At 46.7% G+C, this 1,153,433-nt stretch overlaps 1 protein-coding gene across 2 annotated transcripts; it reads right to left on the bottom strand.

Annotated features, from left to right (window-relative positions):
• Window positions 1-206,680: 206,680 nt before the first annotated feature.
• On the bottom strand, window positions 206,681-1,134,029 carry CFAP74 (cilia and flagella associated protein 74). 2 transcript variants are annotated; one of them, XM_085609345.1, is made up of 40 exons: window positions 1,133,952-1,134,029; window positions 1,118,895-1,119,017; window positions 1,088,491-1,088,574; window positions 1,075,077-1,075,203; window positions 1,046,763-1,046,894; window positions 1,017,493-1,017,591; window positions 959,284-959,388; window positions 937,470-937,643; window positions 931,670-931,780; window positions 906,785-906,887; window positions 904,067-904,224; window positions 874,553-874,769; window positions 871,628-871,798; window positions 829,232-829,405; window positions 827,696-827,814; window positions 827,182-827,248; window positions 766,862-766,951; window positions 758,740-758,916; window positions 757,668-757,827; window positions 732,777-732,856; window positions 718,225-718,347; window positions 694,086-694,207; window positions 667,321-667,449; window positions 609,923-610,010; window positions 598,985-599,158; window positions 598,153-598,286; window positions 577,435-577,711; window positions 500,995-501,129; window positions 477,134-477,276; window positions 474,625-474,762; window positions 472,879-472,988; window positions 470,440-470,495; window positions 456,275-456,394; window positions 419,074-419,229; window positions 356,816-356,945; window positions 343,343-343,497; window positions 272,152-272,272; window positions 271,732-271,859; window positions 258,618-258,752; window positions 206,681-207,308 (listed from the first exon to the last, which is right to left on the bottom strand). In XM_085609345.1, the coding sequence occupies exons 2-40, from the start codon at window positions 1,118,995-1,118,997 to the stop codon at window positions 207,210-207,212; spliced, it is 5,124 nt and encodes a 1,707-aa protein (XP_085465471.1). In that variant the 5' UTR covers window positions 1,118,998-1,119,017; window positions 1,133,952-1,134,029; the 3' UTR covers window positions 206,681-207,209. The 2 variants fall into 2 exon arrangements, with proteins under 2 accessions (XP_085465471.1, XP_085465473.1); XM_085609347.1 differs by having other exon boundaries at window positions 1,088,539-1,088,574.
• Window positions 1,134,030-1,153,433: the final 19,404 nt, after the last annotated feature.

Raw genomic sequence — 1,153,433 nt, 5'->3', positions numbered from 1 at the left:
CGACGCACCACTTTCAAAAGTATGATGGACCTGCAAAGTGAACACTCACGTTTGAATGGGCGCAGCAGTTGAACAAATCAGGCATGCGGAGTCCTTTCCTGGAGCCCACTGGAGAGCTGAACATTGTTGTCCCAAAGTATGTGTAACAGACAGACCCACCGAAGGGTATGAATTGGGCTGAATTAACTACAATCCCCAGCGTGCAACATCTTTGACAATTTTGGCACACCGGAAGCCATTTAACTAAATAAAAGCACGCAGAAGGATGTGGAAAGCTGTAATTGATTGCCTGCTAACACGGCCTCTGAAGAGAAGCACAAACGCTTCGAAACGCGTAAGGCCAGGGATGAGATACGGGGAAGGGAAGCCACATGTCTTTCTGAATTAGAGGTTTGCAACCTACCTGTTGTGGAGTGCGGTCCCGACTCTGGGGAAACTATGGGAAACATATATATATATATATATATATATATATATATATATATATATATATATATATATATATATATATATATATATCCACATCTCAAGGTTTCCCATTTAGGAGAGCCACAAACAGGTAGGTATTCATCCGTTTATTTTAACAAAAGTTGCAGCGCAGTAGATGGGAAAACACCAACAGTTCAAAAGCCTGACGCGTTTCATGCGTTCTCGCATTTCTTCAGAGGCTTGGATTCAGAACAGCGCATGTTTGCAAAAGGCACCACTTGATTTAAAGTCTCACCACCTGCCCCAGTGGGCGTTGGCTCTCCCAGAGCCTGCTGGTCTACGTAGTGCCTAAGTGTTACTTCAGTGAGCTGCTTTACATGCGGTGCACAATGTCGAACATAAAAAACCCCAGTGGGTCTGGAAGGAATTCCTCACATTACCAGGCTGCAAATTCCTCTTTTGTAAAAACGACCTCTCTGCCCTTCGCGCTGCGTGCCGGTTGACACCAGCTGGTCCACTTTTCCGTGGCAGGGCTCCCCCACGACCGGGGTCAGCCGTTTACAAATCCACATCTCAAGGTTTCCCATTTAGGTGAGCCACAAACAGGTAGGTATTCATCCGTTTATTTTAACAAAAGTTGCAGCGCAGTAGATGGGAAAACACCAACAGTTCAAAAGCCTGACGCGTTTCATGCGTTCTCGCATTTCTTCAGAGGCTTGGATTCAGAACAGCGCATGTTTGCAAAAGGCACCACTTGATTTAAAGTCTCTGGGGAAACTATGGGAAACATATATATATATACCAACACAAGCAGGAAAATGTGGTTTCCGAACATTGTACAACGTCCTGCATCCTGTGCAACCACTTTGGCAGAAGTTTTTTCCCCCGTGCATTACCTACCTGGAAGAACTACAATGCATTCTGGGTCGTGCAGTCCACAAGAGATCCGAGGACTGTAAACAGGTGAGCAGTTACACGTGGGGGCGGAGCACACTTCAACAAATCACAGGACAGCATGTTTTGGAAGCCTCCTGAATCCTTGGGCGCTGAAGAAGGCAGACAGATGCCGAAATGCATTCGCCACGAACTTGCAAATAAAGGCTTCTTCGAATTTCCCCTGTGTGGCCTCTGCTCTTTTGTTGTGAAGGAGTTTACTGGATTCAAATTGCACGTCAGCCAGAGACGTGATACAGAGAGTCCCGCTCCACAAGTGGCCCAGACCTCACTGGCTTTGCTTTGGCACCTCTTGGTTTTCCGAGGAATCGGATGGTCTGGAACCCGCCTCGACGCTTGGGAAGAGAAAAAGTGCGGTTGTGAGGTATTCTACCTCATGTTGTGCGGCTTGCATTGCTAGTCAGTCCCCGCTCAATGGACTCCTGAAAATTGAGGCTGTAGCGATTGGGGACTCGAGGAGGCGCTCTATTTGCATACCAACACAAGCAGGAAAATGTGGTTTCCGAACATTGTACAACGTCCTGCATCCTGTGCAACCACTTTGGCAGAAGTTTTTTCCCCCGTGCATTACCTACCTGGAAGAACTACAATGCATTCTGGGTCGTGCAGTCCACAAGAGATCCGAGGACTGTAAACAGGTGAGCAGTTACACGTGGGGGCGGAGCACACTTCAACAAATCACAGGACAGCATGTTTTGGAAGCCTCCTGAATCCTTGGGCGCTGAAGAAGGCAGACAGATGCCGAAATGCATTCGCCACGAACTTGCAAATAAAGGCTTCTTCGAATTTCCCCTGTGTGGCCTCTGCTCTTTTGTTGTGAAGGAGTTTACTGGATTCAAATTGCACGTCAGCCAGAGACGTGATACAGAGAGTCCCGCTCCACAAGTGGCCCAGACCTCACTGGCTTTGCCTTGGCACCTCTTGGTTTTCCGAGGAATCGGATGGTCTGGAACCCGCCTCGACGCTTGGGAAGAGAAAAAGTGCGGTTGTGAGGTATTCTACCTCATGTTGGGCGGCTTGCATTGCTAGTCAGTCCCCGCTCAATGGACTCCTGAAAATTGAGGCTGTAGCGATTGGGGACTCGAGGAGGCGCTCTATTTGCATACCAACACAAGCAGGAAAATGTGGTTTCCGAACATTGTACAACGTCCTGCATCCTGTGCAACCACTTTGGCAGAAGTTTTTTCCCCCGTGCATTACCTACCTGGAAGAACTACAATGCATTCTGGGTCGTGCAGTCCACAAGAGATCCGAGGACTGTAAACAGGTGAGCAGTTACACGTGGGGGCGGAGCACACTTCAACAAATCACAGGACAGCATGTTTTGGAAGCCTCCTGAATCCTTGGGCGCTGAAGAAGGCAGACAGATGCCGAAATGCATTCGCCACGAACTTGCAAATAAAGGCTTCTTCGAATTTCCCCTGTGTGGCCTCTGCTCTTTTGTTGTGAAGGAGTTTACTGGATTCAAATTGCACGTCAGCCAGAGACGTGATACAGAGAGTCCCGCTCCACAAGTGGCCCAGACCTCACTGGCTTTGCTTTGGCACCTCTTGGTTTTCCGAGGAATCGGATGGTCTGGAACCCGCCTCGACGCTTGGGAAGAGAAAAAGTGCGGTTGTGAGGTATTCTACCTCATGTTGGGCGGCTTGCATTGCTAGTCAGTCCCCGCTCAATGGACTCCTGAAAATTGAGGCTGTAGCGATTGGGGACTCGAGGAGGCGCTCTATTTGCATACCAACACAAGCAGGAAAATGTGGTTTCCGAACATTGTACAACGTCCTGCATCCTGTGCAACCACTTTGGCAGAAGTTTTTTCCCCCGTGCATTACCTACCTGGAAGAACTACAATGCATTCTGGGTCGTGCAGTCCACAAGAGATCCGAGGACTGTAAACAGGTGAGCAGTTACACGTGGGGGCGGAGCACACTTCAACAAATCACAGGACAGCATGTTTTGGAAGCCTCCTGAATCCTTGGGCGCTGAAGAAGGCAGACAGATGCCGAAATGCATTCGCCACGAACTTGCAAATAAAGGCTTCTTCGAATTTCCCCTGTGTGGCCTCTGCTCTTTTGTTGTGAAGGAGTTTACTGGAGATATATATATATATATATATATGTAGGCTCACAGGTTACCCTCCAGGTTCAGGGAGCACTCTAGAAGCGACAATGCCATGTAGACTCAGCAGTCCTGAGGTTGCAGCCTTGACGCGTTTCGCTTTCTTGCTTTCTCAAAAGGCCGTTCTCTTCTTAACCCGGCTGAGCGCGTCCCATTCAAGTATGAAGATGCAGCCTGCTGATAGGCTGGAGGTTCCCACAGGATTGTGGTACTTGTAGTGAGTCGCTGTTGTATCCTAGATGGATGCCAGGTACGGAAGATCCCTAATGCCTGCCCATGATGGACCCACAGGGCTGGGGAGTCAATGTTTCGGCGTCGGTTCTCCCAAATGAGTCGGGCGATTTCCCGGCTCGTTGGCCCGCTCAGAATCCGGCGGTGGTGCTTCCCCCGCGGCAGGGCATGCCGCGTCAAAATGTAGGCTCACAGGTTACCCTCCAGGTTCAGGGAGCACTCTAGAAGCGACAATGCCATGTAGACTCAGCAGTCCTGAGGTTGCAGCCTTGACGCGTTTCGCTTTCTTGCTTTCTCAAAAGGCCGTTCTCTTCTTAACCCGGCTGAGCGCGTCCCATTAAAGTATGAAGATGCAGCCTGCTGATAGGCTGGAGGTTCCCACAGAATTGTGGTACTTGTAGTGAGTCGCTGTTGTATCCTAGATGGATGCCAGGTACGGAAGATCCCTAATGCCTGCCCATGATGGACCCACAGGGCTGGGGAGTCAATGTTTCGGCGTCGGTTCTCCCAAATAAGTCGGGCGATTTCCCGGCTCGTTGGCCCGCTCAGAATCCGGCGGTGGTGCTTCCCCCGCGGCAGGGCATGCCGCGTCAAAATGTAGGCTCACAGGTTACCCTCCAGGTTCAGGGAGCACTCTAGAAGCGACAATGCCATGTAGACTCAGCAGTCCTGAGGTTGCAGCCTTGACGCGTTTCGCTTTCTTGCTTTCTCAAAAGGCCGTTCTCTTCTTAACCCGGCTGAGCGCGTCCCATTCAAGTATGAAGATGCAGCCTGCTGATAGGCTGGAGGTTCCCACAGAATTGTGGTACTTGTAGTGAGTCGCTGTTGTATCCTAGATGGATGCCAGGTACGGAAGATCCCTAATGCCTGCCCATGATGGACCCACAGGGCTGGGGAGTCAATGTTTCGGCGTCGGTTCTCCCAAATGAGTCGGGCGATTTCCCGGCTCGTTGGCCCGCTCAGAATCCGGCGGTGGTGCTTCCCCCGCGGCAGGGCATGCCGCGTCAAAATGTAGGCTCACAGGTTACCCTCCAGGTTCAGGGAGCACTCTAGAAGCGACAATGCCATGTAGACTCAGCAGTCCTGAGGTTGCAGCCTTGACGCGTTTCGCTTTCTTGCTTTCTCAAAAGGCCGTTCTCTTCTTAACCCGGCTGAGCGCGTCCCATTCAAGTATGAAGATGCAGCCTGCTGATAGGCTGGAGGTTCCCACAGAATTGTGGTACTTGTAGTGAGTCGCTGTTGTATCCTAGATGGATGCCAGGTACGGAAGATCCCTAATGCCTGCCCATGATGGACCCACAGGGCTGGGGAGTCAATGTTTCGGCGTCGGTTCTCCCAAATGAGTCGGGCGATTTCCCGGCTCGTTGGCCCGCTCAGAATCCGGCGGTGGTGCTTCCCCCGCGGCAGGGCATGCCGCGTCAAAATGTAGGCTCACAGGTTACCCTCCAGGTTCAGGGAGCACTCTAGAAGCGACAATGCCATGTAGACTCAGCAGTCCTGAGGTTGCAGCCTTGACGCGTTTCGCTTTCTTGCTTTCTCAAAAGGCCGTTCTCTTCTTAACCCGGCTGAGCGCGTCCCATTCAAGTATGAAGATGCAGCCTGCTGATAGGCTGGAGGTTCCCACAGAATTGTGGTACTTGTAGTGAGTCGCTGTTGTATCCTAGATGGATGCCAGGTACGGAAGATCCCTAATGCCTGCCCATGATGGACCCACAGGGCTGGGGAGTCAATGTTTCGGCGTCGGTATATATATATATACAAATTCACTGAAAAAACCATAGGTTTCACACACGTTATAGTTAGGAATTAGCATTTAAAAAACCTTGCAAATTCACTGAAAAAACCATAGGTTTCACACATGTTATAGTTAGCTGGACATTTTACTGATAAAAAACCAATGAAATTCCCCCGTTATAGTTACTGTAGGCAACTATAACTCACGCGACCGTAATCCTCTGCTGATGCTAATACTGTATTTAGACACTTATTTGCCCATGTCTTCTTCCATTAAATTTTAGCTATACATATATTACAAATATTTTTTTTTCATAAAGACACATATGTCATCAGCACTGTGCGCACATGGAGGACATATGATGAGCATCGTTGTGACAGGTAAAATATATGTTTTGTTTAGCTCTAATAAGCCATGCACAAAGGGTGCCCTTCGGGCACCTTTTGCACACGGGGTGGGGAGAAAGTGGATATTTTTTTTTTTTAATTATTATTTCTTACCGTACGCGTACGGTAAGAGTAATCGGCGAAATTTTCGAAAAAATTAAAATTGCCTTTTTTCACTTGGGGGATCGTTGGGGACTCCCTCGACATGGCTAGGTGCTTGGGAGCTGTGTAAACAGCCCCTTTACATGTTTTTGCACTTGGTTTTTCAACCCCCTGTCAGAGTGCGAGAGAGAAAATGGCGGCTGCCGCTTCCTGGTTTCGACCGATTCGAATGTTTACTAAGATCTAAGGGCCAATCAGAATCGCGCTCGCGCACGCCACCGTACGCGTACGGTAAGCGCACCGTAAGCGCACCGTACGCTGGCTCAGATATATATATTGATTTAAAGGCTATTTTCTCAGAATCTACTGAACAGATTTACACCAAACCTACAAAAGGCACTTCCTTGACCTGAGGACTACCTCTCTGCCAAATTTCAAGTAATTCTGTTCAGCCGTTCGGGCTGTAGCTGTGTCTAAAGGTCCTATGGAAAAATGCATGGGAAACACGCGTTTTGGGACCCCCCTTTTATCTCAGCCCCCGCTTGACGAATCCCCCCGAGACTTTCAGGGTAGGAGCGGAGCGTAGCGCCCCACCTATTTTGAAAAATTCGCGAGGATTCGTCAACCGGCGCCAAAGTTATTCAAAATAGAATGTTGCGGATTTCCTATGGAAACGTGGTCCTAACTATAACTACCTACTGGCGACCGCCAGTAGGTAATATACATATATATATATATTCAAACCACCTCCAATTTCACTACAGAAATCAGACTCCGACACTTGGGTGAGCTTCACCATCCAGCTTTAGTTTATTTTCTTAGCTTGACGCGTTTCGGCACACTTGCCTTTTTCACACTGGGAAGTCGATAAAAAAACACCACTTTTAAACACACAATGAAGGTCACATGATTATTTGTCAAATAGATATAGTGAACAGACTACGTAAATGAAACATCATCATTACCATTGGTCAGACCGACTCGTTAGTCCATTAGTTAAAATCACTAATAGGTTCACATATATAATATTTCAAAATTCCATATTGCATATGTTAAAACTCTATACATGATGTAAGACATGATTCATTGGGAACAATTATTCTTGATTTGACATGGCTAAATTAACACTATGTCACCTGAAATATAATTCCCACAAATAATTGCTGTTTCCTGATAGACTCTCGGGATAACAAACACTTTAAAATATCAATCGCGATATACTATGAATCATCTTATCAATTAATCATGGTGTCGGTCACACTGTCCATTTGCAAAGAAATATCGGGCAAGTGCCCAAATATTAAGTCAAATCCAGTCCGTGATTCTGTTAATAAATAAAAACAGATTTCAATTCAGTGCGAGTCATTATTATATATATATAATATATATATAATAAACAAAGTTGCCTAGGTGAGGAGCCACACACAGGAAGCGCTGTTGGTTCCCAGCACTCAGGATCCGCCATCCGGCGTCAGGGCTCCTCGCGGCCGAGCCAGCCGCTGTATACAAAAAAACAAAGTTGCCCAGGTGAGGAGCCACACACGTCAGGAATCACACTTCTTCGTAGGCAGCAGTGTCAGCAGCATGCAACACGCATTCCTAAAGCCATACGAGTTTTGGGCTGTAAGGCGCTCTTGTTCACTGGCATGAAGAGGCAGGAAACAGGTAAAGAAGAACACAGATTTATTTAAATAGACGGAGTCTAAAGGCATGCTGGTCATGGTAGTCCAATAATCTGCCTGTGACTCACCAAGTTCTCTTGCCAAGTGGCCCCTGTCCTGCCACTCAATATGATAAAAATCCCTGTAGGGGAAATAGCTATGTGCGCACGGCTGCTGTACTCTGCCAAATGCCTCTACGAGCAAGGCTCCATCAGACCAGGAAGCGCTGGTTGTTCCCAGCACTCAGGTGTTAACCACCTTAAACAATTCTTTGGGGGAGTTATCTGCCCATTGTTGAGTACCCTGAAAAGTAGAGCGTAAGTCTCCCACGGTCACAGCACCGATATCTAGCAGTGACCGGGGAGACTTACGCTCTAATTATCATGGTACTCAACAATGGGCATGATGATGCCCTGACGAAAAACGATTACAATTTTTGCTTTTGAAGACTGCAATTGTCTATACTACTTTTCAAGCCCTGACGAAGTTTCCATGGTTGGGAACGAAACGCGTTGGCTGAGCTGTTTTGTTGTAACAAGGAATTGTTTTTGAAGAAAGAATATGAATGAAGGTCTTTGAAAAAAATTAAGATTGCCTTGACTTCATCACCTGACGCAACTCCTATTGCTTTATGTCATTGACTTTATGCCATGGTCTGGACATTTTCCTGATGCAGGGTGAAACACACAGGGTGGGACTTAAAATCTCAAAACGAAGTAAGACATGATGATACCATGTAAGATCAACAGCTGGAAGTACTTTTGTCAATAAGGGGTTTGCTAAATAAGATCCAGGGTGTGGCCAGCTAAATGAGTAGGTCCTTTAACGAGTTTTACCATATTAAAACCTTCCCGATTGTGTCAATCTGTTGTTCATGTCATTTAGAAGGAGATTAAAATCACCCAGTACCATAACATTAGCATGTAGTGGATACAATTTGCCTAGTGTTTCAGAAAGAGTTTGTAAAGAAGGAGCTGATCCAGCAGCGGGAGAGTAAATAAGTGCACCAGAGACAGAAAAGGTGGCGGATAGGGTAATTATAAACAACATGCCCTCCATTATATCTTTGTTGTTCAGCTTAGAGATAGAGTATGGGGTTGATGCACAATGTATCATTGCAATCCGAACACCAATTTTATTCTTACAATCAAGATGTTTGATGGAGAAATCTTGAGGGATGGCTAGGGCTATATCAGGAGCTGAACTGTCCTTAAACCACACACTTATTAATGTATATGTGTATTTACCCACAGGTTGACGGACGGAGACTGTGAGGGGCTTATTTATGAGGCCCTTGCGCCAGTTTTGCGCCGCTGTTGCGTCACTTTTAGTGACTTAGCGGTGGCGCAAATAATGCGCCATATTGCGCCATATTTATGAAGTGACGCATCTAGGCAGATGCGTCACTTCGTAAGCCCCTGCGCTACATTATACCTGCGTCAGGTATAATGTATGCAGGGTGGGCGTTCCTCCTCAAGAAAGGGCCGTGGGAGTGGCGCAGCGAAATCTATGAGATTTCACTGCGCCACTTCTAGGACGCCAATGCATCACAACCTTACGCCTGCCTCATGGCAGGCGTAAGGGTAACTCAGGCCCTTTCACATGGGGCTTGACCCATGTGAAAGGAACATTGCTGGAGTTGCGCCGGGCTTCCGACACAACTCCAGCAATGCGCCACTTTTTGTGCTGACAGATACGTCAGTTATACTGACGTATCTGTCCTTCCTTGCCACATGATGCCTCATATTGTAAATATGACGCATCATTGGTGTCGCAAAGGAGGACGCACTGAGAAGTGGCGCATCGCTGCTTTCACGCAGCGATGCGCCACTTCTCGTAAATGAGACCCTGACTGTCTACAGGGGATACATGGCTAAAAAGTGTGAACACTTCCCAGGAGCTGTGTTGCCGGTATGAATTCTGATAGCAACCACCTGGTAAATATATTACCACTACTGAACTGCGTGTGTTAACGTCTAGGCAATGTTGCGGTTAACGTTTTAGGATGTTTTCATTGGTTGGCACCATCTTTCTTTCTTTTATCGTTTGTCAATCACCCTAGGCTAAGCTTGAAGTACCAGTGAGGTGAAGACTGGTCCCCGAGCCCTGATGAAAATGTTGCAAGGTGTTGACAATGAAACATGTTGGCCTTTCCTAATTGAAATGGTCTAAAACATACAGTTCTTTTTAACCTGAGTGTGCTCATGGCATCCAATAAAGTATGTACAATTGCAAGTGAGTCACAACTCATTTTAGCTTGGAGAAGCAAGTTTCGCTCTTTTTTCACTACGGGGTCCAGTGGGCATAGAATGACACAAGCATTCTATGTGCATTCTTTCACATATCATTTCGGTCTTTTTATTTTTCTTCACCTCTCGAGCATTTTTTTTACACTAATTTCCTTTCTTCACGGTCATGAAAGTCACCAATGATGAAAACATGAGCAAACTGGTGAGTATCAACCAACAGCTCCCTCGGTGATGCTTACGTGAGGTACTTTCTGACCTTAAACACATATTTTCTTCTTGATTACTTTAACAAGAGGATTTGCATTGTGGTAGATTGACAAACAGTGATATTTGCACACCCGGATCCGGATGTGATTGGCATTCTTTAGAAGCCAGCATCTGAGCAGAGATATTATTTCACTGCCCTGGGATCCTTGAATATGGTTGGTGTTCAAGTACAATCAGGTCTTCTATACATTGTAACTTATTTACCAACCCCTTGCACCACAGGTACATCACTTTTAATATGGAAAAATGTGACGTACAGGTGGCGCAAGGGGCTTGTAAATAAGCCCCCATATCTCTTGGTGAAAATTTCCCTGGACTATAGATTAGCATAGTTTGGCAGCAGAATACTGGAGTCCCTGAACTCTGAGGAAACATTACCAAACCGTACATTTATATATTTTGCAAACTGTGAATAATTGATTGAAAATCAATAGACGTCTTCAGCCGTGATTTGTCTTGAAGACTGTTCAGGAATAGTAATTTTAGGAACGGTTAAAAAGGTGACTCTACCCTTTAGCACCCCTAACGCTAGAGCATATATGTGGTAAAGGTCAAACTATATATGTATGTGTTCCCCTGTATCTCCTTCCTGTTAATACGTAGCATGAATAGGTTTTCACTGGGAACAGTGGTTGCCTATATGTGCTGAATGCAGGCCTGGTGGCAATTTTTAAATAAATCAAGCAAAATTAGTGGGTTGTGACTCTTGTCTTTTAGTGTAGAAGCACTGCCCCCTGAGGGATAGTTCTGGTGTCTAGAGTCTGACCTCTGGGTAGACTGAGAGATAGCTTGACTATGTGAATGCTGTACATATAGTTTATGTGTAACCTGAAGCACACCCCTGCTGCCTAAAGCAAGGACCTTTACAATGGGGTTCTCACAGTTCAAACAGATGTAGAATTTGCTGGAAAACCTATTTATGGAGAGGCAGTACAGAGGAAGAACATCCCTTTCCTTGTATAAGTATTACATCATTGTGCTGTGTATTTTCAAACTAGTGTAGTTTAGTAAGAAGATACTTGTGAATACAAACTCTGCTGTTAAACTAAACCATGGCTTGTCAAATGCAACATACCTCTGAGCATAATAGGTTTCCAATACAAACATATACAGCACAAGGAAAATACACTTCTTTGGGCATATGGGTGGCAATTACGATCCGTTAAAAAAATGGCCCGTCCGACTCGTATCCGGTCTTTTTACCGTACGAATCGTACAAGTGCCGTACAAACTGCCAATTACGATTCGCATGGGAAAAAGACCATACGAATCGCATTGGGAATAACTCCCCAGACGTCCTCGGGTCGGAAAACGTGTCCGACACGTCCCCGGACGATTTACCGTACAAATGTGAAAAGTGAAGTCCGACCGCGGAATCACGATCCATCCCGTGCGTTTCGTATGGAAAAAACACCGTCCGCACCGAACTCCCATAGCAACCATGCCGACATGTGCCCGCATACGCGCCCAACACCCCCCCAGCCCCCGTACGTTCGAGTCGTACCCCCACCCGTGTATGTACACCCGTGTACGTGTCGAACCCCCGTGTATGTACACCCGTGTACGTTCGAGTCGTACCCCCACCCTTGTATGTACACCCGTGTACGTGTCGAACCCCCTGTGTATGTACACCCGTGTACGTTCGAGTCGTACCCCCACCCGTGTATGTACACCCGTGTACGTGTCAAACCCCCCGTGTATGTACACCCGTGTATGTGTTGAAACCCCCGTGTATGTACACCCGTGTACATTCGAGTCGTACCACACCCGTGTACGTTCGAGTCATACCCCCACCCGTGTATGTACACCCGTGTACGTGTGGTACCCCCACCCGTGTATGTACACCCGTGTACGTGTCATACCCCCACCCGTGTATGTACACCCGTGTACGTGTCATACCCCCACCCGTGTATGTACATCCGTGTACGTGTCGAACCCCCCCGTGTATGTACACCCGTGTACGTTCGAGTCGTACCACATCCGTGTACGTTCGAGTCGTACCCCCACCCGTGTATGTACACCCGTGTTCGTGTCGTACCCCCACCCGTGTATGTACACCCGTGTACGTGTCGTACCCCCACCCGTGTATGTACATCCGTGTACGTGTCGAACCCCCCCGTGTATGTACACCTGTGTACGTTCGAGTCGTACCCCCTGTACACCTGTGTACGTGTCGTACCCCCACCCGTGTATGGACACTCGTGTACGTGTCGAACCCCCCCGTGTATGTACACCCGTGTACGTTCGAGTCGTACCCCCACCCGTGTATGTACACCCGTGTACGTGTCGTACCCCCGTGTATGTACACCCGTGTACGTTCGAGTCGTACCCCCACCCGTGTATGTACACCCATGTACGTGTCGTACCCCCGTGTATGTACACCCGTGTACGTTCGAGTCGTACCACACCCGTGTACGTTCGAGTCGTACCCCCACCCGTGTATGTACACCCGTGTACGTTCGAGTCGTACCACACCCGTGTACGTTCGAGTCGTACCCCCACCCGTGTATGTACACCCGTGTACGTTCGAGTCGTACCCCCACCCGTGTATGTACACCCGTGTACGTTCGAGTCGTACCCCCACCCGTGTACGTGTCGTACCCCCCGTGTATGTACAAACCGTACCCTCACCCACGGACGTATGGAGCGTACCCCAGGCCCCAACACCAGCACCTTCACACAACATCGCGCATGTATGAGTCGTACCAAGCCAGACACAAGGACAGCACTGTACAACAAAATGCCCGAAGTACACACCGTACACACATTAAAAACGCACGTACACAACCAGGACAAAGCAAAACAACACAAGAATACACCATTCGAATGGCACAAAGCCACTAAACATGTCCAACAAGCTCAAAAACAACACAATCACTGACCTGCAACTGCCAAATTCCAAAACAGAGGCCCAAAACACAACCACTCCTTATAACACACCCACCCAAAGTTCAAACACAGCCACACCCACCAATGGACCAATAAAAAGGGACCACACACACAAACCATGAGCCTTTGCAACAGACTCACTGCTGCCAGACCCCACAGACAACCTACAGCACCATACTAGAAGCTTTACCACACCTTACACTTGCACACCTTCACACACACACCTTCACAAACCCCCCCACACCACATTCACACACACACCTGCACAACCACACCCACACACCCACAACCATCCACACCCCCCCCATCCACACCCACACCCCTCACCATGCCCACTAACAAGAATCCAAAGTTCACTAGCTGAGAGTTGGAGGTCCTTGTCGATGAAATCCTCAGAGTTGAGCCACACCTCTTTGGAACATTGGTCAGACAGACCAGCATTTCAGAAAAAACATCCATGTGGCAGACCATCGTCGATGCTGTGAATGCTGTTGCGGACACCAGAAGGACCAGGCATGAATGCCAAGCCAGGTGGTATGATCTGCGGAGGAGGGTCCGAGCCAAAATGACGGACGAACACAACCAGGCCAACGTCACTGGAGGAGGGCCGCCCCGCAGACGCGTAGAATACCATCCCTGGGAGGAGAGGGTGATGGCCATACTGCCGGTGGTGGCAGTCGACGGATTAGAAGGACTCCGAGACCCGGGTGAGTACACAAACAACTCACCTAACATGGGGGGAACGTCATCCACAACCAAACTCACAAACAGGCACGCAACCACCCCAAGCTATCGCATGACTCAACCACACTCCATGAACACGCACATGCCACTGGCGCCACCATGCCCCATGCACCCAGCTGGACAATGTCAAGTCACAGGCCACTGAAAACACCAACACATGACACGGTAAGCCAGATGGCGGGAGTGTGGGCCCAAAAAATCACATAGTGCAAATCAGAAGCAGACAACAATGCCCTCTGCCCATATGTCCTAGGTCACAGCCAGACAAACTGTGTGTCCCCACACAGGAAAGACTCGCCAGCAAATGGCGGACGCCTTGCATCAACACATGGGGGTGACGGCACGTTCTTGCACATGACAGCAGCTAATGAACAGCCAACACTGTGAAAGAGTGGCAGCACACACCACCACAGCAGCAGTGCAGACACACACACTACACCCAATGGGTGCCTGGAGATCAGAAACAAACTCACATCAACAATCCAAGGGCCATTCAAAGATCTGCTAACAGTCTGTGGCCAGGAAGCTGGGCTGAGGTGACAGAGGGTGACACACAGAGGGAGGGAGAGGGGGACAGAGAGGGAGGGAGACAGAGGTGGACAAGGGAGACAGACAGAGGGAGGGAGGAGGGTGACAGAGGGAGGGAGAAAGGGAGACAGAGGGAGACGGACAGAGGGAGGAGGCTGACAGAGGGAGGGAGAAAGGGAGACAGAGGGAGACGGACAGAGGGAGGAGGTTGACAGAGGGAGGGAGAAAGGGAGACAGAGGGAGACGGACAGAGGGAGGAGGTTGACAGAGGGAGGGAGAAAGGGAGACAGAGGGAGACGGACAGAGAGAGGAGGCTGACACACGGAGGGAGGGAGAGGGGTACATAGAGGGAGGGAGACAGAGGGAGACGGACAGAGGGAGGAGGCTGACACACAGAGGGAGGGAGAGGGGGACAGAGAGGGAGGGAGACACAGGGAGACGGACAGAGGGAGGAGGCCGACACACAGAGGGAGGGAGAGGGGGACAGAGAGGGAGCGAGAAAGGGACACACAGGGAGAGCAAATCAGCCTTGTGGGGTGTGGGAATGTCTGCTAATCAGCAGGTAGACTGCGTGCATGTAGACAAGGGTGGCCAGTGCCAGAACCCCCCCTCTTCTCCATGGCAAAACACAGGGCCATGTCACAACCTGTGCACGAGCACAATGACAGCTACCTGCATTATCCAAGTGTGTGGAACCACTCCATGTGCCCACGTACAGTGCAACAAGGAAGGCGCCAATGCATGGCTCGCCACACCTGCCCACTCCACTGCTGACTGCAGTCACAATTGACGCAGCAAGTAACACTGTGCCACACATAGGTAAAGTCGCAAAAGCTGTGGCCAAGGGACCTACCCATGTACAAGTGCACTGTGAGTGGAATGCAAGACATATCCAAATTCCCAGAGGAAATGTGCCAACTTAGAAACCAATGACACATGGATGTTGCATGGAACAAAATTAACATTGTCTCTCTCACACACAGGTCAACGTCATGGATCACCCCCCAACACTGGGGGGGAAGACTCACAGGACCCGGCTCGGCGGGATGAGGGAGCCACCGCCAGCGACGACTCTCACCACTCTGTGGACGAACCCGACCCCGACCAACCTGGCCCCTCTGGTGTCCAACGACCTGCAGCACCTGCGTCAGGTACAACTGGGCCAACCACCACCCCCACTCCTGCCACATCCCAGGAGACACCCAGGATCCCTGCCCCAACACCACAATGCAGCCAGGCTGGCCAGGAGGGACACGGTGTCCCGGGCACCCAGGAGGAGGCAGGCGGCAACGCAAATGCCACCCCTCAGGGGTCCCGGAGACCCGATGTGCCCACAACGGCAGGCCAGGTGCAAGTGGGCAGGGGTGGTGGGAGTGGAGGACGGCGGAGGCGCGAGCCTGACCAGTTGGCTGGGGAACCGGTATATTCCCATGTCCGAAACATCCTGGACACATACCGGCAGGACACCACGGGCATGGCCCAGGTTGTGTCCATCCTCGAGGGGATCAAGACCCAGCAGGCCCAGCAACATGCGGAGCAACATGCCTGTCTACTGCAACACCAACGGAGGATGGAGGACAGACAGGCTGAGCTTGTGACGGTGTTCACGGGAATTCACAGTACACTCCGTCGGATGGCCGACAACATGGGCAACCCTCCCTGTGCCAGCAGGCGTAGAACATCACCACCCACAGGGAGGGATGAGGAGGAGGAGGAGACATCCGACGGAGCATCCCAAACATCGTCACGGCCTGCTTCTGAGGGTCCCCGCAGGAGGGCGGTTCGTCCACGGAAAAGACCGTGAGGGTCGGCGCAACAGCACCATCTCCCAGGACACCTGGCCTGGCACCTGGCCCACTGGAGCAACAGCAGCACAGCAGCAAAAGACATTCTCTGCCATATGGACTTGCTGGTCACTGTCTGACCAATGTTGACAAAGACTGTGGCATGGACTCTGAGGATTCACAATGGCAAGGACACCAACTCCCCAAGTGAACTTTGGATTCCACACACCCGGAAAGCCCCTCATGTCAAACCCCCCCCCCCTACCCCAACCAAAATAAAAAGTCACGCCATAAAGAGAAGATGCCTACTGAGTGCATTATTACCTTACATGTGTCTTGTAAAGTCTAACCATGCCTGAGTTCTCATTTGACTTCAACCATCCACACCCTGGGGCCTGAGTCTGGCACAGGACACACATGGGTCACATAGTATTAGGCAAGACAGACAAGGAGCACCATACACATCCGTGATGGGCCCAACCAGCTGAGGGGGTGGCCGCACAACCGTGCCGACAGACATATTGAGTACAGCGACAGCCATGCGCAGAGGTCAGGGATCATGTGGAGTGTCCTGGGGGGCACCCAGGTATGTGTGGACAGGTGGCAGAACCATGTCCTGCAAGCTTGAGTCAGGTGGATGCAGAGAATGGTGGCCTGGCCAACGTTGGATGCATGGGGATGGCACATGTCACAATACCCACACAGTCATTGACTACATGCACAATACACAGTCTAATCCCACACAAACAGCTTGCATCTTGCTACTCGACACATAGACACATAGTCACTATCACGGAAAACCATGCCAGACATGCCGGATGCACCGTGCCAACACACCAGCACACATGAAGGGGTCATGTGGAGTAACATGTGGGTCCAACACTGGAACCCCCCTTCTGCAGCACAAATGCGTGATAGCCATGGAACTGGCACACAAGTGTCGGCTAACAGCTAAACACCCCCTGCTGCTCACGGAGAGACTGCCATACACCATTGATCCGCTGATGTGGAAGTCCCACAGCATGTCAAGCTAAGGCAAACCGTATGTGTCCGAGGGCAGTGTAACACACATTGATGCCATCATCACATTCCACAATCCCATCACTGATGACTGTTAACAAGTCTGAATCAACAAAGGAAGGGGGGGCCAAAAGGGCTTTTGGGGAGGTCCAGCTAAGTGTGCCCAAAGATACGAAATGAAAATGACAAAGCTGTTCCTAGGTGTGGCGCACCATGTGAAAGGAGACTGTTCTGGATATTTTGGAGCCCTCACACAGCCATCAGGATATTGTGAAACACATACCCTTTAGGATGTAATGTAACATCATCGGGCTGCTCCTACGTCGAGTCGGCTGGTGCAATACCCGACGGGCTCTTGTTTGGAGAGCTCTTTTGTGGAGATCTTTTATATCCAAAGTAGCCGATAGTTCAAATGGAATAGTGGGGCTCTGTGAGAATGTAGATGAATGTTAAAAATAGGAGAGGAAGTACTATCTCAAAAAGTTTATTATGATGTCTCCTCGCCTAATTAAAAATATGAGGTAAAAGTGTTGGTGACTCAGACCTATGTTCTGGATTGTCTACACTGCCTCGTCATGGTCAACATGTTTCTCACTATAGCTGAGATGTGCTCAAGTGATTCGTCAGGACCTAAAAATTCTATCTACAAATATATATCAAATGAATTGTTTGATAAATAATAAGCATTCATATGTACAGCTGGTATTGTTACCTGCGGCTCGGTCTACCCTATATACTCCATAGGATAAACCACTGCAGTCCCTGGTAGGCTGCGCAAGGAGTTCCTTGCGTTTGACACGCCGAGTCCGTGTCGCCCGTCGACCTACCCCGCAAGGGGTGCGGGGTAGGTCAACGGGCGACAAGGAGACTTCCAAACTTGTCCGTGCGTGTACGGCCCGTCTCACTATGGGTGTTCTCGCGTATGCGTACTCATGGTGGTACGGGCCGCACACACGCCTGTACGCTCATTATCACTATGAGTACGCATACGCGAGAACACCCATAGTGAGACGGGCCGTACACGCGTGTGTACGCTCCGTACCACCATGAGTACGCATACGCGAGAACACCCATAGTGAGACGGAGCGTACACACGCCTGTACGGGCCGTTGCTATGCATTTGGGGTGCCCTAGGGCCCCGGAACGCACCGTACCTGTGTGTGAAGCTCAAAATTACATAGGGGACACATGAGGGACAAGTATAAAGGCCTACATGCATGCTGGTTGTCATGGAGACCAAGTTTGAATTTTGAATTTTTTCAGGAAGGTGCACAGCAGCAGTCAGTTGGAATGAATCTACTTTGTTGCAATGTGGTTCTGGAGTTGACATCATGAAAAAAACACATTAAGAACCCACTGACTGCTAGGTTTGAAGGGATTGGAGGAAACATAGGATGCAAATGTGAGTGCCCAATCGCTCTGTACTCCTGTGCATGAAATAGGCCAGCAAGGCAGATATAAGGCAGCCAGGTCCCATGAGGCAGCACTTGCCTGCACATCTCTGTATTCCACGACCCAGCTGCTGCTACTGATTCCCTGGAACCATGTCAAGGGCTGTGGAGAGGTCACAGCCATTCACCCTGGAGGAGAACCTGGCTTTGCTGGATGTGATCCTCCCACAGTACCCCCTGCTGTATGGCCGACCAGGGTATCAGGTGAGTGCAGAGTCTACTAGCACAGACTGTGTCCCTTTTTTTTGACTGTGACTTCTGCCATTGTGTCCAGGTGTAACACACATGCTATGTACTGTAGGGGGGGTCCCAGGGGGGGGAATGCCTGATGTCTCCCAGCAGTGCCCAGAGACAGGAGGGGTGTGTGCAGAGTCCTCCCAGCAGTGCCCAGAGACAGGAGGGGTGGGTGCAGAGTCCTCCCAGCAGTGCCCAGAGACAGGAGGGGTGGGTGCCTAACACTCCCAGCAGTGCCCAGAGACAGGAGGGGTGGGTGCAGAGTCCTCCCAGCAGTGCCCAGACATGAGAGGGGTGTGTGCAGTGTCCTCCCAGCAGTGCTCAGAGACAGGAGGGGTGGGTGACTAACACTCCCAGCAGTGCCCAGAGACAGGAGGGGTGTGTGCAGAGTCCTCCCAGCAGTGCCCAGAGACAGGAGGGGTGTGTGCAGAGTCCTCCCAGCAGTGCCCGGACATGAGAGGGGTGGGTGCAGAGTCCTCCCAGCAGTGCCCAGACATGAGAGGGGTGTGTGCAGAGTCCTCCCAGCAGTGCCCAGAGACAGGAGGGGTGTGTGCAGAGTCCTCCCAGCAGTGCCCGGACACGAGAGGGGTGGGTGCAGAGTCCTCCCAGCAGTGCCCAGACATGAGAGGGGTGTGTGCAGAGTCCTCCCAGCAGTGCCCAGAGACAGGAGGTGTGGGTGACTAACACTCCCAGCAGTGCCCAGAGACAGGAGGGGTGTGTGCAGAGTCCTCCCAGCAGTGCCCAGAGACAGGAGGGGTGTGTGCAGAGTCCTCCCAGCAGTGCCCGGACATGAGAGGGGTGGGTGCAGAGTCCTCCCAGCAGTGCCCAGACATGAGAGGGGTGTGTGCAGAGTCCTCCCAGCAGTGCCCAGAGACAGGAGGGGTGGGTGCAGAGTCCTCCCAGCAGTGCCCAGAGACCGGAGGGGTGGGTGCCTAACACTCACAGCTGTGCCCAGAGACAGGAGGGGTGGGTGCAGAGTCCTCCCAGCAGTGCCCAGAGACAGGAGGGGTGGGTGCAGAGTCCTCCCAGCAGTGTCCAGAGACAGGAGGGGTGTGTGCAGAGTCCTTCCAGCAGTGTCCAGAGACAGGAGGGGTGGGTGCAGAGTCCTCCCAGCAGTGCCCAGACGCAGGAGGGGTGGGTGTGATGCACAGTGTGAGCCTTGATCATTGATTGTGTCTTTGCCCTCATTCCACCTGTGTACTTTCACTGGCACGTACTGCTTTTGCCCTTCCCCAGAGGAGAATGTCCCTATGGCAAAGGTGCAATGCGTTGGCTGCATGACATGCCTTGTTGTAACCAGCTAATTTCTTCTCATATCTGTCTCTGTGACATGTTGCAGGTGTATTGATGTAGTGTCACTTGTTCATCCTCACAGGTAGGCGCCTCTGCCAAGGAGCAGATATGGCTGACCGCCGTCAGCGCCGTGAGGAGTGCGGATTGTCGGAAGCGGCGCCTGTCCCAGGTGAGGAAACGCTGGCAGGATATCCGGTGCTGGACGCGGAGGATCGCACGGGTCCTGCTGGGGGACTCACCTGAGAGCCATAAGAACCGCGGGCACCGCCGTCTCTCCCACATCCACAAGCGTGTGCTGGCGGTGGTATTTCCAGACTTGGACAGGCGCTTACAGGAGATGCAGCAGCAGGAAGGGGGTAGGTACATGTGTGTTTGTTGTGTTTCACCAGCATTTGTAAGTGCACCGTTCCATGGATACACAGCCAGGGTTTAATGGTGCTGTGCAGATCCTGTTACCCACAGTATTGCAGTGCTCTCCTGCCTCCCTTCCCCTCCTTGCAATGTGTTCCCTGGTCTGTGTGTAGTCACTCCGTCACAAGGTTATGTAGCCTGGCACCTTCTCCACGTGTACAATGCCTGCAGCATCATGTGTGGGGGTGGTGTGTAACAGGTTTTGGGACCTTGCCTGTGCCCTGTCCAGTTCTGAACTTGTGGGTTCCATGTCAGTTGGCACTAATGCTGAGTCCAGACATGGGAGTTAGTCTCTCAAGTGTGAGGCCTTACAGCACGCATGTCCTATGTGGTGGTCTGTGACATGATGTGCATGAGTGTGCGGCACGCATAGTGCAGGGATGGTAGCGTGTGTTGCAGTCATTCCCATTCAGGAGCATGGAGTTGTGTGGCCACTACTGTCCCCAGGGGCATATTTTCCTAGGTATCATGTGTGTAATCCGAAAATGTGGACACTCTCAGTGTCTACAGCATAGGTTGTGCTCTGTGCCATTGTCCCCTGGCCCAATGGATATTGACGTGAAATGTAGTACAAGTGTCCACTGTACAGCCTGACCTGATTTTCCTTGTTCAAACTCACGGTGGCCATTGCCTGTGTGTCTTGTTACAATCATCTGATGATGCCCATTTGTACATGATTATTTGGACAGGCGCACCTTGGGTATTTTGTGTGCATTATTGAATTTTTGCATCCCATGTGTATTTCACCCAGACTAAGAGATATAAGTGCTTCCTGTGTCTCCAAAGAATTGTCTCATGTAGGGAGTGGTTGGTGCGGGCATGGCCTACATGTCAAAACCTGAAATCTCCTTGCTAGGACTGGCCTGTGTGTGATGTTTATCTGGACATACACTCAAGGTGCAGTGAGCCAGTCAGGGTGGGCATGTTTTCAGTATTACCTATGCTGCATGTGCCTCTAGTTCCTGGCTATGGTCCCTGCTCATCCCTATTTCCTGCCACGCTGTGTGGTGCAGATGCAGTGCTGGATTGTCCCCAGGGCCTTGCTCCTCAGTCAAAATTCCATTTCATCTCATTTGCTATTGTGTCATGCTCTCCATAGTTTTTCAGTGGCATGGTGGGTCACACAACTGTGTCTTGCATGCCCTACATATGTACCTTGTGTTGTAGATGTAACTCTTCATTTGTTTCAGGCTATGCACTGTAACCTATGTAGAATGGACTCATGTGACATATGTATAGAGGTGTATGATTAATTGCTGTCTCTTCACCCTGCCCACAGCATCGTCGGGGGACACGGAGGGAGACATGGGCACAGACGGAGCAGAGGGACCGAGCACCAGTGCCAGCGGTGACTTTGTGGCTGGCACATCGAGTGGGACTGAGGCGGAGGAGAGTGAAGCCGGGGACCTGTCGACTGGCACAACAGAGTATGAAGCTGACGGGTCCGAGGATGATCTCTCCGAGTGGGCGGAGGCTGCACCACCATCTGACAGTGGCACAACATCTCGCCCCGCCCCCTCCATTGCCATCAGCCACCTCCCACTTGCTCGTGTCCCTTCCCAGCGTGCCCAGTCACCGCATGTCTCCTTCCTGCCAGGCACCGCACCCCCTGCCCCTGTCTCCACTGCTGCCGCCAATGCCGAGTCTGTGGACATCCAGCGGCAGTTGCATATTGGTCAGGCTGCGATCCTTAATGTCCTCCATGGAGGCATACTTGGAGGGCATTCACTCATCGCAGGCTGACCAACGCAGCTTGCTGAGGTCGATAGACTCGACACTGACTGCAGCAGCGGGTCTCCTGCAGCGCTTCATCCAACCCCCTACCCCTGCCCCATCCACACTTCCCACTCCCATGCCTGTCCCACGTACACCCAGACGTCAGCATGCACACACCACGACGGACACAGGCACCACACCAGCAGGGAAGGTCACCTGCACACCTCCTGGCACGCACACACAGGGTGAAGTAGGCACACCCACTGGGTCGGGGGGCAAACGTAAGACACGCAGCCAGAGTGGGAGTCTGCATTCCACCAAATCCACTCCCTCCAAATCCCCTCCCCTCAGCTCTCCTGGCCACATATCACACAAAGACTCCTTCATGGCCGCTCTGTCCCTGAGCCCCACAGTGACACCACCCCGCAAGCGGTCAAGGGAGTCCCCGGTCAGGGTGGTTGAGTCCCCCCTCCTGTCTACACCCTCCCCCAGTGGCACTGCGACCAATCCCTCTGACCCCCCCCCCCTCCTTGGGGCCTGTGGTTCCTTCGGGTGCAGGGGATTCCCTGGAGGACCTTGCTAAGGTGTGCAGCGAGATCCTGGCCTCCACCTATGGCCCTGCCCCACCCCCTGTGGTGGAGTCCTCCATCCCTGCACCCACGACACCTACCCTTCGCCCTCATGTCCCTGCGGTGTCTGGTCCTTTCCCCCCACATGATGCCCTCACCCCTGTTGAAGACGACGGTATGTAACTGTGCAGGCAAGCTAGGGGACACGCATCCCACTGTGTCCCCCATCCAGCTGTGACTTCTGGACTGCCCTATGGGCTTTGTAAATATTGAACTACCTACAAACAAGATTTTTTGGATCATGCTGAATAAAGCAATTTTTTTTTCCCTTGGAACACTACTGCTTTTCTGGTATTGCTGTTGGTGGGGCTGCTACATGGTTGTGGGTGGTGTTCATGTGTTGGGTGTGTGGGAAATGTAGTAGTGTGCTGGTCATAGGGGGGACCCTGGGATCTGTGTGCCATCACACGGTGTTAGCTAGGTTTCTCTGTTCATGTAAGCAGTTGCTGCATGGTGAAATTGTCCCAAGGTGTATTCCTTCCTCTGTGTACCCTGACATCTTCCCTGCAGGGTGTTCCCAAAATGTAGCGCTGAGCTGTGTGTACATTAGCTGGGTGTGTGACGGACTCCTTCAACTTTGCACATGCATGCTGAGCGATGTCTCCACCTGCAACATTCGTGGCATCCTTGGTAGTCATTGTACTTGTGTATGTGGACTATTGACATGACTTCATGTGGACATGTTTTCTTTTCGGCCCTATGCATGCGTATACTCCCAGCCTCGCACACATGTGGTACATGTACTGCAGGGTCTTTGTGCACCTGAGTGACATTTGTGGGCATGGTATCTGTGGCTACTCCACCCTTTGCGTTCCATGGGCACTGCTGGAAGTGTTAGGCACCCACCCCTCCTGTGTCTGGGCACTGCTGGGAGGACTCTGCACACACCCCTCTCATGTCTGGGCACTGCTGGGAGGACTCTGCACCAACCCCTCTCATGTCCGGGCACTGCTGGGAGGACTCTGCACCCACCCCTCCTGTCTCTGGGCACTGCTGGGAGTGTTAGGCACCCACCCCTCCTGTCTCTGGGCACTGCTGGGAGGACTCTGCACACACCCCTCCTGTGTCTGGGCACTGCTGGGAGGACTCTGCACCCACCCCTCTCATGTCCGGGCACTGCTGGGAGGACTCTGCACCCACCCCTCCTGTCTCTGGGCACTGCTGGGAGTGTTCGGCACCCACCCCTCCTGTCTCTGGGCACTGCTGGGAGGACTCTGCACACACCCCTCCTGTGTCTGGGCACTGCTGGGAGGACTCTGCACCCACCCCTCCTGTCTCTGGGCACTGCTGGGAGGACTCTGCACCCACCCCTCCTGTTTCTGGGCACTGCTGGGAGGACTCTGCACCCACCCCTCCTGTCTCTGGGCACTGCTGAGAGTGTGAGGCACCCACCCCTCCTGTCTCTGGGCACTGCTGGGAGGACTCTGCACCCACCCCTCCTGTCTCTGGGCACTGCTGTGAGTGTTAGGCACCCACCCCTCCTGTCTCTGGGCACTGCTGGGAGGACTCTGCACACACCCCTCTCATGTCTGGGCACTGCTGGGAGAACTCTGCACCCACCCCTCTCATGTCCGGGCACTGCTGGGAGGACTCTGCACCCACCCCTCCAGTCTCTGGGCACTGCTGGGAGTGTTAGGCACCCACCCCTCCTGTCTCTGGGCACTGGTGTGAGTGTTAGACACCCACCCCTCCTATGTCTGGGCACTGCTGGGAGGACTCTGCACACACCCCTCTCATGTCTGGACACTGCTGGGAGGACTCTGCAGACACCCCTCCTGTCTCTGGGCACTGCTGCGAGGACTCTGCACACACCCCTCCTATTTCACAATATGTACGCTTAGAACATACACGGGTGTGGGTACGCTCCATGCATATGCGGGTGGGGGTACGTGTCGTACTTACACTGTTGGCATGGGGGTACGCTCCATGCATACGCGGGTGAGGGTAGGGCTCATACTTACACTGTTGGGGGGGTACGCTCCATACGTACGTGGGTGGGGGTACGTGTCGTACTTACACTGTTGGCATGGGGGTACGCTCCATGCATACGCAGGTGAGGGTAGGGCTCGTACTTACACTGTTGGGGGGGTACGCTCCATACGTACGCGGGTGGGGGTACGTGTCGTACTTACACTGTTGGGGTGGGGGGTACGCTCCATGCATACGCGGGTGAGGGTACGGCTCGTACTTACACTGTTGCGGTTGGGGGTATGCTCCATGCATACGGGGGTGAAGGTACGGTCCGTACATATGCGTCCCCACGCTATGTGATGCTTGTGCGGGCCGTACCCTTTGCCACGTGGGTACAGCCGTCCCGCCATTGTTGGGATGTCGTAGGTGTGGGCGTGGTACGACTCGTACCCACGCTCTTAAGGCGTGGGTACGGGACGTACCTGTAGGGTTGTGTTGCCGGTTCGCGTCGTCAAGGACTTCCGTTGTGGCGGTCGCTGGCTTAGCTGGACACGCCCCCACCCCCTCATAGTGACCAGGGCCTGAGGGTCAGGTATGTCCAGGGCATGTGTGCTGTGTGACTTTGGTGGGGGTTTTGTGGCCTGCCCTGGTCCTGCAACCCCCACCCCCCCTTTCACCCCTCCCTTTGTTGTTCTGACCTTCTGCGGCGTCTGCGTCCGAACCTGTAGAGGAGGTCGACTGCTATGAGGGCCGGGATGACACGTAGGTTCATGTCCATGTCTGTCCGTCGCGTACAGGTACTCCTTGTTCGCGTCGTCCTGTCTGTCCGTCGCGTACAGGTACTCCTTGTTCGCGTCCTCCTGATTTCCCGGCAGTTTTTGGCAGCCGGAAAATATTCACCGTGCGGGATGACGTCGGTGCGAATCGTAATTCCTGGTTCGTGAATGGCAGGCTGCGTGCGTCCCGACGTCACGTCGGCGCTTTCCCGGATCACATTTGTAAGTTTATTTTCGTTGGTCGGGGTTTTGTGCGATTCGTGCGGAAATGGTATTTCCGTGCGAATCGTACTTCCGTGTTTGTATATTTTTACGACCGGGTACGCGTCGGACGGAGAATATGCTCCGTCCGACGGTTCGTACCCGGTTTTTACAGGATCGTGATCGGCACCAAAGTGTTCCAATGTTTCAATAAAAAGTGTGCGCATCAAACATTTTATTTATAATTTGTATAGGCACATAGTAACCACTATTATAGAGAATGTGGTAATTCTCCCAGAAGGCGTTAGGGAGAACTTAGCAACATTTTATGCATTTTATGAGACACATTGCCAATGCAAGATTTAACACTGATAGTTTTAGTGGTTTTGACACTGTGGGGGATATTCACAATAAAGTGTAGGAAGATGGTTTGGTAGCATGGTGTGATCCTAAAATTGGTAACACCGCGCTCCAATTTTTTTTTAATGCAGGGATGCGTCGTATTCACAAACATACGGCACACCCCTGCATTTCCCCTAACGCTCCGCGGAACCATGCCTACAGCATCGGTGCTCCTTACCTCTCTCAACGACTGATAGCAGCTGAGGTGAAGACAAAGTCCGCTTGGACTTCTTCTTCTTATGCCTCTTCCCCGAGTGTCCCGAGGACCTTGTATGGGAGGAAGAGGGATTAGGGCTCCGTGAGCGGTCCAGCGACCTCATCTCCTTCGATCGGGACAGTGACCTCCTCGGAGTCTCGTTTGACGGTGTCGACTGCTAGGCAGCGAGTAACTTCATCACCCGCTCCCTCAAGGTCTTCGGAGCAATCACCCGACAGTCCGAACACGAGTTCGTGGTCGCCCTCGAGACACCACAGATATACGCGGTGGGTATCGGTAACCGACATCATGCGGGAACAAGTACCGCACTGCTTAAAACCTGTCTTCCTTGAAGAAACCCTCACACATTTCAACAAAAGTCGAGAATAAGCCTGCTAAAAAGCGGCAGAGGCGTAGCTCTTCCCGGCTCGGCGCTTAACTAGCACGGAAAGAAAAGAACTGACGTCCGCGTGCCTGGGTGGCGCCTATGTAGGCACCCGAATATCATAACCGACGCTAACGATGCCGGCGATGTCATGTGGAGCCAAATGGAGCCACCCAACGCCGTGCGCAAGGGGTATTGCTCAGCAAAAGTGTCCTGGATCCAGCCTGACACGTGGGAAATTCAAAGGTAAGGAATCTGCAGCTAAGCGCCAGTGCAGGCATCCTTGCACCATTTTTCAAGGGTGCCTGAGCTACAGGGGCAATTGTTTATGTGCAGAAAGGAACACATTTCTGCATACAAACAATCTTTAAAGGTGATTTGCTGTTTCTATGTGTGCTGCAGAATGTAGCACACATAGAAAGGGCAAAATATGAGGAGAAATTAATAATTTTTCCTTGTATCGCTAGTCTAAGACCAGGTATTCCCTGGTCTTAGTTTTTGGCACTGCTCCATCCTTGTAAATATGGAGCAGCATCAAAAAGCAATGGGTGTTGCGCTGGAATGCCCACTGCAACACTCGTTGCATGCCCCGTTCACGCTAAGTTACATGCAAAAAGGAACCTTACGTAAAAGGTGGCATTAAGCCACGTAAAGTGCCTTAACTCTGCTTTTTAAATAAGGAGAAGGGGATATCGCCACCAGAACATCACTAAAAGTGAAGTTCTGGTGGTGATATTCCTTGTAAATATGCCCATGTGTGTGCTGTGAGTCTTATAAGAGAATTGAAAACTGTCTGTTGTAAGGAATGTTATAACAAAACACTATTTCTGTTTCTTTTGGAGTGAGTGGCGTCCTCACCGGAGAAACACCAGCTCTTCGGGTTTGGTGGCTGCCTGCATGGATGTAACTCAGTTATGCATTCCACTAGAGTACTGCTCAATAAAGGGTGCTAACAGTGACTATGTTACTTTTAAGATAGCACAGATTAATGGCAGACCAATTAACAAGTTGTAATATTGACAAATGAGTCGTATTCAGTCTATCGCAGGATGGTTGAAAGATTAGGAATCAAACCTGTCAGGTGCCAGCCACACACCCCAACCCGGTGTGTTAACCCACTAAGATTCGTTTTTGTGACCTGTGCATAAGTGCAGCCTCTGACATGCATATGTTGCAATGAGCACAATGTAAACATACCTTCGGTTAACAATTGGGCAGGAGCGTCTTTCTGGACATGCAATTATACATACTTAATGAGTGTGTTAACCTGCCACAGTAAGAATAGTCCAGGAATTGGTAAATAGGGCCATCATTTTGAATTAATATTGGTGTATTGTGCTTTGTACTGAAACCCCTCCCCTCCTTTAAAGTTCTCTGTCAGTAGCCAATAAACATTGTCAAATTCACAAAAACTTGATCGTGCTAAAAGAACTTGGTGGTCCAATATGTTAAAAATGCACAGTTTGTCATCTAGTTTTTGTATGGGCTTTGGGGATAACTCCACCCCAAAAATGTTTGAAGTATTAGCTTCATCTCCATTGCTTGGTGTGTCAGCCCCCCGCCCCCCAAATTTCCAGTCAAATTACACCCCTATACAGCTTTTTCAATGGAAGCATCCCTTTTTTATCCACAATTCCAAGACCCAACTCGGTTGTCCAAATGAAAGAGAATGGACAGGGAACTTTAAGTTCCCTGATTACACGCTAACCTCACCTGTTGACTTATAGCTGCCACTCTGGGACCGAGTGAGTGACTGCAGCACTGTTTCCCAGGATCCTCCCTTAAGAGGAGTGCACTACTTTGTGGAGGCATACTGAAGACGCTGCACAGGGTCAGCTTTTGGCATGGGCGAGGTGGACCTAGGTCGAGGCCTTTTATTATTTTTCAACACGCTTCATGCACCGTTGTTAACACCCCGTCAGCTCCCCTTCCTCTCCCATCTTCCTTACACCCCGTGCCAATTCATATCAACAACCCTCCCCTCCACAACAAACATCTCAGCCTCAGCGTGATGGAACTAAGCCGTGGGTGATTCGGGTGAACTGGGGTAGGTGCAGCGGTGTAGCTTCAAAGAAAGTGTTTTCGTTTTTACCCCCTCCCCCCATAAAATTAATGTATTATTTAATGATTGATTTCTGGAGCTTTCCGTCAGGTATGATAAAGTGTCTGTCAGATTTCACCTGGGATTTTTAAGTACTCACTCAAACAAAAACACACATACACTCTTGTCTCTGTTTTGAAGGTCTTAAAACATGGTTGTTTTTAAGCAAAACTGCTTTAAGTATCTCTCACAATCTGCACTCATTTCCCTTTCCACTGGCCCCTAAGCCCCCCTCATAGGCTCAGGGTTTTAACTGGGATAAAAAAAGTGGGGTGTGTCTAAATGAGGCATGGCCATTGAGGCGTGAACCAGGAGTCCTCAACAAGTGATGTGGTCTATGTAATTAAGGACGTGGCTTTTCAAGTGAATCTAGAATCCTGTGGCTCACAAATTCTAAAAGTGAGCATGCTGCCTGAGATGTCCGAAGGTCCAAGGACACCAGGGCGCAGTCCAGAAACTGAACACACTAAGATATGGCTGAAAAAACACAGGGCCAGGGTTCAGAGGGGGAGAGTGCCTTGTCCCATTTGAGAACAATTCAGATTCACATTTCACTCTTTTCTCTGGGGCTTAGCCACAGTCCTCCTGCAGAATGTGACAGGAGAAACCACCAAAACAGAAAAAGTACATAACTTTTCAGTATCGTATCAATCAGACCCATTGTCAGAAGGTTAGCCAGTGTGTCAAGGGCGCGAGTGCAAGGAAGGAAACAGGCCCCCTGGCTGCGGTTAGAATGATAAAATACAACAATAATAATGGTTTAGTGGGTTCATCAGGCCCCTGGACCCTGGTGCCACTGCACCTGCCGCATCAATGGAAGTTACACCCCTGCCCTGTGTGGTTGGTCTGACAGAGTTCTTTCTATTAAAAATACATTGCCCTTTCCAACACAATGTAGAGCCAAAAACACAGGCACAGGAACACCTGCCTCTTGCACCTGCAACATGAAAAAATGAGATGGACTACAACCAGCCTCCATGGCTCACCATTAACTATTGCAGTGTGCACAGAAAACTATGGGGCATATTCTCAAGGATCTATCGCCAAGTTATCGGCACTTTATCGCATCCAAAGTCGCGATAAATGTATCGCCCCATTCGCAAGCTGGTGCTAACAGCCCATATCACCAGTTTACCTGCGATAGCAGTTGCAAAAAACATCGCCATAGATGACGCCGGCAACTAACGTTAATGAGATGCAAAGTAGGCGTTCCCATGCAAAAAGACGCGACAACACCACTCCGCAACATTCTCAACAGCCAGCCAGATCGGCTATGAGAAGACACTTGGTGTAAAGTCGGACGACAACCGGCACCAGAAAAGGGAGCACAGCCCAGAGGCACACATGAAGAACAACAGATGCCCTGGAGCAACTGAACATGCAGCTTGGACACCCAAGAGGGCCACATCACCCACCGCCACCACCCCCAGGACCGCCCCCCCCCCCCGGATGCCCCCCACCCCGGATCCCCCCCGGACCACCACAGAGGCAGCGCAGAACAAGACAGCGCACCTACAGGAATCGCACCAGTCTCACAGACCCAACACCAGAGAATGTCAGTGCCCACTATAGGCTCAAAAGGACAACCATCCTACGCAACCTGACCATCATTGCTCACAGGCTGACGGTAGCAACACAGCGGACAACCAACAGCCCACCTCAGACAAGGCTGCTGACTGTGCTGCACCTGTTGGCCTCTGGTACCTCCCAACCAACAACCGCCAGAGTCGGAGTAGTCCCACAGCCAGCCCTATCCAAGTTCATCACACCTGTCCTGGATGCCATCAACAGCGTGGTACCCCAGTACCTAGACGTCCCACACAATGCTCAGGAACAGCTGGAGACAAAGCAAGGCCTACACGCCATAGCTGGATTCACGCACGTGTAGGGGGCAATCCTACTTGTGCCCCCTGCCGACACTTTACACAATAACCTCAACAGAAAGCACACGCATTCCATCAATGCACAGGCAAGAGTGGGCCACCGGGGACTCTTCTCCAATGTAGTCGCCAACAACCTAGGCAGTGCGCCTGATTCCTTCATCTTCCGACAGTCCATCATCAACCTGCGCTTCCAGGATGGCACCTACGGAAATGCTTTGCTCGTTGGTGAGTACCAACTGAACACACCACACCCCCCAACACCACAATCATGCAACTCGCAACTCTGGCAATGCACACATCACAGACTCACATACAACATGCCAAACAACATGCCCACCCACCAGACACAACAGCACAACTTACTGTGGCAACCTGGGCTAGCCATGTACATGAGCCATCAACGGCATGGCACCTCAGTCACATACTAGCGGAATGTGTGGAGAGTTGGGAACCAGGCATGTACAAAGGAGGCAAGTGACCCATGAATGAGAATGTACACAATGCCAAGTGTGGCGTGGATGTGCTGGACAGACTGCAGTGTGCAGACCACAGACATATCCATGTCTACATGCACTGCTGGAGTGTAGTGGACAGTGGACGCAACCATGTCACCCCAGCCAGTGGGGAAGATCGCAGAAATGTAGATTGTGATGTCCCCCCCGAAAGCGTGTGCGGATTGGGCTGGCCCGGCGTACGCCAGGCCAGCGTAGGGGTGTGAATAAAAAGCATGTAGCTCTGGGCGTGGTTCTCTTCCGGAATGCCCAATGTGTCTGCCAGGGCGGCGCCTCCCACCCTGCCACGAGGCCGACGCCGTCGCCGTGAGCGGTGTTGCCTGCGATCCTGTGCGCCTGCTGCACCCCGGGCCGCTGGTCCCCGAACCCGTCTTGCCCGCCCCTGTGCACCCAGGCCTCACTGCTCACCTGCTGACACCGGCGTGTGTCAAAGTGGGCCCACCACGTGCCGGCGAAAACTCCAAGCCTGAGGCCCGCGACCTTGGCAGCCTCCTCAGACCATCACGGCCTCCGCAACACAGGCCCACTGTACTGCTTTCTCGTTGATGTACTCTACCGCTGCGTCCGGCCAAAACTACGGTCAAGTAGGTCACACATTTGGAACAGAGTCTTGATTATACAATGTTCGAATGCACATATCAATGCAGAATTCAAATCACTATACTCCCTTCGATGTGGTGACAACAAGTCTGTGCATGTCATGCCAACCACACGTGTCTGTGGGCCCTTTCTGATTACGTCTTCGGCCTACACTGCGGTCCAGCAGGCCTCACACCAATCCAATTCAGTCCGTACCAGGCAGGACACGGTATTCGTCGCTGGCTAAACACCCGCTCAGCTCTGGTGCCTCTACACCCGTCAACCACAAGTCATCCCCACATGCCATTTCAACATTGTGTATCAGAGTTCCAGGAGGAGTTGCTGAACAGCAGTTGGCCCGTGCTGACCGCTGCCTCCGGTCTCAACTGTGGTCCACCAGGGCTCGCACATTAAATCGAGTTCTGACCGGCCTGGACGTCGCATCACTGCAGGAGGCACACGCCACCACCGCCAGAACCACCTCCAAATGCCAACTGCCAGAGTCGAAACAGCTGTACTGGCAGACTAACGGAGTTGCTCACACCTGTCATGGATGCCATCATCTGCCTGATACCCTGCTCAGCACTCCAGGTGCCACTAACTCAGTGCACCACAACTCACGCGGCAATGTCACCTCAGGCAGTGTGAGAGACCTGGGACGATGATGAGGAAGATGATGCAGGTGTAACACACCCAACTGCAGTTGCATCAAGAATATCCCGAAGGGACACAATCCTAGACATTTTCTTCACATGAGCACGCTCACCTCTAGTGCTCCAACCTTAGTGCACTGCAACTCACGGACACTTCTGCTTGCATATTGGGTGACCTCTGTACTTGCTCCGGTTACCATCATCATGCTCCGCAGTTGTCTCTGTAATGCTGGTGTGTTCTTTTTCCGTTTTAATTGTGTTCACTGTTCAAGTTGTTCCCAGCACCAACCACTCTGTGCGGGCTCGCTTACACTCACCCCACACACATCCAGCACAGGCATCACTGTACATGTGACCCTGCCAATAAAGGGGCCGGGCGCATGTGCTCGTAGCCAGTTCCACGAACTATCTGCGTGTGTCCGTGTGGTCATAATGTATGCATGAGGGCCCCAGGCCCTACAACAGTACATTGTGCTGTGTACAGCGGACGCAACCATGTCACCGCTGGCAGCGGGTAAGACCTTGGACATGTAGCTTTGTCGTCACCCACTCAATATGTAAGAGGAGTGGACTGGGCTGTCGTACGGAGGTCCAGGGTGGGTGTGTGAATGATAATTCCAGGGTTCTGGGCGTGGTTCGTTACAGGAAATGTGCAGATGCATGTGTCCTCGTCGTGGTGTGGGTCTCCTTTGTGGGGTGTAGGTGGTCCCTGATGAGACTTGAACACCCACATATGTGATCTAGTTCGGCTTCCATGAGCTTTGACCCCACCCGCACCTGTTCAGCCACCTCTTTTTGGCATTCTAACACCTGGCATTGGAATGCGATGTGTGCCTTGGTGAAGTGTTGGGAGCCAGCTGTGGTGGCGGGTGCTTCCTGCTGTGTGGTCTGTGCAGGGGCTGGGGTCTCCTCTATGTAGCTTGGCTGCCCTGCTCCTGGGGGTAAGTTGCCTAAGATGTCCATGAGCTGTTGTAGGGCGTCGGTGTCGAAGGTGTGGTGGTCCTCTCCAGCATCACTGATGAGTTGTCTGGTCTGGTCTGCTGGAGGTGTTGTTTGTCCTTCTGCAATGTGAAGGGGAGATGTATGTTGACATTGTGTTGACATGTATGTTGGCACATTGTTCTAGTTTACATGCAGACTGTATGACAATGTACATTGTGACTGTTTGGGAGGTGCTGAATATTTGATGCGGGACTGTGGACATTTGGACTACATGACGGATGTGAGGTTGTACATATACATTTCCATCTCACACTTTCCTGCTATGTTAAATGTGATTGGTCTGTTTCTGCGCATGAGCAGACCCAGTTGTGTCCTCTGTTCTGCAGTGTCGGTGTTGCTCTTTGTACCACATTGTTGTTGGATGTGCTGTTATTGCTATGTGTGTGTGCTGCAGTGTGCCACGGGGATCAGGGACATGATCCTGGGTCATTGTGCGTGTGCAGTGTGCTACACATCATTGGGCATGTTTCCCATTGTGCCCCTCTCCCCCCCGTCACCCCAGTCCCTGGTCATTACTCACCCTGTTGATGTTGTGTCAGGTCCTATCGAGCTGTGTCCGTACTCCCAACTCCTTGCACTGTCTCCAAACTGATGACTGTGGCCTCCGTTTCCTCCAGCTCCTCCTGTGGCGCAGGACTACCACAGCCGTTGCTGCCTTCCTGTTGGCACCGGGTTTGTGCTTGGTTTGGCTTTTCACATCATGCCAGCGCCTCTTGTCCTCCTCCATAGACCTCCTCGACACTCCGACTGCATTCACGTTTGTCATATTTACGTTCAGTGGATGGTAGTGTTCTGTCACCTCCGTGACGCTGATCTGATTTTCCTGTGGACTGCACCCCGTCTGCCTCGTCCTCTTCTCCTTGGCCTTCCCTGACCGCGAGGTTCATTGCTGGTGGTCTGTGAGGCTTGTGGGCTTTGCGTTGGCCTCTGCACTCCGTCTGGATGCATCCATGGTGCTACGCAGTTTCTTTTTTTCTCCCTTTTTTTTGTTGCTTTTATAGTGCATTTTTCCGCATGACGCGTGGGAATTGCAGGCCTGTTGCTGGTTTTCGCTGATTTCTGTATCGCGATTGGCCACATTACAATGTTTTTTGCGTTCGTGTATCGCATTTTTGCGGCGTCACGTTGACTTTATCGCGGACATTTGATGCGTTATCGTGAGCCTATTGCATTGTACCACCGACTTGAGAATACCACGTTAACACAGCATTATTTTCCCGCGATACACTGCGATTTGAAGAGTTGCGTTAAGCTACTTTTGCGGTAGTTATCACACGTTCTTGAGAATATGACCCTATATGTGCTCTCAAAATGGTGCAAATACAGCAGCAAAAAAAGACGGAGTCCTCCGGTTCTGTATGCATTGCAAAGACCCTTGAGATGAGCCCCTTAGGAGAGCGCAGTCCTGAGTGAAGATGATCCTTACCTTCAGCAAGAACAGAAGAGAAAGCATCTTGGGCCTTCTCCCTCCTGTTGGTAATTCTCTTCGGTGCAGGCCCGCGAAGTGCAACAGGGAGCCATATAACTGCCTGCCAGTCGCTCAGGAAATGTTTCTCTATTTGCTCCATCTGCTGCGTTATGCGTTTAGAACACTGGCTAAATGATGGGGCTAAATATAGAGTCCGAAAGGGACCCGTTTCAGTTGCCCTTTTTAATAACTGCCGGTGCTCAGACCTGGCTCACTTAAAGCCCTGCCTACGCTGCTTTTCATATAATAATTTACATGATATGCCAGCGTGACGTTCGGAAAATATGAAGCTTTCCCACTGAAAAATACTGGCCGTTAAGGTCCGGACACAATACTTAAACAGAACTTTATATAAAATAGCCTGTATTAATTTTGGACATTGTCTTTGTTCTTTGTTCACCCTAATTAACATCCAGGGATATTGAGGCAGCTTTGGAATGCATTTAAAAATGTTTGTCTTATATTTTCTATTTAAAGTATGTACTGATAAGCGTAAAATTTGATGATCTTTAAATGCGTTTCCACATTTTTGTTCTGGTCACCCAGATTGTCGTGTCTGCGTCTGCGTCTGCCTTGGACCCCGCGGAACACACCAGAACACCAGTAGGGATCGTCGTCTACTTTATTTGCATTCCTTGTCACGTGCTTGCATGCACGTCCTGGTTCTTCCGTTGTGTCCTCGATAATGGTGGTGGAAGTGGTGTCCGGTGGCTGGCCCCTACCTTCACCCTTGTGCAGGGTCCTAGGGGCTGATTCACAGAACTAACTGAGACAAAATCCTAAACTTACTACTTTTGGTTTTCACAGAAGGCATTTAGTAGTAGTAAAGCTAGGATTTTGTCTTAAGTCTGTCCTAAGTCTGTCCTAAGTTTGTCCTAAGTCTGTCCTAAGTTTGTCTTAAGTTTGTCTTAAGTCTGTCTTAAGTCTGTCTTAAGTCTGCTTTAAGTCTGTCTTAAATCAAGCTTAAAACAAAATCCTAACTATACCACTACTAAATGCCTTCTGTAAATACCAAAAGTAGTAGTTTTAGGATTTTTATCTCAGATTAGTTCTGTGAATCGGCCCTCTAGTACCCTCTGCATCTCAGTCCGACATATCCCCCTTTTGTGGAAATGAAAAGAAAGAAAGGAGAGAGAAAGAGAAAGAAAGAAAGAAAGAAAGAAAGAAAGAAAGAAAGAAAGAAAGAAAGAAAGAAAGAAAGAAAGAAAGAAAGAAAGAAAAAAAACAAAGGTAGGACACGGGACAGAAGAAAACACTGTCATCATCGTTCTGCTATACTCTCATCGTCCTTGTTTGCTTTGCTGCTTGTGGCGGTTGCTTGCTGCCCCCATCGCTATAGGTCCTCAATAAAGGGCATATCAGCAACAACCGGTGATAATTATCGCTCAGCGCTCTTAGCGTGAGGATAATTATCGCCGGGTAACGTGGACTTTTATCGCTGAGATAGCGTGCTATTAGCAACGCTTATCTCCTCAGCGATAAGAATCCTCACGCTAACTGCCTAACGTGAGATTATCGCTAGAAACCCAGCGATAATCTCACGTAGTGTGGCGTTAGCTTGCTGATAGGGACTCACAAACTTAGCCATGATATCCACCTTCCATAGGATATCATGGCTAAGTCAGTCCTGAAGCAGGAGTAAGGAAAGTAGCGATAACAGGGGTTATCGCTACTTTTCCTGACGCTATGCTTCATAGCGTGGGGCTTGATGATAGGAGAAATGTCGCTTAGCGACATTTCTCCTGTCATGTTAGTTCAGGAACGCCCACTTTGCATCTCATTAGAGATGCAAAGCTGGGCGTTAGGAATCCCCACGCTAAAGCAAGGTTTCACGCGTTAGCGTGGCCTTGCTAATTAGGCGATAAAATTATCGCCGCTTTTCGGCCGAAAACGGCCGCAAAAGCGGCGATAATTTTTTATCGCCAGCTTGTAAATATGCCCCTAAGTCTCTTGGCTTTCTGCTCACTCTCTTTGGGCAAGAAGTTTCGGTTCCCTCTTTTGGTATCTCTTCAATCTGGTCTCGTCTCTCACTGCTGTGTGGTATCCCTTCTATGCCATCCACAGCTTCCTCTTTGACGGATGTTGCACTGCTCGTAGGCACTGCATCTCCGTTTTTCTCATCTGATGTCTTGAGTCATTTGAAGTGTGAGCTGTTTCTGTTAATCCAGTAGGGGCCTACTGCAGCCGTTATCGTGGGCCCATTGACGTTTATTATTGTTAGTGGTTCACTTGAGAAGGGGCTTTCCGGCTTCCTTGCTTGCCGTTGACGCACCAGCACTACATCTCCTTGCTTCAGCTTAGATAGTGTCATGTCGCCGTGCGTCTGCATACCGTTTCATTTTCCCTTTTGCCTCTAGATTTCAGTCGCAAAAAGAACTATTGATGGACAGAATGCAGAACAATGTCATAAATTCACCCCAGTACAGAGATCTGGGCCTAAATCCATCGTTTTTTTGCTCACCATGCCATTCCAGTTTGGACCCAGCCATATGCAAATCTTCACTTCACTTTGATAGCTTTATTTCGGTCAATGACCATAAAAGCACAGATAAAATATATACATATACATAAAATACATAAATAATTCAATATTTTAGATAAAAAGTTATTAAACAACAGTTATCAAAGTAGCAGCAATGAACAATTAAATTCCATTTGTATTAAAAGTAAATAGTTGATTAGATTATCGAGGCAGACCTTCTTCTCCACATACCATATAAAAAATGTGAAACAGAGAACACAATTGGGGGGGAAGTGTCATAGCGTAAAATCCTGCAGGCTTGTGCACAATGCTTTATTCCCAAATTTCTGCACAATGGCACAAGCCAGGCTCTGGGTATTTCATTATAAGCGGTGCAGAAAAATAAAACATGGGCAAGGTCTTCTTTGTTTTTTTTACAGACAGGGCAGACCCCCGCATCTCTTCCCGTCCACTTGCAAGTCAATTCCCCAATCGGGAGGCAACCATACCTTAATTGGATATATAATTTCTTTGCGCTGGGCGGCTGGATCAAATCTAGGAACTCCTCCCTGCTAGGGGTCAGTTTTACTTGCAGGAATTCCGTAGTCAGCCTACCCATAGATGACAGGCGGTATAGTTGGTCCAGATTGTGCTGTCTAACTAGAGCTAGCAACTCCGTTCTTTTTACCGCCATACAGCCTTCCTCTGGAGTCTCCCATAATTGAGGAAGACCAATCTGGTATAATGTGGCCTTTATATGGGATAGCCAAGGTATGTTTCTACTCTTCAGCTGATCCCAAATTGCTATAAACTCAGCTCTGTAATCTCCGAGCTCTGGTGCTGTCCACAACCTTCTCCAGTACAGGAGGGGTCTGCTCGCCAGGAGTTCAGAGATAGGCTCTAGATCTAGATCTAGCCTCAGGGGTATCAGCGGGGTGCTCTGGGGTAGCCCTAACAAATTTCTAATAAATGTATGTTCGACCTTAGACAGGGCCAATACACGGGTATAGCCCCCGAGTTCTGCACCGTACATTGCAGCAGGTCTAGCTTGGGCTTTATATATTTCAAGACCAGGGGAGACTGGCTTAAATAGCGTGTTCCTTTGAAATTTATTTATGCCCCCCGCTATCTGCGTGAGCCTCAGGGCAGATTTGACCACCTGTGGGCCCCAGCCAAAATCTTCAGTCAGGGTAACACCCAGGTAGACAAAGGTACCAACCCTTTCTAGTGGGATGCCATTTAGGACTGGGCAGGGGCGAGTGCGCTTCGGGGGGCCAAAGATCATGAACTTTGTCTTTTCTAGATTGATCTCCAGCCCCCGCGAAGCGCAAAATATTACAAAGCCATCCAATACCCTCTGGATGCCTGTAGAGGTTCGAGACAACAGTAGAGTGTCGTCTGCGAACATTAATGCAGGCACCCGTCCAGATGCCAACCGAGGAACATCGCTATTCTTAACCTTATCTAACTCACCCACCAGACCATTAATGTAGAGGCTAAAGAGAGTGGGGGCCAGGGCGCAGCCCTAGCGTACTCCTCTGGTAACTGGAAAACGTTCTGAAAGCTCTCCATTTTTCCCACAGCGTACCTGGGCAAAGTTATCTTTGTGGAAATGCTTCAGAACATCTAGTAGGTAAGGCGGGAGGTTTAGATCCTCCAGGACCTTCCATAGACTTTCTCTGGGCACGAGGTCAAAAGCAGCCCGTAAGTCTACGAAGACCAGGTAGAGGCTACCCCCTCCCAAAATTACGGTCTTCCAAAACAGGACCTGTAATCTAAAGAGCTGGTCCAAGGTCGAGATCCCTGCTCTAAACCCTGCCTGATAGGTACTTAATATCTTGTTCTCCTCTGTCCACCCGAGTATTCTATCTAGTATGATCCGGCCCATAAGTTTCTGTGTAGTATCCAAGAGACTTATAGGCCTATAATTCGAGGGAACTAAAGGGCAACCTTTTTTATAAATAGGAACAATTTCAGCCCCTGCCCAGGTATCTGGTAAATTAGCTCCTGCCAAAACTGCATTAAATAATACAACTAGATAAGGTCCCCAGATTTTAGGTTGTGAACGAAAGAGATCACCTGGCATTTTATCAAGCCCTGGGGCTTTATTAGAGGGCTGCCTGGCAATAGCGGATTCTACTTCCTTGATTGAGATATCCTCAATGCTTTCAGAAGTCATCCGCTTCCTAATTCTTAGGTGGTCAGAGTGGTTTCCACGATCTGACAGCTCCTGTGGACAATGCTCGTGTGTAGGATCTAAATCCGATAAAACACAGAGTTGGTCATTTGATTGCATTATCATAGCCCTATTCTGTGGCTCCAAGGTGATCGAGGGGGAAGAATACAATGTGGCAAAGTGCGTTTCCCATACTGAGGGAGCAATATTAGGCAGAAAAGATTCCCCGCTGCCTCCTACAGAAGAATTTACTAGCTCCCAAAAGAGTTTAGCGTCCTTTGTCACCAAGGCATCCCTCAGCGCTTCCCACCTCTCTTCTTCCCATTCCAACCTACTCCTAGACAGTTCCTTCTTATACGCTTGTCTAGCATCTCGTATGTTGGGTTTATTTTTTGATTTGATTGCTGCGAGAAGGTTCTTTTTTTGTTCCCTACACCTAGTGTTAAACCAAGGGAAAGCTTTGGGCACATACTTCTTTGCTCGAGCTATCGGGTAGAAAACATCCCCCAATTCCATCACTAACTGTTTGTGTGTTTCCACTGCCTGCATAGGCCCTATTTCGGCAGCCATCCGGGTTATCAAAGGTATCGCAGTTTGATAAATTTTCGCGAGTTGTAAAGGTGACGTTGCCAGCCGAGGCCATTTCACCCTTCTGCGATTGTTAGATAATACAAGGGGAGGAATTGCCACATTTAATGAAGTGTCAGGGTTTTTTAGCCCGAAGGCCCCTGGCTTCAAAGTTAAAATCAGGGCGTTGTGATCACTATCCTGCCTTTTTTCAACCTTGAAGCTCTTTAACTTACTCCAGTTTTTAGCTTCTATCATTATATAGTCGATGATGGAGACCCTATCAGTCCGGTTAAACGTTCCTATTGCTGGGCGGTCAGAGTCCATTCTCCCATTACACGCCCGCAGAGACGTTGTAATGCAAATCAGTTTTGACCCTGTGCCCAATGGGAACAGTCCAGCCGGAACTGCTAGGCCAGGTCCTCCCTGGACTGAAAACAAGCATCCTAGGACCGGTTTCAGGGTTTCACCCCTCTTCAGCCAGGATAGCTTGATTCCAGTGGCATGGAGAGCACGGGACTCACGTCTGAGCATACCCGTCCCACTCGGGGTGACAAATGCAAAAAGAACTATTGATGGACAGAATGCAGAACAATGTCATACATTCACCCCAGTACAGAGATCTGGGCCTAAATCCATCGTTTTTTTGCTCACCATGCCATTCCAGTTTGGGCCCAGCCATATGCAAATCAGTCTTGACCCTGTGCCCAATGGGAACAGTCCAGCCCGAACTGCTAGGCCAGGTCCTCCCTGGACTGAAAACAAGCATCCTAGTTCCGGTTTCGGGGTTTCACCCCTCTTCAGCCAGGATAGCTTGATTCCAGTGGCATGGAGAGCACGGGACTCACGTCTGAGCATTCCCCTTCCAATTCGGGGTGACAAATGCAAAAAGAACTATTGATGGACAGAATGCAGAACAATGTCATACATTCACCCCAGTACAGAGATCTGGGCCTAAATCCATCGTTTTTTTGCTCACCATGCCATTCCAGTTTGGACCCAGCCATATGCAAATCAGTCTTGACCCTGTGCCCAATGGGAACAGTCCAGCCCAAACTACTAGGCCAGGTCCTCCCTGGACTGAAAACAAGCATCCTAGGACCGGTTTCAGGGTTTCACCCCTCTTCAGCCAGGATAGCTTGATTCCAGTGGCATGGAGAGCACGGGACTCACGTCTGAGCATACCCGTCCCACTCGGGGTGACAAATGCAAAAAGAACTATTGATGGACAGAATGCAGAACAATGTCATACATTCACCCCAGTACAGAGATCTGGGCCTAAATCCATCGTTTTTTTGCTCACCATGCCATTCCAGTTTGGGCCCAGCCATATGCAAATCAGTCTTGACCCTGTGCCCAATGGGAACAGTCCAGCCCGAACTGCTAGGCCAGGTTCTCCCTGGACTGAAAACAAGCATCCTAGTTCCTGTTTCGGGGTTTCACCCCTCTTCAGCCAGGATAGCTTGATTCCAGTGGCATGGAGAGCACGGGACTCACGTCTGAGCATTCCCCTTCCAACTCGGGGTGACAAATGCAAAAAGAACTATTGATGGACAGAATGCAGAACAATGTCATACATTCACCCCAGTACAGAGATCTGGGCCTAAATCCATCGTTTTTTTGCTCACCATGCCATTCCAGTTTGGACCCAGCCATATGCAAATCAGTCTTGACCCTGTGCCCAATGGGAACACTCCAGCCCGAACTACTAGGCCAGGTCCTCCCTGGACTGAAAACAAGCATCCTAGGACCGGTTTCAGGGTTTCACCCCTCTTCAGCCAGGATAGCTTGATTCCAGTGGCATGGAGAGCACAGGACTCACGTCTGAGCATACCCGTCCCACTCAGGGTGACAAATGCAAAAAGAACTATTGATGGACAGAATGCAGAACAATGTCATACATTCACCCCAGTACAGAGATCTGGGCCTAAATCCATCGTTTTTTTGCTCACCATGCCATTCCAGTTTGGACCCAGCCATATGCAAATCAGTCATGACCCTGTTCCCAATGGGAACAGTCCAGCCCGAACTGCTAGGCCAGGTCCTCCCTGGACTGAAAACAAGCATCCTAGGACCGGTTTCGGGCTTTCACCCCTCTTCAGCCAGGATAGCTTGATTCCAGTGGCACAGAGAGCACGGGACTCACGTCTGAGCATACCCGTCCCACTCGGGGTGACAAATGCAAAAAGAACTATTGATGGACAGAATGCAGAACAATGTCATACATTCACCCCAGTACAGAGATCTGGGCCTAAATCCATTGTTTTTTTGCCGTTATCATAGGCCCCTTGACGTTTATTATTGTTAGTGGTTCACTTGAGAAGGGCTTTCCGACTTCCTTGCTTGCCGCTGACGCACCAGCACTACATCTCCTTGCTTCAGCTTAGATAGTGTCATGTCGCCGTGCGTCTGCATACCGTTTCATTTTCCCCTTTGCCTCTAGATTTCAGTCAGAGGTGCTGCTGTGTTTAGGTGGCGCTTTTGCCTCCAGCTGGGGCAATCTCCTCCTGCCTGTTCTTCCCAACACCATTTCTGCTGGGCATCGTTCCATGGAACGGTGTAGGGGGTTTCGGTAGTCTCGCAATATTTGGCACAGTGCTTGCCCACTGAGATCTGTGCCAGTTTGGCACGTTGGACAGACTTCTTGATGTTTCCCATGAATCTTTCCACCATGCTGTTTGTTCAGTGGCGGCCGGCATGGCTTGCAGGTGGCAGGGTGGACAGGGGGGGTCCAGGGCGGGTGCAGGGGGGCAGCGGGGGTTGCGGGGGTAGTGGGGGGTGGTAGCGGGGGAGGGTCACAGGGGGGACGCGGGAATATAAACAAAAAATAACCTTACCTTGCCGCCGGATCCTGCACCTCTGCTCCTGCTCTCCTCGAGGGACAGGAAGCACAGCAGCCCCCACTGACCAATCACAACACTACAATGCAGCGTTGTGATTGGGAAGCACCCAGGCTCCCCTGACCAATCACCACACTGCAATGTAGCATTGTGATTGGTTTTGAGCATGCATGGAGAACGGGGAAAGTGCACATGACTGGTTTGGGCAGCCCGACCAAACAGTCATTGCACACTTAGGAGTGCACAAACCACTCCTCCCTTGCCTTGCTCCGAGAGCAGAATCCCACCCACCCGCCAGCCCGCAAAGCAGCAGGAAGCATAAAATGATAATAATGCAAAGTTTTTATCATTTTATGTTTCTACTATGTACGCACTGCTTAAAAGCAGTGGGGGATGCTCCTCTGCCATAGCGGAGGAGCCACTACTGCGTTTGCTTATGGCCACAGAGGTGTTATTTTCCTGTGATGTATGCCCAGGTATGGCATGAGTCTGCAAAACTCTTCTCCCGAGAATGGTGGCACATTGTCTGTCTTCATCATTTGTGGGGATTTCCATGCTGCAAATATGTCATAGAATATCAGCAAAGCCTTTGTGGCTGATGCTGATGACCCTTGTTATACAATGGGGAACATGGAGTATTTATCAATTACTACTAGGAAGAAGTTACCAGTTTCCAGTGGCCCATAGACATTAGATGCCAAATTGTCCACACCTTCCTGGGGAGGTCGGACATGTGTAGTTGTTCAGGCTTTGCTGGCCTTCCTGTTATTTGGCATAATTGACAGTTCATTATTGTGTCTTCCACCAGGTGATTCAGATCTGGAAACCATACTTTTTCCCTTAGCATGTTTTTCTTTGCCACTAGCCCCTGTGAGACTTATGAGCTAGATTCACTGTCTCCCGCCATAGCGTTTTTGGTATTATTATCCTTGTTCCTCGAAGTAGAACCCCACATTCTGTTTCTGACAGCTCCTCTTGTATGTGTTGAACGCTAGCATTTCCTCCCTTCTTACTCATTTGCCCATTGGGCTGCTGTTGTTTAGATGTCTCCACCTTTGTTGTTGTTTTGACTGTTGTCTCTTGCTCCAGTTCCTCAATTGTTATTGGAGCAGGGGTGTTTTGTCGTAACACAAAGTTTAGGTACTCCTATGTCATGGATGTGATCTCTGGTGCACGTGGTAGGGGATGACGTGACATGTAGTCAGCGGGGGTTCCTGGTTTATGCGCTATCTTAAAATCATAGTCCATGAGGCGTATCTCCCACCTTTCAATGCGTGGCGTAATTTGTGCGTTGGGGTTTCCGTATATTGTTACTAGTGCCTGGTGGTCAGTCACTATGGTGAATGGTTTCCCATATAAGAACATGTGATAGTAGTCACACGCTCATACTACTGCTAACCTTTCCTTCTCTGGTTGCGAGTATGCCCTTTCTATGTCTGATAGGCTCTTGCTTGAATATGCGACAATTTGCCTGGGCGAATCTTTTCCTGGCATGTGTTGCGCAAGAATGGCTCCTAGCCCCACCGGGCTGGCGTCAACAGTGAGCTCGGTGCATAGCGAAGTAGAAATTGCTGGCCCTGCTTTGTTAGTTCCCAAAGTGGGGTGCTCACTGTGGCAAAGTCCTTAATGTATTGAGTGCAGTAACTCCCCAGCCCAAGGAATGACCTCACTTCTATTATGTCTGCTGTAGGTCTTGCTTTTTGTAGTTTTTCCACTTTCCTAGGATCTGGCCTCATTCATTGTTTTGAAAATGGGTCCAAAGAACACTAGTTGTCCCTTCCCCTACTCACATTTGTCCTCGTTCAGGGTCAGGCCGGCTTGTTCCAGCTGGCTGCAGACGTCTGATAGGGCCTTGTCGTGCTCCTCATCTGAGTGTCCAAGTACCAGGATATCATCGCTGTAATTTAGGCTGTTCTTTAAGGGCTGTAACACCTGTCTCATTGTCTATGGAATTATTTTCGCTGCAGGTGATAGTACAAAGCTGAGTCGCTTGTAGTAAAAAAGACACATGTGAGTGGCGAATGTTGTGATGTATCGTGATTGTGGATTCATCTCCAGTTGATGGTACCCTTTGCATACGTCTAGCTTTGAGAATCTACATGTTCCAGTGAGACAGCTGATCATGTCATTTAAGTGAGGGCCTGGGTATCTTTCCCTCTCAATTGCCATGTTTGGGATTCACATGTCGACCAGATGCAACTTTTTATGGGTTATTTTTAGGTACTGCTACTATTGGAGATACCCATGGAGTTGGTCCATCTGCCGGCTCTATGATGTCTTGCACCAGTAGGCTCTTTTATCTTATCTTCCACTTGTGGTTGCAGGTGCACGGGCACTATTATGTGATGCTGAGCCACTGGCTTGACTGCTTCGTTGATGTGCAGTGTTATTTGTGCGTCTTTCAGTTTCCCTAGTCCTTGTAGTATTGCTGGGTGTTCTCTCAGAATGTTGTGTCGTTCTGATATGTGGTATGTCATGGCTAGAAGACCCATCACCTGCACAGTGATGTTGCTTAGGAGACATTGTGCTGGGATGTCTCCGCGTAGGACATACACTTTTTCTTTTATTACCTTTCTTTGTATGTTAGTGTCTCTATGAACTTCTCCATGCTCACCACCAGTTTCCTTGAGACCCATGTGTAGACATCAACAGTGGACAGTGATAGTGGCAGCTTCTGTCTCATCTTTTCATATTCTGACATGCACATGATTTTGTACGTGGCACCACTGTGTAGTACGAAGCTTGTGCTGTGGTTGTCTAACTCAATGTTCACTGTCGCTGTTTTCTTTATCTGTTTGTTCATTAGTTGGATGTGCTTGGGCGTGCGACCCTGTGTTGGTACGTCTGGCATCAGATACAGTCATTCTGTGGCCTCGCGTGCATTTGCTCCATTTGAATCAGCTGATGAACTGAGGTTTTGTGTGTTCATGTGCCCTACGTATCTGCTTGTCATTGTTCCTTGTTTTGCTGGTCTCCCTCGCTCCGTTTTGACTTGCCCGCTCATGCAGGCACTCGCAAAGTGATTTTCCCTGTTGCATTTTTGGAACTTGTGACCTATGGCAGGGCAGGCACCAACATGTAGGAATTTGAAGTCCACAACAATAGCATGTTCTGTCTTGTTTCTGCTTCCGGGGCGGCGGTGTTTTGTCATGTCTTCTAGCATTCCCAGCCATGCGATTAGCTTGTTCCACCGTCCGCACTCTCCCATTTTCCATTTGTCTGGCATGTGCTTTTACTCTGGCTTCTGCACAGGACAGTGTCAGTATTTTCTGCAGTGTGTAAGGTTCTTTTAGTATTCGGGTGCTAAAGTCGACTAACTGATAGCCTTCAATGATGTGCAGTCGTATTGCTTGCTCATTGTCAAATGTATTACATTTGCAGTACGCAGCCAGTTTGCGCAGTCTGGTCATGAAGTCCTCAAGGGACTCCCATGCCAGTTGGCATGTTGTGTTGACTGTGTATCTCTCGAAGTCTACGTTTCTCTGAGGGTCAAATTTGTCAGTGAGACACTTTATCAGGCCTTTATATGTTGATATTTGTTCTGGAGTGAATGTTACCAGCAGGTCTTTAACCTCATTGCCCACGAAGTTTAAAAACAGGTCTATATTTTATTGGCCTGTGTTGTCTTTGCATGTGGCATGCAAGTAGCATTCAAATTGTCTAATCCATCTCTCCCAGCCAATGCCTTTCGCCTGAGAGTCCGAAAAGCTAAAAGGTAGTGGTCTGCGAAAGATTGCATTTGCGGTGGTGCTTTCATTTCCTTCTTCCGTCATGGTGGTGGTTGCACAGGTCTGCTTCTCTTTATTATGCTTGCCATTATTTATTTGTTCAATTTCCTTTTTATTTTTGTGCTTTGCAGTTTATTGCATGACTTCAAAATGGCCGTTGGGGTCTTCGTTGGTGCCTATTGGCTCCTCTGCTTGACTTCAAGATGGCCACCAAGGTCTCGCAAGAGCAAAATTCACTGTTTCCTGTATTTCCTGACTTCAAGATTGCCGCCGGAGCTTCTACCCTTGCTGTTGGCTGGTGTGCCTGACTTCAAGATGGCTGCCAAGTTCTTGCGAAATTTTAGCTTCAAATCTTCGCGGGAGCTTTCTCTTTACTGGGCGGGCAGGCTGCGGAAACAGTAGTGTGCACCGCTTGTTGGCGGGCAGTCGTGTGGGGGGTTTCTTACCGCCTTCTTCATGTGGTTCGACAGGGGTGGGCTCCCCATGCCGTATCCTTTTTCTTACTTTTTTTTTTCTGGCCGGCGGACCAGGGTGGGCTCCTGGCTCATTTTCTTTCTACAGTCACAGGGGACACGGGCACACGTGCCTGGGGGCAATTCTTGATTTTGATCCCACCTTCGTGTCACCAGATGTCATGTCTTGCATCTGCCCCAAGGAACACACCAGGACACAGGAAGGGACTGTCGTCTACTTTATTTGCAGTCGTTGTTGCGTGCTCGCAGCCACACCCTGGTTCTTTCTTATCTCCCCAATACTGCCCCGTCTCCCTACCCTGATCAGAAGGGGTTTATGGTGGCTGGCCCCTCCATTCACCCTTGTGCCGGGTCTTAGTGCCCTCTGCATCTTGGTTCGACACAGATTATGACGTGTCTGTTGGTAAACTTTGGTAAGGTACACAATCTTGATGTAATGTCGACTGTGGAGGCAGATTAGACAGGGTTCAAAAAAGTGCTTGTGGTTGATGAGGGGTAGGAAAGTGGGCCCTCTCCTGGAAGAGCCCCTCCACCAACAGAGGCCTTGTTTTGTCAATGACTGTTGTACCTTGCATCGAAAGATGTTTTGCTAAGATCTCCTGGAAGAGGAGAGAAAAGGGTGTATTCAGTGCTTAATTTATAAAAAAACATTCAAGTCAGGGACCTTGTCAGGAGGACACTACAGCTTGTACCGTCCATTGCCCCTGCCAGCACTACCAATGACAGACCCAACATAAGAACTAACCATCACACTCTTAAAAGTGTGACAATTAATTCTATTCCAGGCCCCCACAGCTATAAGAATGGCTCTGGTGGCAGGTATTATTCAATTTCAATGTACATTTGATGAATAATAAACTGATCAACTCAAAACCGGGAGAAGGTGTGGCTTAACGGCTAGGGTGGCTGACTTTGAAGCTGGGGAACCAGGTTCAAGTCTGGCGAGACCTGTGATTCTGGGCAAATCCTGGTGCCCCAAAAAATGAATGTGTCCATCTGTAATGCAACTGGTGCTCATGTAAAGTGATACCTCCAGGTCAAGTTCATGCTATATAAAAGTGCAACAACAACAGAAAAAAATCAGAGTACAGCGCCACCATGTGGCAGGCTGTCATAATTGCTGGTGCTCGTGCAGAGCACCAGAAACCTCAGCTCAAATTAAGCACTGCATTTACTGAAGATAGTGAGGCTAGTTCTACACTGAATACAGCTGTAGGCATGGAGTGAGCTGAATATAAGATAAATCAAGGAAAGTTTTGTGTAGGCTTGGGTAAAATTTAAATTATACCGTGTAATGCACGTAATTTCAGGTATTTCCTATACACTTCTTTCATGAAATTCCTAAAATTACACCATTACAGCACTTTGCATAAATACACTGTAAGTAAATATAATTAAAGGGCTCAAGTGCGGAAACAATGAGAAAGGCCAGATCCCAAGCAGCTGTTGTTCACTGCAACGTTTGGCACCAGTTTTTTAGTGCAAACTGCATCATAGTATCGAAATGGATGCACAAAGTATTTTGTGCTAAAATTTCATGCCGAATGTCGGTTTTTATTTTACATAATTGTGTGTAATTGTGCCAAAAATTCACAGAAATATCAAATTCGAATTACGCAAATTTCACACCCTCCTAACTTTATGTTGATACATGGAGGTTATTTTCATCTATTCAGACGCACTAAAAGGGCATAACTTACACCTAATGGAAACCCCTTAACAAGTATTTTAAGTTTATTTCCCCAAGACAATAATTACACCTGCCTACTCACAACATCTAATAGAGCTACATAACTTTCGCTATTGGCCTGATTTTGATGTCGGGCAGAAAGCCATCCGACAGCTGGTCAGAGGCTTTCCGCCCGACATCGACGGTTTTCCCCCAACCGCTATATTACAATTACCGCGGTCGGAGGGAAGCCTGTAGGGGGATCCTGCCTGGCTTCCGACGGTGCCCCCCTAAACTTTCTTGCCCCGTGAGACAGGCACCGCATGGTGCCTGCCACACAGTGCAGGGATGTTTACAATGGTTAATCCAAAGGGAGGGAAGTGGGGGGCAATTTATTTACTCAGGTCCAGCATACATGCCCGTTAATATATCTCTACAATGATGGTATGCAGTTCCTAATGTCTAAAGCAGGTAGTTGTGTGTGATCAGGGGCTCCACGTGGTGGTGTAGAGCGAGAAGTCAGGAGGAGAGTCTCCTCCTTTCGGAAAAAGACCTTCACACACCTAGCCAGCTAGGTGTCTTGCTTCATCATCGGGTCTGCTCCTTATCTGGTCGGCGCTGCAATACCCGATTGGCACAAGAGATGGTGCCTTCTTGGCGGAGATCTTTATTCCTTATGCCGTAGGGTGCAGTGCGTGTGAGGGCCCTAGAACAGTGTAGGTGATAATGGTGTGTAAGTATGTGTAATTTAAAATAGTAAATGGTGGTCCACTCAAAACAATTTTAATAAAGTGTGGCCATCACCCTAATTAAAACTAGAAAGAAAAACGAGTATCTTCACTCTAAGGTTGTGGGGTTATACGCTTATGACATAGGTCAACATGTTTCTTGCCCTTTTATCAAGTAGATGGCAATTCTTCAGGACCAAACTAGGATCTACCTACACTTTTTGGTGGTGGTCAGCAACTACGCGAAGTGAGGTAATGACCACCCTTACAGCACCCTAAAAAGTGGTACCTGTAGATCAACTAACAACCCAATTTGGGTCAAAGATGCACGGCATCAGTACCGGCTGGTGTAGACACTAAGGTGTAGTGCCGGTTCCATGGGAAGCGGGTCGGCGGATGGCCTACCCCTCACTCATCCGGTCCGGAAGGTAGGGGTAGGCAAGAAAGGGAGTTGTGCTCCATGTCATTTATAGCATCCAATATGAGATTTTAATCAAGCAGCAATGGAAGAGCCAGGCTTCTCACCGTTGGCCTGTGTCAGATAGAGGGAGAACATTGTGGTAGAAGACACGACACTTGCAGCTCCCCAGTGTAAGAAGGCAACACATCTTGTCAGAAGGAGATGGAGCGCTGTTCTCAGCTCTGCTTCATACAATTTCAGATGAGATTTGTTTAGAAACCCTTTGATCACCATGGGCACAAACTAAAGCCCTCCACTTTATCAAAACATCAAGACACAAGATCAGCCTGTAGGTTAAACATGTAGGTTATGTGCGTGCCCTCTCAAGTGAGCGGCTCTTATACAAATGGTGAGCCTTGCTCTAAATTGCAATGTTCATACTATGTTAAGACATATCATGTCTCAGCCCTGTGTGGTCTATAGGCCACTTTCAGCAGACAGAGGCTAATCAATATGAAAATCCAGAGGTTTCTCACAGCAGGCTGGCAGTAAGGCTTAGGTTGACTTTGTCAGATCTGGCAAAAAAAACACGTCACTTACCCTGCCCAAGCCCTCCTGGCCTTTTAGAGACACCAATCTAACATTAACTAAGTTACCTACTGGAAAGTCACCAGTATGATGGGAACACAAAATACGAGTGCCAATAACATGGCATGCCTCCAAATTCTGACATATGCCAATATTCTCCATCAAACATCCATCAACATAAGAAAATTGCCATTAGGATCTGCTAACATTTTCTCCATCCCACCCTAGGGTGCGAGAAAGTCGTCCGTCATAACTCAATATAATTGCATTTACTCATGATGCCTAACCTATAATAACCTTAAAACAGTATGGTGCTCATTATGAGTGGTGTGTTATAACCCTTTTAATTTCCCTCCCTTAGAATTACTGTTACCAGAGAGAGGGAAAAGGGACTAAATCCAGGGATGGAGAAATAATGCAAGATTCTGGAGGACAGTGTGAGGGAATTGTCCATGCTATTTCTGCATGTTTTCCTAGTGGTTTAGGCTGACATGAAATATCCGTGTGAAACACCACAGTTTATAATTACAATCAGAGTAACTCCTGTTATTGGACCAACAGTCTTAAAAAGTGACAGTGGGAAGGAGGAGATGGGTGTATAGCCAAACAGAGCATGGCGACGTTCAATTAATATTAAAATGAATCAGAATGTAATGTCCACATGGTAGTTTCTCACATCACTAGGATTCCCTATAAGAGCATTTTGGGAGCATAGTCTCTAAGCATATATTCATTTATTTCATTTGCAATTTGTGAGAGTGGCAATTCAGATCATTGTCATTTCTCCAATTTCAAAAAAACAATAAATAGTGAAGTGAAAGCAGTGAAATGAAAATGTAGGAGATTGGGGCCTCATTTACAAGAAAGTAACGCAGCACGGTGCTGCAAGCCATTCGGCTGTGCAGTGCTGCGTTACTTTTAAAGCACAGGGATGCGTCATATTTACAACAATATGACGTATCCCTGAGCTGTCACCTGCGCTGGCGCACTATTAGCTGCCATGTGCCAACGCAGGAAGCCTTGCAGCATGGTGGAAGGGTGCCTACGTTGTGGGGAGGATTGTTTTTGTGCAAGAAGGGACACCTTCCTGCCCAAAAAGAATCACGAGAGATGTTTTTCTCTTTTTATGCATGCTGCAGAATGCAGCACACATAGAAAGAGGAAATAAACGGGGAAAAATAAAAGTATTTCTCCTTGTAGCACCTCCTTACGCCTCCCCTGGGAGGCTTAGATTCTGATGCATTCCCAGGCTTACGAAACATTGTACATCTGAGAATGCAGCAGAATCCATGGGTGTGGCGTGCGAACACCCACAGCAGCACCCATAACACGCCCCTTTCACACAAAGCGCTGCGTGAAAAGGGGCCATATTTAGAAGGCCACAAAGAGCCATACCGGGTGGCTTTACGTGCCTTGTAAATATGGGGCACCACACTGTGCCGCCAGTGTGTTAAAAAAAGTGGCGAAGGGGCTTGTAAATATGCCCCTTAGTATTTCTGTGTAATCCCTGTTCCCCACACTCACAGGTCTAGTCCTTCTCTCTCCTCTGCAAGAAGGAGAAGCTTGGGAGCACAAGACCAATCGAAAAAAGTATTCCTCTTTAAATTGACCCTTTGACTCGACAATAACAGGCTTGTCAGCAGTATTTGATGACCTCACTTCAGCCTGTAACTAGAAGGAAAGGACAGGTGTCTGCTTGTTAGTTACATGGACCTCAGACTTGGGCTCTGGTGGAGCTACAGCAGTCAGTGCCCAGCTTAAATTCCATTAGTGCAGTGGACAAATGCACTACTCATGAGAATCGTGGCTTCTGTGAGGGAAATTCCTTCCCTGTATGGGTTGGGCACATGCAGTGTTAGCCACCTGCCAGTGCCAAGTTGCCAGTTCCCCATGATCGTATTACATGACCTTGAAGTGCATGTATACAAAATATGTTAACAGGCTGAGAATCAGTGAGGCAGAGCACCAGCATCCTGAAGTGCAAGCAGCCACTGGCTACAATCTTGGTCTGTTGCTGTTCTCCTCTCTCTCTCTCTCTCTCTCTCTCTCTCTCTCTCTCTCTCACTCACTCACTCTCTGGCTCTCTCTCTCTCTCTCTCTCTCTCTCCCTCTATTCATCAAGGTGTGCAGACCTCATGGCCCAAAACTAATTTCTTAGCCTAGCCATCTAAGTCACCCTCTTCTCTTCCATACTTTAGAGTTAAATCCTACATTTTTTATTTTCATCCTGATCGATACCATAGGTATCACCCTATTGTTGTGGAAAGATGAGTATTGTGTTCAATTCCCTGTTTCTATTCACATATTCTTACCACCGTCAAGGTTGACTAGTCCTCCATTTTAGGTTTGCCTTTAAAACAAGGCCCAGGAGAAATTTTTGATAGGCCGGCATAATCTTGCAAAATTTCCCACATTTTGCATTAGACTTCTTACATGAAACTCTTGCCATTTCGCCATTATGCCCCAGTGTGTAAATTCCTGTCTGTTTGGGTAAAAATCCTATTGCAGGATTTTGGAAACAACATGAACAAACAAAATGTCAATGGCTGTTTTTCCTGGAACTTATGTTTTTTAACAGGTTTTTTTTTTTTTAGCGCAAAATGAATCCTGGAATAATGACCAGCCCCTCTCAACACAGGAAGACTGCCTACCCATGAGTTTGAGCTTTGATGGTGGCACTCCTGCCCATGGAACACCCAAGGAGCTTACAAACTCCAGCTTTAAGATGCAAAAACACATTAGCGTGGGACAAAGCTTCCTTCTTTATCTCCGTGGGGGCTGCTTCTAATTGTAAAAGTGAGCCGTTCTTCATCATCAATGAGTAGGAATTCGCAGAAGTGCCAATTTTTACAAAATCAACCATTGCAATTGTCCTGTGACAACATCGCTTGAATTCAGACAGAAAAAATTCACCAAAATCTAGGATTCATGTTTATTTCACAGGAACTTCTCCTAGCTCAGTGCAAACCACCACAGCATCTCCCATTGCCAAGGTGCCTGGTCAGCTCTCTTTTTAAATTTGATAATCCCTTCGCCATTTCTATTTGTAGAGGTTTGTTCCCACTGTCATTAATTCCATCAAAAATACTCATGTCACTTCCAGCCATGGCCAAACTAGCTACAAACACATGTCCCACTGGCTGTGCCACCATTTGGAATTCAATCGCTTCTGGACGCACTTCAGGCTGACTTCAGGACTGCTAATGGGAAGTAGTTGGAATTGGGTGCGGCCCTGGATGGTCTGCTCTTGATCTTAGACTCTGGTGTTGCAACGATTCCAGTTCTTTGCACCTACTCCCTGCTTTTTGATATTGTCAACCAATTCATCCTCACCGAGATGCAAGCTGTGATAGGTATCTCAGGAGCCTCTTTCAACTGGATTAGCTTTGCCCTGAGTGATCGGTCACAGGTTTCACCTCAAACCCATTATAGGTCTTGATGCTTTCCCATTCTCATGCTCGTCCATGTGTATCCCCATCTGCTAACAAACCTTATCTGATTGGACGGTTCCAGATTATTTTAAAATGCAAGAAATCTGCAAATCATTATCCAGCTTGATCAAAATGTGAGCCATACTTTTCTCAGTCTTTCAGGATGTCTGTCTGCCTTCCAGTCAGGGATGGATCGCGCTGAACTCTGACAAGACCAAGATTTTGTCTGTGACAAATGAGAAGGTAAGGTTGATAGACACTGATGGCTTTGGCCATCGTCACTCAGTTTTCCTCCTACCTAATCAAATTTTAATTAAACCAAAGTAATTTGCATATTTTCGTATCATGCGAAATTCCTCAAATAACCTCATTACGCCACTTTGCGTAGTTACACACCTTTCGAGGTAAGAATGTAGTCAATAAAGTCAAGGTTGTTCCTCCATTCCAGTTTTGAACTATACACTGTGGTAATGTTGAAGTTGGCATAGCAATGAGTTCTGTCTTGGAATAATCTAAAAAACTGTACCTAGGTAATATCTATAAACTGAAGGCTAAATGTGCTACAAAAGATGGCAGCAACCTCAACATGCAGGGAGTTTTCTCTCTGCACCTCGGAACCAATGGTGATGTTTCCAGGCCAGTTACACCACACTTCGCACAGTAAACCCCGCAGAAAAACATCTGCATCAGAACGCGTCCTGATACTCTGACGGTTGCAGCTGTAGGAAGGTGGATATCTGACTATGCTTACCCCCAACTTTTTGCCTAGTGTCTAGCTGGTTTTTCGACTTAGTTGGCCTGAGATCCTGCCATTCAGGGTCTCAGGCTGTCTGCTCTCTCTTTAAAATGGACTCCATGTACCCTAGGTACATTCCCAATTGGTAAGGATCACCTTATTGGACCCTGTACAGTGTACCCTAGGTACCCAGGGCATAGGTGTACCCTAGGCCTCCCAGGGGCTGCAGCATGTGTTATGCCACCCCTGGTCTGGCCTTCCAATCAGACACAACTGGCTGACCACTCAGCTGGGGCAAGGTTGTGTAATCACCCCTTGCTTAGATATAGTATACCTATATCTACCCTTAAAATAGACACATGTGTACCTATCAGCCACTCCTATGGCAGGCCTTAACAATCCTGGAGGCAGAATGCTTGGTAACATGTAAGATGGTGCTCTAGCATGAGCTGAGCCTGTCTGCAGCTTTCGGAACCATGTCCTTATAGCTGTTCTATGATATAGCCTACCATATACTCTTAAAGTGCCTTATAATCTTAAACGGTTATGGTAACTATGGTTTGGCTTTATCAAAACATGTCGTGTAAGGTGTCTAACACTTTGGAATAATACCCCCATACCATTTCTGGTGATGAGGATATTATTCCCCCCTCCTAGAGGGAGAGACATGTTAAAATCCTACTTTGCTGTGTAACTCTAACCCAAGCCTCAGCATCACAAAATGGATGCTGCTGCCACAGACACTGACCTCCTGCTGCTGGGAGTGATCCCGGCAAGGGAGGCTTGGACAATAGGTTTCCTGCTTGGGGAGGTGCTAGCACCTCCCCAGACAGACTTTAGTGTATTGGGGCAGGGAGGGCTGAAAGGAATGAGACATGCCTGGGGCACACAAGGTGTCCCATGCATAGTCCAGTTCAAACCGGTGCTGGGGCACTCCAGCCCCAGTCCTGGCGCGAAACTGGACAAAGGGAAGGGGGTGTAACCACCCCCCTCCCAGGTCCCACCCATAAGGCGTGACCTAGCAGGTAACCCAGCCCCCCAGATTAGTATAAGAGTGGTAGCTGGGCCCCAGGAGATTAGATTATCCTGAACCTGCAACTTGAACAGAAACTCTGGACCTCCGACATTCGACGAAAGAAGAAGACTGAAGAATCTCCCTTGTGGCCAAGGAGTGGCTACCCTGTGCAAACAGGCACCATCAAGAGACTACCCTTTGCTTTGCTAAAGTTCTACGAGGGACCGACTGCAGAGCCCGACCAGAGCCTTGACTTCCAGATTTCTCCGACCCTGATCCACATCCACAGCCGTGCTGAGATCCGTGGAGGCGACGAGAGACGTGGGACCGGCTACCTGGGAAAAGTGGCTAGTATCTTCAAGCGCAGCTTCTGAGGCACCCTCGAAGTTGTGCACCGGGGATTGAGAAGCCCCAACCCCAAGCACCATCTGCACCGAAGACCAGCCCCCCCACACTCCACGAGTCCTGTGTGGGGCCCTTCTGCATTTTCCTGCTTGCCGCGTCTGTCCGGTTGCTTGCCCGCTGGCTAGTGTCCTTTGAGACGATGCACCCTGCAATCTTCAGCTCTGGTTTGGCTCCTCCAGACTGGCTCCCGCTCCTTTGAAAAAGAGAAGCACCCCAGACCTTCCTGGTCTGCACCAGAAGCAAGTCCTCCTTTCTTCGTGGGTTCCACTTGCCAAGGCTTGGTGAGTCCTAGTCCAACTTCGACGCCGCCGACAGCAAGAGCCTTTGTGGGACAGCTCGCCTCCTGGTCCTGGTCGTCCTCGACGTTCCCTGGTCCTCGTGGCTGCAGCGACAAGCTTCACCTTCACCTGCAATCTTCACGACATCGCCTGGTTCCTTCCTGGTTCCACGTGGTCACTGGCTAGTGACCTTGACTCTGTCCCCTCTGCTTGCAGGTATCCTTTCTTCCTGATCCCAGCCTTGGGATCCACCGGACACTCTTCACTGACTGCCTGTCAGCATCTTTCTTCAGGCATCCATAGGAGTCGACGACGAAACCCGACGCAACTTCACACCTATGCACCCGCAGCCTGTGGGCTAGGTAACTTGGGTACTCCGGTGCTCATCAGGGTAGTGACTATCGTAGTGTCTAGTTTTCCAGTCTCGACTTCCTAGCTACTCCGGAAGTGTCCTAAATCTATTTAATTCAAAACTGTACTATTTCTATGGATTATACGCATTACGCGTGAGTGTTTCCACTCTGCACCTGAATCCCGTGGGCCTCCCACTTCCTAACCTTTGGTAGTATAGTGTAGCCGCAGCGATTCCCTAGGCCTAGGCCTATCCTATTTCCGTGACAGTGGTCCTTATACCACTTACTTAGTATATGGTTTGCGTGGCCCCTAGGGCCTAACTGTATTACTTACCTGTGTGACTTAATGTATGCTTAAATAAGACTGTGTTGTACTTACCTCTAATCTCATAAAGAGTGCTGAGGGTTGTCTAGAATAAGTACACTTTATTTTGATATATATATCTGTTGTGGTGTCCTTTCATTTGGTATTCAAGGGATTATATATGGTATCACAGCTGGCTTCACATGCCATTCAGAGTTTAGCCTAAGACTGCTCTTGTCCATGCTACCACTAGGATAGCTGGTCTATAAGGTTGACTTTACAACCAATCACCATAAGGGTTGTTTGGACTGATATAAGGTGCACACTAGAACTAGTGACATCATACATCAGGCCAACTTCTCACATTGGTGAGCAGCGGTTGGGATCTGAGCTTGCTGTTGTAATACCATTGTAATCTTGAGATACTAAATTGAAAGATCACACAGATATTGTCTAGGTACATATAACATAGATTATAATACTTAAGTCCTACTGGACTTAGTGGTTGTAGGTAGAAGGGAGTAACACACCCTGACTACAACTACTAGAGAGGTTTAGTAGATACAACTAGTGTAGGTAGGTGCACACACCACACCCTCACTAGAATCATGTCCCTGAATGGAGATCACCCTGATGCTCCCTCAGGAGAGGAGAATCCTAGACAGGTTCCCTCTAGATATGATGCATTCACTTTCCAGGAGATGAGACAACTGTGTACCTCCAGGAGATTAAAACAGGGTTCCAACCCTACCCTTAGACAGCTAGTGGAGCTTCTGGAGGCCTATGATGCTGAAAGAGCTTCCAAGTATGGTGCCATAGCTGTAGATAAGGGTCTACCCACCACAGAGGAGTCAGATGGGGCTTCAGATGAAGATGGAGACAGCCAGGGCCAAGTAGGAAGACTTAGCCAGGCTAACCTAAGCTTACATGGGAGTTTGCATGGGGTCCCCCCATACAGACCCCCAAGTGGGCTTAACCAGAGAAGCAGGAGGGACAGATCCCCTTCAAGGGAATCCATCCACTCCCATGCCTCTAGCATCTCTAATGCTTCCTCTCACAGGGGAATGACTTCCCCTGAGAGAAAGGAGCATGAAGCCAGAATGAGGGAAGCTAATCTGAGGATTCAGAGGGAAGAACTTGCCCTTGCCAAGGAGAAGCTTGCTCTGGCTAGAGAGCAAAAATTGTGTGGGTCAGAACCCACTGGTGGCGGCAACATTCCTAGAGATAGGGATAGGTCTTATGACCATAGAAACCTAAGCAAGATAGTCCCCCCCATATCAGAATGGGGATGACATCCACAAGTGGATGACTGCTTTGGAGAGGGCCTGCAAAGTACAGCAGGTACCCCAGAGTCACTGGGCAGCTATCTTGTGGCTCTCCTTTTCTGACAAAGGTAGAGACAAGCTCCTCACAGTCAGTGATGAGGATGCTAACAATTACAAAGTCCTGAAGAGTGCTCTGATAGATGGGTTTGGCTTAACCACTGAGCAATATAGGTTGTTGTTCAGAGACACCCAGAAGACACAGACACAGGACTGGTCTGATTTTGTGGATTGTGCCACTAAGGCTTTGGAAGGTTGGTTAACTGGCAGCAAGGTGCAGGACTATACAGGATTGTACAACTTGATTATGAGGGAGCAGATCCTTAGTAATTGTCAGAACCAGCTTCTCCATCAACACCTGGTAGACTCAGATTTGACCTCTCCCCAAGAATTGGGAAAGAGGGCAGATAAATGGGTCAGGACCAGGATTAGGCCTAAAAATCAGGGTGGTGACCAAAAGAAAGATACCACCAAGCCTCAAGAGAATGGTGGGGATAAAGCAAAAGAGAAATCTTCCTCAGGGCCCCAAAACTCCACACAGGGTGGTGGGTCCCAAGCTCCCTCCTCTACCACAGTCAAAAAGCCTTACTGCCATGAGTGTACAGCAGTTGCCCAAAGGCTAAAAACAAAACTGTCCCTCCAACTACTCCTGTCACACCACCTATTACTGTCAGCCGTAATCCCCCAGGTGGTGGGAGTGCCCCCAAAAATTTGGTTGGGTTTTCTTGGGGAACACAGGGGGACTCTGGCTTAGCCAATTCCCCTACAGCAGCTACTCTTGTCTGTGATGGTGGCATGGGGTTTGCCAACTTCACTGCCTGTCCCAACACTTTGGGTAGGTACAGACAGGAGCCCTAAATCAATGGTAGAAAAGCTGAGGCCTACAGAGACACTGGAGCTAGCATCACTATGGTGGCCCATAGGCTAGTTCCCTCTGAGCAGCTTTTGCCTGGTTTCTCATACCAGGTAACTAACATTGATGGCAAACAGAACAGTCATCCCATGGCAGAGGTATGTCTCAGCTGGGGAGGTGTCACTGGCCCTAAAAGGGTGGCAGTGGCTCCAACCTTGCCTGTGGACTGCTTACTGGGGAATGACTTAGAACTCTCAGCTTGGGCTGGAGTTGAACAAGACACCCATTCTAAAATGGTAGGCCTTTCACAAAAGGGTAGTGGGGATGTGCCAGCCACAACCCCTGTCCAAGTAGATTTCCTCCCTGAAAAGGTTGGAAGGGCAGTGGTAGCCACAACCCAGGCAAAGACAGACTTCCCTGTAGAGATTGGCAGAGCTGTGACAGTCACAGCTCAAACCCAAACTGAGTGCCTCCCTGAAAAGGTTGGCAAGGCTGTAATGCTCTCAGCCCATACTCAGACTGACATAGGTGTAGTGAAGCCTGAAACTATGGATCACTCCACACAAACAGAGAGTAGTGGGGAGGAAGAAAAGTCTCCCTCTCCCCAGACATTAGGAGAAGGTCAGCCTCCTCAGGGATCTGACCTCACCCCTTGTGAAGGAACTGCCCCAGAGGTAGCCAGGCCTGGCCTGGCAGAGCCTCTGATGTCAGTGGCCCCTTCCAAGGTGGGACCCAGTCTGGTGCAGGTAGCCTGCCTCTCTCTACCCTGCCTCAGTCAGCCCAGGGCTGCAGAGGTCAGGGAGGTGAAGTACTGGGTATTTTAAGCCCAGCGGTGCAGGGGAACACACCCTATGACTTCGGGGTTCTTCCTGTTTCAGACCTACAGAAACACAGAGTCTTCTGGGTGAAGTCAAAGATCAGTTTATTGGCTGCAGACCAATTATAGGCGTCCTAGAAGTACAACAGCGTGTATGTTCTCAGGAGACTGCTGAAAATCACAGAAACGAGCTTCTCCTTAAATACAGAATTTCCTGCCTCAGGCATACATTCCTAGGTTTTATGACATGGTCATATAACGTATACATTACAAACGAAAAAGCAGAGTCATGATGACCATCCCACATTCCAGTTAAGCCAGCCCGCAATTATTTACACAGTAAAGCTCAGATCCCACATTAGATATCGATAGGCCCCAATAAACATGAGCATCTCCTGTTTTGGGAAACAAGCCATAAAGCAGGAACAGTCAGATGTGAAAGAGATTAGCTGGAGGCTCATGTAGGATGAAAGGACTTTATGGTGTGTCAAGCCCTGATGCTAATCACAGGTGGCCAGAGGACGGGGAACTCGTGAGACCAGTTTGACCCGGGGCAGCGGAGCCAAGCTGCCAGGGTCACAGAAAAGTCAAAGAAAGGCACATGTGCTCTAAAAGGCCCGTATTCGCTCCATGCTATATAGCCTATGTGAGGGCAACCATAAGATGGCCACCGATACAAAATGGAACCCACGTAGTCAATGTATGATAACGTATACACAGTGCATTCATAGCTAAAACGTTACAGAAAAGCACTTGTACGTACCGCATTAACCATTCGCGGTTCACTATTACCGGGATTGACAGGGGTAGGGCTCTGCCTCCTACGCGGTCCCAAATTCTAAAGTACGACAGACCCTCCTTTTGCCCTTACATAGGCAATAACTATACTCATTTCAATCCGAGTCTAGGTCAATATTCACGAAGTCATGGAGATGTTGCTGTAGCATCATCCTATTACTTAGCTCGTCCCTCGATACAGGTTTCCTTACACATAATGTAGCACAGAGGCCACATATCGCAGGAGCACACTGTATGCACAGACAGAACAGGAAAAGGATGGCTAAGATCATTCCAATGACCATCAGAACTTTCCAACCCCAGGCAGATATCAGTTCCCAGAACCACCCCACCAGTGACCAATCTCCTTTATCCACGTGTATGGACTCAGATATTTTATGCAGTTTGGAGATGGCTTGATAAACTGTTGGAGCGTTGTCTGGTATGAAAATGCAACAACTGGATTGGATAACCTTACATACCCCACCACGATCTGCAAGTATGACGTCTAGAACCATGCGGTTCTGCAAAGTCATGAGGCGATCCGCTTGGAGCTCAGCTGTCAAATTACCAAGGGCACCAGCCGTAACATTAACACTGGATTCAACCACACGAGTCAGCTGTCTCAGGTTCCTACTATTGACCATAGGTCCCCAAAACGGCAGGAAACCCAAAAAGAAATCTCCCGCTTCCTGACCGGCAGTATCCTCCTTACTAATCACGCCTCTCACAACTCTGGTCTTGTGATAGTCGGAGGCGGCAGTAAATGTTGGCGGTAGCAGATTTGCAATATAACATGTGCCCGAGAAGTCAGGGGGCAACCATGTATATGCTCGGTCATTGCAGATAAAATATGTACCCTTGGCAGCCAAAAACGCAGGGGAAAACTGTGACGGAAAAGTGTACGTTTCAGTACAGTCACTTCTTCCCAGTTGAGCTCTAGGATTCTGACCATTACCTTGCAAACAAAACCGACCTATGTGGGGTACGACCCAGATTGGGGATGAGATTTTCCGCTGTCTTTCACCCAGACTAATACTATACCCCGTCGCGTTCCACCCTACATAAGCTCTCAACTCTTCTTTGGGAATGGATGAGTATGCGTCGATATCTCTACTCATATCGGCAACTCCTTTCATTAAAGCCTTATTATTGGTGCTAGGTCTGATGGAACGCGGTTGTCGCGGGGAGCACGCTTCTAGTGCATAAAGAAACATGGTCTGGAATGCCCATGATGATCCATTGTAACTATACGGCAGCACCAGATAGGGAATACCCTTATTAATGGTATGTGGCATTAAACCACACACCCAACAATTGGTCGTATTCATGACTAGTTGGTGCTGGTGCAGGAGCTGAATAAACGAGTTGTTTACAAATTCGGACCGTCTGGCTTGTTCATGTTCAGGTAGAGGGTAGAAAGAGTGTGAGGAGATAGTAGGAGGAGGTATAGGCTGTACAGTGGGTACAATGGGCTCTCGAGAGTAGAAGAATACAAATCCTACAGTAAACACTATCATACTACATAATACAAACAGGCATAAAAACACAAAACGTTTGCTTTTCATTATTTTACACATTCTCGCTTTAAAGTTCATTTCCTCAGTGAGTCTCTCCATCTTAAAAAACTCCATCCTCTAATCGTGCCGCTCGCGGCGGGTGAGTTTCTTCTGCTAAGGAGTACGACTGTCAGTCCAGGGAACGCCCTAGACCAACCAGAACCGTCGACCTAACGTCTTCGGCCTGTACCCCAAAGTCTTGGCACCGCGACCCTGCGGCTGAACCCGGATGGTGGTTCGAAAAACAAAAATCAAGAAAGTCCTTCAGATGGGAGAACTCTGGTTATCAAAAAATGGAAAGGTAAAAGGAAAAGAATATTTATTTGTCCATAGGCCTTGGCCTTAGATCGTAACGAGAACGGCCAGGTACTGTTTGATCTTGGAACAAAAGTTCAGGCTCTGTAGTGTCCAATCGAATTGACGGTGGCACAGCTTCTTGCAAAATATCGTCACTTTCCTGCGCTGAAGTGGTGCCTTTTATGCGTGCATCACTGAACGGCACAAAACGAGGTACAGTGTCTGTTTCAGAGTCCGCGATACCCTCCTGGACCCACTGGTCATACGGCAGAGGCAAAGGGATCCTCTTGATGTGGGCACCGTGGATCCAGTTTTTCTTCCCCTTCACTCGAACAGCTGATCTTGTAGCCAGTAGTACGAGGTGAGGGCCGATCCAGCGGGGCTCATCGTTGGTTTTCCGCTGAAAGTTTTTCACAAGGATCTACGTGCCTGGTTCGATAGGGTGTCCAGGAGCTTCAGAAGCCGGGGGGAGAGTATCATGCACCTGTTGGTGTAAAACACGCAGTTTAGCTGTCAATTCGTGTAAGTAATCAAACAGTACCGGATGCTCGATTTCACTGAATTTCATCGGTCTTGGCACACCCCATACATTGGCCGGGCGGCCAAAAACGACCTCGTAGGGACTAAGTCCCACTCGGGAGTGTACGGTCATTCTGGTGGACAGGAGTGCTAGAGACAGAGCGTCAGGCCATTTAAGACCTGAGCTCGCTTGGATTTTGGCCAGTTTGAGTTTTAGAGCGCCGTTGTAGCGCTCTACTAATCCAGCTGATTGGGGGTGATTTGCGGCGTGAAACTTCTGCCTTATACCTAGTCCCTCACACACATTCTTCATCACTTGACCCACAAACTCACTCCCATTATCACTCCACACCATTCTTGGCATTCCAAACCTAGGGAAAAATTCCTTCACAAGGGCTTTGGCTGTGGACAGAGCAGTGTTATCTTTTAAAGGATAGGCCTCTATCCATTTTGAGAAAGCGCAAACAACCACTAATACGTATTTCAGGTTGTTGCATCTTTCCATGTGGATAAAATCCAACTGTAAAACTTCAAATGGATATGATGGAGGCGCAAAATGACCAACTGGAGTTGGGGTTCCCCTACCAGGGTTGTACTTCAAGCATACCATACAATTCTTGACCACATTCTCTGCACACTTAGGGATTCCAGCATTCTGCCATACTGGAGCCAACAACTTACAGATTCCTTTCGTACTGATGTGTGCCATTCCATGTGCCATAGTAACCACTGGAAGCACATATGCATCAGGTAACAACCATCGCCTATGTTCTGACAAATCAATCCAACAACCATTCTCATCCAACTTACCCATACTTTCTCTCCACTTGCTCAACTCTTTCTCTGTGGCTTCAGCTTGAAGGGACTTTACACTTTCTATTGTGTTTTTACACATTCCAACATCACCAACCCATCTGGCAGGGCCTGCAACATACATTCGAGTCTTCACATCTTTTGCTGTTTCTTTCGCAACTTCATCAGCAAACGCATTACCACGACCAACATCATCAGTGATTTTCTTGTGCGCACTGCATTTCATAATCGCAACTTGTAACGGTAGGGTCAGCGACTCAAGGAGATCATTCACCAGCTTGCCATTCTGAATCTTAGCTCCATGCGAAGTCAGGAACCCACGTTCCTTCCACAATCGCCCAAAACTATGAGCCACGCCAAAGGCGTACTGGCTATCAGTGTATATGTTCACTCTCATTCTTTCAGACAACACGCATGCTCTCGTAAGGGCAATCAATTCTGCTGCTTGAGCCGAATTTTGTGGCACACGCGCAGTTTCCACAATCGTATGCAAAGTCGTGATAGCATATGCAGCAGTCGTATCACCATTCGGAAGCTTGAAACACGAACCATCCACCCATAAAGTACCATCACACTCAGTCAGGGGAGTATCTTTGAGATCTACTCTCCCTTTCGTCTCTTCTTCTGTTCTGAACAGACAATCATGTTGCTCAATCTCATCTAGGTCTGCTGGAATTGGTAATAGTGTAGCTGGATTCAACGTGTTGCATCTCTTTATGTGTATATGGTTTGCTAACAGTGTCAGCTCATAACCAGATAATCGTGCACTAGGTAAGTGTTGTGTCTTTTTTTTTTTTTTTTTTTTGAAACCGTTTATTGCAGTTTGTAAAAGTTACAGGTATGGGCCTACAACCACCCGGCCGGCCGCTAGAATGACAAAAGCATATTGCATAGATACAGTAAAAGTCTCTCGGCAGTGCAGAGCAGTGAAACAGGAGTAATCAATGGTTCAGGCCACACAGCTCCAAGCCCACAGTACGGTTCCCTTTTCTTGAAACAAAACAACACCAAAAAACCACACCCGCAAGGCAACCCGCGATCCAAAGTGACAGCACGTGCTCCATAAGTGGGGGATCCAAACCAGCAACAGAACTCTGAGGAGGGGAATGGGAGTAGATCAGGGACTGGGGGACCGCGCGCCCGCGGCCGAGGGAGGGGGGCCGTCTAGGGAGACGGAGCAGGCGAGGCAGCCGGTAGCAGTGGTGGCTCACAAATACCCCCGCGGTAGGCGTTCCAGGGGCCCCAGAGTTTCACCCACGCCCCAGGCTTACCCCTCGCCACATACACCACCTTTTCACGAAACATACACCAATCCATATGCTCTTTCCAGGCCGACACCGCAGGGGGCCTCTGGGATCCCCACAATTGAGCAATGTCACGCTTGGCTATCATGTATCCCAGAGTCACCCACCGCGTCTGCGGGACCGAATAGTCATTCGGTTCCCATACATTCAGCAAGCATCTCCTCGCTTCAGGCAGCAGCGCGACACGCGTAACCACACGCAGGACCTCATGCACACCACGCCAGAATCGCTCCACCTTCGGGCACTCCCACAGTATATGCATGAAAGTCGCCAACGCACCACAGCCACGCTTACACATTCCGTCACCAGCAAAACCCATACGCAGAAGCCTTGGCCCCGTCACGTAAACCCGGTGAAGGATCTTGAGCTGGACGAAACGAAGGCGAGCCGGGATGGCCACCTCTTTCGGAGAGGCCACCGCAGAAATCCAATCCTCGTCGTCCAGCTCCAGCCCGTCGGCAACCCAAGCCTCGCGGAGACTAGTCAGCAGGCACGATCTATCGTTGATCAGTTTTTTGTATATGAGGGAGATCGTGCTGTCCGGGACATGGCCATCCAGCACTCTGTCCTCCAGGGGGGAAGACTCCGGAATGGATGCGACATCCGGGAAGACGGAGCCCAGCGCATGGCGGACTTGTAGGTACCGAAAGTACTCACTGCCCTGCAGCTGAAACTCCGCCTGCAGCGTCTCAAAAGTTTTGAATCCCCCCCTCGTCCAGAGATCTCCCACCGTGCTGATTCCGATCGTGTCCCACTTCTCGAAGCCCTTCGACGTCCACAGGGAGCCCAACCTCTCAGACGCATACAGCGGTGACGCCCGGGTCAAACGGTCCTTCCACCCCATAGCTGCATTAGCCGCGTGCCAGACACGCACCATGACACGCGTCGGTCCCGTCAAACGGGAGTCGGGCGCGCCAGCGTAGAGCGCTCGATTGTAATCGCCACCGGGCAGGAGCATCTTATCCATCTCAAATGCCGGGTTTAAGGCGGGCCCGTAAAGGCCATGATTAATTGCAGCTAGTTGGGAGGCCCAGTAATACCGTTTAATGTCCGGGAGGGCGACCCCCCCATCGTACCACGGGAGCGTCAATTTAGCCAGAGCAATGCGCGGCCTCCCGTCCCAGAACAGGCGCCGCTGGAGGCCCTCCACCTCACCTAAATAGCGTGCCGGGACCAAGTCCATAGTATTCTGGAGGGCGTAGAGGAAGCGCGGCAGGGACATCATTTTAAACAAGGCCGCTCGGCCGAGCGGCGAGAGCGGCAGACGCCGCCAGCGCACCACGTCCTCCTTCAAGCGCTGGAGGGGGGGTAGCAAATTCCGCTCATAGCGGGCCTCCGGGTCAAGAGTGATATAGATACCCAGGTACCGAAAACCTTGGGAGGCAATCTGGATCGGACAGTCCCGTGGTAGGACCGGAGCCTCCCCGGAAAGCACATAGACACAGGATTTCGCCCAGTTGATGACCAGGCCTGAGTTGCGACCGAATGAGCGCAAAACATCAACCAGGACGATCAGTGATTTACGCGGGGAGGCGAGATACAAAAGGATATCGTCAGCATAGAGGGACACACGGTCCTCATGCTCGGGGGTCCAGCGGAGACCACGGATAGAAGGGTGCCACCGCAGCCACTCCGCCAGGGGCTCCAGGGCCAGGGCAAACAGGAGAGGCGATAGGGGGCAACCCTGTCGCGTACCTCGCCCCAGCGCGAATGGGGCCGAGACTCGCCCATTCACTACCACCTGCGCCAATGGGCCCGAATATAGCAATTTGACCCAGCTAATGAAACCCGGGCCAAACCCGAATTTCGCCAGCATCGCCCAGATGTATGGCCATTCAAGCGTATCAAACGCCATGGTGGCGTCCAAGGACGCCAAGATGGCCGGCTCCCGCACAAATGGGACACGCGCGAGCACCCCGTGTAAGCGCCGCAGATTGAGCGCCGTGTTGCGGTGCGGTATAAAGCCAGATTGGTCTTGGTGGACCAAATCGCCCACCACGCCAACCAACCGGTTGGCCAACACCTTGGCGAGGATTTTGGGCTTCGCGTTCAAGAGCGAAATCGGCCTATAGGATGTGACCCGTTCACGGGGCTTCCCCTCCTTGTGGATCACCACAATTGTGGCCAGACGCTGGTCCGGCGGGAGGGAACCCTGCGAGTGGGCCGCCAGGAACATCGCGCGCAGGTGGGGCGCCAACACATCCGGGCGTAGCTTGTATAGCTCGATGGGGATACCATTGGGGCCCATGGCCTTGCCGGATGCAACCGAGCGAATAGCCAAGGCAATTTCGTCCGAGGTGGGAGGGGCGTCCAGCGAATCCCTGTCCTCCACCGTAAGGGAGGGCAGTGCGATGTCCCGAAGCAGGACATGGGAATCTTCCTCCGAGCAGGGGAAACCGGGGAGTAGACTTCGCGGAAATAATCCGCGAAGCAGGAGACAATGGCTTCCGGCTCCGTGACACACGCACCATCAACACTCTCAATCAAAGGCACCACGCGGCTCGCTCTCTCCCTCTTATCCAACCACGCAATCAATTTGCCAGCCTTATCACCCACATCATACAATCGCCCCTGCTGCTCTCTACTGAGGCCCCTGGCCGCCTCCGTGACGAGGGCCCGATAGGCCGCCTGCTTTAGGTGTAGAACATGCAACTTGGCGTCTGTTACCCCGCTCCCCAGGTCACCCTCCAGTTCTGCAATCTCGGCCTCTACCCGGGTCACCTCCTCCCGCTCGCGCCGCCGGGCATGGGAGATAAAGGAGAGGGCCTCCCCTCTAAGGACTACCTTGAAAGCCTCCCACAGGGAGATGGCCGAAGAGACCGACCCCACATTCTCGTCGAAATATCGCTGTAAGGATTTGATAAAATCGGCACGAATGGTGGGGTCGCGCAAATACCATGCATTGATTGGGGCCACCCTGCCATCCCCCCTCGGGAAGACATCGAAATGCAACAACAATGGGGAGTGGTCTGAGATACCCCGCGCCAGATGGCGCACCTCCCCCACCCTCCCTGCATGGGCCGCCGGGACAAGGAGGTAATCAAGCCGCGAAAGGCTACCATGGGCACCCGAGTGGAAGGTGTACTGTCGCAATGCGGGATGCTTTAATCGCCAGCAATCCACCAGGCCCAGCGTGTCCAGAAGGCCGGGCAGCCACGCCTGTGCCCGGGGGAGGTCCCTAGGGGGATGGCGATCCATAGACCCAGAGGCTACCGCATTAAAGTCCCCTCCAACCACCAGCAGGCCACTCGGAAGGTCCAGAAGGAGGCGCCCCAGGTCCGCGAATGTGGTGGCTTGTAACCCAGGCGGGACGTACACTGATATAAAGATAAACACTCTACCCTCCATTCTTCCCACCAGAACCGTGTAGCGTCCCCTCTCATCATGGCGCACCTCATCAATCTCCAACGGGAGCGAGTTCTTGATCATAATACCCACCCCCCGCGAGCCCGAAGTGAAGCCGGAATGGGCCGCCAAACGATATCCCCGCCGATTCATTGCATGAAAGGAGTTACCTATAAGGTGCGTCTCCTGCAGGAAGACAACATCTGGTGAAATACGTTTTAAGTACTGCAGGACCACACCACGCTTAATCCTATCCCCCAGGCCGTTAACATTCCATGACAACACAGTCAAATCCCTACCCCCCATCATACGTCGAAACAATCGGTCGTCCCCCATCGAGCATCCTAAAAACAACAACATAGTAGCGGGTTTGCCCTGCGGTGCTAACAAACAACACACCCCCCCCACCCCCCGGTCCCAACAGAACTCCCCCCTCCCTGCACCCCTGCATGAGCCCAGACAGCCCCCCCAAAGTGCAGTGTGCCTGTCGCCCCATAGCTAAATACTAACTAGTCCCCCAGAGGAGGAGGGAAGCCCCCAACAGACCCCGCACGACCTCCATAGGAGGGGAACATACGCAATCAATAAATGGTGAAGGAACAACGTCCAGAGCAAGGCCTATTCATTCACCCCTCAATTTTGATCCGGCGGGCCCTCCTCGCCAGCCGCGCCCCCCCCGCCCCCCCGGCCCCGATCTCCAGGCAGAGTGTCCAGCCAGTCCCCAGCCGCCTCGGGCCGGTCGAAGAAGTGCGTGCGACCATCCACCTCTACCCTCAGCTTAGCTGGAAAGAGCATTGAGTACTTGAGGTTCAGGTCCCTTAGGCGACGTTTAACACCAAGAAAGCTCTGTCGCTGCTTCTGGACCGCCGGAGTAAAGTCTGGGTAGAAATGTATCTCCATGTTGTCAAGCTTGACCGGTCCCTGTTGTCTGGAGGTCTGGAGGATAGCATCTCTGTCCCGAAAATTAAAAATCCGGGCAATGAGAGGCCGCGGCGGGGCACCAGTCTTAGGTCTGCCCCCGGGGACCCGGTGAGCACGCTCCACCGCAAAAAGCTTACTCAGCCCCCGGGGCTGGAGATGGGACAGGATCAACTCTTCCACGAAAAGATCCGCCGCCTCCGCCTCTCGTCCCTCCGGCACCCCCACAATACGGACATTATTCCTCCGGGCCCGACCCTCGGAGTCCTCCAGTCGCCGGTCCATCAGGGCGCTCGCCTGGCCAAGCCGGCGCACCTCCTTCTGGAGGGCCACCACGTCTGTCGTGAGGCTCGTTGTGGTGTGGGCCAGGGAGTCGACTCGGTCGTTTGTTTTGGACAAGTCTGCCCTCACAAGGCTCACATCCACCAGGACCGAGTCTATTTTTTGCGCTAAGGTGTCGAAACGCTGGTCCACCGAGGCCTTCATCTCTGCGATGGCGCCCATGACGTCCCGGAGGGTCAGATCCACCGGATGAGCAGATGCCTCCGTCGGGCCCACCGGGGATGCACGCGATGTCTCCGGAGAACCCTTCTGGAGCGTGTAGCGGTCCATACTGTTAGCCTGGTGCGCCGTGCCACGGCGGGTCGTCTTCACCTTCGCCCGGTCGCCATCTTGTTTGGTGGACATGCTGGCTCTTCCACCGTCGTGCCAAGCTCCCCAAACGGGCCGCTATACCAAGTCACGGGTGCCAGGGGGGGGGCGGGGGCGACCACCGAACCGCGGGTCAACCCACCGCCGGCGGGTCAGCCGGGCTCCTGGACAAGGCCACACCACCGCACCCCGCTCCGCAGCCCGACCCCGCTTGAGAGCTAGGAGGGCGCAAAAGCGAAAGTGAAAGTGCGGGGTACGCGAGTCGCCCAGCCCCGCTCGCCGCTGTTATTCACTTTGTCCCCGGATCGCCCCACTACTCCAATCCGGGGGGCCGGCGAGGAGAAGGCCGCAACCTTCGATCGATGCTCCCACCGGCGTTCGGGGTCCGATTCGAGCCCAAAAAACGGGTGGCGCCTCAGCTCCGGTTCCCCAACACAGTCCCCTCAACAAGGACAGGATATCGCCAGGATTAATTCAGGAGGTCGCGGAGGTCCTCGGGAGCCTCGCACCTACGCGGCCATCTTGGTTGCGCGCTAGGCTCCTCCCCAAGTGTTGTGTCTTAGTCCTGTTTAACAATGTGTCCACAGCATGTGGAACCATAACGATCAATGTGTTATCCATCACTAGGCCAGCAGACTGTCGAATACACATAGCTGCAGCGGCAGTGGCTCTCAGACAACTTGGCAATGCCCTCGCTACCGGGTCCAAGGTTGACGAAAAGTATGCGCATGGACGCGGTCTGTCGCCAAAAGGCTGTGTTAACACTGATAATGCGCAACCATCTTTCACATGAACATACAATGTAAAAGGCTTGCTGTAGTCAGGGGTACCCAACACAGGAGCTGAACACAATGCATTACGCAATTCCCAAAAACTTTTCTGACACTCTTCAGACCATGGAATAGGATTCGGTGTGTCTTTGCATGTTAATGCTAACAAAGGTTTTGCCAACAAAGAAAAATTAGGGATCCAATGCCTACAGTATGAAGCAATGCCCAAGAAAGCATGCACTTCTCTCTGTGTTCTTGGCACACTCAACTGTGCAATGGCTTGAATTCTTTCTGGGGTCAGTTTCCTTCCCTCCTTCGATAAGAGATGACCTAAGTAGGTCACCTCTTGTCGACAATATTGCAGCTTTGAGAGAGACACTTTGTGATGGGAGGCAGACAAATGACGCAACAATGACAATGTAGCGTTTTAGCAAATCTTTTCAGTATCCGCGGCGATCAGTAAATCGTCGACGTACTGAATGAGGATAGCGCCACTGGGTAAAACCAGTGCATCAAGCTGCGCTTTTAAAGCCTGGCTGTATATGGATGGACTTTCACAGTAGCCCTGGGGAGCGCGTTTAAAGCGGAAGCTGCGACCTCCTAAACTGAAGCCAAAACTGTCTCTGGTCTCCTCTGCAATTGGGATGCTAAAGAAAGCATTCTTCAGATCGATCACCGAGAACCATGCAGCCGAGGCTGGAATCATGGTTAACAAGGCAGTTATATCAGGGACAACTGGAAACTGTGGTACAACAATCTTATTAACCTCTCTAAGATCAATCACAAATCTGTAAACAGGTGGCTGTGAAGGGTCCGTTCGTTTTAAGACAGGTAAAACAGGACTATTGCAAACGTTGCCTCTTGTCTCTTCAATTACACCCTTTTTAATCAAATCACTAACAATTTCTAACAACGCTTTCTGACCTTCATTGGAGATCTTGTACTGGGGAATACGTGGCAATCTGACATTGGCTTTTAAAGTGACCACATATGGCGGTATTTCCAAAAGACCCACATCATTGGGACCAGTAGCCCAGAGGGCATCCGGAAGGGGTGACAATTCAGGTGGCATTGCGTTTTTAGACAAATACATTGGAGAAATCACTTTCTTACCTAATGTAAGTTGTACTCCTGAGGGAGAACAATATAGCGTTGCATGCAATCTTTTTAGCAAATCTAATCCTAGCAGATTTTCACCACAACCTGTCGTTAGAATGAGGGGTGCTTTTAGCTCACAAGGTCCAACAGAAAGTGACATAGGACTAGAAATCGGGTTCCTAACTGGGGCGCCAGAAAAACCTACTGAAACATTCATTTCGCTAGACAAAGGCGCGCCAGGGAGTTTTGAATGCATGATTGAACTCTTTGCAGCACCAGTATCCAGCAGAAAGGGCTCCGTTACATTTGCTGTAGTTACTTTAACATAAGGTCCACTCTGATCCACTGGCACTGAAACAACTCCCTCTCTCTGTCTACGGCGGTCCTAGTAATCACCATCTTCTACATTGTCGTCTTCCGCATAATAATCATTATTGTAGTACTGAGCTGTATTGCCAGTCGCATTGGCTTGCTGATCAAAGCTATTTATGGTATTTTGAGGCGGAAGAGGACGCGCGTTCTGGGGAAAATTTCCATGCCCTCTGCCTCTAGGAGCTTGCTGACCACCTCTACCTCTTGCGCCATACGCATTACTGTTACGCTGCATCAATTTAGGGCAACTATATTTAAAATGACCTTCCTCTTTGCAATATGAACATTGGTTGGGACCTACAGGGATTCGTGGTTGATAATACCCATTCATTTGCTGACTATTCTGAAACTGTTGGGCCTGCTGATAGATACCATGTGTTTGCCTATAGTTACTCTGTCCTCCACGTGGTGGATAAGCCTGTTGCAAGAGGACCTTTGTCTTTAGTTCTTTCGTTTTCTCATCTGTTCTGTCCTTCTCATCTTTGTCTCTATTCTCATAATACTGTGCAGTAGCCAGTATTTGCGCTGAAGAGGAAACAGCCCAAGAACTTTCTGAGTCTTTTAATTTCCTACACAACTCGGGAAGTAGATTCTGCACAAATTTATCAACAAATAAGCGTTGGCCACCTTCAGTGCTCATGTCTTGACCACTGTGGTCGATAAACGTTTCTTCAAACCTGGTGAAGAAATCAGACACTGTCTCATCTTTCTTCTGCTTGCATGCGGATAGTTTATACCAATTTACGCGCATCGCAGGCATTATAGTTTTCATGTAGGTAATAATTCTACCAGGGAGCGCTGCTATGAGGGGCTCAGGTTTTGCACCACCAACTTGTCTAGCGTCTGCAGCAACGATATTAGCCCATGTGTCACCCAATTCTGCAGCGTGATCTACATTACGAATGGATCCCCATAAAGGCTGTGGAACCACATTCCCAAACAGCATATCTATGTCAGCCAAATTCATTACACATGATTCTGCAGTTTGTGACAACTCCTTATAATATCCTGCAGGGTTTTTACGGGGATCAGGTAATGTCTGTTTAAGTGCTAACACCTCAGATCGCTTCCATGGGACATGTACCCAAACACGTTGAAAATGTGCTGGAGCAGCAACAATACCTCGAGCGGCATCAGCCGCAACAGCTTCCTTCCATACCGGAGGGACTTCTCTCATGGGGTATTGTCGCGCTTTTCCCTTTCTCCCCACAGGGAAATCTGGTTCAAACAACGACTGTTGACAATCATCATTCCTCAAGGCTAATAAGATCGCAACTTCTCTATTGACCTCAGGGCCCACAATCATACCTTTTTCAAAATCAAATCTCACTCGGCACAATTCCTGTGGGTTTGGGTTTGCACCATTATCCTCCAATTCCTCACAGAGGAATTCACACATTTTATCAAAGACATACCTCTGTTTTGGGGCATCCCATTGGTGAAAAACGTTAACAACTGATTCCACATCATAGAGTGAAGGGAAACCAATCCACCTACGCGCCAGATGATCTAACACCTCTTTCTCATCGGGACCAGGCAGCTGACTGCGCAATTGCTTACGCTGTAAACCAGGAGTCGCACTAGATGACCCAAAGAGAGGCGACATTAAACTAGTAACTACATAAGCTAGTCGTTGTCGTGCTGAAGGAGAAGTTGAGGCGAAAACAGGGGGATAGACAGAGGGAAGAAAAACAGGTTCAGATACAGGTACCGGGGTAGTGCAAGAAGGAGCACCAGAGGAAACCGCTGGTGTGCTAGGCGAAGTCGCAGGAAGCGCGGGGGTAACAGGTAGCAAAACCGGCGGCCCTTGAGAGGGCTGCACTGCAGAGATAGGAGCCAGCTGAGGAGGAGCTGGCGGCTGCGGGAAGACTTGCGGCATATTTACTGGAGGTTGCGCATTTACAAGCTGCGGTGGTGCGGTGGCATTTTGCGCATACGGGGGTGGCGAACTTAGCAAATGGGACATAAGGGAATCTTTCTCTTTTGTCTCATCTTGCACTAGGGGTGACAAAACAGGGTAACATTTATCAATCCCTAGTTTGCGCTGTCTGTGCAATTGCTCATTCCTCTGCTCTTCCTCATTATCTTTAAATTGTACAGCTGCTTGCATCACTGACATACCTCTCTCTCTCTTATCTCTTTTCGCTAGTTTAATTTCCTTCTGTTTGGCTTCCTTTCGCCATGGGCGGAAAGAATCAAACATCGCCGGCCGGGCTTTCTTTTTAAACAATTTTACTTCCAAATTATATAAGATATCTGTATCAAAACTACCATTCTGGGGCCATTTTAAAACACCGTCCTTTCTGGTGTATCGGATCCATACTTCATTATATACAATGGGGCCCACACCATGTTTTACGTAAAGCTCATAAGTTGGAGTTCCAATTGGAGGAACCGGACATGAATCCTCTAACCGGAAATCCCTTCTACAACTCAAACAAAACCAATTACCAAATACACTAGCACCAGGCATCTTCGCTCACTAGTCTAGTTTCAAACGTCAAAGGATTATCGAATACGATAGCCTCGTCAATACACGAGTCCTCTGGCTTTGGGACTTGCAAGCACCAAATCAAAATGATCCCGAAGGATACCAAATTCAAACTGGGAGACGCTCCACTTATACTTAACTGAATATTGATGATCGATGGCGTCACCAGAAGACTCTCTCGATTGTTTCGCTCTACGAAAATCGTCAAGGGTCCAAAACAGGGCGATTAATCAGGGCAGCAGTCCTTCGTAGCTGTCGGGACGCGGAGAACCTCGCAGAAAAGACTTTCGGACCACGTCGACATGCAGGGGTCGATGAAGTGGCGGCCTTCCTCCAGAATTTCCACACGAAGCTCCTCACGAACCTCTGGCTTGGACTGGTACCGCTGAAATCGCGCCGAGTTGGGCGCCAACTGAAGTACTGGGTATTTTAAGCCGAGCGGTGCAGGGGAACACACCCTATGACTTCGGGGTTCTTCCTGTTTCAGACCTACAGAAACACAGAGTCTTCTGGGTGAAGTCAAAGATCAGTTTATTGGCTGCAGACCAATTACAGGCGTCCTAGTAGTACAACAGCGTGTATGTTCTCAGGAGACTGCTGAAAATCACAGAAACGAGCTTCTCCTTAAATACAGAATTTCCTGCCTCAGGCATACATTCCTAGGTTTTATGGCATGGTCATATAACGTATACATTACAAACGAAAAAGCAGAGTCATGATGACCATCCCACATTCCAGTTAAGCCAGCCCGCAATTATTTACACAGTAAAGCTCAGATCCCACATTAGATATCGATAGGCCCCAATAAACATGAGCATCTCCTGTTTTGGGAAACAAGCCATAAAGCAGGAACAGTCAGATGTGAAAGAGATTAGCTGGAGGCTCGTGTAGGATGAAAGGACTTTATGGTGTGTCAAGCCCTGATGCTAATCACAGGTGGCCAGAGGACGGGGAACTCGTGAGACCAGTTTGACCCGGGGCAGCGGAGCCAAGCTGCCCAGGTCACAGAAAAGTCAAAGAAAGGCACATGTGCTCTAAAAGGCCCGTATTCGCTCCATGCTATATAGCCTATGTGAGGGCAACCATAAGATGGCCACCGATACAAAATGGAACCCACGTAGTCAATGTATAATAACGTATACACAGTGCATTCATAGCTAAAACGTTACAGAAAAGCACTTGTACGTACCGCATTAACCATTCGCGGTTCACTATTACCGGGATTGACAGGGGTAGGGCTCTGCCTCCTACGCGGTCCCAAATTCTAAAGTACGACAGAGGCCAGTGGACCCTAAGAGGGCCCCTGTCCACAAGAACCCCCCATCAAAAGAATGAGGATTGCCTGGCTAGTAAGCCAGGTGATGGGTAAAAACATTCCTGAGGGATCCCCTTTACAGGTAGTTAGGGACCTCCCCCAGAGGGATTCTGTTGGGCACAGGCAAACATGGGACCTTAGGGCCCCAAACCTGACCTGTTCCTCCAGTAAGCCCACAAAAGGGACCCAGCCTCCAGCTTTAGGTAGCCAGAGGCTGACCCTGAGAGCACAGTGCAACTCAGTGAAAGAAAGAAAGGCATCCATGGTGGAGGATGATTGGAGGAAGCTGAGGCCTCACTTTGAGGACACTCACTTCAGTACTCCATCTCAACACCAGCCTTTTACTTTGCAAAGACACACCAAAGGCAGAGATTCCCTATGGTGGAGACCCTATGATACCTTTAGGATGAGGGATTGCTTGGTGGACCATGAGACAGGGGGTAACCATGCCAGTGCTGGTTCTTCCTTATATGGCCACTTAGGCAATATAGGCTTACCTGGTCAAGGACAGCCTTATCTCCCTTCGTTTGGGGGGGGGGGGGTTGTGTAGGAAGGTGGCTATCTGACTATGGTTACCCCCAACTTTTTGCCTAGTGTCTAGCTGGTTTTTCGACTTAGTTGGCCTGAGATCCTGTCATTCAGGGTCTCAGGCTGTCTGCTCTCTCTTTAAAATGGACTCCATGTACCCTAGGTACATTCCCAATTGGTAAGGATCACCTTATTGGACCCTGTACAGTGTACCCTAGGTACCCAGGGCATAGGTGTACCCTAGGCCTCCCAGGGGCTGCAGCATGTATTATGCCACCCCTGGTCTGGCCTTCCAATCAGACACAACTGGCTGATCACTCAGCTGGGGCAAGGTCGTGTAATCACCCCTTGCTTAGATATAGTATACCTATATCTACCCTTAAAATAGACACATGTGTACCTATCAGCCACTCCTATGGCAGGCCTTAACAATCCTGGAGGCAGAGTGCTTGGTAACATGTGAGATGGTGCTCTAGCATGAGCTGAGCCTGTCTGCAGCTTTCGGAACCATGTCTTTATAGCTGTTCTATGATATAGCCTACCATATACTCTTAAAGTGCCTTATAATCTTAAACGGTTATGGTAACTATGGTTTGGCTTTATCAAAACATGTCGTGTAAGGTGTCTAACACTTTGGAATAATACCCCCATACCATTTCTGGTGATGAGGATATTATTCCCCCCTTCTAGAGGGAGAGACATGTTAAAATCCTACTTTGCTGTGTAACTCTAACCCAAGCCTCAGCATCACAAAATGGATGCTGCTGCCACAGACACGAGTCTGACCTCCTGCTGCTGGGAGTGATCCCGGCAAGGGAGGCTTGGACAATAGGTTTCCTGCTTGGGGAGACAGACTTTAGTGTATTGGGGCAGGGAGGGCTGAAAGGAATGAGACATGCCTGGGGCACACAAGGTGTCCCATGCATAGTCCAGTTCAAACCGGTGCTGGGGCACTCCAGCCCCAGTCCTGGCGCGAAACTGGACAAAGGGAAGGGGGTGTAACCACCCCCCTCCCAGGTCCCACCCATAAGGCGTGACCTAGCAGGTAACCCAGCCCCCCAGATTAGTATAAGAGTGGTAGCTGGGCCCCAGGAGATTAGATTATCCTGAACCTGCAACTTGAACAGAAACTCTGGACCTCCGACATTCGACGAAAGAAGAAGACTGAAGAATCTCCCTTGTGGCCAAGGAGTGGCTACCCTGTGCAAACAGGCACCATCAAGAGACTACCCTTTGCTTTGCTAAAGTTCTACGAGGGACCGACTGCAGAGCCCGACCAGAGCCTTGACTTCCAGACTTCTCCGACCCTGATCCACATCCACAGCCGTGCTGAGATCCGTGGAGGCGACGAGAGACGTGGGACCGGCTGCCTGGGAAAAGTGGCTAGTATCTTCAAGCGCAGCTTCTGAGGCACCCTCGAAGTTGTGCACCGGGGATTGAGAAGCCCCAACCCCAAGCACCATCTGCACCGAAGACCAGCCACACTCCACGAGTCCTGCGTGGGGCCCTTCTGCATTTTCCTGCTTGCCGCGTCTGTCCGGTTGCTTGCCCGCTGGCTAGTGGCCTTTGAGACGACGCACCCTGCAATCTTCAGCGCTGGTTTGGCTCCTCCAGACTGGCTCCCGCTCCTTTGAAAAAGAGAAGCACCCCAGACCTTCCTGGTCTGCACCAGAAGCAAGTCCTCCGTTCTTCGTGGGTTCCACTTGCCAAGGCTTGGTGAGTCCTAGTCCAACTTCGACGCCGCCGACAGCAAGAGCCTTTGTGGGACAGCTCGCCTCCTGGTCCTGGTCGTCCTCGACATTCCCTGGTCCTCGTGGCTGCAGCGACAAGCTTCACCTTCACCTGCAATCTTCACGACATCGCCTGGTTCCTTCCTGGTTCCACGTGGTCACTGGCTAGTGACCTTGACTCTGTCCCCTCTGCTTGCAGGTATCCTTTCTTCCTGATCCCAGCCTTGGGATCCACCGGACACTCTTCACTGACTGCCTGTCAGCATCTTTCTTCAGGCATCCATAGGAGTCGAGGTCGAAACCCGACGCAACTTCACACCTATGCACCCGCAGCCTGTGGGCTAGGTAACTTGGGTACTCCGGTGCTGATCAGGGTAGTGACTATCCTAGTGTCTAGTTTTCCAGTCTCGACTTCCTAGCTACTCCGGAAGTGTCCTAAATCTATTTAATTCAAAACTGTACTATTAGTGTCTAGTTTTCCAGTCTCGACTTCCTAGCTACTCCGGAAGTGTCCTAAATCTAGTTAATTCAAAACTGTACTATTTCTATCGATTATACGCATTACGTGTGAGTGTTTCCACTCTGCACCTGAATCCCGTGGGCCTCCCACTTCCTAACCTTTGGTAGTATAGTGTAGCCCCAGCGATTCCCTAGGCCTAGGCCTATCCTATTTCCGTGACAGTGGTCCTTATACCACTTACTTAGTATATGGTTTGCGTGGCCCCGAGGGCCTAACTGTATTACTTACCTGTGTGACTTAATGTATGCTTAAATAAGACTGTGTTGTACTTACCTCTAATCTCATAAAGAGTGCTGAGGGTTGTCTAGAATAAATACACTTTATTTTGATATATATATCTGTTGTGGTGTCCTTTCATTTGGTATTCAAGGGATTATATATGGTATCACAGCTGGCTTCACATGCCATTCAGAGTTTAGCCTAAGACTGCTCTTGTCCATGCTACCACTAGGATAGCTGGTCTATAAGGTTGACTTTACAACCAATCACCATAAGGGTTGTTTGGACTGATATAAGGTGCACACTAGAACTAGTGACATCATACATCAGGCCAACATCTCACAGCAGCCACCAATGATTGTGTGCTGTTGCCCTAAATGCTTGCTCTAGCAAACTATAAATGAACTGCCCAGTCTTCCCCCTAGTAGACAGACTTAATATGCATCTGCTTATCTCTTACAAACATATCCCTAATAACCCTTTTTTTTTATAGATGCATTTATTTAAGCGTTGGTGAGGGGTATATAAAGTCAGCCTCTAAATTCCAATTTTGTAAATAAAAATAACAATAATTATTACAATAAATATAAACTCAACTGATTTTCAATGTGCACTGATGTAGAGCACTTAGGGCCAGATGTACGACCCGCCAATTAGCGAGTCGCAAATTGTGTCGCATTTGTAACTCGCAATTTGCGACTCGCTAATTGGGATGCACAACAGTGTCTGAGACACTGTTTACGATTCCCAATGGGGTCGCAAATTGCATACCTGAGGCATATTAATAAGATTGTCGCAATTTGCGAACCCATTGGGAATGGCTGGCACTCCCAGGGATGGTGGCATGCTGGGGTCAGCAGACCTCCTTAAATGGAAAACGGGATACATTTAAAAAATAAAAATGAAACTTTTCAGTTTAATTTTTTTAGGCAGGCAGTGGTCCCTGGGACCACTGCCTGCCCTTAAAAAATATTTGCGCATCCATTCACAAATGGGAAGGGGTCCACTGGAGACTGCTTCCCGTTTGCCAGTGCTTTACCACCCCAAGTGTTTTGCAACTGCAATTGCGGTCGCAAAACATTCTTACATAGTTTTCTTTTATCTCTTTATTGATCAGCTTGCAACAGGATGATACAGAGCCCAGAGGCCAGGGCCAAGTAAGTCAGATGGAACAAATAGGCAATACAAGCAATTTAAACTCATAACAATACCCAATGAAAACAAACCCACCTCTATCCCCGCCCCAGAACTCGACACTGAGAGAGTTATACATGAACCTAATGTCTCAAACAATCTAAATACATAACAATCCTCAAAGTCGGCCCCAGTCCCACCTCCTTAAACAACCAGTGCATCCTTACAACTGTTTACTGCAAATCAGGGTTTCCAAGCAGGTACCCAGTGAGTGGAGCCCAGAAGTCCTTGGGCCGCGAGGCCTCGAGTAACTCCTCCCCATTAGCCCCCAATTGTTCCCTGCAGTACAGCAGGTCACGTACCCATTTTTAGGTCTCGCCTGAGGCAGCGCATGCGCTGCACTGGCAAGACTTTTAGTAATTGGGGCTTCAAAAAGCTCACCACACGCTTTTGCTTGTGGCCTAGAGCTTGCGGTTACGCACGCGGTTACGAGCGCAGCCACCATTTGGCTTTCCTCGTCATGGCTCATTAAGCGCATTGCTTGGGGGAATCCCGCACGATCACTATCACTTTCACTTAAATGCGCCTCTCTCCTCGCCCACTCACTCGTGTGTTTTCAGTAGCAGTTGCAGCGTTTTTTCTTTCCCCTTCCACCTACAACTCAGATTGGGTACTCGATAGAGTAGAAGGCAAGAAGCATCTGCTTGCGCAGCTTTTGCATCCCTACTTCTGCCGGTACTGCGGACAGCTTCACTCCCTGGAGTGCGTTTCTCACTCGTGTGTTTTCAGTCCCAGTTGCAGTGTTTTTTCTTTCCCCTTCCACCTACAACTCAGATTGGGTACTCGATAGAGTAGAAGGCAAGAAGCATCTGCTTGCGCCGCTTTTGCAGCCCTACTTCTGCCGGTACTGCGGACAGCTTCACTCCCTGGAGTGCGTTTCTCATGAGGTCACTGCCCTGTCCCTGGTGTACATTGTTAAACCAGAGGCTTATGTAACCTTGTTTGATAAATTCTTTTTAAATATAATGGGGAAAAAAACAACGCTGACATACTGGCATGAACGTCAAGCAGATATTAATTTACAGAGTACCCCCTTCGATGCCCCTTTAAGAAAAAACACAGATTTTTCACAATCGCTAACTTTAATGGCAGCACCATCATTCTGGAAGTTGTTGCAGCACCGTTGACTGCGGCTGACCCTATGCGTTATCTTGGTGTCTGTGGCACTGACACTCTGTGATATTCGTATAACAGTGTATGATCTTGGATGAACACGGCACCTCACCCCAGCCAAGCACAGCGCTCAGAGAACATGCAGGGTCTCCTCCAGCAAGCCCCCACAAGACTCTAATTTTACTCAGTGGTGTAGCAGATACTATCTGAGGCTCTGCCACCGTGTGTGATCCTGGTGTCTGTGAATCTGCCTGTCTAATCTCTAACAGTGTGCTCTGTCACTGTGTGATCTTGGTGTTTGTTGCTGTCTGTTCGTGGTATCTATGTGCGTTATACCGTGCCTGATCTTGAGGTCTGTGCAGCTGACGTTATGATCCTATCCTGTTGACAGTGTCTGTGATCTTGGTATCTGTACGTGATCTTCGTCTAGCAGTGGGTGATCTTGGCGTTTGCGACCCTCACTTTGAGTGTCCCTGTGTTTTCTATGTAGCTGATGCTATGTGTGATATTCGTCAGTTTTGCTCTAACACTGTGTGATCTTGGTGTTTGCACCTCTGTTTCTTGGAATCTACAGCTTACAGTATTCATCAGTGAAGCTGACACAGCGTGTGACCTTAGTGTATGTGCAGCTAACACACTACATTTGATCTTGGTCTTGCAGTGTGTGATCTTGAGTGTCTGTGACTCCCACTGAATATACTCACTTCTATTCAGCTGCCACTCTGTCTGATCTTGGGCTGAGATCTGCGTCTGGCTGTGTGTGATCTTGGTGTCTGTGACTCCCGTTTTAATACTCATTTCTATGCAACTGACACTCAGTGTGATCTTGGGCTGAGATGTGCATCTAGCAGCCTGTGATCCTGGATGTAGCCAACATCTCTCCCAGCCTGGTGCTGCGGCGCTATTACAGCACATAGATCTGACCTGCTTGCGATACCTCGGCGCTGCAACAGGACACAGATCTCACCTGCTTGCGGTATCCTGGCGCTATGACCGCACACAGATCTGACCTGCTTGCAGTACAGCGGTGCTATGACATCACACAGATCTGAACTGCTTGCGGTACCTCGGCGCTATGACAGAACACAGATCTGACCTACTTGCGGTACCGCAGCGCTATGACAGGACACACATCTGACCTGCTTGCGGTACGCATAGGCCAATAGGCCTTTGGAACCTTATAAGTGTTTAGTCATTCAACAGTTGATGTTGTTGCACCAAGGATATTGTGCTGCATAACCAAATACTTATAAGGTCCCAAAAGCGAGACCTATTTGCAATGCAACAGCTCGCTTTGCAAACAGAAGAGAGACAGCCACCAGTCTACGATTGCCCAGTTTAAGGCGCTTGACCCAACCCAGTAGGCTGAAATCGGCCGCACATATCACATTCTCCAGCACCACATCTGTGAGCACTTTTGTGACTTGAATCCAGAATGCATGTATACCAGCGCAGCTCCATGCAAGATGCCTAAAATCCGCATCATCCTGTCCACACCTCATGCAGCGAGCACTCTCCCACAGACCAAATGTACGCAGCTGAAAAGGCGTGTAATATAACTGGTGTAAGTATTTGAAGTGTATAATGCGTAGACTGCAGTTCGCCGTTAGGCGACCTGTCAGCGTGCAACAACATTTCCAAACATCCAATGTTAAATAGTTTTCTAGTGCTGCGTGCCATTTGTTGTAGGAGGGATTGTCAATAATGTCCCATTCCCTCAGAGAGGCAATATAGAGTTTAGTTATTAGGCCCTTACGTGCTTCGCCTACCAGCACCCTGCCTACCAGTACCGCCTGCAGCGCCTGCAGCGTTCTCAGCTCCACTGGATAATCAGGATAAATAGCTTGGACTGCCTGCCTCACGCGAACACACGTGAACCCAAGCATCATATTGTGCTCCCGCCCTACCTGTATCTCTGAAAATGGCCGGAACTGGCCATGCTTCTTGAGGCCACCCAGGTGTGTAATCCCCGCAGTTCTCAGTGCATTCACTGCGGCCTGCTCTTGTGTGGCGGAGATATGCGGATGAGCCGCAAGCGGCAGCGTTAGAGCAGAGAGGTAGTCTAATTGCGCCCTTTTTGCTAGATCTTTCCAAGCACACGCAGTGCATTAAACAGGGTTGATTTCGGTCCGCACCTCACCACTTCTGGCCGAAAGGGCAGCCGCCACCAGCAGCACAGGGCGACCCAAATCTACCTCAACGGCGACATGCGGCTGGAACCACTGTGGGAAAAACCAATAGTGCGTATACTGCGCCTGAGCGCACAAGAAGTAGGGGCTTCGAAGCCACCGCGCTCAAATGGTTGCACCAGCACTTCCCAGCTGCATCTAGGCTTTTTACCACCCCAGATAAAAGACAACAGGGCCAATTGAAGCGTATTGAACAGTGCGATATTCAGGCAAATCGGGATGTTGACAAACAAATAAAGAAGTTTTCGCAGAACCAACATTTTAAGGACTGCTATTCGAAACGCTAGGGAAAGTGGTAATTTAGCCCATCACGCATCCTGGTCGGTAATCTCAGTGGTAACATGGCCATAATTCATAGAAATCACCACATCGGGATCTCTATGTAACCATATACTTAAATACCGTACCGGGTCAGTGGACCACGTCAGAGGGAAGTCCAACTCCACCTCAAGAGTACCAACCGTCAGCGGGAACACTGTCAATATTCACCAGCGCCAGGAAACCTGCAAGGTGTCAGCCGCGCTTTATAAATGTTTAAAATAAATAAATAAATAATAATAATAATAATAATATTGAACAGTTGCTACCTAGACCTGAATATCTTTCAAACTTGACATATTTGGGGAGTACTTCCTGCAAAAATGTGGCTGGCTCACGAACATACAGCAGCATATCATCAGCGTACAGCGAAACCACTAGCGGCCGCTGACGAAAACGCAATGTTACTGGCGCATGTCGCTGGTGCAACTTACACGCCAAAGGCTTCTAATGCCAGCACAAAATGTATTGGCGACAGAGGGCAACCCTGCCGCGTACCTCTATTTATCGGAAACGCTTCAGACACCCAGTCATTCACTGGTATCCATGCCACCGACGCATCATATAGGAGGCGGATCCATTTGAGAATGAAGGGTGGCCGGCCCATGCGCAGCAGCACAGTGAACATATACTCCCACTGTAGAGAACCGAATGCCTTTGCGGCGTCAAGTAGCACCACTACCGCTTGAAAATCTGCCTCAAAATAGTGCCGAGTGGAAAAGACAGTGCGCAAGTTGTGTGTAGCAGACATGGTGGGCACAAATCTCGACTGATCCGGTAGTACCAGATTGGAAACTAGGGGCTGGAGTCTGCTGGCTATCATTTTTGTCAGAATTTTGGCGTCAATATTAATAATGGAAAGTGAGCTTTGTCCGGTTACAAGAGCAGAAGAATAAGTGCCTCTCTGAGTGTGGGAGGGAGCGTTCCGGTGTCATACGCCTCCGCAAATACATCCAATAATCTAGGGGCCAGTTCGTCTGCGTAGGCCTTGTAGAACTCGCTCGGGAGTCCATCAATGTCTGCTGCCTTACATGTTGGGAGAGACATGATAGCAAGTTTGACATGGTCGACACAGAAAGGCTGCGTGAGATAGTCACACTGGTCAATGGACAGCCACCCCAGCGCAATATCATCCAGATAGGAGTTGAGGTCATCTGTCGGCACCCTACTAATCTCTGGCCTATTGAGGTTCGCAACACCCTCTTTATCGAGCATTTCAGTGATACATTCCTGACTCTGGGGCGCTGCCTGCTTCTGCGCGAGGGAACACTGTCCCCACAATAACGTGCCTTGCTTCGACAGGATCTATGTGTCAACTCTAGATCTACAGTTTCATTGTGCTCCGAAACCAGATCACGAATTGCCGCCAGCTTTTCTGGAGCAGGATTCCGCTCATAGATGCGCTCCAAGGTGGCTATGTCTGCAGCGAGCTTACTAATTCTGCGGCATAAGTCTTTCAAGACCCCAGCTTGCGCCCCAATGCACACGCCCCATATCGTGACCTTAAATGCCTCCCACAGGACTCCCGCACTATCCACCATGCCAGTATTTTTCTTAAAGAAGTTTTGAATCGCCTCGCCAACCGTGCATATAAAAGTCGCTGAAGCTTGTTGCAGTCGCCACGCAAATGGGGGCTTCTCACACTCAGGGGCGCGCAAATCAAGCAGTACTGGGAAGTGATCAGATAGCGTCTTAGCCAAATGGCTGACATCGACCACCCAGGTGCAGGCAACCTCAGAAAGAAGCCAGTAGTCCAAGCGGGACCACGTACCATGAACAGTGGATACAAAGGTACTTTCACGTGCCAAATGGTGGCGCATCCGCCAGATGTGATAGAGATTCCCAGCCTCCAAGAGCCCTAATATTGAGTCCATCGCATGTCTATGTCTCGCTACTCCCTTGCCCACTCTGTCTACTGTTATATCGAGGCAGGTATTAAAGTCACCCCCATATGATTTTTAGCAGGAGGAAACCTAGAAACACGAAGCCACACATTTGCAAAGAAAGAATGGTCATCCACATTCAGACCATACACATTAACCAGCAGTACTCCCACCCCGCCAAGCTTACTATGTACAAGGGCCACTCTGCCTTGGTCATCCGTCTCAGAACTGAGGACAGTAAAGGGAACCCCCTTCTTAACAAGAATTAGCACCCCATGAGAGTAGGAGGTGTAGGAGGCAGCAATTTTAACCAAGCCCGCCGCGTGCCAACATTTTGCTCAGATATGTTCGTAAGATGCGTCTCTTGCAAAAAGGCTACCTGAACATCCAACCTGTCCAGATAGGCCAGAACAGAACAGATTTTCTTGGGACTATTTAAGCTACGTATGTTCCATGTAACAAGCTTTAGGTTACCACCTGTACCTTGCAGCCAACAGTGTATACATAACAGTGTGATGTTCGATTACAATAGTGCGTTTCCAGGGTTCAGTGTCAGTGCAATAACAAAGTGCCATCCCATCACCCCCCATTTACCCCCTGACCCCCCACCCACTTTACCTAACCCAACTTGCCAAAGCCATCCCTTCCCTGAGAAAACAGACCCGAACATAAAAAACAAACAGCTTGTAACTTGTGGGGATCTCCCATGAGGGGAAAATCAGAGAGCTACTAGCCTCCTACAGTGCAGGAGGTGGATGATCAGGTCTAATTCCTGTGCTAGGACACAAGAAACATTTGGAAGAACACAGTGCATCGATGCCGTCTATCATGAAGCAATTCACCCTGCTAAACAGGTATGTAGCCTCAACACTGAGCCATACTACTTGACCCCACCATGAGCAGACATATGAACAGTAAAAAAAGGTCTCCACTGGAAGGTCCACCGTCCCCCCTCAGCTGCTATTTAAAGAGGCATAGGACCATGATATGTGAGCTCAAGACATGCCCCATATGTGAAATAGCAGAGAAAAATACAGTTTGTCACCACACAGTCAGTTTACTGCTCTTCCTCGTCGAGCTCAGCTGGAGTCTCAGGTCGCCATCTCTTCAGATTTTTCACGTGCTCCATTGTCGCCTTAGGGGTGGTGGAGATTTTAAAGTCTCACTCTTGGCCAACCCATAAGTGAGCAAGATACAACATGGCGTAGGGGATACCTTCGGATTGCAAACATTTTTTCACGGTTCCAAACACCCGACGGGCCGCTTGGACTGCGACAGTAAAGTCTGGGAAGAAGGACAACGAACTCCCCTGGTGGTTGATGGCACCCTTTTCCCTGGCCAGTCTCAAAATGGTATTGAGGTCCCTATAATTTAATAGCCGAGCAATTATAGGGCGAGGTGGAGCGCCTGGTACCGGTCTCCGCACCAAAAATGTCTTTGATCAGAGTCTTGATAAAGGTCTCCATCCTGCCGGTATTTGTGGACTCCGGCAGGCCCGTAATTCTAATATTGTTACGGTGAGAGCGGGCCTCCAAGTCCTCGTTTTTTGCTTGTATTAACGCCAGGACCTTCTCCATGTTGTGGGCCTTACCAGCGACATCACTGAGACCATCCTCCGTAGTGGAAACCCTTTGCTTGATCTCCCCCATCCTCACATTCTGCTTCTCCAATTGCGCAGACATATGGTCTAGCCTGTGTTTGATAGCTCATATATTCCCCTCTATAGCTTGTAGGCTTTTCTGCATAGCCACCAACATAGTTTCTAATGTGGAGGGGCCGTACCCTTGGCCTTCTGCCTCCGAATCAGAGGCCGCTTTTTGCTGCGCCTTGTAGGACTTTCATGCCTCGAACGTGAGGCGAGGCTGGGTTTTGTCCGGTTTCCCCATAGAGGATAGTTGTTGAGAGTAGTGAGAAGCAGCAGGCCGTGCAGCAGAGCCAAACTGGGTAGGAGCGCACACTGCACATCCACTGACAAACAGGCTGAAGAACAGGATATCAGCGTTCCAATGGAGCCTACTGTGTCTATTCCTTAGTCACCGCAATGATAAAGGGACTCCACATGTGCACGCTGAGGCGAATGAGTTCCACTCCAGGGGATCGCGAAAAATAACACTGCGCTGGCCGGCAAAATACCACCTGTCCGTCAGGCACATAAGACCAGGGTCTAAAGACCAGGAGAGCCCACAACGTCAGAAGCACAAACAACACAAGCCGGTGTTCTTCACCATGCATCTACACAAGCAGGAGACACTGCTGCGCCAAATCTAGCCGCTAAAGGATGGCCGCTGCACCAGGCCTGACACCCAGGACCTTCCTCAAAGCCCCGTGAACACCCATCCAGAAGCGCAGGGTGAAAGCGGTCATATTGGGGAACCGAGCAGGCAGATCATTCCAAGGCCACACTCAGCAGGGTGTGTATAATATAGCTCGCAGCATCTTCAAGCGGGCCGCATGCACACCTCCCGGCTGGGCGCGTGCGTATATCCAAGGCCGGCCAGCTCCAGCACTTCACGCGCCGCTCATGCAGGCCACAGCTTCGCAGGCCGCGGCCCAGCACCGGACCGCACCCCACTCACCGCAACTTGCTGCAGGCACCTCGATCTCCCACAGCGCCTCAATCTCCAGCGGCGATGATCAAAAAACACTCGCTGGGCCCAGGCGACACCGCCAGTCTCCGCACTCCACTCCAGCACTGTCAGCGGCTCCGTAGGGGCACCAGGTAGGGCAATCTTTCGTTGCGCAGGTCTCGGCTCAGCAACCAGGAGTGCTGGTTTCCCCCTGCACTTGTCTCAAGGCTCACCGGCCCACGCGCCTTCTCAGTGGAGGACGGAGGCGGTTGCCATTTTGCCTCCATCCCAGCTGGAGTTCCCTCAGTTGGAACCGCTAGCTGTGATGTACCTCTGCAATCCGCAATGCCCCCGTGCAATTGGGGGCGTATCATCATGTAGAGCGATCCTTTTTTCAAAGTGGATGTGGATATTTGAGGCGGATTCTGGGCGAATAACAGATCAGCCGGGCAGAGCTACATTAAGATGCAGCCATCTTGCCTGGCGCCCTCTAGCGCCCCATCCATTCTTACATAGCTTAAGGAGTCGCTATTAGGAAGGGACGCCCTGGTACACCCCTTCCTAATAGCGAGTCGCCAATCCTATTAAGAGTAGCAAATTGATTTGCGACTCGCAAAATAGGATTAGTACATACGCCACAGGTGTTTTGCGGGTGCAAACGGTTCTAAAACCCATTTGAACACGCAAAAAACCTGTCTACATCTGGTCCTTTGCTCCTGCATAGTTAAGTGTTTTGTCTGCTAAACTTGTCACTGAAACTCCTGATCATGCCCCTTGGAAGTGAGTGGCTGAGATGAAGTACTTCTACAGACTAGGTGGTGACTGCCAACGTATGGGTATGCCATGCAATCCCTTCACCATTTCTTGCAGGGAGGGTGAAGCTGTTGCCTCATTTTTAGGTCTGGTTTGCTAAAGACATCTTGAAGACATTCAGAAAGTTGACTGAGCAATATATTCCGCCCGTTTCTTACCATTGGCCTTGTGGTTTCTAACTCATATTTTCTAGCTTTCTATTTGCTGGCTTTATTTGCTTTATCAGCTCGAGTTCGTCCCTCCAGTTGCAGAAAGCTTGTTTACTGTATTCTTCCACAAAGTTGCTTTCTGCAAACAGGCCTTAAAATCTTGTTCTTTTCTTATAACATTTGCTGTGCATTCAAAGACAGAGATCAAATGTCAGGCTGTGTCTTCCAGGGAGATTGGTTTTATTTTTCTTTCTCTGACTTTAAAGTGGGAGGATTTATGTGACAATCATGCTGTCTAGTGGGGGTCTGCTTGAGAAATGCTGTACAGGTGTTATTTTGTTCCAGCACACAAGAACATTTAAATGTCTGTAAATGAACTGTGCTGATGATCAAATCAATACATTGGGTGATGACATTTCCACACATCATCGTTTGCGCGCTGTTTACTTTTATGAGTAAAACTGTGAGTGCAAATGTAATAGTAATTTCAATTGAAACTGTGTTGCCTGTAATGGCAGTACACTACAAAACCATGCATACTCCATATTACCCTTCTCCACTCTGCACCACTCCACACTGCGTTACTGCACTCTACTCTGCACTACTCCACTCTATTCCTCTCTACTATACACCACTGCACTCTACTCTTTGCCAATACACTCTATCCCACACTACTCTACTATGCACCACTGCACTCTTTGGCACTGCACTCTGCACCACTTCCCGCCTCTCTACTCTATGCCACCGAACTCGGCAACACTGCACTCTATGCCACTGCATTCTATGCCAATGCACTGTACACCACTTTACTCAAAACAAATGCACTCTACGCCAATCTACTATGAAACAAATCACTGTACGGCACTATGCTCTATGACACTGCACTCTACACCACTCTATTCTGGTCTGCCTCACTGCACTCTATGCCTCTCTAGTCTATTGTGCACCACTGTACTCTGTGCCACTGCTCTCTATGCCACTCTACTCTATGCCACTGCACTGTACGCCACTCTGCCCTGTGCCACTGCACTCTGGCCCAATGCACTTCATACCACTCTAACATACACCACTGCACTCTCCGACAGTATACTCTGCAACACTGCATTCTCTGCCACTCTACTTTATGCCACTGTCAGCCACTGAACTCTATGCCACTGCGTTCTACTTCAATCCACACTAAGCCAATCTAATCTGCTCCATACCAGTTCACTCAACACCACTTCATTCAACTTTGAAACAATCTACTCTGTCACTGCAACCTACGCCACTCTATTGCACTCTGCGCCACTCCACACTATGCCACTCCACTCCACACCACGCCACTCTACACTACATCATTGCGCTGTATGCCACTTTACTCTGCAGCACTGTATGCCAATGCACTCTACGCCACTGTACTCTACGCCACTGTACCCTACCACACTCTACTCTGCAGCACTATACACTCCGCTACTATATTCTATGCCACTGCACTCTACGTCACTCTATTCTAGTCTGCGTCACTGCACTGTATGCCACTCTATTCTATTCTGCACCACTGTACTCAATGCCACTGCTCTCTACGCCACTCTACTCTGTGCCACTGGACTCTATGCCACTCTGCTTTGTGCGACTGCACTCTGGCCCAATTCACTCCACGCCACTCTACTATACATCACTGCACTCTCAAACAGTATACTCTGCAACACTGCAGTCTCTGTCACTCTACTTTATGCCACTGGACTATATGCCACTGCACTCTATGCCACCCACTCTGTCACTCTAATCTACTCCATACCACTTCACTCTACACCACTTCAATCAACTTTAAAACAATCTACTCTGTCACTGCAGCCTATGCCACTCTATTGCACTCTGCACCACTGCACTCCATGCCACTGCACTCTGTGCCACTGCACTCTACTCAAATTTACTCAAAACCAATACACTCTACATCGTTGCACTCTATGCCAATCTACCGTGCACCACTGCACTGTACCGCACTCTACGCCAATCTACTCTACATCATTGCACTCTATGCCACTTTACTCTGCAACACTCTATGCCACCGCACTCTACACCAATGTACTCTACACCACTGTACTCTGCACCACTGCACTCTACCACACTCTAATCTGCAGCACTACTGTCTGTGCTACTGACTGTCACTCTACTCTGTGCAACTCTACTCTGCGCTTCTTTACTCTTTGCCACTGCACTCTACTCAGCACCACTCTACGCCACTCTTCTGCACTCTACACCAATGCTCTTACGCCACTCTAACCTAATGTACTCTGACACTACCCTCTACGCCACTTCACTCAATGCATCTCTACTCTTATGCCAGTGCACTCTATCCCACTCTACTATGCACCACTGCACTCTACACCACTCGACTCCACCCTGCAACACTGCACTGCACTTTACACCAATCCACTCTATGCCATTACATTATAGCACTACACTACCCTGCACCACTCCACTCTACTCTGTAACAATCTACTCTATGCCACTGCTCTTTACGCCACAGCGCGACACCACTCTATGCCACTGCAATCAATGCTACATTACTCTACTCAGTGCCACTCTACTCTACGTTACTGAGCTCTTCGCCACTACTCTATACCATTGCATTCTGCCCTGCTCCACTTCACTTCACTTTTCTTCAAAACAGTATATTATATGCCACTGTAATCTATGCCACTGCACTCTATACCAAATACGCTCTACACCCCTTTACTCAAAACTAATGCACTCCATGCCAATCTACTCTGCACCACTGCACTTTACACCACTATACTCTACAACATTCTACTCTGTGCCGCTGCACTCTACGCCACTGCATGCTATGTCACTCTACACCATTGAGCTCTACGCCACTGCACTCTACGCCTCTCTATTCTGCTCTGCATCACTGTACTCTTCGTCACTGCTTTCTGCACCACTCTACTCTGAATCACTCTGTGCCACTGCACTCTACAACACTCTACTCTGCATGAGTGCACTCGACACCACCTACAACACTCTACTCTGCATGAGTGCACTCGACACCACTGCACTCTGCACTCTACTGCACTATATGCCACTGAACTTTATGCCACTCTACTGCACTCTTTGCCACTGCACCTCTTTTCTATATCCCAGTGTACTCTACGCCACTATACTCTGCATCACTCCACTCTTGTGCTACTGCTTTCATCCCTGCACCAATCTATGCCACTTCAGTCTGTCACTCAACTCTGCAACACTGCTCTCTCTGCCACTGAACTCTATGCCACTATATTCTGCATCGCTCTACTTTACGCCACTGTACTATATGCCAATCCACTCTAATTTACTCTGCACCACTGCACTCTACAATTCTCTACTCTATACCACTGGACTCTACACCATTTCAGTCTACTCTGAAACATTGTACTCTATGCCACTGCAGTCCACACCACTCTATTCCACTCTGTGCCAATCCACACTATGCCACTCCACACTAAGTCACTCAATTTTATGATGCCCAGCCTATGCCACTGCACTGTACACCAAGGCTCTCTACATCATTTTACTCAAAATCAATACAATCTACATTACTGCACTCTATATAAATCTACTCTGCATAAACTGCACTGTACACCACTATGCTCTATTCTACGACACTGCACTCTACACCCCTCTACACCATTGCACTTTCACTTTACACTGCACCACTCTACATCACTGCACTCTACACCAATGCACTCTGCCACTCTACTGTGCAGCACTGAACTCTATGCCACTCTACTCTGCGCCACTTTACTCTATGCCACTGCACTCTAATCTGCACCACTCTACGCCAATGCACTCCATGCCACTCTAATCTGCTGTGCATCACTGCACTCTATGACACTGCACTCTACACCATTCCAGTTAAGGCCACTCCACTTTCCACTAGTCCACACCGCTACACTCTGCAACACTAAACTCTATGTTGCTACTCTATACCACTCCACCTTGCACCACTCCACTCTATACCACTTCACTCTACTCTGAAACAATCTACTCTACGCCACTACACTGTATGCCAGTGCACTCTATACCACTCTAGTCCACTCTGTGCCACACCACTCTACGCTACTGCAATCAATGCTTACCACTCTACTCTACACCACTGTTCTCTATGCCACACTCTACTCTATTCTGAAGCAATATACTCTGCACCACTGCATCTATGCCACCACACCTGCCACTCCACTCCACTCTATGCCACTGCAGTCTATGCTATATCACTGTACTCTAAACCACTGCACTCTATGCCAAATGCACACTACACCACTTTACTCAAAACCAATGCATTCCTGGCCACTGCACTCTATGCCAATCTACTCTGCACCACTGTACTTTACGCCACTTCACTCTAGGCCACTGTACTCCACTCCACTCTACTTCACACTGCACCACTCCACTCTGCAACACAGCACTCTAGTCCAATGTACTCTATGCCACTACTCCATGCCACTACACTCTACCCGTCACCCTCCACTCTACCCTGTTCCACTCTGAGCAACTGCACCCTACGCCACACTACACCACTCTGCGCCACTCCAATCAATGCTGCACCACTCTATTCTACGCCACTGCACTCTACTCCACTACTCTACACCACTGCCCTAGTGTGATTGTGTGACCATGTGCTCCCTCCTCGGGCCAAGACCCATCGATGGCAGAAGCAAAACGAGTCTCCTCTCGGTTGTTCTATGAGAATTTCCGGGGTGCTGTGAATAGTGTGTGGGGTATGTGTTATTGAGTGTTTGGTCTGAATGGATGAAGGGTAGGGATTTGTGGTTTTGTTTTAATTCTTCTGTCTAGAAACTGACAAAATTGTTTCTACAGAACATTACACTTTCAATGTACCTTGGACATATAAGAAGCTATCATGCTAGACGTATGTAGCAAGCTGTATGTTTAATATATTGCTATGAATTTTGTATGAATATCTAATAATCAATTAAGTAAAACGTATTTTTCCGAAATAATAGGAGTTAGTCGTGATTACTGATTACCTCATTGCAATGAATCAGCTAAAATACATATTGATGTTTAACCCCCGTTCCCGAGCCGTTAAAGTATTGTTTGAGAGTAAGTACCCTTCACTGAACGGTTCTGGCCTAGTGTGTAACCGCAGCGCAGTCTCCCAGCCTCATCCTGTTGAGGTGGGCGCGAGCCTCTGGCTGCACCGGAAGGGTGAGTGACTGGCGGCTGCAATATCTCCCATCCTTCCCCGGCTTCAGTGGAAGCTCTCTCTCTCTCTCTCTCTCTCTCTCTCTCTCTCTCTCTCTCGCTCTCGCTCTCGCTCTCGTGAATGTGCGTGCAGCTGTACACCGGCGGCCTGGGCGTGACCCGTGGATTCCTTTTCATTTGACCTCAGGCCTTTTTCCACTCATACCAGCAAGATGACAGGCCTCCATGGGCCCGCTGGCGGTAGAGGAAGAGAGCCCGACACCCACTCCGAAGAGAGCGTCGGCGGGGAGCTCATACATCAGGAGACAACGCTTGTCCGACTTGATTTTTTACTCGCCTTTAATTGTTCACAGGTTAACATTTTCCATCCTCTTGACAGAACGTGTAATTATCAGTATATCGTCTGACTATTGTGGGAGCACAATGGGTTGTTTGCTGCCGGGCAATGCACGCTCGGTTTGTTTGCCTTCATTAGATTCGCTAGGGCTGTTAATGGCATTAATTATTACAGTGAGTGATCTCAAATCGGTTGCGTCAGATGGGAGCAACTCACCCAGACTCCCTCTTGTCTTAGTGTGCTGGTGATTGTGGAATGCTAAACAAAACAAGCATTTACAATGCAATAGGTCTCGCAATGACATTATTTTGAGCTATTGACATTGTAAATGACTTTGGGGCATATCAGCAACGAGGCGATATAAAATTATCACCGCTTTTGCGTCCGTTTTCGGGCGAAAAGCGGCGATAATTTTATCGCCTAATTAGCAAGGTCACGCTAGCGCGTGAAACCTTGCATTAGCGCCCGGATTCTTAACACCCAGCTTTGCATCTCTAATGAGATGCAAAGTGGGCGTTCCTGACCTGACATGACTGGAGAAATGTCGCTTATCATCAAGCCCCACGCTATGAAGAATAGAGGCAAGAAAAGTAGCTTTTCCTTACGCCTGCTTCAGGACTGACTTAGCCATGAGATCCTATGGAAGGTGGATATCATGGCTAAGTATGTGAGGCCCTATCATCAAGCTAACGCCAAAATTCGTGAGATTATCGCTGGGTTTCCAGCGATAATCTCACGTTTTGCATTTAGCGCTAGAATTTTTATCGCTTTTGAGATAAGCGTTGCTAATAGCACGCTATCTCAGCGATAAAAATCCACGTTAGCTGGCGATAATTATCGCTGGTTGTTGCTGATATGCCCCATTGTTTTTTGGTTTTGTTTCTCTTTTGTAAAACATAAATAAAATGCATTGTGATTTAAAATGGCAATAGCTAAAATGTTTGTAAATGCGAAACCTATTGCATTACATTTACACTAGTCTGGAGAGAAGGATCATACAAGGGGTGGAAGAGAAGGGATACTCCGAAGGGGACATGATCCTGGCAGTGTCTGCCATGATCACCACAGCGGTCACCATTGTGCTGTTTTTACTGCAACTCATACTGGTCAGGTCGTGGAAGTAAGAGGAGTTTTGCCCCCCTTATCATTTCTCAAAGGAACCCTTCAATTGGGTCATCTTAATGCACAGATCGTGTGGTTATGCATCCTGGACTCGTGCAGCCCCAGAAGCACCCTGAATCTTGACCCTCCCCAACCTGGGTACCACCCAAGCTAGCACCCCCCCCACCACCACACACACCTTCCTACAGCCAGAGCGCCGCCACTTCCCAGGCATATTCTCCCTGGACAGCCTTACAGAAACATGCATCTACGGCCAGCCAGCCCCCACCCCCTCAACACCCCGAGCACGTACCCTTCCTACTAGCTTATTTATTTACGCAGTTTTGTATAGTGCCGACATTACCCGAAGGTCTCACAGCGCTTACAACATTAGCAGCGCCTTACAGACGAATATCAAGTTACACCAGCACTATAGGCGACCCAACCCCACCATGCCCACCACACGAGACATGATTCCAGCAGGATGCATTTATTTACTACATCTCTCGACTGAAGCCCAAGTCATAACCTTGCAGCTTGGCATCTAAATGTTTACAGCAAGGTGTGTCTACAACAGTTGCTTGTTAACCATTCATGGATGCCAATGTTAACTGCCAGGGCCAGACTAGCCGTAGCTGGCACCGGGCATTATCCCGGTGGGCCGGAGGGATGGGGGGCTGGTTTTGTCACTGGGGGCCGATTATGCAGCAGTGCTGCAATTTCAGCACCCAGTAACAAAGCGAGAGTGGTGCTTCTTGCTAGCCCCCACCCCCTGCTCCCAAGGCCGGACGAGCAGCAATCTGCCAGGGCTGGTTGCTGTTTCCAGTCCGGCCCTGTTAACTGCTGTCCTACGTTTTGTCACCTGCAGACCGCCCCCTGTGCGAACTGTGCTTGCATTCAAATGCAAAAACTAAAATCCGCATCACTGAAACAAACCACTGCCAGGGATTGGAGTGTATCAACTTTTCGGCAGGAGACAGCGCTTGCATCCGAATTAAAAGCAACTTTCAGAACAGCCGGTTTCATGCGGACTTCCAGTGGGCTCTGATTTCAGCAACCCTCGGGCCGGACGAGTCCACTGTGCACCACCGTTATTGGAAGAAAAGAGGCAAGACGTACAGACACGGAGGCGGCAGCGCACCTTGTCACAAGGAGCCGGTGTAGAGATAGTAATGATCTCTTACCCTTGGTGTGCAGGGACAGTAACATCAGCAGGGACACATGGAGCTGCCAGCTGGGCTCCTCCAGCCAGCCCATCGTGTCGGTGGCATGGTGCAGCGCTGCTCGCATCCCCCGGGCACGCCTGCTGCTGCTCCCGGCTCCTTTGCTCTCACTTCATGAGGCGGCGACGGCGGTGCCTCGAGATGCCTGAGAGGAGAATGCAAAGCATATGGCTGTTACTGCGGGGCTCTGCCAGCCGGGGAAGGGGACCCTGCCGGCGCACCTCGTGGGGAGGAGCACCGCTTAGCTCCCGGGCTGGCTCGCCTCTGGAGGCAGAGCGCGGCTTTGTAAACACTTGGAAGCATTTACCCTCGCGCCGGCTCTTTAACCCCTTCCTAACTGCAAGCGGCGCAAGCACAGGCTGGGCAAGGGCACTAGGCTCGTTTTACACACAAATGCTATGTCCAGTTGTAGCCCACGTCAAGGGCGCACGGACTTAAAATATATTATCGAAACTCAGTGCGACTATGGAAACAAATAACACATTGTATAGTATTCTCTGCCATTTATGATGGAAACCTAAGTGCAGGCCCTAGTTCCACTTCACAAGTAATACGTGCTACATACAGCACAAGGTGCACTCCACTACTACAACAACAAGTTTTAAGCGACGCTCACCACTTCCCGGCTCTCCGCATGCCATCAGTCCTATGCTTGCAGCACCTTGGTTTCAGAAGCAGCGGCTCAGATAAAGGCGTCAAAGTAAAAAAAAGCTGTCGGAAACATGATCCGGCAGTACACGCCTCATAAAGATAAGAAATTGCTTCACGACAGCCGTGAAGCAGACGACCCAGTCCGGATGGGCCATCCAAAAGGGAGAAAGGACAGTGACCAAAAAGCATCCTTTTCGATGGGAAGCCAGCGTTTAGCATAAACGTTGATGCGACCCAATAAAGATGATGGGCGGGGCTTCAAGTCCCCTTCTAAAATTTCCTCTCTCACAAGATGTCTCGCCGAGCGAGCAGCTCATGCGTGCTGCAACGCTAGGGGAGACCTAAACACGTATTAGAATGCAGAGGAGAAAACAGATTTGTTATAACAACATGTACCTCACACATGATCTGTCGTCTTCATCAGAGCTTTATAGCAGCACCATTGCTGCTCAACAGGTGCCTTGAAGCGCTCAGCTCCCCGGATGGGAGTATTCACCCATTAGTACGCAGACCGTATGCAATTATAAGTAAAACATTGTCCTTTCAAGACATCCTTACCCTTTTCTCCAACACTGGAGTTCAGACAGCTTCTCTAAAGACTTAATTTATCCTCATCACCCTCAAACCGAAAAATACATTTGATTCATTGCTTCTTGGTGAACTCAAAGTGGAAAGATTATGTTTTAATTACATTTACAGTAAAATAACTTGATGCCACATTTCCTCTCACCCCTCACATCAATTAGATTGACCGCCACATTTTCATCTTCACTAGCTAAAGAAATCAAACAATTTCTCCATTGAAAAAAAACAGCCCGCATATTAGTCTTTTCTTGTTTGAACTTTGGCAGCGCCATTCCAATGGTTGGCTCCCAATCAGCGGTGGCTCCTCCTCAATGGCGGAGGAGCATTGCCCCAGTACCTGGCTCAGGGCCAGAAAATGAAAAATAAAATGGTGTTTTAGCATTGTTTCATTTTTCATTTCTGGCACTGAGCCAGCTTGTGCAAGTAGGGGCGGGCAAGGCAGGATGAGTGCTGTGTGCACTCCCTAACTGTGCATGTGTTTGGCCGGCCATCTCGATCTTAGGTTTCTCCAGTCTAGCTGCATTGAACAGCCAGGCTGGAGAAACCCCACAGACTCCCTGGCCGGAGCAGAGCGTCTTTTCAGCCTGCTTAAGCCAATCCCTGTGCTGCTCTCATAGCATGAGAGCAGCACGGGGATTGGATGGGAGTCTGTCCCAGAGGCAGCTGGGACCAGGAAGAGGACTGGAGGCGTGACGCGACATGGGAGGTGTCCGGCTGCTTCAGGTACGTTTTTTTTTTATATATATATTATTGTTAACACCCCCGCTGTGTGCTCCCCCTTCTGCAGTCCCTCCACCCGCCCCACACCTTTTGTTTGTGGCTCCCACTACTGCTCTCAGTCCTCCCATGGCCCATTCCACACCTAGACTAATTTCTTTCATGAGAAAAGTTGTTGATGGCATTTCCCTTATGCTGAAAGGTTGTCATAGGTATCGAGTTTGACATCTTCTGCTTCACATATTAAGCTTTCCATTTAAGCAAACAAACATATCTTGTTAACGTGCTTACCATCTCAAGTGAATGAGGATTCAAGAGAAAGAACTAACTGGAAACACAAAGAGATGCAAAATCCACCAAGTGATAAAGATTAAGTTACTTAGCTTCGGCAATGCGCTTTCTAGTGGATATTCTATATAACCACAAATTGTTCCCCTTATAAATCTCCACTGGACCCAGACTGTATCCCAAAACTCTTGCAATAACTTCTCTGCGCTGACAAGTGACACCATCAGCCACTGTCACTGAACAGCCCACTCATGGATATCACAACATGGAGCTACAAAACAAATGTAACCCTTGAATGCTGATGCCAGTTCAATCATTAGACCCATTCCTCACCCAAGAACGCAGAGCGTAGCTGACAACTGAATTTTACTGGCAGTGTGCAGAAGCTTGCTTAAAATGTTTATTCCTGATAGTCCACTCCACAGAACGTGGTGGAGTGCAGTCAGTGAAGACGCTGCAGTTAGATAGATTATCCACCAGAAAGAGCATTACCAAAAGCTAATAACTAATTTTTCAGATGAATACTTCTAATCACAGATTCCTTATCTTGTGAGTCAATATCAAAGCAATGGCCCTCCAAGAAGGTGGGTCTGAGAAGTGGACACCTGCAAAACTCAGCAGGCAAAATGGCCCTCCCTAGGGACTTGAGAATTGATGTACTAATGACTGGTGAAAGTATGGACAGATACCCAATTGGCTGCTGGGGGATGTCAAAAAACAGAACACTTCTAGCCAGGGCAGTGGTAGGAACCTTTGCTCTGGTTGAACAGGCCCTAAGGAATTCAGAAGTGTCAGTTTTACACTTGCATTCTTAGTTTAATGCACAGAGCAATCCCTTGGGATAAGGTCCTTTTCTGAACCACATTTCCCTTCTTTGTACCTGTGAACCCAAAAGACAGCTGATCATCTGTGCTGTGGTCCTGAGTTCTATCAATGTAGAAATTAAAGGTTCGACATGGTCCCATCCAGGGTAAACTTTCCTCCTCTTTAGATGAATGTAGCAGAGAAAAGATTGCAGAGAGCACTATGGACTGCTCCATTGAGAAAGGTGACACCAATTTTGTTAGAAAGAATGCATAAGTCCTAGGTACGGGTTAATAAAAATTGGCAGTATTTGACAGCAGAACTGACAAGGCCTGAAGCTCACAGACATAACGCATAGGAGTGATTGCAATAATAAACACAGTTTTCAAGGTCTAGAGCCTCAGAATACAACTATGAAGGAGCTCAAAAGGAGTACACATTAGAAAGGTTAAGAAGAATCTAAGATCCCACTGTGGCATAACAAAGGGGTTTGGGGGAAACACTTGAGAAAGCACTTTTAAGAAATGCATAACAGTGGTTGTGTTGAATAATACAAGCTGATCAGGCAAACGAAGAAAGGCCAAAATGGCCAACAAACAACCCGTAACTGTATCCACAGCAAAGCCTTTCAGGACAAGAAATAAATGAAAGAACGACATAAGATAGTTTCATCTGGAAGGTTTTGACTAGTTCTGCACACCAGCTGACAAATTTAGGAGGAGGAATAGCCATCGTCCACAAGAACTCCCTCCGCATGACCACCCACTCGGACGATACCACCATGGCAATCATGGAACGTCTCCACTTACAGGTCCAGACCACCCCGAACACCACCCCGCGCGCAACCCTCGTCTACAGACCACAGGGCCCCTGCCTGCCCTTCACCGACACCATAATCGATTTTATCACACCCCAGGCTCTTGCATCCACCGATTACATCCTTCTAGGTGACCTCAACTTCCGCCTGTACAAACCCAACGACCAGAACACTGCATCCCTCCTGGAGAACTTTGACAACATCGGACTCAAGCAGCTAGTCACCTCTCCGACTCATGCAGCAGGACACACGCTGGACCTCGTCTTCCCAGCCAGCAAAAACATCATCTACAGCCACACCTCTGAACTTCTCTGGATCGACTACCACTGTGTTAATTTCACCTTCACCAAATCCACGTACACTACTGCACCCAACGCCATCCCAGTAGCAACTGGAACAAGGTCTCTGAAGAACATCTCACCGCCTCCCTCAGCACTATCAAACCACCGCCAACCTCCATATACGCCAATAACTCAGCACGCAACCGCCACCGATGGATCTCCAACTGCTCCGACGCGCTGGCACACTTCAAAATGGAACGGGCAAGCTACATTCTAAGGACACCAGCTGGTTCACTCCTGCCCTCCACGAGTCCAGAGTCACCTGTAGACAGCTTGAGAAGAGATGGAGGAACAACAAAACCCTAGAAACCCTGGCAGCCTTCAAAGCCTCGATAACCAAGCACCCCACCCTCCTCAAAACCCTTAAGAAAACAGGCCCTTTAAATCAGAATCAATTGCCAACACACACAACAGCAAAGAGCTCTTCGCCATTGTTAAGGAATTTGCCAAACCCCACATCAAGGCCACAGAAACCCCACCTTCTCAAGACCTCTGCAACAAACTTGGCACCTATTTACAGATCTACGACAGCTTCGACCCTAAAGACCCGCCCACTATGCCAGCCACCACCACACAAGACGACGCCATCCCTCAACAGATCCTGCTCAACTGGACCCCGCTCACTACAGACGACACCCTCAAGACCATCAACAGCATTCACTCTGGTGCCCCCTCAGACCCCTGCCCGAACTGCATCTTCCACAGAGCCACCATCACCATCGGCCCCGAATTGTTCCGCACCATCAACTGCTCCATCGAGACGCCACCTTCCCAGATGACTGTAAACATGCCGAGATCAACCCCCTGCTAAAGAAAACGTCCGCCGACCCGACAGATCTCAAGAACTTCAGACCCATCTGCCTGCTCCCCTTCCAAGCCAAGGTAATTGAGAAGGCCATCAACTCCCAACTCTTTGAGTTCATCGAAGCCAACCACATCCTGGACTCCTCTCAATCCAGCTTCTGAAGCAACTATAGCATTGAGACCACCCCCCCTCATCAACACTGACGACATACGATCCTTCCCTGACCAGGAAGAAACAGCAGCCCTCATCCTCCTGGACCTCTCGGACGCCTTCGACACCGGCTCTCACCACACCCTAATCACCAGACTTCATGATCAGCGACAAAGCCCTGGACGGGATACACTACTTCCTCACCGGTAGAACACAGCAAGTCAGACTTCCTCCGTTCCTCCCGAAACCCTCAGAGATCAGCTGCGGAGTGCCCCAGGGCTCCTCCCTGAGCCCCACGTTCTTCAACATCTACATGGCCCTGCTCACAGCCATCATCTGGAGCCAAGGACTCAACATCGTTTCCTACACCGATGACACCCAGCTGATCCTCTCCCTCACCAGTGAGCCCACCATCTCCAGAGACAACTTTCACAATAGGATGAAGGCCGTCGCCACCTGGATGAGAGACAGCTGCCTCAAGTTCAACTCGGACAAGACCGAAGTCCTCATCCTGAAGCTCTACACCTCCGCTTGGGAAGACTCCTGGTGGCCCGCCGAGCTAGGAACCCCACCACACCCACGGACCATGCACAAAACCTCAGCATCATACTGGACTCATCTCTTACCATGAACCAACAGATCAATGTGTCTTCTCATCATGTTTCCACATTCTTCGCCTTCTTCGGAAGACCTTCAGATGGACCCACACTGAGGCCAGGAAGATGGTCACTCACGCACTCATCAGCAGCAGACTCGACTGTGGCAACGCACTCTATGCTGGCGTCACTCTGAAACTCCTTAGTAAACTTCAGAACGTGCAGAACACCGCAGCCAGCCTCATTATCCCCCGCCGCAGCCACATCTCCGAACACCTACGGGAACTCCACTGGCTCCGAGTGAACAAAAGAATCACCTTCAAGCTCCTCACACAACCTACAAAGCCCTCCACGACACCGGACCAGCATACCTGAACCACCACTTCACATTCCACGTACACACCTGACACTTCCGTTCCGCCAACTGGCCCTCGCCACTGTGCCTCGGATCAGCAAGACCAGAACTGGAGGAAGATCCTTCTCCTACCTCGCCGCAAAAACTTGGAACACCATGCCTCTTCACCTCAGGTTATCCCAGTTGCTGACTCAATTCAGGAAGGATCTCAAGACCTGGATCTTCGAATGAACCTCAACACTCAGTCGGACCTACAACCCCCCTCCCCCCATGCCTTGAGACCCTCACGGAGGAGTAGCAGCGCTTAACAAGTATTCATTGATTGATTGATTGATTGACAGATTTAGCCCAAAGACCTTAAAAGACATACTTAGTGGAGGGGCTGCGACCAGACAGAATGACATTCTTCTCTTCCAGCATAACGTTGAAACCTCTCAGCTGGTCCTGCTCAGAGGCTTAGCTTAGTCAGTAAGATTCAGGGGTGTGAATCTCAACTTTCCCAGCTAAAAAAGCAGTGGGCTGCAAGGTGGAGGGGTGAGATGACCAAGGTCCAGGATGGACTGTTTCCATGAGGAAATGAGAAGAAAGAAAAAAACTGTCACAGACATAGTCGACCTGACTCAGGGCCCACAGATCAAGCTACCAAAGCAAGAATGCATTTGAGGGTGTCACACCCCAAACAGCCAACTGAAGCTACGACCCTGCCCAACCAACCCGGGCCTGGTCGTTCTCCCTAGGAACTCATGACTACAATCACATGCAATACACCGGCCTGGAATCCTTGCCATTGAATCACTCATTTTAAATGTATTTTCACAATACTCATTCTTCTTTATATCTGCTGCAAGAAGCCTTGATGGTAGAGTTGGTAAATCGGTGCTGTAGGATAGTAGGATCTGCTTCTTATAGTTACCCCCACTTTTTGCTGATGTTTCACTGTTTTTCGACTTTAGTCTGGCCGGGGCCCTGCTAACAGGACCCCAGCCTAGCTGCTTCCTCTCTAAATTGATTACCAGTACTTTAGGTACACTCCAGATTGTATTCTGGGGTATCCTTATAAGTCCCTAGTAAATGGTATACTATGTACCCAGGGCATAGGTACCCCAGAAGCCTACCAGGGGCTGAAGCATGTATAATGCCACCCCTGGGAAGCCATTCACAATGACACCACAGGCCTGCTACAGCAGCCTGGGTAAGGTGGTGAATGCACCCCTTACTGAGATATAGGTTCACTATATATCTCCATATCACTGCACATATAAACTTATCAGTCACCCCTATGGCAGGCCTTATCAATACTGAAGACAGGGTGCTGGGTTTTATGTGAGAGGGTGCCCATGCATGAGCAGAACCCCTCTGCAGCCTTCGGAACCTATATTCCAGGGTTGTTTGTGATGCAGCCAAACCATATACTCTTAAGTGCATTATAACTAAATGGTAAATGCTAACTTTGGGATGACTGCACGGAAATATGTTGTGTTTGGTGTCAAACACCTTGGAATCATATCTCCACACCAGTAACTGGTGTGGGAGTATGATCCCATCCTTCTAGAGGGAGAGACATGACAGCACCGGTGTACCTGGTACCAGCTAACAGAGCCCTGGCATCACAAAATGGATGCTGCCAGCCACAGACACGAGTCTGCCCTCCTGCTGCTGGATGAAACTCTGTCAGGGGAGGCCTGGACAATAGGTTTCCTGTCACAGGGAGGTGTCACCACCTCCCAGACAGGCTTTAGTGTACTGGAGCTGGGTGGGTGCACTCCAAGAGTGCTTTGAAGTTCAGCACTGGGGGCACATTTGGTGTCCGTGTGCATAGTCCAGCTCAAACCGGTTTCAGGGGCTACCAGTCCTGCTCTGGCGCCAAACTGGACAAAGGAAATGGGTGTAGCCACCCCCCTTTCCTGACCCTCCCATAGGTGGGTCCCTAAAGTATGTCCAACCTCTTCCTTGGGTATAAAGAAGGAACCCCTGACTACAGGACTTTAGATTACACCTGGACAAAACTCTGATACTGAATCCTGGAACTGCTACGATCTACATTGAACTAGATGACTGAAGAATCTCCCTTGGATTAAAGGAGTTACTCACCTGCAAGGCAGGCACCAAAGACGCATCGGACCGGGTTTCATCTCCGAAGCTCCCGCCGGACTCCGAAGAATTGTGCAACACAGGAGGTGGGTTTCCGTGGTCTTAGAGGTCTATCAATGCCCACAGCAAGTATGAGGCCTGTATCCCTCGTGGCGACCGTGCAACCCAAACCCTTGGACACCGCGGCACTTTGCAGAAGCATCAGCTTTACGACTCCTGCAGCTGAGCTTTGGGTTACTTGTAGCCCTGACCCGAGCAGCGTTTGCACCGAAGATTGCCCGCCTACACATGTTACGTGAGCTGGCCCTTTGTGTTTTCTCTCGAGGTCCCTTCGCGATCCCTAGTCAGTCAACTGGTGGGTCCCTGTGAAGGCAACTTTACTTCCAATTGGGCTTCCCTAGTTGCTCCAGACGTGCCCTGACTCTCCATCGCTTGGGGAGTCCCCATGACCTTGCTGGTCTGCTCCGAAGCATCTTTTCTCTTCCTGCGTGGGTTGCTGTTGCCAAGGCCTGTTGGGTCTAATCCGGGCACCCTCGCCGCAGCACTCGACATCCTTTGTGAGACAGCTCGAATCCAGCTCCTGGTCATCATCGACGCCTCCTGGTCCTCGTGGCTGCGGAGTCAAGCTTCACCTCTTCGCACCTGAATCACCCAACATCGATGGGCATTCGTCTATCGTACCCCTGGTCACTGGCAAGTGACTCAGACTCTGTCCCCTCTGCTTTCAGGTTCTTCTGATCTTCGATGCAGGCTTGGATCACACCGGACACTTTCCTTCTTCCCAGCAGCAGCACTTTGCAGCAGATCGCCAATGAAATCAACGACGATTCCCGACACCATTTGAGACCTATGCACCAGGCTTCCCAGGGTGAGATAAGTCGAGTACTATGGTGCTCCCGTGGGTGCTGGCCCTAGAACCCCCTAAGTCTAAAGGGGTTTGCTCAAAGTCGTCTCCTAAGTGTCCTTAACTTCTAAAATTCCAACCGTGACTTTCCCATAGATTATTACAGGGCTTGTGCCTGTGTTCTCACACTGCAGGTGTCCCCCGTGGTTCTCCTGTGTCACTACCTTGGGTGGTTCCTTGGGGTCCCAGGGATTCTACGTGCTCTAGGCACTGTGTCTAGTCAAGTCGTGGTTCTTATACCACTTTCTTAATATATGGTTTGGTCCTCCCCTAGGGCCCATTGTATATTGTGCTATTCACTGTCGTTTTAGAACTGTATTATTGTGTATCTTGGACTCTAATCTCATAAAGAGATTAGTAGTGAGTGTTTAGAAATAAATACATATATTTTATATATACATTGTGTGGTTCTCCTTTCATTTAGTAATTCAAGAGGTTATAATCTGGGAAACCAAGCTGCTTTACACTCCTTCAAGACTTAGCCTGAAGGCTGCTCTCCATAGCTACCACTAGGATAGCTTTCAATAAAGGTTGTCTTTAAACCTATCATCAATAAGGGTTGGTTGGACTGGTGCAAGGTGCCAAATATAACTAGTGGACAGCATATGCCAGTCCAACTTCTCACAGGTGCATGTAGGCATGGCCCATTGTTTCTGTTCCTCAACTTTTACAAATCATTTTATCAAGTGACTGATGATCCCCTGTCCTAAGCCAGAGTCGCAAGTTGAGAAGGAAGTACAGATTATAGAGCGATCAGAGCCAAAGCTGAGCCATTGGTCTTGCTTGGCTCTAAAAGGCCATGCACAAGCCGAGCCATGAAAACGTTTGGCATATATATTGTGCATAAAATATGGTAAATCTCTTCAAAATTCCCCAAAAAGGTATTTCTTTAACATGAGGAAGTATTTCACCTTAGTACATTAGATTAAATTACTACATAGACGGACATTTATTAAAAGTGTTTTGGAAACATTCTTGGCTCAGCCTCCAATGATAATGCTATTAGTGAACTCAGAAGCAATGTTAACCCTAAACGTGACCTAGATTCTTATTATCGATTGAGCAAAACAATAGTCTATCAAATCGAATATAATAGGTGCTTGTACAGAGCACATTCTGAACTCAAGTATTTAAAAGTGTGCTCATATCATAAAGAAAAAAGGAGGTTCTGTGAAATAAAATATGTGCCTATGATCACATAATGAGAGCAAGCAGGGAAGGTGTTATTGTATTGAGATTATATGGTTTCACATTTTAAAACTCAACCACGAGATGGGTATGTCTGTCTCTCTTTCTCTCAAAGGTCACGTTTTTCTTTCATTCTTGACCCACAACGAGAAAAACCACCACAGAGATAGCGGGGGAAACAGCCATCACATCAAATGCGTTACTATGCATGCGATTACAACGTGGTCGTTACAACGACCGCGTTGTTACATCACAGTACCATTACAACACAAGTCGTTACAACGACTTGCTCTAGGGGGCGCTCTAAAATAAGGAATAGTGTAAATTGCTATTCCAACACCTTCCCTAATGTTGCACACACTGGAGTTGGAATAGTACATTATACTATTCCTAAGTCCAGCGTGCCCCCTGAAGCAAGTGGTTGTAACGACTTGCGTTGTAATGGTACAGCGATGCAACAACACGGCCGTTGTAACGAGCGCGTTGTAATCGCATGCGTCGTAAACACATGTGATGTAACCAGCTAAATTCAATAGCAGACCTGACTCAGGGACCCCAGACCCCTCTGCAGAGTCAAGAATGCTTTCATTTGGTTGTGTCACACCCCAACCCCCTTACCCTTGAAACTACGGCCCTTGTCCTCCTCAACCTGTATGCATGAAGGTGTAGACTGTGGCGGTTGAGGTGTAACACTCTGCCCTGTTGTTGGTACAGCAGATCTTCCCAAAGAGGCTAGGGTGTGTCTTTCAAGGAGAAGTCCCAGACACAGGTTGCTGAAGTATTCACTTCTACTCTGCCTCATCCAAGGCATGACTGTGCTGCTCAAGATCATCAGCTGCTGGTCGAAGAGAGATTGAGATGCTATCAACAAATGGATATCGTATGTAACATATCAGTGGCCGACAGCAACAGTATTCAACAAGGGTATTGGATAGTGTATCAGAATACCCCTGGTGATTATTTTTGAGTGACGCTTCTTCCAAGGAATTCACAAGAAAGCCAGGCCCTGTTGGAAGGAATCTTGAAAATGCTGGATAAGAGAGAAATTGCCCCGGTCCTCCATCACAGAGGGGGTAAAGAGTTTACTCATTCCATTTCCTTGTGCAAATGGCATGAGACGAATATAGGCCTGTCCTGGATTTGAAAGATGTCAATAAACACATCCCTCATATAAGGTTCAAAATTATGTATTTACAACAGAGATTTTCTTATGTGTTTGGACCTTTTAGATGCACATTTACAAGTATATGGTCGATAAAAATCACAGAATTAATTCATGTTTTTTCTATCCAGAACATACACTTTCAATTTTGAGTACTGCCCTTTGGACTATCAACATCGCCATTGTGTTCAGCATAGTGTTAGCTCTGTTGTTAGGTGTAATCGATGCAAGGGGGATGCAAGTCTTCCGTTGTTTGGACAACAGGCAGATTTCTTCTTTTTTTCACTTATGGCCAGTCAGCATGTGGAAACTCTCTGCGATCTGTTGGAGCAACTCAGATTCTTGCTGAATCCGAAGAAATCCAAACTGATACCTACACGAGATCTCCAGTTCATAATCACCCGCCTAAAGATGGACGTGGGGGAGGTGTGGCTTCTGGAGTTGAGGAATTACAAGTTACTTGCTTGTATGTCCTCTTTCCTGCCATAGCCGGCTACAACAGTGTCAACTGCAAAATCAAAAAGGTGATGGATGGACTGCCTGAATAAAATCTTCATCACAGGCAATCGCTCAGCACAAAATTAATTCAAATATTCCATCCATCACTTTTTTGTATACTTTAGTGTGTCGCCCAATGTGAGATGAGTATACCCAGATGTGGATCCTGTGCACATGGTGTCACTTGAACCAAGCTATGCTTGGCTGATGAGTCCTAACTAGGGCAAACGGGTCCTAGGTTGCTTGTGTTCCGGTTCAGAGAGGACCTAGCCTGGCAGTTCGGGCTGGACTGTTTTCACTGGAGCAGGGTAAAGGATGATTTGCATATTGCTGGGTCCAAACTGAGGTGGCATGGTGTGCAAAAAAACAATGGACTGGGATGCAACCCCAAGTAATTACCAGTGGCTGGGTTTAATTCAAGCATTCACTCCATCATTTGTTTGTATACTATAGTGGCTCCTACAGTGTAGCTCTGGTTATGGGTACAGGGACCTAAGTTCTCAACTGTGATTGTTGTACCCTGGGCCAGGTTACATCTTTATCCTTTAATCAGTCACCTATTAAAGTTGTGGATTCTGGAGTCACAGGATTATGGGCAAGTGAAACAAGTGTCCTCAGAAGTGATGCAGTCCCTTGCGTGGAGATTGGCCCAGTAGAATGTATATAGAGGGCTGTCTCCTAAATCTCCACCACTGCAGATAGTACCAACAGGCACAAGTGGAGTTGGCTGGGTGATGACCCTGGGAGATGGTCTAGGGATCAGAGAAGCAGGTCCTCAAATTGAAAAGAACTGAAGGAGGTCCACAAAGCCTTAGAACAAGAGGCTCCCACTATCAGGAATCAGAATGTTCAATCAGGCCCAACAACAAGGTGGCCATAGCCAATATAAATCCTCAAGTGAGATGACAAGTGGTAAACTTTGGATTACAAGCTCAGGAGATAAGATTGTGGGTAGAGAGCAATATTCTCTTGCTTTCCTCAGTGTATCTTCTGTGGAGGGACAATGGGCCTGCAGAGAATTTAACCAAGGTTTTTCCCTCCTCAGGCACGGTGGCACTGTCTCAAGCAATGATTTAACAGGTAGTACAGATATTTGGGGAACTGGAGATAGATGTCTTTGCATCTAGGGAGAAATGCATCACTACCTGGTTTTGTTCCAGAACCTTTTATCCAAAGGCTTAGATTGTGAATGCACTGTCCTTCCAATGACCAAAAGTACTGATGTGTGCATTTCCCCCATCCCTTTCATCCTTAGGTGTCTCAAGAACATTCAAGAGGACCAAGCAGAGATGATCCCTGAGGTTCCAGCATGGCAGCCCCATTCCTGGTTTCTGCTGCTTCTCCAGCTGGCAGTGAGGGTGTCAGGGGCTAGTCTTTTTATCAATGATTTGATGTTCTTCTTGGCTCAAAGAAATTGCCTCTTATCTCAAGAGCCAGTGCTATACGCCAGAATGTCACTGGAAGTCCAGCAATGCTCTCAAAAATAATCCAGCAAGAAGAAAAAACTGGAGACCAGAAAAAAACATCTTGCTAGCCACGCAAATGTTCAGGAGACGGACAAAACATGGAGTTCACAGAGTTTTATGAGCAGGCAACGATTCAGGAATTGCAACACAACTAGACTTACAAATGAGTCCCTTTATATAGTGATAAATAGGATGTGACATAACTCCAAAAAAGTGTCAGCCATCTAGGATTGGGAAGGTACGTAGATATCTAATATTAAAAAGAAATGATGACAGAGGTAAGAATGATAATTCATCATTCTTGTACTCTTCCTAAATTAAACTAAAAAGAAAGAGAAAACAAGAAGTAAATGCTGCATTCAAATAAAATTATTGAGAACGCAATACATGTGGATTCCAATATGGCAGTCACCAAGGATGCCGTCATGTCCTCACTACTTTGGGGAAACATTCTCGGCCACCATGGGGACCCATGCGTGGCAAGGAAAACGGAGACAACTGGCATGGCAACCCTGCATGCAGCGTGCAGGTAAGGATGAAATCCTTACATTCTGCCTCGTCTTAAGAGTTCCTGGTTTGCAAGCATTTTTAGAATTAAATTGTCTAACCAAACAGGGGACATGAAACTGGTCTGCCGTTTCCCAATATCAGTCACATGGATTATACCCCCCCTTAAATCAATAAAATATTACAATTTCCCTCTAAAATATCGAGTCACATATCTCTTGGACATCGTACTCAGTTTGTCCATCAATGAATATAGAACCTGGTCTAAGGACTGCCCTTTACGAAGGTGATAGGGTTTTAGATGTGAAACATGGAAGGAAGTTTGAACTCTCCAATGAGGAGGAAGTTTGAGATGAACTGTTACGGGGTTTATAATCTTCGAAATTTGAAAAGGCCCACAATATTCAGAAGAAAAGTTAGACCAACAGAGTGATCGGGGTAAATTAAGAGAGGGCAGACAAACTCTGTCACCAACCTTATAGGAAGGTGCAGAATGTCTGTGTGAATTAGCTTGAACCCTCCGTCTAGATTGTTTAATAGATTTTTTCTGGACTTCCTTTATCCTTTCTAATCACTCTTTAACTGCAGGCAAGAGAAATTTAGGGGCATATTATCAAAACAGGTGATAAAATTATCGCCGCTTTAGCGGCAGTTTTCTGCCGCTAAAACGGCGATAATGGGCTTGTTAATATGCTCTATGGAGTTCCAATTGAAGCCCATGTTAGATGTGAAGGACATCTAAACTGAGCTTCAATTGGAATTCCATAGAGCATATTATCAAGCCCATTATCGCCGTTTTCGCGGCAGAAAACTGCCGCTAAAGCGGCGATAATTTTATCGCCTGTCTTGATAATATGCCCCTTAGTTTCTTAGGTACCTGGAAAAGTGTGAGGATAAAACCCAGTTAGGGTGAAAAAGGAGTAAACAGTGGAAGTGTGGGTGGAATTATGAGAAGCAAACTCTGCTGCAAGTATGAGAAATTTCCAGTTGATTTGAGCGGCCATGACATCACATCTTAGAAATTCTTCAAGAGTTTTATTCACTCTCTCAGTTTGGCCATTAGATTGAGGATGAATTTCAGAGGTTACTGGCATTTTGGAAACCTAATTTTGAGCACAGGTACTTCCAGAATCTAGACGCATATTGAGGGCCACAATGAGACATATTTTTTAGGGGCAAACCATGGACAAGGAATATGTCTGAAAAAAATACTTCAGTCATTTCTGAAGCAGAAGAACACAGAAATTAGCCATTTTAGAGAAAGTATCTACAGTGACCATGATTGTGGTACAGTTCCGGAGGTAATTTCACAATAACATCAGTGGAAGTAATCTTCCAGGGTCTGGAAGGAATCTCAAGGGTTAGAAGTAATCCAGCTTTTCTTTGTGTTTCAGTTTTACTTCAGGCACAGATTTCACAGGATTTAATTAATTTTATGACATCTTCATGAAGGGAAGGCCACCAAAACTTCTTTCTGATGAGATGTTCAGTAAACCATTGACCTCTGTGCCCAGAAATCAATGTTTTAGGCTAGAGGTGTCAGATCTTCCCTTGTAATTGTCATGTTGGGAAAAAGTCTTTTTTAAACCAAATTAGGGAATTTGTATACAGCGGCGGCTCCTTCGCGAAGGCGGAGGAGTGTTGCCCCACTGTATTTTGAGCAGTGGATAAAGGAAAAATAAAATGATAATAACACTATGTTATTATCATTTTACATTTCTGGTTTACGGAGCGGGGTGGGGCTTGACTGTGTCACAGCCAGAAAGAGGAGGAGTGGTGGGCACTTAAGTGCATATGACTGTTTTGCCGGCCGTTTTAGTCCGGCCAAACAGTCAAGCGCACTTTGCATGTTCCCCACCAGGCTGTAATACACAGCCTGATGGGGAGCATGCACAGGCTCTCACTACCTGTCTGAGTGCCAAACAAAGGTGCTCAGACCAATCACAAAGCTGCTTGCAGCATTGTGATTAGCTGGGGGAGCCCGATTGTGCTTCCTGCTTCAAGCAGGAACAGAAGAGGATGAGGCGAGGCGGCGGTCCGGGAGCAAGGTAAGTCATATTTCAAATTTATTTTTCTATCCCCGGCTCCCACCCTACTTGTACTACTCAGTGGCAGCCGCCACTGTGTGTAAACTTTAGTTGAGAATATTTTCTTTTTAGTTTGAGCAGATTGATTATTTTGGATTTTTGACGGACTGAGCCAAATAAAGTAGTAGAGATAGAGGAGATCAAGGCCTGTGGAATTATGATCTTCTATACGGCTTTAGACATTTGGATTCACGATAACATCTAGAGAAAGAGACTGCAACTACATTTTTGGATCCAGTCACTTCTCAATCTCCAAGCATGAAGGTGGAGACTGTGAAGGCCCGAGTGCAGAACCTGGTTCCACAGCAGATCCGCCTGAATGGGCATCATAATTGAAAGACATATATATTGTGTTCGCTGCCCAGCACTTAGAGAGCTTTTTAAATTGCTGCTTTTAATACTTTAATGTACTATGTTGAAATTGGAAACTGTGTTTTAAAATTCTGTAACTCGCCATGATTAGAGCTACAAACCTCGCTGTAGCTTCTTAGTGACACTCCCCCAGGGTAGCCCATTAGAACAGGTGTGGGGTGGAGCTGACGCCAACACCGGATATTTATGCCAGCAAGATCGCGGGAGCGCTCATATAGATTGTGTTCGCTGGCCAGCACGTAGAGAGCTTTTTAAATTGCTGCTTTTAATACTTTAATGTGCTGTGTTGAAATTGGAAACTGTGTGTTTTAAAATTCTGTAACTCGCAATGATTAGCACTACAAGCCTCACTGTAGCTTCTTAGTGACACTCCCCCAGGGTAGCCAATTAGAATGGATGAGGGGTGGAGCTGACGCCAACACCGGATATTTATGCCGGCAAGATCGAGGGAGCACAGCGAACGCGCGCAGTGGGTGCGCTGGTGGCGTGCCGAAGGCAAGCCCGTCTGCGCCGGTCCGCGCACGATCCGTGCACAGCACCAGCCATACTGCCCGTGACACCAGGGAACTCCATTATTCAAGCCGGGCATTGCGGGAGATAGGTGAGAACGTTGGTGCCGTGGAAGGCCTGCCTATAGTTGAGAATTCGGCCAGCCCGAAGTCCGACTTCATTAGGAAGGAGGCTCTGGTCTGCAGATTACTCAATGTTTGATCTCTCCCTAAACATGTTACAGAGATCCAATTACTCACTGAAGCGCATCACCTTGACATGCTACTCATGACTGAGACCTGGACTTTTCCTGACTCCGCTCTTGAACCAGGACTGGCGTGTCCCCTAGGCTATAAGATCTTTCACAAGCCCAGAGCCACAGGTAGAGGTGGTGGGGTTGGTTTTATGTCTGAAGAAGGCTGGGATTTCGTCCCTATGGACATCGACGCAGCAGAGGGATTTGAGCTCCTGGGGTTCTCTTTAAAAGATCCCAGAGGGCACCTACTGGATGGCATAGTGTGCTATAGACCCCCTGTCAATCTGTCTCAATTACAGGTGCTGAAAGATGTTTTTAACAATATGGCTGTCACTCACTCAAGACTGCTTATTGCAGGGAACTTCAACCTCTGGCAAAATGGGACCTTAGATACAGGATACCATACCCTTCTTCAATCTTGTGAAAGTCTAGGCCTATTTCAGGGAGTAACTAGACCTACACACATAGGGGGACATATGCTCAACCTAGTTTTTATTGAGGAAAGTTTTATTGACCGTATGGAGATTATTCCTGCAGACTGGACTGACCACCATTTGGTCAAATTTCTGCCGGCCATTCCTAGCCGAGGAGCCACCGCTCTGAGGGATGTTAGGAACTTCCTGGGTAGGGTCTGGAAGAGGATATTTGAAAAGGCGACACTGTCACCAACGTTCTCTATCAAAGGGGATTTTGATGTACGTAGGTCAGTGGAGGAGAAATATACAGACCTCCGTATTCATATTACTGCATCTGTTAATCAAAGTGCCCCTCTGAAAAGCTGATAGATAAATAGAGGCAGACCCTACGCTAGGTGGTTTAATGAAAAACTTAAAGACTTGAAATCAAAATGTAAACAGGCAGAAAGAAAATGGAGAAAGCACTATGCAGACAAGGACAAGCTTGCCAGGAAAGTGGCTATATCTCTCTACAAAAGAGAAATTTCTGCTGCTAAACAGGAACATTTCGCAGAGATCATTCTGAACTCGTTGAATAAGTCCAAATGCATCTTTAAATTAATTGAGGACTTCACTAATCCTCAGTGTTCACAAAACGAGATTCAGCCTACTTAAGATCCCTGCGATAGTTTAGCAACCTTTTTTGACAAAAAAATCAGTACTATCATCACTGGGCTTAAAAACAACACCTCCGGGGGGGTAGAAGGCTTGATTCATAGAGTAGCAACTTCAATTGATAGTGCAGGAGGGGTGCCCTATGTTGGTATACAGACTGGTGAAGGGACTGGTAAACTGAGTCTCCTGGACCATCTTGAGCCACTTTCGGAGGTGGAATTTAGCAGGCTCGCCCTGGGCGTCTCCTCGGGTTCCCCACTGGACCCCCTTCCACACAAAATTTGGAAGGAATTTGCCTCAGAACCTTTTCCAGGCTCCAACAGATTTGTAATCAATCACTTTCCAGTGGAGTGGTACCATCTGGCTGGAAACAGGCAGTAGTTTCGCCACTCTTGAATAAGGCCACTCTTGACCCAAACTGCCCGGGTAACTACCAGCCCATCTCTCTCCTCCCCTATCCAGTAAAAATTCTCAAACGTCTGGTTAGCAAATCTCTGTCAGCATTTTTAGAACGCACTAGCTGCCTGGCAGATGTACAATTTGGTTTCCGTCCAGAACACGGAACTGAGTCGGCCTTGGGGAACGTGATGGACGATCTGCGTCAGTTGACAGACAGGGGACAATCAGCAATACTTATTTTGCTTGACCTGTCTGCCGCTTTCGACACGGTCAACCACAATATTCTGCTAACCTGTCTAGAGGAAGTGGGAGTATTGGGCACTGCCCTGGATTGGTTCCGATCCTATCTATCTGGCAGGTGTCAGGCAGTGGCTCTCCCACCGTTCCAGTCAGCCTTCACAAACATCTGTCATGGGGTTCCACAAGGATCTGCCATCAGCCCAATTTTATTCAACATCTATCTGAGCCCATTGATTAATACCATTCGGGCCCATAATGTGAAATTGGTAAACTATGCTGATGACACCCAGATCATTTTATCTCTTGATGGAACCCAACCTAATGCCCTGGAGGATTTTCATGTGTGCATGCATGACACTGCGCAGTGGCTACGAAATAACTCTTTACAATTTAATTCGGATAAGACCGAAATTCTACACTGCGCAGTTGGGAAGGTTCCTCTGCCTCTTCCTTACAACTTTTGGCCTCTTGGCACATCTAGTCCCTTGGCGCCGTCTAAGACGGTGCAAAACTTGGGAGTCATGTTCAATGCCAACTTGTCATTGGAGACGCAAGTGAATAAGACGGTGGGGTGCTGTTTCGGCCTTCTGAGAGCTTTAAGAAAGATCCTTCAATTGCTTCCAATCTCAGCCAGAGCCTTGATTGTTCAAGGCATTATCTTAAGCAAACTTGACTATTGTAACGCCTTACTGTTGTAGTCCCCCAAATATCTGATCCAGAGACTGCAACGTGTTCAGAACACAGCAGCGAAACTAGCCCTCTCCAGACCATGAGAATTTCTGCCTCAATGTGCCTAGCCGAGCTACACTGGCCCCCTGTGCAGTAAAGAATACATTTTAAATCCCTTTGCATTGGGTTTAGGGCGCTGCATGGACTCGGTCCTAAGCCACTACAGAAGAAACTGGTTTGGTACACTCCTACCCGGAGCCTCCGTTCCTCTTCCGCCTGTCTGGCAAAGGTACCCAGGTTCTACAGGGCCAGACTGGGAGTAAGATCTTTTAGTTTTGCTGCTGTGAAACTCTGGAATGAACTTCCACTCGAAATCAGACAATGTAGTACCTTGTCCCTGTTCAGGAAAAGGATCAAAACGTGGCTGTTCCCCAGAAACTGATTCTATCGTCTTTGAGTAATGTTCATCTTAGGCTCTATCTTTCTCACTCCTTGCTGGTCTGTGTTCACGTATCTTTAGCTCCAGAGTACCCGTAGGGTGTTTGTCGCCTCTATAAATGTTATATACAATACAATACAATACGATGCTCAAGCCGAGAAGTTCTGAATACCATATTCTTCGTGCCGAATCCATAGTCACTAGGAAGACTTGGGCCTGGTCTGTCCTGATCTTTTTGAGAACTTGGAGCACGAGTATTATAGGAGAAAATGTATAAAGGAGATCTGAGTTTCACTTGAGGGGGAATGCATCTCTCTGTGAGAGATGCCTTGGAAACTCCAACTCGCAAAAGTGATGACATTGTGTGTTCCCAGTGGCGCGAAGAGATCAAGCCAAGGTTCTCCCCATTCGGGGATGAGATATTGTGCCACCACTGAATGTAATTGGCACTCATGATCCACTAAGCGTCGACACCTGAGTTCTTTCACCCAGGCATTCCAAGAGTCTGTCAGGTCATTCACTAAGAAGAAGATCCCTTGGTGGTCCAACCTCTGTCTGCCTCCTGGCACAGAGACTGTGACCCCACCCGCCCTATTTGTTGCACTACCACATGACGGCGGTGTTGCCTGTGAGCACCTGAACCACTTTCCCTTGATAGAAGGAAGACCGGCTTTCAATGCCACTGCAGATCTTGTGCAATCTCATCTGGCTGAAGAGGGGTGAAATCCCGAAACCGGTCCTAGGATGCTTGGTTCCAGTCCAGGGAGGACCTGGCTTGGCAGTTCGGGCTGGACTGTTCCCATGAGGCACAGGGTCAAGACTGATTTGCATATGGCTGGGTTCAAACTGGAATGGCATGGTGAGCAAAAAAAGATGGATTTAGACCCAGATCTCTGTACTGGGGTGAATATATGACATTGTTCTGCATTCTGTCCATCAACTGTTGTTTTTGCATTTGTCACCCCGAGTGGGACGGGTATGCTCAGACGTGAGTCCCGTGCTCTCCATGCCACTGGAACCAAGCTATCCTGGCTGAAGAGGGGTGAAACCCCGAAACCGGTCCTAGGATGCTTGATTCCAGTCCAGAGAGGACCTGGCTTGGCAGTTCGGGCTGGACTGTTCCCATGAGCCACAGGGTCAAGACTGATTTGAATATGGCTGGGTTCTAACTGGAATAGCATTGTGAGCAAAAAAACGATGGATTTAGGCCCAGATCTCTGTACTGGGGTGAATGTATGACATTGTTCTGCATTCTGTCCATCAACTGTTGTTTTTGCAATCTCATCTGAAACCTGAACATGGTCGAAGAGGTCCCCTTGATTGTGGGCCCACTGAGACTTCAGATCCCACTGCAAAGCCTGCATATGCCACCTGGTGTGCTCAACCAGCAAGATTCAGGAGGCCATCAGTCCCAGCAGCCTCAGCGTTCACCTCACTGAAATCTAGGATCGAGGTTCAAAGATCCAGCTCAAAGCCTAGGCATGAAAATGAACCATGTCCAGGATGGCTCTGATGAAGGAGAGCATCTGAGAGGGAGTCATGTGTGACTTCGGCATGTTGACAGTGAACCTCAAATATGACAGGCTTGCCGTAGTCAGGAGGAGGGGACGACTGCCTAAGGCGAGCCTGTCTTCAACAGTAAGTTGTCGAGGTAGGGGAAGACTGGTACCCCTGAGTGTTGAAGGTATGCTGTCACCACCACCATCACTTTTGTGAACACCGAGGGACACTGGTGAGACCAAAGGAGAGCACAGCAAACTGGAAATGCTTTTGTCCCACCACAAACCACAGGTAGCACAAATGGGCCAGCAGGACAGGTATATGGAAATAGGCATCCTGCAGGGCTAACACCACCATCTAGTCTCCAGCTTGGAGGGCAGACAAGACCTAGGCCATGGTGAGCATTTTTTATTTCTTCTTCTGGAGGAAGGCGTTAAGTCTACAGCAAGTCTAAATTAGGACAAAGGCCTCCGTCCTTCTTGGGCACCGTAAAGTAGTGGGAATAACAACCATGTCCTAATTCTGGTACTGGCATCCTCCAAACAGCTCTTTTGGCCAAAAGGCCTTGCACTTTCTGCCACAAAATGGAGAAATGGTCCTCCTTCGGTCACTGCTGGGACTGTGGAAGTGCGGCAGAGGAGAGGAAGGGTAAAGCCTATCCCCTGTGAACAATTTGCAGAACCCACATGTTTGATTTTATGGCTTGCCAACCTGAGAAGAATCTTTGGATCCTGCCCCCCCACCCACCACCAGGTGGCTGTGCTCTCCTAAGGGTGCCCTAAAGGGGTTTGGTAGGGGCCCAGGCAGGGCAGTAGACTGGGTGGCCTGTTGACCTTGGCCTTAGGGACGGTGTGCACCACTGCCTCAACCCTGAAATTGCTGGGTTTTTTGCTGAGGCTGGACAGTCTGGAGGTATGGGACATCTCTACCAAATTCGTAAAAGGAGCGGTAGATGTCGTGTGGTTGTCAAGACCGGCAGATAAGCCCAGAGAGTGTATAGTAATTCTGTTCTTCTTAAATTGCTCTAAAGTGCAATCAGGCTTTTCCACAAACAGACAAGTCCAATCGAAGGGCATGTCCATTAGGGAGGAGTGGACAGCGTCTGAGAACGCAGTTGATCACAGTCTCGCATGGCAGGGAATGGTGACACAGGTGCCAATGGCTTGACTGAGGTAATCAGTGGTGTCCAAGCCACAACAAACTATGAACTTGTGACATCTCATTTGTCTTGGATGGCCTGGGCAAGGACAGGTCATAGAGCTTCAGGGACACCAGTGAGAACTTTAGCCACAGAGTCCCAAAGGGCGTAGGATAGTGACTCAGGAGGCAGCATGCGTATACTGAATGGAGAGTCAGATGGTGGAAGAAAACCTTGCTTCACAAATGTTTCCACCTATTAGGAATCCCTATCGGGGGAAGTAGTTGGAAAAGTGTTGGGGTTATATCTGCTTGTGGATGCCTGCCCCGCTAAACTTTCAGGAGAATGGTGCTGAGAGAGGAACACAGGGTTAATTGGAGCAGGGCGAACACGTCTCGCTATTTTTCTGTTGACTGAGGTGGCAGTGCAAGGTTTTGCCCAAACCCCCAACAATGTATCCATTAATACCTCATTAAAAGGTAAAAGAGTCTCAGAGGATATCTTGTCCTGGATGGAGGACTTACATCCCTACATTAGTCTTAACCCCCCAGGTGGGGAGCTGGAGGTCAAGGACTTTGCTGCCCTGTTTTTGCTCTTGTGGCGGTAGTAGATCAAGTGGGGGGAAGCTGTGCTCTAATTGCTGTTGTGCATAGCTTCGGTTGAGGTTGGACCAGCGCAAACTTGGAGAGTACAATGAATATCTCCGCACCCTGCATCAATAGATTTCTCACTGGCATCAAAGTTTCAAGGACCAGTGTGGACCGTGGCACCAGACACAGGGTCAGAATCTGAGTCGGAGGTGTTGTGACAGGCCTCTCGGCTCCTTGGGGCCCAAAGCCATGCCAGATGAAGTACACAAGGTTCTAAAGAGCTGGAGCATGGCCACCGGAAACTCTTTAGTCTGTTGTTGTTGTGGAGTGACAGACAGCCCCAGAAATTCAGTTGAACTGAAACCAGTTGCAGGATTGGCTCCGAACTCAGGGTACTCCGGGATTAGGATCTAAATCTATGGCAACGCCCCCAAATGCAATTGTGCTTCTTCTTTGACTTACCCAAGGATTTAGATTTCGACGTAGACTGTCATCTGGAATAATCCTGGAGCAGGACCTGGACAAGACCTTCAAATTGGCACCGCGACTTAGACTAGTCTCAATGTGGAATCTTCTTGTGCTTGGCGATGTAAAGCTTCGCCTTGTGGTCCCGAATAGCCTTTGAGTTCATTGGTGCGCAGTCACTGCAGGCCTTAGAGTTGTGACTCAACCCTATGCACACCTGATGAGGATCTGTCACAGACATTTGTTTGCGAAAAGTCCTTATAGGGCCTAAAAGCTGTCATTTTTGGGGGTGACATCCCTTGCACACTGAAAAACTTTGACAAAAAATACTGAGGTTAGTGTCTCAGAGAGCTCCTAACCCACGTCTGGAGGTGTGGGAAAAACGGGACTGACATCAGCGCATGGGAGTGGCGCCTAAATAGGCTCCACACATCATTTCCTGAGCAGGACAGCATAACTGCAAAGCCACACGGGGCCACCTACTGACGCGCAAAGGTACAGCCGAAAAGTTTCTGCCGTCTTCAAAAAGTGAGCAATCTGCAACTGGAAGTCTCTATCAGAAATTCCATTATTTGAAAAAGAGTTGATGACTTGGGTATCAGCACAACCTATAAGGACTGGGACAATGAAGACGGACGAGGAGGTAATGAACCAGTTTCTTATTGCTAATCTTCTTTACTCCGACTCCTGGTCTTTCTTGTCAGAGTCCAGGTTTGCCATCCCTCCATTGCCCTTTGTGAGTTTGGCTATAAAGGGGGACAGACAGCTCGGGAATTAAGGAAGTGGGGAAGAAGGTTTTCACATTTGTGTCTTTGGGGAAGTGACACAGAGTAGAAGTCATCTTTAATTAGCCCGGTGAATGTTTCTTTTGGCAGGGAGCAGATGCTCAACCTGTAAAAACGATGACAAGGAAGATCAGGATTCAGAGTAGTGAAGATTTATGGCTGACCATTCCATCTCTTCTCCATCTTTCATACAATAGAGTGAGAGCCTTGCGGCTTTGTGCTATCCATATATGACAATCACATCCACAGCAAGTAACAATCCATAAGAACGTATGCAGCAAAATCTCTCAGCAATCAATCTTGATGCCCTTCAGACCACTGGTCAACTACAAATATATTCCCACAATTTGACATTAACACAACTCTAACTATAAGAACACACATCACAAAAATATCACAAACCATTCGACACCAACTCATCATGCTGCACAAAGTGACAGTCTAAGAAGCAGACTTCAAAACAATCATCCAGGCCACAGAACTAGGTCATACTAGCTGATGAAATGCCCTTCTCGCTGGAACCTCACAATCACATCAGACTCACTGGCAAGAACCCTTCGAATGACTGCTGGACTGATCATAAGTTCTGGGAAGTTTGACAGAATTTCACTCACCACAAAAGAACTACACTGGCAACCTCTACCAATCTGCTTCACCTTAACAGTGGCCTGCATCACTTCCAATATATTTTATTCAAGCATTCCATTAAATCTGACAAGCAAGGGGGCGTGGCTTGGATGCCGCGCAAGATGGCTGACTAGGTACGGAGCTCCGCCGCATCGATCACCTCACGGCGTATTTTTCCCGATGTAAACGGGACCGCTATTGAGCACCGTCGCCGGATTTGGCTGGCGGAACATTTACGGAATCAGCGGAGCAGCTCTTCACCGCTGGTGGAGCCGTTTTCGCCCTTCTCCGCGATGAATTCCCTGCCCCTCACGGAGCCGCCATTTTGAAGCTCTTCCGAACATCGGAGCCTCTGCTGACAGGAGCTGTCATTACACGATGTGTCACTGGACACCAATGAACTTTCAGACACCGACTTCATTTCAGGGGTGAGATTTATATATATTGCGCAAGACGCCTTTGCTGCATTTTTTCTCTCCTCCTCCACATTAGAGGAAACGTCCAAACACGCAGTTTTTACGACGCTTCACCCCTGACAACTGGATGTTTCCCGCCCTAACATGCTCACTGCTCTGAAATACTTTTTAGCCTAAATTTCTTCCTCATGACGCTATGGCATCAATGTTCTCTGAGACTTTCTGCCCGTTTCTCCTGCGCCTCAGCTACTTCAGGATGCTCCTTCCTGTGCTTCCTTTTTAGTCATCCTCCCCTTTTTGTACTCGTTATTTAGCACAATCTAATTCCCTGTCGCCTTTTCCACTGAGTTACGTCTTGGTGCTTCACCCTCTCTTTGGAGATATTTATGGAACATTTCACATGCACCTTTAGTCGCCTCACAGGGAATTGAGACTATATTGTCGCACGTTCATTTCCTTCTATGGTCAACTTACGCAAACCTAAATTTGTCTTCACACCATCGGGGAGTACTTCAGGAGCATCTTCATCTGATACAAATAGAGCCACTGCATCTGCGAAAATGACGACCCCAAAATCAGCATTGGCTCATACTAACACCAGTAAGTCCTCCCCACCCGCTCCGGCGGGCAAGCGCCTCAAGCAAAATTCTCCTACCCCAGAAGACAATCCTTCACATTCTTCTACTGACCAAATTCTAGAGGAATTGCGTGCGCTGCGCCCATTTACTGAAAAAACGAGTTCAGATATGCAGCTTTTAAAGGATAAATGGGAAAATATGGATGCCCGTCTTTCTACTGTTGAACAGCACCTTCCTGAAGTTCAGTCCAACACACAACGTATAGACTCTTTAGAAAAAACGGTCCTCTCACTCCAAAAGCATACAGAGGATTTGGAAAATCGAAATAGGAGGAATAACCTCCGTATTTACAATCTGCCGGAAAATCTTGAGGGAGATAATCCAGTAACTTTCTTCACCACTTTCTTGCCGAAACTTCTGGACCTACCACCTTCCACCTCCATTAGTATACAAAGAGCCCATAGACTAGGTGCCAGAACGGGCTCCTCTTCAAAACCTCGTGGAGTCATCATTTTATTTCTGAAATACACAGATCTTTTATTGATTCTCTCAGCTGCGAGGAGTAAAAAACAAGTGTCTTGGCAAGGTCAACGAGTATATCTATCTCAGGATGTCTCTAACGTCACTGCCTCCAGACGTAAAGAATTTCTGGCTATGCGTCCCTCTCTGCGCGCCTTAGGAGCAAGATATGGCTTGTTTCATCCTTGTACTCTCAGAGTCACCTATCGAGAAAAGACTTGGTCATTTCAGGAACCTGGAGAATTAAGGAACTTTCTTCTTCTACACCGTGAAGAAGGGATGGACGCCTCCTCTTCTGCTTCGACCAGTGGCTGAATTGGATTTTTATCGTTTAACTTGTTTGTCTTCCTAATGGCTTGTCTTTGACTTCATGTATTCTCCTTACTTCCCATCTCAGTTTTTACACTCTCTTTTTGTATCTCTTCTCTCCTTTATCTGTTTCTGGCATCTCCTATATATCCTTATATTTCCTTTTTCTACTTTCTGGACTTCTGTTTTTACGTCTACATGTTATTTAGGTTAACATTTTTCCCTTTTTTCCTCCCCAGACGGATATGTATCGGATACTCCTCTCAACACCTTGTCCCATTCCATGTTCCTTTGTGCGGTCTCGATGTGGTTTTCCTCCTGATCCTGGTCCGTACGTCTTGTAAAGCATCACCACCTCCCCACCTTCCCTATGTGTATTTTTTCTCTTTCAGGTATGTTTAATACAGTCATCCTTCTGGATTTGTACTGTCTTCTATGCATTCTCTCTTTTCTTCCTTCTTCCTTCCCCACTGATCTCCCTTCCCTTCTCCCATCCCTCTCCTCCTCCCTTTTCCTTTTTCTTCTTCCTTTTCTACCTGTTCTTCCTTCTTTCTTCTTGAAGAGTTTTATGGTTAATACTTCTATACAGTTTGAATTATTATTGCTTGTACAGTATGCTTTTGCAATTCTTGATTTAGATCAATTTAGTAAGCTTTCACCTTCAAAGTTGTTTCATGGAATGTGAAAGGATTTAATCACCCTATCAAAAGGCAAAGAGTACTCTCCCACCTTTCCTCTTACAATCCAGATATCGCCCTTATCCAAGAAACTCACCTATCTGACATCGAATCTTTAAAGCTAAAGCGACTATGGGTTGGAACTGTTTTATTTTCACCTGCTTCTCAGAAAAAGAATGGAGTAGCCATTTTGATTCATAAGCGACTCCAGTGTAAAGTAGTTCTAGAAGAAAAGGATGACGAGGGACGCTGGGTCTTAGCTAAACTACTAATTAACAATATCCCACTTACGATATTCAATGTTTACGGTCCCACATGTTTTGACTCCTCTTTCTGGCCTTCCATTACAGCAAAATGTATTCAGCATAAAGATGATGCCTTTCTATTGGGTGGAGATTGTAACCAGATCATTGACCCATTTTTAGACCGAAGATCCTCTGTTCGTTTTTCCTCTCATAAACCACATAAACAATTCCTTGACACTATTACCCAAACTCACCTTGTAGACTCATGGAGGCTCACTCACCCAGACGTTATGGATTTCTCCTTCTTCTCTCCTCCTCATGCTTCCTTCTCCCGCTTGGATTATATCTTTCTCTCTTCATCTCTTTCTCAACATCTTATTTCTTCTTCTATTGAACCAATTGTTATCTCTGACCATGCTCCTATTATTACTGTTTTTGACCTTCTTCCTCCTACTCCTAAATCTTCTCGCTGGCGCTTCAATCCTTCTCTTCTTACTGATCCTCTTTTTTCCTCCTCTTTTCGTGCCTTTGCCTCTGAATTTTTTCATCTTAACTCTACGCCTGATACCCCACCTCATATTCTTTGGGATTCCTTCAAGGCCACAGCCCGAGGTTTTATTATTGATTTTGTCTCTAAAAAAAAGAAAAAATTCCTTCAAAAACGTAAAGTCACCCTTGCACATATTAAATCTCTGGAACATCAATTCTATACTTCCTCCGATAAGATTATGTCTCCTGAATTGTTTAAGGCTAAGATTGCCTTTAACAAACTTACCACAGACTCTGCCTCCTCTTTTCTTCTCCGGAGCAGCGCGCGATTTTATGGAGGTCGAAATAAATCAGGTAAACTGTTAGCCAACTATTTAAAATCTCGTAAAGAACGTACTAATATTGATTCTATTTATTCCCCATCTAATGTACTTCTTCATACCAATGCGGAAATTTTGGAACAATTCCACTCTTTTTATGAAACTTTATATACTCCGGAAAACCCTCCCACCCCAGAGCTTATTCAATCCTACTTTGACAACATACCTCAACCAGATACTTCCCACCTTAATATTTCGGCCGTTGATTCTGACCTTACGATTTCGGAACTGTCCTCTGCCCTATCCTCCCTCACTAAGGGGAAAACCCCAGGACCTGACGGCTTCCCAGTTGAATTTTACCTACATTTCTCAGACCTTCTTTTACCCCAACTTCTATCTCTATTTCAGTCTTTTTGTTCTACTGGATCAGCCCAAGGCTCTTTTCAGGACGCTACCATATGCCTTATCCCTAAAGATGGTAGAGACCCTAAGTTCTGTAAAAATTATCGACCTATATCTCTAGTTAATGTTGACTATAAAATTTTTGCGAAATTATTAGCTCTTCGCCTTGACCCGCTCCTGCCACATCTTATAGGGAAAGAACAATGCGGCTTTGTTAAGGGCCGCTTGACCTCGGATAATTCTAGACTCTTCCTTAATGTCTTAAGTAAAGCCCCTTCACTATCGATTCCCCTTGCAGCCATTTCAGTAGATGCTGAGAAAGCCTTTGACCGAGTCGACTGGTCTTTTCTTCTGGCCTCCTTAAAATGGCACGGCTTTAACCCCAAATTCATATCTTATATTTCTTTGATATATTCTATGCCCAAAGCATCTGTTCTCGTTAATGGTCAACTCACTTCCCCATTCACACTCCAACGTGGTGTCCGTCAGGGCTGTCCCTTATCACCCCTTTTATTTATTTTAGCGCTTGAACCTTTCCTTACCTCCATACGCAATAATCCATCCATCTCTGGCTTCCCGTACGGTAAACGTCATCTTAAACTGTCTGCATATGCTGACGATATTCTCTTATTTATTTCTGATCCGCCTACCTCAGTCCCCGCATTACTAGACGAATTTCAGAAATTCTCCTTGGTCTCCGGTTACAAAATAAACTCGGACAAAACAGAGATTCTTCCTTTAACCAAACTTTGTCTCCCCCACTTTTTCACGGCTACTGGCTTTGCTTGGAATTCTACAAAAATTAAATATCTCGGTGTTCTTTTTTCTAGCTCTATATCCTCCTCCATTCAACTCAACATGAATGCAGTCATATCTAGGATAGACTCATTACTCACCTCTTGGAATCCACTATTTCTTTCCTGGTGGGGCCGTCTTGACTCCATCAGAATGATGATTGCCCCTATTTTGATTTACTTATTATCCATGCTCCCACTTCGTATTCCAAACTCCTATTTCCGTCGCATTGATTCTGCGTTGTCCAAATTTCTTTGGAAGCAGAAAAAAGCCCGCATATCGCTTTTCAACTTACGTAAATCTAAACTCAATGGTGGTACCAACTTTCCAGACTTTCGCCTCTATCATAAGTCCTTTTCCCTTCGACAGGCTTCCCGCTGGTTATCTCAGGTACCCTCCCCTTTTTCTCCCCTCTGGCTTTCTGTTGAACAGGAACTACTGCTTCCGTACTCTTTCCAAGAAGTAATTCGTTTTACTTCTAAAGCCCCATGCCTTAATCCCCTTTTATTCAAGCATACTTCTTCTCTTCTGCGCCCTTTAGTTTCACCTTCCTCAGTAACGCAGGAATCCTTCCTACTATTGCCTATATGGTACAACCCACTTCTATTAATTAACAACCGACCTATTGCATGGCTTTCATGGAGAGCGAAAGGTATCATTTGGATACGTCATCTTTTTGATGGGTCATCCCCTTGCTCATTTCCTGCATTTCGGTCTCAATTCCATTTCCCTCCTTCTTTTGCAAAGAAATTCCCTATCCTTATGGAAACCATTCTAGATCGTTATTACTCTCTCCCCTCTGAAGATCTACCTACCTCATCTTCCTCTCTACTCACTGTCCTTTCTACAACTCCTAAAGCTTCCGTCATTTACCGGTACTTTTCAGCCCCCAATCCAGATCGTCTCAAATCAAAATTAGAATTGTCTTGGGAGTCAGACTTACATTCTTCATGGCCCACTTCTCTCTGGGACAAAATATGGGCTCGATCCTTGAAGATTTCCCGTACTGCCTCTCTCACTCAATCCCTATTTTTCTTTTACCACAGACTATACCTTTCTCCTCTTTCTATCTCTCGCTTTCAACCTGATGCTGTATCTAATTGTTGGACCTGTAATGCCCCTTCTGCGGATCTTTTCCACCTCTTCTTCTTCTGTCCTTCAACTCGTATTTTCTGGTCTCAGCTATTCTCTCGCCTTTCTCGCATTTTCAACCTCTCTATTCAATTTTCTCCTTCTTTAGTATTTCTTGGTAGCCTTTCAGAGGATTTAGACCTCCCCTCACATTCTCGCGGTCTTTTTGACCTTATGTTGGCTCTGGCATTACAGCATATTGTCTCTAATTGGAAATCTCTGAACAAATTGTCTCTCAATTGTTGGTGGAATCTTGTATGTCACTCACACAGACTTGATGTTGCCTTTGCTTCCTCCTGTAAACCCTCCCGAAATGTTGAATTTTACTGGCTACCTCTTACTCTACACCTTGACCAATCCGCCAAAAAGAGTTACTCTCCACTATCTTCGGATAATTTCAAGCCCCCCTGAACACATGTACTCTTCCCTGCAGTTTTTCATGATATTTTTCAGTCTCAATATTGTAATTATTTAGCTTTGTATTGACCTTCTCCATACTTCTGTTTCATTCATGCAATTACTCATATGATGGTTTTTTTACTGTACTTACTGATTGCCATTTACTGTATTTCCTATTATTGCTTATCCATCTTCTACGATAAATACCATGTTTTTGTTTTCTTCTCTCCTCCCTTCCCCCCCTCCTCCCTCCCCATAACTTAAAAATGCTTTATTTATTTTTTTGCTGTGATATTGGCTGCTTCTATTTTCTTTGTCCCATTTTATACCTTTTTTCTCATATTTGCTGATATCACCTTACTGTAATACTTATTTTTCTTTAATAAAGCTTTCAAACATAAAAAAAAAAATCTGACAAGCAAACTCAAGATCTCTGGTCGGCTACACAACATTCACAGGAACAACCTGATCAGGCTTGAGACAAGAAATGCACATCCAGGTCTGAAAAGCTCCTTCACTTCAAAAGGGAAATGACTACCCTCCTCCCAATTAAACACTCATCCATATATAACACTCCTGATACTAGGAATTCCCCTTACCCTGCTTGCATCCCTTCCCTCTTGCCCACCCTCTGTACTCTCTGTTCTCACCTTCTACATCTCTCTATTGGTTTATAGCTAGGTTTCTGGTACATAAATCCTAATACATATATAGAAAAGGTAGCTTTTCTAGATATCTACCCACCTGCCTATTCAAGAAGCCTGTACCCAGTTTAATTAACTACTTGAAATGCATTCTGTCAATTTAGATTGACAGCCTTACTTTTTTGTGCTCGCACCTCAATCCCATTGGGCATCATGAAGATTCTGGTGGCACGTACTCCTTTCACAGCTTTATTTAGATGACTCAACGTTCTAAAAACAACTTGCATGCCTTATGAAATCTCAGTGCTTACATAAAATGTAATTACATAGAATTTTATGCTCTTTAGAAGATTGAATATCCATAACTCTGCATATAAAATACAAGGAACATAAATGTTTCTAAGATAAAGTTCCAATTTGATTCGGAGCTGACTAACTATTGAGTAAGTTTACTATTTCTCTGTATGACGTCAGCTCTGTACCTGCCAACTGACTCCATATCGTAAGGTTCACCTTTAGCTGGTCCTGGCTCCATAGCCAAGGAACTCTGAAGCCTGGGACTGACTTGTAGATGAGCCTATCTCATGACGAACTAAGGGATACACACTTCTTGACCCGTCTCAGTCTACTAACCACTAGCACCTGGAATTTCATTACAAGACCGGAGACTAGCATTATGCATATTTCTTTTAATGCAGTCCCAAGCAGCTGCGTACATCATAAAGCAAAAAGGTTTCAGAATAGAATATTAAGAGCAAATAAAAGGCATGAGCCCATAACAATCTGCCTCTTTTAAATGCGGCTCCAAGCAGATAAGTTCATTATATTTTTACTATGTTCACTGCCTTTTTATTAATGTCTAAACTTTTACTCTTGATTTCCTAATTATGCCTTAACTTATTTATGCCTTACTCTTCCTAACTCCCTTGGGGCCTTCACCCCCCCTTCCCACCCTCCTTGCCTAGCCCGGTCAACCCGATCTCCAATTTACGGAAATTGGCCCCTGACCTCCCTTCCTATGCCCACTCCTTTCTTCAATTGAACTCGGCTTGATTTTTGCCTCACGATTGATTTTTAGCTCAAGCTTGATTTTGCCTTGATCGCTTGATTTTCGCCTCACGCTTACGCTCTCGCACGTTTAAAACGCTGGCAGGCCCTAAATCCGGGCTCTCACCTCACGCGTCTCCGCCATCCGACCCCCCTTTTCTTTCCTAACTTCACCACAAAGTTAGCCGTCCCCCTTCAATGTCTCCGTATTTTCGGAGAGTGCCTTTTTGAGGAGGGAACCTTGGCGGCGTGCTCGTAGCGTCGCTGCGTTGCTAAGGTACCTTCCTCATTTCTCGCCAATGCTGAGCTCGTTCCCTAGCAACGGGCTCAAGCTGATCGGGCGCTCGCGCACACCGACAGTTGCTCGGCCCCCCGATCAGCTGATACTGTACTGGACACCCATCCCTGGCTGCAATCCACCCTTATTCATTATTTAAGCGCTTTTTAGTGCTTTAATTCTTGTTTCCCATAGCTTTACCTTGTGGCTCTCTTCCACCCACTTTCCCCAGTTTGGTGCAATTTATTTTCTCTCCCTTTTTGTGACTATTAATATATATATAAAAAAAGAAGGGGCGCTACTTATCCTATCCTGTTAATTCGAAAAACATTTTTAAAAAAAGGGGGAGATAAACCTATTATTTTTTACTATTTGACATCTATACTATGTCTGATATAGACTCAGATGAGGCTAGCGCCCTCATCCCTAGTATGGATAACAAAGCATTCAAAAGCCATGATGAAATGAGATCTTGTATGTTGGAAACACTATCTAAAGTCATGGCATCTAAGAGATCACTCCCCACCAAGGAGGATGATATTATCGAGAACCAACATACCCTACCTACTGAAGATCTCATCAAAATAAGGGGAAAAAGACTTAAAAAGATTAAGAATATTGATCGTTCAACCCCTAAGAGCACTATGGGAGGTCCCAGCACCCCTTATTTTTATGGGAGGTCACCGCACCTCAAATACATCGGGTGTCCTTGGTGACACAACTCATAATGGTGTCCTCAGCGGCACAAAATATCTAGGTGTCCCTAGCGGCACAAAATATCGAAGTGCTCAACTTAACCCCTTCGCTGCTACGGACATTCCGCTGCAGCGCTGGGGGGGACAGGGGGGCAGCGCGGTGGGCCTGTGCTCATGACGGAGCCGCTCCGTCATGAGCCACGGTTGAGCTGTGCTCATGACGGAACGGTTCCGTCATGACTCCGCCCATTTGCGTTGTCCCCCCGCACAGGCGGGGAAACAGCGCCGCGTAGGCGGAGCGGCCGCCAACGGTCGTGTCATGACGGAACCGTTCCGTCATGAGCACACGGCAACCGTGGCTCATGACGGAACGGTTCCGTCATGAGCGGGAAAGGGGTTAATGATCTCCACTTGGGAGACGATGAATTTCGAGACGATGAAGCCTCTGATCTTCCTGACGAATATGTCTTGGATTTAGATGAAGATGACCAGGAGCTTTATTCTCAACCTTTTGAGGACGATCTCCCTTCCTCGTCAAAAGACAATATTGTAGACCCCTTAGGCGAAGAAATGTATTCTCCCCTTAATATAAAAGATCCTAGAAGCTCAGAATGGTTTCTCCAAGAACACGTGGGCAAATTCATTAAGAAATGGCTAAGGAACCCTTTGGAGATAGATACTTGCAATTTACTAAGAGATGAATGCTCCAGGCCTTCTATAGAGGACAACGCTTGCCAGACCCCAAATCGTGACCCCAAACTAATCAAATATCTTTTTAAGCTTGGGGGGGATCCGAGAAAAGGGATGGAGAGATCCCTTAAAGGTTGTCAAGATCGGGTCCTTGATATCGTGGGTCCTCTGGCCAGGATCATCGATACAGCTGAAGAGAGCCACATCAACGGCACGCCCCTGGACACTGAAGTAATTAGAGGTTTGAGCCAGAGAGCCTTAATTTTACTGGGCAACGCCAATGCCAGCCTCAACTCCGAGAGGAGAAGGGTGGTTCTCACCAAAATCAGTCCTAAATTGAGTGATCTGGCTGACAAGGAGTCCTCCCTCAACCCTAAGGGTTTACTTTTTGGGGAAGACCTGATTCAGACTCTAGGTAAATACGTGTCTACCTTTACAGCCTTAGGCAAAGCCCATCAAAATATGAAGAGAGTTTTTAACACCACTAACCTTTTTGGCAGGGCTGGAAGAAGGGGCCTATCTTCCAGCCGCTTCAACCGCAGGCCCTACCCTAGATCTAGAGGATAAGGCAGAAGGGGTTACCAACCCTCAAATACCCGTCAAAGAAGAAGAGGTTTTCGCTTCAGAAGCTTCAGATCACGAGGAGCCTCCAGCGACAACAACCCTCAAAGTGAGTACTACAACTCTTTTCCCTTCCCCTTCTTTTTCCACAAAGGTGGGAGGCAGACTCAAATTCTTCTATTAGCATTGGAAATGAATTACTCAAAACCCATGGGTTCTGAATACGGTGAAAGGGTTTATGATAGACTTTATAGAAATTCCTACTCAAACTTCTTTCCCCAGAGATATCCCTCTCAATCTAGATCAGGAAAAAATAATAGAGGAGGAGATATCCTCCATGCTTCAGAAAGGTGCAATTATAGAAGTCCCTCTGGAGATAAGGTTTATAAGTACACTCTAACTCGTCGAGAAAAAGGACAAGGGTTGGAGACCCGTTCTAAACTTAAGGGAACTCAACAAATATCTTGTTTACAGGCACTTCAAGATGGAGGGCATCCATCTTCTGAGAGACTTATTATTAGAAGGAGACTGGCTAGTCAAACTGGACCTAAAAGATGCTTACTTTACCATCCCTATGGCCAAGGCTCATCAACCTTTCCTTCAATTTATGTGGAAAAACCATCTCTTCCAATTCCAAGCACTCCCTTTCGGCCTCTCCTCAGCCCCATGGTGTTTCACCTAAGTCATGAGAACAATCGCCTCTTCCTTAAGAGAAAAGGGTATTCATCTAATCATATACCTAGACGACATCCTCATTTTGTCCCAGGACCATTCTCAAATCATTCAAGACCTGAAGACCGTAATAGATCTTTTAGAAAGCCTGGGGTTCATCATAAACAAAGAGAAGTCAATATTATCTCCCTCAAGAACCCTGGAATTCTTGGGTTTCACCGTAGATACCACGAAATGCCTTCTTCTACTCCCATCAAAGAAAATATCCAAAATCAGGAAAGAGATAAGACAAGTTCTGAAACAACAGAATTTATCCTTGAGGGAACTAGCCAGGCTACTGAGTCTCCTTTATTCCTCTATCCAAGCTATCTGTCCGGTCCCCTAAATGATCGAGCTCTTCAAAGGATAAAAGCGACGGCTCTAAAATCGGGCCTCTGGTACGGGGATCGCATTTCCCTGGACCAGGAAGCAAGATTAGAACTGACCTGGTGGCTAGAGAACTTGGATGCTTGGGATGGCAAAGCAATTTTTGGTTCAGCACCAGAGTTTGTCTTAGAATCCGATGCGAGCCTTCATGGCTGGGGAGCCTGTCTCCTAGATCAGAACACAGGCGGTGTTTGGTCTCAAGAAGAATCTTCCCACCATATAAACTACCTAGAACTGACTGCCGGTCTGTATGTGCTAATGAGTTTCAGACATTCTCTTCAGGGCAGATCAGTCATTCTAAAGATGGACAATATGACCGTGGTTGCCTATATAAATCATCTGGGAGCTACCAAATCCGCAGACCTCTCGAATTTAGCCAAGAAACTTTGGATGTTCTGCCTGGAACACAAGATCTTCCTAAGGGCCGAATATCTCCCAGGAAAAAAAAAAACATTTGTGCGGATTGGAACTTGAGGTTCCTTTTAGACAGCGATTGGAAGCTTAACATCTCTGTTTTCAATTCGCTCAGCAAAATATGGGGTCCTCTGGAAATAGATTTCTTTACAAGCAGATTGACATTCCAACTGGAGAATTATTACAGCTGGATGCCCGACCCGGGTGCTCTAGCAGTGAACGCCTTTCTTCAGTGCTGGAAGGGGACCGAGGCGTGCGCCTTTTCCCCTTTTGCCATGATCCAGAGAGTCCTCCAGAAGGTGAGACATCAACGTTGTTCCTAGTCACTCCCTTCTGGCCATCCCAGGCTTGGTTTCCCACTACCCTGGAGCTGGCTTACGACCTTCCCTTCCTAATTCTGTCTCTGGTAGATCTTCTTACAGAGGTAGACGGATGAATTCACCCCCTAGTTCTAACAGGGAATTTGAACCTTCTTGCCTGGAGAGTGTCAGGAGATCCAATGATCTCTCAGGACTTTCGTCAACAGCTGCAACTCTCCTTGGACAGTCTTGGGCCCCTGGTACACACTACCGGTACAACAACATATGGAAATTGTGGTTACGTTGGTGCTTGGAAAGGAACCTGGATTTCGTGGAAGCACCTATCGTTGACATAGTTTACTTCCTTGTGGAACAATTCGAAAGGGGTCTTAGCTATAGATCTATCAATTGTTATAGGTCGGCTATTTCCGCAGGACATGCTCTTGTCAATGGTAAAACGGTAGGTAAAAATGCCATTATTTGTACAGTCCTCAAAAGTATTAGACTCAGGAGACCTCCTAAACCTAGATATCAATCTCTCTGGGATATTAAGTTAATTCTTGATCTTTTCTCTAGCTGGCCTGATAATATTCATTTGGATAGAAAAAATCCTTCTATTAGGCTTGCTACACTTTTATGCTTAGTATCTTGTGTGGTAGACTGTATGAAAGAGTACGACTGCAGAATGAATGCTCTTCGTCCTTTAGGTGTGAATCAGTTACTTATCTCCTTCGTTAAACCTCACAAAGCTATTACTTCTGCTTCTATTGCTAGATGAAAATCATTATGAATTTAGCAGGTATTGATTTAAAGATGTTCAAAGCTCATTTGATCAGAGGTGCTGTGGCCAGTAAATCCTTCTGGTCCGGTGGTAAGTTGGATGATATTCTTAAAGCTGCTTATTGGTCTAATTGGTCTAATGCTAGGACTTTCGCACAGCAATTACTCATATGTCCGATGTAGTCTTACAAAGCTACCAACATGCATAATGCTAGCCTTTGGTCTTGTAATGAAATTGCGATTCTCCTATTACCATGACTAGAGAATCTGGATTTCATTAAAGACACGGAGGCTAACATTATCCCCCCCTCCCTTTCCCTTGGATTTGTTAGAGTTTACAGTTTATTTATTCTTATTACTGTTGTACTTATTACTATTGTATCCCTGGTGTAATTGAAGCTATTTATCGATAAATGTTTTTATTATACCTTTGTTTAATTACATCGTTTACCTCCTTATTTTAGCGTTTTTTACTCTAGAGTTACTCGTATCTTTCTCTTTTTTTTTTTTAGATAATCTCTCATAACTTCAGGATTTTGACCTTCGGGTCATTCATCGTTCTCCCTTTCCTTCGTTTGGTGATGGTTAAAGAAATTGTTTGGACTTAAAGTTTTTCGGGACTTATCCTGTTCTACACCGCATTTAAAGAGGCAGATTGTTACGGGCTCATGCCTTTTATTTGCTCTTAATGTTCTATTCTGGAACCTTTTTGCCTTATGATGTATGCGGCTGCTTGGGACTGCATTAAAAGAAATATGCATAATGTTAGCCTTCATGTCTTTAATGAAATCCAGATTCTCTAGTCATGGTAATAGGAGAATCGCAATTGTCAGCCATCTCTGACGAACTAAGGGAGACACACTTCTTGACCCGTCTCAGTCTACTAACCAGTAGCACCTGGAATTGTCAGCCATCTCTCTTTTTTTGGTTCTTACGTGAGCAGCCTTAGGGAGGTGTGGTAGTCACATACTGGATTGAATAGGATAACAATTTGTTAAACTTTTGCGGGCATAGATTGTGCTCTAACAAGTTAGGATGATAATGTGGGAGATGGGGGCGATAACTATGGTAATTTGCATGGACACAAGGTCGATTTCCACGGACCAGCAGAGAGAGAGGGGAGAGGACATGATAGAAGTGCTAACTATGTGTGCAGGTCAGCTTCACGAGGAGTGGTGGGCTGTCTCGTCCTACTGTCCACCACATGGCAGCGCAGCAGTGGTGCAAGTAGGCAGGCAGCATAGAGTGCTTGGAGAAAAGTTGCAGGTGGGCCAGGGAGACCATGAGGTACAGTTAGGAAGGTACTTTGTGGGGCTTGTAGGCTTGGGTGCTGCTGAATACTTGGTAAGGGTGACACAGGTCTACGCAACACTGTGACAAACAAACACACACTGTGGACAGTATTTGGAAAGGAAAAATGTATTTTATTTTACCTGCAAGACAATGTTCAGCTCTACAAGGGCACAGGCACTAATGCTCTCCTCCTGCTCCCAATAACTGCACTCTCAAAACCACCTCAGGATAACACATTTCTGCCTGACCAAGCAATGTGCGAAAAACTTGCCTCCTTTTTTCAGGAAAAGGTTCAGCTAAACTACAAAGATTTTATAAATTCGCACCCGGACCTAGAGAAGCATGGGCAATCACTGATAAATAGAACTACGAGTCATCCTGGTCTAAGGAAATTTCCATCAATAACGAGAGTAGAAACTCGTAGACTGATTACCCTAACTAAATCTGGTTCCCCTAAAGACCCCTGCCCCCCTTCAATCCTGCACCTCGCTGCTGATGTAATTGCAGGTGAACTAGCACCTGCAATCAATCAAGTACTGGAATCCGGTAGCTACCCTTCAAGCTGGAAGATAGCTAGGATTAGACCACTGCTAAAGAAACTCACATTGGATCCCCACGTACCGAAGAATTACCGCCCTATTGCTGCACTACCTATTGCAGCCAAAATTCTGGAGAGAGCGGTTAACAGATCTTTGATGGACTATTTAGACTCTCATAATCTGTTGGACTCTACTCAGCATGGCTTTCAGGCACAACATTCAACTGAGTCAGCACTGCTTATGGCAGCAGAGGAGATTCGCAGCATAGTTGATAAGGGGGGCAGGGCGATCCTTGTTCTGTTAGATCTGTCGGCTGCCTTCGACACCGTTAACCATACGGTGTTGATACAAAGGCTACAGGAGATTGGCATTGAGGGTTCAGCGCTGTCCCTTCTCTCTTCTTTCTTCGAAGGAAGGGAGCAAAGCCTATACTGGGATGCCCTACAGTCTGACAGCTTTCATCTTCCATGTGGGGTTCCGCAGGGCTCAGCGTTGTCACCTACGCTGTTTAATATCTATGTGACTCCTCTGGCCAGACTCATCAGGAAGCATGGCTTTGCCTTAGTCTCATATGCGGACGATTCCCAGCTCATAATTTCCACTGTTAAGCAATCTAACGACACGGCTCTTAAATTTCACAGCTGCCTGTCAGAAATTATGACCTGGATGCATGAGAGCTTCTTGAAGATTAACACTGAAAAGACAGTGATCATCGAGTTTGGCCAGGGGAATCCCCTGTGGAACAACTCCTGGTGGCCTTCGAGGGCCGGTGAGTGTCCCTGTCCTGTGCCCAAGGTGAGAAACCTGGGCGTGCTGTTTGACTGTCAGTTAAACTTCTCAGCCCATGTCAACAGCCTTGTATCATCCTGCCTTTTTCTAATAAGGACCTTGCGCAAGATATTTCCCTTTATCATGCCAGAGTTGCGCAAGACCGTCGTGGTGGCGCTTGTGTTATCCAAGTTGGATTACTGTAACGCCTTACTGTTAGGGATAAACAAGGCGCAGCTAAAAAGGTTGCAGGCTCTGCAAAATGCCGCAGCAAGATTACTTCTGGACATTCTCAGAGATCAATAGGTCTCTGCGGGAATTAAAACCCTACATTGGCTCCCCGTCCAACAACGGATAGATTTTAAGGCCATATGCTTGGTCCATAAGGCTGTTTTTGGAGGTGGAGCCAAGGATATCCAGAAAATATTGATCCCTTACACTCCTATCCGTGTGCTAAGATCCAGCACTCGGAGCCTCATCTAGATCAGCAGGATTAGGAAAGCTAGATGGGGAAGCAGAGCCTTTTCAGTCCGTGCTGCTGGACTTTGGAACAGGCTTCCTTGCTCGCTAAAATTAGTAGATAACCATCAACACTTCAGGAAAGATTTAAAAACTTGGCTTTTCCAGGAAGATCATATTTGAAGACTGTGTTCCCACTCTGTACTTACCAGCGCCAAGACGCTTCAGCATTCGAGCACTATATAAGAACTATATCGTATCCTATCCGATCCTATCCTATCCTCCCCGCATAAATATATCTTCCAAACCAGATAAAACCCAGCAAACTGCTCAACACACAATCATATGAGCAACAGTTTTGAGTATTATGAGGTCACACTCACCAGTCTCTCTGGCTACAAGAGTCTGGGTAGCTGGTCTCATAATTCTGCAACCCATGTCCTTGGATGCAGATGGTCGGGGTACTCTCGGAGCTCAGGAGATGTTCCACAGTCAGAGGAATGGCCTGGGACATGGGATTACAATGTAAGTTAAAAGATGTTCTGGAGATTCCGAACCCTCCCATGCTTATGTCTTCTTTGTTAAACTCCTATCTGAGTCAAACAGGTCCTGAAACAGGTGCAGACTGGCATCCACCTTGAGCTTCTTGAATTATGACGTTTTAAGGGTTTGGTCTTCTTGGACATCATTACTAGTATCCTCTTTTGCCTCCTAGACCATTATGAAGGTGTAGTTGGACAGAAATTCAGAATGTTCATCCTCCTTGAATGTTCGTGATAAACATTCTGCTTTCTTCTTGAAAGCTTGATGCCTTGGCACCTTTCACCAGCTCAACTTTGTATTCTTCTTCTGAGGGACTTCTATATGCTCAGAGTTCAAGATTAGCCAAGCTGACGAAGGGTAAAGGGGGCATGGATCTATCCACAGGGCATCTAATAAGTGCCATCAAAAGGGTGATCTTTTTCAGCCAAAGGATGTGGATTATACCTCCGTTGGGACTCAGCAGAGTGCCGGGTTGAGGGCATGCTCTTGCTCGGTTATTATCCTGATCACTTCCTTACCGCTGTGCATGATCGTCGTGAATCAACTACTGGTTTGTTGTCATTGTGGAGTGGTTATGTGGCATTGAAAACAGAGCGGTTTGCACTAAAACTAGAAAACAAGTTTATCTGTTTTGTTTTCCTTTGGGATTCTGATGGTTTTGAAATCAGCTCTATGTCATGTATACAACTTAAAAGATTTTATGGCCAGCTGTTTGACATCCGCACAAAGGGTGTACGCAGCTACAATGACCATGACCTGATATCATTGGGGGTACTGCAGAAGTTGTGACTCATCATTTTTGAATGGCCTGTGCTCAGACCCTCTGAACTTGCAGTATGGATGTTAGCCTCTTGGCTTACCCACATGAGGCAGCCGGCCACCTCTTGCCCCACTTGATGATATATACCGGAAATCTACACAAACACCCAAAGGTAGGGCATGTTGACAAAGAGGCTCTTCCATTTTCCATGAGAGTGTGCATGGATCAGTGCTGACAAGAACTCACTTTCAGTTATGGTTTTTACCATAACCTCGAGCATGAAGGCCTGTGGGATAACCACCTCCACAATGGCTGGCAGCAGACGCCCCATGCAATATGCTTTTTCTTTCACCAAGAGGGATTATAAGTGGCAGATGCTTTCAGTGATAATATAAAGGATTGTTTGTCCAAGATTGGTACCTCCTACATTGAAAAAATAAATTTGAAGCTGGGGATCCATTTTCCGAAGCGCAGAGAAAGTTGTGATTCAGGCACCTCTAACAGCAGTATAGTGGTTTCTGATCAGCGGGTACAGTGAATGGGTGCCCATGTTCGTATAAGAGTAGGCTGCAACAGGTCCAGAGTAAAATTACTATCTGGAAATAGCCATGGTCTGTGGGCATCAAAGGTTCCACACAGCCTGAAGCAGCGCCGCACCCAATCGACAGGGACTGTCATACACTGCCAGTTTATTCTTCTAGGGCTTGAAGTAGGCCATTATGGTCTTAGCTAGGAGGGCATCTATGGTGTCTTGGAAGTCCTGCTTGTCAGTCACTCCAGTAACATTTGCAGCTGTGATACTTCACTCAGCGGATCTGCTTGTAAGGCCATAATGGGTACGAGATGTTCTCTATGTGGAGCCAACAATAGAAATTGTAGGGATCCAACAAATCTAGGTACAAGGTCTTTTTTGACTTATTGCACCTTCTCGGTATCAGCCTACACCATAATTGCAGACAACATACAAAGAATTCTGATATTTGTTTCGGAAATTCACACTTGAACTTGTGTTCATTTTCTTGTAGATGCAGATGGGTGATACAGGATCAAGCATGGAGTTCACTTTCTGTACCTAAACATATCAATATGTCTTTATGGACATCAAGTATTTTTGGATGGTTAATTTAGGTGTCACTATGGCCTTCTGCAATACTTTGATGCAGAGGGCATGCCAAAGGCCCACAGCGTGAAAGATCAGATTACTGTATTGACAGTGGTTATATACCACCATTTGTCGTAATGTCAGAGCTGGTAGCAGTTTATGTTCATTTACAGCTTGGAGAACCAGCTTGTGGCATTCAAGTTTACATCTATTCGATAAATAGTAGTAGTTGTAATCCATGGCTAATTGCTTTATTTGGTTATTTGGTATGTCCACAGATATGCAAGCTGAGCAAACTGTTTGGACGTCTTGGTGTTGACTTTCGGGGGACTCAGGTAATTCTTTTTTACTTATTCAAAAACCCCTCAGGTCTTCCAGTTTCTAAAGTTCGTTCTCGATCTGCTTTCCAACATGAACAACAAGTGTGTGTCGAGGACCCAGAGGTTTTATGGAAGGGTGAGTATGTAATTTTAGTTTCTAATTCATTAAGCTGCCCAAGCGGCCCTTCTTTTAGAACAGTGGCTGCGAGTGCTCAATAGCATAACAGCTAATGTTGAGCACAAACGGTATCAGCTGTGGTTCTTCAGGTGTGGCAGCTCAGAAGATCATCTTCCTCTGTTTAACTCACCTCTATTTCTACTGTACTTCTCTGCCTCAACCCTTTTTCCTACCAACCTCTTCCTCTTTCTATCGCTCTGTAACTTTCTTTTGGGCTGTCTCACCTTTCTCTCTTTAACTCATGTTTCTGCTTACGTCACCTAACTCACCACCTCATTTGTATCTAACTCCTGTCTCCCTCTTCTTTACCTCTCTTGCTCTATCGTTCTATTTATCTCTGTCTTTTTGCTCTGCTCCCATACCCCAAAATCAAAGGTCACTGTCAAGCCAGAGATGCCTACACAGAGAGACAAAAGGTGAATAAAGACGGGGAGTTGATTTAGGTTCAACCATATTATATTTCACTCACTGGAATTGGAAAAACTCTTGGAGAAGTACATTGATTTACACTTCTGCAGCCAGAATTCCAGTTGTGAAATGGGATTTAGTTGTGATAACAAATAGCTTCCAATTAAAGCTACAATTTCAAGTGATATGTACACGTCTTATTTTAATATCATTATTACTCCAGTATTACCTCCCCAAAAACTATATCCAAATGTATAAAGAAATGGGCTTATCAATGCATGTTGAGTTTTCTTTTGGCACTGATGGCTGGGAGACGGGGGGCAGTGTACGCTATCAGCTGCTTTGGCTGCCCCTCTTTATGAAAGCGTCACTTACAATGCAATACTATTTGGTATTCCATATTGTTTGGCATTATGAATTAGCTGAAAACGGGTATTACATTCAAAGTTGCTACGAATAGGGATACCTAAAATATGTCTCTCCGGTGGCCCATAAATCTGTAAGGTAGCACTGTCTGGTATTAGTAAGGAATAGGATACTGCATGTTTGGTCGGGTTAGAGGGGTCACTAGTCATTGTACTTTGTTTAATGAGAATACATCTAAAAATGACCAGGACCAAAGCTGGCTTTCTCCAGATATCTGCAGGTACACAAAGGCCCCTGTAAGTAGAAGAAAGGCCATATGCAGAATAGACAATGGAAGACTTAGTTGAGAACAACTCATTCAGTACACTTTTTTGGGCTGGATCTAAACCACTTGCGTTCTCTAAAACCCTCGATTGTTTCAGTCTCAACATTACTAAGTTCTGTAAAACTTTATGTTGTTAGAATAACGCGTGCTCTTTTTTGGTACCTAATTTTCAAATACTCTTTCACCTTAGGTTCAATTCAGCATCTTTTTGACACTGTAATAGCTAATGAAGGACTCTTAGGGCCACTTAAGGACCCGATGGCCAAAATACAAAGCCAAAAAGAAAATCTTATGGTCATCGTCTCTTTGTGCACACTGGGAGATCTTTTAGAATAAGAGCCTTATTTAGAGGAAAGAAGTAGCAGAACACCACTGAAAGCTTTCAATCAACCTCTCCTTTCCCTGACCTCATTTACAGTGCCAGGGAGGTGTGGTCTCCATGATGGAGCTGGTGGCAGCTCTCTAGAAGAAATGAAAGCAAACCCTGAAACGAAGGGGACCAGGGTCTCAGAAGACAGGTACGAAGAAAGATTCTCTTAGGTTATATATTCTCTACTATTGTGAGTCAAAATGCGTTCTGTGCACATGTACACAAACGAAAATATGAAACATATTTATATGATTTTTACAGCATTATTACATTAAAACATGTATACACACATTAATATTCATAAATCCAAAGATTTCACCGTAATATGCACGATTACATATAAAAAATCAACATTACAACTTGAAGGATTCTCGTACTACCCATTATTCGCGCTGGGCGTTTTGATGACTCATGTCAGATTTCTACCTTGCTTTTGATGCGTCATGATGCAGTTGTTACCTTCCCTTGTAGTTTGGGAGGTGCAAGAACAACATAAAACAGTCACAATACTTGTGAAATATCATTGCTTACGTAATAAAGTATTGCCTAGTAGTCTGCGCTCTTACGTGCACCGAACAACCATGACGGTGCATAACAAGTACGAAGAACATAAATGTTTTCAAAGTAAGCCTCCATCCTGATTGGGTGCTGACTGGTGAGCAACTTTACTCTTGCTGTATTACCCTTGTGACTGTTCTTTGCTCTTTCACCTACAGAACGGTCCCAGATTACAACCCTGTACAAGTCGCAGAACTACCCCACGCTGTACCCAAACACGATCATAATGCAAACATTGAGGGCGTGGAACGGGATGGGTCATTCCCCTCATCTCAGCAATAAAACTAAAGTTCTTACTGATCAAGGACTAGTGCGCAGGTGGTTTATGTGATGGTTTACAGATATGGTGTTCCATAAAGCTACTTTACTGTGTTTAACCTGGCATCATTGTCCACACGCCTACATGAGAACCCCTGCAATAAAAGGAAAACCTTAATGTTCAAACAAGAATTGTAAATATTGAAGCCAGCAGCGAGACGGCTTGGAGAGAGAATTTTGTGGATCCTGATGTTACACCTGTTATGGCTTTTCACAAGTGATCTGTCCTTTTCCTTGGCAATGGTATCTAGGTAAGAGAATAGCTAGAGGACCTTGAGAATGCATCCTAACTTTAATGAACTTCTACTATATATCCTTTAGCTCTTGGGTTTCTGTAGTTGTAAATCTTATCACATCTGCTAAAAGACAATGAAATAAAGAGACTGACCGAGAAGAATCTAGATGAAGCGGGACTTAGAGAGTCAGAAAGAGAGGAGGGGAGGAGAGACAGCACTTAGATGGTTCAGAGTTGGCTGAAGTAAAATAAGATGTTGAAAACTGAGGTCTTGATTGCTAAGGAAAGAAACATAGATGTTTTCGTGAACAGTCGGCCGCAATCTACCCCTTTGATCATCTGCTGTGAAGCAATTTCAGTGCCAGACACAAGCAGCTTTATTAAAGTGTTGAACTGCATTTTAAATTTGTGCCTAGTGTTATAGCTAAGGTGATCATGGAGTCCAATTACAATGGAAAATCTGAAAGCCGCACCAATTTCCCTAAGATTATACCTAGAATTGCTGTTTCTGTGCCTATGCCATTCTCTCAACACTTTTGACCCACCATATTAACATAACACAACATGAATGCAAAACTTCACTTGAGTTAGTACAGAAGGTGGCAACCAGAAAAATTCGGATTGTAGGCAACTCCACACAACACCTTTTGATTGTGGTCTGCAGTGAAACGTTTGATGTAACAGATAGTTATTCACTGACTTCTCTAGGTCATGTGCCTCTGCCAGGAGGTCCCGTTCAGAGACCGTAAGGGGTTACAAGACCTGCTCAACTAATGGTTATCCCATTCTTGAAGAGGCAGCTGAGGGTTCTCAGAGACACCCCATAATAGTTGGAACATGGGTGGCAAACTGCATACTTGTGCCACCTTCAACCTTGAAATTAAAAATAAAAACATGACACAGTAAGGGAACACATATTTAATTTCATGGCAATCTGGCTGAACCCAGAGTTCATGACTCGAACAGTACGATGTATTTATATTACAAACCCACATGTTTATTTTTGGGGACATTTATCAAAAGCAAGTCCCTCAATCCCTTCAGATGATATATTCCAAATCCACTAAACTCACTCTGCATCCTGTTAAATAGAGCATGTGGACTCTGCCACTACAGCAATATCTGTAGAGGTCAGGGGTGCAAAGATTCTCACGAGCTAGTCAGTTTAAATCAATATTAAAATACTCCAGCAGATGAGGCTCCATGGAGAGTGACTGGCAAGGAGGTGCAAAATGAAAGAGACCCACATTTAATTTTGCTCCTTTGTTCTATACTGAAAGATATGGGTTACTGGATGCTGATTGAATTCTCAAATGTGCCAAGTAAGAGAAAAGATAAAATAAAAGTCCACAAACATTAAGAAGACACTTTAAAAGCATGTTTTCCTGAGAGGTCTATGTCACTTGGAAACAATATTGTTTTTCCACAGACGATTGTCTTGCCACCCCAATAATTGTCAGAACTTATTTAGAGGGATGACGGTGCTCGTAGGTTAGACTCAAAACTTCAGGCAACTCGGGTTCAGGGATTAAGTTGAGATGCGATGCAACTGAGCCTTTTCCTGAAATACAAAGTCTTCCATGGGGAGACAGCCAATGGAAACCCTTCAGCGGCTTAATTAATTCCTAGATCTAGGCCTGTTTTGACAAATGGAGTGTGATCAGCATATATTCTCCGTTTACAATACTTGTAGTACTTGAGAAGCATTCTGCGAAGTAGAGAAGCAAGAGTTCATCCAGGAATTCTCCAACTCTCAGTGTGGTGAAGCAGGTGTCTCCTAAAGAGATCCAGCTCTTCTCCACCCAGGAATTCTCCACCTCTCAGTGTAGCAAAGAAGGTGTCTCCTAAAGAGATCCAGCTCTTCTCCACCCAGGAATTCGCCACCTTTCAGTGTAGCGAAGCAGGTGTCTCCTGATGAGATCTAGATCTTCTCCACCCACGATGTGAATTTGTGACATTGGGCCATATGTACGAAATTTCCATTTTGCATTTCCTAAATAGTGAATCCAAAGAAATTGCTATTTAGGAAATTCAAAATGGAATTTCCAAAAATAGAGATTTCCTAATATCGGTTCCTACAGAGTAGGAATCACTATTTAGGAAATGCTAAACTCTTCGTACCTATGAGCCTAAAGTATCATAGGTAGGAAGTGTTTTGCATTTCCAAATTTGCCATTTCCTAATAGGAAATCGCAATTTAGGAAATGCAAATTACTAAATGCAAAACCAAGGCTGCCTATGTGCTTAAGGCCCTCATTGATGCACCCCCAAAAAAAGTGGTGCACATGTAAAGCGCAAAAATGCCCTACGGGCATGTGCGCACTATATGGCACTTTCAAAAAATGCATTTTGGGTGCCTTTTTTTAATTTGCACATGGTTACCATCAACTTGGAGTCGATGCTAATAGTATTTTCTGAATGAGCATTTAGGACATGCTTCGTACATGTCCTTAGGAAATTGCAAATAGGAAATCCCTATTTGCGATTTCCTATTTAGGGAATCACAAAATTAGATTTCTACTGGCAATTCCCTATCTGCCTTTGTACACATAGAAAGGCAATTTAGCATTTCTTAACAGACCGAAATTGCAATTTGGTCAGTTAAAGAAATGCTAAATGCTTTTGTGCATATGGGCCGTAGTACCTTAAGGCCCTTTTGGGATTCAACCTACGAATTATTTCCTTATCCTTGGATCAACTCTCCAGTGCTGCCTTGTGGGGCATACACAACTCAAAACAGAACTCCATGAACCCCGAATGTGGAGATATACAGGTCTAGACGGTGATGTTTGGTGTTCTAACATTAGTTCTTTCTTTGTTTTCTGTGCCCCATCAAGACGTGTACAGGAACCGAGAGAAAGAGCTTTTACAATAACAAACACATGCATACCTTGGAATCTAATTAACCTTGATGCTAACTCTTTCGGAGAAGAGAAGGGTGGTGAAGAGGATGTAGTATCTGCCAGAAATATTGATTTTCAAGTTAAGCAACTTATTCATCTGATGGGCTCTACTTCCCCCAGATTCCTTATCTTATGAAGCAACAGCTTCAGGAGGTGGGATTGAGTAGTGCTGATTAACCAAGGAAGTTATACAATACAGTTGTGGCAGATTAACCATCACTGTATGTTTGAGCTGTGGGACAGTAATGTTTGCAAAGAAATGCAAAGAAAACCAACTGGGCACCGCGCAAATATCAGCCACCGGAGCAACACTGATCAAAGCAGTGCAAGGTGCCATGGCCCTCAGTGAGTATGCACGAATGCCAGCCGGAGAATCTTTCTTAGTTAAGGCGTAGCACATCTCTATGCACAGAGTAACCCAATGTCAAATCGTACATTTAGTCACTGCCTTGTGTTTGCATGATTATGCAAAGATCTAAGCATCCACATTGTCTTATGTGCGATTGATCTAGTAGGATGCCCCATATCAAGGGTCCACTCTATGTAATCTCTCGTCTTCTTTGGTGGTGTGAGTAGAAACAAGATTGGAAGAGTGATCGACATGACCTTTTGCAAAAAGAAAAGGCATCAGTAAGGCACCAGCTGGTCTGGATAGAGAACAGTGAAAGGTGGAAGGACTGAAAACGCTTGTTATTTGCCAAACCTCTGGCTGAAGTTATTGCTACCAAGAATAGTTAACAGCATCACTAAACAAACTAAGCAATGATGCATTGGTTTCAGTAGTGAAGCCATAAGGAAGGTTAACAGGAAATTAAAATCCAACTGTGGAGCAATAAAAGGCGTGGGAGGAAATAAGTACAACAAACCTTTTAGAAAATGTCCCATTAGGGGCAACTGAACAAAATTACCTGGGAGACACTTAATGGTAAACAAGGCAGTCTGATATTGCTACACAATGACTGTTAAGCCCTTCTAGATGAGAGAAAGTGTAAAGTGCAGAATGTCAGAGAGGCGAGATTGGAAGTGGTTCAGCCACTCAGTCTTGCACCAGTTAACAAATCTTAACCAGAAGCTCCTGTACACTAATGTTATAGTATGTTTTCATGCAGCAAGAGAACATCTGCCACTTTTGGTGGTAAACAGAATGTCTCTAGTTTACATCATGTAATCTCCACGCATGCAGAGTGAGCATCAAAGGACTAGACAATCCTGATGTCAAAGCAGGCCCACCCTGTGAAGAAGAGGCAACCGAATGCTGAGTTCCAAGAGTTTGACATATCAAGCCTTCCTCACCCAAGCTGGGGTGATCAGGATCAATTGAGCTCTGTCCTTTGTCACCTTCTGCACAACCTGTGAAAGAAGTGGATTAGGGGGGAATGTGTTGAACACACCCAATGACAGTTGAACTATATGCCCCAGGAAACCATTTGTTGGTGGGCGGGGGGGGGGGGGGGGGGTATAGTGCACAACACTGATGCACTTCTTGGTTAGAGCCGTGGTGAAGAGCTCCAAGAAAGGACACCCCAATCTAGAGAAGGGCTTCACCGTAACAATGGGATGAAGTTCCCACTCAGGGGCAACTCTGTGCATCTGACCTCACATTGAGGGAGCCAGAAAGGTGTGCAGCCACTGGGAATGCACCCTACTGCAGCGCCCATAGCCAAAGGAGCAAGGCCTCTCAATACAGGGTCCAGAACCCCTCATCGCCCTGTCTTTATGTAATGGATGGTGGTTGCCTTGTCTGAGAAGACTGGAATGGCGCTCCCTGAGATGGAAGGGAGAAATGCCTTTGGAGTAAAGTAAACTGCTAGCACTCCCAGCACACAGGTTTGCAGGTGTTGCTCTGAAGTGGACCAAAGGGCTTGTATCTTCTTACCTAGATGACCGCCCCGCCCCACTGAAGTGGCAGAAGGCCAACTGTGAGTTTGAAGAGGCACATTCATCCCAAGGAGGTCTCGGAGATCAGGGTTCAAAATCTGTACCCATGATGAGAGGCTTCCCTGATGGTGGGACCATGGCTGTTGCAATTATCGCAGACATACTCTCATAGAGGATGAGGAGAGGATGTTGCCTAATGGCTAGAGTGGTCGACCTCAAAGCTGGGGAACTGGGTTCTAGTATCGGCAGGGGCGCTCAACATCCTGTGTATCTGGGCAAATCACTTAATCTCCCCGTGCCTAACAAAAATGAATGTGTCCGTGTGTAATGCCACTGGTGCTCATGTAAAGCGCTCTGATACCCTTGGGTCGAATTTGTGCTATATAAAACTAAAAAAAAAACCTCCTCTAGCATATGGCATCAACAGGATGCATATGACCATCAGTTCCAGTAGGTGAAGGACTTGCAGAAACCAAACCAGAGTCTGACTCAGAACACCAGAATCATATCCCAATTGTCTGCAATTCTATGTGGAAAAGATAAAGCCTCCATGCAGGTTGTGTACAGTTCACCACCTTCGAAGATCAGTCTCTATGTGAGGTCAAGGTGGAACATTTGGGTATCGATGGAAAAGCCCAGATAGTCCCATGGGGTCATGGTGCACTAAAGATGATCTGTTACTAATGCAGGGGGACCCTGCCTTTACCAGCCAGTCATCTAGTTATGAAAACAAATGGCCCCCTTATTGACTGAGTAAACCTGTCACTCTGAGCAACACATTGGAGGCACTCGTGGTGCGGTTGTCAGAACAAATGGCAGCACCACAGATTGGCAGTGTTAAGACTCCACAGTGAACTGCACCCAACTTATGTGGGCGGGAAGGATCAGCAGAAAGAAATAGGCATTCAGGAGATCCAGGAACTCCAACCAATCCCCAACATTCAGGGTCAGTAGAACCTGACTCAAGGGTGGGCATTCTTGACATGTCCTGTTGAATGTAGCGATTTAAGAGCCATAGATCCATGATGGGTCTGAAACCTCCATTCTTCTTGGGGACCACGAAATAAAGGGAGTAAAATCATGTGCCCCTCTCTCCCCAGGCCACCACTTCTATGGTCCTTTTATTCAAAAGGGAAAGAATCTCCTCCTCCAAACTCGAGATGTGTGCTGGGAAGCATTTCCTGATATAACGTGGGCAGTTGTGCGGGGAGGACAAGAAAGGTAGAGTACCACTTCGAATAAGCTGAAGCTCCTGGTGATTCATTGTGATCATCTCTTAGTTGGTGGAAAAGTGGGAGACCCTCCTCCCTATATGAAACTGGTGAGCCAGGAGTAGTCTAAGAGGTTGTCAGGCACAATATGCAGCAGAATGCAGGGAAACTAAAGCTGTGCAGTTGGTGGTGCTGGTATCCCTAGGTCCACACTTTCCACAAAAGGAACGACACAGCCATTGAAAAATCTGGACAGGCTGTAATAGTTGCTGCTGTCATGTGGATTGTTCCCTGGAAGAGTCTCAAAAGTGATGATACTGTTGGTGGCACTGTTCCACTTACAGGCTCAGTAAGGTTGCCATAGTGCAACTTTTCTCTAAAGCATTTCAAGAAGAAGTCTTCCTTTGTCCACGAAGAGTTGTCCACCACCAAACAGCATATCAATTTATGGCTCATAAACATTTCCCAGAAAGAATGTGGAAACCATCCACGTGCATAACCGCTGTAGCCATAGATTATGCCATCATGTCTGTGGAACAGAGGTTGCACTTCAAGATTTGTTGGAGGTATCCAGGCCATCACTGAAATGGTCACAGAAAGTCATTACACGCATTTAGAAAGACTGACTACAGCCATCTTGGCGAATTCCTTCAAGACGTGGATGAACTGGCCCAAAAGACCTGTGGGGTTATAAGGGCGGTCCATCATAATCGTGGCCCCCTGAGTTACACATTGGAGGCATTCAAGGCAATGGGCTGGCTGTCCCTCGAATAATGGTAGCCACTGGGTGACATATTCTGAACATGCTAGGTGACATACTGGCTGTTCCTTGCATAATGGTGGCCCCTGAGCAATATTGCTTACCTGGACCTTGATAAGTATGACTACCATTGCAGGCAAGCAGGTTTCGTGCCTTGAGGTTTGCATGAAATAGCACATTTCCTTTGTGAGATAATTAATTCAACATTATTGCGAGAGGCAAAGGTGGGATACAACTTAGATTATCAAGGTACTTACCTTCGGTAACGCTTTTTCTGGTGGATACAGTATCTGCCTGTGAATTCCTCACCTTTTGAATATCCCCTGCGCCAGTGTTGGCTTGGGAACTACTTTCTAAACGGAAAACTTGGAGATCTATTAAAAAGAAGAAAGAAAAAAGAAAGAAACCAAAGATTGATTTATTGTGTTTCATGTGTGATCGAATTCGCAAACTTTAAACTGAAATTTTACATGTGCCTGGGTACATACGTGATGATTCTTTGTTGATTTTGCCACAATAACTTAGGGAGGCAGGTGGTTCTCTCTAACCCTTGAGCACCCTCACTAATATAATCTCTTTTGAATACCTGGTGGAATTACCTATAGGCGCCTTTCACCTATTACCCATACCACCGTATCTAGTGAAATCACCATCTCCAGCGACTCCACTTTGAGCAGCCAGTCGTCCAGATAGGGGAAAACTGGAATCCCCGACCTCTTGAGATGAGCTGCCACCACTGCCATCACCTTTGTGAAGACTTGAGGTGCAGTAGTAAGACCAAACGGGAGGACCGCATCATGAATTTGTCCTGTATGAGGTAAAAATTCAAGACCCTAAGGTCCAGGATCAGACGTAACCTGACATCCTTTTTGGGAATCAGAAAATACCGGGAGTACTATCCCTGACTCCTTTCCTGCTCCGGGACTAATTCGATCGCACCTTTTTGCAATAAGGCAAGGACCTCCTACTGGAGAAGAAGTAAATATTCTTCCGAACAGAATCCTTTTTTTTTTCTTTTTAAATTTGTTTATTAAGAGCTTGCAATTACAATATACATGCTCCATCCGGGAGCCTCAGTATCCAGAAAGCATATATCAACACAAGCAATTTTCCAAGGCAACGAGAGACAGCAATGATACAAGAGGAAACTGAACAGGAGCTCCAAGAGCTAACAACTCGCCCCACCCAGCTCCTCTCTCCCCCCCCGGCACTTACAAGGAAGTGGCGTTGTGTAAACGAAGAATTGTGAGTAATGAAATATATACATTCGTCAACATCAATAACAAAAAAGAGTCACGTTTAATAGTCTCCAAGGTGGTATACCCCTATATAGAAAAATAAAGTGAAGAATCACAGGTCAGGGTGACTCAATAGGTACATTGTCAGTGGGGCCCAAAAGTCTTTAGGCCGGGATGACTCAGGTAAGTCTTCCGCGTAAGTCTCCAATTGTTCCCTGCAGTAGTTCAGGTCCCGGCTCCACTTGCGCACTGTAGGGAGCGTCTTGGTGCCCCAGCACTGCGCCACTGCTCGTTTGGCCATTAGTGTCGCTACTTCAACCAGCCGCCGGTCGCCCGGTTTTAAGGATTTCACCTCACCCAGCAGACACACCTCCGGTACACACCACACACGCTCAAGCACCACATCTGTCAGCACACTCACAACTTTGGTCCAAAAGGCAACAACCCCTGCACACTGCCAAGCGAGGTGTAGGAAATCGGCATCCACTTGTCCACACCGCACACAACAAGCTGTATCACGCAATCCAAATTTCCATAGTTGCACTGGAGTATAGTACAGTTGGTGTAAAAATGTTAAATGAATAATGCGCAAATTGCAGTTGGCAGTAAGGCGTCCAGTTAGCTTACAGCAAAACTGCCAGTGGGCTAGCGGTATGGAATAACCCAACGCAGCGTTCCACTAAAGATAAGAGGGGTGCTCCCCCGGCTCCTTATCGCGCTGTGATGCAGCATACAATTTAGTAATCAAACCCTTGCGCTCCTCGCCAGCTAGCACCGCCTGCAGTGCCCGCAGAGGTTGTGGTTCAGCAGGGTAATCAGGATAGATCGCTCTGACCGCTTATCGCACCCTCACACATGTAAAGTTCAACATCAAACCCTGAGTCCGACCAGCTCGCACATCGGACAATGAACGGAAGTGCCCCTGTTTATACAGATCTCCCAGTTTAAGCACGCCGGCAGACCTCAGTGTGTGCAAGGCCAAGCTTTCCTGTGCCGCCGAGATGCCCGGATGAGCTACAAGAGGTAACTGTGGGGCATAGAGGTAGGTTAGCTGTGTCCTCTTTGCGACAGCTTGCCAGGCCCAGGCTGTATATAGTACTGGATTAATCTCCGCCCTAGGCCCTCCACCGCCACCCATAAGCGTTGCCGCAACAAGTGGCAAGGGGAGGATAGCATCTGCTTCTATCGCTGTGTGCGGCAGGAACTTTTGGGGAAAGAACCAGTAATGCGCAAAATGCGCCTGAGCGCATAAATAGTAGAGTCGCATATCCGGGGCTTCGAAGTCACCACATTCGAACGGTTGTACAAGTGTATCCCAGCTACAACGAGGCTTCTTACCCCCCCAGGCGAACGATAACAAAGCCGACTGCAGCGCCTTAAAAACAGAGATATTGGGGGCGTGGCTTGGGCAAGATGGCCGATCGGACCTAATCCGAGTCGGCTTCCGCACCACCCTGGGCTTACCCCGGCTGCAGCGCTGTTCCTGGGCCCCTGGGCAGGCTGGACGCCTACTAAGTGCCATGGCAAGCTGATGGGCTCTCGTGGAGGTGGGCGAGACACGCTTGGTGGCTGAATGAAACGCCCGAAGTTCACGACTGCGGCGGCGCCTGAGACACGCAAGATGGCGGTTCCCGGGGACGGATCCGCGCTCCGCGCCAGACGAGGATGACGGTTCGGCGAAGCCTGGCCGGAGGCGAGCACCGTTGACTCCCCCTGGGTGCTTCCGTGGCGGTCCTGGCCCGGAAGGGTGGGACGCGGACCAGTTGCCGACCCGCTGGAGATTCCCCTGAGGCTGCAGGCTGTGAGGCGGCCGGGACCCGCGACCCGACGGCCCCGGATGTGGAGGCCGCGTTGAGGAGTGACCGGAGCACGAACAGAGGCTGCACGGTGCCACGCGGAGGTGAGAGCTGACGGATGAGTCCCACTGGAGCTAATGAGCCTGGAGAGACCGAGAGGTGGAGCTGCCGGTGAGCCGCTGTGCGAGTCCCTGCGAGGCGGGCCCATGGGCGAAGCGATCCTGGGGCACTGGTGGGTGCGACGTCCCCTCGTGGACACGCCGAGGGACATCAGCTACGCGCCCCCCACGGGGGGGGCTGGTGAGGGACTTCGGTAGAGGTCGCGCAGGTGCCGGCCGGGGGTGACGGAGGAGGTCCGGCCAGTAGTGGGAGCAGAGGTCGAGCCCTACATGTGTGCAGCCTGGTGAGTCTTCGGGGATCAAGCGGCGGCTTCGGCGTGGGGGGCCTAGAGCAGCTGATGCGCGACACCGGAGTGGTCTGAGAACCTGGGTGCTGCCGGAGATCCGGCGGCGGCCTTCCCGCGTACGGGGGCGACTCCCTGCTGGCCTCTGCGCCCACCGAAGCTGTTCAGTGCGGCATCGCGTGATCGCGGCGCGCCCGCAGAGAGGCCCCTGCTCTCACTGGTCGCACGCTGAGCCGATCGGGGGCGGCCATATGCCTTCTAAGAAGGGTCCAGCAAAACGCACCGCCTCAGTGACTGCCTTCTTCAGCCCAACAGATAGGGGGACGTCTGGGGCTCCAGCCGACCCATCGGGGGCGATGGCGTTAACCAAGGAGGACCTCCTGGCCTCGCTGCGGGACTTCAAAACTGAGCTGCGGGAGGAGATAGGCCGGGATGTCCAACGCTCAATTGACCAGTTGCGCTCGGACTTGCGTGACCAGCTGTCCGGCCTCAGGCAAGATGTCGACGCGGTGGGCACGCGGGTGGTGGAGCTGGAGGCGCAGCATCAGGACTTGGACAGCAGGTCCGCAGACCCCTCGCGACAGATTCAGGCCCTCCAGGATCAACTGACACAGACGCAGCTCAAGGCGGAGGACCTGGAAAACCGCGCTCGACGCGATAACATCCGCGTGCGCCACTTGGAGGAGTGGGCAGAGGGCCCTGACCTAGAAGCATTCTTGGAGGGCCTTTTCGCGAGGTGGTGAAGCCACAAACCCTCAAAATCAAGCTCGACCGGGCACATAGGGTGGGCTCCCTGGCGCCAGGGGACAGACGGCGGCCGAGAGACATACTGGCTAAATTTCACTCCTACAAAATCAAGGAGGCTGTCCTGGCGGCGGCCAGGGTGTCTTCGGAGGTATCGTTCCAGGGCTTTACGTGTGCGCTGTTTCAAGATCTGTCCCCGGCGACGCTGGCGAGGCGCCAATCCTTTCGGCCACTGACGACTAAGTTAAGAGTGGAGCGCATTAGATACCGATGGACCTTCCCCTTTGGCCTATCATTTGAATACCAAAATAAGCAACGGACTGTTGTGGACCTGGCGGCCGGCAGGGCCATATTGGGACTTTCCCCCTCGGGAGACGAGCAGTGGGAGGGGGGGCCTCGGCGGCTGGCGGATCCGGGGCGAAGGCCGAGGAGTGGGCCACGGTGGGTCGCACTCCTCCCAGATAAATCCACGGGAGAAACCATCCGGAGATCGCTTTGGCCACAGAAGGGGGCCCTGTGTACTTGCTGCAGACCCGCAGGGCCCCGCTTGGACGCTGCCCCACCGGGGCTTGCCGCCAGTACAGGAGAAGGGGTCGCGTTGGGCAGTGGATTACAGGATCCGGCATGTCTGGGACTTGGGTTCAACAGTTGAAGATGTTTTTTCATCTATCTTGTTCGCATTGAGATTTATGTAGCCGGGCAAGGGGTGGGCGGGTTGTCATGGCCCTCCGAGTCCTCTGCACTTGGATGTTGTGTGAGCTTGGGGTCTTTTGGTTATTTCTTTTTCTTCTTTTCATTTCTTTTCTCTATCTTTCTCTTTTCTTGACACGGAGAGCGGGGGGATCTTCCAGAGGGGTGGGGGGGGACGGAGGGGTGGGGGGGCAGACTTTGAGCCTTGCTAATGCTGGTAGCCTACATCCAAACCCACTATGGCTTTATCCATAGGCTCATGGAACGTGCAAGGGCTTAATTCCCCCCAGAAGCGGCAGAGGGTGCTGAAATATATATTGGATCGCCACCTGGACATAGTTGCACTCCAAGAAACACATATACGTAAGGGGGAAGAACACAGGTTGTGACATAGGTCATACCCACTCACATACAGTTCCTCAGCTGTCACCAAGCATAGGGGGGTAGTGTTGATGTTTCATAGCGGGGTAAAGTTTCAACCCTTAGAGGTGTGCTCGGATAAGATGGGGAGATGGGTGATGGTGAAAGGGGTTCTAAGGGGTCAGACATGCACTTTTATTTCGATCTGCGCGCCTAACACCGGTCAGGTGGGGTTCCTGTCCACCTTTTGCGCGAAATTGGAACGGTTTGCGGAAGGCTCGGTCGTCTTGATGGGGGACTTTAATCTGGTATGGCAGACGGATCTGGATAGTTCTCATTTGCAGAGGGCGGATTCGGGTTCCTTTTCCCCGGCTTCCAAGCAACGCTTATCGGATCTGGGCCTTTGCGATGCATGGCGCACACTTCATCCTTCCACGAAGGATTACACCCATTTTTCACATGTCCATCAGTCTTATTCCCGTCTAGATTATATTTTTATTAATCGATTTTTGTCGGGGTCCTTACGAGATGCACAGATTCTTCCCCTCTCCGTTTCTGACCATAGTCTAGTCATGATCACGCTCCATTGGGCTGGCCCAAGGGACCACCAGCGCAAGTGGTACTTCCCCGCCTCCCTCACTAGGGACATAGTACTGCGCACATCTCTGCGTGAGGCTATAGACGAATACTTTGCCCTCAATAGCGCGGAGGAGACCTCAGAGCTGATACGGTGGGACGCCTTTAAGGCGGTGCTTAGGGGCAAGTGCATCGCACTTAACTCCGCGCTCAACCGGCAGAGAGCAGCGGAACGAGAACGACTGGAGGAGGAGCTGGTAGCGGCAGAGCAGGCCCATAAGGCCAAGCCCTCTCGCATCACTTTACGGCCCCTTACGGCATTGCGGGGCAAATTGAAGTCTATATATGCCAACAGGGCCGAGCTTACCCTCTTGCGCCTACGCCACACCTCCTACAGTCAAGGGAATAAGATTGGGAGACACCTAGCCCGACAGCTCTGAGTTAAAAGGGACAAGGAATATATTGAGGGGATTCGAGACACTGCGGATGTGGTCACTCACTCCGATGAGGGGAAGGTGGAATGTTTCTGATTCTCTCGAGGCCCCAGTGCAGGAAGACTATCTGCAGGGGTTATCGCTCCCCCAGGTCGCCGCCTCTACCAACGCGGACTTCTGCGCCCCCATCTCATTGGAAGAGGTTACCAAAGCCATTATGGCGCTTAAACTCAATAAGGCATCCGGGCCCGATGGCCTCACGGCCCTATTCTACCGCACTTTCGCACCAGACCTGGCTCCACGCTTGCAGTCTCTTTTTAACGCCGTCATCGCTCAAGGGGTGGTTTCCCCGTCCATGGCGGAGGCGGTCATCACGGTCCTCCCAAAACCGAGGAAACGCAAGGATCAATGTTCCTCTTACCGCCCAATCGCGTTGTTAAACTTGGACGCTAAATTGTACTCCTCTATCCTGGCCGCCAGGCTCAATCCTCTTATGGCAGCGCTGATACACCCTGACCAATCGGGGTTTATTCCGGGGAGGCAAACGCATGACAACACAAGATGTATTGTACATCTCATAGAAAAAGCCTCTAGAAGACGCTTGCCGGCCCTCCTGGTCGGTCTGGATGCCGAAAAGGCGTTCGACCGGGTGGACTGGGGTTTCCTCTTCTCCACAATGCGACGGATGGGCTTCGCGGATGCCTTTATCGCAATGATTCAGGCCAACTATCGGATTCCCACGTCACGTGTTCAAGTCAATGGGACCTGTTCGGCTCCGTTTACCCTTTCTAGGGGCATGAGACAGGGTTGCCCTCTATCCCCCCTGTTATTTGCCCTGAGCATTGAGCCCCTGGCGATGGCCATTCGGCACAACCCACAGATAACGGGTATTCCGTTTGCGGGAGAGGACCACAAGATATCCCTGTTCGCTGACGACGTTCTCCTCTCCCTCACTCACCCTTCCACGTCGCTCCGGACTCTACATGCAGAGTTACGGCGCTTTGAACAGGTGGCGGGGTTCAAGATCAACCTGGACAAGTCGTACATCCTCAATCTTACGATACCCGGGGAGGAGCTCCCGCGCCTCCAACGGAGCACGACTTTCCGATGGGCGACTACATCGCTCCAAAATCTGGGAGTCCGGCTTACTCCGTCCGTGGAAGATCTGTGTAAGGCTAACTTCCCCCCCCTTCTTGCGCAAATTAAGGTGGACTTAGCACGCTGGAAGCCGTTGTTCATATCCTGGCTGGGGCGTATTCACTCGCTTAAAATGACAGTATTGCCGAAACTGCTCCACTTATTTCAAGCCCTTCCCATTAACGTCCCCCTCTCCTTTTTCTCGACTATGCTCTCCCTCTGTTCCCGTTATATCTGGCAGGGGGGAAGAGCCCGCCTGTCGTATTCCATGTTGCGGAAGCCTCGCTCTGCGGGCGGGGCGGGCCTCCCCGACTTCCACCTCTACTATAAGGCGGCGCAACTGCGCGTGTTGATTGAATGGTCGAAAAGAGAGTCGGATAAACACTGGTTACATATGGACAGGTCGGTGGCGGGACGGACTATTTGGGACTTAGCGTGGCGCACGAAACGAGATAGGCCGGATAACGCGTACATTAGTACGCCCACCAGAACAACACTGCGGGTCTGGGACTCCCTGTCCCCGGATGACCGGTGGACCACTTTCCCTTCCCCTCACACCCCCATCCATGGGCAGGCGGCCTTCCCGCCCGCGTTCAATAGAGGGCCATTCGCAGCTTGGGAGGAGGGGGGCTGTTTAATGATCGGACATCTATTTAGAGGTTCTAGGTTGATGACGTTCTCAGAATGTAGGAAAGACTTTAGCCTCCTGCAAACTGAACACTATAGATTTCTCCAATTACGGCACTGGCTTCAATCATCGGAGATTCAGGCGGCGATCCACAGGCCCCAGACTCCGTTTGAAAAATTCATTCGCACTACCACCACCATGAAGGGGGCAATTTCCTTTCTATATGGCCACCTTCTGGCCACTGTGTTTTCACCATCCCCGCGATTTAAGGCTAAATGGGAAGAGGTGGTGCTTAGACCGATTGAGGAGCGGGAGTGGGAGGCCCTATGGTCCGACATCTCAAAACACAACCACTCGATAGAATTACGAGAAGCTCACATGAAAGTAATGGTGGATTGGTACTTATACCCAGCTAAACTGCGGCGTATTTTTCCGGGCACCTCTGACCGCTGCTGGAGGGACTGTGGGATGCTGGGGGACTTTCAGCAAATCTGGTGGACCTGTCCTACGATCCGCCCTTTCTGGGAGGAGATTCTGGCGCAAATTAAATCTATGCTGGGCTATCCGATCCCCACATCCATGGAGACGGCACTGCTGGGCCTTCGGGATCCCTCCCTGCGCTACCAAACCAGAGCAGATAAGGCCATAATGTGGCTTTGCTTGGGGGCGGCGAAGGTGGCTATCGCCGCTAACTGGAAGAAACAGGCGGCACCTACAGCCTCGATGTGGCATGCCCGCCTTTGGAGACTCCTAAGTTTAGAAAGAATGGCGGACATCTTCAGGGAGGACTATGCCACATTCGAGCTCAAGTGGGGCCCGCTGGTGACTTTCCTCTCTCAGGGTTTACCGGCGGCCGTTTGCCCGCCCCAGGTCAGGGGATTGCGGCTGTTTCAGCTGTAGTCGACTGAGGCGGCCATGGGTGGACTCTCCTGATAATCTATTTCGCAATTGCGGGGTCCCCTGGATGAGACTTTGCCCTGTCTCCACTTTGGATGGGCCTCTCTCCGGCCCTAGGCTTCTGAGCTCCCTCCTTGAGTCCCTCCTCTCTCTCTCTCTCTCTTGCTTTTCCTTCTCTCTCCTTTTCTCTTTTTCTCTCTCATGATTTATGGGGTTTGTGGGGTGGGGAGGGAGGGATTTTGGGGAGTTGGGGTGTCTATAAAACGAATTTGCAGTTCCATGGCACAGAGACGGCGGGTTGTTTGGATTTCACCTTTCTGCATAACCGACCGGCGCCGGACTATTAGATTCCGGTTGAAGCCCACTGGAGTCCTCCAGGGCGTAGTTTCAGGGCTTGCTTCCCCTCCTTTTTTCGCTCTACTATACCCCTCCATTAGCATATGTTGCTACTGGGGAAGTTTGCCTCTTCTGTGTATGGCCTAGGGTCGGTACTCTTTTCTTTTCTAGATCCTCGCTTGCTGGTCTACTCAGTTGTAATGCAATTGTCATGGTATGTCCCGATTGTCATTCTCTTTGATGCTAATAAAAACAATTTTGACAAAAAAAAAACAGAGATATTCAGATGAATAGGAATATTTACGAAGAGATATAGCAACTTGGGTAGAATAGTCATCTTCGTCACTGCAATACGATCTGCGAGCGATAGGGGCAGCCGGGTCCAGCGCTCAGCTTTATCTATAAGTTGTGAGATGGTGCGGCCATACTTCATGGAAATAACCATCGCAGGGTCCCTGTGTAACCAGACACCCAGGTATTTCACCGGGTTCCGTGTCCAGGCCAGCGGGAAATCCAGCTCAAATTCGCTAGTGCCTGTCGTCAGGGGAAAAAACGTAGATTTGGCCCAATTAATCCCCAGCCCTGAGAATCCCTCAAATCTGACGTATTCACGGAGTAACTCATGTAAGTAGGTGGCGGGTTCACAGACATAGAGCAGCATATCGTCCACATATAGTGAGACAATAAGCGGGCGCTGCCGAAATCGCAAAGCGGCCAATACATGGAGCTGACGCAATTTGCACGCAAGAGGCGCCAGAGCTAATGCAAAAAGCATTGGTGATAGAGGGCAGCCCTGCCTGGTGCCTCTACGAATAGGGAAGGTAGTGGACACCCACCTATTGACAAGAACCCTGGCCACTGGCTCTGTATAAAGAACTCTGATCCATTGAAGAAAAAAAGGAGGGAAGCCCATTCTAGTAAGGACTGTAAACATATAATGCCATTGAAGGGAGTCAAAAGCCTTCGCAGTGTCGAGCAACACAGCTACAGCCTGAAAATCAAAGTCGATGTAATGCAGGGTGGCAAACAGCGTGTGTAGGTTGTGTGTGGTGGAACGAGCAGGAACAAAACCTGACTGGTCCGGAAGCACCAGTAGTGGAACCAGCGGCTGTATCCGGAGGGCAATCATTTTAGCTAATATCTTGGCGTCGATAATCAAGAGGGGTCTGTATGAGTCACAGCGATTGGGTGACTTATCAGGTTTCAAGAGCATAACTAAGAGAGCTTCCCTAAGAGAGTGTGGGAGACGACCAGTATCGTATGCTTCTGCGTAGACCGCCAGCAGTCTAGGGGCCAGAACGTCAGCAAAGAGCTTGTAAAACTCACTGGGGAGCCCATCAAGACCCGCAGCTTTGCATGTAGGAAGAGACATAATGGCGAGTTTCACGTCCTCCACATCGAAGGGCTGCGTAATATATTCCCTATGACTGGGGGACAGCCATCCCAGAGCAACGTCGTCAAGATAAGAATGCAAGTCATCTTGCCGTAACTCAGTTTTGTTGTCATAAAGACCGGCATAGAAGTTAAGTATAGTCTCGCTGATATCTGCAGCAGCTGCAGTTGTGTACTGCGCCTCCCCTGTCTCACTAAGTATTTCAGTGATGTGCTCCTGGCTACGCGCTGCAGTCAACTTCTGAGTGAGTGAGCGGCTAGGCCTGCGCCCCTCGCCGTAGTATCGGGCTTTGCTGCGCCTGGACCTATGGATTAACTCCTGATCGACCTTATCGTTGTGTTCAGTGACCAGCTCCCGAATCGCAGACAGTGGCGCAGGGGAAGGGTCCGCATCGTAGGCACGTTCTAAAGTGGAAATTTCATCAGCAAGTTTTTGAATCCTACGCCTTAAATCCCTCAGGACGCCTGCCTGCACACCCATGCAAACTCCCATAATAGTTACTTTAAAAGCCTCCCAGAGAACACCATCGCTTTCTACGGAGCCCTCATTTTCACTGAAAAAATTATGAATGGCTTCCCCAATCATATGTTTGAAGACCGAGTCAGTTAAGGAAGACAGCTGCAGCTGCCAAGTGAACGGAGGCCTTTCGCATGCAGGAACCCGCAACTCTAGGAGTACTAGGAGTACAGGAGAGTGGTCCGAAAGGGTCAAGGCCATGTGACGCACTTCAGTCGTCCAAGTACATACAGCTTCAGTAGTCAAACAAAAATCCAATCAAGACCAGGTCCCATGCACAGAAGAGGTGAACGTGCTCTCAGTCGTTACACATCGCTCAAACATCCCGCATCCATCAATCCCAATAGCATCTCGGAAGCCAGCTTAGGCCTTGACACCTCACTTAGCTTACGGAAAGAGAAACATCCAGACAAACGTTAAAGTCATCGCCCCATATAATCTCTACCTCGGGAAAACTCGTAATGCGGCGCCACACATCGGAGAAAAAGGCCGGATCATCCACGTTCGGACCGTACACATTCACCAACAACACCCTGGTTCCACTGAACAGCCCATGCACCAAGACGAGCCGGCCAGAGTCATCAGTTTCAGTGCGAATAACTGAGAATGGAACCCCACGCTTAACCAAGATCATCGCCCCACGTGCATAGCTGGAAAAGGAGGAGGCCACATGCACCCCTGCCCAACGACCCCCTACATTCTTTTCGGACATTGTCGTAAGATGTGTTTCCTGCAAGTAGGCGATCTGCACGTCCATCCTGTCAAGATAAGCAAAGACAGAGCGAATCTTTTTGGGGGTATTCAAACCTCGTACATTCCAAGTTAGGAACCGTACTTTACCACTCATGGGGACCTGCACCAAGAGAGAATCCTAACAATTGGTTATAAAGAAGACATATATTCAAACATACAAATGAAACAGAGCTATATCACACCCATAGAGTGCATGTGCCAAAAAAAATACCAAACCCTCCACCCTCGACCCCCCTCCCACTTCAGCGTCCCCAACTCGCCAAAGCCATCCCAACCCTCTGTCACCCATCCCCAACTAAAAACATGGAGAGAGCAAAGCAGAAATGGGGTTCATCCATTGGGGGGGCGTCAGAGAACTACTAGCCTCCTAACAAGTAGGAGGTGGCTGAGCAAAACAACAATTGTGCCTGATCCAGGATCATATCCAACAGTTTGTAGGCAAAAAAGGCAAGTATGCATAAAAAAATCAAGGAACTTCCACCTGCAATAGAGGAGGTCATACATTGCATAGAAAGTACAACACTTCCACGGAGGTATAAAGAGGGCTGCCCAATCAGGCATGTGACATGGCAAAGAACAAAGAACTGCACCAATTGTATTACTGGTCCTCAGTCTCAGATAGCATGTGAGATTCGCAACGCCTTCTCTTTAAGTGTTTTGCATGTTCCAGTGCTGCCTTGGAATTGGTGAAGATCTTGTAGTCCCCATCCGGACCTATTTTCAAGCGGGCGGGATAGAGCATGGCGTAGGGGACTCCTTCAGATTGTAGAAACTTTTTAACAGCCCCAAACTCCCTCCGCGCTGCCTGTACAGTAACAGTAAAGTCTGAGAAAAAAGAGTGTGTGTTTCCTTGGTGTTTAAATTGTTCCCTTATCTCTGGCCATACGCAAGATAGTGTCACGGTCCCTATAATTGAGTACTCGTGCAATGACAGGGTGTAGTGGGGTGCCCGGGACAGGTCGAGCTGCAAGGGAGCGATGGACCCGCTCAATTAGAAGCATGGCGGAAAGTTGTACAGTGCCAAAGATGTCCGTAATCAAATTTTCAACAAAGGTCTCCATTTTACCTACATTCGTGGACTCTGGCAGCCCCGTAATACGAATGTTGTTCTGTCTGGAACGAGCCTCCATTCTTGGCCTGAATAAGAGCAAGAACCTTTTCCATTTTTAGGGTTTTCCCCGCAACGTCGCTTAATCCATCCTCTGTGGCGGACACTCTCTGCTCGACTTCCCCCATACGAGCGTTTTGTTTTTCGAGCTGGGACGACGTGATCAAGACGTTGGTTCACGGCCGCCATTGTACCCTCTATGGATTGGAGGTTACGCTGCATGGCGATAAGTGTGGTTTCTATGGTAGAAGGTCCACCGTCCTGGGCATCAGCCTCAGAGTCAGAGGCTGCCTTCTGTGAAGACTTGAAGGACTTACGCGCCTCAAACGTGAGGCGGGGTTGGGATTTGTCAGTCCGACCCATAGTGACTACAAGAGGAATCAGTCTGACGAGAAAAAGAGGGAGGCGAGGGCCCCCGAGCTAAAAACCCTCAGGCCGAAAAGCAGTAGTGCGATGTGATGAGCTGCAGGCTGTTCCGTCAGGCAATTGTGAACCCACCATCCCCCACCGCAGGGGAGGACCGGAAGGTGAACGCAATCCGCGCAGAGAAGACACAGCATGGGCCGGAACACGTTACAAAGGCAGCACCAGGGCCCCACATCTCCTACCAGCAGAGAGCTCAGTGCACTAATGTAAGCAACACCACAAGGGAATCCACAGGTACATGTGGCCAGCTAGGCCTTGCAGGATAGGGCATAAGGGAAGGAGCGCAGAGCAAGAAGCAGGGGCCCAAGTCACTAGAAAGAGGCAGTCTGGGAGGCCGCATAGGAGCCCCAAACAGAGCAGCAGGCAACACGCAATGTACACAGAGCAACACCGCCAGCAGTGGAGGGACGCACACTTGCACCCCGTTGAGAGCCTCCGCAGCAGGGGAAAGCAGATAGGTTGCAGCAGTGTGAGTCTGCAGGCTCAAGCTGTATCACAGGCCACAGGTGGTCCGGTCCAGGCAGCAGGTAGGGGTTAATTAAGCAGAACACCCCCAGGGCAACAGTCAGCACGACCCCGGCAGAGGCCCGCGGGCCAACAGCAGCAAGCAGCTAGACCCAGCGATGCCGCCACGGCCACCCGCGCACCCCAGCACCTGGCAGCAGCGCTCAAGCCGTGGACCGCACCAGGCCCCACCCGCCTCCACAAGCACAGGCCAAACGCAGGTCGTGCCCCACTCACCGCCGCCAGCACCAGGGCACAGGAGCCTTCCTCCGCCGCCGTCCGCTCAGGAGGGTCCTGTCATCTGGGGCCCACACGTCACCATACGTTGTTGGAGCTCCCAGCCACACGGGGCCCAGGGCAGCGTCACCAGGGCCGGCAAACACTGGGGAGCCGCAGTCCACGCCTTCAAAGTCGCTGGCACCAAATGTGCAAATTCCTGAAAGGGAAGGGCGTACCCATTCTCTACAAGATTCAAAACCCAAAGGTCCAAAGTGACCGATTTCTAATCCTGTAGAAAGTGGGACAGCCAACACCCCACAGGCCCCGCATGCTACAGGATGGGGGATCTAGGGCTGCTTTCCTGCGTTACCAGGGGGATTATGGGAGGTAGAGGAGGAGGAGAATTGATGGGTTGACCCTCGTGGGCGACCCCTGTTTTTCCCTCTGTAATTTTTGTAAAGAGGGTTTTGTTGCTGTTGTTGCTGAGGCTGTCGCAGACTACGAAAGGAAGACCTTCCAAATCCTTGGTACTTTCTATAACCAAACCCTCTTGACTGAGTTTGCAAACCTAAGGACTTTGCCGTGGCCTTACTGTCTTTGAATCTCTGAAGCGCAGAATCAGCCTTCTCTCCGAACAGTTTTGATCCATCAAACGGAAGGTCAAGGCGGGTAGCCTGCACATCTGGAGAAAACCCAGAGGATCTGAGCCAAACCTGTCTCCTGGTAACAATGGAGGAGCTCATAACCCTGGCCACCAAATTAGTTGTGTCAAGACCAGACTGTATAACCTGACGAGCTGCAGCCTGTGCATCCGTAAGAACCTCCATAAAATTACCATGTTCCTCGTCAGGCAGCTTGGGTGCTAATTGTTTAGCAGAATCCATCAGGGTGTGTATATATCTCCCCAGCAAACAGGTAGCATTGGTTGACTTTAACGCCATGCTAGAAGAACAAAAGACTTTCTTGGCTGATTGCTCCAATGTTTTAGAATTCCTGATTGCAGGAGCTTGAGGAAATGCGCCTGTAGAATGTTTAGAACAGGACGACTGTACCACTAAGCTTTCAGGGGACGGATGAGTTGAAAGGAAGGCAGGGTCTCCTGGAGCAGACCTGTATCTCCTTGCCACCGACCTCAAAACAGCAGGAGCAGATAGAGGTTTACGTCACACTTCAAGGATAGGCTTAACCCCTTTGATGCTCATGACGGAGCGGTTCCATCATGAGCATCGGTTGGGCTGTGCTTATGACGGAACCGCTCCGTCATGAGCACAGCCCTTGGGGGAAGCGCTGGCGCTCCCCCCCGGGGCATCGATCTGCCACAGAGGGGGATGGCAGCGGAAGAGTTTCCGCTGCCACCCCCGAGCCCCACCCCCCACGCTTCCCCATGACGTCAGCGCGCACAGCGTGCGCCAACGTCATCAGGAAGCGTTGGACGCGCTGGAATTCATTTCTTTCCAGCGCGTCCAGCGAAGGAGGTAGGTGTGTTGCCTCCGGTGGGGGGAGGGGGACATTTTTGGATGCCTTGAGGCATCGGGGGAGAGGAAAGAGTATTTCCTCTCCCCTGATGTCTCAATGCTGGGCATTCCTGCTTCATGATCGCACACAGCGTCGCGATCGTGGAGCAGGAATGCCCCACTAGACACCAAGGATTTTTTTTGTGCGCAAAAGAAGCGACCCCTTGGGCAAGGGTCGCTTCCTGGGGGACCAATTTACAATTCAGACTTTTCTGCCCCACATGGGGGCAGATCGGGCTTTTTTTTTGCAGTTTCTTGTCCTGTGGGGGGCAGAAAAGCCCACTAGACCCAGGGATGTATTAGTGCTTTGAATGGGAAGCGACCCCTTGGGCAAGGGTCGCTTCCTGGGGGGCCAAATGGAAATTAAGACTTTTCTGCCCCCCATGGGGGCAGATCGGGCTTTTGTTTAGCCGTTTCTGGTCCTGGGGGGGGGGGGGGGGGGGGGGGCAGAAAAGCCCACTAGACCCAGGGATTTATTTGTGCTTCGAATGGGAAGCAACCCCTTGGGCAAGGGTCGCTTCCCGGGGGGACAGTAATATTTTAGTGATACTCTGCCTTCCCTGGGGGGCAGAAACCCGCACTAGACACCAGGGAAAATGTTAAAAATATGATGGAAGTGACCCCTTGGGCAAGGGTCACTTCCGGGGGCCATTTTTTTTAAAATTGGGAATTCTGCCCTCCCCCGGGGGCAGATCGGCCCCTTTTTTGCCCTTTCTGCCCCCAGGGGAGGCAGAAACCCCCACTAGACACCAGGGAACATTTGAAAAATATGATGGAAGTGACCCCTAGGGCAAGGGTCACTTCCGGGGGCCATTTGTTTTTGTATTGGGAATTCTGCCCCCCACCGGGGGCAGATCGGCCCCTTTTTTGCCCTTTCTGCCCCCAGGGGAGGCAGAGACCCCCACTAGACACCAGGGAATTAGTTTAAATAAAAATGGAAGTGACCCCTTGGGCAAGGGTAGCTCCCAGGGGGCAATTTTTTTATATAATATGTATTCGAACCCCCCCCCCCCCCCCCCCCCCCCCCCCCCCCCCGGGACAGATAGGCCTGTTTTTTTTTTCCTGCTGTTTCTGCCCCACCTGGCACACAACCCGATTGACCATTTGAGTAGTAACATAGCATGTTATAATGTTTATTGTTATATTTTTTTGTGAATTGCAATTGTAATGTTTTTTTTTACTTTTTTGTTCTAGGTGAAGGCTTTTGCTCTTTCCAGTTTGCGGTTTCGTTACTGGTGGTTCTGCTGTTTGTGTAGTTTGGTAAGAGACTTTTTTTTGTACAATGTAAATGAGTTTGATTTCTCTGCATGAATTGTTTTTTGCAAATGGTGTAATAATAGCAGTATGTTTGGTTTTTGAGTGTCAAAAACTGTTTGCATTTGTGCTCGATGTGTATTTTGTTGTCTTGTGAGTAATTTGCTTTTTCTTCTTCTTTCTAGTTGGATATCGTTGGTTTTTGCTGTGTCACTGCAGAGTAGGTTCTGGTGAGTGTAGCTGTCTCTTGTAAGTGAATTCTATAGTTTTTGAGGACATTGATCTTTGTGATAAAGGTACACATTTCTTTACTTACTTGGTTTGCACATTGTTGTTGACTTGTTTGTGCAGTCTTCTATCTTAGTAAGTATAATGGCTAGCCGCAGGATTACTGCTCAGCAGGTTGTTGGTTTGCTTTTTGAGTCTTCCTCTGACCATGGTTCAGAGACTGACTCTGCATCTGAGGCAGAGGAGGCAGGGGACGATTCTGGCAGTGAGTTTTCTCTCCATATGGAGTCATCGGATGATGAAGATACTCTTAGTGCGGATGAAGTGCCTGTGTTAGAGGAGGAGACTGATGTGCCGATAGTGCGGCAAGAGGCATCTGGGCTGCAGCCTGGGGCTGCAAGGCTTCCCGTTGGTGTAGTGCGGCAAGAGGCTTCTGGGCTGCAAGGCTTCCCGTTGGTGTAGTGCGGCAAGAGGCATCTGGGCTGCAGGCTGGGGCTGCAAGGCTTCCCTTTGAAAGTGATGACCTCTGGGTTGCCCCTGGCATGGTGCAGCCGGCATTGCCAGACTTTACAGGTGTTCCAGGGTGTAGAGTGAATACTGAAAACTTTTTGCCGATACATTTTTTTCAGTTGTTTATGGACGATGTGTTTTTGGCAGAGATTGTTGAGCAGACTAATTTGTATGCCGAACAGTTTTTGAGGGACAACAGTGCCAGTCTTAAGCCACACTCTAGAGCTACCCGGTGGACTCCCACAAATCTTGAATAGATGAAGAAGTTCTTGGGTTTAACTTTTTTGATGGGTGTAGGAGAGTAGGGTCTGCAATCCTATGGTCACCCCAAATTTTTGCTTTTTGCTTCACTGGTTTTTGACATATTGAGGCTGTGGGCCTGCCAATCAGACCCCCAGCCTGCTGTTCTCTCTACTAAATTAAAACTATGCACCCTAGGTGCATAACCATTTGGAAGTGGATCACCCTGTCAGCCCCTGTACCAGTGTACACTAGGTACCCAGGGCATTGGTGTACCCAAGGCCTGCCAAGGGCTGCAGCATGTATTATGCCACCCCAGGCTTGGCCTAACAATTTGACACAACTGGCTGATCACTCAGCTGGGGTAAGTTGGTGTAATCACCTCTTACTTAGGTGTAGTATACCTATACCTAACCTTAAATGGGACACCTGGTAACCTATAAGTCACTCCTATGGCAGGCCTTAACAATCCTGAAGGCAGAGTGCTTGGTTCCATGTGAGATGGTGCTCTGGCATGAGCTGAGCCTGTCTGCAGTGGTCGGAACAGCTTCCTTCTACTGTTTCCAGATATCGTCATACCATATACTCTTAAGTGCATTATGAACCTCGCGGTTAAATGCTATCTTTGGTTTGGCTTTATCAAAACATGTCGAGTAAGGTGTCATACGAATTGGAATACTAACCCCTCGCCAATTCTGGCGACGGGGTTAGCATTCCACCCTTCTAGAGGGACACGACATGTACAGTACCTGAAACCCGGGTAAAATCAGACATAGCCTCAGCTCCACAAAATGGATGCTGCCACCACAGACACAAGTCTGCCCTCCTGCTGCTGGGAGTCCTTCCAGCTTGGGAGGTGTGGACAAAGGGTTTCCTGCCAGGGGAGGTGCGTGCACCACCCCAGACAGGATTTTGTGTATTGGTCAGGTAGGGCTTGAAAGAAACCAGACATGCCTGTGGCTCACAAGGAGCCTCGGTGCATATGCCAGTTCAAACCGGTCCTGGGGCACACCAGTCCCGGGCCTGGGGCGAGCTGGACAAAGGATTGGGGGTGTAACCACCCCCCTTCCTGGTCCCACCCATAGGGAGGGACCTAGCAGGTAGTCCGGCCCCTAGAATCCGAATAAAGGTAGGAGCTGTGTCCTAAGACTTCAGACATCCTGGAATCAACTTAAAACTAAGAAGAAGACGGGAACTTCGACGCTCTGTTGCACAGAGGACTGAAGCCAATCTCCCCTGTGGTCAGGGAGTGACCACCTTGCTAACGCAAGCACCATCCAGCGAATCAACGTCTGCTTTGCCGCCGCCTCCCGCCGGAGCCCGAGCCCAGAGACTGACAAGACCTGGACCTCCAGACCTCTCACCGCCCGATCCACAGTCCCTGCAAAGAGGAGACCCGTGGAGGCACCGAGACACGTGGAGCCAGCCATCTTGAAACGACTACGACAAGCTGACCAGTGCAACAACCGAGGCTCCCTCCAAGTTGTGCTTTGGGTCCTGAGAAGCCCAACCCTCGAGCAGCTTCTGCACCAAAGGTGAGCCCTCCAGCATCTCCACGATCTGCGTGGGGCCCTTCTGCATTTTGCCACTCGACGCGCCTAACCGGTTGCTGGCCCGCTGGCTAGTGGCCAACTTGGCGACGAAATCTACGACAAACACCGCTGGTCTGGTTGCTCCAGACTGGCCCTTGCTCCCCTCCAAAGGAGCAGTTCCTCTGACCTTGCTGGTCAGAACCATCAGCTTATCTCCTTGCCTACAACAATTGCTTTTGCCAAGGCTTGTTTGCTTCGATCAAGTCGCCGACACCGCCGACAGCGAGAGCCTGCGTGGGACAGCTCGTGACTCGACTCCTGGACGTCGTCGACCTTCAGGGACCACGTGGCTGCAGAGTCAAGCTACACCTTCCTTCCTGTTTGCACCCGACATCGCCTGGTACCCACCTGGTGCCACGCTGGTCACTGGCTAGTGACTGTGAACACTGTCCCCTCTGCTTTCAGGTCTTCAACATCTCCGATCCACTCTGGGATCAACTGCATCTCTTCCCGACCGACCGCCTGCAGCACTTTTGTCTACAGGCCCCACGGAACAGATAGAAGAAACCCGACGCACTTCGAGGCCTATGCACCCGCTTCCTGTGGGTGAGGTAAAGCTGGCACACCTGTGCCCAAGTGTAGTATTACATCTCTAGTGCCTGTGTTCCAAATCTTAAGTTCCTAGGTCATCCGGAAGATTCCTTTTGCAGTAACTTTGTACTTTTTACGCACCCATTGAAACCTATGGGAGCACGCGTGTGACTATTTGCTCTGCACACGCCACCCGTGGACCTCCTGGTCACTAACTGACGTTAGCTCCTTGTAGGCCCAGCGATTCTAGAGGCCCTAGGCCTTTTCCCTTTTCTGTTCGTGGTTCTTATACCACTATTTTAGTATATGGTTCGAGTGGCCACCAGGGCCTATCCATATAAAGTGCAACTTCTGTGTATTCTGTGATAATCTTGTTTGACGATTTGTGCTCCTGTGCTCATAAAGAGACTAGGGGTTACTTTGAGAAATAAATACATATATATTTTGAATATATATCTGTGTGGTGTCCTTTCATTGGTATAAAAGGGGGTTACTATTGGTAAAACAGCTTGCTTAACACGCATCACGAGTTTAGCCTCAAAGACTGCTTAGCCTACGCTACCACTAGGGCAGCTAGTCCAAAAAGGTTGACTTACAACCACACCATAAGGGTTGCTTGGCATGGTACAAGGTGGTCACTAGAACTAGTGAACAGCATATACCAGGCCAACTTCTCACATTGGTGAGCAGCGGTTGGATTTGAGCTTGCTGTGTTTTACCATTGTAATCTCTTGGTTACCAATTGAAAGATCACATAGGTACCTGTAGGTACATATAAAACAAGATTAGATATACTTAAGTTCTACTGAACTTAGTTGTTGTAGAGCAAAGGGAGTAGCACACCCTGACTACAACTACTAGATAGGTTTAGTAGGTAAACCCAAGTGTAGGTAGATTGCAACACATCCACCCACACTTAAGAGCAATGGCTGGGGCAGAGGGGTCCACTGTACCCATCTCTGTTGAGAGTGACCCCCCGAGGGCACCATCCATCTATGCTACCCTTAATCAAAATGAGCTCAGGCAGCTGGCAACTCTTAGAGGCCTTAAACAGCCCAAGAACCCTACCTCTGCTTTGCTCAGAGAGCTCTTGCAAGAAGATGAAAATCAAAAAGAGCTCAGGAAAGCTTCCCAGTTAGCCCCCTTAGGGACAGGAACAGGAGGCCCCCCTTCTGAAGATGCCACTGAGGTACCCCTTCCCAATAGTCACCCCTTAGATGGGATGCCTACCACAGAGGATGAGAGTGAGAAGGATACTGACAGTAGTGAGGATGAAGGGAGAACTAGCCCAGTGCCAAGTGTTATACTTGGCCCAGCTAAACTAAGGCTATTGGGGACTGACAGTGGGTTCACCCCACTGGATCTCCCCAGTGGACTTAACACAGGGCTTGGAAGGCAAAGGAATCGCTCAGGTGACTCCAATGCTTCCCATGGCTCTAGAGGCTCTCAAGGTCACTCCAGGAGAAGGATGACCACCCCTCAGAGGAGGGAACATGAGGCCAAGATGCAAGAAGCTCAGCTGAGGATCAGGAAGCAGGAGCTAGAAGTAGCCCTGATGGAAGAGAAACTTAGCAAGGCTAGACAGCATAAAGAGAGTGGGTCTATACCCACTGGTGGCAGCATTGTCCCTAAGGACAAAGATAGGGTTTTCGATAATAGAAACCTGTCTAAGGTTGTGCCCCCCTACAAAAGTGGGGATGACATCCACAAGTGGATAACTGCTCTTGAGAGAGCCTGCAAAGTACAGCAGGTTCCTGAAGACCAGTGGGCAGCAATCCTCTGGCTCTCCTTTGAGGGAAGAGGCAGAGACAGACTCCTCACTGTTAGAGAAGAGGATGTCAGAAACTACAGAGTCCTGAAGAGTGTTCTAGTTGATGGGTTAGGCTTAACCACTGAGCAGTACAGGTTAATGTTCAGAGACACCCAAAAGACACAGACTCAGGACTGGTCTGAATACATTGAATGTGCCACTAAGGCTTTGGAGGGTTGGTTGCTGGGAAGTAAGGTATCTGATTTTACAGGATTGTATAATTTGATGATGAGAGAACAGATTTTAAATAACTGTCAAAACCAGCAACTGCATCAACACTTGGTTGACTCTGATCTGACCTCTCCCCAAGAATTGGGAAAGAAGGCAGACAAATGGGTCAGAACCAGGGTTAAGCAAAAGAACCAGAACCAGGGCCAAGGGGGTGATCAGAAGAAAACAGACCAAAAGGGTGGAGAGCAGAAATCTAAAGACCAGAAGTCTTCAACAGGGCCCCAAACTACTGCTAAGGAGGGTGGGTCCCAACAACAGACCAAAAAGAAGAAAGAAGGTCAAAAGAAACCCTGGTGCAATCATTGTAAAAATACAACTCACTGGACTAGTGATTGCAAAAAGGGTGGAGCCCCCAACACTGTTGCCCCTAAGGCACCTGCTCCCAGTACTACTGTTAGCAGTGTTGGTCCCCAGACAAAGGGTGTAGTGGGAATCACTATGGGAACTGAAGGAGATTCTGACTTAGACAGAACCCTGACACAGGCAGTCTTGATCTGTGATGGGGACATTGATTTGTCCCTGACTGTGAGCCCCAGTAACCTGGGCAAGTACAGACAGACTCCTTTAATTAATGACAAAGTGGCTCAAGCCTACAGGGACACATGTGCCAGTGTCACTATGGTGACACCAGGCTTTGTGGACCCTGGACAGTACATACCAGGTGAGAACTACCTGGTGACCAATGCCAGCAATGCCACTACTTCACATAGTGTGGCAGTTGTTAACTTCTCATGGGGAGGGGTAACTGGCCTCAAAAGGGTTGTGGTTAGTGCAGACCTCCCAGTAGAATGTTTGTTGGGCAATGACCTAGAGAGTTCTCTATGGTCAGAAGTGGAGTACAGGACTCATGCAGAGATGTTAGGTATATCATCACATGTCCTTGCTGTGACCAGGTCACAGGCCAAAAAGTGCCTCACTGAACCACAGGTCTTGGATCCTGGAACAATGGACCAAGCACCTACCAAGAAGAAGAACAGGAGGGTCAAGGCTGTGCCTTCCCCCCTGCCTCAGAGTGATGATCAGCCTTCCCAGGAAACTGATCTAGAGGACCCTGAAGGAACTGTCCCTGAAGAGCTTGAACCTGACCAGGTTGAGTTTCTGGGGACAGGGGGACCTTCAAGGGCTGACTTGAGGCAGGCTCAGTTATCCTGTCCCTCTCTTGAACCCCTCAGACAGCTGGCTGCTGCTGAGGCTGCTGGGAATGCTCAAGGTACCCATAAAGTGTATTGGGATGAAGGGCTCCTTTATTCAGAGGCTAGAGACCCCAAGCCTGGTGCAACCAGGAGGTTGGTTATACCTCTGCAATTTAGGGGCTTCCTTCTTACCTTGGCCCATGATATTCCTTTAGCAGGACACCTAGGCCAGAACAAGACCTGGGACAGACTTGTCCCTCACTTTCACTGGCCTCATATGAATGAAGATACAAAGGAGTTTTGTCGCTCCTGTGTTACCTGCCAAGCCAGTGGCAAATCAGGTGGCACAACAAAGGCCCCCCTGATACCACTACCTGTGGTGGGGGTTCCCTTTGAAAGAGTGGGAATAGACATAGTGGGTCCCATGGATCCTCCCACTGCATCTGGGCACAGATTTATACTGGTGGTAGTGGATCATGCCACCAGGTATCCAGAGGCAATTCCCCTTAGGACCACTACAGCACCTGTTGTGGCCAGGGCCCTGCTGGGAGTATTCTCCAGAGTGGGGTTTCCTAAGGAGGTAGTATCTGACAGAGGTACCAACTTTATGTCAGGATACTTAACAGCTATGTGGAAGGAATGTGGTGTCAACTACAAGTTCACCACCCCTTATCACCCACAATGCAATGGGCTTGTTGAGAGATTCAACAAGACCCTAAAGGGTATGATCAAAGGATTACCTGAAAAGCTCAGGCGAAGATGGGACATCCTTCTACCCTGCCTTCTGTTTGCTTACAGAGAGGTCCCACAAAAAGGAGTTGGCTACAGCCCCTTTGAATTGTTGTTTGGGCACCCTGTGAGAGGCCCACTGTGTTTGGTGAAGGAAGGCTGGGAGTTACCTCTCAAAAAGCCTAAGCTAGACATAGTGGACTATGTACTTGGTCTCCGCTCCAGGATGGCTGAGTATATGGAGAAGGCATCCAAAAACCTTGAGGCAAGCCAGGCCTTACAGAAAGCTTGGCATGACCAAAAGGCTGTCTTGGTTGAGTTTCAGCCAGGACAGAAGGTATGGGTGTTGGAGCCAGTGGCCCCAGCAGCACTCCAAGACAAATGGTCTGGACCCCATACAATCCTGGAAAAGAAGGGAGAGGTCACCTACTTGGTCGACCTAGGAACTCCCAGGAGTCCCCACAGGGTACTCCATGTTAACAGGCTTAAAGCATATGTTGACAGGGCAGACATGGGCTTGCTCATGGCTACAGATGAGGGACAGGAGGAAGAGAGTGACCCTCTCCCAGACCTGTTGTCTCAGAACCCTGAAGATGGCTCAGTTGAAGGAGTGACCCTTGGAGGCAACCTCACTGCCCATCAGCAGACTGAATGTAGACAGGTTCTACAATCATTTTCACATATGTTTTCCTTGATACCTAGTCAAACTGACTGGTGTACCCATGTGGTGGACACTGGTGACAGTCTGCCTGTAAAGAACAAACTTTACAGACAACCTGACCACGTCAGGGACTGTATAAAGGCTGAGGTACATAAAATGCTGGAATTAGGTGTCATTGAACCCTCAGAGAGCCCCTGGGCTAGCCCAGTGGTTCTGGTCCCCAAACCTCACACCAAAGATGGCAAGAGAGAGATGAGGTTCTGTGTGGATTACAGAGGACTCAATGCTGTCACCAGGACAGATGCACACCCTATTCCAAGGGCAGATGAGCTCATAGACAAACTAGCTTCTGCAAAGTTTTTGAGCACATTTGACTTAACAGCTGGCTATTGGCAAATCAGATTAGCTGAGGAGTCTAAGGCCAAAACAGCATTCTCAACCCCAGGTGGGCACTACCAGTTTGTGGTGATGCCCTTTGGTCTGAAGAATGCACCTGCCACCTTCCAAAGGCTGGTGAACCAAGTCCTTACTGGGTTGGATGACTTTTGCGCAGCATATCTTGATGACATTGCTGTCTTTAGCTCCACCTGGGAGGATCACCTGATCCACCTGAAGAAGGCTCTTGAGGCTCTGCAAAGGGCAGGCCTCACTATCAAGGCTACTAAGTGCCAGATAGGGCAGAGTAAGGTTGTATATTTGGGCCACCTTGTAGGTGGAGGCCAAGTTCAACCACTGGAGAGTAAGATACAATCCATCAAGGACTGGTCCCCTCCAACCACCCAGACTCAAGTTCGAGCTTTCTTGGGCTTGACTGGGTACTACAGGAAGTTTGTTAAGAACTATGGGTCCATTGTGACTCCTCTTAATGATCTGACATCCAAGAAGATGCCCAAAAAGGTTCAGTGGACAGTAAGCTGTCAAAAGGCATTTGATGACCTGAAGGAGGCCATGTGCTCTGCACCTATCCTGAAAAGTCCTGACTACTCCAAAGAGTTTATTGTCCAAACAGATGCTTCTGAGTTGGGTGTGGGAGCTGTGCTGTCACAACTTAATGTAGATGGTCAAGACCAACCCATTGCTTTTATTAGCAGAAGGTTGACCCCCAGAGAGAAGAATTGGTCAGCTATTGAGAGGGAGGCCTTTGCTGTGGTGTGGGCCCTGAAGAAGCTGAGGCCATACTTGTTTGGCACTCACTTCAAGATTCAGACCGACCATAAGCCCCTCTTGTGGCTAAATCAGATGAAGGGTGAAAACCCCAAACTGCTTAGGTGGTCCATTTCCCTACAGGGGATGGACTTTACAGTGGAGCACCGGCCAGGTACTGACCATGGGAATGCAGATGGTCTCTCCAGGTACTTCCACTTAGGACATGAAGACGAGACTGGTCAAGGCTAGTTTAATGTCCCAGCGTTTGGGGGGGGGGTTGTGTAGGAGAGTAGGGTCTGCTATCCTATGGTCACCCCAAATTTTTGCTTTTTGCTTCACTGGTTTTTGACATATTGAGGCTGTGGGCCTGCCAATCAGACCCCCAGCCTGCTGTTCTCTCTACTAAATTAAAACTATGCACCCTAGGTGCATAACCATTTGGAAGTGGATCACCCTGTCAGCCCCTGTACCAGTGTACACTAGGTACCCAGGGCATTGGTGTACCCAAGGCCTGCCAAGGGCTGCAGCATGTATTATGCCACCCCAGGCTTGGCCTAACAATTTGACACAACTGGCTGATCACTCAGCTGGGGTAAGTTGGTGTAATCACCTCTTACTTAGGTGTAGTATACCTATACCTAACCTTAAATGGGACACCTGGTAACCTATAAGTCACTCCTATGGCAGGCCTTAACAATCCTGAAGGCAGAGTGCTTGGTTCCATGTGAGATGGTGCTCTGGCATGAGCTGAGCCTGTCTGCAGTGGTCGGAACAGCTTCCTTCTACTGTTTCCAGATATCGTCATACCATATACTCTTAAGTGCATTATGAACCTCGCGGTTAAATGCTATCTTTGGTTTGGCTTTATCAAAACATGTCGAGTAAGGTGTCATACGAATTGGAATACTAACCCCTCGCCAATTCTGGCGACGGGGTTAGCATTCCACCCTTCTAGAGGGACACGACATGTACAGTACCTGAAACCCGGGTAAAATCAGACATAGCCTCAGCTCCACAAAATGGATGCTGCCACCACAGACACAAGTCTGCCCTCCTGCTGCTGGGAGTCCTTCCAGCTTGGGAGGTGTGGACAAAGGGTTTCCTGCCAGGGGAGGTGCGTGCACCACCCCAGACAGGATTTTGTGTATTGGTCAGGTAGGGCTTGAAAGAAACCAGACATGCCTGTGGCTCACAAGGAGCCTCGGTGCATATGCCAGTTCAAACCGGTCCTGGGGCACACCAGTCCCGGGCCTGGGGCGAGCTGGACAAAGGATTGGGGGTGTAACCACCCCCCTTCCTGGTCCCACCCATAGGGAGGGACCTAGCAGGTAGTCCGGCCCCTAGAATCCGAATAAAGGTAGGAGCTGTGTCCTAAGACTTCAGACATCCTGGAATCAACTTAAAACTAAGAAGAAGACGGGAACTTCGACGCTCTGTTGCACAGAGGACTGAAGCCAATCTCCCCTGTGGTCAGGGAGTGACCACCTTGCTAACGCAAGCACCATCCAGCGAATCAACGTCTGCTTTGCCGCCGCCTCCCGCCGGAGCCCGAGCCCAGAGACTGACAAGACCTGGACCTCCAGACCTCTCACCGCCCGATCCACAGTCCCTGCAAAGAGGAGACCCGTGGAGGCACCGAGACACGTGGAGCCAGCCATCTTGAAACGACTACGACAAGCTGACCAGTGCAACAACCGAGGCTCCCTCCAAGTTGTGCTTTGGGTCCTGAGAAGCCCAACCCTCGAGCAGCTTCTGCACCAAAGGTGAGCCCTCCAGCATCTCCACGATCTGCGTGGGGCCCTTCTGCATTTTGCCACTCGACGCGCCTAACCGGTTGCTGGCCCGCTGGCTAGTGGCCAACTTGGCGACGAAATCTACGACAAACACCGCTGGTCTGGTTGCTCCAGACTGGCCCTTGCTCCCCTCCAAAGGAGCAGTTCCTCTGACCTTGCTGGTCAGAACCATCAGCTTATCTCCTTGCCTACAACAATTGCTTTTGCCAAGGCTTGTTTGCTTCGATCAAGTCGCCGACACCGCCGACAGCGAGAGCCTGCGTGGGACAGCTCGTGACTCGACTCCTGGACGTCGTCGGCCTTCAGGGACCACGTGGCTGCAGAGTCAAGCTACACCTTCCTTCCTGTTTGCACCCGACATCGCCTGGTACCCACCTGGTGCCACGCTGGTCACTGGCTAGTGACTGTGAACACTGTCCCCTCTGCTTTCAGGTCTTCAACATCTCCGATCCACTCTGGGATCAACTGCATCTCTTCCCGACCGACCGCCTGCAGCACTTTTGTCTACAGGCCCCACGGAACAGATAGAAGAAACCCGACGCACTTCGAGGCCTATGCACCCGCTTCCTGTGGGTGAGGTAAAGCTGGCACACCTGTGCCCAAGTGTAGTATTACATCTCTAGTGCCTGTGTTCCAAATCTTAAGTTCCTAGGTCATCCGGAAGATTCCTTTTGCAGTAACTTTGTACTTTTTACGCACCCATTGAAACCTATGGGAGCACGCGTGTGACTATTTGCTCTGCACACGCCACCCGTGGACCTCCTGGTCACTAACTGACGTTAGCTCCTTGTAGGCCCAGCGATTCTAGAGGCCCTAGGCCTTTTCCCTTTTCTGTTCGTGGTTCTTATACCACTATTTTAGTATATGGTTCGAGTGGCCACCAGGGCCTATCCATATAAAGTGCAACTTCTGTGTATTCTGTGATAATCTTGTTTGACGATTTGTGCTCCTGTGCTCATAAAGAGACTAGGGGTTACTTTGAGAAATAAATACATATATATTTTGAATATATATCTGTGTGGTGTCCTTTCATTGGTATAAAAGGGGGTTACTATTGGTAAAACAGCTTGCTTAACACGCATCACGAGTTTAGCCTCAAAGACTGCTTAGCCTACGCTACCACTAGGGCAGCTAGTCCAAAAAGGTTGACTTACAACCACACCATAAGGGTTGCTTGGCATGGTACAAGGTGGTCACTAGAACTAGTGAACAGCATATACCAGGCCAACTTCTCACAATGGGCTTGCTAAGGAAGCCATCAATGTCTTCATATTGGTCTACTAGTCCCTTGATGGCAACTGCTATTTTTCCGGCAGTCATGAGTCGTGACAGGTATTTGCTTCTGCTTCGGATGATGCATTTTGTTGATAATCGTTTAGCGTTGCCACGAGATCACCCTGAGTGTGACCGTCTTTTTAAGATTAGTCCTGTCCTTGATCACTTTGTTGATCAATTTTCTGAGATCTATGCTCCTGGGAAAGAAATTACAGTGGATGAGTCTTTGGTGTTGTTCAAGGGCCGCTTGGTTTTTAGGCAATACATTCCTAGTAAGAGGGCACGCTATGGAATTAAGCTTTATATGCTGTGTGACAGTAGGACTGGATATGTCTCTAATTTCAGGGTGTACACCGGTAGGGAATCCAGGATTAACTCCCCTGGTTGTCCGTCCACTTTTGGAGTGACTGAGAAAATTGTTTGGGAACTTGGTAGAGGTTTTTTTAACAAAGGCCACCATTTATATGTAGATAACTTCTACACTGGTGTGCGGTTGTTCAGGGAATTGGCCAAAGTGGACACTGTTGCTTGTGGCACAATCCGCTCTAACCGTAAAGGTTTCCCAAAATAACTTGTTTGTCGAAAGCTTGTGTGGGGACAGTGCAGTGCGTTGCAAGGAGCTTCTTGCTGTGAAGTTTTCAGACAGGAGAGATATCTACATGCTGACTACCATCCATGATGAAAGCACTGCACCTGTGACTGTTTGGGGTCAGGTCGCTGAAGCTCGCAAACCTGTGTGCATTTTAGACTATAATAGGCACATGTGTGGTGTTGACAGAGTAGATCAGAGGTTGGAACCTTACGCTCCTCTTCGTAAGGCTTACATTTGGTACAAGAAGTTGGCTATCCATCTTTTCCACTTGGCAACCTTTAATGCTTTTGTTGTGTTCTAGGATTCTTGCCCTGAGTCAAAGATGACTTTTGCTAAGTTTCAGGAGTCTGTAATAGGCAGCCTTGTTGTAGTCGAACAGGCAAGTTTTCCTAGAGTTGGAGTGGTGGAGGATGTTGCTAGATTGAGAGATCGCCACTTTCCTGATCACATTCCTCCCACACCCTCAAAAGATTTTCCCAGTAGGAGATGTAGAGTCTGATGGCGAAGAGGTACGCGGAAGGAGATTCGTATGTACTGCCCCGACTGTCCTTCTAAACCTGGGCTGTGTGTCCCTGCTTGTTTTAGAGCGTACCACACGCAAAATAATTTTTGGGAGCATTCATGAGTGGTAAAGTGAACTGCCTGGTCTGTATTCTTTGGAAATTTTGATTCTGTTTCAAGGTTGGCGTTAATGCAATGTATTTAGTTTCTGATTTTGTGTTTGTAGATTTGTATCTATTTGCGATTTGTTTGTATTTTTATTTTTGTCTAAAAAAAATCCTAAATGTGATGGCGGTGTGTGTAGGCTGGCGCTTGGCCGTTGGTGTGTGTGGACTGGCACTTGGTTGGCAGTGTGCGTGGAATGGTGCTTAGCTGGCAGTGTGCTTGGACTGGTACTTGGCTGGCGGTGTGCGTGGACTGGCGGTGTGCGTGGACTGGCGCTTGGCGGGTGGTGTCCGTGGACTGGAGCTTGGATGGCGGTGTGCGTGGATTGGCGATTGGCTGCCGGTGTGCCTGGACTGGCGATCGGCTGGCGGTGTGCCTGGACTGGCGCTTGGCTAGCGGTGTGCGTGGGCTGGTGTTTGGCTAGCGGTGTGCGTGGACTGGCGCTCGGCTAGTGGTGTGCGTGGACTGGCGCTCGGCTGGCTGTGTGTGAGTAGTGACTTGCTGCTGGTCACTACACACACTGCTAGCTGAGTGCCACTCCACGCAATCCATCAGCTTGTGTAGTTGCTGTGTCTGGAATGTGGGCGTGTGAAAGTGATGGGCCCTTGAATGGCACTGTGTGCTGGTGTGAGTTTTGTTATGTGATGGGCCCGCGGCTGGCGGTGTGAATGGTTTTGTATGTCTCACACGTATGAAAGGTGTATGAATGGCCTGTAAAGAGGTTGGTGCCTTGTCGTGGCTTTACAGCTCACGAGCTGTGAGTCAATGGTTCAGTTTCTGGCCCTTTCAATTATTAACAGTGCATTTCATTTTTGTGAAATCACTTGCTAATACAATTGTATATACTGAACCATCACTCACCCTCGTGCCAAATCCAACCAGTATGTGTGTGTGCTTGAGGATTAGATGGCTGTGCAGTAATATTTGTCTTTCGGAAGCAGGGTGTACCTTGTCCCTTTTTGTGAATTTTGTAATGTGCTGTTTTTGTGCCTGGTGGTGCGAATGGTCTTGTGTGTATCACGTATGAAAGGTGTGTGAATGGCCTGTAAAGTGGTTGGTGCCTTGACGTGGCTTTACAGCTCACGAGCTGCGAGTCATTGGTTTGGTTTTTTGTGCATTTAATTATTGACAGTGCATTTCATTTTTGTGAAATCTCTTGTTAATAAAATTTTATACACTGAACCATGACTCGCCCTCGTGCCAAATCCAACCAGTATGTGTGTGTGTTTGAGGAATAGATGGTTTTGCAGGAATCTTTGTCTTTAGTTTCTCTGCCAAGGTGTACTTTCCATGTAAGAATAACCCACCAACTGTAGATATTGTCGTAAACCCATGGGAGTTCATGGTGATGTCTCTCTTGTGAATTCAAAAAGTTACTTTATCCCCAATGTCCTGCAAACCTCAAAATGTCTGGTCACATTTTCATTGCAATATTGTTCCAAAATTCTCACGCTGTACAAACAAACAATTAATTATGTCTAAACAATCTGGTTTTGCAAGGGGTGTCACCTGGGTTTTTGGCCCGGTTCTCAGCGGCCACCTTGGGAAACCTACCAAATCCATACATTTCTGAAAACTAGACATCCGTTGGCTTCCAGGGAGGTATGGCTTGAGCAGATCCCCCAACGTTTCCTTACCCAGAAACCCCTGCAAACCTCAATTTTAGCTGAAAAAATTACTTTTTTCACACATTTTGGTGTGGGAAAGTTGTGGCATCACCGGGTTCACACAAATTTACCACCACCCAGCGTTCCCCCAGGTCTCCCGGTAAAAATGGTGCCTCACTTGTGTGGGAGGCCCAAGTACCCGCGACAGGCAAGGGCCCAAAACGTAGTGAGGTGACATCAAAATGGCCTATCGCAAAACCACCTCGTTTTGCAAGGGGGGTCACTTGAGTTTTTGGCCCGGTGCTCTGCAGCCATCTAGGGAAACCTACCAAACGTATACATTTCTGAAAACTAGACACCCGGCGGCTTCCAGGGAGGTATGGCTTGCGTGGATCCCCCAACGTTTCCTTACCCAGAATCCCCTGCAAACCTCAATTTTAACTGAAAAAATCACTTTTTTCACGCATTTTGGTGTGGGAAAGTTGTGGCATCACCGGGCTCACACAAATTTACCACCACCCAGCATTCCCCCAGGTCTCCCGGTAAAAATGGTGCCTCACTTGTGTGGGAGGCCCAAGTACCCGCGACAGGCAAGGGCCCCAAATTGTTTTTGATAGGCAATGTTGATTTCGCCTTACAACGTTTTGAGCCCTTGCCTGCCGCGGGTACTTGGGTCTCCCACACAAGTGAGGCACCATTTTTACCGGGAGACCTGGGGGAACGTTGGGTGGTGGTAAATTTGTGTGAGCCCGGTGATGCCACAACTTTCCCACACCAAAATGCGTGAAAAAAGTGATTTTTTCAGTTAAAATTGAGGTTTGCAGGGGATTCTGGGTAAGGAAACGTTGGGGGATCCACGCAAGCCATACCTCCCTGGAAGCCGCCGGGTGTCTAGTTTTCAGAAATGTATGGATTTGGTAGGTTTCCCTAAATGGCCGCCGAGCACAGGGCCAAAAACCCAAGTGACCCCCTTGCAAAACCAGGTGGTTTTGCAATAGGCCATTTTGATGTCGCCTCACTACGTTTTGGGCCATTGCCTGCCGCGGGTACTTGGGCCTCCCACACAAGTGAGGCACCATTTGTATCGGGAGACCTGGGGGAACGCTGGGTGGTGGTAAATTTGTGTGAGCCCGTTGATGCCACAACTTTCCCACACCAAAATGTGTGAAAAAAGTGATTTTTTTTCAGCTAAAATTGAGGTTTGCAGGGGATTCTGGGTAAGGAAACGTTGGGGGATCCACGCAAGCCATACCTCCCTGGAATCCGCAGGGTGTCTAGTTTTCAGAAATGTATGGATTTGGTAGGTTTCCCTAGATGGCCGCCGAGCACCGGGCCAAAAACCCAAGTGACCCCCTTGCAAAACCAGGTGGTTTTGCAATAGGCCATTTTGATGTCGCCTCACTACGTTTTGGGCCCTTGCCTGCCGTGGGTACTTGGGCCTCCCACACAAGTGAGGCACCATTTGTATCGGGAGACCTGGGGGAACGCTGGGTGGTGGTAAATTTGTGTGAGCCCGTTGATGCCACAACTTTCCCACACCAAAATGTGTAAAAAAAGTGATTTTTTTCAGCTAAAATTGAGGTTTGCAGGGGATTCTGGGTAAGGAAACGTTGGGGGATCCACGCAAGCCATACCTCCCTGGAAGCTGCCGGGTGTCTAGCTTTCAGAAATGTATGGATTTGGTAGGTTTCCCTAGATGGCCGCCGAGCACCGGGCCAAAAACCCAAGTGACCCCCCTTGCAAAACAAGGTGGTTTTGCGATAGGTCATTTTGATGTCGCCTCACTACGTTTTGGGCCCTTGCCTGTCGCGGGTACTTGGGCCTCCCACACAAGTGAGGCACCATTTTTACCGGGAGACCTGGGGGAACGCTTGGTGGTGGTAAATTTGTGTGAGCCCGGTGATGCCACATCTTTCCCACACCAAAATGTGTGAAAAAAGTGATTTTTTCAGCTAAAATTGAGGTTTGCAGGGGATTCTGGGTAAGGAAACGTTGGGGAATCCACGCAAGCCATACCTCCCTGGAAGCCCCCGGGTGTCTAGTTTTCAGAAATGTATGGGTTTGGTAGGTTTCCCTATGTGCCGGCAGAACTAGGGTTCAACAACTACAGCTAGGCACTTTGCAAAAGAAAGGTCATTTTTCAGTGCAAAATTAAGGTGTGACCACGTTGCGTTTTGCGCCGTTTCCTGTCGCGGGCACTAGGCCGACCCGCACAAGTGAGGTACCATTTTTCTAGTAGGACTTTGGGGAACACGGGGTGGGTGGAAATTTGTGGATCCACGCAGATTCCAGAACTTTCCATCATAGAAATGTGGGAAAAATGCGCTTTTTTTTGACAATTTTTTAGGTTTGCAAGGGATTCTGGGTAACAGACCCTGGTGGGAGGCAGTCAAGTCACCCCATCCTGGATTCCCCTGGATGTCTAGTTTTCAAAAATATATAGGTTTACTAGGTTTCCCTAGGTGCCGGCAGAACTAGGGTTCAAAAACTACAGCTAGTCACTTTGCCAAAAAAGGGTCATTTTTCACTGCAAAATTGAGGTGTGACCACGTTGCGTTTTGCGCCGTTTCCTGTCACGGGCACTAGGCCGACCCGCACAAGTGAGGTACCATTTTTCTCGTAGGACTTTGGGGAACGCGGGGAGGGTGGAAATTTGTGGATCCACGCAGATTCCAGAACTTTCCATCATAGAAATGTGGGGGAAATGTGTTTTTTTGACAATTTTTTAGGTTTGCAAGGGATTCTGGGTTACAGAACCTGGTGGGAGGCAGTCAAGTCACCCCATCCTGGATTCCCCTGGGTGTCTAGTTTTCAAACATATATAGGTTTGCTAGGTTTCCCTAGGTGCCGGCAGAGCTAGGGTTCAAAAACTACAGCTAGTCACTTTGCCAAAAAAAGGGTCATTTTTCACTGCAAAATTGAGGTGTGACCACGTTGCGTTTTGCGCCGTTTCCTGTCGCGGGCACTAGGCCGACCCGCACAAGTGAGGTAACATTTTTCTCGTAGGACTTTGGGGAACGCGGGGTGGGTGGAAATTTGTGGATCCACGCAGATTCCAGATCTTTTCATCACAGAAATGTGGGGAAATTTATTTTTTTTGTCAATTATTTAGGTTTGCAAGGGATTCTGGGTAACAGACCCTGGTGGGAGGCACTCAAGTCACCCCATCCTGGATTCCCCTGGGTGTCTAGTTTTCAGAAATATATAGGTTTGCTAGGTTTCCCTAGGTGCCGGCAAAGCTAGGGTTAAAAAACTACAGCTAGTCACTTTGCCAAAAAAGGGTCATTTTTCACTGCAAAAATGAAGTGTGACCACGTTGCGTTTTGCCCCTGTTTCCTTTCGCGGGCACTGGGTCGACCCGCACAAGTGAGGTACCATTTTTCTCGTAGGACTTTGGGGAACGCGGGGTCTGTGGAAATTTGTGGATCCACGCAGATTCCAGAACTTTCCATCACAGAAATGTGGGGAAAATGTGTTTTTTTGTCAATGTTTTAGGTTTGCAAGGGATTCTGGGTAACAGAACCTGGTGGGAGGCAGTCAAGTCACACCATCCTGGATTCCCCTGGGTGTCTAGTTTTCAAAAATATATAGGTTTACTTGGTTTCCCTAGGTGCCGGCAGAACTAGGGTTCAAAAACTACAGCTAATCATTTTGCCAAAAAAGGGTCATTTTTCACTGCAAAATTGAGGTGTGACCACGTTGCGTTTTGCGCCGTTTCCTGTCACGGGCACTAGGCCGACCCGCACAAGTGAGGTACCATTTTTCTCGTAGGAGTTTGGGGAACACGGGGAGGGTGGAAATTTGTGGATCCACGCAGATTCCAGAACTTTCCATCATAGAAATGTGGGGAAAATGTGTTTTTTTGTACAATTTTTTAGGTTTGCAAGGGATTCTGGGTTACAGAACCTGGTGGGAGGCAGTCAAGTCACCCCATCCTGGATTCCCCTGGGTGTCTAGTTTTCAAAAATATATAGGTTTGCTAGGTTTCCCTAGGTGCCGGCAGAGCTAGGGTTAAAAAACTACAGCTAGTCACTTTGCCAAAAAAAGGGTCATTTTTCACTGCAAAATTGAGGTGTGACCACGTTGCGTTTTGCGCCATTTCCTGTCGCGGGCACTAGGCCGACCCGCACAAGTGAGGTAACATTTTTCTCGTAGGACTTTGGGGAACGGGGGTGAGTGGAAATTTGAGGATCCACGCAGATTCCAGAACTTTTCATCACAGAAATGTGGGGAAAATGTGGTTTTTTTTGTCAATTTTTTAGGTTTGCAAGGGATTTTGGGTAACAGACCCTGGTGGGAGGCACTCAAGTCACCCCATCCTGGATTCCCCTGGGTGTCTAGTTTTCAGAAATATATAGGTTTGATAGGTTTCCCTAGGTGCCGGCAGAGCTAGGGTTCAAAAACTACAGCTAGTCACTTTGCCAAAAAAGGGTCATTTTTCACTGCAAAATTGAGGTGTGACCACGTTGTGTTTTGCGCCGTTTCCTGTCACGGGCACTAGGCCGACCCGCACAAGTGAGGTACCATTTTTCTCGTAGGACTTTGGGGAACGCGGGGAGGGTGGAAATTTGTGGATCCACGCAGATTCCAGAACTTTCCATCATAGAAATGTGGGGGAAATGTGTTTTTTTGACAATTTTTTAGGTTTGCAAGGGATTCTGGGTAACAGAACCTGGTGGGAGGCAGTCAAGTCACCCCATCCAGGATTCCCCTGGGTGTCTAGTTTTCAAACACATATAGGTTTGCTAAGTTTCCCTAGGTGCCGGCAGAGCTAGGGTTCAAAAACTACAGCTAGTCACTTTGCCAAAAAAAGGGTCATTTTTCACTGCAAAACTGAGGTGTGACCACGTTGCGTTTTGCGCCATTTCCTGTCGCGGGCACTAGGCCGACCCGCACAAGTGACGTAACATTTTTCTCGTAGGACTTTGGGGAACGGGGGTGGGTGGAAATTTGAGGATCCACGCAGATTCCAGAACTTTTCATCACAGAAATGTGGGGAAAATGTGTTTTTTTTTGTCAATTTTTTAGGTTCGCAAGGGATTCTGGGTAACAGAACCTGGTGGGAGGCACTCAAGTCACCCCATCCTGGATTCCCCTGGGTGTCTAGTTTTCAGAAATATATAGGTTTGATAGGTTTCCCTAGGTGCCGGCAGAGCTAGGGTTCAAAAACTACAGCTAGTCACTTTGCCAAAAAATGGTCATTTTTCACTGCAAAAATGAAGTGTGACCACGTTGCGTTTTGCCCTTGTTTCCTTTCGCGGGCACTGGGCCGACCCGCACAAGTGAGGTACCATTTTTCTTGTAGGACTTTGGGGAACGCGGGGTCGGTGGAAATTTGTGGATCTACGCAGATTCCAGAAATTTCCATCACAGAAATGTGGGGAAAATGTGTTTTTTTTGTCAATGTTTTAGGTTCGCAAGGGATTCTGGGTAACAGAACCTGGTGGGAGGCAGTCAAGTCACCCCATCCTGGATTCCCCTGGGTGTCTAGTTTTCAAAAATATATAGGTTTACTAGGTTTCCCTAGGTGCCGGCAGAACTAGGGTTCAAAAACTACAGCTAGTCACTTTGCCAAAAAAGGGTCATTTTTCACTGCAAAATTGAGGTGTGACCACGTTGCGTTTTGCGCCGTTTCCTGTCACGGGCACTAGGCCGACCCGCACAAGTGAGGTACCATTTTTCTCGTAGGACTTTGGGGAACGCGGGGAGGGTGGAAATTTGTGGATCCACGCAGATTCCAGAACTTTCCATCATAGAAATGTGGGGGAAATGTGTTTTTTTGACAATTTTTTAGGTTTGCAAGGGATTCTGGGTAACAGAACCTGGTGAGAGGCAGTCAAGTCACCCCATCCTGGATTCCCCTGGGTGTCTAGTTTTCAAACATATATAGGTTTGCTAAGTTTCCCTAGGTGCCGGCAGAGCTAGGGTTCAAAAACTACAGCTAGTCACTTTGCCAAAAAAAGGGTCATTTTTCACTGCAAAACTGAGGTGTGACCACGTTGCGTTTTGCGCCGTTTCCTGTCGCGGGCACTAGGCCGACCCGCACAAGTGAGGTAATATTTTTCTCGTAGGACTTTGGGGAACGCGGGGTGGGTGGAAATTTGTGGATCCACGCAGATTCCAGATCTTTTCATCACAGAAATGTGGGGAAAATGTTTTTTTTTTGTCAATTTTTTAGGTTTGCAAGGGATTCTGGGTAACAGACCCTGGTGGGAGGCACTCAAGTCACCCCATCCTGGATTCCTCTAGGTTTGCTAGGTTTCTCTAGGTGCCGGCAGAGCTAGGGTTCAAAAACTACAGCTAGTCACTTTGCCAAAAAAGGGTCATTTTTCACTGCAAAAATGAGGTGTGACTACGTTGCGTTTTGCGCCGTTTCCTTTCGCGGGCACTGGGCCGACCCCAACAAGTGAGGTAACATTTTTCTCGTAGGACTTTGGGGAACACGGGGTGGGTGGAAATTTGTGGATCCACGCAGATTCCAGAACTTTCCATCACAGAAATGTGGGGAAAATGTGTTTTTTTTGTCAATTTTTAAGGTTTGCAAGGGATTCTGGGTAACAGACCCTGGTGGGAGGCACTCAAGTCACCCCATCCTGGATTCCCCTGGGTGTCTAGTTTTCAAAAATATATAGGTTTGCTAGGATTCCCTAGGTGCCGGCAGAGCTAGGGTTCAAAAACTACAGCTAGTCACTTTGCCAAAAAATGGTCATTTTTCACTGCAAAAATGAAGTGTGACCACGTTGCGTTTTGCCCCTGTTTCCTTTCGCGGGCACTGGGCCGACCCGCACAAGTGAGGTACCTTTTTCTCGTAGGACTTTGGGGAACGCGGGGTCGGTGGAAATTTGTGGATCCACGCAGATTCCAGAACTTTCCATCACAGAAATGTGGGGAAAATGTGTTTTTTTTGTCAATGTTTTAGGTTCGCAAGGGATTCTGGGTAACAGAACCTGGTGGGAGGCAGTCAAGTCACCCCATCCTGGATTCCCCGGGTGTCTAGTTTTCAAAAATATATAGGTTTGCTAGGTTTCCCTAGGTGCCGGCAGAGCTAGGGTTCAAAAACTACAGCTAGTCACTTTGCCCAAAAAAGGGTCATTTTTCACTGCAAAATTGAGGTGTGACCACGTTGCGTTTTGCGCCGTTTCCTGTCACGGGCACTAGACCGACCCGCACAAGTGAGGTAAACTTTTTCTCGTAGGACTTTGGGGAATGCGGGGTGGGTGGAAATTTGTGGATCCACGCATATTCCAGAACTTTTCATCACAGAAATGTGGGGAAAATGTGTTTTTTTTGTCAATGTTTTAGGTTCGCAAGGGATTCTGGGTAACAGAACCTGGTGGGAGGCAGTCAAGTCACCCCATCCTGGATTCCCCTGGGTGTCTAGTTTTCAAAAATATATAGTTTTGCTAGGTTTCCCTAGGTGCCGGCAGAGCTAGGGTTAAAAAACTACAGCTAGTCACTTTGCCCAAAAAAGGGTCATTTTTCACTACAAAATTGAGGTGTGACCACGTTGCGTTTTGCGCCGTTTCCTGTCGCGGGCACTAGACCGACCCGCACAAGTGAGGTAAAATTTTTCTCGTAGGATTTTGGGGAATGCGGGGTGGGTGGAAATTTGTGGATCCACGCAGATTCCAGAACTTTTCATCACAGAAATGTGGGGAAAATGTGTTTTTTTTGTCAATTTTTTAGGTTTGCAAGGGATTCTGGGTAACAGACCCTGGTGGGAGGCACTCAAGTCACCCCATCCTGGATTCCCCTGGGTGTCTAGTCTTTAGAAATATATAGGTTTGCTAGGTTTCCCTAGGTGCCGGCAGAGCTAGGGTTCAAAAACTACAGCTAGTCACTTTGCCAAAAAAGGGTCATTTTTCACTGCAAAAATGAGGTGTGACCACGTTGCGTTTTGCGCCGTTTCCTTTCGCGGGCACTGGGCCGACCCCAACAAGTGAGGTAACATTTTTCTCGTAGGACTTTGGGGAACACGGGGTGGGTGGAAATTTGTGGATCCACGCAGATTCCAGAACTTTCCATCACAGAAATGTGGGGAAAATGTGTTTTTTTGTCAATTTTTTAGGTTTGCAAGGGATTCTGGGTAACAGAACCTGGTGGGAGGCAGTCAAGTCACCCCATCCAGGATTCCCCTGGGTGTCTAGTTTTCAAACATATATAGGTTTGCTAAGTTTCCCTAGGTGCCGGCAGAGCTAGGGTTCAAAAACTACAGCTAGTCACTTTGCCAAAAAAAGGGTCATTTTTCACTGCAAAACTGAGGTGTGACCACGTTGCGTTTTGCGCCGTTTCCTGTCGCGGGCACTAGGCCGACCCGCACAAGTGAGGTAATATTTTTCTCGTAGGACTTTGGGGAACGCGGGGTGGGTGGAAATTTGTGGATCCACGCAGATTCCAGATCTTTTCATCACAGAAATGTGGGGAAAATGTTTTTTTTTTGTCAATTTTTTAGGTTTGCAAGGGATTCTGGGTAACAGACCCTGGTGGGAGGCACTCAAGTCACCCCATCCTGGATTCCCCTGGGTGTCTAGTTTTCAAAAATATATAGGTTTGCTAGGATTCCCTAGGTGCCGGCAGAGCTAGGGTTCAAAAACTACAGCTAGTCACTTTGCCAAAAAATGGTCATTTTTCACTGCAAAAATGAAGTGTGACCACGTTGCGTTTTGCCCCTGTTTCCTTTCGCGGGCACTGGGCCGACCCGCACAAGTGAGGTACCTTTTTCTCGTAGGACTTTGGGGAACGCGGGGTCGGTGGAAATTTGTGGATCCACGCAGATTCCAGAACTTTCCATCACAGAAATGTGGGGAAAATGTGTTTTTTTTGTCAATGTTTTAGGTTCGCAAGGGATTCTGGGTAACAGAACCTGGTGGGAGGCAGTCAAGTCACCCCATCCTGGATTCCCCGGGTGTCTAGTTTTCAAAAATATATAGGTTTGCTAGGTTTCCCTAGGTGCCGGCAGAGCTAGGGTTCAAAAACTACAGCTAGTCACTTTGCCCAAAAAAGGGTCATTTTTCACTGCAAAATTGAGGTGTGACCACGTTGCGTTTTGCGCCGTTTCCTGTCACGGGCACTAGACCGACCCGCACAAGTGAGGTAAAATTTTTCTCGTAGGACTTTGGGGAATGCGGGGTGGGTGGAAATTTGTGGATCCACGCATATTCCAGAACTTTTCATCACAGAAATGTGGGGAAAATGTGTTTTTTTTGTCAATTTTTTAGGTTTGCAAGGGATTCTGGGTAACAGACCCTGGTGGGAGGCACTCAAGTCACCCCATCCTGGATTCCCCTGGGTGTCTAGTCTTCAGAAATATATAGGTTTGCTAGGTTTCCCTAGGTGCCGGCAGAGCTAGGGTTCAAAAACTACAGCTAGTCACTTTGCCAAAAAAGGGTCATTTTTCACTGCAAAAATGAGGTGTGACCACGTTGCGTTTTGCGCCGTTTCCTTTCGCGGGCACTGGGCCGACCCCAACAAGTGAGGTAACATTTTTCTCGTAGGACTTTGGGGAACACGGGGTGGGTGGAAATTTGTGGATCCACGCAGATTCCAGAACTTTCCATCACAGAAATGTGGGGAAAATGTGTTTTTTTGTCAATTTTTTAGGTTTGCAAGGGATTCTGGGTAACAGACCCTGGTGGAAGGCACTCAAGTCACCCCATCCTGGATTCCCCTGGGTGTCTAGTTTTCAAAAATATATAGGTTTGCTAGGATTCCCTAGGTGCCGGCAGAGCTAGGGTTCAAAAACTACAGCTAGGCACTTTGCCAAAAAAGGGTCATTTTTCACTGCAAAATTGAGGAGTGACCACGTTGCGTTTTGCGCCGTTTCCTTTCGCGGACACTAGGCCGACCAGCACAAGTGAGGTACCATTTTTCTCGTAGGACATTTGGGAATGCGGGGTGGGTGGAAATTTGTGGATCCACGCAGATTCCAGAACTTTCCATCACAGAAATGTGGGGAAATTGTGTTTTTTTTTACAATTGTTTACGTTTGCAAGGGATTCTGGGTAACAGACCCTGGTGGGAGGCACTCAAGTCAACCCATCCTAGATTCCCCTTGGTGTCTAGTTTTCAAAAATATATAGGTTTGCTAGGTTTCCCTAGGTGCCGGCAGAGCTAGGGTTCAAAAACTACAGCTAGGCACTTTGCAAAAAAAGGGTCATTGTTCACTGCAAAATTGAAGTGTGACCACGTTGCGTTTTGCGCCGTTTCCTGTCGCGGGCACTAGGCTAACCCGCACAAGTGAGGTAATATTTTTCTCTTAGGACTTTGGGGAATGCGGGGTGGGTGGAAATTTGTGGATCCACGCAGATTCCAGAACTTTCCACCACAGAAATGTGGGGAAAATGTGTTTTTTTTGTCCATTTTTTAGGTTTGCAAGGGATTCTGGGTAACAGATCATGGTGGGAGGCAGTCAAGTCACCCCATCCTGGATTCCCCTGGCTGTATAGTTTTCAAAAATATATAGGTTTGCTAGGTTTCTCTAGGTGCCGGCAGAGCTAGGGTTCAAAAACTACAGCTAGTCACTTTGCCAAAAAAGGGTCATTTTTCACTGCAAAAATGAGGTGTGACCACGTTGCGTTTTGCGCCGTTTCCTTTCGCGGGCACTGGGCCGACCCCAACAAGTGAGGTAACATTTTTCTCGTAGGACTTTGGGGAACACGGGGTGGGTGGAAATTTGTGGATCCACGCTGATTCCAGAACTTTCCATCACAGAAATGTGGGGAAAATGTGTTTTTCTGTCAATTTTTTAGGTTTGCAAGGGATTCTGGGTAACAGACCCTGGTGGGAGGCACTCAAGTCACCCCATCCTGGATTCCCCTGGGTGTCTAGTTTTCAAAAATATATAGGTTTGCTAGGATTCCCTAGGTGCCGGCAGAGCTAGGGTTCAAAAACTACAGCTAGGCACTTTGCCAAAAAAGGGTCATTTTTCACTGCAAAATTGAGGAGTGACCACGTTGCGTTTTGCGCCGTTTCCTTTCGCGGACACTAGGCCGACCAGCACAAGTGAGGTACCATTTTTCTCGTAGGACTTTTGGGAATGCGGGGTGGGTGGAAATTTGTGGATCCACGCAGATTCCAGAACTTTCCATCACAGAAATGTGGGGAAATTGTGTTTTTTTTGACAATTGTTTACGTTTGCAAGGGATTCTGGGTAACAGACCCTGGTGGGAGGCACTCAAGTCAACCCATCCTAGATTCCCCTTGGTGTCTAGTTTTCAAAAATATATAGGTTTGCTAGGTTTCCCTAGGTGCCGGCAGAGCTAGGGTTCAAAAACTACAGCTAGGCACTTTGCCAAAAAAGGGTCATTTTTCACTGCGAAATTGAGGTGTGACCACATTGCATTTTGTGCCATTTCATGTCGCGGGCAGTAGGCCAACCTGCACAAGTGAGGTACCATGTTTCTCGTAAGACTTTGGGGAACACGGGGTGGGTGGAAATTTATGGATCCACGCAGATTCCAGAACTTTCCACCACAGAAATGTGGGGAAAATGTGTTTTTTTTGTCAATTGTTTAGGTTTGCAAGGGATTTTGGGTAACAGACCCTGGTGGGAGGCACTCAAGTCACCCCATCCTGGATTCCCCTGGGTGTCTAGTTTTCAGAAATATATAGGTTTGCTAGGTTTCCCTAGGTGCCGGCAGAGCTAGGGTTCAAAAACTGCAGCTAGTCACTTTGCCAAAAAATGGTCATTTTTCACTGCAAAAATTAAGTGTGACCACGTTGCGTTTTGCCCCTGTTTCCTTTCGCGGGCACAGGGCCGACCCGCACAAGTGAGGTACCATTTTTCTCGTAGGACGTTGGGGAACGCGGGGTTGGTGGAAATTTGTGGATCCACGCAGATTCCAGAACTTTCCATCACAGAAATGTGGGGAAAATGTGTTTTTTTTGTCAATGTTTTAGGTTCGCAAGGGATTCTGGGTAACAGAACCTGGTGGGAGGCAGTCAAGTCACCCCATCCTGGATTCCCCTGGGTGTCTAGTTTTCAAAAATATATAGTTTTGCTAGGTTTCCCTAGGTGCCGGCAGAGCTAGGGTTCAAAAACTACAGCTAGTCACTTTGCCCAAAAAAGGGTCATTTTTCACTACAAAATTGAGGTGTGACCACGTTGTGTTTTGCGCCGTTTCCTGTCGCGGGCACTAGACCGACCCGCACAAGTGAGGTAACATTTTTCTCGTAGGATTTTGGGGAATGCGGGGTGGGTGGAAATTTGTGGATCCACGCAGATTCCAGAACTTTTCATCACAGAAATGTGGGGAAAATGTGTTTTTTTTGTCAATTTTTTAGGTTTGCAAGGGATTCTGGGTAACAGACCCTGGTGGGAGGCACTCAAGTCACCCCATCCTGGATTCCCCTGGGTGTCTAGTCTTCAGAAATATATAGGTTTGCTAGGTTTCCCTAGGTGCCGGCAGAGCTAGGGTTCAAAAACTACAGCTAGTCACTTTGCCAAAAAAGGGTCATTTTTCACTGCAAAAATGAAGTGTGACCACGTTGCGTTTTGCCCCTGTTTCCTTTCGCGGGCACTGGGCCGACCCGCACAAGTGAGGTACCATTTTTCTCGTAGGACTTTGGTCAACGCGGGGTGGGTGGAAATTTGTGGATCCACGCTGATTCCAGAACTTTCCATCACAGAAATGTGGGGAAAATGTGTTTTTTTTGTCAATGTTTTAGGTTTGCAAGGGATTCTGGGTAACAGACCCTGGTGGGAGGCACTCAAGTCACCCCATCCTGGATTCCCCTGGGTGTCTAGTTTTCAAAAATATATAGGTTTGCTAGGTTTCTCTAGGTGCCGGCAGAGCTAGGGTTCAAAAACTACAGCTAGTCACTTTGCCAAAAAAGGGTCATTTTTCACTGCAAAAATGAGGTGTGACCACGTTGCGTTTTGCGCCGTTTCCTTTCGCGGGCACTGGGCCGACCCGAACAAGTGAGGTAACATTTTTCTCGTAGGACTTTGGGGAACGCGGGGTGGGTGGAAATTTGTGGATCCACGCAGATTCCAGAACTTTCCATCACAGAAATGTGGGGAAATTGTGTTGTTTTTGACAATTGTTTACGTTTGCAAGGGATTCTGGGTAACAGACCCTGGTGGGAGGCACTCAAGTCAACCCATCCTAGATTCCCCTTGGTGTCTAGTTTTCAAAAATATATAGGTGTGCTAGGTTTCCCTAGGTGCCGGCAGAGCTAGGGTTCAAAAACTCCAGTTAGTCACTTTGCCAAAAAAGGCGAATTTTTCACTGCAAAATTGAGGTGTGACCACGTTGCGTTTTGCGCCGTTTCCTGTCGCGGGCACTAGGCTAACCCGCACAAGTGAGGTAATATTTTTCTCTTAGGACTTTGGGGAATGCGGGGTGGGTGGAAATTTGTGGATCCACGCAGATTCCAGAACTTTCCACCACAGAAATGTGGGGAAAATGTGTTTTTTTTGTCCATTTTTTAGGTTTGCAAGGGATTCTGGGTAACAGATCATGGTGGGAGGCAGTCAAGTCACCCCATCCTGGATTCCCCTGGCTGTATAGTTTTCAAAAATATATAGGTTTGCTAGGTTTCTCTAGGTGCCGGCAGAGCTAGGGTTCAAAAACTACAGCTGGTCACTTTGCCAAAAAAGGGTCATTTTTCACTGCAAAAATGAGGTGTGACCACGTTGCGTTTTGCGCCGTTTCCTTTCGCGGGCACTGGGCCGACCCCAACAAGTGAGGTAACATTTTTCTCGTAGGACTTTGGGGAACACGGGGTGGGTGGAAATTTGTGGATCCACGCAGATTCCAGAACTTTCCATCACAGAAATGTGGGGAAAATGTGTTTTTCTGTCAATATTTTAGGTTTGCAAGGGATTCTGGGTAACAGACCTTGGTGGGAGGCACTCAAGTCACCCCATCCTGGATTCCCCTGGGTGTCTAGTTTTCAAAAATATATAGGTTTGCTAGGATTCCCTAGGTGCCGGCAGAGCTAGGGTTCAAAAACTACAGCTAGGCACTTTGCCAAAAAAGGGTCATTTTTCACTGCAAAATTGAGGAGTGACCACGTTGCGTTTTGCGCCGTTTCCTTTCGCGGACACTAGGCCGACCAGCACAAGTGAGGTACCATTTTTCTCGTAGGACTTTTGGGAATGCGGGGTGGGTGGAAATTTGTGGATCCACGCAGATTCCAGAACTTTCCATCACAGAAATGTGGGGAAATTGTGTTTTTTTTTACAATTGTTTACGTTTGCAAGGGATTCTGGGTAACAGACCCTGGTGGGAGGCACTCAAGTCAACCCATCCTAGATTCCCCTTGGTGTCTAGTTTTCAAAAATATATAGGTTTGCTAGGTTTCCCTAGGTGCCGGCAGAGCTAGGGTTCAAAAACTACAGCTAGGCACTTTGCCAAAAAAGGGTCATTTTTCACTGCGAAATTGAGGTGTGACCACATTGCATTTTGTGCCATTTCATGTCGCGGGCAGTAGGCCAACCTGCACAAGTGAGGTACCATGTTTCTCGTAAGACTTCGGGGAACACGGGGTGGGTGGAAATTTATGGATCCACGCAGATTCCAGAACTTTCCACCACAGAAATGTGGGGAAAATGTGTTTTTTTTGTCAATTGTTTAGGTTTGCAAGGGATTTTGGGTAACAGACCCTGGTGGGAGGCACTCAAGTCACCCCATCCTGGATTCCCCTGGGTGTCTAGTTTTCAGAAATATATAGGTTTGCTAGGTTTCCCTAGGTGCCGGCAGAGCTAGGGTTCAAAAACTGCAGCTAGTCACTTTGCCAAAAAATGGTCATTTTTCACTGCAAAAATTAAGTGTGACCACGTTGCGTTTTGCCCCTGTTTCCTTTCGCGGGCACAGGGCCGACCCGCACAAGTGAGGTACCATTTTTCTCGTAGGACGTTGGGGAACGCGGGGTTGGTGGAAATTTGTGGATCCACGCAGATTCCAGAACTTTCCATCACAGAAATGTGGGGAAAATGTGTTTTTTTTGTCAATGTTTTAGGTTCGCAAGGGATTCTGGGTAACAGAACCTGGTGGGAGGCAGTCAAGTCACCCCATCCTGGATTCCCCTGGGTGTCTAGTTTTCAAAAATATATAGTTTTGCTAGGTTTCCCTAGGTGCCGGCAGAGCTAGGGTTAAAAAACTACAGCTAGTCACTTTGCCCAAAAAAGGGTCATTTTTCACTACAAAATTGAGGTGTGACCACGTTGCGTTTTGCGCCGTTTCCTGTCGCGGGCACTAGACCGACCCGCACAAGTGAGGTAAAATGTTTCTCGTAGGATTTTGGGGAATGCAGGGTGGGTGGAAATTTGTGGATCCACGCAGATTCCAGAACTTTTCATCACAGAAATGTGGGGAAAATGTGTTTTTTTTTGTCAATTTTTTAGGTTTGCAAGGGATTCTGGGTAACAGACCCTGGTGGGAGGCCCTCAAGTCACCCCATCCTGGATTCCCCTGGGTGTCTAGTCTTCAGAAATATATAGGTTTGCTAGGTTTCCCTAGGTGCCGGCAGAGCTAGGGTTCAAAAACTACAGCTAGTCACTTTGCCAAAAAAGGGTCATTTTTCACTGCAAAAATGAAGTGTGACCACGTTGCGTTTTGCCCCTGTTTCCTTTCGCGGGCACTGGGCCGACCCGCACAAGTGAGGTACCATTTTTCTCGTAGGACTTTGGTCAACGCGGGGTGGGTGGAAATTTGTGGATCCACGCTGATTCCAGAACTTTCCATCACAGAAATGTGGGGAAAATGTGTTTTTTTTGTCAATGTTTTAGGTTTGCAAGGGATTCTGGGTAACAGACCCTGGTGGGAGGCACTCAAGTCACCCCATCCTGGATTCCCCTGGGTGTCTAGTTTTCAAAAATATATAGGTTTGCTAGGTTTCTCTAGGTGCCGGCAGAGCTAGGGTTCAAAAACTACAGCTAGTCACTTTGCCAAAAAAGGGTCATTTTTCACTGCAAAAATGAGGTGTGACCACGTTGCGTTTTGCGCCGTTTCCTTTCGCGGGCACTGGGCCGACCCGAACAAGTGAGGTAACATTTTTCTCGTAGGACTTTGGGGAACGCGGGGTGGGTGGAAATTTGTGGATCCACGCAGATTCCAGAACTTTCCATCACAGAAATGTGGGGAAAATGTGTTTTTTTGTCAATTTTTTAGGTTTGCAAGGGATTCTGGGTAACAGACCCTGGTGGGAGGCACTCAAGTCACCCCATCCTGGATTCCCCTGGGTGTCTAGTTTTCAAAGATATATAGGTTTGCTAGGATTCCCTAGGTGCCGGCAGAGCTAGGGTTCAAAAACTACAGCTAGGCACTTTGCCAAAAAAGGGGAATTTTTCACTGCAAAATTGAGGTGTGACCACGTTGCGTTTTGCGCCGTTTCCTGTCGCGGGCACTAGGCCGAACTGCATAAGTGAGGAACCATTTTTCTCGTAGGACTTTGGGGAACACGGGGTGGGTGGGAATTTGTGGATCCACGCAGATTCCAGAACTTTCCATCACAGAAATGTGGAAAAAATGTGTTTTTTTGGACAATTTTTTACATTTGCAAGGTTTCCTGGGTAACAGACCCTGGTGGGAGGCACTCAAGTCACCCCATCCTGGATTCCCCTGGGTGTCTAGTTTTCAAAAATATATAGGTTTGCTAGGTTTCCCTAGGTGCCGGCAGAGCTAGGGTTCAAAAACTACAGCTAGGCACTTTGCAAAAAAAGGGTCATTTTTCACTGCAAAATTGAAGTGTGACCACGTTGCGTTTTGCGCCGTTTCCTGTCGCGGGCACTAGGCTAACCCGCACAAGTGAGGTACCATTTTTCTCTTAGGACTTTGGGGAATGCGGGGTGGGTGGAAATTTGTGGATCCACGCAGATTCCAGAACTTTCCACCACAGAAATGTGGGGAAAATGTGTTTTTTTTGTCCATTTTTTAGGTTTGCAAGGGATTCTGGGTAACAGATCATGGTGGGAGGCAGTCAAGTCACCCCATCCTGGATTCCCCTGGGTGTATAGTTTTCAAAAATGTATAGGTTTGCTAGGTTTCACTAGGTGCCGGCAGAGCTAGGGTTCAAAAACTACAGCTAGGCACTTTGCCAAAAAAGGGTCATTTTTCACTGCGAAATTGAGGTGTGACCACATTGCATTTTGTGCCATTTCATGTCGCGGGCAGTAGGCCAACCTGCACAAGTGAGGTACCATGTTTCTCGTAAGACTTTGGGGAACACGGGGTGGGTGGAAATTTATGGATCCACGCAGATTCCAGAACTTTCCACCACAGAAATGTGGGGAAAATGTGTTTTTTTTGTCAATTGTTTAGGTTTGCAAGGGATTCTGGGTAACAGATCATGGTGGGAGGCAGTCAAGTCACCCCATCCTGGATTCCCCTGGGTGTATAGTTTTCAAAAATGTATAGGTTTGCTAGGTTTCACAAGGTGCCGGCAGAGCTAGGGTTCAAAAACTACAGCTAGGCACTTTGCCAAAAAAGGGTCATTTTTCACTGCGAAATTGAGGTGTGACCACATTGCATTTTGTGCCATTTCATGTCGCGGGCAGTAGGCCAACCTGCACAAGTGAGGTACCATGTTTCTCGTAAGACTTTGGGGAACACGGGGTGGGTGGAAATTTATGGATCCACGCAGATTCCAGAACTTTCCACCACAGAAATGTGGGGAAAATGTGTTTTTTTGTCCATTTTTTAGGTTTGCAAGGGATTCTGGGTAACAGATCATGGTGGGAGGCAGTCAAGTCACCCCATCCTGGATTCCCCTGGGTGTATAGTTTTCAAAAATGTATAGGTTTGCTAGGTTTCACAAGGTGCCGGCAGAGCTAGGGTTCAAAAACTACAGCTAGGCACTTTGCCAAAAAAGGGTCATTTTTCACTGCGAAATTGAGGTGTGACCACATTGCATTTTGTGCCATTTCATGTCGCGGGCAGTAGGCCAACCTGCACAAGTGAGGTACCATGTTTCTCGTAAGACTTTGGGGAACACGGGGTGGGTGGAAATTTATGGATCCACGCAGATTCCAGAACTTTCCACCACAGAAATGTGGGGAAAATGTGTTTTTTTTGTCAATTGTTTAGGTTTGCAAGGGATTCTGGGTAACAGATCATGGTGGGAGGCAGTCAAGTCACCCCATCCTGGATTCCCCTGGGTGTCTAGTTTTCAAAAATGTATAGGTTTGCTAGGCTTCCCTAGGTGCCGGCAGAGCTAGGGTTCAAAAACTACAGCTGGACTCTTCGCAAAAAATTTGTAAATTTTCATTGTGAAAATGTGGTGTGTTCACGTTAGGTTTTGAGCCACTTCCTGTCGTGGGCACTATGCCTACCCACACAAGTGAGGTACCATTTTTATCAGGAGACTTAGGGTAGTTCAGATTTGTAAAGCAACTGTTATTACCCATTGATTTTTGATGCATTTCTCCCTTCCAAATGAAAGACATTGTATAAAAAAAAGTCATTTTGAAAAATGACCAATAATTCTCATGCTAGTATGAGTATTCCCAATTTCTAAAATGTGCAAATATGCACTGTTTCTAAACTCTGTAATTTGTTCCCATTTCAGAAATACATAGGTGTCTTTCATACCGATTTTTCCATGTATACATTTTCCCACAATAATTGCTATATACCCGGAACATAATAAAAAACCATTACAAAATGCTGCTCAGTTTTTTACTCTGGGTTCGTTGGGCTCTTGGTGAACCTACAAGTCCTATATATCCCCACAACCAGGAAGGTCCAGCGGATGTAACGGTACATTGCTTTCAAAGAGATGTCATAATTAGAAGAAGTTACAGGTGAAAACGTTGACACAAAAGGCTGCTTTTTTCAACTAATTTTAAATTATTCCTATATTTAACTGGTAGTTTTTATAAAGAAACCTTGATGGATCTACACAAATGACCCCTTGCTGAATTCAGAATTTTGCCTACTTTTCAAAAATGTATAGCTTTCCAGGATCCATTATTGCTTTTGTACCCATTTCTACCATTAACTGGAAGGAGGTTGAAAGCACAAAAAATAGCAAAAATAGGGTATGTCCCAGAAAAATGCCAAAACTATGTAAAAAATGTTGGTTTTCTGACAAAATTCTGTCATTCCCTAAAAGCTGGAGAAATGGTGATTTCAGCCCTCAAACCCTTTTTTGATACCATTTGCAGAGAAAAACCCAGACGCTTTCATTTGCAGCCCGTTTTTCCCATTTTTCACAAAAAAACTAACTTTTGCTGTATTTTGACTAATTTCTGGGAACCCTCTAGGAGAATCCACATTCCTTGGGTACCTTTAGAATCCCCATGATGTTGGAAGAAAAGGACGCAAATTTGGCGTGGATACCTATTGTGGTCAAAACGTTACAGGGGCCTAAGCGCGCACTACCCCAAATCGCCCAAAAAAGTCTTAGCACAGGAGGGGAAAAGGCCTAGCAGCGAAGGGGTTAAAGCCTCATTAAACGACAACAGCGGCTCCATTATAGAAGATGGAGAATGTAAAACCTCTGTGAGTGAATTTGGTTTATACTCCGCTGTAGGCAATTGCAAGTCCAAAAGCTCCGCAGCCTTTTTAATGACTGTATGATAGGGAGCCAATCCTTGAGATGGTGAGGCTCTTGAAGAAGAATGCTCCCACTCCGGGGAGGTGTCCAGGCCACTAGCCTCTTGAAGGCCCTCGAAATAGTCAACATACTCCTCGATTTCACCTTCTTCAACCTCCTCTCTTAGAAGCTGTTCTTCCTCCAACAGTCTCTGTGCTTCTCTTCTCGAACGCAACATTGGTTGCGGCATCGGCGGTGCCACACGCGGCGCCGATAGCTCCAGAGCCGGCGTGGATGGTGGGTCCGATACAGGAATCGGCGCCGTACAAAGTTGAGAGGAAGGGCCACCAGATGGCGCCGGGGACTGAGTATTCGGCGTCGAAAACCTCGGGCCGGAAACTGCCAAGACGGCGCCATCGGCATAAAAGGCACAAAGGGGGCCTGTGCATATTGTTGAGGCACGCCCAAATTGAAGGCAAGCGGACCCACGGGACCCGAAGGTGCTCTGGAGGGGAAGGCCGCCTTGGCAAACACGTCATACATAGCATTTAAAAAATGCTTGGGATCTGACCCCGGTCCGGGAAATAGAGGATACGGAGCCAAGTCAGGATCCACACGAGGTACATCCGGTGCCGGAACAGCCGGATTCACAGGTGGAGCCACAGGCACAGTCCAATACACAGGAGAAGGTTCGTTCTGAGCCGGTAAGCCTCCCGAAGCCAGAGAGCCCCTCGGCGTTGGTGACCGCGCCGGGGTATCTTTAGGTGAAGGAGAATGTACCAGAGTCGCTGGAGGAGATGGCGATGGAGACACAAAGCCCTTTTGTCGATGTCGAGGTGCCGGAGAAGGTGACCTCGAAGCCTTTCCCTTCGACGAACGACGCCAAGAGCTTTGCCTCCTCCTCTTTTTATGCTTCCTCAACTTCGAAGCATGCGAGGTCGAAGATTTCGACTTCGATTTGGACCTTTTCCGACCCCTCTTCTCCTTCCTTGCTTTTGCCATGAAGAGCTTGGCCTCACGCTCTTTCAAGGCCTTTGAGTTCATCATGCGACAGCATGAACAGCCCTCCACGTCGTGGTCCGATGACAAACACCACAAACAGTCCTCATGGGGGTTAGTGATGGACATATGACCCCCGCACTCTCTACAGGGCTTGAATCCCGACTTACTCAATGTCGCCATTGGAGAGCTACAGTTAAACCTGAAGAAATTACAAAGTAACTCAAAAACAGTATGGAGAGTCCCAGAAAACCGTTATGCGTTGACGGCGTGGAAAAAAGGGAACTGATGTCATCACGTCGACGAGGCTCTCTTATGGCTCCAGTGACGTCAACTACCTTCTGCTAAAGCAGAATGGAAGAGAATGCACAATGGACTTGGAAGATCCAAGGCAGACACACAGCATTCCTTGGCAACTCATTCTTTGGAAATTTAAAGGAAGCATACATTTTTGCATTTTCTGTTCTCCCTGGTGATAAACATGTTGATGTTCACTGTGCCCCATAAAGAGAACTGGTCCAAAACTTTCAGCATCAGTTTGCATTCATGACTGGTGGTTAAAAGCCTGCTGAGAAAATAAAGCTGTGAGCGTATTATTCTTTTCTTCCAGATGAGATGTTGATGAACCAATTCCTCTACATATAGCCCAGTTTCATAGCTCTGTTGCTTCTCTGCTTGGCTGGTTTGATTCGAGTCAGCCTGGCATGTTCACACTGAATACTGCAATGGTGTGTTGGTGGAGACTTTAACCTGAGTGCCCCTGAAATGAAGAAAGAAAATTCCCATTGATAACCTGATCACCTTCAATGTCTAGACATTGATATGGTCTGTTGATTCTCGGGAATCCCAAAGACCACTGACTTCCAAGTCTTTTGGATGCACATGAGACACATTCATGATAATCATTAGGTAATGCCAAGGAAGCTTGAAAGGATAATGCATACTGAAAGGAAACACTCACAAATGAAACCTCATCACTGAAAAAGCTAGAGATGAACAATATAAACAATATCATTTAACTGACTAAAATACTGGTTCCGTCTAAGGCACCAGGGAAACAGAGTCATCTTGAGGCATGATGAGCAGCCATAAAGAAGCAGAACGCCATGATCCCCCAAAGATGTAGAACTGCCCTTGCTGTAGGGAGAGTTGAAACAGTGAATTTCAAAGACGTGTTGATATATATAACAATCTCTCCTGCGATGTGAATGCACAAAATGGAAGGCTTTCCAGGACGACTTCAACGCTCTGCAGCAACAAAGGTGCGGATGAAGTTCTTAGAAAGTAATTGTCTAAGTAGGGATATATGAAGTAACCTTGACAGTGACATTGAGGTACCACGACTGCCATCATCCTTGTGAACACTCCAGGATGTAGAGTTAACTCGCAAAGCAAGTTCATAAATTAATATTGCTAGCCTCCTGCTATAAACCTCTGGTTCTGCAGGTCCTGAACATATATACAGGTATGTGTGCTAGAGAGCGGCTGAAATCATCAAGTCCAACTCTTGTAGAGCTTGCATCTTAAATTTCTCCTTCTTGAGATATTTAACAGCCCGATATCTAAAGTTAGGCATGACGCCCCACGCCTCTTTAGAAATAGAAATTACCTAGAGTAACATGATTTCCCAGTTTCTGATGAGGGAACTAGTTTAATTGATCATTTTGCTAGTAGAGCTGCCATTCATGTCATCAATATGTCTGTGTGAATAGAAAAGAGAGTGTGGGGGTGACAAGACAACGCTTCTTTTGGAAGGGCAGAGAGTAGCCATTTCTCAGGATCTGGATAACCTGCTGTCCATAGATAGTTTTCTCATTTCTGAAGGAAACCCAAACCTATTCTCTGACTGGATACTTGTGTACTGGTAAGTCTAAGGACTTAGAAAAGCTTGGTATTGTTGGGGCAGAAGAAGAAGAGGAAGACAACATTGCCCTGCTTGGTTTAAACTTTCCTAGAGACATGTCTGCCTTTTTGCCGAAAGGCGCTGCCTGTCAAAGGGACCAGCCAACAATTTTGCCTGGTCATCTCTCGAAAATCCTGTTGGTGTAATCTATGAGTGAGCAGCATTTCACAACACTAGAAACAGTGATCTAGCTCCCATGTCCACGGTGTCTAAGAAAGTTAGCATGGGCGGCTTAGATAATGCCATGAGATGTGGCAGTAACTCCTGGAAGGATTGTTTGATTCAATGTTGCAAAGTGGCTATTTCCCATAAAGCATGGGTGCACTCTGCAAAGAGACAAGTTTTCTTCAGATGCTTTTACAGCAAGGCTATCTGGAGCAAAGATCTTTAAACCATACATTCAACAGGTGAGATGCTGTTGTGCATTCGAGTATTACTTTTTGCTGGAGTATGTCTGAACAACTAGGTACTAATGAGTTGGATGGGGTGAAAGGAAGACATGGTCAGACCAAGCAACTATATATTTCTGTGAAGCTGACGTCACCACTGTAGGCATATCAGTTTTCCCAACCTGCTTTGGCATACTGCAATAAAGCATCACTCAAAGGGAGAACCATTTTTCTGGTTGGGTCATTTACATTTGAGGGACTTCTGACTACTAGAAATAGGACTAAGGGTCCATTTAGCCTTCAGCGTGCAATTTCAGCTTAACCCTGGAGATTGACCACCCACCAATTTAGAGTAAACCTCTGCATTTGAGGTTCAATTCTGAGGAAAATGATTCTGCAAATACAATAAAGAGCTATCTCTTTTCCCTGACTGCTCAATAGCACCAGGTGTCACCCTTTCAATCTCCTGAGCAATCTCGGCCCATGCTCCTTTCCTGAGCAAAAGCTTCACACCAGCAAGCCACATTTTCACTTTCTCCAGGTCTTGCAATAGCATATGACCCCTTCCACAAGCTTCTAGCCTTCCGAGTGCAGACCTACTTCTCTAGGAACATACAGCTTCATGGCAGGGTCGCAACTCCATGCTTACTGGAGGTATGATGCCAATGGTGAACAAGAGACTACAGCATGGGTCACTAAGGTCCTTGCTTGTGTTTCAAGATTTCAGTGGCAATTCCCTCCAGTACCCATTGCTACACCCAGACGAAGCAAAGAACCAATGGAAAGAAATGTCAAAATCTTGTTCAGTTTAGGAGAAACAGCTATGCTGCAGATCTGCCATCCACTATGGAGCCAGAGACAGGTGGCTCCATCTAGACACTTGGTTTGGTCAGCGCACAGATGGGTCAGACCAGAGATTTACTGTTCAAGCTGATCATTCACTGGCTCTCAAATCCCAGGTAAGTTTGCATCCTTATCAGAGATATTCCCAGGGATCCAAACAGATAGCATCATAGTGAATAATAGAATGCATGAAATCTGAGTTTTGAGTTTCATCCAAAGATCTGCAACCTGGTAGAGGACTCTGAAACAATAACTACAGATATTTTTGGGCTCGTCTATAGATTTCTAGGTACATCAGACATTACATCATAATTTATTATCCAGGTTTACACTCTGGAGCTGGTAGAATGTACTTCTCTGATGTATGTCGTCAATTTACTGTATATTCCTCCATGCATGGCAAGGAAAAAGTAAATTTCTCGCTTTTAGATTAACAAGGATGTTAATCTGTAATATTGTACATGGAATAAAGGGCGTTATGGCCAGACAAGGCTTTTATTTTCTCAAGGTGTGAATTGTATATTTTTAAACTAACACAATACACTCATAGAGCCAATTGGGGTGGGCACCGTCCCCATGCAGCCCTGCATTTTATATAAATATATGCAAATAAAATCGTATAAATAGAGGGATGAATCGCTTTCTGATACATTTCTAAATTATGAGATGTGTATTGGGGCCCCTCTGTTCCATTCCCCCAAGAGCCCCCTACCCGGACACCACCCTCCAGCAGAAAGCAGATTATAAACATTAGCATTTATCAGATGAGGATCAGGTCAGGTCATAAACACAATAAGCAATTCTTATATTTTTATTAAACTAATGAATGATTGCTGGTCACGGCACTGGAGACAATGCAAACTATTTGGCTTAATTAGAGACAAAGAAATGGATACGACTAACCCAGGTAACAACCACATTCCAAGAAGTTTAGGAGCATTTTATGTTGCCAATTTTGCAGTTCTATTGGTGCACGTTCAACACAGCACAAATTGCTTCACAGTACAGAGTATCTCAGCCGAGATGATAGGGGTTATAATGATGCTTTAGCAGAAGTGAAGGGAATTCCAGAGAACAGCAGGAATACAATATGCAACTGTCTTTACGGGATGGGACGAACTTTACCAATTGTTGTTTCTTATTTCATGAATTCTCCAGCAGCTCGTGTTCTCAAAGCGCTTTAATGCCTATGGGCATGTAGGGAGGGGTATGTACATTTTATATTAATGCAATCTAAAATCAAACACATTCAACCTTCTCCTTTTTATTCTGAATGCAGAAAAATACCATATTAAAGGATTGTGTTTCATATTTTTCATTGATGTTACCACAAACATAGTTTTTTTTTACTAGTGGTGTTAGCGCTATGTTTTTATTTACAAAAACTGTGCAAGAAACGTTGTGTTGGCTGGCTCCCCGGCCCAGCTGTGCACAGTCACATCGCTTCCAGGGTCTTCACGTGGACACCACCAGCGCCGTGATAAGGATGCGGTACTTCTCGGTGATGTCGCCTTTCAAGGTCAGCTCGGCGGTGACCGTCAGAGGGGGATTCGGCTGAAAGAGAAAAACATGTTGATGTAAGCACCCAGGGGGCGGCGTGACTGCGGTATCTGCGGGCAGAGTGTGGAGGACGTCAAACGGCCATGAAATGGGCTGAACTGTAATGATGCTGCATTTGCGATCAAGGCGCTATAATACCAATCGTTAGTGCCACGATAGCTAACAGTTCACAGGATCACAAAGGTCACGCGTTCTCTAAAGGCACCGCGAGGTGCTTTGCAAGACTTAAAAATAACGAATAATTTAAATAACAATATAATTTCACGTAAATGCACTCTGCGACCCTAACGGCTCGAGGGGATGCTGCCCCAGCCAACTGCGAGTGGTCCGGTATTGCCGAAATACCAGCAGGTATCGTGTGCTTCTTCAAGTCCCGGTACCCCCCCCCCCCCACACACACACTCTCTCACCCCCCCGTGGGCCCGCTGACACTGTTCAGCTGCTCAGAGCAGGCTGAGAACCCTAGGCCCAGAATCCACATGCAGTGAAGGACCCGGTCTGGGGCGCCCTCCTCGTGATGCCTGGCTCCGGGGGTGGTAAAAGAGACAGAATGCTTCATTCCGGCCCTATTGTACCCCCCCCCCCCCCCCCGAAATCCGAGGCCCTAAATGTTTAGGTGTTAGCTAGCACTCGTGACAGTTATCGGCTGGGTGGTAATGGCATTACACCTAAAGCTATAACTAGGCCGCCAACGGTAGCCAACACAGAAATTTGATGGACGATGCTTTATAAATGCATTAACATTGGGCACAGCGAGAAACCTGTCATTTCACAAACACCTACATTATTTTTCTGAATACGTTTCAATCCAGGGATCTTAAGCCTAGTATTCCCATCTACATACAATGATGGTTTTATTGGCAAAGGGGACATTTCATGTTAGGTTGGGCTGAATTCCTGGTCCCTCCTTGACCGGCATAGTCTCCAATAATTAGAAGTGGTGTAGTGAGAAATGGACATGATCTCCATAGAAATGGAAATATTTTCCTACTTGGGCCTCGATTACAAGTTTGGGTGGCGCAGGGGTAGTTGGCATTCCCAGGTGGGATACAGCTGGGCCTGATAATAACTGGCCTTGAGTTACGCACAAAGGTGATAGGGTGCGGGAACACCGTGCCGGATTTTACAGGCTACTAAATATGGCCAGTAAATCGCATGAGGTTCGGGCTCCAAGCACTGCACAGTCCCTGTCTGACCCACTACTATGGCACAGGGCAGCGCAGAATTCTCTATCCCTTGCCAGTCCACAGCTTCTCCTGCCCCCTGATGCCCTACTCTTTTGTTGCACATGCAGGTGGTAAATGGGGTCGTTAATTCACAAGGAAACTGAAATACAATGTACAATTGTATCCAGAAAAATGAGTCCGTGTTGGGATAGGAATGTCCCCTGCATGGTGAATGGGTGCGCACTCCTACACTGAGTGCCCAACTACGAGTGAACATGGCATCTGACGGACAAGTTACGTACCTTCGGTAATGCTCTATCTGGCAGATACTCTGTCTTACTCTAGATTCCTCACCTTTTGAATATACCAAGGTGTCAAACTGGATTTGGAATTTTTTACCAGTACCCCTGCAAACTGGTAGGTGGTGTTGTAGGGCTATGCGCTGACATTGTTCCACTTTCTGGAAGTGATGTGAGGAGTCGCATATAAGCCTCACCAATGCTTACTGACACCAGTTGCTTTCTAGACCATCTGCTCTCAGATGCAGAGCCAAACAAAAGATTTGTGTGAACCAGTGTGCAGATCTCTAGAATTTGGGACCTTTGAAGTTGGAACAGGGTGCAGTTCACAGAACGGATACGATGGAAGAGTCGGTGAGGAACCTGTGTTTATATAGAGAATCTACCAAGAAAGAGCATTACAAAAGGTAAGTATCTTGTTCTTCTGATAGATTTTTTTAACCACAGATTCCTCACCTTTTGAATAGATGCCAAAGCACTACCTCCCAGGTGGTGGCTCTGTGGACTGACTCAAGGGGGGCAAAGACCCTTCTCGTCAGACCCAGCTGTCCAGACAGTAGTGCTTTATTAATGTGTGGAGCAATGCCCACGTAGCAGCCTGGCAAATATTCAGAACAGGCATGCTAACACAGTGGTAGCAGCCTGGGCACTAGTATAATGAACCTACAAACCTCATGGGGGCTGTTTCTTGGCCAATACATAGCAGATTTTAATGCAGAGGTCCTCGCTGTTCCATGGCTTCACTTAACTCCTGTATTTGCAGAGGCATTGCAGGTGGACCCAGAAATTTGGGCTGGCTCAGAACAAAGGACGGAATGGGCTCTGAAGGGGATCGGCTTTTGGAATGAGACCAGGAGTCACGTTGATGCCTTTGAGCCTTCCCTGAAGTGAGAGGCAGGAAGGGTCCTAGTCTCAATTGGGCTTTTTATGTTTCTTACTCATATTAGCCAAAGACTTAAAATGTGATAAAAGCTGGACCTGGTCCACGACCTTCCGTCCGACCTTGGCCAGTCACATGGGCTTGGCGATGTAGTTTGGCTTGGCATTTCTGATTGGCCTAGGCGGTTCATCAAGGTGTAGTCACTGCAGGCTTGGAGTCGTGTTAACTTCTGACTCCAGATACCAAAGACAAACCTGAGGGCGCTGTGTCAGACATTTGATTGCAACAGGGCTTAAACTTTGTAGTTTTAGGGGGTGACTAGGAGATAACACCAAGAGTTTAACAGTGCCTTTCCCAATGTCCCATTCTTTAGAAACGCTCAAAGAAAAAAATGAAGACATCATGTTATTTTCAGTTGAAAAGGGATCGACCTGTACTCAAAGGAGGTGGATTACTTCTTGACATAGGCTTCAAACGTGTGCGTCAAATTCAGCAATCAACTAAATGTATCCACTCCTACCTGGTCCTCCCCAGCCAAATCTGTGTGTGTGTGTCAACTTTCTTCTCTGTATCACCCAAACCAAAGCACCATTGCTTCTGCACAATCTCACTGATCTCACACTCCTGTACTTTTTTAGTGCAGAAGCGTTTAGTGCATTTGAACAAACACATTCCTGAACACCTGGGGGTCTATTAGGATGGCGGACTTTAGTCCGCCCGCCACCCTAGCGGTGCTGGGACCGGCCGCCAGTGGTGCAGCGGTTCCGCACTGGCAATTAGGATGCCACCGCCACGGTGGCATCCCCCATCCACAACATTGTGGCAGGCGGTGCTCTCAGCACCGCCCGCCACAATGCTGTGGATGCACCTTGTGCATTGGCATGCACAAGGTGACAGGCACCGCGCGGTGTCTGCCACTGTCCACGCCAATGTAGGGGGGTACCATAGGTACCCCCCATGTGTACCCCCCACCCCCCAACACTCCGGGGGCCCGCAACTGCCCCCCACATGCAGAATCCGCATGCCAGAAAGGCACATCTCCGCTTGCATTTTAATATGCATGGCACACCATATTGAGCCCCTTTTCCACTCGTCGACGAGCGGAAAACCGGCGGACGGTCTTTACATCCGCCGGGGTCCCCCCCGCCATCATAATATGGTGGGGGGAAAATGATGGGCGGGCGGATCTCCCGCTATTCTAATAGACCCCCAAGTGATTTAACTGGATCTATTATTTATTTACTGATGACAAACTGTTCAATGCCAGAAACTGTGTACTATCCTGGTTGAATTGCATTTTCGAAATTCAAAACCTTCATAAAGAACCTGCTTTAACTACTCTGAGCCTCATTTAGGATTTCGAAGAGTGGCAGGAACACCATAAACTGGTGGTCCCCCCACTCCAACAAACCCACGATTCCCCCACTCTATTTTCAGTTGGGGGAAGTGCTGGATTTCTATTGTCAAAGCCTCTGTTGGCTCCACAGTCTGTAACTCCTGACCCTGCAGTCCATAAACCAGGGCACGACTGGGTCACAGAGACAGCTGTCACGACCCACTGGTGGTTGGACTAGAGTGAATCACTGACAAAATAGTAAGTACAACAATATCGAGGTACAAAAATATCGTGACAAAAATATCAAAGACAAGAATATCGACATCCTATCTACATCATGGTAAGTACAAAAATATCGAGAGAAAAATATTGATGACAAAAATTTGGTTGTAAAAAATATCGTTTTTTAAAAATGTTAAAACAATAATGCTAAATAAAGTAAATAATACATATAATTAAAAGAAACAGTTAAAAATATTTAAAAATGTTTAAAAATAATAACTAATACATTTAGGGGCCGATTCGGATCTCGCTTGGAAGGGCACCAAACGCGATCCGGCCGAAAAAAGAATGAGCCGTACGCGTGTTTTCCGCCCGACTTGTACAGCTGTACGAGCGAGGAAGTACGATGTAAACAACGTGAAATTCACCGACAGAGTCGTTTCCGGGTCCAAACCGCTGCGTACGTCTCGTCCGTAAGTAAACCGTGTCGTGCAATGGATGTGATTTACGACCGAGTCAGTACGATGCACGCGTCGGACAGCCGGTGCGAGCCGAAGTTTCCGGCTCGCAAAACGTCCAAGAAGTTGCCTTTGGGGGTCCGCGTCGGACCCCCTGTCACCCGCAGCCTTACAACTTGGCCACAGGGGGAGACCCAAGGGTCTCCCCAACACAGGCATGTACCCCCCAGTGCACCCACACGTCCCCCCAACACATTGGGGGCCCGCAATACGCCCCCATAACATGTTTCCGCCACCCTTTCCATGGCGGTTCCACCGCAGCAGAAAGGCTGGCTATCGCCGGCATCATAATCATGCCGGTGGTGCTTGACCCTGATCCGCCACAATTGTAGCGGTCTAGCTCTGCCTGCCAGGCACACGGGTGGACTGCGACCGGCGGATATGTTGCGGGCAGAAAATCACACCGCTGCGGTCACGACCGCGATGCTAATCGGACCGGCGTTTTTCTGGGTTTCGATCACGGGCGGATGGCCGCCGCCGGTCCGGCGGTTCCCACCGCCGGACCAGTGGCACCCATCTGCCTGCCATCCTAATAGACCCCTTAGTATCCAGAGAAAACAAACCCATGCTTTAAGAGTTTGCCTTCTCTAAACAAAAAGTTTGCAGAGTGGATGATTTATACATGGTGTCTGCTTGGTAAACTTCACATCCGTAAAGGAAGCAATGGTGGCTCCCTTTACAAGTGAGATAGTCGCGCAGGAAGGGGATGCGGGGGGAGGGAGGGGTCGTGTGGGGAGGAGGGGGGTTCATAATTAAAAAAAAAAAATTTAAACCAACCTTTCCACCTGGTCCCTTGTCTTCACTGCTCCTGCTTTCCTGCTCTCCTGCCTCCGACAGGAACAGGAAGCAGGCAGCCAGGCTCCCTCCCCTAAGCCAATCACAACGCTTCAAGCAGTGTTGTGATTGGTCTGGAGCGCCCAAGAGGGCCGACCAAACAGTCTTTGCGCACTCAGGAGTGGGCAACCCACTCCTCCCCTGCTCGGAGTGCAGAGCAGCCCCGCCCAGCCACACGCCCGCAAAGCAAACATAAAATGGTAATAATTAAAAGTTATTACCATTTTATGTTTAGGCTTCTCGCACTGAGAGAAAGCAGTGGGGGCGACGCTCCTCTGCCATGGCGTTGGAGCTGCCCCTGTGTCAACGATTGCTTCATATGCATCAACATGGCAGGTATTTAAAGGCATCAAACTGGGACACATAAGACAGCACTGATAACATTGAGACACCACAGCTGATGCCAAGTTGACTATATCTCCGACAGATCCTGAGGCTGCTATGGGAGGGCCTTGATGGGTAGAGAGAGGGTGTCCACTTTCCATTCTTTTTTATCACAGAATATGTTTGTAAGGATGATCTGGTTTCCCTCCTAAATCGAGAATTTTTTATTTTATCTTTGGATACCTATGTAGCAGACTGATTCATATGGGTTTCCCAGTTCTTCAAGTCTAAGGAATTAGACCGTTCTTCCCCAGAGGAGACCCTCGCCCTCTTGGGAGAAAAGTTATGTCTTGGTGCAAGCCAAGTGAATACCTTGTGCTTACCGGAGACCTCTGGTTTCAAGAGCAGATTGTGACAGGTGTCAGTACATAGGGCCCCATTAGTATGGCGGGCGGACTTTGTACACCCGCCATACCCTCGGGAAACGGGACCGCCCGCTGAGCGGGCGGCGGTCCCGCACTCCCGATTAGCATGCGCCCGCCACACTGGCGGGCGCATGGCGCATCTGCAACATTGCGGCGGGCAGAACAGAGAGCACTGCCCGCCGCAATGTCACAAAGGCAGCCTGCGCTTTTCAATGCGCAAAGTGACAGGCACTGCGCGGTGCCTGCCACGTTGTACATTGAAATGCAGGGGGGTACCATAGGTACCCCTCATGTGCACCCCCCCACCCCCCAGAATCCCTGGGGGTCCGCTACGGGCCCCCAATGTCAAACACCGCCTGCCTTTCCTTGGCCTGCATAGTAATATGGATGGCTGTGTCTACCAGACACCGCCACCATATAAACTGCTTTTCCGCCCGGTAGGCAATCGGACGGATTGCCTACCGGCGGAAAACCGGCAGACGGTCTGCCCATCTGCCGGGGTCCCCCCCGCCATGGTAATGTGGAGGGGGGGAAATTTGCAGCGGGCGGATGTTTTTAGCGGGCGGATCGCCACCGCCATACGGGTGGTGGCGATCCACTCGCTATACTAATGACCCCCTTAGTTTGTAAAAACATAAGTGCCAGGACCCCACTGCAACTTGCACTACCCATTGCCCCTGCCAGTGATTCCAATGACAGTATCAACACAATTACAAAGCATCACACAAGTGTGACAATCCAGATTATTTTACGCCCCCAAAGCTATGTGATTGGCTTGGGCGGCAGGAATTTGACATTTGTAATGTATATTGAATTAATATACAACAGTTATAGTGCTTATTTGTAAATTAGACAGACATCGCCACCATGTGGCAGACTGTCCTAAGCGACAGTGATGACAATTAAGTGCCGGTGCCGAGCACAGGAAACCACTGGCTCAAATTATGCACTGAGAGGTGTCCAATTCCTGTATTGTATTGTATTGTAATTGCATTTATATAGCGCTTACCACCCCTGAGGAGGCATCGAAGGCCTTCTGTGAGAAGACAAACCCCAAATATCACATGCAGTGATCTTGAGAGTAGTTTTCAGGCATGACCAATACACCTCCTATAATGTTTAATTCCTACAGTCCTTTTACAAAATGTGAAGAGAAAACAAGCACAATAAAATCACCAAATTGAAATGACTCATGTCACACCTGAAGTGCGAGCATTCTTAAATTCTAGAATCAAGAGGAATGAGGTGCTAGTGGACAATCCGTTCAGAGGCTGCGATTTTCAGGTTATACGGAATATGGGGCCAGATGTATCAACATTACATTTTGCGAGTCTATAATAGCAAATTTTACCAATTTGCTATTATAGACTAGCAAAATGCAATGCATGTAGGAATTTGCTAATATTTTGCGATTCCTACACATTCCTTATTTGCGACTCGCAAATTGCGAGTCGCAAATAAGGAATGGCTTCCCATTCATTTCTACGGGCCAAGAGGCCCATAGGAAAGAATGGGAATTGTGCGCGCAATTTGCGAGCACCCAATAGGTACTCGCAAATTGCAAACGCAATTTCAAGGGTTCCTATAGGACACCCTGTTGCACCCCTGAAATGTGCATGTGTGCACATGTGGCGCACATTCATGCCCTAAGGCCATATATGTGTGCCACATGGCACTTTGAAAAATGCTAAAAAGTGCATTTTTTAAGGTAATTGAAAATTACCACCAACTTGAAGTTGGTGGTAATTTGTGATTCCTTACAGCAATTTCACAGTTTGCGATGACTACTAGAATAGCATTTAGGGAATAGCAAGTTGCGATTCTCTAAATGCTTGCGCAAAATAGGGAATCTTTTGCGTGTAGGGTTTTTCTTTCCTACATTGCACACAGCTAAATTACGATCGCAAAAACAGAAATTCTACGAATTTCAGCGTTTGCGATCACAATTTAGCTTGATACATCTGGCCATAGTGCGGTTTTTACCACACCCTGTAATTACCATTACCCCTGGGTGAGGTATTTACCTGGAGTGGTAAATGTGTTCTATTCCCAACTTTCAACTCGAAAATGAGGCATAGCATGTAGAACGGAATTTAGCGACCAGGTTATAATCAGGGCCTCAGCTTAAGTAACTGCATGACTGCTCCTTTTATTTTTTTCGTTCACATAAAAAAAATAATGAAGAAAAACTGATCCCGTCTGAAAAAATGGAAGTGCTTGTGGTTCTCTCCCATACTTGAGTATCACTTATACATAAATAAACTAGCTGTAAGGTTAGAAGTCTGAAACGGGCACTGCAAATGTTTGGGAATATCCAGAAAGATACGACTTTATGGACATTCTATTCGCAATAGCACGTCAAATGGAACTCCCATGGTAACAACACTTTCCCTCCAAGAAACGAGACTTGCAATTGTGGAGAATTCTGCGGATCATGATTTCAGAGATCAGTAGCTGTCTCTTCTGGATACAGACATGACTGACTGCCACAGGTCATTCGGTACAAGTGCCAGAGTCCCAAAGATGTTTCTGTAAGTGTGACCCTCTCAGGAAATTCCGGAGAAAGCCACAAATAAATCTGAAATGAGACACACCTGCTTTCGAAAAACAGCAGCCCCCTAAAAGACACTACCCTTTTAATTCCAACTGAACTGTCCTCCGTATGGCTTGAAGACAGCTTCGGCTGTCCTGCCTCTGCTGCTTTTTCTGTTTTAACTCCTTTCAGCTCCTGTAACTTTGCTAAAACATCTGCCACTTAGTGAAACATTGATGCTGGACTGAGCAGGCCTGATTTACTTTATTCAAGAAATATTGCATCCATGTTGGGGGCATTAGGGCGTTCAGCAGGCGTGAGAGCCTCAGTGAGCAGTCATTTGTTGTATGTAATATCCGGCAAAGCTAAACATGAATGAATGCATTAACCTTTTTATCAGAGAAAAGGTGGAGTCACTACAAAAGGATGTTGTCATTGTGGGGCAAGTGCCGTATTGTGGGGCAAGTGCGGTAAGATCTCACGCGATAAAACAGCAATGTCATTCAACTGATACATCTGACACTGTGCAATATGCACCAAAAGGGGCGTACAAAGAATGCAAAACTGATTTACGGACATTGCAATGCCAGTGACATCGTTGTTCCAATCAACAGGAGCCACGGTTCCCTCATCGCTGCAGAAGACAAACAGCCCTTAATCCCAAGTGTGAGGAAATCATACATTTGTAAGCAGAACACCTCTATCCACACCACCTTCAATGCTGTACGGGGCACCAGCCGCAGCCCGTCTTGGGAGTTCCGTGGGGCGGTAAGGCGGGGCGGGGGAGGGGCAGGGTGGGGGGTTCTAAAAACCGGAATGTGGATAATTGCAGGTAAGTAAACAATTAAATAAACAATTAATAAACAATTAATAAACAAAACGAATTTCGTAGCGTGCTCTGCATCGCAAAATGCGATGCAGCGTGCGCTACGAAATTCGTTTTATTTATTTAATTGTTTACTTACCTGCAATTATCCATATTCCGGTTTTTAGAAACCCCCACCCTGCCCCTCCCCCGCCCCGCCTTACCGCCCCACGGAACTCCCTCCACGGGCCGCGGCTGCGGGACACCATCGAGCCTATGAACTCAACTGTGCGAAAACCATACATTCGTAACGAAAACCCCTTCAAGCAACCTCATTGCTGGACAGGTCACCACCAAGCTTGCGACCCAAAGTATGAGTAAATCATACATACGTCAGCAGAACACCTCTATCCAGGCCACCTTCCTTGATGCACAGGATGCCACTGAGCCTATGACCCCCAATGGTGAGTAAATCATACATTTGTAAGCACAACACCTCTATCCAAGCTGCCTCCTCACTGCATGGGACGCCACAGAGCCTGTGACTCTAAGTATGAGTAAAGAACAAGATACTTACCTTCAGTAACGCCTTATCTGGTAGAGCCATGATCTAGCTGCAGATTCCTTACCTTTGAATTTCCCAGGCATCAGACTGAATCCGGAATATTTTCTTCAAGCAATACCCCTGATCACTGGGAGGTGGTGTCAGTTGGCTATGTGTGGCTTCGTTGTCTGTGCCGGAAGTGCTGTCCGCGTCTCGTTTATGGGCACCACCTCAGCACGCTGACGTAAGTTACTTTTCACGACTTTCTAGGCCAGAAGCGCAGGGATGAAGTGTACTGACACTTTTGTGCTTGAAAAGTAGGGCCCTGAAAGGGATCAGCCCTGACCCTAGAAACCTGTCCTTAGTGCGGGGAGGATGGGTGGGTCGGTAAGGAATCTGCAGCTAGATCATGTTTCTTCCAGATAAGGCATTACTGAAGGTAAATAACATGCTCAACTGATAGACATCTAGCCGAAGATTCCTTACCTTTGAATAGATACCCAAGCAATAATATCCCTGGAGGAGGGACTGGGTAAGTACAGTCTAGAAAATCCTGCAGTACTGAACAGTCGATATGGCTGTCCCTGCGGACTTGACTGTCTAGGCAGTAATGTTTGGTAAACGTGTGCTGGGATGCCCATTATTAGGTCTCGCACCTAGCGATGCAGTGCGCAGCACTGCTCGCGCAGCACGAGTCCTTTTGTAGAGGGTTCCAAAACGGAACCTGGAATCGCGTGCGATTCCTTTTGGGCCATGCTATTGGCTTTTGCGTGAGTCATTGAATGAAAGACTGCACGCAATTGGCCAAAGGCGGGCGCATAGCTCCGCCCACAGCCTATTGGTGTCTGTTACGAGCACCGGTCGTCATGTGGTTTCAATTATCGTGCCCAGACACGGGCACGATAATTGAAAGCACATGTCTGCAGTGGCGCGCACGCGCGCACCTCTCGTTTTGAAAAGTACGCTACACTGCTCGTTTTTATTGGCAAAACACCATTGCTGGCAATAACAAACCAGATGCTTGTTACTGGTTTAATGATGAGGTAACTAACACACACATTCTGTATAAAACAAGGAATACCTGACCTCTTTTCCTGGAAGACTTTATTTCATACTTCATTACAGGTAGGCACTCGTGCGACCTGACATCGACGGGAGACGCAGGGCCCCGCATGCTGCATGCAAGTTATTTTTTTGCAGGCCATGCAAAACGCCTGCCAGGCCTCGCCTGGGGGCGGAGGATCCACAGCCAGGAACCTGGCGCTTCTCCATTTTCTAAATGAGGCCATTGTACCGGTTCTGCCCCTCCCTGAATAAACACCTTTGTGAGGCACTGGTAGCCTGTGCCCGGCGTCCACCAGGCCGTGGGGCACTAATAGCAGAGCCCAGGGTTTGGATCCAGAGGGCCACACTGGGCAGACCAAAGAGGTACCTTGCCTCAAAAAAGAAGCAGCATTTGCACCCAGGCGGATCTGCATTAGCAGCGCCCAAAGGCCCTACTGCTGGTATATAAGCACTCTAGAAATGTTTAAACTAGCAATGCGTTTCGGCTATCGGGGATCCTCTGGACAGCACACAATCTCTGTCACAATGAAACGCTGCATCTATTCTCTCAAAGTGATGCCCGTGTGGTCCATGTCAAAGAGATGGGTAGCTAATCTGTTGCACAGCAATGAGAATATGGTCGGGTACAATAATTAGTATTTTCTGTTTACAGAACACGTTATTAGGGCTGCTCGTTCTGTATGTGATGTAACATCGTGTTTTATTGAGTGAACATTTCATGGTGACTTTAGGGACATGTGAAACTGGTCACTGTGAATGTTTTATGTCCAGTCAGGGGAACATTTCAGGATGGCTAATATTGGAATTTCATGACCTATGCGAGGGCATTTCTAACAACCATTTTGGTTGCAATTCATGACTCTTCTCTTATTTTCTGAAAACAGTGCTGAAGGGTTGGAGTTTTTTCCTTGTAAATATAGATGGGGGGAGGAATTCCCATGAAATATAGTGATTTTATTATATCTCAATGATGTTAATGACAGAGATGGTGGCAACGTTGATGATGATTTAGAGGTTATGCAGCACTGGATTGCGAAACCTTCCTACTGGTATAACCAGCGGTCTGAGACAGATATGCTGAAAAATACACCTTTTAAGGCCGTCTTCTAAAAAATAAAAACGGCGAAGACCTTGCACATCTCTTAACAAAAGTTTCTGTGATATGCCAAGATATTGCTAATGTATTGGCTCAACTGCTTTAAAAGGCTTTCCACTTGTTCCTAAATTACTGTCTGTGCTACTTCATTTTGAAGTAGCATGCAAATTCCTATTCGAGTGAATTAGCAGAATCCTATTTCTGAGAACCCAAACAATTGAAAACCCATTTACTAGACGCTAAGCTAGTAGTAATACACTTTGTTTGAAAATAATATAAACAATTTGTCAAGGTTGCCGGTCTGACATTGGCGTGCTGTGCAGTGGATACATTTTTGTAAAAAATTAAATTGGAATCATAGGCAATAAGAATAACAATTTGTGGCCACCATAACCTGGCTGCTGTATGCTTGCATTAAAAATAAAAATTCAAATACATTCATTTTACATATTACTATTGTTGTTTTTTAGGTCGAGCCTGGGCAGTGCATGCGCTGCTCTACGAGGCATGCTGTTTTAGGTAGGAACTTGAAGCCCTGCCCACTATCTGCCCACATTTTTCATTGGCTTGTGTCATCGCCCATTGTACACTGTGGCTGTTCATTGGTCAAAAGGCTTGGTAGTCCCTCCTTAATACCGCCTTGCTCATTTTGTAACCTCCCATGGCGACACCCCCTGATAGGTGTGTTGTTGCTCGGTAGGCTTTAATTACAGCCTCCGAGCACTATTTTTTCAAACACGCTCTCTCCTACTGCGTTTTAAAAATGTTATAGCACTCATTTGCAATGCAATAGGTCTCGCTGTTGCAAGAGTTTAAGCTATTGGCATTGCAAATGTCAATAGCTTAAACGTCAATGCCTTTTATTTTTCTGCCTTGCAAATGTCCACGACTGGGACCCAATGTGCTAATGCTGTGGAAGCAGCCTTAGCTCCGGTGGAATGAGCCACCTTCAGGAGTCTGGTTCATATGCAGAGCGCAACAAATCTTGATGCAGAGGATTACCCATCACAACATGGTCCTCTTCTGCACCGCCTGACCCTTCTTCGCTCCAACGTACCCCACGAAGAGTTGGTCATCCACCCGGAACTTGTTTGTGTGGTCAAGGTAGAACGCCATTGCTCTTTTTGGGTTCAAATGGTGGAGTTGCTTCTTTTATTTAGAGGGATGCAGAAAAGCGTGGAAAGTGGGCAAGCTGTCAGATTGTCCCACATGGAAAGGTCTAACCACTTTAGGAAGGAAAGAGGCCCAAGTGCAAAGCACCAACTTGTCAGGATATATTGTCAAGCAGGGAGGGTTGGATGATAAAGCCTGCAGCTCACTCACCCTTCTGGCAGAGGTAATTGCCACTAAAAAGGCTGTTTCGATGGTGAGCAGCTGAAGGGGACAATTATACAAGGGCTCGAAAGGAGCACTCATGAGGAAAGTGAGAATCAAATTAAGGTCCCATTGAGGCATAATGAAAGGGGCAGGTGGAAACATATGTAAAAGGCTTTTCAGGAATCTATGTACATTGGGTGATTTAAATAAGGAGGGTTGGTCTGGCAGGAAGGCAGACAAAGCAGAAACATTCCCTTTCAAGGTGCCCAGAGAAGAGCCCTGCTAGGCAAGGGTCAAAATAAAAAGCAACATATCAGAAAGGGAAACAGACAGAGGGTTAATAGACTTTGATGTACAATATGATACAAATGTGTTCCACCGGCAGCTGTATACTGTCCGGGTCGAGGGCCGCCTGGCTGCCAAGATAACACTACAGACTTTAGGAGGAAGGTCGAAAGCTGTCAACTATCACCACTCAATCTTCACGTAAGAAGGCGTAAAGTTGACAGGTTCGGGCAGATGACCCTCCGCTGCTGTTGCGACAGAAGATCCTCTCGAAAGGGCAGCCCGATCGGAGGATCGAAGCTCATTTGCAGAAGCTCGGGATACCAGACTCTCTGTGCCTAGTACAGAGCCACAAGGATGACTTGTGCCCAGAAGTTCCTGACCTTTTGGAAAACTCTAGGCAAGAATGGCATGGGCAGAAGGGTGTACAGGAGGCCTGAGCTTCACTTGAGATGAAAAGCGTTTCAGAGCAAGAGCTGTCTTGGAAACTCCAGCGCCCAAAACTGCAGACCTTGCACGTTGTATGGAACCCACCTCTCTATATTGTGCATCACAATGGGATACACTGTGCAGGGAAGTCGGAGAGACCCTTATTGGTTTACAGAGCCAAAAGTAGATAATACTATTTTGTGGTAGCCTGGGCAAGTAGTTAAGCTTATCAGAGGATAGTGCTAAGTATCTGTTGTACTCACAGAGGCAATAAATGGAACTCACACTCAAAAATGAAGTTGAGACTGATTGAGAGAAAAATAGCAAGTCTTAATATATATTTTGAACCAAGAACTTCAGTTACAGGTAACAATGTAATACATTTCAGCAATAAGCAAGGTAAGTACAAGCAATAAACAGTTGTGCACAATTACGCATAATGTTATCCTATGGAGAAAAACATAGAATACAATGAATCACAGTGCATTAGGACTTAGGGGCTCACTTTCTAGGATTTGAATGTTAGGGATTATAAATCGCCTTCTAGAATTCAAATGTTAGGAAGCCAGGGTCCAAAGTTCTACCAGCAGTTTCTTGGGAACGTCCCGGATTCGGCCGGGAGCAGGGTGCTGGGAGAGTAAGTAGCTGGCTCACTACGAAGAAGGAGGGCCAGCTGAAAACAGGCTGCACAGGGGGACTTGTAGGCATGTCTGAGGGCACTCAAAAGACTATATAGGTTCTAAGCACCTGAGGACCATGGGAGCACAAAGATTTTGGAGACTACCTGGCCGGTGGAGCTGTGTGCAGAGCAAACAGGTGATCTAAGCACTGGTGCGCAAAGTGCACCTCGCAGTCAAGGGCAAACACCTCAGAGGGGCTGGTGCAGTATGGCTGGGCCACTCAGCGAGTGGGTCTCAGGGCTGCAGTTCCAGTGCCTGCAATGCACAGGAGTAGCTCCTTTACTCCAAGGGAGTTCTTAGGCAATTTGGCTTAGTGCTGGAGGGCCGCTGGGGTTTGTAGAGGTCTCTCAGCTGGCAGGATGAGACAGTGTTCCGCGATTGTCGAGTGTTTGGGCAGCAGACAAGGTTTCGTGCCAAAATCGAGTCCAGGTTCTCTGTTCTCGGGGTCAGCCGCTCTTCTTTGTCCTTGGTCTTCTTGTGTCAGTTGAATCTGAAATTCAAGGCTCAGGGGTGCCACCTAAATATTACATTTAGGGGCGTTAAATGGAATACCAGGTAGTAACCAATGGGAGGCCTTCCATTTAGGGTGACTACATTCTCTAAATGCTCACCCTACGTGAGGGGTTGGCATGACCCTGCAGGTTATTTTCTCCATCTCCAAGATAGTGGAAAGTGAGCTGGGGGTCCACATCGCCTGCAACGCCTTAGGGGTGGGACAGGTTGACTGGTGACCCTTCTTCTCTTCTAATTTTCCTGCCTGTTTTCCTGCCGAAAGAGGGATCAGAATAAGGGGGTTGCCATCTGCTGCTAGCAGGAGAGGCATGGGTCAGAGTTCAAAGGCGCAATCGCCTTTGAAGCTTTACACCTTGGAGCTTTTCCTGCCTGAAGCACCTCCACCCAGGGCAGGCTTTGTTTCTAGCCCCTGGGAGCGAAGGCTCTCACCCCATGGGTCCAGAAACACGTCTAGTAGTGTCAGGCTGGTGGAAACCAGTCAGGAACACACTAGTAGTCTGTAGGTTTCAGGGGACCCTTCAAAAGGGTCCTCTGGGTGCATTTATTAATAAATCTGACATTAGAATAAGTGCAAGTTTAAGATGAGATGTTTGGTACCAAACATCCCATAATACTGTGAAGCCATCATTGAGCTGGGGAACTGGTAATGACGAGTGTCCAGCCCATGTACTCTTTATGGCTTCCCTGTTCACTTACAATATCCAAGAATTGACATGGATATTGCAGGGGCATATCTGCTCATACAGTTATGTCCTCTGAAGAGATATATTGCACTCTGCCTTAGGGTTAAGGCCTGTTAGAGGGGTGTCTTACATATAATCCGTGCAGTGTTTGTGGCCATGGCAAACAGGGATGTCTGGCACGTTGACTTTTCGGTTTTGTCTATACCAAAGCATGCAGTCTGCAATGGCAGCATGCGTGGACTAGGTGAGGGGACCCTAGGGTGGCACAATTTTTGCTGCTACCCTAGGGTCCGTCTTCAGTGCCAATGCCCTAGGAACCAGGGGTACCATTTACTAGGAACTTATAAGGGGTACTGAAGTGGTGCCAATTGAGAAACAAAAGATACAGTTTAGGAAGAAGCTCTGTCACAGGTGACCTAGTTGGCAGGTACCCTGTGCACTTCCAGTTGAAATCACATCCTTTTGCAGGCAAAAGGCGGGGGCTAAACATCTTCAAAAGAGGCACTTTCCTACCTGACCCACCCCAAAAGTAAAAGGATGAAACGAACCTCCCCCTAGAGAGTCTTCATCGTCTAAGTGGAAGAACCTGGAAAGGCTATCTGCATTGGCATGGGCAGTTCCAAGTCTATGTTTCACTTCAAAGTCCATTCCCCTTAGGGATATGGACCACCTTAGCAGTTTGGGATTTTTGCCTTTCATTTGCATTAACCATCAGCTTCTTCAAGGACCAAACCACAGCAAAGGCTTTTCTCTCAATGGCACTCCAATGCTGTTCCCTAGAGGAGAAGCCTGCTACTGATGAAAGCCATTGGCTGGTTGTGACCTTGGTCATTTATTTGGGTTAGGATCGCTCCTATCCCAGGTTCAGAGGCATCAGTCTGCACAATTAATTGCTTGGCATAATCTGGAGCTTTCAGAACAGGTGCAGAGCACATTGCTTCTTTCAGAGAGTCAAAAGCATTTTGACAGCTCACTATCCAGTTCACCTTTTTGGGCATTCGTTTGGAGGTCAGTTATGTGAGAGGTGTCATTATGGTGCCATAAAACCTCCTACAGTACCCAGTCAAGCCAAGGAAGGTCCTGACTTGAATCTGGGTTGTTGGCGCAACCCAGTCCAGAATGGTCTGGATCATGGGCTGTATGGGTTGAACTTGGCCTCCACCAACAAGCTGGCCCAAGTATACAACCTTCCCCTACCCTATCTGGCACTTGCTTGCCTTGATAGTGAGGCTGCATTTCTCAAAAACTCCAGTACTTTTTCATGGTGGATCAGATGATCCAGCCAGGTGGAGCTAAAGACAGCAATATCATGCAGATATCCTTCACTAAAGGATTCCAATCCAGCAAGGACTTTATTCACCAATCTTTGAAAAGTGGCAGGTACATTTTTCAAACCAAAGAGCATCACAGTGAACTGATAATGCTCATCTGGGGTTGAAAATGCAGATCTTTTGTTTGCCCCTGGAGTCAGGCCTATCAGCCATTACCCTGATGTGAGATCAAAAGTACTCTGATACTTGGCTGCTCCCAACCTGTCACTTACTTCATTTGCCCATAGGATTTGGGTGGGCATTGGTTTTGGTCACGGCATTTAGGCACCTATAGTCCTCACAGAACACCATCTCTTTTTTACCACCCTGGGTATGAGGCTTGGGGACTAAAACAACCGAGCTGGCCCAAGAACTATCAGATGGCTCTACGACTCCCTATTCCAGCATCTTGCTTCTTCAGCTTTGATGCTCTCTTTCACATGACCAGACTGCCTGTATATTTTATTCTTGACAGGTAGGTTTTCACAAGTGTCCACATCATGGATACACCATCTATCCTGACCAGGTGTCCAAGAGAAGAGCACAGGAAATCAATTTAAGACTTGCCTGCAATCAGTCTGCTGGTGGTGTCTGACATAACCACTCCTTCCACTGAACCATTTTTGGATTGCTGGACAGGAGGTCAGGGAGAGGTTCACTCTCTGCTTCCTGATTCTCATCTGTATCCATCAGCATGGTCACCTATACCCTGTAATGGTAGAGTGTAAGGTTATTTACATGGATGACCCTCCTGGGGTTCCTGCAAGAGCCAAGGTCCACCAGATAGGATAACCTCCCCTTTTCTTTCTAGGATAGGGTAGGGTCCAAACCATTTATCTTGGAAAGCCCTAGAAGGCACTGTCTTACAAACCAACACCTTCTTCCCTGGTTGGAACTCAACCATCGCAGTCTTTTGGTCATACCATTGCTTCTGGAGCACCTGGCAGGCCTCAACTTTTTTATATGTCATCCTGGAGCGACAGCCAAACATGCCGTCCACTATATCTTGTTTAGACAGGATGACCAAACAAAAGTTCAAATGGAACACACACTTAAGAATGAAGTCAAGATCGATTTAAAGAAAAATAGCAAGCCTTTTTATATATATTTTAAACTAATAACTTGAGTTACAGGAAAGCATGTGATACAGTTCAGCAATAAGCAATGTAAATACAAGCAATATACAGTTGTGTGCAATTAAGCAGAATGTTATCCTATGGAGAAAAACATAGAAAGCAATAAATCACAGTGCAGTAGGACTAAGGGATTCCTCTACTAGAATTCAAATGTTTGGGAGCCAGGTTCCAAAGTTGTACCAGCAGTTTCTCAGAAGCGTCCAGGATTCGGCAGGGTGCTGGGAGAGTAAGTAGCTGATGCACTACGAAGAAGGGAGGCCACCTAAAAATATGCAGCACAGGGGGACTTGTAGGCAAGTTCGAGGGCACTTGAAAGAGTGTAGAGGTCGCAAGTGCCTGGGGACGACGGGAGCACAAAGATTTAGGAGAATCCCTTGCCGGTGGGGCTGGGTGTAGAGTAAAAAGGTCATCCAAACTCTGGTGCACAAAATGCACCTTGCGGTCAGGGGCAAACACCTCAGAGGAGCTGGTGCAAGATGGCTGGGCCACTCAGCGAGTGGGTCTCAGGGCTGTGGACATCCCTCACCAGTTGCTTGGTCCTCAGGCAGTTGGAGTCTAACTTGGACTCTTGTAGTTGGTCATGGGTTGTAGGCTGTTCCGGTACCCTGATGTTGGTGCTGCTCGACTCCAAAGATCCTGGTGCCTCCAAACCTGATGAGGAGGCAGAGTTGATCCTTCAGAGCTGCTGTACCTTCTCTTGGGCAGTTGTGGTGTCGGTAGGGCCAGGTAGCTGCAAGGCGAAAGTTCGCACTCCCCGGTTTCGGTGCCTACGATGCAGGTGGGGTAGCTCCTGTACTCCAAGAGAGTTTTTGGGCAATTTGGCAAAGTGCTGGAGGGCAATTCTGTAAGGTTTATTATACACAACACTAGGAACTACTTTGCATTCTCACCTACCCAAAGATATCAAATACACACAAGAAATATTCCCAAAACAGGTAAATAGCATAGGAAAACACATGATCCCCTATGGGGGGTGTAGGTGAAACCATATACTAAAAACATGGGTGTGAGATGAGTACCCAAACGAGGCTGATACCCAAGGATGCAGAAGCCCAGGGGAAGCACAGAACCATCAAAGGTAGGTAGCTAGGGACCCTTAGGTACCGGGTGCACAGTGGTTACACAGGGTCAAATGTCCATAGCATGCAGGAGAGCCAGTAGGAATTGATGGCGAACCCAAGAGGACCCTCTGGCAGCAGGCACAGGAGGCCTCAGCAGCACACAGAAGATGGACAAAAACATCGCAGAAGATGCAGGGAGGATGACACTCTTGGAGCTGTGCAATGCTTGAGGATGAGGCTTCTTGGAGGTCAAAGATCTTCAATCAGGAGAGTCAACAAGCCTTTGTAATGGCAAACAGACGCTGTGCACCGGGATGTGGTTTAGGTCAGCTGGAGAGGGATTACAGTCTCACAAGTTGCAGGGAAGACTGGCCAGGCCTCTGGGGAGCCAACAGACCACTACCTGTGTTGCAAAGCCAGGAGGTGTCCATGGGACAGCAGGATCAGTAAACCAGTTGTCATCGTTGAGGTGCATGCGGATGCAGTGAAGTGACTCCTTCACTCCAAGGGAGATTCCTTCTTGCTTGGATGCATTCTGAGCCCTTGATGACTCAGAGGAAGCACGGCCATGGAGTTGCAGAAACTTGGAGGAGCACGGAGACAAAGTTGCAGCAGGAGTCTTCCCACCAAGGACCTGGTTCAATCCAGCAGCAGAGTTCCAGTGTTTAACAGCAGAAGAGTCTTTAGATGATCTTCAGAAGACAGACAATCAGATCTTGAAGATGGAGTCCGGAAGAATCTAATGGCCCACCCTCAGGGTGGCCTTAAAGTTACCTTAAAAGGGGAAAGGACGTCTTCTGCGGTGACTCACATATTGGGGGCGGGGGGTCAGGGACACTATTCTGCTGGTCTAACCAGTCAGAGGCTCCCAGGGGCCAAGATTCAAAATGGCAGAATCAAGTGGCCACCTGGAGGAGCTCCCAGCACCTCCCTAAGGAGGAGATGGACAGGGGAGTGGACACTCCCGTCCTTTGTCTGGTTTCGCACTAGAGCTGGAGCCAACAGCTCCTGGACTGGGGCAAACTGGTTTATGCAAGGAGGGCACCAAGTGTGCCTTGCAATACAGTCTGGTGGCGCTCGGAAACACCCCCACCCTACCTAATTCTAAAGGTGAGGTAGTCACAACTCTTCTTTGCAGGAAATCCTTTGTTCAGCTTCCTGCCCGAGTTTAGCTCACCAGCAGGGGGCAGAACAGTGTTTGGGGTAGGCAGCAGTACGAGCTTGCAGGCAGACCCTGTGAGGCTACCCAGGTAGGTATTGAGGGGTCCTCTAAGGTGCCCAGTACATGGCTTCATGCAACTAGCACTGGAATGGGTGTGGTTGCATGAGTTCAACATGGTTGACACCAAACATGACCAGGTTAGGAGTAGCCACTATGTGGTTGTACATTTCGACTTCCCAGTGTCCACTACTAACCTTAAAATGGCTTCCCGGCACTCAAAAATCCCAGAGAATGGAGTCTGGGGTCTGTAGGGGTACCCCTACTCATGCAGGGGACCCTCACACTTAGAACCTTGCACCCTGCCCTTGGACTCAACGGCATACCTTAGGGCTGACTTATACTTTTAAAGTGCAGTGACCAGGATATAAGGAAAACATTTTATTTAAAGTGAAAGGTGCATGCACCATTTCACGCAGACTGCGATAGTAGCTCTGCAGACACAGTTTACATGGGCTCCCAGGGGTGGCATAATACATGCTGCAGCCCATGGGAAACCCCTGGTGTTCCAATGCCCTGGGTACCTTAGTACCATATACGAGGGACTTGCAGGGGTACACCAGTAGGCCAATTGTGGGGTGTACAAAGTATTTAGCAGCAAATTTAGAGGAGCGAGCACTACCCCTGGGGTCCTGGTTAGCAGGATCCCAATGAACTACAGTTAAAACACACTGACACTAGGAAAAAAGTGGGGGTATCTATGCCAGAAAGATCCTACTTTCCTACAGAGGTCATGGAGGATCCTGCCACCAACTGGGTGCCCATGACCTAAAAGGATAAGATTAGGAAGGTTTGGAGGCTGCAGCAACCTGGGGGTGGTGGCTGGGCCAGACAGCTGGCTACCTGACCAACGAGGCCGGTAGGAACCACGCCCTTGTCCACGCAGAGGCAGGGAAAATTGCACAGATCAGTGGCTGGGATAAGGTTGGTGCGGTTGAAAGCCCCTTCTGTGGCCACAAAAGGAGTAAATGAGTGCCTGGGGACATGGGGCAGCCAAGATGCCCAAGGACTTGGCACCAGCACCGAGTCTGCCTTGTCTCCGAAGAGATGGGTGCCATCAAAGGGCATGTGCATGAGAGAAGCCTGGACATCCCCTGAAAAGACAGATGTTCGCAGCCAGGCATGGCTTCTGAGGGCCACCGTCGACGGACGTCTCTCCCGTCTGTAACTGCTTTAGAGAGAACGGCCGGGTCCTCTTCCGGGACCTATGGCAGCACTTGTGCAACTGTTCCCCACAGCATCTGGAAATAACGGCCCAATAAGCATATGGTGTTCACTGACCTTAATGCAAGGCTGGCAGAAGAAAACATTTTCATCCCCAAGCTGTCCAGCCTCTTGGATTCCCTGACTGGGGGAGCGGCAGGGAATGGGCCACGGGAGGTAGAGGCTTGGAACACCAAACTCTCCGGGTTAGGGTATTGGGTGAAGAAATTTTGGTACCCTGGGGTGAGTCGGTGGCGGTGGGTAATCGTCCTATTCACAAGAGCCCCTATGCTGGGTTTGGAACAGGCTCCCAGAAGGACGCCGGTGAGGGCTTCGCTGAACGGGAGTTGGGGTTCAGAGGAGGAGACTCCCAGTTGCAACAACTCCATCAAGATTGTAGTCTTGATTGCCACCAAGGGCAACTAAGTCAATACTGTTATTATAATGGGTTCAATGACTCCTCCCATTCCTCCCCTAAGGATGCAGGGGTTCTGTCAGCACCGGAATTGATGTCGGTTGATGCTGCTTCGGCTCCGAGTTGTCAGGGATGAGAATGGGGCTGGCGCTGCCGGTGGGTGCCGCCGGAAGCATCGGCATCGGGGAAGGTCGTAATGACACGATGGCACCAGTCTGGATCCATGATGGGGTCCATGGAGGCCCATCGGAGCCGGGGCTAGAGCAGGTGGTGCTGAACCAGATGCAGCCCCCCTCCGACCCAGAAGAGCCAGAAGGCGTGGCGGAGGAGCCGGGCTGCTAAAAAATGGGACGCATGGCTGCATAGAACTCTTTGATTTGAGCACCGGTCACGGCAGGAAAACCTGGGAGGTGCGGAGTCGGCCCAACCACAGGTTCTGAAGAACCAGGCCTCGAACACCGATGTTCCTCTGTTGCATCGGCACGCTTTGACTTCTTGTGTTTTTTGTGTCTTTTACCTGAGTGCCCCAATGATAAGTATTGGGACAAAGAGGACTTCGGACTTCTGGAACAGTCCTGAGATCTTCCTCTCAAGTGGGACTGTGACTTCCACAGAGTCGTGTGCCAGGGCCGCTAGCAGCTTCAGGAACCACCCCTCAATGCGCTCGGCGCTGTGGTCCAGCATTTGGAGCATGACTTAGGAGTCGTGGTCGTGTTCCAAGCACCACAAACACAAGGGTACACGTCCATCACTGACATGGCGCGGAGACAGGTGCCACAAAATTTAAAACCTTTCTTCCTTGATTAAAAAAAGACCAAGAAAACAGCGCATAAATCCTGTCAAATACTGAAGAGGGGTAGCTCTTCTCTCGGATCAGCGCTGACTGATGTGGAAAGAAAATAACTGACGTGGCTCCTTTATAAGTGAAGCGGACGTCGTTTTCAATGCGGACGCTGCCAATGCCACCATGCGGAGCCGACTGAAGCCACCTACTGGCACGTAGGGGTACTGCTCGTGAAAAATCTTCCGGATCGATTCTGACGGATCCAGTCTGATACCTAGGTAAATTCAAGGAAGCTCGGCTAGATGTCTCTTTCACACACACACAACCCATACATACATACAAGGGGTTTTGGTCAGTTCTCTTCATGCACTGTTCTGTTCCAGTGTTATTTGCATTTTGCGTCTGCTCACCACAGCATGCGGTGATCACCGCACTTCGTTCACTGCTATATATTCCACTATGATTGATTGCATTTTGCATCTCACCTCTGCACAGGCACCAGAAATGGAGTGCACTTTAGTGCCTCAGCTGGTGTGCCGAGCTGCTGGGCCACTCCTTTAGTTTTTTACTTTTTATGTTTCCCAATTGTTAGCATATTGCACAGATTGACAAAGAAAGCATTGTACATATGCCAAAGCCAGAGCTTTTGACTTTGCCAAGGCTAATTTTAATTTAGTACAGGTATCTGGATTATTTGTTGGCATTTTTATTTTTTAACTGCACTATATATAAATACTCTTTAAAATTTCGGAATTAGACTGATATTGGTTTTCTGGGCCACGCACCCACTTATAGACACAGGACTTCTGTATAAAAATTTTGCGTATAGTAAAAGGGAAAGTCTCTTCTGCACAGATGAAAACAAAAAGAGGACTCCAGTGTTTCCTGCTTCCAGCAGTTAATCTTACACTCATCTGAAAAAACACATAAGACAAAACCCCTCTGTCCAGCACAGAGCTACCTTTTTGTTTTGAGGTCAACTGGCATCCTTTCTGGCTCCTGACAGTTTCTTAGCATTTGCCTCTGCACCTATCAACTGCTCCTCCAACTTACCACAACAAAAAGTCAATATAGTTCTGAGATATCCAACAGATAACATATTTGATGTATTATTTTACACCAAAGAGATCACCCATCATTCAACAGTGATGCTCCTGCTTCGAAGACTTCATAATCATCATCACTGTACGATAAAAAACCTGGTAACCAGTAAAAATATACCGTACTTAAATCAAAGTATATCATGACAAAATCATGGCGGGTGTACACTTCAGTTTCCAAATAAATTGTCAATACCTTCAGGAAAATTGTCATTTTCTTTACATATTAAATATGAGGCGGTGGTGCTGAAATAGGCACAAATGGCATTTACATTCAAATAAGCATTAATTACTTTTATGAAACAGGGGTAAAGAGCACTCACTCATTACTACCCACTTCCCTAATACCAGGACTTAGCTGATAATAACCATGTAGGCAAATCAGGAAAAATGGGTTGAGTGGTAGCAGACGGGCGACAACAACCTTTATATCAGTTATTCCACATTACTTGCCACATTCTGTCAATATGTAACAAAAACAATGCTCACCCAGGAAAAGAGGGCAGGGTAGGAATACCTTGACCCCCTAGCATTGGTGCTGGGGTCCCACAGGGAACCCACCAGGGCAAAAAAGCTTTTGTTTTTGCCACAAAATCGTGAATATTCGCTGCAATGTTTTTTTTTTTTTTAAACAAGTTCAGTCTCCCGCTTGTCTTTACTTAAACCCCGAGGGCTTACTATCAAATAGGGAGGAGGGCGCACACAGCCCTTCTCCTGTGTCTCTTTCGAGCCCCGGGGACCACCACCTCCTCAGAGTTTCACTAATATACCGTAGGGGGGCCGGGTGACCTCCCTCCTGTGGCTTGTTGAGGGATTAAGTCCCCTTGGATGCTGAGGGTCCTTGAGGGCCAAACACCCCTCCTGTTACCACCAGTAAGTACTACACAGTGGGACTGCTGAGAGCTCGTTGGAGGCCCGACTCCCTTTGTCCACTGCTCTGAAAACGTGCCTCTTGTCGCACTACTCATTGGAGGATGAAGTCCCCTTGGATGCTGAGGGTCCTTGAGGGCCAAGATCCCCTCCTGTTACCACTGGTAAGTTCAACACAGCGGGATTGCTGAGAGCTTGTTGGAGGCACAAACCCCTTTGTCCACCACTCTGCAAACCCGCATCTTGGCGCACTACTTGTTGGGGATGAAGTCCCCTTGGATGCAGAGGGTCCTAAGGGGCTAAAAAACCCTTCTGTTACCACCAGTAAGTCCAACATAGCGGGATTTCTGAGTGCCCTTTGGAGGCCCGCCCCCTTTCTCAACCACTCTGCAAACGCACCTCCTGATACGCCACTCATTGGTGGATGAAGTCCCCCTGGGATGCTGAGTGTCGATCGGGCCAAGAGCCCCTCCTGTTACCATCAGTAATTCCCACACAGCAGGATTGATGAGAGCTCATCGGAGGCCCTGTCCCCTTTCTCCACCCACTGTAGAGACTCATACAGCCACTCACACATACACTCACACACCCATAGTCACTCAAAAACCCACTCCCACACACACACAGCCACTCACACACCCACTCAGAAATCCATACACCCACTCGCAATCCCACTCACACCCACACACCTACTCACACACTAACATGACCACTCAGACACCTAGTCACAGACCCATACAGCCACTCACACACCCCCTCATCGACCTATACAGTCACTCCCACACCCACTCTGACAGGTTACAGTTAGGAAATAATATTTTGAAAAACCTTTGACATTCACTGAAAGAACCAAAGGTTACAGGGACGTTATAGTTAGTAAACAGAATTTAAAAAACCTTCAAAATTCACTGAAAAAAACAAAGGTTACAGGAACGTTATAGTTAGAAAATAGAATTTAAAAAAAATTAGAACTTCACAAAAAAAAAACCATAGGTTACAGGGACATTATAGTTAGGCTCACATTTCACTCGTACAAAACCACAGAAATTTAGCAGTTATAGTTATCTGAGCTAACTATAACTTACGCCTCCGCAATGCACTGCTTATGACCTCACATATTACATTGCGCATGACATGTCCAGTGACATCACTGATTACAACTCAAATGACATCACTGATATACAGGAGCTGCTCTCCACCTATACTAGGGAACTACCTAGAGTTCTCTGCTTCGTTTTTTGCATAATTTATGTGGCACTCTGTGCCTGAAAGGATATATATATATATATATATATATATATATATATATATATAGAGATATATATAGATATATATATATATACACACACACACACACATATATGTATACACACACACACATATATGTATATATATAGATATATACACACAAACAGCTCAAAAGGATTACTACAGAGACAGCACTCCCATGGTATGGCAAATTTTTATGAAAATCAAAAATGATAGCATGTAGACAGACAAACGTCTACGCGTTTTGGCTCAACTAGCCTTGTCAACGATGTTTAGTAGTCCAAACAGCAGACATTTTATGTTAGACATCAGACATAGAAAACAGCTTTCTCACAATGGCCACAACTGTGTAACGGTATCGGCCAAAGTATGTGTGTGTGTGTGTGTGTGTGTGTTTGTGTGTGTGTGTGTATATATATATATATATATATATATTCACTTAAAAAACCATAGGTTTCACACATGTTATAGTTAGCTGGACATTTCACTCGTAAAAAACCAATGAAATTCCCCCGTTATAGTTAGTGCAGGCAACTATAACTCACGCGACCGCAATCCTCTGCTGATGACGTAAGATATTACATCACTGTATTTAGACACTTATTTACCCATGTCTTCTTCCATTAATCTTTAGCTATACATATATTACAAATATTTATTTTTCATAAAGACACATATGTCATCAGTGATGTAATATCTGACGTCATCAGCAGAGGATTGCGGTCGCGTGAGTTATAGTTGCCTGCACTAACTATAACGGGGGAATTTCATTGGTTTTTTACAAGTGAAATGTCCAGCTAACTATAACATGTGTGAAACCTATGGTTTTTAAGTGAATTTGCAAGGTTTTTTAAATGCTAATTCGTAACTATAACGTGTGTGAAACCTATGGTTTTTTCAGTGAATTTGTACGGTTTGTTAAATGCTAAGTTATGTGTTTATTTATTTATTTATTTTTCAGGTTTTTCACCGTGCGCGCACCATGCGCGCACGGTGCGCTTCGCGCACCGAGCACCCACGGTTCGCCGCGTGCACGAAGTGCGCGCACCTCGCGGGGGTCCTTCTGTGACCCCCCTGACCAAGGCTAGGGGTCAGGAACTGTCCACTCTGCCCCCTTTTCACGTTATCCACCTTTTTTTTTCACCGCCTCAGACTGCGAGAGACAAAATGGCGGCCGACACTTCCTGGTTTCGGCCGATTCGAATGTTTACCGACATCTAACAACCAATCAGAATTGCGCTCGCGCACGGCAGGGTGTATAGATATTGATATGCTTTTAAATGCTATTTTCTCAGGAAATACTGAACAGATTTACACCAGACCTGCAAAAGGCACTTCCTTGACCTTATGGCTACCTCTCTGCCAAATTTCACGTAATTCTGTTCAGCCGTTCGGGCTGTAGCTGCGACTAAAGGTCCTATGGAAAAATGCATGGGGGAAACGCGTTTTGGGACCCCCCCTTTTTCTCGGCCCCCGCTTGACGAATCACCCCGAGACTTTCAGGGTAGGAGCTGAACGGAGCGCCCCATTAGTTTTGAAAATTTCACGAGGATTCGTCAACCGGCGCCAAAGTTATTCAAAATAGAATTTTGAGATTTCCTATGGAAACTAGGTTGTAACTACAACTATCTACTGGCGACTGCCAGTAGATAATATACATATATATATCTATATATATATATCTATATCTATATCTCTCTCTCTCTCTCTCTCTATATATATATATATATATATATATATATATATATATATATATATATATATATATATCAAACACCATCTTTTGCCCTGCATAGAGACGCCACACAAATGCAAAGTTCACCTTCTTTATTTTGTAGGCAGCAGGCAAGGCTCAGTCAAACAGTCTAGCGAATGCCATACGCGTTTCGTGCTCCATGCACTTGTTCACTGGCAAAGATTAAAAGTCCCAACAGCTGAGTGGACTGATATACTGTAGGCCCCGCCCAGATGGGACTTCCTTCAATTTTGCATGATGGGACCTGTAGTCCTACTTAAGCCATGGTGGGCGCAGAGGGAATTTCAATCATCAAAATGTAAGTTCCAAATGGATGCTCAGACGGAAAAACAGCTCCATTGCTTGCTGATATGCAACTCCCACAAAAGTCACTTTTTGCATTTCCAAGGAGCGCCCGTACATTCCAAGCTGGATCTGCGGTGGGGCATCTCTGCGCCGCTTTACAAATCAAACACCATCTTTTGCCCTGCATAGAGACGCCACACAAATGCGCAGGGTTTCGGCGAGGACAGCGGAGCGGGGGTCTCTCTTGGGTACGTGGAAGCAGACTCTTTCGTTGAGGTATTGAGGTCCGGTGTTGTAGAGGGTTTTGTAGGCGTGAGTGAGTAGTTTAAAGGTTACTCTCTTCTAGATGGTCTGAAGTTTGTCTAGCAGGGATTTCTTGATTCCGGCGTAGAGTGCGTTTCCGTAGTCCACTCTGTTTGTTATGAGTGCGCGGATGATGGTCTTTCTGGGTTCGGGGGGGTATACAATTGAAGGTCTTGCGAAGGATGCGCAGGGTGTTGAAGTACATGGAGGAGACGGTGTTGATTTGTCAGGTCATGATGAGGGAGGAGTTGAGTATGATGCCAAGGTTCTGGGCGTGGCCCGTGGGAGTGGGGGGTTGCCGAGGGCAGTGGGCCACCAGGTGTTGTCCCATGCTGAGGGGGTGGGTCCGAGGTCTTGGACTTCTGTCTTCTCCATGTTGAGTTTCAGACAGCTGCTGCTCATCCAGGATGCGATGTCTTTCATTCATTCCTGGAAGTTAAGTCTGGAGGTGTGGGGATCCTTCGTGAGGGAGAGGATGAGCTGGGTGTTGTCGGCGTAGGATACTATGCCGAGTCCATGCTGTCTGCCGATGGTGGCGAGTGGGGCCATGTAGATGTTAAAGAGCATGGGGCTGAGCGACAATCCTTGGAGTACTCTGCAGCTGATCTCTTGGGTTTGGAGAGGAAAGGTGGGAGTCTGATTCCTTGGGTTCGGCCGGTGAGGAAAGAGCTGATCCAGTCGAGGGCGGTTCCCTGTATGCTGGCGTTGTGGAGTCTAGCGAAGAGACTGCGGTGGGAGACGGCATCGAAGGCTGCAGAGAGGTCTAGTAGGATGAGGGCCGCGGTGTGGCCCTGGTCGATGAGAGTGCGGATGTCGTCTGTTGTGGCGAGGAGGGCGGTGCTGTGTTTGCAGCGGAATCCGGATTGGGAAAGGTCGAGGATGGAGTTGTCTTCGATGGAGTTTGCTGACTGTTGACGATCTTCTCGGTGACTTTAGCCGTGAAGGGAAGGACAGAGATGGGTCTGTAGTTTTTTAGGTCCATCGGGTCTGCAGAGGGCTTCTTGAGGAGGGGCTTGACTTCTGTGCATTTTCAGTCGTCGGGGAATGTGCCGGATTCGAAGCTGGCATTGATGGCGTGTCGTTGCTTGGGTGCTATGGTGGCAGTGGCTCTGTGGAAGATGTGCGGTGGGCAAAGGTCCGTTGGGGGCTCCTGAGTGGATGCTCTTCATGATCATGGCAGTGTCTTCGGTGGTGATTGGGGTCTAGGCGGAGATGGTAGGCTGGTTGGCGCTGCTGGAGGTAGGTGTGGTTTCGGTGTCTGGTGTCTGTTCATTAAAGTTGTCGTAGAGGGGCTTTATTTTGGGATGAGACTAGGCGCCTAGTTTGTTGCAGAGGTCCTGGGAGGGTGTGATGTCCGAGGTTTCACTGGGGGGTTTCGTGAATTCCTGGATGATTCTGAAGAGTTCCTTTGAGTTGCTTGGGTTGACGAGGATTTTGTTCTGGATGAAAGTCCTTTTGGTGGATCTGATGCATTGATGGTATTTGGTCATGGCGTTCTTGTAGGTGTTCTAGTCTTCCAAGGTTTTGCTGTTTCTCCAATATTTCTTGAGACGTCTGCAGGTGTGTCTGGATTCTCGGAAGTCAGTGGTGAACCAGGTGGCTTTCATGGGGCACTGTCTTCTCGGAGTTGCGGAGGGGTGATCCAACTGTGTAGTTCGTTGGCTGCAGAGTTGACATTGATTGTGATGGGATGGGGATCGTGGTTGAGGGTGGAGTTGAGGTGCTCCTTCGTGATCTTGTTCCAGTTCCTTCGTGGAGGGCATGGTGTAGGTTTGTGAGCGGTGGCTTTATTGAAGGAGAAGTGTACGCAGTGGTGGTCCATCCAGGGTGGTTGCCTAGTGTGGCTGAAGTAGACGCTTCCTCCTGTGAAGAGGAGGTGAAGGGTGTGTCCTGCTTTGTGGGTAGGGGTGGTTGTCCAGGAGGGCGATGGAGTTGGGGTCACTGAAATGTCGAGGTAGAAGTTGAGGTCTCCAAGCCATATGTAGTCCATGGAGGCGATGGCATGGGGGGCGATGAGGCCGGTGATGGTTGTGGTGAACGTGGTTGGTGGTCCTGGAGCCCTGTAGGCGAGGGTGTCGGGTAGGGTCGTTCTGGGGCTGCTCTGGATCTGGAAATTGAGGTGTTCCATGGGGGACGGGGAGTCGTTCGTGCTGGAGGTGGTGAGAAAGAGGGAATTCTTTTGTGCGATGGCAAGTCCTCCTCCTGGGTGGTTGGGGCGGTCCTTCCTCTGAATCTTGTATCCGTTGGGGATGGCGGTCACGATGTCGGGGGCAGAGGTGGAGCTGGTCCAGGTTTCTGTGAAGAAGGTGACATCTGGCTAGAGGGTATCGAGGAGATCCCAGTTCGCTACTGTGTGTATGTGCAGGAAGCGTGCGTTGAGGAGGGTGCACCTCAGGGGTTTGGGTGCGATGGCGTCTGGCGGGAGGGTGGTGGCCGTGGGGTGCGGAGATTGGTGAAGGTTTGTTGGGAGGAGAACTGGCTGTGGGCAGTGTTCCGCATAGACAACTAGCAGTTGTTGTTCCTTCTGGGGTTGAGTGCGTGGAGGGCAGCTGAGTCATAGCGGTGAGTGGTCAGAGAACCAGGGTCCCTGGCGCTAGTCACAGTCGGGTCGCGGACGGGCACAGACAGGCTTGCCTTTGACGCGGCCGTGCAGCGGCCGCCATTAAATAGGGGACAGGGGAGGGAAACGCAGCTGGGAGGCGGGAACCAGAAAGGGGGGGCACGGGGGTAGCAGCAGCTGGAAAAACGGCACAACGGTCAAGGCTTCATTAATGGGTAGCAAATGTTCTGAGGTTTGCGAGGTGGAATGTTAAACCTCAATCAAAATTTTAGCCTTCAATTCTGTAGTCAGGAGTAGTAAGCCCAACATTTTTGCTGCCTTGCACACCATTTAATGATATGAAGTCACTACTGGAGGTGTAAGACCTACAGGGGACAGAGTTTTTGGTCTAAGGATGTATCAAGACTGCTCGCTTCCTTCAAGCCCTCAAAGTCCGAATCCATTTGAAGCTGGTCACCTTCATCTCCAGAATCTCCCTGGGAGTCACCTTCTCCAAAGAAGAAACATTCTTCTTCGAGCAATCTCTGCGCCTCTATCCGGGATAATGAAGCACTGGCTCTGAAGGTTGAGGCACCAGTGGTTCTATGGATGAAAGGAGGGGCACCGGTGATGTTGACAGTAGCGGTGGTGGAGAAGGCTGTGGCGCTGGTGGTGTTGTCCGCGGCGCCAGTGGCGTCGGTTGTTGCACCAGTGAAAATCCTTTGAGGATGATGGCAGAAGCAGTTGAGGAGCTGTCATTTGCTGTGCCAGAGTTGTGGGCACAGGAGTCGGCCAGTGAACTGGGCCAGCAGCATAAATAGCAAGAAGGGTGCTTGCTGGTATGGCACCGGAATGCATCCAAAATAGTAGGTCAGGGGACTCATAGGGCCTGTAGGCCAACCAAATGGTATCATGGCTTTATTGAATATGCTTAACATGGAGATCAGAAATTGACTTGGATCCTTACCCGGTGGTGTTAGAAAGAGAGGATACAAATTATTATTCTGGGGTCGAGGAAACACTGCCACCGGAAGTATTAGAACGAATGGAGTCACATGCAGAGGTGAAGTCCAGGTACTGGAGCAGTCGGTGCCTAAGATGCTGGTCGAGGTGGAGTCGTTGGAGTCGACTTTGGGGTGACCTCTTCCTGATCTTCATCCAACTGTGGTGGAGGGTTCACTGACATCAGTGACTTTTCTTCTGATGAATGATGATGGGATTCATGCTAGCGCTGCTTCTTATGTTTTTTTAAAAGAAGACTTGGAGGAGTGAGTAGATGGCGATCTAGGGGGTATTTTCGCCAACCTCTTTTTTCATCCAGCGCTTGTGCCATGCACATTTTGGCTCCTCTTTCCTTGAAAGCCTTGAATTTCATCTCATGGCAGTGTTAACAGGTCCTAATGCCAGGGTCATCTGACCTCAGAGCAAAGCAGAGTAACACTGCTTTGCTATCTACGCGTTGAACCGTCACGCGTTGTGGGAATCTCCGATAATCCTGATCACAGCCTCATTAGGTCTACACTGAGATGCTACTGGAGCGCATCCCTGCACGCCACACCGTGATTCAGAGTTCCCTACATAACTATCAGACCACTACCTTTGTAGTGGGCCACCCACTACCCTTTAAGGCTGAATAATCCCTTGATTGCTGGCCCTCCTTCCCCCACCCAAAATTGTGTACCCGGCTGGCTCCCGTTGTGAGTATCCTTTTCTTTCATTCTCCCCGTGTGGCACATAATCATCATGCGGCTGCGCATTCGAACCACCAGATGTCCCTACATCCCTAGGTCCTGATGAGACCCCACAACAAGTAGTGGGTCGAAACGTCATCAACACAAAGAGAAAGCGAACCATTACCCAGCGCATATCATCGTATATAGCTGCTGTTCACACTGTATATATTTGATAATGGTCGACTTGTATGGAATTTTGGAAACCTTGGAAAAACACACTACTGTCTTAGGTTCCTGTTTTCACTTGGAACACAACGCACAAATGTTTTTCAATTCTTTTATTCATTGTATATCCCTTCCCCTTGTTTGAAACATAAAATTACAACTGTGATATACTGAATCATTGGTGTATGTGGTTTCTTACCCCTCTGACCTTAGTCAAGCCCTTCACATTGCGATTTTTCATATTATTATCAATATAGATTGTATTATTCCACAGGAACCACTATTTTCTTTTATAATTACTTACCTTGGTTCCTTAGTGAATAAGGTTCTCCTGTTCTGTCTCTCAATGGTCAGGTCCCAGGCACCAAACACAGATTTTCAGAGCATTGATGATAGACATCTGACCGTCACAATCTTGACATGGTTTGAAATCTGACTTCCTCAGCGGCAACATGACGCAAGAAAATTGCATCAAAAACGATTTTACTTGAAAAAAACCTTGGAAATTGAGAGATCTGATCGCAAGAGGTGAAGAGTTCCAGAACATGTCAAAGGCATGGAAAAAAGGGAACTGACATGATTACGCAAACGTGGATGCTTTATGGTTCCAGTGACATCTCCCGCTTGGGAGAACTATCGAAAAGTTTCCGGTCCAAGCTGGCGCATGGAGATATTTAAAAGGTGACAAATCTGCATGTAGAAACATATTCATCAGAAAGGATCTTTCTGCTGAATAAGGAAGTAACACTTGGTTGAAGGCACTTTGGACAGAAGCAGACTGTCTTTCTGCTTTAGAATTTCAGAGTGCTCCTAAGAAGGTCCCACTGGTATGGAAGTAGCCTCTGAATTTTCTGTGTTGGAGGGAAAATTGTTTAGCTGGTATCAAAAGCTTCAGAGACACACTGTGACACAAAACGAATATCCTTAAATTGTCCCGGAGCAGAACAAGCCTTTCTCCCAAGAGCACACCAGGATTTGTTTTGGTGTATACTGTAACCAAATATTTTGTATTCTAGTGCTATCAGCTCTGCTGATCCAGTCTGTAGGGGCCAAGCCAGCCACGAGCACATACTTAGCTGAATCCTGACTATCATGTATCGTCTAGGCTATAGAGCCCCTGATGTCCTCCAGGATACTGGCAAGATGTCACTGGCCATATCCCACAATGCATGGGTGCATTGGGTCAAGAGACATTGGGTCAAGAGACAAACTAGAATGATCTAGGGATTAGACTAGCCAAAGAAAACATTCTCTTTATGAAAGCATCAAATATTTTTGATTCCCTATCTGGATGATTGGTCGAGAAGGAATATGGATTAACCTCGCTTGCTGAAGTTTGAACAGTCGGGCTCTCCGGTGTAGGATTCTTGGACAGGCAATATGGATGACCAGAAGCTAGTCTATGTCACCTCCTTAGAGGCTAAGAGGCAACCCACTGAAGGCCTGCAACCCCACCCCATCAGGGCCAATACTACTGCAGCACCATTGGCATGAGGGGAACCTGTGCTAGACAACAGCTAGACTGCAACATAGGTATCCGTTCACAAAACACTAATGCCAGGTTTAGCAGGAAGGTCACTTTGCCCACTTGGTTCTGCAGGTCTTTTTAGTCTGAGTCCACTACCCAAACCCTCCACCTTCAGGAGTACTTGCAATGGTGTCTAATCGAAAGGTGGAGAATCAGCGGCATGAAGTATCCATCAGAAGAAGAACGATTTAGCGTTACTGAGGAAAGATCAAGCGTGGACCATGATGCCGGAATAGAAGCCAGTATTGGAGTCAGTACAGGCCTGGTAGCAGGTCCCGAGGGAGCAGATGGCATCAAGTGTAGACCCGCTTGCAGAAGTCAGACGGTAGACCCTTGCAGGCCTGTGGGGCTAGATGGCGTGGTTCACTGACACATCGATGTAATAAAAATCGATGTAAAAAATATCTTGGAAAAAATATAGACTAAAATAAATTGATGTAAAAAATATAAACGTATAAAATATCGAATTTTATATAAAAGAAATATATTATATAATAAATATAGTAAATATAAAATGTAACAACAATAAAAAATTCATATACATTTTAATAAAATATAACAAATAAACTTCATAAAAAAGAAAAACACACAAACATAATTATTTATGCATATATATTTAATTTAAAACACTTAATAAACTATTATTTTTAATTTATGTTAAAACTTTAAAATTAAATAAAAACATATATATATCAATGATTTAACATATTACAAAACAAAAATCTATACTAAATTAAAACATTAAACATTAAACTAATAAAAAATATTTAAACTTACAGGGGTAAAAATAACTATTCCCACTCCAGTGAGTGCAACAGTAGGGAAAGTGCTGGATAGAGGAGGAGTAAAAATAACTATTTCCACTACAGTGAGTGCAACAGTAGGGAAAGTGTTGGATAGCGGAGGGGTAAAAATTACTATTCCCACTCCAATGAGTGCAACAGTAGGGAAAGTGTTGGACAGCGGAGAGGCAAAAAGTACTATTCCCACTCCAACAGTGAAAAAACAATATATTTAAAATTATAAAAATAAATAAATAATATTTGCAAAAATGAAAAAATATATACTAAATATATAAAAAGAAAAGATATTACAATATTAATTACATATAATAAATACCTACAACTATTATATAAAATTGAGTACTAAATTAAAAATATATATATTTTAGACTAGAAAATATTTATAAACAAAAACATTAATGAATACATAAATGTATTTATTTTATTTCCTACCCTATAACACCACACCAATAACAATACACTTCAACATTTTACATTAAATTTACTTCCATAATTAACATAATTAATAATCAATTACAAAAACTAATAACAATTAATTAACTACACACACTTTAACACTATAATGTCCACAACACACACCTAAATTAAATTATAAAATAATAAAACACAATTAAAACTTATTTTAAATTTAAAAACTTTTACTATTAACAACTAATTATAAAGTAATGAAAATGCATTTAATACCCACCCTTTACCCCTTTCAAAGTAAAAACAAACAATTACCCAAAATAAATAGCAAATATTTAACATTAACAGCTACATATTAATTAAACACAAATTACTTCCCATCCATTACCCCTATAAACACCACAACACACACCTAAAATTAATTACACAATTGCCATAATAATTTTTTTATTAATTTAATTAATACCAATTAACAAATAATTATTAATAAAAAATAAATAAACTATATAACACCCTTTACCCCTATAAACCCCAAAACACACACCTAAAATGAATTACACAATTACCATAATTAATTACCAATTATTTAATTATAATGAATTAACAACCAACTATTATTATACACTCCACTCCAAATCAGGGTACAACTGCAGGGAAAGCAAGGAACTGATGTCAGAGCACAGGGGTGGTGCTTAAATATGGCTCCACTCTGTCACTTTCAGAGTGGTACAGAGTAAACATAAAGAAGAATCACGTCACCTGCTAATGTGCGGGGGCCCTCCTACGAAATTCTGATCCATTCAGGCGCCTCAGGATAATATAATCAGCGGTTTGATGTTTTCATCAGAATGGATCCTTAGGGCCCGTGGGCGTGACATAGGGAACTGGAAGGGTGCCAAAGATCCACAACATAGCCTTCTTGAAGCCCTCAATTTGTTGCAGTGTCGCTGATGGGCCCGGGAATTAGGGGTGGATTGGGATAAATTGTGGAACTGGATCTGTGGACGGAGACCAAGACAGGCAGTGAGAGTCACCTTGAAGTGCATGCGACTTCTCTTGAGGAGAGCAGCTGGAGGAGGGGAAGTTGCGCCTTATATTCTTGTGTTTTGTTCTTCACTTTGGATGTATAGAGAATCTCTCTAGAGAACAGACTCAGAAGCGGGAAGGTGTCCACATCCTCAAATGGGACTGACCCTTATGTGCCTTCTGGCAGAGTTTGGCGATGTAGAGATTGCTTTCACAGTCTCAGCCCACCTTGGGATTCACCTTGATGTAGCCACCACAAGACCTGGAGTTGTGCGATGAACACAGGCACCAGAGACATGCCTGGTGGGTGTCACCCACAGACATCTGTTTAGGACAGTCCCTGCAGGTGTTAGATCCTGGTGTCTTTTGGAGGGGGGAGTGGGGGTGTTTATAATCCCTTGCACACAGTAGACAGAAAAATATCCCGAATGACAGAAAAATTGAGGGAGTGTGCTCCAGAATAGCTATCAAAGGCGCAGAAAGAAAGAAACTGACATGATGGCGCAATTGTGATGATTATGTGTGGCAGTGACATTACTTCTAGGGCAAATTGAATCGACGTAGAGCCACCTGATGCCACCTACCGGCATGCAACGGAATGCTCAAAAGATTCTCTGGCTCCAGTCTGGTGCCTGGAGGTATTCATAAGATGATGCATCTACAATCAGAAGCATCCATCAGAAGCTATATTTTCAGAATAAACACTGACTGTGAAATAGTTCAATTCATACTAATTGTATGTACCATGACCTTTTGTCGACATACAGAAAAAATCATGGATCTATCCCTCCAAAAGTTACACTGGATATTCCATTATTACAAAGTTGGATGAGCCATGGTAGGCTTAGGTTAAAGATGAGGCTCCTGCTCAACTCTAAAGCCCAAATGAAGCAAAAGCCAAAGACAAGCAAGTGGGCTGCCCAAAAGAGAGCGCTGTTAACACTAAAACAGCAGGAATAAAATATGAAATACTTAGACAGAACTTACAGTTGTAAACAAGAAAGTGAAAACATGCCTACCAGATTTGGGTGCCGATTCCGATCCGTTAAAAATATTCCCCGTACGAATCGTATCCGGATTTTTGTACGTACGAATCGTACAAGTTCCGTACAAACTGGCGAGTACGATTCGTATGTTAAAAAATCCATCCGAATCGCATTGGGAAAATTCCCCGACACGTCCTTGGGTCGGAAAAAGTGTCCGACACGTCCCCGGACAGTTTTACGTACGAATCGGTAAACTGAAGTCAGAGCGCGCAAGTACGATCCGTCCCGTCCGTCCGAATGCACAACCGTATGGAAAAAACACCGTACGGAGCGAACTCCCATAGCAACCATGGAGACGTCCAAACATGTGCCCGCATACGCGCCGAACACCCCCCCAGCCCACCCCCTAAGAACGCGCCGTACCCCCCCCCATGTACGCGCCGTACCCCCACCCCATCCCCGTAGGCACGGAGCATACCCCCACCCCGTAGGTACGGAGCGTACCCCCACCCCTGTATGTACGGTGCGGACCCCCAGCGCATAGCGCTGGGGGTCCGCACCATACCTACGGGGAGTTTGGGTACGCTCCGTACCTACGGGGTGGGGGTACGCACCGTCCATAGGGAGGGTGGGGGTACGCACCGTCCATAGGGGGGGTGTGGGTACGCACCGTCCATAGGGGGGGTGGGGGTACGCACCGTCCATACGGGGGTGGGGGTACGCACCGTCCATACGGGGGTGGGGGTACACACCGTACCCCCAGCACCCCCTATGTACGCGCCGTACCCCCAACCCCCCCCGTATGTACGCGCCGTACCCTCGGTTCCCGTATGTACGGCATGTACCCCCAGGCCCCTACACCCTGCCCGTGCCTGTATGCACCCTACCCCAGGCCCCTACACCAGCACCCTCACCCAGCATTGCGCATGTACGAGTCGTACCAAGCCATAGCAAATGTGAGCACTGTACAACAACATGGCCGATGTACGCACCTTACAGACGCGAAAAACACACATAATGAATCAGGACACTGCAAAACAACACAAGGGGAGTCAATTCGAATCGCACAACATCACAAAACACGTCCAACAAGCCCAAATACATCCAATACATTGACCTGCAACAGCCAAACAGGTAAACAGAGGCCCAAAACACAACCACTCCTTATAACACACCCACCCAAAGTTCAAACACAGCCACACCCACAAATGGACCAATAAAAAGGGCCCACACACACAAACCATGAGCCTTAGCAACAGACTCACTGCTGCCAGACCCCACAGACAACCCACAGCACCATACTTGAACCGTGACTACACCTTACACTTGCACACCTTCACACACACACCTTCACAACCACACAAACACACCCACAACCATCCACAACCACACCCCACACCATGCCCACAGACAAGAATCCAAAGTTCACAACAGCAGAGCTGGAGATCCTTGTCAACGAAATCATCAGAGTCGAGCCACAGCTCTTTGGAACATTGGTCAGACAGACCAGCGTAGCAGCAAAATCAGCCATGTGGCAGAGGATCGTCGAGAGGGTGAATGCTGTTGCGCCCATCAGAAGGACCAGGCATGAATGCCAAGCCAGGTGGTACGATCTGCGGAGGACGGTCCGCCGCAAAATAACTGACGAATATAACCAGGGGAACATCACTGGAGGTGGTTCGCCCCGCAGACCAGTACACTACCATCCCTGGGAGGAGAAGGTGATGCGCACGCTGCCGCCGGTGGGAGTACACGGAGTAGAAGGAGTCGCCGAGCCTGGTGAGTACACAAACAACTCACCTCACATGGGGAAAACCGCATCAACAACCCAACTCCCAATAATGCACGCAACTACCCCAAAGCCATCACCGGACACAACCACACTCCAAAAACACGCACATGCCACTAGCGGCTCCATGCCCCATGCACCAAGCAAGGCCATGCCAAGTCACAGGCCACACAAAACACCAACACAAGACAGGATGTCCGTGATGCCGGGAGGGTGGGCCTCCAAAAAAACATTGTGCAACTCAGAAGCAGACACCAATGCCCTCAGCCCATATGGCGTAGGGCAGAGCTATACAAACAGTGTGTCCCGACAGTGTACTGTGTCGACTGCAAATGGTGGCCGCGTCGCAGGATGACATGGGTATGAAGGCCCAATTTGCACATAACAGCAGCTAATGAAGAGGCATCACTGTGAAATAGTGTCAGCACACACCGCCGCAGCAGCGCAGACTCAGAGACACTCTGCCCAATGGGGGCCGGGAGATTCTAAACAAAGCCACATGAACAAGCCAATGGCCTTTGAAAGACCTGCAAAGTGTGTGTGCCCAGGAAGCTGGGCTGAGGTGACAGAGGGTGACAGACAGACGGAGGGAGAGGGAGAGAGAGGGAGGGAGACAGAGGGAGACAGAGGGCGACAGAGGGCGACAGAGGGAGGAGGGTGACAGAGGGAGGGAGAGAGGGAGACAGAGGGAGACAAAATCACCCTTGGGTGGTGTGGGCATGTCCGCTCGTCAGCAGGTGGACTGTGAGCATGTTGACAAGGTCTGGCAGTGCGTGAAACACCCCTTTTACGTTTGGAAATCACTGGGCCATGTGTCAAACTGTGCACGTGTAGATCCTTGCTGCAGGCACAAACCTAACCTTACACCCAGTATACCCACTCACTGTGTTTGTTAGAACCCAGTCACAAATGCATAAGTTACCTACCTGCATTCTCCAATAGATATGAAAAAGCACCATTTGGCCACGTACAGTGCAACACGTAAGCTGGTTCTGCATCGCTCGCTACGCACGCTCGCTACACTGCTCACTGCGTTAAAAAATGATGCAACAACAAAGAGTGTGTCACACATAGGAAAAGTGTTGAAAGCTGTGGCCAAGGGACATACCCATGCACCATGCACAATGCACAGGGACTTGCCAAGTACAGACAAGGTAGATGACACTTGAACCTGCTGTAGACAGCACAAGGCAATCCTGTGACCACTGTACACACAAACACCAACTCCACATGCCACCTACCTACTACAGGAACTCACATTCACTGTCATGCCAGCATGCACCATGAGGGGATAGACACATCACCTGGTAGACCCAATGACAAATCACACCACACCCAACAGCATGCCCGGTCACACCCCCCCCCCCCTTACACGAGCACACCCCCCCGGGGCAGCCAACGCAAATTGGCACTCCCACAATGGATATGTGACACAACAAGACCAATCCATAGCCAAATAAGCATCCCAACACTCATTAGACAGGCCAAATAACCAGGAGTACATATCAATCTGTCCCCCGCAACATACCCATCCACAAGTGCACTGTGAGAGGAATGCTAGACATATTCAACTACCCAGAGGAACTGTGCCAACTTGAATATGTATGAAACATGGATATCGCATGAAACACCATTAACATTGTCTCAATCTCACACACAGGGCAACGTCGTCGATCTCCCCCCAACACGGGGGGAAGAGTCACAGGACCAGGCTCGGCGTGACGATGATCCCACCGGCACCGACGACTCTCACCACTCCGTGGATGACCCCGACCAACCTGGCCCCTCTGGTGCCCAAGCACCTGCAGCACCTGCAGCACCTGCGTCAGGTACAACTGTGCCAACCACCACCCCCACTCCTGCCACATCCCAGGATACACACAGGAGCCCTGCTCGCACACAACAACGCAGTCAGTCTGACCAGGAGGGACAAGGTACTCCGGGCACCCAGGAGGAGGCAGGCGACCCCGCAAATGCCATCCCTCAGGGGTCCCGGAGACCCGATGTGCCCACAACGGCAGGCCAGGCTCAAGTGGGCAGGGGTGGTGGGAATGGAGGACGGCGGAGGCGCGAACCTGACCAGACAGCTGAGGAACCCGTTATGTCACACGTCAGCAACATCCTGGACACATACCGGCGTGACACCAGGGGCATCAGCCAGGTAGTGGAGACCCTCAATGAGATTAAGAACCTGCAGGTCGAGCAATATGCCAGTCAACAGCAACACCAAGGACGGATGGAGGCAAGACTGGCTGAGCTCGTGGCGGTGCAAACAGACATGAGCCGTTCACTCCGTCGGATTGCCGAAAACATGGGCAACCCTCCCTGTGCCACCAGGCGAAGATCACCACCAGCCACAGGGAGGGATCAGGAGGAGGAGGATTCGTCTGACGGAGCATCACAGACATCGTCACGGCCTGCTTCTGAGGGTCCCCGGAGGAAGGTGGGTCGTCCACGCAAAAGACCGTGAGAGTCAGCGGACCATCACCATCTCCCAGGTCACCTGGCCTGGCACCTGGCCCTCTGGCGCAACAGCAGCACCTCATCCAATGACATTCTCTGCCACATGGACTTGCTGGTCATTGTCTGACCAATGTTGACAAAGACTGTGGCATGAACTCTGATGACTTCCAATGGCAAGGATCCCAACTCCCCCTGTGAACTTTGGATTACAGACACCCGGCGAGCACCTCTTTACATCCCCCCAAACACGTACCCCACCACTAATAAAAATCATAAAAATCACGAGATGATGCCGTCATTTTGCATTATTCCATAACATGTGTGTGTTGGAAAGTCAAACCATGCCTGAGTTTTGAAGTAACTCCAACCATGCATATCCTGGGGTCTGAGTCTGGCACAGGACACACATGGGTCACAATGTATCATCCAATACAGACATGGAGCACCATACTCACCCGTGATGGGCCCAACCAGATGAGGGGGTGCCTGCACAACTGTGCGGACAGACCTATTTCGAAGAGCAAGAGTCATGCGCAGAGGTCAGGGATCATGTGGAGTGTCCTGGGGTGGGAGTCCCAGGTATGTGTAGCCAGGTGGGAGAACTATGTCCTGCATGCTGGAGTCAGGTGGATGTGGAGAATGGTGTCCAGGCCAAGGTTGGATGCATGGAGATGGCACAATGGGGTCTTGGATGACAGTGCCACAAGGTTGTGTTGGGGTCGTGGTCGTGGGCTGCATCCTAAGTGTGGGTGTGGATTGTGAAGGTCATCCTGCAGCTTGGACGGTGATGTGGCTGGGTCGCCGGATGTTGAAGCAGAGCTGTGCAGATGCACCCTGGATGTGGACAAGTATCATGGGAGTTGTAACGTACTTCTCTGTAGAGTGCAGGGTAGGATTAGACACGGATGTTGTAGTTGACCTGGGGGATGGTCTGTCTTGCCTTGAGGTGGATCGAACTCAAGGCACACGCGTGTACGGACCGGATCCCTATGGCGTACGCGTACGGCAACACTACCATAGTGATACGGGCCGTACACACGCGTGTACAGAGCGTATCACAATGGCGTACGCCTACGGCAACACTACCATAGTGATACGGGCCACACACACGCATGTACGGCCCGTATCACCATTGGCGTACGGCTACGGCAACACTACCATAGTGATACGGACCCTACACACGCGTGTACGAACCGTATCACAATGGCGTACGCCTACGGCAACACTACCATAGTGATACGGACCCTACACACGCGTGTACGGCCCGTATCCCTATGGTGTACGCCTACGGCAACACTACCATAGTGATACGGACCCTACACATGCGTGTACAGAGCGTATCACAATGGCGTACGCCTACGGCAACACTACCATAGTGATACGGGCCACACACACGCGTGTACGGCCCGTATCACCATTGGCGTACGGCTACGGCAACACTACCATAGTGATACGGACCCTACACACGCGTGTACGGACCGTATCACAATGGCGTACGCCTACGGCAACACTACCATAGTGATACGGACCCTACACACGCGTGTACGGACCGTATCCCTATGTCGTACGCCTAGGGCAACACTACCATAGCGATACGGACCCTACACACCCGTGTACGGACCGCATCACTGGAGTAGGGGTGCCCTAGGGGCGTGGAACGCACCGTACCTGTGTGTGTATAGTGAAATTACATAGGGGACACATGAGGGACAAGTATAAGGGCCTAAATGCATGCTGGTTGTCATGGAGACCGAGTTTCCAGTTCAAATTATTCATCAGGTGGCCAGCAAAAATCGGTTGGAGACAATATACAATGTTGCCAAGTGGTTGTTGACTTGACATCATGCTCAATTTTTGAATCATGCAAAGGCCCTCACTGGGGAAGGTTTAAAGGGATTGGAGGAAACGTGCGATGCAAATGAGACTGACCAATCACTCTGTACTCCTGTAAATGAAACAGGCCAGCAAGGCCAATATAAGGCAGCCAGGTCCCATGAGAGAGCATTTGCCTGCACAACCTTTCATTCCACACCACTGCTGCTGCTTGTGATTCCTCTGGCACCATGTCCAAGTCTGTGGAGAGGGCCCTGGAGGAGAATGTGGCATTGCTGGATGTCATCCTCCCACAGTACCCCAGCCTGTATGGGAGACCAGGGGAGCAGGTGAGTGCTGACTCCACTAGCTTAGACTGTGGCCCTTTATTGTGACTGTCACTTCTGGCATTGTGTCCAGGTGTGACAGACATGCAATGTTCTTTAGAGTGGGTCCCGGGGGGGGGGGGGGGGGGGGTGGCTCATGTCTCCATGCAGAGCATGCTGTAGTGCATGTCTGCACTCCTCACTTGCATAGTGCTTACTGTGACAATCACTGCATGGTGCATGCCACATTCAGCCTGGCTAATCCTCTTGGGAATGTTGTTTCTACAGTCCTGATGTGATTCTGTGTTCCCCCCAGTGTGACAGGTGACTGTACCCACAGATGTGTGTGAATTGAGTGTACCTGTGGTGAGAGTCCAAATGATGTGTTCGTCCCCTGGACATTGGTGTGTGTGTAAGTCCCCTGTCATGTGGGTGAGTGTCTATGTGGAGTGTTGCAGCCCAGATGCATGAGGGATGCATATACCCTACCCATCTGATGTGAGCAGGGAGCAGTGCTGTGTGTCTGACGTGCTGGGCTAGCCCAACACCTGTGACACCCCCCAGTCAAGTGGCACATGTGCAGAGTGAGGTTTGTACCCGCAGTTGCCAATGGCAGGTGATTGTCCTGTGCCTGTGTGTGTCTGTGTACTCTGCTGAGGTTGCGTCAGTGGCCTGGGGCATGTGAGTGCTTTGAGGTGCTGCACATAAACCGGGTGTAGCTTGTGATGCACAGTGTGAGCCAGGATCATTGATTGTGTGGCACCCCTCATTCCACCTGTGTACCTTCAATGCCACGTAGTGCATTTGGCCTTCCCCAGAGGATAATGTTCCTATGACAAAGGTGCAATGAGTTGGCTGCATACTATGCCCTGTTCACACCAGCCAAATTGTTCAAATGTGTGTCTCTGTGACATGTAACAGGTGTATTGATGTTGTCTCACTTTGTCATCCTCACAGGTAGGCGCCTATGCCAAGGGGGAGATCTGGAAGGAGGCCGTCAGGGCCGTGAGGTCGGTGGAGGGACGAAAGCGGCGCCTGGCCCAGGTGAGGAAACGCTGGCAGGATATCCGGTGCTGGACCAGGAGGATCGCCCGGGTCCTGCTGGGGGACTCACCAGAAGGTCATAAGAACCGTGGGCGCCGCCGCCTCACCCACTTAATGAAGTGTGTCCTGGCGGTGGCCTTCCCAGAGATGGATAGGCGCTTACGGGAGAAGCAGCAGCAGGAAGGGGGTAGGTACATGTGTGTTTGTTGTGTGTCACCAGTTTTTGGAAGTGCCCAGTCGCATGGATACACTGCCAGGGTTTATATGTGCAGTGCATATCCTGTTCCCGCAAGTCAACCCGTGCTGTTCTTCCTCCCTTCCCCTCCTTGACATGTGTACCCTGGTCTGTGTGTAGTCACTCTTGCACAAGGTTATCTAGGCTGCCAGTTAATCCAAGTGCCCAATGCTTGCAGCATCATGTGTGGGGGTGGTGTGTGACATGTGTTGGGACCTTGCCTGTGCCCTGGCCAGTTCAGTCATTGTGGGGTCCATGTTAGTTGCCACTGATGCTGAGTCCCGACATAGGAGTGTGTCTTACAAGTGTACTGCCTTACAGCATGCATGACCAATGTTGTGCCCTCAGATATGATGTGCATGAGTGGGAGATGTGCATAGTGCAGGGACAGTCGCTTCTGTTGCTGTCATATCCATACAGGACCATGGAGGAGTGTGGCCACTACAGTCCCCTGGGGCACCTTTTCCTAGGTATCATGTGTGTCATCCAACAATGTGGACATTCTCTGTGTCTTCAGCATAGGTTGGGCTCTGTGGCATTGTACCCTGGCCTCATTTGTATTTACGTAAAGTGTGCTACATCTGTCCACTGTACAGGGTGACCCAATTTGGCTTGTGCATACTCACAGTGGCCAGTGCCTGTGTGTCTTGGTTCAACTATCTGATGATGGTTGTTTGTCAATTATATGTGTGGACAGGCTCACGAGGGGTACTTTGTGTGCACTCAGGATTTATTGAAGGGCATGTTTGTAATCCCCGAGTAGGAGGTGTAAGTACTTCCTCTGTCTCAATCACATTGTCTCAGGCAGGGGGGGGTTTGTGCGGGAAAGGCCTACATGTCCAAACCTTATGTCTCCTTGCCAGGTCTGGCCTGTGTGTGATGATTGTCTGAACATACACTCAACATGCAGTGACCCAGTCATGTTGGCCATGGTTTAATGTATTTGCTAAGCAGCATGTGCCAAAAGTTAGGAGACATGGTTCCTGCTCATCGCTTTTTTGGCAACGGTGTGTGGTCCAGATGCTGTGCTCGACTGTCCCCAGAGACTGGCTCCTCTGTCGAATTTGATATCAAGTTATTTGCTGTTGTGTCATGCTCTCAATTGTTTCCCAGGTGCATGGTGGGTCAACCAACTGTGTGGTGCAGGGCCTACATATGTGCGTAGTATTGTAGATGTTACTCATGTTGTTTTTCATGCTATGCACTGTGACCTATGTAGTTTTAAATCATGTGTCATATGTATACAGGTGTCTGATTTCTCCTGTCTCTTCACCTTGCCCACAGCATCGTCGGGGGAAACCGAGGGAGACACTGGCACGGACCTTGAGGACGTATCCAGCACCGGTGCCACCAGTGCTGGTGAGTCTGGCGCAGCGAGTGGCACGGAGGCCGAGGGGAGTGAGGCGGAGGACCTGTCCAGTCCCACCACCGACTATGACGCTGACAGGTCCGAGGCTGAGCTCCCAGAGGGGGCGGAGGCTGCTCCCAGAGCTGAAAGCAGCACTCCATCTGTCGCCGCCCCCTCCATTCCCATCAACCGCCTCCCACCTGCTCGGGTCCCTTCCCACCGTGCTAGGCACCAACAGGTCTCCTTCGTGCCAGGCACCGCACCCCCTGCCCCTGTCTCCCCTGCTGCCGTCAATGCGGAGTCTGTAGACATTCTGCGGCAGTTGCAGGTTGGTCAGACATCGCAGCTTAATGTCCTCCATGGCCACACCAGACTGCTGACACAGATAGTGTCGTACATGGAGGGCATGTCAGCAGCGATGTCTGACCAACGGAGGTTGCTGAGGTCCATAGACTCGTCACTGACTGCAGCAGTGGGTCTCCTGCAGCGCTCCGTCCCCCCCTACCCCTGCACCATCCACACTGCCCACTCCCATGCCTGTCCCAAGCACACCCAGATGTCCCCATGCACGTACCCCACCAGACACAGGCAGCACACCACCAGGGAAGGGCAAGCGCACAACTCCTGTCACACACACACAGGGGGAAGTAGGCACACCCACTGGGCCGGGGGGCAAACGGCAGACACGCAGCCACAGTGGGAGTCCGCAGTCCTCACGACCACTTCCTCCAAAACCACTCCCCTTAGCTCTCCTGCCCAACAGTCGGACAAAGAGTCATTCACTGCCAGTGTGTCCCTCAGCCCCAGTGTGACACCACCCCGCAAGCGGTGGAGGTAGTACCCGGCCAGGGTAGTTGAGTCCCCCCCCCGTCCACACTCTCCCCCAGTAGCGCTGCAACCCATCCCTCCGACCCCCCCCCCCCTCCTTGGGGCCTGTGGTTCCTTCGGGTGCAGGGGAGACGCTGGGAGAGCTTGCGACCGTGTGCAGCGCCATCCTAACCACCGCCTTTGTCGCTGCCCCACCCCCTGTGGTGGAGTCGTCCGTCCCTGCACCCACAACACCTACCCTTGCCCCTCCTGTCCCTGCGGTGCCTGGTCCTTCCCCCCCACATGATGCCCCCCTTCTGTGGATGATATGGAACAGTGAACTGTGCAGGCAAGCTAGGGGATACGCGTCCCAAAGTGTCCCCCACCAGGACTTCGCACATGGCCTGGCCTATGGGCCCTGTATATAGTGGACATTTATTTTGCAATAATGTTTTATGCTGAATAAAGCATTTTATTTTCCATTTGCATACTAAGGCTTTTCTGGTCTTGCTGTTGGTGGTGCTGCTCCATGATTTGGGGTGGTGATAATGTGTTAGGTGTCTGGGAAATGTTGTAGTGTGCTGCTCATGGGGTGGACCCTGTTTTCTGCGTGCCATCACAAGGTCTCTGCAAATAATCTTTGGTCATGTAAGCTCTTACTGTATGGTGACATTGTCCCAAGGTGTGTTCCTTCCTCTGTGGACCCTGACATCTTCCCTGCAGGGTGTTTCCCAATTGTTGTGCTGAGCTGTGTCTACATTTCCTGGGTGTGTGACGGATCCCCAACTTTGGCCATGCATGCTCAGCAATGTCTCCACCTGCATCATTTGTGGCATCCTTGGTGGTCACTTTACTTGTGTATGGAGTATATTGACCTGACTTCATGTGGACATGTTCCCTTTTCCGCACTATGCATTTGTGTACTCCCAGCCTCGCACACATGTGTTACGTGTTGTGCAGGGTATTTGGTCATCTGTGGGTACTCCACCCTTTTCCTTCCATGAGAGGCAACAACTTGTTGGCTGCCCCAGCACCTGTACATTCCTATCAGTCCTGGAATGTGCGTGACAGTGTGTGTTTCCTTTGGGTCTCTTAGTTTAGTAGGGTGGCACATGAATATACAGTCTTGTTGCATGCTCTCAGTGTGTGTATTGTGCTGCCAGGGGTGGGTATGCATGTGTCATTTGTCATCACACCCACATGTGGTGTGTCATGCAGTGGGGGATGGACATCCACCCTCATTGGAGTAGGACACTGCTGACAGTGATGTGTTGGCATGCCACTCTCAATATAGTCGCACTTTGTGTATGCCTTCATGCACCCATGGAGTTTTGCTAATTGTGGGATGGTGTACACACCACCATGTCTCTGTCCACTGCTGGGAGGACTCTGCACCCACCCCTCCTATGTCTGGGCACTGCTGGGAGTGTTAGGCACCCACCCCTACTATGTCTGGGCACTGCTGGGAGGACTCTGCACCCACACCTCCTATGTCTGGGCACTGCTGGGAGGGATAGGCACCCACCCCTCCTATGTCTGGGCACTGCTGGGAGGACTCTGCACCCACCCTTCCTATGTCTGGGCACTGCTGGGATTGTTAGGCACCCACCCCTCCTATGTCTGGGCACTGCTGGGAGTGTTAGGCACCCACCCCTCCTATGTCTGGGCACTGCTGGGAGGACTCTGCACCCACCCCTCCTATGTCTGGGCACTGCTGGGAGTGATAGACACCCACCCCTCCTATGTCTGGGCCCTGCTGGGGGTCCTCGGCACCCACCCCTCATATGTCTGGGCACTGCTGGGAGTGATAGGCACCCACCCCTCCTATGTCTGGGCACTGCTGGGAGGACTCTGCACCCACCCCTCCTATGTCTGGGCACTGCTGGGAGTGTTAGGCACCCACCCCTCCTATGTATGGGCACTGCTGGGAGTGATAGGCACCCACCCCTCCTATGTCTGGGCACTGCTGGGAGTGTTAGGCACCCACCCCTCCTATGTCTGGGCACTGCTGGGGCTGATGGCCACACACCCCTATGTGTCTGTCCATTGGCGTGGTACGACCCGTACCCACGTCCTAAGGCCTGGGTATGGGCCGTACCCCTACGGCACCCCAACAATGGGGGTAAGGCCCGTACCCACGTCCCAAAGGCATTGGTACGGTACGTACCCCTACGGCACCCCAACAATGGGGGTACGGCCCGTACCCACGTCCCAAAGGCATGGGTACGGGCCGTACCGCCATTGTTGGGGTGACGTAGGTGTATGCGTGGTACGACCCGTACACACGTCCTATAGGCATGGGTACGGGCCGTATCCGCCAATTGTTGGGGTGACGTAGGGGTAGGCGTGGTACGACTCGTACCCATGTCCTATAGGCATGGGTACGGGCCGTACCCACATTGTTGGGGTGCCGTAGGGGTACGGCCCGTACCCATGCCTTTGGGACGTGGGTACGAGTCGTACCCCCATTGTTGGGGTGCCGTAGGGGTACGTACCGTAACAATGCCTTTGGGACGTGGGTACGGGTCGTACCGCCATTGTTGTGGTGCCGTTGGGGTAGGCGTGGTACGACCCGTACCCACATCATAATGGCATGGGTACGGTACGTACCCCTACGCCACCACAACAATGGGGGTACGGCCCGTACCCACATCCCAAAGGCGGCCCGTACCCACGTCCCAAAGGCCTGGGTATGGGCCGTAACGCCATTGTAGGGATGACGTAGAGGTGGGCGTGGTACGACCCGTACCCACGCTCTTAAGGCGTGGGTACGGTGCGTACCACAATTGTTGTGTTGACGGTTCGCGTCCATGTCCACTTCCGTTGTGGCGGACGCAGGCCTTGGTGGACACGCCCCCACCCCCGAAGTGACCGGGCCCTGGGGGTCAGGTATGTACAGGGCATGTATGATTTTGAACTTGGGTGGGGGTTATGTTTCCTGCCCCTGCCCCCCCCCCCCTTGCCCCTGGGTGTTGTTCTGACCTTCTGCGGCGTCTGCGTCGGTTCCTGTACACCAGGTTGACTGCTATGAAGGCCGGGATGACACGTAGGTTGGGGTCCATGGCTGTCCGTCGCGTACAGGTGCTCCTTCTGCGCGTCGTCCTGATTTCCCGGCAGTTTTCGGCTGCCGTAAAATATTGTCCGTGCGGAGTGACGCGGGCACGAATCGTACTTGCTGGTTCGTGAAACGCTGCCTGACTCCGTCCGGACGTCACGTCCGCGGTGTCCCAGATCAGAATTGTGGGTATTTTTTTGTCAGTCGGTGGTTTTTACGAATCGTACGGAAATGGTGTTTCCGTGCGAATCGTACTTGCATGTTTGTATGGTGTTTTTCCAGGGTACGAGTTAGACGGAGAAAACGCTCCATCCGACGGTTCGTACCCGGGTTTTAATGGATCGGAATCGACACCTTGATGTTCCTTTCAATGGCTGGGTTCGAACACTGGCTCTCTGGACCAAGCCAGATCAATGACATGGCTCTGTTACCCCAATAAACATGGTGGCAGCTTATACACATTTTCTCAATTGTTACAGCTGCTCCTTACCCCCTGGAAATGCGTTTGAAAAGGATTGAAACCAAGGACTTCCTAAGTTCCAAGCAAACACTTTTGAAAGCAGTAACTTACGTCATGTCCAGAAGGCGGTGACCAGGACAGGCTGATGGCTTTTCTCTGTCCGGCTTCAACAGAGCCTTTCACGGGGTCAATGGTAAACCCTTTAAGTTCCAAGGCTGGCACTCCTTCCCAGGAAAACTCTACTCCCTGTAAACAAAATAGAAAAAAATATATTCTTTGGCAAGGATTCTAACCTATATCATACCCTTCAACCCACATTCATTTGGATGGTGCCACAATCCCTGAATCATAATCAACCTCAAAACACGTGAAATGTTTTCCCTGGCCTTAAAACTTGTCTCACCCATCAAATCTTTTTCAGAATTACCCTACAAAACCACCCAATCTCACTCTCATTGGAGTCTCTAAAGAGTGAGAAAGCTCCTTCCTGAATGTGCCTGGGTATGGCTTTTTTTCCAAGTACACCCTAAAGGGAGTTATGGGAGTTAGCAGGCCCTTCAGACTTATGAGTTGTGGTGTCTCACACAGATATTTTGACCAATAAAAACCATTGAAATCGCTGTGTGAAATTGCAAGGGGAATGGCGTTGAAAACACTGATTATTGGATTTATTCCCAAAAATATTGCAACTCCTGTTATTTCTCGACCCTCTTTCAGTAAAGATAATTCTGGGGCCATGAAATATAGAGTTTTATTCCATCCCATTCATGAGGGCCCAAGTCGTTCTATGAGCTGAACACACTGCTGCATGCTTTTAGAAAGGCCTAAAGTTAGTTACATGTCAAGAAGCTAAAGGTGGCAAAATAACAGGAATTGATATAGATACATTTTCTAATAAATGTTTAACACATTTACACTTTTCACACTTTCCATCACTATCATTGTCATCAGAGGCAGCACTAGAGAACCTGCCAGGACCTGGTGCCATCAGTGAATCCTGCAGTCAAAAGGCGCATCCAGGTCAAGGTTTTTTTTCCAAATCCATTTTTTAAAGTTTGGTACTCCAACCACCTGGATAGACAATATGGAGGACCACCCCGACTGTCATCAAAAAAAGTGACACTGCATTAGAAGGTCGGTTGTGCAGTATAGTTTTATCGTCCGTGATGGCTAAATAGCAAAGTGGGGTAATGCTCCAGTTGCAGAAATCTCTGTACACCATAAGATCAGATGTTCAGATTGAGTCGGAAACATCTCATCATTCCACCCTTTAGATGTATCTTGTGTTGAGACAGGAACGGTCTCTGCATTCCATATGGACATGTATCCTTGTGCTGACTGACTCAAGTGCAAATGACATGCATTTCAATGTGCACTGAGGAAAGTGTCCAGTGCCCTGGAGTGGCGCACCAATCTTCCACTTTTCTATTACACTGTCCATGTCTTGGGCTGTTTAAATAAAGTGGTGGTGGCACTGTACCGACTTGTAAGTATTAATAATCCTGGGCAGACTGTTTTTAGGTCTTAAAAACCAGCAATGCTGGAGAACTGTGGTAACAGTAAAGTAACTTTTCTTCTCCAACACTGGATCTTTCATAGATACATATTTGCCCACCCTCTTCCCCATTCATGAGGCTACTAAGAACCACATGATACAACCTAAGATATTCTGACAGTTTTTGCCTCTGAGGAGGGTTGGAACTTTGGGCCCCTCCACCTGGTTGGCTGGACTTCGAATCATATAATGAGGTGGGTGGGCTATTTGGACTACATGACTATTTCCAATGTGTGTTACTATTGTGAAATACTGCTCTATTAACATTGAATACAGATGCTTCCCAGCCTGGTGTTGGGAAATTCACATTCTTGAATTAACATTACATAAGCAGTAAATTATATTAGCCATACTGTATAGGAGGAGAATAGGCTTACCTTAATGTAATAGGTAGCACCTTCTGTTCTACTGTTGTTTCAGCTTTTGACTGGACATCTACACAGTAATGCTGGGTATTGGTATGGGTCGTGTACAAGGTTGCCTCTTTGCAAATGTCAAGTAATAGCACTCCAGCGAACAATGCAGTTGTGGCAGCCATGCGTCTCGTAGAATGGGCTCTGCTCTATGTATGAGAGTGCACCCACCTTTGGTGAGGCAGAATGAGATACATGCACTGATCCAGCAAGCTATGCCTTCCTTCGATAAAAGGCATGCTTTTTTAGAGCTTCCATACAACACAAATAGTTGATCAGTCTTGCAAACATGCTTTGTCGTAGCAGAACTGAAATGTAAACAATGTTTAAACTCCAAAGAGTGAAAAGACTCACTTGAAGCCATATGTGGTTGTGGAAAAAAGTTGGTAAATTAATCTTTTCAAAGGAATGATGATGGTACCTTGGTATGAACTTAGTATTCGTTGACATTCATCTTGTTCTTGTCAAATTTTCGACAGCATTGCTTTTCAGAAAAATCTTGTATTTTGTGCATGTTTCTTGTCGATGTTATCGCAAATAAGAAAGCTGTATTGCATGCCATCTATGTAGATGCCTTGTGTATAGCCTCAAAAGGTTCCCTGATAAGTGCTTCAAGTATTGTACGGAGCCCCCACACTGGCATCGGTAGAGGTGGTAGTTGTGAAAAAGACCTCTCATTAGTTCCTTAATAACTAAGAACAAAGATGGTGTGGTGAACGTTCTGAGGTATGTGGATATATAGAGAGAAGATGCAGCCTAATCGAAGACTATCTCAAGCTAGGCTTTGCCGATGAAGGAGGTAGGGTAGTATCTCAAAAGTGAATGCATCGAACTGTCAATTTTGACATGCAAAATTAAAAACGTTTCCATTTTAAAGAGCAGGTTTTCACAGTGGATGTTTCTATAGCCACCAGTAGAATCTTTTTACAGTCTGGTGGAATGTTTAGGAAACCGAACTCTAGGGCCGCGACAGCCAGGCAGTGAGGTGAAGAGAGGCTGTGTTCTGATGTAACACCTGACCTTGATTCTGGATGAGAAGTTACAGGTCCAAATTTAATTGAATTGGTGTTTCTATTGATATATCCCATAGCTCTGTATATCAAAACACTGGGAGGATTAGTAACAGCAAAGATTTTTTTTTTTACTTCCACAGAACACTTGGCACTAGAAGTATCCTGGGGGAAGAAGAACAAGTTACTTACCTTCGGTAACGCATTATCTGGTAGAAGCTATCTAGCTGCAGATTCCTTACCTTTGAATTTCCCAGGCATCAGGCTGGATACGGAATCTTTTGCTGAGTAAAACCACTTGCGCATGGCGTCGGGTGGCTCAATTCGGGTCCGTGTGACGTCTTCGGTAGCGTCGGTTATGACATCGCAGTGCCTATATAGGCGCCACCTGGGCGCACGGACGTCAGAACTTTTCGTACTTTCCACACCAGAAGCGCAAAGCCACGAAGTAACTGACGTAGTCGTGTGCAAAACTAGGGCCCTGAAAAGGGGAACAACCCTAGCCCCTACAATATAACTCAGCAAAGCGGGGAGGCATGGGTGGGGCTGTAAGGAATCTGTTGCTAGATAGTCTCTACCAGATAATGCTTCACCGAAGGTAAGTAACTTGTTCATCTGATAAGAGACTTCTAGCTGCAGACTCCTTACCTTTGAATCAGATACCCGCGCTATTCCATCCCGGCGGTGGGTTGCAGACTCACATCCTAGACTAAGTCTTGCAGCACTGAATGGGCAAAATGTCCATCCCTGCGCACTTGACCATCAAGGCAGTAATGTTTTGCGAACGCGTGCAAAGAGGCCCACGTTGCTGCTTGACAGATGTCTTGGACTGGGACACCCAGAGCCAAAGCCGGAGTCGCAGCCTTTCCCCTGGTGGAATGGGCCCTTAATCCCTCAGGGGGCTGCTTCTTCGTCAAGGCATAACAGATTTTGATGCAGAGTATGACTCAGCAAGAGATGGTCTTTTTCTGCACTGCCCTTCCCTTCTTTGCTCCCACATAACCCGCAAAGAGTTGGTCATCCACCTGGAAGTCTTTTGTGTGATCAAGGTAGAACGATAACGCTCTTTTTGAGTCCAGGAAACATTGGAGATGCTCCTCCACCTTAGAGGGCAATGGGGAGCAAAGAAGGTGGGTAACATGATGAACTGACCCAGATGGAAAGGGGTTATAACCTTTGGCAAAAAAGATGCCCAGGTTCGAGGCATCACCTTGTCCAGAAAGGACATAAAATAAGGCGGTGAGCTGGATAATGCCTGCAACCCACTCATCCTACGGGACAATGTAATTGCCACTAAGAAGGCTGTTTTGATGGGCAACAGCTCAACAGCCGGAGGGGACAATTGTGCACAGGCTCAAAAGGAGCACACATCAGGTAGGCGAGGACCAAATTTAGGTCCCACTGCTGTATAATAAAGAGTGCCGGTGGAAATAAGTGAGCCAGCTCCTTTAGAAGTCTATTTACAATAGGATACTTGAAGTGAAAGGGTTGGTCTGGCAGCCGCAAAAAAGCTGACAGAGCAGAAAGGTAACCCTTTAGAGTTCCCAAGGCATAGCCCTGCTGCCTGGGCAAGGGTTAGAATAAATAAAAGGATATTAAAAAGAAGAGAAGAAAGAGGGTCAATGGACGTTTCTGTACGGTATACTACAAATTTCTGCCAACAACAGATGTATATCGTCTTAGTGGAGGGCTGTCTGGCCGGCAGAATAACGTTACAGACTTTGGGAGGAAGGTCAAAAGTTATCAACTGTCACCGCTCAATCTCCACGCATGGAGGCACACAGTTGACAGATTTGGGTAAAGAACCCTCCCCTGCTGCTGCGACAGCGACCGGCTGTGGAGAGGTACTACTATACATGTACTCCCAGCCTGTTAAAATAGACTGCAACCACCAACACCACCTTTGTGAACACATGGGTGAGGTAACACTGAATGGTAGGATGGTGAATTGATAATGCTCAACCATTACTGTAAACTGGAAGTAACACCAGTGCCACTGTGGGTTCAGTACATAAAAGTACATGTCCTGTGAGTCCAAGTATACCATCTAATTTCCGGGCTTCAAGGCTGACCGAACCTGGGCCAATGGCATCATTTTGAGCCTGTCATTCCTCAGGAAAATATTTAGCAGCCGGAGGTCCAAGATAGGGCTCACATCCCTGTTCTTGGGAACCAGGAAGTAACAGGATAAACAGCTGTGCCCATCTCTATTACCAACACATTCACACCCTTGGTGAGAAAAGACAACATCTCAGCGCAAATGGAGGAATTGGCAGGGGAGTGAATTAGAGAGGAGGAGCATAACCAACTTGAAAGACCCACTGTCCGATGCAAGATGGATGAATTAACCTAACTCTGCTCCCTACCAGCCCCAAGTGACTGGTCGAGGGAGAAACTAATGCAGCTCTTGGTTCCTCAAATGGGCTAAGCGGGCTGCTGAGTTGGCTTTGAGGGCTGCCTCTGTCATTAGGGTTAGGGTCTGGAAGAGCACCCGAATTTACTGTAATGGTGGGGATAATGTCAAGCTGTGGGAAAGTAGCCACAGTCAAATTTCTCTCTGAAGTACTCGAGCAAGGAATCTTCTTTTTCCCCGGAGGGTCGATTTATCAGAGATCTTTTGTTTAGGCAGCCGTCAGATGAGTGTGGATGTAAGAACGGAGGGTCCTATGTGAGTAGTATGTGGGTGCGTGAAAGATAAAACTGAATAAGGGATACCGAAAGTAAGTAACATTTATAGGTTCCCTTGTCAGATTAAATGACCCTGAAGGTCGTGAGTTACTGAAAAGGGCGTAAGGTGCCTTCGTAACTAAAGGTTAACATTTTTTGCGCATGATCGGTCAGAAAGATCCATGGCGCTTCATCAGGACCACTTCCCATGAGTAAAAAAGTGAAAGGAAGTGGTGGGTTCAAGAACCCTATTGAGTCAGGGCGGGCCACACCTGTGTGTAACTACAAGGTGGCTCAAACTAAATAGCCTTGCCGCTCCTGTCGCAACCTAGTTGCAGGTAGAGGGTTGCTCCATAGGCTAGCACGTGTGGAAACCCGCACCGTAACAGGAGTTTTCTGCTGGGTGCACTGTCTCTCAGCTCCTACCCTTCAGCATGCCTGCCTACACGGGGAAACATATGCTGGAAGCCTGTAAGGAACCTAGCCACAACAGGTGACTTAAGATAACCTATAACTGTGCCCAGAGCAGAGTCCTGCTGGGCCAAAGACAATGCAAAGAAGAGAACCTTGAATAAAGGCGCAGAAATTTGGTTAACGTTATGGGAAGCACACCATGACACAAACTCATCCCAATGGCTGATGCATAGGGACTTGGTGGAGGGACTCCGGCTGCCAGAATAACATTACAGACTGTGGAGGAAGGTCGAAAGTTGACAACTGTCACCGCTCAATCTTCACGCATGGAGGCGGAGAGTGCTTAGTTTCGGGTGAAGGCAGTGGCAGGTGGCATCTACGGGGGCGGAGGGGGCAGGGGCGCGTGCCAAAATAATATAAAAAAACACTTACCTGAAGACGAACACAACGCTCTCCGCTCCAGGCCTCTTCTTACAGGAACTGGATACTGCAACTCCCTCCACCAATCCTGGCGTTGTACGCATGCAGTGTGGGAGCAGTGTCCTGATTGGAGAAAGCGGCCTCACTCGGCACTTCACAGCGCACCGGAGGCCTGCACTTGCTCTAAACCAGCTGTCTTAAGACAGCTGGGTTAGAAATGTTTAAAGTGCGCATGCGTGGCTGGAAGTCGCAAGCCGACCAGCCAAAAAGACATGCACATTTTAAACAGCCCACCCGCCTCCCTGTTGTTGTCAGTCAGCAACAGCCTGCCGCTGTCTTGACCTCTGTTCGGGACAGAGGATGAAAAATAGAATGGTCACAAATTACCATAATATTTTTAATCACTGGGGTTTGGGGGGATTTTAAGTGGGGCGATGCTCTGTCGCTACAACGGAGTAGACGCCCCCGGGAGCAGGAACCACCCCTTGCGCTGCAACAGAAGATTCTTCCAAAGAGGCAACCTGACTGGAGGGCTGATGGTCATGCTCAAGAGCTCAGGATACCATACTCTCCGTGCCCAATACAGAGCCACAAGCATTACTTGGGCCCGGTCGTTCCTGATCTTCTTGTGAACTCTGGGCAGGAGTGGTATTGCCTTGGAAACTCCAGTACGCAAAAGTGCTGACTGTAGGAAAGGGCCCTTTTTGACAGGGTCACCCCCACTTTCTGCCTGGTATTGGATGTGATTTTGACTGGAAGTGCACTGAGTTCCAGATAACCAGGCCTCCTTCCCAAAACTGTTTACCCCAATTGGCAATACCTTTAGAACCCTTTGTAAGTCCCTAGTAAATGGTACTCCTAGTACCTACAGCCTGCGGTACTAAAGAGGGTCCCCAAGGAATTGTGCCACTCTAAGAGATCCCTCACCAAGCTCATGCAAACTGCGACTGCAGGCTGTGTGTCTTGGTGCAGACAAAAGTGAAAACATGACATGGCACACAGCCTGTGTGCCCTGCCTGCCGACACTGCGTGCAGTATAAATAAGTCACCTCTACAGCAGGCTGTACCGCCCTAATGCAACATACTACATGTACCACTATACTACATGTGAGGGCATAATTGCATTAGCAGATATGCCAACGTACTGGCCAGTTCCATTACTGCCAGGACAAGTGATCAGGGCAGCCATTCTAAAAGCATGTGCTGGACACTGGTGAAAACGAGTTCCCAGCTACATGATGGCTTCACTGAAAATAGGGATGTTTGGTAAGTAAAACACAGTACTGCATATTGGAAAATGTGCTTACAGGGACCTGTGGTACAGTCACATTCAAGAACTTGGAGTATTGCATTGAAGCTGGAATGCTCATGGTTAGAAGAACAAGTTACTTACCTTCGGTAACGCTTTTTCTGGTGGATACAGTATCTGCCTGTGGATTCCTCACCTTATGAATATCCCCTGCGCCAGCATTCCATGGAAATTTTTCCAAGCTCTCCGCGCCGACGAGGTCGTCTCAGCATCATGGCTCCGCACGTGGCTCCGCATGACGTCACCGGAGCCATAAGAAGACCACGTCGGCGTGATGACGTCAGTTCCACCCATTGTTTCCGTGCCACCGAGGCACAACGGGCGGACCGACCATAGAGACAATGCATACATAGTACACAGTATTCACCCAAATACACACAGTGTAAAGAGAAAAAGGAAAGCAAACATTTCCTATAAGCTCACATTTCAAATAAGTCAACCATGGACAAATAGAGATAATAAAATCTTGAGTACACAAAAACAACAAATAATCAATACCTCATCTTTCAAGGTTTAAAAGGGTGGACAATGGGGAGGTCGGTGGGTCAGTGAGGAATCCACAGGCAGATACTGTATCCACCAGAAAAAGCGTTACCGAAGGTAAGTAACTTGTTCTTCTGATGGATACATCTGCCTGTGGCTTCCTCACCTTATGACTAGAATCCCACAGCAGTCCCACTCCCGGAGGAGGGTGTCCACCCTTCTATACCAAAAAAGTCCTGTAAAACAGAGCGCGCAAAATGGCCGTCCCTCCTCACCTCGGAATCCAAGCAATAATGCTTTGCGAAAGTGTGGAGGGAGGCCCAAGTTGCGGCTTTACAGATGTCCAATACAGGAACACCCCTGGACAAGGTAGAAGTAGACAACTTAGCCCTGGTGGAATGAGCTCTAATGCCTACAGGAGGCTCCTTACTGGCCAGGGAGTAGCAAATCTTGATGCACAAGATGATCCACCTGGATAAAGTGCGCTTGTGCACTGCCTTGCCCTTCATACGACCAGCATATCCAACAAAAAGCTGATCATCTTGCCGGAAGTCTTTTGTTCTATCCAAATAGAAGTTAATCGCCCTCTTTGGATCCAAACGATGAAGTCTCTCCTCCTCCTTGGAAGAGTGAGGGGGAGGATAGAAAGTAGGGAGGGTAATCGACTGTCCTAGATGGAAGGGAGTTACCACCTTAGGCAGAAAAATAAGCCCTGGTCCTGAGTACCATCCTTTCAGCATGTATGGTCAGAAAAGGAGGTTTTGAACTCAAAACCTGGAGCTCACTCACCCTCCTAGCCGAAGTGATAGCCACTAGAAAGACCGTTTTAAATGTCTCAATGGACAACTATCCATAGGTCCAAACGTAGAACCCATTAAAAAAGTCAACACCAGATTTAAATCCCACTGGGGCATAATAAAAGGAGTGGGCGTAAACATGTTAGTAAGCCCATTAATGAACCTTAAGACTATTGGAGACTTAAAAAGAGAGGGCTGGTCGGGCAAACAAAGAAATGCTGACAAAGCCAACAAATATCCTTTAACAGTGGCTACAGCACAACCCTGCTGAGCCAAATGAAGTGAAAAACAAAGAACATCAGAAAGATGCGTTTTCAGAGGATCAATAGATTTCTCTCCACACCATCTAACAAATTTCGACCACCTGTAGGAGTAGACAGATTTGGTGGAGTGTCGCCTGGCCGATAAAATAACATCCACCACATCAGGCGGGAGAGAAAAAGAATTCAGGTTGCCCCGTTCAATCTCCAGGCATGAAGGTGCAGGCTCTGGAGGTGGGGTGTAGAACCTGCCCCTCCATCTGAGAGAGGAGGTCTGCCCTGAGAGGGAGACGGAGCGGAGGGTGCGACGAGAGGTGAAGAAGGTCCGTGTACCACAGCCTTCTTGGCCAGTCCAGGGCGATCAATATAACTTGGGCCCAGTCTTGGCGAATCTTCCTCAGAACCCGAGGAATCAAGGGTATGGGAGGAAACGCGTAAAGGAGTTGTGAGCTCCAATTCAACTGAAACGCGTCCCCCAACGCTCCCTGCGTCGGAAACTGGAGACTGCAGAATGACGGGCAGTGCGCGTTCTAGAGAGTGGCATACAGGTCCACCCGAGGAGTCCCCCACGTCCAGAAGATGTGTCGAACCACCTCTGGATGAAGCCTCCACTCGTGGTCGGCGGAGAACTGCCGACTGAGACTGCCCACACGCACGTTCAACACCCCGGCCAGATGATTTGCCATCAAGCAAATCCGATGGTCCTGAGCCCAGGACCAGAGCCGCAACGCCTCTCTGCAGAGATGGTACGACCCTACTCCACCCTGCTTGTTGACATACCACATCACTGCAGTGTTGTCCGTCAGGACTTGAACCGACTGACCGCGAATGGAAGGGAGAAAGGTCTTGAGCACCAAACGTATAGCCCGCAATTCCAGAAGATTGATATGAGACAATCTTTCTTCAGGAGACCAAGGACCTTTGATCTCCAGATCCACCAGATAAGCACCCCACCCTAGGGTAGAGGCATCCGTTATCACTGCGGTCACAGATGGAGGAAGATTAAAGGGCTTTCCTTGAGTCAGATTGCCCTCCACGCTCCACTAAGACAGATCCGCTGCAGCTTCTCTGGAGATCCTGACTGACTCCCTGAGATCTCCGTTGTGTTTATACCACTGCCTGCGGAGGCACCACTGGAGTGCCCTCCTGTACCAGCGTGCATGGTTGACCAACAGAATGCAGGAAGCGAATAGACCTAGCAGGCGAAGGACCTTCAGAACTGGAACAACCGCTCCATTGAAAAACAAGGGAATAATTTCCTGAATGTCGAGAATCCTTTGCGGAGGAGGGAATGCTCGACACACAGTGGTATCCAATACTGTCCCTATGAACAGGTTGTGCTGAGAAGGCACCAGGTGAGACTTGGGTACATTTATCGAAAAACCCAATTTGTACAACAGCTGAGTTGTAACTTGCAGATGATGAAGCACCATCTCTGGCGATCACGCCTTCAGAAGCCAGTGATCCAGGTAGGGGAAAACAGGAATCCCCGATCTCCTGAGATGGGCAGCCACCACTGCCATCACCTTGGTGAAGACTCGAGGTGCAGTAGTAAGACCAAACGGAAGGACCGCAAACTGTTAGTGTTACGACCCAACCGTAAAACTGAGATACTTCCTGTGTGACTTCAGGATTGGGATATGGAAATACGCATCCTGCAAAACGATGGACACCATCCAGTCCTCCTGTTGCAGTGCCTGAAGAACCTGCGCTAGGGTCAGCATCTTTAATCTCTCCTGCTTGAGAAACAGATTCAAGATTCTGAGGTCCAGGTTAGGGCGTAACCTGCCATCCTTCTTGGGGATCAGGAAATACCGGGAGTAGCACCCCTGACCACTTTCCTGCTCCGGAACCACCTCTATCGCACCCTTTTGTAACAGAGTAAGAACCTCCTTCTGAAGGAGAAGCAAATGGTCCTCCGTGCAAAACCCCTGGCAAGGAGGGTAAGGAGGAGGGAATTCCCTGAAGGAAAGGGCGTACCCATTTTCTACAAATTCTAAAACCCCATGGTCTGAAGTGATTAACTTCCAATCCTGTAGAAAATGGGTAAGCCGACCTCCCACAGGACCCACATGATCCAGGATGGCGGATCTAGGGCTGCTTTCCTGCATTACCAGGAGGGGCTGGGGAGGTAGAGGAGGAAGAGGGATGACGTCCGGCTCCACGAAGGCGACCTGTGCCTTTACCCCTGTAGCTCTTATACAAGGGGTTCTGCTGCTGTTGCTGCTGCTGAGTCTGTCTGGACCCACGAAAGGAAGATCTCCCAAAGCCACGGTACCTTTTATATCCGTAGCCTCTTGAATGAGTCTGCAGACCTAATGACCCCGCCGTTGCCTTACTGTCCTTAAATCTCTGCAGGGCAGAGTCCGCCTTTTCACCAAAAACCTTGGAACCATCAAATGGTGATGACTGCTTCGAGCAAGAAGCCTGCACCACTAGACTTTCAGGAGAGGGGTGGGAGGAAAGAAAAACCGGATCTCCAGGAGCAGGCCTATACCTTTTTGAGACTGTCCTCGAAACTGCAGGAGCTGAAAGAGGATTGCGCCACACCTCTAGTATTGGCTCAGTCAGAGCATCATTAAATGGTAAAAGCGGATCAACAACCTAAGATGGAGAGTGAAGAACTTCAGTGAGAAGATTAGGTTTATACTCAGCTACAGGAAGCTGTAAGTCCAAAGGTTCCGCAACCTTCCTAATAACCGTATGGTATGAAGCAACATCCTTAGAGGGGGAAGCCTCTTGAGAGACAAAGTCCCATTCAGGGGAGGTGTCAAGGCCACTTGCCTCACACAAGTCCTCAAAAACATCCTCTGAATCATACACCCATAAAAAAACGTTAGTGTCGACAGCGCGGAAAAAAGGGAACTGACGTCATCACGCCGACATGGTCTTCTTATGGCTCCGGTGACGTCATGCGGAGCCGCGTGCGGAGCCATGACGCTGAGACGACCTCGTCGGCGCGGAGAGCTTGGAAAAATGTCCGTGGAATGCTGGCGCAGGGGATATTCATAAGGTGAGGAATCCACAGGCAGATGTATCCATCAGAAACTGGCTGTTAGAGACAGTTCTTTTGCTTATGCAGACATCCTTCCCTATTCTCTGTTCCTTATCTTAAATATATATAAAATCTCAATTAAATTGACTTACCTTGTAAGTGGTAACTTCTGCAGGAACATCAAATTAACACAATCTGAAGAGACTCAATGGGTTGAAGGGTGAGGAATAGGGGTTAAAGAGTGAGGAACAGACAAGATGAGCAGTACATGGGTAGAGGGAAATATCCGATAGCTATAGAAAATCAAATCTATGAGAGGTGGGTCTGCTACAGTAGAGTGTTTGTCTAAGGGGAAATTGTTCTTTATCAGTCAGAATCATGCAGGGGGCATGTGGAGGAGGGAGAGAGCAGTCCAGTGTATCTTCAAGTCAGTTGTCGTGTGAATGAGAAGGCCGTAAGCCTTTTTCTAAATGAGAGAATGTTCAGTGTCATTCTTAACTAGCTTTGCCAGAGAGTTCCAGATAGTAGATGTATATAGGGATCACACATATAGGCGTGATAGTTCAGTGATTACAATTTCAATGGCGATTCCCTGAAGGAGAACAAGTATTACGGTTTCATAACTCAAAAACACTGATTTTATAGACGCTGAATAGGTAAGATGATGAGGTGGCAGTATTCAAACCTATATATTGCAGGTCTCAACGATGCCTATTCTCACTGCTTTAACCCCATGAGCTATTTTACTAGCTGCTCATTGTCCTAGAAACCAATAGGCAATGCAATTTCAGATCACACTCCATATAAGGACAATAGGACAAATTACATGCACCCTAAATCCCAGGGTAACATTTGCATCTGTTAAATAAGTGCCTACAATGCTTAGCATCTACTTCCATCACCTTCTTTCCGCTCTGTTGTGTTGTCCTTATACAGCCGATGTGCAGTTCCCTCACTGCTGTTCTGCGCTCTGTTTCTGTCTGGATGCAATGTAGGCTTAATACTACAGGGTGCACTGTCAATTCAGGTTCTAAATAGGAAGAAGGCTACAGCATTAATTTAATCATGGTGAAAACATTTTAGTACTGTTTCTAAAAGGCATACTCTTGCCATGTTCTACATTGGACAAAAGGGGCTGAATGCCAAGAGCACCTTGATCATCTCACATGAATGCAACATGTAAATCGCTCATTTATTTTCTTTTAAATGCACACTTTAAAGTAGCCTGTTACTGTGATATGTTCTCCGCAATGGAACTCTGAATCAAACAGGAGTAAGACCCTGATGCTAATACTACTCCATACAGAATAGATGGTAGGTACCTCCTTCATTGGTAGGTAAGATAGCGAGGGACTCCACTGACACGTCAATGGGATCTCCTCCCTCCAGGAACATGATGTGATTTCTGGCAGCACCTTTCAGACGGATTATGTGGACTACTTCCTACAAACAAAAGGGAAACATTGGTGAGTGGTGTGGCCAACTCACCTCTAGTGATTGCCTCATTAAAATGAATCATAGTTTATTTTCCCTGTAATGTATCATCTCTTTTTATGTCATGGAATTGACAGTCACCAGCTAACTTCCACTGTACTGTCATCATCATATATTTCACAGTGAAGCAAATCCCCACCAATGTGGCATAAGTACTCCTTACAAAATGTGACTCATACAACAATAATAATGTATACCTCAAAAATGTCTCCACAAATGGAAAAAAATACAGTCAACATGTCCTGTACAGCAGCACTGGAACAATACAAAAATTGGTAGACTCCTAACATCACTTGGGAATAATATCCACATGTCCAGTTTTTTCATTAGCATGCCTGTTATCTCGGTGTATGATGTAAGACTACAGGTTTCAAGAAATAACTTCTGAGAAGCCAATGGTGTAGATCCTTCTCATGCATCTGGTATACTAATCTAGTCTACAAATTATCTGGTACTATCCATGCAATAGTTTAAAGAACCCTCATCAGTTAATTGGACAAATAGGTTTTTCTAGATACATAAAATTCAACATTCCAAAGATCCCACATAGCCATGTGGTTTTATGCATATCTACGTATGCCTAATGCAGATTCAACACCACCATTTGCAATCTAAAAAGTACTATTTTTTGCCTATCATCTGGTTCAATGTGAATGATTAAATAGTGTTGTGTTTTCATAACTTGAAACAGTTACTGATTTCTGTTCAGGGAACTCTCTTTAGACAATATTAGTAAATCAGCAGAGATAGACCATGATTGCACAGTTCCAGGAAGTCATTTTTTTTGCATTGCGATTACAATTGAAAAGGAGGGCTTCACAGGATCCAATCTGCCCACGTCAGCCCCAAATCGATTTCAGGAAACGTTCAGCTAAAGTTATGTTCGGCCACTTTTTTCCTCATTTGGGAGAGTATGCATACATCTCTTGCATTAGGTCAAACTAGCATCAAATATAAGAGTCAGGCTCAACCCAAACCTGGATTTCAAAGCCAGTTCCAGATTGATAGTTTAAAGGAGATTGAGTGCTTGATGTCTAGTGAGCGAGTCCGTAAAATATATTTAATCTCTTCTTGAATCAGATTCACAGGAAATGTCTTTTATTGGTTCCCCTCATACCTATCCAATCAGTTTTTCATAAGGGCACCTCCAGTTCCCTCGAGTTCCATCTTCAACCTTTACCAGCAATCTCTTTTGGCTCTACTCACTGATGACCACATCTAAATGTATAAGTGTGCCAACAACATGTAATTATGTTTGAATGTTCCCTTTGCCCCAGTGCCACAAATACTGCTTGCACCTTCTCAAGACCTGGATGTTCAGCACCAATGTGAAACTTAATCCCACTAAACCAGAATTCTTGCTATTTCCTCAGAAAACAACTTGTCCAAACCTGGCTCAATGGCATGAACGTGTATGGGTTGTAACCAGTTGAACTTTCAACCAATGTTAAGTGACAAAAATTCACCTTGAACACCAATTTCACTGTCATGTAATACATTACCCACAAAACGGAGATGGCCTGGTACAGCTCTCTCTACTGAAGAATTTGATAGCTAGATAAAGCAATGCTAACAACAAGAAGTTACAGGTAAGTACGTGTTTTCTTCACCAGCATTGGATCTTTCGTAGCTTCTCATGCATGAATCTGAATAGCAATTAGTGTGACAAAGAAGTCATTGAAATTGCGTAAGGTGGTATAAAATAGCAAACCTTGTCCCATACAAAAAGATAGCGAGGAACTGCTTGTTCCACTGCTATATCTCTGTCCTCTATGGAGCCAAGCAGTAGTATTGTGTAAAGGTGTGACAATTTCTGCAATTGGCTGCATGGCACATATCTATCAGACACTCCTGTATAGAGCACTGATAAAGTCACCATACTACTTGTATAATGTGCAGTAACTATCCCTGAAAGTGGTTGCCATACTTCTGTGTGGCAGTAGGTGGTTACCACTGCTACCCATCTAGAAGTTTCTTGTTCGCTAGCAGATAGCCTTTGGGTAGATTTGAGAATGCAACCAGTAAACGATCCAATTTTCTGAAGTCTTTCATCTTGCCCAGATACAACTTAAGGCACCTTCGGTAATATTGTCTCTTGAATGTCAGCTAACTACCTGCAACTGAACTCTGGTAAGATGGAGAGTCTGCTTTTTAGAAAAGCTCACTCTTTTTGGTTAAATGATTTGTGGCCCATGGAACTGGGACCGGCTACAATTCCAAAAAATTAAGTCAAAAACCTTGGCATCCTAATCAATGAAACTTGTCCATGAAAGAACATGTGAACTCAATCTCTGGATCATGCTTTGGCTTGATGCATATACTTAGGAAATCCTTCCAATGGCTACCTTTGCAGACCACGAAATCACTCACCCAGACACTCCTTATGAGTTGCCTGGATTATGGAAATACCCTAAAGGTTGCAGTGAATGAGGGCCTTTTTACCAAGCTTCAGATTATACAGAGTACAGCTGCGTGCTTGGTCTGTCTGAACCTATGATAAGAGCCTTACATTGGCTTCCCATAAGAGAAAATACCCTCTTTCTATGTCCGGTCCATAAGTCTTTACATGGAGGTTTCCCATGCTACCTGCAAAACAAGCTGCAGCCCTACATCGCAACCCGCAATCTTAGGTCTAAAGAGCAACTGCTACTATGTCCCTGGAGCATTCGTACGCCAGGTATGGGGGCCGTTCTTTTCTTTTCTGGCCCCCCAACATTGGAATCAGTTACCACTACACTTAAGCTCCTGCTCTGACCTAGTCTCATCTAAAAAATCTTTCAAAAAATAGTTTTTTACATCTTTAAATTCTGCTAATTTTAACTTCTGACATGTGTGGATGCTCTAGTCCCGAGAGACCCCCTGCGCTCAATACATTTAAATAACATAACATACCATAACATGTTTGAAGGGTTCTGGTAGAATGTCTTTAGCACAAGCACCTCATTGAGACAGAAACCAGTCTGGACTTTGGGTATAAAACCAAGGTTAGTAATTCATAAAGTAGCATAGTTCTTTATTGGGAGCATTTTTTAAAAACAGAAAATGAATAAGGCATATGCACAATGACATCCTGCATTCTGTATTCTGGCAGCCTTAGTAAGAGCACCTTGACTTGAGATTATTTTCTCAGATGACCAGCCAGTGCAGTGACATTTGGTAGTCTTTCATGAGAAGGATATGCCCTTGCTTCCTTAGTGTCTATTGGAAATCTCAGAAGGTGATGGCTGCCGCATGATTTGTCTTTGACCTGCAGCTGTCCTTGTTTGTTGAATAACTGAATGCAAAATAAATATCTGATTTCTATGTGCACTGTAGAGAAGGATCTTTGGCCAACCAGTCATTGAGGTATGGGTACAATTGATGACCTAAATATTGGTCCATCATTATTTTGCACACCATGCCACCTCAGTTTGGACCAGCTATATACAAATTAGTCTTGATCCTGCTCCAATGGGAACAGTCCAGCCTGAACTGCCAAGTCAGGTGATGCCCTGTAACTGGTCCTAGGATGCTTGTTTCCGGTCCAGGGAGGAGCTGGCCTGGCAGTTTGGGCTGGAGTGTTCCCAGGGGGAGCAGGGTCATGATAGAGTTGCATATGGCTGGGTCCAAACTGTAATAGTGTGGTGAGCAAAAATCAAAGGATTCAGGCCTAGATCTGTGACTGCGGTGAGTGTTTGACATTGCACAGCATTCCATCCATCAAGTGCTCTTTTTTGCACTAAGGGCCTCATTACCATGGCGGTCAGCTAGGTGTCCGACCTCCATCGTATTGGGCAGGTGTCCGACTGACTACATGTCGGTGGTTACACCCGCCCAATTACAATGTGCCATACAAGCAGTTGGAAAACTGCCTTTTAGGTCTCGCCTGGCTTTGCAGCATGCATGCGCTGCTTCACTCTGCGAGGGCTTCTTGAAATCAATACAGTTTCAGAAGCTTACAGAAGCCCTGACCATCTTTTTCATACACTCCCGTCATCCTCTATGCTAAACGCTGGCTCACGATTGAAAAGGAGGCTGCTTAGTCCCTTTTGGTTACCACCCTGTCCACTTTTGTCCCCGCCCACCAAGACTGGATCTTTTACTCCGAGGCTGGACACAGTGTCTTCTAATTACTCAGTGAGCACTTTCTGTTTTCATTCCCAGAATGGCGTGATGTGGCGACAGCTTTATAGGTCTTGCTGAGTACCGCGCTTGTTTATTTAATTACGATTTGCTGCGTGATTTGCTTTCACTATGCTTGTTCTGCCTGCCGTGGCTTGTTTATTTAATTATTTAGCTGCGCGATTTGCTTTCACCGCGCTTGTTCAGCCTGCCGTGTAGGCCTGTTCTTGCACTGCGCTTGTTCTGCCTGTCGTGTCGGCTTGTTCTTTTGATGTCTGCGTGGCCCCTGTATCACCGAACACACATTTACGCAGACCTGTGCGCCGTCATCAATCCTCACCAAAGCGTCCTTCTAAGCTGCCAGGCGCAACTCGAGCCCAGCGCCCCTTCACCAATTAATCAGACCCACTTGCTTACATTTGAACCGAGGTGTCGGTGCCGCAATTACATTGCCTGTTTATTGAAGTGCTGTGCCTGGGTGTTTAAACGGCAAGGCTGATCTGGTGCTATTTGTCACTTGTACGGCGTCAGTCTGTGTGTTTTATAGCCATAAGCTTTATATGTATGTGCCCAGCTGGGCGGCAAACTCGGGCACTGCCATGGCAACATGGCGTGGGCTATTCCTAGGCACCTCCGACCCAGCTCCGGCAGAGGGGAGGGCGGCCCTTCCAGGCCGCAGAGCAGATTGTCTGGGATGTGTTGAATCCTCTCGGGCAGAGGGTGTCTGTCTACTGTGTGTGTGCGGTGTGTTTGCTGTGTGGGTGGGGGGTGTCTGCTGTGTGTGTGCTATGTGTTTGTCAGTCTACATTGTGTGAACAGTGCACTCTTTCAGTGTTGGGGGACCGGTGAGACGGACCCCTACCCTTCGCTCCACTGAATTTACTTATAGCCGTGCTTAAAGTCCTGTGAGTGAATGCCTTCAGGGCCACCGCTGCCCCGTCTGTTCTTGGTGTATCCTGGCCAGATGGGACTGTGCTTTCCTTCTGGAGAACGCTTCCTCCCCGTGGATTGATGGGCCAGCACTGCCGAGGAAAGCCTGGGCTTATTCAAATAAACGGTATGGTATGACATTTTTGTCATGCTTTCTGGCCCCCTCACCCGCTTCACAGCCAACTATAAACTTCCACTACTGAAGTCCACGTGTCTGCTGACTATCCTACCTCGCAACATGTTCTTGCGATCTAAAAAGTGTACTTTTGTTACATTGCTTATTATTCTGTAGTGCTAAATTCGGTCAGGATGGTAATCCATGCTTGATGCTAAATTTCAAAAGTCTCTAAATAAACACATTCATGTTCCCTCCTGTGTCCGCCCTGAAACCCAAACCTGTCCGGGGCTTCCCTTTACTAGTGCTGCGCTATATTTTAAGCCAACATTAATCCTTTTTTTAATGTTAACATTTAAATTGTTGAAAGGTGTATTTTATAATTGTTTATTATATGTATTTACATGGGGACATAAAGACTACCTTCACAGTAGTGGCTCTGGAAAACAGCAAAAATGAAACAAACCTGTGTCTAAATATATTTGTGATGACAGTGAAAACCTCAAGGGAGGGTCTGAACTGGAGAGAGCATCTCAGCTGCCCTGGGGAAGTGTGTATGAGGACAGATGCCTTTGCTTCCAGCCATGCACTGAGCTCCCTTTGTTTTGGCTATAAAGGGGGCTGTTACTACCGATCCCCCCTCTGCCCTCCCTAATCCTATGTTACTTCCTCATGCCCACTTTAGGACTTAAGGATGAGGGAGAGCCATGCATCCGAACCCACTCTGCAATGTTGTTGTTTTTTTATTTAAATCATGTATGTACGTGTTTTAAGGCCAGAACCCTGCAAGGTCAGGGCCGAGGCAGGAACTGAGACACCAACCCAGGGGGATACATGGGATCCAGGGCCCCTTTCAACTTCCATTTCTCATCGCTGTTTTTGTTTGTTTCGTTTTCATTATTATTGTTCTTTAATCCCACGTTAGCACAATTCAGCTTCCTGCTTAAAAATATTGCTTGGGAGATGAGCATGTGTGAGGCGCACATGGTTAACGTTTCTGCCTCCGCACAATCAAGAAGCATTTAAAGTGAGCCACAGCAGAACGGAGACTTGCTCGTCTCATAATGTTACCTTGTGCCCGGGGCCACACGGCTGCAAGATCCTACATAACCACTTGTGCATATAGCACCATATATGGGGGTCCATTACGATGTCCGCCCGTCACCGTAACAGTAAACAAGACCGACCACCAGAGGTGCGGCATTCCCGCTGTGCCCATTAGGATGCGACCGCCACCCTGGCGGTCGCATCCCACATATTTAACATTGTGGCGGGCGGTGCTTTGTGCAGCACCCGCCACAGTATCAAATATACATGTTGTGCATTGGTATGCACAGCGGTGCCTGTCACCCCCCACCCCCCAACGCCACGGGGGCCTGCAACGATCCCCCAAAGCCAAGGACCGCATGCCTTTCCAAGGCAAAAATCCGGAAACATAATAATATGGCGGGCGGTGACTGCTAGGCACCACCACCATATTATGGCCCAGAACCACACGGCAGGCAATCGTAAGGACTGCCTGCCTGCCTGCGGAAAAGCGGCGGACGGTCTTTCCGTCTGTCGCTGTGCCCCCGCCTTTGTAATAGGGTGGGGGGTAAATGGCGTGCGGGCGGGGAAAGATGTTGGGCGGATAGCCACCGTCGGTCGCTATCAAACAAAGCAAACAACATGAGACTGCATTTACAATAATGTCAGGGGCAAGCCTTGCTGGGAGGTGTAGCTGAGTGCTCCCATCCCTGTTTAAAAGCACTCCTGTGAGTCATTGAGCAGACGAGCTCGTGGAAAAAGCACCCGCGTGCCAGTGAGAGGTACATTACCTGATGTGATGTTTGGCAGCCTACTCAGCAAACCCCAAATTTGAAGCCTGTAATCTCTACTGATGAAGGTTAAAGACCCAAAAACAAGTGTCTAGAGATCAGCACCATCTGCGCCAACTCTGGCGAAACACTCGTAAATATTCTAGCAAAGCAAACAACATGAGACTGCATTTACCATAATGCCAGGGGCGAACCTTGCTGGGAGGTGTAGCGGTGTGCTCCCACCCCTGTTCCTGTTTAAAAGCACTCCCATGAGTCATTGAGCTGACGAGCTCGTGGAAGAAGCACCCGCGAGCCAGTGAGAAGTACCTGACCTGATGTGATATTTGGCAGCATACTCAGAAAACCCCAAATTTGAAGCCTGTAATCTCTACTGATGACGGTTAAAGAACCAGAAACACAGGTCTAGAGATCAGCACCATCTGCGCCAACTCTGGCGAAACACTCGTAAATATTCTAGCAAAACAAACATGAGACTGCATTTACCATAATGCCAGGGGCGAACCTTGCTGGGAGGTGTAGCGGTGTGCTCCCACCCCTGTTTCTGTTTAAAATCACTCCTGTGAGTGATTGAGCTGATGAGCTCATGGAAGAAGCACCCGCGCGCCAGTGAGAGGTACACGACCTGATGTGATGTTTGGCAGCTTACTCAGCAAACTACAAATTTGAAGCCTGTAATCTCTACTGATGACGGTTAAAGAACCAGAAACACGTGTCTAGAGAGCAGCACCATCTGCGGAAACAACATGAGACTGCATTTACCATAATGCCAGGGGTGAACCTTGCTGGGCGGTGTAGCGGTGTGCTCCCACCCCTGTTCTTGTAGGTTTTACATGTCTGGGTAGTGAAAAACTCTTAAATTCCCTTTTCACTATTACCTCTCTCTTAGGATAACATTGGGTTACATTATTACTTTAATAAGTGATTGGGAAAAGGTAGGGAAGTCATGTTTGGTGCCTGGGAAATTGTAATTTAAGCCCTCTTTAATGGTAAAATCTGGTTTTAAGTTGCAGTTCTGAAACTGCCACTTTTAGATAGTAAAATAAGCAAAGAGAACCCCTCACACCATAGATACATCCATTATTCTGAGTAGGCTACGTAATATTTTTGCACCTCTCTATTCCAACATCTATTGGGGATATTTACTATCTTTTGTTTGTATGGAAAGCCTCTCAATATTGTACCACTCTTTCTTGCATTCAAAACCACATTGGATGTGTACGTTGAAACATACAAATGAAACAAAAAAACTTTACATTCTGGACCACAAGCAAGACCTTGTCTCAAATAAATGACAAAAAATTAAAGACTTTAATTCTCAAATAAATGACAATTACTAAATATTTACAGGTTATTCAACAGCGAGAACATAAATAGGTGTCCAACATATATACATAAACTTATTTATGTTGTTGTTTGTGTTGAGTAACTTGTACATTTTTAGTAACTGTCATTTATTTGAGAATCAAAGTCTAATATTTATGTGTATGTAAAGTATTGTCCTATACTCCTGAATCAATCTAATGTTTGGGGACAGAATAGTCCAAAGAGAACAAAGTCTCTTGGTCGGTCGTCGGATTCGTGGTTGCCGGGATGATGTTGAAGTGCCTACTTAGACGCTACCCCTGCATGCTGACCTCAATTTTGACACGACTTTCCACGCCAGAAGCGCAGAGCCATGAAAGACACTGAGCACTGGTGCGCCACATTAGGGCCCTATAAGGGTGTCCCTAACTCTAGAAGTCAGTTCACAGAGCAGGGAGGATGAGTGGGGCGGTAAGGAATCTATAACTGATACATGTCTCTTACAGATACATCGTTACCGAAGGTAAGTAACTTGTTCATATGATAAAGGCTATAAGTTGTAGATTCCTTACCTTAGAATAAATACCCCAGCAATACTATCCCCGGAGGAGGGTCTGCGAACAAAGTTCACACCAGAAAATCCTGGAGGACAGAACAGGCAAAGTAGCAGTCCCTCTGGAGATGACTATCCAGGCAGTAATGTCTGGTGAACGTGTGCATAGAAGCCCACGTGGCTGCCTGGTAGATATCGATGAGTGGAACTCCCCGCGACAAAGCAGTGGTTGCTGCCGTAGCTCTAGTGGAATGAGTGTGCAGCCCCACTGGAGGTTCCTTTTTAGCCTAGGTGTAACAAATCTTGATACAAAGGATTACCCATCGAGAGATAGTATGCTTTTGCACAGCCCGACCTTTTTTGACAAACACATAGCCTACAAAGAGTTGATCGTCCACCGGAACTCCTTTGCGTGGTCAAGGTAGAAAGACAATAAACATTTGGGTCCAGACGGTGAAGTCTCTCCTCCTCCTTGGAAGGGGCGGAGGCAGGAAAAAGGTGGGCAGAGTAATAGTCTGCCTGATGTGAAAGGGAGTGACGACTTAAGGCAGGAGAAAGGATCTCATTCGAAGCACCACTTTGTCCAGATACACTGAAAAGAAAGGAGGCTTAGAAGAAAGAGCCTGAAGCTCACTCACTCTGCGAGTAGAGGTGATGGTAACAAGAAAGGCAGTCATACAATAGGGGACTTGAACAAAGAGAGCAGATCTGGCAGCTGAAGAAAGGCAGAAATGGCTGCCAGGTAGCCTTTCAGAGTGCCCAGAGCAGAGCCCTGCTGGGCCAAAGAAAGAAGGAACAAAAGAACCTCAGATAGAGGGGCATAAAGGGGATCCACAGCCTGTGCTGTGCACCATGCCACAAACTTATTCCATTGACAGGCGTATAACCTCTTAATGGATGGTGCTGGCTGCCAAGATGATATTACAGACTTCAGGAGGAAGGTCAAAAGCTGTCAACTGTCGCTGCTCAATCTCCACGCAAGGAGGTGGAGGCTGGACAGGTTTGGGTGGAGGTCCGTCCCTTGCTGCTGCAACAGAAGATCCTACCGAAGGAGCAGTCTGATCGGAGGATCGATGGCCATGCTCAGGAGCTCAGGTTACCAGACTCTTTATACCCAGTCCGGTTCCACAAGAATGACTTGGGCCTGGTCGTGCTTGATTTTCTTCAGCACTTGGGGCAGAAGTGGTACAGGCGGGAAGGCGCACAGGAGACCGCAGCTCCACCAATGATGAAAAGCGCCGCCGAGCAAGTGCTGCTTTGGAAACTACAACTCGCAGAACTGCTGACATTGCATGTTCTCTTCGGTGGTGAACAGATCTAACCAATGCTCTCCCCACTGCTGAAAGAGACCTTGCACCACCTCTGAGTAAAGACGACATTCGTGATCCACCAGGCACCTGCGGCTGAGTTTGTCTGCTCTGGTGTTCAGAGAACATGCCAGGTGTTGAACCACCAGGGTAATGCCCTGATGTTCTAGCCATGTCCAAAGGCAAAAAACCTCTTGACAAAGAGTCCACGACCTCACCCGCCTTTGTTGCAGTACCACATGGCAGTGGTGTTGTCCGTGAACGCCTGCACTGCCTTCCCCTTGAGGGAGGGAAGGAATACCTTCCGTGCCAAGCGAATCGCCCGGAACTCCAACAGCTTGAAAGGGAGACCCGGCTCTGCCAGAGACCAGACTCCTTTGATCTCCGCCTCTCCCAGGTGGGCGCCCCATCCCAGAAGTGACACATCAGTCACCACCGTGAAGTCTGGTTGGGGAAGGGAAAGGGATGTACCTCTGACCCAATCCTGGTGTGTTGACCACCTCTGCAGTTGCTGTGCAGTCCACTCCGAGATCCGGACGTAGTCAGAAAGATTCCCCTGATTCTGCTCCTACTAGAACTTCAGGTCCCAATGCAGAGCCCACATATGCCATCTGGCTTGATCTATCAGCAGGATGCAGGAGGCCATGAGACTCAGCGGCCTCAGGGTAATTCTCATCGAAATCCGGGATAGAGGCTGAAACATTGGTATCATAGCCCGAATATCCCGGACTCGCTGCTTGGGAGGATAGGCCTGAAACTGTCTAGAACAGATCCGATGAAAGGCAGCGACTGAGAGGGAGTCAGGTGTGACTTCGGCACGTTGATAGTGAACCCCAGCGAATACAGGAGGTCCGCAGTAGTCTGGAGGTGGGAGATGACCGCCTGGGGCGAGCCTGCCTTCTACAGCCAGTCGTCGAGATAGGGAAAGACTGGAACCCCTGATCTGCACAGATAAGCTGCGACCACCGCCATCACTTTCGTGAACACCCGAGGGGCACTGGTAAGGCCGAAGGGGAGCATGGTGAACTGAAAATTATTGTGGTCTACCGTGAACCATAAATAACACCAGTCTCCGGGGTCGAGGGCAGACAGGACCTGAGCCAAGGTTAGCATTTTGAACTTCTCCTTCCGGAGGAAGCGGTTGAGGGCCCTGAGATCTAAGATAGGACACAGGCCTTTGTCCTTCTTGGGCACCAGAAAGTAGCGGGAATAGCAACCACAACCTACTTCTGGCGCAGGTTTATTTTAAATGTTTCATATAGCGCTAGCTAGACCAAGAGGTATCAGAGCGCTTTACAGAATCAAGAGCAAGGCAATAATCATTGGATCAAGGTTACATACAATTAAAATAAAGGGCTAGTGAAGTCTACAGAGGAGCACACAATAATATATACAAAGAAACACTTGTAGGAACATGAAGGGTGGATTTACTGAAAAGAGGTCCAAAACAATTAACAATTTAGGGACCATAAAGCACTGGCTAGGCTGGATACTGCTGTACAGATTCAAGAGCAAGGTAATAATTATAGGTTAAAGATTAAATAAAATATAAGATTGGGGAAGTAAAAGTCTACAGAGGAGCAGGTACCCTCTAGATAGCTCCCTTGGCCAAGAGAGCTGAGACTTCCTGGCGGAGAAGTGTCAAATGATCCTCCGACATACGATCGAGAGACGGTGGCATGAAGAGAGGGGTAGTCTCGAAGGGGAGGTAGTAGCCCTTTCAGACTATCTGCAAAACCCACCTGTCTGACGTGATGGATTGCCAGTGGGAGAGGTGATGGCAAATTCTTCCACCCACTGGCCACTGATGGCCCTGAAAGGACAGACAAGGAGGGTTTGGAGGCTGCTGCGGGGGGGAAAGGGTAGCCTGGCCCGCCCGCTGGTTCCCAGACCGGCATTGCTGGGTCCCACGTCCGCGGCCATGCAGAAGCTGGGCAACTTGCGTGGGCCAGTGGCTGTACTGGGTCGGACGTGGTGGGGTGTCTCTTCTGTAGCCACAAAAGGGACGAACGGCAGACTGTGGGGGACGGGAGGATACAGCGAGGCCTACGGACCTGGCCTGAGAATCCTTAAAACGCTTGAGCACGAGTCCGCCTTGTCACCAAAAAGGTGACGGCCATCGAAGGGCATGTCCAGCAAGGTTGCTTGAACATCCCCCGAAAAACCAGACGTCCTCAACCAGGCGTAGCGCCGAAGGGCTACCGACGTTGCAATCGTTCTGCCCAGAGAGTCGGCGGTATCTAGTCTACAGCGAATCGTCAATCTGGCTGCATCTCTCCCATCCGCCAATGCCTGGGAGAGAATGGCGGGCCTCCTCTGGGCACTGAGGCAGCACCAGCGCAACCGTATCCCAGACTGTATGGGTATAGCGGCCCAAGAGGCATTCGGTATTCTCAGACCGCAGCGCCATGCTGAAGGAAGAGAACATACGCTTCCCAAGATGATCCAGCTTCTTGGATTCCCTATCCGCGGGTGCAGAAGGGAATGTGCCCTTGGAAGAAGAGGCTTGGGCCACCAAGCTCTCATGGGAACAGTGTTGGGAGAGGAAAATGGGATCGTCCGAAGCCGGAAGGTGGCGGCATGCAATCATCTGCTCCACTGTGTTGGGCTTGGACCAAGTGCCCAGAAGGACGTCCGTGAGCACTTCATTGAAGGGCAAGAGTGGTTCAGAGGAAGTTGGCGCTGGTTGGAGCACCTCTGTCAGGAGGTTAGTCCTGACTGCTACCGTAGGGAGCCCCAGGCCCAAAGTCTCAACTGCCCTATGCAACACCACTGCATAGGACGCTCCCTCCTCCGGGGAAACAACTTTACAACACAGTCATTTCATCGCACTACCTTTACAACGCAGTCATTATAATGCAACATCCTTTACATCGCATGCCATTACATCCCATGTCACTACAACGCATTTCATTACAACGCATGTCACTACAACGCATGCCATTACAATGAAATATAAGGTAAGTAATGGGGAATAATAATTTTTACCCCTCCCCTATCCAACACTTACCCTACTGGTGCACTCACTGGAGTGGGAATAATAATTTTTACCCCTACACTATCCAGCACCTTCCCTACTGTTGCACTCAGTGGAGTGGGAATAGTAACTTTTACCCCTACACTATACAACACTTACCCTACTGTTGCAGTCACTGGAGTGGGAATAGTAATTTTTACCCCTACACTATCCAACACTTACCCTACTGTTGCCCTAAAAGTAATATGCATTGCAATTGTGTGCGCTGTAATGGTATGCGCTGTAATGGTATGCATTGTAAATGTAGTTTCAAAAAATGCTTTGTGATGGCATGAGATGTAAAATCATGCGCTGTAATGGATGTTGCGATGTAAAAACTGTGTTGTAAAGGCATTCGTTGTATCGTCATACATTCCTCCTCCGTAGCCACGGTAGAGTGAGAAAGAAAACCAGTCCGACTCTTACAGCAGGTCTGTTAAAGGGTCCAGCGACCCCTCCCAGTCCTTATCACCACCCCCAGGGCGATAGGGAACACCTGGGAAAAACAAGATCACAAAACTACCCTCCGGCGTCGGATTCTACATCGGCTGACATCGATCCGGCTCCGGGTCCATCTCGGGGATGCGGATGGGGACGGTGTCGGCAGCAGCACGGCCGGTGCTGGGGGCTTCAGGCGCCGGGGAAGGTTGAGTAAGGTCTACCTGTGTCGATCTGGATCTAGGTCTGGATCGATGGGGACCCTGCGGCGCGGGGCCGGAGCCGCCTGCATCGAAGGTCCATGGGCCTTAACCGGCTCTGTGGGGCCCGAAGGCACGCCAGCGGAGTTGGGCTGCCCAAAGATGGAATGGAGGGCTTTGTAAAATGCATGAAGCTGGGCAGGGGACGCCCCGACTCCCAGAAACGGGATGAGGCAAGTAGTCGTCCCTGAATCAGGCACCAGAGACGGAGCCTTAGAGCGACGACGCTTTGGTTCCCGTGTCGCGTCAGCCGACAGGTGGGTAGAAGCCGAGGAGTGATAGTGCTTCTCCGTCTTCTTCTTGTGCTTCGACTTACCCGAGTAGTGCAAAGATTTGGACGAGGTGTGATGGCTCCGCGACCGGTCTCGAGACCTTCCCCTTAAGCGAGACCGTGAGAGATGCAGAGCCAACTGCCGGGACTCCAAAATCTTTTGGGACCGCTCCCACAAAGACTTTGGATTCATGGCCCGACAGTCGGAGCACGACTTCGGGTCGTGGTCGTACTTCAGGCACCAGAAACACACAAGGTGCGGATCTGTCACAGACATCAGTTTGTGACAAGATTCACAAGGCTTGAATCCGGTTCGACGATGGGACATCCCTCGTGCACCAGGAGTCGAGGACTCGAAAAAATGACGTCAACAAAAGTTAAAAAAAAGTTTAGCCCAAAAATGACTAAGGGGCAAGCTCTAACCGGATCTGCGCAAGGCTGGCGCAGAAAAAGAAAGAACTTATGTTAGTGCGCAGGGGTGGCGTCTAAGTAGGCACCATGACGCCATCCAGGCGACAACGACGGCGACAACGGACGCGGGGTCGACCGACGCCACCTACCACAGCGCAGGGTTATTGCTGAAGAAAAATTCTCCGGATACAGTCTGACTCCTGAGAATCTATAACTACTAGTCTCTTTCAGATACAAGCATCCTGGGACTGGTTTCAGGGCATCACCCCTCATCAGCCAAACTAGCTTGAATCCGGTGACACAGCGGGCCAAACTGCTGGGATTTTGTCACGGTCCAGCGTGACCAGATACCCTCAGTTGGCGCTTTGCACCTATTGCGGTACTTTTATGTAAATCTTTGAAAGTGGATATTTCCTGTTCAACTAATTGGATTTTATTCATTTTCATCTCGAATAATTTACTGAAATAAATTCTATTTTTCTAAATTGGTGTGGGATTTTTCCTGTCTTGTGTTTTTACTTTATTACTGTTTCTGTGTGCTGCATAAGTACATTACACATCGCCTCTAAGTTAAGCTCGACTGCTTATGTACTAAGCTACCACAGGATTAAGCACAGGTTAATTTGGTGACTTTTTGTACACCACCCTGACAGGGATTATGGCTGTTGCTTGAGTAAGGTTTCACCTCACTCAACCAATAGTCACATTTTCACAGTAACTTGTTCTTCTGATAGAGACTTCTAGCCGCAGATTCCTCGCCTTTTGAATAGATACTAAAGCAGTACCTACAAGTAGGGCTGTGGATAGACTCAAACCACATAGACCTGCAGGACCGAGTGGACAAAGTGCCCTTCTCGGCAGACTTGGCTACCCAGACAATAGTGCTTAGTGAACATATAGAGGGACGCCTATGTGGCCACCTGGCATGTGTCTAGAACCCGGACGCCGAATGGTGACACAGTGGCAGCAGGTTTGGCCCTGGTGGAATGGACATGCAACAGATTTTGAAGCAGAGCACAATACATCGTGAGATGGTGCACTTCTCCACACAGTCTTGCCTATTTTTGCTAAGGGGACCCCCACAAAGACCTGATCATCAACCCAGTGGTCTTTAGTGCAATCGATGTAGAAGCTGAGCACCGTCTTAGGATGCAAGTGATGGAGCCTCTCCTACTCCTTAGAAGGGTGAGGCGGAGCATATAGCGCAAGCAGAGTGATAGATTGGTGGAACGGCATCACAACTTTTGGGAGAAAAGGGTCCCTAGTATGAAGAACCAGCTTGTCGGGGAAAAAGGATGAACACACAAGGCCTGAAGATCACTCACACACTGTGCCAAAGTGATGGCAACTAGGAATACAGTTTTGATGGTGAGAAGCCGTAAAGGACAACTGTGGAGCGACTAGAATAGAGTACACATCAGATATGTAAGAACAAGATTGAGGTTCCATTGGTTCATCACAAATGGAGATGGGGTAAGCAGATGTCAGTCCTTTCGAAAACCGCATCACAAATGGCAAATTTAATAAAGGAATGCTGATCTGGCAATTGTAAAAAGGCAGAGAGAGACACCCACGAAACTCCAATGTACTGAAGTGCTGACATTGCACGTTCTTCGCGGTGGCAAATCGATCAAAGCAAGGTTCTTACGCCACCTCCGGATGTAACAGCCACTCATGATCCGCTAGGCACTGAAGGTTGAGTTAATACACCCTGGAGTTCAGTGAGCCAGCCAGGTGGTTCTACACCAAGAAGACACCTTGGTGGCCCATCCATTTCCAGAGGTGCAAGGCCCCCAGTCACAGAGTCCTTGACCCCATCCTGTCCTGGTTATTGCAGTACCACAGAACGGTGATGTTGTCCATGAGCACATGTACCAGACTACCATTGATGGATGGCAGGAAGGCTTTCAGCCAAATGAATGGACCTCAACTCCAGAACCTTGAAATGGATCCAGGACTCCACCAGAGGCCACAAGTCTCTCATCTCCAACTCTTCCAGATAGCCGCCCCAACCCAGAAGCGATGCATTGGTACCAGTCAGTTCTGGTGGGGAAGGGAGAGGGGTCTGGCGTAGACCAAATCGCAGTACAGTAGCCATAACATCTTTTGCAGTCTCCTCTGAGATAAATATGTGGTCAGAGAGGTCCCCTTGATGTTTGGCCCACAGGGACAACAGCTCCCAATCCAGAGTCTGCATACGGCACCAGGCATGCTCGACCAGCAGGATTCAGGAGGCCATCAATCCCAGCAGCCTCAGAGTCGACATCACTGAAATCCAAGACCGAGGCAGACAGGTCGGAATCATAGACTGAATGCCCTGCACCCTCTTTCCTGGGGGAAAGGCATGAAATTGAACCGTGTCCAGAATTGCTCCAATGAAAGGGAGTGTCTGGAAGGATTCAGGGGTGACATCAGCACATTGATAGTGAATACCACAGATGATAGAAGGTTTGCATTAATCTGGAGGTAGAATGACTGTCTGGGGTGAGCCCGCCTTCAACAACTGGTCATCGAGGTAGGGGAGAACTGGCGCCCCTGACCTCCGAAGGTGCGCTGCTGCCACCACATTCGCGAACACCTGAGGGGTACTGGAGAGACCAAAGGGGAGCACAGCAACCTGAATATGTTCCTTTTCCACCACAAAAAGTAGGTAGCACCGATGAGCCAGCAGGAAGGAAATATGTAAATTTGCATCCTGGAGATCCAACGCCACCATCCAGCCTCCAGGGTAAAGAGCAGACAAGGCATGGACCAGGGTGAGCCTTTTGAACTTATCCTTAGAGAGGAAGAATTTAGAAGGGAGCAGATCCAGAATGGGGCGAACATCTCTGTCCTTCTTGGCACCAGAATGTAGCAGGAATAATAGCCATGCCCTACTTCACACATCAGCACCATATTGATAGCCCCTATGGCCAAACAGGCCTACACTTCCTGCCGCGAAATGCAGAGATGGTCCTCCGTCAGTCTACAGGTAGACGGTGGAAGGTATGGCAGGGACGAAAGAAAGGGTAAAGTATAGCTTTTGCGAACAATTTAGAGAGCCCACCTGTTCAATGTGGCCGCTTGCCAGCCCCGATATATTTTGTGAATTCTGCCTCCCACCGGTTGGCTTTTGCTCTCTAAAGGTACACTAAAGGGGCTTTGTAGGTGGGACAGGGGGCTTTGGGGGTGGTGGACTGGGGTGGGATGCTGACCTTGGGGGCGGTGGGCACCATGACATCTCCTGCAAAACTACTGGGTTCCTGTTGGGGTGGGACAGCATGCCTCTGCCATTAAAGGAACATTTGAAGTGTGGCTTGCGAGGTAGGGTGGAAAGGCCCAGAAAATCGTTCAAGGGCAGAGTCAGCCATGTTCCTGAACAAGCGAGTCCCATCGAACGGAAAGTCTATTAGGGAGGACAGGATGTCGTTGGAGAACTCAGTGGATCGTAGCCACACATGGCGGTGCATGGCGACATTGGACCTGGGTCCCGCCCACCAGAGTCGGTGGTGTCCAAGCCACGATGAATTGTGAACATCACAACCATCTTGGATGGCTTTTGAGAGAAGAGGGCGAAGGTCTTCCGAAATAGCAGGGAAGATCTGTACCACCGAGTCTCAGAGGGCGAAAGCATAACGGGCAAGTAAACAGGAAGCTTTGATGGACCGTCAAGCCAAACCAGTGGAGGAGAACAAGCATTTTCCAAAAGTCTCCACTCTCTTAGATTCTCTGTCAGGAGGCGTGTTAGGGAAATCGTTAGGGTTGGTTTGGTTAGTGGGAGCATGCACCACAAAAATTGTTGGAGAGGAGTGCTGAGAGAGAAAGTTTGGGCTGCCTGGGGCAGGGTGGTGGCGCCTGGCAAACTGCTGGATAACTGGAAGGCCAATATATATTTTAGCTCAGACTTCAAGAATGGTATCCATCAGGGCCTCATTGAATGGGAGAAGCTCTGAAGCAGTCTGGCCAAGCTGCAGGACATTAATTTTGACCTCCAGAGTGAGCAGTTGAAAGTCCAGGGCTTAGGCCTCCCTACCCAATACCATGGGGTAGGGAGCAGATTCATTAGCATACCTACTGTCATCGGCAGAGGGCTAAGCGAACTCATCACCCTGATCAGTATCGTTGCAGAAGTCTGTGTCAAAAAGAGAATGTACGGAGGGTTGCATGCCTGGGGGTAAGGCAAGAGTAGAACCTACTGTCAGATTCAGATGAGGTGTTGGTCCAATTCAGACCAGCATCGAGTCTGCATGCGAATGGACAATTGGAGCCACCTCTTCGAGCAGCAAAGACAGCATCAGTCTCGACGTCCCCGTACCTGGACTGGGAAAGAGTGCAAGGACGGCGTCTTTACTGGAGCTGAGAGCAGAATCTGCACAGAGGGTCCAGCTTTCACTGAGAGCTAACCCATTGGAGATAACCCAGGAGGTAGGCTTCTTGGCTGAGTGGGGCCTGAAGTTGTGCCAGAGGCAGTGGGTACAGAACCATAGAGCCAGCGCAAGACTGAGGGAAATTTTTCGATTTGGAGCAGTGTGGCTGAAAGCCCCAGAAACTCGGCTTGTGCCTGAAACAACTGCAGAGCCGGCTCCAAAGTCAACCGACTTTGAAAGCAGGAATGTTGGTGCCACACTTGAGATTTGTCAGGGAAGTGTGCAAAGTAGCAGTACTCAACTTCAACTTCTTATGTTTCTTATGCTTACCTGGGCATTTGAAGCACAACTAAGAGTGACCTCGAGAGCGTCTTTGTAGACACCTGGAGCGAAACACAGAATGAGCTTTCAACTAGGAGTGGTCCCACAGCTGTGTCTTATTGTGCTTGGCAATGTAAATTTCTGCCTCACACTCCTTGAGGGCAGTTGGGTTTATCGATGCTCAGTCCCCGTAGTCTTGTATTTGTGGTCAGACCCCTGATACCACAGGCAGACCTGGTGGAGATCTATCACAGACATCTGTTTTCAACAGTTCTTACAGGGGTATAAGCCTGTAGTCTTCGGGGGTGACATCCCTTGCACACTGTAGAAAAATTGGAAAATAGCTGACAAAAAAGCAGTCTTTGAGACAAGAGAAGCCCTGGATCGAACTCTATAGGTGCGAAAAGAAAGGAACTGATGTTAGCGTGCAAAAGTGGTGCCTACATAATTTCTGGACTGGAACGGCATCAGTGCAGATGCGCATGGTACCACTTTCCAGCACGCTGAGGTGCTATGAAAAAAAATTCAGAGCCAGTCTCACACCTGGGGAATATTCAAAAGGTGAGAAATCTGCCGCTAGAAGTCTCTGTTAGAAAAGGCTGAAGTGAAGTTATAGTTAGGTGAAAATGTCAGTTAGAATGTAATGTTTCAAACTACAAAAAACACTGAAATTCATCAGTTATAGTTATCTGAATTAACTACAACTTGCGCCCTTGCAATGCAATGCTTATGACCTCACATATTAAATCATTCATGACATGTTCTATGACATCATTGAAAACAACAATGTGACATATGAAATTACATCATTGATAACAATGCTGTGCATGGCGGGGGCGCGAGCTACAGTTACTTCAAATTAACTATAGCTGGTGAATTTCATTGGTTTTTAGAGTTCAAAACATTGCATTTTAAGGACTAATCCTTCTTTTGTTCAAAAGGTGTTTTAGGATTTTCCCTTAAATCCGTCAATCTCGTTAAAAGTACTTTAAAAAATCCTTGCTCTCCAGAGGAATATGCTTTTTAGGTCGAGGACTATCCGGTCTGCCGAAGGCAGAACCGGAAGTCGGAGATTTAATGTTTCTGAGAGTGGCTCCTTAGCCCGCCTCTCTTTATGCCTCTCCTCCATTGGCTGGCTTCCTAAACGGAGGCCAGCCATTGGAGGAGAGAGCCGTCCGTCCAAATAGGCTCCGTCTTTTCCAGATTCGGGGGCGTGTTCCTTGCTGTTCTTTCTACTTTCTAGCCACGCCCTTTCTCAGGCGTGTTTTTCTCTCCTCCAGCCAATGGCAAGAGGAGAGAAAAAGAAACACGCCCCCGAATCTGAAAACGCCACTGCGTTTCTCCGAGGCATTTCTGCTTCGCCTCGGAGAAAGCGTTACAACAAACAAATGATGGACGGAATGCTGACAATGCAGACATTCTCCCCCAGTCAAGAGATCTGGGTTAAATCCATCGTTCTTTTGCCCACTACGCCACCCCAGTTCAGACATGGCCATATGCAAATCAGTCTTGACCCTGTGCCTCATGGGAACAGTCCAGCCCGAACTGCCAAGCCATGTCTTCCCTGGACCGGAATCAAGCATCCTAGGACCGGTTTCTGGCTATCAGCCGTCATCAGCCAGGATAGCTTGACTCCAGTGGCGTAGTGAGCACGGGTCCCACGTCTGGGAATACCCATCCCACTTAGGGCAAAAAGCGTTACAACAAACAAATGATGGACGGAATGCTGACAATGCAGACATTCTCCCCCAGTCAAGAGATCTGGGTTAAATCCATCGTTCTTTTGCCCACTACGCCACCCCAGTTCAGACATGGCCATATGCAAATCAGTCTTGACCCTGTGCCTCATGGGAACAGTCCAGCCCGAACTGCCAAGCCATGTCTTCCCTGGACCGGAATCAAGCATCCTAGGACCGGTTTCTGGCTATCAGCCGTCATCAGCCAGGATAGCTTGACTCCAGTGGCGTAGTGAGCACGGGTCCCACGTCTGGGAATACCCATCCCACTTAGGGCAAAAAGCGTTACAACAAACAAATGATGGACGGAATGCTGACAATGCAGACATTCTCCCCCAGTCAAGAGATCTGGGTTAAATCCATCGTTCTTTTGCCCACTACGCCACCCCAGTTCAGACATGGCCATATGCAAATCAGTCTTGACCCTGTGCCTCATGGGAACAGTCCAGCCCGAACTGCCAAGCCATGTCTTCCCTGGACCGGAATCAAGCATCCTAGGACCGGTTTCTGGCTATCAGCCGTCATCAGCCAGGATAGCTTGACTCCAGTGGCGTAGTGAGCACGGGTCCCACGTCTGGGAATACCCATCCCACTTAGGGCAAAAAGCGTTACAACAAACCACCCCCTTTTGTACCGCTTTGTTCGCCATAAGTTGGCAGGGTATGCTCAGACGTGAGTCCCTTGCTCACTTTGCCACTGGATTCAAGCAAGCCTGGCTGAAGACGGCTGAAATGCCAGAAACCGGTCCTAGGAAGCTTGTTTCCGGTCCAGGGAAGGCATGGCTTGGCAGTTCGGGCTGGACTGTTCCCACGAGGCACAGGGTCAGACTGATTTGCATATGGCCATGTCTGAACTGGGGTGGCAGAGTGGGCTAAAGAACGGTGATGGATCAAACCCAGATCTGTTGACTGGGTGTGAGTATTTGATTGGTTCTGATGCTCTGTCCATCACCACCCCCTTTTGTACCGCTTTGTTCGCCATAAGTTGGCAGGGTATGCTCAGACGTGAGTCCCTTGCTCACTTTGCCACTGGATTCAAGCAAGCCTGGCTGAAGACGGCTGAAATGCCAGAAACCGGTCCTAGGAAGCTTGTTTCCGGTCCAGGGAAGGCATGGCTTGGCAGTTCGGGCTGGACTGTTCCCACGAGGCACAGGGTCAGACTGATTTGCATATGGCCATGTCTGAACTGGGGTGGCAGAGTGGGCTAAAGAACGGTGATGGATCAAACCCAGATCTGTTGACTGGGTGTGAGTATTTGATTGGTTCTGATGCTCTGTCCATCACCACCCCCTTTTGTACCGCTTCGCCTCGGAGAAAGGCAGTGGTGTGCTTGTCCTCTCCCCCTCGGTTTGAAGGTGCTAGTGAAGCCGTGCGGTGTTGTCAGGCAAGGAGCTTGTCACTCCTACGAGAATGTTTTCGAAGTGCTCTCAAACGTATGGCGTCTGGTCGGAAGTGCATCACGTCATGATGATTTCCATTGAACTTTGCCCTTCCTCCTCTTTGCTTCTCTCGGCTTATGCAGCCAGACTCTCTCTGCAAGGAAGGTGTGCGCAGTGTTTAACTAACTTTGAATCAATATTGTGGTTCATTTGGAGCAGTGAGAGGAGGCGGCGAGGGAAGGGATTCGCCTTCTCCCGGACCGGCGCACCCTGCGGTCTCCACCCACGTGCCGGGCTCTGGACCAGGGACCCTTTCATACGATAACCCGACGACCCCCACATCAGCTACCCCCTCACTGTGTGAGCGGGGCGGCGTTGGGTCTATGGGTGCATTTCTCTCCTTCTGCATCTAAATGTTTCTCTGTGTGTGCCTACATGAGGATCTTTGTGCTTTTCTCTTTCTGTACCTGATTATTGTGAGCGTGTGCGTTTGTTTTCGTGTGACTTCGTTTCTCTCTCTCTGAATGTGTTTGTATGACTGCGTGCATTGTTCTCTCTCTGAGTCTGAATGTTTGCGTGTTTGTTCGTTTACATGCGTGCCTGCGTTTTTCTCTCTCTATCTGAATGTTTGTTAGTTTACGTGTGAATGTGTTTGTTTTTCTCTCTCTCTGTTTCAATGTTTGTTAGTTTGCACATGTGACAGTGTGCCTTCCCCTCCCTCTGTATTTTAATGTTTCTGTGTGTGTCTGTTTACATGTGTATTTCTCCCGCTCGGTATCTGAATGTTTCTTTGTGTATTCAAGTTTGTATGTCTGTCTATGTGTGTCTTACTGAAACCCTGTAGGTAAACAACATTAACAGTAGGCGCCAGTACAGCGCGCGCGCACAGGTTCACTTGAACGCGCGAAGCGCCAAAAGATCCGATACTGATTTCTGATGCCACACAAGGCTCTGGGAGGGAGGGAGGGAAGGGGGTGGGAGGGGCTTATTTACAAGCCCTTTCCGACGCCGGGGCGTCACTTTTTCGAGATGTTTTAATCCGTTTTCGCCGCAAAATTAATGAAATGTGGAAAATCTGAATACATACAAACGGGAATGTAAAACTAATTTTAAATGTCATTCTTTCTTTATCCGAGGTAGATGAGGCGAGCGGGGTTACACAGAGGAGCAGTGATATGAGAAACAGGCCCGGTGGACAGAATGACGGGCCTCATGGCGCATCTTGCAGGGGTCACAACTCATCCAGCTCAATGCATTGTGGGACTTGTTGTCCTATCGGGAGTACTGGCCAGTAACACCTGGCAATAGGCCTCTCAAAATAATTCTATGACCTGCAGTCCTCCACTTACGCTCTGAGGCTGAACGTGTAGTTCCCAGGGCACAAGTATCAAGGGCCGGTTTTGCTGGACTTACAGCCACTCAAAATATCTGTATTTTCCGAAGTTCTTCCTTCAATTTCACTCCCTGCACCAGGACATGGCGCACTCAATCGTACAACCCGTTAGCCCCGAGGCCGTTGAGTGCCCGCTTCCTCGCAGGGAGGGATGCCTGCACACACGGTCACAGGCAGGTACCTCTGCCCGCCCAGCGCCTTTTCCTCATTTCAACAGCTTCGAGCACCAGGTATGGGGCAGGAGGTGATATGTTTTCTAAAACCGGCTCCCACACTTGACTATACCGTGTGATCGTGAGCGATTAGTAGGGGGGAATGTGGGAGGCCTCGTCGATGCTGTTGGGATTAGAGAGACCCGTATGACAGGCTCGACGCCAGCATACAGCTGTAGCGAAGTCATGGCTACCGGAGGCTGTCACTGTTTGATCTTAGGCAGAGCACTTTGTACCACCAAGATCAGGTAGCCGGTTGACTCAGGGTTCCACTGTTTAGCCCCAAGGGCACACGTCTCAATCCTAGTGGGGACACGCAGACGTTTATCCCCAGGAGGTCACTAAAATGAGTAAAAATAAACATCTGTTATTTGGTGCCCAGATGTCCAGAGATGGCCACGCTTTCATGTAGCTACGCACTCAGGTCCCGATATATAACATTGAATAAAGCTTCAGAGACAAGTTTATGTGTGTACTCTGATCATACATTACGTCATTCCATGGATTACGACACCGCTGCTCGAGAGGCCCTGCCCGCTGTTGCTTAGTAACGAGTGAGCATGGCAGGCGATAGCAGAGGTGCACACGCCGTACTCATGGACAGCGCGTGGCCCCTCTGCAATAGACTGAAGGGAGAGGAGGGTACGCAAATGCAGTCATGTTTATTTTCGTGGGTTTCAGTGTTTTGCCAGGCGAAGAGGTGGTGTTAATTTAAGCTCGTAGCCCAACAGGTAAACACCGTTCGTGCTTAAAGGTGGCAACTTGCGAGATAATAAGTAGGTTACTTTTCGCGCATGCGGCTATTAATTTTTTATTTAACTAATTATATGGTTGTTAAAACTGCGTAATCTTTTTTTCCCGCTTGTTAACCCAAGAACCTACTCTTTAGCCAAATTCCGGAAACGGACCATTCGATGTGCATTAATGCATGTACAGCGCAGTGAGGCTGGGATCCTGTCAGATATCTTCCGAATATTTTGTAGTACCAGAAAACTTGTGACGAAGAGCTATGAGTGAGATGTAAAATTTAACCCATTATTATAAACCATCACACGTGCAGGAATATTGCCTCTCTAGTTATAGTTACATGCATAGAGCATTTAAAAAGTTTTTTTTTATTTCCTAATAACTTTGACCACTGTTGGCAAATTTTAACCAGACTTTTCACAAAAATGTATCTGACTGAATGATTTTTTATGTCTTCTCTTTCTTTCCTTTTGTTCCCCCCCACACACCTTCCTTCCCTTTTAACTATCTCCCGCCCTCCCTTTCTTGCATTTCATCCCCTGGCTGCCGTCCCTTTCTTACCTTGAATGATTTTTTATGCCTTCTCTTTCTTTCCTTTTGTTCCCCCCCACACACCTTCCTTCCCTTTTAACTATCTCCCGCCCTCCCTTTCTTGCATTTCATCCCCTGGCTGCCGTCCCTTTCTTACCGTTTATCCCTTGACCGCCCCCCCTTCCTTCCCTAATTGAGTGTACCCAGGCCTACCAGCCTTTTATGGATAGCAATACATATTTTATTGAAGTGTGTGTATTTTTGGTCCAAATGCGGTCGCTTTCACTTTCGCGTGCTGTGCTTGTTTACATTTATGTTGCTTTGCTCCCACCCCCACCCACTGTCTGTGTTCACAAAGCTCCCACCCCCCTCCCGTTGGATGGAAGCTGCAGGCTAGTTGGGGGCTAAATGAGTGATTGGTGCACACGCGGGGGCAGGGGATCGTCTGCCGAGCTTGGAGCAGAAAGACTGAGGCATTTGTAAAAGGCATTTCAATGTGATACATGTGCTTCGGTAAGGTAGATGGTTTAAGAGTGTGGTTATGGCGTCGGGGGTGGGGCGAGTTGCACTCGAGTTCATTAAAGTATATTATATTGGAATCGATGAGCCACACACTCTCTATCTCACTACCTCACTCTTTCTATCTCACTAACTCACTTTCACTCTCTCTTTCACTACCTCTCTCTCTATCTCACTACATCACAACATCACTCTATGCTTATATATCCCTACCTCACAACATCCCTCTATCTCACTACCTCACTCTTTCACTACCTCACTCTCTCTATCTCACTACCTCACTCTCTATCTACCTCACTCTCTATCTCACTACCTCACTCTCTATCTACCTCACTCTCTCTCACTACCTCACTCTCTATTTCAATACCTCACTCTCTCTCTCTCTCTCTATCTCACTACCTCACTCTCTCTCTACTAATGCAATAGGTATCACATATGCAACAAAAAAGCTAATGCCAATAGAAATGACAATGCCATTTATTTAGGGATACAAAAATTATAAAAAAATAATGAGCAATACCAATAGCTCTACCTATAATATTGCCGAGACCATTGCATTGTAAATGCTTGTTATGATTTCCTTGGATATCTGCAGAGTTTTAAAATTCTATCCATAAAAAACTGAAGCTCTATGGAAAACTTTTCAAACTTTTTTAAACCATGGCTCTTTATGAGCAAATTTTTCAACCTTGAAACAGTCAATATTGAGATAGGTCTTTTATTGCATCTGTCTATGTTACCAGCTGGGCAACAGAGTCTTTCCAGGAAAACTAAAAACTCAATCGACTAGTGGAAAGGCAGAAGCTGAAGCTTGGCTGAGGATGTCTCTTTTTCAACTTAGACGTAGACACCAAGCACTATTGATAAGACACCAATAACTAGAGCAGAAATAGGGGTTAGTCAGGCTGCACATAAAAACGTTTTTTGCTTGTTTACCAATTGATTAGATCTTTATTGATCTAGTAGTTTAGTATTTCATGTATTGAAGATGCTAAGATGAGGATTGAGCTTGCTATTCTATTCAATTCTAAGGTTTATGACTATCAACGAAGATGCTCATATATATATTACTCAATCCTAGTTCTGCACAATAGGTATCTTCATTGAAGTTAAAATTAACCCTCCTCATCTAGAATAAGAATAACTGTGAACAATTATTTTGCTAAAGATAAATATTACTAGGAGTTCTGTGAAAAGAACTGTTGGTTTACCGCAACTTCCAATACAAGGCATGATGGAACAGTGAATGTTGCTGGATTCTTAAAGGGACAGTATCGTCATTCCTAAGGTCTACTGATCTGCGGCCTATTTTAGTGCATTTCTGCATATTTCCAGCTATGTTAGTTCAGCAAGTAGAGGTTTTGCTGCCGACAAGTTTTCCATCCTTTTTTAGGATTGTTAGCTTAATGTATAGAAGATAGCACATAAAAGGAGTTGAAAAACATTTGGAGTCTGTTAAACTGGCCTACTGCTAAGCTGCAGTGATCTCTATTAATGAATGATAGCGGTTATATAGCAGAAGTGTTCCAAGAGCCTGTGTGGGGTGGAACCAATTCGTATGTTTATAACTTCAACGAAGATCCTCTGATGCAGAATTTACATCCTTGTAGGATGCAGAACTTACATACTTTGGTTTGTGATCTGAATGAATTCAGTAGATGCATATCTGGTGTAGGTCATTAAAAAAGACTAATCTTGTCACATGAGTCACATACCTTGAAGAGGCTTCTCCTAGAAGATTTTCCATATCAGAAATTATTTCAGGCCCTAATCCTGAGGAAGGCATGGATAACCACAACAAACAAAACCTAATCTCAAGGTTTTTCAAAGTTAAGATTAGATGTATCTGTCTAAAGAGAAAGCAAATCACTGGAAATAATTCTCCACATGATTGTAGACAGTAGGAATCGAAGGTGAGATGGCCTCAGGGGGAGTGAGGCTCAGTGTACTGTCATATCATTGACTGATGTTCAATTTTTTTCCAGTTAACGTTAGTGTACTATGAAAGTGCCCCTGTCTGAGGCTTTTCAGGCATGCCGTGCTTTGTGCTGCTATTGCAAAGTTAATTTAGGAGTCCTACCTTGAAGTGAAATAAACCAATGCTGGAAAACCATTCCTCCAGAAAGCGACTTCAGAACTGAATGAACAAGTTACTTACCTTCTGTAACGCATTAACTGGTAAAGACTCTATCTAGCTGCAGATTCCTTACCTTTGAATTTCCCAGGCATCAGGCTGGATCCGGAAACTTTTGCTCGAGCAATACCCCTTGGGGGCGCCGCCGGGTGGCTCCATTCAGCTCTGCATAACGTTCGTTAGCGTCGGTTAAGATGCCGCGGTCACCTAAATAGGCTCCACCCAGGCACACGGACGTCAGTACTTTTGATGTTTTCCACGGCATAAGTGCAGTGCCACGATGTAACTGACAAAAACATGAGCAAAACTAGTGCCCTGAAGAGTACCCCTAGCCCATACAAGATCAGTCCGCAAAGCGGGGAGGCTTGGGTGGGACCATAAGGAATATGCAGCTAGATAGAGTCTCTACCAGATAATGCGTTATCGAAGGTAAGTAACTTGTTCATCTGATAGAGACTTCTAGCTGCAGATTTCTTACCTTTGAATTAGATACCCAAGCCATACTCTCCAGGCGATGGGTTGCAGACCAATTCCTCATACTAGGAAGTTCTGCAGGACTGAACGGGCAAAATGTCCGTCCCTGTGGACCTGACTGTCCAAGCAGTAGTGCTTGTAAAACGTGTGCAGAGATGCCCATGTTGTTGACTGACAGATGTCCAGGACTGGGACACCCCAAGCCAAGGCCATAGTCGAACCCTTTCCCCTGGTCGAATGGACCCTTAATCCCTCAGGGGGCTGCTTCTTAGCCAGGGCATAGCATATCTTAATGCAGAGAATGACCCATCGAGAAATGGTCCTTTTCTGCACTGCCCGCTCCTTCTTCCAGCATGATCCCAAGCTAAGGCCATAGTCGCAGCCTTTCCCCTGGTGGAATGGGCCCTTAATCCCTCAGGGGGCTGCTTCTTAGCCAGGGCATAGCAAATCTTAATTCAGAGAATGACCCATCAAGAAATGGTCCTTTTCTGCACTGCCTGCTCCTTCTTCCAGCGTGATAGACTGACCCAGATGGAATGAGATCACCACCTTCGGCAAGAATGAAGCACAAGTGCAAAGCACCACTTTATCTGGAAAGGACATCATGTAGGGAGGCGTAAATGTAAATGTAAATGTCAAGGTACTTATAGAGCGCACTGTCACCAGACGGCCACCTTGCGGTGTCGCCTTTGCGGTTTCCTGGCGCTGATACTCATACCGCTGTGGAACCCCTCCTGGCTTTCCCTGTGAAGTGTCCACTCCTGGGCACCCCCAGGGTGAAGCCAGGCATCCTTAGCGCTGTTGGGGCCGGTGTGGAGGCTAAGCAAGCTATTGCCCAGAGTTGCAGCGTGGGGCCCATGATTAGAATAGGCACCGAGGCGAGAATAGACAGGTCCGAGGAAATTGAGCCCGAGCCCCGCCGAGGCGGGAATCGAACCCTGGTCCCTGGCCAGAACTCTGCTTCAGGGTCTGCCACTCTAACCATTGAGCCACACTCCTCCGCGTACAAGACCTATTTACAATTGGAGACCTAAAGAAAGAGGGTTGGTCTGGCAGCCGCAAAAAAGTGGATATAGCAGAAAAATAACCCTTGGGAGTACCCAACACAGAGCCCTGCTGGGCAAGGGTAAGAATAAAAAGAAGAACAGTAAAAAGAGAAGCAGAAAGAGGGTCAATAGACCTTTCGGTATGGTTTCATACAAATTTCTGCCAACGGTAGGTGTAGTGGTGGGCCGCCTGGCCACCAAAATAACATTGCATACTTCAGGAGGCAGGTCAAATGCCATCAACTGTTGCCGCTCAATCTTCACGCATGAAGGCGAAGAGTTGACAAGTTCGGGTGGAGGATCCTCCCCTGCTGCAACAGAAGATCCTCCCGAAGGGGCAGCCTGATCGGAGGATCGAGGATTATTATCAGAAGTTCTGGATGCCAGACTCTCCTTGCCCAGTCCGGAGCCACAAGAATGTCATTCCTGATCTTCTTCAGAACCCTGGGCAGGAGTGGTATGGGTGGAAAGGCGTGCAGCAGCCCACAGCTCCACTCACAAAGAAAGGGGTCACCAAGCGTCAGCGGCCTTGGAAACTCCAGCGCGCAGTATTGCTGACACTGTGCATTTTCTTCAGAGGCAAACAGATCTAATCAAAGTTCTCCCCACTGCTGAAAGAGACCTTGCCCCACCTCTGACTGGAGATGCCATTCATGATCCGCTAGGCATTGACGGCTGAGTTTGTCTGCCCTGGCGTTCAGAGAAACTGCCAGGTGTTTAACCACCAGGGTTATGCCCTGCTGTTCCAGCCATGTCCAGAGACGCAGGGCCTCTCGACAAAGGGTCCACAACCCCACCTCGCCCTGCTTGTTGCAGTAGAAACATGGGGGTGGTGTTTTCTGTGAACACCTGTACTAACTTTCCCTTCCCAGAGGGAAGAAATGTCTTCAATGCCAACCGAATCGCTTGAAGCTCCAACAAATTTATGTGGAGCCCTGACTCTGCTGGGGACCAGTGTCCCCTGGTCTCCACCTCTCCCAGATTGCTGCCCCATCACGGAAGTGACGCATCTGTCACAACTGTGAGATCTGGTTAGGGAAGGGAGAGGGGTCTGGCGTTGACCCAATCGTGGTTCGTAAACCTCCACTACACATCTCTTGCAGTTCCTTCTGAGATCTGGACCACGTTGGTGAAATTTACCCAATGCTGTGCCCACTGGAACTTCAGGTTCTACTGTAGAGCCCGCATATGCCACCTGGCATGCTTTACCAACAGGATGCTGGAGGCCATGAGGTCCAACAACCTCAGAATCAGTCTCACCGAAAGCCAGCATAGAGGCTGAAACATCGGAATCATAACCTGAATATCCTGGACTCGCTGCTCGGGAGGATAGGTCCGAAACTGCACTGTGTCCAGAACAGCCCCGGTGAAAGGGACCATCTGAGAAGGAGTCAGGTGTGACTTCGGCACATTTATAGAGAACTCCAATGCAGGAGGTTCGCCATAGTCTGAAGATGGGAGCCGACAGCTTTAGGCGAGGATGCCTTCAACAGCCAGTCGTTGAGGTAGGGGAAGACTGATACCCCTAACCTGCACAGATGAGCTGAGACCTCCGCCATCACCTTGGTGAACACTCAAGGGGCGCTGGTCCAGCCGAAGGGGAGCATGGTAAACTGAAACTGCTGGTGGCCTACCTTGAAACACAGGTAAGGTCAGTGGCACGGCCGGATGGGGATATGAAAATATGCATCCTCCAGGTCCTACACTACGATCCAGTCTTCTTGGTCTAGGGCAGACAAGACCTGAGCTAAAGTAAGCATCTTGAACTTCTCCTTCCTGAGGAAGAGATAGACGTTCCGAAGATCTAAAATGAGCAGCAACCCTTTGTTCTTTTTCGGAATCAGGAAGTAGCGGGAATAACAGCCACTGCTTACTCCTGAATCTGGGACCCTCTCTATAACTCTCTTGGCTAGGAGAGCTGTAACTTCCTCTTGAAGAAATTTTAAATGATCCTCCGACAGTCGTTCTCGACTTGGCAGAATGGGAGGAGGAAAAGAAAGGAAAGGCAGAGAATAGCCATCCTGAATAATCCACAAGACCCACTTGTCAGATGTTATGGACCTCCAGTGGGGGAGATGATGATGGATTCTCCGGCCAACTGGAGTGGCGTGGTCTTGCAGAGTCAGAGAGTGCTTGGAGCCTGTGGCTGCGGAGGACAGTGTGGCCGATAACCTCTGGCTTCCATACCTTGGTCGGAATGAACTGCGTCCACATCCTCGCACAACTTGGGAAGCATGCGCAGGACGGTGGCTAGGATACGGCTGGCATGGCTGGAAATCCCTTCTGTTGCCACGAAAGGGGCAAAAGCTAGACTGGCCACGAGGTGTAGAAGAGGGGCCCAAGGATCTGGCCGTAGCTCGAGTCCTTGAACCTCACTATGGCCGAGTCTGCCTTTTTCCCAGAAAGACAGGATCCATCAAACAGCATGTCCATCAAGTTTGCCTGAACATCACCGGGGAAGCCAGTTGTCCTTAGCCAGGCATAGCATCACAAGGTCAATGTCGGCGAAATCGCTCTGCCAAGAGAATCAGTTGTGTCAAAGCCACACCTTATGGTGAATTTTGCTGCATCTCTCCCTCCCTTAACCGCCTGGGAGAACACAGCCCGGGCCTCCTCCGGGACTTGGGGCAGCACTTACACAACCATCTCCCAAAGGGAAAGGGAGAAACAGCCCAACAAAGCATGCAGTATTCACTGACCACAATGCCAGGCTGGAGGAAGAAAACATCTTCTTCCCAAGTGATTCCAGCTTCTTGGATTCCCTATCCGGAGGGGCAGAAGGGAATGTTCCCTGGGAGGTAGATGCCTGCACCATCAAGCTTTCAGGTGTGGGGTGTTGGCTGAGGAACTTTGGGTCGCCCGGAGCCGGGCAATGGTGGCATTCAAATGTCCTATTCACGGGAGCCCCTGTGCTAGGCTTGGTCCACGTGCCTAGAAGGAAATCAGTAAGTGCTTCACTGAAGGGCAAAAGGGGTTCAGATGTGGAAGCCCCAGGCTACAGCACTTCGGTCAGGAGATTAATCCTGACCTGCACAGAAGGCAACTCTACTCCGAGGATCTAGGCTGCCGTGTTTAACCACCATGGCATAGTATGCCCCCTCCTTTGTAGCCACAGTTGGTGGAGAGAGCATGCTAGTATCTAGGGATGTGTCCAGTCCACTGGTCTCCCCAAGTCCCCCATACCAGTCCATCTGCTCTGCACAATCATACTGGTGTTCTGAAGGGTTCATCGACCCCTCTCAATCCTCTCCTGAGCCCAAAACATAATAAAAATGTTCAGGCGACAACATAGAACTAAGTCTGGGCGAAGCACTACGCTACGCTCGCGTAGTTTGCGAAGTTCGCGCTACTTCGCACTATGCGAACTGCACGTAGCACAGTGCGAACACGCGTAGCGTAGTGTTGCGTAGTGCTGCGGTCATTTTTTGCTTGCTCGCGGTCCTCAACGTCAAGTTGGCTACCGCGAGCAAGCAAAATGACATCCCGGCGAGGCTTTTTCCTTGTTCGCGATCAGCAACATCAAGTTGGCGATCGCGAGCATGGAAAATAAACCTCCCGGCGAGATTCCCAACGCGAGGAGGTCAGGTTTCTCATTGCGAGGGGTCGCGTATGCTCGCGACCGCTCGCGATGAGAAACTACCAGTTCGCACTGTGCAAGATGCCATTTTCAATGATTGCACAGTGCCGGTTGCTTGTCCGCACTGTGCAATCATTGAAAACAACATCTTGCACAGTGCGAACATGTTACTACGCAGTTCGCGAAGTGCTACGCGTAGCTCGCGTAGTGCGAACTTCACTTTGCGTAGCTACGCGAAGTGCTACTTCGCGAACTACGCCCACCCCTACCCCTGGGTTCAATCAGCGTCGGAATCGGCATTGAGTGTTGCCGTTCCGGCTCTGTGTTGTCGGGGATGAGGATGGGGCTGGCACTGCCAGTGGGCGCCAGCAGCACCGGCTTCGGGTCTGACACTGGGGAAGGTTGCAATGACACGACCGATATCATTCAGATCTGGGATCGGATTCCTGAGGCACCACCGGCACCATGGCTGGAGCAAATGGTGTTGAATCCGATGGGGCCCCTTCCGAATTCACGGGGCCCGAACACTCACCAGAGGGGTCGGGCCACTCAAAAAAAGCAGCACATGGCCTCATAACACCCTTTAATTTGAGCGGGGGTTGCTCCGGCTCCCGGAAAGGCACCAACTCTGTAGTTCCATGCCTAGAGCGTCCATACCTCATTCGTTGACGGACAACAGTCGAGCTGAAGATGACCTTGAGTGGGACAAAGAGGACTTGGGGCTCCGAGAGCAGTCCCGCGACCTCCTCTTCTTTGATCGGGACCGGGTCTTCCTCGATGACATCCTTGCACATGATGGCAAACAATTTTATCAAAGTCGGCAAAAAGTAAAAAAAAGCCTGTCAAAAAATGGCAAAGGGGTAGCGCTGCCCAGATTGGCATTTAACTGGCACAGACAGAAAAGAACGGACGTCTGCGCGCCTGGGTGGCACCTATATAGGTGACCGCACCATCATTACCAACGCTAATGATGCCAATATCATGCGGAGCCGAATGTTTCCTGTATGTTACATTTTCAAAGAAAGAAATGTTTTGTAAGTAATTTCTTTATAGCATACTTTAAAAAGAAATAAATATTTTTTTTAAATATTCATATCATAGAATTCCTTCAGTATCCTTTTTTTACTGGACAACATTATATTGCTTGGGCGTAATGACTGTGACCCCCCAAATACAAGTTCTTTCACCGATGATTGTTAGGATGGAGCTCAAGTGGTATATCTGACCCCCACCAATGTATGAACTTTTCCCAATGTTTGTTAGATTTGAGTTATAACAACCAAAAATGCCCCGCACCCCAAATTCTCTGCACTCTCCCCACAGTTTGTTAAATTCAAATTAGAATCTAAATCAGACCCCTCCATAATGTATTTACATTTCTGAATATTTTTCTGACTGGATTTATGTATTTTACCCAACGTATGTTTGATTGGACTTAGAATAGTAAATCTGTAGCCCTTTCCCTAATGTTTGTGCTTATAGTATTGTACTTCAACAGTTTCTTACTTTTTATGTCTTTGTATAGGAGTTTGGGTACCATTTTTATTCCTTTCAATAATCTTAAGAAATATTTTAAGTGTATTTAATCAAAAAAGTTTTTTTTATTTTGTATGTATTTTAGACTTTGACAAATATTACTTTTAGTAACTTATTTGTTAATGGCTTAATAATTACATTGTTTTTCTAATTTTTAGAGGATTAATAACAATTTTGCATGTTTATATTTGTGCTTTATCATCTAACACATTAATATTATATTTTTGCTTTATTATATATACATATATACATATATAAAAAAATGTCGTTTTATTCATAATTTTAATTTAGTGAAATGTATTTATATATATTTTAACCTCTTTAGTGCCCATGACGAGCTGGTCTCGTCATGGGCCGCGGTTGCGCTGTGCCCATGACGAGACCAGCTCGTCATAAACCCCGCCCGCTAATGAAACGCCCGGCACAGGGCGGGGAAAGGGGCGGGCACTCAAGGGGTTAAGCACAAAATGTCATGTGCAACTGTGTGAATTTAAGTTTTTTGAAAGTTAAATTTTGTATATTTTTTTATAAGTGTACTACTTGTTTTAAACAGTTAATTTCGCTTTTTATACTTACAATAATGTTAAATACATTTAAAAAAAATTCTTATTAATACAATGGCAACATTTTGGTCAATAGTATTTTTGTACTTTACATTACAAACATGTAAAGATGGTATTTTGGTCATCGATATTTTTTCCAATATATGTTTGTATCGCAATGTTTTTGAGGTTGATATTCTGTCATACAACATGACACTATCCGCAAAGAAATGCCTATAATTGACCTAAACCTATAATAATTTCATGTTTCAAAGAGAGCAACAACTCTAGGACTGACTCATAACTTGTATTGCAAAATTGCGGGCATGGCACAGGCTAGCGACAATGTGTGTGATCGACAAAATATATTCCCCACATGTGCCTCCGACCAGGAACCCTCAGTATGAGACCATGTTTGAACCATTGTCCCCTAAACAAATGGTGGGAAAGGTAATCTGTTTAATGGGAGACCATTATAAGAACAATACTCACACAGCCAGTTTACACCGAGTGTAAGGGGGAGAGCTATCCCCTGGATGTGTTTATAAGCCACTGCCTAGAAGAGACAGCTAGACAGCTATTCCCAGAATACCCACTGGAGCCCCGGAGTTGGAGTTTGCTATCCATAGAGGCAGCAGAACTTCACTCAGGAATGGATCATGCTAATGTACAATGCTGTAATGGCGGACCTGCTGTCCATCTATGCTAGGGTGAGGTCACACTGGGCCCAAGATTTAGCATCTGACATAACTGAGGAGCAATGGTCATATTGTTCCATGCAACCAAAGAAGTATCCATGAATGGGAGGCACAGTACAAGTTTTTACACAGGCTATACTATACGCAAGTATCGCACAGTTCACCGGGAGTGGGGATGGCCAGTGCTTAAGGTGCAAGGCCCTGGATGCAGATTTTCTGCATCTGGCATGGGAATTCCCCCCCGATCAGGGATTATTCGAATCAGGTGTTTGGAACACTAAATGGAATGACGGGTCTGTTACAGGCTGCGGACCCATTGGTGGCGCTGCTGTCTGTGCTATGGTAACAGGCATTTGCAATGCAAATAGGTCTCGCATTTGTGAGTTAGAGCTATTGACGTTGTAAATCGCAATGTTTTTTACCTACACGTTTTATTTTTGGAGTGAATGTATGTAGTGTGCAAAATCACTTGGAAAGTTCCTGCACTTCGTAATAAATATAGTGTAAAAGACACAAAGTGCGGATTGTGTCAACAATTGCTTGGCACGTACCTCATGGGTGAAGTGTTGCCACACATGCACACCGTGGTGCTTTACAAATGCAAAACTCATTAATAAAAGTAGTGCTTACAGACTAACCAACGCGATCGGGACATGGGACCAAATTCCGGTTTCTCTTTCATTTTCTAGACTATTTGACTCACTCTTCTGCGTCTTGGTTATCCCCCAAACACTGGGAGGCAATGAAGTTTACCAAGGGGGCGGGGTGCAAGGGGGCTTCGGGGGTACATGAAAATGTATTAATTGCTTAGTTGTCAAAGGTCGCTCGGTGCTATTAGTTAAAAGTGTGCAGATTTCATTAAGATATTAAGAGTACTTTACTCGCATCTAGAGAAAATCGACATTAACTAAACAAAATGCCAGAATGCGTGTCAGTTTTCACAGTGTTTTAGACAGTAGTGGTTGCTTAGTTTCATTGCGTTAATTTTTGTATTTATTCTTTTACACAGCATCCAAAGTAGGTTACCTAACCCCAAAGCCCCGAGTTGTTAAATGACCCATAGAAGGGAGTGTTTTACAGTTGAGCAAATGTTTCCAAATGTAATTTTGGTGGTGCCATGGAATGATCAGCCAATGAGGTACTCAATGAGCAGGTATTTAACTACACGTTCAAAACGTACAATATTGTGGCTGTTGTTTGTTTGTACACAACCACCTCTCTGAATGTGTTTATTAACACAGAGCTCCATCTATCAAACAGTGCTCACAAAGGGGCGACTAAAGCACAGAACAAAATGTATTAATTTATCCTGTATGTGAAGGCACCCGGAAGGCTTAGGTGCCCGCCCGGAGAGGCTAGGAATCCCAGCGCTTCTCCAGACTCTGCCCTGCTCCTCTGCACCAGCAGGGCACAGCTCAGAATCTGCCGCCTCTTCTAAGAATAGGTGAGGGGGATAAGGTTGGGGCATGCAGGAGTTGCCGGCAGATTTCCAGGTTATTGGAAGTGATGATACTGACGTGTGGCAATGGAGACTGACTTTGTCTGTTTGTCTGCACCAGTCTAATTCTCTACCATCTACCGGGCTCACTGTCATGCATCCATTCATCTCTCTTTGTTAGAGGTGCGTGAGCCAATATTAATTAGCAGGTAGAGCCAGCCGGAGATGAGCCAAGCGTATACGAGCCAGTAGGCAAGCCGTGGAAATGATCGGCATGTTAATCATACAGTAAACATGATGCAAATGTGCGATAATGTCTCTACGGAATTTTAAAAAAGTGCATTTCTTTAGCGCGTCACCTCAGTACACAAGATTATAGCACTGAATTGAGAGGAAGTTATTAAAAGTGCTCGTTTTAAGCTTGAGTTAAAACACTGCCACTCCTCCCACCTGACAACAATGCCATTTGTGAACGAGGCATCAGTTGCCATGCATACCCCAAATGTTGTCTAGAGTCTTATTATATTTAGAGTAACATTTAAATCTAGTTCATTAAACACGAGAGGTTTTTGTACAGCACGCATCTTGAACTCTCATATTTAAAGCTGGCAATAATAAAGCTGAAAACGGAAGTGCCGGCAGGCAAGACAATACGAACGGGAGTGGGGGGGGCGGGGGAGGGTGAGAAGTCACAGACTGAGGAAGGGGGCGGTGGGGTGGGGAGACAGGGAAGAAAATAGTGTTAGGAGTAAAGGGGCCAACAGCCGTGGAAGGATACAAATGATGAATGAGGAGGGACTAACAAGCCTCAAAGCAATTGGAAGGCAGCATTTAAGACAAAAGCCAATGGGCAGAGAGTGGGCGGAGCTTCCACGAAGCTTCCACACTACAGTATATACTGCATGCCTCGCAAAGTGATGGCAGTGCATTTGCACTGCAACTCTAGGCGAGACCTAAAAGAAAATAGTGTTAGGAGTAAAGGGGCCAAAAGCCATGGAAGGATACAAATGATGAATGAGGAGGGACTAACAACCCTCAAACCAATCGGAAGGCAGCATTTAAGACAAAAGCAAATGGGCAGAGAGTGGGCGGAGCTTCCACGAGGCTTCCACACTACAGTATATACTGCATGCCTCGCAAAGCAATGGCAGCGCATTCGCGCTGCAACGCTAGGAGAGACCTAAAAAGGTCCCCAAGAATGTGCAAACATTTGTGGGGTTGGGGCTCTTGATGGGCAGATGAAGAGTAGCCTTGCACTGGAGTAGAGGGAGGTAGGATGCCCATGACGACATATTGGACCACAGACATGGTCACATATCGCTCACATGCTAAAACCTATGACAAATTACTCTCTTAGACATCTTTCCTGGAAGACATATAGGGGCCCCTGAGCTAGTTCACACTTGGCTTAGGCTATGGCTAGTCCGGATGGGTATACATCAAGCATTAGTGACCTGGTGGTATAGTCACAACGACCACATACCATACAGGGTGTGACGCATACCTAGGATATTAACTCTGTGGTTGTGTGATGACAAGTTCAAGTGCATATATGTGTCTATGTCTGTGTCTATGTCTGTCTGATTACGATATGGCACCAACGTTTCCCGACTACGACATATTGAACATTTCTGCACTTTTGACGTTGTATAACAGCTATGTGATAAATACAGATACAAAAATAAGACATACAAATTTGCGAAGGTTGGCAGTGACCCTAGTACAATGTCTTCTGATAAATGTTCGAATATCTGCACGAATGAAGCGGGTTGCCTCAGCCCTGGAAGATATGGCCAGATCTGTTTCAGCTAAACATCCACCGTATTCAGCTGCTTCACTACCAGGCCAGCCCTGCTTTGTGGTGAGAGAGAATGAACTACTCCCAGCCTTGTACATAGTAGAATGTGAAAACAGACTGCACTAATATAGTTCGCAAAACACAGACTCAAAAGCTCTTCAACCAGCACCTGTCAAGCACTTGCCAAAAAATGTCCTACGCCTGGAGTAGGACTAAATATGTGGAAAGCGAGTTTGTTTGATTCTTAGAAATAAATACAATACAGATCAGAATTCTTGCATGGAGATATTTATCTGAGGTTGAAATGTGTGCAGTTCATATTTTGTAGTAGTGTTTGGCGTCCACGTTTTCACATGAAAAGCACACGAGCTCTCCTGATCCGGAGCCGAGGCTCTAGGTTGTTGCTGGCCATGGCACCCTGCCCTCTGTAGACAGAGACTCGCATGCCGTTCAGTACCGACGAGCCAGCACCTTTCAGGGACGATGAACTCAGAAGCACATTGTGCTCATTCCAGGAGGATTGTATATTATATGAGAAGACGAGGCAAAGCCACTTTTGTAACCATTATTTTGCAGACAGACCTAAGAGCACACTCACAACTTGTGTTTTCCATGACACCTGCATATTTCCCCTCAGCACACGTAACTCTGGAGACCATGCCAAGGGTTAATAAAATGATTGTTTCTTTTTACAGCTCTTGATCTTGCTTTTCAAAGCGGTGTATTTGAACCACATGGGTCCCTGTCATGGAGAAGAAAGAAGGCTCGTAAAAATAAACAAGCATATGCAATGCAATAGGTCTCGCATTTACGCGAGTTTGAGCTATTAACATTGCAAATAACAATGCCTTTTGTTTTTGTTTTTAAAACATAAATAAAAGCCAGTGTCATTTACAATGTCAGTAGCTTAAACTTGTGTAATTGCGAGACCTATTGCATCGCAAATGCTTGTGTTCTACATGATATGAATTAAAAGAAACAAGAAACAACTCTGCTGCTAACTTTATGATATTTACTCCTCAAATCTACTTATGTTCATGTGACCTCTTTAGTAAATACTAATGCATGTGTGCCCGGGATATGAATGTACACTAGTGAGAGCACCCCAGCCCCTGGAACCTCCTCTCGTGGATACCAGTGAGAGCAGACTCCACCTCCGGGACACTGGTGGTAGCAGCCTCCACTCAGGACACCGGTGAGCCCCCTGCACACTAGTACCAAAAGCCTCCACGCGGAACAGACACCAGTGGGAGAAGCCTTCAGCTGCATAGCCGACGGAGAGTGTTTGAGACAGTTGACACCCGTGAACAGCGGGCGCCCCTCCCTCCACGGTGCACGAGTTGGCGAGCATGTCCGTGCCTGACCCGGGGTAGAGCGTCAGCACGCAGCCCCCACCCTCAAGGGCAGTGCGCACGTTCTTAATTTGGAGCGGTGCCTGCAGGTGGGGCTCACCAGCACCTGTTTCTCACTCATCAGACTGTGACCCCGAGAATGGGAGCAAAACACTAAAGGGAGAAAGACAAGAAGCAGTGACAAAGACAACAGGGACACAAAATAGCCTGAACGAGAGCGATTGACTGGCAGTGGATTAAAGAGGGAGTGGGTGAAATTAAGACCACGCAGCCTTTGTATTCAGGCAGCACTTGCTGCTGACTTCCAAAACTGGGGCCCGGCACATATTCTTTTACAAATTAAGCACTGCACGGGTCCTAAACCGAACGGCGAGGCGTCACCCAAAAGCAGCTGTTTATGCGGCGAATATGTGAAGGGCTCTCTCCACCCGCCTCTCGATGGGAGCCGCCAGTACCTCAAGGGGTCAACGCTCTGATGTCAGAGGGTGCGGGTGTCACGTCCTCTACCCAAGCCCTTTGCCTCTCCGTTTACTGCACATGGGGGCTCTGAGTGAGCACCCATTTATACGTCATCATATTGGGGGATCTATTTTTGGCTGCCTTCTCGAGCGCAAGGAGTTAGAAAGCTAAACCACAACATGCACATTAAACAGCTGCTTCGTGGCGCTTTGCCATGCCAAGCAAAATACTCCTCCTTGGTGCAGCGGGTTATATGATAACGCCTAGTGTGTTATTAACCGCGTTTGAAGCGTTTCAGATGTTCAGCCAACGACATAAAACGTGAATTATGTAGAATTGTGAAATTATAGTCGTGCAGGTGATCCGGGGTTAGAAATCGGTCGTGTTCAGAAAGGGGCGCTGCAGCCCGGTCGCTGAGGTGGCGCATCTGTGGGTCTACACGGGTTTCAGCCCCTGCGGTGTGGCGCCAGGGTTTAAATAAATGGATTATTTGGAACCAGGGAAAGTTAAACATGCCGCTTACAATTCCAGCAGGTATAACGATTGTTTACAGAAACTCGACTGAAATGTCATTTTTTTGTAATTTTATTTTTTACAAACGTTAAAATTGGATGTTTGCCATGTATCCAAGCACTCCGGGTTTAGAAGGCAAGTGAAGTGAGTCACAGGCTTGTCCAGGATCAGACGGCTGGTTATGTGGAAACCCGGCTTAGCCCGCTGGTTTCACGAATACAACCGTTTAAAGCATAGACTGGATTTAGAGCCGAAACATGGCATTTGGGTGAACATTTGCAAAAGACATGGAATACGTCTAACAGTATTAAACAGACACTGGGGGTGTTGTGCGTATATTTTAAAATCACCAATCACAAAAATAAACACAAAGGTACATCGCGAGTGGTGTGCAAGAGCGCGCGCGCACGCTTGTGTGAGGGAGCAGGCCATCTGTTTTGCATTATGGCGCACGAGTCTGGGCACGATAATGCAAAACAGATTTCGGCCGTGCGGGTAACAGACATCAATAGGCCGTGGGCGGGGCAAATGCGGGACATGCGCCCGCATTTGCCCAATTACGTGCTGTCTTTGTTAGAGAGACGCACGCAACGCCCAATAGCCTGCAACGATAACAAAACCACACACGAGCGTGTGATCAGCTTTCTGAATCCCTACAAGAAGTCTCTTGCTGCGTGAGCAGTGCTACGCACTGCAACACTAGGCGCAAGGCCTAAAAAATGCTAGCCCTCAACGCAGTTTATTTCAGCATATGTTGATGTTTAATGATGTCCTGGAGACTCATGCGGATCTTTACATGGAAGAATCTGGGTCAATAAACCTAGTGACCAACACTCGCTTAGGGAAAATGACTTTCTGATGTGACCAGTAACTTTCTTTGGGGTATTTTTTCAACTCATTCTTTTTTAAGTTTTCTTCAAAATTCCTGACAAATATTTTGGAGAGATAAGAAGAAAAGGGTTGAATGCGTCAATACTGAATTGTATGCTTGCTCATTGTTGCAGCAGGAGAGGAATTTAAGTATAATTCACGCGAAAAAATTTAACGGTGATAATTTCAACTAGTGGCAATATAAAACTAATCACCGTCAATTCATTTGGGACTTTTTATTTGCTGCAAATGCATGGCTCCATCCTATGACTACATTGTCTGACTGAACTAAGCCACACATTTCAAAGTCGTGCAGCTGCTCTTATCTTCATGTCCCATTAAAGCGTTTTATTATATGGAACCTTTCAAACCTACAGGGAATGCACAAACAGGGCAAGAAAAAATAGGCAAGCTATTAAAATAATTATTATTACTAGTATTTTCACACTGACCTGTATGAAAACTACCACTGTCACGTATGTTTTCATATCACCCTGTATCCACAGCACAAGGTCACTGAAAGACAGGTTAACTGTACTTTAGAGGCAATCTGTAAACATCCATGACAATGGTGGTTTACATACAGGGCCAACTGGGTGCAATCACAGACCCCGCATATTGATATATTTTATTCATTTTCCCCTAGAAGGTTCTGTGAAATATATGGCTTTATAAGTAATATAGATTGAGAGTTGTGTTGTAAATCTCACAATTCTTTTACATTTTTCACCCCACCTGCCAAAACAACGATATTGATGGTTGGGTTTGCTTGCTACCTGGGTAATGTAGGAAATGTAGGTCTGTTTAGAACAGGGGTCTCCAACCTGTTCTATAATGAGAGCTACTTCTTATCAGTGAAAATATTAGTGAGCTACTGACAAATGTAATCATTGTTGCATTAGCGACCACATCAGACACGACCAAAATAGTGACCACTCAGATGTATGTCACAATATTGAATTACAAAATAACATCAGCCAAAATTTCAAATCCAGAATACTGATTACATTATATCAAGGAGGTTCTTATACACAGGCAAGTAGAGATGTACTATTGTTAGCTCCATTTCTACATTCCTTGAAGAGATGTATAATATATAGATGTAGATATTACTCTAAGATAAATATATGTGGAGTTAAGAATGTAAATATAGCTATACTGACCAGATATACCTACCCTCATGATGTAGTGGTTATCAATATTCTGGATGCAATATTTTGACAGCATATTTTTTTTTAAATAAACAATTTTATTGATTTTCCAGTTGCATACAGCACAATAGAATAAATAAAAACATGCAATCGTACCTTCGCCGTGTGCACCCTTTCATGCCACCCTGCATGTATTGAATTATTGATAGTCTTGTGAGAGATGTAAGTGTCTAGCACAGGGTTCTCCAATGTCAGTCCTGGAGGGCCGGACCTATGCCAGATTATTAAGATAACTACATTTATTTAAATGTGGATATGCTAAAAATATGGCATGGATCCAGCCCTCCACGACTGACTTTGGAGAACCCTGGTCTAGCGCATAGTAGTCAGTTTATTTGCCCCACATCTAGGAGCGCTTTAAAATTCAATATTGTGATAAAACACTGACTACTCCAATGCATATGTCAGAGATATCTACAGCAATGTTTGAAAAATTGATGAATATAAAAGGTGATAAAAGCCACAGCAACAAGAGACCACTGGCACAAAGGAAATACTAACAGCTATAAGTCTCCCAAACATATTATAGATTGTCATTAAAATAGCAGATTTAAAAATGTTTTGAATTCTCAGTCATTTTATTTTCAAACATGAGTATATCCCTTTCTCAAAATATAAATTATTTTCCATCAAATATGCCCTCTTCATTTAGGCTAAAAGCATTTTTGGGAAAAGAACATCTAAACGTTTTCACGCATGACTAATAAAGTGGGTTTTGCAAAGTGACAAATATTCATGTGACTTTGCAAAATTGAGAGTGGAGGCAGGTCGCCATGCTGCAAATCTTGCAGGCTGTCACAGTATGTGTTTGTGTGTACACGTTTGGACCTGCCATTGGCTAGGTTAGCTGTCGCTATAACAATCCGGGCATGTCTATTCAATGTTACTAGACTCCTCTGATTTACATGCTGAGCTGGATTGCACTTCTGGGAGCTACTTCCAGGGTACTGGCGAGCTACCAGTAGCTCCCGAGCTACCTGTTGGAGATCCCTGGTTTAGAATTTCCTGTGAAATATATGGCTTTATTAGCAATCTATATGTAGAGTTGTGTTGTAAATTTCACTATTTTCTAACATTTTCTGCTTCACCTCCCAAAACAATCATATTGACAGTTTTGTTTGTTTGCTACCTTAGCAATGCGGGAAATTTAGGTGCGTTTTTTGGTCCACTTAGTGCAACTGGTTGAGCACACCGCATGACACTGATTGTCAAATGAAAACTCAGGACTAGTCACAAAGTTTGCTGTACTTGAAGCACTACACATTATTGTGACTACACAGTATTGCGACTACACAGTATTGTAATCTAACAGATACTCCGTCCAAAGAGCCAAGGATTAGATGGGCAAGGATACTGAAATGTTTCATCATACAAACGTGATTTCTCTAAATAGATGGCTCAAAGGCACAGACACCCCACTCCTTTCTCCACCTCAAATGTGAGTTCCACTGAAGAGTACCTGACAAAAAGGCCCCATTGCCAATAATGCATTCATCCACACATTCACATCCATCTATTATTGCATCCTGTTATCCTTTCATTCATCCATGCCAATGTAATGCAAGACTGGACTTGATTGCTATCTTTGACTCTATGCGTGTGTGTATGGGGAAGCAATGCAGCCACCACTCATTCCTGGGTAGATTGCATTTCCTCCTGCCTATCTCCGGTTGACAGTGGCCGAACTGTGGCTTCATCACAGTTATGTGACCTAGACTGTAAACCCAGGAGGATGCGCCACACCCTCAGACATTTCAGTGCACCCACGAGCACAAGCCGTCCACCAGAAGCCATTCCAGCCACTGTGAAACCATGATGTTATTGGAGGATCCGAGGTCACTTTATCTTAGTCATGAGACATCAACAAAAGACACTGTAGTGTCAACAGAGTCCACTTCAGCAAGGTTTCCCCTGATCATCAGGGAACTCCGTTCTGCTCAGTCCTCCGATGACCCACATCTGGCCTTTTGCGTCTATGCCTCACTGCAAAGAGGCAGTCATCTGATTACCACTGAATGATCCAATGTCACATGATCGGTGTCACAGGACCTCCACCATGGCCCTTTTTAGCAGCCGGTATTCAAAGTGAAGGATAACTCTATCCTGAGCCAAGGATTGGGGGGCATGAGACTCTCCTGTTTCGCCATATTTGGGTCTTGGAGGGACCCTGATCCCAGAGCCTTCCGCAAGTTCTGAAAATATTCGAAAAATGAATTCTGTTAGCAAAGACCCCTTGTACGTAGCCTGTAAATCCATTGTGATGCCCACTCCATCATTCTTGCTACAGCAGCCCTGTCTACACCTGAAGCTTTGTTCCACAGACCATGACCATTCTGGGCAGTGCTGCCTCTACTTTTGTGCACCACATCTGCATTAGCTTATCCACTGCAAAAGGACACATTGTGCTCCTCAGTAGTAGGCTGTACTTTACATATAATGCCTCTTCCTCTGAACATCCTGTATCACTAAAGTGACTATTCAACTGATGCTCTTGCCCTCCAACAGCCCGGTACAATTGAACACCTGACTGTGTACATTACAAGACATATGCACAAACCTGGGTCACCTGTACACCTGTTTTGTCCATTGCACCTGAGTAACCAGCTCTGTTGCCCTGTATATCCTTTGCATCTGAGCAATAGCTACACCTGCAGAGTCTTATGCTAGCATGGTCATTGAGCTAAATGATCTTGCAACATCCTGCCTGTCTGGTCTCTTCACCACTTAATTTTCATACACCAAGTAAACCAATCCTACGTGGCCACCCGTGCACAAGTATACAGCCCCTTGCTGAATTAACCCAAATATGAACCGCATGGCACAAAATATTTTATTCCAACTCTAAATATGCCAATTAAATTTTCAAAATTCTAAACTGTTGCCTTACAAACCAACCACCTTACAGCTGGATGCTACAGTTATCCTCTTGTCAACAAATGGATAACCAATCTCCTCTGTACGGGCCCAAACCTAGGCCTATGGCTTGAGGTGTTCCTTGTCGCCACCACTCATCTCTGTTTATCAGGTACGGCAGGGATCAGGCCATCAGCTAGAATATTATCAAACACACAAGTCAACCTATGTTCACCACAAACGTATACCACATTGAACATGTGGAGAAGTGTGGCTCAATGGTTAGAGCGGCAGACCCTGATGCAGAGGTCTGGCCCGGACCAGGGTTCAATTCCCGCCTCGGCAGGTCTTGGGCTCAATTTCCCCGGTCCCGATAATTCTCACCTCAGTGCCTATTCTAATCATGGGTCACACTCTGCAACTCTGGGCAATAGCTTGCTTAATCTCCACAACGGCCCCAACAGCGCTTGGATGCCTGGCTTCACCTTGGGGGTGCCCAGGAATGGGCACTTCACAGGGAAAGGCCAGGAAGGGTTCCACAGCGGTATGTGCACAGCACCTGAGAGACCCTTTCGGGGGTGTGCGGAGCGCTATATAAATGCACTACATTTACATTACAACATGATCCAAGGAAACCTTCAGAGCCTGATGTGATAGGACTGATGATTTTACCACATTATGCTATAAAACAGGCACACGTGAGATGTACAACATAGGGGTTATCTAAGAAGAAGGACGAAGAGGATGAGGTAGGTCAGTGGCCATGGTGAGGAGGAGGCAGCCACGACAGGTAGGTGCCTTTTTTAACCATTATAATTAGTTTGGGAGGGTGGAGGGGCCGGCTAACTCCTCCGCCACGGAGTCAGAGTTTTGCCTAAGCTCTGCGTTTGCAACGGAACGCGGAGTAGGCAAAACTCCGGAAACTCTGCTGGCAGAGCAGAGTTACCCGCCCGGAGTTAGAAGTCACCCACTACATCAAAGGCACTTTTATGTATAAGTACTGGGTCTTCAACCCCTAAAGTCAGACACTAAGAACTGCAACCAGACGTCGTTGGCTCTACATCTGCACATTGCCAGAGGGACTGCTGTGCTGCCAGGATGGATTGAAACTGTGTTAACAGCTCTGCTGTGTTGGCCAGCTCCTTGCTGAGCTGCAGGAGGGACCACCACTTTGCTACCTGCCTTGCTGTGCTGGCCTGCTGCCTTCTACCTCTACATTGTGACTTTAAGTGTTCTCCAAGAGTTTGTTGGTTTGTCTCCTGTTCCCTGAAGTCTCAGGGCCATCAAATACTTAATCTTTCTGTTTTTGTTACTACAGCTGCAAAAGCACAGCACATCACCAGCGCTCCACTCTGCACTTAAAATAGAACTTCGTGTGGCAGAGGTGAGCGCTTTGACCGCCAACAGAGAAGTGCTCCATGCACCACCAAAAGACCCGCATTTCTTGCCGACCTATGGCGGAGCCCAAGCTAGCGGCAGCACGTTAGCCCGATCGCTGCTTTACTGTTGTCAGGGATTTCCAAGGTAGCACCAAGTCCTACCTTCAGTTGTGCCTTAAAGGAGCTGGCACGCTTGTTCACAACACACCATCGTCTGATAAAGATGGCTAGCCACGGCCCCAGGCAGCAGATTGCGACCTTAGGATCCCTTCCTCCAGATCACCATTACAGGCAGCCCGCCAGCAATGTGCTGCCACGTACAATAAAAGGTACAGTGATCGTAAGTACATGTGTGGTCCCTGGAACTGCACTGGGTGCTTGCAGGTGGTGGAATTTGCCATTACTCGGTTGCGAGGGTTCGAATGAGGACTTCGTACCAGCGACTCTTGAGTCCTGAGTTTACCCCCAAGACTCTTTGGAACACCGCTTCCCGCTCCAATTTTTGAACAGTTCATTTGTCAATCCCTGCTGTTGTACTTCCATCAATGTGTTTACCAACCTGAACCTAATAGGGGCGCAGGTGCTTTTGAGCACGATCGTTAAACAGTGAATTTAATGTGATATTTTTGAATTAGCATGTCTTGAAAAGTATACCTGTGATCTTTCTCCTTTGCTCTTGTTTTATTAATAATACAGAAAGCTATTTTTTCTAAAATTAAATGCAAAGTCAATTTCCTGAGTCACAATCATATAGTGTCCAATAATGATTAATCCACGCAGTAGTTTTTCTTAAGTGTTCATCTTTGATCTTTATTCTGAATCTGGTAAAGTTTGGATTGCGCTTCAGTTCTTCATCAATACAACCGAAAGCCACAGTTTGTAACAACACGTGTTTCGTTTAATGACCATAACCAAAGACTTCATCAGGGCGTGGACTGCAATATCTATACAAAAAATAGACTTAATAACCTCTGCCACAATCAGCCTTCATATGATTTGAAGATCAATATATATCCAATTGTAGTAATTTCAGCGAAATGTTAGTACAATTTCTCCAATCAACATCCGGTCTTCATAACACCAGCTAGAATCCTTAAAATTCTCAACAAACGCAACGGCGAGTACTCCGATATGCTAGCTGGTCTTATGAAGACCGGATGTTGATTCGAGAATTTGTACTAACATTTTGCTGAAATTACTTCGATTGGATATATATATTGACCTTCAAATCAGATGAAGGCTTATTGCGGCAGAAGATATCAAGTCTATTTTTTGTATAGATATTGCAGTCCATGCCCTAATGAAGTCTTTGGTTACTGCCATTAGACGAAACACGTGTTGGCACAAACTGTGGCTGTCGGTTGTATTGATGAAGAACTGAAGCGCAATCCGAACTTTACAAGATACAGAATAAAGATCAAAGATGAACACTTAAGAAAAACTACTATGTGGATTAATCATTATTGGACACTAGGGGCCAGATGTATGAAGCCTTTTTCCCGTTCGCAAACGGGCCGATTCTCAGAATCGGCCCGTTTGCGAACGGGAAAAAACCCTTTTGGGATGTATCATCCCAAAAGGCCCTCGCAAAATAGGGAATCGCAAAATTTGCGATTCCCTTTTTTGCAAATGCATTTAAGGAATCGCAAATTGCGATTTCTTAAATGCAATTCTTGAACCACCCATTTTGTGCGAATTTGCCTTAAGAAATCGCAAATTTCCACCAACTTCAAGTTGGTGGTAAATTGCGATTTCCTAGAAAAATTCACTTTTTTGCATTTCTCAAAGTACCATGTGGCGCACATACATGTCCTTAGGGCATGCATGTGCGCCCCATGTGAACACATGCATATTTCAGGGGTGCAACAGGGTGTCCTTTTGACACCCTTGCACCCTTGAAATTGCATTGGCAATTTGCGAGTACCTAATGGGTACTCGCAAATTGCGAATGTCTTTCCATTCATCTAGGCCCATAGGAATGAATGGGACGGTATTCCTTAATAGCGAATCGTAATTTGCGATTCGTAATTCAGGAATACGTAGGAATCGCAATTAATATTGCGAAACCTACATAGATTTTATTTTGCGAGTCCTTAATAGCGATTCGCTAAAATTATTTATTAAGGACCCGCAAAATGTGTTTTTTAATACATATGCCCCTACATGATTGTGACTCAGGAAATTGACTTTGCATTTAGTTATAAGTGTGTGGATGTTAGTCTACACTGATTGACAACAACGTAGGGTAGTCGTTGTCTCAATTTTCTTTGAAGCATTATCGGAGGAATTTATAGTCCTAATCATGTTTTCACATAACCGTGCGCAATCTATACCCCACTGCCCCTCGCAGTATTTTTCTAAAGCTATGTGGAGTCTTTTTGTGGTGTATTCATTGTTACTGTGTGAGTGTGTTTTGCAGAAATACTTTACACATTGCCTCTTTTGATAAGCCTGCCTGCTATGAGCCAAGCTATCAGAGGGTGAGTACAGTTTATCTGATTTGTACCTAGCTTACCCTGACTAGAGTGGTGGGTTCTGCAAGCTTGGTTGTGTATACCTTAGACAACCAGAAACTCAATTTTCAACACACTTCCACCTATCATATTCTGTGAAACCCATCATCCCTACTCTCTCAGTCAGGCTTGAACTCCACCTCATTGCTTTATTCCTCCTAGGGCAGCCTCCGCAGCCGAATCAGTTGATTTCTCTCACCTAGGTTTATGAGCACCATGAAACCCTTAGAACCTTAAACACTGACGCTATCAATCTCCAATATGTACCTTGACTTGTCATGATCAGCTATCCCACATTGTCTCTCATGTACATGTTAGAAATACAAATACATTAAGGCTAAGGGTTTGTGGATCATTATAAAATAGGGGAGAGGATGTGGTCTGATGTATAGAGCTTCCGACTTTGGTACTGGAAACCAAGGTTTGAGCCACGGGGTCGCGTCCACATCCTGTGATTCTGGGCAAATCACTTAATCTCCCCACGCCTACCAAAAAAAAATAAAAAAATGAATGTACCCTTGTGTAACCGTACTGGTGCTCATGTAAAGCGCTCCAATACCTTCGGGTCGAGTTCGCGTTATACAAATCTGCAAAAAACAAAATGAATTAAAGATGTAGGCAGCCTTAGCCTAACTGTCCATGACTAGATTCTCCTTTGCTTGAAGCCACCATCAAAATCTGCTACCTTGCTGCCAAGCCCTATTGCAGTCAAAACCTAGACTGCAAAAACATATTTTGGAACAACAAAAATTCTACAACAGGTTAACAAAATCTAGACTTTATATAAACAACTCCTAACATAAATGTCGGCCAGAAAGCATATGCTCCTAAATATGCTAGGCCTGGGGTCAGAATAGTAAAATTACCTATCCTAAAATACGATGCATGTGTGTATGGCTGCATTAAGAATTCAAATGAGTTTGTAATTCTTACAAGCAGATATTTATGTGAGGTCAAAAGAAATTCTGGGTTGCGTGGTTTTCTAAAAGTAATTTTTGTGGTCTGTGGGGGCAATTAGAAAAGAAGTAGCTCTACTCTTTTTCATACTGTTGCATGGCTTTGTGAATTGGCTCCAAAACATTCAACACTCCCCTTTGTGAAAGAGTGTTCTTTTTACTTGTAGTAAGTTGTGTATGAATGTTTTCTAAATATTCAAATTTTCAATATTTTGGAGCCAATTTACAAAGGTACATAAGAGTACTCCGGATAGCCACGCAGCCCACAAGGACGCCATCCGTAACCACCATCACTTCATCAGGACTGCCAAGAGCACCTCCTTCAAAGACCGCCTCAACAACAACGCACACAATAGCAAGGAGCTCTTCAACAACGCGAAGGAACTTTCCAAACTCACCTCCAACACCAACGACATCCCGCCGTCGCAAGCCCTTTGTGACTCCCTCGCCACTTTTTTCCACCGCAAGATAGCAGACATCCACGACAGCTTCAACACCCAGACAGCACCAACAGACATCAAAACAACTGACTCTCCGCACACCATCGACCACAACCCCCTGCTAGCCTGGGCCAACGTGAGCATCGATGACACCATCAAGACCATGAGCACAATCCACTCCGGCTCCCCGTCAGACCCATTCTCGCACCACATCTTCAACAAAGCCAGCAGCTCCATCGCACCTCATCTGCACAACGTCATCAATCTCTCCCTTGAGACCGCGACCTTCCCAGAGAGCTGGAAACACCCCGAGATCAACGCCCTACTCAAAAAACCCAAGGCGGACCCAAGAGACCTCAAGAACTTCCGGCCCATCTCTCTGCTTCTGTCCCCGACCAAGGTCATCGAGAAGATCGTCAACAGACAGCTAACCCGATACCTCAAAGAAAACAGAATCCTGGACCCTTCCCAGTCGGGGTTCCACAGCACGGAGACTGCCCTCATCGCCGCAACCGACGACATCAGGACCCAGCTGGACAACCGTGAGACCGTGGCCCTCTTCCTCCTGGACCTCTCTGCTGCCTTCGACACCGTCTGCCACCACACACTACGCACACGCCTCCACGCCATAGGGATCCGAGACAAGGCTCTGGAATGGACCACCTTCTTCCTCTCTGGCAGAACCCAGAGCGTCCGCCTCCCCCCACTCCGATCCGAAGCCTCCGAGATCATCTGTGGCGTAACCCAGGGATCTTCCCTCAGCCAGATACTGTTCAACATCTACATGGCTCCACTCGCACACGTTGCCCAACAGCACAACCTCAACATAATCTCCTACGCCGACGACACTCAACTGATCCTCTCCTTCACCAAGGACCCCATCACCGCCAAATCCAACCTCCATGAAGGAATGAAGGCCGTCGCCGACTGGATGAAGATCAGCCGACTGAAGTTGAACACGGACAAGACTGAGGTCCTTATCCTCGGCTCCAACCCTTCAGCCTCAGATGACTCCTGGTGGCCGACGGCACTGGGGGCAGCCCCGACACCCACCGACCACGCACGCAACCTGGGAATCATCCTCGACTCAACGCTCTCCATGAACAAGCAAGTCAACGCCATCTCCTCTTCCTGCTTCAACACCCTCCGCATGCTCCGCAAGATCTACAGGTGGATCCTGGCAGATACAAGAAGAACAGTCACCCAGGCCCTCGTCAGCATCAGACTCAATTACGGAAATGCCCTCTACGCGGGGGCCCTGACCAAACTCAACAAACGACTGCAACGCATCCAAAACGCATATGCACGACTGATCCCCGACGCACCTCGCCACAGCCACATCACCCCCCACCTGAGAAACCTGCACTGGCTCCCCGTCAACCAGAGGATATCCTTCAAGCTCCTCATCCACGCACACAAGGCACTCCACAAGACCAGCACAGCCTACCACAACAGACGACTCTCCTTCTACATTCCCAACTGCCAGCTCCGCTCCACCGACCTGGCACTCGCCACCGTCCCTCGCATCCGAAAAACAACCACCGGCGGGAGATCCTTCGCCCACCTCGCCGCCAAGACCTGGAACACCCTCCCACTGAGCCTACGACAGACCCAAGACCTGCTGACCTTCAGGAGGCTACTCAAGACCTGGCTGTTTGACCAGTAGCACCCCCCCTCCCAGCACCTTGAGACCCTCGCGGGTATGTAGTGCACTCTACAAATGATGGGTTGATTGAGTACTTAAAATAATACTACAGGAGTACTACTTAAAATACTCCAAAATGTTTTTGTGAATAGAACCCTACATTTTCACATGGGATCTCTCTTTCTCAAGAGCTGAAGCACTTGTACGGTGTTGACCAGGACAGCCTGTCCTCTGCCTCTGCATACAAAATAGCACAGCTTCCAATGCTCGCAAGCTGGCACTTTTAATGCATAAAAGCAAATAATACCATTTAAACAGATTTGCATATTTTATGAGCAGAAGGGGAAAAGCCACAGTTGTAATGGACCAGGATGACAGCACATTCATGGCATACCATACATGTAGCCAATTTTGCTTTTCACATATTGTGATCGTGTTTTCCTTGACCCTTGTATATTCTGCTCCAGGACATGTAACTTTTCAGAGACTGTTCCCAAGGGTTTATAAAGATATGCGTCTTTTCACAGAACCTGATTTTGCTTTCGAATACAACTAGTTTTAACCACTTAGGTTCAATTATGGCAAAGGCCAGACAGAATGCTTGTTAAAAGCAGTCTGACTTGTTCTCTTGTTTCATCCTAACCTTGTGCTATTTTATTGTATTGTATCATGAATAAAGTGTTTTAACCTTAGGTATATAGATACATATTTCTCTTGTGGCCCACTAGCACCTTGCTAAAAAAGGTTCTCTGATTGGTAACTGTCTTCTCCACTAATCCACCTAGGTTCTGGAGTAGCCAGAGAGTGCTTCAACGCCTCGTTAGGGGTAGTAAGCGCAACAAAAGGAATAGTTTTTTACATTGTAATCCTTGTTCTCTCTCGGGGGAATCTCCATTGAAATTATAAGAACTGAGTAGTCCCACCCACGTGCGCGGATGCCGGAGTACTTCTTTATAACATATATTCTTAAGTGTAGATGTTCGTCTTACTTCATGAAGGCCAGGATTAGAGCACTTAATTTATTAAAACTTTTTGCAACCTCTAAATGAGGCTATATTGGTCTGCTGCTTTAATTTGTATTTAAAAAAGGGTCAATATATAATTATAAAACAGAAAAAGGTCAGAGAGTTGAGAAATGTGTCCTTATAAATCTACTTCACAAACCTTTTTTAAAGTAAAATGAAGAAGACGGAACAGGACAATGTAGATTTATAGGCTGTAGTTCTGCGTACATGAAATGTGACTCTGCGCCTTTAAGGGCTCACAGCCCACCAAAATCTCATCATGCCCAGCCGGTTGCCGTTACCTCAGTTTTTTTTCGGGTACCTGGTGACAGGGTCTTGGAGCACTGAGCTCAACTTTTCTTTTTTTTTGGCCTTTTCCTTCAGAAATCTTACTCAGACATTTTGTCAACACGTTTACTCAATGGTTTTGAACATTTACAATGTTTTTTGGCCATCTTCATTTGACAAATGCTCTCCCTGTGGCAGAATTAAGGCCAAATCAGATCCTCATGATCTAGGGATTACCTGCCTTCCTGACAGTCACATTCCTGACAGATGTCAGCTGTGGAAGACCTTTTCCAGGTGTATCCTGAGGTACAGGGAGAGGATTCGCCATCATGAAACTGAAGAGCGATGCAGACAGCAGGAGGCGCAGTTCGAAGGCGGGACTTTACATGAGCGAGGAGAGGGTCAGTCATCTACCAGGGTTCTTCCAACTACCACTGAGGATTCCAGGAGAGGGAGATTCAATATGAGAAGAAATCCTCAAAAACAATACAGTTCCCGATTGTGTCGAGATGAGGTAAAGTGCCTACATGCTCGCCATAGAGATGGTAGATGTTTTGTGTTTCATACTGATCAGTAGTGTGAACAGGACTTGTTATACGTATCACAGGAGTGGTGTATACTGGCCCACTCATGTAAAGTTCTGTGGCAGTTCACTTATCAAACCCTAGGTCTGTGTGAATTGTGTATAGTGTCAGACAGCACAAGATACTTGCTTGTGCGTGCTGGGATGTGAGTGTACCTGTGTATAGTACATAACATGGAGGCCTGAGGGTTCAATTTTGGAAACACATGGCCAAGAGAAGCTAGGAGAGGTGATGAATGCAACCCTCAGACAGGAGATGCATATTCCTGAGGGCTAGGGCAAGAGAATCCAATGGAGGAAGGCAGATCATCTGTGCACATCAAAGATCTGTTTGATTCCAGGAGCTGTTACAGGTCAGTGGGGCCTAGACGTATTGTCAGGGAGATGGTGGGACTGATTGGGTTGGCACTGGGGACCTGGGAATCTTAACAGAGAGGGAGGCTTAGGCCGTTGATCCTTTATGAGGCACGTTTTAGTGCAGGCTCAACACCAAGAGTAATATCCGGTTACTCCCTTAGGCTTTGTTGTGTGCCACTCCTGCTGTGTTCCTTTGACAAAGGCAGTGCAGAGGAGAGAGCACTTCAAGGGAAGTGACATCCATAAACCTCATTTCAAAGGATCAGCCACAAAGTCACTTTTGTGTCTGGAGTTTGACTACAATGGTGGGAGCATGAGGTGCACAAGGTGTACAACAGCCCTGTTCAACAAGAGAAAGAAGATTGCAAAGATGTCTAGGTGCTGGAGGCATAAATAGGGACCAAGGTCTGCTAATCTACCTGCTTGGTGAGGGGCTATGACCCAGGGAGTCAAGACCACTTGGCTTGAGCCTGCCGCACCAGCCTTCAGCCTGAATGCCAATTCCAGTGGAGGGGGCCTGGAGGGAGTCCGGCTCAGGGGGGATCCTGGTGAATGGATTCCGGTGAGTAAAGTGTGAAACACTAGGTTTGGGCAGGAGTGCAGGCTGCCACCCCGATCTTGCCAAAATGGGCGATCCTCGTGTCACCAGGAAAGGGTGATGTGCGGGCTGTACACCTGTGAGTGCCAAAGTAACAGACCCCAGTGTGACTAGGAGGGGTGCCACCATGAAGTGTGGGCCGTTACCTGTGCATGTGCCAAAGTCGGCAACCTTTGTACGACCAGGAAGGGGGAAACGGTGAAGTATGGGACATTGCCTGTGTAAGCACCAAGGTTGGCAAACCTCAGGTCATCAGGAAGGGGGACACCCTAAAGAGAAGGCTGTTTCCCTTGTGTAGACTGAGGTCGTTCACCACCCTGTGTGACCAGGAAGAGGTTGGGGAACCACCATGAGACAGGGCTGTAGTCCTGGTCCATTGTGCTGAGGAAGCCAGGATCAACAATTAGTGATTGCCGCTATACCTGGGCATGGATGCCTAACACTGATGCAGGCTGTCCGAAGACTGGGAAGGTCAATATGTCATTGAGGAAACACCGCAAGAGGCCGTGGGCCCTCAGCATCAGGACATCAGAACTGGTGAATTGGTGCTCCGGCCACCCAGGATTGCTGGCTTTTACTGGGTCATGTAACTGTTCCAAGCCGTCAAGCCTGCAGGGTAATTACACAAACTTAAATACTGCTAGCTTTGACTCTATAGGAGAGACATAGGCTTTGTTGCATGGGGACTTGCAAAGGTCACATCTGGGAGTTGTATCCAGTACAGAATGGGGAATAAACAACTCCACAAGCCGGGACACAGAAACGTTGACCTTAAGGGGCTGCGGGGATTATTTAGTGTATCAATTCTGTGATTTATGCGATCACATTATAATACGCATTTTTTCATAAAATCAAATATTTTAGCTGCGTTAAGTGAAACTTGTGGAGTTTCACAACGCGGCATTCCACCGAGTTACATGAAAACTCCACAAGATTCAGTGGAGTTCCGCAAGAGGACAGAATCGGCACATCGCACTGCTCATGCTGATTTTTTAGCACCGGGAGGTTGTTCAGCGTGATGACTGGCACCACGCGGCGTTCCAGAGGGTGCTGCTTCTTTGCGGCCACTCCAGTAGATTTTCTACTTGAATTGCAGCTTTCTCACCACGTACGGTCGCGACCACCGGCAACCGCCAAGGTTGAGAAAATCTTGCTATGGTACGGATATTCTCACTCACCAACTTACTGGTGGCGAGCCGCACGTGAGAAAAAAATCCATCCTTATCAGTGTTTTGCCGTGACTGCACGTTACAAGCGTAACAAGGAATGGCAAACTCTGTGAACTCCTCCGGTGGAGCGGAATGTATCACCCACCCCTACTGTTAATGTTTGTACCTTGAAATCTGAGCTTGTCTATGCCTCACTCTTGTGTCTTCCTTGAACAGCCTTGGCATGATCGACTCAACCTACCATTTAGAGGGAAGTGCTGCATGACGTAGTACTCGGCCCAGTTATGAAGGACCCATTATAAGATAAAAGCCTCAACCTGCTTGGCCCGTGGCCTCTGAAAGGGGTTCTGACAAAGACTATGGACTCTGAATGGCCTTTCTGGACAATAAGAGCTGGACGGATCTGAAATGGCTAACTACAATGAGGATAGAACAGAGTTCTTACCCTAGATTTTGATGAACCATCAAACAAAGTAAAATTAAGTATCCTTATTTTGTAGTTGACTCATCAAGAAATATACCTAAGGATAAAGTTAAAACTCGAGGGGTACACTTTGAGATAAAATGGCAATCAGTAGCCAGAGCAGTGCTACAGTGTCTATGGAAAACAAGCAAAGCAACTCCCTAAGAAAAGATGATGCACCTACAGGGGCGGCTCCTCCATGTGGACGGAGGAGCGTACCCCACTGCTTTCTCTCAGTACGAGAAGCAGATACATAAAATGTTATTATAAATACCTTTTGATGTTTCTGCTTCTCGCACTGCGAGAGAGCAGAAGGGTCACCAGTCATACACACTCCGTTTTCTCCGTGTAGGCCTCCCCATAGACGCCTGTGTGGTCGGCGCCCCGGCCAATCACAACGCTATCATTGCAGCGTTGTGATTGGCTTAGGGGAGGGGAGGGAGGCTGCCTGCTTCCTGGGCCATGGGGCAGAGATAACGTGACGCCAGAACCGTGTAGGCGAAGGTACGTTTTTAATTTTGCTTTTAAAATTAAAGCCCCCCCACCCACGTGACTCCCCCGCCTCCCCACCCGTGAGTCATGCAGGCCACGACTGTACACCTACTACACAGAATGGAAACATGCAACTGAGGCTGAAACCTCTTCTATATGTTTATGGACTGAGCTACTCTTGATGTGGGACAGAAGTTGTTAGTTTTCAGATCACTCAAATAGTTTAGGCATTAATACAAGCGTAGCTAATAAGGAACCCCCCACAACAAAATGGGTGATCACTATTTTGGAAGACCTCTGTGTTAGGGAGATAAATGGCATCCAAAGATTCTTCTTTTGACAAAAAAAAAGTATCAGAATATTTAGATGCGCCCTAAGGAGATAAAGCTGGTGCCTTGTGCCTCTATCATGGCAGCAACTAGCACTCCTGTAGAGTATGTGAGCGGATTACAGAGTACAGACTGGGCCACTTATTGATATTTTCATTTGTGCGTTTTGGAATGTGCAGCTCTTGCTCGGAGGGTATGGGACCGTGTAAAATTCACTTAACCAACATTAAAAAACACCAAATACTGAATTCCTAAGGAGGTCGGAAATAGAATACAAGTACAGTAGGTTAAAGGCAATTGCCCAGCTATCCCCTAACAACATGTCCAGAATGGTAAGCTGACAGAAACACAATTTTAGCAAGTTTGGAAGACCAAAAGATCAGGAGTGCTGCCTATAGAACAGGGCTCGAAATTCCATTGGAAAGAGGCCAGATGTACAAAGGCTTCTTGCAATTGCAAAGACTATAGTGGGACATTTGCAGGCTTTGTGATTGCAAGGTGACTCACAGTGGCAACACTGTGACTGCTTGGGAGTCTGAAGTCAAATGATTCATAAACGGGTCCTTTCCATCAAAAGACTCCTAAATAAATCTGTCAAGGGCTTTCGACTCTTCCTGTGTGTGCGCTAAGCATTGAAAGTTTACAGACTGCAAGTTTAGTCAGTAGAAAACAAAAATAAATATTGCTTTATTGGCAACAGAAAGAACAGTAAGCATTCTGAAGCGCCACTTTTGTAATTGAGCCGAGCTAAAAATACTCATAACAAATGTGCCTTATAAATCATAAAAAAGTTAGCAATTCTGGAGTTTCTTACATTTTTCTTAAGCCTTGCACTATTCTCTGTGCTGTATTTAAACCATTGCTCACCTGCAGTACAGTGTATGTGTTTTTAAAATAATGAGGTCTATTGGTTAAGTTACTGATCACGAAGCCTGGGCATTCACAATGATTTCTGCACTTGGCCAAACGCTATAGGGGCTATTCGCATGTGTAGATGTACTCATGTGTAAATTTACTACTTCAACTAGGAGTAACTAAACTAATTTAAGCTATTCAGTGTAAAGGTACACTTTGGAGCAAATTTATATGGCTCTGGGTTTTGGGGGAGCATTCAATACCATAATTTTAGAGTGCAAAGTTGCTACTCATAACTTTTCACATGTAGGCGGAGGTCTTTGCCACTGGGGAGCAGATCTCCATATGGTAAAGCATAGGAAAATATAATTAACATTCATTCATTAAGTAAAAGATATTTAAAATATTTTAAAGTAAAATAAAAATGCATATTAACTTAAAATAGTTATTAATAAAGTTGAACTAAAATGTCACACCACGTTAACTCGTCAAATTAAATGTTGAATAAAATAAATTATATTATTAAAATATTTTTTCAAATCACAACCTCACTAGCTTTTTGTATATTTAATTAGATAAATTTCATTAAAACGTATTTAACAAATTGTATTTTTTTAATTAAAATGTATTCTTAATTTTAAAATGACAGATGCTATGTGAAATGCAATCAGTGTTGTTATTTAACATGTCATGAGTGATGTAAATATGTGAAGTCATCGGCGGTGTATGGTGGGGTGCAGGTTATAGGTAGCTCAAGTAAACTATAACTGGTGAATTTCTATGTTTTTTTTGGTCATATTCTAAGGACCTTTTTCCGATGTGGTTGAGAAATTATTCAGAACGAATTTGTTTGGGAATGGTTTACGACCAACTCGGATCAGGAGTGTCCGACCAACAGAGTACAATGCATCTGGATGCTTCCAGATACGATTTGGTTGGACTCCCATTGACTTCAATGGGAGCCTATGTTCGGACCAAATGTATAGGTTCCCATTGAAGAAAGGGGTGGCTGGGGAAAATCAGGCCCTCTGTGGCAGGCACCCCCTGGTGCCTGCCACAATGTGCATGGCTGGTAGGGTGGGACCCATGGGTACCCTCACTAGGCCCGATTGGGGAGGCTACTGGTGCAGGTCTGATTCGGACTTCCGATTCGAGTCGGACGGCATGATTCGGAAAGGCTGTCTGAATCCAGCATCGTTATCGGTCGTTCTGAGACGTGGCCCGTAGAGACGTACGATCCTGCTCCGTACGGCTCGGTCATTCCAAATGCAGTAGGGTTTGGATTGGGATATTCCTAACCCCTAACTCACATTGTACTCGGTTGGTAGGAAACCTTTCTGATTCGGGCGGAAAGACACGTTTCCGATCCGATTCAGACAGAGCAAATGCTGTTAGGAGACTTCCTAACAGCATCACAATTGGGCCCTACCACAGGTGTCCTGCCCCCCAACTTCCCTCCCGCTACCCACAACCTTCAGTTGTGCTCAAGAGAGTGTTGGTCTTCCATTCAACCCACCGTGGACTGCAACCCCCCCACACCTCATGGGCTGCCAGATTCCCCTTCCCGCTGTTGAAAATGTTAAACAAGGTAAAGACTGAGCGCACCTAGTGTGGGTTTGCAGAGGCATATTTTAAAGTAAGTTTGGATCAAAGCTAAAGGCACTTGTAAAAAATCTGTGAGAAAAGTCAAAGCTTTTGTTCACCATAGTTTATTCACCATTGGATGTCCAGGTATGTGCCCACGTTAATAGTTGTGATATAGTACATGAGGCAAATTCATTATAAAGTGGGAGGCTCTAAGATGTGTTTTTTTTAATCCAGAACTTTCCTGATGATGATTTTGAGGAACTGCAAAGTGTTGAATAATGGAGAATGTAGGAGTGATCCACTCAGAGGTGGATTAACGCTGCACGGTTGTATACTATCAGCTCATTTCAAGAATGTGTGTAGTGCATTTTACCAGACTACAGAGGGTTATCCATAGCGCCTAGTTAAAGGTTTCTAATCATTCGCTTATTCAAAGCTGTCAACCTCTTGATTCAAAATTGCAGGTCATGTGTAGTCTTTACGAGGGTGAACCCATTAAGGTGAATACAGAAAAAAAATAATTTTTGAAGTTGTTTAAGGTTTAAAAGGCAGGTGACCCCTTAAAGTCTATTGAGGCATTTTGCTTGTTAGGTCAGTGAATACCAGGAAAAAGAGGGCAATATAACCAAATGGGGGTGAGTTGACAGATATTTTGTGTGTCCTGCAAGGTGCTAAAGGTTATGTCCATTAGCACTTGTACAGTGATAGAAAAGTGGCCACAGGTGTAGTTTGTTGAATTACTTCCAGTCCACAAAGCCCAAAGCACATGACCCATACGGATTGGAAGAGGGACTAGACAAGGCTGCCCTCTTTCCCCGTTACTTTTTAATATGTATATGGAACCACTGGCATATAAGCTGAGAACTAGCCAGAATATTATTCCATTCAGATGTAATGGATGGGAGAAAAAAATTGGTTTATATGCGGATGACCTTATCATCTTTTCAGGTGATCTAGAGTCATCATACACAGGAATTTGGTCTGAATTAGAAAATTTTGGTAGGGTTTCAGGATATTTACTTAACCAACAAAAGACATAATTATTGAAATCGAACACAAATTTCAAAAGTATCTACACAAAAAAAGAAATAAGGTATCTGGGGATACAGATAGCTCAAAATATTGATAAAATTGCACAGATAAACTTCGAAAAAGTGACAAAAAAAGTAAGCTCCCAATTACAAACTTGGGGAGCATTGCCTATCTCCTTTCTGGGCAAATCTAATTTATTAAAAATGTCAATCCTTCCTCAATATACATTTCTATTTAACACCATCCCCTTAGAGTTCCCAAGAGCTTGGTTTAGGAAGGTTCAAGGGCTTTTTTCAAGCTTTATATGGAGAAATAAGAGCCCGAGAATAACCCTGAGAAAACTGAGAAAAAAAAAGGAATATGGAGGTATTGCAACCCCTGATTTATACCTATATTTGTGTGCGTTCCAGTAAAAAAAATTCCGACAATTGATGATTGAAAGTTCTATGTTCTCGCCTCTTTATAAGGCGCTTACTTTTGACCTTTCTCAACAAGCTGGATGTTTCCTTCTAAGGTTTGGTCATCCAAAATTTTTCAAAAAAGTTAAATTGAAGATTTTGCTATCCGCAGTAAAGCTTTGGTCCCAGGTGAGCCGCCTTCTAAAAATTCCTTATTATAATGATATTACACCAGTTTGGGACTCTCCGGGGACGCCCTTGTGTCTGGAGGATGTTCTCGCAACTCCTTTGAGGAGATATGGAATTAATACCTGGGGTCAACTACTATTTGAGGCGGAACTTATATCCTGGTCCCACATATCTGTAATCTGTGAAGACCAGGTATCAAAATTTAAATACTATCAACTGCTAAGCTGGACAAAATCCTCTAGAAAAGATTTGGAAGGAAACTCGAACTTGGCTTTAAAGATATCCTCTCGACAAACACAAGTAAAAGAAGTGGCAGAATGGTACTGGCTACTTGCCCAAAATGGGGAAGAGGAGCAGGTCTCTTTCATGGAGACATGGAGGAAAGATCTACCGGATGAAGAGCTCGAAAATATAGGGCAAGTATCTATGTCTTCTTTATGGTCTTGTATAAATGCTGCCCCCTTAAAAAAGAATCATCTTTTCACAGTCCATAAGGCCTATTGGACTCCTCAGAGATTATCGAAAATGGGAAGCCGTGAAATCAAGAAATGCCCTAAGTGTGGAGAAGATAGGGCAAATGAGGTCCACATGTTCTGGAGCTGCCCAGTAATACACGTCTTTTGGAATAATGTGGGTAAGACCATATCAGATATTAAGGGTTCAGATATAAAATTAACAACTATGTCGGTAATTTGTGGGCTAATTCCAAGGGAAGCAGTTGGTGGGGTATTAACAAAAAGTCACCAAGCTTTGTTCTTTACCTTGATTCTACTAGCCCGAAGGGAGCTCTGTATTAAATGGATTTTCCCCTGCCCTCCCACGAAGGAGGAATGGATTCATTCCATTCAGAGGGTATCCTACCTAGATCAAGCTGGTGAAAGCACAAAAAAAACAAAATACTGGGAAATCTGGGATAAATGGGTGGAGACAGGAGTTAGCTACATATAAAGTTCCTCTTTTCTTTTTTTTTTTTTCTTTTTTTTTTCTCTTTTTTTCTCTCTCTCTTTTACTGTATTTTCATGATATCTGTTCTTGGTTTTGATCTTTGGGTCCAATGATTAAAAATATGCCCCACAAAAAAACCCTGAGGAGGGAATTGTGGCACTGCCAAACTCTCAAGATAAAGGTTGAGGCTCATATGAATATTTGAAGGTTCGGATCTGGAGCTAAAGGCATCCTTTTCTCCCCTCGGGGCATGACCAGACCGGTAAAAACTTGCCTTTAAACGTTCTAAAATGGGTCAGAGAAACCTCTCTATGAGTTGGAGCATATTTTGGTTAAATGAGGACTAAAAAAAAAACAAAAAAAAAAAAGCCCAAAGCACATTTTCACAGTCATTGGATGATGTCATCGGTGATGTGGTCAATAATAAAATTTAACATGTCATGAGTGATGCAATATGTGAGGTCATTCGCACATAAGTTATACTTAATTCACTAAACTGTAACTGCCACATTTCAGTGTGTTTTTTTTAAAATCTAAGCCCTTATCTTATTGCAACACATAACTATAATATAAATGTAACCATATATATATATATACAACAACAAATTGGAGAGTTCTCTCTTTAGAAAAACAACGGCAGGGAACAGTGTTCTCCATGCCAAAAGCTGCCATCCACAATCTCTGATTGACAGTATCCCGTTCGGAGAATTCCTCCGTGCCAAACGCAACTGCAGCACGGTCGAAAGCTTCGAAAGGGAGGTCAGTGTCATGACAAAGAGATTCCTAGAGAGAGGTTATTCGAACACTGTGATTAAGAAAGCCAAAGTTAAAGTCCAAGAAAGAACTAGAGCCTCATTACTCATTGAAAAAGAAACACAAGAAATTAGTGAAGATTCCGAAATCAGATTCATCACTACTTACAGTAAACAGGCACATGAGGTTAGAAAAAGCATCATCAAATTCTGGCCCGTTTTACATACAGACAATGACCTCACAAACAACATTGGAACTTTACCACAAATCACTTTTCGAAAAGCCAGATCTCTAAAGGATACTCTATGTAGAGCAGTGGTACCAACGGAAAATAAGAGTTTGGGGATCCAAGGGTTCTATCCTTGTCGTAATTGCAAGGCGTGTAGAAATAGCCGTCACATGAAAGAATGTGTTTTAACAGCTGATTGTAGACCATTCAAAATCACTAAACACACATCGTGTAACACAGAATTTGCAGTATATGCCCTTTTTTGCCCGTGTAACAAAGCGTACATTGGGAGCACAATTCATAAGGCGAAGAAAAGGGTATTAGAACATCTTCGTGCAATTAAGAACGGCGACAAACAATACCCCATGGCGAGACATTTTCAGAGCACACATAAACAGAATAATTCATTACTTAGTTTCTGTGTACTTGATTCAGTCAGACTTAACGAAAGGGGCGGGAATAGGGTACAAGACCTTAGACGCCTTGAATCAAAGCTTATCATTCAATACAAAACCTTAGTGCCTAACGGGCACAATTGTGATGAGGAAATGGAAGTCCATTTGGGGTAGCTTTTACTGTATTTTGTCCTGCAATGTTTACAGATGTTTTGTAGAATGATTTTTTGAACGTCTTTCCATCCGGTATAATATGCTTCATGATTTTATTGTACATATCCAATTTTCTATGATGTGTCCTATTGTGGTAGTTATTAGTATGTTTGTCTTAAGAGATTTTTTTAGTAACATGAATGTTCTTTTTTCTGTTCTTTTCTTTTTTCACAGAAACTGATTGACTCTTGGAAGAATTCAAAAAACTAAAGTAATGGTGGATTGTTGCCACAAATATGATTAAGTATCTGTTTGGTCAGGATGGGGTCATTAGTCTTTACCCACTTGGGTTGTATTTTGATACTGTAAAGTTATTAGGTATCTTATGCATGTCACGAAACAATTTTCCTAGAGATCCAGCGTCACCCTCGACGTATATTTATTGCAGCATTTAATTAATTTTTTGACCCACTTGGGTACAATTCATTAGTATTTTTAGCACGGAAATGTGCCATGAAGGAGGCTGTAGATAACGCTGTATTTATTTCAATACATGTGAGGGTTTTTTGCTGGGTCGTTAATGATTCGTATAATGACAGCATATTCAGGAGATTTACCATGTTTAGGCTTTTAGCCACACTCCTTGACCATTCCAAGATGGCGACTGTAAAAATAGGGAGTGAGTCAACTCTAACTCACACAGTCTGTTTTTTGTGTTTACACGTTTGTATTCAATGTACTTTATTTAAACAAAGTGATGAGAGGACTGCCACACTCGTGATCAAGGGATCTGTCCCGAAACGCGTCGAGTGGCCATTGTTTTGCACAATTAAATAGCGCATTTTGATCGAAAGTGTCCGTGGTTGCTGTCTTGGTTTCTCATGAACGGGAAAATCAGCATGAGTTGAATGTTTTGAGGTTCGCTTCCTCTCCACGGACCGCCATCGTAAGAGGCAAGGGAAAGGCGATTGTTTGGTTGCTTCCAGCGCCGACTTGTGAGATCTTGATATATATATATATATATATATATATATATATATTACCTACTGGCGGTCGCCAGTAGGTAGTTATAGTTAGGACCCCTTTTCCATAGGAAATCCGCAACATTCTATTTTGAATAACTTTGGCACCGGTCGATGAATCCTCGCAAATTTCTCAAAATAGGTGGGGCGCTACGCTCCGCTCCTACCCTGAAAGTCTCGGGGGGATACGTCAAGCGGGGGCTGAGATAAAAGGGGGGTCCCAAAACGCGTTTTTCCCATGCATTTTTCCATAGGACCTTTAGAACGAGCTACAGCCCGAACGGCTGAACAGAATTACTAGAAATTTGGCAGAGAGGTAGTCCCTATGTCAAGGAAGTGCCTTTTGTAGGTTTGGTGTAAATCTGTTCAGTAGATTCTGAGAAAATAGCCTTTAAATCAATATATATATCTGAGCCCGCTTACGGTACGCTTACCGTACGCTTACGGTAAGCTTACGGTACGCGTACGGTGGCGTGCGCGAGCGCGATTCTGATTGGCTGTTAGATCTTAGTAAACATTCGAATCGGCCGAAACCAGGAAGCGGCGGCCGCCATTTTGTGTGTTTCACTCAGAAAAAAAAGAGTGAAAACAAGAAAAGGGGGCAATGAGGAGAGTTACAGACCCCCTTACATTTGTGAGGGGGTCAAAGAAGGACTGTAAAGTACAAAGAAAACATTTATTGATTTTAAAAAAAATCACGGGGTACGCGTACGGTAAGCTTACGGTAAGCGTACGGTAGAAAAAAAAATAAAAAAATAAATGAAATTCAGATTTAAGTGTTTAGATATTAGGGGGCTCTAAAAAGAGCCGTTGTGTTTATGAAATGATTTTTTAGTGGTACCTACAAGTAAGTACCGATGCAGAGTCTAAGGTTCAAGAGGAAGACTCTGTTCCCTTCATCATTGAAGTGCACACCATCTCCTCTATAAATGTCTTGCATGTCATAACGCAAGTTGTTGTGGTAAATGGCACCCATACCATAGTCACGGAGGAAAGCAGAAACAGATTTGTTGACGTGCTTTCTTGCTTTGTCATCGCACCGCGTGCCCACCGTGCGTGCACGGCACTAACTGCGTAATATATATATATATATATATTTTTTTTTTTTCACTGAAACAAAGATTAAAGTAAGGTTATAGTTAGGTGAAAATGTCAGTTAAAACATGCCATTTTAAACATACAAAACCACTAGGCGGTGAACTTCGCTCCGTTCGTGGAGTTTTCTGCACTCCGCGGAGCTTGCAGAGTGGAGAAAACTCCGCTCTGTGTAGTGCAGCAGAGTTATTTCCTCACTCGCACTCGCCAACAGTAAGTTGGTGAGAGCGAACTGTAGCTCGGGTACAATTTCTACTCAAGCGGCTGAAGATCAGCGCGAATGGCAGTTCACACTGCACTCCGCCACTTGATGAACTCCACAGAGTTTTTTTGTCACTTTGCGGACTTCCATGTAACGAAGCTCCACAAACTCCACCCATGCCTGGTTATCTCAGGTAACTATAAATCGTGTCCTAAGGTAAATATAACTTGTGCTCCGCCATGCACAGTTTTGTCATCGATAATTTAACTGAAAATGTTGCAGTGAAATTATCAATGATGTCACAAGTGATGTAATATGCGGTGTAATTAGCAGTGCAAGGCAAGGAAGTGAGTTATAGTTACCTCAGGGTATGAGCTAAAACATAACGCATGTTAAAAGCATACAAGGGAGCACTTTTAAATATGTCCGTTCAGGATGCACACGTATTTTACGTCTTTTATATGCTTTTAACATGCAGGAGCATTTCACTTTAGTACATCAGTTTATACCATTGTACTCAAAATTAACAGTTTTAATAAATGTCTCTCAATATGGTGATATAACCTAATGTAAGGTGAAATATTCCCGCATATTTAAAGCATACAAGAGAGCACTTTTAAATATGTGAGCTCAGGATGCACACATCCTGAACTTACATATTTAAAGGTGCTCTAATGGCTTGAATGCTTTTAACATGCAGGGAGCATATCACTTAAGTACATCAGTTTATATCCCTATATTTAAAGGCATTTCTTAACAATTTGTATGCCTCTTATTATAGTGATATAAACAAATGTACTAAAGTAAAACTTTCCCACATAATAAAGGTATTCAGGAGGCAGCCCCCCTTTTGAATTCCACCAGCCGCCACTATAATGAGTACATGAATGTATGGTAATTGCACCAGACGTTGGGCTGTATCTTCTGGGAATGTTATACTTGCCACAAAAAAGCATACAACAGTCCTTTAACTCCACTCACTCTCTCTGTAGTACGTCTGTTACATATGCTGCATAGCTAGGTAAGTGTGACAGAATCCTGTGATGTCCCCCAGCTACTACTACCTGTGTTTTACTTATCCATTGTGTTAGGAAAGGCTGCTGTTGCAACCCGATTATTTCCTTTTTTGTGTGTGAATCTTGGTATAAAACCTTCTACAACACTAATGACGAAATTATGTAAATTACCAGATATTTCACATAATATCTGAGCAGAATTTACTTTTGATTTCATGTGTGAAACAAGCAGTTTTTGATATGAACTACACGACTTTGTAAAATGTTATAACCTAGCAATCAAGTGGCTCCATGTCATGCATAACACTGTCGGTCACTTCTAGCCTTTTATACAGCAGCCCCTTTGCCTGATCGGGTTTTGAGCCCGTAATGACAGTGTTAAAAGCAAAACTACAAGCCACACATACACACATAGGGCTGAAAGAGCTTCAGCCCCAGCACCCCCCCCCCCCTATCCGGTCTCAGCCCGGGCTGCAGCTGTGGGCTCCGCTGGGCAGTGTCTAGAGTCTTATCTCCGGCACGCCCAAGTTTGTTACAGGTCTTTAAAGATCATTTGCCTATTTACATACCTATGTAAACTGGTTAGCGAGGTTTCGGTTTTTTTCTGGTTCCAGTATCCCCTGGGCACCTACTCTGCCTATTCCTTACATTTGCGTTTTACTTTTACTGCCGTAGAGTGAGAATGCATTTCATGAAAAGAAATATAAAGTAGGGTTGCCCAAAGAAAAATACCAGCCATTTGTTGTCTAGGGACCCTGCAAAGGCCTCGTATTGACACTAAATAGGGTAATGAATAAAATATCTATTCATCTGTAATGTGACTTTTCTGTTGTTGTTCCTTTTAAGTATCAGTCATGGATTATTCAGGCAGCCCTAGAACAAAATTAAAAATGCTTTCTATTTAGATGTGCTTTTCCAAGTATGCACAGATAAGTGCTGGAAATAAGCTTTAGGTGACTGCTTATGTTTGTAATGTCTAGGGCATCAATATAATGAGCTGGCAACCCTAATCACAAGACTGGAAGTTTGTTGCACGATGAGCAAAATATTTAATTCCACCACCCTCGATCCCTGAACAAGGCCGGACTAGGAACGCAAACCGGCCTTGGCAATTGAGTCAGACCGGCCGTGGGGAAGGAGGTGGAGGCTGGGTGGGGTTGGGGGAGGCGCGTGGAAAACACTGCAGCTGCTTTTGGTACAGTGAGCCGGTATTGCAGCACTGCTGCAAAACCAGCACCATGTACCAAAAACGTCCCCCACCGGTCTAAAATCTGCCCCCACCCTTCCGACACACGAGAAAACACACAGTGCCTGCTACGGCCAGTCCGACCTTGTCCCTGAATAATGCCATAATAGCAATAGTTTAACTTATATCTGAAAACCTAAGTCAGCCCTCAGAAACATGCTGAGTTACTTCAAGTGTCTGGTATGCACCCTGCATTCAGACAACTCACTCCTCATTCTCGCCCTTCCCTGCACCCACAGCGATCACAATAAACTCACACTGATCACCATACACTGATCACCATGCACTCACACCATTCACCCTGCACTCACAATGACCACACAGCACTTATGTCACTCACCATGAACTCACACCGTTCTCCCTCCACTTACCCTGCGGTCACATGAGCACATCGCTCACTCTGCACTCACAGTGATCGCTCTGCACTCACAATGCACTTGCGCTGTTCACCCTGTACCTCACCCTGCAGTCACGCAAGCACACTACTCACCCCGCACTCATGTGACACTGTACTCACCTGTTCCCTTCACTGCTGACTCTGCAATCTCACTCAAACAAGCACATCACTAACCATACATTAATTCATCCCACTCTGCACTTACATCCGCACCCAAATTCATATTGTCAACTCACTCACCCTGCAGTCACTCCTCTCACCCTGTTGCATCGCTCAACCTGCACTAACATGGGCACTCCTGTCATCCACACAGCCCAGAGGGTTAATGTGCCTGCTACAAAGAATGTGTACCATGCAGATCACAGAACTGAGTGTGAGTAAACTACAAGTAGCCCTGTAAAAAAAATGACATGTTTGTCGGCAAGGGGCTATAGAAAGATGAGGTGCATTGTTGGCGAGTGGTAGTGAGGGAATTGATGGAGAAGGAGGAAATGGGGGAAGGGGCGCCAAAAAAGACTGTTGCACTGTACGCGACCAGTGCTTGGGCCAGCACTGGCAGCGAGTGCCCCCCCCCCCGAAGTTCTGGCCTAGTTGCACCCCTGCAATGAAGTATTAAATTGGCTGAAAAGCCAGGACTGGCAGATGATATGTCATAAAGCCACTCTGCAGACCTGTGAAATACAAAATAAAATGTAGTTCTTCACTTTCTGCCTTTTCTTCTTGTAAGCCATCAAGGAGTAAACAGCCCAAGGGTGAGAGGGCGGGGGTCCCTTTTCAAATGCCAATGCCAGCATCTCACTGCTAATAGACAAACATCAACACTCCTTAGAAAAATTAAATGTGTATACCACAACGGTAGCCCATCCTCAGGTGGGGCGCTGTAACACCGTTTTGATGTGCCCTGCTTGAAACACGTGCGAGCGGCTCCACGACGGCCGCCTGTGACTCCACACTGTAACAAGCACATTACATCACTTTCACAGACTCTAAAGAGGTCCTAAGGCGGTATGAGGCACCTTACGAAATAAGTCAAAGGCGTAGTACATGGCTGGTGAACAAGCTGAGGGCTTCATAGTCTTACCTTGCTAACGAGCTCCACCCGGAGGCAGTCTGAGTAATACAGGCTTTCGTGGTCTGGGCTAAACGTGACAGTCAATTCTTGGCTATTCCCTGGATCAATGGCTCCCTCTACTGGAGAGACGCTGAATACACTTAGGCCACTGTAGTTCTGAGTACCTGTGGAACGAAAAACAATTCTTCGGTCAGGCATTATCAATGATAGATACACTAAAGTGAAAGGTGAAACGACAATGAAGATAGTGTTTTATGAAGCCTACACGTTTGAAAATAATAAGCGTAAAATGACGATCTTAGGGTTCTGTCTGAGGATAAAAAGGTTGAGCAGCGGCTGAGTATCACAAGCATTGCATTCAAATTCTTCCGTTGTTTCCCATTATGCGGGGGTTTCTGCACCAACTGTAGAGTTCAGCCCTACTTTTTTTTGGCTGTACATGTTTTCCGCGTACCAACCAGTAGAGTAGTGCCATTGGCCATAATACACAACAAAATAAGTTAATCACACCTCTCCCTGTGCCTGCTGCACGGAGCATGCCCATATGCTCGACTGAAATGTGCAGCCATAAATATTTGCTGTTCTGCATTATGAGGCCTTGCAGCACATCAGCAAAGTTAACTTCAGCTCACTGTGTAATTCAGCGAGAGAGGGATGGGGAATGTGAGCGAGCACAACATTTGAAGTAATGTGCACGCTCACGCTTCCACCACCCCTATCTTGCTCAATGAAAGGACAGAAATAACTGTGCTGACACACTGAGCCACTCAATGTGCAGAACTGCAGTTATTTAAAAAAAAAAAAAAAGGAACGAGGCAGCGTTCTGCTATGGTAGCTGAATTTGTAGGGCGCTCATATCTCCCCTAGGAGGATCCTGGCTCTAGAGGTGCACGCCGGGTCCAAGCTGGGGCTTAGTTAAAGAGCCAAGTTTTGAGTCTTTTTTGCACAACTCAAGGACAGAGCTACCAGGTCTGATACGCAGGGAGAGATCGTTCCACGATTTAGGAGTGAGGTACGAAAAAGTGTGACTGCTGAATCCAGCTCTGCAGAAGCGGGGTGCGTGAGCCAGCAGGAGGTTGGTCAAGCGGAGAGTTCTGGATGGTGTGTGGAAGCAAAGCTGCTGTTCAGGTAGGTGGGGCCTAGGGTGTGGTGCACCTTGTATCTATGTGTGAAAAATATGTAGGGTGCTTGCTTGTGAATGGAAAGCAAAGACAGATTTTTGAGGTGGAGAGGGGATGGTTGGAAAGTGAGTTTGGCAGCTTTATTTTGGAGGGTCTGGAGGTGTCTGGTGAGGTGAGCGGAGATTCCTGCATACAGTGTTGCCGTAGTAGAGTTTGCTGGTGATCAGGGCTTGGCTGGTTGTGCTTATGAGGATGCTGAGGGTGTGGAAACAGGAGGACTTTGCTGTGTTGATTCGGTTGGTTATTGAGAGTCGTTTGCCACTACTATTCCAAGTTCAGCTGACCACCAATCTGGAGTCCAGAGAGGAAACAAGTTACTTACCTGTAACTACAGTTATCCAGTATTGGTATCTTTCATAGATTCACTATCTGAATCATTCCCCGTCGTCATGGTGGGTGTCCCACGGTACATAAATAACAAAGTAGTAAATAGTATATCTCCATGGGCTATTAAGGTAGTATCCATATACTCTAGCCTATTAGTCTCCTTTTACAACAAGCACTTGCAATGCAATAGGTCTCGCATTTATAGGAGTTTGAGCTATTGGCATTGTAAATGACAATGCTTTTTATTTAAGTTTGTTTTTTTTAAAACATAAATAAAAGGCACTGTCATTTATAATGCCAATAGCTCAAACTTGTATAACTGCGAGACCTTTTGCATTGCAAATGCTTGTTTTCCAAAGCATTCTGGGAAAGATGCCAACTAGAGCAAACTGTTAAAGAACACAGAGTGTAGAGGGACGCGAAAGAAGGATTGCAGGCTTTGAGGAAGAGGAGGGCCACGGACAGAGATCATGCGGTGAGAAACAGGAGGGGCAAAGGCAGATATGGAAGACGACGATCCACGAAAGAGGTCAAGCCGTGGGGAGGCGGGGAGGCACAGGCAGAGAGCAGACACAGAGCAAGGGGAGAGGAGGCGACAGGCAGCCAGAAACAGGAGGGGCACAGACAGCATGAAGGGCAGAGGGAGCTAGATTGTAGGCGCTATGAAAGAAGGAGACGAGTTCAAACATTGGGAGACTGTGGAGAGAGGCACTGTTCAGGGCAAAGATATGTATTTAAAGGAGACACAGGCAGAAAGAGGTGAAACCAGGAAGAGGCCGAGGACAGATAGGGGGAAGGGGACAGGAAGTGTGAAAACAGAGTATGGAAGGGGCAAAGATGCACGGGCAGGGAGAAGAGTGGCAGAGGCGGTGAGAAAAGGGGAACAGGTAAGCGAAAGGCAAAAACAAAGTGTGCGGGGAGGGGGAAGGGAAACATGCATGTCCAGGACAAGCAGGGTTGTGCAGAAAGTGCCGATTATGCGTGACAGGCACCGCCACAGCTCCGCCCCTCAGGCTCCGGCTCACATTTCACTTTAGTTCCTGTCCAAGCGATTCAGTTATAGCTAAAAAAACAAGCATTGGCCGGGATGCCTTTTGTTCCCGTCCATGTGCAGTACACGTCATGGCAAAAGTTACGTATGCGTGTACGGTCAGCGGTAAAAACAAGGCAGTGAGCGATTGGCTAAAATGCAGACAGAAAAACAGTATTTGCAGGGATCACTTGATCGCTGTGCAGGCTAACGCTTTGAAATATAATTCAAATCAATATTTTCGGAAAAATCTTTGCATATAAAAATGGTGTATAGCAGCTAGCCAGTGTATAAACCACGGTCAAAGATCTGCAAAATATGCAGCTAACAGACAACCAAACTTTAGAAATGGACACATCACAAAGCACCCTGCACCACACACGCACCACACACACCACCCACCCCTCGGTGATCCGCAACGGTTAAGCCTCACCTCCATGCGCGGCTAGCCGAAATAAACAACAAGCAGGTGAGCTTAACTAGCCCAGGTGCAGTAGTCACTGCACCTAAAACGCAAAGTGGATAGGTGTACAACCACAGTATCACGACACTATACTGGTGTACACCTCGTGAAGTAGATGCGCGGAAATGACTGCGGTCTGCGGGAGGCGGGAGTCTCCTATATGACGTGGTTGTGATGTAATTGCGCACTGCGTCCTCTGCCATAGGTCGACTCTCAAATGTCGTGCTCCAATTATCGTTCTCTTGCAGTCACTGCTATCCGATCCAAATAACTACTGTCAGGTGGGTTTATACGAGGTAGTCGATGACGGCAATATCCTGACAGGTTTTTAACAGGTTTATAACAAGCCCGGCGGAGCGTGGCGCGCGCGCTTGGGGGCGGGGGAGCGGACCCTTTGAAGTGCTCCCAAAAGGCGGATTGCATGGCGGCACGATGTGCGTGATTGTGCGCGTGCTAGCCATGCAATCCGCTTTTTGGGAGCACTTTTCAAACCCGCTCTCTATAGTCTCGCTTTGCGATCGCTTACGCGATAGCAAGGCGAGACCTAAAAAGGACCAAACTGAAAAACCTAACCAACAGCAGCCAGCACCCTTTAGAACCTTCCCAAGAGAGGCTGAGTACACATATGCACATATATGCATAACATGCCAACATATATATATGTTCGTCAAAAAAGCACCTTTGTGGACGGTGGGTAGTGCTAAAATAATCCTAAATGCAACATTAATCTATAGATCAATGGTTTGAACATGGCACAGTGCATAGAATATTTGCAGTATTAACAAGCAAAGGAGAAAACAAGTATGCATAGACATATTCAAGAAACATATACTGCGTCCAAAACATCAGCTAATAAAACCTCTCTTGAAAGAGGCTTAACTTAACAAAATAGGTTCCTTAATACTGCCTGTCCCACGGACGCGTCAGCACGCTGCGATGACTCCAGGCAGTAATGCTGCGTAAACGTGTGCGTCGTTTTCCACGTCGCAGCTCTGCAGATTTTTTCAAGTGGCACTCAGGCAAATAAAGCAGTTGATGCTGATACTGCTCTAGTGGAGTGCGCTCTCACAGTCCTTGGTAATGGCTTGCCATCCTTGTCATGGCAAAATTGTATTGCGCTTGCTATCCACCTGGCTATTGTAGCTTTAGAGACAGCAGTGCCTTGACAGCTTTGACCATAAGCTATGAATAACTGATTTGATTTTCGTATGTATTTAGTCCTTTGTAAATAAAATTTAAGACATCTCTTCAAGTCTAGAGTATGGAGTGCTCTTTCTGCAGGTGTGGAAGGGTTAGGGAAAAAAGTTCTCAGAATGGCTGGCTCATTCAAATGGAATTGCGAAAGAACTTTTGGGATGAACTTGGGGTTTGTCCTCAGAATGACCATCTGATCAGTGAAGCGTAAGAACGGATGGGATATGGTAAAAGCCTGTATTTCACTAACCCTTCATGTTGAAGTAAGAGCTAGAAGAAGGGTGAGTTTCCAGGTTAAGTACTTCAACTCTGCCTTGTGAATGGGCTCAAATGGCTGTTTTAGCAATTGAGGTAACACCACATTAAGTTGCCATTCCGGGGGTGGTGCTCTGATGGGTGGGACAGCTCTAAACAGTCCTTTCATAAATTGATTTACGACTCTTGAGGACCATAAAGGTGGAGTATGTGGCGATCGTCTGTATCTTGATACTGCAGTCAGATGAACTCTAACTGATGAGTGTGCAAGACCAGACTTTGCTAAAGAAAGCAAATAAGGTAGGACTTCTTCTGGAGCAGAGAGAAAGGGATGTACTTCATTGCGTTTGCACCATAAACAAAAACGCTTCCACTTAAGCCTTAAGGGAATCTGCTTGCGAAGAATCAGCATTTGGAGTTGATCTGGGTCGCAAACAGGTCCAGCGCTGGTTTTCCTTAGATTGCAAATGTCTTGTCCAGCTGTTCTTGTTCCAACTCCCATTCGTGACAGCTGTCATTCGTTCTGCTCAGAGTATCTGCTAAGGTATTCCAGAGAACCGGGACATGTTCTGCTGTCAAGGAAATTCGGTGGAGCGTCAGCCAGTTCCAGAACTGCTGTACGTCCTGTGACAGAGTGAGAGATTTCGTGCCTCCTTGTTTGTTGATATAAAACATGCTTGTGGAGTTGTCCGTCCGGATCAACACCGACGACCCCTGTATTCGAGGAAGGAAAGCCTGAAGAGATAGGAAAATGGCTTCAATTCCAACCTGTTTATATGCATTTGCTACTGAGCCAAGGACCACTTCCCTTGCACTTGCAGGTCCTGTAAGTGTCCTCCCCTGCCTTCCATAGAAACATCTGTTGTTACTATGTAATCTGGGATGACCGGAAGAAAAGATTGGCCTTGGGACAGATGTGATTTCTGAGTCCCCCATCGTAGAGCCTCTCTCATCCGTGGAGTGACATTGACCACATCGTCGAATGAACCTGTGGTTTGCATCCATTGATGCTGTAGTTCCTCTTGAAGAGGCCTCATGTGCAAGCGAGTAAGCGGCACAAGATCTATTGCTGAAGAGAGCATTCCCAGTAGAGATTTGTACACTCTCACAGAAACGCACTTTTTTCTGGACAGTTTGAGTGCCAATGCTTGTAACCTTTGTTGTCTTTCTTGGGAAAAGCTTTGTTCCGGATGGTTTCCAATCTGGCACCCAGGACTGTCATTATCCGGTTCGGTAGGATCGAAGATTTTTGGAAATTGATTGAGAGACCCAATTCGTGAAAAAGAGTGAGGCAATCGTCTATTGCATTTTTCACTAGGTGTGAAAATAGTGCCTTTAGCAGCCAGTCGTCGAGGTAAGGGAATACCTGGTGACCTTTGCTTCGCAAGGCTGCTGCCACTGAAGTTAAACATTTTGTGAACGTCCGTGGAGCCGATTTGAGGCCAAATGGTAGGACTCGGAATTGATAGTGGGTACCAGCCACTGTGAACCGTAGGAATTTCCTGTGCTTCGGATGAATAGGGACATGAAAGTATGCATCCTCGAGATCCAATGAAGTCATGAAATTGCCACTGTTGAGGCGTCGTAGGATGTCTGAAAGTGTGACCATCCTGAATGTTTTACTCTTTAGGAATTTGTTCAATTTTCTGAGGTCTAGGATAGGCCTCCACTCTCCCGACGTTTTGCAAATGAGAAAGAATCGGGAGTAGAAGCATTTCGTTCTCTGGGAAAAAGGGACCTTTTCTATTGCCCCTTTTTGAAGCATGATCCTTGCTTCTTTTTTGAGTAAGTGAAGGCGAGGGGGGTGCGATACCCAGGGAGGGGTATTGGGAGGTATTTGAATGAATTCCAAAGTGTGGCCATAAGAGATGAGATCTAGGACCCACTTGTCTGAAGTGATGTCCTGCCACTGGTTGATATGTTCGGAGAATTTAGCACCATTCAGGGGGAAAGGAAAAGCAGCTGGTACCCTGCTGCAATCACTGCTTGCGGCCGGTGTCACGGCCTTGAGATCCTGGCTTTCGTCTGGAGCCTTGCCTAGAGAAACCAGCTGTAGTCGCTTGGCGGTAGGGTTGCTGCTGATATCCCTGTCGATATTGCGGCTGGTAGGTCTGGTAGGACTGGGAAAGCTGGTAAGTCCCCCTATAATTTGAGAAACCCCTACCTTGAGCTCCCCGAAAGGGCACCTTGCGGTACTGAAGGGTTCCAAGCACCTTAGCAGTATCAGTATCTTTTTTAATGGCGGTAAGCACCTCATCAATATGGCTGCCAAATTGGCTGTCGCCATCATAGGACATAGCCAAGATTTTGGTCTGAACTTCTGTGCGGAAATTTGTTGCTTTTAACCAACCTTGTTGTCCTAAAACGGCAGCACCAGCTAACTGCCGGAAACCAGTTGTGTCAATGTCCATAGCAATGTCAATTATTTCTGATGCTGCTCTTTCTTCTTCTGTGAGTATTTTAAGAAACTCCTCTTTACTATCTTCCGGAATTACATCCTTCATCGTACCGATATTGGACCACATTTGCCTATCATAACGTGCCAAAATGGCCAAAGAGTTAGCAGCCCTAACTGAGACTGCTGTCATTGATAAAAATCTTTTTCCAATTGAATTAAGGCACCGACCCTCCTTGTCTGGTGGAGAAATGTTAGGTGTAGACAGATTTTTTGATCGTCTCTGGGCTGCCTGAGAGATCACAGAGTCAGGCTTGGGGTGAGTTGTTGGACACGCAGGAGAACCCTCAGGGGCTCTATGTTTTTTGTACAACCTTGGTAGCACAAGAACTACGGAAGTTGGCGCCTTCATGACTTTGATTCCTTCCTGCCAAATATGATCAATTATAGGTATTGATCTGACTGTCTCTCTTGCTTGGTCTTTAAAATCATTGAGGAAACAGTCCAATTGATGCACAATTGTTGGAAGGTGAAATCTTCTAGCGGCTCTGTCTATAATATTATGGAATCCTCCGATATCCTCCGGAGGTGAGTCTGAAGGATGATGAGGCAGTGGGGATGACATTGGTGCTATGTAGTCATCCCACTCATCAGTGGGTGGAAGAGGGTCTGGTATCTCTCCTTCCTCCTGCTCATCATCAGATGTTGTAGGGCCTTCTCCGGGAGGAAGAGGAGTCATGGGACATGGTGCCAACCCAGGAGTGGCAGGAGGTGGAGGTAGCGGTGTTTGAGGAGCTACCTGCAGAGGTGGAGGAGCTACGAAATTATCCTCTTGAGGAGAAAACCTTCTTTTAAAATCTGCCAACATATTCTGAAGATATAGAATTAATGTCGGAGGAAATTGTGCAGGCTGCTGCCTAGGCTGCTCAAAATACTTGTATTGCTGATACTGAGCATGAGGGGCCGGATAATGCTGGTAATACTGCTCTTCATGTTCATAGTCATCATCCTCCTCTTGATACTTAATGTGAAGCTCAGAAGGACTACGTGCCGCTCAAAACTGGCCTCATCCGTATCCTCTACATCCAAAAGATGTCTGGGAGGTAGCGGAGAAATCTTTGGTGTCCTGAATTGGCTTTGTGTAGATTGCTGGAACGGGGTTGTCGGACCTGCATATAAAACTGGATTTTTTTGAGGTTGGTGTTGTCGTCGACGGAGAAATTCTCGTCGACGGGGACGTCATCGACGGTAAAGCAATGATAGTCGACGGTATTGCCATAGCCGGTGGGATCGCGTCAATGGAACAGTTTCAGTCGACGACACAACTGTGTCGTCGTCAACGGTGGTTTCGTTGTCGGCTGTCTCGTCGTCGACGGTGGTGTCATCAGCGATGTCTTTGTCGACGATGGCTTCGTCGACAGGCTCGTCGACGATGAGGTCTTCACTCTCGTCAACGGTGTAGTCGTCGACGAAAAAGGCAACGTCGACGGTATAGATCATTTTATACTTGCCGTCGATGTGGTTAACGATGTTGACGAGAGAGTCACTGTTGTCGTCGTTGAAGTAGGTACTGGCGTCGACGGTGAACTTGACGCTGAAGAAGATTTGTGGCCAGTTTTACCTCTGGAATGGCTAGATGACTCTGGTTTTCTCTTTAATGTTCCTGAAAACTGAGGGGATCCAATCCCTGAGGAGTCTTTGGGGTGTTTCTCCTGTGTAAGAGATTCCTTGGTCAAGTGAGAGACTTTAGAATGCTTCTTTCTCTCTTCAGGTTGACCCTCAGGCGACCTGGGCCTCTTGTGTGACATAGAGGACATGTCGCTATCCAGATCAGAGGAAGCATACTACTTCTTTTTTAGCCATATTTGTAGTCTTCCCTCTCTATCCCTCAGGGTCTTGGTTGAGAAGGTGCGGCATATCTTACATTGTTTTGTCTCATGGCTGGGATAGAGACAATAAATACAATCCTTGTGTGCATCGTCCACATGCACTCTCTTCTTCCCACAGGATTTACAAACTCTAAATAATCCTTTTTTATAAGACATTCTTCTAAAAGAAATTCAAAGTAGACTTATCTGAGAAAACTGAAGAAACTGAGCAGAGTTCAGGAAGAGTCCCTTACACAACGAAGTGCGGTGAAAATCTGAGGAACTCAGCTTCTCTTGGGAAGGTTCTAGAGGGTGCTGGCAGCTGATTGGTTAGGTTTCTCAGTTTGGTCCTTTTTGTAAAAGGAGACTAATAGGCTATAGAGTATATGGTTGCTACCATAAAAGACTATGGAGATATACTATTTACTGTTTACTACTTCGTTATTTATGTACCTTGGGACTCGCACCACGATGACGGGGACTGATTCAGGCATGAGAATCTATGAAAGATACCCCAATACTGGATAAAGGTGTCGTTCCTGAAGTGAACCGATTACGTTTTGTAGGAGTTGAGCTTAAGGCAGTTGGCTTTCAGCTGGATGCAACTTTGGTCATGCAGGTAGAGAAGGTGGTCCAGCTGTGGATGTTGTAGTCAGAAAGGGAGAGGATGAGTTGAGTGTCATCCGCTTAGATTATGTTGTTTCTGTGGGATCTTATGATGCCGGTGAGTGGTGCTATGTATATGTTAAAGAGAGTCTGGCTGAGTGAGTATCATTGGGAACTTCGCAGATCAAGTTGGTGGTAGCTGAAGATTATGATGCAAGGCTGACCCCAGTGAGAAAGGAGAAAATCCATTGGAGTGCATGTTCTCTTATTCCAGAGTGGTTGAACGAGGATGGGGTGACAGACAGTGTCAAAGGTAATGGATAGGATAAGCAGCATGAGTACCACGGTGTCCTCTCTGCTCAGGATTATGCAAATATTGACGATAGCGGCAGTGAGGGCCGTTTCAGTACTGTGGCTGGCCCTGAAGCTCGATTGAGAAGAGTCAAGGAGTTGGTTGTGGTTGAGGTGATCTGATAGCTGTCAATTGATGGGGCTTTTGAGGATTTTTGCTGAGTAGGGAATCAGGGAGATGGGTTGGTAGTTAGCCAGCATTTTCAGGTCTGCCAAGTGTTTCTTTAGGAGGGGCAAATGGTAGCACGTTTTCAACTTTCTGGACAGGTGTGAGAGGCAAGGGAGTTGTTGAGAATCGTGGTGAGCGTTGTATAGATGGGGTCAAGTCCTCTGGTGAAGATGAAGTGATTGCATGGGTCCAAGGGGGCTTCTGAGCAGACAGATAACATGGCTGATGCTATATCTACCATATTGATCTCCGGTTAGCATTGTATGGTGGTTCTTGGGTGGCTTGTCTCATCGGACTGTAGGGTGACAAGGGAGAAATGGTCTGGTTGGCAACCAAAGCGGTTATATATATATATTGCTGATTATGTTATGGAAAAAGTGGGAGAACTGGTTGCAGAGGCTTGGGGGAGGGTGATGGTTATGGTCCTGACATTCGGGGAGGTGAACACTTTTACAATAGCAAATTTGTATGTGGCATTGTTGGAGTTTTTTGTGATTCAGCCAGTCAGGGCTGAGCGTGTAGTGTCTCTAATTTGCTGATAGTAGTGTCAGAGGTTCGATTTGAAGATTCTTCTGTTGTCATAAGCATGTGTATGCCTCCAACAGTAATCTATCAGTCTGCAGTGGCATTCGTGGAGTCCGAGGTATTCTGTGTACCAGCTTGCTTGAGGTCTTTTTCTGGAGCTGGCAATGGTTTTGTGTGAGGCAACAGAGCCCACGCAGAAGGTGATCTAGTTATTGAATTGACTGATAGTTTGAGGGAAGTTTTCTTGGAATTGTTGGAGGTTCGTTTGGAGGTCAGTGAACCAGGCTTCTTCAGAGATTTTGATCCAGTTTTGCAATGAAGTCTTGGAACGAGCAGGCGCAGGCTGAAGCAGATCAGGGAGTGGTTAATTCAGGTGAGGGGTGTGGTTTGGTCTACCATGATGCAGTTGCAATTCATGAAGATGGGGTTAAGGAGATGTCCTGAGGTGTGAGTGTGGCCCTTCGTGCCTTGGGTGAGTATAAGGGTGTTGAGGTTCTGTGTGGTCTCTCAGGTGGAAGTAAAGGCCTCTATAGTGGATTAAAGAGCTGTAATTGAGTACCAGGGGGATGATGAGTTCCAAGATGGTATTTCCTGAATTGGCTCGGGGTCTGGGTGGTTGGTACTGGAGGACGCCTCCCAATGTGGTGTTGCTGGAGATATGATATTTGAAAGATGCATTCATGTTGTGAACCATGTCATGCAAGCTGAAGCCAACACTGGGGGGGAAATGGATGTCTGCTACAGCTAAGGGGTGGCACATTGCTGTTGATCTTTTGTAAATTCTTATCTCTTTATGGCACCCAGCCATCCCATATGCTAACATTTTGTATTTGTGGGGAGATTATAACAGTTTCTTCATGAAAAACAGTAATGATATTACTTATATAATACATATTTTATTTTATCTGAGAAGAAAATATGATATTCCTTTTTAATTCATGCCCATCTTGTATCACAAACTTCAATTCATGTCCGTCTTATTTTACAAATATTTTTACATTTATACTATACAATGCAGAGTTTAGTTTTCATTTGTTGATCACCTGTACGGCAATGCCACCAGTGCTTAGGCACCCCATCTTGGACTCCTCCCACCCATTGAGGGGAAGACATTGGCTGGCGAAGTAGCAGATAAATTTGGATAATAATAAGCCGGGCAGGAGCTTAATCCATAAGTCCCTGGCCATGCACCACCAATTTCTCTTCTTGATGCGGACTCAAACGTATTTGGACAGCTCAGTTTCAAAAGCCTTTTATTTGAAGCAGAACCGAAAGGTCCAATCTCTATCCTTCAAGTAAGTTTCAAGCTTGAGTATAGTGCATAAGGCTTTCAATGTATAGCCAAATCGACCAAATAGGCAGCTATCAAGAAGCAAAGTCTATTCATGGACTTTATGGATGTTTGCACATCTTAACACTAACTATCAACTGAAGTTATGTTTGAGTAATATCCAGGGAGAACAAATTGGTATCACTCAGAACCCTCTGAGAGAACACATTGGTATCACTTAAAACCCTCTGGGGATACGTTTAGAGTATGCCAGAGTTAGGTTCTGGCTCTCCTTCTATAATCTATCCTCCAAAAGGATTGGAAGAGACCTCTTCACCAATAAAGCTGATTTTCCTAAAATGTATGTTATCTCTATTCCTATTCTGATTCTTATCAATAATGAAATTTTGGTTAGCAGTGAAAATAGACCACATTGCTTCTTTAATGTATTCTTGGAGTTTTGTATAGATTAATCTCAAAACAAGCCCCCCCTTATTCAAAGGGCCATTGTCTGACTTAAGGAAACCATGTAGGATTGATGCTGTAGAATTTGTGGGACTCTTTCATTAGAACTATTTAGGTTTGCAGTTGTTTTTTTCCTTGGAATGGACTTTCCAAATTGCCAGATTGCTTATGGCTAGTGGAAGAATGCTCAAGGTATGCTACGTTTCAAATGGAATTTTGATTATAAAGTAAGACGCCAAACATTGAAAATTACTTGGGTTAAGCATGCAGATATGGAGTAATGCAATAGAGTGTAGTACACTTACTAAAAATGCACCAGCAAACATTATTACAAGCAACTATTGGGTAATCTCTGGTTTATTTTTAAGTAGATTTTTGTCAGGGAAACTGCAGTTGCTGATATATTATCAATGGCTGTGTTGCTTAGCCCACCCATTATCAAACACCATCTTGGATGATCTGGTGCACTACGGTATAGTCCAATGCGTTCAGTGGTTTCTGTATGTCAAAAAAACTCCAGGGTATAGGGTCTTGATTCACTTTCTTCAAATTGGGATTCACCAGACCTGTCAACCAAGAAATCTACAATAGCAGTACAAGAAGCACCCGTAATGCATCTATAACTGACGGAAAAAAAAATATTTCTGTAGGAAGATGACATTTAAATAACTCCATCCCATTGAAATTCTTAATATTAAAGGACGTTTCAGAATGACTAAGTTGACATTCAATACGCTCCCAATGTACTTCCCAGCTCTTCTTTTTTTTCTTACCCAATATTCTCTTCCCATTTCTCCCTTTTGCCCAGCCCTTTCGAATTTGTTCTTTCATTTCCCTTTGCTTTCTTCCTTCTGGGTCAACCCCATGCCCTATATCTACTTTATGCTACACGGACTGTTGGGTATTGCCTCTCAGTTTTGCAGAGTAGCAAAATCTAACTATCAATAACCTAATCAGCCTGACAACACTGACATTGTTCAAAAGATACCCTCATTGTTAAGGTGTTAGTATGATGGTGGCAAATCAGCAATATTTCTTGCTTGCTCATACGTTTAATGAGCATTTCATGATATTTGAATTTCTGTCTTGAGTGCATTGGTCACCAAAGTTACCTTTGGGCAACTTGTATGAATGCTATAAGAAATACATTTTTAACACAAAAATTTCCCAGTCATGGCACGGGCAGAAGGTAGGGGTAGCATAAAGGTAACAGCAGCACATTATTTTTCAAGACTTTACATTCTCTTCGTTGAATATTCCAAGGGACTATCATTTAAGGTGGTGAGAATCTCCAAATTATTATCTCCAAAACAAACCACCGTATTTAGACATAGATAGATGACCAGTTCACTCCAAAAAGATTTGTTTTCATAAACTACTCACCTACAAAGTCTGTTGTTCCCTTGTGAGGGTTGATGAAAGGGGGAAGCTTCTGTTGATCTTTCTGCCTTTTCTCTGAGAGGCTGCTCAACTTTATGAAGTACTTCATCGTAAAGGTGGACGTGTTGCTTAGCTGGGATACAAATGTACATTTGATAAGTTAAATAATTTATAAAGAGGTTCAGTTCAAAAGTAATGTCTATAACACTAATACTCACATTTCAGCATAACACTGTGAACAGCTGCCTGAGTCAATAAACATTGAATTAATCAATAAAAACGGTGGCATCTAATGAATGAGTATAACACAGTTTACTCAGCTGATCAGTTTAGTTACTGGTTGTCACCCCCCAAAAAACATTTTCCTCCCCTACAAAAGCCCATGGTAAAAAAAAACCCTTCCTCAAAAGTCAAAATAAAAACAACCACTCCCTCCAAAATAAAACAAACACTTAAACATTACCACCGGCCAAAGTGACATGCGCATTTTGAAGTGCGTGGCCACCACTGCTCTAGTCCTCCTTCTGTGAATCTGCAGCAGAGGACAGTCAGGACACGCCTTCCTGGCTCGGATGCAGGCTGGAGGGTGCAGCGAGCCTCGGTTAAAAATTAAAATGGCAATTAAAACATTTCATTGCCATTTCTTTTAACACCGCACCAGTCGCAGTAGGCGACGCTCCCCCGCCCTCATAAGGAAACCACCGCTCTATGTTACTAGTAATCCTTGTTCAACATTGTAGAAATCGTCACGTAATACACTAACCGGAGAAATTTTAAGTGCAACCTCCACAGTACAGGCCAATTTTTAGATTTTTGTAAACCTAATACGTAATGTACCACCAAAACCTAAAACTTTCTGTAAATAAAGAAAGTTAATCTATTCTCTATTTAGAACTACCATTGATGTCCTACACAGCTCTTCCACCTAACTAGTCTCTCTTTTTAAATGTAAAATGTGTATTTGGTTAGATTAACTCTCCTTGAGTCCCTCCAAAAGTTTTAATCTTTATATTACACACAGCATATCAGGATATTTTTCTCTTAATTTGTTTAGTCAATTTAAGCTTAAAATCTCCCTTTGCAGGAGGTTTTTAACATTGGAGCTACAATGTTTTCTTATACATTGAAGTTTAAAGAACAAATGGGAAAAAAGTGGACTGTACAGGCTATTGAGGCATTATGCACATTTAATACGGCCTTCACCTCATCAACATAGATAGGTTAATTAATTTTAATTATTTTGAAGGTTTCCGGGATCCCTGCACATAGGCAGGAATAATCTGTCTTTATGACTATCTATGAAGATTCAACAATGCAAAACTGAAGATAATTACTTTAACCACTATTTATTTATGCAGCTCGGTATCTGTAACAAATGTATGCGCTTCACATGCTACTGTTATGTTCGCATTGATCACAATATTTCTTAAATATCTGTAAAACTATTGGGTATCAGTGTGGTAAGAGTTGGTGATCAAGAAGAACAAGTTACTTTTGGAAATGCTTTTTCTGGTGGATAATTTATCTAACCACTATTCCTCAAGTGCCAGACTGGCTCTGGAAAACCTTTCCATAGCAGTGCAAGGTAGCGCTGTGCAGCCGGCACCCACCCCAGGCCATCCCAAAAGTGACTGAGGAGAGGCACATAAAAGCACCACCAGTCTGTGCTAACATCAGTGCTTAATTTGTAAAATATTAAGTGCCAGGGCTCTGACCAGGGGGCCACTGCACCTTGCACCACCCATTGCTCTTGTCATTGTTGCAAAAACAACTTCTAACCATCTCTCGTGCATGTAAATGCGACAGCTCAGATTGTACCAGGTCCCCAAAGCTAAAGGAATGGCTGGGGAGGCAGGTATGAGCAATTTTTTTATGTACATTGTTTTCCTAAACAACTGTTATACTGCTCATCTCTAAATTACATGAGCAGCACCACCTTGTGGCAGACTGCCCTAAGTGTGGTGTTGATAATTAGGTGCCGGTGCCGAGCACCGGAAACCAATTAAGTGTCAGTGCTCAGCACCGAAAAGCTCCGGCTCAAATTAAGCACTGGCTAACATCAGTTTCTTGTCTTTTTCTTTTCCGTGCTCTCAGAAACAGAGCAGGAATAATTGTTTGTAAAAGTTTGCTCAGTATTAACTTAGGACCTTTTTAGATATTAAAAGAGGCCACTCCACAAAATGGGGAGGTGGGAGCACGGTGAGGAAGAATTTGGTGTTAGGTAGAGTATCCACCAGAAATAAGATTACCAAATGAAAGAAAACAAGTTAATTACCTGTAACTACAGTTATCCAGTATTGGTATCTTTCATAGATTCACATGCCTGAATCATTCCCCGTCGCTGAGGCGGGAGTCCCACGGTAAATACAAAAGTAGTGCCAAATAATAATAGTAGTAGTAGGCCCCAAAGAAAAGGCCGGAGGCCTAGATCTTAGCAGCCTATCTACATCATTATGCCAAAAGAACCAAAAAATTGGTTCCAACTAATCAGCACCCTCTAGAACACTCTCAGCAGAGCCAGTTCTCCTTAGATTTTTCTAAGAACATGTGGGAAGTAAGTGTCCCAAAACATAGAGAACTGACTCTACGGGGAGGAGGCTGGGTGCATGTGAATCTATGAAAGATACCAATACTGGATAACTGTAGTTACAGGTAAGTAACTTGTTTTCTTATCCAGTATTGGGGTATCTTTCATAGATTCACATGCACCCAGCCTCCTCCCCGTAGAGTCAGAAAGCGAGCCTGAATCAGAGTAGCAAGCAGTATACCAAGTATTCAGTCGTTTGCGGATGGTGGGAGACTAGTGCTGATAAACTCCCAATTGCATCCACAACTTGTTAACAAAAGGTATAATAAACCAAACTTTAGAATTCAAAAGCATGTAACATACACAGGGAAATTAAACATGCACCGTAATAACACTATATATCAGACATGCCATAATTGCAGACATTGTCAGTGTCATGAATAATGAAGGCCATAGATAGCATTTAAAAGACAGAAAAGGTACCTGAAACTGACCTCAAAGAAAAAGATGGCGTAGGACAGCTTGTCCAACCGCTGCATCGTCCTGATGTGTAGATTGAAGGCAGTAATGTCTCGTGAACGTGTGGACATTCTTCCATGTCGCAGCACAACAGATATTTTCTAGAGTCACCCCAGCAAACAACGCTGTAGACGCTGCCACCGTTCTTGTGGAATGGGCCTTGGCTTTCCTTAGCAATGGCCTGTTACCCTTGTCATGGCAGAAATGAATTGTAGATGCTATACATCTGGCAATTGTGGCTTTTGTGACTGCAGTTCCCAGAGTAGTTTGGCCGTAAGCCACGAACAACTGGTCAGATTTTCTAATGCTCTTTGTTTTTTGAAGGTAGAATTTTAAACATCTTTTAATATCAGGAGAATGTAAGGGTCTTTCCGCTGGTGTAGACGGATTTGGAAAGACCTTAATTTTACCGGTTCATTGAGGTGAAACTGTGATGGTACTTTAGGTATGAATGTAGCATTAGTCCGGAGGGTCACGTAGTCCTGAGTGAAATGTAGAAATGGTTCCTTTATAGTGAAGGCCTGAATTTCACTCACTCTTCTAGCGGATGTCAGAGCCAGAAGTAAAGCAACTTTCCAGGTGAGGAATTTGAGGTCGGCCTTGTGGATCGGCTCGAATGGGTGTTTCATTAGTTGCGTTAGGACAGTGATAAGTTCCCACTCTGGTGGAGGAGGCCTTACCGGAGGAAACGCTCGGAAAAGTCCTTTCATGAATTGTTTGATCAAAGAGGATGAACATAAAGAAGGAAGTTGAGCACCCTTTCTGAATCTGGAAGGTGCGGCTAAATGGACTTTGACTGATGAAAAAGTGAGCCCAGACCTTGCCAGATTTAGAAAATAAGGAAGGATCTGTTCCGCAGGAGCTTCCACCCGGTGAACATTGTTAGCCTCGCACCAACAGCAAAAACGCTTCCATTTTAGACGGTAAGTCTTAATTGCGCTGTGAGCTCGCGATTTTGTCAATATGTCACGACAGTCCTGAGGGATGTTAAGGTCCTTGAATTCTAAGAAATCAGGAGCCATGCGTGTAAATGTAGAGACTGAGGGTCCGGTTGAAGCACCTGACCTTTGTTCCTCGACAACATTGTGGGTGTCGTAAGAAGACGGATCGGCTGGTCCTGGGATAATAACAGAAGCTCTTGGAACCAGTACTGGCGTGGCCACCGGGGTGCAATTAGGATGAGACGGCAGCCCTCCAATTTCATCTTGCGTATTACACTCGGTATTAGAGGTATTGGGGGAAAAGAGTAAGCACAAATCCCTGACCATCGCATGGATAGGGCATTCCCCCTTGATCCCTGTTGAGGGTATCTGCTGGTGTAATATCGGCATTTCTTGTTGTCCCTCGTTGCGAACAAATCCAGTGCCGGCTTGCCCCAAGTTCGGAACACCCTGTTCACTTGATTCTGCTCTAGCTCCCACTCGTGGCAGTCCGATTGGGACCTGCTGAGCGTGTCCGCCAGGGTATTGTGGAGACCCCTGACATGTTCTGCTTTGAGGGTTATGTTGTGGAGTGTGACCCATTCCCACAACTCCTGAGCCTCTCTTGACAAAGTTGCCGATCTTCTCCCTCCTTGCTTGTTTACGTAAAACATGCTGGTGGTATTGTCGGTCCGAACCATTACTGATGAACCTGCAATCCTTGGAAGGAAAGCTTGCAGGGACAGGAAAATTGCTTGCAATTCCAGGCTGTTGATATGTTGTTTCTTGTACTCTGGAGACCACTTTCCTTGTATCTGTAAATCTTGGAGATGACCTCCCCATCCTTCCATGGAGGCATCTGTTGTGAGAACAAAATCTGGAATTTCCTGTATGAACGTGAGTCCTTCTGCTAAGTTGGCCATCTGCGACCACCAATGCAGAGCGTTTTTCATGCGTGGTGTGACTTTGAGGATGTCGTCGAAGGAACCCACGGCCTGTTGCCACTGAAGGTGTAGCTCCTCCTGTAGAGGTCTCATTCTGAGTCTTGCCAAAGGGATGAGATATATTGCCGAAGAGCACATCCCCAGGAGTGAAGCAAACATGCAGACAGAAACTGAAAATCAGAATTGCCAGCTTTTGAAGACGAACCTGCCGTTCGTGAGATAAGAATGCGTTGCAAAGGACAGTGTCCAGCAGAGCTCCAAGAAATGGAAGGACCTGCATCGGGCGTAACTGAGATTTGCTCCTGATCACAGTTAGCCCCAGAGAGTTGAAAAGATGAAGAGACGTTGTAATGGCAATCTTGACTGCTCGTTCCGAAGGACCTTTGGAACATATAGTACCAGGACTGGCACCCTGAAGTCAGTTCAGCTGCGTTTTGCTGTGACTACTGAGGCATTTTCGAGTAAATGAACAATCAAGTAAAAGCGGCATGTTAATATTGTGATGGGCACCAGTTCTGAAATAGAGCCAGAATGCATAATCTATCTCCCCATGGTTGTGGTCAGTCCCAAGCAAGGTTTCGTAGGAAGCAGGCATAGTGACACAAGCGACCCAGTTGTTGGCTCTGTATCATCTTCTGTGCAACTAATTCTAACAACTGTAATAGGAATGGGGTGCTCCAAGATAGTGACCACTTCACAGTCTTCAATTCACCGATCCTAAGAGAGGTGATGGTCCGGGAAAGGGCCACAGAGGGGTTTGGTACCGCGAAACCCATATTCCATTTAGGATTCTTTTGTGGAATGTAGCTAGGCCTGGGTTCTAAAATAGATTGCACAGACTGGAGCAATTTTATAGGCCCATTTGATCTCTGCCTCTATCTAGAGACTTGGCTTATTACACAAGTGCAAAGAGCAGGTTTTGTAATTCATAGTAAAGGAGCACTAGATATGGGTAGAGGTAGACCATCAGGGGGTTTGGTGACATGGGTAAGGACTACCTTTCGTGTACAGTGGAACAGTACCAAATGCATTGAATGATATGTGTAAACCTCATATGCCCTTTAAATATAATTCTGTAGTTTACAATGTCTATCTAAGACGTGTGGGATATAGACTGTAATCGCCAACTGTACAATTGCTCACTGCTCACTTGGCTACCTTTCCAGATGAAGCTCATAAATTAGTGGGTGGGGACTTTAATTACCAATTTGAGTCACTGGACGCAAGTATTAAGGACCTCTCGCAGGAGGAAGACAGAATCTGGTCTATCTCAGATTTGGTTATCTCCCCCCATTAAGAAATGGTCCCCGCTAGCTCTACAAATAAATGCCCTGACCCTAAATCAGTGCATTTCTGCATGTAATGGGAGTACCCCATCAGACAGGAAAGGTAGGCACACATTTAAACGCGCTCAAAGTACTAGTCTAATAGATTATATACTAGTCAATGTTAGACTTTGACCTCTTCTCACTCATGTGATAGTTGCGCCCAGGCATGATCACAATGTCCGTGCCCTTGATATGAATCTCCCAGTCAGTAGGGGGAAAGCGAGCCGTCTTGAACCCTTTGATGGTAGACACCGACTATCATCAAACAGCGCCATGGGGGGACTTGCCTTTCTCTCCCTTTCCCTTTCTAGTCCGGCATACGAGGTGTCTCTGGGTACTTAGGGATAGAAATAGTGGCCATCTTGGGAGGAGTTTCAGCACACCGGTCGGCGGACCAGCAGTGCGGCTCTCCTTCCACCCCCCCTGCACGACTATAAGTTTGAGCTGTAGTTCGCGCTGGGTCAGTTTGTTTGCATCCTCGTGCTGAAACCTGAGGCGGTGCTTTCGGGGTCTGATGTGCTGTGCTGTGGCACTTTTAATAATTATTTAGAGAATTTTTAATCACTTGCATATCACGCTGTGTGCTAGCGTGTTGTGTTATTTTTGAACTTTTTTATCCTTGCGCTGACTGCCAGCACGCGTCACCATTTTTACCTGGTGCTGCTCTCTGAACCATCGCGCTGATTGCTAGCGCTTACACCGCTTATTGTGTGTGTATTTTCAATTGAGATTGGCTGTGTTCCTTGCTCACCTTACTCTGTTATTTTCCAACTGACCCCTCTTCTGTTTCTGCACTTGAGGCGGAAAGCCGGGTGCATTCTCCACGCTATCTTGGCTCTTTTTCTTATGGTCTTCTCCGTGTGCGCTGGGTGGCAACAGCGCCACGGGGGGACTTGCCTTTCTTTCCCTTTCCCTTTCCCTTTCTAGTCCGGCATATGAGGTGTCTCTGGGTATTTGGAGATAGAAATAGTGGCCATCTTGGGAGGAGTTTCAGCACACCGGTCGGCGGACCAGCAGTGCGGCTCTCCTTCCACCCCCCCTGCACGACTATAAGTTTAGAGGCGCTTTTTCTCCGCGCAGCGGACGCGCGTGGTGGGCGCGCCTATTCCGCGCCGAAGGAGCGCCTAAGGAAAGCCCGTCTGCGCCCGTCAGCGTCCCGGACTGCGGCCGGCGCGGACGTAGACCTTTTCTCCTTGGGTGCTCCCTGTTTTTCGGTCACTATGCACCTCTACTCCTCTGCTGAACTTTTCTCTTTACGAGGTTAGGCGGCTAACTGCCGCTGCGTCTTTCCTGCTAGGCGGGCACTGAAGAAGAGCTGTCCCGGCTGTGGCTGGCGTTTGACCGGACCCAATGCAGCATCTCCCACGATTCTGCCCACTCACCACTCTTGCTTTCTCCTTAATATCAGATCTCTTAGCAGGCATTCTTTGGATATTTATAACCTGTTGTCGGAGTCTAAGCCGCTCTGCCTTTTTCTAACAGAGACCTGGCTGGGAGAGAGCTCTGGCCCTGATCTAGCTAATGCTATTCCCGCGGAATATATCATCATCAGGATAGACAGGGCCGCAGGTAGAGGTGGCGGGGTGGCTATGGTGGTTGACAAGCGCTTCTCCTGTTCGACTTTTCCGACTGATAATATCGCGGGATGTGAATCCCTCGATTTCACCCTTTCCCTGTCCCCTCACCAAGCCTGTGCCGGGCTCTTAATATAGAGCACCGGGACCGTTGGGTCTTTTTTTTGAGGAATTGCAGGCTGCGCTTTCCGTACTCTGCTTAAAATCTGAGCACTGCATATTGTTGGGAGATTTTAATCTCCACATGGATATGGGCAGCAACACAGATGTTGTTAAATTGTGGGATATCACAGCTCCTTTGGGTTTGTCTCCGTACATTTCTGCCCCCACACACAACAAAGGTCATATTCTTGACCAAGTTTTCTCTACCACGTTGATTAATATGCTTCCCCCGGCCCCGGTACTGTGGTCTGACCACTATCTAATACATTTTCATATCCCCTCTACCAACGTGACTTCCATAAGACCGTTGGAATGCTCTAGAGGGATGGCACGGGCCTTTCATCGGGTGTCCTCTGAAATGCTGACACACGCTCTCTCTCTCCACCCCTGTCAGCTATCCGGCGTTTTAGAGGAGGATCTGGATTTGCTACAGAGGTGGCTTGTAGATAGATTTGAAGAGCTGGCTCCCGGGAAAACGTCCAGCAAATTCTGTCGGCGCGCTTCTGCCCCATGGTTTACTCCCTCTCTCGGTGAGATGCGACGTGAGTGTAAGAAAGCCGAAAGGGCATGGCGTCGCCTTAATGATCCCAGGGATAAAACTAAATATAGGGAAGCTATTAGGCTTTATCACAGCCATATTATGGCTGGAAAAAAAGCCTATTTTGAAAGAAGGATTGACGATGCTGAGAATACAAGTAAAGAAGTCTTTCGCATCGTAAAGGAGTTTGTCTCCCCTACCTCGATCTTGCCCTCACACTCCCATACTGATTCATGGGTTGGCCAGCTCGCAATCTTTTTTACCACTAAAATCATATCTATTCAAGATACTTTTCCCCCTATGAGTCTTGCATCTGCTCCTGAGACCAGGCCGGCCCTGTTTCCATCTGGGGTGGTGGAAGGTCCTTCTTTATCTGAATTTCCCCCTCTATCTTCCTCAGCCTCACTCGATCTCCTCACCCAGCTGAAATCTGGCTCCCCGCAGGATCCCTGCCCTGCAAAATGTCTTGGGCGAGTAGCGCCTGCCTTGAACTCCTTGCTTAACCCGGTGCTCAATATATCCCTGAGCACTGGAGCTGTCCCCCAAGCCTGGAAGCACGCCTTGATCCTGCCGCTGGTTAAGAAGCCCAATCTGGACCCACTAATCCACTCCAATTACAGGCCTATCTCCCTCCTCCCTGCTCTGGCAAAAGTGGTTGAGAAGCATGTGCATGCCTCCCTTTCTACCTTTATTGAGAGTAACAATATCTTGCATGACACTCAATCGGGTTTTCGTGCGAATATGAGCACGGAGACCGCTCTTCTTGAAATCACCGATGCCATCAGGGAGGTATTAGACACTGGAGGAAAGGCCATCTTGGTAATGCTGGATTTGTCGGCGGCTTTTGACTCCGTTCCCCATGACGGTCTCCTTTTAAGACTCTGGGAGATCGGACTCCGGGGAACAGTGTTGAATTGGTTTAAGTCATTTCTGACCGGCCGACGGCAAACGGTCTGGGCTCCTCCTTTTTCCGCCGAGATGCCGCCTTTGGAGGTTGGGGTGCCTCAGGGTTCCATCTTAAGCCCCACCCTTTTTAATATCTATATGGCTCCTCTGGCGGCAGTAGCGGAATCGTTTGGTGCCCAGCTCATATCCTACGCTGACGACACCCAGCTCCTCTTTACCTGTGCTAAGGGTTCGGACTTTGACGGCCTGCGGATCAGAGACTGTCTGGGGGCTGTTTTTGACTGGTTTCAACAGCACAGTCTGAAATGTAATTCTGATAAATCGGAATTGCTTTTCTTTGGGTGTTCCCCTGACCCCAGATGGAAGTCTTGGTGGCCTGTGGTAAATATTCCTTTTACCGAAACTGAATTTCATACGGAATCTTAAAAAATACAGTAAAATAGCTCAGAATAACAAGAGGCAGAATCCGTGGTATAAGAGGTTTCTAAATGGGCTTTATTCCATCCAAAATGGCCGACTCGAGTCACGGCCTTCAGGTTCCGTCACCACGAGGGTTCAGGAAGTGAAGTACAATACTTTATTGACAAGAAGTAACTTTTATAGGTCATACATTTACAATGAAACAAGTGCAAAAAGGCGTAACAATTGATAAGATAAATTAACATAGTGATACGTAATTGAAACTAGGCGTAATAAGGAGCAAAAAAGAAACATGATTGGCTCTCATTATCTTACATAGGTGGATCTATACGATAATACTTAACATGGATGCGTGCGCAGCAGCATGACGTGTGATTGACGTGCAACTAGGGGGTGAAGGGGACTTGACATTTAGCTCTACATGTGGAGACGAGAAGTCTAGGGGGTCATGTCAACCTAATCCCAAATCATATCTAACATCCTATGTTTAGAGAACTATGTTATCCACAAGGAAGGACTCTCGGACAGAATCTATTCTATACTAACTGTATGTGCGTGTACAAGCGTCTAAGTGTCTATATGAGAAGCGAGGGGCAGAAAACTTTCCATGGCAACAGGGCTATGAATCACTTGCAGGAGGACGGAAAGGCTGAGTCCTTTGCTTGTGAGCTAAAGGAAATGTTTACCTAAATCACTAGACAGGAATGCATCGGCTGAAGAGCAAAATAGATAATTCGAAGGTGAAATACAGCTTCTTGGCAGGCAGGCGAAAACTGGCCGAGGCAGGCACCGTTAGCTGCACAGGGAGTAGGACAAAGTTCATGGATACAGATGCGAGCTCAAGCTGAAACTGTCAGAGACAGAGAGCAGGGAAAGGCTTTGAGGAAAGAATCGGGCCTACTTGCCTGAACTGTAAAAATGGAGTACCTTAGCCATATAAAGTCGGTGGCTTTTCATACTTAGGAATTGAATATCCAGCCCATTGATGGCGGATCTGACAGAGAACATGTCGACGGTAGACACACATATGTTTGCGTCTTGGAAACTGGAACTGGAGGGAACATACATGTACTTGTGACATGCACATAGAATCGTTGGGGTCCAAGATAGGGGACATAACTGATCAGGAAAATCCACATTTCCACATTCCCTCCTTGTCCCCTACTTGCCCTTCAAGAGATATCAATCTTCATTATTCCATCGATTTGCTCATGGAGCATCATTTCTTCTTCCTTCTTTTTCCGGCATTTTGAACGAGAACTTTGATATGGAATGCATGATGTGGCACACAGACCACAAATCGCTGGTCCACATTGCAGGCATAAACAACAACTGAAGAGCATAAGAAGGCCAATACCTAGGAAGGATAGAACTCTCCATCCCCAGGCTGATATCACACTCCAAAACCACCCGGACCACGTCCAAGTGCCTGGATTCTCGTGTATCTGGTTTACAATCTTATGAAGGCGTGTTATAGCTTTATATACAGATGGCGAATTTTCTGGTATGAATATGCAGCAGCTGGATCCGATGACCCTGCAAGCTCCGCCCCTATCGGCCAGGATGACGTCAAGGACAAGACGATTCTGGAGAACAACAATTCTCATCACTGATTGTTCCTCTGTCAGATTGCCTAGGGCGGTTATAGTCTCGTTTACTACAGCTTCAAGAGTCTTGGTGAGTCTGCGTATCAGCTTACTATTTGATATTGTACCTATATAGGGGAAGATACCTTTATTGAAATCTACATACTTGTCCCATGCCGTCTCAGTATAATCGACAACTGGGAGATCTCTACGCTCTCTTTTGTGTACTAAATGAACATTTCGATAATAATCAGGGGGAGCTAGGAAAACAGGTGGCAAAAGGAATGCTATGTAACAGGTACCATCCCAATCTAGAGGCAGACGCATATATGCCGTCTGACCACATATAAAGTAAGAATGGCGAGAAGCTCTAAATGAAGATTTCCCTTGATCACTATATTCTACTGTAGTAACGCATTTGCTATGGCCCATGTGTATGGAACCAACTTTTCTCACACATAATTCACCCTTAACTGGAAATACTGACATAGTGGGCAGAATTAATTCAACTTCGGATTTGACGTTCAAAATCATGAGGTTAGGCGTAAAATTACCTAATTTATACACTTCATTTTCTAAATCAGTTCCTGTTCTACTGGGGTGACCCTCCTTATTAGGGTGACAGACTTTGAATAAAACTAGATTCAGATTTCCCCATATCCAATGTTGTTGATAAACTGCTGTGTCTGGGTCTATGGAATTTAGTAAACTAAACCATGCTCCACAGGAGCCATTGTGTGTGAACGGATGTGGAAAGAAAGGCAGAACTCCTTTGTTATTCTGATAGGGAGGGAGTCGGCCACACACCCAACAATTGGTGGCATTACTAGTCTGATGGGAATGATGTAACATACTAATGAAGGTGTTATTGCGCAGCGCAAGTCTATAAGATAATTCATGTGGCGGTAGGTCACTAAAAGAATGTTCAGCAGTAATATTATAAACATGTCTAGAAATAGGATGATATATGTGCAAAATCACACTCGTAATGATTATTAAAACACTCAATAAAAACAGAATTAATAATGTCCTCACACAGTAGCTACGCAGTGATTTACAATACGCCTGTCGTTTCAACATTTCTCTGGTATTTTCTCTACTCAGGTCCAAGGGATACATGTCAGAGACAATTCAACCGCTTCACCTTGGAGAGGACTTAAACAATCAAATTGCTCGACTGTTTGGGCCTAAGTTTTAATTTATAGTTCTGAGAGTCATTCCTTTCAACAAAGGGAAGTTTTGAATCAGTCTGTGAGGGAGTGCAGGGCACAGTGTCTATATCCGAGGATAGTCCATGAAATTTCTTAACGTGACTGGAATGTATCCATCCTTTGCGGCCCTCCACTTTCACGGCTGTTCTTGTGGTCAGCAGGACTAGCTTCGGTGTTTTCCACCTGGGCTCCAATTGGGTTTTCCGATCGAAATTCCTCACAAACACCAGATCCCCCGGAGCAACGTCATGGGGTTTCACCTCAGTGTTGTCAGGAAAAGCTGCAGCTACCTGTGAACGACAAGATTGTAGTGCAGACATCAAGGAAGCCAGGTAATCTGTCAGCATATTACAATTAACATCAGTTATTTTACGTGGTACAGGCGTCCCCCACATATTTGGTGGCCTTCCGAAGATCACCTCATACGGGGATAGCCCTGTTCGAGAGTGTGCTACCATTCTTATGTAAAATAGTGCAACTGGTAAGGCTACTATCCAGTCAACACCTTTCTCCTTACATATTTTAGACAATCTGATTTTCAAAATTTGATTATGTCGTTCCACGAGACCTGCTGCCTCGGGGTGTCGGACACAGTGGAACTTCCACTGATATCCCAACAGAAGTGAGACATGTTTCATTAATTCGGATGAGAAAGGCTGGCCGTTATCTGAATATACAACACGTGGTAGCCCGTACCGTGGGAAGAATTCTCGAACTAACTGTTTGGCAGTAGTCGGGGCCGTGTAATCTGATACTGGGTACGCCTCAGTCCATCGGGAGAGAGCGCAGACAACTACAAGAACATATTTGAATCCTCGACATCGTTCCATCTGGATATAATCCATTTGGAGCACTTCAAAAGGATGATCAGGGGTCTGGAATCCACCCTGTTCTACGGGAACACTTTTTCCCGGGTTGAACTGACAACATATCATACAGGTACGGACCTTTTGTTTAGCTGCTGCTCGTAGATGTTTATTGAACCAAATGTGTTGAATGCTATCTAGCATAGCTTTTTCTCCTAAATGCGCCGGGCTGTGAATTGTAGCTATAATGGCTTGGACCATAGAGTCAGGAAGAAACCATACAGATTTCTCCTTCGTCATCCATCCCTGATCTGTCTGGATCCCTCCTAGTTCAGTCCATTTCTTTAATTCTTCTGCAGTAGCATGTGTCTGTATGTCAATTACGTCAAGTGCGGGATCCTTAATTGTCATACACTGTGTTGGTGTCTGAACTATTGGCTTTGTCATGTCTAATGTGCGATTCTGAGCAGTCTGTTTAGCTGTTCTGTCAGCTAAATCATTGCCTTGAGAAATGATATCAGTAACCTTCGTGTGTGCTTTACATTTCATAATCGATATAGCAGTAGGTAGATGTATTGCGTCTAACAAGGCATGAATGAGGGGTCCGTGCTGAATGTGGGCACCATGGGAGGTTAAATAACCTCTCTCTCGCCACAGTACGCCGAAGTCGTGTACAACTCCGAATGCATAACGTGAGTCAGTGTATACATTAACTTTCTTATTAGTGGCTTGAATACAGGCTTGTGTTAGAGCAATAAGTTCTGCTGCTTGGGCTGACAAAGTATCTATACAATTTGTCTCAATAACTTCAGTGTCTGTTGTGACTGCATACGCGGCCACTAAATCTCCTGTACTTGTTCTCATGCACGATCCGTCTACATACAACGTCAGGTCTGGATCTAACAATGGAACGTCTGTCAAGTCTTGTCTAGGTTTCGTCTTTATTTCAATGATTTCAACACAATCATGAGCTAGTGGGTCTGTTCCAATTACAGGTAATAGTGTAGCAGGATTCAATGTATTACACCGTCGGATCTCTATGTGTGGTTGAAACAATGTCAGTTCATAACCGGTAAGTCTTGCTATGGTCAAGTGTTGTGTTTGTGTTCGGTTCACAAGAACCTCTACTGCATGTGGTACTTGTACTGTCAATGGATGTCCTAATACTATGGCATCGCTTTGTCTGATTGCTAAAGCTGTCGCCGCCACTGATTTCAGGCATGCAGGCAAAGCCTGAGCTACGGGATCTAATGTACTGGAAAAATAAGCACATGGCTTGCGTGATCCTGCTTGATCCTGAGTGAGTACTGACAAGGCAGTACCTTCACGTTCTGTAACAAAAAGTGTAAAATGTTTGCTATAACATGGTGTTGCTAAAACAGGTGCTTGACATAAAGCTTCCTTTAGGCTTTCAAAAGCTTGTGTATGTTCCTGAGTCCAAGGGAGAACAGTCGATGTGGCTGCCTCCTGTGTGGTTAGCTGAATGAGTGGTTTTGCTAGAAATGCGTACTGAGGGATCCACTGCCTACAATATGAAGTGAGGCCTATAAAAGCCCGCACTTCCTTTTGTGTCTGGGGTATTGACATGTTAGCAATTAACTGGATGCGATCTGGTGTAAGCTGCCTTCCCTCCTTGGACAGCGAGTGACCAAGATAAATAACTCGCTGGACACAGAATTGCAGCTTAGAAGGAGACACCTTGTGCCCCTTGTCGGCTAGAAAATGTAAAACTGTCAGAGAAGCCTTTTCACATTCAGGATCGCTTCTCGCGGTGATCAGCAGATCATCGACATATTGAAGCAGTGCAGTATTGACTGGCATGTGGATACTGTCAAGTTCTCGTTTCAGTGCTTGGCTGTAGATGCTGGGGCTTTCTGTGAATCCTTGGGGAGCGCGTGAGAATTTAAAGCTGCGCCCATTTAAACTGAATCCGAACAAATATTGGCTTTCCGGATCTATTGGGACGCTGAAAAAGGCATTCTTGAGATCAATTACAGTAAAGAATGTTGCTTCGGAATCAATTGCTGTCAATAATGATGATATATCAGGGACCACAGGAAATTGTGGTACAATGCACTTGTTTAGTTCACGCAAATCAATAACCAATCGGTATACTGGTGGGGCAGTAGGATCAGTTCGTTTAAGAATCGGAATTATCGGTGAATTACATACATTGGAGTCTGTTTCTACAACTACTCCCTGGGCAATTAGCTCATCAATGATTTTCAGCAAAGCCACTACAGCATCATGTGGTAACTTGTATTGTCGCATTCGTGGTAGTACCACTCCTGCTTTCAATGTGACTCGGTATGGTGTAATGTTCATGCAGCCAACATCCGTAGGGCCTTGTGCCCATAGATGTACTGGTAAAGTCTGTAGTCGGGGATCCATGTCCCTAGACACATAGTGACCTTTAAAATCACGTAGAAACAACCTTACTCCTTCCGGAGAACAACATATTATGGCTCCTAGTGCTTTCAGAGTTTTAATTCCTAACAGATTTTCTGGGCATGATTTAGTAAGCAATAAATCTGTAGTTCGTGTCAAAGGTCCTATCGTAAGTGGGAGAGGCTGTGATACTTCATTAACAATAGGTTTTCCTGAAAAACCAAGGGAAACATTTTGAGAGCCTGAGAGGGGTGCCCCTGGAACTTCACTACGTTTTATAGTTGTTCGACTTGCCCCTGTATCGAGTAAGAATTTTCTATCTTGACCTAATAATTCACTATGTACATACGGTCCTTCTTGATCTACAGGAATCTCGATGAGCGGTAAGTCAACTTCCCTCTCTAGGCTTGTTCATGCGTAACGCTGATACTCAGGATATTCATATTGTGCAGTCTGATACATTTGTCGTGTTGTGGTTTGTGTGGCAGTAGCAGGCAACGGTGGTGCAGCTGGCACAAACTGTATGGGCTGCTGTGAGGCTGGCATGGACTGTTGCTGAACTGGCATGGACTGTTGCTGAACTGGCATGGACTGTCCATGCTGCATAGCTCCTTGTTCATTCTGATCTTGTCTAACTAATCGTGGTCTCTCTTTTGCAATACCTGTAGCTATATTACGTTTCAGGACTGGACAATCGTGTACATAATGGCCTAGTTGTTTACAGTAATTGCAGGTTCCTTTTACGGGAGCTGCAGAATCACCAGAATGTGTCACACCCTTTTTGTGACCCTCTGCTGGTACTGTCTGAGAAACTAGCATTTTCATTTTTGTATCCTTCATGCGTCTATGCTCGTGTTCTTGTTCATCCCTAATTCTATTGTGATGATACTGTAACATTTGTAGCATTTGTGACGGAGTGTTACTTTGCCAGGTACTCTCGAATTTCAATATTCTATTCTTCACTGGAGGCAATGCATTTTCCACTAATTTTGTCACAAATAAATGTGGATATGAGTCACTACTTGCTTTTATACCACTGTTTATACCAAAACATTTTTCAAATCGAGCATAATAATCGCTTGTGTCTTCATCTTGCTTTTGTTTGCAGGCTGTGATTGCACCCCAATCTTCCTTTTTTGTAGTTAATAGACGTGGCAGTACCTGTACTAGTAAACCTGGTAACAGTTTAACTTTATCCCCGAGCCCTGAACCTGCAGTTCGGGCCCTTTCTTCCTCTGCTAATGCTGTCCAGTCTATCTTTTGGTCTCCCACTTCCCACTCTTTTTCTTTCAGTTTTTCATAGATGCCAGCAGGCAAAAGCACCTTTAATATCGTCATAATATCAGGAAAGGTGTACTCTCCCATTAGTAACATGTCCTTAATTTCTCGGTGGAAACCCGCTGGGTCTTTGTCATGACTAGGTACTACTTTCTTCATTTCTAATAATTCCATTTTTGATATGGGTGTGTAAACAAATACACGGTGAAACTCATTGTCTTCGCCTTTTATTGGGTGCACTTCTCGTAAAGGATTTTGTCTATCCATATAGTACGGCGTTCTTTCTCTGTGGGGCAGCGAGAGAGAATCCGGATTTACAAAAAGGACATACTGTTTACGTGACACTAATATCTCTTTAATTAGCTTGTTACTAGAACCTCTCCATCTGTTCGTGAGTAGTTCCGTTAATATATCAGGTAAAGGACCAGGGTCAGCATGTTGGCTCTTATATAATATAAGGAGTTGCTGAATCATATAGATTCCAGCTAAACGTTGTTCATCTGCACTGAGATTAAAAAACGTGTGTGCTACGGTCTCATCACCGTATATTTCAGGACTGTCAATCCAGTGAACAGCTGATCTGGCTAATTCTTGCTCATCCATGGAATCGAGGAGGTGGTAACCCCTTCGTTCTCGTAGTATTTTATCTGCGGCTTGAAACAAATGTTCAGGAGACTTCAGATTTATTACAGGCGTCGGATACGTTCTGCTATTATTTGGGCATACAGAGTGTATGGGATCAGAAAAACATCTAGCATTATTACAGGATCTTCCTCTGCCTACATAGGCTATGGTCTCTGACTGTCTTGCGGAATTCCCTGATTCGGACACTTCATCTTGCTCGAACTCGTCTGTTCCCAATCTTTCTTCATGAATACGCTCTATTTCTCTACGGATTTTTCGGCACATGGCTATTATACAATTTTGCTTATCGTGTCTCCCTTCTGATATATTCTGGCTCCATCTTGTAAGAATAAGCATTGCATTCGGGTCTACCCCCGGACGGTCTTGATTTCTGATCACACAGTTTATGAGGAAACGTAACAGTTCCCCCTGTATCTCTACTTTCTGGAATTCCATAGCTCTGTTAATACATCCTGGATCTCGTCCTGTTTGAACAAAATGGTATATGTTATCTAGATGCGTAGTCATTCCTGGTAACCTTGCTAAATACTCTGCGGCTCGCCTGATGCGTAATGATGCCAGGACCATTTCGTCCTCTTTACCAACCACCGGGTCATATCTACAATTTACAAGGAGTTCCTTAAGCGTACGTTCACTTACGAATTTAGGAGTACGTGAATGCGCTGATTCTTGAAAGACAAGTTTATTTATTCTGGGTGGTGTAAAGGTATTGCTAGCACCTCCCGTGGCCCCATCTGGGGCATCGGGTGTGAATGGGTTCGTTGAACGTGACACAGCAACTATGGGTGTCGATACCACTGTAGAATCGACTGCGGGGACAGATGTGCTTGCCGAAGCTTGTATCGGGACTTGCTGTTGCACGGGGTCGGATACCTGATCCTGACGTTGAACCCCTCCGCCAGACGGTCTATGTAGTGTGGCGTTAGTATACTCGGGAGCTGTGTCGTCTAGATATGAGGAAAGAAAAACATCTTCTGCGGTTCTGGGATGCCCCTTTTGATGTACCTTAATTGGAAATAACGGGGGTGGCAAGTCTTTTGGCATCCCTGGAACAGCCTTTGGTAGTCCTTCGGTTAGAAGGGGATACATACCATTCATAAGAGCATTTCTTCGTCTATTTACTTGTTCTGACTTCACTCGGATACCTTCCTCAATTAATAGATCTTCTTGAACTTTATTTGAACTTTCTTTACTCCTCTCTTCTTGTCTACGTGCTTTTTCTGTACGTCTATGAGATTCTTTACGCCATAACTCAACAGCGTCTTTCTGTGACTGTCTGACCTTTCTTTTCCATAACTCTTCCTCCACTTTCATGATGCACTCTGCATCCCAGGTTCCCGCTGCGGGCCACCTTTGACTTTCCGGCAATCCCTTGGTATAATCTACCCATAGATCAAGAAACAATATGGCATCTAAGCCATGCTTGTGGTACATAAAATGCCCTGGAGTGTCCCTAGGAGGAATAGGAACTGCTTCTTCAAGCACCCCTTTTCTGGTAGTAATCTGTCTTAACTTCGAGAAGAGCGGCATATTGACAACTGATCTGATACTTACTCTTGAATTCACTTAATACGAAAAACACAATAATGAACAGTGAACAAAGAACAATCATTCATACCACAATATGCAAGACATTTGAACACTTTAAACATTGAATATTAAACATTTTAACAATAACCGACAATGATGACAGTCTGCCTAACTAATCACCACGCTGAATTCTTGACAATAACTAAATACTTCGGAATACTTGATATACTGCTAAACAGTACATATACACTGCTAAACAGTGCAGACCGGATTTGTGTACCCAAATCCGTCTTGACCGGCACAACCTATGTGCGCGTCAACACGCCTCCTCGGCGATGGTACTCACCGAGTAGCTCCTTGAAACGGAAGGCCTCAGAGAATGGACAGGACTCGATAACTGCGGATAGCGGACCCTCTGGACATCGGGATTTCGAAAAACCTGGTGGGCTTCTGTATACCTCGGATCTTGCTCTCTCAGCTAGGCTCTGGTCGGGATACTTCGCACTTCTCACCGCCTCGTCTGGGTTGATCGCAGCCTCAGTCGCCCCCGCTTGACCGGAGGGAGCTTACAGGAAATCCTGCTGGTACGCGTTTATGGTCCGTCCAGCTGTGGCAGGAGACCGGGCCTGCAACGCACCGCCGGCGCGTGAGATGAGAAAGTGTCCCTGTTCGGGCGCCATTATGTGGTAAATATTCCTTTTACCGAAACTGAATTTCATACGGAATCTTAAAAAATACAGTAAAATAGCTCAGAATAACAAGAGGCAGAATCCGTGGTATAAGAGGTTTCTAAATGGGCTTTATTCCATCCAAAATGGCCGACTCGAGTCACGGCCTTCAGGTTCCGTCACCACGAGGGTTCAGGAAGTGAAGTACAATACTTTATTGACAAGAAGTAACTTTTATAGGTCATACATTTACAATGAAACAAGTGCAAAAAGGCGTAACAATTGATAAGATAAATTAACATAGTGATACGTAATTGAAACTAGGCGTAATAAGGAGCAAAAAAGAAACATGATTGGCTCTCATTATCTTACATAGGTGGATCTATACGATAATACTTAACATGGATGCGTGCGCAGCAGCATGACGTGTGATTGACGTGCAACTAGGGGGTGAAGGGGACTTGACATTTAGCTCTACATGTGGAGACGAGAAGTCTAGGGGGTCATGTCAACCTAATCCCAAATCATATCTAACATCCTATGTTTAGAGAACTATGTTATCCACAAGGAAGGACTCTCGGACAGAATCTATTCTATACTAACTGTATGTGCGTGTACAAGCGTCTAAGTGTCTATATGAGAAGCGAGGGGCAGAAAACTTTCCATGGCAACAGGGCTATGAATCACTTGCAGGAGGACGGAAAGGCTGAGTCCTTTGCTTGTGAGCTAAAGGAAATGTTTACCTAAATCACTAGACAGGAATGCATCGGCTGAAGAGCAAAATAGATAATTCGAAGGTGAAATACAGCTTCTTGGCAGGCAGGCGAAAACTGGCCGAGGCAGGCACCGTTAGCTGCACAGGGAGTAGGACAAAGTTCATGGATACAGATGCGAGCTCAAGCTGAAACTGTCAGAGACAGAGAGCAGGGAAAGGCTTTGAGGAAAGAATCGGGCCTACTTGCCTGAACTGTAAAAATGGAGTACCTTAGCCATATAAAGTCGGTGGCTTTTCATACTTAGGAATTGAATATCCAGCCCATTGATGGCGGATCTGACAGAGAACATGTCGACGGTAGACACACATATGTTTGCGTCTTGGAAACTGGAACTGGAGGGAACATACATGTACTTGTGACATGCACATAGAATCGTTGGGGTCCAAGATAGGGGACATAACTGATCAGGAAAATCCACATTTCCACAGGCCTTCCGATATGTTTCCACCGGCAGATGCTTCGTCTAAGGCTAAAAATCTTGGTTTTCAGACCGACGATGGTCTCTCCTTCAGACCTCAGATCCTTGGGCTTGCGGGTAAATGTTTTGGCATCCTGAAGATGTTGCGCAAGTTTCTTCCGCTGTTGTCTCTGCACCATAGAAAGATCACTGTGCAGGCCCTGATAGGCTCTCGCCTCGACTATGCGAATGTGCTCTACCTGGGGCTGCCTAAATTTCTTCTTTCGCGTCTGCAGATTGTGCAGAATTCCGCCGCAAGAGCCATTTATGGTCTTCAGCGGAGAACGAGGGCATCTGAGCTACTAAAAAGCCTGCATTGGCTCCCGATGTCTAAAAGGATCACCTTTAAGGCATTAACCCTTGCCTTTAAGGCACTCCATCTGGTAGGGCCCAAATACATCAGGAAGCGCTTGGCCTTCTATGTTCCTAGCAGAACTTTGAGATCTACATCTATGTCCATGGCCTCTGTCCCTTCCATTAGACGGGCTAGAATTGGAGGTCGCTCCTTCCGTCATCTGGCACCTCAATGTTGGAATTCTTTGCCCGTCTCTTTGAGGAAAGTCAATAACTTACTGACTTTCAGGAAGGAGCTGAAGACATGGCTTTTTTCTCAGTAACCCTTCTGTCTGCTCTCATCTGCCCTGGTCTCATCTCTCGGGTTTTTGTCAAAGCGCCGGGACACTCTTCGGAGTAGCCGTGCGCTATAAAAGATCCGAATTAACATAACATAACATAACAGGTGCAGAATCAAATGGAGTGCAATGGTGTGCTCCCATGAACAAGTCAAATCTATATATAAACTGGTTGAGGGAAGTTTAGGGGATCTGATTAATTAAGATCAAGCACTGGAACAGGATATTTCCCTAGTGAGGTTTGGGGAAACTCACAAACAATTGTTTGAGGGTCTTAAAAATCTATTTTTTGTGGAAACTTAAACAGTGGGAGCCAGGAAAAGCCCTCCTTGTTGGTTACTCTGTTCCTGTAGAGCTGCCAAGGATGCACTAATTGCTTCAATTAAGTCCCAGGCCTGAAGGTTGATACAAGTGAGGAGAGCGATATACGAAAAGGTTGTTAATAACGCAAAGAGGGAATAGGACCAAGGGAAGTGGGAGGATCTTCTTGCAGTTGCCAAGGCAGGAGACCATTCCACATTTTGGAATTTAGTAGCCAACGGGAATGAAAACAGTGGCGCCTCCGTTGAAAACAAAATTGCCGGAGAAGTATGAATCACACATTTTTCCAGTCTATACTCCCCGATGGTAGGAGATAGTGCCTTTGCCAACAGCTGAGATGGGTCCCTCTACGGAAGGTATAAGGGAGGTGCCTGGTAGTGAGACGTACTCTACCCATTTAAATATGGATGTGATCCCTGGCAATTTGTTTTTGGCAGAAACTGACCTTTGGGGCCCGTATAAACAAGTTACTTACCTTCGGTAACCCTTTTTCTGGTGGATACAGTATCTGCCTGTGGATTCCTCACCTTTTGAATACCCCCTGTGTCAGCATTCCGCGGAAAGTCTTTTCCTAGCTCTCCCACGTCGACGAGGACGTCCTAATAGCACGGCTGCGCTCGCGACTCCGTAAGACGTCATCTGAGCCATAAGAAGACTTCGTCGGCGTGCTGACGTCAGTTCCACCCATTTCTTCTGTGCCTTCAAGGCAAACGGGCGGACCGACACATTTTCACACGTATACAAAATATATATACAAATGCAAGCACACATAGCATAAGTGATAATAGCATGGAAAAAGGGCAACAGACCAAGCATTTCCCACTATTAAAACATAAGCATGAAAAAGACATTAAAAACATTCATGTCAAACAGTTAAAGCATTTTTGGTAGAAACAGGTGGACAACGGGGAGGCGGGTGGGACAGTGAGGAATCCACAGTCAGATACTGTATCCACCAGAAAAAGCATTACTGAAAGTAAGTATCTTGTTCTTCTGATGGATACATCTGCCTGTGGATTCCTCACCTTTTGAATAGAATCACAAAGCCGTACCTCTCCCGGAGGAGGGTGTCCACCTGACTAGACCAAAACATCTTGCAGAACAGAGCAAGCAAAATGGCCATCACTTCTAACCTCTGAATCTAAACAGTGATGCTTTGCAAAGGTGTGGAGGGAGGCCCACGTTGCTGCCTTACAAATATCAATAACAGGAACACCTCTAGCCAAAGCAGAAGAAGATGACTTAGCTCTGGTAGAATGAGCTCTGACACCTTCAGGGGGGTCCTTCTTGGCCAAGGCGTAGCAGATCTTGATGCACAAGATGATCCACTTGGAGAGAGTCCGCTTGTGCACAGCCTTGCCTTTCATTCGCCCAACGTAGCCCACAAAGAGCTGATCGTTCAGCCTCAGATTCTTGGTTCTGTCCAAATAGAAACTGACAGCCCTCTTAGGATGCAAACGATGAAGTCTCTCCTCCTCCTTGGGAGGGTGAGGGGGAGGATAGAAGGTAGGTAAGGTAATGAACTGTCCCAAATGGAAAGGAGTAACCACCTTAGGAAGGAAAGCAGCCCTGGTCCTAAGAACCAACTTATCTGCATGAATGGTCAAGAATGGAGGCTTAGAACTAAGAGCCTGAAGCTCACTTACCCTCCTGGCCGAGGTAATGGCAATCAAGAAAACCGTTTTAAAAGAGAGAAGCCTCAAAGGACAACTATGAGAGGCTCAAATGGAGAACCCATTAAAAAGGTAAGAATGAGATTTAAATCCCACTGAAGCAAATTGAAAGGAGTGGGAGGAAACGTATTTGTAAGTCCCTTAATGAACCTCATAACTACAGGAGATTTGAATAAAGACGGCTCATCCGGCAAACAAATAAAAGCCGACAAAGCTGACAAATAACCTTTAACTGTAGCCACAGCACAACCCTGCTGGGCCAAGGAAAGAGAAAGAGAAAAACTTAGCACATGAGACAAACGGGCCTTCAAAGGATCAATGGACCTCTCTCAACACCATTTGACAAATTTGGACCTTCTGAAAGAATACACAGATTTGGTGGAGTGTCTCCTGGATGATAAATTAACATCCACCACATCCTGTGGGAGAGAGAAAGAACTCAGGATGCCCTGTTCAATCTCCAGGCATGAAGGTGCAGGCTCTGGAGGTGGGGGTATAGAACCTCCCCCTGCGATTGCGAGATTAGGTCTGTCCTGAAAGGGAGATGTAGCGGTGGGTGCGATGAGAGGTGAAGATGAGCTGTGTACCACACCCTTCTTGGCCAGTCCGGAGCGATTAATATGACTTGGGCCCAGTCTTGACTAATATTCCTCAAAACCTGAGGCATCAAGGGTATGGAAGGAAACGAGTTAAGGAGTTGCGAGCTTCAATCCAATTGAAACGCGTCCCCCAGCGCTCCCTGCATCGGATACAGGAGACTGCAGAACAACGGGCAGTGCACGTTCTTGTGAGTGGCAAATAGGTCCAACCGAGGAGACCCCCACATCTCGAAGATGCAATGGATCACCTCCGGATGAAGCCGCCAGTAAAGCCGACTGAGACTGTCCGCACGAACATTCAGCACACCAGCTAGAGGATTTGCAAACACATATATCTGATGTCCCTGAGCCCAGGACCAGAGTCACAGAGTCTCTTGACAGAGGCGATACGACCCTACACCTCCCTGTTTGTTGATGTACCACATCGCAGTAGTGTTGCCCGTCAGGACCTTAACTGACTGACCATGAAGGGAAGGAAGGAAAGCTTTCAGTGCCAAACTTATCGCCAGCAATTCCAGAAGGTTGATGTGAGGCAACCTTTCCTCTGGAGACCAAAGACCTTTGACCTCCAGATCCCCCCGATGAGCACCTCACCCTAGGTTGGAGGCATCCGTGATCACTGTGGCCACCGGTGGAGGAGGCTGAAAGGGCTTTCCCTGAGACAGGTTGTCCTGCACACCCCACCAAGTCAGCTCCGCTACAGAGTCTCTGGAGATTCTGACCTTCTCCCCGAGATCTCCGTTGTGTTGGTACCACTGTCTGCGGAGGCACCACTGGAGTGCCCTCATGTGCCAGTGTGCATGACTGACCAACAGTATGCAGTGAACAGGCCGAGCAGACGTAGAACCTTCAGGACTGGAACAACCGCTCCATCGTCAAACAAAGGAATCATCTACTGAATGTCGAGAATCCTCTGCGGAGGCGGGAATGCCCGACACACAGTAGTGTCCAGTATTGCCCCTACAAACAGGCTGCGCTGAGAAGGCACCAGGTGAGATTTAGGTACATTTATCGAGAAACCCAAGTTGAAAAACAGTTGCGTTGTTGCTTGCAAGTGGCCCAACACCAATTCCAGAGACTCTGCTTTCAACGGCCAGTCGTCCAGATAGGGGAAAACAGGAACCCTGACCTTCTGAGATGTGTCTCTACCACCGCCATCACCTTTGTAAAGACTCGAGGTGCGGAAGTCAGACTGAACGGGAGGACCGCAAACTGGTAGTGTTGCGATCCGATCGTGAAACGGAGATACTTCTGATGCGACTTCAGGGTGGGAAGATGAAAATAGGTATCCTGCAGACTGATGGACACCATCCAGTCTTCCTGTTGCAGCGCTAGAAGAACCTGAGCAAAGGTCAACATTTTGAACTTTTCCGGTCTGAGGTAAAGATTCAAAATAGGTCTCAACCTACCGGCAATTGCACCCCTGACCCCTTTCCAGCTCTGGAACCACCTCGTAGCAAGGCAAGAACCTCCTGCTGCAAAAGCAGCAAGTGGTCCTCTGAACACCAACCCTGGCAAGGAGGGTAAGGAAGAGGAAACTCTAAAAAAAAGGGAGGGTGCACCCATTCTCTACAAGATTCAAAACCCAACGGTCTGAAGTAATCGATTTCCAATCTTGTAGAAAGTGGGACAGCCGACCTCCTACAGGACCAACATGCTCTAAGATGGGAGATCTAGAGCTGCTTTCCTGTGGCGGGGAGGAGAAGGGGGGGGGGAGAAGAGGAGGAGGAGGACTGCTGCCGAACAGCTCCTCAAAAACGGCCTCTATTCTTACCCCTGTACAATTTATACAAGGGGTTCTGCTGTTGTTGACCCTGCTGAGGTTGCTGACGGCCACGAAAGGAAACCACCCTTTCAAAACCTCGATACTGGTTGTAACTGTACCCTCTAGACTGCGTTTGAACACCCAGAGATCTTGTAGTCGCTCTGCTATCTTTAAAGCGTTGTAAGGCAATGTCAGCCTTAGTGCCAAACAGTCTTGTACCATCAAAGGGCGAATCCAACAGGGTTACCTGAACATCAGGAGAAAATCCAGAAGATCTTAGCTAAGCTTGTCTCCTTGTTGCCACAGAAGATCCCATTGCTCGTGCCACCGAGTCAGCCGTATCCAAACCTGACTGTATAACTTGACAGGCAGCAGCCTGAGAGTCAAAAAGTGCCTCAAGGAAATTAACCCGATCATCATAAGAGCATGGATATATCTTCCAAGTAAACAGGTAGCATTAGTAGATTTCAATGCCATACTTGCAGATGAAAATACTTTTTTTGCCGCCTGCTCCATCTTTCTAGAATCCCTATCCCCGGGATGGTACTGAAGGAACCAGATGACTGTTTTGAGCAAGAAGCTTGGACCACCAAGCTTTCAAGTGATGGATGGGTAGACAGAAATGCAGGATCCCCAGGAGCTGGCTTGTACCTCCTCGCAATAGACCTGGAAACGGCTGGAGCAGCCAAGGGTCTTTGCCAAACTTCCAAAATAGGTTCTGTCAAAGCCTCATTGAAGGGCAGAAGAGGCTCAGATACTGTAAAGACGTATTAAGAACCTCAGTAATAATGTTAGACTTTATCTCAGTAGAAGGTAATTGCAGGTCAAGCAACTCCGCTGCTTTCCTTACAACTACATGATAAGGAGCAACATCCTGTGAAATCCCAGCCTTTGGAGATCATAGTTCCCATTCCGGGGAAGTATCCAACCAACTGGCCTCCTGTAAGCCTTCAAATTCATCAACAGAGTCGACAATCTCTCTCTCCTCCTGATCTTGCCTATATGTTTCCTCTTCAAGCAGTCTCTGAGCATCCCTACTAGAGCACTGCTTCAGAATCGGCGGCGCCAGACGCAGCGCCGGTGACGACGGCATCTGCGTCGATGGAGGACCTTCAGGATCAAGCCTTGGCACCGATCGAATCCAAGGCGGCGCCGACTCGACAACAGATGGCGTCTGAGGAATCGGAGTGGTTGGAAAATGCCAAGCCGGAGTTGTCGACATGAAAGGCACGAAAGGCACCTGGGCGTATTGATGAGGTACACCCAAATTAAAGGCCAATGGCCCCACGGGCCCAAAGGTACACCAGTAGGATGGGAGGCCCTGGCAAACATGCCAAACATTGCATTTAAAAACTGCGTAGGGTCCGTTCCAGGGCCAGGAAAAGGAGGATAAGGATCCGACCTTCCTGAACAGGTTCCACCTGAGGCCAAACTGGAAGCTGCGGAGCTGGTGGAGACGGCGCCCGCACAGGCGAAGCCACATGAACAGGAGAAGATTCCCTGGGTGTTGGAGACCTCCTGGGCATCGCAGTACCTTTAGGCGTCAAAGAGCCCCTCGACGCCGGCGACCTCAGAGCCCGTGAGTGAATCGGAGTTACCTGTGGAGGTGGAGAAGGTGATGGAGACACAAAGTCGCTGAGCCGTTGAAGGCGACCTCGATGCCTTGCCCTTCGAAGAACGGCGCCAAGAACTATGCCTCTTCTTCGACTTCTGGTGTTTCTTTGATTTTGAAGTGTACGAAGTCGACGACTTCGAACGTTTTCAACCACTCTTCTCCTTCTTTGCTTTAGCCATGAAGAGCTTTGCCTCACATTCCTTTAAAGCTTTAGGATTCATATTCCTGCAGCACTGACACCCTTCAACTTCGTGGTTGAAAGACAAACACCAAAGGCAACCATCGTGGGGATCAGTCATCGACATGTGACTGCCATACTCCCTGCAGGGCTTGAATCCAGTCTTCTTAGAAGTAGCCATATCTGAACAATTTGAGGAAACAAAGTAATCGCCAAGAAAATGGAGAGTCCCTAGAAAAAAACATTATGAGCCGGCGGCGCGGTAAAAAGGAAACTGACGTCAGCACGCCAACGAGGTCTACTTATGGGTATTCAAAAGGTGAGGAATCCACAGGCAGATGTATCCATCAGAATTCACGTTACTGTTCGATGCCGTTATGGAAGGGATGCCGATTTTTCAATCCTGGGCGGGAGCCGAAGTAATACCAAACTCATAAGAAAGGCTCCCCACTGCTGGCAAAAAGCTATAGAACTATCAGTCTTATTGATACTATGCAAAAGTTGTTTAGCAGGGTCATTTTAGAAAGATTCCAGGATTGGATGGGGGCCAATGATTTCTAAGCCCCCTTCAAGCAGGCTTTCGCGACTCTACATCCACCATTGACCAAGTATTCAGGCTCCAGCTACTATTTTGGAAAACTGTTGTCCTTGAGTGGGGATAGACTGTACATGGTGTTTATAGATTTGCGATCAGCATTCGACCTGGTCCCTAGAAACATCTTGTGGCAAGTGTTAGTTGATATGGGTGTCCCGTTGTACATTTGTGCAATCACTGAAAGGATACATGATCAGAACTTTGTCCAGGTTAGATGTGGCCGGCTAGAAGAAGTGACCGAGCCTTTTCCAGTTAAAGGAGGTGTTAGGCAGGGCTGTGTGCTTGCTCCAACTCGCTTTACGTTGAATCTTAATGACCCTGGTGCCCGCCTGAATATGTGTGAGAATGATGCCACAAGATTGGCCAAAATGAAGGTGCCTGCCCGAATGTTTGCAAATGACACACTCCTTCTATCTAAATCGCTCATGGGGATTCAGAACATTCTAGACAAATTTAGTAGCTTCTGCAGGCAGACGGGCTTGGCGATAAATGTGGCAAAAACAAAATACATGGTGCTCAACCTGTGTCGCTCTATGAGACCTTATCCCACTTTGAATGAGATCCCACTAGAGCAGGTCCAGATTTTTTAAATATTTTAGGATTACCCCAAATGAGCGACTAGATTGGGCAGTTCATATTTCCAAGAGCAGACTCAAATTGGAGTAACATATTTGACGGGCTGACAAAGGTCTACCGGGGATTGCTATATAGAGCAATTTGCCTGGTGATTCAAATGTATACGTATCAAGCATTGGACTCTGCACTATATGCGGAGCTTTGGGGACATAAGGTTGTGAATGCCCTAGAGATTGTAGAGAAACAAATTTTGAGGGAGTTGTTGAGACTCTCGGTCAGCACTCCGCTGCTTCCTTTAAGGTTGGATGTAGGTCTCAGGCCAATATCTGAGGAGATTAACGTCAGACCAATTTTGTACAGGGAAGATTCTGGGCAACCCCTGAGCTGAACTTGTATCAGCAAAGGCTAGAGGATAATTTTAGTATCCTGGGCTCAGGTGACCTTCCATGGATAAAATATATCAGAGAGACCATGAGGAGTGTGAGAATTGAAAGGCTGTGGGATGACCCCTGGGGGGACTTCCCTTCCTGTTTCTAAAGCGGGCCTTAAGAGGAATTTTAAACAACTCAAACAAGGCACCCTAATAAAAAGGCTGGTTCTAGGTTCCATGACATTATTTTCTTCGGTCGAAGGATGTAAAAAGCAGAGCAGTTTTTAAAAGAAGCTTTATGTGCAATTTAGATATGGGACCCTTCCATATGGTGCTCATATACCTCTAACTGGACACACTCTTCTAGAGCATTGGAGAAGGCCTGCCCATTCTGCGGATCAGCCACTGAATCAGTGGTACATGCCCTCTTTTTTGCCCAGAGTAAAGCAAGACTAGGTCAAAACGGCTAATCCCAATATGTAGGAATTTGGGAATCATTCAGCACACAGAGGTTTATAGAATTTTACAAACTGACACTAGCCAACATGTAGCATTCGTGTTCTCAACCAGTTACTGGCGATGATGTTGAGGTTAAGCCATGATACTGTTATCAGTTTATAAAAAATTGCACATTATGCACTTTTACGAGGACGGGGTATTAGACAAACATAAAACTTCCCCCCGTACCCAGCCCGTAGAGTTCTCCATGGCTGAGCCTCAACAATACCGATTCTAATTAGAGTTTGCACATTATATTACAGCTGGTACATTGTATATTTTTTTTATTAATGGAAGTTTAGATAATTAGAAATGTACCTCATTCTGCAGTAATGTTTTTTATTTTGTGGCAGATGGTCGCAGTTGATTTTATTCTTATGTAACGTATAATTTTATTTATTCTCTTTTAGCAATATTTGGTTGTCTCAAATGAATGAGTATTTTAGTGATTTTATTGATTGTAATTGTTCTTTTATGGCGTTTCTTCGAAATAAAGAGTATTGAACTGAACCAAGTAAGGAACGCATTGGCAATCTGGTCCATCGTTGCGGGTTCAAAAATGGACAAGCTGCCCTTGTGATTATATTGCTATCCATCTGCTTTTTATTGCAATGCCCTAGATTTCGGGACAATGTCTTGAGGACGAAATCACACTGGGAGTTGCACAGCTCTTGCCAAGGCGTTATGACATTAGCTGCTGCTGGGGGATGCACCATTGAGTTATACAATGTAAACACTTCTCTGGTAGGGTCTCGAACTCAGACTATGATTAATGTAGTACTGTGCCTTTGTTTGATTTGGTTTTTGTATTGTTTTAGAGATTTGTATATGCATCTTGTGTGTGTGGGTTGTTGGATTTCTTTTAAGCCCTTTAACATTTTTAACAATTATATTTAATAAATTTTTCATTTTTCTGTGTATGGGTAATGGATTTTAAGGGGAACCAAGTTATCCAATGAGTTGGGCATCCACTCATTCATCAACGTGGAACTGTCCAGGTTTGCAAATGCAAGTTTGCGGGGTAGAGCGGAGAAATTTCCTCCCTTGTTCCTTGCACACTAACTTCCCTCAAGCATGTCCCATTGTGGGAGGCTGAAGTAGAGTATATCAGAATGCAGCTTTGCCAAGGAGATATAAAGAGATTATGTTGTGGTCGGACCAAATTACCTGCGACAGAGAATCAAAAGTGATGTAATGGGGGGTGACAGAAAACCAGATCCAGTCTTTGTGCCACAGAATGAGTGGGGGCAGCAGGCAAGGGATAGAGGGCAAAGGCAGCACAGGAACAGATTAGGTGTTGTGCTTCCTCATCATTTTCTCTGGAGAACCCCCAAAAAATCGTATTGTCCACTCGATGGTCCTTAATATGATAAATGTAAAAGCTTGACTCTCTTTTTAGGCTCAACCGATGGAGCCTCTTCTCCTTTTACCGGAGTAAGGGTAGGGGGGCATAGATGCCAGGCAGCGTGATGGATTGCCCAAAGTGGAAGGGAGTCACATTTGGTAAGAATGCCACACAAGTCTTCAGCACCAACTTATTCAGAGTAACGGTAGTGTAGGGTGGAACACTGAGAGTGCCTGAAGCAGGAGACCCAGCTTGCAGCTATGCATCGGCTCAAAGGGTGTGCACATGAGAAAGGTTGAGATCAAGTTATGGTCCCACTGTGACATCACAAACAGTTTAGAAGGAAACATGTGTGTCAAACCTTTGATAAATCTCATCACAACAGATGATTTAAATAAGGATGTTGGGTGCAGTAAACATATAACGGTTAAAAGAGCCAACAAATAACCTTTAGTAGGGTCAACTGCAACGCCTTGCTGGGCCAAAGATAAATTAAACAAAAAGCCTCCAACAATTGCTTGTAAAGAGTCAGTCTAGCAAACACGACACCAAGCCACTGATTTGCCTCAGTTCCCAGCATAAATGGTTTTCATGGAAGGGCAAGTGGCAACAAGGATGTCATCCACCACTTCTGGCAGCAGATCAAATATAGTCAGTTGCTGCTGCTCATTCTTCATGCATGTAGGTCTTGATTGCATAGATTTGGATGGAGGATCGTGACCTGTTGCTGGGGAAGGAGGTCCTCGCAAAGTGGCGTCGAAATTGGAGCCAAAAGAGCATGCTCTGAAGATCTGGGTACTACACTCTCCTGGTACAATCCAGAGCCACTAGAATGACTTGGGCCTGGTTGTTCCTGATCTCTTTTAGAGTTTGGGCAGGAGAGACAGGGGCGGGAAGATGTGCAGGAGTCCTGTGTTCCATTCCAGCCAGATTACATCTCCTAATGAGTTTTCCCATGGAAACTCCAATGAACAAAACTTGTGACTGTGTTTTGGATGGTGGGTAAATATCTAGCCACAGTTCATCCCACTGTTGAAAGAAATCCTACACCACCTCTGGATATAGATGCCAATCATGATCTGCCAGGTGCCACCTGCTCTATTTGTCTGCTCTGGAATTCAATGGCCTTGCTAGTCAATTGTGATCGGGAAAATGCCCAGGTGCTCCAACCACCTCAAGAGGCGCAGAGCCTCCTGGCACAGGACCCAGGACCCCATTCCCAACTGCTTGTTGCAGTACCACATAGCAGTTGTGTTGTCCATGAGAACATGAAGGAGCCTCCCCTTGATAGATGGCAGGAAGGCCTTCAGAGCTAGATGAACAGCCTGCAACTCTAGCAGATTAAAGTAGAGCCAAAGCTGCACCAGAGATCCCAGATCTCCACCTCCCCAGATGACTTCCTCAGTCTATCAGGGATGCGTATGTCACAACTGTCAGCTCAAGTTGGGGGAAGGAGAGGGGCCTGCCACTGGACCAATTCCATTTAAGGAGCCATCACTGCAAATCATGAGCAGTTTCCTCCAAAACCTGGATGGCATTGGTCAGATTGCCTTGATATCAAGCCCATCGCAACTTTAAATTTCACTGCAAAGCAAGAACGTGCCACATGACAAAGCTGATGAGGAAAATGCACAAGGCTAAGACGCCTCAAAGCTGCTCTAACCATTATCCAGGATTGAGACTGAAGCATTAGAATTATAGCCCCGGTACAGCATCAATGACCTTGGAGGGCAAGATGGCGTCCACAAGCTTGACGTGTGAGCTGATCGCTCCTGGGCTCCCTCGCACTCACACAGAGGGACGTCCTGCCTAGAGATAATGCGAATGTTAATGTCCTACACTCGTTGTGGAATACTTCCGAAGCTGTGATCTCTTTTGCGGCTATCTTCGGCTCTCCTGCCTCATGGCTGTGTGATAAAAGTGGTGTACCGTCGCGGGAGAAAATGGGTGTTTTAAGTACGGAAAACATACCTGCTCAAGAATAAAGGTTTACCCCGGAATGATGAGCACTGCAGCGGCTGTGATATCGCAGGGGCTGCAACGACTGCAAAGAGGCTACTGGAGCGTTCGGCGTGGTGTTCTCGTGACTGCAGTATTCATTAGGCACACGCTGCACTTCTCCAGAGGTGCCTCCCAAGGCTGCTAAAGGGAGAGCTCGCCCCTTGGCTGACTCTGCTGGCGGTGGAGCGGGGGTTGGAGTGGTGAATTCCAGGAACTCTACACATACAATTCACGGCAACAGAGTCACTAAGGGGGATATTGCTGATGAGAAAACCGGTAGAGATAAGGACACCATTGGTAAGCGGACTATTCCCCTATTGTTTTCTGGTAGCAGAGAAAAGAAAAAAACTATCCATTCCCCTCAAATCGAGTCTGTAGAGGGAGCTATGAAGGTATTACAGCCAGAACCCCCCGACGCTGTAATGGTTCAAAACATTGGGGGATTTGATGTTGCTAGCAAGGCAGTCTATATTAACCCTTTACCGTTAACACCCACAGTGGAAGCCGCTGCAGGGGGTCTCAATCACAATGACATTGACAAGGGAGGGAATACTCCTAATATTGAGGGGAAATCGGCGTGTTCAATAATTACTGCTAAAACTACGGCAAATGCAGGTGCAGACATGGATTTACGTAATAAAAAATCTCCCTTAAAGGAAATTGACTCTGGTGATAATTTCTACTCTTTATCAGATCACTCTAATTCCTCCAGTGAAGATCCGGAGTTAGGATCAAAGATTTATGACGGATTGCAGGGGGCTGGTGGTGGCGACCTTAGCAGTGTACAGCTGGATGATACAGAAGGGGATACTTCTGATGATAGCCCTAGCACAGTGCGGAAAAAATATGAGAGGTTTTGTTTATACTGTGGATTTTCAATAAAAAATTAAATAAATAATAATAATAATTATAGCCCCAATGTCCTAGACATGTTGTGGCGGAGGAAAAGCACAGATGAATGGATGCCTCTGCGAAGGAGTCAGGCACTTTGGCTGGTTGATTGTGACCCCAATGATGTCAATAGGTCCGCCATCGTCAAGAGGTAGTCTACGACTGACTGTGGCAAGCCCGCCTTCAACAGCTAGTCGTCGAGGAACATGAATACTGCTATCCATGACCTTGGAAAATTAACAGCGACTACCGCCATCACTTTTGTGAAAAGGGCCATGGTGAGGACGAAGGGAGCACAGCAAACTGAAAATGCTCCTGGCCTACCTTGAACCTCAGAAAAGAAAACTGTGTAACTGCAGGATAAGGATGGGTATATGAAAACACAGGTCCTGCAAGTATAAGACACTAGCCAGTCACCCAGGTCTACAGCATGGAGGCGGAAGATCCAGAATAGGCCTGATGCCGCAGTCCTTGCTCGGAAGGAGGAAATAGCAAGAGTATAACCCCTTCTCTTTTTGGATCCAACACTCTCTCAACAGCCCCCTTGGAGAGCAACAACTGCACCTCCTATAACAAAATGGACAGGTGCTCATCTGAAATTTGCTCAGGTGTGGGAGGAATAGTCAGTGGAGTAGAGAGAAAAAGCTGGGTATAGACATCTCGAACTATAGGACCAAAAAGCTGGGTATAGACATCTCAAACTATAGGACCAATCTGGAGGGCTGATTCCCCTGCTGGCCCGCACACTCCTGCCAGACCCACATCCACAGCCTCGAAATGACTGAGGTGTCTACTGCATCAGTGGATGGGAAGGCTTTCTCCATATATACACCAACCTTCTGGAGTAGCTGCTAAACTTTCAGAACTGATGTGGAAACTGTTCAGCAGGGGTCGAGAGCTACAAGGAGCATGAAGTAGCTCTACTGTCCTTAAAGCACTCCAATACAGAGTCCACCTTATCGCCGAAAAGGTGGGTCCCATCAAAGGACATATCCAAAAAGGAAGCCTGTATATTGCCACAGAATCATGTGAAAGGCCTCCACAAATGCTGTGAAGGACCACGCTGGTACTGACTACCCTCCCCAGGCAATCAGTCTTATCCAGACACGGGTGGATAACATATTCAGCCATGTACTGTCCATCATGGAACGTCTAGGGCAGCCTAGCTCTAAGGTCTTCAAGGCCTGCCAACAAGATCTCACTGGCCATGTCTCAAAGGGCATGTGTTTAACAGCCCAGCAAACAAAGAGCATTTATGGAGTGCAAAGATAGACTGGTGGAAGTAAACATATGCTTGCCAAAAGAATCAATCATCTTGGAGTCCCTATCTGGAAGAGTGGATGCAAATGAGTTGGGACAGTATTTCCCAAACTGTGGGTCGTGATAGTCTAAGCAATAAAGAAAGATGCCTTTAAATTCTGTAACTATCTAGTCATATTTGCTGCAGTCCATAGGCAGAGGTCAAATTACTATTTCTTCTGTCAAATTGCTGCTGGTTTTGTTTTACCATAGGGATTGGTGTTTACAAACTCTACTCCCTTTGCAGTCAGAGAAAGAAAAGTAAGGTGAATTATGTGACAATCTTGCTGGGGTACAGGGAGTGTGAAAGTAAAGGCTATAGGATGTAATTTTGTTTGTAACACAGCAAAATGTAAATACTTGTAAATGAACTGTGCACATTCAGCAGAAAAGCAATAATGAAGTATCCTTTTTTGTAATTCAGACGTGTGATGGAAACAAAACAAATCAAGACACTTTACTTGGTGATGCACAAATGATATAGATTCACTGAAACACAATTTCCACACATTCTCATTTGGGTGCAATACATTTTTATCAGTAAAAATGAATGTCGGTGCAAATTTAGGGGCCATTTCAATGGAAAATGTGCTGTCTGTAAATGACAGTGTGCTACCAGGCAATTCTTTAGGTACATTAAGAAATTGCCCTCCTCTTGTCCATTAAAGGTAGGTGGGTCTTACAAGTTTGTTGTTCTAAAAATAGGGTTGTGGTTCTAAATCATTTGGGAAGCACTGAGTTAGGGTTCACCTTACTGGTCGAGGTCTACAAAATAAGACTCTGAGGTGTAGTGCTTGGTCAGAAAGTTTGTGCCACCAGGTGCTGGACTATGACGTCTGTCCACCTGTTCATAGGCGGGCAAGAAAAAATCTTTGATCAAGTGGCCATCAAAGTATCTGTGAGGTCATCGTTAAAGGGAAGCAAGGACTCATAAATCATTGGAAAAGGCTCCAAAATCTCAGTTAGAACATTTGTTTTAGTCTCAATTGAGGGTAGTTGAAATTCTAGTGCATCAGCTGTCCTCCAGACCACCACTGAAAGTGAGGCACGCTGTTCCATTGGTGGCCCATGAGGTGAGCCAAACTCTGTCTCAGGCAAAGTGCCAAGTCCACGGGCATTTAGTAAATCAATGTATAAAGCATCATCAGTACAGTGAGAGAGACATAAGCCATCATCGTCATCATCATCATCCACATCTTCGGGTGCATCCTGCACTGGCAGAGAGTCAGAGTCAAAGAGATAATGGAGCCTATGTTGGGAGTTGCTACATAGGGGAGGCTCTAGTTTATAATCAAGCAGCATGACAACTGGTTGTGCTTTTGTAATTTTGAAGAGTGACAATGGTTGAGCTTAGGCCGAAGTTGGTTCGGTGTAGACACTGGCATCAACACTGGATCATCCTCTGGAGCTAGTGGTATAGGGTGACGGAAACAGGAATGGATCTCTGGCCCAGAGTCAAAGACAGTACTGGATCAGCTACCAGCCCCATAACAGTTCCCAAGAGGACAGACGCTGAAGGGATAAATCTACCGGCAATAATCCTGGAGGCCCCTGTGGTTCCTTGGAGCCCAGAAGTAGACAAAGGGAGTCAGAAGCACAATCAACATTTGCAGCATGGCCTCATTGAAAGCTTTAATATGTTGCAAAGTGAACAACAGCCTGAGACACCTTAGGACCATTTGAGGAAGCAGTTCTGTATTCAGAGGCTTTGACAGGGTTCGACTGAGAATGTGACACCCTTATCCCTTCTGTTTGGAGTCACAGTGGAGTGATAGGGTGGAATCCTACTTCACTTTCTTATGCTTGTGTGAGAAATTAGATTTTGACCTACTGGAAGGCCATGAGAGTGAATTTGAGGCCGCAACTTCTTCTTGTACTCAGTGACATACAGCTTCACCTCCTGTGCTCGGATTGCCTTCAAGTGCAGGGAGGCACACAACTTGGAGTCAAGACCAGACAACAAAGATACACCTAATGCAGCTCCATGACCTGACATCTGCTTCCTGCAGTTGCGGCATGAATCGAAACCTGTAATTGTTGGTGGGTACATTGGTTCTTAGCATGCTTTAAAAGTTTAAAAGTTGCTGAGAAACTAACAAGGTTGGAAGTGGAATGCGTGGAAAAAAGAAACTGATGTCAGCATGTAGAGGGTGGCATTTATATGCGGCTCTGCACTGTCACTTCTGGGGCAGTGTGGAGTGGTTGTGGAGATGCACAAGGCCACCTAGTAGTGTGCTTGATTACTGGAAAAGATTTCTGGATCTCGTATGGTGCCTGGGGAGCATGAATGTCCAATCACTAAAATGCTACAGGTAGTGGAAGTGACATCACACTCCCTTTGACCCTCAATTATACCAGGTGGTTATGCCACAATAGCCCTGATAACATCACAATAGGTGAGATAGCTGAAGACCCATAATAAATGCATTTTTTATTATAACAATGCAACACAACACATGTCTATTTTAGATACCACTTATATTAGGGTGCTAACATGATGTTTGAACGTTCTGGGCCACAATATTTGCCCTAAATTGCAGCAAGTGAGTGAGGCAAGGGAGTCAGACCTCTATTAACAGGGTTCTGGCTCTTGCCCCAGAGAATTTCTTTTTTTAAATGGGGCTATATATCACATTTGGAAGCATAACTTTCACATAAAATTGTTACAAAACCACAGGCTCTAAAGGGACACTACTTACATATATTCAAGTCATTTCAGGGTGTGCCAAGCAAAGTAACCTGACACTCCCCAGGAGTTTACCCCATTTTTTCAAAATGTGCCCCTAGGGCTACCATTTTGACACCGGTTCCCCACGCAGGCCCAAAAATACATACAATATACCAGACAAAGAATTTTGCCATTAATGTCATCCATATATAATGAGTGACTCTTATGTTAAAAAATTACCTCATTATGACCGGACCAGATTTTTCCCATGGTTGCCCCCTCTAATATGTTACAGTTGTCCTCAGATCGTGACAGTAATTACTTCCAATGTGCCAGTACTTTGCCATGGATGCCACCATGCCAAGACTTTCTTCAATTGTGTCAGCTCCAACATTTTTCCACAGGTGTTTTATATACCAAGAATTAATTCTAGTATAACAGTACCAGTATTTTACCATTATGCCAAAAACTGCCTCCAGTGCTAATTATCTCCACTATGCCGGACCGATGTTTTACAATTATGCCAAAAATTACCTCCAGTCTTCCAGTATTTTGTCACAGGTGCCTGTCATCCTAAGGATTGCCAGTGCCAGTATTTTGCAATTAGTGATTCCATTAGAGAAGAATATCCTTCACTATGCCAAAGCAAACTTTAGACTCACAAGTATATACCACATTCTCACTCATGTCCAGTGGAGTCCAGTATTTGTAAAGCGCGAAAAATTACCCGAAGGTGTAAAGGAGCTGGGGGCTGTAGGGAAGATTAAGCGAGCTATTGCCCAGAGTCACATAGTGCTGGGCTAATCTGCCACCAGCGCCGGGGATCGAACTGTGAGGCCCCGGGTTCTGGAGTCAGTCACCCAGGCCGATGCGCCACACCTCTTCCACTCCCACAACTCATGCTCACTTAACCTCAACACACTCATTCTAACTCTCACATATTAATTTTCACCAACTTGCACTCATTTATTGTCACTTACTCTCTTAATCTCACTCCCTAATTCTCACTCACTATCACTTATTATAACTCACTCTGACTCGCACATGCACAATCATTCACAATCACCTTGCTCACATTCACTCTTACTTTGACTCAATCGTACTTTCCCACTTATATTGATTCTTACAATCTCTGACACTACTTCACACTTCATATTTCTCACTCACTCAAAGTTACTCTTGCTCCCAGTCTCACTCACCCTGATTTACTCATACTCACTTACTACCACACAATCTAACACCATCACTCACTAACAACTCTTACTCACATTCACTCACACACACACTTTCTCACCAACACACTCTCACCCATAAGCATGCACACAACATACATTTTTTTACTTAAATCAGGTGTCAGGGAAGGTACGATTCAAAGCAAATTGCACTCCATTTTATATTAAAAGAGTGAATAATATATTAATAATATAATACAATATTATTAAGTATTATTTTAAGCCCCAACTGAGGTCCATGAAAACAAGCTTCCCCTGTGTTCCTGGCACAGAATTTGCCACCTCTGAAAGGCAAAGGGCCACAAGGAAAACAAAAACAAAAACAAGGTTTTAGAAACTTTATCCCTCCCTGGAGACCGATCAACCCAGTCCTCCACCAAGGATTAAACACAGTGGGAATGAATTGTCTTCTCTCATTTATCCAATTAGCCCCTTCTGGAGATCCCGGCCTCTTCCTAATCACCAGTCCAGGTCCCTTAGGTTTTTGCCTCAGTTGTCGGAAGACGACACCCTCGCTCTTCTTATATCGTACAAGGACTCTGGGTGTGTATCCTTTGACTCAACAATCAACATCCCAACTATAACATCTGATCCTGGTAGAGAACCTAGTGTTAACCTTAGATCTGTGAATAGGGATAACCTACTTCAGATCACCATGTCTCCCCTCGAAGCGGTCACTACCAACTCTCACATCAAATCAATGCTTCTCAACTGCAGATCAGCAGTGAAACAAGCAGCAGATATTTCTGAACTCATCATCTCGCAAAACTTGGGCCTCCTGATCCTTATAGAAACTTGGCTCAATGACTCCTCCTTCCCAGTTCTGGACATATTAATCCCTTCTGATTATGACTTCTTAGATGCGATCGACCTGTCAAAACTGGGGAGGCAGTGCTTGCATCCATCACTCCAGCCTCATGCTGAAACAAACCCAAAATACTCTGATATCCTCCTGTGATGAACTAGTCACCGAAATTTGGAACAATGACAAGATTGTATGTGTGCTCCACACAGTTTATCATCCACCTGGTGATAATCTACTATTCATCGAGCAAATTATGGAATCCATTACCTCTTACTCGGAACAACACCCCAGCCATATCTTCCTCAGAGATTTTAACCTTCATTGGAACAACACAAATGATGCTTCAGTATGCTCCTTTAAGGCTTTCCTCTCGGACCTCAATTTCACCCAGGTCTGCAAGGGACCTACTCACAACAAGGGCGCCACCCTCAACCTTATCATAGCTAAAGACAACATCATACAATTTGATAACATCTCACCCTATGACTGGTCGAATCATCACCAAATAGCCATCCACAATCTGGAAAAGCTATTGCGCACACAGGGCCAACAACTGAAAACCAAACAACTGTTGTGTAATCTTAGAGACATCAACAATAATGATCTAACATCCATTAGCAAGAATCGTCTTCAGCCACCCCCTAACATGACTAATCTTGACGACCTTACTGATCACTAAATTAACTCTATGACTAGTATTTTCAACACTATTGCTCCAAAGAAACTCAAAAGGATTCAGATCAAACAATCCAAATCCTGGTTTAATGACTCCCTAAATGAGGAATGTCGCAAACTCAGGCTTTCAGAGAGACTTTAAAGAAACTGTCCTTCCACTTCAAACCTCAAAGAGTTCAGTAAGATGAGAAGCGCATACAACAAACATATTCTCAATGCTAAAACCGATCCTTTCAAGGCCCAGCTTGACAGTGCTAAAAACAGACCCAAGAAACAGTTTGAAATCAACAAGCAACAAGCTAAACACTCTACCAAGCATATCTTGGCACCCTTTACCTCCTGTCCTAGTGGAGAGGTCTTCTCAACACACTTCTCTGAAAAGGCCAGGAAAATTGAACTTTAGCTGCAAACTGCCAATCCAAACCTGCGGCCTTTGGACTCCCCCACTTCATCAGTGGAACCTACGGATCCTTCGGTGGCGAATGCACCGTCTCACCACTCAATTTGCACTCCTAAAAACAACACATTTTGGAATTCTTTTCTTCTTCCAGATGACACGGAGCTGCTCCATGGTGTCCTTAAAACCTTCCAATCACTTCAGCGATCCACTACCAGACACGTTTTTTAAAGATATCAATTCGGCCATTCTCCCTCTTTGGTCCCGGTTCATTCAAGAATCTCTCTTACATGGGAGGATTCCAGACAGCCTCAAGATGGGTCAAGTCACCCCCATCCCAAAGAAGCCCAATACCGACTTATCTGATCCGATCAATTACTGTCCGATAACCAATATCATGACCCTAGCTAAATTGCTCAAGAAATGCATCCACACTCGGCTCTGCAACCACAGAGAAATTTCAGCTCCTTGACCAATGCAAATTGGGCTTCAGAGCGGGGCACGGTACCGAAACAGCTCTGACTCACATTGTAGATGACGCCTTGAAATCCCTTGATCAAAATGTCCCTTGTCTTCTGATCCTTCTTGACCTGTCCTCAGCTTTTGACACCATCAAACACGAAAACCTGATTCCTCTTCTTCATTATAGGATGGGATTATCGGGCCCTGTCTTAAATTGGTTTGCCTCTTTCTTACAGAACTGCACCCAAAGAATCAAAGTTAACCAATCCCTAGCAACCAGTACCCCGGTAACTATTGGGGTATCTCAAGGCTCCGCTCTTTCGCCCACACTTTTCAACTTGTTCATGGAACCGCTCTCTGATATTCTGAACCGCTCCAACATTCACTACCATATGTATGCTGATGACACACAACTGTACTTGGAAGATCTCCTCTCCAGATGACATAAAACTCTAAATGATGCACTCCTAAAAACTCAACAATGGCTGTCTCATAACCACCTACTATTAAATACTCTCGAAACAGAATTCCTTATGATTGCTCCCCACAATCACTCTGCTTCTACCATTGACTGGCTCAAACATCTTAATGCTCTTAACTGCACCCATCATGTTGTTGACTCTACTAAATATTTAAGCATTACCCTGGACAAATACCTTAATGTGCAAGACCACATCACTTCAAACATTAAGGGAGCCAACCTTCACCTCAACACCCTTAGGAAAATCAAGCCATTCCTTCTGCCCGAGGACATCCAACCAGCAGTTCAATCCTTAGTTATCTCACGCTTGCAATATGGATTGGTGGCCCAAGCTAGGCTACCTGAAAGCTAGTTTGGCTCCGCTCAGAGCCACTCTGAACGCTTCGGCCAGACTCATCACAGGCTCCAGAAAACATGATCACATATCGTCTGGTCTTATTCTATTAAACTGGCTGACCATTGAAGCTAGGATCCGGTTCAAGATAGCTTGCCTGAAGCACAAAGCTATTCATTACAACACCCCCGTTTACCTGGCAAACAAACTTGAGCTATGTGGCTCGATTTGGAACTTAAGAAGCTCTAACACCCTACTATTGAAACCTCCCAAATTCAATAAGAAAAGATCTTACAATCGTGCTTTTTCTGGTCTTGCTCCAAGAATTTGGAACGCTCTCCCTCCTGAGATCAGATCCAACCCATCTACTGCCTCTTTCAAAAAACATGTCAAATGGCTACTCATGAATGAACATCTACTGCATTGTCCCTGATACCATCTCAATCTACTACTGTCTCCTGTTCTGATACTCTTACAAACCTCTTTGTTCAAATTGTATTATGTTTCTTCTCACGTGTCAGTTTGATCTATTGCTCTGCTGAAACTTTACAGGTCCCACTAGATTGGCTGACATCTCCTGGCCCCCCTTTGACCATGTATGTGCCTCCCTTGGACTTTGTGATTGTTAAGTTACTTCATTTGTTACTTCTATGCCACTTTGTACAGTGCTCTGATACCCGGATAGGTCATGTTCACGCTTTATAAAACTTTTCAAATAAATAAATAAGGAGCAAGTCAGATGTTGCGAGCGTGGCGACCCACAAATGATGTCCTTGCTGGGGTGAAGTCTAACGTGGGAACCCTGAAGTTAGAAATATTCATCAGAAGTATGTATTTTACAGCAAGGTTGCCCAACATGTTTTTCAGAGCTGTACAAAAAGACAAATAAAAGATACAGATTCACAGGCTTTGAATTAAGTTGGAAATAGTATGATAGAGAAGAGATCAAGAACCGGTAAAGATGCTCATGTCATATCACTCCACTAGGCGGCATGACCCATTTGACAGATAAACAAGGAAATCACAAATCGTTTTCAGCACAAACGACAGATAATGCCTGAGAAAAAAAAGCTATGGGCAACTACAGAGTATGCAAAGCTCTGGATCCTTCATATAATTACGTGCCTTGAATTTATCCCCATCATCTCTTTCTGGAAAGCTTTGGGACATGGCAATGGTATAGAAACTAATATAGAGGCCAATCCACTCCATTATTTTGGCCTTTCATCTCAGCCAATTTGGAAGACAGATCCTAAATCCATCCCAGAGGTAATTTGCAAATTCTAAAGCACAAATCTGGCAATTTAATATGTTGCCCATCAGGGAGGACAGTGGGTTGTCTGTAAAGCAATTCAAGACAATAATATTAGAGAACTGCAGTTATAAGTAAGTAACTTTTTTTCGCCAGTATTGGAGCTTTCATAGATTTTTGTACTTTGAAATTAAATAAGATGAATGAAAGCGATACTAAGTATTTATCTTCTCCTTTATATGTTAGTGCTATATCAATAACAGATCCTTGCAACAATATTACCTTGGCCATAACCAATATACAGGACTTTAAAAATACAGTTTTGAACCACTTAACATTGGATAAGTTGTCTATAAAATATTCGACCATTTTGAAGCTACTAAATATATACTTGTGTTCAAATAAATGTCTGACATACTCAGACAAAACTGATTAGGATTATCAATTTCCTGTTTACAAAAAAAAAATAAACCTCTCACAAGCAGTGCTTGTGTCACCAAAAGCTTACTATGCCTGTACTTGTGTATCTTCAGATTTGAAAAACATTTGCTTCCTGTTTTAAGATATACCAGTTCAAATTCTACTAATATTCTATTGTTAGTAATTGGTATTAGGATAATCTCCAACTCCAACAACCTGACTCAATATTTAATTTTCCTGTCTTATCAAGGAATGGACATTTTTAATTCAAATTTTATATATTTTGTTCTTGAAGGTGGAAATATTAGAATTTATATTAAATTGATGAATTCACAGTTCTGTGGTGTTATCATTAGCCAAAACTAATTATACGTTGTTATTTCTTTCGATTTTTAACTTGCAATCATTTTAATTATCATAGTATTTTTGTTACAATGCTCTGAGAAAGTGACTGTGTCTTGAAATACTTGCTGGATTACTAAGTTTTTGGATCTTTTTTATGAACAAACTATTTCAATAAATAAATGACCATATGTAGAAGTGCCTGCATTGGTTGCCATTGCAACAATAAATGAATTGATATCATAAGTAATGATGCATATACAATAACGTTATGCAAATGTACTGAAAGCACAGTGCAATTACAGAAGTGCTGTGTGATGTACGGATTGTTAAAGTGGGTAACGAAATAGCAGGTCGTAACTAAAGCATTGTAGTTGCTTATCTAGGCATAGTTTGCTTCTAAACAATCTGCTGGTATGTAAATGCCACTGTTATGACTCATGTCAAAAACAGAAAACGAACTGTATAAGGGCAGAAAAACTCTTTAGTCTATAAACAAAAACATTTGTCATGACAAAGCAGGCCTGAAACAGTGGAAAGAAATAGCCAAGCGAGGGCAAGCAAAATTAAATGCCATTTGAGTAGCAAAGTAATTAGGCTAAATCCATGAACGTACACAGTAAAAATAATGGACAGGTTTGCAGCCTGAGTTTTTTTCTAGTGGCTGACATTAATGAAGCATTCCGTAGTCACTTTTATGCGATGCCCTGAGTTCCATGCGTAAGCCCCAAACTAGGTTATGTGCTTACTGTCCCATAGTAATCAAGCTAGACCTAACTGATGAGGCCTAAACAGAATGAAACCAGTCTGGGGTTGCATGTGCTCGTATATGGATGCAACCCGGCCTCACAGTAAGGGCTAACGTTTTATTATTGAACCCACGGCAAGGCTGATTTGCACATTGCTGAAACTCTTTCCAGAGTTGTGTAATGGGCAAAATAACCGGACTGGTATGTATAGATGAGTAATTCCACAATCACCTTTTTATTTTCTTCATACTGCAGCATGGCCAAACTGGTACACATACAATTCAAGACAGTTCTTATGGGTCTGCTACAGTGTGTGATGGTTTTACTACTGAATAAGAATAGTAGTTCTGGGTACTGTGGTAGGCCATGAAGGAAAACTGCACTGTGTGGCCACAATTCCATAAAAACTCGCATTTGAGAGGGACCTCACTCCACTCACACCAAATCCCCATTAGAGAGGATCACTTTGTGCACTAAAAAGCCATTATTACAACATTTTCCACGACTGCTTTTAGATCCGGCTTTGTTAAGCAACCTGCAAAATACTTGAATGTTGCTTGGTTCATTCCATAAACACTATCAACAGCCTAACAAGAAAAGAATTGACCCCAAAAACACTCTGGTAGACAAGGATAGGAGGTCTTATTTTCTGTAGTTAAAGAAAGTAATTCTTTAAACCTACTAATGTAGAGGAAAAACAAGGCACAGTTGTTTTCCTGACCAACTGCAACAGCAGACAAAGATATATGGAAACAAATATCGAATTCAGGAGAATTTGGAGGAAATGTCAATCATGTTCAGGGCCACAGGAATTACAGGAGTGTGAAGCTGCTGTATTTTCTGCATAAGAAATTAGTTTCTCAATTGTAACTCGAGCTCTTCAAGGTATCTTTTACGTATTTACATCCCCGTCATCAGGCTGGGAATCCCCAGTACATTAAAATAGCAGTACATAGTGCGAAAATGACCACAGGCCTGGAACAACATTATTTGTTTAGTTGCAATCCATCTAACTTTAAAAACAAAATTCAGCCAATGAGGTGGAAGTTAAAGCTCTCCTACTCTCCTCGCCTAGAGGCAACCATAGCACAGATTTCAAAGCACAAGTGCGAGAAGAGTATATTATAAATAAGCCTCTGACCAGGGAGGAGGGAGGGTTGCATGTGAATATATAAAAGATACCAACTTTGGAGAACTGGAGTTACAGGTAAGTAACTAATTTATTCTTCAACAGTGGATCTTTCAAATATTCACTCGCCCGAATCACAATAGCAAGAGGTACACATTATAATACATAATAACAGGTGGAACCAGACTCCCCTTTTCTAAACAGGTTTCTCAGGACTACCTGTCCCACTGCTTCCTCAGCTTTTGCATCCACATCACTACAATAGTGTTTCATGAACGTCCGCCTGCTCTTCCAGGGGGCTACATGGTAGATATGGTTCAAGGGCACACCAGTATGGAGTGCCGTTGTTGAGCTATAATCAAGGAGAATGGATCACTTGTGCCTGTTACCAGGGTTCATGTGGTTCTATTCGTCATTTGGCAAAAAACCCTCATTCATGTAAAACAGGTCAAAGGACGGTATATCTTGGTTCTCCGCCTTTTATTTAAATACGTGACAGCATCATCATGGGGTTTCTTTCATGCTTCCTCCACCCGGAGGGAACCACTGGATATTACAGTAGTGATTATAGATAGTTGGAAGCCGAATGGATCGTCGCTTCTTCTACCTCCCTCCACATTGATTTGAATAGTGCCGTTGTTGATGCCATGCTTCAAGTGGAATGCTACCTCGGTGTTCCGTGGAGTGGACCCTTGGCCTTGTCATGATAGAAGGAAATGCAAGCCAATGCACAATTCCTTTTGATCAGGGAATGACCTTTTCGTGGGTGTCCAAAAGATGTCAAAGCCAGGAGAAGTGCTGCCTTCCAAGAGACAAGTTTCAAATGTGCCTTATGTATTGGCTGAAAAGAAGGTAGCATCAGCTGACTGAGGACAGTATTAAGTTCCTATAAAGAGGCTTTTCATTAAAAGTTTTATTATACTCTGAGAAAATAGAGTAGGTGACAATAGCTTAGTTCTCTTGAATCTTAAAACTGCTCCCAGCGGGACCCTGACTGAAGAAATATAGGTCCACTTTTGGCCAGATCCAACAAATACGGGAGAATCTAAGGTGATATTATGCGAAGTGGATGATGACCCTTATCCCTGCAACAATCACAGAAACGCTTCCACTTGGCATTATAGGTCTTTTTAGTTGTTGGAGCTCAAGCCTGCTCCAGAATATTTCTAGTCTTGTGGTATACCCATATAGCTAAACTCTAGGTAGTCAAGTACCATGCTGTCAAGTTCAGCGACTTGGGGTTGTGGTGCAGAATATTTCCCTGGTGTCTGGAGAGGATCTTGGGGTATGCTTTCAGATGAATGACTGGACATGCTGATAGTTGATGGAAATCGATGTAACAGTATTGGCATGGCCACACTGGAGCAATAAGGATCAGAGTGCAATGATCTATCTTTACATTCTTCAACACCCAGGGGATCAGGGGAAATTGAGGAATACAGTAAGCAAAGATCTTAGACCAACTTATCAAAAGGGTATTGCCCATCATCCCTGGATGCGTAAACCTGCTTCCAAAGCATTGGCTTTTACTGTTGGCTGGAATGACGAACAGATCAATCATGAGGTGACCCCATTGATTGACTACGCAATCCACCTGGTTCTGCTCTATTTCATGACAATCCTAAAACCCCAGACTGAGTACATTCCCCTGATCGTTTTGGCAGCCTGTCAGGAGTTCCACAGTGATGTCAATCTCATGAGAAATGGCCCACAGTAGTTGAGCCTCTTTTTTATTAGGGATCGGACCACATTCCTCCTTGCTTGGGTAGGTAGAACATAGATGTTATGGTGTCCATTCTGACTAGGACTGCTTGACCTGCTAATCTGGAGAGGAACGCTGTAAACCTATACGTATTGCATGGAGTTTCAACACATTTATGTGAAATACCTTCTCTGCATCTGACCAGAAACCTCTGTCTGAAAATTCTTGCAGGTGAGCTCCCTATCCATCCATGAACGCATCCGTTGTGAGTATCTTCCTTTCTGTCATAGGCAGAAAAGCAAGCCCTGCATTTAGATTTGCTGGGACCCTCCACCACAGCAAAGCCTGCTAAATTTGCTTTGTGATACGGATCGTATCTTCCCATGAGCCTTCAAGCTGCTTCAATTGCAAGTCCAGTTCTTGATTGACAGGTTTCATGCGGAGCCTGCAAAACAAACACGGCGTATACATGATTACATCATTCCCAACAAGGGAATTGTTTCACTGTGACTGATTGTTTTGTAGAAAGACTCTGCCACAGTTTGCAAGTTTCTCACCCTTTCCGCTGATGGAAAAGCCTTTCACAAATTTGTGTCAAGTAATGCACCCAGGAAATGGATTTATGTCTGGGCCCTAAGGATGACTTCTCTCAGTTTAATGTGAGAACCAAGATCTGGAAGAGATTGGTGAAGGCACCATAGAATGGGGCTTTGATGAGCCAGTAATCCAGTTACAGCAACATTTGGTGACCTTCTCATCTGAGAAAGGCAGCTACTGGAGCAAGCCATTTGATAAGTATTTGAGGTGCTGATTTGAGACCAAAAGGAAGCTCCTTGAACTGGTAGCATCCTGCTACCAAGTATCAGAGATATCTTCTGTGTTATCGGTGAATGGGTATGTAGACGTATCAAGACAGATCCAAGAATATCATAAAATCTCCTTTCAGAATAATCAGGAGGACTTCTTGTAGAGTAATCCTCCAAAAAGACTTTCTTTAAAAATGTGTTCTGCTGTTTGAGATTTAGGCTTGGTCTTCACTGACCAATCTTTCTGATTAGAAAGAACATAAATTAAAACCCTTGGCTTCTTGGTGACAATCTCCATAGTCCACTTGAGAAGGAGCAAGAGAATTTCCCGGTGAAGCCAACTCATATGGAGATGTTGCTCCTTCTTGGGTCGGCATACAGGGGGTATCTGGAGTAACTCCAACATTTTACCTGAAAGAGCAATTTCCTCCCCCGTTGTCTGGTGTTATAGATTCTCAAGCTGGAGCTAAAAGGGAAATTCTCACCTCCCCCCATCCAACTTCTGAGTACGAGATGGAAGGGGGCAGGAGCGAACAGTCAACCTCTCTTCTGATTGTTACTGGAGCATGGTTGAGAGGAACTTCTCTTTCTTCCTGGAGATCTCCCATAAGACTATCTCCAATTATGGTTGTGGGAGTAACCTTGATCATATCCGGATTGTCTGTAGGGATATTATGTAGGTCCTTGACCTCCATATTGATTGAATCCTCTGAAATTTTGTAATCTTTGAGAGCCAAGAAAATTAAACGATTCAAATGTACAGTCATGTAAAAGACCTAAAGCCATGGCAGTATCTGTGTCATTTTTAAAACCTTGAAGAGTCTCATCCACATGTTTACCAGAAAGAATAAGGCCATCTAAGGGCATGTCCAGAATATTAGTTGGGACCTCATTATGGAAGGCTGTGGATCTTATCCAGCCTTGTCGTCATAATAAAGTTCCTCCTACAAGTTAGCGAAAACCTGTGTTTGATGTATCCATTTGATGTATCCATTGCTGCGTCACTGATGAATGAGGAAGTGTGTTCTCCTCCCTTAAAGATATCTCTTGAAGGCTCCTTCTTATCTTCTGGGGTGAGTTTAAGCAATGGAAATTATCATGAAACATCTTGCAATAATAACGCCTTTGAATTACCCGAGCACTGACTATCTAAATAGAAGTAGCAGCCGTAGACTATATTCTTCAGGCCAAATTATCAATACTTCTACAATCCCTGTCTGGCGGAGCAGAGGATGGTGTGATTGAGTTCTTAGTTCTTTTCTGAGCTGCTTGAGGAGATGACTGAATCCTGTTTAGTATGCCCAGTGAGGCAAGCCAGAGCTGAATCTGGGACTTTATATTATTTCTCCAGACGAGGTATCACAGCTGAAACTGGAGGCAGCGTTCCTTTAGCTTTAGGCCTTCCGGAAAGACAAAATCCACAATTCGTATTGATTTTATAGTCTTTTGTGGCTGCTTTCTGAATTTGTAAAGGAAAGATTTCTGATCTACAGACATAATTGGTAAATTGAATATATTGGCAGCTCTATTAATGAATGTAAACTAGAGATATAATCTGTCATATTATATAAAAAGCCATACAAGCCATACAATATTTTATTGTCCTCCATCATCTTATGGCAATTCACCTCCTCTGGGGGATATTTCCTTTGGTGGGAGAGGGGGAGGCAGTGGTGACAGTTATTGAGGAGGTATAGCTGGTATAAGAGTAGGTGGAGGAGGTGGCATATGGTGGCATTAGGTAATACAAATTGAGGATTCTTAGCGGGATATTGTAGTAATAGCTTTTGGAAAGCATCCATCATCTCCTACAACGTAGGCAAAAAGCCCATAGGTACTTGGACAACTTAAGGTTTTCTGTACAATCTAGGTGGTATGCAAAAGCGAGAAGCTTGAGGAACAAAATCCTGCTGGTAATTATATTTGGAATTTGATTCATTCTCATCCAGTTCTTCTCCAAAATCTGGAACATACCTTACATTCAATTGCATTGGATAGTAAGCAGTCTGCGAGGCACGGTCACTAACATCCTTTTCCTGGTCCAACTTCAACATTTGAGCTGGGAATAAAGCTAACTCCTTCAACGGTAAAAAGACAGATCCCGTTAAAACTGTCCCTCGATGATAAGGTTGTCAAAGACAAGGTCCTTATCAACGAGGTAATCATTGATGGGTTCACCGCCGATGGAGTCATCGTCCAACTGGAAACTAACCGAACTGTAGACAATGGCACAAAAGATATACAAGCTGTTGTCGTCGACGGCCCAGTCGTCAACAAGGACTGGGTTTTTGAAGATTTTTTCTTTTTCATCAAAGGTTGAATCTCCATAGTCTGAGATATGTGCGCTATTTTGTTTCTAGCCAATGAGTCTTTAGAGGAATGCTTTTGTGATCCATGCTTAGAATCTGAGTAGGTGGCTGCAAGCGCTGTACAAAATAAATACATTTCCGGAAACTGTACAAGTCTCCTCTTCTGCACTGCCTTTGTAGAAGTGCTTGGAAGACACTTTCCACAGAATCTTCCCCTGAAGAGGAAGTATCTCCTTTACAAGGAAGGACATTCGCGTTAGCCATTACAAATAATACCAGGCTCTTTTTTCTGTCCTTAAGAGTCCTAGCTGTAAAAGTATAACATATATATCACAGTATGATGCTTTATGAGTTAGATAAAGGTAATAAATACCCTGAGAATGAGGATCAATAATGTATATTTTCTACTGTCCTGAAGATGAACAAGGTTTGAAGACAGATTTCATCTCCCTGACAGCCATGGTAACAGTTGACAACAGTTGGCTGTCAGGTAAAAAGACCTCCCTGGCCCATAAAATCACAAACTCTTTACTAAACACAACTTACAGTCAGTGGGGGCAGGTGGAATTCGAAAGTGGAGAGGAGTAAAACCATTGAATGAACTGTAGCGCGAGCAAGGCCAATGCTTATGGGGGGGGGGGGGGGGGGGGAGGGTTCAGGGCGGTTCTCCTCTGAGAAAAGTTTTTTAAATTGGTGTATTTTGCTGCAATTTTCCCCAATATTTCTATGATAGATGGACACAAAAATAGAATTCTTATACTGGCTTCAGCCTATCAACCTCCCTCTACCCAGGATGTGGGGTTACGGCCAGAGGTGCCGACTTAGGAACTGGAGAAACAGGTTTAATTCTCAGCGTGACTATCCTGTGAATCTGGGCAAATCACTTAATCGCACATGTGCTTATAAAAAATGAATATGACCTTGTGTAATGTAATTGGTACTCATAAAAGCCCTAAATTACTTTGGGTCGAGTTTGCGCTGTATAAAAACTGCACAAAGAGGTTAAAAACAAAGCCTCAACATAATGAAAGACAAATAGATACCCATTTAGTGGCTGATTTGTACAAAGGGAAACCAGAAAATGATAAATCATGGCCACCTCACTTAAATTGAGTGATCTTAGGCAAATATTTTATTTCACCAAAACTCAATTTTCTTCATTATCATACATGAGATCACTTTTAAACATGTGAGTTCCGAATATCAGTTATACAAAAGGTGTGGCTATAAAAACTAAATATTCTGTACGTTTCACCGTCCAGTAGCTACATATAAAATAACACGCAACTTAAATGAAAAATACACTTTAAAAGCTGGTACTCAGTGGCAAGTGCATTATGGTACATTTGAAAAAGTCTATTAGTTAATACACCACAGAGGTCTGTGTGTAACCAGACAGCCACAGAATTAAATCTTGGTTGGTGCCGTGGAGAATAGTGACTTGCGTATTGTTAGTGCTACATGGTCACAGCCTGTGACAGAAAGCACTGTGAATATGTAAGTCATTATGTTAAACTTGCATTAGCCTGCTACAAAATGTGGAAAAGGTTTTAAGATAAAATGGTGCTTCCAAAATATAGTAGTAATACTGAGACTGTATGTAAAGAATGTTTTTTACATGACTGTCCCTTCAACTCCTCGTCGGGGTAGTAAGCGCTATATAAATACAATTACAATTAAAAGCATGCACTTCACAGTCAGCTATTAACCCTTGGCACTACCCCTAAAAAAGAATACATCTTTGCCCTCACAACCTTCAAGTGATTTGATCAATTAAAGCCAGTTATCGCTTTCTATAATTTGATATTGTGCAACAGAGTACCTGTGGAGATTTAAAGAATAAGTTACTTACCTACGTAACACATTGTCACAATTCACTCCCTGTGCTCTTGTGTCCACCACCAAGGGGCCCAATTTTGGGGCTTTCCAGTGTTCTAATATTCTTCCTCACACTCCCTTGCATGCATATCCTGACTTCCAGGCATTTGGACACCATTTAGGAATTGACATCCCTTCCCAATCCCTGCCGTGTTTTGTGGAATGCCAGTCTGCTCATGCTGGAAACTCCATTACCTATAATCCCTTGTTCACTGCTTCGTCTCCCCCTTGCAGGCCAAGGATGGGTGGAGGAATTCAGCTCACCTGTGGCTGGCTGCTGCTAGCCTGCTCACACCTGATGCATGTGATTACTGTGAGCTCTTTTAAACCCCAGCTCCCTTCAGGCCAGGGTAGGTAATTGTAGCTGTTTTAAGGTGAGACCGATCCTTGTTTACTGTGCTTTTGATATTCCTTGATTCCTGAGCTATAGTTAATCCTTGTTCCTTGAGTCCTGAGCTATAGCTATTCCTTGTGCCTGAATTAGCACTGCCTGCAGTGCTACCTTGTTTCCCGAGTTCCTGAGCTATAGTTATTCTTTATTCCTGGGCTTCAGCAATTTCTTGTTCCTGATTTGCACTGCTTGCAGTGCTCTCTTGACTCCTTGTTTACTGAGCTGTAGCTATTTCCGGTTTCCTTGATCCAGCACTGCCTGCAGTGCTTCCTTGACTCTTGAAGCTTTAGTAATTTCCCTGTTCCTGAACTAGCACTGCCTGCAGTGCTACCTTGACTCCTGAACTTCAGTAGTTTCCCTGTTCCTGAACCAGCACTGCCTGCAGCGCTACCTTTACTCCTGAGCCTTGCTCAATTCTTGTTCCAGTACTGCCTTCAATGCTACTTTCTTTTCTTGATTTCTGATCCTGCATTATTCCAATATACCCTGTAGCCTCCCCTTCTGTATATCCTTTTCCAGTCCCTGCCTTTCTTACCATTTCCTTGGTTCCAGTTCCTAGTTTGCTGTCTTTCTATTCTGCTGTCTTGCTTCTCTTACCTTGTATGTTTGTTATCTGCTTTCTGCAAAGTGTGCCTTGTGATTTCCTTCCTTTCCTATTAAGCACTCCTCCTTAATAGCTCCTTGTCTATTGTGCTTGTGTTTAGTCCCACCCCCTTGCTGTTACTGCCTTGCATGTTCCTGTTTGATCGCCAGGATCCATGGGCACAGCTGACTACCTAGGTGGTGTTTCTTGTTCACTGTAAGTATTGTCTTCGAGTTACATTTATAACATCACAATAGGTATCAGCTCCACAGACCCTTCCTTTGCATGCATATCCTATATGTGGGTATTTGCAGTCAGTATCTGTAACAGCAATTGTGGGTGAGGAACTTCCTGAGCTTCAGTCTTACCGTGTGGAGCTCCCGAGTTGCTTTACCCCACACTCCATTTATTGTGAATGTTGTATTATATATATGTCTTGCGTGTCCGTCCTGGGTGTAGTTAGTCTGAATGATGAATTGCCTTGTGAGTGCCCTTCCTTTCTGAGTCTTAGCCATCTTGTTCACTTGTACAGGCTTCCCCTTTGGATCCCTTTTTTGCCTCTAACTCCTTGTGTGATCCTGGGCAGCGCTGTACTACTTTTTCTGTGCATGGTACCTTTTCTACCTAGTTCCCAGTCCTTGGTCAAGTCCCTGACTATGTTCCTGACATAGTCCCGGACAGTCCCTGACACACATTCTCCGGTAAAGACTCTATCTAGCTGCAGATTCCTTACCTTTGAATTTCCCAGGTTCCAGAAACTTTTGATGAGCAATACCCCATGAACGTCGGGTGGCTCCATTCGACTCTGCGTGACGTTATCGGTGTTGTCAACATCGGTTATGATGTCACGGTGCCTATATAGGCAACACCCAGGCACGCGGACGTCAGTACTTTTCATTTTTTCCATGCCAGAAGCGCAGAGCCATGAAGTAACTGATATAGTCAATGTGCAAAACTAGGGCCCTGAAATGGGAGTAACCCTAGCACTACAATATTAGTCTGCAAAATGGGTTGGCATAGGTGGGGCTGTAAGGATTCTGCAGCTAGATACAGTCTCTACCAGATAATGTGTTTCATATGATAGAGACTTCTAGCTGAAGATTCCTTACCTTTGAATCAGATACCCAAGCCATACCGTCCGGGCGGTGGCTTGCGGACTCACATCCTAAACTAAGAAGTGTTGCAGCACTGAACAGGCAAATTGCCCGTCCCTGCGCACCTGACCATGCAGGCAGTAATGTTTTGCAAACGTGTGCAAAGAAGCCCACGTCGCTGCCTGACAGATATCTTGGACTGGGACACCCCGAGTCAAGGCCGTAGTCGCAGTCTTTCCGCTGGTGGAATGGGCCCTTAATCCCTCAAGAGGCTGCTTCTTTGCCAAGGCATAACAGATCCTGATGCAGAGAACGATACAGTGAGAGATGGTCTTTTACTGCATTGCCCTTCCCTTCTTCGCTCCCACATACCCCACTAAGAGTTGGTCATCCATCAGAAACTCTTGTGCGGTCAAGGTTGAACGACAACGCTCATTTTGGGTCCAGTCGGTGGAGACACTCCTCTTCCTTAGATGGAAGCGGGGAAGCAAAGAAGGTGGGCAAAGTGATGGACTGACCCAGATGGAATGGGGTCACAACTTTTGGTAAAAGCGATGCCCTGGTGCGAAGCACCACCTTGTCCGGAAAGGACATAAGATAAGGAGGCAAGCAAGATAATGCCTGCAACTCATCCACCCTCTGGGCCAATGTAATAGCCACTAAGAAGGCTGTTTTGATGGCCAACAGCCGGAGGGGACAATTGTGCAAAGGCTGAAAGGGAGCAAACATCAGATAGGTAAGGCCCATATTAAGGTCCCACTGCGGCATAACAAAGGGCATGGGTAGAAATAAGTGAGCCAGCCCTTTTAGAAATCTATTTACAATAAGAGATTTGAAGAGAGCGGGCTGTTCTGGCAGAAGCAAAAAAGCAGACACAGCAGAGAGGTAAACCTTGAGAGTTCCCAAGGCAGAGCCCTGCTGGGCAAGGGTTAGAATGAATAAAAGTACAGTCGAAAGAGATGCAGAAAGAGGTCAATAGACATTTCTGTACATTATGATGCATATTTCTGCCAACGGCAGGCGTATACCATCTTAGTGGAGGGCCGCCCGGCCCTCCATCATAACATTACAGACTTTGGGAGGTAGGTCAAAAGCTATCAACCGTCTCCTCTCAATCTCCAGACATGGAGGCGCAGAGTTGACAGGTTCGGGTGAAGAACCCTCCCCTGCTGCTGTGACAGAAGATCCTCCTGAAGGTGCAGCCTGATCGGAGGATCAATACCCATTCTCAGAAGCTCTGAATACCAGACTTTCCTTGCCCAGTCCGGAGCCACAAAAATGACTTGGGCCCAGTTGCTTCTGATCTTCTTCAGAACCCTGGACAGGAGTGGTATGAGCGGAAAGGTGTACAACAGGCCTGAGCTTCACTCGTGACGAAAAGCGTCGCCAAGCAATTGCCGCCTTGGAAACTCCAGTGTGCAGTATCGCTGCCACTGTGTGTTCTCTTCGGAGGCAAACAAATCTAAACAGGGTTCTCCCCACTGTTGAAAGAGACCTTGTGCCAGTTCTGATGGGAGACGCCACTCGTGATCCGCTAGGCATCGACGGCTGAGTTTGTCTGCCCTGGCGTTCAGAGAACCTAACAGGTGTTGAACTGACAGGGTTATGCCCTGCTGTTCCAGCCATGTCCAGAGATGAAGGGCCTCTTGAGAAAGGGTCCACGAACCCACCCCTCCCAGTTTGTGGCTGTACCACATGGCAGTGGTGTTGTCTGTGAACACCTGCACTAACTTCCCTGTGACAGAGGGAAAAAATGCTTTCAATACTAGCTGAAACGCATGGAGCTCCAACAAATTTATAGGGATCCCCATCTCTGCTAGAGATCAGTGTCCCTTGATCTCCAACTTGCTCAGGTGGAGGCCCCATCCCAGAAGTAACGCATCTGTCACGACTGTGAGATCTAGTTGGGGAAGGGAGAGAGGTCTGCAGTTGACCCAATAGCGGTTTGTTAACCACCACTGCAGATCTTTCGCAGTTCCTTCCCAGATCTGAACCACGTTGGTGAGATTTTCCTGATGTTGTGCCCATTGGAACTTCAAGTCCCACTGCAGAGCACGCATACACCACCTGGTGTGTCTTACCAACAGGATGCAGGCGGCCATGAAGCCCAACAATATCAGAGTCAGTCTCACCGAAATCCAGGATAGATGCTGAAATATAGGAATCATAGCCTGAATATCCTGGACTCGCTGCTCCGGAGGATAAGCCCGAAACCGCACTGTGTCCAGAACAGCTCAGATGAAAGGAAGCATCTGAGAAGGATTCAGGTGTGAATTCAGCACATTTATAGAGAACCCCAGCGAATGCAGGAGGTTTGCCGTAGTCTGAAGGTGGTAGACAACAGCATGGGGCAAGGATGCCTTCAACAGTCAGTCGTCGAGGTAGGGGAAGACTGACACCCCTAACCTGCGCAGATGAGCTGCAACCACCGCCATCACCTTAGTGAACACCTGAGGGGCACTGAGCACCGTAAACTGCAAGTGCTCGTGGTCTACCTTGAACCGCAGGTAATGCCTGTGGCCCGGCAGGAGGGGTATGTGAAAATCCCCAGACCACTCCCAATCCTCTCCTGAGCCTAGCACAATCTCAAAGTGCTCAGGCAACAACATATAACTTTGTGAAACTACATGAAGTGGTAAAAAAGACTCTGCCGCACTACGCGGAGTTCCGGATGCCGGCGGTGTATATTTATTATCAATTTCATGTGTTGGTAAAGATATTTATTATCAATTTCATGTATTGGTAAAGAAATTCAGAAACTATTTTTCTATCTGCAGTTCATAAATTGGACTCTAGATGTCTCTGTTGCATCAAATACATTATATTAATTTGAGCTGTACAGGTTTGATGATCAGATGGAGGAGTGATTGCATTCTTACCTGCACAGTACACTTGCCCCCAGTCACTGCATTCTTTCTTGGACCCAAGCTGTCTGCCACGCTCGGTAAGCGGCAAAGCGCTCCTTCAAATGAGGCCTGAAAGTGAAACACCCAGGCAAGCGATGTCAAACACATCCAAAACAAGGCTTGACAAGCAGGATTCAAACAACAAACGTATCAGGATTCACAACGAGGCTGCGTTTCAAGCCTCGTTCTGAATGCCACCATTTGAATCCTGCTTCTCAAGCTGCTCTTGACAACTTGGAAGTCGCTTGTCTGAGAGGTTTGTGTTCAGGGCCTGGGGTGGTGTGGGCTAAACTCCGCTACGAGGCAGCCCATAGAGTTTTTGCAGAACTCAGTTCTCAATGCAGAGTGCGGAGTCACAAAAACTCTGTGAACTCCGCCAGCGGAGCAAAGTTTACTGCCCGCCCTTACATATAACCTCTTGGTTCTGTCGACGTCAGAATCGGCGTTGATCGACTTTGTTCCGGCTCCGTGTCATCAGGGATGAGAATGGGGCTTGCGCCACCGACAGGCATCGATGATGTTGCGGGCACCGACTTCGGATCCGATGCTGGGGAAGGTCGCAATGGCACGACCGGCGTCGAACCAGGTCCGGGATCTGATCCCTGAGGCCACACCGGTGTCGTGGCAGGAGCCGAGGGCGTGGAACCCAATGGGGTCCCTTCTGACTTCGCGGGGCCTGAAGGATCACCAGCGGGGGTGTTCCACTCAAATACTCAGCGCATGGCCTCATAAAACTCTTTTACATGAGCAGGAGTCGCTCTGTCTCCCGGAAAGGGGGGGGGGGGGAGACGCGAACTCGACTTTGGCTCCGGCTCCGCGGAACCGTGCCTAGACCGTCGATGCTCCTTACCTCTCTCGACGACGGACGCCAGTTGAGGTGAAGGCAAAGTCCGCTTGGACTTCTCCTTCTTATTATGCCTCTTTCCCGAGTGTCCCGAGGACCTCGAGTGGGAGGAAAAGGACTTAGGGCTCTGAGCGGTCCCGCGACCTCCTCTTCTTCGATCGGGACCGTGGCCTCCTCAGAGTCTCGCCGGCCGCAAGCAACTTCATTGCCCGCTCCCTCAAGGTCTTCGGGGCCATTGCCTGACAGTCTGAACACGACTTCGTATTGTGGTCGCCCTTGAGACACCAAAAACATACACGATGGGGATCAGTAACCAACATCATGCAGGAACAAGTCCTGCACGGCTTGAAACCTGTCTTCCTTGAAGACATACCTTACAAACGAAGTCGGGAGAAATCCAAAATTTCGACAAAATTCGAGAAAAAGCATGCCAAATAGTGGCAGACGGGTAGCTCTTCCCAGATCAGCGCTAAACTGGTGCGGAAAGAAGAGAACTGATGCCCGCGTGCCTGGGTGGCGCTTATATAGGCACTGCGACGTCATAACTGACGCCGTCATGCGGAGCCGAATGGAGCCACCCACCATTGCGCGCAAGGTCTATTGCTCAACAAAAGTTTCGGGATCCAGCCTGATTTCCTTGAAGACATACCTTACACACGAAGTCGGGAGAAATCCAAAATTTCGACAAAATTCGAGAAAAAGCATGCCTAAAAGTGGCAGACGGGTAGCTCTTCCCAGATCGGCGCTAAACTGGTGCGGAAAGAAGAGAACTGATGCCCGCGTGCCTGGGTGGCGCTTATATAGGCACTGCGACGTCATAACTGACGCCGTCATGCGGAGCCGAATGGAGCCACCCACCATTGCGCGCAAGGTCTATTGCTCAACAAAAGTTTCGGGATCCAGCCTGATGCCTGGGAAATTCAAAGGTAAGGAATCTGAAGGTAGAAGTCTCTATCAGATTGACACATTTATAATCATAAAGAAATGTTATTGTTGAGATTGGCGACCAAAGGGAGGTTTCAAAAGGAAACTGCGATGGGCAATAGCAGGGAGACCAGCTCAGAAGAAATCAGCATGGGGCCCACAATGAACCAATAGCTCTCCGTGATACATCGCCTAATGTACACAGTAATGTACACAGTGACTTAACTGTTTTCAAAGTGAGTCAGCATGAGTTTGAAATTGTTTGCAATGGAACTTTGGTCTGACACCCAGCTTCTTCGGACATTTATTGCAACAGGAAAATTGCTTTAAACTAAGCTTTGTTACGTTTTTCAGCTCTTTTTGCTATTTATTGCAGCAGTGATCTGTGCCTGCCCATACAAAACTAAGATTTACAGTCAACACGAGGAGCACTGTCTCACTGTTTTTCGTTAACTCAATCCCAAATGAAACTTCAGTTTAAGCATTTATTTAAACTATTGGAATTAACATTCCTGGGTTGTCACTGCTGCTGCTACTAGAGAGAAGGAGAGGAAATAGCAGGAAAAGGAGAGAGCAACAGACCAAGGACAGTGGGGAAAAGGAAGAGAGGAAGGGATTAAACGGAGGGAAAAAGACCCCAAAAGGAGAGATAAAACCACTCAGCCCAGGAGTTGGGTTGTCCAATATCGCAGTAGACAGAGGCACTACACACTAGCAATCCACGACGCTGCTTTTATACGAGGCCAAGCTGCAGCTCCTGGAATTGTCTCTCTGCATTCATGCTCGAAACAGAATACACAAGGCGCAGAAGCATGCATAGTGCAACTGTTTAGAACACATGACCGTCTTGCAAAGGCTGCAATCCCGCCCGTTCCCAGTCCTCACTCTGTGACGACTGGGAAAGGGAGGAGTTGTAAAAGGCAGCTGATATTAAACAAGCAGCCCCAGGAGTACAGGGCTGACACTGGTCACGCCCAGGGCTGCTTCAGAATGTGATGCTTTTAATTGTCTTTTGTGGGCGTTCCCAGAGGACCCCAATGATTGCAGAATCGGGCTGGCAGATTGTCAGCTCGTACTGCTTAACTTTCAATGGCATCAGTGCTGCAACTAGTACTTGCGCACGTGTGCATGTGTCTGCTTAAAACTGCCTGATGTCCGTTTTGGAGAACGGAACAGGCAGGCCTAAGCAGTGGGTGCTTTTTGCATAATTTAAATAGGAAAGCAATTACCATCCATATCACATTTAATTGGATGGGCATAGCCCCTCCGCCCACCCCCAGTAACTGCTGTTGCTTACAGTACTTCAGTGCTGAAGATAGGGCTGGTTCAAATCAAGGGCAGATCAAGAATAGAATCAGATTGAAGTTTAGTGAAAGATCGAGGAAAGCTTGGCCAGGGAACTCCCTTCCACATGATGTGCGGTAGCTGAGCTGTGGTGGCCTCCAGGGGGGAGTAGGAGAGGGTAAGCTTCCATCTCATTGGCTGAAGTTTGATTTCTTTCAAATGAGGTGCATGTGCTACAAATGATGTTATTTCATGTTTATGGCCATTTTCGCACTGTATACTGCTATTCTGATGTACTGGGAATTCTCAGCCTAATGACAGGGAAAGATTCAAGCTTCTGAATGTATAAAAGATCCAATGTTGGCGAATAATGGATGTACTGCAACTTCCACATAATCCACCATCTGCTGCATAATTAGCAGATTAAAAAAACAAATCTGACTCAAAGGGCTCTAAAGCTATTTGAAAATGCATATATTTGTGCCACATAATGGCAGCCTATTTGCCAAGGTTAACTGGTCACCTTTCAGTTGTATTTCTCTGTAGTCAGGAGTTTAGCTGGTAGTTGGAGCTTTTGCTCAGTCAGTATACATAGTTGTTAAACAACCACAACAACAATTCAGTTCTGTCACAGATTGGGCCGCATTATGCTGAAAAAGGTGTAATTTTTTCCCTGCAGAATTGTGTTACCCCTGCTACATATGTTGGTCCTCCAATGAGGCATAATTGCAGTGGCCCTTATGATAATCAGCTTCTAGTTATTGGCCCGACCTCTGTCTCTAGTGATTCTTGTTATTTTCCTTCGTGTCAAAGCAATTCCGAATTGAACCAGTAGATGGCAGAAGCATGCAAAGCATTTGAACATGTAACATCGTGCTTCACACTTGTCGACATCTAGGGCAGCACAGACATTGATCGATAGATACTCACCATGAACAGTGATTAATATAATCTCTGAAATCCTGCGAATCGTTTGCTGATCAGCACGATTACCGAAAAGTAGATGACAGTACAATCACTGACATGCATTGCCTGCGTTCTTGTTGCAGTTACCTGGAAGGTGGTCGTGGCCTTTTCGTTGGCTAGCACGTATCCTAGGTCGAGCAGCCCCCCTTCCACGGAGCATGCAAGGGAAGGCGTGAGCCCCTGCCCGGTGACGCTCAGCGGGAGAGTGCCCTTCGAGCTGTAGACGTCGAGGTGTTCGAAGAACTGTGACAAAGAAAAGGACTTGCCATTAAATACTCTGAAAACAGACTTGTTACTGCTATTCAAATCAGACAGTGAGTTACTGTTTAAATATGTCATTCAGTACAAGCCTGTTAATTAAAAAAAATGGTATGAAGCATAGATGAAAAATATATCTTGAGAACAATATTTTCATAATTAGCCTATTGGAATGGTCGTGGGTAACAAGATACACCTGTGTAAACGAGGGGCTAATCTAAGGAAGACGAGGAGAGATGGTGTCTATTTCTGTTGAACACAATGTCAGTCTTCAGAGGGCCCCACAGCAACCCACCCCCACCCCTACCATCGTGGGACTCACCTGCGATACCACCCCCACCCCTACCCTCGTGGGACTCACCTGCGATACCACCCCTACCCCTACCCTCGTGGGACTCACTTGTGATACCACCCCCACCCCTTCCATCGTGGGACTCACCTGCGATACCACCCCCACCATCGTGGGACTCACCTGCGATACCACCCCCACCATCGTGGGACTCACCTGCGATACCACCCTCACCCCTACCATCGTGGGACTCACCTGCGATACCACCCCCACCCCTACCCTCGTGGGACTCCCCTGTGATACCACCCCCACCCCTACCCCTACCCTCGTGGGACTCACCTGCGATACCACCCCCACCCCTACCATCGTGGGACTCACCTGCGATACCACCCCCACCCCTACCCTCGTGGGACTCACCTGCGATACCACCCCCACCCCTACCATCGTGGGACTCACCTGCGATACCACCCCCACCCCTACCATCGTGGGACTCACCTGCGATACCACCCCCACCCCTACCATCGTGGAACTCACCTGCGATACGCTTACCCCACCCCTACCCTCGTGGGACTCCCCTGCGAAACCACCCCCACCCCTACCCTCGTGGGACTCACCTGCGATACCACCCCCACCCTACCCTTGTGGGACTCACCTGCGATACCACCCCCACCCCTACCCTCGTGGGACTCACCTGCGATACCACCCCCACCCCTACCCTCGTGGGACTCCCCTGCGAAACCACCCCCACCCCTACCCTCGTGGGACTCACCTGCGATACCACCCCCACCCTACCCTCGTGGGACTCACCTGCGATACCACCCCCACCCCTACCCTCGTGGGACTCACCTGCGATACCACCCCCACCCCTACCCTCGTGGGACTCACCTGCGATACCACCCCCACCCCTACCCTCGTGGGACTCACCTGCGATACCACCCCCACCCCTACCATCGTGGGACTCACCTGCGATACCACCCCCACCCCTACCCTCGTGGGACTCACCTGCGATACCACCCCCACCCCTACCCTCGTGGGACTCACCTGCGATACCAACCCCACCCCTACCCTCGTGGGACTCACTTGCGATACCACCCCCACCCCTACCCTCGTGGGACTCACCTGCGATACCACCCCTACCCTCGTGGGACTCACTTGTGATACCACCCCCACCCCTTCCATCGTGGGACTCACCTGCGATACCACCCCCACCCCTACCCTCGTGGGACTCACTTGTGATACCACCCCCACCCCTACCATCGTGGGACTGACCTGCGATACCACCCCCACCCCTACCCTCGTGGGACTCACTTGTGATACCACCCCCACCCCTTCCATCGTGGGACTCACCTGCGATACCACCCCTACCCATGCAGTAACGGCGCGGCCCCTGTCTGTCGGCAATGGGCACGCTAGGCGAACCTTACAACAGGCACCTCCGCCATTATTTTTCATCAACATTTTTAAATCGATATTTTTACTGCCATCTGGAGGCCCCCTGTACTTGCTGTCCCAGAGACCGTTAGTTCATGGTCAGGCTAAACTTGGCTATAAATGAGAGTTCATATTTTCAAATACCGAATGCAACTTTAAAATGTGTTGAACTGCGCGGAATCGCCGCTATATATGTGTGTGTATTTCGATGCACCCCCGGGTTTACCGCGTTATAATATGCGGAAAGGTTAGCGCAGAATGAGAGCTCCTCAGGGCTGAAAAAACAAAATGAACTTTATGAAACACAAGACAAACAATGTGAAGAAAGCCGCCCCCTCCCCCTGGTCAGTCTATTCCTATATATATGTTTGTCTCGTTACCAGCCAGGCAGAGGTCAATTTAAGCTCCACCTGATTCCAAGGGGTTTGATGCTCCTTCTGGCCTGTCCAGGAATTCCCAGTTTTACAAGATGCAGAGCTGCACCCGTTACAAACCGGTAGGAGGCTGCAGACGGGCCGTGCACAGAGGTGCAGCCCGGCGCCCGCCGACCCCGCAAGCCTCACAGGGGAGATGACAAATCTTCCTCAAGACTCAAAAAGTACGAAAGGAATTTCTGGCCGGAATCAGTAAGCCTCACCTCAGTGCTTCCCGTTTTCCTGCACCGCCCAACTCGTCGTAATCAGGCCAATGCTGGTCAACATCTAAAACCTTTTAAGTGGCCCTTTGGGAAGTGGGAGACACTGGCAATCTCAATCCATGCTCCTATCCGAACGCAAACCAACAAGACCCAACCCAAGCCCTAATTACAGAAAGCCGAGGTGTCTATCATTCTAAATCTTGAATATGACAAATATGAAGGGGAACAAAAGCACCCTGGATCACCACTGTAGAGGAACAAAAGCACTCAGGATCACCACTGTAGAGGAACAAAAGCACTCAGGATCACCACTGTAGAGGAACAAAAGACCCCTGGATCACCACTGTAGAGGAACAAAAGACCCCTGGATCACCACTGTAGAGGAACAAAAGACCCCTGGATCACCACTGTAGAGGAACAAAAGCACCCTGGATCACCACTGTAGAGCAACAAAAGCACTCAGGATCACCACTGTAGAGGAACAAAAGCACTCAGGATCACCACTGTAGAGGAACAAAAGACCCCTGGATCACCACTGTAGAGGAACAAAAGACCCCTGGATCACCACTGTAGAGGAACAAAAGACCCCTGGATCACCACTGTAGAGGAACAAAAGACCCCTGGATCACCACTGTAGAGGAACAAAAGCACTCAGGATCACCACTGTAGAGGAACAAAAGCACTCAGGATCACCACTGTAGAGGAACAAAAGACCCCTGGATCACCACTGTAGAGGAACAAAAGACCCCTGGATCACCACTGTAGAGGAACAAAAGCACCCTGGATCACCACTGTAGAGGAACAAAAGCACCCTGGATCACCACTGTAGAGGAACAAAAGCACTCAGGATCACCACTGTAGAGGAACAAAAGCACTCAGGATCACCACTGTAGGTCTTGTTTTCTTCTTAAGGGGAACAAAAGCACTCAGGATCACCACTGTAGAGGAACAAAAGCACTCTGGATCACCACTGTAGCTCTTGTTTTCTTCTTAAGGGGAACAAAAGCACTCTGGATCACCACTGTAGCTCTTGTTTTCTTCTTAAGGGGTCTTCACAACACGGAGCTATAGAGGGTAAATGCTAAGCCGCCCTCCTCTCAAAATTTCATCAAAACAACAAAGGCTTGGCACATAGAGAGTCCACAATTTTTCTTAGGGCCTACTCCTCTAATGGGGATACCTATCCCCACCCAATCTCTGGCACGATGTCCAATATAAAGAAGTCCTAGACCTCTCAAGTAAATAAAAAACTGTAAACCGTCACTCCGCAACAATATGATACCTCCCCCACAACAAGTGAGTGAAGGATACTCAGAAAAATAAGTGTGAGAGTGAGAGGGCACCACACGTACGCAACACCAGAGAGGCTACCAGCCGGTTCTCGCCAGTATGCCCACATATGTCATCATTGGTTAACCGCTCACAGAAATCAAGAAAATAGTGTGCTGTGAAGAGAATAGATCAGATAAGAGAAAGAAAGTTTACTGTCCCCAAACAGAACAAGAACCCCGTGTATTGCAAAGAACCAATTGTTCCAAGCAATTTGTAAAATTGAGTTAAAACTCACTTTTAGATCACCCTCTTTATTCGCACTTGTGAGCTTACTCAAGTTAAAAGCACTGCATGTTGCTAACCTTTACCAAGAAGGCAAACATGTTTCATTGCCATTTACTTATGTTGTGGCAAATTCATCAGGGCATGGGGTTTCAATCACTCGCCTCACTGGACAAATACTTTTATGTTGCGGGTGGGCTGTTAAAAAAAGAGGGAAAAGAGTGGCAGTTTTCTATCTTATTATCAATAAAAACTGACCGACCAACTGTATATATGGTCAAATCTATTACATAACAATCACTCATACATTAGAGTGTATTTAGAAGGTGAGGGCTGAGGGCACTCATACCAGCTTCCACCAAGCCAAAAAGGGTTGTATTCGACACTCTTTCCCCCACTTTTGAACTGCACTGTCGTTGCCTAGTGTTCAACCTGTGAAAATAATATTCAGACTTCAAATCATACTCCTTCATGAAAAGAATTAATTTAATTTAATTTAATGGTTTTGTAAAGCGCGTAGTAACTCCGAAGAGCATCCCAGCGCTGATCTGCTTCTCCAGGGGTTTTGGCCAACTAATGGGATTATATTTACGGGAAAAGGAAGGTCTTTAAGGTCTTTCTGAACTGGAGATAGTTCGGTTCAGTCCTAAGTTTTCGGGGTAGCTGGTTCCATCTCTTCGCCGTGTGAACCGAGAAGCGACGGCCACCGGTCTTAGCTTTTCTCACTCTAGGGACTGCAATGAGATTTTCAGAATTGGACCGGAGATCCCTCTCTGCTTTGTATGGAGTTAAAAGTTCTCTCAGAAGAGGGGGACCGTTGTTGTTGAGTGTTTTGTGGGCCAGACAGAGGGCTTTGAACAAGACCCTTTCTCTGACTGGGAGCCAGTGGAGAGAGTTGAGGGCTGGCCTGGCGGAGGATCTTCCAGGTGTGCCCGTAAGTAGGCGGGCTGCGGCATTTTGGACTTTCTGCAGTGAATTCAAGGTGGCTTCAGGAGCTCCCAAGTATATAGCGTTACAGTAGTCTAATCTTGCCAGGATTAGACCCTGGATGAGGAGCCTCCTTGCGGTCTCTGGGAGCAGGGGAAAGATCTTCCTGCAGGCTCTGAGTAGTCCAAAGCATGTTCCTGCAGTTCTCTTTGCCTGGGTTCTGAAACTCATGTCCTTCTCAATCCACACACCCAGGCTCTTGACTTCTTCCTTAGGTGCGGGAGGATCCCCAAGGCACCTGGGCCAAAGGTGAGGTGGTAGGGAGGGCCCATTGTGGCCCATCAGGAGGATCTCAGTCTTGGACCCGTTCAATTTTAATGAGGAGAGATTCATCCATCGGTGGACTTCAGAAAGGCAGCTGTGGAGGTCGGATGGGGCGTGGTGAGGGTGGGAAAGGGTAACTACCAGCTGAGTGTCGTCGGCGTAGTTGATGACTGACACGCCGTACGAGCTGACCCTCTTCTCCAGTGGGGCCATGTACACGTTGAAAAGTGTAGGGCTCAAGGATGAGCCCTGTGGCACTCCACACCGGAGGGGGATGACGGATGAGCAGCTGTCGTTTTCCCGCACCTGGAAGGAGAGTCCAGTCAAAAAGGATTCTAGCCATTTCAGGGCCAGACCCTTTAGTCCGATCTCTCCCAGTCGGTGGATTAGGGTGGGATGGTCTACAGTGTCGAAGGCCGCACTGAGGTCTAGGAGGATCACTGCCACTGATCCTCCCGTATCCAGAATGCTTCTGGCCTTCTCCACTGCTGTCAGGAGGGCGATGTCGGTGCCCTGACCTGGACGAAACCCTGTCTGGGAGGCCGCTAAGAGGTTGTTGCTTTCTAGGTAAAGCGATAGTTGTTTATTTACCAGCTTCTCAGCGATCTTGCTGTTTCCAGGGAGAAGGGATATGGGCCTGTAGTTGGCAAAGTCCTGCGGGTCTAAAGAGGGTTTTTTCAGCAGACCTTTGACTGCTGCCGCTTTCCAGCTGGGGGGGACAATGCCCTCTGAGAAGGAGGAATTGATCAGGGCCGTGAGGGGGGGGATGATGGTATTTGACACTTTTTTTAGGAAGCGGAGGGGGGCAGGATCAAGGGGAGAACCACTTTTAATTGCGGCCAGCATAGCTCCTACTTCTTCCGTTGTTACGGGCCCGAAGGTGTCCAGGGAGGGTTGGAGGGCTGGTGGCAGTGGAGGGTTGGCGGTAGTGATGGTAGGATCCGGCTGTGTGGGGTCCTGTTCGGGGGGGGGAATGGTTAGGAGAATGTTTTGAATCTTCTCATCGAAGAAAGTGGCTAATTTTTGGCATTTGGTTTCCGCTGCTTTGGGGTCGAGGGGTTTGAGTGGGGGGTCAGGGGCGTGGAGTAGTTCTTTTAGAACTGAGTAGGTTTCATGTGCTGAACAGGCCGCGTTTTTAATTCTGTCCTCGTAGAAACTAGCTTTGATGCTACGGAGCTCTTTTTTATAGGATTTTACCGCGGCGCGGAATGCCTCTTTCCGTTCCTCGGTTTTTTCCTTCCTCCAGTTACGCTCATGTCTTTTGCACGCCTTACGTAGCAGATTGAGTTCCGGGGTATACCAGGGTGAGGGGTTGACTCTCTTGATGTGTCTAAGAGAGTGGGTTTTGGGCAGGATGGCGTCAAGCGATTGAGTGATCCAGGTACTGAATTTTTTATCCCCTTCTAAGGTGTTATTGGGGGGATGAGGAACGTTTTCTCGGAGTTTGGCTGCCCAGACATCTGGTTCCAATTTTTGCCATTGTCTGGAGTACGTTCTAATTTTTGGGAGTGGCGGGGGCACAGTACTAATGTCCCATACTAGGGGAACCAAAAAGTGGTCCGTCCAGGGAAGGGGGATATGGTCAAGGGATCTAAGGTTGGGGATGTTGGAAAGAATGGGGTCGAGCAGTTGCCCTTTTTCGTGGGTGGCCTGTAGGTTTTTAAGATCTAGGCCCATTGAGGTAAGATCCTGGAGTAGTTCATTGGCCAGTTTGTCGTCTGGGTCCAGGAAATGTACATTGAGGTCTCCTAATAATAGGTAGTTAGTTGTAGACGTGCATTTGACGGAGGTCTGGTCAGCAATTTTGGTCGAAAAGTCCCCTAAATTGCCTGGTGGGCGATATATCAGCGTTCCTGATATCGAGGTGACAGGGGAGATTGTAATGGTATAGTGGCAGCTTTCATAGCCCTTGATGTTGCCATCAGACGTTCGACAGGTAAAAGTGTCTTTGAGGATTATTGCAAGTCCACCTCCCCGACCCTCTGGTCTGTTCTGTGAGCACATAACGTACCCGGGGGGGAGTGCTAAAACAGTGTCTGGGCCACTACTGGGGGTAAGCCAGGTTTCTGTTAAGAACAGAACGTCTAGGCTATTGTTGGTAATTAGGAGGATTACTTCTTGTGCGTGTTTCACAAGCGACCTGCAGTTAAGTAGACCTAAGAGTAAAACCTTTGATGCCACGGTCTGGTTGACGGAGTTACAGCGGTCACAGCCGGAGAATTGTGTGTCTCCGGTTAGGATGCGCGAGCAGGAGGGATGTTTGTTGGTGTTCAAGGCTAGCAAGTCATCCCGGGTGTAGGTCAAGTTGTTGGGGGCTGCCACGGCCAGAATGACTGGGCCTAAGGCCGGCTGGGCCCGGACGGGCCCAGACGGGCTTGCCTTTGGCGCACCTTCAGCGCGCTGACGGCGCGCCCGCTGCGCCCGTCCGCTGCGCGTCCGGTGATTACACATCTTTATGGGTGGAAAGGGGCCGGATGGGCGTGGCCTGAGAGTGGGCGTGGCCTCAGTTCCTCGCCGTGAATGGCGTCCAAATGTTTGGTTTGTTCTTGAATCGGTGCAGCGAAGGGGTCGCTGTTTGGCGTGTCTCAAGCCCGCTGTGGGGGTCCTTGCCGGGTGAGTGCGCAGTTAAAAGTGCAGGTTATTTTTAAAGTGACACAGAAATTACAGTTTTAAAAATTCAATCGTCTCCCGGCTTCCGCCTCAGGAGGTTTAGCAGTTCTGATTTTTTAGCGCTGTTGATCGCGCTTTTATACTGTGGCGGGTGGGCGTGGCCTGAGAGTGGGCGTGGCCTCAGTTCCTCGCCGTGAATGGCGTCCAAATGTTTGGTTTGTTCTTGAATCGGTGCAGCGAAGGGGTCGCTGTTTGGCGTGTCTCAAGCCCGCTGTGGGGGTTCTTGCCGGGTGAGTGCGCAGTTAAAAGTGCAGGTTATTTTTAAAGTGACACAGAAATTACAGTTTTAAAAATTCAATCGTCTCCCGGCTTCCGCCTCAGGAGGTTTAGCAGTTCTGATTTTTTAGCGCTGTTGATCGCGCTTTTATACTGTGGCGGGTGGGCGTGGCCTGAGAGTGGGCGTGGCCTCAGTTCCTCGCCGTGAATGGCGTCCAAATGTTTGGTTTGTTCTTGAATCGGTGCAGCGAAGGGGTCGCTGTTTGGCGTGTCTCAAGCCCGCTGTGGGGGTTCTTGCCGGGTGAGTGCGCAGTTAAAAGTGCAGGTTATTTTTAAAGTGACACAGAAATTACAGTTTTAAAAATTCAATCGTCTCCCGGCTTCCGCCTCAGGAGGTTTAGCAGTTCTGATTTTTTAGCGCTGTTGATCGCGCTTTTATACTGTGGCGGGTGGGCGTGGCCTGAGAGGGGGCGTGGCCTCAGTTCCTCGCCGTGAATGGCGTCCAAATGTTTGGTTTGTTCTTGAATCGGTGCAGCGAAGGGGTCGCTGTTTGGCGTGTCTCAAGCCCGCTGTGGGGGTTCTTGCCGGGTGAGTGCGCAGTTAAAAGTGCAGGTTATTTTTAAAGTGACACAGAAATTACAGTTTTAAAAATTCAATCGTCTCCCGGCTTCCGCCTCAGGAGGTTTAGCAGTTCTGATTTTTTAGCGCTGTTGATCGCGCTTTTATACTGTGGCGGGTGGGCGTGGCCTGAGAGTGGGCGTGGCCTCAGTTCCTCGCCGTGAATGGCGTCCAAATGTTTGGTTTGTTCTTGAATCGGTGCAGCGAAGGGGTCGCTGTTTGGCGTGTCTCAAGCCCGCTGTGGGGGTTCTTGCCGGGTGAGTGCGCAGTTAAAAGTGCAGGTTATCTTTAAAGTGACACAGAAATTACAGTTTTAAAAATTCAATCGTCTCCCGGCTTCCGCCTCAGGAGGTTTAGCAGTTCTGTCCTTCATTTCCTGTCTCTATCCATTCAGTTTTCATAATAACCCAGTTCTAACGACAGTCGTGCTTTCAACTTTTGCTGTCGCTTCTCACTGCGAATATTTCAATCATCATCTGCCGCTTTAAGGCTTCGCCAACAATGCAGTACTCATATCCATCTCAACACCATTAAACATGTCTTGAAAGACAAATCCCCGACAACCTTGTTTTGCCGGTCAGGCAGCACTTTCACTCGCCCATCACTTCAGTCTTGCAGTACTAATAGCACCCTAGGCGTAGAATTACCCCGGAACGGGAGCAGCACAGTGCCTAAACAGCATCACCAACACTCATCACAAACAGGCGTATTCTCACGGCAACCGGTATCAGAATGGGCCATGTCTCGTCCCTGCTTCACATCGTATCCACAATTGGAAACTCAAATACTCTTTGCACATGTACACGCCCACTACGTCCGCCCTTACGTGATACGGAAACACAACTCGGATCGCTTGATTTTTCACCCGCCAACGGCGCCCATTTTGTAGTGTCAATAAAAATGGCTTAAACCATTTCAACCAAAAGTTTAACCGCAACAATTGCAAAATCTAAATGATTACATGCAGAAAAATAGCGCAATATCTATCGAGTGTATGTTCCACTTAAAATTTTGAAATGAGATCAGGTATTCCTAATCTTAACTGCTCATTGTTAATGTGTAGACTACTCTTAATGCAACTACTCCAATATTGCAAAAATTCTCATCAGTTCCTCCAAATGTAGTGACACATTTCTCATGATCATTTCTATGGTAAACCTGGTAGATCTATATATACACACCACCTGTTATTACTTTCCAGGTTGTTTCTCAAGCACTACTATCTACTGACTTTATTCCACTCAATGTGGTCGTTTAAACCTATTTGGTCCACTTTTTTCAGAAAAAATCCAACGAGCTTCTCTTGTTGCAAACACTCTCTCTATACTGTCATTGCTAGCTAACACCCTCTCCAAAACAACCCACTTCAAAGCCTGCGGGTCATGTTTAGATTCACAAAAGTGTTGTACCAGACGTGTAGTGAGCTTACCAGTTCTAATGGTGCTCAGGTGCTCTTGAATCCGTACCTTTATTTTCCTTGTTGTGAGGCCAATATATTGTAACCCACACTGACAAGTGAGTCTATATATTACGTTTACTGTGTTGCAGTTTGAAAATTTGTTTAGATACCATGTTTTACCACTCTTTAGGCTTACACAATTAGTTTTCTCTGTCAGATTACAGACAGAACAACTACCACAAGGGTGGTGTCCAGCCGGCTTTGTGGTCATTCTTGGTTTCGCTTGCGGTCGTGTATGCACTAATTTGTCCTTCAAGTTAGTTGCATGCCTAAATGCGAATCTAGGTTGAGGCATTTTAAAATCCGCAGTGGACAGCACTGACCAATGTTTCCTCATTGTTTGTCTTATCTTAGAGGCCAAGGGGTCATATGTCATCACAACAGTCAGATAGTCATCTACTTCTCTTGCATTTCTTTCTAGGAGTGCCTCCCGTGGTGTGTTGCGAGCTCTTTTGCATGCTCTATTGATTATCTTTTTGGGATACGCTCTTTGTGTTAATTTGCTTGAAAGGTCATCTGCTTGCTGTGCAAAAGTCTCTAGAGTGGAACAACTACGTTGGTAACTGAAAAACTGTCCTACCGGCAAGTTGTCCCGCAGAGCTCTAGGATGATATGACTGATAATGTAATAATGAGTTCCTATCAGTCCCTTTTTGGTGAACCATTGTGTTCAGTTTGTTTTCCCTTACATTAATATCAAGATCTAGATACACCGCATGCTCATTACTTAACGTCCAGGTAAATTTTAAGCAGGGGTCAAGACTATTCGCAAAATAAAAAAATTCTAGGAGGTTGTTCTCATCTCCTCTCCAAATGCACAAAACATCGTCAATATACCTCCTCCAGAGACAAATATGTCTCTGGAAGGGGTTTGACGAGTGGTACAAGAAGTGTTCCTCAAACTGGCCTACATAAATGCAGGCCAGACTCGGCGCAAAAGTTGCGCCCATATATGTTCTGGACACTTGCAAGTACAGGTCATTTTTATAGCAAAAGTAGTTGCGTGTAAGTGCAAGCTCAATACACTGGAGCACGAATGACTGGGGAGTGTCATAAAACCAATCTTGCTCCCCCAGGGCTCTCACTGTGCCACCAGCGTTGCCTCCTGGGGGATACTGGTATAAAGTGACTCAATGCCGATTGTGAGCAAGAACTGTTGTGTAGAATCGAATTCCAGATCGTTCAGAATGTTAAGGATATCCGTCGTGTCCTGGACATATGATCGTTGTCTCAGGACTGATTCCCTTAAAAAGAAATCCGCGAATTGTGAAAGTGGCTCGAGGATAGAGGAGATTCCCGAAACTAGCGGGCGTCCCGGTGGCGGCCGCTGTGCTTTATGCACCTTCGGTAGTATATAAAAGGCCGGTGTTCTGGGCTTATTATTAACTAGAAACTCCGCCTCTTTACTTGTGATCCAGTTCTTACTCCTTGCCTCCGCCACCATTTTGGTAATCAGATCTTGAAGTTCATGTACGGGGTCTCTAGGGAGGGGGTGATAGTTTTTACACTCACCTAACAATCTCAAGACTTCAAGATCATAAGATCATGAGAAATGTGTCACTACATTTTGAGGAACTGATGAGAATGTTTGCAATTGTGGAGTAGTTGCATTAAGAACTTTAAATAGTTCTTTGGAAGAGTTGCTCAGCTGCTTAATCCGATTAGAAATATATGCCTAACAAACATTTTTTATGTTATGTTAGTAGCACATTGAGCATAATTGATATACCTTTTTGTCGGCTGTAGTTTTAGACTGACGCCACCGTCTTTCATGTTTTTTACACTGGGCTTTCTCTATTCGTAATTCTGGTGTATGCAAGGGTGCATGCGTGCCATGATTGATTTTGGGAAAGGCTTTAACTGGTGCTATTTTGTCAAATGCTTTGCTTAGAGCTGAGTGATAATCTGTTAAAACAAGGTCCACGTCTGCATCCGCGGGCTTAAACTCGAATTCTATAGCAAAAGATTCACGAAGAATTGTAAGCCAGTTCCTACATTTTTTGTTCAAGACCTTCACAAAATATTCAGTCTTACTAGGCTTAGCAAAATGGAAGCAGATTAAACAATGATCAGTCCATAGAAGCGGTAGAGGGTTATCACAAATCAGAGACAAGGAATTTGTAAAAATCACATCCAAAGTGTGGCCCGCTACATGCGTCGCCCCAATCACTTTCTGATTTTAACCTAACATGGATCGATCAGAAATAAACTGTGTTGCCTCCGGGTTGGATTCCGGACGAGAAGTACCTGAAAGTAGAGGGGACAGAGTCCAAACCACGTCCAGGAGGAGCAGGAGCACAATGCCACCCCTTGTCAGAGGTACTTGCTGTAGCACAACGGTCTTGATGAAGCAGCTGTGGAGCCCAGGAGACGATGCAGGAGCCCAGGAGCCAGCCACATGCTGCCCCATGATGGATGAGGAATGTAGGAAGGTCAATGGCCGAAAGGACCACCAACAAGCCTTGCCAACCCCAACAGTCGGGTCAAAGGAAAAGATGCTTGGATGCAGACCAGCAAGGTCTGTGGGACTAACCCAGCAAGGGTAAGTCAGGGCAGGCCCTCAGCACGCAGGAGAGCCAGCAGGAATCCTTGGAGCCACCTTGAGGACACTCTGGCAGCAGGCACAGGGAGTCGCAGGGAAGCCTCAGCAGCACGTATAAGATGGAGGCCACAGCGCTCATGATGCAGGCAGGACGTCGTTCTAGGAGCTGTGTGATACTGGAGGCTGGGGCTCCTTTGAGCTCGAAGATCTTTAGTGAGGATAGTCAATAAGCCTTGGCAACAGCAAGTAGACACTGTGCACAGGGATGCGGTTCAAGTTGGCTGGAGAGGAAGGGCAGGCTTCCTCGCTTCTGGGAAGACTGGGCAGGCTTCCTGGAGAGCCAACAAACCACCTCTTGTGTTGCAGAGCCGGGAGGTGTCCGTGGAACAGCAAGATCAGCAAACAGGTCGTCGTCGTTGAGGTGCCTGCGGATGCAGGGAAGTGACTCTTTCACTTCATGGGAGATTCCTTCTTGCTTGAATGCGTGGAGAGTCCTTGCTGACTCAGAGGGTGCACGGCCAAGGAGTTGCAGAAAATTGGAAGAGCATGGAGACGAACTTGCAGCAGGGATTTTCCCACCAAAAGCAGTCTGGTCTTTGGTCCTGGCTCGATCCAGCAGCAAAGTTCCAGTGTCGGAAAGCAAAAGCGGCTTTAGACGATCCTCAGAAGACAGGCAGTCAGTTCTTGAAGAAGATGTCCGGACAAATCTAAGGACTCACCCTCAGGGGAGCCTTAAGTAACTCTAAAAGGGGTAAGGATATCTTCTGCAGTGACCCACCGCCCAGGAGAGGTCAGGGGCGCTATTCAGCTGGCCTAGCCAGTCAGAGGCTCCCAGGGGCCAAGATTCAACATGGCAGAATAAAGTGGCCACCTGAAGGAGCTCTGGGCATGTCCCTAGGAAGGAGCTGGACAGGGGCATGTACAATCCCCTGTCCTTTGTGTAGTTTTACACCAGAGCGGGTGCCAAGGGCTCTTAAACTGGGCAAAACTGCTTTTTGCAAGGAGGGCACCAAATGTGCCATTCAATGCAGTCTGTTGGTGCTCGGCAATGCTCTCACCCTACCTAATTCTAAAGGAGAGGTGGTCACACCTCTCCTTCGCAGGAAATCCTTTGTTCAGCTTCACCTGCCCGAGTTAAGGTCATCAGCAGGGGGGCATATTACTGTCTAGGGTCGGCAGTAGCATGGGCTAGTAGGTAGACCCTGTAAAGCTACACAGGTAGGTATTGGAGAGTCCTCTAAGGAACCCCCCCCCCCAGTGCATGGTATTATGCAACTAACACTGGAATCGGTGTAGTTGCATTATTCCAACATGTTTGATACCAATATGACCAGGTTTGGAGCAGCCATTATGCAATTGGACATCTCGATTTGCCAGTGTCTACTTCTTACCTTAAAATGGTTGCCCCACATTTACAAAGACCAGAGAATGGAGTCCGGGGTTGGTAGGGGTACCCCTGCTCGTGCAAGGGTACTCACTCACTTAGAACTATGCACTCTACCCTTGGACTGAAGGGCCTACCTTAGGGGTGACTTATAGGTTCAAAGTGCAGTGACTGGGATATAAGGAAAACCTTATATCTAAAGTGAAAGGTGCATGCCCCATTTCAGGCTGACTGCGATGGCAGCTCTGCAGACACAGTTTGCATGGACTCCCATGGGTGGTATAATAGATGCTGACACCTGGCATACCGATGCCCTGGGTGACTCAGAACCATATACTAGAGACTTACAATGGTACCCCAGTATTCCAATTGTGGGGTGTACAGAGAACTTACCAGTAAATTTAGAGGAGAGAGCACTGCCACTGAGGTTCTGGTTAGCAGGATTCCAGTGAAATACAGTCAAAATACACTGACACCAGGCAAAAAGTGGGGGTATCTATTCCAGAAAGATCCTACTTTCCTACAGTAATCGTCCCATTCATCACATGGAGGTTGAGGATCTGGAATTTCACCTTCTTCTTGATCGTCATCTGTTGAAGATGGGCCTTCTGTTGGTGGCGACGCTGTGGTAGAGCAGGTGTCATGCTGGGTGTCATAGGTAGAAGAACAGGCCTTGAAGTTGCAGGGGAGGTAGGTTGAGGTGGGGCCATTGGTTGTTACTGCAGAGGTTCAGGGAAACTTTCCCAATAGTATTGCAACATGGTCTGTAAATCCTGAAAATGTGACATAGGCTCTTGAATGTCACCCTGTGTGGCCTGCGGTTCAGTAGAACAAGTTACTTACCTTCGGTAACGCTTTTTCTGGTGGATACAGTATCTGCCTGTGGATTCCTCACCTTGTGAATATCCCCTGCGCGAGCAACATGCGGAAACTTTTGTAGCTCTCCACGCCGACGAGGACGACGTCACAGAAGCACGACTCCGCACGCGGCTCCGCTGACATCACTAGATCCATAAGAGGACCTCGTCGGCGTGATGACGTCAGTTCCGCCCTTTTATTCCGTGCCTTCGAGGCACACGGACGGACTGACAACAATATATATACAGTATACACAGTACATAATATACAAACCAACATACACAGTGTGAAGAACAAAGCAGGAAGGCAAAAGAAAGAACACACTTCCTTTGACAGTAATAAATAAATTTCGAAACATCATCACTATTGTAGGTATACAAGGGTGGACAACGGGGAGGCGGGTGGGTCAGTGAGGAATCCACAGGCAGATACTGTATCCACCAGAAAAAGCGTTACCAAAGGTAAGTAACTTGTTCTTCTGATGGATATATCTGCCAGTGGATTCCTCACCTTGTGAAAAGATTCCCACAGCAGTCCCACTCCCGGAGGAGGGTGTCCACCCTTCTATACCAGAAAGTCCTGAAGGACGGAACGAGCAAAGTGTCTGTCCCTCCTCACCTCGGAATCCAAGCAGTAATGCTTCACGAAAGTGGGGAGGGAGGCCCAAGTTGCCGCTCTACAAATGTCCTCCACAGGAACACCTCTAGATAAGGCAGATGTAGAAGACTCTGCCCTGGTAGAATGAGCCCTTATACCCTCTGGAGGTTCCTTACCAGCCAAAGAGTAACATATCTTGATGCACAAGATAATCCATCTGGAAAGGGTGCGCTTGTGCACCCCTCTGCCTTTCCTGCAGCCAACAAAGCCCACGAAGAGCTGGTCATCCACTCGAAAGTCTTTAGTCCTATCGAGGTAAAAGCTCACCGCCCTCTTAAGGTCCAAGCGGTGAAGCCGCTCCTCCTCCTTGGAAGGGTGAGGGGGAGGATAGAAGGTAGGAAGGGTAATGGACTGCCCCAGATGGAAAGGAGTTACCACCTTAGGCAGAAAAGCAGCTGTGGTACTGAGTACCATTCTTTCAGCATGAATGGTCAAGAACGGGGGTTTCGAACTCAGAGCTTGAAGCTCACTTACCCTCCTTGCCGAGGTAATGGCAATGAGAAAAACTGTTTTGAAAGACAACAGCCTTAAGGGACACTTGTGCAAGGGCTCAAAGGGAGAACCCATCAAGTAAGTTAAGACAAGATTTAAGTCCCATTGAGGCACAATAAAGGGAGTAGGAGGAAATTTGTTGGTAAGGCCCTTAATGAACCGCAATACAATAGGTGACTTAAACAAGGACGGCTGATCCGGCAAGCATAGGAATGCCGACAAAGCCGATAAATATCCCTTTACAGTAGCTACAGCAAAGCCCTGCTGAGCAAGAGAAAGAGCAAACTGAAGGATGTTGGATAAACAAGCCCTCAAAGGGTCAATAGACTTCTCTCCGCACCAAAGAACAAATTTAGACTACCTATAGAAATAGATAGATTTGGTGGAATGACGTCTGGCAGACAAAATTACATCCACCACGTCAGGCGGGAGAGAAAAAGAATTCAGGTTGCCCCGTTCAATCTCCAGTCATGAAGGTGTAAGCTCTGGAGGTGGGGGTGAGGAGGTCTGCCCTCAGAGGGAGAGGGAGCGGTGGGCACGAGGAGAGGTGGAGAAGATCTGTGTACCAAACCCTTCTTGGCCAATCCGGGGTACATCAATATGACTTGGGCCCGGTCTTGGCAAATCTTTCTCAGAACCCGAGGAATCAAGGGTATGGGAGGAAACACGTAAAGGAGATGCGTGTCCCATCTCAACAGAAACGTGTCCCCCAACGCTCCCTGCATCGGATACTGGAGACTGCAGAATGACGGGCAGTGAGCATTCTCGTGAGTGGCAAACAGGTCCACACGAGGAGTTCCCCCAATTCCGGAAGACGAGACGAACCACCTCCGGATGGAGCCTCCACTAGTGAACTGCCGACTGAGACTATCTGCACGCATGTTCAGAACCCCGGCCAGATGATTTGCCATCGGACAAATCTGATGATCCTGAACCCAGGACCAGAGACGCAGAGCCTCTCTGCAGAGACAACGCGACCCCACCCGTCCCTGCTTGTTGACATACCACATCGCGGTAGTGTTGTGCGTCAGGACTTGAACCGACTGACCGCGAAGGGAAGGGAGGAAGGCCTTGAGTGCCAAACGTATCACCCGCAACTCCAAAAGGTTGATGTGAAGCAACCTTTCCTCTGAAGACCAAAGTCCCTTGACCTCCAGATCCCCCAGATGCACACCCCACCCTAAAGTGGATGCATCCGTTATTACTGTGGCCACCGATGGAGGTAGATGGAAGGGCTTTCCTTGAGACAGATTGCCCTCCACTCTCCACCAAGACAGATCCACTGCAGCTTCTCTGGAGATCCTGGATCTGGAGATCCTGACTGACTCCCTGAGATCTCCGTTGTGCTGATACCACTGCCTGCGGAGGCACCACTGGAGCGCCCTCATGTGCCAGCGTGCATGGTTGATCAACAGAATGTAGGAAGCAAACAGACCGAGCAGACGAAGGACCTTCAGGACTGGAACGATCACTCCATTTTAAAACAAGGGAATCATTTCCTGTATGTCGAGAATCCTTTGAGGAGGAGGGAATGCCCGACACACAGTAGTGTCCAGTACCACCCCTATGAACAGGTTGCGCTGAGAGGGCACCAGGTGAGATTTGGGCACGTTTATCGAGAAACCCAATTTGTACATCAGCTGGGTTGTAACCTGCAGATGATGAAGCACCTTCTCCGGCGACTCCGCTTTGATCAGCCAGTCGTCCAGATAGGGAAAAACTGGAATCCCCGATCTACTGAGATGGGCTGCCACCACCTTGGTGAAGACTCGAGGTGCAGTAGTAAGACCAAACGGAAGGACCGCAAACTGATAATGTTGCGACCCTACCATAAAGCGCAGATACTTCCTGTGGGACTTCAGGATGGGGATGTGGAAATACGCAACCTGCAAGTTGATCGACACCATCTAGTCCTCCTGTTGCAGCGCTTGAAGAACCTGCGCAAGAGTGAGCATCTTGAACCTCTCCTGCTTCTGATAAAGGTTCAAGATCCTGAGGTCCAGGATTGGACGTAGCCTGCCATCCTTCTTCGGAATCAGGAAATACCGGGAGTAGCATCCCTGACCCCTCTCCTGCTCTGGAACCACCTCTATCGCACCTTTTTTCAGTAATGTAAGGACTTCCTCCTGCAAGAGAAGAAGGTGGTCCTCTGAGCAAGCACCTTGGCAAGGAGGGTAATTCGGAGGGAATTCCCGAAAGGGAAGAGCGTACCCATTTTCTACAAGATTTAGAACCCAAATGTCTGTAGTGACCGATTCCCAATCCTGTAGAAAATGGGTAAGCCGACCCCCCACCGGACCAACATGATCCAGAATGGTGGATCTAAGGCTGCTTTGCAGTGGTGGGAGGGAGGGAGGAAGAGGAGGAAGAGGAGGAGGAGGAGGAGAGCTGCCGACCTCGAGCACGACCCCTGATCCTGCCCCTGTAGCTCTTATACAGGGTATTTTTCTGCTGCTGTTGCTGCTGCTGCTGAGGCTGCCTGGACGACCTCCCAAAACCTTTGTATCTCCTATAAGAAGAACCTCTAGGCTGTGCCTGCAGACACAGAGATATGGTCGTGGCGTTGCTGTCCTTTAACCTTTCCAAGGCCGCATTCGCCTTTTTCCCAGACAGCCCAGAACCATCAAAAGGCAGGTCTAGAAGCGTTGCCTGCACATCAGGGGAGAACTCCGAAGATTTCAGCCAAGCACTCCTCCTTGTGGCGACCGAGGAGCCCATAATCCTGGCAACAGAGTCCGCAGTGTCCAGGCCACTCTGGATAACCTGACGCACAGCCGCCTGAGTGTCTGACAGGACTTCATTAAAGTTCTGCCTGTCCTCCTCAGATAACTTAGGAGCCAGCTGTTTAGCAGAATCCATGAGAGCGTGGATATAACGGCCCAAGAGACAGGTGGCATTTGTTGACTTTAAGGCCATACTCACCGAGGAGAAAATTTTCTTGGCCGATTGGTCGAGCTTTTTAGAGTCCCCTGTCACTAGGAACCTGTGGAAAGGCCCCGGAAGACCTCTTTGAGCAGGCAGACTGATCCACCAGACTTTCCGGAGAAGGATGGGAAGTAAGAAAGTCTGGATCTCCTGGAGCCGCCCTGTACCTCCTAGCTACAGTCTTAGAAACTGCAGGAGCTGAAAAGGGCTTACGCCATACCTCCATGACTGGTTCAGTGATGGCCTCATTAAATGGAAGTAAAGGCTCTACCACGGTGGAGGGAGAATGTAGAACCTCAGTAAGGATATTAGGTTTAAATTCAGCAGTTGGCAGCTGTAAAGCCAAAAGCTCTGCTGCTTTCCTAATGACCGTGTGGTAAGGAGCCACATCTTTAGAGGGAGTATCAGTTGGAGGAGTAATCTCCCAATCTGGTGACAAATCAAGGCCACTCGCCTCTTTGAATTCCTCAAACAAGTCATCTGACTCCATAAGCTCACCCTCTTCCATCTCTTCCACCTGGAGCCGGAGAAGATGGGAGCGGCGTCAACGTCCTCGACGCCAGGAAATGCCAAGACGGCGTCGCTGGGAAAAATGGCATAAATGGAGCCTGAGCGTAGGCTTGAGGAACCCCCAGATTAAAGGCCATTGGACCCATGGGACCCGAAGGTGCTCCAGAGGGGTACATCGCTCTCGTAAAGACGCCATACATAGCATTTAAATAATGCAATGGGTCTTGTCCAGGGCCTGGAAAGGGGAGGTAGGGTTCAGATTGAGGCATTACCGGACTCGGGCCAATCGGCGCCGACGGTGGAGCCAGCGGAGTCGAAGACTCATCAGGAGCCGGAGCCTCTTCAACCGGAGTCGGAGAATACGTCGGCGTCGGTGATGGCGCCGGAGAGTGCTCGGGTGAAGCCGCAGGTGAGGTCCGGCAAACAGTAGAAGCAGGATTTGATACAGGAGAGGGAGAAACATAGCACTTACGATGTCGAGGAGTAGGCGAAGTCGATCTCGGAGCCGTCTCCTTATCTGAACCGCATCGAGAGCCATGCCTCTTCTTCTTTTTATGCTTCTTGGACTTAGAAGCATGACCCGACGTCGACTTCGACCCCGAACTCGACCTGGACCTCGAGCGTCTTTGACCTCTCTTCTCTTTTTTCATCCTCGCTATAAATAGCTTAGCTTCTGTTTCTTTTAAGGCCTTTGGATTCATCTTGCGGCAGCAAGAGCATCCCTCAACGTTGTGATCCGACGACAGGCACCAGACACAGTCCTCGTGTGGATCCGTGATGGACATGTGCTTACCACACTCTCTACACGTCTTGAAACCAGACTTCTTTGTCAACATCTTGAAAGAAGAAGCAAGAGGAAAGTAGAAACCCCAGCAGAAACACAAAGTAACTATCCAAAGCTACGGAGAGTCCCAGAAAACAGTTAGCGTCGACGGCGCGGAAAAAGGGAACTGACGTCATCACCCCGACGAGGTCCTCTTATGGATCCAGTGACGTCAGCGGAGCCGTGCTTCTGTGACGTAGTCCTCGTCGGTATGGAGAGCTACAAAAGTTTCTGAATGTTGCTGGCGCAGGGGATATTCACAAGGTGAGGAATCCACTGGCAGATGTATCCATCAGAATAGTACTGACAATGCTGGTCGTAATGCCTCTGTTTTGTATGAGGTGTATAGTAATAACCATAATATTGTTCTTACTCTAAGTCTACAACGTCATCCTGATATTTAACTTGGAGCTCTGATGAGGTGTGAGCTGCTCCAAAATGTCCCTCATTGTCTGGCTCCTCCAGGTCCAACAGATGACTTGGGGGAAGAGGAGAGACTTTGCTGGAGGAAGTTATTTCAGGCTGTTAAGAAGTTGTTATAACCTTTGTAATTTCGTTGTCGTTAAGGGGATGGTCATAGGAATGAACGTGTCCGGCAGTCTTGAAGATTTTGCCTTTGTCATTACCCCCACCCCCGTCGACGGGGTCGTCGTTGACAGAGTCATCAATGTGGGCTTCAACTCTTCCTCAATGATGAAATAGACGTCGACGGAATTGGTGCTTCGATAGGATGGCATCGTCGTCCACAGCCACGTCGATGAGATGGTCGTAACAGTCATCATCAACAATATTTCTGTCAACGGCAATGGTGTCGTCGATGAGGCTCCAAGATGATGGTTCTGAGGAAGAAGTATGAGGGCGCTCCCCAGCCCTGGTAGATGATGTACTGGGCTCAGATGAGGCAGCTGTGGTAAATGAATTCAGGCTGGTTGTAGTAGTTCAGGAGAATTTATTGTAGTTGGTTACATGTTCTGTAGTTCAGCTCAGGACTAGCCCTACGAGGAGCAGCCAGCATGCGGCTCAGGCCCTGTCAACTGTGACTTTTGGTGACAAGCTCCTAAGATTCCATAACGCATCATCACAGGAACATTCCACTGGTAGAGCATTAGATAAATACCAATAAAGACAGGATACTACATATCCCCTTTTCTTCTATATGGTTAACATAAAAAGAAACTACTAAAGTTGAGAATAGAAAAAGAAGAAAGCAGAAACCTGATAGACAATAAAGAGAAGAAGGCAACAAGGAGGGAACATGAAGACAGAGGAAAAACAGAAGAAACAACCGATGAAAAGGTGAGGAAAGCAGATAAACATGATCCATCCACCCGTCTATAAATAACAACAGAAAAGAAAAGATGAAAACAGCGAAAGAAAACAACAAGAGAGAAGACAAATGCGGAAGCACCAATGACTGTCCCCTAAACAGGTCAGCTGGCCAGGCAGACATGCGAGGAGGTAAAGCATCGCACCAGAACAACACAGGGGTGAAATCAGATAGATAACAAAAAAACACTAACAGCAAGAGAAAAGTTCAGAATCTACAGATGACAAAAGAGGAAAAGACATCAGGAGGAAAACTGAACACAGGCAAGAAACAGGGAAGATCAGAGAAAATAAAATAAGATCCCTCATCAAACTCCATTAACAAATTGATAAGAAAATATGATGTGAACATTACATTACGTTTGAAAGCTAGACAATGTAATGAAAAGAAAGAATAACGTTGAGGAAACAAAACAAATGGGGTGAGACCCAATAAACACACCCTAAAAGAGGGCAAGAAGAACTCAACGTATGAGATACAAACAGGGTCCGTGCAAGGACACAACTCGTGTAGAGGTCATATGTTGTGCAACGTAGTGATGGGGCTAATCCATATGACACACCTCATGCAGAGGCCAAACGTTGTGCACCGTAGAGATGGGACTGTAACCCATATGACACACCTCGTGTAGAGGTAAAATGTTGTGCACCGTAGAGATGGGAATGTGACCCATACGACACACCTTGTGTAGAGGTCAAATGTTTTGCACAATAGAGATGGGACTAAAACCCATATTGTACACTCTGTGTGGGGTAATTGGGTAATCTCCCCTCTCTCTCCCTCCTTGACTTTTTTCTCCACTCTAATGCTACCCTCCATCCATTTAACACGTACCTCTAGCTCCTCCCCAATTCTCCCCCAAACTTGTTGCTCCCTTCTCCTCTCTTTTGCTCCTTTCCACCCTATTTGACTCTATTCTTCTTCTCTTCCTCACTTAACGGACCCGATCTCTCCCTCTCCCCCTTTCCTAATTTGAGCGGTGCTGCATGTTTCGGTCAATGTACATCTGATCAGCCCTATCCCATTTAACTGCATAAACGAAAGCCTTGTCCCGGGTAAACTACCCTCCTTTAGCTCCCTTGCCTTTTTTATTGTTTCTGTGTTAATTGTCTGCAGTGACATTTTTGTTCTACTCATTGCCATATCTGTTAGTTTATTTTGCTTATTTAAGAAGTGTTTTTGTTAAATGTGCAATGTCTGTATACTTACTTCGATCCATCTGAATCTAGTGTACCGACTGGAATCTTAATGCTCATGTAAAGCGCTCTGCTACCCCGGGTCTTGAAGCGCTATATAAAACTTTTCAAATAAATAAATAAGTATACTAGAACACTGAAGTAAAGAGACAAAAACCAATAGTATACACCCCGTGTGGGGCAAATGTGTACTAGAAGACTAAACCTGAATCTAAAAATTGCCCAAAACGTGAGGGTGGACAACTGTGGTCAGGTAACGTTTATGGGTAAGAACCCAAGACTAACTTATATTTGTGAGAACTCTTGACTTATCTTTATAAAGACATGTGAGAGATGCAAACAGGACTAAAACCTATGCATAATTGCCCCAAACGTAGGAACCAAACATAGCTTAAAAGGGCAAGAGTACTGGTGAGTACATGAGACTATCACCTAGACCAGTGTGTGAGAGAACCGCCCCGTTAGGAGAAACACCCCAAGGAACAAGTAATGCATTGTTTGTGAATGGGACTAGTACACATCTATCTAGTTTGAATGCCAAACTAGAAGACAAGGCCGTCCGTAAGAAAGGGAACTAAAGATGTGGCATGACTAAAAAAAAATGAGCTATGATCGTAAATTATGTCCGACTAAACTCTGGATAGGGTTCGGTACCGTAACCTAAATAGCTCTGTAGATATACAATGGATCCCTAGATAAGGTAACTTAAATTGTGGACGTGTGCTGTGAACCTGAAACTTCTCTTACATAAATTCTAAGTAAAGCAACTCTGGATACCTGTAAAAAACATTAGTAAAGAAGCTATGTAGACAAACAAGCCATATAAAACAAATGCTATACCAATTTATTAACAAATGTCCACATCCGTGAGCGACTTCTCACCCGAGATGCACAAGTTACGGCATATTCTAAAATGTGCCTTCGAAAGACACTGCCTAGACAAACTCAAAAGCAAAGGCAACATGGCAATGAAAGACTCCGGAGCAGTGTGTAATCAGGAAGAGTTAGTAAATGCCCCAACAGTACAGGTGCTCCGACGTGGGCAAACTAAAGAAAGAAAAATGACATTGTCTTGTAAATGACTGACAAATCAGGAGAGCCTGACCCGCTTTAGCCTTATATCCAAACTGTGACGGTGTTGGAGTTAGAATGTATCTTATGGAGAAGACAACGTGGTTGGCAAAACAAACAGGAACCATGCATCGGACCATGTATGCTGCAGCATAACAAACCCAAGATGGAAGCACACAGTGTCACGCTAGTGCCAAGTGGTTCACTGTGCGTCCGTGGATCAAAACGTCAGAAGAAGACACGGGCATCACAGAGGTTTGTGCAGAGCGTGGAATGGAAGCATCACAGAACCACGGAGCTGCATGCGCCACAATGCAGGTATGTGTGCGCTGGGTGTGACGCGCCACGGTTAAAAAAAAAAAATAAGGAGCGGTTGAACTAGTGCATGGCTCAAAAGATCCCAACTATAATAGACGAAAAAGGGGCTAACCTCCAATGTTGAATCGTATGCCCCAGCACCATGGAAAGTCACCATGCGTGGCAAAGCACTTCATGCCGCTGTGCATGTCAAGTGGATGGTCCGGAACACGATTTCTCAAGTAATACTTTGATTGGTAACGGAGCGCAGGCAGCAGGAGGTTAATTAACTCCGTCACAGCGTTAAAAACACGGAACACTTTTCCAAGAGCATAACACAACACCTCACAAGGTAGTCATGGCAGGTTGGTCCGACACACACGAGAGGTGACAGAAGAGGAGATTTGTTTCTTTTTGTCTTTTTTCAGAGATTCTTTGGCCTCGTGGGATGTTTTAAGGGCTTTTCTGCTTTCGTCAGAAGTCCCTTGGTCAGGGGATCTTCATCTTCTGTGAGGCTTTGAGATCTTCTGTCTTCCTTAGAAGATACTGATTTCTGAGTTTTGGCTTTTTGGAGCCACGGAAGAAGCCCCCACTCCCTGTCCTTCAAGGTTTTGGAGGAAAAAGTGTGGCAAATTTTACACTCCTTTACCTTATGCTGGGGGTAGAGCAGTAGGGACAGTCCTTATGTGGGTCATCTAAATGTAACCTTTTCGAGTATATGAAAATTTGAAAAATCCAATAATGGAGAGTAAAAAAAATGCTGGCTTCTGGTAAATATTGAGTTGAAGGTATCTCCTGAAAGTTTGATGGCACAGGTATCTGAAGAACAGCAAATCAGCGTTACATTTGATCTATATAAAATCCCTCATGGAAAATAAACACTGATTATAATGTTAAATAATATGCAGTAAATGTCTTATGGTAGAGGTGTGTTTTATTGCCCCTGCTCTTTGGACTTTTTATTTCAGCCCCCCTTAGTTATTTTTATTGAAGACAAATTAATTCTCTCTGAAAAGAAAAGGTCAGTATCTACAAATACCTTGGCTAAATTATGCAGATAATTTGAATTTTCAATAGGACAAACATCTAGCTGTATTAAAAAAAAGTATTTCCATTCCATAACTAATGCTCTGAAAAGGTTTCATACACGATTTTGAGCCTCTTGGTAGAACTATTAAAAAAGGCTATGATAGGGAAATAAATACCTCAAGCTCTTTAGAGTTCAGAACTGTTGGCCCTTGATACTAGAGTAAACTGGGAACATCTTAAAAGCCTGTTTTTGAAAAGATTTTGGACAATGCTAACAAACTCCATGACAAAGGCTTTAAAGTTTGAGTCGGGGTTGTCTTCTTGGGACATACTGGCGATATCACTTGGCCTAAGATTTTTAAGCTTGCTAATTAAGAGCAAGAACAGTGAGAAACTCTCAGTTCTATCTTGAAGGGATGCACTGAATAGGGCTGTTTCCTAACATGTAATTTAAAAGTTTTCTATTAACCTTGCCACTGGGGGTTGATATCCTACAATTCTAAAGCACACTCTCAATGGTCAAAATAAAAAGACTCATGAGCGTAAGGGTCATAGACAGTAGTCAAGCTAACAATAGAACATATTTGTTCATTAAGAAGCCTGTGACGGGCCAACATCTATAAGCGATATCTCCTGCTCCTAGGCTTCACATTAGCAAAGAGAGATATAGCTAGGGCTTGGAAAGCGGTGGTTGCCCCATCGGTCTCATCCTGGAAAAATGGCCTAGACTTTAGTATGGACCTCGAGCTCCCCATCTTTGAGGCTAGAGGGTGCCCTAGGAAGCACTATAAGATCTGGAGGCGCTGGGCGGATTATCGAGGTCTGGAGCTGGAACCGCCGAGGGGGGACCGGGGCCGTGACTCAGAGTAGCTGGTTGACCTCTCCCGTTCATTGCATTTCCCTATGTGTGGCTCATGATCCATCAATTGATCCATCAATTGATAATGGTATTGTGGCTGTTGAGCTCTTGTGTGGACTGATTGCAGCCTGGGTCAGCTATATGTTGTTTCGGACTATGGAGACGGTGCACTGGGGGTGGGGAGGGAGGTGGGTGGTTGGTTGGTTGGTTGGTTAAAGGAATTGATTTTATCTGTATCGCCTTTCATATTCTCTATTTTTCATTTTGTAAAACGGTCAAAGTCATTGTCTTTTGTGTCTCTCATGTGGCAGTTGTCTCAGGGATTCAGAGGTCTGCATTAAACTTGCTATTTTGACAAATTAAATTTGTTTAAAAAATAAAAGAAGTCTGTGACGGATTCCTTTGAAGAGTTAGAGATAAAAGGATTTTGCTCATTTATGTCAAACTCCTGATGAATTTATAGCGACCTAACTTCAGTGAATTAGAATTAATCCGGTCTGGAGAATAAAGGGTCTTAAAGGAAAAATTGCTGATAATAAAAGTGTTATGCATGTGATCTGAAAGTTAAATATAGTACAACCCATCTCCTCCTAGATTGCTGGCTTTTCTTGCGAGAGACAAAATAAATATTTGCCCCATTTTTAGGAAATATCCAGTTGCAAATGATCAGAAGCACTAGTCACCTTATTTAAAATGAAATACTTAGACATTGGAATTACCCTGGTAAGATCTATTAAGCTGATACAGAAAAGAACTTTAATTGCTTAATGTTTGAATTCAGAAAGTTGTAATTGTATTTTAATGTGCTACAAGTATTGTATGTATATTTGCCTCAGCTTTTAAGGCATAAAGTGCGTATGTGGTTAATTTGAGGCTAGGGGTAAGTTAGCTGGCTTGTGCTATCGCCTGTCCCTATAGAGATATGATATTGAATTTATTATATATATATATATACACACAAGAAAGCGCCATAACCAGGTTCTGGAAGACGAAGCTTTATTTAAATTAGCGCAGGCAACAACAATGGTGAGGCACCTGACGCGTTTCAGCGAATTGCCTTCCTCAGAGGTGCATCACATGTGCAGTGTCCCAGGTGTAGATAGTGAAGTCACCTGCCTGACTGCTGCCGTACTGCAAGTCCCATAATTCATCAGGAGCCTCGGTGGAATACCCGTGCAGTCATGGTGATGTTTGGCCACACTGTCAGCTCCAGCGTGATGTTACAGGTAAGTACGGTGCTTGGGCAGACACTGGTGCACACAAGCTCTTTGTTGTAACCCCACAATGTCCATAAGGCGCTGTGTCCAGAACCCGCCAAGCAGAGGCATCAGCCTCACTCGGCTCCCTTTCTCGCCTTCCACTGTAATAATCGCCGGTAAATCCTCAGGCTCACAGTAGGGCAAGCGGGTCATGCCCCCCTTATTCAATCTCCAAAACAGCTCGCTGTTGTCGGGGGCCCCCAACCCTGCAGGGCGGTCGTGGCATGCGGGAGACAGCATTTCCCGTACTTTAACATCCACACAAGAAAGCGTCATAACCTGGTTCTGGAAAAGGAAGCTTTATTTAAATTAGCGCAGGCAACAACAATGGTGAGGCACCTGACGCGTTTCAGCAAATTGCCTTTCTCAGAGGTGCATCACATGTGCAGTGTCCCAGGTGTAGATAGTGAAGTCACCTGCCTGACTGCTGCCGTACTGCAAGTCCCATAATTCATCAGGAGCCTCGGTGGAATACCCGTGCAGTCATGGTGATGTTTGGCCACACTGTCACCTCCAGCATGATGTTGCAGGTAAGTACGGTGCTTGGGCAGACACTGGTGCACACAAACTCTTTGTTGCAACCCCACAATGTCCATAAGGCGCTGTGTCCAGAACCCGCCAAGCAGAGGCATCAGCCTCACTCGGCTCCCTTTCTCGCCTTCCACTGTAATAATCGCCGGTAAATCCTCAGGCTCACAGTAGGGCAAGCGGGTCATGCCCCCCTTATTCAATCTCCAAAACAGCTCGCTGTCGTCGGGGGCCCCCAACCCTGCAGGGCAGTCGTGGCATGTGGGAGACAGCATTTCCCGTACTTTAACATCCACACAAGAAAGCGCCATAACCTGGTTCTGGAAAACAAAGCTTTATTTAAAGTAGCGCAGGCAACAACAATGGTGAGGCACCTGACGCGTTATTATATATATATATATATATATATATATATATATATATATATAACATATATTACATATTACCTACTGGCGGTCGCCAGTAGGTAGTTATAGTTAGGACCACGTTTCCATAGGAAATCCGCAACATTCTATTTTGAATAACTTTGGCGCCGGTCGACGAATCCTCGCGAATTTTTCAAAATAGGTGGGGCGCTACGCTCCGCTCCTACCCTGAAAGTCTCGGGGGGATTCGTCAAGCGGGGGCTGAGATAAAAGGGGGGTCCCAAAACGCGTTTTTCCCATGCATTTTTCCATAGGACCTTTAGACAGGGCTGCAGCCCGAACGGGTGAACAGAATTTAATGAAATTTGGCAGAGAGGTAGTCCCCAGGTCAAGGAAGTGCCTTTTGTAGGTTTGGTGTAAATCTGTTCAGTAGATTCTGAGAAAATAGCCTTTAAATCAATATATATATCTGTGGCAGCTTACGGTGCGCTTACCGTGCGCTTACCGTAAGCTTACCGTACGCGTACGGTGGCGTGCGCGAGCGCGATTCTGATTGGCTCTTAGATCTTAGTAAACATTCGAGTCGGTCGAAACCAGGAAGCGGCGGCCGCCATTTTCTCTCTCGCTTCCTGAGTTGGGCAGCAAAAACGTACCCCAAATATATGTAAAGAGGCAGTTTCATGAGATCCTAACCACCCAGCATTGATACAGGGGTCCCCAAACCACCCCCAAGCCCAAAAAAAATAAAAAAAAAATTTCGGAAAATCGCCGATTACGCTTACCGTACGCGCACGGTAAAAAATTATAAAAAAAAAAAAACTATCCACATTCTCCCCACCCCGTGTGCAAATGGTGCCCGAAGAATACATTTCACAAAGATGCGCAAAATATGTCCCCCATGTGCGCACGGTGCGCGAAGCGCATCGTGCGTACATGGCCCATCCCGCTTAACGTGGGCACGCGGTGCGCGCAGCGCACCGCGTGACCACTGTGCGTGCACGGCACTAACTGCGTAAAGTGGGCAATCTTCTGCTGATGACATATGTGTCTTTATGAAAAAAAAATATTTGTAATATATGTAAAGCTAAAATTTAATGGAAGAAGACATGGGCAAATAAGTGTCTAAATACAGTATTAGCATCAGCAGAGGATTGCGGTCGCGTGAGTTATAGTTGCCTGCAGTAACTATAACGGGGGAATTTCATTGGTTTTTTATCAGTAAAATGTCCAGCTAACTATAACATGTGTGAAACCTATGGTTTTTTCAGTGAATTTGCAAGGTTTTTTAAATGCTAAGTTATATATATATATATAACATTTATTGTTTTAAATTTCTATAAGTTTGTATCTTGGAAATAAATAAATACTTTGCAAGTGCAGGGATCCGAGTGCTAACTATACAGACCCTCCAGGATTTTGCGATTTGCAAATAAATTGCGAAATCGTGATTTCTATAAAAACGCCATGATTTTTATAAAGCCCCCACGTAATCTTAATCAAACACTTTTTTTAACCCTCCTTTTATTGACTCTTTGCTGGGCCAATAAAAGGAGGCTTGGCAGGAGAGATGTGTTTTTGGACTCTCTCCCTGCTGCATGGCGTTTTAAACATTCAGCACCCGCCTCTATAGCTAGGAGCAAAAGACTGCAGGAGACTTGTACTTACCAGGTATGTTAATGTCTCGGCATTCTTTAGCAGTCTTTGGCCCCTACATCCCCCATAGGGACACTTATCTTTTGCTCCCCCCACCCCTAGATAACAAATCCTACCCAAGGCCCCTGCCGCTCCCCATTATCCCCCTTCCAATAGTCCTCCTCCTTGTCACCCCCAGTCCCCGTAGCACCCATCACACAAAATTACAGCATGAAATATATGGTGCTGGAGGAAAGCTGTTACTTTAGTGACCTCCTCATTCCTCATTATAAGGTGTGAGGAGGGTCGGGGGGGGGGGGGGGGGTGCTAAAGTAACACCTCTCTCCAGCACTGTGTATTTGATAGTAGGATGCATGCCGTCTGGGTGGTGACAGAAAGAGCGCAGCTTTAACATTTCAATCCACACTTTTTCTGGCACCAAACATTTGTCTTCCCAGCTCTGTCATGCTGTGCAGTGCTGGTTTGTCGACTCATATCTGAGCCATGGTATTTTTGTGACAGGCATGTTGAGCGCCTGTTGCAAAAGTACCTCAAATGTTGACCTTTGTGGGACACAACTTTTTTATATTGATGCTACAAAATTTGGCACAACTGACCACAAAATCCTGGGGGGGTCTGACTGTAGGTCACAGATTTAAAAACCCAATGAGACTGTTCAGGTGGTCAATTTAGCAGCTGCAAAGCTCTATGTGCAATAGGTTCAAATCACAGTTTGATACTCATAACACCATTTGCAAATGTCTACCTATCCCGCATTTTCACACATTTCTGCATTGTTTCTCCCATCAAAATGCATTTCTTTTGTCAAGCCCAAGAGGGTCTGTCAACTGCCCGTGTCTCTATATGCCCCTGAGCAAACTAATGCATTTTTGGTGTACATCTGTGGAATAGGCCCTTAAAGAAAAGAGCCGTGGGCTGATGTAGTCTATTTATTTATTTCCTGTTCTTGATAATGCGCACGACTCACTTCCAAAGGAGTATCTCGGGCTGTGCTGGTCAGGCAAACTAGTATATTCTAAAACATCCAAGTTTTTAACATCTAAAAGTTCACAAAATATGGGCAGGTACGAAGTTGGAGAGGGAGTTTAGTCCAGTGATATGGGGCCATATAAGAACTGCCCCTGAATCTTCAGGTGCGAATGAGTGGAATCTGCAAGAGAGCTTTGTTTGAGGACCTTAACTGTCCCGAAGACTTATAATGACTAAGTCTTGAATGCAGGTAGGCACGGCAGGCCTTGTAAAGTGCCTTATGCATCAGACACCAGAGATTTAAACTGCCTGCTTGCTGATAGGCAACCAATGCAATTTTAAAACAAGCATTTACAATGCAATAGGTCTTGCATTATTAAAGTTTGAACTATTGGCATTGCTAATAATAATGCAACACCAATAGCTCAAACTTTAATAATGCGAGACCTATTGCATTGCAAATGCTTGTTGGTATGGTCCACAAGAGGCTTTGGCCTTCAGACAGCGAATAGCTGTATGCGAGGCCTAAAAACAGAGATAGAAGTATCAGCTGCGAAATCTTTGCAGCATGAAGACACAAATAAGGTACCATTGGGTAACGTGGCAGCTGCAGAAATCTATGTCCTACCTGCAGGTCACCGGCTAGTTACCCAGAGACTGACTTCGTTTTTCATTTTCCCAGGATCTATAAATGATGTACTAGTCAACGGGATAGTAGCAGCAACTAATATTTAAAGAACCATGCAAGCACGAATCATCGGACAATGGCAGCCAACATAATATAAACTAGATACAAAGATAAACAGGGTGATGAATGAATGGCCGAGAGATGGATGGACGGAATAAAGTGATATATGAATGGATGCAGTAGGGTGATGGGTGGATGAATGTAAGAAGGCGATGGATGAATGGGTGCCTGGCGGATAGATGAAACAAGTGGACAAATGGAATAAGATGGATGGATGGATGAGTGGGGATGGATGGATGGAATAAAGTGATATATGAATTGATACGATATGGTGATGGATAGATGAATGGAGCTGGCTATGAATAAATGGGTGTCTGATGGATAGATGAAGTGTGATGTGTGGACGAATGGAATAAGATGGATGTGTGGGTGGGTGTTTGGGTTGGAGGAAGGAATGGTGGGTGGATGGGGATGGATGGATGGGTGGACAGGTAGATGGGTGGATGGATGGGTGGGTGGGTGGATGGATGGGTGGATGGATGGGAGGATGCGTGGATGGGTGGAAGGGTGGGTGGATGAATGAATGGTGGGTGGATGGATGGATGGACAGATGGGTGGACGGGTGGGCGGATGAATGGATGGTGTGTGAATGGATGGATAGGTGGGCGGATAGTTGGGTGGATGGATGGATGGATGGATAGATGGATGGATGGATGGATGGATGGATGGATGTATGGATGGACAGGTGGGCGGATGGATGATGGATGGGTGGATAGATGGATGGATGAATGGAGCAAGTGTCTGTCGCACATCGTGAGCTGGGTGAATGTTCTCTTACCTTGTACTCCAGGGTCGCCTCTTCCAGGGGCACCGCCTCGTGGGACCGGTGCTCCTTGGCCTCTCTGCACACCACACAGATGGCCGTCCCCTCCTTTCTACAGAAGAGCCGCAGCTTCTCGCAGTGCCGGCCGCACTCCCCCTCCACCCGCAGCTGCACCGCCTGCTGGCAGAAGTCCTTGGCGATCTGCACAATGTTGGCCAGCTGCCAGTTGGAGCTCAGGGCACACTTGGGTGACGCGTTCCGGCACTCGGGGCAGGGGAAGTTTGAGGCTACTCCTGCCCAGCATCGGGCGAGGCAGTGCCGGCAGAAGTTGTGCCCGCACTGCGTGGTCACCGGGTCTGTGTAGTAGTCCAGACAGATGGAGCATCTGGTCTCTTCCATCAGGTGCTCCACGGGGTTTGCTTCAGCTATGGCCCGGCAGAGAGAGGGGGCACAAAGTGGGGCCAATGCGGGGCAGAGCGGAGCTCACAGAGGGGCAGGGAGTAGGGCAGAAAGTCGGAAAGAGAGGGAGACAGGGAGAAAGAAACTAAGACTGGGGCAGAGAGCCGTGCAGGGAGATCAGAGAGTTGGGCAGGGAGTGGGGCAGAAAGCAGTAGAGAGAGCCGGGCAGGGAGTTGGACAGAGGGCACTCTAGGCAGAAGTATGGAACTGAGCAACAGCAGAGAGTTGGACAGAGCAGGTTGAAGAGAAGCCCTGAACGTGAGGAGAGCAGGGCAGGATAGCGGGGCAGATAGCTGGACAGCGAGCCAGGCAGAGATCCGCGAAGAGAACCGGTGAGGTCATCCAGGTTTCGAGTTTCGATTTCGTTTTCTCAGAAGGCGCGAGCAGAGGAGGCAGGGAGTGAAATTCACATTTACAGACCTGCGCCTATATTTCAAGTGTGTCCAAAATATGTTTAACTAGGCGGTCTCAGTAAGGAAAGGTAGCCAAGGCATGGGGAGAAAACGTAATCTGCCCAGTATCACACTATTTGGTCCTGTAAGAGAGCCAGGATTTCAAACGCAGGCCACTGTTGCTGAAGTCTACAACCTGCCCAACTTACTTTCTGCATTAAGAGTCCACACTTCAAACAAGCAGAACTGAAAGTGATCGCGAAAGCGATCGCTATAGGAAAAATAAAAAAACACGCCCGCGAGTGGTGCGCGCGCCACTGCGAGACATATGTTTTCAATTATCGCGCCCGTGTCTGGGCACGATAATTGAAACCACATGGGCTTTGGTGCGGGTACCAGACACCAATAGGCCGTGGGCGGAGCAATGCGCCCGCCTTTGGCCTATTGCGTGCTCTGGTAACAAAATACACGCACTCGAAGCCCAATGACAGAAGAGCAGACAAAAAACACATGCACGAGCGAGTGCGATTCTAGGGTCCATTTCTGAACCCCGGAACAAAAGGACTCTCGCCTGCGCGAGCACTGCTGCACAGTGCAACGCAGGTCGCTAGACCTAAAAATGGGGGCAGAGAATGACCGTGCAGGTACATTGCAGATCAGCTACAGGGTTGTACTCTGCAAAACCTGCAGTTTAACCACCAAGGTGTCATTTGCTGCTACCAATAGAGCGTTCCCATAGTCCAGGTGACTTGTTATAAGTGGTTAGCCTAGTGGTTGAACAGATGTCTTTTTTAATCAGGATATCTAAGGTATGATCTCTTTTAACCCTTACGACTGTGGGCAAGCTACCTTTACTCTCTGTATATCAGCCCCTATATCTGACCAAACTGGAAGTGCTTAGAAACCCACACTATTAAAGGCTGTGTAAACACGTTCTCAAAATATTGGGCTCGACCTGCACATGAACTAACAGAAAACTTGTGCCACAATAGGCAACCAAGTATATTGTTAATATAGTGTACTTGAAAGCCATTTAATAAAATATCTCTAGTGTTAATTAATCTCCTCATTTTATCACGTCTTATTTTTTTCTGGAAATGGCACTTCGTTATGTAAAATGTATGAAAAGTAGGCATCTCATGGTATCAAGAGTAAAAGATCTAGGTTAGTCCCTTCCTCATGTTCCTCCTTCTTTTATTTGAATGATGAGGCACACAGTTCACGTCAGATAGCGTACAATAATAATCGATCTGTCTCATGAATAATGGCTGATGTGATTTCCCACCTCCACTGCACAAAGGTTATCACCCTTTAACAGATAAAAGGCTCAATCTGCCTGGATCTTGGCAGTAGAAGCATCAACCCTCTCAGATCACATCCCGGGACTGAAACCTGTTAGGTGCAGATAATACACACACAGGTACTTCGTAGATACCTCACAGTAGTTGTACTCCTCACCTACAGTCTGCATGCTGAGCTCTATATGGGCCATACTGATCAGCCACAAGAGAAAGGCAGGATGGAAAAGGCTTGTCGTCACAACATCATGAACATGTTTACTGTGGCCCAGATGGAAACAATCAAGAAAAGGGGAAAACCCTATGCGCCCTGGTACACGGACAAACTGAAAGAACTGAAAAACACCTGTAAAAAGGCGGAGAAGCTCTGGAGGAAAAATTACTCAGAACAGGAGAAAGTGCGATGGAGGCTCACTATCGTACAATATAAGAAGGAAATTATTACAGCCAAAACAAGCCACTTCGCAGACCTTATTCTCAAAAGCTCTAATAAGTCCCGCAACACTTTCAAGATTATCAGAGAGCTTTCTCATCCTGCTTGCGCTGACAGCCAAATCAAGCCCTCACAAGAACTTTGTGACGGCCTAGCAGTATTCTTTCAGGAAAAAATCAATAAAATTGTCGAGGGAATGAATAGTAAGTCTATCCCCACAATGCAGGACAACAGCAATCAAGCGAACAGAGATGAGATGGTGGAATATGCTAGAAACCCTTCTCCGAATGCCACTTTGGAAAATTTTGTGGTCCCTTCAGAACAGGAATTTCTTAGAACAGCCCTTAACACATCATCAGATCCCCTCTAGACCCTCTTCCCCATAGAATAGCTAAGAAATTCGAGGATGATATCTTCCCAGCTCTGCATCAGCTTTGTAACCAATCTCTCTACACAGGCTCCGTACCAAGAAATTGGAAACTGGCGGTTGTTACTCCGTTATTAAAGAAACCAAATCTGGACCCAAACTGCCAAAAGAACTACCGACCTATATCCCTCTTACCATACCCGATAAAGATCATAGAGCGATGGGTCAGCAGATCCCTAGCCCTCTTCCTAGAAACCAACAACATCTTGGAAGAGGAGCAATTTGGTTTCAGACCAGCTCATGGAACTGAGTCAGCCTTGCTGACAGTCATGGATGACCTACGAATGAGGGCGGACAGAGGAGAATCAGCAATTCTGATTTTGCTGGACCTGTCCGCCGCATTCGATACAGTGAACCACGACATCCTGATAAAAAGACTAAAGAACATCGGAGTCGGAGGAGTCGCGCTTGACTGGTTCCGCTCCTACCTGACGGATAGATGGCAGGCAGTAGCTATCCCTCCATATCAATCAGAGTTCATTAAAGTTCCGCATGGGGTCCCACAGGGGTCTGCTATTAGCCCCATACTTTTTAACATTTATATGCAACCCCTGATGAGGATCATCAAAAGCCATGGCATCAGCGTGACAAATTACGCAGATGACACCCAGCTAATGATCTCTCTTGATGGAGCCCATGCAAACTCACTGGAGACCTTCCACACTTGCATGCTGGAAATGTCACTCTGGCTAAACCAGAACTCACTACAATTCAACAGTGACAAAACTGAAATACTGCACTGCGTAGTGGGAAGAATCCCCATAAGTCTACCTACAGACTTCTGGCCTCAGCTGCTAGGAGACTCGCCTACCCCAGTGAAATCAGTAAGGAATCTCGGAGTCACTATTAACAACAGCCTGAGCCTTGAGACTAACGTCAACAAGCAGGTCAGCAGCTGCCTTGCCTTACTGCGAGGACTGCGAAAGCTGCTACCTCTCCTGCCCCCACAGACTAGAGCTAACATAGTCAGGAGCACCATCCTCAGCCGCCTGGATTACTGTAATGCCCTTTTGCTGGAATTCCCTGCCTATCTCATTTCCAGACTTCAAAGTATCCAGGCGGCTGCAGCCAAACTGGCACTCTCTCGGGAATGAAGATCTTCCACCACTTCTGCCCTGGCCGACCTCCACTGGCTGCCTATACACCAGAGGATCTGTTTCAAATCCTTATGTATTGTCTTCAGGGCAGTTCATGGGCTAGGCCCCCGACCACTCCAAAATAAATTTAACTGGTATGAGCCTACCCGGTCTCTTCGATCCTCATTTTTAAACTTTATCAGCATTCCTAGGATCAAGAAAGCTACCTGTGGGGGAAGAGCCTTCAGTATAGCCGCAGCTCATTTATGGAACAACCTCCCTATTGACATCAGAAAAACAAACAAATTGAGGGCCTTTCGTAAAAAGGTGAAAACATGGCTCTTCCCAAAAAATCTTCCAAAAAAATCTAACTGATCAGCACCTTGTCCACTGTCCTCTTATGTTCTACAGGGTTCTCAGCTGTATGTACCTAGCGCCAGGATGCCCGTAGGGTTGCAGAGCGCTCTACAAATGCTATAAATAAATAAATATATTCACTAGGTGGCCTTATGCGAGTACTGGTTGGGTAACTGTTCAGACATAATTATACGTTTTTGACAACTTACTTTTTGATTTTCATTTGGGGAAAATGAAATGAGCAAAACAAAGCTGTTTCCTGGGTCCACAGAGCCGGCAGTGTTCAGCAACTGGAAAGGGCCGCTCGGATTTAGAATTGAGAACTTTAACTGAAGGTCAGTATGTCAAGGAAGACAAGCACCATGGAAGAAGGACTTAGTCATACTATACAAAGGAGTCCACAGCACAAGCACGAGAAACAAACAACATTTAGACTCAAACCCTATCAACAATCTGAATTCAGTGTGAGAAGAAAGTGCGTGTCTCTGGCCTCTACTCGCATTACCGCTCATGGAAACAGACCACTAAAGGTGCGTTCTTGTGGGCTGCAGTGAGATTTTTGTACGTCGTTACAGCACAACAAACTTGTCAAGTTTGGCATGTTCATGAGTGTGCAGCATACTGAGTGTCTTTGCACGGGTCTACAATTGCTATATGTAGCAACCAAATAATTGCCATGTAGTGTGCAGAATGTGTGTGTTTGTGTCAGACCATAAGGTTTATACATTTTAAGTTCTAGCCAGAGCCACGGCAGCAAGGAGAAAACAAACCTAGCTACAAGACACTTGTTGTAACAATTAAATTCTGCCTTGTACATATTTGTTACCATATGTTTTGAAGACTCTAGTACACTCATGTACTATATAAAAAGAGCTAAATTGGAGGATAGGCTACTTTAAAGTAGGGGTGTTTAATTCTTACCACAGTTTTTGGGTGCTATGATCTAACAATGATTATATTTACTAGCTGCTATAGCGTCACCTTCATGGCATCAACATGTCTTGTTTATTCATTCTTATTAGGATGAAAATCCTATACATGGCTTTGTGAAACTGTGCCACGCTGCCATTGCATATTTTCGGGACAATATAGATATATGTATTTTCTTTTGTCCAGTGAACAAACGTCATACGAGCCACCTGGAGATACTCCCATGTTCCTGAAATCAGTTATCAGAGCCTGGCTCTGGTGTTGAGGGAGGACCCAATTTGCACCCCTTTTTAGGTCTCGCGCCTAGCGTTGAAGTGCGCAGCGCTGTTCGCGCAGCGCGAGACCTCTTGTACGGGGTTTAGAAAGCTACCCACACGCTCATGCGTGTGGTTTTGCTTTCCCCGTCTGGCATTGGCTTGTGGGTGTTTTATTTTTTTTTTAAACGGCACGCGATTGGGCAAAGGCGGGACAATGTACCACCTTTGAAACGCCCATTCCCGACGGTGGCCAGCACATGCAGCAGCGCGCGTTCGCCGTTCTGTTGCTGCCGCGCTCCCTCCTCCCCGCTCCTCTGTGGTGCGTGCGCACCACTAGTTGTTGACTATAGCGAGTCGCAATCGCTTTCAGTTCCGCTTGTTTTCTTTACTTTTGGTATAATCGCGGCACCCGCACTTTACTTTTGATGTTATAAGTAAAGCGCGGGTGCCGCGATTATACCAAAAGTAAAGAAATTAGATTTTTTTTTCTATTTCTTTACTTTTGGTATAATCGCGGCACCTGCGCTTTACTTTTAATGTTATAAGACAGAGATATGGAAATAGGCATCCTGCAAGTCCAGTGGTACCATCCAGTCTCCAAGGTCCAGGGCAGACAAAACATGAGCCAAAGTGAGCATTTTGAACTTCTACTTTTTGAGGAAAGGGTTGAGGGTTCTCAGATCTAAGATAGGGCAAAATCCTTTGTTCTTTTTGCGAATCAGAAAGTAGCATGAATAGCAATCACTGCCTACTTCTGACACAGGAATCTATGGCTCCCTTGGCCAACAGAGCTGTGATTTCCTCGTGAAGCAAGGACAAATGATCGTCCATCAGTCGATAAGGAGATGGAGGCAAAGGGGGAGGCGAAGATTTAAATGGAAGGTCGTAAGCTTTCTGTATAATCTGTAAAACCCAACTGTTTGATGTTATGGAATTCCAGTGGTGGAGATGATAGCTAATTCTGGCACCAACTGGACGCCCATGATCTTGTAGGGTAAGATTAGGAGGGATTAGAGGTTACGGCTGTAGGGAGATTGGTTGTTGTGGCACACCTCTGGCTACCTGACCCACAGGGTTGGTATGCAACGCGTCCTCGCCCAGCACAGTCTGGGAAGCTTGCATGGGGCAGTGCCTGGAATAGTGTTGGCGCGGCTGAAAGCCCCTTCCATAGCCACAAAAGGGGTGATAGGCAGGTTGGGGATGACGTGAGGCAGCCGAGAGGCCCAATGACTTGGCTGTAGCCCGCAAGTCCTTAAAGTGCTTCAGCACCAAGTCTGCCTTGTCTCCTAAGAGACGGTTGCCATCAAAGGGCATGTCTTTGAGGGAAGCTTGGACATCCCTGGAAAAGCCAGATGTTCTTAGCCAGGTGTGGTGTCTAAGTACCGCCATCGACAAAACCGCTCTGCCCAGCGAGTTGGTCGTATCCAAACCACACCTAATGGTGAACTTTGCTGCGTCTCACCCAACCTTGAAAGCCTGGGAGAGAACAACCCATGCCTCCTCTGGGACCTGTGGCAGCACTTGCACAACCGTGTCCCACAGAGACTAGGAGTAGCGCCCCAATAAGCATGCAGTGTTTACCGACAGCAATGCAAGGCTAGCGGAAGAAAATATCTTCTTCCGCAAGCTAATCAGCCTCTAAGATTCACAGTCCAGGGGTGCAACAGGCAACGCGCCATGGGATGTAGAGGCTTGAACCACCAATCTCTCAAGAGTGTGGTGTTGGGTGTGGAAGTTCGGTTCCCCAAATGCGGGGGCAATAGTGGTGGTAAATTGCCCTGTTCACAGGAGCCCCTGTGCTACGCTTGGACCAGGTTCACAGTAGGACATCTGTCAGTGCTTCATCAAGAGGGAGCAAGGGTTCAGAAGAGGAAGCTCCTGGTTGCAGAACTTCTGTCAAGATGTTAGTCTTGACTGCCACTGAAAGCAACTCAAGATCCAGGGTCTCAGCTGCCCTCTTCACCACCATGGAATATGATGCTTCCTCCTCTCTAGCCACGGTAGGAGGAGAAAGCATATCAGTACCTGATGATGAGTCCAGACAACTTTCATCACTGAGTTCCTCACACCAGTTCATACCTTCCTGGACTCCTAACTGGTATTCTAAAGGGTCCAGTGACCCCTCCCTTTCTTCCCTGAAGCCTAACCCTTCGGACTAGGGCTCAGGCATCGACCTAGGACATGTGGGTCCTGTCTGCGAAATAATCAGCGTTGATCAATGCCGTCCCTGCTCCATGTCGGATTCATGGATGTAAACGGGGCTAGTGCTGGTGGCCCCAGGAGCATTGGCGTTTGGGTTGGCATCGGGGGAGGCTGCTGTGGCACGAATGACGCTGGTCCGGGTCCGGGATCGGATCCACGGGGGCCCATCAGAGTTGAGGGGTCAGTCCACTCAAATACGCGGCTCATGACGTCCTAAAATTCCTTTACCTGAGCGGGGATCAATCCAGCTCCCAGAAAAGCCAGGAGGCTCAAAGTCGGCCCTTGCAACGATTTTGAAGAACCGTGCCTTGAACACCAATGTTTCTTCGTAATGTCAACTGACGAACGAGGAGAAGTCGAAGCACGCTTCAACTTCTTGTGCTTCATGTGCCTCTTTCCCGAATATCCCGATGACTTGGAGTGGGAGCAAGAGGGCTTAAGGCTCCTGGAGCAGTTCTGTGACCTCCATCTCGATTGGAACCAAGAGCTCCGAGGTTTTGCCTGCCGGGCCGCTAGCTGCTTCATGGACTGCTCCCTCAAAGCCTTCGGTGCCATGACCTGGCAGTCTAAGAACGACGTGGACTTGTGGTCGCACTCGAGACACCACAGACATACAAGGTGTGGGTCCATACCCGACAAGGCGCGATGACAGGCGACAGCCACATGGCTTAAACCCTGTCTTCCTTGAAGACATCCCTCAACACACCAGGAGGAAGAATTACTCATAAAAGAATTCTACAAAATATTAAAAGAATTCTGTCAAAAAGTGACAGAGGGGTAGCTCTTTCTCCAGATCAGCGCTAAGTGGCACGGAAAAAAAATAACTGCTGTCAGCGCGCTGAGGTGGCGCCTATATAGGTGACACGGACAGCACTTCCAGCAATGACTACGCCACGTGGGGCTGATCGACACCATCTACAGGCAAGCAGGGGTACTGTTCACGCAAAAATCTTCCGGATCCAGTCTGACATCTGGGAAATTCAAAGGTAAGGAATCCGCAGCTAGATGTCACCCTCAGATTGGGGCAGTTTGCAAATTGTCCCGCATTGTTCCGTTGTGCAAGAGAGCAGGACACTGGCACATATGCTAAGATATGATGCTCCTGGTCTCTTACCTAGCATGCGCACACAATCAGGCTGCCAGGCTCCAGGCACAGACACGCACCATAGGGGCTAGGTGTCTGTGCGATGTCTAGCATTGATAGTAGACATCAGACTTTCAGTGCAAAATAATAAGGCAGACAAGCTTTTTCTACTTTATATGTGTGCTGTGCAGCACACATGCAAATTCAGAGAAGTTTGGAGGAATTGAAACATTTCGCTTTTTAACACCAAATAAAAGAGGCATTTGTTTTTGCCTACAAATGTTAGCAGCTTGGTTTTGTTTAAAAAGACATGAGTGGTTGTTTGGGAACGCCAATGTACCACTCATGAAACACCTCCCTAATGCAAAACCGTACTAACCTAGCACACAACGTTAGTAAATAAGTCCCATTAAGTATAAACTACACTTGGGGCCAGATATATCAAGAATTGCTTTTGCGTATCTTAAATAGCGAAATTTACCGATTCGCTATTTCAGAATCGCAAAATGCAGTGTATGTAGGATTTGCAAAAATGTTCGCGAATCGCTAACATTCCCTATTAGCGAATCGCTAATTGCGATTCTTTATTAGGGAATGCATTCCCATTAATTTCTATGGGCCTATAGACTCATAGGAATGAATGGGACTGCATTCGCAATTTGAGAGTACCAAATTGGTAATCGCAAATTGCAAATGCAATTGCGAGGGTGCTAGGGGGCCTAAAGGCACCCATGATGCACCTCCAGAAAAGGTAAGTATGCACATGTAGTGCACACACACGCCCTAAAGGCATGTTTGCGCGCCACATGGCGCTTTGTAAAATGCACTTTTGTGCATTTCATAATGGAATCGCAAATTATCATCAACTTGAAGTTGGTGGTAATTTGCGATTCCTAAATTCAAATTTGCATTTAGCGATTGCTACATGAATTGCAATTAGGGAATCGCAAATTGTGATTCCCTAACTGCATTCGCTATTTAGGTAAGCGCAAAAAATTGTCATTACCCATATTGCGAATCGGCCCGTTTGCAAAAACAAAAAGCATTGATACATCTGGCCCTTGGTTGTGCATTTCACTGAAGTAACTGTATTTTATATTTTAACGCACACATGTAGTGTCAAGAGAGTGCAAGATAATATAGTATTATCACTACATGCTGTTGCAGAATAATTGACATTTGAAACGTAGTCTGTGGCTCTGGGCACTGCAATATTTATACAAGGATGTGATACAGAAACATGCATTTGTGAAACTGACAGTGTGCACATGTGCGCAGTACTAGAATACTGGAAAATTATGATGAATGATGGATAGTCAGGTGCAGAGTGTGTGCAGTTCTGAAGTGTAACATTAATATTGAATGCGGCTAGAGAACAATGAGCATGTACAATAGAGCGTATTGGTGGACTGTACTATCAAAATGACTTACTTTTACACCATTGTGATTCATGTATGCAGGATGTGCAGGCCTGGTGACTGTATTGTTACTAATGCATATTCATGAATGCAGTCACAAAAGAATGAATATGAATAGCGCAAAATATGAGTACGGGCATTGTATGTGGATCTCAGAAAAAAACATTTACTTGTAATCTAATTTCTCTATCATGAGTATTTCATTAACTTAATAAACTGTAAACTTTCAAGAATGCATCACTGTTTCTTCAAGGAGCGGCCTGTTCACTGCCTCGTAGCACTTCCTGATGAAGTACAGTATTCATCTGCAATGATAAATATTTATTTTGAAATACTTATTTTGGAGATAAGTTTTTCTTTGTGATAAGGATTTCAGGGAGCTTTCCCACGTTTAATAAAGCTCTCATGATAGAGATGTCATGTTCTTACAGGTGCCCTGGTCACAGGAAGTAAATACATCTGGTTTCAGCTGGCTCTCAGCGCACTCACGCTCTCCGGGGCCTAGGAGAAACAATATCACTGTCCTTTCCTATTACCAACATTTGTGTATGGTCCATAGTGAAGGTGCAGGGGCGCGGATGGCATTTCAGGTCAAAAAGCAGGCCGGGACTCTTGATGCAAGTGTGACTACAGAACCAGTCCCATCGCACACCTTATGGGGCCTACTTTTACCCCACACTAGGAATGACCAATGTGTGCTCGTATGTAAGTTTGCATGAGGGTGTGCTTGTTCTATTTTGATAAAATTGCGTCCTGAGAATCACAACAGGATTCTTGATACCCAGGGGTTACTATGGTATCTTGGCCCTGACAAAGGCCGCCTGTCCCATATGGGAAACGCATTGATATCCCTAACTTGTAGATCAGATCAGTGACGCAGAGGCCATTATCACCCTTTAGAGTTTACTATGGTACTTATGTCTTTTTAGGCATATCAGGGTGGCCATCATTAAAATTGATGTGCCTGGTTATACTCTGGGTAATTTTATATTTTCCTTCCCTACATTAAGAGCACCCAGTTCTGTTGAGCCAACACAGATGTTACATTGTCCTTTCGGAGGGCTATAAAAACTTTCTTGTTTTAGCTCTCTTTTAGTATCTGTTTTTAGCCTGTGGTTGTGTTACGTGCTACCTTGTCTCTGCGCCAGGACGCTCCTTGGCTGGAGTATCTGTGCGCACAATAAATAATCGTAACATAACATAACATAACATCATTCTGGGTCAGGGGTCACATGATGAAGCATGCCACAAGGTGTTCATGAGTGAGGACCCCTTTACAACCCTATTAGGTAGCCTGAGCAGGGTCACAGAATCAGAATCTTTCGACATTCTAAATTAGGGTTACCATACCTTTGTTGAAATCGTGTCTTCCTTAGTGATTCAAACATACCATCACCATAACCTTGCTTAAAAATCCTACTGTACACAAAACTGCTGTGCATTTTTAAACCAATGCCCAAACGCTTATATCCGTCAAAACGTCTGAAACACGCATTGTCAGAAGAACCTCAACCTTCCTTGGAATAAAGCAGCAAGACCTTCCCTGGATATACTGCACCCAGATAGGGCTCTTCAGTCTGTACTCTCCTCTATCACTGACAACCTACAGGTGGAAATGGTTGATGCCAGAATCTTTATCACCTTTAACTAGCTCAACCAAATTGATGACTCCACTGGACAGCCTCTTTCTTCATTTATAAGATTTAGATTTAAATATAACACATTTCAACTCAATCCCAAAGCTTGACATGTCAGGTACACCTCACTTCTACATTGCTCCTGATACTTTTAAACTTAAATACGGCGCACCTACTGGCAATTATTTACACTTTTTACTTCAACTGTAGCTGTGCAATGCACAAATTGGTAAAAATTTAAAACACGACTTCCATCTAATTCCTATCCCATCCCGAAAAAATCAACCAATGGGTGTGTCAGAACACCTGAGACACATACAAAGCAAAACCAAAGTGATTGTCCTTCATTCCCCACTGACTGAGAACCCTGGACGCAAAACACACTGAAGTAATTTCAAGGGGTATGTGATCTATCTTTTCACATTATTTCACGTTTCACATTTTTGTTTTATAAACTGGTGTGTAGCCCTGTATACCAATCATTTGTTTACTCAAATCTCCCATAGCACACTTTCATCACCTAACAACGTAACTCAAAAAAGAATATTCCTCTGCCTTTTTTTCCTACTAAGTTTACAACCAACATTCAGTGGTATAACGATGACTGATTATGCTAATAGCATACAGCTCAGGCTACTAGCCTACATGCTGCAAAGCCTTCAAATGATACTGAACTCGTCATCTCTAAAAGAAAAAAAAAACAGGCAAGAGGACTTCATTTCCCATCACCAATCAGGAAATGACATCACTAGATCTCCCATCAGCTATCAGAACAGAACTGATATCACTGGATTTCTCACCATCCATCTGCACAGGAAGTGACATCACTGGTTTCTCGACAAAAACATCTGGTTTCCTGCTCACAACACCCTGTGCTCCTTCCCCCTCACAGGACCTACTTAATGGCAGCTGCAACGCAGACGTGCCAAAGCCTGTCTGCTCCCGTCCACCCCTGTACTGAGCGTTGAGCAGCTACCTGGCCGGTTTTCTACCGGCACCACTGGTATCGTAGTTTCCCGGCCAGTAAAAACACTAAGCAAAATTACCTAGAGCCGGAATTTTTTGTCCCGATCTGTATATACTTCAAACAGGAAATATAAATAGAAAGCACTTTAAAGATTTTATAGACCTGCATTAATAATACATAACTAATAATCAAAGTAGAAAAGACAGAAAAGTCTTGTAACAAATGAACACATACAATTTTTTTTCTAGTCCTAGTTAGTATCATGACCGAGCCTTTGCACACTCTTAAAATAACAACAAATGATTGTAATTTTTCTCTTGGATAGATGGCAAACCTAACTGTGCTCCGGGCCAAAAACCCTGGTTTACCGTCTACCCACCGCTATACTGCCATGCTCCTCTGTACTTGTAATCCATGGCCCCTGCTCACCACACTGCTGCCACCCCATACCACACAACACAGGAGCGTTCACATGCACCTCCTCCAAAGTCTCATGCAATTTCCCAGACCTATCACTCATGCAGCAAGAGCACCCAGCACCCGATGAGCTCACACTCACACAACCAGCTACTCGCTCAAACTCACACAGACCAAACACCACCCACACATCACACTACACTCTCATGCATGCCTCCTCAACACCTGCTTGTTCACTAAATACACCACAGAGATATGGGACCTACTTGCATAACCACTCTCCAGACCTGCTCTTCCTCACTGAAACATGGCTAAACTCAACCTCTACAGCCATACCCACCTGCTACAATATTGCAAGGCAAGACTGCCAGCACAAGCCATCATATTCAAAGATACCATCAGCTGCACCACCAACACGGGCAACCCCACCTACAACTACAAGAACACCTCATGTTCACGATATGCATCACAGCCAACTTCTCCCTGCTCGGAACCCTCATACCCTCCAGGACCGAGCACCAATTTCACCAGCGACATCACGGACTTCGTCACTCCTCTGATCATCATCGACACCAGCACCTTGATCTACCACAAACCTTGGCCTCCCCCAGCACATTACTGAGTCCATCTACACTGCCAAACACCTACTGGACCCCATTTTATCCTCAATCTGCAACACTACAGTTGAAAAACCAGTAACTATGACCTGAACAGACCACACTCAGTTTCAGCATATCAACCCCACAGACCAGCCACCACTAGAATCGCCTGCCCCAGCTGGAAAAGCATCACAGAAGAGGAGTGGACTTTCCCCCCTGACTCCGTGCACTGGTCTGAGAACATAAACACCTTGCCAAAAGCCATCAAGAACCTTAACAGCTGGATCATCGCATGTGCCAACATCCTGGTTCCGCTCAACCAAAACCCAAAGGCAAGAGCCAGATGACAGGCCAGTTGGTATACAGAGGAACTCCGGTTGATGAAACGCCACTGCAACCAACTGGAGCGCAAAAGTAGAATATGTCAAAACACCACAGATAAAGACATATTTTCCCTAAAAGGCTACCACCAGCAGATATGGAACGCCAAGTGCACAGCTCTTGCAGATCGCATTGACACCTGCACTTACAGCAGCAAGAAAATCTTTCCCATCGTCAAAGAATTCAGTGCACCTCTGCCATCTCCAGCTACATTACTTCCTCACAAGACCTTTGCAACAAGCTCTCAGAATACTTCTGTAACAAAAATCACCTCTATATACAGCATCTTCGATTCTCAATGGACACCAACACTGTCACAACTCAGCTTCCCACACAGGTCAAAGAAGGAATTTTGCCCTTGTGTCCTGCCATCAGGACCATCAAAATTGCTGCAACCTTGAAGACCATCCACTCAGGGGCCCCACTGACCCTTGCTCCCACCTCACTTAACCAAAGGACGTCTACCAATCAGTGAAGCACTAACACCCATCCTCAATGCCTCCATCAACTCGGCCACAATCTTGGACGCCTGATAACATGCCACCATCATGCCCCTGTTCAAGAAACCATCCGTTGACCGAGCCATGCTTCCAACTATAGACCCATCTCCCTCTTACCGTACCAGGCAAAGGTATTAGAGAAACTAACCAACCGATGCCTCACGGACCACCTCAGCAACCACCAGCTGCTCCTCAGAATCAGGCTTAACTACAGTACAGAAACAACACTCACCGCCACCACAGAAAACATCCACATGATCCTTGACAGAAGAGACACAGCAGAAATCATTCTCCTGGACTTCTCTCCATCGTCATGCTGCCTCCAGCAACATCACCCCCTCACAAGACCTTTGCAACAAGCTCATTAAATTATTCGGTAACAAAATCACTTGCATATACAGCATCTTTGATCCCTAACCAAACCTCGTCACCATCGCAACTCAACTTCCCATAACGGACGAAGAGGAATCCTGAGGACCTGGCCAGCCAGTCATCAACATCAAAATCGCTGCTACCATAAAGACCAGCCACTCGGGCTCCAAGTGACCCTTGCGCCCACCATGCTTCACCAATGGACGCCTACCAATCAGTGAAGCATTAACACCAATCCTCAGTGCCCCCATCGACTCAGCCACATTACCGGACACCTGCAGACATGCCATCATCATGCCCCTGCTCAAGAAACCATCTGCTGACCTAGGTATGCTTAACAATTACAGACGCATCTCCCTCCTCCCATACCAGGAAAAGGTCTTACAGAAACAAATCAACCAATGTCTTGCTGCCCTTCTCAGCACCAACCAGCTCCTTTACACCATGCAGTCCGGAATCAAGCCCAGAGTACAGAAACAGCACTCATCACCGCCAAAGACAACATCCACATGTTCCTTGATGGAGGAGACAGAGCAGTGCTCATTCTGCTGGACCTTTCTGCAGTATTTGACACTGTCTCACACCCCAGCCTCATCATGTGCCTGCACGAGATTGGCATCCCAAGACCATCTCTCTGCTGGATCTGCTCCTTCTTAAAAGGTAGACTACAAGCTGTCAGACTGGAATGTTACACCTCGGAACACCACAAACTCATCTGTGGAGTGCCTCAAGGTTCATCACTCAACCCCCCTCTTCAAAGCATACATGATCCAACAGGCCAACGTCATCCGCTCACAAGCCAACAAGATCCTTCCTATGCCAGCGACATGCAACGTCAGATCCTGCCTGCAACCGGGTGGCTATGCTCCATTAAGGGCATGCTAAAGGGGTTTTGTAAATCATGCTGAGGGGGGCAGTGGAATAGGCAACCCATTGGCCTGAAACGTGGGGCTAGTGGCCACCACTGTCTGGACTGTGACACTGGTGGTATCTTGTTGAAGTTGGATTGGCTGACGGGACTCCTCTGCCATAGCCATGAAAGGAGTGATAGGGCTGATGTAGTTGGCAAAGTGGGGCCAATAAGCCCAGGGAGCGTGCCATGGCCCTACACTCCTTAAACCACTCTAGAGTGGAATCTGCCTTTTCCCCAAACAGGCTAGTCCTGTTAAGGGGCATATCCATGAGAGATGACTGGATTTTGCCTGAAAACGTGGTTGACTGCAGCCAAGCGTGGTGGCAGATAGGGACACTGGTAGCACTGACCTGCCTCATGAAATCAGTGGTGTCCAAGTCACAACGAATTGTGAACTTGGCTGCGTCACGTCTGTCCTGTATAGCCTGGGAGAGGACTGGCCACAGATATTCAGGAACACCTGGGAGGACTTGAGACACTGAATCCCAAAGGGCATGGGAATAGAGTCCCAATAGGCAGCTGGCATTCACTGATCTGAGAGCCACGCTGATGGATGAGAAGACTCTCTTAGTCTCTAAGGCGTTTTTCCACCCATTTTGACTCCCTATACGAAGGAGTAGTTGGAAAAGTGTTTAGTTTTGTCTAGCTTGTAGACATCTGCACCACCAAAGTTTCAGGGGAGGGGAGTTGAAATAAAAACGTACAGTCACTTGTGTCAGGGCAGTGGCAATTTGCAATCTGGTGGTTGACTGGGGAGCCAGAGCAAGGTTTGGTCCAAGCCCTCAACAAGGTATCCGTAAGTGCCTGATTGAAAGGCAAGAGGGGCTTAGTGGGTGCTTCTGTCAGGACAATGGTCTTGACCTCCAAGGTGGGGTAATGTAGGTCAAAGACTCCAGCCATTCTATGCATCACCACGGCGTAAGAAGCGCTCTCTTCAGTGTCAGGACTAGAGGGTGAGAGAAGCCCTGACTCTAGGGAGGTATCAAGGTCATTAGCTTCTTGTAGGTCATCATACCAATTCTCTTCATTGTATGGCTGCCCAATCTCATCACTCATGTTATATTCATTGTCTGAATCTGTAGCATACAGGGGTTGAAGTGTGTGTTCTCCCTTGTGGAAGTGGCAGGTCAAGTGGAGGTAGTGGCACCTCGACAGTGGCCTGGGATAGCCTCTGTCGAGGTCGATCCGGTGTTGACTCCAAATCAGACAGTATAATAAGTATTCTAGCGTAGATGGGAGTTGACATGTGCATTGTAGTTTTGGGTACTGGCGTGGACTGCGGCGCCAGAGGCGGAGTCAGAACTGGAGCTGGAGGTAGCCTGTGATAGGCTTGGAGGGTCTAACTGGCACAGAGAGCAAACCCACCGAAGGTATTCCAGTTGGAGGGCCTTTTGGCTCTGTGGGGTCAAAGGCACTGCAGTGAGAGTCGGCAAGGATCCAAAGAGTTTGAGCAAGGCATTGCAGAACTAGGGTCAGGCGTAAATCGATAATTTTGGAAACAAGATTAACATGTATGGCTCCACCCGGTGTCTTCTCAGGAATGTGTGAGTGACTGGGAGGGGAGTCCCAGTTAGATTTCTTGTACTTTTTCTTCAACTTACGCAACGACTTTGATTGAGATGAAAATAGATCTCTGGAATGACTCCTGTGATTTCTGCAGCTGGAACGGGATTGAACTTTTAATCTGGACCAGTCTAATCACTGAATCTCCCAGTGCTTGGTGATGCAGAGTTTCACCTCGCTGACTCGTATGGCCTTCAAATTTATCGACCTGCAGATCTGTCACAGAAATGTGTTTGTGACAGTTCCTTGCAGTGTTAAAAAACCTGTTATTTTGGGAGGTGACATTTCCCTTGCATACTGACAATTTTGGATGAGGTAAGGGTCCCAAATTGACAAGAGCTAGTTCCAGATCCACCTGGTGGCTGAGGAAGAAAGGAATGACGTCAGCGCAAGAAAGTGGCGCCTATGTACGCCCTGCATGTCATTTCCACAGCCGAACAGTGTGAGTGCAGAGCAGCATGGTACCACCTACCGGCACACAGAGGTACTGCTGAAACTGTAAAGGATCAAGTCTGTTGCCTTGATAAAATTCAAAAGGTGAGAAATCTGCAGATAGACATCTATATTAGAACCACCCATCTCTCACAAGTATCACCATAATGCAGGTCATTGTCTTGAGGATTAGCCTTCTTCATAATGCAGCATTGTTTTGAAACTTAATAACAACCATCTTCAGAGTCATAAAAGGCACACTGCAGTGTTCTTTGTAAACCTTGCATGCTGACCTATGAAAGCAGCCAGAGAAAATTGCCTATAAAAACCGAGAATATGAAGTGCACATGGTAACCTGGACAGCCAAAGAGGATACATGATTTTCCAGCATGCTCCCACTTAGTAGTCAAATTGATGTCTGTCACTGCATATGAAACTTAAATTGGAGACATTAACGTTCTGAAATTGAAAACATTTCAATTTCTCATATAATTTTGAATTTTTGATCAAACACAAATCATTGATATTAAACTGTTCCACTCAATTGCTAGAATTTCTATCTGTCCAATCTCCAGGGCAGTGGCCATTTCTATTTCACCTGAACAATAGGAAACACAAAACTGGATCAAGAAGTAAAAATATGAATAGCTATGATACAAAAGAAGATAAACAGAGCTTGCTTGATGGACATGTAAAGGATACATCCAGAGGCTCGTGGAAGATGTTTTGCACAGTAACTTTTTTTAGCACCCTCTGTCCTAAAACAAATGAGAACCAGAAATGTGTATGAATACACGTACAAGGTAGTAAAGAGCATAGACTCTCTGAATAGAAGGTAAAACAAGTTCAATTATTGCTTTTAAACAATAAGGGCTGAAGTTGGTTGCCAGCTTGACAGCTTTTTTAAGTGCATGCTTGTTTTTTTGATTTGTCATGGTTTTTGCAAAACGTTGTTGTTGGAGCTGCTGGGACCTCATCAATTTAAAAAAGGACATTGGCTAAAAGCAAAACAAAATTGGTCTGAAAATCAAAACATTGCCATATTAGTACCTAGCACTCAAGCACACGGCTTGGTGTGTGGTTGTGCTCCTAGTGATATGGAAGCATGCTGTCACTCACAGTGAAGTTACCCAAGGGATGAAGTGAGTTAATTCACTGACCCATGCTGTGTGCTATAGTGGGCAGAATCAAATATGAATGACAATAATAGACCAATGGATGAAGGCTGGCTGATGGCCCCTATGAATAAGTACATAAAGAATATATGTTTTGTAAAATCAAAAGGACGTCACAAGCACCAGACCTAAAAAGGTGGGAAGATCACAGGAGGAACAGAAATAGAACAATAATTTAGACACTATTATGAGGAGCTCTACAAAATGTGAGGGGGAGACGAACAAGCTTAAAGATCCAAAATCTATCAGTGTGGGAGGAATCATCAAAAGCAAGAGTGACTAGATGATTACAACTAGAAAAAGAATAGGAATTTATATAGGCTACACATGCTAGCCAAGCCACAGTACAAGCAAAAATACAGGCTGTGGTCGCAGATAATATATTGCTAGAAAAGCACCCAGACTAATAGAGAATTAATGCTCAGAAGATCCACTAAAATGAATCTGTGGCAGCCGAACCCTGTCTTATATGCAGAAAAATAAAAAGTCATATGCACACTTTCAGAAGGTCTCATACTTATCAAATATGCCTATTACCTCCAGCTAGAGCAGACACCTTAAATATGTTGGTTTCTCTAATTAAGCAAAAGGGACCCAATACAGTTCAACTTACCTTATGTGGCTTCATGTGTCCTTTTCACTTCCTAACCACTCATAACAGTCAAGGAACATCACAGCAAATGCTCATGCTTAGCTGACACCATGACCTTCATCTACAGATAAGGTATACAACTGCAGCTTTCCATGATCAAGAGACGCAATTGTAGTTACCCTGACCGCAGAACTACATGGCCATCATGCTTGGTCAAGCAACTTCAAAGCAAAAGATACCTTGGAAGTCACTCACGGTAAAAGAACACTGTGGAACCATCCACATTCAATGGATCTAAAAAACGTAGCAGTAACATGTGAGATAAACACCACAGCAATCACCTGTGGTCAAGGGACACTGTGGCAGCCACCCACAGTGAAGAAACAACTTTGCCCTAGCCCACGGTCCAGGGACACCATTAAAGGCATCCATGAGAAAGAATATCATGGCTTTGATCCACAGGCAAACGACATAAAAAAGGTCATCCATGGTCAGGGGACATCATGGCTGCCTGTCATGTTCAAAGGACTCAACATTAACATTACAATAGACATCCACGGTTAGAAACAACATGGCAAGCGCTGCTGGAGACTGGATTCCATGACTGCCATTCAAGGTCGATGGCGTTTCAATCTCAATTATTCGTGATCATCATCAGGACTGGTGTAAGCACCTGGTATCTAAAATCTTACTATAAAGGGGCAATACGGCAAAAACCCATGGGTTGAGGGATTCTTTGACAGCCACCACAGGAAAAGAGTGAACATAGTATTTAACCAGCATAAAGGACATGGTGGTAGTATTTTTTATGAAGAAAAGACCCACAACAACTCACTGTGGTACAGTGGCACAATGGCAGAGATCCATGGAGAATAGACAACATGCCCACCCTCAATGGAGAAGCCAGTTGTGCAGAATGGCCATCTGACGGTCACCCAGGAGCAAGGGACACCAGGGAAGGGGGACCCCATGATAGACAATCAACTGTAAGGAACCTCCCGTCTTACATGCAAACCGGATGTTGTCACAGGCAGTATGCCACAGTCAAGGGACAACATGATAAGGCCTTATGATCATGAGACATCATGGTATTTGTCTAGGATATGGGAACAGCAGAGCAGTCACCATTTGTCTAGGGTCTAAAGCGAACATCCATGCGCAAGGGACACTCTTGGCAGTTATCCATGACTGAGGACACCACAAGAGTACCTAGATTAAGAAACACAATAGAAGTCATTCCTGCAAAAGGGAAACAGAGTGTTACCAATGATCAGTGTACAATGACAAGGAAAATCAATGACATGTGGCAAGGTAACATCCTCCTTGTTTTATGAATCAAGACAACTCAAGAGGTTTTCTAAAAGCATTAAATACCTGTTGCAACTTCTCCAAAGTTGATGTTGTGTTTTCCATTGTCAGAAGTAACGACAAGCGCAGGGGCCACGACAGGACACTGCAACTCCAGGTACAAGGTGTTATAAGGGCTGTTAAAAATAAATGCAAAACAAGTACAGTTGTATTTTACTTACCACTTCTGCACAGAATTACAGCTATAAATCAACTGATCTTTACCATGAAGAAAAGGTGTGATGTGAGTGATGAAAAAAGAATATGTGGAGGCTTGTAGTCTTCGGACCTACCTTGAACCCTCCCCCACAGTGATAGGATGAATATTCCAAATTTAGTCATTGGTACATTCCCGCCCAATGTACAGGCCTCTAGATTTTACTTTTAGAATATGCCTCAGATGATAACTGAATGTGGAAATTTACTTAGCAGTGCTCTCGCACCCATTAGGTGGTGCCATGCAGCTGCACATTGACTGCACCACCATGGAAGTGATGTAGTAGAGCTGCATATAAGCACCATGGCTCTACTTTCCTTGAAACATTACAAAACAGAATCAGATTTCTCGTCAAATACGCATGAGACATATATGGGCATATCCATAAGCAAGGCCTGTATGTCTCCTGAAAAGCCTCAGGAAAACATCCATGTATGGCAACAGAGCACCACACTGGTGCCTGCGGCTCATCCCAGATGATGACTAGTAATCAGGCCCAGCACTCATCATGTATTTAGCCACATTCTAACCATCTTAAATGGTTTCAGCCATGGAGGCCTTAAGTTCTTCCAGGACCATCAGCAAGATCTCACTGGCCATGTCCCAGAGGCTGTGCGTATACTGGCACCATAAAAAAACTGCAGTGACTGACCACAATGCTAGGCCAGCAAAGGGGGGGGGGGGGGGGGGGGTGATAGGGCATGATCTGTGGTTCACCTTGCTGGCGGAGGTCTGACCCACAACACTTTTCTGGAATAGGATGTTTTGTAAGAAAAAAAGGGTTGCAAGGTACTGATCAGTGGCGTCTGGCCACCTGGCTATTCACTGGTGGGCTTAAATAAAATGCCCATTAAGATTTCACTGAACAGAAGCAAGGTATCAGATGAATCTTTTGCAGGATGCGAAATATCTGTAAGAACATTTGTCTTGATTTCAACAAAAGTAACTTGTAGGTCCAGGACCTATGCTGCCAATTGGCCTCCTATAGGTCCATGTAAAAACTGTCATCATCATAATGGGGAGGGCAAATCATCCCCATCCCCACCATCATCCTCCCTAAGTGGTGGCAAGCTCGGGTCAGAGTTGGAGCAAAAAAGACAATCGAGCCTCTGAGGGTGCCCCTCAGGTAGCGAGAGCATGGAATCAGACTCGGGTGGTATGGTAATTGGTTGAGCTGCAGTGGAATCAGAGAGTGACCTCGACTGGGGTAGAGTTAAAGCTGTTTTGGGGTTGGACATTAGAGTCAGCCTGAGGATAGTATATCAGTAATATTCCAAAGGGTAACGTCTTTTCATATGCCATTTCTTTTACAAGGATGTTATTGGATCATCAAGCAGGCCCGTGATATATTCCACTTTTACAACTTCAGTGCTTAGCTCCCTAATATATTCTGAAATCAAATTTCTGAATCTCCAATGTTGGCAATACCATGAGGGAAACAGAACAATTTTTTTCTGGTCATATGCTCTCCCCATATGGCTTTTAAAATCAAAGTGTATGTGTTCTTTACAAATGAGAATATGCAGACATATGATCATCTCCAGCACATAATGTACCTGTAGGTTAGATTTTCAGTACTTTTCTGATCTCCAGTGTCCCCACGGCTGGCAACAAAGCATGGCACAATGAACCTTTCAAACTTTCCACTGAAACCTCTTAAGAGGGAGGCTTGAGCTGCCACATATTCATCCGAGCTAGACAGAAGAAAGAATTAGCCATCAAAAGAAAAAAAATCTAAAAAGCAACCATTATTGTAAGAACAAGAAACAGTCCTGCTTCTCCTTTCTTTAGACCAGTGGTTCTTAACTTTTTGACTTCTGTGGATCATACCCTAATCATTGCTGGAAATCTGAGACCCTCACTAAACCATTAATGGAATCCAGAGACCCCCACTAAGTCATTAGTGGAAGTTGGGGACCCCGGCCTATGCAGAACAGCTCAAGGCTTACTCAATGAGAAAAGGTTGTTTAGAAATATCGGCTAATAAGATCAACGCCTTGTTAGTGCTTTACTTTATGAAGGAAAAGTTCTTTAACACAAACAAAAGGAATATGCTACACTTAACACTAAGAAATCCAGAAGTCTCTATTACCCTTTGTGCCAGAGTTCTGACCCCAACAAGAATTATAGCACCCAGACAGTAAACTACATAAACACAGTTAACAATGTAATCTAAAGGCAAAATAACTCTTCAGAGATAGAGCAACAGTACCAATATTTGTATGATAGGGTTTTAACTTCCAGCAGTATATATGAAATCAAATGTTTCTACTTTACCCATTTCTCAAAGGAACAGATGTGCCATCCTTCCTCAGAGAGGTCACCGCTCCAGTGGTGCCAAGAGTCTGGTTACAGGTGTCTGGCATTCAGGCACATTAACTGAATGCCACTAGTTAAGTACAGATACAGATATTCATCACTAGTTAAGTAGACACTGGGTTATCTGTAGGACGGCAGTTACTGTTCAAGTGGCCAGTACACACTGACACCCTAAGGTGAAACAAAAGAATGGGACCCTGTACCTCAAAGCCAGCAAACTGTTCACAGGCCAGAATTTCTGCTGGATGATGTTATTTGCTATTGGACTCAGGGCAATTAACTGTCCGTACTGGAAGCTGCCAACATGCTTCAACAGCAGAGAGGAGAGGGATGAAGCTGTATCATCTTCAGTGATGTTGTGACAGTGAAGATCTTCCTCTGTTTCCCTCAATGTTCCTGTGTACCAAGATTCCTTATGGGTGGAATAGGGTTCAGTACATCCTCAAATGGAGGGTTATGTCCCTAGAAAAGATTGTCTGGAACAATTACTGGCCACTGTAGAACTTCTGCGCTGTTGGTGGGATTCCAGACACTTTAGGCAGTCACAGCACAAACAGGGAACTCAATTTGTAGCTACAAGCTGCACAACAATTTTAGTGGTTACATTGGTTTCCAGTTGCTGATACCAGTTCGCACCTAGACTTTTCAATTTTTGCACTTTTGTTTTGTCCTACCTCCTGATAGGTTTCCATATTTAATTCCTTCTGGCTTCCTGGAGCCTGTTTGTTTTTCTTGCTTCTCTCTGTGATTAGTCCTTACAGTTACCTGCTTGAAATTCTCCACTTTCCCACAGACCCTAGAACGTTTCCTGATCTTCCTTACATTCGTCAGAGTATTGTGTCACACAGTAACCATTGTGCAATGTTTTATGGAACTTCATACCACATGTTGTTAAGCCTCATCTGAAGAGCTATTTAGTTGTGATATATTGTATACTGCTGTAAAAGCATTAATACTCATGCTACCTAAAGCCTCTCAAGCGTAATAGCGAGACTGATCATTAGCTAGAGCCTGGAAAGATAATAACTCTGTATAATTTCAAGCTTGTGAGGCATGCCAGGGGGACTAGAAGGGAGTTTGCTTGATCTTCAAATGTCAATATTTGATCTAGCCAGACTCTTAGATTTTTGTCTTTAGGTTTTGGATGAGGAAAAGGACGTGCAGGTCACCATGTAGGAGACCAAATACTAGTTTGATTACTTAGTGATACTTGATCCCCTACTTGGTGGTCTGCACGTTTGGGTCCTATTATAGCAGATATTTCTGGCTGCTCTAAAGTACACATCATTCCCATACGACTTATCTCATTCTGTAAATATTGCTGCCCCATATAATCCAGATCCCTGTCCTCGACTACACTTCGCTTTTTATTCTGTTCCCTGATAAGAAAATACCCTCATATAAAGCCTAGAAATATATACTGTATCAAATCAGGAACCCAGTCTATAGTATTACCCACCAAATCTATCAACAGGTCTCTCTCATCAAGGACTTATCTTGAGGCACTACCATGAGCACAATGATTGTAGTTTCCTAATTCGCTGCTTTTTGGGGAGGGTTGATTGCCTCTTTGGTCTTCAAAGTGAACTAATCCAACAAAAGAAACAGAAGATATAGGCCTTAAATCACACTAATAATAGTATCTTTGATTCAAATTGCACCGACATTGCAAGAGAAATATGTCTCTGGGGATCCATCAACAAGACAAGAGACAATGCTTCAGCAAAACCAACGCAATTCACTCACTCTGTTTTTATTTCCTCTGGAGTGGGAGGCTGAAAGGGTACTGGTGGTGGTGCTGGTGCTTGCACAGGTGGTTCAGGAACTTTTACTTTTGGAGATTTCTTCGAACCTTTCTTCGCAGAAGATTTCTCCTTCTTGTCTTTGCTCTGTTTAATAAAATCGAGTAAGGCTTACAAGTTACCTTAATTAATGTTTTTGAAGAGTCAAACTTTAACAGATAATGATTTTTAAGAGCTGTGGTCAATTAGTCACTCTACTTTTATCTCCATCTACGTTAAGGTGTCCTCCCTACCCCAACCAGAGAACACACTGGTAGTAAAGAGAACAAAGCAGCCATCAGTAGGGAGCATACTGGCTAGACAGGCATACCTGTAAGGATACACATATTTCCAATCGCACAATACAACATTTGTGTGGTCATTTCAATCACCTATGTATTGTATGTATCATGACATCATACTTAATGGATATGCACACATTAATAAATATGGCAATAAAAAACACAGCCTTCAAATACTTCAGCTTCCACAACAGCAACAGCAAATCGTCCATTGCCAAGTGGTCTAAAAATGTTAAGCCAGACTGACAACCAGACAGAAGCCATGGAATTCCATCTCCCAGTCACACCAATGCCTTCTCATCAATGTTCAGACCACCTACAAAACCTCATATATCACCAAAACACATTGCACTGGAAAGCCCTAAAATTAATCTAGAGCAAAACACAACATTATAGGACTTGACTCGGCCTGCAAGTAGAAGAACAAACTACAACCCAAGGAATTCAAATATACATGTAGTTGTTTACCTTCGATGATGTGATTTTTGATGGATATGATGGCTCTTGGAAGTTCCTTAATTTTGAACCTCGTCCCCAGGTGCTAGTCTGCATTCAGAAAACTTTCAAATCTTGTTGAGTCACTGACACCAGGAGGCGCTGTCCAGCATCACGGGCAACCTCTAAACACCTCACAGGAAGCCATGCAAGGGATCACTACAAGAACCTGTTGCGTCAGTTATGGCAGTTCAGTCCATTTCCACACCAAGCGGATGCTAATGATGTAGCCAAAATAAATACCCTTGTCAATCAGGGAGGTGGACAATTTTAAGGAATCCGTGGGAATCCATCAGAAAGAATGTTACAAGTGTTCTAAAACATTACTTTTAAAAGACTCCTGCAGCATAGCATCTGAAAAGGAGGAAGGATGAAGTCTCTGGGTACGTTTATAAGTAAAAGAGATTGTTGTTAACAGTTAAAGACTGAGTCCTAGTAACACAATTGCTAAATGCCACGCAGTGTCTACATCCATAGACTGAAGAGGAGGAGGAAACGAAGCTGTCAGGGTACTTTCATGGGAATCACAAAACCAAGAAGGTACTATGGGAAAAATAATGGTTTATGTTGTACACAATCTTGTCCTTAAAGAACGTAATGAACAGAATGAAAACAAGAAGAGCTTGAAGCTCACTGACACTCATAGCTGAAATTATGGCTACAAGAAAATCACTGTATGGAGAAGATACTTGAGATAAAAACATAAGGACTATTAAGGAAGTCACCAAAGCAATTAAAATATTAATTTCAAATCCCACAGGGGACAACAAAGGGCTTTGGAAGAAACCTATTCTGAAGCTCCTTCAAAAGGCCTAGCAACTATCTGCAAACGCAACAAAGAACCTCCTTCAGAAGAAACAATTAACGCTGAATTAGTTCCTAAATAGTCTTCAATTGTAGCAATTCGAAGCCCTTTCTCCAGACGTGAAATGGCAAATTGGAGTATGAGGACAATGTGAGCCAGAAGAAGGTCAAATGAGCTATTGCATTGCCATGTCAAAGATGTGAACTAACTCCTATAGGCAGCTCTAGTCAAAGGTCTTCAGGTCGCCAAAATACTTTAAAAGACAATAGCCGGAAGATGGTAAACAGCTAAGGCTAACATTTCAAGAGCAAAGCAAATAGGTGCAGAGTTTGCAGATTTGATGTAGAATTCTGGCCTAATATTGGGAAAGCTAGATGTGTGACAGATTCAACTCGGAGGGGCAGAGTAGCCACCCACTGAACTTTGTGGCCCTCCAGTAGCAGGCACCTTTCCATATTTTCAAACCCCTCTTGCACTGTCTGCCACACAGACCTTTAAATTCACCTTGCATCATATCTACAGTTCACCCAGATCCAACGCAGCATTTAAACCCAAAATGCCTGATCTCATCACTCTGGAAGCCTCCCCTAGTTAAATAAACAATATCTTTCTCTACAACTTCAACTTTTCCAGAAAAAAATCAAGAAAAGGTTATGAAAGATGCCTTAGAGGCCTGCTGACCACTGCAGATATTACAAAGCATGACAACATACTGTATAATCCAAGTCCACGGCCCTGCGCGCCCACCCACTGTGTTAGTTATCCTTCGGACACATATATTAAACCAAAAAAACAGGAGTCGTGGAGAGTCTATGAACAAATTCACAGTACAACAGAATGGTTTTCATAGTCATGTTTGTATTTGAAAGATATAACACATACTACATTACTTTAGTGACGTTACATTCAAAGAAATTATTATAATTCAAGTGAGGTGTATATAAAAGGCCTGAAAATTATACAGACACTGAGGTTGACATTCAAAGAAATGATTCTAAATCAAGTATAGTGTATACAAAAGGCCAGAAAAATATACAGACACTGAAGTTGCCATCATGTGTTTTGCGGATTAAAGACCCCTACTTCAGGGCATGGGAAACAATAGGCTAAGATATAGTTTTTAAAAAAAACATCTTTATAAACATTTAAAACATTCATGACAAGACATTTGTACATTCTCAGAGTTATACACTAAATGTTGTCATATAATCGTAGACATAAGTATAACTGGACTGATTATGTTCCACAGCTATGTATTAATGCCATAACGAACAGCCCAGCCCCAACGACGTGGGCCCCATGCTATCAATCCACATTTCTATAAAGCGTAATGGCCTGATCCAATTCTTCATTACATCCAAAAACATTCCTATATCAAATAACCCCAACACCCATCCCCTCCCCCCCCACCCACAACTATACCCTTCTCCACCCCCGTGTCTGGTACACTTCTCTAGAATATAAAGTCTGGGTGTCTGCTAGTTATGCATCTCACTGCGCCATCCAACACATCAAACATGGATGTTCTCCTCTGTCGCTCAGTTGCCTCCCGGCTCACCACCCGACCGTGCAGTTCCAGTAGCCTCCTCCCATGGGTCCTCATCCCCTCCCTCACTGTTAAGGTGTGCTATCTTCACCCTCCATGCCCTCAGATCATCTTCCAGTATTTCGTCAAGTCTGACCTGGTTCATCCGATTCACCTCCGCCATCGCCCACTCCTTTACATCTCGTACCCATTGCACCTTTTGAGGTGGTGTGCGACTTATCCAGGAAATAGCTATCCGGCGTTTTGCCAACACTAGTCCTAGCAGGACAAACTTCCTACTAAGATTTTTGGGTCGGGGTAGTAAACCCAGTAGGACCACCAGTATTTCCCGTGGTAGTATCCACTCCGTCGCTGCTCGCAACTTACCCAAAACACCATCCCAATATATTTGGAGCTCCGGGCAGGACCAAACCATATGAATGAATACAGCCTCCGCTTCCCCACAACTGCATTGCCCTTAGCGTTCTGGATAAATCCTGTGTAGCATCTTTGGGGTGAGGTATGTCTGGTGTATAAAATTAAATTGGATCAGCTTGAACCGTGCATTCAAGCTCGCCTGCTTAACCCCTTCATGTATTTTAGTCCAGTCTGTCTCCGTTATAGATTCCCCTGTCAATGTATCTCATCTCTCCTAAATCAGCAGTGCCTGGACTGCTCTGTCACCCAGGATAGCTCGATATAGGTGGAAGATCAATCTGCACCCTTTAGCCATCGTTATCAAGGTATGTAACACCCTGGACACGGAGTGCTCTTCAGGAAACATAGGCCAGACCTCTTTAGCTACCTGGGCTATATTCGCATATTGTAGGAACTGTCCTAGACCCAACGTAAAGGCCTCAATCGCCTGTGCACATGAGATGTACTGCCTATTAACGTATAAGTCACCCATGGTGAGGCAGTCCCCCTCCCGCCATCTACACACAGACGTATATGTGGCGATCTGGAGAAAGGGGCGAACAGCCCATAGGGGCATACCCGGAGCATATGGGGCCTTTTTCAGTACTTTCCAGATGACAAGCTCCCAGATCCCTGCCACATGCTGTATGATATATGGGCTCGTTGACGGTATCTGTCCCCCCATCATTAGCAGTTCAGGGAGTGTTCTATTCCCAGAGGTCCCCGCCAGCAGGGCCTTCTCCCAGTTCCCCTCATCGTCTAGCCAATGTACCGCATGTTGCAATTGAGAAGCTGCATAATAAAATTCCAGACATGGAACCTTCAGTCCTCCATTCTGCAAGGTTCTTTGGAGAGTGACCAGGCGTACCCGCTTACGCTTAGGCCCCAAAAGCAAGTCCGTCAGAAGTCTATCCAATGTAATAAAGAAGTGTCGGGGAACCTTAAAAACAAGAGTGTTGCATCGTGTAAAGGCATCTGGACAGGACAATCATTTTAGACAGGGCTATTCTCCCCATAAGAGACAGAGGTAGATCTCTCCAAAAGCGCACCCTGAACCTCATAACCCCTCAATTACTTTCCCAATGTTAAGCGCCAAGTATTGTTCGGCCGTCTACCCCAGTCTAAATCCTAGGTATTTAGGCGCGGTTCTCACCCATGGAAGTTCCAACTTCGGCAGACCTCCTTCCGGCAGCAAGGCCAACCTCCCAGTGGGATAATTTCGACTTCCCTGCATTAATCTGTAATCCCGATATTTGGCCGCACCTTTCAAGGACGTTCAGGAGCACCAGTATCACCTCGCCAGGGTTTCAGAGGTATACTAAGGTGTCGTCCGCATACATAGACACCACATGATTAGTCTCCACTAGGCCTCCAAAGGCCTCCATCCCTCCTTGTAGGCTCACCGCTAAGGGTTCGATTGCCATGGTGAAGAGTAATGGCAACAATGGGCACCCTCGTCTGAAGCCCCGGTGTAGTCTAAAAGCACACAACACTAGCCTCCCCATTCTGATCCTAGCCAGGGGTTCCGAGTACAAGAGCCGTACCCAGTTCAGAAAACATGGGCCCACACCCAAAGGAGGACCTCCCAAAGATACATCCACCCAACTGAATTGAACGCCTGTTCAATATCTAATAACGCCAGCGCATACTTTTCTGTCGCAATAGGGGGAGTGCCCAACGTGGGCTAGCCGCCACAAATTGTGCGTCGTACTGCGTTTAGGAATGAATCCCGCTTGATCAGAATGGATTAAATGCTGCATATGTGGTTGTAGTCGAGCCGCCATGATCCCACTAAGAACTTTTATATCAATATTTAACAAGGAGATAGGCCTGTATGACCCCGGCAGTAGAATATCCTTATCCGCTTTGGGGATCATAACCACTAATGCCTTATTCATAGAAGGCAAGAGTGTACGATTCTGGAGCGTCTCTTTATATACCTCCAACAGGCGATCCACTATCAGGGGTGCAAACCTCTAGTAAAACCCGCCCAGTAAGCCATCACTTCCCGGGCTCTTTGCGGATTTCAAAGATCTTATATCTTCTAATATTTCTTCCCTCGATATCGGTTCATCCAATAATTTACTAACCTCATTGTCTAGACGAGATGGGTAAAGTGTGGTAAGGACTTCTGCTATCTGTTGCAAATCAAGTGTTGGGCGCCCCGTATATACCCCTGCCAGATGATCAGCTAGGGTATCTAAGATCTTCTGTTGACTGTACACTGAGCTTCCATCGGCAGATCTCATCTGCACAATGGGGGACGTCGGTTTCTGATTTCCAATCAGTTTAGCAAGCAACGCCCCGGACCGATCACCCTCTACATGCAGTCGCTGTCGATATACAGTGTAATTGAACTTCTCAAATCGACAGAGCGCCGCCAATAGCTCTTCTCTTATCTCCCTACACTCTTTTAGTCAGAAACCTCTGATAACCACCTTCATCGCCTCCTATTCCACACCCCTTGAAGATGCTGAGCCCCAATTCGCCGCTAAATAATTCCCTATCTCTTCGTTTAGCTTCCTAGCAAGGTGGGTCAGTAAGTGCCTCATTCGCCAACCGCCAGGTGGGGATTGCGGCTCTGGGTCTACTGGTACGTAAAACTAAAAGCATAAGGGAATGGTCCAAGATGTATCTCAGAAGATACACTATCTCCTGGACCTTAGACATCAAGGTCGATGACAGGAAGAATTGGTCCAACCTGCTGAACCTGTTAGTTGCAGGTGTGTAACAGGAGAATGTCCTAGTGTCCGGATGTCGTACCCTTCATGCATCCATTAACGCTAGTTCCCTCATAACGTCCACTAGGGCTCCAGTCATACCCGGTTTACTACCTATCCGGGGAGGTTCCCGATCCATCATCCCGTCTAGTACAGAATTGACATCGCCGAGGAGGACTATGTCCCCGCCCAGGTAAGGAGTCGCTGCAGTCATTACCTCACTAAAGAAGGTGTGCGCGTCTGTGTTAGGAGCATACACATTTATGAGACATATCTCAAGTCCATTGAGTCTACCATATAATATTACGTAGCGCCCCTCTGGGTCCAGTACATGGTGTTGGAAGGGGGTCCCCGGGGCCACCCAAATAAGCACCCCTGGGCAAATCCTGAGAATGAGGTGGCATAGAACTGTCCCCTCCATCTGCGACGGATATATGGCAGCGCGTCACCCCAGACATGTGTTTCCTGCAAACTTGCTATACCAACTTTATATCATCGTATGTTTGAATGCACCCTTCTACGTTTTTCCAGCATTGCCATCCCCCGTATATTCCAAGTGAGAAACTTTGTCAGATAGCGAGCCCTAAGACCATCTAATTAGAGTTGCATATTCGTTTCCCTCCCGTCATATCAGTGATCGATGTTCAAGAATTGAGATGGTTTGCCTGGTGCCAATACCTTCGTTATCCAGTCTTCCAGGAACCACTCCGCAGAGTGACCCTCCACCAGTTCCGGGAACCCCAAGAAGCGTAGGTTATTTCTCCAGGAGCAACCTTCCTGGTCATCGGCGCGTTCATCCAGTTTGATGGTCTTCCTCTAGAGTTCTATGACTGTCTCCCGCAGGTATTTAACCTCCAATTGACGTACATAAAAATTTTGCTCGGTCGTGGTGACCCTGTCCGAGACTTTGCGCAGGTCACATCGGAGGAGGTTGACATCAATCGCCACTGCGTCGATCCTGGTCACCATCTCGTCTCTCCCATTCTGGACCGCTGTTAGAATATCATGCATTGAAGAACCCCCGTGTTCTTCCCCATGTGCATCATCTTCTCCTTGTGCGCCTCATAGATCATGACCCTGTTGGATAGGCTGTACGTAGTTTGGTATTTTGTTGGATTGCGCTCTGGTGCCTTTATCCTTGCCCATATTGAACAATAACGTCTCACCGTGCCAGCGCCAACCAGTGCATTCACTGAACCGCCTCCGGGCACGCAGTTCACTCAGTGTTCTTCCTGGGAATCGGGCTTCCCCCAGCCCTCCACTCTGGACTGCTGTTGTCCCCACACAGACCTGAATTCCACCAGGCAGGCCTGTATCACAATATGAGATATGGTGTCAAAGTAGACCGTGTCATACACTTCACCCCCCTCCGGGACGCAACCAGCCGCACTCCGGGGGCCTACAATTGCAGCTCCCCTACGACCCAAACAGCCGTCGACCTCGAGTGTAGGCCATTCCGAAGCCCACTTCTGCTCCATCAGGATCAGGGGTTCAGGCTTCTTTTCCTGCCAGGGCCCTGCTTATCATGTCTCAGTCAACCACAGGCCTTGCAAGAATTGTATATGTAACACCTCTTAGGGGCAGTGGTTATCCTCGTAATGTTGTCACCTCATTACCAGCCTGCAGCTCTCTGCAGGGCAACCGTTAGTCCAGTGCATGCAGGCACGTTTCTTTACTATAGCCGGGGTGAGCTATGAGGGTATGTCTCCTTTAGTGCGCCTTCTCCCTTATATAGGGGATCCACTGTTATTTTCTGCCCTTGTTTCCTATTACAGGCGTCAGAGTCTGGGATTCAAACTTCCCTGTGTCCCGGACGGGACCTTCTGCGCCCCTGCCCTTAGAGCTGTCCGTTGGGAACACGGCCCTTCAGTGCCGTGGGCCTACCTGCATGGGGTTGGGGTCCCGGTCTGCGCTGCGTCGCCTCCAAATGCGACCCCAGGTCTCACACGTAACGATCAGCCGGCCTGGGAATCAGCCGCGCTTCCACAGCAGACGTTTCTCTGCACTCATAACCGGGGGGACATCTTTCAGGCAGTTCTCCAAGTTGTGGCCTCTGCAAATCGCCGTAGGCTACTCCTCCGCTTCCACCTTTCCCCCCCGGGCCTGGAGACCCACTGCTTTCGGTCCAGTTCATGGTTATTCGGTTGTCTCCCGGAACCCAATTCTTGGCACAGGCGACTCTCCTGGTCGGTCCGATATGCGAGGTGATGTCGGTGCCTTATAGGCACCGCAGGATAGTATCGGATGTTGCCGTGTTGGGACAGAGGTCAGAGCTACATGTCTCACTCGGCCATCTTGTCGGCCACGCCCCCAGGGAAAGATATAGATATTAAAAAATATGTGGCCAAACCCGTACGTCTGTTGATTTCAATTCGTATCAGGCGTTGGAATTCTCATGGATTAGGGAAAATCATTAAATAACTCTACAAACTTTTGATACAGTAAATCCACAATCTACTTTTTAAAGCTTGTGCAATCAAACATAGGAAACTACACGTTATCTGTCCTGGACGCACACAAGTTCACAGATCAGCTCCAAATTCAAATTACAAATCTGATAGCACATTCGCATCAAACCTCCTCTTGTTAGGGCTCCCCCCACAGTGCCTAAAATCTAGAAAACGAGTGGGTGCCCTGGGGGTCTTGCGGATTCCACCGTGTTCCCCCAACATTTAAAAAGGTATTGAAGCCCCAGTTGGCACTGGGGCAACCATAGTAAAAAGAAAAATGGCCAGCTCCCACTGGCAGCTTGGGAGCCAGAAGGCTCCCACTGGTGGCTCGGGAGTCAACAGAGGTCGAGGAGTCCTTGGGGCTCCACCTGCTGCCCCAATGTGTACATACTGTGTGGGTCCCCCGGGTAGGACCACAGCATCAAAAAAAAAAATACAAAAATACAAAACCAAAGAAAAAGGATAATAAATGAGTGGCATGCGCCTGCCCAAGGACACGATTACATGGAGCCAGATGCAGGTGCTAACCCTGCGTGCTGATGTCCATTCAATCACTTATCTTTTCCATGCCCTCAGCCATAGAGCATAAACAAGAGTCAGAGAACAATGCCTGTCTGCATGATCTAACATAGAACCTTAGGAGGGTGGGTAGTGAGGAATCTGCAGTAGATAGAGTATTCACCAGATAGAGCATTACCGAAAGTAAGCAACTTATTCTGATAGATACTTCTAACCATAGATTCCTCACCTGCTGAACAGATACCAAACCAATACCTCCCCAAAAAGAGGAGGGTCTGAGGAGTGTACTTACTCCCGGAAGACTTGCATAACCGAGCTAGCCAAATGTCCCTCCCAGCAGACCTGAGAGTTGATAACAGTAGTGCTTGGTGGACATACAGACAGATACCCACTTGGCTGCCTGGCACATGTCCACAACAGGAATGTCCTCAGTCAGGGCTACAGATGCAGCCTTGCCCTGGTTGAATGAGTCCTAAGGCCCTCCGGAGCGTCCCTTTTGGCCAAGACAGTCTGGTGCAAAGGACTATGCATCATGATAAGGTCTGTTTTTTACACAGTCTTCCATTTCTCTATATCGGCAAGCCCAACAAAATACTGATCATCTACTCGGCACCCCTAAATCAATCTATGAAGAAGAAGCACCCACCATGGAGCCAACTTTTCTACCCCTTCTCCTCTTAAGAGGCATTGATAAAAAAGCAGGACACATAATAAACTGCCCAACAATGGAAGGGTGACAACTCCTTCGAAAAAAGGCTTAATGAGTGCTAAGAACCAGGTTGTAAGGGAATGAGGCAGTGTTTGAAGGCTAAATTGACAATGCTTGAAACTCATTAACTCACTAAGTGCAGCAGTGATTGCACTGAGAAACACAGCCTTCAGAGTTAGGAGCCTTAAGGTACACCTGTGCAAAGGCTGCAAAGGAGCACACATCAGAAAGGTAAGGACTACACTGAGGTCCCTCTGTGCCTTAATGAAGGGGGGGGGGGGGGGGTGGTGATACATATGTACCGCAAGACCATATCTCCCCTGCTTTGAAAGCCCTGCATTGGTTACCGGTTGCCAGAAGATCCACGTTCAAGCTGCTTTGAATCACCCACAAAGCAATACATGGAGCGGGACCGCTCTTCATCAGGAATAAAATCTCCAAACACATTCCACAAAGGAACCTCCGCTCTAGAGAGGCAACTCGCCTCAAAATCCCAAGATACAAGAGAAAAACAATGGGTGGCACATCATTTTCTGTTCAAGCAGCCAAACTATGGAACTCTTTACCCCCAACATAAGATCCACGGATAACCACCTTATCTTCAGAAAACTACTTAAGAATTGGCTCTTTCCCACATAACCACCATACACAAACAGATAGAAATATACTGTATATCTCTCTATATATAAGCATTTATTTGTACTATAGATATGTACCTATATATGTGTTTTGCTTTGTATAAACGTGTAGAATACTTGTGTTTATTTTTTTAATTATATATAGATATTCATTAGTTCTGCTTAACAAATGTACATATTACTGATAGCTACATTATTCTATGTTTTTATACATCTATATAAGTGACTGCATAAATAAGTAAATCTTTTATCATAACTATTTATCTACAATTGCTTCACTATTGATCTACAAATATATATATATATATATATATTCACTGAAAAAACCATAGGTTTCACACATGTTATAGTTAGCGGAAATTTTACTGATAAAAAACCAATGAAATTCCCCCGTTATAGTTAGTGCAGGCAACTATAACTCACGCGACCGCAATCCTCTGCTGATGCTAATACTGTATTTAGACACTTATTTGCCCATGTCTTCTTCCATAAATTTTTAGCTATACATAGATTACAAATATTTTTTTTTCATAAAGACACATATGTCATCAGCAGAAGATTGCGGTCGCGTGAGTTATAGTTGCCTGCACTAACTATAACGGGGGAATTTCATTGGTTTTTTATCAGTAAAATTTCCGCTAACTATAACATGTGTGAAACCTATGGTTTTTTCAGTGAATTTGCAAGGTTTTTTAAATGCTAATTCCTAACTATAACGTGTGTGAAACCTATGGTTTTTTCAGTGAATTTGTACGGTTTTTTAAATGCTAAGTTACTTTACGCCATTCGTGGCGTGCGCGCCCACTTAACGCAGTTCGTTCCGTGCGCGCACGGTGCGCTTCGCGCACCGTGCGCGCACAGTGAGCACGCGGTGCGCTTCGCGCACCGCGCGCCCACTTTACGCAGTTAGTGCCGTGCACGCACGGTGGGCACGCGGTGCGATGACAAAGCAAGAAAGCACGTCAACAAATCTGTTTCTGCTTTCCTCCGTGACTATGGTATGGGTGCCATTTACCACAACAACTTGCGTTTCAATGATGAAGGGAACAGAGTCTTCCTCTTGAACCTTAGACTCTGCATCGGTACTTACTTGTAGGTACCACTAAAAAATCATTTCATAAACACAACGGCTCTTTTTAGAGCCCCCTAATATCTAAACACTTAAATCTGATTTTCATTTTTTTTTTTTTTTTTTCTACCGTACGCTTACCGTAAGCTTACCGTACGCGTACCCCGTGATTTTTTTTAAAATCAATAAATGTTTTCTTTGTACTTTACAGTCCTTCTTTGACCCCCTCACAAATGTAAGGGGGTCTGTAACTCTCCTCATTGCCCCCTTTCCTTGTTTTCACTCTTTTTTTTCTGAGTGAAATACACAAAATGGCGGCCGCCGCTTCCTGGTTTCGGCCGATTCGAATGTTTACTAAGATCTAAGAGCCAATCAGAATCGCGCTCGCGCACGCCACCGTACGCTTACCGTAAGCGTACGGTAAGCGTACCGTAAGCGGGCTCAGATATATATATTGATTTAAAGGCTATTTTCTCAGAATCTACTGAACAGATTTACACCAAACCTACAAAAGGCACTTCCTTGACCTAGGGACTACCTCTCTGCCAAATTTTGAGTAATTCTGTTCAGCCGTTCGGGCTGTAGCTCGTTCTAAAGGTCCTATGGAAAAATGCATGGGAAAAACGCGTTTTGGGACCCCCCTTTTATCTCAGCCCCCGCTTGACGGATCCCCCCGATACTTTCAGGGTAGGAGCGGAGCGTAGCGCCCCACCTATTTTGAGAAATTCGCGAGGATTCGTCGACCGGCGCCAAAGTTATTCAAAATAGAATGTTGAGGTTTTCCTATGGAAACGTGGTCCTAACTATAACTACCTACTGGCGACCGCCAGTAGGTAATATATATATATATATATATATATATATATATATATATATATATATATATATTCAAAGAGTTGTCCTCAATAAGAACGCCACACACAGAGGGTTCCGCACAGCACCTCGCAAGCGGCAGCATGGTGGCAGGCTGCTTGTCTTTCATATGGCCAAACGCGTTTTGAGCTCCCATGAGCTCTTGATCAGGACACAGGCAATGTAAGAACAGCTGAATTTTATTGGATACGAAGTCCCGCCCCTGTGGGCGCGATGGCATGCTGGTCCAGGTAGTTCCATATACTGCCAAACAGACTCCATTGTTCTTTAACCAAGTGGATGCTGTTCCCGCTTCACATAAAATTGTAATCCCTGTAGGGTACGAAGGCAACGCCAGCACTGCCTTCCAGCTGTCAAGTTTCCAAGCGGATGAGGCACCCTCTGTCCAACGCGCAATCGTGGTTACGATCGCACAGGAACCGCTGTTCGCAGCCAGGGCATTCCTGCGGCTGGACCAACCGCATAAATTCTAACACAGAGTTGTCCTCAATAAGAACGCCACACACAGAGGGTTCCGCACAGCACCTCGCAAGCGGCAGCATGGTGGCAGGCTGCTTGTCTTTCATATGGCCAAACGCGTTTCGAGCTCCTATGAGCTCTTGATCACTGGCGGCGTGAAGCAGGACACAGGCAATGTAAGAACAGCTGAATTTGATTGGATACGAAGTCCCGCCCCTGTGGGCGCGATGGCATGCTGGTACAGGTAGTTCCATATGCTGCCAAACAGACTCCATTGTTCTTTAACCAAGTGGATGCTGTTCCCACTTCACATAAAATTGTAATCCCTGTAGGGTAGGAAGGCAACGCCAGCACTGCCTTCCAGCTGTCAAGTTTCCAAGCGGATGAGGCACCCTCTGTCCAACGCGCAATCGTGGTTACGATCGCACAGGAACCGCTGTTCGCAGCCAGGGCATTCTTGCGGCTGGACCAACCGCATAACGTCAAACACAGAGTTGTCCTCAATAAGAACGCCACACACAGAGGGTACCGCACAGCACCTCGCAAGCGGCAGCATGGTGGCAGGCTGCTTGTCTTTCATATGGCCAAACGCGTTTCGAGCTCCCATGAGCTCTTGATCACTGGCAGCGTGAAGCAGGACACAGGCAATGTAAGAACAGCTGAATTTTATTGGATACGAAGTCCCGCCCCTGTGGGCGCGATGGCATGCTGGTCCAGGTAGTTCCATATACTGCCAAACAGACTCCATTGTTCTTTAACCAAGTGGATGCTGTTCCCACTTCACATAAAATTGTAATCCCTGTAGGGTACGAAGGCAACGCCAGCACTGCCTTCCAGCTGTCAAGTTTCCAAGCGGATGAGGCACCCTCTGTCCAACGCGCAATCGTGGTTACGATCGCACAGGAACCGCTGTTCGCAGCCAGGGCATTCTTGCGGCTGGACCAACCGCATAAATTCTAACACAGAGTTGTCCTCAATAAGACCGCCACACACAGAGGGTACCGCACAGCACCTCGCAAGCGGCAGCATGGTGGCAGGCTGCTTGTCTTTCATATGGCCAAACGCGTTTCGAGCTCCCATGAGCTCTTGATCACTGGCAGCGTGAAGCAGGACACAGGCAATGTAAGAACAGCTGAATTTTATTGGATACGAAGTCCCGCCCCTGTGGGCGCGATGGCATGCTGGTACAGGTAGTTCCATATACTGCCAAACAGACTCCATTCTTCTTTAACCAAGTGGATGCTGTTCCCACTTCACATAAAATTGTAATCCCTGTAGGGTAGGAAGGCAACGCCAGCACTGCCTTCCAGCTGTAAAGTTTCCAAGCGGATGAGGCACCCTCTGTCCAACGCGCAATCGTGGTTACGATCGCACAAGAACCGCTGTTCGCAGCCAGGGCATTCTTGCGGCTGGACCAACCGCATAAATTCAAACACAGAGTTGTCCTCAATAAGAACGCCACACTCAGAGGGTTCCACACAGCACCTCGCAAGCGGCAGCATGGTGGCAGGCTGCTTGTCTTTCATATGGCCAAACGCGTTTCGAGCTCCCATGAGCTCTTGATCACTGGCGGCGTGAAGCAGGACACAGGCAATGTAAGAACAGCTGAATTTTATTGGATACGAAGTCCCGCCCCTGTGGGCGCGATGGCATGCTGGTCCAGGTAGTTCCATATACTGCCAAACAGACTCCATTGTTCTTTAACCAAGTGGATGCTGTTCCCACTTCACATAAAATTGTAATCCCTGTAGGGTACGAAGGCAACGCCAGCACTGCCTTCCAGCTGTCAAGTTTCCAAGCGGATGAGGCACCCTCTGTCCAACGCGCAATCGTGGTTACGATCGCACAGGAACAGCTGTTCGCAGCCAGGGCATTCTTGCGGCTGGACCAACCGCATAAATTCTAACACAGAGTTGTCCTCAATAAGACCGCCACACACAGAGGGTTCCGCACAGCACCTCGCAAGCGGCAGCATAGTGGCAGGCTGCTTGTCTTTCATATGGCCAAACGCGTTTCGAGCTCCCATGAGCTCTTGATCACTGGCGGCGTGAAGCAGGACACAGGCAATGTAAGAACAGCTGAATTTTATTGGATACGAAGTCCCGCTCCTGTGGGCGCGATGGCATGCTGGTACAGGTAGTTCCATATACTGCCAAACAGACTCCATTGTTCTTTAACCAAGTGGATGCTGTTCCCACTTCACATAAAATTGTAATCCCTGTAGGGTACGAAGGCAACGCCAGCACTGCCTTCCAGCTGTCAAGTTTCCAAGCGGATGAGGCACCCTCTGTCCAACGCGCAATCGTGGTTACGATCGCACAGGAACAGCTGTTCGCAGCCAGGGCATTCTTGCGGCTGGACCAACCGCATAAAGTCAAACACAGAGTTGTCCTCAATAAGAACGCCACACACAGAGGGTTCCGCACAGCACCTCGCAAGCGGCAGCATGGTGGCAGGCTGCTTGTCTTTCATATGGCCAAACGCGTTTCGAGCTCCCATGAGCTCTTGATCACTGGCAGCGTGAAGCAGGACACAGGCAATCTAAGAACAGCTGAATTTTATTGGATACGAAGTCCCGCCCCTGTGGGCGCGATGGCATGCTGGTACAGGTAGTTCCATATACTGCCAAACAGACTCCATTGTTCTTTAACCAAGTGGATGCTGTTCCCACTTCACATAAAATTGTAATCCCTGTAGGGTAGGAAGGCAATGCCAGCACTGCCTTCCAGCTGTCAAGTTTCCAAGCGGATGAGGCACCCTCTGTCCAACGCGCAATCGTGGTTATGATCGCACAGGAACCGCTGTTCGCAGCCAGGGCATTCTTGCGGCTGGACCAACCGCATAAATTCAAACACAGAGTTGTCCTCAATAAGAACGCCACACACAGAGGGTTCCGCACAGCACCTCGGAAGCGGCAGCATGGTGGCAGGCTTCTTGTCTTTCATATGGCAAACGCGTTTCGAGCTCCCATGAGTCCGGAATCAGCGCCTTTGGAGCAGGAAGCAGAACCGATAAAGGAGTAACTGGCAGAGGATATGGCAAAGAGTCATGGCACCCCACTCGAACCTCAAGAGCCGAAGAGGAGCAGGCTGAGTCCATAAAAGTAGGTTGGTTTTGTGTAAGCCAGTGGAAGCCTGACTGGTGGCCCCAACTGATCTGTAAGACTCAGAGGTGTGTCTAGGGAATCCTGCAGCATTTTTAACAGCTGCAGTATCTTAAACAGCTGCAGTATAGCTTAGATGGTCCATGGAATTCGGAACACATCAGGCTCTACAACACCGGAATCCAATCAGATTCAGACATTGAACTAGAGTCTGGGTTTTCCAGCGCAGACTATGAGACCTGTCCCTGGAGCAGAAACTTCAAGGAGACAAAAAAACATGCTTAGACTTTATTTTTATTTTTAGTTTGTCCTTCACCTTTGTCTTGGACTTACCTGACTATAGTGAACTGGAATACCCTTGCGACTTGGAGCAGGACCAACTTTGTGCTTTATACTTGGTGATGTAGAGTTTAGCTTATTCCTCCCAAAACGCCTTTGTATGCATTGCTGAGCATTTGTCATGGAACCAAAGGCAGATTTATGCGCATCTGTGACTAACAATTGTTTGAGCCCCTCAAAGCAGATTGAAATCATTTCATTTTGGAAGGTGACATCCTTGCACACTGTCATCTTTGAAGAACAAACTTTGGGGGGAAAAACAGAACAAATGCAGAAGTGGAGCACTGGATCTGCATAAAAGGGCACAGAAAATGAGGAACTGATGTCAGAACAAAGGAGTGTCACTTATATGCTGTTTTTTGTCATGTCCGGAAGTGCAACAGAGGCCAGTGGTGCCGTCTGACTGTGTGAAAGACCTATGGCAAGAGCTTCCAGTGTTTCAAGAGGTGAGGAATCTAATTTTACAAGCATCCCTCAGAACATTATGTTCAGGCCTCATCTTTGTGTAAACTAGTATGCCATCTTGGTATCATCTAATCCTAGGTACATTCCCAAGCAATTTATCCATTACCTACTGGAATTCTAAAGAAGGCAAGGGGATCTGAAATGGTATTCACGTAAAATGGAATGCACCTAGTGGTGTTATGAACAAAGTGATGTACATTTACTTAATTTGGTGATATGCTGATGGCAGATCAAATGTACTAAACATCACTGCTTTTCCTGGTAACAGCAACATATCACCTAAATTTGGCAAAGGATGCCAATCTGTACGGTCAACACATTCTTAAGAAATCATCCCGTTTGTGTCATAAGAACAAGTTACTTACCTTAGGTAACGAAATATCTGTAAGAGACATAGATTAGTGATGGATTGCTTACCTTAGAATTATCCCCAGGCGTCAGACTGGATCCAGAGAATTTTTCATCAGCAGTACCCCTGTGTGTCGAAAGGTGGCGTTGGTCGGCTTCGCGTTCGTCGTTGGCGTCGTGGTGGCCTGGATGATGTCGCGTTAGCTGCTTAGATGCCGCCCTCGTGCGCTAACGTCAGTTCTTTTACACGACATTCCACGCCAGAAACGCAGAGCCATGCAAGACACTGACCACTGATGCACAAAACTAGGGCCCTGAAAGGGATTCCCTGACCCTAGAAGTCAGTTCGCAGAACGGGGAGGATTGGTGTGGCGGGAAGGAATCTATAACTAAATAATGTCTCTTACAGATATGTCGTTACCGAAGCTAAGTTACTTCTTCATCTGAAAGAGACAATTAGTTATAGATTCCTTACCTTAGAATACATACCCCAACAATACCAGCCCCGGAGGTGGGTCTGCGAACAAAGTTCAAACCAGAAAGTTCTGGAGAACAGAACGGCCAAAGAAGCCGTCTCTCCGGACTTGGCTGTCTAGGCAGTAGTGTTTTGTGAACGTGTGCAGAGATGCCCACATAGCTGCCTGACAGATGTCACGGAGGAGGACTCCCCATCCCAAAGCAGTGGTAGTTGCCGTCGCCCTGGTGGAATGGGCGCGCAGTCCCATTGGAGGCTCCTTCTGTGCAAAAGAATAGCAAGCTATAATGCACAAAATGACCCACCTAGAGATGGTGCGTTTGTGCATGGCCCGACCTTTTTTGGCACCCACGTAGTCAACCAAGAGCTGGGCATCCACCCGGAATTGCTTGGTGCGATCCAAATAAAATTGAAAGTGCACGTTTTGGATTCAGACGGTGGTGCCTCTCTTCCTCCTTTGAAGGATGTGGAGGCTGAAAGAAGGTGGGCAAAGTGATAGTTTGACCAATGTGGAAAGAAGTAACCACCTTGGGAAGAAAGGAGGGTCTGGTTCTGAGGACGACCTTGTCCGGATGAACAGCCAGAAAAGGAGGCTTTGTAGAAAGAGCTTGGTGCTCACTTTCCCTGCGAGCAGAGGTGATGGCAACAAGAAAGGCAGTCTTCTAAGTAAGACGTCTGAGAGGACAGTTATGAAGCGGCTCAAAGAGAGCACACGTAAGGTAAGTAAGAACTAAGTTCAAGTCCCACTGAAGCATTAGGAAGGAGATAGGAGGAAAAACATGAGTGATGCCCTTAAGGAAGCGATTTGCAACAGGGGACTTGAAAAGAGAAGGCTGATCAGGAAGCCTAAGAAAGCTGAAATGGCCGAGAGGAAGCCCTTCAGAGTGCCCAAAGCAGAGCTCTGCTGGGCCAAAGACAGGAGGAACAAGAGAACCTCAGAAAGAGGGGCAGAAAGGGGATGCACAGCCTTTGCTGCGCACCATGTCACAAATTTGTTCCATCTGCAGGAGTATACCATCTTAGTGGAGGGACGCCTGGCTACCAAGATTACATCACAGACCTCGGGAAGAAGGTCAAAGGGCGTCAACTGTCACCGCTCAATCTCCACGCAAGGAGGTGGAGACTAGACAGGTTCAAGTGGAGGACCGTCCCCTGTTGCTGCGACAGAAGATCCTCCTGAAGAGGCAGTCAAATCGGAGGATCGATGGCCATGTGTAACAGCTCAGGATACCAGACTCTCTGTGCCTAATCCGGAGCCACCAGAATGACTTGGGCCTGGTCACGCTTGATCTTCCTCAGCACTCTGGGCAGAAGTGGTAGAGGCGGAAAGGCGTATAGAAGACCGCAACTCCACTTGCGACAAAAAGTATCGCCTAGCGAGTGCCGCCTTGGATTTTCCAACACACAGAATTGCGACATTGCGCGTTCTCTTCAGTGGCGCATAGATCTAACCAAGGCTCTCCTCACTGCTGAAAGAGACCTTGCACCACCTCCAATTGAAGACGCCATTTGTGATCCATCATGCACCTGTGGCTGAGTTCATCTGCCGTTGCATTCAGTGAACCCGCCAGGTGTTGAACCACCGGGGATATGCCCTGATGTTCCAGCCATGTCAAGAGATGGAGAGCCTCTTGACATAGGGTCCACAACCCCACCCCGCCCTGTTTGTTGCAGTACCACATGGCGGTGGTGTTGTCTGTGAACACCTGCACCACTCTTCCCCGGACAGACGGAAGGAATGCTTTCAGTGCAAGACGGATCGCCCAAAGCTTCAGAAGGTTGATGTGGAGCCCAGACTCCGCCGGAGACCAGAAGCCTCTGATCTCCGCCTCTCCCATGTGGCCGCCCCACCCTAGAAGTGATGCATCTGTCACCACTGCGTACTCCAGTTGGGGAAGGGAGTGGAATCTGCCATTGACCCAATCCTGGCTCGTTAGCCACCACAGCAATTGATGTGCAGTGCCCTCCGAGACCTGAACACAATCGGACAGATTCCCCTGATGCTGTGCACACTGGAACTTCAGGTCCCACTGCAAAGCGCGCATATGCAACCTGGCATGATTTACTAGCATGATGCAGGAGACCATGAGGCCCAGCAGCCTCATGGTCATTCTGACCGAAACCCGGGATAGAGACTGAAAGATCGGAATCAAAGCCCGAATATACCGACCTCGCTGCTCGGGAAGATAAGCTCGAAACTGTGTAGTGTCCTGAACCGCTCTGATGAAAAGGAGCTTCTGAGAGGGAATCAGGTGTGACTTTGGCACATTTATAGTGAGCTCCAGCAAGTGCAGGAGGGCTGCAGTAGTCTGGAGGTGGGAGACGACTGTCTGAGGCGAACCCGCCTTCAACAGCCAGTCGTCGAGATAGGGGAAGACTGGAATCCCTGATCTGCGCAGATGAGCTGCAACCACCGCCATCACCTTCGTGAATACCCGAGGGGCACTAGTAAGGACAAAGAGGAGCACAGTAAACTGAAAGTGCTCATGGCCTACCATGAACCACAGGTAAAGCAGGTGGGCTGGCAAGGCGGGGATGTGAAAGTAAGCATCCTGCAAGTCCAACGCTACCATCCAGTCTCCAGGGTTGAGTGCAGACACGACTTGAGCTATCGTCAACATTTTGAAATTCTCCTTCCGGAGGAAGCAGTTGACGTTCCTGAGAACCAAAATAGGACGCAGGCGTTTGTCCTTCTTGGGCGCTGGAAAGTAGTGGGAATAGTAACCACGACCTACTTCTGTGGCAGGAACTCGCTCGATGGCTCCCTTGGCCAAGAGAGACAAAACTTCCTGTTGGAGAAGGGCCAGATGATCCTCCGACATGCGATGGTACTAAGGTGGCAAGGCTGGGGGGGGCAGTCTCGAAGGGGATGGAGTAGCCCCTTTGGACATTCTGCAAAACCCACTGTTCTGACGTGATGATGCGCCAGTGGGGGAGGTGATGGGGAATCCTGCCGCCCACTGGTGATTGGTGGCCCTGAAAGGTCAGACTAGGAGGGTTTGGAGGCAGCTGCAGAGAGGACAGTAGTGGACTGGCCCGCTCGCTGGCTCCCAGACCCAAGACGGTGGGTTCCACGTCCTGGCCATGCAGGGGCTGGACAGCTTGCGCTGGCCTGTGGCTCCGGGCGGGGCGTGGTGAGGCACCGTATCCCACACAGAGTGGGTGTAACGGCCCAACAGACATGCAGTGTTTACTGACCGCAGTCCTAAGCTGGAAGAAGAAAACATCTTTTCCCAAAGATGGTCCATCTTTTTGGCTTCCCTATCAGGTGGTGCAGTAGGGAATTCGCCATTTGACATGGAGGCTTGGACCACCAAGCTCTCAGGGGTGGGATGTTGGGAAAGGAAAGTGGGGTAGCCCGGAGCCGGGCGGTGGCGTCGGGCAATCATCCTATCCACAGGAGCCCCTGTGCTGGGCCTGGACCAAGTGCCCAAAAGGATGTCCGTTAGGGTTTCAATGAACGGCAGCAGGGGCTCCAAAGAGCTCGCTGCCGGTTGAAGCACCTCTGTCAGGAGGTTAGTCCTGACGGCCACCGTAGGTAGCTCGAGGATGAGAGGCTTGGCCGCCCTACGCAACACAACTGCGTAAGAAGCTCCCTGCTCTGTAGCCACGGTAGGGGGAGACAACATGCCGAGGTCTGGAGAGGTGTCCAGACTACGCAGATCCAGGCATGGATCCAAGGGGACCCTGCAGTCCCGAGGCCGGAGCCGCCAGTGTCGAATGCCCAGGGCCCTCAGCCGAGTCTGCGGGGCCTGAAGGCACGACAGCGGAGTCGGACTGCCCAAAGATGGCATGCATTGCTTCGTAAAAAGCTTGAAGCTGGGCAGGGGTCACTCCGGGACCCGGTAAGGGAGGGAAACTCAGGGCCGACACTTCGGGCTCCGCACGCGGAGCCGCGGGCGGGCACCCGCCGCATTCCTCGTCGGGTCAGCCTACGGACAGGGAGAAAACAAAGAGCGACGATACTTCTTCAATTTCTTCTTGTGCGTCGACTTACCCGAGGAGTGCGAAGACTCCGAAGATGAGGGGTGGTGGTGGCTCCGCGACCGGTCCCTCGACCTCCTGCGCGACCTGGACCTCAAACGGCGCGGAGCAGACTGCCAGGCCTCGAGAAGCTTTTGAGGCCGCTCTCGCACAGACACGCGTGCGGATCTGTCACGACATCAGTTTTCGTCAGGAACCGCAAGCCTTGAAAACGGGCATCTCTCGTGCACCAGGAGTCGATGAACCCGAATAACGAGGTCGACAAAAGTCGAGAAAAAGTCGGTCAAAAAGTGACTGGAGGTAGCGCTCTCTCTGGATCTCCGCTGGCTGGCGTGGAAAAAGAAAGAACTGACGTCAGCGCATCGAAGTAGCTACTGCAACGTCATCCCGGCGACCACGATGCCAGCGACGAACGCGGAGCCAACCGATTCCACCTTTCGACGCGCATGGGTACTGCTGACGAAAAGTTCTCCGTATCCAGTCTGACGCCTGGGGTAATTCTAAGGTAAGGAATCTATAACTAATTGACTAACCCATTCTGATGCTTTAATAGCGCCTCACCCCCTCCCCAGGCCGATTTCAACCCCGGGGACCCCCGATTCCCAGCTTCAATTTAAAGGGAGAGGTGGCCATGCACCCCCTCCCCCACCCTGGGCCAATTTTGGCCCCGGGGACCCCATTCCACCTTGTGTTTTTTGTGTGCATTTTTTAGGACTCTGGACTGAGTCCCGTGTTCTAAAATGGCTCTCACTACGTCCTGGTTGAGGTGGTGGCAGCCAATCATATCTTAGTTTGAGATCTGTCAGGATCCGCAAAGCCTCTTCGTCCCTTGATAGACAACGTTTTTGAGCATTAATTGCTCAAAAACTACTGAACGGATTTACACCAAAACAAAAAAAGCACTCATTCTGGACCTAGATCTACTCGTTCTGGAACTAGATCTAGCTGTACCAAATTTTGTGTAAATCCATTCAGCGGTTTAGGCTGTAGCTGTGCCTTAAGTTTCCATGGGAAAATGAATGTGGAAAACGCATCTTGGGATCCCCCTTTTATTTCGGCACCCGCATGACGGATCACCCTGAAACTTTATATATATTCACTGTTCTCAGCAAATATTTGGTTCCTCTGGACATGTGGGGAACACTGTCCGACATATTGGTCATAATCATATTCTCTTTTGTAGTAAAATCATGATCTTTACTCCCTCCTATCTTCAATCAATCTGCACTGACTTGTACATTGATGGGTTTCTGTCTCAAAGAAACGTTTACATTTCTAAGTCACGTAAGACATGCACATTTCCTCATTTATCCCTAGATTACACCACAACCTTGCTACGCACCACTTGCAGTGTACTCAGGCCTCTATAGGAGTCCGTCTGATTCAATGCTGATGGAGACTGACTTCTACTGTATTCATGATCCCCTTGGAGGGCATGGTCTTCCACACTAAACACTTGTAAAGGACTGCCAAACACTGGGTGACAGCATTCTCCAAAAACACTTCCACAAATGTGATCAAAAGATAAAGGGCTTAAACAACGGAACATACGTCTGTTGCATGGGTCCTACAGCTGGATACACAAGTTCTTCAGCACATGCTAACTTACTCACAAGCTTCCTTTTAAAGAGCATGCAGCCCTCTTCTCATGAGCATGTATCGGTACACACCACAGCTTGAGCAAGAGGTGCTTATGTGCAAATGTTTTGTGTCGGATCCATCTTCCAGGGGTTACCTGCCTGATCCCGGGAGATAATTCAAGCATGTGAACCTATGAAGGATCCAATGCTGCAGAACAACAGTCTACCTGGTATTGGATCCTGAAGGAGAGTGCTCCTCGTGAAAGGTATATACTGCTTTGCCTCCCAAACTCTAACCGCTATGGAATTTGTAAGAGCATAAAGATCTCACTTTGCAGAGTTACGACGACTCCCCAAACTCCAAAGGCAAATAAAGTGTGCATCGGTGAGAGATAATCGGTCTTCAACATTATTTAAAGCCTAACACAGCCCCCTATTGACAATTTCTGACAAAATGCTGAATAAAAGATATTGAGAGTAATCTAAAGTTCTGGATCACTACATCCGTTTAAACAGTTTCTTTCTAACCATACATGCAGGGCACAACTTACCGGAACTTCAAGTTCCACAACCACTTTTTCCAGTGCATCTCTCGCCTCCGCTGCTCTGCACAGAATCCTTACAGCCTCTTCCCGGATAGTACGGTCGTCCAGAGAAGGTTGGAAGGCCACCTGCACCAAGCATTTCTGCAGACGAGAGAACACAAAACAAGAGCAGATTTGGGGTATATCTATGTTAAGGTCTTCAAACATCCTGGTGTCCATTGCACAACATCTACAGATTAATATTTATGTCTGATAAAACAGATTACTTTAATGCATCAAGGACACATGGGCACATTATTGAGCCTCCTTTTAAAAACATTATACTGCCCACATGCAACTACGAAACCAACTCCATTTCTGGTGAAAACTTTTGTTTGTAACGACCATAAACGTGATTCCTAGGCAGGTGGCATGTGTTCAGATGCCAACTGAATATGTGCTATGTGCACATGGGCAAACTGCGTATCGAACTCGGTTTACCCACATGTGTGCAGAATATGAAACCTGATGAGACACTTGTTGGCAAATAGCTCTAATTTTCAATTTGCAAAACGCTGACTTCATTAAAGGCTGAACATTTTCAATTGCATGTCAGGGTGCCACTGTGTAGCATATTGTGAATAATAAATCAGTAATACACAAAGAAGTAGGCAGCAGCACGGCAAAGCACTTTCATAGACAATCTTAAATACCAACTGTCAGCCCAATGAATACAAAACCAGGCTGCTGGATTTATTAGTTTTGAGCTACTGAAGGTTGAACATTTTCATATATATATATATATATATATATATATATATATATATATATATATATATATATATATATATATATATATATATATATATATATATATATATATATATATATATATATATATATATATATATATATATATATATATATATATATATATATATATATATATATATATATATATTTCTTGCCTAAGACACATAGGGCCTGATTTAGAGTTTGGTTTACAAGTGCATAATACTCTATGGGACTTGCACTAAGGCTGATAGGAAATCTGTAATGTTTGGGATCAAGTTACCTGTCCATCAAACTTTCAATCAGGCACTAAGTTCACTTTTCAAAAAAATTCACCACACCTTGCAAAGCACTGGATCACAAAAGACTCAAAGTACTGCAGAAATTCAGACCACTTACATAGTGACTCTATTCGGTTTTTTGTAATATAAATGAAAAGGTTTACTACCTTAAGTAACGATAGTTGTGATGGATACTATGACACCCTTTGTGTATTATTAATCTTTGTAGCAGACCATTCACAACGATTAGAGCACCAGACATTTTCTTTCACACTATTAGGATTTCAGGGAGTCCTGTTTTGTCACGAGTATATTACAGTGGTGTGTTGAGTCACACAAATAATGTTTGGGCACATTGTGGTACAAAAGTTGCTGCCACACCTCTGCGCAGACATTTGCACCCACAAACGACCACAAGACCATATTCAGAGGAACATGACAGGATGCAGGTGGGCAGGCGACAAACAATATGGAGACGGAGCAACGCAGTCTCAGGATCAAAGCCATCTTGTGGTTGGCTTGAACTCCCAGATATTGCACCGAATGGTCACTCCATCTCAATGGGCATTCAGACTCAACTGGGCCCTCTTAGAAGTGAGTGGAAATCGTGCAGATTTTTTCCAGTTGATTTGGAGGCCTGATAGCCCAGCAAATCTCATGAACTTGCGGACAAGTAGAGCTAGGCTTTGCTTCGGCTGTCGCTCATACAACAGAAAGCCATTAGCTTGTAGAAAGAGAAGAATTATGTGCCTCATAAAAAGCAGCCCTGCACGTGAGGTATTTTTTGCTGACAATACAAGCCAAGGGCTCAAGTTCGATAGCATACAGCAATAGTGATAAAGATAGAGAAAGAGAAGGGGGAGAAGTCTGGTTATTCACCTTTACACAGGCACCGGGATCAGAGAACAACATAACAGAGATTCCACCTAGAATACTCTCAATAGTCCATGCCTGCTTCATACTGAGAACAGGAAGCTGCACTCCAGGCAGTCAAACGCCTTATCAGCATCTAGAAACACAGCGGGCCGCATGTATCATTATTACGCTAACCTAATTGCGATTCTCTGGGAATCACAATTAGGTAATTGCTAGTTGAATGTATGAAACTCCTTGAGTTTCATTTAGCGTTTCCTAATTGGTCACAAATCGACCTACCTCATTAATATTAATGAGGCAGGTCGCAATTCACCACCTATTAGGGATCGCTAAAATCCCAGGAATGGTGGCCTGCTGGGATCAGTAGACCACCATGTCTGTGATTGCTTTTAAATAAAGCAATATTTCTTTTTTTAATGCAGCCCGTTTTTCTTAAAGGAAAAAGGGTGCATTTAAATAAGTATAATGAAAATATTTATTTTCATTTTTTGAGAGCAGGCAGTGGTCTGTGGGACCACTGCTCTTAAAAAATGGTTTTACAAACATTTACAAAGGGGAAGGGTTCCCTTGGTAATGGGTTACCACCTACTTAAAGTAGGTGAATGCGGAGGTTTTTGCGACCGCATTTCGGTCACAAACATTCCTACATACTGCTGCGATTCAATATTAGGAAGGGACGCCTTAAACACGCCCCTTCCTAATATCGAATCGGTATGTATTCGCAAATTCGTATTGCAATTCGCTAACATGTTACCGAATCGCAAATTGGAATTCATACATACCAAAAGGCATTTTACAGGTCGCAAACGGGCAGGTTCTACGAATCGGGCTGTGTGCGACCGGTAAAATGCACGATACATGTGGGCCAGTATCTCTTAAGCAGGCGCCTTTCTACCGAAAGCATTCTCGGAGCTGCCTGCCTTCTAGTCTTTTCGTCACGCGCTCACCTGCCCCCACAGCCGGTCAGCCAGTCAGGGCCCCTTTGTAGTTAATCAAAGGGCGCCAGTCAGTGCCCACGCCGTTTCCCACCCAGGGTCGCACAACCTCCTCCAAGTTGCTCTCAGGTAAGCCGCTGGTTCACACGAAGGCTTCCTTCTATCCTCTCAGATTGCCAATTGTGCATAATGAAGTAATAAGAGGAAGCAGATACGTTTATTCAACGACCAGCAGCGAAACTGGAGCGCCTCCGCCTGCCCTCTGTTGGTCGCTGCCAAACATCTCCGGAATGCAGTGACCTCACAAAGATCTCTGGTTGCCGGGGCACGGTGGGCAGTGACGACATAGGCGCGAGAGCACGAAGACAGATCTCAGCATGCAGGCACAATATAACAAATGTCCTTTTCTCTGCAATAATGATAATGGAAAAAGAGGTTTACTCTGTGGTTAATCTATGAAATACTATGAAAGTGTTGGTCCCAACTGAGTTAACAGAGGACTGTGGCTTGCATTAAAAATCAATGAGAGGAAAAATACAAATCTATCTTGTTAACTCTAATACTGTGTCACATCTACTATTTACCAATGAAAAAAACAATGAAAAGTAAACAGGTAAAAACTTACTGAGTAAAGTTAAAGCAGAATAATAATTGGTGGGCTAATTCATAACAACTTCACGAAACCTAACAGGTGCGTGATGTTCTTTGCGGGCTTCCCCTCGTGCATCATCACCACTCTCTCTACTCTTTGGAGTGTTCTCCCTATCATCTGTTACTAACAACCCATTCACACTCAGCCCTGCCCGCCCACCATGTATGTTTTACAGGGTTAACCGTCCTCGCATCACCCATTCACGTTGTTCTTTCTTTCCAACTCGATTTTAAACGCTATATAAATGCAATTACAATACAATAGTTACTTTCCGAAATCCTCTTTCTTTTTAATTCGTTATATCCCTCACTCTGCGTTTGAGACTCCATACAGTGTGGGATTCATTTGGTTTTAAAATCTCTTCCTCTCATCCTCACAAAAGCTAAAATACCTGGGATAGCTGTCACAGTAGTATTGTATGCCCACACCATTTTGTCCATCTCTCTCACAGACTTCACTGCCATTTGTAATGTTCCATTGATTCAACGATTGGCCCTCTCAACTATGCCATTACCTTGAGGATTGTGCATCAGCATGGGGACATATCTCATCCACACTGCCAAACTGAAATAATAACAGGAAGCAGTTAATTTATTGCAATGCCAACTACCACCAAACATTCCTGAAATCCATTGACCTCACAAAGATCAGTGGTTGCCATGGCATGACAGCAATGATGATCTTGGCACAAGAGTAGGGATGGAGATCCATGTATGCTGGCCCAGCATAACACACAGCTTCTGTCTCAGCGCTGGGTCTGAAACTGTAATCTGCCATCAGTGTGTCTGGGCCCATTCCGTCAAGTTCGGGGAAGGGCCTCGGTCATGCCTTGAGCACTACTGCAGAGTAGGAAAGAGCGGTCCCCATCTTCTGTGTGATCGTGCACCCTCTGCATTGTACCAATCATGCCACATTCCTCCGCGCTCTGTCTCTGTGGACCGGATATCTGGTGAGCGGGGCTGTGTAAGCGTCTGTTAAATACAGACCGCGAGGCCGTCAATGTGCTATGGTATGGTGCCCAATCCGCACCTGTTTTTATATTCATAAGGTATGCCTACTGTACGGATGGCCCGACATTCATCAACGAACATCGAACCCACTTTACCCGGCAACCATATCTAAAGATAGTTTTGCCTCTCTCTTTCCCAACAGCTAATGCGTTGCTTTACACGCCAACACTGGCCACGTTAGGGCAGGATCGCTAGCATCTAGCGCCGACAACTTGCACGTTGACAGCCTCGCGGCCTGAATTTAACAGATGCTTACACAGCCCCGCTCGCCAGATATCTGGTCCGCTGGGCAGAGTGCAGAGGAATGTGTCACTTCCCGGATCCTTCCTGGGTTATTTTGTTGTTGTCTATAATTGGAGGTTTTTGAGGTACCAATTATTACCTCGTATGTTTCCCTGATAGATCTTTTGTCGATTCTTTTCCGGTTGAAGCTCTCGATTAATCCAGCTTCTGTCCACTAAGGGGCATATTATCAAGCACAGCGTTAAAATTATCGCCGCTTTAGCGGCAGAAAACTGCCCTTGAGAATTCCAATAGAAGGCCATGTTGACACCAGAACATGGGCTTCTATTGGAATTCCCAAGGGCATATTATCAAGCCCATTATCGCCGCTTTAGCGGCAGTTTTCTGCCGCTAAAGCGGCGATAATTTTAAAGCCGTTTCTTGATAATATGCCCTGTGGTTCTTTTGTTTGAATGGCTGTGTAAACGACAACGCTGGCAGTAATTCCTACGCCCCAGGTCGCATGTAGCTGATACACCCTCCTTGTTCATTTTCAGCACGTACAGAGTCTAACGTTGATCACAAATGCTTGCCTCCATTACATAGGAACCTACAGGTCCCCACTTTTTTTGAGTATTTCCACCTGAACTCCCTAGGTGGTTCTAAAGGTTAATTCTATTTCCTATCTTCAAACAATGAATTACGAGTATGCTTTCCATCACCTTAAGTAACTAGACGTACCCTGATTTTAAATCATCCCTAGGTGTCTCCCATTGTCCTGATAAAGACCCCACTTAAAGACACAAAATTTCCTGCCCACATCCCTTGGGGTCGAAACATCGACGGCTATATCTTATGACCACGTACACACAACAGCGATTGTTTAACTGTGTTATTACAATACTATGGTTTTTAAAGTGTGTTTAGCCTTCAAAGTGGCTGGATAGGTTTCTAATTAGTTGTTGATGTATATATTGCGCACTGTCCTTCTTTTTTTACCAACACTCACTTACGGACATCTTTGAGCACTCCCTCTCTTTTCTATTTGGAGCACCACTTCCCAACTATGTTGATTTTTTTGCGGTTACTGAATATGAATACTATCATGTCTCAAATATGAATACATTGTGAATTTGATTTACTGAAGGTAATGATGTATTTATTGTTGAATGTATTACCACTGTGACCACTTCATTTTGTATGGCAAATCTGTGCAGTGATGGACATGTAGCCGCCTGATAAACATCCAGGACTGGGACTCCTTGAGCTAGAGCAGTGGTCGCAGCTTCATCTCTGGTGGAATGAGCTCTCTAGGCATCAGGGAGTTATTTTTTTGCCATTGCGTAGCAGGTTTTCATATCAAATCCACCATCTACAATCCACCTAGAGATGGTTCTCTTGTGGTCTGCCTTTCCTTTCTTCGCACCCACTAATTCAATAAAAAGTTTATCCTCATCCCGTAAGTCTTTAGTACGATCAATGTAGAAGGATAATGCTATTTTTGGATTCAGGTGGTAGAGTCTCTACTTTGGGGGCGCAAAGAAAGAAGGCAGTGTGATGTTTTCCATTACGTGAAAAGGTGTGATCACTTTGGATTAGAAGGAGGCACTTGTCCTAAGGACCTGCCTATCTAGGAAGAAGGTGGTATACGGTGGGTTAACAGAAAGCGCCTGCAATTCTCTAACCCTCCTGGCAGATGTTATAGCCACAAGGAAGACTGTAATGATGGAAACAATCTCAGAGGGCAGCTAGCTGTGCATGAGCTCAAATGGTGAACACATTAAAAAAAGTGAGAGCCTAATTAAGATAGCACTGGGACAAAATGGTAGGTATAGGGGGAAAACGTGCTGGAAACCTTTCAAGAAACGAGTCACTACAGGTGAGCAGGGGGGTTGATCCGGTAACCGCAAAATAGCTGAGATGGCGAAAAGGTACCCATTATATTCTTTCTTCTACCTTGGTATGGTCCATTCCCCCCTCCCCTCACCCTCTCCTTGGTTTCCTCCACCTTGAGCTCACGTTAGAAAGTTGAGATCCTTGTCAGTTGTGGAGAGTGGATGGCCAATAAAGCAGTACTGAGAACAACTCCTGTTCTGGACATTCCATACTTTTAATACTGGCGACGATTTATGGCGAAGAGGGCAGTGTTGGCCATTTCCCCTCTGTGTAATCTCTCCAGATGAATACTGTGTGACTCCGGGACAACAACTTAAAGGAGTAGAACGTGGACACTGACAGATTTTAAGAAGAAGGTAACTGAAGTAAAGTAGATATTCATCTAACCTAGGAACCTAGCAGCATCAGAGACCTCACCTCACAATGTAACTGAGTGACCCTATCTGCAATGTGTCGTGTTTATACCCAAGAGTTCTCCACATCAGGATCAGGAGTGCATTGTCAAGTTTCTACATGCATATAGGAATAAGGGAATACAAGCGTTTCAACGTCCACAAGAAAAAGTGAGTTAAAATATCCTGAATTCTTCTAAGAAGGTAGCCGGCACGCCGTCTGGTAGGAGGAGGATAGCGGGACTTAAAGAGATCTGTGAATAAGCACATTGCAGATGTAATGCCGCTGCCCGCATCCCACGCAGTGGGACATCAGCAGGGCAGCTCTCTAGTGGCCGCCCGTCGCAGCCTTCCCCCTCCCCCTCCCCCTCCCCCTCCCCCTTCCCCTTCCCCTTCTTCTGCCTCGCGCGCGAGGCCGTGCCCAGGGAGACCTCCCAATGAGTGTGTAGGTGGAGGCGGGCCGTTAGGGGGGCGAGGCTAGCCCCCCCCTACATAGGCGTCCCTCTCGCCCAGTTCCTCCTCTGCTTCCTGCACGCCGCTCCTGCCCGGACACGCGTATTCCCTGCCGTCCGTACCACGTGATTACTGCCGGGCCCCTCCAGCGTCGTCGTGCTCTTCGGTTTTACCAGCATATTGCGGTGAGTCTTGCTAACCCTTCCCACCCCGGCCCTGTCCCTGGGCATGACCAGGTGAACAGGGCCCTGTGGCCCGGATGGCCATGGGTGTGGGGGGCGCAAGCAGTGCCCCGTGTCCCTGCGGGGCGATGCGGGTGTTGCTGGGGGGGCATTTTCGTGGCGCGACTGCGGGGTGGCAGGGTAACGGGAGGTCCAGTATCGGACCGGGCGGATGGTTGCGAGTCGTAGCGGCCGGGTGCGTTTCCCGTCCAACTGTACGAGTGTTTGTAAGTACCGCCCCCCCTCCCCTACACTATGCGCGGCCTCTTGCCTTGGGGTCCATCGCGTTAGAAAGGTGCAAGGTCCTGGAAGGTATGCGTGACACGGCGCAAGCCGGGCCAATTCCGGGCAACAGGAAGCATCGAGGGTAGAGTGGGGGGGGCTCTCCGCAACATGGCGGGCCTCGGGGGTGTCGGGTATCGGTGTGGGCGTCGCGTCCACAGATTTGATTCTGCCCAACAACTTAACCCCCCCCGCCCGTACCAGCATGTGTAATTTAAATACGCGGTTTGTGTAAGCGATCCGATACGGGGTCTGAATCGCGCTATATAACAATACGCAACACAAATAAGAATGCTCCCTTGTCCCGCGAAATATACACGGGCCATCGAATGATGTGGCGCGTTAACAGGCCGCGGGGGGTTGTGAGTCTGTTTGGACGTCGCGTCCCATCCTGTGATTTTGGGCAATAACTTGACCCTTTCGCGTAGCCTGAATTTGTAATGTAAATACGGGGATCGTGTAAACCGCTCCAATATCCCGGGTTGAGTCGCGCTATATAACAATACGCCATAACTATAACAATGCTCCCTGGGCAGCGAAATCTACACGGCCATCGAACGTTGTGGCGCGTGAACAGACCTCGAGGGTTGTGAGTCAGTTTGGACATCGCGTCCACATCCAGTGATTCTGGGCAATAACTTGCCCCCCTCCCAGTACCTGAATGTGTAATGCAAATACGGCGATCGTATAAAGCGCGCAAATACCGTCGGGTTAGGCTCACGCGATATATTACTACGCAACAACAATAAGAACGCTCCTTTTTCCCGTTAAAGCTACACGGGCCATCAACGATGTGGCGCGTTTAAATAGACCTCGGGGGGTTGTGTGTTGGTTTGAACGTCGCGTCCACACCCTGTGTTTCGGGCCAATAACGTGACCCCTTCCCGTACCTGAATGTGTAATGTAAATACGGTGATCGTGCAAAGCGCGGCAATACCGGCGGGTTAGGCTCACGTGATATATTACTACGCAACAACAATAAGAATGCTCCTTTTCCCGTTAAAGCTACACGGGCCATCAACGATGTGGCGCGTTTAAATAGACCTCGGGGGGTTGTGTGTTGGTTTGAACGTCGCGTCCACACCCTGTGTTGCGGGACAATACGTGACCCCTTCCAGTACCTGAATGTGTAATGTAAATACGGTGATCGTGTAAAGCGCGCCAATACCGGCGGGTTGGGTTCACGCGATATATTCATACGCAACAATAATAAGAATGCTCCTTTCTCCCGTTACATCTACACGGGCCTTCAACGATGTGGCGCGTTAAATAGACCTCGGTGGGGTTGGGGTTGGTTTGGACGTCGCGACCACATCCTGTGATTCTGGGCAATAACGCGACCCCTTCCCGTACCTGAATGTGTAATGTAAGTACGGTGATCGAGTAAAGGGCTCCAATACCGGCGGGTTGAGTTCGCGCTGCATATCAATACGCAGAATAAGAAGGCTCTCTTTCCCGCTACATCTACACAGGGCACCGAACGATGTGGCGCGTTCACGGACCTGACGGTCACGGGCCCGGATCGCCACGTGCGGGTAGCCTGCAGTCACGTGGCCCCCGATCGGACAGAGCGATAAGTAGCGCTCACCGCCCGCCCAACTGTTGGTGTCTTCTTCGTTTAGAGGGGGGGCGGGGGGTTTCTTGTCGAGTATAATATTGCCGTGCACCGCGCAGTGAGCAATGACCGTTCTTCTGGGGGTTGTGTTTGCATGAGCGGGTTCCTGCATCCTTTATGCAGTTCATGCACAATGTTTCCTGGCCATGCCAGGGCTGGGGGTTGGGCCGCTGGGGGAGGTCATTTACTGTCTTAATTCCATGAGTACGGCCAACAAACCCGGTCGGACAAAGGCCAGGCTGCGCATAAAGGTGTTCTCAGATGCTGTTATCATTGTACCTTGAGAGGGCAGTTTTGCAACACGGGTGGACACAGGCAACGCGGCGCATGAGTGTGTCGGGTTACCAGCGGTGTGGTTATGGGTATATTTAGTGCATTGCTTCTCCCTTCGTTCTAACTCCGCTCCTTTCCCCATTTACAGATCCGGTGAGGGACAGCCCGCAAACGTAGGACCAGGAACCAAGCAGAAGGCGCAAGGGGGACGCGCGCTAGCTGTGATTTCGGAGTAGCCCACCCGCAATGGAGAATATCGGGACACCGTGTCCACTGTTCTCCCAAGAGACGTCGGTCGAGGAGACGCAGTCGAGCGCACCACAAGAAGGGGTTTGGGCGGACTTTATGGCGTTCGCCCGTGAGAAGGGCACGGCGTGGGCCCAAGGTTTCCTTGAGGGTCGCAGGGTGGAGGATTCGGGCGTGGTCGTAACCCCCCCCCCCCATCCGAGGGCGTGCCAGGCCTTTCGGGGTCAGAGCCCTGGAGGTCCACCCGGGTGCGTAAGCCCACATCTAAAGACATGCCCGGGGCCCCGCCGGCCAGGAAACGACAAGCGACCGCACCACGTACTGTTCTCCCGGCAGTTGCAACACCACCTGTGCACGACTCTGCCACAGGAATCTCGGACATGGCCCAGATGGGCAAAGCCATGGACCACATGCTTAGCCTCATGTCCGTCTTTCAGAGCCGCTTGGACGCATTAGCTGCACCGCCTCAGTTGCCCACAGCGCCGGGGACCGCACCAGCCCAGGCACCCGTGCTCCAAGTCTGGGCCGGGCAGAGTACGGCCGTGGAACAGCGTAATGGTGAGCCTGGGGGAGCCCCGGGGTTCCCACCTCCAGGGAACACAGGTCCCACTGCAAGTACTGCAGCGAGTACACCCACGGTTGGCTTCCCTACCACCCCCACCGGCGACTGGTACGCCCACCACCTCCGTTGCTGCTGAGTCTACGCCCACCGTGGCATCAGGGTGCGCTGTGTCAGGAGGGGAGGGCATGGGCCAGGTTCTTAGACCCCTTGTCACCCAAGCGCCATTGGCATCAGGCCGCTGCTCCCTGGCATGGTTGGTACCGCAGGCCGCTAAAGAAGGGATATGGAGGCGAGAGTATATAGACATTCTAACATTACTTATGCACGGGTCGGCAGGGGTGGACACAAGAAAGATGGGGCGTAAGGAAGAGGAAAGGGTCAGATATCAGCGATGGCCGGACAAGACAATCGAGAATTGGACGTCTGCATTTAATATATTGGCGGCTGTAGTAGTGCAAAAATTTCCTGACCAGAGCGAGGCCCTAATGCAGTATGCCAGCACGATCCAAGAAGAGGCGAGGCTCTCTGGGGGGTTGGGTTGGTTCTATTAGGACCAGGATTTCAGAAAAAGAATGGCCATATGCCCGGACCTGGGGTGGGATCAGAAGGAGATTCAACTTTGGGTAGAACACATGTGCCGACCCACTCGGGATAAGAAGGATCAGGCATATAAGGGACAAGGGGAGGCAGACGACAGAAAGAGCCCCTTCAAGCAGCCTTTTCGGGGGGGCAGGGGGCGGGGCGAGCGGCAGGGCAAGCGCTTCAATTCAGGCACATGCCGCCTTTACAACGGGGGAAACTGCACCTGGGGGAGGTCTTGCAAATTCTCACACAGCTGCAGCAAGTGCGGCTCGCAACACCCTGCTACTGCTTGCCCCCCCAGCCAGGGCGCGCCACAACCTGCTGCACCCGACAGGACAGACTCCCAACGGCGATGAGACCACACATGTACCACCCCCCCCGTCCGATTGTTTTAAGAGGTATGTTCGCCCTGATGCTGCATGTGCAGCTCCGACTTTTCCCGCCCTGGGTTTTTTCCTTTTGGATGAACGTATCTAATTTTGTGTGCAATAAAGACACAACTACCTAAAAGCTGCTTCATCGTTTCATTGACAGATCACAAGGATTGGTTGATGGGATACTCCTTCATCACAAGGCTGGAACGCTGGGCAGCACACAGGAACTGGTCGCAGAATTTTGCTAACACACAGTTTGTGTGGTTGGGCTCCCCGGGGATGAAATGGAGTGAAGCCCGGGGCATCATTGAACAGCGCCTGGCTGTTGTGGGGGTTCAGCCCTCGATTATTATCTTACACCTAGGGGGTAATGACCTGGTTTCCAGGGGAAGGAGGGCCCTGCTCATGTCCATGCAAACTGACTTGCCAGCCATTAGCCAGGCTGGGGGGTCATGCGAAGTCTGGTGGTCGGAATTTGTACCCCGCAGGATTTGGAGGGGGGCCAGGTCCCCGGCAGCAGTAGAGCGGTCTCGTGGGAGGGTCAATAGGTCCATGCAAAAATTCATGGAGTGCAGGGGCATGGGCTTCATCAGACATGCATTGATCCAAAAGAAGGTTGAGGGGTACTACGAGAAGGATGGGGTGCACTTGTCCAGGGTAGGGATGGACATGTTCCTGCTCGACGTGCAAGAGGCGCTAGCTAGCAAAGAACATCAGTAATACCTATGGAGGGAAGGGGGGGGCTCTGGCAGCGACGGTAGCCTCCCCAGAGCTGTGGCGGAGTTACAGGGCGATCTGGAGGCAGACGGGTACAGTAAGGGTACCTCTGCGACAGGCGGTACAGTAAGGGTACCCCTGTCCGGCAGAGTAAGGGTGCCCGAGCCAAGATCCACGAGCCGAAGGGGGTTCTGGGAAGACCGCGACGGTGCCCCGTTAGTCCTTCGGGCGGTTGGGGGGCCTGACCAACCGGGGGTGTGCCACAACACGCTCCGCCCCTGTCAGAAGGGGCGGGAGTAGGAGACAGATCACGTGACCCAGTGGATGATCTGAAAATAAATATGTGCCGCACTGCCGGGCATCGACCCACCGTGCGTGCTGGCTCACCAGGCGGGCGGAGCAGCGAGGGGCTGCTTGCCCTGGATCGCCCGTAAGATAACCCATTTATCGTCATACTTATGTTGTATGAAATAAACCTGCAGCAGTTCTTCACCCACAATGAAAGTGTCAGTGTAATCCTTGGGTGACGTCTGTGCATGCGTGTTGAATGAAGCGGATGACGGTGTGGTCACTATGCCGCTGCCCGAGTCCCACGCAGTGGGACATCAGCAGGGCAGCTCTCTAGTGGCCGCCCGTCGCAGCCTTCCCCCTCCCCCTTCTTCTTCTTCTGCCTCGCGCACGAGGCCGCGCCCAGGGAGGAGATCTCCCAATGAGTGTGTAGGTGGAGGCGGGCCGTTAGGGGGGCGAGGCTAGCCCCCCCTACATAGGCGTCCCTCTCGCCCAGTTCCTCCTCTGCTTCCTGCGCGCCGCTCCTGCCCAGACACGCGTATTCCCACCCTTTCCGCTTACCCTGCGTGGCAGAGACAGCGCGTTATTGGAATGTTTTAATGTTTTTTCTTGCGTTGCAGGCGGAGTTACAGGGCGATCTGGAGGCAGACGGGTACAGTAAGGGTACCTCTGCGACAGGCGGTACAGTAAGGGTACCCGAGCCAAGGTCCACGAGCCGAAGGGGGTTCTGGGAAGACCGCGACGGCGCCCCGTTAGTCCTTCGGGCGGTTGGGGGTCTTGACCAACCGGGGGTGTGCCACAACATGCTCCGCCCCTGTCAGAAGGGGGGGGAGTAGGAGACAGATCACGTGACCCAGTGGATGATCTGAAAATAAATATGTGCCGCACTGCCGGGCATCGACCCACCGTGCGTTCTGGCTCACCAGGCGGGCGGAGCAGCGAGGGGCTGCTTGCCCTGGATCGCCCGTAAGATAACCCATTTATCGTCATACTTATGTTGTATGAAATAAACCTGCAGCAGTTCTTCACCCACAATGAAAGTGTCAGTGTAATCCTTGGGTGCCGTCTGTGCATGCGTGTTGAATGAAGCGGATGACGGTGTGGTCACTAGAGAAATGGACTGCTACCTACCCTGTCTTTTCCTGACGAGATTCATGGCGTTTGAACGTACTCAGCGGCTGGTGTAGCTGCCTTCCACTCAGCCGCCGCTCCATTGTGAGGTAAAGTCTTCGTGTTCTACTGCGACAGGAGCTGTGGAAAGGTCAGTGTTTCTGTTGGTTACCGGCAAAGAGCTCACCACTTCAAAATCGCTGCACTCGCCCCTGCCGGAACCTCATGAGCTGGCGGATTCCTGTTACGGAAGTCAGGAAGGAGGAGCCGGCCAGCGTTTTCTTTCAGGGAGTAGCGTCTCTCTTTCCGCCAATCTCTCTCCCTCTGTTCCTGTCAGCTTCCTTACTGACGCCGTGTGGAGATAGCACTCATTGCGCGCAGGCACCATTTTCTGCCACTCGGGCAGTTGTTCAGTTTCACCCTGCCGTAGAAGGATTCCTGTGTATTTTCAGACTATATTAACTGCGCCAAGGAAGGTATTTCAAAGGACATTCAAGATGCGCTTTCAATAGATGTAAGTGCTTTTTAGGTTGAGACATTGAGACTCTTTTTGGTGACATCTTTTCCTGTTATTTGCGTTCTAATATCACTTTCTCTCCCATAGTCGAGGGGGTCTCTTATTTTTGAGTCCAGCTTTGATAGGAACTCTGGTGTATAGCATATTTACTGTTCTGCTAGGGGCATCCTCGTCTCACCCTGATCTTTTCCTCTCTGTTTACCTTCTCCCTTTTTACTTCTTTCCCCGTTGTTTCTCCCACCATCATGGCAGCAGCAAGCATGAGCCAACCTCCTCCTTTCTTAAATGAGGTCGGAGAACCAGAAATAAGCTGGAAGGAGTGGGTTAAACTGTTCGAATCGTATCTTATAGCCATTGGAGGGTAACGATTCAGTTCAGTACGCAAGCAACATATTCTCCTCCACAATATGTGTGTACATGGGTGTAATATTTATGAAACAGTACCAGAGCCTGGAATTGAAGGGGAAGGTGCGGATGAGGTGATGAACATTTTTGTAATCACCATGAACAAGTTGGACATGCACTTTGGTGATAAAATAAATGTAGTCTTAGAGCGCCACAGATTTTTCAGTAGGACTCAAGGCAAACAAGAGTCAGTGACTAATTACGTGGCTGCATTGAGGGGTCTAAACCAATTGTGCGAATTTGGCAATCTCACTGATTCCCTGATAAGAGACCAACTTGTTCGTTGTACTAATAATGTATGTATCCAGGAAAAGCTTTTAGCCAAAAACCCCACTCTAAGGGAGGCGGTGGATATTGCCAAATCTGTTGAACATACAGCAAAGTGCATAAGAGAAATGAAGTCCAGTGCAGAAATAGTAGCTAGCATACAGGAGGAGGAAAGGAGTGAGGTATGTAAACTAAAGAATACTGAAAGTGTGAATAACAAAACCACTAATAATGAAAGAAGTCTAAAGTGTTACAGATGTGGCAGCAGCAATCACCTAGCTAACAATGTGCATTGCCCAGCAAAAGGTGTGACTTGCAAAAAATGCAAAGAAGAGGGCATTTTGCTAGAGTATGCAGAGAGGGTGACCCACATGTCAAGGAGGGTGGCTCTGTAGAAGGGTCTATGGTAAAGGAAGTAAAGTGTGTACAGCCTTTTGAAAGGAAATTTGTGTTACAGCTTAAGGATTGTTCTACCAGTGTAAATGTCATTTATCCGAAGTGTGATGTAATGTTGAATAACCAATGTATAACTATTTTTGCAGAATCCTGTTCCCCTTTTACACTTCTGAACAAAAAAGATTATGAGTACTTTAGGGAACAGGGAGGGAACAAATTGCTGGAGGCGAATATATCACCCTCAGGGTACAACAAGGAGCCCATACCCCTTCTAGGGATGGAGGAGATGCACATTCACTTCAAGGGTAGGGATACGTTTGGTAAAGTGTACATAGTGGAGTCGGGGTCCAACCTGTTGGGATGGCAGCACCAGAAGGAACTAGGAATCATTTTAGATCCCAACAAGGAAGATCAGGTTCTTCTTACTACTGAGAACCCTGATGGGTGCAACATTTGTGATGAATTTCCCAGATTGTTTAGGGAGAAGCTGGGCCTGTTACAACATTTCCAACACAAAATCAAACTCAAGGACAATGCCAAACCCGTAGTTCACAAACTTCGGCCCAGTCCCACAACTTATGAGAGAGCCTCTAGAAAAAGAACTCAATAAACTGTGCATGATGGGAATTATTCAACCTGTGGAATGTTCAGAATGGTTGGCGCCAGTTGGGGGGCGCTAGGTGGCGCAAGTGCGGAATGGCTGCCTCTAGGTGAAGCTCCCGCAGCCCGGTGCCTATTATCCGACAAATGATCCTACCTACATGCCAAAGCGGGGACGAGAGGGAGTGAAAAGGGAAGCTAACGGGCCCCTGCAGCGTTGGTGAAAGTTAGGGTGGCAGAGAAGCAGTGGACGAGCAGCGTGAGGCGATTGAACTTGGACCGGAGAGGAGGCGTGTCTGGGGAGAGCGGACCTACGTGAGGGCGCAGCGCCCACGAGGAGAGAAGGTCCTGCTGGGCTCGGAGCTGAGGCGGAGGGGGGCAGCTGTGACCCCTCGCCCTGAAGCAACTCTCTGGCCGACTGAAGGTGCTGCAGGAGGTAGTGGTGCAACGAGCTATAGAGGTGCGATCTGGTGGGGAAACCGGAACTATTAGAGGCGGCGGAAGCTGGGACTGAGCTGACTCCCGGGCGCGGACCCCGGAGAGGGAGGCGGGGCACGTAGGAGGCGTCTGGAAGTGTGCGAGTCACGGGGGAAGCGGAGTGGAGGACGGCCAGTGCGAGGGCGACTGGCACTGCGACCCCTGGCACCGACGGAGACCCCCCTGGCTGTGCTACTTGGAGCGCAGAGCCCTGCCGGAGAGAAGCGACTCGCCCGTGTGGAGCAAAACCGCAGCATTGGCGGTAAGATCATCCCGACGGGTGGCGCTGTGCTGTGTGGCCTAGATTGTATGGGGGCTTAGTGACAGAATTGGAGTGCTCCTGGGGCCTGGAAAGTCCGGGGAGGAACGGCTTGGAGGGACAGCCTGGAACCTTGATTGAGGACGCCTAGACAGCGGGATGAGTGAGAGCTGAATGCTAGGAGGAGCGGCATTTGAGGGAGGCTCTTGCTGTAAACTACCCAAGAACGAAGGCCCGCACTAGACCGCTGGTGACTGGAGGAGAGGGGCCACTGGAACTGGTGGAAGGCTGCTGAAGAAGCCTGTGGGGGTGGCGAAGCTCGGGGAACGAGACGCGGACTGGCTGGGAGGACGCCCAGTCGCGGCCTGCTGCGAAGGAGGCACACTGACCGAGGCCACAGGGAGTGGGGAAGACAGTGAGAACCGCTCACATTGGCTGCAGGAGTCGATACAGGCTGGGGCGGCTTAGTGAGAGCTCGGAGGCAATAGAGAGAACCCACCGCAGGCAACGCAAGATGGGAAAGACAGACGTGCGACAATCACGGCTCCCCTTTGAGGCCAAGAAGAGCTCCAAGACGGTCCCGGAGGCTGAAGACGGGGCAGCTGCGCCGGGAAACTGGGAGACGCAAACTGACTCCGACACAGATATGAAAACTATCCTGTTGGAAGTGCGACAGGGCATAGCGTCAATCGCAACCAAGATGGACGATATGAATACGAGAATGGACAACATAGTGCGCAAAATAGATGGTCATGAAGAGTCGCTCAAGGAAGCGGAAAAACGCATCTCGGATTCGGAGGATACCGTCACACATGTGCAACAAACAATCACTCAGATGGACAAACTGTTGGAAGTGATAGCCGCCAAGAGTGAGGACATGGAGGCGAGGAGCAGACGCAACAACCTCTGCCTCCTAGGCATGCCAGAAAGCACAAATATGGGCAAGATGGAGTTGTATGTAGAAAAACTATTGATGGCGGTGGTGGCGGCGGAGTCACTATCCCCGCAGTTTGTAGTGGAAAGAGCGCCTCGCTCTCTGGGACCTCGGCCACCGGTGGGGGGTGTGCCCCGACCTATAATAGCTCGCCTCCTTAACTACCGAGACCGAGATGTAGCCCTTAAGGTAGCGAGGGAAAAGAAACAACTGAACTATGATGGCATAAGTTTTACTATCTATCCGGACTTCACCGCAGCGGTGCAAGAAGACGGCGATTTCTTCCCGTAAAACAGAAATTGCGACAGGCACAAATTGACTACGCCTTACTCTACCCGGCATGCCCGAGAGTCACCCATGAGGGGCGACAGATGTTCTTCACCAGACCACAACAAGCGGAGGAGTACTTGAATCAGGTATAACGCCGTAGTAAAACGCCCGCGTTGCTGAGGAATCAAGGACACCCACCACGTCGGATATCGAATGACTGTGCATTAAGGAAGTGGCAAATCTGGACGTGGGAGGCGGCCCTGGAAGTGACTATGGACCCTCTGCCAACAGGACACACAAATAAATGTGATAGTATGTAAGTGGCATAACGGAGCGTGTATGGACACACCGGGCACCCTTGCTGCCTCTGGGGGACGCGGAAGCTGCCTCGCGCCCCTGGGGGAAGTAAGTGTTACTTGTCGCCACCTGGTGGTAAGCCCCCACTTGGGAGAACCCCGGTTTTGTTCTTATTTGGCTAGCCTCAAGCTGGACGGCCCACTGGCCAAGTTGAAGAGACGTAAAGGGGATAGGGAGGGGGGAGGGAACTACTGTACTGGCATGATTGGGATGTTTCAGTGGGAGGGGGGAGGGTGGAGAGAAATGCGTTTCAATGTATAGCAGGGATAAGGAGTGCAAGAGCAGACTACACGAAATCAGACATCAATGACACGTTGACAGATACACAGATAGATTTATACAACATTTATACCCAGATAGGACAGCATGACGCAGAATAAATGTATGGGAGTTATGTTCTGGAATGTGAGAGGGCTGGGAGACCCCAGAAAGAGAAGACAGATACTATCGTATCTGGACCGCCATCACATTAGCGTGGCTTTTTTGCAGGAGACCCACTTCACCCCGCAGCGCCCCACTTTATTTGCTAGTAAGTGGGCGACATACCGTCTATTCGCCTCCTACTCCTCTTATGCCAGAGGGGTGGCCATACTTATTAAACGACATGTGCCATTCCAGCCCCAGGGAGAGGTGATAGACTCCCAAGGCAGATACGCCATAGTTTGGGGGAGGTTGGGAAACGATACGATTACATTAGTCAGCTGCTATGGACCGAATGTGGATGCGCCTGACTTCTTCTCCGTCCTTTGGGGGAAAGTAGTGGCATTGGATACCACACACATCATTTGGGGAGGGGATATTAATGTGGCCTTCGATCCCCGGATGGACAGATCCAGGGCACAGCCACATCATTACACTCGCTCGCAGGCAATGTTGCGGGACATCTTGGCGGAAGGCGGACTCATAGATGCATGGAGGCACAGACACCCACAGCAAAGGGAAGGTACACATTTTACGGCGGGGGTGGAGGCATGGGCTAGACTTGACTACTGCCTCACATCGAGAGGGTTGGGCCCGTGCATTGAGAGGGTGAGCCACTTAGCACGCACATACTCTGATCACTCGCCGGTGCATCTAACAATTGATATCCTAGGGGGTGGGGGGTCGCGTTCGCTCTGGCGCCTGCAGCCTACGGCATTGAGGAATGAGGTATTCCGGGCAGAGCTGGAAGAGGAGATCCAAAGCTTCTTCCAGAGAAACAGGGGCTCAGTGGAGTCGATAGCGACAATATGGGAGGCCTTCAAGGTCACGATTAGAGGGGTGTGCATTTCCAAAAGTTTTGGAGTGCTTCGGGACATTAGGCGGAGACTCCACAAACTGGAAGAGGAACTGAGGGTGCTGGAGATGCGCATGTCGGAGGGAGATGGGAGGCAAGCATCAATCGAATTTAGAGGGAAATTAACGGAGTATATAGCTGAGGCGAATCGGGAAGCTAGGTTTATGGGAAAATATTGGCAGGCTCGGAGATACGGGGAGGGGGAACGACCGGGAAGAATGCTAGCGGACATGGTAAGAAAACCTAGGGGCGCCACCGCTATTCTCGAGATCACGGGAAGGACGAGAGAGGCGCATAGGAACACAGCAGACATCCAGGCCGACTTCATGGACCACTATACTAAACTGTACGCTACACAGCGCGGGGATAGTCTGGAGCTAGACCCCTTCTTAGGGGAAGTTGCACTGGGATGGTTGGAGGATCATCACCGGGAGTTCCTGTGTGCCCCGTTTAAGCTGGATGAAATACGGGAGGCCATCATGCAGCAGAAATCTGGCAAAACGCCGGGCCTAGACGGACTCCCTCCCGAGTTCTATAAGGAATTTATAGACATCATGGCCCCGGTCTTGCGAGAGGTGTACAGGGAGTCCTTGGAGGCAGGGCTGCTCCCCCCCTCGATGAGAGAAGCGTTGATTATATCTATCCTGAAGCCAGGCAAGGAGCCCACACTCTGTGATTCTTATCGACCCTTGTCGCTCCTGAACTGTGACACTAAAATATTAGCGAAACTCATTGCAAACCGAGTACTCCTTTTGATAGACAAACTGGTGCTGCCGGACCAGGCAGGATTCATCCCGGGGAGGGCGACTTCCCATAACCTCCGTACACTGTTCTCAATAGTACAGAATGTGTCGCCAGAACTACCGATAGCCGCACTATTTCTAGACGCCACAAAGGCGTTCGACTCAGTAGAATGGGATTACCTATTTGGTATCTTGGGCCGGATGGGATTCCCCTTGGGGTTCATCTCCTGGATAAGACTACTTTATCAACAACCCACGGCTAGAGTGTTCGTAAATGGTGGAGTTTCGGCTGCAGTACCCATCACTAGAGGGACCAGACAGAGATGCCCCTTGTCCCCCCTTCTCTTTGCGCTGGCGATAGAGCCCCTGGCGTGTAGGCTGAGGCAACATCATAACGATAAAGCGCTGCGATGCCCTCTGAGACAAATACTAATATCGCTCTCTGCGGATGACTTGACATTGTATGTTAGAGACCCTCAAAGTAATTTGAATCCGCGAATTCATAGTATTCGGGACACTCTCTGGAATCTCCATAAACTGGGAGAAGTCGCAGCTATGGCCCCTGACGCCGGCGGTGCACATATTCCCCCTCGATTACCCGCTAACATGGTGTGACACGGATCTGAGATATTTGGGGATCTGGATTTCTGGGGACAGGGAGGACATGATCCGCCTCAACTATGGAACAGCCGTGAGCCGGCTTACCTCCACAATTACACGGTGGATCACCCTGCGCTATCGATGGCGGGTAGGGCTTCGCTGATTAAGATGGTGATACTGCCGCAATTTCTATATTTGTTTCTCAATATTCCCTATCACCCGGGACGGGCCTTTTTTTAAACGTTGCAATCTGAACTCATACGGTTATTCTGGGGCGGCAAGAGGCCGAGGGTCAGGTGGACGACACTTACGAGACCTGTAGCGCAGGGCGGCTTCAATATTCCGGACTTTGAGTTGTATCACGCATGTGCCCAGGCCCATTACATATACTACTGGGTGCACCCACCAGCTTGCATGCCGCAGGTGGCGGCGGAACACTGGTTGGCAGACCCGATACCCCTGGACGGAGTGATTTACGAACAGCTCTGCCCTCGCAGTGTGGAGCTTTCCACAATAGCGAGTACGATGTGGGCATGGCACTACATCCGAAGGATCGTAGGAGTGCCGTGTATTTACTCAGCAGCCTTGCCCCTGACATACCACCCTAACTTATCACTGTTGCCGGAGACAGGTTTTCGGCAGCTATGCGCCCGTGTTCACAAACGGACTTGGGGGGATCTGTTTTGTAATGGGACCTTCTGCACATCTGCTCAATTCTTTGGTGCCATACAACCTACACCGCTAGAGATGTTCCTATATGTGCGGCTGCGACAGGGACTGAGGGCCATTTTCCCGAGTTTCCCACGGGAGCCGGACTCTCTCAAGCCGCTACAACATATGCTACAGAGCGCAAACCCTGGACACTTAGTGTCTAACCTGTATCGCATGATTCGCACAGAAGGAGAGCACCCCTGTAGCGCCGCCCGAACTCAATGGGAAACCGACATGAGAAGGGAAATAACAGACGACCAATGGCAATATTGCTGCCTACAAACCGCGGAAATATCGGGAAGTGCTCGGCTTCGTATAATTCACTATAAGTACTTACAGCGCATGTATTATACGCTGGCTAGGCTATGTCCCTTTGGGCTGCGAGACTCAGACAGCTGTGATCAATGCGGTGGATTGGGGGCGGGATTCCTACACTTGGCCTGGGAGTGCCCGCCAGTGCTGGAGTACTGGAACAGGATTTTTGAGGCGCTTGCTGAGATGATAGAGCAGCCAGTGGAGAAGGACCCTTTAATTGCGCTGTTAGGCTACACAAAGCAAATTCCCAAAGCGCGACGTAGATACATTACGATATCCTTGTTGCTGGCTAAGCGCAGAATAGCATGTAGATGGGGGGAGGGCGAGCCCCCAAGTTTAAGGACTGACTGAAAGACATGACATATTGCCAGGACCAACTTACAAGGTATGCGGAGACGCTGCCCAGGGCCTCGAGACCCCTAGATATATGGGACCCCCTCAAACAGTACCTGCTGGCCCATCCAGAGGATGCTCAGCTAGGGAGTGAGGATGCTGCTCCCCCACCCCCCTCCCCCGATTTACCACCACCCTGGCCTCTAGATGGGGAAAAGTGAGTTACCAGAGGATACAAGTGTGGACATTGACCCTCCTTTGCATGGCAGAGAATTGCATGATACATTATAATGGCGTACTTCAGAGCGCAGGGGGGAAGGACATGATGCACCCCAAGATGAGTCAAATGCTGTCCGGGTATACTTCTTATGTACGACAGAATAATTAGAATGTGTAGATGTACTGGGATACGTATGTACCCGAAGGATTTCTGTATGTTTTGCGCTGTATATCTCCTGACTGAAATGTGATTTTGATTTTGTTCTTTGAGTGGAAAATTATAAATAAAGTTTAAAAAAAAATGGTTGGCGCCAGTTGTTATCGCAGCCAAGGCCAATGGGGAAGGCATCCGTCTAAGTGTAGACTTAAGGAGCCTAAATGAGAGCATATGGGTAGAAAGACACCCTCTGCCGAACATCAATCAGATGCTCAGTACCATGGGCCAGGCAAGGCATTTCAGCATCATCGACCTATCCATGGCTTATCACCAGGTGGATTGCACCCGGAATCGAGACCTGCCTTTATAACCCTTCAAGAAGCGTGCCTGTTCAGAAGAATTCCATTTGGGTTGGTGTCCGCTGCTGCGGTTTTCCAGAAGGTCATGCAGTAGATCTTGAAGGACGTGGACCGCTCCATGTGCTTCCAGGATGACATCTTGGTGTACGGACGTACGGTGGAGGACCATGACTGCACTCTTAGGACCGTCTTCAAGAAACTCATGGATGCAGGTTTGACGGTACAGAAGTCTAAGTGCAGGATAAGGGTTACATCAGTTGATTACCACGGACATTCTATTTCTGAAAAAGGGTTTAAACCAAAAGGGAACCTGCTAAGTGCTGTGAGAGATGCTCCATATCCAAAAAAATAAAGACAAACTCAAGTCTTTCCTAGGGCTGATGGAATACATGGCCAAATACACAAAGAACTCTGCGTCCAAATGTGAACCAGTAAGAGAATTGCTAAAAAAAAAAAGAAGGACTTTGAATAGAGCGAGCAGCATAAACTGGTGGTGGATATGTTCAAGAAAGAAATCCTAAGTTCGCCTGCTCTGGGGGTTTTTGATCCCAGGAGGAAAACCATTCTTACCACGGATGCATCCAATAAAGGATTGGGAGCCAGACTATCGCAAAAAGATGGGAAGGAAGAAAGGATCATCGCCTTTGCTTCACGGTGCCTTACGAATGCAGAGAAGAATTACTCCGTAATTGAAAAGGAGGCCCTTGCGTGTTTCTGGGCTGTGAAGCATTTTACATTTTTTCTGTGGGGGCTAAACTTCACCATCCGCACGGATCACAAGCCCCTCACCTTCATCTTCAAAGTGAAAGGCATGGGGAACTGCACTCCGCGCATTAGAAAATGGATTCTAGGCCTGGAGAATTTTAATTTCAGAGTGGAATATGTCTCCGGTGAAGACAACAGAATTGCCAACTTCTTGTCTAGAACACCCTTGGATGTGGAACAACCAGAGGAGATGCTAGACAGTCCCATCATGATGATGGATGATCCGGCAATAACAAAGGAAGAATGGAAGAAAGGCATGGAAGAAGACGAAGTTTTGAACAACATTAAGATCAAATTAAGAGATGGGTGGCCCAGCAAGTGCAGTGATCTGGAAGATGAACTCAAGGACTTCTGGGAAGTCAGGAATGAATTAAGTATCATTGATGACAAAGTCTACCGTCAAAATAGAGTTGTACAACCTGCAGGTCTCAGAAGGAGGATAATTGAACTCGCACACGAAGGACATTTGGGACGCAGCATTACCAAAAGTAGAGTACATGCTAACTTCTGGTTCCCCAGGATGGACACCATGATAGAGCAGATTGTGAAAGACTGCATCAGTTGTGCCAGAAGTGATAAATCTAAATCGCTACGCAAGGCTCCTTTGTCCCCTGTTATCGTACCCCTTAAGCCGTGGAGTAAACTAGCCATGGACATTATTGGACCCATGGACAACCTGAGCATCCAGAAAAGGTTCATGTGGTTTTGGTTGACTATACATCTCATTGGGTCACGCAGAAATTTGTAAGTCGCATAAACACTAATGCTGTCCTGGATTCCCTTAAGGACGTTTTCTCCAAGGAGGGCATACCCTCCACCATAGTCACTGACAATGGTGTACAATTTACATTTCTACCCATGAAGGAGTTCCTAAATAAAATGAACATCAAACACAAATTAACTGCTCTCTATTGCCCCAAAGCTAATGGCCTGGTTGAGAGGACAAACAGAATGATCAAGGAACACATCCAACTGGCCATAACCAACTCTCATGACGTAGTGTCATCCCTGCGAGACTGTTTATGGGCATACCACACAACACCCAACCTGATAACTGGGGTTTCCCCTTTCGTTACCCTCAGAAGAAGAGAACCCTACACAAAACGTAACCCTAGTTGGATGGGAGGAGGTGGAGCAGTAGACCCTAGCCCTGAGGAGGTCAGTAGGTAGATCAGTCTGCACCAATCTAAGTATAAAGAATGGTATGACAAAAAGAATGGGGTCAAGGAACCTGGTTGGAGAGTAGGTGATGTGCTGCAGATCAAAAGAAGCTTGAAAGACCCCCACAGTCAAAGAAAATTCTACTCTCCTTGTCGGATTGTAGATGCACTCAACAATGTAGTTCTTGACAATGGCCAATGGTGGAGTTGTGACAAAGTTGTAAAGTCGAAAATGTTTACATAAAGTTGACATTTCTTCCTTTGCTGTTATTGTTTTCCCTATAGGATTGAGGTGTGTTATATTTCTTTCTTCTGTAACCTTGGTATGATCCGTTCCCCCCTACCCTCACCCTCTCCTTGGTTTCCTCCACCTTGAGCTCACCTTAGAATATTGAGATCCTTGTCAGTTGTGGAGAGTGGATGGCCAATAAAGCAGTACTGAGAACAACTCCTGTTCTGGACATTCCTTACTTTTAACAGTACCTTTTAACTGTGTCCAAAGCAACGTCTTGCCTGGCAAGGTATAAGGACATCAGAGAGGGTGCAGAGAGAGGATCAACAAATTTGATAGAACACCAACCCACAGATTTGTCCCATCTGCGGGCGTATACTGTTTTTGTGGAGAGACGCCTTGCTGCCAGAATAACATCACAGACTTCGGAAAGGAGGTCAAATACACTCAACTGTCGCTGCTCAATGGACACATATGTAGATGGAGGTTGTACAAGTTTGGGTGCAGGACCCTGTCCTGTTGCTGTAACAGGAGTTTCTCCTGAAGGAGCACCCTGATCAGAGGACAGATACTCATGCTCAGGAGTTAGGGATGCCATACTCTCATTGCCCAACCCAAAGCCACTAAGATGACTTTGGTTCGGCCATTCCGGATCTTCTTGAGAACTCTTGGCAGGAGTGGTTTTGGTGGAAAGGTGTACAGGAGTCCTGAGCTCTACTCTAGATGAAATGTGTCTCCGGCCAAGAGCCACCTTGAAAACTGACATTGCGCGTTCTTGGAAGTGGCGAATAGATCCAACCAAGTTGTCCCCAATGTCTGCAGAGACCTTGTGCCACCTCTGAATAGAGACACCATAAATGATCTGCAAGGTATCAACAACTGAGTTAGTCTGCTCTGGCGTTCAGTGAGCCTGCCAGATGTTGAACCAACAGGAAAATGCTCTGACTTTTCACTTGGGTCCTGGGCTCTCCATGCCACTGGAATCAAGCTATCCTGGCTGATGAGGGGTGAAACCCCGAAACCGGTCCTAGGATGCTTATTTCCAGTCCAGGGAGGACCTGGCTTGGCAGTTCGGGCTGGACTGTTCCCATGAGGCACAAGATCAACACTGATTTGCATATGGCTTGGTTCAAACTGGAATGACATGGTGAGCAAAAAAACGATGGATTTAGGCCCAGATCTCTGCACTGGGCTGAATGTATGACATTGTTCTGCCTTCTGTCCATCAACTGTTGTTTAGGTCTCACCTAGCGTTGCAGCACGAATGCGCTGCCATCGCTTTGCGAGGCATGCAGTATACACTATAATCTGGAAGCTTTGTGGAAGCTCTGTCCACTCTCCGGCCATTGGCTTAGGTTCTAAATGCTGCCTTCCAATTGGTTTTAAGCTTGTTAGTCTCTCCCCATAACAGCCATGTCATTTGTGTCCTTCCACGGCTACTGGCCCCTTCACCGCACAGACTACTTTCTTCTTCTTAGGTCTCGCCTAGCGTTGCAGTGCGAATGCGCTGCCATTGTTTTGTGAGGCATGCAGTATACACTATAGTGTGGAAGCTTTGTGGAAGCTCCGCCCACTCTCTGGCCCATCTTCTTCATTGGCTTAGGTTCTAAATGCTGTCTTCCGATTGGTTTTAAGCTTGTTAGTCCCTCCCCATAACAGCCATGTCAGTCATTTGTGTCCTGCCACAGCAACTGGCCCCTTCACAGCACAGACTACATTCTTCCTGTGCCCCTCTCCCGCAGTCCGATGCCTACTCGCCGCCGCCCCCCCTCGTGCCTCATCACCCGCAAGCATTGCTATTTGCAATGCAATAAGTCTTGTGTAAATGCGAGTCCTATTGCATTGCCAATGCTTGTTGGTATTACTCTAATCTGTTTTACGCAGTGCTTTAGAGTCATGACATTATATAACCTACCCTGTAGATGAGACAATATCCGCGGTTCAGCAATTAAAGAAAATGTATGCTCTCCGGCTTTCCCTTATTCGCCGTGCCAATGACAGTGCCGATAGAGCCCACAAGAGGGCAGCAGAGCTCAAAACAAAATGACTTTGCAACAATTTATTTTCAAGATAATCAACCTGTCCATCTCAGATCCATCATTTCAATGTATGTTGCAGAATATGAAAATTCTCTATTTCCATACATGGGGCTAAGTAAAATTCAGCAATCAAACACATTTAAGAACTGATTTCAGACATTGTCAATTGTGCGCCCCAGGGAGTTTTGTCCTCTTGTTCCGATCACGATATTGCTTTAAGAGGAAAGGTTTAGTCATTCATTAAATAGAGCGGCTTAAGTGTTTTTTACACTGGAAAATAAACATCCGGGATTTAACAAAAAAAAATCCAAGATTTAAGTACTCGAACATTCCTTGCTGAGTAAAAACGTGTCCCCTACCTTTCCTGGCCCGACCTGTCTCCTTTATCTGACAATCTCTTGGGGCTCCCAGACATTTCCCAGGTGACAGCGCGGGCAAGAAGATGTACTCTGCAGGAGGAAGAGAGGCTCTGCTGCAGGGTGAACCGTGCGCAGCTTGTTCTAAAACCCATAGCATAGCAAATATGCAGTAAGTATGTTTTAAAAATGACTTAAAAGGTTTCTCTTTGCTACAGAGTACATGCAGTTCTCTTAGTTTATTGATTCGTTCAAGTAAGTGAATTGTGTAGCTGTGGTGCGCCAGACCCCTAGACTGCTAACTTCACTGGTGTTACATTCTGAAATAATACAGCCTGCTGTGACCGCTGTGTGTATCTTCCAGCCTCTCCTGAGGCTTGCCCAGCACCATGCTGTCATGACACTGCTAACTGCGCCAGCCGGAGTCCGCGAGCCAGTTGACTCTAATTAATGTACGCTATAGGCCCTGAGGCAGCTGGGCTCTGTGTTAGGGCCTCTCACACCCTGTTAGGTGATTCTGCAGTATAAACGCAAGTCCTTGCTCCATTTGGTGTTAATTTTTCGCGGAGCCATGTGACCTGCTTTTTAGCTGTCTGCTCTTTTTTCTTTTTTTTTCCTAGTGGCGACATCTGAGGCTAATATTAGTAGTTACTTCACAAGTCTTACTTTCCTGCTTACAGCATTCGCTTATGAATAAGGTGGCCTCTGCAGTGACAGCTTTACCGACTTAGTTCACCCCACTCCAAGTGAAAAACCTTTCCCCATCACATTAATTTTTTGCATGGCCTCGTCTTGGACAACAAACACCACCTGGTAAAAGTGATTTGTTTTATTCTCCTTGTTTTACGATGCTCCTTTTTTAAAATGTTTGTCGAATTCGCATTGCTTCTGCCTTTTTATTCTTATTAGTTAATACATTATGCCAACCAAAATTCACAAGTTTATTATATGAACAGCATTGTACAAGAGAAGCAATAAAATAGCAACAGAATAAAACACATACTTCCAATCACTTTTATTAAATATTTAAGTAAACAAGACTCGGTATCAAGAACAGAAGTATGGGCATGGTCTTCAATGCTATGTCATGTGAAGTCATGCTCGCCCTCTTTCATATCTGCCAAGGTTTTAGATTGCTATGTATGATATTTTGATAATTTCGTTGTAATTATGACTCAGCCACCTCATGAATTTGCAGCAGTTTTAAGATCTTAGAGTTTCTCATTGCTCAAATGGGTCAGATTTCTGATATTTATGTTTCCCTCATTTTTTATTGGTCGATTTTGCTTGAGAGAAAAGTGTCACTTATAGTGGTTCTAATGGCACTCATAATTACACAGAAATTATGAAAATGTCACACATAGCAATCTAAAACCTTGGCAGCTATGCTCTCGGGTAATTTCCCCGTTTCCTGACTCGTGCTTCAGCTGCTCGGTGTTTCTCCCACCGGCACACCGGAGCAGTAAACCCAGAGTCCTGCAACGCACAAGGAACTTCACTTCCATTCAAGTCCATTAAAGGAGCAAATTGGTCATAGCACGAGCCCGAAGCACTTCCACAAGCGGGGTGCGGGAGCCTGCGAGTGGAATGTGAATAGGAAAGCACTGTGCCACAGTGGGATGAGTGCTGTATGCATCATTGAAGGAAAAGTATTTTTCAGATGCGTCACTGCCTAATTTGTCAAATAATGAGAACCGGTGCCCAAAGCTCTGCTAGGAAGCCCTATTAAATAATTGTCGTCAGGCCGACTACCAGGGCTCTCTAGAATTGAAACCCCCCCTGGCCTCTTTAATCTAATACCTGACACCCATGGCTCGTTTATTTCTCTTGCTGGTTCCTGCTGTCTCCCTTTGTGATGGTACTTAAGTCTTTCTCATCCTCCTTCTTTCCCCTTTGTGTGTTTAGGTCGAGCATTCGAGACCTCTTGTATATACTTTAGTATATACTTATTACATACTTATATGTGTATGTACTATGTGGGCTCTGAAGATCAGCCCTAGGACTTGTCTGCTTCCGCTTAAGGACTGTTCAACTTCCTCTATTTGTCTTGATAGAATACGGCCAGCAGAGGTCAGTAAAATACCAGAATCACTTTAGCATGCTCTAGATTCCAGTCCATAGAAATTGTCTCCCACGAGCACCCGTAGACAAAAATATTTTTTTCAAATCTTGTATTTTCAGTGATATGACCACTGAAGGCCCTGATTTTATATTAAAAACAGAGCTTTGGACTATACCATTTCCCGCTGAAAGTCAATATTTCTCTCCATGTGTTCCCATACCTGGCGTGTCACGCAGTTTGGTGCTTACTCTCACTCCATTTTAAAGAACAGTAGATATTCAGCACCCAGGGTAATGTGCTGCATAGCTAAATACATATAGGTTCCCAAAGGCGAGACCGATTGCATTGCAAATGCTTGTTTTGCATTTGTCACAACGAGTGGGAAGGGTATGCCCAGACGTGGGTCTCGCGCTCTCCATGCCACTGGAATCAAGCTATCCTGTCTGAAGAGGGGTGAAACTCCGAAACCGGTCCTAGGATGCTTGTTTCCAGTCCAGGGAGGACCTGGCTTGGCAGTTCGGGCTGGACTGTTCCCATGAGGCACAGGGTCATGACTGATTTGCATATGGCTGGGTTCAAACTCGAATGGCATGGTAACCAAAAAAACGATGGATTTAGGCCCAGATCTCTGTACTGGGGTGAATGTATGACATTGTTCTGCATTCTGTCCATCAACTGTTGTTTTTACATTTGTCACTCCGAGTGGGACAGGTATGCGCAGACGTGGGTCCCGTGCTCTCCATGCCACTGGAATCAAGCTATCCTGGCTGAAGAGGGGTGAAACCCCGAAACCGGTCCTAGGATGCTTGCTTCCAGTCCAGGGAGGACCTGGCTTGGCAGTTCGGGCTGGACTGTTCCCATGAGGCACAGGGTCAAGACTGATTTGCATATGGCTGGGTTCAAACTGGAATGGTATGGTGAGGAAAAAAACAATAGATTTAGGCCCAGATCTCTGTACTGGGGTGAACGTATGCCATTGTTCTGCATTCTGTCCATCAACTGTTGTTTTTGCATTTGTCACCCCGAGTGGGATGGGTATGCCCAGACGTGGGTCACGTGCTCTGTATAACACTGGACTCAAGCTATCTTGGCTGAAGAGGGGTGAAACCCCGAAACCGGTCCTAGGATGCTTGTTTCCAGTCCAGGGAGGACCTGACTGGGCAGTTCGGGCTTGACTGTTCCCATGAGGCACAGGGTCAAGACTGATTTGCATATGGCTGGGTTCAAACTGGAATGGTATGGTGAGCAAAAAAACGATGGATTTAGGCCCAGATCTCTGTACTGGGGTGAATGTATGATATTGTTCTGCATTCTGTCCATCAACTGTTGTTTTTGCAGATTCCACGATCAGGCACAGACTCCACAGGGATGATCTGGGAGTGGGGCACAGATTTGTGGCGTCATTCCTGAGCCTCGTCCAATTAATGGAACCAGCGCGAAGAAGTTGAAGAATGCTTCAACTTCTTGGACTTCTTGTGGGACTTACCTGATGTAGTCCAGGATTGTGATGAAGACTGATGCGAGTGACTCTTAGAGTGGTCCTACGACCTACCTTGCAAACCGGACCTGGAGCGGTGCTGAGTTGCGTGATGAGCTGGCTGAAGCTTCATGGACCTCGGATGGCTTTTGGGTTCATAGTCCTGCAATCAGGGCTGGACTTGGAGTCATGGTCCCTCTACAGGAACCAGCGACACACCAAGGTGCCGATCACGATCCGGTAAAAACCGGGTACGAACCGTCGGACGGAGCATATTCTCCGTCCGACGCGTACCCGGTCGTCAATTTCTACAAACAAGAAATTACGAATCGCACGGGTACACCATGACCGTACGATTCGTAAAAAAGTCCGACCGAACAAAAAAACACCTACCAATGCGATCCGGGAAAGCGCCGACCTGACGTCGGGACGCTCGCAGCCAGCCATTCACGACCCAGGAATCACGATTCGCACCGACGTCACCCCGCACGGTGAATATTTTGCGGCAGCCAAAAACTGCCGGGAAATCAGGACGACGCGAACAAGGACCACCAGTACGCGACGGACAGACGACGACGCGAACAAGGAGGACCAGTACGTGACGGACACACAGGACGACGCCACCAAGGAGGACCCGTACGCGACAGGACGACGCGATTGGAGTACCAGTACGTGACGGACAGACATGGACCCGAACCTACGAGTCATCCCTGCCCTCATAGCAGTCCACCTGCTCTACAGGCACCGACGCAGACGCCGCAGAAGGTCAGAATAACTAAGGGAGGGGGGAAAGTGGGGTGGGGTGGGGGTGGCACGACCAGGGCAGACCACAAAACAACCACATAAGTCACACATGGCCTGGACATACCTGACTCCCATGCCCTGGTCACCACGAGGGGGTGGGGGTGTGTCCTGATAAGCCAGCGACCGCCACAACGGAAGTCCGTCACCACGCGAACCGGCAACACAACCAGACAGGTACGTCCCGTACCCACGCCTCAAGAGCGTGGGTACGAGTCGTACCACGCCCACACACACGTCACCCCAACAATGGCGGGACGGATCGTACCCACGTGGCAAAGGCCTCGGTACGGCCCGCACAAGCATCACATAGCGTGGGAACGGATATGTACGGACCCTACCCCCACCCGCGTATGCATGGAGCGTACCCCCCATGCCAACAGTGTAAGTACGACCCGTACCCCCACCCGCGTATGCATGGAGCGTACCCCCCACCCCAACAGTGTAAGTACGACTCGAACCCTCACCCGCGGACGTACGGACCGTACCCCCACCCCCACCAGTGTAAGTACGACCCGTACCCCCACCCGCGTATGCATGGAGCGTACCCCCCATGCCAACAGTGTAAGTACGACCCGTACCCTCACCCGCGTATGCATGGAGCGTAACCCCCATGCCAACAGTGTAAGTACGACCCGTACCCCCACCCGCGTATGCATGGAGCGTGCCCCCCACCCCAACAGTGTAAGTACGACTCGAACCCTCACCCGCGGACGTACGGACCATACCCCCACCCCCACCAGTGTAAGTACGAGCCGTACCCCCACCCGCGTATGCAAGGAGCGTACCCCCCACCCCAACAGTGTAAGTACGACTCGAACCCTCACCCGTGGACGTACGGACCGTACCCCCACCCCCACCAGTGTAAGTACGACCCGTACCCCCACCCGCGTATGCAAGGAGCGTACCCCCCACCCCAACAGTGTAAGTACGACTCGAACCCTCACCCGCGGACGTACGGACCGTACCCCCACCCCCACCAGTGTAAGTACGACCCGTACCCCCACCCGCGTATGCATGGAGCGTACCCCCCATGCCAACAGTGTAAGTACGACACGAACCCTCACCCGCGTATGCATGGAGCGTACCCCCCCACCCCAACAGTGTAAGTACGACCCGTACCCCCAACTGCGTATGCATGGAGCGTACCCCCCACCCCAACAGTGTAAGTACGACCCGTACCCTCACCTCGAATGCATGGAGCGCACCCACACCGTGTATGTCCCAAGCGTACATATCCAGAAATTGGAGGTGTGTGTGCAGAGTCCTCCCAGCAGTGCCCAGAGACAGGAGGGTGTGTGCAGAGTCCTCCCAGCAGTGCCCTGAGACAGGAGGGGTGGGTGCAGAGTCCTCCCAGCAGTGTCCAGACCCAGGAGGGGTGTGTGCAGAGTCCCCCCAGCAGTGTCCAGACCCAGGAGGGGTGTGTGCAGAGTCCTCCCAGCAGTGCCCAGAGACAGGAGGTGTGTGTGCAGAGCCCTCCCAGCAGTGCCCTGAGACAGGAGGGGTGGGTGTGGAGTCCTCCCAGCAGTGCCCTGAGACAGGAGGGGTGGGTGTGGAGTCCTCCCAGCAGTGCCCTGAGACAGGAGGGGTGGGTGTGGAGTCCTCCCAGCAGTGTCCTGAGACAGGAGGGGTGGGTGCAGAGTCCTCCCAGCAGTGCCCTGAGACAGGAGGGGTGGGTGTGGAGTCCTCCCAGCAGTGCCCTGAGACAGGAGGGGTGGGTGCCCATCACTCCCAGCAGTGCCCTGATACAGGAGGGGTGTAACACATGTGTGTGAGGCCAGAATTATCCACATGCATACTGGCTACAAGGGAACATGTCCCCATGAACTCATGTCAACAGACTCCACACACAAGTACAGTGATCACCAAGGATGCCACGATTGTCGCAGGTGGAGACATGGCCCTGCATGCATGGCCAAAGTAGAAGGGCTCCGTCACACACACAGCTCATGTAGACACAGCTCTGCGCTAAACATTGGGAACACCCTGCAGGGAAGAAAGCTGGGTACACAGAGGAAGGAATACACCCTGGGACAAGTGCACCATGCAGTAACTGCTTACATGAACAAAGAAAGTTAGCCAACACCTTGTGATGGCACACAGATCACAGGGTCCCACCAATGAGCAGTACACTACTACACATCCCACACACCCAAACCCTTACACACCACCCAAAACCATGTAGCAGCCCCACCAACACCAATACCAGCATAGCAGTAGTGTGATAATGAAAACAAAATTAAGCTTTATTCAGCATGAGCACAATGTCCGTGGATCGCAGGCAGTTCAATCTTCACAAAGCCCATAGGGCAGTCAATGATTCTCAGCTGGATGGGGGACACAGTGGGATGCGTGTCCCCTACATTGCCTGCACAGTCAAATGGCATCGTCTTCCACACTGGTGAGGGCATCAGGGGGGGGAGAAGCAACAGGCACCGCAGGGACATCAGGGCAAAGGGGCGGCGTTGTGGGTGCAGGGATGGAGGACTCCACCACAGGGGGTGGGTCAGTGCCAAAGGCGGAGGCCAGGATGGCACTACACACCTTTGCAAGGTCCTCCAGGGAGTCCCCTGCACCCGAAGGGACCTCAGGCCCCAAGGAGGGGGGGGGGGTCAGAGGGATGGGTCGCAGCGCCACCGGGGGAGGGTGGAGACAGGGGGGGAGACTCAACCACCCTGACCGGGGACCTCCTTGACCGCTTGCGTGGTGGTGTAACTGTGGGGCTCAGGGACAGAGCGGCCATGAAGGTGTCCTTGGGGGAGATGTGGCCAGGAGAGCTGAGGGGAGGGGATTTGGAGGGAGTGGACTGGGTGGAATGCGGACTCCCACTATGGCTGCGTGTCACACGTTTGCCCCCCGACCCAGTGGGTGTGCCTACCTCACCCTGTGTGTGCGTGTCAGGAGGAGTGCGGTGGACCTTCCCTGCTGGTGTGGTGCCCGTGTCCGTTGATGTGGGTGCATGCCGACGTCTGGGTGTACGTGTGACAGGCATGGGAGCGGGAAGTGTGGATGGGGCAGGGGTAGGTGGGGGGAGGTCGCGCTGCAGGAGACCCACTGCTGCAGTCAGTGTGGAGTCGATGGACCTCAGCAAGTTGTGTTGGTCAGCCTGCGATGAATGAATGCCCTCCAAGAAAGCCTCGATGTTGGTGAGGGTTTTGCCGTGGGCATGGAGGACATTAAGGATCGCAGCCTGACCAACCTGCAGTTGCCGCTGGATGTCCACAGACTCTGCATTGGCGGCAGCAGTGGAGACAGGGGCAGGGGGTGCGGTGCCTGGCAGGAAGGAGACATGCTGTGACCGGGCACGCTGGGAAGGGACACGAGCAAGTGGGAGGCGGCTGGTGGAAACTGAGGGGGCGGTGCGAGGTGTTGTTCCGCTGTCAGCTGCTGGTGCAGCCTCCGCCCACTCGGAGACATCGTCCCCGGACCTGTCAGCTTCGTAGTCTGATGTGCCAGTCGACAGGTCCTCGGCCACACTCTCCTCCGCCTCTGTACCACTCGATGTGCCAGACCCGATGTCACGGCTGGCACTGGTGCTCGGTCCCTCCGCCTGGTCTGTGTCCATGTCTCCCTCTGTGTCCCCCGACGATGCTGTGGGCAGGGTGGAGAGACAGAAATAATCAGACATCTGTACACATCTGTCACATGAGTCCAATCCACATAGGTAACATTGCATGGCCTGAAAAGGAAGATCCCTAACATCTACTGAACAGGGTACCGATGTAGGGCATGAAACACACAGTTGGTTGAGCCACCATGCCACTGAAATACCATGGAGAGCATGAGACAATAGCTAAACACAGGAAAAGGAGTCTGACATAGCACCCAGGCCCTGGGGACAATCCAGCACTGCATCTGCACCACACAGCGTTGGCGAAAATACCGATGACCAGGGACCATATCCATGAACTTGAGACACATGCTGCATAGGTAATGCTGAAAACATGCACAACATGACTCTGTCACTGCACATTGCGTGTGTGTCCAGACACATCACACACTGCCCAGACCCAGCAAGTGGTAATCAGGATTTAACACGTAGGCATTGCCCGCCCCAACAAGACCCTACACGAGGCAAATTGTTGAGACACAGGTGGCACCAACATCTCATAGTCTGGGTGATACACACAGGGGCAGGCAAAAAGCGAGATTGAACGCCAAACAGCCAAGGTGCGCCTGTACAAATAATGTGGTACCAGTGCCCATCCTCAGATGAGTATAGCAAGACACACAGGCACTGGCAACTGTGAGTATGAAGAAGGACAATCAGGTCAGGCTGCACAGTGGACACCTGTACAAAATAGCACGTCTATATACATGGTGACAGGGGACAATGGCAGAGAGCACAACTTACGCTGTAGACACTGACAGTGGCCACGTTTATGATGACACATACACCACTGAGGAAAAGGTGCCCCAGGGGACAGTAGTGGGCACGCAACTACATGCTACTGAATGGTAATGACTGCAACACACGTCACCATCCCTGCACTATGTGTATCGCACACTCATGCACATCATGTCACAGGCCACTACATGGGACATGCGCGCTGTAAGGCATGACACATGAGAGACCAACTCCCATGTCTGGAGTCAGCATCAGTGCCAACTGATATGGAACCCACATGCAGTGAACTTGACAGTGCACAGGCAATGTCCCACAACCTGTTACACACCACCCCCACACATGATGCTACAGACATTGTTCCCGTGGACAAAGCGCCAGCCTACATTACCCTGTGGAGGAGTGACTACACACAGACCAGGGAACACATTGCAAGGAGGGGAAGGGTGGCAGGGGCACAGCGCTATACTGGGGCAAACAGGATCTGCACAGCACCTTTAAACCCTGCCAGTGAATTCATGCTACTGTGCCCTTACAAATGCCGGTGACACACAACAAACACACATGTACCTACCCCCTTCCGGCTGCTGCATCGCCTGTAAGCGCCTCTCCAGGTCTGGAAAGACCACCGGCAGCACACGCCTGTGGAGGTGGCTCAGACGGCGGCGGCCGCGGTTCTTGTGGCTCTCAGGTGAGTCCCCCAGCAGGAGCCGTGCAATCCTCCGCGTCCAGCACCGGATATCCTGCCAGCGTTTCCTCACCTGGGGAAGGCTCCGCCTCCGACCATCCACACGCCTCACGGCACTGACGGCGGTCAGCCAGATCTGCTCCTTGGCAGTGGCGCCTACCTGTGAGGTAGAACAAGTGACACCACATCAATACACCAGCCACATGTCACAGAGAGACATATGGGAACAAATTAGCTGGTTACAACAAGGCATGTCATGCAGCCAACGCATTGCACCTTTGTCATAGGGACATCATCCCCTGTTGAGGGGAAAAAGCACTACGTGCCACAGTGGGTACACAGGTGGAATGATGGCAATGTCACAATCAATGATCAAGGCTCACACTGTGCATCACACCCACCCCTCCTGTCTCAGGGCACTGCTGTTAGTGACAGGCACACACCCCTCCTGTCTCAGGGCACTGCTGGGAGCACACTGTACCCACCCCTCCTGTCTCAGGGCACTGCTGTGAGTGATAGGCCCCCACCCCTCCTGTCTCAGGGCACTGCTGGGAGACATCAGGCACCCCCCCCCTGGGACCCCCCCGACAGTACATGGCATGTGTGTTACACCTGGACGCAATGGCAGAAGTCACAGTCACAACAGAGGGACAGTCTGTGGCAGTGGCCTATGCACTCACCTGATACCCTGGTCGCCCATACAGCATGGGGTACTGTGGGAGGATCACATCCAGCAGAGCCATGTTCTCCTCCAGGGTGAATGGCTGTGTCCTCTCCACAGCCCTTGACATGGTTCCAGGGAATCAGTAGCAGCAGCTGGGTCGACGAATGCAAAGATGTGCAGGCAAGTGCTCCCTCATGGGACCTGGCTGCCTTATATGTGCCCTTCTGCCCAGTCTCATGCACAGGAGTACAGAGAGATTGGTCACTCACATTTGCATCCTATGTTTCCACCAATCCCTACAAACCTAGCAGTCTGTGTGTTCTCTATCGGTTTCATTCTCCTGCATGATGTCAGCCCCACAAACACATTGCAACAAAGTAGACAAATTCCAACTGACTTCTGCTGTGCACCTTCCAGAACAATTTCGAATTTTGAACTTGGTCTCCATGACAACCAGCATGCATGTAGGCCTTAATACTTGTCCCCTATGTAATTTGGAGCATCACACACAGGTACGGTGCGTGTGGGGGCCCTAGGGCACCCCAAATGCATGGCAACGGCCCGTACATGCATGCCTACCCTCTCCATCACTATGGGTCTGCACGCGTATGCGTACCCGTAGTGGTACGGACCGTACACTCGCATCTACGCTCACTATCACTATGGGTCTGCACGCGTATGCGTACTCGTAGTGATAGTGAGCGTAGATGCGAGTGTACGGTCCGTACCACTACGGGTACGCATACGCGTGCAGACCCATAGTGATAGTGAGCGTAGATGCGAGTGTACGGTCCGTACCACTACGGGTACGCATACGCGTGCAGGCCCATAGTGATAGTGAGCGTAGATGCGAGTGTACGGTCCGTACCACTACGGGTACGCATACGCGTGCAGACCCATAGTGATAGTGAGCGTAGATGCGAGTGTACGGTCCGTACCACTACGGGTACGCATACGCGTGCAGACCCATAGTGATAGGGCCGTACACTCGCATCTACGCTCACTATCACTATGGGTCTGCACGCGTATGCGTACCCGTAGTGGTACGGACCGTACACTCGCATCTACGCTCTCCATCACTATGGGTCTGCACGCGTATGCGTACTCGTAGTGATAGTGAGCGTAGATGCGAGTGTACGGTCCGTACCACTACGGGTACGCATACGCGTGCAGACCCATAGTGATAGTGAGCGTAGATGCGAGTGTACGGTCCGTACCACTACGGGTACGCATACGCGTGCAGGCCCATAGTGATAGTGAGCGTAGATGCGAGTGTACGGTCCGTACCACTACGGGTACGCATACGCGTGCAGACCCATAGTGATAGGGCCGTACACTCGCATCTACGCTCTCCATCACTATGGGTCTGCACGCGTATGCGTACCCGTAGTGACACGGACCGTACACTCGCATCTACGCTCGCCATCACGATGGGTACACATACAGCAGCACTCCCACAGTGATTTGGGAACATGCACAGGCCCTCTCAGCAGCAGTACGGCGGATTTTACACATCACTGTGGTGATAGGCGACACACATGTAGGAATAGGGCGGACATACTTGTCCATGGATGGACATACTTGTCCAGGAATGGACATCAAGGCATCGTCTGTGCATTACCACATGTGTGGGGCACAGGTGTCACAGGCTGTGATGTGGAACATGCCTCCTGAGTGGAGAAGGCACCAGATGTATGATGAGATGTGTACATGTGTACTGTGTGAGGGTGCAATGTGTGCCAGGCATGCCCTTGACTCCTTTGACATGTGTGCATGTGGGACTGCGCACTTGGGGTGAGCGTCACTGGCATGGCACCGACACCAACACACGGAAGTGTCCCATGATGCCAGGTACAGGGTTCATGACACATGACTTATCACTACCCACAGTGCACAATGTGACTATGCCATATATGTGTCCGGGATTTACATCAGGTTGATGTTGTAGCACCCTCAAAAGCTGCAGCCGTTGCAGCAACCAACATGTGGCTGTGTGTAGATTGTCATTGCACACTGTTCCCAACACCATGCCACATGTGTTCTCGGATGTGAGGTGCACATGTATGCAAGGGACACGGAGTAGCGTGACAAGGCCATGTCAGCAAACTCACAAGGAATGTGTGGTGAGTCATGACATGTGCACCTTCATGGCAAGGTGTGTGGGCTGGACTAGTGTAATGTCATGTGACCTGTGGCTCAAGTGTTCCGCTGCCAGTCTCTGCAATCGGCATCACACTTCTGCTGATGTGTGGGTGTATGTCACTCCTGTCTTGCGTCGGGCAGTGCACTTGCACTGGGACACAGCTATTTCCATGGCGTGGCATGGGGAGGTTCTCAATCACCGTGTGTAGCTGGGTCTTGGAAGGAGTGTCACCTTGCATCCATACGTGTCCTGGGCATGTAGCACATGCCTGACTCCCTATGTGGCATGTGTGTATTGCCAGATTTACATGTGCTCAGTAGACATGAGTTGTTCTCGTAGTGCACTCACTCTTCCTTGTCACTTCCAAATTACTGCAGAGCGCCTCCTGTTGCCCGAAGAATTCCAGACTTGGCCACCATGCAGGAGAATGACAGGATCCGGCTCTACCGCTTCACCCAACCGTTGATTCTGGAGCTGACGGCGAGACTGGCACCACACCTGCAACCGCAGCACAGGTATCCTACGGCACTGACACCCCAGCTGAAGGTAATGGCTGCCCTACATTTCCTTGCCACGGGTACCTTCCAAAATACCATAGCTCATGTTGGTGGCATGTCCCAGAGCATGTTCAGCGGTGTGCTGCATGATTTCTTGGAGGCCATGTTGATTCACCTGGATGACTTCATCAAGTTCCCAACCCCTGAACAGATGACTGAGGTCAAGCGTGGTTTCTATGCCCTGGGAGGGATGCCCCATGTCATTGGGTCCATAGATGGGACACATGTAGGTTTGGTACCACCACACGCACGGGAGGTGGCGTACCGCAATCGGAAGCACTACCACTCCATCAATGCCCTTGTGGTGTGTCTGTCCAACATGGTGATTTCACATGTCTGTGCTCGTTTCCCAGGATCAGCACACGATGCCTACATCATGAGGCGTAGCGGGATGCCTGATATGATGATGCAGCTGCGCAACGAACGAGCATGTGTTGTTGGTGGGTACAGTCTGTCTGTCCTGTATTCTGTTTGGCCGAGCAGCACTACCGCTTCGCCAGTTCTAACGATGTCCATGTGCTTCCCATGTAGGGGACGCTGGCTATCCCAACATGCCTTGGCTGCTGACACCTCTCCGCAACCCCATCACGCCGGCCCAGCTCCGCTACAACACCGCCCATGGCCGGACAAGGCGAGTGATAGAGAGGACGTTTGGCATGCTGAAGAGCCGATTCCGGTGCCTCCACAAGACCGGCGGCGCACTCCCATATGCCCCGGCAAAGGTTTGCAAGATCTTCATGGTCTGCTGCATGCTGCACAACATGGCAGTTGAAAGAGCTGTGCCACTCATCCTGAATCAACATGACGAGGACCATCCACCCGTGGAGGACGAAGGGCTTGGCAATGGGGCTAGTGATGTGGAGGATGTGGAGCCGCAAGAGGACATCCGGACTCGGCTCATACGCGACTTCTTTGCTTAGTGGTGAGTACCAGTGTCTGAGTGTGCACGCCTTGGTCCCCGTGTGGCATGTGTTGTGATGTGTGTGTCCACCTGCATGTATGGCACGTGAGTCAGAGGTGTGTGTGGGTGTGTCACTGGAGTGATGGTGGCAGTGATGGTAGTATTTCCCCAGTCATAATTGTGACCTAGCATGTTGTCATCCATACATGTGTCGAGTCAATGCACATGCAAGTGGCTGTGCTTTTTGTGGCTGACTTCTTGTGTGTCTCTCTTCCCCAGGTACCTGCGCATGCCATCTGCTGGTTGCATTGTTGTGGCACTGCTATTCCTCATGGACATGGCATCGTGGGCTGACTCAGCGTTACAGGCACGGACACGTTTGGAAGTCTCCATGGGGTAAGGGATGCATCTGGGGTGTATTGGGTGTGGCAGTTGTTCACGATGTGTGCACACTGCCCAGGTCGGGGTTTGGTTCCTCTGCAGTCATGTTGCATCCCCATGGGACACGACATGCAGCTGGGTACACCAGAATAGATGGGCTGCCTGGTTGTCAGTCATCAGTGATGGGATGGTGGATTGTGATGATGGCATCAATGTGTGTGACACTGCCCTCGGACACATACGGTTGACATTGGCTTGACATGGCGTGGGACTTCCACATCAGCGGATCTATGGTGTATGGCAGGCTCTCCGTGTGCAGCTGTGGGTATTTAGCTGTTAGCCGACGCTTGTGTGCCAGTACCATGGCTATCACGCATTTGTGCTGCAGAAGGGGGGTGCCAGTGTTTGAGCCACATGTTACTCCACATGATGCGTTCATGTGTACTTCAAGTTGCCTCTGCAATCCCAAAAACATGACTATTAAAGGTGTCCCTATGCCTCCAAGGTGCCTCTGCTCAGTCAATGCTGGTGTGTTGGCACGGTGCATCCTGCATGTCTGGCATGGTATTCCCAGATTGTGGCTATGTGTCAATGTGTCGAGTGGCAAGATGCAAGCTGTGTGTGTGTGCTGAGACTGTGTATTGGGCATGATGTCCATGACTGTGTGGGTAGTGTGACATGTGCCATCCCCATGCATCCAACGTTGTCCAGGCCCCCATTCTCTGCATCCACCGGACTCAAGCTTGCAGGACATGGTTCTGCCACCTGTCTACACGTACCTGGGTGCCCCCCAGGACACGGGCCAGGTTCCCTGACCTCTGCGCATGACTGTTGCTGTACTCAATGTGTCTGTCAGCACGGTTGTTCGGCCACCCCCTCAGCTGGTTCTGCACATCACGGGTGTGTATGGTGCTCCATGTCTGTCTTGCCTAATAAACTGTGACCCATGTGTCCTGTGCCAGACTCAGGCCCCAGGGTGTGGATGGTTGAAGTGAACAGATGACTCAGGCATGTTTAGACTGTACAAGACACATGTTAGGTAATAATGCTACCAGCAGGCATCTACTCTTAATAGTGTGATTTATTAGGGGGGGGGGGGGGGGACAAAGTGGGGGGCTTTCCGGGATTAGGGAATCCAAAGTTCAGTAGGGGAGTTGGTGTCCTTGCCATTGGAAATCCTCATAGTCCATGCCACAGTCTTTGTCAACATTGGTCAGCCAGTGACCAGCAGGGCCATGTGGCAGAGAATGTCTCTTGATGCTGTGATGCTGTTGCTCCAGTGGGCCAGGTGCCAGGCCAGGTGTCCTGGGAGATGGTGATGTAGCAGCCACCCTCACGGTCCTTTCCGTGGACGACCCGGCTTCCTGCGGGGAACCTCAGCAGCAGGCTGTGACGACGTCTGGGATGCTCCGTCGGATGTTTCCTCCTCCTCCTCATGATCCCTCCCTGTGGGTGGTGATGTTCTCCGCCTTCTGGCACAGGGAGGGTCGGCCATGGTGTCGGCCATCCGACGGAGTTCAGCGTGAATCCCCTGGGACGCCGTCACTTGCTCAGCCTGTCTGTCCTCCATCCTCCGTTGGTGTAGCTGTAGACAGGCTATTAGCTCCGCATGTTGCTGGGCCTGCTGGACCTTGATCCCCTCGAGGACGGACACAACCCGGGCCATGCCCGTGGTGTCCTGCCGGTATGAGTCCAGGATGTTACGGACATGTGAAAATACCGGATCCCCAGCCAACTGGTCAGGCTCGCGCCTCCGCCGTCCTCCACTCCCACCACCCCTGCCCACTTGCGTCTGGCCTGCACTTGTGGGCACATCGGGTCTCCGGGACCCCTGAGGGGTGGCATTGGCGTTGTCGCCTGCCTCCTCCTGGGTGCCCGGGACACCGTGTCCCTCCTGGCGAGCCTGGCTGCATTGTGGTGTTGGGGCAGGGATCCTGGGTGTCTCCTGGGATGTGGCAGGAGTGGGGGTGGTGGTTGGCACGGTTGTACCTGACGCAGGTGCTGCAGGTGGTTGGACACCAGAGGGGCCAGGTCGGTCGGGGTCGTCCGCAGAGTGGTGAGAGTGGTCGCTGCCGGTGGGATCGGTCTCCTGCAGATCCGGGTCCTGTGAGTGTTCCCCCCCCAGTGTTGGGGGGTGCAGCACGACGTTGACCTGTGTGTGAGCGAGAAAATGTTAATTTTGATCCATGCAACATCCATGTTTCATCCGTCACAAAGTTGGCACATTTCCTCTTGGAATTAGGATCTGTCTTGCATTCCACTCACAGTGCACTTGTGCATGTGTGTGTCCCTTGGGCACCAATTTGGCCCCTTTAACTATGTGTGGCACAGTCTTACTTGCTGCGTCAAGTGTGACTGCAGTCAGCAGTGGAGTGTGCATGTGTGCCGAGCTATGCATTTGCGCCTTCCTTGTAGCACTGTACATGTGCACATGGAGTGGATCCACACACTCATATGATGCAGGTGGCTGTCCTTGTGCTCGTGTACAGGTTGTGACATGGCCCTGCGTTTTGCCATGATGAAGAGGGGGGGTTCTGGCACTGGCCACCCTTGTCTACATGCACGCAGTCCACCTGCTGACGAGCAGACATTCCCACACACCACAGGACTGATTTGCTCTCCCTGTGTCTCCCTCCTTCTCTGTCCCCCTCTCCCTCCCTCTGTGTCCCCCTCTCCCTCCCTCTGTGTCCCCCTCTCCCTCCCTCTGTGTCCCCCTCTCCCTCCCTCTGTGTCCCCCTCTCCCTCCCTCTGTGTGTCAGCCTCCTCCCTCTGTCCATCTTCCTGTGTCTCCCTCCCTCTGTGTCCCCCTCTCCCTCCCTCTGTGTGTCAGCCTCCTCCCTCTGTCCATCTTCCTGTGTCTCCCTCCCTCTGTGTCCCCCTCTCCCTCCCTCTGTGTGTCAGCCTCCTCCCTCTGTCCATCTTCCTGTGTCTCCCTCCCTCTCTGTCCCCCTCTCCCTCCCTCTCTGTCCCCCTCTCCCTCCCTCTGTGTCCCCCTCTCCCTCCCTCTGTGTCCCCCTCTCCCTCCCTCTGTGTGTCAGCCTCCTCCCTCTGTCCATCTTCCTGTGTCTCCCTCCCTCTGTGTCCCCCTCTCCCTCCCTCTGTGTGTCAGCCTCCTCCCTCTGTCCATCTTCCTGTGTCTCCCTCCCTCTGTGTCCCCCTCTCCCTCCCTCTGTGTGTCAGCCTCCTCCCTCTGTCCATCTTCCTGTGTCTCCCTCCCTCTCTGTCCCCCTCTCCCTCCCTCTCTGTCCCCCTCTCCCTCCCTCTGTGTGTCAGCCTCCTCCCTCTGTCCATCTTCCTGTGTCTCCCTCCCTCTCAGTCCCCCTCTCCCTCCCTCTGTGTCCCCCTCTCCCTCCCTCCGTGTGTCACCCTCTGTCACCTTGGCCCAGCTTCCTGGGCACACACTGTTAGCAGATCTTTGAGTGGCCCTTGGCCTGTTGATGTGAGTTTGTTTCTGATCTCCAGGCACCCATTTTGTCTGCTGTGTGTCTGTGCGCTGCTGCTGTGGTGGTGTGTGCTGCCACTCTTTCACACTGTTGGCTGTTCATTAGCTGCTGGCATGTGCAAAACAGTGCCTTCACCCCCATGTGTTGATGCAAGGCATCCGCCATTTGCTGGCAAGTCATTCCTGTGTTGGGACACAGTGTTTGTCTGGCTGTGACCTAGGCCATATGGGCAGAGGGCATTGTTGTCTGCTTTGGAGTCGCACTATGTGAGTCTTGGTGCCCAGCCTCCCGCCATCCGGGTTACCGTGTCATGTGTTGTTGTCTTCTGTGGCCTGTGACTTGACATTGTCCAGCTGGGTGCATGGGGCATGGTGGCAGCAGTGGCATGTGCCTGCTCATGGAGTGTGGTTGAGTTATGCGATGGCTTGTGGTGGTTGCGTGCCTGTTATTAATTTTGGTTGTGGTTGCAGTTCCCCCCATGTGAGGTGCGTTGTTTGTGTACTCACCCGGGTCTCGGAGTCCTTCTACTCCTTCAACTGCCTCCACCGGCAGTATGGCCATCACCCTCTCCTCCCAGGGATGGTACTGTACGGGTCTGCGGGAGGGCCCTCCTCCGGTGGCGTTGGCCTGGTCGTGTTCCTCCTGTCTCTTGGCTCTGACCCTCCTCCGCAGATCGTACCACCTGTTCTGGCAATCCTGCTTGGTCCTCCTGGTGTCCGCAACAGCATTCACAGCATCGACGATGGTCTGCCACATGGCTGTTTTGGCTGCCTGGCTGGTGCTTCTGACCAATGTTCCAAAGATCTGTGGCTCGACTCTGAGGATTTGATCAACAAGGACCTCCAACTCTCGGTGACTGAACTTTGGATTCTTGGTAGTGGGCATGGTGAGGGGTGTGGGTGGGGATGGTGTGGGTGTGGGGGGTGTGTGGATGTTGGGGGGGGTGTGGATGGTTGTGTGTGTGTGTGAATGTGATGAGAGGGTGTTTGTGAGGGTGGTCGTGTGAAGGTGTGCAAGTGTAAGATGTGGTGTCGCTTGTAGTCTGGTTCTGTGGTGTCTGGCAGCAGTGGGTCTGTTGCAAAGGCTCATGGTTTGTGTGTGTGGGCCCTTTTTATTGGTCCATGGGTGGGTGTGGCAGTGTTTGAATTTTGGGTGGGTGTGTTATAAGGAGTGGTGGTGTATTGGGCCTCTGTTTGTTTTTGACAGTTGCAGGTCAGTGATTGTGTTATTTTAGTGGTTGTTGGCCATGTTTAGTGGCTGTGTGCCTTTCGAATGGTGTATTGTTGAGTTGTTTTGTTTTTTCCTTGTTGTGTACGTGCGTTTTGAGCGTGTGTACGGTGTGTACATGGGCCATTTGGTTGTACGATTTGGTCCTTGTGTGGGGCTTTGTACGACTCGTACATGCGGTTGTGATGTTGGGGCATGGGGTGCGCTCCGTACTTAGGAGGTTGTGTTGGGGGTGCGCCAGGAACGTACTGGGGTGGGGGTACGACTGGAACGTACTGGGGTGTACATTGACGGTGGTACGACACGTACAGGGGTGGGGGGGTGTACATTGACGGTGGTACGACACGTACAGGGGTGGGGGGGTGTACATTGACGGTGGTATGACACGTACTGGGGTGGGGGTACGACTGGAACGTACTGGGGTGTACATAGACGGTGGTACGACACGTACAGGGGTGGGGGGGTGTACATAGACGGTGGTACGACACGTACAGGGGTGGGGGGTGTACATTGACGGTGGTACGACACGTACTGGGGTGGGGGGGTGTACATTGACGGTGGTACGACACGTACTGGGGTGGGGGTACGACTGGAACGTACTGGGGTGTACATAGACGGTGGTACGACACGTACTGGGGTGGGGGGGTGTACATTGACGGTGGTACGACACGTACTGGGGTGGGGGTACGACTGGAACGTACTGGGGTGTACATAGACGGTGGTACGACACGTACAGGGGTGGGGGGGTGTACATTGACGGTGGTACGACACGTACAGGGGTGGGGGGGTGTACATTGACGGTGGTACGACACGTACAGGGGTGGGGGGGTGTACATTGACGGTGGTACGACACGTACTGGGGTGGGGGTACGACTGGAACGTACTGGGGTGTACATAGACGGTGGTACGACACGTACAGGGGTGGGGGGGTGTACATTGACGGTGGTACGACACGTACAGGGGTGGGGGGGTGTACATTGACGGTGGTACGACACGTACAGGGGTGGGGGGGTGTACATTGACGGTGGTACGACACGTACTGGGGTGGGGGTACGACTGGAACGTACTGGGGTGTACATAGACGGTGGTACAACACGTACAGGGGTGGGGGAGTGTACATTGACGGTGGTACGACACGTACAGGGGTGGGGGGGTGTACATTGACGGTGGTACGACACGTACAGGGGTGGGGGGGTGTACATTGACGGTGGTACGACACGTACAGGGGTGGGGGGATGTACATTGACGGTGGTACGACACGTACAGGGGTGGGGGGGTGTACATTGACGGTGGTACGACACGTACAGGGGTGGGGGGGTGTACATTGACGGTGGTACGACACGTACAGGGGTGGGGGGGTGTACATTGACGGTGGTACGACACGTACAGGGGTGGGGGGGTGTACATTAACGGTGGTACGACACGTACAGGGGTGGGGGGGTGTACATAGACGGTGGTACGACACGTACAGGGGTGGGGGGGTGTACATTGACGGTGGTACGACACGTACAGGGGTGGGGGGGTGTACATTGACGGTGGTACGACACGTACTGGGGTGGGGGTACGACTGGAACGTACTGGGGTGTAGGTAGACGGGGCTATGACACGTACTGGGGTGGGGGTGTGGCTCGAACGTACTGGGGTGTAGGTACACGGGGGGTACGACACGTACTGGGGTGGGGGTACGACTGGAACGTACTGGGGTGTAGGTAGACGGGGCTGTGACACGTACTGGGGTGGGGGTGTGGCTCGAACGTACTGGGGTGTAGGTACACGGGGGGTACGACACGTACTGGGGTGGGGGTGCAACTGGAACGTACTGGGGTGTACATAGACGGTGGTACGACACGTACAGGGGTGGGGGGGTGTACATTGACGGTGGTACGACACGTACTGGGGTGGGGGTACGACTGGAACGTACTGGGGTGTACATAGACGGGTGGGGGTATACATATACGGGGGGTACGTGTCGGACGTACGGGGGCTGGGGGGAGTGTTGGGCGCGTATGCGGGCACATGTCTCCATGGTTGCTATTGGTGTTCGGTGCGGACGGTGTTTTTTCCATACGGTTGTAGGCTCGGACGCACGGGATGGATCGTGATTCCTCGGTCGGACTTGGATTTTTACGTTTGTAAGGTAAATCGTCCGAGGACGTGTCGGACACATTTTCCGACCCGAGGACGTGTGGGGAATGATTCCCGGTGCGGTTCGTATGGACTTTTTACCATGCGAATCGTGATTGCCAGTTCGTACGGCACTTGTACGATTCGTACGGTAAAAAGACCCGATACGAGTCGCACGGGGGAATTTTTTACCGGATCGTGATCGGCACCCAAGTCGGGGATCTGTCACAGACATTTACAAGGCTCGAAACCAGTTTTTTTTTTTTTAGACATACGCCAAAAAGTAGAAGACAAAGGCACACTGGTCGAAGTTCGACAAACACTCAAAAACATCAGTCAGAAAACGACTGAGGGGAGCCTGAGTCGGAATCCACCTTGATGGCACAGAAAAGAAGGAACTGAGGTCACTGCACTAGTGTGGCGCCTATAAAGGAACCACGCACATCAATTCCGCCACATCTATATAGGATCAAGAGACAAACCTTAACTTTCAATAGAAGTAGACATTTCTCCAATGGTGTAATGGAAAGTGATGGGGCACCTCTGCAAAATGTCACAATGGTCTTGAGACTAGCCCATATCTCACGGTTTATTCATTGGCCCTTGTGCTGACTGGGGATCCCCTGAAGGGTTGGGGTCCCCCTGAACAGCAGGGGCAGCAGAGGCTTTCCTTACACTCTCCAGTTACTGTTCTTCACGTGAGTTTATTAAAACTTCACATGGCACCTGCCTGAGTGGCAAACCACTTTCCAGTGTCAGTGAATGCAATTGCTGGAAACGTAAGGGTCATTATAGAGTCTATAGAATCCATATGTTTCTACTAATAGTCATTTTTTATCAACCAAAGCATAGACAGAATGTTAAGTTGTTCATCCTATTTTCTGAAAAGATGCATGTGTCCCCCTTCAGCCCTTCCATATGAACATCTGGATGATAAAATCTCTGCTCTACAAACAAGCTATAGAGAGAATTTTGAGTGTGAAGAGACACAGTATACTTTTTCAGATACTTTCTTATTGCCAAAAATAGAGGTGGTTTGCATCTACTCCTAGGACAAGGGTCCTGAAGATTTTTTTTTTTTTTAATAAAGAAATTCAAAATGGTGAAGCTGCAGCGCATTCAAACTCCTTATAGAAACAGGATTGTATGGCACCACTGGACTGCTAAGATGTATACATCCATATTTCAATCCAGAACAGTCACCAATGATTCCAACAATTTTTGGCAGAGGTGAACAATTACCATTTTTGTATTCCACTCTTTAGTCCTCATCCTCCAGAGTTTTTACAGAGATGATAAAGGTGCATACATGCCAATAGACCTGATTCAGGTGGGAGACTCCCAATTATTTAAGACGTAAATGTCTTAATTCTAGCTGTCTCCCATCTGAAATTGCCTCTGCTTCAATAAAAGTCAATGGGGGAAATATACCACCCCAATTTCTTATTTGAAAATCTCCCTCCTTCCTGTCCTGAAATGTTTGCATATATGGGGGTGGTACCTGTCCATCTGCATTGGAAAAGCTTCCATATGTACTACTACCTGGATGACTGCTCATTAAAAGTCATCCGTTCATACCTTGAGATAGAATGGATTTTCTATCTAGTAAAAACCTGTTTCTGGAACCGTCACATGAGCTTCAACTCATACAGACTAATCTGGAAACTTGTTCTCTAGGTCCATTCCCTTTTTCCAAAAGAGTGAGTCACGTTCACAGGATGTTGTCAGCCTTTTAAGCAAACCATTTACAAGCTAGCAGATCAGTCCTACATCAATTGGGTTGGTTCACTGACAGAATATCGACCACAAAAATATAGATTAAAAAAAAAAATCGAAGTAAATATATAGAAAGCAAAAATGTCGACTGCCTATACTTAAACAGGTAAGTACAAAAATATCGAAACAAAAATATAGTTTACAATAATATAGTTGTTTTAAATATCGAATTTAAAATATATATAATTTAAGATATTAAAAAAACAAATTAAATACTAACTTTGTGTATATTTGAACAAATACAATTAAACTTCACAAAGATATCTATATATAGGGCATTTTAGAATGGGAAGAATACTGTTATTTAAAAAACGATCATCCTATTTTACCCGTTCTACACCTGTTGCCCAAGGTACATAAGGACCCCATTAAACCACCAGGGTGACCCATTGTGTCATCTAGGGGCAGTGTCACGGAACATGTGTCTAAATACGTAGACCATTTTCTAAGGGATTTTGTCACCAATTTGCCCAGTTACGTCAGGGATACGAAGGATTTTTGAACAAATTAAAAAATCTGCATATGGATCACAAATTCTTTTTGATCACCCTGGATGTACAGTCCTTGTACACCATAATCAATCACCAACAGGGCCTTGAAGCATGCGAACATTTTTTGAACAACAGACCCCTGCGTTTCAGGGAACATAGCAAGATGATCTTGAGTATGACAGAATTCTGCCTTGCTAACAACATCTTCCTCTTCGATGGCACCCTATACAGACAAACTATGGGTACCGCGATGGGTTCTTGTTTCGCGCCTAGTTTCGCGAATCTCTTTATGGGACGCTGGGAAGAGGAGATATTTGCTGATCCCACTCTTGCCAAGTATCTAGAACACATAGAGACATGGCTGCGGTATATCGATGATTTATTTATCATTTGGAAAGGTTCCGAGTCGGAAGCCACCAAATTCATCGAACAACTGAACATTAACAACTATAATATTGTCCTTACTGGTAATATAAGTGACACCTCGGCAGAATATCTGGATGTCAAGTTGGACATCAAAGATAACACTGTGTTTACCACCCTATTCAGAAAATCCACAGCAGGGAACAGCAGTCTTCATGCTCTGAGCAGCCATCCTGAGACTCTCAAATGGAGCATTCCCTATGGAGAGTTGCTCAGAGCAAAAAGGAACTGCAACACTGAGACAGCATACCAACTAGAGAGTGCTTGCATGCTGGATCGTTTCAGGGCCAGAGGTTATCCTAATTGGGTTTTGAGCAAAGCTAAGGGCAGAGCAGATGGGGTAAGTAGAGATGTCATTTTTTCTACGGAAACTCCTACTAAGAACATTGATGATACCAATAACACTAGGATCATTATGACCTATAGTGCAGATTCCCATAAGATACAAGGTATCTTGAACAAAAATTGGGATATTCTAAAAGCTGACACCATCATTGGAGACATGATCCCCAATAGACCTAAGATCACCTACAGAAAAGGGAGAAATTTCAGAGATCTTTTGTTGCACAATGATGTTACCCTTTATCCCAAGAAACAGGAACATGGCTTGCAGGGATTTTTTCCATGTGGCCACTGTAAGGCTTGCAGGAACAGCTACTTTTGTAACAAAGTTAATTGTAATGGGATACACAAAGAGATTACTCAATTCCTGACGTGTAGCTCTACTTTTGTTATTTATGGGATTGAATGTCCTTGCAAATTATGGTATATTGGCAGCACAACACTTATGGCCAAAAAACGTGTATTGGAACACTACCGTGCCATCACACACACTGATGAGAAATATGCAGTAGCCAACCATTTTAGTGAGAGACATTTTTCCAATCCTGGACTTTTGAGATTTTTCATCCTTGAACAGATTCTCAATAACCCCAGGGGTGGTGACCGAGTTCTAAAACTGAGGCAAAGGGAGACCAAATACATAGTGGATTTTCAGACGAAAGACCCTGGGGGATTAAATCAAGCTGAGGAGATGGCAGTACATCTAAGGGATTGAGCTGATATTTGGGTTCTTAATACAACACCCTTCCCTGACAGTGGTTTCGAGAGTTTTTTCGACAGTTTTACCGTTAATGTCTAATGTTTTGTGTACTGATACACAGTTGCTTCTATCACATATATATATATTATGTCAGTTGTGTTCCTCTCCTCTTTTTCCGTCCATGTATCAGGTGCACATTGATCAAGAATTGTTGCATTATTTTAAATATTTGATAACTCAATATGCTTTATACTGAGTTTCGTTTTTGTTTCTTTTACTTACAGGAGGAAAGGAAGGGGCCCAGACACCAGAGAGCACTTTCACGGGCAACCTACCCTTTCCCCCGCCTTTTCACTTAACATGGATGATATTCTAGTACAGTAGATGACGATGAAAGGATCACACTAGCACATGTATCTTGCGGGAAATACTATCTTGGGATGGGTACTGAGAACCTGCTAGTGGGCACTTGCCATTATGTGTTCTGTGACGTTGTGTGGATGTTTAGCATTTCAGCATACTTATTTACCGCCTTTCAGCACATTGGTAGGAGAAATAGTTACGTATGACCACTTGGTGATCCGTTAACATAGTGAAACAGATCTATCATATTTTGAAGCGGAAAGTGACACTTGCTATCTTGTGTTTTGTGACGTGGTTGAGATGTTCTGTATTTCAGTATATTTTTATACTTTTTTACCACGTTCAGTACATATATAAGAGGAGTAGTTTCAGATGACCACTTGGGGGTTCGTTAATACAGTGATACAGATTTAAAATGCATTGTAGCGGAAAGTTGGACAATAACATTATGATTGTCGCTGTTGTGATTTTTATAATAATTTGACATGTTAACTCTGATAATCACCTACAGAACGAAAAAACTATATTCTTATTTCATGATTAAACGCTTTGTCAGTGTACTATACACAGATACATTTAGGGTGCATTTACCGTTTATTTATTCTTTGTTCTGTTATTAATCCCTTTACATGTTACCATTCTAAGATGTCCGCTCCATTTGGTCTAATGGTACTGGAGACTTACGATGTTGTCCTTCTTCATTGTTCACCTGTGTAAAACTTTATCAATCCTTCTATGTAATGCACCTATCTTACGTGATCAAGGCTTTGCAACGAGCTGAAACGCGTTGTGAGAATTAAACATCCCTGTTGACATCATTGGATTTGGAGTTTTCTGATTACTGAGAGCGCATGTTATTTGAAACGCTGTGGGAACATATATAATTATACATATATTTAAATATACCAAAAACTATAAAATATTAAAAATGGGAATCAATTTATTTAAAAATAAAAATGAAACACACATATTTTACAATTTCATTTAAAAAAAAACTTACCCAGGCGAAGTAAGAGGCTCTTGAGGCTCCTGGGGTCTTGTCCAGCTGTGCCTTGGCTGTTCGCGCTCTGTGCCCCCTGCCCCAACACCGCCGGCCGCAGAGTACTACAGCTCCCAGGGTCCCGAGCGGGGCACTTCCGCCCGACATCGCGCCCGGAGGCGTTGATAAACGCGAGGATCCCTCGGTGGAGCGGGGGCATCTTCAAAAACTTACCCAGGCGAAGTAAGAGGCTCTTGAGGCTCCTGGGGTCTTGTCCAGCTGTGCCTTGGCTGTTCGCGCTCTGTGGCCCCTGCCGCTGCCCCGACACCGCCGGCCGCAGAGGACTACAGCTCCCAGGGTCCCGAGCGGGGCACTTCCGCCCGACATCGCGCCCGGAGGCGTTGATAAACGCGAGGCTCCCTCGGTGGAGCGGGGGCATCTTCAAAAACGTACCCAGGCGAAGTAAGAGGCTCTTGAGGCTCATGGGGTCTTGTCCAGCTGTGCCTTGGCTGTTCGCGCTCTGTGGCCCCTGCTGCTGCCCCGACACCGCCGGCCGCAGAGGACTACAGCTCCCAGGGTCCCGAGCGGGGCACTTCCGCCCGACATCGCGCCCGGAGGCGTTGATAAACGCGAGGGTTCCTCCGCGTCGCGGGACGCGCCCGGGCAGAGGGCGGGCCGTCTGTGGCCGTCCGGGGCCAACGGAGGCCGGGTCGGGCCACCCCCCTATTTCGACTGTGATAAGGACACTGTTGTAAGGTACTGTGATATTTGCATTCGGTGGGACTATTGGTTCCCGGTTGCACGTTGTGGACTCAATTTTGTTGTACAACGCTGACTAGGTTTGTGCCCTTTGCATGCTACATACTGTGCTTCCGTGGTGTGCAGTTGGCCTTGGCAACCTGAACTCTGTGGTCCCAGGAATACTGGTTAATTCCAGACCTGCTCTCACATAGATTCCTTACTAATTAGTGTTCTATTTAACCCCTTCGACGCCGAAGACGGAACGGTTCCGTCATGCACGTCGGTTGGGCTGTGCTTATGACGGAACCGTTCCGTCATGGCCCCGCCCGCGCTCAGAACCTTCAGCGTGGCGCGGAAATCCGCGCCGCGCTGAAGGGGTTAAGGGTTTTACCCGTGGTATAGAATCATTCTTATTTTATGTCTAATGTTTATATTGTTGGTACCATTTCATAGTAAGTGCTATTTTAATTGGTAGTCTTTGTTTTCTTTTGTTATTTTTTATTTTAAGGCAACATGTCCAAGTCAACTGGGACTCCTCGCCCTATTGTCTCTACACTTGATAACTATTTAGTTAAAGTTGTAGACAAGATCAACAAGGAACGTAGACTATCCCTGGGTCTGGCCAGTAATTGTGGGCCTGAGTTTACGAGCCAATTAGTTTCTGTTGAGATCCACTCCTCTGATGATAGCCAAGTATTGGCTCCTATAGACTCTCCAGCGAGGGTGGGCGCATGTGTAATTGAGTCAACTCAGGTTCCCTTGTCTGATACCGATCCCTCCAAGGTATCTGATATTAGTAGGTCTCCTAATGTTACTGTTGCTTCGACCCCTGTGGTCCCTAAAATGCATAGAGTGTTAAGATCAGGGTCACACCTTAATAGACCTGTTCCGCCTAAAAAGGGGGGCCGCAAAAGTAAAAAGAATATTGTCTCTGTTTCTAACGCAGGCTCCTCTGAGCACACCTGTTCAAATAATGACGTTAATTCTACTCACATGATACTAGCCCCAGATCAGCTCGAGTTGTTAATTGGTATGATCGACAGTAAGCTAGATAAAATTATCATACCTCTCTTAGATAAACTTGAGGCTGTATCTAGGGAAGTGAACAGACTGGGCGAATTGGTGCAATCTGGATTTAATTCCAATAATAGCCCTCAACCGCCCGCTGCGGTAAGCGGGACTGCGGGTTTGCCCGGTAAACGCGTGCAACCCTCCAAAGACTTATCAAGTATTGGCCAGATATGTGCGGGCTCTATTATTCCCTCACAGCCATCGAGTAGGACCAATCCTGCTATTGAACGGCAGGGCTTTGTCGGTAATTTAACACGACCCGCACCTGGGGATACACCTAGTGCTATTTTAGCCAAGCCTTCCTGCCCTAATGGTACCCCCCCCAAACGCAGCTACCTATGCCCTGGGGAACACGACTAGGACCTCTGGAAGGGGGAAGTTTAATAACTGTGGCCTCCCCCAACCAAATCTGCCGCCTGACTGCGCACCTTATGTGGCAGTTTTGACCAATGTGCCACCCATCAGAGAGGACGGGCCCTACCGCTCTGTGGAATCACATGATTCCCTCAAAAACAAATCTGTGGCATGGCTTAACCGTGAATGTGGCTTTCCTGTGGCTATGGCGGATCGGATTCTGGCTACTACCAGAACCAATTGGATTGGGATGTCCCCTAAAAACATTCCTGGTGATTGTGTTATTATCAATTTTAGTACCCCCCACCTTGCCACGACAGCTTTGATTCGTACTACGTCCCGCCCCAGCACTGACCAGGGCATCTCACTCCGTCCTCTTGGCTTTTACTATAGTCAACATATAGAGCACTTTTCAGTGCACCAGGGGGGAGGGAGACTGAGGAGAGAAGAGGTGTTTAGCTTGGTAAACAGCCTCCAGGTTGATACTGCTAACCGTTTTCAATGCCTGAGCGGGTTGGACCAAAATGACTGACAGGAGGTGGGTGCCATGTTGGGGTTAACAGAAGATCCCATATTAATGGACAAGACGGGCGTCCCCGTCGTCTGCACGGAATCTCGAACAGAGGTGGGTATGGTACACCCGGAACCCCCGGGGAACCAAGATCTGTTGGCTAGAGGCCTAAATGTATGTTCGCCAGGGTTGGAGGAGGAAATTCCTGTGTCATCAATAGTCTGCATGCCCCTGGGTAAGGAGGGAGATCCAGCAGGTTACCCTGTGTTAGATAAGGAGTCCCTTAACACTGCCACCTCCCAACAGGGTAGTAACTGTACTAATTTGGGGACAGGTATCCATACCTCTTCTGGTTGTTATATTGCAAGTTGGAATATCGCTGGAATTAGATCGAAAGCAGATAGTCTGGGGTGGTCGGAATTTTTAGATCTTTTTGATATAATCTGTTTACAGGAAACTTGGTGCACTGATTTCAAAGGCTATAGTGGTTTTAATTCATACCAGCTACCCGCTACTGGCTCGGTATCGGGAAGAGCTAAGGGGGGCCTACTTGTCTTGATCTCAGTTAAAGCTCCTTTGTCGGTCACTAAATATGTTCAAGTTGGGGCCCACTCCCAGATTCTATGGCTGCATATAAGTGGAGGTAGGAACATTCTTTTAATCAACTTTTATAATAATCTTTTTACCGATTCTAGGGATCAGCCGGTTAAAGATCTTTCAAAGGCACTGGAAGACTTTTTCAAGGACTCTAATGAAGTTTTTGACCTGTTTTTCGCAGGGGATTTCAATATTACTACCTGTCCTTTCTCAGAGGTCAACGTCTGCGGATTGGTGGACGGTCATGAGGACGGGATTCTTCATTTTCAACACAATTATTATGGAGACGCCCTAAATAACTTCCTTGCCTCATATAACATGTATATTATGGCCAATGAGAAAAATGCAAAGGGGGATATTTGTCCTACCTTTATAGGCCGGGGAACGAATTCAGTAATAGATTTTATTTGTATTTCCCCGGGTCTTGAGGCCTGGATTACGGCCCCAAAAGTAATTGATATTCAACTCAGTGACCATAACTGCTTGGTAGTAAAGGCTATGTTATGGGATAATGATGGTGCCCGTATCTCGGGCCGCACTGTTAATAGTATTGAGGCCGAGCGCCCCAATGGCACAAGACTCAGATGGAAGGGGGATAAGGCAGACATCACGTCTGATTTTATTATATCCAGTTGCCTGGTAGATATTATCGCGATCCTAGAAGATAATTTAGGTACCCTTTGCTCTATCGAGCATTTTATTAGTATTAATGCGGCCATCAACTTAAAACTTACAAGTACATGTAAATATAAGGAGGATCGACCGCGGGGTTGGTTCAACTCAACTTGCACTTTGGCCTTGAGGGAGCTGAAATCTGCTCTATTAGCTAAACCTAGAGATAAGGGTCTGGTCGTAGATTTAAGAGCCAGATACAAAGAAACCCTTAAACATAGGAAAATGGAACTCCGGCAGGAGGCATGGGACAACCTGACCAAGGCAGCTGAATTGAACAACTGTTCCCTGTTCTGGAATACTGTCAACTCCCCATTTCTTAAAGATGACAAAATCCCAGAATTAACTTCCAACGTTATGCAGGCAGAGTGGGTCTCGCATTTTTCTAAAATTTTCCAGTCAGATGGTGCATCTAATGTTTCAGGGAATAGATGGCCGCATATTCCATTAAATTTTACGGTACAAGAGGTTTTAGATAGTATACGGGACAGTAAAGGGGGGAAAGCACAAGGCCCAGATGGGGTCCCAATTGATGTGTATAAATTGGTCCCAGAAATATGGGGGCCCCTGCTTACCAATATCTTTAATGCAGCCGTTAGTAACGAGATGCCCCCGACCTGGGAAGAATCCATCCTAATCCCAATTTTTAAGAAAGGCAATCCTGGGGAAGCCAAGAACTATCGACCAATTTCCCTGCTGGATTCTTCTGTAACAGTTATGAGCCGAGTGCTCCTAGTGAGATTGGAGGAATGGGAAGAGGAAAATGGTATTTTAGCTGAGAGCCAGTTTGGTTTTAGGAAGGGTCGCGGTACGATTGAGCAGTGTCTAAATCTAGAACTGCTCGTCGGTAAATACACTTTGGCTACAACCGGCACTATTTACCTCTGCTTTGCGGATCTAAGTAGTGCCTTTGATCTGGTGGATCACGCCATTCTCTGGGCAAAGTTGTTAGAAATGGGGGCCCCGGATGGTATCGTCTTCTTTCTAGCTCGCCTATATACCAAACTGAGAGCATGTGTCCGTTATGGACCACAAGGTGAATGTACACCCATGTTTAAGATTGGGCGTGGAATAAGCCAGGGATGTGTGTTAGCCCCATTGCTTTTTACACTTTTTATTAATGAGATTGACTCCTTTCTTAAATCTTTGGCAGTGGACGCTCCCAAAATCAATAATGAATATGTCCCTGTGTTACTTTATGCGGATGACACGGTTTTAATTTCACGTACACCATATGGTCTCCAACAGCTGCTAGATGGTTTTATGCAATTTATTAAAAGCAGAAAGTTAGTTTTAAACAAATCCAAAACTTATGTTATGGAATATGGCCGTAGGCTCGGAAAGAAACAGCCCCCCTTTTTTTATAGAGGGTCAAAAGGTTCAGGCTGTTGACAACTTTTCGTATTTAGGGGTTACTTTTTCAAATAAAAACACCTGGGCAAATGAACATAAGAATGTACGGTCTAAAATGGCCAGGAGCGCTTATGGAATTTTCACAATGGCAACTAAATTGGGAGATAGGCGGGTAAATGACATGCTGAAAATTTTCCAATCACGGTGTGTTTCAATCGCCTTGTACGGAGCCGGTATATGGGGCTATGCCCCGGCAGGATCTCTTCAGGTCGAGGAGAACGAATTTCTGAAGAAACTTTTGTGCCTGCCAAGCTCTGTTTCTAATGCCTTAGTGCATAATGAATTGGGTATTCACCACCTTTCCGATTTGATTCTCCTTAGACCCTTGATCCTATGGCGCTCCATTTGGACTAAAGAAGAGACCTCTTTGTGTAGAGCTATCATTTCTGATTGTCTTACTTTGGACTATTTTACAAGGATCCCATGGTTGAAGTATGTTATCGATAACTTTCGGGAGTTCTTCAACATCAATATTATTGTGGACCACCATGGGGCAGATGTGTTGTCCAAATCTGACCTTAAGCAGTGCCTCCTATACCAGGCCTCCATTAAGAGACACCAGAATAGCTCCAATCTTTTATCTTACGTTTTCTACCACGATTTAAATGAAGTTGTGGGTTTCCAACCTTATTTGTCACAAGTAACCTGGAAGGCACATCGGTTTGTGTTGACCAGACTTAGAATGGGAGTTGTCCACAACCTTGTTGCCTTCCCCTCTTTGAACTTACATCCAGTCGGTCCATGTCCATGTGATAACTCTACTCCCCAAAGCACTGTGCACTTTCTTCTGCTTTGCCAGTTGTATAAACATCTCCGGACAGCCTATCTGAAACCCTTGTTTGTAAAATTTGGGGTCAGATCACTACATGACTGTATGTGTTTACTTTTTAATTTGCATCATCCGGATGTGTGTTTTTATACGGCCACTTTTCTTCTCAAATCCATTAATGTTAGGAAAAGTATGCTTTTTTAACTATTTTATGCCGACAAATTTTTCTGCCTCTGAATATTTTAATAATGTTGTCTTCTAATGTTGTGGTTTTATGAACTTGTTCTATGTTTGAATAAAGCCTTATGAAATGAAATGAGTTGCAAACAAACAATATTGCAAATTATATTATTATTATAATAAATCAAACACATAATTATCTAAATTGCAACATAACATTATTAAAAATTAAAATAAATATATATACACTTCCCACCACATTAAAAAAACATTTTGCAACTAAATAAACATAATTCTCCCACCTAAAACCAACACAACAGTAACAAAATACTTTACACTACACAAAAATAAGATTTACTATTCTAACTACAATAAATATGAAATTACATAAATTTAACATGACAAAATACTACAATTTACTATTCCCACCACACTTAACACAGCAATACAATTTATTATTAACAAAATTTTAACAGTAGAGAAAGAGTTGGATTGCGGAGGGGTAAAATTTACTATTCCCACTCGAGTGAGTGCAACAGTAGGGAAAGTGTTGGATAGCGGAGGGGTAAAATTTACTATTACCACTCGAGTGAGTGCAACAGTAGGGAAAGTGTTAGATTGCGGAGGGGTAACATTTACTATTCCCGCTCCAGTCAGTGCAACATTAGGGAAAGCGCTGGATTGTGGAGGGTTAAAATGTACTATTCCCACTCCAGTCAGTTTTACAATAGGTAAAGCTCTGGAATGCGGAGGGGTAAAATGTACTATTCTGACTCCAGTCAGTACAACAGTAGGGAAAGTGTTGGATTGTGGAGGGGTAAAATGTACTATTCCCACTCCAGTAAATTCAACAGTAGGGAAAGTGTTGTATAGCGGAGGGGGAAATGTATCTATTCCCACTCCAGTCAGTTTCTTCAACCAAATAAAAATATTTTAAAAGCTAAGGGGCCTATTGCGATGGCGGGCGGACTTTGTCCGGCCCCCTCCGTACCGGGAAACGGGACCGACCGCCATAGGTGTGGCGGTCCCGCCATGGAAATTAGGATGTCACCGCCACGGTGGCGGTGCCATCCCGCATATATTGCATTGTGGCAGGCAGTGCTGTAAGCAGCACCCGCCACAATGCAATATATGCATGTCGTGCATTTGCATGCACAGTGTGGCAGGCACCGCGTGGTGCCACATTGTGCATGCAAATGGAGGGGGGTACCATGGGTACCCCTAAGTGCACCCCCAACCCCCCTACCCTTGTGGGCCCACAACGGGCCCCCAAAAACAAACTCCGCCTGGCTCTCCATAGCGGGGTCTCCGCCATGGAAAGCCCTGCACCGCCGCCCATCCTAATATGGATGGCGGTGTCTTGCAGACACCGCTGCCATATTGAAGCCCTTTTCCGCCCGGCCACCTGTCTGACCGGCGGAAAACCGGCAGATGGTCTTTCCGTCTGCCAGGGTCCCCACCGCCATCGTAATTTGTGTGGGGGGGAACTGGTAGGCGGGCGGTGGAAAATGGCGGGCGGATCGCTACCGCCCGTTATCATAATGGACCCCCTAAGTAAATATACAAATATATAAATCTGTTGAAAACAAAATATATGCATAACAATTTTAAAAAGTAAAAACATATTATAAACTTAAATCCATATCACAAATTCCTACAATTATAAATAAAATACAAAAAGGATTTTCATACAAATAAATATTTTCGTTTAGAAATATTTATCAACAAAAACATTACTTATTACATAAATTTAGTTTAGTTACTTCCCACCCTGTAACACCACAAAACTCACAACCTGCACCTAAAAAATTATTTACACTATTAATATAAATATTCATCAACAAATGTATTCTCATTAAGTAGTCATTAATATATATATATATATATATATATATATATATATATATATATATATATATATATATAAAATCGATGTACTTCCCACAATATACCCACACAAAACAAACAACACATTTATTAAATTAATTTTTATTATTAATTTTATTAAAATTAATTGCTTAGAATTGATTTACTTCACACCCCATGCCCGTACAAAAACCAGAACCCACATCTAAAATGTAAAGAAAATAAATGTATTTGCACAATTAACATAATTATCAATTAAACAAACATTATTGATTAAAAACCAAATTATAATTCATTAAAATTAATGAACTTCCCACCCTTTACCCCTATAATCCCCACAACCCGCACCTAAAACTGAAATTTAAAAACATTAATTACACAATTAAAATTAATTTTCAATTAAATAACTAATAGTATTTAACTAATTATAAATTAAGTAAAATTAATATACTCCCCACCCTTTACCCCCTATAAACCCAAAACCCACACCCTCCAAAAAATTAAACAATTGACATAATTATCAATTAATTACCAACTAATTAATTCCTTAAAAATAAATTACTTCCCACCCTTTGCCCCTATTAACCCCACAAACCGCACCTATTTTTTTTTACACAATTACCATGATGAATTATTAATTAATTCATATTAATTAACAACCCACACATAACATTTATCACCCCAAAAATTGAAAGCACAATTAACACTATTAAATATCAATTAAATAAATATAACTAAATAAAAAATAATCATTAATTTATTATAATTAAATAACTTCCCAGCCTATTCCCCTATAAACCCACAAACCTCTACGGAACTAAAGAAGCAACATTGTATTAAATTCGATTTAATAACTACTAGAAATTTAACACATATATTAAAAAACATAAACAATACTTATACAAAAAAATTACATGACATACATTTAAAATATATACTAAAATACATAACACTAATTAAAGAAGCGATATTTTAAACAACTATATTTGTACAAATTATATTAATGACTTCCATATTTTTTAAATCGATATTACTTACCTTCAAATAGATATTATTGAAAACGATATTCTTGCACTCGATATTTCCACTCCACGATATTTCCAACTCAACATTAATGTAGTTTGAATTTTCTTGCCTTGATATTCTGTCTCATTACCATTGGGTTTGATGACAGCTTGCATATTCCTCGCCCCTCATGCACATTTACAGATGAAACCAATACAGTGGAATTGGCCCCTTGAGTAGACAGAATTGGATCTCCCTCCCCTCAGTCCTGATCAACACACTCCAGTGATGGTATGTCCACTCAATCATGTTTGAAGAGAAACGTTACAAACAACCTTGCACGAACATTACACTAGCAACAGATCCATCTCCCCTAGGCTGGGGAGCACAATCGGTAGCACATCGATCAATACTTGAGGCTGGGTTACAAAAAAAATCTGCACATAAATTAAATGGGGTGAGAGCATTAAGGCTAGCTTTGAGGGCCTTTTTAATCGCAGTTCCAAGGAATACAGGATCAATTACTGACAGACCAACAAGAAAAAGTCAGTAGGTTCAAAAGCCTGCAGCAAAGAAGTATTCATCAATGGCGAACAGATCTAACAAAGGCTCTCTGCACTTCTGAAAGAGACCTTGCTTCACCTCCAGATGGAGACGCCACTCATACGCCGCTTGGCATCTTCGGCTGAGTTCATTCGCCCTGGTGTTCAGAGAGCCTTGCTGGTGCTGAACCACCAGGGATATGCCATGACGTTCCAGCCATGCCCAGAAGCAGAGGGCCTCTTGACAAAGGATCCACAACCCCACTCCGCCCTGTTTGTTGCAGTAACACATGGTGTTAGTGTTGTAGGTGAACACCTGAACTAGCCTTCCCTTGATGGAAGGTAGAAAGGTAGAAAAAATTTCGATGCCAGCATGATGTCTAGATTTCCAGAAGTTTGATATGATGCCCGGATTCTGCAGGAAACCAGAGGCCTCTGATCTCCACCTCTCCCAGGTGGCCGCCCTATCCCTGGAGTGACACATCTCTCACCACTGTCAGATCTTGGTTGGGATGGGAGAGGGGTCCGCCGCTTACCCAATTGTGGTTTGTCAGCCACCACTGCAGATCGTTTGCAGCTCCCTCTGAGATCTGGACCATGTCAGAAAGATTCCCTTGAAGCTGCACCCACTGAAACTTCAAGTCCCACTGCAGAGCCCACATATGCCAATGGGCATGGGTCACTAGCAGGTCAGAAGAAGCCATGAGGCCCAGCAGCCTCAGAGTCGATCTCATTGTAACCCAGGATAGAGATTGAAACATCGGTATCACAGCCTAAATATCCTGGACTCCCTAACAGGGTGTGACGAGGTGGCAAATGATGAAGCATGTCACATTACGTGAATGAGCCTACCTCGTCCAATTCTTGGAATTGCCCGTTTCTCTGTAGGGACTGCTAGCAGTAGGTAGATAGGAAAACAATGATTTGTTTCTAGCACACACCAACATTTAAATACAAGTAAATGAACTGTACAAATATTTCCGAATATATCAGCAATTGATGCATATTTATCTTGTAAATCTGAATAGGATCAAAACAATCCAGATACTTTTCTTTGTGATGTACAAATTACAAATATTTACTGAAAAAACAATATCCACACATTATCATTTGTGTACTATATAGGAGATAAAGTACCCCTGCCATACATTATAAGGATATTGCATGTCACCGAGGAGTTCTATGACCATATAGAGGAACAGGACCAAAAGTTGAGTTCCTTTAAAAGGTTATGGAACTCTGATATGACTTGCAATAGCCTTATCATGTACGGCAGGGGGGTATTCCTTTTAATAGATGGTCATACCACAAACAACTTAATTCACTGGTGCACAGCCCTTTCATATGAAAGGGGGAGCATGTTTGCAAACATGAAGAATGAAAATAGAATATCTAGTACAAAATTAAATGCATCAAAAAAGCTGTTAGCTAGTTGTTGCAAAAAAGATATTAGAATTGGTTTACTAAAAGTCAGTAAAAAAGCAGCAGCTCAGAATGTGTGGAAACACACCAAAAGATTCAAACTTTTCTTTATTTATAAAAAGAGTACACAAAATAAACATGTTTCATTAACATCCCCTTTCTGCTTGAGTACAGCTAGAAAAACAGAGCAGAAGAAAGAAAAGCAACGTTTCATTTTTGTCTTTTTAACTGCAGCTTTAATTAGGCTCCTTGACCTGTCCTGCCTTTCCCCACTGCTGCTGGCTCTGCCAGTAGGCATTGTGATGTCAGAATTGAGCACTTATACGTCATTACAGGTGAGTGGCAATGTAATTTATTTTTAATGGTGACTGGGTGAGTCACACGTCGCCGATTACAAAGAAATTAAATACGGATTTTCAATACAGGTATTGTTGTAGAGTTCCATGCATTAAATAGTTTTATCAGAAAAACTGTATGCCTGAGCAAATTCAGAGGACATTTCAATGGAGAATGTGTTGTCTATAAATTACAGTGGCTACCACAAGATGCTTAAGTAATATGCTTGCAACAGTGTGCTCCAAAATGCACCATCAGCTACGTACTACATCCACAACACTCTCCTGCTGAATACAACTGCTACACTTGCTATTGGTGTGAAACTTACTGCATGTAAGAGTTTAGTGACCAGCTGAGGCTGCAAATGGGACATGGTGGTAAAGGAACAAAAATGACAATTGCCTTGATGACACCACAACACCCCAGACCGGGAAGCAGTGCTTGTAGTTAAATGATTGGAAGAGATCAGAAATCGTCCAGGACACTAGTTAACAATAAAGTCTGTGAAGCTTGCAAGACTATTGTTTGTTCCTAAATTCACCAATGAACCTCCCAGAGTGCCATCTATCGCTGCAGGGAAGGTAACAGCGAGGAGGAAAAATGCACTGTTGCTTTATTTGAGCTGGTAGTTTCCGGTGCACGTGACCGGCACTTAATTGTCAACACGGGCGCTTGTGACAGCCTGCCACAAGGTGGCACTGTCCAGGAAATTTATAGAGACCACAACAACAGGCAATTATTTATTCAATATACATTATAAATGACTATTAGCTGCAGCCCAAGCCATTCTTACAGCTTTAAGGGGGGGGGGGGGGGGGGGGCTGAAATAATCTGAATTGTCACACGACGTGTAAGGAGTGTGATGGTTAGTAGTTGTGTTGTTACTATCACTGGCAGGGGCAATGTGTGGTGCAAGCTGCAGTGGCCTCCTGATGAGAGCCCTGGCACTTATGCTTTTTTACAAATTAAGCACTGGCGGCATCCCTTGAAAAGTTGTGACTGCAGCTGGTGACAAAAGACTCAACAGTAGAGAATCTGATTCAAGCTACAGAGCCTTTGTTACAGTGCTTCTATGGATCAATGAGTATAAGTACACGTGGAAATGTGCCACAGCCCATTCTGCTGTTTGATTGAGAAGTTTCGGTTTGTGGACACAGACAGCGCCCATGTATCCCAAGTTTAAACTGTATTACTCTCAGTGTTGCATTACTTCAAGGGTGCAGTAGAGGGCTCTATAGTAAAGGCGTCTGGGCTTGTCGCATTTAATGCTTCTCTTTGGAGTTTAATAAAGTACTGCTTTGTTTCTATTAGAGGGCACTAGCAGAATGTTTTTGCGTTTTCCGTAATGTTTGCTCCGTCTACGTAGGAGGCGGGCTCTAGAGCCCCTTCATCCACTAGCTTGTTTGGTTTTGAAAGTCGTCCTTCTCTGGGAGGACAGCAGCTCACAATTCGCCTCATAAAATCAGAAAATGTAAAACATGAAAAAATAAACGTGAACATCAGCTTCAGGTTTCTTGGAAACAACGTCTGATAGACACAGCCACCTAACTGGCATGCAAGATGATGCGAGAATTGTACCTCGAATAGACATTTTTTATTTAAAACGTTCATTTGAAAGATATCGGTGAAAGCTTCCAACTTTCAAGTAGCAGAATATGGTATGTTAATAAGTGTTAATTTTGAAATTCGGCTACAGAAGGCTTTGGCTGTTTGCCAATGCTTTTGTCATAACACTTTAAAAAATATGGAGGGGGCTTCACATGAGTATCTCTCTCTCTTTCTTGCTTAACTGGCTGTTAAATGTCATTTTTCATCTTTTAGGGAGTGCTTTCATTGAAATGCATGAGATTAACTTTTTACAGGAGCTGCAGCAACGGCAGGCAGGGACTACTTGCTGAACGTAGTATACATTTCTGAAACAAGTCTCCCTCAGTAAAAGCAACACAATTGTGCATGTTAACCAAACACTTACTTTAAACATCACCTCAATAAATAGGTACATTTTACTATAATATTTGACGTGTAAATTGCTTCAGGAAAATCTTTTCGTGTGCAAAAGAATGCTTCATAAATAGTTTTAGTAAAAAAATGACTTCAAAAATACAAATGTATGCACAAGCAGCTAGTACAGTATTTCAATGGTATTCTTGTTTTAAAAAAATGTCAGTTTTATGGATCACGGTGTGTTCGTCATCTGCTGCAATACTGTTTTCTATGTCCACACAAGGACGACCTGGACCCAAGATAACCTCCCTAACATCTTGCAAGATGGAATCTCTTCATGTGGGTCTACTGTCACTTTAGTTCCATTTCCACCACTGTCCATCCCAATCCTTCCTCCTCACCACTCTTCTTCACCACTCTCTCAATTGCAATTCCCACACAGACATTTTCTTGTTCTCTTTTTCATTATGTTCTCTGCCCCCCCTCCCAATCGAGTCTCCCAGGCAGTGAGCCTCCCCTGATCCCTGAGGCCGTGTCTATAGCCAGCCACCAGCATGGTATCCTCCTCTCTAACTGCACACAGCCCTCTGCAGAGCAGCTAGCCAGTTCACAGCATGCAAAGTTCAACGTGTTTCTAAATGCTGCAACATCCAGTCGAAGTGACAGCCAGTTTGCATGTGTGCACAGTTTGCAAAGACTTGTTACGTTCTTGAGCTCGTGTGGTTCCCTGGGACTCGGTCACACACTCTCCCATCAGCTCTGTGGGAAGAGCGTGCATTCACTTTCTGCTGTTCTGCAAGTGTTCAGGCGGAGGCCTCTTTATTCCTTAATTTGCCTGGAGATTAAGCTAGGGCTATGACCGGGTGTGTTCACCGTCACAGTGGCTTTTTTCATGGTCACAAGACGCAACCTGCAGCACAAGTGCACTCCTTCGCAATGTGTCAACCAAGTTTATCATTTTCAGATCGATTAGAAAATGCATCATTACACAACAGGGATGGATTCAAGAAAGCCCTCTACAATCACATGTATGCTGTCAAACGTTTGCGCTAAGTAGTGTTGTATCTAGTAAAACGCACTGTTTTCCAAAATGACTTTTGCGCTCCTAGACTCTGAAATGCACTAAGTGAGCCCATTGCTTTCTTCTAGTTACAAGACAACAGAGTTAACCCAAACAGTTCTAACAACATGTGAAACACATCTGGTTGAAACTAAGTTCCAAACTTTCACTGTTTAGTAGACAACACTAGTTTGTTTTGGCACATAATACTAGTATGTCCTTTTACTGCGGAAGGAATTCAAAAGAGGGCCTCAAAACATCAGCAATGCCATGAGTACTTGCCACCCATCATCAACAACCCTCAAAGAATGCACAATTTAAGTGGCTAATTTGATCTAATTATTTTTGGAATTAGTACATCTGTGTGCACAGGCCTAAAATCGTGCTGTTCCTGTTCAGAGTGAATACATTTCACGCGCATCATTTCTCAACCACCACCATCCCAACTTTTATACATTAGCTCAAGTAACATTAGCTTTGTTCCACAAGGTGAAAACTGAAGCTGATGATTAGCTGTCACTGCAAATCATTACTGAACCCTATAGCAGCCTAAAGTCCATCCTAAGGTGCAGTGCTACATTCCTCTCTACTATGATAGCAAAAGGTGGTAGGGGTCTGGAGGTTCAATTTCAAGAACAGTGGAGAAGAAAAAATTACTTACTTGTAATCCTAGTTCTTTAATGCGACACTCCTCACTGAATGGATAAACAGAGTATTCCTGTCTAAGCACAGTAATACACAATTTATAAATATATATTACAATATGAAGTAGTTAGAGTTAGACACCTCAGTGTTGATCAGCTTGGTGGCACCTCCTCCAATATAAACACAGTACGGCTTTTGCAGCACTTTTTCTGAGATGGAAAAATCCCCAATTAAAAAAGGCATTAAGACCACATTGCGGTATTAGCTGAAGATATGTGCAACAGTACCCTAAATAACCTTTTTTGTTCCGTCTCTGACAGGGAACAATGCAGGGGCAAGGTGCATGTTACGTCACATTGTCAAAGATACCCACTGAGTGGCCAAACAAATTCCTTAAAGCTGCTTGATCTATCATCGAGTGAGCTCTTGGGCCTTTATTCGAACAGTAATATTTGGTGAAAGTATGCATTGATTTACAGGTAACTGCTTTACATATTTCTGTCTGAGGTACATTTCTTAACCAAGCAGCAGAAGTCACTCTGCTTCATGTAGAATGAACCTGGGCTGTCCTGGGACAGGGTTGTTAGTTGAATGGCAACAGTTAGAGAAGCAAAAAACTATCCATCTAGCTATGACGAACTAGGGCGAACTATATGTAACAAACAACTGTTTTGTTTTGCGTATATCCTTTATTTTATCTAAATAAATTTGAAGGACTATTTTAACCTCCAAAGAACGTAGAGATCTTTGCGCAGGAGAAATTGGATCACTGAAAAATACTGCCAACAAGTTAACCTGATTTATATGAAAATCTGATGCCTCTTTAGGGAATAAAAGAGGGATGCGTTCTGAGCACTACTCTATTGCTAAGGAACACTATATATGGCGCCACAGCTGAAAGAGCTTGAATTGCACTGTCCTGTCTTACAGAGGTAATTGCTACTAAAAAAGCTACCTTCCATGAAAGGTGCTGCAAAGAGGTCTTATGTATGGGCTCAAACAGCAGGGACATTAGTTTTGACAAACTTGATTTAATTCCCAGGAGTGAGGTGGATGTCTAATAGAAGAAAATATTTTCTTTAAATCACGCTAGGATGGCCCAATACTGGTATGTTGAACAAAGATTTCTTTGTAGGTCCCTTTCTATATGCTGTATTGGCAGCAAGATGAACGTTAAAGGAAGAATTCTGTACCTTTGACTTGGCCAACTGAAGCAAATAAGGTATAACAACTTCCTCTTAGAAGAAAACAGGGTTATGGCCATTGTCAATGCACCATATAACTAATCTCTTCCATTTGAATGCTTGGAATGCTCTGGTAAAGAGGCGTTTGGCTTCACTGAGGATGTTCATACAGTCTGATAGAAAATGTAAATGTCCATATTGTATGCATCCTCTAAAGCAGAATGTTTGTACAACAATTTCTTGTGGGGTTTGACAGACACTTGAAGTAGCTCTGAATACGATCACTGTCTTGGCCATCCTGTTGCTATTAAAATCATAGTTGCGTTGGAGTATCTCAGCTTGATTAGAACTGTTGGTATCAGGGAATCAGAGAAAAGGCATAAATAAATCTTCCTGAGCAACTGGTCAAAGGGGCATTGCCCAGAGATTTTGATTCCCATGCCATCAAACCGTAATTTGGACATTTTGTGATTTTTTCTGTTGCAAAGAGATCTGTGTCTGGGAAGCCCCAGTCCTGGAAGATTTCTAATAAGACAACTTCTTCTAATTCCCACTTGGGATTTTCTAGAAAACACAGGCTTACTAGGTCGGCTTGATAGTTCTGCACATCTGTCAGGTACATTTCTTGGAATGTCAACCCTCTCATTAGTAACAAATACCAAATCCATTGGGATTCTAGTGATAGTACCTGGACTTGGTGCTTCCTTGTGTGTTGAGGGAGTGCATCCATGTGGTATTGTCTGTTTGCACTAAGATTCTGCTAATTTTCATTGATGGTAAAAAAGCTCTGACTGCTAGCTTGACTAACTTTAATTCTAAGATATTTATGTGGTAGAGGATTTCTGACCCAACACCTTGAATAGTTAGATCTTGAAAATGAGCTCCCCAACCTGTCAAAGAGGCATCCATGACAACTGTTTGACTTGGTAAAGTCTAATGGAAGGGAATTCCTTTTAGGAGAGTCTGTTTGCAACAGCACCATTTTAATGACTGTTTCACTTGTATATGAAGATTGTTTGTCCTACCTGTCATCCTTCCATTGAGATCATTGATCCTCTAGGCACTGTTGCAGCGGGCTCATTTGGAGACATTTGTTGGGCATCAGTTATATGAATAAAGCCATGCATCCTAAAGGGAAGAGATCTGACAAGCTGTTGGAAAGGCTGTTAGTACCAGCTGGTGGCATGCCTGCAAATTGGTAAACACTCAAATATCTGAAGCACAGACTTCTCTCTTTTTGGGGTTTATCATTGATCCTAATTATCTGCACTGGCATTGACTTTTCGAAGTTGATATGCATACCCTGACTATGTTACAGTTTGGACTGTGCAGCCTGTTCAGATTTTGCCTTGCTCAACCAGTCATTCAGGTATGGGTAAATGTAGATCTTTTTTCCTTCAAAGTTAAGTGGTTACTACCTCCATGCACTTGAATGACTTCCTTAGAGCTGATTTCAGCCCAAAAGATAGGACTTTGTGTTGGAAATGGGTCTTAGAAACCTTCTGCATCGCTGCCACCCGAATTTGAAAATTGTTATCTTGGAAATCCACATAGCATATCAAGTCTCCTTTTATAAGCTGTGGATATATTTGATCAAAGGCTACCATCCTGAATTTCTATTTTTTGATTCCTTTGTTCACTTGCCTGAGATCTAAAAGTGGCCTGAATCCCTGTTTCAGACCTTATTGGGGAACAAAATATATCTGGAATAGATGTATTTTTCTCTTTGAGAGGAGGGAACAGTATATATTGCACGTTTTTAGAGGAGAGGTTGTACTTACTGATTCAAAGCAAACATTGGTATTTCTGTACTGTTTTGAAGGAATTGATGGAGAAAGAGCTTGGAACTGGACAGCATAGCTGGATTGGACGATTTGTAGGACCCATCTGTTGGTCATTATTGTTTTGCACTCTGTCAGATGTTTTGTAATACTTCCTCCAACTAGAGAGGGAAGGAGTGAACCGTTCACTATTTTGTCTGGAATCATGCTTTTGGGTATGAGCATGGGTCTTTCTCTAGCATTTCTGCACTAGTATTGAGACTGCTGTTGATATTGCTGGCCTTGAGCTTGGGAGTAAGAAGACCATTAAAGGAATCAAAACCTCTGTCTTGGGTGATTTCTTGAATCCTTCTTTCTGTATTGAGACCGAAAGTATTTTTCCTTTTCTGTTAAGCCGACTGGGTTTAAGGTCTCTGACTATTTACATACATTCCATTCCCTTGTCTGTATGGGAGCCAAACTAAACTGCTCAGGTAAAAGTCAGATTTATGATTTTTAATTGACTTCTGGTTTTAAGGTTGTTGCTCTGAGCCAGAAGGCTCAATGGAGCGATATGTCACAGCTAAATCGGGTGAGTCTATTACAGCGTGATTGATTGGTTGGAGACAATATGCCCCTCTTTGATGATTTCTATAAGGTCTTGTTTCCTTGTGTTAGAAAGATCATTGGCAAAAGTAGCAAGAGACTCCCATAACGCTCTGTCATATCTTCCTAACAGCGCTGAGGCACTAGCTGTTTTGCAGGCCACAGCTGGTGATCCACAGACTTTTCTACCAACAGCATCTAACCAGTTACTCTTTCTCTCTGATGGAACTGATGTCTCCGGGTCTCCGGTGCCGAGGCATGCATTTTCCTCACTGCAGACACTATGACTGAGTAATGTTTGGACTCATGTCTAAGGTAGACTGGGTCTTGTTCTGATGGTTTATATTTGTTCGAAAGTCTATGTGTTGCTGACTTAACCATCGCTGGTGCAAGGGATGTTTCTTTAGCCAGCTCTACAAAATTATGCACCAATGGGATAAGAGTTCTTGGAGAGGCTTTGGGTTGCAACATCTCCACATAACTGAGACTGTTGTTTGCAGAGCTTGTATTTGTACATTACGTTTTGTGGCTCCTCTTATTGATACGCCTTGAAATGTTAGAATGTCATCAACCAAGGACGTCCTCATGGATGACACCAGAGAAGATGTTGGTGTGTAAGAAGTAAAGGAGTTATAGGAATGTGCCCTCGATGGTGAAGGAGAAAAAGATGCTGGTGATTCGTTTTCACCTCTAAGGACCAGCATGTGGCGACTTATAAGGAACTGGCAATGTTTTTTGTGGTCTAAACAGCCGAGATGACACAGATGTGATTCTAGGGACAAAGAGCCAGTGGTGATACAGATCGCAGAAGCATTATTGGAACCGAGACCTTGGAGGAAGTTGCAGTGGATCAAGTTGCTCTTGAAACGGGTCTTCAGCTGGAAAGATCATTTTTGAAAACAAATCCAAGCATTCATTCTGCTCCTTTTATTGTTTGGTCATGGAACAGAATGGACATTTGGATTCATTTCTCTTCACCATATTTTTCAGATTTCTGGATGTAAACCTGTAAATTAAATAGATTGGATTGTGACTTGTTTCCCTTTTAATGCCCTGTGAAACTTGTGTAGAGGAAAGTCTTCCTTTTTGCCCTGACCACCCCCATTTGTTTCAACTGATGCTAGTGGTTACTGACTCTGAAAGCGCCCTGGGCTCTGCTAACCAGGCTCAGGGCCAGTGCTCTGTCCTCTAAAGTATATGGTAATTGGTATAATTCGAATTGGCTAAGACAAGTTACTTGTAAGTCCCTAGTATATGGTAGGACATGTAGGTTTAGAGGACACAGTGAACTTAATGCACTTACGTGTGCACTGCTATCGTGTTAGGTGTCAATTTAAAGCCAGGCCTGCCTTTCAGGCTGCTTTTAAAAATAAAACTATTCCCAAATTCGACTTTGAAATTAAAAATACTATCAAAGCACAAAACTACTTTTTCATAACTTAGAATTCACCCCTAATGCCTTCCTTAGGGGCCTTAAGGGTAGGGTGTAGCAGGGACAATATAAAGGATTTTTTATATGCCCTGGTATGGAAAAACAGCCAGTCGTTTCTCCCTATTGTAGTGCTGCTAGCCCCACGGGCTAACATAGTATGGCTTTATTAAACGTAATTAAGTCTATCTTTGCTTGAGAGCTAGCTCGCAATATCATTCAAAGTATCAAAATAATTGTTACAATAAATCCAACAACTTGCCAAGGTCAGATTTATTATAACTATTGCAGGGAAGCAGTTTTAGACCTATCCTGAGGTTACCCAAAGCAGTCCTGTAGGTCCTCTAAGATTACTCAGCCTTTCACAGCCTGATCGAAGATGCTCCCAGAGTAGGCATGAAGAGGCCTGGGGCTGAAACAATACAGCAATTTGGTGGGAGGAGATTTGCTACCTGGAGACGCCAGGGAAAGGAAGGCGGCTGGAGAGATAAGCTGGACTTCACAGGCAGGAGAACAGATGTCGAAATACAAATAAGGAAGGGTCCAAGGGAATGTTTAAAGACCTAAACAGACTCAATCCCCTGTTAAGTAATCAATAATACAAAAGAGTCTGATGGTCTGTGTGTTGGAGAAGGACAACAAAAAAGATAGATGTAAAGAGTGAGAGAGGAACCTTAGAGTGCTAATTGGTTGTAAAGGATTTCCATCAATAACCAGTGATTGGTCGGTGTCATCATCTGGATATCCAGCCTTCCCACCACGATGAACCACTCCAACAAGGAGTATTATATGTGGTATAGGTGTCAACCAGAGCACCTGAATGTAACCCGGGAAGGGGGAAGAAAAGAAGACAGCAAAGTCACTGGCTTAGTCAGGATGTGCAAGTATATACCGAAAAATGATATATAAACAGTGCAGTGCAAACAAGTGAAGATGTTAAAAAAGGATTTAGAGGAAGAAGGAAGTTTAATTCAGAATATTCCTACTAATCCTTGGTTAAAAATGGTGCAGAAACAGCTTTTAACAAATAGGCTGTATGACAATATGGAGAACAGATGTCACAGGACCCAAGTCAGCCCCCATGTCCTTGATACCAAACTAGATTGGAGCCCCCCTAACTAGATTAGGAGAGGGGCTGGAAGAGGAGGGAAGTGAGTTGTTAATCATACCTTTGGGTTGGGTTATAAAGACGCACACACCAAGGAGAGATTTTCTCTATTTTGATTTTTGTGAAAACAGTGCATTATTGGTCAAACATATGCCACACTTCACAGGAAGTGGGCATAACATGGGGAAATAACTTTCCCCCATTGGTTCAGGTGCCCCCCTCTTGCCAGCCCAGAATGGAGGATAAACATGGGAGAGCTGCAGGAGCTCTTCAGAACACTGCCTGGAACTAAAGAAGAAGAAGGCCTGGCCAGCTGGACCCATGGACTGCACCTGCTGCACTCAACAGATACAACAGATCTGGAAGTCATCTGCAAGCCCAAAGAGAGGATCATCCTAGCTGACCAGGTGCAACTGGATTTTTCCTGGGCTGTGCAGGTGCATTGTGGGAAATTAAGTCCTAGCCCCCAAGAGGCAATCCAGAGGTGCTGAACCCTATATGTGAAAGTTTCTTTCTTTGCACATCTTGTAGTTTCTTGGATCCTTTGGGGGGAATGAGTAGCTACTCATTCCCCCCCAAAGGAACCAAGAAACTACAAGATCTGCAAAGAAAGAAACTTTACGCATACCTGCCTTTAATCACCACAGGGTATAACTGAGTATTGTTAATAATATGTTGGGCACTCTGTTTTCAAGCAAGGGGGGGATTGTTCCTGTTTATTAATTTTTTTCTCAAAGTGTTATTTACTCCCTTACTTTTGCGTTACTAAATATATGTGTGTATATAGGTTATGCGAACAGTTTTTTATAGATAAGGGATAGAGCAGTGGGGTTTAGTGTAGGGTGTCTCGGTTGATAATGATTTGTTGTGTTTTTCAATCCGAAATTAGTCTCAAAGTCTTTTTCTCTTTCATATATCAGTATTTAAAGAATCGTTTGAGCCACAATTGAATGTTGTTGCTTTATGTATATATCTTTACAAGTAATTGTTAGACGCCCAATAGACAACTTTTAAACATTTTTAAATATGTTACTGGACAGGCACCTTTTCCCTAACAGAGAGGGATGGTAAAAGGTCATTGAGGATACGGTTGCACATATCTTCAGCTAGAAGCTGCACTGTGGTCTTAAGGTCTTTTTTAAAACTGGGCTGTTTCCTTCTCAGAAAAAAAAATGGAAAACCTGTACTGTCTTTATAATGGGAGGTGTCACCAGACTATTTTCCAGACTGTTCAACAATTAGGTTTTTATCTCCAACTACAGACTGCTTCTCATATATGAAAGAACTGTTTTGGGATCCCCGACAACAGGCAGGAATATTCTATGTTTATTACTATCAACAAAGATCCTACGATGCAGAAGCATAGTGAACATTAAAAAGGGAAGATAGAAAGATAGTGCAAGGTCTGCACCTGAAAAAGTATGGAGAAGAAAATATATATGTAAGAGAGCTGGAAGACAGAAGATATATTCATGACATTTAATATTAACGAGCATAAAAGAAGCGGATACGAGTGTTTTTCAGAGGAAATGTGGATCTAGAACAAGAGATCTAGAGCTAAAACTCGTAGGGAAGGGCCAGAAGAAACATACAGAAGTTCTGCTTTAGAGTAATGATGGGACCATATCAGTAACAGAAAACAACAAATACCTGAGACGAGCACTAATAGGTAATAGTAATGTGAGGTTAAATACTGATTGAGAAACTAATTAGAGGATTGTGGGTTGGAGAAGGCATGAAAATGGGAAGGTAAGATGGGCTTGGCAGTCTTGATTTACTATCATTCTGCAATAACCTTAAATACAACAATTGATGATACATTTGTAAAAGAAGAATTACCTTTCCTGGAAAGACAGTACCAACAGATGGAGAGATGGTGATGGGAGATTCCTCTGGCACATGAAACTCAAAAGAAGTGGGTCCCACTGGGGCGATGCTGCCTTTGCCAATCCTTGCCACAACATGTGTAAACTCATTACTGCTGGTGTGCCCGTTGATCACAAATAGGGTGGCAGTGGACACATCGTTCAGACTTGTGGCAGCAAAGCAAACTAGAGACTGGGACAGCTCCAGAGGAGGGTGGACGCCAATGCCCCTACACAATATTTTGAATTTCCTGAAAAAAACATAGGCCATATTTAAAATCAATTTGTGTGGTTCAATATTTTATATCTAGGGTCAAATACAGTTGTTGTCAGGGCCTAAGCTGACAATAGGAAATTATTCAAGGAATGTGAGTTTATCATGCTTGACACTGCTGAATAGGAGGGTATTGAGATACTACTGAGAGGTGGTATATCCATGCTCTGAGGCATGCATAACTGCCAAACTATGCTTTGTGTTCCTTAATTGTTTTCACCATGGCGCCAAAGTTAATGAATGCCCCAGCACAGAGCTTCCACATTTGTTCATACCAAACTTTGAGGCAAGTGGGATGGCCCTTTTAGCATCATCGGTGATGAGTGGCCTCTCTGCAGGAGAGGATAAGTATTCAAAGAAGGCAAGCAGAGATGTGTATTGATGTACGTGGAACTCATACACAGCTTTGGGAGGAAGAACAGATGTCACTAATGCTGTTTTACTCTTGTGAAACACTGTGCATGGTTCTTTGGGACTTAGGACTCCCTCCAAGAGCTGTAATGTTGTCCACTTCAAAAGCTGTTTTACTGAAAGATGCAGAAATGAGGACTTGCACATGTACTCCAAAGGATTATCCATACATTTTAAAAGTACAATAACAAGTTCTCCTGGGGGAAATAAGTCTTAGCTAGAAATACTACTTTCTTGGGTCCTCATTATGAGTTGGCTGGAAATTTGTGCAGAGATACGGGGGGTTTGGAATCTACGTTACTGGCGGGTTTCCCTTCAGTAAATTCTAGCCATTACAAGTTTTTTAGATCTCGCCTATGCCGCGCGCATGCGCTGATTAGGAGGACCTTTAGCCGTCGTTCTGCTCTTTTTCGAAGCACATACTCATGCTTGTGGCGGCATCCACCTTGCAGGAGCGAGCAGGGGGAGCGCCACAAGCACGAGTATGTGCTTCGAAAAAGAGAAGACTGCGCACGCACCCCCCCTCTGACGTTTCTTCATTGCTTTCACCGGGCATTCATCCCCATTGTGCGAGTGCCTGCTGCCTGCCTTTCTGTTATGAGTGATTTATTACTTTCCCTAAATGGTGAATTTTTAACGCACGTTTAATTGCATTTATTTCAGGTTTTTTTAAACTACGCTAGATGGCTAACAGAGTCATGTACGTCAATTAAAACACGCAAAATCGTATTAACAAAACGTGAGACCTCAAATTACACTGTAAGCACAAAAAAATATAACCCGAGTTATTTATTTAAGTATCACTAGCTAGCACTGCCATGCAATGAACATGCTATTCTCGCCCGCAGTCTGAGAAGTGTATTTTCTATTTTAAAACACCTGACAGAAACCGTATGTGCATACTGGCCACCTAGTAGTTATTGGGTCCAACCTTAATGGTGGATTATATGTAAAATGAATAATCGTTTTTAATAAGTCATAAACATGAAAGCTTTTATACAGCGACTTTAAAAGAAGCAGCAAATTCAGCCTTGCCTCCCAATGTACGTCGATGAAATGAAGTGATTGCCCTTCGGTGTATATTAAAATTCCCCACTGGAAGAGAGTCTTACGGTGGCGACGACGCAACAATTTATTGTGACTGGCAAAATTCAGCAACGCATCAACAATCACAGCAGCACACGTCATCCGCATGATACGTGAGGCTGCATATTTATGATTATTTTAAACCCCCAAAAACATCAGAGGATTGAAGCAACTGATCCAGAATATATCTGCATTTAAATGTAACTATAGTGATGTTCAGTGTGTGGACCCCTATATGACATTAACGGCTGTGCTCATACAAACGCAAAGCTTAAACACAACAATGTGGCTTCTGTAGTACTGCCATTTATATTATTCCATTTGAACACACGTACTACTTTTTTCTACATTTGAAATTCACATTTAGATATTTCATCACGGCATAAATAAATCACAGCCTGATTTGATTAAAAAAATGAAGTTGGCAGGCTCTGGACAAACCGCAACACGTGTTTCATTAAGCTGCACATACCATTCCCGGTAAATTGGAATATTTTGGACTCAACTGACTGCTGAATCAGGGGTAGCAAATGTATGCGAAGAAAGACTGCTGGTTGCTAACAGCAGAAGCCAACTAGAAATCTAGCAAGGATCACCTTGAAAGGGTTCTGTTTCCCCGACAAGAAAGCACCGCAGTTGTGCATCTCTGTGTCACAAGTGTTGAAATTGCGGGCGCTCCTTTGTCAGAGGAACAAATAAGGCACTATTGGTTACACGCACTCTCAGCAGGCGAATGGCTTAGAAGTGGCGCTTTAAGGGGTCTGTAATGCTATTAAAAGGCACTCATCAGGGACAAACATACTTGTAAGACCCCTTAGAAATCTTTTGTTCTTCTGTAAATATGTGTCTTCCTCCGTTGTGGTGAGATGTGCTGCCGGCAGCCACAAAGGAGGCCAGAGGCACAAAAAACATTTAATTATGACTATTTGCGAATTAGAATGCCCCCTAGCCGTCTCGTCAAAGGGCGGGCAGTAAGGTAGAGAAAAAAGACACCGACTGGCTATATAACAGGGTAAAACAAATGTCCCACCCCTCCCCACCACATGGGAACAAGGGCCCCCTGCTGCTTGGTAATTGGGAGGAAGTCACCTCCAACAGACTGGAAAGGGTTAAGCGCATTCACTGAGCAGCAGACACTACATGCAAACAAGCATTGGCATAGCCAATAGGTCTCACCTTTGGGACCTTATAAGTGTTTAGACATGCAACAGTTGATGTTGTTGCACAAAGGATATTGTACTGCATAACTAAATACTTATAAGGTTCCAAAGGCGAGACCTATTGGCTATGCCAATGCTTGTTTTTTGTAGCAATGGGAAATAACTTATTAGAACAGAAGTTACTGGTTCCTTTCATAAGCAGTATTCCGAAAATCTTGTGAAAAAAAACACTGACATTTTCAGTCTGCCCTGAGCAGACTCAAAGGGAGTGCAAATGGTGTGAGTGACTGCAGGGCATGCTTGTGTCTAATCAGGGGAAGAATTGTTTGCTTCCCCCGGACTGCTATAGTGGGTAGGCTGGGGCCAGGCAATGTTACTGCCCACAGCACCTGCCACTGCACATAGAGTACCAGACCTGGTGTCTTCAGGCCGAAATTATTCAGGTCCAGAGTTTTCTGACCCCATAATTCCAGGCCCAGAGGCTCATAGTTGTGACTTGGGGTATTTCACCAGTAGTTGTCTTCCGGGTGAAATACCCCAACTCATAAGGAGGAACTTATTATCCTACAAATAAAAAGAATCACTGGACTTGTGAAGTGAAGAAGATGAGAAAGCAACTTTGTGGGGGCTAAAATAACTTGAAGATGTATTTTGAAAAATGAGAACTGTGAGACTGATGTGGCTAAGTAAAAGAGGTACAACAAAATTGTTTCCTGTTGATATGTTTCAGGTTTGGGGTATGATTCAGTATCGATACTGGAGGAATATTTCTGGAGGCAAATAACCAAGCTCAAGAATGGATGCCTGGTAGTGGAGAAACTTACCTTAGAGCATGGAAAGGTGATCCAGGCTCTACAGGAGCCTGTTTATTGTCTCTGTCAGTTGGAGGAAACGTGGGACCATTATTTTATGTCCACCCTGATGCAATCCTGGAATTACGTACACTGGTGAAATCCAGACATTTAATGATTTCTCTTGAAGAACAGGTGCAGTGTCTCTGGATGAGCCATAAGTGACTAAGTGACCACCTTTTATTCGCAGAGAACTATGTCATATGTGCTTTGTTTGTAGCTATTGGTGAACAAGAACCCATTGAATCATATTCTTTTGAAGGCACTAGCTTACAAATGATTGTAGGGCTACTGGTAAAAGTCTCAGTTTGCCTGAAGGTCTCTGCTGCAAAGGCTCTTGTGTGTAAGGATTTGAGGCAAAGAGTATGCATGATGTTGTGAGTTCCGCTGATCTTGTAGGATGAGTTGACCACAAAAACGTACAATTGCCTTGAATAGAAAACACTCTCTCCTCCAAAGAAAATGGGTTTCCTTTTTGAGTGTTCAAAAAGGTCTCAGATATTGGAAAGTCTATTGGAATTAGAGTTGACTTGGGGTGGTTGAACTGAAGTGAAAGATGTGTAGCACTGCGGTTGTCATTTGGAAATCCTGCCCTGATTTTTGAAACGAGGATGTTTTTATTAGCCATCATCCTGATAAGGATAGAGTAATATTTTCCTTCTTCTGAGATGATTGCTATCTCTGCCGTGTACTTTGACAAGGCATGTGAAAGCCATGTCAAGTCCAATCTTTTAACTTTACAGTGGTATTGCTTTTTGCACACATGAAAGCAGAACACTTCTGATGCTTTTTTGGAATGGAATGTTAAGCTGTAGAACTGCAGAACTGGAAGATCAGTTGCTAGCAGTGTTCCGCCTGATGAAGTTTAAGATACATCTGCTGTGCTATATCATTCTTTTTCTGCCCCTCTTATTTATGTCCTTGGGCCCAGAAAGGGTCTGCACCCCAGCTTTGGCTGATTTGTTCTTTCAAGAAAGTAGTGGGGATATATTCTGTTCTCATCTGTTTCTCTAGTGAGAACTGGATTTCCTCTTGAAGGTATGGGTTGTTAAAGAAAGACTGTTTTGCTAAATAATTTGTTATATTTCTCTCCTGTGGGGAAGACACCAGATGATGAGGATGAGTAGAATACTTACTTGGTATTCATATGGGAATTTGAAAGCTGTGGCAGAAGCTTTATGGCTTTAGGGCTTAGCTGGAATGGAGGATTTTGCTGCTGTCTCAATCAGAAAACACGAAAGTGGTTGTTGGCATATTTGAATTAATCTCAGCTGTAATGGGTAATTAACCAGGTCGCATTCCAGTCCATTATGATTTTGGCCTCAATGCCACTCCAGCTAGAGACCAGCCTTGGTCCTGCTCCAATATGAACAATCCTGTCCAAACAGCTAGGCCAGGTCACCTCCAGGTAGAATTTGTTATAAGGTGGTAAATAATTTGTTAGTCACTTAGGTGGGGTAAGCTGGCTATATGCCAGGTTTGGGGTATCAGAAATTAATGAAGGACTTGGGTTTACCATAGAGTTAATAACCTTCTGTAGAAATAACATAATTTCCGAGTATGCGGCCATAGTCTGTTATTCAGTGATTGAGTAGGAATAATGTGGAGGCCACAACATATTTGGCTTGCAGAGTGGGGCGGGGGTACTAGACATGCTGTAGAAGTCGAAAAGGAGAATACTAGATATGTTTTGAATTGGAGACAATGGGACAGAGACCACAGACTTATTAATTTGGGGACTCAGATGGGATGACACAAGATACAGTTTGGAGTAGGGAGTGCAATTCTACAACAGCATGATTTTTTCTGGATTTTTAAGTGTGGTGGCTGTACATCAGGCAAGTTTGGATTTCGCAGTTGGGGTAGCCAAACAATGTATTCATTCCTATGCAATGAAGATTATTTTAATCCTATTTTTAGTTTATTCCTTTAAGAAACATTTAATCCAAACTATATGTAATATTTGCATATTAATGACTAGAATAAGAGTCTGACTTAGTTGTAGCCCCAGGAGGAATAATGCCTAATCGACTACAAATGGTCAGTGTTCCCGCACCCAGATTTCCCGGGTGTCAAAATGCCAGCTCTAATTTTACCGGGGTGAAAATCTAGCCAGTAGAGGTACAGAAGATCGTGCTGCAAGTGCAGTCGATCCCTGTCCCCCGGACCTAGACAGCATACAATACTGCCCTTTGTCAAGCAACATCATTTCACCTTCCTCCACTCCACGCAAGCCCCCATGCTCCAATTTACCACCTGCTCAGAGCATGGCTATTCCTCATACCTTAGGGATTAATTTGTAAAAGATGGTGTTGGAAATGATCATGCTTTGCGGGGCATCCCCCCACATGTTTTTTGGTCATAGGACACTGCACACTTTACTTCTGCTAAGCAGTAGTAAGGTGCTTGTGCTCTCCCTTTAAACATGGTAAATTGACATATTCCTAATTAGCACATTTAAATTAATAAATCCTTAGGGGCATATGGTAATACATGTACATGGGTGCCTGTATATTACTACTAGTGGCCTGCAGCACTCATTTTGATAAAACCTGTCTCAATGCCTGCCCCTGCCGCCTGGGTATGCGGTTTTAAAACTGCTATTTTCAACCTGGCAAAACAAACCTTTTGCAAGTCCCACACCTTCCTCTTCAATGCTTATAAGTCCACCCCTACGGTAGGCAGTGCTCAATTTGAGCCAGTGGTTTCCGGTGCTCGGTAACAGCACTTAATTTTCAACACCAGCACCTGTTACAGACGACCACATGGTGGCGCTGTTTGTCTGATTCCAAGATAATCACAATAGTTGTTTACTCATTCAATATACATTAAAAGTGACTAATACCTGCTGCCCAAGCCATTCTTATACCTTTGGGGACTTCGACTAGTCTGAATTGTCGCACTAGTAAGAGCTTGATGGTTAGTAGTTGTCTTGGTTCTGTCATTGGTACCGCTGGCAGGGGGAATGGGTTGTGCAAGCTGCAGTGGCCTTGCGACGAGGGCCCTGGCACTTATTAGGTGTACAAATTAAGTACTGAAGGTAGGCCCGAAATGTCCATTGGACAGGGCGCGTGGCACCATTTAAAAATTAGGGCATATATATAACAATTTTTTCATGCCATGACAGTGAAAACCTCCAAAGTTGGTTTACAATGTGGCAAGGCTGGTTCTCCCATAGGAAAACACCGGTTTACATTATAACAACTTATAGTGCTTAATTTCAGGTTGGGAACAGCTAGAAAAACAGTACAAGGGCTCATTTTAATAGTAATTTAAATCCAACTTAATGGTCCAGTTAGAATTTGTATTACTATTAGGACAATTACAGTTTTAGAATGTTGTAATTCTCCTAGCTAAGTCAAAAGGGGCCTTTCCGCCAGTGTCCAGTGTTGTCTGAGTACTGGTGGCTCCCCACTAATGAGATGTGTATCGCTCTGAGACAGTGGACATAGGGCTTGGGTGTGAGAGGTGTTTTTCTTCCTTGAGGGTGGACTGGGGACAGGGCCCAGCCCCTTTCTAAGCTTCAGAGAATACCTACCCTGTCACTGGCAGATGTAGCCATACCTAGGCCTACCTCCGGTTTGCCTTGCTATTCAGCGTGGCTCTAAACCCAGAGGGAGAAGGGAGCTGCCCAAGAACTGGTTAGGAGGGAAATTTTGCCCATTATCATATATCCATTATCACCGAGAGGACATTAACATGTCCTCTCAGTGGGCACAGGGTGCTCTGGCCAGCAGAAAAAGGATTCTGTCATGTTGAATTTAGATAGAGAGAGGCACTGTGGGATAGTTTAAAACAAACTGGAAGCTCTCCAAAGTGAGTAGGGTCAAACAAACATTTGCCCTATTGGTCATGGAGTTTCCACCAGCCATAGACTGGCACTGGGCATAAATGTAGGAACCCCAGTACCACTCTTAGAACACTTCTGGGCCTGTGAAGAATCAAAAGAAGGACTTGCCTTCTGTTTGAAGAACCTGAAGGAAGACTGGACCTGCTTACCATGAACCCAGGACCCCAGAAGGTCCCAGCTCCAACTTACCTGGACTGGTCCTTCAACCAGTCGAAGGCCCTTTCGGACTCAGCATCGCTGCCTCGAGGCCTCGCCTCATTCTTTCACTCCTTCTCGAAGCTCCTTCCTCTTGCACTTCACTCCTGTACCCTTCTCTTTGTCCTTTTCACTCTCTTTCACTCTCTGCCTTCGTCCTAGTGCCCGTTTTTCATTCTCCATTCTCTCTTTATGCCTCTCGGTGCCCGTTCTCCAGTCTCCCTCTTTGTGCCTGTTTTCCACTCTCCACTCTCTCTTTGTACCAGTTTTCCTTGTGCCCGCTTTTTCTTTGTACCTGATTTCCTTTGGTCCCTCCTGCACTTTGCATCTTCCTGCACTTTCCTAGCTCCAGCCGCTCATTACCTACATCCTTCTCCTTCCTCCTTTGCCCTGCCCTTCCCTAGCCCTGCCCTACGCCTTGTGCTCTCCACTCCTAGTACCTACTTAATGGTGGGTGCGTGCAGAGGGCACGCCGCTGTTGTGCCGAAGGCATGCCAAAGGCAAGCCGCTCTGGACCTGGACCGCGCACAGTGCCATGGACTCTGGTCTGACCAAACGATCCGCTATACAGCCTTCCCCCTTCATGCACTTAACACCGGTCGCTGCCACAACAACCGCTTCCGCACCCCACCTCATTCCACAGTAGGATCTTTCTCATTCAGTCACTGCCATTCCACCTTCACCAGCACGTCCACCCAATTCATCACACATGCCTCACCCCATCTGGCATGCATGCTCCTCAACACCAGATCGCTCAGCAAACACGTAACTGAGATCTGGTACACCATAGAGACAGACTCCCCAGACATCCTCTTGCTGACAGAGACCTGGCAAACTCCCACATCGGCACCTACCATCGCCACATCCATTCCACCGTGCTACAAGATCTCCACAAGGACAGACCGAAAAAGCCAGGAGGACCTGCCGTCATTCACAAGGACTCCATTACCTGCACCACCTCCACCAATGAGAACACAACCTTCATGGAACATATCCACATCCAGCTACAAACTGGCAACCACACCACCATCAAAGGTACCCCTAGTTTACCGACCAACTTGACTATGCACCACCTTCAGAAATCTCCTCACAGACCTCATTGCCCCCATCACCATCAGCTTAAACGACTTCATCTTACTTGGTGACCAGAAAAATCCCAACTCCACTGCAGAGATCATCCAAGGCCCTGCCCATAATACAGGACACATCATCGACCCCATCTTCACAGCCAGTAACAAGGTCAAGTTCAGCCACCTCACTCCGTTCTTTTGGACAGACCACTCCATCATCCACTTCTTCATCGACGCACCCCTACCCCCCACAGCCAAGACTACTAACAACCTCAGAGGTAGCAGAAACAAGATAAAGGACACAGACTGGACCCAGCTACTTCAATGTCCATCAACTAAACTCATCGGCAACCTGCATGCCAATATCAAAGCCTTCAACATCTGGATCTCTACCGGCGCAGCCACCCTAGCCCCCTGAAGAATGTCAGACACTCAAGAACCAAAATACAAGCCAGCTGGTACACATGAAGACCTTAGAAACTCAAAACGCCACTGCAAACATCTGTAGAGAAAATGGAGAACCAGCCACCTCACCACCGCAAGAAGCTCTTACAAGTTCGCACTAAGGAAATATCGCACCTAACTCAACGAGGCAAGCAAAACAGTCCTAATTCTCAGACTGGAAAACAGCTCCAACAACTGCAAAGATCTCTTCAATATTGTCGTAGAATTCTCCAACCCCCCCAGCTGCCACCAATTCCATCACCACTTTGCAAGACTTGTGATCTCTCTGATTTGTTTCACAACAAAATCCTCAAGATCTACTGCAACTTCGACCACCAACCCAAGACACAAGAACTCATCAACCAGCTGCCCTCTACCACCAAATCTGATCACAAGATCACAAATTGGAAAACCCCCACCCCAAAAGACACCACCGAAATCATGAGAAAAATCCACTCTGGGCCCCCACCGACTCTTGACCCCACCATATCTACAACCTAGGAGGAAATCTGATCAGCTACCACCTTACCACCATAATCAACACCTCCATCCAAAGTGGAACCTTCCTGGACAATTGGAAACACACAGAAATCACAGCTCCCCTGAAAAAACCCATAGCAAAAAAAGAGCTCAGCAACTACAGACCCATCACACTCCAGCCCTTTCCATCCAAAGTCGTGGAGAAAGTTCTCAATAAACAACTCTCCAACCATCTTGAACAACACCACCTACTAGACATCTCGCAGTCTGGGTTCTGCAGCAACCACAGCATGAAAACCACTGTCATCGCAGCAACTGATGACAAAGGGGAAACTGCAGCTCTCATACTAGCCAACCACTCCGAAGCCTTTGACACCGTCTCCCATAGCACCCTCATCGGAAGACTCTACAACTTTGGATTACCTGGACCTGCCCTCAGATGGCTGGCCTCTTTTCTCTCCAACAGGACCCAGCAAGTTAGGCTCCCACTCTACACTTCTGAACCCAAGAATCTCATCCGCGGAGTCCCTCAAGGATAATCGCTGAGCCCTACCCTCTTTAAAGTCTACATGGCGCCACACGCCCAAGTCATATGATCTCATGAAATCAACATTGTCTCCTACGAAGAAGACACCCAGTTCAGCCTCTCCCTCACAGACAACAACCACATCACCAGGAACAACTTCACCACCTGTATGTCAAATGTGGCAAACTGGATGAAACAGAACTGCCTAAAGCTCAACACAGATAAAACAGAAGTCCTGAGCTCTCCATGGGAATCCTCCTGGAGGCTAATAGACCTTGGACCCAAATCCACCGACACTGACCACTCCAAAAACCTCAGTGTCATCTTGGACGACAGACTCATGATGGGCAAACAAGTGAACATCATCACCATCTCCTGCTTCTTCATCCTAAGTATGCTACACAAACTATCCCAATGGCACCCCACTGACACCAGACACACGGTCACAGAGGCCTGCATCACCAGCAGACTAGACTACAGCAAAGCACTTTATGCCTGCATTACGAATCAACTCATACAAAGACTCCAGAACACCCACAGCACCGCTGTCAGACTCATCCTCCCAAGGCACATACAGCACACCTCACCTCAGAGAGCTACACTGGATACCAATCCAGAAGAGATGCAGTTTCAAGCTGCTCATCCACACATTCAAAGCCCTCAACAATGTTGGACCTGTCTGCCTCAACTCCCACCAACCCACCAGGCAACTGCGCTCAGCCACACTCCACTTCGCACAAATACCCAACATCCCAGGAGCAAATCAGGAGAACACTCCTTGTCTTACATTGCAGTTAGATCTTGGAACGACCTACCATACCACATCAGGACCTCCCATTCCCTACTCAAGTTTTGCAAGAAACTGAAGACCTGGTGTGAGAAGTTGGCCTGGTATATGCTGTTCACTAGTTAAAGTGGACACCTTGCACCAGTACAATTCGACTCTTATGGTAGTAGGTTTAAGACAACCTTTAAAGAAAGCTATCCTAGTGGTAGCTGTGGAGAGCAGCCTTCAGGCCAAGTCTTTAAAGGAATGTAAAGCAGCTTGTTTTACCTTATAATCTCTTGAATTACTAAATGAAAGGACACCACACAGGTATATATATCAAATATATATGTATTTATTACTAAACAACTCTCTACTAATCTCTTTATGAGATTAGAAGGCAGGAACATATGCACAATCAATGTTTCACAATAAGTTAAGGACAAATATGGCTGGGGCCCTGGGGGCGTACCAGACTATATACTAAAAAAGAGACTTAAGAACAACGACTTGCAAAGGGACAAGGCCTAGGGCCTTCACAAGTGCTGGGGCCTCACGAAACCACCCAAGGCAGGTAAGTAAAGGACCCATGGGAGACGCATGCAGTGTGAGAACACAGCCGCGAATCCCTATTGACGTCAATGGAGCAAGTTGCGATTGTAAATTAAGAGTTTAAGGATACTTTGGGAGAGTCTACAAGCAAGTCACTTACAGGGTAAGTAGTTCTAGAGCCAACACCCACAGGAGCACCGTAGTGCTGAAGTTACCTCACCCAGGGAAGCCGGGTGCATAGGTGTCTTTTGGTGTCGGGTCGCGGTGTCGTTTTCAATGGGAGCCAATGAAGACTTGCTGCTTGTGAAGACAGGAGAAGTGTCCGGTGGAATCCAAGGATGGATTCAGAAGAAGGAAGACCTGAAAGCAGAGGGGACAGTGTTCAAAGTCACTTGGCAGTGACCCCGGGGCAAGGAAGATGGATACCCACAGTCGTCGGGTGATTTCAGGTGATCCACGGGTGTCTTGACTCTTCAGCCTCGAGGTCCAGGAGGTGTCGACGACGACCAGGAGCTGGATTCGGCGTGTCCCATGAAGTCTGCAGCTTACTGAGGTGTCGGTGACCAGATTGGAGCCAGCAAGCCTTGGTAACAGCAAGTCTTGTGGAAAGAACAAAAGGTCAGCGGTGCAGACCAGCAAGGTCGGAGGGACTCACCCAGCAAGGGTAAGTCAAGGCAGGCCTGAAGCAACCAGAGGAGCCCTTTGGAACTGTAGAAAAGTCTTCAGGGGACCCACAAGCCAACCGGCAAGGGATCACGAAGACGCCTCGGGAGGATTCACTCAACAGGGGCCCACGGTCACTCGGGACGGGGTAGGCCTCTGATCTTCGGAGGGATTCCTGCTGGAGGCTTGGACCACACGTGGTCCAATGCACAGGTTCGTAGAACGTCGTGAAGGGGTTGCACTCGAAAATAGTGCACGGTACCCAGGAATTGCGGTTCCTCGTCACTCGTGGGGTCCACTTGCCTCAGCGTCGCTGGGGACTCACGGTGGCCTTAGAGAAGTCAGGAAATCCTCTTCCTGGGCTGCAGGGACTTCGGGCTCCGGCGGGAGCGATGGAGTTTGCGACCGTTGATTGCAGTTTTTGGTGCCTGCCAAGCAGGGGAGTCACTCCTTGACTCCAAGGGAGATTCTTCCGTCTTCCAGAGGTAGTGGAACGTTGAAGGTCCGGGATTCGTCTTCAGAGCTTCATCCAGGGGTATCTAGTTTGCAATGGCAAGGGTTCCCTAACTTATACTGAAAGGAAGGGAGGGACTAGCTCTATGACCTCACCTATGGGAGGGTCAGGGAAGTGGGTGGCTACACCCACTTCCCTTTGTCCAGTTTCACGCTAGAGCAGGGGCAGGTAGCCCCCGAGCCGGTTTGAACTGGTGTATGCACAGAGAAGCCTACTACTCCCCCAGTGCAGGACTTCAAAGCACTCTAGGAGTGCACCCACCCAGCCCCAATACACTAAACCCTGTCTGGGAGGTGGTCACACCTCCCTGTGACAGAATACCTATTGTTGGGCCTCCTCCACTGCGAGTTTCGGTCATCAGCAGGAGGGCAGCCCAGTGTCTGTGACTGGTGGCATCCATTTTGTGATGCCAGGGCTCTTCAGGATTCTACCGTGTTTCCACAGTAGGTACATGTCTATACCTCTAGAAGGGTGAGATCTTACTCCCACACCAGTTACTGGTGTGGGGGTATGATCCCAAAGCGTTTGACACCAAACATGACATTTTTTGATGCAGCCATTCCAAAGTTAGCAGTTACCGCGAGGTTATAATGCACTTAAGAGTATATGGTTTGACCGCATTCACAAACAGCCCCAGAGAATGGACTCTGAGAGCTGCAGAGGGGCCCTGCTCAGGCAGAGGCACCCCCTCACATGGAAACCAAGCACCCTTCCCTCAGGATTGATAGGGCCTGCCTTAGGGGTGACTGATAGGTTTAAATGTGTGTGCAGGAGAGATATAGTGAACCTATATCTCAGTGAGGAGTGCTAGCACCACCTCACCCAGGCTGCAGTAGCAGGCCCGTGGTGTCAGATTTAGTCTGCTTCCCAGGGGTGGCATAATACATGCTTCAGCCCCTGGTAGGCCTGTGAAGTACCTATGCCCTTGGTACCTAAGGTACCATATACTAGGGACTCATAAGGCACCACAGTATCCAATCACTAGTGCACCTAATATGCACTCAATGTTGTTTAGAGAGAACAGAGAGGCTGGGGCCCTGATTAGCAGGGTTCCAGCCACACTATAGCCAGAAACCAGTGTAAACATCAGGAAAAAAAGTGGGGGCAACACAAGAGGCAGATCCTACTCTCCTACACCTGGCTATTCTTATACTAGGGGCCCAATAGGCCTACTCATCTACTCCAGTGCCTAGATACCCCACAGGTGATAAGTATGCTATGCAAATCCCCATAACATGACAGAAGTGACTACAAGAGCAACAGGAACACATCAATCTTCCAGAGGCCTCTCTCCCAGCAATGGCCCACCTGACCAGTTCCAACTGGACCTGCTCTGGAACCTGCTGCTTGCCTCTGTTGGAGTAAGTCCTAACACCGAGTGATGCCTCCCAGGCCCTAGACCCTTGGCTAGTGTTAGACTGTACTCCTCCTGACCAAACTGCAAAAGCTGAAACTTAGAAACTTTTCTCCACCATTTTCTCCACTTAACCATCTGGAGACGGGGGCCACTGTTGACGCAGATTCGCCGGTCGGATTAAACTTGCTGGTTTGCCCTACTGAAGGAGATCTGACTTCCGCAAAATTTCTAAGTCCAAATGTAGAGGGCTTCATCAGGACTGATGCGGAGTAGCAACCCGTCCATGTCGGCGCAGACTTTGGACTTCGCCTGCTCAGAGCTTTCACACCTTTGTCAATGACCATGCCGGGACCCTGCTATTCAGCAACTCACTATAGCTGAGCCCTGCTTCGGATTCAGTTTGCATCTTGCCCCATTAATGACTCATCGATGACCACATTTTCATTAGGAAAATTTCGAAGTCAGAGAAAGCCTTAACTTTTGATTTTGACCCTAGCGTTACTAGATAACCCTGGTTGGTGATTTCTGCTTCTTGGCACTATTTTTGATTCAAAAGTTTAAAATTCATATCTTCAGTTCAACTGAATGTATTTTTGTTGTCATTTATTAAAATATTCTTTATTTTCCTAAATTGGTTTGGGATTTGTATTGTGTTGTGTTTTCACTTAGCACTTTTTGAGTACTACATAAATACTTTACACATTGCCTCTAAGTTAAACCTGACTGGTTGTGTGCCCATCTACCAGAGGGATAAGCACAGCTTTATTTAGTGACTTTTCTGGGTCACCTTCACAAGGATTGTGATTATTATTTAAGGTGGGCTCTCGCTCCTGTCAAATAATTCTTAAAGGTGGATATGGGTGTGGAGATACAGTCTGGAACTGCATTTCCAGCCACCCATATCACTGCTCCTAAATCTGCCTGACTCGCAATCTGGGCTTACGTGTTCACATTTGAATTTATGTGGGACAAAGAATGCAGTACAGTGTGCATGTTGCCCTGAGTACTATACTTTCTTCTAAATATCACATATCTGGTATCAAATAAACGATGTTCTTTAATGACATATACTTTCTGTGGGGTGGAAAGAAAAAAACGATTTCTAAAATGTTTTATCTAAACCAGAAACCAAAAGAGTTTTGGATCACTATGCATGGATAAATAACATCTAGCTTTTTTGAAGATCTTCTCATATTTAGTTTGAAGAAACTAAACATGAGAAACCTAAAAGGTTCGATGCAGAAAAGGAGTTGGTTTGTCCCTTTGCTTTGACTTAACTGACTCTAATATATGTTTCAATAGTAAACTTGTACCAGCCCCAATTAATTCAACAGTTACAGCTACAAAACAACCTTCATCTACCCAGGAGACATTTTATCTTTATGACCATAAACATGGCACTCCCTATGGGAAACCTTGTTTTGTAAATTTAGAACAACGAGCTATGGTGAAGACGTTGAATGTCAGTAGCCTTTTCACAAATTACAGATGTATGGCTGCTGAATTTAATGCCGTTTTGGCTACCTTAACTTCAAATATAAACTCTTGACTAAGAAATATGATTGTTATCCATCCTTTATTGCTTGGCATTATTAAATAGCTATGTGGAATATGTCCAATCTATTCTGCCTGTGTCTTCTAGGTACAATAATTGGAATTCTGCTTCTGTGAATATGAATCACATTCCTGACAATAGTAGAATGGCAGAAACATATTTTATGGAAAACGTCAATATGTCTTGGTCAGTTGAATTAAATTACTCCATTTCCCATTGTTTATGCAAACTACTTGCATGCAATTGTGTAAACTGAATCTAGGGCCACATGTTTCATTACAAGTAGCGATTACCAAATTGCGATTTTCTCCGAATCACAATTAGATAATCGCTAATCCTAATGTATGAAACTCTATTTCAGTTTCATTAGCGATTCTTAATGGGTCGCAAATAGACCTTCCTCATGCATATTAATGAGGTAGGTTGCAATTTGCGACCCATTAGGTATTCCATCAGGGCCTGTCACTTTACCCCGACTGATACAAGTTCAATATATTCTCATTTAAGGTAAGCTTAGGAATAATTATATATATTCCAGACACTGGTGCTCTGTAATGATGGGAGAGGTTTCTACATGCTCTTGATAAAAGTTCACTTTTACCAACTTCCAAAACTTGACCATGTCTTTTCTGCCTAATACCAATTCTATAAATTGCTAAACTTTAACAGGACCCTTTTTCCTTCCTCAGTAGGGCTTTATATTTTTTTTATAATTTGTCAGTACTTAATTAGTATCCTTTTGCTAGAAGTCTTAGCAAATTCATTCAAGTAACATTCTCAGACTTTTCTTTGCACAGTTGCTTTTATTATCAAACCATTTATTGTTTCTTAAGTTTAACATCCTTTGTTGTCCAAATAGAAGTACTATTTAAGATAAAATCAATGAACCAGTGTTGATTAGATGAACGTCTAAATCATTTTGGGCCATGTTCATGATAAGTGCCTTCACTACCTTGTGTCAATTACAGGCTTCATTTCCTATATATTTTTTTTTTTTTGTAGTCTCCCTATCAATGTTTTGAGTTATCATCTTTTGAAGCATTTTATGTCAGCTTAGCCAGCCACATACTCTGAACTTCCTAATCAATTTAGATCTTTGGTTAGTATCCACTGATATATAATCAATTCCTGACTTTGAGGATGACAAGTATTTGTTTTCCAAACAATTGGCAATTGCAAAATGCAGTGTTGTCTTAGCCAGTCCATTTTGATTCTCAATACCATGAGCTTAGGTTTAGTGTCATTTATTTGATGTCAACTTACTGTGCATTCCCTAGGCTATATCTGGCAGGCACCCACAAACTCCCCCAGACTGGTCAGGGGATAAATCTAATCTGTCTATTTTTGTGTCATTAACATTAGATTAAAATCAAATACCATTATTGAATGGAAAACAACAGTGGTTTAGTACGGATTATTTCCCATGAAGGAGGTGAAAACTGGCATGTTCAGGTGGCCTGAAATTGTTAAACCTTGCCTGCTCTCTTTTTCACATGAATTTGATAAATGTGTAGTTGACCATTATAAGAAAAATAAATTATCATAATCTCTGCATAACCAGGTTAACGCTAAGTAACTATTAAACCATATCAAGTTAATTTATGCAGCAGGAATTCTCAACTGATGCCCTCAAATCAATGGAGCATCTATAAAGATAGAACAAAGAGAGTGCGTTGGAGTAAGAAGAGAAAAAGAAACACTTAAGAAGGCATGATAGACAAAACAGAAATACAATGAGCACTAGGCAACATTTTTAGTCATGAAATTCAAAGCACTGATAAGCATCTCTATGATACTCCTGACTACAGATGTCCTGCAATATAATTAATAGGATTATCTAGGGTCAGACAAGATTATTGTTTTAAGGGAATAATAATGGCCTTTTGAAGAGAGTGTGGTACAGATCCTTGTACTAAGGTGACACTAATAAGGGCATCAATGCCACACCCAACCAGCCTATGGTAAGAGGCATAACGGGCAGGTTCTTCCATAAGGTAAGTAAGTTATCAATATTAGAATGCCTTAACTAGATTTAGGCAAGTTTCTGGAAAAGGCCTCAAATTGCTTTAGTTATTGTAGCTATCTAATTGTAAAAATAAATTGAAATGTTTTCGCATATAATGCAATGTGAATAATTACAATGCCATTAGATTATGACTTAAATATTTAATGGTTGGAACGAAAGAGATTTCTTGGGACTTTTTGCAGGGTCCATTTTACTATGCCAGTAGATTGTCTTGGCTCTAGTAGTAGCCTTAGGAAGGCAACAGGTTGCCTGTTACAGGACAGTTCTTTTTCAATGTGTTTTTGGACTAATTTGGTGTGTAATTGCTGTGAGTTCATTCTCTGCGCTTTTAGTTCTTTTGTTTTCCTAGGGGTGGATGTGAATTTTAATTCTAAACATTACCTTCATAGTTACGTTTTTAAAGTTCCAAGTAATGAATATGTGTTATATTGATGTGTTCAAGTGATAACACTATCTTATTAGGTCCGTTAGCATTTGAAAAACCTAGTTGAAACTTTTGTAGAGATTCTGAGCTGTCCATTGTTCCAGATGTGTTGAAATTTCTCATTGCCTGTATGGGCTTGAAAATAAAAATTCTCTGCAAAGCTGAACTGAAGATGCAGACTTTCAATAGTCTAGGCATGAATATTTAATGGTCTACATTCTAGTGACAGGGAGATGTGAAGTCTTCAGGCTTGTCTGCATCACAGAGCAAGCAAGGTAAGCACCGAAAAGAGTATCACAGTTATTGGGTAGAGCAGGTATTATACCTACGAAGGTTAGAGTTTCAAGACCCTTTAACTACTGCACTCAGGTGGCACTTGTTCAGTTGGGATCCTGGCTGTCTGGCTGGACACAGAGTTCTGATGTTCTTCAGCTGACAGTGGGTGGTGCAGCTGAAGGGCAAATATGGTCCTTGTGGGGGCCAGGCACCAGCCTGTGGGAGAAGAAAACAAGTTACTTACCTGTAACTACAGTTATCCAGTATTGGTATCTTTCATAGATTCACATGCCTGAATCATTCCCCGTCGCCGAGGCGGGAGTCCCATGGTAAAATACAAAAGCAGTGCCTAAGTAAGTAATAGTAGTAGGCTAAAAGAAAGCCAGAGGCCTAAAACTTAGTAGCCTATCTACATAATTATACGAAAATAACTAAAAAATAGTTCCAGCCAGCCAATCAGCTACCAGTACCCTCTAGAAACTTCCCAGTAGAGGCAGTTCTCCTCAGATTTTCTTAGCACAAGTGGGAAACAAGGATCCCAACTAAAGAACTGTCTCACCGGGGAGGAGGGTGGGTGCATGTGAATCTATGAAAGATACCAATACTGGATAACTGTAGTTACAGGTAACTTGTTTTCTTATTCAGTATTGGGGTATCTTTCATAGATTCACATGCCTGAATCAGAATAGCAAGCAGTAAGCTAAAACAGTGTAGTTTGCGGATGGTGGGAGACAGGATTCATAAACTCCCAATACGCATCCAGAAAGGTTGGAACATTAATAAGCTAGTTATACTGTCAAATAAACAGAATGCACTTTAAGAAACAGTACCTATGAAAGGCAAATTTAAAATATATAGAAATGCATAAATTTAAAATCATAAACATAATATATATATATATATATAAAACACTTGAAACAGTGCAGTATAGATAAAAACGTAAATCTAAGCTTAGTGAAAAAGATGTTGAAGAACGGCTTGTCCTACAGCTGCATCCTCCTGCAGAGAAGTCTTTCTGTTTGCGAGTGGCTTACCACCCTTTTAAAAAGGGTGGTAAACTGCAAGTGTTTTGCGACCGCAAATGCAGTCGCAAAACTATCATGCATAGGTTTGAGACTCGCTATTAGGAAGGGACGCCCTTGGCACGCCCCATCCTAATAGCGAGTCGCAAACCATATTTTGCGAGTCGCTAATTTGTTTGCGACTCACAAAATATGGCTGGTACATTGGGCAGACCTATTTTGCATTAGCAAACGGGCAGAAGGCCCATATGCGACCTAAAAAAACAGTCGTACATCTGCCCCTTTGTCCTCCATTTACTTCTAAATTAGCAAAAAATAGATTCTTACCTTTTGTTCAACGAAATACGTTCAAAATGACGGATTTGCATCAATGTTGCACATGCCAGTCATGTTGTAGAACATGGTGTTACTTACTTGTGAGAAACTACATGTAATATTTGAGGGTACATTGATACAGACAATATTGTTAGAAATGCTGTAAGGGGTCTCAAAATAACTTGGGCATAACTCTAGAATGTTAGACCTGGCTGTATGGAGTTTTGACTATAGCCAATAGTCTTATTCTAATGAGGAAAAACGTAATAGTTCCAGATAGTTAGTGGAAACATTCCTGCTGCCTAAATGTAAAACGTTATACTTTCTTTTCTGTGACAATGAGAAATTTGGAGTGCTATAATGAAGCACATTAATAAAGGTTTTACTTCTCTCTTTTTCTACTCAATCTGTGTGTGGACTCCCTTTTATTACGGCAAATCAGGTATACGGCAATTTAGAGCTATTGTATGGCATCTTTAAGCTAAATAAAATGTATTATACTGTCAATTTACCTTGTTTAAATATTGATGAATCCCGTGTTTACTATTTTGTAAAACTCAATAAAGTTACGTTGATAAAACTTTAGCATTCATGATTTATGAGTACTGTTCGGCAGTCCAAATTGGCCTTTAGTGTGGAGCACAAAATTATAAATGAAATTATATTGAATCTTATAATTCAGTATTGCGCAATTCTACAAAGTAGCTCCATGGTGCCTGCCAACATCCTGTTAATGCACAAAGGGCACAATATCACCTATCTCATATATGTCATTTGTTGCACATCTAAGTCTCTGGGGATACTTTAAAAAATCAACCCTGTGTGTTTCTCTGCTGTCGGGGGAATGTCTCTGGGTAGCAAGCTAGCGTGCTCACCGATTGACAGCTGATTTGCAGATGAGATCAAAGTTGTATTCCTTCGCTTTCGTTGCTTTGAAAATTATATCAATTTTCATGGTTTCCAAGGGCAAAATGGTCCCAAACCCATCATTTGGCTGAATGTCTGCACACTGTGAATAAAATACAATAACTGAATGAGTCACGTTTTACAGGTCAAGGTGTCATTCATTTTATGGATCATACAATGAAGAAAGAAATATATTAAAAACAGTACACCCCACGCTATTCTGTAGGCTACATTCTTCGTTTTCCATTATTATCATGTTATCGTTATTCACAGCAGGCTCCACTTATATGGACAGAGGATGCCTGAACAATACTCCCTTGGTAATCCAGATACTACATCCTCAGTCATCACAGACTATAGTGCTCCGCTACTACAGCTTTTATCAGCTTAGACCCTCTTGATTTAGTTATCTGTACTCCAAGTATTTCCTGCACCTACCATACCCATCAACAGCCTAGCTGTTATCTTTTCAGCCTCAGCTGCCTATGCACTCCATATGATGCAGCTGTCACCTACTCAGCCCCTGCTAATACACTCCCTGATACTCCAGCTACTACCTGCCTAGCCCTTCTGCCTACACCTTTATAATACAGCTATGATATGCCGCATTATCTTCAGTATACCCCTCCATATTTCAGCTAGTACCCGATCATACTTCGGCTAACATTACTACATAATGTCATTATGACTTGCTGGGTCCCTGCTGAATGTACTCTAAAAACACAGACACATTAAGAACTGCTGAGATCTATATTTCAGTTCAGAGATCTGATTCTCAGTTCTAAAGAATGCACTCTGTACCTCTGGGATGCCCACAAATCCAAACTCCTGGGGCAGGATGGACATATTGGTGAGTAGCACAGTGGCCTGGACAGCCTCGTGTATCGTACAATATCCAAAATCCACTTCAGCTGGGCTGATCTCCAAATCAGAATTTGTGACAATGGCGTGGACAGTGAATAGAACAGGTCTGGTCTGCAGTAAGAGAAGTACCATGACACAAAGTTCAACATTGATGAAAAAGCAAAAAACAGACTTAACAAACATATTACCAGTTTATCTCTGTAAAACATAATCTTGATATTCCAAATAGTTTTTGTGGCGCTTGTTTAAGGCCTACTGGAAGGTGTTGGAAGAGGGCTTTTAAAACAAGTATTTCTCATTATCCTTATAGCAAATAAAAATGCACAGACCAGGACAGTCCTAGTTGGGAAAGCTGGATCCCAACTCCCTCAATTTGGTAATGCTTTGCTAATGTGCATTAGAGACCTTTTACTCTCAAAAGGAGAAAGAATACCTAATCTCAGTTTATATGTTTTTTTTTTTTAAGAAACACCTTATGAGGCACATTTTGAGAATAAATATCAAGAAAAAACAGTAGAAACAGCTTCGAATCATATTTTAATAGTCCACAGTATATCCCCACACCAGCAAGTTGCCTTTAAAAATAGGCAAACGTATGGAGAAAGATTGCACAATATAAGTAACTAGTCGTAGTAACCCCGTACAGCTAGTTCTAAATTCCATTTCCTTCAGAATAATGGAAAGTCAAGGTCTCCAGGTCATGGAAGAGAAAACATTTTTGTCCTACGGAAAATAAGTTAGAGAATAAGCTGAAATAGGTGCAGCCAGGCAGAACCCAGAATCTGTCTCTTACAATATTTTTGCGTTCTAGATCCCAAAATCACTTTCCTACATAAATCTTGTCGAAGGGTCTTTTAACCAGAGAGGATTAGCAGATGAGTGTTCTGGAGTAAAAGGCTTAGAATTATAAGTCAATATTGTGAGAAACCAGTTCATTCTTGTACATAAGGAAAGTATAAAAAGAAGGGATTTACATATCGTCTTCACAAAACAGTATCTCTTAATGCAGGTCAGCCCACTGCTGTCAAAGGTCTTGTGCAGGGGAAATGCGTCAGCATAGGTCTTGTTTAAGGGGAAAAACTACAAAGAGAACAATTGAGTTTTGAGACACCTACTAAAATTATGCCGGGAGATTTCAATACACAATGACCCAAGTAATGTATTACATAATACTGGCCCAAGACATGAAAGTCTCCGGACATTAAGGGGACATTACAATAAATGCGATCCAGAAAGAAGGTCTTGCCACAAGGTAAAATTCTTATTGATTGAGGACATGAGCGATGTCTATGAAACATATTGATCAGGCAAAGGCATCTGAATATAATACTTCAATCCATTTAGAGCCAGAGTGTAGTGTTTAGCTTTGGAGAAAGCATGAATTAGTAGCCTGTGACTAAAATGACTCTGGCATTTGAGTCACTTATAGTTTTCGCAACATTTTACCAATGCCCAGTTGGAAACTAGTTGAATAATTTAATAAACAGTTAATCACTGATCCTACCACCACTCGTCTCATATTTGGAGGGACTGAGCTGATATTTTAAAAAGAGAATAAAGATAATATAGAGGCCCTACTTACGATGGCACCGTTACGGTGTAGGAACCAACCGACCATAGGCTGGTAGTTGCGAACACCCTAATACAATGCAACAGCACACGGTACGGTCGCAAACTCCCATTTACCTATGGGAGCTTGTGCAGTGGTCGGAATCCGACTTCACCACAAGCTCCCATCGAGAAATGGGAGTCCCTGTAAATCCCTGCACCGTGTGCACCTCACGGTGCTGGGATTAACAGGGGGGTAGGCCCACAACCAGAGGCCGCGGAGGCATGGGGGCCTTGCTAGCGGCCCCCAAAGTCACTCTCTGATAGGCTTTTCATGTCGGAAAACCCGACATGAAAAACATGTCGGAAATCAACATCATAATACCGACGGCTGAAACGCAGTCCGTTTGGGGATTATGTGTGGCCTTTGACTGATCAACGGGCTCCTTGAGCCCATCGAAAACCAGTTGGTCCGACCAGCCAGTTTAAACTCCAACCGCCTACATTGTGATTAGGGGGACGGACTTCAAAACAAGGATGTCGGTTGGAAATCCTCCGACCTGCATTCGGGGGCTTTCCGACCGACATCCTAATGAGCTCTTCTATGTTCTTGGCATGTTGGAGACATAGAGTTCATGGACAGAAGTTGGTCCAAAACAACAAGATTATTGACTTTATACTTCAAAATTAAGTTTATTATGACCCATATGTCCATTTAAACACCATACAAACATAAAATATTAGATTCAATATAATATATACTTGATTTTCTTAATTCAGAACTTGATCAAATGTCCTACAATACATTGCACTATTGTGAGAATATTTAAGTTATAGTATAACACATTACACTCTCTGCCTTGATAACCCATTAATCTCTAAAGGTAGAGTGATCTGGCTAACTGGGGCAAGGAAAGAGTCTCTACAAGACTCAATTGGTTGCAGCGCCTACGGTATCTTTTGGGTATGGGAAGGTTATCTCTCACACTTACACAACAAGGCAACTCTTATAGCGAAACCTGGAAGCCATTCATTGCACTCTTGTCACAAGAGTTCACAGAACTAACATGTCCGAGATATCTAAGACTCTTAAGATTAACCACACTGACTCAACACAACACTGCCTCCCGGCACACGTGATACACAAACGATTGGATCCTACTGGACTACTTTTGTTAACTCTGGCACCCTCGGGAAGGGGTTGGGTGGAAAAGGGAGGGTGGCTTTTCTTAGCCTAGATCACTCTGCTTGGCTTCCTTTCTATTCTCTCCTTTTGATTGTAAATGTTGGGCTGGAATGGGATGAATGTTGACGCTCCTACAGCCGCTTTGATGACTGCCTGAATCCAGACAATAACAATAAAACAAATGTAAACGTAAAAATAGAGTGATGGGCTAACTGACCTTCCCGCATTAACATATCTATTCTACATGTTGTTGGGTAAACTGGTAGCAGTAAATCGTCAGAAACACTTTTTTTTTTTAATGTACCAAGTGCTGAAGAGATGTTTTACAGAAGACATGCATTCAATCCTGCAAGGATAACATGCAACCTCTTTCTTTTAACCTAGACCTATTTAGCAGTGCAGCTTAAACAATCCTCCTTGAGAATAAAAATCAATACTATATTTGACAACTAGATGTCTTAACTGAACTCAAACTTCCATTCATAAATTGTTCCAACCCACTGTAGCAACAGACAGTATATGTGAATTGATTAGGTTATTAATAAAAGTAATCTTTAGAATTTCAGCATCCACTTTTAGCACACGTAACTCACACTCCAACCACAACGCCTCCAATGGGACAGTGAGAATCTTGCATAACTGCTTTTATAGAAGTTTACTTTCATTTTATTCAAAATGTATGTATGTTTAGCTCAGTACTAATGCACTTACATTACTGAATCATTTAATACAATTGGTCATATCTTTAAGAATTGCACATTATTGACTGGTGGAACGAAGTGCACGAACTCTCAGTAATTAAATTATCATTATAATGCTCTGTCAATTCAGGAATTATTAAAAGTTACCCCAACATACGTATGGCTTTTAGTTCTGTTCACAATTTCATCCCAAAACACACACCTAAAGAAGATTCTTTTTTACCAAATTACATTATTTTTGTTTTGTGTACACTGATTGTCAGTTTATTTCTCATACAGTAAAGTGTTAAGGGATTGTGGTGACACTGTAATCCAATCGGAGTGTGGCCGATTATAACCAAATCAATAACAGAGAATTTAACCCTTATATACTGCCCAACAACTCCAGGAGGCTACATTTAGAGCTATAACAATGGAAGGGAAAACAATATAAACAGTAATGGAACTAAAATAAACTTTGCTTTAGGCCATTTCTAACTTCTATATTTGTTTTTATTTCATTCTTTGACCTATCTGCTCCTATGCCCATGTATTATTATGGGCCTAAGTCTGGGGTCTAAACCATGCCTGTTTCAGAGGACTGTTTCTGTGGTTTAAGTCAATTCTTCCTGCACTTCAAGTACAATTTCAACAAAACTCTTAGATGCACACTCCAAAAAGAAAATCATATAGAAAAACTAGATATAAAATGTGAGCTCATAATGTGAGACTAACACTAAAAACAACATTGGATAACAGAGCACGTGAGCCACACTCATTGGGGTGCAACACAGCACAAGATATTCATCAGGGTTTTAACACTCCTCATCTTCATTAGCAGTTACACACCCACAACTGGCAAAGGGTGTCAATTAGGATTCAATTCTCTCTCTAGAAAATGCAGAGAGGTGATAGAGAGGTGGCTCTTGATGTTGATACACATGAATGAGGAATAAGCAATAGGTGACCAAAAATGGCAGGTACTTTACAATCAAAGGTTCTTACAGCAGCACATTTAGTAGCTCGACCTTTAGTAGCTCTAGACTTCAATGAGATAGGCTTTCAGCACTCCATAAAGCCTACCTCCATCAGGTTGACAGAGAGGCCTTCTGCCTCGGGTCCATACTTTCTAAATTTTTGTGCACTGTGCTTCTTCAAGTTGAAAAGTGATCTGATTACCTGGTTCACAGACACAACTTATATTTAGAAACAGCTGTAGTTAGGCATCATCGAATAAACTAACACATAAGTGCACCCAAACCTTTGTACAGAATTAATCATTTCCAGGTGCATCTCACTTTTTCAGTTGTTCAGCTCCTTAGAAACAAACTTTCTAAAAGGAGGCCAGTCACACAGCTTTCCTTGTAGATGGGACGTATACCATAATATTCAGTGGTGTTGTGTATCAGGTCCTGACAGACTTCAATATATTAGGAGCTGCAGCTGGGCTTTTTGGCAGATCTAGACACACTAAATTGGGAGTCAGTAGGCAGCCCACCTCCTTTGTTTGGACGTTCCTTCTTCCAGTTCATGGGCTAATCTCCTGGAAGTGGTTTAATACAGCAAAGGTGGATCCAAAGAAAGCTTTGACGAGGATGTGACTGCAAACCCAAACACAAAGTCTGGCTACAATATATTCTGCAGGGAAGGGTGGATGGATACACCCGTGCAAGGTAACATAAAAGTGAGTAGAGGAAGTATACTTCTAATTATACCCAATACTAAGCAGTGCTTAACAGGAATTCTGGCCATGAGCACTACTCTCACATCACAGGTTACCCAAACAGTGTGTTCTTATATGTGTATATAAAATGAATTTGATAATCTGAGAAACCAACTATTTTCCATATAACCAGTTTTGGATCCTCTATAACAAATAGACTATTTTTTCATTTGATATTGTCCATCAATTCTACAAACAGATTATGCCAGTTTTCTTAATACTTCATTGTTTCAATAATGTTAATCAAATTCCAAACAGATACCACAGCTTTCTCATCTCTTCATACATCTGTACAACACAATAACTGATGATATTAACTTAATTAAACAGCCAGCACGTGTTTCGCTACACTTCTTCTGGGCATTAATATGATTAAACCTTCTCTAAAGGTCTATTAGCCACCACCTGAAGATACTTCTAAAACTTACGTCTATCTGAAAGTTCTGCTCTCTATATGCATGTTTAACATGATGCAGTTGTATCTGGACACGAAGACAGCTTTTTGAATGAACACGTTCTTTCTCATGGGATTGAAAATCTATGTAAAAGAGAGAAAACAGGATGGCTGTGCTGACTGGAGGGTGCACTAAAGAGGCATAAAGGCTGTGGCAGCCGGATGGGTAGGGGACTATACAGCACACTAGGTCTGGCTCCCATGCCCCGGTCTACGAAAAGGACTGAGTAGTCTGGGTAGTGCTCTGGACTGCCGGGTGCAGTTGGTATTGCGGACGCCCACACATGCCCGGACCTCGTCCACCTTAGGGACAAAAGGACTGTGGCTGGGACTGGGCAGTTAGGGAACACCAAGAGACTTGGCAGTGACCTGGCTCTTCCGAAAGCGTTCGAGCACTGTTGGCTTTGTCACCAAATAGGCAGCAACCATCGACGGGCATGTCAATCAAGGATGATTGGACATCTGCCAAGAACCCAGTGGGCAGCAGTTAAGCATGGTGACAAAGCACTACTGTAGTGGCTATGGCTCTACCCAGGGAGTCTGTGATATCCAGCCCGCACTTGATGGCAAACTTTGCTGCATCCCAACTGTCCACTAAGGCTTGGCTGAGGATGGCTCTGCCCTCCTCAGAAAGCATGGGAAGCCCACAACACATGAGAATATCAGCCCAAGAGGCATGCAGTGTTCACTAACCGCAGGATAGGCTGGTCGAAGTGAAAATGTGCTTCCCAAAGGTTTCCCGCTTCTTGCATTCCCTGTCCTGAGGAGTGGAAGGGAACACATTTATGTTAACTTTGGCTGTTGCCACCTGCACAACCAGGTTCTCAGGGGAGGGGTGCTGGGTGAGGAAGGCTGTGTCTCTCAGGCAGGACAGTTGCATCAGGCAATCGTGCAGGACACTGGAGCCCCTGGCCGAGGTTTGGCCGAGGTTTGGCCCAGGTCAACAGGAGAACATCAGTGAAGGCTTCATTGGAGGTTAGCAATGGTTCAGCCAAGCCCACTCCTGGCTGACGCACCTCTGTCATGACGTTGGTCTTGACCTTCGACTACTGACAGCTGTAGGTCAAGTACCTCTGCTGCACGGCAAATCACAGTGACAAAGCTTGAGCCTTCCTCTGAAACAGGGCCCAGAGGGGAAAACATGCCAGCGCCCAGAGAAGTGTCCAAGCCTCACGCGTCACCCAGCTCCTGATACCAGTTTTCTTCTGGCTCAGGATCCTCCTCTAGTGGACAAAATACTTCTTCCTCGTCTCCCCCTTCAGGAAGGAAGCATCTACCCATGGGACTAGAGGTGCCAGCATCAATGTCTAAAGGTGCTAGAGCAGCTTTGGCTCGGAGTCAGGGATGATTATGGGCTCATCATCAAGCGGCACCAGTGGAGGTACTAGAAGAGGTGGAGCTGGGATGGAGTAGGGCACCCGTAGTAACCTCAGTCCGGATCCGGGGGCAAATACAATGGGCATGGCTGGCAAAAGGTTTAGACCTGCAGGCAGTTATCCAGCAAGGGCAACTCTTGGCTACTTGGGGGCCAAAGACACACCAGAGGGAGTCAGTGAACCAAAGATAGAATGCACGGCATCACAGAAATCCTTTAACTGAAGAACTCTGAAAATGTGGGGCGGGCCGGATGCTGGCTCTGTGGATGGAGTGCGAGAGCACAGCGCTGAAGCAAGATTTCAGGAGGGGGAAGCCAAAGAATGCTCCAACTTCTTTTTCTGCTTCTTTGACTTACCCAGCTTTGATGAGGACGTCTTGGAGCGGGAAAACATGAATCTATGGGAAAGGCCGCCGGATCTCCTTCAGGACTGGGAATGGTGCAAAGTCGTCTTCTGTCATGTCACCAGGGGCTTCATCGCCCGCTCGAGGATCACCTTGGGGTTCATGGACTTGCATTCAGCACAGACCTTGGGGCCGTAGCCCAACCCCAAGCACCAGAGACAGACCAAGTGAGGATCTGACACCGATATTTGTCTGTGGCAGTCCCCACAAGCTTTAAAACCTATAGGTTTTGAAAGGGCCATGTCCCTAAGCACAATGGGAGAAAGTGCTTAAAAAAGGGTCCATAAAATGTTGAAAAAAGTGGTAAAAAATGACTGAGATAGCTCTTCGGATCGTGCTGTTTGCAAAACTAATATTAGGGCACCAGTGTGACGCTTATGTGGGCACCGTGACTTCTCGACTGACGCAAACAACACCAAAGCAGAATCAACTAACATCACCTACCAGTGCGCCGAGGTATTACTCATGATTTTTCTGATCCAGTCTAATACCTAGGTGTTGGAAATACTCCACTCCCACACCGGAAGAGGTTGGTGGTAACGGGGTCTTTCCAGACATACACAGTGGTAGCTTGGCTCGAGTGGTCAGGGGTCAGGCACCGTGCTAAGCATACGTCATACCCATACAATAACCATGCGTGCATCCGTTCCAAAAACGACTCTACACCGTAAAAATTATGAAAATATCTTTCTTTATCTTCTTTTTCTCTTAGTTGCTGATTAGATAAATATTAACACAATCACAATATACAAGGCTTTTTAAATAGTGCAGGTCAAATAAATACTGTCTTAATAATTCAATAAATAGGGGTGATCATAAATAAGGAAGGCATAAATATAAGTGCAATACATACAGGCAATTAAATATTCTGAGGCAATAAATACTGTAAACCAATAAATATTGTGCGACCATAAATACTGTGGAACAATAAATACAGTGAAGCAATAAATAGGTTAAATACAATAAATACAGTGCCCTCAATAAATAATTAAAAGCTGACAGTGACACTCATAGAATCAGATCACATTTAAATTTCTATGGGCTGATTTGGCCCCAGGCACAGCTTGTAGTTATGTGGATGGCTTGAGGGTGTCTACTCCCTGGCTTGGACAAGGCTGAGGCCTAAACTGAGGTAGATCAAGGGGGGAATACTAGAGACCTGGCTCTCTCACTCTACACAACCCCTCTGAATTAGTCTCAGCTCACCCCTGGCACAGTCCAGCTGGTTCCAGCACCTCTCTAACCCCTAGAGTAGTCTCTTAGGATTCCACAGGGCCTTAGGCGCCCTCTATTCCACTTACTGCCTTTTTTCTGAAGCTCCGACGCCGCTGGAGTCGTGTCGACGCCGTGAGGCGGTTCCGGTTCGATGTCGGCGGCCTCGGCACAATGTCAGTTCTTGACGACGCCGGTAGGCGGTTCCGGTTCGATGTCGGCGGCCTCGGCTCGATCTCGACCTCCGATTCGATGGCGTCGGGCAGTCTTGGCTCGATGTCGACTTCGGGCGGCTCCGGTCCGATGGCGACCTCTGGTTCGAGGACGTCGGCCGGCCTTGGCTCGATGTCGACTTCCGGCGGCTCCGGAGTGCGATCCCCACTCCCGACCTCCGATGCTCCTCTCCTCAGGTTCCGGCGACTCCGGAGTGCGACCTCACTCCCGACCTCCGGTGCTCCTCTCCTCAGGTTCCGGCGACTCCGGAGTGCGATCTCCACTCCCGACCTCCGGCACGCTTCACCTCGGTCTCCGGCGACTCCGGAGGGCGGACTTCACTCCCCCGTCGACGCCGCTCACTCGACCTCGGGTGACTTCCTCCTCGACCTCTGGTACTCTCTACGACCTCCGTCGGCGCCCTCTCTCGACCTCTGGCGGCTCCGGGTACGACGTCTGCTTTTCCAGTCAGCGCCGCTTCTCCACCTCGGGCTCCAGGTCTCCAGGCTACTCGACGTCAGGCTCCAGGGAAACCAGTATCCAGGTCAGGATCTTGCTGTTCTTGGATTCTAAGGCCTGTTCCTGCTGTCCAGGTCCTTAAGATGGTTTTTCTTGCTTCTTCCCACACAGGGCTCCAGGCTGGGCTCAGTCAGTAGGGACTAGTATCAAGGGTGGGTTTATGGACCCCACTCCAGGCACAAGTTTCCACCCCTGCTGCCTCACTCCTTCCTCCTTCAGGTTTCTGCTGCTCTCCCTTCACCAGTCAGGTGCCAACTGCCAGCTCCAACTGCCAACTCTCTGTCTTAGCTTCCCAACATTCTAAACCGCCTCCAACTGTCACAGGGTTCTGGAATGTTCTGGAAGGTGCTAGTAGGTTCCAGTGGGTGCTGGTGATGTCACAGGTGGCCACCATTTTGTGCTCCAGGCCCACAGACAGAAGTTCCAGGGGTAGATAAAATGGCTCCCTGAATCTGCAGCAACACTAAAAAAATCTGGTGGTTCCCAAAAAGGAAAAATACCAACAGGGTTTGAGGCAAAAGTGGGACAAAATAAATAATGATGAGGAGGGACCACCCAAAGGGCTGACAGGTCTAACACTAGGGAATATTCTAAGGCGAGGAATCTGTGATTAGCAGTCACTATCAAAATAATTTTTAATGAGCTCCCTTTCAGAGCCTATGGTTTTTAATGTGGTTAGGTTAAAATTGTGCTTAAAAATGTACCATGACCAGATTAAAAAAAAAATATTTTTGTAAGAGAACCCCTACCACCCCAAAACCATATAGAAGCGGTCTGGCTCATAGATGTGGGGTCATATGTCGTCACTTCCTGTGATGTCATTAAGAACATAGGGTGTGTGATGTCACTTTCGCTTCACCCGACATTTTGCTGAATCAACGTCCATGTCAACACATTGATAAGCTTTAATCGCACTAAGAAATCCGTCGTGGAAAAACAGCAGAGGGGAAAAATGGTTAAGACAACACTACATTCACTAACCGCGGTGGAAATGAAAGGCATCAAGCGAAAACAAAAAAAAACAAAAGGACTCAAAAATCAAATTGCAGATCTCAATAGGTGAAGCATAGTTTAAGCATCTTTGCTTCACAGAGTAGAAAAAAACCTGACTGTACTGCTTAGTGAGGGCCCTTGAGCAAACTGCTTGCCAGACTAAAAACGCCTGTGTCAAATTCCTCAGGTAGGTGCCTTCTTATTTCCTTTTAAAATTTGGAATTAAATAGGGCTAAAAATAGGTCAGTTGTAAATTTAAATTAAGTATGGCTAATATTTATTTGGGTTAAATAATAGAAAATGTTGCTTTATGATAGCCAACCTTACAACTATTTTGTGGAATATATATTTCTCTTCATAAAAAGTACACTAGGACGCCGCATGTGGACAGCGAACTTTTAGTATTTATGAAAAATACAGAGGGGGAACAGAGATTATCTTTGTGTTTATACATATTAAATAAATTATCTTGCTGGACACACACGACATTGAAGATGTCAGGACACTGCACTGATCAGAGACAGCGAAAAGCATGTGCAGTTTTCAGTCGGTTAACACACCGGCTCACCTGATCTGCCACAGAAATGATCATGGGGACTTCCAGAACCCCTGTTTCTTTATCGAAATAGGTTCCTGCATCATCCGCGAGGGAAGATCTGAAATACAAATTATATAGATGAACATGTCGGCTGCCACTGTAAGACACACTTCCTGTAGTACACCATGGGAACAACAGAATGATTTCCTCATAATTAGAACCTTCGAGCTGAAAACATCACAATGGCAACAGAGTCAAGAACCATTGTGTTTCCACTTGAATTAAAGATGCCTTAGTGTGTGAATCTGCAAATGACTGCAAAAAGCCTGTAAAAATAAAATGTGTTTATATGAATCCATCCATGAATTTAAGCTCGCAGGCAGAAACTCTCGGTGGTGTCTGCTTTACCCTTCCTCTGCCAGTTAATCAAAAAGCTCCTGCCACACAGTTAAATATATGTAGTTCCCTAGTCCATATCACGCATACCAGTTAACAATTATCACTGTTCTTCCAATCCATACGTGGGTTTTCGAGTAGGCCTTGAGCTACGGCAGGAGCTGAGCTGAGTAAAAAGGTGTTTAACCTGTTGAAGTATCTTTTTGCTTCCTTAAGGCAATATCAGGTTTACTTACCAGTGAATGTACCGTGGCTGCGGTGGCTGCAAGTAGAAACCTTTTCCCACAGCACTTACATTATGTCCACTTTAGCTTAGAGTGGGTGAGCCGTTGAAAGCTCGACTCAGGCTCGAGCCTGAAGACTGGCTCTGGTCCAGCTCGAGGTCTGGTTGGAACCTCGAGCCCATAACGAGCCAGCCACCCTCGCTTTATGCACAAAGAGGTAAAATCAAAGCATTTACCTTTTAGTTTAGAATGAATGACATATAGATAACCATTTAGTGGATGATTTGCACAAATTGAAACCAGAAAACCTGGATTAATAACCGCTTTTCCACTTAAACATATTGTGCGATTTTAAGCAAATGTTTTATTTTACGGATCCTTCTTTTGTTTTACTATCGCATATGAAAGCGCCTTCAAAGTACGCGAGTTGTAGAATACCAGCTGTACAAAAACCAGGGGCGTAGCTTGGTCACTGTGGGGGATTGGGGGTGGGGGGGGTGGAGGGAGGTTCTGTAAAGGGTTTCTTTATTGTATTTATAGTCTGTTCACACTGTTTATCACATGTCATTATTTGGTGTTCTGCATTTCTACTTTAGTGTTCTAAACCACCGGCACGTGCACCTCCAAACATGTTTATGTTTGAGGGTGCATCGCTCGTGGTGCTGTCCTTCGCTGAAGTACCTAACAATTGAATTTGCCATTCAACTGTTATACTTCCTTGAAGACAGACGTACTCCCGTGATCAGCTGCTGTGCCTAAAATAAACTTCATTTTGGAACATACCTGAAGACACTTCTTCTTTCCATTATATGTTTCTGGCACACATTACAGGTTCCGACAATCATGTTGGCATATCATGTCAATCATTATATGAGAAGCATGAGGGGGACCTTAATAGTCAGTGAAAAGGGAAAGGAGTGTGGATTGTGGGGGGGGCGGGGATATATTAGTATTTTGTAAAATAACCATGTTTTAAGACCTTCAAAACAAGAACGAGCGTGTTTGTGTTCTTGTCTGAGAGAACTTAAAAACTCCAGGTGAAATCCGAGAGACACCTTACCATACCCAAGTAAAAGCTCCTGTAGCCAACTATTTATTAAAAAATACATTTATTAGGGGATTGCAACACCCCAAACAACCCCCTGCAACTCCGCCCCAGACAAAACCCCACTGTGTTTGATTTAATAGACTATATTGTTGCCCTAGCTATAAGAATGTTGGACACATACATGGTTCCCATGACAACAGTCATGGTTCTTAGTTCACTAATGACACTGTCGCAAGGGTCAGTTCGGACACTGCTGATGGCATGCCAAATAACAGTGGACTGTGCCGTCAGACATGAAATGAAGTATCTCTCATACAGAACACTGCTCAAAGGGAGGCAATGGGCTGCTCTCCTACTGGACATCGGTCTAGAGATGGAGATAGTATCTCACTGGATGGAGTCGACAGTAAACATAGAAACTATGTGTTGGAAAACGAGGCAGCATCTGTGAGGTCTGCACAAATAACATGACTACATTTGTCCTTCACTGGGAACCAAACACCCAATTGTAGCGCCTGACTCTCAGAGGGTAGCGATGCAGAGCAGTCTGAGGCTTACTCAAGGGAGGTGGTGTGGGCTAGTAATCGCCATTTGCAGGTGCACAAAAATAACACTCAATAATTGATTGTCCAGTCTGTACTTTGCTTTATAAAAGTAAGAGTACTTTTATTAAACACACACACCACTCAATACTATGCACCAATTTACAAATATACATAAGCTGTTGGAATTAATTTGTGACATTGCACAACATCTCCACCCCTCCCGCAGGGGGAGGTGGGGTCTAGTACCACTACTCCCATGTATGCACATCAACTTGCCCCCAATGCAGTTAGTTGAACATAACCTGGAGCGAGGGCCCTGCGCACTGGCACCATCCCAGTGGCGACCCACCCCATTACCTCAACAAGCATTAAAAAGGGGTAAACCTGCCTTGGTGACACATGACCCTGACTGAGCATCTCCTACTGACCATAAAGTATGCACCTCTATATCTTAAGGGCTAGCAGTCTGGGGTCTTCACCTAAGCGCAGCAGCAAGAATCCATGTTTACGCACACTTTAGAATGACAGTACTCATCACCTTGGTTGATCATTTGAATGCATTGCAATTACAGCCCCTAAGGGCATCACAGATGAAATCACAGGATTGCGCATATACAGCCAGACACCCTAGCAGGACAGTCTGGCAACATAGCCCCACTTGGCTTATGACATCTCCTTACACATGTGACTTACAGTCCCTTCAAAAGAAGTACTCTCAGCAACTACACTTCTCATGCAGTGCGCCTCTTCACTTTAAAAGGAATCACAGGTAAAAGCATGGGATTACGTAAACACAGCCAGACCCCCTAGCAGGAAGGTCCAACATAACTCCATTTAGCTTAACATCACCTTACACAGGTACTTCACTTTACACATGTGACTTTCAGTCCACCTAAAAAGAAATAACCAATAGTAAATGCATGTTGGTGCAATTACACCACTTCACCTCCAGGGGATGCCCTTCTCCAGACATCCCCAACTCAGCCCTTCACTCCATGATGCACTTCATAGTACACCCTCAGCTGTAGAACATAAGTTCCAGCCTAGAAGGTGTTAAAGGCTGGCTGAGCCCTTGAGGGGTTATTCTTTCAGATGCCCCGTGAAACTTAGGGGTGGACTGTTCTTCTTTATGCTGGGGGAGACTGCGGTGCTCCTGCAGCCCCCCTGCACCCCTTTTCACACATGAGGGTGACCCCCCTCCTCTGGGGGCCACAAAGCACCAAAACGGTAGATTTCCAAATGCCTTGCGAGGCATTATGGGGTGCTTCATGCTCCTCTTTACCAGCCCCAGCCACTGGGAACACTCTCCTCTGCCCTCTGGGTCTCTGAGAGGGTAGATTCCGCAGTGTGCTGTCTTCACTGGCTCCCTGCACCAGCCTTTCGCCAGGCTCTCCTTCTGGGCCTCTCTCCCTGCGCAGAGGCCCCTGCTTCTGTGCACCAGTCCTGGGCTCTTCTTCTGGTGCTGATAGGGTCCTGGGGGCAGTCAGGGGGTCTCTCCTTCTAACTGCCCATTGCACCAGGCTCCAGCACCTTCACCCTCAGCAGACCACACCCCAGAGAGAGCTTCTCTTCCTGTTCAAGCACTTTTTAAAAGTTGAGTAGGGGGCTGGCAGAAAGTCTCTGTTGGTCCTATCAAACAGCGATACATCACGTCCCTGCCCCTGCTCCCTCCTTCTTGTCCAGCCTCTGAACTTGTTCAAAATGGCGTCGTCCAGGGTTTCTGCCACATGTCTCGGAAGCCCCTTCCCCCCAAGCTGCCTTCCCTCCTTGGTGCAGCCTGGTGCCTGGCACCCAGCGACAGCGGTTGATGGATTGGCCTGTAGCCCCACCCATCTTCTCTTCGTGGAGAGGAGGCCCTTGCTTATGGAAGAAAGGTTATCAATCCATCCAGCTGAGGACAGCCCTCAGCCTGGGTCTGGTCATGGCTGGCTCAGAGAAATATGACAGTTCTGGATGACCCAAAAGCAGTACAAATATGACTTTGGACTCTGCAGAAGACTTATTTTCACATTCGCTACATTGGACTTAAGTGCGTGTCTGGAATCTGTAGGCCTAACGGAAGTTAATCTAGCCATGGGCCCCACATTCCCTTAGGGGAATAATGAAGTGAAAACACAGTAAAACACACTGACTTTCCCTGGCATGTTTCTTTCCAGCCTATAAAGCCTATTCCATGTACACACGTGTCTGCATGTCCCTTACTCCAGCTGCTGCGCAGTGGCCTGGTCAAGCCAGAGGAACCCCAGTAAAATCCCCATGCAGTCTCTTACATCCTGAGTTCACTGTGGGTGAGTCTCAACTTATGAGGCTCCCCCACAGTAAAAGCTCAACAATTAGGTGCTCAAAAAGCGAAAAATCCGGGCGGCCCATAGTGTCAGAACCACCTTCTAACACTATGTGCATACTGGACATTGCTGAAGGGTTAAAGATCATTTTTTATTTTTTTATTTTATTTTACAGAGTTCTATATAGTGAGAACCTGACCCGTATCAGGTATCAGAGCGCCTTACTTTGCACCATTTGCGTTACATGAGGACACATTCATTTTTTCGGGGAGATTAAGTGATTTGCCCAGAATCACAGGATGTTCAGCGTCGTTGCCGAGACTCGACCCCAGTTCCCCAGATTCGAGGTCGACCGCCCTAGCCTTAGGCCAACTCCCCTCCCCATCATGAAAGAAGTAGCACATGAACAGGAAGGGGCAAGGATATGTCTGGTTCAATGATGGTTTTTTAATCCAGTGTAGGGAGTTTCCAGCCCTCTTTCTCAAAATTATCAATTATGATTTCGGTAAAAGGATGAATAGCCCTTCAATTGCAACCTTCATCTCTTCATTAGGAATACATGGAGACATCCTCAGGGACGCATTGGACACAATATACATATATTAATCCACTGCAAACATTTAGGCTTCGACAGACTAGCCGTTCTCTAAGTGGATGCCTGCTGAACGACAAATCAGAAACCACACATTTGTAACGTATATACGGTTTTTCCCAACTCAGTTTTTAAAACATTATCTGTAATTTGAAGATTCTTTACAGGAAATTTGACTTTTTACATGGAAAGCGAAAGCAGTGAACGAACATTCTTTAATTGAATATTACCGAAAAATAGATGTTTAAAAGCGAAAGCAGTGAAAGAACATTCTTTAAGTGAATATTACCGACAAATAGATGTTTACTAGAGAAGTGAACAGTACGTTGGCCCTGAGGAAGAAACTAATTTGCAATTCAATGTTTTTATTGCAGTTGCTAAAAAAAATGATTTTTTTTAAAGAGTACTATCCAGGCTCCTCGGATAACTCAGATTACTTTGCATTTAACACAGCATCAGTCCACCCCCATACACCAAAACAGATGAAGTCAGATGGAACATCCCAACCCCGACAAGCTGCCGAACGTGCTGCCATTAATAAATCTTCGTACCCCCCTCTGGAGAGCCGATAATGGTATCACGGCATGACACAAGCACTGGAGATGAGGTGGAGAGCTCCCAGCAGTGGAACAGAAATGGATCAACAGCTGTATCCCTACAAAGTCGGTGCCTCTTATAGGGCCCGATTCACCAGATTTCATCCTCATGTAGGACTTGGGTGTGCCACTAAATGCAATATAACAGTAGGACATGACATACTTGGTGATTCACACCGCTCTTATAATAGTCCAAACACCAAAGTAAAATCGATTCCTACTGAATATGCCTGCATTTACACAGTAAAACCCCCTCCTGCTGTATTCGTCCTAGGGTATGACAATTGATTATCTTAAGCAATGTTTTCATCGATTGTGAACAAAGGAACTACTTTATAGTCAGGCTACAACTGTTGTCCAATCAAATGCTGGTAATAAAGGGGATCAACACAACAGCAGAGCCAAAGCCCTCGAGCCACCTTCCCCTTGAAAACAAACTTATCATCAAGTACATCATTTTAGCATTCACTCTCAGGGCAGCGAGGCAGAGCAGTCCAAGACTTATGCAGGCAGGTGGTGTAAAGGAGATTCTTAGAACTCCACAAAGCATTCAATAACACTTAATAAGTCCATATGTAGCCAATGCTTTTACTTAAAACAAGCATTTTCAATGCAATAGGTCTCGCAATTGCAAGATTTTAAGCTATTGGCAGTGTAAATGACAATGCCTTTTATTTATGTGTTTTTCAAAGCAACACATGTATAAAAGGCATTGTCGTTTTCAATGCTAATACCTCAAACTCCCACAAATGCGAGACCATTTTAATGGTGGTCACGCCCCTTTCTTTTGACGCTGCTTGCCGTATTCAAGATACAGTGAGAAGCACCTAAATAAAGGGGCGCAGCCAACATTAAAGTGAAAGCGCATATGGTACGCTGTTACACAAAGTGTAAAATTAAAGAAAGAAAGAAAGCTTTTGTAGCATGGCTGCTAAAGTTAAAGCGGCCGCACTATACATTAAATAAATAAATAAACACAGCCACTAAAGTGAAAGCAGCCTGCGCTGTAAATAAAATAAATAAATAGGCACAGTCGCTAAAGTGAAAGCGGACTGCGCCATAAAATAAATAATTGTGGCCTCTATACTTAACACGGACTGCGCTGGAAATTAAAAAATACATGACTAATAAACAATATAAAAGGCGGCAGCATGCTGTGACGTCGTGGGTGGAATAGGGAAGATCAATAAAGAAAATAGTGCTCACTGACTAGATAAATCAGACAGTGTAACAACCCAAGTAAAAAGTCCAGTTGTTATGGAAGGTTACAAATGCAGACTACTAAGCCTATTCACAAATGAAAAGCAAGGATTTTGAAAAGGACAGTAACAGGAGCAAATTGAAAAGATGGGCGGGATTTGGGATGAGCTTCTATGCCATACCTCAATACAGCATGCAACACAGAGCAGCGCATGCGCTACCCAAGGTGGACTTAAAAAGAAAAGGTACTCTAATTCACACAGTACTAAATACTAAACATATAATTACAAATGTACATATTAAAAGTCTCGGGGAAGGTCTCGCCTCCTTTGAACTAGAGACATGTGTCAAGGAGTTTACAACGTAAGACCTCTTTCTATTGTATTTGTCATGAAGTTCACAATATCAAACGCCTTCTTTTTGCATTTGTCGGAGAGATTTCATGAGTTAAAGCCCTTTCCTGTTGTATTTGTCAGCGTTCACAATGTGAAACCTCTTCCTTCTGTATTTGTCATGTGAATACACAATGCAAAGCACATTCACAAACTCCGCATCAACAATGTCTCTATTAGCCATGAGCAATGAAGCACTTCACGGACAGTTAACACAAATGTTGCTCAATCAAATGCCCATATGCTTAGTGCCAAAGACCCTCTCTTTATACTGGTTTATACTCTTTTTTTTTTGTCATTTCATGAACAGGAGTGGAAATAATCGGGTCAGGAAAGAGGGTGTGTGTGCTGTGCCTGAGGGGCTGATTAGACTTTGGTGGACAGGGTTTACTCTGTAGGGGTGGCAGAGGATATTACCTCTGCATATTGAGGGAGCGCCACCTACCAAATTTAAAGGTGTATGCTGGCCCCATGGACATATCTCTACACTGACAGAAACCGCAGTTAGGACGGTTCCTCTCAATGTTGGAAAAGTTTGACGGGTGGCACCGTCAGACTTGGCAGCCAGCCATCAAACTTTTCAGGATTTTTGTTTTTCACAAAATCATGAAGTGGGAGTTTGCTATTAAAAAAACAGAAAACGAATGACTCCCACACCCTGGGAGCATTTTTCCAGGACGTGGAGGCATTTTTTTTTTTTTTCTGTCTATCACCACCAGGTTTTTCCTGGCAGTGATGGACTACAAAAAAAGTATTACATCATCCATTCTAAATAGGAAACATGGGGCCAGATGTACAAACGTTTTTTGTGGTCGCAAACGGGAGATCGGCCCGTTTGTGACCGCAAAAAAGGATCCTGGCATGTACAAACGCTATTTTATGAATCATTGACTCGCAAAATAGCGTTTGAGACTCTTGCTATTAGGAAGGAGTGTCCCTTCCTAAAAGCGAGTTTCAATGCAATGTACCATTGTTTTACAGCCGCAAAACACTTGCAGTTTACCACCTACTTCAAATAGGTGGTAAACCACTCACAAACAGGAAGAGGTCCCCAGGCCTCCTTCAAAGACAGCCTAGACAACAACGAACACAACAGCAAAGAGCTCTTCAACATCGTGAAGGAACTCTCCAACCCCAGCTCCAACGACATCCCACCCACGCAAGATCTGTGCGACTCCCTTGCCACCTTCTTCCATCGCAAGATCGCAGACATCCACGACAGCTTCAACGCCACGACCGCCCCGACAACTACTGAGACCTCCGCCCCCACGGTCACCATTCACAACGACCCCCTGCTCTCCTGGACCAACATAAACGACGACTAAACCATCAAAATCATGAACACCATCCACTCCGGATCTCTGTTAGACCCTTGCCCACACCACATCTTCAACAAAGCCAGCACCACCAGGGCTCATCCCTCAGCCCAACACTTTTCAACATCTACATGGCACCGCTCGCCCACGTCGCCCGACTGAACGACCTCAACATCATCTCCTACGCCGATGACACCCGCTGATCCTCTCCCTCGCCAAGGACCCCCACACCGCCAAAACCAATCACCAGGAAGGAATGAAAGCCGTCGCTAAGTGGATGAAGACCAGCCGACTGAAGCTAAACTCGGACAAGACGAAAGTCCTCATCCTCGGATCCACCCCCTGGCCTGGGACGATTCCTGGTGGCCGACCGCACTGGGAACAGCTCCAATACCCACCGACCACGCACGCAACCTAGGGTTCATCCTCGATTCTACCCTCTCCATGACAAAGCAGGTCAACGCCGTCTCGTACTCCTGCTTCAACACCCTCCGCATGCTCCGCAAGACCTACAGGTGGATCCCCACCGAAACAAGAAGAACAGTCACACAGGCCCCCATCAGCAACAGGTTGGACTACGGAAACGCCCTCTACACAGGAGCCTTGGCCAAACTCCTGAAACTACTTCAACGCATTCAGCACGCCTCTGCACGCCTGATTCTCGGCATCCCTCGCCGCAGCCACATCACACCCCATATGAGAGACCTGCACTGGCTCCCCGTCAACAAGAGGATCACCTTCAAGCTCTTCATCCACGCACACTAGGCAATCCACAACACCGGACCAGCATACCTTAACAGACAACTCAGCTTCTACACCCCCAACCACCAGCTCCGCTGACCTCGCCCTCGCCACAGTCCCCCGCATCCAAAGAGCGACCTCCGGCGGCCGATCATTCTCCCACCTCACCGCCAAGACCTGGAACACCCTCCTCATCCCCATGCGGCAGACCTAGGACCTGCTAACCTTCAGAAGACTCCTCAAGATCTGGCTATTCGAGCAGTAGCAGCACTCCCCACCCCCCCACCCCCCTCCCACCCCAGTGCCTTGAGACCCTCACGGGTAAGTAGTGCGCTTTACAAATGTTCTGATTGATTGATTGATTGAGTGTGTGCCCTTAAAAATTGAAACTGAAAAGTTTAATTTTTCTTTTTTAAATGCATCCAGTTTTCTTTTGAGGAAAACAAGCTGCATCAAACAAAAATGCTTCATTTAAAAAGCAGTCCCAGACATGGTGGTCTGCTGACCCCAGCAGGCCACCATCCCTGGCAGTGCTAGCCATTCGCAACGGGATCGCAAATTGTGACTGCCTTATGAATATTAATGAGGCATGCAATTTGCGACCCCATTAGGAATCGCAAACAACGTCTGAGACACTGTTCTACATTCAATTTTGCGAGTTGCAAATTGCGAGTCGCAATTCGACGCAATTTGCGACTCGTAAGATTGAATGGTCTTGCATCTGGCCCATGGTGTTATGCCCTTTCTCAGACGTCTCCTACTTCATTAAGCCATCAGAGGAACTATTCCATTGATGGAGCCAACAGGGGCTCTGCAGCTGGAAAACTTAAGGTCTACCCATCTCTATATGAAACAGGCGGATTGAGGGTTTGGCACTGTGACCTCCGTCAAGTTTGCAACAGAGTACCCTGTCTGCCAAACTCTAAATCAGGTCCTAGGTTCCCCCAAACAGTAAGAACTGAACTAGGCCCATTGCATACTTTCCACATTCAGAAAGAAACAATGTCATTCCTCTTCTAAACTAGAACAGGGCAAGTCAAGCGAGACTCATGCAAGGCATTGGCTACATTTCTGGCACTAGCTATGCTTTTTCTGACACCAATGCATAGTGTCCAAACAGAGAAGTGGCCCTTGACGGCTATATTTGACATCTATGGCTGCCTTCAACATCACAGATTTCGATCTCGATCAGGTTTCCATGTCAAGGTCTTTCCTCAGACCTCCCTCTTGAGGAGGCCCTGGAAACAATAAATCAAGTTGTACTAGCGAGTGCCTGAAATCCATGCAATGCAATTTTTCAGATGCCGATTACTGAATCCTGAATTGGTTCTCCTGCAAATCACGAAGTCGGATCTTCTCCCTGTTCTATAAAGTCCTCCTGGACTTGTTTTTTTAACGAAAAGGACAGACCTACAGAAAATGAGAGTAGGGAAGGCAAACAGTACAGATAGCATGAAAGTCTGTTTGTGCCTTTTTTTCCCACAGAAAGTTTACAAAAAGAGAAGTCATTTTGTAAAAAAATAACACGAAACAAATAAAATACACTGTGTAGCTCAAAATTCATTGCGTGAATCTGGGTTTCAAAGGTTTGGAATCCTGTGACCAGGAGCCAGCAAAAAGAACTGGCACTGGGAGGGCATGTTGGAATACTGATGGGGCACACTTCCTTAAAGAGAAGTGCCTGTTTTCCCGCCTTACTAGGCTGCAGTCTATCTATCTACATCGCCCTTCTTTTTCTCTCTTTCTGCTTCAAACAAGGTTGGTGAACGAGTTTTCTTGTCAGTTTTACTTTATGGGCTGACATTTTTCTGTATTTAAAAGTGGCTTCTTTTTAAAGAAAATAATCCAAAAATGGCCACTACGGCCTGAATAATAGGTCAAAGAAATGTATTTAGCATTTTAACAAATGTGGCTTTTCAAAAGGACAGGTAGGATGTATATATTTGATAAAAGTGCTCCTGGATCCCGCGTGTGGGCTAGGCAATTTACTGCTTATGACTAGTAATGAAGATCCCCTGGGGAACCATTATCTTTAAGAGCTGTCAATGCAGTGATATAATCTAATGTACCGAAGTGAAACAAAACCATTCAAGAAATAACCTATTTTTAATCTGAATCTTTCTCCTATTTTTCATATTATGTTGGCTTGGCTCATGCTTTGCGCCTAGAGCCAAGCCAGACCTCTGCCTTGGCTCTAGCTCAGCTCTTACTCTGACATTGCTGGCTTGCTGGTCTGCATACTACCCCGGGGTTTCTCGTCTGTTCTGAGGGGCTTCTGGGACTCTGGCAAAGGAGGACAGGAGTAGGCCTTGGAGGTCAGCAATGGCACCGGGGGACCTGCAGGTTAATGGCCGCAGTGTAGGCCACATGAGAGTTGGAGTGGACAGATGATATTAAACAGAGGTTAGCAGTAGGAGATAGGCACACAGTCATCGGGCATTTCAATATGATTGGTCACATGAAAAGATGAATTTCCAACTTCCCGTCAATTCGTTTCTGTCACATCCTTATAGAAACCATCTGCTCACTCATTAGCTAAAGACAGGCATTAGCTGCAGTGCTGCCTGCCTTAGGTCAAGCTCATTAACAAATCTGGAAATGACAACAGAGCCATTCATCCCTCGAGTCTTCAGGACTTGTGTACTGTGCGGGCAAAAGCAGGGAAGGAGCAAAGTCATTTTTGCAACAAAGGGAGAGTGCAGTCATTATGTGAATATAAATATTATAATTCAAGGGAGCCTCATATCCTGTATAAAAAGCTTGTCTAATTTCCTTAAGACAGGCAACGTCTGACGTCTCTAGTCACTTATATTAACAAAATGATGTAGCTGCTCAACTGTAATAAGTTATTACAATTGTGTTTTGATGACAGCCAAAGTGAAAGGCAGGTCAGAAAGCATCATTACAGCTGCAGTTTAAACAAAGCAGCAAAAACTGACTTTCATTCTTCTGATCTTTTTTTCTCACAGCAGCAGTCATGAGCACAAAGGAGATATTTGGGGAAATATGTGTATTTTTTTACATGCCTGTGTTGGGGGACCCATGGGTCTCCCCCTGTGTCCGAGTCGTAGGGCTGCGGGTGACAGGGGGTCCGACACGGACCCCCAAAGGCAACCACCCGGACGTTTTGCGAGCCGCACACTCCGGCTCGCACAGGCTGTCTGACGCGTGCATCGTACGGGCTCGGTCGTTAATCGCATCCATTGCACGCCACGGTTAGCTTCCGACCGAGACGTACGGAGCGGTTCGGACCCGGAAACGACTCGGTCGGTGAATTTCAAGTATGCTCGCATCGTACTTGCTGTACGAGTCAGGCGGAAAACACGCGTACGGCTCGTAGTTTTTCCGGCCGGATCGCGTTCAGTGCCCTTCCGACCCGGATCGGAATCGGACCCTTACTGTCGTGACTGAAACAATAGAATATCTCTAAATGTACCCATTGGGAGCACCATTATTGTTGTAATTCGACTTACATTAAAACAATTTTAGTGCTTTTTGGTGTGTTTAATTTCACACTAGATTTTACTTTCATTCTTCATGTCTGCAACTATACTCTGTCATATTGAGGAGAAAGACAACAAGGGCTTAATCAGTTTGAGAGAAGATGAATGGTGTGACCATTCACTGAGAGGAATAAAATACCCTCTGTGTCTATTTTAGGGATATTGCAATCCACCTCAGAGTTCTATGATCTCATAAAGGAACTCAGCAGATATGGTCCTGGAACTGCTGGGTTACTTGCAATATCCTTATAATGTACAGCAGGGGGTGCTTTATTTCATAATGTGTAATCTGTGCAAAATAGGTGAAAATACTGGCGTGAGAGTGCATTTTTGAAACCGATACAACTCCAAATTCTTGGCAATTAACAATGACTAACAAAAAATATTAAAATATATGAAAATATCAGCAAAAGTGGTACACAAAGAAAATGGAACAAGCATACATGAAAACATAAATGTTCAGACACTGGTACGGGATAATTTAGACAAGTTCGCACAAACTGGTCATAATCTGTGTAAATAAATACATGTTCGTGCCCGATGTACACATTTTCACCAAAAATAGAGAATAACACGTGTAAATATGTATTTAAGCCCGTTTTGGTTAAGATGTTCCAGTTCCGATCTATCGGTTGCTAATGTTACAAAGTAAACAAGCATTGGCAAAGTCAATAGGTTTGGCGTTAGTCACCAACCTTTTGCTTGTAGCAATTCTTAATTTTGTTCAGTCCATAGTTTGTGCAAAGCCTTATTGTTGGGGGAAGCAGCCAGGCCATTAATCTAAAAAAACATTGTCTTACGCTCTAAAGATTTTTGGGGTTTCCTGGTACCATCCTGGCAGACAGTTACGTTCTACTGGCGCCAGGCTTATGATGGTTCCGAGGATTCGCACCTCTAGCTCGAGAGGCCGAAGCACTGGCCACAGCACGGCAAAACTTTGGAGTATGCTTCCTATGGACATCAGAGCCGCAAACTCACTTGCCCCATTTACAAAGGACTTAAAACATGGCTATTTCAAAACTAGTTTCCCTCATATCCCTGGACATACATTAAGGTTTAGCGCCAAGACACCTCCGGGTATTCGTGCGCTTAAGTTATAATGACATAACATAACAAACATTACCATATTAGTTCCTGACACCAAAGAGGACCACCTTATGTGTGGATTTGCTCCTTGTACAAACTATACCAGGCTGATGAGCCCTAATCAGGGTGCAACCGGTCATGAGTTGCTTGTGTTTCGCTTTACGGTAGATCTGGCCTGCATTGGAGCAGAGTCAACACTGATTTGCACATGGCTTTGTCCAAACTAAGGTGACATGTTGAGCTAAATAACGATGGACTGGGAGGTTAATTCAAGCATTCCATCCATCATATTTTTGTATGCCTCCTTGTGAAAGGGCAGCATGCTATAACTCAAAGTGAAATCACTCAGCGCTCAAGTGTGCTAACCCCCTGCTCAAGTGCAATGACTGGAAAAAAAATGTGAATGACACAACAGCAGACTAATGGATAAAGTCTGGCCAAAACCCCTTTTAGTAACTGTGTTATACACATAAACCTAGAATAATCTAAAGGTCTTGGCTAACACCAGATCTAAAAAAACTATTGGTTTGCTGTTGGCTGCCAGCCTCTTGCCTTTGCTATTTGTTTTAATATTTTTGTAAAACTTTCTTACAAACAGACAGAAAGGCTTGCACAGACAGACAGACAGACAGACAGAAAGAAAGGCTTGCACAGACAGAGAGACTTGCACAGACAGACAGAGAGGCTTAGGAATACAGAGAGGCTTGCACAGACAGACACAGAGAGGCTTAGGAATACAGAGAGGCTTGCACAGACAGACACAGAGAGGCTTAGGAATACAGAGAGGCTTGCACAGACAGACAAGAAGGATTGCAAAGACAGCTAAAGATGCTTGTACAGGCAGAAAGGAAGGGCTTGTACTGACAGAAAGAGAGACTTGGCAGGCAGCGACAGAGGCTTGCACAGACAGATATACAGAAAGAGGGACTTGGCAGACAGACAGAGGCTTGTACAGAGAGTCTGACAAAGAGGCTTGCACAGACAGACAGGGAAGCTTGCAAAGACAGGCAGGCTTGCACAGATAGACAGGATTGAAAAGACTGACATATGCTTGCACAGGCAGACAATTTTGCACAATCAGAGGTTTGCATAGACAGATTTGCAAAGATAGATGGATAGGGTTACAAAAGTAGATGGACAGGCAGATACGGTTGCAAAAGTAGATGGACAGCCAGATAGGGTTCCAAAGGTAAATAGATACGCTGATAGGGTTCCAAGGGTAGAAAGAGACAGAGTTGCAAAAGCAGATGGACAGACATATAGAGTTAAAAAGATGGATTGTTAGATGGATATATAGATGGATGGATGGATAGATGGATGGATGGATGGATGGATAGGACCTTGTGAAAGAGCAAAATGTAGTCACTCAAAGTGCAGTTACTCAGTGGCTGAAGTGGGCTGACCACCTGCCTCATTCTGTAAGCCGTAATGGGCAGAAGCAAAATGTTAATGACACTCCAACAGACCAAAGGATTAAGACAGCTGGCTGAAAGCCCTTTTAAATAAGTATTATACATATTTCTTTTAAATAATCAAAAAGTCTTGGCTTATGTCGGACCTAAAAAGAATGCTGGGAAGTGCCAGCACAAAGCCCGAAGGCGCTCTGCTCTAAACTTGTGGCAGTGCAAATAAATAAATAAAACATGCACACTCATCAAGGTGTAAAAAGGGCCCTAGAAACTGTCATTCACAAAGCATGAAATCCTCTTCGGGAAACCATATGGTTTCCGCCTTTTTTCCAAAGCTGTAAGTATGTGCATTTCCACTGAGACGATGTATTCGCTTGGTCATCAACAGGATGCCCACTTCCATGACAGTTTTGTTACAGTTGTCGCCTCTCTGTTTTACAAAGGAATCAAATGTTGCATGCTCCTGTTTACCTTCTGTACAGAGGGCTATGGTGTCTTCCTCCTCCCGCTTCTTCATCACTTGACAACATACACAGTCAGTGGAGCAGGTGTAGTTAGCACACAGCTAGGACTGGAGAGCTGCAGAGTAGTAGTGCATGGGTATGTTCTCCAGCCCGCGCTACACTTTCGGTTTGTGACTTCCCCAGCCAGCATAGACCAGCAGAGGGACACTGCACCACCACCCTTTGTAAGTGGACCGAGCCACCAGCGCATAGGGTGACCAACCACCTGTAAATTTCACGGACCGTCCGTAATTTAGATCTCACGTCCGTTGTCCATGATGATCCCTTATACGAACGCCATTTGTCCATAAGTTTGGGCATTGCAGGGAGCAGCACTGTTCCCCTGCGAGAAGCCTCAGTTCCCTAATGGGGTGCCTCACGCTCATCCTCTGAGTACAAGAGCAGCCCCACCCGCCCACTGTCATTCTGTCTGCGGCTGATTGTCACATACAGAATGACAATGGCCCGGTCTTGGCTGTTAAAGCATGTGGTGGGCCTCCTCCTGCCTCGGTCTAGGGTGGGGCATTCTGTCAGATGGAAGAAATGTACAATAATGACAATACTGCTATGTGAAAATCCAGTTCATAAAAAGAAGGCGGTGAAAAAAGTTAAAAAGAAAGGTGTTATTTTTCTTTCACAGTCTCAGCAGTTTAGAACTGATGCATTTTCAGAATTATATACAACGAAGCCATGGTTGCTGCTTTTTTATTTTATGCAACTAACAATTAGGGACAAAGCCAATAGTTCTGGCTTGTTGTAGGTGTAACGTTACTTGTTGTGTTATGTATCTGGATGCAGTAACAGAAGTAGCAGAATACCAGTCGAGCGGCACACTATGCTAAGCACAGATTTTTAGCTTAGGTGTTTTAAGTCGCACCCTTAATTACATCCAACACCCCCTTTGTAGAGACCCCCCAGGTTTTTATCCCACTTAAGGCCCTGGAAACAAAACCATGTCACAGTCACCTCATGTCCTTGCATTGTGCACCATGCACGACTCATGACTTCCACTTTTTCGAATTGCCTATGTGCAGGGGTATAGTGAACCCTCTCCCACCCCTTACTTTAGGAACTACAGTGGGGGTGCATTTCTTGATGGGTCCCTTCTGTCTGCAACTCTGAAAACAAAGGCTCAGTTCATAATTGATACGAAAAGGTGGGTGAGTGAGTAAGTAAGTGAAGGGATGGGTGGATGGATTAGTGAAAGGGTGAATGGATGAGTGAAAGGGTGAATGGATGGCTAATGAGAGAAAGGATGAATAGATCAGTGAGTGGAAGGATGGAGTAGAGAAAAGGCAAATAGATGGATGTATGGGTGAAAGGGTAGATAGATGGGGAAAAGGGTGGATGGATGAGTGAAAGGGTGGATGATGGGTGAGTAAATGGTTGGATGGATGAATGAAATGATGGATTGATAAGTGAAAGGGTGAATGGATGGACAGATGAGTGAAAGGGTGGATGTAAGGATGGATGAGTGAATGAAAGGGAGGGTAGATGGACAAAAGGATGGATAGATCAGTGAAGAAGGGAAAGGGTGGATGTATGAGTGAAAGGATGGATGAGTGATAGGGTCAATGGATGGATTCAGGTGTGTATGAGTAGATGGATGGCTTTGTGAAAGGGTCGATGGAGAGAGAAAGGGAGGATGGATGGATGAATGACTGAAAGGGTGAATGGGTGGAAGGATGAATGACTGGGTAGATGGATGAGCAAGTGAAAGGATAGCTGGATGGGTGAGAAGGTAAATGGCTGGATGGATGAGTGAATGAATGGATGGGTGGAAGAGTGGATGGATGAGTTTCCAGATGGATAGGGTGAATGGGTGGCTGGATGGATAATGGACGGATGAGTGAAAGGGTGGATGGAGGGATGGATGAGTAAAATGAAGGATGACAGGATGCATGATGGATAGGTTTTCAAATGGTTGAATATGTTTGGATATGGATGGGCACACAGATGGAAGGACAGAATGAATGGTGAAAGACTGAATGATGGATGAAAGAATGATTACACCTCGTAACCCCCATTATGTTTAGTAACATTTCCTGTACATTGACATTCACATTTATATGAGACATTATCTCTATATAATGTGAGTGTGATGTAACGCACTCCGACACCCTGCCCTGCATACTTGGGATGAGTAGCACTATAAAAGAAATTAACTACATGAGAGAGGGTCTATATGAAGATTAGGGGCGCCACTGGAGGGTGGTAGCAAGGCCGGACCTAGCATCAGGCGTTTCCCTGGGAGGCTGGAAAGGTGGGGGGCTGTTTTGTTACTAGGGGCTGGTACTGCAAAGTTATTTGTAAATCCTGCAGTTTTCAGGCAACAATAAAAGCAGCCTCGCTTATATTCAGGTGTGGTTCACCAGTGCCTGGTGACAAATGTACCTGCTGGAGCGAGATGGGAATTTTTAATCATCTAAGGTAGCATAGAGGCTTAATATGCCTGCTGTAAATAATGTGTACCATGCATAGCAAAGAACAGTATTTTATGTGCAGAGCTCAGTGGGTTACTGCTTTTGTCACTGAGATTATTGTGTTACTGTGCAATTCATGAGTTACAGCCATAATCTAGCACAGTGAGCTATGAACAGTCATCAAAGAGGTGCATGCAAGCTGCATGGTACAGGTTAACAAGTTATGTTTCCTTCTTGGTCTTTCATTATCCTGATGTTGCAAAAAGAGGTTTGTTAGGGTAGAAATACAATCTTAATATTAAAGTCAATGCTAACTACTGTGTTATGTTCTGAATCCCGAGTTTGTGCTTCTTCAGACCAAGCACTCTTTGCCTTATGTAACATGTTATATACGCTGATTTACACATGTGATTCATTGTCTCTGTAAGTGTGGGTGATGTCTTATACTGGTACGAGAAGGGCAATAAAGCAAATGAAATACATGTAAGAGAGGAGCTATGGAGAGATGAGAGGCACTGTTGGAGGTTGATAGTGAGGGAAACATTGAAGAGCCCCATCAAAGATTGTTGTATCCTGGTGCACAGTAATTCATCATTTACTGTGCTTTAGAAGTTAATACAATTTATATATAATGACAAATGTGTTGAAGAATGCACCATGTGTTCTCAAATTTTCTTGGGGGGCAAAAACAAAGGCTGAAAGCTGTCAGTCTGTTTGTAACACACAACAACTTTTAAATATCTGTAAGTAAACTGTGCAAATGTTTCAAAACATATCAGCAGTTAGGAAACCACAAATGGGCCACTTGTTTGTAATTCAGAAGTGTGCTGGAAACAGAGTTTTAATAGGATCAAAACAATCAAGACTCTTTACTGTGTGATTTTCAAATGATACATATGTTCTGAAACCACATTTCCACACATTAGTATTTGTGAACTACGTAGATTTATCAGTACAACCGCATGATGGCATTTTGCTTCCATATCAATAGAAAATGTTCTGAATGTAAAAGTCAGTGCCTCCTTCTGCCCTACAATAATGCCTCAACAGCATATACAGTTTCTAGTCTGTAGCAAACTTCTGTGCATCAATGAGAATATGCAGTTTAAAGCTCACAGAAATGAAACAGCTCAATCAGTATACTATTTCCAATATACAGCTAAAATAAGGAGGGCTGATATATGGCTAGTCAGGGCATGATATTGTAATGTCAAGTCCTATCTAACCGCTCTGACCCACAATAATACCATAACGCTCAGCAGTTTGCAGCCAATTATAGCTCATGCAGTCTGGTTAATAACTCCCTTTACCTGTTCATTGCTCTTACCCTCATACAAGACCTCTCCGCTATGGGTCTTATCCATTACTCAGCACTATACCAGCCCCTATACTAGTCATCACCAGCTGAACAGAAATGGAATGCTTGAAGTGATCCTACACATTAAGCTGGTCACTCGGAGGACTGCACTCTCGTCCAGCACTGCAGGTCCCAATTAGCTGCATCCTATGCGTGCCGCTTTACATCTCACAATGTCTAGCCGAGCAGATTTTCCGGACTATTTCTCTCACCAAACATGTCTGTTCAGGACCATGAATTGTAAACAAAATATCAGACTGGACAACCCAGTGCAGTAACCATATAAATAGATTATTACCATATGAAACACCACAAAAAGACCTGCGCAGTTGCTCAAAGCTGTGTGCATACTGAAAAACTGTGAAGTGCACGATTGTCTCAACCTAAAAACTTATTTTGACTTGTACTTAAGCAGTTGTCTATTTAGTTATATACTATTGCGTGACCTCCTCTGATGTGTCTGTAAAATGTAGCTTTTGTCCCGAAGTTTTGTCCTGAATTTTGACCTCCTGTCCTGAGTTTTTGTCCTGAATTTTGACCCTTTGTCCCAAATTTTCACACTCACCATCCTGAATTTGGTTGAATATTAGTTTGAGGCTCAACCATCTTATTATCAGTGTCTCTGACTGACGGTGCATTGTATGCGTGTTCCTGCTGCAACAGTCCCCTTACGGGGAGGCTTTCTGGAAGACGAGTAAGAAGTGCCTGATGAACCTGCCTCCAAAATGTGTCTCTGTCCCTCCAGTCCTCTCCCCTCCATCTCCTAGATTTGCGGTCTTTGCTTCAGACCCCTAATGAGGCGCAAGACTACATGAAGGGATTTGCCTCCAACTCTTTTTTAATTTGGGAATGGTGTAAGAAGAGGCTTGCAGAGGAGGATCTCAAATGCCCGGACAGTAACCAGATGCCCGACAAGCTATGGATCTGTAAATAATACACATCGTTCTAAACTGTGATCTCATTTTTGAAGACAAGCCAACTTGTTGATCATAAAGTGCAATATGGCTTTTGTATTTGAGGACAAAGAGGATCCTTTCTGTGTGGTTATGAATTCTTTGCATTTGTACATCAGATAATTATGCAGGCCAAAAAGAGGTTTTTGTAATATTCCAAGCGTGCTAACCAAGGACTACTGTAATCATTTGTGGGAATATGAGAAAAGGAAAGGTGCCTTTACGAAACAACAAATGTTAGTGATTTTCATGATTGGGTTCACACCTGAGGGGACGGTGAGGTTGCTGTCAAAGAAGACACCAAGATTGCAAACTTTCTGGACCGGTTTTGGGTCAGGTGAGGGGGTCAACTTGTTCCTGCAACCAAGTCAGTTTCGGTTTATCCAGCATTTTACCTACTTTAAACAGTTCTTGAACTGATGGTGAGTTACTGACCTTTTTCCAATTCCAAAAGGATCTTGGTTTCAGCAATTTACATAAAACAGTAGACACTGTCGCCTTCCAAGATGTGCACCAGTGGTGACTTTTAAATACTGAAGAGGCAGGGAGAAATAAAAGAACCATGGGGGACCCCACAAGGTATGGGATGAATCACTGGTTGCAGTGATGTTTCTATGCATTGACAATGAGCAATAGGTCTGTAGTGTAAAATGATCTTTTGGTCGGCAATTTTTTTTTCATGGCGTTCTTATGAATTTACATTTTTTAAGACCTCTCCAGAGGTAAGCAAGACACTGATGAGTTGGGTGATCATGGGAAACGATAGATAGGAGGTCCAATTTAACAGCTATAGCCTTAATCATCTCAGTGATTGATTCAGAATTTTTGAAGGATGATAAAGCTGGCTGAATGAAGACTCCAGGAATTTCAAGATAAATTGTATCAACATAGACATTCATGAGTTTTAGGTTGCTGACGCCTGAACCCCCTCAAGACCTTCTGGACCTGAAAAACATGAGCATGCGCTCAATTCCCGATTCTCCCTAGGTACTACCACAGTAACATTTTATAGCAAGCAGGTAATAGATATCCTATACAAAACCATGCTCTTGTTTCAATTACGATGAAAGGAAATTCTGGTTAATAATCAATAGAAAGGAAAAAAAATATTGAATTCACACGCAGATTAATAATTTTGCTGCAGATATGTGAACTAAACATATTAACATATTCTACATGGGATGCTTAAGCCCTTATTCCTGCAGTGATTTTATTGGAAATAGGGGTAATGAAGGAATTGTAAATTGTCAGCGTTTACAGGTAACAAACATCATCACAAGTAGTAGATCTGATTACTTCCAAATATCAGTGAGAACAGCTGACAATATTCTGGCATTTTCAATAACTGTAGAAAAAAAAAATATATATATATATAATCTCACTTTCTATTGTCTGTTTCGTAGCTTTTAAACCTATCTTTGATTGAGGAAATAGAAATTGTCTGTGATATAAATTAAGCTTCTGGGCATATCCGTTTGCTTACTCTATGCAATTTAGATGTTTTACACAAACTCTTGGCTAAAGGGTCCAAATACTGTAGTCTCCACAAAAAATCCATACAAATGGTGTCCTCAAACAGGGGTGCAGAATTAAATCCTGTAAGAAATGTGGTTATTGGTTGAGGGAGGTGTATACCCTTCTTAAGTAACAACCACAATACTTGTCAGGGTGAACAACAGAAGTCACTAAATTAATCTGGGCTTAACCCTCTGGTTGCTTAGCACACAAGCAGTCAGGCTTAATTTAGAGGCACTGAGTTAAGTATTTATGCAGTACACAAACAGTAATAAAGTGAAAACAAAACACAATGAAAATTCCAAACCAGTTTAGACAAATAGAGACCATTTTATAAATAATCTGAGACCTAAACAAACTAAATCCAATCAGCAGAGCTGGAGTTATGAATTTTTGAAATAGCGCCAACAACAAAGCTCCAACCGCAGCTATGCGAGACCAGGGCAAAGTTAAAAGTTGAGGCGCACTGGGATAAAGCGCAGTTCAGCTACACGAGGTGGATTGGGCCTGGGATCAGCTTACCTTCGGACGTAGAATAAGTTTAGCAGAAAAGTTCCTGAGAAGGTATAGTTCAGTGGAGCAAGGCAGCAGTCAGTGTCTGAGGAGGAGGTATCATCATTGAAGAGCCCCTGGACGGAGTCGTGGTGAAGATTTCAACCTTCGTAGGTTGGAGCTTTTTTGGAAGTCAAAGTTTTCCAACTAGACGAAGCTGCAGGCTGTAACCGACAAGGGTCTCCACAAGGCTTGATACCTTTTCTGAGGGGTCCCACTGAACAGGATTTGCTGCTGTGAAGCGAGAGCTATCCTGAAGTTAGGTCGACAGGCTATGCACCCCGGGCAGATCGGCGAGCAGGTAAGTCCCAGTCTCCTGACGGTTCTCAGGCAAGATCTTGGAGGAAATGTCAGGTTTGGGCTGGGGGAGCACCTGTAGCACCACTTACAAAGGTCCAGGACTTGTTGGGCCCTACTTGGGTGACTGACTTGAGGCCGAGGCCAGTTGCAGGATTCAAGGCTTCCAGAGATTGTTATTTCACTGTAGCTCACACAGGAGACCAGCCAAATAGCCCTTGGAGTCACTCTGGGAGTCCTAGGATCAAGCAGCAAGACACGCCTCAACCAGCAGGGCAGTCCTCTGAGGGTACAAGGCAGGTCTCAAGCTGCAGGGCAGTCCTCTAAAGTACAAGGCAGTCTTTCTGGGGGTCCTCCACACGTCCAGGAGTGTTCAGAAAAGTTGGTCTGTGGGTCAAATATTTAAACCTGGTGCCAGTCTTTGAAGTGGGGGAAACTTCTAGACTACCCTCACATCTGGTTCTGGAAATGTCTATCCTTCCCTTGCCCAAGGCTCCAAGTGCTCTATGGTAACAATAGACTGGTTATCCAAATGCGTCTTAGGGAAAGACGTCCTCACTCTAGCACTCCGATGCGGAAAATCCGCTGTTTAAAACAGGTACGACCATTGGTGGCTTAGTTCATTGCTTGTTTAATGCATATTCAATTCATATGGCTATTCAAGAAGTATAATAAGGCTCATACTGTCAATGGTTATTCAGTCCACATAGAGGTTCACAAATGTGTTTCCATTGTTTTAGGCAAACCAATTTTTCAATTATCCCCGATGCATTTCGGGACTCGCCCTTCCTCAGGGGGATTCTACAAAAGAAAAAATGGAGAAGGACATAAGGCTATGGTCCAGGATGTAAAAGCGCTTAAAGAGCCTAAATATAAGAAGGTGGTAGTGAGTGTATTGTAAACATGCGCAACCAACCAGTGCTTAGTGGTAAATGAGTAGCAAGAAGGATGCTGGCTTAGAATTCGAAACTTGTAGAAAATATAGAAAGGCTTGTGGAGTGGTATTCAGTGATAGAACTCGGTGCATAAAAAGCGAAACACAAGGGTGTAGGAAACTCGTTGCGCAAGGTAAATAGTGGAGTGAACCAGAGAAAAACGGAAGCGAGTACGCTTCTGTTAACCAGAGGCGAAGACGTAAATAATGCTCAAAAGTGTTATCCACGAAGTGCACGTGATGTAATTAGAGCGCTTAAATTAAAAAATACGACAAAGAACGATCAGAGTTACCTGAAGGGCTCCGTAAACGTGGGTGTGCGAAAACCTCGTCCAAATGAGTGTATAACGTGCAGCTTAAACCCCGGAACTAAATACCATGTATCCGGAAATGATGAACCCGGTGAAGCTCAAAAGCGAGTAATGTGACTGCTAGAGTGAGAAGAAAGACTAGCGTGTATGTTCAGTAACCACAAGAAAGAAACGGTGAATAACATAAATAAATACATAAATTATCTTCAGTGTATCATAACACATAAATATGTAGAGACAAATCAGCAAAATAAGGTCTGAACATAAACTCTGGAATGAATGGGAAAAAAGGGGGTAAACATGTGTGAATTACGATGAATGATGAAAACAAATATTCACAGTGCAACAGTTTACAGATGACAGCTAAATTCGAGACGTTCATTTAACCCGAGCGGGTAAATAGAGTTCAGTCTATTTATCCAATGCAACTCGCGTTGTAGTAGGAAGGCGCCGTTGTCTCTCCCTCTTTGGATCGTGACTTGTTCTAAAATCAAAAACCTAAGTTGACTGCAATTATGATTTTGTTCAAAGAAATGTTTGGCAATAGTAGATTTCATGTTCTTTGTTCGGATGTTACTTTTGTGCTCAATGAGTCTGGTTTTCATTTTTCTTTCTGTTTTGCCCACGTAAGGCAGTCTGCATGGGCATTTGAGTAAGTACACAACGTTGCTGGTGTCGCAAGTAGCTGTAACCTTAAGTTTGATAGGTGTTCCTTTCGAGGGATGCATAAAAGTTGTACCCTTAATGATGTTATTACATCCGCCACAATTTAGACAGGGAATAGTTCCTTTATGTAATTTATCAGAGTTCAGAGGGCTCCTGTTCAAAAGTTGTTGCAGATTGTGTGTTCTCTGGTAAGCGAAAATTGGCAATTGGTCAAAAATCCCTTTGAAATCCGGTTCCGTTTGTAATAAAGGCCAATATTTTCGGATGGTTGTCTTGATTTTTTTACTTTGTTTGGAAAATTTGGACACGAAAACTTGGCGTGAATCATTGGAATTCTTAGAGGTTTGTGTTTGTAGTAAGTCTGTCCGGTTCTTAGTGTTTGCTCTGTTAACAGCTTCTTGTAGAATAGGAGCTGGGTATGCTCTCTTCCTGAATTTGTCTATCAAGAGGCGACTTTTTCCTGAAAGATCTCTTCAGTAGATGAAATACGTTTAATCCTCAGTAATTGACAATATGGGAGGTGTTTTTTCAATGATTTTTGGTGGAAACTTGAGAAATGCAATAGATTATTGCGATCGGTGGTTTTGGTGAATACTGATGTGATTAACCGATTATTGTGTATGGAAATGTCCACGTCCAAAAATGTGATGTGATTATAGTTGAGTTCGTGAGTTATCTGTGTCAATAACTCCGTCTGGGTGCCTTTCCAAATGAGGAAAATGTCATCGATGTATCTGTGGAACATCAATAGATTTTTAGACCATGCTTCTTGGGTTAAAATGTGATCTAGCTCAAAACGATGCATAAAAAGATTGGCGTATGCTGGAGCAGCACAATTTCCCATGGATGTTCCAGAGAGTTGGATATAGTAGTTGTTATTCCACAAAAAGTAGCTGTGGTATAAGGTGAAATGCATCAACTCTAGTAGACTGGTGCCAGATTCCTTTGTGAGTGTGCTGGAGGCAGCCCTTTGAATTGTAAGGGGGCAGGGAATAGCTTCTCCCAAGCCATCCTGCCAACACTTAATCCCCCTCTGTTTTACTGTCTGTGAGGAATAGACAAAGGCCAACCTGTTTAGGGCCTACCTTATGGGTGAAATATGTATTAAAAACAAAGTTTTAGGACTGGCAAAAGGTTTATGTTGTGAGGTAGAACTGGCAGTTTAAAACTGTACACAGGATACAATGGCAGACCGGAGGCATGTTTTAATGGGCTACTTAAGTGGGTGGAACATTAATTGCTGCAGACCCACTCATATAATTTAATTTACAGGTGCTGGGTACATGTAGTACCACTTTACTAGAGACTTATAGCTAAATTTAAAGTGCCAATTGGGTGTAAGCCAATTCTACTATGTTTTAAGGAGCGAGCACAAGCACTTTACTGCTGGTTAGCAGTGATAAAGTGCACAGAGTGCTAATGCCAACAAAACCAACATTCTGAAAACAAGAGGGTGAAGGCAAAAAGTTTGGGGATGACCGTGCAGAGAGGGTCAAATCCAACACACTCCTATTATTCAATCTCCAGGGTGCATAGTGACACTTCTATTAGTCACTCTACAATGGTAAATTGTGTGGTTTCCCATTCCCCCCAAACTGCTCAGTACATAACATTGTTATAGTATGTGGACAACATCATCCTTGTAAGTAAAGTAACAGTGATCTTTAAAGACTGCTGAAAATCTTTTGTAAAAACAATTAAATAGTGATAACTCCTGGTAAGGCAAAAGTGGTCATCTTTTAGGGGAAATCATAAAGAGCTAGGCTTATGGAATGCACATAAAAACAGAAACGAGAGAGTGCCATGTTATAAATATCTAGGTATTTGGTAGGATGAGAAAGGTTAAAACATCTATCGCAATGAAATCCAAAGACACTATTCTCAGCTTTGATTTATGCTCTTTGTCAGTGAAAATGAGCAATCCTAGAACCGATATTAGTCGTTGTAAAAAACAAGCTAGTGCCATCCTTAGCATATGGATCAGAACACTTACCAGTGATGTTGGCTAAGGTTGCACAATGTACCACTTACAGCTTCCCTTTTCACTACCAAGGTGCATTTCATAGGCTAAATAAACAAATTCAGGCACTGGAAGCATCATTTGAAGCACACAAGGCTGTCTTTAAAGCATTATATATGTAATGAAATCATAACAGGCAACTGCCGAAGTGAGAGTCCATTGAGAAAAATATTTGCAACCGACTGTAGTCTCCTTGGGAATCAGTGAACTTTGGACTTTAACTTTATCTTCACTGTATTAAAAAGTAGTGTAAGTAGGGCTCTTCAATCAACTTCCTCTAAAGAAGATAAAGCAGATCTTAGCAAGATAAGTCATGCCTGGATGGTGATAAACTTGTGTAAGAAAGCCCCTCAGCAGATATATCTTGGTGAATAATTCCCTGGGATACTAAACTGAAACTGAGGCGATTAAGATTCGGGCTAATTCCAACGGTGTATTTATTGCCAAAGTGGTCCCCTAACTCCAACCCGCGACCTTGTAAACTTGGTAACTACAGAATAGAATCCTTGGCCCAAGTCTTTTTATGCCTTCAGTGCTCTCCTGATTGAACACAAGAAGTGTTAAGGGATTTCTTTAATTATTTTAACATCGACCCCTGCCATCGGGCTATCTATCCTCTTCTGTCTTGGGTATGACCACCCATAGGTCGGAACCAGATTTATCTCATGTATGGAGAATGCATCTGTGAAGTTAAATTAACAAAATAAATAATAGAAGACATCTATCAAATACAAAGTGCCCAGTTATTAGCCACATTATTATTTCTGTAATGCAAGGCTAGGGAAGAACTAGTAAGAACTCGATATAGACTATTGAAATGTTGTTATTATTGACATGGTCACAATTTTTTGTGTTTTTATTATTTAATAACCTTTGCATTTAAATGGGCTTACATTACCATGCTATATACTATGCATTCGCTACAGTACAGGAGCACCATCACCTGCATTCTTTTTTCTTTTTAATACGTTTTTCTGAACTGTTGTTTTCAGTCAATCTACTTTTTGTAATAAATCAATCAATCAGGTTTTGTAGAGCACACAACTCACCCGTAAGGGTCTCAAGGTCCTGAAGGAGGGAGGTGTGAGCAGCTCCGTTTGTGTCATCCGAAGAGCCAGGACTTGAGGTCATTTCTGAATTGGTGCAGTGTCGGGCTTCATCGGAGGAGAAGAGGGAGTTTGTTCCAGGTCTTGGCTGCGAGGTAGGAGAAAGATCTTCCAACTGCTCTGGTCCTGTAGAAACGAGGGACAGTGGTTAAGGCGAGGTTGGCTGAGTGGAGGTTTCTCTTGGGGGAGTGGAAGGAGATTTGGTGGTTGAGGTATTGGGGTCTGGAGTTGTGGAGGGCTTTGTAGGCATGTGTGAGCAGTTTGAAGGATATTCTTCTTTCGACAGGGAGCCAGTGAAGATCGTGGAGGCGTTGGGTCGTGTGGTCATGTTGTGGGATGTCGAGGATAAGTCTGGCTGCGGTGTTCTGGACGGTTTGGAGTTTGCGGAGGCGTTTTTTGTTGATTCCGGCGTAGAGAGCGTTTCCGTAGTCCGGTCTGCTGGTGATGAGTGCATGGTTTTCCTGGAGTCAGGGGGGATCCACTTGAATGTCTTGGGAAGTATGTGGAGGGTGTTGAAAGATGAGGAGGATACAGCGTTGATATGGCAATTCATGGTGAGTGAAGAGTCAAGTAGGATGCCATGTTTGCGTGCGTGGTCCGCTGGGGTGGGTGGGTTCCCTAGGGCGGGTGGCCACCAGATGTTGTCCTATGCGGAGGGGGTGGAGCCGAGGATGAGGACTTCTATTTTCTCTGCGTTGAGCTTCAGACAGCTGTTGCTCATCCAGGTCGCGACGGCTTTCATCCCATCTTAGAAATTGCGCCTAGTGATGTCGGGTTCTTTGGTGAGGGAGAGGATGAGCTGGGTGCCATCGGCATAGGAGACGATGATGAGTCCGTGGTTTCAGATGATGGTTGTAAGGGGTGCCGTGTAGACGTTGAAGAGTGTGGCGCTGAGGGAGGATCCTTGGAGTATTCCGTATCTGATCTCTGTTGATTCTGAAAGGAAGGGTGGGAGATTCTCTGTGTTCAACCTGAGAGGAAAGATCGTTTCCAGTCTAATGCTATTCCTCGGATGCCGGCGTCGCGGAACCTGGTGGCCAGTGAGCGGTGGGAAACGGTGTCGAAGGCTGCTGAGAGGTCCAGGAGGGTGTGGGCTGCAGTGTGGCCTTGGTCGAGGAGGGGTCGGATGTCGTCGGTGGCAGTGATGAGGGCAGTCTCCTTGCTATGGTCGCTGCGGAATTCAGATTGAGAGGTGGTGAGGATGCTGTAGGATTCTATGAAGTTTGCTAGCCGGGTGCTGATGGCTTTTTCGATGACTTTGGCAGCGAAAGGGAGCAGAGAGATGGGTGTGATGTTTTTGAGATCAGTCAGGTCTGCAGAGGGTTTTTTTAGGTAGGGGGACTTTTGTGTTTCAAGTCGTCAGAGAATGTGGCAGTCTTGAGGGAGCAGTTGATAGTTCGGCGTAGCTCGGGTGCGATGGCAGTGGCAGCCCTATGGAAGACGTGCGGCGTGCAGGGGTCAATAGGTGCTCCGGAGTGAATGTTCTTCATTGTCTTTAAGGTGTCTTCTGTAGTGAGAGGGCTCCAGGTGAGAAGGGTCTGTTGGATGGCGTCGTTGGGGGTGGAGGTTGAGACGGTGTCGTGGTTTTGTAATGGTTTTCTGAAAAGTGTTTCCTTCTATGGTCAGACCTTTTTAAATAAAACATTTTACATAATGACTATATATATATATATATATATATATATATATATACACACATACATACATACATATATATATATATACATACATACATTATCTACTGGCCAGTAGATAGTTATAGTTAGGACCGTGTATGCATAGGAAATCCGCAACATTCTATTTGGAATAATTTTGACGCCGGTTGACGAATCCTCGCGAAATTTTCAAAATAGGTGAGGCGCTCCGCTCCGCTCCTACCCTGAAAGTCTGGGAGGGATTCATCAAGCGGGGGCTGAGAAAAAAGGGGGGTCCCAAAACGCGTTTTCCCCATGCAATTTTCCATAGGGACCTTTAGTCCAAGGTACAGCCCGAACAGCTGAACAGAATTACTTGATATTTGGCAGAGAGGTAGTCCTCAGCTCAGGGAAGTGCCTTTTGCAGGTCTGGTGTCAATCTGTTCAGTAGTTCCTGAGAAAATCAAAAGTAAAATCATATATATATGTGGGCGGAGCCTAACCACACATCTCATCCTGAGATCTGATTGGCTGTCAGCACTTCATCCAAGAAGTGTTGGCAGCCATCTTGGGACCAATATACATGATAGCACCTCATTAAAAAGCATTGCAGTTAATAGAAGGTTTTAAGACTTTAGTTACATTATAAATCATTTGTTGATGGTACCATACTCATTTTAGGAATTGTGGTATGTTCTAAGGTGATTTCACCATGTGAAAAAGCCTTCTGCTGGGATATCATGATTGAGAGAAAAATATTTTCTCATGCTTTTCCCACAGAGGTTTGGAAGGTGACCTATTAGCTAAACTGAGAGCTTATTTTCTGTAAATTCACATTATCTTTCTCAGTCATGTGAGAATGAAGTCTGACATTCTCAGTAAAACATGTACATCCAACAAGGGCAGAGACTGTCAGTGATTCCTTTGTGTTCTACTGCAGCTTCCCAGAGTGTTCCAAAGAACAACTAGAGCGCTAACAGTCCTACTTATGATAAACGTATGGCACACCTGAAGCCATCTTGCTTGGGTTAAAGTGGTAACTCTTAAAACATTTAATTTAAAAAGGAACAAAATGAGGGGGTTCATTTTTCTATAACAAGTATGATTAGTGCTGCAGAAAGAAAAACTAGGGCACATTTTGACTTCTGAAATCCTCTTTTATTTCATTAAAAAATTCTGACATGAAGACTGAAACATGCACTTTCAATACCAGCAGCAGTTTTCCCTGGTGAGCAGTAGCTTTACTACAGTGATCTAATGAGCAAAAAGAGTGCTAACATTCTGAATTTATGGCAAATGTGTGACACATCTGAATGCCTTCTTGATGGAATCAAAGTAAAAAGCTTAAAGTATTTCCTACTGAGGAGACTGCAGTAAATGAGGAAATTAGGAAACTTCATAACAAATAAGTCTCCCAAGATGGCCACCAGAGACAAAAGAGCCCAAATGTAGCCCAAATATCACCCAGATGTAGCCCAAGTATAGCCCAATGACAGAATGTCCCAGAGTGTTCTTAAAAACAACTAGAGCGCTTACTGTCTTCATTATGACAAAAGTATGGCACACCTGAAGCCATCTTGATTGGAATAAACTGGTAACACTTAAAACATTTAATTTAAAAAGGAACACAATGAGGGGGTTCATTTTGCCATACAAATTATGATTAATGCTGAAGAAAGAAAATGAGGGCACATTTTGAGTGACTTCTCAAATCCTCTTCTATTTCATTAAAAAATTCTGACATGCAGACTGAAACATGCACTTTTAATACCAGGAGCAGACTTCCATGGTGAACAGTAGTTTTACTACAGTGATCTAATGAGCAACTAGAGTGCTAACTTTCAGAATTTATGGCAAATGTGTGACATATCTGAATACCTTCATGATGGAATCAAAGTAAAAAACTGAAAGCATTTCCTACTGAGGAGACTGCAGTACATGAGGAAATTAGGAAACTTCATAACAAATAAATCTCCAAAGATGGCCACCGGAGATAAAAGAGCCCAAATGTAGCCCAAAATCACCCAGATGTAGCCCAAATATAGCCCAATGACAGAAGTGTGCAAAACACTTATTATTTTGTGTTTTTGCAGTGTTATATAGTGCAGACTTGTCAGGTATTGGAGTGCTTTACATGAGCATTGGTTACATCACACAAGAACAAATTCATTTTGGTTGTAGACATGGGGAGACTAAGTGATTTGACCAGAATCACAGAATGTCGAGCTGAAGCAGAAACTCCAACCTGGTTCCCCAGTTGCAAAGTCTGCAGTTCTGGAAGTAACACCACATCCTCTCCCCTAAGTGCAACATTTAATCAAGGGGTCAACTGGATAAAAAAACATAAAGATAACAAATAATTTAAAAGTGCTTTGTCGCTATTTGAAATCTCAGAAAATATGTCCTTATTTTAGTCTTTTAGAGCACTAACCATAATTTTGATGCCAATAAGACCCTCTCATATATGCAATTTCTAAAGGAAATGATCTAGGTATTACAGTTTTGATTACATCAAGATGACGTCAGGCGTTCCACACTTTTGTAATAAATATAGAATGTTAGCAATCTAGTTGTTCATTAGGATACTGTTGAGAGGCAGAGGCCAGGGGCACGGACTCTGAAAATTGAAGGCAGGTAGGAGGGTGCAAAGGCAACAATTTAACCACACTGAGTAGGCAGGAAGGGCCGTGGCAGCACAACAGACTATGGAGGGCAGTGGAAAGGGGGGCAGGGGCAACAAACCAACAATACAGGACTTGCAAGAGAGGCTGTGGCAATGTAATAGACCATTGTGGGCAGAAGGAAGAGGCAATGGTAGTACAACCATACATGCCAACAGACCCGATTCAGCCAGGAAACGTCCAATGTTTTTAAGCTCAAATGGGCTTTATTTGATCAGTCTCCTGTCTACAATCTCCTCTTTTTCAATGTAACTCAAAGGGGAAAAACAATACCCCAGTTTTTTTTCAAAATCTCCCTCTTACCAAGTTCAAAATGTTCGCAAGTATGGTACATTGGATCATGGAAGGAAATGGGGTAGGGACATGGACTTGGATAACAGAGGACAGGAGGGACATGGAGAGGTGCACCAAACTGACCCTGCAGGGCAGGCATCAGGGTTTGCAGCAGCATAATACACCACACAGGGCATGCGGGACGGGAGTGCAGCACAACAATCCATAGAAAGCAAGAGGGAGGGGACAGGACCATGCACATGGACAACAGAGAACAGAGGGGCAAGAGGCAATGGTAGCTAGCTGACCATAATGGACAGACAGGAGAGAAAGCTGCAGCATAACAGACCATAAAGGGCAGGAGGGACGGATCAGGGGCATTACAATGGAACAGACAAGCCAGGAGGGAGAGAGTAGGGGTCTGCACATGTAAACAGAGGGCTGGGGGCAAGGGGGCAGGGCACTAGAAGCAAGACACACAATGAAGAGCAACAGTGAGACTGTGATGGCATACACACAGACCATGGAGGGAAGGTGGGAGGGGGTCAAGGGCAGCTAACTGACCACACAGGGAAGGTGGGAGGGGCCATGGCAGCACAGAAGACCATGCATGGCAAGTGGGAGGGTTGGTGGCAGCTCAATGGTTATGATGGGCAAGAAGGCGGGTGCAGGGGCATGCACAAAGGACGATGGAGGATAGAAGGGAGGGTCAGGACCTGTGCACAGACAAGAAAGTTCAGGGGAAGGGGCCTCACAACAGACCGCACGGGGCAGGCAGGAGGAGCAGTTGCAGCACAACAGACCAGGGAGGGCAGAAGGGTGTGGCAGTACAATGGACCATGTAGGACAGGAGGAAGAGGATAGGGGCATGGCATGTGGACAGGCAGGGTGGAGGTGGCAGGGACAGGTTACAGTCATCTGACAATGCTAGGCAGGTGGGAGGGGAGTGGCAGCTCAACAGAACACTCAGAGTAGATAGGAGTGGCAGGTCCATGGAACATGGTGGGCAAAAAGGATGAAGCAGGGGCATGCACAAAGACATCGGAGGGTAGGGGGAAGGAGAATAGGGGCAGCAAGCTAAGCACAGAGTTTAAGCAGGAGGTCAATGATGGGGCATAGAATTGGGCAATGGAGGGCAGGAGGAGGGGACTGGAACATCATACTAAATTGAGGGCAGTGGCAGCACATCAGACCATGCATGGCAGGAGGGAGGAGGCTAGTCCATGGATTCACACAACAGAGGATAGGGAGGAGGGGGATGGGGCAGCAAGCTAACTGTTCAGAGAAGGCAGGTATTAGGAACTTTATTGTTTTTAAAACGTGTGTCTGTGCGAACTACTTAAAATATGAACAAGTATGCAGCATAATCTCACTTTTATTCAGGAAGAAGAGGACGTTTGTGACTGTGACTCCGGGCTCACTTGGCAGAAACACCCCCTGACCCTCCACCCCCTATCGCAAAATGTAATGCCCGTGAAAAGGGTAGGTGATCACAGTGTTATATAGAACATAGTCCCGAGAGCACGATTGAAAATGAAAACTAGATATAGTGTATGGTATAAACTATGCACCAAAAAGTGTGATATAAGATGAACCGGGTGTGAAATATAATATGCAATACATTGTGCGCAGTGACAGATTCATTGGAGAGCGCGAGATAGCACAGGCACTAGCGCGTGCTATGCGATGTGCGCCTTGGAGTGTAATATGCACAGGGCAGTGTTGTGTAACCTAACTAGTCTCTAAAGTTGTAATATAAAATATGTGCTGGGGAGTGTAACGTTGCATATGCACTGTGACAAAGATATGGATCCCAGATTGTAATATGTATGGCATAGCACTGTGCGTTATAACATAGGCATCGAGGAAGGCACGTTAGATGGGGCAATATAACCCGTGCGAAGACAAGTGTGGCATGACATATTCACGGGGTGGTGTTACAGTGCACATGGGCTAGAGAGTGTCATAGCATATGCACTAGCTGGTGGAATACAACACAGAGGTGTGTGGCACTCGGCAGGCAATGGTGGGTGTAACACAGCATTGGGCTCTGCCAGGAGCGCGCTGTGACTCTCAAGTGATGTTCGTCCCCTTTCCAGAGAGTAAAATAAAAAGTATTACACATCCGGCAGTGGATGTGTGTTTTATTAACCGTGAGGGGGGTTTCTTACATAGTTTTGGTCGAATTTTTGTCGAATCCCCTTTGAATGGCTTGGTGTGCATGTGTATTAAATGTGCCCGTCAATAGCTACCCATGTTTGTATAAATAAACGACAAGGGTGTCTACCGGGATTAGGCACGGTAGGGCATCAGACATGTCAGAGCTTCACTAGTGGTGTAAATACATTCCACGTGGATTCATTGTATGCATAGTCGCCTTTTAATGAATATCACTCAAATCGTCATGGTGATAGGTACGTACGGTTTGTCCAGCATGTCCTAGGTGTGTCTATAAATATATATATTTTAAAAATAATAAAAAACAGTGGCCGGCCCTGGGGATTGGGGTAAAAAAATATAATTAGGAGACAGGCCCTGGGGGATGGGGGCATCAGGGCCAATAAATTAGAATAAGAAGGGGAACCACACAGCCCCCCTTCTTAAAAAATTAAAATAAATAAAAGACTGGCATCATGCTGGAGTCCACGCCCCCTCCATGCAGCACTCTGCAAACGCGCCCCCCTGGCGAGTTGTAAGTTGGGGAATTAATTCCTCTTCAATAATGAGGGTCCCTGAGGGCCAACTAGCCCAACAGGCATCTCCAGTATGCGCCAGGGAGCTGCGCTGCAGACAGGTGTTCTGAGGCCAAGCCCCTTTTTACACCTCTCTGCAACACAGCTCTGTGGCGCTTACTGGAGGTACCTAGTGGTCTAGTTTGACCCTAGGGACTCTTAGGATTCAAGGGGACTTAATCTCTCAACTTAGAACAGCCACAGGGCGCGTTTACACAGTGGTGAAGGGAGGGGACGGGGCCTGAGGTGACGTGTGCAAACACGCACTATGGCACGTTTTAAATTGGGGATATAATTTCCCTTCAATACTGAGGGCCCCTGGGGGCTAACTAGCCCACCAAGTACTTCCAGTAAGCGCCACTGAGCTGCATTGCAGAGAGGTGGTCCAGGCTGTGCCACTTTTTACACCTCTCTGCAACGCAGCTCTGTGGCACTTACTGGAGGTACCTAGTGGGCTAGTTGGACCCTAGGGACCCTCAGGATTCAAATGAACTTAATCTCCCTACTAAAAACGGACACAGGGCGTGTTTACACAGTGGTGAAGGGAGGGGACGGGGCCTGAGTTAACGTGTGCAAAAACGCCCTGTGGCCTGTTTTAAGAGGTAGTTTTAATCCCCCTGCCCCATTATATACTAGGGGCTTACAGTGGAGGTCATGCTAATCACAGGGGGACCCCAAAGCATTATGTTCCCTAGTGTATGTAGGTGTTTTCACTGTATTCTAAGTGTCTTTTAACATAGCACTGGCTCTAGGACTGGTTAGTCAGACTCAGTTACCACCAGTATCCGTCTGAAAAAGTTGAGGGTACAGGATGATTTTGCAACAAGGATTCTTTCTGCTCTTCTTTTTGTTCTTTCTGCACGTTATCCTTCTTCCTGCACTTTTCTTCATCCATGAGGACTTCTGTTGCTTCTTTCTGCACTTCTTTTTTTTCTTTCTGTGCATTTTTTCTTCTTTCTTCACATGTCCTATCTCTGTAGGCATAGTTAGAAATTAGCATTTAAAAAACCTTTGAAATTCACAGAAAAAAACATAGGTTTCAGGCACGTTATAGTTAGGAATTAGCATTTAAAAAACCTCAGAAAGTCACTGAAAAAACCATAGGTTTCAGGGGTGTTATAGTTAGCTGGACTTTTCACTTGTACAAAACCATTGAAATTCCCCCGTTATAGTTAGTTCAGCTAACTATAACTCGCGCGCCCGCAATGCACTGCTGATGACTTCACATATTACATCACTCATGACATGGTCAGTGACATCACTCATGACATCACTGACCATCACCCAAATCCACATGTTAATCCCCAGAAACTCTTGATAGGTGTTATTTATCGCACGCGATAAATAACGTACCCCATGGTATCGTCATCTATCATGTGCCATAAATAACATCTAAACTGGTAATCAGGGCCTATGGAACCTTACTGCAGCCCTGTTCTCTACGCCATTCTGTCCGGATTGGAGACCAACAAGCTTTAGCAACGGCAACCCAAACGGTGAGAGAAAAACGGCTTCGGCGTGGACCAGCAAGGTCCTTTGGACTCCCCAAGCGATGGAGAGTCAGGGCACGTCTGGAGCAACCAGGTAAGCCCATTGAAAGTTAAAGTACCCTTCTCAGGGACCCACACGTCGACGGACAAGGGATCGCGAAGGGACCTCGTGAGGAATCACTAGATACCAGCCCACGAGTCACTCGAGGAGTGTAGGCCAGCAATCTTCGGTGGAATCACTGCTCGGGGACTGAACTACAAGTAGCCCAAAGCACAGCCTAAGGGATTGCCAAAAAGCATATGCTGCTGCAAATTGTCAGGGTCCAGGGGTTCGGGTTGCACGGTCCCCTCTTTGGATCTCAGAGTTGCTGAGAGCACGGATCGACCTCGGGGAAGCTTGGAAACCCACCTCCTGTGTTGCAAAATCATCGGAGTCCTTCAGGAGCAGCGTCGATGCAAATCGGACAGATGTGTCTTTCGTGCCTGCCTTGCAGGGGAGTAACTCCTTTACTCCAAGGGAGATTCTTCGGTCATCCAACGTCGTGTAGATAGTAGAAGTTCTGGGATTTTGTAGCAGAGTTTCGTCCAGGTAAATCTAAAGTCCTGTAGTCAGGGGTTCCTACTTTATACCCAAGGAAGGGGTGGGACAAACCCTGGGGACCCACCTATGGGAGGGTCTGGACAGAGGGGTGGCTACACCCATGTCCTTTGTCCAGTTTCGCGCCAGAGCAGGGACTGAGTGCCCCTGCAACCGGTTTGAGCTGGACTATGCACAGGGACACCAAGTGTGCCCCCAGTGCAGACATCAAAGCACTCTTGGAGTGCACCCACTCAGCCCCAATACACTAAAGCCTGTCTGGGAGGTGGTTATACCTCCCTGTGACAGGAAACCTATTGTACAGGCCTCCCCTGCCAGAGTTTCATCCAGCAGCAGGAGGGCAGACTTGTGTCTGTAGCTGGCAGCATCCATTTTGTGATGCCAGGGTCTGCGAAGCTGGTACCGGGTGTCCGGTGAAGTCATGGTTCTCCCTCTAGTAGGGTGGAATCATACCTCCCATACCAGTTACTGGTGTGGAGGTATGATTCCAAGGTGTTTGACACCAAACACGACATGTTTCCATGCAGCCAGTCCAAAGTTAGTATTTACCGCGAGGTTATAATGCACTTAAGAGTATATGGTTTGGCTGCATCACAAACAACCCCGGAATAAAGGTTCCGAAGGCTGCAGAGGGGCTCTGCTCATGCATGGGCACCCTCTCACATAAAACCCAGCACCCTGCCTTCAGGATTGATACGGCCTGCCATAGGGGTGACTGATAGGGTTATATGTGCAGTGATATGGATAGATATAGGGAACCTATATCTGAGTAAGGGGTGCATACACCACCTTACACAGGCTGCAGTAGCACAATACATGCTGCAGCCCCTGGTAGGCCTCTGGGGTACCTATGTCCCGGGTACATAGTATACCATATACTAGAGACTTATAAGGGTACCCCAGAATCCAATCTGGAGTGTACCTAAAGTACATGGAATCCATTTAGAGAGGAAGCAGCTAGGCTGGGGCCTTGGATAGCAGGGTCCCAGCCAGACTAAAGTCGAAAAACAGTGAAACATCAGCAAAAAGTGGGGGTAACCATAAGAAGCAGATCCTACTCTCCTACACATGGCGCTCAAAACGGGAGGCTGACTGAAAAAGTCTATAAGACAGCTGTTCTTGATAATGCTCAAGGTCCATCAATCTTTCACATTCTTTCTCCAGGCCTCCTGAAAAAACAAAAGCCTGGCCCACACCGGAATTGGTAGCACTGTGCGATAGCTGTCAGGACTTCTCTTGGAGGAACATTGCTGCCCCTTTGCTCCTGACAAAGCAGACAACGTCTTGGGCTGAAACTGCCTCCTACGATCAGAAAACATTGTTGAAGACTTCCTTGAGGAATGAAAGGAAGAAGGTGGATCCCAAAAGAGCTTAGAGGAATAAGACTTTCCCTTTGAACGCTTTGTTAATCATGCTGTCCAAATGCTCACCAAACAGCATCTTACCCGCAAACAGGAGTTTGAGCAGAGTACACTTTTCAAAAAAGTCCGCTTTCCAAACTCTCATCCACAGATTCCTCCTAGCCAAAACCACTGAACCTGTAGACATGGCCGGGGACTTCAAGATATCGGAAGAGACATCCACCAAAAACGTAGCCTATTGTTCCATGTGCACAAGTAACTCTGAACAATCCTTTTCTTCTTGAATCGCCATGGCAAATTTTTCAAAGTCTGAAACAAGAAACTGCCGCATAAACCGAATAAATCCCAGCTTTCAGAGTCAGATTCTCAGTGGATAATGCTTTCTTAAGTGCCTCTTCAACCTTCTTGTCAGTGGCATCAGAAGAAGAACAATCTTCAGGATTTACAGCCATAAGACCAATCAAAGTGGCAAGAATGGCATCCACCTTAACATTATGCGGCAAAGAGTCCTTACCTTTCTCCAGCAAATACAACTTCTGCAGAAACCTGGGAGCCGAGGATTTCACAGTATCTCGTCATTCACCAAGTAATCAAGTCTTTAATCTTGCAATGAAATGGCATAACGAAGACGGGAGGCTTGACATACTGTCGCAAAAAGGCCTTCGGTTATCTCGTTAGATGGACGCGCTGCAGAATGCCTGGGACCTCCTCTCTATGCACATATTTTCCAATAGAGGTAGATGGAACCCTTAGGATGACTGAGTCCAGAGACGACAGGTCTGGAAAATCAAACTAAGGTACAGCTCTGAATAGAGATACATTGTGTGAACACTCATAATGTCTAAATACTGGAATACCGAGGTATAATGCAAGTCACAGTAGAGAGGCAATGGGACCCTATAGAGTGGATTTAGGACCAGATGTATAAAGCCCCTTGGCGGGTGCAAATCCTGCGATTCACAAAGACACAACACACAGGACTTAAAACCACAAAAGAGCTTTTCTTAATGTCCAAAAACCCTCTTACAATTCACATTTTTTGTCCAACTCGTATAAAGGCTTTTGCTATCCTTTCTGAATCCCAAATATGAGTTGGCATGAATGGGGCATATACATAGATGGTGACTGCAACCACCATCACAAACCATTGATGAGTAACCAACCCAAGTTGGAGAGATAAATGATCCACAAGAGGGAAGGTGTCCCCTTGGGACCACTGCTTAATTTGTGCTGGTGTTTGCACTGCTCAGAACTGGCACTTATTTCACAAGGCCGATCCTATAGACTTTTTCTCCCGTGGACAGTGGGCCCAATAATTATTAAAAACTAAATGCAATTGTCCTTCGGGTGGCTGCTTGGTAGGTCTTTACAGGCTAGGCTACCCTCGTCCAGGCATGATCAATGTGCACCATCATGTTAAGGATGTCAGCACAGCTTACCAACATCATTTAGTAATTTTACTGATTCCGATTGGATAATTGAGGCTGAGCTGAGCAAGGCAGTCTGAGACAGCGCAGGATGCAGGTTTTAGTAAGTTACAACACGTGAAGTGCAAATTGAAAGTGCACATGTACCCTTTGCTCGCCTCGCTGTCTAGATCTGAAACTGGAGGCCGTAATTCCACCCTAGGTGGTGTACTCGTGGTCCACCACCACTTAGCTGCCAGCACTCTAACTTCTGAGTTGCTGCAGCATGAGTCTTGCAAAGGCAACACTAGGGGGAGAAGCTGAGCTACTGGCACGGCATGTTAAGATGAGTAGTGGACGCCTGCCTGGCCTGCATGGATAACCACACCTCTGAGGCGGAAGCCGGAGGAATTACGCGCCATTCTTTTAAACTGTTATTTTGTTTGTAACATATTTTAAAAACTTTGATTCCTGCCTTGAGCTCTGTCGGGCTGCTTGCCTTACAGGTATTCCACATTCAGCGGAGTCTAGCGCTGCTTTGTGGAGTTTGTTGTGGTCGGCCGCCATCGCCAGTCGCGAGGCCACGCCCACCTCACAGGCCACGCCCACCCCTCCCGCCTATAAGAACGCGCTGAATCACGAGTGCGCTCTCTGTAACCACACCTCTGAGGCGGAAGCCGGAGGAATTACGCGCCATTCTTTTAAACTGTTATTTTGTTTGTAACATATTTTAAAAACTTTGATTCCTGCCTTGAGCTCTGCTGGGCTGCTTGCCTTACAGGTATTCCACATTCAGCGGAGTCTAGCGCTGCTTCGTGGAGTTTGTTGTGGTCGGCCGCCATCGCCAGTCGCGAGGCCACGCCCACCTCACAGGCCACGCCCACTCCTCCCGCCTATAAGAACGCGCTGAATCACGAGTGCGCTCTCTGTAACCACACCTCTGAGGCGGAAGCCGGAGGAATTACGCGCCATTCTTTTAAACTATTATTTTGTTTGTAACATATTTTAAAAACTTTGATTCCTGCCTTGAGCTCTGTTGGGCTGCTTGCCTTACAGGTATTCCACATTCAGCGGAGTCTAGCGCTGCTTTGTGGAGTTTGTTGTGGTCGGCCGCCATCGCCAGTCGTGAGGCCACGCCCACCTCACAGGCCACGCCCACCCCTCCTCTCCCTAAATGTGCTTCCCACGCAAGCGCAGCGGACGAGCGCAGCGGACGAGCGCAGCGGGAGCGCCGTTTGCGCGCCGAAGGCGCGCCTAAGGCAAGCCCGTCTGTGCCCGTCATCGCCAGACCATCGCCTCTCGCCAGTCCCCCTGCTCAACTCGTACCACATTTACTGCAGTACGATAGAAAGTCCCTCCTCGCACTCAAACCTGACTCAAGATGCGATAAACTTGAAGGCTGCCTTGGGCAAACAGGTCTGTACTGCAAGCCGTGTTGTTTTTTGACATCTTCACCCGGGCTAGCCAGCCACAATACCACTGCTTATAAGCATTACACCCTTACCATCTTCCAACTTAATGTTAGATCCCTTGTGAAACATCACGCCGATGTGTTCACCCTTATAACAGAGGAACATCCAGACATTATGTTTATATGCGAAAACTGGCTCCACGATGACCAAAACAGCATCCTAAATCTCTCGCTGCCCGAGGGCTTCTCCATCAAAACCATCAATAGAGACTCCAGGGGTGGGGGGATAGCTGTTATTTACAAATCATCATACAACTGTACTTTTGAAAAGGAAGCCATTTGGGGCTGTGAAAGCGCAAGATTCAAAATCTCCACTAGTCCCCAGTTCACCCTTTCCGGACTCTATATCTACCGGCCCCCTGGCCCCACTGCCAGGTTCATTGAGGAATTCCTAGATGTCGCTCACACTCTAGTGATATCCTCTCCTAATTTTACCATCCTGGGAGACCTCAACTTACATTTCGACTCCTTGACCGATCCTACTATTAAGAACCTTCAGGCAGAACTCACAGCCCTTCAGCTAAACCCACTCATCCAAACTCCCACTCACTCTGCCGGGCATTTACTGGATCCAGTTTTCTCTAACCTCTCAGATGCCTCGGCTGCCCCCCCCAAACCCATGGGGTGGACTGACCACTCTCTTATCCAATTTTCCCTGAAAAGCAGAGACTCGATTGTGAAAAACACCAACAATTCCCGATACAAGAGGCCATGGCATAAACTGGCACCTAGCGACCTTACTAGTAAACTAGGTAACCTCCACCTCAACCTCACAGACGGAGATATTAACTCCGCCTACGCGGCCTTTCAAAATTGGATCAACTTAGGACTAGACTCCCTAATACCAGCAAAACGGACTAAAACCCGTAACACTCCATCTTACCCGTGGTACAATGAAAATCTTCTAACCATGCGGAAAGACTGCAAAAGAGCTGAACGCCAGTGGAGGAAAGAATATAAGGACACCGACAAAGCTGCTTACCTGCGAAAATTGAAATCGTACCATAAGGCGGTTCGCACCTCCCGTGCTTCCTACTACGCGGAAGCAATCAGCTCCAGCGGGAATCCCTCAAAAACTATTTTTGAAATTGTTCATAAACTTAAAGATAGTTTTAATCCTGTCCCTGGTATTACCTCTGCACAACAATGCGAGGAACTTGCCACCTTCTTTACGGAAAAGGTAAAGAAAATCTACACTTTCCCGGATACCTCCAAACCACGTGAGCCTTTGCCAGACAATCCCAGTTTGTCTCTCATCCCCAGCTTAACACACGACGAACTTGCCAAACTGTGCACTAAAGTCAAATCTGGCTCGCCCACAGACGCCATGAGACCCGCCAAATTCCTAGAATCTCTCGAGTTCTTCCTTCCTCCTCTTACTACCCTACTTAACCTATCATTCTCCTCAGCGGTGGTTCCCACATGCTGGAAGCAGGCCTGGGTCTCTCCAATCATAAAAAAAACCACCCTAGACCCATCAAAACCAGAAAACTTCAGACCAATTTCATTGCTTCCATGGGCCTCAAAATTGGCAGAAGCCCATGTGAAAAAGGTGCTAGCCAACTACATGACGCAACACCAAATTTTAGACCCATCACAGAATGGCTTCAGGCCAGGATTCAGCACCGAATCCGCCCTGCTGACCACCATCGAACACCTACGGAACATCCTGGACGCCGGTCAAAGTGCTGCGCTGGTTTTACTCGACCTTAGCGCAGCCTTTGATACGGTCTCCCACTCTATCTTACTGAAACGCCTCGAAGCCATAGGTATCAAAGACCTTGCTCTAGAGTGGTTTCGATCATTCCTGACAAACAGATCTTTCCGGGTCTCTGCCCCCCCGTTCATATCCCAGCCTTACCCCATAGAGCAAGGCGTTCCTCAGGGATCGGCGCTCAGCCCGTCCCTATTCAATCTTTATGTCCAGCCTCTCGCTGATATAGCAAAAGAATGGGACCTGACGCTAGTGTCGTACGCCGACGACACCCAGCTCGTCATTTCTCTGACTGAAGGCCCCTCGATCTCAGCGGCGAGATTCAAGAACGGGTTAGAGGCAGTTGATGAATACAAGCCCCAGCTAGGCCCGCAAGAGACAAGGGTTCGCTCTTCTGTAACGAAATCTATAAGGAAGTTGGCACGGAAACTGCAAAGTACAAAAACAACGTTTATTAACCCTTAAGGGTGGTCCTACAATCCACACAACACTCTTCAGTATTGCAAGGAGTAGCACAAAGAACTTGCATACACAGTCCCCTTTTATACACAGCGAAGGGGCTCATGAGTGGGTGGATACCACAGAGTTGAGGAACATTACCATTTAGGGTCATTCTCGATACCGAATCAATACATGGGCGGAGCTAACACACTCCTTGGGCCCGCGAAAACACATGGTCAAGCAAAGCTAATTATAACAGATGTGGTCAAGTCTGGGCATGCGCCAGACGGACAAGGGAGAGCTATTTATAACCTGTTGCTAGGCAGATTACAAGAGCAACTAACACAGAAGTCGGACTGTCCTCGTGGCGAACACATGGCAGCATGTCAATACAAAATGGAGTCCGGACTTCGGCCAACATAATAGGGAAAACACGATGAAAGGGAAACACTAATGTTTTCAGTAAATGCTTAATCACATTCTGCCTTAATTTACAACAGACGACCCTTTCAGCATTTACTGAAGACATCTGGCTTCCAAGAATAATCATCGTATATGTCAATTATCATCATTCCTTTAACCTCTTTAGCTAGACCCTTCTGGCGGGCAACATCGGCAATAGCTTTCTTATCTGGAATGCAGAATGAAATGCATACAGAACAGCACAATGGTCCACATTGGATACACATACAGAGAAAGAACAGAATTGCTATAATAATGCAGAGACCAGTTAAGACCTTCCATCCCCAGGCAGTAACCAACGCCCAAAACCATCCAGAAAAGGACCAAGTGCCGTTTTCCGTGTGGATTTCAGCTGCTATTTTATGCAGCTTATTAATGGCGTTATAAACGGATGGCGTATGATCAGGAATGAACACACAGCAGCTACTTCCAATAATTTTACAGGCTCCTCCTCGATCAGCTAGCATTACATCCAATACCATACGGTTCTGTAATGCAACAATTCTGGTAATCTGTAACTCTTCCGTAAGATTCCCAAGAGCAGCAGCAGTCTGATTTGTCACAGCTTCTACCACTCTTGTTAATCTTCGGATCTTCCTACTATTCAAAGCGGCTCCGACAAAGAAAAACAATCCTAAATTAAAATCAATATACTGTTGCAAACTGGTATCAGTTTGATCCACATCATCGATCGATAACGTACGTTTATACCTATTTACAGTCACATTATTCAACAATTTCAAGTCTTTATGATACGATGCAGGTGCTAGGAATACAGGAGGTAATAGGAATGATACATAGCATACCCCAGACCACCCAGCTGGCAGACGGTAATAACCTTTATTTCCACACACAAAATAGGTATTATGGGACGCTAGGAAGGTGCTGTTGTTCAACCCATCAATGTTTAGAACCGTAAGGCAATCACTGACACCAACAGGGATGAAACCCACACTCTGGACACACAAGTCCGCTTGAGCTTGTGCTACGTGAATTACAAATTTCTCTCTTCCCATAGTGTCTCTGGTGTTCGTGAAGATATAGGGAATGGATTCATTGTCCGGTCGGTATTCTTCCCATTCCCAAATTGTCCCATTCGCTTGTGGGTATCCATTCTTGTCCTGATGGCATTCTTTATTAAGTCTGAAAAGCAATCGTCCCACTGTCGGTTTTCGAGTGGCAAACAACAGAGTATACCATGCTCTACAGGAGCCATTGTGAGAGAAAGGAAGTGGTATGAATGGCGTACCTCCTTTCTTCTGATGAGCTGGCATCATCCCACATATCCAACAGTTCGTAGCGTTTGTAGCAACGTGGGTGTGATGCAGCATCTGGATGAAAGTGTTATTCAAATAGGATTGCCGATGCTTCAACTCTTGGTATGGCAATGTGTAAAAATAGTGCTCCGCAGGCACTGGAGTCGTCAACACAAGTGTCTCTCGGGCTGGAGTTGCCTCCTCCACAAACCATGTGGTTATACCAACAATAGCTACTGTTAGCATGAACCCCAACGCACAAAGAATTTTCTTCTTCTCCATGTCAAAGGAAATAATACCCTGATATCTTCCTGAAACTAAAAGTCTGTCAGAACTCTTCCCCTTGGGCAGCGGTTGATTTCTTCACCAGCGGGCCAAGACGGGTGTCGCTACACTAATGCAGGGCTGATCCCCCCCCCTTGCCTCATCGGCTCTCCGTTTCACTAACCCAAGGGCCGTTCTGACAGTATGTCCCGGTACTGGAAACCTCACTTCCTTGGTCGCAGATGATATCGCCTTCCTCCAGAAGTCGTATGGTCCGGAAAAAGCTCCTCAGTGTCGTTTGGCTCTGCAGCACGGCCTGTCTCTGCTGCTAAGATGTCTCGTTGATCGGTCAGCACGGCAGACTCCACCAATCCGGGCGGTACCTTTCGACAGTGCAAGGAATGGATCCAATTCTTCCTGTTCGAGACTCGCACTGCCGTCCTCGTTGCCAGAAGGACTTGCTCAGGTCCGACCCATCTCGGCTCCAAACTGTTCGTTCTGTCGAAGACCTTCAGCATGACATGATCCCCAGGGCGGAGACCATGTCCTTCACCGGTAGACCGATCAGGGAGCGCCTCTCGGACCTGTTGATGAATAGAAACCAAGTTATCCGTTAACTGTGCCAGATAATCACCCATCATCACACAAGGTACATCATACACAGCCTTAGGCCTTGGTGGACCCCAAATATTCATTGGGCGTCCAAATACAATCTCATAGGGTGTAAGGCCGGTTCGAGAGTGTGGCACCGACCTAATTGACAATAACGCCAGTGGCAAGGCGTCCGGCCAAGTCAAAGATGTTGAAGCTTGAATTTTGGCGATCTTAAGCTTCAGTGTACCATTATATTTCTCGACTAGTCCTGCAGACTGAGGGTGGAACACGGCGTGGAACTTCTGGGTGATGCCTAGGCCCTTCAAGACATACTTTATAACATCTGCTACAAAGTGAGGGCCATTATCACTCCACAGAAGTCTACAGACGCCGTATCGGGGGAAAAACTCTTTCAGCAATAGCTTCGCTGTAGTCATTGCAGTATTGTCTTTCGCAGGGTACGCCTCAACCCACTTACTGAAGGCGCAAACCACTACTAGAACATACTTCAAATTGTTACAGCGCTCAAGCTGGATGTAATCCATCTGCAGAACCTCAAAGGGTGCAGTGGGTGTCGCAAATCCTCCTGCTGGAGTTCGCGTGCCTTTCCCTGGGTTGTACTTCAGACAAATCATACAGGTCTGCACCACCCTCTTTGCTGTGCTAGCAATCTCTGGATGCTCCCAGACTTGGGTAAGCAATTTCACAATTGCGGAAGCTCCAACATGTGCTAGCCCATGTGCCATCTGAACCATAGGTTGTACAAAAGCCGTGGGTAATTTCCATCTATCCATCTGCTTATTTCTCCAGCAACCCTCGTCATCCAGTTCTCCTTCGCTAACCCATTGTTCCCGCTCTTTGTCAGAAGCGGTCTTTTGTATTTCTCGCACTTGCTCCTTCGCATCATGCCATCTCTCCACCTGTGACTTCACTACATACATGGCAGTAGTGCCGGGCTGCATCGCAGTCTCCCGTGCTACTCGATCCGCTAACGCATTCCCTTCTCCAACCTTATCAACCACTTTCCTATGGGCACTACACTTAACAATGGCGATTTTCTTTGGGTATGTCAATGCAGTTAAAAGGTTGTGAACTAACTCCCCATGCATTATCTGTACCCCATGTGACGTTAGAAACCCTCTCTCCTTCCAGAGTAGGCCGAAATCGTGCGCTACTCCGAAGGCATAGCGGCTGTCTGTGTAAACATTCACACACAATCCTGTACTGAGCTCACACGCTCGTGTTAACGCTATCAGTTCCGCTGCTTGAGCTGATTTCTGTGGTATGCGTGCTGTCTCCACTATCGTCTGTAACGTGGTAATTGCATACGCTGCTGAAGTCGTACCATCTGGTAGCTTCAGGCATGATCCATCCACCCACAACTCTCCATCTACATCTGAAAAGGGCGTATCCTGGAGATCAACACGACCCTTTGTTTGTTCCTCAGTCACAAGAATACAATCATGCGCTTTCTGTGCCTCAGGCTGGGTCTCGGGGTATGGCAACAATGTGGCCGGGTTTAATGTCACGCACCTTTTTAACGTAATGTGAGGAGCTAAAAGCGTCAACTCATATCCCGTTAAACGGGCACTGGTCAAATGCTGCGTCTTTGTTTGATTAAGCAGGGCATCAACGGCGTGGGGAACTAACACCAACAGTTTATGAGACAATACAATTCCCTCACTTTGGCATATTGACACAGCTGTCGCCGCAACCGAGCGAAAACACCCCGGCAATGCTCGGGCGACAGGATCAAGTACAGCCGAAAAGTATGCACAAGGGCGCTGCTTATCGCCGTGCATCTGCACTAAGACTGATAATGCACATCCATCTTTCTCATGCACATACAACGAAAAGGGTTTTGCATAATCAGGGGTCCCTAACACTGGTGCTGAACAAAGGGCCTGTCTTAATTGCTGAAAAGCAGCGTCACATTCATCTGACCAGGGGATCGGGATGGGCGTGTCTTTTGTCAAGAGCGCTAGTAATGGCTTAGCTATGTGTGAAAACCCCAATATCCACTGTCTACAAAAAGAAACAAGACCCAAAAATGCACGCACATCCTTCTGCGTGGATGGCCTTGGTGTGTCCAAAATTACTTGGATACGATCTGGTGTGAGTGCACGCCCCTCCTTAGACAAAAGGTGACCCAAATAAATCACCTTTGGTCTACAGAATTGCAATTTCTTCCTAGAGACCTTATGATTGTGGGACGCTAAAAAGGAAAGTAAGGCTATCGTGCTTTTCTCGCACAACTCCAGGGTGTCAGCCGCCAACAAGATGTCATCAACATATTGAATGAGGGCGACCCCCTCGAGTAAGGCAAAGGAATCCAACTGTCGCTTCAAAGCCTGACTATAAATACTAGGGCTTTCTGTATAGCCTTGGGGAATTCTACAAAAACGATAAGATCTATTGTTTAATGTGAACCCAAAAAGAAATCGGCTATCAGGGTGAATGGGAATAGAGAAGAAGGCATTTTTCAAATCAATCACTGAGAACACGGTCGCCGTAGGCGGGACCAAGGTAAGCAACGTCGTGATATCGGAAACCACCGGATACTGAGGTATCACGATCTTGTTTACCTCCCTCAAATCAATTATGAACCGATAAACCTTTGCATCCGTGTCCTTTTTCAGAATAGGGAGAATCGGACTGTTACAGATATTATAGGGAACTTCTTCCACTACCCCCACTGCGATCAGGTCTTGCACAATCTGTATGAGAGCCTCCTCGCCCTCCTGGGAAATACGATACTGTGGGAGGCGCGGTAGTACCGCCCCCTCCTGGACACTAATGTGGACCGGAGGAATCACCATTTGTCCGACATCTGTGTCCGATGTTGCCCATAAAGTTTGGGGGAGGGTAGCCAACAACGCATCCTCTGAGATCGTACACATCCGCCCAGATCGGGGGTAGTTGTCATTTAATATCACCCTCACACCCTCAGGGGAACAGCGAATTGTAGCCCTAAAATGCTTTAACATATCAAGGCCCATAATGTTATCCGGTGTGTACGGAGCAAGCAGAAACGGACAAGGCGCAGAAAAACAATCAACTTTAAATGCAAGGGGCTGTGAAAGAGGGCTTCGGGAAAGTGTACCGTCAAACCCTACCGATGTAACTATTGAGCCGGATGGGGGAGCCCCCGGAACCAAGTACCTAGACAATGCACTACGTGTCGCTCCTGTATCCACTAGGAACTGATCAGTAGAACCTAAAACCTCAGCCGATACATAAGGACCCGTCTGATCGACCGGCACCTCAACTGATTCGGACCCCCATCCTACGCATTCCTATGCATGCTGAGAATCATGATATCCTGAGCGATCGATGTCCGATACATGATACTGATGCTGGCGATCAAAAACATTTGAGCTATCTCGGTGCTGTCCGGCAGTATCGAAACGGACATTATCGTTGGAATTCCCTCTAAAGTTCGAGAAGCCCCCTCTACCTCTCTGGCCACCCGGAGCATGCCCCTGACGCGAAGCACGCAACGCTGGGCAATCCCTGGCCCAATGGCCCAACTGCTTGCAATACGCACACTGGTTCCTATTCAAATCAGATCGGCCCGAAGGGGGACCATAAGATCCGCCCCTTCCCCTATTATTATTACCCCGGCGGGGCGGGCCATATACTTGTGCTAACATCACTTTGGTTTTAAGATCTTTCGATTTCTTCTCCTCCTGGCCCTTCGCCTCGTGCTCCTGACGCTCATAATACTGGGCGATGGTCAGAAGGGCCGTCGGTGTCGCGGAGGACCAAGAACTCTCACTCGCTTTTAACCGGGCCGCAACTGCCGGCAGCAGATTAGCCACATATTTGTCCGCGAAAAGGTGGCGGCCCGTGTCGTCAGTAAGCGACTGGCCACTAAAATCATGGAACGTTTCCTCAAAACGCGTAAAGAAGTCCGCGACTGACTCGTCAACTTTCTGTTTACAGGCTGCTAACATATTCCAGTCAATCTTTTTAGGGGGGATAATCGTCTTCAACTTAGCCACAATAGCCGCAGGGAGATCTAAAATATTCTGGGGTGGTTTCTGTGCGGGCTTCCGTTCCCTATCCTCATCCTCAAGGTCAGACCACCGGGCCTTGAAGGCAACCGCATCATCTACCTTCCGGACAGAGCGCCACGTATCCGGCGGTAGGATAAGGCCAAAGAACAGGTCTATATCCGCCAAGGTCATAATGCAAGAATTCAAGGCACCCTCGACTTCTTCATAGAAGGCCGCTGGATTCTTGCGGGGGTCAGGCAATGCATTCTTTAACGCCATAACATCGGCTCTATGCCATGGAGTATAGACCCAATTATACAAGAAATATCCCTTAGCATCGACGGAGTTAATATCGGAGCTAGTCCCCGCTCCTTTAGGAGGAACGTACAAAGGCGCTGCCTCTCTCATTGGTTTAACATGCACTATGTCATCCTTATCTGACTGGGAGGCGGATGGGTGGCCCCCTGCTGCAACCGAATCCGACTGCTTCTCCGTTTCCGCTCGTTGGCGTGCTTTCTCTCGAAGGGCCAGCACCTCGTCCCGCAAGGCGAACAGCCGCCGAGCCGCCTCAGGAGCCTTAGAGGGAGAAAAAGCACCGTTACGTATTGCTCTGGCATCCGAAGACACTTCGTCAGGCTCAAAAACATGAGAATATTTTCGGAAAGCATTAATCACTTCATCCGCGAAATGACCCAAAAAATACACTTTATCTCTCTCCTGCCATGGCCCCCAAATTTGAAATAATTCCTCCTGGGATACTTTGCCTTTCAACGCACGGAAGGAAATTTGCCGAAGCTCAGCCATTTGCTCGGCTGGCAACATGGACCGCGTGTCTACCTTACCCGAAGCCGGGTCAGAATCTTGCGTCCGTGGAGCAGATGCGCCAACATAAGGGGGCGGAGAGCGATCTAGTAAATAAAAATCGTCATCAGGATTATTAAGGACAGGATAAAGCGGCTGACGAACAACATATTGACCCGAAACTTGTAGCCTACGCTCTTTCTCTTGTCTGTCCGTTTGCTCTTTATCCTCCCGACGCTTCGCTTCCTGCGCTCGCACATGATCATTCTTTCGCTGCTCCTTATCAAACAGCGCTTTCTCACGTTTCTCTCGCTCACGCACTTCCTTCACCCATAATCGCACACACTCAAACATATCCTGACGAGCACGTCGCTTACACATACACTGTTCCACATACTCAATCTTACGTATATCAAACGATCCATACAAAGGCCATCGCAACTCAGGATCCTTCCTAGTATATTTCCTCCATAACGTGCTGTACATTATGGAAGAAAGACCATGCTTCACGTACATATCCCTATTAGGAGTCCCCTCTGGGGGAGCTGGAGCAGATTCCTCGAGGTTCAACCGGTTCCCAAGACAACAGCACCACTTACGAAGTGCGCTAAAAGCAGGCATGCTAGGAATAATGCAAAATATGCAGTATTATCAAGAAAAATGGCACTTAATCGTTGCGCCGATCAAAGTTTACACAACTCCGGAGAAATTTCTCCACATTACCTGCCTATATGTGTTGCAACGCATATATTTTCACAAAGACAAATTCAAAATATGACTAGTCACCATCAATCAAAACTCAAATAGCCAGACCAGGCTTCAAAACTCGGAGCAAGTACCGTACAACGGTTCTTACCAATCAAGAGTCCAGGTTCCAACTGCCAAGCTCCACAATCGCCCAAACGGCTCTCACGGCAGGACCGACAGAAGAGGTCTCAGTCGATGACCGGCGCCACCCAGATGGTCAGCTCGGAAGGGAAGGAAGAAAAATCTCGGGATGCCAAGGCTAAGACGCCACTGGCAGTGATCACGTCCCTGGCCAAACTCCTCACCTTCGTCGCGACCAGTCCTTCGAGCATCCGAGTCGCCGATGAGCCCCACGTGACGGGCGCCAATTGATGAATACAAGCCCCAGCTAGGCCCGCAAGAGACAAGGGTTCGCTCTTCTGTAACGAAATCTATAAGGAAGTTGGCACGGAAACTGCAAAGTACAAAAACAACGTTTATTAACCCTTAAGGGTGGTCCTACAATCCACACAACACTCTTCAGTATTGCAAGGAGTAGCACAAAGAACTTGCATACACAGTCCCCTTTTATACACAGCGAAGGGGCTCATGAGTGGGTGGATACCACAGAGTTGAGGAACATTACCATTTAGGGTCATTCTCGATACCGAATCAATACATGGGCGGAGCTAACACACTCCTTGGGCCCGCGAAAACACATGGTCAAGCAAAGCTAATTATAACAGATGTGGTCAAGTCTGGGCATGCGCCAGACGGACAAGGGAGAGCTATTTATAACCTGTTGCTAGGCAGATTACAAGAGCAACTAACACAGAAGTCGGACTGTCCTCGTGGCGAACACATGGCAGCATGTCAATACAAAATGGAGTCCGGACTTCGGCCAACATAATAGGGAAATCACGATGAAAGGGAAACACTAATGTTTTCAGTAAATGCTTAATCACATTCTGCCTTAATTTACAACACAGTTGCACGCTGGATGTCACACAACTGCCTCCAGTTGAACGCTGGCAAAACAGAGGTGTTGCTTCTGGGTAAAAATCCTGACTATTGGACTGATCAATGGTGGCCGTCCGCACTGGGCCCTATCCCCCCCCCCCCCAAAACCGTGGTAAAAAGCCTTGGTGTCTGGGTGGACGCATCTCTTAATTTCCAGACCCACACCAAGAATCTGGCTGCCACCTGTGTGGGCCTGTTGAGGAGCCTTCATCCGATCCTTGGCTTTTTTGACCACCATACGCGCCAAATGATAGTCCAATCCACCATCCTGGCTCGACTGGACTACGCCAATATCCTTTTTCTTGGCCTTAATAAAGCTGAGATGGCGCGGCTACAACGTATACAAAACTCTGCTGCCAGGGCAGTTGTAGGCCTCCCTCGTAGGTGCTCTGCAAGAAACACCATCAAGAAACTACACTGGCTGCGCATGGAAGCCCGAGTTCAGTTTAAAGCCTTCACTACTGTTTTTAAAATTCTCAAAACTGACTGTCCTGGCCTCCTGCGTCCACTCCTAGAGCCCTATACCCCTCAGCGGGCCCTACGCTCCTCGGGTCAATACTTGGTGGTTACCCCACGTATAAGGCTAAGCAGAATGGGCGGTCGCTCTTTCAGAGTCTTGGGGGCAAGACTCTGGAACTCCCTGCCACCTCACATTAGCTCTATGACTAACCTGCTGGCCTTCCGCAAAGTGATCAAAACATTTCTATTCTCCCCATCTTAATCTCCTACAGCCCGTCCTTTCCTTCTCCCCTCTCAGGTTATTGTTATAGTTCAGCGCCGGGACGCCTCGTTGCTGGGGCAGCTGTTCGCGCTCAATAAAACGTTATAACATAACATAACATAACTTGATTACCCCTCACGGAACAGGTAAGCGTAAGAAAAGAACCACTGGTGGTGCTGGGTCCTAGCAGCTTCTAGTCGTGTATGTGCAAGAGATGCATGGAACCAGTCCAGGTTCGATTTCCCTGGGTTCAGCACCCTGTGAGTCCAAGGCCTCCTGGCAAATCTGGATGTTTATCTAATAATTATGGCTGAATTGCACAGGACAAAACTGGAGAATCTGGGGTTAATCCCGGCTAGACCAAATTGTGTGATCATAGGCAAAGACGCAGACGATTGTTGGCGCTGGGGCCTTGCTGCTTCTTGTCGTGTGTGTGCTTGCGATTGCGGTGGATGAGCCACTGACAGCCCGAAGTCCTAGTGACTGTAGCTGCTGACCATAAGACACAGAGAAGCAGGTTTAAATCCCTGGGGTCAGTAGCACCCTAGGAATTCAGGTAAATCTGGATGGGGGTGGGAAAACAAAGTGTAATGAAGTCTGTCTTTTGTGAAGTGTCTGTCTGTCATCGGTCAGAGTTCGCACCATGTAAAGCTTCAACAAACAAAAAAAGCATTTGCAATGCAATAAGTGTCACATTTACATGACAATGCTTTTTTTTTCTTTTCTTTTTTAAAACATAAATAAAAGGCATTGTCATTTACAATGCCAATAGTTTAAACTCTTGTAAATACACAACTGTGACATCACTACTTTCGTGTTAACCATGTTTATCAGCTGTACAACAAATAAGACAAAACGCCACTCTTTCTGGTAATGCACATCTGTACATTCCACTTCTATACAGCCAAGATCTCCCACTCGCCAGAAGAATGCATGTAGCGGATAGCAAAGCACTACCATGCCAGCATGAGTAACTCTTCCAAGCCAATGTTATTCTCTGCGTGTAGTTGCATAAGAAAACTACGAGTCCCAGAATGCAAAGAACAAATCAACATGGTACTGAATGAACTCCCTGTATCTGATATGGGACGAGTATGTTTCATAATAAAATCATTGAGCAATATATACCAAAGCCTCTATGCTAACAGGTGTGCCTGTCTTCACAAAAAAACGCTACATTTGAACGTGAAATCTGATCCACTGGTTAATGGCAAAGCTTCCGATACATCAGGGTAACAGAAAGAAACAAACACTGTGCACACAACACAAGGGCAGATTGGCAAACCTTTTAACTGATTTTCGCGACCCAAAATAGTTTTACTGACATGGATTATCAGTATATACAATTTGCATATTATCTGATGACAGATTACCATATACGTTTTTATAAACACGCCACTCATCCTTAAACGTGGGTTAAAAGTCAAAACTAAGCAAGAGTCAATCGTTTACCAATTCAGCTACAGATGAAAGAAGTGTTGTGAACTTGTCGGAGACCCGTTGCGCCTCGCCCTCTTTACTTTTATGCTCATTAGCAGAACGCTTCTAAATACACCAAACCCCACTTGACTGAGTCCATCCAATCCCAGAACAGCTTGCAGGTACCGGTACTCATGTTCGACTTTTCACGCAGTTGTAGAACATGTTTGTGGCCCCGCAGCGGCTGGCATGCCCCCGCCGCCGCGCTGCCCTTATCGCCACCCTGCATACGCTAGCAGGCTGCAGACACTGCGTCTCGAGCGCTCGCACGCGCCCTGCAGAGCCCACGCGCCAATGCAATTACAGGCCAGATAGCAATCCTGCTGTCAGGCCCGGGCCTCAGCTGCGGAGCTGGTGGCAGCCCTCCCTGGGCACGCCCCCTCCCCTCCCTCTCGGCCCTCCTGGGCCGCACTCTTCACGGGGGCCCGCTACATGTGTTTGCTGGATGCAACATCTCCCTACAGGGCAATGCAGCACCTTTGCAATTATTATCCTCCGAAGCCCCAAGTTGTTGCTGTGGTTATGTCCCGTGTGAGTGCCAGCTGGGGGTGGCAGGCACGCCAATGAGTCTTCCTGAAAATGGAATATAAACCGAGCTGCAACGTGAAACTCCTTTCCATAGCGTTCAGTTTTGTAAAGAGGTTAATGAATACATCTCGCATTTTGCGTACAAAAACATTTAAATATGAAATAAACAAATTTACTCACGATTTTCAGTGCTTATATAATGACACCTTTGTTTATGATATCTTCATATAGCGCATAGCTTACACGCAAGGTGTCAGTGCGCTATACAGACAAATGCCAGAATGTATCAAAGTCTAGAAATTTATAGTACATAACGAAAACAAGAGCTCGCCATTGCGGAAAGGCAGCCGCTTGTTTATATTTGCATCGCGCTTTCACTTTAAGTGAAAGCGCGATGCAAAAATAAACACGCAGCTGAGTGAAACAGATGTGTTCACACTTACACGCCCCCTTGAGATAAGAAATTCCTTCACGACAGCCGTGAAGCACACGACCCAATCCGGATGGGCCGTCCAAAAGGGAGACAGGGCGGTAACCAAGAAGCATCCTTTTCATTGGGAAGCCAGCATTTAGCATAAACGCTGACGCGACCCAAAGAAAATGTTGGGCGGGGCTTCATGTCCCCTTCTGAAATCTCCTCTCACAATATGTCTCACAGAGCGAGCAGAGCAAGCGCACTGCAACGCTAGGCTAGACCTAAAAAGTGGATTCTGCCTGTCGACCCTGGACTAATCTCTTGCTTCATGAACTAAGGACAAGTGTTAATCTTTGATGTCATTAAGGGTGAATTGCACAGTGTGAAAGTGTACAATCTGGGGTTAATCCCACATCCATGCTTGTCCAAATTGTGTGATCCTAAGCAAATACGTTATGTCACCGACCACCTTCCAATATGTGAGTTCATTATGTGTACTTCACAAAAACCTCTCTTGTCTTTGATTTATTGGCCCTTAATGTTGCTCCATCAATAACAATTATGTAGACCACATTAAAAGGTACATATCACTGGAGCCAACAGTGGAAGTGGGTGGAGCCCTAAAAAGATGCACCCGGCGTAAACAATGAACATGCACCCTATTATGATAAATAGAGCAGCGCATTCAAGTGAAAAACTAACGGCTGCTTTCCAGCCGCTCCGTGTTTTCACAGTTCAGGTGGCAACCCTCCTGCACTTTTGAAGGGGATTAGAGATCCCCTTGTAGGTGGGTGCAGTCAGTGACTGCATCCGCCTGCAAAGGGATGTCTGTAGGGGATCCATGGGACCCCTGCCATCAGGGGGTGCACTGACCATGCACCTCCTGAGGGCTTCTTTGCCTCTGCACCCGCGTCTGGAATAGGGCGCAGGAGCAGAGGCAAAGGGATTCCCTCATTTGCATGGGACACACCCCCATGAAAATGAGGGAACGCCCCTAAAGATAGCGCTGGTGCTTTAAGTGCATTAGCGCTACCGGTATTACAGAAGGGGCCGCACAAGCGTCTGCGGCCTCTTCTGTAATACCAAAATGCCCAGGGGGTGTGCAAAGCGGGTGCAAACGCCCATTGCGCCCCTGGGGCACTTTCTGTAATATGGCCCTTGGTTCTTCTATCATATTACCTAGGTGCTCTCTGACTGATGGGACTCTCAGGGAGGTCCAGAATGACTAGTAAGTAGCTCAGTGGATGAGCTGAAGAATTCAGATGTGCAATCTGAGGTTCACAAGTCTAAATCTCAGTCTTCCACACTTCTAAATTTGACCAACATGTATTCAGTTGAATAAATGTCACACTAGAAACATTTAAAATTAGCTGTTTTATTGGGGTGAGCTCACCTGGGAAGGAACTTCAGCTGCACGTTGAAGGAGGAATGAGCCTGGATGTATCCGGTTCGGGGGAGCAGCTCCATGTGGTGTTTGAGCTCTTTGCACACATCAAACTTCAGGCGCAGCGCGGTACTAGCCCTGCAGACAAACCAGAGAAGATAATGTTACTTACATATATTACTAGTTCTCCGGTACAGGATTTCCATCATTTACATACCCTTAAGATCTCTTCCCCTCGTCAGAAGGATGCATTCTGAAATTGGAAAACCAATGTTACAGAGCACACAACTAGAGCAGGAGAGATATTGTAAAGGTTATGAACATCAGTAAGATTCCATGATGGAGAATTAAAGACTAGTGCCGCTGTGTTGTGTCGCTGCTATTTGTCAACAATTGTAGGGCCTTCTGCAGCCCAGGAGTTCCTTTCCAAGTGGATATAGGGTTTCCATTGCAGCCAGGAGTTAGATTAGGCTTGTGAAGATGTACAATCATCAGAGTGTATGAGTAGATTACTAGGGTAGTGGAATGCGTCATCTCTGAAGGGTGAGTGAGTGGTCTTAGTGTTTGAAGGGGGACACCTAAAGTTTGGACTGCATTACTTATGTCCTCTCCAGGTCAGTAAGCATGCACGTTGATTAGCAGAGAGGGAGCGGTGTGTGTGTCTTTCTCGGTCTGTATTCATAGCCTTAACATGTTTTGTTGTAGGATGCACAATAGTTTGTCCTTCTGAAGGGGCTGGTATGAGCACAGTTCCACCCAAGTATATGGCATATCTGGGCTGCTTGTAACAAAGACTGTCAAGTATGAGATCTCTTCTTTTGAATAATATTAAAAATCACTTCGTCATAGCTCCTGTGAGCTTGGCTCGAGCCAGATGTCTATCCCTGGGCTGGCTAGGGTCCTCTAGGGGCAAAGCTTTCCTGAGGTCTCTGCCTCCCTCGCCTCTAGCACACTTTCACATTATTCTACAAGAACATTGGGTGCTGCAGAGGAGGAACTAGCCAGTGCCAAAGGTCATCTACCTTTTGGTTATGTGGTACTCTAAAAGCAAAAAGCCTGCAGCGTTGGCCAGACCCGGGGGACACCCAGAAATGCTGGCTTCTTGCAGCAGTTGGAAGACCGTGTCAACACAGGAGAAAGCAATTCATGGCCTATCCAGTGTCGCTGTGCTACTGGATTAGCCAATTCACAGGAAAGTTAACTTTACATCTCAAAGCACCCAGGTGCCACTCATTCGCCAGGAGAAGAAGGGGGTGGGATTAGAGAGGAGCAGAGAGGTTTAAAACAGATGGAGCAGAAAAAGAAACAGAGATATGGGCAGAGTTAAAGACAGAAAGGAGAGGGAGAAAGACCAGGAAAGAGACAGAGAAAGCGAGGGAGAGTCCCAGAGTAGCAGAGTAATACAGATGTAATGTGTGGCGGGTGGAGATTAGAAAATGAGTAAAAGAGGGGGGGGGAGTAAAGACCTAAACAGACAGAAAGAGGGTGAAAGTGAATGAGTGAGAGACTCGGTGAGAAGAGATAAGTGAAAGTGAGGAAGAGTGGGTAAGCGAGTGTAGGAAGGTGGCTATCTGACTATGGTTACCCCCAACTTTTTGCCTAGTGTGTAGCTGGTTTTTCGACTTAGTTGGCCTGAGATCCTGCCATTCAGGGTCTCAGGCTGTCTGCTCTCTCTTTAAAATGGACTCCATGTACCCTAGGTACATACCCAATTGGTAAGGGTCACCTTATTGGACCCTGTACAGTGTACCCTAGGTACCCAGGGCATAGGTGTACCCTAGGCCTCCCAGGGGCTGCAGCATGTATTATCCCACCCCTGGCCTGGCCTTCCAATCAGACACAACTGGCTGACCACTCAGCTGGGGCAAGGTTGTGTAATCACCCCTTGCTTAGATATAGTATACCTATATCTACCCGTAAAATAGACACATGTGTACCTGTGAGCCACTCCTATGGCAGGCCTTAACAATCCTGGAGGCAGAGTGCTTGGTAACATGTGAGATGGTGCTCTAGCATGAGCTGAGCCTGTCTGCAGCTTTCGGAACCATGTCCTTATAGCTGTTCTATGATATCGCCTACCATAAACTCTTAAAGTGCCTTATAATCTTAAACGGTTATGGTAACTATGGTTTGGCTTTATCAAAACATGTCGTGTAAGGTGTCTAACACTTTGGAATAATACCCCCATACCATTTCTGGTGATGAGGATATTATTCCTCTCTTCTAGAGGGAGAGACATGTTAAAATCCTACTTTGCTGTTTAACTCTCACCAAAGCCTCAGCATCACAACATGGATGCTGCTGCCACAGACACGAGTCTGACCTCCTGCAGCTGGGAGCCCTCCCAGCCAGGGAGGCCTGGACAATAGGTTTCCTGCTTGGGACGGACTTTAGTGTATTGGGGCAGGGAGGGCTGAAAGGAATGAGACATGCCTGGGGCACACAAGGTGCTCCATGCATAGTCCAGTTCAAACCGGTGCTGGGGCACTCCAGCCCCAGCTCTGGCGCGAAACTGGACAAAGGAAAGGGGGTGTAGCCACCCCCCTTCCTGGTCCCACCCATAGGAGGGACATTGCAGGTAGCCCAGCCCACTAGCCTAGTATATTAGAAGGTAGCTGAGCCCTGCAGATTAGATTATCCTGAATCTGCAACTTGAACAGAAACTCTGGACCTTCGACATTCGACCTCAGGAAGAAGACTGAAGAATCTCCCTTGTGGCCAAGGAGTGACCACCCTGGGCAACCAGGCACCATCCAGCGACCGCTGCTTGCTTTGCGACTGATCCTACGAGGGACGACTGCAGAGACTGACCAGCGCCGAGACTTCCAGGCACCTCTGAACCAGATCCACCACTACAGCAAAGCTGAGACCCGTGGAGGCGACAAGGGACGTGGGACCGGCGACTTGGGAAAAGTGGCTAGTAACTGACTAGCGCGACTTCTGAGGCTTCCTCGAGGCTGTGCTTGGGGAATTGAGAAGCCCCCATCCCGAGCACCATCTGCAAAGAAGATCAGCTCCCCACACTTCACGTGTTCTGCGTGGGGCCCTTCTGCACCTGAGTTGCTCGACGTGTTGTCCGGTTGCTGGCCCGTTGGCTAGTGACCTCTGCGACGACGAACCTTTGATTTCACCTTGCTGGTCCGGCTACTCCAGGCTGGCACTCGCTCCTCTGTGAAAGAGAAGCACCACAGACCTTCCTGGTCTGCACCAGAAGCAAGCCCTCCATTCTGCGTGGGTTCCGCTTGCCAAGGCTTGTTGGGTCCTAACTCGACATCGACGCCGCCGACAGCAAGAGCCTTTGTGGGACAGCTCGCCTCCTCCTGGTCGTCCTCGACGTCTCCTGGTACCCGTGGCTGCTGCGACAAGCTTCACCTCTTCACCTGCATCTGCAGGACATCGCCTGGTTCCTTCCTGGTTCCTTCCCGGCTCCTGGCTGGTGACCTAGACTCTGTCCCTTCTGCTTGCAGGTATCCTTCCTTCTTGATTCCATCCTTGGGATCCACCGGACACTCTTCACTGACTGCCTGTCAGCAACTTTCCTTCAGGCATCCATAGGAGTCAACGACGAAACCCGACGCAAGTTCCCACCTATGCACCCGCAGCCCGTGGGCTAGGTAACTTGAGTACTTCGGTGCTCACAAGGGTAGTGACTATCCTAGGGTCTAGTTTCCAAGTCTTGAACTCCTAGCTATTCCAGAAGTGTCCTAAAACTCTTAATTTCTAATAACTACTATTTCTATTGACTTTTACGCATTACGTGTGAGTGTTTCCACTCTGCACCTGAATCCCGTGGGCCTCCCACTTCCTAACCTTGGGTAGTATAGTGTAGCCCCAGCAATTCCCTAGGCCTATCCTGTGTTCGTGACAGTGGTTCTTATACCACTTACTTAGTATATGGTTTGCGTGGCCCCAGGGCCTAACTGTATTACTTACCTGTGTGACTTAATGTATGCTTAAATAAGACTGTGTTGTACTTACCTCGAATCTCCTAAAGAGTGCTGAGGGTATTTTGACTAGAATAAATACATTCTATTTTTATATATATCTGTTGTGGTGTCCTTTCATTTGGTATTCAAGGGATTACAAATGGTATAACAGCTGGCTTCACATGCCATACAGAGTTTAGCCTAAGACTGCTCTTGTCCATGCTACCACTAGGATAGCTGGTCTATAAGGTTGACTTTATAACCAATCACCATAAGGGTTGTTTGGACTGATACAAGGTGTACACTAGAATAAGTGACATCATATATCAGGCCAACTTCTCACAGCGAGTAAGAGTGAGTGTTAGTGCGAGTAAGTGAAAGAGGAAGGCAGAGTGAGAGAAAGTAAGAGAGAGGGGATAAGTAGTAGTGTATGTGAATGAGAGAGTGAGTGAAAGTGAGGGAGATAGGGAGGGAGTGGTAGTGTGAGAGTGAGCCTCAGTGAGTGTTATGTTATGTTAAACTTTATTTGTTTAGCGCACGTACACCAGGTTGGTTTCTTGGCGCTGCTCTGAGGGTGTTAACTAGATGTTGCAGGTATGCCTATTTAAATAGTCAAGTTTTTAGTAATTTGCGGAAGCTCACGAGGTTGGTGCAGGATCTGATTTCAAGTGGCAAAGAGTTCCAGAGTTTCGGTCCTAGGGTGGCGAATCTTGACCCCCCCGGCGCGTTTTAGCCTGAAGGGTGGGGTGCTCAGGAGGTGCATGTGGGCAGATCGTAGGTTGCGGGTCGGGGTATATCTGTTGATCAGACTGTTGATGAATTTTGGGCTTTTGCAATTCAGAGATTTAAAGATGATGCATCCTACCTTGAAGGCGCATCTCTGAGGTATTGGGAGCCAATGTAGTCTCTTCAGAAGTGAGGTGATGTGTTGGTGCCTGTTTTCTTGGAAGATCAGTCTGACCGCTTGGTTCTGAACCATTTGGAGGCGGTGGATGAGGTAGGCCGGAATGCCAAGGTAGAGAGAGTTTGCATAGTCGATGTGGGATATCACCATGGCGAGGACTGCCTGTGTTTTAGCTTCTTGAGTAAGGTACCTGCTGATTTTTCTTATTTTCCTTAGTTGAAAGCAGCATGTGGAGATCACGGCCCCAATTTGGTTTTTCAAGGTGAGTTCTTTATTAATTATGAAACCCAAGGTTTTGGCGGAAGTGGAGGGGGCGGGGGGCTGTCCCAGTTCTTTAGGCCAGAAGTGGGAGTTCCAGGGGTTCGAAGGGCCTCCTGTGAGGATCACTTCTGTCTTGTCTGGATTTAATTTGAGGTGATTGCTGTTCATCCAGTTGCGGATGAACAGCATTGTACTCTGGAATTCGAGGATGGTGGTGGGGGAGTCATTGATCGGCAGAATCAGTTGAAAGTCATCTGCATAATTGAAGGTCTGGACTTTTCTTTCTTTTAGTGCGTGGGTTAAGGGGAGAAGGTATAAATTGAATAGATGCGGAGAAATGGAGGAACCCTGGGGGACACCGCAAGTGTTCTTAATCTTGGGTGTTGTGAAGTTTCCCAGGCGGACCGCTTGATAGCGGTTTGTAAGAAAGGATTTAATCCATTCAAGGGCCGATCCTTGGATACCCGCGTCTTCGACACGGTCGACCAGGATGTTATGGTCGACCGTGTCAAAGGTAACGGAAAGATCCAGCAGCACCAGGGCTTGGGGGGAGCCTCCGTCCGCTTTCTCTCGCAGAGAATCTAAGACTGACAGTATCACTGACTCGGTGGAGTGGGCTGGGCGGAACCCTGCTTGATGAGGGTCTAGGTAGTCTGACTGTTCCAGGAAAGTGGATAGGTTTTTGGCTACGTGGGCTTCAAGTAGTTTGGCCGTGTAAGGGAGCAGCGAGATAGGTCGGTAGTTACTGAGGGTACCGGGATCTGCTCCCGGCTTTTTCAGGAGGGGGATGACAAGTGCCTCTTTTAAAGCATCATGTACTTGTCCCTGGGATAGAGATTTGTTTAATAGGGCCATGACTGGTTCTGGGCAGGCTGTGAAGGCTTCTTTCAAGATCCAAGGAGGACAGCAGTCCCTAGGAGAGCCAGATCTAACTTTGGCCAGTAAGTCTGAGAAGGCTTCTCGGTTTATCATAGGGATTTGTTCTAGCCTTTGTGTGTTTATTGGTTTGGTTAGACAATTGGGCTTAGTGCAGGTAGGGATGCTTGCTTTATTAATTTTGATTTTGTCAAGTAAGAAGTTATTCAGGGAGTCGCATAAGGGTTGCGAGGGTGTGGTTTTTGGTGTCACTCGATCAGGAGTAGTGAAAGTGAGGAAGTCAAATTGAGGAAGTGGGTGAGAGGGGGGTAATGACGGTATAGTGTGTGGATGAACGTGCGACTAAGGGGGGTACGCTCAACATCCTGTGATTCTTGGCAAATCACTTAATCTCCCTGTGCCGACCAAAAATGAACGTGTCCATCTGTAACGCAACTGGTGCTCATGTAAAGCGCTCTCATACCTTCGGATCACGCTATTTAAAACTCTAAAAAAGGGAGGAAATAAGACAGGCTGAGTGAGAAAGTGAGTGTGTGTAAGACTGTTTGTCTATCGGTCTGTCTCTATCTGTGAACAGAAGTCAATATATTGTAATGATTGTAGTAATACATCTTGGAAAGCATTTGCTGGTTCAGTTCATAATTGGGCTAGACCACCCACCCAGCTCTGGCTCGGCCCATGAGTTCTATGGCTTGCCCACCGTTACACGTGGCGATACACTATCCACGGCACTGTGGAGTTCATTCATTGCACTGTGCCTGTGTGTGGAGCATTGCAGGCAGCAAAGATATGCTTGGATTTACTAAACAGTTTTGTTCTCTTGCATTTAGAAAGTACTACATTTAACTATGACGGTTAATTTAGAAAATACTACCATGCAACTCGAGAATGTGGAGTCTTCTTTTTTTAAACAGAGGGATGTTTTTTTTTAAGATGTGTTCATGGGTCCTTTATGACTTGAATAGTAAAAAAACAGATACGAGGATGGAATTTTCCTGGCAGCAAGATGAACTTTCACAGCAGACTACAGTAAAGCAGACTGCACTGGGTACTTGAGATTCATGCTGTTTCTTGCCTGAGCTTGAGGAATAAGAGGACCACGAGGAAGAACATGTTGTCTCTGTCAGAATGTTTATATAGTTGGCCGGCAGATTACAAATCCTGCACTGCAGATACTCGGGCTGGAATGCTGGAATGAAGAATGCTGTCCATTCTGCAGGTCAGGCGGTTCGGGTGTGTAAAGCAATCTTTGGTGTTGCCTCTCTGACAAAAGAAGATAGACTGGAAACTACAACTGGCAATGAAGGGATGGAGGGGCTTGAGCACTCTTTAACCTGTATTTCTTGAGCTTCACAGTGACCTTTGGCAGAATGGTGGGAGATCAACGAGAGCTGCGATCCAGATGAATGGATGTACATTCTCTGTATTCTGGCGTTTTTTGGGATTTGTAATAAGATCAATTTAAGGTGCCCCCTACTGCTCCATGAATTCTGAGAGTGCCTTATCATGGATTAGCCAATTGTGATTCTTACACCTTCCTACTCAGTCAGATTTGCTTTGCACACATCCTTTCTCATTTTTCATACAAGGCAGATCTACTGCTGAGGTCTGGTAGTCCCAGGGGCAATTCTGGATGGTCTAAATCTCACTCCTCCATACCTTTTGAGAAGGTACATGTTAGGTATGCCACCTTTGCTTTTGTTGTTGTAATTGATGCAAGAAAGGACCTGTAAAGTAGACGGACCACCCTTAAAATCAGCAAGTTAATGTGATAGGACTACTCTCCCCGTGACAAAGGTCCTGGAATCTTTAAGTGGTCCCTGGGGAGGATCCTTCCATCTGAGGAAATATGAATTTTGTGATCAGTTATGTCCCCTATCGTAGACCCCAACGGCTCCATGTGCATGCTATAAGTACATGTATGTTCCCTCCTGCTCCAGTTTTGAAGACGCAAATATATGTGCGTCCACCGTCAACATGTCCTCTTTCAGATCCGCCATGAATGGGTCAGATATTCCATTCCTAAGTATGAAAGGCCACCGACTTTATATGGTTCACTTTCCACATTTTACAGATTCAGGCGAGTAGGCCCGAATTCTGTCATCAAGCCTTCTCCTGCCTTCTGCCTCTGAAAGCTCCAGTCTGAGCCCGCATCTGTGACCATGAACTTTGTCTTACTCCTTGCGCGGCTAACGGTGCCTGATCCAGCCTGTCGCCTGCCAAAAACTGTATTTCACCTTCGAGATTATCTCCTTCGCTCCTCATCCGATGCATTCCTGTCTAGTAGTTTAGGTAAACATTCTTCCAGCTCCCGTGCAAAGGGCCAGGCCTCGCTGCCCTCATGCCAATAATTCATAGCCCCGTTACCATGGAATATTCCTACCCCCTCGCATCTAGTGTAGACACTTAGACGCTTGTACACGCACTAACAGTCAGTATAGTCAGTATAGAATAAGATTCTATCCTAAGAGGCCTCTCTTTTTGGATAACACAGTTCTTTAAACATAGGATATTAGATATGATTCGGGATTAGGTTGACATAACCCCAGACTTCTGTCTCCACATGTAGAGCTAAATGTCAAGTCCCCTTCACCCTCTAGTTGCACGTCAATCACACGTCATGCGGCTGCGCGCGCATCTCTGCCAACTATTTCTGCTGACATTGCAGGATTCTCTTATGGATCCACCCACTGATGGCGTCATGTATGATGACGTTTATTAAATTACGCCCTCTATTAGCTACGTATGCACCTTTTATCAGCTGTTACGCCTCTTGCATCTGTTTCACTGTAATGTATTTTCTATAAAACTGCCTATCTGTCAATAATATATGTTCCTTCCTTCCTGAACTTTCGTGGTGATGGAATAGAAGGCCCACAATTCGAATTGTATTCCTTTGTATAGGAATAAAGCCTTTTTAAACCCTCTAATACCACGGATTCTGCCTCTCATTTTACTGAGTTATTCTTAGATAGACTTTACCGCATAAAAAATAGTACCGGTAACGAAATATTTACCACATAAATTGGCGCCCGAACAGGGACACTTTCTCATCTCACGCGCCGGCGGTGCGTTGCAGGCCCGGTCTCCTGCCACAGCTGAACGGACAACAAAAACGCGTATCTACAGGATTTCCTGTGTCTCCTTCCGGCCAAGCGGGGACGACTGAGGCTGCGATCAACACCCAGACGAGGCGGTGAGAAGTGCGAAGTATCCCGACCAGAGCCTAGCTGAGAGAGCAAGATCCGAGGTATACAGAGACCCGCCAGGTTCCGAAGTTCCGAGTCCAGTCGAGTCGAATCCAGTCCGGTCCAGTTTCAAGTTCCGTTCCGAGGCCTTCCGTTCCGAGCTACCCGGTGAGTACCATTACCGGGGAGGCATTTAACGTGCACATAGTCTGTGCCGGTCAAGACGGGTTTGGGTACACAAATCCGGTCTGCACTGTTTTAGCAGTGTATCTGTACTGTTTAGCAGTATATATAGTATGTCTTGCATATAAATAAGTATTATCTAGTGTCAGTATTATGTCAGTAACCAGTTTCCTATTAGTTATCATTGTTCGTAAAACTGTTAAGCGTTAAATGTTTTAAATACGTTCTATATACTATGGTGTGAATGACTGTTCATTATTGTGTTTTTTGTATAAAGTGTGTTCTAATAATAAGGTCTAAAAATGCCGCTCTTTTCGAAACTAAGACAAATCAAAACTAGAAAAGGGGTACTCGAAGAAGCTGTTCCCATCCCACCGAGGGACACTCCAGGGTACTTTATGTATCATAAGCATGGCCTAGAAGAATCAGAGCAAGTAGACACGATAGCTTATGTAGGTAAAGGAAGACCCCATAATACTACCAGAGGTTTTAACGACCCAATACGTCCAATACGTCCAGAATATAATAGACATTTTCCAAACACTATGCTAAATACAAAATCCCCTGAACACTTATTCCAAGCCGCTGATAAATTACTCTGAGATCGAAGGGGGTACCACGTGCTCGATTCCATGGACGAACAAGAATTAGCCAGGTCAGCAGTACAATGGGCTGACAGTCCCGGCGAATACAATGATGATGTACTTGCACACACGTTTCTGAATCTAGACCCATATGAACAGCGTTTAGCTAGTATATACATGATTCAACACCTCCTTATATTATATAAAAGCCAACACTCTGATCCAGGACCCTTACCTGACATATTGATAGAACTACTCACCAACATATGGAGAGGGTCAGGTACTGATTTGATTAAGGAAATACTAGAATACCGAAACCAATATTTAAATTTCGTATGCCCGGAACACGTTCCAGTTCCCATAATGGGAAGAAAAATGTATCACATAGATAGACAGAACCCGTTACGCGAAGTGCACCCGATCAGAGGTGCCGACGATAATTTCACACGTGTGTTTGTATACACGCCTATAACTAAACTGGAATTATTAGAAATGAAGAAAGTAGTACCCAGTCATGACAAAGATCCAGCAGGTTTCCACCGTGAGATAAAAGACATGTTACTCATGGGAGAGTATACCTACCCCGATATTATGAAAATATTAAAAGTCCTATTACCCGCAGGTGTTTATGAAAAACTCAAAGAAAAAGAATGGGAGGTAGGAGACCAAAAGATAGATTGGACAGCATTAGAAAACAAAGAAAAGGCCCGAGCTGCAGGAGCAGGCCTTGGGGATAAGACTACAGCACTAGCAGGATTACTAATACAGGTACTGCCACGTTTATTAACTACGAAAAAGGAAGACTGGGGTGCAATCTCAGCCTGTAAACAAAAACCAGATGAAGACACTAGTGATTTCTATTCCCGATTTGAAAAATGTTTCAGTATAAATAGTGGTATAAAAGCTAGTAGTGAGTCATATCCACATCTGTTTGTGACAAAATTAGTTGAAAATTCTCTGCTACAAGTCAAGAATAGAGTATTGAAATTCGAAAGTACCTGGCAAGGTAATACCCCATCACAGATGCTACAGATGTTACAATATCATCACAATAGAATTAGAGAAGAACAAGAACACGAACAAAGACGTATGAAAGATACGAAAATGAAAATGCTTGTTGCACAGTCAGTTCCAGCTGATAGTCATCAAAAGGGTGATTCCGCAAATCCTGCAAAAGGGACATGCAACTATTGTAAACAACAAGGTCATTATATACACGATTGTCCAGTCCTGAAACATAATATAGCCACAGGTAGAACACATGAGAGACCACGTCAACCCAGACAGGATCAGAATCAACAACAGACGCCTCAGCAGGCACAACCTAGGTTAGCTCCGCAACAATTAGCTCCGCAACAGGCAGCTCCACAACAGATCGTAGTACCACCACAAGCGCAGCCTACTGCTGCAACTCAAGCAACAACACAACAAATGTATCAGTATGCACAAACAGATTATCCCGATTATCAGCGATACTCATGAGATAGCCTAGAGAGGGAAGTTGGCTTACCCCTTATAGAGGTTCCTGTAGACCAAGAGGGACCTTATGTACATAGTGAACTATTAGGGGAAGACAGAAAGTTTTTACTTGATACAGGGGCAAGCAGAACAACTATAAGACGCAGTGAAGTTCCAGGGGCACCCCTCTCAGGCTCACAGAATATTTCCCTTGGATTCTCAGGAAAACCTATAATTAATGACGTAACACAACCTCTTGCACTCACAGTAGGTCCATTAACACGTACAACAGATTTGTTGCTTACTAAATTATGTCCGGAAAACTTGTTGGTATAAAAACATTGAAAGCTCTAGGAGCCATAATATGTTGTTCTCCGGAAGAAGTACGACTATTTTTACGTGACTTTAAAGGTCACTACGTATCCAGAGACATGGATCACCGACTGCAGAATTTACCTACACATTTATGGGCACAAGGCCCCACTGATGTTGGTTGCATGAACATTACACCATATCGAGTTACACTGAAATCAGGAATAGTATTACCACGAATGCGACAATACAAGTTACCACCAGATGCTGTAGTGGCTTTACTGCAAATCATTGACGAGCTCATTGCACAAGGAGTGGTTGTCGAAACTGACTCCAATGTATGTAATTCTCCGATAATTCCGATTCTTAAAAGAACGGATCCAAAAGCACCACCAGTATATCGATTAGTTATTGATCTGCGTGAATTAAATAAATGTATTGTACCACAATACCCTGTGGTCCCAGATATCTCTTCATTACTCACAGCTATTGACTCAGAAGCAACGTTTTTCACTGTAATTGATCTCAAGAATGCTTTCTTTAGTGTCCCAATAGATCCGGAAAGTCAATATTTATTCGGTTTTAGTTTAAATGGACGAAGTTTTAAATTCACACGCGCACCTCAAGGATTTACAGAAAGCCCCAGCATCTATAGCCAAGCACTGAAACGAGAACTTGACAGTATCAATATGCCAGTTAACACTGCCTTGCTTCAATATGTCGATGATCTGCTGATCACCGCTCGAAGCGAACCTGAATGTGAAACAGCGTCACTGACGGTTCTGAAATTTCTGGCTGACAAGGGGCACAAGGTGTCCCCTTCTAAGCTGCAATTCTGTGTCCAGCGAGTTGTTTACCTTGGGCACTCGCTGTCCAAGGAGGGAAGGCAGCTTACACCCGACCGCATACAGTTAATTGCTAACATGCCACCACCCAAGACACAAAAGGAGGTACGGGCTTTTATAGGCCTCACTTCATACTGTAGGCAGTGGATCCCTCAATATGCATTTCTAGCAAAACCACTCATCCAGTTGACAACACAGGAGGCAGCCACATCGACTGTCCTCCCTTGGACTCCAGAACATACACACGCCTTTGAAAGCTTAAAGAAAGCTTTATGCCAAGCACCTGTCCTAGCAACACCATGTTACAGTAAACAGTTTACACTCTTTGTTACAGAACGCGAAGGTACTGCTTTGTCAGTACTCACTCAGGAACAAGCAGGATCGCACAAACCGTGTGCTTATTTCTCTAGTACATTAGATCCAGTAGCTCAGGCACTTCCAGCGTGCCTGAAATCAGTGGCAGCAACAGCTTTAGCAATCAGACAAAGCGATGCCATAGTGTTAGGACATCAATTGACAGTACAAGTACCACACGCAGTAGAGGTTCTCTTGAACCGCACACAAACACAACACTTGACTATAGCGAGACTCACCGGTTACGAATTAACACTGTTTCAGCCACATATAGAAATCAGACGTTGCAATACGTTAAATCCTGCCACACTGTTACCAGTGAGCGGAACAGATCCATTGGCACATGATTGTGTCGAAGTCATTACTATCACGACAAAACCCAGACAAGACTTGACAGATATCCCTTTGACAGATCCGGACTTGACAATGTATGTAGATGGGTCATGTATGAGAACAAGTACAGGAGAGTTAGTGGCCGCTTACGCAGTCACAACAGACACTGAAGTCATTGAAACAAATTGTATTAACACTTTGTCAGCCCAAGCAGCAGAGCTCACCGCTCTGACACCAGCCTGTATTCAAGCCATAAATAAAAAAGTCAACATATACACAGATTCACGTTATGCATTCGGAGTCGTCCATGACTTCGGCGTACTGTGGCGAGAGAGAGGTTATTTAACATCCAACACGGACCCCTCATTCAAGCCCTATTAGACGCGATTCATCTACCTACTGCAATATCGATTATGAAATGCAAAGCCCACACAAAAGTTATCGATATCATTTCTCAGGGTAATGACCTAGCATACAGAACAGCTAAACAGACTGCTCAGAATCAGACTCACACAACTGACATGACAAAGACAATAGTCCTGACACCAACACATTGCATGACAGTTAAGGATCCCGCCCTTGATGTAATTGACATACAGACACACGCTACACCAGAAGAAATAAAGAAATGGACTGAATTAGGAGGGATCAAAACAGATCAAGGATGGATGACGAAGGAAAAATCTATATGGTTTCTTCCCGACTCAATGGTCCAAGTCATCATTAACACTATACATAGTCCAGCGCACCTAGGAGAAAAAGCTATGCTAGACAGCATTCAACACATTTGGTTCAACAAACATTTACGAGCCGCAGCTAAACAAAAAGTTCGTACCTGTATGATATGTTGTCAGTTTAATCCAGGTAAAAGCATCCCCGTAGAACAGGGTGGATTCCAAACTCCCGATCATGCTTTTGAAGTCCTCCAGATGGATTATATCCAGATGGAACGATGTCGAGGATTCAAATATGTTCTCGTAGTTGTCTGTGCTCTTTCCCGTTGGACAGAAGCATACCCGGTTTCAGATTACACTGCCCCGACTACTGCCAAACAGTTAGTTCGAGAATTCTTCCCACGGTACGGTTTACCACGTGTTGTCTATTCAGATAACGGCCAGCCGTTCTCATCCGAACTAATGAAACACGTTTCCCTTCTATTAGGCTATCAATGGAAATTTCACTGTGTCCGACATCCCGAAGCAGCAGGTCTCGTAGAACGCCATAATCAAACTCTGAAAATTAGATTGTCCAAAATATGTAGAGAAAAAGGAGTCGATTGGATAGTAGCCTTACCAGTTGCGCTCTTTTACATGAGAATGGTAGCACATTCTCGAACAGGGCTATCCCCGTATGAGGTGATCTTCGGTAGACCACCAAATATGTGGGGGACGCCTATACCCCGCAAAATAACTGACGTTGACTGTAATATGCTGACAGATTACCTGGCTTCCTTGATGTCTGCACTACAATCTTGTCGTTCACAGGTATCCGCAGCTTTTCCCGACAATACTGAGGTGAAGCCCCATGACGTGGTTCCTGGTGACTTGGTTTTGGTCAGGAACTTTGACCGGAAGACCCAACTGGATCCTAGGTGGAAGTCACCGAAGTTAGTTTTACTCACCACAAGGACAGCCGTGAAAATCGAAGGAAGAAAAGGGTGGTTGCACTCGAGTCATATCAAGAAATTTTATGGACTACCACCCAGTATAGAGACTCAACCCTGTATTTCCTCACAGACAGACTCAAAGCTCCCCTTGGTTGAGCAATCGAACTCAGAACTATATAAACTAAAATTGAGGTCCAGTAAGTCAGACAATTTGATTGTTTAAGTCCTCTCCAAGGTGAATCGGTTGAATTTGTCTCTGACATGTATCCTCTGGACCGGAATAGAGAAAGAAATAATCAAATGCTGCTCAAGAAGCAAGCGTATTGTAAATCATTTCGTAGTCATTGTACAGTAACATTATTAATTTTGTTTTTTCTAAGTCTTTTGATCATCATTGTCAGCATCCTATTGCACATGTATTACCCTATTCCTAAGCATGCTTACAATATAACTGCAGAACATTCTTTTAGTGAATTACCTCCACATGAATTGTCTTATAGATTTGCGCTGCGCAATAACACTTTCATTAGTATGTTACATCATTCCCATCAAACCAGCAATGCCACAAATTGTTGGATATGTGGCCAACTCCCTCCCTATCAGAACTATAAGGGAGTTTTGCCCCTCTTTCCCTATCCGTTTACACACAATGGCTCCTGTGGAGCATGGTTTAGTTTGATTAATACCCTAGATTCAAATTCCGCAGTTTATCAAGACAGCTGGGTATGGGGAAACCTGAACTTAGTTTTGCTTAAAGTCTGCTACCCTAACAAGGAGGGACTTCCCAAAAGAACAGGAACTGATCTAGAAAATGAAGTATATGGATTAGGTAATTTTACACTTAACCTTATGATCCTGAACGTTGAATCTGAAGCTACACCAATCTTGCCCGCCATGTCAGTATTCCCAGTAAAAGGGGAATTATGTATCAGAAAGAATGGTTCCATACACATGGGCCATAGTAAATGCACCACTGTAATAAAATTCAGTGATCAAGGCAAGTCTATATTTAGAGCTTCTCGTCATTCCTACTTTATATGTGGCCAGACCGCATATATACGTCTACCTTTAGATTGGGATGGTACCTGTTACATAGCATTCCTTCTACCACCTGTTTTCCTAGCTCCTCCTGATTATCATAGAAATATCCATTTAGTACACAATAGACAGCAGAGAGATCTCCCAATTGTCGATTACACTGAAACAGCATGGGAGAAATACACAGATTTCAATAAAGGTTTCTTTCCCTATATAGGTACAGTCACTAATAGTAAGCTGATACGTAGATTAACCAGAACCCTTGAAGCAGTAGTGAATGAAACTCTTTCCGCCTTAGGCAATTTAACAGAAGAGCAGTCTGCTATGCGGATTGTTGTGCTCCAAAATCGTCTTGTCCTTGACGTCATCCTGGCCGATAGGGGCGGAGCTTGTAGGGTCATCGGATCAAGTTGCTGCATTTTCATCCCAGAAAATTCGCCATCAGTATATAAAGCCATAACTCACCTTCATAAGATTGTAAGCCAGATACACCAGAGTCCAGGCACCTGGACTTGGTCCGGTTGGTTCTGGGGCGTGTTGTCAGCCTGGGGATGGATAATGCTCTCCTTCCTAGGTATTGGCTTTCTCATACTATTCAGATGCTGCTTATGTCTACAATGTGGGCCAGCGATTTGTGGTCTGTGTGCCACCTCGTGTATCCCACATCCAAGTATTCGTTCGAGATCCCGGAAGAAGAAAGAAGAACAAATGATGTTATATGAACAGATCGATGGATTGATGAAGATCGATATCTCCTAAGGGTCCGAAGGGGACAAGGAGGGAATGAGGAAATATGAATTTTGTGATCAGTTATGTCCCCTATCGTAGACCCCAACGGCTCCATGTGCATGCTATAAGTACATGTATGTTCCCTCCTGCTCCAGTTTTGAAGACGCAAATATATGTGCGTCCACCGTCAACATGTCCTCTTTCAGATCCGCCATGAATGGGTCAGATATTCCATTCCTAAGTATGAAAGGCCACCGACTTTATATGGTTCACTTTCCACATTTTACAGATTCAGGCGAGTAGGCCCGAATTCTGTCATCAAGCCTTCTCCTGCCTTCTGCCTCTGAAAGCTCCAGTCTGAGCCCGCATCTGTGACCATGAACTTTGTCTTACTCCTTGCGCGGCTAACGGTGCCTGATCCAGCCTGTCGCCTGCCAAAAACTGTATTTCACCTTCGAGATTATCTCCTTCGCTCCTCATCCGATGCATTCCTGTCTAGTAGTTTAGGTAAACATTCTTCCAGCTCCCGTGCAAAGGGCCAGGCCTCGCTGCCCTCATGCCAATAATTCATAGCCCCGTTACCATGGAATATTCCTACCCCCTCGCATCTAGTGTAGACACTTAGACGCTTGTACACGCACTAACAGTCAGTATAGTCAGTATAGAATAAGATTCTATCCTAAGAGGCCTCTCTTTTTGGATAACACAGTTCTTTAAACATAGGATATTAGATATGATTCGGGATTAGGTTGACATAACCCCAGACTTCTGTCTCCACATGTAGAGCTAAATGTCAAGTCCCCTTCACCCTCTAGTTGCACGTCAATCACACGTCATGCGGCTGCGCGCGCATCTCTGCCAACTATTTCTGCTGACATTGCAGGATTCTCTTATGGATCCACCCACTGATGGCGTCATGTATGATGACGTTTATTAAATTACGCCCTCTATTAGCTACGTATGCACCTTTTATCAGCTGTTACGCCTCTTGCATCTGTTTCACTGTAATGTATTTTCTATAAAACTGCCTATCTGTCAATAATATATGTTCCTTCCTTCCTGAACTTTCGTGGTGATGGAATAGAAGGCCCACAATTCGAATTGTATTCCTTTGTATAGGAATAAAGCCTTTTTAAACCCTCTAATACCACGGATTCTGCCTCTCATTTTACTGAGTTATTCTTAGATAGACTTTACCGCATAAAAAATAGTACCGGTAACGAAATATTTACCACACATCAAGAGTGCATATTTTATGACTGACTGGGAAGGAGGTGTTAATGGAACATTAATCCTTTGAGCACATCTTTTCTTTTCTCTCTGTAGAGCTGTGTGTCTGTTTTAACTTATCTTCGGAACTCCCTGACTCAAGGCATCATTCATCCATAAGACATTCTTGTAGAGAGCTCCGATGAAGTGCAATGTTAATGCAGAAGGTCACTGCTGCCAGAAGATTTGCTTGGCTGTAGGGTGAGGATTGGCTAGGAGGAAAATACACTCTCATAGATAAAATATAGCCTCTCTCCCAAAATAAACACTCATGCATTCCTAGATTCAAAACAAGCTTACAGACATTGGATCTTATGCAGTCTGGGGGCTGTTGAGTTGCTGCAGTTGAACCCCAAACACTGGAGGCGTTCTGCAGTGGTAAATACCTCTCACAGAACCTTTAGATAAGTATGCCTTCAGAAGCAAATTGCCAAGTATTGAAATACAAAGAATTATATTTTCCTAAAGTGAGCCTCCGCTACTCCAATTCACTGGAAGCTGATATGGAGAGCTGCCATCAGGCCGAATGGTAAGACCTATTGTAATGATGGTTGTTCCTGACAAATGACAGGGGCTTTCTGTGTTTCACTGAAACTGTGATGTCAAAATACACATTTTGCAGGTCTAACATTCAGTCTTCTTGATGCTGATGCACAGAGGTTTGAAGTAAAGCCGATAGTCTGATGTTCTCTTTGTTCATCCATTTGGTGTTTTGTTCTAGATCTAGTACGTGTCCGAATTCTTTTAAAACTTTCTCGGTTTGAAAAAAGGTAGAGCACATCTCTTTGTCCAATTGAAATCTATGGGCTTTTTCTTCTATGCTTTTGTTAAAGACTATATAAACACCCTTGGTTACCTAAAGCATATGTACAGTTTAGTGCTTTTGAGCCTTGATGTGTGCAATACTCCAACACTGTCTTTGGTGAAGTTCTACTATGCTGGAAAGTTGTTCTGATACTCCGACTTACTGGGTGTTTAACGGTGGCGAGAGGAGAAGGAGCAGGGTTACTGTGTGTTGTTCAAAAGGCACTTTTTCTGGTTGCAAGTAAAGGGAGGCTTCAAGGTGCCATGACTTAATAGGTACCAGGTCTTCTGTGGATTTCCTACTAGTCGTTGCGTTAAATACACTCACTGAATGCACATTTTACCAGAGCTCCATTCATACTGAGGTCTTGTGAATCCCTTTTTCTAGCACACTGGTAAGGGTGTCAGATGCCACCTTTTACTTGTAGGTTCATCATATCTATGGACCCCGAATTAGGCTGTAACAGAGAGTGGTAAAACCAGAACCTACAACTGACGTTTTGGTTTGAGACCAGAGTATTAACAACAGGATACACGTCTCATGCAGTTAGCCTGGTAGTATTTATGGGCAGAAGGGTCTGCTGCCCGTGCTGCAGTACTTATCACCTGGTTTGTTTTTGCTCTCAGCCTGGCTTCAGATTTGTGATCGATTGACAACACAGTGATATGGCAGACATACCCATGTGTGAAGGGGCACTTGTTGCCCATATAAGAATGTCAGGACTGGAGCTGGGAGGGTTAGCCCCAACACGCAGGCTATGGCAGTTGTGAGATGCAGTGCAGCACAAGTCTAGACTCTAGAAAGTATTCTAGTATTTTAACTGGATGAATACCACGATCTATGCAGACTACAAATGTAGCCAGTTAGCCAGTTTCAGCCTCGGTGGATCCAAATCAAACATGGCAGTGCTTCACAGATACCTGCGTGCCGGCCTCTTTCCTTTCTGAGGCAGGTAGATGGTGGCTATTGTGTTACACTTCCCACTGCACAAATGGTGACTTTGGCAATGAGACTTGTCCCTCATGACCTGAAAACAACTTGGCTGAGTAGGCAAGAAAGGGAGCTGAACACCCGGATGTTGTAAAGGTCGCAATACGAAGGGGGTATAGTTCAGTGGCAGCTCCTCCACTATGGCAGAGGAGCATCGCCCCACTACTCAAAAGGAAAAATACAATGATAATAATATACCGTTATTATCATTGCATTTTTCCTATTGAATTCAATGGCTCTCGGGCGGGCCGTGGGCAGGGCTGGGCAGAGCAGGGAAGGAGTGATTTTCACTCCTTATGTGTGCATGACTGCTTGACCTGCCCTATCGGGCCAGCCAAACAGTCATGCGCACTCTACATCTTCCTCATCAGGCTGCATACACAGCCCGGTGAGGAACATGCAAACCCTCCCAGTCCCAGTCTGAGCGCCGATCCACGACACTAAGACCAATCACAGCGCTGCATTGCAGGGTTGTGAATGGCTGTGGGGAGGCTGGGTGCCCGGTGCCTCCTGCTGCCGGGACTGCAGGAAGAAGAAAACTCAAGAAGCCAGAGGAGAGGCGGCGGCTGGCTAAAAGGTACGTGTTTTTACTTTTTTAATCCCCCCTTTCCCACCTCTCCCGTCCGGTAGCAGCCGCTACTGGTATATTTCACTGTAGACATATTCCTGAATTTCTGCATGCTTGCTTCCAGTCAGAACTTTAACAGTAAAAAATACAAACAGGTCACAATTTGGGTCTTGTCCACTGGCAGAGCAGTACAGCTTTATGTATTTAAAGGGACCCGCTAGTGAGTGATGTTACAGAAGCTCTAAAAGCCCAAGCAGATCTCATCAAACAAAGGAATATTCTGCAAGACACCTATTGTGGGTCTTGTCAGAGAATGTTTTAATTTCTCTATACAGGATGGCTCCTTTGAATACAATATGCTACTGAACAGGGTTGCTGTAAGTACATTCTGAATAGCTGAAAAGTTCGCCCTCATTATATCGGTAGGGTCTTAATTCTGTGTGGTAATGCTGGAGGCAGAATTACTCCTACCCGGGGACTGTGGGTTGTCACCCTATAGGCCCGTGTGGAATGGAGAATAACGTGGGAAATAATGTGGAATTCGGTTTTACGGCCCAAAATCAGTTTCTTTGTTCCTGAACTTTGGGCTGGTTTCCGGCCACATATTAGCATTGCCCTATGTTTTTAGAAGCTGACGCAAAACCTAAAACACCAAGAGAGGCACTTGAGTCAAACATCCTGGAATATTCTCCCAAATATCCGCGATTTCCTGGGAAGAAGGAAAAGCCTTCATGCGGGTCATGCCCAACTGCAGCAATGAAGGTCAACCTCTGCATTGGTGTCAAGTGAGACTTTTGGACATTGATGGTAAAGACCAAGTCATGAAGAAGAGTCACTGTGTGCCAAAATCTTTCTTCACCCACCAGTCGCTGAAGTATAAAAATAAATGGACTGCTGACCGACTCATTGAAGCCGCCACAATGGACAAAACTTTCGCAAAGGCACAAGACGCGACTGTCACCTCGTATGGCAAGATCACAAAATGGTAGTACTGGGATGCCACAGTTAACCTCAGGTAACATATATGAGCAGGGGTACTAGGAAGATGAGAGTAGGCGTCCTGGTGATTCACAGACATCAACCAATCCCCAGAGTTCAGGCCCAAAAACACAATACTTATAATAGTACATTCTGGCTGTCTAAATCCATCACAGAATATTACAAATCTTTTGAACTTTCTCGTGAAGTGATTATATTCCTAGACAACCTTTAATCGGGATGGACATACAACCTTTTGTCAAAAGCATAAGAGAATAGAGGAAAATGCTTGGGAAGGCTACAAAAAGAAAATACTTCAGCATTTACATTTTAGAAAATCTTTATCGCCAATCTGAATATAGACGCCTCTCATTCTCATGCTTATCAGTCTTAATCTCTCTTATTGTAATTCTGTGTTTGGCTAAATTCCTTTTTTTATAGATCACAACCTCTCCTCTTTAAAACCCTATCCCTGTAATCTAAGATTGCCTAATCTCCACCAGCCTATCGATCTCACCAACCATTCACCTGAAACCACCTACCCCTCACTAATGATCACTCCAAAATTGTATTATTAGAATCTATCACAAAGAAACTGGAGTATATGCATGTTGTTTATCGTTGAGTGCACATGACAAAACACAATAATTAATAACCACTGAATTAACCACTACCCTTGGGTTCCGGAGTAGACTGCTACTTGCAGGGCAGCGCTTCAGCGCCTCGTCAGGGGTATAAAGCGATATATAAATGTAATTAAAATTACAATTACAATCTTCCACTTTAAAGGCCAGCAAGGGCGCGCAGACAGAATATTGAGTTTAAAATGTCGATATACACAAATAATGAGTTTTAAAAATCGTAATACAGAAATATCACCAGGAAGAATATCGTTGTCAAGAATATCGACTTGCAGGTAAGAAATATTGTTTTTGGAGATATCAAAGTTGTTAATATCGTTTGCAAAAATATAGTTGTTTAAATATCGATGTATTGATTAGTGTCATGTCTTTTAGTATGTATTTCAAAAGTATGTAATCTATTTTTTTGTATAATATATATATATTTTTTTTAAATATACGGGTTACATTTTTACTAGTTATTAATTTTATCTAAATTACATTTTGCATTTTTAATCTCTGTAGTGGGTTGTGGGTTCATAGGGGAATAGGGTGGGAAGCAATTTAATTATAATAAAATTAATGATTATTTTTTATGCATTAGTATTTATTTAATGTATATTTTATAGTGTTAATTGTGGGAATTAATTATTATTTATTAATTGGTTGTTGATTATTTTTAATTAATTAGCAATTCTGTTAATTGTGTCATTGTTTTAGGAGCAGGTTGTGGGTTTATAGGGGATTAGGGTGGGAAGTCATTTAATTATAATAATTTTTTTTTTTTTTTTATGTATTAGTATTTATTTAATTTAGATTGATTAAGGGAATTAGTTTATTATTAATTATTAATTAATTTGCTGTTAATTATTATAAATTAATTATTTGGCAATTATGTTAATTGTGTCATTTTTTTAGGAGTGGATTGTGGGTTTATAGGGGAATAGGGTGGGAAGTAATTTCTTTTTAATAAATATATTATTTTTTATTTATTCATATTTATTTAATTTATATTTTATAGTGTTAATTGTGGGAGTTATTTTATTATATAAATATTTATCATTGGTTGTTAATTATTATTAATTAATAGATTTGTAATGAATTATGTTAATTGTGTAATTATTCTTGGAGTGGGTGGTGAGGTTTATAGGAGAATAGGGTGGGAAGTAATTTATTTATAATTAATAAATTGTTTGCTAATTAATGCTAATTAATTAAAATTTAAATATGGCAATTGTGTAATTAATTTTTTAAGTAAACTGTGGGGTTTATAGTGGTAAAGGGTGGGAAGTAAATTCTTTTAAACTAATTAATGAGTTGTTAATTGATATTAATTTATTAATTTTAAATTAGTTATGGAACTTGTGTAATGATTTTTAGGTGTGGGTTGTGGTGTTTATTGGGGTAGAGGGTGCAAAGTAATTTATGTTTGATTCATTATTTAGTTGATTATTAATATTATTTTATCAATTGATAAATATTTATGGTAAGTGTTTATTGTTACTTTGTGTGTGTGTTTTGGTTTTATTGGGGTAACGTTTGGGGAGTAAATACATTTTTATTTGTTCATTTTTTTTTTTAAATTAATGTTATTTGTTTAATTGATAATTAATTATGGTACTACGACCTCTGCTTCCACAATCAAGGTCTGAGCTGAAAAGCACAACCTGGTGAAAGAAGGATGGACCGGAGGAGAGGGACAGAAAGGTTATGATTCGTCGCTTGCGGATCAACTGGCCGACTCCACAGTCCAGCAAGATGAACTCTCTATTGGGAGAAAAGTGGGAATATAAGTGAGGGAGCCAGACTGGTTTTGAGGCAGCAGATCTGGCAGAGGACAGAGGGGGTTTCTTTCTCTGACTGCAAATTGAGAGGATTGTGTGAAATAGACTGTGGCAATCTCGCTAGTGTCAAAGGTAAGGCTGTAGGATATTGTTTCTAACACAGAACACATTTTGTATGCCTATTAATGAACTGTATACATATTTCAAAATAAATAAGCAGTTAGGAAAACACAAATTAGGTGCTTTTTTGTAATTCTGAAATGTGATGCAAACGGATTTTATTAGAATCAAAAAAAATCAAGAAACTTTAATTGGTGATGCGCAAATGACAAATATTCACTGCAACCCAATTTCCACAAATTATTGCTTGTGTGCTTGATAGTTTTGTCAGTAGAACTTTATCTCTGTGCAAATTTAGTGTTCCTTTCAATGGAAAATGTACTGACTGTAAATGACAGTGAGCTACTACACCATGCTTTAAAATAAATTTGTGACAGTGTGCTCCAAAATGCACCACTTGCTAAATACCACACCCTTACCAATCTCCTATCTCCTACTGAACGAGCGTGGCACATTTGTGACACCTGTCCTTTGTGTGATGCTTGGATTTGTCAGAATCCCTATCAGTTTAGTGATATAACGTTGATGGCAGCACCCCCACTCTGACAATTGCTCCAGCACCACTGCTCACAGGCGAAGTAAGGTTCGGCAAGCAGGATGGTAGCCCTTCTATATTTGATGCACTTTAGGGAGTGGCTTGAATTTCTACTGAAAAGCTGGTACAAGGCATTCAAGAATGTCAGCATAACATGACAGCTGTGCCTATGGCCCGGGTTTTTGTATCTGCAGAATCCAAGCAGCATTTTAGATTCGGCTTTGAGGCATCAAAGCCATCATTGACCTATTTGGAAAAGGGTTTCTGCACATGTTCCCATAGACTTGTATCTACCAGTTTAGCCAATTCCCACAGGACATGGATGAAGCACACCAGCAAGCAAGTGGCATTCACTATATGAAAAGAGAAACTGCCTGATGCCAAAACATTTAGTCCCATGACATCCAGTTTTTTAGAATCTCTTTACAGAAGTGCTGCAGGAAAAACATTGGGGTCCAATTTAGAAGCAAAAACTTGAACCACCAAGGTCTCAGGCAACGGATGCAAGAACAAGTATTTTGAGTCGCCCATAGCTGGCCTATAGTATCCGCATTTTGTCTGTGATTTGCTGGGTTGGAGAAGGGAAATCGGCGAACGAAACAAGACAGGTTCCTGTATATAGCCTAATCAATTGGGGAATTGAATAAGTCTTATGTAGGATTTCAGTCAAAGAGTTAAATGTAGGCATCTCTTAGGGGAAATTCAAACCTGTGTCTCTTCAGCTTTATGCATTATGGTGGCAAAACAACGTACTTTCTCTGTTAGTGCCCGGAGTGTAAGGGATGTTCCCTTTATAAGAGGTCTACAAGAGACCACAAGAATCTTGTAAATCATTTTCTGTGCACTTATAATCATTATTGGGCATGGTTATGGCACTGGGGCGGAATAACTCCTCCATCCGGGCAAATTTCTGGGGCCTAGAAAGAGATTGTTCTTGATAGCAAGTCATGAGCTTCTTTTGCACCACTCTGATAATATCAGCCGCCTTTATGGCGGCACAAGTAATGAATCAAAACTCAGCACCCTGACCATCTCCAGGGGCGACATCATGGATGACGCTGGATGGACAGTGGATGATGCTGTGGTCCACAACCTCCTTTCAGGCACTTGAGCTGGAGCCTGTGGAGGTGTGGGATCAGAAGGCGTGGGGTCTAAGCTACCACAGTCACCAATCCAGAAGGATATGTTCCATCCTTGGAGACCGGACCAGACATAACTGAAGCCAACCTAAAGATGTCAAACAAGGCCTGACGTAAGACCTTGACCTGCGAGGGTCAGCAGACGGAGTCTCAAATTAGAGCTGAATTCTTCTGTAGCTTAAGAATTGGCTCTGAGGAAGAGCCGCGGTCACGGAGAGGCACAGTGATTCTGAATGCTCCCAGGAACAGGACCATTTCCTCAAGGAAAGGGATTTCTCTTTCCTAAAGCACATTTGGAAAAGATCTTTTAGGAGATCAGTCCCTCACAGGAGACTTGCCTGTGGGAGAAGGGGTACATTTTGTGTGGCCTTCTAGGCTTTGGCCATGAATAATTTTACCTCACACTCCTTGATGTCCTTCGTGTGCATCAGGGAATATAAATCTCAGACCAAGGCATCATGATCAAATTTAAAACATCACTTGGGGCATTTATGACCAGACTTAGATTCCAAAACCTTTGGAGGAGACATTTGACATAGTCGTTGTTGAAGCAGAGAAAAACTTTGGTTGGTGAAGGGCTAAGAGAGAACTCTGCACCACATCAACGAGGTGTACAAAAGGAGGAACTGATATCAGTGCACGGGGTGTCATATCCAGTGGGTGAAGTCATGGCTGAAGCAGCATGGCTCCATGTGGCACTGCTGGAGAAATACTGCTGGGAAAAGTTTTTCCAGACCTGCCTGGAGAATATTCTAAAGGTAAGGAATATGCACAACGAAGTATACATCAGAATTACTGACACTTCTGAGGGGTTAGTAGTATTTATACTGAAAGCTGCTCTTTCTGGTGAAAACGGGTAAGTCTGTGAACATCTGAGTGAGATAAAAATATCAGACTTGCCTTTGATGCTGCTGTTTATGTGGCGTCCCATAAACTGCATAAGCTGGGGGACAATGTATTTAACTTTTGAATTTGTGTGTTGACGGCGGTGCTTGTGATCCTACAAAGTTTGAAGTGGGTGGTGTATTCAATGAGTATTCGATTAATGAAATATAAAGATATATGGTACAAATTTAATAATTACATTCAAGTGTAACTACAGGCTTTATAGCGGTCTCCTGAAAAAAGCATCTCTTTATTAATGCACTTGCTTACAGGGTACTTCTAAATCTGTATTTCCAAATTGATCTAACAGTGCTTATGAATATGTTTCATAATTTAAAAAATTGCCCTTTAATTTCTATGACATTATAATGACATTAGCACAGAGTGAGGTGCCATCCGATTCTTGTTTACTCCTCCCTAGTATCCTCCTTGTGGAAGGGAATGCCATATAAGTACACAATTCAAAAAGATCAAGGCAGCTTACCTGCTGTGAACTACGATGCTGTCTTGGTACAGTCTATCATACATACAGATCTTCAAATCAATGTTTGACTTTGACACCCACACTGGCACATCCATGGAAATCCCAAGGACTTTAATTGCAATCTAGAAAAAGAATAGCAAATAAATAGCACCTTGAGCCATTAATTAAGCAAACTGCTTCCACAACATCTCTTGTTGAGAAGAAAAACAAATTAAAATTTTAAGGTCACTACACTTAGTGCAGTTGTGCTCATGGATTCATTATTTTATAGATTATTATTTCTGTAGAATTAGCAAGATGAAAAAGTTTAAGATTTTGAATGATCTTCACTGGTATTTCAAGAAAACATTTAAGCTTGATCACTGATTATGTAGGAAACTACTTAGATGGAGCTCTAAAAATCAGTTCTTTAATGGCTTTTGTTCTCCTCCTAATATGGGCCCTTTTCCTTGAGGCTTTCTTTGTGGGGGGGGGGGGGGGGGGGGGGTTCCAGGCAGGGCAGCACTGACTTTACACAGCTAGATACGTTTTGGTAGGCCAGACTTCTGTTTTCTAGAGGTTGGCTTTCTTGTGGTGATGTGGCAGTACAGGTATTCAACAACTTGCCCTTAACATTACAAATAAAGTGAGGGGTTTCTCTTTCTCTTTTCCTCTCCTGCTCAGACTACTCCTTTCTCTCTCCAACAAGCTCTTCACTCCCACCTTGGAGTTAAGCCTGGACAAAGTTTTAATTACGCGAGAGTAATCGGAGTAATTTTGCACTCCTTTTGTGCAACTAAATTATCGAAAATTAAGCAAATATGCCACTTGTCTAATTTAGAGTAATTTGGGTGGAAAGTGTCTACTGTGAGAGCACAGGAACAGAGCACGAGTGGCTGCTGCTGGTTGGGTTTTGTTGCGTTTAGAGCCACTTTCTTAAAGCAAAATGAATCCTTTGGTCCATTTTGGATACAAGGGTGCATTTTGTGCTAAGAATATAGCACCAATCACTGGGTTCCCTCCTCGTGTAATTTTGTGTAATCTTGCTTAATTTTCCTGCAATTACACATAATTACGCTACTGCCAATTACATGAGTAACACCTACCCCTACTTGGAGAATGAGGATAGATCCCAGTCCACAAACATTAACCTTATTAACCTCTCTTGTATGCCACCAGGCCAACTAGAGTGTGTTGTGGTGACTGTTTAATTCTTTAGGAACTATAGGAGTAATGCCAACTTATTTTACCTAATTTATACATGGATTATTAGTTCATCAACGGTGTTATGAAAAATATCGAAGTCACGAGGGTGGCTTTAGAGGCATACACCACATCCTTCATATCAGTGCTTATTGGTACGAGGATAGGAAAATTGCATTCTGTGTCTTTGTAGGTGTATTTACCTATATATGATGGCTTAGAATTGACATGCTATCGATAAATGGTTTCCTAAAGGATTGATGGAACAATATAAATCGTTGTGGAATTTAAGCCAAACCTGCTGAGATCTGAGTTTAACATATTGAATTTCCATCCAACTATTATATGCATCAGTCAAGAAAAAAAAGTTTCCAAAATAAAAGGTAACTGATTTGTACCATCGATAGGTGGCCTTGTTCAGCTCCACCTGGCATTGGTGGCTTTGTCCATGCCAAAAGTGATGTGCGTGCTGCCTATATATGTGCCACTTCAGAGCAATGATGTCAGTTTCTTTTTGTGAATTTCCAGGACAGAAGTGTGGAGCCACGAAGAACATTAACTACTGGGGTGTCAAAAAGGGCCTTAAAAGGGTAATAGCCCTTCACTCTGAATCCGTTCGCATAGCAGGGAGGATGGGTGGGTTGGTAAAGAATCTGCAGATAGATAGAGTCTCTACCAGATAAGGCGTTACAAAAGGTAAGTAACTTGTTTATCTGATAGAGACTTCTAGCCGAAGATTCCTTACCTTAGAAAAGATACACAAATAAATACTTCTCGGAGGTGGGGCTGCGACACAGATTATACTAGAAAGTCCTGGAGAACTGAATGGGCAAAATGCCCATTTCGACAGCCTGACTGACAAGGTAGTAGTGCTTAGAAAACTGCGCACGGAGGCCCACGTTGCTGTCTAACAGATATCCAGGATGGGTGCTCCGCAAGCTTATGTAGTGGTCGCAGCCTTGGCTCTGGTAGAATGAGCTTGCAAATATTCAGGAGGATGATTTTTGAGCAATGTGTGGCAGATTTTGATGCAAGGAACTATCCATCGTGAGATGGTCGGTTTCTGCACTGTCTTTCCTTTTTTGGCTTCGATGTATCCACAAGGAGTTGGTCGTCCATCGGGAACTCTTTTGTATGGTCAAGGTATAATGACAACACACTTTTTAGGTTCAGGCGATGGAGTCTCTCCTCTTCTTTAGAGGGGTGAGGTGGAGCGTAAAAGGGAGACAGGGTGATGGGCTGGCTACATGTAAAGGAGTGACCACCTTCAATAAGTAGGATGCTCTAGTCCGAAGAACCAGCTTGCTGGGAGGATGTTGAGGTATGGAGGCTGAGATAACAATGCCTGTAGCTCACTGACCCTCTGGGCAAATGTAAAGGCTACTAGAATGGCTGTTTTTATAGTAAGGAGGCTGGTAGGGCAGCTATGTAATGGCTCAGAAAGGGTGCAAATCAGAAAAGTTAGGACTAAATTGAGGTCCCACTGAGGCATAATGAAAACCCTATGTACAAGAGGGGACTTGAACAGGGTTGGCTGATCTGGCAAGAGCAAAAATGCCGAGATGGCAGAAACATAGCCTTTTAAGGTGTCCAAAGCAGAGTCCTGCTGGGCTAGAGTAAGAATAAAGAAAATAACCTGGGAAAGGGGTGTAGACAGGGAGTCAACGTATTCATCTGTACACCATGCAGGAGTATACGGTCTTGGTGAAGGGATGCCTGGCTGCCAAGATAACATTGCAAACTTTTGGCCGAAGATTGAAAGTTATCAACTGTCGCCACTCAATCTCCACGCATGAAGACGAAGCGTTGTCCGGTTCGCGTGCAGAACCCTGATCTATTGCTACAACAGAAGATCCTCCCGAAGAGGCAGCCTGATTAGAGGACCCATGCTCATGCTCAACAGCTCGAGACGAAAAGAGTCTACAAGCGAGAGCCACCTTGGAAATTCCAGCGCACAAAACTGCTGACATGGCACAGACTAGAGGGAGGCTAACAGATCCAACCAAGGCTCTCCCAATTCTTGGAAGAAACCTAGTGTCAACTCCAGATGAAGACGCCAAGCATGATCTACTAGGCACTGATTGTTGAGTTTGTCCGCCGTGGAGTTCAGAGGGCCTGCCAGGTGTTGAACCACCAGGGATATCTCCTGACGTTCCCAGCCAAGTCTAGAGCACTGAGTCTCTTGACAGAGGGTCCACTAACCCACCCTGGCCCATTCGTTGCAGTACCACATGGCGGTGGTGTTGTCCCTGAACACCTGAACTAGCCTTCCCTTGATTGAAGAAGGTCTTCAATGCCATTTGGATCACTTGGAGCCCCAACAGGCTGCTGTGGAGTCCGGATTCCGCTGGAGACCAGAGTTATCTGATCTCCACATCTCTCAGATTGCCGCCCCAGCCTAGAAGTGATGCATCTGTCACCACAGTCATCTCTGGGAAGGGAAGGGGTCTGCCACTGACCAGATCGCGCTACGTTAGCCACCACTGCAGGTCTTTTGCAGTTCCCTCCGTAATATGGACCACGTCGGAGAGATTGTCCTGATGCTGTACCCACTGGAACTTCAGGTTCCACTGCACAGCCCTCATATGCCAGCAGGCATGTGTCAGAAAAGGGGGGTGGAGCTTGCCGCAGCGCAAGATGGCCGCGTAGAAGAAGAGCTCCATGCACCACTGGCGCCACGCCACTTACATCCTGGCAATCCGATCGCCCAGAAGCCCACGGACACGCTCCTGTGCTGCCGCTGACCACTGGGTGCCGGCTGGTCTAATCCTGTCTAGCGTGGTGATGCCGAAACCTCCGATAGCGGCCTTCAGCCTGGGTCGTGGTGCGAGCCTGAGTTGGAGGCCGCGCGCCCGCTCCACGAACAGCGGGGGACTGCCCGAGACCTTGCGGTGCCCGATTTTGGTCTCCTGGCTGGCGGCTGGGGCAATTCTTCTGCACTCATCGCCAATCGGCCGCGCCTGCCCCGTACGCCTGCGGATGCCTTGCCGAGTTCGGCACGGGACCCTGGGCACTTAGGGACGAGGTGCCCTGTGCGTTCTCGTGTGTACGGACAGCCTGCCTCGAACAGCTTTGAGAGTCCCGGGGATGGCGCGGACGTTGCGTGACATTGCGGACGTCGGCCCAAATCCAGCGGCCTTGACCGGAGCCTTGCCGGATACCTCCCCAGTGGCAGGGTGGAGGCCGTGCTACAGACAACTCCACTGTGTGCGGTAAGCGTGGGCCCCCTGGGAGCGTGTGACCTTGGACTTGACCTCTCCACCCGGAGTGTGCCAGCTCCTTGCTGTTTCTATTGACCCTTGGGCCCCCTGCAGAGTAGGCACAGTGTGTGGACTGGACTGCACGAGTGGAGGGGGAGGCTCCTATAGATTACAGCGCAACATTATCACTGTAGGAGGGCTGGGGGCAGCCCTTCGCGCTCTGCCAGCTTTCAGCAATACACCTGCCTATGCCAACTGCTGACTCCCTGCTCTGGCTGACCAGTTGTGGGTGCCCTTCTGAGCACACCGCCTGGTGAGGGCTCTAGCGACGCTGCGACGTCTGTGTGAAGCATGTCCCGCCTGGGGTACGTTGCCTGTGGTCTTGGACGTCCTTGGCCTGGGGCGTGCGCTCACTGTCAGGAATCGGGCACAGCGGCGCCTACCTCGCAGATTCCCGAGGCGAACTACATTTCCCATGAGGCAAATGCGGAAGTGTGGATAAAGGCGCTCGGACGACGGGAGCTGGCGCGCGTAATTCTTCTGTTACTTCCGTTTTGACCAGCGAGGACGCAAGTGTTGCCTCCGTAGGACTTCTGTTTGGGCCGCTAGGTGAACCGGCGAGGACTTCAAAGGGGCCGGATGCGGCGCGGCGGAATCGTGAGTACCGCTGAAAGAGCATTTCTCGCTCTTGCGGTTTCCGGACTCGATTGCTTTTAAACTCCTCATAGCGGAATCCGAAGGGCGGCTGCCGGCTATGATACTAGGAGGCTCAGAGACTTTCACTCCTATCTTTTGTTTCCTTTGGTTTTGAAGCACAGCGGAGCGGCGCGGTGATTCGAACTGCTCGCTACCGTGTGTGCATTTGGTGTGACATGTAGAAGCCCTCTCAGGGTTTGGGCACAAAAACATTGAAAGCGGTTCAAACCAACCGCAAGCATCCTGTGTGGTTTAATTGAGCTCTGGACGAACCCCTCAGGGACCCGTTACAAAGTACAGCGGTGACGAAACCGTTGGTTGCTAGTAGAACCCCAAGAGGGGGAAAAACAGATACGATGCAATGGACAGGCTAAACATTTCTTCTTGATTTCCAGAGTTGGGACTAAGACTACGCACTTCCCCCATTTGAGGCAGAGGAGGTATTGTCTGGGGTACGTGTGGTGAAATATTTGCTGGTGCAGAGTGTATGAGAGAGGGAAAAAACTAAGCCATTAATGTTTGTGGTATTGTGTTGCAGAACCCTGTATCCTTAAAGGCTATTTGAAGACTTTCTGTGGGGAGGTTTCCTTCATTCCTCATTTCCAGGTATAGCGAATAACCTCTTAGCGAGAATTTATGAGAGTAGAGTTATATGCATATGTCTGATGCCATTGTTCCTTATCGTTACAGGTCCTAACTCCCCTGCTGTTCCTTTCCCTACCCTTCCCTCGCCTGATCCCTCGAACACCCTGTTTATTTCACCTGGGTGTTGGTGATATCAGGAGGTGGAGCCTTTTTTCTGCCACGCTGGATTCCGTGGAGCATACCCTGACAGAATTACGCGCCCACGAAATTAGCTCTGCCCGATCCAGGGGTGGTAGAAAATGGCGTCCATGGACGATGTCCTTCAGGCATTGTTGGCTGTGCAACAGGAACTGGCAGCCTCCAAGGCAGAGACAGCAGCATTAAGAGATAAGGTAGAGAGGTTGTCTCGGAACCCGTTTGACGCCTCTACGGCAGCGTCACAGATACAGGTCACGGTACCTCCGCCTATCCCTTTGGCTAGTCCGGAGAGATACGCAGGAGACCCGTTGAAGTTACAGGTTTTTCTGACACAGATACTGCTGCACTTCTCTTGTAAGCCGGCCTCGTTCCCTACACACCACTCAAGAGTAGCTTTTGCTATATCCTATCTCGTAGGAGATGCAGCCAACTGGGCCGTCCCACTGGTTCAGAACAATGACGCGGTCCTTTCCGATTGGGCGGCCTTTAGAGTAGAATTTGAAAAGGTGTTCGACCGAAGGGCCACCACTTTTAATGCTGATAAGGAGCTCTTAGAACTTAAACAAGGGAAGAATGAGTTGGTCTCGTATATCACTTCCTTTAAGAGGCTCGTAGCTGAGACGGCGTGGCCAGAGGAGAAAAGGATGTCCTTGTTCTATCAGGGTTTGAGGGACGAGCTAAAGGATGTGTTGGCCCAGATAGATCCCCAGCCTACTACGTGCACGGAAATGATCAATCTAACATTACGGTTGGATGGCCGCCTGGCCGAGAGAGGGGGTGACAGAAGGCGGTGGGAAAAAGGGCCCGGCCGCTCGGAGAGAACCCCTCGACGACTGGTTGACACTCAGGTGCTGGTGTCGGAACCTATGGAGATAGGGGCTGTTAGAACACCTTTGACAAGGGAAGAAAGAGAAAACCGACGAGTGCATGGGTTATGCATGTATTGCGGTAAAGGGGGCCATTACGTGAGGGAATGCCCTTCCAAACCAAAAAATGCTGGGGCCTGGCCCCGGAACAAGAGTGCGGCTGTGTCCACGACGCTTCCCACCGGACTGGCGGAGGAACAGCCGGGAGGAGGGGTGGCAGGAAAAGGATGGAAGATTCCTTCTTTGGACACCACTAGTTTCAGGGAGATTGAGTCTCACATAGTGCTCCACATGACCTTAGAAAGCCGGCAACAGAGCCACCCGGTGAAGGTGATGATAGACTCCGGGGCCACCGGAAACTTTATCCATGATGGTCCGGTAAAGACCCTTAATCTCCAAAGAGTAGCAAAGGAAACGCCCGAGGAAGTCCTGGCGGTGGATGGAAAACCGTTAAATTCGGGTTTAATCATAGAGCAAACCGAACCGGTCTGTTTGGCACTCCGAGTCCAACAGGAGAAACACCTAGATGAGTTGTCTTTGAATATTATTGAGGCGCCTCAATACGAAATCATTTTGGGTATGCCATGGTTGCGACACCACAATCCCACCATTGATTGGAGAAATAGGACCATTCAGTTTCAGTCAGAGGAATGTATAAGCCATCTGGTGCCTTTCGATCTCTCCGCAGCTACGGAGTTGACACATCCTCATGTAGTAGCCACAGCGGCGGAGAAAGAAACGCAGTTGCCTCCGGAATATGCCCAGTTTAGTGATGTGTTTAGCGAGAGCAAAGCAGAACAACTGCCTCCACACAGAGAATACGACTGCCGCATTGATCTAGTGGAGGGAGCCAAAATTCCAGCATGCAGGGTGTACGCGTTGTCTGTGCCAGAAACTAAGTATCTGAGGGAATATCTGGATCACTACGTAAAGATAGGCTTTATTCGACCCTCTAGATCCCCGGCGGCTTCTCCGCTATTTTTTATAGCCAAGGCCAATGGCGATCTCAGGGCATGTGTGGACTATAGACAACTAAACAAGAACACTGTTAGGAATAGATACCCGTTGCCCCTAATCCCAGACTTACTTGATCAGGTAAGGGAGGCATCTATTTATACGCGGTTAGACCTAAGAGGAGCATACCATTTGGTACGCGTCAGGGAGGGGGACCAATGGAAGACGGCGTTTAAGACCAGGTTCGGGTTGTTTGAGTATACTGTTATGCCGTTCGGCCTCTGCAACGCCGCGGCGGCATTCCAGTATTTTCTAAACAATGTGTTAAAGGATTATGTGGACCTGTTTGTTGTCGTCTATATATATGACATCCTCATCTATTCAAAAAGGGAGGAGGAACATGGTAGACATGTATGTCAGGTGTTGTTGCGATTGCGGGAGCATGGGCTTTTCTGTAAGTTGAGCAAATGTGAGTTGGGGGTGGAAAGTGTGGAATTCCTGGGGGTGATGCTATGTCCAGAAGGTCTACACATGACGGAGAGGAAGGTACAGGCAGTACAAGAATGGCCAGCCACGAAGAACATCAGGGAGGTGCAATGCTTCCTGGGCTTTGCTAATTACTATAGGAGATTCATCCTCCAATTCTCCAAGCTCGCTGCCCCCATCACTCGTCTCCTACGAAAGGACGCTGCTTTCCACTGGTCCCATGAAGCTGAAGAGGCTTTTCGCTCGCTGAAACAAGCATTTACATCGGCCCCTGTGCTAGCGCATCCCCGACCAGAACATCCGTTTATTGTGGAAGGAGATGCTTCGGAGGAAGCCATAGGGGCGGTCTTGTCACAAAGGAATCAACACACCGGACAGCTGCACCCTGTGGCCTATCTGTCAAAAAAGCTGAACCCGGCAGAAAAGAATTACACTATAGCCGAGAAGGAGCTACTAGCTATCAAAAAGGCCTTTCAGGAGTGGAGACACTATCTGTGGGGGGCCAGTCACCCCACCACGGTTTACTCGGACCACAGGAACCTCCAATATATGAAAGCGGCTCGACATCTCTCCCAGCGCCAAATGAGATGGATGCTGTTTTTCGCAGGCTATGATTTTACTATCACGTTCCGTCCCGGAGTGGAGAACCGCAAGGCAGATTCCTTGTCTCGGCAGGACTCGGCAGGTACCCCTGCACAACACACGACTCCGGACTCCATCATAGATCCATCTAAGGTGTTATGTGCTGTTACGATAAACAGCTTCCTAGACTGCGTGAGAAAACATGCCACCAAGGAGACTTGGCAGGATTGGGCCCAGGAGGAGGAAGGGTGTACAGTGCGTGATGGGTTGCCTTTCCGGGGAAACAAACTCTATCTTCCCACAAAGGAACTCCGTCTGAAGGCTTTTACATGGTGCCATGAATCTCTGCTGGCAGGACATCCCGGAATCCAGAAAACCTTACAGTTGATCCAACGCCATTTCTGGTGGAAGTTCTGGAACAGAGACGTGACCTCCTGGGTGACGAAGTGCGAGGACTGTGCCCGAGCCAAGACGGAAAACACCAGGAGAAGGGGGAAGCTTATGCCTTTGCCAACCCCCAGGCTACCGTGGCGAAACATCAGTCTTGACTTCATCACAGGACTGCCTCCTGAGAAGGGGTTTTCTGCCATTATGGCAGTAGTGGACGGGCTAACAAAGATGGGGCATTTCGTTTCGTGTGGAAATCTACCCACAGCTGGTCAGGCTGCACAGTTGCTACTTAGCAACATCATCAGAGCACACGGAATACCGGAAGTGATCGTATCCAACAGAGGCCCCCAGTTCATTGCACGGTTCTGGAGAATGTGGTGCAAGGCATTGCACATTGAATCCGCGTTATCCACAAGCTTCCACCCACAGACCGATGGCCAGACAGAACGCCTGAACCAAACACTAAAGTAATACCTCAGGTGTTATGCGAAAGAGGCACAGGACTCCTGGGTTGATCTCTTATGGATGGCGGAACTGGCATATAACAACGCCAAACACAGCTCTATAGGCGATTCCCCGTTCCATGCCAACTTCGGCTACGATGCCCGCATCCTGCCAATCGCGATCCCCAAAGAGGTAGCAAGCCGGCCATCGGTGGCGACTCAGATGAAGAAACTACATGTGTTACAAAGTAAGATAAAGACCCATTTACAGCGGGCCAAGCTGACATATAAAAAATGGGAATACAGACATCGGAGCGAAGGGCCACAATATCAGGTGGGGGATCGGGTATGGCTATCCACCAAGAACATCCGGTTCAAATTAAGGAGTATTTTCCATCCACGATTCATTGGCCCATACACTGTAGTAAAACAAATCAATCCGGTGACCTACAAACTAAAGCTGCCCGGTTCCTTACGAATCCACCCGGTGTTCCATTGTCAGCTCCTGAAACCGGCCATGGGTGCACGCAGAAGGGCCCCACCGCCGGTGTTGCGTGATGGGGGATGGGAATACGAAGTGAAAAGTATCAAGGATTCCAAGTGGAGACGAGGGGGGCTATGGTATTTAGTAGCATGGAAGGGGTACACAGCTGAGGACGACTCATGGGAACCCCAGCACAACGTCCATGCTCCTGCTGCAGTAAGGTCGTTCCATCAGCGCTTTCCGGGGAAGCCCGGACCTGGAAGGCACTGGGAAGAGGGATCTACTGTCAGGAATCGGGCACAGCGGCGCCTACCTCGCAGATTCCCGAGGCGAACTACATTTCCCATGAGGCAAATGCGGAAGTGTGGATAAAGGCGCTCGGACGACGGGAGCCGGCGCGCGCAATTCTTCTGTTACTTCCGTTTTGACCAGCGAGGACACAAGTGTTGTCTCCGTAGGACTTCTGTTTGGGCCGCTAGGTGAGCCGGCGAGGACTTCAAAGGGGCCGGACGCGGCGCGGCGGAATCGTGAGTACCGCTGAAAGAGCATTTCTCGCTCTCGCGGTTTCCAGACTCGATTGCTTTTAAACTCCTCATAGCGGAATCCGAAGGGCGGCTGCCGGCTATGATACTAGGAGGCTCAGAGACTTTCACTCCTATCTTTTGTTTCCTTTGGTTTTGAAGCACAGCGGAGCGGCGCGGTGATTCGAACTGCTCGCTACTGTGTGTGCATTTGGTGTGACATTTAGAAGCCCTCTCAGGGTTTGGGCACAAAAACATTGAAAGCGGTTCAAACCAACCGCAAGCATCCCGTGTGGTTTAATTGAGCTCTGGACGAACCCCTCAGGGACCCGTTACAAAGTACAGCGGTGACGAAACCGTTGGTTGCTAGTAGAACCCCAAGAGGGGGAAAAACAGATACGATGCAATGGACAGGCTAAACATTTCTTCTTGATTTCCGGAGTTGGGAGTAAGACTACGCACTTCCCCCATTTGAGGCAGAGGAGGTATTGTCTGGGGTACGTGTGGTGAAATATTTGCTGGTGCAGAGTGTATGAGAGAGGGAAAAAACAAAGCCATTAATGTTTGTGGTATTGTGTTGCAGAACCCTGTATCCTTAAAGGCTATTCGAAGACTTTCTGTGGGGAGGTTTCCTTCATTCCTCATTTCCAGGTATAGCGAAAAACCTCTTAGCGAGAATTTATGAGAGTAGAGTTATATGCATATGTCTGATGCCATTGTTCCTTATCGTTACAGGTCCTAACTCCCCTGCTGTTCCTTTCCCTACCCTTCCCTCGCCTGATCCCTCGAACACCCTGTTTATTTCACCTGGGTGTTGGTGATATCAGGAGGTGGAGCCTTTTTTCTGCCGCCGCTGGATTCCGTGGAGCATACCCTGACACTCACGTCGGGGTCCCCCCTGGGGGGCTCGTTCATTTAGCCCCTGGTGGCCTCCTGGACGATCATTAACCCCTGGTGCAGTCTGGCTGGCGGTGCGCGAGGATCTGAGTCGCCCAACTCCCTCAAGTCACTTTAGTGGCCTGTCCCTACTTTCTTCTTCCGCTCTAAATCACCATCATGGGCAGAGTCAATAGAACGCAAACCCGTCTCCCGTTTGATACAAAAAGTACTAAATCTAAGGAGGCGGACAGGCCGCCCTCAACAGATTTCGGCGCATTTCTCGCTCTCGCGGTTTCCAGACTCGATTGCTTTTAAACTCCTCATAGCGGAATCCGAAGGGCGGCTGCCGGCTATGATACTAGGAGGCTCAGAGACTTTCACTCCTATCTTTTGTTTCCTTTGGTTTTGAAGCACAGCGGAGCGGCGCGGTGATTCGAACTGCTCGCTACTGTGTGTGCATTTGGTGTGACATTTAGAAGCCCTCTCAGGGTTTGGGCACAAAAACATTGAAAGCGGTTCAAACCAACCGCAAGCATCCCGTGTGGTTTAATTGAGCTCTGGACGAACCCCTCAGGGACCCGTTACAAAGTACAGCGGTGACGAAACCGTTGGTTGCTAGTAGAACCCCAAGAGGGGGAAAAACAGATACGATGCAATGGACAGGCTAAACATTTCTTCTTGATTTCCGGAGTTGGGAGTAAGACTACGCACTTCCCCCATTTGAGGCAGAGGAGGTATTGTCTGGGGTACGTGTGGTGAAATATTTGCTGGTGCAGAGTGTATGAGAGAGGGAAAAAACAAAGCCATTAATGTTTGTGGTATTGTGTTGCAGAACCCTGTATCCTTAAAGGCTATTCGAAGACTTTCTGTGGGGAGGTTTCCTTCATTCCTCATTTCCAGGTATAGCGAAAAACCTCTTAGCGAGAATTTATGAGAGTAGAGTTATATGCATATGTCTGATGCCATTGTTCCTTATCGTTACAGGTCCTAACTCCCCTGCTGTTCCTTTCCCTACCCTTCCCTCGCCTGATCCCTCGAACACCCTGTTTATTTCACCTGGGTGTTGGTGATATCAGGAGGTGGAGCCTTTTTTCTGCCGCCGCTGGATTCCGTGGAGCATACCCTGACACTCACGTCGGGGTCCCCCCTGGGGGGCTCGTTCATTTAGCCCCTGGTGGCCTCCTGGACGATCATTAACCCCTGGTGCAGTCTGGCTGGCGGTGCGCGAGGATCTGAGTCGCCCAACTCCCTCAAGTCACTTTAGTGGCCTGTCCCTACTTTCTTCTTCCGCTCTAAATCACCATCATGGGCAGAGTCAATAGAACGCAAACCCGTCTCCCGTTTGATACAAAAAGTACTAAATCTAAGGAGGCGGACAGGCCGCCCTCAACAGATTTCGGCGCAGATCACTCAGAAGATGCAACAAATGTTTACCACTATACAAAAAACTCTCCTGGCTATGGATGGGAAAATTGACTCATTGGTGTACTGTATTGACAGGATGTCAGAACGCCTAGATAAACAAGCGGAGAGCACGGACATGGCCGGACGTAGGATCACCGAGGTCGAGGAGGCCCAGACCGAGACAGCCCTGGTTCAAAAACAAATGGCTAAAACCCTCGCTACGCTTCAGGATAAGGCGGAAGACCTGGAGACCCGGTCTCGCCGCAGTAACATACGTATTACGGGCCTTCCAGAGTCCACCCCAATGGGCAATGCTGAACAATTTACTGAAAAACTGCTCATCTCCTTATTAGGCCGCAATACCTTCTCTGAACTCTTTGTGATTGAGAGAGCGCATCGTTCACTGGGCCCGCATCTCCCTCCAGGCGCGCCACCGCGCCCAGTGATATTAAAACTTTTGAATTATCGAGATGGCGACTCGGCCCTGAGGCAGGCCAGGGAACTGAGGGCCCTCCAATATGAAGGTTCAGCGATTTCACTTTATCCAGACTTCACTGCCAAAGCCCAGGACGCTCGTCGTCTCTTTAATCCCCTTAAGCGACAACTCCGGGACCACGACATCTCCATGCTATGCTGTATCCGGCGAAATTAAAGGTGAATCTAGAGGGCTCTTCCGGCGTCTTCACAGACCCGAAAACTCTGCAAAAAGCCATGAAGGACATACTCAAGAAATCTACGTCTGAGGCTGTGCGAGAAAACACGTCGGAGGCAGTGGAGGGCGCAAAGGGAGGCTCCCTTGAGGACAATGACTAGAACACTTGGACTGAGTTTCCTCCACACTGTAAAGTATTGTTTTCTGTTTTCCTAATGCCCGCATATTTTGCTCGGTTGCCCTGTTGAAATTGTGGGAGTGTCTTTACTCTTGTGTAGATGGGTTTCCGTGCCGATCCCTCATTAGACTCACTCTTTACACTTCAAATAAGTTGAGGTTACCTGCATATTTCGCTATGTGTGATAGGAAGTTATACAGGCTTGCACTTTGCGCTTTCCTTCTCGTTGATGCTATGCTGATATGTTCTGGATGGGTATAATGCACCACTGGGATTGTTGCTTATAGCGAGGAATACGTTCATCTGGCCCAACTCAGTGGCTCCTCACTAATTGCCTACATATGTATAATGCTATATAGCTTGACGCCGGTGGCTGCCTGTGGTGCTTTGGTAACATCCGTCCGTGTGTTACACACTACATAGCTAGTCGCCATCTTTCCCCAAAGGGGCCTGGGGGTGGGTATGACCAGGCCATGCCACGATTGAGGTGACATGGCGTGGGTGGGGGGAGGTACGGGTTGCCGTGAATTACTGTTTGTTTTCCTTGTGGGGTTATTACATTTTTGGTTTTTGGTATTATTTTCAGAGACACATACACAATGGTACACATGCCATCACTACGGCACGATTTGCTCATCGGCCTGATGCCCCTAGGGCACTTTCTAACAGTCACAATCACGCTGCATCGCCCTAAAAGATGGAGGCCACATTGAGGTTTCTGTCCTGGAACGTTAGAGGTCTCAATGACCAACGTAAGACTAGGAAAGTTATGTCGTATCTCACCAGGCACACTATTGATATCGCCCTTCTACAGGAAACACATCTCCCGATGACACATATCCCGCAAACCTGAAACAAAATTCGAGGCACGATCCATGCTGCAGGTTTCACCTCACATGCACGCGGGGTCCTCACTTGGATCAACCCCAAATCTCGCCTCACACTCGAGGAACTGCACACTGACACCAATGGCAGGTATGTGGTGTCTATATGTAAAGGGAGGGGCTTGGATTGCATATTAATTAATGTGTACGGTCCCAATCACGACTGCCCCCAGTTCTTCCACGACTTGCTCATGCTTGCTCGACGCCTGCCTGACGTCCCACAATTGTGGGGAGGGGACTTTAACTGCACACTTAATCCTGACCTAGATCGATTAGGGGGCCCTGCAAGGCACCGTTCGTAGGCGGCGGAGGCCATTCTGGCTGCTCTGACGGAATTGCACCTCGTAGATGTTTGGCGTCCCCGGTCGAGTGTGACAGGTGGCTTTACACATTACTCAGCACCTCATAATCTCCATACCTGCATAGATTATTGGTTCTTGGCAGGCTCTTTTAGGCAACAAATACGCGGCTGCGAGGTCTTCCCGTGCACCTACTCGGATCATTCTCCTTTGTTATTTACATGGCGCTTATCCCCATACGCGTTACTAGATGAAGCCTTCAAGGCGGAAATGTTGGAGGCCATGGAGACTTTTTTGCGACTAACCTGGGCTCGGTTCCGCACTTTTCCACTATTTGGGAGACCTTCGAGGTCTATGTCCGTGGGGAAGCCATATCTAAACATTCGGGGTTTCTGAAATCGATTAGGGGCGGTTAACTCTCTTGGAGCACAAGCTTTCGGATATAGAGAGAAATTTGGGCACCTCTGAAGATCCTTCTCTACAGACCGCACTTAAGGAAACACTTGAGGAATATCACATGGAGGCAGATAGAGAGGTCAAGTTGATGGGCAAATACGCAGGGGTGCGAGTATGTGAGGAAGGGGAGCGTCCGGGTTCGACACAGGCGAATCTCATGAGAGGGCGCCGCAACACTACTCAACCCATACAACTGCTCAAAGAGGACGGGGATACCGTTGTAGACGCGGATGGGGTGGCGGAACAATTTCGGCAGTATTACGCTGATCTCTACAAAGCTCGGCCTCACTCCACACCCTCTGACCCGCTTCAGTACCTAGAATATATAAAGTTACCCTGGCTGTTGGACTCACACAGAGTACCTGATACGCCCCCTTAAAACGTGGGAGATACATTCCGCTCTGTCCACCATGGGCTCAGGCAGCGCCCCGGGGCAAGACGGGCTCACTGTGGGATTCTATAAGGAATTGAAGGACCTCCTGACCACCCACTTACTCACTCTGTTCGAAGAAATGAGCGAGGAAGGCATTATGCCCCCCCGATGAGGGACGCTCTCCTGGTCGTTCTACTGAAGCCTAGAAAGCCTCCACACCACTGCTCCTCTTATCATTCATTTTCCCTTTTAAATGTGGATACAAAGATCTTCGCTAAAATCCTAGCTAATAGACTGAGCCCCCTTATGCCGACTCTTGTGGGCCCCCGAACAGGCCGGCTTTATACCAGTTTGTTCACTTACTCACAATCTACGCACTGTTTTCGGAGCCATCCAGCATACCAAACCAGACACCAAGGCTGCTGCGATTTTCCTTGATGCTGAAAAAGCATTTGACTCTGTGGAATGGAGCTTTATGTTTTTCGGGAGGTGCCTCCTGTCCCTCGGCGCCCGACCCCGGACTTACCAGTGTCACCTCCCTCTTATGCCCCACAGTCCCCGGAGACCCGAACAGGGTCCACGCTGATGTCACCGGAAGAGAAGGTGGAGCGCTGGCCCTTTCAGGAATGGGCTTCCCTGGCGGACGAAGGACACGCCCCCTATGACGACGTCGCACGGGATTGGCTGACCTACGGAAGAAAGGGAGCAGATGCGGAAGCTGAAGGAGGATGGGAGACGCGAGGAGAAGCGACGGAGCAGGAAGACGGCGACCGGACCGCGGAGACCGAGAGACGAGACACGGAAGCTGGAGAAGAGTCGAAGAAGGAGCCAGGAGGTGGGAACCACGCTGCGCCCTGCCAGGTTCCTGGCTGCAACAGGTACGAAGTCGTATCCTGGGTCCAGGGAAGCGGGTCTGGGCTAAAGCGGGGGGGACCTCGTGGTAGTCAGTGGACGGTTCATCTACGACTACCGTCCTATGGTATAGCTTTTGGTGTTGGCCATTCTATCACTCGCACTCTACTTCCTTACTGCGGTGTCCCTCACAAACCCTGCCCCAGACTGATAGATCGTTCTTTGAGACTGAGAGGACTCTCTTTCTTTTTTGTTTTATGTGCCGAGCCTACGCCCCTACCGGTGAAGTAACCAGGCAACGCGGGGGACCCTAGAAGACAGACGACGCCGGAGAAAAAGCCGGAAGGCCGGAATCCTGTCAAAATTCCATCTCGTGTGGGACTGTAAAACTCCAGAAGCAATTGTCAAGACCTATAATTAAACCAGCCTCTCGATACTTACTAGTCTCGCGTCCTTATTTACGCTGCCCGGGGATGGTGAACCCCACAATGTTGTTGACCCTGGAGAGAATGGGGCTGGGTAGAATCTTCATACGTCTGATCTCCACATTATACACAGACCCAAGGGCCCGTGTGCGGGTGGCAGATGTAGTCACGGCCCCTCTGCAGATATCGCGGGGAACCAGACAGGAATGCCCACTCTCCCCATTGTTGTATGCGTTGGTGGCGGAACCGTTAGCTTGTGCAATGCGTGAATATCACAGGCACAGGGGGATTCGGTACCCGTGGTATAACCTCATTATATCGGCATACGCGGATGACACTTTGCTCTATATTCGTGATCCTGCTCAAAACGTATCTCCTGTCCTCCGCGAGGTGGTGCGCTTTGGTGCATGCTCTGGGCTGAAAGTTAATTGGGAGAAATCGGTTATATTCCCTCTCACCCCCGCAACGCTTCCTGATGAACTGGAATCTCCCCTGCAATGGATCACGGACCCAGTACGCTATTTTCGTATTCAGGTCCATACAGACCCGGTCCAGGTATTCCAAGAGAATTACGGTCGGGCTGTTAATAAGCTTGAGGAAGACACTGCGAGGTGGATCTGCCTCCCCCTCTCCCTTTTGGGCAGAATTTCCCTCATAAAAATGGTGGTCCTCCCCAGATTTTTATCCCTGTTTCTTAATATTCCAATGGTATTACCCGCACAGTTCTTTAAAACTCTAAGAACACTACTGATTAGATTGACCTGGGCTGACAAACAACCACAGGCCAGCTGGGCCGTTCTCACTTTACCATACTCTATGGGAGGACATGGGGGCATATTATCAAGCACGGCGTTAAAATTATCGCCGCTTTAGCGGCAGAAAACTGCCACAAAAGAGGCGATAATGGGCTTGATAATATGCCGCAGAGAATTCCAATAGAAGCCCATGTTGACACCAGAACATGGGCTTCTATGGGAATTCTCTGCGGCATATTATCAAGCCCATTATCGCCGCTTTAGCGGCAGTTTTCTGCCGCTAAAGCAGCGATAATTTTAACGCCGTTTCTTGATAATATGCCCCTTGGTGCTCCTGACCTTGACTTACACTATCGAGCAGCTCAGGCCTCACATGCATATCACTGGCTACACCAACAGATGCCCCCTCCGCATCTGCTCATAGAGCGATTATCTACTGCTCCCTCCCCCTTGGCAACGGCACTGTTCCATGCTCCGCGTCGCACTACAGGTGTCTTAGATTCAATCAACACCACTACATATGCTTGGCTAAATCTTCTTAACCGAAAAGCGCTCTCAATATTATACTCCCCAGCTTCCCCTATTGCTTGGTGCGAATGGCTTCCGATGCTCACCGCACCAGAAATGATAAGCGCATTACATTCCCTGGGTCTGGACACTATTGGGGATTTCTTTGAGGACGGGGCCGGCAGAGACGGTGAAAGTTTGTTACAGATCGAGCCCTCGCCGTCTGTCTTAACCACCTTCCATTACTTTAGAGCCCGCAGTGCACTCCGAGCATTGCTCAGAGAGGAATTGCAGGAACCCCCAGAGGTACACTCCTTCATAACTCTGGATCGAGCTAAGTCTCCGAAGTGACTGGACTGGTATCCCTGATTTATTCTAGAACCATGGAGCTGCGGCGTTACACGTACACAAAAGCTAGGCTTGAATGGCAGGCAGACCTAGAGATCATGATAGATGACACCATGTGGACATACTGTTGTGAGGCCACCAAGCGGATCTCTCTCAATGGCCGGCATTGTCTTATCCAATTTAAATTCCTTAATAGGATATACCATACACCAGTACGTCTGTACAGATTTGGGCTATGTGAGACAGCTGACTGTGAGAGATGTGGGATGCGGGAGGCTGACTTTATAAATCTCGCCTGGTTGTGCCCTACTATAGCGACCTTTTGGCTACAGGGCTTTGCCGAAATAAGTGCAGTCACACAAAAAACCCTCAGCCCTGACCCATTACTAGCCCTGCTTGGCTATTCAAAGAAGTTGCCAAAACCAATTTGACGTTTGGTCGCTATAGCCTTATTAATTGCTAAGCGCGTCCTAGCAATACACTGGTTGCGTGGTCCCCCTCCCACCTTGGCACAATGGTCCAGAGACATGTTGTTTTGTAATACCCAAACTGAAGTGTATAGTGAATTGTTATCTCCCAGGAATTGCCCTAAAAACTTTTGGAGCCTGTACACCACTTATGTGACATCTCAGGCTCAAGAGACTCCTTCTCCACCTGCCACTATGAGGGGGGCTGGTCAGTCAGAGTGACCCCTATTGGAATCGAGACACTTGTGGTGGGCTAGATGCTTGGATTTGGGATGATGTGTCCTCATTATTCAATGTTTGTTTCATTTTTTCTCTTTCTGAAAGTTCTATAGGTTCAATTCAATTGGGACTCGATACGTTAATTTTTGGATTCGGTCTTCATTGCTTGTTATGATCTCATCAGTGGAGAAGTGTGGCTCAATGATTAGAGCGGCAGACCCTGATGCAGAGGTCTAGCCCAGGACCAGGGTTCAATTCCCCGCCTCGGCGGGTCTTGGGCTAAAAAATTCCACGGACCTGATAATTCTCGCCTCGGTGCCATTCCAATCATGGAGTCCCACTCTGCAACTCTGGGCAATAGCTTGCTTAATCTCCACAACGGCCCCCACAACGCTAAGGATGCCTGGCCTCCACCTTGGGGGTGCCCAGGAGTGGACGCCTCACAGGGAAAGCCAGGATGGGTTCCACAGCGGTATTCGTACAAGCGCCTTGAGACCCTTGCGGGTGAGTAGTGCGCTATACAAGTATCAATTTACATTTACATCAGCCTGGATTTAGTATAGTAGCATTGTGTACTTTTGTTTCACAAGTCATGAGAGATATTGTATGTGTATATGATTTTCCTTTTGTATTGTATAAATGAAAAAGGAAAATAAAATAATACAAAAAAATACAAACAAAAAAAAAGGCATGTGTCAGAAAAATGATGCAGGAGGCCATGAGGGCCAAAAGCCTCAGAGTCCGTCTCACTGAAATCCAGGATAGAGGCTGAAACATTGGTATCATAGCCCGAATATTCTTTACTCGCTGGTCAGAAGAATAGACCTGTAACTGCACTGTGTCCAGAACAGCTCCTATGAAAGGAAGCATTTGAGAGGGAGTCAGTTGTGACTTTGGCACATTGACAGTTAACCCCAGCAACTGCAGAAGGTTTGCCGTAGTCTGGAGGTGGGAGACAGACATCTTGGGGTGAGCTCGCCTTTAACAGCTAATTGTCAAGCTAAGGAAAGACTAGAATCCCTGACCTTTGCAGATGAGTTCCAACCACCGCCATATAACTTTGGTAAACACCAGAGAAGCGTTGGTAAAAGCGAAGGGGAGCACAGCTAACCGTGAACCGCAGGTAGCGCCATGGGCAGGAAGGGAGGGGGTTTTGAAATAAGCATCCTGCAAGTCCAGTGATACCATCCAGTCTCCTGGGTCCAGGACAGATAGGACTTGTGCGAACATGAGCATCTTTAACTTCTCCTTTTTCAGGACGAGTTTGAGATGTTGCAGGTCTAAAGTAGTCCTCCCTCCTTCTTGGGCACCGCAAAGTAGCCAGATTAGCAACCACTACCTACTTCTGATGTCGGCACTTTCTATATAGCTCTTTTGTACAAGAGAGCGAAGACTTCCTAACGAAGCGAGAAGAGTTGGTCCTCTGTCAACTTGTCATAAATAGGTGCCATGGGGGGTGGGTGGGGTCACAAAGGAAAGGGAGTAGCTACTTTGGACAGTCAGATATTATTGACCACCAGAGGTGCAGGTGATGGCGCATCCTGCCCCCCCACTGGATGCCTGGGATGACCAGAGGGCATACTAAAGAGGTTTGGAGGCTGCGGTTGGTGGGGGAGGGTGGTGAACTGGCTCAACCTCTGGCTTCCTGTCTCATGTGGTATATGGGAACTGTGACCTTGGCCTCGAAAAGATTGTGAGGATTGCTGGACAGGGTGTTTGGCGTGGGGCCATGGAAAGGCCCAAGGACCTGCCCGTAGCTCTGCTATCTTTAAAGAACTCAAGCTCAGAGTCAGTCTTGCCTCCACACAACTGAGAGCCATCAAAAGTCATGTCCATGAGCGAGGTTTGGGCATCTCCCGAAAAGTCAGTGGCTCTCAGTCAGGCATGGCACCTAAGGGCCACTGAAGAGGAAATCGTTCTGCCCGGTGAGTCGGTCGCATCCAGTCCACATCAGATGGTGAACATGGCTGCCTCCCTCCCATCATCAATTATTTGAGAGAGTATGGCTTGGGCCTCTTCTGAGACCATGGGCAGCACTTGCGCAACCGAGTACCAGATGAGATGCATGTGGTGTTCACCAACTGCAGTACCAAGCTGGAGGAAGAGAACACCCTCTTCCAGAAGGTACCCAGCCTTTTGGATTCTCTGTCTGGTGGATTGGTAGGGAATGCGCTAGGGTGAATTTTGGAGGTGGAGGCCTGTACCACCAAGCTCTCTGAGGTAGGTTGCTGGGTGAGGAAACTGGGGTCCCTTGGGGTGGTGATGGTGGCAGGCAATTGTCCTGTGCACATGCGGGCCGGTGCAGGGCTTGGACCAGGCTCCAAGCAGGACATCAGTAAGGGCTTCACTGAGTGGGAATAACGGTTCAGAGAAGGTAACTCCCGGATAAAGCACCTCCATTAAGACGTTCATCTTGACTGCCACAAAGGGTAGCGTAAGGTCTAGGACCTCAGCCACTCTCCGCACCACCACAGCAAAGGAGGCACCCTCCTCATACCAGTTGTCCTCGGCTCCTCTAACTGGTATCCATAAGGTTCCGCAGATCCTTTCCATTCATCTCCAAATCCAGGCATATCATAGGAATAAGGTACTGGCTCCGTCATGGGGAGTTTGGCCCTTGTCGACATGGAAGACAGCATCAGACAACACCCGTCTGGCTCTGTGCTGGAGTCAGGGATGATTATGGGGATGGTGCCATCATGGGGCGACAGTGGTGCCAAGTGTGTTGACATTGGAGCTGACACCAGGGAAAGTCAAGGTGGCTCGACCTGCATTGCCCCAGATCCATCAACGGATCAAAGGGGCCTGACTCATGGAGGGGCAAGCCCTCTGGCAGAAGACCAGTAGGGGCCCCTCCCGAGCCCACAGGGACTGAAGCGGCTCCAGCAGAGATGGGCCACCCAAATATGAGGTGTATGCCCTCATAAAGTTCACGCAACTGGGCGGGGGTCGCTCCAGCTCCTGGAAAATCTGGAAGGCACAGGTTCCAATACAGACTAGGCCTTGAGTGCCGAAGCTACCTCGTCTCATCAGATGACAGACAGACAAGGAGTAGGTGAAGATCTCTTCGACTTCTTGCTCTTCTTCCCTCTATAGGGCTTACCCAACTTCCCTGACGACCTCGACTGTGACGACAAGCTCTTGGAGTGGGCCGCGAATGATCCCAAAACTTCCTCTCGACAGAGAATGTGAACGTCATGGTGTTGCACATCGAGTGGCGAGGAACTTGACGGATTGCTCCCTCAAGGCCTTGGGGTACATGGTGCTGCAACCGGCCCAGGTCTTGGCGTCATAGTAGCACTCCAAACACCACAGGCACACCAAATGCAGGTACATCACCGACATTTGTCAGTGACACACAGCTTGAAACCAGCTTTCCTAGCTGACATGCTTGATGCATCAGGAGACAAGTGTTGAATTTGTTATTGACAAAAAGTGAAAAAAGTTCAATCAAAAAAGATAGGGGGTAGCTCTTCCCTGATCTGTGCTGACTGGTGCAAAAAAAAAGAAAGAACTGGCATCAGCGAGCTGAAGTGGTGCCTTTATAGTCCATTTTTTATGACATGTAACTGTCTCACCCGTACCAAGATTTATAGGACCAAGTTAAAATAATGTTTTGGGGGGGGTGACAGAAGGAGACAGGTACCTTTAGGGTTGGTGGGGACGAGCTCTTGCTCACAGTGATGTTGCTTGTACTGTCTCCCTCTTCCTTTAGGGAGCTTGAGAACACCACAGGACCTTTCAGCTTCCTACCAATGCAAGAGAGCAGCTTAGCGATGTGTTTTGTGCTTCAGCACCTCTCATAAATTTCCTGTGTGGCACCACAAACAATTTAAATATGTCATTTGGAGGCCGGTGGTTGTCGGATAATTTCATGGTACTAAACAATTGCACCATGAGTCTGTCCCATATAAAAATTAAAGCTGGTTAAGGTCTTGTTTCGAGAAGAAGAATTTTCCATCATAGGTTTATAACATAACATAAAATATGCAAAGGGGGCATAGCATACACATTACATCTTTCACTGATATTGGGCTTCTCAAACACCTCCTACCTTGGTAAAGGTTTGTTAAAACATGTAAGGACTAGATTGTCACGTCTCAACACTGATAAGAGGCTGATGAACCAAAGAGGAAGAAAGGCTCTGTTAGAAATTGGGAGACAATGATCTCAACACAAACCCTAACTGACATATTCTTCCTATAGTTAATGCAAAGATAGAGACAGTTTGTGCAAGGGGCTAGAATGTCTAACTTTCTCTTGACCTAATTTCAGATCCATTTAGTGGCTGGGTGGTCCTACTAAGCCTCATGACTATTGTATGGTAAATCCTCCTCAAAGAGACAAAAAAGTGAAGGCTAGCCGTCAATTTGGTGCATGTTGGGATTATAGAGGTCCTTGGTTAGCCTAGGTTTAAAGGTCATTTTTTAATTTTTTTAAGAAGTTTTTTTAGAGATATGTTTAGCACAATTCTATTAACAGACATAAATGGACAGCTAGTGCAGCATTTATGCAGGCATTGCTGTTCTATTTATTTAGATAAATCTTTTGCATGTTTTAAAGGTGCAAGGATCTTCCATGAGGAAAGAAATTATCAGTGTCCATGAATTTGATGAAGATACCCATGTTAGCAAACAAATATTAGCTTCCTTAGTTCACTTTTCCCCCTATGAAACACAATTCTAGGTAAGATGAACATGAGGGCTGAAACAGAAATTAGGATCATATTATTCTAGAGATGTATCAGTAACACTGTGAAGATGTAATGTGAGGAAATAAGGTAGGCTTCAAAATTAATGTCCAAATAGAAAGGTGCAGATTACATTCTATGCTTATGCTTTAGGGAAAACTCACAGGTCTGCAGTCAGTTTTGCCAAATGTAATCTCAAAGTCATTGACCGCTTTCCCAGGTATGACTGGGGTGAAAATAACATGAAGCTTCACAGTGGCAAAGGGGCCGATGTCACCTTCGCTGACCTAAGGAGAAAAAAAACAGTTACAGTAATAGTGCAAAGACAATATCACTTACGAATTAACATTACCATAATCTACATAATTTGGTTGTGAGTCAGCACAAAATGCTGCTAGATTCTGGGTACCTTTGCCACAGTCTTATTGTTCTTCCACAGACAATGGCCTGTATTTGAATAGTGCACATCTGCCGTTGATATTGCTTTGTAATACTGCACCTCTCTGGCATGCTAATAGTGGGGTTTGTCTGATATGCCTATTTCAACACAGATCAGGGATTATGTGAGTATATAAATCTGTTTTCCAGTTGTTCTTTGTGCCTAGCAAGCTCTGAACTTTTGCTTGTTGTGGAGTCTGCTAAATTGCGCAGTTCTGGATGAGCAGTGTGTTTATTGTGTTCCTTACTTCCCTAATGTTTAGCCCTGGAAGAAGGGGAACAATGAAGTTCACAGAATATACCCAGTAAGGGCAAACGTTTTCTCTTAGGGTTCACAGCACTGCAATGCCCTAGAGACGAAGGTTTAGGGATTATGTGGAATGGTTTAATACCCAGTATGATATGACCACAGCTGGTTGGGAATTCCTTCGTCGAACATAGGACTGAAAATAAAGATTCTCCAAAACAAGCATTCACTTCAAAGGTATTTCAACTGGCCCCATCCATTCCTCACCCAGATGCCACACTTGCTGCCGAAGTGCTACCAACAATCCCAGCTCAGTTCCAGAATTGGATCTAAAAACAAAGTATGCCTTGGCCACAATGGGGGTATTAACTTTCTGGGGAGTCCTCTGGACAGAAGAGTTGGCAGAATGTGTAAAATACATATTTCCTGACTAATGCAACCTCTGGGCATCTTTTCCTGTTGTCAGTTGAGAGGCATACTGGGGGCATTAGCAATGGTCATTTAATGAAACAAAATCTATATAAGAAGGAATAGACTGCAGGTTAACATGTTTCATGCACCATATGATTACTATGGGAAGAAACAGACTGCAGGGTAATATCTTTCATCCACCATAAGATCTATATGAAAAAAAACAGACAGCAGGGTAATCTGTTGCATTTCCCATTTGTGGTAAAACCTCTCAAAATGCCTGCCTGAATAGCGTTTTTGTTTTCATCTAGACAAATGGCCTAAAGGAATACATTGTTTTGAAACTCCAAGGCTCAGAGCTGATAAGCTTAATTCCACAGAAACTGGAAGCATGTTTCAGCAAATGTTAAAACACAAAATTGATGGTGCTGAGCAGGAGGACAATTTTCCCTGGAGAATGGAAAAACTTTGAAAGGTTTGTATGGACTGTTGTTTCTGTAATTGTTCAGATCATCCCAGTGAGCTGCCCAGCAATCATATGAGGAGTTGGCCTTTACTGTAATTTGGTTAATTGGGGGGGGGGGGGGGGACTAAGAACTGACCCATGAGAAGCTGTACAAAAGGAGAGGACACGGTTTAAAATCAATTTTGAGAAAGTATGTTTAGTCGCTGAAACCATCATGCTGATGACTGAAGTCTCAAGAAAAATGTTCAATTGTTTGTTTTAGTGCCCCAACTCTCTCAGGTGCAGGCTAGGAGATTCCCAAAGAAGTGCCCAGGAGACCTCCTACATACTGATGTCTTTGCCAAGGATCTGAGTGAGACTCCTTGATGCCTATGGGATAACCTAAGTTATGAACAGTGCTGCACACTAATTGTAAGTTGCTTTGCCATGTAGTCTGGAGACAATGCCTCTATTTGAGACAGTTATCAAGATATGGATAACTGTGTATGCCCTGCAGAAGTAGATAAAATACTCTAACATAACCGGCACATTTGTGGCACAAATATTCAGCACTGTGGGGTTTATTTGGCAGTTAATAGATGTTTATTGGTATCCCAAGGGGAATCAAGGATGAAAAATTGAGAGGACCTGCCAGGATCCAAACATGTGAACGTGATGTCAAATTCATTCGCTAATAGTCCACTGAGCCAACAGCCCAAGTTGAAAAAAATGAGAGCACCCTAATGAACACCCATCAAGCGAACTTAAGGCCAACTGGTATTTGTAATGACTGCCCTGCCACTCTGTGGAATATCTGAGGAATTAATGATTGGAATATGAAAGTAGGCATCTTAGAAGTAGGTTGGTGCTAACTAGTCACTCTATAGGATCAGTCGTGTAGCAATGTTACCATGAACCCTAATGCCAGCAGGGAAAATGCACCACCCCTCAAGATTCTTGCCCCTTATCTTTCAACCACACCAATATTCCTCAATCATATTGTAGGAAAGTACTTAATTTTGGCATAGTTACCCCCCACCTTTTGCCTGACTTTGATGCATCTTTGACTACATAAGCATTGGATTCCAGCTAACCAGGTTCCCAGTGCCTGTGTTCTTTCCCAAACCTGTACCTTTGCTTCCACAATTGACACCCCTCTGTCCCACATATAAACCCCTTGTAAAAGAAACCAGTGGTACCAAGGACATTGTGACCAAGATCATTTTGACCAGAGAAGGCTGCAGCAGGTATTGTGCCACCCTAAGAGGCCCCTCACCAAACACATGCACACTGCCACTGCAGCCTGCGAGTTTTGGAGCAGATAGAAGTGAAGAGTCAACATGCCACACATTCCTGTGTGCCAGGCCTACCAGCACTGCAAGAGTCACAGATAAGGCACCTATGGCAGGGTGCACTATAACTCATGTGAGGGTACAACTGCATGAGCTGATATGCCCTTATAGTGACTAAGTCCATTCTTCGACATTGTAAGTGCACGGTGAAGCCATATTGAGTACTTGGTCTGGGAACTTGTCACTATGAGTTCCACCGCTCCATGGTGGCTTAACAGAATTCCAAGAGGTGTGGTACCAAACATCTCAGATTAATGAGCCCACACTGATGCCAGTGTTGAAATCATTAATAAATACACCATTTAGAGGGCACCTCAGAGGTGCCCCCTGCAAACCTTCAAAACCACTAGTGTGTGCCTGACTGGTCCGTACCAGCCTGTCATCTCGAGACATGTTTCTGACCCCTTAAAGCGGGAGCTTTTTGCTCTTGTGGATCATACACAAAGCCTGCTCTGGGTGGAGGTGCTTCACACCTACCCCCAAGCAGGAACAGCATTGAAAGGCAGTGAGCCTCAAATGCTTCCTGTCCTTTGTTATGCTGACCAGGTACTCCCCAGCTAGTGGAGATGCTCGCCTACCTGACCAAGCCACACTTTTGGTGGCGGCAAGGTCGGTGGGAAAATTAGTAAACAAGAGAGGTGTGTCCCCTCTCAGCCAACCACCCCTAATATGCCCTGAGCTGAAGTGATCTTCTCCTTTGAAAATCCTCCATATTGTTTTGGAGGATTCTAGGCAATAGGGCTAGGGATATGCCCCCTCCCCAGAGACAGTGGATATACAAAGGTGTAGGCACCCTAAAGGTAAGTAGCCCATTGACTACTACCTTCTAACCCCTGCAACACCCCTAAATTGAGTATTTAGGGGCACCCCTGAACCTTAATCTTCAGATTACTGACTACCTATGAAGAAGAGGCCAAAGAACGAAGACTTAGGACATCAAGGAACTTTTCCCCAGCCCTTCTGGCCTCTCTGAAGGTCTCAAAGACCCTGCTACAGAAGAGCGACTTGTCCCGCAGACCAGCGACCTCCAGAACCCTGGGAGGACTGATCTCCAGTGGACAGCGGACCTGCCCAAAAGAATACCAACTTTAAAGACCAAGTACTCTGCCTGTGAAACCGCTGAGACGACCACCTCTGCACTCGATGCCCATGGCCCGAATCCAAGAGGCCCACCGTTACAGAAAAGGTTCGCTAGCGATCCTGAACAAGAGTCCCTCGTGGGTTGACCCCTTGCAGCCTTGGCACAAATATCCACCCCCAACCGCGACCGCACTGGTAAGCTGACTTCCGATGCTAAAAGGACAGCCCTGCTCCCGAAGCCCCTTGTGCTTGGGGAGATATGCTGACAGTGTCCCAACACTTGCACATCCCAACTTACCTGTGCAGCTGTAGGTTTCTCCTGTCTAGCCTCCTGTCCTGAGCCTGCATGCTATTTCCAAGTTTGAGATCCCCCATTGGTTTGTGTTTGGTGCCCGATGCTGTGTTGGCACTCTGCACCTGACCACCCCTGTGCTGCTGAAGGTTTAAGTTTGGTGCTGCCTTGTGCCCCCCCTTGCTTACTTTAACCCACAGAGACTGGGTTCCAAAACCGTGCTTCTCACCTGCAAGTAGTACTACTTCGATTGCCCCCTTCCTCCATTGGATAACATTGGCACCAGATCTCAAGTTTGACCTCTGCCCCCGGCTGCCCCAGTGCCGCTGGTGGTGCAGTGAGGTTACTTTCTTGAACCTTGCCTTGTGCGGATTCTTCATCCAAAAGCTCAATACCATAAATTGTTTACTTACCTGCATATCGCTGATTGTGTTGTCTCCTATAGGAGAACATTGTACTGAATGAAAAATGCACTGTGTCCACTACACATTGAAAAACAGTGATACTGCAAAACTTATTTTACCGCAGCAAAGTATCTTTGGTTCTATAAAATAAATATACCAAAAGTGATATACAAACCATTGGTCTCGTATTTAGTCTGAGTGTGTGTAATCATTTTTTGCCAGTGTGTGCACAAGAAATACTTAGCACTGCCTTCCGATAAGACTAACTGTTCGCCCACACTACCCCAAAAGAGATCATTAGTATTATCTACTTTAGCATCTGTAAAGCCTCTGGGGATCCACTGGACCCTGTGCACACAATACCTTACTTTGGTATAGTATATACAGAAAACACACAGACAACTTCTCGGGTCTAAGCAAGCTTCAAACCTAAGCAAAAAAAGAAGAATGCAATGATAAATCTGTGTCTAGAATGACAATACCCTAATGAGGAAAGAATCCTTTTTAAGGATGAATGCCCTCACTCACCAAAAGGTGACATGCTTCATCATTTGGGCTTTCTCCTCTCAGTGGGAAATCCTAGTCCCACTGAGGGCTACGACCACCTCACTGAGAAGTGGGAGCTCAGGGATGTTTTCAATTATGTGGAGGATTAGGATGCTAAAATCCCAAAGAGGAGCATTTGTGTAATATGAGGGTGCAGCGCAAAAGAGTGTTTTGTGATCACTCATTGGGGTAAAACTTCTTGCAGGTCTTTAAACTTATTCCCTTGGACCCCCTATTCCTCTTTGTGTGTTACTAACTATAGTATATACAGAGCCAGCTTCCTACACTTATTGGCTTAATGTGTGTCTGCTAATTTACCAACTAATCACTCACCGCCACAACAACCAGACCCCTACTCTATCTGAATATACGTATTGGTAGTTTTTTTCTAACATGACTACTTTAATAAAAAAAACGTTCTTCATACTCCAATCACAACTGGAGGACAGAGAACTGCATTGTTATGTACTTGATGCCGTTGTTTGTTGCCAAAAGATTTAAAGTGTAGAGTAATGTACACTTTGCACTGCAGGGATATCCCGTAAATACATCTCGATGTTTAAAATCACAGGATATTATATTAAAGATATCTCATCATTAAAATACATCTTGCCAAATTGATTTATTCAACCAATTGCAGTAAATTATTTATTAGGAACTTAGAGTAATTTTGATTTACTATATTGAAAAACACTCCCAACTAGTATTTTCCCCTCTAAGCGTGAAAAGCAAATAACCCCAAAACTCGTGTGAAGGCTTTCCAACAGTTGATTTACATGTATGCTCTGTAAGTGTTACTGAGGTGAAGGCTGTCATTGCTGTGTGCCCACAGTCCCAGTTAATGGATACACAGCTGCATTCCCCACAGTTTAACTGTCTCTACTTGAGTCAGGAAGGGCCAGATTTACTATTTACAGGTCGCAATGTTATTATGGTCATCATTTGCAACCAATATTTTTGTGACTAGTCAATAATTTTATGAACGGAGCTATGTACAAATATTTTGGTTCTGAAAATGTAGATTTGGAGTGGGGCGAATCTGACCTCCCTCACTAATGTTCATGAGGTAGGGAACAAATGGCGACTCACTCCGACTGGAGGCCATCACAGGGATGGTGACCTGCTTTAATAGCAGACCACCATATTTATGACTGCCTTTCAATAAAGTCATTTTTTTAAATGCTGTTCGTTTTCCTTAAAGGAAACAGGGTTGCATTTAAATAGAATAGTTAACTTTAAAAAAAAATTCTTTTGAGGGATGGCAGTGGTCTCCAGTGGCGGTGCGTCCATTGGGGGCGTTGGGGCGTTGCCCCCCCGCCCGCGCCCACAGTTCCCTCGGCGTCTCTGAACTTAGTTTACTTAAGTTCAGATCGCCGAGGGAGAACTGATAATCATGTCAGTCAGCATGAAGTCGGACTGCCCACCCCCTTCAGAGTCTGAAGGGGGTGGGCGGTCCAGCGTCATGTTGACTGACATGCATTGTCAGACCAGCCAGGGACAGGCAGCAGCACAAGTGCGCATGAGTGGGGAAGGTGAGCGAATTTATCACCCGTGCCCAGTCATGCGCACTTGCGTTTCTACTGGCTTGCACATGCCCATTAGGAGCTCCTCGGTCTCCTAATGGGCAGGCGGCGGGCAAAGAGCAACCGTGCCCTAAGCCAATCCTGCAGCAGCGCCAGGATTGGCTGAGGGGTTGTCACTCCAGTCCTGTTCCAAGAGGCACCATTGCCAACGCGGACCAGGAGCAGAGGCGGTCAGGTAAGTTTTCATTTTTTAAATTTTTTTCCCTCGGCCCCCTACCCCCACGAGTACTGCGAGCCGCGACTGATGTTATCTGGCGTGTGTATTGCATCCTGGATTGTTTTGATTTAGATATGTGCTAACTTTTGCCACGTGACTTTTCATAGTATGCTGTGCACTACTTTTCGCTAACTGCACCAGGATCAAATATACACCATTCGATAGTCGATTATAGGGAGACGAACATGTTTGGCGTTTTGATCAGGTGATCGCCTGTGCGTCCAGTGTTTATATCGGTATTGCATTTGAGATTCATACCGAGATTTGGTATGTGAAGTGTGCGTTTCATTGTAAATTTGCAATTACTGCTTCACCGTAAATGATGCAGATTAGCGAGGGCGTTGTTTGTCCAGAGTTAAATTGGTGATCAGTCTCTGTATGCTTGTTAGGAGCATTACATTTAACTGTGCATTGGAACAACTTTAAAGCTTCAGAAGTACCCAAATTATATGAAATGCACACGCACATTTGAAAGGTTTAGTCGACAACTACATTTTTCTGTGCTGCTTTATTTTCCCAATGACATTTGAGGTTCCCGCTCATTTTTATGGCAAGTGACAGTCGTTTAAACTTCCTTGTGGGGAGTAAACCTTAACCTATTCAAAGCTGCCTATCTCATGCATCACATTTTGTCTGCACGTATCGCATCCCTCACACTTCTCCTGCGTGCCTGCTCCTCTGCAAGCGTCCTATTGTCTGCCTGCTCCTGTCTGTGTTGAAGAGGCATTGAATAGTTTCTCTGGCAAGGTGAGGATGGGTATAGGGAGAAAGTGTATGGGGGTTAAGGTGGCTGATGCAATGGTCCTCCACGGAAGGCAGTGATGGGGGTGTCGGGGAGTGGGAGGGGGGGTCAGGGTCACGTGTCTTTCATGGTGGAAGAGTGCGGAGCTGACAAGTTTCACATTTCTAGGCGCGCACACAGTCTAAATTTAGTCTTTTCATTCTGGGACTTGTAGTCCCGGTTAATTAGAGATACAGGACTACCAGTCCCAGAATATATAGAAAAATATGCGGATTTGATGAGCTGCCCACGTGTGGACCTGGGTACTTGAGTTCTGTGGTGACAGGGATTTATAATAAGAATCCATATTTGTAATCTACATCCATATAATAGTGACCAGTGCAGTGTCTCTGCGTGTAGTGTGGGGGAGTATTGGCTTTATGGTGGTTTGTGTGCTTTGCCTTAAGGAGGAGGCAGCACGTGGGGTTACTGCGCTTAAGACGTGCGTTTGTGAGAAAGTAATATGTGAGTTGATGGCGCCCGGTACCATGGTATAACGCCTCTGAGGCTCTAGCGCAGTGGACTTTGGGCGAGTAACTGCTTGTGTGGGACGGGCACAGAGGTAAGAGTTACATTTGGAGAGGGGAAAAGTGACACAGGGATGAGCAAGAAGGGACAACATGGACAGAGGTGAATAAAAACTAGACTGGGGGGAGCAAATGGAAAAGGGAAAGACAAAGAGGAGGGCGGACAGGGGCAGAGAAAGAGGGAAGAAACTAAACAGCTTGGAACGGAGAACACCATGGAGAGAGGAAAGGTTAAAAGTGAGTCAGGAGTGACATAAAGCGATGGACGGGTGAGAGGGGGTGAATGAGAAGAGTGAAGGGTGGGAGAAGGGCGTTGAGGGAGGGAGATGAGAGGATGAGAGGGTCGGGGGAGGCTAGAGAGGCACAATGACAAAGAGGTGCGGCAACACAGCAGGAGGGAAGGAAGCAGAGGAGAGATGGGTTAGTGATGGATAGGAAGAGATAAGGTAGCGTAATGTGTCACTCACATAGCGCTTAATATCCCGTTGCAGTGTTCGGTAGGTTGTTCCGGCTCGCTCGCTACGCTCTCTCGCTGCGGTGCATTAAGACAATAATTTTACGCCTCACTACTTTCAGATGTCACCAGCCGCCACTGGTGGTCTCGTGGACCAATCCCTACACCACATCATTTTTTTTTTCCAATCACAAAGGGCAAGAGGTCCCAGAGAGACCCCCATTCCTTTTTGCGAATGGATTACCACCCCAACTAGGGGGTCTGTAAAATTTCAATAGTTTATCACTGCTATATCAGTCCCGATATTGCGGTCCTTAAACATTTGATACACAAGGATAGGAATTGCTATTTAGAAGGGACGCCTGCATTACGCCTCTTCAAAACAGCGATTTCTTATACATTTCTAAAACCATTTTAGGATTCAAAATGTGTTTGCGACCATTGCAAAAATAATTTTTGGGGTCACAAAGTCTGTTTTGGAGCGTTTACGAACACAAAAAGGCTTTGTGCATCTGTCCCTAGTAACTAACGGAAGCTTCTAACACCTTACAGAGGGAAAAGAGATTGTAAAAAAAAATGTAGTAGTTTTAAATCAAGTGCAGAGGCCTGAAGGGGTTATGTTTTAGCTCATATTGCAGGTATGGAGCAGAACAAGGAATTCCTTACTTTTTTTGTCTTTTCACCACCATCTTGTCTAATTCACCTAAGACCAAATCTCTCATACTTTCTCCACAATCTCTAGTTTTGTACGTCTCTCACCCTACATATTTTTTTTCTGATCTTATTTTGTCACATATATCTCTCATTTTCTCTTCACTCACGTTCTTTTCGCAGTTTTATATCACTGTTCCTCTTAACTCTGCCTCTTGCAATTTCCTTCTAAACCAGCAAGTTTCTGCCAACAGTCACCACTGATTACACTCATTTGGGCAGCAAAGCCCTCTAGTATCCTAGTCTTTGTGTCTTTCCAAACCCTCCTCTTCTCTATTCCTCCTCCTCCTCGTCCCCCTCTCAGCTCCTCCTATCTTGCATATACGCTCTCTTTGCCTCCAGCTTCACTATTTTACTGAACCAGGCAGGGGCATTTTTCATTGACTAGCCAGAACGGAGCACAAGTGTGTATTGAGAAACTACCTCTATCTAAGTCACCGCAAATCCAATGCTGATGATATTGGCAGCAATACTTGACAAAGAAGACAGAACTCTGTAGTAAGAACTGTACATGGTATGTGGCCATTTACTGGTTAGCGCTGAGCGTTAACCAAGAAAATGCGCTGCATTATAGTGAATGAGCTGCAAATTGGGCTGCCCCAGGGGCAGTGCATTCATGTGAAAAATGGAGCGGCTGCTTTAAAGCTGCTCTGTATTTCACAGTGCAGGTGGCAACCAACCCACCTGCACTTTTAAAGGAGAATAGAGAGCCCCTTACAGAGGACTGCCATCAGGGGGCGAAATGACAGTGTGCCACATTCTAGGTGGCACACTGTCAGTGTGCTTACTGACTGCTTCTTTGCCTCTCCACCCGCATCTGTAATACGGCGCGGGCGCTGAGGCAAAGTAATTCCCTCATTTGCATGGGGCCACACCCCCATGCAAATGAGGGAACGCACTCTGATGAAAGCGTTGGTGCTTTATGTGAGCCAGCGCTATCGATATTTCTGAAGGTGATGCACAAACGTCTGCAGTCCCTTCTGTAATACCAAGGTGCCCCAGGGGTGCACAAAGGCCTAATGCGCACCCGGGGCACTCCGGTAATACAGCCCCAGATAGCCATTCCTTTTAATGCAGTCACGGAAAAGCAAGGCAGCATGACTGCATTCAAAGGAAAGGACATCTGGCAGACCGTAATTTACATGGACTGTCCCTAAATTAACTCTAATGTCCGTTGTCGAGATGGAAGTTTCAACGGACGCGATTTGTCCGTAATTTTAGCTTTTCTGCTGCAGACATGTGTTAATTCTGGCAGATGAGATGGCTCCGTTGAAACAGAAGGGAGGGGGTCTCCTATGCAGTGATCCCGAGGGAGGGGCAGACAGCTAAAGAAGAAACAAGCCTTCTTGCCAGGGTGCCAGCTGCCTGAAAGAAATCTTAATGTGTGCAATAGGTTAATCTGCATATATAAAGGATGCTTGGGAGCAGTATATGCATTCATTAATTCCTAAAGACGAACATTTATTAGTTTTGAAAGGTATTGAAAGAGTGTTCAAAGCTGAGCTGTGGATTGTGCTTTTAATGGACAGTTATAAAACTGTTTGCATTAGGTACAATCTGCAATTATTAAAATCTACACTTTAGAAAAAACATTGTCTTTGACCTAAATTTATTTTGGCATTTTCTGGTAGAGTATCTTATATTGTGTGTAATGTGCAATTAAAATAATGATTTACATATATACAGTGCTTTCTGTGATGGACAAAGGACCATGTATAAATTTGTGGGTTAAATTATTGTGGCTCAAGAACCTGGCCATCTCCACTTATATGTGACATCATGTTGTGGCAGGACATTGGCTCATCGAGGGCTCTATGCTTCAGATATTGTGTTGAAATTAATTTGTTAGTGACAAGAGATAAACAAGTAATTTTCTCTGTGTAACTATTTCTATTTGCCAGCATCACCTGGGGCATACAAGATCACGTGACCAGTTTAAATGGATGGTTGACAGGTTTCGTATATACTCGCCCATCTAGGGCATAATTTATTTGTGGCGAAATTTGGGCCACAGTAGGCGTTTAGATATTTATTCTTGATAGCTTCTGCCTGCGATATCATGGCATGTGTAAGTGGATTAAATAAGAAAATGTTTGTAATCCAACAATCACTGTAATTTCATTTAGAGAAACTGATTCAATTCTCAAAGCTATTGATATTATGAGTATGTCCGTGTAGTCTATGTCTTCCATACGATAAGATCATGTGCCAATTGACTATGTTGACATGGCAATCTGATATAGGCCAAGATGGCCGACTCATAGCATTGAAGTGAGCCACCCTCGCTTAAGTCCTTTGTCTATTATTGTAATGAATTTTAAGTGACGAATGAAATTGTTTGTTACACACACACACACACACACACACACACACACACACACACACACACACCTTACACCCTCCGCCGCACCTCGTGTCCCACTCCCGGGGTGTTATATATATGTATGTGTGTGTGATATATATATATATATATACACACACAGATATATATATATATTGTAAAAGAAAACTATCAGTTGACTGAGGTTATATTCTGACAGCACTTTGATAGCTAATTTAGGTTCGATTCACAGAATCACCAAAACACAAATTTTCCTAGACAGACGAGGACGGAGGGCCAGATGTACAACCTAGAATTGCATGCGCAAACGGGTTTGCGACCCGCTTGCGCATGCAATTTCAGTCTGGGCCATATACAATTCCTAAATAGCGAGTCGCAATACATTTGTGACTCGCTATTTAGGAATAGCGAGTCGCAATTAGGAAAGGGGCGTTCCCTTTCTAATTGCTTCCGCATATCAATGTACGAATGTTTTGAGACCGCAATTGCGGTCGCAAAACACTTGCAAATTACCACCCTCTTCAAGAGGGTGGTAATGCAGTCGCAATTTGGAAGGAGTCCCCAAGGGACCCCTTCCACTTTGTGACTATCTCTAAAAATATTTTTTAAGGGCACGCAGTGGACCCAGGAACCACTACCTGCCCTTAAAAAATAAAGCAAAACATTTTATTTTTAATTTTTAAATGCATCCCGTTTTCCTTTAAGGAAAACGGGCTGCCTTTAATTTTTTTTAAAAACTGCTTTATTTAAAAGCAGTCCCAGACATGGTGATCTGCTGAGCCCAGCAGGCTGCCATAACTGGGAGGGCCTGTCATTCCCAATGGGCTCGCAAATTGCGAGAGGATCAATTTGCGAACCCATTGGGAATCGCAAACAGTGGTCAAAACACTGTTGTACATGCAAAATAGCTCCTCGCAAATTGCAAGTCGCAAAAGACTCGCAATTTGCGAGGCGCTATTTTACACATCGTACATCTGGCCCTTAATTTTGTTTACAAACCAATCTCGTACAACAGGTACCAAAAGTGACTTTCCAGAATGCAAATATCACATCACAATATGGTTCTCACACTTTCCCATTGATCATTATTCCAACACGTTAAATATCCACGTGAGTGTGAATCTTAGGACAAGTCAAAATCGTTTCAGAAGCTCTTTCAGAAATTGCTTCACCTAGGTAATGCAAATACGGTGGCTTCCCTGACCATTTTATGTATCTGGTTTTTGTTGCCAGGTTAAAGTGTGTAGCAAATCTGGCGATGACCGTTCTAGCAGATAATCCAGGAATGTGTTTGAGAAGGCAGAGTACTAGTTGAGTTTTGTACTAGCACCAATAGAACATTTTCATGTCCTCTCACCGCATGTTCTAGTACAGCCAGCCTCTTCTGTGCTTAAGGGCTTCCATGCAGTCCTCTGAAAGATCAATGTGCTGATTCTTCAGCATCCAAGCTGCTAGGGTCAAGGTGATGTTCTTTCACTCACTTGGACCTCCTGAAGTTTACCATGATTATTTTATTTACACTTGCTTATCTGTAAGTGCTATGCCCAGCGGCTTTCTGTTGTATTATAAAGTGTGACTTTATTTAAGAAGCACTGGAGTGAGGAGAAGGCAGCTACCAACATGGCGGACTGATTAAAAACTCTGCTTACCCAGCCGACTAAACAATGTATCCTAAGGTTGGAAAAGCAATCCTTTGTGATGCTTGCCTTGGATGGACATCTGAAGTTAGCGGATGGCAGCGAGAAGGCTCTGGCAGCCACAGAAAGAAAAACTCCTGCGCTGCATTACAGTCCCCCACCCATGGAGGTCTAGTGATGACAGGGAACAGTAGTGAGCCTGCGCACATGGTTCACGACTGAATCATGGCTACCAACCTCTTTCTTCTGAATAAGCCCAGCTTTCATGGAATGTGTGCTGCAGCAAAGAAGGGAGACAATACCTGTCAAGGGGAACTGTACACTGCTGAGGACACCCAATTATCTGTTCCATTTTCCAACCTTTGAGTTGGAGTTTTCCCTTCAGTATGGAAGGTAAACCAATATGGGTAATTTTGTGGGTTATACATGCGATCTTCCATTCGAATTTTACTTCCACAGGAAGCCAATTATGACTCGATTTTTTGACAACTGTAATACGTCTGCAAACAGCTTGGAGTATTACTCTAAAAGGAGCAGTAGAGGACTTGGGTAGGCCACATAGGACTGCATTTCCTCTGTTTTAGAGGATAAAAACGAAGGGATTTGAACCATATTTCTGAAGTCTGAGTGAAGCATTGAAGGCTTCAGTTTTCTGAGTAGATGGGTTTGATGTACTGGCAAGTACATTGTACATTTATGAGTTATTGGCAGAAGAATGAAATGTAAAGCGCACTGACATCAGGTTGTCAAAGAAAGTCTTGATATATTCAATACAAATTCTGGGTTAAATTCAATACCATGGGTGATTTCAAACATGAGCAGGGCGAAAGAAAAGGTTATTGCATTATCTGTGCAAACAACATTTAATATTTAAGAATAGTTTTTTAAAGAATTAATGATGGCTTAGGCGGCCACTAGTAAACACTTTGTGGACCTTCTTTGAGCTTGGGTTTGTTATAATGGGGCAACTGTGGGCGGTAACAGCGTTTTTATGCTCTCTATCATTTCATACTGGCAGCAATGGTAGTGGTGTTCCAAACCAGTACAGCTATTCAAGCTTTAAGAAGCCTAGCTTTTGAAATGCAACAACCCTGGGTAGTGCCCTGTACAAATGAGCACCACTTACGGGTAGACTCGAGAAAACGCGTTCTGATTTAGCTGTGGCCCAATGTAACATATCCTAAAAAAAAAATATTGCTTTAATAAGAACTATATGGGGCAGCATTTATATCAACAATGGTTCTTCTTACCTCACCAACTTTAATTTCATCAGAGTCTTCAAGATGAGATTCCGCTTTTCCCTTGTTTTCTGTTGTTCCTGCCTCTTCATCTGTCACCGATTTAAAATAGCAGTGATTACAGGCAGGAGGATTAATTTATAGGCACCAACATATGCAGCACAATGTGAGGCATTAACAGTGATTCAAATCGAACAATTTGAAAGATAGGGTTTTTGTTATGTCACTCAATATCAAGAAATAAACAGTAGTACGATTATATAGTCTGGTTAAAAGAAAAGCCAGTAGCATTCTTGTCTGCTTAAATCCTTCTCTCAACAAGCTGAAGTTTTATAAACCACTCAAACTTTCTTGTGAAGTGATTGTAGTCCTAGACAACCTATAACCTCGACTGGTCAAAAAGTTGCAAAAAGAAAATGTTGCAGCATTAATATTTGATAAAATCCTTATCACCAATCTACCATGTTTAAGGCCAGCAAGACCTGGCCTACAGACAGCATCTTGAGCGTAACTTGCCGAATAAACAAGTTTAGTAGGAGAAGATCCTGGATGGGTCTAAGACCTCAATTCGTCTTCCTGACCAAGAAGCAAAGGGAGTAGATGCCAATATACCTTTCTTCCAGAGGTACCAACTCTATGGCCACTTTGTCCAACAGGGCAAGGACTGCTGCATCCAGAATCAAGGTGTGTGCCGGAGAACACTTCCTGGTGGAAGGAAGGTAGTACAGGGGAGGGATAGGTATTGCAGGGTGTAGAGCTTGTGGATCAGTTGGATGACTGAGCGACCAGAAAATGGTGGCATAAGGAGTGGAAGAGGCAGAGGTTTTCTGCATGGCTGATGGAACTGCCTCACTTGCAAAGCCAGGTTAAGTGAGAAAGCCAGAGCCATGTTATTTTTGAAACATTACAGGGAGGAATCAGCTATCTCTCCGAAAAACTGCTGAACGTTAAAGTGCATGGGGCCATAGAAAAGCCTGCACTACCGAGCTCTCTAGTGACAGGTGAGAGGCCAAGAATTTCCGGTCAATTACAGTCCGCCTATGTCATCTGGCAATTTGTCTGTGTATTTCTGGGCTCAAAAAGTACTTTTCCCAGGCAAACAAAATAGATTCCAGCTGAGCCTCAGTAAGTGAAAGCAAGGACTCGGCAACTGAGGAAGAAGGTTGTAAGATCTCTGTTAAAATATTAGACTTTGGTGTTGGAGGACAAAGTCAGTTTTAGAGGGTCTGCAGCTACACGCATCACAGTGGTAAGGAAGAGACTTAGGGCCCAATTTAGAGTTTGGCAGACAGGGTACTCCATTGCAACAGCGATGAGGTACCCTGTCCACTAAACTGTTCGTCCGCCCAGTCCACCCGACCTAATCTGAGTTGGGTGAACCACCAGGTAACATTTACTGTGGCAGCATAAACCTTCCTCCGATGGCCCGAGTGAATACATGTCATCTGAGGTAAGGTTACTGACCGTCTGTACTCTTTAGAGTTGGTGGTGGCATTTTTCTTTTTTTACTGTCCTTCACCACCAGGAATATCACAGCAACGAGGGTCAGTAAAAATAAAAAACATTAAGCCCAGACCATGGGAGAAAACCCCTGCTTTAGGAGTTTGCTTTTGGAAAAGTAAAAAGGTGTGGTGCACCCGCCCATCACCAAGGACAAACACACACCAAACTTTTACATGGATTTGCATGAACTGCTGTGACAGCGGTTCCTAAAAACCCATAGAGTTCCACACCAGGCTGGCTGTGAACTCGAAATTTGGCAGGAGTAAAGGCAGAGTGGGGAACGTAAAGTCCTCCACCACCCTGACTACCTTTATTCCTACCACCAAACTCTAAATCGGGCCTTTCCTTTCTTGGTGTTACAGAAGGCTAAGGAATGTACCCTTTCACAGAGGTCTCTAGACAACTGGGATTTTGCAAATCAACATAAAGGCCAGCATATAAGTACAACAGAGGAAGTAGATTTCCGGCTTCAGAGCCATTATTCACCCTGTGACTGTAATCTCTACCAGCTATGGTTATGGCTACATGTTCAGATTTGAACAACTCCTCCACCCAGGGAAATTTCTGTGCACTAGGGAGAAACTCTTTAACAAGGGAGTTTTGACCTTTGCTTATGCCACTCAGTTAATTGCAGCCGACTTTGAGGGTGGCGTTGGTAGCAAATCCAAGCGTGTCGCTAAGACCCGTTCCAGCTACTTTCTGGACAGTGCCTAACAGACAAGGGATGGCACCTAGCCAAGGTCTGTGAAGTAGCAGAGTCAGGAGGCATCTGGATGTGAGCCACAACAAAGGCGTCTGCCACTGGGGAGTGACTGAGAGGGTAACAAAGCCAACATGGTCTGACAGAAGGCCTTTACTTGCATGAGTAGATGGAGCTAGGAATTCCAACTAGATCTTCTGCAGCTTTGAAATTCGCTCTGAGGATGATGAAGAGCACGGCATCGGGAAAAGACGCCTTGACGCCAAAGAGTCAGAGGAATGGGATCATTTTCTCAAAGAGAAGACGATTTCTACTTCATGTGGCTCTTTTAATATTTTGTGTGGGGAGACCTCTTTGGAAATTGTTCCTTCTCAGGAAGCTTACCTGTAAAAGAAGATGTGTGCTATAGCAGTGATTTAAGACAGAGAAGGAACCCTGTTCACCAAATTCTACAGAAACCAAATAGCGGTTTCCTCAAAAAGATGGAAAGCACCACAAGATAACATGTAACAGTTTTCATCTTCAAACCTCCCTTGGTCATTTGCAAATCAACATTTTGTACTTGAGATGAGAAATTTGCAAGAGGTTCAAGATTTTTCTGCTTGCACCAGTCAGCTAACTAAACTTACTGAGACACTTGGTGCCTTCTGGTCTGACAGTCAACGTAAAATTAAACAGCTGATCAGAAAACACACATCCAATAATCATCAGTCTGTCAGAAATAGAATTTGGAAAACTACTACAATTTTGACAGGTTGACCAACTTGCTCGAGCAAATTATAGAAAAATGCCCTTGAGCTGTCCTCCAAAATCTCCTGGACAAGACACCCCCTCAATAAATCAATAATGGATGAGTGCATTCATCTTTCTTTAAAAAGAAGTCCTCTTAACCCCATCATTCCATTCTTTGGTAAACTGGATTATCTCACAATTGTTTGGTTCATAATACGTAGCCTTGAAAGCATTCCCATAAGTGACAAGAAGCTAGCAGTGCACCCAGTGAGGACTCTGGAAGCCCCAGTTAGTGCAGCCTCTTGTGTCCCTAAGATGGATGAGGAGTTGAGAAGAAGACTCACAACTGCATAGAATGGTTTAAATTAAACCAGTCACTAGCTTAGGAAGAAAGGACAACTTCACTCTCACATTCTTTGTCTTGGAAAACACTGCCAAGGTTTGTAAATCCATCACCCTACCCGCACCAGGAAAACAGTTTTAAGAGTGTAAGGTATTTGAAATCATAGCTATGCAAGTCTCAAAAGGCAGAGGCCTTACCACAGCCAATGGCAATTCAAGATCCCAACGAGAAGCGATTTAACGCATATAAGGAAACTTGTTCACCACCTACTGAAGAAAAAGAGACACCAGTGGGATTTGAAAAAAAAGAGACAAACACATTTTCTCAAAATGATAGAAATTAAAACCAGATACCTCTGACTCTTCTCAGTCTAACCCCCTACCAGTTAACACATTTAAACCTTCCTTGACCAGTTTCAAATTAAGATGTTGTACTTCAAACCGTGAAAGCTGTAATTGGTTTAAGATGTTTCTGATTGCACCATCTACAGAACTGCACTTATTGAGACACCCAGTGCCCTTTAGTCTGACGTCCAGCATAAAATCGAGCAAGTCATCAGAAAGGTCATGGCCAATAAACTTCAGCTTCTCAGGAACCAAACATGAAAAGTGACTGACAATGTAGCAGACTAGTTTACTCACCTTTGCTGAGAAACTAGAGCTCTCCTGAGCCAGATTCTTCTGGACCAATCTGGAGGCACATTATCATTAATGCCTAACATTTTCTGTGTCTAAACAAGACCATATAAAAAACTGTAACGGGCTGAAGGGCATCAATCAGATAGCAATACCATATAGTCAGAATTTCTCAAGTGTACCCCCTCCACTGAGCAGAACAATTGAGACTTCACAATCTACTGAATGTCAAAGAGATCAACCTGCAACTTTAAAAAAATACTCGACACTGCAACTGGATGAAGACTCCATTTGTGTGAAGAAGATTGAAGCTACATGACCATAATTTGTCCTGACAAGTATGCAGCATTGTAGGAAGGTAGGATCCTTCTGCATGGTTACCCCCATTTTTTGCCTGGTGTTGTGATGGTTTCTTACTAGTCTGACTGGGATCTTGCTTATCAGGACCCAAGTCTCTGTGCTTTCTCCCCTAAATTGGTATGGTAAGTACTTAGGTACATCCCAGATTGGACACTGGTGTACGCTTATCAGTTCCTAGTATATGGTACTAAGGTCCCCAGTTCCCCCATGGGCTGAAGCATGTATTATCTCACCCATGGGAGACCACTCAATTTGCAACTACAGGCCTGCCATTGCAGCCTGTGTAAGCTGAGGCTAGCACCACGTACAAAAGATATAGGTTTACCTATATCTAAGGTCACTGCACTCAAAACCTATAAGTCACCCATAAAGTAGGCCGTTCAATCCTGAAGACAGAGTGCTCGGTTCTAATTGTGAGGGTGCCCCTGCATGAGCAGGACACCCTTACAGCCTACGGAGTCCATTCTCTCGGGTTGCAAGTGAGACAGCCATATGAAATATACAGGGGCACCGCGTCATTACGCGATGACCATCCGAAACTGGCTGTAGCAAATCCTATCATGTTTGGTATCAAACATGTTGGAATCATACCCCCACATCGTAAATGATGTATGATTACATGCACCGTAAAGCTCCTTTGGGAGGCCCTCTGTGCTCCCAGTACCAGTCTTCAAGACCCGGACAGCAACCTGGGGCTGCTGCCGGCCATAGACACATTTCTGCCCTCCTGCTGCTGAGCCAAGCTCGGGCAGGGGAAGGCAGAACAATAGGTATCCTGTCACAGGGAGGTGTGACCACCTCCCAGAGAGGATTTAGTGTATTGGGGCAGGGTTGGGACTCTTCTCAGCGCCACATGGTCTGCGTGTAGGGTGCACTTGGTGCCCTCCATGCATAGTCCAGCTCAAACCAGTTCAGGGAGCCATTGACTCCCGCTTTGGCGCAAAACTGGACAGATGACAGGGGAGTATCCTCCCCTTTGTCCAGCCCCTCCTTAGGGAGGGACCCCTGGATCATCCCAACCCTTTCCTTAGGATATTTAAGGGCTTACCTGTGGGTGGGCCCCTAGATTTGTCGTGGGACAAGATACAATTTCAAGAGCATCTTCGACCGCATGGGTAATCTGGACTTCGCTGGACTCTGCTCTGGACTTCGAGGTTGCAACTGGGAAGACTCCTGCTGCTCCTGGTCTCGTCGTCTTCAATTCTGCTGCATCGTTTGTGCCCGTGCTCCATAAAGGAACCTTCCAAGGCCTGTGGAACTCCAAGACACAAGAAGTAAATCTACCTTGAAGTGGAGGAGCTCAGCAACACAGGTGGTGGTTCTTCACATCCCTCGAGGCCTGCCCTGTCCTCTTACCAAGCTTGAGGCCAGTATCCCTCATCGGAGCCGCAGGAACCGAACCCCTGTGCACTGCATCGACTTGCAGTTGCAAAGGCTTGTTGGCTTCCTTCCACCAAGATCTTCTGAATCCAAGTAGCCCCAACCTCAAGCACCTCCAGTGACCAAGATCTTCATCTTCACCACATCACTTGCATCGTGCGCTTGCATCTTTGGTGAACTCCAGCCAGTGGGTCCTCTTGAGGGTCTCTTTTGATTTCTGTGATCCTCCTGATTGCTCGGGGCCTGCTCTGACTTACTTGCTCGTGGTGAGTCACTTGGACCTTGCTGGTCCCAACACCGCACCTTTGTCTTCACCTACATTGGTTGCCATTGCCAAGGCTTGTTAGTGCCCCTGCCGGTCAGTGACCCCTTGGATCTTGACATCTGGCGTGGGACAGATTGTGCACGGCTCCTGGTCCTCCTCTGCATCGCCTGGTCCGTACAGCTGCTACTTCAAGGGCACCGTCAACTCTCCTGCATCTCCGATATCGATGGGCATTCATCTTTAGTCCCTCCTGGTAACTCCTGAGTGGCATAGACTCTGCCCCTCTGCTTGCATGTACCTCTCACCTTGAATCCACCTTTGGGTTCCACCGGACACTTTCAACTTCTTCGTCAGCAGCATCTTTTCTGAAGTCCTCCAATGTGGTCTATGGTGGTTTCCAATGCAAAAACAACAATTGATGGACAGAATGCAGAACAATGTCATACATTCACCCCAGTACAGAGATCTGGGCCTAAATCCATCGTTTTTTTGCTCACCATGCCATTCCAGTTTGAACCCAGCCATATGCAAATCAGTCATGACCCTGTGCCCCATGGGAACAGTCCAGCCCGAACTGCCAAGCCAGGTCCTCCCTGGACTGGAAACAAGCATCCTAGGACCGGTTTCGGGCTTTCAGCCCTCGTCAGCCAGGATAGCCTGATTCCAGTGGCATGGAGAGCAAGGGACTCACGTCTGAGCATACCCTTCCCACTCGGGGTGACAAATGCAATAACAACAATTGATGGACAGAATGCAGAACAATGTCATACATTCACCCCAGTACAGAGATCTGGGCCTAAATCCATCGTTTTTTTGCTCACCATGCCATTCCAGTTTGAACCCAGCCATATGCAAATCAGTCATGACCCTGTGCCCCATGGGAACAGTCCAGCCCGAACTGCCAAGCCAGGTCCTCCCTGGACTGGAAACAAGCATCCTAGGACCGGTTTCGGGCTTTCAGCCCTCGTCAGCCAGGATAGCCTGATTCCAGTGGCATGGAGAGCAAGGGACTCACGTCTGAGCATACCCTTCCCACTCGGGGTGACAAATGCAAAAACAACAATTGATGGACAGAATGCAGAACAATGTCATACATTCACCCCAGTACAGAGATCTGGGCCTAAATCCATCGTTTTTTTGCTCACCATGCCATTCCAGTTTGAACCCAGCCATATGCAAATCAGTCATGACCCTGTGCCCCATGGGAACAGTCCAGCCCGAACTGCCAAGCCAGGTCCTCCCTGGACTGGAAACAAGCATCCTAGGACCGGTTTCGGGCTTTCAGCCCTCGTCAGCCAGGATAGCCTGATTCCAGTGGCATGGAGAGCAAGGGACTCACGTCTGAGCATACCCTTCCCACTCGGGGTGACAAATGCAAAAACAACAATTGATGGACAGAATGCAGAACAATGTCATACATTCACCCCAGTACAGAGATCTGGGCCTAAATCCATCGTTTTTTTGCTCACCATGCCATTCCAGTTTGAACCCAGCCATATGCAAATCAGTCATGACCCTGTGCCCCATGGGAACAGTCCAGCCCGAACTGCCAAGCCAGGTCCTCCCTGGACTGGAAACAAGCATCCTAGGACCGGTTTCGGGCTTTCAGCCCTCATCAGCCAGGATAGCAAAAGAACGATGGATTTAACCCAGATCTCTTGACTGGGGGAGAATGTATGCATTGTCAGCATTCCGTCCATCAATTGTTTGTTGTAACGCTTTTCGCCCTAAGTGGGATGGGTATTCCCAGACGTGGGACCCGTGCTCACTACGCCACTGGAGTCAAGCTATCCTGGCTGATGACGGCTGATAGCCAGAAACCGGTCCTAGGATGCTTGATTCCGGTCCAGGGAAGACATGGCTTGGCAGTTCGGGCTGGACTGTTCCCATGAGGCACAGGGTCAAGACTGATTTGCATATGGCCATGTCTAAACTGGGGTGGTGTAGTGGGCAAAAGAACGATGGATTTAACCCAGATCTCTTGACTGGGGGAGAATGTATGCATTGTCAGCATTCCGTCCATCAATTGTTTGTTGTAACGCTTTTCGCCCTAAGTGGGATGGGTATTCCCAGACGTGGGACCCGTGCTCACTACGCCACTGGAGTCAAGCTATCCTGGCTGATGACGGCTGATAGCCAGAAACCGGTCCTAGGATGCTTGATTCCGGTCCAGGGAAGACATGGCTTGGCAGTTCGGGCTGGACTGTTCCCATGAGGCACAGGGTCAAGACTGATTTGCATATGGCCATGTCTAAACTGGGGTGGTGTAGTGGGCAAAAGAACGATGGATTTAACCCAGATCTCTTGACTGGGGGAGAATGTATGCATTGTCAGCATTCCGTCCATCAATTGTTTGTTGTAACGCTTTTCGCCCTAAGTGGGATGGGTATTCCCAGACGTGGGACCCGTGCTCACTACGCCACTGGAGTCAAGCTATCCTGGCTGATGACGGCTGATAGCCAGAAACCGGTCCTAGGATGCTTGATTCCGGTCCAGGGAAGACATGGCTTGGCAGTTCGGGCTGGACTGTTCCCATGAGGCACAGGGTCAAGACTGATTTGCATATGGCCATGTCTAAACTGGGGTGGTGTAGTGGGCAAAAGAACGATGGATTTAACCCAGATCTCTTGACTGGGGGAGAATGTATGCATTGTCAGCATTCCGTCCATCAATTGTTTGTTGTAACGCTTTTCGCCCTAAGTGGGATGGGTATTCCCAGACGTGGGACCCGTGCTCACTACGCCACTGGAGTCAAGCTATCCTGGCTGATGACGGCTGATAGCCAGAAACCGGTCCTAGGATGCTTGATTCAGGTCCAGGGAAGACATGGCTTGGCAGTTCGGGCTGGACTGTTCCCATGAGGCACAGGGTCAAGACTGATTTGCATATGGCCATGTCTAAACTGGGGTGGTGTAGTGGGCAAAAGAACGATGGATTTAACCCAGATCTCTTGACTGGGGGAGAATGTATGCATTGTCAGCATTCCGTCCATCAATTGTTTGTTGTAACGCTTTTCGCCCTAAGTGGGATGGGTATTCCCAGACGTGGGACCCGTGCTCACTACGCCACTGGAGTCAAGCTATCCTGGCTGATGACGGCTGATAGCCAGAAACCGGTCCTAGGATGCTTGATTCCGGTCCAGGGAAGACATGGCTTGGCAGTTCGGGCTGGACTGTTCCCATGAGGCACAGGGTCAAGACTGATTTGCATATGGCCATGTCTAAACTGGGGTGGTGTAGTGGGCAAAAGAACGATGGATTTAACCCAGATCTCTTGACTGGGGGAGAATGTATGCATTGTCAGCATTCCGTCCATCAATTGTTTGTTGTAACGCTTTTCGCCCTAAGTGGGATGGGTATTCCCAGACGTGGGACCCGTGCTCACTACGCCACTGGAGTCAAGCTATCCTGGCTGATGACGGCTGATAGCCAGAAACCGGTCCTAGGATGCTTGATTCCGGTCCAGGGAAGACATGGCTTGGCAGTTCGGGCTGGACTGTTCCCATGAGGCACAGGGTCAAGACTGATTTGCATATGGCCATGTCTAAACTGGGGTGGTGTAGTGGGCAAAAGAACGATGGATTTAACCCAGATCTCTTGACTGGGGGAGAATGTATGCATTGTCAGCATTCCGTCCATCAATTGTTTGTTGTAACGCTTTTCGCCCTAAGTGGGATGGGTATTCCCAGACGTGGGACCCGTGCTCACTACGCCACTGGAGTCAAGCTATCCTGGCTGATGACGGCTGATAGCCAGAAACCGGTCCTAGGATGCTTGATTCCGGTCCAGGGAAGACATGGCTTGGCAGTTCGGGCTGGACTGTTCCCATGAGGCACAGGGTCAAGACTGATTTGCATATGGCCATGTCTAAACTGGGGTGGTGTAGTGGGCAAAAGAACGATGGATTTAACCCAGATCTCTTGACTGGGGGAGAATGTATGCATTGTCAGCATTCCGTCCATCAATTGTTTGTTGTAACGCTTTTCGCCCTAAGTGGGATGGGTATTCCCAGACGTGGGACCCGTGCTCACTACGCCACTGGAGTCAAGCTATCCTGGCTGATGACGGCTGATAGCCAGAAACCGGTCCTAGGATGCTTGATTCCGGTCCAGGGAAGACATGGCTTGGCAGTTCGGGCTGGACTGTTCCCATGAGGCACAGGGTCAAGACTGATTTGCATATGGCCATGTCTAAACTGGGGTGGTGTAGTGGGCAAAAGAACGATGGATTTAACCCAGATCTCTTGACTGGGGGAGAATGTATGCATTGTCAGCATTCCGTCCATCAATTGTTTGTTGTAACGCTTTTCGCCCTAAGTGGGATGGGTATTCCCAGACGTGGGACCCGTGCTCACTACGCCACTGGAGTCAAGCTATCCTGGCTGATGACGGCTGATAGCCAGAAACCGGTCCTAGGATGCTTGATTCCGGTCCAGGGAAGACATGGCTTGGCAGTTCGGGCTGGACTGTTCCCATGAGGCACAGGGTCAAGACTGATTTGCATATGGCCATGTCTAAACTGGGGTGGTGTAGTGGGCAAAAGAACGATGGATTTAACCCAGATCTCTTGACTGGGGGAGAATGTATGCATTGTCAGCATTCCGTCCATCAATTGTTTGTTGTAACGCTTTTCGCCCTAAGTGGGATGGGTATTCCCAGACGTGGGACCCGTGCTCACTACGCCACTGGAGTCAAGCTATCCTGGCTGATGACGGCTGATAGCCAGAAACCGGTCCTAGGATGCTTGATTCCGGTCCAGGGAAGACATGGCTTGGCAGTTCGGGCTGGACTGTTCCCATGAGGCACAGGGTCAAGACTGATTTGCATATGGCCATGTCTAAACTGGGGTGGTGTAGTGGGCAAAAGAACGATGGATTTAACCCAGATCTCTTGACTGGGGGAGAATGTATGCATTGTCAGCATTCCGTCCATCAATTGTTTGTTGTAACGCTTTTCGCCCTAAGTGGGATGGGTATTCCCAGACGTGGGACCCGTGCTCACTACGCCACTGGAGTCAAGCTATCCTGGCTGATGACGGCTGATAGCCAGAAACCGGCCCTAGGATGCTTGATTCCGGTCCAGGGAAGACATGGCTTGGCAGTTCGGGCTGGACTGTTCCCATGAGGCACAGGGTCAAGACTGATTTGCATATGGCCATGTCTAAACTGGGGTGGTGTAGTGGGCAAAAGAACGATGGATTTAACCCAGATCTCTTGACTGGGGGAGAATGTATGCATTGTCAGCATTCCGTCCATCAATTGTTTGTTGTAAAGCTTTTCGCCCTAAGTGGGATGGGTATTCCCAGACGTGGGACCCGTGCTCACTACGCCACTGGAGTCAAGCTATCCTGGCTGATGACGGCTGATAGCCAGAAACCGGTCCTAGGATGCTTGATTCCGGTCCAGGGAAGACATGGCTTGGCAGTTCGGGCTGGACTGTTCCCATGAGGCACAGGGTCAAGACTGATTTGCATATGGCCATGTCTAAACTGGGGTGGTGTAGTGGGCAAAAGAACGATGGATTTAACCCAGATCTCTTGACTGGGGGAGAATGCATGCATTGTCAGCATTCCGTCCATCAATTGTTTGTTGTAACGCTTTTCGCCCTAAGTGGGATGGGTATTCCCAGACGTGGGACCCGTGCTCACTACGCCACTGGAGTCAAGCTATCCTGGCTGATGACGGCTGATAGCCAGAAACCGGTCCTAGGATGCTTGATTCCGGTCCAGGGAAGACATGGCTTGGCAGTTCGGGCTGGACTGTTCCCATGAGGCACAGGGTCAAGACTGATTTGCATATGGCCATGTCTAAACTGGGGTGGTGTAGTGGGCAAAAGAACAATGGATTTAACCCAGATCTCTTGACTGGGGGAGAATGTATGCATTGTCAGCATTCCGTCCATCAATTGTTTGTTGTAACGCTTTTCGCCCTAAGTGGGATGGGTATTCCCAGACGTGGGACCCGTGCTCACTATGCCACTGGAGTCAAGCTATCCTGGCTGATGACGGCTGATAGCCAGAAACCGGTCCTAGGATGCTTGATTCCGGTCCAGGGAAGACATGGCTTGGCAGTTCGGGCTGGACTGTTCCCATGAGGCACAGGGTCAAGACTGATTTGCATATGGCCATGTCTAAACTGGGGTGGTGTAGTGGGCAAAAGAACGATGGATTTAACCCAGATCTCTTGACTGGGGGAGAATGTATGCATTGTCAGCATTCCGTCCATCAATTGTTTGTTGTAACGCTTTTCGCCCTAAGTGGGATGGGTATTCCCAGACGTGGGACCCGTGCTCACTACGCCACTGGAGTCAAGCTATCCTGGCTGATGACGGCTGATAGCCAGAAACCGGTCCTAGGATGCTTGATTCCGGTCCAGGGAAGACATGGCTTGGCAGTTCGGGCTGGACTGTTCCCATGAGGCACAGGGTCAAGACTGATTTGCATATGGCCATGTCTAAACTGGGGTGGTGTAGTGGGCAAAAGAACGATGGATTTAACCCAGATCTCTTGACTGGGGGAGAATGTATGCATTGTCAGCATTCCGTCCATCAATTGTTTGTTGTAACGCTTTTCGCCCTAAGTGGGATGGGTATTCCCAGACGTGGGACCCGTGCTCACTACGCCACTGGAGTCAAGCTATCCTGGCTGATGACGGCTGATAGCCAGAAACCGGTCCTAGGATGCTTGATTCCGGTCCAGGGAAGACATGGCTTGGCAGTTCGGGCTGGACTGTTCCCATTAGGCACAGGGTCAAGACTGATTTGCATATGGCCATGTCTAAACTGGGGTGGTGTAGTGGGCAAAAGAACGATGGATTTAACCCAGATCTCTTGACTGGGGGAGAATGTATGCATTGTCAGCATTCCGTCCATCAATTGTTTGTTGTAACGCTTTTCGCCCTAAGTGGGATGGGTATTCCCAGACGTGGGACCCGTGCTCACTACGCCACTGGAGTCAAGCTATCCTGGCTGATGACGGCTGATAGCCAGAAACCGGTCCTAGGATGCTTGATTCCGGTCCAGGGAAGACATGGCTTGGCAGTTCGGGCTGGACTGTTCCCATGAGGCACAGGGTCAAGACTGATTTGCATATGGCCATGTCTAAACTGGGGTGGTGTAGTGGGCAAAAGAACGATGGATTTAACCCAGATCTCTTGACTGGGGGAGAATGTATGCATTGTCAGCATTCCGTCCATCAATTGTTTGTTGTAACGCTTTTCGCCCTAAGTGGGATGGGTATTCCCAGACGTGGGACCCGTGCTCACTACGCCACTGGAGTCAAGCTATCCTGGCTGATGACGGCTGATAGCCAGAAACCGGTCCTAGGATGCTTGATTCCGGTCCAGGGAAGACATGGCTTGGCAGTTCGGGCTGGACTGTTCCCATGAGGCACAGGGTCAAGACTGATTTGCATATGGCCATGTCTAAACTGGGGTGGTGTAGTGGGCAAAAGAACGATGGATTTAACCCAGATCTCTTGACTGGGGGAGAATGTATGCATTGTCAGCATTCCGTCCATCAATTGTTTGTTGTAACGCTTTTCGCCCTAAGTGGGATGGGTATTCCCAGACGTGGGACCCGTGCTCACTACGCCACTGGAGTCAAGCTATCCTGGCTGATGACGGCTGATAGCCAGAAACCGGTCCTAGGATGCTTGATTCCGGTCCAGGGAAGACATGGCTTGGCAGTTCGGGCTGGACTGTTCCCATGAGGCACAGGGTCAAGACTGATTTGCATATGGCCATGTCTAAACTGGGGTGGTGTAGTGGGCAAAAGAACGATGGATTTAACCCAGATCTCTTGACTGGGGGAGAATGTATGCATTGTCAGCATTCCGTCCATCAATTGTTTGTTGTAACGCTTTTCGCCCTAAGTGGGATGGGTATTCCCAGACGTGGGACCCGTGCTCACTACGCCACTGGAGTCAAGCTATCCTGGCTGATGACGGCTGATAGCCAGAAACCGGTCCTAGGATGCTTGATTCCGGTCCAGGGAAGACATGGCTTGGCAGTTCGGGCTGGACTGTTCCCATGAGGCACAGGGTCAAGACTGATTTGCATATGGCCATGTCTAAACTGGGGTGGTGTAGTGGGCAAAAGAACGATGGATTTAACCCAGATCTCTTGACTGGGGGAGAATGTATGCATTGTCAGCATTCCGTCCATCAATTGTTTGTTGTAACGCTTTTCGCCCTAAGTGGGATGGGTATTCCCAGACGTGGGACCCGTGCTCACTACGCCACTGGAGTCAAGCTATCCTGGCTGATGACGGCTGATAGCCAGAAACCGGTCCTAGGATGCTTGATTCCGGTCCAGGGAAGACATGGCTTGGCAGTTCGGGCTGGACTGTTCCCATGAGGCACAGGGTCAAGACTGATTTGCATATGGCCATGTCTAAACTGGGGTGGTGTAGTGGGCAAAAGAACGATGGATTTAACCCAGATCTCTTGACTGGGGGAGAATGTATGCATTGTCAGCATTCCGTCCATCAATTGTTTGTTGTAACGCTTTTCGCCCTAAGTGGGATGGGTATTCCCAGACGTGGGACCCGTGCTCACTACGCCACTGGAGTCAAGCTATCCTGGCTGATGACGGCTGATAGCCAGAAACCGGTCCTAGGATGCTTGATTCCGGTCCAGGGAAGACATGGCTTGGCAGTTCGGGCTGGACTGTTCCCATGAGGCACAGGGTCAAGACTGATTTGCATATGGCCATGTCTAAACTGGGGTGGTGTAGTGGGCAAAAGAACGATGGATTTAACCCAGATCTCTTGACTGGGGGAGAATGTATGCATTGTCAGCATTCCGTCCATCAATTGTTTGTTGTAACGCTTTTCGCCCTAAGTGGGATGGGTATTCCCAGACGTGGGACCCGTGCTCACTACGCCACTGGAGTCAAGCTATCCTGGCTGATGACGGCTGATAGCCAGAAACCGGTCCTAGGATGCTTGATTCCGGTCCAGGGAAGACATGGCTTGGCAGTTCGGGCTGGACTGTTCCCATGAGGCACAGGGTCAAGACTGATTTGCATATGGCCATGTCTAAACTGGGGTGGTGTAGTGGGCAAAAGAACGATGGATTTAACCCAGATCTCTTGACTGGGGGAGAATGTATGCATTGTCAGCATTCCGTCCATCAATTGTTTGTTGTAACGCTTTTCGCCCTAAGTGGGATGGGTATTCCCAGACGTGGGACCCGTGCTCACTACGCCACTGGAGTCAAGCTATCCTGGCTGATGACGGCTGATAGCCAGAAACCGGCCCTAGGATGCTTGATTCCGGTCCAGGGAAGACATGGCTTGGCAGTTCGGGCTGGACTGTTCCCATGAGGCACAGGGTCAAGACTGATTTGCATATGGCCATGTCTAAACTGGGGTGGTGTAGTGGGCAAAAGAACGATGGATTTAACCCAGATCTCTTGACTGGGGGAGAATGTATGCATTGTCAGCATTCCGTCCATCAATTGTTTGTTGTAAAGCTTTTCGCCCTAAGTGGGATGGGTATTCCCAGACGTGGGACCCGTGCTCACTACGCCACTGGAGTCAAGCTATCCTGGCTGATGACGGCTGATAGCCAGAAACCGGTCCTAGGATGCTTGATTCCGGTCCAGGGAAGACATGGCTTGGCAGTTCGGGCTGGACTGTTCCCATGAGGCACAGGGTCAAGACTGATTTGCATATGGCCATGTCTAAACTGGGGTGGTGTAGTGGGCAAAAGAACGATGGATTTAACCCAGATCTCTTGACTGGGGGAGAATGCATGCATTGTCAGCATTCCGTCCATCAATTGTTTGTTGTAACGCTTTTCGCCCTAAGTGGGATGGGTATTCCCAGACGTGGGACCCGTGCTCACTACGCCACTGGAGTCAAGCTATCCTGGCTGATGACGGCTGATAGCCAGAAACCGGTCCTAGGATGCTTGATTCCGGTCCAGGGAAGACATGGCTTGGCAGTTCGGGCTGGACTGTTCCCATGAGGCACAGGGTCAAGACTGATTTGCATATGGCCATGTCTAAACTGGGGTGGTGTAGTGGGCAAAAGAACAATGGATTTAACCCAGATCTCTTGACTGGGGGAGAATGTATGCATTGTCAGCATTCCGTCCATCAATTGTTTGTTGTAACGCTTTTCGCCCTAAGTGGGATGGGTATTCCCAGACGTGGGACCCGTGCTCACTATGCCACTGGAGTCAAGCTATCCTGGCTGATGACGGCTGATAGCCAGAAACCGGTCCTAGGATGCTTGATTCCGGTCCAGGGAAGACATGGCTTGGCAGTTCGGGCTGGACTGTTCCCATGAGGCACAGGGTCAAGACTGATTTGCATATGGCCATGTCTAAACTGGGGTGGTGTAGTGGGCAAAAGAACGATGGATTTAACCCAGATCTCTTGACTGGGGGAGAATGTATGCATTGTCAGCATTCCGTCCATCAATTGTTTGTTGTAACGCTTTTCGCCCTAAGTGGGATGGGTATTCCCAGACGTGGGACCCGTGCTCACTACGCCACTGGAGTCAAGCTATCCTGGCTGATGACGGCTGATAGCCAGAAACCGGTCCTAGGATGCTTGATTCCGGTCCAGGGAAGACATGGCTTGGCAGTTCGGGCTGGACTGTTCCCATGAGGCACAGGGTCAAGACTGATTTGCATATGGCCATGTCTAAACTGGGGTGGTGTAGTGGGCAAAAGAACGATGGATTTAACCCAGATCTCTTGACTGGGGGAGAATGTATGCATTGTCAGCATTCCGTCCATCAATTGTTTGTTGTAACGCTTTTCGCCCTAAGTGGGATGGGTATTCCCAGACGTGGGACCCGTGCTCACTACGCCACTGGAGTCAAGCTATCCTGGCTGATGACGGCTGATAGCCAGAAACCGGTCCTAGGATGCTTGATTCCGGTCCAGGGAAGACATGGCTTGGCAGTTCGGGCTGGACTGTTCCCATTAGGCACAGGGTCAAGACTGATTTGCATATGGCCATGTCTAAACTGGGGTGGTGTAGTGGGCAAAAGAACGATGGATTTAACCCAGATCTCTTGACTGGGGGAGAATGTATGCATTGTCAGCATTCCGTCCATCAATTGTTTGTTGTAACGCTTTTCGCCCTAAGTGGGATGGGTATTCCCAGACGTGGGACCCGTGCTCACTACGCCACTGGAGTCAAGCTATCCTGGCTGATGACGGCTGATAGCCAGAAACCGGTCCTAGGATGCTTGATTCCGGTCCAGGGAAGACATGGCTTGGCAGTTCGGGCTGGACTGTTCCCATGAGGCACAGGGTCAAGACTGATTTGCATATGGCCATGTCTAAACTGGGGTGGTGTAGTGGGCAAAAGAACGATGGATTTAACCCAGATCTCTTGACTGGGGGAGAATGTATGCATTGTCAGCATTCCGTCCATCAATTGTTTGTTGTAACGCTTTTCGCCCTAAGTGGGATGGGTATTCCCAGACGTGGGACCCGTGCTCACTACGCCACTGGAGTCAAGCTATCCTGGCTGATGACGGCTGATAGCCAGAAACCGGTCCTAGGATGCTTGATTCCGGTCCAGGGAAGACATGGCTTGGCAGTTCGGGCTGGACTGTTCCCATGAGGCACAGGGTCAAGACTGATTTGCATATGGCCATGTCTAAACTGGGGTGGTGTAGTGGGCAAAAGAACGATGGATTTAACTCAGATCTCTTGACTGGGGGAGAATGTATGCATTGTCAGCATTCCGTCCATCAATTGTTTGTTGTAACGCTATGGTGGTTTCCGACATCACTTCACACCTATGCACCCGGCTTCCCTGGTGTAAGTATCCTGGTTCCTGGGGTATCCACGGGTGGGGTGACTCTCCAAACTTCCATATTCCACTGGGTTTCTTTGGGGTCTGCTGGGAAGGGTCCGTCTTCTTAAAAATTGCAACCGCAACTTACCTATTAACTAACATTGAGCACGCAGTTGTGTTCCAACACTGGACACAACCTCCGTGGGGTTCCTTAGATACTTGCCTTGAGTGGTTTCTTGGGTCCCCCACTCTTCTACGTCTTCTGGGTCCATTCTCGACTTAGGTCGTGGTTCACAATCCACTATTTCAGTATATGGTTTGATATCCCCCTGGGGACCACTGTGTATTCTGTGCTATTTACAAGGTATTGTGTGTATTGTATTGTATCTCCGTGTAGGAGATTATACAGTGCATTAGAGAGTATTAATAATTAACCCCGGGCGTAGTACTCCGCTTCGCCCACAGAGTGTACGTAGCGCTGCCTGCTTCACAGTTTTCGAAGAAAGCACAGCAGGCAGCGCTACGCACACGCCAGGGCGAAGCAGAGCTGCCTGCCGCCCGCCACCCGCCTCCCGCCCGCCCTCCTTTTAAAATAATGTAAAGTATGATAAAAAAATTAAAATAGAATGACTTACCTGCAGCGCGGCATCTCCGGGGCTCCCTCTTCCTCGTTCACAACTTCTTTCCAGAAATGCGCATGCGCGTACGCCCGTGCATGCGTATTTCTCGCAAGAAATGCACATGCGCGGGCGTCCGCGCATGCGCATTTGTGAAAAGAAGTTGTGAACAAGGAAGAGGGAGCCCCGGAGACGCCGCGCTGCAGGTAAGTCATTCTATTTAATTTTTTTATCATACTTTACATTATTTTAAAAGGAGGGTGGGCGGGAGACGGGCGGCGCGTAGTGGGGCTACGCAGAGCATGCGAGTGTGCATAGATTTGGGCACACTACGCGCTGCTCCACGTAGCCCAACTATGCCCACTACGCCCAGGCCTGTTAATAATAAATACGTATTTTTATAACTACAATGTTTGGTTCTTTTTCACTTAACCTAAACTTTAGGATTAAGTACTGGTACAAAAACTGCTAAGACCATTAAAATCACCATAAGGGTTGTCTGGATTAGTGCAGGGTGCCCACTTACATAAGTGAGCACCATATACTATTCCACCCTCTCACGATGTGTTTGAAGAGGAGGAAAGAATAACAAGGACCATGTTAGAGGTAAGAATAACGGTCACACCAATACCCAGCACAGACTAAACCAAGTATAGGTTGTATCACACTATATCACTCCAAAATGCAGATGTCAAGCTAGCTATTTACAGGGATACTAGTGGCTAGGGTGGCTCAGTTTATATTGGAATGAATAGACCCAAATCACTCAGGGGTTCATTCAAGGCAGGAGCTGTGGGGATATAATAGACAACGTACACAGACCCTAAAGGGTGCCTTCCTGCAGACAATAGACACATAAAATCTATTCAACTGAGTTGACTGGAGGTTCCTACTGGCCACACTGGAAATGTTTAAGAATCGGCCGGAATGGGTGATGAGCGGATTTCAGGCACTGGTAGCTAGAGTACAAGTGAGCAGTACCATCTCATGAGTGGTGGTGATAACACAGGGGATCAGACAGTCCCCTTCCCTGCTCCTATTTGCCCTCACTACAGAACTGATGAGAGGAAATAGCAGAAGGAAGATATGAAGGGAATACAGACTACGAAGATGTGCATAAGCGGTCTTTCAACATAGATGGTGTCCTCTTGTCCCTGATGGACCCTGTGGTGTTAGTCCCAGCTTTGCAGTGGGAGCTGCAGAGAAACAGGAAGGTCTCTGGGTTTATGGCCAACATGGAGAAATCGCAGGCCCACTGGAAACAATAACACAACTCAATAGAATAAGCCCATTTAAATGAACCACTAAATGCTTTGAATACCTGAGTTTTACTGTGGCAAAAACAATGGATCCTTGGTGGATGCCAACTTCGTCCCCCTTTTTTCATTTGTAGAGACTTCCAAATTTGGCACAATGGCAGTCTCTCTCTCGGTTGGGGTGCACTGCAGTAACCAAAATGAGCACCTCACCTAGGATTTTATACGACTTTCAAATCATAGACCTTCTGGTGCCGAAAGGCACACATTGTAAAATGTCAAAGAAGTTCATAAGGGGTGGTTGAGTGGGAGGAGGGAATTAACACAGGATTGCGAGACAAAGAATTCACAGACAGACACTCACAGCAGGAAGGCCTGAGGATACCAGCCATGACTAAGTATTACAGAGCTGCGCATCTCCACTATATTATACTGGTGCCTTATTGATCAAGTAATATCAGGCACACATATTTGAAAGGCACCCTGTTTAGATAGTAAATTTAGAGTGTGTGACTTACACTCATATCTGGAGACCAGAGTGACGCTTCCAGTACAGGATAAGGTTGCACAGAAAAGGGATGGAGCACCTTTCCCTCACTATTAGTGATAATTGTTGACAACCGGCAGAACCCCCTAACACAAGACAGCCAAGCATTTAAAGCTATGTTCCATACTAGATGTATTTGGATAGGGATACTTTTCGAGGAGAACATAGCTAAAAACATCTTGGGGCTACAGTTGATTTTGGACTGCCGGAGACACTGCGGCTCTATTACTGGCAGTTGCTGCACTGAGTAATGCACCCGAAGATTAGAAAGGCAGCCATGAAAACATTGCACTCTTCAAGAATTGACTGCTCTTAAAAAAAAAGATGACGACAGGAGACTTACCTAAATATACCAAGCCCTGATGAAGGTAAAACCTGAAGGTAAAGCACCAGGACAAAGCAGGTGGGAGAAAGAAATAGGCAGCGTTATCAAAGAGAGTGAATGGGCACAGTTATGTACTAGAGTGCAGAATAACTCAGAGGTAGTAGCGTTGAAGGAGATGGTAGTGAAACTGATCTGTTATTGGTACCACACACACTGATTAGGCTACACAAATGGGATAATAGAATATAATCGGGGTGCTGGAGAGGTTGCAATGGAGAGGGTAAAATCCTAGATCTCACAGATTTTATTTTTTGTTTCAATCGTTTTTATTAACCTTTTTTTTATTTTTTTATTTTTGCATATGGATCAGTAAAACATTACAATCAAAGCAGCACTCATGTAGTAATGGGAGTGGGGGGGGAGAGAATTAATTGCTAGCAGTAAGTTACACTTAGGCTAGCAATGACATGACAATGCAAATTTCGGGTGTGTTAATATAACCAAGCTTATGGCAATCTATCGAGAAAGGACAAAGCGGTGCTGCTAATTCTATACATCAGGTGGTACGTGAGTAGTACAGGAACAGTGCAGTTCAAACATAACCTGGGACATAGGGTACAACAAAATGAGGACAACGAAAGCGAAGGAAGGGTAGGGAAGAGTCGCGTAAGACCTGCCGCCATATCTAAATTCGCTAGGGGGCCACAGACATCTCCAAGACACAGTAGTAGCAGGACTCCGTGGCACAGAGGCGGTGACTGCCCGAGTTCCAGTGTTATTCCATATTTACGTCAGTGGGGGGAGGGGGAAAGGGGCGGGGGTTACTCTGCGTGATGCTCCTCTGTGACGCAATTGGGGATCCCGTGCCCGTGTCTGCCCCCGAAAGTTTGGAAACCATCTCATCCCATTGAGGCGTCAGAGGGAAAATATGAATGCCAAGCAAGTCCTCCCTGCACAGTACCGCACCCTCTGCCCCCGCCCAGTTGAGTAGGGACCTGCGCCAAGCAAGGGGATGCGGCGGTAGGGGGGACTTCCACCGCCTGGTAAGCAAGCGTTTGGCCGTTATAAGGCCAAGCTCTAAAACCCGCATGGCCGCTCTGTATTTCTTGTTTCTGCTGAAGAGATGTAACACATGGGCTTCCCAGGTCGGGGGAATGGTGCGGGAGGTGCAGCTAATGAGAGTAGTGGTCACAGTAGTCCAATAGTCAGTCAGGACTGGGCACCTCCAAGATCTCACTGAGTTTATTTTGAGCACGACGATCCCCAAGGCCCCAGTTTAGACATAGCTGGGGCTCTCGAATGCAGACACATTTCTGCTCAAATCACAGAGAGGCTAACAAATGACACAGCCATTATTAGTGGCAAAACAGGCACTCTTATTACACTGGGAAAGAAAAGATTCCCAGAGTTCCATGAATGGCTGTATAAAAGTACGAGTTACTTACCTTTGTTAACGATGTATCTGGTAGAGACGATTCTAGCCGCAGATTCCTTCATGTAGAATTATCCCCAGGCGTGAGACTGGATCCGGAAACTTTTTTGACACAGCATCCCTGCGCGCCGGGGGTGGGCCGACATCACACGACTCCGCCCAGGCGTCGTCCGTGCACGTGACGTCAGCAAGGTCACATAAGACCCGCCCCGGCACGCCTACGTCAGTTTTCTTCGCTGAACTTTTCCGCACCACAACACGGAACCACCAGATAAAAAACTGTGGAAGCATGGAAACAGTGTGCGAAGAGCAGAAAAATTGGAAATTAACGGTGACTAACAACACCACCAGAGTAGTGCCAACACCGCAGAACCCAAGAGCAGGGAAACAAGAAAGAAGAAGAACAAGCAGAAACCTGCGCAGGCACCCTGCCAGCACATAGACAACCTCTCATCCCTGTGCCCCGGAGGCAAAGAACATGTGTAAAAGTCATTGCACACGTAGTAAACCCACCCCCCCCATCCTGAGCAAGGAATGGGACCAGTCCCAAGACAGATAAAGAACTAGCTACAGTGGTATATTTGTAGGTATGTGGGCGCCAATAAGAAGAATATCACTGTTATTTAGTTAGGATAGCTATATTTGGGTGACGGTGCTCGTAGGGTGGGGAGAACCACTAGCCTCCTCAAAATTCAATCTCTGTGACCAAGGCCAACAAAAACTTTCAAAATGTTTTGCAAATCCCCAGCACTCGTTCAAACAATAACTTTTCAAATAATAAATCAGAGTACAATAATAAGTACAGAGTATCTGGAATTCAGGTAATGTTTCTTATTCTTTATTTCCTGTATGTCTCCAGGCTGGATGATCTCTTAAAACAGTGGCAGCCAACACGTGTTTCGTCGCAAAAAGGGTAATATCCCGCGACTTTTTCAAGGCTGCAATATACAAACAAATCAATGTATCCCCTTACAACATCCGGAGAACATTAATCAAGGACAAAACGTCTAAGAGGCCAACATGCGAAGAGAGAAGATATAGACGAAATATAGATATAAAAAGTCTTAAAGGACTAAGTAGCCCTGAGTAGAGATGGAGAATACCTCTGTCTTAGGAGTAAAAGGCTTCTGAAACAAGAGTAACCAGAGGATAACATTAATGAGTACCAGATACTCAACAGATAATGTAAAAAAAAAAACACAGAACAAAGGGGGGGGGGGGGGGGGGTAAAATCATGCCAGGCAAAATATTGCAAATGCGTGCTCCCCAAGAGGCATGCGCATATAAAGTAAGCCTCACTTAAGTCAGTCAAAGCAGTTATCAGTAAGGGAACCAAAATTGAGCGGGTGGCCGAAGTACAAAGTTTGAATCAAACGTGGCGTCTACAATTATATGGTCATCAAAATCTAATGAATCTGACAGTGAGTAAAAAAAGAACATCCAACGCCGCATTATTTGCGAAGTGTTTGCATCACATAGTAGAAAACACCATGTGTGCTAAAGATAAATCACCAGTCATCATAAGAATACCGAGCTCCAATTCAGCGCTTATCCTAATCATATATGAAAGTAACACTGATGATTGCAAAAGGAATCCCATGCAGTATTAGCTTCAATTTTATATCCTTAGTAACTAATTTGTACGAGCGTGTTTAGAATACTCAGTATACATCAAAGAGTCTAACAATCCCATAGCGCGCTTACACCGTGTTTCCAAATAGGAGTGTTGTAGGATCAAGGACAGTCTGTGTCTCAAAAGCCGAGTACGGTGCAACTAATAATCTGTTCTCTAACCGGTGCTTAAGACGTAATGAAAATAGATAAAGAACGTCATATCCGGGAAACCGGATGGGTAATGGAAGAAGGACTTAAATGTCAACAACTAAAACGGCGTCCATCCTCGCTGAGATACTTGAGAGTCGTAAAGATTATTAGTCCACAACACTCCCAACTGCTACAATGGCCCTCAAGATAGAAAGGACAAGAAATTAAATTATGGCCCTCAGAGTAAACTATAAGGAGGAATAGACATACGGTACACTGGTGCAAGAAGGGTGAGGAGGGGGGTTAAATGTTGGACCTCTGGTTAGGGAGAGGCTGAACTCCCCGAGTGGACAATGAGGGCCTGATTTAGATTTCGGCAGACTGGTGCCAGATATCCCATTTGCCGAAATATAAATCCCATTACATCCAATGGAATTTATATTCCGGCAGACGGGATATTCGTCACTGTTATGATACAATAACCCATCCACTGAGATCTAAATCAGGCTCTTAGTTGTAGAGTAGAAAGAAACCATACCTAATTTCCTCCAGTCTTGAGGTTGAGGGCAGTGACACATTGTCAATAAAAATATTTCAACCAAAAATAAAAGAGGAAAGCAAGGGTTCCTGCTTATTTACATAGACTGCACATGAATGAAAAATTAATAGTCACTTTAAGGATACTGGAAGCTGCTCTGACTCATTATGCACAGAAGGAGTCAGTCAGGCAGGAAGTTCCAATTCATAAGTGAGATTGTAAAAATATCTATCAAGACTGCAATTCAAAGCTATGATCCTCATCCATGGGAAGGTAGATGCTACATTTATGAGTTTGAAAGAGAACCTATCATTGAGACCTCTCCTTCTTCATCATATTCCTAAATGGTAGGACAGGATAGAAAGTGTACACCATACCTCAGAGGCGGGGACCAGGACTACAGATCGGAAAATCATGCATACAGGTTGCCAGAGGGAGCTTGAAAGATTAAAATATCTAATGGTAAATCAGAATCTATGCAGCAAGGTATAGACATTTTTTTGTAAATGCAGTAGAGGCTGTCCATCTCCTAGTAGCTTTCGTTTACCCAGCAAGGGTCTGTCTGATAGCTCTCTGGTAGCAGGAAAAAATGCAACACTTTAGTTCATATGGTAAGGTAAACTATATATGGACTAAACAACATTATTTTTAATATGTTTTTTGACATTTCTTCCATGAAACTAGGTATATAGCTATTTAGATATACTGCTATGAAATAATAAACGTATTTAGCAGCAATGTCTTTACCTTCAATGGGGCATGTCTGGAATCGGTCTCCATGGCTTCCCTGTATCTTTCCCGCTCCAGCTGGCGAAGGCTGGGGCAGCTCTTCCTCCCCAGCAGAAGGACCCAGTGACCTAACACTGCCACTGCTTTCCATTTCAAGTCCTTCTGATTCTTGAGAGAGCTAAAAAGACAAACATATCACATTCACAATTATAACATGCATTGGGACATATTGCAACCATCTTGCTGGAAAATTAAATGGTGCTTGATTTATGCCATGTAAACCAGTAAGTAGTCTTTCCTGTTCCATTCCTCATTTCTGTTACCAGGACTTTGCGAAGGTAGAACGTTGCTGCATTGTAAATCACTGTGGCTATATTTCATAGGGATGTTAAAAATGAGAGCCATTTGAGACTAAGGGCATACTGCATTTAGGGAAATAAAAAGAAAAACACTGGCATGTCTGTGCCTCTGAATATTTTTTGGAACTGGGGCAGATACATTCCCAAATACCCAGCCTGCAACTGACTGCTTCAGCCTCAAATGACCATTCGGAAACATTGGTCTTCTTGAGAAACGTATATAATGGTCAGTGCTCTGCTGGTAGCAAGGTAGAAACTGATGACCCAGACTGGAAATATTCTGACAAACTTACACTTAATTCCACTTGCCTCCGCAGATATTTAAACAACCCTGATGCTTTCTAGGAGTGTACATGCAGAGTGCAGGTGCCAGAGGCATTGTGCGTCTCACACATTTGCAGGTAAAGTTGCAGTCTCACTCACAAAAGGCATAATGTCACACCTGTTGGAAAGGACTACAACCTGATCTCCAAATGCACTCCTGTTCAGAATTTTGATTTGATTTTGAGGGCAATGCCCTACTGGGAGTTGCAAGAGCTTCTGGGAGCATTACCATGTCTGGGAAGCCCTCATGTAGTCCCCATCATTTGATGTGAGGAGCCGTGTTGGACACATCTGAGTGCTGCTCTGCAGTTTTTGTCAGTCATTCATCTACCTTAGTGAGGCTTTGATTTTATTCCATTAATTTGCTTATTTTCCTATTCGCTCTGAGGAAATTAGGTTGAACTTACCAAGGTTCCCTTGGAGGGCTTGGCGGTTGCCAGGCGAGGTGCCGCTCTGGCATCTGTTAACGCCTGAAACTTGAATCTTGTTCCCAGGGCGCCACGGTTCGTCAGGGTGATGGTCCGTGAAATTGTCTCCCCCACTACATGAGTGCCAAAGTCAATGAGCTCTTTATCTACTGCCAGCTGGAAAGTGAATGGAACATAATTAGGACAGGCTAGGAGGAGGCAGAAGCAGTATGCTAATTAAGCAGAGAGCAGTTCTCATTAGTGGTATGGCTTTCAATTATTTGTGAATACGTCAAGCTCAAGTTGGTATATCTCAGCAGCAAATTTGCGATATTAGGCAGACAAAAAACAGTCAAAACCTCCATGCCCACAGCTACATTCATTTACAACATAAACTAACTTGGTATGTCAGACAATCATTCAAGCAGTAGCCAAACCATCTGTTGAACTCACTGCCAGTTTCATGAATAACTTACACAAGCAGCTTACATTCCATAACTGACTGAAGTATTTCTGCTCAAATTGACCTTTATTCATACCCAGATCACGCCACCGTCCACCTTTGAAGATCTGATCCATGTGCTCGTATCAAAATAAACTAACTGATACAATCTATTTTCCACAACAGCTAACTGTTTAGCCCAAGGACACAATTCGCGTAGTGTCTATTGCTACATTAAAACCTCATATAGCACAATCTGTGAGTCCTAGAGGAATAAAAAAAAAAAAGGCCACAGTCAAGCTTATTTAATAAATAAAAGGCAAAGTTTAAGGGAGAATATTAATCAATCTCCCACTAAACATCTGCTCTCTAGCCTACAAGGAACATCTGTATCTTAGAATAACAATTTTAACTAGCTGGCAAAAAAGCCTTTGACTAAATAAGAGTTCTGAATCTACGGTGAAGTTCACGTAATAACAGCTATCACATACAGGAAACAAAGGACTCCCTGCGCTTCTAATATTATTAGATTTGTGATCTGAACAAGACACGGCAAACCATTCCATTTTGTTGGTCTAGGGCAGCACTTCTTAAACGTTTGACTTCTCTGAACTTAATCATTACTTGAATCAGGGGATACTGACTGGGTCATCATTGGAATCCGGTGTCCCCCGTTAAGCATTTTCCATTATTTGAGCCACAAAATACACAAAAATATGGAAACAAGCATTCATCAAACAAATACACAAATTATGAAATATTTTATTTAATTCACAAACAAATATAAAGAAAATCAAAATGTTAATTTCCGTAAGAAGGTAGGAGCTTTTCTAAATTCAACTGAGGCCATCCATTGTCCATACTATATGCTGTTTGACTGCTCCCATGAATCAATCTGAGAATACCAATTGAATTTTTAGCCTCCAATTTCAAATTCCTTAACATTTACAGAACATTTTAAAAATGTCAGTTCTACATTTTCCTTCTTTATTAATAAACACCTTATTACTCTATTAATACTATTTAATTTTCTAAGCAGTCGCGAACCCCGAGTAGGCTTCGCAAACCACAGGTTAAGAGCCGCTGGTCTAGGGACTTAACAGAGGATGGGAAAATCTACACATTCCAAGGACTCACCTAGAGATTTCAAATGCACCCAGGACAATATTTCTGTTGTTCAATACACTAAACAGGTGTAGAAAACATGATGATCAAACACAGAAGTGTTTGAGACGCACAGGGCACTACACACATTATAAACCATGGGCAACAACTGCAAAGTGATATAATTAATATATAAAGCATTAACAGCCATGACACAGTTGGAAATAACGATTTTAAGAGATATATAGGCAGAAGACTAACAGGAACTAACAGGAGGAGAATGGTGCAGGGCTGTAGCAAATTAGGTTTAGTATGATTCAAATTCTTACAGTATAATGTATTAAACAACACATATCTGACACCCTGCAAGTTCCATAGGATGCTTTGGACGTCATCAAACGGTTGTCCCAGTTGTTGAGCAAGCAATGCTGGATTGTTACACTTATTTTGGGCCTGCCGTTCATTGCTGAATTACTGGTCCATTGTATTTGGATGTACCCAACAGATAACTAAGCTTGAGTTAGAGATGAGACCCAGAGTTTGCTTACTGGGTCTACTACTGAGATTTAAACAGCGAGAAATGGCTTGTAAATGTGCAGACTTGGCAATGATACTGGCCCAGAGACAATTTGAGATGTTGTGGAAAAGTGACTGCACCACCACTGGCCCTGTCAAAGAAAAAAATCTTTCTATATGGGGAGTAAATTCTCAACAGTGGACTAATGAATGTGGCACATATATGTCACAGCTCACTAATCAAGATGACAGTATGCCTTCTTGAAGACCCAAAGAGGGTTAGTACAGTATAATGAAAAACCTACAAATAGCAGATTGATATCAACCAGCCGCGATCAATGTTTTATTTGTGAATTTACCTCCATTTTTGTTGTGGTGAGAACACATTACTGCACTGGAATTAATGCACACATGTATGGAGTCGGTCTGTCAAAAAGGTCACAGGGTTATAAATCGTGAAACATGTGACATTTGGTGACTACATGACCTAATGCTGTTGGGACTGAGTTCGAGAATAACCACTTGATACTGAAGTCATTTTTGATACAATAAATACCCAAGAGCATGCACTATGGATATATTTTGCACACTGATGTTGCTAATATCTCTATCATTCTTTATTGTAATGACGCTTGTAAGTAATAAAATACTGCAAAAAATATATATCTATGGCCATATATTGATAACAAAAAACTCAATAAAGTACATTTAAAGAAAGTGGGTGACAACGTCCCTGACAACAGCAAGATCTGTATTTTATGACACAGTTGCCCGACCACTACACCTAAATTGGATAAATAGTTGATAGCTCACTATAAGCATATTGTATACACAGTTAGGGACCCACTAGATGTCTTCGATCACAGTCTCATTTCTTATGGTTATAGACAGCAGTGGATACTAGTATTTTGCATGCATGTTTAGCCAAACATCACACGCATCTACCCAAGATCCCCAATATAGATACGAGAAATAGCAACCAAAAGCAATTATAACCAGAGCTCTTAGCCTAGGACCCACTTTGTGTACAGCAATTTTTTTGTAAGAGTTAGGATTGGCTTGTTGAATGGCATTCACAGACTTGACAGATCGGAGAGAGTGGACATGGGTATGTGAACATACTTCAGGAAATACTGCACTCAGACCATCCAAATTCCATTTTTGCCTCGTTTTGAGCTTGTGTCTGTTAGAGCTACTGCTTTGCATGAAGCATTACATGCGAATTGTGCACTGTCCAAGCAAATGATAACCCGGATTTCCTAAAGGAAGTCAGAAATCTCCTCAACATCTTCAATTGCCCACCTGGTGCAATGCAACACACCTTGGGCCTACTAATGGACCAGCTCCACTTTTAGGGACTGTGCTGAGGTCCTTACAATGAACTAGGGAATTAATTGTAACTACAACTCTCTATTTCCAGTACACAATTGTTGATTTATCACTGTACGAGTGTACCCTCAGTGATGTATGGGTGTGATAACCAGTACAGTTTATACTTATAGATCTAAACGAGTTGTGTAGTAACTCAGTAAAATCTGCAATTACTTACTATTACCACAAAAGTCTACTGTACCTGAAACACGTGGAACCTCTTATTCACTAGTAATTGCCACTTGACTTTTAGAGAAGGAATATTTTCCGTTTTCAATATTTTCAGTACTTATTGTCACTGTTATCATGCATGTTTTTTTTTTTTGTTTTTTTTTTTAAACCAATGAGGAATTGCTGCAAAAAAAGAAGCAGGCCACTGACATCTATACCCTAGGCCAGGTGTGTCAAAGGCAGTGTATAGATAAGGTCATACCAAATCCGGCACAAATTGAAGAGAGAAACAGAAGTAAATAATCTAGAGAAAAGTTAGTTCAGAGGGTAATGAAAATCATTGGCAGTATACCAGCCAAAATCCAGAAACAAATGAGATGCAAAAAACAGATATAAATCAGAAGACACCCTGTGGAGCAATAGCAATCAGGCAGCAGCCTCAAGCTTAAGTTTAAGACTAACACATTTTCCCAGAACTACAAAGTACCCTAGAGACAGTCTGAGAGTCATAGATTTCAGGACCTGATGTATGCTGCCTTTTACATTGCCCAGTGTGCTCACAACATTATTCATGGGTGGTAAAGATGGCATCCTTATAAGCTATGGTAAAAACCCAAGGCAGCCTTCAACATGACTGTCCCACTGGTATGTACATGAGGAGTACTGCCAGAGACCCACATACCAGTTCACCTACCCTCAAAACACTGATGGACTGCTTGTGGCGAATACATGAGAAAGCTCGCAGCTAATAGAGGGCCCTGGTAATAGGCGACAGGAAGAGGCAGAACAATCTAATCCTGGTAATGACAAACAGGCCTTAACAAAAGTAGAAATGTTTAAACTCCTGTTGTCAACTGGACAGGTGGAGGTGGAGAAGGAGAAAGTCCTAAAGTGGCCAAAAATACTAATTTATGTTCTTTGCAACATGTGCATCTCCCCCAAAAGGGTATCTTGGCGTAGAGAAGAAAGATAATACCCAGAGGTTCAAAATTAAGCGAGAGAGAGGAAGATTATTCCAAGCATTGGGAGCCACGTGGGAAAAGGAGCATCCTCCTGCTCTAGCACACCAGATGCGAGGCTGGCGAGTGAGCAGGTGAGATGCAGAGCTAAGTTGTCTGGAAGGAACACAGAAGTGCATGCGACTGCTAAGGTACAAGGGGCCAAGGTTGTAAAGTTCTTTGTATGTATGACTAAGAAACTTGTAGAGGGAATGCGTATGAACCAGAAGTCAATGAAGATTATGTAAGTGTGAGGTGAAGTGGTATGAAGAGGCAGAATGAGAAAAAGCCTGGCAGCTGACTACTTGGAGTCTCTTAATGCGAGCAGCAATGCCAACATAGGGGGCATTTCTGTAGTTCAGTCTTCGGGAAACGAATGCTTGGTCACGGTTTTCCGTGCAATCAGGGGAAGCAATTTAAAAACCTTTCTGAGAATTTTAAGAGTGTTAAAGCAACAGGTAGACTTTGAAGTGAGTTGGTTCACTACAGAAAGTTGTTAATCAACAACAATACCCAGGTTTCTGGCAGCTTACCAGGGTTGAGGGAGAGGACAATGGTTGAGGGGGCACCAAGTTGTGGTCCACAGTGAAGTATATCCACAAAATAGGACAAGCTCGCTTTTCTTACCATTTAGCTTTAGGCAATTACAGTTCATCCAGTCAGTAACTGCAGAAATACAGTGCAGGAAATTAGCCTTATTAATTGCTGTATCTTCAGAGAGAGGACCAGTGGAGTAACATCAGCATAAGCATAAGCATAATATTAAAACTTAACCTCTTCAGTGGCCATGACGAGATAGTCTCGTCATGGAGCACGGTTGCGCTGTGCCCATGACGAGACTATCTCGTCATGAACCCCGCCCGCTAATGCAACGCCCGGCACAGGGCGGGGAAAGGGCGTGGCACTGAAGGGGTTAAAGATCTAACAACAGGTGCCAGTGGTGTCATATACAATGTGGGGCTTAGGAGGGATCCCTAAGCATCCCACAAAAGATTAGAAGAAACAGTCTGAAATGGTGAGACACATACAGAATGGGTCCGTTAAGAGAAGACAGAACTAAACCATTGAAAAGTAGAATGGCAGATACTAAAATCAAAAAGGTACTTGAGAAGAATGGTGTCCTAAACACCGGGAAGAGATCTAAAAAGCTAAGAGCAGCATGGGCATCCTTATCAATGATAAGATGGATTTTATCCATTTGGTAATGAGAGTAGTTTCAGTGCTAGGATTGGCTCTAATTCCAGATTGTGAGTGATCAATCAGAAAGTGAGAGGTGAGATAGTTGGTGAGTTGATGGCGGTCTACATTTTCAAGGAATTTGGATGGGTAAAGGAAAAGGGAGATAGGTCTCTAGTTGGAAAAGATTAGAGGATCAGCACAAGGCTTTGTAAGAAACAAAGCACTATGGCATGTTTCCATTGAACAGGACAAACGGCAGTCAACAGTGAGAGGTTAAAAAGGGTGGTGAGTGCGGGATTAATCAGTTCATGACCATGAGAAAAGATATAGGGTGGACATGGGACAATGAGAGAACCAGATGCAACTAAATGCATAGTCCTTGTGACCTCTTCTGTAGATAGCATAGTCAGGGTGGCATGTCTTTCCCAGGAGATGTTGAGGAGGGCATACTAATAAAGTCCAGAGAGTCTAAAGTGGATTGTGGAGAGAAAATATGATAAATCAGCTTGAACTTATCATAGACGTAACTAGAAAGGCCTGAACAAAGGTTCTGGGATGGGGTAATGCAGAAGGAAGAGGCAGAAAGAGTGGAAAACTTCTTTACAAAAGTGAAAATTTCCTTAATGGATTTGACACTTTGCTGGACCAGGGAGAGGGCCTGGTCTGTCTAAGCTGCTGGTGATAATTACAGACTTAAAGGCGCATTTATCACAAACGATATGTGAACTACGCCAGCACCTCTCAAGTTGTTTGTAATGGTGTTTCAGCTGCCTGAGATCCTCTGTATGCCAATTAGCATTGTAATATGCCATGATTTAGAGTAAGTCTTTAATGGGCAAGGATATTAGCTGCACTTATAAGTCATAGTTTGAAGCTTCTGATGGCATTAGACAGTTTGGTGAAAGAAGTGGCAGGAGAAATTGTTAAGCTCTGAGTTCCAACTTTCCATGGAGATTCTGTTTCAGCAGTATGTTTTAAAATTGTGTGTAGGAGCTTTGTTACGTTGAGAGAAAGTCATACTGAAGATGATTAAAACATGATATGGCCATGTAAGGGGGCCAGGCTGCTCTAGCCTAATATGATAGAAGTTGGTGAAGATAGCATCAAATATGTGGTTAGTGAGATGGGTGGCTACTTTCAAATGTTTGGAGAGGGCCAGCACTTTTAGATCATCTAAGGGTTGATGCTGATGGGTCAAAGGCATATTCCAGATGACAGTTGAGGTCCCCAACGAACATGAACGATTGAGAAGTCATAGCAAAAAGTGAAATGAGTTCATAAATTTGGATCTGAAGATATTTCTGGGTCTGAGTGACGATTCACGAAAGCCCCCCATAAGCTGGGGAATTGGGAGAGCCAATTTTTAAAGTAAGGTTTTCAAATCCAGTTATTTAGCTCTTCTGAAAAAAATTGAATAATTGAAGGTGGGGTGGTATATGGCAGCCACACTATACTCAAGTTTATGAATTATATCCTGTTTGATTATGTCGTAGCTGAGAGCAATCGTAATGGCTATGTTCAGACAGAGAAGGCGTTAAGCCATGTTTCTGTGTGAAAAACCAAGTATGGGCTATTTGAAACAATACTTAGTGGTGCTTCCAAATGCATTTGGTTGCATCCCCTTGGGGACACCGTGAATCCTGTGGTAAGGATTTAACTATTTGAAACAATTACATCTCAGACTTCCAGAGCGTGTTTGGCTAGAGAACTGATATTAATAAGAAGGCATTTAAAGGATGGAGTGATGAAAACTTTGAACAAAGTGTGTGTCTGATCAAGGGGGAAGCAGAGTTGCAGGGCTGGTAGTCCTTGGAGTCTGATGCGCAGGGGTAGAAGTGTTGGAGAGAACACATGAAGTGGCAGTGGAGCCAGGAGAAAGAGCCTTCAGCGAATGGGGGAGTACTCTGCGCAAAGAGGCGAGAGCAAGCAGGGTTAAGCTCATGCAAAGTAGGAACGCAGTAGATCAGCCTTATCTCTGAGTGGAGCGCCAAAGATCCTGAGATTCAGGCGCAGACAGAAGCAGGTGTGCTTGTCTTTGGCATGCTGCCAGCATGCACACATGCTGCATAGAAAAACAGGAAAGTTATCAATCTACATTTGATCTCTGGAAGTGGAAGAGAGTGACTGAGGATGGATCATGGTGGAAGCAGAATAGGATAGACCTTTAATGTGGATGCTCCTTGATCCTGCAACTTTAGCTTTTGTGTGTACGCTTTGTTCCATTGGCTCACCTACAGCTTCTGACAAACCAGTAGTGCATTTTTACAATACTAATTCTAAACTGCTCAGTTAAAAAATGTCCTTATCCAAAGCCATGAATTAATACTGAAATAAAACTTACATCACATTTCTTGGTTGTGCATGTGATTGGAATGGCAAAAGTACCAGATTGGGCCAGAAACATGACTTTTCCGTCAAGATCTTCATTTATCTAAAACAGGAAAGTGACAGGTTAGTTATTCAACAATATGGCATTTTATATTAAGATCTCATTAATGGCACTTTTTTGCACATGGTCAGGGTACATACCGGTTCCAGGCAAGGATCTAAAATACAGCCATTTTTGTTGGTAAGATGTTAATTAGTGCCCCCTTCTAAAACGAAACATCAAACTGACAGTAGTACCTAGGAACACTAGTCAGAATTCAACTTTTCAGGTTATATTCTTGAAATATTGTACTTCATGCTTATACAAGACAAATCTGTCTTTATCCCTCCATGGCACAAAGTATGGTTGCATTGAGACCCAAGAGTCATTCAATAAATTGTTTACCTACATGACAGAATTCTGACTGCACTCTTTCTGTTGAACACACAAGAAGCTAAAACAACAAGGTATTTAACTTTGTTAATGCGCGTTCTGGTAGATATTCTATCTAACCGCAGGTTGCTCATCTTTTGAATTTCCCCAGGAGGCAGATCTGGAACTTTTTCAGCAATTGGTCTGGCACGCAAGTTGGTGGCGCCATTGGATTCTGCAGCAGCTTTACACTGTGTGGTAACGAACATGCTTTTTTTTTTTTTTAAAGAGAGTTTTATATAGCGCAAACTTGACCCGAATTGGGTATCAGAGCGCTTTGCATAGCACCAGTTACGTTACATGAGGACACACATTCATTTTTGTTAGGCACAGGGAGATTAAGTGATTTGCCCAGAATCACAGGGTGTTCAGCGTCATTGACAAGATTCGAACCCAGTTCCCCAGATTCAAAGTCGACTGCCCTAGCCATTAGGCCAACTCTTCTCCCCTTGCTTACAGGCAAATTAAGCTATCACATAAGTTTTATTGTTAACAGAAATCACGCCGGGCAGCTGGGCACAACAGCAGGCCACACATGGCAGAGTGACGGTTCATCCGTCTTTCTCAGCAACCCGACACCATACCAGTATTCCACAAAGAGCTACGCGAGCCAAGCGTGGCATAGCGAGCTGGTGTGGAGTACAGCACCCTACATTAGTTCTTCTCTTCAAACAAAACAAAACAACATATGAGAGCTACATAACTAGGTAATATAAAGAAAATCCTAAGGCCATATCCCTATGTAATAATAATACTCTATTCCTCATAGTATGGCAAACAAATATAAACCTACTATAAATAAAATGTTGCAAAAGAGAAATAGAAACAACACATCCTATAAACATAGTACAACAGTATAACATAGCTGTGAAAACTTTGTAACTAATATGAAAATCATCTATACCTGAGTGGAATTCAATCATCTATACAGGAGCGTCACTTATTTTGGCGTGTGCTTCTCCATTCAGGTAGAGATCCATTGAGAACCCTTTGTAACCATCAAGTACACAGCTTCTCTGTGTTTGTAATTGATTGACATCATTATTTTGTCCTGCATCTGGGTGTGTGCTATATTGTTGGGCCAAACCTTTACAATTTTAGAACAATTCAACCAATGGCCTCCTTAAACACGAACATCATTGCCAAACATCTTTTCAACTTTAACTGGTGTAAAATACTTTTAATCTCCTTTTCTGACGTGTAAACATTTCTTTATTCTCACATAGTCTCCAACAGTTATAGATGTGTCAGAAACTTTTTTTTCCGTGTCAATAGATCTTTAGTTTACATTCAGACAGAGTCACATTCTTCCTCACAAGACCACCCATGCTTTCCCCATCCACCTTTTGGTTCAGCCATTTTGACATCCACACAGGCCTGAATTCAGTAGCTGTTTTCCTACCCTTCAGAAATTTGAAAGGAGAAAACTAGGTAGAGGACTGAGGAGTGGTCCTATTAAACCACAACATAGTTTGTATGGCAGTATTGACCACACACATGTTCTGTAAAGCCCAACCTACACACACTCTGACCACTCTGTTGAAGTGCTCAACAAGCCCATTAGTTTGAGGGTGATACAACAAGCTTTTAAGGTGTGTTATGCTGCTAGCTTTAAGAAATCCCTCCAGTTCAGAGGAAACAAATTGTACTTAGTTATCTCAAACTATACACTCCAGGAACCCTTCCCTCATGCACACATCCTTAAGAAATGTTATGACAGTTTTGGAATCGGTCACCAATTAATTAATCCTACCTCAGGCCAGTTTATGTAGTAATCTATGAGAACTAATGCAAACCTCGAATAACAAGGAAGTGAGTTAAATGTACCTATCAAATCAATACCGACTTTACCACGGTCCCGCAGGGAATTCAATTGGGACTAATGGTGAAGAGATTGTTTTCAATGCTTTGTCACTGGTTAAACACACAACAGACTCTTTGACTAGTATACAAATTTCTTCCTCCATCTGTAGCCACCAGAATGTGGACCACACCCTACACTTCGTGAAAGTAGCCCCTAAATGCCCCTCATGAGCTCATCCGGAATTAAATGTCTGATATTGACTGGAGGAACAAGTTTGTCCAATCTTGTAACTAATCCATCTTTTAAGGATAGTTCTTCAGCTACCTTACTAATTGGTTGAATACCTTGCTCAAGCATCTTCTCCTTAGGCCACCCTTCCCTGATATACTTGGTCACATTGCCTAGCAAAACATCAACACGTGTGGCCGATTTCCATTCAAGTTCAGAAAAGGAGCCCACCTCACCCATTTCAACGGCACCTACCATGCAACTTACATCCTCTAGGTCATAGACTTCTGTGTCTAATAAGTTCATTTCGATGGGGAAGCAATAAAGGCTCGCCCATTCTTCCCTCCTGGGATGTGCTCAATATCAAATTGGAACTGTAGTAAACGGGCTGAAAACCTAGCAGCATATGTAATTATAGTAGTTTTGTTATATGTTCTCTTCCTACTACTACAGATTAACATTAATATACTTTAGAATCCTTCACGTGGCCATCTTTATTGTTGTAACATGCAATCTGTGTCACCACCACCTTCATTCTTAGACATTCCAGGAGAACCACCAATTCCGTGGAAACAAAGGTACGATTCTTTTTAAACTTATTTGGGAGCTTTCAGTGCAACCTGATTCAGGCCTAAGAAGAGAAATGTTTACTGCTTCATTCTTTAGGATTTGAAGGAAGATTCACAGTTAAACATCTACCTGAGTTGGCAGTCCAAGAAGATGAAGAACTGGATGAGTTTCAAACTGCAGTCAAAACAATAGTAAATGGATTTGATTTTCCTCCTAGTTTGGTGGTCTCCAGACATACATTTTTCAAAAGGACACAGAAAGCCACTGAAAATGTTGACACATATATTTCTACATTAAGACAACCGGTGGTTGAATGTGAATTTGAAAATGTCAGTGAGCAGCTAATTAGGGATCAGTTCATATGCCACTGTTCAGATAAAGTGGAAAGCACGTTCTAGTCAAGAGCGTGTCACTCGAGTTGCACTCCGACGGAGAAATTAATCAAGCGAAAATTCTGTAATTCGAACAAATTTTTATTCAAGTGAATCCATTCAATAAGTCCTTACGAGGACGAAGTTTTCATAATGTTTCCATATCACACCGAGTGTATTAAATGTCATAACTCGATATAGCCCATGTAGCCCAATGCATTTCGGGCCAATGTGGCCCTTCGTCAGGGGCAGCACTGAAATTAGAGGATACAGGAAAGCAGCTTTAGTTAATATGTAACAACATAGTACAAGTCAATAATGAACAAACAGTGAGATGAAAATTACATGAATGTATATAAAGCGACTAAACTGATTGATGGAAACGAGATAATAGTGCTGGTAGTAAAAAAGGTGCCGTTTATGAAGAAATCATATATCTAGTTTGCATGTGTAGTATTGTAAAATAAAAGATGAAGAACATGTTCGACGATACAGTTGAAACAAGGAAAAATGTGTGGGAAAAGAGGAAAGCCCAAGGAAACCGTTGTGCATCAGTGCACAGTGGATTTAAAGATACGTGCAGGATGTGGGTCTACGGACGAGTACATAAGTTATCAAAAATAGTGAATGTGAGGGAAGGTGGATGAACAAGCAACAAGGTCATAAATGCAAGGGTAAGCAAGGAACGTGTAGCGAGTTGGGAACCCGTGTGTAGGATACGGGGTAAAATGCAAAAACACTTACGTGATGCAAGCTATCGATTCGGTCGTACTCGGTGTTTGTGAGCTGTAGGCGTTTGTTGGCGGGTAAATCTGCTGCGTGACGTAAATGGTATTTGTACTCTGTCACGTGCTTATCGCCACGAATCAAAGTGTCAGAAAGCCAAAACTGGCCAATGACATAGTGTGTCTGGAGAGTATACCTACGGACGTATAGGGAACGTGTAAATGCGTCAGAAGACGGTGGAACCAATGAGATGGATCGGAGTTTAATGAATTACGGGTGTGTCTGTGTTAGTGACGTTAGGGATAGGTGAACAACCAATCAACAGTGGAAATTAAAAGCCTGGTGAAAAGCATCAGAAGATGCGTGTGTATTGAGACGGTAAAAAAGTGGTGCAAACGGAGAACCTGAAACAAAGTAGTAAACTGAAAAATCATCGAGGTGAATGGGCGGTCAGAGAACAGAAAGTAGTGCCGACCAAGGCAATTGTGTAAAAATAGAATGTGAACGTAAGAAAGGAGGAAATGTAAGGAAGTTCACATTTGTTATGGTGGTGAGTGAGAATAAATCGAGAATAGTACAATAATACACACGCATCTTCTGATGCTTTTCACCAGGCTTTTAATTTCCACTGTTGATTGGTTGTTCACCTATCCCTAACGTCACTAACACAGACACACCCGTAATTCATTAAACTCCGATCCATCTCATTGGTTCCACCGTCTTCTGACGCATTTACACGTTCCCTATACGTCCGTAGGTATACTCTCCAGACACACTATGTCATTGGCCAGTTTTGGCTTTCTGACACTTTGATTCGTGGCGATAAGCACGTGACAGAGTACAAATACCACTTACGTCACGCAGCAGATTTACCCGCCAACAAACGCCTACAGCTCACGAACACCGAGTACGACCGAATCGATAGCTTGCATCACGTAAGTGTTTTTGCATTTTACCCCGTATCCTACACACGGGTTCCCAACTCGCTACACGTTCCTTGCTTACCCTTGCATTTATGACCTTGTTGCTTGTTCATCCACCTTCCCTCACATTCACTATTTTTGATAACTTATGTACTCGTCCGTAGACCCACATCCTGCACGTATCTTCAAATCCACTGTGCACTGATGCACAACGGTTTCCTTGGGCTTTCCTCTTTTCCCACACATTTTTCCTTGTTTCAACTGTATCGTCGAACATGTTCTTCATCTTTTATTTTACAATACTACACATGCAAACTAGATATATGATTTCTTCATAAACGGCACCTTTTTTACTACCAGCACTATTATCTCGTTTCCATCAATCAGTTTAGTCACTTTATATACATTCATGTAATTTTCATCTCACTGTTTGTTCATTATTGACTTGTACTATGTTGTTACATATTAACTAAAGCTGCTTTCCTGTATCCTCTAATTTCAGTGCTGCCCCTGACGAAGGGCCACATTGGCCCGAAATGCATTGGGCTACATGGGCTATATCGAGTTATGACATTTAATACACTCGGTGTGATATGGAAACATTATGAAAACTTTGTCCTCGTAAGGACTTATTGAATGGATTCACTTGAATAAAAATTTGTTCGAATTACAGAATTTTCGCTTGATTAATTTCTCCGTTGGAGTGCAACTCGAGTGACACGCTCTTGACTAGAACGTGCTTTCCACTGATTTCGTATCCCTACTCAGGGGGATCTTCTCGTCTGCACCCATACCTTGCTATACTAGAACTACCTTCGTTTAAACCGGAGTGCGCTCAATCTCTATTCAAATTCACTGTTCAGATAAAACCATACGCCTGAAATTGTCATTAGGTAACCAGTCACTTACTGAAAGCATAAGAATAGCTAAAAGTATGAGCGAGTTAATGCAGTCAGGTGTAAGGAAGTTAAGTATGTACCAAAGAAAGGGTCCCGATCACTTGCCACACATCAATCTAGTTCCTTCTTTAATCAAGCCAGCATGGGCTCAGATGTGGAAACACAAGTAACAAAAAAGGGGGAAGACAACAGCAGCACACACCTCGCGGAGTAAAGGTTCATCCATCTTTCTCAGAATCCTGACTCCACACAAGTATTCCACAAAGAGCGTCGCAAGCCTGAGCGGCGTTGCAAGCTGGTGTGGAATCCAGAACAATACACAACACTGCCTATGGAAGTGACAACATGGGCCACATATACCACTGCACGCTGACATGAGTGTTTTTTTAAAACCCATTTGCACCCTCAGACATGGATCATTAATGACAGATCGTAACATGACAGCGTGCAAAATGCCACTTGGGATGCTTTTAGGAAAAAGTCCATTCCACAGAACGAGAAGGAGGGAGGTCAATGAGCAATCTGCAGTTAAATGAAGTATCCAACAGAAGGACTTTTATGGCAGGTAAGTAACTGTTCTTCTACTGGATAATGCTAACTGCATACTGCTCACATTTTGACTACATACCAAAGCTGTCCCTCCCAAAAGAAGGAGGGTCTGAGGTGTAAACGTATGTCAGGAGGTCCTGCAGGACCAAATGCGTATCACTTGGGGATGATCTCTTACCATAATCTGAACTTTGGGAACTAATTAATATTTCCCTGAAATACTTTCCAACTTTTGGGACCAATACTAGATAAGGAGAAACCTCAAGTCAAAAGTCTCCAAATGTCCGAAAATAAAGTTTTAAGCAGTAGTCATTGTAACACATTTTTCCTAAGCACATGTAATATCTTCTATTTTCAGTAACTTTCAGATCTAGAAGAACAAGTTACTTACCTTCGGTAACGCATTTTCTGGTGGATACAGTATCTGCCTGTGGATTCCTCACCTTGTGAATATCCCCTGCGCCAGCATTCCACTGAACTTTTCTTCCCCAGCACTCCACGTCGACGTGGGCGACGTCATAATGCATCGGCTCCGCTCGTGACTCCGTATGACGTCACCGGAGCCATAAGAGGCCCACGTCGGCGTGATGACGTCAGTTTCACCCATTTTTTCCGTGCCTTCGAGGCGAACAGGTGGACCAACGACAGACTCAAAGTATACCCAGTATACAATATACCAACACATATGCATAGTATACAAAGGAAAGGAATGCTAAATAAACAAGCATTTCCTACAAATGTACAGGAAAGTGTAAAAAACATATCAACAAGACCTATTTCATGGTATACAAAGGTGGACAACGGGGAGGCGGGTGGGCCAGTGAGGAATCCACAGGCAGATACTGTATCCACCAGAAAAAGCGTTACCGAAGGTAAGTAACTTGTTCTTCTGATGGATACATCTGCCAGTGGATTCCTCACCTTGTGAATAGATTACCACAGCAGTCCCCACTCCCGGAGGAGGGTGTCCACCTTCCTACACCAGAAAGTCTTGCAACACAGAGCGCGCGAAGTGGCCCTCCCTCCACATCTCCGAGTCCAAGCAATAATGCTTTGCGAAAGTATGGAGGGAGGCCCAAGTCACGGCTTTACAAATATCTGCCACAGGAACACCCCGGGCCAAAGCAGATGTAGACGATTTCGCTCTAGTCGAATGAGCTCTAATACCCTCAGGAGGGGTCTTACCAGCCAGGGCGTAGCAGATCTTGATGGCAAGAATAATCCATCTCGACAAAGAGCGCCTGTGCACTGCTCTTCCTTTTGAATGACCAACATAGCCAATGAAGAGTTGATCGTCTAGACAAAAGTCTTTAGTACTGTCCAGATAAAAACTCACAGCCCTCTTTGGATCCAGGCGATAGAGTCTTTCCTCCTCCTTGGAGGGATGAGGAGGTGGATAAAAAACAGGGAGAGTAATAGACTGCCCCAAATGAAACGGAGTAACAACTTTTGGCAGGAAACCAGCCCTGGTCCTGAGAACCATCCTTTCAGCATGTAATGTAAGAAAAGGGGGTTTAGAACTAAGAGCTTGAAGCTCACTCACCCTCCTTGCCGAGGTTATGGCTACAAGAAAGACCACCTTAAAGGACAACAGCCTCAAAGGACAGCTATGTAGAGGCTCAAATGGGGACCCCATCAGAAAGCTTAAAACAAGATTAAGGTCCCACTGTGGCATTACAAAAGGAGTGGGAGGAAACATGTTTGTAAGGCCCTTGATAAACCTCAGAACAACCGGAGATTTAAATAGTGACGGTTGATCAGGAAGGCATAGAAAAGCCGATAAGGCAGATAAATAGCCCTTAACCGTGGCTACAGCACAACCCTGCTGGGCCAAGGAAAGAGCAAACTGGAGCACATTAGAAAGATGGGCTTTTAAAGGGTCAATGGACCTCTCTCCACACCATTTTACAAATTTAGACCACCTGTAGGAGTAAATGGACTTGGTGGAGTGTCGCCTGGCCGATAAAATAACATCAACCACATCAGGCGGGAGAGAGAATGAACTCAGGTTGCCCCGTTCAATCTCCAGGCATGAAGGTGTAAGCTCTGAAGGTGGGGGTGTAGAACCTGCCCCTCCGATTGCGAGAGGAGGTCTGCCCTTCAGAGAGAGATGGAGCGGAGGGCACGAGGAGAGTTGGAGAAGATCTGTATACCACACCCTTCTTGGCCAATCCGGGGCGATCAAAATAACTTGGGCCCGGTCTTGGCGAATCTTCCTCAGAACCCGAGGAATCAAGGGTATGGGAGGAAACGCGTAAAGGAGTCGTGAGCCCCAACTCAACTGAAACGCGTCCCCCAACGCTCCCTGCATTGGATACTGGAGACTGCAGAATGATGGGCAGTGAGCATTCTCGTGAGTGGCGAACAGGTCCACCCGAGGAGTTCCCCACATCCGAAAGACGTGACGAACCACCTCTGGATGAAGCCTCCACTCGTGGTCGGCGGAGAACTGCCGACTGAGACTGTCTGCACGTACGTTCAACACCCCGGCCAGGTGATTTGCCATCAGACAAATCTGATGGTCCTGAGCCCAGGACCATAGACGTAAGGCCTCTCTGCATAGACAAAGAGACCCCACTCCTCCCTGCTTGTTGACATACCACATCGCGGAAGTGTTGTCCGTCAGGACTTGAACAGACTGACCACGAAGGGAAGGGAGGAAGGCCTTGAGCGCCAAACGAATCGCCCGCAATTCCAGAAGGTTGATGTGAAGCAACCTTTCCTCTGGAGACCAAAGACCCTTGATCTCCAGATCCCCCAGATGAGCACCCCACCCTAGGGTGGAGGCATCCGTTATCACCGTGGCCACCGATGGAGGCAGATGGAAGGGCTTCCCTTGCGACAGATTGCACTCCACCAAGATAGATCCGCTGCAGCTTCTCTGGAGATCCTGATCGACTCCCTGAGATCCTCGTTGTGCTGATACCACTGCTTGCGGAGGCACCACTGGAGCGCCCTCACGTGCCAGCGTGCATGGTTGACCAACAGAATGCAGGAAGCGAACAGACCGAGCAGGCAAAGGACCTTCAGAACTGGAACAACCGCTCCATTGTGGAAGAAAGGGACCATCTCCTGAATGTCGAGAATTCTTTGTGGAGGAGGAAATGCTCCACACACAGTAGTGTCCAGTACCGCCCCTATGAACAGGTTGCGTTGAGAGGGCACCAGGTGAGAATTGGGCACATTGATCGAAAAACCCAAGTCGAATAACAGCTGAGATGTTACCTGCAGATGACGCTGCACCATCTCTGGGGACTCTGCCTTCAGAAGCCAGTCGTCCAGGTAGGGGAAAACTGGAATCCCCGACCTCCTGAGATGAGCAGCCACCACTGCCATCACCTTTGCGAAGACTCGAGGTGCGGTAGTAAGACCAAACGGGAGGACCGCAAACTGGTAGTGTTGCGACCCAACCGTAAAACGGAGATACTTCCTGTGCGACTTCAGGATTGGGACAAGAAAGTATGCATCCTGCAAGTCGAGCGACACCATCCAGTCTCCTTGCTGCAACGCTTGAAGAACCTGCGCAAGGGTCAGCATCTTGAATTTCTCCTGTTTCAGGTAAAAGTTCAAGATTCTGAGGTCCAGTATCGGACGCAATCTGCCGTCCTTTTTGGGAATCAGGAAATACCGGGAGTAGCATCCCTGACCCCTTTCGTGCTCCGGAACCACCTATATTGCACCCTTTTGAAGCAAAGCTAGAACCTCTTTCTGCAGGAGAAGCAGATGGTCTTCCGAGCAGTAACCTTGGCAAGGAGGGTAAGGGGGAGGAAACTCCCAAAAGGGAAGGGCGTACCCAGTCTCTATGAGGTTCAAAACCCAAAGGTCTGTCTTAACAGATTTCCAACCCCGTAGGAAGTAGGACACCCGACCCCCCACAGGTCTTACTAGATCCGGGATGGGGGATCTAGGGCTGCTTCCCTGAAGCCTCATTGGGAGCAGAGGAGGAGGAAGAAGAAGAGGGGTTGCGTCCAGAACCTCTCCGACCCCTTTGTCTCCCTCTATAGGATCTATAGAGGGGATTCTGCTGTTGCTGCTGCTGCTGTTGCTGCTGAGGCTGTCGGAAGGAGCGAAAGGATGATCTTCCAAATCCTCTAAACTTCTTAAAACCAGAACCCTTAGCAGGAGCTTGCAGATCCAAAGACTTAGCCGTTAACCTGCTGTCTTTAAATCTTTGTAGGGCAGAGTCTGCCTTCTCTCCAAACAACTTCTGCCCATCAAACGGCAAATCCACTAAAGTGGCCTGAACATCCGCGGAGAAACCCGACGAACGAAGCCATGCCTGCCTTCTTGTGGCTATGGATGAGCCCATTATCCTCGCCACCGAATCTGCCGTATCCAGCCCTGATTGGATTACCTGTCTGGCAGCGGCCTGAGTGTCTGCAACTACCTCCAAGAAGGACGTCTTATCGCCCTCAGACAGCTTAGGGGCTAAAGACTTCATTGAGTCCATTAAGGCATGCACGTAACGACCCAGCAAGCACGTGGCATTGGAAGACTTTAGTGCCATACTTCCTGAAGAGAAAGTCTTTTTAGCCGCCTGGTCCACCTTTTTGGACTCCCTATCTGCGGGAGACTGAGGGAATGCCCCCGAAGCGTGCTTTGAGCAGGAAGCCTGCACAACTAGGCTCTCTGCAGACGGGTGTGTAGATAGAAAATCCGGATCCCCAGGCGCCACCCTGTATCTTCTCGCCACCTGTCTGGATACCGCCGGAGAAGAAAGTGGTTTCCGCCATACCTCCAAAACAGGTTCCAAGATGGCCTCATTAAAAGGCAGTAAAGGCTCTGACGTGGAAGTTGGAGAGTGTAGCACCTCCGTCAGCAAGTTCGACTTGTACTCTACTGAGGGTAACTGTAAATCTAACAGTTCTGCAGCCTTTTTAATAACAGTATGGTAGGGTGCCAGCTCTTGTGGTGGAGAGGATCTTGATGAGGTGTGCTCCCACTCCGGGGTCGTATCCAGGCCACTAGCCTCTTGTATTCCCTCAAATTCATCAGAGGATGTGTCAACCTCACCTTCCTCTACCTCTGCCCTATACCTTCCTTCCTCCAAAACCCTTTGGGCCTCCCTTCTTGATCGAATCCAGGGAGCCGGCGTTGTCGACGTCGTACGCGGCGTCGGTGGAGCCAGAGGTATAGAGGTCAGCGGCGCCATAGACGGAGTCGGCGGCGCCGATGGAGACGGATCCCCAGACGGCGCCGGAAACTGCCACGAAGGCGCCATCGGCAGAAAGGGCATAAAGGGGGCCTGAGCGTAATGCTGCGGCACCCCTAACGAATACGCCATGGGACCCACGGGACCAGTTGGTGCTCCGGATGGGAAGGCCGCCCTATTAAAAATACCATACATGGCATTCAAGAACTGAGTAGAGTCAGTACCTGGAGCAGGAAACTGAGGATAAGGTACAGAACCTGTATCCCTCTGCGGAGTACTTGGCAGCGGCACCATAGTGTCCTCTACGAATCTTCAGGCACCGGAGTAGGCTCTTCCCCTTGTTCCTGTTCACCATCCGAAACAGGCGACTCCACTGGAACCGGAGACGACGCCGGTGACGGCGCCGGGGACTGCGCCGGTGAACGTGCTGGAGCCCGCTTCGGCGAAGGAGATCCACCCGGAGACTTAGAAGGAGAAGGAGAAGGTGACAAGTCCTTACTTCGACGTCGCCGGGGCGAAGCCGTCCTCGACTTCCTGCTCTTTGAAGACCGGCGTCATGAAGAATGTTTTCTTTTCTTGTGATGTTTCCTTGACTTCGACGACCTCGAAGTCGACGACTCCGGCCTCGACTTCTCCTTCTTTCTCCCTCTCTTCTCCTTATTGATCTTTGCCATAAACAGCTTCGCCTTCCTTTCTTTCAACGCCTTAGGATTCATCCTCCTGCAGCATGCACAATCTTCAACATCGTGGTCCGACGAAAGGCACCACAAGCAGTCCTCATGCGGGTCCGTCATCGACATGTGGCCGCCACATTCCCTACAGGGCTTAAAGCCCGACTTCCTCGTCGAAGACATTACAGATTTAACAACAGTAACACCTTACAACTACTAAGTATCAGGAGAGTACTGGGAAAAACCGTTGCGCATCGACGGCGCGGAAAAAAGGGAACTGACGTCATCACGCCGACGTGGGCCTCTTATGGCTCCAGTGACGTCATACGGAGTCGCGAGCGGAGCCGATGCATTATGACGTCGCCCACGTCGACGTGGAGTGCTGGGGAAGAAAAGTTCCGTGGAATGCTGGCGCAGGGGATATTCACAAGGTGAGGAATCCACTGGCAGATGTATCCATCAGAAATGGTGAAACACAGAAATAACCTTATCCATTATGGTAAGTATTTCTCCACATAACATTGATACTTTTCGCCTTACCACCCTGTAGCTACAGTCCTCTGTTGTTAAGTGCTTTTACTTTTATCTTACAAGTCCCCAGTACCATTCTGTGATGCTGGGATACAGACAGAAAGCAGCTGAAAACAGGCAGGCTCCAGGACTCCAAAGCGTGACAGAAGAGAAAATCTGCAGACAAGGAATCAGGAATACTTTGGTAAAGTAAGTATTCAAATCAGGTAGGAAAATAATAGCAGGCAACTGTTGGACTCTCGGACCCGGCTGCTCTGCCATGTCTGAAAAGCCCAACTGCATCCTGCATGGACCTCTGGGGGAGGTGGGGCCTCAGATGCACAGGACGCTGCTGCAAGGACTAGACCACGTCCTACACACCCAAACTCTCTCCAGGACATGGCTACATCAGCACACTCCCCACGGAACCGCAGCAGCCATTTCACAATCAGGAGCTATCTGGATGATATAAGCCTTGTACTTCCTGATCTTCTTCAGATGTTTGGGCAAAGGTGGCAGTAGTAGAAAGGCATACAGACCCATTGTAGGAGCAACGTATCTCTCAGAGATCACTGAGGCAGAAACTCTAATGTCAAGTAGCCACGACAATGCACACTGTCTGAAGTATGGAAAAGATCTACCCAAAGCACGCCCCACTGGACGAAGATGCCTTCAAAACCTTCGGGTGCAGACACCATTTGTCATCCGCCAGAAGACATTTGCTGAGGTCATCAACCTTGGCATTAATAAGCCCACCAAGTGACTGCCCATCAAAAAGCTTTCTTGGAGGTCAAGCCACCACCAGAGTCTCAGCACTTCTTGGCAAAGTGGTCACACCACCCAGCTTGTTGCAGTACCACATGGAGGTTATGTTGTTGATGGGGATCTGAACTGGCTTCTACGGAATGGACGCTTTGCCAGTCAAATGGTAAACGCTTACAGAAGGTTGATATAGTGCCTCTGCTCCACTGGACACCAAAGGCCTCTAATTTCCACCTCATTTAGGGGACTGTTCAGCTCCAGAGACGGTCAATTGATCCATACTGTGTACACTGGGTGGGGAAGGGAGAATGGCCTTCTACAGCCCAAGTTGCTGTCTGTTAACCAGCTCTGAAGGTCCAGAGCTGCCTCTTTCTAGATATAGATGTTCTCTGAGAGATGACTATAGCACTGAACCCACTGCAGAGCCCACATTTGTCAATGAGCACACAGAACCAGTTGGATGCACGAGGCCAGGAGGCCCAGAAACCTCAGAACAGTCCACATAGGAACACAGGTGTGCGCCCAAGACATCAGGATAAGGCAGAAAGGACTTGCTAGCCACGTGGCACATATGAACGAATTTCATAGTTACAGATTACATTTTAGTTTGTTGGTTGAGAACCACAGAGAGATGGTTATCTGTAAGTGGTCTGGGACTGACTGCAGCAAGCTTGCTTTTAACAGCCAGTCACTGAGGTGAGAAGATGGGCCTCGACCACTGCTATCACCTTCGTAAATACCTGGGGGCCTAGGTGAGGCCAAATGGTAGGATGGTTAACTGAAAGTGTTCCAATTGCACAACAAACTGAAGGAAACAAATTTGGGCCTGCAGGATTGGCATAAGAAAGAGTGCATGCTGCACATCCAAGGACACCATACGTTTCCCCAGATCCAGTGCAGACAAGAGCTGGACGAGATCAGCATCTTGAACTTGTCCTTCCGAAGGGGAGTGTTCAAGAACTGAAGGTCTAATAGTAGCCTGAGCACTCTGGGCAAGATGTACAACCTTTTTTTGCAGCCGCAAATGGGAGATCTGCCCATTTGCAACCGCAAAAAAGGTTCCAGGCATGTACAAATGCTATTTTGCAAGTCACTGACTGCCATGTACTGTTGTTTTGAGACCACATTTGCGGGCGCAAAACAATTGCAGTTTACCACCTACTTCAAGTAGGTGGTAAACCACTTGCAAACGGGAAGGGGTCCCCAAGAGACCCCTTCCCCTTTGTGAATGGGTGCATAAATATTTTTTAAGAGCAGGCAGTGGTCCCATGGACCACGGCCTTCCCTTAAAAAGTTTTTTTCTTCTTTAAATGCATCCCGTTTTCCTTTAATGAAAACGGGGCAGCATTAAAAAAAAATGCTTTATTTAAAAGCGGTCCCAGACATGGTGATATGCTGACCCCAGCAGGCCACCATCCCTGGGAGTGCTAGCCATTCCCAATGGGGTCGCAAATTGCGACAGCCTCATTAATGTTCATGAGGCATGTAATTTGCGACCCCATTGGGAATCGCAAACAGTGTCTGAGACACTGTTGTACATCCCAATTTGCAAGTCGCAAATACGATGCAATTTGCGAGTGGCAAACTGGTCGGTCGTACATCTGGCCCACTGTCATTTAGGGGGCACAACAAAGTACCAGGAGTAACATCACCTGCCTTTCTCTGTTTCTAGAACTCCTTCAATGGCTTCCTTAATTAACAGTGGCTGAACTTCCTGGGCAAGGATGGAGGCATGCTCATCTGAAGTCTTAAGAAAAACAGTAGCAACAGGAGGGAGAGTGGACACAAATGGCAGGGAGTAACCAAACTGAACAATCTGTAGCACACCCAGGTCTAAGGTAATTGCTTACCAGCAGGGGTGACAAAACCATATCTTGCCCCCTACAAGCTGCCAATGGCCATGGGAGAGGGAATCAGAGTGAGCTAGCTGCAGTCGCTGTGCATAGCAAGGAGGAAAGGAATTGCTTTCTATACTAATGGCCACAGGCTCTGTGGCCACCACTTCCTCTAATGCCACAAAAAGGCAGTGTGGACTGCTGAACAGGCTTGGAGGGCTGCCTTTGGCAACAGGCAAGACCCAAGAGTTTCCGCTGAACTTCCGTACTGCAGGTGGAATTGGCAGCGCAGTGGCGCTTACTGGAAGCACCTGGTGGGCTAGTTGGCCCCCAGGGTCCCTCAGGATTGAAGGGGAATTATTTCCCCAACTTAAAACGCGCCACAGGGCGTGTTTGCACACGTTAACTCAGGCCCCGTCCCCTCCCTTCACCACTGTGTAAACACGCCCTGTGGCCGTTTTTAGTTGGGAGATTAAGTTCATTTGAATCCTGAGGGTCCCTAGGGTCAAACTAGCCCACTAAGTACCTCCAGTAAGCACCACAGAGCTGCGTTGCATAGAGGTGTATAAAGGGGCGTGGCCTCAGAACACCTGTCTGCAACGCAGCTCCCTGGCGCATACTGGAGATACCAGTTGGGCTAGTTGGCCCTCAGGGGCCCTCAGTATTGAAGGGGAATTAATTCCCCAACTTACAACTGGCCAGGGGGCGCGTTTGCAGAGTGCTGCAAGGAGGGGGCGTGGCCTCCGGCGCGATGCCGGTCTTTTTTTAAAAATATTTTTTTTAAGGAGGGCTGTGTGGCCCCCCTTCTTTTTCTAATTTATTGGCCCTGGGGACCCCATCCCCCAGGGCCTGCACCCTAAGTTTTTGTTGTTGAAAGAAATACATTTGGAAGAGGGCCGCGTGGCCCCCCTCCCAAGGCCTTACTCGGCCCCGGGGACCCCAACCCCCGGGTCATGGCCTTTTAAAAAAAAAATCTTTAGGAGGGGGGCTGCGTTGCCCCCCTCCTCTCGATACGTATGGCCCCGGAGACCCCATCCCCCGGGGCCGGCCTTTGTTTTTTATTATTTTTTTGAAAAATATATTTGTAGAAACACCTAGGACATGCTGGACAAACCGTATGTACCTATCACCATGACGATTTGCGTGATATTCATTAAAAGGCGACTGACTATGCATACAATGAATCCACGTGGAATGTATTTACACCGCTAGTGAAGCTCTGACATGTCTGACGCCCTACCGTGCCTAATCCCGGTGCCCCCGCCGGTGGGTACTCTCCAAGTAGACACCCATGTCGTTTATTTATACAAACATGGGTAGCTATTGACGGGCACATTTAATACACACGCACACCAAGCCATTCAAAGGGGATTCGACAAAAATTCGACCAAACTATGCAAGAAACCCCCCTCACGGTTAATAAAACACACATCTACCGCCGGATGTGTAATACTTTTTATTTTACTCTCTGGAAAGGAGACGAACCTCACTTGAGAGTCACAGCGTGCTCCTGGCTGAGCCCAATGCTGTGTTACACCCACCAGTGCCCACCGAGTGCCACACACCTCTCTGTGGTATTCCACCAGCTAGTGCGTATGCTATGACACTCTCTAGCCCATGTGCACTGTAACACCACCACGTGAATATGTCATGCCACACTTGCCTTCGCACGGATTATATTGCCCCATCTAACGTGCCTTCCTCGATGCCTATGTCATAACGCACAGCGCTATGCCATACATATTACAATCTGGGATCCATATCTTTGTCACAGTGCATATGCAACATTACACTCCCCAGCACATATTTTATATTACAACTTTAGAGACTAGTTAGGTTACACAACACTGCCCTGTGCATATTACGCTCCAAGGCGCATATCGCGTAGCACGCGCTAGTGCCTGTGCTATCTCGCGCTCTCCAATGAATGTCATTGCGCACAATGTATTGCATATTATATTTCACGCCCCGGTTCATCTTATATCACACTTTTTGGTGCATATTTTATACCATATACTATATCTAGTTATCATTTTCAATCGTGCTCTCAGGACTATGTTCTATATAACACTGCGTCCACCTACCCTTTTCACGGGCATTACATTTTGCGATGGGGGGTGGAGGGTCAGGGGGTGTTTCTGCCAAGTGAGCCCGGAGTCACAGTCACAAACGTACTCTTCTTCCTGAATAAAAGTGAGATTATGCTGCATACTCGTTCATATTTTAAGTAGTTCGCACAGACACACATTTTAAAAACAATAAAGTTCCTAATACCCACCTTCTCTGAATAGTTAGCTTGCTGCCCCATCCACCTCCTCCCTATCCTCTGTTGTCTGAATCCATGGACTAGCCTCCTCCCTCCTGCCATGCATGGTCTGATGTGCTGCCACTGCCCTCCATTTAGCATGATGTACCAGTCCACTCCTCCTGCCCTCCATTGCCCAATTCTATGGCCCATCATTGACCTCCTGCTTAGCGTCTGTGCTTAGCTTGCTGCCCCTATTCTCCTTCCCCCTGCCCTCCGATGTCTTTGTGCATGCCCCTGCTCCATCCTTTTTGCCCACCATATTCCATGGACCTGCCACTCCTATCTACTCTGAGTATTCTGTTGAGCTGCCACTCCCCTCCCACCTGCCTAGCATTGACAGATGACTGTAACCTGTCCCTGCCACCTCCACCCTGCCTGTCCAAATTCCATGCCCCTATCCCCTTCCTCCTGTCCTCCATGGTCCATTTTACTGCCACACCCTTCTGCCCTCCCTGGTCTGTTGTGCTGCAACTGCTCCTCCTGCCTGCCCTGCGTGGTCTGTTGTGAGGCCCCTTCCACCCTCCTTACCCATCATAGCCATTGTGCTGCCACTAACGCTCCCGCTTGCCATGCATGGTCTTCTGTGCTGCCATGGCCCCTCCCACCTTCCCTGTGTGGTCAGCTAGCTGCCCCTGACCCCCTCCCGCCTTCCCTCCATGGTCTGTGTGTATGCCATCATAGTCTCACTGTTGCTCTCCATGGAGTGTCTTGTTTCTAGTGCCCATCCAGCCTGACCTCCATGGTCATCTTGCTGCTCCTGCCCTGCCCCCTTGCCCCCAGCCCTCTGTTTCCATGTGCAGACCCCTATACCCTCTGTCCTGGCTTGTCTGTTCCATTGTAATGCCCCTGATCTGTCCCTCCTGCCCTTTAGGGTCTGTTATGGTGTATGTTTCTCTCCTGTCTGTCCATTATGGTCAGCTAGCTACCATTGCCTCTTTCCCCTCTGTTCTCTGTTGTCCATGTGCATGGTCCTGTCCCCTCCCTATTGCTTTCTATGGATTGTTGTGATGCACTCCCGTCCCGCATGCCCTGTGTGGTGTAGTGTGCTGCTGCAAACCCTGATGCCTGCCCTGTATGGTCAGTTTGGTGCACCTCTCCATGTCCCTCCTGTCCTCTGTTATCCGAGTCCATGTCCCTACCCCAATTCCTCCTGCCTACCATGATCCAATGTACCATACTTGCGAACATTTTGAACTTGGTAAGAGGGAGATTTTGAAAAAAACTGGGGTATTGATTTTCCCGTTTGAGTTACAATTCCTAAAATGAGTATGGTACCATCAACAAATGATTTATAATGTAACTAAAGTCCTCAAACCTTCAATTAACTGCAATGCTTTTTAATGAGGTGCTATTATGTATATTGGTCCCAAGATGGATGCCAACACTTCTCGGATGAAGTACTGACAGCCAATCAGATCTCACGATGAGATGTGTGGTTAGGCTCCGCCCAGATATATCTATCTTTTTAACTCTAATTTTCTCAGGAACTACTGAACAGATTTACACCTTAAGCAAAAGGCACAAGTCTGAACTGAGGACTACCTCTTTGCCAAATTTGGTGTAATTCCGTTCAGCAGTTCGGGCTGTAGCTGCGTCAACAGGTTCTATGGGAAAATGCATGGGGAAAACGTGTTTTGGGACCCCCCTTTTTTCTCGGCCCCCGCTTGACAAATCACCGTGAAATTTTCAGGATAGGAGTGGACCGGAGCTGGCCAAAAGTTTGGAAAATTTCGCGAAGATTCGTCAATCGAAGCCAACGTTATTCCAAATAGAATGTTGCGGATTTCCTATGGAAAATAGGTCCTAACTATAACTACCCACTGGCGACTGCCAGTAGGTAATAGATATATATATTATATATATATATATACAAGTATATTTGTATATTTTGTATAAGTACTACTTACCATAGATTTCTTCTATGTCCTTCATCACAACTATCACATGATCATAGAGTGCTAGGTATATAAGGGTACTAATAATGGCGGTTACTTTATGTGATCAAGGCCACCCTGTGGCCGAAACGCGTAATGACGTGCTGTGGTGGTGCTGGCTTCTATTAAAACCCTTCGAAGCACGATTTGGTGTCCGTGTGCTTTCTTCTTCGCCCGCCTGGAAGTGGGAGAATACGCCTGGTGTTTGTATATATATAGGGCAAGAAATTGTTCTGAAATCACAGACCCAGGCTGCAAGATCTCAGTTACCAGAATTGCCTTGGTTTCTAACATGGCCAACTGAAGAGCCAACACTTTGAGGCTCTGTGGACTACTGCCATGAAAGAGGCACTCTCCTCTGTAGGGGCCCCAGTTGGGAGTCCAACTCTGTTTAACAAGGCCACTAGCATTTTACAAGTCTAAATAAATGCCTTCATCATTGCAATGAGGAGGAGCAAATTATCTACCTCCTTTTCATCATCTTCATGATGAGTAATGCTCTCTGAATTCTACCTCCCTTTTAGTTCTTGGCAACGTACAGCTTCTCACTGTATTCCCTGAAGGCCTTATCTACATTAGGAGAATTTGTTGTAAGACAGAAAAGTCAAGCTTGGAACCTAAACACCACAGGCAGCTTACAGGAAGGGCAGTAAGTAACACCCGTCTTCAGCAGTCGCAACACAGTTTAAAGTCTGTGATCTTTGGGGGAGAAATTATCTTAGTACACTTTCTGAAAAATCTTTTGGGTTTTTGATGTTGGTAAGACACCACCAAAAAGTTAAGATTGAGGTCTGAATAGCACTGAACAATGCCGAAAGAAACCAACATCAGCGTGTAAGGATAGCACTTCTATACAGTCTCGTGCCATCATTTCTGAAGGAAGTGCAAAGCTGCTGCAGAGTTTGATGGCGCTACCTAATGGTGCATGGGAATAATTGTTAATATGTTCCCTAGCCAGCCTGGAGACTGGAGGAGTCCAAAAGGTGAGGAAAAAAAGTTATTTACTTGTAAATGTAGTTCTCCAATATCGGTATCTTTCATAGATTCACATGCTTGAATCGTCACCACCATCCTACTGGGAGTCTCACAGTAACAAGAGACAGCACTCCAATATTACACATAGGCAGAAAAGCTTTAACATTCTCATAAGTAGCTCTACCACATCATTTTAAAGAACCCAAACTTCAGCCAATCAGCATACCGCACAGCACTTACTCTTCCCCACTCTCCCCACCTAGATCACCTTGCTCAGATTTCGTAGCAAAAGTGTTGAAGAAGGATAACACATGGGTGAGCCTAAATGGGGCAGAAGGGTGAGACGTATTTTAATCTATAAATATAGCAATCCTGGAGAACTACAGATACAAGTAAGTAACTTTTTTTCTTCTCCAGTGTTAGATCTTTAATAGATTCACATGCTTGTTTCAGAGTAGCAAGCAGTAAATTCATAGTTTAGAGTTAATAGCGGATGGTTGGAGCAAATGAAAAGAAAAAACTCACCTTATTGAAAAAGATGCAGCACAACCACATGTCCCACCACTCTGTATACTATTGAATTCAGACAGCAATGTTGCATGAAGGTGTGTAGGTTTTTCTATGTTGCTGCTCTGCAAGTGTCTGCTATGGGCACACCTGCAAACAAGGCTCTGGATGTAGACACACTTTATTTGGAATGCACAGTCATATTTTCTTAAGGAGTATAGCCCACTTTATTATGAAAAAAGGCTATGCTGCAGACATCCAGTGAACTATACCTTGTTCCGAAAGAGATTGTCCTTTCTGTGGATGAACATGAGCCACTAAAAGTTGATCAGTTTGCCAAAAAGAATTTGTTCTGTCAATATAAAACTTTAGGTATGTTTACATCCAAATTATGAGGTATTTGGATTTTGAACGTATATTTTGAAGACTACTAGTTCATTTAAATGAAAGCCAAATGGTACTTTAGGAATAGAATGTAGATCCATTTGTGGTATGACTCTGTCATCTCTAAACTGAAGAAAGGATTCTTTGATACTAAAGGCTTGAATTTCACTAACAACTCTGGCAGATGTTACAGACAATACACTCACTATCTTCAAGAAAGGAATGACTGGTCTGCCTTGTGAATTGACTCAAAAAGACTACTAATCAACCGGGGCAGAACTGTGCTAAGTAGCCATGAATTAGAAGGAGGTCTTATTGGAGGAAATATCCTACTTTGTGGGCCACCATGGGGCTATCAGTATGAAGTCACATGGCTCTCTCCATCTTTTTTAAGATTCTCAGAATCAAGGGATGAAGAAAAAATGCATGTGAATAAGTTCCTGACCAAATATTTAATAACACATTGCCCCACAACCCGGGAAGGACGTGCCTGCTGGAGTAATATTGGCATTTACAGTTACAACTGGTTGTGACTAAATCCAGATTTGACTTACTCCAGTGGTGAAAGATGTGGTCAGCTGCAAATGATACAGCTTCAATTTGTGACAGACTTATGGTGTTCTGCTGAGATGGTCGGTCCTGAAGTTGGTTATCTCTGGCACACATTCTGCTGATATTCGGGTGCAATTTCATATGACCCAGCCCCATATGTTTTGTACCTCTTTTGAAAGCAAGTGAGCACCCCAACAGTCCCAAGCGTTTGTGTTATACACCAAGGTAAGGCTTGTAATGGAATTCCAGTGATTGGCCAAATTGTACCAAATCCAACAGACAGTGACCAAATGTTATCTTGGTCCATTGTTTGTAACAAGACAAGATTTGTCTTCCGATCGGAATGTCTGGATCATTTGTGACCGTCACCTTTGCAATGTCACTGTCTTCTGGAACTCTTATTGCCTCATGATTTATTTCTAGTTTTCCTTTAACCTTGGTGATATGTTTCTTGTGGCTGGTACTTTTGGTCCCAAGAGGTTTGGTAATCCCGTCTTTGGTAGTATTAACCTCTGTCACATACTCCACGAAAAAGCAGAGGCATTCTTTGCTAAAGGACTTCTAAAGATCTAGCAATGTCTGCTTTAGATTTAATAGTCTGGAGTACTTCATTCACATTTTGTTGAAAGAAGGATGCCACACCTTACAGCGTGTCTAGAATCCTATTCTGTACCTTTGGCCTGAAAGCGGTTGAACATAACCAACCCTGCGTAAGACTGCTGCCCCAGCATCTGTCTAAAATGAATCCTTACAATGTCCACTGCTGTATTAATTATTGCAGACAATGGTTTTTTTCTCGCTCCTTGAGAATTGCCTCTGCTTCAGCCTTTTCATGGTCCAATAGCTGGTCAAGATATGGTGCAATATCTGACAGTCATATCGGGCAAATATTACTAGTGCTTTGGCTGTCATGGCTGATGCAACAGCCATTTCAGAAATCCTCTTCCTGATATTGTCAAGCCTTCTGCCCTCTATATCATGTGGCATAGAGAACAGAAATGTCAGGTTTCTGTACTGTCATTGGGCCACCTGCATCGCCTCCGAATCACCACGGGGTGGCCAACAAGGAAAGCGGGGTATACTTCTTGTCCAGACCGGTGATCACAGCAGATACTGTGGCTGGACTTTTCATTACCTTCAGTCCTTCTGACACAATATGGTCAATTATTGCTATAGCCTTTATTGACTTCCTTGTTAATTCTTTACTGTTGTCGAGGAACAGTTATTCTCCTTTATTGCCACTGGTAAATCAAATCTTTGTGTCAATGAGTTTGTCATCGGGAGGAGAAACCAAAATAGGAGGAGTGATATTTCCTAAAATGGATGCAACAGTCATCCCATTTCGGGCCGAGATACTAAGGAGGGAGTGAAAATAGTTGCACTTTTCCCTGAACATCACCAGAATATGGGTCATCTACAATTGGTGATACTGGTTGAGTTGACAAAGGGTATTGCTGTGGCACATGAATTAAAGGGTCTGGTCTTGAAGGCACATGCACTGGAGTGTTTGGAATTATTGGTCTTGTCTGAAGTCTTGAATAAGATGGAGATGTAGGTCTTGAAGGTTGTCTTCTAGGCTCAGATTTAGCTGTTTCAAGGAAGTGTTTCTAGTAACCTGCGAGCATAAGTCAGAGCTGAAGGCACCTGGATCATAGATTCCTGTGTTGTTTGAGTATTCTGTTTGTGTAGTCTGATCCTAAGGATAATACCCATTCTGCCAAGCATCATTATCATCTTGATGCTCTTCAAAGCATGATAGGAACCTTTAGTACTAGGATTGGTGAAAAAAAGTCGTAATTTGTCGATCCTCCTCTTGGTCTGGGTCTTGCTATTTCACTTTCAATTGTGCTATACTGCACGCGAGCCAAAAAGAACAATCATCATTGGAATCTTCTGCATCCAAGAGCCTTGTACTGGACATGGAAACAGCTTGCTTGGTGATGTATGGTCAGGAATAAGTGGCATTAGGGGGACTTTTTTACATGCTAAAGTAATTCTAGAAGATCTGGGTGTTTTTGTTATAACTGGTCTCGTCAATGGTGTTGTCATCGTCAACATTGTTAAAATCATCAATGGTCTTATCTTCAATGTAATGGCCTTGCATAATGTTGGTTGCTGAGGTAGCCGTCAAAGCTGTCGTCGTCGACCTTATCATCATCAGCAGTGCAGCAGTTGAAGTCGTTGATGGCACTCTTTTCAACAATCCGTATCTGTAAAGCGTGAACTACTCACCCTCACGGGTCTCAAGGCGCTGGGGGCCATTGTGGAAATTAAGTGAGCTATTGCCCACAGTCACATGATGCTGAGCTGAGGCCGAAGCCGGGGATGGAGCTGTGAGCCCTATGCTCCGAAGTCAGCTGCCCTGGCCGCTGCACCACACCTCTCCGCTGACAACGATGTTGTTATCAACAGGGTTTTTGGAGATGGTGAGCCAGAAATTGTCCAACTGACTAAGCAGAGCTCAAGGGACTCCCTTCACACACAACAGGCGGTTGAAATCTGAGCTATGAAGACCACGGAGAGGCAGGGTAAATGCTGTGCTGAATGCTCATTGGCTTTGGATCTTTTAAAATGATTTGGATAGGCTACTTCTGTGTCATGGTTGTCCATTGTAGGCCTGAGAAGGGTAGCACACACACACCGATATATCCTGCTTTTCTCCCCTTTTTTCTATTCTATCATTGTATGACTGGGGTGAGAATGTTGCCTGAACTCGACTTCACCAGGCCCAGCAAGTGAAACTACGGATCCCAGAAGCCATCAGGATGCTTGGAACATGCTAGGATGTGACTTTGCACGTTTTTGATTCGCTATGCATATAAGCTCCTCCCTCTGATGAGTTCGGGGCTTGACAATTTGTTTCGTGCTTGTTTGGGTGGTGTTCTGGCCAATCCGCTACTGGATTGTTTTTAGGTCTCGCCTTGCTATCGCGTAAGCGATCGCAAAGCGAGACTATTGTAAGGGGCTCCCAAAAGTGCTCCGAAAAGCGGATTGCATGGCGAGCACGCGCACAATCACGCGCATCGTGCCGCCATGCAATCCGTTTGGCATCGCACTTCAAAGGGTCCGCTCCCCCGCCTGGAATGCGCTCCCCCGCCCCTGCCAAGCGCGCGCGCAGGAGCACGCAGGCTGGCAGCTGCATTCCTCTCCTCGTGTGTCAGGTTACACGCACAGCGCCATGAGGAATTACCCCGCCTTGTTGGGATCTTGTTTACGATTGGTTTTATACTGTTTGAGATTACAGGTGTCACTTTGAGGCTGTCGTTTACCGATCATTCCAGTGCCTTTCGCCCAAAGGTTACTTTGCCAAGGAAAGCCAATTCCATAGCTCAGAAATGAGAGATTTCAAAATGCATTACTCCTGCGTGAATGAGCTAATGAGCACACCGAGACGGTGTTCACTTATTAAGGTGACCGAGAATGTCAGTCTTCGGTGTTTTTTCACAAACAGACACTGCATATATACCACCAGAATGATTTATTTAGCATCTAAGAACCAAGAATGTACGAAAACTGGGAATTTAAATTACCAACGTGCCGTCCCCTTGAAATGGGATTCTGCAGCTCCTTGGCAAGTACACAATATACCGCTTTTAGCGTCTCTTAGCTCTAATCGAGGTGACTCCGTTAACGTCTCTGCAAGCATACTTTACCATCTGCCAAGACCGCAGCACTCTGAGAAGTGTCAGTGGAACTAGGGGTTGCGGGAGGTGCAGCAGTACCCCCATAAACCACTTCAAAGAGTTTAGATGGAGCATGAGACATAAAGAGGACCTTCAAACGTTTTTCCTCTAGCAATATGTTTTTTGTTTTAAAATAAACACTATCAAATATTCCCTATACCTTTGGTGAGGAGATGTTATTGAACAGCACCCCCGCTATAAAAATCGTTCCAGTACCACTGACTTAATCGACCCTCTAATGCATCACGTGCATTCAAAACCACGTCAGATTGGACACTGCTTCGCGAAGGGCTGTTTACATTCAGCTGATGTGCTAAGTCTGTCACCTCCCGTCGTGCTTGCTGCATGTGGTCTGAAACGTTCGCCGTTTTCGCATACGTGCGTGTTTGTGTAAAGACACAGAGAGAAGCCGGGGGCGGTGGGCGCTCATTTGGAAGTCAATAAATCTTTGTTTAGTTAAAAGTTTTTTTTAATTGGTCTTTCAACAAGAAATTGAAAATAAACATGAAAGAAGATAAGGACAATGGCTATGCAGGTAGAATCGGGCAAGGGTAAAAAATGTTCCACGCATCCCAAAAAACGCGGCCCACGGTTTGTTAATTTTGACATCGTGCATCATTCCATAGATAGTACCAGTAGTGGTAATGCTGAAGGGTGCTACTCAACATAGCCAAAGATGATTATAGATTGGGCAAAGAGGGAGAAAAGCAAAGCCAAAGAGGCAGAGCCGGCCCCATCTCGGAAAGCGCCCTGGGCAGAAAGACATTTGGCACACTAACTGCAGCTGGTGAATAAAATGAGGCAGCAGGGGGCCCGTTTTGAGTTGACAGGTCAATCACACATCATCAGTGACTGGCTCTGAGCACAAACTTCTAGTCACCTCCCCCAACTATTCTGATTCACTTACAGCTTAGCTAGATGACGCTAGTGCCAAGTGGTTTGTGGTGCCTATGGTGGTGTTGGTGAGTGGCGGCAGGGGTTGAGAGGGAGGGGAAGGAACGAGTTAAAGGGATGTAATACGCTAGCTGTGGCAAATAAAACAAGCATTTGCAATGCAATAGGTATCACATTTGCTAGAGTTTAAGCTATTGGCATTGTAAATGACAATGCCTTTAATTTATGTTTTAAAAACCAACAAATAAATAAAAGGCATTGCCATTTATAATACCAATAGCTCAAACTCTCACAACTGCGAGACCTATTGCATTACAAATGCTTGTTTCCTGTTCTCGGAAGGCCCCGGACAGGGAGTTGTTTGTGTCCTGTGGTGAACGGGCCTTCTGCAAGGTTCGTGAGGAAGCCGGCTTTCTGATTCGGATCTCAGCACGCATTACCGTGTTGAAAGGGAATACTTGGATTTGGCTGCTCACGTCTTCAGAAACGCGGTGACGCTAAGGAACACGTCTCCCATGCTTACCTTGTAGGGGAAGCAAGTTCATCTCGTTGTGACTGTTAACAGAGGGAGGGTTCCGGAGAGTTTGCACGGACAGATAAGAGCTAACCATTAGCGCTCAACTTGTTTCTCTCTTTTTCTTTTGCATTTTATGACTGTTTGCTCTGGCATTGTCTCTATGAAGGAGTATTCTATTGTACGCAGGATAGGTCAAGTACTTTGTTATACTTTGCCTCTTGGATGTCGCATTTAAGATGTCTTTCTGAGTTGTGCTTAATCAATCAATCAATCAATCAAGACATTTGTAAAGCGCACTACATACCCTTGAGGGTCTCAAGGCGCTGACGGGGGGGGGGGGGCGCGCTGCTACTGATCGAAGAGCCAGGTCTTAAGGAGTCTTCTGAAGTCCAGTAGGTTGGTGGGGAGGGTGTTCCAGGTCTTGGCGGCGAGGTAGGAGAAAGATCTGCCGCCGCACGTCGTTCTTCGGATGCGAGGGACTGTGGCAAGGCCGGTGGAGCGGAGCTGGCGGGTGGGGGTGTAGAAGCTGAGTCGTCTGTTGAGGTATGCTGGGCCGGTGTTGTGGAGAGCCTTGTGTGCGTGGACGAGGAGCTTGAAGGTTATCCTCTTGTTGATGGGGAGCCAGTGCAGGTCTCTCAGGTGGGGTGAGATGTGGCTGTGTCGAGGATCAGACGTGCCGAGGCGTTCTGGATGCATTGCAGTCGTCTCAGGAGCTTGGCCGACGTTCCTGCGTAAAGGGCGTTTCCGTAGTCCAGCCTGCTGGTGACGAGGGCCTGGGTGACTGTTCTTCTCATTTTGGTGGGGATCCACTTGAAGATCCTGCGAAGCATTCGGAGGGTGTTGAAGCAGGATGAGGAGACGGCGTTGACCTGCTTAGTCATGGAGAGTGTGGAGTCGAGGATGACCCCTATGTTGCGTGCATGGTCGGTGGGTGTCGGGGCTGTTCATAGTGTTGTCGGCCACCAGGAGTCGTCCCAGGCTGAGGGGGTGGAGCCGAGGATGAGGACCTCCGTCTTGTCCGAGTTCAGCTTCAGTAGGCTGTTCCTCATCCATTCGGCGACGGCCTTCATTCCTTTGTGGAGGTTGGTTTTGGCAGTGTGAGAGTCTTTGGTGAGGGAGAGGATCAGCTGGGTGTCGTCGGCGTAGGAGATGATGTTGAGGTCGTACTGTCGGGTGACGCGGGCGAGGGGTGCCATGTAGATGTTGAACAGCGTCGGGCAGAAGGAAGAGCCCTGGGGTACGCCGCAGATGATTTCGGTGGCAATGGAGCGGAAGGGTAAAGGCAGACGCTCTGAGTTCTGCCGGAGAGGAAGGATGTGGTCCAGTCCAGGGCCTTCTCTTGGATCCCGGCGTCGTGTAGGCGTGTTCGTAGTGTGCGGTGGCAGACTGTGTCGAAGGTGGGTGACAGGTCCAGGAGGATGAGGGCCGCTGTTTCTCCGTTGTCAAGCAGGGTCTTGATGTCATCGGTGGCGGCAATGAGGGCGGTTTCGGTGCTGTGGTTGCTGCGGAACCCGGACTGGGACCAATCCAGGATGCTGTTCTCCTCGAGGTAGCGGGTCAGATGTTTGTTGATGATTTTCTCGGTGACCTTCGCCAGGAACAGGAGCAGGGAGATGGGTCGGAAGTTCTTGAGGTCCTTGGGGTCCACCTTGGGTTTCTTGAGTAAGGTGTTGATCTCGGCATGCTTCCAGCTTTCCAGGAAGGTTGCTGTCTCAAAGGAGATGTTGATTACTTTCCGGAGATGGGGTGCGATGGCTATGCAGGCTTTGTTGAAGATGTGGTGAGGGCATGGGTCTAACGGTGATCCGGAGTGGATGGTGTTCATGATCTCGCTGGTGTCCTCGTCGTTGATGCTGGTCCAGGAGAGCAGGCGGTTGGTGCAGGTGGTGGTCGTGGGGGCGGTGGTTGTCGGGGTGGTTGTGGTGTTGAAGCTGTCGTGGATGTCGGCGATCTTGCGGTGGAAGAAGGTGGCCAGCGAGTCGCACAGGTCTTACGAACTCGAGATGTCGTTGGTGTTAGAGCTGGGGTTGGAGAGTTCCTTCACGATGTTGAAGAGCTCTTTGCTGTTGTGTGCGTTGTTTTCTGGGTGGTCTTTGAATGAGGCCTTCTTGGCGGCTCTGATGAGTTGATGGTGTCTACGGGTGGCGTTCTTATGGGCGGCGTAGTTGTCCGGTGTTCGTTCGCGGAGCCAGTTCTTCTCCAGTTTTTGGCATGTTCATTTGGAGGCCTGGAGTTTTACAGTGAACCAGGTGGCTTTCTTGCTGGTGTGGCTGTTGGAGGATGTCTTGAGTGGGGCAAGTGAGTTGGCGCAGTCGTCGATCCATTGTCTGAGGTTGCGGGCGGCGGTGTTGGGGTCGGTGGGTGGGCTCTGGGCGAGGGTGGTGGTTAGCTGGTCTTCAGTGACTTTGCTCCAGCAGCGTCGAGGCATCTGTTGGATGCGGTGGTGCGTGGTGGATTTCCTGAAGGTGAAGTGGATGCAGTGGTGGTCGGTCCAGTGGGGTTCGGTGGTGTGGTTGAAGGAGACGTGGGGGCTTGCGGTGAAGATTGGGTTGAGAGAGTGGCCGGGGCCGTGGGTGGGAGTTGTCACGAGCTGTCTGAGTCCAAGGTTGGTGAGGTTGTCGATCAGGGTGGTGGAGTTGGTGTCGTTGTTGTTCTCGAGGTGGAAGTTCAGGTCCCCGAGGAGGATGTAGTCCGTGGAGGTGAGAACGTGTGTGCTGATGAAGTCGGCGATGGAGTCGATGAACTGTGGTCGGGGTCTTGGGTTCTGTAGACGAGGGTTCCTCTGCGGGTGGTGTTGGGATCGGTGTGGATCTGGAAGTGCATGTGTTCGGCGGTGCTGAGGGTGTCGTCGGTGTTGGTCGAGACTCTGAGGGTGTTCCTGTGGACGATGGCGATTCCTCCTCCTACGCCGTTGGTGCGGTCCCTGCGGGTGATCTTGTAGCCTTCCGGGATGGCTATGGCGATGTCGGGAGCTGAGTTTGGGTTCAGCCAGGTCTCCGTTAAGAAGGCGACGTCTGGGAGGTAGAGTCGAGAAGATCCCAGAGTTCGATGGCGTGTTTGCGGGCGGAGCGGGTGTTGAGTAGGATGCATCTGAGGTAGTTGGGTTCTTTGGTTGGTGGTTTGGCGGGCCGGATGCTGGTGAAGCTGCAGTTCCGGCAGGTGAAAGGTCCTTGGGTGCGCTTCGGGGTGGCCCGGTATCAGGTGTGTTCTCGTCCGGGGTTGAGTGCGTGGAGGGTGCTGGAGTAATAGCGGATGCGGGTGTCGTGGCACTTGCGGGGGTCAGGGGTTCTGGCGCTGGGCGCGGTCCAGGCGGGGACGGGCGCAGACGGGCTTGGAGCACAAGGGAGGGGAGAGATAAAAACGATCACAGAACAAAAAACAAGAGAATACAGCACAATTTGGACAGCAGTAGTCCAGTAACAGTGAGGATAACAGAGGCAAACCTACGGAGCCGGGCCTCAAACTCTAGTCAGCTAGAGCGACAGCTGGGCACCAAGCACGGGTACAGGCAGGTGGAGCTGCGCGGCGTGGGGAGTGACCTGCCTGGAAGCAGGGTCAAGGGTCGCTCCCTTCACTGCGCAGCGGCCGCCATCAGAAGGGGAGGTGGGAGGGAGGAGCAGCTGGGTAGGGGGAGCGGACCAATGGGTGAGCGGGGGGCGGGGCCGCAGGGGACGCAGCGGCGGGAAAACGGGAGTGGGGAAACGGCGAAAAAAGGGAACAGAAGGCAAAAGGGGCACAAGGGAGGGGAGAGATAAAACGATCACAGAACAAAAAACAAGAGAATACAGCACAATTTGGAGCACAGGGGAGGAGAGAGATAAAAACGATCACAGAACAAAAAACAAGAGAATACAGCACAATTTGGTCAGCAGTAGTCCAGTAACAGTGAGGATAACAGAGGCAAACCTACGGAGGCGGGCCTCGAAATCCAGTCAGCTAGAGCGACAGCTGGGCACAGAGCACGGGCACAGGCAGGTGGAGCTGCGCGGCGTGGGGAGCGACCTGCCTGGAAGCAGGGTCAAGGGTCGCTCCCTTCACTGCGCAGCAGACGCCATCAGAAGGGGAGGTGGGAGGGAGGAGCAGCTGGGTGGGGGAGCGGACCAATGGGTGAGCGGGGGGCGGGGCCACGGGGGACACACCGGCGGGAAAACAGGAGTGGGGAAATGGCGAAAAAAGGAACAGAAGGCAAAAGGGGCACTAGGGTGGGGAGAGATAAAACGATCACAGTACAAAAAACAAGAGAATACAGCACAATTTGGAGCACAAGGGAGGAGAGAGATAAAAACGTTCACAGAACCAAAAACAAGAGAATAAAGCACCATTTGGAGCACAAGGGTGGGGAGAGATAAAAACGATCACAGAACAAAAAACAAGAGAATACAGCACAATTTGGAGCACAAGGAAGGGGAGAGATAAAACGATCACAGAACAAAAAACAAGAGAATACAGCACAATTTGGACAGCAGTAGTACAGTAACAGTGAAGATAACAGAGCCAAACCTACGGAGGCGGGCCTCGAACTCCAGTCAGCTAGAGTGATAGCTGGGCACAGAGCACGGGCATGGGCAGGTGGAGTTGCACGGCGTGGGGAGCGACCTTCCTGGAAGCAGGGTCAAGGGTCGCTCCCTTCACCCGCCATAAGAAGGGGAGGTGGGAGGGAGGAGCAGCTGGGAGGGGAGAGCGGACCAATGGGTGAGCGGGGGGGCCGCAGGGGACGCAGCGGCTGGAGAACGGGAGTGGGGAAACGACGAACAGAAGGCAAAAGGGGCACAAGGGAGGGGAGAGATAAAATGATCACAGAACAAAAAACAAGAGAATACAGCACAATTTGGAGCACAAGGGAGGGGAGAGATAAAAAAGATCACAGAACAACAAACAAGAGAATACAGCACAATTTGGAGCACAAGGGAGGGGAGAGATAAAAACAATCACAGAACAAAAAACAAGAGAATACAGCACAATTTGGAGCACAAGGGAGGGGAGAGATAAAAACATCACAGAACAAAAAACAAGAGAATACAGCACAATTTGGAGCACAAGGGAGGGGAGAGATAAAAACGATCACAGAACAAAAAACAAGAGAATACAGCACAATTTGGACAGCAGTAGTACAGTTACAGTGAGGATAACAGAGGCGGGCCTCGAAGTCCAGCTTACTGCTGCTTGAGTGAATGTGAGAATGTATGCTGCTTAAAATAAGTCCATTGTCTTTCCTGACTACGGATAAAGTAGGTGACTGTCTTTACATTTTTCTCTCCTTTTTTGTATCCAGGGCATTCCTACAGGGCGGTACTCTTCCTGAAGCAGGGCATTCCTACTTTCCATGAGAACCAATTGGAAGAAGACATTCCAATCAGTCCAATGCTCTAAAGATATGTCTACATTTTGTAGGTGATTCCAGCCTCTGGAAGTCTCTACTGATGCCACACAGATTATGCTCCCCTGCCATTGTTTTCAAGTGAGAAATAAAAAGCTCTGCTCTTCAGGCAACACACCGAGCATTTTATTTATTTATTTATTTATTTATTTATAAAGCGCAACATTCATCCCACTGGGATATCACGGCGCTAGTGTGGCAGGAGAGTAAGGAGTCAGTTTAGTCTAATTAGTCTAATTGAGAGCGGTAGCGGCAGTTTTAAGGAAATAAATAGGTTTTAAGTTTCTTCCTGAAAGCCATGTGTTCTACAGTTAGCCGTAGTTCCAGCGGAAGCTCGTTCCAATAAAGTGCTGCAAGGTGCGCAGAGGTGCATCCACCTGTCCTGCTCTGACTGATTCTTTTGGTCTCAGCTAACGCTAAGGAACGTGACCTTAAGCACCTGGGCGGGACATAAATGTTGGGTCTGTTCTGGAGAATCTTGGGGCCTGTGCGATAGAGTGCCCTGTGTGCATGTCCTAAGAGTTTAAATCGTGCTCTTTGCCGAATGGGCAGCCAGTGAAGTTGCTTCAGGCATTTGGTCGCTGAGCTATATCTGCCCTCATTGCACACCAGTTTAGCCGCTGCATTTTGTATCACCTGCAGATGTTTAAAAAGGTAGTCTGGCATGTCAACAAAAAGTGCATTTCCGTAGTCTAATGAGCTGACAAGCAGGGCTTGTGTGTTTGTCCTCCTGCTTTCCAGTGGGATCCAGGGGAAGAGCCTTTTTAGAAACTTCAGTGTGGCGAAGCTTCTGCCACACAGGATCCGCACATGGTCCTGCATCGATAGGGTGTTATCAATGGTAATGCCCAGGTTTTTTATGCACTGCTTTGGTGCTGGCGCTGCACCCAAAGAGCGGGGCCACCAGGATGTGTCCCAGATATGATTAGCTCCGCCGAGAAGCAGGATTTCAGATTTCTCTGCGTTGAGCTTTAAACAGTGCGTTTGTCATGATCACGCTCGCGCTCGGTGAGGAACCGAGAAGAAACACTCTCCGGCATCCACAGAAGAAAACTTGCATACAACTACATCTCCCAGAAGCCTTAGCGATCATACGTTTCACGTAACACGTGTCACGTCCAGACAACGAATAAAAGCCGAAGACGACATGGGGGGCGTTGCCAATGATTCCGGATGTGTTTGTTTCCCGTCAGCGACCAGTGCCTTCGCAGCTTCCAGCCTGCAGGTCCTCGTTCCTCGAAGTCTCCCCGAGTTCCAGACCGCGCCCTCATCTGCCTCCTTCTTTCACCAATAGGAGGTGAGTTGTAGCGAGTACATCGACACCAGAAAGCCCACGGATTTCCGGGCCAACATTCCACGGAGCGCGCTCCTCTGCTCCCCAATAGTGAGCATAGAGTGGCAGCGCGAGCACCGTCCCTCGGGCCTTCCGAAATCAAGGGGGCCTTCTTATCCGCTTCGAGCTCTGTCTCCCCCAGACAGTCAGGGCTCGGAGAGAGTAGCGACAAGAATAGCTACGCCCTCAGTCCAACTCCTTGGGCCAAGACAACCTCAAACCCGGCGCTCCTCGGCCCACGGATATTCCGGGCCTAGAGTGGTAGCGCCCCCAGCAGTTACCTCCAGACCATTTCGTGACACCCAGCCACGACAAGTTCGAGGCCTCGCCTTCCGTGAGTGCAACGGGGCAGCGCGCGTGAAGCGTGCTACGAACTCAAGTTGTGGTACAGGGGCTTACGCTCAAGACGTATTGAGCTACCCTTGTTCCTCTGGCCCTCACTCCAGTCATTTGCAAGTGTCGCTGCGCCTGCCACGTTGACACTCCACCCAGTGAACTCTACTGGGCAGACACCACGACAGTCGCAGTCCTATGTATCCAGATAACGGGAGGAAGATAGCAGGTACATCGGGGAACAGTAGACGACACTCTAGCACAAAAGGGGGGGGGAAGAAGTTAGCAAGTTACGTGTCTGAACATCTGCTTGTTTTGTTACAGGTCCTTCTCCCTGCTGTTCCACTCCTTCCTTCCCTCATCCACCTGTCTCCTGAGTCCGCGTGTATTACACATATTGCGGGCTGGGGACGGATGGGAGGGGGACCCCTATATAGCATCAGCGTCATCCCGAGGAGAGGATTACAGGAGCCCTCGACAGCATTGACATCCAGGTTGCCATCTCAGTAAGGCAGTTGTTGAGTTTGGCCTTGGTGTCATCATGCCTGTTTCCGATGGCTATTGTCAATTGGGTATCATCCGCATAGGAGCAAATTTCAAAGCCCCATTTCATTCCAATTTTTGCCAAGGATGAGACATAGGCATTGAATAGTGTGGGACTCAGGGATGCTCCCTGCAGGACGCCCCAGCTGAGGTGTTGTGGAATAGATGAAAAGGCACCTAGCTGCACAGTTTGAGTTCTATTACATAGAAATGAGCTGAGCCATTGAAGGGCCTTTGCATGTATCCCTTTTTCGTGCAAATTTTCCAGTAGAAGTTGGTGGGAGACCGTGCTGAAAGCCGCCGACAGGTCTAGCAGGATCAGGGCTACTGCCTTTCCCTGGTCCAGCAAAGATCTTATATTCTCTAGGACAGCCAAGAGAGTTGCTTCCGTACTGTTGGTGGCCCTGAAACCTGTTTGTGAGGGGTCAAGCAACTCATTGGATTCTAGGTAGTTAGATAGCTGTCTGTTGACAAGTTTCTCCAGCACCTTGGAAAGATAAGGGAGCTGAGATATTGGTCTGTAGTTGGCTGGGTTGTTTACATCGGAACCTGTCTTTTTCAGTAAGGGGGTTACTATAGCTTGTTTCCAAATCTCTGGGAAGACTGCTGTCTCCAGGGATTGGTTAAACAGCTGTGTGATGTAAGGGCACAGGGTAGGTATAAGTTGTGAAAAGTGTGGACATGGGTCAAGAGGGGATCCCGACTTGACTCCCCCCATTGCTTTAGCAACTTCTTTTTCTGTGACGGGGACGAATGCCGTCTAAATGCACGGGGGTGTCAGGATGAGGGTCTTTATTTTCCCAGTTGATGAAATTCGCTGAGTGGTATGGTTAAATGACGAATAGATTGTGCCTATTTTGTCCGTGAAAAAATTACTGAATTTTTCACAGCTGTCTGCTGAAGGGGGCAGGATTTGGGACATGCAGGTTAGTTTTGCATAGCTCACGCACTATTTTATATAGTTGTTTTGCTGAATTTGTGTTCTCATTTATTCGTTGTGCAAAGTATGCCCTTTTGACCTTCTTGATTGCATGAGTGTAGCCCCTGAGTTCTGTTTTATACGCTGATTTATCAGTGTCCAATCTAGACAGTCGCCAATTGTGTTCCAGTGTTTTACACTTATTTTCAGCATCCTAAGTTCTGCTGTGTACCACTTTTCGGATACAGTTTTTCTGGGTTTAGATTTAAGTTTCGGTGCACATAGGTCCAGCGTCTTAGTGATCTCTGTTTCAAGGTTCACTGCACCTCTGTTGGTGGGTAGTGTTCCCAGAGTCGCTAAGCCGTTGGGAGCGAAGTGGTGATGAAATGAGTCAGGTGTGACTAATTTCCAGGCTCTGTAGGTCCCGTGCATGAGTTTGGTGACATCGCGTGTGTGGAAAATGAAAAGCTTATTAATGAATGGTCAGTCCATGTGACTGGTTTGATCTCCTTAGCTATGGTATCTTCTATATTGGAGAACAGTAGATCCAGTGTGTGCCCTGCAATGTGTGTAGGTCCCTTGATCCATTGTTTTAATTTAAGGATGGACATGTCGTTCTCGAGATGGGTAATCGCCATGTTGTCCGTTTTTTCAAAGTGGACGTTAAAGTCTCCAATAACCAAGTAATTTTTGTGTTTTATGCATGCGGGCAATAGTTGCGTAAGCAGTTTGGTACTAAAGTCTGCCTGATATCCGGGGGGGGGTTATAAATCACAGCTCCCCCGAATAATATATGATTCCCTTTAGATATTTCAAATGGTAGTAGTTCATGCTTTCCCAGCTGGGCTACTGTGATGGGGAAGCAATTGAGGTAGTCTTTGAACAGGATAGCTAGTCCCCCGCCCTTCCGCCCTCGCCTATCTTGCCTTAATATTTTATACTCAGGGGGCATGGCGTTGGCGATATCCGGGCAGTTGCTTTCACCCAGCCAGGTCTCGGTAATAAAAACCAGGTCTGGGTCTGTCTCCTTAATAGTGTCCCAGATCTCCAAAGCGTGTTTGGGCACTGACCTGGCGTTAAAATAGATACAGTTAAATTCCATATGGTCATCCACTTCTCTCTGTGACTGGTCGGACTGGGCTAGGCTGCCCCATTTGCACTGTATACAGGAGACAGGCCCTTTAGTATATCCTGGGGTTAGTTTACATGAGGCATGAGTGGCTAACCCAATGAGTGCTTCTCTTGAATAGCGCATAGAGTTACTAGGTTCTTTCTTGGGGGGGGGCAGGCGTCTTGGCCCCTGGTCCCGGCCAGGCGCAGACGGGCTTGCCTTAGACGCATCGGCTGCATGCACGCTGGCACATCGGGCTAAGTAGGAGGGCAAGCGGAAGTGTGGCTCCGCACCCTTTTCGGCCAGAAGTGCTTTGCGGTGAACCTAGGTGCTGTCAAGCCCGCCCTCCACTCAATCAGCATACAGCTGCGGTGGACCGGGCGGAAGACCGGTTTCTGTGCAAGTAAGCACTGTGCAAGCTTCAATTTAAGTTAAAATACAGGCTAAAACAAACCTAACAGTATTTCCCTATCCGCCGTTTATGCTAAGCAGCTAGTGATGAAGTCTAGCAGCTCTCAGACTCACCACGCTCCCAGTAACACTGCTTGCTTTCAACTGACACAATTAAATAGTCTATGTGAATACTGTACAGGACCATTGTGCATGAATATAGAAAACTATCAAGTCCCGGCTCACTTGCTAGTGCCATCTTTCCGAAAATATGTTGACTCCTATTTACCACTTTTGTATGACTTTTAAACATTGAAACATACCCCTTTGGCAAAGAAAGGAGAAAGCAATTAGATTTCTCTCCAGGTTAAATACATATCTTCTTCGTTGGTTGTTTTTTTTGTGTGGAGTGAGTTACCACCTGCATATGATCACTGTAGGTAAACAAAGAAGTAGCATCTCTATCTGCTTCAATACTTTGCTAGGTAGCCCCTCCTCTACCACTCTTTTATGTAACTTTGCAAACTCTTCGCTTCCAGTATGCAATGATGTCTGTTATCTGGGTACGATAAATGCAGCTAATGAGAAAAAAGTAAAATGCTAGTTGTTTAAGAAATCATTTCTTTAGGGGATGCTGCTCATAACTGGATTAACAGGTGTAGCCACCCTCCATGAGCTTTCAGCCCTCATCCTGATTTCATTTCTCCTGGGCATTCGCACAGGTATCCTGGGTTTGGGAATTCCAACTCACTCAGAGTCAGACCACTTGGTTGGTGATACCGCCTCTGATGGTTGACTAGAGGAAGTACATGGTCCCTTATAGGGAAGGGCTTTGGTAAGTCATTGTTATGCCAATCATAGTCATTGTATCCTGCTGTCACAAAGGGATCTCAGTTTCCACACTACCACCTGACCCATGTTCCCACAAACAGTATAGCGGTCGTTTATTAGGAAGGGCACCACCCTTAGAGCAAGAGACGCGCCATGACGCCACTTTATAGCATATTGACCAAGGATGCCCTGACAAACTCTGGTCAGGAGGGGGGAGATTGCCTTATTTTAGAATTGGTGGAGTCTGGAAACAGAGGAGTCCTACATGGTGCAATCAGAACTACCCATATCAGGGGAAGATGGAGCCCAGGAACCGGGCTCCCAATCAACAAACCAAACAGTGTTGGTGGGAAGGGTCAGTACCACGGCCCGCCAAATATATGGTGCGAGAAAGCTCACAAGTCAGGGAGAGATAAAGGGTCTCCACACCCCTTTAGGATGACTTTCTTTTACTCTTTTCAGGAAGCTGGATGAAACTAAACCCCAGAAGTAAGGGCTAGATACATATGTGTTTCTACAGACATATATAAAATGTGTTCATTGGGAATTGGAAGGAATATCACTGTAACTGGCTTAACTGAGTATATGCCAAAATAAAAGGCTGAACCTACAATCTTGACTTCTGCTCTGCCAATAAAAAGACTATAAAAAACCCTCATACTGTCATTGGCAGTGAAAAACAAATTCATCTACCATTGCAGAATGTGGAAAACAGATTCCTTCTGCCGGTATTTTCCCACAATGCTCTGTGATGAGCTCCTCTATCCCCAAAGTCATCTGCAGGACTCTCTCTGCTCCTTGCACATGTCTATCTACCTATTCTGACTCTTGTGTTTCCAGGGGCCTCATTTTTCTCTTCTTGATTTAACATGCTCAGGTCCTCAATGGGATAAATAATGTTGCTGGAAGGATGACGCAGGGCAGGGTTAGTGGCGAGATGTGACGTTGGCCTTCATACTGGTGATATAAGTCATCCTCTCCTTTCTATAGCCTCTCAGGCCCTCACAAGGATCGGTCGAACTTTGGGTGGGATTACTTGTCGGGGTGCAGATTCTATGATGATGTGAGGTAACAGTCCTTGTGTTGGTGGTGGTGCAGGTCTTTCTTTCCATGCAACCACCATGGAGATGGATACCCCTGCAGGGTGGTAAATCTGAGTGTGTATATAAGGGGTTAGTGTCAGGTAGAGGCAGCAGCCCTCCTACTGGTGGGATGGCCACTGTACTGACTGGGATAGGTGTCTGCTGAGGGAAAGGCACCCCTCCCTTGCCCGCCTGGGCGCTCACTGGGATAGCTGCCGCTGCAGAACCGGATGTCTGAGGTATTGAATGTCTGCATGGTTGTTGAAGAAGGGAGGTGACGGCCATTCTACTGATGGCACGGACCTTGCTTACTGTGACACCCTCACCAGGATGGGTGTTACTGTGTGGTGTGATGAATGTTGGGGGTAAAAGGGAGTTGGTGAAGGCGTGAGGAAGTGGTACTCCTGCTGATTGCATGGGCCCTGCAGTTGTGCTTCCCCATCTAAGGACCTAAGCAGCATGGGTGCATTGCTGAGAAACACTACGCCTGCCCCATACCCGGTAAGGGTCTAGGATGCTGGTACCACAGATGAAGTGACTACACAACCCCTGCAGACCAAGAGGTAATAGCCCATCAAGGACTCTTTAGCGTTCTCCTTCCATGGATGTTATGGACCAGGTTTACTGTCCATCCCAGGCTTACTCTGCTGCGGCCTACAGTCTCTACCTGAAGTACATTATTGGCTACATTCAGTGATACCTTGGTTTATGGAAGAGAGACTCACATTTAGGGACTATCAATCTAAAACCAGGGCTCACAAAATGTCATCATCCATGCATCTGTACCTTAACCAGCGCCGGTTTTCTATGTGTATTTTGGGACTTATTCAGTATGCATTCAATACTACAAGTCCCAGAATGCAAATAGCTCTGCAATACACTGTGAGGCATGTTTTGCCATAGAATGTGGTTGCCACACTCTTCTTTTTAATTCCTATTTGAATTATAACTCCACCTTTTAATGCAGACTATTAAATGGTATATTGTAGTTGCAAAAGCAGCACTAAAATATCTTGAAATCTGATTGGTCAATATTACGGCAGACCACAGAGAGGACGTGGGTAGTTTCTTATATTATGACTATATGACCAATAACAAGGATATCAACCTATCGCAGATATTAGTTCCTGCACCTAAAATTATTAGGATAGGTTTTTTATCTTATCATTTTGTTTTGAGCATTACAACTAGTGTGTTTGGAAAACATAAACCATGTTACGGAAAGGGATTTTATAGGACCAGGTATGAATAAAAGCTTTTTGTTGAGACGGAAGTACTAGGTAACATGGCTTTGATTGGACCACTCGGAAGCCAGATGTTAAATTGACTGAAGGGGAGGTCAGAGAACACAGGCTAGTGTCAGAAGGATTATGATAGGTTGACTATCCTGGCGGACCAGAGTGTAGAATTCAATACAGGTATATTCTGGGTATGACAGTGCCCTAGTGGATAAAACATATGCTGGTTTCTGATTGGTTACGAAAGAGGTTTAACTAACGAAGGAAAAATAGAATCATTAGCATCTTGATTCTTGAAGATGGTGTTGGAGTACGCTATGGAGATAATAGTAAGTTCTATGGACTTTTGGTCCTGCGTGTGATTATGTGTGTTTTATATTGAGGTAACTTTGTTGTAGGATAAATTAGAGGTGTTAGATATACTTTCTAATAATTAATGGGAAGTGTTGAGTGTGTTTTTGTACACCGGTATTTGGAATGGATGATGGAGTTTTAATTGTGATGCCCTATTCCTTTATAGATCCTACTGTGAATACTCTATACCTTCTGGTGAAGAATGTCTACAGTTATCTATATTTGAGAAAAGTGCACACATAATAAACAATTATATAGATTGATCAGGATGTAAGTAGTCAGTTTATTTTCAATACCTTTTAGTTCTCTTTAATGGGCATGAGAGTTTGGTTTGAACTCATATTATAGGTTTGTTCACAGAATAAGTTATGTATTGTAATTGTATTTATAATAGCGCTTACTACCTCTGACGAGGCGTCAAAGCGCTTTTTCGATGAGTAGCACGCTACTCCGTAACATGTGAAAGTATCTGACCACCATCTGGGATCCTTGGTTATGCAACACTTGGATGGTTTAGAGAAAATTCACCTGAAACTTGGCTATCATTTGCAAGTGAGTTTTTTATTTGTTATTGTAGAATACATTATATATTTTTTAAGGGGATCTAGGATGGCCAATCTATAATGTGTCCATTATGTCTGCAATATATCAGGTACACAAGACAAATAAGTGTGTATTTAACTTATTGGAGTCGTAGGTTTGATTTGTACATATTTATATAGTGCATGAAGTTATGAAGATTGGACTATGTATATATTCATAAAAAAGTTTTGGAAGTGTGTCAACCTCTTTGTAGAAAAATATATAAGAGAATTTGTATGTAAAGACAAAACATGACAAATATGAACTTATTGAACTTAGTCATAGGCCTGATTTGTACATATGTTTCCAGTACATGGGACATGTAGATTGGATTATGGGGTTTTGGGCTGGAGTCACGGTCTCTGTTGTATTTAGCTTTTTGTATAAAAAATATGTAATTAAAAAAATATAGAAATATATGTAGGAGAATTTTAATGTAAATATGTATATATTATATAAACACTATACCAATTTTGTATACGTTCTAATTTTTCAGCCCTGATGAAGTCCGTATAGATGAAACGCATTGGCTGAGCTGATTGATTGTATGTTTGTTTCCACAAAGAATATAAATAAATTAAGACATTTTCATCGAGCCTATGTGACTCCGTGCATTACTAATTCATTATTCTCTTTGATTAGAGTTGGACTCAATGCACATATTGCAAATGAATATTCTTGTGTGTCGAACTTTTTGATGATTGGAGTATTGCTGAAGAAATGTATGTGATTATTATGGTACATGCTATTGTTTCTTAACTATTAAGAATAATATATTGTCCAGATAACAGACGCTCCTGCTTTTGTAAAATAATTCTTGTGTGTGGTGACTCATGGGCAGTAGCGTCATAATAGTTGAGCATTTTTTGTAACCGATTAAATAGCTAAATACAAGTGCGATCTTTCTATAGCCCATACTGCCTGTTCTTGCTTCCTTGGGTACATTTCAGTTATCTTTACTTGATGAGGGGGCGTGGCCAAAATGGCGGAGACGGCGAATGTGCAAGCTCGAGTTCCACTGTGGACGCGACATTTATCCGGTGTTAATTCCATCCATCCAGCCAAATACCTGTAGCAGGCCTGTCTCCTGCAGCCCACCTCAACCCCTACAACCCCACTGTCGACAGTAAAAAACGAACTGGTTTGCGGCCTGCCATGGGCCATGGCCCAGCTGGGCCCAAGCGTAGCCTGCCTGCCAATAACCCATAGCGGGTCATGGAATGAGCTGCCGTTGACCGCTGGGGGAACACAGTAGGGGCGCAAGGAGCACAGGGATCCCCGATCGCTGCTCCCACCCGGCGCAAAGTTCTGAGAACTGCGGGACGTCTGCCCCCGATTAGCACCTGGGAGTGGCAGGGCCTGCCTGGGGGCTGTGAGCGCTGTGGCTGCCAGCGTCCCCCGATGCGGGACTTGGAGGGCTGCGGAGCTCCTTGCTCCTGAGTGACGCCTGAGAACTGCAGGGCCTGCCAACGGCCAGAAAGGCCCGCACCTATTGTTCACAATCAGCACGGTGCCCCGCAGGACACCTGAGGGCTCCCCCTGCGCTAATTATCACCACGTCCGGAGATCTGCCAGGGGTGGTGGGTGCTCATGGCTGCTGGAACTGACTGCCAAGGGGCCCTGAGCATCGTGTATAACTTGGAACCCATCCATCACCTGAAACCGCTTGGAGCTGGTGGCACACGGGGGGCCTCTTTGCCCACCACTGCTTTACACACCAGTGCGTATGGGTCTGGCTGGCTCTGCCCCACGCTGAGCACGGACTTTGACACTGGCACTCGAAGGCAGGCACTGAGCACCGCTACACCACTGATGGGCTGTGAATATTCCTTCTATTCTCCTGTACACGATGTCCACACTAGAATCGATTTCCTACTCTGCACACCCCACCTCGGCGTTCAATTGTTTGGAGCGGAATTCATGGTGTGCACCTTGTTTGACAATTGCCCACTAATACTCACTGTACGATGGGGCCATCACGACCTCTCATAGCCACCTGGCATTTGCAAGTGGAGGCACTGGCCGACCCCCCCTTTCGGGCGAAACTTGCCCAGTGCATAAAGCGTTACTCTCAACTTTAACACGGACACCACAACATCTCGTGCTGTTGAATGGAATGCTCACAAGGTGATAATTCATGGGCACCGTTTATCGACCTCTCCCCAAAAAAGAGTAAAAAAAAAATATATTTTTTAAAGCAGTGCCCTTGCCCTCTCCAGCAGCATCGTTGTGGTGTGGGCACTCCCGTAGACACCGTCCTTCTTGCCCCCGTCCACATGCGGCTCCACAGCCCCTCAACACAGGACGCATGGTAGGCCCTCTCTTCCCAATCCATAGGCCTTAAATGCTGCAATACGGGTGGCACCCTTGAACCAGGCTGGGTGGGCCCTTGTTTGAATGGCGACGGCCACTCAAAGGCCGGGGCTGCCTAATCGGGGGACACTTATTGGTCCACTACCGGAATTGGATTGAAGACTGAGCCAACCAGACTGAACCTACAAGGGTGACATACCACCCCCATTTCCCCACTGACGCCTGAGGAGGTGTGACCCCAGTGCCTCGCCGATCACTGCCTATAGAGAGCACCCACCTTGGCTTACTCACAGGGGGCCCCAAAACGTGGGTGATCCCAACCCCCAGCACAGATGTGGAGTGCACTGGTTGACGGCTTCCCTGTGACCTTCTGCTGTAGGATTTCCACGCCCTTGACCACTTGCTTGGACGCTGCGTTGTGTTTGGCCCAGCACTCACCAACCCGCTGGCCTGGTCCTCTCGCCAACCTTGCACCGAGGGATGAAGCCTGATCTACACCTCCCAAAGCTTCGCCGGTTGGCCCGGACCAACTTACAGACATAGAGAAACCAAAAGGCACCAAAACGCAGCACTCGCGAGGTGGAGACACCAAAATGGATCCTGCACAAGGGGACAGGGTCCTCAGTAGCCTTCAATAACTTGAAAGGACCCTTCAAGCTCACTCCGCACAGTTGGCAAAGTGCTTCAGGCAACGTCGGGCACTAAGACTTCCCTTGAGGCTTGTATTGACTCAGTCTCAGTGGTGGTAAACCTGCTTCGTGCCGAAAACTGAATCTGTGCTGGCCATCCTACACCCCATAACACAGGAACTGCAGGAGTGCTTTAAGAAACTGGAGGTCACCCTCTTACACCACAGAGCAGAGGACACTGAGGGCAGGTCCATGCGCAACAACATTCACCTGCTGGGCTTTCCTTAACGCTTAGAGGGCCCCAGCGAATAGCTGTGCTTGGAGGAATAGCTAGTGAAGAATGCCCTAGACGGCAAAGGACCAAATTTCTTCTCGGTCGAAAGGGCGCATTGCACCCCGGGCCATGCCTACCTCCCTGTAACTCCTTTGCGCCCCATCATAGTGCATCTCCTCAATTTCTGCGACCATGACCTGCTACTGCAGCGCATGCAAACCAAAGGCCCATGAACTTACGAAAATGCTCAGATATCAGCATACCCTGATTTCACCATGGAAGTGCAGTATCGACCTGGGTCGTTCTCCGGAGTCCAGCAACGCCTTCGGGAACTGAACTTCAAATATGCGCTCTTATTCCCTGCCAAACTACGCGTTGTTGGTGGAGACAAGACACATACTTTCCAATCACCAGAGGACGCCTGGACGTGGCTACATGCAAACTATTTGTTGCAATTGACACCCCCTGAGCAAGCTCAGGACGACTGGCTAGTTCTCAAACAGCCCAGAGTTCACCATGGGCCGAAAGTCACTCTAAGGTCGGCGGATGACCTGTAGGAGCAAGACCGGCACCGTGGCTGCGTCCAATCGCTGGTTGTTTCACCTATGGCACCTGCCACCATCAAGTAGGTAAGGCATCCTGGGCATGGGACAGTGTGGTATTCATGTCTGCAGGGCCCGCACCACTGACTCGCAAGACATTGCTACTCCACTACACAAGCCAAATTAGGCCCCTTCCCAGATGCCACGCTACCCACGAACTCCTATGTGGACTATATGCTTCATTACTCTTTTGTTTGCTTTCTCACATTTCTTGTTGCCTTCGTTAAATAGTTTAGGGGTGTTTTTCCAGATGGAGCAAGGGAGGGCAACTGTCCCGGGGGGGTTACGTTTTTCACTATTATGATTTCATGAGTTGCTCTATTAGGATCCAAGATGATGCTCACGACCTGCCGGCATGCCAAGGGTCCGCACAACACTGCATGGATACTCCTGGGTTGGCCAGGGGGTGTGAGTGGGAACCGGGCACCCTTTCTCCTTGCTGACTGGCATGACACACATGTCTAACACACATGCATAACACACATTATCCCCAATACCACATCATCACCTGGTACGTGAGGGGCATGCCACAGTGTCGAAAGGCTCCAGCGCTTCTGCCTAACTTAAGAGGCATCACATCCAAATAGCTATGCATCAAGATACAATGCACTCCGTCACCGAACTACACAAACTCCATGCTAAGTGGAGAGGCCAGGTGCATGGCACCGTGGCCTCCTCCTTTGCCTGAGGGGTCCTAATATGGATTGTGCCTGGTGTACCATATGTTGTGACCATGCAGAAGGTGGACGCAGTGGGCAGATAAGTGGTATTGGAAGGTCAGCTGGATGGCTTACCCCTAGCGCTGGCCACGATATACACTCCCAACTCCAGCATTCCTTAACGACCCGTCCCCCTGCTTTCTGGGGTGGAGACTTCAACAGTATTCTGAACGTGGCTCTTTACTGATCCACTCCCCCCCTTCGAGCAGCGGCTTCCGAGCGCACCACTCAACATCTTCGCCAATGGGTGACCCACATGTGACTTCAGGACGCATTACGGCTCACTCACTCGACGGGCCGTGAATATTTTTCTATTCTCCCGTACATGACCTCACCTCTAGAATCGATCTCCTACTCTGAACACCCCAGCTCAGCGTTGAGTTGGCTGGAGCAGAATTCCTAGTGCGCACCTTGTCTGACCATTGCCCACTATTACACAGTACAATGGGGCCGTGTACGTCCTCTCATACCCACCTGCTATTTGCAAGTGGAGGACCTGTCCGACCCCCCTTTCGGGCAGAACTTGCCCAGTGCACTGACACTGACACCGTGACCTCTCGTGCTGTTGAATGTGATGCCCACAAGATGGTAATTCACGGCCACAGTTTATCAACCTCATGGGGATAAGCAAGAGGTTATTAGAGGACCTTCTGATCATGGAGCGCAACCTTTGCTCCTTGGAGAAATGGGTGGCCAATCAGGCCGCTACAACTGAATAGCTGCAACAACTGTGCACGCAGCGTAACGAATCGCAACAGATTTTGAGTAAGCATGACTACAGATGGCGCTTAGCCCTACAGCATGCTGAAGGGGACCGTATGGGAAATCGCTAGCATGGCTAATACACAACGACCAACAACGCACCCCCATAGGTGCGATACATTTGGTTGACGGTGAGCTGCTGGCCACGCAATCAGATATTAATGGGGCCTTCCAGGATTTCCACTGTGAGCTTTACTCTGCACAGGCCGCTCCAACACCGCACACCATGCAGGAATTCTTTGATACCCTACACCCAACGCATCTGAATGCTCTACAACAGGCTGAACCACTCCAGCTCGAAGAGGTGCATGTGGCCATATCCCAGATTGCCCGTGGCAAGGCCCCAGGCATTGATGGCCAACCATCGAATGCTACGCCACCTTCTATACCCAGACCACCCAATGTCTCCTTGACATTTTCAATGAGGACAGGGAGTGGGGTCCTATGCCAGACTCGCTCCTGCAAGGCCCTCATAGTAGTCTTACCCAAACCTGGTAGGGATCCCCTAGATGTGTGCTCCTACCGACCCCTATCCCTGCTCAACCCAGATTGCAAAATCCTGGGCAGGATCCTGCCAAACCCACTCCTTCCCATCATACAGTCACTGATCCACCCTGACCAATCTGGGTTCATCCCGGGCTGTATCACTTTCCAGAATGTGCGCCTTCTGCATGGCACCCCATTGGATGCTAGAACTCGGGTTGCAGTGTTGCTTGACATAGAGAAAGCATTCAACACCCTGGGCTGGGATTACTTATTCTCAGCCCTCACCAACATGGGGTTCGGCCCGGGATTCCTCAGCTGGGTACGCACCCTCTACGCCGACTTCGAGGCGCGAGTCAAAACGGGACATGTGATCTCTGATAAGTTCACTAATTGCAGGGGCACGAGACTGGGGTGCCCCCTATCCCCTCTATTCTTCGCCCTCGCCATGAAACCCCTGGTCAGTCAGCTCTGCCAATGAGCGGTAAACTGCGGGACATATACCACATAATTTCGCTATACGCTGATGACGCCTTGCTCTTCCTACGGGACATACAGTCCTCTCTCCCAGACCTAATGCAGATCCTAGATAGCTTTGGTGCAATCTCCGGCTTACGAGTAAATTGGCCTAAGTCATGTGTGTTCCCCCTGGTGCACGTACCGATCAATGATCAGCTGGCACTTCCGGAATCGGAATATCTTGGTGTACAGATATATCACTTTGAACTGGACCTTAAGGAGGGCAACCTGGACAGGGTCATTGGAACCATTCGCTGCTCGTTTCCCTTTTGGCAATCGCTTCCATTATCCCTGCTAGGTCAGATCGCAATCTCCAAAATGCTTGCACTCCATCGACCACTATATTTTTTGGCGACCCTGCCCATCGTGCTCCATAAGAGCTTTTTCCGCCATCTCCACGGGTTGTCACTAGAACTGATCTGGAGCACAGGTAGCCGTCAGGTAGCGTTGACCACTTTGCAGCACCCACTTCATGAGGGCAAACTGAGGGCACCCAATTTTGAGCTTTACAACATCATGGCACAATTACAGTGGTCCATGGCCTGGCTGAGTAACCCGAACCACCCTGAATAATCGCTCCTATGCACAACGTTACAGGGAATGAAGGTTTACAGCTGGTTGTCCGATCCCTTAATTCACCCAACACAAAAATTCCAACAAATGACGGTAGCACGTTCATGTAGGCGTAGCTATCTGCATCCCAGGGGCCAGACTCTTCCCTACTCTCCCTCGATCCCCATCTGGGACCTGCCGTTGTTACGGCGGACACAGAGGTGCATTGACTCGGTTCCATGGAATGATGCTGCAATTACACAGACGGGCGGCCTCTACAACGAGGGCACATTCATGCCATTCCAGGAAATGGTTGAGACATATGGACTACATGTGGGTCAGTTTTTAACATATCACATCTTACAACGGGTGGCCCGAAAGACATGGGGCATTGGGGAGACCGAACCACCAACATCACAGGCTTTAAATACATTGCTGACAGCTAACAGCACATGACATGCCATCACACTCTTATACTCTGCCCGTAACACCACCCCACCCAATCATACAACGAGAGCACGTGTCAAGTGGGATGCAGTGTTACAACATTCATTTACTGTTGCAGCTTGGGCTTGTGCCCTACAGATGACCAAGAACGTATCCCGCGACCCCAATCAATTAATCAATCAGAGGTTGGTAAAGCACACCTACTCACCCGTGAGGGTCTCAAGATGCTGGGGGGATGAGGGGCGGCTCTGTTGAGTGCTGGGGTGATCCGAAAAGCCAGGTCTTGAGGTCCTTTCTGTACTGGGGCAGTGTGGGAGATTGCTAGATGTGGAGGGGGAGGGTGTATTAGGCTTTGGCTGCGACGTAGGAGAAGGTATTTCCTCCCGTTCTAGTCTTGCTGATACGTGAGATGGTGGACAGAGAGAGTTGGGCTGATCGGAGGTATCTTTTGGTTGTGTGGAAGGAGAGGCGGCTGTTCAGGTATGTGGGTCCGGTGTTGTGCAGGGTCTTGTATGCATGGGTTAGGAGTTTGAAGGTAATTATTCTTTCAACTGGAAGCCAGTGGAGATCGCGGAGATGTTGGGTGATGTGGCTGCAAGGGGGGATGTTGAGGACCAGTCTGGCTGCGGCGTTCTGGACAGTCTGGAGTTTGCACAGGAGTTTCTTGTTGATTCGGGTGTAGAGAGCCTTGCCGTAGTCCAGTCTGCTGCTGATGATGAGTGCGTGTGTGACAGTTTTTCTGGTTTCAATTGGGATCCATCTGAAAGTCTTTTGAATCATGGGGTGGGTGTTAAAGCAGGTCAAGGAGACAGCGTTGGCGTGCATTGAAAGGGATGAGTCAAGTATGATGCTGAGGTTTCGTGCGTGGTCCATCGGGGTTGGGGGGGGTTTCCGAGGGCGGAAGGCCACCAGGAGTCGTTCCATGCGGAGGGGGATGTTAGTGCAGAGGATGATGACTTCTGTCTTTTTTTAGTTGAGTTTCAGGCAGCTGTTCTTCATCCAGGTGGCGACGGCTTTCATCCCTTCAAGGAAGTTGTGTCTGGTGATGTTAGGTTCGTTGGTGAGGGAGAGGATTAGATGGGTGTCATTGGCGTAGGAGATGATGTTGACCCCGTGGTTCTTGACGATGGTTGTGAGGGGTGCCATGTAGACGTTGAAGAGGGTAGGGCTAAGGGAGGAGCCCTGGGGCACTCCACGGTTGGTCTCTTTCGGTTCCGAGGGGTGGGGAGGGAGACTGACCCACTGAGTTCTGCCGGTGAGGAAGGAATGGATCCAGTCGAGGGCCTTGCCGCTGGTGCCGGCGTTGTGTAGTCTTGTGGCTAGGGTGCGGTGGGAGACGGGGTTGAATGCATCCAAGAAGTCCAGGAGGATGAGGGCTGCCGTTTCGCCCTGGTCGAGGAGGGAGGGGATGTCGTCGGTGGGGGCGAGTAGGGAGGTCTCGGTGCTATGGTTGCTTCGGAATAGGGATTGGGAGATGTCCAGGACATTGCTAGCTTTGATGAAGTTTGTTAGCTGGGTATTGATGGCCTTTTTGATGATCTTGGCTGCAATGGGAAATAGGGAGATGGGCCTGAAGTTTTTGAAGCCCTTCGGGTCTGGGGAGGGTTTCTTCAGGAGGGGGTTGATTTTGGCGTGTTTCCAGTTGTGGGGGAAGGTGGCGGTCTCGAAGGAGCAGTTGATCGTCCAACGTAGTTTAGGTGCAATGGCTGAGGCGGCTCAGTGGAAGACGTGGTGGGGGCAGGGGTCTGAGGGGTCTCCGGAGTGGATGTTTTTCATGGTCTTCAAGGTGTTTTCTGTCGTGAACCCACCCCAGGTTCTGCTTTACTCAATTCAACTATATTCATCACACTTATCTTTCCCGTGGCCGTATTCAATATATGTTCCCGACGCTCTCCCCAGAATGTCCCCAATGCAAATTGCTAAATGCAGATTTCATGCACATGGTATGGGCATGTATGCCATTATCACTGGTGTGGAAAGATGTCACCTCAACAGTGGCAGAGCTGTCTACACACTCTCTCACTACCATTCCTGCATCATGCCTATTGGAATTATGACCTCGGGCGAGTGGGGCCAAACACCTGCATTGCTTCATTGACCTGGCCTTTGTTCTATTTAAATGCAACATAGCCAGGGCTTGGAAGTCCCCTGCTCCTCTGGATATTCGGGGGAGGCTTGTGTACTACTGACATGGATCAGAGCCAAGGCATCCACTCTTAGACAACTTTGCATGAGGGGAGACTCCCGCACGGGGTGGGTGAAGACTATGAAACGTATTTGATTGCACTGGGAGCTAAACCCGATGAACAACCACCTTGAATGCACATACTCACCCACGACACTTCAATTGGCTATACCATAATAACCACACAGTCATTCCTCTCTACATGCAACGCTCCATAACCCTTGCTCCAAAAAGCATCCCTCTTCAATACCCCCTTCCCCTTATGCACGACCACCCAGTCATGCAGGCTTTCTCCACTGACCCAGATATCCCTCCACTCTCCTCCCTGTGGCACGCTTGGTGACTACCGAACCCACATATCTAACGTCACCAAGTTGTGGCAAACTTTCTCGCTAACATGCGGCATTGTTTGGCCACTGTAAATGTGCAGTAAGGGTGAGCGGACTCATCATTACACTATTTCTATCTCGTACTTCAGAACTCTCAATTTTTTGAATTTTTGTCCTCCCAAGCTTCTCTCTCTCTCCCCAACCCCCTCATCACTCTCTACCCTTCCCCTATCACTTCACATAGGAGACCACGTGGTATATCCTATAATCTTTACTATGAATTGTACAATGTACTTGATATATTAATGCTAAATCTGTATCCTGATGTTTTAATGCGTAAGTACATTGTACATTGAGAGCTCCACTGACATTTGTTGTAATCTGCACCTTGTGCTTTTAATAAAAAAGATTTTTTTTTAAAAGCTTTACGTTTTGAGGGCTTCTGAATCAATCAATGTTTTAAAGTTGCAGTGAGTATTTTTTGTCATTGAAATCATGAGATTCTTTTTCTGGACCACTGATGAGGGAGAAAGTGGTGATTTAGAAGGTTCAGTGAAGAAAAGATGTAGATCTTAATAACAAAGTGTGAGAAAATCAGGGTTTGACGGTGATGCCAAAATGGAAATAGTTGTGCTTTCTTTCAGCTTCATTACAAGACCTGGTGCATATTGCTAGACAGTGTCTCAAGTTTAAGAGCAAACATTGGCACTGCAGAGTTGTTGCTGATTAAATGCTGGCTGTTGATGATGAATTTGTGCCGTTGCGACAATGGAAACCTGAAATGCATTTGCATACGGAAAATCAATATATAAAGGTAAAATTGTAACCAGCAGAAAGCTCGACTACATAAAGAAGATCAGTGCTTGGCGCTACCCAGGTATCAGAGAGAAGGTCCTATAAGAGCACACCAACTGCATTTATAAATTCTTGGTTTACTTTATTTTCGGACTCTTATTCCTCCTGACTCGGAAAAGTGGGATCTGCTGTTTCTATTTTATAACTGACTCTCAACCACTAATCCCAAAACCAGTCCAGTGCTGGATAGTTCAGTTGTGATAGCCCTCCACCAGAATTTAGTAGTCGAGCGGGGAGGGAAGAGATGGAGAATGAAAGTGAAATGTACAAACATGAAACAGAGAAGCATTAAACACCAGGAGCAGGAAGTACACACTTGACTGGAGGAGCAAACGGGATGAGACAGAACCTTTAAAGTTTGGGTAGCAACACAAAGATAGAGTTTGATTCTGAGAGTCACAGCAAGATCCAATGTCCATGAATCCACTATTCATAAATGGCCCATCAGAAAAAAAATGAATCAACTTATAATATCCAAACAGGACCTAGGCAACATTCAAAACTGTGGGTGTTATATTATATAAAACATTGTAATATTGCATAACATAATATATGTACATATCTACGTAGAGTGCAATGTTAATTTTAAAGCTAGGTCACTGGTTCACAATCAAATTTTAGGAAATCAATACAAATAATCACATCTAGTGACAAAGAGCAGCCAATAGCGTTTAAAATAAGGATTTTTACTAGATTATTTGAAATAGCATGAATGAAATCTCAATCGGACATTTTCATTTGAGTTACACATCATTATACACCTGCACATACAGAGTCTAACCTGCCGTCTCTGTCCCATCTGAATTAAGAGATTCACAGAAACAATGAAGATCTGTTTTGCAGCTGAAATCTCCTGCTGAACTCCTGGACAAGCAAGGAATTCCTTAGGCCAAATGCAACCAGAATTACCAATCTCCATGTCAAGCTCAAGGTTAATATTAGAAACTGCATAGAGAACCGAACCCAGAATTACTAAGTCCCCCAGTTTTTACAAATTTCTGAGACGTTCCTCAGTATCATTCCTGTAATCCACCAGTATTGTCATCCCCCACAATTACTGGTATTTGTTAGTGTGTGGGTTCGAGACTTTTGGCCATGGTTGTGAGAAAGGTATTGAGGTACAGGATAGTTGAAATATGTTTACTACTTTGCTGTCTGTACTCATGGGGACACGTGGGAGTCGGTGACATTGACATGGCTTGCCGACTATACTGGGCTCCTGGCTTTGTTTGCGGACTATTGCTCGTTGCCTATGTCTAGGCTAAGCTCAAGTGGCTTTGCAGTTATGGACACTGATGTGTGGGAGTGACCGCATCTCAATGCTGATGTTGAGTCCTTGACTCTCGCCCTGGGTTACTAACTACCGCGTATTGCATATATATCAAGATCAATGATGTGGAATTGTTTTGTTTTCTTTTGTTAACAAATAATATTACTTTGACTACACCATTAAGGTCTTTTCGTCCACAACATTTAATCACTGTTAAATAAAAAATTATTATCACCCATTCCCTGCATCTAGATTAACCATATGGGATTGTTTTAGTTGGTTCCTTATTTTTTATAAATAACATCATTATGATTTTGCCGTCCACCATGTCTGAACACCATTAAATGAGAATTTATCACAAAAGTTCAAGTAAATGTATATGTTTTTTGAAGTAAGTTTTGAATAGATTGATGAACAAGATACGTACCTTCGGTAACGATATATCTGTAAGAAACATTAGTTAGTTAGATTCCTTACCTTAGAATATCCCCAGGCGTCAGGCTGGATCAGGAAAGATTTTTGTCAGCAATACCCTTGCGCGTCGCTAGGCGTCGTCTGCGGCTCCGAGTCCGTCGTCGGGGTCGTGATCGCCGGGATGACGTCGGAGTACTTAGACGCCGCCCTCGCACGCTGACGTCAGTTCTTGTACATAGCTTTCCGCGCCAGGAACACAGAGCCATGCAAGAAACCGACACTGGTGCCAAGAATCTAGGGCCCTGAAAGGGATCACCTTAACCCTAGATATCAGTTCGCAGAACGGGGAGAATGGGTGGGGCGGTAAGGAATCTAACTAACTAATGTTTCTTACAGATATATCGTTACCGAAGGTAAGTAACTTGTTCATCTGAAAGAAACACGTTAGTTAGATTGCTTACCTTAGAATAGATACCCCAGCAATACCAACCCCGGCGGTGGGTCTGCGAACCAAGATCACACCAGGAAGTCCTGGACAATGGAACAGCCAAAGAAGCCGTCTCTCCAGACTTGGCTGTCCAGGCAATAATGCTTGGCAAACGTGTGCAGCGAGGCCCACGTTGCTGCCTGACAAATGTCCTGCAGAGGGACTCCCTGTCCCAGGGCAGTAGTAGCTGCTGTGGCCCGAGTGGAATGGGCCCTCAGCCCCACAGGAGGTTCCTTCTTAGCCAAGGAATAACGGGCCTTAATGCACAAAACGACCCACCGAGAGATGGTGCGCTTGTGCACTGCCCGCCCCTTCTTAGCGCCCACGTAGCCAACAAAGTTGGTCGTCCATCCGGAACTGTTTCGTGCGGTCGAGATAGAAGGACAGCTCTCGTTTTGGGTCCAGACGGTGGAGCCTCTCTTCCTCTTTCGAGGGATGCAGAGGCGGAAAGAAGGTGGGCAATGTAACAGACTGGCTGATATGAAAGGCAGTTACCACCTTAGGGAGAAAGGAAGGACGAGTTCTGAGAACAACCTTGTCCGGATGGACAGAGAGGAAAGGAGGCTTAGAAGAAAGAGCCTGGAGCTCACTCACCCGTCTGGCAGAGGTGATGGCAACCAGGAAAGCAGTCTTAAGAGTTAGAAGACGAAGAGGACAATTATGAAGTGGCTCAAAAGGAGCGCACATCAGATAGGTCAACACCAGGTTCAAGTCCCACTGAGGCATTACGAAAGGGTCAGGAGGAAACATATGAGTAATGCCTTTAAAGAATCGAGCAACAACAAGGGACTTGAAAAGAGAAGGCTGGTCAGGAAGCCGTAAGAAAGCAGAAACAGCTGAAAGATCCACAGCCTTTGCTGTGCACCATGCCACAAATTTATTTCACCTGCAGGCGTATGCCGTTTTAGTGGAGGAACGCCTGGCTGCCAGGATGACATCACAGACTTCAGGAGGCAAGTCAAATGGCATCAACTGTCGCCGCTCAATCTCCACGCATGGAGGTGGAGGCTGGACAGGTTCGGGTGGAGGACCGTTCCCTGCTGCTGCGACAGAAGGTCCTCCTGAAGAGGAAGTCGAATCGGGGGATCGATGGATAGACTGAGTAGCTCGGGATACCAGTATCTTCGTGCCCAATCCGGAGCCACAAGGATGACTTGGGCCCGGTCGCGCCTGATCTTCTTCAGCACTCTGGGCAGAAGTGGTATAGGCGGAAAGGCGTACAACAGACCGCAACTCCACTCGCGACGAAAAGCGTCTCCGAGCAAATGCTGCCTTGGAAATTCCAACGCGCAGAACTGATGACATTGCGCGTTCTCTTCGGTGGCGAATAGATCTAACCAAGGCTCACCCCACTGCCGAAAGAGGCCAGACGCCATTCGTGATCCATCATGCACCAGCGGCTGAGTTCGTCCGCTCTGGCGTTCAGAGAGCCCGCCAGGTGTTGAACCACCAGGGTGATGCCCTGATGTTCCAGCCATGTCCAGAGGCGCAGAGCCTCCTGACAAAGGGTCCACAACCCCACCCCGCCCTGTTTGTTGCAATAGCACATGGTGGTGGTGTTATCCGTGAACACCTGTACTACACTTCCCCGAACAGAGGGAAGGAATGCCTTCAGTGCAAGCCGGATCGCCCGCAGCTCCAATAGGTTGATATGGAGCCGGGACTCCACCGGAGACCAGAGGCCACTGATCTCGCCTCTCCCATGTGGCCTCCCTATCCCAGGAAGGACGCATCCGTCACCACCACATGCTCCGGTTGGGGTAGGGAGAGGGATCTGCCACTGACCCAATCGCAGTCCGCGAGCCACCACTGCAACTGTCTTGCAGTGCCCTCTAAGATCCGGACATGGTCGGACAGGTTGCCCCAATGTTGGGCCCACTGGAACTTCAGGTCCCACTGCAGAGCCCGCATCCCCCACCTGGCGTGATGTACCAGCAGGATGCAGGAGGCCATCAGACCCAGCAACCGCAGCACCAACCTGACCGAAACTCGGGATAAAGGCTGAAAGATAGGAATCAGAGCCTGAATATCCCGAACCCGCTGTTCCGGAGGATAGACCCGAGACTACGCCGAGTCCAGAACCGCTCCGATGAAAAGGAGCTTCTGGGAGGGACTCAGATGCGACTTCGGCACATTGATGGAAAACCCAGCAAATGCAGGAGGTCGGCCGTAGTCTGGAGGTGGGAGACGACTGCCTGGGGCGAGCCCGCCTTCAACAACCAGTCGTCGAGATAGGGGAAGGCTGGAACCCCTAATCTGCGCAGATGAGCTGCGACCACCTCCATCACTTTCGTGAACACCCGAGGGGCACTGGTGAGGCCGAAGGGGAGCACGGTAAACTGAAAGTGCTGGTGGCCTACCGTGAACCGCAGGTAACGCCGGTGGACCGGCAGGACGGGGATGTGGAAATATGCGTCCTGCAAGTCCAAAGCTACCATCCAGTCTCCAGGTTCTAGGGCAGCCAGAACCTGAGCTAAGGTGAGCATCTTGAACTTCTCCTTCCGGAGGAAGGCGTTGACGCCAAGATAGGGCGTAGGCCCCCTTTGCCCTTCTTGGGAACCAGAAAGTAGTGGGAATAACAACCCCGACCTACTTCTGGGCCAGGAACGCGCTCGATGGCTCCCTTGGCCAAGAGGGCGTAACTTCCTCCTGCAGAAGTTGCAAGTGATCCACCGACATGCGGTGGTACTGCGGTGGCATGGCTGGAGGGGTCGCCTCAAAGGGGAGGGAGTAGCCCCTTCGGACGATTTGCAGCACCCACCTGTCCGACGTGATGGTACGCCAGTGGAGCAGGTGATGGCGAACCCTGCCTCCCACTAGCGTGGAATGGGCCTGAAAGGTCGGACTAGGAAGGCTTTGAGGCAGATGCTGCTGGGGCAGATGTGGGCTGACCGGCTCTCTGTCCCCCTGCTCCGCCTCCGCAGAATCCACTCCGCGACTGCGTTGAGACTGGTTCTACGGCCAGTGGCTAGATGGATGTGTGGGGGCGCCCCTTCCTTGGCCACGAAAGGGGCGAAAAGCGGACGTTTGCGGGCACGGGCCGAGAGGCCCAAGGACTTGGCTGTAGCCCTGGAATCCTTAAAGCGCTCCAGCGCACTATCCGCTTTATCGCCAAAGCGCCGACGGCCATCGAAGGGCATGTCCATGAGGGTACTCTGGACATCCCCGGAGAAATTTGTGGATCTCAGCCAGGCGTCGCCACAGTCGTCGCAATCGCCCTACCTAGCGAGTCCGTGGTGTCAAGCCTACATCGAATCGAGTACCGTGCTGCATCCCGCCCCTCAGCAAGGGCCTGGGCGAGCCGTGTCCTGGCCTCCTTCGAACACTGGGGTAGCACGTCCGCCACCGTATCCCACAAGGAGTGGGTGTAACAGTCCAAAAGGCATGCGGTGTTGATAGACCGCAACCACAAACTGAGGGAGGAAAACAGCTTCTTCCCAAACTGTTCCCACCTTTTGGATTCCCGCTCCGGAGGAGCGGACAGGAAGGCGGTCTGGGATGTAGAGGCCTGGATAACCAGGCTCACAGGGGTGGGGTGCACCGACAGAAAGCTGGGGTCGCCCGGTGCGGGGCGGTGGCTCCGGGCCACATTCCCGTCCACAGGAGTGACTGTGGAGGGCTTGGACCCGGTGCCCACCAGAACGTCAGTCAGTGCTTCATTGAACTGCAGTAGAGGCTCCGAGGAGCTTACTGGCGGTTGAAGCACTTCAGTGAGGAGGTTAGTCTTCACGGCCACTGCAGGGAGCTCCAGATGAAGGGCTTCGGCAGCCCTGCGCAGCACCACAGAATAGGTAGCACCCTCCTACGTAGCCACGGAGGGAGGAGAGATGATGCCAGTGCCAAGGAAGGTGTCAAGACCACTGGCATCCCCCAGCTCTCCTGCCCAGTCCTGATCAAATTGACACTGCTGTGCCATAGGGTCCTTAGACCCCTCCCAGTCGTCCCCGTCATCCGACTCCTGGTAGACAGGCTGAAAGGTCAGAGCCGGGCAGCGGATGAACTGCTCATACATCGGCGCCGCTCCGGCGCCGGACCGGGACTGAACCTGGGGACGACGTCGTCTGAAGACGGCACCGGGGGCGGCTCCTGAGGGGTTGGCGCCGGCGGAGGGGTCGTAAGGTCAACCGGCGTCGAACGGGATCCAGGCCTGGATCCCCCGGGGGCCTGCTGCGTCGGGACCAAAGTCGACGACGGCGCCGGGGCCGGAGCCGCCGGCTCGCTAGGCCTCCCAGTCAGACCTGCGGGTCCCGAAGGCGCGCCGGCAGGCCTCGACGGCGGAGCGAGACTCTTCATGGTCACAAGGAAGTCTCAGATCTCCGCCGGAGTCGCATTAGGCCCAGGAACCAGAGGGTATTGGGCCGGATGCGACTCCTGCGGCTCCTATGGAGCCGCGCGGGTGGTGCCACCCGAACTCTCAGCCGAGTCATGCGACCGGTGAGGGGAGTCAGAAGAGCGATGTCGCCTCTTCGACTTCTTCTTACTGTGCCTCGACTTACCGGAATGAGAGGACATCGATCCCAACAGGCGGGGATGGCTGCAGCTCCGCGACCGGTCCCTCGACCTCCTCCTCGACCGGGACCTTGAGCGGCGCGGAGCCAACTGCCGGATCTTGAGCAGCTTGCGGGACCGCTCCTGCCTAGCCTTCGAGGTCAAGGCCCGCCAGTCGAGGCACGAATCGGCATCATGGTCAGCCCCAAGGCAGTAGAGACACCGACGGTGGTGATCCGTGACTGACATCAGGCGATGACAGGCGTCGCACGGCTTGAAACCGGGCATCCCTACCGGCACCTAGGAGTCGAGGTCGACTCGAAAGAGGAACCAAAAAAGTTCAAAAAGTTTAGTCAAAAAGTGACTAAAGGGTATGCTCTTCCCGGCTCTGCGCTTACTGGCACGGAAAAAAGAAGAACTGACATCAGCGCGCGAGGGCGGCGTCTAAGTACTCTGACGACGTCATCCTGGCGATCACGACACCGACGACGGACACGGAGCCACAGACGACGCCTAGCGACGCGCAAGGGTATTGCTGACGAAAATCTTTCCGGATCCAGCCTGATGCCTGGGGATATTCTAAGGTAAGGAATCTAACTAACGTGTTTCTTTCAGATATATTTTTTTAGGGGACTCTTGCTGCTGCTAATTAGATGACAGAAATTGATTGATTCTAATATATAATTTTGGAGATACATAATGTGGTAAGATACATTTACTATTCTACCCTCTAGATGTACCTTTTCATTTTCTGATGATTAGAGAGAATAAAATTGAGATTATAATATGATTGGGGAACTACTGTGTGTGACATGCCAAGGACATGTTAAGGGGCAATAACAACTATTATATGTATACTGATTGCATAATAGGTTGCACTGCTCCACTGATTGCAATTAGGGAAATAGATACTGTTGAATGTCGTAACAAAGGATGTCCATATGAACTTTTCATAAACCAATATAAGTTGTGTGTTCTATTTTCGAATAGGATTGAACTCAATTAAGGTTTTAGGTTCTACTTTTGGATGGATTACTGATGATACTTAGGTATTATGTTTTTATTGGAATATGATTTTAAATTGTTTTATATTCTGTATACGTTTTTATGATCTATAAACATTGTTGATGTTACTTAGTGTGTGTTTTATGTGCTTCATGTCAGCCCTGAAGACTTCCTGCTGTTTAAGCCACGAAACACGTTGGCTGTGTCTATGCCATACTCGTACTTGTCAAGATGAAAGTAAAGAACAACCTTTTTGATTACACAAGAATAGTGGTCCACAGATATTTTATTAATTAGTCTGACTTTTTGTATAAAAAGATATTTAATTCTCGTTCTGCAAATATCGGACATTGCGTTGATATGTACAAAGTGCTTCTCCCATACTTTTAAGATATTTTTCAGTAATTTGGGCTTTTCTGTGGAGTGGTTAGTCCAGGGACTGGAGCACTCGTTCCTTGGAACAACTGGGAGTGCGGTGACATATACCAAAATCACTCAGAGGCACTTATTATTTTTGACGGATAACATATATATATACATGTATATGAAGTATACCTGCAATGAGATCAACACGTCACAATGTGTCTTTTTGGCGCTATTTATCAGTATAAACCCCATATACATTTATCAGTACATGAATAGGCTACCAATTAATGCCAAAGTCAGATATATTTCACCTACCATTGGTTTAAAGGTCACTGCCATTTCACAGGACATTCCAGGGCACAACTGTCCCGGAGGGTCAAACCTATAAAAACATTATTAAGTGACATATAAGTTAACTTACCACAACAAAGAGACTCTGTTTACATATTTACCAAAGAGCTGTGTTTTTTTTGCCTACCACTCTACTCAAAACAAGTGTTGGAAGAAGTATTTCTGCAAAAGTATGAGTTAAGTGATATGTAATAACTGCATTCCAGGTTTTCAGGATAATCACTTATGATGCCCGAGTTCCATACAGCTCCACTGCATATAAAATCTTTTTTAGGGTACATCCTGAAAATCTAGCTTAGATCTGGTCCTCTGGAACATGTGTTGCACTTCTTCAAGTTTACATCTTCACTGCTACATTTTGCACTAATAAACAATTCAACCTAAAGGAGTGATAGACAAAGTATAGCACTTGAAGTGTGGGAAATATGGACACTCTAGTAAGGAATAAGTTGCTTCAGTCTAAACCCATTCTACTTACTGTATAACAATGAAGTCTTTCAGATGCTCACTGACTCCAGATAGCTTGCAGAAATTAATGCTGTAGGAGGCATTGGTGAGAATGATCTTTTTCTTGTAGGTTTTGCCAACATCAAAGTCCTGAAAGTAATATTAATATTTTGTTAGGTTTCAAAGGAGGTTTGATTATGTTCCTAGGGTGACATCACAAATAATGTCTTTCTACTGCTATTTCTGCTCCCCACAGCTCTATAATATATTTTAGGTCAACAGTCACTACAAAAGAGGAATCCCCACAGGACACAAAGTTATGCGTCCCTGTGTAGAGAGATGACAACATCAATTCATTCACCCACTAACTTCAGAGCAATGGAAATAAACAGGTATGTGCTGTGAGCAGCATATCAAGAGGTTTTCAAACTGGCTAGTGCCACTGAAAGTCAAAAGGGTTGGAGAAGAATCATTCACATGTTATTCTACAAAGTTCAATCAACTTTAGTCTCAGATGACTATCAGGTAGATCGTATGCAGCTCTAGCAGCTCTGGTCTACTTGCTATTTGGTTATACAGCACACACATTTAGAATTCTTGTTCCTTTAGTTTCTTTAGTCTTTCTCTACACAGATTTACCACGCATGGCCTTTGGATTTTTGAGCTATACCATGCAAATGTCTACCAACCTAATTACCTGATTATCTGAGTTATATCCCAGACACAACTGGCAGGCATGGACCCTTGTTCTTTTCAGTCACATCCCACACAAACCCAGTAGTCGTAGTCCCTAGATCGTGGCGTTATATCTTACAAATATCCTGTAGGTGTGGTCTCTTTCTTTCTCACAATCAAATTCTACACACACTAACACATTGGCCTGCACTGATCTCTCTGCGTTATACTTATAACCTATGTGTATCTCATATTCCTGGGCATTTTGGCTATTGTTACCATTACCCTCCACATATTTATAAGCTTGGGTTCCTAATTCATCCCATACTTCTCTTACAAACATTTGAAAACCTTGTTCCATGGTTCCTTTGGAGGCCTTACCTTACACACATCATCTAACAATGAAGGTCATCTGGTTTCTTTCAGTTACTATCTACACACACATTTACCAGCTAAGAATCCTCAGTTCCTTTCACAAAAATCCTAAGCACACTTAGCGGTCATGGCACCCTTTCTCCTATGATGCGTGTTTACCTAGCATTTCAGTCCTAGTGATCCTAGAAAGTCTTTAGAAGTGCAAAGTATTAGAGAATCCCTGTTAACATAAGCCAATTTTGTGTTTCATCTGTCACAGAAAAAATGAAGAAATCATGGTAACTAGCAGCCATGCCGTTAACGTAACTACTTTGCCAATGTGAACTCTACAGTGACAACTCCTTGTCTTCCAGAGGAAAGAGAGAGAGCAAAAGAGAGAGAGAGAGAGAGAGAGAGAGAGAGAGAGAGAGAGAGAGAGAGAGAGAGAGAGAGAGAGAGAGAGAGAGAGAGAGAGAGAGTGAGTGTGAAATATGAAAAGAAAGATGCTCAAGTTCACACCCCTCACCCCATCACCCACCTTGAAATGAATGACATCAGGCTTGCTGTAGAATGGACATCCCTTGAACTCGTGGCCTGAGGCAACCTGCTTCCGAACAATTCCACCACGGAGCTTCTCCAGTGTTTCAGCTAACATTTCCTGCTCTGCTTTACTCCTGCCCACAGGTCTAACTTCAGCTCCATCCTTCTGCACCTGTAAGATACAAAATACAACAACAAAAAACATTAACATCCTGATTTAGTTTGGAAAGTAATTCCAACCATCTCTATGCCAACTATGCCAAAAATGTCAAATACACATTCCAATTACTAGTTTAAAAAGAACGGTAGCGTAATGCTAGGAATAAATTGGAAATCGGAGTCCTTCCCTCACATATAGGTATAATGCATAGGCTTGTCAAGTTTCATCACACACTATACTGCCCAAGGGACCACAATGTGCTACATCATGGTAATGTCATAATTTTCATAAAACCAGCTATCTATTTTTTTGTAGGTTTTTTTGCAGTGTTTTATATAGCGCAAACTTGACCCGAATCCAATCAGGTATCAGAGCGCTTTACATAGCACCGGGACACACATTCATTTTTTGTTAGGCACAGGGAGATTAAGTGATTTGCACAGAATCACAGGATGTTTAGCGTCATTACCATAGCGCGAACTTGACCAGAATCCAATCAGGTATCAGAGCGCTTTACATAGCACCAGTACACACATTCATTTTTTGTTAGGCACAGGGAGATTAAGTGATTTGCCCAGAATGGAGCAGAGTGTTGTAGAGTGGAGTGGCATACAGTCGGGTTGGAAAAAGGACAGTGTGCTAGAGTAGATTCCAGTGTCATATAGTTGAGTGGTGTGTCGTATCGAGGAGTGGAGTGGCATGTCCTTGAGTGTCCCAGAGTGTAGTATAGTGGTGAAGAGTGGATGGGAATACAGTGGAGTAGAGTGTCATATAGTGGCATAAAGTGTAGTACAGTGTTATATAGTGGTATAAAGTGTAGTACAGTGTTGTAGAGTGGAGTTGCATACAGTGCAGTAGAGTGACAGACAATAAAGCTGCAAGGAGCACCATAGAGTGGAGTATGGTACAGTGGTGTAGAGTGGGATAAAGTGCAGTAGAGTGGAGTAAAGTGGAGTGGGGTAGCGTAGAGTGGAATAAAGTGTCAGAGTGGAGTGGCGTGTCATAGAGTATAGTAGCATGGAGTGCAGTAGAGTAGTGTGGCATAGCATACAGTTGGATAAAGGGTCATAAATTGGAGTACCGTGTCATGCCGTGGCATGTAATTAAGTGTTGGAAAGTGTTATACAGACGAGGCGCTTACAGTGTATTAGAGTGTTCTAGAGTACAGTGACGTACATTATCGTAGAACGTGGTTGAGTGGATTGACATTCAGTGTTATAGAGTAGAATGGCGGGGTGGCGTACAGTAGAGTGGACTGTTGTCTCAAAGAGTGGAGCAGCATACAAAGAGATGCATTCAGTGTCATATAGTGGAGTAGAGTACCATAGAGCGGCATATATTAGAGTAGAGTGGCAAACAGTGTAGTGTTTTACAGTGGAGAGGGGTACACAGTGGAGTCAAATGTCGGAAAGTGGCATACAGTATAGTACAGTGTTGTAGAGTGTGGTTGCATAGAGTACAGTAGGCTGTCGTACAATAGAGCTGCATAGAGTGGATTGAAGTACAGGAGCGTAGAGTGAGGTAATCTCATACACGAGAGTAGAGTTGAGTAGCATGACGTAGTGTGAAGTAAAGTATAATAGAGTGTATTGGTATGTCGTACAGTACAGTGGTGTGGAGTGGAGTAGAGTTGAGGAAACTCTCATTAATTGGAGTGGAGTCTCATACAGTGCAGTGGAGTGCTATGTCATGGAGGGTTGAAAAGTCTTGTACAGTGTTGTACAACGGGGTGTACGGGTATAGAGTGGAGTACAGAGCTGGACAGTGGAGTGTACGGAGCTAGAGTGTAGTTAAGCTTTGTAGAGTGGAGTTATATAGAGTAGAGGAGAGTGTTGTTGAGTAGAGCAGCATACAGTGGAGTACACTGAAGTGGCATAGAGGGGAGTAGCGTAAAGTGGAGTGGCATACAGTGGAATAACAGAGTAGAGTGGCATACAGTGGGTATAGGATGGAGGGGAGTAGAAAAGAGTGGAGTTGTATTATCATGTGCGCAATGTTGATTGCGCACATGATAATACAAAGCAACTGACCAGTTTTAAACAGTCACTGCACATCCTCATTGGAAGAAATTGTATGGCAAGTGAAAACGAAATGTTCCTACACTTTGAGTTCTTGAAATTAAAGTGCCACCAACCTTGCATGTGTGACTTTTATTTGTTATAATCAGTTAGTGATTCCCGTAACATTTCTCCTCTTGTAGGAATCACTTCCCACACGTGATACGGGTCTCTCATGTATACACATGATGATGAATATAGACATAATCCACCATTCTTGAGAGTGCTTTTTTCAACCAAATAGACTTCTAATGCGCTCCTCGTCTTGCCGCAATCGCCCTTTGTCAAGTGCTACATACCAGCAAAGCGCCGAACTCAGTAGCCGGGCTTCCCATAATAGTAACGTCCTGACATGTCAGTGGATGTAGCTTCCCTTTTGGCAGCGGTGGTTCTGGCATTATAAGTTACACACAAAATACAAATTTCACTACAAATATGCCAAACTCAAATGGACAGGTGCCTCCTTTTGTGATAGTGGCCTCACGTCAATTATTTTCAAAGCAAACAGAGGAGCACTCGAAGGGTTGCAATAGTACTTAGTTTATTAACGCCATCCAACAAACACGTTTCGGCAGAAGCTGCCTTTTTTAACAGTCCGTCTTCCCTTGCCATACAATTTCTTCCAGTGGGGATGTGCACTGACTGTTCAAAACTGATAAGGTGCTTTGTACTATCATATGCGCAATCAACATTGAAAAAAGCCAGCTTCTGCCGAAACGCATCTGTTGGATGGCGTTAATAAACAGTCACTGTTTGCTTTGCAAATAATTGACGTGAGGTCACTATCATGAAAGGAGGCCCCGGTCCGTCTGAGTTCAGCATTTTTGCAGTGGAATCTGTGGTTCATATAGACAGATAGAGAGATAGATATTCAATGAAAAAAACAAAGGTTAAAGGAATGTTATGGTTAGGTGAAAATGTCAGTTACAGCCTACTGTTTTAAACTAACAAAACCACTGAAATTCACCAGTTTTAGTTATGTCAAGTAACTATACCTTGCGCATCCCACTATGCACAATGTTATCAAGGGTGACATTTCAGATGTTGCAGCGATGTTATCAGTGGTGTCATAGAACACTTCATGAGTGAAGTAATATGAGACATAATTAGCAGTGCATAGTGAAGGTGCGAGCTATAGTTACTTTATGGCATGAGGTATAAGTTATTTGAGATAACTAACAGGTGACTTTCAGTTATTTTGCTAATTTAAAGTAGTATGTTTTAACTGACGTGTTCACCTAATTACAATGTTCCTTTAACCAATTTTTATTTCATTGAATTGCTAAGGTTTTTTTTCCATGCAAAGCAACATATTACAATGCCTAACTTTAAAGTCACTTTAACCTTCGTGTTTTTTTGCAGTGAATGTTCCATTTTTTTCACCATAAAGTAAGATGCCCATCACCATGCGGGGTGCGGGTTGGGCACAGGGCCTGACTATGTCCTGCAACAATGTAAAAGGATAAAAATAGTGCCATTTTGTCATTTTAAGTAAGGCAGGACTACAAGCTTTTTCAAAGTCTCAAAATACTAAAACAAAAATATTGACTTTATCAGGGGGTCAGCACATCAACATACATAATGCAGACCTTTTGGCTTTGTCACAAAGTCACCAATAACAAAAATCACATGTATTTTTCATAAAATCACAAATTGCAATGTTTAATAATAGTGATTGTGATCAAATATTTTCAACACAGCCTTTTAAAGAAAACATTAACATTTCTTTCATTCTATTTTTAAACATTTTTCATGACAAAGTGCAGCCATGGAACTAACCACTAGAGGTCCCTGCACTTGAGCTGAAGACATTCAGACTCAATGACCCTGGAGACTAACATGTGTTTTTTAATGTTGGTGGGGGCTGCAGCACCCCCCACACCATTAAAACATGATAGGTGGTGGCCCTGCCTCTTCTAGGGTATCCACCACAACGTACACATGAATTAAAAAAAACCTGGGGCAATATGGGGCTCTCCTTGTCTCCTTGCCAGAGTAGTGAATAATAAACGAGCCGCTCCTGCCACTCATAATTATTAATTTTTTTTGGGTGCCCCAGTGCCTCATTCACCTACATATCAATCTTATGGAACATCAAGAATTCTCATATTTCTCTGACACCACTCATTGTACGATTCCAGGCATTGGTCTCCCACTACTGGGTCAAGTTGACTGCTCTGCTTCCCATTAGAGGGAACACATGCCACCCCCACAAATGGAGCAATTATCCGTGAATGAACTAGTTCCTGGAAAAAGAAAGTGGTGTGGGGGAAATCTGTCTCTCACTAATTAACTTTTCACACTGAACCTGGGCTGGGAGAACCGAGATCTAGAACAAAGGGAGACGACCTCTGGAGCCAACACAGTAGAAGCTTGCCTTTGATGTTTGGTGGCAAGGGAGTGGTCAGTAAAGTCAGCTTGGGGAGGAGCGGAGACCCTGAGAGGAGCTTCTTGGAGAGAAACCTTGAAGTTGACATGTTGGATTATCCCAGAATGCTGTGATCAGGAGGATTGGGAGATGGGTGGGGGGATGATGCGGCATCCTAGGATTGGCAAGGATGCCTGGCATCTAGAACTTTCCTTGCCCACTTATAAACCCCTACATAGTGGAGGAGAGATTAGATCTGAGAGGCAGCGAAGAATGAAAGGATGCCCCATTGGAAGGAGAAACCACCTGAAACCCTGCAATGATGAAATAAGGGCTTTGTCACCAGCTGAACCCCCAGGACTAGGATAAGTCTCCGCCAGTGGCGCTGGCCTCCGTTATGCCCCCTGAGGATCAGTTGAGGAGCAAAGACCTGGACACCACTGCGAGCCCACAGGTGCTCTGTAAGACAGCCAGGAGGTTTTGGAGCCTGTGGATTGTGGACAAGAGGGTGTTCTGCTAACTGGTAGAAGAGTTACTGCACAAGACTCCCCCACGAGCAAGAGAGGAGAAGGCTGGCAAAATGTTTGCTCCCCTCAAAAAGGGCCCCTTTAGAGGCAAGGAGACCTGTTGAGAATGCTCCTCATAGCTATTTCTGGCCACCAGGAGCAAAGTGAGACAAGAATAAAGAAAATTGACCCAGTGGGACAAGAGATATTTATCTTCAGTGGTCTTCCATTTCAAATTGAAAGTAAAGAATGAACCAAGTAGGTGGAACGCCGCATTACTATAAGATTATACCCCTGGGGGTGGACCAGGGCTCGGGGGTCAGTGCAACTGTACTAAAATCACCCCTCGATGGGTCATGCATAGTGCCCCCTCCCCATGCTTGTTCTGCTCGCCAGCGAGCCCCATCTTCGGGGGCGGGGAGGGAGGTAGGCACAAACAGAACTTTAAACAGAAGCTCCGCAGCTCAAACCCTCTATGGACCTCGGGGCTCCCAAATTCCCAAGGACCGAAGCAAACACTACTGGCGGGCTACGTTGCCCATCTCCAGTGCCTTTGTCTGGGTGGAGGGCAGGTAACGCCGGCCTTCCTCCACCCTGCTCATGCTACTCGTAAACAGGGGACTCAGGATTACTTACACAGTGTGTAGGAGCCAGGAACCAGCTACTCCTGCCCGTGGGAGTAGAAGAAACTACTACCAGTTCCTGCGCCTGTCTTGGTAGGAACCCAGAGAGCTGCTGGGGTCGAATGGATTTGGGTCTCCGCCTGCTAGCACCAACAATTTACGTGACCTGGGTGCCTTGGGAGAGAACAGGGCATCCATTAAAACAAAAAGAAAACACTTGGCACCTGGTCGCAAAGAAAGACAAGAGGGGAGCAAACCTCTCATTTCTTATTCACAAGGAGTGTCCCATAATGCCTAGCGTAGGCTAATTTACATGTTTTCTTTTGATCTGTTGTGCCCCAATTTGGGTAGGGGCACCAATAAGGTTTTCCAATGTGTTGTGGAAGGCGGTAGGAGGTGCAACCAACAGACACTATTTTTTGCACATGTGCCCCCCCTGCAGCCCATGGGATTTGTTCTTAAAGTCGCCCTAAGTTTTGTGGCATATTGAAATTATGACCCGAGGGAATGTTGCTTACTGAAAGAAACACAGCTTGAGCTACTGCTCTCTTGCTTAGATGAACAAAGATCTCTTATGTTTGGTCATGGCTTCATGTGGCCTGATGCAAGTAAAGAAATACTGACACATTTTTACTAACGTATATCACAATAATGCTTCAGTGAAAGAAATACTGATGAACACTGCAATGCTTATAATGATTGTTCGGAGTATGGGTGTTGTTCCGTTCGTTGTTGTTAAGTTGGCGACACCCTGACAAAGCCAGTAGGCCTGTTATATATATATATACATATATATAAATATATATTAATGTGACACCCCGAACAAAGTAAGTAGTCCTGCCTTATATATATTAATGTAGTGATCCACGACAAAGCCAGTAGGCCTCCCTGTTATTATAATGACACCCTTTATAGTGTGATGTTATTTCTAGTATAGGTGGGTGTATTGTGATTATGCGGTTCTAGGGGGTAAAATGTGATTTGAGGGTGCTCACATCAACCTGATGCATATACTTGTTATTTAATGTGTAGAATTTAGTCTTGAGTGTGTTGTAGAAGTACTTTTGCATTTTAAAAGAAAAGGGACTGACTGGACAACAATTTATTGAGTGTTGTTGTTGCATGCCAGCGAATGGAGATTACTAGCCCACACCTCCTCCCCTTAGTAGCCTTTGGACTGGGCTCATTCGCCACTCTGAGTCAGTCAAGTGTTACAATGGGGCACTTGGTTACCAGTAAAAAGAAAAAAGTAGACCTATTACTTGTTTGAGATTCACATCCTTCCCAACTAATTACCCAGTTTCTTACACTCAGAATTCAGCCCTTCACAGCAAAGGTTACTGGCTTTAAATGACCTGTGTAATATTCTACACAGACTCAAAAGGAACACGGAAACATGTTTTCTGTGATTTCCCAATGACCAACTGTAGAAGTGCAAAAAGTATTCTGTATTTATGAAGCCTTCTTTCATTTTGGCTACTTGACCATTAGCCAATCAGGGGCCTGCTGCCATTATTTTACAAATTCTTTTGTGCATCATCAAATCATACACAAAGGACTTCTCTAAGAAGAGGTTTGCTCACTTGTGAACTTAGGAAGATACCAAAGCTAGAGAAGCATGCTTACACGCAAGTGAATCATTCTTCTAGACTACCCGATCGTTCAAAGATTTGATGCATTTTCAAACGAAATATAAAGCAGCATTTGACCAAGGGTTACACTTGCAAGAGGAAAATACCACATCTTTAGTTAAACGAGTGTCTGAGCAATGTTTAACTGGCATTAGCAAGTAAATGAGTGTGGTCATCTAAGCAGTAGTGCCCTTCAAACGTATGACTGTTCCTTAACTTTGCTACCTTGTAGATTTCTTAAAGTGGCATATGAGCGAAAAACCCTGCTATTCCATCCTGCATTCTTAGTGAGAAGCCTAATTCCAGTAAAACTGCTAGTTACAACTTACTCATAGTGTATGCATTAAACCAGCCAAATAATTTTGTTCAGTACAAAAGGAATCTTAAACCTCCTCTTACATCTAAAGTATATAGTTTTTGATGGGAACAGTGAATTTGCTAAAAGTAGGATCAAATATAAGCGTGACTTCAAATGAAAATCAAAGATGATTTTTGGAATAAATCTCGGGTACATTCTCAACATTAATCACTAGGAAATCGAAAGAACAGTTATTTTATAGTGTAAGCCTGTATCTCACTAACTATGTTGAATGATAATACATTTACCTCAAGGTGAGAGAAAGACATATGCTCAAAAGTCTTTCTATTAGGGTTTCAACTCTCAAATTGGAGATGGTCTTGTAACGGAAGAAAATGTATAAAACAGCTGCTTAAGAATTGCTTGACTAACAGAAGAAAGAACAAAGACGGCTTCTCTGCATGTTTCTTGTATCAAGCAACTGTAACTAAGCAATGTTTGTTGGTGTACCGATTTCACCAATTCCAGTGGATAAGGTATCATATGCTACACCCACCACTGGATCGAATGCATGCCCTTTGAGGTTCAACATACCTACAATAGTTTCCACTGTTCCTTACCACAGTTTCTGGTGTTGCCTGTCTTACACTGTCCTAGCACACCCATGCCTAAGCCCAGGTGACAGAATTCGAAGGCTTCGAATAATTCAAGCCATGGTCATCCTCTCTAACTTCAACCCATTTTGTAGCCATATCATCCTATGGAAGCGATATATTGATGACACTTTCTTCATATGGTAGTGTTTGGTAGGTAAACTTACAGAATTCCTCAATTGGCTTGCTGCTAACTACAAAGGCCTTAAACCTACTCTACAACATAGCAAGACTGAAATTGCAGGACTCGCTCTCTTACTGGCAATTTTTGTGTATAAGAAGGAACTGTTATTTCAAACAAGACTTCTTTACGAAGGCTCAGACTCTGTCACAGAAACGCCTGTCCAGAGGTTACCCACACAAACTGGTAAAAAGATCGAAAAAGAGGGCTTGGTACTACCCTAGGGAGGTATTATTCACCCATAGAGAAAAGAAAGACAGACAAGTGGTGTGTGTTACCTCATTTTTTTTTGTTTAAGTTTGTTTATTAGATTTTAACAGTTTAGATACAGAGAAGCATAGGTTCATATATGAAATACATACTGAAATAGACTGACATGAAAGTGGCAGTAGATTGTACATTGGTGGTGCTCTTCAAACGTAATAGCCTCTTATAATTTGTATTGACCTGGGAGTACATGCATATTAGGGCGATCCACAGAAACGCCTGTCCAGAGGTTACCCACACAAACTGGTAAAAAGATCGAAAAAGAGGGCTTGGTACTACCCTAGGGAGGTATTATTCACCCATAGAGAAAAGAAAGACAGACAAGTGGTGTGTGTTACCTCATTTTTTTTTGTTTAAGTTTGTTTATTAGATTTTAACAGTTTAGATACAGAGAAGCATCGGTTCATATATGAAATACATACTGAAATAGACTGACATGAAAGTGGCAGTAGATTGTACATTGGTGGTGCTCTTCAAACGTAATAGCCTCTTATAATTTGTATTGACCTGGGAGTACATGCATATAGGGCGATCCACATAGTCGGGGTGTTTTAGATATGATGTCTATAAGCATGTCCCCTGGTGTAAGAGCTTCATCTGCCTTTGACGTCATTGGGAGCCGTGGTTTTCTGTCCCCGGAGTTGGGCTATATATCTGCCAACTAATGTCGATACCAAATTGCTGGCCTGTATCCCTGACTAATAACCTGGGTGTTGAACTGGAGCATTGATACGGGGTCAGCGGGGAGGGGTGGTGTGTGCAGACTGAGGGAGGAGTGGAAGCAGATCTTCTGTCAGAGTTCACCTGGTGATCCGGCGTGCTACTGCAGTGAATGCGGGAAGATGGGGGGCGGGAAGCTATTCTGGGGATGAGCTCCTACTTAAGAGTTGCTATGGGGTGTCCCTGGTGTGTGCGCGTACCATTTCGGTGTCCATCAGGAGGTCCAATTGGTGTGGCGGGTATTGCCTGGGTTTGGGGTGCCCCGTCCGGTTCATCCAGTGAGGTTTGTTGTCTAAATTAGCACAGTAGTTGTGCCCATTCCATCGAAATATGATGTTTGCGCGTCCCTTTCACTTCCTCATCCCATATCGCTTCCTCTTCAGCCACCCCCCATTTCTTAACTGCTCCCACGCAGGCCTCCACTGGGGGTCCATCTGGGGCCCGCCAATGCATGGCTATTCCTCTTTTCGCCAGGAGGAGGGAAAGTGACATGAATCGGACCTGTACTTTATCAGTTTTTCGTCTTCTGAACACGCCTATTGCGCACACCTCCCATGACGTGATCCCTGGGACATTTGTGGTGGCCCGGAGTGTCTCGTGAATGTAATCCCAGTACTGTTGCAGTGTGGGGCACCCCCAGAACATGTGTTTGAAGTCCGCTACTGGGGCTGAGCATAGGGGGCAGAAGAATTGCGGATCTGGATAGAAGCGGTGTAGGCGCTTTGGTGTCAAATATGCCCTGTGTAAGATGTTAAATTGTATATTCTTAAAGCATGCATTTCTGGAGACCTTTTTGGGGTATTCTAGAGCCTGTTCCCACTCCTTGTCGTGTAACGGCTGACCCATGTCCTCCTCCCATGTCTGACGCAGTGCAGTAAGGGGTTTGAGAAGTAGTTCCCTAACGGCCTTATATAGCCATGTGACTAAGTGTCTGCCCACCCCCAGAAGTAGTATGACATGTATTACTGGGTGTGTCGGTGGTTCGCCTGCGTTTGGATCCCAAAACCGGCAACTACTGGCCACAATACGTCTATGCAACATGAATTGCCCTCGGGGGGAGGTCATATTCTTCCACTAGCTGATTATAGTGTCGCAGTTGCCCATCCTCGAAGAGGGATTCCAACTCTGTTAGTGAGTTGTCGGTACACACCTGCATGGTTCGGGCTGTGTAATATTTCTCATCGTTGGGGAACCCTACCAATGGAAGCAGTGGGGAATACGGAGGTTTCCCCCCGGACATGCGATGTATTCGCAGCATACAGGTGCGAGCTATCGACACTTGTAGTGGATAGGAGCGTTGGGGCTTGGTGCCAGGTAATAGCATGCGCCGGAGTGCTGGCAGGGGTATGCATCCCACGTCAGAGGTTGCCTCGCCCATGTGACGCTCCGCAGTCCAGTGCGAGAGCCATTGCAACTGTGCTGCTAAAAATATGTTTCAAAGGCTGGAGCGCCCAGGCCCCCTCGGTCAGTTGGTAGGAGCAATTTAGACACAGCTACTCTGTGTCGGCCCGCTCCCCAGATAAGAGAGGTGAGTAGTGTATCCAACTCCCGGAAAAAGGGGCGGGGAGGAATGACAGGGAAATTAGCAAAGTGGTACAGTAATCTGGGGACAATGATCATTTGGCCAGAGGCACACGGCCAATGGGGGCATGTGTGTAACCTCATTTAACCTAATTTTCCCCTACATCAAACCAAGTGAAAAAGAGTATTCTGCAACACTGGAATATGTTGAACGCAGGTGACCCTGCATTTGAGCAACCAATCTTTGCGTTTCACAAAAACAAAAGTATTAGAGACCACTTAGTCAGAGCAAGTCTTGTCCCCACTACGACGGACCACACGTTCAATGTTCTGTGGAGTCTAGCGCCTGATAGGCCATCACAAATGCGGCAGTTGTAGTGTCTGTGAATTCATTATGGAAACGAAGGAATTCATTTACAAAAATGGGAGAGTGACTTTGCAGCATTTTTTTAAACTGTAACACTGCCAATATTATTTATGCCAGTACCTGTCCATGTAATCTGCTAAACATAAAACAGACTACACAAAAAAATCGGATAAGGATAAGCCAGCATAGGAGTCGCCTCAGATACAAGGTTAAAACTGCTTCATTAGTTGGACATTTTGTGGAACTCAATCATAATGAGAAGGACCTTCGATGGCAAATCGTTGCTCTGGTGAAGCAACCGGACAGAAGCGGAAACATTTCATTCATACTTAATAGGGCAGAAATTAAATGGATTCTGCTCATGAACAGCCTACACACTGGACTCAATAAAATGGAAGTTTACACGTCTTCACTGTGAACATCCACAGGAATCGCGTTCATTAACAATCTACATGATTACCAATGGACTCATTTAGCTAATGCACTTCACGTTGGCTCAGCTGATGCATGACTTTACACCTTGATTTAGGACCAGTTGTACCCTTTGTCCTTTCAGACCTTGATATTTGGCTGTTCTGTTAAAATATCTTTTGTATATTTCTCATATGCATTTTATACGCATTTTTGTTAAAAAATATTACGCATGTTGGTGTCTTCTATGTATTAACTATTATTTGTTCTTTTATTTTATCATTTTCAAAGGATTATTGATTGTTTATTATGCACATGAGGACCATATATACGTGGAGATGTATTTTACTCCCTGTACCATTTCTGGTCTCCATATAAATTGGTACTCCCACCATGACACAAATTCTTGCTGGCATACTCATATGCACTTGCTTATTGATTATGTATGGTATCCCGCGCTAGGACTATTGCCTGCCTTCATTTTTCACTTTATTTGCACTCTAATCTTTTGTTAGCCAGTTGCCTGGGCTGTTATACTGAATCCCTTCCTCCACTGTATAACCGCGAAACAGTCGTATTCTGCCATAATCTATGCTTCTCAGCACTACCACGCCAAGTCCTTCTTTAATTTTAATGCACCCCTGCCAAGCGCATTTGCACGCTAGTGTGCATTAGAACCCCGTTGCTATTGAAGGCATAGACATCTTTGGCATGTCCTTCATGCTCCTACCGTCCTCCTGGCACCCGGCCCCATTTGCAGTTGGATCTCTCGATTCAAGTATGATGTTCTCAAACCCCTCCCCTTGAATTCCGGGGCAATACTTTAATTATTTCACCAATCTTTCGTTATTTTGAATTTTTCAGAGACCAGATTCTGGTTCTCTTCCCCGCATTTCATTGGAACCGTGATTTACCCCCGCTGCAGCTTCGCACTACAAATTTACAACTACAGGTATTTTCCCTGCAGTTTTTTAAATTGAATCTTACCCTGACTCTGCACCCTAGCCGTATAGATTAATCACTGCCACATTACCATTTTTACAATTATTGATCAGATTATTGATCAGTTGGAGGTGATTCTTTCCTTCCACCCTGGCTGCTTGGTGGCAGCACTCCCGCAACCAGCCACTCTCCGCATTTGTGTTCGCTATCCCCAGGTAATTAGCAACTGTTGGGTTGGGCTTATAAATTTTTCGTACTTCTAGTAGCCAACTTGTTTCACAATACACTTGTACTCCTTTCAGAGCAATCATCAGGTGTTGCAATCGGCCATACTTAAGGGCACTCCCTCGTTGAACCCTGTTCCATTGTTCAATCTGGGTGTCCACATGGTGAGCACCGACCGTGTATTCATACTCCCTTGGCTCATTCCATTTTGGTTCAGATACTCTTAGTATCCTGGTTGGGTCTCACCTGCGTGTAAGGCCCTAAGCACTTAACTCTTATAACCACCTCACCCCTTCTGGGAGTGTGAAACCAATAGACTAGTGTGCTTGCACAAATAGAATTCATTCAGATGGCAAGTACATTTCCTTTTCTTTTTCTCTCCTTCCTTTACCTTCTCTTTCAGTTATTCCTTCCTTGCCATTGAGTAAACCATCTCAGGCATCATTTATAGTGTCCTGATGATGATCCTGTTATTTTTGTAGGATCTAAACGTCGTTGAGTCTCGCACACTGACACTAGATGTGTATACAGTAATTAACATACGAGAAGAACTACTGCTATGTATTTACCTGTGACTAACAGATTTGTTTGATTTATGTCACACAATATTGCCTTCTGTGTTTTTTGTTTCTACCCAATATTTTTGACTTAATTGTTAAATAAATGTCATTCCATCTGGTTTCATGGACATTGTATCTGGTCCTAATTGTTTCTTTCAGTAAATTTATGATTGTCAGTCATAGGAAGCCTTGTTTCTATCAAACATTATATACCCCTGGCTCCTATTAACCCTTGGGTTTCCTATGTAGTTTAGTAAAAACTGCAGTAATACTTTATCATTACTGAAACACATTGACTGATCCAGCATGAGAAGGAGCAACTGAAATGTATCTGGGTTGCAGAGCAAATCTCTTCAAAGGTGTTTAGTATTACTAGTATTACACCCAGCCTAGCTTGCCCCGCTGAACTACCAAAAGAGGGTACAGCTCTAAGCGTGTTCATGCTGTCAAAACCAGAGAGATTTCCAAGAATATTCAATGCATTTCCATGAGAAAAGGCAGATTCCAAATATTGCGACTTCTTTTCAGTCTTTTTACAAAACTCAATCTAGGTGCTTTTATTTCACTGAAGGGAGAGCACAATGAAGAAAATTGCATTCTTCTAAAAGAAAAAAAAAACCTGCGGAAAAAACAATCGAACAACCGAATAAGAACAAAGCCTTTTCCCCAATGGAGTTCACAAAGTGATGTACAACTTGATTTAGCAAAACTGCTTTGCATTCGAAATCAAAAAAAGAGAAGGCTGCTGGCAACAGGCAGCCTGCCGAAGTTACCTGGTAATACTCTGGACATTTATATCTCTGGGAAGCAAGACAAGAGGGATGACGGCAGCACGCTGGAATACATTAGTTTTCCCTTGCAGGTCAATCCGTAGCGCACCACAGTACTGAAGAAACCTAAATTATTGATGCTGCAAAGGCTTTGATCAAGCGGCTTGAGCACAAAAAAAGCGGGATGTCTCTAGGCAGAGTGTTTCCAAAGGAAGACGTCAAGCCTTAACATTGCCCTCTTATTTCAAAGACATTGAAAGTGGATGAGCAAACTTGGCAGCAAGAGACGATGGAAATTCTTTCTGGGTTTCTGCGGAATATCCTAAAAAGTCCCTATAGATCCTAGGTAAAGAAAGCTTTGCTTTGTTCCTTTATTCCAGTATTTAATATTGAAAAGTAGTGGTACAGCAATGCTGCGTATTGTGCTTGGTTTAATAAGGAATAAGCAAGGCCAGATTCTCGAAAGAGGCTGGTCACATTTTTTGCGGTTTGATCTGTCTTTTCCTTTGCAATGAGAGGGATACTGAAAGGTCTAGCACCACATGTTAACCATTTAGGCCAATACTTGAAGACTTTAATAACTGGCAAGAAGGAGAATATGAGATGTCAAGCATTGAAGAAAACATTTTTATCAGTGAGTTAGCAGAAAAAATATATAATTTGTAGGAAGCATTAGCAACCTTAGGACCACTCTCATACATCTAGAGAATATATCCAGTAAGTCGTTGTTGTATACAAGACCATTAAATTCCACAACACCCAGCCAAAACTAGTATCACTCAATATCTAAGGACGTGAAACACACTGTAGTGGAAACTGCAGTAAAAATCAATTGGCCGGTTTACAGGACATTTCAGAGACCCCCTCAGAGAAGATAAAAGGATATTTGTGGCAGCATCCGAGTTCAAATCTACTACTAACCCTGGACCGCCCGCCCGCCCGCCCCTAAAGCAGTGGGGAGCCCACCCAGGATCAAAATAGGAGAAGAGCACATGAACACACTCACATCCAGCAATAATAAAGGTCCTAGGACATCCCGGTGAGCCCCTTCTAGTCTGGGTGTTCCAAGGCACTACTGTAAATTAGAACTTTACAAGATAAGATAGTTCTCTACAATACAGTTGGACTAAGCAAGGAGTAAGGGACGGTGGAATCGGTACCGAATCCGTACCATCATCTTGATAAGAGGCAGCCCCCTTCAGCAGCTGGTTAGGGTTGTCATAAAGACTCCCATAATTGGTGAAATGAAGTCAAGTGGTCATTCATTTTGTAAAGGGTACATTCAAATTCAGCAACGCTTGCAATTTCAGTCAGACATTCCTCCAGCGTCAGAACTGTGGCTTTTCTCCAATGGCAAATTATGCTGACTTTAGCAATCGACAAAAAAGAAGCTATCCATCTCTTCTTATGGTTGGACATGCCAATAAGACCTGACATTTGATGCACCAAGGCCAGACGCATCGAAGAGGTGAACGTAATGTTGCTGATAGAGGACATGGTGAAGTACAGTAACGTACTACAGTAGTAAAATGCCACAATACTTGAGCCATGTCGCAGTCAAACTGCTTACACCTCCTGCATTCTGAGTGATGTAGAGACTCAGCCTTCTGTAATATGATCGGGGTAGAGGAGGGTGGGGGGGGTCAAGTACCAGTTATGGAAAGTCTTGTAGTAGGAAGCTTTCAGTCTGGCCTCTATGAGGTGCTTGTCATGGGAGGTAAGCAAAATTGTTTGAAGTCATGTTGCAATGTTGACTGTCAGAAAGGTGGGGCAGCTGACTTCACTCTAAACAGTCCTGAGACTACACAGCTGTATTCTCGTCAAGTTTCGGGAAAGTTCCATATAGGCGAGACAGAGATGAAAAGAAATTAGTCACCTGTAACTCCAGTTCTCCAATGTTGGTATCTTTTATATATTACAACAGAAGGTATGCAGTTCCTGGAGGGGGTTGCACAGAAAAGGAGAGGACTGGTTGGTGTAAGTTGAACACAGTATCTCCCGTCCTCCGTGACCACGTCTCGGACGCGACAATAACAACACACATATAATGAGAGTACCGCTCTCAAATAAAAGGTCCGGGTGCTTACCTCGCTCCTTACCTGCCCCTATCTGCCCCAGATGCCCACCTATCTAGTCAGGGGTGCCCCACGCAGCAGCAAAGGGCAGAAGGCTTGGATGGAAGGAGAACGCCCTCGCATACAAGGTGTGATAATCAATGTAACAAATGTGGAAGGGTGAATACGTGTCCATGAAATAACCATGGTCTGACTGCCCAAGCACTACCAGACTCCATACCAGTCAAGCAGGCTAAAGAATTGGGAAATTCTTATTCAACCATTTGTCCCAGAAACCAAACCCCATTATTGGCTATTCACATGCACATCTGAGAGTACACTCCTGGGGCTTCACGCGAGAGACTTTAGTTTGGCCTACTTGGATTAGATTTCACACAAGATGGCTGCAAACTACTGAACTGAAACCACTACCAATCATACTTTTTAGCGGTACAAGGTGCCCACTGGCTGCTACATAATACAATTATTCACCTTCATTGGATAGATATAGGATGCACATTATGCAACCCCCTACCACATCGCCTCCACCATCACCATGTCAAAACGTTTGGTAGCACATTCTCGACAAATACTGATAGATATTGTTAAAGCACTGGAACTAGTGGATAAACATATGCCAAACTCCCTTTCTAACTGAAACCTTAGCTTCCTTATGGCACAATTCGAAAATTAAAGCAGAAGCGATCACTAACCTTGGTTTATCATGGGTCAGCAAAGGCCTAAGGTTAATCAAAGTCCTATATAATGACAATACCACTCCCCGCTCTTTTGCGGAACTCACTTAACCAACCACAGCTTTTATGCTTCTCTGAAACGTAAAGCTAAATTATCTAAATTAGGCTTGTTTGACCACCCTCACATCGTATTAAGCCTGGTAGCATGGAACTCAACTGGACAAATTGCATAAAAAATATACAAAGTACTAACCAGCCCACCCCAACGTCACCAACAGCAATACAGGGGAAATGGGCTATACAACTAGAATCTCTGCACATATATCCTCCCTTAGAAGAGAAATGGTCACAGATCTGTGACACAGCGGTGCGAAGTAAGGTTGTCCCTTCACTCACACAATTAAAAGATTTCACTATGAACCTACTTCACTGTGCACTGATTAGACAACATAAGCTAAAACTGTTTGACAATGATAAGTGTTGGAACTGCAATCTCTCCCAAGGTACAGCAGAACATATGTTCTTTATGTGCACCCACCGTAGCGTATTTTGGTCAATGAGTGAAGACCAGCTATCAAAGATATTTCAAACATAGATAACCTTAAATTTCCTGATAATTGCCCTAGGCCCAGGGGCTTCACTGACCACTTTCACCTTATCACCACAAAATGGCATTCCTGGATCTCATTCTAACCATTGCCACCAAGATTATCCTTACAGAATGGAAATCATTCAAAGGCATATCATATCACAGTTGGTGGGCATGGATAAAATACCTAAGAAGCGCCCACAGCTCTCAGGAGGCGCTGCTAGCTAATTCCAAGATTTCACAGAAATTATGGTAGATATTAGATACGTTTACAGAACACAACAGTATCTCCTATCTTCCATGACTACATCTCGGAAGTGACAATTACAACACACATATATTGTTCACCGAAATGTTATCGACTCAACATTCACTGGATTCCCCCCACCCTCAACCCACTGTTTTTTTACTCTCGCCCTATGATACTTATATCCTGCAATGCACAACTGTAAACAGAATGAACCCTTATAACACTCTATACTTGCCTACCCTGGTTCCCAAGGTCAAGCACCTGGGTTTTTTCCATCGATAGCAAGCTCTCCCTCACTGCTCAGATCTCAGGAATAACCTTGGCCTGCTTTGCTGTCCTCAAGTGGCTAAAGAGAATTATTTGGCTAATTCCACCGGCTGCTCAGATGACTGTTCTGGAGGCCTTGGTGATCTCCAGACTTGATTATGGCAATGTACTGTATCTAGGTGTGGACAAGTCCTCTGTACATCGTCTCCAGCTTATTCAGAATGCAGCAGCCCGCCTACTTTTCAGGTTGCCTCGGCACGCCTCTGCTTCCCCTCTGCTCAATCAACTTCACTGGCTCAAGATTAGTAAGCATATCGAGTTTAAGGCCCTCTGCTACATGTTTAGAGCTCAGCACGACCTGGCCCCCGCATACATACTCAATCTTGTCAAGCCTTACCAACCCTCTCACAACCTAAGATCGCTAGTTGGACTTCTTTCTGGTGGAGCTACCAAGCAAGCCACCTCCCCGCTTTCTTGTTGTGCTCACAGTGTGTCCACTTCAACTTTACTAAGTTAAGCGATGAGCATGTAGTGTCCAAGAATACTATGGAACCATATCAGAGGAAAGTTTAACAGGTAAGACCCAGGTAAGACACCATCTAAGCTGAGGTTTCTCAAATGTAAGAACCAGGTTAAGTCCCTAATGGTGCACAAAGGGACTGTGTAGGATAACTTATCTAGTAATGAAAATGGACATCAGTATTCTAACAGGTCAGAAAATGTGTACATTTTGGAGCAGGGGACTAACATAAATTAAAATTAACCAGCGCATAAACATCTTGTTTAGCATCAGGACTGAGCAGCTACAGTATACAAGTAACAACAAAATGGATAAAGAATGTAAACAAAAACAATTGGCAATGTAAACTAATGGCCCACCAGTCTTGCACTGAAGTGAACTTGTTTTTAGGCTTATGTGCACATATGATTAAGAATCATGCAGTTGCTGACAATGTGAGAGAGCCACTGCCCCATGCTGTGGTGGGTGCAAGCAAAATATGAATGACAGCTAACAGACTAACAGAAGAGGGCAGGCCCAAAGTCCCTCTATGTTTGTATTTATATATGAAAATTTTATTTATATTATGTTTTGATTGCATGAGGCTGGTACGACAGCTAAACTTGTCTTTAGGCCAAACCAAAAAATAATACCTTACCCCTCTACTAAAAGTGGCACTCCCCCATTGCTCAACTTCCCTAAAAAATGCTGGTGGCCTCGGCTACTATGAAAGACCAGAGTGAATCCTAGACATGGATACAGATATGAGATATGAAAAAAGACTTTTCAAGAATGGGCTTTGTTAGTAGAAAGAGTTATTAGAAAGGAATGCACCTGAGAGCTGGAACTTATCTCCCCTAGGACTCACAATCTCTTGATATGCTGCAGAGACGTTTCAAAGCAGAAAAGTATCTAATATGATATAGCAGGCAAATATTCTGAGTAGGGGTCCTAAAGGCATCTATTACCCATGGAAGTGAATTTATTGTTCTTCTTATCTTTGAGGTCTGGATTAGTGATCTGTAGGCACCAACCACCTTCCTTAGCCCACTTTGGTGGAGAGAATCTACATTGTTCATGTTGTGTTAATTTGGATTTCTAATGAGCAAATATGGAAGACTTACTTTCAGAGTAAGGAATACAGTGTACATAAAAGTGTGCTTTATGGATTGCTAAAAGCACATGGACTAATGTAAGCTAAAATCTTATTACCATACTTAAGTTTTTTTTTTTTTTGATAATCAAGTTTATTAGCATTTGGGAAAAAACAGGACATACAGAGACAGCATAAAAGTGCACAGTGCATCTAGGTCCATCACCAGTAGACAACAGGATAGCGGGTCTAGGCACAAGGCCTTCAAACAGGTCATCCCATGGAAGAGGGCTACATAGCAAAACAGAAGGGAAACATGCCCAGCAATCAAAACAACCAGTTTAGCCATTTGATCCAGATCTTTTAAATTTTTTCAGGGCATCCCCTGGCCACGAAGAGGGGTTCTTCTTGGGTCGCACACCAGTCCACCCCCCGGCACCACTTACGCACAGTAGGGAGCTTGGCGTGAGACCAGGCCGCCGCAATATCACGTTTGGCCACCGCAATCGCAGAGCCCAAGAAGCGCTTGTCGGCTCTAGAGCCGTCCAGGCCGTCGAAAACTCCCAGGAGAAGACGTAAGGGGTCGTGGGGAACCAGCCATCACAACGTCTGTGTAAGCTCTGATTCCACCCCAGCCCAAAATGTATTAAGAACAGGGCATTGCCAGACCATGTGGTGAAAGTCAGCCCTGACGTGGCCGCACCGTGTACAGTCCGGAGAGGAGCGCAGTCCTGCCCTATACAGACGCGTGGGGGTAAGGTATGCCATGTGGAGATAATAAAGTTAGATGAGACGTAATTTGTAGGAGGTCATCAGGGTTTTGGGGGCCATGAGAGTGTCTCCCCAGTCTGCTTCCTCAAGAGGACCGCGCCATCCCTCCCAGCGGGAGCGCAGCAAGTCTAGGGTCGCAAGGCCATTATTCACAAGGGAACGGTAGATCCGTGACACTCCCCCCCCACCCCCCTCCCCTCTGCCCAAGTTCCCCATCATGACCTGGGCCTCTAGTGGACTAAATTCGGAGAGTGAGCTGGCCGGTGGGATGTGCATAGTGAGGGCGTGTCGGAGCTGTAAATACTTATAAAATTGGGTGGTGTGAAGGGAATGGCGTTGCTGCAGGTCAGAGAAGGCTCTGATGTGGTCCCCACCCAAATGTCCCCAAGGAGGGAAATCCCGATCCGATCCCTCTGCTGAAAGGCCTGAAGGGTCGATGTCTCACGTAACCAAGTACCGTGCCACAGTGGTGTATGCTGAGTAAGCTTCTTATCTCATCCCGTGTAGCGCAGAGCAGAGCGCCAGGCTGTTGGGACTGATCGAGTGATAGGTGGGATGTTGTGCGGTACGAGGGCACCATACAAGTAGGCTTGGAGTTGTGAAAAGTCCATAGTTCTGAGTTTGGTCCAGTAAGCCGGGTCGGACCGGCCGCCAGCGAACCAATCGTGGACGACAATGAGTCTGGAAGCCAAGTAATAAAGGGGAAGATTGGTCACACCCATGCCTCCGTCAAAGGAGGGTATCCGGCAGCGAGCCAAGGCCATTCCTGGCCTCCCGTTCCCCCACAAGAACCTAGTAAGTGTTCCATCAAACTCTAGGAACCAACCCCCCCGGGAGATGAAAGGTGATGTTTTGGAGAGTGTATAAAAACGGGGGAGAATCATCATTTTAAAAAGTGCTCCTCTTCCGAGGGGGTTAAGTGGGAGAGACTGCCAACGTTTGAGGTCGGCCTTAGCTTTCGTGACCAGGGGTGTGAGGTTAAGAGCCCACTCCAGATCCGGGATCAGGATCACCCAGATCCCCAAGTATTTGAACGATTGTCTTCATAGGGGGATGGTTGACTGCCAATCGAAGCAGGCCCTCGATGGAGGAGGGGAACCAGAGTGGACTTGGCTGGGTTGAGCCGTAAGCCTGAGGTATTCTCAAAGGCCACACCACGTAAGGTGGCTTTGCTGACCTCCCACAGTGTGCCCGAGGAGGGGACTGAGCCCTTGTTGGTCAAAAAGTAATGCTTCAATTTCACTGCGAGCGCGTCTCTGATCTCCGCGTCCTGTAAACTCCATGAGTTCAACCGCCAGACCGTACGCACCCCACTGGCGGCGTGTCCCAAACGGAGGGAAATAGGGGAGAGGTCAGAGATTCCACGAGGGAGAATAGAGACACCAGAAACCAGCTGGCAGTCGTTGGCCGGCAGGAGGATCAAGTCAATGCGGGAGGGGGTGTGGTGGGCTGCGTAAGTGTGGGAGTACTGTTCCCGACCCTCCAGACATCGCATAAGCCAAGGGCGAATGCCCATTCCGAGAGCCGTTTGGCGAAGGCAAGGCGGGAAGGGGTGGGGTCACCAGTTGTGTCAAGAGATGGCTGTATCACCGCGTTGAAGTCACCTCCGATTCCAGTCTGGCCCTGAGGGAGAGAGGAGATTACCTCTGAGATGCTGGAGAGTAGAGGGTAATGTAGCTGGAGGGATGTACACAGATAGTAGGTTGAGGACCTGTCCTTCAAGCCTACCAGTCAAAGCCACCTAGCGGCCTTGTGTGTCGGTCGTCACATGTACTGGGGTGAAGGGGAGACCCCGCCGAGTCAGTATGGCCACCCCCCCCCCCGGGAGCCCCGTGTGAAACCAGAATGCCAGACCCTGTCAAACCCGTATCGGGAGAGAAAGGAGCATTGGTTTCCGAGGAGGTGTGTCTCCTGAAGGAGGAGGACGTCAGGCATCTGGCATTGGGCGCTCCGAAGGACTGCTGCACGTTTGATACGATGTAGCAAACCATTGTAATTCCACAACAGGACGTGGAGGGATCCACCGTTGGCGGGCTTCGGAGGGGGGGATGGCGCGGGAGTAAGTGGGGGTGTAGGGGCCTGAATCCCAGGCGAGGCGGCTCCTCGCAGCTAGGAAAGAAGGACTTGGCTGGCGCGTGTTGGCACGTCTCCTACCAAAGGCGATGGTGTGTGCGTGTGATGAACTGTCAAGAAAAATGAAAACAATAACCATTGGCTCAAACGAAGCCAAAAGAGAAAAGGTCCGGAGGGCAACGGCCCTCCCAATCCCAACCAACTCCCCCACCCCATACTTCCAAAATCGAAGCATCTGTCGCCCTGAAAAAGAAAGGTTTACAGCAACAATAACAGAGAGCTAATCTAAAACGTTTAGCAGGGCAGTTCGTGGCAATGATGGACCCCTCCATGCAGATGGATGTCGTCGTGCCATCAGCTTACGAGAAAGCAGGAAACAATCAAAGAGTCCTGCCTCAAATCCGAGCTCATGGGCCCCCATCGTCAGATTACGGTGTCGTCACGGGATCCCGGAGTGCAGGACTTCTAGACAAGTCGGAGTCCGATAAGACGGGGCGTAGCGTCTCAGACAGGTCCGGACAGTGGCTTAAGTCACTCAGAGAAGTGGCTCGGCTTTGTCTATCAAGGGCTGGGGGAGCATCGGAGGAAACCAACAATTGAGAGCCGCGCCCGGTGATTGTGAAGGTCCCCCCTTACAGTCCCCTCTCCTGCTGGATCAATGCTGCCTCCGTTTTTGTCTGGTGGGGGGGGACAAGTGTGGCCGTGGAGATGTCGAGGGAGCAGTGGAGTAAGGGGGCCGAGCCTGTTGTGGGTGCTCTTCCTTGTCCAGGTCCAGGCCGCCAAGATTGTTTTACCTCAGAGACGGTCCAGAAAGAGAAGGCCATATCGCAGGCCCAAGTTGCGGAGTTTTTGTTTGACCTCCGTGTAGGTGCAGCGCTGGGTCTGAACTTCTTTCGTATAGTTCGGGAAGATCATTATCGTGTTGTTTTGGTATTTCAGGGGGCCGTGGGCCCTCGCCTCCCGAAGGACCGCATCTCTGTCCCGGAAGTTGAGGATCCAGATGATGAGGGGACGAGATGGCACCCTGGGAGGAGCCCTGGGCGCCAGGGAGCAATGGGCGCATTCAATTGCGAACCATATTGAGAGGGCGTCCTTGGGTATCCATGACTTCACCCATGTCTCCACAAAGGCGTCCGCCCGCCCCTGCTCAACTCCCTCAGGGAATCCTATGAGGCGCAGATTGTTGAGCCTGGAGCGGTTTTCGGCGTCTTCGGCCCGTCGATGCCGTTCCGAGGTTTGGGTCTGCAGACGGGCCACTTGGGTTTTCAGCTGGCCCAGGTCGTCCTCAACCATGGAGAGGCGTGATTCAGCCTCCAAGATTCTCGCTATGGCGTTGCGCAAGTTTTGGCAGATAAGGTCAACATCCACCTGCACCTCGCCAATCTTACCCTCCACCGAGGCCTGAGAGGTGCTAATGGCCTGCAAGATGGAAGTAAAAAAAGATCGCCTCCGGCAATGGGGGGGCCGCCCACAGCTCCCCCGCCAGACTTTGGTCAGCGGTAGTGTATTGGTCTATTTTAGTCTGGGTCTGTGGAGCGGGTGTCTTCGGGCACGGTCAGGTCCCATCTCTGCCACGGGCTCAAGAGCGGGGTGTCTCGGTGGGGGGACCGGTCCAGTCCGATGAACTCCGAGGAGTCCAACACCCAAGCCGTCAAAGCCCAGGCACGAGGTCGCAGCGCCAGGGGACACGTCAGGACAGTGCAGAGATTCGGTGTCACACCGCCGCCTGAGGTGGCGGCCGAGTCGGGGGGAAACCCGCCCCTTAGTCCCGGAGTGGGCCCGCCGGCCGGGGGGAGACAATATGAGGGGAGAGGAGAGAAGGGGAGCCCCCCTCCGCCGCTCGATGTTTGCGGCCGAATCCTCTTCACCCCCAGGCAGGTGGGCCCCGGCAATCGGTCAGCGGGCCGGAGCGGGGTGCAGGAATGGGGCCACACGGAGAACACCAGGAGACCCGCGTGCCCCCAGCACAGGAGCAGATGGCACCCACCTCCTCGTAGAGTCCCAGTGAAGGCCAGGCGTGAAGGGAGTAGTTTGCCACCTCCAAGGCCCATCCAGGCCACACTCCGAAGGCAAACACCGGGGCCAGAGATGAGGTGGCCCCAACAGAGGCAAGTGGCGTGCCCCCGGTTGCAGATAAGTGCGCCCCTGCAGCCCAGTGATGCCGGCGGCTGGGACAGTCAATTAGCCTCAGGCAGAGGGAGGGGCGATGCGGTCGCACCGGCAGCAGCAAGGGGCAGGGCCAGCCAGGAAAGCAATCCCGGGGAGACCAGGCCTCGAGGTAGGCCCCGGGGAACAAGCCCAGTGGCCCTGGGGTGGCAGGAGTGCTCGGGACCCCAGGCAGTGGTCAGGCGAGGTTCAGGCATAGGCCGTACACAGGGGGGGGCTTCGACGTCGGGACACCGCCACCCGACTTGGTGGCTGACAGGCCGCTGGATGTCCGCAGTCCCCAACACACCTCCCCGGCGACGCAAGGAGGGCCGGTGGCAGCAGCGCGGCAACAGTGCGACCAGAGATGAGGTGGCCCCAACAGGGATAATCGGCGCGCCCCCGGTTGTAGATGGGGGGCGCTCTCGCAGTCTTGTGGTGCCGGCAGCCGGGCCCTGGAGCGACCTGTAGGCCCAGAGGCCCTCAGGGGGGAGCTGCCGGATCCGGCGGCGGGTTGAGGCACTCGTGGAGAACCAGGGAATGTAGTTAGTCTCAAGCAGAGGGAGGGTCAATGCAGCTGCACCGGCAGCCTGAGGTGCAGCAAGGGGCAGGGCCGGACAGGAAAGCAGCCCCGGGGAGACCAGGCCTCAAGGTAGGCCCCAGCGAACAGGCCCAGCGGCCCAAGGGCGGCAGAAGTGCTCGGGACCCCCAGCGGCGGTCAGGCGAGTCTCCGGGCTGAGGCCGTCGGTTGCTCACAGGGGGGCTTAGACACCCAGACACTGTCACCCGAGCCGGTAGCCAACAACTCGCCTGGAAGACCGCAGCCCCAAAACACACCCTCTCGGCGCCGCGAGGAGGGCTGGCAACAACGGCAAGCCCTGCCAGGCAGAAGAAAGGCCGTCTCAGCAGTTGGCCGGGAAACAGGGGAAGAAGGCCTACTCAACGGCAATACGGAGTCCGCTATGGGGGGGTCCAGGCCGATCACCAAGGCCCATAAGTCTCATCAGGCCAGTCGCCAAACCCCACCGCGGGACACAGAAGAGCCTCTGGGAGCAGCCGCTGCCATCTTGCGGAGAGGAGACGTCTGAGGCCAGAGCAGGGAAGTCGGTCCCACAGGCGAGTAGAGTGTTAACAAACGCCTTGTCGGGCAGCCCAGGCAGAACAGAGACCTCGGCAGCTGGCAGGTGGGTATGTAGTAGGCCGATGGTGCTGGATGGTGGCGCGGATGATGGAGGGGTCCAGAGCACTCTTAGAGTGCAACCGCCATCTTGAAGCACCAAGCCACGCCCCCCATACTTAAGTTTAAAGTCACTTTAACTCACTTTAACCTTTGTTTTTTTAACTTATTTCAGATTTTTTAAATGTAAGGTAAGATCTTATTACCATACCTAACTATAATGTCGCTTTACCCTCTTTAACATTGTTTTTGTCAGTGTGTGTATATGCCGCTGTGTTGTTATAGTTATGTCAGAGTTTCCATAGGAAGAAAATGTTTGGTTTTGTTCATAACTTTGGCGCCATTTGACAAATCTTCACAAAACTTTCCAGAAAACATTTGACAAATCTTCACAAAAATTTCCAAATACAAAATTCATCCACCTCATCTCCTTCCTGGAAAGATTTGTGGTGATCCATCAAATGAGGGGCTCTTTTGAAATGTTGGAAAGTGGTGTAGAAAACAAAGCTGAACATAATTACACCACATTTTGCAGAAAGCTAGATCCTCACTCAAAAAGCATGTTTTTTGTGATTTGTTGTTGGTCTGTTCAGCCATTTTTGAGATATTAAAAGTAAATATATAGTAATATCTGGCATTTGGTACCAGGGTTCTCAAATGGTACTGCAAATTCAAAAAATAAACCACTCTGCCTGGCTGAGAGGGCTTTAATACTTGTCTGCACTCTCGGTCCAATGGGATCAAGCAATCTGATTGGCCGGCTGCAACAGAAAGGTTGCACCACCATTTCAGGACTTGCAGACTTGTTCCCCATGTACCAAGTTTCATAAACAAATAACATTCAAGGGGGCAAGGTAGGTGTGCCCGGGACAATGGAACCATTATCCACTGCTCCAGGGAAGGAGCGCCCCATAATGCCCTTAGATGCCTTTTAAGTTATATTTGTTGTTCCTGCTGGTGCCCCTAAAAGGGGCAGTGGCACTACCAACCATTATTTTAATGTTGTGAAGGGTTGCAGGCAGTGTAGAGTCATCCCCCAGCCACAAAAAACACTGTAAGTCTCCTGGTTCATTGAATCTATGACCCATGAAGAGCTTACCATATTTTTTTAAGCACTCCGAGCAGGAAGTGTATGTTCATCTGGAGTGTGGGGACTTCTTGTCATTGGTTCTATGGCTGCACTTTGTGTCCTGAAAAATGTTAAAAAGAGACTCAAAGAAATGCTCAATGTATTTAAAAAAAAATGTTTGTTGAAAATATTTTGTGACAATCACTATTAATTAACATTGGAATGCGTGAATTTGTAAAATATACATTTGATTATAGTTATTGGTGACTTTTTGACAATGCCATATGGCTGCTGTATAAATGTTGATACGCTAACCCCTTGATGAAGCCAATAGGGGCGTTGCATTTTATAGTTTTGGTTTTCTGACTCTTTGATAAAGCGTTTAGGTTCCTTATTTACACTGGCACCTTTTATTGTTACGTGACATAGTGAGCCATGTGCAGTGGTGGGGGTTCGGGTGCCAAACTGCACACTGCATATGGCCGAACGCCATGGGTGGGCACCCGGAGGGAGGCGCAAGAGAGGGTTGGGTGCAGGACCTGGCTACAGGCCAGACCCTGGACACAAACTAACCCATACCCACACCACGCACAGTGATCAAAATCTTACTTAATGTTTAAAAAACATAGAAATTCACTGAAACAACAAAGGTTAAAAGAAGTTTATTAGGTGAAAATGACAGTTAAATATACTGTTTTTAAATAAAGAAAAACACTGAAATTCAAGTTATAGTTATCTCAAGTAACTATAATTTGTGCCTTAAAGTAATTATAACTCCCACCCTTGCCGTGCACTGCTAATTACCTCACATATTACATAATTTTTGACATGTTCTATGACATCATTAATAACATCACTGCAACATCTCAAAATACATTATTGATGACAACACTGTGCATGGTAGGGGTGGTAGTCACAGTTACTACAGGGCACAAGTCACCAATGGGTGGTTATAGTTAGGACGGAGTTGCCAAAGGAAAATAATTTTTTGGTTTGCAAATACCTTTGGTACCATTTGATAAAACTTTCCAAAAAAGAGCTCTTTTGCCTCAACTCTTTCCTGTAAAGTCTCAGGTGAGCCATGAAGTGGAGGGACCGAGAAAAAAAGAGTGTCCCAAAATGCAGTTTCCCGATACAGTTTCTATAGGAATTTGTTTAAATCACTACAGTCCAAATGGTTAAATGGAATTATACTAAGTTTAGCAAAAACCTAGCTCTTGGTCCAGAAAGTGTGCGTTTTGTGATTTGGTGTAAATCTGTTCAGTAGTGTCAGAGAAATTACTGTTTAATAATGTTGTATATCTGGACAGTGGGGCTGTGTGAGCCTTCTGATTAACTGAGGGTGCTTTCTTTTTCAGAGTGAGTGCTATGATTGGCTGGCTAGAACATGAAACAAAATGTTGCTGTTGCTATTACAGTGCTTGGAGCTTAGCCCCTTGTCCATATCATTTTTTTTTTTAAACAATATAATTGGGCAGGGTAGGGATACCCTACACTCCTAGCCCTTGTGGGGAGTGCCTAGGCCCAAACGTTTTTTTAAAAGTTTTTTTTGCTGGGATTCCATAGTTTTCCTACAGAATTACACTAAAAATAAACAAAATGGCTCCCATTTCTTTTCTTTTTTTTTTTAAATGACCCTCTGGGTGAGCCAATGCCAGAGAGTCAAACTATATTTATTTTTATAAATATGGCGAGTGGGGCATGTGTTGGGCCCCCTTCCCCAAGCTGATTTTAGCCCCAGGGACCCCTTGCCCCAGAGCCTGCGCACATTTTAAAGACAAGTACAGACCCAGGGACCTCATTAACCAAGGCTTGCTGTAGTTTTAAAAGGGGAGGGAGGGCGTGCATCCCCACCACTCCGAGCCCCTATGAGACAGTGTGGGCCCAATCCCCATTGGTGGACAGAGAGCTGGCCTTCCTCCCCAGGCCTAGATCAGCCCTGGGACTGATTTAAGCAGTGTCCTAGGGACCCCATACCCTGGGACACTTCTGTTTTCTGCCCAGAAGAATGCAGGCATATCTAGCCCGCACTCTCCTTGGCAGCAAACCCACCTTGGTTCCCGCCTGGGTGGGAGCACAGAAATCAATTTCTCCCGCCCAGGTAGGAGCAAAGGAGAATGTTTCTCTGACGCCCCTCCATTGTGAGTGCCCCAGGTAGGCAACTGGGTATCCACTTAGAAAATTTGAAAAACAATGTCTGTCTCCCACTACATTGGTGGCTGGGGAACCGGCTGTGGTTGTGGGGGACCTGGGGCTCCCCTACGGCCCTCAACAATGCATAAAGGTGTGGGTGCCTCGAGTGGGCACTGGGGTACCGACAAAAGTTTAAAAAGAAAACTAAAAAAAGGAATTATAGATAAGCAATCTTTTATTATTCACTGCTCCTACCCTGCGAGTGCTTGTTATTTACATATTTTGGAGCCTGGTGGTGCTCCTAGAAGAGGTGAGGGGACCACCAAGAATTTTTATTATGTTGTGAGGGGTTGCTAGGAATGCAGCAATATACCTATATTCCAGATAGATACATATATACACACATATATATAAAGAGTCAGATTACATTTCTTTTTTCTCATTGCAGTGAAAGGTAGTGGGACAAATCAATGAGTGTGGCAAGGTGCTGTTCTGTGTTGCCTCCTGGTACATTCAACTGCTGTGAAATAGAGCTGGTGCATGGTTCCCATCTGACCCTACTCTGAAAATGCCAGTGGGTGCCTGCAGATCTCGAAATCCAGATGGTGTTGGTCCATCTCATTAAGGCTCCATTTGGATTATTGTGAAACTAGCAACAAGGCTCTTAGTCTGTATCTGTTTTTGACCTTGCACTGTATTAACTGTCCGCATTCTGGAATGCATTGCTTGGATAGGCTGTAAATCAATGCTGTGAGATTTTCTGGATGGTATGTTGTCCCTATTTATGTTCACAATAGGTTTTGACAATAAGGTATTAAGTAGTCCTTTTGTTACAGTGTGGATGTGGCATGATATGTAGCTTGTAAGTGAGAGTCAGTGCATGTTCTTTGATGTATTTACTTTGCTGATAGAGCAGACTTTTATTTTGTGATTAAAGCTTTTTGTTTAATAAGTGTGCGCTAGTTGGATGCCTAATCTGTCATAAAGGTTCAGTCCTTTTTCGCTAATTGCCTTTGCACTTTCGTTTACTTTACTTTGCATTCATAATAATGTATTGTTGGATACACAGTGTTTTTGTTCACAAAGTAAAGATGCATGAGTATAATCTCAAAGTTTGAAGAAAAATATTGGCCCTTTGTTAAAAGTATCTACTATGCAATATTACACTGCGTATAGCTTTTAGGTTCAACACTTACAATGCAAACATTATCTTCTGACTCCTTTTCATAAAACCCTTCTTTGTGGGTACAGCCTAACTCTACTAGTACAGTCTGTTCAGCAAAGAGGCATTACTCTCAGCCTTCATACTGCTGTAGCCCAAGATGTTACTTCAAAATGGAATTTTATTTCTAGGACAAATGTGAGCATCATACACAAAATTCACCCAACTATTACCAAACACTTCCCCCAAACAAACCTCTTAGCATTCCTTATGGTTGTTTTCTATAGCTAGGTACATACCCTTTGCAATAAGCTCTGCTCTTCTGTATCAGAAGACCTGAGGTACTTGAATATTCTCTATTACACTTTATCCAGATGTAGGTACTTTTGTCTCTGAGTTACACTACTGGTGCTTACCTCACTGGATCATGTAATTTCTCCTCTTCTATCCTCTGGGTCGCTTCTGTCTATTGTTTTAGTCATAACAGTAATGTAGAAGCAATATCACTGAGAGTAAATCTTATTTTTTTGCCCCATCCAAAGAAATGATCTGTAATGATGAGCTGTTTATCTGAAAAGCATGTCATACCATGCCTCAAGAACCTTCTGCTTTCATTGTTATCCCTCTTTCTGTCAGTGCTGACCAATCTCATTTTGCAAGTTGCTGAGTGATCAATCTCTTTTTGTATTAGGAGCTGGTTGGAAACTCCCTTCTGGTTCATATTGATCTTCTAGGAAACCATAGAGAGTTTGGATAAGGTCATGTAGCAGCAATATCTTGGTCCCTAGGTTGAAATTCTCCAACATGGAAGACAGAAATGGTAAAAAGATTGAAAGTTGCACATCTGGAGTCATTTGTGAGCCAGTCGAGCAACCAAGACGCGGAAAGGTTCTAAAGTAGTAAAAATATATAATTGATTTAGTCATGCACAGGTCATTTCACTTCCAGCTGAAAGCCCTAGAAATTCACTGAAAAACAGAAGTTAAAGTGGTCATAATCAGTGACACTATAAAATCATTCTAACACTGTCCTATAGGGTTTGTGGCCTTTGAAGTAATTCAACACACTGCAGCTGTAGATTATTTTTATTCACCTTAATGGGATTAACCACTAAAAGAGTCAAATGACCCGCAATTTTAGTCAAGAGAAAGACAGGTATATATTTGCTGCTGAAAAGACACCTTCTGTGAGGCACTATAGACAACCCTTCTTAATATAAGGCTCTGAGATGTACAGCGGCAGACAACTTTAGAGCCATGATTACAACAACAGTGAGAGATAAATCCCCTCTGAATTGGAGACTCTTTATTTCTACACTATTTAACAATCTCCAATGCCTCAAAATCTTAGCATAGTTCTGGAAATAAACATCCACACCTTTTAAACGTACTTGCTACATACAATTTGTCCACAGTACTGTATTACACCTTTTTAACATGGGCACATGCCCGGGTATTCACTGGTAGATAATATATTGTCAAGAGAAGGTTTGGCTTATCTCACAGATTTTTGGAATGAGGCTTTGGCTTTAAGCCTGGACCCTTATCAAATATACCTTTGCAACCCACATTAGGTGTGCTCTCCCTTTATCTGATTTAACAGGGAGTAATACTTGTACCCTAAACTTTAGGGTTTTGTTAACGGTGCCCCACATGCACGATCACAGTTTCCTCCAGGGATTACACCATTTCAAAGCTGTGGACCCCACACCTGTACACTCAAATGATGGTCACGGAAGGGATACAAGTTATAATTAGCTCAGTAAATTATAATGGATGAATTGCAGTGTTTCCTTAGATTAAAATTGTATTTATAACTGACATTTGTACCTAACTGTAACCTCACTTTAACCTTTGTTTTTTTGGTGAATTACTGAGCAATGTTAACATAGAGTATAACCTTACTATCATACCTAACTATAACATCACCTTAACTTTTGTTTTTTTTCAAGTACATTTCTAGGCTTTTATAATGCAAAGTATGATCCTATTATCATACCTAACTATAATGTCACTAGCCTGTGGCAGACAGGCCATGCCCCCAATCTCATCAGGGACTGCTAACACATTGTGCACAGCCAGCCAATGACAGTGCTCATAAAAATATAAAGGGGTTTCACCACATCCATATACAAAAGGCAGACCAATTGGCGTTGCCAATGGGTGACCACACCAATATACAGGGCAAGTCTATTGGCTTTGTCAAGGAGTCACCACATCATTATAAGAAGGCAAGCCTACTGGATTCGTCAAGGGATGACCACATCTATATATAAGACAGTCTATTGGCTTTGTCAGGGGGTCACCATATCAATATATACCTCAAGCACTCCTACGACGAGGAGAAGCCTAAAGCACCAACTTTGAGGCCCGGCACCCCTGCAAACGGCTTATAGCAGCAGCATGGGACACAATGCTCAGGCACTGGTGCAGGAGTACGACCACCCTCCCCTCATGATGACTTGGCATGGACCGATCCCAGCACCCTTCACCTACATCGCCATCCCTGACCCTAGACCATGGAAATGCCTTGGCTCGCGGTCCACATACACCACAGGCATACCAGGCAAGCAGACAGGAGACCTGACAGGAAATCACTGCCCCATTGCGGTCCCTGGCCCGTTTCACCAGTCACTGACCTCCTTGGTAACTATACCCACTATGAACGCTTGTGCTACAGCTTAGTTATCCCCCTACCAGGACAGTTTATTTTCTTTGAGATACACTTACTTTAAAATAGCCTACCGACAGAGTTCCAAACCCTCCAGTCCACAGTCTCTATCCACGTAGCTAGCACATCCCATTATAAGCACACAAAGGCCCACCTCACTGCTACGGCACCTAGACCTGCGGTCTACCCTGTTCTGCAGTATATTGTAGAGCTTGGGACCCACTACGTTAAACCAGTTTTATAACTACTGGATTGCATAATGTTATGGTACCTGCGACCTGTTGTGTAAAAATGACAACAAACAATAAATGCCTCAGTAAAGAGATTTAAATATATATATATATCCATATACATATTCCTCAGGCCCCATAATGCAGCCATGAGATGAACTGCAAGGGGTCCCTCCAATCCTCAACTGAATAGCAAAAGCTCCAGCTCTGAAAATGCTTGCAATTACCACTAACTTAATATGGGGTCACATTACATACACCCTAGGAAAGAAATGTGTTACTAACCTGTAACTCCAGTTCTCCAAAATTGCTATCTTTTATATATTCACATGTTTGAATCATTCCTCGTCGTTAGGCTGGGAATCCCCGGTACATGAAAATAGCAGTATGCAGTCTAAATATATAACAAACAGTATATAATGTAAAATGACCATAGCTCCGAAACCACATATCATGTTTAGTAACTCATGCACCTTACTTGAAATAACCCAAACTTCAGCCAATGAGGTGGAAGCTTAAGTACTCCTACTCGCCCAAGAAGTCACTCTAGCTCACATTTCAAAGCACAAGTGTGAGAACAGAATACAATGAGCCTCTGACCAGGAAGGAGGCAGGGTTGCATGTGAATATATAAAAGATACCAATGTTGGAGAATAGGAGTTACAGGTAAGTAACAAATTTCTTCTCCAACATTGGATGTTTTATATATTCACATGCTTGAATCAGAATAACAGGCAGTACACATTATGAAATACAACAAAGCAGGAAGTAGGCTCACCTTTAGTGAAAGAGGTTTCTCAAGACTGCCTATCCCATTGCTGCATCAGCTACTGCATACACATCTAGACAGTAATGCTTCATTAACATATGCCTGCTTCTCCAGAGGGCTGCACAGCAGATGCCTCTAACAGGCACCCCACCATAGAGTTCTGCAGATGAAGCCATGCCCCAAGTGGAATGCGCCCTCACTCTTCCTTGGTGAGGAGGATTGGCTTTGGCATGACAGAAAGCAATACAGGCTGCAAGACAACATGCTATCACAGGGCCTCGTTGTTTCATTTTTGTGCGAAGTATACAAATAGCTGATCTGATGTGCGTATGCCCTCTGTCTTGTTTATATAGAATCTGAGACATCTACGGAAGTCTAGGGAGTGTAATGATCTTTCTGCTGGAGAAGATGGATTGGGAAAGAAGGATCTAAGAATATCAGGCTCATTCAAATGGAAGTGAGTAGGCTCCTTAGGAATTAGTTTTAGATTGGTTCTGAGTATCACTTTGTACTTCGTGAACAGGAGAAAAGGTTCTCTAATGGAGAATGCTTGAATCTCTCCCACTCTGCTAGAGGTTGTCATAGTCAGGGTAGGTCTGTCTCCCATGAAACAAATGTTAAATCTGCTCTATGTAAAGGTTCAAAAGGAGGAAACATCAGCTGATTGAGGACTGTATTAAGTTCCTATGGAACCAGAGGATGTCAAAGAGGTGGAAATGTTCTAGAAAGCCCGTTCATGGACTGTTTAATAATCTTTTGGGAAAACAAAGTAGATATCGAACTGTCAGTCCTCTGAATCTCGATATTGCAGCCAGATGGACACTGACTAAAGTATATTTGAGACCACTTTTGGCCAAGCTTAACAAATAAACCAGGATCTATTTGAAGCTGTTGATGACCATTATTCCTGCACCAGGCACAGAAACGTTTCCATTTAGCGTTGTAAGTCTTACTGATTGCTGGAGCTCAAGCATGCCCTAGAATCTGTTTACACTCTTGCAATACATCCAAATGGTCAAATTCTAGGTGGTCAAGTACCATGCTGTCAAGTTCAGTGACTTGGGATCATGGTGGAGAATCTCTCCATGGAGTCTGGGCAACATTTGTTGATGTACCTTCAAAGGAATGGCTGGACTTAGTGCCAACTGCAGCAGCTTGCTGTACCAGTATTGGCAAGACCATGCTGGAGCAAGGCGGATCAGAATGCAATGTTCTACATTCCTCTTCCTCAACGACCTGGGAATCAGGGGCAAAGGATGAAAGACTTAAGTAAATATCTTGAACCAACTGAGTGAAAGATCATTGCCCATCATCCCTGGAAGCCAAGACCTACTTGCAAAGCACAGGTATTTCCTGATGCTTGGAGTGCCACACAGATCGATTTTGGGGTGACCCCACTGATCGAAAAATGTAATCCACGTGTTTTTGTTCTGGTTTCCATTTGTGACAATTCGTCATTTGCTGGCTGAACACATCTGCCTGATTGTTCAGGCAGCCTGGCTGATGTTCGACAGCAATGTCTATCCTGTGAGAAATGGCCCAGTTCCATAGCCATTGAGCTTCTTCTGAAAGTATCATAGACAATGTTCTTCCTTGCTTGGCTATGTAGAATAAGGATGTTGCATTGTCTGTTTTGACTAAGACTGGTGACCTGCCGATCTGGGAAGCAACGTTTATAAACCCAGTCTCATGGCACAGAGTTCCAACACAGTGATGTGGAGCTTCCTTGCTGCATCTGAACAAAGACCTTTTGTTGAAAGCTCTTGCAGGTGGGTTCTCTATCCGTTCATGGACGCATCCATAGTGAGTAATAACCTTTATGTTATTGGTAGGTAAGAGCGACCTGAAGTTAGGTTTTCTGGAATTCATCACCAGATCAGGCCTTGTTTCAAGCGTCTTGTGACGCAGACCATATCTTGCCATGAGCCTTCCACCTGTTTCCATTGCAAATCCAGATCTTGCTGAACAGATCTCATACGAAGCATGAAAAACAGAATGAGACCTATACAAGAAGCCATCATACCTATTAGGGACCTGTATTGCCTCACTTTGAATGGTTTCTAGCCAGTCTTTGACATGGTCTGTTAAGATTCTTATTTTCTCTGTTGATAAAAAGGCTTTACCCAACTGAATGTTGAATTTTGCTCCCAGAAATTGGATCTTTGTCTGAGGCACCAACAAAGATTTTTTCCAAAGCGAGGCCTGGTCTCTGGAAAAGATGGATGCAAGCCTTTGTGGAAGCTTTTTCTTTTTCTCTGGATCGTGCTTTGACAAACCAGTCGTCCAGGTATGGGGTCACGTGATGACCTTTTCTCCACAGAACAGCAGCAACTGCAGCAAAACATTTAGTGAATATTCTCTGCGCCAATTTGAGTCCAAAGGAAGTGTCTTGAACTGGTAGTGCTGACATGCAACTGAGAATCGAAAGTACTTCCTTTGTTTTTGGTGAATGGATATGTGGAAGTAAGCATCACAAAGATCCAGGGAGGTAAAAAAATCCCCTTTCTGCATCACCAGGAGGACGTCTTGCAGAATAAGCATCAGAAATGGCTGTTTCTTTAGAAACTTGTTCAGCTCTCTGAGGTCTAGTATTGGCCTCAATTGACCGGTTTTCTTTTTTATTAGAAAGAACCTTATAGAAGCTTGATTCCTTTGTGACTTGGGGACAATTTGTATGGCTCGCTTGGATAGAAGCTGGAGAATGTTAATTTGCAGATCCTAAGTCGACAAACTAGGGGTCACTGGGTGAACGCCAACATATGGCCTGACTTGACAATTTGTAAAACTAATTTGTCTGATGTTATATTCTTCCATTTGGAAGCAAAATGGGAAACTCTCCCCCACAACTTCTGAGAACAAGACAGAAAAGGGGGGCGAGCTAGGAGTTAGGCACTCTTCTAAATATTGGTTTGTGCTTGTGAGAAACCTCTTTTTCTTCCTGCATACCTCCCGTAGGTTTGCCTTTGGTTTTGATTAAAGCCGTATACTTAATCGTATCCAGACTGTGTTTGAGAATAATAAGGGCATCCTTGACCTTCATACCGGGTAAATCCTGCTCTGAAATGTTGTCATCTCTGTGAGCCACAAAATGTAGATGTCCCAAATCTGAGATACTGCAACAGTCCTAACGCCATTGGTATATCACTGTCGGTTTTAAGGTCTTGCAAAGTTTCAGCAACATGTTTAGCAACATGTTTAGCAAAAAGAGTTAGCCCATCAAAAGTAATGTCTAAGATTTTAGATTGAACATCAGTACGGAAGGCTGTGGATTTTAACCAGCCTTCCCTCCTTAGTACAGTCCCTCCTGCCAACTGACAAAAACCTGTATTTGAAGCACTGATCACCATGTCAATAATGGAAGAAGAGGATAGTTCTTCCTTTAGGGTAGGTCTCACGGTTTCCCTCTTATCCTCAGGGATAAGGTCCAGTAATGGAGCTATATCATGCTACATCTGACGATCAAAATAAAATCTCCAGGGCATTGGCTGTCTAAATTGTGGTTGCTGCCATAAAAGAAGTTCTCTGACCAAGATTGTCAGTAGTTTGCTATCCTTGTCTAGTGGACTCGATTTTTTTAAAACAAATTTTATTGGGTTTTAAAACAGTCATACAATAATAATAGACTTCTGATTACAATTGTAATGAATCAACATTCTTAGACATAAGAGTCTGTGACTTCCTGCTGTGGAGTGGGAATTGCTTCGGGTGCTCCAAACCCATCTCCAGCAACCCCCTACTTATTGGTGAAACCATATAATATGTTATTAGTCCATGGAATTCTCTATCATTAGTCCTTGTGATCTCTGTTCAATCATGAACCCATCCGCAACTAACCCCCCACCTTCCCCTCCCCCCAGGCGTGTCACGTATAATCAGCCCCGTATCTTTGCACACCATGGTTGTGCTATGTTTAGCTCGGCCCTCTGCTATAGTGGGTCTACATCGCTGGGTCATCAGCCAGAGGTCAAATAACTCAGTGTGCTCATGTTGACAATTGGCAACCAGTCGAATTTTAGCGTGGGGTTCAATCTGCATTGTCAGGGGCCTCCTCTATTAAGCTGTCATCCCTCTCCTCCTCTGGGTGCTTTAGAAGCTCCACCAATGCCACCCATGCCCTGGCTGTTTCCAGTGTTTTCTCACTCCCTGTTCTTTTGCTATTTGCAATCTGACAGCTCCCTCGGATTCTGCCCATTTAACCATTTCTTTTTGCCATATGGGTATATTAGGGCCCACTTTCTCTTTCCAGTGTCTGGTGAGCTCTCTTTTAGCCAGCAACAGCCCTAGGTCCAAACAAAAAATTGCTTGTCAGTTTGTTCCTGCTTGTGTGTGGAAACCAGTGCAGGAGACATCTCCCTGGGGTTGCTACAATCTCTTTACACTTGTCAACGCTGTGATCACTCCTTCCCAGAACCCATCCAATTTTGGACAGTTCCAGAACATATGCAGGAATTCTGCCCCTTCCATGTTGTAACGATGGGCAGGTAGCTGTGTGTGTGTGTTAAAGTATTTATTAATCTTGCCCGGGGTGAGGTATGCTCTGTGTAATACGTAGAAATTTACTTGTCTAGTGGACTCAATGATGGTGTTATTGGGGTCTTGGTTCTTACTGAGCTGCTGAAGCAATTGCTGAATCTGGACTAGTTTGACTAGTGGGGCAAGCTGGAGCTGAATCCGGGGCTCTGTATTTCTTTTCCAGACAATGTATCAAAGCTGAACCTTATCAGGTGTCTTCATCAACTTCAGACCAGACATAATCTAAAATTGGTATGGATTTAAAGTACTTCCGAGATTGCACATTAAAGTAATATTGAAAACAAGGTTGATCTACAGAGGTTATTGTTAGGTTGAATTTCTGGGAGCTCTTTCAATCAACGAATGAAATTTAGATATCTCATCTGTAGCATCTTTAGGAATTGGCACATCGTTTCCACTTGAGACAATAACATTTTGGCCATCATTATCCCTTCCATCACCGTCTGGTGGTAGCTCACCTTCTACATCCAAATAGGGAGAACCATTAGATTAAACATCATCCATGTCTTCACCATGGACCGATACCCTTGGCATTGGAGGAGGAGATAGCAGTGATGGCTGCCTAAGAGATTAAACTGGAGCAGGTTGAGGAGACAGGAGGATGGAAGCAACAGGTAACCCCATGTTAGGATTATTAGATGCTGCAAAAATAATTTAGTAAAAGTATCCATCATTTGCTGCAATGTTGATGAGAAGGCCATAGGCACTTGGACTCAATCTGGCTCTCTGTATTATCTAGGTGGCTTCTGCTTTAAATCCTTTTGATTATTTCCAGACTTGTACTCCTGCTGACACACATATTCACTCATCGTCCATTGCGTCCTCTTCAAAATCTAGGACCTATATCACATCCAATTGTGTTGGGCTGTAAGCTGTCAGTGAGGCATAATCACTAGCCTCTTCTTCTTGATCTGACTGCAATACATGTACTTGAGCAACATCTGTCAATCTTCAAGGTGAGATACAAAAATGTTCCCATTTTTTTATTGACTGCATGGTTCCCAACAGTGATGCCGTCAATGGTATGTTCATCTTTGTCGATGGTATGGTTGTCGATGACAGTATGGTCATCGTTGTCAACGGTATAGTCGGCATCGTCAATATGGTCGTCGTCGATGGCATGCTCAACGTCAACGGCATGCTCAACGTGGACGGTATCATTCTCGACAGAATGCTCGACAAAGAGGTTAAGGTCGTCGACAGTTTTGTCGTCAATGAGGTTTCCTTTTAACATTTCTTCTTCTTTGTCACTGGTGAGACTCTGCAGCGCTTAGACTCCGGTTTGTCAGTTGAGGAAGTGGCTGCAAGATCTGTACCAAATCGATCATGCTCAGGAAACTGTAAAAAGTCTACTCTTGTGCGTTGCCTTCATGGACGTGCCTGGGTGGGCACTTCTCACGGAATCTTCCCCTGAAGTGAGCCATCTCCTTTAGAAGGATGAAAAAATGTGAATTCATAAGCAATAATACCAACCTACTCTCTCTATCCTTAAGAGTCTTAGTGGAAAAGGACTTACAGATCTCGCATTCCGCTGGATTATGCTTAGGATAAAGGCAACAAATACACTGAGAGTGTGGGTCATCAGTGTACATTTTCCTGCTGCCACAAGGGTTATAAAATGAGATCTATTTTCTTTGTCAGTTATGGTTTGGTGACAGCTACTTGTCAAACCAAAAAGATCTCCCGGGTCTAGAAATTTTAACAATCTTCCCTAAAAACAATTCACAGTATAGTAGTGCTGAAGATAGGGCTGGTTAAAATCCAGGTTACACCAAAATGGAAATAATTTAAGGTTCACTGAAAGGTTAGAGCAGAGTTCTGCCAGGGGACTTCCTCACACACGACGTGCTGTAGAAATCTGAGCAATGGAAGGCTCTAGGGGGCGCAGGAGCACTTAAGCTTCCACCTCAATGGCTAAAGTTTGCGTGCTTTCAAATGAGGTGGATGTTTTACTAAACATACTATGTTGTTTCAGGCCTATGGTCGTTTTACATTATATCCTACTTGTTATATATTTTACACTGTATACTGCTATTTTAATGTACCGGGGATTCCCAGACTGATGATGTGGAATGATTCAAGCATGTGAATATATAAAAGATCCAATGTTGGAGAGTATAGGGTTCCTTTTTTAAATGATTTCTGGGAGACTGCTGCAATCACTGCAGCCCGCTATATCATTTTTGTAACATGACGCTGGTGCCCCTGTCCAGTCTGGGGTACCACACAGCATAAAAATATGTAAATTAGACCATGAAGGGCATTACGGGGCACACCTTTCAAGAAGCAGTGAATAATAAATGAGCAGCTACGGACGATCATTTATTATTTACTTTTAGTGCCCTTGTGCCTAAGTCTTTAATTTTTAGGGGGGTGCCTCAGTCTCACTTAGTACGCCCACAGTTAGCCACATTGTTGGGGGCTGAGGGGAGAGCCAAAAGGCACACACGGCTCCCATAGATCCGCATGGAGCGGCCACACTTTTTTATTACAGATTTAGTTTTTTTTAAATTGGGTGTCCCGGTCCCATGCAGGACGGGGGCACCACAACACTATGGCTCATTGGGGGCCGCAGAGCAGGTCAAAGGCCCTGCGGCCCCACCAATCCCCCAGTCAGCACCCATCCTCGGATGCCATTATGAGAGCCGGCCAAATGATCCTGCGAAAGTAAACCTTTTTTTCTACACCCGCTGAGACAGAGCAATCCAGTGTCCCCTTCACACAAAAGCACAGGCAGAGGAAAAAAACCACAAACATCTATTTGTGTCAGTGATGTCATCAATTATGTAATTTAACATATCATGAGTGATACAATATGTGAGATCATAAGGAGTGCATGGCGGAAGTGCAAGTTATAGTCAGCTTAGTACATTTGAACTGGTGAATTCAGTGTTTTTTTGTTTCAAAACACAGATTTTATATCATTAAAAGTCCTACCTATAATGTCACTTTAATCATTTCTGTTTTCAGTGAATTTGTAGTTTAAAAAAAAAAAAAAGTAAAGTAAGACAGTATTACCATACCCAACGGTAATGCTACTTAAACATTTGTCATTTTCACAGAATTTCTCAGTTTTTTACCATAAACTAAGATCTTATTACCATACCTAACTCTGTGGTTGAGCATAGGTTTTGAATGAGCACAGAAAAGCACTGAACACAGGGTCTGGCCAGTATTTAGGCCTTGCACCTAACACCTGAAGGACGGCCAACCCTCTGCTGCGCATGGCCTTTGGCTGTGTGCAGCATGAGGTTGGATGTAGTGACACCTGTCAGGCTGCCAACACCCCATCCTACAGCCGAGCAACCTCCCACAGGCCCTCACTCCTCATTCGTTTAATTATTTTTTTCCTACTGCCCCACGGTACTGCTGTGGAACTACATGCAAGAGTTCTGCAGCCTCCAGTGTGGTACTTGTGGCATAAAAAATATTCTTTGGGGATTTGGCCCCAGGAGGGGTCCCTCTGGGACACCCCAACAAACACCAGGGGTCAAATTACCCCTATAATGCCCACTTATACTTTATTTCTTTTGATTTTCAGGACACGAGGGCCGTGGCTGGGGACTGTTAAGTAGTTGGGTGCAGGCTATGCGCAGCAGGGGTTGACCAAAGGCTTGGGATTTGGTGGTGTTCAACACTGGCTGTCCGCATGCGGGTGGGTAAGCGCAGGATGGAGTATAGAATTGGCAAAGCCCTAAGGATTTAACCTGTGAACACCAAAATGATATACACAACTGAAAGAATAAGACATAGCCACATAATGAAGAATATAACCAGAACCTAATAACATATGACCACAAGCTGTGGAAAGTTGCCAGACTGCTGAAAGTGTTTCATGGGCTTACCCATTCCAGAAAGACAACTATTTAAAGGTAAATAGCATACCATACCAAAACATCTAGGCGGAGAGCGGACATGGACAGGAAACACAACGCAAACAAAATAAAACACACACCTTGTAAGGCTTATGTTCTTGATCCCAGAGGCCAGGGAATTCAGGCTGAGCCAGCACCTCGCCTTCCTCTTCCTCAGTCTTTTCGCTGACCAAGTCTTGTAGAGATTTTGTAGCAGGTTCATCTTCATCTGTGTCCTCATCAGGCAGAGAGGATAGGGAACGCCACTCCCTCTGTAGCAACAGAAATTACCACAATTCATTAATATATTGTTGGTTCATTGTAATGTAATACGAGGCATCGGAAATTACTGTGTAGTGAGTAATTGTAATTGTAAAAATATTTATAGAGCGCATGGTTACCAAAGGCATCCCCGCGCTAAGGCCAAAGCTAATGAATAGTAGATGTTTAGGGGAACAAAAAAGTTTTTAATAATTTACGAAAGCCCAGATGGTTGGTCATGCATCGAATATCAAGAGGAAGTGAATTTCAGAGCCGTGCTGCATTGTAGGAAAAAGATCGGCCCCCGGCGCGAACTTTCCTAATTCTGGGAACAACTGCCAGCCACTTATTGCCTGAGCGAAGATTTCTGGAAGGATGATAAAAGGAGGCGAGGGAACCAATAATAGAAGGGGCAGAGCCTGATAAGATCTTGTGTAAAATGCAGAGCGCCTTAAATTGTACTCTCTGCTGGATGGGCAACCAGTGCAGAGTGGTCAGTGCTTGCCGTGCTGACTGTCGCTTGGGGATGTTCAGAAGTTGGCGTGCCGCACAGTTCTGAACAACTTGCAATGTCCTGACCGTGGAGCAAGGTGCTCCCAGGTAGAGGGCATTAGCATAATCAAGCTTTGATAAAATCAGGGCCTGAATTACCACCTTTCTTGTACTGGGAGGGAGGATAGGGATGATTTTCCGAGTCATCCTCAATAATCCATAGCAGCTGCCAGCCACCTTCCTTGCTTGTTCCCCAAAATCAAGCTTACGGTCAAGCCATACTCCCAAACTTTTGATATGATCTTTGGGAAGTGGGGGGGGACCGAAACAATTAGGCCAAAAAGAAGTTAGATTAGGTATAATAGAATTACTCAAAAACATCAGCTCTGTTTTTGAGCCATTCAGCTTCAAGAAAGAGTGATCCATCCATGCTGATAGTCCTTCCAGGCACAGTGCAAAATCTGATGTAGAGTCCTTCATCTGGTTGAAGGCAACAATCAACTGTGTATCATCGGCATAAGTGACTATTTGAATACCGAACGGTTCCACAACCTCTGCCAGAGGGCTCATATATACGTTAAAAAGTGTGGGGGACAGGGAGGATCCCTGAGTAACCCCACACCGAAGTGGTTGAGAATCAGAGATACAGTCTCCGTGACACACTTGAAAAGACCTGTCTTCAAGGAATTAGTGAATCCCCTCAAGAGCCAGATTAGTTACTCCTGTCTGCTTGAGCCTGTGGATGAGCAACTGATGGTTGACTGTGTCGAAGGCTGCGCTGAGATCCAAAAGGATAATAGCAGCGCAGCCTCCGTTATCCAAATTTTTTTTCAAGGCCTCAGTTACCGTCAGGAGGGCCGTCTCTGTACCCTGCATAGGTCTAAAACCGGTTTGTGACAGTAACACTTACAAAGTGCAGTACAACGGACTAGACTTTCTCAGTGAGAAGACGAAGGTGAAAGGCACACACAATGAACTGCCAATGTTTCAAAGATTTACAAAAGGTAAGTACATTTTACAGCAAATTGGTAGGAATCTAGTTCTATAATGGAGAGCTATGAAGTTCCCGTACTTGCGGTGGCAGGCCTAAAACATGGGGCCTTTAAAGGTCCTTCACGAAGAGAGCTTCCTTTAGGTTAAGGAGCAATCTTTTCGCAAGGTTAAAAGCCGCCTTTACCTTCAATGGATTTATGTGTAAGATATGCCCATGCAAAACATGCTGTTTTTGAAATATTATCTATGCAGATGAGACACATGGTCATGTTTCCAGAGGCTTATGTCAAATTATTTCTTCATTAAGCTACATGATGTCTTATTAACTGTTGCTTTCAGGAGATCATGGAACAAATAGCTACAATAATCACAACTGCAGTTGGGTTTTTCTCTTACCCAAATTTTTTGTACTAGGTAAAATCTATTAGAAAAAGATTGTGAAAGCAAGTATAACACACGCACTGTTTATAAATAATGAGCAATGTAACCAACAAATCCTAACCAACCAATAATGTGTAAAAAATACAGAAAAGTGATTTTAGATATTTTTTGTAACTGAAGTAGTAGAAAATGGAGGAAACAGATTTGGAATCAAATATAGTCACAGCTTTCTTATTTGAAAAAGTGGAGACAATTTCTAAGTCCAGCAAAATGATTCCAACGAATTTTCCACATTTTTGCTTTAGTGCTGAATCTCTATAACGTGGCAGGATAACTGGCTAGTTTGTAACCACCCATTATTTCACCTACACATACTTTAATTACATTGTTTTAACAAGTGACTTAAACATTTAGGCTAAAACTGAGGTGATTTAGTGAATAAATATATATGTAAGGGCCAGCTGATCAACCATCAGTTTACGGGTTAATCTGGAGCATGATGGTTGAGTAAAAACAGACCTAAAGAGAATTTGTATCTGCCAGTCAAATACAATTGATCAGTACTGATTGTAAAGTGTGCTTGCTCATGTTCTGTGTTCACATTTAAAGCTAGCTTTTAACTTGTAGTAAGTGAGTGGAAAATGTAGAAATATTAAGCAACAAAAATCGTCGCAAATACAGCTACTGCACTTTATTCTCCATTTTTGACCCAATGAGTAAATCGAGCATAAAGACACATTCCATACTCTGCGTTTTTATGCCGACGTCTAAATGAGGCTCTCATGGTTGTTGATACAGTGTTACGCATGGCAAAATTCCTTTTTAACAGGCACAAATATGTTTAAAATATACTACAACATCTATCATTGGCATTATCAGAGTGTGTTTTCAGTACTTACCGGTTCTGGGGCTGCCACACTCTCCTCCCCTAACATCTTCTCCATGTGGACTAGCGCTTTTGCTCTCAGCTTCGAAGGTCCATGGCTCCTATCCCCAGACTTCCGAAGCACTTCAGAAGCAAGCTGCTGCTTTTTCTTCTTCTCCAGCCAAGCTTCCTCTCGCAAAATTTTACTTAGGATCTCAATCTTTCTTGCTTGTTGTTGGTCTTCAAATTCTCTGGAAAAAAGAAAATGCACACATGGTGGTTGTTGCTAAATTCAATGCTCAGCTACAGACAGTGCAGGCAGTAAAGGAGGACCAACAAGCAGATATTTGTAAATGTGTAAAAGTAAATGGAAAAGCTTCAGTGTCTATCTGGTAAATATCTCAGGTGGATTTAGAAGTACCAGGTTAGGATTTGGAAACTGTATTTGTGTTTTGACAGATTTCCATCATGTAATCTTCACTGAAGTCATAGATTCCAACGGTCTTTTACAACAGCAAACTTTTCTTCTAGAAGTACAAATTACTTAAATTCAGTAAAATTCTTTCAGGTGGATATTCTATCTAACTGCATAGCATTATCTTTTTGAATCCCGCCAGGGACCAGTCTGGATCCAGAAAAGTTTTTGCAATTGCTCCTTCGGAGATACCAGGTACCATTGGACCAGAAGTAATGGCACAGTGCCCTATATATGAGCCAACCCTGAAAGCTGATGTCAGTTTACAACAAAGCATTCTGCACCCTTATACATGGATCATCAGATACACATTAAGAGCCATGAAAGTCTACAGAATCTGACCTGGAACATTATTAACACCTTGTAGTCCACTCCACAGAACCGTAAGGATGGTGAGCAGTGAGAAGTAAAAAAGTTACTAACCTGTAACTGTAGTTCTCCAGTATTGGACCTTTCATAGATTCACATGTCTGAATCATTCCCCGTCGTCGAGACGGGAGTCTCCGGTACATAAAAAAGCATTGCTTAGTATCATAGCAAACAGAAAAAAGGCCTAGGCCCATTTTTCTTTGCAACTCATAACCTTCGTTATGTAAAAAAGGACTAAACTTGTCCCTGAACCAATCAGCGCCTCTCACCCTCTAGAACACTCCTGAGAGAACCTTCTGCCCTCAGATTTTCGTGCACTTGTGCAATAACACTCTTTGTGCTAAATCCGAGGTGAGCCTCTCAGGGGAGGAGGGTGGGTTGCATGTGAATCTATGAAAGGTCCAATACTGGAGAACTACAGTTACAGGTAAGTAACTTGTTTTCTTACTCCAGTATTGGAGCCTTTCATAGATTCACATGCCTGAATCAGAATAGCGAGCAGTAAATAAATGCACCTTTTTTGTTACCTAGAAAGTGAATCCAGGAAACATATACAGTGTGATAAAAATGGTATCTGTAAACCAAATTCCACATATCAAAAATTCTTTGCAAATGGTAATACAATAAACAACAATAAAATGTGCCAAAGTACATAACAAAGGAAGGAGGGATGGTAAAGAAGGCTCACCGTTACTGGATAAGGTTCCTCAGCACCGCTTCTCCCACCGCCACATCTCTCTCTGTGGCTGCATCCAAGCAGTAATGCCTGGTGAAGGTGTGTGTACTCGTCCAGGTCGCCGCCCTGCAGATATCCTGGATCGGTACTCCTGCAAATAGAGCAGTAGAGGTGGAGACTGCTCTTGTAGAATGTGCACGGACTCGTGCATTCAAAGGTCGGCCAGCTGCCTGATGACAATACCCTATGGCACTTGATATCCATCTGGCAATTCCTCTCTTTGACAAAGGGAAACCTTTCCTGGGTGCGCTGTAGGCCACAAAAAGCTGTGAAGACTTGCGGAAAGGCTTAGTTTTCTGCAAATAGAATTTCAAACAACGCTGGACATCCAGCGAGTGGAGAGCTCTTTCCGCCGCTGTTGATGGTTGTGGAAAAAATCTTTTGAGAATTAAAGGTTCGTTCAAATGAAAGTCAGTTGGAACCTTAGGGATGAATCTTGGATTAGTCCTGAGTATTATCCTGTCCTCCTTGAACTGCAAGAAAGGCTCTTGGATCGTGAGAGCCTGAATCTCCCCCACTCTCCTGGCTGAAGTGAGCGCAATGAGAAGCGCAACTTTCCAGGAAAGAAATTTCAGTTCCGCCCTGTGAATTGGCTCAAAGGGCTGTTTCATCAACTGGGAAAGAACGAAGTTCAATTGCCAGAGAGGTGGTGGCGGTTTTATTGGAGGGAAAACTCGGAACAGACCTTTCATAAATTGCTTGATGACTCTAGCAGACCACAGAGATGGACCAGAGGCCGTTCTTCTAAAGCGTGACATTGCAGCTAGGTGTACCTTTATAGATGCATGAGCCAAACCTGACTTAGCCAAAAGCAAGAGGTATGGAATAATCTCGTGAGCTTTTGATACCAGCGGATGAATGTTAGACCTTCTGCACCATAAACAGAACCTTTTCCACTTCATCCGATATGTCTTGTTTGTACTATCCGCTCTGGCTCTAGATAGAATCTCCCTGCACTCCGTAGGGATATTCAGATGCTGAAATTCACAGTATTCAGGAGCCAGGCTGCTAAATGCAGAGATTTCGGATCCGGATGCAGAACTTCCTCCTGGAACATTGTCAGCAGAGACGGTATCGGCTGCAGGCAAATCGGGCGCTCCTCTGACAGTAGAAGAAGCTCCGCAAACCAATGCTGTCTGGGCCACCACGGAGCTATCAGGATTAACCTGCATGGTTCTTTCTTGATCTTCATAAGAACCCGCGGCAGGAGGGGAATGGGAGAAAAGGCGTAGGCAAAGATGCCTGACCATGCCATCAAAAACGCATTCCCCCAAGATCCCCGTTGGGGAAGCCAGCTTGCGAAGAACCGGCATTTTCTGTTCTCTCTTGTCGCAAACAGATCTACTGTTGGAGTTCCCCATTTCTGGAAGATGTTGTTCAAAATCCCGTTGTCGATTTCCCAATCGGGACAGACAGACTTTAGTCTGCTTAGAGTATCCGCTTTGGTGTTCTGGTCCCCTGGAAGATGTTCCGCTGTAATGGATACTTCGTGTCGTAGAGCCCATTCCCATATCCACTGGGCTTCCCGAGACAGGGAGAGTGATCTTGTTCCTCCCTGTTTGTTCAAATAGTGCATTGCTGTTGTGTTGTCTGTTCTTACCAACACGGCTGCACCTTGAATCCTTGGCAGGAACGCCAACAATACTAAGCGTACGGCTCTGAGCTCCAAAAGGTTGATATGCAATTGCTGTTCGTCCGCTTTCCAACGACCGCTGACCTGCAGATCCTGAAGGAATGCAACCCATCCTTCCAAGGACGCATCCGTCGTGATCACCAATGGAGCTGGCTGAGTCAAGAAAGAAAGACCCTGCGAGATGTTTCGTTTTCGGGTCCACCATGTTGCCGCGTGGATCATGATCGGCGTCACTCTGATTATATCCTCGAAGGATCCTGTCGCTTGATGCCACTGAAGATCCAACTGCTCTTGTAACGGACGCATCCGTAGCCTGCAGCAAGGTATGAGGGGAATGCAAGATGACATCGTTCCCAGCAATGACTTGTACTTGCGTACTGAAGGAGACCTTCTTTTTATAAACGCCTGGGATAGAGATATTATTCCCCGCTGTCTCTCCTCAGAGGGGAACGCTCTGTTTCCCTCCGTATCCAAAATTGCTCCCAAGAAAGTTATACTTCTTGACGGTTGCAGAGTTGACTTCTCCTCGTTTAGAGTGAGGCCTAATCTGGCAAATAGTTCTATGCAAGCCAATGTTGACAACTGGGCTGACGCTTTCGATGGAGCCTTGACTAGCCAGTCGTCGAGGAAAGGAAACACTTGGTGTTTCTGTCTCCTTAGAACCACTGCCACTGGAGCCAGGCATTTTGTAAAAATCCTCGGGCCGATTTCAGACCAAAAGGAAGCACCTTGAATTGGTAATGATCTTCGGCCACCACGAACCGAAGGTACTGCCGGTGTGAAGGATGGATTGGGATATGGAAATACGCATCCCGTAAATCCAGTTTGGTCATATAATCCCCTGGGTTTAACAGCAGCAGAATATCCTGGAGGAAGATAATTCTGAAGGTCTGATCCTTGAGGTAAGCATTTAGGGATCTGAGATCCAAAATGGGGTGCCATTGAAGAATGTTTTTCTTGATCAGAAAAAAACGGGAATAAAATCCCCTTCCTTTCTGGGAATTCGGTACCGGTTCTATTGCTCCCTTTCGGAGAATTGTCCGAAGTTCTTGACGCATCTGGTGTAAATACTTGACCTCTTGAAATCTTGGAGGTGAACAAGGGGGAATTTCTAGAAACTCTAGAGTATGACCGAATTGTATTATGTGGAGGACCCATTGGTCCGTCGTTATCTGCTGCCAATTTTGATGATGATAGGAAATTCTTCAACCCAGGGGAATATGCGACATATGAGGAGTAAGTGTCACCAGAATGTCATTGTCTTCGGGTGGTGTCTTTCCCTTGGCGACCTCCTCGACCTCTAGGAGTAGATTTTGTTAAACCTCCTGTCTGTCTCTGTGAATATTGTTGACGATATGGTTGAGATGATGTGGAGTAGGAAGAATAGCGGCCTTGTTGATAACCTCCTCTATAAGAAGGTTGGCCCCTACCTCGTGAGCCACGAAAAGGAACTTTTCTATACTGTAATGATCCCAGAGATTTCGCTGTTTCCGTATCCTTCTTGATACTCTGTAAGGCCTCATCCACATGCTTTCCGAACAGATCTTCCCCATTGAACGGAAGATCCAAGATCTTATTCTGGACTTCCGGCCTAAATGATGTTGCTCTCAACCATCCTTGTCTACGTAAAACAGCCGCTCCTCCCAGGGATCTGAAGGCCGTGGTCGCAATGTCCATTGCACAATCTATGACTTTAGCCGTAGTCCTTTCACCTTCCTGGAGGATTTTCCGGGCCTCTTGTCTGTCCGCTTCAGGTATGCTATCAATGTATGGTGATAGGTCGCACCACATCTGCCTATCATACCTGCCCAGGATGGCTAGGGCATTTGCTGCCTTGACCAGAAGAGCAGACATGGATAAAAACCTTTTCCCTGCATTATCCAGGCGCCTACCCTCTCTGTCCGGTGGTGTCGAAATTGGAGCAGACGGATTCCTCGATTTTTGCTGCGCCACCTGAGTTATAACCGAGTCCGGTTTGGGGTGACCTAATAAGCAAGCCGGAGCATCGGTAGGCGCATTGTATTTTTTGTCCAGCCTAGCAAGCACTGGCGTAACCGGTGCCGGCGTCTCCATCACTTTGAGACCTTCCTCCCATAGATGACTCACAATTGGAAGAGATCTAACTGTCTTGCGAAACGGTTCTTTGAAATCATACAAAAAGCATTCTGCTTTATCTGATGACATATTGAGCGCAAATCTCTGCGCAGCTCTTTCCATCAGGTTATGGAACCCTCCAATGCCCTCCGGAGGGGAGTCCACAGGTCTTGGTGACAGAGATGAAGGGGACGGAATCAAATACTCATCCCATTCCTTACTAGGATCTGTTATCTCCCCTTCCTCCTTCATCCTCAGATGTGTCCAGAACCGGCTGCGGCAAAGGTGATATTGGCCTCGGAACCGGTACCTCCTGTCTTCGCACTGGTGTACATGGAAGAGAGTGCGCCGGAGCCACTGGCATCCTTTGGATAGACTGAGGCAAAGTATGCCTTTTCTTGTAATCATCCAACATGAACTGCAAATCCGTCAGGAGAGAAGCTGGAACATTCACCATCTCTTCCTGATCATGTTGTTGGGGCCGGTCCTGATAACCCCCATACTCATCCTCCCAGTCATCCTCCTGACATTTAACATGTAACTGAGAGGGGCTACTTGCATAGCCAAACGGACCCTCATTATCATCCTCCTGCGAATCCTCCTCCTCCAATAAATGGAATGGAACCAGAGGCGTTACCTTACTAGGAGACGTAATATCCGGGGTAATCCTTCTTTTCCTGGCAAAATCCCGCTTTTCTGGGGTTTTTTCCCTCGTCGACGAGCCCGTCGACGAGATTGCCATAGAAACCGCCGATGACACCGTCGTCAATGCCATCGTCGACGCTGTAGACATCGTCGTCGTTGTCGCCGTCGACGATGCAGTTGACACCATCGTCGACGGTGCCGTCGACGATGTAGTTGTGGTCGTCGTCATTGTTGTCGACGTCGACGCTCTCGTCGTCGACACTGCCGTCGACGATGCCATCGTCGACGAGAGGATAGGTTTAATAGTGACTTTTACTTCACTCTTCTTCGTCGACGACGCTACTTTCTTCGTCGACGATCCCGTCGACGATGTAGATTTTTCTAACTTCTCCTCAGGTGAAGTAGACGCTGGCTTTTTAAGCGTATGTTTAATTTTTAGGGGTGATTTTGAAGGCTCAGAACTTGTTTTCTTTGACTGTTTCACCCCTGAAGCATGACCCTTGCTCTCCTTTTCTTTAGTTTTAGGAGATTTTGAGGGACTGCGCTCTGAAGACCCAGAAGTGGTCTTTTTAAGAGCCTTCTCAGGTTTCTCCCCTGAGGTATGAGCCTGAGGAGATCTGCCTCTCCTCTGAGATCTCCTTGAAACAGATGACGCCTCATCACTGTCACTAGACACGACGTCCTTCCTGGTTTTAAGATTCTGGAGCAAAATTAACAGTCTGCCTTCACGATCCCTCAGAGTTTCATTAGAAAAGGTGCGACATACCTTACACTCCTTCGCCTGGTGGTGTGGGTAAAGGCAGTATATACAGTATTTATGAGGATCGTCAGTATATAATCTCTTCTTTGAACAGGTGGCACAGGCCCTAAACAAGCCTTTCTTTTCCTTATCAGCCATTCTCCAAGATGATGTAGAAACTTCAGTTGAAAAAAATCTCCTCAATCTAGAACCAACTGTAGAATTTGAGCAGAGCTCAAAGGAGACTCCCTAGCACAACGTGCGGTAGAAAATCTGAGGGCAGAAGGTTCTCTCAGGAGTGTTCTAGAGGGTGAGAGGCTCTGATTGGTTCAGGGACAAGTTTAGTCCTTTTTTACATAACGAAGGTTATGGGTTGCAAAGGAAAATGGGCCTAGGCCTTTTTTCTGTTTGCTATGATACTAAGCAATGCTTTTTTATGTACCGGAGACTCCCGTCTCGACGACGGGGAATGATTCAGGCATGTGAATCTATGAAAGGCTCCAATACTGGAGTAAATCTGAGATTAGAGCATCCACCCGAAAGAGCGTTAATCAAGGTTAGGAACTTGTTTTTCCGATGGATACTTCTAGCCACAAATGTCTATGTTAGAAATGGGATTTCTGGCCGGCTAAGGCGTGCACCAAAGCCAGGCAGAAACCACCACTCTAGTCAGGGCAAGAAAGTTACATGCCAAAGATAACCCCTGCTCACCCCCTTGGTAGCTTGGCACGAGCAGTCAGGCTTATCCCGGAGGCCATGTGTAAAGCATTTGTGCACGCACACACCAGCAACAACATCCCAGGCACACTACAAAAGGAACTCCACAGTATATCAAAAATAGCCTTTGTATTATCATAACACATTAGAATAGTAAGCACATATTATACAGGGTGCCCTCTGGCACTAGGTCATATTTATAAGGGATTATTTACACCTGACAGGGCCCACTGGACCACTGTCAGTACCATCATAAAGTGAACTTAGTAAATGTAGAATTTATCATAAACATAGAACACCACCAGTGACTACTGGTAATCACTGTACTAAGCATCAGCCTGTAACATAAACCACATTATGCACAGTATCACATTAGGCGCCAAACGCACTGTACGCCAATCTCATCAGCATAAACACATTATGCAATTCTCTCACAAGTCTAAACACATCAGACCCTAACCTCCTAAGCATAACTACATTAGGGCATAACTCTCACTAGCATAAACCATCATATGCGAACCAACCTCATAATCATAAAACACATTTAGAGGTATCAACACAGGTGCGTAAATCATTCTACCGGAATCACATTCCCTAGCGCCCAAAATCACAGTAGGGCCTGGTGCCCTATAAACCCCACCATCCCCCTGGCCAACTGGCCATCGCAAAAAAGGGCTCAAATGCCCTATGTCCAAAGAGTCAGGGCGCGCTGCCTATGCAGCGAAAGTCAAGGGTGCGCAATCTGCGCAGGCCTAAACGTAGCAGCTGGCACTAAGTGCTGCGCAGCTGTGTAGGAAAAGATGGGGGCGAAGGAGTGCATCTCACTCCTAACTACCAACATGCCCCTGAAGAAAAGAAGGGCCTAAACGTTGCAGCTGCCCACTACTTGCTGGGCAGCTGGGAAAGTTAATTATGAGGCATGGGCTCTCGAAACAAACATGTCCCTAAGCACTGGGGAAAAGGACACAGGTTCTTCTGGCCCTGGAAACAATTATGTGCCCCCTTTGTTGGAGCCATCTGGGCTCTAAAACACATACTGCGGGGTGTTGGAGCCCTCCGGCTCTGGAAATACATCTGCCCATCACTCATCCACTCCGGGGGGGGGCACAACACGGGGAAAGGACACGGGCCCCTCCGGCCCGGTAAATAATTATGCAAAACATTGGAGCGGCCCGCAACGGCGGGTTCTGCTCATGGAGAAGAGGCACTGTTGCTTTACACAGCACGCCCCCTCGAGCCCTCACTCACCGGCTCTGGGGGCAGGACTCCGGTCCAGCTTCTGCTTCTTCTGTTCACCCGGGACCCTTCCTGGGACCCGGGACTACTTCTCTCTTCTGCTGGCACCGCGGGGCTCTCACTCAGGCATGGGAGCCCCGCATCACCACTTCCCTGGTCAGCTGCACGTCTTCACCCGGGCCCTCTCCGGGGACCCAGGACTCCTCTGCTCTTGATGGCCGGCACCGGCGCAGGGCTTCCCTCGCTCACGGGAGCCCCGCGCTGCTCTAGGCGGCCTCTTTTTCGTGTGGTGGGGGCAGGCACCGACAATGTGCCTCGGGCCCCCTCCGCCTGCATCCCACTCACCATGGCTCCTCTCCTCTAGCGGGGGCGTGCGCTGAACTTCCCTCGGAAACCGAAAGTCCCGCCCACCGCCAGGCACTACGGTGCCTGACTTCCTCCCGGCCGCGGTGGTGAAATGCGGGGTGGGCTCCCATCCTTAAATTAAAGCAAGAGGGGCAGGCAGCATGCGGGGTGGGCACCTGCCATGGAAGGATAGCGGGAGAGCGGGGTGGGCACCCGCTCTCCCCAAAATGGAACAAATCCACTGCGGCCATGACGCGGGGTGGGCACCTGCCAGGACATCGGGAAAAGCGGGGGAATCCCTATGTCGGGATTCCCTCTGCGATGATCGCAGCCCGGCGCTGCCAGGAGGAAACAAAGCGCCTAGCAGAGAATGAAACAAAGCGCTCACCAGGCGCTAGGGATAGAGGCACAAAGTCATTAAGAACACCAGGATAAAGCAAAAGGTCCCAGCCAAAGATATCCTCAAAGGTGCTGGAGGTCCCTAAGCAAGGCAAAAAGGGTCCCAAGAAGTCCTCCAGGCATCCAGGGGCAGGGCAGGGCCCAGGGAGGCAAGCCTTCCCCTGAGCACCAGCAGCAGCACGCCCCTGGTAGATTCAAGTCCACAAACAAGAACATTTTCATGGGGTCATAGCCCCTTCTTTTATACAGCATTTTCCTTTGTTCTACAACTGTAGGGCAAAGGGAGAACCCGATACAACTGGTTCAGGAGCAATTTGTTTTGCTCAGCTCCCCTCTCTATTAACAGGACAGGCCAGGGTAAATGCAAAAAGTTTAGGGGTGAACCTGCCAAAAGGGCCAGGTCCAACAGTCTCACAATTTGAATAGATTCCACAAGGAGCTGAGTTTGCGGAGTGGACTTATGACAGGCAGTGCTGTAGAACCAAGCAGGCATAATGGCCCTTTCTGCAAACATAAGAGTCAAAGCAGTAATTCTCGATGAAGGTGGACAGATGCCCATATAGCAGCTTGACAGATGTTCGGCACTGGTACGCCTCAGGCCAAGGCTGTAGTGTCAGGATTCGCTCTGGTAGAATGAGCCAAAAGACCCTCAGGAGGCTTCTTATTGGCCAAGGCTTAGCACATTCTTATGCAGAGAACGATAAATCTGGATATGGTACATTTATGGACTGCTTTTCCCTTCTAGCACAAGTGAACTCCACAAAAAGTGCTCCTTAGCGCAGTCATTATAAAAACTATGGGCGCTCTTGGGATTCAACCAGTGCAGTCTCTCTTTCTACTTAGAAGGATGTGGCCACAAGAACAAAGAAGGGAGCGTGACAGGCTGTCAGAGAGGTAAAGGCTACACCACCTGTGGTAGAAATTTAAGCAGAGTCCGAAACACCAGCTAGTCCAGAACGAAGGTTGTATAAGGTGGAAGCACTGTCAGTGCCTGCACTTCAATGACATGGCACAAGGAAGTAATTGCATAGAGGACAACATTTTTCAGGGTCAACAGGCTCAATGAACAATTGTACATAGGCTCAAAAGCTGTGTACATCAAGAAGGTAAGAGCTAACCTTAAAACACACTGGAGAATAATAAAAGGAGTAGGAGGAAACATGTATGTTAGTCCTTTCAAAAACACGTCACAACCAGTGGGCAAACATAGAAAAGCTGAAAGGTACGACAATTAGCCTCTAACAGTATCCATGACAAACCTTGCTGGGGTAAAGACAAGATTAATAGAAATACATCAGAGAGTTTAGGCTGCAGCTGATCAAACCACCGTTTCTTGCACCAGGCCACAAATGTTGCCCATCGTCCAGATCAATAATCCTGCCCAATCTCTATTCATAAACAACAACTGATGGACAGAACGCAGAACAATGTCATACATTTACCCCAGATATCTGGGCCTAAATTCATCTTTTTTATGCTCGCCATGCCATTCCAATTTGAATCCAGCCATATGCAAATCAGTCTTGACTCTGCACCCAATGGGAACAGTCCAGCCCGATCTGCCAGGCCAGGTCCTCCCTGAACTAGAAACAAGCATCCTAGGACCGCTTTCGGGGTTTCATCCCTCATCAGCCAGGATAGCTTGACTCCAGGGACGTGCAGAGCACGGGACCCATGTCTGGGCATACTGGTCCCACTCGGGGTGACAAATGCAAAAACAACAATTGAAGGACAGAATTCAGAACAATGTTATACATTCACCCCAGAACAGAGATCTGGGCCTAAATCCATCGTATTTTTGCTCCTCATGCCATTCCAGTTTGAACCCACCATATGCAAATCAGTCTTGACCCTGCGCAATCTCTATGCACGGTGGTGCAGGTTGTGAAAGTTTGGGTGTAGCACCCCAGCCATGCTGTTGGGACAGCAGATTCACCCATAGAGGGAGTCAAAGCAGGGGACAAATGCTGACACTCAGCAGGTCGGAGTACCAGACCCCCTGAGCGCAGTTTGTGGCTAGGGCTATCAGGATGAGCTGAGCCTAGTTCAGTCTGATCTTCTTCAGAACCCAGAGAAGCAGTGGCAAGAATGCCTTCAGGCCAGGAACCCACTGACGTTGGAACGGAGTCCCTCTGGAAGCCTGGTGGCAGGAACCTTATAGTGCAAAAAAGACTCAACAATGAGTATTGTTAGTGATAGCCAAAAGATCTATCCATGGCACTCCCCAATAGGCAATGAAGTCTTGAATTACCTCTGGGTGCTGATGCCACTGAAGGTCAGTTAGATGGTGTCCGCTGCTGGTCCACCCTGGTCGTGCAGGGATCCTGACTTGCGATTAAAGGTCAATGAAATTCCCTGAAGTTCCAGCCAGAGCCACATTATTAGCACCCTAGACTGACTTGTTTGCTGCCGTGCCACATGGTAGTCCTACTGTCTGTCAAAACGTACACAGGACTACCTTTGATGGAAGGTAGAAGGGCCTTGAAAGCTGGCCTGATAAAACACAGATCCAAAAGAATTATGTAATGCCTCACCTTCAATGGAGACCAAAGGCCTCTCATCTCCTTCTTGTCATGGTGGCTTACCCAACCCAGGCCAGATGCATCCATCACCACTGTACGCTCTGGATGGGATAGGGAGAGCGATCTGCCGCAAGTCAGATTAGAATCTCTCATCCACCACTGAAGGTCCCAGGCTGCCGCATCTGACACACAAGTGTTGTCCAAGAGGCAACCCCAGTGCTGAGCTCACTGAAGGCAGAGACTTCACTGCATAGCCTGCATGTTTCAATGAGCATGGGGCACCAGGAGGATACATACATAATGCCATGAGAACAAGAAGCCTCAATTCACTCCAGGCCAGAACACAGCATCGAGCCGGAAACATCAGGATCATATACAGAATATTCCAGACTCACTGTGGGGTGGCAAACCTTTGAAAAACACAGTCCAGAACAGTCCAGAACAGCCCCTGCAAACAGAGTTCTCTGTACTGGCTGAAGGTGGGATTTTTGTTTGTTGATGGAGAATCTTAGAGAAGATAGGAGGGAGACGGCATCAACATGTGGGTGGTCCATGACGCAGAGTGGCAAGTCTGTCTTAAACATCTAATTGTCAAGGTATGGCAATATATGCACTCCTGACCTGCGAAGATGTGCTGGAACTACCACCCTCACCTTCCCAAACATCCAGGGGGCGAGGTGAAGCTAAGAAGAACGGTGAATTGAAAGTGTTCTTTTACCACAACAAATGGGTGGAGGCTAGAATGCCTTAGCCCACACTGCTGCCAGATTGTCGGCAGGGCTTCCCTGAGGGTAGTAAATTCTCTGAAGTTGCAGAGTAAAAATGTCAGTAAGCATATTATTCTTTACCTGTTGCAGAGCCCAAGATAGCCTGGGGAATTCCAGGCTCCAGAAGTGGAATAGGGTCCGAATTGGACAAATAGCATGGAGTGGGGCATTTAGAGTGTTGATTACTTGATAACTCCTTGGAGATGAAGTTACAGGGAGCGGACTCCCATCTGGACTTCTTGTGTTTGCCAAGAGATTTGTCCATGGACATTGTCTTAGACTTACCCAAGGACAGAGACATTGAATGGGACCAGGACTTGGAGTAGGACCGAGACTTGGAGGGGAACCGCTAACCTGACTTGGAGTGCCACTTGTGTTTGGCAAGAAAATTTGGCATCAGGGCCAGTGATGGCCTTCACGTGGTGCCATCAAAAATGCATTTGTCACCTGACTTCAAATTGTGCTTCAATTTCAGACATCAAAGACAAAAGTCACGTGGGTCCGAAACCAACATCGCCTTCCTGCAGGTGTAGCACAACTTGAAGACTGTAGTCTTTAGGGGAGAAGGGGAGAAATATCTATCAAATGGTCACAGAACATGTCGTTCTGGTAATCAAAAATGCACTGTTAAATGTCAGGCGCAGAGCTCCTGATCCACGTTGAAGAGCTTCCTCGCTTCTAGAGGTTGGATGAAGTCTGATGGCACCCATTATAGGCTTGAGAGAGCTACTGCTAAACAGTTTCCAAATCCAGTCTCACAAGTGGAGTAATTCAAAAGGTGAGACGTGCAATTAGAAGTATCCATCAGAAATATATTTCTTAAATATGTACCTCTTTGCAGATAACATTAACTAAACTGGTTTATTTCACTTTTGATAACCATTAAGATCATCCTGCTCAAAATTAGTCCATAATAAGGCCACCTGTTTCTCAGCTGTTTACGCTGTTACCGTCGCAGCCACTGTGTTCGACTCACGAGGAGCCGAGTGGGTTGACTGTGCAGCAGGTGGTCTGAAGTTAGTGTGCTGAGTAAGGTTAGAGGCCACAGCAAGGGGTCTTTAGTGGGGCTACTGGGGCAAGGCAAGTGTTTCTGAGGTGTTCAGACCTTCCGCTTTCCCCTACTTCTGCCTACAGGACTTGATGGATAAAAAAATATAAATTTTGGGCAAGAGCTGTTTGCAGAATTTCTGTGAACTGCGCAGAATTGTGTATATACAGTGGAGGCAATGGAAGACTTCGGGGGACTTCACGGTTCTATGGAAAGCACATTCAAGTGTTCCTCTGTGTGAATTTGTGGGTGGAGGCAGCGGCGGTCACCAGTAACGAACAGGGGAGGAGCCACCCTCCTTGGTTTTCCTGCTCCACAGGTTAACATCAAGAGGCCCTCATCAGAACTGTCGCTGGCTCGCAGTGTGACCAGGTACATTTTCCTCCCTTGGGTCTGCCCGGGTTCTCTTTCATTTTCCGTCTGGTGGGACCCAGTATTCAGGCAAATCCTTGCAATCTAAGAACCAGATTCATGGTGCACCGAGAGACATTTCACCGTGTGGCCTGGAATGGATACTAGAAGCAAATGTGTATGCGACCTGTTTAGCGGGGTCCTTTGAACTTGACTGCAAACATCTTTTTTTACAGTGTTATCTGAAGGGTGAGGCTCCCCCTGTTTACTATTACTTCTATGTATCGTACAAGTCTTTTCCCCTAGGAGTGTCCTTGTAGTGTCCTGAAAGTTTGTATCTATCTTAGCATTGCTGATTTGAAGTATGGGGAAAAGAAAGGCAGCCGCACCACACCTAATGTCCCCTAAGGTTGCCCCTCAAATTACCACCATTGAGGTGTTTTTGTACTGGGCTGTTGGGGTAGATAAATGGAGACTGAGCTGGCAGAAAGAAGGCTATCCCTAACCAGGGACAGTCCTCTCCTCGCTGCGTCTGTGTCTCTAGTCTCCCCGAGGGTTCCATTATATTCCTGGAGCCTTGTAGCTCGCTTGTAATGAGCCTATCACAGGGAGTCCAGGATGGTGCCCCAGAGGTCTCAGCCTCATTGCTGAGCGGAGGGATCTCAGGAGGAACATACACAGACAAGCTCCACTGTAAGGTGTAAGCGTAGGAGACGTGTGGCTGCCCTCAAAGCATAAAAGCATCTCAGTTAGTGTGGGCGTACAGACAGAACCAATGTCTCACCACTCCCAGCAAACAGGTCAGCCTGATCACTCGCTGGATGCTCACCTCTGTGAGCTCAATGGTATCCTGAATACCAGATTCGACCCAATTATGTTAAGGCTAGCACTGACTGAAGCCAGAGTATCGCATATCTTGGACAAGTTGATAACTTCTGTTGCCCCACAATTAGGTTGGAGTCCTTTATCTGGGGAGGAACCCATCAACACCGGCCCAGCTTTGCCACAGAGATTGTCAGTGAATACCAGTGAGTTAGTTCCTTTACCCCAAGTCCTTCAGCCGACTAGGGTTTCAACTGATGTTTCTCCTGCTCCCCCAGTCTCCTCTGTTCCTTTGGTTGGTTGGGACCCACCCCTCTGTAGTAACTTACCCTCCTTCTTCCAAGACAAGGGTGGTGATCAACCTGTCCCCAGAAGCAACTCTGTATGCGGTAGTCCTAGGGAATGATCCTCCTCATAATAATTCAACACCTGAATCCTTTGTGGAGCTAAAAAACAAGGAGTTTAACTTGCACTCTAACTTAGGCATGGAGATTTTTGGCTCAATTAATATGGTCAGGAGGGTAAGCTGGCTAAGCTCTGATGTCAAGAGATGGGCGGGGGACTGTGTTGTGGTTAACTGTAATACACCCACCATCGCAGCACATTTTCTGACCACCCTAGGCACACTCAGATCCTCCAGACTGATCAAAATTCATGAGCCCTCCACCTGGCTTTTCCAAGTCTGAAATTGTCTGTCAACCTCCGTGGATCTGGGCTCAGCAGGAGCCGGATCCATGTGATCATCCCATATCGGTCCCGCTGGTGTCTACGACTGTGCGCCTATGTAACAGATCCGCACCTTCCCGGCTAGAAATAGAGGCAATCTACCAAAAATGAAAGAATGGGTGGGTCTATGTATTAAAGACCTGGGGATCATAGACATCTGGAAAGAGAAGGGGGATAAGACCCGACGTTTTACTTTTCAGAATAAAAAACATAACCATGCTTCAAGAATAGATTTTTTTCTTTATAGATAGTAGCCTGACTAGCATCACACAAAGAATGGAACATCTACCAGCCCACTTATCTGACCACTGGGCAGTCCTATAGAGATTATCGCCTAGAATTACCTCCCCCTCTTCAAGGTGTACCGTAGATCGCAGCATCTTTATAGACCCCCTTAATATTGAAACACTCGCTAATGAAACTGTCTTTTTTTCCAAATGAATGAGGGCGGGACTTCCAAGCAAATAGTGTGGGACGTTTATAAACAGTCATCAGGGGAAAATAAAAAATCTTGCTGCTCATAAACATAGCAGCACCAAGTCTTTGATTAACCAAGCAGAAAATTAAATAAAAGCATTGGAGCAGGTTTTGATACAAGAAGATAACCCTAATGAAATAGCAAAAATAGAAGAGGAAAAAAACAAAGAAGGAGAATCTTTCGGACATGCTGGAAACAATATTAAGGGACAAATGGGAATCAAGCAAACTCTCGCAGTGTGAATATGGGGAAGGATGTAGCAAGATATTAGCATGGAAATTAAAAAACAGACCTAACGCGCAATAGGGTAATAAGCATCCAAACTGATAATCAACCCTATAGCTCGGAAGACTCAAGAAGCATTCGTAAACTTCTTTGAGAACCTGTACCGTGAGGAGTCTTCGGCCACTTTAGAAGAAATATCAAGTTTTCTGGATATATTAACATACCCAACCCTGAATCAAAAACAGAAGGAAAAGCTTAATCAAGAAATTACTATAGAAAAAGTGGCAGAAGTTATCAAAGGCTTGAAAAAGGGGAAAGCGGCAGGTCCAGATGCACTGCCCAATGATCTGTATGTTAATTTGCTGGAAGTCCTGGTCTCCCCTATGACAGAGCTCTTGAATGAAATCTTTTTAGCTCATGGGGACCTTCCCGATTCATGGAATCAAAACCATCGTATTAAAACCAGGAAAAGACCCAACGAAGTGCGAATCCTATAGGCCGATCTCACTTTTAAACACAGATTATAAAATTTATACACAGATATTGGCCAAAAGGCTTGGTAAAGTTGCTGGCTTTCTAGTCCACACAAATCAGAAAGGTTTCATCAAAGGGAGACAAATACAGGAATTAACCCAAGAACTAATAGGTGCAATAGATATAGCTACACAATACAACATTCCACTATCAATAATCACTTTCGATGCAGCCAAAGCATTTGATAGAGTCAGCTGGGCATTTCTGAATGAAGCTCTGGGGAAATTCATCCTGGGAGAAACCTTCCAAAATGCTATAAAATCAATATATAAAAACCCCTCAGCAAAAGTCCTGATCAATGATAGTCTTGCATACATAATAACAATTAAGAGAGGCACGAGACATGGCTGTCCCTTATCTCCCCTATTGTTCAATCTTTACATAGAACCATTAGCCTGTCTATTAAGAGGAAACCAGGCGATTACACCATTTATACACCAAGGCAGGGAGAAAAAAGTGGCACTGTATGCTGATGATCTGATGTTATTTACTAGTAAGCTAGCGACGTCATTACCAACAATCGAGGAGGTTATGGCCCAGTTCGGAAAAGTAACCAATTAAAATCCAAGATCATGGAATGGAACTGTGACTCTAATAATCCACTGGCAAAGGAAAAAATAAAGTACCTCTGTATTGAGTTAGTAAAATATATTTAAAAATTAACCAGTGTGAATTTTCACAGAATTCTGGGGGAAGTTAGGAAGCTCCTCGAAGTTTGGGGTGGGCTTCCACTAACTTTTAAGGGGAAATCGAACATAATCAGATGTCAGTCATCCCAAAGTTTACATATATTTTTTGTGCTATACCACTTGAATACAAAAAAGAATGGCTGAAAAGGCTACAAGGTGAACTAAATAGTTTCATTTGGGCCGCAAACAGGAGGAGAATTGCCTGGAGAAAACTGAGAAGGAAAAGACCAAGGAGGAATAGCAAGCCCCGACCTGTTGGAGTACTGTAAGGCATTTCAATTTAAATACTCAAGAATACTATTGGACAGATATGAGGCCTACCCTGCCTACATGCAAGCGCTAGCCAAGAAGGAGGACAATCACTTTCTGTATAAATTTTGGCACCCCAAGTTCTTCCAAAAAATAAAACTGAAGACTCTCCAGTCAGCCTCAAAACTATGGTACCAGATATGGGGCACACTGAAAATCCCCTATTACAGTGACTTTATTCCAATATGGGATTCGCCCGGCAACCCGGAATGTTTCAAGGACAGATAGCTATCCCCTTAAAGGACGGAGGTATAAACAAATAGGGAGAACTGATTGAGCAAAATTCAATCATCAGCTGGGAAGCACTCGTTACCAAAAACCAAAGGCCCCATCGCAAACTTTAAATATTACCAGCTACATAATTGGGTCAAGAGTCTCGGGGAAGAGGAAAGGGGAACCAGAGAAATCAAAAAACTATTTCAGAGAAATAAGATACCCAAGAAAGAAGTCTCCTGCTGATATTGGGCTCTAATTCAGGCTGGGGTAAAAGAATTTTCAATCAGAAACGAGATATGGGGGGAAAGAGCTGTCGACACTGGATGTACCACACATTTGGCAAGTATCTATGGCTACATGTTGGCGCATAGTTAAATCCGCCCCTTGGAGAAAAAAATCACCTGTTTACTACCCACAGAGCGTCCTGGTAACCAAAGAAGTTATCCAAGATCAATAAGCAAAAGGTGAGATGCTGCCCAAAGTGTGGGGAAGAAAGATGATCTCCATATGTTTCGGCAGTTCCCCCATCTCGAGCAGTTCAGGAACAATGTGGGTAAGCTTCTCTCGTATCTCCTGGGTCAACCAGTTGAGGTAAGCACAGAACTTGTTATTTTTGGGATAGGCCATAACATCACAGGTTATCCAAAACTTGAAAAAGAGCAAGTAAATCTTCTCTTTTTATTAATAGTGTTGGCCAGAAGAGAAATTTGTATAAAGTGGGTGAAACCAGCACCTCCAACACATAGAGAATGGCTATCCTCAATACTGAGAGTGTACAATATATATAAACACGGGGGAAAGCAAGAGATATAAATTCTGGAATATTTGGGAAAATTTCAGTAACCTTACCTGAAGACCCTCATATAACATAAGTCCAATGATTAAGCAATGCCTTCAAGCAAAGGGCTTGAATGAGTAGTCATAATGGCTAGCTCTCCCCGGTAGGCGTCAGAATATGGCGGGGAAACAAGGGAGCCCTTACAGGGGAAAAGTCGGGAACTCCTCTTCTCAACCAAGATCCAAACCATAAAGGAGTATCGCAGACTAGATTGGATAGGACATGGGCCTCCGATACTGCCCTTTCCATAGCACTGCACAATGAGGACATAAAAAAATAATTTAAAAAATAGATTCGCACCTTTGAGTAACCTTGAGTCATATGATTGACTTGCCATCCCTGAATCACCCCTCCAACCTATCCGGCCCACAACTCATCCCTTGGGTACCTCAGGTAATTTGGATGATCTGAGGTTAGTATCCTGGAATATTGCGGATCTGTCTGCCAAGTTTAGTGACAGTAATTAGGTGCATCTGCTTGCAAAAAACATGGGAAGTAAACAACTTCTGTTTCTTAAAAGTATATAAAACAAATTTCTCTCCAGCAGTAATGTCAGTGGCGTGGAAGGCTAACGGGGGACTGATCATTTTTGTTTCAGTAGAGTTTTGTGAACATGTTAAACATCTTAAGTGTGATTCAAATTTGTTCTAGGCATTGAAGTTGTCCGTCCCTGGCTCCACACAGCTAGTATTAATTAATTTCTAGAATGCGAAAGAAGGACCAGCTGTGGTATCCAACCTCTCTAGCTTATGCTCCGCTATAGAAACTTTGGCAGGGCATGGTTCTGGTTGGAAAAAGCTTATACTAGTGGTTGACTTTAATTTCCATTTGTATGTCTGCCCCTTGGATATGGATAACACCAAGCCCAGATGTATGTTGGTAGAAGGGCTCCATACGGCTCACACAAAGGAGAGTACAGAGCTAAATCTCATCTTCACTTTGGAGAAGTTAGTAAACCCGGCTAAGCCACACATTTTCCTACATTTAAGTAAGGGGGTGTACGTTCATTATAGACTTTATTTTTGTCTCAGCCACCTTTGGTTTTGCTCATTATTGGAGTAAGGGGTGGCATTAGGCCATTGGCTGAGATACAAGGTGGGCCAACTCTTTCTGTCCAAAGTAGGAGACTTAGATGTTCTAAGGTAAAGGCGCAGAAATTTAAAATGTTGCTCTTTACTGAGTGCTGACAGGATATATCCACTTGCTTGGATCTGAAGTCTTCGGGGCGGAGACTATCTTGTCCGCATTTGCATGCATTGCTCAGAAGGTGTCAGCAATACTAAAGGCCCCTGTGACAAAATGGTTTAATCAAGACGGCTCTGAGACTCTTCGTCTCTTGAAGGTTGCCTTAAAGCAGATCCCAAGAGGTAGGGAGCATGTTGCCTCCTGTCGGAAGGAATACAAGAAGGCCTTAGCAAACCGCATATTTATTTCACGCAAGAGCGCGTGGTAGGATTCAGTTCAGGCTACCGAAACTAGAGACAGTTCCCTGATTTGAAGGCTGATAAATAAGCCTCGCTTTGCCGAAGCAACTGGACCGTCTTTATGTCATCACATTTCAGAGCAGCAATGGGTGAATCATTTCATAGGGGTTTACAACGCTGGACTAAGTGAAGGTGTTTTAGTGTTGGGTAGGGCCATTGTGTTTTTTTCTTTAGATGAAGTTTCTCAGGGTATTCAGGCGCTATCTTATAATAAGGCCCAGGACCCGATGGTACATACCCTGATTTGTTCCTGGACAACATTGAGGTCTGAGGGCCAGCCTTAACAATGGTACTCAATGCTTCAGTGAGGGAGGGTGCTCCGCATTCTCCCGATATTCAAGTAGGGGGACAAGGACAACCCCCAGTGTTATCGGCCGATAGTACTGATTGACACAGAGGTGGAGGTCCTTGGGAGGGTACCTCTAAACAGGCTGATGCTGTGGACAGAAGTGAATGGTATATTCTCTGAGGTCCAGTATTGCTTTGGCCAAGCAAGTGGACAATGGGTCAATGTTTAAATCTGTATTTAATCATAAACAAGTATACCGTTGCCCGGCCAGGGTCACTTCATCTGGCATTTTTGGATCTCACGTCCGCATTTGACAGGGTCAATTGCAGGAAGCTGTGGGACCTGCTTCTTGCAGTGGGGGTGGACTCGGATATATTGCTCCTTTTATCGAACTTGCATGCCAACACCTGAGCTTTGGTAAGGTATTCACAGAAGCCAGATCACACGCAGAATTTTAGCACCTGTAGGAGAGTCCATCAGGGATGCATACTCACCCCCTTCCTGTTTACCCTTTATATCAACTGCCTTGAACAGGCTCTTCTTTCAGTGCAGGCCGATTGCTCAAGGGTGGGAGCTAAGTCGCTCCCAGGTTTTATTGTACACCGATGATGCATTCCTCATGGTTCGTTCTGCGGTGGGATTACCGGAATGACTTGACAAGTTTGTTTCTTTTATGGCAGTTTGGACCTTGCGGTAAACTTTATGAAATCATATGTTATGGTAGTTTGTCCTCGGTCCACCAGATCTAAAACGTTTAAGGTGGGAAATCACACATTGGCCAAAGTTTCAGCTTTTTCTTACCTCTGGTGCTATTTGATGTGAATGATTGGAAGCCCCGGATTGAGGGTAGGAGATGCGAGCTTGTTAAGGTCACGAGGGCAGTTGATGGTTTTACCCAGAGGTTGGACTCTTGGTCTCCGAGCACCTTAGTCAAGCTTTATCAGGCCAAGGGCGTCTCCAAGGTTCTATATGGCTGTGCGGTATGAGGATATAGTATGGGTGATAAGATCCAGTTTTCAGAAAATATGTTCCTAAGACGCATTCTGCAGGCACAGAAAAGTACCCTGTCCTCTGTTCAAAATTAGGTTGGTGTAAAACATATAGGACATGTTGTTGCTCTCACGTCTTTGCTTTGTTGGATTAAGATCTGGACTGGGGACTGGGCGCTAATCTTATTGTTGTTCTTGGGAATTTTTTTTAAGTAATGCATTATCAACTCTCTTTTTTCTTCTTTTATCGGTATTATCACAATGTCTGTTTATTTTTATAGTTTTATGAAATGCATGTATTGAGATTCAATGCTCTTTTTATGGTTATATTTATAACTGAATAAATATTTATATGATGATGATAAGGACGATGATGATGATGATGATGAAAACCATTCAGAGTTGCAAGTTGCCTAAAAGCAGGACTGGCTCATCTTTTTCTGACCCATTTTAAAAGAAAATAATGCAAATAATAGGTAGCAAGTAAGCAGATAATTCGCATTAGTGACAAAGAATAACACTTCGGACTCGATTACGATTTCTAAAGGGCCTGAGTCAGTCCGACATCGTTTGAGAACTGGGACCGAACGACCTCCTGTCATCGGTCCCAACCCTGCAATTAGGATGCAACAGAACACTGTTCAGTCACATTGCTATTCTTTACAATGGGAGCATGCATTCCGACCAAAATGCATGCTCTCATTGTAAAGAGCTGAGGAGTATTCATTCATTCATTCATCCCTGCACCCTGTGACAGACACCTGAAGGTGCCTGCCAACGGGTGCAGGGATCAACAGGGGGGCACCATAGGTGCCACTTAGGCTGCCATCCAGAGGCCTTACATCCATGGGGGCCCTGTGAGGGGCCCCCAAAGTCGGATTCCCACAGCCTTTCTTTGTCAGAAAGGCCGGCACAGAAAGGTTGTTGGAATCTGCCATCTTAATCCCTCAGGCGGAAAGAGCCACCCGAGGGATTACTGGAGGCTTTCCGAATGGCAGACGGTCCCTTTGAGCCTGTCAGAGGCCATTCAGAAATCCGGTTTGGATTCCTATCCAACCGACTGACCCCATCCAAATGGGGCGGTCGGAAAGGAATCCAAACAGTCGATTACAATGCTGTATTGTAATTGGGCCCTTTAATGAAGCCAGCAGCTCTAATGCACACTCATGGCAGGTGAAATACACTAGTCATTTCAAGAGAGTAGAAGGATCCAGCTACAGAATCAGGGCCCGATTTATATCTTGGCAGAGAGTGAACTCCGTTGCAAGGGCGGCGGAGTTCTCTCCCCGCCAAGACTATGGTATGCCCCCCCAATCTAAATTCAGGCAAACCAATTGTTGACAATGGCAGATACTACTCTGTCTCCGCCATGGGTAAACTCCAATGACTGAGGAGTTTGCATTGGCAGAAACTTCTGTGCCAGTGTTTCCCGTCAATGCTTAAAATGTCTGTTGGGCCAGCAGACATTTCATAATTTGTCAGGGCAATGGAGTAATTTACATCATCGCCCTGGCGGAGGACAGGGCATCTGCCAAATTATAAATCTAGACCTCAGTTACTAAACTATTAAGATCACCAGGGAGTGATACAAGGTCTTGTAATAGTGAGGCTACTCGGTGCTTAGGCCAGGCAATACAGATTCTATGTAGGAGAACTAGGTCAAAAAGTTTAAATGTTTCATTCAACATCAAGACCATCATTACTAATCACAAAATTAATGCACAATCATCCCACAAGAAAACTGGTGTGCAAATTCATTATGACATTTGAGAGTAACAGAAATTAACCAAAGATGAGCAAAAAGAGGTTTGCCAAACTTGGGTGTCAGAATAAAGAAAATAGTATCTGGTAAACATATGCATGGATCTCCAGGTAGCAGCTGTGTGGTTTTCAGTAATGGGGACATTTCTTAACAAAAAGTTGTTTTGACTTCTTTATGTTTTTACTCTTACATGAGTTATTTTGATTTCAAGATCATGTAGGAATGTCTCTGCAAAAGGAAAAGAAAAGTGGGAGGGTTATAGATTAAGCACTGAAAAACAATTTGTGAACCATCTTATGGAGACAAAATAGATGTATCCTTAAAACCACTTTAATTTGATGTAACACAATGGATGGTCCCTGGGAGCATAATGTTACAATCTTAGCCTCCCAATGGGCATGTGTGATAGATAGCCATTACAAAATTGCCTTTTTAGAACAATGCTATAGATTGTTTAAAGGAAGCATCCTTCTGTTTTTACAGGAACACATTAGATATAACATTGGAGAAGAAGTCTCCTAACTGGAGCAAAACCTTCTATGAAATCCCTAATTAATGGAACACTGAAAATGAGCTCTGAGGGGAATGTCTCTTTAAGCTACATAAGCCAGAAAGTATACCTTAACCGAGAAGAAATGCAAGCCCATCTTGCAGGCACTGCAGCACTGCCTCTTTCTGGCAAGTTGTAGGGTTTATTGTTTACCCCAGGACCTAAATGTAAAATCCCTTCGGCTCAAAGACATACTATGACCTGGAGGATGGGAGTTTCACAATGCAGTCTTGTGGCAGATTCATATGCCCATAATGGAGGAGTTCAGCTACAGAGCCACCAACTTAGAGGAAGGAAAGAAAGTACATAAAAACCGCCATGATCAAGAAATCATTGCCCGTAAGACCTGCTGGGCCAGGCATTAGATGGCCAGAATTGTTTGAAACCCAAGCATGGAGATTACAGTGTTTTGTCTTACTGCTCAGACCATAATCTACCAGCCATGACCATCTGAATGACTGCAATACCTAGTGCAGAATGCAAATTTAAGTTCTTCTTAGCATATAGAGTCTATAGGAATGCTCAAGCTTCCACAAATAAAACCGAAACCTGCCTGAGGGAGTTTGACCATAGCAGCATTCAAGGATGTTGCTCACAAAGAGATGGGAAGGGTAAAATGTCCAGGAAGCCAAACCCAAGCAGTGGAGGTGGATGGCACCCCACTTATTAAAGTAACCAACAGCCTGGAGGGCCCATAAAGGCAGAAGTGGTGCTGAGAAACGTTGCAGTCAGAATGTATAGCTGTATAGCTGTATAGGTGGAGAAGTGTGGCTCAATGATTAGAGCGGCAGACCCTGATGCAGAGGTCTAGCCCGGGACCAGGGTTCAATTCCCCGCGTCGGCGTTCTTGGGCTCAAAAATTCCACGGACCTGATAATTCTCGCCTCGGTGCCTATTCCAATCATGGAGTCCCACTCTGCAACTCTGGGCAATAGCTTGCTTAATCCCCACAACGCTAAGGATGCCTGGCCTCCACCTTGGGGGTGCCCAGGAGTGGACGTCTCACAGGGAAAGCCAGGATGGGTTCCACAGCGGTATTCGTACAAGCGCCTTGAGACCCTTGCGGGTGAGTAGTGCGCTATACAAGTATCAAATTTACATTTACATTACATTTACATATAGCTGGCACTTCACCCTGCCCTAAGGGAGAACACTGCATCTGTATTCAGAGAAACAACTGGGAAACTTCAGTGATTCAGTAGGGATACAGGGGAAAGCCACCTGTTCACTGTGGAAGAAACACAGAAAGAATGAAAGCACTACCCACATACAATAAACATAGCGATTTGGTTGGTGCATTAATTTCTAAAGGAAAAAGTCAACATAAATACAGGCTCCATTGTAAGAATGAGCAGGCTGGTGCACAGTGGCCCTGTAATCAAACAACAGACTTGTGCCACAGACCAGAGCTACTATGCTACCTTCCAGCTGCTCTACCACGTTAACTAGATATTATTCGGTCCGACTCCACAACCTGGATTCTCTGAGGTTCTCAAGAGGTGCCTGCCCACATCTTACTTCTGTTAGTCATACTAAATTGGTGAACACTCTTTGCGACAATGTGGCTTAATCTAACCTTAAAATCACTGTGTGGACAATTCAGAATGAATACAACATTTGTAGCCAGCAAAAAGTGAGATACACGTTCAGTAAGTTTGCATAAAAGACAAGTAGGACTTCCGTAGTCATTAATTATTATACTTAAATCAATGGCTCTATCTGCCAAAATAAAAAACAGTGAAAGGTAAAAACAAAGCGGCATCATTTAAAACGAAATATAAGACAGGTCAGTTGGCAGCAGATATAATGAGAGAAAGCCATCTCAAACAAAATACTTCTATCAATGCAGAAAATTGTAGTAGGCTTTTTCCTAACCAAAAAGGGAACTTAAAAGTCCACCAGGTATCCAAAAAGCTAGGTGAACTACACAAACCGCATGAACAGGAAGGGGAGGTTTTGATGGCCATTTATAGAACACACAGCAGAAAATGTGGGGCTGAAAAACGTGGTTTCTTATACCAAGACTAATGCGCCTCATTGTATCACTCTGACAAGAATGACCAGGCGCCCCCCACGAATAGCGGTGGGGCGCCCTTAGTCGCTCCAAGTGCAGGAGCCTAACAAGCAGGAGTCCCTCAACGGTTTTCAGGATGAGAAGAGGGTCGCTGGCTGGTGACGTCATCAGGGGCGCCCGGAGTCTTATAAGGCATCACAAGAGGGGAGACCTGCCTCTTTTTCTCTCCACCACGCACCAGCCTGAAGTCTACATCAAATACCCACCAACCCACCCCTGGATGGAGGAGGAATTGGCAGAATTTATTGCAGCAGAAAAAGAGGGTCTACCCTAAATTTGGACTGATATACTGAATTTACCTCTTCGAGGAGTGGTTTTGTGCGGGCACCGGGCTGGCAGGAGGGGGGACTGAACTGCTGGTGGTCCTGGACCTTTCTGCCCTACCCCGGGATGCCCAGAGTGGAACTTTTAGGGGTTTGGCCTGGTGACAGGTACCCCAGCAGGGACGAACCGCTATGCGGTGCTCTGGTATGTGGAACTACGGGTATTGCACATCCCTCTGTGTGATGGAGGGGAATTTGCTGCAAAGTTATGCCCCGCTTGCCCTGGGATGAGGGTTTGGGTGATGGGTATGGGAAAGGGGCCTGCGGGCACTTTTGCATTTCGAAGTTTTGCCAATTATTTTATTGCTTGCGCAATCCTTGAGATGTTTTGCTGGTCTTATGTACTGTATTCTCAGAACAATAATGACTTGAACTGATTTTACAAGTGTATTCTGGAGTGTTGCGCTGTATTGGGTGGAGACAACTGTTTTTAATTCCTGTACGATCGTTGAGCTGTTTTGCTAAAGCTTATTTCCCGTATCCTCGTAACAATGTATGGCCGATCTTACTGTATTTTCATAACAATTATATAATTCCTCAATGAAGCAATGTGACTATGAGAATAAAAGGCTACGCCCTTGATTAAACCACATTTATTGCAATTGGCTATCTCATTGGGAGCTGTTTCAGTGGGGGGGGGGGGCACCTGTGAGCGGACCATGAATGATTGAGTCATTTGTGATGGAATTAGAACATGTGACCTGGAAGTTTCATATCACACCAACAGCAGTCACTAAATCTGTGCACAGGGTGCTCAGCGAGGATGACAGGATGCCTGACTAGAGTGAGGAGTCAAATGAGTTCCATTAAAGGGGCTAATCAGAGTAGACACTGGCATTCCAGAAGGTTGCTTAGTTTGATGAGGTCAGCTTGGATCTGGAGACCTGCTGTGACGACATTCACCGAATGGCCGCTTTAAAGGGACCCACCACTTCCTCTGCCCCGTGACAGTGAGCGGATTTCCGGCCGAACATCATATTGCAGTCAGCTTGGGAAGGATCCTCTGTGTATGGATGCAACCAGGGCATAAACAGAAGCATATTATTCAGCTACAGGAACAAGAGCAAGCTGTCTCACAGAGAATGCGTCCTGCAGCCGGAAACCATTAAAATATGCAAACCCTGTGGAGATCTCTCATCGTTTTGGTCCCAACAGCTGCCTCGCTGCATTACTGGGGGCCTCTTGCTAAAGATACACATTTCCTGCACGGAGTGTCAAGAAATTGCACGCGTCTGTCCTAATTTCCTGCTCCAAATCTCTTGTAAATGAAGAAACTATTTGGGCTGTTGTCAGTATGTGCCCGACCCTACCAGCATTCGTGGAGCCAGCAGTGTGAGCTACTCCCACAAAGCCTGCCAGGGCAACCGAGGAACGCTATCCCTGAAACAATTTCCACTGAAGATGCGCATGACTACAACATACACCCACTACCCCACGCAGTTAGGGCCGGCACGGGCATACTATGGGGCTAGAGGGGTTTCTCCACATCCGTGACCACATATGGGTTCTGGTGTCATTCTTAAGCACCCGAGACTCTCGCCTCTCGAGCGAACCTCATCCGAGACTTCAGCACCCACAGGAGCAGAGATATGGGTGATTGTAAGTGCTGCTCTCGTTATAGCAGGTACCGGCAAGGAGTCAATGACCAGACATTCTGTGGCACCGCAACCGATGGCACTGGAAGCTTCGTATTTAGAGGTCACCAGTGGTCGAAACTGTGAAATCTAAGCTCCCACCTGTCTCCCTGTTCTTGAAATGTCCTTTTTCGCTTACTGCTTATTTCTCTGGTCGCTCCAATTTACTGTACAAGTGACGTATGCAGATAAGGCGTACGGTCCAGTTTAGTTACACAGACTTCTGCTTAATTAATGCCCACTTTGTATTTCATTAACAATTTTACTCGAAATGCCATCATTTTTACGGAACAAAATAGCATCTCAAATTATCAGAGTACAAGCTAAGAAGAACGTAGCGTTTATTTGTAACGCCTGGGTGCATCTTGGCGCTGTATAACAGATGTTTATTGTTACCACTCAACGGTACTTATTTTCTCGACCTCGGAAGAATGAGAGGCTCAGTGGACCCACATGAATTTAAACATGTTACTATAATTGCAACCACAGGCTGCAAGTTGTGTGACTGTATACCGAAGACAAAAATATTGTGTCAAAAAGATTGAATACCAAAATATCGAGAAGACAAGTGAATACAGGTAAGGCCAGGTGTGCCATTCTTAACTCCATATATATGTACCCTAAATATATATATATGGGTGTGAGTGTGTGTGTGTGTGCGTGCGTGTGTGTGTGTGTATATTACCATAAGGTACATATATGTGGAGTATATAAACTTACTTTCACAATATTTTGGTCATTGGAATTTTTACAGACAATATTTTGACTCCACAATACTCTGTAGTGTAGTCGATATTCTGTTGGAATACTGTCCGCTTATCCATAGAACCTGGAACATTCAGAGGGGAATGTTTAATGGACACATATTACAAAGTTAGGGTGCTACTATTTGAAACTTTGGCCTCTCCAGTGAAACGGTGAGGGGAAGTGTATAATCTTTTCCCAGTCGAAAAGGAAGTTTGAGGGTCTTGGCACTTGATGCTGCTAAGACTTCCAGACTCCTCTCACAAAGATAAATAAACAGTCACCTAGTGGTCTTGATTTCAGTCACTGCCGACTTTGGACAGACTGCAAGGATTCCTGCCTGTGACTGTGGTTGTCCATCACAAGCACCTTCCATAGAGCCTTGTGTTGTACTGGGAAGTTCTGCACAGCATATTAAAACACAGAAAATCTGTAATTGATGAAAAACTATTTAGTTGTAGCAATAAATGTTCAGATATGCTGTATACAGTACTTTCAAACCTTCTGTTGGGAATTCAACAGACCATTGACCCAAAGGAAGATTCAATTTTAAAGAAGTAACATATCTGTTCCATTAGTCGTTCAGAGATGATGGCTTCTATAAATTCATGTGCAGAACCTCCCCGTACATGACATGAATCTAAGAACATCCAGCCCTGGAGAGCTGCTGCTGAAGGGATGAGAAGGCTCAGGCCTGATGCCAGGACCCATGCCACTCCACACCGAGGTGCTTCCTAGGCTTGGCATCAGTGGTACCAGGGACAGTTGCCCAGAGCTCGTACTTACTGTTTCTTTTTTTCAAACTCCGCCTGGCGTTTCTGGTGAATCAAGAACTTGGTCACATCTCCGCCTTCTGCCAGCACAGCCTCTTTTGCCTGCTCCTCTTGAGTTTTGGCTGCTTTTGCTTTGGCATTGTTCCGTGCCTGTATCACACGTATGTTATCCTGCACATGAAAAGCCGCAAAGTTAAATCCATGCAAATATACATGGTAACAGAAGTTAGGGAAAGACTTACATTCTGGGAAATGTGTTCTCTATAGGCCATGCCATTTGAAAGATGATAAGGCTGGTTTAAAGTCAGTCATGCATAACACACGACTGGCTCTGCCAGCCACATTACAGGAATTCTTCCATTTTCCAAATATTTCAGTCTGATTGTACAGGCAAAAAAAGACTAGAAGACCAGTTATGGTATAGCAGAAGGCTCATTTCTATGCCCTCACCTTCCTTTCTTCATGTTGCCTTCTTTCGTTTACAAAGTATCCTATACATTTAGCAAGAAAAGCACCTCCCTGCTGTACAGCAGACTTCAAATATTTGCCAAACCAAAGACATTATTTAAGAGATATTGTGTGTGTTGTGGTGGTACCCTCACCATGGCATGTCTGATTGTGTCCTACCTACAACATTTATTCCTATATGTAATTGCTCCTTTTTTTGTGAGCATCTGGAGAAGAGAGTCACTTGGTGGAAAAAGTCCCATGCACCTATTCTGGCTTCTGAAGCGGGGAAAAGACTAGGGATGCAGCGAAAGAGGAGTGGGAGCTGTTATGTTTATACATCCCTTGCTTTGTGGTGTACTGATGAGGTCACCAATATCCTTTGCCATAAGAAGCTGCACAAGACGGCAGGTGGGCTACTTTATAACTTAGCAACAGTTCAGTGACAAACTTGTTAAAAAAAAAAAAGCTCTGGGTGCCACCGTCTCTGAGCAAGAGCTTCCAGAAAATGTGATTTTTGACTGTCCCTGCTTCCAATGACCTCCCCAAGCTGGAGACAATTCCAATTTAAAATACGTACTGCTATGAGATGATCATTGCCTTTATCCCTAAAGCAGGGCTGTGTCTACTAATAAGTGCCCCACAGGCACACACCACCTATCATAGTTCTAAAGTAGGGAGCTGGCTGGGAGGGCTAACGCTGCCTCTCAAGGGGCATTCTTAGGTAGGAGTTTTATGCAGGAAGAGTCATGCTTTAAAGATATAATTAACCCCTGCGATGGCTGGGATGTCACTTGGGTTCGAGTACCACAACCATTGGCAACCACAAGACTGCTACCCTTGGCAAGAGTGCATTTATTTATTTATTCATTCATTTCATTTATGTATTTTGCAAACATGCAATATGCAAAAAATGGAAAACAATAAAATAAAGAAGCGGGCCAGCAGCCATGGCATTGAAGTGCATTCTTTTGCAGACAGCTGTGCCCATGTGAAGAGGCAAAATATCGCCTTTCACAGTGTACGACATCCAGTGGACAAAGTGGGCTGATCCATTGCCACATGCTGGATGCAGTGGTGTAAAAAAGCAAAATGAGAAGGACACTTGAGTAGATCAATGGATGAAAACGGTTGGCCAAAAGTGCTCACTGATATTCTTTTTATAATTCATTTTTGGAAAATATGATGCTGATGATACAGCTAACGTGTCTAAGCCAGACTTAAATGGCCCCCCGCCCATGGTTGTGGAGTCCCTCACCAATAGCAAAGTGAGGATGTGCTGGGGTGCAACGCACCCTCTAAAGACCACAGCTGAGCATGAATTAGGTGGCAAAATATGGGATCTTTCCAGACTTCTAGTATGAGAGGCCTGGATAGAGGTAGACTAGGCCATGGTGAAATGGGGAGATGCGCCATTGGACTGGAACGGCTGAATCAGAGACACTGACGGTCAGGTAAGGCCTGATTGGCTCATCTACATCCCTCTTGGCCTTTCTGAGGCCAACCCATTTCTCAGAGTCTCACAAATTCCCACTAAGGAAGAGCTTCCAAGGCTCTAACTAAACCGGGTCTTGCAGGTGCTCAACACCAGCAGTTCTAGGAAGCAGGTGCTGAGACACGCTCTTATCGGCTATCAAATTTCGCCCTCACCCTCAGGATGAAAAAATACTTCTTAACTCTGCAGTAGTACGTACCACTCTTCACTGCCTTTGATGTAACTTCAAAGAGACTCATTATAGTTCGTCACAGTCTCATCATTTCAGAACTAAAGCATTTTCAATATGCTATACAGCGAAGCCATATTTGTTGCCTATATATCTTACGCAACTAACACCATTGACAAAGCCAATAGTCCTGGCTTGTTGTAGGTGCAATGTTACTTGTATTATATATCTGGATGCAATGACAGAAGCAGCAAAATACCATTCGGGCGGCACACTATGCTAAGCACTATGCTAAGCACGGGTTTTCAGCTTAAGTGGTTTTAAGCCACGCTCTTAATTAATCGACCACACCCCTTTGAGAGACCCCCCTCTAGTTTTTTTTCTCCCTCTTAGAACCCTGATTACTCCTTTGTACAGGGAGGTCGAGAATGAGAAGACTCACATGGTGATGGCAAGGATTCTGGGCATGGTTTACTTCTGATTTTGGTAGGTATAGGCGCCACACACTCCTGGGAATCTATAAGGCCTTTTTATTAAACACAACACATGCAATTTCGACATAAAAGTGTTAGATGTTTATTTAGCACAGCTGCGCGGAGAGAAATAATCTGGCGTATTACCCTGTTTGATGAGATGCTGTTCTTTAGAGTGAGCACGGCCTGCATCCGCTTCTCCATATCCTCGCGCGACTTGAGTTCTTCGTTTGCGTCCTTCTGCCGCACTCTGTCAGAAGAACAGAAATGCGTCATGAACATCGTCCTCTGGCGAGTGTGCCACAAAACACGTACAACCAGCAAGAGATTAAAAAATGTGTGAGGAGTGGCCACAGTGGCACCTAGGAAGCTCCTGGAGGCCTGGGACGCATCGTGAGATTTGGGACAAGATCTCAGACTCTGAGGAAACCACCACTAGATGCAACCCAAGGTGTATGGTTAACGGCAGGGCACAAGTCAGGGGTTCACACAGGTACACAGCATCCACCCACTATTTTCACCAGGTGTACGCCGTACCCCGTGCAAAGAAGTTGGGACCCACAGAAATATGCTGAACTAGTCCTGGTGTAAATTTCGGACACCGGGACACGTTCAAGAGCGCCTGTATGTTCTCCACTTTACATTCCCAGCAGCAACGTGCAGACAGCGAGGGAGATTTTCTTTCACCTCCAGCTGGGCCAAATTGAGGGGCCATCAGTCCTCCTTTTATTTGAATATCCTAACTGGGGCGGCCTGGAACCTCACACTTAAATGTAATTGCCACGGAGAGGAAACACAGGCACACAGCTTGTCAACTCTTCACAGGTACTTAAGAGAGACATGCTTTTGCCTTTGTTCAGTCCCTGTATATAAGAAATGCATGCACTGAAAGAATGTCAGATGTGTTGGTCTGTCCCAGAATCCACATAAATAATTTCAAAAGCACAATTTTATTTATATTATAGCACTACACAAACCATGGCAGGGTGTCAGAGCTCTTACGTAACATACACATTATACATTGACAATAAATCATGTAACATGTAAATCAATGTACAAGATGAGTTACATGAGACAGGGTTACAAGATGTAGGAGTCACATGTCCTTCATAGCTCACTGTGCTATATTACAAGGATTACAATTTATGAACTGCAGGTAACAAAATGATCTCTGTGTTAAAAGCTGTAACCCACTTAAAATCTGTCACCTGCATGTTACGTTATGTGCTTTGCAGGAGACACCTTAACCTTATGCTACTTTGACTCAAATCTGGAAATTCACAAAACACAGATATTTCCAACAAATGTATTAAACTCCAGTGTAATCTCACCATTATTACTATTCCCTGAAATGTACTGGGCACCTTTACAGCAGATGTCTTAACCCAATCAAATATTGTAAAATGTTGACTTTGCAAGCAATTAAGCAAAACAGATCTACTGCCATGCTTCTCCCTGTTGCCAATTTCTTTGTGGCAGGGTTTAAAAAAATAAATGTATTAGTTGAGGCCCACACTTTTTTGACACAACCCGACGCCAAATTCAATTGTTAAATTTTATAATGCACTTAAATGTTCTCACAATATACCTGATAAACATATGTGTGAGGTCTTAATCTCTGATGTCACTTCTTGTGATGTCACTTCCAGTGAGGTCACTTTCTGTGATGTCACATGCAATGTCACACGTCCTGACATCATGCGCTGTGACGGCAAGCATCAGGATTTCACTTATATTCTGCCTAACCTGATTTGTCCCCCTGATGGAGTAAGGATTCAAGGAAAAAAAACTTGCTCGGATCAATCTCTCATTAACAGGTACTAATAACTAAAAATAGTAAATAAGAGAAAATTAACATGCACATGACATTCACATATGGGGAAAGAGCTTTATGCACGCTTGAATAACAATGAATAATTTGCTATGCAACTAAAATCCCGCTTGAAACCAAAAAACGCTTTGCGCATGTGCAAACCAGAACCACGTAAATAACCATGTGACTAACCGTCTGAGAGAGAAAACTCTCACGCATGAAAAGAGAGCTGTTGCTGCTAATGCTTTTGCTTAACAAAGAAGAAAGTAACATGGGATAGAGTAGAAGTGGGTGGTGAACAGTGAAAATTATGTATTTGAGAGATTAACATCTGTTTATGATTCTTTTATTAATAGTGTACATTTGGGCTGGTATACCTTGGCAATGAAAGAAAATGGCGCTAAAAGAAAATCTGTATTGTGCATGTCCGGAAAGCCACGTAATGTGACCTATTGCCTGGAAAGTAGAATAACTAAAAGGACAGCAGCTGTGTGAACATGGGAACGTGTGATATTTGTCAATAGAGCTTGAATAAAATGATATTTAATTTGCAACAAAATACGTATGGGCAAGGAAGACATCGATGAGCTAAAGGGAAAGGGTTTACAAAACAGAGGGGTCTTAATAAATTGGCCGTGTCAGCATAGTATGATGTGAACACCCTTAGTCTCGACCAATCATATTCCATATTTTACCAATATTCGCAACTTGAAGGGTGGGACATGCAGAAATGAAGACTATAATTGAAGTGTCTGAAAGATTAAATGTTAGTGCTGCTGGAGATTACTAGAGATGATGGGAGAGACGTGAGGGAGAGAAACAAGAGAACAGACTGAGAAGATTCACCCTTGAAAGACAGCCTGATTAGATTGGAGATTCCGGAAGAATATCGAGGAGGGAGAGAGTGTAAGAGAGGGATGCGTTCCGGTGCGTCGGGGTTCTAGAGAAGTTTTAGAAAGTATTATCCTATCCTGCTCCTGTCCTATAGTCTGTGTCACCTGATTCTTAAGTCAGGAGACCTCCACCAGTCCTTTGGACAGAGGGCTGGTTTTTCCCATTTCACCATTTGGTAATTATTATTCTGTCTTAAAATTTGCATAGCTGTTGCAAATGTATGATTTCTTATGTCTTTTGTCTCTTTATCTATCGCTCTCAATGCATTGAATTGTTGAATGAGTTTGCAAATTGAATATATTTGATAAATGTATTTTCTCTCCCATGAAAATTGATGGAGTTTGCACTGTGAATTTGTACAGATGAGCGTTCACTTCTGATTGAGACTTAAGATAAAATCCATTAAATCGTACCCAAGAGTCTGTGGTTATTTCATCAAGATTTGTAAGTTAGTTAGTTAATTTGTTAATATAACCATCATCTTCTCGACTAATGGTCCATTGACCAAAGGAAGAGTGTTGATCTGTGAAGGTTAGTTAGGCATTGACTAATCCAGATCAAGGTGAAAATAAAATTTGACCCCCAGCGAAACAGTCAGGAAAACTTGAATGTGTATGTGGGCCCATTTTGAGAAATTTGTTGATTGTGAAATGTTCATCCTGGCCTTTCGCTGGATCAGTTTTTCTGGTAGCAGAGGATGGTTATTATCGATTAGTTTGGTGATTATTGATCATTGATTAATAATTATTGTTTTGACTAATTGACTATATGTTTAACACGAAGAGTTAGTGTCGCGTTTTCTGTTGTCTGGAAGCACAGGTAAAGAGATACCTGGGAATACTTGGAACGGAATTTAGAGGAGTGTGGTAAAGAAATCACACTGCAGAAGGTTACTCGTCTGTTGTCATAATACTGAGAAGCTACGCAGGGCTGGCAGTATTATATTAGGGATTATATCGTATAAGAGTAGAGTGTGAATGACAACAGAATGACTGTGAAACTTTGGCCTTACCCAAAGGAGGAGTATCCCTAGAGGAGTAGCAGGCCCTCCCCGAGCTTAAGTGAAGGGTAAACAGTGGTTTTTACTCGTAGTAACTGGAAGAAATATTTCTCTTTGATGCGAGTGAAGAAACTATCTTTGGTTTAGCGGAGCAGACAGAGTAGCACTGTTTTTATGTTGTTACTAACAAGAATTTTTATAAAGAAAAACTAGACAAGACATTGTTGTATTACCTTCTGAAGGGAGGGTCAGTAGCAGGAGCCATACTGGCGTCACAGAGAGCCGCGCTGGTATTGGTTGAAGCAGTGGGCGTGAGAAAACTGCAGATTGTAAAGGGAGGTTCAGTAGAAGGAGTAATACTAATGGCACAAAAGCCGCGCTGGCATTAGTCAGACAAGTGGGTTTGCTGTAAGCTCTGATTGGTCAGTAGACAGGTAGCATGCTGGTATTGGGTAAAGAAGGGAATACGTAGTGAGCCCTGATTGGATTATTGGTGTGAGTCGCGCAGGCATTGGACAAGTGTTGGCTAACAGGCTTCATGAGAACACGGAGGAGTTTTTGCATTTTATCAAGTGAATTAGATAAAAGAACGAGAAAATGAAGTTGATTAATTTGATCAAGAATTTCTTTAGGAAGGACAAGCGCATAGTAACTAGGGTGGGAATTCTTATGCTACCTCCTAATACGCCTACTTCCTTTATGATGATGGAAAGTGGATATCATACGAGTGTATGGTTGGAGTATTGGGTGGAGTATACAAAAGATGATGGTATTTTAGCTTTTCCCTGAACATGGTACATTCAATGTAAGAATTCTTCAGAATTTGAGAAATAGGATGAATTTGTTAGAACCAAATCATAGGTTAACACAATATGAGGATTTGGAAGAATGGGAAGCTGAGGCATTTGAGCGTGAGAAATAGAGAGAAGGCAGGAGAATCAATAGTGGATTTTTACCCAGATACCCATTCGACACTCGAGGAGATAAAATGAAAAGGTGGAGAAGGGCTGTAGTAACAGAGGGTTTGTATCCAGTATTGATGGCCGAGTATCAAGAAGGGAGCAAATGTAAAGAAAAAACGAAACACCTAGGTGTGCCAGGAATAGGGTGTGATAAATCTGATGATGCCTTATCAGAAAAGTGCTAGAGATACAACTCCAAGTGCCCCCATGATGGGAACTCCATTGGTTCCACAAGTTCTATATGATCCAACAGTCAATCGAGCATCACAAGAAAAAGAAAGGGATGCATTGAACAAAACCAAAGAACAGATAATTCAGAAAATAAATCAGTTAGGTTTAAATGCGGAAGCACTGACAGTACCAGTAACTATTTGTCCTGTTATTCCATTGTATGGTGATAAACGAGGTACACCAAAATCGCAAAATGTGGTGGTCACACAGAATAGTGCTAGAAAGAAGATAGTCATGCTAGAAGATCAAACTAGTGAGAGTGATTCGAATGTTTCATTATTGGATCTCCGAAATATTGAGACTGTGACTAAAACCCCAAAGAGAATTTTGCCCATAGATGCAAGGAGGAAAGTATCAACTGTCACTCCAGTGGCAGGAAGTTCTGCTGGATTTTCTCCTGAAGATCTGGAGGAATGAGCAAAAGGATTAGGAAAACAGAAACACCACCAAAAACTATAGATGTAAGCAAGTTAACGGTGGATTTAGAAGAAATTATCATTAGTACAATAAGTCTTGACAGGCTAGGTTCATATGGAGATGAAGAGTTGTTGTTTCTGTGCAAATGTATAACTTGGAGGACAAAGGATTTTCATGAAAAAATAGCGGAAGCAGCTTTAGAATTTGGAATGGATATAGAAAAGTCAAAAGTACTACAAAAACCCTATAGATAAGAATTTACTGAGAAGGACTTAGAAAGCTTGAATGCGTCAGGAAGGAGATTACAAATAAGGAAATGGATACACCTTTTGAAGAAATGAGGAGATGTAGATCGATGGAGAAGTAGATGGACAAAGAAAAGAGATGAAGCAGCTACAAAAGAGGTATCTACATTTCCGTTGAAAAAAGTAGAAAAGGTTGAAAGGATGTGTCCGATGAGAGAAGTTCCAGGTGGTGGTTATGTTCATGTTCCATGGCGTAGACAGGATATTTTGTCCTTTACAAATGACTTCCCTAGATTGAGAGAAAAACCAATTGAATGGTACAAGCAGGTAGAGAAGTTTGTCAAGGTTTCAAAGGTTTTGTTGAAGGATTTGGATGGTCTGTTTGACATAGTAGTACCAACAGATTTATGGACAGAATGTAAAATTACACTTGATTGGCCAACTGAAGAGTATCCTAGAGACGCAAAGACAGGCGCGCCTTCAGAGGATGTAATGAAGAAATATAATCAAGTAATTACTTTACTGAAAGGGAAAAATCCCCCTAAAGAAACAGATTGGGTTAAAATAGACAAAACAACTCAAGAACCTAAGGAGTCGGTGCATGCGTACTATGGAAGGCTGCTACAGGTGTTTAAGCGAATGTATGACGTTACAACGCATACATTTACAATGCATGCCTTTACAACGCAGATTTTACATCGCAACATCCTTTACAACGCATTATTTTACATCGCATGCCTTTACATCGCATTTTCAGAAACTACCTTTACAATGCATTCCATTACATCGCATACCATTACATCGCATTTAAGGTAAGTGTTGGATAGTATAGGGGTAATAATTACTATTCTAACTCCAGTGAGTGCAACAGTAGGGTAAGTGTTGGATAGTGCAGGGGTAAAAATTACTATTCTAACTCCAGTGAGTGCAACAGTAGGGTAAGTGTTTGATAGTGTAAGGGTACTATGTGTTGTAATGGTATGCATTGTAATGACTTGCGATGTAATGCCTGCTTTTTAGTGACATGCATTGTAATGACATGCGTTGTAGTGACATGCGATGTAATCAGTGCTTAATTTGTGCCGGTGCTTTCTGGTGCTCAGCACCGGCACTTATTTCACCAGGCCGGGTCTATACGATTGTTCTCCTCCGGCAGATCGATGGCCCGGTAATTATTTAAATAAATTCCTGCTCTCCCTCTGTGGATGCTGCCTGGTATGTCCTCATAGGAAGTCCACCCTGGCCCAGGCATACTAAAAGAGCGTGTCATCACGTTAGTGATGTCACTGCAGCAGATCGCACCTGCCTTTCACAGAACATTGTTTCATTTCCGTTGAAGAATGGCTGAGGGCAAGCTTTTGGCTGAGCTGGGGCACTGCAGGCTGGAAGTGTGCAGGACTGCCAATGAACATTGTACAATATATAACGTCCAGCAGAAGTGAATATATACGAGCGCCGGCACCCGCAATCAATACAGGTATATTTTTATACATTGGATTTACTTGCTTCATAAAAGCAACGAGAGCCGCAAAAAGGAGTTATATGTACATGCTGGCTGGCGGGGAGCGTCGCGATGTCGTGAAAAGAAAGGACAATCCGAAATAAAGATCCTTTGTGCTCCAGAGAATCACTCTGCACCCACACTCACCAGATGCGTTCCTGGAGTAGAAGATGGAAGCGTTCCCCTGGAAACGATCTTGGGAGAAGTTCTCAGGGAACCCCATGATTTTGTGGTTCAGGAGACATGGGTGAGCGCCTGGGGTGTGGGGTAAAGTTGGTAGGGTAGCCTGGCTCTTTGCAACCCCTGCTTTTGTAATGCTATTTCAGAAGCAGGTAATTAACCCCGAAGTAAGGGGTCTGCCGACCTGTCGGCGTGCAGCTACATGCCCAGCCCCGGCGCAGACAGCAGCCTAGATGAGTGGCGTGAATGAGGCCACACACTCTAAACTCAAAGACTAACATCCGCGGCGGCAGAGAGCACCATGCATTCATTGGGGGGCAAGAGGCTGAGAGACACACACACACATAGCGCAGCAGCTCAGTGAGCCAGAAAGCTGTGATATTTCAAGTACTTTGCAGCAAGCGCTATAATATAAGGCATATTTTATTTTTAACATGCTCCAGAGGCGCACTGAGACTGTTGACATTAAACGTAATTAAATTGCGAAATAGAGAATCCTTTGTGCTCCCGAGAAACGCTCAGCACTCCGAGGTCACTTCAACTCTTTCAAGTTCAAAGTTCACGTTAGCTCATTTATTGCACGCACAAAGTTCACTTTGACTCATAATCTCTCAAAGTACTCTGGAAGTTCCCAGTTGGCTCGTCGTGTGCTTAAAGTTCCTTTCAGATCTTTAGGCAGTGCATGCCTCAGCCCATCATTTGTCCAAAGTTTGCGTATGCACATCACTTGCTCCGCTCGCTTTTTCTCGTTGTTCGGACAAGCTTGGCTTTAGTGCCTCATTGTGCAAAGTTTGGTTTGGCTCATCACTCGCTGTTAACTGGGTGCTTCGCCTACCGCCCGCGGTTGTGCTGCATTTTCTGCCACTGCATGGTCGAGCTCACGAGCCCGTCAACTTTACCAGCCCCTGGTTGGCAGAAGTCGATAGTGTTTCGCACACGGGGTTTGGGACCTCCGAATCTGCAGCCTTTGTGAGCTTGGCATCGATGTTGGCTCTCCCAGAGTTGTCCTTCCAGGGACTGGGTTGCTCTGGCCAAGAAGCAATGCACAGATCATGCCTTAAATCGGTGGCAGGGTCTGCCAGAAGGGGGGAGCACCATGTTCACTCTGAAATAACTAGGCCTTAGAACTAACAATGGCTCGTGCTCTCACAGTGCATGCGCAAATGGCACGCCGTGATGCCAACAAGCTTGACATTCAGGGATATGGTGCCCTAAGTTGCTATTGTGTGTCTTGGAAAGCACAGCTATGCATTCATGAGGCAGGCCAGGAACGATACAGCCCTGTCACCCCTCAACTTTACATAATTAATTACTCTATTTAATAAAGCAGAAGTGTACTCTTTTCTTGCTGTTCCTCAGTATCTGCTTTTCTTCCTACCCTTCACACCTTACTCCTTTCCTTCTCTCCATTCTTCTTTCACTTTCTGCCCTACAACCACGGTTTCTCTAAATCACCACCTCCCCTCATTAACTGCTTATCATTTTTCACCTTCTCATCTTTCCCCTGCACTCTCTTTTCACACACCCCACGTCTGTCTGCTCTTCTTCCCTTTCTCCTCTTTCCTTTCTCCATTCTCTTCATGTTCCACTCCAGTCTTGCACTCCCTATCTCTGCTTTCCTCACTTCTCTTGACATTCTTTGTCTACAGTATCCATCTTTGCCTTCAGACCTCTCCTCCTTCCTCACTCTCCCTTATATGTTTTTCCTTCTTGCGCATTTCTTTATATCCACTCCAGGAATCAGTGTTTGTTCTCAGGGTCATAAATTTTAATCTTGGTATGCAACTCAGTCTTTCATCTTTATGAGGTCGATAAAATGTGTGCCTATGAGCTGGATAACAATATTTTAAATTCGGTGTCAAGGCCCCCTTTGGTGAATATGTGCTTTGCAAACATACATGGTATGTTAAGCACACACATTTATTTTAATCTTTTGTTTTTCAATTTCTGTTCAATATTACACTGTCATTATTCTCTCTGTCCCTCCTTGACCCAGTACCTTTCATACTCGTATCCATTCCCCTGACCTCCTTTCTTTCCTTCGTCCCATCTTTTTCTTTTCCCTTTTTCTCTTCCTCAGCACCTCCAGCCATGCCTCCTTACCCCTCTTGCTTTCTTACACCCTCATTCCATTCTTGCTTCCTTACTTACACCCTCATTCATTCCCCATCCTTCCTCCCTTGATGCATTTATTCCTTCTTCCTCCATTCTTTACTTACTTTCTTTTTTCCCTTCTCCTTCCTTCACCTCTTCTTTAATTATCTCCCTTCTTATCATCAATCCTTCCTTATGCTTATCTTGCTCCTTTCCTTTCTTCTGTCTATTCATCCATCACACATTATTCACTTCCTTTCTCCATCTATTCCATTACTTCCTTTCACAATCTTTTCTTGTTTCCTCCTCCTTTCATCCGTTACTCATATATGTCCTCACTCCAGTACTCCCCTTCCTGCCTGCATTTGTTGCTGCCTTCTTTAATGTATTCCTTCCTTCACCCTTTCCTATCTTTTAAACAGCACAGTACAAGCATATTCTCTTTAGTTAGCAAAGCTGCCTCAAGTCCTCCAATGACCCTTCCTAAAGCTGCATTTTGAGAATTACACACATTCTCTAATTTCAGCTCACTTTTAAGTTGTTGTCATAGGCTTCCCATATGTTATAGTGTGTTATGATATATTGATTTGTACATCACACTAATCACCTGAGAGGGTATCCAGGAACTTGGGCAGGTGTATAGGTCTGAGGTCCCTGAGGTGCTTATGCGAAGAGCCAGGTCTTCAGCTTCTTGCGGAACTCAAGATGTGAGGAGGTGGCTATGATGTGTTGAGGCCTGTGGATGTGGGTGTAACCAATAAAGGAAGTGGGTGGAGCCTCTGGGGGAAGTGGGCAGAGCCGGGAAAGTGGGTGTGGTCTCCCCCAAATATTTGAGCACCTGCACTTAATGTTTTACAAATTAAGCGCTGGATGTAATGTCTGCGTTGTAATGACATGCGATATAAAGGATGTTGCGATGTAATGACTGCTATGTAAAGGTAGTACGATGTAATGACTGCCTTGTAAAGGTTGTTTCCCGATTAAGCAGTATAATGGATTCGAAAACATTAGTGATAAAGATATGGGACATTTTGTATATAGGTTTGTCTATGGGATAAGATCAGAAATTAGCCAGATGATTCAGCAGCATATGCTCTGCTGGCAAAGTAAGCCGATCGATGATATTCTGAAGTATGCAAAATACTGCAGTGACGACATTGATGCAAAGCATAAAAAGTGAAAAGAGAAAATGATGTGGGCACAAGTGAAGATAGCAGAACGCCAAGAAGCAATTTCTGGTTCTCAAAATAATAATCAGATGAATGGACAAAATCAGAATAGTCAAGTGTCGAATGAAGGCAAGGGAAAGGGGTGAATGAGTAGAGAAGAAGCAAAAAAGAAATATCCTTGTCATGGGTGTGGAAAGCTTGGACATTCGAAGAACAAGTGTAGAAATATTCAACAGAATAATGGGGTAAGTCAAATTTTAAATCCGCAGATGCAGCATGAGGTGGTTGTGAATCAACAGCAACAGATAGTTACTCCTCAGTTACAGGTCCCACATGCCCCTTTACCAAACAGTGTGAACGCTCAGGTGCCGAGGTACAGTGTGAACACCGGATTCCATGGAGAAAGTGGTAAAAATACACAGACCGTTCAACAATATTGGATGCAAAGTGATGCGAATGAATTGGGAATGTCACAATGACGGTGCCTGAGGGGGGAGTAGGAGTGTGTGCTTGGCGCATCCATGGCGGTACATCAGTCAGGTCCATTTGTTGATGGAAAGGTTGAAGGAAACGACATCACTTTCCTAGTGGATACTGGCACTACCCATTCTACTGTAAGAACAGCAGAACTCCCAAACCTACCCCTCTCGGGAGAAACTATCCAAGTTGTAGGAGTCTCAAATAAACAGATTAGGACCCCAGTCACATAACCAATAGAAGTGAATATTGGAAATTTCAGAGACATGCATCGATTTGTGTTATGCAACTCAAGCCCAGTAAACCTATTAGGTAGGGACTTATTGTGCAAAATGAACTGCACCATCTTTTGTACGCCTGATTGTGTGGCTTTCCAAACATTGGATGAGGATGTAGCTTTCAAAATGATGCTAGCTAAACAAGGAACAGAAGTGGATGAGATGTTTTCACTTCTTACCAAGAGTGATTTGCCTGATGAATTAAGGAATACAGTGAGGTCAGATGCGTGGGATTTTACAGGAAAATAAATTGGTCTAATGGCAAAGGTAGGACCAGTCAAAATTGTGGTAAAGGAAGGTGCAATATATTAAGGGTGGGCGTAGTTCGCGAAGTAGCACTTCGCGAAGCTACGCAAAGTGAAGTTCGCACTACGCGAGCTACGCGTAGCACTTCGCGAACTGCGAAGTAACATGTTCGCACTGTGCAAGATGTTGTTTTCAATGATTGCACAGTGCGGACAAGCAACCGGCACTGTGCAATCATTGAAAATGGCATCTTGCACAGTGCGAGCTGTAGTTTTCTGCTGCTCGAGTAGATTTTTCCTCGAGCTGCAGCTTTCTCAACGCGAACTGGTAGTTTCTCATCGCGAGCGGTCGCGAGCATACGCGACCCCTCGCAATGAGAAACCTGACCTTCTCGCGTTGGGAATCTCGCCGGGAGGTTTATTTTCCATGCTCGCGATCGCGAACAAGGAAAAAGTCTCGCCAGGATGTCATTTTGCTTGCTCGCGGTCGCCAACTTGACGTTGAGGACCGCGAGCAAGCAAAAAATGACCGCAGCACTACGCAACACTACGCTACGCGTGTTCGCACTGTGCTACGTGCAGTTCGCGTAGTGCGAAGTAGCGCGAACTTCGCAAACTACGCGAGCGTAGCGTAGTGCTTCGCCCAGGCCTACAATATATCCAAATACACCACAATACAGAATGAGCCCTGTAATTGACCAAATGATTGAACAGGGTATTTTAAAAGAAAAATTGAGCAGTCCTTGTAATTCGCCAATCATGGGACTTAAAAATCCTAGTGGAAAATATAGAATAGTACAAGATTTTAGGAAAATTAATAAAATAGTAGTACCCTGTTGTCCTGTAGTACCAAACCCGGCAGTGATTCTTTATCAGATACCGTGGGATGCCCATTGGTATACTGTGATTGATTTGTGCCAAGCATTCTTTTCGATTCCACTGCATCCGGATAGCCAATATCTTTTTGCTTTCCGGTTCGGAGACCGTGTTTTGGCATGGTGCCGAGTTCCTCAAGGGTACACAGAAAGTCCGTTGATATTCAATCAGATTTTGAAAAAATGTTTAGAAACTTTGGTTATGCCAGGAAACTTTGTCTTAGTTCAGTATATTGATGACCTATAGTTGGCATCAAAGACACGAGAAGCTTGTGTCACTGATACAATAGCTTTACTGAACCATTTGGCAGAAGGAGGACACAAGGTGTCCCCAGAGAAATTACAGTTTTGTAAACAAGAAGTTCAATATTTTGGACATAAGATAGAAAGAGGAGTCAGAAAGGTAACACCGGAAAGAATAAAAGTGATTCGACAAATGAGCAAGCCTAAAACTAAAAAGGAAGTGCAAATGTTTTTGGGAGTGGTTGAATACTGTCGTCAATGGATATGTGGATTTTCACTACTTGCAAAACCTTTAATAAGGTTAACACGAAAATATATGACGGATCCGATTGAGTGGGATGATGAAAGTGAAGAAGCATTCATAAAATTGAAAAGTTGTTTGTGTCAAGCACCAGCATTGGGAATGCCAGACTATACGAAAGAGTTTGCTTTGTTCTGTTGTGAAAGGGAGGGGTGTGCACTTTCAGTGTTAACCCAGAGACATGGATTGTCTCGACGTCCAGTAGCATACTTTTCTGCTACTCTTGATCCAGTGGCTGCAGCATTGCCTGGCTACTTAAAAGCAGTAGCTGCTACTTGTGTGAGTCTGGAACAGAGTGAATCGATTGTGATGGGACATCCTATAAAGGTGTATGTACCACATTCACTTGAGATCCTTTTAACAAGAACTCGTACTCAACATTCGACCCCTAGTCGGCTGACTAAATATGAAAGAGTAATTTTGGGCGCTGAAAATGTAAGTGTGACAAGATGCACCATGATGAATCCAGCAACATTGTTGCCCAATTCCTATTGTGAAGAAGTGAAAGAGGAAGTTGATCATGATTGTTTGGATGTGACAGAAATGTGTACAAAGCCAAGACCTGATCTCCTTGACGTTCCACTTGAAGAATCCGACTTTGTACTGTTTGTTGATGTGTCATGTTTGAGAAGAGAAAATGGAGAATTAATGTCTGGTTATGCTGTATGCACAGTGTCAGGTATCATAGAAGCTTCCTGTCTAAGAGGAGTCAAGTCTGCACAAATAGCCGAATTGTTCGCTTTGACAAAAGCTTGTAAAATTGAAAAGAACTTGAGAGTAACCATATTTACGGACTGTCAATATGGTTTCTGGGTTGTGCATGACTTTGGCCAATTGTGGCTACAGAGGGGATTTCTGACTTCTTCAGGATCTCCCATAAGAAATGGCAAATATGTTAAAGAACTATTGGAAGCATTTCAGTTGCCAAAAGAAATTGCAGTGGTCAAATGTGCCGCACATAAGTCAGGAAATGATTATGTGACACTGGGTAATCGGTACGCAGACCAAGTAGCACAATTTTGTGCAAGAAATACAATGTCTTTGAACAGAGGGATGGAAAAAGAAGTTACCAATTGCCAACAAATGTTTTTCTCTGCTTTTGAAACATGGGATGAAGTTAGACAATTACAGGATGAGGCAGACATGAAAGAAAAGGAACACTGGATCAAAACAGGTTGCACAAGAAGGGATGACGATGAAGTATGGGTGTGTCCAGATGATAGACCAATAATGCTAGATAGCTTGTTGCCACAAATGGCTGGGGTATATCATGGAACTACACACATTGTGAGGGATGCCATGATTAGACATTTCAGACAGACGTGGTTTAATCCCAAGTTTAGGGTTGTTGCAGAGAGTCTCTGCCAAAGATGTTTGACCTGCCAACTGCAAACTCCAGGGAGGAAGACAGTGGTCAGTTGGGGAAAAATTGGAAAGGCAGAAGGATCATTCACAAGATTGCAACTAGACTTCATTGAGTTGCCACCGTGTAACGGTTTGAAGTATGTCCTTGTCATTGTTTGTCTATTTTCTCGATGGGTAGAAGCCTATCCCACGATAAGGAACGACAGTCTTACGGTTGCCAAACTACTGTTACGAGAGCTCATACCTAGATTTGGGTTTCCAGTCACTTTGGAATCAGATAGAGGACTTCATTTTAATAATGAGATAATTAAACTAATTTGTGAAGCTTTCAAAATTGAACAGAAATTACATTGAGCGTATTGACCACATGTCTCTGGAGTGGTTCAGCAGCTCAATAGTACAATAAAATCCAGGTTAGGAAAGGTGTGTGCATCCACTTCCCTGAAATGGCCTGATGCTTTGCCCATTGTATTGATGAGCCTTAGAAGCATTCCTGACCGAAGAACAGGATTAAGTCCGCATGAAATCCTCATGGGAAGAGCAATGAGACAAGCATTTGTACCTGGAAACAAATTGATGAAAATAACTGATGATTTGGTGATGGACTATTGTAAAGGACTAGCTGATCTGGTACGTTCTGTGTCTCACCAGTTAGGAGAAGATGCAAACACAATACAACCGAATCAAGCTCATGATTTGTGTCCTAGAGACTGGGTTGTGATAAAGAAGCATATGAGGAAATCGTGTTTGGAACCCAAGTGGAAAGGACCTCATCAAATCATATTGGTTATGACAACAGCAGTGAAGTGTGCTGGCTTACCAAATTGGATCCATGCCAGTCATACCCAAAGAGTCCCAAGTCCACCTGAACGACAAGAGCAGCAACTGGTAGAACAAAGAAAAGAACCAGAAGCTGAGAGTTGTGAAGTTGAAGAAAACAGAGCGACAGACTCTGAAGAACGCATTGACGAAGAACAACCAAGTACAAGTCAAGTAGAGTGGGCACCAGATACTGGGACCGAAGAAACTGCTGTAGAGACTGAGGAAGAGTTAGAGCTTGAAAGACCAGAACAAAGTGAACAAAGAATAGAAGAATCTTCTATAGAAAATTCAGAACAAGTCCAGCCAAAAGAAAGAGAAAATAAAAGGACACTTGCAATAGGTGAAGAAGGAGGAAAGGCAGTACAGACAAAAAGAGTTAGAAAGGGAGATCAATGGCCGAGTGGAGTGAAAAGACTGAGATACTTTCTAAGAAGAAAAACAGGGAAAGAACTAGAGCTAGTAAATGAGGTATCAAGTCAGGTTGAGAAAGAACAAACGAGAAGAAGATCATTAAGATTGTCAAAAATAGCGAGGGTACCAAATAGAAAATATAAGGCTCCAGAGTGAACCTATATTATAATGGAAGATTTTTAAAATCTTGATCTAAACGGTGAACCAGAAAATAACATTGTTGAAGGATCTGATGAAAGGGATTGGAGACCTCCTTAAAGAAAAGACTTTTTGTACAAAGGGTGGATTCATTGAGAAATTATTAAAAGAAGGAAAGATCGAAAAGGAAGAGGGACTGACCAAAAAGCTAAAAGCCTTTGAAGTGTGGGATCACACAAAGATTTTACTTTTTACAATTATACAATTTTTATTTTAGAAAAGAATACATTTTAGAAATAAATTTTAGATACTAAAATGGCGGAAGTAAAAGTGACCGAACATCCGGAATCTAACTTAAAACGACGATGTGTTAAATGCTGCCTATGTAGTATTACAATACTAATATTGATGTGGTTATTATTAACAGTTGTGATACATGCCTTAATGGTAACTAATAATCAGAATAACACACATACTAGTGAAAGAGTGAGTGTGGTTACTAAGAGAACTACTACTACAGATTTAGCACAAATGGATAGAAGCATATATTATCATGATAAATCAAGCAGTGATTCGTCAATAAATGTATTCACTAAACTTCTTTATTATTACATAGATAAAATGGATGTGAGTGACTTTTATGTTTGCATGAAACTACCTACTTCTGTCTCGGAAGGTGTAACCTATCACCATCTTCCATTAACGTATGGTGTGACGTGTAATGTTACGTCCAGTTTGTTTTATGTTACTGGTAAGTTGCAATACTATTATAGTAACATGGATTTAGTATTTTCAGAAATCCCTATTAGAAAAAATATGAATCCAGTACTTAGTGGTAAAAATGCAGAGTTCATGGGAGAATTTTTTCTCACAACGAATCCCATAGATATAACACATGCTCATTGAAATAATTTAACGTGTCTTTTTGCGTGATGAAGAAAAACATTTTCTAAATCTAGTAGAAGAAAGAAGGCAGGATTTCCAAAAGAAAGCTGTTGAGCAAAAGTCCCATGTACATCCATGGGCTGCTTTAGAAAGGGATTATAAGAAAGGCAAGACTCGTGGTGCAATGTCCCTGGACTTGTCAAAATCGGGGAAATTCTGTCTACATAGATTAAAAACTGAGTATAATAGTATTTTCATTGGTACTAGCGAATGTGAACATACTTTCCTAATAATGGGGGGATGGAGACTAAAAGGGGGAACTGATCCTGTATTCCCGGGAATTGTGCAGTAAAAACGCCTATTATAGGTTACCTGCACGATAGTATGGCAGTTGTTACATTGCAATTGTATTTCCAAAGGTATCCCACATCACTAAGAACAATGAAATGAATGACATAAGTACAGGACTAACAAGAAATAAAAGAGCAAGTTTTTCAGAAATAGTAGGTGATATATTTGGTGCACTGATACCGTCAGTTGGAGTCATATTGAATTCACATAAGATACGTCAATTGTCCACTGTAGATGATCGTTTATCAAGAGATACTTCTGGAGGATTCTTAATGATCAATACTGAAATGGTTGTGATCAGATCTATGGTTTTGCAAAATAGACTTGCCCTTGATATTCTATTGGCAAAAGAAGGTGGAGTCTGTGGTATTTTGAAAGTTCAACACTGCTGTACATGTTTCCCGGACACAAGTAAAGGTATTGAGGGATATATGAAGAATATTACAAAAATTCATAAAGTTTTGACCCAACTATAAGTTGACGGTGTGTGGGAAAAATTCAGTAAAAGTCTTTCCAAAATAGGTAACTGGTTTTCCACTTTTGGAAGTAGTTTATTAGGGAAAATATTAATCTTTGTGATTTCAATAGCATTAGTGATATTAATGATAGTAATGACCTATAAATGTTGCAAGGGAAAAATGAGAACTGGGTCAATTATTGAAATAAAGAATAGAAGAATGGGAAAAAAGCGAAAAAGGGAGGAAATAGAGTTAGAGGAAATGAGAGACAATCTGTATGGTAATATGAAAGAAAGGAACCTAAAAGAGAGAAATAAAGAATGTGTAGAAAACAACGTAGGTACCAAGATTAAAAGATAAAGTTGGCACTTGGTAATGATGGGTATTTTATGATGGCTCTAAAATGCCATCAGAGGGGGGATTGATGGAGTAAGGATTCAAGGAAAAGAAACTTGCTCGGATCAATCTCTCATTAACAGGTACTAATAACTAGAAACAGTAAATAAGAGAAAATGAACATGCACACGACATTCACATATGGGGAAAAGAGCTTTATGCACGCTTGAATAACAAAGAATAATTTGCTACACAACTAAAATCCCCCTTAAAACCGAAAAACCACGTAAATAACCATGGTGCACATGCATCAAGCAAACCAAAAGCGATTCCTTAATAGCGAGAAATAAGGAATCGTTATTAAGGAATCGCTTTTGGGCATGCATCAACAGATTCGGTAATTATTAGCGATTCCTTAAAAATCGCTAATTTTACCGAATATACAATAGCGGGGCATGCAAACTCCGATTAGCTAATAGCGAGTTCGGTAATACTGAATTAGCAAATAGCGAATTCGGTATTAGCGAAATCGCAAATGACCGCGTCGCACCGGGAACGTGCAGATGACATCACCAACCAGGAAATACAGCAGCCCCACCCTCATTGCATCGACAGAGGAGCAAACAGGAGCACTGACTGCAGACTGCCTGTGCAGACTGAAGCCACACAGACTGTTCCATCTGCCAAAATACACCATCCATGGAGAAGGAAGCCCCATCCAGCGCTGAGGCTGCGCGCAAGCGCAAGTTCTCCGACAGGGAGCTGGAGCACCTAATTGAGGGAGTCTCGAGCAAGCACAATCGCCTCTTCGGCAAGCTGTCCCTCAAGGTGCCTGAGGCGGAGAAGCGCCGCATATGGCTGCGCATCCGCGAGAGGGTGAATGCAGTAGGTGTGACGCCCCGCAGCATCGACGACCTAAAAAAAAGGTGGTACGACCTGCGGAAGCGTGCGAAGGAGAGGATAGCAGAGAGGCTCCGGGATGCAAGCAGAACGGGAGGCGGCCCTTCCATGGTCCAGGCTAACACTGCCCTGGAGGAGCTGGTGGAAGGAACAATTGAGCGGGAAGCCGTCGTGGGAGTGACCCAGATGGACACGTCCGGCGCAGCCACAAGTGCCCAAGGTAAGATGCATGCCTGATGCCATACCCAGCATAGCGTAAATCCCATTCCAGGCCCCCAGCAGGATCTGAGTGTGCATGCAGCTTTGCAACACACAGCTTTACTCCTAACACTAGTGCATCATGGGAGTTGTAGTCTACTCAGGCAAGTGTGCATGTACAGGGGTAAATGCAATAACCATTCACCAGATCAGTAGAAGCTGGGTATAGACAGTATATTTAGTGGATCACAGAGGGACATGTATGTGTACAACACTACGTAGGTCTAACTATCCCACTAACCATGCACTGTTTCACACACAGATGCATCACCTGGGGATTCAGATGACAGCGGCCGGCTGATAATCTCCGAAACACCGGTTGAATCAGACCTTGAGACAGCGCAGGATGCCCTCACATCACCTACACCTGCCACCCCACCAGCACCACCAGCACCAGCACCACCAGCACCAGCAACACCAGCACCACCAGCACCAGCACCAGCCACACCAGCTGCTGCCACGACAGCCACCAAAGCGCCGCGGCGCAGGTCCCAGGTTGCGCCCTTGCCGGTGATGGAAACACCCACCACACAAACGGGACACGGTCAGCGCGCCATCCCAACACCTGATGCACCACCTGTCCGCGCCAGGCTAACACAGCGGCGCAGGTCTCGCCAACGTTCGGTCTCCTCAGGCAACCTGGGTCTCCAACACACTCCTGGCATTGAGGAGAGGATGCTGTCTGTACAGCGCGTGCAGAGCCGCCACATGGCAACCATCAGCAGCAACATCGTGCACCTTGTTCGTGAAATGCGAGCCATGACTGCCGCAGTAACGGCCAAGGGCACGGCGGTCAGGGACATGAGCACTGTGGTGGCAGAGGGCAATGGTCACCTCAGGGAAGATATACAAGAGCTCACCAGTGCCATGAGGGAGGGCCATGAGTGCCAGAAGAGGAGGCACCGACAGCAATTGTTGCGTTTCACTGCCGCTACTAAGGCTATCACGTGCCACAGCAACAGTACCGCAGTGTTGGCACGCCGCACTGTGTCCTTGCAGGTCGACCTTGGGCACTTCTGAGGGGATGTGGCAAAGGCACTGGGGCAGTTGACCACTGCTGTGGAACACTTCCAGAGCAGCACATGCAGTGCTGCAGCTTTGGGGGGGGATGACGCTAGTGAGGCTGCCTCCAGTGTCAGCAGCGTGTCACTGGCAGAGGCCAGCACCAGGCGCCGCAGTTCGCGTGCATCCACGGGGACAGGCCGTGGTGAGGCTTTGGAGACACCTGAGCGGAGGCTTGGGGTACGTGGGAAGCGCCACTAGACAGTTGGACATGCATACAGGACCATGGTGGGGCAACCATGGACATCCACTTACTGAGTATGCACAGACGTGACTTTAAGGCACATTTTATTTTACTTTATGCAATTGGAGCATGATTTACATAGCTAGTTTTGTTGCACAAACCTCAGTGCTACTGTGCATTAAACAGTTGCACCCCAAACTAACTTGTGATGTTTCATTCTCACATGTTTCAAAAATGATTTTGCATGATGTATGTCCGCCTCCTATGGCCCTCTGCTGTGTTAGGGACGTGGTACAAAAGGGGGTGGTGATGGATGGAGCATAAGAACCAATCAAACACTCACACCCAGTCAACAGATCTGGGTTTGACCCATCACCGTTCTTTAGCCCACTCTGCCACCCCAGTTCAGACATGGCCATATGCAAATCAGTCTGACCCTGTGCCTCATGGGAACAGTCCAGCCAGAACTGCCAAGCCATGCCTTCCCTGGACCGGAAACAAGCTTCCTAGGACCGGTTTCTGGCATTTCAGCCGTCTTCAGCCTGGCTTGCTTGAATCCAGTGGCAAAGTGAGCAAGGGACTCACGTCTGAGCATACCCTGCCAACTTATGGCGAACAAAGCGGTACAAAAGGGGGTGGTGATGGATGGAGCATAAGAACCAATCAAACACTCACACCCAGTCAACAGATCTGGGTTTGACCTATCACCGTTCTTTAGCCCACTCTGCCACCCCAGTTCAGACATGGCCATATGCAAATCAGTCTGACCCTGTGCCTCATGGGAACAGTCCAGCCCGAACTGCCAAGCCATGCCTTCCCTGGACCGGAAACAAGCTTCCTAGGACCGGTTTCTGGCATTTCAGCCGTCTTCGGCCTGGCTTGCTTGAATCCAGTGGCAAAGTGAGCAAGGGACTCACGTCTGAGCATACCCTGCCAACTTATGGCGAACAAAGCGGTACAAAAGGGGGTGGTGATGGATGGAGCATAAGAACCAATCAAACACTCACACCCAGTCAACAGATCTGGGTTTGACCCATCACCGTTCTTTAGCCCACTCTGCCACCCCAGTTCAGACATGGCCATATGCAAATCAGTCTGACCCTGTGCCTCATGGGAACAGTCCAGCCCGAACTGCCAAGCCATGCCTTCCCTGGACCGGAAACAAGCTTCCTAGGACCGGTTTCTGGCATTTCAGCCGTCTTCAGCCTGGCTTGCTTGAATCCAGTGGCAAAGTGAGCAAGGGACTCACGTCTGAGCATACCCTGCCAACTTATGGCGAACAAAGCGGTACAAAAGGGGGTTTTGATGGATGGAGCATAAGAACCAATCAAACACTCACACCCAGTCAACAGATCTGGGTTTGACCCATCACCGTTCTTTAGCCCACTCTGCCCCCCCAGTTCAGACATGGCCATATGCAAATCAGTCTGACCCTGTGCCTTATGGGAACAGTCCAGCCCGCACTGCCAAGCCATGCCTTCCCTGGACCGGAAACAAGCTTCCTAGGACCGGTTTCTGGCATTTCAGCCGTCTTCAGCCTGGCTTGCTTGAATCCAGTGGCAAAGTGAGCAAGGGACTCACGTCTGAGCATACCCTGCCAACTTATGGCGAACAAAGCGGTACAGAAGGGGGTGGTGATGGATGGAGCATAAGAACCAATCAAACACTCACACCCAGTCAACAGATCTGGGTTTGACCCATCACCGTTCTTTAGCCCACTCTGCCACCCCAGTTCAGACATGGCCATATGCAAATCAGTCTGACCCTGTGCCTCATGGGAACAGTCCAGCCCGAACTGCCAAGCCATGCCTTCCCTGGACCGGAAACAAGCTTCCTAGGAACGGTTGTTAGGGACGTGTGCCTGTCGTTGTTGGGCGGGTGGTTGGTCATCCCGGTGGTCGTCATTCCTATCCACCTCTATGGGTATCCCCCTTCTGGTCGCAATGTTGTGCAGCATTGCACATACAGCAATTATCCGGCAGCATGTTTCAGGTTTGTATAGCAAGGCGCCGCCAGTCTTATGTAGGATTCTGAAGCGACTCTTCAGAATCCCAAATGTCCTCTCTATGACATTCCTAGTGCTGATGTGTGCAGCGTTGTAGCGATGTTCCTGTGGGGTTGCTGGATTGATGTATGGGGTGAGTATGTATTCACGCAGGGCGTAAGCACTGTCACCTAGAAGATAGAAGCATAGACTTAGCATTGGTGATGTACATACATGTGTGGTGTTGGTGTGGGGAAGCATATTTTTACGTACCTAGCAGGAGTCCCTCTCCAAATTCTCTGTTGATTAGTCGCCTGTGCATTCCACTGTGGCGTAAGATGTAGGAGTCGTGTGTGCTCCCCGGGAATTGTGCCACTAGGTCCGTTATGATGTTATTGGCATCGCACACAACCTGCACGTTAATTGAGTGGTATGACTTGCGGTTCCGGAATATGTACTCATTTGCTGCGGGTGGACATATGGGGATATGCGTACAGTCGATGCATCCAATCACATGTGGGAATTGTGCCACCTGGTAGAATGCCTGTTTGGTGCGGTCCAACTGCTGTGGGGTTGTGGGGAAGCTGATGTGGGTGTGTAGCATTGTCAGCATGGCATCTAGGAATTTCTTGAAGAAGCGTGACAGTGCGCTTTGCGATACGCCTCCGGCCACCGCAATTACCCCCTGGAAACTCCCTGAGGCCAGTAGGTGCAGGCTGCATAGGACCTGAACGTGCGCAGGGATTGCATTGGTCCGGTGTGTCTGGTGCTGCAGTAATGGTTCCAGGTCTGCAATCAGGCGCATGATCATTGCACGATTAAGGCGATACTTCTCGTACACCTCGTCCTCATTCTGCCCGAGCAAGGTTATGCGCAGTCTGAAAACTCGCTCCTGGACCCTTCTCCTGCGCTGTCCTGCTGCATTGATACGCATCCTCCTTGCAAGCACGTAGAGGGCAGCCATTTTGTGGGAGCCAACAGGGTCTCCTGGGCCACATTTAAGGGTTTTGTGATTGCCTCAATCATTTGCACATGTTGAATTTATTTTTTTGCATTTGCGTTTTTTTTTTTTAACTTTACCTCCAGGTTTTGATTCCCCTTATTTAGCTCTGGCAAAATAGCGATTTTTGGGATTTTCGTTATTAGCGACTGTTGCTTATCGTTATTTGCTATTGGCACTTTCCGGGAGCTAATAGTGATTTCGGTAACTGCTAATTCGGTATTTAGCGATTCGGTAATTTTGCATTTTGGTTATTAGCGATTCGGTATTTTGGCGGATTTATTTTTTGCGATTCGTTATTTGCTCACGTTTTGGGATCATGCATTTGAAGTAGGTATTTTTTAATCGCTAACGGGTGATTTTTGCGATTCGGTATTTTACCGACTGGATTTTGGCTTGATGCATGAGGTTGCATGTGACTAACCGTCTGAGAGAGAAAACGCTCAAGCATGCGCAAGAGTTACTAACTGTAGGTCTTGAGGCAATTCATGCCTGGCATATGCTTGCCTGAATTTAAAGAGAGCTGTCGCTGCTAATGCTTTTGCTTAATAAAGAAGAAAGTAACATGGGATAGAGTAGAAGTGGGCAGTGAACAGTGAAAATTATGTATTTGAGAGATTAACATCTGTTTATGATTCTTTTATTAATAGTGTACAATTGGGCCGGTATACCTTGGCAATGAAAGAAAATGACTCTAGAAGAAAATCTGTATTGCGCATGTCTTGAAACAGACATAATGTGACCTATTGCCTGGCAAGTTAAATAACTGCCAAAGAACTAGGACAGCAGCTGTGTGAACATGGGAACGTGTGATATTTGTCAATGAAGCTTGAATAAAATGATATTTAATTCACAACAAAATACGTATGGGAAAGGAAGACATCGATGAGCTAAAGGGGAAGGGTTTACAAAACAAAGGGGTCTTAATAAATTGGCCAGGTCAGCACAGTATGATGTGAACTTCCTTAGTCTCGACCAATCATATTCCAAATTTTACCAATATTCGCAACTTTAAGGGTGGGACATTTAGAAATGAAGACTATAATTGAAGTGTCTGAAAGATTAAATGTTAGTGCTGCTGGAAATCTCCAGCAGCACTAACGATGCGAGAGACGTGAGGAAGAGAAACACGAGAACAGACTGAGAGGATTCACCCTTGAAAGACAGCCTGATTAGATTGAAGATTCCGGAAGAATATCGAGGAGGGAGAGAGTGTAAGAGAGGGATGCGTTCCGGTGCGTCGGGGTTCTAGAGAAGTTTTAGTAAGTATTATCCTATCCTGCTCCTGTCCTATAGTCTTTGTCACCTGATTCTTAAGTCAGGAGACCTCCACCAGTCCTTTGGCCAGAGGGTTGGGTTTTCGCATTTCACCATTTGGTAATTTGGTATTCTGTCTTAAAATTTGCATATCTGTTGGAAATGTATGATTTCTTATGTCTTTTGTCTCTTCATCTATCTCTCTCAATGCATTGAATTGTTGAATGAGTTTGCAAATGGAATTCATTTGATAAATGTATTTTCTCTCCCATGAAAATTGATGGAGTTTGCACTGTGAATTTGTACAAATTACCGTTCACTTCAGATTGAGACTTAGATAAAATCCATTAAATCTTACCCAAGAGTCTGTGGTTATGTAATCAAGATTTGTAAGTTAGTTAGTTAATTTGTTAATATCACCATCAACTTCTCGACTAATGGTCCATTGACCAAAGGAAGAGTGTTGATCTGTGAAGGTTAGTTAGGCATTGACTAATCCAGATCAAGGTGAAAATAAAACTTGACCCCCAGCGAAACAGTCAGGACAACTTGAATGTGTATGTGGGCCCATTTTGAGAAATTTGTTGATTGTGAAATGTTCGTCCTGGCCTTTCGCTGGATCACCCCCACTTCTTTTTTTAGGACTTGTGCCCTGGTTTACGGGTACGTTTGAAGTACAGTCACACGAAGACTCACCTTGTCATGGTCTCCTTAAGGAACTGCACGGCCTTTTCGTGGTTCCGCTGAGCGTCCTCCACTGCTTTTCGATGCCTCGCCACTCTTTCTTGGAGGACCTGCTTTTCCTTCCTGCAGTGAGGAAAAAAATACACGGATGCGATTCATAATCATTGATAGGTGTCACAGCCCTATTGCCGTCCAAAAACGCTCCCTTTCAGGATGTGTCCTCTACTGCCAGTGCCTGGTGTAGATTACCAGGATACATGGTTTGTAATAAACTAGTCTATTTACAATGGAGCCCTGCTCTAAAATCGTTATCTTTTGCTCATCCGTTTCCTTTGCCGTGTACAATGTGTCGATCTTCTCTCAATGTATTCACCTTTTCTCTGTTTATAAATCTCAATCGCTTCATATCCACCAATTAAGCAATGATTACTTAATCTTATATTCGTTTTTTCAATATCTGAATTAGTCTATCAATAGATTTTACCCTTTGCTCTTTATTTTTTTAAATATTTACCTCCACTTCCCTCTGTCTAGTTATGAATATTCAAATATAGACACCTATGTTTATGTGCGGGCTGCCTTTAGATCCAGACTCTCTAGACTGGATTGATTACTGAATGTCCTTTTGCTCCCAATGCACTGTGCTTTTTCTTCTTTTTAACTACTCGTGACCAAGAGTTGCGTTTTATCTCAACTTTTAACTGGATTTGTAATGATGTTTGTTATTGCATGATTGTATCTTTTATGGTTGCGACCGCAACCGAATAAAGATTTATTTATTATTATTATTATTTATGTGGCATCCTCCAAATATATGTCCTATGGGTATAGATCCTTATCTATCTGCCTCTAACAATGTTTCTTCTTTCATATGTAACGCTATATAAACACGAAAACGGCAGCGCCGTGTGTCCTCTAGATGATAGCATAGACGCAGGATGAAGTTTTGGGTCGGCAGTACACATAAAATAACGTTATGGTTAAGTCATAAAATATTAAATCCACTGAAATCGACCAGGTATGTCAATCACCTCATCCATAGCACTACCCCAAAAATCAAGCTTTTTCTGTTTGTGTTTGCGAACTTTAAGATTCAGTGCTGACCATTATTAGTTCCTCATTGCTGCACCTAAACATCTTTTTGATTCCTTAAAAGTCACAGTAAAATGTTATCAAACCAGCCGACAGAAAATATCAGCTACTTTCCTTGGTCAATAAGATAAGTTCTGGTCTACAAACTGACAAAGTGGCTTTGCAAACTGTAGAGCTGTTAAGCAATCAAACGGATTTCAATTAGAAAATTTGGACCAAAAACAGGTTTGCAAACACTAATGCTGCAGATAAACTTATTTTTGCTTAAGCTTTATTTTTAGGCCTGGCGTTAGTCAAGACCTTTTTGATTTTACTAACCTATGAATAATGTATAGGTAAGCAGCCCTGTTAATCCACTGGTCTATTATTATGTTGTGATTTTTAAGACTAAAAAATATTTTTGATTTTAGCTAAAAAAAAAGCCTTCCCAATTGTAAAAACATCACAACTCAAAACAAGCATTGATAAAGCCAAAGGGCTGGAGGCCAACACCTTGACTCACTTGCTTTGCCAATGCTTGTTTATTCTTGTAGTAACTAAAATATTACTGAACGGATTTACTCCAAACCACAAAAATGATTTATTCTGATACAAGTTCGATCTGTTTGCCATGTGTGGTGTAACTGTTGAGAATTTTCAGTTTCATCGGAGAACAGAAATTTTAATGGAGGTTTCGTATGCACAACTACAATGCGGCACCCTCTGCTAACTATTGATTACCTTAATCAGTCTCAGTCGAATTTTAAAACAGAAAGTGTAGGTTGGGTGGACATGTTTCTGTGCAATTTGGGACAGCATCACATATTATCTCTAAACCTATTATTAATCCAAAAAGGCTTTTTATATGTACAAACAGATTCAAAGATATTGTTAATATAAAAGATGCTCTGCAGCATCTCTGTTATTACGGCTGAGTGTGTGTCCATAGGAAATGCATTGATTTGCGCTAGTAACTTTTGGTCCTAATCTGCACCACATTAGGCAGAGAACTGACCCACTCAGATTTTGCTCTTTGATTTAAATCCAGCATGCATTGGTCAATGAGTTCAAAAGTTATTAAGGAAACACTTCGGAATGAGTGCAAGATGAAATATGACTGTGACTGTTGTCATTGCTGTTACTGAGAGTTTCTTTAATGCTCAACTGCCCATTACTATAGCACCGTAGCACCTATTGGTAGTCAATTTGTTCTCTCGGCTACATCAGAAACTACCGGACAGAATTCTTCCAAGCGTCAAGAAGACTGAGTTTATGCCACAACAGAGCACATTTGTGGTTTGGCACACATCTGTTCAGTACTTTTAAAGGTGTATGTTATTAAAGGATCCCAGGTCCAATAGTACAACCAGGTATATTGCCAATGTGTTACAGTTCGCAGGGGGAGCCAAGAGTCGTGATTCTGGCTGAATCACAGCCTCTTGAGGATCTGCCGGTGAAAGTGGAAACAATGGTGGATAAGTGCCGAGAATTTGCTTGCACATGAAGCAAAAGGTCTCCACATAGGTCAACGTTCAGTTGATCAAGCTTTTGTGAGATTTGCAAACGAGGCTGGATGATTTGGATTGCTTTCTATCCTTGCCTTGATAGACTATGGTTTTTTCAGGCACTTATTGAAGTGAAGACTCAGGCACTACAGGTGATCAATGATGTAGGCGATGATAATTCACAGTGTGATAAGAGTAATGATTCTCTGGATGGTGATAATGTTGATTCTCTGCTGCTGATGAGCAACATTTTGGCAGGTTGGAATACACTGACAATTACTTAATTGCATTTGTCAGTCTGGTGAGCACTATCCCTGTTCTTCATGCCAGTTGATGGGTTCTGCAAGGATGCTGATGCTAGATCTAGTCCCCTTATGAACAGTCACACAAAGGATCATCTTCCATTTCTGAAACTAAGTAACTAAAACATGTTATTCGCAAGGGACCTTTTAAGATCCTGCTGTTCCTTGCCTATCTTCTCCAATAATGTACCACAAAAAGATTACTTTTCTGTACCCTTATATTATTGAATCACGTGGTGAGGTTTGGTTGGGAGAAAATTATTCGAAATTATTGGCTGAGAAAACGTTTGGTTCACAAACACACGTGGTTGGCAATTCAACATGTATCTCTGAACAATGAGGAAGGAAAAACTTGCTTTCTTACCTGTACCTACAATTCTTTAATGTTGATTTCATCCACAGATTTACATGCTTGAGTTATTTCCTATAATCAGGCTGGCAATCCTAGGAACTTAGGGTTTACATCACAGTACATACACACTCTATTAAAATATCGAAAACAACCATAAACTACTTGTAGCCTCTCGACCTCATTATATGAGCCAATCTATGGTCAATGTGGAGGAGTGACGTGACAAACTTCTAAATTCCGCTCAAAGGCTGCAATTGCCAGAGGGAGCTCTTTAGAGCATAGTTCAAGAACTGATCTACTTTGTTTCCCCTCCTTAACCTGGATTTGTAGGAGTGTGGATCAGCTAACCAATAGTAGGAAGACATACATGCCTCATTTTTAACCTTTTGGTGGTGGGTGTCTAACTTAAGAAACAGACTTAAGAAACCTCTAGACCATATCAGAGACAGCTCCTAAAAATCGATTTTATAGTCAGATGGAGAAAAAAAGATCTACAGAGGTGACAAGTATACTAGAGGCATCTGATACCTTTTCTTAGGCATGGCCACATAAAAATGTGATTTCTGCCTCACAGTTTTTTGCGAAGAAGCTGCAGGAGTTGCTATGTAGGCACCTTAAAGGGGACATGGTGCCAGTTTGCTTCACCACCGGTTCAGCCTGACCCTCTCTTTCCACTGCTGCTCTGCTGAGATGAAGTTAGTAATGGTAAGCAAATCGTTCGACCTTGCTTTTTCACTTACTCTTACATTTTTCAAAACAAGGGTTTGTTAGATGCTAATGTCTTACAAATAGTAGTCTAGGTGTCAGCTGGTGCTGGTAATATCTACAAAGTTATGAAAGCATACCAACAAACCTGCTACTGTTCATGAAATCTTTGTATCCCCGGGTAAGATTTATAGACTGTTCTTACTTCCAACCGTGTGAGAAATATGACAAGTTAGAGGGCGAAATTAAAAAAAGAAGGCATGGGAGAAGGAAAATGTGTGAAAGATTGTACAATACAGAGAGAGATGGAGAGAACAAGAAGATGAGATGAAGGTAGAGTGAAAGAACCTGAGCTCATTACCCTTTGGCCATGTGCATAAGGCCCTCATGCTGCCTATTCACGTGCCCACTCACTGTCCGTGTGCCCCAAGCTCTATGAGTCTAAGGGGGCAATTTTATGAGTTGAGGACCTTGTGTGTGTTACCCAATGGGTTTGTTGAGAAGATGCAGCGAGTTATGTTTCGGGTCTGTCTGTGTTAGGAAAAGAGGGTTGAGGTCTTGAAATGCTACTGGTGACTCATTCAGTGTCTGAGGGGTGTCCAGGTCTAGGTAGTTAAAGCGAGGCTTCAGTGCCAGCTCAAGGTTATCAGTGGTTTGATTTTCTGTGTGCTGTGATGTTCGCTGTGTTATTTCCGGAGAGCTAGGAGTACATGGTAGGGGGCAGAGTTAGTTGTCTCCAGAAATATAGGATAGGGACCGGTGGTTTTCCTATGACCCTGTGTTTTGCAAGTACTGGCGGGCATGAGTTTGTGTAATCCTTGTTTAAGAGGAGTTATCAAGGTTGTCATTAAGCAGTGCAAGGGTTAGTGTTTTTGTTGTTTCTGACTGTGTGTCTGTGGGACGGAGTGTTTTACATTGTTGTGGTCATTATGTTGGTGGGAACGAGTTTTGCTGGTGCCTTCTGCAGGGCTTTTGTTTGAGGCAGGATTGATTCACTAGTTATAGTTCGAAGAGACTCAATGAAATTGTGCCTGGTCGATGGGGATCAGGTGAGTGGTGGTCCTTTTGAATTTCATTAGACTATTCTTGTTATGTCTGATTTGCACCTATAATTGGGATTGTTGTTTGGAAACCAACACAAGATCTGTGTTAGTTGTTGTCAGAGGCCTAGCCTTGCAAAGCTGTGTTGCAGGGGTATTTGTCAGAGGGAGAAAGGAAGAGAGTGGAAGCACAAGGAGTAGCTCAGGAACAGTAAAGTGTGCTGTGTAAGCAAGTAGGGGATTTAGAAGGGTAAATGGTAAGGGGAAGCAGTGGGGATATTGGGGCTAAGTAATGTAAGGAAAGAGGAAGGGTAGGAGGATTAAAGAAATGAGGGAGATTGAAGTGAAGTTAAGGGAAAGCAGACATGTGGTTTGTAGGAGAGTTAATGGAATATAGAAGGAGTTTGAGGTGATTGATTGAGAAGAGTGGGATGTGGGGATGGAAGCAAGAGGGAGGGGTGATACAGAAGAAGTGATGAAGGGAAGGAAGAGGAAGATAAAGCATAACTTCGTTTTTTATTTTGCCCTCTAACTCGCCATAAAAGATGTGTGCACAGTTCAACAGTCCAAGATAAAATTCAATCAGACCATGTATTAACTACATTGCCCGGTAAAATCCTCCTGAAATTCAGAAATAAAAGGGGGTAGGACGCTCTTTGATTCTGAATTCAACCTGCGAATGTTTGAGAAAACCCTAATGATCTTCCACTTTAGTGCTACATAATCTCACAACAATGTCAAAACATCAACAGTGCTACCACAGCAAACAGCACTGGAAAACCTATTAGACTTTAGGCAGCACAAAATAAAATGAACATGAACCCGTCTCACACTCACTTTAGGCCTGCTTGCTGCCTGCGTCGCTCCAGGCGATCCGCATTCTCTTTTTTGTGCAGGCGCTGTTCGGCCTCCTCCATGCGGAGCTGCTCCAGTGCTGCCTCCTCTTCCCGCAGTTTCTCGCGCAGGTTGTCAAATTTGCCCTGCTCAATCTCGATCTGCCACAGCTCAGCTCTTTAAATAAAAAATAAAGGGTAAATAAGGCAGGTAGCAGCAAATAGAGTTCCTCTACGTCATCATCAATAGCTCCAGGCTGGAGTATGAAGCAGACATAAGGGGGCAGCCAGAGTATGAACACGTCTTCACCAGGCTAGATGACTCACTGTTCTAGTCCTACTTCTCTGATGGCAGGGATGGTTTTCTACTGCTTTTAGAGGTTTCTCCTCAAGGGCACTCGTCTGAAGGTGAGCATCCGCCTAACATTACATTAAATCCAATCCGGTCTACTAGGGAAGCTTTTAAAATGTTAGAAGGCATTAGTTACAGTCATTGAACTTAAAGGTACTGCCATCCGAAACCTGTCATCAGGCAACGAGGAACATACAAAATGTTTACCCATCAGAACCTCTCAGGTACTTTCACAATTTCCTAAACGTAAGCAACGTAGGAAGAAGGAGCACAGCTGCGGTGCGAAATCGCAGTGACAGCAGAACCCAGCATTTATCAACATCAAAAATTACTGTTTCTTGCCCAGGTTTTCCTCACCTTCACTGGAAGGTCAAGGAAGGAGGCTGGTTGCATTAATGTGCTTACTGGTAAGTCCTCCTCCATCCAGCACATGCAACATGATCCACACTTATAGAACGGTCATTTTTTTACTATACGTATAACTGGAGGGTGAGGGGAGTGTACCCTTTCCAATCTCCAACGTCACTCTTTCTGGCTACCTCCCATAGCATTCAGCTGAAGCAGCTAGCCGGAAGGGCAGGGCTCAATTTAGGCCCCTTCTCCTGGCTAGTACTGGAATAATCTGACTCAACATTACACTCCCAGCAGAAACTAATAATCAGCCAACTTGCACCTTCTCCAACAACATACCTTCAGATATTACAAATCACTGCGAGCCCAGCGCCTAATGTGGGGACACTTTGAATCCAGGCCTGAGAACAGAAACGAAATGGCCTCCATTTCAGAGAACTCATGAAAATTGAACTCTTTAAGATGGAGTACTGCTAATGACCTGGTACCAATTAGGGCTATGAATGGATAGTACTGGATAACTGCCATATGTCAGATTGAGCTGGACTCAACATACCTTACATCTCACACAGCCGTAACAAATGTAATCTTTAGTGATATGAAGTAGCTGTAGAGCAACATTTCATACTATATAACACTTCCAAACAGTAAACAAACTTTTTAATAAGGAAATTTGCTTTATTTGTCTTAAATTGCAAAAGCAAAACTTCACTGCACCATAGTAGATTATAATAAATGTCAAAGGTGATTCATAAAGTATAATATTCATCGATATTATATTTACCCATTGTTATACTTTCAGGATCCTGTTGTGTTTAGTGCTACACTTAGAACCAAATGTGTAGTACCCAGTTGCAAGCTTGTCAGAGATCAGAGGCCTACAAAATAGCTTTTCCTTGCCTGATGGAATTGCAGAGGTTGTGGCTGCCAAATTTGGTGTGTTGTGATTTGTTATGGTGAAACCGTTTTGAGGCCATACCTAGAAATCGTATGGGCTTTAGACTCATAGACTTTGCTCATGATACTTATAACACCTGCTGTATTCATGTGATAGTGTATTAAAGACAAACAAGGTACTCACCTTCGGTAACTATTTTTCTAATAAATACTACATCTTTCCACAAAACTACTTAAATATCTCCAAACTAAAGGCTATGTTCAATTCAAGCAAAAGGCTCTCTGTGTTGCAAGATTCATATTCATGAAGGTTCCGTCTCATAAACATGATATCCCTTTCACTTTATCTACCTGATCTAGAGAGGCTATAATAAAAAGGGGATAACAGACAGAGTACATTAAAAACATAATTGAATAAGCACATAATCCTGAGAGAGATGGTGAGAAAGGAGATCAATCCGTGGGAAGATAGAATATCTAACAGAGCAACTGTTATAAATGGTAAGTATACAATGAGAAGTAATGTTATCTTAATTTTCTTGGTTATGTGTGTTTTAGCTTACTGAGTTCATAGTATGAAAGTGCTCAGAGAGGTTTGGTGGGGTAGGAGCAAAGTTATTGTTCCCCAACTCGATCAGGGAGAGGTATAACCACAGGGTTTCCACCGGTGGTGCCTCATCTACCTCTACTAGCAGAAAACCTTGACCTACCAGCCAGTTCACCATTGGAATGCCAGGTCACAATGACTAAACCTGCCCTGGTTGACCTCGGAGAAGAGAAAACAAATAATGATCCTGACGAGAATGCACAAATTCAGGCCACTGATTTCTTGTTTTACTGAAACAAAGTCCTGCTTTGGCCTTTTCCGGGTGTCATCATGCAAAAGGTAGTGCTTTGTGATAAACAAACACAGGCTGGAGGTGATGTCTGGAAGATGCTGTAGATTGATACATGCCTAATGAGAGTGGAATAAATCAGCTCTAGCCCTGTTGGAGGAATCCAAATTTCCCTCCAGGGCATCTACATGAAAATGTCTGACCAGAGTCAGGTGCAAAGCACAATCAAATGAGAAATAGTCTATTTGGGAATACAGTTTCCCTTCCTACATCATAAAATTCTGCAAACAACTCATTGCCTGTCCAGTACTCCTTTATTCTAGAAACAAAGACACTTAAGGTCATTTTAAACTACAATCAGTGAAACCATTCCTCCAACTAGGAAAGATTAGGAGAGGTGAACAAATTTGATCATCTGAGGTCAGTAAACTTTCCAAAGGATGCCCGGTAAAGTTAAAGTGCTGACTTTAAAAAAAAACCTTGTAAAACAGAAAGGAGGAAAAATAAAAATCAGCACAAAGGACGTGACGCTTCCAAACTCTGTGAGCTGAAGAGATAGCACCAAGGAATCCTGTTTTAATGTGATTTTCCTCAAAGGTCACAAATGTCCTGGTTGGTCAACGTCAAACCTAAGTCCAAAATGAAGAACAAAAAGTGTAAAAAGGGCAACAATTTTGAAGAACTAACTTCAAATAATCAGAGAGCCAAGAAACGTTTGAACATAAATCCTAGCTCAGGTGTGTTCTGGAAAGTGGAAATTGCATACAGATAACCTTTAAGAGTGCCATACTGAATAAAATCAGGAACAGAACTGCAAGGATTAGATTTAAGCCATGGAGTCTACTGAGATCTGATAGAAGAAAGGGGGACATATGTTTGTCACTACCATTAAACTACCTTTATACGGTCACTGAAGACTTGTGAGACAGTGGATCTGATCACTACTTTTCTCACACTATCCAGATTTGGTGTGTAGTTAGTTTGGCTCCTGCCTGTACGCACAGATTTGGGTTGTTTGTCGAGTACGCAGGGAGAGCACAAATCCCTCTATATTTAATAAGCTGCATGATGGTTAGCAACAGGTAATGGAATTTCTACTTCAGTCGCTCTACATCCGGCTTGCATGCTTCTAAGTTATTACAGTAAAGCAAGTTTTTTCTCATTTCTGCTGTTATGTTATCATAACAGTGGCAACAAGGATTTACATAATACTGGCCCCTAGGATTTTTCGTGCTAAACTGGATTTCTACCCTCCTTCTAGAAATCTGAGATCCATCAATTTAAAATTGGCAAAGACCACTCGGATCAGAAAAGTCAGAACCAGGGCCGCTCTTTTACACACTTGGGGCGGCCCACTGGAATTTGCTATCCTTGGACCTTCCCTGCACAGACGATTATATCAGTTTCAGAAAAAAGCTCAAACCTTGGCTTTTTCCAGAATATTTTTTTTCTCCGTTTACTTTTTCAGTAAAAAGTAATTGAATGTGTAGCATCTGATAGAGCTGTGATATCCCTTATGGTTGGACTGTTTGCGCTTCATATATACTGCTAAATAAATAAATAAGGATCAGGGAACTGAGTGACCATCTTTGAAATCTAAAAAAACTAAATCATCAGAACACTAACTGGTGCCAGAAAAATGATATAACTTCTCATCACTTATTAAGAGGAGTATTGGTAATTGTTGGAAACTGGGCAACCGGGTTAGCAGTCACCAGGTTCCCAGCACAATGGTAGCTTGGCTCGAGCGGTCGGGGGTCAGGCACCGTGTTAAGCGTACGTCACACCCTCACAATAACCATGCGTTCATCCGTTCCAAAAACGACACTACACCGTAAAAATTATGAAAGAAAGTAGTTTGTCTTTATCTTATTTTCTCTTAGTTGCAGGGTTCAAAACATACATACAATACCATAAGACTTTTCTTGAAAATAGCAGGTCAAATAAATAATACCACAGTGGGGTTTCAATAAATAGGATCAGGTCATAAATAAACACGGAATAAATAGGGGTGCAATAAATACAAATGGCTAATCAAAAAATTCAGACAATAAATACAATGCAGGAATAAATACAGTCAGACAATAAATACAGTCAATAAATAAAGCACCTTCAATAACTTAAATAACACAATTAATGACAATTACAGTTCACATCACTTTCCTGAGGTAGTTTGGTTTTACTATGCCCAAATACAGCTTGTGGTCATTTGGATGACATGGGGGGTGTCCCACCTAGATTGGTAAAGGCTGGGCCTGAACTGAGGTAGAATAAGGGTAACCTAAGGATCTGGCTCTCCCCAAAATACACAACCCCTCACAGAGGTCACTGCACCAGTCTCAGTTCACCCCTGGCACTCCCAGGCTGGTTCTAACACCCCTCTAGCCCCTAGAATGGTCTTTTAGGGCTCCACAGGGCCTCAGATGCCCTTTCTACCACTTACTGCCCTTTTCACGATGATCGGCTCCGCTCGGCGCCGGGTCAACGTCGCTGGGCGGCTCCGGTTCGATGTCGCTGGGCGGCCTCGGTTCGGTGTCGCTGGGCGGCTCCGGATCGATGTCGCTGGGCTGTTCCGGATCGATGTCGCTGGGCTGTTCCGGATCGATGTCGCTGGGCGGCCTCGGCTCGATGTCGCTGGGCTGCTCCGGCTCGATGTCGCCTTCCGGCGTCACAGGGTCACGGTCTCCCCGCTTCCGGGTGTCTCCGGAGTGCGACCTCCACTCCCGACCTCCGGCGCGCTTCACCTCAGATTCCGGCGTCTCCGGAGTGCGATCTCCACTCCCGACCTCCGGCGCGCTTCACCTCGATCTCCGGCGACTCCGGAGTGCGATCTCCACTCCCGACCTCCGGCGCGCTTCACCTCGACCTCAGGTGACTCCTTACTCGACCTCCGGTGCCTCTCCACGACCTCCGTCGGCGCCCTCTCTCTCGACCTCTGACGGCTCCGGGTACGACGTCTGCTTTCTGTCAGCGCCGCTTCTCCACCTCAGGCCTCAGGTCTCCAGGCTTCTCGACGTCAGGACTCCGGGAGGACACCGCTAAACAGGTCAGGAACTTGCTGGTCTTCTTCTTTAAGGCCTCTTCACAATATTCAGGTCCTTAAGATGGTTTTTCTGGTCTTGGTCCCACACAGGGCTCTAGGCTGGGCTTGGTCAGTAGGGACTAGCATCAAGGGTGGGTTTCTGGACCCCACTCCAAGCACTGGTTTCCACCCCTGCTGCCTTACTCCGACCTCCTTCTGAACTGGTCCTCTCTCCTCTCTAGTCAGATGCCAACTGCCACTCTGAGATGGCCTCCCAACATTCTAAACTGCCTCTCCCTGTCACAGGGTTCCAGAATGTTACGGAAGGTTCTAGAAATCTCCAGTGGGTTCTGATGATGTCACAGGTGACAATGGGTGGCCACCATTTTGTGTCTCAGGCCCTCAGACAGAAGTTCCAGGGGTAGGGAAAATGGCTCCCTGACCCTGCATCAACACTAAAAAGTCTGGTGGTTCCCAAAAAGGAAAAATTATAACAGGGTTTGAGGCAAAAGTGGGACAAAATAAATAATGATGAGGAGGGACCACCCAAAGGGCTGACAGGTCTAACAGTAATGATCAACTGAAAGTAGATATGGAGGCAGCAGGAGGAACAGTGATACAAGATAATGGAGAGGCAAATTCTTGGCTGATAGGATGTGGTTTGACGGGGAAGGCTGGCACATGGCATATGGAAAGATTGTTCAACATGCATATCCAACTGGCTTGTTGAGCCTCAGTTTCAAGTTGATGCACTTTTTGTTTACCCTTTTGAAAATATTATATTTATGCGTTCCAGGCATGTGCAAATAAACTGAATTTCTCCTAATGGAGAAAGCCTCAAATAACGAAGCGCATGCTTGTTCAATGAAGAATTGAGGATATAGCGCAGCTCTGATCCTATTGGATCTTAACGCTGCATTTCATACTGTCTCTCATAGAGTCTTTTTTTTTACACTTGTTTATTGGCATTTCTACTGCATACACAAATGCAGATAGGATATTGACAGTGTAGGAATTACAGTATATGTTGATTTTGCTTATTCTTTGGCCTCATCCGGTAGCTTATATTTTCCCAAACAGGAACCTCCTGTGGTTTAGGATCCTACCATCTGTTTGGTGTCTAATGTGAAAGTATGTTAAGGTGGGGGAAGTCGTATCTTGCATCTTCCTGGGAGCATATGTCCTTGCCAATGCCTTTTGTGCTCTAACATTTGTGTAATAGGAGTGAAAGAAGAAGAAAGGGAAACTAAAAGAAGTTAATAAACTCTGAACCGTGAAATTTGTCTCTGCAGGGGAGCATTGCATGTCATCGTACAGAGGATCTACACAGGTGTTTACTACTCTGGCGGGCGGAGATTAGAGATCCATTATCAGTGATGGAAGCTGAATGGAGGCCAGGACAATGGCACTGAAGCGTTATGTAGTTCTATCATGGGTGTGCTGTATTTTCTATTTGCCTATGTGGCTGTGGGTAGTCTTTCCACTTCCCCAGCCCCCTCATCCTCGCTGCTCGCCTGTATTGGGCACTTCCAGGTAGGTATCATTCTTTTCATTGATCAGCTATGGGACGATACCTCAGACCTCTTACCACTTCTCTCTGGATAACGCCCACCCTCAGCCTCAGCCCAGTTGGTGACATTGTGTTTCCAGGTGTCTATCTGTGGCCCCATATTAGATTTCCAGGCCATGGCTACCCGTCGTTTAGCCAGGGCCATGGCCAAATCCATGAATTTGTTCCCTACTTTCGGTTTTGGTGGGCAGGGGAATAATCCTAGCAAGCCCACTTCGATGGAGCTGTCTACTGCTCTATCCAGTGTGGCCCCTATCTGCATAGCTACCTCATTCCAGAACGGACGGAGTACCGTGCAGTTCAAGTCCATGTGAATTAAGTTTGCGTCCTGGTGTTCGCACCTGTAACGCCCTGAACGTCTCAGGATCGTTTAACAGACACGACAATGAGGACGCAACCACTTGTGAAGGGTTAGTTCTTTTAATGAAGGCAAATAAAATACAAAGAACAAACAAAAGTTATAGTCACTGGAATCCTCCAGGCTAAGTACGTTACCAGCCCACAGCACGGATGGTCCTAACCGTCCTCTGCATATACGCCGATCCCGGCGTATGCCAACAGAGGGCAGAAATGAAATGGCCGACAATGCCAATCGGTAGGCTGTGAGGGGCACGAAGAGTGTTGGGGAGAATCGAGGAGTCAGGGAAACACCCAGCCGGGGTCTCTACCTGAAGGGAGCAGCCGCTCAACCTCTTCCTCAGACTGCACCGGGACGCGGAGTCACCTCCTGGTGATGCGTCACCGATACCCCAATCACAAGCAAGAAGACTGAACCGAGAGCAGCCGCTCGATCGATCCTGTGGACTTTCGAGTCTGTAACGCGGCAAACACCTCCTGGTGTGCGTTACAGCTGGCAGTCCCTGTGTCTCTGGTCGGGCTGGGAGTTACGACTCCAACCAGCAAAAGCGCCACTGCGCTTGGACTCAGCCGAGTCAAAAAGCGAAGCTCAATGGTTGACCGGTAGAGCTTCCGGGTCCTTCACAGGTGACGATGGGGCAAGACACGGCCCAGGGAGTAACGACTCGACCTACCTCCGTTCTTGCCTTACTGGAGCACCATTCCGGAACACTGCTCTTCACGAAGCAGGTACGTCGGTGTAAACACAATATCCGACAGCCTTGTACCTCCCGGTTCCTCCCTTTATAGGGCGTGTTTTCCTTGAGTTATGTAACAGCTCTCCTGTTTACATAAGGGCGTGTTTCCCTTGAGATATGTAACAGCTCTCCTGTTTACATAAGGGCGTGTTTCCCTTGAGTTATGTAACAGCTCTCCTGTTTACATAAGGGCGTGTTTCCCTTGAGTTATGTAACAGCTCTCCTGTTTACATAAGGGCGTGTTTCCCTTGTATGACAGGAATTCTTGACAGCACCTCAGGCAATTGCGCATCACTCCCCCATGTATAATCCGAAGTCTGTGTGGGGTCATGTAAGTCATGTGGATATAGTTGAACTGCGTGTATTTCAGCCTGGTGTTGCGGGATATCTTCTTGGCCGATGCCAATACCTTGCCCCAATCCCAATCAGTGAGTTCCCTGTTTAAGGCTTGTTCCCAACGTTCTCTAATCTTAGGCAGGGGTGTCAAAGTTGCCTCTGTCAATGCTAGGGAAAACTATTTTATCTGATGACCAGCTGTGCCCAGGGTATGTAATGCATGCAGTAAAGTATGTGTTGCTGTCCCACAGCTTTCCAAAAGTACGGGCTTCATATTGTTTCAACTGGCCCACTGGGAGACCATAGTTTTTTGCACGATCCTCAAAGGAAACTAGGACATTCACCTGATAACTGTCTCCTACTGTCTCCAAGCCCACTCCTGTCCAGGCTAGCAGTGGTTCAGGCAGAAATATCAAGCATGGGATTCCCTGGGGCAGGCCAATCAGTTGTAGTACCGGCATATATCAGGGGGTCTCTGACATTTTGGACATACATCGTTTCCAGCGTTGCAAAGCTGTGGTCTGCAGCAGAGACCAGTAAGGGGTCACCGCCATGTGGTCAAGCACCTTAGCCAGTAAATGGGTGGGGCGCACATTAGGCTCAGATAGAAATGTCCCCTCCGTATTTACTCCCTCCAGCCACTGCGCTAACCATTGCAACTGGGAGGCTAGTCTGTAAAATCCAAAGTTTGGCAGTCCCACGCCCCCTTCCCTCATAGGGCGCTGCAATGTTTTCAGCGGACTCTACTCGTACATCTCCCCAGACGATGTCCTGCACTAGGGAATCCAATTGGCCAAACCATCCCCTTGGCATCACCAACGGGAGATTAACAAAGAAATATAATAGGCAGGGTAGCATAACCATTTTAGGCAGTGAGATTCGTGCCATGACTGGCAATTTCAGGGAGCTCCAGAATGATACACAAGATTTAAGGGACCTGAGCGCTTTGTCGATATTGCCCTCTCATAAGTCATCTAGGGAGTGATAATATGAATACCCAGGTATTTGACCGGGGTCTGGCCCCAGTTAAGATCATCTGGCAATGCTGGGGGTCTCGATAGGGATCCTGACACAGGGAACAAGTAGGTTTTAGTTAGATTTACCCGCAGCCCCGACAGGAGAGCAAATCTTCCCATGCCTCCCATGGCGGTGTCAGAACTAACCACAGCCTCATTCAGATAGATCAGAAGGTCATCAGCACACAGGAAGATAGTATAAATGTGCCTATCCATGGTCAATCCCAACCAATTCCCACCCTGGCAAAACAATGCAGCTAGAGGCTCCATTGCCAGGGCAAACAGTAAGAGCCACAGAGGGCTTCCCTGTCGGGTGCCACAGGAGATTCAGTATTGGGCAGACACTATCCTGCCCGTTTAGACTCTTTCTGCGGGTCGCATGTACAGCATTCTGTCCCACTTGATCCAGCCCTCCCCAAGACCCATTCGGTCCATGGTCCCAAATAGATAATCCCAGCTCACTGTATCGAAGGCCTTCTCTAGGTCTATTGATCAAATTGCCGCTTCTGTGAGTACTCTCGCCTTGGAATGATACAGCACGGAACAGAGTCCCCTCAAATTAAATGAGGCGTTCCGGGACAGAATAAACCTGTTCTGATCAGGGGGATCAGTGCACACATATGGGAGAGTAGCCTGAGTGCTAAGACCTTGCTTAGAATCTTAAAATCCATGTTAAGCATGGATAAAGGTCTATAATCAACTACGCGGGCTCCCAAGACCGTTGTCTTGGGGAGTGAGGTTACTATTGCGATTTGCGTTGATTCAGGAAGTCGTCTCAACCTCAGGGAGTCAGCATAGAGGGTCACCAGGCGAGGTGCCAACTTAGAGGTGAAAGCCAAATAAAACTCGGCAGGGAGCCCGTCTGGCCTCGGTGTTTTCCCCATGGACATGGAATCAATGGCCTGGCGGACTTCCGGTAGTGTCACTGGGCCACCAAATAGCTCTCGGGCCAGTCTATCCAATGTTACTAGCAGTAGGATGTCCGTGACTGTCTCCTGTGTAACTGGAGGCAGGGCTGTATATAGCATCTCGTAGTATTCACGGAACAGGGCGTTTATTGCTCCGGCTCGTATATGGACATGCCTGCCTTAGTACTAACATGTGTAATCTGGATTCCTCAAAGCTCTGGTTTGATCAGCCTAGCGAGTAGGCGGCCAGCTTTCCCCTCTTCTTCCTGGACCCTAGTGAGGTAACTTTTATAGTCATATCGGCGTAGCTGTTCCAGCACCTCGTTACATAGGGTCTTTGAGTCTAGTAGGTACGCCGATACTGCGGCATTTGTGCCCTGGAGGTTATCTAATTTATGCAATAGTTCCTCAATCATTTCTAGCTCTCTACAGAGCACACTACGTATTCTGACTGACTGACCCAGACAGTGTCCACAGACCACTACCTTAAAGGCCTCCGATTCCACCAACATTGTGGAAGCTGAAGGAGTGTTGTTGGCAAAAAAGGTCTCAATGCAAGAGTCTGGGGATTCTCTGAAGGGGGCGTCCTCCAGCATCGCAGGATTAAACCTCCATAAGGGTATACGGGGTCTCATCCCTAGAGGTTGAGGGGTCATTAATAACAGGCTATGATCCGAAAAGATGCGTCCTAGATACTCAGTGTGTGTAATGATCCCGCTAAAGTCTGAAGAGCAGAGAAAGGCGTCAAGTTTTGTGTGTAATTGGTGTAGCAGGGAAAAAAAGGAATATTCTCTCTCTGCTGCATCCTCCAAGCATATACTAGCCCCCAGTGTCCCTCCCACTCTCGGTAAACCCTTTTCGTGCAATGGGTTTGGGCCCCAGGCAAATGGGGGTGTGAGCGGTCTAGTGTTATGTCTGTAACACCCAATACCAGGCCCCAGGTGGAAGCTCAGCCAGTTGGGCCGAGAGATCCTGCAGGAAGGAAAGTTGATCGTAATTTGGGATGCATATGCTACCAATTGTGACATCTCGACAACTCAATTTCCCAGTAAGTAATATCACAGTGTTTGTAATTTAGAAGGGGACTCCCGGCCTTATCCAGATTAATGCCCCCCTAGCGTAGGCTGAGCAACAGGTGGCATAAATTTGCCCCCTCCCTCTTCTACGGAATTTCTCTACTTCACTCTGCAAAAGATGAGTTTCCTGGAGCAGGGCGACCTGGACGCCCCCCCTCTTCTGGTAGCAATGTATATTGTGCTTTTTACTCATCGAGCCCATTCCCCTAATGTTCCATGTTATAAACTTCATGGTATGTGGCGCTAATGTAATAGTTGGTGGTAAGATTCATCCACTCTCTGCCTTCCATCCACCCCACCAGGACCACCCCAGACACTGTCTATATCCCTTATCCTGCAAAGAAAACAACAATAAACTGTAGGACAAATTACCACAAACTCCAACTCCCAGAACCCAGAGTATCTCAGCAACGGCCAACCGCTCAAATCTTAGCCAGATCAACGAGTTCCAATGTGGACCAGAGTCCACCTGGGGACTGGTCCATCCAGGGGGTGTGGCCAATGAGAAGGGAGCAGTTTCTTGCCCTGGCCGCATCAGCCCAAGTCCTATACCAGCCCGGGCAGGTTCCCAGGTGGCCGGCGGAGTACAATTCTTCGCAACTGGCATCTAGGAGCTAAGTCAGCACCCATTCAACAGCAGATTGTGTCGTTGGCAGTCCCTGGGGTGACCTCCGGCAAGACCACAATACTAACTTGGGACGGATCTGAGTCAGATCCCTCTGTTCCCTTTACTGAGTGTGAACCCGCCTCCGACAGGGTTCCGATGCCCTGCATGATCTCAGCCACCGCCTGGAGCGCCGCAGCCTGTTCCCTCTTAGTATATGGCTTGGCTTTTTCGGTAGGCCCCGTCTGGGCCGCCACCTGGGTCTCTTCCTGGTTCCTTCTTTGCGTTGCTCTAAGGGGCGCCCCACCCCCATCGCCGGCCTCCCGGTTCTGTACGCTTCAATCTAGTCCCATGCCACCTTGGGGTCCTCGCAGAAGTGGGTTTGCCCATCAAGTAGGATGTGGAGGTGTGCAGGGAACATTAGAGAATATTGAAGGCCTTCACTTCGCAGAGCTTTTTCACATCAAGATACACAGCCCTCTTTCTTTGGACCTCATTAGCATATTCAGGGACTATTGAGACCGTGCAATTATTCACTTTGAATGGGCCGTCTGATCGTGCTTTCTGCAATAGCAGATCTCTATTCTTGTAGTGCAAGAGCTTAGCTACCACTGAGCACGTGGACGTCCCGGAGCCGGGGGCCTGGCTGGAACTCGGTGAGCACTCTTTAGTGTGTAAAAAGGTGACAAACCCTCTGGCGCGACCACTGTGCGAAGTCATGGTTTAAGATAGCTGGTCATGTCTCGGCCTTCCACTTTTTCAAGCAGAACCACCACTCAGGTGTTGTTTGTTCTGTTGCAGACTTCCACATCTACTCTGCGCTCGAGTGTTCTCACCCTGCCTGAGAGTTCCGCCACTTACAGTGTCAACACTGTTTGCGCGGGTGTGAGTTCTGCTATGGAATACTCCCTGTTTTTACTCTTTCGGACACCTTGTGGTGTTCAGCTCCTAGGAGCCCCAATCCTTCCGATACAGTGCTAATATCATGGAGCAGCGTGACCTTGGTGTCTGTTATGGTTGCTAGGATCTTAGCCAGCTGTTGCTGCACTGGGTCTTCTGGTGTCGAAGATTTTAGATTCACTTGTTGTGGGTCCAGAGAATCAACTTTATGCTCTTAGGGTACCCCAGCTGATTTTGTTATGGGCTTGCCCGTGTCCATCCGTGATGCCATGCCAGGGTTTGTCATCCCCTGGGGTATGTTTATGGAACACTCAGGCTAGGGCGTTTCAACAAGTTTGGGGGGGTTTCTCGGCAGGGCTCCAGAGGTGCAAACCCACCTCCGCGATCCTACTGCACAGTAAGTGTGTCCAAGGATCCCACTCCCAACAGTGTTCAGATCAAGCACACTCTGCCTCTGTCCAGTCACCCCTTGTGGGGGCCACCAGCACTTCAGAATCTCCAAGACTCTCATGACCACCAAGATAGGAATGGAAAGGAAGGGAGGGGCACACCCGTCAGTTCCCGCAGACCTTCTGCTGGTTATGTATGCCAGCTGTTGTAGCAGAGAGAGTCTCTCATCCGTGGTACCACTACCGTTCCCTCGATCCAGCCATCACCCCTGGTCTCGCCTGGTGAAGGGGTCAGTCCGTCACTGGTGCCAGCATCAGTTGCCCGCAGAGTCCTGGCCCACACCCCAATCACTCGCCCGCTTTTGATAGGGGGGGCACACCCACTCACACCAATCCGCCGTTGTCCAGGTCTTCGGCCCCCAGTCAGCCCGTGGACAGGGGGTCTCCATGTGCCTCCCGGAGGGGAAGAGTGCATGACGTACGATGGAGGTCATCCGGGCCACACACTGTAAGCAGAGGGCCTCAACTTGGGCCCTGAGTACCCCCGGGTGCATCACAAGTTCAGGGTCGATGCAAGGGCCCATCCGTGTCAGGGGTCAAAGGATGAAGGAGCCAGCAGCTGCACCTCAGGGGTCTCCTACCCAGCCCTGGGCCCCGGGCCTCGAACCAAGCCCCGTGCATCCGTCTGACAACAGCAGGGCCCTCTCTCATGCAGCACTAATTTTCTGGGGGCATATTTCCCATCGCGTCCCCAACCAAGGAAGTGCCGGTACCTTCCCCAGGTAGAGCCAGATGGGGGACCTCTCCAGGTAGTCTGCAATCTTCAGTGGGCCGCGGGGGCTCATCGCTTCGGTCAAGGACCTCAGCTCACTCCAGCCCTCCGCCGACCGTGCCAGCAGCTCCTGACACCCACACTCCTCCGGAGCCCCCACCGACGATCACCGGGGGATCTCGCCCTCCGTCGATGCTTCCAGGCCCCGACTCGGCCCACTGTGGACAACTCTCAAAGTCTTGCTTCCGAAACTGCAGATGGCAGGAGTGCAAGGTAAAGCTCTAAAGTGGTTCTCTTGATTATCCAATTTCTATCAAACAGTGAGAATGGAAAATGTCTCCTCTAATGACAGACCGTTATTGTGTGGTGTGCCCCTAGATCCATATGAAGCCCCACTTTGTTTAATATTTATGTCTCTCCATCGCCTCACAAATAAAAAAAATTAGGTTATCACTTATTTCATATGCGGACAATACCCAAATTGGATTTCGGTGGTGTATGAATCTAAAGCTGCCTCAAACCTGAATAATTGCTTGACCTCAGTTATTAAGTAGATGTGCAGCAATGCATTAAAGCTGAATGGTGACAAGACGGAGCTGCTGTGTTTTGGCCAATTGACTATCACCAATGCACCAAATTGGTGGCCCTCGGAATTAGATGACCCTCCAACTACAGTCACAGAGGCTAAAAAATTGAGGAGGATTGATAATAATCTTAATATGGATAAACAAATAAATATGGTTACAGCCTCCTGTTTGTTATATTTAAGGATGATGTTTAAAGTACACACAATGGTTCTCAACAGGCTCATGTAAAGGTATTCCAAGCTACTATTCAATTGCTATCCCCTGGGCGAGTGTAAGGATCAATAAACCATGATCTGCATTGCGTAGGGTTCTTCACTAGATTTCATTAATTCATGGGCACCTGTTGACATGAAGAGCAGACATACTGTTTTGTGAAGACTAATTGTTCTGTTTCAGATGTTCTCCCTTATGCTATCGTATTTTATTTTATGTTAAGTACATGTGTTGCAGCTATAAAGTGTTATTTTTGAGATTTTAAATGTGAAATCATTTTACAAAATAGGATTAAAGTCATAGATATTTCTCTATACTTCTATTGCAATTGGATGTGTTGTTTATTTATAGGCTTTGAGTGTGCATATATGGTGAAGTTTGAGTGGTTTATGTGATTATCATACCTAGGGGAGTTTTCTTGACTCTTTACTATTCAATTGCGCCCAGACTATTGCAATGCTCTATACAGGGGGCTACTAATTTAAGCGATAGCCCATTTACAAACTATAAATTTGTGTTGCTAAACTGTTTGCAGATGCTAAGCGCAATGAGCACACTACCACTATTTTGAAAACTCTGCACTGGTTACCTATTGACACATTAATTTCTCATCAAGCCTACAGTAAGGTGGGTACTGAAATTCTATCAGAGACATTTTAGACCTAGTCTCTGTGCCAGTCTTTACGATCAGCTAATGCTTTCTATTTACTGTTCCCTGAATAAGCCTGACATGAAAATGCCCGAGCGCCTTTCTTTTTAGACCCTTAAATTGTGGAAAGCCCTCCCCATTCAGTTAAGACAATCATCTCAACTTTCATAAAGGCTTGAAGACATGGTTGTTTTCGTAAATGGGTTGCTGTATCAGTCTTGTAGCGCCAGGACACAACAAATAAAGCACTCACTTGGCAACTCTAGCCTTCAGACTAACTGCCACAGTGTCTGGGGCTCTGAAGGCTTAGAGATCCCCGGCAGGTGGGCAGGGATCTTGGAATCAGGTGGCGGTCCTCCACAAGGACTGCAGAAGCCATTGCCTCCACTGGTATGATGGGCAGCCCGCAGCTCAAAATGAGGGACTTGATCTAGACTGGAGTGAGCTTCCACTTCTAATGGATTCTTCCTGTTGCTGTCAGGGTCTCGACTGGATTTTGGTGCTGTAGCGCGGTGCGGCCTTGGGTCGCAGTTACTGCCGCTGCGCGCAGTAAAGGACACTCACACACCAGTATGCCGTTCTGGGCTGGAAGACCACGTGCGGTCCCGCCCACGTTTATTTATCCCCTCGGGACGAGCCCGCCCCGAGGGGTGTAGGGATGCGTGTATGGTGCAACATTGTCCAGGAGAGTCCGGGTGGCTCTCTACATCCCTCCTTTCTTTTAGTTCAAACTCTAAGTTTGCCCCATCACGGGGAGGGGTATATAAAGTCTGCCAGTCTTTGACTTGGGATCGGGTTAGGACGGAGGCCATGCCTCTGACTCCGGGTGTATGATGCCGGGGAGCTGGGCGGCGGAGTGGCCGGTGACATCCTCTCGACCGGATCCGGACTGGTGGGTCTTTGACAGTCCTCGCCACCCTGGGGTGACTGCTGGCCAGACACCGGTGGTGACAGCACTCCGCCAGGAGACGTAGGGGCACCACCATCCGGAGGAGGGCCTTGGGATTGGGGCTCTTCCCCATCTGTGCCCACTTCCACACCCGCCTTGAAGCTCGACACGTTCCTTGTAACGACCTGTTGGCCTCGTCTGGCTGTAACCATAGTCCCTTGAACCGCCGTTACCGTCCACACCTCGGGCACATAGGGGGTCCGGAATATCCATCCAGGGTGCCGATCTTTGATGACCACTCGGTCTCCGACTCGAACCTGTGGCTCTCGGCTCTTCGAGACTCGCTCGCCTTCTGGTTCGTGCCTTCTCGTCTCGCTTGGATGGCCGCTCCGTCTCTCTCAGCTGGGACCCACCCTGGATCGGACGGGATGATGTCCCGCGGGGCCCGCTTGAACAGGATGTGGGCCGGAGCACACTTGGTTGTGCTGTGGGGTGTTTGGCGGTACACTCCGAGAAACTGGTCCAGGGCTGCCTCCGGGTCTTGTCCATTCTCCGCGGCAATCCGCAGCGCTCGATTAAGCGTCCTCATCAATCGCTCAACCTCCCCGTTCGCCTGGGGCCACAGGGGAGTTATCTTCCGGTGTCGGATCGCTAGATTTGCCAGGTATTCCTGAAACTCCCGCCCCTGGAAGGGGGGCCCGTTGTCCGACTTGACTTCTTCAGGCAGCCCCATCGTCGCGAACACTCGGTCTAAGGCCCGCTTGACAGAGGGAAACGCAGTTGATGCTATTACCTCGACAACTGGGAACTTCGAGAAGTAATCGACGATGACCATCATGTGTCGGCCGTCCACGAAGCTTCCGAAATCCATGCTGAGATGCGTCCAAGGTGTCTCGCACGCTTCTTCGGTGATCACGGGAGCAGGGGCCGGGTCCCCTCCGGTGATAGTGCAGGCGTGGCATTGCCAAACCATCTCGTTCGCTTTCGAGTCCATGGCTGGGAACCAGACCTTGTCGCGTAGCCGGGCTTTAGTCTTGGCCATTCCCTGGTGACCCACATGCGCCAGCGCAAGAATTCTGTCCTGGAGGCTTTCAGGGACCACAATGAGGCGACCCCTTAGGATTACTCCTTCTTCTCCCACGCTGAGCTCACTCCGGACATGCCACAGTTGCTGTCGAGCATGGCTGACCTCTGGTCGCAGGGCTCGGGCCCCATCCATGAAGCGGGCCCATCCGTTGCTGTCCAGAGCCCAGCGGACGAGAGTGAGGGTGGGGTCTTCCCGAGTGGCTTGACCGATCTCCTCCAGCGTCATGGCCTTGGGGCATGCACCCTGCGTGATCATGCTGACAAACGCCTCAGTGCCAGTGTGGCGGACGGTGTGGTTGGCCCCGGGTGACGGACAGATAGTCCGCAGGGTTGTGAGCCCCTGGCCGATAAATTACCTTAAAGTTGTATGCCTGAAGCTGTACAGCCCACCGTTCAATCCTCGGCGGCGCTACCCTTGACAGCCCGGTGAACAGTGGGATCAGCGGCTTGTGCTCCGTTACAAAAGTAAAGTCTTGTCCGCAAAGATATAGATGGAAATGCTAGCAGGCCCATTTGATAGCCAGCACTTCCCTTTCGATCTGGGCATACCTCGTTTCAGTGTCAGTGAGGGCCTTGCTGGCATACGCGACTGGCTTCCACACTTCGTGACTATGCTCCTGCAGGAGGACAGCCCCGAGGCCCACCGGGCTGGCATCCACCACCAACTCCGTTCTCTTTCGAGGGTGAAAGTATGCCATGACCGTCTTGTCGAGGAGCCCCTCTTTGATTTCTCGAAAAGCCATGTTGGCTTCCGGTGTCCATTCCCAAGGGTGATTGTGGCGCGTGAAAGCGCGTAGAGGCTCTGACATGGCGGCCAAGTTAGGGATGAAACGCCTGCAGTAGGTAGCCATCCCAAGGAAACTCCTCACTTCAGTAGGACTGCGAGGCGTGTGGGCGGCTCTGATGGCCTCAGCCTTCTTCGGGTCTACCAGAAGCCCTTCCCGAGTGAAGGTGTATCCAAAGAAGTCCACGCTGTCTTGGTAGAAAGAGCATTTTGCTTTATGCAGTGTCAACCCACATTCTGCCAGTCTCTTGAGCGTGGCCCTGAGGTGAGAGTGATGTTCCTCTAGCGTGTTAGAGAAGACCAGGATATCGTCTCTGAGGTTGATCACCCCTTGCAGCCCGGACAGGGTCTCACGGATCGCATTTTGGAAGACCTCCGCTGCTGAAGAGACTCCGAAGCTTAGCCTCTTATACCTCCGGAGGCCGACATGAGTCGAGAATGTGGTAATGTACCGGCTGCCCGGGTCTAGCTCTAGCTGGTGATAGCCGGCATTTAGGTCTAGCTTCGAGAACAATTTTGCCCCGTTGAGGTCCGCCACGATGTCGTCCATCGTAGGGGTGATATGCCGCTCCCTCTTCACTGCTGTGTTGGGCAGCCGCATATCCACACAGAGTCTGATGGCCCCCGGTTGCTTAGGCTTGGGTGCCACGACCAGCGGGGACACCCAGGGGGTGGGGCCAGACACCTTCTCAATAACATCCAGCTCTTCGAGCTTTCGCAGCTCCTCTTCCACTTGAGGGCGTAGATTAAACGGCACCCTCCGGTGACTGAGGGCTACCGGCTGTACAGACTGGTCTATGTGCAGCTTGAATCGCTTGCCCTTGAGTTTCCCCAGGCCGGTGAAGAGTGTAGGGAACTCTTTAAGTATGTCTTCGGCGTGGGATTCGTGAATCTGGTTTGCAAAGAACACTAGACCTAGGTCTTCTGCCGTATGACAGCTGAGCAGAGTCCCTTTCTTGCCTTCCGTGACATGAAACTGTGTCTGGGTGGAGTACTCCCCGCTGGCGATGGTAGCGCTGATGACGCCACGGAGGGGAAGAGGATCCGTCCCTCCGTATGTATATATGCGCGCCCTGGATGGCGTCAGGGGGGGTCGCGGTGACAACCGGTCATATTGATCAGAGTCCATCACATTGACCGAGGCCCCAGTGTCTATGAGGGCTTGTATCTTCGTGTCTCCCACCGAGACTGAACACATGGGCGGCGGCCTCCGCCGGGAGCCTGTCCGGCTGACGTACGATACCACAAAGACCTCGTCGTCTTCGTCTTCATATATTGGGGGTCGCGGCTGTGGTTGGCGGTCCTGGTTCGGCAGCGGATCTTCATGCGAGATCTGGCGCACTTGCTGTGGCCCAAACCTGGGTCTCGACGACGGCTGTCGGAATCGCCCGCCCCGGCACACTCGGGCGTAGTGATTCATCCTTCCACAGCGGGAGCACGCCTTCTCTTTCGCCCCGCAGACGGCCGTTGCCGGGTGGTCATCTCCGCAGTACCCACACGACCCTCCTGGTGCGGGTTTCGGCGCTTGGAGGGGTGTAGCGGGACGTCGCTGGATCACCTCCACCTTTTCTTCCTTAATGGGTGTGCTCTTGAACCCCGGCCCCGTAGCCACGGGTGCGTGTAGGGCCGCCTCCATTTCTTCCGCCCGGGCATCCGACAACTCTTGGGACCGGGCAAGCACTAGGATCTCATCCAGCGAGATTCCTGGCTGCCGGAGGATCAACTTGCGTAGGAGCTTGGAGCGACAGCCTAGGATGATCTGGTCCCTTATCTCCACTCTTTGGTCCACGAAGGGGCACGTGCTGGCCAGCCGGCGCAGCCGCGCGTAGAACATGTCGACGGATTCCGTGTCGGTCTGCCACGCCCTCCGGAACTTAAACTTCTCGAAATCAGGGTTGAGCTGTGGGTCAAAATGTGCATTCAGCGCAGCAAGCGCTGCGTCGTAGTCATCGTCGTTCCCTGTGTTGGGAAGCATGTCGAATAAGTTGTAGATTTCGGCCCCGCCATAGTAAATGAGTAGTGACCACTTAACTGTCCCATCGGTCTCCCGAGTCCCTTTAAAATAGTGGTTTAATCGCCCTACCCAAGCTTTCCACCTTGGCGCAGCTGTAGCCGGATCCGAGGTCTCACTAAACAGTGGCAGCGGTGCTACTACGGTGTGGGTGACCATTGGTGGCGGTGGTGGATTGTTGCCGGCGCCTTGATTGGACCCACCCGCTTGCGGTGCGCCTGCACCTGCCGCATGCACCGTGGACATCGTGCGGCTGTACTGGGCGTGGCTGTGGTGTTACCACCGCGTGGTCGGCTCAGGGTAGTCTTTTCCCCACCTAGTTGGGTGGCCTTACCAATGCTTGTTGTAATGGTCCCTTGCTTGGAAGTTGTATTGCCCACACTTGGCTGGTTTTGCAAATGCTTGTTGCTGTTTTTTTTCTCTCTCTCTGCCCACACTTGTCTGCCTTTGCAAATGCTTGTTGCCATCCACCTTTTTTTCCTTGAATGGTGCTTTATTGTCCACTCTCCCCCTCACTTGTGGATCTGTCAGCTTTATTATGTCCCAAACTTGCTTCACTCGGTGCGAGCGAGCAACCAGGCAGGCAGGATCAGGACAGCTCTGTCAAGGCCCCCTTCTGGAGATCGGCCGAGTCAGCCGGGAGCCAGCGCGAGGAGACGCACCCATGTGGACCCCAGCGCTGGGGGCAGGAAGCAGAGGAGGACACGGGGGGCGTCCGTGCAGCCACTCACCCCCTCAGATGGCGCGCAGCGCCACAGGCCGCAGATCCTCAGCCGGCAGCATGCGGGTGGGCTCCGCGAACTCCATGCAGCACCAGGTGAGCGCCAGGGGCAGCAGCGTTGCGGGTGGGCTCCACGCGAGCCGGGCTTGCCGACGTGCACACGAGGGCGCGACCGGCCTCGTCGCCAGTGTAGCGCGGAGCGGCCTTGGATCGCAGTTACTGCCGTTGCGCGCAGTAAAGGACACTCACACACCAGTATGCCGTTCTAGGCTGGAAGACCACGTGCGGTCCCGCCCCCGTTTATTTATCCCCTCGGCACGAGCCCGCCCCGAGGGGTGTAGGGATGCGTGTATGGTGCAACATTGTCCAGGAGAGTCCGGGTGGATCTCTACAGGTGCTTCCCACATGAAAGTTCACGTCTCAGTCGAGGGCATTTTTAAAACAAACAAACTACAACCTGCACATGGATTGGAAATTTATGCGGCACACAAATTAAGGCATTATCAGCCGCTATTGAGAAAACTCGATCAGAAACCAACCTCTACTTTGCGCACGTTTTGTGAAAAACAAATATTTAATTATGAGAAACAAAATCTGAATATTTTAAAGAAACGAGATGAAAGTACACATATAAAGACACATTAAGGATCCCATTATAAAACGTAGAATATATCGCATTAGAAGCTTGGGGCTAAACCATTGTTTCATATTCACATAAAAAAGCAAGAAGTGTACAGTCAGACTGCTTTACTCACTCATGCTCCTCCAACATCGACTTGATTTTCCACTCAAGACCTTCTTCATTTTCCATTTCAGTACACAGGCGTCTGTGGGTTGCCCACAGGCGGAATACGGCTGCACTGGGGAAAGAAAAACATAAGTCTGAGAACATAAAAAGCTGACTGAAAATAATGAACACTGCAATTTTAAGTCAAAGGAGGGTGATAATTCCAGAGCCTGCGGGCTGTGACATATCCATTAGAGCTTTCCTCATTCTTATCAGGTTATATTGTATTCAGTTACAGATCATAACGTGCAAATTGTGGTCTTGGTTTTTTTAGTGGAGTATAAAAGTAAAATTGGCCAAAAGTTTGAATGTAGCGCTAAAATGCTTCTACAGCCTTGCATGTAGACATCACCAGATTGTGGGGATAAAAAACACATTAATAAGTGGCAGTTTGGGTACAAAGCAGCCATGCCAAGCTTTCCATGGAGGAAACGTAGTAAAATGGGGAAGATGTTAAAGGTCAGACGAGAGGCGTCTCGTGGTTGTTGTATTGAAGGTCTACTGGTGTGTACTGGGAGAATCATGAATATTAGACAAAGGGAGGTATGGACTCATTTGAAATATTGCGTCCAGAGGCAGCATTAACAGCATCATTTGCTGGTATAATCTAGAGCATTTTAGCTAATACATTTGTGTACACTGATGATGCTTGGTGCTTACAGTCGGTGCCTTTACACCTTCCCCGTTACTCTTGACTAGGCCTAATCTACAGTCACTCCGTAAAACATGAGTTTCTAGATGTGGGTGCCTTGCAGTGCTTGCATCATTTTCGAAATGTCTCCCCTTAAGGGATCTGCTCTCCACAGACAAGAAAGGCTCCGGCTTGGTGGGGCTGGTGAGACAGCGAGAGAGAGCAAAAAACAGAGAGAGAGAGAGAGAGAGAGAGAGAGAGAGAGAGAGAGCATGCCCACTTGTGCCTGCTCCCATCTCCTTAGACAACGTTGAGCGAATCATTATCTATGACTGAAAACTCAAGGCTACAGGGATATAGCTCCATACAGTTTAGCAACAGCCTAGCAGATCTATAGATAGGGGGCCCCATTAAGGCAACGGTGAAATGCTACATGCTCCACAAGCAGGCCATGATTATGCAACAGCATCCCATGATAAATCAATGTAACTGAGCAGCTAGGGCTACATATTGTTAGCCCTTTCTCAAGATGCTTGGCTGGGGCTAGGGCTATGGTGGTCCTTAGGAATCACGTATTGAGCTGTAAAAATAACCTATGGAGGATCTGCCATTTTGGCTTGCGTTTTTATGGGGATTTCAATGAAATATCACTGTTAAGGGGTGAGAAGGTGGTAATCAGGGCACTACACCGTTATATGACACAGCAGGAAGCACTGGGTTGAAGTCATTCCAATAACAATTGCTTGCCACGAGGTAGCAGGAATGATGGACAAGCAGCGTATTAATTCCAAACATCAACTTCTTGGAGCTATTTTATTGGAGACTTGATAGCATTTCATTGCTGTGAAACAAATATTGTTTTCTAATCAGGCAGCTGGTTCTAAGTAAACAATCTGCAAGCTGCCTGCGCATATTGCATTTGCACAGACAATCGATCTGAAGTGGTTAGGATTCAATATTTGTGTTTCCACACAAAAGATTTCAAAAGGTTGCAAGGAAGAGATTTCGATGCTCTGTTTATTTATTTTTTTAAGATGAATCGTTTCAGGGGTGCACTCCCACTGCTGTGTTTTGATGGGACGTAGTTTGTGGGTATGACACCTCCCAAATAAAATCATTCTTGGCTTGGTAGTTGGATCTGGGGGCCCTGGGTCGGGTCTGCTATCTCCGTGTCTTTAATTCTCGTTCTGAGCCAAGAATAAAAGACAGAAAAGTGACCAAATGACTGCTGACTTGCTTCTTGGTTTCACTAATGGATTGTCTTGGGGGACCATGAATGCTTCTTAACACCAGAACTTTAGTCAGTTGGAGGCATGGAGGGAGGGGAGTCTCAAAGGGAAAGATAGTAGCCCCTGTAGAACCCACCTGTCCAAACTAATGATCCGCCAATGGTGGAGGTGATGGCTGATCCTGCCATCAACAATCAGCCCATGATCTGGAAGTGCTGGACTAGGAAGGTTTGGAGGCTGAGGCTGCTGGTGGTGGGGAGGAGTGGACTGACCCAAATTCTGGTAGGTGACCCACGGGGTTGGACTGAGTTGCACCCATGGCCATGCATTAAAGTTATTGAACTTGCGATGTCTTGTGGCAGGGACATGGCTGGCACAGCTGAAAGCCCCTTCCATACCGATAAAAGGGTCAAAAGGCAGATGGGGACGTGTAGTCACTGAGAGGCCCAAAGACTTTACCGTAGCCTTAGAGTCTTTAAAGTGTTCCAGCACCATGTATGCCTGAACATACCATGAAAACCCAGAAGTCCTCAACCAGGTATGATGGCTTCGAACAGCCACCGCCTATAAAATTGCTCTGCCTAGCGAGTCGATCGTGTCAAGAATGCAACAAATGGCGAACTTTGCCACATCTTTCCCATCTCATACTTCTTGGGAGAGGAAGGCCCAGGTCTCATACGAGACCTGCGGCAGCACTTGCGCAACCGTTTCCCACAATGAGTGGGAGTTACGGCCCAATAAGCATGTGGTGTTCACTGACAACAATGCAAGGCTGGCGGAAGAAAAAACTTTCTTACACCAACTGTCCAGCCTCTTGGACTCCCTGTCCGCGGGTGTGGAAGGGAACATGCCGTGGTAAGTAGAGGACCAAGCTCTACGGGGCGAGGTGGTTGGTGAGAAAAGTTGGATCGCCCGGTGCAAGGCGATGGCGCCATGTGATTGTCGTATTTACTGGAACCCCTGTGCTGGGCTTGGACTAAGTTCCCAGGAGGACATCGGATAAGGCCTCATTGAAGGACAGTAAGGGTTCAGAGGAGGAGACACCTGGCTGCAGGACCTCAGTCAAGATATTCATCTTGACTGCCACGGAAAGGAGCTGAAGGTCCAGGACCTCAGCTACCCTTTGTACCACCATAGAGGATGGTGCTCCCTCCTCTGTAGCCACGGTAGGAGGAGAAAGCAGGCCAGAATCTGGAGAGGTATCCGGTCCATTGGCCTCACCCAATTCCTCGTACCAGTCCATGTCCTGATAAGGCTGGTATTGTAAAGGGTCTAGTGACCCCTCCCACACTTCCTCCATTCTTAGCCCTTCAGCATAAGGCTAGGACCAAAGGTGCCGATCAGGCTCTGGGTCGTCGGGGATGAGAATGGGGCTGGCACCAGCGGCGTCCGGAGTTTCAGTATCAGCGTTCGGGAAGATCGCAATGGCACAACCCGCGTCAGCCTGGATCCATCACCAGGTCCACGGGGGGGGGGGGGGTAATTGGCACCGGGATTGGAGCCACTGGAGTGGAACTGGATGGCGTACCCCCTGAGCCTTTGGGACACAAAGGTACACTGATAGGGTCTGGCCACCCCAATATGAGGCACATGGTATCATAAAATTCTTTGAGATGGGCGGGGGTCACTCCGGCTCCCAGGAAGGTAGGATAGCACGGAGCCGACCCAGGGGCAGGTTCAGAGGAACAAGGCCTAGAACATTGAGACTCCTCATTCGTGTGAACAGATGAATGGGGAGAAGTCGAAGCACGCTTTGAATTCTTGTGTTTTTGTGTGATTCTTACCTGGCCGACTCGACGACTTTGAGTTGGAGCACGAAGACTTTGGACTCCCTAAGCAGTGCCTGGACCTTCCTCTAGACCGGGACAGAGAACAAGATCTCCGAGGAGAATGACACTGTGTATAGCGCCGGGCCACAAGCAGCTTTAGGGACCGCTCCCTCAAAGCTTTCGGAGACATGGCCCGGCATTCGGAGCACGACTTCGAGCCATGGTCGCGTTCCAGGCACCAGAGACAAACTAGGTGTGGGTCCTTCACCAACATGACGCTGTGACAGATGCCGCACGGGTTGAACCCAGAAGTCTTCCTGGACATGTTGGGAAAACCTACACACCAAAAAAGGGATCGACAAATTGTCGAAAAAAGCCTGTCAAAAAGTGACATAGGGCAGTTCTTTTCATGAATCTATACTGGCTGACGTGATGCAGTGGTGCCTATATAGGTGACTCGGACGTCACAACTGTACAGACCACGACCCCGACGATGTCACGCAGAGCCGACCGACGCTGGCACGCACTGCTATTGCACTAAGAAAAATCTTCCAGATCCAGCCTGATGCCTGGGAAATTCATAGGTAAGGAATCTACTGCTAGATATCTCTATCAGATATTTGATATTCACACCCCTGAATCTCACTGACTACCTCTGTGTTGTAGTAGTAGGTGACAAAGTAGATGCAATATTATTGTAGGTCGAAGCAATATTATTAAGTTTTTTTTTTTTTTTTTTAATATTTTATTGAGTTCTTGACAATCCATTCAAAACAATTAATACAATATATCAAAAATAAATACAGAGTACATAAGCAGAGAAGTCAGCCGGGGACATACAGACAACTGAACAAATTAAGATTCTGTCAAGAGACATCCAATTTTCATTCAAAATAAGATTCCCAAATGTTGGTGAATTTACGCATTGCCCCAGTCCTTTGAGCAAACATACATTCGCTTTTCCTAACTCTCTTAATTTTTTGATAACATTCATCTACAGTTGGAACTGTATCTGACTTCCAGAATCAATGATCTGGCCACTGCTACTAATATGTACAAAAGTTTCGGTACAGAATCCACCAGATTAAGCTCTGAATCAAATCCACATATAATTACATTTTCATAACTGGTAATTGTAAAATGCAGATGAAGAGAAAACAATCCTTTCCAAAATGTCCTAATTTTGGGACAGAAGGCCATTATATGGGACCAATTAGCCAGGTCCGGTTGAGAACATCTAAAACAGGAAGGCGACGTAGTGCTATACATTTTGGCCATAGTTGCAGGAGTGTAATATAGAAGCCACTTACTAAAGAAAAGCATTCGTCTCCAGTTGGCCCCTCTCAAAACCATGAAATTAAATGTATTTAAAGTTTTCCAACAGTTATCAGATAATTTAATATTTTCCTGTTTCTGCCATTTTTTCATTACTTTAATGGTAACATCCTCCTCCCTATTTTGCACTAGACTTCTTCTCTACTTTCCAGGGTTTTTAAAAGTTGGGGACCAAAAAAGATCATTTGTTAATTGTGAGGGTTGGCTAATCTGCACTACATCGAGTTGAGCCAGGGACTTATACAGTACGACATATGAACCCATAAGAAGAATATTTCCACCGATTGATATAGCAATCTCATTTGGAGTCAGCCATATATCATCTTTCACGAAGTTCGATAAAGTTATAAACCCAGATCTGGCCCAGTTATGTATAGTTTCTGACCCCAGGTTGATCCCGAATGTAAAAGCAGCATCTCTCAGTGGAGTTGTTAAGTTCAGGGGGGCAAGAGAATACCTTTTCAGCATAAGATCGCGTTTTTTAAGAAACCATCTTAGGACCTTATATCTCACTAGTTTAGGAGATTTGAATATCGATAATGGAGAGGGAATTTTAGTCTCTTTACAGATTAAGTTTATAAACAGTGTCTCTGTAGAAATGGAATGTTTAAATCTTGAAAGATACTGTGCGAAGTATGCATAATAATAGTCTTTCAAATTTGGCAGACCGAGGCCACCTTGTTCCTTATCTATATATAGAGTATTGATAGCAATACGAGGAGTCTTTTTCGCCCAAACAAAGGCTGAAAATAAAGACTCAACTTTTGAGAAAAAGGAGCCAGGAAGAACACAAGAAATAGTGGAGAACAAAAAATTAAATAAGGGAAGTACTGACATTTTAATTAATGCCACCCTGCCCAGAATAGATAGAGACAGTACATTCCATCGTGAAAACATATCACAAACCTTTTGAATCAAGGGTTCAAAATTCAAAATATATAAATCGCGGACTAAGGACGAAAAATAGACACCCAGATACCTTTTAGGTCTATCATTAATACAGTTCTGAATATCAGGGTGTAGTTCAGAGGTGATCTCACCGCAAATTAAAATCTCAGTTTTCTTTTTATTAATTCGATACCCCCCCAGAGCTTCGAATTCTAAAAAAACAGAAAAAACTTGAGTTTGAGAATGCTTCTCAGGCTTCAACAGCAGCATTATATCATCTGCGTATAATTTTATCTTATCCATGCAGGGGATAGGCGGGAGAATATCCTTACTTTTTCTAATTGCAACTGCTAAAGGTTCAATAAAAAAAGCAAAAAGGACAGGGGACAGTGGACAGCCTTGCCTCGTCCCTCTTTGCACCAAAATCGAGCCAACCATGGATGAATTAACAAGAATATGGGCTTTTGCCCCCTGATATAAATTTTTAATTAAGGTAATAATTTGAGGGGGAAAACCAAATCTATGTAAAATAAAAAAGAGTGTATCCCAAACCACCAAATCAAAAGCCTTTTCTGCATCAAAAAGAAGAACTAAGGCCGGTACCTTCCGTGTTTCAAAATAATCTAGAGCCTCAATAAGATAATGTGTATTTGTAATAAGTTGGCGGCCTGAAATAAAGCCATTTTGATCTGCATTCTGCATGAATCAAGTGCGAAGAGGCAAAATTAAAACGAATCGAGAGCAATTTTTTAATAATTTTATAATCCGAGTTCAATAATGTTATGGGCCTATAAGAATTTGGGTCTTTAGCATCCTTTCCTTTCTTCAAAAAACTGATCACTGTTCCATCATGGAAGGAGGCTGGAATTGAGCCACCCTCCAGCATAGAATTAGCTAATAAAAGAAGAAGCTCAGAGAGAGTACTATAAAACGTAACAAAAAACTCGGCAGGGAATCCATCTGGGTCACAAGCCTTGCCGCATGGACGATTTTTGATTACCAACTCCAATTCATCCCTCGAAAATGAAGATGCCATTGCATCTTGGTCCAAATGAGGGAGGGTAGGAAGGCGATATTTATTTAGAAAATCCGCTAATCTCGGCTGATCCGTAATATGATGTGAAGTATAGATATTCTCGTAGTGAGACAGCATAATTGCCCCGATTTCTCCCGTATCTGAAGAATCCATGCCACTAATTGGAGATTTAAGAGAACGGATCGAGTTAGTTGCAGCTCTTTCTTTATTTAACCTGCCATGCTAGTAATTTACCCGTAAAATTACTGTGTTCATAAATTTGTTGAACTTGTCTACAAAAAATGTCCTCACTTCTTGCGAAGTAGTATGCATTCAGCTCTCGTTTTGCGGCGTTTAATTGATTCTGCATCTTAAGAGAGGGCTTATGGTACATTTGATCTACTAACCCCTGTACTTTTTGCTGTAATTGATTCTTTGTATCTCTATAGATAGCTGATTCCCTTGCATCCCTTCCTATAACTACCCCCCGAATAAATGCTTTCAATGAGTCCCATACAACATGAATAGGGGCTGTCCCCATATTTAAATATACTCCCTGATCTCAATTTTAAGAGAGGTAACCCATATTTCATCGGCCAGGTAGGATTTATTAAAGACCCATCGTTTCTGGATATTCGTACTTTCATCCAGAACCAACTCCACCCCTAACATCGCATGGTCCGAAAAACCATTGTGTAACATCCGATGATATTGAGTTTTACATTTTGAAGTTACTAGAAAAAAGTCGATACGAGAAAATGACTTATATCTTCCCGACCAGCAAGTATATTCCCTTTTATAAGGATTTAGTGAGCGCCAAAGGGTCAATAAGATCAAATATCCTAGCGTTATTCATAATTGTCTGGAATGACTTAGGTTTCAACTGCTTTTTCCCACGGACGATAGAGTCTAAACTTGGTTTCATAAGGATATCGAAGTCCCCTCCAATCACAATATCCCCCCCAACCGTAAGTAGGGACTGAAACATTTCATCATAAATTACCGGATTATCATTCAGAGGGGCATAAAAATTTACAAAGGTAATATACGATAATCTATTCTTTAATTTACATGTGGCCCAACACCACCGACCCTGCCTATCCGCATCAGTTTGAATCATCTCCGCCTCCAATCTCCTATTGAGAAAAAGTGCAACTCCTCTCTGTGACTCAGAGAAAAAGGAAAACCACAGTAAAAGGCCCACCCTTTAAACATAGAAATGTTATCGGCTTTTGAGATAGGAATATGAGTTTCTTGCAAAAATATAACTGCGGGATTTTCAGTCAAAATCCACGTCTCAATTGCCCGCATTTTTTTTTTATTATTAAGGCCATTCACATTGAAAGAGATAATTTTCAAACTTAATTTAGTCGTCATTAAAGCCAATACTTAGAATCAAAAACACATTATTCTTTCTTGTATCGAGTCTCTCTTTAAACCATCTTCACCCTGATCTACATTCACCACAAAATCAGTCCCAAAAGCCGCATTGTCTCTAGCCGTTACTGATATAAAAAAAAAAAAGAGAAAACAAAAAACAAAACATATGTCAAGAACTTCAATTTCAACTTTTTTACCCACCCCACCCCCATCCCCATCCCCATCTGCAACCTGTGGCACCCTCATAACTCTGCTTCCCACCTCCCACGCTCGCCACAGGAACCTTCCCCTTAACATGAGGTATCCTGGAATGACACCCCCTCAACCCCATGGACCAAGGCCCCCCCCCCTAAAGCATTTATAATTCATACTTATATCGCAAAAAATATACAAATGCTCAATCTACGATTCAACCTAGCCATTTTGAATTCCATGAAGCAGCGCCTGTGCTTCCTCTACATCCGATAACATGTAGAACTTCCCTTTGATCAATACTCTGAGTTTCGATTGTTGAGCAATCATTGCTTGGGCTCCCTGGGCTTTAAATAAATGTAAAATTTTAACTCTCTCTCTCCTGCGTCTTGCCGCTGCTGCAGACATATCCGAAAAGATGCGGCATTTCACCGTAGCATTCACAGGAAACTGCCTTTGCTGGATCGCCCTAGATAAAATTTTCTCTTTGATTCTAATATCTGCAAAATTTAACAAAATGGTACGCGGGAGAGTAGAGTTCGAAAAAGGGTGAGCGGGAACCCGGTGAGCTCTGAGATCATCTTTATGTTCCGGAATCACAATCTGTTGCAAAAACGTAGTTACCCATGCAAGCATATCTGATCCCTCAATTCCTTCAGGAGCCCCCACTAAGCGCAGATTGGACCTCCTGTTGTAATTCTCCAAATCGTCCAGTTTTATCTCCAAAGCCTTTGCTATTTTAGAGACATCCTTGGACTCTTGCTTCACCTCAACCATTTGGTCCTCTAAAGAGGAGATCCTTTCCTCTGCCTCCACTAAGCGAGCTGGAAAGGTGGAGACCAATGCCTCGATTTTATCCAGTCTCTGGTGAATCACAGTAAGTTCGACGTTTTGCGACCTCTTCATTTCTCTTACTTCATCCAGAATCAGATTCAGCATATCCTTCACAGACATCCTCATTTCCCCCTCAGTCTCTGTATCCATGTCTAACAAAGGGCTGGAGGGATCAACCACCACCCCACCACATCTCCTGTCAGAGACTACAGAAGGTTGTATAATTGTATTCCTTGCTTCTTATTTTTTGACGTCTACAGGGTCAGTTGTTGTCTTTTTTTTTTTTAAGTCAGATGTAGAAGCAACAGATAACGCAGGACTTATAGAGGTATTAACCGCCAAGCTCAGACAATTTGTGTCAACATGCTGAATCTGACCAAATTCCAGATTTAAAGATTTTAGAGAGGGCGCTTGGCTGGGTGATAAAGGAGGTGTTTTTTTTACAAACAGAGGGAACTGTTTAGACGGTGGATGCAATAGAGGAGGTTGAGGGAGTTCGGGAGTTTTGACAAGATCTTCAGAGAATAAAACATTGAGTTTTTCCCTCATACTTGGTTGAACTAGATTGTCTGTCGATGCATCCTCAGCCTCAGAGCACTCTGATAAAAGTACTGAGTCATCTTCCTTGGAGACGACTCCGTCCGTTAACTTCGCTGCTGCCTCTTTTGTCTTCTGTCGGCGTTGTTTGGCTTTGATACGAGTGTTTAATAATTTCCCCATGATGCACGCTGCAAAAATTTACTCAGGGCCTCAAGAAGTTCGCACCACGCACTTATCACCGGGTTTTTTGTTGCCTGCCAAGGAGGCGATTTTTTCTTTTTTTTTCTTTTACCCCTTATAAGTCTCTCTGAGAGAAGGAGCTATAAACAGCTATAAGTAGCTATGAGCAGATAAACAAAAGCTTACTCACTCTATACAAAAAAGAAATTTTAGTGGAAGCAGGAGCCAGAGTTATACTGATATTAACACTCCCAGTGCGTCTTTTTCCAATAACTTCTGTCCTTGCACACTTATTTAGTGCCTGCCACAGCCGCCTCAAAACGAATTATTTACAAGCAGAGTCCCGGACAAAATCGCTGAGAGAGTCCAATCTACTTAGCAAAAAAAAAACAGTATCAGCAATGCCTCCCTTGACGCGCTGAACGCTGAGCGCTTAGCTGAAGAGTTCACACCAGTTCCCTCTCACCATCTCGCCACTTCGTCCGCTATCAGCCGCGCCTCCTCAATGCATCCCCATGAATGATTACAAAATCCCCTCGCTTAGGATCAAGAGAAGACTTCGGCTTTAGAGACCAAAAGCAGGCAGAAACGAAGGTCGAAGCCGCGCATCCGCATCCACAGCCACAGCGCGAAACGGCAAACGCCTCGCGACCGCCATTGTTGACCTCGAGAGGGGGAGGGGCAGCAGCACGGCCCTCAGGTGCTACGTGGAGGCGTGGAACTCCACCGTAGCGGCTCGAATATTATTAAAGGTTGATATTATTTTTCTCAGTGTAGTGTTGAAAACCCTTTCAGGTCACAGTCCCCAGACACAGAACTAAAGATGTCCTCATTCCATTAATTCAATTTGTGCTTCGGGTATTTAACTGTTGGTACCTATAGAGACCCATGTACCAAAAGTCAGCATCCTCAACCTTGTTTTTTGGAAAACATCACAGAAGTGAGCTTGCAGTCAAGAAAAAACTAAGTCCTAAGCAGCAGTCAGGCTTGCAACCCTTAACCTCACAGTAAAGGTGAAAGGCCAGAGGTGTTTAAATAAAAAATAATTTTGGAAAAAGTGTGGCATTGGCTGTGAGGGAATGGAGTAGCCTGTACCCCTTCAATGAATACGCACAAACACAAACTATGAGGCAACCACACACGCCAGACACCTTTGTACTATCATACACTCGTACTCATCATCAAACATCCACACAAATACAATCAGTGACCCCCACACACCCACACACCAGATAACCACACACACTTTATCACATACTCAAACATTCAGCAACAAACACCCTGCCATCAAATGCCCACATACAGACCATCATGGGCCCACTCATCTGTACAGATCCCTGGTGTTCCCAGAAACAGCCACAATTTTGGAGGCACAGGTCCTAACAGGCTGCAGGGTGGAAGGCACTGGCTAGAAGGGCGCAGGTCCAGAGGCTGATTCCGAGTTGGGTCAACATGGCATCAGAAGCACGGTCAGGCAGAGTTGTATGCTTGATGCACAGCCAGGATCGCAGCTTGGAATGCAGAATGCCTCGTTGCCATTTGTTCAGGTCCCTGGAGTACTCACGGATCTGACCAGACATACTTCTTCCCAGAGCTACTCTTGCATCACTTCCTGTTTAGTCTATCCCTGTGAGCAATTTGCCTGCTCTGTTCTTGCTCCTCCTCTTCCCTTAGTCTAATCCCTCCTGATGATTGATGATACACTAGTGCATCGTACTTCAATTATATTAGAAAACATGAAATCAAAATTATTCTCAGGATCTGTAGTAAAAAAGTAAGCAATCAGAAAGCAAGTCTTTCATTTAGTAGGCAAGGAGGGCATCTTACTGGGAGACAGGAAACCTGGCACACAAATGTGCCAAAAAGACAAATATTATGGTATTCAAAATATTAGACCCAGAGATTCTAAGATTTCTGACCTGTCAATCATGGTTAACAAAGCAACACCCAGGATCAGAGGCCCACACTATCAGACATCCAAACAGTCACATCAGATGTCATACACCAACAAACACACAAACACTGACCCCTCCCAGAGTCATTTGTTATCCGTGAAACAACATTATGTAAGCCACTAAAACACATTTAGCAAATTGCCTAAAAAGACAGGGTAGAGGTGCAGGGCCTGGGTGGTCCAGTTAGCATCTGACCCAGCAAGAAACGAGATATAATTGGTCACAGAGCAAGTGTCAGCTGGACCACTCATCCCAGGCCTACAATGAGGTATGTGAGAGCTGCCCAAGTGACTTCGAGTTGCCCAAGTGCCCTCCTTGCACTTGCAAACAGATCAATGGTCATGTGTCAGAAGTCCCAGACCTTCAATACAGTGATAATCTGAGATGAAGACAACCCCGGACAGCAGATACAGTGCTGGACATCCCTCTTCATGGAAGCGAACAAGGTATCAGCGCTATTTTACAGCGCTCTGACACCTTCGGGTAAAGTCCGTGCTTTATAAAAATGCATAAATAATAATAATCAGCATAGCTTTAAGTGGGCCGGCTCCTGCCAGTGCACAGCACCACCAGTTTCAAAAAGCAGGTGCTGAGACGGGTCCCCATCAGGCTCTCCATTTCTTTCCCTCATCCTCGGGTTGAAAAAAAGTCTGTACTCTTCAGCAGTACCACCCTTCACTGCCTTTGACGTAACTTCAAAGAGACTCATTATAGTTCTTGCACAGTCTCATCATGTCAAAACAGACACATTTTCAATATTCTATATAGTGGAGCCATAGTTGTTGCTTATTTATCTTATGCAACTAACAACCTTTGACAAAGCCAATAGTCCTGGCTTGTTGTAAGTGTAATGTTACATGTTCTATTATATATCTGGATGGAATGACAGAAGTAGCAAAATACCAGTCATGCGGCACACTATGCTCAGCACAGATTTTCAGCATACTTGTTTTAAGTACATTAGCCACGCCCCTTTGAAAGACACCCCGTTTTTTCATCCTACTTAAAGCCCAGGGTATCAGGGCATGTGCCAACTGCTCTTGTCCTCATTATCCAACACAATTTTGCTACCCAGTGCAGCCTAGTAAACATGAAAGCTGGCAGAGTGCCCTATACTTAACAGAGAGCAGGCTAACACCTTAACTGTCAGCTGTACCAGGCCAACTTCTTCCCCTATTTCAGGTGGGTGAAACCGCCAGGCAAGTCAACAAACGGCCTGGCACACTATTTACAATAGCGTACCGACCATCAACTATTAGGACATTTGCATATCTATAAAATACAATTATTCCATGAAAACTAACGTTTACGGGAAACAAATATGACAGAGGTACAATAGCAAGCTAAATTTGGCAGAGGTTCAATAGCGGCTTCAGTACAAACCATAAAAGACCTTAAACTTCAAACGTCAAAGTACTATCTTCACCAGATCTCCAATCTATCCCTTTTTAAGATACCCTTATTTCACACCATCCCACACCCACTATGCACTTTGAGCAGTGACAAAAATAATGTACACATGCAAAATAACACACTGTACCAAGTACACCATCACGACTAATATATATTTTGATTACCCATGGATGGAATCAAAATTCTGAAGAACAGCATGAAAAAACATGATACATCACCCTGAGTATTATCACATTAGGCATCTGTAGAACATGTGAAAACACAAATGACTCTCCCACCATAAATGGCAAACAAAGCTTTACAAACAAAACACCACTTTATAAAATATACTATCTAAGGAAGGTCATATATAAAAGTATCTTGGTACGGAAACCAACTTATGACCCACAAGATTGTGTACCACGAGCTCACTAGATACAAAAATTATTAGTCGTGTTATGACATATGATAACATCTCTTGCCACAATAACACATCAACCAATGATATCCTCAGTGTTAGATGCTGTAACAAAAAAACTACAATTTCACCCAAAAGAATTCTCAGCAATTACAATTTCTCTGCTTTGCAATGTCACTTCTGCTATTAAGTCAAACAATCGTCCACCCATTGACATACTTACCCTCTAATTCACATCTGATTTCCACCTTTCAAGGAAGGTGCAAAAAGGTTGTGGCTATGCAGATTTTATTCTATGTATTCTGGGTATAAGGATGTCAGGTCCTGTCTAAACTTGTCTATGCCCACATCTACCAATCCGTTTCAATTTACTATCAAGGAGCCTCGTGCTTTATTACACTTGGAAACGTGATACTTACGAGAGTATTATCAGAATATTTAAGCACTTCATGCTAGGACTGGACCAGTGTCCTTGCAAACATAGGCTCTCGTAGTGTATCTGTGTGCATTTTGCATGTGCATGAATATAATGTAAAAAGTGCGAGAGTGCATGCTTAATATAAATGATATGATGGACAATCTGAGGTACTAAATGCAGCATTAACTGAACCACTCAGTCCAATTTCCTCAGCTTCTCTTCCCAGGAGCTCCATGACGGTCCTTCGACCAGACATTCTGGACCTTGCTAGCTCTACAGCCTACTCCATCCCATAGAAACATTGTCTGATCTTTCATTAAATGTTTTAATGAAGGCAATGTGCACATAAAACACAACAGGTTTTTTTCTTACAAAATCGGTATCTTAGCACAAGGCTGCCTTTCGAATTTTCCAATGTGGGAGGGAGGCAGGATCTGGGGTACTGCACCCATTCTAGTGACTTCATAGAGGCTCCAGCACCCTTTTTATGGCTACCAAGGGGCCTCTAGTAATGACTTGAGATACTCTACCATTTCGTCCTACTTCAGATGGACCTCAAACAATGATGGGCTTGGGAAGATTGGCATGATGAAAGCCAGCAAAATGGTAGTAAAAAAGCTCAAACTTAGGGTGCAGCGGGCCCCTCACACCCACAGTCCCTATTTCCATGCACCTGCTACACTGCAGACAATAACGCCGAGTGTCGGCCGTTTCTCAACAAGCACCTCTTCCAAGTGAGTTTGTCGGTGCTTAAGCCAAATGCACCTTCTGCAATACAACCAAAGGTGCCAGAAAAATAGCACTGGTGGGTTTTAATATAAATCCAAGAAGTGGGTAACTGTTCCTATAGGGACACAATTAATGTCCGGAGAGAAAAGAAAGGAAGAGGAGAGTCTAGGTCTGTTCCCAAGAATAGAGATAATCACAGATTTTGTCTCTTGTTGCCCTCACACATCCCAAGGAATGTCATGCTTCATCATTGGGCGTTGCTCCTCGTAGGACCGGCGCTGCAATGCCCTACGGGTCCCCCGAAGGGTCTCTTTGGCAGAGATCTTTTTATTACGCCGTATGATGAGTGAGGGTGAGAGATTTTGTGTGTGGAGGGGTTGAATTCTACACCCCAAACTGGAGTCCACAGCACCTCTCTCCTGCTTCGCAAGAGAGTACATAATTTGGATGAGATGCCATCAATCATCTCATCATTGAGAACTAAAGAATAACTATGTTTTCATGTCTGTCTATGTATCGTCTGTGTGTTGTTTCTCTTTTCTTGATTCTTCTATGTGGCAATAACGAGCTGGCGCTACCCTATTCACAAAAATGAGGGGGCCCGCTCTTCCACTTCTAATACAGGAGTTATTTATTAACAAATTCCGTCGGAAATTTACAATTATTTATTAACCTTTTTTTGGGCCTCATGAAGCACCAAGGATCATTTTGACCATCGTAGGGCGCGAAACATGTCGACCTGATAGTTACCAAGGTACATTATTACCGCACTAGTAACAATAACCTACCTACGGGTTCTTTTAACCTGACAGGGGAGCCAATTTATTAAAAAACCTTTAAGGTATCCCCTAGCCAGTTTTAAACACTCACTCACCAACCCACCTTTTACAACCCCTCCACACACAAAATCTCACACCCTCACTAATCATTCGGCGTATTAAAAAGATCTCCACCAAAGAGACCCTTCGGGGGACCCGTAGGGCATTGCAGCCCCGGCCCTACGAGGTGCAACGCTCAACGATAAAGCATGACATCCCTTGGGATGTGTGAGGGCAACAAGAGACAAAATCTGTGATTGTCTCTATTCTTGGGAACAGAACCTAGACTCTCCTCTTCCTTTCTTTTCTCTACGGACATTATGTTTGTCCCTATAGGAACAATTACTCACTTCTTGGATCTATACTACTACGTAGAGCACGGGTACTTGACCTCAACTAGCTCCTAGTCCCCCACTCTTTTTCCTGATTGAAAGACATTGACACGGCGGCTCAGCCAAGGGACTACTCTTCTGCTCTTATTTTCTCCCTGTGATACATAGCTACACCACCACATTCACCATGAATGAAAATCCGGGACTTAGTTTTGGAGAAGACATAGTGGCAGACATCTTGAAAACACCCTCGTTGCTTGACACAGAAGGGAATAAGGCAACTATCAGCAGCCATGGGGATTGGAATTCCATTGGTTCCCTCAAGAAACAACAAGTGAAGATAGCTCTACATGGAGCAGTAATGCCAGAAAACCTCAGGGCCAACCTGGCCCCAAAAGGATTACTAGTAACAATGGCACCACGCATATTTTTTTTAGAGGATCTCATCTTCAGGCGAGAATGGAGCCAGATATCCTGGAAATGTACCCGCGATTGGCTGGTCCTCATTATTAGCACGGCCAAACACTTATCAGATGCCCTAATCATCAAAATCAATATAGCAGAAAACGGACTGAAGACTGGAATCAGTATCTCCGCATACAAAACACACCTGGCAGAAATCAATGCGGAGATGAATGAGCACAAAGATAATATAATGCAGCAGAAAATGTTAAAACTACAGAAGGACATCAGGAGGTTCGATAAAGAAAAAGTAGACCCTCACACCAAGGAGGACTACCAACCATCTGGAGGCGATATATTCTCTGAAGAGGGCTCAACTACCTCATTACGATCCAACCGTTTTTCCCACAGTGAATCAAGCAATGACAGTTGGGGCAATGGTGGAGGCAGACAGGGACTCCTCCCCCCTTCACCTACTAAGTATGGATATCCCAATCAACCATACCAACACATTCACCCATATGGTTCCCAGGTTAGCCAGGACCTCAACAAGGATTTCAACCACCCTTCTTCCAACACCCAGCTCGCCCTCCTTTTTGGAACAGAGGTAGGGGCAGAGGCAGAGGAAGAAGAAGAGGGAACAAAAAACAGGTCCAATGGCAGGACGCCGAGACACAATGACAAACCAGAGGCCAGACGACCCAAAAAAATTGATCGTCAACATATCTAACAGAACCCTTTCCAATGAAGAAACCTCTGTACTCCAGAAAGGACTCGGGTTCGTACCCACTCCCAAGGTGGACAACATCAAACTAAACGGTGAATCACATCAACTTTTCAGGAAAATAAGACTAAAATCCTATTTCAAGGACAAAGTGATGCCTGAAGGAGGAGACACTGGATTCAGAACACCATCTAAATTCACACCTACGACCGTCATGGTACCCAGCGAAGTTCTTACCTTTGAGAAGGCAGTCGTAAAAGAGGTAAATGGACTAGAACAGAAGAAAACATACAATTTATCAGCCAAATTGAGAGAAGCCATATCTACACTCAGAGAAAATGATAATATTGTCATAAAAACCGGCTGACAAAGGGGGAGCCACTGCAAAAATGAATACCTGTGACTATGAACGAGAATGTCTATGCCAACTCGCCAATACCAGGTATTACAGGAGAATTGAAACCGACCCCACCGAGACCCTACTCACTTGGATCAAGATTGCAGTGAATGAGGCAGAAACACAAGGATGGATCACCACACATGAGTCCGGCTTTCTCATAAATACCTCTCCCAAGATACAATACTTCTACTTGTTACTGAAGATACATAAAGGTATTCTTCCACTACCTGGATGTCCAATCGCATCTGGGATTGGCTCCTTACTAGAAGCTCTGAGTCAATTTAGTGACTTCTTTCTACGCCCCTTGGTCCAGATGACACCGTCCTACCTGAAGGACACAAGGGACGTCCTCAACCTGATTGCGGAGATCAATACAAATAACATTGAAGAAATCAACCTCTTGATGACCCTGGACGTGGAAGCTCTCTACACGAACATTCCCCAAGACACTACGATCGGAGTAATGAAAAACCTACTACAGACAACAGAGATGCCCATTGATACCCCAGCGGAGTTCATAATGGAATGCATCACCCAGGCTCTAAAGAACAACTTCTTTATGTACAAGACCAACTATATCATCAAATACAAGGTACTTCCATGGGAAGTGCCTTTTCACCGAGTCTGGCATGTCTATATATGGCACACTTTGAGTCCCAACACATCTTTACTGACTCCAATCCCTTTCAAGAGAATATTCTAACATGGAAACTTTACATTGACGATATCCTCACCTTCTGTAAGGGCACTGAAGAGAGCTGCCGCAGGTTCAACGACTGGATCAATAACCTGAATCCATACCTACACTTCACAAAATCACAGTCTAACAAGGAACTCCCATTCCTAGATCTCCTGATCTCCATCGAACATGGAGGTTTACACACTAAAACCTACAAAAAAGAAACAGACTGTAACAGTCTCCTCCTTTTTGACAGTCACCACCATAAGGCCCTACAAGAAAATCTCCCATAAGGCCAATTTCTCAGGATCCAGAGGAACTGCAGCTCCCTTACTGATTATGATTCCCAAGCAGCCTCACTCACCACCAACCTGAAGAACAGTAACTAACCCACAAGTGTAATAAGGAAAGCCAAAAAGACAGCGCGCAATAACAACTGCGAAGTCCTACTCGAAACCAAAGTACAATCAGAGGAAGATGTGATGACCTGTGTTACCACCTTCACCCCTCTGTCCAACAAGATAAAAAAATATCATACTAAGGAACTGGAAGATCCTGAACACAGACGCCCTAAACATAACATGACCCAGGTTCGCCTTCAAAAGGACCACCAACATAAGCGACCAACTGGTTCACACGCGACCACGTGCCCGCAATAACCCGGCAGTAAACACTCTTTGGAACCTGCCACCACTAATGGGACATTACCCTTGCAGAACCTGCAGTACCTGTGCATCCACAAAACACACCAAGACACTGCAACTGGGGGAGTTCACCTGGGAATAAAGACAACATACAAACTGTAACACCAAAAACTGTGTATACCTTATATCTTGCCCTTGTGAACTCCTATATGTAGGGATGACCACCAGGCCGGCCAAAGTCAGGATTGGGGAACACAAAAGCACCATACGTTGCGGACACATCTCAACCAGAATGTGCAATCACTTCATCGAAAGCAGACACTCGGCTAATGACATCAGGTGGACTATCATAGAAGCCAATCCAACTTGGTACACCACAGCCTTACTAAGATGTGAACAACGATGGGTCCATCGTCTCCAAACTCACAAGAAGGGATTAAATGAGGATATCCTGTGGATCAAACTATGACCCACCATAATAATGACACTGGGCCTTCGGCCCCTTCCCTTCAGCCTTCTTGACACTATAACACATGACACGGTGTCTTCCATCTCACGCCTTCCATGCCTTGCAACCGGAAATACATGAGGTCCTAACCCACGTACCATGTGGGATACAGTAAACACAATAAAACGCACATCAGCCCCTCTCACCACTCTTGGAATAGTATACGTGCATTTAGTTCAGAGGCATGGGTGCTCTCCCTATACTGGTCCATTCGACAGGGGCATGTAGCTCGATCACTATTAATCTATACGCCCTATAGGCTCACCAGAACAGCCAATGATAAAAGGTTCTGCTCAATCTGCCATGTGGGTTTGCATTACTTTGGACAATTTCAAGCAAAGAACAATCCAACTATATACCCCATGACACCTCCTGCGCCGGCCCACACAAGCGCAGGAACACATACATATTTAACTTCACATACACAACAAACTAGAGTGAAAGCTCCACCTTGCACTTAGCAACACTCCACGATGTCTCACCTTGAACTTCGAGTTCACATGCACACCTCAATAGACTATTTTCTAACACTCGAAGATGGCGCCAGTGCAGGTGCTAGAGAGTGAAGACACGCCCCCCCGGAAGTCAGGCAACCGGACACCAGGCATTAGGCACATTGCTACTTGACTGGGACTGGCAAACCCACAGGCCAATATGCAGGCACGCATACGAGGGTGGGTGTTACAGAACAGCGCACCCGGCAGAAACCGTGAGTACAATATTTCTGGCTCCCCATCGGCAACAGCCACTGGGCTGACATTAAAGTAGCAGCACCTCGCAGAGCCTCCTCAAAACGGTTTGTTTTTGTTCCCTCTTTTCCATTGCTAACCACAGCCCGTTACGGTGCGGGCAGTCATGCCATAGTCTATGGAGCGAACTGAACATTACCAATAGGTAAGAATGCATGGAATATTATGGTTCATTATTTGTGCAATACTCCTTACTGACAATCTATGTATAGGACTGTATATGCCGCTAACTGATCAAGTGAGCTCAAACTCCTTTCAAGGACCGCATGCTAACCCACAACAGTGAGTGTGTGCACAGAGTGAATGTATATTGGCGCACGCATTCTACACCCTAAACTGGTGCCCACAGCGCCTCTCTCCTGCTTCTCAAGAGAGTACATAATTTGGATGAGATGCCATCAATCTTCTCATGACTGAAAACTAAGGAATAACTATGTTTTCATGTCTGTCTATGTATCGTCTGCGTGTTTTTTGTCTTTTCTTGATCCTTCTTGGTCGCAATAAGAGTGGTTACAACAAGCTGGAGCTACCCTATGCACAAAAATAAGGGGGCCAGCTCTTCCACTTCTAATACAGAGGTTATTTATTAACACATTTTGTCTGAAATTCACAATTAATTATGAACCTTTTTTTGGTCCTGATGAAGTGCCAAGGAACGTTTTGACCGTCGTAGGGCGAGAAACATATTGACCTGATAGTTACTAAGGTACATTATTACAGCACTAGTAACAATAACCTACGGTTTCTTTTTTTTTTCATTTTCAAAAACCTTTATTAATGGCAATCAGTAATGAACACAGCGTAATACCTACAACCCTGGCCGGGCCAGCAGCCTAGAGACTAACAGAGTCATCAGAGTAATCAGCATAGGAATACGCAGCAAGTCGCCAACAACCACTTAGGGCCGGCCGCGTAAAGTCAAACATTCCACGCATGCTAAGTAAGCTGCAGAAGGGCCTTCCAGCTGAGCGTGGCATGTGAATTTGTAGCATAGTCAGGGACATGTAAGTTCGGTGTTCAGGGGCCCCGGGAAGGTGCAATCAAGAGTGAGGGGTCGAGAAGCGTGGTCGCGCCCCAACGGGTGTATCTGGCCCCAGGCATCCCTTGATGGGTTTGTTAGTCCACTTTGTCAGATGTACTACGCATTAGAATGCGTGAGTGCTCCTATGGCCAGGGTGGCGTGAAGGAAAAGGAAAAAGGGAAAATCAAGTAACAACAATTAAACAGAGGCAGTACAAGCTGCGGTGCGGTATGTGGCATGGGACGTCTAGTGTGTTCTGTGCACTAAAATGTGTGGGTGGATTGGGGGAGAGGGAGCAGTGTCCGGTGCATCCGGAACCATTCGCGGAAGCTGAGCAAAAGTACCATACAATCGTTGGGAATGAGTTGAAGGGCCCTCAAGTGAACTCAATGAGCATTAAGTAAGAGATCAGGGGCTGCCAGATGCATTGGAATTTCTTTTCAGTGTTTTCTATATTATGAGAGAGTCTCTCCATTGCCAATATGTGCCACACTCTGATGAACCATTGGGCCACTGAGGGGGGTGAGGTTAGTTTCCATGTACACGCTATAAGCTGGCGCGCTGCTAGGAGTAGGTGGCTTATGAGGGCCCAGTCTGCCCCGGTCATTGCCGCCAGTGTAGATGGACGTATACCTAGTATTACCACGTGTTGCAAATGTGGGATCGGGTACCCCACGACACCCTTAGTGTGTCCCAGGACCTCCTTCCAAAAGGTGGTTATCACCTGGTAAGCCAACCATATGTGATATAGAGTGCCTTCATCCTCCCCACAAACCCAACAGAGGTTGGGGACTGTGCGGTAAATAGTAGCAAGATGAGAAGGTGTGTAATACCATTGAAGCATTAGCTTATATACGGTTTCATGGAGGCAAGGCTACGATACATTTTCGGGATGTTCTGTCATAGCTTATCCCACTGTTTGGGAGAGAGTCCTCCGGGGGTGGCTTCCTGCCAGGCGGTCTGATATTTATGAGCACACATTGGGGTCGAGTGCACCTGATAGGTTTTAGAGATTAGTGCCCGGTTGCCTGCAAAGGCCCGCAACAGTTTCTCGAATAGGGTGGAGGGGCGCGTTGCCGCCGCACAGATCTCGGGGGCAGAGAGCCAGTGCCTTAGTTGCATGTACTGATGTCGCACTGTGCGGGGCAGCACATATTCGGATTAACATGTATCAAATGTTTTCATGTCAACCCCTGCAAATAAGTCATGAATCGTCCGACATTCCCCGGCGCTCCATCTACTGAACGCCTGTGTTGGGAGGTCCAGGCAGAATTCCGGATTACGTGTGATGGGGGAGTTCGGGAACGGAAAAGAAGTCAGACCCTTTTTAACCGCTATTTTATCTCAAGGACTGTTTTGGTTGGTGTCGCAACATACACACTTTGAGGTCGGGAGTGTTTAGGCAGCCAAGCAAGGTCCCACAATGGCCGGCAAGCCACCTCACGGTCCATGTGGAACCAATGCTTCTCACTCTCCCGCACGACCCACTCGGAGATGTAGCTCAAGTGGGCTGCCCAATAGTATTCCCGTAGGTTCTACGGGTTCTTTTAACCTGATAGAGGAGACAATTTATTAAAAAACCTTTAAGGTATCCCCTAGCCAGTTTTAAACACTCACTCACCCATCCACCTATTACAACCCCTCCACACACAAAATCTCACACCCTCACTCATCATACGGCGTAATAAAAAGATCTCCACCAAAGAGACCCTTCGGGGGACCCGTAGGGCATTGCAGCGCCGGCCCTACGAGGAGCAACACTCAATGATGAAGCATGACATCCCTTGGGATGTGTGAGGGCAACAAGAGACAAAATCTGTGATTGTCTTTATTCTTGGGAACAGAACCTAGACTCTCCTCTTTCTTTCTTTTCTCTCCGGACATCAATTGGGACCTTATAGGAACAGTTACCCACTTCTTGGATTTATACTACTACGTGGAGCACGGGTACTGGACCTCAACTAGCTCCTAGCCCCCCCCCCCTCTTTTTCTTGATTGACAGGGTTTTTAATATATCTAAGCAGCATATGATTTGCTCTTCAGAGGGAATAAATGAAGACAAAATGTCTCACCCTTTCCAAAAAGCATATCTGAAAATGCTTGCTAGATCTGAAACCTACAAATGCCCTGTTTTGTGCTAAGAATGCACATCTGGAACAAGGCCGGTAGTCCGGTCTGGTCTTACACGATTATCAGACTCCTATTTCGTGCCACCGAACAAAGGGCAGGCGTGTTGTGAATCCGTGCCCACATCTTTAAAACAACACTCACCTTGTCCGATTTGTTCAGCCCCCTACAGGTCACTCGCGCTGTAACCCTAGAAGACCTAAAATGTACTTACCTTTTTTGTCTGTAACAGCAAAGCCGGCCGGCTACCTTCCCTCGGCTCGAGATATTACTGCCATAAACCCTCACGTCTGCCGTGGACGCGTGCGTACGTACCGTCGTTGCTGCGTGACAGGGTCCCCTGGAGAGCCACTGCATCATTAAACTCATACCAGCCCGCAGAGGAAGTGTCACATCTATTCCCGAGGCCAGCCTGCAGGTACATTGTGTGCGCCGATTATCTGTGTTAATGTGCCCGAGTACCGGAAAAGCGATGCTCCAAAACTGTAAAATGCCCATAAAATTAAACAAGACAGACAGACCGGCGAGGCAGAACAAAGTATGCAGGTTCCTCTTTTCACTCCGCACATCTGTGCACTGGCCTACATACCTCGTCCATAAACTCATGTATATGGAGAAAGAATTGGTTGTGAATGCGGAAGCGGTGCACGTGAAAGGTGCTAGATGGAAACGCAACGCACACTGATGCCCTCAATGTACCCAGAAGAAAAGGCAAACGAGGAAACTGGCCAGGAGTCCAATGCCTACACAAATGTTACAAAGAGCTACGCAACGAGGCAAATGAACATGAATCGGAGAGCCAGAGCCCAGCTGAGTCTGGCGTGGCCCTAAGAGCTAAAGCATGGACCGAGGCACCAACATATTTGGTGTGTAAATTACGCAACAAACGTTGAGTAAAAGTAAGATGCGGACTTTAAAATAAAATGTGTGTTTCTGTAAGATTTGGAGATGTTTCAGTTTCACTCAAGTACATTAGATCGTATTACTATATTGAAGGAAATTTGTTAAAATTGAAAGCATAACCAAGAACTTAGAAACCTGACAACAACGCCTTGAATGAACCAAGAAACGTCAGTTGCCATCTACTCTTACTTTTGGCCAATATTGGTGTCTGTGATGGAGCAACATTAAATAGTCTAATAAACCATAGACGCAATGTTTTTGTATAGGGCGCACCGTGAGCTGCATTGCTTCAGGGTGATCTCAAATGTGACCATCTAGCACAATGAAACAGTGGAGTAAAATTATTTAACTAAGGTCACACAATTTGATCTAGCAGCAAAGTCCGTATTCAAACCCTACGTGTCCCGTTTAAGCATTGGGCAATGTAGCCATTGGGCTGCATCTTCATCTCTTTCCTGTTTAACACCAAACGACAGAGCTTTGTGTTCAATTCCATCAGGAGGTAAGTAATACATCATGTAAAAGAATCAAATGGTTCAAATGTGAAATCAATCTAACACAAGAACTTAAAAAAAAAAAGTAGGACGATAGGTAAGGCAGGACACTATTTGTACGTTAATATCACTGCCTTCATTATTTCAGAAGCTGCTCACGACTAAAGTAAAGACAACTACACATATTAACAAACAAACAGTTGTCTGAGATCCTACAGAGTTGGCTTTCAAGTTACTACAAGTCTTCAGTGGTGAGACACTTGGAAGTGCAGGGTTCAGCTGTAGACAGAGGTTTTGCCCTAGTTAGGGTTCTCCATATGGGTCCCGTGCACATAGTGTCACTGAACCAAGCTGTACCCAGCTGATGAGCCCATAACTAAGGCGGAACCAGTACTGGGTTGCTTGTGGTCCAGTTCAGGGAGGACCTGGCTTGACGGTTCAGGCTGGACTGTCCAATTGGAGCAGGGTCATCACTGATTGCATATAGCTGGGTCTAAACTGATGTGGCATGGTGTGCAAAATAACGATGGACTGAGATACAGCCCGAGTAATTGTCAGTGCTGAGATTCATTCAAGCATTCCATCCATCACTTTTTTGAATACTATGTTTTTTGTATACAACATTTAGAAAGTTGGCATTTATTTGTCCAAACCAATTGTGCCTTCTTGCTCGTGTTCTAGGACACCTGACTGTGAATGACCCAGCTTTTTTTGTATTGCTTCCGGGCAGTGAAACAAAGGGAACCCTAGGTGTGAGGGTAGAGAGTCTTCCTTACAGGATGGCTGAGAGGCGCTATACCCTGCCCTGATTATATCTCAAAGGGCCCTGCCTGCAACACATTCAAAAGGAACCTGACATCAGGTCTCCCCTTGCCTTTGTCACCTGAGACAGCTTAGAGCTAGGATCAGAGTAAGGGAAGGAAGTGATCAGAATCAGTTTTGGAGGTAGGTCAGGGAATTCACCCCTCCCTAACCCCACCCACACACACAAAGACTGGTACCAGGTATAAAAATGGAACATTCAGAGCCTACCATCAGCACACTCCTGGACCTGTGGAGGATTCAGAAGAAGGACTGCCCTGCGACCAGAAGGACTGCCCTGCTGCCTGAAGGACTGCCTTGGGGCTGACAGAGGAACATTGGACCTGCTTGCATTGATCCCAGGCTACCCAGATTGACACCGAGTGCCAGCTGGCTGACCTCCTGAGGCCTCTCTGCAACTGCTTGGCTGACCAGCACCAATGGTCTAGCCTGAGCCCTGCTACTGACCTCTGGCCGAGTGAGTCATGATCCTCAAGAGGTGCCCCCAGGTCATGGACCCTTGGCTGGAATCAGTGAGAACTCCTCCTGAGGAAAAGGTGAAGATACAGAATTTTTGGCTCCTTGCAACTGCAAAGTGACCTCTTCACACTGAAAATCGACTGCCCACAATAACCACCACCATGAAGCTCCAGTGGTATCTGTTCATCACACTGACAGTGACAGTCCTAGACAACCAGCAATGTGAGAAATGCACTTCGCGCCGACAGTGACAGCCCACGACGAATGCCAACGTGGGGCCTACTCTTCATGCCGAACTGCGACATCCAGCAACAATAGTCAACGCAAAGCTCCAGCTATAACTGGATCTTCACGATACAGCAACAACCATGCGCGAAGCTTCACCTGCTCCTCGCGTCAACAGCCTTCTCCTTGCAGACCCTTCAATGCGAACGGAACTCCTTGCATGGAGTTAAGAAAGTAATTTTTCAGAGGGACTAACCTGGCCCCTGAATCCGACCCGCGCTCCTTGGTGGTCAGCCTGAACTTGTGACTTTCCCCACAGTCCAGCACGACCAGATAAGCGCGAGTGGCGCTTTCTGCTTCTTGAAACTGTTTTCACTAAAAACATTGAAATTCAAAGTTTCCAGTTTTACTGATTGGATTTTTGTCATTCTGATATCATTTTATATATTATAATTTAATCTATTTTTGTTAATTAGTTCGGGATTTTCCCTGTGTGTGTTTTCAATGTATTACTGTTTATGTACTGCATAACTACTTTCCACCTTGCCTCTAAGTTAAGCTTGACTGCTTTGTGCCAAGCTACCAGAAGGTTGGGTGCAGGTTAACTTAGTAAATTCTGTGTTTCACCCTGACAAGGATTGTAATTGTTGCTTGAGGGGGGTTTCCACCCCTCTCATCTAACAACCCAATTTCTTTAAACTAATATAAATACATTTTTAATTATAGTTTAAAATGTAATGGCCCCTTAGGTTTTGTGTTTAAAAACACTGCATTACAGTGGGAAAAAGACAGTGTTCGGAATGACAGCATGTCTCCTTTTGGAAAAGCCAGGGCCTATCGTTTTGTGCAGATCACTCACTGATAATAAATCTTACCTACATACATACATACATACATACATACAATCACTTGACGTCATTTGAGGTCGACAAGAAGGGGCACCAGATTAGAGGCCTTATTATGACTTTGGCGGTCCTACAACGGACAGTGTAATGTGCCATCCGCTATAGGACCACCAAAGCTGTGGTGTGACCGCCTGCCAGATTAGGAGTTAAATCCTGGCCTGGCGGTTGGTCCTGTGGCGGTCTACTAGGCTCATAGAAGAGCCTATCACGCAGACCGCCGCAGTCAGAGTGCCAACTACCCTTTCCTACATGGTGTGGCGTATATGCCACACCGTGCAGGAAGGGGGGGTGCAAATCCAGGGGGGCAATACATGTGGCCCCCGCATGCACCCCCAGGCCCAAATCCAGCAGGGGGCCTGTTAAGGTCTCCTTTGTTGGCACCCTTTTCATGGCAGTTTACCGCCATGAAAAGGGCGAAGAAATGGCAACGCGGAATATGCTCAGCAATGCCGGCTGCGGCACCGTCAGCATATTCCTGCTGGTGGAAGACCGCCAGCCCAGCAGGACCCTTGATCCCAGCGGAGCCAGCGATCTCGTAGCAGTATGACCGCCGTAGCCATAATTCTGTGGGTGGTCCCGCAGTGTGGCGGTGGTTGGACTGCCCCCACAGGTACGGCGGTCCTATGGACCGCAGTACTCGTAATAAGGGTCTAAGAAAGCACTAGAAGGTCAGAACAAAGATGGTAAGCCCTATACAAATTACAATAACATAACACTATTTCCTCAGTCACACTGATTCATCTTTGAGAAGGCAGAATCCTAAGCTGCACCTTAAATGTGAATGACCATGCCCCCACCATAGAGCCCAATAAAAGTAACCAGCATTCAGGGCATCCCTAATTTACTTCAGCATGTAGCCCAAGACCTCGCATGCCAAGATTTTTCTCAGTCTGCAAGTGACATCCAGTGTTGTTGCACAAACTTCATGCAATATATATATATTTTTTACAATTAATAGTTGCAAACGTACTGCCAAATTCTTCATAAAAGTGACATCAGTTCAAAGCAGTTTTCAATTAAATATGAAACAGCACAGGTAAACACAACCTCAGAACACTACTGACATTGCCTCACAGTTACAAGATCATCACTGCAAAAGAAGCCATATATGTCAGCATGGAAAAGACACCCACACAACAGTTTTCTGTTTTTATTTTAAACCTGGTGGGGAGATATATTAATGCAGTGCCTGTACGGCAGGGGGGCTTGAGGGTTAGGGGTGATTTTTCTGATGCCCAATCCTTCCTGGGCAACAGGAATGAGGCATACCGGTGTTCACTTCTAGGCTCGCTCAATAATATACTTGACGATAATGGTGACATCACACAATATCGTATCTGCTAGAGAGGGATTTCCTAGGCCCTCCCTGGTCCATCCTAGGATCGAGTTGGTGGGTGGTGATAAAGGAGGGGCTAAGGGCAGCTGTAGCTGCCCCTAGCTCCTCCCCAGTCATGTCAACCAACTCGACCCATCTTCTTCTGTTGGTGGAAGTGTGGGAGGTGGTTAAGAGTGCAGAAAGAGAGAGGAGGAGCCTAGCGCGCAACCAAGATGGCCGCGTAGGTGCGAGGCTCCCGAGGACCTCCGCGACCTCCTGCATTAATCCTGGCTATATCCTGTCCTTTTTGAGGGGACTGTGTCGGTGAACCCGAGCTGAGGCGCCACCCGTTTTCCGTGTTCGAATCGGACCCCGAACACCGGCGGGAGCGCCGATCGAAGGTTGCGGCCTTCCCCGTGCCGGCCCCCCGGATTGGAGTAGTGGGGCGATCCGGGGACAAAGTGAACAACAGCGGCGGGCACGGCCGGGCGACTCGCGTACCCCGCGCTTTCACTTTCACTTTTGCGCCCTCCTCGCCTCCAGCGAGGTGGGGTCGCGAAGCGGGGTGCGGTGGTGTGGTCTTGTCCAGGTGCCCGGCTGACCCGCCTGCTGTGGATCGTCCTGCGGTGCGGTGGCCGCCCTCCCCCCCCCGGACCCCGTGAACGGGTCTATTGGCCCTTTTGCGGAGATTGGCACGACGGTGGGAAAGCAAGCATGTCCACCAAACAAGATGGCGACCGGGCGAAGGTGAAGACGACCCGCCGTGGCCCGGCGCACCAATCCAACAGTATGGACCGCTACACTCTCCAGAAGGGATCTCCGGAGACATCGCGCACGTCCCCGGCGGGCCTGACGGAGACACCTGCCCAGCCGGTGGACCTGACCCTCCGGGACGTCATGGGCGCCATCGCGGAGATGAAGGCCTCGGTGGACCAGCGCTTCGACACCCTAGCGCAAAAAATAGACTCGGTCCTGGTGGATGTGAGCCTGGTGAGGGCCGACCTCTCTAAGACGAATGACCGGGTCGATTCCCTGACCCACACCACAACGGGCCTCGAGACAGATGTGGCGGCCCTCCAAAAGGAGGTGCGCCGGCTTGGCCAGGCGAGCGCCCTGATGGACCGGCGACTGGAGGATTCCGAGGGTCGGGCCAGGAGGAATAATGTTCGTATTGTGGGGGTGCCGGAGGGACGAGAGGCGGAGGCCGCCGACCTTTTTGTGGAAGATCTAATCCTTACCCATCTGCAGCCCCGGGGCCTGAGTAAGCTTTTTGCGGTTGAGCGTGCTCACCGGGTCCCTGGGGGCAGGCCGAAGGCCGGTGCCCCGCCGCGGCCTCTCATTGCCCGGATTTTTAATTTTCGGGACAGGGACGCTATCCTGCAGACCTCCAGGCAACAGGGACCGGTCAAGCTTGACAACATGGATGTGCGTTTCTACCCAGACTTTACTCCGGCGGTCCAAAAGCAGAGACTCAGTTTTCTCGGTGTTAAACGTCGCCTGCGGGACCTGAACCTAAAGTACTCAATGCTCTTTCCAGCTAAGCTAAGGGTGGAGGTGGAAGGTCGCACGCACTTCTTTGATCGCCCCGAGGCGGCTGGGGACTGGTTGGACACTCTGCCTGATGATCGGGGCCGGGGGGGTGGGGGGGGTGCGGGCGGTGGAGAGGGCCTGCCGGATCAGAACTAAGGGGTGAATAATAGGCCCTGCTCGGGACAATACTTCTTTACCATTTCTCGATCGTGTATGTTCCCCTCCTATGGAGGTCGTACGGGGTCTGTTGGGGGCTTCCCTCCTCCTCTGGGGTACTAGTTAGTCTTTCTCTATGGGGCGACAGGCACACTGCACTTTGGGGGGGCTGACTGGGCTCATGCAGGGGTGCAGGGAGGGGGGAGTTCTGTTGGGATGGGGGGGTGGGGGGGGTGTGTTGTTTGTTTGCACCGCAAGGCAAACCCTTTACTGTATTGCTGTTCTCGAAATGCTCGGTGGGGGACGACTGATTGCTTCTACGTATGATGGGGGGTAGGGACTTGGCTGTGTTGTCCTGGAATGTTAACGGCCTGGGGGATCGGATTAAGCGTGGTGTGGTCCTGCAGTTCCTGAGACGTATATCGCCAGATGTTGTCTTCTTGCAGGAGACACACCTTATAGGTAACTCCTTCCATGCCATGAATCGGCGGGGCTATCGTTTGGTGGCCCACTCGGGCTTCACTTCGGGGTCGCGGGGGGTGGGTATCATGATCAAGAACTCGCTTCCACTGGAGATTGATGAGGTGCGCCATGACGAGAGGGGACGTTACACTGTCCTGGTGGGTAGAATGGAGGGTAGAGTGATTGTTTTCATGTCAGTGTACGTCCCGCCTGGGTTACAAGCTACTACATTTGCGGACCTGGGGCGCCTCCTCCTGGACCTCCCGGGTGGCCTGCTGGTGGTCGGGGGGGACTTCAATGCGGTAGTTTCTGGGTCTATGGATCGTCACCCCCCTAGGGACCTCCCCCGGGCACAGGCGTGGCTGTCCGGCCTTTTAGACACACTGGGCCTGGTGGATTGCTGGCGACTAAAGCACCCTACGCAGCTGCAATACACTTTCCACTCGGGCGCCCATGGTAGCCTCTCGCGACTTGACTACATCCTGGTCCCGGCGGCCCACGCTGGGAGGGTAGGAGAGGTGTGCCATCTGGCGCGGGGTATTTCGGATCACTCCCCATTACTGTTACATTTTGATGTCTTCCGGAGGGGGGAGGGCAGGGTGGCCCCAATCAATGCATGGTACTTACGAGACCCCACTATTCGTGCCGACTTGATTAAATCCTTACAGCGCTATTTTGACGAGAATGTGGGGTCTGTCCCTTCGGCCATCTCCCTGTGGGAGGCCTTTAAGGTAGTCCTCAGAGGGGAGGCCCTCTCCTTTATCTCCCATGCCCGGAGGCGTGAGCGGGAGGAGGTGACCCGGGTGGAGGCCGAGATTGTGGAACTGGAGGGTGACCTGGGGAGCGGGGTAACGGATGCCAAGTCGCATGTTTTGCACCTCAAGCAGGCGGCCTATAGGGCCCTCGTCACGGAGGCGGCCAGGGGCCTCAGTAGAGAGCAACAGGGACGATTGTATGATGTGGGCGATAAGGCGGGTAAATTGATTGCGTGGTTGGATAAGAGGGAGAGAGCGAGTCGTGTGGTCCCTTTGATTGAGAGGATGGATGGTACGCGTGTCACCGAGCCGGAAGCCATCGTCTCCTGCTTCGCGGATTACTTCCGCGAGGTGTACTCCCCGGTTTCCCCCTGCTCGGAGGAAGATTCCCATTCCCTGCTTCGGGACATCGCGCTGCCCTCCCTTTCGGTGGAGGACAGGGATTCGCTAGACGCTCCTCCCACCTCGGACGAAATTGCCCTGGCTATTCGCTCGGTCGCGTCCGGCAAGGCCATGGGCCCTAATGGTCTCCCCATCGAGCTTTACAAGCTGCGCCCGGATGTACTAGCGCCCCACCTGCGCGCGATGTTCCTGGCGGCCCACTCGCAGGGTTCCCTCCCGCCGGACCAGCGTCTGGCCACGATTGTGGTGATACACAAGGAGGGGAGACCCCGTGAGCGGGTCACATCCTACAGGCCAATTTCACTCTTGAACGCGGAACCCAAAATCCTCGCCAAGGTGTTGGCCAACCGGTTGGTCGGTGTGGTGGGCGACTTGGTCCACCAAGACCAATCTGGATTTATACCCCATCGTAACACGGCTCTTAATCTGCGACGCTTGCACGGGGTGCTCGCGCGTGTCCCGTTTGTGCGGGAGCCGGCCATCTTGGCATCCTTGGACGCCACCATGGCGTTTGACACGCTTGAATGGCCATACATCTGGGCGATGCTGGCGAAATTCGGATTTGGCCCGGGGTTCATTAGCTGGGTCAAATTGCTGTATTCGGGCCCACTGGCGCAGGTGGTGGTGAATGGGCGAGTCTCGGCCCCATTCGAGCTGGGGCGGGGCACGCGCCAGGGTTGCCCCTTGTCTCCGCTCCTGTTTGCACTGGCCTTGGAGCCCTTGGCGGAGTGGCTACGGTGGCACCCTTCTATCCGTGGTCTCCGCTGGACCCCTGAGTATGAGGACCGCGTGTCCCTCTACGCCGATGATATCCTTTTGTATCTCGCCTCCCCGCGCAAATCGCTGATTGTCCTGGTTGATGTTTTGCGCTCCTTCGGGCGTAACTCAGGCCTTGTCATCAACTGGGCGAAATCCTGCGTATATGTGCTTTCCGGGGAGGCTCCGGCCCTACCGCGTGACTGCCCGATCCAGATTGCCTCCCAGGGGTTCCGGTACCTGGGTATATATATCACTCTAGACCCGGAGGCCCGCTATGAGCGGAACTTGTTGCCCCCCCTCCAGCGCTTGCGAGAGGATGTCGCGCGTTGGCGGCGTCTTCCGCTCTCGCCACTTGGCCGAGCGGCCTTGTTTAAGATGATGTCCTTGCCGCGCTTTCTGTACGCCCTCCAGAACACTATGGACTTGGTACCAGCGCGCTACTTCCGCGAGGTGGAGGGCCTGCAGCGGCGCCTGTTCTGGGACGGGAGGCCGCGTATTGCTCTGGCCAAATTGACGCTCCCGTGGTACGATGGGGGGGTCGCCCTCCCGGACATTAAACGGTATTACTGGGCCTCCCAGCTAGCTGCAATCAATCATGGCCTTTACGGGCCCGCCTTGAACCCGGCATTTGAAATGGACAGGATGCTCCTGCCCGGTGGCGATTATAATCGAGCGCTCTATTCTGGCACGCCCGACTCCCGTCTGACGGGACCGACGCGTGTCATGGTGCGTGTATGGCACGCGGCTAATGCAGCTATGGGGTGGAAGGACCGTTTGACCCGGGCGTCACCGCTATATGCGTCTGAGAGGTTGGGCTCCCTGTGGACATCGAAGGGCTTCGAGAAGTGGGACACGATCGGAATCAGCACAGTGGGAGATCTCTGGACGAGGGGGGGTTTCAAGACTTTTGAGATGCTGCAGACGGAGTTTCAGCTGCAAGGCAGTGAGTACTTTCGATACTTACAAGTCCGCCACGCGCTGGCCTCCGTCTTCCCGGAGGTTGCGTCCATTCCGGAGTCTTCCCCCCTGGAGGACAGGGTGCTGGATGGCCATGTACCAGACAGCACGATCTCCCTTATATATAAAAAACTGATTAATGACAGATCGTGCCTGCTGACTGGCCTCCGCGAGGCCTGGGTTGCCGATGGGCTGGAGCTGGACGACGAGGATTGGATCTCCGCGGTGGCCTCTCCGAAGGAGGTGGCCATCCCGGCTCGCCTTCGTTTCGTCCAGCTTAAGATCCTTCACCGGGTTTACGTCACGGGGCCGAGGCTTCTACGTATGGGCTTTGCTGGTGACGGATTGTGTAAGCGCGGCTGTGGTGCTTTGGCAACTTTCATGCATATACTGTGGGAGTGCCCGAAAGTGGAGCGATTCTGGCGTGGTGTGCATGAGGTTTTGCGTGTGGTTACGCGTGTTGCACTGCTGCCTGAAGCGAGGAGATGCTTGCTGAATGTGTGGGAACCAAATGATTATTCGGTCCCGCAGACGCGGTGGGTGACTCTGGGATACATGATAGCGAAGCGTGACATTGCCCAATTGTGGGGATCCCAGAGGCCCCCGGCGGTGTTGGCCTGGAAAGAGCATATGGATTGGTGTATGTTTCGTGAAAAAGTAGTGTATGTGGCGAGGGGTAAGCATGGGGCGTGGGTGAAAATCTGGGGCCCCTGGAACGCCTACCGTGGGGGTATTTGTGAGCCGCCACTCCTACCGGCAGCCTCGCCAGCCCCATCTCCTTAGCCGACCCCCTCCCTCAGCTGTGGGCACGTGGCTCCCCAGTCCCTGCTATACTCCCATTCCCCTCTTCAGAGTTTTGCTGCTGGTTAGGATCCCCCATTACGGAGCATGTACTGTCACTTGGATCGCGGGTTGCCTTGCGGGTGTGGTTTTTTGTGTTGTTCTGTTTGACAAAAGGAAACCGTATTGTGGGCTAGGAGTGATGCGGCCTACGCTATTGATATCACCTGATTTGCCAATCTGCTCCGCCAAGAGACTCTCACTGTATGTATGTTATATGCCTTTTGCTACTCTAGCGGCCGGCCGGATGGTTGTAGGCCCATGCCTGTAACTTTTTTTATCGTGCAATAAACGGTTTCAAAAAAAAAAAAAAAAAAAAAAAAAAAAAAAAAAAAAAAAAAAAAGTGCAGAAAGAGGATCCTAGCACTTCCCACCAATCTTCCAACCCCATCAAGAGAGGAAATGAACCACGAGGTTGGGACTGGAAGGATATGGAGTAGGATTGTTACCACATCATCCCCTTGCACACTATCTGATTCAGTTCGACACTACTCATCCAGCTCCCAATTCTGTTCTATCTAAAAAAAAAACATTATCAGTGCAAGAATCTTTGTTTGTGTTCCCCAGCAATGAAGGAGATGCTGCATGGGTTTGCTATAACTGATTCCCACAGTGTATGACTGCTTCCCGGGTCACAGGCACACACTTCTGTGCCCGAGCTGGGAGCCAGATGCTGTTTACATTTTTTCGTAGTCTCAGAATAAATCCACAAAATATGCAGCTCTATGCTGGGCTTCTAACAAACAGATCTGCACTCAAGCAAGAAGCTAGATGCTGTTTGGATGGATTTTTTGTTAGCCTCAGAAAAAATCAAAACAGCATCCTGCTTCCTTCTCGGGGTGCAGACAAGCAGTTCTGCGCCCCATCGAGGAGCCAGAAGCTGACGGGATTTTTTGTATACTAAGAAACAAATCCACACAGTGTCTGAAACGCTCACCTCTGCATCCCAGATAGGGGCGCGGGTTAGGTTTGGAACTTTTCTTAACCAATGAAAAATCCAGACAGTGTCTAGCTCCTTGCTGCGGCACAGACACACACGTACTGGCTTGAGGTCATCCAGCACCAAGGGAACCTCACCAAACCCTGAACACCGGAACCTAAAGGAGTACGAGTTTTTCCATGAAATTCTTGCACCCTTGAAGGACCATATAAAGGTATTTATTTTTGCCTGTATTTTCCTTAGACCCTCCTCCTTAAAAGCTAACGGGATGTTTTGAAATAAAAATATGAGTTTCGGTAAGAGCATAATTTTTACTATGTTGACTCTTCCTATTAATGTCAATGGCAAATAAGCCCAGCCCTTTAGAGAGTTGAAAATTTCCTTTTCAATTCTACGTAAATTTATATCTGTTATGTCTTCAAAATTTTGCGTGATTCTGATGCCCAAATACCTTATCTCATTTTTCTTTATGGGGAGACTAACATTCGAATTCCAGGCCATACATTCGGTTTTTGATTCATTAATCTCGTATCCTGAAATCTGGCTGAATTGTTGTGCTAAACGATAAATTATTGGAATAGCCGTTACTAGGTCAGACGTATATATCATCATGTCATCGGCATATAAAGATACCTTCTTTTCCCAATTTTTATACGTAAAGGGAGATATATCAACATGCTTTCTAATCTTCTCCGCGAAGGGCTCAATATATAGATTAAAAAGGCAACGGTGACAAAGGACATCCCTGCCTTGTCCCTCTCTGCATTGCTACGGCAGCAGAAAGATTTCCATTTACCAAGATTCTGGCTGTTGGCGTCTGATAGATCGATGAAACTGCCCTAAAAAACCTTTACCCCAGATTGCATCTTTTTAGTACATGAGCTAAATAGACCCAATTAACCTGATCGAACGCCTTTGTGGTGTCAAGTGTAATAATGACCATTGGTAATTTATGCAATGTTGCTAGAGCTATGGCTCCGATCAAATTGTATGTTAGATCTTGGATGCCCCTCCCTCTGAAAACCTTTTTGATCATCGTGTAATAGACAGTCTATAACTCCATTTACCTCTCTGCTAAAATCTTGATGAAGATTGTATAATCAAGATTAAGCAGTGAGATTGGTCTATATGAATGAGACTGACTAGGTGACTTAGATGGTTTTAAAATCAAAGCAACAGTGGCTTCATTCTAGGAGGGGGGCATACTCCAACCTTTTTCAAAAATGTGGGAAAATAACTTATTCATCACATGGGCAAGATCCTCCACCAGAGATCTGTACAGCTCAGCTGGCAAACCATCTGGATCCGGCGCCTTGCTCTTTTTCCCTGACTCAATTGCCTTTTTAATTTCACTGGGGCTTATCAATCTGTTAAGATTACTAGACATCTCCTCATTGATTTTATTTAGAGGAAATTGATCAAACCAAGCCTCTATCATCTTGTCTTGTGGGATTAGATCTTCTCTGTAAACCTTTTCAAAGTGCTTTTGAAAAGCTTCTTCGATGTCTGTGGGGCTCTCAAGTAGCTGTCCAGTGGTATCACAAACTACTTCTTTTAAGTTGCTTTTCACTAATTCCTGTTTGGTCTTCCAGGCTAGGAGCTTCCCATAGCCTTCCCCGTATTCAAAATGAGCCAACTTACTAGCCTCCTACCTTTTCCTCAGCCTTATATCTAACACCCCTGTCAGTTCTATTTTACAGGATAGCAAATTCTCGCGGGTGTCCCCAAGCGATGTATCTCCCTGAACGGTAAGCATGTGCTCTAGCTTCTGAATTTTGGCCTCTATCTCTTCCACCTCTGCCCTATATTTCCTCTGCCTAGCATTTTGGATTGATGTTATATAACCTCTCAGGAAACCTTTATAAGCGTCCCATACCATTTCTATTGAGGTGCACTCCAAATTAACCAAGAAGAAGTTCTCTGTTTCTATTACTAGTTGCTCAATTACTTCTTCCTCTAGCAAGATGGTTCGATCTAAGGTCCATCTTCTGTTGACTAATTTAGTTGAGGGTTTCAAGGCTAACATTACTGCAGAGTGATCAGACAGGCCCCTCCCTAGATGCTTCGTTTCTTTCACCCATCTCCTCAGCTCCATACTGATGAAAAAGAAATCTAACCATGGACTTATGTCCATACTTTTTGTTTTGAAAGGTGTACCCTCTCCTACTCCCCATCCTGTCCCTCCACATAGCTATCCAGCCCAAGTGCTTCATTGCGCTTTTTAAAGAGGATCTCATTTTACAGTTCTTTACTGATCTACTCTTATAAGTTCTGTCCATCAGAGGGTCTAAGACCAAGTTAAAATCACCTGTCAATATAAAAGGATCACGGAAGATCAATAACTCAGGGAATAACTCCCTTAGTGGTACTGGGTCATCCAGGTTAGGTCCGTAATAACCTGCCACTGTAAATTTGTACATATGAAACCTAATGTTAACTATGGCCCATCTGCCCATCTTATCAACTTTAAAGCCTTCCACTGATAAAACAGATTTTTTAAAAATAACTATAGCCACTTCCTTTGTGGTTATCTGTTGTGTAGTGCAGATGACATCCTGAATCCAACGTTTAGTTTTACACAGACTCCTCATCTCCTTCTCTGTTAAGTGTGTTTCCTGGAGAATAAGAATCTGTTCAGGAGTGTCTTTTAAGTATTGGAAAATTATCTCCATCCTATGTTTTACCCTCAACCCATTTAAATTCCAAGACAGAGCCCTCAAATATAGTGCCTGATCAGCTGCAACTTGCATCATTTCTCAATATATGAGTGATATATTGCTTAAAGGGTCTATTTTGGCGAATCAGACTTTTTTTTGCTTTTTTCCCCTATGCTCCCCACCCCGTGACCAGCCCACTCCCCCTCTCTCGCCCACCCTTGTGCTCCCCTGGAGAACCCCCACTCTTTCTCTTATGCCCCTACCCTGGCCTTTGAGGCTTCCCTCTCGGCATCCAGGACGGTTAAGATGTCTGTAGCTCTTTGGTTTAAACGTAGAATGGTGCTTACTGTAATTAGACGATCTGCTCCTGATCCTAAAAAAGAAAAGAAAAGAAAAACTAAACTAAGGATTAAAAACAGGGGAAAGGCTAGTTATGGTAACGAACTGCTGCTCCACTAGCAAGCCCCGAAATAGATTGTAGAAAATTTTCCGCCTCTTCCAGCCGCTTGAATACCCGCATTTTGTTATTAAACATTACTTTTAATGTAGCGGGAAATTTGAGCTGAGCTGTTGCACCTAGCTGCCTGAAGAGATCTAATAACTGTCCTAAATCCCATTGTTTAGATGCTGTTATAGAGGAAACATCCGACCTAATTTAGAAAGTTATCCCTTCTGTGCTTAGTACGTTCATCTTGAGAGCTTTGTTCAGTATTTCGTCTTTTAGATTATAGGTTAAGAAGTGGACCAGAATTTTTCTGGGTCTAGTTTTGTTTGGGCTTAATTGCACCCTCTGGATATCAGCCAGAAGGGCTTGCTCTGAGCAATCAATTTAGTAGATTGTTTAATCAGTTTCACAACAAACTCTTTGATGTTATTACCCTCCGCTCCCTCAGGTACTTTGAGTAAACAGAGATTATTCCTTCTCTGAGAATTCTCAATAGACTCTAGCTTCTCCTGAAAACCGATTTCGCGTTCTTTTATTCTAGTGAGTTCTTTTACATTTTCCTCGGTTTTTGCTGTCAGCTCCGCTACTGTAGATTCCAAAGCAGTGGCTCTAGCTGCCAGTGAGTCAAGCTTGTCTTCCATTTTCTCATAGAAGATCTTGATTTCAGCTTGATTTTTTTCTGAAACCAGGAACCTACTCTTTATCTCCTCTGTTAAAGACTGTAACAGATGTGGGACTGACAGGGGAGTTGGTAAATCCTTTAAGCTCTCTCTTGATGTAACAGTATTCTCCACCTCCCTTACCATAATTTGGTTTGTCTTTGAGGAAGTCCCGTCTGTGGTCTGGGTAACCAAATTTGGTAAATTATCCCCTACATCTGGCATCATGAATCCTTCTAGTCCCCCTTCTTCTGACTCTCCTTCAAGTAATTGGAACCTATTAGGGCTTAATATGCCTTTTGGGTACTGGAGTGACAGCGCTGGGCTGCTCTCTTTGTTACTCGACATACAGTCTAATGGTTTGAATATCAGAGTACTGGGCACTACTTTAAAGTAATTTTTTAATGAAGGGGTAAGTTTTGCCTTTGGTTGATTACGTAAAATCATTTTCGATTTTTTATTTTTCTTTATCTTAATTTTTACTGGCTTTACTTGGTTCCTGTTGGCCGGGCTCTTGGACTGCGTGAATTTCTTGTGACCTAAATCATCTGTCTTGAAATGATTAAATGTGTCAGAAAATAGTTTTTTGCTTGTGCTTCTTAAAGCATATCGCGGTAATGTCCCAGTACCTGCTGTTTCCCCTTTGCCGTGAGATTTTATTGCGGGATCCCCTTCTGGTGCCCCTTTCCCTCCCAGGTACACCTGAGCAACACTTACTGTCTTTTGCAGCTCCAATTCCGATCCTTCAGGCAACTCTGCTTGTCTTCCACTTGCTCCCTCCGTTCCCTGTGCAATCCTAGTGAATTGTGGGAGCTTGAGTCCGACACTAGCACTGCCCCTGCCCTTGCCACTATGAAGGAATCTTGCTGCTGCTTTTCATCCACGCTGAACCTCAAGAGCTGCCCACGACCACAACACAACCCTCGCCTCCTGCGCCTCCTGCTCCTCCTGCGCCTCCTGGCTCCCTCTGAGCCGCGTGGCCGCCGCCGCCCCACGAGAAACCAGCCCAGGTCCCTCCGCCGACAATCCAGGGAAGCACGCTTGAGAACCCAGAAGCCTGAAAAACTCTCCGTGGAGCTGCGGCACGAAGAAGAGCCAGAGTTACCCTCGTCTTTGGCGTCCTCACCACAGCTGCCTTCGTCCCCACCACGTTTTCTTTACCGGTGAGACTCGTTTTTTTATTTTCCCTTCCTTCTTGAAACAAATGTTTAAATTAATAAATAAACTATAATGCTGAGGTGTTAAGCACCATTTTTCGGATAGAATAGTAGGTTTAGATGAGCATTTTGAGCTTTATCACGGCAAAACCCGCCCTGACCCGTCGAAGCCTCCGCGACCTGCTAACCACCGGCTGCCATGTTCTCCACCAGGACTGAGGATTCTTACTCTTCTGATGAATCATTGTTATTCTTGTATAAAATATATGCGCTGCAATGATTAATTGACTGAAGCTGACGAAAGTGATTAGCAATATAAAGACAGTGAATGAACGATTCCACCATTGTGCTAAAGCAGTGTACATATGCTGGCATATAAGTACTTTGTATAATGTACTCCTATAATGGACCCTAACCTAATTGCCTAGGGCGGGTGTTCTGCCAAGAATCCCCTACTGAATGATCTAAATCCCCATTACTTGAAGGCAAGGTATGTAGGTCCCCATCTTGGTCACAGGTTGGACATCCCTCCTCGCAGAGGGTAAACAGAAATCAGTTGTGCTCAAACGCCACTGATAGCAATGACCTCGCAATGACAGCAGTGTGCTCCTCTAATTAGAGTAGGGAAATGCGGGTGTATTTCTAAGAACAGCATTGATGCTTCTGTGTCGAGGCTTCAGACGTGCTGACATTGTATACTGTCTTTTGTGATAGCGCTGTCGACTTATGAACAAATAATAAATGACAACATTAGCACAATGCATGTTCAGGCCTTGTTCCGAATGTTCAAGGTGTTGTGATAGTGTACTTACAAAGTGGAATTGTAAGCAATGTGGATTCAGAGAAACAAATCCTGCACTGTCACATAAAAAATGTGTGTCAAACACCAGTGTGTGGAAAAAGAAGGCAACTTTAGAAATGCGTACACGTAGAATGGCAGTGTTTCTTCCTGGGCCTAATCTAGCCATGTGACACCTGAATCACTTCAACTTGCCTTGGTGACATCAGAGCTGTAAGCAGACCAGTCTTCCACTACAGGTATTTAAAGTTTGCTCCAGTGAATAGATCAAAAGAAGCAGCCATGAGATGGCTCAGTAAAGTCTTTAGCCCGTAAGAAACTGGTTATGGTGGGCATAGCAGAGGGAATGAACTGAATAAACTGGCCATGAAAAGAGTGTTTGAGAATATCTCAATATAGCAGGAAGGAGAATCCTAATCAAGTTGTTTTGGAGACCCTTGCAGTTCAGGTGTGTAAGGTAAGTTAACAATTGATTAACAATGAGTAGAACCCTAGCAATGTGCACCAAACACAGAAACCCTTCTAGTTTGCTCTACACCTTTTCACAGTGGAGTTAAGTGTGAACCTCTGCCAAAATCCGTCTGGCTTCTGATAGACTAAACAGATGGCTAAATTAGAAGTTGTAAAAAGCCAGGTTATGAATTTGAAAGGTTGCAGGGTTTGGTAATAAACATCAGCTTGCTGCTTCGACAGAAGTGCTGGCTGGATCCTAAGGGTAATTGGTGAGTAGCAATATAATTAAAGAAGATCTGTGAACCAATACTGCTTAAGCCACACTGGAGTATAGAGATTCCTTTGTGGCAGTTCATTACCCAGGGAATCAGGGCAAATGGAGGAAATGCCTTGCATCAAGTCCTTGAAAAAGTATCCCCTCTAATCCCTGGTTGCCACGGCCTGCTGGCACAGAACCAGTATTTCTTCTTTGACTGCGTGGCAAATTAATTGTAGTTGATCCCAGCCCTAAAGTTAGATCTTTATCTGATGCAGCACTCATTCGTGACACTGCGATACTGAGAAGCTTGGAGTATCTGCTGGTAATTGCTTAGACCTGGTAGAAGTTCTGCAATGAGGCATACCACATGGGCGAAAGTTAAAACCCACAAATACTGTACTTCCTCAGGCATGATGCACAGCCTTGTTCTTCATGTTTTTGGATATAGAACATGGAGGTTATGATGTCTGGCTCTGCCACCACCAAATGTCAGGGTAGGAGTGTCTTGAGCCCTAATCATCTTGCTCCTAACTGCAGATCACTGATATGAAGTTTGTTTTCTTCCTCTGATCCTTTGCTTTTCGTAGTTACGAGAGCCCCACTCCTTTCTCTATGCATCCATTGTTTTTTCTAGGCGAGAATTGAATGAGTCTTCAAAATGCAAACCATACAAAATCAGTTTTTTTTTTGTTTCTTAACAGGCCAAATTTGGTAGCAAAATCCTTCCACTTCTGCTCCGCTGGCAAAACATAAAAATTAGCACATTTGCTGTCTGAATGGAAAAAAGACCGAGTTCAGGCTGCTCATGCCTCCATGAACTGCAAAATGCAGTCCTTGGGGGTGTAGACCTTCCAGCGGGATTCCGATTGGCTGACAGAAGCAAATCAGAATGGTCCTAAGACATGGATCATCGCAAAATGGTCATGAGTTAGGGTCATTCTGATTGGCATTTGTTTGAAGTGAATCCCAGAAGTTGGAGCACCAGAGGGGTTTGTGTACGTTTAAAAGCCTATTATGTTGTTCAGAACTTAACCTTGCATTCATCTAGGGACAGGAGTACCTTGTTTCCTCAGATGAGGTGAGACTGGTGGAAGGTGAAAATTCTTAGAGCCGATTTCAGTCCTGAATATCTAAGGAAGCCATGAGTTCTCTTTCTTCCAGTAAGGAAGTGACCTCCAGCAGTATAACCATCAGGAAGGATTGCTTTTTAAAATGCTTGTTTTACTTTCTGTAGTCCAAGATTGGTATCCAGCCACCAATGTTTTACTCCACCAGAAGAAACCTGAAGTAGAACCAGTGGCTGAGCTAATTTCTGTGCAGCAGCTTTATTATCCCTTTCAGGGGCATACTGGGTATTTCTTTTCCAGTTGCAGCGAGTTGAGGTATTTGTCTGCAATGGTAGGGTTGAGCAAAAAGTCAGGGGTATGACCAAATTTTGCAATTTGAGGCACTCATCACTGTATAGTGATTTTTCTCCATTACATTACAAAATCAAAGATCCTGTCCTCTACATCTCACAACAGTCTTGAATATAAGAGTGGCATGCTGTATTGAGGAGTCTGGCTTGTTGTGCAGTGTCTTGGGTCTGGGATTGGGGTTGGGACCTGCCTTGTAGCCTTGCAGTTTAATGTCCATAGCGTGGCCTTTGCTAGACTCTCCATGTTGAGAAGCCAAGTTGAAAAGAGGTCTGTTTCTTATGGATGGTATTGTTGTTGCTGGCTGACACAGCAGGAGTATCTTCCCCTGGAGAAGTATATTCATCTGCCTCTCGTGCCACATAAATTAGTTATTCTTCTTCACTGGAGAATTCATAGCAAGCATGCCATGTCTGTATCTGCCGTGATCCATTGTCAGGCTTCGTGGACATGCTTCACGAGCAGGGTTTCCCCTTAAAATGCCATGTGCAACAGCTTGCACTCAACCTTTGTACAGAATGCGGTGCTTTTCACCCCGGGCAATACAGAGCTGGAACGTCAACCAGCTGATGACAACAGCTGAAGAATTCTACACTACACAATATATTCCTTTTGCCTCTGTCCTTCTGTCCGCAGAAATCAGGTATTTCATTGGAGAGATGCAATTCGATATATGTCTCTCATATCTCACTAGGACTGCCAAAGAATATGCTGCTTTTATTGATGTAGGAGTCATAGATCTTACGCTTTTCTCTAGAGTACTGATTCGCCTACCATTTCAACCCAGCAGTGCTGAAGTTGGAGTGATGCCATTGCATGAATGATGCTGATCTGCTACAGTAATAGAGGCAATCAACCTTCAGATGACTGTAAGAGAAGCTTGAGTTTTGCCTGAGGCTTGATATTTCTTCTCCAGGTGAAGGACCACTGTCAGGACCATTGAAAGAGCCTTCAAGAGTCTCTAAGCTAACTTGCAGGGTCTGATTATGTCCCAGTAGATAGACATCCAGAGTTCTTTCACTATGCACCTCTACCCTAACCCAAAGTCGCAATGTTATCCTAGCACAGAGATATTCACATACATTTGACAACCCACCTCTAGCCTGACCAGCAATGTGCACTTGGACCCCAACATACAGAAACATGTATCTTGGTTTGCAGTATGTACTGGTGTACCAGCGCGGATCTGAGGGTGATAAGATAAGATGAGTGCAACTGAGTTGCCAACCAACTTTTATTATCCACCTAAAGGGCAATTCAGGTTTAAATGTTCTATACAAATTAATCTGGAGAACCCCCATCATGTAAAATATGAATAAATGAATTTAACACCCATTCTTAGGTCTAGCATACCCCCCTGGGGGTGGTTTTAAAAGATGTTAGAGGCGGTGCCAGACTTTGGATATGAGCAGCATTTAGTATGACTTTGAGGTAGACAAACAAACATGTTGCTGGAAACACTGCTGTGATTTTAGGGAAAGAAAGCTGAGTGGCCATGAGCCACTCTGTATAGAGTAACGCCTCTTGTCAGTCATGCCCTTGCTGGAATCAAAGTAAGCCTCGAAATGAATGAATGATCCATTTATAAAGTGCTCACCTGCCAAAGGGCATCCCAGGGCTAGCAGAGGTAGACATGAGAGAGAACAGCCGCAGGGACTCTAGAAAGAGAAAATAGCTAAGTTTTCAGCTTTTTATGAAAAAGATTGTAGTTGGAAATAGATTCCAAGTCACGAAGAAGATTCATTTTCGTGGCTACAAGAAAAGAGAATTATCTCACCCCCAGTCCTGGCCAACCTGTTCCAAAGACTGGCCAAATGGAAACAAGAAAGTGACCTAAAATGACGACCAGGGCCATAGAGCTGAAATTTCACTTTTAAGTAAGAAGGCCCAACAATCGTGGAGGGCTTTGTAAGTAAGACACGTGGATTTGAAAAGAATCCTTTTCCTAATTGAAAGCTATGTAAGAGCACAGAGTGAAGACTTTATAGATTTGCATTTGGGGATGTCTAACTAAAGCTATGTTGCTGCATTCTGATGAGTGTTTAAGCGGTCCAGAATGCATACAAGCATGCCTAAGAGCAAGGCTTTTCTGTAATAGATTCTTCACATTATAAGTCCTTGAATAATGGTCGTCCTAAATGAAAGGAGGAAAAGCGGAAACAGTTTGTGTAAAGTTCCAGGATGAGAAAACAAGGAGGCCACTCTGTTGATCTGGGAGGGGAATGAAAGACTATTTTCAATGACTATGTCAAGATTTCTGTCAAAGGTCACTGGCAGGTGAGGAAATCTAATTTCTCCAGGTACCAATTAGGTGTCCAACAATTTCAGAATGTTTTTCGAAGATGAACATTTCAGTTTTATTTTCCTTTAATTTCAGTCAATTTTCTATCCAATTAGCCACTGCTTTCATTCAATTGTCAAAGTTCCTTTGAATGTCAAAAGTATCATTAAAAATATGAGGATCTGAATGTCGTCTGCGTAGGAAATAATTTGCAGGCCAAAATATCTAACCAAATTAGCAAATGCCTGCATATATATGTTGAAAAGAGTGGAGCTGAGCAGGGATTCTTACAGAACCCTGCACATCTGGGTGAGGGGTTTGGAGCAGAATATCTCCAAAGCTACAGTTTGTGTTCTAATCGATGGGAAAGAGTGGATCCATTTGACTACCTTTACTCCAATGCCTGAAGAGCCCAATCCAGACAACAGCACAGCATGTGATGCCATATCGAATGCTGCTGAGAGTTCAATATGACCAATGCAGCAGTGCCTCCTAAGTCCAGAATGAGCCTGAGGTCATCAATAACAGCAACTAAAGTGGATTCTGTGCAGGGACAGGATCTAAACCGAGATTGAGAGCGATCAAGTAGATTGTTTGCCTCCAAATAATTAGGAATGCACTTGTTGGTGACCTTTTCTGTTATTTTTGCCGGAAAAGGAAGGAGAGATATAGGTCTATAGCTGGCTAGAGATAATGGGTCTGTGTTGGGTTTCTTAAGCAAAGTGCTAATAGGCCAAGGGAACAACCAAAGAGATAGATTACAAAGAATGGTGAGAACTGGACTCAGACTGGGTGTTGCTAATATAAGACAAAGAACAGGGATCAGGAGGGGAGCCCGATTTGATTAAACAAAAGGTGTCTGAATCAGATATTCTGAGATTGGAGGAAATTCACATTGTTGAAGGTTATTGGTCTCAGCAATATAACCCTCCGAAGATTTCTGGGCACTGGAAGGCAAATTCTGAGGGACATTTTCTAGCATAATTTGACACATGCAAGGGAGTTCCCAGTATAATATCTGGCAGTCTGGAAAAAAATAAACTATCAAAACCTAAACCAAGCAGTAAATATAAAAATTACTGAGCAGAGTACCCAACGGACAAAAATTAAGAAACAGAGACCCATACCACAGCAAAGATGTTAAGATATTTACCAAGACAAAAAAAGAAAATGCCAAGAAAACCAGACAATTCTAGGCTTTTAATTTATCGCAACTGAGAGATAATAATGCTGAAGTAAAGAACCAAACCCCCATCCAGGGGCTGAAATAGAGACCCACTCAAGAGTAAAGATGTCACAGCATTTACCAAGAAAAAATAAAAGGCCCAAGAGAAATAGACATTCTAGGCTTTTAACTTATCCCAAATGTGGGATAATAGTGCCAAAGTAAAGAACCACAACACCATCCAAGGGCTGAAATACCATCATCATGTGAAAAGAAAAAGAAAAAAAAGATGAGATTTCCCAATGGAAGGCCAATCTCAGGTGTCAAAATTAGTAGGGCCATTAGCACCTATCTGTAAGGCAATCCCTCTTTATGGATGATCACTCTCAAAGTTTTGGACTGATGCTGCTGGTTTTTCAACTCTGAGAGTGCATTTAGGCTGCTAACCAGACCTCTATGCCAGTGTTCTGACCCTTTAAAGTGTATATTAATTGGCTTATAATCTATTGGCACAAGTTAACTTACTTAGAATTCCTTAGTATACCAGGATACACAGGGCCTGTAAGTTAAACTGTTCCTCATGGCCTGGAGCAATGTTTGTGCCACCACAAATGTGACAAAGTAAAACATGCCTCCCAGTCTGCCACTGCAGACTGGTAAGGCAGTTTTAAACTGCTAAACTCATCTCTGTCATTTCAACTAATGACAAAGTCCAGACCTTCCTTTTTAATATATATGTCAGCCCTAAGGTAGGCCTGTCAAGCCCTAAGGCAGGGTGCTGTATATTAAATGGTAGGACATGTGTTTTTATATGTCTTAACAGTAAAAAACCCAAATTGTTGTTTTTACTATAGAAGGGCTAGTAGCCTCATTGGCAAGTATAGGGTAACATGATGACTACTCAGCTCTGCTAACTTCTTAATGGGACAACTAAAGTTGGTACTTCAAGGTATCAAAGGAATAATTAAATTAAACCAGATGAAGCCCACGTCAAATTTAATGTAACATTGGAGTAAAAAACAACTTTAGAAAGTTGCCAATTTGTTGCCCAAGTTTTCCTGTGACAATTGGTGATTGCTGGTCATGACACAGCCTTCTAACCTCCTGGGAGACATGTGAACGACTCCAAGGAAAGGAAACAATAGAGGTCTGTCGTTGGAAGAGGTGTTATCTCTACCTGGTAGAGGAAGCCTAACAGGGTTTGAGCCCAAAAGGTGAGCTTCAAATGAGAATCTGCCTGTGAAGGGTAAATGGTGAACACCGAAGAGAGGGGATGCTCTTTTGTTCTGGTTGACAGGTTGGAGTCAGGGACAGAGATGGGAAACAGTTGTCAAACTTGTTTTCCCGTGGGCATGTAGCTTTCAGATACCCACACCTCTAGGGTCGGTTACTAGGCTTCACAAACTAAAGTGAAAAGTTCTGCCATCTTGAGAGTGGGTGTAATATTGCATTCTGGGATAGTTAGATGCCACGATTTGCTGGAAGTCATCATCAGGCGAGACGGGGCCTGGTAGCCCATTGGCTAGTAGTCATTGCGATCCCAGAGGACATATTGTGGCATCCAGACCTCAGATCACATCTGCACTGGAGAGAGGACCAAAAAAGGACAGCCCTTCTGTTCTCTGGACCCGGGAAAGAAAGACTGCACCAAACACTCGACTGCACCTACTGATCCTTGGACTAGCAAAGAGAGGACTGTGCCTGTGGTGCCCTGCTCGAGGAAAGTCATCTCTGAGCCCCAGACAGAAGAGGTGAACTCCAATAGTCAGTTGTCTGACTTCCTACACAGCTTCAGGGCCATAAAAGCTGAAGAACTCTGCCTTGGTGAGTTGGTGGCCGCAATCGCTTGATCACTACTGACCACTGAAGCGCAGCCTGGGAGACCGAGTTCTGACACTTAAAAGTTGCACTGAGTCTGCTGGACCCAGGAGAGTTGTCGGAGTGCAGTTTGGTCCCCCAAGACAGACACTAGCCTCACTAAAAAGGAACTGCTGGTTTCGCAGTAATGGGAGACCAGTAGACTAGTGGCAATATGTTTTGCGCTGGATTTCACCCGGACTTCAAGAGGCATTTGCCTCTGTGGTCTAAGTCGTCCCACCATGTTCGTGAACCAAGGCTGACCCTCAGAAGACCCTGTCAACTAGATCAGCATCCACATCATCCTATATCCCTTGCAGCAGGACCACTCCATTGATGTCTATTGCAGTTTACCCATAGAGAGTGAAAGTGGACTGCAGACCTCTTTGACTGCAAGGTAACTGTCCTGCTGAGCTTTATTCACCCCTGTCACTTTCTCTCTGCTAGAGTTGGTCACCCGAACTGGAGTAACCGAACACAACTTTACCAAAGTTTTCAAAGTAACTGATAACTGCAGTAGTTGCCAATGTTTGTTTGTTATTGGAGTAAAAGGCAATGATTTACAATGTGCTTAACAATTTATATGTTCAGAACCCTCTGGTGGATTTTCTTCATTTTGGTGTCGAAAGATTAATAAAAATAGGGTATATTTTTATAAATTGGTGTTGGAGTACCTTTCTGTCGTGTTTCTTTCTTATTCAGTTGTTTTGCTACTTCTAAATGCTTTACAATTCGTCCTTTGTTAAAGCCTGACAGCTCGAAGCTACAGCAACCCAGAGTTGAGCTAAGGTTTTGCAAACGAGCCTGACTGGACTCAAGATGGATTAGTGAGTTTATTACATGGTGAGGATGCACAACTATGCCATATAATAAACCGCTTTCCACACACCATCTAACTAAACGAACAGACAACAGACTCAATACCACTGTAGTACTTTTCAAAGGCTTCACAAATCCTCTCAAGTATTAACCAACAAAAATTCTGTTTCGTAACTAGGGTCTACCCCACCTCTTTTTCTCATATTGGGGACTCAGCTTCACCCAGGGTCCCCACACTCCGATGGATGTAAATTTGCTCCAATAAGGGAAAAAGGTGAACACCGGGCACAGTGTCAGATAAACTCTAATTGCAAATTGACTCCCAATGGACAAAGCTATCTCCGATTCTACTAACAGTTAACATACATGCCTAACACACATATACCTATATATGGAAAAACAAACAGGCTAATAAGTTCATGATATATCTCTTTAATTAATACAAAATATAAATATATTTTTTTTGGTTTTCGTTTTCAATTTTTTACAGTGAATTATTTTCTTTGTATCAACATATATATTTGTGTGCAGCAATACATCAATATATCATCATGTTACTAATAAACATACAAGTTAATTTTAATATACTGTATGTGGGTTCTAATTAAACTATGATTAGTTTTTCATGATAAATTTGCATTGCCTGTTTGTGATATCTCAACAATTTCTCATTTCTTATATTTTGATTATCTTTCCTTAAACATTCAATAGACAGTAACAATATTGAAAAAGCGGTGTAAATATATTTTTATCAGATTTTTACTCTATTGATGATAAATGAGCACATAGGCGGTCGATTGACACAACGCGTTTCGGCTAGGCCTTCGTCAGGAACCCGCTCTGAGTTTTACACTATATGTGAAAAATAATAACAAAAAAAACATATACCAATTAAAAACCAATCTAAAAAATTGTTTTTGGGAGTCCCACATATATCATAAAAATGAATCAAATGTTGGGAGACACACGATATTATCGTACTATTACCAGAGACCCTACGTCTCAAATTGTTAAACAAATACTCAAAATAACAAACAAGGCATTGAAAAATGGAGATATATGTATTAAGGAATGTACATTCCTTAATAAAGAAAAACCTAAAATGGCTAGCATCTACGGCATACCAAAAGTACATAAGAACGCTAGTGACCCACCGCTGAGACCGATAGTCACCACTATTGGATCAGCGACGGAGCCACTAGCCAAGTACGTAGATGCACTATTATGCAAACACATTCCCAAAACTCCAGCATTTGTAAAAGATACTAGACATATTATTAACCTATTGGAAAACACGCCTTTCTGCACAGATACTCAGTATATGGTCACTATGGACATAGAGGCCTTATACAGTAATATTCCCATTGGAGGAGCCATTGCAGCCGTGCATTGGTTCATTAAGGCTTACAACATTGAATGTCCTTCTGTTTTCGTGCTGGAATGCCTCAAAATTGTGTTAGAGGATAATGTGTTTGAATTTAATCAACAACTGTATAAACAGAATCAAGGCGTCAGTATGGGAGCGTCTTGTGCCCCAACTGTGGCGAACATTTACATGACCTTTTTTGAAAAGAAATACATCTACAACGAAATAGCACCATTTTATGAATCAGTAACCAAATGGTCGAGATTTATCGATGATGTCTTTTTTATTTGGTCAGACACATACGAGAAATTGCTTGAATTCATTGAGTGGATTAATTTATGTGACGAGAATATCAGCTTTACTAATAACATTAGCTCCAAACAAGTAGAATATCTGGACATCCTCATCAAGCATCAGATGGGAGTGTTAACAGTCGTGTTGTTCACCAAAACCACTGCCAGGAACACACTACTGCATTACGACAGTTATCACCCCAAGAGCCAAAAGGATAATATACCGTTTGGCGAATTCTTGCGCCTAAGGCGAAATTGTACGAATATCAGTGATTTTGATGAGAAATCGGAGGTCATGAAGAAAAAATTTCATGCCAGAGGTTATCCGAACAAAATTGTACGGGATGCCTATAAACGGGCACGCTACTATGATAGGCAGCATTTACTAACAAATATAAAAACCAAAACAAATCCACCCCTGGTCTTTGCAACACGGCACTCTATGTTGAATGCCAGAATTCGTCAAGCGGTATGCTCTAGCTGGCATATATTAAATGTGGAAAAATTCAAAGAAGGAGAAATAATACCTAAACCGCTATTTGCATACAGGCGCAATAAAAGCTTGAGAGACCACATAGTACATTCCAGGATGAAAAATGAGACTACCCTTATCCAAACTAATCTGGAAGGCTCTAAAAAAGTGGTAGGAAACTTTAAGTGCACCACGTGTAGATCTTGCCCAATGGCCATTGAAGCATTGACATTCACTTTCAATGGCGTCAATATTTCTCCCAAGACATTTAACAACTGTAAATCGACAAATGTCATTTACTTGATTGTATGTCCATGCCATATGGGATATGTGGGAGAAACAGGGAGAGCCTTTAATGTCAGACTAACAGAGCACAGATCTGCAATCAGAATGCAGAAAATATCTGCACCCTTGGTACAGCATTTTGTAGATCTGGGACATACACCAGATGACATCCAGTGGTATATTTTGGAAAAGATTTGGCCTCGAGCAGGTATACAGACGGATAAAATCAGAAAAATGAGAGAAGTCTACTGGATGTTTATCCTTAATACAGCTACATCTGGGCTTAACCAAGAAATACCTTGGGATCAAGCAATTAAAAATAATGGATAAACCATATTTGTGACAGAAGTTAGTCCAGTTAAATCTCAACCGGATCTCATGTTGTGCCAAATAAATCGAATAGAATAGGGAATGGACACAGAACTACCGATTAATAAAATACTGATTTCCCATCTAGTGATAATATTTCCAAGGAGGTTTGAACATAATCAACAAATACAGATTAGGCAATAAAAGATAGTAGTTGACAAACCATTAAGTGGATAAAACTGTGTGCTTTAGGCTCTAGCTCCATTTGTACGCAGGGGGGTTACACTATCAGCCTCTCTGGACTTATTAGTAAGTAGATTTCGTCATTGTAGTGAATACACGTCACCGACAGTCAGTGTCTATATATAACAAAAACTTATCCATTACCCGTGGGGACAAAGATTAAATTGGGGGTATTCATGAATGGTCCAAACTAAATATGTAATAGTCGCCATTTGTACGTTTACTAAAACAGATTGGAATAGCAAGGAGATATAATCATTCAAACATGGCGTGTGTCCAGCAACCATTATCGGGTATGCCATAAGTCCTATATCTATGCGAGTGATGAAGTGCGTCAAGGAAACGCACGTCCACTCGGCGTACGTAAATAGACCTAAAATGGCCGTGAGCCGGATTACTGCCGAACCAAACGAGGACGCGGAGCACAAGAGAGAGGAGGTAAATGTAACTTAAGGTCTAAATTATGAGAAGGAAAGATACTAATTAGAGATAGAACTGTATACAGACTCAGACAGAATCGCAAGTTAAATTAACGTTGGGATACAAGCCGTGTTGCCAGAAGTTTTAAAGAGTGTAAGCATCATGACACTCGCCTCATAGAAGGTTTACATCTCGATCAATTAAAGAAAGGGCGGGTTTTCTATCAAATCTCCAGTTACTAGAATTAAGGGGAGCACTTTTAAATAGACGTTCAACCTGGTGTTGTCATATTTAGTAAGAATTGACATACATTTATTTATGCCACCAACCAGGAGAACGTAATAGATCGCGAGACGCGGAAGAAAAAGATATCGCCAGGACAGACGATAAAATGAAAAAGACTGATCATGAATAGAACTAAAAGATAAGAGCGATAAGGTATGTGTATTCAACGCACACGGGCGAATTAACATTACTACAGCTGAGAATTAGCACCATGTGTATATAAAAACAATTGACAAATTATAAATGCACAAATGATTTACTTTGTAACAGTGTATACTATATAACCAGTTAGATCTGACATTAATTAAATAGATATACAGTTAACTTGCTAATTATCAACATCAGCTTAGAAAACATCAATAAGCTTACAAACTAGGGCTCTTTTCTATATAGATTTATTAAAAGTAGAGCCTTAACAATATATTCGCTTACATATCTAAACCCGCAGATCTGATCCCTCCCTTGAAGACAGAAAAGAAGGTGTAATCCTCCACCATATATATTTTTTATTGGAAGTCATTTGGATATCCAGAAAAGTACATTTTGAGCAAGTGAGTACTTGCGATATTTTATGGAAGAATGATTATTATCTATAATACAGAGATCACGAAACTATATTTACCAACCTTCAGTTTGTGCGACATACATGTACCTTTCTTGTCCTCAGAGTAGAAATATCATATATCATCTTCCCAAAGAAGAATACAATCTGGGTTCAACTCACCAACCGAGGTTAAGAACGAGAACAGTCAATGGAAAAAGGGTTGGTATAAACTCGTTTTGAATAGATTAACTGATATAAGTGGGCTATCGATAGAGTATAGATGACGCATATTTGCCTAACATAGGTCCAGAAGTTCGTTACTATGATACATCCCACACAGTAGAAGAGTACTTATTTCATCGTAAGAATCAGAAGGGTATGTCATTCTCCTGTTAAATTTGATCCTAAGTTATGAGCCTATTGGCCAATTGGAGAAAGGTTATAGCAGATTGAAAGTGACCCCTTCTTAAGGGACAATAGGGTTGTTACATTGTACAACTGTATTTAAGGAGTGGTGAGCTCAGTTAAGTTTGGAGACTTTGGATTGGATCCGATAATTCATATGAATCTATACACAATTGAATTTTTGTAAATGAATAATTACTGCTATATTGACTCCCAAAAACAATTTTTTAGATTGGTTTTTAATTGGTATATGTTTTTTTTGTTATTATTTTTCACATATAGTGTAAAACTCAGGGGGTACTGACGAAGGCCTAGCCGAAACGCGTTGTGTCAATCGACCGCCTATGTGCTCATTTATCATCAATAGAGTAAAAATCTGATAAAAATATATTTACACCGCTTTTTCAATATTGTTACTGTCTATTGAATGTTTAAGGAAAGATAATCAAAGTATAAGAAATGAGAAATTGTTGAGATATCACAAACAGGCAATGCAAATTTATCATGAAAAACTAATCATAGTTTAATTAGAACCCACATACAGTATATTAAAATTAACTTGTATGTTTATTAGTAACATGATGATATATTGATGTATTGCTGCACACAAATATATATGTTGATACAAAGAAAATAATTCACTGTAAAAAATTGAAAACGAAAACCAAAAAAAATATATTTATATTTTGTATTAATTAAAGAGATATATCATGAACTTATTAGCCTGTTTGTTTTTCCATATATAGGTATATGTGTGTTAGGCATGTATGTTAACTGTTAGTAGAATCGGAGATAGCTTTGTCCATTGGGAGTCAATTTGCAATTAGAGTTTATCTGACACTGTGCCCGGTGTTCACCTTTTTCCCTTATTAGTTTATTCCCTGCTTGGGCTGTATATCCAGTTAGCAGGGGCCCCGTTGCTTTACCAAACATGTAAATTTGCTCCATCCATTAGTATCTCCCCATCTTCACTGGAGGGCTGCAGTGGGATATTCAGAAAGGCTGCCACTTCTACTTATGCATGAAATGGTGCGGTTTGTTGTCCTTGAAGACTATACTAAAAGGGAATGTTCCTTTGTATTGGATTTGTACACTCTCGGTTTGTCCTTGATATGCTTTAAGACGATACATGTGAACTTTGACTGAAGATACATCTTGGAATAGGGTGCATGAGTAGTCAGGAAAGTTGACCTTTTCCAGGCCCTCCGCCACACTAAGAATCTCCTCCTTTTCAGTAAAATAGTCGAATTTAGCAAGCAAATCTCTTGGGCTCTGGTCACTAGCGGGAAGTCTCTGGCACAATATATGGACCTATCTAGTCTCAACTCCAGGAGGTCATTCTCCAGGAGATTTGAGAATATGGCAATCAGGAAGGCTTTCATGTCAGCTCTCTCTGCTCCTTCTTTCAAGCCTCTCATTTGAATATTCTCACTTTGTGATCCCTTTTCTGGCTCCACACATTTCAGCAGGGTCTTCTGCACAAGATTCTGCTGGTCAGTTCGCACCCTCCTCCCCTTGCTTGGGCAGTCTCCAGCCATTCCACCCTGCTTTCTGCTCTACTATCCTTGCTCCTATTTTCTTACTATCATTTCTGAGGTCTATAAAGTTAGTCTTCAGATCTGCTCGGCAGTCTTGGATGTTCCTGAAGAAGTCTTGCTGGAGTCTGTCCCTGAGCTCCCTCTTAAAGTAGGCCAGGCTATCAATAATGTCTGCTTTGGTGAGGGTCATATGGATGTCACTTGGCTGCAAAGCAAAGGGGTCACTTTGTCCACTATTAGATCCACATGCTGCCTCTTCAGATACAAGCTGTATCAGCTAACAGAGCACTACAAACACACAAAAGGCATGGCAGCTCATTTTCTCACACCACAGGGAATTCCAGCGGTAGGAACACAAAATCCAGAGATTATGGTCGGAAAGCCCTCACCCACATTTTCGTGGCATGCTTTATCAATGACCCATAGTGTTAGGACAGTGCCAACACAACACAATGATCTCAACGTTAATGAAAGGGAGAACAAGATAAATTGCTTCTTGTTAACAGAGGGGTCCAGATTTTATTCTAAACCTACCTCTGCATAAACCCAAGGGATTGCCTTTATTAAGTGGGTATACAGGGTAGGGTTAAAAAAACAAAATTGGATGTTATCAATGTCTTAAACATCCCTCAAAGTTATCAATCGCCAGCATGTTTTCGGCCACGTTTGTTGATCCGTGTTCCCACCTTCCTAGTTGTCATACCCATGTATTTAAGCCCGCAACTGCAGATAATAATATAGACACGTTTTTAGTATTGCAATTACTTTGGTCTTGTAAGAGACATGGTGTCTTCAAGCCCAAATCAACACTAGTTGTTTTCTTCGTAAAACAGCACACATTACAGTCTCCACATGGATAGTGTCCACTTACAGATTACCTATCCAATAGGGTTTTCGGTCCCTGGGTTACAGGTTTGTTTCTGGGTCTCTTTTGCATTATTAGATCTTTTATACTCCTGGCTTGTTTGAATGAAAACAGTTTTTCCAAATTCAGACGACCTGAGTTAAGAAACCTTGTCAAACAAGATAATCTCATCATGAAGAGTTAAGTGCGGTCACTATTCCTTGCTATCCTCTCTGCTCTTTTGGTATTTTACGTATCAAGGCGCTGGGTTGATGGGCTTAATCGAAAAGCCAGGTCTTGAGTCTCTCCCTGATGTCCGCCAGCAAGGGTGAAGTTCTGAGGTGGAGAGGGTGAGAGTGCCAGGACTTGGCGGCAATATGGGAGAAGGAGCGACCTCCGCTGGAAAAACATATTGTAGCTTCTATATCCTTCTTCTGTAGGTGAACCCCATAATTATTCTCTCCTTTCAGTGGGCAACTGTTTGTTTCAGCTCCAGAGTGTTTGGACTCTATGCTATGCCCTATGTTACATTATTGTCTCAAAGAACATCCCTCTTTCTATGCCTCCTATGTCTATGTCCAGTTGCTTTAATTTGCCAAGCTTGCGGTGCCATCCAGGAGGTTAGTGACAGAGGACACATAGTCTGTGCAGATTTGTGCATGGATGTGTTTGGATGCATTAGCACGGTAAGGCTATACTTATTGCCTTTGCTAACACTTTTTGCACGTCTACATATTGTGAGTTAAGTGGAAATTTTCTTGCATCATATTGTTCGCTCTAATTTAGAACCAGCAATAAGCTACCGATAAAACAAAGCGCCAAGCAGGTACAATAACAAGCGCCACCTGGCAACCATGCAAGACATCCGCTCGCCTGTCTTATGTTGTAACGTTGCTGCACATGCAGTTAGTGTCAGAGTTTCAGCTCCCTACAGTATAAGTGAGTTGTCCTATCATGTGGTAGTCCCTGGATCTTACCTCTTGTGATGCGATAACAAATTTCACAGGCGAAAAACAATATGTTGTTTGATGGTCCTAATGTTGAACAAAAATAAACAGAAAAACTTGAAATATTTTACATTTCTCCTCTTTGAGGACGGAATACAATACAGTGCTTGTTTAGAATCCAAGCCAAACACCAGCCTCCATCAGTCAGCGTGTGATTGGGAGGATGTGTGTGTTGGGCCCATGATATATATCTGCCACCTGGTCACGTCCTGGGTATCTGGCCTTTTGGTCAGTGTTGGCGGATTTGTAAAGATCCTTTGAATTCTCTTGTGATTGCACTTTTCCCAGGGAGAAACTGGCCATTGGCATTACAGAGTTAGTGCCTATTCAGCCAGTGTCACACATCCTGAAACTGGAAGCACACCATCAAACTGAAAACTTTGCAGCTAGGGAAACACTGTCTGTATATGTCACTGCCCTGCTGGAGCCAGAGGTGAAAGGTTGAGGGGGAGGATGGCGAAGGGGGCCAGTACAAAACCTGCAAGTTGTAATACCGCCCAATATTCTACCTCGGTGACTGGGACTATGATAAAAGGGCAGCTTAGACTCCATCTCTCTTGAATCATTGGTATACAATATGACGAGGCCTTCGTCATGGTGTGTAGATGTCTGTCCAATTGTAATGGTGTTTTTTTGCCGAGACGTATAAGGAGAAAGGAAAATAGCATTCAAAAGACAAGAAATTACACCAGTGAAGAGAGAAACTTATAGTTGTACAACGGGACGACAGTGCTAGGATAAAATCATTTGGACAGCACAAAGACGAGGTGACAGAACTGGGACTGAAATACTCATTTTTGAGCAGTGCCTGTACAAACAAACAAATGGCCTCATTGTCCATTTCCGGGAATCGAGTGTTAAGTAGAGTTTTCATTTCAAATCATTTGCTCCGGATTAAGTCATCGGAGAGAACCCTGGTGCAACATCCCGCCGCTCACAAGCACCCCGTGCTCTGCTTGGTACCTACATGTTGTCGGCTGCCTTCTCCGCTTCTATTTCCTGCTCCACGCTTTCACGCTGCTGCTCCAAAGAATCCATGCGATTCCGGCAGGCAGTCAACTCCCCCCTGAAACCAAGAACACTGAGCGTGAATGTCACGTCAACCTTATGGTGAAAACTGTCATCTTTTTATTGTGAGCTCGTGACATTTAACAGCCTTTAGTGACTTTTACTTAAAGGCATGCCCACTTTACATATCTATGCCTCAAAAGGAATTGTCTCTTGCAGTTTAATCACAGCTGCACCTTTTACTCCATGGTTCTCATTTTTGTTGTTTACTTTGAAAGCAATAAAAGGCTGGAACACCCCTGCTAATATGTATGATCTGATGATTAAATGACCTGCTGAACTGCCATCCACTCCCCTCACCCTCAGCATTAGCCTTCCTTTCAAAAGATTAAATAAAAAAAAATACCTGGTGTCATGCTAACCAACCACAGCCCGCAATAAACCTGGAGTCTTGCCACCCACTCAGACTATCATCACTTCAAGTCCCACCCCAACCCTGTTCAAATATACAAGAATTATACTTGGTCTCCTGCTTCCCACCTCAGAGCCCTCCGCACCTCCCCTGCGTTCCGAAACCACACAGTAGCGGCTGCTCTCACTGCAGAGTGGCGGGGGAGGGGTATGGGGGCAGACTACGAAAAAGGGGGAAAAAAATAACTTACCACCTTCTCGCCGATCGCCGTTCTTCTCCTTTCTGCTGAGGTTCCCAGACTCCCTTGCGGCCAATCCCAGCGCTTCTCTCATGCTGTTAGCAACATGAGACAAGCACTGGGATTGGCCTGAGCGGGCTTATTTTCTGCTACAAAAGGGTTTGGGAGCCTACGGCTGCTATTCCTTCCACCGGGCAATGCAGCGCTGGTTGGGGAGATGTCAGTGCGCATGATGGTTTGGCCGTACTGTGGCAGCTGGCCAAATCCATCATAGCACTGAGTGCAGTGCCACCACTACCTCTGTGACTGCCCCGTGATGGCCCAGCCCACAAACGTGGCAGGAAAGGAAAAATAAAACGATAATAAACACGTTTTATTATCGTTCTATTTTTCAAAGTTTGAGGCCGCTGGCAGGGGAGGTGACTCTCCTCCACCATAGCGGAGGAGCCGCCACTGAACCGGCTGCTCTGCTGTTCATGTAGCAGAGAGCCAGCACTGTGCTAATAGGCTCTCCGAGTGCCTTGTCAGTGAGCGCAGTTATAAAGTCCTTGTTGGCATGGGCCAGCAGTGAACTACACTGAGAGGGAATCTACTTGCTGCCACTGCCAGCATGCTCAACAAGAGAGGGTTATGGCCCGTTTTAAGCAAGGCTAGGCCAGGATATCAATAACAAAGCGAAAGAAGTGCCAATACTGATGATCAATCAAATTTTACTTAGTACAATCACACGTGAAACTCGTTGTGATGTAATCATTATTCTTTTTTTTTTTTTTTATTTTCTCATTTCATTAGAAAAATGGTCAATACATTATTTTGGACATTTTTTCAATGGTCAATACAAAACTAAATTCTTCTAAAATTTACATAAACCACACTACACCACATCTGAGTCTTAAACAAATATACATACATATTTTAACAACACACTTAATTGACAATGAAAGACAAAAAATAGACAGAAATTAAGATGTTTGACAATTAGATGACCTCAAACTCCCAAAAAACTTCAAAAAGTTATGAAAAGGAAAGAAAAAGGAAAGAACAACAAAGGCGAACGGTAAATTATTACACAATTAATATTTCAACAACCCTAGACAATGGGCCGAGACCAAACAGTGTAGAGTCAAGGGCAACCTACTGATTTAATCAAAAATTATTATGAACAGTTCATTCAAACATTATGAGAGACAATCTGGTTATGCACTTGGAAGTTCATTGTATGGTCAACGCGTTTCGAACCCAGAAAATTGTTTGCGGGTTCTCATCAGGACCTAGAACTAGAGCTAGAGAGATAAACCAAAAAAATAGAAAAAAGAAAAAGAATTGTGTTAATTTCTACAAACTCCATTTTCATGGGTAAAAACATCTAAACGTGACCTCTTCTAAGTGATGAAAAATTACCTTAGTCTGAGGTCAGCCGATCTCAGTACATTTTATATAAGGAAGAAGAGATAATCTTAGTTGCAGCGAAGAACACCGATAAGAACTGTGTGAAAGATGATAGAAAGCAGAAAGCAGTCCAAGTCAGTGTTTTGTATGTAGACTATATCAATAATGAGGCAGGTTTTTTCGCGAAATTACTTTCGAAACTCCAGGGATGGTTGTGAGAAGTTGGCCTGATATGTAGTGCTCACTATTCTAGTGATCACTGTGTATCATTCCAAACGACCCTTATTGATGATTGGTTGTAAGTCAACCTTGTAGACCAGCTATCCTAGTAGCGTGGACAAGAGCAGTCTTCAGGCTAAACTCTAGAGGGCGTGTTAAGCCAGCTGTTTACCATCACATATACCCCTTGAACACCAAGTGAAAGGACACCACACGAGTTGTTATGAAAATAAAGGATATTTATTTATACCAAGACTACTCTGGCTCTTTATGAGTCAGGGAGCTAAGCACAATACAAAACTCTTGAGAAAAATACTTCTAGTTGCACAATTTACCCAAATGCCCGAAGGGCACGAAACCATTTACACTGCAAGTGGAATGGGAGATGTTAGAGAGTCTAAAGTTACTGATTCCGGAGGAATCCGATCAGTTGGACTAAACGGAAAAGGAGTTGGACACTTGTAGAGTGAACCTACGATGGAGCCCCGAAATGCTCGAGTTACCTAGCCCAGAGGCTGCGGCTGCGTGGGGTTCAGCAAGATGTCGGGAGTCCTCGTTGTAGTCTCGGGAGCCTGAAAGAAGAAGTTGCTGGCAGGCGACCAGTGTCGATGTTCAGAGAGATCCAAGCCTGGATCGGTGATGAAGGAAACCTGAAAGCAGAGGGGACTCAGTTCTCAACCGCTAGCCAGTGATTGGGTGGGCGCCAGGATGGTACCGGATGAAGTCACCTCGACCAGGTGAGTGGGTGACGTCGGACTCGGCTGTTCCTCGGACCAGGAGGCGCGGCGGCGACCAGGATGGAGGGCGAGCTGTCCCACGAAGGTGTCTGCTGTCGATGATGCTGGGCCCAGGAGTGGGGCAGCAGGTTTTAGCAGAGGCAAGCCCACGCGGTGGAGTCAAGATGGCGTCTGGAGTGGACCAGGAGGGTCCGGGGTACTCCTCTGTTGAAGGGGAGCAAGGGCCAGTCTGGAGCAACCAGACCAGCGATGAAAAACTGTCGTGGTGCGTCGTGAAGAGGGCCACTAGCCGACGGCGAGTGGCCAGACAACACGGTGAGCAGCAAGGAGCAGAAGGGCCCCCACGCAGTTTTCGTGGATGCGGGGGAGGCAGACTTCGGTGCTGGAGCTGCTCAGGGTTAGGGCTTCTCAAACCCTAGGTGCACTAACTCGAGGGTCCCTCGGTGGTCGTGCTAGATAAGCGTTGTGCAGGTTCTGAAGATGGCCGGTCCCGCAGGTCTCGTCACACCCACGAATCTCAGCTGGGCTGACGATGTAGGTAGAGGTCAGAGATGGCGGGGCATCCGGGTCTCGGCGAGCTGGGCAGTCTTGATCCGTAGGAGAGACGTACAGCAAACCGCAAGCGCTTAGGTGGTGCCTGCTGGTGCAGGGTGGCTACTCCTTAGCCACAAGGGAGAGTCTTCAGAAAAAGTCAAGAGTTCCTTTCGTGGAAAGTAGTTCAAGATTCAGAATTATCCAATTTGGGAAGGGGACTCGCTCCTACCTTTATTCTAGGAAAAGGGGCTGGCCCGTGACTAGGTCCTGCCTATGGGTGGGACCAGGAGGGGGGTGGTTACACCCCTATCCTTTGTCCGGCTTCGCCCCAGCTCAGGGGCTGGGGTGCCCCCGAAACTGGTTTGAGCCGGGCTATGCACAGTGAGCACCGGGGTGCCACTTGCAATCACCTTCCTTTCAGCCCTGCCTACCTGGGATACACAAACCCTGTCTGGGATGGTGCTAACACCGCCCTCGACAGGAAACCCTTTGTCCAAGCTCCCCTCGCTGGAAGGTCTCCCAGCAGCAGGAGGTCAGACTTGTGTCTGGTGGCAGCATCCATTTTGTGATGCTGAGGCTTGAGTCAACTTTAACCGGGGTTCAAGGTTACTTCCATGTCGTGTCCCTCTAGAAGGGTGGAATGCTAACCCTCTCGCCAGAATTGGCGAGGGGTCGTATTCCAATTTGTATGACACCTTACTCGACATGTTTGGGTGATGCGATGCCAAAGTTAGCAAATAACCGCGAGGATTATAATGCACTTTAAGGTAGATGGCACGCGTCACCATGGAACAGCTATTAGGACTTGGTTCCGCAAGCCGTCGACGGGCTCAGCTCGCGCCAGAGCACCATCTCACATGATTCCCAGCACTCTGCCTTCAGGATTGATAAGGCCTGCCATAGGAGTGACTGATAGGAATCCATGTGTCCATTTTAGGGTTAGGTATAGGAATACTACACCTACAGCAACGGGTGATTACACCACCTTGCCCCAGCTGTCGTACAGCCAGTTGTGTCAGATTTGGGTGGCCATCCAGGGGTGGCATAATACATGCTGCAGCCCCTGGTAGGCCCTGGGTACACCGATGCCCTGGATACCTGTGGTATGCTGATACAGGGACTGATAAGGCGGCCCAGTTCCAATTAGTGGATGCACCTAATGTACATGTGTGTTAATCTCGAGAGAGAACAGCTAGGCTGTGGGTCTGATTGGCAGGCCCACAGCCAGGGAAAGTCGTAAACCAATGAAGCAAAAGCAAAAAATCAGGGTGATCATAGGATTGCAGACCCCACTCTCCTACATGACCCCCCCCCAAACTTTGGGACAATAAGCTAACCTTGACCAGGTGAGTCTTCTTGCTCTAAGTGGAAATACCTGGAGAGCCCATCTGCATTGCCATGATCAGTGCCAGGTCTATGCTCCACTGTGAAGTCCATCCTCTGTAGGGAAATGGACCACCTAAGTAGTTTGGGGTTTTCACCCTTCATTTGATTTAGCCACAAGAGGGGCTTATGGTCGGTCTGAATCTTGAAGTGAGTGCCAAACAAGTATGGCCTCAACTTCTTCAGGGCCCAAACCACAGCAAAGGCCTCCCTCTCAATAGCTGACCAATTCTTCTCTCTGGGGGTCAGCCTCCTGCTAATAAAAGCTATGGGCTGGTCATGACCATCAAAATTCAGCTGAGATAGAACAGCTCCCACACCCAACTCCGAAGCGTCTGTTTGGACAATGAATGTTTTGGAGTAGTCTGGACTCTTTAGGATAGGTGCTGTGCACATGGCCTGCTTTAGGTCATCGAATGCCTTTTGACAGCTTGCTGTCCACTGAACTTTTTTTGGCATCTTTTTACTTGTCAGATCGTTTAGCGGGGTCACCATGGATCCATAATTTCTGACAAATTTCCGGTAATAACCAGTCAGGCCCAAGAAACCTCGAACCTGAGTCTGGGTGGTTGGAGGAGCCCAGTCCTGGATTGCCTGTATCTTGCTCTCCAATGGCTGAACCTGGCCTCCACCTACAAGGTGGCCCAGGTATACAACCTGTGTCTGCCCTATCTGGCACTTAGTGGCCTTGATAGTGAGGCCTGCCTTTTGCAGAGCCTCTAACACTTTCCTCAGGTGGACCAGGTGATCCTCCCAGGTGGAGCTAAAGACAGCGATATCGTCCAGATATGCCGCACAGAAGTCGTCCAACCCAGTGAGAACTTGATTCACCAGCCTTTGGAAGGTGGCAGGTGCATTTTTCAAACCAAAGGGCATTACCACGAACTGATAATGCCCACCCGGGGTAGAAAATGCGGTTTTGGGCTTGGCCTCCTCAGCTAACCTGATTTGCCAATACCCAGCTGTCAGGTCAAATGTACTTAAGTAGTTGGCCGAAGCCAACCGGTCTATAAGTTCATCTGCTCTTGGTATTGGGTGGGCGTCAGTCTTAGTGACTGCATTGAGGCCTCTGTAGTCTACGCAAAACCTCATTTCTTTCTTACCGCCATGGGTGTGAGGTTTTGGCACGAGAACTACTGGACTAGCCCAGGGGCTGTCCGAGGGCTCAATGACTCCCAGCTCCAACATTTTCTGCACCTCTGTCTTGATGCAGTCTCTGACATGATCAGGCGGTCGATAGATTTTACTCTTTACGGGCAGACTGCCCCAGTGTCGACCTCATGGGTACACCAATTGGTCTGACTGGGTGTCAGAGAGAACATATGTCGGAAGGATTGAAGAACCTGTTTACAATCCTTTTGTTGATGTCCAGAGAGGCTGCCACAAAAGACAACACCATCTACTGACCCATCGTCAGGGTTCTGAGAGAGCAGGTCCGGGAGAGGGTCACTCTCCTCCTCCTGTCCCTCATCTGTGGCCATGAGCAAGCCCATGCCCTCCCTGTCGACATATGCCTTGAGCCTGTTTACATGGAGCACCCTGTGGGGGCTCCGGAGAGTTCCCAGGTCTACCAAGTAGGTGACCTCTCCCTTTTGCTCAATGATCGTGTGGGGCCCAGACCATTTGTCTTTGAGTGCTGCTGGGGCCACTGGCTCCAGCACCCACACCTTCTGTCCAGGCTGATACACAGTCAGGACAGCCTTTTGGTCGTGCCAAGCTTTTTGTAATTCTTGGCTCGCCTCAAGGTTTTTAGATGCATTTTCCATGTACTCAGCCATCCGCGAGCGGAGACCGAGCACATAGTCCACAATGTTTGATGCCGGCTTTCTGAGAGGTCTCTCCCTTCCTTCCTTTACCAAACAAAGGGGTCCCCTTACAGGATGTCCGAACAGAAGTTCAAAAGGGCTGTAGCCAACCCCCTTCTGCGGGACCTCTCTGTAGGCGAACAAGAGGCAGGGTATCAGGACATCCCATCTCCGCCGAAGCTTTTCAGGTAGTCCATGAATCATCCCTTTCAGGGTCCTGTTGAATCTCTCAACAAGCCCATTGCATTGTGGGTGATAGGGTGTGGTGAACTTGTAGTTGACACCACACTCCTTCCACATGGCAGTCAGATATCCCGACATGAAGTTTGCACCTCTGTCAGAGACAACCTCCATAGGGAAGCCCACTCTGGAGAACACTCCAACTAGGGCTCGTGCCACAACAGGTGCTGTAGTGGTCCTAAGGGGAATAGCTTCAGGATACCTGGTGGCGTGGTCCACCACCACCAGTATAAACTTGTGCCCTGATGCTGTCTGGGGTTCCATTGGTCCGACAATGTCGATCCCCACTCGTTCAAAAGGTACCCCCACCACCGGCAGTGGTATGAGGGGGGCCTTTGTCGTGCCACCTGACTTACCACTGGCTTGGCAAGTGACACAGGAGCGACAAAACTCCTTCGTATCTTCGGACATGTGGGGCCAGTGAAAGTGTGGAACAATTCTGTCCCAAGTCTTATTCTGGCCTAAGTGACCTGCAAGGGGAATCTCGTGGGCCAAGGTAAGAAGGAAACCTCTCAGAGACAAGGGGACGACCAGCCTCCTGGTCGCGCCAGGCTTGGGGTCTCTTGCCTCGGAGTACAGGAGTCCATCGTCCCAGTACACTTTGTGGGTACCTGTGGCGTTCCCTGCAGCCTCAGCAGCAGCCTGCTGTCTGAGGGGTTCAAGTGAGGGGCAGTCTAACTGTGCCTTCCCCAGGTCTTCCCTAGAGGGCCCCCCTGAGCCCAGAAACTCAACCTGACCAGGTTCAAGCTCTTTTGGCTCAGTTTCCCTCAGTTCTTTAAGGTCAGCCTCCTCAGAGACTTGATCCACGACCTGGGGCAAGGGGGAAGGCGAGGCCTTACCCTTACTGCTCCTTTTCTTGGATGGTGTCTGGTCCGTTCTTCCAGGATCCAGCACCTGTTCAGTGGGGCATCTTTTGGCCTGTGACCTGGTCACAGCAAGGACATGTGCTGGCAAGCCTAACATTTCCATGTGAGTCCTCTGCTCCACTTCTGACCATTGTGACGTTTCCAAATCATTGCCCAACAGACATTCTACGGGGAGGTCTGAACTAACCACAACTTTCTTTGGGCCACTTACCCCTCCCCAGGAGAAATCAACAACTGCCATACTGTGATTGGTAGTGACATTGCTGGCATTGGTCACTAGGTAATCGGTACCTAGCATGATCTGTCCAGGGTCCACAAAGTTAGGTGTCACCATTGTGACACTGGCACAAGTGTCCCTGTAGGCCTGAGCCACTTTTCCATTGTTTAAAGGCGTCTGCCTTTATTTGCCCAAAGTATTGGGACTGGCATCAGGGGACATATCCATATCCCCTGTACAGACAAGGACGGCCTGAGTGAGCGTGCCAACTAAGTCGTCACACCCCTCAGTTCTCAAGGTTAACCCAACTAATGCCTTGGGAGGCGCACTACCACTGCTGACTGTACTAGGGGGTGCAGGTGCCTTAGGGGCTGCAGTGGCAGGAGTTTGCCCTCCTTTCTTGGTGCACTCACTAAACCAGTGAGTCTTACTTTTACAGTATTGGCACCACCTTTTTGACTGGCCTTCCTGAGTCTTCTTCTTCTGTGAAGCCTGACCCCCACCCTCTTTGGTTTGTTGGGGACCTGTCGAAGACTTCTGGTCATTTTGTTCGTTCTTGTTACTACCCTTTTGGTCTGCTTTCTTCTGACCACCCAGGTTCTGAGTCTGGTTCTGCTTGACCCTTGTTCTGACCCATCTGTCTGCCTTCTTTCCCAATTCTTGGGGAGAGGTCAGCTCCGAGTCGACAAGGTGCTGATGCAACAACTGGTTCTGACAGTTGTTTAAAATCTGTTCTCTCATGATAAGATTGTACAATCCTGTGTAATCAGTAACCTTGCTACCCAGCAGCCAGCCTTCCAAAGCCTTAGTGGCACAATCGACAAAGTCAGTCCAATCCTGAGACTGAATTTTCTGGGTGTCTCTGAACAGCAACCTGTACTGCTCAGTGGTTAAGCCGAACCCATCAATCAGTGTATTTTTCAGGACTTGGTAGTTGTTAGCATCCTCAGCTCTCGTAGTGAGGAGCTTGTCTCGTCCTTTACCTTCAAAGGAGAGCCACAGTATAGCTGCCCACTGACTTGGGGGGACGCACTGGACAGTGCAGGCCCTCTCCAACGCAGTTATCCACTTGTGGATGTCGTCCCCTTGTTTAAAGGGGGGCACTATTTTACTCAGGTGTCTAGTGTCTATACCCCTGTCTTTCTCTCTAATGAGAATGCTGCCACCAGTGGGGTCTAACCCACTCAATTTCTGCTCTCGGGCCAAGGCAAGTCTTTCTTTGGCGAGGGCAAGTTCTTCCCGCTCGATCCTCAGATTGACTTCCCTCATCTTCGCTTCGTGCTCCCTTCTCTGAGGGGACGTCATTCCTCTCTGAGAAGATGCCTGAGAGACATGTGTTCGAACAGATCTGTTAGAGCCTCTCGAGAGAGACCTAGCTCGTCCGTTCCCAAGGTTAAGCCTGCTTGAGCGTGGGCCCGGGGCTCCCCCAGTTCCATTCTCATGCCTGCTTAAGTTGGTCCTCGTGAGCCTGCCGACTACTACTGGACCTTTGTCTGCCTCGTCTCCTGATAATTCCTCCTCCCCTTCCTCCTCTGTATGGAGGCCGAGGTCTGGGTCACCAAGGGTTCCCTCTAAGGGGGGCATGTTCCCATCTGGGTTAGAGGGGCCTACGTTAAGAGCCCTTCTAGCATCATAAGTCTCTAAGAGACCTATCAGGAATGGGACGGTAGGGTTAGAACCCTGTTTTAACTTCCTGGAGGCACACAGTTGTCTCATCTCCGTGAAGCTAAGAGCTGCATATCGTGACATGACCTGTGGAGGGTCAATGACCACTAAGGGAGTCTCTGCAGACTCTCCGCGGACCGACATGCTTTCTAGTGAGGTGTAAGTGATGCACCTACCTACACTATGTGTTTCCCTACTGATCCCTTGCTAAGAGTTATAGTCAGGGTGTGCTAGTCCCAGTTTTACTATAACAGCTGGTTCAGTAGAACTCCGAGTATTCTAAGTTAAGTTATATGTACCTGGGTACTTATGTGATCTTTCAACTTGATATTCTTAGGATACGTGTGTGGTAAAACAACAGCAAGCTCAAATCCCACCGCTGCCACCAATGTGAGAAGTTGGCCTGATATGTAGTGCTCACTATTCTAGTGATCACTGTGTATCATTCCAAACGACCCTTATTGATGATTGGTTGTAAGTCAACCTTGTAGACCAGCTATCCTAGTAGCGTGGACAAGAGCAGTCTTCAGGCTAAACTCTAGAGGGAGTGTTAAGCCAGCTGTTTACCATCACATATACCCCTTGAACACCAAGTGAAAGGACACCACACGAGTTGTTATGAAAATAAAGGATATTTATTTATAACAAGACTACCCTGGCTCTTTATGAGTCAGGGAGCTAAGCACAATACAAAACTCTTGAGAAAAATACTTCTAGTTGCACAATTTACCCAAATGCCCGAAGGGCACGAAACCATTTACACTGCAAGTGGAATGGGAGATGTTAGAGAGTCTAAAGTTACTGATTCCGGAGGAATCCGATCAGTTGGACTAAACGGAAAAGGAGTTGGACACTTGTAGAGTGAACCTACGATGGAGCACCGAAATGCTCGAGTTACCTAGCCCAGAGGCTGCGGCTGCGTGGGGTTCAGCAAGATGTCGGGAGTCCTCGTTGTAGTCTCGGGAGCCTGAAAGAAGAAGTTGCTGGCAGGCGACCAGTGTCGATGTTCAGAGAGATCCAAGCCTGGATCGGTGATGAAGGAAACCTGAAAGCAGAGGGGACTCAGTTCTCAACCGCTAGCCAGTGATTGGGTGGGCACCAGGATGGTACCGGATGAAGTCACCTCGACCAGGTGAGTGGGTGACGTCGGACTCGGCTGTTCCTCGGACCAGGAGGCGCGGCGGCGACCAGGATGGAGGGCGAGCTGTCCCACGAAGGTGTCTGCTGTCGATGATGCTGGGCCCAGGAGTGGGGCAGCAGGTTTTAGCAGAGGCAAGCCCACGCGGTGGAGTCAAGATGGCGTCTGGAGTGGACCAGGAGGGTCCGGGGTACTCCTCTGTTGAAGGGGAGCAAGGGCCAGTCTGGAGCAACCAGACCAGCGATGAAAAACTGTCGTGGTGCGTCGTGAAGAGGGCCACTAGCTGACGGCGAGTGGCCGGACAACGCGGTGAGCAGCAAGGAGCAGAAGGGCCCCCACGCAGTTTTCATGGATGCGGGGGAGGCAGACTTCGGTGCTGGAGCTGCTCAGGGTTAGGGCTTCTCAAACCCTAGGTGCACTCACTCGAGGGTCCCTCGGTGGTCGTGCTAGATAAGCGTCGTGCAGGTTCTGAAGATGGCCGGTCCCGCAGGTCTCGTCACACCCACGAATCTCAGCTGGGCTGACGATGTAGGTAGAGGTCAGAGATGGCGGGGAATCCGGGTCTCGGCGAGCTGGGCAGTCTTGATCCGTAGGAGAGACGTACAGCAAACCGCAAGCGCTTAGGTGGTGCCTGCTGGTGCAGGGTGGCTACTCCTTAGCCACAAGGGAGAGTCTTCAGAAAAAGTCAAGAGTTCCTTTCGTGGAAAGTAGTTCAAGATTCAGAATTATCCAATTTGGGAAGGGGACTCGCTCCTACCTTTATTCTAGGAAAAGGGGCTGGCCCGTGACTAGGTCCTGCCTATGGGTGGGACCAGGAGGGGGGTGGTTACACCCCTATCCTTTGTCCGGCTTCGCCCCAGCTCAGGGGCTGGGGTGCCCCCGAAACTGGTTTGAGCCGGGCTATGCACAGTGAGCACCGGGGTGCCACTTGCAATCACCTTCCTTTCAGCCCTGCCTACCTGGGATACACAAACCCTGTCTGGGATGGTGCTAACACCGCCCTCGACAGGAAACCCTTTGTCCAAGCTCCCCTCGCTGGAAGGTCTCCCAGCAGCAGGAGGTCAGACTTGTGTCTGGTGGCAGCATCCATTTTGTGATGCTGAGGCTTGAGTCAACTTTAACCGGGGTTCAAGGTTACTTCCATGTCGTGTCCCTCTAGAAGGGTGGAATGCTAACCCCGTCGCCAGAATTGGCGAGGGGTTCGTATTCCAATTCGTATGACACCTTACTCGACATGTTTGGGTGATGCGATGCCAAAGTTAGCAAATAACCGCAAGGATTATAATGCACTTTAAGGTAGATGGCACGCGTCACCATGGAACAGCTATTAGGACTTGGTTCCGCAAGCCGTCGACGGGCTCAGCTCGCGCCAGAGCACCATCTCACATGATTCCCAGCACTCTGCCTTCAGAATTGATAAGGCCTGCCATAGGAGTGACTGATAGGAATCCATGTGTCCATTTTAGGGTTAGGTATAGGAATACTACACCTACAGCAACGGGTGATTACACCACCATGCCCCAGCTGTCGTGCAGCCAGTTGTGTCAGATTTGGGTGGCCATCCAGGGGTGGCATAATACATGCTGCAGCCCCTGGTAGGCCCTGGGTACACCGATGCCCTGGATACCTGTGGTATGCTGATACAGGGACTGATAAGGCGGCCCAGTTCCAATTAGTGGATGCACCTAATGTACTTGTGTGTTAATCTCGAGAGAGAACAGCTAGGCTGTGTGTCTGATTGGCAGGCCCACAGCCAGGGAAAGTCGTAAACCAATGAAGCAAAAGCAAAAAATCGGGGTGATCATAGGATTGCAGACCCTACTCTCCTACAATGGTGAAGTGTGGGAGGGCAGTGGTTTACACGGGCATAATGAGTCTAAACGGATAAAAGGGGGGATTTCTTGAAACCGTTTATCTTTTGTGAAAAATAGTCCTAAAGGAAGTCCCAAAAAACTCACTTGGTTTGAAAACAGGACTCTAATTGTTTGAAGATAGTTTGAAGAGGCTGTGAATTCAGGGTACCTACAAAAATGAAAGGAAATGTTGGAAACATGCACTTTAGCATATTATGTGGTGTATGTAAATTTGTGAAGAATTTTGTTTTGTGTGGACCATTGAAAAAATGTCAAAAATAATGAATTGACCATTTTTCTAATGAAATGAGAAAATTGAAAAAAGAATAATGATTACATCACAACGAGTTTCATGTGTGATTGTACTAAGTAAAATTTGATTGGTCATCAGTATTGACATTTCTTTCGCTTTGTTATTGACTGCCAGCATGCAGCACACATTCTCTCACCTTCTGCGAAAGAAGGTTGGTTAGGTCATCAACCACCATTCCACCTCCTCGCTCAGGTCTCTGGAGACCCGAGAGCGGTAGCGGTGGGGGAAACCAGGCGAGGAGAGCACTTCCACTGTAGTACTATTTACTGTGAGAAACAACTTTTGTTTCTGACTATTGCTACGTCATAGCGGTGAATATATAGTATTATAGAAGGGTAACAGTGAATTGCAGGGATGTTTTTCACCAAGGGGTTCGGAGTGACGTCAAACAGGCGAGAGCGAAGCTCGAGTCATCTATGATCTCACTCAGAACTCCGAGGTGAAAAACATCCCTGTAATTCACCGTTTACCCATCTATAATTATAAGTTATGTCTGGCCCCCAAAATCGTCTTTCCCTGCCTTCAACTACTGCACAGGGGCAGAGAATAATGGGAGAGCTATACCTAACATGCCCTCTTCTCCCTGACATAAATGTGAAAAATAAATATCGTACCTGCTATCCTTAAACAAAACCCACTACCTTCTCTGCCTTCCTTCCCCCTCCTGCAGCTGTGCTTTCTACTCTCATTCAAAGCAGACAAGCAGAGCTGCGCTGACAGGCTCCCAGGAAGCCCTCTCGCCTGGCCTGGAAGGCCTTTATGACATCACAACAGTTGATAACCTCAACTGCTGGGATGTAATAGAAAGGAGCTATGACTTTCAGAAACTGAAATAAACTATACAGACTCTCTATGAGAGCCATATATAACAACAGGATAAAAGATCCGATTGTTACATATGGCTCTAATAGGGAGCCTCTAACTTTTAATTTCAGTTTCTACAACTATTCAACAAAGGGAGAAGAAAATCAGTTCTGCTTTTTTCTCCATAAAAATTGCTTCCTCAACTTAAGAGTATTTTTGTTCTGGGATATCTTTTTCTGATGCTGGTCTCGCCAAACTGTTTTAGTAGTGATGGCTGGCACAGATTGGGGTTGGGAGGTGGGGGGGGGGGGTCGGGGGGTGAAAGGTGGTGAAGAAAAAAAGAACTCACCTCATCAACCGCTCACTCCACCGTTGTCTCTCCCGGAACAGGAACAGAGCACCCAGGCTACCGTGAGCCAATCACAATGCTGCAATGCAGCGTTGTGATTGGTCTGAGCGGTGTGTATCAGCACTCAGATGGGCACTGGGTGCCTAGGCATGTTCTCCACCCAGGCTGTAATGCCGCCTGGGTGGAGAACTTGCAAAGTGCGCATGAATGTTTGGCCGGCCCTAGACGGCCGGGCAAACATTCGTGCGCACTTAGGGAGCGGGGGCCGAGAAAAAAAGAGTCAAAAAAATGTGCGTTTCTTATGCAATTTTCCATTGGGATTTTGAACATGGTTACAGCCCGAACAGAATTACAGAATTACACCAAATTTGGCAGAAAGCTAGTTCTTGGTCCAGAAAGAGCCCTTTTTGTGATCTGGGGTAAATCCGTTCAGTAGTTTTTTAATTATTAAACAAAAAACACATTTGTATATCTAGGGATCCGGCTCCTCCACAGATCCGACACATCTCATGCTGATATCTGATTGGCTGACAACACTTCAACCGAGAAGTGTTGGCAGACTTTTTGTGACTCGGACTCTGCTGAGTTCCCAAAAAAAACAGTTAAAAAAAATGAGAAGGGGGCAGGTTAGGAATACCCTGACCCCCTAGGCCTGGTGGTGAGATCCCACGGGGACCCCACCGGGGCCAAAAACATTGTTTTACATTTTTTGCCACAAAATCATGGTGGATCTGCGAATTTTCGCACTTGTTTAAACATCAGCCCCCGGGTGAGCTAAGTCCAGAGGGCAAAACTTCTATTTATGTTGGGGAGGGGGACGCACGCGGCCCCCCTCCCAAGGCCATTTATGGCCCCGGGAACCAACATCTCCCCGCAGCTTGGCCAATATAGAAGAAGGGGACTGTGCAGACCCCCCTCTGGTGCCCACTAGGGCCCCAGGGACCACCACCTCTCTGGGACCAATGTAAGTATTGAAAGGGGGGTAGGCTGTGCGGTCCCCTTCCAGGCTATTTATGGCCAGGGGACCACCGCCTACCCGGGGCTTGGCCATATTTAGATCGGGGAGGGGGACCACGAGGCCCCCGCCCCCTGGGTTGTTTTCAGCTCCAGGGACTAGGATGAATGTGTTCTTTCTTGTCATCTCCTGATGTGAGCAGAGTGCATGGTTCTCCCTTTAAGTTACTACGAGTATGCAAATGCGGAAAATCACGTGCAAGCTCCACCCATTTGGCCCTGCACTGTCCACCTTAGTAGTAGGTAAAGGTCTTCCTACCTTTTCCCATGTTGATCGTCAGCTTACCAAAAGGTCCGCTGATCGTGTTTCCCACCGATTTTGGTGACGGGATTTCTATGTAGAGGAATATGAGTACATCGCCACCAAATAAAGAAACAGTTACTTCAAATAGTTAAGAGGACGTATCCTTGTTTGGTGGAGATTCATCTCTTTGTAGTCTCATCATCTTCCCTATAGGAACATTCATGTTATCACAGATTTCTGGAAGAAAACACTTAAAGAACAATCACATTGTTGAAATTAACTCACATGAGGTCACTGGAGACATTTCCTTCTGGTCCATTACACAGCTGTAGTGTATGCTATATACTAGACATTTACCCAACAAGTTAGCACTTACTAATTAACCAGTAGAAAGTACTCCAGTTGGGTGGACATTTTGTGCAAAGCTGTGGACTCTTGTTGGATAAAGGGATAGCTGAGGATCTGTTCTGGCCCAGTCACTCACACAGCTACTGGCACCATCACACAGTGTAGGATGCTGGCTCTCTATATAGTGCCCTAAAATGAGCGGATTCTCTGGAGTATCCCAGATTCAGCAGGGTGCTGAATTAGTTGGTAGCTGGTGTCCTAGGGAGAAGGGGGACTCTTGAAAATCTACTTCACAAAGGGACTTAAAGGCAAGTCCAAGGGGTCTCACTTGAGGGAGCAGGTTGCAAGGGCCTCAGGACCACGGTAGCACAGCTGAATTGTTGTTACCAAGGCTGGGAGGGCCGGCCGGGTGCAGAGCAGATAGGTCAACCGGGCGGCGCGTGTCAAGATGTCCTGCGGTCAGGAGCAGGCGACTTGGAGAGGTTATTCCGGGACAGCGGGCCATTCACAAAGTGGGTCTCAAGGGTCTCGACGTCCCTCGTGGGTGCTTCCTTCCTGGGCAGTTGGAGTCCAAGGGAGTTCTTTGGCGATTTGTAGAAGGCTGGAGGAGCTCCGGTGTTCTTGAAGGCCTCACAGTTGCAGGACAAGATAGCACACCATCATTCTCAAGTCCTTAATGAAGCAGGCAGGGTTTGGTGCCAATTTCCTGCAGCAGGACTTGAGTCCTCAAGTCAGAAGCTCTTCTTTGTCCTTTTCTTCTCTGTGTACGTCGAATCTGAGTTCAGGGTCCCGGGATGCCACATAAATACTAACAATAATAAGGTGTTAAAGGAGGTGACAGGTAGTAGTCAATGCGCTACCTACCTTTAGGCTGTCTACACACTCTAAGTGACCACTCCCAGTGGAAAGGAGCATTTACCCTTACCCAAACTGGCTAATACCCTCACAAACCAAGATGGAGGGAAATGAAAAATGGGCTCCCTATCACCTGCCACATCATAGGGGTGATGCTGGCTGAATGGGTACCTACCTCCTAATTTACCTAATTTTACTGCCTGTTCTCCCACTAAATGCCGGAAAGGGGGGTTGGCTTCCTTTACTAGCAGGAACTGCCTGGGTTGCATTTCAAAGGTGGCATCGCCTTTGAAGCTTCCCGCCTTGGAAGGCCATCCTGTCCTGTGGGAGGTGTGAAGCACCTTCGTCCAGAGCAGCTTTTGTTCCTGGCCTCTGAGAGTGCTGGCCCTCACCCCATAAGGTCAGAAACATGTCTGGTGGTGGCATGCTGGATACGACTAGTCAGAGACTACACCAGTGTTTGGTAGGTTTTCAGAGGACCTTCTAAAGGGTCTTGTGTGCATTTATGAATACATCCAACACTGGCATTAGTGAGGATTCATTTAGGGAAGATGTTTGGTACCATACATCTTAGGGTACAGTGAAGCCATCATGGAGCTAGGAAACTCGTAATGGTGAGCATCCAACCCCATGTACTCTTGTTCTGCTCGATTTTCCCGGCCTTCTTGTGAGGAAAAGTAATTGAATGTGACTTCAGTCTCTTACCATTCAAGTCTAAGGGTTAGAGTAGTGAATGGAGCCTATTTACTAGGCACTTCAACATGATTCTGTGCTCTTCCCCATAGATCAGGGCTTGCACACATAGCCTAGGGGATAGATTTGTTAGTATTAGGGTAACCTGTCCTGTAGTGAGGGTATTTCACGGAGCTGTGCTGAATTCAGGCCTGGTAGGCCTCAAACGGGAGAGACTCCATCTTTCTTTCTGCTCCGGCAGCTTGGGATGCTTCCTGGTCAAATGTAATGTTTTAGTTATGAGGTGTTATTCGCTTGGAGAGAACCGGTTCAGGCCGGCCCTTATCGAAGGATTGTATTTTTCTTCATGCCGAAGACACTACATCAGGCCGGCCGGCTGGGAACGTGTCCTTGGTACGGGGAGGTACAAGAATTTGGTGGGCGGCAGGTTACGGGCCGGAATTTTCCATGAGGAAACGCACCTCTATATTAGTAAAAGTCTGAGGCAGTTACATGTTCAGTCCGTAGGCGGCATCTAGCCGTTAGCAGTAAAGCTACTACTTATTCCAGGGAAGACAGACGCCATCTTGAAGGCGGAGAAGAACCGAGAGACAGATGCTTTCCTAGCAGAATAGCCAGAGAGGAGAGAGTAGCCGATAAGGAAGAGGTCCCAGTGACTCGGAGAAGGGTGATTCCAGGCGAGCCGAGACACAGACGAGAAGGGAACCTAGATGACCACTGAGTGCAGGCTACATACTACTAAGGTGATGTCGACCCTTTCTTATTAGAGTGTACAACTTAATCTTTCACTTTTCTTTGCAGGTTATGTGTTATATCGTAATGTTATGTGATTGTGTATGTAATGAGTAATAAAGTATCCAGTTTGTAGTGAACCAACATGTGCTGCGTGTTCTTGTATGAGAGGGTAGCCTATTCTTCTAGTCAGCTGCGGCTACATGAACAGATGTTAACCCTGATCAGGTAAGTGGTAACTGAATAGGGGAAAGAGGAGCCCCTCGAACCTGAGAACAGGCTATGCTCGAACTGGCAATCCTTGTGTGATCTGATGAATAGTGAGACTGATTCCCTTTTTGTATGTTATGGTGATCATAAGATGAACTGTCGTATGAGACTGCCATCTGGGTAGAGAGGTCTGGATTCGTATGGAATCGCGAGGCCGCCACTTGTGAGCTGAGACTGCCGTCTGGGTAGAGAGGTCTGGGTTCGTATGGGACCGCGAGGCCGCCACTTGTGATACTGTCGTATGGGCAGAGAGGTCTGGATCCGTATGGGATCGCGAGGCCGCCGATTGTGCTGAGACTGCCGTCTGGGTAGAGAGGTCTGGGTTCGTATGGGACCGCGAGGCCGCCACTTGTGATACTGTCGTATGGGCAGAGAGGTCTGGATCCGTATGGGATCGCGAGGCCGCCGATTGTGCTGAGACTGCCGTCTGGGTAGAGAGGTCTGGGTTCGTATGGGACCGCGAGGCCGCCACTTGTGATACTGTCGTATGGGCAGAGAGGTCTGGATCCGTATGGGATCGCGAGGCCGCCGATTGTAAGAGGTCTTGGTATGTATAGTAGGAATCCCCTGTCCTTAGGTGATAGATATATGTGGTTGCAGGATTGTAAATAGGTTCTAGGGAGGGGGTAACGTTCTGGCTGGGTTAGTGAGGCTCTGATGAGCGGGTTCTATCTGATCCGAAAACCCAAGCAGAACATTTGGCGTCACGAACCGTTTACGAAACCTGTGTGCGTTTTGGTTGTATCGTGTTTGCTTTCGGCGCGTGCGTGGTTTCGTTTCTATATTACTTGTATATAATTGTGTGTAGTTTTCTTTTCTCTTTCTTCTTTTTCTTTTTCTCTTTTTCTTTCTTTTCCAAGATGTTTTCTAAAAAATCGAAATCTACTTTTAAGTTGCCCGTTGATATTCCCGGCTGGGATTCAACGCCTTATGAAGCCTTAGCCCGTGAGTGGGCTGATTCTACTGGTTTGAGTGAGAATTGGAATTCTTTTTTGGAGCTGGCGGAGCCGGCTAATGTGATTACTTGTTTACAGAAGGCGCCGGTATCTAAGGGTGATGAGCTTCCCGTTTTGGGGCGCAGAGGTTGGATTGTTCTGTCTGCGTACAGAATTCTGCATGAGAGGTTGTTGAAGTTACAGAACTTGCATAAGGATTTGGAAGCGAACTTTGTTGAGATTCAGAATGCTCATACTTTGTTGCGGTGTCAGAATAAGTTGCTTGCTGACAAACTTGAGACGTACCAAACTATTGCCGAAAGGGCGGCTGTGCGAATTGCTCGTTATAAATACAAGAATCGGCGTGGTCGGGTTTCGACGCGAAAGGTGCGTCTGGTCGTGGCGAAAGCCGGACTGGATTGGAATCCTGATGAATGGGATGGTAATATCTGGAACTCGAGTGATTCTCCTTCCTCGGGTGAGGAGTCTGCCAAGCGCGAGTCCTCTCGCTCCGGCCGTAATTGTAAGTCTGCTTCTTACGCCTCTGATGGTGTACCCCGTGATTGCGCTCGTCCTTCGAGCGGAGTCGATGCTTCTTACACTGATTGTTCCTCTACGTGTCCTGGTCGAGCTCCTTGTGATGCTCGTCCCGCGGTCTCGGTGCATCCGGTTTTTCGGCGGAAGGTGCAGCAGGCTCCCGGTGCTCCGAATGGTATTGCTTTAGACTCTTTGGAGGATTTTACTCAACAAGAAATTAGTGATATTTTGCAGCGATTTCGGCAACAAGCTGGTGAGACCTTACTCACATGGATGGTGCGCCTTTATGAACTGGGCGCTGCTGGCATTATGTTGGATGCTGGCGATTGTTTGAAGTTTTGTTCCTTGAGTTCGGATTCTACTGTACAGGATCATTTTCGTAACTTTAATGCTGGTGGTCAAATTTCTTTGCTTCAATTGGCGACTGAGGGTTGTAATCACAAATATCCTACTGAGTCTGACTGGCCTGTGAATGACAAACCGTGGTATACTTTGCGCGATGCTGCACAACGTCTCAAAGAGGAGGTGATGAAAACGCCAATTTTTCTAAATACTGCTGACAGGTTGCTTGATGGTTTCTTGACATCTTCTGTGCGGAATCGTATTATTCGTTCTTCCCCTGTTGCTTATAAGCAGGTCATGATGACTTTATTGATTAATCAGACTGGTAACATGTTATCTGTGGTGCTGGAATCGGTACGCCAACTCGGTGAGTTGGGTGAGTGGTTTAAACCTGAACGGCAGTCCCGGCCTGACACTCGTACTCCTGGTGACAATAAACTTACTAGACGTGATATGTTTTTTGGTCTTATGGCCGATGGTGTGCGGAAGGAGGACATTGATGGTGAGACTACTTCTCGTTTGTGGGAAATGTTTCGCAAACGTGGCTTGGATCGAAAGGAGGGTGCCCGGCGTGTTCGGACGACTGAGTGTGATCGTGGTTTTTCTGACGGTAGCGGTGATGACGACCGCCGTGGGCGCTCTGATCGTCGTGATGATCGACGTTATGTACGTGATTTGTCCCCCCGTCGTGAGAGAGACAGGGAGAGAGAGGGGGAAAGAGAGAGGGGGAGAAATGATTATGTTAACAGCAGACGTAGAGATGATAGGGATCAATCCCCTGAGTTGAGAAGGAGAGAGGATCGACACATATTGGCCGATCGAAACCCGCAGTGCAATGCAGAGAACAGGAATCCATTTCGTAATGGAGAGGGATATGAACAGGAGGTATCGATACATGGGAAACGTGAGAGTCTTTATCCTGATTTATCCTGGTACACAGAACGCAGTAAAGATGACTAGGAAATAGGTCAAGCTCCAGTACACAGATGGGCTCACAGAGATAATAGACCCTATGTAGATATTGATATTTATTGGAAACATCGTAATATCCAAAGGGCCCGAGCATTGGTAGATACAGGAGCGGAGGCCACTCTTATTCATGGAAAATCAAAGAAGTTTAAAGGTCAGCCTTTTACAATTACCGGATTAGGTGGAAAGGAAACTCCCGCAGTTCAAACTTTACTTGAAATGAGAATAGGTAGAATTCCTAGAAAAGAATACTCTGTATTAGTGGTGCCACTCTTAGAATTCATAATTGGAATTGATATTTTGAAAGGAATGACTTTGCACTTAGATGATGGATGTTACCAATTTGGAACTAAACATTATATATCGACCAGGCCTGTACGGGTTGGTCGTTTAAGAATGCCCCCCATAAAAGTTCCCCAGGCGACAAAAGTGGTTCGTCAGAAGCAGTATCGTATTCCAGGTGGTCATGAAGAGATTAGTACCACTATTCAGGAGTTGGTGGATGCAGGAGTTATAACCCCAGTTACTTCTGCTTGGAATAATCCTGTTTGGCCTGTACGTAAGAGTGATAATTCTTGGCGCATGACTGATGTTTATCGAGAATTGAATAGACACACACCCCCTTTGACTGTTGCAGTACCGGATGTTATTACCCTAATTGAAAGAATCCAAAAACATCCAGGTACATGGTATGCGTCCATTGATATTGCTAATGCTTTCTTTTCGATTCCGATTGCCCCAGAGTGTCAGGAACAATTCAGTTTTACGTGGAACGGGCGTCAGATGACGTTTAGAAGTCTTCCCCAGGGCTATGTGCATAGTCCTACGATATGTCACCGGCTGGTGGCAGAGCATCTGGCTGAGGTACCGGTTCATCCGCAAATTCAGATATGTCACTATATTGATGATATTTTGATCCAAGGCGAATCACAAGAGGAAGTTCAGACTCAATTGGATAGAGTCATTGAGTGCTTGCGTGAGAAAGGTTGGGAAATCAACCCGGATAAATTACAAGGTCCGTCCCAGGCTGTGAAATTTTTGGGTATTAATTGGCATGAAGGGCACCGAGAAGTGATCCCTCAGGTTAAACAGAAAATTCTTGATTTTGCAGTTCCGAGAAATAGGAAAGAAGCCCAAAGCTTCATTGGTTTGTTTGGTTTTTGGCGCCAGCATATTCCTCATTTGAGTCAAATATTGGCCCCTTTGTACCAGGTCACTCGTAAAAAGAATGCATTTGAATGGGGTAAACCACAGCAAGATGCGTTTAGTCTGGCAAAAGAAGCAATTCAGCATGCTCTGGATTTATGGCCTGTATGTGATGGTGAGGTGGATTTGAATGTGTCTGTACAAGGCCTTTATGCGAATTGGAGTTTGTGGCAGAAACAAGGCAAGAGTAGAGTACCGTTAGGTTTCTGGACTAAAAAGTTACCTGATGCTGGTGAGCGTTATACACCTTTTGAGAAACAGTTACTTGCATGTTATTGGGCTCTGGTGGATACCGAGCAATTGACTTTGGGACATGATATAGTTTTGCGACCTGAAATTCCTATCATGCAGTGGGTTATGAGTTCGCCGAAAACTCACCGAATTGGACCGCTCAAGAGGCGAGTGTGATTAAATGGAAATGGTATATACAAGACAGGGCACGTGTGGGACAAAAAGGAGTTGCATCTTTGCATGAGCAGGTGGCACGGGCGCCATCAACTGAGACTGAGAGTGAATGTTCCGTACCTTTAGTACAGGAGTCTCCTGTTAAGTGGGGTAGACCTTTTGATGATTTGTCCGCAGAGGACAGAAACCATGTCTGGTTTACGGATGGTTCAGCAAGGTTCATAGGGACGAAACGGCATTGGAAGGCAGTGTCCTATAATCCGATCACACAAAAATTGCTGAGTACAACTGGTGAGGGTAAGAGCAGTCAATTTGCTGAACTCTATGCTGTTTATCAAGTTCTGAAACAAGAGTTACCTGGCACATGTCATATTTTCACCGATTCTTGGTCTACTGCCAATGGACTGGCAGTTTGGTTACCGACTTGGCATTCCCATAGTTGGAAAATCCATTCAAAAGAACTGTGGGGAAAAGAATTATGGCAGGAGATTTGGGAAATGCTCCCACAGAGTACTGTTACAATCTTCCATGTGGATGCTCATACCCCGATAGACTCTCTTGACAAATTCTTTCATAACATTGCAGATGAGAAATCTAAAATTGCTGAGGCAGTGGTGGCCACGCAAGATTCTGATATTGCGGGATTGGCGAAATGGGCCCACCAGAAAGCAGGACACTTTGGAGAGAAAGCCACTAGCAGGTGGGCTGCTGATCGAGGAATTTATATTCCCCTAGATTTAATCAAAAATGTTATTCTACATTGTCCCATTTGTCAGCATATCAGGCAGCGCAAAGTGCCCCAAATTGTTAAAGGTCATTTACATCGCGGGAAATTGCCCGCTCAAATTTGGCAGATCGATTACATTGGTCCACTTCCTATGAGTAGGAATTGTCAATATGTTTTCACCATTGTTGATACATACAGTGGCCTGTTGGTGGCCCTTCCCTGTAAGCAAGCTACCCAATTGAATACTATTAAAACATTGGATTTGATTATGATGTATTATGGTGTGCCATTCCAAATTCAATCTGATAATGCATCCCATTTTCGTGGAAGATTGGTACAGGAATTCTGTGTGGAAAACAATATTGAATGGGTGTTTCATATACCATATTATCCACAGGCCTCGGGTCTTGTGGAGAGGTTGAATGGCCTGCTGAAAGACCAATTGCGCAAATTAACAGATGACAAGTATAAGAATTGGCGAGACTTTTTGCCTCAAGCATTATTGATTTTAAATAACCGTCCTTTTCTAAATGCTGAATCCCCACTTATGCGTTTGTTTCCTCCGAATGTTGATGCTAAGCCCAATGAAATCAGAGAGACTGTGATGTACTGGGAGATTACTCCCGGAGCTTTGGCTCCATGTAGAGCGACCCCAGGGTCGGCAGGTTTAGACTTGCATGCCATGGATGACACCGTTATAAAAAGTAAGGATCGGGTCATCATTGAAACTGGTGTTGGTGTTCATATACCAACTGGAAATTTCGGATTAATCGCCCCTAGATCGGGGCTGGCTGTAAAAGGCATTGAGGTGCTTGGAGGAATCATTGATAGTGATTATCAGGGAGAGATTAAGGTGCTCCTGCTGAATAGCAGTGAGGTTGACTTACTGATACATCAAACTGACCGAGTGGCTCAATTGTTAATAATGCCTGTTTTCAGTGGTGAGATCACAAAAGGCACTGCCCCAACGTTGCTAACTGTACGAGGCCAGAAAGGTTTTGGCTCCACAGATAATCCTGGGGCCAGAGTTTGGGTGCAGTCGCCTAAGAATCCCCCTGAACAAGCAGAAGTCATTGCAACCGGTCAAGACAACACCATTTTAGTTATGAGACCAGGGAAAGATAGCTGGGAAGCAGTCCCGGCTGACAAATGTTACTTACGAGAATGAATAATGCCTGTATTTGATTCTCTTTCAGATCATTCTTTGGACTGTTGCTGCAGGATGTGTCGGCGTTGGACTCCTTTTGGGCTGGTACGACGAGAGAGGAGGGATCCCATCAACCCGGGCTGAGTTGAGAACCCGAGTGTCGCGTTCCTTCGCTGCGTGGGATTCGTCGTCGAACTTTTGGATTACATTAGCCAAGAAAGTAACTAAAGCCCCTCATTTCTGCTTGACACCGATGAGATCGGTGACAGATATTCTAGCAACTTGTTTAGTCGCTGTCCCTGCTTCATTGGAGACTTTGACTCATATTTTTAATATATCAAATGCTCGCCCCAATGTTCTTCTGGGCGATTTCGCTGCCCATGAGTATTGCCCCTTGTGTACTGTACTGTCAGACCCGATACCCCCCATCCAGTCCCAAATAGTTACCTATAATATCACACAGGGTGATTTATGTTTTTTCCTTACTTGTGATCCTAGTGCGATTTCTGAATGTATGCGTTTAAAATTGAAAGGTGCCACTTCATTCACCGCTCATGAACGAACTTTGTGCCTTCAAAGGACACCGAAAACATGTACTTCTGTTCAGAATAACATGACTTGCAAGAGTATGGTAGTTACCCCCAGTCACTATCGCACGATGTTACTACCTGCCGGATGGCTTTTCTCATGTGGTAATACTTCCTGGCCATATATCCCCGCAAATATTTCTGGAGGCCCTTGTGCCATTACTAGACTGAGTTTACTAATGTTTTCTCCACATCCGAATGCCAACTCTCGTGTGATTCGAGATACAGTGAGGTTACAGGAGGATTGTGACTCATCTTTGCATTTATATTCCAAGTCTGAATACCTTAGCCTGGCTATTTCAATTGTTGGTGTTCCTGCTTTGGCAGTTTATAATGCCAAATCTATTGGGAAAATGGCCTGCTGGATGGTAAAATCCATCAATCATACTTCTACAGTCCTGTCTGACATGCTATTAGACGCCCAGGGTGAACGTAAGGCTATCTTGCAAAATCGAGCGGCCATTGATTATCTTTTGCTTAAACATGGACATGATTGTTCTGATTTTGAGGGTCTTTGTTGTTTTAACTTGTCGGATCATACGAAATCCATTCAAGCTCACATTGATAAACTACATGACTTGACAGAAGAAGTTAGAAAACACATTGATCAGGGCTGGTTTGACTGGCTCTTTAATTGGTTACCGGATTTACATATGTTACGTCAGATATTAGGAGGTATTCTAATTACTATCGGCATTTTGATTTCTATCTGTTGTTTTATTCAGTGTATTCCTTCACTACTTCAATTCTGCACACCTGGTACTAGACATAGATCAGTTAGTCTTGTTTCATATTATTCTTCCACAGATATTAGTTCTGTTTAATGAATGTATAATAGACTGAAGTCAAGGGTGAAATGTTCTGCTCGATTTTCCCGGCCTTCTTGTGAGGAAAAGTAATTGAATGTGACTTCAGTCTCTTACCATTCAAGTCTAAGGGTTAGAGTAGTGAATGGAGCCTATTTACTAGGCACTTCGACATGATTCTGTGCTCTTCCCCATAGATCAGGGCTTGCACACATAGCCTAGGGGATAGATTTGTTAGTATTAGGGATAACCTGTCCTGTAGTGAGGGTATTTCACGGAGCTGTGCTGAATTCAGGCCTGGTAGGCCTCAAACGGGAGAGACTCCATCTTTCTTTCTGCTCCGGCAGCTTGGGATGCTTCTAGGTCAAATGTAATGTTTTAGTTATGAGGTGTTATTCGCTTGGAGAGAACCGGTTCAGGCCGGCCCTTATCGAAGGATTGTATTTTTCTTCATGCCGAAGACACTACATCAGGCCGGCCGGCTGGGAACGTGTCCTTGGTACGGGGAGGTACAAGAATTTGGTGGGCGGCAGGTTACGGGCCGGAATTTTCCATGAGGAAACGCACCTCTATATTAGTAAAAGTCTGAGGCAGTTACATGTTCAGTCCGTAGGCGGCATCTAGCCGTTAGCAGTAAAGCTACTACTTATTCCAGGGAAGACAGACGCCATCTTGAAGGCGGAGAAGAACCGAGAGACAGATGCTTTCCTAGCAGAATAGCCAGAGAGGAGAGAGTAGCCGATAAGGAAGAGGTCCCAGTGACTCGGAGAAGGGTGATTCCAGGCGAGCCGAGACACAGACGAGAAGGGAACCTAGATGACCACTGAGTGCAGGCTACATACTACTAAGGTGATGTCGACCCTTTCTTATTAGAGTGTACAACTTAATCTTTCACTTTTCTTTGCAGGTTATGTGTTATATCGTAATGTTATGTGATTGTGTATGTAATGAGTAATAAAGTATCCAGTTTGTAGTGAACCAACATGTGCTGCGTGTTCTTGTATGAGAGGGTAGCCTATTCTTCTAGTCAGCTGCGGCTACATGAACAGATGTTAACCCTGATCGGGTAAGTGGTAACTGAATAAGGGAAAGAGGAGCCCCTCGAACCTGAGAACAGGCTATGCTCGAACTGGCAATCCTTGTGTGATCTGATGAATAGTGAGACTGATTCCCTTTTTGTATGTTATGGTGATCATAGGATGAACTGTCGTATGAGACTGCCGTCTGGGTAGAGAGGTCTGGATTCGTATGGAATCGCGAGGCCGCCACTTGTGAGCTGAGACTGCCGTCTGGGTAGAGAGGTCTGGGTTCGTATGGGACCGCGAGGCCGCCACTTGTGATACTGTTGTATGGGCAGAGAGGTCTGGATCCGTATGGGATCGCGAGGCCGCCGATTGTGCTGAGACTGCCGTCTGGGTAGAGAGGTCTGGGTTCGTATGGGACCGCGAGGCCGCCACTTGTGATACTGTCGTATGGGCAGAGAGGTCTGGATCCGTATGGGATCGCGAGGCCGCCGATTGTGCTGAGACTGCCGTCTGGGTAGAGAGGTCTGGGTTCGTATGGGACCGCGAGGCCGCCACTTGTGATACTGTCGTATGGGCAGAGAGGTCTGGATCCGTATGGGATCGCGAGGCCGCCGATTGTAAGAGGTCTTGGTATGTATAGTAGGAATCCCCTGTCCTTAGGTGATAGATATATGTGGTTGCAGGATTGTAAATAGGTTCTAGGGAGGGGGTAACGTTCTGGCTGGGTTAGTGAGGCTCTGATGAGCGGGTTCTATCTGATCCGAAAACCCAAGCAGAACAACTCTCTATGGCTTCCCTGTGCACTTCCAATATCCAAGAATGGACTTGATATTTTAGGGTCATATATGCTCATGCAGATATGTCCACACATGGGTTATAGTGCACCCTGCATTAGGGCTGTAAGGCCTGCAGTTGAGGTGATTTACCTATACCTCATGTAGTGTACGACTCTTTGGTTTGCTCTGCACCAAGATACGCAGCCTGCAATGGCAGTTTGCATGGTCATGGTGAGGGATCTCCGGGTGGCACAATTTGTGCAACAGCCCCAGACGACCCTCTACAGTATCAATGCCCTAGGTACTTTAGGTACCATTTACTAAGGACTTACAGGGGTTAATGAAGTTGTGCCAATCGTGGTACAATTTTAGGAAAGAGATCTGGCACTGGGAACCCGGTTGGCAGGGACCCAATGCATTTTCAATTTGAAATCACATCATACATCAGGCGAAAAATTGGGAGCAAACCAAGTCAAAAGAGACACTTTCCAACACATAACCACTCACACTCCCATTCAGCAACTCTCACATCCGTTCCCAGAACCACACAGCCACTCACACACCCGCTCATACACCCACAAAACTACTCACACACCTATATCATAGATCAGTGATGTCACCAGAGATGTCATTTGAGATGTCATTAGTGATGTCACTGACCACGTCAAGAATGATGTAATACGTGAGGTCATGAGCAGTGCATTCTGGGAGCATACGTTATAGTTAGCCCAGGTAACTATAACTGCTGAACGTCTATGTTTTTTTGTGTGTGTGAAATCCTAACTATAATCCCTGTAACCCTGTAACCTTTGTCCTATACACGTATATATATATATATATATCATATTTGGTAAATCCTCAATGCTTAAGAACTTGGAGGTGCATAGGATGAGGAAGCAAATCATAAATTACTTACAATCAATTTAATTACTATGATTGCAATTCTTTTTCCACATACTTATTTATATCCTCCCACCTTCTGGGGGGTCATTTTCAGACTGGGGGTTGGCTTACTGAGTTAAATCAGGAGAAGGAGAGGTTGGTACAGTACAATCCATTTATAAATGTGGCAGGAAGAGTAGCTTCCTTTGATAGTTTGTATTTTATTTTTAGGGGAGCAGCAGGGCGTCTTTTGCTTAATTACGGCCTGGGGCTGTGGTTAAATACGATTATATGAAATTAAATTACTTGTAAGTAATTGAAGCCAATCAAACACAGGCTGAGTGCACTAACTGATCGAAAATGAAGTGAAGGTAAATCATGGCACCACGAAGTTGGTGCACTCTAACCCAAGGTCACATCATACATACTCAAGGATAGAAAGTGTCTGGTTTGAAGTGGGCAAAGATACAAATAAGATTTTTTTCTTTTGAAACAGGATTAGTAAAGGAAACACTGTCACAGTTGCGAGCATGTCATTCCAGCACAAGACAAACAGGGAAAGCAAACCTGAGTTTCTGAATGGTTAGCTCTTTCTCTCTGTATATGGCATCCAACTGGGTGAGATTCCGCCTTAGATTCAAGGTCCGAACTCTGTCAGCATGTGTGAACTTCTTCCTCTCGGTCCTAGAGCTTGTAGTACTAAAAAATATAATGAAGATTCAGCTGTTATACACAATTGACATATGAGCCATTTTAGATTCAGCAGGTTTATTGTTAGAATTTGTCAGGACACACTTGTTAAAGCCTAAAGTGTGCATAAAAAACAGAGAGGGTTGTATAAAAATGTGCGTTAACAGGGAACCAGGCAAACATTTACACATGTTCAGACTGTCAACCCTCCATGTTATCTGCCTCATTTTGAGGAGGGGTGAATAATGTGGTTCTGATACTGGGGTCATAGGAAACACATTGGGTGCCTCACAGCAGCCATGTTTTTTTCCTGGACAGTAACAGCAAGTATGATCAGTGTGCCGAGGTATTGGAAGAAAACACACAGCAAGTCATTGACAGCAGAGTTACATTTCCCCAAAAATATAAAACCCTCTTTGGGGTTTGGTATGACCGTCACTGCATGGCAGCATTCTGGCATTGTCAGTATCCTTAAAATGTATCTCTCATATCAGTGGAAGCACTTTCAGCAACAAATACCTGCAGACCCAGTGAAGAACTCCAGATTTGCTGGGAGGGCTTAAGCTCCCACATAACTCTAGCCAATTTGAGAGGATTGAGGTCTTTGTTGAGCATTTTGGGAGTTGGGGGTGCTGAATGAAGTCCCTGCAAAGAGCAAGTCAAGTGAACTATTGAGGTACTAGTGTTAACCTAAGACCTGGACAAAAGACAGATCTTGTACCCAGGGACCACCATCAAGAGCCAAAGTGGGCTCTGGATTCACCATCGTTCACACTCAGTGTAAGGCCTGTGCTTCCTAACAGAGAAGACTAGGAATGGGCATATGTTGAATCCTTACATCCTGTGTAGTAAAAGCGGTGAGCGCCTTTAAGTGAGGTCATTGTCGATGACATTCCCGTTGTCAACGAAAACGGAGCACGCACAGAGATTTTTGAGTCCCGGCATTTGGGCCCTAAAATTGATTGTAGTGGCAAAAACGGTAATAAAAGCGGTAATAGTAGCGAAGTATAGGAACAAGCCTACCTTCTTAATCAAGCAGACCATCTAAACATCTTTACGAATATAGCACGTGGACCATATCCCTTTCTGTATTTTTGATTTGAAGGGATGAGAAGCAATATACCATGACAGATATTTATTGACACAATTTTGGAAGAGTGGTGAGATTCCCCTTTCAACTGTTAGATTTTAAGCCTGTGGAAATTAGATATCTGGAGGAAATTACTCCCCGTTGGACAGCCTATACGTTCAGATTGCGATAAAAGTGCTGGGATACTTTTTTACTTAAGCCTGAAGAAGGTGGTTGGACCTGATTATACCACCGAAACGCATCGCTTCTTGGTCTTCTTAAAAAATAATTCTGTGTAAATCACATGGTTTTCTTTTGGATATATTAAGAGAAGAATATTACCAAATGTTGAATTGATCATTATTGTTGGTCTTGGAGTCATACAAATTGACTTGCACTTTCTTCTATATATGTTGTTTTATATTTTATTTTGCATTATGAAATTTGTGATGAAATTGTAATTTTAACATTCTTTGTGGTACCTTTTGGAAAAAAAATTTACATTGTTTTTAAACTACTGTATAACATTTTCATATTGGGCTTTTTGGCTACTGTTATACTCTAGGTGATCGTTGCTTTTTTTAATGTGGTGAGTGAAGATTCTGGTATGCTATTGAGGTATTTGAAAGGGAATTTATTAGACTCAGTGTCATTTTGGTGTCCTGTCACTTTGGTGAGTAGGACCTCTCTCTTTTCTTGAGGTAACATGAAATATATCATGCTATCTGTGATATCATTTATGGTGTTGTCTTTGACAACATGTGAGCTGTGGAGCAGTGCACTAAAGGTAGATAGGTTATGATTGTGTTTCACACCATACTTTCAACTGAAGTTTCTTTCAGAAATTTCTAACGCTTACAATAACAAGCATTTCTTTCTGAGAAAAGAATCATAACTTTCGTTTAACAGATTTTCAGTGATTTTTTTTTTTAAATTATGTACTTTGGCTACTGGCCATAGGCCATGTGCAGCAGCTTCAGCACACAAGGCATGACATTGAACTACACTCTGTGTTCTGCACAAGGCCCTGCTGCAGATTACTCCTGTACAGGACTGAATGGGAGCAGAGCAGTTTCTAATGTGCATAATGTCGAATCTAGAAGATAACTAAAATATAATTGAGCAGCATGAAATTATTTATGAAAGTTGGTAGTCCTGCTGTCTCTTTAAAATCATAGTTCTCCTCTCCAATTCGGAGTCCAAGGAACCACCAGGTTTACTCTAATGGGACCCTCATCTGGTTGAAATAGTGTAAAACTCTGACTCGGTGACCTGTCTGCCAATAGGCCACCAGATCATTGTGGCAGTCGTCCCATCAGATTTAGGGTGAGCCATCTGTAAGGGTGTAAATGACCCCTACATGCTGTCCAGCAGAATGCAGAGGGACTCCATATACAAACTGGATAGCATGGGTGTAAAGACGCAACCCTGTGGTACCTAGTGTTTGACAGTAAATTATGGGATTTTTGAGGTGTCCATTTGAACATACTATTCGTTGGGAATGAGTTAAACAAGTGAAGTGCAGTGTCAGACAAGACCATATGGGAAGAAAGGGTATGAAGTAGAAATGGTGACCATTCATGTCAAGGGCCAGAAACAGGCCAAGGATTTCAGCAGTCACTTTTATCCACGGTTTGGAAAGAACTGTCTACCACTTGTAGGGGGGCAAGGTTTGGTGCCATATTGTGAGAGGAAACCCAACTCTTTCATCTGAAAAAGACTGTGGTGATCAACATGGCCTTGAAATTGAAGCGCTACTGAAGAGGAAGGGAAGGCAGGTGAACAATATTTAGCAAATTCATTGTGGTTCAGGTTAGGTCTCTTTAGCAGGGAAGGATTTGGCCAGTTTTCAAGGAGGATTGAGTTGTACTTCTTTGTAGATGGCATATGGTTAGGTAGGGAGAGACAATAACTTTATCATAAGTAGTTGATTAAAGGATCTGAACATAGAAGCCAGGTTGGTTAAAATAAGAGATTGAGAGTAGTGACCTGAGGGTTCATTTTGTAAAGGAGCAAGTAACAGGACTATATGGGTTGTTGAAGTTGGAGGGATTTATGTTGTTGAGGTTGGTGTCAATTTGGTTGATGAAGAAACAGCTGATGTTGGTTGACAGAATGAGGGATGAAGGAGGGTGCGTGTAGGTTTCTGCAGCTTTTAATTACTCTAAAAGAGTGATTCTTTTATTCTTAGGTTCTGGAATGGTCTTGGATTCATTTTTGTAAGTGGTAATTTGGGTTTCACATTTTCCACTGAAGCCTTAATTTTTTAAGTCCAGTAGGTCCACTGGAGATTTGAAAGCCTTCTAGATCTCCTCATGTTTCCTTGTAATGTGCTTAGAGTGAATTAGATCTTGGAAGTGCAAGGGAGCATTGGGGCTGGGTCTTACCATTTTGGATTGGAAAGATTGCGCGTAGTCACTGAACACGAATGGGGAAAATAGTAGGAGGCTTCCAATAGTGAGGAAAAGACTAAGGGCCTTATGTAGGTAAATTACATTTACCGATTCTTAAATACCGAATTTTACCGATTCGGTATTTATGAATCGGTAAATGTAATGTAGGTAAAAAAATACCGATTCGGTAAGTGTCGGTATTTTAGAATCGGTATTTACAGATTCGGTAATGGTAACCTGTATCTCATTGATTCCTATGGGCCAGGAGGCCCATAGGAATCAATGGGAAGCCAGTTACCATTACCGAATCGGTAATGGGGGGAGCTCAATCAAGGGTGGCAGGGTGTCACATTGACACCCTGTTGCACCCCTGATTCCTGCATGTGTGCACATGTGGCACACATACATGCCCTGAGGGCATGTGTGTCTGCCACATTGCACACATCTAAGGGCCAAATAATGCCTTAACTGAGACATTCGTCATTTACCACCAACTTACAGTTGGTGGTAAATAACGAATCCCCACACCCACCACACACTCCCCCTACATCTCATTTCTGTATTCGGTATTTACCGAATCGGTAAAATTACTGATTCGGTAATTTTACCGATTCGGTAAATTATCGAATACAGAAATGATCCCCCTACATATCAAAAGCCTAAATACCGGTCGGTAACGGTATATTTACCGAAAATCGGCCGTTACCGACCGGTATTGGGCTACCTACATGAGGCCCTAAAAATATGAGATCAAGGTTTTCGCCATGTTTCTGGGTTGAGAAGGGGCTATGTGAATTGAAGTTGATCAACTTCTTAGAGGTCCGCGAGAGAATCTCTTAGTGTTCTGATTAGTATTGAGATGAAAGTCACCAAAGTTTGCGTGATATAGAGATGAGGTTGGAGAGGTTGTAATTGAACTAGGTACCAGATGTGGGAGGTGACAGATAAGGTAAAATGTGGTGTGGCAAGTGTGTAGGAGAGTGAGGAAAGCTGAGTCATTCAAAGCGTTATGAATGGAGGGTTGGTGGGAGGCAATAGTTAAGGAAAGCTTATGTCTGATGGCAAGACCATCAAAAGATCTGAGATGGTGTGGCTTCTTTACTGATTTAAAAATGTTGTAAAGTGCCACTCAACCAGAATGTTGTCAGACTGCTATACAGCAAAACAACGGGAGTTGTAAGTCAACTGCTTTAGACAGAAGCCATCATGAAAATCTTAATACATTACATATAAAACAGTGTTCAGGATTCATCGTCAGACTCTGCAGATATCAAAGCAGGGAGGTATTGATAGTACAATAGTGTAATAGTATGATGTGCATAAGAACAGAATCTGAACTGCAGAGTGGGAAAAAAGAAATCAAGAAGAGTGACATGCCACTGGAATCAAGCTATCCTGGCTGAAAGCCCGAAACCGGTCCTAGGATGTTTGTTTCCAGTCCAGGGAGGACCTGGCTTGGCAGTTCGGGCTGGACTGTTCCCATGGGGCACAGGGTCAAGACTGATTTGCATATGGCTGGGTTCAAACTGGAATGGCATGGTGAGCAAAAAAACGATGGATTTAGGCCCAGATCTCTGTACTGGGGTGAATGTATGACATTGTTCTGCATTCTATCCATCAATTGTTGTTTTTGCATTTGTCACCCCGAGTGGGAAGGGTATGCTCAGACGTGAGTCCCTTGCTCTCCATGCCACTGGAATCAAGCTATCCTGGCTGACGAGGGCTGAAAGCCCGAAACCGGTCCTAGGATGTTTGTTTCCAGTCCAGGGAGGACCTGGCTTGGCAGTTCGGGCTGGACTGTTCCCATGGGGCACAGGGTCAAGACTGATTTGCATATGGCTGGGTTCAAACTGGAATGGCATGGTGAGCAAAAAAACGATGGATTTAGGCCCAGATCTCTGTACTGGGGTGAATGTATGACATTGTTCTGCATTCTGTCCATCAATTGTTGTTTTTGCAGAAGGAACAAGATAGCCAACAAAAAAAGATAGAAGCAAAAAGCAAAGTGATAGATTGAATAATTACATATTTGCTATTTCAAGAAAAAGGGAAGCATCACAAGTGTGAGGTAACCTGAGAAAAAGGGGAGAGGATGAAATCAGGAGTAAGGGGAGATTAAGGCACGGTGAAGAAGGAAAGACATTGGATTTGAGTTTCACATAGAAAGACTAGGTTAAAGGAAGAGAAGAGATGATAGAAAGAGTCAGGAAAGAAGGTAATACAGAGTTTGATGTAAAAGGAGAAAATGTGATCCAGAGATTAGGTGAACAAAGGATGAGGTGACAAGTGAGGATAAAGAGAATGATGTTATAACAATCTGCAATTATGGTATTGAAACCAAGGAGGAGGTAATGAGCTTGGTCTATGCAATGAAAAGACTGCTTAGGTCACTGATAATTTGGTAGTATTTTTGTGCAGAACAAGTACTGCTGAATGAGGCAGTTGAGGGTTGGAGGATTGTATGGTCGAGAGTCTCAGTATGTATAATGTTGTATGGTGAGTTTTCACCGGTGTGTTTATGCTTGACTCAGCGAAAGATATATACTACTGGAATGAGATACTGAGTGATGGGGAGGGCAACATGTTTGATAGCTGAGGGAGCTGGGAATGAGAAGGCATAGATAATGATTATTGCCATGAAGCAGATTCCAATGGGATCATATAACTTTCAGGCTTATGTCAGCGAGATGATTCACGATAGGTAGGTGAAATAAGAAGACTTTTGTCTAGAAGCTATATCAGCAAAATTGCAGTATTGTAGAATCTTTTGTCAAAGGGAGAGAGGTGAGGCGGCTCATAGAATACTGGCATGGTTATGGTTTGACCGACATGGAATGGTATCACAACTTTCGGTAAAAAGGAGGCCCTAGTTCGCAGAACCAGCTTATTTGCGGAAGAAGGTGGTGTATGGTGGATCAACACACTGAGCCTGAAGCTCACTCACATGTCGTGCAGATGTGAAGGCAATCGGGATCACAGTTTTAATGGTGAAAAGTCACAAATGACAGCAATGGAGCAGCGCAAATGGAGTACATATGAAATAGGTAAGGACAAGATTGAGGTCCCATTGGGGCACCACAAATGGGAAGGGGGAAACCTGTTGTAGCCCTTTCAAGAATCGCATCACAACTGCTCTTTTTTAACAGGATTGTTCAGGCAACTGTAAGAAGGCAGAGAGGACTGAAAGATGATATCTAACTGTGCTCAGAGCAAGGCCTTGCCCGGCGAGAGACAGAACAAATATTAAAACATCAGAAAGTTTTGCATGAAGGGGGTCAACTTGGCGAGTGCAGCACCAAACCGCATATTTGCCTCAACGACAGGCATAAAAAAGTGGAACGCCTCTCTGAGTGAGAGACGCCTTGGCAACTCTAATACACAGAAGTGCATGTTCTTGGCGGTGGCGAATAGATCCACCCAGGGTTTTCCGTATTCACAGAAGAGACCTTGCACCACCTCCCAGTGTAACTGCCACTCGTGATCTCGCTAAGCACCGACAGCTGAGTTTGTCCACCCTCGTGTTCAGTGAGCCTGCCAGGTGGTTCGCCACCAGGAAGATACATTGGTGGTCCAGATATTTCCAGAGGCACAAGGCTTCCTGGCACAGGTACCATGAACCAAACCCCGCCCTGTTTGTTGTAATACCACATGGCAGTGGTGTTGTCTGTGAACGTCTATACCAGCCTCTCTTTGATGGATGTTAGGAAGGCTTTTAGCCGTAAGCGGATGGCCCTTAGCTCCAGAAGATTGATAAGGAGCTGGGACTCTGCCGAAGCAGGAAGCCTCTGATCTCCATCCCTCCCAGGTTGCCGCCCCAGCCCACAAGCGACCCATCGGTCACCACTGTGAGCTCTGAGTGGGGGAACGGAGAGAGGTCTGCTGCAGACCCTATAGTGGTCCAGTAGCCACCACAGCAGATCTTTCAGTCTCCTCAGAAATCTGAACATGGTCGGAGCTGGCCTCTTGATGTTGGGCCCTCTGTGACTTCAGATCCCACCGCAGAGCGTGAATATGCCACCTGGCATGCCCACCAGCAGGATGCAGGAGGTCATCAGTCCCAGCACGCTTAGAGTCTGCCTCACTGAAATCTAGAACGGAGGCTGAAAGATCGGGTTCATATACTAAATGTCCTGGACTCTCTTCCCCGGGTGGGGGGAGGCACGAAACCGAACTATACCCAAAATGCTTCTAATAAAAGGGAGAATCTGAGAAGAAGTCAGGTGTGACTTCAACACATTTATAGTGAATGCCTAAATGACATGAGGTCTGGAGGAGGTTGATAACTGCCTGGGCGAGCCCGCCTTTAGCAGCCAGGCGTCGAGGTACGGGAAGACTGGCATTCCTGACCTCTGAAGGTGTGCTGCCACCACTGCCATCACTTTTATGAACACCAGGGGGCCACTGGTGAGACCAAAATGGAGCACAGCGAATTGAAAATGCTCCTTTCCCTCCACGAACCGCAGGTAGCTCAGATGGCCCAGCAGGACAGGAATATGGAAATAAACGTCATGCAGGTCCAACACCACCAACCAGTCTTCAGGATCGAAAGCAGATAAGACCTGTGCCAAGATGCACATTTTGAACTTCTTCCAGAGGAAGGCATTGAGAGGCACAGGTCGAGAATAGGCCAAAGACCTCCGTCCCAGGTACCTGAAAGTAGCGGGAATAACAACAACACCCTACTCCTGGCACCGGCACCCTCTCAAGGACCTCTTTGGTTAAAAGACCTTGCACTTCCTACTGCAAAATGGGAAGATGGCCCTCTGTCAGTTGCTGGGTGCAAGGTGCGGTGGGGAAGGTAGGAACGGTAAGGCATAAACTTTGTGGACAATCTGCAGAACTCTTCTGTCCCATGTGAGTGCTTGCCAACCAGGATAGAATTAGTGCTTCCAACAGGTGGCTTTAACTCTGTAAGTGTACACTGAAGGGGTTTGGCAGGCTGGGGTGCAGGTGATTGGAGCGGCACATTGACCTTGGCTGTGGGGGTAGTGGGCACCATGGCCTCTCCCTGCATGGAAGGGACAGCTTGGCGGTAAGGGATGCTTTGTCTGAAGCCACGAAATGAACACTGAAAATGTTGCTGGCTTCTCACCGACCCTCAACTGATAGCCCAGACCTTTGCGGCCCATAATGAGGAGGTCTATACCAGCTCGCCCACATCTCAGGACCCACTGTCGGCTGACCTCCTAGTCACTATTGACGTTCCTACCATCTTCCCATAAGATAAGGATACCCAGGAGGCGGACATTACGGCAGAGGAGGTTCCGAAGGCTATACAGGATGTCCGATCCGGTAAGGCCATGGGTCCGAATGGGCTCCCCATCGAGCTTTATAAACCCATGTCTACACTCCTCGCGCCACATCTGTTGAAGCTATACACTGAATGTTTCGAGTCGGGCCTCCTCCCCGCAGATATGCGAACCGCAGCCATTGTGGTCATTCACAAACCAAATAAGCCTGTCGAGGACTGTGCATCATACCGCCCCATCTCCCTCCTGACGGTCGAGGCCAAGATCCTGGCTAAACTCCTGGCGAATCGACTCCTTCCTTATGTAACGGACTTGGTCCATCCGGATCAGTCAGGATTTATGCCGGGGAGAAACACGGCTCGAAATCTGCGACGGGTGCATGGGTTTCTTGGCAGGATTCCCACTTTAAAAGAAGACGCGATCCTATTATCAACAGATGCCTCTATCGCATTTGATACCATAGAATGGGATTTTCTCTTTGACGTCTTGGCCCGCATGGGGTTCGGACCCAAATGGATACGTTGGATCCAACTTTTGTATACCCAACCCACTGCACATGTCGTTGTCAATAATCATCGCTCCGCCACTTTTACTCTTCATCGGGGCCCGAGACAGGGGTGTCCCTTGTCCCCATTACTCTTCGCTTTAGTATTGAAACCGCTTGCGGTGTGGGTTCGGGTGACCCGGGGATATGTGGGCTTAAGTGGATGGCATCTCATGAGGACCGGATCTCACTCTACGCCGATGATATTCTCATGTATCTGGCTTCCCCCGTGCGCTCACTGCGACGGGTGCTCCATATTTTCCACATCTTCGGTGCCCACTCTGGATATCGTATAAACTGGTCCAAATCCCAGATGTATGCATTATGGGGTGCTCGCCCGGCGAGTCCTCTGGACTACAAGATTTCAGAGGCCCCCCGGGGTTTTCAGTATCTAAGCATGTTCGTCACTCCAGAGGTCGACCTTTTCTTTGAAAAACACCTACTCGGACATATTCAGCGCTTTAGGTCGGATGTCCTCCATTGGCGTTCTCTCCCTCTGACTCTCCTGGGGCGAGCGTCCTTATTCAAAATGCTCACACTTCCGCATTTCCTTTATGCCTTGCAAAATACCCCGAACCCGGTTCCAGAGTCTTATCTTTCCCAAATAGATAGTGTATTACGGGGCTCTTTGTGGGAGGATCGCACGCCGCGAATAGCAATGAACAAGCTTACTATGGGATGGTATGATGGGGGCACTGGTTTACCGGATCTACGACTTTATTATCAAGCGTCCCAATTGATGCAATCAATAGATGGGTGTTCGGCCCTCATGATGACCCTAATTTCCGAACAGACCATTGGTTAATGAGACGGGGCGGTTACAACAGAGCGCTATATACCAATCCTCGCAAACTTAACTTAACCGGGCCCACAGCACAGATGGTCGAGACTTGGCACAGCGTCACCAGAAAGTTGGGATGATATAATCGTTTGACGAAAGCAACTCCCCTATGGGAACCCGATATTCTCGGTCACCTCAGTACATGCCCAGGGTTTGACAAATGTGATACAATTGGGATTCCTACGATGGGAGATATCTGGATGAAGGGGAGGCTGGCCACATTCACAGAACTTCAGGCGAAATACCAATTGGCTTAATCCGAGACATTTAGATACTTGCAGATCAGGCATGCTGTATCTTCTGCTCTGCCAAAGGAGGGCCCCCTCCCTGACTCTTCCCCCTTAGAGGCCCGGTTGGTGTTTGATCCTATGGAGCGCAAAGCCATCACACTCACATATAAGAAGCTAGTTAACAACTGCGTAGACCTGATGCAAAAATTAAGAGTGGGCTGGGAAAGAGACCTGGGAGAGATGGAGGACAACATGTGTCGGGACGCACTGGCCTCCCCTCGCGAAGTTGCTATTCCCATGCGCATGCAACTCCTCCAGTTCAAGATACTTCACCGGGTCTACTTCGATGCCACACTATTGTTCAAAATAGGTAGACGCCCTGACCCACTCTGCCTCCTTTATTGCAATCAAGTATTTACCTTCTATCACATACTATGGGAATGCCCTCAAATTCAGGGATACTGGGGAAAGATTGCCCGCCAGCATGCGAGGGCGAGTGGCAAGTCCATTGAGCTATCCCCCCCAACTATGCCTGCTTAATATTTGGGGGGCGACTGACCTCTCCCACGCCGAACAGACTTAGGCCTCGATGGGCTTTGTCATTGCGAAACAAAATATCGCGCAAAAATGGGGGGTGGAGGCAGTCTCGCTCCTAGTTGATTGGGCAAAGGATATGGACACCATAATGATTGCCTAGAAGTCTGTGTTTTTCAGAGTCGGGGTTGGGATCAAAAATGGGGAAGATGGAACAAATATAGGGGGGGACATCTGCATTTCCCCGACGGTGGAGCTCCAGAGGGACAGACGAACATTGATGGCCCAGTTGACAGCGGAGGCGATGGCTTCTCTGCCTTAGATTTGCCATTTCCTAGCTCATGCTACCTATCACACTATGTTCTGGGCTCTTTGGGTAGAATTGTCTCTTTTGAGGGATCAGGTATGGAATGGATGTAAAGCCTGTAATGATTCTCATTTTGTTTATACGTGGATGTTCAAATGATGATGTTAGTATTGGAGAGGGAAATTCCTACAGTAACTTTGTACTGCTTGTGCCGTCACCCGGTTCTTGTTGTAAATCAATCAAAAGTTTCAACAAAAAAAAAAACTGCTGATCCGCCCACCCCCTTCTCTGAGCCGTGTCACAAGGCACCAAAAAAGTGTTATCAGTTTCTGATCCTGGGCTAAGGCATTAACCCTATCAGCCGTCACTGTTATGGGGACAAACAAAGGGAATCAACATTCACTGTAACGACTGTTCCAGCAGCTGCCCTGCCGAGTCAGGTTCATCAGCTCCCAATGCGCCATAGCCCCTTGGGGACACCATCTCCGAGGCAGGGTCTGTCTCTTTCATACCATCAACCAAACTCTCCAACGCTCAGGCCACCTCAATGCAACCACAGCCCCCCTTTGCCTCTTGAAACAACACTCCACTCTCATAACCTGCCCATCTTTCAAGCTCTTTCTGCCAAGCCAGTTCTCTTCGTCCCCTAGTGGCCTTTCACTTCCGTGGGATTTCCAGCTTTGCCAAAATCATTGACAAGTCTATAAACTGGTTTGTGGCTTTATATTTAGCTGGGTGGGGAACCAAATCAACAGGCACTGCCCTGGCGAACACAGGACTTTATGCTGGATAATAGGAGTCAAACAGGACATGACCCCCTTCCCAAAACTACCCCTAGGAAGGGGATGACCACAACATATGATATATTTCTGCCCCTACAGTTCCACACCTAGGACACACAGCTCCCGCGACATGAAAGAATCTGGCCACTCTTCATGGGGTGAGGTATGACCTATGAAGTACATAAAGTTTATTAATTTAAATCCCGCATTTTTAGATTTCCTCGGAGTTTGCTCCAGTATTTCCACTCAATCTCCCTCCAGGATCTGGATCCTCAGATCTTCCTCCTATTGTTCCTGGTGGCTGTCCAGGGGTTTCAACACGTCTGCTCTAAGACCTCTATAAAATTAAGAAACTGCCTTGAATGAACAGAGGTCGTGACTATGAGATGACAGTTCTGATGAGTGGGCGGTTCTGTTAATCCCGAACCCCAGCGCTTCCTTATTGCTGCCACCATCGCTATATGGAGCAAGAAGTGTCCATGTGTGAGGTCAAATTCTAACCTCAGGTCCTCATACAGGAGCAATGCATCAGCGTGAAACAGATACCCCACCTGGGTAATGCCAGTGGCTATCCACTCTATCCGCCCCCTCCAATTCCCCCCATAGGGTAACACCCCCAGTATTGACAATGGCATATTTGGGGAGTAAGGGCACTGTGTATGGGTTCTTTGCCTACATCTCAGCTAACACAGATTAATTATCCTGAGCCTCTCTGTCCGCTCACGAGGAGGCAGCTGTAGACCAAACAGTAGTCGGAACAGCGGAGGGAGCTTGGGAACAAAGGGTCCCCACTCTCGTCCCGGGTCTTGCCTACTGCTCAACCATTGTGTAAATCACTGAATCTGTGCTGCCAAATAATAGGACTCCAAGTCAAGAACTGCCAATCCTCCATCTGCAACAGGGCACATTAACCTAGCTAGAGCTACTCGACGGCAGCTTGACCCCAAATAAAAGCTATTAGGAGTGAATCCAGCTCCCTAAAATCACTGTAAGGCATCAGTAGTGGTAGTATCGCAAAGAAATAAAGCAGTCGAGGGAGTGCCACCATCTTAGTGAGTGCAACGTGGCAGGCCACTGAGAGAGGCAGAGTATTCCAAAATTCAACACTATAACGGAGAGTCCGGACTGCCGCCCCTACATTCTTGTCAAGCAGGTCACGGGCATCGTAGTATACCTTTACACAAAGATATTGCAAGCAGTGTTTCTCCCACACCAACACTCCAATGACCATGGTCTGAGACAACCCTACGCACCAAGCGAACAACCTAAACTTCTGCTAATTTACCCCTAACCCTGACAGCGCTCCAAAACTGTCTAAAAGTCTCATTGCGCCCTTCCAACCTTGTAGTGGCGTCTTGCAGAAACAAAAACAGATCAGCATATAGAGATGATGCGCTGAGCCCTGGATCTTGAAACCCCAATAATAGAGCCCTGTCTTCGCACTACATGCCAGAGGCTCCACCGCCAGCACAAACAGCAGCGGAGACAAGTGGTACCCCTATCGTGTACCTCGCCTCACCTCATATTACGCAGATATCACTCTACCTGTTTTAACCCGGGCTGTAGGCTGTCTGGTCCAGCTTATAAAACCTCTCTCCACTCCCATCTTTTCCAGGACCTTTTAGAGGAACCCCCATTCCAAATATCAAAGACCTTCTCTATGTCCACCGCGGGGACCACTGCTGTCTGTCAAATGTAGGTTCTTGCTCCCAATCAGTGTGAGGAGGCGCCAGATGTTGAGTGCCGAATTGCAGCCCAGAATAAATCCTACCTCATCTGTATGTACTAGCTTAGTCTATAGGGCAATAACATTGCGGCCAAAACTTGACTCAGAATTTTATAGTCGACGTTAAGCATCAATGGCAGTTGTAGGTCTTCCTGTCATGGGGAGGCCAGCCAGGTTCCAACAGTGGGATCACGAATGCCGCTCGTGTGGTAGCCGACAGTTGACGCAGGTTCCGTGCTGCTTTGTACAATTCTAGAAACCTGGGTGCCAGTGCCTCCGCATAGGCACCGTAGAACTCGACTGGGAGGCCATCTGTCCCTGATACTTTCCTTTGTGCCATTCCTTTTAGGGCATCACGTATTTCAGGTAGTGTGATGTCACCCAGATGGCTTCAGCCTATTCTCGCAGAGCATCTGCAGTGGCCGGTCATGAGCATTGGTATACAGAGAGGCTTATTTTCCTAAAAGCTATCATTAATATCGTCCTGCCTATATAGCCTCTCTCCATGGGTCGTCTCCAACTCTAAAATCATGGAGCCCCTCATATTGATGTTGGCCAGCCAAGCCAGCAGGGATCCAGCTATATCATGCTCAGCGTGTGCCCATACTGTATATGCTTGGTAATCAAAACATCTGAGTTTTTTCTATGCGGCCCACCAGGAGTTCCTTGGCTTCAAGTAGCGGTTGCTGCAAGTCTGGGTTTCCAGGCCATGTCCTTCCACATGTTGTACTACGTCCTCCTGGTGGCAACATATGCCACACTCCCACTGCCTCTGCAATGAACTTCCCGCAGATTACTACTTTGAAGGCGAACCATTCCAGATGTGGTGTGGACATTGTGTCTCTATTGTTCTTAAAGTACTCTCTGATGCTTACTCCAATCGAATGCTGAAAGACCGGGTCCTCCAGGGCCTCAGCTTTCAAGCACCACCCAGGTATGCAGGGGTGCCCCACTTCCCAGTTCAAGTGCAACAGCACCGGATTATGATCCAAGAGGTTCTTGTTAGGTATTCAAGAGCATGTACTACCCCGTGAACCTCAGGAGAGCAGAGGAAGTTCTCTAGGCACATGTGCAGATTGTGGAGGCTCGAGAAGAAGGAATAGTCCCAAGTCATCAGGTTAGTGCAGAGCTATGAGTCAACCAGGCCCCAATGTGTTTGCCACCCGGTAAACTCACCCATCCTAATAACTGGTGAATTGTCCAATGGCGGATGAGACCTATCCAACTTCGGGGCAGCAACACAATTAAAATCTCCCCCAAACAGGACTGAATTCATCAAGTATGGCACCAGAACCCAAGACTTTTCCTCCAGGAAGCTCATCAGGTCCACATTCGGGCATGTATGGTAACTATCGCCAGGTCCCAGCCAGCTAGTCTCCCCATCACAACCAAGTACCGTCCCACCGTGGCCAGCAGCTCCATGGTTTTCAGGAAGGGAACTCCAGGGTGCACAAATATAAAAACCCTACTCGCAAAAGCTGAGCATGTGATGTAATATGTCCATCCCCACCAGCGCCTGTGAAGTGCTAACCCCTCATTAGCCATAAGGTGTGTTTCCTGCAACAGGGCCAAGTGGATCCCCCATCTCTTGAGGTAGGAGTAAATATTATAACATTTGGACCTATTATTCAACCTTCAGACATTCCAGGATAGGAACTTATAACTCAAGGAGGCAGCCATAGGAAGCCAGTACTCCTCCCTCGCTTCAACTCAGTAGCAGAGTTGCTTTCGACTTCAGTCTCATCCTCCCCAACCCAGGACCACCACATTCGCTTCCAAATGACACAGCTCAACCAGCAACAAAAACAACCTCAATTAGCCGACCCCAGGCCAAGAACTCCATAGCAACCATACACATGTTGGACATATGTGGACCTCTTAGTGGGTGTGCATCTCTGTGGGTTCATCCCGGCCAGCCACTCCTCCAACCAGAACTGTTTAGAACCCAGTAACAGACAGCCAAGGGGCTACACCCTTCCACAGGGCACCAGGAGCATTATATAGCTAATAACTCCCAAACAGAAATCACACTTAGCCATCAGATAGAGCCCCCCCCTACAATCACAGGAAAGATCATCCATCGCTTGAGGCGGGAGCTGTGGGAGTACAGTGTCTGAACTCATCGTGGAGCTCGAATAATGCTCCGAGTCTGAATCCCTAACTTATGCCCCCTCTCCTGTCAGTAGGGTTCTCGCTCCTGCTCCGCTCAGTGTCGCCGCTGGTCCCACCACTCATAATTGTTCCAGCTGGGAACTTCTGGCACCATTTCCTCCAGGACTAATTTGTCCAGGAAAAACAACATATTAGACTCCTACCTCTGTTCAGCTAGTCCAATTATTCTAATGTTGTTCCTCCGGGCCCTTTTTTCAGCGTCCTCAGCACTATACTCTAGTATCCTGACCCTTCACCTTCATGGAATCAAGGCGCTCCCTCAGGGACCCCATCTCTGGGGCTAAATCAGCCAGGGTAGTTCCATTGTAGTACCCTGCTCTTGCAGGTGCCTTTGGTCAGCCCTAAGGATGCATGTTAGCAATTGGATTTCTGGTTGGCAGAGGTATGCATTTTGTTCAAGCAGGAATCCCAATCCTAGTCAGGTTAAGTCAGAAACACACTTTAAATTATTCTGTACTCACCTTCTGGTAGCTTGGCACAGGGACATCAGACTTAACTTAAGAGGCAATGTGTAAAGTATTTGAGCAACACTTCAAACAGTATCACAGTGAAAACACCAGAAAAAGACTCCACACCAGTTTAGACAAACATTTTATGAGTAAAACAAGATGAAAACGACAAAAATACGAAAAGTCAAGATAAGAATTTTTAAATCATAAACTGTTTTGTAGTCCTTAGAAACAAATAGCATCAACCAGGGCTATCTGGTCGCACTTGAACGGGTCAAATACAAAGGTTCAGGCCGCACGATGGAGTGCTGGTCAGATCCAGGGACCAGCCTTGGTCCGCTGATACAGAACCATGGATGCATTGAGGACTATGCAGGGAGCAGCAGAGGCGATACATCTTTGTCGATCCTTTCGAGGGAGGCGATGCATTGGTTCTGAGCTGCACAGCGTCGAAGGTGTGTCAAGGGCAAGAAGCCCTAAAGCGATACGTCGAAGTAGAACCGCTTGGTTGAAAACGATGCATCGGTGCCCAGCCAAGCAACGTTGAAGATGCATCGAAGCCTCAAGACTATGCTTGGTTCACGGTCAGTGCAGCAGCAGTGATGCGTCGGCGTTGAGGGAGATGCACCAGTTCCAATTGGGCACACCTTCGTCGATGCATGGATTTTCACAGATGCAGCACTTTAAACCGGCTTCCGAGGGCCCAGGACTGGATTGGCACCACTTGGCAGACCAGGACTCCCAGCAGACAGACCCTAGGTGCTGTTTGCAGGTTGAAGAGAGAAGTCTTTGACATCCCTGAGACTTCAGAAAACAGGAGGCAAGCCAACAAGCCTTTGGAGCTACTTGGAGCTGAGATGCAGTGATGCAGGTCCATTTCTTCTCACTCCCAGCCAAGAGGATAGCAGGAAGCAGGTCAACACAACACAGCAGTTCAGCAAAGTGGCGGTCCCTCCGTCTGCACAGCAGTACTTCTTCCTGACAGAATTTCTTCAGTTCCAGAGGTGTTCTGAGCTGGTGGTGTCTAAGGTTGAGTACTTATACCCAGTTGTGCCTCTGAAAAGGGGGAGACTTTGAAAGAGAGGCCTTTGAAGTGCACAGAGTCTCTGCCCTTACTGCCCGGGCTCCAGACTCACTACAGGAGGATATGCAGCCCTTTGTGTGTGGACAGGACACAACCTATTCAAGTGTAAGTGAGGCTGTGCTCAGCTCCAGCTCCTCCATCAAGTCAGTTAATGGTCCATTAAGGACTATCAAGTCACACCTAAGATCCCTTTTTGTGTGGCTGTCTAGAGGTAATGCATGAAACCAAGTGGTCACCCACTCCAGACGTGTATTCAGAGACAGGCAGAAGGCATGAAATGACTAAAGTAAGAAAATGCCAACTTTCTAAAAGTGCCATTATTAGGATTACAATTTAAAATCCGACTTCACCATAAATTGTGATTTTAAATTGTGATTCCAGAGACACCAACGTTAGGGGTCAAATCTCTTCCCAATTGGGAATTACACTTATAAAATGTAATACGGTGATCCCAATGTTATCATATAGGAGAGATAAGCCCTGCAGTAGTGAAAAACAAATTTAAAAGTTTTTCGCTACAAGGACATGTTAAACTTAAATGTGCATGTACTACTTTTTCAATACACTCCACTCTGCCCTTGCGCTGTCCAGGGCCTACCTTAGGGGTGACTTATATGTATTAAAAATTTAGGTTTGGGTCTGGCAAGTGGTTTAACTTGCCAGGTCAACATGGCAGTTTAAAATTGCACACACTGGCCCTGCAGTGGCAGGCCAGAGACAGGTTGAAAAGGCTACTTAAGTGGGTGGCACAATCGGTGCTGCAAGCCCACTAGTAGCATTTCATTTAAAGGCCTTGGGATCCTGTAGTCCCCTTTACTAGGGACTTACAAGTAAATAAAATATGTCAATTGTGGATAAGCCGATCTTACCATGTTTTAAGCAGAGAGTGCTTGCACTTTAGCACTGGTTAGCAGTGGTAAAATGCCCACAGTCCTAAAGCCCAAAATAATGAATTCAGCAAAAAGGGCAAAAGTGTTGGTGGGTGGTCCTGCAGAAAGGGCCATTTCCAACAATCCCCATATCTGCTACAACTGTGTCCATTCTTAATTCTAGGGCTTCTCAGGAGTCATTTATCGCTCTTAGTATGGCATTCAATATAAACCCTTTTGTGGCCCCTGGTGGACCAGTCTCTCTCCTATTCCTCTGCTCAGCATCACTGGCCAACAGTGGAGACGGCGGTTGGGGTACCATTTCTTTCTTTTTGGTTGCTTTGCCCATGGCAGCCTGTGACAGAGAGAAGGCCAATCCTGGAGTTCAACAGTAGCCCAAGGGTCCTCAAATGGAGGGGGGATCCCCAACAGTTCAGATCAACATCAGTGTGCACAGTAGAACGGATCCCCCCTAGATAGTCGCAGCAGGAAGCACTCTCACGTACAACCGGTGGAAGCAGCACCACCAGGATGCTCCAGACCCTAGGACTCTTTGCCTCACCCCCATGTCGTCTAAGTCTGTAGTCTCAGTTTAGCTCTCATCCCTCACCGTTCTCCTTTGTAAAGACCGGCGCCAGCCACCCAGCACTTATTCAACGGGGGGCCCGCTCCAGAATACCGCACATTAGCCAGGTCTCAGGGCCCATCATCCCTGTGATCAGCCTTGGGGCCTCAGGTCACTGCCACATCTCTCCAGGGGGCGGGTGATTCTTCGCTGCAAGAGCACAGCAGTCAATCAACTAGGGCCTCACCTGCGGCCCCAAGCACCTGCAGCTTACCATCCAGGGGAGACGGGGAGCACTCCAGGCCTTGCGCTGCTTAGGAGGCCACATGTGGCCAAATGTTATCTCCCCAGAGGCCTTCAACATTGGAGCCTGTCCTCAGAATCACCGCATTGGCCTCCGCAAGACCGCGGGGCTCCACCAGGGAGACTGTCCTTGACGTACGGCTCGCCACTCCCTACAGTCAGCTTAGCTGGCTGGGCTTCGTCATCTCTGCACCGCCATCATTTTGAAAGCAAACTTGGAGGCGCTGCAGTCTGGGGCCCCAAATTCACCCTTGTTTGTGCTTTTTGGAGGTCCATTTGGCTAGGGATCAATGAAGGATGCCGCTGAATGGAGTCGGTCGGTCGGGAGCGCTGGATTCCAGGTCTCACTCCATTGCCATTCGACCACGTCCCCCCCATACCGGCCACATTGTTATATACAATAGAATATATACTTTATTCACCTTGGCAATATTTAAATAAAGTGGAGGAGAAATCATATGTTGGTTATGTGACTTAAACTCCTCTATCCCAGTTCAAACACTTTGTCTGGAGTTAGGTTTGACTAGCACCTATGCGCTGACTCTAGCCACAGTAATTCATTGGAGCCACCAACTGTTCTATGTCACAGAGAATTCCCTTTGAGATCTTTTAAGGCAAGATTCACTTTTGCAGAAGGGTTCTCTTAGTTCCTTGTACACAAATATTGCGTAAGCACCTCAACTTTTTTGCCTGACTATAAACAACCTGTTACACTGGTCCTCTGATCAGCTAAGAGCTGTTTTCAAAAATAGTGTCACAAGTTAGTTTTGATTTGGACAGAAATCATTGCTTCGGATTTCCAAGATATGACAGAAATGCAGATCAGGACAACATCAATAAAATACAGTGTTACTTGCAATCTGCTTTGGAACATAAGGCCATGACAGTAATCCTGCTAATGAGATTTAAAAGCTTCCCATGATTCGGAAATACAGGTGTATGGTCAAGTATCTACCCATTGGAATGAATTTGGCCATTTTGCAAAAATTATGTTCAGGATCATAATAATGTATTATTTGTCTGTAAGGCTCTAAAAAACCAACCCAGATTTATTCTTCAAGCCCTGTTTTTATTAAACCTAATACAACTAATGCATGTGAAGCCCTTTCTTTTATAATGTCTCCTGCAAATGAGCAAATATGTTATGGTGTATTTAAACTTTTTAAGAGCTTCTTACGTTTCTATTGAAAATGTCTTTATCTTTGTTTTGTTTATGTTGTTATGAGCTAAATTGTGGGATTTTTATAGTTTGGGTTTTTAAAATATGAATCATGTTGCAGTGATGATCTCAGTTCAGACCAATCTCTCACTCGTTATAATAAACAATAGAGATATTAATGTGTACATGTGTGGAGTAAAGAACATTAATCCAATGTTCTGCCAATATATACTTAGGTGATAATATAGTGGCAGTCAATATGGTGTAGTCAATATTTTGGAGAAATTTTAGCACACTTGGCTGGTCTATAAATATTCTCCTCTCTCTGTCCTCAGTCTAGATTACTGATCCACAGAGTAACTGTCATGAAAACAAGTAATTCATAAAGCATGGACCTCGTTCTTTGATGTTTTCCCAAAGGACACTCAATGAAATTCATCACACTAGCTGATCCAACTGGTGAGGAAAGAAAATCATGATGGAAAACTGTTATAAGTTACATAAACCTTACTGCTGCAAAAATACTTTAATGTAAAGGAAATGCGTAATAATGTCAGCAAAAGAAAATAGATTGCTTTTAAAATACTTTTTTTTTTTAAAGGGGGATCAAGGGTCAGTGGGCAAGGGTTTGGAGATCTTTGTTTTAAAATGAAGGAATTAAAAAAATATAGATGTAAACAACCCAGATGTTTTCGTTCAATGAGTGTTATTTCTGATTTTTTTTTTTTTTTTAAAACCTTTATTTTCAAAAGTCTGGACACAACTATTCAGCCGACAACCCGGAGGTTCGGCAGCTTCGGTAAAGAGGAACAGAGACGCGTCCACAGTACAGTGAAGGAGGAGTGCAAAGATTCAATTTTTTAAATAAACACAAAACACACAACAACCCCCAGCAAGGCAAGAACACTGAATGCCCATGGTGATAGCCCCCCAGGGGAGGCAGGACCCCAATCATCTACCATTTACAGTACCGTGAAAAGAGGAAGAAGGGGGACAGCAGGGGCCAAAGAAGTCCATTAACCATACTGAGCTGGAAAGAAGGTTAGGAGGAAAGCTGTTCCTCGGGGGGATCCAGATCAGGGGCAAGACAAATTCCCCCCCTGTATTGGTTCCACCGCCCCCAGATGGCGTGCCACTTCCGAGGGCGGCCTCTAGCGCAATATACCGTCTTCTCCCTTAGCATACTCCAGTCCATATTTTCTTTCCACGCGGTCAATGTGGGGGGGCCCACGGATCCCCACAATCGCGCTATATCTCTCTTAGCGACCATGTTGCCCAGAGTCACCCATTGGGTCTGCGCCGCATTGTGATCAGTGTGTCATGCTTGCCGCGACCACTCCTCCTCTGGTGACGAACCATCTGCAGCGTCTGGCTATCGCGCACGCGCGATGGCGGCAGACCAGTAGAAAAGCCTGCCATTCGGAAGGCTCGGGGCTTCGCGTTCTAGTGTTTGCCCCAGGCTGTTCCGTGAACTTCCTGTTCCTGCTTCCGGGTTCCGGTTTGCTCCTGTTGCGCGGGCGCTTCGGCGTCCGTTTTGGACTCTCATCTTTCCTTGCTTCTCCGTCCTCTTTCCTGGAGAGCGAATCGGACAGTCCGTTATTCGGACGTATTGCTGAGTGTTTTTTCTCGGCCAGCAGAGCTCTGTTGTATATTTTGCGGTACCGCTGTTCTATTTCTTTTTGCCCCGTCCTTCCGGATACTTTCCTGTTTTGGGATCCGAGCTCACAGGGACCAGAGCGCTCCGCCCACCTTGCCGGATTTTGTCCCGCGGGCCGGCCGGGTGTCTCTGCCCTGTCTCCCCCCATCTTCGAGGCCAGTTGTGGTCCTACCATTTATTCCTGTGGTAGACTTACCTCCAGCGAGTGCCAGATTCTCCCCTCCTTCTTTACGTGCACTTCTCCTGCTGATGTGTCTGGAATCTACACGAAGAAGCCTATCCAGGTGCCTTGTGTCTACTGAGATTTTCCCCCGGATTCTCCAAGGTCGAACTGCATCCACTCCAGTAGCAGATTACGACTTGCCTTGCCTTTGCTTGACCTCTTCTGATCTCCTGTGCATCTCCATAGGTAGCGGAGGGCCTCTAGCCGTTAGATCACTGTTTCACGAACATAACCACAGTTGCATAAAGACACAACAGAAGGAAGAAGACCGCAGTCCTGTGTTTCCCCTTCTATCCTTGTTTTGTTACCCTCCTTTCCGCCGCCACCTCTGTGCTCTAGGGCTTGATAGAGGCAGAGAGGGAGGTGGAAGGTTGGGATTTTCTCTACATTTGGACTTGGTGTTGCATGACGCCCCTGCGGAACTCTGACCGGGTAAGATCCTTACACAGTGGGCCCCCAGACATTCAGGAGACAACACCGCGCTTCTGGCTGCATAGCAATGCCCGTCACCTCCCCCATCACTGCATGGACTCTCCGCCAGAATTCCGTGATGACACCACATTCCCAAATGATATGCAGGAAAGTACCCACCATACCACATCCCCTCCTGCATAGGCCGTCCTCCGAGAATCCCATGTGAACCAACCTTGGCCCCGTCACGTACACTCGATGCAGTATTTTAAGCTGCACCAGCCTCAGACGCGACGGGATCGCAACCTCCTTAGGAGAGGAAACCGCAGACTGCCAATCCTCGTCATCCAACTCGAGGCCATCCCTAGACCACTGGTCCCTCAACCCCAGAAGCATATCCGCCCGGACGTTTATCAGTTTCTTATAGATGAGCGAGATCGTGCTCTCGGGCATATGACCATCAAGGACCCGGTCCTCCAAAGGAGAGGACTCAGGCACCTTCTCACCCTCTATGAGGACTGATCGGAGGGCGTGACGCACCTGAATATAGCGGAAAAACTCAGATGGCCCCAGTTCATACTCCTTCTGCAACTCTTCAAAGGACTTCACCCTCCCCTTAATCAGGACATCTCCGACCCTGGAGATGCCGATCAAGTCCCATTTGTCAAAGCCTTTTGTGTGCCAAAGCCTACCCAATCTCTCAGATTCAAACAGCGGGGTAGCGAGGGTGAGCCTATCCTTCCAGCCCAGCGAGTCAGTTGCCATCTTCCACACCCGCACCGCCACACCAGTGGGCCCCGTGAGGGACGAGTCCAGGGACCGCGAATACAACGCCCTGTAATAGTTACCACCACGCAGCAGCCACCTGTCCATGGCATACCCAGGGCTGAGGGCCGGGCCATAAAACCCATGATTAATCGCACTCAGCTGGGTGGCCCAATAGTACCGTCGGATGTCTGGAAGCGCAATACCCCCGTCGTACCATGGGAGCGTCAACTTTGCAATAGCTATTCGCGGCCGCCCGTCCCACAGCAAAGCTCGTTGGAGGCCTTCGACCTCCCGAAAGTAGTTGGCCGGTACCCAATCCAAAGTATTCTGCAGCGCGTAGAGGAACCGGGGAAGAGACATCATTTTGAACAGGGCCGCACGCCCAACGAGGGAGAGCGGCAGCCTCCGCCAGCCCTCCACATCCCGCCTCAGGCGCGCTAGGGGGGGGAGCAGGTTCCTCTCATATCACACGGCAGAATCCATGGAGATAAAGATCCCCAGATACACGAAGCCCTGCTGAGCAACCTGGATCGAACAAGTTCGAGGGATCGGTGGAACCTCGCCACTAAGAACATATAAATACGATTTACTCCTGTTGATAACGAGACCCGAGTTCCTACCGAAAGATGTGAGTACGTCACAGACCACTATAAGTGATTTCTTGGGTGAGGCAAGACACAACAGGATGTCATCAGCATAGAGCGATATACGGTCCTCGTGCTCAGGCGACCATCTAAGTCCCCGTATATCCGGGTGCCAGCGTATCCACGCAGCCAGCGGCTCAAGGGCGAGGGCGAACAGCAATGGCGACAGGGGACAACCTTGCCGAGTACCCCTCCCAAGCTGAAACGGAGTCGACGCCCGGCCATTTACCACCACACTCGCAAGAGGGCCCTCATACAGCAACTTCACCCAGCTCACAAAACCGTGGCCAAAGCCGAACTTGGTCAACACGGCCCACAAATAAGCCCATTCCACCGTGTCGAAGGCCATCGTGGCATCGAGAGACGCCACAATAGCTGGTTCACGCAGCGTGCCCGCCCTGGCGATTACACCATGTAGGCGCCGAAGATTTAACGCTGTGTTACGGTGCGGGATGAATCCGGATTGATCCGGATGGACCAAGTCACCGAGTACCCTGATCAAACGGGCCGCCAGGATTTTAGCCAGAATTTTCGGCTCTGCATTAAGGAGTGAGATAGGCCTATATGAGGCGCACTTATCTCGGGGTTTGCCCTCTTTGTGTATAACCACAATCGTCGCCAGTCGCTGATCCAACGGGAGGGCCCCACTCCCCCGCGCCTCCACGAACATGGCGCGCAGGTGAGGGGCAACCCTATCCGGAAATAGCTTGTACAGGTCGACCGGCAAGTCGTCCCTATCTATATCAGAGAGACAGGGCAATGCAATATCACGCAGGAGGTCATGCGAGTCCTCGGGCGGCCTGTCCGACACTGAGGCATAAACCATACGGAAATAGTCCGAGAAACACTGCACAATCCTCTCAGGTTCCACAATCACCTCTCCCCCCTCTCCCGTCAACTCCGGCACTACTCTATTGACCCGTTCTTTTTTGTCCAGCCAAGCCAGGAGTTTCCCGGCCTTGTCACCAACATCATACAGACGGCCCTGCTGTTCCCTACCGAGGGTCTTAGCGGCATTCGTCACCAGGTCCTTATACTCGGATTGCTTCAAGCACAGCTCATGCAGTGAGGCCTCTGTAACCTCCTCCTCCAGCGCTCCCTCCAAAGCCGCGATCTCCTCCTCAACCTGCAAAACCTCGCCATCTCTCCGCCGCTTGGCAGCCACTACAAGGGAGAGGGCTTCCCCTCGCAGCACGGTCTTAAATGTTTCCCACAGCGACACTGCTGAGTCCACGGATCCCTGATTGTCCTTGAAAAAATTATCTACTGTCTTTACCAGCGCGCTGCGCGTCTTGGGGTCTCGGAAATACCAAGGGTTGATAGGGGCCACCCTTCCCCCTCCCTCCCGACCCAGATCCAGCCTGACCCACACCGGCGAATGGTCAGATATGCCACGCGCCATGTGCCTGGCCTCAGACACCAATGAGGCATGCGCAGCCAGAGTGAGTAAGTAGTCAATCCTAGAAAGGCTACCATGCGCCCCGGAGTGGAAAGTGTATTGGCTCTGTGTGGGGTGCCGGAGCCTCCAGCAGTCTATCAGGCCAAGCGTATCTAGAAAGTCTGGAAGCCACTTCTGAGCCCCCCCCCGTGTCTCTGGGCGGGTATCTATCCAGCAGGCCGGAGCCAACAGCGTTGAAATCACCTCCCACTACAAGCATACCCCCCGGGAGATCCAGCAGGGCCCTACCCAGATCTGTGAAAGTGGAGGCCTGCAGGGCCGGCGGGACATAAACCGAAACTAAAACCAAAGTTCTTCCTTCCCACCGCCCCGCCACCGCCACAAACCTCCCCCTATCATCAACAATGGTGGAGTCCACCTCAAATGGTAGCGAGGCTCTGACTAGGATGCCCACACCCCTGGACCCAGAGGAGAATCCCGAATGAGCTATGAATTTATAACCCTTCCTATTCAGGGCATAGCACGTATTACCTATAAGATGCGTCTCCTGCAGCAGGGCGACAATGACCGTTTCAAGAATTGCAAAACAATCCCACGCTTAATGCGATCCCCCAAACCATTCACATTCCAGCTTATAACACTTAAACCCCTACCCCCATCCCCAAACGTAAAGAGGCCCACCCCACACCCGAAGAGCCCCCATGGAACAGTCCTGGAAATAATCACTATGCCTTGCTGAAACAAACCTCCCAACAACAACCCCAAAATCCCGGAAACCCCCCCCACCCTGCACCCCTGCTGCAGCTTACAAAGCCCCCCCAACTTGCAGTGTGCCTGTCGCCCTACCAAACCCAAAATCTACAAAAAGTACCCTAAGGGAGGAAAGAGCTCCCTTCGTCCTCCCACAACCTCCGAGTTTACTGCAAGTCATTATCTAAAGTCAGTCCGAGTCAGTCCGGTTCCGAATACATCAACCTTGTTCATCCCGGCCACTGTCCCCGTCTACGGCAGTGTCCTCTTCCGTGCGTCGTCGAGGCAGAGCGTCCAGCCATTCGTCCGCCATGGCAGGTGACTCAAAGAAGAATGTTCGGTCTTCAAACACCACACGTAGTCTGGCAGGGAAGAGCATGGCGTATTTCAGATCCCTCTCCCGAAGCCTCCTCTTCACCCCCAGGAAGCCCTGCCGCTGCCTCTGTACCTGCTGGGTGAAGTCAGGATAGAAATTCACCGACGCGTTCTGGAAGGGGACCGGGCCCGTTACCCTCGAGGCCTGCAGGATAGCGTCCCGGTCTCGAAAATGAAAGAGCCGGGCGACGATCGGCCTCGGTGTGGCTCCCACCTTGGGCCGCCCACCAGGCACTCTATGGGCCCGCTCAACTGCGAAGAACTTCCCTAGACCCTTAGGCTGCAGATGATTGAGCACCAAGTCCTCCACAAGCAGGTCCACTGAAAGCTCGTCCGAGGACTCCGGGACCCCGATAATGCGCACGTTGTTGCGCCTGGCCCGGCTCTCGAAGTCCTCCAGCCGACGGGCTGCGAGATCATGCTCGGTCCGCAACTTACGGACCTCGGTCTGCAGGTCCGAGACATCATCGGCGAGGCCCGTGGTCTTGATGTCCAGGGATTTGACCCGTTCATTTGTTTTGCCCAAATCCGCGCGGATCAGATTAACATCCACCAAGATGGTATCCACTTTGTGCGCCAGGGCATCAAACTGTCTCCCAATCGAAGTCTGCAGCCCGTCAAGTGCACCCATGACATCCTGCAGTGAGAGCTCCGGGGCCAAGGGTGAAGCAGTCTTCTGTGTATCCGGGGACTGGCTCGGTGCACCCGGTGACCCCTTCTGCTGGGCATAGCGGTCCATGTTATTGGCTTGAGTGTAGGCTCCCCGCCTGGTGGCCTTGGGCTTCGGCCGATCCACCTCTGCTTTGCCCGACATGGTGGGCTCGAGCAGGTCGGGTCAAACAGGACTGCCCTCTCTCAGCGAGAGAGAGCAGGAGTGCTCCGTCTTACGATGGGTCGCCAGTGTGGCATGCAGAGCGTCCAAATGATAATAAAGCAGGCGCGAGCACTCCCTGGGCTGGGCAGACAAAGGGCGAGAAAGTGAAAGTAAAAGGATAGGGACCTCCGTCCGGCAGTTCACACCTCGCCTGGCCGCTGTTGTTCAATTAGAGGTCGGGCATCCTGCCAACTCGAGCCCCTGGCATCCCTCGGAGATGGGCCTCAATCTTCCGCCATGCATAACTCCGGTTCCCGGTGGGCGATTCGACCTCGGGTGGCATCGATCACCTTCCTGACAAGTCATCTACACGATGCCATGCATACAAACAGGATTATATACAGGATAGACGACGGAGGGCACGAGGGTCTCGGGAGCTCAAAGCTCACGCGGCCATCTTGGTCAAGCGCTAGGCTCCTCCCGTTATTTCTGATTTTGATATACTTTTAAAAAGGGGTGTTTAGGATTGGCACAAAATGTTTAGCACAGAGGCATTTCTCTTCATAAAAGGTGTTCTGAGATACAGCATACAGGAAAACATAGTCTAAAGATCACAAAAAATAATTATACAGCTGATGTGGTGAAGAACTGCCTGCCCACTCTGTTCCTGAGGCAGGTTTGTGTGTAAACAGTGGCTAAGATGTCTTTCTACTCCCACAGCCCAAACATTCCTGACTGGGCATATTTCTCTCAAGATATCAACAGATCACTCCTTATTTCTAGGCTGGAGTTCCCCATGAACATGTTCATGTTCATCTTGATATTGGTGTGTGGCTTATATTCATTAATGGTGTACAGCCTACACATTACTCACCCGGTAGAATCAGATTCTGAATCCTCTTCAATTTCACAGATTGCTTCAGACTCCTTTTCAGTCTCAGGGACAGTCTCGTTCTGAAAATCTTCCTCATCAAACTGTTTATCAGAGACATTCTTGAAATCTATTGCGGTCAAATAGTAAATGTTAGTCTACAAGGTCATATAGTATAGATTAACAATTCTCTTAAAACCAGCCCAAATGGTCTCCATCATAACCAGGAAAGGCCTGCAACCAATAGGGTCAAATTTGGCTTTCCCTTCATTTTGCCTAACACTGTTGAACATTCAGCTTTTCACACCAATACCTAATAGGCAAACCCTTACAGATTGCCATAAGCATGCGCATATTCCTCTCTCTAGATCTATAGGGACCATAATCCCCAAACACTAGATCCGGATTATCCTCTGTAAATAGTCTCCTCCCTCCCCATGTCAATTTGCCCGCTCTTACTCATCTTTTTTCTCTCTATATTTTCTTTCCCACTACGCAGATGACTTTGTCTGACAGGGATATCACACTACTACTGTATAACTGTAGGAAGGTGGAATCTGACTATATGGTTGCCCCCAACTTTTTGCCTGGTATTTGGATGGTTTTTGACTAGTCTGGCTGGGATCCTGCTATCCAGGACCCCAGCCTATCTGCTTCCACCCTAAAACTGATGTGAGTACCCTAGGTACATTCCAATTGGATACTGAGGACACCCTACCAGCCCCTTGTAGATGATACCCTAGGTACCCAGGGCATGGGTCCCTCAGAGGCGTACCAGGGGCTGCAGCACTTATTGTGCCACCCCTGGGACAGCCATACCAAATGACACCACCAGACCACTACTGTAGTCTGGGTAAGGTGGTGCTTGCACTCCTTACAGGGATATAGGTATCCTGTATCCCACCTAATACAACACATATATCCTCATAGGTCACCCCTAGAGCAGGCCTTGCTAATCCTATAAGGCAGGGTGCTGAGATATGTGTGAGGGGGGACCCCTACCTGAGTAGGGCCCCTCTGCAACCTTCCTAAAATCATTACTGGGTTGTTTGTAGTGTAGCCATACCATATACTCTTAACTGCATTATAAGTATATCACGATAGCGTGATAACTTGAGAATGACTACACAGAACCATATCGTGTTTGGTGTCAAACAAGTAGGAATCATACCCCCAATCCAGCCATGGGACTGAGGGCATGATTCCCCCCTGCTAGAGGGGCGATATGGGAGAAGCGGCAGAATTTAGACACCAATTTAAAAGTGCATGCCAAGTACAAAATGGATGCTACCCACCACCCACACGACTCTAGCTGCCTTTTGCTGGGCAGAACTCCAGCCACGGCAGCTGGACAATAGAGATCCTGTTGCAGGGAGGTGTTCCCACTTCCCCAGACAGACTATGTGGATTGGAACTGGGTGGGTGCACCATAGGATGCCTTTCAGAGTTGCACGTAGGCTTCTCCAGTGCCTACATTCTGCATACACCGCCTGGAACCGGTTTAGGGGCACCCTGTCCCCTGCCCTGGCGGGAAACACACAAAGGGGAGAGGGTGTAGCCACCCTTTCCCGCCTGACCTCTCATTGATGGACCCTGATCTGGACACTCCCCTAATCTTTGGATAAAGGTGAATACTGGGTCTCCAGAGCCTCAGATTATTCTTGAACTTCACAGTCTTGACCTTCGACTTGCTGCCGCACAGCTACCTGAAGAAATCTCCCTTGGGGTAAAGGAGTTACCCCCTGCTTGGCAGGCACCTGAAACACTGCAAGTGACCCGGTTGAAACCTCGCTGCTCCTTCGGACATCGACGACTCTTTCCTACCTTGAGGTGGGTTTCCAAGCATCCCAGAGGCCAGTGAGTGTGCACGGCAAAGCTCTGCACCGTGGACCCAGTGGGTGCCGAGATCCCCAATACCCCAGGACACCGGCCACCTCTTGCATAGCACCCGACCCCAACGAGTGGGGAAGTTGTGCTTTGGCCCATTATTGAGCCAACCTCTCAGCAGCATCTGTGCCAAAGATCGACGCCCTAGCCCGCTCCGGCGACCCGTGGGTGCACCTTTACGCACGCCAAATTGCTGCCTTCCGCGGTACCTTGTCTCTCAACTTGTGGGCCCTGGTGGAGGACAATCTTCGATTCCAAGAGTTCCCCTGGTTGCTCCAGGCCTGCTCTTCAGTCTCCTCGCTGGAGACCTCGCTCAGACCTCGTGGGTCTGCACCAGTAGCTGCTTTGTGTTTCTTGCGTGGGTTGCGGTTGCCAAGGCTTAGTGGATCCAATCCGGACACTAACACCGCAGTGACCCTCATCCTTCGTGGGACAGTCGCCCTCCAGAAGCTGGCCTTCCTTGAAGCCTCCTGGACTCCGTGGCTGACGATCCAAGCTACACCTCTTCGACCTGGAAGCACCCGACATTGAAGGGCTCCTTCTCTTGAGCCCCCTGGTCACTGTGCCGTGACCCAGACTCTGTCCCCTCTGCTTTTAGGTTCTTCTCTACAAGAGCTACATTTTCATTCTTCACGACGACGCTTGTGGCTAGCAGCAGTTCTTCACGTTTTGCCATTGAAAATCAGCCCGCGACCCGACATCGAAAACGACCTATGCACCCGGCTTCCCTGGGACAGGTAACAGTGGTACCTCGGTACTCTCGTGGGTGTGGGCCCTTCAAAAGCTTAACTCTAATGTGTTGAACTTGAACTCCTGCTAGAAGTGTTTTTAAACTTGTAAAATCAAACCGCGACATTCTCCATAGGCTATAATAGAGATCCCGACAGTAACTTCAGTCACTGCACGCGTCTCCCGAGGGTCCCCTTCCTCACTACCTTGGGTGGTTTCACAAGGGGCCAGCGACCCTAAATGCCCTAGGCATTGTCTGTAGAATTGTCGTGGTTCTTATACCACTTATTTGATATATGGTTTGATCCCCCCCTGGGCCTTGTGATTCCAGTGCTATTTATTGTAACTATCAATGCTTGTTTGAATTGTATCTTCACCTCTAGCCTCATAAAGAGACTAGTGGGGTTATTCCTAGAATAAATACATATATTTTATATATATATACCTGTGTGGACTACTCTTTCATTTGGTTATTCAAGAGGTTATCTATGGTAAAACAATAAGCTTAACACTCCTTCAAGACTTAGCCTGAAGGCTGCTCTCCACAGCTACCACTAGGATAGCTTTCTTTAAAGGTTGTCTTTAACCTATCACCTTAAGAGTCGAATTGGACTGGTACAAGGTGGCCAGTAGAACTAGTGACCAGCATATGCCAGGCCAACTTCTCACAATAACCATATGCAACCTAATCTGTACTACAAAGATTGCATTAGCTCCACGAAATGTACGATGATCAAATGCCTGTTTTGTTATAAAATCTCGAATAAAAACATATGAAATTAAAAGAAATTCAACTTTTCAAAAAGACTGTAATACAGATTCTTCAATCAGTCCTTTATGGCCCGTTAATTCTACTTGGTACGTATCAACTTGTACAGTAATCAATAAAGTCCTCAAGCTAAAGCTGCTCCGGGGAAGCAGACAGCGTGCTTCCATTAATAAAGATACAAACACAGTGATCCCTCACAAGAGCAATGAGAGAGAAGTAATAATTAGACATTCAATTAAATCTATATAATGTTGTTCAGCCGGACAGGAATACTTTTAATCAAAAGCAATACAGTGAGAACACAAACATCAAGCAAGGTACGAACAAAAGGAAGGCTCAGGCAAAGCTAAAATGCTTGCAAGGTAATTCGGCAATCAGCAAGCAAAATTAAAGAGAAACACCATGCACATTGATGTGAAAAATATGATTAGGTTAAGGTGTCAAGGAGTTGACGACGTTTCGATCCAATACAGAAAAATTGCGGGATCATCATCAGGACATTAGGTTACATGCCTGAGAAAATGCCAATTGCAAGTAGGTGGGACCTGCAGTGGATGGTGAGTCGAACAAGCTGGCCAGCTCGTCAACCAAGGGATTAGCAGGTAGCCACGAGGGAACGCGAGTAGGTTTACTCTGTCAATTGCAGAATCTAATCCGGTAGGGGCGGAGGGGATTCCGGTCTCAATGAAGTCCACTAAGTAGCGGCGTGTCCAGGAGGAATCCTGGACACGCCGCTACTTAGCGGATTAAAAGTATTCCTGTCCGGCTGGACAGCATTACATAGATTTCATTGAATTTCTATAATTATTACTTCTCTCCCATTGCTCTTGAGAGGGACCACTGTGTTTGTAGCATACTGATACCCAAGGTCCCAGACCAACTAATGGGTTCCCTTGTCTGTAAATAATACATTAATAGAGAAACACAAAATAACACACTACAACAAATGTGGATGCATGTTTGCCGTGGTTGTCACAGAAACTACAATTTAATTACGCGTCCTACCACTTACTCCTATTTAATCAATTGTTTCTCACTATGTACTAAATGCTGTTGGGAAAAGTCATCCCCCATGAAAAACTTAGTTGGAATAATCACCGGTCTCCGTCAAGTACTCTTGATGAATGGAAGTAGCTTGTATTTTGCCATTCTGCTTTCTAGAGCATTGTTGTTAATTTTTCACATATGGTACATGGGTTCCAGGGGCGTCGCCCTACTGCTTCTCATAGTTGGAAAAAAAGAAAACTAAAATGATGATAACTCTATGTAATTATCATTTTATTTTTCCTGCAGCGGTGTCTTGTGGGGTGGGAGTGCAAATCTGCTCTGCTCTCAGAGCAGGGGGAGGAGTGGTGGGCACTATGTAAGTGTGCATGAATGTTTGACCGGCCCTCTGGGGCCAGCCAAACATTCATGCCCACTTTGCATGTTCTCCACGTAGACTGCATTATAGCCTGCATGGAGAACATACCCAGCCTCCCATTCTCTGGCTGAGCGCCTATCCACGGCGATCATACCAATCACAACTCTGCATTGCAGCGTCGTGATTGGCTATCGGGGGCTGGGAGCCAGGTGCTTCCTGCTTCCTTTTTCAGAGAAGAATCCAGGAAGAGGACGCAGGAGAGGCTGGCAGGCTGGCAGGTAAGTGTTTTTTTGTTTTTAACCACCCCCCTTCCTCTCCCTCTCCCCCCTCCGCGCCCCACTGCGGCTTACTGGGAGCAGCCGCTACTGATGGGTTCACTTGTTTCTTAGTAACTACTACAATACTTTTGCTGCTAAAACATATAATAATATTGCAATAGACATTTAAAACCTAAACAATTCTCGTGAGATTGTTTCACATGTTCAGAACATAAAGCAATGTTATATAATGAATGTCCTACATATATTGAAACGTGTGAAATTAGGACTATTTCAAAGCTTGCATGTATTACTATTAACAAAGCGCTGGAGGACTCCGCAATCTAAACAATAAGCAAATCTCCAACACCCAGGACCCATGTGAGGGCTGTGCAAAGAGCACACTTGTTTCTTGTCCGGCCCATCATGAGTATGTATGTGTCGCAAGAGCAGCGTTCTTCATGGCGGGAGGGTGGAAACCTTTATTTATCTGAAGAATTATCATTTTTTGCTGAGGCTGCAAGATATCTTCTATCTGTATGCTGTGAGACTGAGGCTATAGTGTAAGTTAAATAAATTCCATAATAATAATGCATTCATCGGCCTTTGATTATATAAACATGTACCATGATTTAAAATCAAATTTTTCAAAAATGCTCAGTTGAAACCCAGTTTTGTTTTTTATTTCTGACGCTGTCATACAATTGGCTACAACTTTCACTTGATTGCACTTTTTTGTGCTAATTCCACCTAAATTAGCAGCAAGTTGTTTATTAAGTTTGTTTCCTGGTAGCCCTTTAACTCTACAAATGTAACTTTGCATTCAGGTTAATGCACAGATGTAGGCAGAAGAAATAGTCTCTTCTGCTTTAGCCAATAGAGTGAAGTCATCAGTTCTTTGCACTTGCCCTTGGCCAGTTTCATATATTTCAGAATATTTCAGACCACAGAAATACACCATTTAAAGGCAACTATTTATCAATCGGCTTAACAGGTCTCCCTGTTTTTAAGTTTCAGGCCCGCCTCTTACATACTAGAGTGTTCCTCTGCCTCTGACAGAGGACTTTCTGAATTCCTTCACTTCTCTGTTTCTACCACTTTTACATGAGATGGATCCATTAATGTGTAGCCTTTTTATGTGAAAAAATATTTTCTAATGATACTCTGTGATCTGACATGGAATATTCTAGGATTACTTATTTGATGTAGCTATCACTCCTCCATCCTCAGACACATGTTTTTACACTTTAGTTTCTTCAGCTCTCCTGCAAAGTCCTGTGGTAACTCCTATGGACTATCACAGGGGTCTCCAACCTTTTCTATACTGAGAGCCACTTTGTCTCAAGGAAATTCCTCCCAAGCTAATAGAAGATTTCATCACTGTAAAAGAGTGACCACATATATTAACATTTAATTAGTCGCCGCCCTAAGGAGGGTAGTGATGACCGAAGCATTTCATGCGACAGACAGCTTTAAATGGGTTTTGGAAATGCAACCTTTTGTTTTTACCGGTCTTCATCAGTTCTTGAAAATACGGATATTTTTTAAGCACCACTTTCCATTTTTGGAAAACAAACCCAATTTTACAGATAGAATTTTTTATTTTATTTCAAAATATCAGTTTTTGTTTTTTTATTTCATTTTTTTCAAAAAAATTGTCTTGACCGCTTCATCAAGTGCTCACATGTACAAATGCATCACGTGGACAGATTCTGATTCAAATGTCCATGAATTACAATTATAGGACATGGATGCATACTATAATACCGTGGATGCCTTTGATATACCAATAATACCCACCATTACATCATGGGCATCATTATCCTAAGTATTCTAAGGCTGGACAATATATTGGCCAGGATGCCCACTATAAGTGTGTCATTGCCATTATTATGTGACGGGTGGTCACCAATATTTGAGGAATGGCTACACTTAGCATTTTAATATGTCAATGATGGCTGTCAGTATGCCAAAACTAGACCAAAATATATTATGAATGACAATCATGTCATTGCCACTAATATTCAATGAATAGCTAAAACTGTGCCAGAGAAGAACTCCTTATGACGGGGCCAGCATATACTTTAGTGGGTCCTTAGCTTTCAGGGATCAATACTGTCTGTTGAGGGTGGTGTACAAAATAGCATACACACACATAGAAATATGCACGCATGCATACATACACACAGACGCATGTACTTAAGACTCTTAATTGTCTCAGCTCAGGATCCAGAGCCTGCTCTACTTAGCTTCTGGGCTGTTCTTGCACCCAACTCATGCATTTTCACTCTGGCTCCTGCAGTTCCACAGTTTAATGAGTTCACAGTGGCTCCTGCTCTCACTACTGTTGGCACTCTTCTTTCCGTGCCCATTGTTCACACACATAATGAGAATTATAGAGAAGGGCATACAACATAGCCTTCTTGTAACCCTTTAAGATTGAGAGTGGAGACAGACGGTCAGGGGGCAGACCCCACAGACTGACACAGTGTTTTTTTTATGTTATCATGAGACACTGCAATTGGATTTGCTGGCTGCCATGTTAAGGGTGTTTGGATGAGCAGTGCTGCCTTCTTTAATTAGCACATATCCTCTGATTGGGGTACCAGGTTTGACACCCTCTCTGAGTGCTACTTGTAGGGTGGACATTAATCACCAGTAGCTTCCAAGCTGTTTGTTAGAAATCTCTGGACTTTCACCATCCGTCTTTATCTAGTAGTGTTTTAGTCTCCATGAATAAACACACAAATCCAAACCTTCTTACAAGTAAATTATAGCTAGCTTTTGTTGCTTATTAGAAGTCTCTCTATACGCTAAAATATTTACCTTGCTCACCCAAGTCATAGATTTAGTTACTTTAAATTCATCCCATGTGATAACCACAAGATCCCTCTCTTGGTTAGCGACTTTCTAAATCTCCCCTCAAATTCTTCACTACTTACGGCTTGTGTGTGTTAGGACACAACTTGCTTCATTATATTGAATCTCACTGCCATCTTACAGTCCATCATTGAGGTGTTTTTAAATAAATCCTATGCAATCCCAATGTTTGGTCCATTTTGTCCACAATTCCTTCTGAGGATGATTCTTTTCTAGTTACTTTACTAGTGCCACTGTCTAGAGTCCTATACATTTTGTTAGCCCCTAAATAGGTGCCATTACCTGGCTATAAATACACGCCAAATGAATAGCTCTAGTTTACCATCTGCTAGGTAATGCTTAGTGTTTGCACTTCACTAATATACCAGACACTAGGTAGAAAACAAGCCACACATCCTTGCCTAGAAGTGGATTACATCTACCATTAGTTTCAAGCAAGTATCTCAGGATAGTACCGATGTAAAGGTGTTATCACTATAGCTGGACACTTCGACACATATCCCTACTATGATAACTAAACCATGGTAATAAGTCACAAGAGCTCACTGGTATCCATGTAGAATCAGTTATCCTTCCTATGAATGCAGACTCTGGCCATGTAACCCTAAGGAAATGCAGGCGATCCTGGGAAAATTGAGGTTGCAGCTGTGCGTCACTTCAGATATCCAGTTTCTGAGAGATCAGTTCTCTTAAACTCATTTGACACTTTCTTATTCCACTGGCACTTCCTTAACTTCTGAAAAGCCTGTAGGGTGTGCATCAAATACTGCTGGGGGAGGCAGATTTTTGTTCTTCAATGCAAGAGCATTTATTGTCAAGGTTATCTTTCTCTGCTTCAAGAGAAGCTATGTGCTCAGAAAGGTTGTACTGCCAGTATCAAGAGTAAGATGGTTGTCATCATTTTATTAATAATCAACGTCTGAACCAGAAGGCACCAGCAAATTGGCAGTAGAAGGCAGGGGTTTCAATAACAGAGCCCTAATGACTAGTGCCTATAAGGACATTGAGGTCTTCACATCCATAGGAACCTCAATCGTTAAGGGAGGAATGTCCTTTCATGTAAGAGGGTTCTCCATAGATAAGGTTTGAGTTCTGACATTTGGGAAGATTTGGAGGACAAACTATAGCAATTGGCCCCACTTTTCTCTTTGGAAGTCAGTGTTTGATGGCACTAGGAATCCTATTATGAATTAGCCACTTGCAGAAACAAATAAAAATACACTTTCCACAGTTTCCTCACGTAATAAATAACTGCTGTCAATTAAAATAAAAACATTTCTTGTTCATGATTTTACAATTTTTATCGAAAGCCCCAATAGACTGAACAGCTATCTAAACCAGCCACTGTACAAAGATGGTCTTCTGTGAGAACCAAAACATACTCCTAGCAAGATGCCTTGCTTCAACATAAAAAATAAGAATGACAGAATGATGTGGCGAAGCTGTCGTTTTATTGCTGTGTTTTATAATGTTGTGTATATGAAGTACACTACATGTTCCCAGCTGACAAAAGTAAATAATTAAAAGTATGTGATACTATGAACGTTCAAATACTGGCGCAGGTGCACACCTATCTGGTCAAATTCATTTGCTAGCACATTTCCACATTTGGATAGAAGAATCACACAACGACCATGGCTGAGCCTCCTGAATCATTTTAGAAAATGCTAAATTAATCTAGAACAATGTTGAACTCACTCGCGTACTGAATCTGACTTACAAGCTCTTGCCGCCTTACCCACCCCTTCAACTGCTGGTCCGATTACACATCCATCATAATCTCCGTTCTGGATATCGTGCCTTCTTCCATCATAACCACAGAAACGTCCAATGCTACTGCATTCAAGGGACTACCGGTGTAAGTGGGGTAAACCAGCCTTTGCATTTGACTCATTACAGTCAATATCCTTTAAATTCATAATGAATCTCTTAAAAATACTCCCAGCACCATCTTCATCTACTAACAAAAATCGCTAACAGTTCACACTAAAGCTAACAGTACTAAAAAGTAAAGTCCCTTACCTAGAAAGAAAATGGACAAAATCTGGACTGTGAAAATGCATGCTGGCTTGTAAATGAATGCTTAGGGCTACATAAAACTACCTTTAGACAAAACAATCATACTATTTTGACATCATTGACAATCTAGCAATAGCAAGTAGATCAACAAACAAATCGACAACTCCTACCTTAAAAGACGTCTGCTTTTTTTTTAACCTTCCAAGACAAAGGCAACTGTTTTCAAATCTAACTATTGGACCGCCAACATCATGAAGTTTCATCTTTAAAACATTTAACATGAAAAGCACGCAAGTTGTCTTGTAAGGAGACATGAAGATAGGACAACCATCGCAATCACCCACACACTCATCACCAGGAAACTCGACTATGGCAACGCACTCTATGCAGGCATCAACAAATCCCTACTCCGCAAACTGCAAACGGTACAGAACACAGTGGCCAGACTCATCCTCGGCATCCCCCGGCACGAGCACATCAGCCAACAGCTACGGCGACTCCACTGGCTCCTGGTGGAGAAGAGAGTCATCTTCAAAATCCTCACCCACGCCTACAAGTGCCTGCACAACATTGGACCCAAATATCTGAACGACAGACTAAATTTCCACGTACCCAAAAGAAACCTGCGATCATCCAACCTCGCACTGGCCGAAACACCACGGATTCGCAGAGCCAGATCAGGCGGGAGATCATTCTCTCACGTCGCAGCCAAGACCTGGAATGAGCTACCGGTAGACATCAGACACGCCCCCTCCCTCAACACCTTCAGGAAGACCCTCAAGACCTGGCTCTTCGGCTGAACGGAGCTGCATACCCAGTAGTGCGCTTACAATTCCCCCGATTGATTGATTGAACCACCAATTCTTGCTGTATCACCATTAGCAAATTATGCATCAAAACCAGTATTGATGATGCAGCACAAACCTTTGCCACAGTTTCTACTCAGAAAAGTTGCGGCATGGTAGCTATCCACTTCTTCAAGTATCCAAAATACTGCTTCAGACCTCAGTCCCAGGGATTGACAGCTCCCCTACATGTAATGTGCATGTAAATAAAAAAGAATGCAGATTTGCCTGAGCAAATTGCAGTGAAAGCACCAGCCATCGCTTGGCAAATTCTTTACCCGGTCACTCCCAGAATCTGCTGATTGGCAGTGGACATGGACAGTGGGTATAACAAGTGGAAGCTGTCAGTCATGACAGATTCCAATGTCACTGCCGCCGGGTTGTTCCTGCTGAGCCACAAGAGGACATGGGTATGGTCATATGGGGGAAGGGGGCTTCCCTTTTGCCTTATGGGTCCATACTTGTAATCTTTTGGGAATTATTGCAACACACTTGCTTTCCAGCCCGAGAATGGGCTATTAGCGGTCTATTTGTGAGCATTCTTTGTGACCTCCTGGCTATTTATGCCTAATAACAACCCTTCAGACACATATTTGTAGACATCCTAGTCGACATGCTGGCTACCCATGTGTAATAACGGCCCATCATTGACACATGTGTGGGCCTTTTTGTATATCTGCTTGCTATACCTGCATTATAATGGCCCATCAAGCACATAATTGTGGGCATTCTTGGTAAAATGGTGGCCATCCATGTTTAACAATGGCCCACCAGAGACACAAGCGTGGAAGTTCTCAGAGAAATACAGATTGTCCCTGCATAATAGTGGTTCATTTGGGACATATTGTGTGATCATTCCTGACGACATGCTGGTTGTCCCTGCATAACTGTAGCCTATAAATGACATGCTGTCGACATTCTTGAAAGTGTTGATATCCCTGCATAACAGTGGCCCGTCAGTTATATATGTATTGGCATTTTTGGTGAATTTGGTGAATTTCAGGCTATCTCAACAGAACAGTGGCCAATTAGGCCAATTAGTGACAAATGTATGGGTTGTTGCTATCCCTACATAAAATGTGTTCATCTGTAACACACTGTGGGTATTCTTAGTGACAATCTAGCTCTCCCTGTGTAACAGCAGTCTGTTTGTGGTGTCTTTTTTTAGCAATGTTCTGATCAGCCCTTACATTATTGTGTTTCAACCTTCACCTACTGAAGTTAACCTGGCAACGTTTTGAAAATCGTTGTTCTAGAAGTGGCTTGTTTCTTGCCATACTGTGTCCAATCTTAATAAAGTTCTGGCAGTCCTAGGCTTAACAACAGCACAGCCTCGATATCATTCTCGCTGGGCCTGGCATAACGGAGGTGAAAATCTTTGTCATATGATGAAAAACACAGGTCGATACTGATGAGCAATGATCGATTTTCCCACGTGTGGCTGGAGTATGTATACACGGGTGCCGAGTAAAAGTGATAATAAGTGGCCAGAAATGTATATAGAATTGCAATCTGACGGTTTTAGAGAGGTAAGCAAATTAAAAAAAATATATATATATATATATATATAGTATTTTACGGTAAAACCTTCGTAATGTTTCATAAAAAAATGTTGCCATTTCTGAAGTATATTTGAAACATATATTTGCATGATAATTAGTGTTGCAATTGAGATACTTTTTGACATTTTTGATTTATTAAGATATAGGAGCTCTTACTGCAATGTTGCTATTTTATAGCTTGCAAGAATTAGTTTTTTCAACTATATTTCAGTTGTGACATTCTCGCTACAGTTACATAGTTGAGCAATTGCACTGGAGTTCCAACCTGCTCAATTTCTTTGTCGCGGTTCTCTACGGATTGTGGAAGCGAGATTTGTATTAATTTTCAATAGTTCTTCCTGCCCCTCGGAATCTCAGCCATAACATGAGACTATAAATTTAATTGGGAGTGGAGGGGGACCGAATTGAAAAATGAAGGGAAGAAAGGTGCTATACACATTCTAAAAAATAATATGACGTGATCTTGCAGAACCAGAGCTATGTAACTGCCTAGAACACTTATGGCTCATTAGCAAACTTCACGCTGAAAAATCCAGTTTTACCGCACTATTTTTAAAATTTTCTTGGGGAGGGTTGAATCAGAACACCCTTGGTGAAGGTAATGATTGCATGGAACACCACAAATGTAATGAAACTATATATTTGTACCCAGTTTATGTGTAAAATACACAATTTGTTCAGACTTTAGTTAAAAATGTCTCAAGGGAGAATCCCCAAAAGCTCCTTAAGGAACTTGGCATTGCTCACTCATTTGGTCCAGTTCAAGGGAGGCGTCTACACCTTAGCACTGTAGATGTTCATCAACCGTCACTGGTCCGAATAGCATACTGTGACTGCTGCTATCTGGATGTGACAGGATGTTACTGCTTTATATTTGCATTCAGATTCTAATTCCAGGGGTGTGAGATCCGAGATAAATGTATTTGTATTCATGTATCTGCTGAGTATCCCAATGAAAACTGTCATTGAGCATATAGCAGGTTCCTGGCTATACAAGATCGTATGTTGATCCCATTACTTTTAGTCCCAGCAAGCAAAGTCAAGGTGAGAATTGCTTTGCAAAAATTGAGAACACATGCATTTGAACAAAGCGATGTCATACGTACCTTGCTGTGACAATAACAATGAATCAGCAGGCTCTAGATTATGCTCACCCGTAAACTCAACATCAGAATCCTCTGCAACGCTCTCTGAAAATGGAGAAGAAAAAGGGGTTATCAGATTACCTTTAAGACATTGGTATCCTGTACATGAAGACTACAAATTATCTCAGCTGCAGAGCCATTATACAACAAGAGAATATACTTTGATAATATGAGATACTTTCCTATGATAAACATTTACCACACACACTACATAATTATTTCAGTAGTGCTAGAAGTAAGATGATGCTCAATGTACAAGAGGTTGCTTGAACTAATTATGAGCTAGGTGTCTAGAACATTTTGCTAGATTTAATGATTTCAGGTGAATGGCAATCATGAATATTTCGGACTTGAACTTTAACTTGTGACATGGTTTATGCAATGATAAATAATTTACTAGCATGAAATTTGGGGAATGCTTTACTGCTGACGTTTTGTTACATGGGTAATACTAAAAAATACAATAGTGATAAAAAAGAATTAACTTTGATGGGGAAAAATACCCTGCCTCTCAGCCTTCTGGTAAGGACTGTGATACATCAATGTCTCCTCAAACCAGTATTTCTTCAATGTTGTATAATGGGAGTTTAGAAATTGAAGAAAGACAGCAAGAGCAATGGATTTTTGACCAAAGGATCCCGTACCTGAACAACTTACTTGAAATATTCTGAGTTATTCTATTTATCAAAAAATCAAACCGTTTGATTAAAATGAAGTATCATAAATTGGTTTGGGGAAGCACAAAATGACGTGCTGATGGATAAATTTAACAATCAAAAAAACTACCCACTCGAATAATTATAAGTAGCCTCAGAACCATTAAAGATATGCATTAATCATCTTACTCTTCTGTTTAGGTACAAGCTTACAACATTTGTTACATTGTGCCTGATGCAGATCTGTTTAAGTTGTCAATTGTGGAGCTTGGTTAGCCCACATTGCCAAATAGGATGCTCCTGAGCAAATTACTCAATATACATGTCCCTCATTTTCTTTATCACAAAAAATGGAGTAGTAGTAGTAAATAACCAAAAGCCAAAGAAATATCTAATAACTTTATTTACATATTTCATCTAACACTCTCTATTAAGCAGATGGAAGAGATGTTGTGCAGTCTTTCAAAAATAAAATAACTCTTTTACAAGAAAGCATCAGTCAAACAAAAGGTTTTAAAAGTACATATGGTTTAAAAGAAGACTGTTAGCCAAACTGTAAAATAAAATAAGAAGCATTCATACAATAAATGTATCTAAAAAGGAACACTCAGCAACAGACTTACACCCTAGATCTCAAATCAAACTAAATCGGTATGAAATGAACCTGTAAGTCATTCACAGGTGATTAAAGACAAACAACCCATAACCTTCAACAGACCAACAACTGCCTTTGCAAAATACTTTACAAGACATTGCTAACTAGCTACATCATCATCTTAACGCTACAATTTGTGTATAAAAATTACAAAAAGTATCCCTACGAGGCAAAGGTTACTCAGCCACAAATGCCACATCAACAAATGATTTTGCCCAGCTGTCAACCTTGAGAGCCCTCGAAAACGATGGCTCTCCAGAGTGGGTAATTAATCCTCTAGGCATATGTGGAAGATTTGCCCAGATAAGACATATCAAATTGTCCATATTTATTTTTAGGTCTCGTCTACACAGCGCGCATGCACTGCTTAGGAGGGCCTTTAGCCGTCGCTCTGCTCATTTTCAAGCACACACTCGTGCTTGTGCCGGCATCCACCTTGCGGGAGAGAGCAGGGGCGCGCCACAAGCACGAGTGCAGTGCTTGAAAATAAGCAGACTGCGCGTGCACGCACAAACCACTCCCAGGCTTGTTACCCTTTCCTTTGTTGCGCCTTTCTTTCCAGCTCTTTCTCTTGTTATGTTTTCCCCCGTCCTACCTAAGCTCTTCCCTTTTTGTCTATATCTCTCTCATGTTTTCTATTGTCCCTTCTTTCTGCTCATCCTTTCTTCCTCTTTGGCCTCCCCGTTGCTGTCTTCTCCTACTTCTCCCTACTCTATTTTTCACCTGTCCCTATCTCTTATCTGCCCGTTCGTTCTTTCTTTTTCTCTCCCAGACGGACGCCGTCCAGTCCGCCTCAGCCTCAGCAATCCTCACTCAAAGTACGGCCCCTCTGGATTGCTCGCATAGAACTCCACCCTCTTCTTCCTAATGCTGCTATGTCCAATCTCACGCTCACCGTCTCCCCTGAAAGCTCCTCCTCCCCGTACCGCCCACCTAATCTCAACAGAGCTGTCATGCCCTCCACAGAATGCAGCCGGTATTCTATATCTGCTTGCTTCAGGGTTTCGTTCTCCGATCTTCACCTGTCTTGCCTATTCCCTCTCCTCTGTACTCTTTCTAACAGTTTTCGCCTCACTCTGTCAGTGCCTCTTACTTTCTCCGTGTGGCCACTTTTTCTTTCCGCTTCGACTCTTCGCTACTCCCATTTCTTCTAATCTGCTGCCATATACATTTGCTCCGCCCTGTGTTACGCCTCTGTCGTCTCCTTTCACCATTACCTGTGCCCCCCTGCGCATTACAATTGCGTGCGTTAAAAACTGTACCGCCGCCCCAGTAACGCATTTGGGTAAGACTGTTCCCTTAGTAAATCTGTTTCCGCCTCAAATAGCTTTGCTGGCCTAAAATTTTGATATTTATCAGCCTTAAAAAATTTCGAAGGAGGCACAAGGCGAGTTAGTTGCAAAGGACCAGCTTGCTGCCTGTTACTTGAGTTGAATCAGGGTCATCGGGGATAACTACAGATACAAGAAATCCAAAACAAAACTGATACAGCATAAAATGACTGCTGTGTGATGAACCATCGAAGTTTTGGACTATTTGTCTGTTTTCTATGTCTCTTACCATGAGGCTGTAGAAAGCAAATCTACCACTATGCTTATCATGAAGCTTATAAAGGGGTAAACCCTTCCATTAGGTATCAAATGCAAAACAAGCATTGGCAAAGCCAATAGGTCTCGCCTTTGGGACCTTATAAGTATTTAATTATGCAGCACAATATCCTTGGTGCAACATCAACTGTTGCATGGCTAAACACTTATAATGTCCCAAAGGCGAGACCTATTGGCTATGCCAATGCTTGTTAAGTATACTTTTTGTTTTCTTATATTTAAATTTTTCTGCCTGCTTGGGATATCGTAAAGTCCATGTATACAACTTCGCAAAACATTCAGTCACATAGTTAAAGGTGGGACAAAATAAGATTATTATTTCTTCAAATTGCCAAAATCCAACCAATTTCCTAAAGGTGAAAAAACGATTGAATATTTATCGAAGTAAGAGCAGCACAAATCGATCTTACGGGATTAAAGAATTAAAACAATAAAGGGAAACTCTGATAACTGAAAGGTCCTACTATGAAGAGAAATTAACCAGCACAAAGACTTTTTAGGAATATAAAGAGAAATATGGTGCAATTTATGCAAAAAGAGGGCAATGGGAGAAAGAGAAAATATTGAGCTGTGTGGTGAATCCTGGGCAGATCTCCAATGGTGCAATAGCAGGGCACCACTTGTGAATATGTGGTAGGATCTATACAGTGCATAGGCACAAATGCTCCAGAGATAAAGGGAGGTAGAAAGACAGGGCAGGAGGGAGGTTGAGCATGGGAGATGAAGAAAGGGGGAGGGAAGGAACATTGGGTAAAAAATAAAATATGGCTTTTACAGCCTACATAACAATAAAGAAGAAGACGACTAACAGCTCAAATTCCAAAGTAACAAGTGCTGAAGGAGAAGTTATCGCTCCAAATGTGAATGTACTCAATAACCCTCAAAAGATATGGGCAATATTAGCATAGCTTCACACAGTCTAACCCATATTTATTCTATTACGAGAAATACATATTGAAAGACATCTAGAACCTAAATGTAAATGGCCTGGCTAAAAACATGGTTATTACTCTTCTGCATTAGCTGCCCATACAGGGGTGAAAAGCTTTTTGGGCAACCTGAACAAAATGGCTCAGGATAAGATGGAGTGATATACAATTCTATTGATCAAACTCCCTCATAAGTCCTTTATAAAAGTGTCATATTGTGTCTCTGCATTAACTTTGGCACACACGTTGGTCGCCATTTCCAAGCTCTAAATAATTAGTGATTGATTTAGAAACCACCAGGCGTGGCACAACCCAGCGGAAATCCAAGACTTCAAAAGCAATGAACACAATAGGGTCCATGGTGTGTGGAAAACGGGAACACTAGACAAAATTCCTAAGAAGTACCTGTCAGCCTCCAGAACAGATTAAGTCCTGGCATCATCCTCAATAAAACCAATAGAAGTAAGCTACATATCTAATTTTCTTTCAGATCACTCAAGGCTTAGCATAACTATAACTCTTGTATAACATAACATAACATCTGTATTTGTAAAGCACACGGTCACCCAGACGGATATCTTGGTGCTGAATAAGAGATGTTTATTGTTACCCAACGGTACTCATTTTATCGACCTCAGAAGGATGAAAGGTTAAGTGGACTCACAGGGATTTGTACCTGTGAACATGAGGTTGGACATAGCCCCCTACAGTGAACGCATTAGTCCACTGAGCCACCAGACCGACTAGCAACCCAAACAGATGTTCTATGGACAAAACGCTTTTCACAAATAAAGAAACTATCAACCTAATCAAAGATAGAATTGGGGAATATTTTGTGCAGAATAAAAACACAGCACAAGAGGTCATGTGGGTGTTTTTTAAAGCCACCCTATGAGGTGAAGTGGCCACAACGCAAATCAAGAAATAGAATAGACTGATATACCAGGCTGTCTGTGCTACATTAAATAAGACTGAGAAATTGTTAAACAAGATTACAGTTGCACCAATGGGAAAATATGAAAGATTAGCTCTATGATTATTTATTAAAAAAAGAAATAGTCAATTTGACAATAGGGGACAATATTGTGTGGGCGTGCAAAAGCATCTTCTACCAGAAATCCTATTATAAAGATCTAAGGCCCTACACAAGGTACAATCATTGACGATTTAAAAGACAAAGGACCGATTTTTCTGTCCTAATAAAAAAGAATATACCAGTCCTGCAGTATTGCTAGTATAGCAACAATTCAAACATACCTACAGAAATTAAAATCTCCCAAAACTTACTAGTGAGGCTTGCCAAATAGTAATAGCTCCAATTACACCGGAGGAAGTAGAGTCAACCACAAATAATTTACAAAATGGAACATCACCAGGAGAGGATGGGCATCCAGAAGAATGTTTTAAACTTTCTATTAAATAAATTCACAAACCACTCACTTAGCAATTCAACTATATTTTACCAGAAGGGAAGATTCCCAACTCGTTCCATAAAGGTGTACTGATTTGCTTTTGGAAAAAGGCAAGGGCCATCTAGATCCCAACATGTACTGGCTCATTACATTATTGAACATGGACTACAAAATATTTCCCAAAAGCTTAACACAACAAATTACTGCCTATATCCTAGAGGCATTTAAGAACCAACAACCATTTTATAACAGGAGCAACTGATAAAATGTCTCCTATACAAATTCTTTCAGCCATAATTTTATCTGGCAATTCTTACTTTAAGCATTAAAAAACATGGGGTTCCCCTCCCTGATTACCAAACTAACTGAGGCAATCTACAAAGACTCTATGGCAAGCTTAATGATTAATAATAAATTGGTAGGTAATTTTACCATCACTCAAAGGATACAACAGGACTGTCCACTGCTGCCTATTCTTATTGCAGTATTCATTGAACCTGTGACCATTGCACTTAGAAAAAAAGAATCTCAAATCAATCTATCCTGCTGTCCCTGGAGTCAATCTATATGCTGCTGACATGTTGCTGATACTCCAAGCCAAAGTGAATAATATACAACTAGCATTAGGTATAATTACAGAATTCACAGAGCTAGGACCTTATAAAATTGATCCAACTAAAACTGAGGATCTACTGTCCCACACTAAGAAGGAAGACTTGCCAAGTCAACTTCAAGAAAATTACAACAAAAAACCCAAAAGAGATCTCCGCATAAGAATTTCCGAACGTTACCAGGACCAGTACGAATTAAACTACATCCCTCCATAAAAAATTGAATGCCTATTAGACATATGGAATTAATTTACAATTATATTAATTGGTAAAGTATTACTGATAAATATGAATATACCACCCCTGAGCTTGTTTTAATGTATCACTTTGTCCTGCACTCCATATAAAAATCATTCCAAAAAGGAGAGTATAAATAGCTCCTTCGTATGGAACAAAAACCTCTCTACCCACTCAGAAAGAGAGATTAGCAATCCCAGACGTCTGGCAGTATTATATGGCACTTAATATTACACATTTAAATCGATTAAAAGAAGCAAACCCCTAAAAGAACTACTTTATCGATCTGATCCTTTACCCTAAACCTACAGCTTTGATAGTTCCAAACAAGCATTTGCAATGCAATACGTCTTGCATTTACAAGAGTTTGAACTATTGGCATTGTAAATGACAATGCCTTTTATTTATGTGTTGTGTTTAAAACAGATAAATAAAAGGCAGGATCAAGCTATTTGAGAAAATAGTGCTCGGAGGCTGTAATTAAAACCTACTGAGTAACAACACATGCAACAGGGGGTGTCGCCACGGGAGGTTACAAAATGAAACAAGGCAGTACTAAGGAGGGACGAATAAGCCTATTGACCAATGAGCAGCCACGGTTTACAGTAGACAAGCCAATGAAAAATATGGGTGGAGAGTGGGCGGAGATTCAAGGCCCTACAAATACAGCATGCCTCACAGAACAGTGCATGCGCATGTGATGCCCAGGCTCAACCTAAAAAGGAAACCCTGTAATCCCAAACTATTGAGACAGCTGACACTGAAATGCTTACACACTTGATAAAAGCAAATCAGCGATACTTGCAAATTTCATATGTGCATGCAGAAACATCACGAGGCAATGTGTTCTAAATTAGAGGAAAGAGAGATGAACTGCTGAAACATATTCGACATGGGCAAAGTAGGCAACAGGTTCCCTGAAGGTGAACTACTTTAATGGGGCCAAATAAGTAATACAATCTAATTTCTAGAAGGATGGTTCCGGTTTTCTTACATGCAAATTGTGGCAACATTGTAAGGCCTCACAAAGACAAAAATAGAGATTTCACACGCTATCAAAGTAAATTACGTAGGGATTGGAGAATGGGTAAAATACCTCTCTTGTACCAATAACAGACAGTATGCAATGACAGATGCAATATTGGGCGGGTGGAAAGTAAGATATGATCCTGTTATAAGCAAAGTAACCTGGAATGAGGCCTCATGCTACAACGATGAAGCCTTAAGAGGAGTACATTTTAAAAAAATGCAGTCATGTGCACAATGCCTCCTCCATTATTTCCCGGATTTTATTTCCCTAAACAGAACTCGACTACATTTAATCTTTATCCGAGACGTAGGAATACAGGCACATGGCACTATGTGTTTTTTACTTGTTTAAACTAACAACAATCCTTGAATCCTACTTTCAATCCTATCAATAATATTTTTAAATCTACGATTCCCGATAAATCTTTTTGGAGGGGATTCTCTAGGAAGCTAGGCATCAAGGAAAAAAGCCTGACAAAATGTTTTTTATTGCTATATTAATAGCTCGTTCTGTTATAACTGAGCATTGAAAAGCTACAGAAATCCGCAATTTGATATGTGAATAAATAAGATATGAGAAAAATCAAATTTAAATAATGCATGTATTTTAAATGAATGAATTTGTGAAGAAAATGTGGTGACAATTTGTACCATACTGAATATTTGAATTCTAAACTATTGCAAGTCATGATGTATATAATAAATGTGAATAAATAAAGAAAGGTTTTAGAGGAGATCCCAACTAAGGAAGAACATTTGGTAATGCCTTATCTAGTTGAGACTATCTTGCCACAGATTCCTTACCTTAGAATATTCTCCAGGCATCAGACTGGATCCTGAAAATTTTGAGCAATCCCCTTGCGTGCCAGTAGGTTGCATCATTCGGCTCCGAGTGGGGTACGTGCCTGAAGTGACGTGCGCGGTGCCTATATAGGCACTACCCCAGCATGTTGACCTTAGTTCATGACTGTTTTCCCGCACCTGAAGCCTGGAGCCAAGTAGAGCAGGAATGATTAGTGTGCCAAGTGGGGTTCTGAAGAACCTCTTCAATTGTAAATGACATACAGTTCACAGAACAGGAAGGATGGTAAGAAATCTGTGGCTAGATAGAGTCTCTACCAGGTATTATCAAAGGTAAGTAACTTTTTATTCTGAAAGAGATTTCTAGATGCAGATTCTATACCTTAGAATAGATTCCAAAGCAATCTCTCCCCGGACTATGTTACACTAAAATGTCCTGGAGGACCAGATGGGCAAAATGGCCACTACGCCAGACCTGACTGTCAAGGCAGTAGTGTTTGGCAAACATGCAGTGATGCCCATGTAGCTGTCTGACAGATATCCAGAACTGGGACTCCTCTCGCCAAAGCAGCGGTCGCAGCTTTAGAACGAGCTCTTAAACCCTCAGAGGGCTGGTTTTTAGCTATTGCATAGCAGATTTTAATACAAAGAACAATATATCTGGCGATGGTTCATTTGCGAACTGCTTTGCCTTTCTTCACCCCCATAAAACCAGCAAAGAGCTGATCATCCACCAGGAAATCGTTTGTGTGATCGATATACAAAGACAGTGCTCTGTTTGGGTCCAGACTGTGAAGTCTCTCCTCTTCCTTGGTAGGATGGAGGGATGGGGCAAAGAAAATAGGCAACGTAATAGTCTACCCGACGTGAAAAGATATAACCAACTTTGGTAAAAATGATGCTCGGGTTATAAGAATGAGCTTATCTGGGAAGAAGGAAGTGGTCAGAGGTTAACGGAAAGCCCTCGCAATTCACTAGCCCTCCTGGCAGATGTGATCACCACAAGGAAGACAATTTTGAGGAGTAAGTTGAGGACTAAATTCAGGCCCCACTGGGGCACAATGAAGGGTGTAGGAGAAAACGTGTTGTAAACCTTTAAAGAAATGAGTCACAACAGGTGATTTGTACAGGGAAGGTTGGTCCAGCAATCACAGGAATGGGAAAATGGCAGAAAGATGCCCATTAACTTTGCCCAAATCAAAGCCTTGTAGGGCTAGTGATAGAGCAAACAGCAGAACTTCAGATAAGGGCACAGACAAAGGATCAACAGATTTGGATAACCAGCAATCTACAAATTTGTCCCATTGGCGAGCTTAAATCATTTTCCTTGAGGGAGGTCTGGCTGCCAAGGTGACATCACGCACTTCGGGAGGAAGGTTTAACACTGTCAATGCCGCTCAATCTCCACACATGTAAGTGGAAAGTGGACAGGCTTGGGTGCAGGCCCCTGCCCAGCTGCTACTACAGAAGATCCTGCCAAAGGGGCAGCCTGATCGGAGGATAGATGCTCATACTCAGCATTTCAGAATACCAGACTTTCCTTGCCGAGTCCAGTGTCATAAAGATAACATGGGCCTGGCCATTCTTGAACTTCTTAAGAACTCAGGACAGGAGTGATATTGGCAGGAAAAGTACTGGAGTCCTGGGCTCCACTCGAGATGAAATGCATCTCTGAGCAAGAGCCGCTTGGAAACTCAAGCGTGCATTAGCTCTGACTTTGCACGCTCTCATCGGTGGCGTATAGATCTAACCAAGGTTTTCCCCAATCTCTGAAGAGACCTTGCACCACACATGGATTGAGATGCCATTCGTGATCCGCAAGGCATCGATGGCTGACTTTGTATGCACAGCAAAATTCCCCTGACGCTGTGATCTGGTTCTCCAAATCCCACTGCGGAGCCTGTGTATGCCAAAGGAAATGTTTTAGCAACAGGATTCAGGAGGCGATGATACCCAACAGCCTCAGAGTCAGTCTCACTGAAATCCAAGATAAAGACTGAAACATCAGAATCAAAGCCCGAATATCTTGGACTTGCTGTTCTGGAGGATAAGCCCGGCACTGTATCCAGAACAGCTCCAATCAAAAAGGAGAAACTAAGAGGGAGTCGGGTGTGACTTCAGCACATTTATACTGAACCCCAGCGAATGTAGGAGGTTTACCATACTCTGGAGGTGTGAGATGACTGCAACAACCGCCATCACTTTGTGAACACCTGAGGGGCGGTGGTGAGGCCAAAGGGGAGCACGGCTAATCGAAAGTGCTCATGATCCACCGTTACCAGAGCTACCATCTGTGGGCAGGCAGAAAGATGATATGGAAATAAGCATCCTACAAGTCCAACTCTAACATCCAGTCTCCAAAGTCGAGGCCAGATAGGACCTGAGCCAAGCGTAGCATCATGAATTTTTCATTCAGGAAGTAGTCGAGAGGCTATAGGTCTAATATGGGACAGAGCCCGCCATCCTTATTTACACCAGAAAGTAGAGGGAATAGCAACCACACCTCCTTCTGATACCTGTACACTCTTGATGGCTCCTTTGGAAGAAAAGAGCCAATACTTCCTGTTGCAAGAGTGAGAGGTGGTCCTCCATCAGCCAGTCGGAGGACGGTGGCAAAGGTGGCAGGATCTATTGGAATGGGAGGGCATAGCCCCGCTTGACAATTTGAAGCACTCAGTTGTCTGAAGTTAATGCCCGCCATTGGTGCAGGTGACACTGAATTCTGCCACGAACCAGGTGCCGTGGTGGAATGTGTGCAAACTAAAGAGTGGTGGTTGCCATCGAGAGGACGGATTGGTTCAAACATTGTCTCTGGTTCCCACAAGGTCTGCAGGAGTCTTATCCATGGCCACACAAGGACTGTGATGCTGACTGGCCATGATGGCTAGGGCGAAATGAACATGACTACCGTATCCACGGGAGGAGCAGAAGGCAGAGCGCAGCTGTGGTGAACCCATAGTGTGCACCAACGACCTAGCGCTATCCCTACTGTTCTTAAATCCTTTCAAAGACAAATTCGCCCTCTCCCCGAAGAGGTGAGCCGCATCGAATAACATGTCCATAAGGCAGGCCTGGACAACCCCTGAAAAGTCAGTATTTCTCAGCCAGGCATGACATTGAAGTGCCACAATTGAAGCAATGGCTCTGCCCAGTTAGTCGGTTGTATCCAATTCGCATCATATTGTGAACTTCGCTGCATCTCTCCTGTCAGCAATAGTTTGGGAAAGTATGGCCTGGGTCACACCTGAGATCACAGTCAGCACTTGCACAATCATATCCCTGTGTGGGGATAATGGCCCAAAAGGCACGCTATGTTCATGGACCACAGTGCTAGACTGGCGGAAGAGAAAATTCTCTTACCGCAGGATTCCAGCTTCATGGATTCACTATCTGGTGGTGTGGTATGGAATACGCCGGTATTTATCCAGAATGTTGAGGCCTGGACCACCAGGACCTCAGGGGGCTTGGAGAGGAAGTCTGGGTCCCTGGAAGTGGAAGGCTGGGTCTCAGGGCGTGGGGCGATGATGGTGAGCAATGGCACTATGTATAGGAGTGCCCATGCAGGGCTTGGCCAAGGCCCCGAGCAGGAAATCTGATTATGGCTTTGTTATAGGGTAGTAAGGGTTCTGAGGAAGATATCCCAGGCTGAAGCACTGCTGTCAAGGCATTAGTCTTGACCTCAACTGTGGACAGCATCAGTTCCAGGACCTCAGCCGTTTTCCTAACCACCATCATGAAAGAAGCCCCTTTCTCCGTAGCCACTGTGGGAGGAGAGAGGAGGTCAGCATCTGCTGAGGTTTCCAGACCACTGGCCTCAGTCAAATCCTCGTACCAGGTGTGATCAGCCAGTGACCCTGCTAAGGGGTCAGAATAGCAATAAGGATCCTCAAATTCCTTCCATTTGTGTTCCTCAGTGGGCCCTTCAGGGAAATAAAGCTTTGGGTCGTGTGAGTCTGGTCGGCGCCGTAGCCGACGTTGTGCGACGTTGGTCCGGCTCCATATTGGAGTCGGTAACCACAATGAGTTTGGCAGTGCTGGGAACAGCACCACTGGAACTGTCCCCGGGGGAGGTTGCGAAGCTCTGGCCAGAGCCAATCCAGATCCACCAATGGATCCCGAGGGTCAGACTGGCACTGAGGGTGGACCTGCCAGTGGCCCTCTGGTCAAAGACCCTCCAGAACCCCTAGGGTCCGAAAGCGCTCCAGAGGTTTTCGGTCACCCAAATATGAAACTCATGGCCCGTTGAATTCACGGAGTTGGCGGTACTCACTCCGGCTCAGGGAAGAGCAGAATGGACCCAGTGTAAGACGCCAGCTTTTGAGGAGGTTAAAGAGGTGATTCCCAGTATGCGGACTGGAAAAACACCGGGTCCCAACGGTATCCCAGTAGAGTTCTACAAAAGGAACTTCAACTTGCTGGTGCCCCTGCCTCTTAATGTGTTCAAGGAGGGAGGGGAGAGGGGAAAACTGCCGCCAGACCTCCGGAAGGTCACAATAGTAGTGCTCCACAGAGTCATATCGCCCAATTTCCATATTAAATGTGGAGACCAAACTCCTGGCCACCATCCTGGTAACTTGGCTTTTTTCGGTCATTACGCCATTAATACATAGTGACCAGTAGGATTTCATGCCAGGCAGAGCGACCCGTCATAATCTACATAGAACTCATAAATGGATGACCACTGTACAGAATGGCCAATCCCCATAAGCCTTTTTATCATTGGATGCTGAGAAGGCATTTGATGCTGTCCATTGGCCCTTGGAACAAATGCTTTTTAAATAGGGCTTCGGTCCACGCTTTAAGGGCTGTGTGGCTCTCCTAAACAAAAATCCGATAGCGGAAGTGAAGTGAATGGGGTGACGTTAGGCGAATTCCCCTCTTTTATTTGCTCATACAATAGAATCACTGGCCTGAACAATCAGACAACACCCACACATCCATGGGTTCCGCATAACTCCAGAGGACGAATTCAAGGAAAAACGGTCCCTGTACGCAGACGATATGCTTTTGAGTTTGAGTTTGAGTTTAAAAATTCTTATATAGCGCTCTTACACCAGCGGTTTCATGGCGCTGTAACTGGCAGATCTCCTCAATAGGCAAGGAAGGGAGGTCGGGTAACAGAGGATTAGATGAAAATTTTGCTGAAGAAGTAGGCTTTAAGTTTCTTTCGAAACTGGGAATATGGGGTTAGGGATCTGAGATCAAGGGGTAATGAGTTCCAAAGGGTTGGGGCGAGGGTCGCAAATTTTGAGCCCCCCCACTTTTTCCGGCGAAACCGGGGAACTATCAGGAGGGATTGGGAAGAAGATCGGAGCTCCCTAGTTGACAAGTAGGGGATAATCTCCGAAGAAATGAATGCAGGGGCCGTACCCAATCGAGCCTGGTAAGTGATAGATGCAAGCTTGAATTGGATACGTTCCCGAACCGGAAGCCAATGTAAAAGTTTCAGAAGGGGGGTGACATGTGAGGGTTTAGGAAGGTTAAAGACCAGCCGAGCCGCCTGGTTTTGGATCATCTGCAACCGCCCGAGACTATATGCAGGTATACCTGCATATAGGGCGTTGCCATAATCCAGGCGGGAGATGACCATCGCAAGGACGATCAACTTCAAGGCCTCAAAGGTGAAAAATCGAGAGACCCTGCGGATGGTGCGAAGAGACAGAAAAGAGGAAGAAACCACAAAACTAACCTGGGAGTGAAGCGTAAGGTGAGAGTTGAGTTTAATACCAAGGGTTTTGACCGAAGTAGAGGGGACCGGAGAGGGACCAAGGGAAGGGGGCCAAAAGAGTGAAGACCAGGGACTGGAACAACCACCCGTCAACACCAACTCGGTCTTATCAGGGTTGAGTTTCAGGTGGTTGAAATCCATCCAGTCCCTGATGAAAATCATAGTGGACTGGAAATTAGAGATAGAGGCAGAAGAAGAGGACAGATTAAAGACAAGTTGGAGGTCATCCGCATAGTTGTATACGGAGACCTCCATTTGTTGTAAAGAAAAAATGAGGGGAGAAATGTAAAGATTAAACAGAAGAGGTGAAAGGGAGGAGCCTTGGGGGACCCCGCCCAGAACTTTCCGAAAGTCCGCAGTGAAGTCACCCAGGCGAACTGCCTGGGTGCGGTCCCTCAGGAAGGAGGACAACCAAACCAGGGCCGTACCCCCGATCCCCGCCGCCGCGACACGGGAAAGTAAGATGGTATGATCCACCGTGTCGAAGGCGGCAGAGAGATCGAGGAGGACCAGTGCCTGGAATTGATTGGTGTCCCTCCCCTCCCTGAGGTTGTCAAGGACCGAAAGAACTACGGACTCCGTAGAGTGTGCGGGGCGAAAACCAGCCTGGCGGGCAGCCAATACCCCATTTTCTTCCACAAAGGTGCTCAGAGACCTGGTGACATGGCGCTCGAGCACCTTAGCCAAAAATGGTAGGAGAGAAATGGGGCGAAAGTTGGCTGGGATCGAGGGGTCTGCGCCAGGTTTTTTTAAAATGGGTAAAATGATAGCTGATTTCAAGGGGTTGGGAACAACCCCCTGAGAGAGTGAACTGTTTAGTAAGTGAAGGGGAGGATCAGGGCAAGAAATGTAAATGTGACGAAGTATTTGAGCGGGACAGGTGTCAAGGGGAGAGCCAGATTTTACAAGGGGGATTAAGGATGTGAAGGATTCCTTGGTCAGAAGAGGGAGAGAGTTTAATTGTCCTTGGGAAGGAGGGCACTGAGGATCAACAAAAGACGGGGAAGGTGCAGGGATATTAGCTTTAATGGCAGCAATTTTATCAATGAAAAAGCTGTTCAGAGAGTGATAAAGGGCAAGGGAAGGAGAGGGCTTAAGAGAGGTACGATCTGAAAAGGCTAGGTTCTGAACAATCGAGAAAATTTCCCTAGATTGGTTCTCGGCTGTGAGGATCTTGGAGGAGAAATAGGCCGTTTTAGCGGCCAAGATGGCATTCTTATATTGAGCTAAAAGGGTGGTAAAATCAGCTCTTAAGATGGGACAATAGTTTCTCCTCCAGGCCCTCTCAGCACGGCGTACCGATAATTTGATGGTTTTCAAGTCATCGGTAAACCACAGGTTGGCATCTTTCTCTCGCTTGGAAGTCAGACGTTTCAAGGGGGCAATGGACTTACTGGCTGAGGAGAGCCATTGTTCAATGCTATTAACCTGAGCCGAAGTGGAAAGCCCGTGTAAGACGGGATAGGAAGCACTTAAAAGAGCTGATAAGTTCGCCGGGTCAACTCTACTCCACGAGCGGACCCAGACATTATTAGGAAGGGGGGCCCTAACTGGAGAACTGATAGGAAGAACAAAAGAAATCAGGTGATGATCAGACCAAGTGCAAGGAGAGATAAGAAGGGAGTCGACAGGGCAGTTCAAGGACCAAATCTGGTCCAAGATATGCCCCTTGACGTGAGTTGGGGAAGATACGTGAGAAACAAAATTAAGAGATAAAAGTGTGTCTGAAAACTCTCTAGAAGATGAACACTCTGCTGGGTCGGAGGGCCAGAAATTAAAATCACCCAGTAATAACACTGAAGAGTTATTGACAGAGAGGGTGGCTAACACCTCCTGGAAATCAGGGAGAAATCGTAGAGGCGACTGGGGAGGTCGATAAATGAGAAGACAGGTGAGAGGGGGGGATGTGGACGTGGTTCGAATAGCAAGATACTCTGTGGTGGCAATATCGGGGAGAGAGAGCAGTTGAAATGGAAGATCAGAACGGGCAATGACCGCGACGCCACCCCCCGTTCTGCCGGATGAACGATCGGCCCGAAGTGCATAGTAGGGGGCGGGCAATGTAGCTAGCAAGGTGGGTAGGGAGTCATCACAGAACCATGTCTCGGTTAAAAGGAGAAGATCTGGTGCATGATGATCTAACAACACTGATAGTTCATGTGAATGAGCCACCGCCGATCTGGTATTCAGATAATACGCCTTAAGGGTCTTAACTGGGGCAGTATTGACGGCTTCTGTGGAAGGGGGGACCGAGATAGGAGAAGTGAATGAGCAGGAACAGTGAGAAGGAGGGGATAAATCTAGCTGGGATATCCGTGAGTGTGTGGAGGCAGATAGAACCCACGGACCCTGTAGCCTGTGAAGCTGGGAAGGAGTGTAAGAAATGATTTGGGCAGGGTATTGTGCCCCTGGCCCCGGTCGGCCGCGGACGGGCGCAGACGGGCTTAACTTAGGCGCAACTTCGGCGCGCCTTCGTCGCGCCCGCTGCGCCCGCCCGCTGCGCCGTCGGTGAGGGGAAGTGATTATATAGGGACACATGTGGGGGGAGTTTAGAGTGGGGCGTGGCAGGGGGTGGAGGAGCCAGAGTAGTGCACGCCCAGCCCAGACCCGCCCAAGGTGAACTGGCCGCCCGTCCCACTCCCCACGCGAGGCAAGGAGGGGGCGATCAGCGGAGGCGGTCTGGCTGTCTGGGTCGTGAAAGCAGGCGAAGGGGCAGCCAGGAAGTTGCTGGCGCTGGTTCCTGAGCGCTGAGCGAAATGCGCAGGTAGGCACAAGTCAATTAAAACAAGACGTCAGGGAAGTAAAAGAAACACCGTTGCTCCCGGCGAAGCCTCGGGAGATCTGCAATCTATGTACCAAAACCCGAAGCTACCATCCCGGCTCTCTTTGAAGTAATAGACAAATACGGGGCCCACTCCGGCTATACCATCAACTGGGCCAAATCAGTAGCCTATGCCCCACATGTCCCAGTCCCGGTGTTGTCACTTCCGCTGGGTATTCGAATATCAACTGAAGGCTTCCAATATTTGGGTATCTTCATGACCACCCAAAAGGAGATCTGCATCTCACATAATATTGGGTGAGTGCTTGCCAACTTTCTATCAGACGTTGAGCATTGGAGAGGCCTCCACCTAATGCTGATAGGCAACACTGCCCGCTTCAAAATGATTACCTTACCCTAATTGCTATATGCTTTCCAGAACACTTACTACCCAGTAGACAGGTCTGTCTTTGCTGCAATTAATAAAAGGCTGCAGATGCTCCTATGGGATGGAGGCCATCCCGTAATATCACTCTGCAGTCTACAAAGTTCGCAATATAACGGAGGCCTAGCACTGCAAGATATCGAAGGCTACTATTGGGCGTCTCATTTAATCGCCATAAACAACTGGATCTATTCTCCACAAGACCACCCTACATATTGTCTTGAAAGAACAGGGTTGGAGAAACATACACACCTACACTATTTGTATGGGGGAGGGGGCGCCCAAGCCTTAGCCCCGGCTACACAAGTGTCCCTGCTACTGTGGAAAAAAGACCATAAAAAGGATGAGTTGGGCTGGACTGGTAAGATTACATCGGAGACCCCTCTGTGGAAGGATAGATTGTTGGGAGCAGTCTCCAAACTTCATGGTTTCGAGTCATGGGCACAATTTGTAAAACCACAGTAGGAGACATACTGGAGTAAGAGAAAATGATATTCTTCTCAACACTGCAACTATAATACCAACTACAACCTGTCCAATTCCACAAGTCTGCGCAACAATGTCATGCCTGGCAGGCAGAGGGAATTGACACAGATGAAATCCCGGAATATGCCCTGTTGGAGGGATGTATCCTGATAGAAGCATTAGAAAGAAAGGCAGTTTCACACACATACCGGACTTTTAATACCAACATGCCAGACACACTAGTGTGCTTAAGAAAGAGGTGGTGGAAGGATTTGGGTGATTTGGAGGACATGCCTACGACTCATTCAATTCAAGGTGTTGCATAGGACCTATTATGTTCATCACAAAATACATATCATAGGTAAGGCCCGACACCCACATTGCCTAAGATGTCTGGGAGAATGGTATGCATTCCTACACACTATCTGGGTCTGCCTTTTCATACAGACTTTTTGGACTGAGATTGTCACAGAGCTCTCCAATATACTGGAGGAACTACTCCTACTGGACCTCAAATTTATACTCCTCGGTAACCCTAATGACATAGACCTCCCCCGAGCCAAACCTATCTTTTGTGTACTGGGCCTCCTGGTGGCCAAATGAGATGTAGTAAGATACTGGGACACCACAGAGACATCATCCCTGTGGGAGTAGCACCATGGGATGGATCTATATATGGCAGCAGAAAAGATGGTATATCAAAGAAGTGGGTTGCCCACGCAAATTTACAAAGATCTGGCGGCGCTGGGGGGCTTATTACTGCATGGAACATGAAGATGATGACTTGGCTTTATCTGCAGGGCCTACAGAAACCAGGGTCCACACAGTTCAAGAATAATACAGCCTATTGTTTTTATATTACCTTTAAAAGAGTCGCTATAATGGGAACATGAATGCAGTGAGTCCGACTGTAATTTCCACATCTTTGAATGATTATGTTAATATACTTGTGATGCATGAAGACATCTTTGAGTGCTTGTTACACAGACCTGTGTTCATTTTGGTAAAAACCAATAACATATATATAAAAAAAAGGTACTAAACTTCAAAAGGGCTTCCGCAAAGGTTGACTGGTCACCCAGAAAGTGTTACAATGCGTAAAAAAAATAGCCACAATAGTGAGGCAATATTGAAATCAAATGTGTCTTTTGACACATAATTTAGTCAACTCTGATGCATTATTTGGGCCTTCCATACAGCATAATTCCAGTGGGCGTGAATATATCAAAGACGGGAGCATGTCTGCTAAAACGCCTAACATTCATGTGTCACCAGAAGAAATCTGGATCGCATGTTGTGGGGTGTGAGTGTGTCCTGAGCCAGGGCAATAACAAAAACATACGGCATGTATGCAAGTTCCTGAAAATGACATACGAACATGAAACAAGCATTGGCATAGCCAATAGGTCTCACCCTTGAGACCTTATAAGTGTTTAGCGAGAGCCAATGTCTTTAAGCTATGTCGTAGAGCATTGTGGCTGCTGTGCACATCTTGAAAAGTTATAATAAAAAAGTGTTATAAGCATTTTTGTTACCTTATTTATAACCAAGAAGACATTATGTACAACTTAACGACCCTATTAAAAAAAGAATTAACATAAAAAATGTCTTCTAGTTTTTGTTGTCCGTGTAATGCTGGCAACATCTTCGTGCCTATTCTAATGCTCGTTTGTTATAGCTTTTTTTTGTTATGGAGGGGGGACATAAACAGCGGGAGGTTGGAGGTTGGGAAATAGTATCTGAATTACAACATGAGCTGTGGACGGAAACTAGGGGAGAATCAACTCGATGCCAGATTCCGAGGTACTGAACTGATGTATAGGTGATGCTGTGCTGATGCTGAGATGGTGTGGTGCTGATGATGAGGTGGTACTGCGCTGGTGCTGAGGTGGTGCTGTGCTGATTACGAGTTGTTGCTTTACTGTTGGTGGTGCACTGATATTGAGGTGGTGCTGGGGTGATGCTCAGCTGGAACTGCGCTGATGCTGAGGTGGTGATGCGCTGATGCTGTGATGGCGCTGAGGTGGTGCTGTGGTGGTGCTGAGTGATACTGAGGTGGAGCGGAGTGATTCTAAGGTGGTGCTGAGTGATGCTTTGATGGTGCTGAGGTGGTGCTGCACTGGTGCTGAGGTGGTGGTATGCTTGTGCAGAGGTGGTGCTCAGGTGGTGCTGAGTGATGGTGACTGGTGCTGCTGAGGTGATTCTGCACTGGTGCTAAGGTGGTATTGCGCTAATGTGGAAGTAGTGCTGAGTTGATGCTGTGGTGGTGCTTTGCTGGTGCTGCAGTAGTGCTGTGCGGGTGCTGGTGCCGCGGGGCTGCTGCGCTGATGCTGTGGTGGACTGGGCTGGTGCTGAGTTGGTGATGCGCTGGTGGTGGTGCACTGATGCGTAGGTGGGGCTGTGGTGGTGTTGAGTGATGCTGAGGAGATTCTGCACTGGTGCTGAGGTGGTGCTGAATTATGCTGTGGTAACGCTGAGTGATGCTGTGCTGAGTGATGCTGTGGTGGCGCAGAGTCATGCTGAGGTGGTGGTGCTGAGCGGGTCCTCAGGTGGTGCTGAGCGGATGCTCAGGTGGTGCTGAGGGATGCTGAGTTGGTGATGTGCTGAGGTGGTGCTGTGCTGATGCTGAAGTGGTGCTGTGTTGGTGCTGAATTTCTGCAGAGGTGGGGCTGCGATAGTGGTGATACACTGATGTGGAGATGGTGCTGTGCTGATGCTGAGATGATGCTGTGCTGATGCAGAGATAGTGCTGCGCTGGTTCTGAGGTGGTGCTGATGTGATCCTGCTTTGGTGGTGGTGCACTGATGAGGAGGTGGTGCTGTGCTGATGCAGAGATGGTACTCTGGTGGTGCTCAGGTGATGCTGAGGGATACTGAGGTGGTGCCGAATGATGCTGAGGTGGTGCTGCGTCATGCTGAGGTGGTGGTGCTGCGCTGGTGCTCAGGTGGTGCTGAGTGATGCTGAGTTTGTGCTGAGGTGATGCTGCGCTGATGTTGAGGTGGTGCTGCGCTGATGCTGAAGTGGTGCTGCGTTGGTGCCGAATTGCTGCTGAGGTGGGGTTGCGCTGGTGCTGAAGTTGGGCTGCCCTGGTGCTGAGATGTGGCTGCACTGGTGGTGGTGCACTAATGCTGAGGTGGTGCTGCACTGTTGATGAGGTGGTGCTCACGTGGTGCTGAGTGATATTGAGGTGGTGCTGAGTGATGGTTGGGTGGTGCTTGTGTGGTTCCGCGCTGGTGCTCAGGTGTTGCTGAGTGATGGTGCTGTGTGTGTGTGTGTTGAGGTGATGCTGCACTGGTGCCGAGGTGGTGCTGTGCTAATGCTGAAGTAGTGCTGTGTTGGTGCTGAGTTGCTATTGAGGTGGTGCTGCGCTGCTGCTGAGGTGGTGCTGTACAGGTGCTGCGCTGGTGGTGGTGCACTGATGTGCATGTGGTATTGTGCTGATGCTGAGATAGTGCTGTGCTGATGTTGAGGTAATGCTGCGCTGGTGCTGAATTGGTGCTGCGTTGGTGCTGAGAAAATGCTGCTCTGATGCTGAGTTGGTGCTGCACTGGTGGTGGTGGTTCACTGATGAAGTAGTGGTGTGCTGATGCTGAGATGGTGCTGTCGTGGTGCTCAGGTAATGCTGAGTGATACTGAGGTGGTGCTGAATTATGCTGAGGTGGTGCTGAATTATGCTGAGGTGGTGCTAAGTGGTGCTGAGGCAGTGCTGAGTGATGCGGAGGTGGCGCTGAGTGATGCTGAGGTGGTACTGAGTCCCGCTGAGGTGGTGATGCTGTGCCTGTGCTCTGGTGGTGCTGACATGGTGCTCAGGTGATGCGAAGTTGATGCTGTGCTCAGGTGATGCTGCACTGAGGTGGTGCTGCGCTGATGCTGTAGTGGTGCTGTGTTGGTGCCGAGTTGCTGCTGAGGTGGGGCTGCTCTAGTGCTGAGGTGGTGCTGCGCTGATGCTAAGGTGGTGCTGCACTGGTGGTGGTGGTGCACTGATTTATTTATATAAGTTTTATATATATAGCGCTAGCTAGACCCGTAGGTGTAAGAGCGCTTTACATGATCATAATAGAATACAGTAACGCAGTCATGCAATGAACATATGAGTCGAGAGTTCAAAAGACAAATAATACCCATCAAAGGTGCTATTAGAGTGACCAATACTAGAGTCGCAATTTGAGAGGATCTAAAAGTCAGAGAAGCAAGAAAAAGAAAACAAATGATGAGGACGTGGTGCTGTGCTGATGGTGAGGGGGTGCTGTGGTGGTGCTCAGGTGGTGTTGTGCTGATGCTGAGGTGAAAGTGAGTGATGCGGAGGTGGTGCTGTGCTGATGCTGAGATGGTGCTGTGCTGATGCTGAAGTGGTGCTGTGCTGGTACTGAGGTGGTGCTGCGCTGATGCTGAGGTGGTGCTGCACTGGTGGTGGTGCACTGATGAGGACGTGGTGCTGTGCTGATGCTGTGGTGGTGCTCAGATGACATTGTGCTGATGCTGAGGTGATGGTGAGTGATGCTGTGGTGGTGTTGAGTCATGCTGAGGTGGTGGTGCTGCGCTGGTGCTCAGGTGGTGCAGAGTGATGGTGAGCTGGTGCTATGGTGATGCTGCACTGATTCGGAGGTGGTGCTGCGATGATGCTGAAGTGGTGATGCGTTGGTGCCGAGTTGCTACTGAGGTGCAGCTGGACTGGTGCTGAGGTGGTGCTGCACTGGTGCTGACGTGGTGCTGCTCTGATGCTGAGGTGGTGCTGTGCTGATGCTGAGGTTGTGCTCAGGTGATGCTGAGTGATATTGAGGTGGTGCTGAATGATGTTGAGGAGGTGCTGCACTGCTGCTGAAGTGGTGCTGAATTGCTGCTGAAGTGGGGTAGCGTGGTGCTCAGGTGGGGCTGCGCTGGTGCTGAGGTGGGGCTGCGCTAGTAGCGGTCCACTGATGCGGAGGTGGTGCTGTGCTGATGCTGAGATGGTACTGTGCTGATATTGAGGAGGTGCTGTGTTGGTGCTGAGTTGATGCTGCTCAAGTGGTGGTGCACTGATGAGGAGGTGGTGCTGTGCTAATACTGAGATGGTGCTCAGGTGATGCTGTGCTGATCCTGAGGTGGTGCTATGCTAATGCGGAGTAGGTTCTGCCCTGATATTGAGGTGGTGCTGCACTGATGCGGAGGCTGTGCTGCACTGGTGCTGAAGTGTAGCTAAGGTGGTGGTGTGCTTGTGCGGAGGTGGTGCTCAGGTGGTGCTGAGTGATACTGAGGTGGTGCTGAGTGATGCTGAGTTGGTGCTGTGCTGATGTGATGATGTGCTGGTGCTGAGGTGGTGCTGCGTTAATGCTGAAGTGGTGCTGTGTTGGTGATGATTTGGTGCTGCGCTGGTGCCGAGTTGGTGCTGTGCTGGTGATGGGGCACTGATGCAAAGGTGATACTGTACTGATTCAGAGGTGGTGCTGTGGTATTGTTGAGTGATGTCGAGGTGGTGCAGAGTGGTGGTGCTGAGTGATGCTGTGGTGTTACTGACTGATGCTGTAGTGTTGCTGAGTCATGCTGAGGTAGTAGTGCTGTGCTGGTGCTTAGGTGGTGCTGAGCCAGTGCTCAGGTGGTACTGAGTGATGTTAAGTTGGTGCTGTGCTGAGGTGATGCTGCACTGATGCTGAGGTGATGCTGCACTGATGCTGAGTTGGTGCTGCACTGATCCTGTGGTGGTGCTGCACTGGTGCTGCACTGGTGGTGCACTGATAAGGAGGCGGTTCCTTGCTGATGTTGAGTTGGTGCTGCATTGGTGCTGAAGTGATGATGCACTGGTGCTGCGCTAATGCTGAAGTTTTGTCGCATTGGTGCTGAGTTGCTACTGAGGTGGAGCTGTGCTGGTGCTGAGATGGTGCTGCCCTGATGCTGTGGTGGGACTGCACTGGTGCTGAGTTGGTGCTGTACTGGTGGTGGTGGTGCACTGATGCGGAAGTGGTGCTGCGCTGGTGCTGAGGTGGTGCTGAGTGATGCTGTGGTGGCGCTGAGTGATGCGGTGCTTGTGCTGCACAGATGCTGAGTGTAGTGCTGCACTGGTAGTAAGGTGGTGCTGTGGTGGTGCTGTGCTGAGGTGGTGCGCTGTTGCTGAGTAATGCTGGTATGGCACTGAGTGAAGCTGTGCTTGTGCAGTGCTAATGCTGAGTGTAGCGCTGTACTGGTAGTAAGGTGGTGCTGCACTGGTGCAGTGGTAGTGCTGAGGTGGTGTGCTGGTGCTGAGGTGGTGTGCTAGTGCTGAGGTGGTGCTGCGCTGGTTCTGAGGTGGTGCTGCGCTGGTGCTGAGGTGGTGCTGCGCTGGTGCCGGGGTGGTACTGCGTTGGGGCTGAGTGATGCTGTGCTGGTGTTGTGGTGGTGCTCAGGTTCTGCAGAGTGATGTTCAGGTGGTGCTGTGGTGGTGCTGCGGTGGTGTTGCGGTGGTGCTGAGGTGGTGTTGCACTGTCTACTTGCACGTTATATTGTGACCTCACATTACAGGCTGTGTTTGGAGAGCACAATATTGGTTTTATTTCACCAACGATTGAAGCCTAAAAGAAAGCATCAAAAGATGAATGGGCGCATCTTAAAGCTGCTTCCATTTTCATAAAACAGAGCAATAACATCGTGTTCACCCCTATAATTGTATCCAAATAATCACGCTGTCAAAATCAGAATGTAAATAGGTTGATCCTACTGTCTGCTGTCTTCTTAAACCACACTTTAATTAAGTAAGTATCTTATTTAAGGTTTGGGCATTTGAAATAGTGAAACCAAAAATGTTATAGGATGAAAAACAACATAGCCTCCAGCTGAAAAAGCACTTGTGAAACCAAAGAAAGTTAGAAACAAGATAAGTATATGATTGGCAGCCCTTGACTGAGCATGTTGAGAAAGCCAAACAAGCCCAGTCAAAACAAAAAGTAGTGTGCCGAAACCAAATTACATGGCAGATAGTGAAGTGATCAATGTAGCAGGGCTGGTCTCCAGAGCGTGACCAGAACAACAAAAGGAGGGACAAATGTAAACTACTCACCAACGAAAACAAAGGAAGTTCGAAACGCACATGAAGGAACAAATCAAAATGGATGAGCATGCTGAAAGCCCATACAGTAGATACAGCATGTCACGAGAGACAGCGCATGCGCTGCCTAGGCAAGACCTAAAAGAACACAGTAGGTTAATGGAATGTGCCTTTGTTCTTGAAGAGTTTTTAGCCACAGCTGAAACAGATAGTGACTTGGACCTGAGAAACCAGGTAGTTATTCTGGGATGAGTCACGTTCTGTACATTTCTGATTAACTTGGGACTTTTATAGAAACTAAAAGTGTGTATACAGACTCTGTGCCTGGAGGTGACAGTCACAAATAGGAGACATAGACTGCCATGTTGCCTTCCTGAGTCTGCTGGTGCTAGCTGTCATGAGTGTGTATGTACTGCCTGTAGATTTGTTCACTTTAGGATTTTCTGCCTAGTGGTGTGGTGGTCTGGTTCATTTATTGCTAAGCAGTCGGTGACTAAGAAAGCGGACACAATCTATGAGAGTGCAGATTTGTTTGCCTACTTTGTATTGCGGCCAATTGGTGGGTTGTGTGAAGACTAACCCTGTAACAATCCTTTCCTTATATATAGAGCGTGTTCTCCACCAATCCTTCCATGATGATTCTATTTGTTTGCACGTCCAGTACTTTCACTTCTCCCAAATTTTTATTGGATACGGAGGGCCAGATTGCGAGTCGCAAATTGCATTGTTTTGCGACTCGCAAATAGGAACGTACAACAGTGTCTCAGACACCATTTGCAATTCCTAATGGAGTCAAAAATCGCCTGCCTCATTAATATTCATGTGGCAGGTGCAATTTGCGACCCCATTAGGAATGGCTACCGCTCCCGAATCAGCAGACCACCAGGTCTATGACTGCTTTTTAAAAAAAAGCAGTTTAAAAAAAATAAATCCTTAAAGGAAAACAGGATGCATTTTTTTTTAAAAAAATGAAACGTTACTCTTTCATTGTTTAAGAGTAGGCAGTGGTCCATGGGACCACTGCCGGCTCTTATAAAAATATTTTGAATGCCAGTCACAAAGCCCTTCCTGTTTGCGAATTGGCTTACCACCTACTTAAATTAGGTGCTCAATTGCAAGTGTTTTGCGACTGCAATTGTGGTCGCAAAACAATGGTACATACCATTGGGACTCACTATTAGGAAGGGATGCACTTGGCACGCCCCTTCCTAATAGCGAGTCGCAAGCCCTATTTTGCGAGTTGGTGATAGGTTACTGACTCACAAAATTGGGTTTGTACATGGGCCAGACCTATTTAACGGTCACAAATGGGCCGATTTCCCGTTTGCGACTGCAAAAAAACGGTTGGACATCTGGCACAGAGTCTGGTACCAAAACGGGGCTTTTGTTCCCCAGCACTCTGCAGGGGGGTGAGGTTAGGTAAGTAATAATGCTTAATGTTTAAGCTCCTCTGCTTTTTTGATGCATTCATGGATGTTTGGTTACTATTCCATGTAAATTGTTTGTGTTCTTGTGTCTTTTTCCTCTGTAAGTCAACTGTGTGCAGGAGTGGAGGTGCACAAGTATGGGTTTACTTTACCCTGTTTGCATCATGCAGGGATATTTGCAAGGAAAGGAAGCTCATTTGGGGGCCGCTATGGCTATTTCATGAATGACGCAGGTAAGTGTAGGTGCAAATACGTTGCTTGTGCGCTTATTATTCGGGCTCATTTCGTTATTTACTCTGCATAATTATGGAGGTTATTTTGTCGCTTCCTGTCCTCCACCTAGGAGGGACACCTTCATCATTCCATTTTAAGTTTGTGTGCTCTTGGGTTTTGTTTGTATCTTGTGCTGCATGTTTGACAATGTGCTTATTCGCTGATGCTTAGAATATGAGGATGTATGGAACATACAGCGATAGGTAGAATGTTGGTAAATTGGCACTAGAGAAAGGCCACTGCTCACTTTGCCACTGGATTCAAGCAAGCCTGGCTGAAGACGGCTGAAATGCCAGAAACCGGTCCTAGGAAGCTTGTTTCCGGTCCAGGGAAGACATGGCTTGGCAGTTCGGGCTGGACTGTTCCCATGAGGCACAGGGTCAGACTGATTTGCATATGACCATGTCTGAACTGGGGTGGCAGAGTGGGCTAAAGAACGGTGATGGATTAAACCCAGATCAGTTGACTGGGGGTGAGTGCTTGCAATGTTCAACACTCTGTCCATCATTTCCTTTGGTTTTGACCTGAAAGGTGCACCTACTTACCAGGCCCTAACCTTCCCTTTTCTTACATGTTAGTCACCCCTGTGGTACGGCCAAGGTACCCCCATGGGCAGGGTTTAGTATATGTGAAAGGTAGGACATGTACTGACGTGTGTGACATGTCCTGATAGTGAAATACTGCCAATTTCGTTTAACACTATTGAAAGGCTATCTGTCCCATAGGATTGATTTGGAAATACTTTGTAACATCTTACAAGTATCACTTCCCATTGGGAAAAGATGGAGAATAAAGTTTAGGCTCTCTGAACTTAGAATTTAATAACACATCTTTTAGTAAAGAGGTTTTTAAATTGTGTGCTTGAAAATGCACTTCTAGAGTGTAGGCATTTTCTTGTTTAACCATTCTGTGTGCCTCTGCCTGTTTGTGGATTGACTGTCTGGTTTTGGAGTGATAGGTGCTAGGGATGTGCATTCACTGTAGACAGCCACTGGGTGGGTTAAGGTGTGCCTGGCCCTTCCTGGATGACTCAGAGCTGAGCTGAATAGACCTTAGCTGCATTTAGAGTAGTGGGAGGAGTTTTCCTTGCACCTGAATAGGGCTGGTCTCCCTTGCACAATGCTGTCTCCACCCCCTGTGGTCATACTGCACCAGTGAGGACAGAACTGGTTTTGAATGGGCTCAGAGACCCTTACACAAAGAGAACAAAGACAAAATGGCAAAAGACACCTTAAACCCCAGAACTTTAGCATACTTCTGGACTCAAGAGGAACCTTTGCCAAGGAGAAGAGCTGTGAGGAGGAGTACTGCCCCTTTGCTGTGTGCTGTGTGGGGTTGGCCTGCAGTTGCTGTTTCTGCCAAGGAAAGGACAAAGACTCGACCTTTGCTGTGAACCTGCTTGAAGAAAAATCTCCAAAGGCCAGTATGTGCTGGCCTCCTGTTCTTAAGTCTCAGGGACACAAAGGCTTCCCCCCCAGCTCTCCTGAACTCTGCGGCTGAGAGTTCTGACCTGCCAGGAGGTGCCTATTCAAGTTTTGGGCCTCGGGAGGTTGTTCTTGCTGGAAGAACCTGAAGAAATCGACGCATTGCCCTTCTTGCGGCTGTTTTTCTGATGCAGCACCGCCGTACAGGAAGAATTTCCACGCACCACCACCACGCCGCAGCAGAGACAACGCAGCGTCTGCAACTGCATGAACCGACGCATCGTGGGATAGTGGCTGAAGTAACTGACGCAGCGCCGCTTCCCGCTGCCGCATCGATCGCCACCGCATCCAGGATTTCCACGCAGAGCACCTGTGTGGCAAGTTTTCTCAACGTATCACCTGCGGATCAGAATTGTCTTGGAGTCGACACATCACTTCCCCCTATAGTCCGGATTCGACGCATCACTTCTCCTGCGTGCAGCAGACCTGTAGCATCACCTCCCCAAGGACTCAGGAACTGACGCATCTCTTTGTTTCTTGATGCTTCCCCTCTCTGCAGCTGTTTGGCCTTGTGAATTTTGAAGCACCTGCAGGTACTTTGTGTAGAATCACGCATCCATTGTTTCCTATGGGCCAAGTTGCTTGAAACCTTTTAAAAGTCATATCCTTATTACATGTATGTTGGATTTTTGTCATTTTGGTATTGCTGAGTTCAGATAAAGTTACTTTCTTTTTCTAAACTGGTGTGGGGTCCATTTGTGGTGCTATCACTGTATTACTGTGTGTTTTGAGTACAAATACTTTACATATTGCCTGTGGGATAAGTCTGTCTGCTCGTGCCAAGCTACCCAGGAGGTGAGCAGGGGTTATCTAAAGTGTGTATCCCCCTTACCCTGACTAGAAGCAAGGGTCCCTTCTTCTGCCAACTAGAGACCCCCATTTCTAATTATTTAGAATTATTGCTGCTCCCTTTCACAGAGGTACCTTATCCCAAATATAAAAAACCCTGCTTAGTAATAGAGCTCACAACACTAAAAGTTAAATGAGAGCGAAACACAGGCATACTGGATGTGGAAGACTGGGCTGACGGCAGCAGACATCCGTAGGAAGTGGCAATTAGGGCTGGTTTTAGACTTGTCCAATTAAAGCGTTGGCATCGCACACACTGCACCGGGGATCGTCTAATGAAATTAGGGAGGTCAGGAGAGGACAGCTGGCTCAGAGGTTGCATTCAAACTGGAACTCTTATTGACGTACTATGGGAATGTCCCCACATACAAACTTTCTGGACCAAGGTATAGAATCAAACCACCAGGGCCTAGGGAGAAAAATGTTCCAGGACTAATGGCCGGCAGGAGGGGCATTGGCAAATATTGGGAAAAACAAGTGGCACATACAGGGGGGCTTGGAAAATGAATATGGACTTGTGCATGCTCGCCGAAAAGTGATACATGAGGCATGGGTGTCATAAAATGTTCGGGGAAGGAGGAAAATAAATTTGAGGAGTGAACCTTTAAGGAACTGCTGAAGAGCCTAATGGGTTATTGCCGAGGATGAACGGGCATGAGGTACCATGAAAGGTAATGGACCAGTCATGAAAGATGAACCATCTGGTCTAAGTAATGAGCAGGTGTAAAATGAAGTAAATCACCTATATGACATTCTACTGAAAATAATAAAGAGTTAACTACTGTAATGTTACTGTTGGCTAAAAGAGCTCTGACACAAATTGTATGCAATTAATACTTAAATGTTAATAAAATGTGTTTAGGAAAAAAGCATACAAAGATTAAAACGATGTAATGTTATATTGCAAGAAGGGCAAACAATTATCCAAGTAGGAAAAAAATGAGGGTCAGTGCATATTCATGTGATGCCATATTTATTTTCGGGTGTGACAGAATGCGAAGCTTTACGGTCTTTTGAAATTTTTCCACATTCACGATTCACAAACTGTGTCATTCCTTGCAGTCTAAAACTATATTTCCGCAACCTGATCTATGATGCTGGCATTTACAGTAATTTAACTCATCAGAGAAGAATCATCAGAACACTTATTGTGCCAAAGAATTTATTAAAGTTTTCTTACTATAAATAAAGATGTATGTGTCTTACTTAGACATTATATTTATTGAGAGTGACAAATGTGCTACATGTACTATACGTTCTGCCCCACACCAGCCTTCAAAAGGAAGTCTTGACTGCTTGACTTGCCTACTTCCCAGAGTCCAAACTTAGAGAGGAGGCAGGGGCGGCTCCTTTGTAATGGCGGAGGAGTGTCGCCCCACTCCTCGTAGACAGCAGATAAATAAAATGATAATAATACGATGTTATTATCATTTTATTATACTCTGAGCCGCAAAGCCCTAGGGTGGGGCCGGGCTATGGCAGAGAAGAGGAGTGGTGGGGAACTACAGTAAACGCGCATGTCTATTTGGCGGCCGTTATAGGCCGGCCAAACAGACATGCGTACTTAGGTTTTTCCACCCGGCTGTATTCTACAACCAGGTGGAGAAACGGCACAGACTCCCTGTGCCTGAGCGAGCATCAAACCATCCTGCTCAGGCCAAATCTTGCGCTGCTCTCAAAGTCTGAGAGGAGTGTCTGGATTGGGTGGGGAGCTTGTGCTTTCCATCGCGAGAGGAGCCATGAGGCGACCGGCAACTTCAGCTGGAGTGGCAGGTAAGTCAATTTATTTTATTTTTATTCTCCCCACCTCTTCCCCACAAGAGGGGTCGTATTGTTCTTCATATTTCGTTAACGAATAACCCAAAGTATTTCAGGTTACAGACTGTGTTTAAATTGGATTAACTGAGTGCATAGTTCGGACTAAAAATGTGTTTAGTGCTCAGTGTAATTACTCATCCCATCTGTCTTAGGTCAACTGACAGGCACAGAGCACTTGCCTCACCTTCAATGCTCCCATCACTCCAGTGGTCAGGCATGTTCTTATCTCCCTGCACTGATGAGGCAACACTTCTCTCCGTCATATTCAGCTCCACCGTGTCCTCCATTAGGGAAATTCATGAGCTACCTAAAAAAATAAAACTTAGTTACACGCCAAGACAATTCCCAGCGACACTAAGCGTTGTGGTGGCTTTAAAGATAAACACCACTTTGGGGTATAAAGGCTGTGCCTGCATTTAATATAAACTTAACTTTCACTAAGAGACAAACACGTAAATGATAAATTACACTTCTGAAATGGAAAATACATCCAAATAACATTATTTTAAAGGGGAGAGTGCATTGCACATACTGTACTCACACTTTATGTTACAAAACAGATCACTTGATCTATCAATATGGTAAATCCCAAGGAGCATGCACTCGTGGCCAAGCATGACTTCACCCAACTCACAAGCAGCATACTTCTCAACACATATTCAACATCCTCGGAATGGGCACCTGAGACCAAGTGCATCCTTACCCAGCTTCCAAACCTACACCGTGGGCAAATGTAGTGAATCCCAGCCATAAGAAAGGATACAGGGTACAATATCTTCTGTAACCCTAAAGTACGCACCAGTGTGATAGTAAACTCTCCACTGTGTGTCTCTAAAGTATCATTCTGACTCGGAAGTAGCACCCAATGTAACTCTAAAATATTGTCCCCTGAACCTAAAATGCCAAAAGTGACTGTGAATTGTTAGATCATTTGACTTGGAAATAATGTTCGATCTCAATAATGAATTATCATCTAGTGGGATTCCAGAATATCCTCCAAGTTTTCCTTAAAATACCCTGTGTAATGCCCAACATAGTTTCTTGTGTGCCCATAAAATGTCGCGCAGCTTGAGCCTCTGATATCTCTTGCTGGACTCCAATGTCCCACCCCATATGATCTTAAAATACGCCGTTTATAACCTAAAAGCTCATCTGGTGAGCCCCTGAAATATACTCGTTACCTTAATATATTATTGTGTGGGCCTAAAATGTCCACCAATGTGACTCTAAAATATATTGTACACCTGTAAAATATCGTCTTTTTAAATCCCATCGAGACTGGTAGCATGACTATTTCTGCGAGTGTGGTTTAAAGTAACACAGATTTCACTGCTGTTTATGTACCGCACAACAACCACAAGGAAATGGCACACCTTCTACCTCTAAATATCTTATATGTGACTCTTAAATTTAAGTCTAATATTTCGCCTAATGTGAGCTTGAATTTCTCCAGTATTATCTCTGAAAAAATAGCTCCCAGTTTTACCTTAAAGTACCACTTGGAGACCCCTAAATATCTTCTTGTTTAGTGATATTTATCTCCAGTGTGCTGCTGTTATCCATAGTGACCATAAAGTACCATTTGCTCTCACAGTACATATATATCAACAGCATGAACATAACATATCGCCAGTCTCTGACATCAAATATCCCTCTACAGTTCCAGAATATAACTTCTAAATAGCTTTCATTATGACCGTAAATATGAATAACTGCAACCTTTAAAAACTGAGGTTATTTCCCATTTTATTTACTTTTGTCTTGCTGTGTTCTATATTTATTCCCTCTTGTTAACTCCGTCATCCTATTGCAGACAGTTTGGGGCATTGCAATGCTGACATGTTTACTCCAGCTGTATATTTTTTCACTTTTGGTACCTTCATCAACATGGTTCAAAAAGGTATTAAACATTTCAATCTACTGAGTTGGTTTCTTCTGTAATTTGCAGCAGATTTCATTACGTGTTTTTGAGGCCGACTGAATAAACTACCAATTTTTAACATACGTGTAAAATGATTAATACAATTAATATGAAGGGTATTTGGCCATGTTCTGTTGTTTACAAAAGTAAAAATCTATCAGTATAAGACTGCTGGGCCCTGGGGGAAGCAGAGTCGCAGACTAGTCTTCCCTCGGGGTATTTCGCCCAGGAAAAGGACCAGGCAGGGTCAAGGGGTGGAGTTAGGGGGTGGGTATAAGAGCGCAGGAGAGGAAGGCGACTTCCTCTTCCTGCGCTCGGCAGCATCGGGAGGGGATTTTTGCGAAGTGGTAGTGAGGCAGTTAGGAGTTTTGAGGCGTATTTGTGCAGTGTAGAAGCCAATCGGGAGAGGCCTGCACCACAGGTCGGTGGTTCCTGGACGGCTGGAGCTTTGTGGCGGTGGAGTCGGTATGGCGGGCACATCGGCCGAGGAGGTGAGGCGGGCCTTGTTGGTGCTGGGGCGCGTGGGGCGGGAGGATCTCCTCCGGCCGGGTGTGCTCGGGGAGGCGTGGGTGGGGTTTGAGAGGGCTCCGCGGGCTGCTTCGGCGGGGGTGGTGGCGGCGGTATTTGCATGCCAGGAGGAGCCGCCGCTGCCGCCAGTGACTGCCGCGCTAGGAAGGGGGAGGGGCACGCGACGCGCGGTAACTGCTCGCGGGGCCCGGTGGAAGAGCCTGCCTCCGTGTCTTCGCTTCCCAACGCTCAAATTTCAGGAACAGGGGGCGGGGGGCGCGCGCCCTCGGGGGCTGCCACTGGGGAGCTGCTAACATCTCGCAGTGGCCCAGACAGAGTGACTGAGGTGGGGGGGAGGGGGGGGGGCAGGCCCAGGACTGAGCAGGTGGCAGTGGGGGCTGATTTAGGAGAGGCAGGGGTAGTGGAGGAGGGGTGGGGGGTGTGGGGGCTCACATGTGGAGGCTGTGGTGGCCGGAGCTGGCATGGGGGAAGCTGTTGGGGACAGGGGGCAATGGAATGACGCGCCCATCAACCTCTCCAGGGGGTCCAGGGCATCTACGCCGGCACTGGCGGGGTGCGGTTCTGGGGCGCAGGGGGCTGTGGTTCCGGGAGGGAGGGCTGGCAGGGATCTTGGCCAGGAGTTGGCCCCTCAGAATGGGTTTTTGCCGCCTGGATGGGGGTTTCAGGGCTACTGCCCCCCCCCCCTCCACTCCCAAGCTGGGAGGCGTTGGCGTGGGATGACCGGATCAGGGAACAGTGCATTTTGGCGCAACTTAATGAGGCACGGTGGGCGGAGCAGAGTGCGCATAGGGTGGGAGCGGTCTGGGAAGAAGAGATTGAGGGGCCTCCTACTCCCACGTCGGAGGAGGAGAGGTGGGCAGAGCATGAGGAGCTAGTCAGGGCGGGAAGGGGTAGAAAAGGGAGGGAGGAAAGACACAGAGGGCAGCAGGCGCATGTAGGGACAGCCGGGACGGCTTTGAGGCCTGATGGTGCCAGGGCCCACTCAGGTTGGAGGGACCTGAGGGGTAGGGGGGGATCCAAGTCGGCGGATGTCGGCAGAGTTTTCCCCCGGGGTCTTTCGCGCAGGGGTAGGACCAGGCAGGGTCAAGGGGTGGGGTTAGGGGCTGGGTATAAGAGCGCAGGGGAGGAAGGAGACTTCCTCTTCCTGCGCTCGGCACCATTGGGAGGGGATTTTTATGAAGGCCACCCACCCACCCTGCAGTTTAAGGTGAGGAGGGGGTTGGCAAAACGTGCCAGTTTAGGTCAGGCTGCGGGGTTGGCGGTACTTTGGAGTGGTGGGGGAGTCATTAGAGGGCGCACCCATCCCTGGGGGGGAGGGGGGTGAGTGAACGAGGTGGGGGAAATGGAGGCATGAGTGGAATGGCAGATGATATCGGGGAGGATGCTAGGAGAGTTGTGGAAATGGATGAGGAACGGAAGGGGCATGGAGTGGTAGGAAATGTGAGTTTGGAGTGGGTGAAAGGAGTGAAGGGATGAAGAGTGATGTGGGATTTGTTTTTGATGTAATGTTGTTTGGGTATTGTTTACTGTTATGCAGCCTGGTCCTAATAAATGGACTTTTACACTTAAAGGCATCAGCGTGGTCTGTTTATTGCGCGAAATGCGTTTTCGTTCTCATTACTTTAAAGGTGTGCACTTTGAAGTAATTTGTGAGATAGCGTTATAGGCGAGTACGTTTCATGTTTTTTTGCTGCATATTTGAGCCAGTTGTTTTTATTTCCAAGGTTGATAAAACAGGCACCATTGAGTCCGGTTATCAAACAGTTGCCAATGCTTACCTCATTATGTGCACAGGCTATAAAATAGTAATATACATGCAAAATATATTTATTTACTAAAAGGAATTACATTTGTTCAGTGCAATTCGAAACAGAATAGTAGATTTAAACAAGGCACTAAACGGTAACGGCCCTAGCTATTTAGCTGATAGGCTCACCCATTATCAGCCATCTAAGTCGCTGGTACTCGTGCCTCGTGTTAAGAAATACCGCATAGGTGGCAAAGCATTCCATTATTTAGCCCCTCCTACTGGAACCAACTCACCAGCCACCTCTGGAAATGCCCAGGCTATTTATTATTCCGTAAGCTCCTTAAAACTGTGCTCTTTTGAATTCCTTTTCTTCACCTTACTGCAGCACCTCCGTAGCGCGGAGATACCCCTCTGGGGGTGATTCGGGTGCTCTACATGTTAAATAATAATAAAGCTAGTAGGTTGCGCCCTTATAATGTGCGTGGCAAGTTAGTGACTTTGCCAGTGCTTGTTTGCAAAGCATTGCTTTAAACAAAAAAAATGAACACACATTTCAGAATACTGGAGGAAAAGTAAACACGTAGTTTAAGATATTTCTAAACTCCAAACTGAATTGATTATTTTCTAACTTTATAAAGGCCATGGTTTATTTTCATATAGAAAACTCTGAACAGAATAAAAAAAAATAGGAGGGGGATGGGCGCACACTGCCTCACACTCCAGCACTCAGTTTGCCCCGATGCATAATAATAAATACAGTGCATGATAACACTTTCTTCGGTGTCAGGCTTTAGTTTTTCACCCTTGTTGGTGCAGCCAGTGCTGATGCGTTATTTCAAGCTTATTACACCCATTATAGGGGAGAGGAGTTGGCCTAACGGCTAGGGCGGTTGACCTCGGAGATAGGGAAACAGGTTTAAGTCTCGGCAGGGACGCGCAACATCCTGTGATTCTGGGCAAATCACTTAATATCCCTGTGCCTAACAAAAAGGAATGTGTCCTCATGTAACGCAACTGGTGCTTGTGTAAAGCGCTCTGATACCCGATACCTTCAGGTCAAATTTGCTCTTAATAAAACACTGTAAAAAAAAAAAAAATTATGAATCATTGGGAGTGCCCAAATACCATGTAGAACTGGGGCATCCCTTAACAAATGTAAATAGAGTTCCCTCTGGATGAATATCTATACATTTTCACAAGAAAAATTGCTTTTATCATTCTAGGTACCATAACATTATTTTAGAATTCGTTGTATCAGCCATTTTTCCCTTTACCAGAATTCTGACCACAAAACATGTGGATGTATTATCAAAGCGATTTATTATAATTTCATCAGACATATTAACAAACCAAACATTGACAAAACATAATATTTCTACATTTCATTGTCCTTAGATGGTACATGGACTATCTTGTCCTTGTACAGATGCTATAAAGGTGTGACACTTCAAATTATTTATCTGAATTTACACGCAGAGGAAGTCTTATTTCTCAGGTATGGGTGTAAATGTATTGATATTCATCCCTGAGGGAATTCTATATACAATATTTACATCAATTTAGCACTCCTTAGCTATAGGCTAGTATCGTACACTAACTATATTTGGTCAAAATGCTGCATTGTGTTTTGATCTGCAGACGAGGCCTACCTTGGAAAATATGCATGAGTAAAATAGGAAGGCAAAAAGAGGAAACACGGATGCATACTGAATAATTGTAAATTTAGTTACAAAGGAAGTTATATGCTAGTTAAACCGAGTGCATACTTATGGCTGTGCTAACCAGGGTTGACACACATATGTATATACTTTGTGCAGAATCCTGCTCCATTCATTTTCATTGTGCTAGCTCTGAATGTCTTAGTATTGCTATATGGCTCCAGCCCACTGGAAGACACACATCACCTTGTATCTGAGAACTAGTGTTGCGTCGAGGAACAAGTATTGGCAAAGTCCACAGATATGGCGTGCATGGATATGACAAATTATTAGCACACCACCTCTGTGTCTTTTTGTTTTCCTACGGCAGTGTCCTTATTTTTATTCAGCACGTATGATAGTCATGTCTCCAGCACTAGTACAAAGGACTAAGGGGGTCATTACGAAGGCGGATGGACTTAAGGCCATCGCCATCGTCACGGAGATTGGGACCGGCTGCCTATATGGTGCAGCCCCACAAGTGCAATTATAAGGCGACCGCCACTGTGGCGGTCGTATTGTGCAGGTTTACCATTGCAGCGGGTGCTGCTATCTGCTAGCTGCAGCACCCGCCGCAATGGTAAAAATGCAAGTTTTGCATTTTCCTGCACTACGTGGTAGGCACCACGTGGTGCCTGCCATATGGTGCAGGGAAATGTTACGGAGCCCCCCAAGCGAAAGATGGAGTGCCCCTGCTTATGGGGGATCTGCTACAGGCCCCCAAAGTACATCCCCGCCGGCCTGTGAATAGCACTTGAACCGCCATACACAGGCTGGCGGGTATGCAGCATCCTAATCTGGCGGACAGTGCCTGCTAGGCACCCACACCATTTTGTGGATGCCGGGTGGGTCCGAAAGTCAATCGTAACGATTGCCTGTGTCATGCAATCCGCCCGCAATCCTTATCTAGCGGGCAGAGAATGGCTGCACGATGGCGGTGAATCCGCCACCAGCAGGCTGCCAGTGGCAGATTCACCGCTATCGTAATGATCCCCTAAGTATCACTCAGTTACATCCCTAGTATACTGATACAAAAATAATGGATCTGTAACCAAAATAGTGTTATGTTCACCAGTCTTAGTTTCAATGATAACATTCAGGCAGTCCTTAATCCAAAACCAACTAGACACAACCCTGTTTGAGAGGGTGAGTGAATCTCTAGAGCATATTTCCTATAAAAATAATAATGACTCCCTCAAATCTCCTTGTATGCGTTGTTGTGATTTTGCCCACACATCTTATCATGGGGACTAGTTAGCCAAGAAGCATATCTCCTCAGATAATTCTTGAAATTATAACTGCTTGACACTGTCAGTAATTTTATCTAACTCCTATTAACATTTTGGCGACATTAAGTGGTGTTGGCCAAACGCTGTAGTGTTACTGTTCCAGTCTGGGGGTCCCCTGTCTCGGTTGGCCTTTTATCATATATTGGCCTGCAAAAACAGAAAACAAGTGAAAAATGTCATACACTGAAGGACAACCAAAGTTTATTAGCTTGTCTGTAATGACATGAATAAAAACATGAGATTGAACTCATCATTCACACTTTATCGGTGGGGCTACCTCAATAGTTGAAATATAGTCGATTACTTTCTGCACTGTGTTAACCAGCTGGGTTGCGTCATTTGTCAAGACATGATCATTTGTATTATACTACGAGACGTACTAAAACCCGGCCATAAGAAAGGAAACAGGGTACAATGTCTCTGGTACTGAGACCCAAACTTAATCTGTAGAATTTTATTGTATATCCTCTTTCAACATATTGAAGCAAAACCGCGTATGTAGAGGAACGTTAGAATATTAGACCCCAGCAAGTATATACAATTAGACTGCAGAAGACGTTTGGGTCTTGATTCCAGGGAGATAGCATTTTTTTTAGAGTGGCTGAACTTTTGAGAGCAGAGTGAGATTCCTGGGGGTCATAAGGGAATCATTTAGAGTTGCACTGGTTGATGAATGTGTTACGCAAACACACAGGTGTAAATGTTTTATGGAATATGGTCGCACAGGGTGATCTTAGAGGGTTATGCTGCAAGCTATTTTTATGCCGTATGTTGGGGAACTCATTTTGGGTATACTGAAGGCCTGAGTGCAATATCAAGGAAGGGCACTAGGAATCATATTCTGGATTATTTTGGGGTTGCATAAGATATTTTAGATATAGATAGGGAAATATTTATGGTCCCAGGAATATTTTATAATCAAGACGAATCATCTGTCAATGTCACTCATGGAGGCACTCTAGTGTCGGACAGTGCTTTGATGGGGTCACTCAAGGGATATTTTCTGGTCACAATAGGTGATATTTAAGGGATCACTGGCAGTTAAGGGTCCCGGAGGATGCAGTGCTGTCACTTCTGGGATATATTTTATGATCACACTTAATATATTAGAGTCAAGTGTCAGGGAATATTGTAGGGTCTCAGGCAATATGTTTGGCTAAGAAGAGTATTTTGGGACACATATGAAAATATATTATGGTAGCATGAACAATTTTATTCCTGGATCCCCCCCTAAAAAAGATAATCAAAGAGCTCCCTTGACTTTTAAGGTCGAGCCTATCCAGATACAGTAGGTATATTGGCAAGGACTCTATGACGAAGAATGGCACTAATAACTAGTGGGTGAGAATCCTATAAATACACTTAGGGTTGCCCTTGCTTACTAGTGGTAGAGAACGGAAGTGATGGGAATGGGTCCCCTCTCTATTGATTAAGAACCTTATGTTTCAACATCACTTACTTAAATGGTTTATACTTGTAGATATGGTGATCAGCAGTTTTGTAAATACTTTTTCCATGCATGTATGATTATATATGTTCTCCTCCTATGTACATTATATGACAATGTTTGGCCTTTTTCTTCTCCTTGTAGGGTTTCACCATTGTAACTATTTTGTTTTGCCTCCACTGCTCTGCTAAAACAGCTGCTGTATGATGTACCTGTTTGGTCTTATTTGCGCTATACAAAACTGTAAATAAATAAATAAATATATGAGTGAATAGCTTAATTTCATATAATAATATTATAGAGCCGAACTATATTTTACAGTTATAGTCGAGAAGATCTTTTGACCAAATTATCATATTTTATGTTGCCACTCTGAGATCGTATACGGCTATCCTGTATTTGTTTAGGGGATTAAAATTGATAATATTTTGGGGTTCCCACACATACATATATATTTTAAAGGTAGACGAGACACTTAAAACTCGAGGCTGAGGCCTGGCTCTGGCTCAGCTAAATGTCCTTTTGGAACCTCGAGCCCAAACCGAGATGAGCTTTATGTGGCTTCAGCCTGCCACCCTAGCTGTGCCTGCCACAAAGTGAAAAACAAAGCGTTAAGGTTTGAGGTAAAAAGGAGACACAAATATGTAGCGGTCTAGTTGTTACCGCGTCACGCTGACGTGACGCGGGCAGGCACGTTGGCGCCGGATGCGCGCGCAGAGCGAGCGCGGAGCGAGGTGAGAGAGAGCGCGCCGCAGCGAGGGACAGAGAGTGTTGGCCGGCGCTCCTCGGAGTAACTGCTCATTCGCATGCAAATAAATATAGCGGAAAGATCACACGTGTCTCGAGTGTTCATTCAGACGACTTTACAGTGGCGACGAGGTCGGGATAGAAACCAGACCGACGGGGAAGCACAGTAGAGGGCAACACTCCACGTGGCCCCACGAGTTGAAGTAAGACACGCTACCAGGCCATCGGGCCCCAAACAGAACACAGCACAGGCCGCCTGGAGTGGGGGGAGTCACGGGATACGCCCTCGCCAACCGCGTAGGTCGATCTAAGGCACAGAGCAACCGAGGAGCGTGGCAGTGCCACGGTACAGTAACCGAACCACATACAGGCCACAGGGACGACGCCGTCCACAACCGCCAAAAGCACACGAGCCGCCTTCGCACGTAATCAAGCACAGAGAGCGCTGCACTGGCTACCAAAGAGGAGGAAGTGGGGTCCAGCGACAAGAGCCCCCAGAGGATCAAGCACACAAGAAACAACGACAACACCCCAGGCAGCCCCACGAGCAAAGCCACCGACGAAACAAGCACCAAGGGAGTAAAGATGAGTACCCCGGCAGGGTATGCGATTGCACCGGTGCAATTCCTAACGAAACCTGGTGAACCAATGATGAAATGGGAGGACTGGAAGGAATACATAGACAATTTCATAGGGGTCTTGGAGGACGAGAACGAAGAAAAATTCACTCCTCAGAGAAAAAAACGCATCCTGCTACTAAATCTAGGGCCAGAAGGACTGAGAATATACAAGAGTTTAGTACCCACGAAGAGAGAAGACACAGACGATGATGTGTATGCGCACGCGGTGGAGGACCTAGATGAGCGATACCGCCCCACCGTCTGTGTTTCGGTAGATAGATATAACTTCCAGCAAAGGAAACAAAAGGTGGGGGAATCCATCGAAGAGTATGTAGCAGCACTGAGGAAGCTAGCAGCCCCGTGCAGGTACGCACTGTGGGAAGACGAATTTATAAAAGACCAGGTGATCATGCACACCACCAGTGCAAACGTGCAAGACAAGCTGTGGGCGAGTGGGGACACCACACTCAAAGAAGTAATGGTCATAGTGAAGAGGGCAGAACTCTCAAAGAGGTGCGCCGATGCTACCAGGAAAGAGACGGTCACCCCAACCATGGTGAACAGGATACAGGAGGGAGATCACCGCAGGGACCAGAAAACCAAACCACCCATAGCCAAAGGGACCAGCAGATGGCAAGGGAAACAAGCGGACAGCGAGAACAAGAAAACGTGCTACAGGTGTGGAAGTTGGTCCCACGAAGCCCACGACAGACGTTGCCCGGCCTTCAGAGCCAAATGCATGCACTGCGGTATCATGGGTCACTACGAGAAGGTGTGTCGGAAGAAACAGCAGAAAGGAGTGGTGAAATATATGGACCAAAGCACAGAAGACCAGGAGGAAGCCACGGAGGAAGAGGTGGTCACTGTCTTGTGTATATACGATCAGGTATTGAGCGTGGATGCCAAGAGATCAACCAAACCGGTCCTAGAGATGTCCATGGGCGGCATAACCATTTCAGTCGTGGCAGACACCGGATCCCCATTTACCATCATACAGAGAGCGGTGTGGGTAGAACAATTCCAAACCAAGTTGGGCCCTGGGCTGGAGAAACTAGACATACGACCGGTAACATATAATGGTGATCGCATTCCCATGCTAGGCTTCCGACGTCTACTGTTCGAGTTCAGAGGCCGATCAGCGTGCTGCAAACTGTGTGTGGCCGAGAAAGGACCCTCCGTCCTGGGATGGTTGGACCAGGGCGACCTGGGCATAAAACTCGACCCAGGGGGAAAGGAACAGATCCTGCTCACAGACCAGGAGGAATGGCCGGACATGGATAGATGGAAGAAGAACTACCCAAAGGTGTTTGGGGGCACAGTAGGAAAAATGGAGAAATTTCAACACAAAATAGTACTTAAGGAAGGAGCCACACCAGTAGCACATAAAGTGAGGAATGTGCCCATTGCAGTAAGGGAAGCTGTCCAGACAGAACTCCAAGATCTGGAGAAGAAGGGCATCATAGAACCCATAACCTGTGCCGAATGGCTGGCGCCTTTGGTGGTCGTGATGAAACCCAACGGGAAGGTCAGGCTCTGTGTGGACTTGAGAGAACTCAATAAGAACATAGTGGTGGAGAAATTTCCCCTTCCCAAGATAGAGGAGATGCTGGCGAGAACCAGAGGAGTCCAGTGGTACTCCACCATCGACCTTACATCAGCTTACCACCAGGTAGCTCTACACCCGGACAGCAAAAGTCTCACATCGTTCATTACCCCGTTTGGGTGCTACAGATTTTGTCGCATGCCGTTCGGGCTAGCCTCGGCGGCGGCCGTCTTCCAGAAGATGATGCACCAACTGTTCAGAGACTGCAAGGACGTACAGTACTTCCAGGACGATATACTAGTGATGGGCAGAGATAGGAAGGACCATGACCGGACACTAGAAAAGGTATTACGGACACTGGAGGCCAAAGGTCTCACGGCGGAATGGTCGAAATGCCGGTTGGGACTGCAATCGGTGACCTATTTAGGCCACGAAATAGGGCAACAGGGGATCACACCCAAGATGGAGAACGTGAAAGCCATCGTTGAAGCACCGTCCCCCAAGAACAAGGAGGAGGTCAGATCATTCCTGGGGATGGCGGAGTACTACAGCAAGTTCGTGGTACAATTCGCATCCAAGACCTACAACTTGAGGAGGCTGACCAGAGAAAGTACGGTGTTCCAATGGACACCGGAAGCCCAAGCGGAATTTGAAGTCATCAAAAAGGGGATCCTAGAAGCAATACCACTCAAGGGGTACGACCCACAAGGCGCCACCATACTCATCACGGACGCCAGCGACAAGGGGTTAGGCGCTGTACTCATGCAAGACCGAGGAAGTGGGGACATGGAGACAATAAGCTTCGCCTCCAGAGCACTGACGGAGACAGAAGGCAAGTACAGCGTCATTGAGAAGGAGATGTTGGCGGTAGTGTGGGCCATGACGAGGTTCCGGCAGTTCCTATGGGGTACCCGATTCCTGCTCAAAACGGACCACAAGCCGTTAGTGAAGGTTTTAACATCGTGCGGACACGCCAGCGCCACACCCAGGATATCGAAGATGTCCCTAAAATTGTTGGAATTCAGATATGACGTGGAGTACATCCCTGGAAACAAGAACCGAGTGGCGGACTACCTGAGTCGAGCGGCGGCCATGGAGCCGGGGGAGGAAGACCCAGCGGACAGAGGAGAGATGGTGGCTCTCATCGAGGACCAAGAGAAGATCATCAGCATACAAGAGTGGACTGAAGCTTATGAAGAAGATGCTGACCTGATGGAGGTAAAAGTGCACATCACCCAAGGGTGGCCTGATAAGAAAAAGGTGAAAACCAACCTCAAACCTTTTTATGAAGTGAGAGAAGAACTGACAGTGGGAGACGAGGGCATATTCATCTACCGGGGAGACAGAGTAATCCCCCCCACGAACCTCATCAACAAATTGCTGGACTTATTACATGAAGGCCACCTTGGCATTGGGAAACTCAAGGCCAGATCGAAACAGAACTACTGGTGGCCAGGCATGGACATGAGAGCAGAGAGACACGTCAGGGAGTGTCCCCAATGCCAAGGGGCCGACAAAACGTTGAGGCCATTACGCCCGGCACTGGGAAAATTCGACACTCCCTCAAACCCATGGGAAGAGTTGTCGATAGACATTTTAGGACCGGTGCTGGATGACCAGAGCGTACAGAAGTATGTGTGTGTCCTCATCGACCGTTATTCCAAATGGCCAGAGATAAAAGTGAGCGAATCCATGGACACGGAGAACATCCTGGAGTTCCTATCGGAGACATTCACCCGGGAGGGGATTCCCAAGTCCATCTTAAGCGACAATGGGCCCCAGTTCACATCAGAAAAATGGAAACAGTTCATGGGGAGAAACGGCATCTCGGTAAAGCACACGGCCATATATCATCCGGCAGGTAACGGTCTAGTGGAACGATTTAACAGGGTGGTGATGGGGGCCATACAAGCGGCCATCACCTGTAACAAAGACTGGAAGAAAGCGGTGGAGAATATGGTATGGGCCTACAGAATAACACCCACAAGCACGGGGTACAGCCCGTTTCAAATATTGAGAGGACGTGAACCCTTCACGCACGACAACAGAATCTGGAAGGAGAAGGTAGTGACCAGCGAATGGTCTCCGGCGGTCGTAAGAGCAAATCTGGAGAGGGCACAAACCATCTACACCAATAACTACAATAAGAGGAGGAGTGTGAAGGACACTCGGTTAGTGAGGGGAGAATGGGTGAGAGTAAAGTTGGCTACCCTACAAAGGAAAGGAGACAGCAAGTACAGCAAGCCCATGCAGGTCAAGGAAGTGTATGATAGAGCGGCCCTGCTCAGCGATGGGAATGTGTGGTCGCAGGACCGCATGGCCCGGTGCAACAAGATATTGAGATGGGAACAGTGGGAACCGGAAGGTGAAGGCACGGAAGACGTGGATGAAGGGAATAAGGTGAGCGGAAGTGAAGAAAGGGAAGAAGCAGATGTAGGAGAGGAGCAAGTAGGAGAGCAAGGGGGTGAGACCCCAGTGGCAGAGATGGACAGGCCCAGAGGTAATATGAACAGTGGAGGAGCGATGACTGAAGGAACAGAACGTGAGGAAACACAGAGCCAAGTGGCGCGAGGGTGCAGTGGTAAGGTGACCAGGAGCGGAAGACAAGTTGTAAGGCCTTCCAGGTTCCAAGACTTTGAACTGGACTGCGAACTGTAAGTGACTGATCTTTGGGTTGGAAAAAGGGGGAGATATGTAGCGGTCTAGTTGTTACCGCGTCACGCTGACGTGACGCGGGCAGGCACGTTGGCGCCGGATGCGCGCGCAGAGCGAGCGCGGAGCGAGGTGAGAGAGAGCGCGCCGCAGCGAGGGACAGAGAGTGTTGGCCGGCGCTCCTCGGAGTAACTGCTCATTCGCATGCAAATAAATATAGCGGAAAGATCACACGTGTCTCGAGTGTTCATTCAGACGACTTTACAAAATACAAATACCCATTTAGTAATTGATCTGTACAGCGAGAAACCAGAAACCCAGAAAATAACCCCGGCTTCCTTGCTTAACCAAACTGTGTGATCTTATGCAAATATTTTGTTTCACCTGCCCCTTTTTCTTCAGCACTTCTCAATGAACCTATAATGTGACTTATTATTATTGTCAAAGTAGCCGAATGTTAAAGAAATGCACTTACTTTTTTTATTTTGAAGATACGTTGCATAGTTTTACGTGTTGCATTATTTACATGGCAAACATTCACAGGGTTCGGCTCGTGAAAGGGCTCTTAGAGGCGAGCCAGTCCCTTGGCTCGGCTCTCCCTGTTAATTTGTTGGCTCGCCCACCTCTAACACATAAAATGCTATTTCGTTATCGCAAAAGAGAAAGCTCAAGTTGCTCAAGCCCAGGTGTGAGTATCCCTTTTAGACCTAGAACGTGTTGTTTTTACGCTTGCAATAATCTAAAAATTCATACAAGAGAATGGAAAGAATAAAATCCAGACTCGCAACATCCAGCCCGCACGTCTGGTGAGGAGCAACATAACAGTCCTAGGTCCCCATGGACGCTTTTTTGAAGACAAAACAAGACATGTTGGGTTAACTATTGGTTGGTGCGGTTTCCGAAAATCACCCGCCACTTCGCAGAGCCAATATTGAACCAGTTGCAACTGCTGTGCAGTTACTTGCTGCTCGGTAATTGAAATAAGACAGGTAAACCAACAACCCTTCGTCCCAATGAGGCTTATAACGCTAATAAGAACTTCCCTACCTCTGTTAACATGTACAGTAACCGATTCGCAACTCCCCCGGCGAACAGCCTCAGTGGACAACCCAGCATTGACAGCCGTTTCCTCGACAACGGCGTCTACCACCTGACGTAAATAGAGGAGGGAGAGCCCTTTGCACGCTTGAACGAACCGCGCTGCCAAAATACAGAAACGTCATTATAAAGACAAAAACACGTTATTAAAAGTAAAATACTTCAACAGTTTTTCGGTTTGCCCATTACATTGTATTTCGGGCGTTTTCTCCCTTTCTGAAACTGAATGATGCGATCCTATGTCCTAGCCCTAAACAGCAAACTTGAGAGTATAGAAACGCCATCTTGGAATGAAAGTGACTGAATCCACGCGCGGTTGTCAATGTTTTAGTAGTCCAATCAGTACTGTGCACAATGCTGCTATCTCAACTATTTTTTTTGTTTGCATTGTGGCACATGTATATTTGTGTTTATAATGTTTATAATGACACTATTAAATTGTCATGGCTCACACTGACGACTGTAATTAATAAATAGCTGGATAAACTATTCATAACTGATATGGGGCACCTAGAGATTCCTAAAGTGGTCTAGGTTTTAGTCTTGCCACATGGCCAGTAGTTTTCCAACATTAGTTTAAACTTGCTCTGACAAAGCCAACAGACCTCACGTTTTTGGCTGCTAATACGGAATGCTTTATGGCTTTTGCCAATGCTGTTTAACATAGTCAAAAAGAGAAAAAAAATGCTCTTTGCAGATGCTGTGCAGTAGTTGCCCCCAGATTGCACAGTGGTATGTATATGCATGCCATGGCTTCCAGAGAAACACCAGTCACTTGTTTACGTTTTAGGAATCTGCAATGTGCAAAAATGATACTTTCAACTTTGTATAAAATTGTCTGAATTAATTTTAACATGACCTTCCTGTCTTTGTTTACTTTACTTGTCAGGGATTGGTAAGACAACTGTGGAATATATATTAAAATGCTTTCTTCTTACATTTACTGCTTAAAGTATGTATTGGTACGGGAAAAATATATCTGCTCTAATTGAATTTTCCCAATGTTGGTACCGGCCAGGACATTAAAATACTTGTCATGTCGATAACAACAAAAAATACAGCTAGGTGACAAACCTAGACAAGGCTGTCATTTTTTTAATTTACAGTCCCATGATTGCGACACCAATATTGGAATAGTAAAGCAGTTTTTGGCAGCCAGGACCTCCTAACATGGAGAAAAAAAGAAAAAAAAGTGATCCAAACGGGCGAGGGAGGTGTATGTAAGCAATGGTGGAGTGGCAGGGCATGGATAAAACATTTTTTGCTGCTGAGTGGCAGTAGCTGTGGGGGTGGAGGGTACGGGAAAGAGAGGTGCAGTCGTAAATGGAGCACCGGGAGTGGTGAGCAATGAATAGGCTGAGGGGGTTTTAAAAAATAAAAATAGAAGTGGGAAGAATGTGAGAAGCATAGTATGAGTTACTCGGGCAGAAGCACCCTGGAAAGCATGGGGGAACTGGGATTTGAGGACGGAAGCAGCTCATGAGGGAGTGAGCAAGAAAACACTGAAATTTAATGTAAAAAGCTGTTCCCTGAATGTAAACAGTGGCAGGATACAAGTAATCCAATCAAATGGATGGTCTAGGCGAGGAACAAATGCAAGAAAAGAAAGAAAAAACGTTAAATAAGAAGCAATCAAATGAGAGTAACAAGAAAGCCAAACAATGGGAACAATTGGAGTGACCCAAAGCCCACTGTAAGTTTTTGATATGGTCCACAAGGCGTTTTTCATCTGTAGGTGAGACCTCAAAATGGAAAAATCAGAAAAGGCTGATATTTTCCACATTTAAATATAAAGTTAAAAAAGAAATATAAGATATCTTTCTAGTTTAGAGCAGCCATTATCACATTGGCAATATAAAGAAGTCAGGAATTTCCCACTCCATGAATTATGAGAGTTGCAGAACCTTTACTTGGTTTTGAAGGGCAGCATTTTCCAAGGCTTCTATCCTAAAAATGGTAGATTTATTGTCCTTCATTAGTACGTTGGTCCGCTTGTCGACCTTACCAAATGTGGAGGACTATCGAGTCTGTGTCTGACCTCCCTCTCCAAAGTGCCTGCCAGTAGTCCCATTTTGATCTTCAGTGTCGTGACTTGTTACATTTATCGAAATTCCCTTCCTGTCTCGAGGCAGATTTTTTCAGTCCGATATTGAATTGCCAGAAATGACTCCGTAGTTGGAGATGATGATGTTGTCAAAGTGGATTGTTCACTAGTCTTGCATTTGTCCTTATTCTCTAGAGTGAGACAAAATCAACCTCCTATCCACTGTCGTTACTCTTGCTCCTTGATGTTGATGGAGCGCGATGGTGCTCTAAAATTGTAGGGGTGCATCATAATCACGGATAGTCCCCACCCTCATATATTCTTGTGTTGTATTTATCTTGATTGGTAGACTCGCATTGTAATAACAAAATGTGCAAGTGAAGTAATAGAAAAGTATTTTGTGTTACGCAAAGAGAAATGAAATGCTGTTTATATTAAAGTTGTAACCCTTGGTATATTGCAGTTGCCTAACGAAAAGCTTATGTGCAGTGAAATGCATTTTGGATTTGAACGTGCACCAAGATGAAGATTGCACAAAGAAATAATGAGATATGCTTAACATGTAATGATTGTAGATGTTTGCAGCAAGCAGCATTATTAACATGTGTGTGAACCCTGATGTGTAGAGGCCTAAATGAATGGTCATGTTGTGCTATGAAAGGCCTATTAGTTTTGTTCTTATGTTAGCCGAATTGTGTAGGCCTGGAATCATAATTTCCCTGGTAAGCACTCACATTTAGAAGTAGTCAGCGAATTTCATGTGCATTCAGAAATGTTCTTTTCTCACGTTTCAGTTGCAGGTGGAAGAAGCTGTCCTTGTTAGTTAGAACTAACGCCTTTTGTTTTAGGAGTTAGGCATGGAAGAGAAGTGTTACTCTGTAAACAGAAGATCAATAATTGGAAGCCGGTTTTCTTTCTCGCTGAGGAGGCTTGGGAACAAAGGTCAACGGAATACACATGGAGAAGACGGTGGAAAACTACCTAGGAGAGGTGTCCATTAGTATGTAGTGATCTGTGGGCGTGTTCTACATTTTTGTGTTTTGTATTAGGGAAAGTTCCCCAAGGGAAGACAGGCAGAAGGAGACAGGATGAGTTAGGAGAAGGGGTTAGAAGATTGATCTGGGAAGAGTATCTTAGAACGAGCTCTGTTGCTTTAGTCATCTGACTTACATTGTGAATGTGCTTCTTAGGAAGTCTTCACAAGCTGACACCTTTTGACTGATTTTGTCAGAGAAATGCTAAGGAGGGATGTCACCTTAGAGATAGTGTAGGGACAGTTTAATGCTTTTCACTTTTCAGCCACAGATGAAGTCTGACTTAAATTTTCATGCAGTCCTTGCTTGTTTTTTATTTTTAGAGTTGTTTATTCTCTTCATGATCCATCAGAGCAGACTCATCCGTAGGTTTGACTTGTATTAGTTCCTATGTACTTTAACAACCTTGTCTTGAGGGGCTTTTATTTTCAGTTGTTTTTGGCTTTGTAATAAATCCCCTAAACTGAAGTTGGAGTCTGTGATCTTTGAATCCTGGAAAGTTAATTGTTGTGATGCGTTGTTTCTCCCCTTTACACTTTCAGCAGGTAAAAAGAGACATCGACCTTGGGTTTCTTGTTAAAATTTCTGTAGTGGAACCCAGCCTTATCAGTTGGTAGTGAGAGGACGGTTACCTCTGCAGTAAGGGGAGAAGTTAGGGAAAGGTTAGGAAAAGAGCCCAAGAGATGGTGGCCCAGAAGATCGAGAGAGGAGAACGACGGTGTTTGGCGGAGACCGATGGAGAGTGACGGTGCGGCGGAAGCAGCAGTTCGCGGAGGAGTGAGTATGAATAGGGATGTTGTTAGATTGCGGTGATGATTTGATTGTGTGATGTCTTGCGGAGTTGGAATGAGAGTTGAGTGATTGTGATTTCGGACTGAGAGCGTGTGCGGTCCATGTGATTTCTTGATGTCAGGCTCGGCGAGTAGCCTAAGATCCCGGGATAGATAGACTGTGGTGTAGAAGACACCCAGAGCCGTAATTGTCGACCATTGATTGTGGGAGTCGTGAGACATCATCGACAAACCCACCCGAGGGAACGAGAGAGTGAGTGTCTGAGTGACCAACGCAGGTCGTGGGTTACTGCGTGTGTAAAATCAAGTGATTGGACCCTATCAACTATTTATGTGATCGTCCGGCCATTTGTGGGCAGATGGCTGAGGGCAGTTGACCAGGCGTTTCGCAGACAGACAATTGTCAGATTGAGGTAGACAATTACGAGTGACTGTCGGGTCGTAAGGTGGACAGACAGTCATCAAGTGATTGTCCGGTCGTTTGGTAGACAGACAGTTACTGTATGAGTGAGACGTGCGAGAGTGTTCGAGACAAATTGTTTAGGAGTGGAACTGCTGAGAGAGGGGCAAGAGTGACGTCGAACTGTGCCGCGCTGTGATAGGTCGGTTAGTGTAAAGCCGCGCAGGTATTGGTGGATTGACATGAGGAAGTAAACGAAAACACTGTGGGTAAAAGAGTTGATTTCATCATAAAATGTTTTAAGGTATTGCAAGATCTTTGTCGGGGAGATAGAGGAGTGGTAACTTGAGTGGGGGAAGAAGCACCGCCTGAGTATACCTCAACTCATTATATGGCTACGAATGTAGGGCTCCATACTATACTTTGGCTTCAGAATTGGCAAAAGATGACTGAAAAGGAGGGAGATGTGGCTTTCCACTTTATGGTTCATTTAGATTTGATGTGTTGTATCACTTGAAGTCAGTGATGGCTGCATTACGACCCCTGCCTAGATCAACTCAGTTTTAGGCGCTGGATGCATGGATAAGGGCAGCGCATGAAAGAAAAAGAGATCAGAGTGAGGAAAGAGTGAAGAAGTCGATCAGGGCATTTCAGGATGCACGGTGGGATGCATTGACGAAAAAATGGAGGGTAGGCACCATTGAGGGAGATAGATTATTTCCTTTGTTAGTAAAGGTAGGAGATGGCCAAAAGAGAAGGGAAGAGGAGGATGATAGCGATACAGATGACAGTCTTCTGGAGAGGTTGTAGGCAGAGCGTCCACCTCCATATAACCCAGATTCAGAAGGAGGAATGAAAGCTCTTACAGGGGAAACCGGGGAGCCGCAGACAAATTCTACTGTGGGAGTAAGAGGAAGGATTTCAGCGAGAACAGAGAGAATGAGGACACAACCACTGAAGGGAATGGAGGCAAATGAAGCAAACACAGTTACCAGGCTACCGAAAGCTCTTACAGTGCCGGTCACCATTGGTCCCATAGTGTCAGTATACGATCCAGATCAGGCAGGAAACGGAAACCTGGTACGGTCAGTAATGGGAGAGGTTACTGGTTCTGGAGAGAATGGGACAGCGAGTGGAAATGGTCACCCTTCGAGGCCCATAGAAGCGAGTACGCTGTTGCCAGCCACAGCAGATTCCTCTATGGGGACAGGTGGAACAGAGAGCAGTGAGGACAGGGTCCTTGGCCGATTCGCGTTCTGACCTGAGGATGTGTGAACCCCCAGTGAGAGGCCCTAGTGGAAGGATGGCGGGAGGTGGAAATGGTCAGAGAGTTTCAGGGAGTCAATCTGTCCCACGGAGTTCAATGGAAGGGAATCAGCGGGAAGACCAGAGTAGTGAGAGTGGAAAGTTGAGTAGTGTGTCGAGTCGAGGGACAATTAAAGCTGATCTGATGGCCAAGGTGTTGGATGTGGTGAGATTAAAGGTAGAAGTGGAGGAGATAATCAGAGGGAATTTGCCTTTGGAAAGGATCAAACTTTATGAGTCAGATGAGTTTCTGTTTGTGGCGAAGGATGTGACTCGCAAGGCGAGGAGGGCACATGAGAAATTGACGGAGTTGGCACAGTGGTATGATGTGGATTTGTCCAAGATGAAAATGTTACAGGGAAACCACAGGTTAAACTACAGTGATCAGGAACTAGAAGAGAAAAGAGTTATAGGTTTGAAAATGCACATTCGAGAATTGGTCGTAGAGATACGTGCGTGGAGCATGCTTGACAAATGGGAGGAAAGGTGGTCAAAGAAGAAGAGTGCTAAGAAGAGCATAGGAGAAACACCACCTCCGGGAGGAGGAACAGTAAGAGTAGGGGCTTTTCCGTTGCGAGAGGTACCGAGTGGAGGGTATGGGCATGTGCCTTGGAGTAGAGGTGATTTGGCAGCGTTTACCGATGATTTTCCTCGGCTGAGGGAAAAACCTGTTGAGTGGTACAAACAAGTTGATTGGTTTGTCAAAATTTAAAATATTTTGTGGGTTAATCTGAATGCCTTGTTTGATATTATGGTACCAAGTGATTTGTGGTCAGCTTGTAAAATTGCTGTTGATTGGCCATCTTCGGATCCTGAGCGAGATTCTGGTACACATGGTCCTTCACCTGTGGTTATGAAAAAGTATGAGCAGGTATTCACATGGTTGCAATCTAAGATTTTGCCACAAGATATTGACTGGGTTAAGATAGACAGACCCGTTCAGGAGCCAAAGGAGACTGTGCATGCCTATTATGAGAGGCTCTTGCAAGCTTTCAAGCAGTACAGTGGGTTGGATACCCTTGACCCAAAGGATATGGGACAGTTCATCTACAAATTTGTATTAGGATTGAGACCAGAAGTTAGCCTTATGATTCAGCAAGATCTGATTTGCTGGCAGAATAAATCCGTGGATGAAATCCTACGGTATGCCAGGTACTGTAGTGATGAAGTGGACTCGAAGCATAAGAAGCTTAAGGATAAGCTGATGCTGGTCCAAATGCAGAATGCAGAAAAGGAAGATCAGACACAGTCAAACGGAGGAACGTTAGGAAGAAGACAGGGAAATAATCTGGGAGGGACTCAGAATACACTAGGTCAGGGAAAGGGGAAACTCATAGATCCTTAGACAGGAATAGATGTTGCCACCCTAAAGAAGACCACTGCATGACATAACTGTCACAAGATTGGGCATTGGAAGCGCAAGTGTAGATCGAATCCAGCTAATCAGATTCAGCAGGAGGAAGTGGTACAGACACCTGAGGTCGTCAATACTGTGATGAGAACCAGATCTGTACAAGGGGGGACAATAGGTCCGCAGGTACAAGTTCCCCATCCACCGAGAGTCCCCAGGGAAACCGAACATACCAACAGATGCCCTTTATCGAGACTTTTGATGAACTTGATTCAGATCCATTGCAACGACAGTGTCTGAGGGGGGAGGAAGACTGTACCCTTGGAGCAGTCTTGGAGGTAGACCTGAGAGGACCATATGAAGAGGCGGATGTTGACAGTCACCCAACTACCTTTTTGGTTGATAAGGATGCTACCCGTTCTACTGTGAGATCTGCAGTGGTTCCCAACCTACCCCTCTCGGGACAATCGATTCAAGTCGTAGGAGTGGTGAATAAGAGAATGAACAACCCATTAACTGAGCCGATACCTGTGAGAATAGGAACCTTTCACGATCGACTCCAATTTGTAGTATGCAACTCAAGTCCATTCTGTTTGTGATTACACCTGCATTTTTAAAAAACTTTTCAATTACCGACTACATGCCTGTTCGGGCTTTGTGCAACAGCACGTTTTTTAGGTAAATCAAGTATGGAGTAATCACGCTGTATTCCCAATGCATTTCGAGCCATTAAAGGCTCTTCATCAGTGTATTCTTGTGAACGCCACCGCCTGCGGTTTCCTCGTGCCTTTCTCCATTAACGTTCCCATGCCTATAAATCAGCCCAAACTTAAGGTTTGCTCTTCTACATCTTTGAAATGGCCTGATGCATTGCCACTGGTGTTGATGAGTGTTCGTAGTACCCCTGATAGAAGGACTGGTCTTTCACCCCACGAGATCCTGATGGGGAGGGCGTTGCGGTTACCAGCAGTGCCATCTACCACCTTGATAAACATCACAGATGATTTGATCCTTAACTATTGCAAAGGACTGGCTAATGTGGTTTGTTCTGTGTCTCACCAGGTGGAAGCTGCAACTGCCCCGACCTCGAGGGATCTCTGCCATGACCTGTGTCCGGGTGATTGGGTGCTAGTTCGTAAGCACATGAGGGAAAGTTGTCTCGATGCCCATTGGGGAGGTCCTTACCAAGTAATTCTGGTGACAAATACGGCAGTGAAGTGAGGGGGCTTGCCGAGCTGGATACATGCTTCCCATACTCGCAGAGTTTCAGAACCCCTGGAAGAAACAGCTCCTCTCGTAGAAGAAAATCCAGCTGTGGCAGCAAGGCCACTTGAGAGGGCAAGCCAAGCTGTGGGGGTCACTGACGAAGCTGGTCCACCAGAGCAAGCTGAGGAGGGTTACGCTACACAAGACCCAGGTATTGACTCTGAGGGAGAAGGTAACGTTGCGAATGATATAGAGTCAGACTCAGCTGAAGTAACTGGTGTGCAAGGTGGTCAGGGGCAGTGAAGAAAAGCTGACACTGCAGGGGAATCGTGGCCTAGGAGACAAAGAACGCTAAATCTGAGACTATCTCCTGATAGAAATCTTGCTCCTGTGTCAGAAACCTCTGAATCCGAGCTGAGTGAAGTAGAGCAAGCTCACGAGGGTCCAAGGAGGTCGAGGAGAGTAAAAGTGCTGTGTCAAAAATACGCTGCCCCAAAGGGGACTTATCAGGTAACAGATGCCAGGAGTGGTGGGGACCGGGAGACTGAGGTCTTCACAAGTGATAAGCAGAACGCCCGAACTGAAAATCGATGTGGTTCCTGGATTGGAAATAGAGGGGGTGCTGACAATAACCGTCCGAGACCTCCAGTATTGAGCAAAGCGCGGATTCTGATCCTTCAGGAATTGTCTTTTCTGACTTTTGGATATCAGCCACCAGCCCAAGAGATCGCGGCTGTTCGTCATGAAATATAGCAGCGTGTGTTAATCGAAATTGGCTCTGAGCTTGTGAGAGACTGTGAATGAACTGTGAATTGTAAATAAATATCTCAAAGAAGATAACCTAGGTCAGAGCGGAAGAAGAATACATTTAGGGTTTCCTGTAGAAGATGAAAGAGGGCTAGGGAAATCTCTTTGGACTGTGTAAATAAAATCAGAGGAACTGAACTTGGAAAGAATTTCCAGGATTCTAAGGAGCTGTGTTTGAACTGTTTGAGCAGCAATCTGAAGAGGAAAATAAGACGTTTGGGTATCCTCTTAGTGAGCTGAACCGACAAGTTAAAGATGGAGTCTCGAAGTTCGAACCGTAGGTCTAAGTGTGTGATAGGTACATTTATTGTAGGAGTGATAGTAGCAATAATAGTAGTTGTTGTCTCAGTAATCATTTCACACGATGCAAAAGTTGGAGAAGTGGGGGCACAAGGGACGTCCACACCTACCACTTCTAACACAAAAGAGGTTATCGTAGGAGCTGAGAAAGCTATGCTAGATCAAACTAGTTGTATGTTGCATGTAGATTTGTCTAGAGGTGATTATACACTTAATGCCTATGCGAAGCTGTTGTATGAGTATGTGAACACGATGGATGTGAGAGACTAATATGTGTGTATGCAATTGCCTGCGTCTGTGGAGGATGGTATCCAATACCATCATCTCCCTTTGACATACGGTATTACTTGTAGTTTGTTGCTTAGCATGATTTATGACAAGGGTCACCTTGAATATTAATTTTCTAATTATTATGTAGTGCTTTCAGAGGTTTCAGCTTATAAGCATTTGAATAAGTATGATTATTATAAGCAGGAAGATAGAGTAGGAAAGTATTTCATACCTGCTGTAACTCTAGACACAGCTTATGCACATCGACACAACTTAACATGTTCACTAACAGATGTAGAAAAGAAGTTTATAGATCAAGTAGAAGATAGGCATAGACAACTAATAGGAAACAGTTACAACAAGGGAGGTAAGGTTGAGTGGACCAAGGAAGAGTTAGCCCATAAGGCAAAAGGGAGTAGTGGTCCAAATGCGTTGGATTTTGAGCAAAGAGGGAAATTGTGCGTGAGACAAGTACAAACATACTATGATAAGGTCTTTGTGGGAGAAAGTGTATGTGATCATACTTTCACCATTGAGGCCTCAGCAAAGAAATATTTGCAAGATGCGATACAAGTGGTGCCAAATGTGTACTTTGTATGTGGGAAGAATGCCTAAGTGCAACTGCCATTGAATTGGTATGGTACGTGTTATGTGACAGTCGTGTTTCCCAAGATTTATCATGCGGAGGATTTGGACCATTTGGAGATTGGATCACATCCTAGAAGGAAGCGAGGTGTAAGTGCAGGAAAAATTGTAGGAGATGTTTTTGGAGCACTGATACCAAGTCTTGGAGTGGCATTGAACGATGTCAAGGTTAGAAGCTGTCAACCATTGTAGACAAGTTGTCAACAAATACAGCTCAGTCATTGTTGCTTGTAGATGGAAAGATGGTGTCAATAAGGGCTATGGTGATATAGAATTGTCTTGCTTTGGATGTCTTACTGGCAAAAGAGGGTGGAGTCTGTAAAATGCTGAAGGTCCAACAGTGCTGCACTTATATACCTGACAACAGTAAAGATCTGAAGAGGTATATAAGCAACATTACTGAGATACATCATGAAGTGCATGATTTAGCCACAATAGGAATTTGGGACAAGGTGGGAAAGGGATTTGGTAAGGAAGGGAGTTGGTTTGCGTCCCTAGGAAAGGGAATTCTTGGGTACATCTTGAAACCTATCATTATAGTGGTTGTTTGTGTAATTTTGATGTGGGGATTAGTGAGGATTTATAAGTGGCATAGGGCGAATAGAGTTTAAAGATCTTTAGAGAGCAAGAGCGAAGGATGGAAAGACTGCAGGACAGACACTACGAAAATATTAAGAGCCTAGAGAAGTTTCGACAGGGACGGATTGCTACAAGTTCTGTTTAGGTCGGTTCTTTCTCCAGGGAGTGTGATTTGTTGTGATGACACTTGTCATCAGAAGGGGGAAACTGATGGAGTGCGATGGTGCTCTAAAATTGTAGGGAAGCATCATAATCACGGATAGTCTGCACCCGCATATATTCTTGTGTTGTATTAATCTTGATTGGTAGACTCGCATTGTAATAACAACATGTGCAAATGAAGTAATAGAAAAGTATTTTGTGTTACGCAAAGAGAAATTAAATGCTGTATATACTGAATTTGTAACTCCTGGTATATTTCAGTTGCCTAACGAAAAAATTATGTGTAGTGAAATGCATTTTTGATTTAAACGTGCACCAAGATGGAGATTGCATGAAGAAATAATGAGATATGCTTAACATGTAATGATTGTAGATGTTTGCAGCAAGCAGCATTATTAACATGCGTGTAAACCCTGATGTGTAAAGGCCTAAATGAATGTTCGTGTTGTGCTATGAAAGGCCTATTCGTTTTGTTCTTATGTTAGCCGAAATGTGTAGGCCTGGAATTGTAATTTCCCTGGTAAGCTCTCACATTTAGAAGTAGTCAGCGAATTTCATGTGCACGCCGAAATGTTCTGTTCTCTCATTTCAGTTGCAGGTGAAAGAAGCTGTCCTTGTTAGAACTAATGCCTTTTGTTTTAGGAGTTAGGCATGGAGGAGAAGTGTTACTTTGTAAACAGAAGATCGATAATTGAGAGCCGGTGTTCTTTCTCGCTGAGGAGGCTTGGGAACCAAGGTCAATGGAATACACATGGAGAAGAAGGTGGAAAACTACCTAGGAGAGGTGTCCATTAGTATGAGGTGATCTGTGGGCGTGTTCTACATTTTGGGGTTTTGTATTAGGGAAAGTGCCCCGAGGGAAGAGAGGCAGAAGGAGACAGGATGAGTTAGGAAAAGGGGATAGAAGATTAATCTGGGAAGAGTATCTTAGAACGAGCTCTGTTGCTTTAGTCATCTGACTTACATTGTGAATTAGCTTCTTAGGAAGTCTTCACAAGCTGACACCTTTTGACTGATTTTGTCAGAGAAATGCTAAGTAGGGATGTCATCTTAGAGATAGTGTAGGGACAGTCTAATGCTTTTCACTTTTCAGCCACAGATGAGGTATGACTTAAATGTTGGAGCAGTCCTTGCTTGTGTTTTATTTTTAGAGTTGTTTATTCTCTTCATGATCCATCGGAGCAGACTCATCCGTAGGTTTGGCTTTGTATTAGTTTCTATGTATTTTTACAACCTTGTCTTGAGGTGCTTGTATATTCAGTTGTTTGTGGCTTTGTAATAAACCCCCTAAACTGAAGTTGGAGTCTGTGATCTTTGAGTCCTGGTTAGTACTGGAAAGTTAATTGTTGTGATGCACCACTGATACTGTCCCTCCTAAATTCTTTCCAATCATTGCGCCGGTGTTATTGTAAAGGCTAACCAACTTATTTAATAAATCACTATCGGAAGCTGAAATCCCAAAACTATGGAAAGCTGCTAGGGCTAGGCCTATCCTAAAAAAATCCACAGCCGATCCAAAACTCTGTCTGAACTATCGTCCTATTTCACTGCTTCCCTATTTTGGGAAGATGCTGGAATCATTAGTAAATCAACAGCTTGTCATTCATCTACAGAGCCATGGGCTACTGGATCCCTCACAGTCGGGTTTCAGGGCGGCCCATAGTACAGAGACAGTACTGGTGGAGGTAACTGACAACATCAGGCTAGTTTTGGACAAACGTCAATCAATCAATCAATCAATCAAGGCATTTATAAAGCGCACTACTCACCCGGAGGTTCTCAAGGCGCTTGGGGGGGGGGGGGGGGGTGCCGCTACTGCTCGAACAGCCAGGTCTTGAGCTTCTTCCTGAAGGAGAGGTGGTCTTGGGTCAGGCGAAGGTCGGTCGGGAGGGTGTTCCAGGTCTTGGCGGCCAGGTAGGAGAAGGACCTTACTCCTGTTGTCGCTCTTCGGATGCGGGGGACGGCGGCGAGGGCGTGGTTGGTCGATTGGAGGTGGCGTTTGGGAGCGTAGAAGTTGAGGCGGTTGTTGAGGTAGCTCGGGCCTTGGTCGTGTAGGGCTTTGTGTGCGTGGGTGAGGAGACGGAAGGTGATTCTCTTGTTGGAGGGGAGCCAGTGCAGGTCTCTCAGATGTCCGGAGATGTGGCTGCGTCGGGGGATGTCGAGGATGAGTCTGGCTCTGGATCCGCTGGAGTCTCTTCTGGAGCTTGGCGGTGGTTCCAGCGTAGAGGGCGTTGCCGTAGTCCAGTCGGCTGGTGACGAGGGCCTGGGTGACCGTCTTCCTGGTCTCGGTGGGGATCCACCGGAAGATCTTCCGTAGCATGCGCAGGATGTTGAAACAGGACGTGGAGACGGCGTTGACTTGTCTGGTCATGGAGAGGGAGGAGTCCAGGATGAAGCCCAGGTTGCGTGCGTGGTCTGTCGGTTTGGGTGTGGTGCCCAGGGCGGGGGGCCACCAGGAGTCGTCCCAGGCGGAGGGCGAGGAGCCCAGGATGAGGACTTCCGTCTTGTCTGAGTTTAGTTTCAGGCGGCTGGTCGTCATCCACTCGGCTACGTCTTTCATCCCTTCGTGGAGGTTGGTTCTGGCGGCGGCGGGGTCGTTGGTCAGGGAGAGGATCAGCTGGGTGTCGTCGGCGTAGGAGATGATGTTGAGGTTGTGTTGGCGTGCGATGGCCGCAAGGGGGCTCATGTAGACGTTGAAGAGGGTGGGGCTGAGCGAGGAGCCCTGGGGAACGCCGCAGATGACTTCCGTGGCTGCAGATCTGAACGGTGGTAGGCGGACTCTCTGTGTCCTTCCAGCGAGGAAGGGGATGATCCACTCCAGTGCCTTCTCCTGGATTCCGATGTTGCTGAGGCGCTGCACTAGGGTGCGGTGGCAAACAGTGTCGAACGCCGCGGAGAGGTCTAGGAGGATGAGGGCCGCTGTTTCACTGTTGTCCAGCAGGGCTCGGATGTCATCGGTGGCAGCGATGAGGGCGGTCTCGGTGCTGTGGTTGGCTCGGAAGCCAGACTGTGAGGGGTCGAGGGATCCATTTGTCTTGAGGAAGGCGGCCAGCTGCTTGTTGACGGTCTTCTCAATGACTTTGGCTGGAAACGGGAGGAGCGAGATGGGGCGGTAATTCTTGAGTTCGGTGGGGTCCGCTGTTGGTTTCTTTAGTAGAGCGCTGAGTTCGGCGTGCTTCCAGCTCTCAGGGAAGGTGGCGGTGTCGAAGGAGGTGTTGATGATGTCCCGCAGGTGGGGTGCGATGACAGCGTCGGCCTTGTTGAAGACGTGGTGGGGGCAGGGGTCGGTCGGAGATCCAGAGTGGATAGAGTTCATCGTGCAGATGGTGTCTTCTGTGTTGATCTGGGTCCAGGCGCTGAGGGTGGTGGTGGGGGGCGTTGGTGCGGTCGTGGGGAGCGTTGGTTGTGGGCTGAAGCTGTTGTGTATGTCAGCGATCTTGTTGTGGAAGTAGGAGGCGAGGGAGTTGCAGAGGTCTTGCGACGGGGTGATGTCGTTGTTTCCGGCGTTGGGGTTGGAGAGCTCTTTCACGATGTTGAAGAGTTCCTTGCAGTTGTGTGCGTTGTTGTCCAGCCGGTCCTTGAATGCTGTTTTCTTGGTGGCGTGGATCAGTTGATGGTGCTTCCGGGTGGCGAGCTTGAGGGTGGTCATGTTGTCCGGTGTTGGCTCCCTTCTCCAGGCTTTCTCGAGGGCTCGGTAGTTCTTCTTGGAGCTCTTGAGTTCGTCGGTTAACCATAGGGCCTTCTTGCTGCCGGGTCTGCTAGGCGGGGTCCTCAGTGGGGCGAGGTCGTCTGCGCAGTCGCTGATCCACTTCGTGAGATTGTCGGCGGCCTGGCTGGGGTTCGCTGAGCTGGCGGGAGGGTGCTGGCTCAGGGAAGCGGCGAGCTGGTCTGCTGTGATCTTGTTCCAGTTTCTTCGAGCAACCTGTTGCTGGTGGTGGTGGATCGTGGATCTTCTGAAGGTGAAGTGGACGCAGCTGTGGTCCGTCCAGTGGAGTCCGGTGGCGTGGCTAAAGACGATGTCCTTGCTGGATGAGAAGACAGCGTCGAGTGTGTGTCCGGCGAGGTGGGTGGGGGTGGTCACCAGCTACTTGAGTCCGAGGTTGGCGAGGTTGTCAAGCAGGGTGGTGGTGTTGCGGTCGTTGTTGTTCTCCAGGTGGAGGTTGATGTCCCCCAGGAGGATGTAGTCAGCGGAGGGGAGGGCGTGCGGGCTGATGAAGTCGGCGATGTCTTCGCTGAATTGTGTGCGTGGTCCCGGGGGTCGGTAGATGAGGGTGCCTCTGAGGGTGGTTTTGGGGTCCGTGTGGATCTGGAAGTGCAGGTGTTCGGCGGTTGTCAGGGTGTCGTCGGTGTTGGTCGTGATGCGGATGGTGTCCCTGTAGATGATGGCGATCCCTCCTCCAGTCTGGTTGCCGCGGTCTCTTCGGGTGATCTTGTAACCCTCTGGGATGGCGATGTCGGGCGCTGAGGAGTCGTTCATCCAGGTTTCCGTGAAGAAGGCGACGTCAGGAGCTGTGGTGTCGAGGAGGTTCCAGAGTTCGATGGCGTGTCTGTGGACGGAGCGGGTGTTGAGTAGGATGCACTTGAGGTGGTTGCTGCTGGTGTTCGGCTTGGCGGGTGCTGGTGCGGGGCAGGTCCGGATGCAGGTGAACTTGCAGGCGCGGCAGCTGAAGGGTCCGTGGGTTCGTCTCGGGGTGGCTCGGTAGCATCCCGGGATTCGGCCGGTGTTGAGTGCGTTGAGGGTGGCGGCGTCCTACGTCTGGTGGGTGGGCTGGGGTCTGCGGGGGCCAGGGGTCCTGGCACTGGGCGCGGTCCAGGCGCGGACGGGCGCAGACAGGCTTACCTTCGGCGCACCTTCGGCGCGCAATCGGCGCGCCCGCTGCGCGTGCACGCTGCGTGTTGGCCACTCTGCCATGTGTGGAGAGTGGGAGGGGCGGAGCGCGGGAGGGCAGCTGGGAGGAGGGAGCGGGGAGGGCACAGAAAGGAAGAGGGCGTGGCCGCGTGAACGGCGGCGGGAAGCGGGAGCGGGGCGGGGGGACAACCAGGGGTAAACGCAGCAAAGGAGGCAAAATACAATAATGTGGGAAAAGGAAAATAAACACGATCACAGACAGCAGTAGAAATACAGTGACACGGGCAGCCGAGTCCTACCGAGGACGGCGGAGCCGGCCCAGGAGGGGGGAGCGCTCACAGAGTGCGAGCGGTGCTATGCGGCAGGGCAGGCCGCTGAGGAGGGCGGACCTGCGTGGGGAGCGAGGCCGGGGGCAGCAGCGAGGGGAGAGGGCACCGGCACAGCTGGGCCGTGCGGCGCGGGAGTGTCCTGCGAGCAGGTCACGCTGGACTGCGCCGTGCGGTCCCTATATATGGACCAGTGGGCGGGAGGGCAGCTGGAAGGCGGGAGCGGGGAGGGCACAGAAAGGAAGAGGGTGTGGCCGCGTGAACGGCAGCGGGAAGCGGGAGCGGGGCGGGGGGACAACCAGGGGTAAACACAGCAAAGGAGGCAAAATACAATAATGAGGGAAAAGGAAAATAAACACGATCACAGACAGCAGTAGAAATACAGTGACACGGGCAGCCGAGTCCTACCGAGGACGGCGGAGCCGGCCCAGGGGGGGGAGCGCTCACAGAGTGCGAGCGGTGCTATGCGGCAGGGCAGGCCGCCGAGGAGGGCGGACCTGCGTGGGGAGCGAGGCCGGGGGCAGCAGCGAGGGGAGAGGGCACCGGCACAGCTGGGCCGTGCGGCGCGGGAGTGTCCTGCGAACAGTCAACAATTCTTGTCCTGCTTGACCTTTCCGCCGCCATCTCCCATAGCATCTTAGAACATCGGCTCTGGGAGATTGGTGACAGGGGGAACGCCCTAAAATGGTTTAAAAGTTACCTAACAGACCGAGTAACAACGGTTCAGGTGAGAAACACTGTTTCATGTAACAGACCGGTCAAGATGGGAGTGCCACAGGGCTCCATCTTGGGTCCGACTCCTTTTAATCTGTACATGACGCCGCTGGCCAAGGTGATCAGATCTTATGGTTTTGATGTTGTGTCGTATGCTGACGACACGCAGATCTTGGTCCCTCTTGGACCAGATCCATAAGAAACAAAGCAGTGTTTAAAAAAATGTATGTCCCATATTGACAGGTGGATGAGTACAAACCATCTTCAATTAAATGGAGGCAAGTCCGAGATCATGCTCTTCGGCAATGCTCATGAGCATTGGTCTCATGACTGGTGACCCCCGAACCTTGGCCCTTGTCCAATACCCAAACCGATGGTAGGGAATTTAGGTTTTCACATGGACAGCCAACTGTCAATGAAAAGTCAGACCAATCACATAATTGGCTCATGTTTTGGAGTGATGCGTAACCTACGAAAGGTCTTCAAATGGATTCCGACGGAGGCCAGGAAACCATTAGTCCAGGGACTGATAGTAAATCACATGGACTATGGAAATGCCCTGTTGTCCTCAATCAACGAAGGCCTTCTCACAAAACTCCAGATTTTGCAGAACACTGCGGCCAGACTGGTTCTGAATCTCCCATCAAGATCCCCGTCTGCCCCCTGTCTGAGATCTCTACATTGGCTCCCAGTCAGACAGAGAATCCTATTTAAGACGCTCTGTCTCACACACAAAAACATGTACGGAAAAGTCCCGGGGTACTGGTCCAAAAAACTACGTTGGTACCAGCCTTGTAGGTAGCTAAGATCGAGCAATGAATCCCTTCTTACACCTCTCAGAATCCGCACTGCGGGAAATGGAGGAAGGTCTTTTTCCTATCTTGCTTCTGACTCCTGGAACAAACTTCCCTTGAATCTACGTACTATCCCAGATCACAACTGCTTTCGCAAAAAGTTGAATTCATGGCTATTTGACGACTAAACGAGTACTCTATCAGAGCCGTCTGCAAGTGCCATGAGACTTCCGAGTGATATGTGCGCTGTACAAATGTTCCTGATTTGATTTGATTTGATGCGTTGTTTCTCCCCTTTACATTTATCAGCAGGTAAAAAGAGACATCGACCTAGAGTTCCTTGTTAATATCTCTGGAGTGGAACCCAGCCTTATCAATGTCTATCATTTAAGGCTCCCAGTTAAAATAACTAACTTGCTCACGAGGGGTGCCTGCCATCAACCATTACCCATCACCCCACCACTGGCGCTGGACCCAGCTACTTAACATCTAATAGGTGACTGTCTTTCTTGCACTATCAACAGAGGGTTGCTAGGAGAAGAGCCTTTCACCAGGAACCAGACCACTAGACTGTTGTTGACCATAGAGTTCCTAGATTGTGGCCTCAATGCCTTCAAAATCTCTGCAAGATCCACTAAACCACTCCCACCCCTCGCTCCACGCTGCACTCTCTTCCATGTCTCATCACACTGTCTGCAGTAATCTTGGGTGCCACACTTCAACATTTGCACATTCTTACGGTCAATGTCACCTGTATACTTTTGGGGGCATGCATTTCTCCGTGCAATCATCCTTACCTTTACTGATCTACAATTTGGATCCAAAAGCAGTGCAGTAACATGGAGCACTAGCTCTCGAGCAGACATCGGTCTTTAAAGCTTGAGGATAGTGCAAAACTGATAAAAAGAATACCTACATCTGTCATGTAGCTCCAGAGAGTGATGTTATGTTAGTGGGCAACTGAGTGACCCACTTTGGTTAAGGAAATTTGCATCAACGCATCCAATTATGTAATAAAAGACAAACAGGTTTCTTTGTGTACTGAATTAGACTCAGCATCATGGAGATATTTACATTTGGTGAGAGTGACACTGGCACCTACGCAATGGTGAATAACTCTCTACTGGTATATTTTACCCCTCAGAAGATGTGGATTACAGACAACATATGTTCCGCTCAACACAGCAAAGTTCAGCTAAGATTATTGAAAGCACGCATCAAGGATTGTGATACTGACAGATATAGTTCTGAAGAGGATCTCAAGTCGCAGATCATTGCAGGATACAAATCTTCTTATCTCAAAAGACTCCTACAAAAGCTGGGCATATTAAGTGTTTTTAGCCAGGGTCAAATTGGAATAAACTACTGAGTTTTAGGCAGAGATGATGGATCGTTGCAAACATGGGTGCCAACTTTTGTCGCATCTATAAAAATCCAAGTGTTTGACCATGTCTGAGATAGACAGTGTCCTCAGTGTGGATATGACCTTAGAACATGCCAACATATGTCTGACGACAAATGGTAAATGTAATGGTGTGGCTAAACAAGACAAGTTTACAGACATTAGAGCATTACGCAGTCACTTATTTGGAGCACTTTCACTCCACAACCACCACAATGCAAATCTGAGGTTTGGAGTTGTGCTAAAAATATTGGCACAGGACCAGACACACCCCTTCTCTGCAAGTGTTACTTTCTCAATGTCTTCTCTCATGTGCAAGGAAGTAGCCAGAAAATTAAAATACCCCCCACTTTGAACCAAAGCTCTGATGGCACAAAGTAGGTGAAAACAGTGAGCCCAAACATCCCTAGAAGAGCACCCTTGTCTCTTCCATCCAAGCATCTATCCATTAA

Source organism: Triturus cristatus, chromosome 1_2 (assembly GCF_964204655.1).
Source record: "Triturus cristatus chromosome 1_2, aTriCri1.1, whole genome shotgun sequence".
In the NCBI taxonomy this organism is placed as follows: Eukaryota; Metazoa; Chordata; class Amphibia; order Caudata; family Salamandridae; genus Triturus; species Triturus cristatus.
Note: the sequence above shows the minus strand (reverse complement) of the source record. Positions and strands in the feature narration are given on the sequence as shown.

Excerpts from the sequence above, each read along its gene's own strand:
- CFAP74 (XM_085609345.1), bottom strand. The coding sequence starts at position 1,118,997 with ATGGAGGACACGGTGGAGCTGAATATGACGGAGAGAAGTGTTGCCTCA. Across the intron at positions 959,389-1,017,492 it reads GAGAAGGCAGCCGACAACAT|TGCAGCCGTATTCCGCCTGT; the intron begins GTAGGTACCAAG and ends TTCTTTCCCCAG. Across the intron at positions 758,917-766,861 it reads GCACAACCAAGAAATGTGAT|CTGGCAGTAGATAAAGAGCT; the intron begins GTAAGTTTTATT and ends TTCACTTTCCAG.